The sequence below is a fragment of the Trachypithecus francoisi genome, unplaced genomic scaffold, assembly GCF_009764315.1.
Source record: "Trachypithecus francoisi isolate TF-2019V2 unplaced genomic scaffold, Tfra_2.0 Lachesis_group5, whole genome shotgun sequence".
In the NCBI taxonomy this organism is placed as follows: Eukaryota; Metazoa; Chordata; class Mammalia; order Primates; family Cercopithecidae; genus Trachypithecus; species Trachypithecus francoisi.
Window position 1 is genome coordinate 32613699 of NW_022681470.1, and position 963933 is coordinate 33577631.

Genomic DNA, 963933 nt, shown 5'->3' on the forward strand with positions numbered 1-963933 from the left:
ACTTTCAGTTAGTGAAAGGTGATTTGAGAAAAGCAACCAGGAAAAGAGTGTGCATGTATGTATGTGTGTTGGGGGCAAGCAGTTCCTTTTGGTAGGGTGGTAAGAGAACCCTCTTGAGGATGTCACATTGGAGCTGCAGGGAGGGAGGAGCCAGCAGCATCCTCAGAGGACAGCGAGTTGTGTGGATCCAGTGTCCAGCAGTCGGGCATTGAGGAATATACTTTTTGGTGTGTGAAATTGAGAGTGATACAGACAAGAGGCAGGGAAATACTGGGTAGAAGAGGGTGGTCCCGGCAAGGGACACACTCTTAAGCCTGAACCTGCAGCCCAAAGTGAGAACATACATTCCTGTTTTCTCACCGAAATGTTGCCTTTTCCAAAACCACCCTGGCTCTCCCCTCCCCACATCCTGTACCCATAATAACCCCAGGCCCCAGAAGCAGAGCGACAGAGAAGGAGAAAAAAGAAGCAGCAGCCAGGTGTTGGAGAGAAACAGCTTGACTTCAGAGGGAGGGCTCAATGGCAGGACTTCAGAGAAGAGTTCGGCTGAGGACAGCCAAACTCCAGGTGAAGACCACCTTCCCACTCCATCCCCTTTCCAGCTCCCCATTACCACTGAGAGCCACTTCCACTGCTCAATAAAATCTTCCACATTTACCACCCTTCAATTCATTCACATAACCTGATTCTTCCTGGATGCTGGACAAGAACTCAGGTACCAAGAAGGTAGGTGCAAAAGGCTGTTACCCTGACCCTTCACTGAACCATTAAACACTTAAGCTGTCCATGGATGGCAAAGCTAAAAGATCACACTGTAACACACTCCCTCTGAGACTCCAGGGATCACAGGGGTACCAGATGCTGCCATGGGGCCACATAGAGTTCTACTACTGCCAGCACCCAGAAGCACTCGTCTTGGCCCCTGCACCCACTCACCTGTGTGCTCCCTGTCCCAAGAGGGGTTGAGAGCTGCAGGCTGAGTAAACAGGCGAACATCTTTGCAAGTCCTGCAAAGGGGTCGAGGGAACTATCCCATTTCAAGAAGACATACATCCTCAATCACAAAATTGTGTTGAGTACCTGCAATGTACAAAGTACAACAGTAGGTGCTGGGGAAGAAAGTGAAACAAAGGAAAAGAATAAATACAGTGTCTCCCCTTTGGGAGCACTTCACTGAAAGTGTGAAGTTTGGTGGGGAATACAGCTGCAGCGGTGGGGTTTATCAGTTCTGGTCCCTTCCAGACTAAAATTCATACCTTCTCATCTCTCATGAAACTACCAACAACTTTCATTTCCCAAAAAGGATATAACACAAAGAGGAGAATACTGGCAATACAGGTAGGGACAGACTGAAATGTAATTTAATCATTCAGGTGACTGTAAGAACAGGACACACAGAATTCCCAAAAGAAGAAACCTACTTTGGAATCAACTATTTATTTCACATTTTATGGAACAGCTACTGTAGACCTGATGCTGTTCTGGGTACTGAGAGTAGAGTAGGAAGCAAAGGAGACACAGGGTTTGCTCTTGTGAAGCTTATATTCCAATGTCAGGAGAAAACATATTGCCAAGAAATCATGTGTGTATGCACAGACTAGATGGGGACACTAACTATGGAGGGAGATGAAGCAAGGTAAAGGAGAGAGAGGGAGGATGGGGAGATTTCACATAGAATGGCCCTAGAAGGCCTCTCTAAGAAGGTGAAGTGTGAGCAGAGACTTGAAGGATGCAAGGGATCACCCACAGCACTATCTGATGTAAGAGTTTCTAGGTAGAAGGAGCAGCCAATGCAAAGGCCCTGAGGCAGGACCTGCCAATCCACCAACATGGTTAATCCAACACCTCTGCATTCTGCCTGCTCCCTCATCTCGAACAATAGAAACTGCCCTTAAGGGTTATTTTGCACATAAAATTATTGTGAAACAAATATTTCCCCACTGAATTACATTAACATTTCAGAGATGCTCAGCCTTCTTTTTGTTTAGTTTTCAAGTGTCAGTGACTTCTAAGTAAAGGGCAAGGTCACTTCTCCCACCTCCCCTGTGTCCTCAGGATGTCTGATAGGTGGCTACTTATGTATGAAGTATCAGGGTATACTTAGGGAAGCCTACTTTTGAAAGAAGCCAGAGAATGAACTCTTTTGTGTAAGAAAAAAAATTATCTATTCATAAAGTGAGTCATCACCCCCTGATTCATCCCCAGTGAGGGTTGGGAGCTTAGGAATGGCTTTTGAAAGTAGAACCTGGAAGGTCCAGCTCTGTTTGTGGGGGTGAGAAATTCATAAAGGTCTCTGTCCTCCTGGTACTTAGGCAGGTAGGTGAGAGACCTTCCAGGTCCAGTGGGCTTGAGCTCATTTAACCAGATCTTGGTGTGGGGATGGTAACTTGAGGCCGCTACCATTCCTTCTGAGCCATTGTGTTTAGGGAAAATTCTTAGAGATACTTTGTAGTGCATTGTGGTAAAGAATTTGGATTCAGGGATCAAACTCACTTGGTTTCTTTTTTTTAAAAAAGCTCGTACTTCACAGGGCTTTTTAAATTGTAGCATAACATATATACAGAAAATTGCACATAATCCAATTGCACATTGTGCAACTCAATGAGGCCTCACACATAGAACACATGCACTTTATTGGTGGAGTCTTTTTTTTTTTTTTAGAGAGCTAAATGAAATAATGCATGTGAAGTATTCAGCACAGTGCTTGGCATATAGGAAAGCTCAATAAACAATTACTATGCAAATGCAAGGCCTTGTTGTCTGTGCGAAGTTTAGGGTATGAGACCCTAGAGGTTCCCCTGGGGGCCTATCTGTTCTTTACTGCCCACTTCCTGTTGGGTTTCAGAATAAATGAAAAGGAGGAAAAGAAGGCACTCAGTAATATTTACTTGCCTGAATGAGACCAAATGTTTTTTAAAGGCTTCTGCAAAGTAGCTATCTGTTCTTGAAGCTGCAAAGCCCTGCCTGTAATCAGTTACATCCAAGGACTTGTGGGCAGAACAGTCCATTCTTACTGATGCAATAGATTTAAAATGTGGTCATGAACAGGACTTGGTAGTTGGCTAGGTGGGGTAATGCATACCCAGCCTCCTCCCTCCAGGTGAATCAGGCAATGCTGAATACCAAGCAGCCTCACGAGCATCCCAGGTGCCCAAGACCTGGGGGCCCAGAACGATCAGCACCGCATATGGGGGCTTGTGGAGAACCTCCCTGCTCCTCTTGGGAGCTGAAAGTGGGTAAGGCTGCTTTGGTTGCCTCATACCAAGTGGCTAAAGTGAAGGGACTGAAGCAGAACTGTCACACTCCTCTAGTCTATAAATAAACCCAGCCTGTAAATATTTATGTGCCTCAGTGCTGTGACACTGTAATAATCTCTCATTTTCCCCCCTCTGAAGGGCAGCTCCTGCACAGGCTGGCTGCTGCATGGTCAGAAGAGAGAGAGGGGTGTTGAGGAAGGTGGGGAGGGCTAGATATATTTCTTTCTCTTGCCTAAAGAGAAGAGAACAAGACTTCGATTCAAACATTTACCTCTCTTCTGCTAAGCACAGGCATACAGAGATTTAAAGATGAATCAACTGCAGGTGGAGCCCTACAAGGGCTCCAGTGTGGGAGGACACGTGCACATATATAAATCACTGATCCAGGCAGACTAGTGATACCTTTAGCATGGCACACATCAGAGTGCTGTGGATGTATGTGGCAGAGACTGATTTCCATAGTGGTGGTGTGGGGGTGGGGATAGGGAGAGTGTGCTATTGATATGGACAGGAGACAGGGAAATACTGGGTAGAAGAGGGCAGTTCCCTGGCAAAGGCCTGACCCACAGCCTGAAAACCTGCGGCCCTAAATGGGAATAGGCATTCCTGTTTTTACACCCAAAAGTTGTCTTTTGGCCCACCACACCCCCCTATCCTGTACCCACATAAACCCCAAACCCCAGGTTCCATCAGCAGATGAACAGAAGAGCAGAATAGTGGCAGAACAGCATGGCAGAGAAGTAGAGAAGAGAAGGAGCATCTGAACGTCGAGAGGAGTTTGGCTGCAGTGGTCAGAGGGGACATTGGCCGCTGGATGGCCAAACTCCAGGGGAAGATCATCTTCCCACTCAATCCCCTTCCCAGCTCCCCATCCATTCCACTGAAAGCCACCTCCACCACTCAATAAAACCCCTGCATTCACCATCCTTCAAGTCCACGTGTGACCTGATTCTTCCTGGATGCCAGATGAGAACCTGGGTACGAAGAGGGCTCTGAGCTTGTTAACACTTAAGTCGTCTGTAGATGACAGAGCTAAAAAAGCACAGTGTAACATGCACCCACTTGGGCTTTGGGATTCGCAGGCACCACCCCTAGATGCTACCATGGGGGCGGAGCCCAAAAGTGCTTGCCCCAGCTCCTGCACCTGCCTGTCTGCTTGTTCCTCATCCTGTAAGGGGTTTGAGCATGCATGGCAGCCAAACAGACGAGCCACACCCCTGTCATACGTCCTGCAGGGTGGGTCAGGGAACTCTCCCATTTCACTGTGAAATCTTGGGAGGTTTCCATGGTGAAAGAACATTCCTGGAAGAGTGCTTAGGTTGTAGGCAGGCTTACCAAAGGATATTCCAGGATGTTCTAGAGGTTGAAATCTCTTTTATCTTTTCAACAAATATTTGGGTGCCCACTATCTGCCAATGCTGAGTACTAGATGATTAAGTGTCAGAGGAAGGGGCAGTAGAACCAGGCTAGAAAGGTAAGGCTTGCCCATTTTATGAGAACTTAAGAAAGCAAGTGTCTTTAAACAAAGTGGGAGGGGTGGGGCAAAGATGCACCAGGAGAGGATGACTAAATGGATAAGACCCTTTCCTCCAAGGGACCTCAGCCTGATCCTTTGAAAAAAATTTCCTAAATAAGGGAAGAAAGAAGATACACAGACACAGTGTCATTTCAGGAGGAGTCATTATATTCCTGTGCTAAGTCAGCTTTGCAGAAGGTTAATAACACAAATGAAACTGGGGCTGTAGTAGCTCTCAGAGGAGGCACAGAAAGTCTTTCATCAATCCTTTGGACTATAGGAACTACGGGGGCTTGGTCCTGCTACAGAAAGATAAAGTGCCTTACACCTAAGGTTGGCAGAAGGAGCTGGACAAGGCTCTTCTGGTGAACTAAGCAGTATCTGAATACGTAGAGAGAAAGAAAACAACAATGCAGTGCTCTTCTGTTGACTGATGACATCTGTTGACTGATGTCCTTAGGGGGTGGGGCTGGGGGCTGGGGGCTGGGAGTTGCGGGTGGTCTATTAAAGCAGATAGGTTTCATTAATCACTGCTGGCTACACCAACATAGGGCTGTTTGGAACAGATTTCCCACCTTTTTTTTTTTTTTTTTTAACAGGAATAAAACAGTAATACCATAGAACACAATAGAAGGCATACTTGCTGATGCTTTGGGGGAATGTGGGGGAAATATAATTAACCAGAAATCTTCTCCACAAAGGTAGTAGAGAAACAAACCACCTTATTGTTATCAGTTTTCTTTTAAGTTTATCCTTCACAGAAAGGAATCTTATCCCCTTATACAGCCAAGCTGTATAATACACCCCAGTACATACATGTTCTCAAGATTGACAATCACTAGTCCTCCAGTTAGAGGACTTGACAACACCTTTTGTCACAGAGTTTGTTTGTCCTAACTTTATTTTGGTAATTGGGGAGACCACCTGTGTTGGCTTTATTTGGAGAAAAACAAACTTCCTATATCTTTATGACAAGGTAGTTTTGCAAATTGGAGCAAGCAGCCCACCAAGTTAGGCTCTTACCTTCCCACAGGAACTGGTAGATAGGGACACTATCTTCCGTGATGTTTGCATTTCAAAAAGATGACTCCCAGGTCCTTGAGGAAACATTCCTGAGTTGAGAAATTTATTTAACCATTGAAATTTATATACATTTGAAAAGAATAGAAAAAGAAAGTCTGAAAAGAAAGAGGTGAGACATTTTCTCTTGTTTTCAACAGGGAGAGTTAAGCCTCTTATTTTTAATTTGTATTTGCCCTTACAATCATCTACCTGTGCTACTATAAAAATCATATTACAGTCTCCCTAATTATTTGTACCTTTCTCTGGGCAACTTGCAGTTGCCTGAAAATTCAGCAAGTCTATAGTAAAATGCAAACAATGCAATTACCAGAATCACAGTATGATGAATTTTAAAATTCAGTATAATATTTGCCTTGGAGGAATAACCTTTAAATATAACAGGCATTCACTTTTGTTTACTTATCTGTACTGGAATCGGAGAGAACTTGCATCCCAGTGTGAACCTAGTGACATTAAAGCTGTCTTTTGCAGTTTCTGTTTGTCTATTCATTAGATGCCTTTCTATATCATCCTTCCAATCAAACCAGTTAATTTTTCTTGATGTCAAATTTAGAGCTTGAGTGTCTGGATGCATATTTATTACTTTCATTACTACTGAGCAGTACCAGTGAAAATGACCCCACTTACACTCTGCTAAAAATGAAATCGTTGGACGTGTAAGTCCAGATCCTGTTCATCCTGGGAGCATAATTTAAAGCTGATTGGTGATATGGGGTTGTGGGAACATTTCTGGGAGTGCAGAAGAAAAAAGAAGTGCAACAAATTATACTGTTTGTTTTCTAATACATATAATTCTCAAAGTAATTGGAATAACCACTGCCATGAACAGGACAGCCAGGCAGACTATAGAAATAGTAATACATTTTCTAGAATACTTCTTTTCAGTTGAGTAGAAAACTTGAGTTTTAGGTCCTTTGTAGAAAGCACAGTCCAGCTGCCCTGTGGTGCTAGCTTCACACAGGAAGCCTGGATTCAGCAGTTTGTCTTTTGCACTGATAGCCTTATGGGTCATCGTCAGCACTCTATAGGGTCCCTCCCCAGGGTGACAGCCCACTTTTATGTAGATGAAGTCTCCTAGTCCAGAGGGGTGGCAGATTTCCTCTCTTTTCCAGATCTTTCTGACTTTGTCTCAGGGTTTCTGGGGAGAAGAGAGAAGCTTTTTAAAGTACTGAATACGATTATGAAAGGATTCAGTTAAGTCAGACATATATGGCCTCAGACTCACATTCATGGGCTCCCCAAATATAAGTCCAAAGAAGAGATTCCATGTTTGTTGCATGGGTTATTTTATTTTTTAAATTCTAATTTGTAATAAGGCTAATTGATAAGGCTCTAGGTCAATTTAACCTGGTAGATTGCTGAATCTTATCCAAGGAATGTTTGGTTTTGATTTTTGTTTTGTTTTGTTTTGTTTTTGAGTTTATTTTCTCTGCTTGTGCAGAAGACTGGAACTTTCAGAAACCTGTAAACATTTGCATAATTTCTTACAAGAGTAAAAGTAAAATGACTTCCTCTGATTCAACATGCTTCAGTATCCCAAAAGTGAGAATTTTGTGTAAGAGGAGAGCCTTTATCACTGCCTGAGCATCAGCTTTGGAAGAGGGAAAGACCTCAGGCCATCTAGACCTTACACACACCATAAGCAGACAAAAGCACTGTCTGTAGGCATTAACTCTATGAAATCAAATGCCACCAGGTTCCTGGCAAAGCTGGCTGGGGGTAACTTCTTGGGCTTACCTTGGCAGTGGCCTGTAAAGAATTCTGCTGACAAATAGCATATCTCTTTTTCATTCGTTGAATACTTTTCCCTTTTGGGTAGGTGTAGAAAGAGTTTAGTGTCTTTAAACTCCCTCTTTTATTCAGGTGATTTGGTTGATGACACAACAATACTAACCAAGCAAATGGGTACTGTGGCATAGGAATTAGTTTGCTAGGTAGTTTCCATAGTCGGTCAAATTTCATTTAGCCCCTTTTATAATCCTTTTGTCTACTTTCATTTACAAAGGATCGTTTTAAAAATGAACAAATGTTTCTCACTGTGTTAAAAGTGAAGCTTTTTAAGTTTAGAGATTGCTGTGTTTTAACAGCAGCTTTGAAGCTCTGCTAGCAAAATGAACTACCGATATCTGAGCTGGCAGCTGTAAAACTCCGAATAAATCAGCTACCAATTGGATAGGAGGTTTTTTTAGTTCTATTCCCTCTATTTAAAAAATTTTTTGCTCTGTTGCATGACAGACACCAAACATGTAGTTATTATCAGTGTGACTATACACATACACACACACACACACACACACACACACATACATATACTTTAAGTCTGGTTAAAATAAAAACTTTAGGCAAATTAAATTGATTAATTAATTAACAGAGTTTAATTGAGCAAAGGATGATTTAGGAGTCAGACAGCCCCCAGAACCACGATAGGTACAGAGCGACTCTGGCACTGCCATGTGGTCAGAGAGGATTTCTAAACAGAAAAAGGAAAGTGAACAGAAAACAGAAGTGAGGTACAGAAATAGCCAGGTTAGTTACAGCTCAGTGTTTGCCTCATTTGAACATGGTGTGAACAGCTGACTGCCTGTGATTGACTGAAACTCGGCTGCTATAATTGGCTAAGATTTGGCTGTTTGTTACAAGAGTAGGTTATAGTCTGTTTACACAGCCAGTTAGATTACAGTTCACTATGTATGAAGAAACTTTTAGACCAAATTTAAATATGTAAGGAAGTAGCTTTAGGTCAAACTTAATTTAACAAATTGTCTCTTTAGGCTATTTATGTCACTCTGTTGCTATCATAAATGTTCTTATTTGGACTCAAATCCCACTGAAATAGCAGAATGGTGGATTTTGTAAGGTGGGAACAAGGACTTCAGGTTACTTTTTTGTAAGGGTTACACTAGAAAGGGCTCTCTTTCTCTCTCTCTCTTTTTGATAAGGAGTTTCACTCTGTCACCCAGGCTGGAGTGCAGTGATGCAATCTCGACTCACTGCAACCTCCACCTCCTGCATTCAAGAGATTCTCCCATCTCAGCTTCCTGAGCTACTGGGATTAACCACGCCCAGCTAATTTTTGTACTTTTAGTAAAGATGGGGTTTTGCCCTGTTGATTATGCTGGTCTGGAACTCCTGGGCTCAAGCAAAAAGTGCTGGGATTATAGGCGTGAGCCGCTGCACCGGGCCGGAAGGGGCTTTCTCATGCTGGAGTCTCCTGTTTTCAGGAGAGAGAGAGAGAGAAAAACAAAAACAAAAACAAAAACAACCATAGTCTGTTTTTGGGATCTATCTGCTTCCATACAGTTTCAGTTTGGTTATGTCACATTTAGCATGAGTGACTCCATGGACCAAAGATTCTATTGCTGCAGTGTAGGTGGCAGGGCAGTCTTTTTCTGGTGTTTTTAGAAGCCTCAGTCTCCAGGTTCTAGATCATAAAGGATTTCATTGTCTTCAGTTAGTCCATCATGAAAAGCTTCCTTTACCTGGAAAAAAAATGCACTTTGGCATAATGCATTAAAGATTTGCAGCATATAGTCATTTCAGAGTTTAGAAGCAGAGGATACATGAGGCCCTATTATTAGGGGCACAAACCTTCCAGTGACTATTTCATAAGGGGTCAACTTATATTTTCCATTGAAAGTGGATCTAATTGTAATCAATCTGCAGTACCATTGACCAAGGCAATCCAGTCGATTCAGTTAGCTTTGTCTAATGCTGTTGTATCTATAAACTTTATTTAACTGTTTTACAACTTGTCCAGTGAAACAAATACCTCTATCACTGAAGATTTCTCCAGAATGCCCCATGAGGAAACACATTTCCTAATAACCTCTTAGCCACTGTTATACCATCAGCCTTCTTGCATGAAAAAGCTTCTAAACATCTAGAAAACATGCACTGAAAATGGCAGAGAAATAAAATCCCTCTATAAATGTCCAAATGGCACATCAGGTAGCAAAAACCTGAAGTTTCTATTGTCTTCCATATATATAAATTGCAGAGCTTTTCATAGTGGAGGCTTTAAGGATGCAGGAGGGACCATGTGGTTATCCAGGTTCTCCATGAGTCCACATTTAACAACTAATTTATATCCTCTTAAACACCAGTTTTGTTTCTCCAATACAGATGCATAGCACTGTTTATTAGATGAGTTATCAGAGGTAATTTGGCTTGGACTGTGGAGTTCATTGAAACTGCAGATCTTAACAATTTCATTACCGGCTTATCTAGCATGAAAATCTGGCAAAGTATTTCCTTGGTATTCAATTAATTCTTGTCTTGCTTGGATTAGCAGTTTTATAAACCAGTCAGTCTCTTCATTAGAATTCTGGGAATTCTTACCCAGTGTAAATGATATCAGGGTCCTTTCTATCCTTTCCATGAACCTTTTAGGAGACACAATACTTTAGCAATTTATTTGCTTCTAAAAAGCTTTCAGAAAATGCATCAGGGCCGGGCACGGTGGCTCACACCTCTAATTCCAGGACTTTGGGAGGCTGAGGTGGGTGGATCTCTTGAACCCAGGAGTTCAAGAGCAGCCTGGGCAACACAGTGAGACCTTGTCTCTGAAAAAAAAAAAAAAAAGGAAGAAAGAAGAAAGAAAATGCATCAGAATTAAGCAGTTAACTGTGGAAACAACTTAAAATAGTCATGGTTAAAGACAAAATTGACAAATAAATTTGGTTATTTCTGTTGCATTATAACCATAATTATAACCAATAACATAACAAGGCATATCAGAATTTTAGGAATCTCTTATAATTTTGAAACATATATTAAAAACATATCCATAAAAATATAACTTGAAGAAGGTTAAACATTGTTTCTTGTTTGACAATGTCTCTCATGTAATTTAACATATCAGCTAAGCCTGTTCATTATTCCCACTTTGGATGCTGCAGGGACCCACTGTGACATCCCAAAGTTAGTGTGAAGCCAAAGTGACTTAATCTTGAATCTGAAATTTGAATTTGGAAAGCCTGTCAAATACACCAAAAGTTTAAAACACTTAATCAAAGTAGTATCACATGTCACCGTCAAATAATAATCATTCATTTAGTCAAAGTGATAATTAAAAGATTTTCTAAAAGCAAAAACCTTTACTCTTTGATAGCGAAGAGGCTCAGTTTTCCAAATAATGCAAAGGCCTAATAAAGACAGCCTAAGACAGAATCTTTCTCTCTTCTCTTCCCCTTTTCTTTTTTGCAGTTTCCTCAAAAGGTGAACAAAAATATTTTACTGACTCTGATTCATACTACATAAAATTCTTCTTTAAGAGAAACCAAATTTTACTATTGTATTAGTGTATTATCAACATGAAAGCTAATTTGACTAAAACCTTACAAACAAATTCATCCAATCTCGGACAGCTTTTGGACACACAAGATAAGATTTTCATAAACCTTTTTTAGCCTCTCACAAAATTTTTCTATTTTTTCTTTCCCCAAATTTTTATACCTGTGTAATTTTATCTATATACTTTATTCCTTCAATTTGCAACAAACTTGAAATAGCTTCTAAACTAGACAAAATTTTTTTTCAACATACTCACATCTTCATGCCTTTACAACTTTCCTCACCAAAAATATATCTTCCATTTTTAAAAAAATACATTCTGTATATAAAATTGTTTCTTTTATAACTGGTAGTTTTATTTACATATATTAACTTTAATTTTAACTCTTAATAACCCTAATTTCTAGCGAAAACCTAGGAAGTAATTTTAAACTGTTTTATATCAGTATTTGTAGATGAAAATCATTTCCTAATGTTTTAAGAAAGATGTTTCTTCAGTTTTTCTTGTTTATTAACAGATCTAATTATATTTAGCTTCTCTATACTATGTAAAAGTAAGATGCCAAGATATATAAACTTAAACTTAGGTTAAATAATTAATGTTTCAGTATTTTAACTTACTTAGAAATAACTCAAACATGTTATGACTATCTATTAGTTAATTTAATAGATTAAAGATTTTAAATTACTGAAAAGAATTTTCAAACTATGACATAGGTACCCTCCCTAACATCTTCCCTAATCATCCTGGGCCCTAAGTACCCATATGGCACCCAAGGCAGTTCTGTAGTGAAGGGCTCATCTGGGTCTTGAATTTACATATCAGGTATAGAGGTCAGAACAGAGGACAACTGTGAAGATGATACCTGGAGGATCAAACCCCTCCTGGCATGGCCAGCTGGCAACACTGGTTCAGGGAGAATGTGCCATTGGAGGTTGGCTTTGCTTTGCAGAGAGTGGTCCAGGCACTGAGGACATATTCCCAGGCCTCACCATGGTCACCTTGTTACCAGCAGTGAATCCATGTGGGTCTGCATCAGCCTCAACTCTTGCCTCCTCAGAAGAAAGAATTTGACTCAAGGGCATAAGGCAGAAGGAGAGAGAGGGGCAAGTTTTAAAGCAGGAGTGAAGTTTGTTAAAAAAAACTTTACAGCAGGAACAAAAGGAAATAAAAATACATTTGGAAATACTTGACCCTCTATATTTGGAAAAGGGCCAAGCAGATGACTTGAGAGATCAGGTGCATGATTCGACCTTTGACTTGGGGTTTTATATGTTGGCATACTTCTGGGGTCTTGCATCCCTTCTTCTGTTATTCTTCCTTTGGGTTGGCTGTTCGCATGAGCCGTGGCCTGCTAGCACTTGGGAGAGGAGCATGTGCAGTGTGTTTACTGGAGATGTATGCATGCTCACCTGAGGCACTCTTCCCTTATCAAATGTCCCTAGAAGGTCATATACCAGTTAAATTCTGCCATTTTGCCTCTTAATGCACACCCAACTCCTGAGATCTTATCGGGAAGCTGCTGATCAGCAGTTTCAGGTTTTTCTATCTATGAACCGCCTTTCCTCAGCACTGGCTGCAACCAATTAGTGTTTTAGAGAGACAGTTAACAACCACCTGACCATCACTTGATAATCACCTGACATTCCTGGTTGGGGAAGGTAGGGCTCTCCTGCTCTGCTCTGCTCATATCTTACTAGTTACCTATTGTAACAACCTGTCCAGATCCCAGAATCCAGAGGCTCAAAATAAAAAAACAAGCTCACAGTAAGACATGTACAAGGCTTCAATGTAGCCCAGCATCTGTGCCTTACAGCTTTAACTAACAGACAGATTAGGCAAATGCCAAAGATATCATTTCATAACTTTAAAACATGTCACGGAGACAATGTAAATCTGTCTGACCAGTAGATCCAGGCAAAAATGTCTGAATTATATTTAACTGATAATTCTGAAGCCATTTCTATCTTATTTTACCAATACTTTTAAAATTAGTTTTCTAAATCAAATATTATTACATACACATAACACATAGAGACATACAGACACACATGACAGAAGCAAATTTTACAGCTTTCATAAAGATTCTCATTTGCCAGCTCTCAAACAGTTTTTCTATTTTCCCCATTGTGACAATCAATCTTCCAATTATCCGTTCCATTGTTCTAAGCAATTGTTAGCTAGGCAACCCTAGATTTGCATTTCTAATGGGATGACTCTTAAGTAAAATAAGGTAGGAAATTTCTGTCTTAAAAATCAGAGAACTGAAACTTCTGACCTAAATATTGTACCATAATTTGCCCAAACCAAGGAATCAGGATGTAGGTAAAGGCCTAGTTAAGACAAGATGGGAAGAAAAACACCTTAAACAAAGGTAAGATTTGTTATATAAATTTAAACCAATGATAGGAGTTTCTAGTGACTCAGTCCTCCCTCTTTTCCAAGTGCACAGAGGCAGACACCCTTACAAATGAAGATTTCCTTTATAGATGTAAATTTTATTTACAAAAGCATTTCAAAGCAGCCAGCTAAATGTCAGAAAGGTGTATTTTTGAGAGTGATTTAGTTCAATAGGCAGGGTTTTTTTTTTTAACTTAGCTACTGTTTCTTCACTAAAATTACCAAGTTCAGGGTGGAGTACATTGAGAAATAGGGCAAAGAAAGCATTCTGTATGTCTGGACTCAGCACGAATAGCTCTGAAAAAGAAGCAAACCTACTTTACCTGAGGCCCTATATTTTATAAACCCTTTATCCAGGACAGCTTTCTTTATACTTTTGGGGGTGGAATAGTTATTAAGCCAAAATGGTGGCAGATTTAATTTTTCTTATCAATTAGTTGCCTAAGGTTTTTATTTGCCTTTTATAAAGAGTCTTTTAAAAGAGGTAATAAAAATATTGAAATCTTTTTAGAAGCTTCTGCACATAAATAGGCATCTCTGGGTTAGCCTAATTTGGGAGCTTTCATTTTTAAATGCACTTTTTAAAGCGCAATGTTTTTCATTTGGAACATTCCACTGTAATTTTAAAATATCTTTAGTAACATTTCACCATTTTTGTAAGCATTCGCTGTTTCTAGGGCCTAATACTTATACATGTAAATGTAGGCATAGCCAGAAGGGGGAGTATTCAGTTCTTCAGAAATTAAGAATCCCATTTTTACCTTGACCATTTAGATCCCCTTGATCAACCTAGCCAGTGAATTTTCTCCTACCTAACAGTGCAAGAAAAACAACAACAACAATTAAGGGGATAGGACACAAAAAATCTGAAAAATTTCTGAAAGCCGAAAATTAGACCCCCTGCAGAATTGCAATTTACTGTTAGTTCCTGTCTGACACAGTCAGACAGCCAAACAACTAACTGGATGCAAGCAGTTAATTATCAGATCCAATCTGATTCTAGACCCAGTCAGTTTTTGTTGTAAACTCCAGAACACAGTTCGGAAAAAAATGTGCTCTAACAAGTTCAGGTAGCTCAAAACACAAATCCATGTAGCTATAGAATCCAAGAGAGCTTACCCATGATTCCCAGTTGCTGTGAGAAAACAATGAACACAATGGGGTCAGCAGGTACCTTGCTTGGTTATTTGATGCTCCTGGGGGTCACTGGAAGCTCTATTTCAGATGCTACTTCTGACACCATGTATTAAAAGGAAACCTTTGGACAAATGAACAGAGCTTAATTGAGCAAAGGACAGTTTGTGAATCAGGCAGTCCCCAGAACCAGAGTATGTTCAGAGAGACGCTGGTGCTGCCGTGTGGCTGGAGAGGATTTATGGACAGAAAAAGGAAAGTGATGTACACAAAATGGAAGTGAGGTGCAGAAGCAGCCAAACTGGTTACAGTTTGGCATTTGCTTTGTTTGAACATGGTTTGAATAGTTGGTCACCTGTGAGTGGTTGAAGTATGGCTGCTGTGATGGGCTAAGACTTGGCTTCTTGTCCCAAGAGTAGGTTATAGTCTGTTTACACATCCAGTTAGGTTATAGTTCACTATGTACAGAAAAGCCTTTAGGTTGAACGTAAAATCTGTAAAAAGGCAGCTTTAGGTAAAACATAATTTACTAGTCCATAATTAAGAATTGGAGCTCTAGTAACTGCTGATAACCCGGCTGCTTGTGCTGATTTAATTCCAGACAAAACATAAGCTTCCAAAATTTCATAAGAAGTCACCACACTATAGAAAGTCTTCAGTCATCCTTTCTTAGCCCAGAACCATGACTCAAATCTGCATTTTGAAACTGGAAGTCTAATAAATCAGGCCAGGGCTTAATATCTTCCATTACCATTGTTCAGTCATGATCATCTATTTAATCAGAACCTCGTAAGAGGGTAGTAGGGTTTAGGAGACTGCACCTTCCAAGTACAATGTTAGGACTACATAATAATGCTTGTTCACAGTTAGTTCAATGGCACACTGACAAATGCTAGGCTTTATGGGCTTGTAAGATTGCTGTCACAGCATGTGGGACATGCAGATAAGTCATGTGACCCAAGATAAGACTTTGGGCTTTTTCAGTAAGAATGCTAGCTACCTCTTCCTCTTGCGGACACCCAGGCATTCTCAGTGCAGTGCTTTCTAGAACTGATAAATAAACTATTGGCCTATAGTTTAATCCCAACTTTTAGCTAATATTTCATTAGCAGAACCTTTATTTTCATAACAAAACAAGTGGAAAGGTTTTCAAAATTGAGATTCCTCAAGACTAGGGGAGAAGTTATAGCTAATTTCAGTTGTTCAAAAGCCTCCTCAGATTCTAAAGACCAGGGAGAGTTATCATGCAATTGCTCATCAAAGGTTTTGCACACTCAGCAGAAGTTGGGATTCATTGTTTTCAATGCCCTACTAATCCCTAAAATTGTCTCAATTGTTTTTCTATAGAAAGTTGTTTGATATGCAAAATCGATTGACTCCTAGACCGTAACATTTTAGTTTTCAGCTGACAGTAGATGCTTTAATCTATTTTGTGTTGCTGCTTAGTTTCTGAGGCTACCAGTCAATCATCTACACATTGATTAATTGTAGATTCCTCTGGTGGAACAAATTTCTCTAAGTTTTCCTAAAAATAACTAGAGAAAATAGTAGGGGGGCATTATTTGTAGGAATTATTTGCCACAGATATTGGGCTTTTTCGTAAGTAAAAGCAAAAAACATTTAGACTTGCCCACTAGAGGAACAGAAGAAAAAGCAAAACATAGACTAATCACAGAAAAAAATATTTGTAGATGACAGTACCAAAGTTGGAATAGTTACAGGGTTAGGGGCCACAGGAGTTAATGGAACAATAAGTTCATTTATGTCTCCAAGATCTCATGCAAACCTGTATATCTCTATGAAACTTACCTTCCTTCTTTACTAGAAGTGTGGTAGTATAACAGGGTGAATGTCCTTTTTAAGTTATTCCCTTGCTGGCCAGGCTCAGTGGCTCACGCCTATAATCCTAGCACTTTGGGAAGCCAAGGCAGGCAGATCACCTGAGGTCAGGAGTTTGAGACCAGTCTGGCCAATATGGTGAAATCCTGTCTCTACTAAAAATACAAAAATTAGTCAGGCATAGTGGCACGTACCTGTAGTCCCAGATACTCAGGAGGTTAAGGCACAAGTATTGCTTGAACCCGGGAGGCGGAGGTTGCAGTGAGCTGAGATTACGCCACTGCACTCCAGTCTGGGCAACAGAGCAAGACTCTGTCTCTAAAAATAATAATAATAATAATAATAATACATACATACATACATACATAAGATAATTATTTTGTTTTCCTTCTTTTTAAATAGAGACAGGGTCTCCCTATGTTGCCCAGCCTAGTCTCGAACTTCTAGGCTCAAGTGATCCTCCTGCCTCAGCCTCTTAAAATGCTGGGATTATAGGTGTGAGCCACCATGCCTGGTCCCTTTTCTTCTATAAGGCACATAGTAACCATTTCAGGTGCTCTTTTGTTCAAGGAACTTCACCAATAGGCCATCTGGAGTACAAAACATAGCAGCCTTTAATTTGCAGATTAGGTCTCTCCCCAATAGGTTTATAGGAGATACAGGAGAAAGTCAGAATGAAGGTACCTTAGTAAGAGCACCTGTCTGTTTGGGAATCCAAGAGAAAAAGGAATAAATGGAGGCTGATCCAAAATACCAACATCTTGTACTCATCAGTTACCAGATGGAAAGCAGGAATTTTCTGAGGAAACTGCAGAATAAGTAGCACCAATATCTACCAGAAAAGCCAAGGATGGAAGTCCTTGACATAGATGGTTTACCACTTCCCACCTCTGAGATTCCCCCAATCTGTCAATTTTGAGCCATTTGCCAACTATTTCCTAGCTGAGGGTTTCATCTTTCTCAGCTTTCCTGACTCTCTTGACTCTGCAATTTTGGTATCCTCCCGAGTCTCTTTCTATAGTCCTTCCAGTGCCCTGGTATTTTGCAATAACAACATTCAGTTTTCTCCTCTTCCTTTGCTATCTTTATACTTTGCCCGGTATAGGGATTATCCTCCTTGGTAATTAATTCTCACTGAGCAGCCAACAGCAGTCTTTAATCTCTGTTGTTCTTCTTTGTCTTATCCCTAAACTGAGTAGTGGCTGCTGCTAGGATTTGAACAATAGTCTGTCCTTGCTATCCTAACACCTTTTCCTTAATTTGGGCTTGGCTAGTCAGCAAGAGAGCAGAGACAAAGTTTGCCAAGATTAGGGAGTGATTTTATCTGCTCCTGGGTCCATGCTAGTAAATTCTGAGAAAGCCTCCACAAACTGCTGCTGGAAATCAATGGAGGACTCATTCTTATTCCAGGTACACCATTGCAACCTCTCCCAACTTACCTTTAGTGGAAAGGCTTCAAGTACTGCTGCTAGCAGTCGCTCTGGATGGATCTCTAACGTGCTCAGTTCTGTAGTTGTAGGGAGTGGTAATCAATTTCTTCCTGGTCACAGTGCCACCTTAGGTGGTGGATCATCTCCAGGTCCTCAAACAAGCAAAATGGGCTGGTTGCAGGATTCCCTACAAGAGTCAAGTCAGTGCACATCCCTATGTGCAGGGCTGTAAACGAAACACAAGCTGTGGAGCATTTCTGCAAACTTTTGTGTATCTTCCCGGGGTACAGGAAAAATCCTTTAGATGGATGATATCGGCAGGAGAGAAGAGCACATAGGCGCTAAATGTTTCCTTTGCATCCAAGGGACCCGGGGGGCTTCTCAGTGGCATCAGATTTGCTGGTGATCTGAGTAAAAAGGGTTGGTTTTCTTTGCATTAAAATAGGAAAAAGGTAGGATTATAGGGCATCTTGGTTTGTTTTTCCATACTGGTATATTTATGAACCTAATATCTTTTTGTTTGTCTTTTTCCAAGTAACTCTCCATCCTGCTGCCTTCATACAGGGACATAGTCTTTTATCTGAGTTCTCGATTACTCCAGGATCTTGATTATTTAATTTTATCTTTTTCACCTTTCTAGTTAAATGGTGTGTGGATGAGAAGGGGTCCCTGGAGGTGAAATCTGGTCTAAGGCAAGAAGTGGACTTGGGGATAGGCCAGGGGGCAGTCAATTCTACGTCCTCAAACAGGGCGGTAACTCATTTGCAGCTGGAAAAGTGGCATCCTTTTTTCTCTTCTCATGGAACTCGCTAAGGAGAGAAACCACTTGTCTAAAAGCTCATCACACATCCCTTTCCAGGAGTCAGTCTGAGACAAGGAGGGATAAAGTGAGGCAGCAGGAACAGAGGGAACAAGAATAATCAATGGAGGAGGTTTCTGTGAAAGAGAAAGTGCTCTTAATTCTTGTATTTCCTGTTCTATTTTTTTGTTTCAGTCTTTCTCTCTGGTTATCTAAATCACTTTTAAGTTTCCTCTTAGAATAATATTCATCCCACAAATACCAGTAACTCATTTGCTTGACATAAGGACCTTCCGAGAACTTCTGCAAATGCAGTAATTTATCCAAATCAAAGGGAGCCATCCCTAGGCCACTGCAGGACTAGAATCTGATGTGTATATCCATTCCAAATGTGAGAGAGAGATGTAAGCCATTCAAGAGAGTCCAACAGGCAACATTCCTGGCATCCCATATTTTTCTACCATGAACCTAATGGTGATCCTGATGAGATTTTAGAGCCTGTACTTCCCATGTTTATTCAATAGCAAAAGCTTGAATTTGGTATCATCCAGTTACTATTCCAAACAAGTAGAGAGGGAGAAGGAGACTTTTTAAAAATCAGGGTCTCTTACCTGACTGTGTGGACACAGACCTTCAGTTGTCCACTTTATTCAGAAACTGCCAGCCATCTTACCTTCATTCACAAAAATTATTGAGAAAATTAAAAAACCAAAATCTTGTCCCAACCCAGAAATTCCCTCCACAAAGGTAGTAGAGAAACAAAACACTTTTCTTAATTTAATTTTTTTAATAATTTTTTTTTTGAGACAGTTTCTCTCTTGTTGCCCAGGCTAGAGTGCAATGGTGTGATCTTGGCTTACCACAACCTTTACCCAGGTTCAAGTGATTCTCCTGCCTCAGCCTCCTGAGTAGCTGAGATTACAGGCATGCACCACCATTCCCAGCTAATTTTGTATTTTTAGTAGGGATGGGATTTCTCCATGTTGGTCAGGCTGGTCTCAAACTCCCAACCTCAGGTGATCTGCCTGCCTTGGCCTCCCAAAGTGCTGGGATTACAGGCATGAGCCACTGTGCCCAGTCTAAATAATTTTTATACAAAAAATAGAGACAGGGTCTTGCTATGTTGCCCTGGCTGATCTCAAACTCCTGGACTCAAATACTCCTCCTGCCTCAGCCTCCCTAAGTGTTGGAATTATAGGCATGAACCACTGCACCTGGCCATAAAACATTTTTATTTTTATTATTGAATAGCTATTTCTTTTTATTAGTGAATAGCAATTAAACCAGAATGTGATGTGCATCACATGCAATTGCTAAGAGATTGCAAAGGCAGAAAGGAAACTCCCCGCTTAAACAGCCAAGCAGATACAAACCAGTACATTCATGCTCCCAAGATAAACAATCACTCGTCCTTAAGAAAGAGACAACACCTTTTGTCACACAGAGTTTGTCCTAACTTTATCTTGGTAATTGGGGAGACCACCTGTGTTAGCTTTATTTGGAGGAAAAACAAACTTTCCATATCTTTATGACAGAAGGTAGTTTTGCAAATTGGGGCAAGGCGCCCACTGAAGTTAGGCTGTAACCGTCCCACAGGAACTGGGAGATAGGGACACTATCTTCCGTGATGGTTGCATTTCAAAAAGATGACTCCCAGGCCCTTGAGGAAACATTCCTGAATTGAGAAACTTATTTAGTCATAGGGAAGATTTATATACGTTTGAAAAGGAAGCATAGAAAAATTCTGAAAAAAGAGTTGAGGATTGCAGGGCAGGGTTGATGGCGGTGTGTCTTTTATTTTTATTTTCAAGAAGGAGAATTAGGTCTTCTATTATTTTTTTAATTTTTATTTTATTTTGTTTTGTTTATAAAGACAGGGTCTTGCTATGTGCCCAGGCTAGCGACAAACTTCTGGGCTCAAGCACTCCTATTCTCTCAGCTCCCCAAGTAGGTGGGACTACAGGTGCATGACACCACACCCAGCTTTAGGCCCTTTATTTTTCATTTTTACTTGCTATCACATTAGGGAGAGAAATATTTACCTGTTTTCCTCTACCTCCGAATTAGAATCAGAGTCTCAGATCTGAAAGGTACCTGAAAGAAAAATTCCATCCAGGCCCCTGCCTTCAGGCAGCTGAATGTTGAAATCATTTAGAATCTGTAGTTGTCTGGTCACCTCTGATGATCTCCAAGGATGGAGATGTTGCCCATTTCCATTGGTAGTACCTTTCAGTTTTTTAGCAACCAGCTAGGTTCATAGTTCCTCCTTTTGCCTATCTGAAGTCCTTCCTGCTATAAATTAATCGTCAGATAAATAATACCATAAACTAATTAATTTATCATCAGATCTAGATGATGCCTTAGTGTCTTGACAGTGTCACCCTGTGCACACATTGTCCTCCTTGAAGATAACTCTCAGCTGTGCCCCTTGATATCTACTTGGTCAGGGGAAGTAAACTAGTCATATGATTCAATATTTTTAGAAAGCCACTAAAATCATACATCCTTTATACAACCCATTTAGCACTCCAGTAATTCTGCCTTTTAAACTTTTTTTTTTTTTTGAGACGAAGTTTCACTCTTGTTGTCCAGGCTGGAGGGCAGTGGTGCAATCTTGGCTCACTGCAATCTCTGCCTCCTGGGTTCAAGCGATTCACCTGCCTCAGCCCCCCAAGTAGCTGGGATTATAGGCACCTGCCACCACGCCTGGCTAATTTTTTTGTATATTTAGTAGATACGGGGTTTCACCATGTTGACCATGCTGGTCTTGAACTTCTGACCTCAGGTGATCCACCCGCCTTGGTCTCCCAAAGTGCTGGGATTACAAGCGTGAGCCACCACGCCAGGTTAAACAATCTTTTCACTATAACACATGCAGCAATGAACATTTTTGAATCTGGTTTCCTCATTTGTTTTAAGAAAGCATAATGCTTACTTCATAGGATTATTATGTTATGTATAAATTATTTTCCATGCAGTGTATCTTACCTGCCTAAAGCTCCATGAAGGGATCATGCCCTTCACTATTTGATATCTTCCATAATGCCCGGCAGAATGACTAACACAGAGAAAAACTAGGCCTAGTGGGGAAGGGAAAGATATATTCCACGGTGACAGATTTCAGCTCAATCTAGGAAAAAGCTGTCTAACAATTAGAACCATTCTGCCATGAGTGTCTCAGGGATTACTGCGATCTCAGTGGCTATCAATAGTTAAGTAGAGACTTTAAGACTGCCCATCAAGGTGAAATATGAAGCATGTCTGCAATGAATAGGATGTTTAATTCACAGGTTGTCCCGAAGAGAGTTTGAAACAGGTTTTTTTTACTCTGAAAGGAAAAAAGAAAGCAATTACTTACTGAAATGTACTGAGGGCTGGATTTCTGTTCAAGTTCCTGACCCTTCTTTCCATCTCTCAACCCCAGAGGAGAGGTGAAACTGATGTCAAGGTTCCCGGGGGATGTTTAGACAATGGAGAAAAAGCATGCACAGTTAAATAAACACTCGAAGTCACTATACTGTCTACCATCACATACCAAGGGGGAGGTGGAGAAAGGGAGGGAGAAAGAGGCATTCCACTTCTGTCATAAAGATTTGTTACAACGCCATCAGATAACTAGAAGGGAGTAGATGCTGGAAGATAAGAACACCTCCCAGAGAGTAACACACTGGGAAGACCATTTTTGGCTTCCACTTGTGGCTCCATAGATATGATCAGTATTGGGGTTTTTCTTGACAAACAATCTTATCTCTTGCCTGCATTCTCAGGTCCCTTTCCCTTCTTCTGTCTTGTTGCCTGCATATAGGAAGACTAGTGGAGGTAAGGCTGGTTCAGCTCCTGCCACCTAAGTTGTACTCTCCGGTGAGAGAATGCACTGGACATGTGGTAGGAAAGGGGATATTTCAGAAATCTCAATTTGAGCATTTTCCTAAACTAGCTTTTCACTGAACCTGCGATGATGGCTGATATGTTTTGGCTGTGTCTCCACCCAAATCTCAACTTGAATTGTATCTCTCAGAATTCCCACATGTTGTGGGTGGGACCCACGGGGAGGTAATTGAATTATGGGGGCTGGTCTTTTCTGTCCTATTCTCAAGGTAGTGAATAAGTCTCACGAGATCTGATGGGTTTATCAGCGGTTTCTGCTTTTGCTTCTTTCTCATTTTTCTCTTGCTGCCTCAATGTAAGAAGTGCCTTTTGCCTCCCGCCATGATTCTGAAGCCTCCCCAGCCATGTGGAACTGTAAGTCCAATTAAACCTCTTTTTCTTCCCAGTCTCAGGTGTGTCTTTATCAGCAGCATGAAAAGAGGCTAATACAATGGCCTATGGTAGGTCAGCTCACATAGAAATAGGTGGATGCTATGTTAAAAGAGCATAAGGAATAAATCCATTTTATAGGCCTGTTTGAAGGGAATAAAAATGTTTTCCCCACAAACATACTTCTTTGACATATTTTGAGATGGTTGTTCAGAGAACTTGCAAAGAGAAGTAGTCCTGCAAAGCTGTCTTGTGTGGGGGAGATTTGCATCTGTATAGAGTCTGCATTGATGCAGCAGGCTTTCTCTGAGGCCCTCCCTTGTCTAGATGTAGGAAAGGTTAACTGAGAGTCCGACACCTTTAAAGGTCTGGAAGAAACATTTACCATCTATTCTGTCTGAGGGCTGCTACCTGTGAGGTTCATCTATAGAGCAAGACCACCTTTGCTAGTCAGGCCTCCTCTTCTTCCCCTCCCATACCCTGTCTTACCACCATAGTCAGATTTACCATTGTCGTCATCTGTTCGTATCACTATAAAGGAATACATGAGACTGAGTAATTTATAAAGAAAAAAAAGTGTATCTGGCTCTCAACTCTGCTGGCTGGAAGAGTGTGTCTGGTGTCTGGTGAAAGCCTCAGGCTGCTTCCATTCATGCTGGAAGATAAAGGAGAGCTGGCACGTGCAGAGATCACATGGCAAGAGAGAAAGCAAGAGAGAGGGTAGGTGCCAGGCTATTTTTAACAACCGGCTCTCATGGAAACTATTAGAGCAAGGATTCACTTATGACCATGAGCTGTTCATGAGGAATCTGTACCCCCATGACAAACACCTCCCATTAGGTCCTAATCCCAAGGTTGGGTATCAAATTTTAACATGAGGGTTTGGGGGACAAACATCCAAATATAGCAACCTCCATAACCTGTTCTGGGCCAGGCTGCAAGCCCCTACTCTTTCTGTAACCTCAGTATGGTATATAAGCTTCTGAACCCTGTTGGGAGGTTGGGGCAATCACTCTGTGGTTTTCTCCTCTGCTTGTTAATAAATTTGTAGGCCATTTCTCCTATTCATCTGCCTTCTTGTCAGCTGACTTTCAGCGACCCTTCAGAGGGCAAAGGGGAAGTTTTCCCTTGGCCCCTATAGTTTTGGCACTGTGAGCAGGATACCAAAACTGTTCTTCTGGAAGTCACAGACAAGAAAACTCAGGATCAGACACACCAGCAGAAGGGTAAGAAATTTCTACCAGCTAGGCTCCTTGCCTCTCTCTGTGTGTAATCTGGTCAAATGGATGGTAACAATCACTGTCTCTTTTTCCCCTTCAAAATCTTGACTAATGGGAGAAAAGGATTTGTGTGACTAGTCTTTGGTGTAGTGACTCTGGTGTACATTTTGGTATAAATATTCATATTGTTGAATCCTTTTCTCCCCAAAACGGTATTTTTCTTTGTCTTTTTGTATTGCCTATCATAAAGTGGGATACCATAGGGTAGAACACAAACCTAAAACCCTCATAAGTCTGTTGTTCAGGCCAGCCCTGTGGATTGACCAATTTCGCAGTTGTGATCAGACTAGCATTTATTTAGACAAACTGCTGTGGGTCTGTGATCTAAAAACCAGATGAAGTTCCATTCTTATCTTGTTTTATAACCTTGAGAACGTGGCTTGTGACCAAGCAGGAGCATTGTCTCTTGGTCTCTGCCATCATGGCAGAGGGAGGGATATAGTTTTTGGTTCAAATTAGTGGCCAGCCTAAAAAGATTTGGAATCCTGAGACATATCAGCACACACTTGTTTTTTTTTTTTTTTTTTTGAGATGGAGTGTAGCAGGATGAGCTGCAGACGAAACTCCTCAGACACCAAGTTAAAGAAGGAAGGGGTTTATTCAGCCAGGGGCATCAACAAGACTCCTGTCTCAAGAGCTGAGCTCTCCGAGTGAGCAATTCCTGTCCCTTTTAAGGGCTCACAACTCTAAGGGGGTGCGCATGAGAGGGTCGTGATCAATTGAGCAAGCAGGGGGAACATGATTGGGGGCTGCATGCACTGGTAATTAGATCGGAACAAAACAGGATAGGGATTTTCACAGTGCATTTCTATACAATGTCTGTAATCTATAGATAACATAACCAATTAGGTCAGGGTTCGATCTTTAACTACCAGGCCCAGTGTGTGGTGCTGGGCTGTCTGCTTGTGGATTTCATTTCTGCCTTTTAGTTTTTACTTTTTCTTTCTTTGGAGGCAGAAATTGGGCATAAGACAATATGAGGGGTGGTCTCCTCCCTTATTTCCCCCTTTGAGACTCACTCAATAGTGGGAGTTCTCACTTTCATTCTCACTACCCATGTCTTCTTGCAAGACAGAGAGATAGTGATTCATATAGTACACTTGTGCTGAAGCATTTTGGTGAACTAAGGTAGCGATGAAGCTTTTTATCATTTGAAGAAGTACAGGTAGCAAACAAGGGAGCAGTAAGCAGTTTCCTATTACTACTGTAACTCTTATTATAAGAGTTTTAAATCCTCCAAAGACTGGGAACCATTTTCCAAACACGGCCCCAGGATCAAATCCATGCCACACTTGCATGGGCACATGTGCCAGTTTTGTCATATCTCTAACTATGTCTTCAACTACTTGCCCTTGATTATCTATGTGTAGGCAGCAATTAGTAAGGTTAAATTTCCTACAGACCTCTCCTTCAGCTGCTAGCAAGTAGTTGAGAGCTAATCTATTTTGATAGATAGCATTTCTCATCTGAGTTTCTTGCTGGGCCAGAATAGTCAAGGCTCTGCTGGTTTTATTAGTGATTATTTTTAAGACAGCTTGTAACCATATGATTCGGTTGATCATGTAAATGGGGGTCCGGTATCCCCATGAGCCGTCTTGTGCCCAAGTAGCAGGCCTATGATATTGTATGATTCTCTCAGGGGGCCATTTATCATCTTTTCAATTTCCTATAGCTATGCTTCTCTTTTCACAAGAAGCATAGACAGGGAAGCCCAGGAGTTCGCCTGTTTTTATGGGCAGTAGGAAGAAAGATGGTTTAATAGTGCCAATAACACAACTACCTGCCCAATGGTCAGGTAATTTGGCATAAGCTCTATGCCCACATATCCAGTATAATCCAGTGGAGACTGTCCAGTCCCGGTGGGACTCCAGGTAGGTCCACATGGTTTGCAACTTTGGGAATTTACTAAATGGATTTCTCTCTGTGTGATTTGAACTCCACCAAGTGACTGCTTTTGTGGTACCATTATACAGTTTCTGTCTCAGACAACTAAGTCGTCTTATGTGGTGAGTGAATCCTTTTCCTTCTCTAGCTATGCAATATTGTCCAATAATTGAGGCTTTCAGGACCCATAAATTATCAGAGTGATTCTTTTGAGCTGGGAATTCATCAGGAACTGGGTCTGTAGGTACTAATTCTTGGGCTTCCCATGGCCATTGATCTCCTATTACAGTTCCTCCACATACATAACATGAAGTGACACTGAGAGACTGGACTACATGTTCGGTTAATTGCAAAAACAAATTTCTTGTTTTTCCTTGAATTTCTGGTACTGGCACATTTAGTTCATCATAGAAAGTTTGAAACACTGGCTCAGGAGAGCGTTTGTAAACTTCTCCTCTAACCAAGATATTTACTCGAGGATCCAGTCTGGCCCTGTTGATTCCTAAGGTCACACGCTCCTCTTTTTTCCAGCGAGGATCAAGGGGATTGGTTATTACTAACTCTAAGGGGTTACATTGTCCCTTAGTACAGGAAGGGCCATTTTTTCGTTTCTGAAGGTGAACTGGATCCTTTTAATTTTCTTTTTATCCAAGTGGCCTAAATGACACAAGGGCAGTATTTACATGTATTTCCACACAGTCCTAATCTATGACAGATGTACTTATTTTCTGCCATATATCTAATTAAGAGAACCACACCTTATTTCTAACTTATTTACTATCAATGACAGCACAGGCATCACATTTTAAGGCGACTTGTTTGGGCACCACTTTTTCTTCTGTTTTGGCTAACACTTTACTCATATCATTTATGAGCCCCCATCAGTCCTCAGTCCTTAATCTTATTTTAAAAACTGTGGTCATGGGAGGCTCAGATGGGTCATAACACATATCTGGTTAGTCACTTCCTGGGCTACATACCTTGTATAGAATAACATTATACAAACAAGTTCTTTTTAGAGTTATAGTACACTTATAATAATCATAAAATAATAGGACTGTAGCAACCTTTTGTCCTACTGAGAAGTGACAACATGCTAGCAGCCCTTGCTCTTGGCACCTCCTCAGCCTCAGCATCCACCCTAGCAGTGCTTGAGGAGCCTTCAGCCCACCACAGCACTGTGGGAGCCCCTCTCTGGGCTGGCCAAGGCTGGAGCCAGCTCTCTCTGCTTGCAGGGAGGTGTGGAGGGAGAGGCGCGGGCGGGAACCGGGGCTGTGCATGGCACTTGTGGGCCAGCATGAGTTCTGGGTGGGTGTGGGCTCAGTGGGCCCTTCACTCGGAGTGGCCAGCTGGTGCTGCCAGCCCCGGGCAGTGAGGGGCTTAGCACCTGGGCCAGCAGCTGCAGAGGGTACACCAGGTCCCCCAGCAGTGCTGGGGGACCCACCCACTTCCGCCTCCCAAAGTGCTGGGATTACAGGCATGAGCCACTGCGCCCAGCCAGCACATACTTTTTGTTTTGAACATGTCAAATTCTCAGGGGGATTTGTCTTAATAGAAGGTCCCATTCACAAGGAACTTTTGTTATCTCAACCCTTGCTGCCCCTGGGAAAGTCCAATCCCAGGAGGGCCTAGCCAGTGTCACAGATTAATGTGTCTGTGATTGGTAGCCTCCCACAGATATGTGGGATAGTGGTGGCACTGTACACACAACACCATCCTTAACCTCATGTGGTAACAAGGGTCTTCATATTTTAGCCTATTTCTGGGACTAGATTTTGGGGGATAATTGAAACCATCTCTTCTATGCCCTCTCCAGAAAACTAACAACTTCTTCTAAACCTGGTAAATTACCCCTTGGGCTTTCGATAAAAAGACTTATTGAAATAAGTATACCATTGGAAATTCTCATCAGTGGCTAAATGATGGATTTGTTAAATTAGAAAGACCCCTAAATTAAAAAAAGATTTTAGACTGTCATTCTAAACAATTGTCTTGTTTGTATTTATGAGATCAATTTTTAAATTATATAAAATAGATCCAGATTTGTTTATTCACAAAACAATAGACTCTACAACCACTGAAGACTTCGCATGAAAATGTCTCATCATGTTAGTCTAATATTTAACCTTCCAACACAAAATGTTAATAAGTGAAAATACTCAATTATGTAAAAAGGTCCATAGCCTATGGTTGGTGGAGAAAAGGTCGTATTTTTAAAAAGACACATAATAATGTCATGGATAGCCTTAAAAATTCTCTTGACAAAATTGAAGAGTAAAAAATCTGACTTAAAACAAAGTTAAAATCCCTTGTATTTTAATGACAGCCACTCCACCTTGTTGTCTAGTTAAAATTCCATGCTTCACCACCTTGGCCTGGCTTTGATTCTCAGTCGGGAAACCAGTCCCTTTTGGTTTGATATTTGGGTCACTTTTCACTTTTTACGATTATTGATTATTTTCCCTTTATAAACAGCTTTTGATTTCCTGTCTCCTTCCATCTGTGGGGGCATACGAGTCTTTTTGGGTCTTTATGCGTTCACAGTCAGCTGAGAAGCTGACATCCTAGAGAATGTGGCCAGATAGATGTGGGTTGTGCTCCATTTGCAGCTAGTGAAACTTTCCTTTCTTTAAGCTGTCTTTGGGGTGGTTCTAGATCTTGTGAGGACTGCTTTACATCTCTTTAGATAGGCCTCATGCATCCTTGATTAAGTCATGACCTTGGTCAAGACTTTGATTTTGTTAAGTCACTTGGGAGATCACCTTTGGTAAAAAGTACAAAAGCAAGGAATATCAGCTGTGTCCCAACTAAAATTAGGTTTAGTTCTCATTTGCTTCCATTCATATTGGTATGATTTTTGTTAAAATGAACAAACAAATCCCAAAACCAAAAACATGTAAACTTCATTGGCCTTTTAAAAAGCTCAAAATCTCCCCCAAATTGGCTCCTCTGACTTGTTCTTCCCATTTATTTCCACTCGAATTACTTTTCCTTTCTCCTATTTTTGACCACATTAAAAAAAATCTAAGAGACTTCTAGCAACCCTGAGACTCCTTGAGAAACACAGAAAAAAGCACCACACATCCTCTTTTGGGTGTCTTCTGTTTTCCTCCTGGAGTCCCTAAAGTCCTGGGCAGGTTTCTGTCAGGTCTAAAGCTCTACCCTCTTTTGTATTAAATTCCTTGATCTCTTTCGTTTTGGTGGTGGTGGTGGTGGTGGTTGGGGTGGTGGTTACAAGGAATTACATTGTACTGTAAGAGAAAACTTGACCTTTGTGTGTATGGTGACTGACAAGCCACTGGTGAGAACCATAGTTTTGGAGGTGGCTAACAGCAGTTGCTGTAATGGTTATTTCTGCAGGGGGTTACTTATTTCTTTGTGCATTTCGATAAAAAGGGTACAGTTTACACACTTAGAGGCTGTGGAAACACTTGCCATGAGAGATGGGCTGATCACAGAGTGGGCTGATTAACGTGAGGTCAACTAGCAGCCTTACAGAAATGTCCTTACAGTAAGGTATACTCTGAAAGCAATACACTGTCCAGTCCCATGACTTTTCCTTCTATTTAGGGAGCCAGTGTAAAATGGGTTTACACGTCAGTATAAACATGGGACCCTTGATGTTTTGGGTGTTCTGTCTTCCCGTTGCACCTGCTTTCCACATATTTAAGTATTAGGCTCTGTCTTAGCCATTTATGTTGCTATAAAGGAATACCTGAGGCTGGGTAAATTTGTTAAGAAAATAGGTTTACTTGGCTCACCATTCTGGAGGCTGTATGTGAAGCATGGATTTACTACCTGCTTCTGATGATGGCTGTAGTAGTCAGGGTTCTCTAGAGGGACAGAACTTATAGGATAGATGTATATATGAAGGGGAGTTTATCAAGGAGTATTGACTCACACGATCACAAGGTGAAGTCCCACAATAGGCCATCTGCAAGCTGAGGAGCAAGGAAGCCAGTTCGAGTCCCAAAATATCAAAAGCAGGGAGGTCGACAGTGCAGCCTTCAGTCTGTGGCCGAAGTCCAGACAACCCTTGGCCAACCACTGGTGTAAGTCCAAGAGTCCAAAAGCTGAAGAACTTGGAGTCTGATGTTCGAGGGTGGGAAGCATCCAGCATGGGAGAATGATGAAGGCTGGAAGACTCAGCAAGTCAAGTCCTTCCATGTTCTTCTGCCTGCTTTTATTCTAGCCACATTGGTAGGTAGGGTGGCTTCTCTCAGTTCACTGACTCAAATGTTAATCTCCTTTGGCAACACCCTCACAGACACACTCAGGAACAATACTTCACATCCTTCAATTCCCATCAAGTTGACACTCAATATTAACCATCACAATGGCTTTAGGCTGCTTCCACTCACAGTAAAAAAGGAAGTGTAGGCGGGGTGTGGTGGCTCACACCTGTGATCCCAGCACTTTAGCAGGCCAAGGCAGGCAGATCACCTGAGGTCAGGAGTTCGAGATCAGCCTGGTCAACATGGTGAAACCCCTATCTCTACTAAACATACAAAAATTACCAAGGTGGGGTAGCACGCACCTGTAATCCCAGCTACTTGGGAGGCTGAGGCAGGAGAATTGCTTGAACCTGGGAGGCAGAGGTTGTAGTGAGCCAAGATCATGTCACCGCATGCCTGGGTGACAGAGCAAGACTCTGTCTAAAACAAACAAACAAACAAAAAAGGAAAAACAAAAAGGAAAAGAAAAAGAAAAGGAAAGGAGCTGGTATGTGCAGAGCTTACATGGTGACAGAGCTGAAGCAAGAGAGAGGAGAAGGTGCCAGGCTTTTTTCAACAACCAGTTCTCACAGGAACAAAGAGTTAGAGAACTCACTTACTTCCATGAGACTAGCACCAAGCCATTAATGAGGGATTTACCTCCACAATCCACACACTTGCCATCAGGCCCCACCTCCAACATTAGAAATCAAATTTCAACATGAGACTTGGTGGGGATAAACAAACCATAGCAGTGCCTGAAAACTACATATGCTTTTTTGGCTCTGTTTGTTATTGGGCTCTGCCCTGAGCTCAGTGGCCTAGTTGGAAAATGAAGACAAATTTAAAGCTACCTGTATAAATAAAATTGGTTTCCTTGTAAAATCTTACGGTAAATTCTTATGATTTATTTTTATTCCTATGATTTTACCTTGATACCCATTTTTAATTTTTCTTTAATATACCCAAACTTCTTTAAAGAGCTTAAATTCTCTCTGTGCTTTAATATGTGAATTGGCTACCTTGTTTACTCCAAAATATGATAAGGGCTTCTAGCCACGTGGAACAAACTTTAACCCGTTCCATTTACAGAGGCAAAATTTATCCTTTTAAACTAGTGAGTTTTACCTGTTTCATGGCTAGAATTTTTAAACGAAAGCTACAAAATCTGTATTTATGTATTCTTCTATGCACATGTGTACATGTCTATGTTTGCATATTGTGTACATGGTACCAGATTGACATAAATTAAGTACTCATAATGTAAGTGTGTCCAAATACTTTCAAGTTAATGTGATTTCAGAAATCTTTAATAAATAAAGCTAGTTAAAAAATTGTTGGTAAAATAAAATAAAGACATCTTCAAAATTTAATTTAGACATGTTTGCCTGGGTCTGTTGGTCAGTTTTATATTGTTTCTAGTTGATGTTTTAGGCTCATAAAACTGTTACTTCTGTAATATGAATACTTGCTTAATTTGTCTCTGAGCTTATGTCTTGGTTTTGGGTGTTTAGATTCTGAAGTCTAGAAAAGTGGCCATGATGAGAACTGGGGACATATGTGTGTTCACAGTGCCTGGGCCCCATCCTCCTTGGCCCAGCTGTTTCCAGGCTATGCTGATGGGGGTCACATCCTCCAGATATTGTCTTTACAGTCCTGTTCTCTGTACTTGGCTCTGCACCTGACACATAACAATCACAATTACTTACTTCCTAGGTTTTCCATTAAAAATCCTAGTTATTAAGGGATAAAATTATAATTAATATATTGTTAAAACTACTATTTTAAAATTCTATACACAAAGTATATATATGAAAAGTAAAATGTCTTTTTAATTAAACATTACAAAAAGACATAAATATATGGATTTTGTTAAAGAGAAAGTAATTTTTTCTAGTGTAAAGGTTTTTAAAAGGTTGTTTTAAATTTAAAATACAGTTGAAATGAAATAAAATATTTTATAAAATCTTATTTACAGAATCTTATTTTGTGTTGTCAAAACTAATTAAAATTAGATGTTTATAAAGTTTTATTAAAATTAACTTTAATACTAAGGATACATAAAAAGGATAAAATTTATTTTTCTCTTTTCAACAAAATTTTCATGTCATTATTAATAATAGATAATAAAATATTTTTGTTCACCTTTTAAGTAAACTACAACCCTTCCCCCACCCTAAACCTAGGAGCACATTTGCTTACGCTGTCTTTATGAAATCTTTAAATTATTTGGAAAACTGCTCAATCAAAGGAGTAAAGGTTTTGCTTTGCAAATCTTTAAGGTTGGTGTGATGGCTCCCACCTGTAATGCCAGCACTTTGGGAGGCCAAGGCAGGTAGATTGCTTGAGCCCAGGAGTTCAAGACCAGCCTGGGCAACACGGAGAGGCCCTGTCTCTATAAATAATACAAAAATTAGCCAGGTGTGGTGGCATGTACCTGTAGTCCCAGCTATTTGGGAGGCTGAAGTGCAGTGAGCCATGATCATGCTACTGCACTCGGCTGGGCAACAGAGTGAGACCCTGTCTCATAAAAATAACAACAAAAAGTTTAAAAGAATTGATCAAAATAGGATCACAAGTAACATAAAATTGTAGTCATTAAGCCAAAGCAATAATTAAAAGATTTATTTTCTTTCTTTTTTCTTTGAGTCAGAGTCTTGCTCTGTCACCCAGGCTGGAGTACAGTGGCATGATCACAGCTCACTGCAGCCTCAATCTCCATGGGCTCCAGTGATTCTCCCACCTCAGCCTCCTGAGTAGCTGGGACTACAAGAGTGGACCAAGATACCCAGCTAATTTTTGTATTTTTTGTAGAGACAGGGTTTTGCCACGTTGCACACACTGGTTTCAAACACCAAATCTGCCTGGTTGGTCTCCCAAAGTGGTGGGATTACAGACATGAGTCACCTCACCTGGCCAAACCTTTCTTATTTTAGTATCAAGTGTTTCAAATCTTTGATATTTGACAAACTTCCCAAAATTAATTCTAACATGTCTTTTTGAACTCAAGTTAACTTTTAGACATTCCAAAAAAAGAGTCCCTGGAAGTCCAACAGAGACATATTAGGCTTATTTGGTATGTAAAAGTCACACAGGAAGTATTGTTAATAAGAAATACTGTTTAACAATCTTTGAGTTATAGTTGTATAAATGTGCTAATATGTGTTCCAAAATAGTGTTAGATTCCAAAAATTTTGATATGTCTTGTTATATGTTATCAGTCATAATTATGATTATCCTGTTAAATTGCTGTTTGCTACAGAAATAACAAATTTCCTTGTCAATTGTATCTTTAATGATGGTTTTTCTAAATTTTGGTTATTCACAATTATTATTTCACTCTGTTTCTTCACAAAAAAGCAGTTTATAATTAGCTACTATCCAAACATTGAGTTTCCTCAAGTAAATTCATGGATAGGACTCTGACAGGTACTCTGAAATACTGATCTCTGTTTATGACTCTGAGATCATATAACTGGACTGGGTAAAAATTCTAAAACCTTCAAAGAGAAAAAGTGGACTCATAAAATTGCTAACCTAACATCAAGCAGAATAATTAATTACATGAAACTGAACTAATGCAAAACAAATGATTTTAAAGTTTTCTCTTTAAAACATTACTGGTTCTTGCCAGGCATGGTGGCTCACACCTGTAATCCCAGCACTTTGGAAGGCCTAGGTGGGCAGATCACTGGAAGTCAGGAGTTTGAGACCAGCCTGACCAACATGGAGAAACCCTGTCTCTGCTAAAAATACAAAATTAGCTGGGTGTGGTGGTGCATGCCTGTAATCCCAGCTACTTGGGAGGTTGAGGCAGGAGAATCATTTGAACCTGGGAGGCGGAGGTTGCGGTGAGTCGAGATCGTGCCATTGCACTCTAGCCTGGGCAACAAGAGTGAAACTCCATATCAAAAAAAAAAAAAAAAAAAAAAAAATTACTGGTTCTTTTTATGTTATTTTCTAGTCAAGAAATATTTTTCCTCTTATACTGCTTACAGCAATTGAGTAAAGTTAACTTTTGTGAACAAAATTGAAACATTTACCTTTCTCTCTACCCGATTCCTCCAGAATCCAGAAACTATTTGTGAGTATTCTTATTTTACGGCAATAGAATTATTTGCATACATTTAATAAGAATCTATATATTTTCTTCAGTGACAGGACACAATTAGAGACACTGGTTATTTTACCAAGGCTTTGACTGGAATGCCACATTTTAAATGTGACCAGACTGCTTTGAGGAATTGAGGATGACTTTAAAGCCAACAGACTATAAAAAAGAGTGGCTTACTATCTTTTTTTTTGAGACAGAGTCTTACCCTGTCACCCAGACTGGAGTGCAATGGCGCAATCTCGGCTCACAGAAAACCTCCACCTCCCAGGTGTAAGTGATTCTTCTGTCTCAAACTCCTAAGTAGCTGGGACTACAGGAGCCTGCCACCACACCCGGCTAACTTGTACTTTTAGTAGAGATGGGGTTTCACCATATTGGCCAGGCTGGTCTTGAATTCCTGACCTTGTGATCTGCCAGCCTCGGCTTCCCAAAGTGCTGGGATTACAGGCATGAGCCACTGTGCCCAGCCATTTTTTTTTTTTAAATTCTGGGGTACATGTGCAGGATGTGCAGGTTTGTTACATAGGTAAACATGTGCCATGGTGATTTGCTGCACCTATCAACTCATCACCGAGGTATTAAGCCCAGCATGCATCAGCTCTTTTCACTAATGCCCTCTCACCCCTGCTCTCCCCCAACAGGACTCTCCCTGTGTCCATGTGTTCTCATTGTTTAGCTCTCACTTATAACTGAGAACATGTTTCTGCATTAGTTTGCTGACGATAATGGCTTCCAGCTTCATCCATGTTCCTGCAAAGGACATGGTCTCATTCTTTTTTATGACTGCATAGTATGCCATGGTGTATATGTACCGCATTTTCTTTATCCAAAGACTGGCCTACTATCTTGCCTAAACTATTCCCTTTCAAGGTTCCTAACTTGTGGTAAGAAAAAAATGTCACTTTTTGACAGGCACAGGTACTTTAAGATATTTTAGGAACCCCCCCCCAAAAAAAAGAAAGAAAGAAAGAAATTCACCGAATCTGTACAAGTATTACAATCTTTGGCTTGCCTCCTAAATGTTAAGAACATTTTTAAAGTCTAATCTGAGATTCCTTATGAAAAAGTTCCAGCAAAACCAACTTAAAAAGAGCCTAGTCAATCATTATTCTTGCTGTACTTTATATATATAATCAGGCTAAGTACAATATGACTAAAATTTATTTTGCAAATGTATTGATTTCACTATGACTTATCTTTGGTACAAATGGGAGATTAGAGAGAAAAAATACGTTTTAGAAGAAAACTATAGTACATGTGATATTAGATTCTAGCTCTGACCATTGTTTTTTAGTTATTATTTGTCCACAATTTGATCTAAATGCTAAATTCTTTTCTGGCTACAAGTCTCCAAACCAACATTTTCTAAATTTTTCTCCTGTATTTCTGCATTGAAATCACTAAAAAATAAAACTGCTTTTCTTAATGCCCTACAAACTGAAGCTAGAAAACTTGATATAAACTTCCAGAGAAATCACCACAGCAACTTGCAATATAAACAGCCTTTGTGTCTGCTGATGCATGGACTACTTAAAAAGTTCACTAGAACATTGATTCTACAGTATAGGAAAATGTACAATGCCAGAAAATCCAGAACTTGAAACTCTAGAACTAGTTTGTAGACAACTCTATGAATTAACTTTTGTTTTTCTTCTGTTTCCAATGAAATGTCTTTTATTAAAGATCTGTTTGCCTGCATCATATATAGAAGCCTAGTTCATCTACAATACCATGTCTTGGAATGAGACACAGCAATTTAACTGAACTGACCTATTCTCAGGACTAAGAAACTAATTCAAGAAGATATGAGATGATCTATTTAAATTTGCTCTCTTCTGCTTATCCCAATTTGTTTCTCACCTCCTTTCCCAATCTCTTAACTACCAATCTCTAAAACAAATCTCTCTAAAGCTATCAACTTGGTTCTTAATATGATAAACTTTCTGAAAGAAAAGTTTCAAAAGGTAGGGCGGGGTGGGAGGTGGTGCTAAAGGAAATAAAAATATTTTTTTTCCAAAATATATTTCCTTGACCTATTTTGAGATGATTGTTCAGAGGACTTGAAACACTTCTAGAAGTAGTCCTGCAAAGCTGTCTTGTGTGGGGGATATTTGCATCTGTATAGAATCTGCACTGATGCAGCAGGCTTTCTCTGAGGCCCTCCCTTGTCTGGATCTAGAAAAGATGAACTGATGAACTGAGAGTCTGACACTTTTTTTTTTTTTTTTGAGACGGAGTCTCACCCTGTCACTCAGGCTGGAGTGCCATGGCATGATCTTGGCTCACTGCAACCTCCGCCTCCCAGGTTCAAACGATTCCCGTCTCAGCCTCCCGAGTAGGTGGGATTACAGGCGCCCGCCACCAAGCCCAGCTAATTTTTGTATTTTTAGTAGAGACAGGGTTTCACCATGTTGGCCAGGCTGGACTTGAACACCTGATCTCATGATCCACTCACTGCGGCCTCCCAAAGTGCTGAGATTACAGGTGTGAGCCACCGTGCATTGCAGAGAGTCTGACACCTTTAAAGGTCTGAAAGAAACATTTATCATCTATTCTCTCTGAGGGCTGCTACCCGTGATGTTTCATCTATAGAGCAAGACCACGTCTGCTAGCCAGGCCTCCTCTTCTCCCTGTCCCAAACCATTTTGCCACCATAATCCCTGTACCTGTTGGCCTCTACAACTGTTGAAAATTCTAGAGAAATACCTAATGTAGATGATGGGTTGATGGGTGCAGCAAACCACCATGGCACATGTATACCTATGTAACAAACCTGCACATCCTACACATGTAAAGTTTAAAAAAAAAAATTAAAAAAAGAAAATCCCAGAATAGCTATTTGACGTTTCTTTTTTTTTTTTTTTTGGTAATTTTTATACTTTATACTTCTTTGTTCCCTATAATAAAAAGTAAAACAAACTGAGGAGTGACTAAATTTTAATATGCATATGCTAATGCTGCCCTATATTCATGGAGTGTTTTTTAATTTCTAAGAGTGCCAGAAGCCTTTCCAGATATATTACTAAAACTGTTCCACAAAGCTTTGCAATTCAACAGCGCAGAGCACCACATTCCATTTCTAGGAATAGAAGGCTGCCTTTCCCATGGGAACCATGGAGTGGAGCTCATGAGAGTCTCTCCTGGGACTCACCAAATGGGATTTGGCAAGGGGAAGTGAGGACTTCTAAAGTGTAAACACTGACTACAGCAAGCTTGTCCAACCCATAACCTGTAAGCTACATGCAGCCAAGGATGACTTTGAATGCGGCCCAACACAAATTTGTAAACTTTCTTAAAGCATTGAGATTTTTCTGCAATTTCTTTTTTTTAAAGCTCATCAGCTATCGTTAGTGTTAGTGTATTTTATATGTGGCCCAAGACAATTCTTCTTCTTCCAGTGTGGCCCAGGTAAGCTGAAAGATTGGACACCCCAGACTAAAGTTTAGTGTCTAAACATTAAAAATATTTTTAAAAATGGCTAGCTGTTAATAGTAGCTAATTTAGCAGAAAAATAATTTTATTAATTCTTTCAAAATTTAGTCCCTTGAAATTAGCCAATGTACAAATATTAGCTATAAGATATGAATACTTATAAGAGCTTCGGGCATTCCAAAAAAGAAATCAGGTTCCAAGTCTCCATACAAGTGCTACAAGCCTGAGAAACTGCTTTATATTCAGAAAAGAAATTTCAATAGCTCAGGGTGAAAAAACCAGAAAGGTGAGGGAGAAAAAGGGAAAAGGCAAAAAAATGAAAAGCCAGCCTTGTAAAATATCCTGTTTCCCCACATTCAACAGGCTATCTTAAGCACAAATCTTTCCGAGTATTCAATGAAAATAATCTCAACCTCAGACCTCTAAATTCTCTTTGTTAGAGATACATTAATAGAACTGGGCCGGGCGAAGTGGCTCACACCTGTAATCCCAGCACTTTGGGAGGTCAAGGCAGGCAGATTGCATGAGACCAGGAGTTTGAGACCTGTCTGGCTACCATGGCGAAACCCCATCTCTACTAAAAATACAGAAGTTAGGTAGGCTCATGCCTATAATCTCTGCTACTTGGAGGCATGAGAATCACTTGAACCTGGGAGGCAGAAGTTGCAGTGAGCTGAGATCATGCCAATACACTCCAGCCTGTGTGACAGAGGGAGATTCTGTCTCAAGAAAAAAAACAAAACAAAACAGAAAAAAGAGAAACCAAGGTGGACAGATCACCTGAGGTCAGGAGTTAGAGACCAGCCTGGCTAACATGGTGAAATCCCATCTCTACTAAAAATATAAAAATTAGCTGGGCGTGGTGGTGCACGCCTGTAATCCCAGGCACTTGGGAGTCTGAGGCATGAGAATTGCTTGAACCCAAGAGGGGGAGGTTGCAGTGAGCTGAGATCATGCCAATACACTCCAGCCTGTGTGACAGAGGGAGATTCTGTCTCAAGAAAAAAAACAAAACAAAACAGAAAAAAGAGAAACCAAGGTGGACAGATCACCTGAGGTCAGGAGTTAGAGACCAGCCTGGCTAACATGGTGAAATCCCATCTCTACTAAAAATACAGAAGTTAGGTAGGCTCATGCCTATAATCTCTGCTACTTGGGAGGCATGAGAATCACTTGAACCTGGGAGGCAGAAGTTGCAGTGAGCTGATACTATGCAACTGCACTGCAGCAGGGGCTACCAAATGAGGCTCTAAAAAAAAAAAAAAAAAAAACAAAAAACTCAAAAAGTTCTGTCTCGTGAGCTTGATTTGTTTGTTTGAGACACGGTTTTCACTTTGTTGTCCAGGCTGGAGTGTAGTCACCTGATCACGGCTCACTGCAGCTTCACCTCCCAGGCTCAAGTGATCCTCCCACCTCAACCTCCCAAGTAGCTTGGACCACAGGAAGGCACCACCACACCAGGCTTTTTTTTTCCCCTTTTTTTCTTTTTTAAATCTTACGTAGAGACAGGGTCTCACTATGTTGCTCAGGCTGGTCTTAAACTCTTGGGCTCAAGCCATCCTCCCATCTCAGCTTCCTGAAGTGTTGGGATTATAGACACAAACCACCCTGCCCAGCATTACTGAGGTTTAACAGGAAAAGTGTTCCTTGGTTCTCTGAAAGCACACATACCAAGGTGTAACAGTGCTGTGTACACGCCTGTGGAAAGTGCATGCAAGCCAACAACAACAAAAAACCTCTTAGTTGGGTAGTATGCCCTCTAAAATGGCCTTCCAGGCTCCTGTGCTCCACATCATTGTGGAAAGAGAATGGCATTTTGTGGACGTACTTTTATCCACTAGAATGAATGCAAGCTCAGCAAAGTTTGGATTTTCATTTTTTTCTTTCTCCTGCTACTTTTGTCTAGTCAGCAGCTAGTAACAGGGGTCAGCAAATTGTGGCCTGCAAGCCAAATCCAGCCTGTGGCTTTTTTTCTTTTCATATATGGCTCATGAGTGATACATGCTTTTTACATTTTTAAATGCTTGAAAAAAATAAAAAATTTCTGTGACACATGACAATTCACACTTCAGTGGTTTTGTTGGCACAGTGTGACATTGTGAAATACATATTTGGTCTTTGTTCCCTTTCCTGATATACTCTTGGAATCTCCAAAGTGTCTTTGTATGCTACTGAGTTGACTAATGACTGGATGGCAATTTCAGGATGGGGGCTGGTCACTGGAAAAACCAAGGCATGATTAGAAAGTTGGGACTTTCAGCCCCATCCATTCTGACATCTGGGGATGGGAAAGGGACTGAAGGCTGAGTTAATCACCAATGATTTCATCTATCATGCCTAGGTAATGAAGTTCCCATAAAAATATCTGAAAGATTGGGTTTGCGGAGCTTCTGGATAGCAGAATGCCTCCCTGCGACAGGAGGGTGGTACACTCCAGCTCTACTGGAATGGAAGTGCAGGTGCTCAGGACCTTTCCAGACCTCACCCTATGAAGACATTCATTTGGCTGCTCCTTTGTATCCTTCAAAATATCCCTTTTAATAAACTGGTAAACTTAAGTGTTTCCCTTGGTTCTGTGCGCTGCTCTAGGAAATTAAACCCAAAGGAGAGTTTGATTTACAGTTGGTCAAAAGAACAGGTAAAACCACCCAGAGCTTGCAACTGACATTGGAAGTGTGGGTAGTGGGGAATTATTGTGGGAAGAACAGGTAAAATCACCCAGAGTTTGCAACTGACATTGGAGGTGTGCGTAGTGGGGAAGTCTTATGGGACTGAGCCCTCACCTGTGGGATCTGATGCTATCTTTGTTACAGGTAGTTAGGCATGAGTGGAGCAGATGAAGGCTATTCTCCCACCCACTAGGAATGTTGGGTGATGGTTCAACAATTACCACATTGCCTCTCTAAAAGTGATAAATTGGCAGCCAGGTGCCAGGGAGAGGTCATTTTCTGATGGTCCACACCTGTTGCACTGAAGTGTTAACTGAATGTAAACACCAGGGATATGCAACTTCCCAGGTATGTGTATTAAGAGACAAAACGGCAGAGTATGACCTTCAAGGGGCACGCCACTGGAAAGAGGAAGAGAGCCTCAGGCACGTGTATCATTTCCTAAACACACTGTGCATGCAAGGGTAAGGACACTGTGCATGGGGGCAGCCTAACCTAAGGGAAGAATCATGGGAAAGGGGCCAGCCTAAAAGCCCTAGAATCAAAGTTAAACACGGCACTTGATGTTGGTCCCTGCTTAGGTCTCTTCCAAGTGTACTTTCTTTGCTTTCCTGTTCTAAAGACTTTTTACACTTCCACTGCTGCTCTGAAACTTGCCTCAGTCTCTTTTCCTGCCTTATGCCCAATAGTCAAATTCTTCTGAGGAGGCGAGAACTGAGGTTGTTGCAGACCGGTACAGATTCACCGCGGTAACTCGGATACCTTCCATCAGCAACATCTCCAGGTAGATAGTGTATGAACTGAACCGAATTAGAGGACACCCAGCCAGTGTCCACTGCAGAACTGACTGGTTGTTGAGAGAATAAAAAGAGCACTTTCTCCTCTCTATCCTCAGCCATATTCATTTGTTTACATTTTCTCTAGGGCTGCTTTCACATACTACAATAGCAGAATTAAGTAGTTGTGATGGAGACTTTCTGGCCCACAAAGCCTAAAATATTTACCATCTAGCTATTTACAGAAAAAAAATTTGCTAACTCCGATCCTGGAAAAGAGATTATCACATAGTAAGCACTAGAATTGATTTTTTAATTAAAAAATTTTTTTAACTTCTTTTTTGAGACACAGTCTCACTCTATTATCCAGGCTAAAGTGCAGTGGTATGATCTCAGCTCACTGAACCTCCACCTCCCAGGCTCAAGCCATCCTCCCACCTCAGCCCCCCTGAAGTAGCTAGGATTACAGGTGTGCACCACCACATCCAGCTAATTTTTTGTACTTTTAGTGGAGACGGGGTTCTGCCATGTTGCCCAGGCTGGTCTCAAACTCCTGAGCTCAAGCAATCTGGCCGCCTTGATCTACCAAAGTACTGGTATCACAGGAGTGAGCCACCATGCCCGGCCCACTAAAATTTTTGTTGAAGGAATGAAACCACCGTATGCAAGTGGCTCAACAACTTTACTCATTGCTTCGGAATAACTGCTCATACCCATTACAAACTACTAACTAAGGTACCAAAGAAGGAAGTGCACTGAATTATTAGGCTGCTTTACCAATGAAGCTCACACAAACAAGTTTCTAGGATAAATCATTCTTTCAGGGCCAGGTGTGGTGGCTCATGCCTGTAATCCCAACACTTTGGGAGACCAAGGTGGGAGGAGTTTGAGGCCAGCCTGGGCAATATAGGGAGAGCTCATCTCCACAAAAAATTAAAGAATTAGCTGGGCATGATGGTGTGTGCCAGCAGTCCCAGCTACTCAGGAGGCTAAGAAAGGAAGATTGCTTGAGCAAGGGAGGTTGAGGCTGCAGTGAGCTGTGACTGCACCACTGCACTTCAGCCTGGTCAACAAAGACTCTGTCTCAAAAAAAAAAACAAAAAAAACCACTTCTTTCGGCTGTTTACCAAAGGTGATTATTTCACACAATAATTAACGTGAACTGCTACCATGTTCCGGAACTTGAATTTAGAATTTAGGAGAAATTCTACCCACTTCCAGCCTGAGACCTCTTTCAGAACTTTCAGAATTTGGGCAATAGGAAGTTTGACTCTAAAACTGAACAAACCTGTGATTTGTTCTTTGAAGTAACAAAATCATACACGAACGGAAAAAGTTCTTGATTCTCATGTCGAGAAGCTGTAATGATCTCTGGGAAAAAGAATAAATAAATAACTACAAGCACTCAGATATCTGAGACTAAATCACCAAGAATGACTATGGACTTTGTTCAGCATAATCTTTGAGATAAATATGGAGTGAAGAGGTTTACCACCTTCTTTAAAACGACACAATTTCTTAGTGACAAAGTTGGGACTGAAATGCAAATCTCTAAACTCCATATTCTTTGTGTCTATTTTATTTTATTTTATTTTTTTTTGAGACGGAGTCTCGCTCTGTCGCACAGGCTGGAGTGCAGTGGCCAGATCTCAGCTCACTGCAAGCTCCGCCTCCCGGGTTTACGCCATTCTCCTGCCTCAGCCTCCTGAGTAGCTGGGACTAAAGGCGCCCGCCACCTCGCCCGGCTAGTTTTTTGTATTTTTTAGTAGAGACGGGGTTTCACCGTGTTAGCCAGGATGGTCTCGATCTCCTGACCTCGTGATCCGCCCGTCTCGGCCTCCCAAAGTGCTGGGATTACAGGCTTGAGCCACCGCGCCCGGCCTGTGTCTATTTTAAGTTGACAACTGGAACAGATCACTGATTTACAATCTATACTTCTCAGCTGTCACTCCCATTACTTTCTGTCTTGCACTTTAATAATCCTCATACTTTAAAATTTAAAAGTTTTTTGATAAACTTTTAATTTTGGAACAATGTTTAGATGTACAGAAACACTGCAAAGGTAGGAGAGTTCCCATATACTTCACACTCCACTTCTTCTGTTTACATCTTATGTTGGTATGGTATGTTTACTACAATTAATGAACCAATGTGGATACAATAATATCAAGTAAAGTCCACACTTTATTCAGATTTCTTTTTATGTAACGTCTTTTTCTGTTTTAAAATCCCATCCAGTTATAGCACAGTATATTTAAGTGTCCTTAGGCTCTTCATGGCTATGGCAGATTCCCAGACTTTGTTTCTGATAACTTTGACAGTTTTGAGCACTGATCAGGTATTAAAGTGCTAATTTGTGGTATTTAGTATCAGCATTTGTGATACTATGAAATTAGCTGATTAAAGTGCTAATTTGTGGTATTTAGCATAGCAGTCCCTAACCTTTTTAGCACCAGGGACCAGTTTCGTGGATGACAGTTTTTCCATAGACCAGACATCTATGGAAACTCAGTAATGACTTTAAAAATTAAGAATCTTCCAAGATTAACTGTGGAGAACTTGATTAGCTGAAACAATAAGAGATGGGGTGGTGGTTTGGGAATGAAACTGTTCCTTTCATGTCAGTTCATCAGGCATTAGATTCTCATGAAAAGTGTGCAACCTAGATCCCTCGCATGTGCAGTTCACAATAGGGACTGTGCTCCTATGAGAATCTAATGCCGCCACTGATTCTGACAGGAGGCAGAGCTCAGGAGATAATGCTCGCTTACCCACTGCTCACCTCCTGCTGTGTGGCCTGGTTCCTAACAGGCCACAGACTGGTACCAGTCTGCAGCCTGGTGGTTGGAGACCCCTGCTATAGTAGGTTCTCTCAACAGGAATTCATCTGGTGTTTTTCTCAGGGTGGGGTTATGGGGTTATTTTTGGAAGAAAGATCAGAGTTAAAATGCCATTTTTCATTGCATCATAACAAGAGTATATACTATCAACATGACTTACCACTTTGGATCTTGACCTTGATCACCTGGCCAAGGTAGTCTTTGTAAGGCTTCTCAATTTTAAATTGACTCTTTTTTTCTCCTCTTCCATACTGTACTCTTTGGGAGGGAAGTCAATAAGCACAGACGATACTGAAGGAGTGGAAAGTTATGCTCCATCTCTTTATCTACATAAATTCTTCATGGAAAATTTGTCTTTATGTATTTATTCAATCATTTGTTTATATCAACATGGATTCACATATTTATTTTATACTTTGGGTTATAATTCCATGTTACTTTATTTTTCAAATTGTTCCAGTTTTGGCCATGGGAGCTACTCATACTTAAAAAATTTGCTTCCATTGGGCTTGATGTTCCTTTGCCTCTTATAGCTTAATTCTCACACACACACAAAAAAATCCTGAAAACTGCCTCTACCAGTCCTTAATCTCCCACTACTCTATGTTTTTCCCGCATGCACCTGAAGATTTTGTCTATCATGGTACTTACACCCTGTATACTTATCTGTTTCTCCACAAGAACAACAAGCTTCTTGAGGGTAGGGATCAAATCTTATTTATATCCATCCTGAGTACATAGTACATAGTTCCCTACACAAAGGGGGAGCTCAACAAATATGTCTAGAATATCACTATGATTTTCTTTTCAGTCCAACAGTCCAGAAGTGCCTAATACATTAACCAGAAGCCACATGTGGATTTGTTAGCTAACTGCTCTGGGAGGAACAACACATTTCTACTGTTGGTAAAGTGTTAATGTTAGTCATGTAACATAACTGGCTCCAGATCTAAGGTAGCACCTCCTAATGTTTCATTTCTAAGTATGCAGACTTCTCATAATCCCAGTTTTATCTGCATAATTGTATTAAAGGCAATGACTAATTACTCTTATATTTAGGACCAGGTCTGGAGAGTTTCTAGGTCTGCTGACTTAGAGAACTGGTCCCCCAAAATAGCTCATGAACATTTTGGTTATGAGTTTCCAAAGTGACTTAATGCTGGCTGAAGATTGTATAACCACCGAAGAAATAAATTTGCTGAGTTACATTCTTTGTTGTTCACAACTTATAAGACAATGACTTTAAAAATTAAGAATCTTCCAAGATTAAGAATTAAGATTGTGGCGAACTCTATAGCTGAAACAAACTTTCAGGTTGGATAATGTTGCAACCTTACTCCAAGTCCCCATAAACTCTTGATTGGTCACCTTCCTAACTGCACTCCTGACCCCATCTATCCATTCACCATAAATCAAGATCATGCCATCCCCTTTAGCCCCTCCCTTTAACTGCCTTTATGACCAAATTCAAATTCTCAGTTCTGTTCTAGAAGGCGCCATTGTACTGGGCTCCTCCACTTCTTTCAATTTAGCCCATACTTCTCTCTTCATTGTTCAGGCTAATCTTTCTGAAGTTGTAGCACACTCTCGTAAGTTTTTTGATATTTAATAGTTCAATCTTCTTGTAAGAACTGTATAAAATTCTCCAATCTTGGCTGGGTGCAAGTACAGTACTTTGGGAGGCCAAGGAGTTGCAGACCAGCATAAGCAACATAGTGAGACCCTGTCTCTACAAAAATAAATTGTGCTCTCAGGGACTTGGAAGGGTAAGGCAGGAGGACTGCTTGAGCCCCAAGGAGTTTATGAGCAGTGAGCTATGACTGTACCACTGCACTACAGCCCAGGTGACAGTGTGAGACCCTCTCTCAAAAAAAATTCTTCAAGACTGGGCTGGCATGGTGGTTTGCACCTGTAATCTAACCACTTTGGAGGCTGAGGCAGGAGGACTGCTTGAAGACAGGAGTTCAAGACCAGCCTGGGCAACAGAGAGAGACCTCATCTCTATTTAAAAAAGAAAAACAATGTTCCATCTTTAATGTCTGAGAAATCCCTACAAATCCACTTAAGTAAAGATTAAATTGGAACATTTTGACAAGCTATACTGTTCTTGAGTGAGGAGTTTTTTGGTGTTAAAATGTATATTACTTTTAAGTTATTTAATAGTATGTTGTTTTTGCAAGGAATAGTAGTATTAGTTTGATCCTGACATCTCGCAGAGATGATCTCAAACTTAAAAACGCTTTCTGTTTACAAGAAAAAATTAGAAAAAATACTTAAATGAAGCACTGATTTCTTAAAATAATTAAAAACTAAATCCCTTTGATAACTAAATGTACCTTATTCTTACAAACATACAGAAATTAAATGGCCCCACAATGTATACAGTTTGAAATAAACATTAAAAAAGTGACACCAAATAAAACAAATAAAACAATCACAGTAATATGCTTCTACTTAAATGCATTCAGGAGGCATTAACTCTCTGCTTCATATCTGGAGGGTTTTCTACATTTGAATATTCTTTCTACATCTTTCCAAAAGGTCCTTTATTAATCTTGGAAACAACGTTCAACTAATATTGTTCTGGTTGGTGACCTGTAATTGAGTCTAAAAGTTTATCAGGTCTTAACTCACAGAACCAAGATAACGCTGCTCTTGATTCGTGATCTGCCTGCCTCGGCCTCCCAAAGTGTTGGGATTACAAGCACGAGCCACCGCGCCTGGCCTTGTTGATAACTTTTAAAGCAGCTCTTTACATCGCTTTTGCTTGACTTGCTGGTCTTCTTTCCTTCTAAAATTTGAAAATAATTTATAAAAACCAACTAGATAATTTAAGTGACCATATGGCTTAGAAATTTGGATAACAGGGCTTTCAATCCTTTTCCTCTAAGTTAAGGGCTTAAAGTCTGTGGGCCAAATCTGACCCTCTGCCTACTTCCCAGCCATGCACATTTGTTCACATATGTCTGTGGCTGCTTTCCTGCTATACTGGCAGAACTGAATAGTTGTGACACTGACCATATGATCTGCAAAACCTAAAATATATCTGGCCCTTTACAGAAAAAGTTTGCTGACTCCTGCTCCAAGCCATTACTCAGCCTAGGATGGTACTAAAAGCAATGGACTAGTTGGTTTGGTATATACATTTAGGGCTTATGGTATGTTTATGTAACATTTCAAAGGCAAAGACAGAGCTAGCTGTCAGAGACTAACATTCTCTTTCTGTTTAAATGTGGTCTCAACAGGTCAAAATTTTAGATCCTTAGCCAGATTCAGAGAGACTGGACAACACGGTACTTGCTGATGATATAAATCTGGTCAGAGAATGAAGAAAGAATTTTATAAAGTAATCTTTCTATCAACTGTAAACAGTAAATTCACTGGCAGAAATCTATGTACTTTATATTTTGTTTACATTGATATGCGTAATTCCCAAAGAGGTTGGGAAATACGAACTTTACAAATTACTCACTGTTACATTATAGTTCACATATGCTACTTCTTAAAAAGAGTTATCTCTTGCTGCATTTGACAGGAACTTTCCAAGCTCAGCCGTGGCTCAATAAACTTTTATTATTTTTTTGTTATTTATTTTTATTCAAAAGAATTTGTTTCCCTATCACAAAAATTAGATAACCACACCACCAAGAGCAGCAATGTCCATGGAGTTACACTGATGGTGGAGAGTTGGCTGGGTATTCCCAATGTCCCAAAGGTCACAGAGGAGGGAAAAGAAAAAAAGAAAAAAATATTCAAAACAAATCCAAAACCCATGATGACTTAGGGGAGAGACATCACATGACATTTTCTGTTTCTTCTCTCATTGTCAGCTGCAGATGTATTTCAGCAGGATCAAGTACAATTTGACTTGAGTTAACCCTTCATACCAATTCTAGCACCTAATTGGGGGGAAAAAAGGATCCATTTAATAAAATCATTTAAGATACAAAAGGAATTTAATGACTCTACTATATTTACCAATAGAGAAGCAAATTTAAAGAATGTTTCCCAAGTGGGAAAACGTCAAAGAATTTGAATGGATTGGACATTAATCCTTTCTGACCTGCAGCTTAACAGCTGCATGAACTCTTTCAGATTAGCTATCTCCACAGTTAACTTGGGAGCCTTCAAGGTAAACTACATAAAACATGTGGAGAAATACATTGGCTAATGCATAGCACAAATATAACATTTTTGGAATATATGTTAGAATCTTTCCATATTCTTATGAAAGTTTTAAGTATCCTTGTTTAGGATTTCAGTCTGTTTTCTTCTTCCATCAATAAACACTGTTTATAATGATCAAGGTATACAGGACCTAAAGTCTTGCCCTTTCCTGTTGCTTCATCCATTTCTAGCCAATCATCTAGTGTCCAGATCCTTTGTATTTTTAGAATTAAAGTAGTATATTGTCATAAGTCAGCTGTGATACTGCTAAAACTAAGAGGAAGCAAATGGCTAAGAAAGATCATAGAACAGGAGGATAGTTATGAGACACTGTGAAAAAGAATTACATTAGATGGACACTACAACGCTCACTAAGTAGCAAATATTTAAATGTGCAATCTTTCCCCTGCTGCTCGGCTAAGGCTTGACTAATATATGTGCTTCCATAATGTTTTTGTCTTTATATTAGGTAACTAGGCTACTTAACATAAGAGGTCAATGATGCTGAACAAAATCTTAGATTTGTCAGTGGGATCCTATGAGAACCTATGTAGTTTTGAGCTCCTGCAGATACGTTGGCAATTCCAATTGGTGCAAAGGATAAACCTGTTGAAGAGTAAGGTGTACCTTTTCAATTCACGCCTTGACATGAGAGTAAGAGAGAGACTGAGAGACTATAGAAAGTCACTTAAATCAGATATTCCACGACCTTCTACCATCTTGCTTGAGGCTTCCAGAACATAACAAACACTGATCAGTTAACAAACCTTGTTTTCATTTAAGCTCTCAGTGGTTCTCTAAAGAGGCTTTTCAAATAGAGAAACTGGCTGCCTAAAAAAGGAGACTACCAGGTAAATTAGTGCAGTTCTTTTGTGTTAAGTTTGCTCATTTCACCTCTATAGAATAATTCACCTCTGTAGAATAATGTTTAGGCTAGGATTTGCTGCCTTGGCTGATGGGTCATTCTCCACTTATGAGTCTAAGGAAGCTATGGCAAAATTAATGCTAAGTGGCAGGAGAAACACACACATGTTTTGTTAAAAAACTTTTAATATTTCTACCAAACAAGCAGAGAATATGTGGAAAAAACAGGTACTCCACCAAAATGGTGTTTTGTTTAGAAAGTTCACTGCTTATCTCAGGATTTATTTATCCAGTGTATCATGTACAAGTGCTATATATGCATCAATCAATTTTCTTTCTTTTTGTTTTATGGCTAGGCTTCCTTGAATCACATCTATCAATTTTCAACTGAACACTAAAATAACTTTTTCACCCCTTTAACAACTGAGGAAAAATCTACTTTTTAGGGAACAGAAGAAAGAGAACCATGAGGAAGAGAATAAAATAAGACTAAGATATGTTTAAATCTGGTGATGTCTAAGCATCTTCTGCTATATCTTGCATCTCCTGCTATGTTTTGGGTTCTGTCTACTGAAAGCCCTGTGGGATAGCTGTACTGGCATAACAGAAGCTAAACTGTGCTTAGCCCCCAGTGAATGTTCACTAGTCTTTATCTGTTTTTCAAACTGACCATCTATTAATCCATCTAGCATCCATACAACCTCAACAAGCACTATCATCTTCTCCACAGATGCAAGCTACCTATTCTTTTTCCTTAAATCAAGCCATTTGCCAGGAGACAGAGACCCATGATTTGGGATGATCGCTAAGGCTCAGTACAATGGTATATTTCCATAATCCTGTTTCAGTCTAAAAATGGTCCTGAGTTTAAAATGGAGATACAGTAAATAGCTTACCTTAATTGTACCCTGACTGTTAGCAGCAATCAGCACATTGGACTCCTAGAAAAGAATAAGAGCTTTTAAAGCATAGAGAAGGATTTCCTGGAAAGCAATCCAAGAGATAATTTCCTCTTCATCCTTCTTTCTTCACTTCCTAAGACAATTGAATCTAATATGAAGATACAAATTTTTGTTTTTTTTTTTTGAGACAGAGCCTTGCTCTGTCACCCAGGCTGGAGTGCAATGGCGCGATCTTGGCTCACCGCAACCTCCACCTCCCGGGTTCAAGTGATTCTCCTGCCTCAGCCTCCTGAGTAGCTGGGATTACAGGCATGCACTACCAGCCTGGGTAATTTTTGTATTTTTAGTAGAGACAAGGGTTTCTCCATGTTAGTCAGGCTGGTCTCGAACTCCCAACCTCATGTGATCTGCCCACCTCGGCCTCCCAAAGTGCTGGGATTACAGGCGTGAATCACCATGCCCAGCCGAAGAAACAATTTTAACATGTTTTAAACTACATTTTAAACTTAAGACCCCATATTTTGAGGAGTAAGTTTTGATTAAAAGAATAAAAAGTTAGAAGCAGAGTAGGACATTTTTGAATGTAAACAAAAATAAAAGGGAAAAAGATTGTCAATGGAAGAAAAGCCAAAAGAAACAAAGACTGAAATAGAATGAAAAAAAGAATAAGTTGAGAAAAACAAAGTGAATAATTGCTTCCCCAGAACACTCCTTCTTAATTCATTTTCTCTCATAAAATACGAGTAATTGATGTAAAACCTGCCAACATCCTTGGCACAAATCTCTATGGATGGACATTTGGTATTAGGAAAACAAGAAAATGTGAATATTCATTTGGGAAAAAGGGCTATCTTTCTTTTTAATTATTCTATCATTCAGCACATGCATTTTTAATAACCTTGGTGATTACTTGGATGAGAATATATGTGTTGAAGTATTTTTCTACTCTAAGCCAAGGAAAAAACATTTCTCTGGAAATTAGGAAGGATGGGAAAAAAAATAGACATGACTGACTTTACTAGAGAATCTCAGAAAGTAGGAAGAGTGGAGACATGCCTCCTGTAGGAAATTGGGCATCTAATAGGGCTCTGGAACTTTGACGTGTTGGAGTCTTTTGCTTTCCATGGTAGGAAGCTAAGAGGAGGTAAACAGACTTAAACTTCCATAGAGGTCAGGCCAGGTGGCAGAGAGAAAAAGAAGTCCAAATAACAGCTATGAGAAACAGATAAAGTGGTCTAACTTGAATGAAGGACAGGATCTACCTAAATATCCTTCAGGCTTCCTGACAAAGCAATACTAAGAAGAAAGAAAACTCTTGGCTTGTACGTTAGAAAAGTTATTTCAGCTAAGCTGAGTTAAACTTTAGTTTCTTTGACATATGCAAGTTGTGCTTTACAAACTCACATATTTCCATTTTTAAAATTTCCCTTTCATTTCTAATAAAGCCGCTCTTCAAAAATGTTCATCATGTTACTAATGGCATACAAGAAAGTAATAATGTCCTCCACTACTGCAGAATTTCTAATGGAATCAGAATACTCCTTGGAATTAGTCAGTAGCATCAAAGATTATAGGTGTATCAAGAAGAAATAAAGACATGTGGGCATGGGAATTGTTGATCTTTTCCTAGCTGAGGATTTTCCCTAAATTAGCAGCACATATTCTTAAAAATCCTAACATGGGGGCCGGGCGTGGTGACTCGTGCCTGTAATCCCAGCACTTCGGGAGGCAGAGGTGGGCAGACCACGAGGTCAGAAAGAAGATCGAGACCATCCTGGCTAATATGGTGAAACCCCGTCTCTACTAAAATACAAAAAACTAGCTGGGCGTGGTGACATGTACCTGTAATCCCAGCTAGGCAGGAGGCTGAGGCAGGGGAATTGCTTGAACCCAGGAGGCAGAGGTTGCAGTGAGCCGAGATTGCACCACTACACTCCAGCCTGGTGACAGAGCAAGGCTCTGTCTCAAAAGAAAAAAACAAAACAAAAAAAGGGAACAGGGGTAATACAATACTCACTATTAGAATTAATTTAAACATAAACTTTGGAATATTATGGGCTATTCCTGGGACTTGATGTATACAAAATCAACACTTCCATATTCAGGGTAGGGAGTTGGAGTGAGGGGAAAGGAAGATAAATTTGGGATTTATTTACTCTTTTAGTGACCTGAATGTAGAAAGTGGTTGGAGTAGGTTTTGGATATCCTTTAGGATATCCTGAGTTGGTCAAGAGACAGCATTTCTATGCTGGCCTCAGAAAACAGCAGAAAGAAGCACTGTGTGGTGCAATATGGATTTCTTTCTAGCAGGAATTTTAAACAAGTTGTATGGTATCAGAACTGCCACTGGTGACCCATAAATAATTCTCCTGTAAACATCATCCAGAAAAGCAGTTGAAAATCTCACTGATCAACCTAGTTGCCGTTCAAGGAGGGGAAAGACTCTAGTCTGCAAGAAAGCGACTGCCAAGAGCCACCACCACTAAATGCTGCAGCCATCATGAACTACTCCCTCTGCTATGAGAACAAGTAATGACAGACAATGAAAAATTTAAAGCCAAAAGCTCCATCTCTTTCTGCCATTTTGGGTCTAGTCACCTTTTAATATAGAGAAGGAATGCAGAGAGACCTGATGAAGATGAGGATTCACTTGGGGATAAGCAGGGAGTCTACTTCTGGCAGTTATAGGGATTATAAATTACATAATTAAAACTTCTGACTTCTGATGGGAGGAAAACTAGGAAAAGTGTAGTATATTATCTTACAGTATGAAAAATTAGGCCCAATACAAATAAGATAATCTAGTTGGATTACCACACAAGAGGAGTTTAAAATATGTACAATTACCACTCTAAACCCAAGAAGGAGGACATCTGATAACTATCCAACATGAATAAACACTGTCTTATTGTTAACCTCAGGATTACTATGGCATTAATATATGATGTCATATTAGATGCTATCCAAGGGTTAACTCTTAACACTATTTCCTGCAGAAACAGATAATACTTTATGTGTTAAATAAAAAAAAAAGTCAACATATGAATTGAATGCCAGTTTGAATGGTCTTTTAGGACTAAAATTTAATGAAAGAAAAATAATGGCTTCATATCTCAATACATCCCCTCTCCCCAAAGGCAGTATGATTACAAAAAAGTTATTTAGAATTAAACTATCAGATAGCTAGATATTGGCTTAAGATAAATTTTTTTTTTTGCATGCAACAGAAAAATAAAACCAGGTATTTTATTTCTAGCATAGAGATCTGGAAGTAGTATATACAAGGTTATTAATATAAGTTTTTAATGATTCTTGATTGCATTTTGGATGACTGGTAATTCCTAGTTGTAGCTCTGGTCTGCTAGAGCCTAGTATAAATAAGTTCTACCTCAACAGGTTATTTTTAACTTGCTAAATAAGAGTGCCAGTCAGTAATTCTTACTATTCTCTCCCTCTTTTTTGGAAACCAGCAGTTTTACTGCAGAACTCTCCTCAAGGCTAAGCTAATAAAATATCCAATATTTTTTCTGACTATGTAGAGACTAAGAAAAGACAACAGAAAAATTAGCAAGTCTTTTATAAAAACAGGAGACATATAAACATGCATCAACTTAAGTCAGTGATACTACACTAACTTATACCAAAACAAAACTGCATTTTTAGTAGCACATGTAGGCTACTGAAGAACACCTGCATCTACTAAAATAGTTTCCTCTTTATTGGCTTGCTTAAAAAGGGTCATTATAGACGATACATTAAAATTCTGGATGGTGCTGTGGGTCACGCCTGTAATCCCAGCACTTTGGGAGGCCAAGGCAGGCGGATCACCTGAGGTCGGGAGTTTGAGACCTGCCTGACCAACATGGAGAAACCCTGTCTCTACTAAAATACAAAAACATTAGCCGGGCGTGGTTGCTCATGCCTATAATCCTACTTGGGAGGCTGAGGCAGGAGAATCACTTGAACTCAGGAGGTAGAGGTTATGGTGAGCCAAGATTGCGCCACTGCACTACAGCCCAGCCAACAAGAGCAAAACTCCATCTCAATAAATAAATACATAAATAAAATAAAATAAAATCCTGACAAGTTGAGAAATTAACAGTTATTCATTTAGTTAGCAATTGGTGGATTTATTCATAGAGATAGATGTAACTGATTTTAAATGTAAATTAATTTTAGTATAGGTATATGTATATACAATGTATTTAAATATAAGATACATGAATATATAAAAAGAAAACACGGCCGGGCGCGGTGGCTCAAGCCTGTAATCCCAGCACTTTGGGAGGCCGAGATGGGCGGATCACGAGGTCAGGAGATCAAGACCATCCTGGCTAACACGGTGAAACCCCGTCTCTACTAAAAATACAAAAAAACTAGCCGGGCGAGGTGGCGGGCGCCTGTAGTCCCAGCTACTCGGGAGGCTGAGGCAGGAGAATGGCGTAAACCCGGGAGGCGGAGCTTGCAGTGAGCTGAGATCTGGCCACTGCACTCCAGTCCGGGCGACAGAGCGAGACTCCGCCTCAAAAAAAAAAAAAAAAAAAAAAAAAAGAAAACACTTCCATTTTTGGCTATAACACAGTAAACAGATTAAATTTGTTTTCCTACCATATACAACTAGAAAACTGAAAAAAATACATAAGATACCAGCTGGACCACAGGCAGTACAGGATGGTGATCTTTGAGAGAAGAGAAACAAATGAAGTGAGTCCTATAATCACCCTGGCTTTCTACTGAGAGGCAATTTCTGGACCACAAATCAGGTAAGGGGATTGACATAACAACAACAGAGACAAGTGAAGAATAAAACATCAAAAAATTTGGTAACACCCCCAAAATTACAACTGAAGCAGAGAGGAAAAAAGCATGAGGGGAAAAAGAGATTGGTATCTTAGTGACCTATTGGACAATATGCAACCTAGGAAATGTATAATTGGCGTCCCAAAGAAGGAGGAGAAAAAAATACATGAAAACATAAAACTAAAAATGTTTCAAATCTGTAAACTATAGACCCATAAATTTAAGAAGCCTAACAATTTCTAGGCAGAAAGAAGCACAACACCACATCAACGCACATCACAGTTACACTGCTGAAGACAAGAAGCAGAGCAAATCTGTAGAACTGTCAGAGAAATAAAGACACTACATAAAGAGAAAGATCACTAACTTCTCATCAGCAAGACTGCAAACTAGAAGACAAAAGGACAGCATCTTTAAGATGATAAACAAGAGGCCAGGTGCAGTGTCTCATGCCTGTAATCCCAATGGTTTGGGAGGCCGAGGAGGGGGCAGATCCCCTGAGGTCAGGAGTTCAAGAGCAGCCTGGCCAACATGGTGAAACCCCATCTCTACTAAAAATACAAAAATTAGCTGGGCGTGGTGGCAGGTGCCTGTAATCCCATAATCCTAGCTACTTGGGAGGCTGAGGCAGGAGAATTGCTTGAACCTGGGAGGCGGAGGTTGCAGTGAACCAAGATCACGCCATTGCACTCCATCCTGGGCGACAGAGCGAGACTCCATCTCAAAAAAAAAAAAAAAAAAAAAAAAAAAAAAATCCAAAGCCAAAAACTGACAAAACTAAATAGAATAAATGTACTCATGTTTGGAACTTTTAACAGTCACCTTTCAATAATTCAAAGATTAAGTAGACAAAAAATCATTAACTATATAAAACACTTAAACAATAGCATAAAAACCAAACTGAACTAACTGACATTTACGGAAAGTTTTACTTAAATAACAGAATACACATTCTTTTCAAATGCATGCGTACTAGTCCCCAAGAAAGGTGTGTCAGACCATAAAACAAATCACAGTAAATTTAAAGGGCTAAAATCACACAAGTATGTTTTCTGAAGAAACAGAACTAAAGTAGAAAACAGTAACAAAAAGAAATCTGGAAAAATCCACAAGTATTTGCAAATTTAAAAATATACTCTCAAAATAATCCAGGGTTGGAAATGAGAAACCATTTTGAACTAAAAGATAATAAAAATGCAACACATCAAAATTTGTGTAATGCACCTAAAACAATGCCTAGAAAATTACAGCTTCCAATACTTATTAGTAAAGCAGAAAGGTTGAACATTAATGATAGAGTAACTTGCACCTTAAGAAGCTAGGAAAAGAGCAAGTTACACATGACATAAGTACAAGAATGACAGTCATGAAGAGCAGAAATCAAAATAAAAACCAAAGATAAAAAAAAGTATGAAAATGGAAAGCTAATTCATTGAAAAATATCAATAAAATTGATAAGCCTTAACAAAAAGAAAATGTAAGTTAACAATATCAGTAATAAATTAGGGGATATCATTAGATATTCTACAAATATTAAAAGAATAATCAGAAAATAAACATGAACAATTGTATGTCAATAAAACTGACAGGTAATGAAATGAACAAATTCTATGAAAGATACAAATTCCCAATTATGACAGAGAAAGAAAAAGTTGTTAAAACTGAAGACTAAAGAACATTTCCAAACTCAGCTCGCAAATCAAACAAAACCAGAGGAAGACATTATAAAAACAAATAAAAGTACCAACTACTTTTATAAACAGATGTAGAAAACCTTAACAAAATACAAGTAAAGATAATTCAGTCATATACAAAAAGAATAACGCATCATGTCTAAATGGAATTCATCCAGATATTAAAACTGGTTTTCAACATTAAAAAAATATACATATAATTCACTATGTAAAGAGACTAGAAGAGGCCAGGTAGGGTGGCTCATGCCTGTGATAGCACTCTGGGAAGCTGAGGCAGTTGGATTGCTGCAGTCCAGGAGTGTGAGACCAGCTTGGGCAATATGGCAAAACCCTCTCTATCAAAAACACAAAAAATTAGCCGGGTGTGGTGGCGTGCACCTGTAGTCCCAGCTACCCAGGAGGCTGAGGTGGGAGAATCACCTGAGCCTGGGAAGTGAAGGCTGTAGTGAGCTGTGACTGTTGTCACTACACTCTCACCTGGGTGACAGGAGTGAGATCCTGCCTCAAACAACAACAACAACAACAACAACAACAACAACAACAAGAAAAAACAAAAAAAAAACCAAAAAGAAAAAGAAAAAAAAAAGAAAGAAAAATAATGTAATCACAACACAGAAAATGCACTTGGTAACATTCATCATCTCTTCAGCAAACTCAGAACAGAAAGGAACTTCTTCAAGGTGATAAGGAACACCTATGAAAAACTTCCAACTAACATCATACTTAGTGGTGAAATACTGAACTCTTTCTCTCTCAGATTGGGAACAAGGTGAACATGCTTTTTCTCACCATTTCTATTCCACACTGTATTAGAGGTACAACCCAGTGCAACAGTCAAGAAAAGGAAAAAGCATATAGATCTGAAAAAAGAAAATTGTCTTTATTTGCAAGAGATGATGGCCTATGAGGAAAATCCTAAAGTATCTTAAAAATAAGCTACCAAAATAAATAAATTGTCTTCAGCAAGATTGTCAGACACAAAGTCAATTACACCAAAATCAGTTTATTCCATAAACTAACAATAGATAAGCAAATAGGATTTAAAAATTACCATTTATAGTACCATAAAAGGCATGAATCATTTAGAGACAAATCATATACACATACACATACACACACACACACACACACAGCCTACACACTAAAAATTACCAAATAATGCTGGGAGATATTAAAGAATACCTAAATACATTGACAATTATACCATGTTCATAGACAAGAGACTCAATATTGCTACAATGCCAATTCTTCTTACGTTATCTATAGGCTCAATGCAATTCCAATTAAAATCATACAAACTTTTCTAGTAGAAACTGGCAAAGTGATTCAAAAATTTAAATGAAAAAGCAAAGACATTATAATAGGTAAAATAATTTTGAAAAAAATCAAACTTGGGACTTACACAACATGATTTGAAGTGCTACTATTAATAAAAGCATTAGGAATCAATACAGTGTGTTATTATTAGGCTAGACATATAAATCAAAGGAACAGAAAAGAAATTCCAGAAACAGATCCATCCATAATCAACTGAATTTCAAAACAACTTGGCAAGTAAAAAAAAAAAAAAAAAAGGGTAATTTTTACAAATGCTGTTGAAGCAACTGCAGATATGTGAAACAACCATATGTGTGCTAAATCAACTGTATATATGGAAAAAATGAACTTCAATCATTCTATCATACCATTCCAAAAATTAATTCTAAATAGATCTAAGACAAATGTAAAAGCTGAAACAATAAAACTTCAAGAAAAAAAAATGAGAGAAAATCTTTGCAACTATTTCTTAGGATGCAAAAAATATATATCATAAAAGAAAAAAATACCCTGATAAATTGGACTTCATCAAAAATTTTAAAATACCATCCACACTTACTAGAACAACTAAATCTTTTTCTTAAAGTGACAATATCAAGTTTTGGCAAAAATATGTAACATATGGAATGATTTTAGGATGCTGGCAGGAGTGTAAAATATAGTAATGCACTTTTTGACATTTTGGTCAACGATGAGTCACATATATGATGGTGGTCCAATAAGATTACTGTACTATACTTCCTAATCATTAATTTAGATTGTACTCCTTCTGCTTATTAACAAAAAAAGTTACTGTAAACTAGGCTCAGGCAGGTCCTCCAGGAGATATTCCAGAAGAAGGCATTGTTACCATAGGAGATGACAGCTCTATGTGTGTTATTGTCCCTGAAGACATTCCAACGGGACAAGATGCATAAGACCGTGATGTTGATGACCTTAACAAAAAAAAGTTTAAAAAGTAAAAATAGGCCGGGCACGGTGGCTCAAGCCTGTAATCCCAGCACTTTGGGAGGCCGAGACGGGCGGATCACGAGGTCAGGAGATCGAGACCATCCTGGCTAACACGGTGAAACCCCGTCTCTACTAAAAAAATACAAAAAAAAACTAGCCCGGCGAGGTGGCGGGCGCCTGTAGTCCCAGCTACTCGGGAGGCTGAGGCAGGAGAATGGCGTAAATCCGGGAGGCGGAGGCCGCAGTGAGCTGAGATCCAGCCACTGCACTCCAACCCGGGCAACAGAGCGAGACTCCGTCTCAAAAAAAAAAAAAAAAAAGTAAAAATAAATAAATACATTTAAAAATGGAAGAAAGCTTACAGAATAAGGAAAAATCTGTACAGCTGTACAATGTGTTTGTGTTTTAAGCTAAAAGTTATTACAAAAGAGTCAAAAAGTGAAAAAAATTAAAATTATAAAGTAAAAAGTTACAATAAGCTATGGTTAATTTAGTACTGAAGAAAGAAAAAATTTTAAAATCAATTAGTGTAGCTTAAGTATACAGTGTGGATAAAGTCTACAGTAATGTACAAAATGTCTGCTCACTCCCTGACTCACCCAGAGCAGCTTCTACTCGGCCAAGCTCCATTTACGGTAATGCCCTAGGCAGAGGTACCATATTTTACCTTTTATATTGTATTTTTACTGTAGCTTTTCTGTGTTTAGATACACAAACCCCACTGTGTTACAACTGCCTACACTATTCAGTGTAGTAACATACTGTACAAATTTGTAGTCTAGGAGCAACAGGCTATACCACATAGCTAAGGTATGTAGTAGGCTATACCATCCAGGTGTGGGTAAGTACACTCTATGATGTCTGTGCAATGATGAAATCAAATCGCCTAATGGCATTTCTCAAAATGTATTCCCACTGCTAAGTGACAAATGAATGTAATATAACAACTTTGGAAAAAGGTTTGACAGTTTCTTATAAGGTTAAACTCACACCTACTCGACAGTCTCCTAATTTCACTCCTAGGTATTTATCCAAAAGAAATGATGGTATATAGTCACGTAAACATTCATGAATGGTTACAGCAGCTTTATTAAAAATAGTTCAAAACTGGAAACAAGTGCAATATTAACGACTGCTGAATAGATAGAAAATTTGTTGCATAGTTATAAAATGGATTACTAATAAGAAGGAACTACAGATACAGGCAACAACACAAGCATTTCAAAATATCATGCTAAATAAAAGAAGCCAGGTACAATTACATACTGTATCATTCCTGCTATATGAAATTCTAGAATAAGCAAAACTTAACTTACGATGACATAAAGTGGATCATTAGTAGCTTGTAGTAGAGAAGGGGAGGGGACTGATTACAAAGTGACATAAGAAAACTTTTTGGTCACGCCTGTAATCCCAGCACTTTGGGAGGCCGAGATGGGCGGATCACGAGGTCAGGAGATCGAGACCCTCCTGGCTAACACGGTGAAACCCCGTCTCTACTAAAAATACAAAAAACTAGCCGGGCGCGGTTGCGGGCGCCTGTAGTCCCAGCTACTCGGGAGGCTGAGGCGGGAGAATGGCGGGAACCCGGGAGGCGGAGCTTGCAGTGAGCCGAGATCGCGCCACTGCACTCCAGCCTGGGCGACACAGCGACACTCCGTCTCAAAAAAAAAAAAAAAAAGAAAACTTTTTGGGTAATGAAAATGTTGTTATATCTGAATTAAGGTAGTAGTTATACTGAAGTATATATTTGTAAAAATTCACTGAATACTCTTAAAATGTATGTAGTTTATATTTATGTAAATTATATCTCAATAATATCAATTTTAAAAAGCTGGGAACAAACACACAAGAACAAATAAGTATTTTATAAGTTAACTTTAAATCCAATATTGGTCTTTAACAATTACAAGTCATTATCCATGATTTAAATATTTTCTGATTTCCCAACATAATATAGAAACCCCTTATCACTACCATATTTAGGAGATCTCTGTAACCATTAAGTATAATATCAAAGCCATTTCAGCTATGAAGCTAAATATTTTTCCCCAGAATAAAGCACTCAATTATCAAACAGAAAGGTAAAGATTTTTGTCATTCCTCTCTCCCTGTTCACTATAAAGATGGTTTTATACATAAGCCTTGTTATTTACTACGATAAACATTTCCACCTTACATTTCTCCTCCTTTTATTAACCAGAAGAGATAACTACTAAACAAAATCAGAATATAATCCTTCTTTAAAATTTCTTTCTCCAAATGTTAAGCATTACGTTAAATTAATGACTTCCCTCAGAATGAGAATAAATAACTTTATAGAAAAAAGAAACTGAAAAGACTTTATGCTAATAAATTTTAACATTTAAGCCAAGTGGAAAAATTCCTACAAAAACCTACCCAACTAATCAAGAAGAAATGGAAAGCAAGAATCATCCTACCAGCATTAAATTCATAATCAACAGTCAAAAATATTTCTACCTCAGGCTTACATGACTTTATCTACAAGTTCAGCCAAATATTCAAGAAACAAGTAATTCCATATTACACAAATCTTTCCACATCAAAGGAGGAAATAACTCCTTAATTTGCTTTATGAAGTTAATATACCCGTGAAATCAAATATACCCATGAAATCAAACCTGACATGGACAATGCAAAAAAGGGAAAGATTACAGGCCAATGTTATTCATAAAGACAAATGAAAAAATTCTAAACAAAATAGTAGCAAGTTGATTTTAACAATACATAAGGAGAATAAATCTTGACCAAGTTGGGCTTATTCCAGCGAATGTAAGGTTGGTTTAATATTAGGTTAAAAAAAAATTAATTTCACCTACTAGATCAATATTTGAAAGAAAAATATTAAATCATGTTAAATAGGTACAAAAAACAATAATATACTTTAGCATTCATTTATGGTAAGAATTCTCAGCACATTGAGAACTGAAGGAAACTTCTTTGTAAGGGTATGTATCTACAAAACTCTTACAGCAGACATACTTAATGATAACATATTTAAAAGCTTTCCCTTTGGTGAGGAACAAGTCAAGGATGCCAGATACCCATTACTTTACATTAGATTTTCTGGCCATCAAAATAAGGCAAATGAATAAAAGATATAATGGTATAAGTACTGGAAAAGCAGACATTAAACTTAATTTGTGGATGAATTAATTGTGTGCATAAGAAATCCAAGGAATGTAGAAACGAATAATTAAAATGAATACAGAGAGTTTAGCAAGATGGTTGGATTAAAAATGGCGATAATAAATAACGGATTCCTGAAGGACTACCTAGACACCTTTCTCTTATTTAGAAAAATACATGTATTGGTTAACTTGAATAGGTAATACACACATGTGGTAAAAATTCAAACAGTACAAAAGAGTAGGGGAAAACTGAGTGTCTCTCATCTCCCTAGGGAGTCAACTACTATCAGGTGTGAAATCTTTCTAGGTAAATTACCATCATTAATGTAAATCGGAATTGTGTAATAGATCAAATACATCTTCGGGGCTTTCTCAAAATGTACAGAGTCAAAAGTTTTCTATTTGGTGGTTATATCCTCCTTTTTCTTGTTTTGTGTTTCAGGTTTAACAAACAACCCTACTTCCAACTTGAGACTCCATTCTGTTTTAAGTGGCAAGCCAAATTTAATATTCAATTCTAAGCCTCTTCATCACCTAAGAGAGGTCTGTAGGCTTCTCTTACAGAAAAAACAATTTTACAGAGGTTTCTATATTCATGGACATGCCAGTAACTGGTTTTCAGGAGGAAATGGACCAGAATTATATAAGACAATCTGTATTCCTAAAATCAAATGAACATGTGGACGAAACATAAATGCTACATAGATAGCTAGACAGAGTGGCAGAGTAGATTAAACGTCTTTGGAGTCTGAAAGATTTCAATTCAAAGCTCTAACACTTCTAAACTTGTCATTACGGGCACATTACTTGACCTCTCTGAATCTCAGTCTCCTTAACTATAAAACAATGCTAATAAAACTGAGCTAACAGAACTGTTGTTATGATCAAACAGACATATACATAAGGGCCTGGCATAAAGTATGCATCTTATAAGTGATCTTTAAGTGAGGGAAAATTGCTTCTGGCTTAGTTGTTCAAGGCAGGCAAGCAAAGGAGCCCAAAATGAACAAAGGGGCAAGAAGCAAAACAGAAGACTATTATGGAGGCTAAAAGAAGAGTTTAAGAAAGAGAAGCAAGCCAAAATTGTCAAAAATCACGAGGAAATGAAAAGACTGTTCAGTAATAATATGCTATTGGATTTGGACATTACATGTTACTGGTAACATCAAAAGCAACTCTACCAAATGGTCAAGTTTGCATCATAAAGGGCCTTTACAAGTCCCTGGCTAACACAGCCTTTAGAAACTGGCTTCGACAGAAGCTTCTCCAGAAAGCTACTCCTGATGTCCAAGGTAACAGTGTGATGGGTAATTTTAGGTTTCAGCTTGACTGGATAAAGGGATACTTAGAGAGCTGGCAGAGCACTACTTCTGGGTAAGTCTGAGAGAGTGTTTCCAGAAGAGACTGGTGTGTGAGTTGGCTGACAGAGTGGGGAAGTTCAGCCCTCAATGTGGATAGGCACCATCCCATCAGCTGTGGGCCTGGATAGGACAAAAAGGGAGCAGAAAGGTGAATTTGCTCTCTCTCCTGGAGCTGGGACACTCTTCTCCTGGCCTCGGCCATCAGAAGTCCAGATTCTCCAGCTTTTGGACTCTGGGACTTGCATCAATGGGCCCTCAAATTCTCAAGCCTTTAGCCTTAGATTCTGCCATGCTACTGGCCTCCCTGGCATATCATGGGACTTCTCACCCTCCATAATCGTGTGAGCTAATATCCCAAATAAAAACCCTCTCATAGCTCTAATTATACATGTCCTATTACTTCTGTCCCTTTGGAGGACCCTGACTAAGACATAAAGAAATGCTCTGATTAATTCACAGAGAGAGTAACTTTCAATCATCACAGTCGTTTCATTATACAATAGTGACTTTGGCATGAAGTTCATTAATTTCATGCCATCTTATTCATCCATCATTATCCGTCCATTAGGGTAGATATCACATGCCAGATAATTTGCTGGGTCCTGGAGTTTCACGATGTCTGATCTTGAGACCATAGGCCAACAGGGGAAATGGACTTCTAACAGAAATAAAAAGGCTGGGTGTGATGGCTCATGCCTGTAATCCCAGCACTTTGGGAGGCTGAGGCGGGAAGATCACTTGAGACTGGGAGGTCAAGGCAAGGCTGCAATGGGCCTCGATTGGGCCACTGCATTCCAGCCTGCGTAACAGAGTGAGATCCTGTCTCAAAAAAAAAAAAAAAAAAAAATTATAGTGCTCAAAGGGGCAACTGAGGAAGTAAAAGAGAGTGATCCTTTACCTGGAAAAGATAAGAAAGGTTTCATAGATTACGTCACAAATGGAACAACGGAAAAATAAAACTTGAAATTTCACAGGAGAAAAAATGGATATGTTAGGCAAAGGGACATGGTCATACACATGGAATAAATTTGAAAAAAATGGTTTTGGAATGCCAACAAATCGTGTGGAGAAGGTAGCTTGTGTATTAGTTAATGAGATGAAAATATGAGGCAGGGTAAGCATGTAAACTGTAGCATACCAGGGTCAGAAAATAAATAAGATTCATTTATCTGTGAATTTTACTTATGGATAAAAAAAGTCAGTGACTGTCTTTATGCAAAAAACAGATAGGAGTAGTTTTTCTTTGGTGTTGTAGATCAGAATACGCCATCCCAAATTATGTTACTCTGGTGGAAAGATTATTTTGAGTTCAAGGCAACTGAGGAGAGCTTTCCGCTCCCCTCCTATCTGCCTGAAAACAGATAATAAATTCCTCTTGTGAAAAGAGAGGAATTCCCTGTACCCCACTTACTTCCCATACCAGGAAAGAGATAACAACCTTATTATTATTATAAGATGGTACTGAGAAAGAATCTGCACAAACAAATCTTACTAACTAGCCCTTATCTACCATTAGTTTCTAATATATTAATATTTGCCTTCCTATTGTTCATCACTCCTAGAAGCTCAAAGTCCCTTTCCTTTGTCTTGTTGCTTCCCTTTAAATTTGTCTTCTTGTCTAAATGGTATAAAACCCTCCAAACCAAGCCTTTTCATTGGGGGTTTTCTTTCTATGACACATCCCCCACTATTCCAACCCACCCCTGGTGGCTGATTCATGCAAAACTTTGAATATTAAATAAATTTGTATGCCTTTTCTCCTGTTAATCCATCAGTTGTCAGTTTATCTCACAGACCCAGCCAGAGAACCTAAGAAGGTAGAAAAGAACTTTGCTTCCCACCGGTGTTCTATTCCTTCAGCCATCTCTCCCCGCACCTCCCCTCCCTGGGCACCTAGAGTCATCTCCTTTAATCCTATCTCTTAACAAAACTCTTCAATTCACATGTATTAAGTTAAATAAATGAATTTTTGGAAAAGCAGGACAAAAATTAAGTTGTGTACTAGAAGGTAGAAGTTAACGATTATATCCTCATAGTTCAAAACTTATTGTTTGAAGTGAATATAATGAAACATCATCAAATACACTTTTTTTTTTAAATGTGTGAGGGCAACCTTAACATCTTGAAAAACATGAACGTTACATGTAGGTGTTTTCTGTTATTCTTATTCCCTAGAAGGAAACTGAACACAGAAAAAAAAGAAAAACCCTGAATAATTAAATTATTTAATAACCTACCCGAGTAGACTCTATTTTTAATCTCTCATTACAATGCACTCTACCCACTGCTATAACAGTCTCATGGGATTATCTTCACAGTGGGCTTTAGGCATCTAATGCCTACAGAAGAAGGTCCAAACTTTTTTTTCCCCCCCTCTGTATGGCATTCAAGACTGTAACATCTGGTACACTCTCTGGCCTCATCTCTCAATAAAGTCCCTACTCCACCATCCTACTTAGACACTTTATTAGAAGTTTCTTAAACATCGATTGCACTTTACCTCATCTGCACCTTTGTTCACACTGTTCTCCAGCTTTCTGCAGTATAGCAGAAAGGGTGTAGGTTTTAGAGCCAGGCTGACCTGGGTTCTAATTCCAACTGTATCCCTTATTTAGCTGTGTAATCTTGGGCAAATCTGAGCCTCAATTTCACTTTTAAAGGAACTCAAGCATATATGCCTTAAAAGATTGATGATGATGATTTTAAATTAAGATAGCACTTAGAATACTGCCTGGTTGATACTTAATAGATGTGTTTGTTTATGGTCTTTTGTCCAGGCACCTTCCTTTCCCTTTGTCTTAAGACTTCTGAAACCCTTCATATCTTTATGAAGCCCAGCTCAAAAGCCCCTATCTTCATAAAGTATTCCATCATTCTCCAAGTTAGAAATAATCTCCTCCCTCCAGGGTCAATAATTTCAGGGGTAATGATCTTACAAAGATTGCTTTCATTCAGGTTCATACTATAGTTATTTATGAATATTTATATTTACTAGGTTGTAAATCACTTAAATGCAGAGAATATATTTTCATATTGCACAATATTTGATGAACTAAAAACAAGTACAGTTGTCCAGTTATGTGGATTAGTATATAAAATGTTAAAGATGACAGCAACATTTATCGATCAATCATTTACCTTATGCCAACTATTTTCTTAGTACTTTCCATGTATTTTCTAATTTGATTTCAGAATATTACATGCAAGATACTGTTATCCTAATATCACAAAAGAGGAAACTGAAACATGGAAAGGTTAAATCACTTCCCCAAAGTCTTACAGCTAATACTTAATGGTGACAGGAGGCAAACCTGGCTACTTGGCTACAGCACTCTCAATCAGAACATTACCCCAAGACAGAAGGCAATAAATGGCACACATCCCACCCTCTACCCTTAGATGTTTAAAAGCACAACCTTGCTAAATAAGGATCTAAAAACAAAACAAAAAACCCAACAAAAATCAGAAATGTTTTCTCCCCTAAAACAACTTCATGACAAAGGAAGGTAAGTTCCTTGAAAATTTTACTGGGGAAAAAAAGCCTAGAAGATGATTTTTAAGTTTAGTTCCCATTTCAAGTGGTAGAACACTATTAGTGACATAGAAAATGTAAAGTACACTGAAATACTATTCACATTTGTCCTCTAGAAGTAAAAACTGCAGCTGAGATGGGTAGTGAAGTTATAAGCAGTTCTGCCTTAAACCATTTGTCCTATAAGTACTGAATTTTCTTCTTAAAGTGTGCCCACTAAGTTTAAATTGTGTGTCCATTTAAGTCCTTTGACAAGCATTTGATTAAATGGAAACGGTAAATCACTATGAACAACATACCATATCTGCAATACAGCTCCCTGGAGGGCAAAGAACAGTGAGAAACATGGCTGAATTTAATATCCTTCCTTAAATAAATATAAAGATGACAATAAAAATTTGAGGTAACTAGGCTTCACACAGAAAAACTCACCATCTGTACTACATCTGTTAATTCCTTAATATTCTCTCCATAAGAACCTCTTGTCTTATTTGGACAAAGGTATGCTCTTTATGAACACAAATGTCTTGTCTTCTCATTGCCAGAAAAGACAGTGTTAATTTGCACTCATACAAAGATGATTTCATGCCACTGAAAATAAAAGAGCATACCTGCCTTAAGCTCTTTTTCACACCAAGATTATAAACATAAAAGAATGGGCTTTTGCTTCATTTTTTTTTTCTCTTCAGGGTGGACTGTTACTATTTGTACTGCAATTGCATCCTGAAAACTAAAATAGCTTCTCTCTTCATGTAGGAGGTCATGGACTGTGTATATAGTCAAATCTGATTTTCACTCAGGATCCTGCAGCCACAGAACCATTTCAAATAAATTTGCCCTTCTTTTGATGCATGATCCATAGTTGCCTTATGAACATCCTCTCCCTTGCCCTTGACAAGAAATACAGATATAAGATACAGAGATTCTTAAACTTTTTCTTTGTTCAACACCTTGTTAAGTGATACTATTCACTTGTCCAATTTCATCACTCGTGCTGACATTTTGTTACTTCATCCTATTGGGTCATTGTTGATTTCCTGACATGTAAAATCATTATTTTATTTAAAGCACTTTCTAGTACATCTTTTAAAATTCAAATTTCTTTTGTTTTTGGAGCTCAGAGTTAAATCCATTTCGCTTATCTGGGTTTTGTTTTTTTGTTTGTTTGTTTTTGAGATGGAGTCTCGCTCTGTCACCCAGGTTGGAGTGCAGTGGTGTAGTCTTGCCTCACTGCAACCTCCACCTCCTGGGTTCAAGTGATTCTTCTGCTTCAGCCGCCTAAGTAGCTGGCATTACAGGCGCGTGCCACCACACCCAGCTAATTTTTGTATTTTTAGTAGAGACGGGGTTTCACCATGTTGGTCAGGCTGGTCTCGAACTCCTGACCTCGTGATCCGCCTGCCTCGGCCTCCCAAAGGGAGGGATTACAGGCGTGAGCCACCACACCTGGCCACTTATCTGGGTTTGATTCATCATGAGAATCCCCCTATTTGACCAGAGTGTTTCTTTACTTTATTCTAGACATAAATCTATGCTGCATTTGGGAACCAAGTGAGAGCCCATACAAAGATATTCAAACATAGGTTCCAATATCATCTTCAAAGGTTTTTAAATGCCATTTGTAAGCCTAAGAGTTTCTTTTTGTCCCTGACCTTTCTTTCAGCATGTGGTTTTTCAGAGTTGACTTGGTAAAAATATATATAAATATGTCTAAGAAAGAATGAACACAAAACTACAATTTATCAATAAAAGGTCTTGCTCTTTAAACTAAAATGTTAGTTAGCTTTCCCTGCATTCTATAAAAAATCCAAGGGGGTTGAGTGAATTAGCTGTCTGAATTGTGTTTGCAAGATGGACGATAAATGAACTCTGTGAATTTGAGATTCGAAGATCTGTGTCTCCTTTTACTATCTTACAAATATATATATATATACACACACACACACACTTAAAAACCTGTATCATTATCACATATTTATTGAGCACTATAGGTCAGTGACTTAGTTAAGAATTTAATATGGATTACTTCACTTAATCTGCATAGCAACACAATGAGGAAGATATTATTTTTATCATCAATTTACAAAGTCTAAGACTTAATAACTCTTCCAAATTCACACACATAGCTAAGAAATAGCAAAGCCAGGAATCAACTTGTGAAAACTGAGAAATATACCAATGCTGATCTGAGTCATAATGACCCAGTAAGCTTATCATATGCCTGGGCTTCATCCTGAATTTACTAAAGCAAAATGGAAGGAAGGAGAAAGGTGTCTTGGGTGGTCACTGACTATGTACAAGAGAGCCTCAGTTCTCATACATTATAAATGTACATTACATTTCAAATCTCATAAGCCTAGGTTCTTAAAAGCCCTGTTAAACGGAAAATTTGGTCTTTTATATATCTCCCTATATGGATTTCAAGTGATATCATCAGAGGAAAAGGCTTGGCCACAGAACCAAAGTGGTAAAGAGTGTTCCACAGTCAATATACATTGCATTGACAGGCCAAATTCCCACTCTCCTTCCAGTCCCCCACGTCCCATACACAAAATCCCAATTTGAGATCTGGCAAACTGGAATTTCCTCATCACAAGAGAACACTTTCAAAATCAGTTAATCCCAAATCTCTTCTTTCTTCTCCACTAGTATCCTTCCTTAGAAAATCTTAAGATTGTTCATTAGAATGAACAAAACAGTGGACTTCTAAAGGATCTAGAAAAGTATGGCTACTCATTTGACAACTGTCTAATGCAAAAACTGTGCAGGGTAAGAAATACGGGATTTCAGAACCACAAACAATGATCCTCATACAATTAGTTATAAATAAACCCAGGCTGGTATTGAACTCCTGACCTCAGGTGATCCACCCGCCTCAGCCTCCCAAAGTGATGGGATTACTAGCATGAGCCACCATGCCATTGAAACCCCATCTCTACTAAAAATACAAAACTTAGCAGGGCTTGGTGGCGGTCGCCTGTAATTCCAGCTACTCAGGAGGCTGAGGCAGGAGAATTGCTTGAACTGGAGAGGTGGGGGTTGCAATGAGCTGAGATGACGCCACTGCACTCCAACCTGGGTGACAGAGTGAAACTCAGTCTCAAAAAACCAATCGACCAACCGACCGACCGGCCGGCCGGCCCAGCTGTGGCTGCTGTAAGTTGTAGAAGGCAGGGGAGGTAGGTGGGAGCAACCTCTCCCCACAACTTACAGCAAAACACACACCAGGAAAAAACAAGATTTTAAATTCAGTACTAAGAAGGTTAATACTTAGCAGCCAGCTTTCCTCTGCAAATGGTTATTTCTGAACTTTGGTTACAGCCTTAAAAAATTATATAAACTGGATTTTGGAAAAATCACTTTCTTAATGAGAAAAACTTCACGGAAGCTATCTCTGATTAGCTCCTTCATATCTAAAGTATTGACCTTTACTGGTAACCCTCAATTAGTTAGGCCAATGTGGCCCTTTAGAAGAATAACATTTCTTTTTTCTTTTTCTTGAGATGAAATCTTGCACCATCACTTAGCCTAGAATGCAGTGGCACAATCTCGGCTCACTGCAGCCTCCGCCTCCCAGGTTGATGTGATTCTCCCGTCTCAGCCTCTCAAGTAGCTGGGATTACAGGCGCCTGCCACCACACCTGGTTAATTTTTGTGTTTTCAGTAGAGATGGGGTTTCACCATGTTGGTGCCAGGCTGGTCTTGAACTCCTGACATTCAGTGATCCATCTGCCTTGACCTCCCAAAGTACTGGGATTACAGGTGTGAGCCACCATGCCCGGCAAGAGAAGAATAATATTTCCACATGCATTCTACTTCCTGGTTGTAGGTTCCTTAAATAAGCAAATAATACCTATTTTCAAAACTCATAAGATACCTCAAAAACCAGTTCAGATGGATACACAGGTAACTTTACTTGGTTGCCCTTTAAAAAATAATACAGTACTAATAACCAGCAGAGATACTGAATAAAATAGCAAGGAAAGCAAGTAATTAGAATGGCAGTTTTAAAGGTTGTATGGAGGGGAACGATCAGACTTAGCCAGCTGTCCTAAGCCAGACAGAGACCTCCATATGTTTATGTAGGATTGCTGCAATCTGTAGACAACAGGCATTTTTTCATTTGTCCACATGGTTGGTTCCTGCAGCTTCCATTTTTGGTGTGCTTCATTATTAAGATTTTTGTTAACCAGTCTTTTATATTCCAATTACCTAACTGCATCAAATTGTCATTTAAATATACTTTAATGCATTCAAATAAGATAAATACAAAATCGGGATTCAGATAATATTAAGAAGGCACACTTAGCATACAAAATCAAAGTGATCCTTATTCAGGGAGAAAAGGCTGTAAAGAACATACACAAGGGAAGAAGGATTAAGATACAAAAGAATACATACATTCATCATTCCTTTCATTCTCAATGCTTTCCAAAGTCTTCTCGCCAACTGGCCGTAAACAACTTATCCTTGCCATACTGTACTCAAATATTATCTCTAAACACTTTCAACTTGCAGCACATGTTAATAGTTAATATCTCTGGACTCTGGATGATCTTTTGAACAAAGCTTGGGAACAATGTGCTTACAATGACAAGTATGATGGGGAAAACAATGACTGGATTGCTGATTAATACTGAGAAGAGCTCCTCTGAGCATAGAACTGTGCATATTTAAAAGAGTTATTCGCTCTCCAGACTACTCTGGCAAAGGTGATTCTAGAATTCAGTACTATTTGGAGAATACCATGTAACAGAAAAAGCAATACATTCAAGGCATGAAAACCTGGATTTGAAATTTGGTTCTGCTTAATCCTTTTAGACATTCAATTTCTCCAAATATAAAGCAGATAATCTTAGGGAGAATCTTTATGAAGATTCAAGGAAAACACAGTAGAGCATTGTTAGGGATCACAACACACTACCTACAAGAAGGCACCTTGGTATTTGAAAAAACAGCACAAGCAGGAAGACCTTCTCCCACACTTCTCCTCTGAAGCAGGTCATAAAAGAATTCTCTGCCCTTCCACTGAAGCAGGTCATAAGATTCTCATTCTAGAGGTGCCTAACCTTACCTGGAGGAAAGGAATGCCCTTATCTTTGGAGACACAGGCACAGAGAAGAAGCTGAACAAACAGGTCTTGCAAGTTGCCCCCAGTTTATTACCATTAGAACATACCCCTTTGTCCTCCAATCATAATTCTCCATGACTATTCATTTCTTCATCAAACCTAAGCATAAACATACACAAGTCTGCCCATTCTTTGGGTCTTCATTTCTAAAGCCTTCTGTGTCATGTAAAACTTCTATGTCATGTAAAACTTACAGAAATCTCTGTCATGAATCAAGCAATAGGTGAGAAAAATCTTTTCTCCCTTACAGCATGTAACCAAAGAGTAACTGGCACGTTATAGGCACCAAACAAATAAATGGTAGTTACTTTTACTAAAATACCATATAACCTTAATTTCTTTACAGTTAAAGGGTAGTTATCTCAAGCAATGATAGTACTATTAGTATCAGTACTATCAGTATCACAGTGTACTAGTAGTAATAATACTAGTGTATTATTCTAGTCAGTATATTTATGACCTTATGAAATTGATTAAAGTAGGCTCCTCAGGTTAGGCAGACTTAAATTTTATTCTAACTCAATCTTTAACTCCTCTTTCCTAGAAAACTAAGTAGCTCTTACTCTGGTAGCTGCTAGTGTTTGTATTTTTTTGCTCTCCAAGTTGAAGCAAGGAATGTACCTGGGGCAACACTAATGACACACAACAATTCAAGATGAATTTGAACATCAGTTGGTAGACTGCATTCTATAGGGTCATCAATAGCTGTGAGAAACCAGAAACCAAGGAGATAAAATGGTTAAAAGAGGGAAAGAAAAGCAGTGATTTGGCTAACGAATGATGAGAATTTAGTTAAGCAGAAATAAGAGGACAAGGCAATATGAAGAACAACACGAATATGAGTTTAGAAGCCAGAATGGGAATAGTATGGGACAATGAAGAAACTTTCTTAATGAAGTAGGTGAACTGTGTTAGAAAACAGAAATAAAGTTAGATGGAGAGCATTATATTACATTATTGAAAATCTTGAATATTTAGTTTAGATACGATAGTCTAAGTGCAAACACATGAGTTCAAGGAATAGAGCAGTTAAGAAGTAGTACAGGAACGACATTTAAAATCGTATCTGTGATTATTCTATACTTATTATAAAGGCTAATTTTGTAAATACTAGTAAATTTTGAAATCTGAGCTACCTTTGAGTATTTTTTTTCTATTGTACTTTTTCCTATAATTGGTACTGAATTTTCTTAAGGATCATATTTAATAGTAAGGGTAAATATAATTTTAAAATTAGATAAAGATATCTGAAGTGAAATAGATCAAATAACAAGTTCAGGTAATATATTTATCAAAATTTCCCCTTATTTTTAGTGTTGGCCAAAATATACCAGATAGAGGTACATGCAAACGCTGAATTTGAAAAAAACTTTTCTGAAAGACCTGGGTCAACTAAAGGTAACAAGCAATGTTTGATTGAATATCTCTGTATAAAGATGAACATTTGATAGTGCACAAAGGCCGATCGAAGGGGACATAAAGCTGTTAGAAGTAAATCGAGAGAAGGGGAAGGGTAAGGAACAGGAATGAGGCAATGAAAAGCAGAAACGAAAACAAAGATAAATATAGAAGATATTTCGAAGAAAGAATTACTGCCATTTGATGAATAATTAGATGGAAGATAAAGAGATGCAATAATAATGATTCTGGAGTTTTAGACCTAAATGACTTAGAAAGACTGATAAAGCCGGAAGGAAATAAGGATGTCAATATGTTGGAAAGGTATGTCAAAGTTCGAAAGGTATTTTGTAGTAACTTTTTTTTGTTGTGTAGAGAATATATTCTCCAAAAACTCATGGCCTAAATTAACCTCATTTGTTATATTTTCAGTCTTAAAGTAAATTCTTATTTTGGTCATTTGGGTCCTTGAAAACTTAATCAGCTAAAATTTATTCATTCCGCAAATTCTTAAGCAAATATACAAGTAGAAAAGAGCTCAAAACTGGTATTTTATAGCACTTTATTATATATAAATCCCAAAGGGAGTCTGTTGAAAATGGAGGTTCCAGGGCCTCCAGGTTGGTGAAAACATTGAGGTACTAGGAGGGCACCCATCTGGGAAGAAAATGCCAAAGTGTTTCCAACAGTCACCAGCACAGACCTATTCTTCCATGTACTCCACCCGCCACTCTCCAATACCTTGCCCTATGCATTTCTTCCCATGAGCTATTTCTGAGTTGTATCCATTGTAATACAGCAGTCAGTGTTTTATGGAATTTGGTTGTAAAAAACATCAGAACATAGTACCTTTTAGGAGACAGATCTTTGGTTCCAGCCGTAATGTTCCAATTAATCATGAGCACTACCAGAATGTTCTAGCCTTTGTTTTTGCTACTGAGGAGACTGATGAGAACCCTGGCCTATTATCTAATGTCTCCCTTGGATTTAGTCTCTACATCTTCCAAAGTGACCAACAGACCATGGAGAGCCTCCTGATGTGGCACTCAGGAGGGTTTGAGACAGTACTTAATCACTCCTATAAAGAAAGAAAGAGGTCTGCAGCAGTGACTATTGGAAACACTTTGGCATTTTCTTTCCAGATGGGAACACTATGGCACTTCTAAATTTCCCCAGGTGGCTTCAAGATTGGACGCGACAGAGATGGGATCTTTGCTTCTCCCAGGCAACTCTAGGCTACTAAACAAAAGGAGAGAATTATGTAAACTATAACAACAACAGCAATAACAAATACAAAAGGTGGTTCTTGGTCCTCACCTTCAGAAAGTCAAAATATAACAAGTATAGGGTTTAGAAATTTAAAATTTCAATTCATATCCCAAGCAACTAATAATTCTAAAGCAGGTGATCAATAGACCATACTTTGAAAAATACTAATATGCACGTTGAAACTAACTACAAATATTGAACTCAGAGGGAAAACCAAGATGTATTTTTCTGCTTTTGGTCAGGTGGCTAGTGAGAGGGAAGTGAGCAGGAAAGAATTTACTGAATAACTACTTAACAGATCCCATATGAGGCCCAGAGAGCAGCAATAAAAAAAACAAGGATTTTTTTTTTTTGAGACAGTCTGGCTCTGCTGCCAGAATGGAGTGCAGTGGTGTGTTCTCGGCTCACTGCAACCGCCACCTCCCGGGTTCAAGTGATTCTCCTGCCTTAGCCTCCCGAGTAGCTGGGATTACAGGCGCCCACGGCCACACCCAGCTAATTTTTAAATTTTTTAGTAGAGAATGGGTTTCACCATGTTGGCCAGGCTGGTCTCAAATTCCTGACCTCAGGTGATCCGCCCACCCCAGCCTCCCAAAATGCTGAAATTACAGGTGTAAGCCACTGTTCCCAGCCAAAAATGACAAGAATTTCTAACCTCAGGAAGCTTTTTACTTTATTGAGAATGACTGCACATAAGCCTTATTTATTTATTTTTTTGAGACAGAGTTTCGTTCTTGTTGCTGGGCCTGGAGTGCAATGGCACGATCTTGGCTCACCACAACCTCTGCCTCCCAGATTCAAGTGATTCTTCTGCCTCAGCCCACCGAGGAGCCGAGATTACAGGCGTGCGCCACCACGCCTGGGTAATTTTGTATTTTTAGTAGAGCCGGGGTTTCTCCATCTTGGTCAGGCTGGTCTCGGACTCCCAAACTCAGGTGATCTGCCCGCCTCAGCCACCCAAAGTGCTGGGATTACAGGCATGAGACACCACGCCTGGCCAAGCCTTATTTTTTTAACACTTTTACAAGTCTAATTTTTAACAAAATGTATTTGGTTAAAAGATACTATAATCAGCACTAGAGTCTGAATTACACAAATGGCTCATGACACTTTAGTAAAAGAGTTAACTTTGCAAATGGATATATATTGAGAATTTAAAATAAAAGAAGATGAAATGGGAAGTTCAGGACTGGGTTGTTACCTAAACTTCTATAGTTTACACGTACTAATCTTTTCTTTCATCTTTCCATTTTCATATTTTAAACCAGCCCATGAAAATAAAATAGATGAAGTCAGCATAACTTCATAGAATGCAGTTTAGAACTCTCTACCAACATTTTCAAGTGATACTACATCACTAAATAATTCAAACTGAGGTAAAGAGTAGATTCAACACAGTAAAAATTAATTCAGAAAATGCTGAATTTTACTGCATGCAGAGCTACAAGTTGCTAAGTGTCACACGTTTTAAAGTATATTCTGTTTACAAGTGATGGAAAGAAGAAATTAGGGCTGTTCTTGTGAGACAACTTTGTAAGATTTAGAGTTTTTGAAATATATAATGGGTTGCCTTGTAAAGCAGGAGCTCCCTACCACCAGAAATGTTCAAGTAAGTTTGAAAAACACCCTCTTTAGAGATGTGATATACATAATTTCTACAATGGCCAAAAGTAAGTCTAGATCAATCTAATGGTATTTATCTACCCAATGAATACTCTAATGTTTTTGTGGCTACAAAACTCAGCACTGTGTAAACTTCCAGTATAATGGCATTACCATATGTAACAAACAGAAGTGCAGGAAAGGGTATTTGGGCACAGTGAGCAGCAAGATCTAAAGCACAAAGATGAAAACAAACAAGCAAACAAAAACCCAGCATTGGGTGCTTGAGGATCCTATAGGCAGTTCATGTTGCTGGAGTGTAAAATGTGCTTATGCAAGTGGTAAGTGACTGAGTTGGAGAGGGAGGTGGGGGCCTCATGAAGAAGGTTGTTAGATGTCACATAAAGTTTAGATCTTATTCTGTAACCATTGGGGAAGCACCAACAGATTTTAAACAGCAAGATAAATGAGTCTAGAACTATTAAGAAGTAATGGCAGGAGATAAACTAAACTAAATGGCAGGAACTTGAACTAAAGGCAGGTGGTAGAGTCATAGGGTTGGAAATAAGGATGGATTCAACATATATTAAAGGAAAAACAAGATTAAGTTTGTGCTTAGATACATACCAATCTGGTTTTGCATTTGTAAGATCCAAAGTCTTTAAACTTATGAAATGCCAAAGGATAGGACTGTGCTTAAAATTTTAGAAATTTAATCTAATATTTTCCATGTGATAGTTAAGTCAATGCAATAGACTACATTGTTTGAATTTCTATAGCAACTCCTTTGGTTCATAAGTAGAATTCCAAATTAGCATAAACATGTGTTCACACATGTGAGTTGCATATATAAAGTCAGATGAATTATTAGGGGAACATTCATTATTTAAAAATGAATAATTTAAAAGTCCTTAATAGTTAAGATCATGTCACATCACAACTTCTGGACAGCCTAAATATTTTCCCTACCCTTTAAAAATTCTCGCTCCTAGCTAAATTTGTAGTGAAATCTTCATTCCAAATAGATGATGTTATTGCTACTACAAATTCAGAAACTAAATTATCTTTCATAATTGAGATTACTTTTGTCACTAGACTGAACAATTAAATGTGGTATGGGGGGCAGGGGCAGTCCAGATGGCAATATTGGGAAAGGGGAGTGTAAGAGGAGGCTAGAGAACTAGCAGCATAGGTAACAGGAAAATAAAAGATCTGAAAGAGGCTTTTAATTTTTCTTATATGTATTATACATATTTTGAAAACGATAACCACCCTTAAAATATTATAAGAATATTTCTCTTTTTTTTGAGATGGAGTTTCGCTCTTGTTGCCCAGGCTGGAGTGCAATGGCATAATCTTGGTTCACTGCAACCTCCACCTCCTGGGTTCAAGCAATTCCCCTGCCTCAGCCTCCTGAATAGCTAGGATAACAGGCATGCGCCACCACGCCTGGCTAACTTTGTATTTTTAGTAGTGATGGGGTTTCTCCACATTGGTCAGGCTGGTCTCGAATTCCTGACCTCAGGTGATCCACCCACCTCGGCCTCCCAAAGTGTTGGATAGGTGTGAGCCACTGTGCTCGGCCAAGAATATTTCTCTTAATGCAGTTTAGAAATATGGTGAGCATTCACGAATTTAAATAAGAAATAAGTCTAAGATAATTAAAGTAATTATTTTTAAATCCTTATATTCAATCTGGTAGAAGTAATATGAGTGTTACAAACCAGAGGGCTGAGTTTCAAGAGACAGAGAGAACTAGAAAGAGCAATGCAACAAGAAAAACATCAAGAAAGCTGGACAACTACAAATTAATAACATTCCTTAAACATTTTAGGAACTAATGTCACAGGCAAAACAACCTGAAAATTGAGAGTCTGGCACCTGCGATAATAGTTTCTGAGCATTTGTGTACCAGGTACAGAAACGGCTGATAAGCTAGTAGAAAGAATTAGCTAAAAATGTTTAATACTAAAGGCTGAATATAGATGGGCTACCATGGCTATGAAGCCCTGAGGGCCACAGACATTAAGGGTAGGGAAGTACCCCTTCCTGCAGGCTTTTCATCTATGAACATCAGGGAAGACTGAGGAGAATCCTGAAAAAAGGTTTTTGATATGGTATCGGTTAGGGAAGTTAACAGCAACCATTGCCAAAATGCTACCCAGATACATCTTCCTTATGTGCCCTACAGAACAAAAGGATTAGTCTGTAGGATAAAAGTGGATGGGAAGAGGGGAATGATAGCCTGAGGGCCCTGAAGAACATCTATTGCAGCTGGGAGAGAGAAACAGGAAACAAACAAAAATTGCCCTTCATTTGGAAGAGGGACAGAAACAATGATAAAGTCCACATATCCCCAATACCTAGGCTCAATGACTTTTACAGAAGATTAATTGGAACATCAGTGAACACCTCTCCTCCTCTATCCCTCCCATCATATAAACAAGCAGTGAGAGAAAACAGAATATAGCCCATACTGCTACAAGAGACAAATTCTTTCTGGAAAGGAGTTCAAAGGAGAAAGACCAAAAACCCAACAAAGAAAACAGTGAGAAAAACTCTCTGGCAAACTAACTGATACTCTAAACAAAACTGAAACTTGAGGTGCACTGAGAGTAACCACAACATCAAACTTCAAAACAACCTTACCCTGACTAAGTTAATACAACTCCTGCACTGAAGGTTGGGCAGAAAAAAAAATGCATTCATTTCCAAGTGTAAAAAATATTTACCTCAGTATTTACTGTCCTATATAATATGCCTGGCTTTGAACCAAAAATTACAAGCATTCAGGGAAAAACAGAATCTGAGGAGACAAAGCAATCATTAAACGAAACTCAGTTACAACACCCAGTTCAAATGTTAAAACTGTATGAAATAAAATAATGATGATTAATATGGTTAAAGGGGTTGATGGAAAAGGTAGAAAACGTTTAAGATCAAATAGGTAATTTGAGAGAAGAGATTAAAGTATAAGAAAGAATCAAAGAGAAATCCTAGAAATAAACAAACATAGTAACAGAAATAAAAAATGCTTTTGATGGTATGATCAGCAGTCTTCAAACAGTTAAGGAAAGAATACATGGGCTGGGTATAGTGGCTCAGGCCTGTAATCGCAGCACTTTGGAAGACTGAGGCAGGTGGATCACCTGAGGTCAGGAGTTTGAGATCAGTCTGACCAACATCGTGAAACCATGCCTCTACTAAAAATACAAAAATTAGCTGGGTGTGTTGGTGTGTGCCTGTAGTCCTGGCTACTCGGGAGGCTGAGACAGGAGAATTGTTTGAACCTGGGAGGTGGAGGTTGCAGTGAGCCAAGATTGTGCCATTGCACTCCAGACTGGGTGACAGAGTGAGACTCCATCTCAAAAAAAAAAAACCATGAGACAATGCAGAAATGAAATCACCCAAAATAAAATACAAAGAACTAAGGAGTGCAAAAACAAAACAAAATAGGCATCTAAGAGCTATGAAACAGTATCAAACGGGCTAACACACCCATAATAATTAGAATTCCAGGTGAAGAGAAAAGGTAGCAGAAGGAATATTTGAAGAAATAACAACTGAGAATTTCCCAAAATTAAGAGCAGAGACCAAATCCATATTCAAGAAGTTCAGAGAACACCAAGCAAGATGAAGCAACATCTCAACATATCATATAGAAACTGCTGAAAAATCAAAGATAAAATCTTTAAGAAAGTAAGAGAAAAAAAGGAGACATGTTATATACAGAGGAACGAAGATAAGAATTACATCAGACTTCTCTTGAGAAACTATGTCAGCAAGAAGACAATGGTATAATCTGTCAATCCAGAGTTTAACACCTAGCAAAAATATCTTTCAAAAAGGAAGAATAAATTATTTTTCTCAGAAAAACAAAAGCTGAGGGTATTCACTGTCTGCAAATTACTCTACAGAAAATGCTAAGGTAAGTTATCAGGAATGTGATGCAGGTCAGCATCTTGGATTTATACAAATAAATGAAGAACATTGAAGATAAAGTTTAATATTCATTTTTTCTTATTTTTAACTTCTCTAAAAGATAACTATTTAATGCAAAAGTAGCACATTTTATTGTGTGTTGTAACGTATGCAAAAGTAAAATACATAAAAACAATAGCACAAAGCATAGTATGATGAAATTCAGGTTACACTGTCGTAAGGTTCTTATACAACCCTTGAAGCAGTACAATCTTACTTAAGAAAGATTCAGATTACTTTAAAGGCATATTGTAAGCTCTAGGGTAATCACTGAGAAATTGTGAAGAAAGGTATAAATAATAAGTCAAAAGAGGTGACACAAATCATAAAGAACAGTCTAAGAAATCTGAAAAAAGGCAGAAAATGAATGGAAAAATATGTAGCAGGCATGAAGATATATTTTAATACAAATATAATCACACATGCATTAAATGGCAGAACAAAGCCTAACTATATGCTATCTATAAATAACCTACTTTATAAATACAGAGATAGATAAAAAGTAAAAACATGGAGAAAAACATACAATGTGAACACTAAGCAAAAATAGCTGGAAGAAATATTAATTTCAGAGAAAATAGACTTCAGGACAACAAATATCAGGAATAAAGGGGGATATTACCTCACAATAAAGGGTTTTTTCTTCAAGAAGAAATAACGATCTAAAATATATGCACAATAATGCACTGAATACAAGAAGCAAAATGCATATGTTTCAAAGTAAAAAGAGAAAACTCACAATTACAGTTGAGGACCTCCATAGTTCTCTGTCTCTCTTATGGCAGAACAAGTAGGGAGAAAACCAGTAAGGATTTTTAGTAGCTCTCATATACATAACAAAAATAACACCAAACAGGCAGCAAGGAAGTAGTGGTATTAAACCAAAGTTTCTATAGTTTACCAAATATTACATTAGTATTAATCTGATGTAAATTGTGATTTAGATGCAAATTGTAATACCTAGAGCAACTACTAAGGAAATAAAACAAAACAAAATTAAATTAAATTTAAATGGGGCATTAAAAAGTCAGAAGGTAACGAAAGACGACCACAGAAATAAAAAAGGCACTCACAGAAAACAAACAGCAAAATGGCTCTATAAATCAAAGCAAAATATTATTTACATCAAATAGGAATGATCTAAACACCCCAATCAAAAAGCAGTAATTATGAGATTGAAGAAACAAAAAAATCCAACTCTATTCCACTTGTAAGACACATAAATTACATTCGAAGACAAAAACAGGTTGAAATTAAAAGGTAGGAAGACAATACACCATATAAACAATAACTATAAAAAACCTGGAATGGCTATGTTAATGTCAGACAAAACAGACTTTGTGATCAAAAACATTATCAGAGACAAAGGGACATTTCATAATGATAAAAGAGTCAATACACATCAAGAAGCTATAAAATGTATATATGTATGTACACCAAACAACACAGCATATGCCAAAAAAGCAAAAACATTTGCAAAGAGAAATAATTAATTGAACAACTAATGGTTGAAAATTTCAATACCGCCACTCTCGCTGATAAATCAACCAGAAAGAAAATTAGGCAGAAATAGGAAAACGCAAATCACTATGAACCAACTTGAACTAACTGACATTTATAGAGCAATCCAACTAATAAAATCACATTATTGCCAACTGCACATGAAACTTTTACCAAGGTAGAACTATATTTGAGACTATGAAACAAACTTTAAACTTAAAATGCAGATACTTGGAGAACCCTCAAATTTGGATACTAAACAACACACTTCTAAATAATACAAAAGCTAGGGGGATGGGGAGATTTGTTAAAAGATAAAAAATTACAGCTAGATAGGAGTAGTAAATTCTAGTGTTGTACAGCACTGTAGGATGACTATAGTTAACAATAATATATAGTTTCAAATAGCTAGAAGGAGAATATCAATGTTTCCAACACAAAGAAATAATAAATATTCTTTCTGAGATGAGAAATATGGATATGCTAATAGCTCTGATCTGATCATCATACATTATATGTATTGCAATAGCCCCGTGTACTCCATAAATATATACATTATGTGCCAAACAAATAACCTAAAGGTCAAACAAAATATCAAGGGAAGTTATAAAAAATTACAAACTGGATGAAATTAAAAATTACAGGGCTAGTATATCTTAAGTACATTTCTTCTGGATGTGCTTTATTGGAAGTAGTGAAAACTGGCAGTAATAAAGGAAGGCATAAGCAACAAAAAGTTTGTTATACGCTCTTTCTTCATTAACATTTCATCTCAAATGCTGAAGTAACAACCATTAAAAGTTCCTCTTGCATGGCTGATGTTAATTTTTCTCTCAAAAGGAGTCTTAACAAATGAAACTAGAGTGAAGAGCAGTTATCTATCACTCTTTCTGCCTAAATGTGAACCTCCAAAATATCTAAAACATTTTCAAAGAGAAAAGAAATGGAGGAGGATAAGGAAATAAAATTAAGTGTTAAGAAATTATGTACTCTAGGGCTGGACACAGAGGTTCACGCCTATAATCCCAGCACTTTGGGAGGCCAAGGCGGGCGGATCACGAGGTCAGGAGATCAAGACCATCCTGGCTAATACGGTGAAACCCTGCCTCTACCAAAAATACAAAATATTAGCTGGGCATGGTGGCATGCATCTATAGTCCCAGCTACTCGAGAGGGTGAGGCAGGAGAATCACTTGAACCCGGGAGGCGGAGGTTTCAGTGAGCCCAGATTGTGCCAGTGGGCAACAGAGCGAGACTCCGTCTCAAAAAAAAAAAAAAAAACAACAACAACTCTGGCAACACTGAATACTACTACTTTCAATGAATGAATTCATATGGTTTTTCAAAAATTTAAGTTATGTGCACATATAGGTATACATTAAACACTTGCAAATTTGGAAGAACAGAAACAAATACTTCTATTTTCCTAAAAAATGTGACTACAGACTTATCCTAGTGAATCATGCTATTTTATAAGGTAAGATTGTTACTCTAAATAACACATCAAATAAAAATACACATACATTTTAAGCTGTTATTGGATGGGGAGAGAAAACTAGCAGGTCAATTTAATAAGGTAATTTCTTATCCCTAGGACCTCATATTCAGATTGGAATGCATTCACTCAATTAAATATGCCATCTACTCTATTAAAAACAAATACACACAAAACTTATTGCCTAGAATTCCGAGTCAGTTGGAGTATTCTATTCAGGAGATATCTTTGATGAGAAGAATCTGGGAAGTCTCAGGTCAGAATTCAGGTATATTTTTCAGAAATAAACGAGAAAAACTCTTCTTATTATTTGAAATACTACATTTGAATCACTTCAGAATATGAGGAAGAAAACACTTAAAAAGTGTCAGTTATTAACTTATAGTCTACATAACAAACATGCCTTCTAAATTTTAAAAGATTTAGGATGAAGGTGTTTTGTTTTTATACACAGCCTTCATGATGAGGTAAAAACATCTAATTAACAAATAGTGCAGTAAAACTGTTTTCCCATTTATTTTGAGAAAGATGAGAACTGAACCTTAGGCACCGAAATGAAACAGAAAAAAGAATCTGACTGAAAAGCACCCATGTGTGTAACTGCCCACTCAAAATGTAGTCACTTTATTTTCTTAACAAATGATCTACTAAGTTTTCCATATAAGGCTCTTATTATCAAGATTACTACACCAAAAAACTTATGTGGTAATGCAGAGACATAAGTAATACCATAGTGTACACTACAGGAATTTTTCATTAATAAAAATAGCAAATATAAAAAATAAAAATAGCAAATGTATAATAGCTCAATACATTTTTCTTTTTTACCTATATCACACACAAATTTTATTTCATATTCTTTTACATTTCTTATTTATCTATTTTTTTAAAAAGTTTTAAGAGATGAGGTCTCGTTCTATCACTCAGAATACAGTGGAGCAATGATAGCCCACCATAACCTCAAACTCCTGGGCTCACGGGATCCTGCTACCTCAGCCTTCCAAGTAACTGGGACTACAGGTGTGTGCTACCATGCCTAATTAATTTTTAAAATTTTCTTAGAAATGGGGGTTTCACTATGTTGCCCAGGCTGTTCTTAAACTGCTGGACTCAAACAATCCTCTCATCTCAGCCCCTCAAACTGCTGGGATTACAGGTATGAGCCACTGTGGCCAGCACATTCTTTTTTTTAAAATTCTCTATAACCACACTCAGAATCGAACACCAGGCATATTCATTATTAACAGACTGTGAAATCATACACAAATTATGGATATAGTCCTTTCATTTCAAATTACAGATATTTTACCCAAACAATGCTTTCTAAAAAGCTGACATTAAAAGGTGAACATGTTTTTTTATTTATTCAAAGGTGGAAATTAATAATCTTGGCATAATCTCATAAAATATATGTGTAAAGATACCTAGCTGACATACATAAGCCCAATTCAAAATTTATTTTCATAAACAGATCTAATAGTCTTAGATGGGGAAAAAAATATGTCTTTATAATCTTATTTACCTGTGAGGTCATTAGTGATATTATTTGTGACATTATGGGCAGATTAACATCAGTGTTTATGAAATCATTCTCTTTTAATTATGCATTAGCAGATAAATGTGGAATTCTTCACTACAACTGATGTGTTCTACATACAACAGATGTACATTGTATAAATGTGATGTTATGTAAATTAAAGTTTGCCTACAGCCAAAAATCTCACTTGAGTTTTACAACTTTGTGAGGAAGTCTGGTATTATTTTCCTCTAAGAGACAAGGAAACAAGAGAGGCAAAGTTACTTAAGGTTATAGACTCTGTCTTCCTCACTTTTTAATTATCAAATAATGGACATGAGGAATCTAGACTGAAAGGAGTAGACAAGAAGAATTAAAGCAGTAAAATAAAGAGCACCTAAACAACTGTGTGGCTTTTTTCTTTTTTTCATTTTAAGTCTACCAAACTAAAAATTAATAAACTTCTAAGTAAGAACAGGCAACTAACATTTGTAACTTTAATTAATTTATTTTTTAACATTTGTAACTTTTAGTAATTAGTACACCTAGTACAATTTAATTTGCAGCCTTATCAGGACAACTTGTCAGATTACAGACATTTTTTGAGCACTGATTTTTAATCACTAACATTTAACCCCTTTTAGGAATCTTATAAAAGCTATAAACTCTCTTCCTAGTAAAACACCCACAAGGAAATGAAAAACTTTTTCATATGATTTCAATTGGTAAAAAATGCCCTGAAGATCCCTGTGGAGTAAGTGTCCCATGAATCTCAAGTTAAAAATTTTTACTAGAGAAATCAAAGAGCCCTAAAGAACTGTAACGTGTAATCAAATGGTGTAACTGCTAATCTAATGTCCGCATTTGATTTAAGAAGGGGCTTAAGAAAAAATGGTTTAGTTCCAGAAAATAAACCACATCAACTAACTCATCACCAGTTTGAAGTGTGAGAATTACTATCTATTCTATTTATTCATTTTACTATCATTATTAATACAGCAGTGAGAAGTGTGCTAATTCAGGCAAACACTTAAAAACTACAGTTATATATTAGGAAATGTGAGTGCCTCTGCATTGATTCTTTCATTTTACATGTAGGTTATGTTTGTCCAATAAAAACTTCAGAGCAATGTTCCAAAGGAAAAAAAGAAAGCATTAGTCTACCGTTTTTTTAAATCTATAATCTTTCAAAATAGTAACTGATTAGTACAGAAGTTCTTTACTAGAGGAACATGACAGATATTATTAAGATGCAATATAAACTAAAATGTAGTAACATTCTATTAACCTGTGGCAGCAAAAAGTCTACCTGAACACTTGCTGACAATGTAACATTGCCAAAGTTAATGTAAAAAAGAATGTAAACTGAGCATGGTGGCACACATTTGTAATTCCAGCTACTTAGGTAGCTGAGGAATGAGGATTGCTCGAGCACAGGAGCTCAAGAGCAGCCTGGGTAACATAGACTCATCTCAAAGAATAAAAATCTTAAAAAAACATAGTAATTACAGAAACAGTACAGTAAGAGTGAAATAACAGCATGAAAACAAGAGGTTCGAAATATATTTTAGTGAGGTTTTTTACAAATAAATATTTTTTTCCCTTATCACTGCTATTTGTAAAATATTCGTATGTTAGAACCATAGTCCTTAAGGGCTAATGCAATTTGTTCAATAAGGATTCCTAAAAATAGTGACACAAAATTCAGTATCTCTCAGAAAATTTCCTTTAGGAAACTTTTTGTCCTATCTTCTCAATATCAAGAAAGTTTGTATACCGAGGTGAGTTATGCTGAATTGGCAGAGGGGTTCTTTCCTTAGGATTAAGTAACATCCTAGAATTGGAGGTAATTATTCCATCTGTAAATCAGTCCAAGAGCTGAATTAAGAGGTTAATAATGAAAACCAGAGTTTCTCAGACAGCATTTTGGTGAATCTGGCATGCATGGAGTAAAATTAGGTTTAACTTATTAATGTATATACATTGTAGTCTTACTGTAAGCATAAATGGTCTTACAAATGGCCACTGAGCAATAGCAATCTAGTATACAATGCCTTCAAATTAAAGAAGATGAAAATGAGACTCAGACATGTTAACTGACTTACCTAAAATCAAAAAAGCTAATTAACGGCTATAAACCTAGAGTTCTCATCCCTCTAATAAGTGTAGATCCTGTTAACCTCAAACTATCTCTCAGATTCTTGGATCAAAGTAAAAACGCTGTAAACAGTCCCTCTCTACTGCAGTCTACTCTATGCACTGTCTGCACTATTTTGGTTTTGTTTTGTTTCCTTTCTTTTTTACTACTGGCAAGCTGTGATATTTTTGTTTTTCAAAAATGTAAACTAAAAAAATCACACAACAAAAATTGATGTCAATTAATCTGTTTAAAGTTCTTCAGAGTTGCACAGGTAAGGTTCAAGATGCTTAACACAGTCTAGAATGATCCCTAAAAATCTCTCTCCCTAATCTATTTCCAGCTTTATCTCTCATCAGTCCAATTACATCCTAGTAGCCTCTAAACAACACTGCATTTTTTCAAATTCTCAACTCTTTGCACATGCTGTTTCTTCTGACTAGAAACATCTGAAATAGATTTGAATAATGCAAGCAAAACTCAATGCAAAATAGGAGGATGGGGTGCAGGTTACAATTTTAATTTCTCAATTTTTACCCATTAATTTATTAGTAGTAGTAGCTACTATTTAGTGAAAGCTTAATATGTGCAAATGTTCCATATGAATAATCTTATTTATCTCCTAACAACTCTTTGAGGTATTTTAATTAGTGGTATTACCTTACTTCAGAAATGAGAAAGTAGACTCAAAGACAGGATAAGGAATATGCCCAAGGTTTCACAGCTAGTGACAGAACCAGGGTTTATACCCAGATCTGAGCTACATGCAACTATCAATACATACACATGAATTATCTCTCTTTATGTCATCCTCCTCTCTTCCTTCCCTACAACCAATGCTAGCATAGTAAGATAAACTGGAAGTTTAATTTTCTGGGAAGTAAAATAACAATATATATCAAGAGCTGAAAAATTTTATATCCTTTAATCTAGTGCTTTTTTCCCCAACTTATAAAATTTTATATCACTAATATAATAAGATAAAAGGGGGAAAACAACCGGCCCCCAAATACTGCAAACTTAGAAATGAGAAAAATTAGAAGCAGCCTAAATGTTTAACAAATAGTAACTGATAATATATTTAAATTCTACCAAAATTACGAAGTAAGGTTAGAAAATGCTATAGTTACATGTATGAAGTTAGATACAAAAAATATACCCACATTGTAAAACTATTTTTTTAAAAATGTAAGTTGACTGGAAGGACAAATATCAACATTAACTACAGTTCTGTTCAGGAGGTAGAATTACAGGCCAATTTTCTCTATTATTTATTTTCTAACAGTTCTCCATTAGTGGGGAAAAATATAATACTCTGAAGCACAGATGATGCAGAGATTAAAAAAAAAAAAAAGACATTGGGTTTCCTGAATGAGATGTAACTACAGTTAGAGGGTCTAAATGCTAAAGATGTTTCTGCTTGGTTAGACATTACTGTATGTATGTATGAAGAAAGTCTGTGGTAATTTTGATTTGACTCTTCTGATACATAACTTTTATAATTTAGTTAAGCATTATAAGATGAAACTGAGCCAGGTGTGGTAACTCACACTTGTAATCCCAGCACTTTGGGAGGCCGAGGTGGGAGTTTGAGAGTCCAGGGGTTTGAGAAGAGCCTGGACAGCACAGCAAGACTCATCTTTAAAAAAAAAAAAAAAATCAGCCAGGTGCGGTGGTGCATGCCTGTGATTCCAGCTATTTGAGAGGCTGTGATGGGTGAATCACTTGAACCTGCGTGGTCAAGGCTGCACTGCACTACAGCCTGGGTGACAGACCAAGACCCTCTCCCCACAAAAAAAAAAGAAAAGAAAAGAAAGGCCCACAAAGAAAATCCCCCAAAATTGCATAATTCAAATGCAATTCATGCAAAGAACCAAAATTTCATACTCATTTAAAAAAAATAATTGACAGCTGTCAGTAAGAAACATGACACCTAAAGGGCAGGTAGGAGATCTTTTCCTAAGGATTTATTCACACCTATTCAGAGCCAACAGTTTCATTCTTAGTAACGTTGGCTGATGCAAATCTCTGTATCTAAAATATACAGGATATATAAAAGCTTCTAAGTTATCTATACTTCTGATACATTTCATTTGATAGGATAAATATACCTTTAAACAATTTACTAATATTATCCCCCGCCCCAAAACCTTCCCCACTCCCATCACCATTAGTTATATTAGATGTGTGAGTTTGGAGTTCATATAGCATTTAAACAAAGACTAATAAAAAACCAAAAGCCAGAACCCACAACCATTCTGAAGTTATTACTGTTGAAAAATGACCCTTTTCTCTCTCTCTTTTTTTTTTTTTTGAGACAGGGTTTCACACTCTGTCACCCAGGCTGGAGTGCAGTGCCACAATCTCGGCTCACTGCAATCTCTGCTTCCCGGGTTCAAGCGATTCTCATATCTCAGCCATATCAGTAGCTGGGATTATATGCATACGCCAATATGCCAGGCTACTTTTCATATTTTTAGTAGAGACAGGGTTTTGCATGTTGGTTAGGCTAGTCTTGAAATCCTAGCCTCAAGTGATCCACCTGCCTCGACCTCCGAAAGTGCGGGGATTACAGGTGTAAGTCACTGCACCTGGCCAACCCTTTTCTCTATATTCCTAAAATAATGATTTGGAAGGACAAAATGAAAAGGAATCAAAAGTATGTAACACCATGAATTTAATGTATAAAGGACAATCATGCACTGGATAAAATAAATGGTTTTCTTCATTCTAAGATGACTGGGAAACTGTTTTAACATAGTAGATACTCTGATGGAGAATGTAAAGTCTACATGATAATTGGGCTTTCCCTACCAGTAAAAACAGTGAGATCTCCATAAGGGATCTTAGAATTTGTTTTGCTATCAATGACATAGCATGCATTCTATTAGTAAAGGGAAAATCAGTTGTCAGATCTCAAAAATCCAGTGAAATGTAAAATATGTAGAATTAGAAGGTCTCAATCCTTTACAAAACAAAAAACTTTGAGGAAATAAGAATACTGGTAATAAACAGGGACTTATTGAACTCTGAAGTAGCAAGGCTAATTTGTTAATTGGGAAAGGTATAACTATTTTATTCTGTTCAGAATATAAAACTATTTTTAAATGCAAATACCCATATAAGTCTCTACAATAATTACTCTTTTATTTTTTTGAGACAGAGTCTCACTCTGTCGCCCAGGCTGGAGTGTGGTGGTGCAATCTCGGCTCACTGCAACCTCTACCTCCCGGGTTCAAGTGATTCTCCTGCCTCAGCCTCTTAAGTAGCTGGGAATAGAGGCGTGCACCACCATGCCTGCCTAATTATTGTATTTTTAATAGAGACAGGGTTTTACCATGTTGGGTAGGCTGGTCTCAAACTCCTGGCCTCAAGTGATCCTCCCACCTCAGTTTCCCAAAGTGCTGGAATTACAAGGTTGAGCCACTGTGCCCGGCCTCATTTATTCCTTCTTATTAGTTGATATTTTGGTTCAATTTGCACCACCATAGTCCTCTATTAGTACAAACATTACGGATGATCATGGGAATACAGATTTGGCTGGTTAGCAAAAAATGATAAGGACATATCAGTATTAGTTGTGAAACTTAAATTATCCTTGGCTGCTACAAAAAAGAATTATATACATTCAGTTACATATTCCGAATCTGACAAAAATATTTAGATAGCTCGTAATGAAATAAGACATTTAACTTCATATTTATCAGGTGGTAACACTACCAATAAGTTCCATGAGGACTTTTTTTTGAAAGTTGTAACACGTCTTCTTAGCAATTAAAAGATAAACTCTTGTATCTCCTAAAACAAACAACATTTGGAATGCTGTGAGAGAAATAAAAAACACTTAAAGCAAAATCAACTATTAGTACTTTTTTTCTCCCAATCTCTGGAAATCAGCTCACAAAGATATGTTTGGTGAGTCATGGAGTCACTGCTTCAGATATTTAGGATTTAAAACAATAAATTATCAAAAAGGAACTGAATCTTGAAGTAGGATTTACTTTCTATACAACCCATTCCCTAAAGCTTTCTACTTTTATCAGAGAGCAAAAGATCCTAAAGATAAATAAAAGTATGACCAACTGCTTATTTAATTCTCTACAATGTGTAAAGACTTTATCATTTAAACCAAAAGATTTAGATTCATTTTCTGCCCTCGTATTCATCTTTTAGTTGGCGATCACAATTCAAATAAAGAATCTGTATTTTCACCCCACTAAACTGCTTATCTACAGTTTAAAAAAAGACTAATGCAAACAGGCACAAAGGCTTCTTTACAGCAATTATAACAGACTGGCTTTTCTTCAATCTACATAATCAAATTATTCTAGTGTTCAGCAGTAATAACCTTTTTATTTTCCTGGGAATAGCTGATGTCAACCCTGATAGCTTTATTTGGGAAACAGGTGAATAAAATAGAATTTAAGAATATGAAATAAAAAAGGCAAAAACCCTACAAAGATCACATCAATATAGGAGCGTGTCATGAGAACAACAGTGGTTATATGTGAGACTGTAGAAGTAAAATACAAAAAAAAAATTTTTCTTTTCTCCAGATAGGACATTTTAAAATTAGTAAAAACACTTTTTTCTTAAGCAACTGCCATCCATTTTCTCAGCCAAAAATACATATTTTTGCTTAGTTAATTCTGCTTTCAGTATTTATTAAATCCATTTTATTCAATTTAGAAAATAATCATGTTTTTCCATTACATACACTTCAGCATATTAAACCAATTCAAATAGTATTCATCAAAAGCTTTTAACTAAAGGAAATAATATCCAATATTCACTTTCCTTCTTTCTACCATCACTATGAAAATTTGGTAGGGATTACCAAAAGATAAACATTAGAAATCAAACTCAAATCCCTTCCCATCTCAAAATATTTTGGATACTTTTTGGCATGGTGAGATTATAACAAAAATTACTGTTAGGTTAATGGCATTAATTCATAATACACTCTCAATTTAATATTATTTCTTTTCTTCCCTTAAAAAAGGCAGGACTAAAACCAAAAACAGCAAGTAGCTTAAAAATTGGCATCAATTCTATGCTTCAAGATTGGCATACACAGAACACTCTTTTTAAAAAAAGATTAAATGAGGAAGAAAAGTTAAGAATCATGCTAATATAGGTCAAACTCTATTACAGAAATATAAAAATGATACTAATTAAGAATTTAAAATGTCAACTAGCAGACCCCATAAATCATATTTTGTTGATTTTATTATAATGTTCACCATAAAGTATCTAATGCAACAAATGTTTTCCCAGAGGCTGTCCACACAGTAGTGGACATAAGGTTAAAGAAAATGTATACTTCATATAATTTACTTAGAGAAAAAAATTACTAGGGTTGCCTCAGTTTTCTACCACCTTATTTCCTTCCTTTATTTCCTTCCTTTTCTACTTCCCTACCCCACTCTATTCCGTATACTGAGGGAAGAGTGGGGCACTGAGGAGGCGATGGGAGTCTTCCTAGAAGTCAGGGTCCATGCTCAGAATCTTCTTTCTTTCTACTCCCAAGATAGACAAAAGTTCATTCAGATTGGCCCTCTTCCAGTCAGGGAAATTTTCTAAAGGGTTATAAACAATCCAGTCAGAGGAAAGAATAAAAGAAAGGAAAGATAAAAGGAAGAAGAGAAACAGAGTTGAAGGAAGGAAGAAAGAAAGAGAAGAAGTTTCTATGTTGTCTTCTCACCATTCACTGAAGAATTTAAGATAAGAAATATCTTTACAAGTGTGGTAAGTTAGTATTTTTTAGGAGTAGCATTTTTTGATTAATACAAATAAAAAAGAACATATCTTACTTTTTTGGATTTGTTTCCTCCTGAGGTAGGTGAGGGATTAGCAAAACCTAACAGACATTAGGTATTCATAATTGTAACTGTTTCTGCTAGCAGATGCTTAAGAACCATTTCGGTTTCTTGGTTAGGATGTATAATAAACTTTCCCCAGTGGTAACATGATTCATTTGTTCCCAAACGTGATTGTTCATATACTTTCCCAAGGAGACCCGGTGAACTTTTCAAAATACAGATCTATACCCTCCTTCTTCCTCCCCCAAAATATATTTTCATGGGTCTAAAAATAGAATTGCTTTGTTAATTGTTTTTGAAAGAGCCCAAGGGTTTTCTGATTATCAGTTTTGAGAACTATTGGTATAAATAAATGTTATTATAGACATCTTTTGCACGTTAATGAAAGCAGACTGGAATACAGTATTGCACGGCTTCTCAAATGTGCTTTACTTTTCTAGTTTACTGAAATCTGATGTTTTACACACCCCCAAAAAAAGTTACTAAGAAGGAAAGGATTCCTGTCTTAGATAAAACTTACATAAATTTGGAAAGTAGATATGTCTTCAAAAAAAAAAAAAAAGACTGAGTTGTGAAATGTCATAATGTGATGGAGAGGGGAAGGGAGAACATAATATAAATCTAACAAAAATATTAAGCCAATAATAAACACGCCTACTTCCTTGTAGTTGCACACATTTAAAAATTTTTGTTGCTTTTGAAAATAGGCAAAATGAGCTGGAAATTATATCCCAAGGGGCAAAATGGTAATTTTGAAGTAATTATATATGTACATACGAATGGTTCATGTCAGCAAAACTGCTTTTCTTAAATGGCAATTGATTATTACCATTTAGTTTCAAGTGAGCCTATTAGATATTAGAAGTATCTCCCAACTCCACTACAGCATTTCTTTAGTTCCAATTAATTACCATTTAATTATGCAACAAAAAAGATAAAGGTCAAGCTTGAAGGGTTCTATCATTCATTACAAAAATTACATATTAATTATGCATTATGTACAAACATGCTGTGTAATGCTGGGGTAATTAAAAATATAATACTAAGAGCACACATGTATCGCTCTTGCTGTGTATCAGGAACTCCTCCAAACGTTTTACGTGCATTACCACATTTTAGCATTATAACAACCCTAGAAGATAAGTGGCTATTAGTATCAGCACTTTAGAGATGAGGACACTGAAGCACAGTGTGGTTAAGGAACTTCAGCAAGGTCACACAGCTGATAAGTGGAGAATCTGAGAGATTTCAACCTGGGTAGCCTGGCTCTGCTCTTACTCAAAATACTATGATGTCTTTTTTTGAGGAGTTTGCAGGTTACATGAATGCAAATACAGTACAAGATAGTATATTAATTCATTCAGCGAGTATTTTTAAAGGCCAAGAATCAGGAGAAATTTAGGTAAGCAAAATATGTGCTTAAGAACACAAAGTTTTAGTTCAATGCTTCAGAACAGTATTTCATCATATAAAAAAAAAGTTTTGTTAGAAATAAGAACAGAGAGAATAAAATTTAATGATATAACTGAAAACAAAGGTGCATAGTTATAAATCTCCACAGAAAGTATTATAGCATAGTTGATGGGTTCCCAAGCCAAGTTTTGCTGCACTTGGTTTCAGAGAGGGAAATTATGAAATCTGTTATCCTGATCCCTGCCTCCCCCAACCCCAAAGCTACAGAAACTTTTAATATGATTCCTGGTGTCTCAAGCCACAACAGAAAATGTCCACCCTAATGACCACTGCTTCTTTTCCAGAGGATAGAGTGTACTTTTTGGGGTCATTTCTGAAGAGCTAAAGGAGTAATACGTACTTTACAAGTACTGCCTTTTACTATTAGCTATCTACTTAGGATTGGTAAGTAGGTAAGTATGTATGATATGGTTCAGAGCTGACAAAACAATCGGGTATCTGCAGCCTCAGCAGAAGTTACTATTGACTCAGGGTCTACCCCCAACAAAAATATTGTGTCCCTTTACACAAGCATCATCACATAGAACAAATATATTCATTTGTATACTTATAACACTTCATATTTCATTCCAGTAGTTTCAGATAAGAGTCATGTCACAGATTCACAGATATAGAACATTATATAAGTTCCTTTACCTAACTCCAGTCTCTAGATAAATCAATGTTAATAAAAACGGTAAGACTTTCATCTGGAATCTTTTTCTTTCTGTGTAAGCATATCCTTTAAGGTTTTCTTTAGTTTAGGTTTGCTGATTGAAAATTTTTCAGGTTTATTTATTTTAAAATGGCTTTATTTTACCACTGTCTAGAGATTTTCACTGGACATAGAATTCTAGGTTTGCAAACGTTTTCCTTCCCACACTATCTTGTTTCACTGTCTGTTGGCTTCCACTATTTCACTGAGAAGTTGGCTGTCAGTCTGACAATATTTTCTCTCTGCCTTCTTTCAAGAATCTCTCTGGGGAGGCCAGGGAGGAAGAAAAAAGAATCTCTCTGTGGGAAAAGACAGTCTCTTCAATAAATGGTGTTGGGAAAATTGGATATCCATATGCAGAAGAATGAAGCTGAGTATCTCACACCATATACAACAATCAACTCAAAATGAGTACAGGCTTAAACATAAGACTGAAAACTGTAAAACTACTAGAAAACATAAGGTAAAAGCTCCATAATGGTCTGAAAAATTTTTTGGCTACAATCGCAAAAGCAAAAATAGACAAGCATGAATGCATCAAACTATCAATATAAAGCTTCCTCACAACAAAGGAAGAGAGTGAAAAGACAACATATGGATTGGGAGAAAATACCTGCAAACTATCTATCAGTTAGGGGGTTAACCAAAATGTATAAGAAACTCCAACACGTAAACGGCAAGAAAACAACCCACTTAAACAGTGAGCAAAGAATCTGAATAAACACTTCTCAAAAACAGATATACAAATAACAAACAGGTATATGAAAAAATGCTCAATATCATTAATCATCAGGGAAGTTTAAATTAAAACCACAATGAGATATCACCTCATACCAGGTAGAATTTCTACCATCAAAAAGACAAATGACACTTGTGAAAAGGGGTGTGTTAAAAAAAGATGAAAGATAACAAAGCGTTGGCAAGAATTTGGAAAAAAGGGAACTCTTGTAACATTGTTGGTGAGAATGTAAATCAGTACAGCTTTTATGAAAAATAATATGGAGGTCCTCAAATGCTAAACACAGAATGGCAATATGACCTAGCAATCACACTTCTGGGCATTGAATCCCTCTTCAATTTCAAAAGAGTTAAAATTAGGATACTGAAAAAAACGTGCACTCTATTATTCATTGCATTATTCACAACAGCAAAGATACGAAATCAACCTAAGTGCCCATCAACAAATAAATGGATCAGAAAACATGGTATACAGCTGACCCTGGAAAAACACAGGTTTGAACTATGAGGAACCACTTATATGCAAATTTTCTTCCTCTTCTGCCACTCCAGAGAAAGACCAACCCCACCTCTTTCTCCTCCTTTTCAGCCTACTCAATGTGAAAATGAGGATGAAGACCTTTAAGATTCACTTCATTTAATGAACAGTAACTATATTTTCTCTTATGATTTTAATAATATTTTATTTTCTCCAGCTTATGTGGGTTGTTTATGTTATTGGTAAGATTTTCAGTCAACAGTAGGCTATGAGTAGTTAAGCTTTTGGGTCAGGGAATCAAATTATACCTGAATTTTCAACTGAGTGGAGGGTCAGTGCCCCTTGTCCCCACGTTGTTCAAGGTTAAACTGTATATAATAGAATACTATTCAGCTTTACATGAACCTGGAGGACATCATGCTAAGTAAAATAAATCACATACAGAAAGAAACACTGCATGATCTCATTTATATGTGGAATCTTAAAAAATTGAACTCAGAGAAATGGAGAATAGAATGGTAGTTACCAGAGGTGGGGGATGGGAGTGGGAGGATGCCAAGATGTTGGTCGAAGGCTACAAAGTTTCAGCAATTAGACAAAAAGAGTAAATTTTTGAGATGTATTGCATAGCAGAGTGACTGTAGCTAAGAAAAATGTAGTGGATATTTCAATATTGTTAAAGGAATAAGATTTCAAATGTTCCCACTACAAAAAAAAAAAGCATGTGAGATGACAGATATTCTCATTAGTTTGACTTAATCATTCCATAATGTACATGTGTATGAAAACACCGCACTGTACCACACAAACACTTACAATTATTATTTGTCAAAAAGAAAAACTGATGGCTTAAAGGAATGAAAATGACTCCTCTGATATGGTTTGGTTGTGTCCCCACCCAAATCTCAACTTGAATTCCCATATGTTGTGGAAGGGACCCGGTGGGAGGTAAATTAATTACAGGGGCAGGTCTTTCCCAAACTGTTCTTGTGATAGTGAATAAGTCTCATGAGATCTGATGGTTTTAAAAAGGGGAGATTCCCTGCAAAAACTTTCTTCTCTTTTCTGCTGTCATGTGAGACATGCCCTTCACCTTCCACCATGATTGTGAAGCCTCCCAAGCCACGTGGAACTGTGAGTCCAATAAATCTCTTTCTTTTGTAAACTACCCAGTCTTGACTATATCTTTATGAGCAGTGTGAAAATGGACTAATACAGAAAATTGGTACCAGAAGGGGGGTGCTGCTGAAAAGATACCCCAAAATGTGGAAGTGACTTTGGAACTGGTTAACAGGCATAGGTTGGAACAGTTTAGAGGGCTCAGAAGACCAGAAAACATGGGAAAATTTGGAACTCCCTAGAGACTTGTTCAATGGCTTTCACCAAAATGCTGATACTGATATGGACATGAAATCCAGGCTGAGGTGGTCTCAGATGGAGATGAGGAACTTGCTGGGAAATGGAGCAAAACAGACTCTTGTTATGTTTTAGCAAAGAGACTGGTGGCATTTTGCCCCTGCCCTAGAGATCTGTGGAACTCTGTCTTTGAGAGAGATCATTTAGGGTATCTGATAGAAATTTCTAAGCAGCAAAGCATGCAAGAGGTGACTTGGATGCTGTTAAAGGCATTCAGTTTAATAAGGGAAATGGAGCATCAAAGTTTGAAAAATTTGCAGCCTGACAATGTAACAGAAAAGAAAATCTCATTTTCTGGGGAGAAATTCAAGCTGGCTGCAGAAATTTGCATAAGTAACAAGGAGCCGAATGTTAATCCCCAAGAGCATGGGGAAAATGTCTCCAGGATATGTCAGAGGTCTTCAGGGCAGCCCCTCCCATCACAGGCCCAGAGACATAGAAGGAAAAAGTGGTTTCCTGGGCCAGGTCCAGTGTTCGTATGCTGTGTGCAGACTAGGGACATGGTGTCCTGTGTCCCAGCTGCTCCAGCCATGAATAAAAGGGGCCAACATAGAACCCGGGCCATGGTTTCAGAGGGCGCAAGCCCCAAGTCTTGGCAGCTTCCATGTGGTGTTGTGCCTGCGTGTGCACAGAAATCAAGAATTGAGGTTTGGAAACCTCTGCCTAGATTTCAGAAGATGTATGGAAATGCCTGGCTGACCAGGCAGAAGTTTGTTGCAGGGGTGGGGCCCTCATGGAGAACCTCTGCTACAGCAGTACAGAAGGGAAATGTGGGGTGGGAGCCCTCAGAGTTCCTACTGGGCACCACCTAGGCAAGCTGTGAGAAGAGGGCCACCATCCACCAGACCCCAAAATGGCAGATCCACTGAAAGCTTGCACTGTTCACCTGGAAAAGCCACAGACAATGCCAGCCCGTGAAAGCAGCCAGGAGGGAAGCTGTACCCTGCAAAGCCACAGTGGTGGAGCTGTCCAAGACTATGGGAACCCACCTCTTGCATCAGCGTGACCTGGGTGTGAGACATGGAGTCAAAGGAGCTCATTTTGGAACTTTAAAGATTTGACTGCCCCATTGGATTCTGGACTTGCATAGGGCCTGTAGCTTTGTTTTGGCCAGCTTCTCCCATTCGGAATGACTGTATTTACCCAATGCCTGTATTCTCTTTGTATCTAGGAATTAACTAATTTGCTGATGATTTTATAGGCTCATAGGCAGAAGGGACTTGGTTGGTCTCAGATGAGATGTTGGACTTTGGACGTCTCAGTTAATGCTCAAATGAGTTAAGACCTTGGGAGACTGTTGGGAAGGCATGATTAGGTTTGAAATGTGAGGACATGAAATTTGGAAGGGGCCAGGAGCAGAATGATATTTTCATTCTAAAAATAGTTTCCAGTTCTCAGTTAAAATTTTCAATCTTGTCTTTCATCTTGTAAGCATGCTACTTTCAAGCTGTCTGATAACTCCAATATTTAGAGTTGCTGTGACTGTTTCTACAGTCTGTTGCTGAGGCTGGTTTAATTCATGCTGTCTTATCTTTTACTATGTCTGTTTATTTTTTATTGTGCCCTAGTTATTGTAGTTACAAAACTGAAAAAAAAAAAAAAGCACTTAGATGATCTTATCTTTTTTCAGAGAGGATTTAAGTTTGCATCCTGTGGATATTAGCAATCAAGGGTCACCTCAATTCAATTTCAGAGACTGATACGAAGTTCAGATGCAATCTCTACGAAGGCTTATCTTCTGGCTTCCCCTATAATATACCCCTGTGGGGACTTAAAAAAAAGTAGTCACTCACACAATGTCAGGCACTGAGCTCTAGTCCCTGCAACCCTGTGAAGCTAGTATAAGTGCTTTTACCCACCCCACCAAAACTGACAAATGCTCACAGGGGAAAAGCAGATTCAAAAGCCAGGGTCACAATCCAAATCCAGTAATTGTGTCTTGTCTTGTTTGCTTTCCAATGCTTTCAAACAGGTTCTTGTTTTTAAAATACATATATTTGGTCCTACTTTTCTAATTTTACTTGGAGGAAAGGTTGGTCCAAATTACCTAGTCTGTCAATTAGCAAATTTTAGGACAGCAATAGAATATATCTAATTAAAGTGAAACTATACCTGAAACTTGGATTCTTAAATTACATATCAAGTCAGAATTTTGTGAGAATTTTATTTTGTCAAAAATAAACCCAACTAAGCACCTAAAAAGCTATTTTAAAAATACAAACAACTCATGTTTATACAAATCAAGATAGTAACAAGAATTTTTTTTTATATAACTTATGAAAAACCTTATACTTTAAAACATAAGTGAAAAGTTTGAGGCAACTTCTCTTCATACAACCCAGTAGTATAACTTTCTCATCAATAAACTAAATATGCTTAAATATTCATATATACATGTATTTTGCAGAAAGCAATTCTACTTTGAAATAGTATTTAATTAGAGGACCATATAGGCCACTCTCCTTTACCCGCACCAATTCTTTTTCTCCTATTAAAATACCAGCTCAATGTTTATCAAGCATATACTGCACATAATCAATAAAGAAGAGATGGAATGTGTATTCTGGAGGATTTTCCAGTCTTACAGAAGAGATATGAAGAGACAATAGGGTAATGGTTATAACTGAGATATGCACTAGATACTATGCACTAGATGCTATGGGTCACAGAGGGACACGATGACACCATGACATTGCTCTATTACTGTGCATTTCAGTCACTACCTAAAATGCCTATTGTCTTTGGTGACACATTACAAAGTTTTAAAAGTAGTACATACCACACACCAATTTATATTTTAAAATTTAATCAAACCCTGTGTATACATAATGCATAATATGAGATCCCAAGGTGAAAAAACTGATATGAAAACTTACCCCATCTGGTAGTGCCCTCCAGCACACAGCACTAACAAATTCATTTGTATCATCTTCTTTTCGGTCTTTGTCCAGAACACTTTTGACTGTATCAAACTTAAAAGTTAACAAAGTCTTAGAAAGTCCTTTATAGTACAGGTAGAGAGAGTTATTCTCACTTCCTGAAAACAAATAATAATAATAATAATATTTTAGAATAGGAAAACTTGGAATTAGGACATCACATTCTAATAGTAATTATCACCCAAAGTTTTAGCTCAAAGATCTTTTATGGTCAAATTTGAAAGGCTAGATTACAGGACTCATTAGAAATCATGTAAGAAAAGGATTCTTGGACAAAAGCTATACTTTACTAATCTAAAGAAACAATCAATGTTAAATGATACAACAATATTGATAATTCTGAGACTAAAATTACCCTATAAAAATCATTTATATAGGTTGGTACAAAAGTAATTGTGAGTTTTGTCATTACTTTCAACTTCTGCACCAAGCTAATAGTCTATAGTAGAACCAGATATAGGTTATTATAGCAAGAATCTGAAATTATATTTAGAAAGATTTCCACTTAGGTAAAAGAAAGTGGCAACACTTACATAGGCAGATTTTAATAGCCTACACAATTTATTTCCATTTCTCAGTATAGGAATTATTTGATTAATGGTCTATGAACTGTATTTTTGAGCCATCTATTAAGATAGGATAATTGGGCCGGGCGCGGTGGCTCAAGCCTGTAATCCCAGCACTTTGGGAGGCCGAGACGGGCGGATCACGAGGTCAGGAGATCGAGACCATCCTGGCTAACACGGTGAAACCCCGTCTCTACTAAAAAAATACAAAAAATTAGCCGGGCGAGATGGCGGGCGCCTGTAGTCCCAGCTACTCGGGAGGCTGAGGCGAGAGAATGGCGTAAACCCGGGAGGCGGAGCTTGCAGTGAGCTGAGATCCGGCCACTGCACTCCAGCCTGGGCGACAGAGCGAGACTCCGTCTCAACAAAAAAAAAAAAAAAAAAAAAAAGATAGGATAATTGTTCCAGATATTTGCTTTGGCAGTCTCATACATATGCGGAGAAAGTCAACTTTGCTGAATAAAGGCCAAGTCATTTAAAAGTATGATCAAAGCTCATATATTCAGGCATTAGATATATCAGAGCATTTGAATAATATCAAATTTGATTTTTCTATTTCTTATTTAAATTTGTATAAATTATCAACAATAAAAGTCCTAGAATAACAGATCAATACTATGCAAATAGATTACTTCATGGAGAGAACAGCAGATAAGGGAAAATGAATATCAAGCTTAAGAAGACACATAACGTCTCCAAAATTAGAAATATTACTAACAGAACTTAACCTTTTCTGTCTCCTACGCAGTATCTAAAGAATTATGTTATAATGGAGAACAACTACAAAACAGTTAAAAATCAGGTGTTCAGGTATTTGAGGTGTCCAGGGTTTGTACACAATAAAAAAGGGAAGGACTAATGCTCTTCTAGTACAACACAAAGACAATAATGTGCTGGGGCATCACGTCTATTATACTATCTTCTGAGTGCACAGACGATTTCTTAACTTAATATTTAGTCTATTTCCCTTGAGTTCAATTTCAGTAACAAATACCTGCTAAAAAGTTCCTGGAAACGATGATTTCACTTACCACAAGCTATATAATCTCCATTGGAAGCCAGGCCTACAAAGTTTTTTTCATTGATATGACCCTTGAAGGAACGTAGGCAGTACGGTTTCCCTACATTCCACAGTTTTAGCTGACTGTCTGTAGAGCTGAGGAAAAGTACAAAGAGTAAGAACATATTTAACATTTCTTGACACGAAACTCATCACTACTAATTAGAGGCAATGCAGTTTGCTGGTTAAGAATGCAGTCTCTGGAGCCAGACTGAGTTAGAATGTTCATCTGTCAGCCAGGCGTGGTGGCTCACGCTTGTATTCCCAGCACTTTGGTAAGCCGAGGCAGGTAGACCACTTGAGGTCAGGAGTTCGAGACCAGCCTGGCCAACACGGCTAAACTGTCTCTACTCAAAATACAAAAATTAGCCGGGAGTGGTAGCACGTGCCTGTAGTCCCAGCTACTTGGGAGGCTGAGGCAGGAGAATCACCTGAACCTGGGAGGCAGAGGCTGCAGTGAGCCAAGATCACGCCACTGCACTCCAGCCTGGGTGACAGAGCGAGACTCTGTGCCAAAAAAAAAAAAAAGTTTTCTTTTCAACATTGTTTAAAATCACCATGAAATCACAGAGAAATGAACATGTCAGTGTAAAAGCCAACCAAGTAATATTTAAAACCAAAAATAATTCTACTATACTGCAAGTAGATAAAATATACAATAACACATTAGTTGACTTTAATAAAAAAAAAACTTCTCATTATATTGCATCAACTATGTTGTTTATCTCTTTTTAAGAAGCAATAGCTAAAATCCAATCTGAAGTTCAAATGCAATTAAACACAGGAGGATGAGATAAGGGGGGAGGGTATATAAAAAACTAGTATCTTCAGGATTGTATCCACAATTTACATATAGAAGAGCACAATACAGACCAGAATCCACACTATCTTAATTGGACAAGATAAAAAAAATACTATTTAAGAAAAAGCACGTATACTCCAAGATTATAGTTTACATACATCCTCAGTGACATTACAAACTGGTAGGTCTAAGTACAGAGCTCTGTATTAACCTTAACCTCTGAGGAGAGTAATACTCACGCAGAGACAATTTCCTCACCACTCACAAACTTTGCGTAAGAGACTGCTTTACGGTGTCCTTTGAATACCATGATTGGCTGTTTAGTGTTACGAAGATCATAGTAGTGGACACAGTGATCTAAAACAAAACAAAATTAGATAAATGTAGTAAACGCGGAAATGAAAAGCAAAGTTAATTTTAACTGGTTTTTGTTTTTTTCATTAAAAGTTTCACATAGAATGTCTAATCTCTAACAGCCAGAAAACAAAGGAAAAGGAAGTCTTTTCAAAAATAAGACTGGCTCTAGAAAGAGAGTATTAAGGGGTCAAAATAATTGGAAACTTAATAATCAATCTATGTTTTAGTGGCGTCATTAAAAAATGTTAATATAAACATTATGGGACATCTGTATAAACATAATGCCATATAATCTTATTTCCCACATTTGCTTTAAAAAATTATTTAGACATATTTTGTATACAATGCACACGCTCAAAATATTGCATGCGATTCAATGATCTTTACTACATTTAACCAGCAGTTCAACCATTACCATAAATCAGTTTTATAATATTTCTGTACTCCAATAAGATCACTCATTTGACATCCACCATCATAGGCAATCTCTATTCCTGTCTGTTTCTATCACTAATTTCTATGATAATCTTTATTATTTCCTTCCTTCTGCTTGTATTCAGTTAGCTTTGTTACTCTTCTTAAAGACAGACACTTAAGGATACACAATTCTCTATAAACATTGCTTTGGCTGACACCACAAATTGTGATATGATGTGTTTCCATTTTCATTCAGTTTAAAATCCTTTTACATTTCCTTTGTTATTTCTTCTTTGACTAATGGGATATTTAGTAATGTGTCATGTAATTTCCAAATACTTGCAGATGTCTCAAAGTAACTATTGTTGATTTTTAATTTAATTCCATTTTGGTCAGAAAACTGTTTTGTATGTCTCCAATCATTTTAAATTTATTGACTTTTTTTCAGTCTTAAATATGGTCTCCCCTAGAGACTGTTTAAAGCTTGAGAAGAATGTATGTTCTTCTACTGTTGGGTGAAGTGATCTCTGGATGTTTGTTATGTCAGGTTGACAATGTTATTCAAGCCTTCTATAACTTTGCTGATTTTCTGTCCAGTTTTTCTATGAAATATCGAAAGTGGAGTATTTTTCAACAACTTCAGTAAAATTATCTACTTTTCCCTTATATACTGTAGATTTTCTTTTCATGTATCTACAAAAAGTTTGTTTTTAGGCGTGTTGATAATTGATGTATCTTTTCACTATTCATCCTTTTACCATTATAAAATGTCTTTGTTTCTAGTACCGGTTTCTACTCTAAGTATTTTCTGTTTGACCTAAATATAGCCATTCTACCATTTTTGTTGATTACTACTTACATGGTGTATCTTTTTTCATCCTGTTACTTTAACCCATTTGTGTCTGTGAATCTAAAGTCTATCTCTTGTAGACAGCATAAAGTTGGATTCTAATTTTTTTTGTAAACCCATTCTGCCAATCCCTGAATGTTACAATGTTCAACATACTTACATTCAATATATTAATAGGTTGCACATCTGAAATCCAAAAATCCCAAATCCTTGCTTTTGGAGTGCCAACATGACAATCAAAGTTCCAAATGCTTCATTGGAGCATTTCAGATTTTGGATTTGAGATGCTGAACAGGAAGTACAATAATGCATACTTAACAATGGAGATACATTCTGAGAAATGTATCATTCAGCAATTTTGTCATTGTGTGAACATACAGTGTACTTACACAAATCTAGATGGTACACACTACTACACACTTAGGTTATATGGAATAGCCTATTGCACTCCTAGGCTATACACCTATGTATCACGTTACTGCACTGAATGCTGTAGGCAACTGTAACAATGGTAAATATTTATGTGTCTAAATATAGAAAAGCTACAGTAAAAATACAATATACAAGGTAAAAAATGGTACACACCTATACAGGGGATTTACTATGAATGGAGTTTGCAGGACTCAAAATTGTTTTGGGTGAGTTAGTGGTAAATGAACATGAAGGCCTAAAATGTTAACAGTATACCTAGGCTACACTAAATTTACTATAAAAAAGTGTTCTTCCATCAGTAAAAAACCTTACCTTACTGTAATTTTTTAACTTTATACACTTAATTTTTTAAGCTTTTTGACTCTTGTAATAACACTTAGCTTAAAACACACATACATTTTACAGCTGTACGAAAGTATTTCCTTTTTATATATCCTTATTAGTTAAAAAATTAAAACAGAAAAAGCTTTTTAATCTTTTTTGTTAAAACCTAAGAAACAGAAAATTAGCCTAGGTCTACACAGGATCAGGATAACCACTATCACTGTTTTCACCTCCACATTTTGTTCCACTGAAAAGTATTCAAGGGTAATAATATGCATAGAGTTGTCATCTTCTCTGATAACAATGCCTTTTTCTGGAATGTCTCCTGAAGGGCCTGAGGTTATTATATTGTAACTTAAAAAAACAAGTGTAAGAAATACACTCTATAATAATGGTAAAAAGTAAATAATAAACAAGTGTATAGTCGTTTATTATCTTTATCAAATATTATGTAGTATATGTAATTGTATGTGCTAGACTTTTTGAACATGTTTTAATTTTTGTGAGTATATGGTTGGTATATACACTTACATGGAACATGAGATGTTTTGATACAGGCATGCAAAGCTTAATAATCACATCATGGAGAATGGGGTATCTACCTCAAGCATTTATCCTTTGTGTTACAATCTAATTATACACTTTTAGTTATTTTAAAATGGACAATTAAATTATTATTGACTACAGTCACCTTGTTATGCTATCAAATACTAGGTCTTACTCATTCTGTGTATTTTTTGTAGCCATTAACCACCTCCACCTCCCCCAACAGTCCAACTACCCTTCCCAGACTCTGGTAATTATCCTTCTACTTTCTATGTCCATGAGTTCAACTGCTTTCATTTTTAGATCCCACAAATAAGTTAGAACCTGTGATGTTTGTCTTTCTATGCCAGGCTTATTTCACTTTACATAATGATCTCCAGTTCCATCCATGTTGTTGCAAATGACAGAATCTCATCCTTTTTTTTTTTTTTTTAATGGCTGAATGGTATTCCATTGTGTATATGTACCACATTTCCCTTATTCAATCATCTGTTGATGGATACATAGTTTACTTCCAAATCTTGGCTACTGTCAACAGTGCTGCAAAAAACATGGGAATGCAGACAGCTCTTTCATACATAAGTTCCTTTCTTTTGGGTATATACCTAGCAGTGGGATTGCTGGGTAATATGGTAGCTCTAGTTTTAATTTTTTAGGAACCTCCAAACCATTCTTCAGAGTGGTTGTACCAATTTACATTCCCACGAACACTGTACAAGGGTTCTCTTTCTCCACATCTTCACCGGCACTGGTTTATTGCCTAACTTTTAGATAAAAGTCATTTTAACTGGGATGAGATAATATCTCATTGTAGCTGTGATTTGCATTTCTGATGATCAATGATGTTGAACACTTTTAAATATACCAGTTTGCTATTTACACATCTTCTTTTGAGAAATGTCTATTCAAATCTTTTACCCATTTTTAAATGGATTATTAGATCTTTTTTCCTACAGAATTGTCTGTGCTCTTTATATATTCTGGTGATTAATCACTTGTCAGATGAGTAGTTTGTAAATATTTTCTCCCATTCTGTGGGTCGTCTCCACACTTTGTTGACTGTTTCCTTTGCTGTGCAGAGAAGTTTCTTAACTTGATATGATCCCATTTGTCCATTTTTGCTTTGGCTGCTTGTGGGGTATTACTCAAGAAATTTTTGCTCAGATCAAAGTACTGGCGATCTCCCCCAGTGTTTTCTTGTAGTCGTTTTGTAGTTTGAAGTCTTAGATTTAAATCTTTAATCCACTTTGATTTGATTTTCATATATGGTGACAGACAGAGGTCTAGTTCCATTCTTCTGCAAATGGATATCCAGTTTTCCCTTTGGCATTTATTGAAAAGACTGTCTTTTCTCCAGTGTATGTTCTTGGCAACTTTGTCAAAAGTTGAGTTCACTGTAGGTGTGCTATACTTTTATTTAACTGGTAGCATAGAATTATTTACACTATTATCACTGCAAACATGTGAGTAATGTCTGCACTATGAAGTTATAATGGCTATGACAACGTTAGAAGTTTAAAATTTTTCACCTCCATTTTAATCTTATGGGACCACTGTCATATATGTGGTCTCTCATTGATTGAAATGGCATTATACCTTGTATGACTCTACAATGTAAATATTCCAAAATAAAAACAAATTGAAATCCAAAACACTTCTGGTCCTCAGCATTTTGGAAAAAGGGTTCTCAACCTGTATATGGTAGAATTTTTACCTGCAATGTTGCTATTTTTTTTACATTATTTGCTCTTTTATGCCTCCATTATTACCTTACTTTGTGTTATACAGATATTTTCTAGTGTATCATTTTAGGTTTTAGTAAATTTTAGAAGTTATTTTTCATAGTGGTTTTTCTGGGGATTACAATTGGCATGTTGAATTAAAATAACCTAGTTCAGATGATCACTAATTTAATTTCAATACTGTAACAAAATTCTGCTGCAATATAGCTCCAGCTCCTTTCCCCCTCATCCTCTGAAACATTACGGCCATACATACTACATCTTTCTATGTTATATATTCATCAATAGTTTTAGAATTACTATTTTAGTCAATTGTCTTTCAACCCTTTTCCAGTTTAGAAAAAAGAAAGTGCAGTTTGCTGCCAAAGTTCATTTAATTTTACATAAACACTCTCTTCAAGGCTGCTGCAAATCTGACTGAATTTTAGTGTGAAAATAAAACATAAAACTGTTCTTGGGAGTCATTTCTAAAGAGAACTAACATCAGAATTGTCTGAATCATCAGAATCATCTATTTCAAAAAAACTGGATTCATCAAATGAACCTCTGGCAAGCAAGTATTTGAGTACAATGTTAACATCACGCATAAGAATGTTATGTTTTCTAGGATTTGACATTTTCAGCGACTTAGTAATTCTCTGCCAAATTTTCTCAATTTTCATTTGTGTAAATGGAAATACCACTACTAAAAACAGAATGTTATAGATAGAATGATGTCTGTTGTTTCCAAAGTTGATATACTAGAGTGATGTAAAAATAATAATAAAAGCGAGATACTTCGTGACAAAGTTATCTCAAGGTGAACAACTGCAGCCGCAAGTGCCGCCAGCAAGTATTCTCAGGGCAAATGAGTAAAGGGTTAAATCAGAATAAAAATTCTTTACAAAAAATTCATCTAAACTATCTTTTTTATATACCGATATGATTATCTCAACCAGTTCTCCTTAGTACTTTGTGGACTTACATTACAGTCTAGTATCCCCTTATTTCGGCCTGCAGAACTCTCTCTAGTATTTCTTATAGGGTAGGTCTCCTGACAAAGAACTCACTCAATTTATCTGGGAATATCTTAATTTCCCCTTCATTTTTGATGAATAGTTTTGCTGAATATGAAATTCTTTATTGACAATCCTTTCTTTTCAATACTTTAAACATATCCTACTGCCTGCTGGCAGTCATGATTTCTGATGAGAAATCATCAGAAATGTTAACGTTAATTTTAATGAGGATCCCTGGTACTTGCTGAGCAACTTTTTGATTGCTGTTTCCAGGATTCTCTCCCTGCCTTTCAAGAGTTTCACTATGATGAGTCGAGGTGTACATCTTACCTGTTTGCGGTTTACTGTGCTTTTTGGATGTGTGGACTGATGTTTTCCATCCAATTTGGGAAAATACTGGCCATCATTTCTTCAAATATTTTCTACCTCTTTCTTTCTCTCTCCTCATCTTTTGGAAATCTACAAATGTTGGCATGCTTGATGGTGTCTCTAGGTTTCTGAAGTTCATTTTTTCTTTCATTCTTTTTTCTTTGTATTCTTTACAATGGATAATCACAACTGACCTATCTCCAAGTTTACTGATTCCTTCTTTTGACAGGTCAAATTTTGTCATGAACCTCTCTAATGAATTTTTCATGTTTAGTTATGATACTTTTAACAACAGAATTTTTATTTGTTTTTATTTTTGTTAATATTCTCTTTGATAAAGTGTATTTGTCATATTTTTCCTTTAACTCTTTGTGGTTTAATTACCTTTTTGAACATATTTGTAATAGGTAAAGTCTCTGTTTAATAAGCCCTATAGCTAGGATAATTTCTACTAAGAAGTTTTCTTCTTTGTGTATACCTTTTTTTTATTGAAAAGCAGACATTTTGGAAAATATTATGTGGCAATTGTGGACTCAGTTCTTCCTCTTGGTTTTCTTCTAGCTCAGCTTTTTGCTGTTGGTGGTGTTGCTGTTTGTGGTTTAATGACTTCCCTGGGACTAAATCTGTTCAGCCTATAATTCCTACTGCGTGGAGCCACTGGACATCTTTAACGAGTTTATTTTTGTTTTCATTTTTAAGTCTGGCTGAGTAGTTGTTGTTCCTGGGTCAGCAACACTTAGTAGTAACAAGATGTCCTTGTCTTCTATCCTTTGCCAAGGGGATTTGTGTGTATGTTGGGGAATGCTTTCAAAGCTTAAATCTGCCTTAGCCTTCACTTCCTGCTTACACAGAGCCTCATGGTCAACCAGAGGTGAAGACTGGGGCTCTGTGCAGTTTTTCCTGGATATGCACACTACACCTGGCACATGTGCATAGCATTCTACAACTAGGTACATGTCAGAGCTTCCTGACCCTCACCTGTGGCTGTTTTGTTGTCCAGATCTTTGTTTTCAATTTTTGGCTGTGTCCGTGATTGCCCAACTGGAAATAGAGTCTGACACAGCTGTGATACTGCATCTGATTATTTTCAACAATACTGTGGGTATGGACACATATTTTTCCATGGAGATTTTCAGTTGGGTCAAAGAGTAATAATATTCTAATATTTCACAATCAAAAACATTTTAATAAGTAATTTCTCAAGTTATTTCATAAGGTGAGAATAATTTGATATTATAAAAATAACATAGTACTGTATAATAATATACTAACATATTCTCAAGTGAATACAAAAGGGGTGTAAAATATGTAAAAGATGAAGGCGTATAAGTAAAGGTTAAATTATGTCACTGTGTACTGCACAAAAGTATTACAGTAGCTAAAAACTGCATACCGCACAAAGGTTTTTACAGGAGTTATCAAATGACAGATGTTTCTACAGATGTGACAACTTCAAAAGAAATTGTATTGGAGTACTCAGAACCAGTTTGGTATGTTGAGTGGTGACTTATTTTCAGCAAACTATATACCAGTTAATCTGATTATTGTTGTTATTATACCATCATATTGTTATTTTGAATTTTCTTGATTTTATATATTTTATTGCATTTATTAATAATTAGAATTTGTTCTGAGTTATAGTTACTTAGACAGGGGCATATGAAGATGGTCTACAGCCTTACATTTGTATATATATTGTAAGAACATTATGATGTTAAGTTATAAGTTTTGGTTACTTGGGGGTGGAGTCCACAATAATTTTCTTTCCTTTATAAAGGAGGGTGTGTCTTTATATTTCTGAAGTATTGCCATAATTGAAAAAGTATGCTTAATAATGAGGAGTTAGGCTATAGTCCATTTCTGTTTTTACTTTTCCCCTTTTAGCTTTAAAACAAAATCCAATCTGCAAAGAAGTTGAAAGAACAGCACAATGAAAAACCTTGCACAATTTATTCTAGACTCACCAACTATAAATGTTCACCCTATTTGCTTTACTCACACCCCAAACACACACCGCCTCTTGTCTCTCTCTCTGCCCCCTATACCTCTGAACCACTTTAAGTTTCAAACATCAGGATATTTGACTTTTAAAAACTTCAGCCTCTACCTTCTACAAACAAAACCTTTCCTATGTACACGATATCATTATATCACACTCAAGAAAATTAATATTGATATAATATACAACGCATCCTATATTCAGATATCTCCCAACTGTTTAAAAAAGAGTCTGAATATTTATTAAGTTTTTACTAATGGGTCACTCATTATATTTAGTTTCCATGTCTCTGGCCTACTATATAAAACATTTCATAATATTGTTATATTTGAAGCATTCAGGACAGCTGTTGTCTAAATGTTTTCTTATTATTATGTTCAAATTAAATGTTTTTGGCACAAATACTATAAACATGGTCCTTTCTACCACATCAAAAGAAGAGGTACATGTTTGTTCCAATAGTGATGCTAAATTTGATTACTTAAATGACATTCTGGCCTTTTCGGTATAAAGGGAATCTGTCTTTTATTTCAATTGTTAAGCCAAATGATGCTACTTCCACAGCCATTAAGAAGAAAACAAATACATTTTATTTTTTACATAGCTACATGTCAAATGTCAGCAAATAACCAAGTAACAAAAACTGTACAAATACTTTCTTTAAGCCAACAAGATTAATTAATACCTGATTCTTCATAGAAAATCAATGCTAGATGACAAGGTGATGTCAATAATATCACCATTTATAGAAATAAAACTATCAATGTCAACATTTCCTCAGTGGTGATAGGAGCCTGGGGACAGATTAAAGTACATTTTAAAGGCTGATTTTTAATCGTGGGGAATAGTGAAAACAGAACTTTAATCCTTCTTAATATTCCCCTTTAAACATGCTTTCTAATTGAAACAGATTTTAATTTATCTCAGTTTTAGTTGATATCTCAAAGTTTTCATTGGTGTGAAAAGCAAAATAATATGGTGGCAATAATTCAAAACCTATACTTTATAAAATTAGAATCATGCTGTCCAGTACAGTAGTCACTAGCCACATGTGGTTAAGTTATATAAAATTAAAGTAAAACTTAATTTCTCAGTAAAACCAGCTATATTTCAAGTGCTCAGCAGCCAAATGTAGCTAGAACTATTACTGCAGTTCTATTTGACAGTTTTGGTAGAAAATAACTAAACCAATTAATAATCTACAAATATGTATGGTGCAGTAAGTAGAAATTTCATTTCTGTTAAAGGGAAGAGAGTAACCGAAATAGAATAATAAACTCTGAATACTTAAGATGGTTATGTTCACATTCACTAATTATGTGAGTTAATCTTCCCTTTCTTACTTTTTTTCTCATTCATATACTCCATAAAGCACACAGTATGCTTGTCAGACCATCTTAACAAACAGATCAATCTTTCTAGACAATGTGAGATTCAAATTGTCCAGTTACTGAAAATGTGAGCTTCACAACAGTAACTGTTTTATGGCTAGAGGGAATTTAGGAATAAAATACACACAGACATTTATTATAATGCATTTATATACAGTCACATGCTAGATAATGACCTTTCATGATGGTCCCATACGATTATAATAGAGCTGACAAGTTCCTATCACCTAGTGACTTTGTAGCTATTAGTAACTTTGTACACATTATTCTAAGTTTTTGGTGATTCTGGTGTACACAAACCTACTGCATTCACAAAATAAAAGTATAGCACATACAATTACGTACAGTACACAATATATGATAATAAACAACTGTGTTACTGGCTTATGTATTCACTGTACTTTTTAATCATTATTTTAGAGTGTACTCCTTCTATTAATTAAAAAAAAAACAACTGTAATACAGCCTCAGGAAGGTGGGCACAGTGGTGTGTACTTGTATCCCAGCAACTTGGGAGGTTGAGGCAGGAGGATTGCTTGAGCTCAAGTTTGAGGCGGCAGTGTGTTAACACTGTGCTTATGAATAGTCACTGTACTTCAGCCTGGGCCATAGGTTGGAGAACAGTGGTGCAAGAATGGCTCACTGCAGCCTCGACTTCCTGGGCTCAGGTGAATTTCCCACCTCAGCCTTCCAGGTAGCTGGGACTACAGGTGTGCACCACCGTGCTCCACTACGTTTTTGTGGAGCTGGGGTTTCACCATGTGACTTGGCTGCTCTGGAACTCCTGAGCTCAAGTGATCCACTCACCCTGGCCTCCCAAAGTGCTGGGATTATGGATGTAAGCCACCACGCCCAGCCAAGAAGGGTCAAAAAACTTAAGTTTTAAAGTTAATGAAGTAAAAAAATTACATTAAGCTAAGGTGAATTTATTACTAAATAAAAAGCTATTAAAAAATAAATTTAGTATAGCCTAAGTATACGGTAATGACCTAGGCCTTCATATTCACTCACCACTCATTAATTCACCCCAAACAACTTCCAGTTCTGCAAGCACCATTCATGGTAAGTGCTCTATAAAGGTGTATCATTTTTTTAAAATCATATATTGTATTTTTGCTGTAGCTTTTCAGATACATGAATACTTACCATTATGCTATAATTGGCTACAGCTTTCAGTACACTAGCAAGCTATACAGGTTTGTAGCCTAGGAGTAATAGGCTCTACTATATAGCTTAGGTGTGCAGTAGGTTTGTATGAGTATACTCTATTATGTTTGCACAATGATAAAATCTAATGACAACATTTCTCAGAATGCATCCCATCTTTGAGCGACACGTGATTGCATTACGTAATCCCTAGGTATCCTCAGGGGAACTGGTTTCAAATCCCCATGCCCTCCATACCAAAATCCATGGATGTTCATGTTTCTTTTACAAAATGACCTAGTATATGCTTATAACTTCCAAACCTCCTCCCATATACTTTAAATCATCTCTAGATTACTTATAACACCTAATACAACATACAGGTTGTATGTAAATAACTGTTATACTGTATTTCCAAAATTTGTGTTATTTTTTATTGTCATATTAATACTTTTTTTTCCTAAATGTTTTCAATCCAAGGTTGGCTAAATCAGCAGATGCCCAAGGGTACAGAGAGCTGAGACGTAACTCACCCCAAAAATATATGATTATAAAAAGAAAAGAAAATAGGGTTCAGAAATTTACTTAGCTACGGGGAAAAGCACAAGATGATGATGGTTTCTGAAATAAGAGATAATTGAAATCTAATCTTGTAATATAAAATTTTCTATTTGCTGTTTGTGGTATCTTATTTGGTCTTAATGAATCAATATAAAGAATATAAAGGATTTAAGTTTCATTTAACAAGCAAACCTACTTGGTTCTCCTTCCTGCTGTAGTTTTTCTCCTCGTATAATTTCTCATTTCTGTTACATTAGATTACCATAAATAAATTATTTTATTATAATTCTCTTTGGACTGAAATGGTTTACAAAGACTACAAACGTATTTCAACTCACCATGTAATATGTGAAAAGTCAAAATCAGACACAGAGTTTTAACTGAAGTATGAGAAAATGTTTCATATATTATTTATAAAAAAGGACCTTTTAAAGCTGGTATACCTCACTATTACTAACATAGTGTTTTACCTTGAAAGCAGTGCTTGCAGAAAAAATTAAAATTCCAGACTTATTTAAATACATGCACATGTAAAACTATGAAGGTTATTCCAGGAAAGTACCTGCGGCTTTTTTAGTTAAGTCACTGCCAAAAGTATATATGTTTTATAGCTGTATGAAAGATTACTCAGCCTGATTTTACAATCATTGATTAAGAGTTCATTCCAGTAAGTGCTCTTTTAATTTTGGAGTGGGAACACTGATTAATTATATGAAGCTATTTCTCCCTTCCCTCAAAATATACAAAGTATTTGTATTTTATCTTCATGTTTTCAGTGGAGAATAAAGGGTACAGAATGAACTTTCATAGCAAAAAGCAAGCAGAATTTGATTTGATGTGAAAAGAGAGAACAGAAGAAAGGAGAAAGTAAGAGAATACATCTGACTACTGAGATCAAGTGGGAAGCTGTGCTTACATTTGAAAGGCTGCTTTACAGACTTCTGCTCCAGGACCCCACCCAACCAATTCCTACACAACCATCAGAGTGTCAAGCACTGTCCACTCTCATCAATGCAGTTCAGAGACAGTGATTCTGGGTGCTAAATTAGCTACTTAATCATTTATTATTTCAACAGCACAAGTTATGCTGCCTAGTTGCAACCTTTATCTCTATTAAATGGAAGTCATTCATTTACTGGAAAACTATTCTAATTATCTGTTAGAAGTCATTACCCTCAAAACAGGTGGTTACATTCTGTAATTATCATTTCTTTAAGGCCATATGGACATTTAAAAACAAAACTATCTGCTAAAGAATGAGAGTTTCATAATAAAATACATGTTTTTTTTAAAAATTAAAATCTAAGGGTCCTAAATGAGACCTCACCTTACTTACCACTCTCTGAATTTAAGAAATTCAGATAACACCCAACACAACATAAATGTTGTATGTAAATAACTGTTATACTTTATTTCTAAAATGTGTGTTATTTTTCATTGTCATATTAATACTTTGAATTTAATACTCTGAATTTAAGAAATTCAGAGAGTGGTAAGTAATCTGAAATAAAAAAAATCTGAAATAAAAACTCTATGCTGGCTTTGTATTCCAAAAACTTGTGCAAAAAAATTAGGTAAAAAACAGTGTGTGTATGTATACACATACATATATACATACTATATTAGTACTAATATTTTAAATACATGTATTTATTGAAAATCTCTTATGTGCAGTTGTAAGGGACATCGTGGGGGATACAATAATGAACAAGAAAAGTCCCTACTTTTCTGTGTGCTTACATTCAAGTATTAGAGTCAGACAAAAACAATTATGTAATAAATAAAATACAGATCAAGTGATAACAATGAGACCAAGAGGAAAGGTAATGATTGGGCGAATCTCCTTGACAGAGGGTTTTCAATAGGCTTCTTTGAGGAGATGATGTTTAAGATGAGACTGAACAGTGTGTGCTGGCTGTGGTAAGAGCCAGGGGAAGAATGTCTAAAGCAGAGGAGCTGCACAGTGAGAGCAGCATGAAATAATGTAGGATCAATCTAGAGAAGTTTGAAAGAGATCAAAGCAGGAATGTGGGATAAATTTATCTGAAAGAATATTATCCCTACTGCTGTCTGTAGAACAAACCGAAGGGAAACAAGTAGAGAAGAGCTGAGTATTCAGGCAAGAGGTTACTCCAGTGATACAGGTAATGTAACCAAATGCAGGTCCGAATGGTTGCAGCTTGCAGTGTCCAACTAACAAGGACGAGGTCTGGTAGAAAGACAAACACTTTATTAACCAAAACTAAAGGGAAGGGGTCCGATTCCTATCCAAAATAACTACTTCCATGTTTTGGGGGGAAGGCAGGTGTTAAAAAGGGAAAGCCTGATAAGAAAGGCATGCAATAATTGAGCTGAGTACAATGTGTGCCTCAAGGTTGTATCTTGATACACAAGGGGGGAAAAAAAAGTTTTAAAATCAATTTTGAAGTTAAGCTGCCTGCTTACAGTAATGGCTTGAACTAGAGATAACTCGATTCCTGCCTAAGCTGGATATGACTGCAGGGAGAACAACAAAGAGAAGGATGGAAGAAATAGGGGAGTGGTCAATTGTATTAAATAGTAATGAAAAAGAACAGACTAGATCAATTAATTCAGCAATATGGAGGTAATTTAGTGATGATGACAAGAACACTTTAAGTGGAATTATGGTGGCAGAAGCCTTGGTGAAGTAGACTACAATGTGAATGGTAGAAGAAGAGCCAGAAAAAGGAAAGTTCTTCTGCAATAAGATTTTTTAAGAAGAGGATGATATTTAGTAAGTAGAACATACATGATTCAATGTAATGTGAAGAATGAGATACGTGGCTTGGACCACTGCATCAACAGGAAATTAAAAAATACGATGATAAAGTAATGGGTTTGCAAAGGAAAAATGGATTGAGCGCTGGATGTTAAGTTTGAGGTGGCAATGAATACTGAGATAGGAATTTCCAGTAAGTAAAATAGAAATGTCTGGAGTTTTTTTTAGCTAAGCGTGGGATTGAGATAAATATTTAGGAGTCTGCTATTTAAACAGAATAACTAAATGGACAAAACAACCCATGGGGAATTTAGAGAGTGACAAGAGAACAGAGTGTCAAAGAATACCAACATTTCAAAGAAAAGACAACTGAGAACTATAGATGAGAGAGGTGAAAAAAACACCAGGGGGTGTTGTTTTAGAATACAAACGAGGAAAGTTTTTCCAGAAGTGAGTGGTCAACAATGTTGACTACTACTGAGAGATCAAATAAAACAAGGGCTTGAATGTAGTGACATGAGGTTGCTACCGATCCTAGTGGGAAGAATTTCTATGTAGGGGTAGGAGCAGAAACCAGACTTCAGAGGAATTTTGAGAAGCTGGAGTTAAAGAGGAGCTCTTTCTTCTCTCTCTCCGTCTCTCTCTTTTCCTCCCTGAGTTAGGGGAAACTGCACATTTAAAACGCAGACAGAACAGAGATGTCAGGTACATATAATTCTATTTCCATTCAAAAGCTATTTTATATAGAATTTGTAATATACTTTTATTGTGTTTACATATCCATTTTTATGAATGAACTCTTTTTTTTTTTTTTTAAATTATGTGTTACTATCAACCCAGGTGATAAAACAAAGGTAAATAAACAAAAAAATTTATCTACTTAAATCAGCATTCATTGTTTCATTATTTTATCTGAAATAAACAGAGAAAGAAACTGCCAGTCTAGGAACACATTAGGTAAATGTTTAAGGGGTATATCAATTCCTAACATCTTAAGTGTTGAAGCTAATCAAAAGAGTGTACTAACTGTTATTTCTGTAAATATTACAGAATAATTTCTAGTACAACAAATAATTTTCCTGTAGGATTACTGAAAAAAACAAAACAAAACAAAAACAAAAAACAAAAAAAAACCAGAACCACAGACATTTCCACCAATAAGGCAATCATCAATATGTTAAGATGATCAAATGAAAAAGATATAAGAATATCTTATTAAATGTTTAATGAATATTTCACTACCTTTACTAAAGCAAGAATAAAATGACTATTATTAATGAGGCAATGTTTTAAAATACAGATTAGGACACAATCAGTCTAGACTGTGTTCCAAAAAGCAGTAAGACATACAGGAAGAAGACTCATATGTAATACGGCCAATCGGACATCAAACTGAATTTCAGAAATCCTGAATTCTATCTTTAGGCTTCTCAGATGCTTGAGAGTTTATAAAAGTCATCAATGCCCTAGCTTCTAGATACTGTGACAGGACTGGGGTGAGAAGAAAAGTTGGGAAGATACCTGTTAGGTTTTTCTTAGGCAGGAAATAAATTTTGACCATTTAAACATACATAGGCCCACCGGTTACTAGTATTTACCTCATACAGATATCATTACTAATTTTATTTATTTTGAGACAGAGTCTTGTTCTGTCACCCAGGCTAAAGTGCAGTGGTGTGATCGTGGCTCACTGCAACCTCTGCCTCCTGGGTTCGAGTGATTGTCATGACTCAGCCTCCCAAGCAGCTGGGACCACAGGCGTGCGCCACCACACCTGGCTGATTTTTATATTTTTAGTAGAGATGAAATTTTGCCATGTTGGCCAGGCTGGTCTCGAACTCCTAACCTCAAGTGATCTGCCCATCTTGGCCTCCTAAAGTGCTGGGATTATAGCTGTGAGCCACTGTGCCCAGCCTCATTATTAATTTTAATAGCAATACTTAAACAATCTTTTACTTCCGTTAAGCCTTTGGTGTTATCTCAATATACTGTTTTAGAGAACTGAAAGAAAGCTACTCTTTGACAAAGAGAGAGCAAGCCAAGTACCCGTTACACAAACACATATGGAATACTTTGGAAGCATTTCCCCTTAACACCTGCTCTCAATTTAGTTGTCAGATCTTTGTTCATAATTTGAGGAGGAATTAGAAGATATCACTTCCTATTTTCTATCACATACAGTTGGCCCTGGTTTCCAACCTGAATAAAACCTTAAAGATGCACTAATGTAAGCCATTATTATTTACTCTTTACTTTGTGAATAATCTCTCCAATCCTCACCAATCCATAATAGATAAATAAGCAATTGTGATATCCTCCTAGAGTCAAAGAAATAGCAATTACCTAACTGCACATTAGATTAAACCACAATTGTCAGTAATTTAAAATAATTAAAACAATTTTTAAAAAATACAATTTTTAAAGAAGTCTCAGCTAAATTCTGTACATTTTCCCACAATTAAAAAGAAGTCTCAGTTAAGAAAGAGTAGCAGAAACATTAAAAAACCGAGTCCTCCCTCACCTAATTTATTTTAAACCCTACAATACAAAACAGATTAAAGAAGAGCTGCTCAGCTTAAAGCACAAGTAGGAATCAGAGCCCTTTTTACTAACTCTTTTTTTCTCCCTGTCTGCCTGAGCCATCCTTTCCTACTCTCAATCCTTGAGGAACCTAAAAAACACATACTTTGAAAAGAATTGATTCTGTTGATCAATAGGGAAAAAATAATTTCATTTACTTTATCTGTACACTTAGTTTATCTCTTTTTGCAGTAAAAGGTATACTAATGAATTTTTAATGCTTAATTTCAGGCTGGGCAAGGTGGCTCACGCTTGTAATCCCAGCACTTTGGGAGGCCAAGGTGGGCGGATCACTTGAGGTCATGAGTTCAAGACGAGCCTGGCCAATGTATTGAAACTCTGTCTCTATTACAAATAAAAAAATTAGCCAGGCATGGTGGTGCACACCTGTGGTCCCAGCTACTTGGAAGGCCGAGGCACGAGAATTGCTTGAACCCAGGAGGCAGAGGCTGCAGTGAGCTAAGATCACACCACTGCACTTGAGCTTGGGCAACAGAGCGAGAATAGACTTTTTTAAAAATAAGTCATGGCTGGGTGTGGTGGCTCACGCCTGTAATTCAGCACTTTGGGAGGCTGAGGCGGGTGGATCACGAGGTCAGGAATTCAAGACAAGCCTGGCAAACGTGGTGAAATCCCGCCTCTACTAAAAAATACAAAAATCAGCTGAGCACGACGGTGTGCACCTGTAGTCCCAGTTACTCAGGAGGCTGAGGCATGAGAATCGCTTGGACCTGGGAGGCGGAGGTTGCAGTGAACTGAGACCATGCCACTGCACTCCAGCCTGGGTGACAGAGCAAGGCTTCGTCTCAAAAAAAAAAAAAAAAAAAATTAACTACTACTACCACCAAATCATAACAACAACAACAAAAATCAAAACATCACTAACAGGAGCCTGGCACGGTGAATCGCAGCACCGTGGGAAGCATAGGCAGGCAGATTGCCTGAGCCCAGGAATTCAGGACCAGCCTGGGTAACATGGTGAAAACATGTCTTTCCAAAAATATGAACATTAGCCAGGCATCGTGGCACGCTCCTGTAGTCCCAGTTATTTGGGAGGCTGAGACAGGAGAATCACTTGAGCCTGGAAGGCAGAGATTGCAGTGAGCCAAGACTGCACCACTGCACTCCAGCCTAGACCACAGAGTGAGACTCCTGTCTCAAAAAAAAATCACTAATGGCATTACAGGAAACATTTATTTCCAATAACATCTTTTATATATGTTCACGATTTGTTGATTTTAATTTTATCTGAAGGAGGAAATATGTTGCCCTAAATCTTTTGTGATATTTCTCAAATTCGACTGCCAAAGGTAAAGATACTGATTAAAACTTCATACTTGGCCAGATGCAGCGGCTCACATCTATAATCCCAGCACTTTGGGAGGCTGAGGAGGGCGGATCACGAGGTCAGGAGTTCGAGACCAGACTGGCCAACATGGTGAAACCCGTCTCTACTAAAAATACAAAAATTAACCAGGCATGGTGGCGCATGCCTGTAATTTTAGCTACTCAGGAGGCTGAGGCAGGGGAATTGCTTGAACTCAGGAGGCAGAGGTTGCAGTGAGCCAAGATCACGCCATTGCACTCCAGCCTGGGCGACAGAGTGAGACTCCATCTCAAAAAGAAAAAAGAAAAAACAAAACAAACAAAAACAACAACAAAAACAAAAACAAAAAACTTCATATTCACTAACAGGGCCCAGTACATAGTCTATACACAGATATTAGTGGCTAAAAAAATTACATTGTGAAGCTGGGCGCGGTGGCTCACACCTGTAATAACAACAGCACTTTGGGAGGCCGAGGCAGGTGGATCATCCGAGGTCAGAAGTTTGAGACCAGCCTGGCCAACATGGTGAAACCCCATCTCTACAAAACTGGAAAGATTAGCCAGGTGAGATAGTGCACGCCTGTAATCCCAGCTGCTCAGGAGGCTGAGGCAGGAGAATCGCTCTACCTGGGAGGCAGAGGCTGCAGTGATCCGAGACTGTGCCACTGCACTCCAGCCTGGGCGTCGGAGCAAGACTCTGTATCAACAACAACAAAATTATACTGTGGGCTTTTATCACTGGGAAATGTAGGAAAATATGTATCAAAGAATAATTTAAAATTTGGTGATTTACTATTTGAATTCATCTAAAAGCACCATATACAAGTAATTACTTACAGAACACACAGTATTATCACTATATTACTGTAATGAGATAAGGAATAATCAAATCACATAATCTAAACTATTTACAATGAGTTATACAATACTAAATAAGCACAAACTGCAGGCAAAAATTACTGATATTACATTTTGCCTGCTTAGAAATCAGTTTCTTTCTTCTTTTTTTAAGAGACCTGGTCTTGCTCTGTTTTCATGATGGACTGTAGTGGCTCAATCATAGCTCACTATACCCTTGAACTCCTGGACTCAAAGGCTCAAGCGATCCCCCTGCTTCAACCTCCCAAAGTGTTGGTATTACCAGGTGTGAGCCACTACGTCCAGCCAAGAATCAGTTTCTATAAAATAAAATGTGTACTAATTACTAGGCATATTTATGGTTGTGTTTTCTATTTACTAGGTAACATTTACAGGCAGTGCCTTCCAAATTTTACTGGTTTTTAGAAACACAAAATCCAGCAAGCCCATAACAGAAGTAAAAGCATTAAAAAACACACTCAAAAAGTAGTACAGAATTATTTCTTCTAAATGGCCTAGTTTGCTAAGATTATACAAACTCAGCAGCTGCAAAATTATCTAAAGATACCACACATTTATTTTGAGAGAATTAATTTGCTTCAATCCTCATTGATTTGCTTTACATTAATCTCTTTTTTGTACACTTCTGCTTTAAGGATTAAATGCAAATAATGGTAAGTAATGAATGACTAATAAATATGGAACATAATTTTTTAATCATTAAAAAGACATTAAAATAACTTTTAAAAACCATGTCGACATGTAAATATTGCAAATAAATCAACTGATTTATCTAAAAAATCTAGCAAATGGTTGTCTACATTAATAATGCCAGGAAAGAACTGAAAGAGCCTACCTGGGACCCTTTAACACTACTAGTGCTGCTGTCTTTGAATATCCTCAAAGACAAATTCATTATGGGAAGCTGTCAAAACCACTCAGGACCAAGTCTGATATATTGGGATTAGCATGAATGCTTGACTTTATTGAAAAAGAGAAGCATAAAAAATTAAATAATCTATGTCTGATTGAAAAGAACGTGGATTTCTCTAGCTGACAGATTCCATCTTCTATACACATACTTGTTAACTTTCATGTTCACATCTTTATTACCTTTTAATTTTTACTTTTCTATCTTAGAAAGATCTATAAAATCTCCTAAGATACTGAAATTTGAATTCTCTTAGCATTTTCATTTTAATTAATGTATTTTGAGGCAATGTTATTACATACACAAAGCTCAGAAGATAAATGTTTTCATCCTAATTTATTCCTTTTATAACTATATTGGGACTTATAAAATATTTTGTATGTATGATAAAAGGTGAAAGAACAAAATAACAAAATAAAAGTACAAAGAGAAATTTATTGTTAACAAGCACAAATATAAGATCTAAGCAAGACAGACAGAGAAGCTTACAAGTAGCATGATGCCTCACTTCCCTGGTAGGATCCACAGTGCCCTTGCAACAGGAAGTCAAACTATAATTGGTGGATAGCTCATATACTAATTTTCTACCTCTCAAAATTCCAAAAGCAATGTTTAAGAAAAGTATAGCCCATTCCTAAAGTCAAATTTAAATGACAGACTACATTCTAAAAAATGTTTCAATTCTAAATGAAGATGACTGAATATTGGTCAGTTTTCTAGTAGTAAAGGCTTTTCCTGTATTAAAGGAATGTTTCAGTGAAAGGTACAATGAAAGACAATGAATTAAGCACTATTGGCCTCATTGATGCTTTGCTGTGATACTATCCCCTGCTTTAGACTGAGGAAAATTAGCTCATACCTAACCTCAATGTGCCCTCAGCATCCATTTCCACCATCTTAAAGTGTTTACAGCCTATGCAAGACATAAAGTTAAAATTATATTGCTCAGATGCCCTTGCAGTTATGCTTCTAGACATGAATTAGATTCCATCAATCAGATGCACTTATTGAAGATTTGAAAGGTGAACATTTTATGGTCATTCTCCTTCTGCTTTGAATGTTTCTGTTTCAAGCACCATTGTAGAGATGTGGGGGTTTTCTGTTGTAGTGTTCCAGTTTCTAGTTTCTAGCTTTGTGGGAGCTATGGTGAAGGATTCCTGATTCCATGATTACAGTAATGGCATCATGTTCTTGATTTCAATAGTACCACTTGCTGAGAAATAATAGCTCTCTTGGCCTATCTATTTGGTGATGAGCTAAGAGTCATTACAGGAAACCAAGCCTACAGAATCATTCTACAGACCTTCCAACAATAACAACAACTACAACAGCCTTTTCACACACACTATTACACGATGAAGAAACTGACAGATGTTTAGCTACACCTACCAAAAAGAAATAAGAGAAAATACATAATTATAGTGGAATGAAACTAGGTACATTACTATTGACAATTACAAAGGAATGTTATGAACAATTTTATGCCAATAAATTAGAAAACTTAGAACATCTGAATTTAGCTAGAAAAAGTAAACAGGCTGGGTGCAGTGGCTCACGCCTGTAATCCCAGCACTTTGGGAGGCCAAGGTGGGTGGATCACCTGAGGTCAGGAGTTTGAGACAGCCTGACCAACATGGTGAAACCTCGTCTCTACTAAAAGTAGAAAATTAGCTGGGTATGGTGGCACATGCCTGTAATCCCAGCTACTTGGGAGGCTGAGACAGAAGAATCGCTTGAACCTAGGAGGTGGAAGTTGCAGTGAGCTATCGCACCATAGAACTCCAGCCTGGGCAACAACAGCGAAAACTCCATCTCAAAAAAAAAAAAAAAAAGAAAGAAAGAAAGACAGAAGAAGAAGAAGAAAAAGTAAACACATTGAATTAGGAATTTAAAATCTTCCCCAAAAGAATAATCCAAGCCCAGATAGAATTCATGAATTCTATCAAATATTTAAAGAAAATAATGCCAATTCTTCACAAACTCATTCAGAACGCAGAGGAAGGAACACTTTCCAATCCATTCTTTAAACCCAGTAGCTCTTTTCTGACAAAGACAGAAAATATCATCATAAGAAAACTACAGGCCAGGCATGGTAGCTCATGTCTGTAATCCTAGCACTTTGGGAGGCCGAGGCAGGCAGACCACTTGAGGTCAGGAGTTCAAGACCAGCCTGGCCAGAATGGTAAAACTGTGTCTCTACTAGAAATACAAAAAATTATTCGGATGTGATGGCTGGTGCCCGTAAGTCCCAGCTTCTCAGGAGGCTGAGGCACAAGGATCACTTGAATCTGAGAGGCAGAGGTTGCAGTGAACCAATATCGCACCACTGCACTCCAGCCTGGGCTCTGACAGAGCGAGATTCTGTCTATAAATCAATGTATAAAACTACAGATGAATATCCATTACTAACACAGACACAAAAGTATTTGAAAGGTTGGTTTATTATAACAATAATTGTCCCATATTATTAAGTATAGGACATTAACCTCACAATCAACCTCAACAGAGGCAGAAGAAAAGCATTTGACAAAATCTAACGCCTATTTACAACAAAAACTCTTAGCAAACTACGAACAGATAAAAAATTACTCAAACTGATAAAAGGTATCTACAAAAAACCTCACAGCCAACACCATACTTAATTGTGAAGGACTAAATACTCTTCACATATAAAAAGTTGCTTTTACCACTTCTATTTAACATTGTACTTGATCTTCTAGCTAATACAATAAAGCAAAATGTCATTCATAAATTGTTCAACTGCAGATATGATTCTACATGTAGAAAACCCCAAGAAATCCACAATAAAACAAGAACAAATAAAGAGAAGCAGTGTTAGAGATATAAGATCGATATATAAAAATCAATTGTATTTCTGTACACTATTAACAAAACAATCAAAAAATAAAATTTAAAAGCAATTCCATTCACGACAGAAATAAAAGTAACAAAATAAGGATACATTTAAACAAAAGAAGTTCAAGACTTGTACACTGAAAATTACAAAACTGTTGATGTTAAAAATGGCAAAGACAGTTAAAAAAGATAAAATGAATAATAGGCTAATTTAATATATGGATTTAAAATTACCAATTAAATATAGTAGTTTATCAAAATAATTCTACATTATGCCATAGCAAGGTTCATTCAAGAAAAATACAACTCAGTTTTAGAAAAAGCATAAGTATCAATTGGTGCTAAAAGGTCGTTGATACAATACTGTTTTGCTTCTAATTAAGAAACAGTAAAGTAAAACAATTTGAATAAAATATTTTTCAAAAGTAGATATTCTAAACAGCAGAACACTAAAGCTCATTCAACTAAATGAAATAGATGGGGGAGGATATCACTAGTATAACTCTACCTTAGAGGTAGAGAATGTGATAAATCATCAGAAAAGAAGAAATACAACTGGCAGATATCAAGTATAAACAGATAATCCAAACACTACTAAAAAGCTACTAGACTTAATGAGAAAAATTTATAAGGTCCCAAGATACAAGACAAATATCCAAATACGAGTAAGTTTTGTCTACGCTTAGCAAAAAATACCTAAAAAAAAGGGAGTGGAAAATAAAATTTTATTAAAAATAACAAAAATGGTAACATACATAGGAAAAAAAATTGACCAAAAAGTCCAGAACCTAAAGTAAGTAAATTATAAAATCTCATTGAAAGACAGAAAACAACCCAAACAAAAGCCAGGGCACAGTGATCCCAGCACTTTGGGAAGCCGAGGTAGGCAGACTGCTTGAGCCCAGGAGTTTGAGAATAGCCTGAGCAACATGGCAAAACCCTGTCTCTATGAAGAACACAAAAATTAGCCAGGCGTGGTGGTGCATGCCTGTAGTCCCAGCTGCTCGTGAGGCTGAGGTTGGAGGGTCACTTGAGCCAGGAAGGACCAGGCTGCAGTGTGCTGTGATCATGCCACTGTACTCAACCTGGGTGACCCTGTCTCAAAAAAAAAAAAAAAAAAAAAAAAAAACCCAAACAAATAAAAAGACACCCCACGTAATTGTGGAAAGACATACTATCACAATAATGCCAATGCTTCTAAAATCAGCAAATAAACACAAGAAAGTCTGGTAAGAATCCCAAAAGGATTTTTCTAGAATTGGAAAACTATAAATCTTAAAGCTTGCATGGAAAATTAAATGAGAAAAGTAACTAAGAAATGTATGAAAATGTAGAATAGTGGGGAAAACTGCCTAGCAGATAGTGGAAGCATTTTTAAAGTAGGTTCCTATTTTCTAGGAAGGAGAAAATTTGATAATATTCATATCTGGCATTGGTACAAATTAACTACTGATAAAATATTATTATATACATAAATGATGGTCAGTTAGTGTCTACATACACTCAAACCCAATAAACTAAGAATATATATTTTAATTGAATACATAATATTAATAATAAAAATAACAACTATAAGAACTTTACACAAAGAATCTTTTTTCCATAATCCTCAGAACAGCCCCAAACAGCTCTACCTCTACGTTAAAGATAAAAAACTTGGGAGAAAGTTAAAGAACTTGCTCAAGGTCACATTTCTAATCAGTGACAAAGTATTTAAATAAGACAGAAGTAGTTTCAAATGAAAACAGCATGTAATCATTAAATTCTATATGCTAAAAAAAATAGAGAATTTTGCCCATATCTACATGTTAGTCCATGTCCTCCTTAAACTGAACTATGAAATTATGTCAGTAGCCCAGTGACATACTGAGTTGAATAAAGGAAAAAGTATAGTGACATGGTTTAAATTATGCATTTCCTTTTTAAAAGTTGCTATTGTCTCCATCATATGGTGCTAGCTTGTATTTTGTAAAATCCTGATATTATTAATAAAAAATAAGACTTCACCATTCAGAAGCCAAATTATAAGTATTTACTATTTTAGTAAATATTCAAGAGGGAAAAATATCAAAGATAAAAATTTTAAGGGCAGGGTGACCATATGATTTATCGTCCAACTCATGACACTTTTGTGAATGAAAGAGGGCACTAACAGTAAATACAAACGGTGTGAACTAGAACTGTCCCAGGCAAACACAGACATATGGTCACCCTAGTTAAGAAAAATAATTTACCTAATGATTATTTGGTAATGATAATAATAGCAAACTTTTTTTGGTATACTTCCTATGTTAGCATGAACTCCATGATACAAGACTATGTCTTATTCACTGTCCCTAGATGAGTGCTCTGTGCATAGTAGGGACTCAATAAATAATTGTTGAAAGAACAGTTTGCCTTAAAAAAAGTGTTCCTGTGTCTATACAATATAGCTTAACAATAGCTTGTTTAAATGTTATTATGACCTTAAGTTTGTGAATAAGTAATAAGCATTATTTCATGCATACAAACGCTAAGAAAAATGATAAAAATTAACAAATTCATATCTATGTATTAAAGATAGGTGACAGAATAGTGCAATTCAGGTACAGCACTAAATGAATAATGATGGCATACTGCATATACTTTTAATTTATAGTCTAATAATGAAAACAATATTTAAGCCTACAAAAGAGTTGTTTTAAAATGCTCTCCTATCCTTACCATGATATTCAACCAACATCAAAGGAAGACAAATCTGCTTTCATTTCTTACCTGCACAGCCAAAAGCCAAATGGTATCTGGAAGAGGGGCTGAACTTAACACAGCACACGTTAGCCTTTGCCTCAATGCTTGCCACTGAGTTGTCTAGATTGGTAGACCACAGCTTCACTAAGGGCAAAGGACAATAAAAACAAAAAGAGAAACAAATAATACATTAGTAAATGCTTCGGTAACTTGGGCAAGTTTGCTTATTGCTGTAGAAATCTTTTTATGCCAATCTGAAACATTTGGTTTACTAGGACTAAAAGTGTTAAAGATGAATGTATTTGTTTGTTCTCACATTGCTAATAAAAAGATACCTGATATTGCGTAATTTATTTAAAAAAAAAAGGTTTAATTGACTCACATTTCCACATGGCTGAGGAGGACTCACAACAATGGCAGAAGGCAAATGAGGAGCAAAGTCATGTCTTACACGGCAGCAGGCAAGAGAACATGTGCAGGGGAACTCCCATTTATAAAACCATCAGATCTCATGAGATTTATTCACTATCACAAGAAGAGTATGGGGGAAACTGCCTGCTATGATTCAATTATCTCCATCTGGCCCCATCCTTGACACATGGGGATTATTACAATTCAAGGTGAGATCTGGGTGGGGACACAGCCAAACCATATCACTGAATGACTGAATAATACAATAATATTAAAACTAAGAGAGCTTAGTTTCAATGTCAAAAATCAATATAGAAAAAAAGGTCGGGCACGGTGGCTCATGACTATAATGAGCCTGAGAGGCTGAGACAGCAGATCACTTGAGCTCAGGAGTTAAGAGACCAGCCTGGGAAACATGGTGAAACCCTGTCTCTACTAAAAATACAAAAGTTAGCTGGGCATGGTGGTACAGGCCTGTAGTCCCAGCTACTCGGGAAGCTGAGGTGGAATAATCACTTGAGCCTAGGAGGCAGAGGTTGCAGTGAGCTGAGATCATGCCACCAAAAAAAAAAAAGAAAGAAACTAAAAAAAAGAAAAATCGTATAGATAAATAATAAATTTATACGGACAGGTAACATAGACCCACAACTAAGACATAAAAGACAGGGGAAAAAAAAGTAATCTGGAGCTAGGTGGTACACTTGTTATATATATAGTTATATAAATACATTAGTATTATTTTTATTTATTTCTTTCCTTTTTTTTTTTTTTTTTTCCCTGAGACAGGGTCTCTTCACTCTGTCATCCAGGCTGGAATGCAGTGGCACAATCATGCCTCACTTCCTCTACCTCCCAGGCTCAGGTGATTCTCCCCACTCAGCCTCCCAGGTAGCTAGGTGTGTGCAACCATGACTGGATTTTTCTATTTTTTTTTTTTTTTTTTTTTTTGGTAAAGAAAGGGTTTCGTCATGTTGCTGAGATTGGTATCAAACTCCTGGGCTCAAGCAAGCTGCCCACGTCAGCCTCCCAAAATGTTGGGATTACAGATGTGAGTCACTGGGCCCAGCCAATTTTCTTTAAATGTGTGTATGAGTGTATACTGATATACATCATAAATATGAAAACGTACACAAACATCTTTAAAGCACTTGGAAACTGTTCTTATTTTATCTTTCAATTAAGAATTTTGTGATTTTAAATTTTTATGTAGTAATTCAGTGATATAACTTACATACGTCTAAAGTAATATATTCTAGAATTATTTAGCTAAACTTCAAAATTTTGGTTTTGTATTTGATACGTAGTCTAATCCAGTGACATACATTAAAATTTGTAATGATTAGAGAGAGCAAAGCTGACCAAGCAAAATAGGTCTGATTTGAAAGCAGAAGCAGAAAATGAGTTGCCATTTTACAAAGGTACCAGAGCAACTATCATATCATTTTTCAACAATAAAAATGTCTTAGCAGACAACAGGATACACTCATAAAACAGATTTTCAGTATATAAGTTGCCATCCTGGATGCACATTAGAATAAATAAATGAACTTTAACAACGACAAAATCTTCCTATCCGTATTTCAATCTGCCCCAAAGTCCCATCCAGGACAATACCCAGATAGGATCCAAGTACTGGTGTTTTTTTGAAAAGCTCTCCAGGTGATTCTAACATGCATTTAGGCTTGGAAACCAGTATTGGGAATGGAAACATAGAAAAAATCTTAGAATATTTTTAGAAATACTGATACAGTAACCTGTAGATGGGAGTGAGTAAGTAAAACTGATTCCAATAAATACCACTTCCATGAAATGGGATTACATAAGAATTTATTTCAATATGTGAAATCTCCAAGTAGAAATTAATCATTATCAAAAAATGTTGCTAATTTACAATCTGATAAATTAGCCTTCCCACAGTAAACTAAGAGGCTCATTATTAAAATAAGAATCATTATTATTATTACTTGCAGTTTTTGAGACAAGGTCTCACTCTGCCACCCAGCCTGGAGTGCACTGGAATGATCATAGCTCACTGCAGCCTTGGACTCCTGGATTCAAGTGAGATCCTCCCATCTAAGCCTCCTGAATAACTGGGACTACAGGTGCACAACAGCACGCCTGGCTAATTTTTTTTTTTTTAAATGTAGAGATGGAATAAGATTTTTAAATAGCAATATTTGATTTGTTCCATGTTATTCTCCAATAAGAATGATATGCTATTTCAATCAAAACACAATCATTTGGTCAATCACGACATACAATTCTAAGATGAGATGGTTACCTGGAATTAAAAGTCAGTATGCCGAACATAGCGCTTAAAGATTAGATTATTAAGTGGACTTTAACTGGATTATACTCTAACAGCCTAGGCCCAAAGGTAATTCACAATAAATAAGTATGGAGTACTTACTGTGTGCATAACCCCACTTATAATCACTAAAAACCTTTAAAAGCAAGCAGTATGTATCAGCGTTTTATGTTAATTAAATATAAGTGAGAAAAAAACAGTACTGAGAGAATGATAGTTAAGTTGGAAGTGTGGCAGGTCTTTTCTAATTTCATGGTAATTTTCTCAATGCAGTAATCATTAATATTATTTAAATAAGTCACAACATTAACTACCATGACTATAATTTTTAATATATAAGATATTAGAATTCAATTTAACTATCAGAGTTACAAGGGTAACTAAGACTAAAAATACTGTAAAGATACACTGAATGAATGCAGCATGGAAAAGTTGTATAGAGATTATAATAATTTCAGAGTGGTTATTAAACAAAACAGGTGTTGTGTTCCCCAAAAAGACATGTTTAAGTCCTAACCTCAGGTACTTGTGAATATCACCTTATTTGGAAATAGGGTATTTGCAGATGTAATAAAGTTAAAATTAGGTCAGACTAGTTTAGGATGGGTCCTAAATCCACTGACTGGTGTCTTTATAAGGAGAGAGAGATTTAGAGACAAAGGCACAGTGAGAAGGAGGACATGTGTGAAATGAGCTGAGATTGGAGTGATACAAGCCAAGAAATGATAAGAATGACTGTCAATAACCAGAAATTAGGAAGGAGACAAGAAATAATTTTTCCCTAGAGCCTTCACAGAGAGTGTGGCCCTGCCAACAATCTAATTTTGGGCTTCTGGTCTCCAGTACTATGAAAGAAAAAATTTCTGTTGTCTTAAGCCAGCCTGTTTGGGGTATGCTTTCTTAAGGTAGCCCTAAAAAACTAATACAACAAATATAATGAAATAATATTAAAATCTATTTAATATCCTAAGATGGCATCACAGATCGAAAGATAAAATAGTATAATCTTTTGGAGGAAGCGTAGAAGAAATCAACAAGTGTGAGAAGAAACTAAGCCAAATATAAATGAGGTGATCTTAATAAAAACATCTTTACTGTTACTTTTTCCTTACAAGGATGGTAGTAAGAATTTCATTTAACATCAAAAATTTAAATTTCAGAATTTATTGATGAAAATTCCCTTTGAAAGGAAAAGTAAATTTAAAAGAAAATGTCATCTTCTAGGTGAAGAGCTAAAGCAACTAAATCAAATAAAATATACTGTATTTATTTACATATGGCCTCCTTTGGCTCTCAGTAAATAATCAAAAGAGTAAACATTAGGAAAACCATATCATAGGAGGTTAAAACAAAGAAACATACTGTATCTAGTCGGCCATAAATTTGTTACTTAACACTAAGTGTTCTATACAAGTTTTATTTCTTTAATGTTAATGGATAAAGAAAAGTGTCTTTTCTCTAAGTGTCACCTAATTTTTCAGTTCAATTCTGAAATACTGAATCTTAAAAAATCCAACTACACTACAGAATAAAGTGTATCATCTAATAATCTGTACAATTTGGGTGAATCATCCCCCAAGTATTTTGCTAACATTGTTTCCAAAAATAGAGAACAAGATATTGCTTATCTATAATAATATCACAATCAGTTCCGATGTGCAAGGTTTATGTTTCTGAGTTTCTCTGACAGCGCCTACTGCGTATCTATTTGCACCAATGTATCCTAAGAAAGAATTCATTACCAAAGAAAAAGAAAACAGGGACAGAAGTTTGACATAGTAAAACAGCCCAAAGCTTTAATGAGGATGTACAAAAATGAGTTAAGTTTCATATGTAATTCTTCTAGACCCACTTCTAAACTACTGTCCAGGTCCTACAGAAAACAGAAAGTTATCCATATGAGTAAAAAGGGAGAATGCTATTTCAACAAAAACTACCATAACACTGAGGGGCAATGTGTATTGTTTTATACCTCTATAAAAAGTATGAACAATTGAATACAAAGATGTAAACTTTAATACTGTTTACTAAACATAAATAAGCTTGACTCTTGAACTTCGTCAAAGGGAAACAACAGACCCTGTATTATTAGCTAGACATTGTCATAGAGCAAACTGCCCTAAAGCTTAGTTACTTAAAGCAGCAAACATTTACTATCTCACACGGTTTTAGAGGCCAAGAATCTCAGAGCAGGTAAGCCGGTTAGTTTTGGCTCAGTCTCAACAGACTGTAGTTGAGCTGTCCACTAGGACTCTAGACTATTAGAGTCCAGTACTCTACCACTTCCAAGCTCACTCAACATGACTTTTGGCATAAGACTTCAGTTCCCCACCATGTGAGCTTGTGACAATGCAGATGGTTTCTCCCAAATTGAGTGACTGCGAAGAGAGAAAATGATGAAGATAGAGGCTACAGTGTCTTTTATAACCTAATTTTAGAAGAGATATCTACTGGTCACATAGATGAAGCCTGGAACAAGGTAGGTGAAGGCGAACTACACAAGCATAAGAATACCAGGAGACAGAGATCCCTGGAGGCCATGATGGATGCTGATCAACATAAGTTTAACATTTCATTTAAATTCAGCAGAGAATATACGTAGTAAAGTTTTAACTTATAGGAAAGGTAACTGCCTCTAAAGTTATAAATTATAACTGTTATCATAATGCCATTTATTAATTTACAGTTACTTATTTAATCTGCTGATGAAAAAGCAGAAGCATTACAATCAGCATGAATTTTACTAATTGATTTCTAAAATCTACCAAGACTTCATGGTTGTCACTTGTGCATTAACCTATGCAACTAATAAAATTTGGAATGAAGGGTCAGGTGTGGTGGCTCATGCCTGTAATCCCAGCACTTTGGGATGCTGAGGTGGGTGGATCACTTAAGGTCAGGAGTTTGAGACCAGCCTGACCAACATGGTGAAACCCGATCTCTATTAAAAAAATACAAAATTAGCCAGCTGTGGGGGGCAGGGGTCATGCCTGTAACCCCAGCTACTTGGGAGGCTGAGGCAGGAGAACTGCTTGAACCCAGGTGGTGGAGGTGGCAGTGAGCTGAGATCGTGCCACTGCACTCCAGCCTAGGCAACGAGAGCAAAACTCCATCTCAAAAAAAATTAAATAAAAACAAATAAATGATAATAATAATAATAATAATAAAAAGGAAATTTGGAATGAAGAAGAACCTGTAACTTCTGCTATCATACAGTCTAAATTCTTCAAACTCACATTTAAAGAAAAACACCTTTAAAGAATGTGTTTAATTCAAAGGCAAGATTATTTATTGCAAATAATTCTCAGGTTACATTTTTTTTTTTTGAGACAGTTTTGCTCTGTCGCCCAGGTTGGAGTGCAGTGGCATGATCTCCGCTCACTGCAAGCTCCACCTCCTGGGTTCATGGCATTCTCTTGCCTCAGCCTCCTGAGTAGCTGGTACTACAGGCGCCCACCACCACGCCCTGCTAATTTTTTGTATTTTTAGTAGAGCCGGGGTTTCACGGTGTTAGCCAAAATGGTCTCCGTCTCCTGACCTCTTGATTCGCCCGCCTCGGCCTCCCAAAGTGCTGTGATTACAGACGTGAGCCACTGCGCCCACCGCAGGTTACATATTTAAAAAGAAAAATATATTTCTTCAAAAGAACCTTTAAAATGACTCATGAAATTCCTTTCTGATTAGCTGCTACATATTGATGGTTCTTTAACATGCAATTATGTGCATATATACTTGGAACTAAATTATTTTTAAAATACACAGCATATGTAGGAAAAATATCATTCACATGAACTCAGTTTTTATTTAAGCAATGAAAAAAATAGCTTCTTAAAAAATTCCTCAGTTAAAAATTTACTAAATACAAAATATATAAAATAAGCAAAATATATTTGTATAAAAGTGATTTAAAATATTCTCTAACTATAAAGTTGTCACAAAGACAATATTTTATATGATCACCAAACAGACAAGAATAATAAATACATTTAAGTAACACTAAACAGTACTCTTGAGATGGGCTTAAAAGTGTTTGAGACTTTTACTGCCAAGCTAAGAGAGTAAGCCAGTCTCTCTCACTGTGAGTTTACCCTGGACAACATCCAAAAAACAAAAGCAGTTATATGAGGAAACTGAAAAAGTAAACAAAAACAGTAGTTTCCAGGAGAGAATTCTACACTTAAATGAAATTCAGGGGATGAAGAGTACCATTTTTCCCCCTCTCTTCTCCCTTGGCAAGCTAAAGTCAGCACCTTAAGCAGCAAACACTAAGGAAAATCCGTGTGTTTACCAATGGCTTCTGCAAATCAGGGGACTGGGAATAATTTTTTACTTTTGACTTATTCTTTTCCTCCTCCAACTTTTCCCCATGGGTGGGCTTCAGTCACAGAGCTACAGCAGTATAAGAAGCTAATACTCAGAGTAAAACTCTGTGCATATAAAAAGGAGCATCTGTGATATAATGAAAATGAAAAAGGAGAATCCTCATTTTATTTTTCTTATCTATTCTCTTGCGTCTTTGCCCTTGTGGCATGCCCTACTAACAGAATTCAGCAGTAGACTGGGCACCAAAGTCTCCTAAAATGAAACAACCCAACTTTCTTGACAAAGAATCAATAAAATGGGGCCCTGGGAGATAAAGAGTCAGGAAGAAACCTGGAAAGAAAGCGCTGGAGAAGGAGATTCTACAGTTCTGTGCATTCACTGGCACAGTCACTTCTGAGCTGTGTATGTGCAAGATGGACACGAAGCACAGCAGCAAATGCTATGTGCATTGAACTACAGTTGAAAAGACGACCCAAGTCCTAAACTAAGCTCTAACTGGCATGTGTATTAGGCAGACTCAAAGTACCACAGCAAAAGCTCTGAGAACTGAACTGATTGTTTCCTTTGACAAGGCAAAAATAACCGAGGGAAGGCAAGACAGAATTTACAGTCTAAATTTAAGCCAACTGATCACCTACTAAGAAATGAATCAACAAACAAAAACCCAACATTTCCCACACAATTTAAACAGGACCCAACATCTTACAATATAATATTCAAAATGGCTAAGAGACAACCCCAAAATTATTCAACATACAAAAACCCAGGAAAATGTGAAGAATTTTCAAAGGAAAACACAATTAACAAAGGTCAGTCCAAAGGTTTAGATGCTGGATCACAAGATATTAAATGAAATTGATTTTAAAGCAAGTATTGTAATTATACTCCATGGGGTAAAAATAAACTTAAAATTAATGATAAGATAGAAGTACTCAGAGAATATATAGAAACTAATTTTTTAAAAAAAGAATAAATGAAATTTTTTTGCAAAATGGAGATGACAGATGAAGGAATCATGAGCTAGAAGACAGAACAACAGAAATTACTCAATCTGAAGAGAAAAAAATATTGACAAGAAAAAGACAGAGTATGAGGCCTGTGAGACAAAATGAAAGGGTCTAATACATTAACATAATTAAAATCCCAGAGGAGAGGAAAAAGAGATTACTATCAAGAGTTTGATGAGTATGTGGCAAAGTAGTTTTCAGAGGAATACTGACAGGGACAGTGATATTATATATTAACAAATGATTCAGTCCACCAAGAAGACATAACAATCCCAAATATATTTATGCACTTAACAACAGAGTTTCAAAATATATCAGGTAAAAACACACTTACACACAAAACAGGTAACTGAACAGAGAAATAAAATCAGACTTTAACATTTCTGTCTCATAATCAATAAAACAAGGAGACCAAAAAAACAGCAAGCATACAGAAAATCAGAAATATACTAGCAAAAACTTTGATCTGACACTTACAGAACACTCACCAAACAGCATTTATAGTACAGTTTCTTTTCAATGCATTTGAAATATTTATCAAGGTCGTTCATATTTTGGACCATAAAACAAATAATAAATTAAAAAATTAAAATCACGTAAAATATGTCCTTTAACTATAAAAGGATTAAGTTATAAATCAGCAACAGAATGATTTCTGAAAAGTTTAAGAAAATTTAAATATACTTTAATCCATAGATGAACAAGAGAATAACAAGAGAAATCAAACAGAATTTTACACTGAATGGAAGAGCAAATATAATAGTCACAAAAATAATATAATAGCAAATAGCTATGAAAACTTGTTTTCAAATTTATTTCAAAATTTGCTAAAGTAGTGCTTAATGGGAAATGTATATAACACAAAGATGTTCAGATTAAAAAAGATAGAAGTATCAATTAAATGACATAAACTTCAATCCTCAAAAACCTAGAAAGAGGTGAGGAAATTAAACCCAAAGCAAGAAGAAAAATGGGCAGAAATCAATGAAATTAAAAATAGAAAAATACAGAAAAATCAACAGACCAAAAGTTGAGCATTTGAAAAGATTAAGAACCTAATGCCAAGGTGACCTAAATTAATAAACAATAAATAAACCAGAGGACACAAAATACCAGTTATCAGGAATAAAGGACAGGACATGACCATCACAGCTTCTCAGAGGTAATGGGGAAAAAAAAAAAGCATGACTACAAACCCTAGCGATATAGTATATTACAAATATACACAGTTTCCAATTTAAATAGCTCAACAACTTATGATTTTTTGACTTTACGATGGTGAGAATGCAATGTGCATTCAGTCGAAATCATACTTCAAATTTTGAATTTTAATATTTCACAAGGCTAGTGATATGTGGTATGATACTCTTAATTGTATTATTCAACACTTTACTGTAAAATAGTCTTTGTGTTAGATTATTTTGTTTAACTGTAGGCCAATGTAAATATTCTGAGCACATTTAAAGTAGGTTAGGCTAAGCTATGATTAGGAGTATTAAATGCATTTTCAATTTATGATGGATTTATTGGGACCGTAATCCCATTGTAAATGGAGGAGCATTTTATGTATTTTGATGTCCATAAATCTCACAACACATAAAATGGATCAATTCCCTGAAAGAAATGAACTGTCAAATTTCACTCAAGAAGAGACAGATATGTTTATTAGTCCTGAATCTACTAAAGAAATTAAATTCTAATTTAAAATCCTCAAAGAAAACTGCACACCCAGAAAGCTTCACTGACAAATTCTACCAAACATTTAAGAACAAAAGAATAGTAATTCTAAACAATCACGTCCAAGAAGAAAAAACCACAGCACATATGTGTTTTATGAGGCCAGCATTACCCCAATATCAAAGTCACAAAAAATTACAAAAACAGAAAAAGAAAGACCAGTAACCCTCAAGAACACAGATGCAAAAACTTCACCCTCGGAAAAAAACTAGAAAACCTAGAAGAAATGGATAATTTCCTGGACACTTACACTCTCCCACGACTAAACCAGGAAGAAATTGAATCCCTGGAATAGACCAATAGCAGGCTCTGAAATTGAGGCAATAATTAATAGCCTACCAACCAAAAAAAGTCCAGGACCAGACGGATTCACAGCCGAATTCTACCAGAGGTACAAGGAGGAGCTGGTACCATTCCTTCTGAAACTACTCCAATCAATAGAAAAAGAGGGAATCCTCCCTAACTCACTTTATGAGGACAGCATCATCCTGATATCAAAGGCTGGCAAAGACACAACAAAAAAAGAGAATTTTAGACCAATATCCCTGATGAACATCGATGCAAAAATTCTCAATAAAATACTGGCAAACCGAATCCAGCAGCATATCAAAAAGCTTCTCCACCATGATCAAGTGGGCTTCATCCCTGGGATGCAAGGCTGGTTCAACATATGCAAATCAATAAACGTAATCCAGCATATAAACAGAACCAAAGACAAAAACCACATGATTATCTCAATAGATGCAGAAAAGGCCTTCGACCAAATTCAACAGACCTTCATGCTAAAAACTCTCAGTAAATTCGGTATTGATGGAACCTATCTCAAAATAATAAGAGCTATTTATGACAAACCCACAGTCAATATCATACTGAATGGGCAAAAACTGGAAGCAATCCCTTTGAAAACTGGCACAAGACAGGGATGCCCTCTCTCACCACTCCTATTCAATATAGTGTTGGAAGTTCTGGCTAGAGCAATCAGGCAAGAGAAAGAAATAAAGGGTATTTAGTTAGGAAAAGAAGAAATCAAATTGTCCTTGTGTGCAGATGACATGATTGTATATTTAGAAAACCCCATTGTCTCAGCCCAAATCTCCTTCAGCTGATAAGCAACTTCAGCAAAGTCTCAGGATACAAAATCAGTGTGCAAAAATCACAAGCATTCTTATACACCAGTAACAGACAGAGAGCCAAATCATGAATGAACTCCCATTCACAATAGCTTCAAAGAGAATAAAATACCTAGGAATCCAACTTACAAGGGATGTGAACGACCTCTTCAAGGAGAACTACAAACCACTGCTCAGTGAAATAAAAGAGGACACAAACAAACGGAAGAACATACCATGTTCATAGATAGGAAGAATCAATATTGTGAAAATGGCCATACTGCCCAAGGTAATTTATAGATTCAATGCCATCCCCATTAAGCTACCAATGAGTTTCTTCACAGAATTGGAAAACACTGCTTTAAAGTTCATATGGAACCAAAAATGACCCTGCATTGCCAAGACAATCCTAAGCAAAAAGAACAAAGCTGGAGGGATCATGCTACCTGACTTCAAACTACACTACGAGGCTACAGTAACCAAAACAGCATGGTACTGGTACCAAAACAGAGATATAGACCAATGGAAGAGAACAGAGCCCTCAGAAATAATACCACACATCTATAGCCATCTGATCTTTGACAAACCTGACAAAAACAAGAAATGGGGAAAGGATTCCCTATTTAATAAATGGTGCTGGGAAAATTGGCTAGCCATAAGTAGAAAGCTGAAACTGGATCCTTTCCTTACTCCTTATATGAAAATTAATTTAAGATGGATTAGAGACTTAAATGTTAGCCCTAAAACCATAAAAACCCTAGAAGAAAACCTAGGCAATACCATTCAGGACATAGGCATGGGCAAGGACTTCATGTCTAAAACACCAAAAGCAAGGAGAACAAAAGCCAAAATTGACAAATGGGATCTAATTAAACTAAAGAGCTTCTGCACAGCAAAAGAAACTACCATCAGAGTGAACAGGCAACCTATAGAATGGGAGAAAATTTTTGCAATCTACTCATCTGACAAAGGGCTAATATCCAGAACGTACAAAGAACTCAAACAAATTTACAAGAAAAAACAACCCCATTAAAAAGTGGGCAAAGGATATGAACAGACACTTCTCAAAAGAAGACATTCATACAGCCAATAGACACATGAAAAAATGCTCATCATCACTTGCCATCAGAGAAATGCAAATCAAACCCACAATGAGATACCATCTCACACCAGTTAGAATGGCAATCATTAAAAAATCAGGAAACAACAGGTGCTGGAGAGGATGTGGAGAAACAGGAACACTTTTATACTGTTGGTGGGACTGTAAACTAGTTCAACCATTGTGGAAAACAGTGTGGCGATTCCTAAAGGATCTAGAACTAGAAATACCATTTGACCCAGCCATCCCATTACTGGGTATATCCCAAAGGATCATAATTCATGCTGCTATAAAGACACACGCACACGTATGTTTATTGTGGCACTATTCACAATAGCAAAGACTTGGAATCAACCCAAATGTCCATCAGTGACAGACTGGATTAAGAAAATGTGGCACATATACACCATGGAATACTATGCAGCCATAAAAAAGGATGAGTTCGTGTCCTTTGTAGGGACATGGATGTAGCTGGAAACCATCATTCTCAGCAAACTATCACAAGAACAGAAAACCAAACACCGCATGTTCTCACTCATAGGTGGGAACTGAATAATGAGATCACTTGAACTCAGGAAGGGGAACATCACACACCGGGGCCTATGGTGGGGAGGGGGGAGGGAGGAGGGATAGCATTAGGAGATATACCTAATGTAAATGACGAGTTAATGTGTGCAGCACACCAACAAGGCACATGTATACATATGTAACAAACCTGCACGTTGTGCACATGTACCCTAGAACTTAAAGTATAAAAAAAAACTCTTAGAAGAAAACTTATGGGAAAACCTTCATGACACTGGATTTGGCAATGATTTCTTGGATATGACACCAAAGGCATAGACAACACAAGAAAAAATAAACTGACAAACTGGACTTCTTCAAAATCAAAAAAATTTTGTGCATCAAATAACTCTATAAAAAAACCAAAATAAATATATCTATTGTAACATGGTGCTCTCACTAATTTAGAAATTCAAGGACAATTTTTCTTTCTTTTCCTTCTTGCTCTTTCTTCTCCCTCTTCCCTCTTTTTCTCACCTCCCTTCCTCCCTCTCTCCCTTTCCACACTACCCTCTTCTCCCTCCCTCTCTGTCTTTCTTTTCTGAGATGGGGTCTTGCTCTGTCATCCAAGCTGGAGTACAGTGTGGCACAATCATCAATCACTGTAACCTTGAACTCCTGGGCTCAAGAGATCCTCCTGCCCACGTCTCCCTAGCAGCTGAGACTACATGCGCACACCACCATGCCCAGGTAATTTTTAAAATTTTTTGTAGAGACAGGGTCTCATGCAGGCTTGTCTCGAACTTCTGACCTCACGCCATCCTCCTGCCTCAGCCTCCAAAACTGCTGGGATTACAGGTGTGAGCCATCATGCCTGGCTGACGATTTCTTAAATCAACGAAAAAAGATATTCCATTCTGTGTATAGTATGAAGAAACAACTTGCTACTCTATGGCCCAAAACTTTTTAGAGGCAGTCCAGTCTTGTTTACCTTTTTACAGAATACGCTGTGCTCCATTATTTTATTTCTTTTATGTATTAAAAAGGCCAAAGGGAAAGGTATAACATGATGTGAAATACAGCTTCCAATGCTAGAGCTATCCTTGCCTATCAAAACAATACTCTGAAAGTTACAGGCAGAAAAGAAGAAAAAGGCAAAGAAATTAAGGGTGGTAATTCTAAGATAAAATAAGTCTGTTATCATAGCTTTATACATTTAATAGTGAGAAGAAAGAACCAGACCAAAACAGCACATTAAGAAAAAACAGAAAACAGTGAATAGTAAAGATGGATATACAAGAAACAGAAAAGAAAGGTCAATTAAATGGGCAAAAAGTGACGTAGAATTTTGCCTTGATATATAATGAATTTCATTAAGAGATTTTAGTATACAATAGAAATTTAATAAAATACAATGCAGCATATAGAGATTTCTAAATATTTCCAGGAAAAAAAAGGTTATTCGGTGGTATATCTGTCTAAAGGACTTGGTTATAAGATAGCAGCAATTCTAAATGTCTCCATGTGGAATGAATCTAAAAACATCATTAGAATGAGGATGCAGTATATTCATTTTTCATTCACTCAAGAAGAGAAATCACTTTCTCTGCTTGGATTTTTTTTTTTTTTTGAGACAGAGTCTTGCTCTATCATGCAGGCTGGAGTGCAGAGGCGAGATCTGGACTCACTACAACCTCCGCCTTCTGGGTTCAAACAATTCTCACGCCTCAGCCATCCCCAGTAGCTAAGACCACAGGCATGCACCACCACACCTGGCCAATTTTTGTATTTTTAGTAGAGACAGGGTTTCACCACGTTGGCCAGACTGTTCTCAAACTTCTGGCCTCAAGTGATCCACCCACCTGAGTCTCTCAAACAAAGTGCTGGGATTACAAGCGTGAGCCATTGGGCCTGGCCCCTGCTTGGATTTTTAAAAAAATAATCAGTAGGCTGGGCGTGGTGGCTCACACTGGTAATTCCAGTACTTTGGGAAGCCGAAGCAGGTGGATCACTGGAGGTCAGGAGCTCCAGACCAGCCCGGCCAGCATGTTGAAACCCCATCTCTACTAAAAATTTTTTTAAAATTAGCTGGGTGAGGCCAGGAGTAGTGGCTTACATCTGTAATCCCAGCACTTTGAGAGGCTGAGGCAGCTGGATCATGAGATCAGTTTGAGACCAGCATGGCCAATATGGTAAAACCCCATCTCTACTAAAAATACAAAAATTAGCTGGACATGGTGGCATGCACCTGTAGGTCCAGCTACTCAGGAGGCTGAGGCAAAAGAATCACCTGAACCCGGGAGGCAGAGGTTGCAGTGAGCCAAGATCGCCCCACTGCACTGCAGCCTGGGCAGCAGAGTGAGATTCCGTCTCAAAAAAAAAAAAAAAAAATTTTAGCCGAGTGTGGTGGTGCACACCTATAATTCCAGCTACATAGGAGACTGAGGAAGGAGAATCGATTGAACCTGGGAGTTGGAGGTTGCAGAGAGCCGAGATTGCATGACTGCACTCCAGCCTGGGCAACAGAGCAAAACTCTATCTCAAAAAAAAAAAAAAAAAAAAAAAGTGGCTCACGCCTGTAATCCCAGCACTTTGAGAAGCTGTCAGCAGGGCAGATCACAGATCACTTGAGGTCAGGAGTACAGTATCAGCCTGGCTAACACAGTGAAACCCTGTCTCTACCAAAAATATAAAAAATTAGCCAGGCATGGTGGTGTGTGGCTGTAATCCCAGCTACCAGGAGGGTGAGGCAGGAGAATTGCTTGAACCCAGCAGGCAGAGGTTGCAGTGAGCCACAATCGTGCCACTCTACTCCAGTCTGGGTGACAGAGTGAGACTCCATCTCAAAAAATAAAACAAAACAATAATAATAATAATAATAATAATCAATAATCAATAATCACAAAGGACATGAGTTTCAGTAAATGTTTGTATTTCTGCCAATGAAAGGAATTAAGGTTAGGAGGGCCAGGGAGAAGGAGGTGCTGAGAAAGAGATTCAAATAGTACCTTTTGCATCATCAGAACCGGAAGCCAAGAGTTTAGGATCCATCAAATTAAAGTCAACACTCCAACACCTCTTCTCATGCTCCTGGAAGCAGAAAGAAGACAGTAGTCTCAGACAGAATAGAGATCTCAAAATGAATAAAGCAAGAAAAAAAAAAAACTGATATCAATTTATTGTTATGGGGAGAGGGAAAGAGAACAGGCTAGAAAACAAATGAAAAGCAAATAAGATGTTGATATAAAGTACGTCCAAAACTTTTAATATATACATTTACTGAAATTATTGCTTTCAGAAATTTATTTGATGCATTCTATAAAGACCAAAGTCTGAAGAAATGCTTCAGAAAGTATCTGGTACCAAAAAAAGGAGACTGAAAAAAAAAAAAATTTGGTATTGCATAGGCGTTACACAGGTATAAAAAGTACTAAATAGTGGCTTCAAATCTGTAATTATAAAGCACATGAAGTTCTAAAAGTTTTAAAAAAATTAATACATGATTCATATAACATGTAACTAGTACCCTTATTTACCTGATAGACCTTTGACCTCTGTCCCGTGAATCCATCCCATAAAATAACAGTGCCTTCATAATCACTGCTAGCTAACAGGTTCTTATGGTAACTACTCCAACTGATACAGCTGAAAGAAATATAGTTAAAAGTTACTTTACATAAAAATAAATAACAACGGGATAAAAAGAATTTTAATGTGTTCAGAAAGATTTGCACTATTTTAAAACGGTCTCTATCAGTTCACAATCATTATTCTGCCCACAACATACCTGGGAAAAGATGTTATCAATAATTTTGAAATTTTAAAAATAAAAATTAACAAGTAATGACCCTAACCACTTTTTACTGTGATCACTAGCTGTTAAGATGGATGTGGGCCTAGAGCTATCATTGGCCATCTTTGATACATGAGGAAAGGATGTCTATCAGTGAAGGTGATACTGTCTAGAGGGCTCAAGGCATACCATCACAGAATGACAGACCTGATGAGACTGTTTAACCCCCTGGATCCAGTTGTGCCAAATCATATAAGCCAAATAAACTATAGTGAATTGGGTTTCTGTATTTACATCCCAAAAGTCTTGACTTGACTAATTATAACTTACGATTACAATTCCAATTAAAAGCATCTAAAAGTTAGAATCAAACTTTTATCATTTATGGTTCTGGCTATTCTCAAGTGCTCTAAAAGTCCAGAACATCTAAAAACTTCTGCTGAGATACATATCTGCATCATGCATATAGTAAAGGGAATGCATATTATGGAAGAAGCTACTTAGAAGGCAGGCAGTTAAGGTAGGTAACTTCTAAGACATGAACACAAGGTCTTTTGCTTTCTACTAGTTGCACTGATGCTAAATTTCAGAGACTAGAAGAGTTCATTTACATTTTTAAATACTTTTAATTAGAATTTCTGGTAGAAATTATATGGAACAATTAAAAGCCACAGTTTGAATTTAGGTAGACTTGAGTTCAAATTCCAGATCTGTTACTTACTAGCTGTGGCTCTGGCTAATTTAGTTCACTTTCACAGCAGATGTGCTCCAAATCTATTTTAGGCATCCTTAAGTATTGATCCTTTCAGCCCCAGGCCCACAGCTTTCAGCCTTGAGCGCTTTCATCATTTATTCAAATGCACCAGGAACTATTGTACATTTTTACATGTATAATTACAGAACAGGTAGATAGCACATTTAAACCTTCTAATCCACGTTATCATTATGTAATACATTATGAGTACTTGCTCTAGGCCAAGTATTGTTCTGAGTGCATTATGGGGATTTTTCAAAAGTACAATCCTATTAAATAGGTATTACTATTGTGGCCTCCATTTTATAAATAAGGAGCATGAAATGTTTAAGGGCGCAGACTCTAGAACCAAACTACTTCAGTCTGAATCCTGGCTCCTCTATATAAAGGTATATAATCTTAGGCAGGTTATTTACCTTTCTGTGCTCAGCTTTCTTTGTATAAAATGGAGCAATAATGGTAACTATCTCATAGGTCTGCTAAAGACAAAGCACTTAGGATAATGCCTGATATATAAGAATTCAATAAAGTTGTATCCAATTCATGTTATATCCTCTTCATTTAGGACATAAACTATAACAGATTCTCAATGACGAGTGCCACAAATGAATGGGGAAGCTCACCAATTATCAATATAGTATTTTTATAAATGAACTAGAAAAAAGAAAGATATAACAAATAAATTATACAAAGACTATAACAAACATACTATGTATGTCATTCATAAAGATAAAAAAGGTTCAAGGATGCCTATTTTGAAAATGTTCAAAGTTCTATACAAAGTTATTATTAGATGATTTCCTCATATATTTCTCTTTTAAAGCCAATGCTCATGATAACAGCTTGGGAAGCTTGTTTAGAAAAAAAAAAAGAAAAAGCAGATTCTAGAATTCTTCTGAGATTTTTTGGGGAGCAGATCAGGAGTAGAGCCTTAAAACACTGTTAATGTTTAAGAGTATTTTAGGTTTGAAAAGCACTCCTTATAAAGTATAATCTTTAATACAGAAAACATAAACACCATTCCTTCAGTGAAAAGCAGAATATTCTTGTAAAAAAAATTCTTAAAACTAGAAACAATTCTAATATGTTGAGATATGTGCATGCTAGGGGAAAAATTCCTGATGTTCAAATACTATTCATAAGCTACATTAGTCCTTATTCAGTACTCCACAGAGTCTCCAACAACCATCTCCAACAAACAACTTTATTTGATTAAACGAAAAAAGAACTTTCATTTGACAACTGGAAAAAAAAAAGGCTAACCTCACAGGAAAAAAGCAACCTATATCTGTAAGAAAGATGATCTAAGTAATAATATATACTCTGTATACATAGTACAATTACAGTGTTCACCATGAATGAGCAAAAAGTGTCATGCAAAGGTAAGATAATCTCTTGATAATTACACATGCAAATTGTTACATATATACTACTTCATGCCAAGAAAATAATGTAAATACCTGATTTTTGAATTGCAGGTCATTTCATTCTCAGGATAATGAATATCCACTGCATCCTGGATGACAGTGCCATATTCATAGACTTTAATCTTCTTTGTAACCCCAGCAATCGCAAAATAGTCACAATCCCGGTCAAATTCAATACTAAGGGGAAAAAGTGTATGACAACATTTCAGAATTTGCTACTTTCTATTTCTAAAGTAATTCTGTCTACAAGGATAAAAGATCTACTTCAAATGCCTTCAAATTGTACTAGGCCTCATAACACATATCAAATTAAAAGTGGTTGAGATTTGTGTATATCTACACAATTGTGCACAGGTGTACTTTTGTTCCTAGACACCTGACATGCTTTTCATTCAGTTCTAATAACCATATTACAGCTTACTGAGAAAGATTTAACGGCATGAATCATTTGATATACTAAAAGCATGCCAAAAGACAATTATCAACTAACGTTTGATACATTCTAGTTATTTCCCTGCCATTTTGTGGAGATGGTAGAATTTCACAATATTCAATGTTATTTTTAATAAATTAGTATATAATTTGAATTACTGAAGCAATTGGGTGATGACAAGGGGATAGCATAAAACAGAACAATTAAATTATCATTACTTTTTCCCAAATTCATACCTAATCCCCCTCCCCAAACATCTCTCTGAATTATAAAACCCCAATATGCATTCCCCATACCACAAAAGAGGTTAAATAAGTGAATAATCTCCCTTCCTTTAGCGTTAGAGAATTCACCCTCTCTTGCTGATCATTTTTATATAAGCTCCAAAACAAGCTATTTGAAAGCAAGTACAAGATCCTACTTGCTTTTATAGAACTTGGAGCCTAAACAAAGTTGTTTTTATATAACCAGCTAGAAATCTAATTAGCCCAATGGTAGTAAAAGTTGAAATGAATCATCACATACATTATTCCTCAATATGATTTAAACATCTTTTCTAGAGGTTTAGTGGTAAGAATTCGCACTGATCTACAATTAATTACATAATAATACCTAATATTCATTAGTCATTCACTAACTACTAAAACATTTTGCATGTATTAACTCATTTAGTTCTCATAACAACCTGTGATATATGTATTAATATTCTCTACATTTTACAGATGAGAAAATGAGGATTAGAGGTGAGGTAAATTGCCCAAAGTTAGTCAGTTTGTAAGTGGCTGAGATGTGTATTCAAACACAAAGTGGTCCGGTTTCAGTGTTGGTATTAATAATTACTATGCTTTATCACAGATCAAAGCTCTTAATGTAAAACTCAAAGTGTAAAGGCTAAAGGTTTAAAATCTAATATGTATGAATGTGTCTTCAGTATCTATGTATGTGTTTCTTCTCTCAAAATGCCTAGCTAGTGCTCTGCATCTATCAAGCATTCATTTAATTCATAAAAATACAAACACCTACACACAATAAAAAAAACATCCATTTTCTTAATGGATTACATGTGATATCCATTCACAGAACAGTTGATGATCAATGATTTATTAAGAAGCTTGCTGAACTGATGATGATAAGAAAGAGACACATTAAGAATATTTCAGGCTGGGCTTGGTGGCTCATACCTGCTATCCCAGCACTTTGGGAGGCCAAGGTGGGAGGATCCCTTGAGCCCAGGTGCTTGAGACCAGCCTGGGCAACACCGTGAGACCCGATCATCACAAAAAAATGAAAAAATTAGTGAGGCATGGTTATATGTTCTTGTCCCCAGCCACTTTGGAGGCTGAGGCAGGAGGACTGCCCGAACCCAGGAATTTGAGCCATGACTGTGTCACTTGCACTCCAGCCTAGGTGACACAGCAAGATCCTGTCTTAAAAAACAAGAAGAAGAAGGAATATTTCCCTTAAAGACACACATTGAGATGCCCAATTTTCATTACAGCTTTAAATGCTTCCTTAATTTTATATAAATTTTAAAGAATTAAAAAAATTTTTTTTTGACAGAGATGGGGGTCTCACTATGTTGCCTGGGCTGGTCTTGAACTTCTGGGTTCAAGCAATCCTCCCATCTCAGTCTCCCAAAGTGCTGGGATTACAGATTTCAGGCGTGAGTCACAATGCCCAGCCAATTCTTAAAACATTTTTATTCAGTTAAGTGTCACTGACTAGAGTACAATTCAGCAGTTTCCTCCAGTAAAGTATGATACTATAGCAATGCAATAGATTTATTTGTACAACCTCAATTGAACTGCTGCCTCAGCTACTACTCGCTGCCATGTGGATTTTAATGCACCGTAACTATAATGATGACAACTACTCATCTATCCCAACTCAATTTACACCCATAGTCTCATGTCACTGAAGGAGAAATACTACTTTATCTGGTAAAGGACAGAATTATTATCAGAACTGAAATCCTGTTTTTAACTTAGGAGGTTTTGGTATAGCTGAGATTTCAAGTGAACCAGTTATGTTATCACTAAATACTTTTTATCCACCTACACATATACGTAGCTAATAAGTCAACACCATTCCAATGTTGTGCCAGTAAAAGTATGCCATTACTAAACTATTAGTTTTAACATATATAATATGTTTAAACACTAACCTATCAAAATAATAGCTTAAATATATTACAGGGAGAAAACTGATGCATAGGTAAAAATGCTATCAAAAGAATTCAGATGATGACCTAAATATGTCTATTATTTCTTCTGCTGTTAGGTACCCTGTTATTCAAGACAGCTCTCTCTCTTTTTTCAACATGTTATTATTTAGTGACATTAGCTCACTTTTAACTCTCATACTAAGAAGTTAACTTTTTGTTTTGACTTCATTGCTATTGTTTTCTTACATTTTCATTAGTTTTGCTTTTAATATATTAAGGTATCAAGAACCTGTAGAGTATGTTTTAAAAAATATTTTGGGGATAACAAGATCTTTTTATAGTGTAAAAATAATAGATTTTAACAGAAATATTAATCAAAAAGTATAAAGGATAATATTATTTCTAGAAAATACTGATTAAAAAGGAAAGAAAGACATACAAGTACCCCCCACCACCCAACCACCTTTTTTAATGGAAGAATTTCCACATTGCTAAGACTCAGGATTTAAGTACTTCCAGATACTGAAACATCTGCTCCCTATCTCTGACATATTTAATCATATATATTCTCAAACATCAACATAATCAGATTCTAAAACCAGATCATGAACTAACTGAAATGGACACTGTAATTTTCTTTTTTTTTTTTTTTTTTTTTTTTTTTTTTTTTTTTCGAGACGGAGTCTCGCTCTGTCGCCCAGGCTGGAGTGCAGTGGCCGGATCTCAGCTCACTGCAAGCTCCGCCTCCCGGGTTCCCGCCATTCTCCTGCCTCAGCCTCCCAAGTAGCTGGGACTACAGGCGCCCGCCACGCGCCCGGCTAGTTTTTTGTATTTTTTTTAGTAGAGACGGGGTTTCACCGTATTAGCCAGGATGGTCTCGATCTCCTGACCTCGTGATCCGCCCGTCTCGGCCTCCCAAAGTGCTGGGATTACAGGCTTGAGCCACCGCGCCCGGCCTGTAATTTTCAGGTGCAGAGAGCTTTCTAGAGCTAATACAAAACAGATGACCTCTTATATAACAGTATGATATTTCAATTACTTTTATTATGAAATCTGGTAACACAAGCTAAAGTACTTCAAAAGTTAAACAGTGACTAGTTAGGCTGAGAATAAATAAAAGGTGAACTAATTAATTGAAATGTTGCATATGCAATTAAATTCAAAAATAAATTTTAAGTCTTATTACTGTTATACAACGTTTATTTCTGCCATCCACTGTCAGCAGTAATAATAAAAACAACAGGTTTATGAAAATTTACTGCGATGACAAATTCAATTTCACAGAATTTGTTTTTGATTTCAAAACATACAAGTATACTTTTGAAAAATAGTGTTTCTGAGGACATAAACTGCATTTTTCTTTCACATTTTAAAATATTTCAACTGTTAAAAGAAAGTTACTTATATCAACAGCTGAAATATGTAATTCAGCTATAGGAAACTAGTTGTATTCTTTGTCAAAAAGGTCATTAATCAAGTGATTAAGCAGCAAGGCAAGAAATCGCACAGGACAGCTGATTAATGCATACCTCCAGTACAATGTGGCACGAAGCAATGAAAGCCCTCTATAAGTCCAAGCAGTGAATTTTGTCAGCGTTTCCACTGTCTGTCATATCTTTTTGCAATTATAAGTATTAATAAACATGGATTAGTGTCCCTGGATGCTAGAGCCCAATTTATTAAATTAAAATATAAAGTAAGAGCAGTTGTCAAAGTTCTCATTCTCATTCATTACCATGATAGTGTGCCTCAAGAGCAGGTAACTATAACTTCAAAGAAACAAAACATAATTTTAGAAACTGGCCATTTTAATGAACAGTGATAAGCAGATCTTTAAAAAATACAAAAGAGTAAATTAAGAATTGATGTTACTCAACTTTCTTCCAATCAATACTACTTAAAACTTCCATAACATACATAATGCTTGAGATGTGTCAAGCATTGTTCTAACCACTTTACATAAATTTACAAGCTTCAAATCTCCACTGTATAAAGAAACTGAGATATACTGATGTTAAGTAATTTGTCCAAGGATACACCAGATAATTCAAATTTAAGCAACTGGTTCCAGAGTCTATGATCTCAATCATCATGCAAACTTGCCATGCAATTTCAATTAGAACAAATGAGCTGGTCTTCAAAGAACATATACATAGGCAAAATAAGAATAATAACACAGAATAATAATATACATTGTATTAGATATAGTGATAATAACACATAATAATTTAGCCTGTGCAACAAGTTAAACATAAAGGGATTAAAAAAAGAATAAGGTAGCCTCATCGGGTTTATAATTAGTAGAAGAGATTACAGACAATATAAGCAAATGTCAAATGATAAGACAAAATATTGATGAGGAATTCAGGAGGACTTATTTGAAGAAAAGAATGAACCGTGAATATTGTCAGCCATCAAATGTCCAGAGTGCCAGTTATCTGCCAGATACCCAGCTGCTGAAAAAACCAAAATGTTAAAAAAAAAAAAAAAATTACATTTATGTGCCATTTAAGGACATCTTATGTTCCCATAAATTATAATGAAGCTGAACAATTCCTACCCTAGTGACCTGCAGTGCAACAACACGATCCTCAGGTTTGTGGAGAAGATGGTCATATTAGCATATATGAGGGCTACCTCATTTTGTCCCCTATGGTTGCACAGATTTACATCATCTGGATGTATCAAATTATTTAATCAGGAATATTTCATTTCTAGTCTTTTACTGTTAAACAATGTTGGGAAAAAAAAAAAAAACCCTTCTATATGTGTCAATTGCCACATAAGCAAGAATACTCTTAAACACACCCAGAATATGAAGCGCTAGGTCAAAAAAATATGTGTACTTTTCTATTAAGTAAAAGCTAAATCTCTCTCCACCCAGATAATGCCATTAATAATCGCAATTTCTTCCCTAAATGTTTCCTTTGCTTTCTCATTCTAACTGAAACCCAGCTCTCCCCTCAATATACTGCTTCCTCAAAGTCTTCCCACATTCCATGTTCAAAGAGGCCTGGGAAGTAAAGCTGGTGTCCTTACTATACACAGCTTCTTCCAGTCATTTTTCTCTCTTCTCCCTGAAACCTCCCAGCTCAATATCTCCTGTAACATATACCATCCAATAAGTGTCCTTGATGCTCCTTCTACCAACCCATGAGTTCTTGGAAATTCTAACTTTCAGCTCACTGTCATTTTCTTAAAAATTATTCCTTTCATAATTGTTATTTTAGTAACTATATATAGATGATTAATATCCTGGTCTATCAGGATATTAGAAGGTCTATCAGTCTATCAGAAGAAGACTTCCTCTTCTCCAAAGATCTTTTATTCTGTCCACTTCCACTTCACACAACCATGACCACACCCTAAACACTTTTCTTCGTTACCAATAACTTCACTCCCTCCTTCACCTTATGACATAACACTTTCTGACAACTACTTCCATTCTTTCCAGTTGATTCATTGTCTCCAACAATCCCTCAAGGCCAATGTGATCTAAAAATCTCTGGATCCTATAACCACTGCTCCTCATTCTGTCATGTATTTACTTTCTTCTTTCCCAACATAAATTACATGCCCAGTAAATATAACTCCCTCACACAACTTTGTATTCGGTTACCATTTTCATTCTCTTATTTTTTGTACTTTACCTCCCTGGCAAAACTAACCCTAGATAAATTTCTCTACTTACTCTACATTTGAACCGGCAGATTTGAAAATGGTTAGAGAAAAAAAAGCAACCATGTTCCCTGGTCTCATTTTAAATTCATGATCACTATCCCGAAGGGGGGCACTTAACACTAACTTCATAGGAAACTACTCTCATCCTCTCACTCATAGAAAGAAGTTACATAATTTTTTTTACCCTTCACAAATTTCCCATACCTTCACAATCACTCTCAGCAAATTATTCCTTTTTTTTTTTTTTTTTTGAGATGGTGCCTCACTCTGTCACCCACGCTGGGGTGAGGTGGGCGCAATCTTGGCTCATGCAACCTCTGCCTCCCAGGTTCAACCGATTCTCCTGCCTCAGCCCCCGAGTAGCTGGGATTACAGGCGTGTGTCACCATGCCCAGCTAGTTTTTATATTTTTAGTAGAGACAGAGTTTTGTAGAGACAGCTTCACCATGTTAGCCAGACTGGTCTCAAACTCCTGACCTCAGGTGATCTGTCTGTCTCAGCCTCCTAAAGTGCTGGGATTACAGACATGACCCACTGTGCCCGGCCAAATTATTCTGTTTTTAAGTTTACTGAAAAATATAAAAAGAACAAGAAGATACTTTCCAAAGGCTCCCACTAACCACATCTTCCACTTATCAGCATTTATACCAACATGTTTTGATATATTCTGTGGCCTTTCTTGTCATTCTGAACGCATGTGCTCCTAGATGTAACCAAAATATATACTTGTGCGGTAAGTTCCATTCTTGCTTACCTACTCAAAGATTCTTTCCTGAATTTCCCTCTTCTCTCCTGTATCAATCAATTTTTCCATCTATCCTGGATCTTTTCCATAAGCCTTTCCATGTTTTTCTTCCTTTTCAAGTAAAAAATAAAATACTTCTTATAATCCCATTTCTATTTTAGCTACTATCCTATTGCTTTCCTTTCTAATACCATAATTTTACAAAAAAAAAGTTTTCCATAATCTCTTCTCTCATTCTCCTTAACTCACTGGAATCAAGCTTTTACCTCCATCACTGAAAATGCTGTATGAAGGTCAATAATGACCTCTAGGTTGCTAAAGAGAACAGTCAAATCCGAATTCTGACCTTCCTTAAACATCAAGAATAGCTGACATAGATGATCACTCTCTCTTCCACAATAGAGTGATTTTTCTATCTTACTGACAATTCCATCACAGTCTACTTTGGTCACTCCTCCTCATCTTCACTTTGATAATAAAGCATCCCAGGCTGGGTGTGATGGCTCAAGCCTGTAATCCCATCACTTTGGGAGGCCGAGGTGGGTGGATCAGCTGAGGTCAGGACTCTGAGACCAGCCTGGCCAACATGATGAAACCCAGTTTCTACTAAAAATACAAAAAAATGAGGCGTGCATGGTGGTAGGCACCTGTAATCCCAGCTAACTCAGGAGGCTGAGGCATGAGAATCGCTTGAACCCAGGAAGCGGAGGTTGCAGTGAGCCGAGATCACACCACTGAACTCCAGGCTGGGCAACAAGAGCAAAATTCCATCTCAAAAAATAAAAACAAACCAAACCAAAACAAAATAAAATAAAAGCATCTCAGAGCTAAGCTAAGCTCTTGTACCTCACCTCCTTTTTATCTTCCTGGATTTCTCTGGTGATATCATATGGGCCCATGGCTTTCAATCTATACAGTACACTGATGACTATCAAATGTTTGTCACCCAAACCAGGCCTCTCTCTACACTACTACCTCATGTGTACTTGACAGCTCCAATTTTAATCTAATAGGGATCGTTAACTTGTCTGAAATTGAGTTGCTGAATCCCCTGCCAAACATCTGGTAATTTCTTCCAGTTTTACTTGATTAGGTTGACTAACAATTTTCATCTTTTGTTTTTAAAAGCTCATGAATTGATTAGTAATTGTTTTACATAATGTATTCTTATTTTTATATTTATTTAATTTCCTTCTATTTCATTTAGTTTACTTTGTTCTTTCTCTAATTTCTTTACTTGGATGTTTAATTACATTGTTTTATATCTTCTTTATCAGTATTTTTTTCAGTTAATTCCTTTAGCGTAGTTAATTCCTTTAGAGTAAGGAGTTCTATTCTGGGCACTTTTAGCTATGTCCCACAGGTTCTGATACACAGAAGTTTCATCACACTGGTCTGATTTCCATTTTGATCCTAGAGTTGCCAAAGAAGCTATTAAATTTCCATGTTAAATTTCCATGTGGTATATTTTTCCTGTTTTGTAAGTTCGTAATAAATGTTTGATTTTACTGTGTTGTGATCAGAAAACGTTAATTTTTATATTCTATAATTTGAGATTTGGTATATGATCTAGATTCTTTACATTTTCTGATGTTCCATGGACAATTTAAAATAAGGTATACTCTTTATAAATGTTCGTATATGTGTTCTAGCTTGTTAATTATGTTATTTAGGGCTTCTACAGTTTTATTAACATTTATTCTTTGTACACTTAATCTGTCATGGACTAAGATCTGATTCATACCACTAAATGTGTTTATTTTGTCTTACAGTTAACACAGATATTTTTTAATAATAAAGATATCTACAATTAGACTTAAACTTCAGTGTAGACTGAACTTTGATCATTATAATGGGTGGTGTGTGTGTGTGTGTGTGTGTGTGTGTGTGTGTGTGTGTGACAAGGAGAGATTGATTTCATGCTTTCTAGCCTGAATTAAATCTTACTTTCAACTTTCACATTTCAAAGTTTTAAGAACTCTTTTATATAAGCACAGATTTGTGGTTTGTTATAATCTACTATAAAAATATTTTGTTACTGATAGGAAGTTCAGCCTATTTAAATTTATCAATCACATGTTTACTTTTGTATCTGTCATCTTATTTTGTGATATATGTTGTTTCAACTGCATTTTTAATTAAAACAAAGTATTTGACCACCTGATTTCTTTGTTTTCTGTCTTAGTCTCCTAAATGGGAATTGTAGTATTTCTGTCTAGTGACTATAAAATTACTTTATTAATTACTACAGAAAGAAATAAAGGATTCAATGTACCTACTAAGTTTCTACTCTGAGCAAAGGATAAAGTTATTGTTGCCCTTACTCTTCCAATCCTACTGATTATATTGTCTCACAATCTACAGTATACCTCCAAAAATATTTATACTTCTCATCCTTATGCAAATGAACATCCTATAATTAACTGAGCATAGAAATGAAATTCACTTTACATAGAAAGACATACTACCCCTGCATTCCCAATATTTGCTGAACATTCCAAACTTACTAATTATAAGTAGGTGTAAGAATCTTATTATCCATTATATTGTCTAGTGCAGGTATACCTGCTGTGTAGTTCTGAAATGATTCTAAACATTTACATAGTTTGCTACACGAATGATATGCTTTGCTATAGTAAGAATTTAGAGTGTATTCCCTCCCCACTTCAAGAATGTGGCCTCTTATCAGATCCCACACGTGAACTTGAAACTTCTCCTCCTCCCCTCTGGAATGTGATACCACATCTCCTCAGATCCCTTATGTGAGTTACTGACTTCAACTACTGAACTTCAAACATATATAATTAAGAGCTTGACAGCACTTTGAGAGCTTAGTCTGTATCAAGTTTGACTCTGTCAGACACTTCTGAGAAGATGGAATGCTCAGGTTGTGACATGGCTTGGAGCTTTGAAGCCTTGCTTTCTAACACCAGCACTGCCCTCTCACTTCAAGGGACCTTACAGATAGTTGCGGATCTCAGCTGTGCTCACACAAAAGCACACTTCAATGTTTAATTAAACTTTACTTTCCTGCTTCCATCCTAATTGAGCAACCAGACTTTAATAATTTTGGAGCTCACTCACTATGTGGTTAAGGTAACTCATCTATCAAGTGTATTCTGTGTGAAACTTGTTCACATTATTCTCTCCCTCTTAAGCACTGTGAACTTAAGGAAAAAAAAAATCTTTGTATGGCAATAAAACAAGTGAGTCTTAAATTATTCTTTGATCATCTTCTTATTTTAACCATACAGAATAGCTAAGTATTTACAAATTAAAATCATCTTCATTTAAAGTATTTTCCTTTTATTTCTCCTTTATATTAGAATTGAGACACTACAATTTTTTAAAAATTGTAGTTAGGGAATTTGTGAAATCTTTATTTATTAATTATTTATTTGAGATGGAGTCTTGCTCTGTTGCCCAGGCTGGAGTACAATGGTGTGATCTCGGCTCACTGCAACCTCCGCCTCCCGGGTTCAAGCGATTCTCCTGCCTCAGCCTCCTGAGTAGCTGGGATTACAGGCACACACCACCACGCCTGGCTAATTTTTGTATTTTTAGTAGAGATGGGGTTTCACCATGTTGGTCAGGCCAGTCTCAAAGTCCTGATCTAGTGATCCACCCAGCTCGGTCTCCCAAAGTGCTAGGATTATAGGCATGAGCCACTGCGCCCAGCCAATATCTATTAATTTTATGTCAGAACAGTGTCAGTGGTTCCAACAAAACTTCATTTATGAACACTAGAATCTGAATTTTCACATCACAAAATATTATCCTTTGCATTTTTTTTCAACCTTTGCAAATATAAAAAATATTCTTAGTGTTACAAAGTCAGGCAATGGGTTGAAATTTGGATCGCAGGTATTAAGTTTGCTGATCTTAAACTCTTTTTAATAGCAACCTGCTAGACAACTGCTGACCTTATTCTGAATTAATGGATGGACTTGATTTTATATCATAGGCACTAAACTGAAGCCACATTTTAAAGTCTACGCATATTTTTATTCTATTATTTTTATTAGGTGGCTCATTTTGTTTGAATTCCATAGAATCTCAAGATCTTGCTTTAAAACAATTACTTTAAAAAAATTTACTTTCCTATTTCCTCTGGCTATCATTGAATAGCTAAAACAAATAAATATACTACCTGATAGATTATATTCTGAAACACTTTTGTGAATATCAAGTGTTTATCTTGTGATAAAATATCTTTCTCCTTAAAGCACTTAAAAATGCACCTTGATGCCCTTTAAAATCAATATACTTAATATCAACTTTTGTTCATTTAGAACATCTAGTAGAGAAAATAACAAGAGCTGAAAAACAAAACATATTTTTGTACCCAAAGTTACTATGACATTTTGTCCCCGTTTAATGTTTTTAGTAAATACTTTGAAATGTGTATTTAGTAAAAGCACACCACTCAAAAGAGAATCATATGAAAGCTAGTTTCAGTTCTTAACTTTTGAAACTGCAAAATAAAATACATCTAATTTCTCAGTTCTGTTCTCCAGCAGTATTTACAAAGCAACCAACAGGATCACAATATTAAATCAGTAATGTCATTGCTGTGCTGTTTCACCAGGAAACCATAAAACTATGATATAAAGAAACTATTTCATCCTACCAAGAACTAATGTGGAGCATAAGTTTATAGTTTAGAAGAAAATTTCATCATTTATATTTAAAAATGTGTCCCCAAAATATCAGTTAACACAGCAGACTTAAAAAATCAGAAACCCATTTTGTGTTTCTTACAAAAACAAGTAGTAAAAAACACTGAAGAAAAATATAAAAGAAAATGTGAGTTTTGCCAGATAAATGTGTTCAAACCATTGCAGCAAGAAAAAAAAGAAGAGCTCTTATTCTAAAACGTATACGGAAATGTAAGGGACTTATACTAGCCAGTATAACTTCTGAAAAGAGAAACAAAGATGGAGAACTTATATTATCGAATTTCAAGCCTTATTATAAAACTACAGTAATCAAGAGCAGACATACAGATCAATATAACAGAAGAGACAGTTAAGGAGACTCACATATATATAGTCAATTCATTTTAAACAAAGATGCCAACAGGAAAACCTTTTTATCAAATGATGCTTGGAACAAGTGGGTATCTATATTGGGAGGAAAAAACTGAACCTCAGCCAGGCATAGCGGCTCACACCTGTAATCCTAGCACTTGGGAGGCCGAGGAGGGTGGATCACCTGAGGTCAGGAGTTCCAGACCAGCCTGACCAACATGGAGAAACCCCATCTCTACTAAAAATACAAAATTTACCAGGCATGGTGGCGTGCGCCTGTAATCCTAGCTACTTGGGAGGCTGAGGCAGGAGAATCACTTGAACCCGGGAGGCAGAGGCTGCAGTGAACTGAGATCACGCCATTGCACTCCAGCTTGGGCAACAAGAGTGAAACTCTACCTCAAAAAAAAAAAAAAAAGAAAAAAGAAAAAAAATGAACCTAAACCATTACCTCACAATCTAAATAAAAAATAACTTGAAATAGATTATAAGCCTGTAACTAAAAGCTAAAGTTATTACAATTATAGAAGAAAATATAGAAGAAAAATCTTCGGGGCAGAAACATTTCTACAGGGTAGAAAAATTTTTTTAATGGATGAACTGGAATTCATCAAAATTAAATACCACTCATGTTCCTTGAAAGATGCTATTAAGAAAATAGATGAACCATAGGCAAGGAAGAAAAATCTGATAACACATATATCTGAGAAAGAACTCACATCCATAATATAAAAGGAATTCTAATCACTAAACAAGAGAAAGACATTATTATTATTATTATTTTATTTTATTTTTTTTTTGAGACAGAGTCTCGCTCTGTCACCCAGGCTGGAGTGCAGTGGCATGATCTCGGCTCACTGCAATCTCTGCCTTCCGGGTTCATGCCATTCTCCTGCCTCAGCCTCCTGAGTAGCTGGCACTACAGGTGCCTGCCACCATGCCTGGCTAATTTTTTTTTTTTGTATTTTTAGTAGAGACGGGGTTTCACCAGGTTAGCTAGGATGGTCTCGATCTCCTGATCTCGTGATCCGCTCGCCTCAGCCTCCCAATGTGCTGGGATTATAGGCGTGAGACACAGTGCCCAGCTGAGAAAGACCTGATTTTTAAATACTGGTCAAAAGATTTGAATAGACAATTCACAAAAGACACACAAATGGCTAATAAGTGCATTAAACACCACTAGTGATAAGGGAAAAGTATAGAAAAATAACAAGAAAATGCCATTACATACCCACTAATAAAATGCCTGATATTTAAGAATAACAATGCCAAGAGTTGCTGAGGATTTTGAACAACTGGAATTTTTTTAACTGTTAATTAATTATAGTGGTAAAATAATCCAATCACTTTAAAAATCATTTTGGCAGCTTCTTAAAATGTTAAACACATCCTAACCATACAGTATAGCAATTCCAAATCCCGGTATTTACCCAAAGAAATAAATATAAACATTAATATCCAAAATGACCTGTATATGAATACTCATTATTCATAATAGTAACAAACTAAAAACCCAAACAAGTTTATTCAAATTATACAATTATTCAAATGAATAAACTGTAGAATATTTAGACAACAAAATACTACTCAATAAGTAAATAAACAAATTATTAATATGGAAATCAACATGAACGAATATCAAAAACAAGCTGGGCAAAATGAGCTAGACACAAAAGAATAGATACCGTATGGTTCCATTTATGAGAAATTTTTAAATGGTTGAATTATTTTATAGTGACAGAAAACAGATAAATAGCTGCCTGCGGCAGGGTTTGAAAGAGGGGTGGAATTAACTGCAAGTGGTGGAAGAGTAAATTTTTGAAAATGTTTTATATTTTGACTGTCATTAACACAAATACCAAAAATCAAACTGCATGCTTTACTGTATATAAATTATACTTCAGTAAAGGTGATTTTAAAAACTAACTTGTGATTTTATATTTCTTAAATTATGTAAATCAGACTGCAAATTAATCTCACTCAAGCACAGATCAAAGCATCGAGTTTTATAACTTCAGAAGTTATCCACAAAATCACCTACTGACGTGGGTGGGGAGAAGAGGAAGAGAGAGAATGTGAACACAACTAAACATCATTAGTGGTAGAAAAAGAGCCCTGTTTCAATGTTAGTATGATACAGCTAAGTTGCCTAACCATAGGTTAGCTTCTGTCTTATTTCAGGGCATTTTTTTTGGAGGCTCTATTTGATAAATAATTGTAAAAATACACAAATAGGAAACTTTCTGCTGTACATACCAGAATTTGTTATTATGTAAATAAAATCTGTAGCTCTCATTAACCCAATGATGGAGTGTCTACTATATGACAGGCCAAGTGATAGGTTATTTCTGTTAAGTAAGTAATGATAAAACATAAAATAGCCACTCATCACAAATAGATCAGAAAATCTGACAAAAGCCACTTTCTTTTCTTGTGATAGTTTGCTAAGAATGATGGTTTCCAGCTGCATCCATGTCACAAGAACAGAAAACCAAACACCGCATGTTCTCACTCATAGGTGGGAACTGAACAATGAAATCACTTGGACTCGGGAAGGGGAACATCACACACTGGGGCCTATCATGGGGAGGGGGGAGGGGGGAGGGATTGCATTGGGAGTTATACCTGATATAAATGATGAATTGATGGGTGCTGATGAGTTGATGGGTGCAGCATACCAACATGGCACAAGTATACATATGTAACAAACCTGCACATTATGCACATGTACCCTAGAACTTCATGTATAATTAAAAAAAAAAATTAAAAAAAAAAAAGCCACTTTCTTTTGCAGACACACTTTGATGTCTGAAAATATGACAGAAGTTTAATCAAGTACAGTACATCCTGAGAGCTTAAACAAATCTTTTTCAACCAGTTAAAAGTGGAAAAACCATCCGTACCTGATGGATTTTTCAAAATGAGGTGATGGGCCAAATCTGGCCCATGGTCCATAGTTTGCAAATTTTTCTCAATCAAAATAAGCTTCCTTGCATATAAACAAATTCAATGTAAAGTTTGAAAACGTACAATTCCAAAAAACTGAAAAATTACAAAAAAATTGTCATATTTCATTTATATAAATAGGGATATATTTTTTAACATTATTTTTAAAGGCTAACGGAGACACTAGCATTTCCAGGACATATCTACATACTGCTCTAAGATAATATATGCTCAAAATATTAGTTCAGTAAATTTTGGAACCAACTTTTGAACACCCAAGTGTAATTTGTCGAATATTATATATTCTTTACTCCCTTCATATGAATATACTGAACATAGTAATATGAATAGCCCTATAAACATTAGCTACCACACTCTAATATACCTCAATGACCTCGGGGTGTATTAAAATATCTAAAACCATTCGACCTCATATGAAATAAATACAAGCAGCTTTACTTTTTGGGATCCTATCTGCAGTGTTATGATTTCTTTCCCCATTTTCTTTCTTTTCTTTTTTTTGAGATAGTGTCTTGCTCTGTTGCCCAGGCTGGGGTTCAGTGGCTTGATCATGGCTCACTGCAGGCTTGACCTCCCAGGTTCAATCGATCCCCCTGCCTCAGTCTCCCGAATCCAGCCAATTTTTGCATTTTTGTAGAGATGGGGTTTCACCACGTTGCCTAGACTGGTCTCAAGCTCCTAGGCTCAAGCAATCTGCCTGCCTCAGCCTCCTAAAATGTTAGGATTACAAGCGTGAGCCACCATGCCCGGCCTCTTCCCCTTTTTCAAGCTGGCAGTAGCTACCGCTTCTTGCTGCTGCCATTTATTGCAATCACTCTCCACTTTATAATTTAGAGAGACACGAATCATATATCTAAGATTATTAGAAATTTTATATGTCAATAGGCCTGAAATAACCCAATAAACTAATTGGAGTTTTAGTCATTAATTTAATGGCATTTATTTTATTTCAGTGCCTTTTTATTTCATGTAAGCCTTCCTTACTATGTTTCAGTCAGATGAGACTGCCAGAAGTTAAAATCTGTTTAGGTGAAGGGTTAGTATGTTATGGAACTCTTTACTGTGAACAGCAGATAGAGGAATTAACTCAGAGAAAGGGGGAAAAAACTGAAATAGTACATGCGGACAAATGCTCTTACAGTAATGTCCTATCTTACTAAGAAGTTTTAAATGTCTAAAAATGTCTGAGGGAAGCAATATATGGGGAAACTATCATACCTAGGACAAATGGTGAATTGAAGCTTTGTCAAATATTTATGTTATAAAACACTTGTCACCAGATTAAGTTTTACATATAGCGACATCAGTTATTTGTAAGTTGCAGCTGTAAGGGATCAAAACATGCCACCCCAAAATACGCTACTCTGCCATAAAATTATTTTGAGCTGAAGACAATAGAAAAAGAGTAAACATAGGATGAGCTTTCTGCCCTCCCCTACATGCCTGAAAACAGAACATAAACTCCTTTTGGAAAGATGTTTCCCCCACCCCACTTCCTGTACCAGGAAGAGGATGATTTTTTTTTTTTTCTTTTAAGATGGAGTCTTGCTCCATCGCCTAGGTTGGAATACAGGGGTGCGATCTTGGCTCACTGCAACCTCCGCCTCCCGGGTTCAAGCAATTCTCCTGCCTCAGCCTCCCAAGTAGCTGGGATTACAGGTGCACACCACCATGCTCAGCTAATTTTTGTATTTTTAGTAAAGACAAGGTTTCACCATGTTGGCCAGGCTGGTCTCGAACTCCCGACCTCGTGATCCACCTGCTTCGGCCTCCCAAAGTGCTGGGATTACAGGCATGAGCCACTGCACCTGGCCTGGGGATAATGATTTTATCACAAAGATGAGATGGCACCAAAAAAGAATCTACACAAGTCTTTCAGGACTAAGAAGTCCTTATCTACCATTAGTTTCCGCGTGTATTTGTTGACCCTAGCAGCTGAAAGTCCCTTTCCTTTCTCTTGTTATTTCTCTTTATTGTCCTTTGTTAAAATGATATAAAAGCCTCCAAATCTAGCCATTTCTTCGGGGTTCTCCCTTCTTTTATGAACCTCCCCCACCTCTTCAGCCCCCATGCCCCATGTCATGTAAAACTTTTAACTTCAAATAAGTGTTTGTGCCTTTTCTCTTGTCAATTTGTTGTCAACTTATTCCCCAGGCCCAGCCACTGAACCTGAAAGGGTAGAGAAAAGCTTTTCCTCCCCTACATAGTAAAGTGAACTCCTACTAAACTCCTACCAGCGATAAAATGGAAAAGACTTTGCTATTTTATCTTAATTGTCAAAAACATAAAAAAGAATAAATGAGGAGACCAAATTTTTTAAAGTTCAAAACTTCCCTCTCAATCCTACAAAATGTTTTGTGTTATTTACTGGCAGTCCAGTGGCTGCTGACTTTTATGTCAAGGTGAGATGGTTCTCCAGCACAGTAAGAGTATGTTTCCTTTTAAGGACCAGCTCTGCAGGTCAATCATCAGGATGAAATATCAGTATTTTAAACATTAATGAATTCAATCTCAAATTTCACTATGAAATTCCTTCACCAAAAAATAACTATAACAGCTTTTTTGAGAAAAACAAAGATATTTCCTTTGTTCTGGTCTCTAAACTAGAGTTTCGTTATTAACGTTCAGCACTAAGACAAGTAAGTTATATGTGCTTGATCCCTTCTGCCCTTGGAACAGTTGGTTACCAGCTGTTTTCCAGACCCAGCCCCTACACAACTTTCCCAGGGACAGATGGAATAAGTACCTTGGTACACATGCAATCCATTCATATGACAACTTATTGGGCAAGAAGCTCTAGAAACTAAATGGTTTTTAATTCTATTTTTGTTGATTCACAAAGTATAAATATAAAAACTATAAAAAATATATTATAACGGTAGATATATGCCATATATTAATTCAAATGCATAGAACATACAACAGTAAGAGTGACCCCTCATGTAAACTATAGACTTAGGGTGATAATAATGTGTCGTTGCAGGTACAAATTGTAACAAATTGATACGGAAGAGGGGCAGGGAAGTGCTGGAAGGAGAAGGTCTGGGTCCCTGGTGAGGACTCCAACCCCAGGCCCGTGCCCACGGACCGAGGTGAGGACATGCATTTCTGTTTTTGTGCCCAAATGTTGCATTTTCCAAGACCACTCTGACCCGCTGCACCCCCATCCTGCACCTATAAAAACTCTGACACCCCAGTAGGCAGAGACACAGCGGCTGGACGTGGAAAGGAACACATCGGTGGAAGAGCACACCAACAGGCACCAGCAGACACCAGCAGGCCACTAACCAGCGGCAGGATGCAGAATTTGGCTGGAATGGCTGGAAGACAGCCTGGCCACTGGGCAGCCTGACTCCAGGGGAAAACCACCTTCCCACTCCATCCTCCCTCTGGCCTCCCCATCCACCTCCCTGACAGCTACCACCACTCAATAAAAAAGCTTGCACTCATTCTCCAAGCCCATGTGTGATCCAATTTTTCCGGTACACTAAGGCAAGAACCCCAGGATACAGAAAGCCCTCTGTCCTTGTGATAAGGCAGAAGGTCTCATTGAGCTGATTAACACAAGCTACCTACAGATGGCAAAACCAAAACAGCACTCTGCAACATACGCCCACTGGGGCTTCAGGAGCTGTAAACGTTTACCCCTAGACACTGCTGTGGGGTCGGAGCCCACGCTCCCACGACCTGCCTGTCTGCCTGCTCCCTGTAGGGTCAAAACTCCTCTGAGCAGCAGGGCACCAAAGAAACAAGCCACACTGCCATCACTCACCCTGCAAGGGGGACAAGGGAATTTTCCCATTTCAAAATGTACCACTCTGGTGGGGAATGTTGGTAACGGGTGATGCTATGCATGTGTGGGAACAGTAGGTATATGGGAAATCTCCGTACTAGGAACCTAAAACTGCTCCATAAAATAAAGTCTATCAAAAAGTAATTATGATCTTTTCCTAACTAATTAGGCTGGGCGCGGTGGCTCACGCCTGTAATCCCAGCACTTTGGGAGGTCAAGGAGGGCGGATCACAAGGTCAGGAGATTGAGATCATCTTGGCCAACACAGTGAAACCTCATCTCTACTAAAAATACAAAAAATTAGCTGGGCGTGGTGGCAGGCGCCTGTAGTCCCAGCTACTTGTGAGGCTGAGGCAGGAGAATGACATGAACCCTGGAGGCGGAGCTTGCAGTGAGCCGAGATTGCGCCACTGCACTCCAGCCTGGGTGACAGAGCAAGGCTCTGTCTCAAAAAAAAAAAAAAAGAAAGAGGCCGGGCGCGGTGGCTCAAGCCTGTAATCCCAGCACTTTGGGAGGCCGAGACGGGTGGATCACGAGGTCAGGAGATCGAGACCATCCTGGCTAACACGGTGAAACCCCGTCTCTACTAAAAAATACAAAAAACTAGCCGGGCGAGGTGGCTGGCGCCTGTAGTCCCGGCTACTCGGGAGGCTGAGGCAGGAGAATGGCGTGAACCTGGGAGGCGGAGCTTGCAGTGAGTGGAGATCCGGCCACTGCACTCCAGCCTGGGTGACAGAGCCAGACTCCGACTCAAAAAAAAAAAAAAAAAAAAGAAAGAAAAAAGAAAGAAAAAAAGGAATTAAAAATGTAAATATTTCTTATTAGAAATGCCTTCCTTCCTTCCATGCAAATTCTTACACATAGCACAGACTACAGGATTAGAAACTCTGAGAGTGGAGCCCATCAATCTGTGTTTTAACAATATCTCCAGATGATTATGAGGCACTGTCCTAAAAACAGGTTAGTAGGTCGGAAAGGGTAAGAATGCCAAACACTTACATAGTATTTACAAAATGCCACATAAAACACAGAATAATTTCAAAGAAGTTCTCATTTCATCTTATTTAAATATGATTAATTGAGCCTATTTCCAGTTAAGCCAGATAACTGACATAAAAACACATTTTTTCCAAACTACATGAAACCTTGAATCAATGAACTTTATTCATTCAAACTAATACTTCTAACTCCTGTTTTAAATTACGAATTGCACTCTAAAGAGTTACCAAGGCCTTCTTCTCCAGAAGTAGTCTATATAACTGAATATATGTGAATAATTATATTCTCTTATTTTTCTTCCACGTTTTATCCAGAGGAAATGCAAAACACCTTCCCCTTAAACTTGCTAAGTACAACAGCCCAGCCTTTAACAATTACTACCTCCCCACAAACTTCTGCAAGAAATATAACTGTAATCCCCGTACTTTGGGAGGCCAAGGCAGGCAGATCAATGGTGGACAGAAGTTTGAGACTGGCCTGAGCAACATGGTGAGATCCTGTCTCTACAAAAAATACAAAAATTAGCCAGGCATGCTGGCAGGCGCCTGCAGTCCCAGCCACAGGGACTGAGGTGGGAGGATCACTTGAGACCGGGAGGTCAAGGCTGTAGGAAGTCAGGATTATGCCACTGCACTCCAGCCTGAGCAACAGGGTGAAACTTCATCTCAAGAAAATTAAAAAAAAAAAAAAAGAAAAAGAAAAGAAAAAGAAATTATATGAAATATATGGTTTTGGATATAATGAAGTCATAAAAGTAAGCATGTTAGTGCTGCATCCTATCTTTAAAATCAAGCACAGAAAGAATCTATAGGAATTCATTAAATTTTAAAGGAGCATTTCAAATGTCTCCAGAACTCTCTTTAGTCAACTCCCACAGTATTTTATCAACTTGCCACAAGCATTTACTATTTATTTTCTACCTTGAATTTGAGTTATTTATTCTCCAATTGAGTATTCCTCAGGTATATCAGGTAAACAGGAATACCCAATAGATATCAAGTAGACTATCCAGTGCTAGAAGTACAAAGATGAAAAAGTATTCTTGCCAAAGATGTGAGCACTTCTCCCTGACCACCATCTCCAGAGGGTTCTCCCTCACTTGCTTACTGCATAAGCTCTTTTAATGACCCTTTAACACCCTGCCACCAAACCTAAAAAAGTACCTGCCTCTGCATCCACTCTCTTGTTTCCTTATATTACCCAAAAGGAAGCGGCCTTCCTTCCAACTAAGGCAAGAAGTCTTACTTTGCTTTACATTCAATCCCATCTGTAAGATTTCATGATCTAATCCACCAGTTTATCTCCTTTTCCCTTTGGATTGCATGGCAATACACTTTCTCTTCCTCCTTTCCAATTTTCTCAGTCTGCTTTACTAGTTCCTCCTTAGCTAACAAGTCTTCAAATATTAGTCAGTGTTCTATATATCTACAACTATGGTGTCAATTACTAACTGCAAAAGTTTCCAAATTCACAGCCCTCACCTCATCTCTGTATAACCAGAGAATTTATGTCAAATGTTAGATATCCCCCATGAACCCTGTTGCTACTTAAACAAGCTCCTCCTCCAGTATCCCTACCTGTGTAAATGATACCCGTATTTTCCCTGCCCAGCTGCTCCAGCCAAAACCTTAGAAGTTATTTCCCTCTGCTTCAAGGTCAACATCAAATCAATCACAAGTTCTGGCTACCCTAGTTCTTATATATTCTTAAATACTTCTTCTGCCTTGCCCCACAGACCTCCCAGAACCTATATATTGGATCTATTTCCACTTGTACTTCTTCTTCTTTTTTTTTTTTTTAACTTTTTTTTAAAATTAAAAACTCTGCCAGCCAGGCGCAGTGGCTCACGCCTGTAATCCCAGTACTTTGGGAGGCCGAGGTGGGTGGTTCACCTGAGTTCAGGAGTTTGAGACCAGCCTGGCCAACATGGCAAAACTCCGTCTCTACTAAAAATACAAAAATTAGCCAGGTGTGGTGGCACAAACCTGTAATCCCAACCACTCAGGAGGCTGAGGCAAGAGAATAGCTTGAACCTGGAAGGCAGAGGTTGCAGTGAGCCAAGACTGCATCACTGCACTCCAGCCTGGGCAAAAGAGCAAGACTCCGTCTCAAAAAACAAACAAACAAAAAACAAAACAAACAAAACCAAAAAAAAAAGAAAAAAAAAAAAAAAGAAAACAAATAAACCTCTGTTATCCAGGCTGGAGTGCAGTAGTGCCACCATAGCTCACTGTAACCTTGAACTCCTGGGCTCAAGGGATCCTTCCACCTCACCCTCCTCATTAGTACTACAGGTACACACCACAGGCCTGGCTAATTTTTGATTTTTGTAGAAATGGGGTCTTGCTATGCTTCCCGGGTTGGTTTTAAACTCCTGGCCTCAAGCAATCCTCCCGCCTCTGCCTCTCAAAGCAATGGTATTATGGGCATGAGCTCCCATGCCCGACCACTCCTGCTTCTGTCCAACTATTCCCCATACTGTATACTGTAAATACTTTCATAGCACTTAAAACAGTTTATTCTATATACTCACTGATAGAGTTTGGATATTTGTACCTGCCCAAATCTCATACTGAACTTGCAATCCATAATGTTGGAGGTGTGGCGTGACCTGAGGTGTCTGGATCATGGGGATGAATCCCTTCTGGCTTGGTGCTATCTTCATGATAGTGAATTCTCACAAGATCTCATCATTTTATAAATGTGTGGTACCTCCCTCCTCACTCTCTCTTGCTTGCTCCTTCTTTGTGACTTGCCTGCTCCCACTTCACCTTCCACCATGACGATGAGGCCTCCCTAGAATCTGAGCAGATGCCAGCACCATGTTTCCTGTGAAGCCTGTAGAACCGTAAGCCAATTAAGCCTCTTCTCTTTATAAATTACCCAGTCTCAGGTATTTCTTTATAGCAAGGCAAGAACAGCCTAGTACACTCGCTTAACTGTCTGTGTCCTCACTACCATGTACATCACTCTTACATTCTCAGCACTTAACCTGTTTGACATGAATAGGTATGATTTTGAAAAAAATAAAGCATAAAAATATTCTAGACAAATATATGTGAATATATAACTGATCTTAGCATCACAGAAAGATTTTCTAAATAAAAAGGCCAGAATTTGGTTCTAAAAAGTCATAAGAATGTATGGCAACTGCCTCCTGAGGAAGGTTATTCTACCTCAGCACACTGCTGACTACAAAGATCTTCCTTATATTAACCTTAAAATGTGGCTTCTAGACCTAAGTTCTACTTTTATTTCTTGGATACCTAACACAGGTTTGTGACAAACCTTCACAAGTTTACTAAAATTTGAAATGCTAACCTAATTAATGTTTGTTTTGTGGATATGTGTAGAATTATTTCAGCTTATGGCTTCACTCTGTACTACTGACAAGCCTCTCACAAAGGCAAGGGAAAATAGACAGGAAAACCAAGTTGAGATTAGAACAGGAAAATCTTAGGGCAGAAGTTATAAGGGTGGGAGTGCATGTAGTGACTTTCAAAGTGTAAGCTTAGATTGTTTGTGTTTCCTTTTAAACCTATATTTTGAATCACGTATGTTTTGAATTACCATAGAAGCAGAAAACTCACCAACACTTGCTGACAATCTTGCATTCCTTTTTAAGTTGTTAACATGAATTTATATTTCTGTCACGTCATTGGTAATTCACAAACTTCTTGTATAGCCTAAGGATTATTTCTTCAAAGGAATACTTATCAACAAGCAAATATGTAGACATATATGGACAAATGCTAGAGTCCTACTTACTCTGGATCCTCTCCCAGCAGATAAAACAGTTTTTCATTCATTCATGCATTCATTTAACAAATATTTACAGACATAGGAATATGCAAGAAATAAGACAGGTAAGACCCCTGCCTGGATGAATCTCCCAGCCTAAAACACAGCTTTAAAAATAACTGCTATAAAAGACTGATCCCAGGCAAAATTTGGGAAGGAAATCCCTCCCTCTGCACTCCCATTCATCTCATTTCTCAACCAACCCCAGATGGTCAATAACGCTTAAGACAATAATGTAAATACCTTCTGACAAAAACAGAAAGTACACTGGCAGTCTTAAAAATCATATCTATTCCTTAGAAAACAAGTCAATAATTACTTAGAGATCTCTTTTTAAGTATAAATTGAAAGCTCACAAGTATTCCACAATAAGGAACATATTGAAAGTTACCCTAAATCTGGATCTGCATTTGCTGTCATTATAAATTGAAACTTAGCAAAAATGATCCTTGTAAATATTGTAGAAACATAAAGTTTAATTTGAACAGTTTTTTCAAACTATGGTTAAAAAGTGACATCTAAGGTGCAGTATTACATGTCAAAAAATTAGTATAAAAAATGTTCATTATTTTGACCTCCTTACAGAAACAGGGATACACAGTGCCAGAACCTCAAAAGAATTAATTCCTGCTGGGCGCGGTGGCTCAAGCCTGTAATCCCAGCACTTTGGGAGGCCGAGACGGGCGGATCACGAGGTCAGGAGATCGAGACCATCCTGGCTAACACGGTGAAACCCCGTCTCTACTAAAAAAAAAAAAAAATACAAAAAACTAGCCGGGCGAGGTGGCAGGCGCCTGTAGTCCCAGCCACTCGGGAGGCTAAGGCAGGAGAATGGCGTAAACCCGGGAGGCGGAGCTTGCAGTGAGCTGAGATCCGGCCACTGCATTCCAGCCTGGGCGACAGAGCGAGACTCCGTCTCAAAAAAAAAAAAAAAGAATTAATTATTAATTCTTCTCTTTCTTCTGGGTGTCTCAAAGGAAAAGTGTTTTCTGAAACTTTATAAGGTTTCAGTAAGTCGTTAAGTGAACAAAAGGGCACTAGAATTCAGGTACGCCTGTATCTAAATCTGAGTTCTGTCTGTTATTAGCATTATGTTTACCTTGGACAAGTGACAAAATTTCTGTCTCAGTTTTTTCATATGTAAAATGAGATTAATAGCAATACCTTGCAACACAGGGTTGATACAAGAATTAAATGAATTAGGGAACTGATGTAAAATATTTACAATGTTGTCTAAAAAAGAGTAGGTAACACACTCCACATTACCAGTATAGAGACTATTCCAGCATCAACTAATGCCACCATAGATAACTATTTTCTTCTTAGGAATTTACTAATGCTTGATACAACTCCATTCCAACAGTTTGAACAAACGTTAAGTAAAAATACTGAAAAACTCTCGAGAGGTAGAGTGTACAACAATTTTGACCATAACAATCTAGCTGTACAAAATTCAAACTAGGAATTCAAAAGACAACCATCACTACTAAGTATATTAAGTTTAAACTACACAGCTTCAAACTATTTCTCTCTGGTGGACACAGAACACCTAATCGAAGAAAAAATGCAAAATATGCTATCATTGCTATGTGTAAAAAGAATGCAATAACTGTCTTCTTTCCTGTTCCTTGCCGTTGCTAAACTAGGACCATCGTCTACTTAAGAGAGTGAACTTCACCGTATGTCACCAATTCCATACCTTGTCTATTGTTTAATAGTTGACATAGTGTCAAAGTAAACAAATGCTGCCACCTTGTGGTCTGATGGGTATGGTTTTAACTTCAAATAAGCAAAGGAAAAAAAATACGTTTCTGGTTTGGCCTTTTCTCTCAGATTATCACTTCATTAAGTGACCAACACTATGTCAAGCAATTTTATAGTACGAATAATTATATCTTTTGCAAAGTAACAAAATAATGCAACAAATTCAACATTATCTGCCTTCTCAAATACTTGTTTAGGCCTCTTTTTTTGTTTGAGACAGAGTCTCACTCTGTTGCCCAGTGCAGTGATCTCAGTTCACTGCAACTGCTGCCTCTAGGTTCAAGTGATTCTCCTGCACACTTCCAAGTAGCTGGGATTACAGGCTCACGCCACCATGCCTGGCTAATTTTTGTATTTTTAGTAGAGACGGAGATTCGCCATGCTGGCCAGGCTGGTCTCGAACTCCTGGCCTCAAGTGATCTGCCTGCCTTGGCCCCTGCCCCACAAACTGCTGGATTACAGGTGTGAGCCACCTCACCTGGCCTCTTTATTCCTCTTTCTGAAAGAAATTAGTAAAATTTCATTTTTGGGGAGGAATTAAAAGGCTTTATGTAAATTTATTATCAATGATGTGTTTGAATATGAGAAACTAAGAAAAGTAAAAAAATCACCAGAGCTGTGAGAGTTTTTTGTTTGTTCGAGGTGGAGTCTCGCTCCGTCGCCCAGGCTGGATTGCAGCGGCTCGATCTCGGCTCACTGCAAGTTCTGCCTCCTGGGTTCACGTCATTCTCCTGCCTCAGCCTCCCGAGTAGTTGGGACCACAGGCGCCCGCCACCACACCCGGCTAATTTTTTTGTATTTTTAGTAGAGACGGGGTTTCACTGTGTTAGCCAGGATGGTCTCGATCTCCTGACCTCGTTATCCGCTCGTCTTGGCCTCCCAAAGTGCTGTGATTACGGGCGTGAGCCACTGTGCCCAGCCACTGTGAGAGTTTTTTACACCTTCATTTCTTTAGCTATGTCATCCTTTCTTGCTAGTCTTCATCTCTCATGCCTAAGAAACTTTAAAATTGGAAATTTTTCTTTAAAAAACATTAACTCGGTGTAATTAATAGAAAAAAACAAACATAGCATGCAAGATGGCCCAACCAAAGGTATCTTTAAAATTTTTTATATTAATCAAAATGTTTTAATCTAACCACAATTTAAATAAGTATCTCCAAATGAAGATCTTGTTTAGGTCTTCCCAAGAATATATTTCTGCCTCAGAGTGCACAATGTTTTCATATAAATGTCAGTATGATTAGGGTTTATTAGCAATTTCAAAAAATCCAACACTACATTAAATCAAGCTTTAAAAAAGCAATAATGAAACCCTCTTGGCCAGGCAAGGTGGCTCACGCCTGTAATCCCAGCATGTTGGGAGGCCAAGGCAGGCAGATCATGAGGAGATGTAGACCATCCTGGCTAACATGGAGAAACCCTGTCTTTACTAAAAATACAAAAAATTAGCTGGGCATGGTGGCGGGCGCCTGTAGTCCTAGCTACTCGGGAGGCTGAGGCAGGAGAATGGCATGAACCTGGGAGGCGGAGCTTGTAGTGAGCCGAGATTGCGCCACTGCACTCCAGCCTGGGAGACAGTGCGAGACTCTGTCTCAAGAAAAAAAAAAGAAAAAGAAAAAAGCCCTCTCTTCCCCAAAACCAAGCTAACATGGCTTTCAGGAATGAAAAAAAATAAAAAATAAAAAACATTATTACTCTTTTATGAAAGAGACTGAAAACCAATCACACATTTTCCATGTAGAGATGCCACTTTTGTAACAATGTTAAGAATAAAGTTTTGATTTTTTTTAAGGAAGAAAATACAATACAGGATAAATTCACAATGGTCAAGGCCATAAATCAACACCACGGCAGAGCTCTAATATGGGTATTTTAACTAAGTCACATAACTACAGATAAGTGCATACATATCAGGTCAATATTATAAATAAACTTTGATACTTATTCTTGCCATTTCACATTCAATCTACATTTCTGAAGTCCTGAAAAGCATAGTAAACATTCTTAATACAGTTAATAATTTAAGTAAGAATGCAAATCTGTTGCTCCAAACTAAACTGTTTCGTAGACTATTTTTTTATTTCTTATCTATAAGGGCACTAAAATAAGATTGTGGGCTCTCCTGAATCCAAGAATCACGTCCGGCCTGCTCATGATCATATGCTTAGTCTGGTCTAAGGGCACTAAAGTAAGATTGTGAGCTCTCCTGAATACAAGCATCACGTCCAGCCTGCTCATGATCATACGCCTAGTCTGGTCTAGCCTGTGTTAGGTTATCAATGATTCTTTGTTAATTAAATCATGTAATAAAATGCACCCCATAACCTGCTGCATTTTCAAATTTTACTCAGTCAAATGCCAACACACAGAAAAGTAAAGGAACGTATGATTTTTGTCTTATTCATTACTGAGTTAAACAGCTGTTAGAATACAATAAAAGATCTCCTGCAATAGTTTCTTCAGCTAATGGCTTAGAGTTTAAGATCTTCATATACATAATAAATTAAAATCTTAGTCCTGTAAATGAAAAGCATGCCAAGTTTTAGTAATATTTGACAAGTTAAAAGTTACCAAATTCCTGATGTGCCTCAAAAAACATCTTTTTAGGGTCAGTTATTCTAAGATATTTGAACATGAACTAGCAATCTGATTATACCAAGGAATTACTGTTAATTTGCTTAGACGTGATGCAGCCCTGTGGTTTAACAATATCCATTTTAAGAGATGCAGATAAGTTTCTGAGATTTGCTTTAAAATACTTAAGCATATACACACCCAACACTGGAGCACCCAGATTCATAAAACGAGTTATTCTTGACTACAAGAAGACTTAGCCACACAATAATAGTGGGGGACTTCAGGCTGGGCGCGATGGCTCATCATGCCTGTAATACCAGCACTTAGGGAGGGCGAGGTGGGCGGATCTCCAAGTCAGGAGTTTGAGACCAGCCTGGCCAACCTAATGAAACCTAGTCTCTACTAAAAATACAAAAATTAGCCAGGCATGGTGGGCAGGCGCCTGTAATGCCAGCTACTCGAGAGGCTGAGGCAGGAGAATTGCTTGAACCTGAGAGGTGGAGGTTGCAGTGAGCTGAGATCATGCCATTGCACTCCAGCCTGGGTAACAAGAGCAAAACTCCATCGTAAAAAAAAAAAAAAAAAAATAGTGGGGGACTTCAATACCCGATTCACACCTTTAGACAGATCACAGAGGCAGAACACTAACAATGAAATTCTGGACTTAAACTCTACACTTGACCAACTGGATACACATACACAGAGTAGTACTACACCCAACAACCACAGAATATACAAACTTCTCGTCTGTACACGGGACATGTTTTAAGATAGACCACATGCTTGGCCTTATAAAGCAAATCTCAATAAATTAAAAAACAAACAAACAAACCAAAAAAAAACGAAATCACACCAAGCATAACTCTTGGACCACAGTGAATAAACGCAGAAATCAGTATCAAGAAGATCTCACAAAACATTAAAATTAAACAATGTGCTTCTGAATAACCCTTGGATAAACAAAGAAATTAAGGCAGGAATGAAAAAATTCTTTGAAATTAATGAAAACACAGATACAACTTACCAAAAATCTTTGGATGCAGCTAAAGCAGTGTAGAGAGGAAAATTTATATCACTAAAATGCCTTCATCAAGAGGTTAGGAAGATCTCAAATTAATGACCTTACATCACATGTAGAGGAACTAGAAGAAAAAGAACAATCTAATCCCAAAGGTAGTAGAAGAAAAAACTAAAGTCAGAGAAGAAGTGAATGAAATTGAGACCCAAAAGTCCATACAAAAGATCAGTAAGATCAAGAGTTGGTTCTTCAGAAGAGTAATCAAGATTAATAAACCACTAACAAGATTAACAAAGAAAAAACAAGAGAAGATCAAAATAAGTGCAATCAGAAATGACAAAGATGACATTACAACCAACACCCCAGAAATACAAAAGATCCTCAGAGATTATTATGAACAACTCTATGCACACAGACTAGAAAATCTAGAGGAAATGGATAAATTCTTGGAAACACACAGCCTCCCAAGATTCAAACAATAAGAAAGTGAAAATCTGAACTGACCAGTAACAAGTTCAGAAATTGAATCAGTAATTTAAACAAAACAAAACAAAAAAAACCTACCAACCAAAAAGAGCCCTGGACCAGATGATTCACAGACAAATTCTAACAGATGTACAAAGAATTGATACCAATCCTACTGAAACTTCCAAAAAATCAAGGAGGGGCTTCTCCCTAATTCATTAGATGAATCCAGCATCATCCTGATACCAAAATCTGGCAGAGACACAATGATAAAAGAAAACTTCAAGCAAATATCCCTCATAAACACAGGTACAACAATTCTCAACAAAACACTCTGTATTATAAAATTATTATTATTATAATAAAATATTCTGTATTATAAAATACAAGTATTTTGTAAGCTGAACCCAGGAGCACATCAAAAGTTAATTTGCCACAATCAAGTATGCTTTATTCTTGCAATGCAAGGCTTGATTCACAATATGCAGATCAATAAATGTGATTTACCACATAAATAGAATAAAAAACAAAAAATACACGATCATCTCAAAAGATGCAGAAAAAGTCTTTGATAAAATCCAACATCTCTTCATGATAACAACCCTTAACAGACTAGGCATCAAAAGAACATAATCCAAAACAGTAAGAGTCATCTATGACAAATCCATAGCCAACATAATAAAATGGGCAAAAGCTGAAACCATTCCCTCTGACAACCAGAACAAGACAAGGATGCCCACTTTCACTACTCCTATTCAACATAATACTGGAAGTCCTAACCAGAGCAATCTGTCAATAGTAAGAAATAAATGGCATCCAAACAGGAAAAGAGTAAGTCAAATTATCTCTTTTTGCTCACAATATGATTTTATACACAGAAAACCATAAAGACTCTGCCAAAAGACTCCTGGAACTCATAAACAAATTCAGTAAAGTTTCAGAATACAAAATTGACGTACAAAATTTGGTGCATTTCCATATACTAATAATGTTCTAGCTGAGAAAGAAATAAAAAAACACAATCTATTTACAATAGCCACAAAGAAAATAAAATACCTAGGAACTCATCTAAGCAAGGAGGTGAAAGATCTCTACAATGAGAACACAAAGTCCTGCTGAAAGAAATCGAAGATGACACAAACAAATGGAAAATTCTTCCGTAAGCATGATTAGGAAGAATCAATATTGTTAAAATGGCAATATTGTTCAAAGCAATTTATAGATTCAATGTTATCCTAAAATACCAACGTCGTTTTTCACAGAATTAGAAAAAAACTATTCTAAAATTCACATGGAACAAAAAAAGAGCTTGAATGGCCAAAGCAGTCGTAAGCAAAATGAACATACTTGGAGGCATCACACCACCCAACTTCAATTTATACTATCAGGCTACAGTAACCAAAACAGCATGGCACTGGTAGGTACAAAAACAGACATAAGACCAATGGAATAGAATAGAGAACCCAGGCATAAAGCTGCAAACCTACACCATCTGATCTTTAACAAAATTAACAAAAATAAGCCATGGGGAAAGGACTCCCTATTCAATCAATGGTGCTTGGATAACTAGCTAGCCACGTGCAGAAGAATAAAACTGGACCGCTACTTTTCATCATATACAATAACTCAAGATCAATTAAAACCTAAATCTAAGACCTCAAACTATAAAAATCTTAGAAGAAAAGCTAGGAAATATCCTTCCTGACATAGGCTTTGGCAAATAATTTATGGTTAAGTCTTCAAAAGCAATTGCAACAAAAACATAAATTGACAAGTGGGACCTAATTAAATTAAAGAGCTTCTACACAGCAGAAGAAATTGCCAACAGACTAAACAGCCTATGGAATGGGTGAAAGTATTTGCAAACTACGCCTCTGACAAAGGCCTAATATTCAAAATCTACAAGAAACTTAAATCGACCTATGAAAAACAAAAAATCCAATAAAAAATGAGAAGACACAAACAGACACTTCTCAAAAGAACACACACAAGTTGCCAACAGGCATATGAAAAAAAAGCTCAACATCACTAATCATCAGAGAAATAAAAATCAAAACCAGGATGAGATACCATCTCATCACAGAATGGCAATTATTAAAAAGTCAAAAAACAATAGATACTGGCAAGGCTGTGAAGAAAAGGGAATGCTTATATGCTGTTCCTATGAATGCAAACTAGATCAACCACTACAGAAAGCAGTTTGGAGTTTCGTCATATAACTTACAACAAAACTACCATTTGACCCAGCAATCCCATTAGTAGGTATACGCACAAAAGAAAGGAAGTTGTTCTACCATACAGACACATGCACTAGTATGTTCACTGCAGTGTTATTCACAGTAACAAAGGCATGTAATCAATCTAGGTGGCCATCAATGGTGGACTGGATCAAGAAAATGTGGCACATGGAATACAATACAGCCTTAAAAAAGAATAAAACCATGTCTTTTACAGCAACAAGAGTGAAGCTGGAGGCCATTATCCTAAGTGAATTAATGCAAGAACAGAAAATCAAATAATGTATCTTCTCACTTGTAAGTGACACCTAAACACTGAAGACATATGAATGTAAATATGAGAACAACAGTTACTGGGGAGCTACTAGATGGAGAGGTGGGAGAAGGCAGGGGGCGTGGGCTTATAAAACACTTGTTGTGTACCTATGCTCACTGCCTGGGTGACAGAAACATTAGGACTCCAAGCCCCAGTGTCATGCAATATACTCATGTAACAAACCTGCATGTGTACCGTGTGTACCATTTAATCTATTAAAAAAGTTGAAAACATTAAAAAACAACAAAAAAAAATGGTCAGGGAACATGGAAAAAAATAATAAAATACTTAAGCAAAAAGTAATCAAAGTGAAGAGGATACATAAAACTTGTACAGAAAAATCTTTGTGAAGACTTATTCCATTCTATTTTCCTGTATATTACAAATTTTCATTAAACATTTCAAATAATGATAAAAATAATATAATGCAAACTGGGTGCAGTAACAGTCAAAGCTACTTGGGAAGCTGAGGCAGGAGGACTGCATGAGCCCAGGAGTCTGAGGATAGCTTAGGCAGCATAATTAGACACCGTCTCTTAAAAATAAAAAAATCAGTAACGGAAAGATCACTGGAAAATCCCAATATTTGGAAACTAGTAACAGCCTCAGTAATCATGGGTCAACGAGAAAAATCAAAAGGTATTTTGATATATACTTCAAAACATGCTGCATGCAATAAACACATAAAATTTTATCTGTCAATTTTAAAAAACAAACTTTTTAAAAAATAGAAAGCTAAAATAGTACTTTGAACTATATTAAAATGGAAAAGTATCACGTCAGTTTTTTTGTCATGTGGCTAATACAGTACTTACAGGGAAATGTATACCACAAAATAACTGTATTAGAAAAGAAGGTATCAACTAAACGATCTCAATTTTTACCTTAAGAAATTAGCATATAAGAGCAAATTAAACCCTCAAAAAGTAGAAGAATGAAAATAATTAAGAGCAAAGATTAATGATCACAGAAAACAGACAAATACAGCCTATCAATAAAACCAAGAGCTGGCTCTCTGGGAAGATCAACAAAACTGATAAACTTCTCAGCTAGACTCTTCAGGAAAAAGGTAAGTAACAAAATCCACTGTCAGGAATGAAAGAGGGAAAATCATGATGCAATCCAAAGATATTAAGAGAATAATAAGGCAATATTATGAATAATTGTACGCCAAAAAGTTTAACAGCCCTGATAAGATGGACAAATGTCTTAAAAGACACAAACTAATTATAATGCTAAACCAAGAAGAAATGGATAACCTGATTAAATCTCTTAAGAAAATTGAATTGGTAATTAAAATTCATTTCTGGAAGCTTCACTGGCAAATTCTACAAAATACTTAAGGAAGAAATAATACCAATTCCGTACAAACTTCCAGAAAATCCAGAGGTGGGAGCACTTATGAGGAGAGCATACTGTCATCAAAACCAGACACAGATAGTACAAGAAAACAAGCTACAACCTTATGAGATGGATACCATCAATTATTCCATTTTAGATATGAAGAAATTTGGCATATAGAAACTCAGGAACTTGCCTAAAATCACAGAACTAATAATTGGCAGGCTGCTTCAGAACCCACCCTTTTAAAAATAAAGCTATTAAGTGTTTCTCAAATTCAATTAGATTCTAGACATTTTTACAAAAAAAAATAGTAATTTGCCCAATACTTACCTAGAGACTATACTGGAACCATTATAGAGATCACTAGCATATGACAATGTGGCTAAAGGTCGTACTGAATTATATCGAGTAAACTTGGACAAGCATTCCTGAAATTCATCCAACTGGCTTGCAGTTCGACTGTCATCTATATGAAAAAAACAACAACAACAAAAAAGAAAATAGATGAATTGAACTGCAAAGTAAATCAAAGAGCTACATCCACAAATTAAAAGTTACATTCTAAATACAAAAAACAATATTTAGATTTTACTAAAGACTAGTTTGCACAAGTTAATTGGTTAATTTTTCAGCTTTAATAAAAAATGTCTTGGTTCTTTGAAAGACACTGTCTCTTTCCACTATGAATTCTCATTTTTTTTTTGGCAATAATTTCTTGAAAAAATAAAAATAATAATAATAAAAGAGCTACTATTTGAGAGTCATTAAAATAAAAATCCATCAATGGAGAATGTGAGGAGGATGTTAAGAAGAGTACATATATTGGATAGGCGTTTGTTAGTTTGAAAGAACATGGTTACTGGCATACATATTTATGCCCATGTTTTGTTTAAAATCCAGTTTACAATAACATTTTAGATAAAATAGTTCATAAATAAGAAATATTTGCTCAAATAATACACTGAAATGTTTCAAATTCTATTACAGGAACAGAGTAGAAAACTACAATGTTATGAACTATTAATTCTAAAAAACAAACAAAAAAAGTTTGAAATTACTCCCATTTACCTCGAAGAGTGCCTTCATCAAGAAAAAATAAATTTTCATTCAAATCTCTTGGTGACATATGAAAAACAATAATACTATCCAGTGGAAAAGTATACAAATACCTTGGGTAAAGTTCACTTCAATAAACTATTTGAAGATAAATCATGTGGGATTTAAAACATAAAATCAGTTTACGAAGTACCTGAGAATACAACTAATCTATTCTCCAGTCTATTAATACAAGCAGACCTACACTAAAAGCATAAATTTAAAAACTCATTGCTTTTCAGCACTGTGTCATTTGAACTTATTCTTTCGTTTCTGAAGAATGATAAAAACAATGAGCACTTTAGCTTCCTAGACTGAAACTGAGACAAGTTTGTTATACCACTGTATTTTCATAGCTTCTTTATTCTAAGCTCATACACACACACACACAAACTTTTCAAGGTAAACGTTCATGATTTCCCTTCTTAAGTGCCATCTGAGGTAAGAGTAAGCATAATAAAAGATGCCAGAATTATTAAGTCAAAAGAGTTATACAGAAAATACAAAGCACAGTGAAGAACTTATGTTATCTGGAGATACTAGGTTACCTTGAAAACAACTGTTTGCATGACGAAATTTATGTAGCAATTATTATTAAAAAAAAAAAAAAGGCCGGGCGCGGTGGCTCAAGCCTGTAATCCCAGCACTTTGGGAGGCCGAGACGGGCGGATCACAAGGTCAGGAGATCAAGACCATCTTGGCTAACACGGTGAAACTCCGTCTCTACTAAAAAATACAAAAAAAAATCTAGCCGGGCGAGGTGATGGGCGCCTGTAGTCCCAGCTACTCGGGAGGCTGAGGCAGGAGAATGGCATAAACCCGGGAGGCGGAGCTTGCAGTGAGCTGAGATCCGGCCACTGCACTCCAGCCTGGGCGACAGAGCGAGACTCCGTCTCAAAACAAAACAAAACAAAACAAAACAAAAAAACAAACAAAAAAAAACAAGGCCTGGTGCGGTGGCTCACACCTGTAATCCCAACACTTTGGGAGGCTGAGGCAGGCGGATTACCTGAGGTTGGGAGTTTGAGATTAGCCTGACCAACATGGAGAAGCCCTGTCTCTACTAAAAATACAAAATTAGCTGGGCGTGGTGGTGCATGCCTGTAATCCCAGCTACTTGGGAGGCTAGACAGGAGAATTGCTCGAACCCGGCAGGCAGAGGTTGTGGTGAGCCAAGATCACGCCACTGCATTCCAGCCTGGGCAACAAGAGCAAAACTCCGTTTCAAAAAAAAAAGAAAGAAAGAAAAAGAAAAAAGAAAAATAAATAACATTACTTGAGGAAACTGAGTGAGCTTTTGTCCCTGATATTTTACATATTTTAAAGATTTAAACTCTAAGCCAATTCATCAAAATACCTAAATTTAAAGGGTACAATTAGTTGTGCTTTCATTCTAAAGAGAGCAAAAGGAATTACCTAATAGGCAATACCATAATGGTATTGAGATAAAACTCTCGCTCTACAAAAATTATTCTCAGGAAATTCCACATATTATAAATAAAACATGGGTTATTTGCAAAACTAAAAATCACAACCGTACTGCAGAGTGGTCTGGATATAATAGTTAATGATTATTTTTATATGGAAACCTATTACTGTGAGTTATTTAACATTCTACATACTGGAAAGATGGTTGGTTTTATTAATTTAAAACCTGTTTCAATGTTATCCTATTCATTCCCATTTTGATATCAATTCCTAAGTACATAAAACCAGCATTCAATATTGTGTATTCTGTTCTAGGTTAACAGTCCTGTTCTAGGCTAACTGGATTTCTGCCTATCATATAAGCTCATTAATGGCTACTTTCAACAGAAACCATAAAGAAAACAATAAAACTAGTTATTTCAGTATCTGAAAGTACAGTAATTGGTTTTAACTTATGAGGTTACAAAAAGGTAGAATTTCGTTTGCGTGGTATTTTACCATCAACATCCAAACATATCTGCTGGTATATCACCTCTCCTATCCTAATTACCGATTGGTTTGTAAAAGTGTATTCAATGTCTCTTTTCTTTCTCCTAATGCTTTATAATTAACTTCCTCTTTCAATTACAATTGAAACTCCAAAGTAATAGTCCTTTAATATTCATCTCTCATTTTGAAAGTTGGAAATAAAAGTTAGGGAATACAGATGGATTTACAGATTCTCATTTGAAAATATACAAAGGACAATCAACCTCTTAGCTACACCGTTTCAGAGAAGTTAAAATTTCCCCTTTACAGTCAAAGGTACTAGGAGGAACTTAAAATCCAGCAATATAATTACACTAGCTAGCTAACGTAAGATTCCTGAAAACTAGAGACATGTTTTAGGTACAATACAGCCATACCCACACAAATAAAAATCTATCTAATTTTCCTCATGGTTTTATTATTCTACTGTCTTGTAAAGCTACACTCCCAAAAATAAACTGACTTGTGATGACCTTTACTATTCCATACCATGCCTATGCTGTTAGTGACTTAAAGATTATTAATAATAGCCTACCCCAATCTCTTTCCCACCTGTTTTTTTAAAGGTCTGCCACTTGCCTATAGTTGTATTTCAACATCATACCAACAAATAATGTATGAAAGGGTTAACACGAACTCTGCCAGTCAGAATGCAGGTATTGGGCTACTTTCAACTTAACAACTTCCTATGGCAGTTTATATTTATAAATTATTACATAAGCACAATAAGGGGCTCAATTCACAGGCAATAAATGAAAGCTTTCCATGTATAAAAACTGTTGTTAATTTCAAAAAACAAGCAAATCTTGGCTTCTCCCTTGGTCTTCAGAGGAAAAATGCTTTGTAAATCTAATATAATTTTTCCTGTACCACCAATCATGAGGCAAATTGGTAGGATCTAAGCAACATGTAGATTATAAATAATATAAACATATTTATTCAAGAGAAAACCAACATCCAGTTTTTAACAACCAATAAAATATCAGACTATTTTTTTTCTCCCTTAGTGGGGTTTATTTTAAGCAGATGCCCCATTAATGACATGAATTAATTGAGCACCCAACAGGTACCAAGCATTGTATCTTATACATGTCACTTACAATCATTAAAAAACTCATTAGGGTTAATGTCTCTACTTCACAGATGAGCAAAGACACTGAGAAAGACTGAAGAACAGAGTTAAGAAAAAGAGGAAAAATTAAATTACTTTTTTACAGTAATAGAAATATCCTACGCTATCACATCCACGTCTTTGCATATGTTATTTTCTCTACTTTGAACATGTTTCTAAGTATCTTTTTCAGTTAATTCATACTAGAATAGCACATATACAACTCATCTGAAATCCCTACACTGATCATTCCCTTACACCTCTCCATTTTCAACTCAGCCTGGATTTTTTTATTACCAGTTATATCAGTGAATATTAACTATTTTCATGATACTCCTGTAAATTTATTTAACACTTAACATCATACAGAACTGCTTTATCTGTTGCTTTCCCTGACTCTATTTACAACATTCCTTAATGACAGAAACCAGTTCTTTCATCTTTTATTCTCAGCACAGAGGACAGTGCCTAAAACTTCATGTTTATTTAATGTTAAATAGGAGGCAACTGAATGAAACTTAATTTTGTTAGCTACATATTCATGGCTGACTTTCTTTTTAACTTTATCTAGCTTGCCAGATAAAGATTCAGAATTCACAAATATAGAAAACAATCGTCATTGGAAAATAACATTCTCTAAGATCACTAAGAACCTCCATGATGATCTGGTAGACTACGTCAGAAATACACACTTTTGCTTTGCAATTAGGACCTTCCGTAAATTCAGCACAGAAACCCAGAAACAGATCTGAAATGTAGATTTCAGATAATTTGAGAAGGTCTAAATATATACCTGAGATACGAGACATCCTTGTAGAAAAGTAACACTGCTCCAAGTCTTCAAAATGAGCAGTAAGTCGTTTTCGTCTTGATGCTAATGTGCTGTTATACCAAGGCTGTTTCTTTGTCTAAAATAAAAAGACACATAACTTAGAATAAACAATACTCTTCTTCTGCACAGAATACTCAAATGTTTGAGCATTTATTTATCTTCAGAAGTTCATCACAGTAAAATGATTACAAATGGTAAAAAACTATAATTCTGAGATATTTTCAAAATTGTCTTTTAACGTGAAAATAGATACCAAATTCATTCACAGAATGATTAAAACTAATAATGGATTTTAAAAATAAGCCCTAAAGGACAGTTTTACAAGACTAAAATGAGAAACATCTTCAATTCTACAAATAAAATGAAGACAGAATTCATTATGCCATTCTAAAATTTAGAATTTCGGGAATTTTAATATCCAGAAATTGTTAGAAAATAATTATCAAATAGAAAATGACTTACTTCTTCCAACGAAATAATAGGACACAAACTAATGGAAGAACATTCCATGCTCATGGATAGGAAGAATCAACACCGTAAAAATGGCCACTTCTGCCCAAGGTAATTTTTAAATTCAATGCCATCCCTATCAAGCTACCAATGACTTTCTTCACAGAATTGGAAAAAACTACTTTAAAGTTCATATGGAACCAAAAAGGAGTCCACATTGCCAAGACAATCCTAAGCAAAAAGAACAAGGCTGGAGGCATCATACTACCTGACTTCAAACTATACTACAAGGCTGCAGTAACCAAAACAGCATGGTACTGGTACCAAAACAGAGATAGAGACCAATGGAACAGAACAGATGCCTCAGAAATAACAACACACAGCTACAACCATCTGATCTTTGACAAACCTGACAAAAACAAGAAATGGGGAAAGGATTCCCTATTTAATAAATGGTGCTAGGAGAATTGGCTAGCCATATGTAGAAAGCTGAAACTGGATCCCTTCCTTACATCTTATACAAAAATTAATTCAAGGTGGATTAAAGAGTTAAATGTTAGACCCAAAACCATAAAAACCCTTGAAGAAAACCTAGGCAATACCATTCAGGAAATAGGCATGGAGAAGGACTTCATAACAAACATCAAAAGCAATGGCAACAAAAGCCAAAATTGATAAATGGGATCTAATTAAACTAAAGAGCTTCTGCACAGCAAAAGAAACTACCATCAGAGTGAACAGGCAACCTACAGAATGGGAGAAAATTTTTGCAATCTATCCATCTGACAAAGGGCTAATATCCAGAATCTACAAAGAACTTAAACAAATTTACAAGGAAAAATCAAACAATTCCATCAAAAAGTGGGCAACCCCATCAAAAAGTGGGCAATATAAAAGTGATATAAACAGACACTTTTCAAAGAAGACATTTATGCAGCAAACAGACATATGAAAAAATGCTCATCATCACTGGTCATCAGACAAATGCAAATCAAAAACACAGTGAGATACCATCTCACACCAGTTAGAATGGCAATCATTAAAAAGTCGGGGAACAACAGGTGCTGGAGAGGATGTGGAGAAATTGCAACACTTTTACACTGTTGGTGGGACTGTAAACTAGTTCAACCATTGTGGAAGACAGTGTGGCAATTCCTCAAGGATCTAGAACTAGAAATACCATTTGACCCAGTCATCCCATTACTGGGTATATACCTAAAGAATTGTAAATCATGCTACTACAAAGACCCATGCACTTGTATGCTTATTGCAGCACTATTCACAATAGCAAAGGCTTGGAACCAACCCAAATGTCCATCAATGATAGACTGGATTAAGAAAATATGGCACATATACACCATGGAATATTATGCAGCCATAAAAAAGGATGAGTTCATGTCCTTTGTAGTGACATGGATGAAGCTGGAAACCATCATTCGCAGCAAACTATCGCAAGGACAGAAAACCAAACACCACATGTTCTCACTCATAGGTGGGAACTGAACAATGAGAACACTTGGACACAGGGCAGGGAACATCACACACCAGGGCCTGTTGTGGGGTGGGGAAGCGGGGAGGGGTAGCATTAGGGATACCTAATGTAAATGATGAGTTAATGGGTGCAGCAAACCAATATGGCACATATATACATATGTGACAAACCTGCATGTTGTGCACATTACCCTAGAAATTAAAGTATAATAATAATAATAATAAAAAGAATGAACTGCTGATACATACACAACAGAATGAATCTCAAAAACACTGAATAACAGTCATACACAAAAGGTAATGTTATTATATAACTTAGTCATATAAAGATTAAAAACAGGTGAGTTATGAGTTTCTAAAAGTCAGTATAATATTTGCCCCTGAAGAACTGGGACTGAATTTGAAAGTAGTATAAGGCAAGATGAATGTTCCATATGTTCCTCTAGGCGTTGTGCAATCACATGTATGTGTCTGTCAAATCTCATTCAAGCAAATACGTAAGATTTGTGCTTTTCTTTATATGTATTTTACCTCCATTTCAAAGAAGGCAAAATAAAAAATTATTTTACTATTATTACTTTCAAAAAATAAAAGGAAAATGAGTTACTTTTTCATTATCCCTACACTGTAGCCTTACAAACTGGAATTATTGGAATAGTTCTTTTTTTATTTTTATTTATTTTTTATTATACTTTAAGTTCTAGGGTACATGTGCATAACGTGCAGGTTTGTTACATATGTATACTTGTGCCATGTTGGTGTGTTGCACCCATCAACTCGTCAGCACCCATCAATTCATCATTTATATCAGGTATAACTCCCAATGCAATCCCTCCCCCTTCCCCCCTCCCCATGATAGGCCCCAGTGTGTGATGTTCCCCTTCCCGAGTCCAAGTGAACTCATTGTTCAGTTCCCACCTATGAGTGAGAACATGTGGTGTTTGGTTTTCTGTTCTTGTGATAGTTTGCTAAGAATGATGGTTTCCAGCTGCATCCATGTCCCTACAAAGGATGCAAACTCATCCTTTTTTATGGCTGCATAGTATTCCATGGTGTATATGTGCCACATTTTCTTAATCCAGTCTGTCACAGATGGACATTTGGGTTGATTCCAAGTCTTTGCTATTGTGAATAGTGCTGCAATAAACATACGTGTGCATGTGTCTTTATAGCAGCATGATTTATAATCCTTTGGGTATATACCCAGTAGTGGAATGGCTGGGTCATATGGTACTGGAATAGTTCTTAACTATAAGAAATAGCTACTTGGCTGGCACAGTGGCTCACACCTGTAATCCCAGCACTTTGGGAGGCCGAGTCAGGTGCATCACTGGAGGTCGGTAGTTCAAGACCAGCCCGAACAACATGGAGAAACCCCATCTCCACTAAAAATACAAAATTAGCTGGCCATGGTGGTGCATGCCTATAATCCCAACTACTTGGGAGGCTGAGGCTGGAGAATCACCTGAACCCGGGAGGCGGAGGTTGCGGTGAGCCGAGGTCACGCCACTGCACTCCAGCCTGGGCAACAAGAGCAAAACTCTGTCTCCAAAAAAAAAAAATCTATTTCATATTGATTATCAGATTAAGAGGCAATAACATACGCATGCCAAAGAGTTTGATATATTCATTAGAAGAACAAAATAACAAAATCAGATACAAAGGCAATAAACTCGAAAAATGTTAGCATATAAATCCTATAAAAAACAAAGGTTTTTGGTCCTAAATATATGTTATTTACTTGCTGGCACAACTTCACCAATAACTATACCACAATGCCAAATGCATAAAGTAAAAAGTACTAAGGTACTGTAGTGTATACTATAGTGTATCCCTGCTTTGATAAAACTAGATGGGAGGAGGTAAGAATCATATTTTAAAGCACTGCCTCAATCTAAGAACTAAACTCTTCGGGTTTTTTTCTTTCTTGCCCAAATTCCTATTTAAGAAGAGTGCGGAGTCATGCCCTACAAACGATAACATCTCATCAGATGGGTTTTATTTAACCCTATATAATCTCTCTTAGTTTTCAACCTGACTCTGAATAATGTCACATGACAGATAAAGAAGGAAATCAATATACTTTATCCCCAAATTATCCCCAAATATGTTTTTTGCTATATTTTGAAATGACCCTGCAAAGCAGTCTTTTGTGGGGAAAATTTTGCATCTGTATTAACATAACTACACCCTTCCCCTTCCAGGCCCTCCCAATCCTGAAGAGATAACTGAGAGTCCAGCCTAATTAGGAAACATCTGCCATCTACTGCCTCTAAAGGTGGCCACCTATGAGACTTCATCCACATAAAAATTTTGGTCTTCAGAACCCCTTATCTTTTTTTTTGTGTGTGTTTTTTTTTTTTTTTTTAATTTTTTTTTTTATTTTTATTTTTTATTTTACATGTACCCTAGAACTTAAAGTATAATAAAAAAAATAGAACCCCTTATCTTAACCCAGACTCTCCTTTCTATTAATTTCAGGTCTTCAGATAGTAACTTAACTCTTTGAACCAAGAGCCAATCAAAAAATCTTTGAATCCATGTGTGACCTGTACGCCAATCCCTGTTCCCACCCCGTGTCCCTGCCTGCTGTCCCGCCTTTCCAGATCGAATCAATGTAAACTTCGTAAGTAATGATAGGTGTCTTATGTATCGTTAAAATATATACCAACCACCTTGGGCACATGTTCTCAGGATCTCTTGAGACTGTGCCTCGGGCCAGGGTCACTCATTTTAGCTTTTTTGGGGGCTCCAAATAAACCTCTTTTTTGACTCTAAATAAACTTCTTTAAATATTTTATAGCATTTCACTCTCTTTGTCAATAACTCACAAGAAAGTAAGATAATTTTCAAAAACTTAACAGACAAACAGGAAGGTGAACTCAGAGATGTAATGATAAACAAAATGTAACAACAGCAGCACGGGGCAGGGGCAAGAGGAGGACAATACCTACACAAAAACAAGTAACTGAATTGGGATTTGGAGAATTAAGCCCAGGGACCACAAGTAGAGAAATTGAAAACAGAATTTACAAACTAGAAGAGAAATCTGAAAGAACTGCCCAGAATGTAGGATAAAAGCCAGGAAGACAAAAAATTTGAAAAACAATATAAGAGGCATAAAAGAATAATAGCTTGAAATATACCCAGAGACCCAGAAGATCAAGAAACTAAAAGAAATATTGGAAGAGTTGATGGTTGAGATTTTTCCAGAACTGAAAACAGACAAGAATACATAGAGAAATTATTCTGATCAAGTGAGATAATTAAAAAGAAACCCACAATTAGACACACTAAGGTGAAACTGTGTTTTTGGCTATACAGCAAAAAGATCTTAAAATCAGAAGAAAGATCATTCATTTAGGAACAACAATTAAAAAGGCAAAATGCTTTTCAAGAGCAGTAGAAAGCTAGAACAAAAAGGACATCAATAATCTTAAAAAAGTTGAGACAAAATAATTCCAACCTAAAATTCAGAACCCCAAAAGGCTATCTCACAACATCATAAACAAAAATGAAGTTTATTACCAGTGAGCCATCTCTAAAAGAATTTCTGCCTGTAATCCCAGCTATGCGGGAGGCTGAGGCAGGGGAATTGCTTGAACTCAGGAGGCCGAGGTTGCAGCGAGCCGAGATTGCGCCACTGTGCCACTGTACTCAAGCCTGGGCGACACAGCAAGACTCCGTTTCAAAAAAAAAAAAAAAAACTCTGAAATTGTGTACTTGAATAATACAATGACATAAACTGGAAGATCTGAGACACAAAATGAAAAAGAGAGCAAGGAAACTAGCAAATAAATGATTATAAATATTACTGTTAATTATCATATTTAGTTTATGGGGCTTAAGAATAAGACAAAAACTATCCAACTAACAACATGTAACTCAGAAGAAAATGACAAAAGTTGCATTCTGGAGCTCTTATACTGTTCAGGAAGGTAATTAAGATACTCTGCTTAGATGATAAGTGTGAATACATTTCAAGGACAACTACTGAAAGCACAGTGACAGAATAGGTAACAAACCAGAAGAGGGATGGTGAGAGGCGGTAAAACCGTAAGAAAAAAATCAAAATCTAAGAAAAACAGCGAGTAAAATAAGTAAAAAAGAATGAAATTATATCAGTATTAGCAATAAATAAATGGAAACAATCACTAATAGAAATAGTGACAGAATAGATAATTTAAAATAAAGGTATGCTATCTGCTAAAAAAATACTTAAAACAGAGACAAACTAAAAAATTGGAATAACATGAAAGAGTACTAAAAGAGAAAAGACAGATTCAAGATGAAAAACATTAATAAGGATGAAAATAGCCACTGTATATGAGAAAAAGTTCAATTTAACAATTATATAACTGTCTGTATGTAACAATAGGGCATTAACCTTTTTCAGGCACAAATTGCCAGAGAAATAGACAAACCTATTAACACAATGGGAGATGAATCTTCAAGTCAACTGAATTATGCAACTAGTGTTACGCAAATAACACTAGTTTATATATGGCCAAATATGAAATCTGATATAGTGAACATAGAAAACACTATACCTAATTAAAAAATAGGCATTCTTCTTAAGCATTCATGGAACATTTACAAAAACTGATCATGTACTATGTTACTGGATAGTATGTTTACAATCTTGAGAAAGGGCAGAATTTCTTAAATGAATCACAAAAAGTATTAATTATAAAAATTATAAATTTCATGACATAGAAATTAAGAACTTCTGTTCACCAAAATCCATCATTAAAAAGGTGAGACAAGAAGATACAAAATATAAGAAGATATTTGCAAAATCCAAAAACAAATGATTAGTATCCAGAATACATCTATTTCTCTAAGACCAACACAAAAAAATGGGAAAAGACTTGAAACGCCATTTCACAAAAGACAAAATATAGACGCCAATAAATATAAGAAAAGGTGCTGTTTTATAGTGACAGGAAAATAAAAATTAAAGTCACAACTATGTTCTATTTATTACCACTAAGGTGACAATCATTTTGAAGTCCAACAATACTAATTATTAGCAAGAATGCTGAGAACCTGGAACTCATATACTCATGTAGTGGGAGTTTTAAATTGATAAAAGCATGCTGGAAAACAATTTGTTATTAACTCAAAATATAAATCTTGCATACTCAATGCCCTTCAGTTCCTCTCTTAGGTACATATCTAGGGAAACTCTTGCACCTTTGCATCTGGAGACATGTACAAAGATGCCCTTAATGGCAAGAACAACAAAAACACCAGAAATACATATAATGTATACAGATTGAATTGAAAAATTGTAATATATTAACACAATGGAATATTATACATCAGTGACAATCAACTATAGCCACAGGCATCAGCAATTAATCTCTGAAAAAACAAATCTCAGAAACCTACATACTAAAATATTTTTATAAAGTTCAAATATAGCCAAAACAAATAATATAGGGGTGTGTATATATGTGGTAAAACTTTTTAAAAAGTCAACATATTGATAAACATAAATATCAGAAAAATAATTATATTTGGATAGGAAGCAGGTGATAAAAATTGGTTAGGAACACATGAGTAATCTGTATACTACTTTTAATGTTCTATCATTAAATAACACAAAAGCTGGTTCCATGAAAGTTTTACTATATTTCTAATTTACATATTAATGAAATATATTCCTTTGTAGGTACCAACATATTTTTTATAAATACTAAGATTGCAATTCTAGATTTTAGCCTATAGATCTCTTAAAAAGTGATCTGACTGGGCACAGTGGCTCATGCCTGTAATCCCAGCAGTTTCAGAGGCCGAGGTGGGCAGATCACGAGGTCAAGAGACTGAGACTATCCTGGCCAACATGGTGAAACCTTGTCTCAAAATACAAAAATTAGCGGCCAGGCGTGGTAGCTCATGCTTATAAATCCCAGCACTTTGGGAGGCTGAGAAGGGTGGATCACGAGGTCAGGCGATCGAGACCATCCTGGCTAACATGGTGAAACTCTGTCTCTACTAAAAACGCAAAAAAACTTAGCTGGGCATAGTGGTGGGTGCCCACAGTCCCAGCTACTTGGGAGGCTGAGGCAGGAGAATACCATGAACATGGGAGGCGGAGTTTGCAGTGAACAGAGATCACGCCACTGCACTCCAGCCTGGGTGACAGAGCGAGAGACTCCATCTCAAAAAACAACAAAAAAATTAGCTGGGCATGGGGGTGCACACCTGTCGTCCCAGCTACTCGGGAGGCTGAGGCAGGAGAATTGCTTGAACCCAGGAGGCAGAGGTTGAGGTTGCAGTGAGCCGAGATTGCACAACTGCACTCCAGTCTGGTGACAGAGAGAGACTCTGTCTCAAAAAAAAAAGAGAAAGAAAAGTGATCTGTTTAATGGAAAAACATATAAGACTTCAAAGTCTGAAAGATGAGAATAATAAACAATAATCAGAAACAGGGCATATAAAACAAAAAAGAAGTAGTCAGCAACACTGTTTTATTTTATTTTACTTATTTATTTGGCTTCCAGTTTTTATAGTAAACTCACTGTCTCAATTATTTTCCAATATTTATTCTTGACTTTTTTTTTTTTTTTTTTTATTATACTTTAAGTTCTAGGGTACATGTGCATAACGTGCAGGTTTGTTACATATGTATACTTATGCCATGTTGGTGTGCTGCACCCATCAACTCGTCAGCACCCATCAATTCATCATTTATATCATGTATAACTCCCCAATGCAATCCCTCCCTCCTCCCCCCTCCCCATGATAGGCCCCAGTGTGTGATGTTCCCCTTCCCCAGTCCAAGTGATCTCATTGTTCAGTTCCCACCTATGAGTGAGAACATGCGGTGTTTGGTTTTCTCTTCTTGTGATAGTTTGCTAAGAATGATGGTTTCCAGCTGCATCCATGTCCCTACAAAGGACGCAAACTCATCCTTTTTGATGCTGCATAGTATTCCATGGTGTATATATGCCACATTTTCTTAATCCAGTCTGTCACAGATGGACATTTGGGTTGATTCCAAGTCTTTGCTATTGTGAATAGTGCCGCAATAAACATACGTGTGCATGTGTCTTTGTAGTAGAGTAATTTATAATCCTTTGGGTATATACCCAGTAGTGGGATGGCTGGGTCATATGGTACATCTAGTTCTAGATCCTTGAGGAATCGCCATACTGTTTTCCATAATGGTTGAACTAGTTTACAATCCCACCAACAGTGTAAAAGTGTTCCTATTTCTCCACATCCTCTCCAACACCTGTTGTTTTTATTCAAAACCCTAGAGCAAATCCTTTATTCGAAAACCCTACAAGCAACTAGGTTGCCTCAAAATTGTTGGTAAATATGCAACACTTGGGTCTTCGTCATATGCCAGTTTAATTATTAAATTACAAATAATATTAATATAAAAAATAGAAATGTGCTATGTATGCAGAGATAAATGTTTTAAAAATATATACTGGATACAGATAGTCTACAAGGCTAATCCTCAAATAAAACAATCTCAAGATAAGCTCTTTTACCTAGAGGTAGATATAAATACGACACAAATCAAACAGAAATATTCATCAACCATGTTAATTTTACCTACCTTGGCTCTAAAGAAAAATGATCACATCTATCAAACTCAAAGATAATTAAATTTCACCACAGCAAAAACAGAAGCCTATCTTATTTGGTCATTGGAAAAAGTTAAAAAAAAAAAAAAGTCCTCAAATAAATGCTAGAAAGTTAATAGGCATACAATGAAGATAAAAGAGCAAATTAGATGATTACACACACAAAAAAAACATTATGGTCAGCCTGTAAATTATGAAAAATCTTTACAAATATAACAACTTTAATTCCCAATAAATGCAATTAACATGAAAACAGAAAAGCAGCAATCAAAACTGAATATTCTATTTCATATACTTAATATAAAATAGTGAAGTACAAAAGCACTGAGATCTTCAAAAGACTAATGAAATCAATGCTTGTCTAATCAAAGAAGTAACTTACCATGGCAAAGTTCTCTGTCAATTCCACTAAGAGAAGACTCCTACTTTAAATGAAACCAAAAGTGTCTGTATGGTTGACTGAAACCTGAAATTTTTCCAATCTATAAATACTTTTTTCTCAAACTAATTTCATAAATTAACACTGCATGGAAAACTATCATTATCTGCACAATAAGTAAACTTTGTAAGTTCAAGGAATACATACAAAATAATAAATTATTAAACCCATACACATATTTTCATACAAGCAGATTTAATGACTAGCTTTAAAGCAAAAAATTACAGAATTCAGAATAGTGGTTATCATAGTGTGATCCCCAAAATGTGGCTGAGGACCACTTGGGGGCTCTCTAAGATCTTTTCAGGAATCTGGGAGGACAAAGCTGTTCTTAAAAATGTAAGATGCTATTTGCGGCCTGGTGTGGTGGCTCACACCTGTAATCCCAGCTCTTCGGGAGGCCAAGGCAGGCAGATCACTTGAATCCAGGAGATCCAGACCAGCCTGTGCAGCAAGGCAAAACCCTGTCTCTATGCAAAACACACAAAAAATTAGCTGGACATGGTGGCGCACACCTGCAGTCCCAGCTATTGAGGAGGGTGAGGTAGGAGGATGGCTTGAGCCCAGGGGGTGGCTGCAGTGAGCTGAGATCCTACCACAGCACTCCAGCCAGGGTGAGAGAGCAAGACCCTGTCTCAAAAAAAAAACTCTTTGCAATTTTCATTGTGCTTATGTTTGTACTTGTGATACAAAAGCAAAGGTCAGTATAAGACTGCTGGTCTCTTAGCACAAATAAAGGCAATGGCACCAAATCCGGCTGGTAGATACTGTTCTTCACTACTATTCATAATTTTTTAAAAAAACATATAAAAATCTAAGAATCAGTTCACTTAAGGATGCCCTTAACAAGGCCACACAAATTAACTGCATTATATCCAGGCCTTTGCATGTATACCTTTTTACTATTCTGTGTCAAAATGGGAAGTATGCACTTTGCTTTACCTGCTAGCAGGACTGTCTCTCGCTTTGCTGAGCGTTTTTTTTTTTTTTTTTTTTTTGCCCAATAAATTCCACTTTCCTCACCCTTCCAGGTGTCCACAAGCCTAATCTTTCCTAGTTGTGTGACAAGAACCTGGTTTTAGCTGAACTAAGGAGAAAGTTCTGCAACATTTTTGCTGCCCAACGTGGGGCCAAAGGAAGGGTGAGTAAAATGTGAACCTAAAACCTCTCACTTTCGCTTTTGAGCCTTGTGGTCCTATGGCATGCCTCTTTTTTTTTTTTTAAGGACAGTAAGGGCCCCTGTCTTTTCTTTTACAATACTGAAGGTGGTCCACACCCACTTCAATGGCCACAGACTTGGGCTCAGGATGGTTAGGTGAATGGCAGCTCCCTGCTCCCCTACCTCCTGGTGTGGCTGTGTGGCCATGTCTGCCACATGAGTGTGCAGTGTCCAACGGCCACACAGGGCGGGAATAAGGCACAGCCACTGCCCAGGTCTCAAGGCGGCCTCGGGGGCCTGGGCCCTGTGTGGCTGACTGGCCAGACTACCATTGGTCTGAGACAGGTGGAAAGGAACCCATTTGTATAAGACTAAGAGGTTCTTCCCCCAGGGTTACCCTTACATTATGAACTTTTTTTTTTTTTTTTTTTTGTCTACCTATTAGCAGTTAACTTTTATGTGAGAGGATTTTTTTTTTCTTTTTAGAAAATGTTTTACTAGGCCAAGACCCCAACTATCACTGTTTATATTCTCTGTCAAGTTTTAACTATGAAAAAGGATTTAGGATGTTGGTCTTAAGCTGTAGCTAATCTGGTCTGCTTTAAATGACTTTCTGTATGGTAAGTAGCAAACTCTGCCGCAGGCCTCCATCCTGTTTTACTTCCTTGGGAGCCAGACCTATAACCACAAGGCAAAGTTTTGCTCTGCCTCTGCCATTTTACATTTGTGGCCTGATGTTCAATCCTGGCTTAGGGAATGAGTCCTTTCTGGTTTGGAATCTGTGCAACCTTTGCTATTTGTTGATTCTCTTCCCTTCCACGAACCGCCTTGGATTTTACTTTGAGCCCTTAGTAAAGTTTGAAAGTCAGAAATATTGGCCACTTGGGATGGCTAAAGTCAGGTAATAGGGAATTTAAAATAATTTTCTTAAACAACACTCAGCTTAATTAAAAGTAGATATCCAAGTTGTAGGCATATATATAAGGTCTTTATGTTTTTCTTTTCTTGGACCTTGTTTTGTTGAAAAAAAGTCTTTTTCTCAGCCAACTGAATTATTTTTCTCCATTTTTCCTTGCCACTCTCAATGCACATGAGAAGGAAGAGACCTCTTTTTTCCTCATGGAACACCAGTAATTAAAAGCAAACAGATCTCTCTCAAAATCTGTTTCTGCCTCATTTATGCCTGTTAGGCCTTAGAAACTGAATGTTTTCCTAGCCCTGTCTCTTAAAGGTTCCACCCAGGGGCCAATAATCCAATTAGGAGATTGGCAAATGAAAGATCTTATGACAATTGGGTTTTCTTCTATCTGTGTACTTATTTATGTGTTGTGTATGTGATGGCTATAAAAAAAAAAAAAAAGCTCTAATAGGCTGGGTGCAGTGGCTCAAGCCTGTAATCCTAGCACTTTGGGAAACTGAGGTGGATGAATCACCTGAGGTCAGGAGTTTGAGACCCACCTGGCCAGCATGGTGAAACCCCATCTCTACTAAAAATACAAAAAGTAGCCAGATATGGTGGCACATGCCTGTAATCCCAACTACAAGGGAGGCTGAGGTGGGAGAATCACATGAACCCGGGAAGCGGAGGTTGCAGTGAGTCGAGATCGTGCCGCTGCACTACTAATATATGTTTCAAAATTGTATGGGATTCCAAAAATTCTAATGTCTAAAGTATATGCTATCTGTCGTAATTAAGGTTGTCATGTTAAGTTACTGTAAACCACAGAGATAATTGAACTACTTTGTCAATTGTGTTTCTAACTGTAACTACCCTGGATATTTTGTTTTTCACAGATAATTGCTGTCTTGTTTTGATCCTTTTTTAGAAAAATGGCTTATAACAAGCTATACAACTCTAACAGGTACTCTCAAATACAGATTTCTAATAACGTTGGAGATTGTAACATTACAATACAGGAAAAACATGCAGGACTCATGAAGAGCTAAAATATTCATGAATATCAAGTAAAATAAGAGTTAACTAAATGAACTGAACTCAGAAAACTGAGGCAATCTTTTTAACTTTCGTTTGCAATATTGCTGATCCTTGTTTTTTTTTTCAGAGCCAAGGAAACTTATTCTGAACTATTTGCAGCCTCTAATAATTGAGTATGGTACATTCCTGTGAACAAAATTTGAAGCATATTTGTCTCTCCCCGCCCCCGCCTGGCTTCTCCAGAATTTGTAAACTAGTTGTAAGTGTTCTTAACTTATGGCAATATAGTTGTTTACATCAGTGAAATAAGAATCCATTTTCTTTTGCCAACAGGATGCAACTGGAGAAATGCTGTTTTACCAAGGCTTAACTTGAAGGGTATGCTTCCCTTTAAGGAGTCAAACTTGACTTGCAGAGCCAATAAAAGCCCCTTGGGAAAACTGGCCTCACAGCCTTGTCTACACAGCCACTACAGGGTTCCTGATCTGTGATAAGTAAAGAATGTCACCTTCTGACAGGCCCAGGAGCTCCAACTTTATTTTGAGACATTAAGAGGGCCGGATCACCCAATTCACAGGCATTTAAGGATACAAACTGATGGCTGGGCTCAGCTTTAAAAAGTCTTATCAGGATTTCTTGTGGAACAGAGTTCCATCCAAGCCAATCTAAAAGGCCGATATAAAAATAATTAAGCTCGCTGCACTTTACACAAATAATCAGACCAAGTATAAGAGTAAAGTCTATTTTGTGAACAACTCAATTCTATCAAGATTTGTTTTTTAACAAAAATAAGGACTAGCTGGCTGTGGTGGCTCATGCCTGTAAACCCAGCACTTAGGGAGGCTGAGGCAGGTGGATCACCTGAGGTCAGGAGTTCGAGACTAGCCTGGCCAACATGATGAAACCCCATCTTTACTAAAAATACAAAAATTACCCAGGTGCGGAGGCAGGCACCTGCAATCCCAGCTACTTGGGAAGCTAAGGCAGGAGAATCGCTTGTACCCAGGAGGCGGAGGTTGCAGTGAGCCAAGATAGCACCATTGTACTCTAGCCTGGGGACAAGAGTGAGACTTTGTCTCAAAAAAAAAAGGGGACTGGAGAGAGATAAATTATGTTTCAAGACTTATCATACATTTGTCATTAAATTCTAAACTCCTTAGTTATTTTTAAGTTTTTGCCTACATTTTAGACTAACCCTGCTTGTTCTGGTGAACCAACCAGTAGTTTCCAGCTGCAGCTCAAAAAAAAAAGAAAAAAAAAAAAAAACAAAAGGGATGGGTAATATAGAAATCTGGATCAATATTCTAGTTCTGAGCAACTGTTCTGCTGCGTGATGGGAATAAATAGGATGCCCAACACTTGGAGGTTTCCTTTTTAGGAAACTAAGAACAAGGGAGCTAACCAAAGACAAGAACTATGCACCCAAATCTTAGCAGGCATAACTATAGCTATCAGTTATCTGGGGTGTCATAAGACATCCTTTTCTCCCTTGTTGGAGGAGGACTCAATTCCACAGCTTCACCTTAGCATTCAGCTTAAGAAAAGGAATCCATGCAACACTCCCCGCTCCCTAAGACACATTTTTGTCTCAAACTCAATTCCAAGCTTCAGGTCAAAGCCATACGAAAGAAAACTGGATCTGATGGATCCAGAGGCAGATGATAACAGAATTTAAAAAGGAACAGCATAGGTGAGCATGACTAATTTCTTACTGATTAAACCAAGATTCCCATTGCATAAAGGTCATGCTACTATCCATGGCATAAATAAGGTCCAGGGAATTCAAAGACTACTGACAGCAGGGAAGATATAGTGTACATGGGTAAGAGTGAATACTCCCACCCCGTAGCATGCCCCTCCCCCCGTTAACATCAGTGAAAGCCACTTTGACACCCATGGGTGGCACCCTGTCGTGGTCGCTGGGACCTGGGATCCAAGGACAGAGGAAAGACAGAGGAACATCTCACTCTCCCTACCTCAAAACATCCCAGGTATTTGCTAGGAAGAAAAGGGAATCTGGGGCACCTCGCTCCTTTCTTTCTAGATGAGTAGCCATTCATCTTCAGTCTGTAACCCTTTTGAGTCCATCCTGAACCCCTGGGACTTCTTTGGAAAAAAAAAACAAGCCTTCTTTTTCTTTTCTCCTCCTCTGTCCTCTCTTGACTGATAAGTAATTGTGTGTTTGTACTATGGGACACTCCCCTTGGATGCATCCTCCAAACAGGGAAAAGTTAATTTCCCAAACCTTAAACTGGTTGGCTTAGGATTGGGCTCAGGGGAAGGGAACCCAGAAGCCCAACACGCCAGCAAAAGGGTAAAAGTTTGTTTTACTAGTCAGGCTTCTGTCCCCATCTCCTTGCACTAACTAGTAAAAGATCTTCAGATTTTTGAGCTGTCCTCACCCTCTCCCCCCTTACTTTGTTTTGATACATGTTTTCTAATAACCCAGTTTGTCTCTTCTTGCCTTTAGGCCCCAAATGGTCACGCAACTGGAGCCTTGGACAATGGCCCCTTTTGCCAGGACCCTCAGATAGGCCTCTCAGGGAGATTTGACTGCCATTTTCCCAAAACAGCACACCCTGTCAGCAGGAAGCAGTTAAGATTAACCTTCCTCCTTATCCTTATCTTTATGGCAGTTAGATATACTTCAGAGGAGAAAATGATAGAGACAGTAGGGTAGGGTCCCCAGGCAAAACCCCTCCTTCAAGCCTAGAACAGCCTGAAGGCTGAAAAACCAGACAGCCTATCCTAGATGAAGCATACCCTTTCCCAGCTGATTCTTTCTGAATAATGTCCACCTGCACACTGGGAGGATGGGGTGGGACCTCAGGAAGTTTGTCATTTGCAGCAGGGAAGAGTGTGGCCTCTCCTGTGCCTGGGTGGTGACCTGGGATTCAATCTGTGAGGCAAGAAACCTGCTAGCAGGATTCTGCCTCACTTTGCTGAGAGTTATTTTTCCCTTTTTCCTTTTCGCTCAATAAATTACATTTTCCTCACCCTTGTATGTGCCTGCAAGCCTAATCCATCCTGGTCACCTGATGAGAGCCTGGTTTTAGCTGAACTAAGGAGAAAGTTTTGCAACAATATCACTACACACATGAAAAGGAAATGTGGTCTAAGAAATATACTTGGTTTCTGTCCAAAGTTCTGAAATTGCCATTGCAAAATTACAGCTAAGACAGTGAAAGAGATCTGACCTAACCAAACCACCTTGCTTCTAACCTCCAAACTGTCCTTGTTCATTCCTGGGCATAGACTGAACTAACTTTGGGAAGAACTTACTTTATAGCTTAAAACAAACAGGGAAACAGCCCTTTCCCAAAACAAACCTCCTTCTTGCCTGGGGACTAGACATTCCTTGTAGGACTAACAAATCAGCCACAGTATTAGAAATTAAGGTTTAGGAGTCATGCAGCTGGAGGCTACAAGATTCTGACCCTCCTTAAACTGTTCCTAAGATCAGTGCTTGAGATACTTTGCAGACCCAGCACTTGATGGATCAGCTGGCACCACCCAGATAGATTAACTGGCTCATCCGATCTTGTGGCCCTGGCCCAGGAACTGACTCAGTGGAGTCAACTCCCCATGATTTCATCTCTGACCCCACTAATCAGCACTCTTGACTCACTGGACTTCCCCCACCCACCAAATTATCCTTAAAATCTCTGATCCCCAAATGCTTGGGGAGACTGATTTGACTAATAAAACTCTGATCTTAAGCATAGCTGGCTCTGTGTGAATTCCTCCTTCTCTATTGCAATTCCCTCCCGTCTTGATAAATCGGTTCTGTCTAGGCAGTGGGGAAGGAGAACCCACTGGGCAGTTACAGTTCCTCACACACAGTTCCTAAAATCCTTGGAGTTTCCTGAGTGATATCAGCATCTTTTGTTATTCATAGCAAGTTCATTTTGATCATACCTGAATTTAGTGAAGTGACTTAGGGTGGGACACCTACAAAACCTCAGGATAAGGCTGGTCAAAAGACCACCAAGTAATTAGAGAGTTGGAACTTTTGCACACACACCAACCTCCAGGAAATGGCTGAGGCCTGGAGATTAAGCTCTATAAAACTCTATAAAGCTCTTGAACAGTAAGATTGAGTGAGTTTCCAGGTTGGTGAACACATTGAGGTCTAGGAGGATCAGGAGAGCATGCATGCCCAGAGAGGGCATGGAAGCTCTGCAAACCATTCTCCTCCTCCCTACCTTGGAATATTTGCATTGTATTTACCAACTAAGCACCCCCAATCTGAAAATCCAAAGTCCAAAATGCCCCAATTAGCACTTCTTTTGAGCATCATATCGCAGTTCAGAAAGTTTCAAATCTTGGAACATTTCAAATTCTGGATTTTTAGATTTCAGATTTCTTATAACTGCATGTAACTCTATAATTATTAATATCTCAAAATTAAAAGTTTACTTTTAAAATTTACTTTTAAAAACAAAATTTCAGCTTTAAAAAAATGCTTAGAAATAAACTTACGAAAAATATAAGCAAAGCCTAGAGTTAAAATCAGTATCATAAAGATGTCAATTCTTCCTAAGATAATTGATAACATAAAGGCAGTTCCAATAAAAAATCCTAAGAAGCTTTTTTATGAAGCTAGATAAACTGATACTAAAGTTCCTATGAAAAAACAAACAGGAAGAAATATTCTGCAAAACAATGAAAAAGACAAGCTAAGAAAGGGGAAGAAAAGAAATATCACACATTAAAACATATCATAAAGCCTCTACAATAAAGAGGTGATAACAATACAGACTTCCCAGAAACAGACCAGCAGATAGATGAACTTTTAAAAACAGGGCTGGGGCACATGGCTAGACATTTGGATGGATGACATTAAATCCACATTTCAAAACATACACTAGAATAAACTCCTAAAAGATTGAGAATTTAAATGTAAAAAAATAAAGATGAGAAGTATTTTAAGAAAGAATGGGTTTCTCTACATCCTGGTTACAGGGAGAAGCTTTTAACCATGATTCAAAGATCTAGATGTAATTTTTTAAAGTTGATAATTTTAACTAAAAACTTTTGAATGGTTAAAAAAAAAAAACACAAAATAGGAAGAAACTATAGGCAACACAGGTCATAGGTAACGACTAGTATTCCTAATATAACAAAGTCTCATAAATTGAACCAAAAAAGTCAAGCACCTAACAGAAGAAAACGGTCTGTCAGCTAAAGATACGAGTATGCTACTCCCTAATAAGTATATTAGCAAACCAGTAAACATATGAAAACATAGTCAGTCTCAGTCATAATTAAAGAAACACAAAACTATTTTAAGATACATTTCTCACCTAATATACTGGCAAAAATTAAAAACTATGAAAAGTCATTATATTAGAGATGCTGTGGGGAAAACAGACATATTTACAAGTTGTTGGTGAAGACACAAACTGCTTTTGGGGGGTGGTTTATTTGGTACTATCCATCCATACCTTTGACCCAGCAATCCCACTTCTAGGTATTTACACTGAAGGTATACCTCCAATAATATGAAAATACACAGGCACAACTTAGTCACTGCTGTACTGGCTATAATTTCAAAATAATGGAAACTACCTACTTGTCATTATATAACCAGGTGATTAAATAAATTATGGTACAACCACATGAAGAAGTTTCATGCAGCTGTAAAAAAGAATGAGGAGGACTTCTACGAACTTCTATAGAGTTACTTTCCTCATAAATTGTTAAACAAAGCAAAGTACAGAAAAAGATTACTAGAAAGCTACCCTTTGTGAAAGACAGCAAAAATAAGAAAATGTGCATATGTATCTGTAAATCTGACTAATAAAACTGGAGAACTATAGAGGGTAAAGTAGAAATGGAGTGGAAAAGATGGAGGTAGGGAAATTGGTAGAAGGGCTGAAAGGGTAGCAGTTATTGATTATAACTTTTTATACAGCTCTGATTTTTAGAATCAGGTTAATATTTTACATATTCAAAAAGGATATATATAATAAGGATGGAAAGTGGGGTAAAATACAAATCGAAGTAAATGAAAGTATTTTAAAGAAATGTCACAAGTAAAATTGAAAAAAATTAAACAAATCTAAATAACCTTTGAATATACTATATTTTCAGTATATATTCTCAGGCTAAAGACAAACAGAATTTCAAAGAAATATCTCTAGTTAGATTTGTTTTCTCAGCAATTTTCATGCTATCTTTTGTATATATATTCTAAGACTATGCAAATAAGTAAATGTATTTTGATCATGAAAGTTAGGTTTCCATCAGAAGAGGAAATTATAAATATAGAAAGGACAAATGCTAAAATGAACCTAGAGATGCTAGAATAGCATGGACTGACCTCAGCTTGTATGGACTGACCACCTAGTTATCTCCAGAGCTACCGACCCTTGCCTACACTATAGAATACATTAACTAAAGATAAATAATTTTCTGTAATCATGAGTCAGTGAGTTGTTTTGGAGCAGAACGCATCAGTTGGTCAGCATTGTTTATTAATAATAATTGAATTCATGATTTGCATGATTTGTACCTGGTTTCAGTAGTGTCTGTTAAAGCTGGTTACATAACCAAAATGTACACATCTAAGTGACTGAAATCACCTTTGCAAAATTATGACTAAGACAGTGAAAGAGATTTAACCTAACTGACCCCATCTTGCTTCCTCCAAGTTGTCCTTGTTCATTACTGGGCACAGGCTTAACTAACTTTGGGAGGAACTTACTTTATAGGTTTGTTGTCTTTTGTTTTGTTTTGTTTTGTTTTTTTGAGACGGAGTCTCGCTCTGCTGCCCAGGCTGGACTGCAGTGGCATGAGCTCAGCTCACTGCAGCCTCTGCCTTATGGATTCAAGTGATTCTCCTGCCTCAGCATCCTGAGTAGCTGAGGCATACATCACCACACCCTGCTAATTTTTGTATTTTTTGTAGAGATGAGGTTTCTCTACGTTGGCCACGCTGGTCTTGAACTCCTGACCTCAGGTAATCCATCCACCTTGACCTCCCAAAGTGCTGGGATTACAGGTGTAAGCATTTCACCCAGTCAATTTACAGGTTACAGTTTAAAACAAAGACCATAACACCACTTTCCCAAAAACAAACCTCCTTCTTGCCGGCGACTAGACAACTAACACTGGCCACAAGATTAGAAATTATGGTTTAGAAGTTACGCAGTTGGAGGCTACAAGATTCTGACCTTCCCTAAACTGCTCTTAAGATCAGTGCTTGAGATACTTTGCAGCCCCTGCACTTGATGGATCAGCTGGCACTACCCAGATTCATTAACTGGCCCATCTGATCTTGTACCCCCTACCCAGAACTGGCCCAGTACAAGAGGACAACTTTAATTCCCTATGATATCATCTCCTCTCTAACCAATCAGGCACTCCTGGCTCACTGGCTTCCCCCAATCCACCAAGTTGTCCTTAAAAATTCTTACCCCCAAATGCTCGGGGAGACCAGTTAGAGTACCAGCACAGCTGGCTCTGCGTGAAAGACACTTTATCACAATTCCTGTCTTGATAAATTGACTCTGTCTAGGCAGTAGGCAAGGTGAATCCACTGAGTGGTTACATGACTAGCTCAACATCAGAGACTCCAACCAAAAGCAGACTTTGGATCTCCTGATACTCAGGTGCTTCAAACCCAAGCCAGTAGTGATTCTAAATGTGGTAACAAAGCAATTCCTGTGCAACCTAGCAGTGGAAGGACAAAGAATATTGTGACTGAATTCTCTGGATCCCTTTCAATAAATACACTATTGCTGCTGGGCTGTTCTGTTCTGTATATCCATTGCCTGTAATCACACTGTTGCAGAAATATAAACTGTTTGATTCCTGGGAGTCCTTCAGTAATCAAACACAGTGATTAATACGCAACTAATGCTTATATATTATGGGTGTAAATATATAACAATATATATTAATACATACAAATACATATATTTCCTAGCTCTGTCCACTGAGAAAGCTTGCAAGCAATGTTACTCCAAGAACAATGAGCGTACTTAAGATTTTTGGTTTTAAAATATATTTCTCCACTAAAAGAAAAGAGGTTTCTTGGATACAAGACTGATTCCAGGACTGGGGCAATGGCAGTATGGAATGAAGCTGGAACATTATTGTCTAAGAAAGTACTTATAAAGAATGAAAGAAATATGTCAAAAGGATACAGAAGTCAGTCTGAAGGAGCTCCAACTAGCCAAATATAAGATGACTTGAGTTTCAAAATTAATAACAGGATATATATATTAATGACCCAGGATCCCACAATGATATAAACAAACAGAAGGACTAACTAATAAATGTGGAAGATATAAAAACTCAGAAAATCATCATTTGGACAACTAACATATCAATGATTATTATTATAAGATAAAATAATGGAGGCTCAAAGGGAGGAATATGGTAACTTTACAGCAGTGAAATCTGGCAGCCACCATCTTAATCAAGTGATCAAAGTTAACATCACAAGCACTGAGACAAATAGATATCATATGCCTCCAGATATGACAAACTAAGGATGACAAAATAGGACTACTATAGTATCCCTGATGAAAATAGATAATCTGAATCTTAGGCATAAGGAAACACAAGACAAATTCAAACTGAGGAACATCCTATAAAATAAATAACTTATACTCTTCAAAAATGTTGATGTCATAAACTGAAAAACTGTACCAATTTAGAGGAGATTAAAGAGACATGACAAATAAATGCAACAAGTCATTCAGAATGGTCCTGGACCAGAATTTTTTTTTCTATAAAGGACATTAATGAATACATTCCTGAAATTTAAATTGTAAAGAATTTAAAATTAAAAATTTAAAGTTTTCTCAGATATATCAACATTAATTTTCTAATTTTGCTAATTGTTCTATGGTTACATAACAACTCTGAAGTAAAATCAATAGGCAATTACAAAAGTTCAGAAATATAACTCTATAAAGTTCATACATTTCTGGCTTCACTTACATTATATTGTTATTATATACATATATACATTATATTGTTATATATATATTATTTTTCCATTCAATTTCAACTACTAAATAGTATTTTTAAGAGCAGTAAAGTAATCCATCCTATAGTTGAGCACTATTTCTGCAACTACTATGGCTGGGTATGTTTATTTTTCCAGAATTTTCACACACATATGATTACTACCGGTATATAATCTTTACATAGTACTTAGAATCATTCCTTAAAATAAATTTCTTTGTGAATAATTAGCAAATCAAACTATTTTAGCATTGATCATATGTATATACTGCCAAATTATCTTCCTGGAAGACTATCAACTCAATTACCACTCTCCCTTCCTCCACCTACCCTTCCCCAATAGGCACATGCTCGAGCACATACACTCACTGCAAGTAAGAGTATTTCCCATTTTGGAACATTCCTTTGATTTTACCCATAACTATCAGATGATTTCTTTGGTACCTTGTATTATTCTATATTTTGCTTTTATTTATTTGCAAAATTGAGTATTATTTCATGTAAGCTGAATGTGTGAATTTTTGTCTTTTAAAAATATTGATGTTGGCCGGGCACGGTGGCTCAAGCCTGTAATCCCAGCACTTTGGGAGGCCAAGACGGGCGGATCACGAGGTCAGGAGATTGAGACCATTCTGGCTAACACGGTGAAACCCCGTCTCTACTAAAAAATACAAAAAGCTAGCCCAGCGAGGTGGCGGGCGCCTGTAGTCCCAGCTACTCGGGAGGCTGAGGCAGGAGAATGGCGTAAACCAGGGAGGCGGAGCTTGTAAACCAGGGAGGCGGAGATCCGGCCACTGCACTCCAGCCTGGGCGACACAGCGAGACTCCATCTCAACAAAAAAAATAAATAAAATAAAAAATAAAAATAAAAATAAAAATATTGATGTCCTGCACCATCTTCTTACCCTATTTGGAGCTTTTATTAAAAAGATAAAATTGGCCGGGCACAGTGGCTCACGCCTGTAATCCCAGCACTTTGAGAGGCCAAGGCAGGCAGATCACGAGGACAAGAGATCGAGACCATCCTGTTCAACATGGTGAAATCCTGTCTCTACTAAAAATACAAAAATTAGCTGGGTATGGTGGTGCGCACCTGTAGTCTCAGCTACTCAGGAGGCTGAGGCTGGAGAACTGTTTAAACCTGGGAGGTGAAGGCTGCAGTGAGCTGAGATCACGTCACTGCACTCCAGCCTGGTGACAGAGTGAGACTCCATCTCAAAAAAAAAAAAATCAAAGCTTTTAATATTTTGAAGCAATTAAGCCATTTACTTGCCCTAATTATGACACCTTTCCCAATTTGGGTTTAAATTTTGTTTGTGGTGCTTTCTTACATGTAGGGTAGATTTCCTTCTTAATTTCTATAGTTTTATTGTTGTTTCAATTGTTGTTTAGCTGATCTGAACTCTTTCAGTAAGTGAAAACAAGCTAAATTTCCTTCAAAGAGTTTCCCATTTGTCCCAACACCATGCATTTAATGTCTCCTTTCACCACTGATCTACATGACCACCTTTATCATAGACTAAATGATTACTTTTAGGTAGATTTTAAATTTCTATTCTGCTTCTTTTGTTACAGCAGTCTTAGAGTACATTTTAATAGTTGAGGTAAATTCATCATTAACCTCTGAATAATTCATTCTATTAATGAACTTTAACATTAATTGGCCACATTCTACACACGCTTAAAAAAAACTACTGGGATTTATTTTAAATTGGAATCTAACTAAATTAGTAATTATGGTTACTGGTCTATCCAAATTGTTCTAAAATTGATCTGAACTATTTTAATATTTTATAATCTTTAAAATTACATTTCATTAAGAATGTGATTTTGATTAGTATGCATCAACATTGTCTTATTTTAATGTACTCAGTATCATGATAATAGCTAATTTCAACTTATGTTGTATATAGGCTTTTTTTTGGTCTTTCTATATTTATCATCTAGTGATAATGTGGCCTCTTGGGTAAATAATAAGCTCATTTATTTTTATTCTTATCTAAAAATGAAAGCATTCAAGACTATGAATGTTTAGTACAATTCTGACCACATTTCAGAAATTTTTGATAAACAATATTTCCACTAGCAGTATTTTTTGAATGCACTGATTTTTTTAACACACAAGTACTCAGAGGAGTCTTCATTTACTCTTTTCTAGACTGTCTCTGTTTGTTTATTTGAGGCTCTAAGTCACACAATGCAGACGACACTATTTATCTTGTGTTAGATTCAATCAGTTTTTTGAAATTCTCCAAGGATTACAATAAATAACATATATCCTTTGATGCAAAGTACGTATGGAGACAAGTACCTACTAAATCATGCTTAACTGATTTTACTCAAAAAATCTAAAGTCTTTCTAATAGCCTAAGAAAGCCATACGTGAAATGTAGCCTGTTATGTTCTTTTACCTCATCTTCTATTTTTATCTCCCTTGTTCACTTCTCTCCAACTACACGACTTCTGAACTATGTAAGGCATTCTCCACCTCAGGGATTATTTACTTCTTGTTCTCTGCCTAGAAAGTTTTCCCAGGGACATTCATAGAAATATCTCTGCTTCCTCATATCCTGGTCATTCAGGAGTCATCTACACTTTTGCTATTAAGTATCTAACCAACTAGACTGAAAACTTCATTATAGCAGGGATTTCTATCTGTTTTTCTTTTGTCCAATGAGGTATCCTCAGAGCCTCGTAAATATCAGGTACGTTTAAAACAAAAAACAAAAAACAAAAAAACGACGACAACAACAAAACCCCCAAAACCTGCTGCTTGAATAAATGAGTATTTAAAAGCAAAGACTCTGAAGCCACAATGTCTGGGTTTAAATCTCAGCTCCCTCCTCTTACTAGCTATATTAACTGAGTCAACCTCCATAACTTCTCTGTGTACCAGTTTCCTTTTCAATAAAAAATAATAATAGTATTTATCAGCAGGGTACAGAGACTCACATCTGCAATCCCAGCACTTTGGGAGGCTGAGGCAGGCAGATCATGAGATCAAGAGATCGAGACCATCCTGGCCAACATGGTGAAACCCCGTCTCTATTAAAAATACAAAAATTAGCTGGGTGTGGTGGTGTGTGTCTGTAGTCCCAGCTACTCAGGAGGCCGAGGCAGGAGAATCACCTGAACCCGGGAGGTGGAGGTTGCAGTAAGCCAAGATGGTGCCACTGCGCTCCAGCATGGGCAACAGAGCGAGACCTCGCCTCAAAAAATAAAAATAATAATAGTATTTATCTCATAGAGTAGTTCTGAAAGTTAGTTAATACATATGAATAGTTCAAACCCTGCCTGTGAAAAGTAACTGCAAAATACATGCTACCTAATTATTATTATTTTTTTTTTGAGACGGAGTCTTGCTCTGTCGCCACGCTGGAGTGCGATGGTGCAATCTCGGCTCAATACAACCACTACCTCCCGGGTTGAAGGACTTCTCCTGCCTCAGCCTCCCGAGTAGCTGGGACTACAGGCGTGCACCACCATGCCCAGCTAATTTTTTGTATTTTTAGTAGAGACAGGGTATCACCATTTTGGCCTGGATGGTTTCGATCTCTTAACCTCGCGATCCGCCTGCTCTGGCCTCCCAAAGTGCTGGGATTACAGGCGTGAACCACCACGCCCAGCCCCTAATTATTTAATTTCTAACAGATTTTGCTTTACATAAATTCCAATCCTTCGTGATACAAAATTTTACTAATTTTGGAAAATATACCTTTTATTTATGTGGAAAAACTGTCCTATTTTATTCATACTTTTGGAGTTATTTTAGTTTTACAGTATTCTTTAGTTTGCATTTGCCAGGCTTATACTCGACTATCCACTATTTCAGTTGTTCTTGTGTCAATTTATTTTAAGTCTAGCTATTATTTGGAGCACAGCTAGAAATGAAGGGTAAGGTCTTCAGTGCAATGTATCATGTCAGCTCCATCTCAACACTAGTAGGGTTTCCTCCTCAAAAACTACCCAGTCCTCTAACAGATGCTAAGAATTCTCCTGGGTGACCTGTTATTTAATCCTTAAGCATGCATTTACCATGCATATAGTGACTCAGAGATTAGGCAGCTCTACTCCGTATTTTCTCTTTTAATCATCTACAAATTCTTCTAAGTTTTAGGTGTGAGGAGAGCAATACGGCAATAAGATTTCTTGCGGGAGGGGATGAGACGATATTAACACACTGTCTCGGAGTACTATCTCAAACCAAAAGTCTCCTTCACCACATAAAAGTAAGTGCTACTCCAAAATATTTCAAAAAAAAGATTGATTGTTTTTCTTTTTCCTCCAGATTCAATTTCTTTTTACAAAAGTTGCTATATCATGGTTGTGCACATCTGTGGGGGGGGGGTACATGTATTATTTCGATAGACAAATACAATGTAATAATCAATTAGGGTAACTGGGATTTCTATCATCTCAAACATTTATCATTTCTTATGTTGGAAACACTGCAATTCTTCTCTTCTAGCTATTCTGAAATATACAATAAAGTATTAACCATAATTTCCCTACTGTATTATCAAATACTAGAACTCATTCACCCAAACTAACTATATTTTTGTACCCACTAAGCAACTTCTCTCCATCCCCACCCCCCATACCTTTCCCTTCTCTGCCTACTATCTCCATTCCATGCTCTGCCTCCATGAGATCCACTTTTTTTTTTTTTTGCTCCCATTTAAGACTGACAATATGTGATGTTTGATTGTCTTTTGGTTCCTAGCTCACTTCACTTAATTTAATGATCTCCAGTTCCATCCATGTTGCTGCAAATGACAAGATTTCGTTCTTTTTTATGGCTGAATAATATTCCAATGTGTATATACACCACATTTTCTTTATCCTTTCATCTGTTGATGGACACCTAAAGGTCAATTCCAAATATTGACTATTGTGAATAGTGCTGCAATAAACATGGGAGTGCAGATATCTCTTCAATATACTGATTTCCTTTCTTTTGGATACATACCCAGCAATGGGGTTGCTGGAACATATGACAGTTCTATTTTTAGTTTTCTGAGGAACCTCCATACATAATGGCTGTACTACTTCACATTCTCAACAGTATAGGGGCATTCACTCTTTCTCCATGCCCTTTCTAACATTTGTTACTTCTATTTTTTTGATAATACCATTCTAACTGTGGTGAGACGGTATCTCATTATGGTTTTGACTTTCACTTCCCTGATGGTTAATGATAAGTATTTTTTTATATACCTATTGACCACTTGTATATCTTCTTTTGAAAATGTCTATTTAGAGTTTCTGTCCATTTTTAAATTGGATTTTTTTTGCAGTCAAATTTTTTGATTCCATTATATATTCTGGTTATTAATCCCTTGTCAGATGGGTAATCTGCAAACATTTTCTCACATTCTGAAGGCTGTATTCAGATTCAATTTCTACTGTTTTCTAGCTCATAGGATTTGCTAGAATTTCCAAAACAATGTTAATATAAAAGGTAACTGTGGAAACCTCTTCTTGTTCCCCTATATAGAGTTTGGTCAACGTCCTCCAGCCAAAAGCCAATTAAAAAAATCACCTGTAGTAAAACAAGTTTTATTTATTGCTAGTGGCAATAAATATGAATAAGTGAGAGATGGCTCAGTAAGGCACTTGTTAAATAATTTGTGGGAAGGTTCAAGAAAGTGGGGCTTCACTGTGGATTAGATACTGTCAAATGGGAATGATTCTATAATTCAGCAACTTATGTAATGACAAATCTTATCTAGGAGCACAGAAGCCTACAGGGAAGCTACAGTTTTAACTGGTAAAGAAGCAGAAATCACTCACATTGGTCAGGGTAGGTTTTTTTTTTTTTTTTTTCTATAGTTTGCACAGTGACTTTGTTTTTTAAATGTGGCTAGACAACTTTATACGGAGTGATCTTGCTTTTTGTTTCGCTTCATCAGTCAGAGAGAGTAGCCTTGTCTGATGTTGATGTTCTGTGAAATTATGTTCAGAAGGAGAACATAAATGGCTAGTTATAAATGCTAAGCCAGTTTCCAGATACAGGGACTGCTATTATCTCTCAAGTTCCTATGGTATATTTCAATTTAAGGCTTTAAAATTTCTCCTAATGTATTCCATTATGTCGTATAAAAATAATTGAATCTGGTATTTTCATGGCTGTTCAGAAACAGACACAAACCAATCTACAAACTCACTATAAAAAAAGAATAGACCAAATGTATGCATTGTACATGAACATAATACAGGATGATGTACAGAGTAGTCACATAAACTAATCATAAAAGTAACAAGGTAGTCATCCAAATTTGGAGACAAGTAAAACAGAAGTGATATAATCCAAAAGGATGTACCGTTCACTTAGATAAAAATAGGTATACTATTTTTTTAAATAAAGTGAATATACAAATAAACGTTCATTAAAAATACTTCACTGTTTTTTGTTTTACTATAAAGGATATTAGGGTAATTCTTTCTTTTGGGGGCTGGGATGGGGTGGCGGGGAGACAGGGTCTGACTCTGTCACCCAGGCTGGAGTATACTGGCGTGATCTCAGCTCACTGTAACCACGGCCTCCTGGGTTCAAGGTATCCTCCCACCTTAGCCTCCTGAGTAGCTGAAACCACAAGCACATGCCACCATGCCCAACTAATTTTTTTTATTTTTTGTAGAGGTGGGGTCTCACCATGTTGCCCAGGCAATATTAGGGTAATTCTTAAAATCTGAAAATCTAGAATTTAGAAATAATATTGTATCGATATTAATTGCCTGAATTTTAAAGTTATATTGTGATTACATAAGACAACATGCTTGTTCCTAAGGAAATACATGCTGAAGTATTTAAGGGTAAAGAAACATATGTGTGTACCTTACTCAAACAATCCAGAAAAGGAATTATATGTATATATGTAAAAGAAAGGCTGAATGAGAATGATAAAACAAATGTGATAAATGTTAAGTGTTTAGACAATCTGGATGCAAACTATAAAGGAATTCTTTGTAGTATTTTTGTAATTTTTCTCTAAGTCAAAACTTATTTCAACATAAAAAGTTTAAAAACAGCCAGGAGCAGTGGCTCATTACTGTAATCCCAGCACTCTGGGAGGCCGAGGTGGGCAGATCACCTGAGATCAGGAGTTCGAGACCCGCCTGGCCAACATGGTGAAACCCTCGTCTCTACTAAAAATACAAAAATTAGCCGGATGCAGTGGTGCACGCCTGTAGTCCCAGCCACTCGGGAGGCTGAGGCTGGAGAATCGCTTGAACCCAGAAGGCAGAGGTTGTAGTGAGCCAAGATCATGCCACTGCACTCCAGCCTGGGTGACAGAGCGAGACTCCATCTCAAAAATAAAAATTAAAAATGCTTGGGCACACTGGCTCACGCCTGTAATCCCAGCACTTGGAGAGGTCAAGAAGGGAGGATCACAAGGTCAAGAGATGGAGACCATCCTGGCCAACATGGTGAAACCCCGTCTCTACTAAAATTACAAAAAATCAGCTGGGTGTGGTGGCACGTGCCTGTAGTCCCAGCTACTCGGGAGGCTGAAGCAGGAAAATCGCCTGAATCCGGGAGGTGGAGGTTGCAGTGAGCCGAGATGGTGCCACTGCACTCCAGCCTGGAGACAGAGTGAGACTCTGTCTCAAAAATATAAAATAAAATATAAAAATAAAAAGTTAAAAAAAGCATATTAGGCCTCAAAAATAAGCTTGACAGATATCAGTATCTCTAAGTCAATGATGAAGAGAGTAAAGTTCAAAATAATCAAATAATCAATAATCAAATAATCAAAATAATCAAAAAGCTAATTAAAAGAGGTAAAGCTGATATCTATTTTACTCAAGACTATAGTCTTTATTCCATGGAAAAGGTGTAAGTTTCAACAGCGTGAAGCATAATTCAATGAGAGATTTATAATTTTCATATCTCTAAGATAAACTATGTCCTGATTATGCATTTTTTTTTTTTTTCCTAAAGTATTTCCTTCCTCTCAGGTTCTGAAATTAACAGTAAGTTTTAAAAAACTGCCAGGGATAGTGGCTTACACCCACAATCCTACCACTCTGGGAGGGTGAGGCAGACAGATCACTTGAGTCCAGGAGTTTGAGACCAGTCTGGACAACATGGTGAAACCCCATCTCTACAATAAGTACAAAAATTAGCTGGGCATGGTGGTGCACTCCCATAGACCCAGTTACTTGAGAGGCTGAGGTAGGAGGATTGCTTGAGCCTAGGAGGTCGAGGCTACAGCATTCCAGCCTGCATGACAGAGTGTCTCAAAAAAACAAAAACAAAGCAAAACCCTTTAGATTTGTTCCATCACAATTTGGTGAAGAAAATAAACTTAAGTTATCATTGAAAAAGCAATTATTAATATTTGATTCTGCCATTATGCATAAGAGCTATTCAAGTGCTAATCAACACCACTGCATTCAAAATGGTTGTCTTTGTGACAGGACACTTTAGTAAACTAATCTATGACTTTATAACTCAGACAATTATACTTGTGGTATCATTAAAACAAAGATATCGTTTACCTGAGAACTGGCACTGAAACCTGGAGGTTGGCTGTATTCTGTGGAATCAATAATACTACTGCAAAATGAAGAGAGAAAAATGTGATTTCAGTATTTACATAATTTTAACAACTGAAAAACTAAATCTAAAGTATATCATACATAAGCCCAGTATTTCTAATTTCTAAGCAAAGAAAACATTTATTGTCAATCATTAAACATCAAATAGACAACCCATGACATATCAGCAAATATTTAAGCAATTTACCACTTCAACTCAACACCTCAAACATATAAACCAAGAAATAATGTCAACAGGGGATAATCACAAGGCAGGTGTCTATATAGATTTACTTGTTTATATTTCATTTTCAGATAGGTTAATCAGGTTTGGGGAACTTTAAGGAAAAGAAAATTTACACTATTGGGAAAAGAGCACAAGCATGCAATCAAAATCTATGGTTAACAGACCCTGCTATGTCATTAAAAAGCTATGTGTTCTTGGATAGTTACCTTATAATCAATCACTCAAGATTCCTCATCTATAAAAATGAGGTGATGAAGGCTAGCTATTTATATATTATCTCGAGTCTCTCCTAGCTTCAAAATATTATAATCAAACCTCATGTGAAAAACAGAACTATCAAAAGAATAAAATAAATGGTAAAATAACAATAATCTTGCCTTTGTAACCCAAAATCAATATGCTAGCTTCCTCTGCTCTGGTCAAACATAATATGCTTTCTCCATTGGTTCTTTTTATTTGATTATATCCTCTATATATTCTATCTAACCCTAAAAAAACATTCAGAAGCGTAGGCTATCTTTTACTTCCTCTATCTTGGCATTTCTATCTTACCATTTCATCATTCCTATCTCCCTCCCATCTTTAAATAAGCCCTACATAAAAAACCATCAACAACTGAAAACCACATGACATATATACCAACTGTACACATTACGATTTACTTTTTGTAAATTCTTTTTCTCTATTTCTACTATAAACATGTTTAGTCCAGGCATGGTCACTCATGCCTGTTATCTCAGCACTTTGGGCGGCCAAGGCGGGCAGATCACCTGAGGTCAGGTGTTCAAGACAAGCCTGACCAACATGGTGAAACCCTATCTCTACTAAAAATAAAAAAATTAGCTGGGTGTGGTGGCACGCTCCTGTAATCCCAGCTACTTGGGAGGCTGAGGCAGTAGAATTACTTGAACTTGAGAGATGGAGATTGCAGTGAGCTGAGATCACACCACTGCACTCCAGCCTGGGTGACAGGGTGAGACTCTGTCTCAAAAAACAAAAAACAACAACAACAAAAAAATTATATTCTTTCTATCCTATAAAATTTAAGAAATTGAGATTACTAATTAGAATGGTTCTATATGCAAATATACAAGATGATTAATTACTTAGTACTGAAAGAACCTCAAAGGTTAAAGCATGGGAGGTACTCTTAGAAGTACACAGTTGGCCGGGCGCGGTGGCTCAAGCCTGTAATCCCAGCACTTTGGGAGGCCGAGACAGGCGGATCACAAGGTCAGGAGATCGAGACCATCCTGGCTAACACGGTGAAACCCCGTCTCTACTAAAAATACAAAAACTAGCCGGGCGAGGTGGCAGGCGCCTGTAGTCCCAGCTACTAGGGAAGCTGAGGCAGGAGAATGGCGTAAACCCAGGAGGCGGAGCTTGCAGTGAGCTGAGATCCGGCCACTGCACTCCAGTCCGGGTGACAGAGCGAGACTCCGCCTCAAAAAAAAAAAAAAAAAGAAGTACACAGTTTGGATTTTACCCATAGAAGTGAATGGCCTGACTCTGGGCAAGAGGTTAATCTTACTTGGGCTCTAGCTTCTCCATCTACTAAATGATGAAGACAAATCAGAGAAGTTTGAGATTTAAATAAGATAATGCAGCCGGGCGCAGTGGCTCACGCCTGTAATCCCAGCACTTTGGGAGGCTGAGGCAGGCGGATCATGAGGTCAGGAGATCGAGACCATCCTGGCTAACACAGTGAAACCCCGTCGTCTCTACTAAAAATACAAAAAACTAGCCGGGCGAGGTGGTGGCGACTGTAGTCCCAGCTACTTGGGAGGCTGAGGCAGGAGAATGGCGTGAACCCGGGAGGCGGAGCTTGCAGTGAGCCGAGACCGTGCCACTGCACTCCAGCCTGGGCGACAGAGCGAGACTCCGTCTCACCAAAAAAAAAAAAAAAATAAATAAATAAATAAGATAATGCATGTAAAGTTCACAGTATGATGCCAAAATACGGTAAATATTCAATAAATTTTAGTTTCTTTTATTAACAAGATTAGTAACATAAAACTTCACATTTTCAAAAATAAATCATATGAATCTGCCTACACAGAAGTCTTCTTTTTTTTAAAGGCATAGTTAATGGGTACAAACACACAATTACATGAAAGAAATAAGTTCTAAGGTTTGACAGCAGACTAAGGTGACTATAGTTAACAACAATATATTGTATATTTCAAAATAGCTAGAAGAGGCCAGGCACGGTGGCTCATGCTTATAATCGTAGCACTTTGGGAGGCCAAGGTGGGAGGGTCACTGGAGCCCAGGAGTTCAAGACCAGCCCAGAAAACATAGTGAGACCCCGTTTTCTACATATAATTAACTGTGTGTGGTGGTGCATGCCTGGGGTTCCAGCTACTCAAGAGGGTGAGGTGGGAAGATCACTTAATCTCAAATGGTCAAGGCTACAATAAACTGTGATCACATCCCTGCATTCCAGCCTGGGCAAGAGAGAGGCCCCGTCTCAAAAAAAAAAAAAAAACCCAAAACCAAAACCAAAATAGCCAGAAGAAATGATAAATGCTCAAGGTGATGGGATAACTCCCAAATACTCTGACTTGATCATTACACATTCTATGCATGTAAAAAATATCACAAGTATCCCCATAGACATGTACAAAATACTATGTATCAACGAAAAAATAAAGTTAGATGAGTGACAAAAAATATAGCACATAAAAAAAAAAAAAAAAACTGTTAATTGTGTTAACAATTCCTATAGCAAAACTGAATTACAAAAGAGCCTTTAAAGAACTTAACCATATAAAGAATTCAAATGTTCTTGTCATGAGTTTATTTAGATAAAATGTAACCATTGCTTGCCTTTCCTATAGAGTCACACACTGGTATGACAAGACTGCATGCTATTTTCAGTTTACTCCATCCAGAGACTAATAGGACTGAAAGTGAGGTAATGCAATGCATTAAAGATCTCTGTTCTTCCTACTAATGAAACTCAACCCCCTAGCGTTTGTATAACATTAATAAAATCGTGTAGTTGCATATTTAGAGGCCTACAGAACAGAACATTTCCAGCTATACATTTTTACAGATTTATGATTCAGAATTTTGTGACTGTAAGCCAAAAAAATGAATACTGGTATCTCAGTGTATACAGTGATATAATTCTACATTTCATATATGTTAAAAAATGCTCATCAGTTTATTGCAGATAAAACTAAGCATTAAAAATAGTATCTTATTAATGATTACAGAATATGAAACTTATTTTCTAGTAGTTTTTAATTTAATTCACTAAGAAAAAGGTATAATACAGACAGCAACAGAAAAATCTGAATAATAAAATCCATTAATTCTGCTTTATATCATACATTCATACATTCATACACATACACACACACACACAGAAAAGAATGTAGCTGGGCACGGTGGCTCACGCCCGTAATCTCAGCACTTTGGGAGGCCGAGGTGGGTGGATCACAAGGTCAGGAGATCGAGACCATCCTCGCTAACATGGTGAAACCCCGTCTCTACTAAAAATACAAAAAATTAGCCGGGCGTGGTAGCGGGCGCCTGTAGTCCCAGTTACTCGGGAGGCTGAGGCAGGAGAATGGCATGAACCCGGGAGGTGGAGCCTGCCATGAGCAGAGATCACGCCACTGCACTCCAGCCTGGGCAACAGAGCAAGACTCCATTTCAAAAAAAAAAAAAAGAATATTAGAAAGCACTGACAGGGCTGGGTCCCTCTTGACTCTGGTGCTATACTACTACTTAACTCTTGATTCATCCACAGTCACTAGATGGCAATAACAATATCAATAATACCAATTACTGAGGGTTTACTATGCACTAACCTAAATAAACTTCACAGCTCTAATGTAGATAATACTATTATCATTCTCATTTCTCAAGTAAGAAAACTCGAGCACTGAGAGATTATATATTTGGCTCAAGATAACAACACTGGGTAACAGCAATGTTATTATTCAAACCCAAGTAGTCAAGTTCCAGAGTCCACAAGAACCACCATGCTATATAAACTACCTAGGCACTTTATGTTCTCTAACTGAAGAACAGGAAAATCCTGGATAAGCCCCTACTTCATAGACATATTTTAAAGAGAAAAATGAAAAACAGTAACCTATAAATATAAGACAGAATCATGTATTTTTCAAATAAATGTCAATAAAATTATAAAAGTTATACTAGCTTAAGAAACCGCGGCAGGTGGATCATCTGAGTCAGGAGTTCAAGACCAGCCTGGCCAACATGGTGAAATCCCAACTCTACAAAAATACAAAAATGAGCCGGGGGTAATGGAAAGTGCGTGCAATCCCAGCTATCAGAGAGGCTGAGGCAGGAGAATCTCTTGAACCTGGGAGGAGAAGGTTGCAGTGAGCCAAGATCACACCATTACACTCTAGCCTCGGTGCTGGGTAACAGAGCAAGACTCCACTTCCAAAACAAAACAAAACAACAACAACAACAACAAAACACTTAATAAAGACATCAAAAGATGTCAAGGAAAAAAATTTTCAGGGTAGTAAGTAAAACTGATATAGGAGTAATACACTTTAATCAAAAGATAATAAAACAGTTCCTAATCTTCTTGCTGGTAACAATGAGAAGCTTTGCTAAAATAAGTAAAAACAATGTAGCTGTTAATTTGAGGTATCAAAGAAATTCAGTTATGCCAGTAGATGTCATATAACTATTTTCACCTACATTATTTTCCTTCAAAAGTAAAGACATATTTCCTAACTAGAAGGTAAGATTATGAAGTCAATTTCACATATGAGGTATAGTATAATGAAGAGGTAACCAAGAGAAAACAATGGTTCACTCTTGGAAAAATAATAGGCATATTGATTTTAGACTAGCCTTTCATACTGAAAAAGAATGGTTTAAATTTAAATTATTAGTAGATATATTAGCTAATTAAATTATAATGAGAAATTTTAAATCAATGAGCAAAAATAAAGCACACTGAGATCGTTTTAGGATAAACGCACACAATAAATATGGAATTACAAATAAAGGAATCAAAGAGAGTCCAAAATGCCATATACTCACATAAAATTAGACTATTATCATTTATTTTTTGCTATAAATGTAAAAGAGAGAAAAAAGTCTACATTTAAATAAATAAATCAAATGGAGCTACAAATAAAACTTGTTCCTTTCCAGTGTTCTACATATAGTTACTGAACCAGTTTCTCCAAAAGAAAACACTAAGAAGTAACCTGAAAATACTAAATTTTAAATAATTTAATATTTTTAATTTAATTTTAAATTAATAATAAATCCCATTTATTGGGCAACCAAAATTGTTGTGGCCCCAATTTTGCAGAGACCTCCAGCGATACTAAAAATCATTCTTCATGTTTTTTCTTGTTTTACTCCATATACCCTTTAACATTTGACACAAGTAGTCAAATATATCACCCAAAATCTATGCGACTAATCTGTCAACAACAATAATGGCAGCAGCTAACATTTATTGAGTTCTTACTATGTACCAGACATTATTTTCATGTCTTTATATGTCATTTGTTTATGATCTCACTCTGTCACCCCAGGCTGGAGTGCAATGACACAATTCCACAGCTGGAATACTACTTTGACAGTTGCAACATATAAATGCAGTTCTCCTCTAGGACAGTATTTCTAAAATAGATTTCCTGATTTTGATGCAAAATCCAACTGAAAATTAAAATGAAATCTTCTTTCATTGCCTGTTTGGGAACAGACAATACTAAACTCTTCTCATGGTATCTGAATTTCAAGGACACAAGTTTTGTATAAATAAATATTGGTGATGACAATGGCTTTTTAAGCAATAAATAGATTTTTCGCAATATAGTTTGGCCTTAAAAAAAAGTTTGGGCTCAGAAAGATTATATAAGACCTAAAATTCAAAACTCTGAAAATCAAATGCTTGTTTGCAACCTATTTAAAGGTAAAAATAAAAAACTTGGTCTGAACACATCTGACATCATGTCTCAATGTTGAAATACTAATGTGCTTGATTATGGGAAAGTCCCTCTTATTCTTCCATCAGCATTATATGATAAATGGCATACGTACTCTGTTACCTTTCTAAAATCGGTAAAGGCAGGAAAGGAATATGACTATACTCTGATCCAAAAGATTTCCAAAAACGTTTTGGGAATTTATATATCATACAAATTTAGGTTTACTTAAGGAATGCAAGGTTAGTACAACAACAAAAGTACTAGGGATAGAGTACTTATCTATGATTTCTACAGAAAAGACATGGGGCAATTTATTCTTCAAACAACAGAAACTATCACAGTGTTTTAGAACCCCAGAAAAAAATTTACGCCGCACCCTCTTGTCTTTTAATTAGTATATGGTTACAAAGAGTCATAGTTATATAATGCATACGGGGACTATAGAACCTAATATTTATATTGCCTTTTAAAATGTTTAATACATAATAATTCTGAAACTGAAAAAGGAAAGCAAAAGAGCAGCTCATTTAAAAGTTTTCTTTGTAAGAGGAGTTTCCTTAGAAAGAAACTTACTGCTAGCAGATATAAAAAGCAAGCAGTAAGGAAAATTTCTAAAAGATGGAACAGGTCTGAGTCTATTGCTTTATTACTTTTGGAAGTCAACTACTTCGGTTGGTAGAATGCGAAAATAGACAAAAATAAGCTCAAAGGAATAAGACCAACAAGACTGATATGCCTCCAACAAAATGAGTGAAAGTTTCAGTTCATTACACAAAGTGGTATATTTGACTAGTTTGTATTCTATTACTACTTTCCAACAAGTTGGAGTAGATTACAATTTATTTGTAATTCACACAGTAGAAATTTTAAATTATCAGGTGATATAGTTGATACAATCCACCAGGGTTCTTTTAAAAAAAGAACCTGCTTAAAAAAAAAAAAAAGATAGTTCTTTTAAAAAAAGAACTATCTGAAATAACATCAGAATTATTCCAGAAATAAGTAGAAGAAGCATTCCAAAAACAATTAACTAAAAATTCAAAGATTGGGGGATGTGGTGAATGGGAAAAATATGATGGGACTTCGGTAGGAGAGAGAGCATGAGCAGCAGAAATGGTAAATGATAACAGCACATGAAACTTTACATTTGTATACGGCTGTCCTTATACCTAAGCAAAGCTGTGCAGCTTTGGTTTCCCTAGGTACCCCCACGTCTGATCTCCTAGAATCAAACTACATCTATAATAATTAAAGGGGTAAAAAGTTTCCTATGTGACTCTAAATGACTCTAACCCGAAAGGACAAAAAGCCATAAACATGAGGCTTTGATCACAGCATACAAACGGAATTAACAGGGAATGGCTGGTATATACCAACAATTTGTTTCCTTTACAGAGACTTGATTTTAACTTTTCTGGCCCTCTCAAGCCCAGAAACTTTACCTGAGGTATTTCAAAGACATTATAGAAGAATGTGTAACTTTACAGAATAGAGTAAAATAATTAAAAATCTTTACCCCCATCCTGCACAAAACATGAAATATGCAGTTATAAAATGTTTGTGTTGAATATTTGAACTTTCTCTTATAAAAAGGAAAATAAGCATGTCAGATTTAAGGATTTATTTAAGCACATGTAAGTAACACAGGCTTATCATCAATTACTAAATCAATTTTCCCATATTTTCTAAAGTAGCATCTCTGCCACGCCCCAACCCCAGGCCTGCATTTGAATCTGAGATCTAACTCAAACCTAATCAATCAGATTTTTAAAATCTGCATTTCAAATAGGAGTCTTGGTTGACACTCATGAACACTGCAATTTGGCTTCTTCACACCTCAGATTTCAGAATCTAAACGAACTTTTAACATATTTGTCAGGCAGTGATTTTAGATCTTTTTAATTTTTTTTTAATTTTTAATGTTTCTGGGTACACAGCAGGTGTATATACTTACAAGGTACATGAGATATTTTGGAACAGGCATGCAACATGTAATATCACAACATGGAGAATGGGGATATCCATCCCCTCAAGCATTTATCCTTTGTGTTACAAACAATCCAATTATACTTTTATATTTAAATGTACAATTAAATTGTTATTGACTATAGTTGCCCTGTTGTGCTATCGAATACTAGATCTTATTCCTTCTAATTAATTTTTTTTTTTTAATCTATTAAACGTTCCCACTTCCCCAGCCCCGTACTATCCTTTCCCAGCTTCTGGTAACCATCTTTCTATTCTCTATCTTCATGAGTTCAATTGATTTTTAGATCCCACAAATAACTGAAAATATGTGTTGTTTATCTTTCTGTGCCTAGCTTATTTCACTTAACATAATAACCTACATTTCTATCCATGTTGTTGCAAATAACAGAATCTCATTCTTTTTTACAGCTGAATAGTACTCCATTGAGTGAGTATGTGTACCACATTTTCTCAATTCCTTCATCTGTTGATGGGCACATAGGTTACTTCCAAATCTCGGCTATTGTGAACAGTGCTGCAACAAACGTGGGAACGCAGATAACTCTTTCATATATGGGTTTCCTTTCTTTTGGATATATACCCAGCAGTGGGATTGTTAGGTAATACACTACTATTTTTAATTTCTTGAGGAACCTCCAAACTGTTCTCCAAAGTGGTTGTACTAATTTACATTCCCACCAGCACAGACAAGGGTTCCCTTTCCTCCACATCTTCACTAGCATTTGTTACTGCCTAACTTTTGGATAAAAGCCATTTTAACTGGGGTGAGATGATATCACATTGTAGTTGCGATTTGCATTTCTGATGATCAATGAGGTTGAACACTTCTATATACACTGGTTTGCCATTTTTGTCTTCTTTTGAGAAGTGCCTATTCAAATCTTTTACTCATTTTCAAATGACTATTACATTTTTTTTCCTATAGAACTGTCTAAGCTCCTTGTATATTCTGGTTATTAATCTCTTGTCAGATAAGTAGCTTGCAAATATTTTCTCCCATTCTGTGGGCTGTCTCTTCACTTCATTGATTGTTTCCTTTGCTGTGCAGAAGCTTTTTAACTTGATATGGTCCCGTTTGTTCATTTTTGCTTTGGTTGCCTGTGATTGTGGGGTATTACTCAAAAACTTTTTGCCCAGAGTTTCCGCAATGTTTTCTTGTAGTAGTTTCACAGTTTGAGGACTTTAAGTCTTTAATCCATTTTGATTTGATCTTTGAATATGATGAGAGTAGGAATCAAGTTTCATTCCTCTGCACATAAATATCCAGTTTTCCCAGCACCATTTATTAAAGAGAATGTCTTTTCCCCAATGTATGTTCTTAGCACCTTTGTCAAAAACGAGTTCGCTATAGGTGTGTGAATTTGTCTTGGGGTCCTCTATTTCTATTCTGTTCCATTGGCATGTGTCTGTTTTTATGCCAGTACAATGCTGTTTTGGTTGCTATAGCTATACAGTATAATTTAAAATCAGGTAATATGATTCCTCTATTTTTGTTCTTCTTGCTCAGGACAGCTTTGGCTCTTCTGGGTCTTTTGTGATTCCATATAAATTTCAGGATTTTTTTTCGATTTCTGTGAAGAATGTCATTGGTGTTTTGATAGTGATTGCAATGCATCTGTAGATTGCTTGGGTAGTATGGACATTTTAACAATATTGATTCTTCCAATCCATTAACATGGCATATCTTTCCAGTTACTTGTGTCTTCTTCAATTTCTTTCATCAGTGCTTTATAGTTTTCATTACAGATACCCTTCACTTATTTGGTTAATTCCTAAGTACTTAGTTTTATTTGTGGCTTTATAAATAAGAATATCTTTTTATTCTTTTTCACATTGTTCACTGCTGGCATACAAACATGCTACTGATTTTTTGTATGTTGACTTTGTATCCTGCAACTTTACTGAATCTGTATCATTTCATTCTAATAGTTTTTTGGTGGAGTCTATAGATTTTTCCAAATATATGATCGTATCATCTGCAAACAGGGATAATTTGACTTCTTCCTTTCCAATCTGGATGCCCTTTATTTATTTCTCTTATCTGACTGCTCTAGCTAGGACTTCCAGTACTATGTTGAGTAACAATGGTGAAAGTGGGCATCCTTGTTGAGTTCCAGATCTAAGAGGAAAGGTTTCACTTTTTCACCATTTAGTACAACTAGCTATAGGTCTGTCACATATGGCTTTTATTACGCTGAAGTGTGTTCCTTTTATAAACAATCTATCAAAGGTTTTTATCATGAAGGAATGTTGAACTTCATCAACATCACTTTGTTTTTCCTTTTCTTTTTTTTGAGACGGAGTCTCGCTCTGTCACCAGGCTGGAGTGCGGTGGCACAATCTCGGCTCACTGCAACCTCTGCCTCCTGGGTTCAAGCGATTTCTCCTGCCTCAGCCTCCTGAGTAACTGAGACTACAGGTGTGCACCACCACACCCAGCTTTTTGTATTTTTAGTAGAGACAGGGTTTCACCATGCTGGCCAGGATGGTCTTGATCTCTTGACCTCATGATCCGCCCGCCTCGGCCTCCCAAAGTGCTGGGATTACAGGTGTGAGCCACCACGCCTGGCATCAACATCACTTTTTAGGTATCAACTGAAATGATCATTGATTTTTATCCTTCATTCTGTTGATGATTTTAGTTCTTAACAAGAACCCAAGGATATTTTATAGAAATCCTGAAATGCCTACCAATTAATCATAATTACTACAGTTTTTGAGTTAAACAGTGTGATGATTATAAATTATTGGAATCAAAAAGTCTATTTACACCAAATTTTAAAGAGAATAATCAATTCACCCACATATCTTATTTTTCCTCCTAAGAATATGTAACCATGAGAACAGGGTTCTAGGGTCTGTCATATTCATCAATATATCCCAGTGCCTAAGTGTTTTTTACATTTTTATTTTTAATTGACATAATAATTGTGAATATTTATGAGGTATAAAATATTGTGATCTCTGCATACATTGTGAAATGATCAGAGTATAGCATATCCACCACCTCAAATATTTGTGAGGACATTTAAAATCCTCTCTTTTGCTATTCTAAAATACACAATTCACTATCATTAACTATAACCACCTTGTTGCACAACAGAACACCAGAACTGATTCTTCCTAACTATAACTTCGTACTCACTGACCAACTTCTCTCCTCTCCCCATCCACTTCTAATCTCTGTTAACCACCATACTATGCTCTACTTCTGTGAGTTCAACTTTTCTAGATTCCACATGTAAGCAAGATCATATAGTATTTGTCTCTCTGTGCCTGTCTTATTTCACTTAATATAATGTCATCTAGGTTCATTTGTGTTGGTGCAAATGACAGAACTTCCTGGGTTTTCTTTAAGGTGCAATAGTATTCCTGTGTGTGTGTGTGTGTATGTATATATACACACATACAACATATGTTTTAAATCCATTCATCCATTTACATAAATACTTACATTGTTTGCATGGCTACTGTGAATAATGGGACAAAGAAGATGGGATTTTTTTCATAGTGATTTTATTTCCTTTGAGAATATTCCCAGTAACGGGATTGCAGGATCGTATTTTTATTTTTAGTTCTATTTTTAGTTTTTTGAGGAACCTCCATAATGTCTTCCAAAGTAGTTGTACTAATTATAATACCACCAACAGTGTATAAGAGCTCCCTTTTCTCCACATCCTCATCAACATTTGTTTCATCTTTCTGATAATGGCCAATCTAAGAAATGTGAGAAATTAATGTGCATTAATTTGCATTTTTCCGATGATTAGAGATGTTCAGCATTTTTTTCATATATCTGTTGGCCATTTCTATGGCTTCTTTTGAGAAATACCTGTTCAAGTCCTTTACTCATTTTAAAAATAGGTTGTTTCATAGAGTATTTGTATATTTCGTTCCTTGTATATTTTGCATGTTAGCACCTAATCCAATATATGATTTACAAATATTTTCTCTCAATAATTGGGTTCTAACACAGTGTTTTATACATGCCTGGTACACCTCAAATACTGGTTGAATGACTGAAAATAAATTCTTCAACTATTCTAAAGAAAATTACAGTTTTAAGAAACGTTTTCAGAACTTACTGAATTTCTATTACCTATCAATTTTAATAAGAAATTACAGGTGTATGAAGAGTATCCCCTACGTTATTGCCATGCAAGTTTGTTTCCTGTGTTTTGTGTTTGTTTTTGTTTTAGTTCACAATCAAGATTCCTTAAGATTCTTCAATTATTTTACTGACTTTGGCATCAAGTTCAACTCCTTGGCATGGTTTAGGGTCAGAATTAAGTCAAGTAACCCTTAGTACTCACAAGAATAAAACAATCAAATGGTTTTACTACTCTCACATAAAGGTAAGCTTCATTAAAACACAGCAAAACATCATGTATGTTCAAAACTATCCAATCCAAGTGTAGTTGAAATTTCTTAAAAATCCATCTATAATCACCTAACCTTGAAGATTTGAGAAAAAGTATTAGCCTGTGTACAGATAATTTCCTGTATTGTCATAAGCTTCCCCTTAAGGATTAGTTCAACTTGATCATAAAAACATTTCATTTCCTGCATTAAGAAGAAAACTTATCAAATAAAGTTGTTGAACCAATAACAGTTGCCAAAAAGTACTAAGAACTTAAGCATTAACATGTGAAGTGGTAGATGACAATGTCAGGGGTAATAATCCAGCCAAAGACTCACTATGCAAAAATAGGGAAGATGGCTCACTTTTCATCTACTAAAGACTCATCCCTGTCCTCCATACCCATCCCAAGCATATATTCTTTCAATGACCAGAGATTAGTATAATTGCACAGAGTGACAAGAGTAAACTAGAGGAATTTCTTAATGTAGTCCAGAAGCTATTATGCAATATTGTTTAAGTATCATTAATGTATTCAAATTATAAAATATATGAATTCACAAGGTATTAGATCACTACCCTACATATATATTTTTAATGTTAAATATTCCTAGCCTCCATAAAATGATTCCTTGCTTTTTCCTATTATCCCTATACTTTGATTCATCTGGAACTTTGTCAAAATTATAGAAACACAAATAAAAGGTATGCTTCAAAAATGTTTGATGGAGTAAATAAAATCAAAAGTGTCTTATATAAGTCTTACCTACATATTTTATTCATAAATCTCCTTCTTCCTCTAACACAGAAAATAGGCAATTCAGAATTTAAACTAATGCATTCCTGCATGACAATATTTTAAAAAATGAATTAAACTTTCAATCAACAGCAATTTCTTATCAGTAAAAGCATTTTAAAGATAAGAGACTATAGATCAAAAAATTTTATTTAGTACTTGTATTTTGTACTACATTTACATACTATCTTAGAAAAACAAGACTTATTATGCAAATTTAACTCCAGCAACTACCTAGATCTTATCAAGCATACCCAGCTGAAGGAGATAGAGAAGCTTCAACTAATACAACATTTTTCAAACTAAGTTCTCTGATGTTCTGAACACACAGAAGAGACTAATAACTCACCATTCCAAAACTGCTTAAAGACAAAGAATAAAGCAATTATGAGATAATTATTTCTAAGAGAGAAATCACATCAATAAGATACATTCAGAAATTTAAAAGCAAAGTTACTGCAATGGCTTTGACGAGGATTTAAAATCTAATGAATTGTATGCCAATGTTCCTCATCACACCAGATATACAGCTAACCACAAGAGGGTAATACTAGGTTTATACTAAGCTAATGGCTTCATAGGCTTGATAATAAGTTATTTAGCAGTGCTTTCTATTCAATTACACAGAATATTAAAGTAAATAAGATTTAAAGAGCCTAACATCCACATTTGTTAGTCCATGTAGAGTCCACCCAGTTTACGCTCTCAAAAATTCAGAGATAATAAAGCCTAGTCTAAGTATGTTTTAATCTAAAAAAAATAGCACTGTCCTATTTGCCAGGAAGAGAACCTAACAAAAATGTTTTGCCGTATTATTTAAATAAAGTCTGAGCTAAAAAGTTAAAAAATGTCTAAAAAATTAATAATACTCTAGAAGGGCAATTAGGATATATATCCTCACAATCACCTTCCTATACAAAAGAACCAATTCCACTTTGCAATAAGTAAAAGAGACTATGCTTGCCTACCAATCTCTAATTTACTCATTATTTGACACACACAACTATGCAACAATAAAATGTAAACTATGGTTTATACTGAGAATTGTGAAGACTTTCTTCCTTAGAATTTAAAACAGATTAAAAAGGTTCTAAGTATAGCAGTCATAGGTCTGATTGATTATATGGAAAGTTTGAAATGGATGAAAGCTTAAAGGTTAAAAAATTCAACTGATTTTTATTTTTATTTTTTAAATACCTCACCTCAATGAAGCATAACTGATAGCTTTTATAGTAAAATTAAAATAATTAATTTACTTATTAAGTATACTAAATGTCATGCTTCAGTAAATTCACAAATTGAAAATTAAATGACATTCTAGGTTAGGTATATATTTACTCAAAACCTTATATTTAAGTCCCTATTATACATAAATACATAAAAATGTGGAAGTATAAGAAAAAAACAATATTCACAGGATTACAGTACAGCATGGAAAACATGTATTTTTTCCAAAGTAATACATACTATAGAAACAGGATCAAAATAAGTAGAAATCTTTACAAAACAAGTGGTTAATTCTATCTCCTGCTTCCTTTTCCCTTCCCTTAAGTTTTTAGGGAAAGGGCATCTGAAAAAAGAATAGAAAGACCTCACCCCAGGTTTGGGGTCTTTGGGGATAGTTACCTACAAAGAACTCAAACAAATTTACAAGAAAAAAAAACAATTCCGTCAAAAAGTGGGCAAAGGATATGAACAGACATTTCTCAAAAGATGACATGCATACAGCCAACAGACACATGAAAAAATGCTCATCATCACTGGCCATCAGAGAAATGCAAATCAAAACCACAATGAGATACCATCTCACACCAGTTAGGATGGCAATCTTTAAAAAGTCAGGAAACAACAGGTGCTGGAGAGGATGTGGAGAAATAGGAACACTTTTACACTGTTGGGGGGATTGTAAACTAGTTCAACCATTGTGGAAAGCAGTATGGCGATTTCTCAAGGATCTAGAACTAGAAGTATCATATGACCCAGCCATCCCATTACTGGGGATATACCCAAAGGATTATAAATCATGCTGCTATAAAGAAACATGCACATTATGCTCATTGCGGCACTATTCACAATAGCAAAGACTTGGAATCAACCCAAATGTCCATCAGTGACAGACTGGATTAAGAAAATATGGCACATATACACCACGGAATACTATGCAGTCATAAAAAAGGATGAGTTTGTGTCCTTTGTAGGGACATGGATGCAGCTGGAAATCATCATTCTCAGCAAACTATCACAAGAACAGAAAACCAAACACCACATGTTCTCACTCATAGGTGGGAACTGTACAATGAGATCACTTGGACTCGGGAAGGGGAACATCACACATCAGGGCCTATTACGGGGAGCGGGGAGCGATGGCATTGGGAGTTATACCTGATGTAAATGACGAGTTGATGGGTGCTGACGGGTTAATGGGTGCAACACACCAACATGGCACAAGTATACATATGTAACAAACCTGCACATTATGCACATGTACTCTAGAACTTAAAGTATAATAATAAAAACAAAAAATAAATAAAATCAAAAATAAAAAGAAAGACCTCACCCTAGGTTTCAGGTCTTTGGGGATAGTTACTTAACAGTTCAATCCAGGAGAAGTTTCTAGGCAAAAGCAACAGTATAAGCAAAGATACCCTAACATTCTGCTTTGAGAGTTACATACAATTTTAAAGCACGAAAACAGTAGGCTGGGGCTAGGTAATTACGGAGGGTCATGCAAAGAGATGGATCTAAACCAATGTACATGATAGGCAGCTACTGAAAAATTTTAAGCAGGAAAGAAACATCATATTTCTGACAATAACACATAAGAGGATAGGTTAAAAGATTATTGCTAGATTAGGTGATGCTAAGGATCTAAACAAGGCAGAAGCAATAAAACAGGGTATGACAGAAGCAGTAAAACAGGATATGACAATTATAGCTAATCAAAGTAGGTAGAATATAAAGTTCTGTGGGGGACTGGGAAAGGGAGGGAATACCATTATCTGGCTTCTGCTTTTCTTTTTTCATTTAAATACATAATCTAAACATAAACCCAGAATCTATGTAAAGGATTCAGTGACCTGACATATAATAAAGATAATCATTACAGAAAACTAACGAATCTAGAAAAGAACTTTGTAAAGTAAGCCTGTTTAAAAGAGAGATCAAAACTTTTTAGTGAGGAATAAGAACAAAAATTGTCTGGCATTTAAATAATAATGAAGCTATTAATTCTGAAAGAAAAATGATTAGTAAAATTGCAACTACATGCTGCTGCTTAAAGAAAAATCAAATATTAATAGTATTATAAAAGATAATATTCATGTCAGCATGTCTGATTTCAAATCGTAATCTTAAGGATCATTTTCACTCAAGAGTATTTAAGGGCTACATCATTTTTCCCAAGTGCCTCTCTGAAGCCTTCAGTGATACTCAAATCACTTGTTTACAGAAAACATCAAAACACTCTTGAAGAAAATACTGTTTGCCTATTTTCGCTTCTTGAACTGTTAACCCATATAACTCTGCTAGAATCTAATTTAATGATAGCTTTGCAAGCATTTCTAGCAATTCTCCAACATTTTCATAAACTTCACGAAATCTAGTATGTTTTACAAGATCTGCTACTTTATTTTACAATACAACCACTCTTACCTCTTCCATCAATAAAATCCTAATGCAAACCAATCTCCTCTCTTCTGACTACTACAATGCTTCCTAACTTTTCTCCCTAGCTTCCAATGTCAGGGGGTTGAGAGGGACACTGGTAGTATCTTCTCTGTCCTCCACACAGGAATCCAAGTAAACATTTTAAAATCTAAATCAGATGCTGTTTAACACCATCCCATAACTTTCTATCATAATTAGTCTTTACTTGATTAATGTGTCAACTTAGATGTCACCTCCTTGGAGAAGCCTGGCTATGAAAACTAAAACAGAATCCTCTTGCAAACCCCTACCATGCCTAATTATTCTTCCTAAGGTAGTGCAGTCATGCATCACTCAATGACAGGGACACATTCTGAGAAATGTGTCATTAGGCAATTTTGTCATTATGTGATCACAGAGTATACTTACACAAACCAAGATGGTGTGTGTATGTATGTATGTATATACATATACTCACACAGATATGTATGTACATATATACATACATATATGTGTATACATATGTGAATATATATATGCAAAAAACCAATGTCCCAGCACCATTACTGAATATCAGTCATTTCCCCTACTTGATCTGCAATGCCAATATCAAGTGTCATATATTAGGTCTCTTTATGTGCTTATGAGATCATTATTTTCTTATGAGATCACCATCATATATGCAATCCATCACTGACTGAAACGTCATTATGCAGTGCATGACTGTATTATGTTATATACTACTACTATGCTATACATTAGCCCTTTTAGTATCTCCTCCAACCTCCATATACACATTCCAAAAGGTAAGTTCCAAAAGGACAGGGACTTTGTCAGCTAGATCCAACACCTAGAATAGCTCCTAGCACATCAGAGGTATTCAATAAATAGAGCAATTAAGTAAATTCACTATACTGTCACAAGTTCATAAAATCCAACAATCAATGACAGACTGAGTAACAAAGATTTGGAAACAACATATACAAAAAAAAAATTTGCTACTGTTAAACAGAGAGGAATAAGACAATGGGAATGAATTATTATTAGTGAACTTTTTGTGATATGTCAACTTTTTCTTCCCTGTATGTACTTACATAATAAATATTCCATTGACAAAGATCCTGTGCATATCAGAACTGAATTCTAGGCTTAAAGATAACAATATACACAGACAAGTCATTCTCAAATGTTTCAAAGAAAGAAAAATATAGAAGAAAATCAACTGAATTACACAGTTAAAATAACACTAGAATCAACCAGAACTCACAAAGATTCTCCATACTATAATTAATGGGAAAAATGTCAAACCTCTGAATTCTCCTTAACTAGAACATCCCTGCACTCTTTCTGTACACGATGTACCAAACTAGATCCACAACAGCTTTCCTAAAGTGATAGCTTCTGAAGGTTATTATAATCTACCATAGTAGAATTGGACTTCCTGAGAGTCCACATTATCCTAAAACTATTTGTCTGTTAAGATTCCATTCATCATTATCCTAAGCAGAGGGTGGATTTAACAAACCAAAAATACATGATTTCATGTAAAACTGTTCTTAGTTTGAACATTTCAAGCATAAAAATTCAAAACTCAAGACTGAGATAGTACATATTTCATGAGATACAATTTTGAAGCTAAAAGGGAAACACACACATTCACTATATTTTACAAATAGCGACTACTAAACAAAGCCGGGCATTATTCTAAAATCTTGGGAAATGGTCATGACAAATATAACGCCATTCTAATATAACATAGAGAATAATTAATTAAATTAATAACAAGGAGTTATAAGAAAATATCAAGGAAATCTAAACTAATAGATCTGTCTATTGCCCTCATTTTAAATGTGGGAAAAGTGATCTGCCCAATAAAATTTAACAAGTTAGGGGGAAAAGTCCAAGGTTTTATCTTACCACGTTTTTCCCTAATATTACCACTTCATGTTCTCAAATTTAGATTTTTTAATGTCATCTGACTTTAATTCACAAGATATTTAAAGCTATCATTACTTTAAGAAAGTCATCAAACTTTTAATCCAACTGTGAATTCATAACATTATAGTATTCTACTCGCTAACTCTTCCTGGCATGAAATTCATCGCATTAAGGAAACAGAAGGGCCATATGAATCTCATTTCTAGATCATGACCAAAGTAATTTCTCAGGGGCTTTATACACTGCATGGAAAATGCTCCTAAAGAACTAGACCATATGCACATTTTGTAACATGAATTCTAATCAATTGCAAGTGTGAAGCTTGTACCTGTGTGATGGAGAAGGAGCTTCAAATTGAGGCACTGTGCTATCCTCACTGACAGGAGAGTATAAGCCACTCATTTCCTGAAAATAAAATTATTTGAATTATAGTAGACATTTCAAATAGAAGATATATAAATCAAAAAGAGGCATGATATATTCCTTTCTATTCCCGGGTTTTCATCAGTCCCCATTTGTCTCAACATCAAATTTCTGAAGGCTTCCTCTCCACAGAATACAAAAGAAAGGACATGTGAAAAGTTAAGAGACAAGCCTTTTCTATGGTACACAATCTTAAAGAACTATAAATTGTTTACTAAATATTGTTCATCATTAATGAAGCCACCAAATGCAGAAAAAGATAAATGTAAATATTTTAAATGACATGTACATTATACTACGTGAATAGTGAACTAGTACATCATTAATTCAGGTGATTATCTATTGATAAATACTAAGATAAATATCAGAGTAAGATAACTGGATCATCAGGTTCAACTCTTGAACACAAAAGCACAAAAAACACCCAGAATATGTCAAGTCTCTGCTTTATATATATATATTCTCCACAAACATTAAGATTGAAATATTAGCTTTGTTTAGTAATGACTTAAACTCTAATTTTCGATCAGTAATCCAGAGGAGTAGGCCTAATCAACCATTATATAAATTTTGCCTTTCACACTGACAGTCTAGCTTCCTTTTTTATGTAATTTTGATTAATGAAAAAACAGCAAATTTTAAAATGCCACTAAAGATGCATCATCAGATAGAATTATTTCTGGCTAATCCAAGCTCAGCTCAATTATACAGTCAAGTAAGTGACATAAATGTGTAACAACTTAAAAATGCCACAGAGGATACTGAACATCCACTAAATATTAAACCCATTAATCTTTAACATGTTCTACATATCAGCAAAAGAAAATTATAACACATATAAATAATTAAAAACACAAACTAAATTTTTTAATAAATACAGCCAAAGGCAAAAACTTCAAATCATAATATCCTGTAAGACTCCCAAGGATCCTCCCATAAATTTCCTTAGGTAAACTATATTAAACGTAAATTCCCAGAATATTGGTAATGTATTCTTATATTTCTTTTAATTAACCTTAACTCCTAGAAATGCGCAGAGTAGGTATGTAAAAATTGTTAATAAAAAAAGCATTTTAGTGGTAATAATTGACAGTTTTAAGTTATGATGGCACTCCAAGAAAACTAACGTTTTTTTTTTTTTGTCAATCTAATAGAGAAAAATTATGGCAATAAAACATTGTAAAACAAATTTAGACTACATTTTATCATCAAGTGTTGAGAATTTTTTTTTTTTTTTTACAAAAATTCATTCTCAATTAAAATGAAAGTAACTGTTGTTACTTTCTTCATAACTAAGACCAATCCCATAAACTTAACATGGTAACTTAATGGAAAGGTGACAATTTCATGAAATTGAAAAATTGCTAAGGATGCGAGAAATTCTTGATTCCTTACTTCCACTCTCTTAATATCCTCTTCCAAAACACTTAGCTCCTTCTGGATCTGTTCCAGTTGCTGCAGATTAAATAGAGAGAGAGAGACAAAAAAAAAAGCCTAAGCCAAACCAAAATGGCATCACCATGATCATAAAATAAATTTACATAAGGAAAATAATTTCTATCAAACTGGGCACTAATGGCAAATTAACAGGAGGGATAACCACCAACAAAATATAGCTAGAAGTTCCCATTTTTAAATGCAATGGTAGAGAATTATGTGAAAACATGATGTTGTACTTCTTTAATACAACAGTTTGATTTTACAATAAAAATATGAGAGATGAACGACAGTGACTTAAAAAAACACAAGACAGCCAAAGAACTTTCACATTACCTCATTTAGTTGTTAAACAGAAAAACTCAGCATGTCAGTTGTTAATCACACTTTTATTTTTTTTTTTAATTTATTTTTAATAGAGATGGGTTTCACTATGTTGCCCAGGCTGGTCTCCAACTTTTGAGCTCAAGCAATCTGCCCGCCTCAGCCTCCCAAAGTTCTGGTATTACAGACGTGAGCCACTGCACCAGGCCTTTAATCACACTTTATAAATAAACATTAGTCTGACAGAGGTTAAATCCCCTCACCCAAAAGCAACCACAAGTCAGTATCTTAACACCTCCTTCTTAAGGGTTTTAAAAACATATCTGAGATATTTTATGTTTTATATCTTGTCTGTTAAACCATAATAATTTTCCATGCCACTAAAATGCAAACATTTAATTGCTGAATAACACTAAACAACATATTGAACCATTCCCTTTCTCATGAGAGATTTAAGTTGCCGGCAAATTATCATATATTATTCTGGAACATATTGGTCTTTCAGATGTCATTTCATTTTCAGATTTTATTAAAAGGTTACTTCAGATTTGATTAAGAGAGTATTAAAAATAAAATGATTCAGTCAAAAGAAAACTGCTTTCCAGAAACACTATACCAATTTAAATTTCTATCAACAATATGTGGTTGTCTTACTCTAACCTGGATATACTGAACAAATTTATAAATGTAAAATATTAACAACTAATGCTTATATATTACTGATTGCCAGATGTGAAAAATGAGGCACAGAAAGGTTAAATGATTTGTCCAAAATCATTCCGTAAGTGACAGAACTGGAATTCAAATTAAGGTAGGCTTCTTGTTACAGAATTCATGCTGTTAACTACTATTCTTTACTACCTACTGAAAACAGTACCTTATTATTAACTCATTTCTTTAATGACTGATAAGGGTGAACAGGGTTTTTTATAGAGACTTATTAGCATTAGTATCTTCTGTGGCAATACAGGCAAAGTTGGCAATATAATAACTTATTCATTCAAATATTTACCAATTCTAGGCACCTTCCTAAGTATTGAGAAGAACAGGATCTAAAAACAATTGTAGCCCTTACCCTCACTGAGTTCAGTCTAGGGGATATGGCAAACAAGAAAGCCAATAGTTGAAATATTATAGCAAGCATTATGATGATGGTATACAACGTATTAAGGGAATATAGACCACATCTAATGTAGAGCTGGTAGGGTAGGAACAGGACTAGATAACTAAAATTTGATTGAAAATTAAATCAGAGGTTGGGCCTTAAAGGACTAACATAATTCTGCCAAGTAGAAAACAGTAAGGCATGACACAATAAGCAGACTAAATAACAACACATGTAAAGGTACAAAAGCTATGAGAAAGGTAAATAATAAATCTGAAGCTAAGGCAATAAATGAAATTGCTTAACTTCAATCAGTATAGTCAGAAGAGATAAAAAACAAAACTGGAATGGTAGAAAACACCAATGTCGAAGAGATGGGCAAAGGAAGAAGCAGCATTAACTATCAAGAAGGGCAAAGTCGCAGCCAGAAAACCAGGGGAAATCACAGTACTAATGGAGAAATCAAGGGTGAAAGAGTGATTAGCATTTTCAAAAGCTTTCAACTCATCTATCTACTTTAATAAACTTCCTACCACCTTAAAATATGTCACACAATGTCACCTTAACTGAAACCCTGCTCACTCTTAGAGACACTGTCTGTCCTGAAACTCTTTTGAATAATGGCTGCTCAACTGATAAAGCCTCTGAGGCCCCAGAGTTTACAAGACTTACTAATAGATAGGAACTCACTATTTCTACTGCATTCCATGGTCATTTCCAACAATTAGTATTCCACCCTAAAAATAGTTTTCCACCATAACATAAAAACCACTCTGTCTAGCTCATACCAAGCAGCCAAATCCCTGTCTACCCACTTGAGCCATCTATAAACATCCCAGTTATTCCCCACCATCCCTGAAGCCTTCGGGTTCATGGACATTTTCAACTCCAGCATCCAGTGATGCTGACCTCTAATTCAGCAAAACACTCCCATGGTCATCTCTTAAACATTTTCATTTAACTACCTTAAAATGTTCCACTCTTGAAATTTTTATTTAAACAAATGCTTTAGTATAAGAGGTCTTTAGTATAATTGCTTTAAAAAAATACATTTAAAAAGAAGAATGAGTATCTGACAAAGGTCTGATATCCAGAATCTATAAGGAACTTAAATAAATGAAAAACAAAAAACAAACAGCCCCATTAAAAAGTGGGCATAGACATAAACAGACAATTCCCAAAAGGCAACATACAAATGGCCATCACACATGAAAAAACGTTCAACATCACTAATCATCAGATAAATGTTAATAAAAACCAAAATAAGATACCATCTCACACCAGTTAGAATGGCAATTATTGAAAATGAAAAAACAAACAAAAAAAGAGATGCTGGTGAGGATGCAGAGAAAAAGGAATGTTTATTCATTGCTGGTGGAAATGTAAATTAGTTCAGCCACTGTGGAGACTGGAGTTTGGAGATTTCTCAAAGAGTTTAAAAGAAAACTACTATTCAACCCAGTAATTCCATTATTGAGTATATATCCAAAAGAGAATAAATCATTCTCCCAAAAACACAAGTGTATTTGTATGTTCATCATAGCTCTATTCATCACAGCAAAGATTCATCATTGCCCATCAACAGTGGACTCAATAAAGATGTGATACACAGACACCAGAGAATACTATACAGCCATAAAAAAAGAACAAAATCATGTCCTTTGCATTAACATAGATGAAGCTGGAAGTCATCATCCTAAGTGAATTAATGAAGGAACAGAAAACCAAATACCAAATATAATGTTCTCACTTACAAGTGGGTGTTCAACATTGAGTACTCATAAAGATGGTTACAACAGACACTGGGAACCACTGGGGTGGTGGAAGGGAGAAAGGGTTGAAGAACTAACTATTGAGTACTATGCTCACATTTCTGAGTGACAGGGTCAACTGTACCCCAAATTTTAGCATCACACAATATATCTACATAAGAAACCTGTATATGTACTCCCTGAATCTAAAAGTTGAAATTATATTTAAAAAGAAAGTAAATATCTGTATCAATAGCCAAAGATAGCCAATATTACTTGTATGATACATAAATAACTGAAATCAAATTAATTTTTATTCTGCTTTTGAACTTGAAATTCCAGAAAAATTTCCAAAGTCACCTGAAATCTCAAAATATTAAACTCTAATGTCTTCTCTGAAAATAATCTTCCATCTCCTAGTACCTCAAAGCTTTCACTGGATAATATAATTATTGTTATATATGGAGGCTACTATATATATAAGGTGAAACTCATAAAACTGCCAATAATAAAACAATTTTTACTTCAAAAACAGCAATTTCATATGGTTCAATTTAAAAGTGAAATAATGAAGGCATGGTGTTGTCCAGACAAACATACAGATAGAATGCAAAACAAAATGATATAACCTATCCATGAGAAAGTCTGACAAAATATCAGGCAAGAAATATTAACAAGAAAAAAGTTTGGAAGAATGAAAACTGTTGAGAGAGCACATATTAAATTTGAGGCATTTCCATTTCAAGATGAGAATTCTGAAGGGATTTTGAGCTGTAAATTATAAGGGCATCAGTGCAAGACATTTTAATACTAGTAAATAGAAAAAAGATGAAGGACAACCATTTCAAGGATGTGGAAAGAAGAAACGGGCTAAATTCACTCTGCAAACATCATAACCCCAGGAAGGAGAACCTAGAAGAAAAGCCTGAATATGAGTTCAAGAATGTTTTAAAGATATATGAAGAAAAGTTCAATAAGCTGAACTGTTTATTACCTAAAGGAAAATCAATCATAAATTAGGAATGATGATAAACTCCTAGATCACATTTACCTGAACCCCATTACAGAGATTGGTGCTACTTAAAAAATAAATAAATACGTAAGATGGAGAACTAAGACAATGGTATTTGAGAGCATGGGACTAAGGAATCAATATCAAGCACTCTCTTAACACTGTGCCAAAGCCCAAAGAAAACTTAGAGAAACATTTAAGATAAAGGTAAAGAGTAAGTCAGTCGGAATCCCATAAGAAGGTAAGAGACAGACTCTCCCATTACTGACAATGGCTTTGGTGCAGGTAGGTATCATTGGTACGCATTTGACTTTCATTAGTGCCTTGATAAAGATATGCTTAAGTATCAAACTCATTATTTGAATTTTAAATATAATTTAGAATAAATTATATATAATTGTTCCAAACTGAACAAAAGAATACACCATTACACCTTCAGTGAGGAAAAGCTGATTTTAAAAATCGAGCAAGGCTAGGTGCAGTGGCTCAAGCCCGTAATCCCAACACTTTGGGAGGCTGAGGCAGGCAGATCACCTGAGGTCAGAGTTCAAGATCAGCCTGGCAACAAGGTGGCACCCTGTCTCTACTAAAAATACAAAAATTAGCCAGGCGTGGTGGTAGGTACCTGTAATTCCAGCTACTTGGGAGGCTGAGGCGGGAGAATCACTTAAACCCGGGGGGTGTAGGTTGCAGTGAGCTGAGATAGTGCAACTGCACTCCAGCCTGGGCAATAGAGCAAGACTCCATCTCAAAAAATACATACATACATACATGCATACTGCAGCAAAACTTAATATATACTAATTCTAAGAGAGTTACTACCAAAAACAAAGCATTTAGCCATATGAAGTGCACACTACAGCAAGACAAAGTCCTTGTCATCCCATACTATCACTCCACAAACACTCACATACTTAATATCTAGTTCCTGAAATGGCAGACCTGATTAAAATACTTTATTTAACCCTTTCATAGCACTTTCTTTCTTTTTTTTTAAAGACAGGGACTCATTCTGTCACCCAGGCTGGAGTGCAATGGCACAACCTCAGCTCACTGAAGCCTCTGCCTCCTAGGCTCAAGCGATCCTCTCACCTCAGCCTCCCAAGTAGAGGGGACTACAGGTACAGGCCACCATGCTCCACAAAGTTTTTTTAATTGTTTGTAGAGACAAAGTCTCACTATATTGCCCAGGCTGGTCCTGAACTCCTGGCCCTCAAGTGATCCTCCCACCTAAGCCTCCCAACGTGTTAGAATTACAGGTATGAGACACTGTGCCCAGCCAACATTTTGTTTTAAGCGGAGAAGAAAACAGAAAAAGCAAGAACAAAACCAAATAAATAAATAATAGAGTAGTGAGGGGGCAAAATAAGATGGCTTATGTAAGAACAAATGTAAACAGATGTCAATACCAGTAGACTGATAAGTTAAAATATATGATGTAATAGAGCAACCACTAAAACAAGATACAAAAAATTTACTTTAAAACATTATAGATAAATCAAAATGGAATTTCAAAAAAAAAAAAAAAAAAAAAACCTGTGCAAAAAGCCATGAAGAGAAAAACAGAAAAGTAACAACAATAATAAAAATATATATATATATAAAACAAAAAACAAAATGACAGGCTTATGCCATAACATTTATATTAAATAAATGGCCTAAACACATAATTTTAAAACTGAGCCTGGCAGAGTAGATTTACAAAGCATAGTTCAACCATACGCTATCTATAAGAAATTCACCTCAAAGATAATGAGCCAGTAATAGGTACAACAAGGAAAGAAAGGCCTGGTATGAATGCAGGAAATTCTCACCACACATTTCACAACTTTACCATGAATCACACAACTGCAGAAAACACATTCTTTTTAAGCACAAATATTTCAAAATTTTAACCAATTACCAGTTGGTACAGTAAATACTATATTCAAAGAAAGAAAACACAACTTTCTGATTACAATGCAATTATAACAGAAATCCAGAACAAAAAAACAAAATCTCAATGTTCAAGTAATAAGACCTTTGTTTCTAAATAAGCCACAGGCTTAAGAAAAAAAATAATGAAAATTAGAAATTATTTTGAACAATAATAAACAAAATATGATGCCAAAAGAATTAGGTACAGATTAAAAAAATAAGAAACTATGGCCCTAAATGCCTACATTAGAAAAAAATGATCTGCATAATAATATACATATCCACCCAAGCCAACAGATTAGGAAGGAACAAAAAAGTAAAATGAAAGAAAGCAGGATGGAAATAATAAAGAACATAAAACAGAAAACAAACAAAATAGAGAGGAAAAACAAAATCAAAAGTTGGTTATTAGAAAAAATTCATATAACTGATATATTCCCGGCAAGAATTGATCCAAGAAAAAGCGAAAGAGAAAGAGAGAAAGGAACAAGCAAAATAAGCACTGCCAGGAATGAACCCTGGTGACATTAAAAACTTAAGACTCTATTAAGACCAATCTTATGCTGATAAATCTGAAAATTGAGATGACATAAACAATAACTAGAAAAAATTTAACAAATGAAAAGTGACATCTAAAACAAAAAACTTAATAAAAACATAACTGTTCAAGTAACAGATTCAATAACTTAAAACTTCCCGTAAACAAATCACAGGTCCAGATTGCCTCTCCAATAAGATCTTTAAACATTCAACAAAGATGTTCTTAGACTACACAAATTATTCCAGAAAATTTAAAAAGAGGGTACATTTCCCAACTCATTTGATAAAGCTAGCATAATCTTTATAGCAAAACTGGACAAGATATGTGTAAGAAAAAAAAATCTCATTCATGAACATAGATGCAAAAATCCTAAAAAAAAAAAGCAAACTAAACCATATAGAAGAGAATATATACAATGGCCAAGTTTGGTTTACATAAGGGGTGCAAGTAGGGGGACCAACTGCCCTGGTGGGGTTTCCTAGAATGCAGAACCTTCAGTGATATAACTAAGATATAAGACACCCCTGGGCCAATCAGGATGGTTGGTCACTCTAGGAGCAAAGTTGACTGACTTTCCACTGTTAAACCAATGTAATTATTCACATTAACAGAACGAAAAGGAAGAATCGTATGGTTGTATCAGATGCACAAAAGTTCTGGAGACTACTCAAGCCCACTCAGAAATTTTTTTAAAATTCTCTTAGCAAACTGGGTAGAATTTTACTGCCTTGAGTAATAAAAAGTACCTACAAAAAACCTACAGAAAACATCATACCTAATGGTGACACGTCGAATGCTTTCACTTTGAGATCAGCATCAAGACTAGGATGCCCCGCTATCACCACTTCTATTCATCATTGTACCGGATGTCCTAGCCAGCAGAGTAAGACAAGAAAAATAAATAAAAGATATAAGGATCATAAAGAATGAAACTAAACTGTTATTATTTGCAGATTATGATGTGTACATAGAAAACATAAAAGAATCTACAAATAGGATTAATGAGAGTTTAACCAGGTTGCTGGATATTTTTAAAAATCTATATGTAAAACACAACTGTATTTCTATACACTAGCAATAATAAGAAACTAAAGTTAGAGACACAGACGTCATTTACAACAGCATCATATGACTAAATCTAAAATAAAGATGTGTAAGAATACCCTGAAAAATACAAGGATATTTTAAAGATCTAAATATACAGGGAAGCACTATGTTCATGGATGAGAAGAGTGAATATTGTAAATACACAGTCTCCCAGATTTATCTAGTCAAATTAATCCCAACAAGAAGCACAGCAAGTTTACCATGGAAACGTACTAGCTGATTCTAAAATTTATATTGAAATGCAGAGAGTCCGAATATCCCAGACTTTAAAGAAGAACAGCAACTTAATTCAAAGCTCTAGTATTTAATACAATGTGGTACTGCCAAAAAGACCAGTGGAGCAGAAAAGAGGACCTAGAAACAGACCCACACATACATGGACACATGATATATGACAAAGGTGAAATTTCAGACTGATGAAGAAAGAATGGCCTTTTTAATAAAGGATGCTTGGGCAGCTAGATATCCATATGAAAATATCTCTATACCTCACATTATACGCAAAAATAAATCTCTAAGTAGAGTACAGATCTAAATATGGAAGATAAAAGAATAAAGCTTCAAATAAAGAACAGTATAGAAAAATGTCTTTATGACTACAGGTGGAAAAGACTTATTTAAGTGACACAAAAGACACTAATTATAACAGATAAGATAAATTTCGCTCTACTAATATCAGAAACTTCTGGTCATCAAACGACACCATTAAGACAATGAAAAGAATGCAGCCGAATTAGAGGGAAAGATATTTGTGATAGACAGATCTGACAAAATGTATATCCAGAATATATAAATATCAAACCATTAAGAAAAACCAAACAAAAAACGTAAAAAGTTTTAAACAAGTACTTCAGATACAAAACACAAAAAAACCCAAATGGCCAATAAATGTACTATTACGTGCTCAACCTTATAAGTCATCAGGAAAATGCAAATTACAACCATATAAGTATATACCCCAAGATCAGCTAAACTGGGAAAAAAAATCTATTGGTATCACATACTGGCAAGAACACAGTGCACAGCAATGCTTATACAATGCCTGTAGGAAGAATAACTAACACAACTTGTTTTGAAAAATATTTTGGCATTATCTATTAAATTTGAAGATACACATATCCTATGACTCATCAATTCCACTTCTAAACACATTCCATATAAATATGTATACTAACATAAACCTGGATACACATTTAACATAGTAGTATTTTTTGCAAACAGCCCAAAACTGAAAACAACTCAAATGACCATCAACAACAAAAATGGGGCATATTCACTTAATGGAATACTATACAACAACAACAATCAACCAACTACAGTCATATATAACCATGTGGATGAATCGTAACATTGAGCCAAAGAAGAGAGGAATAAAAGATTATATATGGCACAAGCACACTTATATAACGCTCAAACACAGAGAGACCTATGGATACTCAGGCATCGAAACATTAAAGAAAGACAAGAAAGTGACTGTCATAAATATCAGAATATTGGTTATCTAATGGGCAAGGAAGATGATCGCAATCCAAAAGGGTAGTCAGGGTGCTTCAGACGTTCTAGCAGTATTGCATTGTGCTTACAATGTGGTTATACAAATGGTCACTCTACTATAATTCTTTAAACTGTAAATTTGATTTATATACTTTTTTGTGTTTTTCATATAAAAATCGTTTAAAATTCAATTCACTAAAATTCCAAGTAAAAACAAAAGGAAAACAAGACTCATCAAAACGATTATATTACAGTAAATTTAATAGGTATCAAACACTTCCAAAAGTGCATTTTAAAATTAAATCAAATGAAATAGAAGGGAATCATTCAAACGCTGGTACAAATTTGCATAGACAAGACCAGCTTTTACGTGGAACCCTACACCCCTTTTGATTAACCTGACCATGAAGGAGACTAACACGTTCATTTAAATATATAACTATTAAATGCTGTAATAGGCAGGTTCTAATACAGCCTCCAAAGATCCCCACCTCTTAGTATTCACACCCTTGTGCAATTCTGAGTGTGGAATGAACCAATGATATGCTTCTAACAAAGAGAAAACAGCAAAAGTTTTAGGATATAACTTCCAAGATGAAGTTACAAAGAGCATGTGACTTCTGTCTTCAATACCCTCTCTGGCTTTCTTACTTGCTCCTTTTGAGAAGTAGCCAGCTGCCATGTAGTGAGCTACTCTATGGAGAAGCCCATGCGACAAAAAAAGTGGTATCTCTTTCCAAAAGCTGATGACCGAGCTTGTAAAGTTCCTATCCCAGTCACACCTCAAGATAATTGCTACCTTGGCCAACAACTTAATTGCAGCTTGGTAAGAAACCCAGAGCCAAGGCACCCAGCTACTCTGAATCAAAATTCTAGACTCAATATATTGAATTTTTCATGTTTTAGGGCATCAAATTTGAGAGTAATTTGTCACACAGCAATAGATAACTAATGCAAATGCCTATTATGTGACTTGCGCTTTCCATTCTCAATATTCTAAGGAGAATCAGTAGGAAAAAAATAAAACTGAAAATTAATTGGCCCTAAATTACTAGCCAGTTGTGACAGTGGAGTACTCATTATTCAAATGAGTTAAATGAATCTTAACATTAAATCCAAAAAGCGTATTTAACTTCTCTTATTGGTATGTATCAATGTCTAAACCTACACTCATCAGAACTTCAATTAAAAGTTACAAATGAAATTACGAAGTTAATTTGCAAAGTTTGAATGTTAAGCTTAGAGAAACAAACTCAAAAGTAGCAATGTGCCTCCTGGTAAATCTGTATTTTACTTGAATAAGTTCAAGTATATAAATTGTATTACAGGTCCTAAGAACTGTAACAATTATATTCATTTTGAGGATTAAACACACAAACAGACTTATATGCAAGAAAATATAACCATTCACTTCAATCTGTCTGCACTAAAACATGAGGTATTATTCAACTATATTTTCTAGACTAAAGTTTATTATAATTACAAATCACTATAGTACCCAATTCCAATTATTGTGAAATTCATGAAATTTAATCAAATAAACGTTAACAATTTGTTACCTAGCTTCTCAGAATTTCTTGTGTAATTAAAACTAAAATACTCAAAGTCACGCAACCATAGATATAACAAAATCAAGAAAACCAAAATGTATTAATGACAGTACAATCACTGTATGCTGGAGGCACAAATATCCAGAAGTATTTGGAACTCGTATGTTTCTTGGTTAACATACCTACTACAAGAAAATACGGTCCAAGAGAAAAGAAAAAAAGAAAAATGAATCACAAAGATTACATTAGATTCAAACTAAAGTCAAGCAAAAAAGTTCTACAGCATGATTCACCCAGAAGTTTAATAACAGAAATATAAAAGCACTATGCCAAATCTATAAAATCAAAGTCAATATCACAGAAGATGCTGCGGGAGGCCCCGGGCCACCACATCAGAGAAAGGCCAAATGAAGATCACAGAGAAGAATTAATGTTGGGAAGGAATTCTCCATTATCTCTCCAATTTCTGCACATCTTGTGACAGCTTTTGTTGTAAATCATCTTTCCAAGAATGTTTATATGGCAAAGAGGCTGGCAAGACAGAAACAGAGACTTATTCTGGGGGCAGAGGACAGATTTGTTTTCTGACCAATATAAAAAAAAATAAAAAATCATGGTCTCCCTGCAGTACCAAGATTGAACAGGTCTGCCAGCAACTCCTTTTAGAAGATTGGGGTTTCCTAATATAAGGGTTCCTTTGCTGCAACATAAACAAATCCATCTGTGTGTGCAGCATCCACCTAGAGCCATCTCCACATTGTCACATGTGGGACATTGGGGTCAGAGGGAACTAATGCAAAGATGAAGCTGATGTTATCAAATGTCTCATGAGTAATAAAATATTTTATCTCCAGTCATCTCAGGTATTTTGCCAGCATCGATGAAACTGTGCAAGCTAACTTGTTAACCTGCTATAAAAGTAAAAAATTTCAGACCCTTCATAATGTTTTACAGTTATATGGTATATCCTTATCATATGAGACAATGTTAAGTCTAACAATTTGTGGCAGGCATCAGGAGACCCCATAGAAGCAATGACTAATACTGAAAAATCTCAGGGGCTAATGAAAACCATTAGGTTTCATTAATTGTTGCTTAAAATTAGTTTAGGACACAGATAATAATTAGTCATTTCATTTAAGCCTCAGGTATTTTGAGATTTTAACTTCATGGATTCATTTACTCATTCATTATCAGGTACTTTCTTATGTACTGAATATCATTCTCAATGACTTCAAATTCTCAGACAGACAGAAACATGTTATTCTATATATTATAAAAATGTTCAGCCTTGATCCTCAAAGTGTGGTCCAAGGACCAAGAACTTCAACATCCCTGGAGCTTGCCAGAAATATAGTCAGGCTCCAACAGAGCCTCCCTTAGTCAGAACATGCATTTTAGCAAGATCATCAGGCAACTTCCTTTTTTTTTTGAGACGGAGTCTCGCTCTGTCGCCCAGGCTGGAGAGCAGTGGCGCCATCTCAGCTCACTGCAAGCTCCACATCAGGCAACTTTCATGCACACTACCATTTATATTGAGCCACCAGACACTTAAACAAATGAATGACTGGATATCATCTTCTTTCCCACCAAAAAAAAAAAAAAGAAAAAGAAAAACCTAAGAGACACAAGTAAATCTTAAATTTATAACAGATAATGTGTTAGTAGGCATCTTAAAATCACAACTAAATGAGCAACAGTTGAAAATTAAAAAAAAAAGCCACAAACCATATAAAAATATTTAGCTATTCAACACTTCATCATCCAGTAACACATCTCTTATCTATTTATTGTCAAAAAGAACAAAGATAGCCCAGAACATAGCACATAATAGACAATTTACACAGTTTTAAATGAGTAAAAAGTATACTAATTAGACAATTCTTAACATAAACATACCAGGTTCCAGCCAGTTAGAAATTAAAAAAAAAAAAAAAAGTTTTCGAAGTTATTTTAGCATGCTATCCAGAGAACAGGATTTTAGCTATTTAATTTTCCCATATTTTGTATAGTGTGAAATGACTTTGAAATTTTATAAATGTTACATTAGAACATGCTCGCTATAAAACTGCTGATACAAAACTGCCTTTTAACTATCCTCCAGGAGTTAGAACTCCCAAGTTCTAAATACGTAGCTATGTTTTTACTTGTTTTTGCCTACATATGTTTAAAAAAAACTGTATCCTACCTAAGGCTTTATTATCTAAGTTTTCCTAAGTTTTCTCTCCATGGCGAAGGGTAGGCTGTTATTTAATAAATCTATTTTCAATTCTTTATAGCTTTTAGGTAAGTTATTGTAGTCAATCTTACTGATAACTTTTCAGCACATCTCCATAAAAAGATATTTTAAGTGTCAAGTTGTAAAAAGAAAAGAAGTTAAAATAACAAAGCTTAAGGAAACCTCCTAAAAATTAAAATGCTTTTAAAAATATTTAAAGAAATTTTTAGCCTGAAATGCTTTTACAAAATGGGAACAGTTAACAATAGTAAATAAAACATTATGTAAAACACACAAAATAATATACCTCTCTCTTATTTCTTCTTGCAACCTTGAGGAATTCCATAAGAATCTGTAGCTGGGCTGCATGCGATTCCTACAATAGAAAATTATAATTTTTCTTTAAAAAATATAACTGAGTTGAAAGTTTTCTTTAAAACCATAGCATAAATAGTAAGAAGCAACTTTATGAACCCATTTAAGTTCGTCTATTACTTCTATTTAATCAGTTTTCCCATTTGCTAATTGGTATTTGTAAAATAATCAATTTTCTACAAAACTAACTCAAACTAACTTTAAGAAACAGGTGTTCTAAATTACATCCCTTATGTAACATGCTGAAAAATCTTTTCATGGATAGTAGCAATTCTATTATCTGACTCCTAGCCTTCTCTTCCCCAACTAAAGTAATAAAACATCAAAACAAAATTTACAGTGAAAGTAACATAGCTGATAGACACTAAAATCACTTTCTCCACGAGAAGCTCATTTGCAGAGATAAGTGTAATAAACAGAGATAAACCTATACCTTTCAAAAGTCAAATTTACTATTTCTAGTTATTACCTACTTACTCACAGATGTGAGAATATATTTCTATGGAAGATTTCAGGCAAAATCAAACATCTGAAAACAAAAAAATGTAATATAATCAAGCAGACAGCTTGTGGGTTGGGAGTAACTCAGATTGGTAATTGAAACAAAGATAGAACAGATAAATGAAAGTATAACAAGCCTTGACATTTTCAGAGTAGCAAAACATAAAAATACAAGTATATATCATTTACTGGTTTTTTTGTTTTTTTTTGAGACAGAGTCTTACTCTGTCACCCAGGCTGGAGTGCAGTGGCGCGATGTCGGCTCACTGCAAGCTCTGCCTCCCGGGTTCACGCCATTCTTCTGCCTCAGCCTCCCAAGTAGCTGGGACTACAGGCCCCCGCCAGCACGCTCGGCTAATTTTTTTGTATTTTCAGTAGAGACGGGGTTTCACCGTGTTAGCCAGGATGGTCTCGATATCCTGACATCGTGATCCGCCCGCCTCGGCCTCCCAAAGTGCTGGGATTACAGGCATGGGCCAACGCGTCTGGCCATTTACTGTTAAAATTCACAAGAACCAGGAATACCAGGTCAATCTGATAAAAATATATAAAAAGAATATCAAAAGCTAAAAATAAAATAACAATAAGAGTTTATGAACAAACATCATTCTAATTTTTTATTATATACTTGAAAGGGAGAATAAAAAAGCCCAGTGGAGCGACTCCAAAACAAACAAAAACATATTAAAAAAAAAAAGATTAATAAAACTTTAATTTGCCTGGCTATGCAACAGAACTACCTGGGGCATTTGTTAAAACAGACACTGGGTCAGATTTTTAAAATTCTGATCCTGTTGCTCTAGAAAAGGTTCCAGGAATCTATGTTAAACAAGTGCCCAGATGATAAGAATAAGCCAATTAAAATCAAAAGAATCAGTAAGACACAACACGTACTACAAATAAGCATGACTGCCTCACACCCACTTCTAGAGTCTATGCCTCTTGAAGACCTTTGGATTTTATAAAAGAAGAGGCAAAACAGATGAATGTAATTTACAAGTCAAGGCAAATAAGGAGAGATAAAATATGAACTGACAATCACAATAGGATACTCCAATTAAAAAATATAACTGAAATAATATGTTTTACAACGGAATAAATTTCCAAAACATAGTATCATGAAGATTGACATTTTTTTCTTGCAAGACAAACTGACTTTGACTGGACCTTAGACCCATTCTTCCCAAGTGAGTTAATCTGTCACACAGAACAAACTCACAAGGGCTCTGTCTCAACAACGATGACAAAGTATCCAAGTCTTCACATTGTTTGTGGGGCTTCTCTACACTAGTTATCTCTAACTATCTACAGATTATTTGTCTAGAGGACAAAGACCACATGTTTATTTAAAAAGTAACAACTGTATATAAAAAGTAACTCCACGCTAATAAAGTGACAGTTCATTTACAAAGGAAGTATACAAACTATCTTCAAAATTACAAATTTAAATACTTCATTTCAATCTATTAACTAGAATATGTAAATACAACAAGAATGCAAATGATTTGTAGAAAGAAGGGGAAAGTCCCCAAAGTGTCAACGTAAAAGGAAAGTGGGGCCAACTACATACACCAGGAATTTACCACATGACACCTTCTTCTGCAGTTTAATCTTTTTAAAGGAAGAATTTCAAGAAAGGAGATGAATGGCAAATATGAAACTATAATTTCACAAATATGAAAGAAAATTATAAAAAATAGATAGTGGAAGAAAAGAGAATGCTTTAAAAAATGCAAAGAGTATAACCAATTATACCGAAATGTCTAGTCATATAATGTTCTACTAGAACAGGTGCAGAACTTTTAACATGAAAGTAATTCCACTACTAAAAATAGAAGTCCAAGAAGTCAATTCTCTACGCATCTCTTACAATTGTCAAAACTTCCAAAAAACATGTAATGATCATTTAGCCCAATTCTCCCACTTTCAGATAAGGAAGCATGTAAGAAAAAGAACAAAGAGAAACGTATTTAGAAAAAAAGAAAGAAATATACATATTTAGAATTTTACTCTCTACTCTCAGTACTCTTTAAAATACAGCAAGTTTTTGTTACACTTGTCCCATCTGGTTCAGTCAAGTGTCTCAAGAGGGAGTGTATCTACCATGTGACACGAAATATGCTTCAAATTTTTATAGAACATTGGTCTTTACTTTCCTATCCTTCTCTGCAACTAAATTTTGTTGTATTCTAAAAGAAAAAATTATCCTTATTATGGGAATGGAAGCAACTGTCTGATCAGAGCCTAATATAATTATATACGTGAATTGCATATTAAACTCTTGTTATTCCAATTCCATGCTTTAGTATCCTTCTGTAACATGGTAAGTTAGATGTCTTTCCAACTGGGAGAAAACACACTGGTCAGAACTATGTGAATAACTAATGTAACTGATTTTTATACATTTCACTATAAATGAGCAATTTGGTCCTTATAGGTTTAGTTAGCATGAGTTAATCTTCCCAAGTACAGTTCACTCTACAATAGTTTCTCAAGAGTAGAACAACTGCCATTTTGATGGCAAACTTTTTTTTTTTTTTTTTTTTTTGCATAAGACTTTCCAAGCAGAATGGCATAGGCAAGTTATTTAGAAATATAGAATTGTTGGCTGCACAATCCTAGCACTGTGGGAAGCCAAGGCAGGCAGATTGGGTAAGCTCAGGAGTTCAAGACCAGCCTGGGTAACATGGCAAAACCCCATCTCTACAAAAAATACAAAACTAGCCCGGTGTAGGGACATGTACCTGTGGTCCTAGCTACTTGGGAAGCTGAACCCAGGAAGGTCAAGGCTGCAGTGAGCTGTGATCGCGCCACTGCAGTCCAGTCTGGATGAAAGAGCAAGACTCTCTCTCTCTTAATAATAAAAATATATACACACACACACACACACACACACACACACACACACACACACATAGAGAGTGTGCTCAGTAAATAAAAACAATTAAAAATTGAAAAGATTCCTTCTAGAAAGTTGATACAAGGGAATGGGAGTAATGGAACTAGGGACTGCTGCTACTTGCTATAAATCTTGTTAATAACATTATGACATTGTAAATTATAAGTATTTATTACCTAGATTTTTTTTTTTTTTCTTGAGACAGAGTCTTGCTCTGTTTCCCAGGCTGGAGTGGAGTGGCACGATCTCAGCTCACTGCAGCCTCCGTCCCCCTGGTTGAAGCAATTCTCCTGCCTCGGCCTCCCAAGTAGCTGGGATTACAGTTTTGCAACACCACGTCTGGCTAATTTTTGTATTTTTAGTAGAAACTGGGTTTCACCATGCTGGCCAGGCTGGTCTTGAACTCCTGACCTCAAGTGACCCGCCTTCCCTGGCCTCCCAAAGTGCTGTGATTATGGCATGAGCCACTGTGCCTAGCTTAAAATTCTAACCAAAAAAACCCTAGATAACTTTATGTGTTTTTCCCCTACTTGGGTTCAGATTCCCCATTTATAAAATGTGCAGATAACGTTTCACAAACAGGAGTCATCATCCCATACTTTACATAGGATATTACTATTTAGGTAATAATTTTTCTCTAGAAGATACAGTATTTTCCTTAAATCTACTGTCAACAGAAAACTTCTAAAGGATATTCACTTCTGCTTGTATAAATAGACAACAGACTTCAAATAAGGGTACAGACATACCTGAGAATGCAGGAAGATCTTAAAAAGTGTATGTGGACACAGAGCGTTTTAGGAAATTCATTCCCTAATTTTCCACCATCTGCCTTTTCTTCTTCTAAAACATGTCTGCTCACGAGACATCACTCCAGTTCTCAATTCTAGCCTCTTTCATCAAATCTTCTATTCTCACTTTGTACAGAGGGTTGTAAGGAAGGGATAGCAGGAAGGCAGGCAGGCTTGTCACTTATCTTTTACCCACCCAGAAGTTTACCTTGATACATGCCCCTGGGCTATAAAATTCTGTGGAATAACAAAATAAGGCAATAAAAAATACTGCAGTTTGGAAAAGTGAATGACTCTAAAGACTAGATAACAAATCCTTTTATAAGTCAGGTAGTTCCCAAGTCTTTGTACTGAAAGAAATGAATACTAGTGATTTTTGTACATTGATTTTGTATTCTGAGACTTTGCTGAACTTGTTTATCAGCTTAAAAAGCTTTTCAGCTGAGACTATGGGATTTTCTAGATAGAGAACCATGTCATCTGCAAACAGAGATAGTTCAACTTACTCTCCTCCCATTTGGATTCCCTTTCTCTCTATGCTTGACTGCTCCGGCCAAGACTTCCATTACTATGTTGAATAAACAGGAGTAGTGAAAGAGGACATCCTTGTCTTGTGTTGGTTTTCAAGGGCAATGCTTCCAGCCTTTGCCCATTTAATGATGTTGGCTGTGGGTTTGTCATAGATGGCCCTTACTATTTTGAGGTATGTTCCTTTAACACATAGTTTACTGAGAGTTTTTAATACGAAGGGGGGTTGAATTTTATTGAAAGCTTTTTCTGCATCTATTGAGATAATCATGTAGTTTTTGTCTTTAGTTCCATTTATGTGATAGATCACATTTATTGATTTGCATATGTTGAACCAGCCCTGCATCCCAAAGATAAAGCCTACTTTATCATGCTGGATAAGCTTTTTGGTGTACTGCTGGATTCAATTTGCCAGTATTTTGTTGAGGAATTTTGCATGGATGTGAATCAATAATACTGGTCTTAAGTTTCCTTTTTTTGTTGTGTCTCTGCCAGGTTTTGGTATCAAGATGATGCTGGCCTCACAGAACACTTAGCGAGGAGTGCCTCTTCCTCAATTTTTTGGAACAGTTTCAGTAGGAATGGTACCAGCTTTTCTTTGTGTATCTGGTAGGGCTATTTATTACTGATTTAATGTTGGAGCTCTTCACTGGTCTGTTCAGGGATTCCGTTTCTTCCTGGCTCAGTCCTGAAAGGGTGTATGTGACCAGGATATTCAAAGGAATATAAATCCTTCTATTATAAAGATATATGCACATGTATGTTCACTGCAGCACTATTTACAATAGCAAAGACATGGAATCAACCTAAATGTTCATTAATGGTAGATCAGATAAAGAAAATATGGTGCATATACACGACAGAATGTTATGCAGCCATAAAAAAGGAGATCACATCCTCTGCAGGAACATAAATGGAACTAGAAACCGTTATCCTTAGCAAACTAACACAGGATGAAAACCAAATACCATGTGTTCTCACTTACAAGTGAGAACTAAACGATGAGGACACATGGACACATAGAAGGGAAATACACACTGGGGCCTACCAGCGGGTGGAGGGCAGGAAGAGGAAAAGGATCAGGAAAAATAACTAACGGATATTAGTCTTAATAGCTGGGTGACAAAATAATCTGTACAACGAACCCCCATGACACAAGTTTACCTATATATGACAAACCTGCACATGTACTCCTGAACTTAAAAGTTAAATACAAAAAGACTGAAAGGATATAAAACTAGAAGATGACAGTATTAAAAGGAAAATAGAAAAATCCATAATCATATTAGTAAATTAATCCACTTTCTTCTGTATTAGCTGGGATTTTATTTTTAAACAATTTTAATAGAAAATTTTAAATAGAAAGATATTAGACATAAAGAACATAAATCCTTGAAACAATTTCAGAACACACATGCTTCAAAGCATAAGAGGAATATTTACAAAAAGTGACAACAGTTCATATAATGAGCGACTTAAATTTGGAAGCACTGGCATCACAGAGACAGCACTTTCACAATACAAAACATTTCAGTTAAAAAAAAAAGTGTTTAATCCTCTTCAGATTAAAATGTAAAAGGGTTACTTCCACAGTAGCAAAAAAGGGGATAAACCAAAAATGCATACTATTCTTTATAGCCAATGACTGAAACTAACTCAAGCAGCAATTAAGCCCCAACTAAGCTAAATTCCTGAATAAAACCAAAGAGGTCAGTCTCTCATCCTTCTCCTAAAAATAAATAAATAAATAAATAATTTTATAAATAAATTAGTTAAAATTTAAAAATTGAATGAAATTAAGAGCAAAGTAGGCATAACAGAGGAAAGGAATAACAACTCAAATACAGTTCAATACAAATTATTTAAATTCACAGAAAAAAAGGAAAATAAGAACAGAGCACCAGAAGTCTATAAGATAACATGAAACATTATAACAACATATGACTAGAAACCTACAGAAAAAGAAGTAGAGCAAAAGGCTGAATAAGTAATGGCTCACCATGTTCAAAAATCAAATCCTAGGCATTGAATTTGTATGCTGCCAACAAACAAAATAAAAAAAGGAACAGACCTTCTTGTTCCATGAAACCCAAGAAGGATAACTATAAAAATAATAAAATGTAGGAATAACATAGTCAAATTGCTGACAACTAGCGTCAAAAAGAAAGTCTTAAAAGCGGTTAGAAAAATTATATACTAGCTTTAGGAGGAGGATGGTAAAAATGACTACTGATTTCATCAGAAACAAAAGAACAGTGAAAATATCTTTAAAGTGTTTTAAAAAGAAAACCCAAAGCTTCTATATAGGGCAAAACAATCTGCTTTACAAGAAATAGTAAAAAAAAGTTACACAAGTAAAAGGGAAATCATCCGGATGGATGCGAGAAAAAATGAAGAGCATCTGAAAAGGTAAATATTTGGGTAAATAAAAAAAAGAGACAGGTGAGTTTTTGTTCTTATTTATTTACTTATTTATTTTGGTATCCTATCTTCAAAAGCCAAAATAACAATGTTCAAAAAAAGGAAAAAAAAAGTTTGGTGGGATTTATAGCACGGTTTGAACCAAAAAAAGTGGAAGTTTAGTAAACTGAGTTATTGTAAAGTTTCACATTTTTCTTAGAGTGGAATACCATATATTCAAGATTGCCTATAAACATATTGTCCTTGAAGATAGCATACCATAAACTGTGTGGGAGAAAAGGCCTTTTGTGGTATTTAGAGAAAACACTAAAACTACAATAAAAAGAAGTACGTGAAAAACAGAGAAGATAAAATGGAATGATGAAAACCCAATGATGTCTAAAGAAGGCAAGAAAGGAGGAAGAGGTGATAAAGAACAGGAGGGAGAAATGGAAAACAAATACCATGGTGTAGACTCAAACTCAACCATATCAATAATTATATTAAGTAAAATTTAAATAGACTTGAGCACTTCAATTCAATGCACTTATTAGACTGTGTTTTTAAAAACAACAGAAAAAAACACCTACCTACTGTTAGAGACACACACTTTATAAGGACAATGACAGAATTAAAGTACAAGCATGAAGAAGACTATACTATGGAAACATTAGCTATAAGTAAGGTGCTGTGGCTATATCAGTACCAGACAAAGCAGACTTCAGAACAAGAAATATTTCCAACAATAAACATATCCATTTCATAATAATAATAAAGGAGATGATTCATCCAGAAGACATAAAAATTCTAAACATGTATGAACTGCACCTAATAACAGGGCTTCAAAATACATGAAGCAAAAATTACCAAAAAAGAAAACAAAAATAGACAATTAAAATTATAAATGTAACACATTTGTCAGCAACTAACAGAGCAAGGAGGAAAAACAATTTTAATAATATTAACTGGCTGGGTGTGGTGACTCACACCTGTAATTTCCGCACTTCTGGAGGCCAATGCAGGCAGATCACCCAAGGCCAGGAGTTCGAGACCAGCCTGGTCAACATGGTGAGACCCCCATCTCTACCAAAAATACAAAAATAAGCTGAGGCGGGTGGTGCATACCAGTAATTCCAGCTACTTGGGAGGTTGAGGCAGGAGAATCACTTGAACCTGGGAGGCAGAGGTTGCAGCAGAGATCATGCCACTGCACTCCAGCCTGGGTGGCAAAGAGAGACTCCATCTCAAAAAAATAATAATAACAATAATAGTAATATCAACCAACTCTACATAATCATATTTATAAAGCACTATAATGAATAAAAACAGTTTTCAAATGCAAGTGGAATATTTACAAAATAGATTATGCTGAGCTACAGTGAAAATCACTATCAATTTCAAAGGACTAAACACATGCAAATTGAGCTTCCCTTTCGGGCAAAAATGGAGTAAAAGGGACTAGATTTACAATCCTGCCTTAAACAACAAAACACCAGTCCAACTATATGAAACAATGCTTTCCAGACAAAGGGCCAGAAAGATTACATGTTCCCAGCAGCCAGAGTAGAAAAACCAAGAAATATACATGCATCAGGTACTCAAAAAGGTTGTCTCAGTAGTGAGGCAAAACTTGCAGAGACAAAAAACCGCTCTGGTCCTATCTATCATACCTTAAGAACCAGCTTCAAGAGATTCAAACTGTTTCCAAGTAACTTAACTACATGTCAGGACAAAGTTCAGGAATATATAAAGGATTACAAAAATATTCAGCGCTGAACAAGGCAAAACTTATAATTTCTGGCATCTAAGAAACAAGCATGCAAAGAAGCAGAAAAATATATCCTACAATAAGGGGAAAAGTCAATCTACATGGAAAAAAATTGAAGACAGCAACAGAAACTATCCAAAATGAACTAGAAAGATGAAAAAGATCAAATAAAATGAACAAAACCTTCATCAGTGACCTAAAGAACAACTTCAACTAGCCTAAGAGATATGTAATTGGAATTCCCAAAGTGGAAGGGGGACATAAAAATATCTGAAGAAATAATGGCCAAAAATTTTCTAAATCTGAAGCAAACTATAAATCTATAGATCTAAAAAATTCAAAGAACCCAATAACAAAAAGACACAAAGGGAGGGGGAGTAAAACCCTATTGCAAGGCACATCATAATCAAAATGTGTATACCCATAAAAAGAATATCTTAAACTGGGAGAAACATATTTCATTAGGAAGACAAAAGATAAGAATGACAGCAGACTTTTCATCTGAAACAATGCTAGAAGACAGTGGAGCAACATTTCTTTAAAAGTCAACATGGAATTTTATACTCATATGGAATACCTTTCAAACACAAAATAAAGACTTTGTCAGACATATAAAAGAAGTAATTTGCTTCCAGCAGTCCTGCACTAAAGAAATGGTAAATGATGTCCTTGAGGCTAAAGGAAAATAACAGATCGAAACTGATCTACTCGAAAGAATACAGTACACCAGAAATGGTAAATAAATGGGTAATATAAGACTTGTTAGAAATCTCCATAATTTAACCACAATTAATAACAATGTGTTGTGGAATATATAAAATATTTAGAAGTAAAACATATGACATAAAATACTACAACGACCAGCAGAGAGAAAATGAAAGTATACTGTTTTTAAGGTTCTTTTTTTTTTTTCTTGGAGACGGAGTATTGCTCTGTCTCCCAGGCTAGAATGCAGTGGCACAATCTTGGCTCACTGCAACCTCTGCCTCCTGGGTTCAAGCAATCCTCCTCAGCCTCCCAAGTAGCTGGGACTATAGGCGCACACCACCACACCTGGCTAAAATTTTGTATTTTTAGTAGAGACAGGGTTTCACCATGTTGCCCAGGCTGGTCTCGAACTCCTGAGTTCAGGCAATCCGCCCACCTTGGTCTCCCAAAGTGCTACGATTATAGGCGTAAGCCATTGCGCCCAGCCTGAGGTTCTTGTAATACAGATGAAGTAGTATAATATTGCTTTAATGTAGAATGTGGTAGCAATTGTATTAAAAACTCTAAAGCAACCACCAAAAAGACAAAAAGTTGTAAGTAATGAATCAACAAAGCATCTAAAATGGAATCACCTAAAATCATGTAAATTATGTTTTCCAACTATAATGCAATTCAACTAGAATTCAATTACCAAAATATATACTTGGCAAAGTATTAATATCCAAAATACAAGCGCACACACACATACACAAATCAGTAAGAAAAAAGACAAATGATCCATCAGGAAAATGGACACAGAATATGAATAGGTAATTCATCAAACAGAAAACAAGGGTGGCCAAATGAAGAAATTCTCAATTGTACTAGTTATTACAGAAATGTATTTTTAAAACACACATACAAACACAGAAACAGCATTCGATAATTACCAGACTGGCAGTAACTAAAAAACAGAAAATACTAAGTGTTTATATGGCATAAACCCACAGAAGAGCAATCTGTCAATATCAAACATTTAATAAGGTTAAAATGTGTGCACATTGCCTAATGCGAGCACAAGGAGAAAGGTATACTAAATGTAGTGCTGACACAACTAAAAATTGAGAAGAATCCAAATGCCCATCAATAGAATAATAGATATATTTCTCTTTTTTTTTGAGACGGAGTTTCGCTCTTGTAACTCAGGCTGGAGTGCAATGGTGTCATCTCGGCTCACCACAACCTCCACCTCCTGGGTTCAAGCGATTCTCCTGCCTCAGCTTCCTGAGCAGCTGGGACTACAGGCATGTGCCACCACCCCAGTTAATTTTGTATTTTTTTTTGAGACGAGTCTCACTCTGTCGCCCAGGCTGGAGTGCAGTGGTGCGCACTGCAAGCTCCGCCTCCCGGGTTCACGCCATTCTCCTGCCTCAGCCGCCTGAGTAGCTGGGACTACAGGTGCCTGCCACCACTCCTGGCTAATTTTTTGTATTTTTTAGTAGAGACAGGGTTTCACCATGTTAGCCAGGATGGTCTCTATCTCCTGACCTCGTGATCTGCCCGCCTTGGCCTCCCGAAGTGTTGGGATTACAGGCGTGAGCCACCGCACCCGGCTCTAATAATATATTTCTGAAACAGATTACTGTAAAGAAGTTAAAATAAATAAACCAAATCTACATTTATCAATATGAACCTCAAAAAGTAAACGAATAGGTATATTTCAAAAGGATAACTACAGTATGAAACCCTTTATATAAACCTTTAATTTATACAAACAATACTTTATATGGTTTAGATACTAACATACATAAGAAACGCATACACATGCTTGAGAAGGATCATTGCCACTTCATATGGTGGTTACACTAGGAGAAGGGAATGAGATGAGAGGGATTTAAGTATGAAAATAATTAATTCTTAAGTCAGATCTGAGACATATACCAAAATCTTCATTTATTAAAACTAAGAAGGAGTATTTTAGAGTTCCATATTATTTTCTGTACTTTTCTGTATGCTGGAAAGATTCAGGTTAAATAATAATGAAAAGTAAAACAGAAAGCAATAATGTAAAAAAATATATATATGACAGGAACTTTGCTTCTGACGTGGCTCTCTCTTCAGAAAATAATAGGAAAGAATCTGTAATCTAATAAGACAACTGTGTTTCTTCAATTCCAAGCCAAAAAGGAAACAAAGACTAATGCTGGCATATTAGAAGGTAGGAAGGTTACCAGTTCTCACTTTCACTATGTAATTACCTGCTTTTGGTATGGTAGCCCACACACATCTTTCTTTTCTTTTTTTTTTTTTAACTTTAAGTTCTGGGACATTAGTGCAGAATGTGTAGGTTTGTTACCTAGGCAATACCATTCGGGACATAGGAATGGGCAAAGACTTCATGACTGAAACATCAAAAGCAATTGCGACAAAAGCCAAAATTGGCATATGGGATCTAATTAAACTAAAGAGTTTCTGCACAGCAAAAGAAACTATCATCAGAGTGAACAGGCAAGCTACAGAATGGGGAAAAATTTTTGCAATCTACCCATCTGACAAAGGTCTAATATCCACAATCTACAAGGAACTTAAAACAAATTTACAGGAAAAAAAATAAACCACCCCATCAAAAAGTGGGCAAAGGATATGAACAGACACTTCTCAAAAGACATTTATGTGGCCAAAAAACATATGACAAAAAAGCTCAACATCAGTGATCATTAGATAAATGCAAATCAAAACCACAATGAGATACCATCTCACATCAGTCAGAATGGCAATTATTAAAAAGCCAAGAAACAATAGATGCTGACGAGGCTGTGGAGAAATAGGAACACCCACATACATCTTTAAGTGTGCCTGTTACGAAGTGGTCCAGAGAGCCTCTCTCTTACCACCTCCATTGAGGCGTGGAGGGGTTAAAAATTATAGTTTTCTCCTAAAGTAGAAAAGGAAGAATCATTAGCTTAGTTATATAGGAAGGAATCAGGGATTCCAACTGCTTCTTAAACAGATTCTCAACCAATCATTCTGTTTTCAGCCTTTACTGTATCAGATACCTGATGGTGCCAATCCCAGGGCCTCTGCTCCACAATATAAATAGGGTCAGTTCTTAGCTTTCTCCCTATTGCTGGTGTAGCATTCAGTTTCCTCAGATCTACTAATATATTATCTTTTGTCCATCTGTTTAATAGCTTAGTAAACATTCCTGAACATATATCTTCTCTCATTCTTATTTTTATTTTTTGCCTCTTTAAAATCCCTAATTTACTGTCATTTTCATTGTTTCAAAAGGGAGCAAGGTAACTGCATATGTTCGATCTTTCATATAAAGTCATTTTAGGGCTGGGAGCAGTGGCTCATGCCTATAATCCCAGCACCTTGGGAGGCTCAGGTGGGAGGACTGCTTGAAGCCAGGAGTTTGAGACTACTGTAGGCAATATACTGAGACCTGTATCTACAAAAAAATAAAAATAAAAATATACTAGTCGGGTGATTTAAAAATTAAAAAAAATAGTGGCGTGAGTAGGAGGCTGAGGCAGGAGGATCACTTGAGCCCAGGAGGTAGAGGATGCAGTGAGCTATGACTATACCACTGCACTCCAGACTGGGTGGGTGACAGAGAGAAACTTTGTAATCTTTTTTTTTTTGAGACGGAGTCTCGCTCTGTCGCCCAGGCTGGAGTGCAGTGGCCAGATCTCAGCTCACTGCAAGCTCCGCCTCCCGGGTTCACGCCATTCTCCTGCCTCAGCCTCCGGAGTAGCTGGGACTACAGGCGCCTGCCACCTCGCCCGGCTAGTTTTTTGTATTTTTTTTAGTAGAGACGGGGTTTCACCGTGTTAGCCAGGATGGTCTCGATCTCCTGAACTCATGATCCGCCCGTCTTGGCCTCCCAAAGTGCTGGGATTACAGGCTTGAGCCACCGCGCCCGGCCAAAAAAAGTCTTTTCTATTACTTATCACCATGTGAAAATACGTGCTTTACTGATTTAGTTCACAAACACACGCACACAGCAGAACTTTAGCTTGTCCACAGCCCTTAACACAACCCCTGGCACATAGTAGATGCTAACAGAAACTATGGTTAAAATCGTAAGAGAAATTCCCATGAACCCCACCTCCCAAACAGATACAACATGGGAGACAACTCATCTTGGCTGGCTCAACCTGACACACCTTTCTCCTACTAGAAGATCCCCACCACAGTGAGTGGGATCCAGATCCAAGCTAAGTTAATCATAGTCTAGCCACAGAAATTTTTTAACTGCAGTTGGAAACAAAAGCTCCTTTTTTTCTTTTATCAAAAAACTTGCATATAAACCAAGAGTGCAAATGACATTATTATCCACCATGTGATAAAGAAGTCTATGAGAAAAGAAAATCAGAGCTGTCCTAATCAAACAGGCACAAGGGACACAAAAGAAAGACTCTCAACAACATTCAAATCCCTAATCTCATGTACTTGTAGCCTTCCAGAGAAGCCATGGTTCTAATCTTCTCAAAGTTTGGTTGTTCAACTATTCCTTTTTATGTGTATGTGTTATTCACTCCCTTACTGTGTCAATAAATACTTCCTTTATGTTTAGCCTCAGGGTAGTATTTGCTTATGCTAAGGTGTGTGCTGCTTATATCACACTCAATTCCCAACACTTGCAATTTCACATTTTACATCTTTAACATTTACATAAAATAAATGGAATTTTACATTACATTAAATAAGATATATTTAGTACAGATCTCTTTAAATCTTAGTTATGCCATACACTACTATTGCTACCAATGGACACCTGCTGAAAGAATTCTATGTAGATAAAAATAATCTCTATTTCTCCTCCAACTCCCGAATGCACTGAATACATATGAAGAGGGGATGATATGGCAAGAAAGATACTCATTAGAAGACAAATGACCAACAAAACTATTTAGCAGAAGTGACACTTTGTAGCTGTTTCTAGCTGAGTAAAAATGAGTGGATTAGTGAAGCTAGCCTATAATTTTGTAGATCTTTTTCATTGCAATAAAGTTCATCATTTAAAACATTTTAAACATCATTTAAGTTTAGCTACCACTTACTGCTTCCAGTTGTTTCTTCTTCTGCACTAGTAACTCCAACATAAGATTGACATTGGCCAAATCAAGGTTATCTTGGTCAGTTCCCAACAAATCTTGAAATATCTGCCACCTGTGGCCATTCTAAAAATGAAGAAAGAAGAAACAACAACTTCCTAAGAAGACTGTTTTAGAGACTAAAACAAATGTTTACTTGCTACTTCCTAATATGCTCAGCACACAGATACCAAAAATACACTGCAATGTTCCAAACTACTCCTTCCTAGCTAGTGGCTCCCTACTGTCTTCTAGTTATAACTTAAACACTATTTATTCTCCCTTAAATGAATTAAGATAACAAATATAAAAGGTGCATTCGAGAATATTCTAAAGCTGTAATTTACCTTCAAAATAACTGAATTTAATTACTTGTCAAGCCATATTTTCAGTTTTGCATGTAGTAAGGTATTAAGCTCATTTGCCTTGGTAATTTGGGACTAAGCCTTTAAAATTGAGAATCTTTCAAAGGTTTGTTTTTGTTTTTGTTTGAATATAGACAGAATCTCACTATGTTGCCCAAGCTACTCTCAAATTCTTGGGCTTAAGTGATCCTTCAGCCTTGGCCTCCCAAAGTGTTAGGATTACAGGTATAAGCCCAGCCTCGACAGTTTTTTTTGAAAATATCTAACCATTGTTTCACCACGCAATATAATCCTTCAAATGTCAAGTATTAAAAGACAAATGTTTCAGTATAATCCTACCAGATCTTTCAAAATAGGAGCACTCTAGTAAAGCATTACAGACAATGCAGTTAAGAAACTTATTTGACTAGAACAATCCTAAACAATCTCCTTTAAGAAAAATCAGTAATATATTAAACTTTAACGTCTAACCAATATTAAACCAATAAAAACAACAAAATGAAATGTATTAAAAATAGTAATAAGAGTTGAAACATACGGTGCTACTCACTGAGTGGTCCAATTTGAACCTCTTTTCCTCAAATCTTTGCTTTTGTTTAAGAATGAGTTCATTCACTGAAAACAGAAACAAAATAAAAAGCACAAATAATTTGTATTTTTGTTAAATGTATCGTGTAATTCTTCAGTTTAGATAGATTCTATTTTACCTATACATAGCCTCCAAATTAAAAACATGCTAAACAGAAAGTGTTAGCTTTTTATTTTATTTCAAATTAGAAAACAGTTTTGCTGCAGCTGCTACTACTACAACTACTATTACTATAGGAGAATTCTTCAGAATATGAATTTTCCCTTACAAATTTCTCAATGATGACGCTACTGGCACCTGCTGAGAGAGAAATCCTCATTCACCATGTGAGACCATCACATGCCCCATATGGTAACAAGGCATGAGTAACTGAGTATCTACTATGAGTTAAGCACTAAAGACTTGCATTTGTTCTTTTTCTTTGTAATTTTTCTAAAAATACCATGGAAGACACTTTTAGTTACCTATCCAAAAACCATCCTACTCTTTTTCTTGATAATAACATGACCCTTTTTCCAAGTATCAGACTGCCATATAACTTTCAGAGAAGTTAGATCTCACCCCAACCCCATGTATTACTTTGACTAACCTAAGGCAATCTAGTCATTCATGCCCTTGCCAGTGGTTGACGTGGGGTTAAGTATGTAACCCAATTTTGACCAAAGAGAGATGTGCTATATTTCATAAAGAAAAGGATAGGAGAAAAAACCATGCCTTCTTAAGGGGTATCTGAAACTGCTTAGAGCCATCTTGCAATCTCAAGAATAGCCAGCCAAAAGACTAAGGTATATGCTGGCAATGGAAGAACAGAACAGAAAGAACCTGATAATACCACTGAACCACTGATAACTAGCTCTAGAAACTCTTTTCCTGTGAATCGATACATTTTCCATAATATTTAACCACTTTAAATTGGATTTTTCGATTTTTCCACAACCAACAAATATAAACTGACACAAAAAACTGATTTTTTTTTTAAAGGGAAACTAGTACTAGGTTAGGTAGGCACTTTATAGACAACATCTTACAGATTATCCTCCCCAATTAGAGATGAATATTAGCACAGAGAGCATAAGGAACTTATGCATGGTGACATATACAATGAGGCAGTGCTGAGAATACAGACCCAACTGTCTGATACTTCCCCCTATACCGCAATGCAAGTATAAATATTTTTGAAAACACCAAACAGATAGCAAGTTCATAAGGATCCAAGCTTCAAAGATATAACACAAGGCCTCAAGCAATTCAGACAAGCAAGACAGATTCATATGATACAGTACTTATAACATAATGTGATAATCAGTACTATCGTTAAAATAGATTTACAAAGTATACAGAGATCAATCAAAATGTTAACAAGCACACTTCATACAGAAGGCAACATTAGAAATGGGCCATAATAGGCACACAGAGACTCATTAAGCAAAAATAGGAGTGAAGAAAAATTCAGGTGAGAGAGCGGGTGTGTGTGGGGGTGTGTGTGTGTATGTATGTGTAAGAGATACGATTTAAAATCAATATAGGAGTGAAGAAAAATTCAGGTGAGAAAGTGTGTATGTGTCTGTGTGTGGGTGTCTGTGTGTGGTGTGTGTGTGTGTGTGTGTGTGTAGGAGATACAATGATTTAAAATCAATATAGTAATCCCAGCACTTTGGGAGGTCAAGACGGGTGGATCACCTGAGGTCAAGAGTTCAAGACCAGCCTGGTCAACATGGCGAAATCCTGCCTCTACTAAAAATAGAAAAATGAGCCCGACATGGTGGCACGCGCCTGTAGTCTCAGCTACTCGGGAGGCTGAGGGAGGAGAATCACTTGAACCTGGGAGGTAGTGAGCCGAGATCGTGTCATTGCACCCCACCGAGCCTGGGAGACAGAGCCAGACTCCGTCTCTAAACAAACAAACAAACAAGTAAAATCAACATAGCTAAAACAAGGGTCAGAGTGATCTTGTGAATGATTCACAGGGATTAAGAACTAAACCTGGAAATGTAAGCAGATCAGAGTCAGACTGTGAAGGGCCTGAACTGCAGGTACCTTACACAAGGAAAGTTATTATAATCCAGATAAAGTAGAGAGCATGAAATAATTCAGTGAGAATAAAGAGGAGTAAATCAATAAGAGGCCAGTGTCCCAGTTATGAATTTAATTTAACCATTTGAAGAAAAATAGTGACTGTTAAATACTTTATATGAATATGCCACGTTGAATTTTACCAAGAAATCTTATATACCATTATATTTGATTCTCAATAATAATACTGTAAGATCAAACTTTTTTTTTCAAAAGCAACCCTATTAACTAAAGATCAAGCCTGTATTTATTTAATTTACTTATTTATTTATTGAGACAGGGTGTGACTCTGTCACCCAGGATGGAGTGCAGTGGCGTGATCTTGGCTCACTGCAACCTCCACCTCCCAGGCTCAAACCATCCTCCCATCTCAGCCTTCCCAGTAGCTAGGACTACAGGTGCACACCACTCCACCCAGCAAATTTTTGAATATTTTATAGAGACAGGGTTTCGTCATGTTGCCCAGGCTGATCTTGAACTCTTGGCCTCGAGTGATCCGTCTGCCTTGGACTCCCAAGTGCTGGATTACAGGCATGAGACACTATGCCCAGCCAAAGTAGAGCAAGCCTGTAAAGGCCACAAAATTAAACTGCAAAATAAAGTTACAGCAAATGATGGCAAAAATAAAATGTAAACAAACAATGTATTAACTGGCTTGCCATATCATATAAAGACATTTAAATCCTTTATTTACCAAACTAAGTTTTTTACTACTGTATGAGATTTTTCATGGAGCTTACTTGAAAAAATGGTTATTTTTTTCTTCTTTAAAAACGATATCCTAGGCTGGGCATAGTGGCTCATGCCTGTAATTCCATTACTTAGGGAGGCTGAGGCAGGCAGACAGCTTGAGTCAGGAGCTGGAGACCATTCTGGGTAACACAGCAAAACCGCGCCTCTATAAAAAATGCAAAGATTTGCCAGGTGTAGTGGTACGTGCCTGTAGTCCCACCTACTCAGGAGGCCTAGGTGGTAGGACTGCTTGAGCCCAGGAGTTCGAGGCTGCAGTGAGCCATGATCACTCCACTGTACTCCAGCCTGAGTGAGAAAGAGATGCTGTCTCAAAAACATAAAAATTTAAAAAAAAACTATATCCTACAACAAACAACGGTTACCCATGGAAAATAAAAGAAGTGATTTTATTTAGTACACTCGGCTTAAGTGTTTCTTCGTCAAGGATTATTTTATTATTTTTCTACTTCAAAAATTTAACAGAAAAAAATCTCTTAAAATGCGAGGTATATACACTGGACTTAACATTCAAATATCAATATATAAAATATATGAAAGTCATTAGAGTCACACATTTAGTGGGAAAACCCTTTCAAACCTATGTCACAACTTACAAACAAGAATAGCAAAATGGTGAATTCCATTCCATAACTTTGAAAATTTATTTTAAAAGCAATGCTTACCTATTAGCAAAAGACAGCAGCTAGCATCTTATTTATACTATAAAGCATTTTATGATCAATGTCTGTCTTGTCCACCATTGTGGTCCCTGACGCATAGTTGGCACACGGTATTTACTGAATGAATGAATGAATGAATGAATATCTTGATGACATGCTCCTGGATTTTAAGTGTGACATGTCACGTTTAGCTAACACTTTCATATTCCCAATTAAAATAAGCATTAATTTGAAACCATCATCAATTCTTAGAATTGACACCTAAACCTAAGGATGTTATACATTTGTTAATTACACTTCTACAGAGCCTTACAACATCCACAGTACTAAGAACAAACAAACATTTCTTAGTACTAAGGAAAACGCATTTTAATGCTAAAGACTCCATTCAAGTAACTGTCTTTTTAGAAGCAGAACAGCACAGTAAAAGCACAGATGCTTGAGCCCAACTGCCTAAGACTAAATTCTAATTCCACCACTTTGGCTGTGTAACTTGACACAAGTTACTCAACCTGTCTATGCCTTCGTTTCCTCACCTAAGGAATGAGGATGATAAAATCAGTACCCATCTCACAAGCCTGCCATAAGGAATGAGTTCATGTACATACAGCATTTAAAATAGTGACTGACAGTAGTAAGGACTTTTATATGCATCAGCCATTTTTTTTTTAAACAAGGATTCTATACTTTGCATGCATACTGTATTTTTTGTTAGTAGGTAAGGGGATTATTCATTAGAGAAGTAAGAAAATTAAATTTACATTTTTTTTTTTTTTTTGGAAACAGTGTCTCACCCTGTCACCCAGGCTGGAGTACAATGGTGCAATCTCGGCTCACTGCAACCTCCACCTCCCGGGTTCAAGCAATTCTCCTGCCTCAGCCTTCCAAATAGCTGGGATTACAGGTGCGCACCACCATGCTCGGCTAATTTTTTGTATCTTTAGTGAACACAAGGTTTCACCATGTTGACCAGGCTGGTCTCGAACTCCTGACCTCGTGATCTGCCCACGTCAGCCTCCCAAAGTGCTGGGATTACAGGAGTGAGCCACGGCCCCCAGCCTACAAATTTTACATAGAGAGAGAAAGGTAGAGAAAAAGACAGCTGGGTGAGTGGGGGGAGTACAGGGTAAAGGAAAGGAGGGAGGGAGGGAGAGGAAAACAAGCAAGCAAGCAGGCAAGTAAGGGAGCTTAGAAGCAAGCTTTGGAAGGAGTGGAGGAGTACACCTGCAGAGTATATATGGAGTGGTAATGGGGAGGGGTGGTAATGGAGGGTCGGACTTCCAGCCCTTACCTGAATCAGCCTTTCAGGATCAGGAGAGGGAAAGAGAGCATTCAAGACCAAGGGAGGCAGAGAGGAACAGAGAGAGTATGCACACTGCAGGGAAGTAAGGGAGAAACAGAAGAGAATGAGAGAAAATACTGTGGAAGGTAGAGAAAGACGCAGGGAAGGGAAGTCAGGAGGAAGAGGGACTACAGTGTAGTGCTTACAGCAGGAAATAAAGAAAATCATATTATCTATCTCAATGAAAATGTTAATGACTCTAATGACCAAGAAACCAAATCCACCTTGAGTTACTTGGTTTCCAACTCTTTCTTTTCATCAAAATTGAAGAAAATGCCTGACTTGTTAACAGGGCATTTACAATTTTCTTTGTGATAATATATCATTAAGTGGTTCTTTACCACAAAATTCAAAAGGAAGGCAAAGAAATGAGTCATGTTGCTGTAAAAACACCTTCAAATCCCATCAACTTAATTAATATAAACAAGGTTTCTCAAGACTCACACATTTAAAAATAAAAATTACACAAAGGAAATGGAAACTTTGCCCTAGTAATATTCATCAATGCCACTTAAACTACTTGGGGAGAAGGACACCACACACCTTGGTAAATATGGTACGTTCACTATAGAATTTTATGTCTAAGGCTTTATAACATTATGTGTAATGTTTATTTGTTTGATCAACTGTATACTACTACTAATTAAATAACATAGGAAACATATTTAAGACTTCTTAACACTTAAGAGGAAATTAAGTTCAAGAGAAACTTTTAAGTATGTAATTTCTGTATACAAAGCATACCTTGGAGAAATTGCAGGTTCGGTTCTAGGCCCCACAATAAAGCAAGTCACATGAATTTGGTTTCCCAATACACATAAAACTTCTGTTTACACTATACTGTAGTTTTAACTATTATGTCTTTTAAAAAAGCATTAATATGCACATTTATCAAAAATGTTTTATTGCTAAAAAATGCTAATGATCATCTCAGCCTTTGGCAAGTCATAATCTTTTTGCTGGTAGAAAGTCTTGCCTCCATGTTGACGGCTGCTGACTGATTAGGGCGGTAGTCACTGAAGACCAAGCTGGCTATGGCAATTTCTTAAAAGAACACAATGACGAAGATTGCTGCATCAACTGATTCTTCCTTTCACAAAAAAATTTCTCCATAGCCTGCAATGTTATATGATAGCATCTTTCCTACAGTAGAATTTCTTTCAAAGTTAGTCGACCTCTAAAGCCCTCTTGCTGCTTTATCAACTAAGTTTATGTAATATTCTAAAGTCTTTGATGTCATTTCAACAATGTTCACAGCATCTTCACTAGGAGTAGATTCCATCTCAAGAAACCACTTTCTTTGTTCATCCATAAGAAACAATTCCTCATCTATTTAGTTTTATGATGATAGTACAGCGAAATTCAGTAACATATTCAGGCTCAACTTCTAACTCTCTGGCTACTTCCTCTACAGGTGCAGTTATTCCCTCTACTGAAGTCCTGAACCCTTCAAAGTCATCCATGACGACTGGACTCACCTTCCATCAAACTCCTTTTAATGTTGATATTTTGACCTCCTCCCATGAAACGCGAGTGTTCTTAATGGCATCTAGAATGGTGAATCCTTTCCAAAAGGCTTTCCATTTACTTTGCCCAGATCTCAGAGGACTCTCTATCACTATGGCAGTTATTACAAAATGTGTTTCTTCAATAAGACCTGAAAGTCAAAATGACTCCTTGCTCTATGGCCTGCAGAATGGATATTGTGTTAGCAGTATGAAAACAACCTTACTCTCTTTTGTACATCTCTATCAGTGCTCTCGGGTGACCAGGTGCACTGTCAATGAACAGTAATATTTGAAAAGGAATCTTTTTTTCTAAGCAGTAGGTCTTAACAGTGGTCTTACGATATTCAGTAAATCATGCTGACAGGAGATATGCTGTCTTCAGGCTTTGCTGTTCTATTTGTAGAGCACAGACACCGTAGATTCAGCATAATTCTTAAGGGCTCTAGGATTTTCAAAACGGTCAATGAGCATTGGCACTTAAAGTCACCAGCTGCATCAACCCCTATCAAGAGAGTCAGCCTGTCACGGGAAGTTTTGAAGGCAGGCACTGACTTCCCTCTCCAGCAATAAAAGTCCTAGACGGCATCTTCTTCCAAAAGAAGGCTGTTGTATCTACACTGAAAATCTGTCATTTACTATAGCCACCTTCAACAATGATTTTTACCTAGATCTTCTGGATAACTTGCTACAGCTTCTACATCAGCACTTACTGCTTCACCTTATATTTCTATGTTATGGAGATGGCTGTTTTCCTTAAATCTCTTGAACCTCCATTAGCTTCAAACTTTTCTTCTGCAGCTCCTCACCTCTCTCAGCCTTCACAGAACTTGGGAGAGTTAGGGTCTTGTTCTGAATAACACTTTGGCTTAAGGGAATGTTGTGGCTGGTATCTACCCAGACTACTACAATTTTCTCCATATCAGCAATAAGTGATTTCGCCTTCTTATCATTCATGTTTTCACTGGAGTAGCACTTTTAATTTCCTTCAAGAACTTTTCCTTTGCATTCACACCTTGGCTAGAAGATCTCAGTGACATTCTTCTGAGCACCCAGAGATATGAAGTGAGCACATGGTGTTGGAAAAGTGGCATCAAGAGACTTAATGCAAGGTTGTCACAAACTTTCAATTTGTTAAAAAAAAAAAAATGCAACTTCTAAAAAGTGCAATAAAGCAAAGTGCAATAAAAGTATGCCTGTACACCCAATTTTGTTACAGAAAAGCATTACAGGCAGATCAGTTAGAATTTCAAGCATGGAAACAGATTATAAGGATAAAACTATGTGTGTGATATGAAATTTAAGTAGAAGTTCACAAAAAAAGGTAATGAATGACATTTCTGGTACTGAATAAAAAAGCTTACTTATATCTTTTTAAATCAATATTAAGTAACAAATCACTATGACATTTAGATTCCACTGGTTACATTTTAAAAAGTGATAAAACAGTTCTGAAGTAATCATATTTATAATACTCTAGAAATTACATTCTTTTTTAAAACTTTAATTATTTTTGAGACAGGATCTCTGCTTTGTTGCCCAGGCTGGAATGGAGTGGTACAATCATAGCTCACTGCAGCTTCAAAATCCTCAGGCTCACATGATCCTCTCACCTCAGCCTCCCAAGAAGCTAGGACAACAGTTGCGTACCAACACGCCTGGCTAATTTTTTATAGAGACAAGGTCTCGCTATAATGCCCAGGCTGGTCTCAAACTCATGGGCTCGAGTGATCCTCCTGCCTCAGACTTTCAAAGTGTTAGGATTACAGGTTTGAGCCACTGCACCTGGCCATAATATTCTTCACGATCACTTAAAGTTATGAAGAAAAAATTTTAATGCAAACTTAAAAATATGCAATGATCATCACTTTTCAAAATTCTCATATGAGTTATACAAGCAAAAAGTTTTAAAGAGTACTGCTATAGAAATTGTGTGGACCAGCCCTCTACCTATGACTAGGCATTAGAAGTATACGGTCTTAACCTATCAATTAAGTAGGTGCAAGGATGCCAAGAACATCTCAGAATCATATAACATATGCTCAATTACTTTACCAGGCTAACAGGAAATCTGAAATCATTTTAAAAGGCTCTAGGTCTTCTTAACCCAACTAAGAACTGCAGGCATTATGCAAATCATGCCATCTTAAGCTGAAGCAATGAAAACAACTTAGAAGACATCTTTTAGTATAGAAAAAAAGTGATATTCCACTTTCAGGAACACATGGATCAACATATCTCAATGACATTACTCTGAGCCAACAGGAGATAGTCTCTACAAACCTAGTGTAAGACCTCAGGATTTGGCTATCACTGAACAAAGGACAAGGCTAGAAGAGGCAATCAGCAGAAAAATACAAATAGATTTATCAGGATGAAAAGTTATTTCCATAGTTGACAATATAATCACACTGAAAGCTGCACTAGAGATCACTGTCAAGATAATTTCTAGCTTAAAAAATCAGTAATTGGGCCGGGGCGGTGGTTCACGCCTGTAATCCCAGCACTTCTGGAGGCCGAGGTGAGTAATCACGAGGTCAGGAGTTTGAGAACAGTCTAGTCAATATAGCGAGACCCCGTCTCTACTAAAAATACAAAAAATTAGCAAGCTGTGCTAGTGTGCACCTGTAATCCCAGTTACTCGGGAGACTGAGGCAGGAGTATCGCCTGAGCCCAGCAGGCAGAGGTTGCAGTGAGCCAAGATCACGCCACTGCATTCTAGCCCGGGTGACAGTGCAAGACTTCATCTCAAAAAACAAAAAAAAAACAGTAATTGGCCAGGCACAATGGCTCACACCTGTAATCCCAACACTTTGGGAAGCTAAGGCAGGAGGATCATTGGAGCCCAGGAGTTTAAGTTTGAGACCAGCCTGGAAAACACAGTGAGAACTTATCTCTACAAAAACAAACAAACAAAAATAGCCAGGTATAGTGGTGCATGCCTATAGTCCCAGCTACTTGGGAGGCTGACGTGGGAAGATCACTTGAACCAGGGAGATCAAGGCTACAGTGAGCCATGATCGCATCACTGCATTCCAGCGGGTGACAGAGTAAGACGCTGTCTCAAAAAAAAAAAAAAAAAAAAAAAAAAAAAAATCAGTAAATGTGACTTCACTGTTCATTAGATACATATATTTGAGAATATATAAGTCCAGGTGTGATTACTCATGCCTGTAGTCCCAGCACTTTGGGAGGCTGAGGCGGGAGGATCACTTGAAGCCAGGAGTTTGAGAACAGCCTAGCCAACATGGTGAAACCCCGTCTCTACTAAAAACACAAAAATTAGCCGGGTGTAGTGGCGCATGCCTGTGATTCCAGCAACCAGAGAGACTGAGGCAGGAGAATCGCCTGAACCTGGGAGGCGGACGCTGCAGTGAGCCGAGATCGCGCCACTGTACTCCAGCCTAGGCAACAGAGTGAGACTTTCTGTCTCATTACAGAAAACAAAAAAAAAAGAGAATATATATAATGTAGGGGATCACTTTCCAGCTTAAGCAGTAGTGTATTTTTATATTCCTTCCATACTAATATATAACTCTCTCTATTTAGAAATTCACAAAACAGAATCTCAAACTTGTGAACTAAGGAACGTTGCCTGAAAACTTTAGTAAATACCAAAATCTTCAGAACACCAGATTCCTTTCTTATTTAACCACTCCAAAAGAATAAGTAGTTTTCCAAAGTTATGACTACAGAAAAATCATAGTGATCTTTAGTGATCCTAAGACAGCATCAATCCAAAATTGCAAGTTCAGGGGCAAAGGATTTTGCACTACAGGATGTGGTTTCCCTATTATCTCAACTAGGCCATCAAGTCTAGTCCTCAAGGTACCATGCGACTCAGTATTTCTCTCTTTGTTCTTTCCCCAAGTCTGCCATAAAACTTTAGCCACTTAGAAAAATTTGTCATTCTGGCAGAAAATCTTCAATTCCTTTAGCACCCCTTTCTGCTATGTAATCCTCCAGTGATTTTCCTTCATAAAAAAAAAAAAAATTACAGTGAAGAGTAACACAGAAAAAACTACCATAGCTAAGGCACTTTTACAGCAGAGATAAAAAGTAAAACCATAGCTGAATACGTATCAATTTATAATTTATTATAAACCACAATTTGAGGTAAAAATCAAACTGCCACCAAAGTACCAGCAGGTCAGAATCCAATACAAAAGTAGTCAACCACACCCTAACGCTGAGCATATTCGTCTTTAAAATGAAGAACTGACCTTTTTGATATATAAACCCAATAGTGCCCTACTTCATGCCTACCAATACCTGAAAATTAATCTTTAGCTTATTATTCATTCCCAGAACACTCAGACTAAAGGTTGCCTACAATATCCTAAGATAATTAACAGGCAGAATTTTTCTGATATTCACAATTGGGTCTGACTAGTTATTATTTCCGATCATTTATCATTTATACTTAAGGATTCCCTATTCATGTCTCTATTCTCTACTTCCTACCACTCCTCTCTCAAAAGTTCTATTCCATGTATCCCTTCCCAAGTTCTTAATTTTTAATTGCCTCCCTAGTTCAGATTCTTTTCACCCATTCACAGATTCTTTTCACCTATTCACTCCCAACTCAGCAAGCATCACATCCAAGTTTTTCCATCCCCTTCCCCTCAATATTCAACAAACCTGGGTTCCTGAGACCCATGGACTTTTTTCTCACTTCTGCCCCAAAAGCAGAAACGGTAGGGATGTATAACACTTACAGGGAGACCAAAAGGTCTCCCATTTTTGTTAAGCCTCACATCCAGTCTGTCATCTACATCAGCAGTCCCCATCTTTTTTGGCACCAGGGACTGGTTTCATGGAATACAATTTTTCTAGACCGAAGGAAGGTGAGAGGGATGGTTTCAGGATGAAACTGTTCCACCTCAGATCATCAGGCATCAGATTCTCATAAGGAGCGCACAACCTATATCCCTTGCATGCGCAGTTCACAATCAGGTTCATACTCCTCTGAGAATCTAATGCCCCCCACCGATATGACAGGAGACAGAGCACAGGCAGTAGTGCTTGCTCACCTGCCAGCCCCTCACCTCCTACTGTGCAGCCCAGTTCCTAACAGGCCACAGACTGGTACCAGTCCATGGCCCAGGGGTCCCTGATCTACATAATAATCTAAAAGTTTCATCAATTTTTAAATAAAACTTAAAAATAATAAAATACTAATAATGTATAGAGTCTATGTCACAACCCAAGAAGAAGAAAGCACCGTGGTATACAGTAGAGAGACTTGCTTACCACTAAGGTAGGTTTTCTAAGTAAATTAGTGCTAGTACACAATTTTGGGGATCGAAATATGTTTAAAATAAAAATCATTCCAAAGACTCACCCAAGAAATTAGGATACAGATGATCAATATTGTCCACAACATAGTTACACTTGGGACATCTATTATTGTCCTCCAAACTCTGATGAATACACTTGTAGCTATTAGTAGGGGGGAAAAAAAAGGCTTAATTAAATCAATGAAATATTAATAAACTGGTCACAAAATAATGACTATTAGTCTTCTATTCCTCATTTTCAACTTAAGTAATCTAACAAATTTATTTTTGTTTATATTTTTACATTATCAACAGGATATACAGGGCACTTACTGGGTGAACAGTACACAAAAGTTATTTCAAACTAAACTCAAATATCAAGGCTACTGTACCCAAATTTAAAAAGCTATACTCACTAAATTTTAAGTTTATGCAATTTAGATAGTTCATAACACCACCACAAAAGCAAATGCCTACAGCTCAGTTAAGCAAACAGACTATTCATATCACTGGCATGCTAATATCCTTAATACTCAGCGTTCACTCAAATAAAAAAGACAAACAGAAAACTCAACCAAAGACAAAAATCAGTCAGTAAGCATGAGAAAACCACCATCTTCACTAGTCACAAAAAGCTGATTTAAAATTATATACTAGATTTTACCAATCAGGATGGAAAAATAAAATACTGCCAGTAAGGCACAATGGCTCACATCTGTAATCCCAACACTTTAGGAGGCAGAGGCAGGAAGATCACTTGAGGCCAAGAGTTCAAGATCAGCCTGGGCAACACAGCAAGACTCCATTACTAGAGAAAATGAAAAAATCAGCCAGGTGTGATGGCATGTGCCATCACTTGGGAGGCTGAGGCAGGAGGATCACCTGAGCCCAGGAGTTCAGGGCTACAGTGAGCCATGATTATGCCAGTGCACTCCAGCCTGAGTGACAGAATGAGACCCTGCCTGAAAAAAAGAGAAAAAAAGACAAAAGAAAATACTGTCATAGTTAAAGAATATATGTGGATATCAACAATCTCAAGTGCCGTTACAGAAAATGTTAACCAGTACAACTTTCCTAGAAGCCAAGTTGCAGGAAAAATCTTAAGGTTTTACATCCTCTTTTGAATATTTTACTTCTAGGAATTTATCCTAAGGAAAAATATATTTAGAAGGGTGTTTAATGCAAGATTATATGTAAATAGCAAAATAAAATAGAAGCAATCCAGACACTAAGAAACTGACTAAATATATTTGTAAATATCAATCCAATGCAATGCTATACAGCCATCCAATATAAATTATTGTAACTTGTATGCCACAAAAATAATCTACTCATAGTTATTGCTAGGAAACTGTGATTACAGAAAATTTTCCCTTTCTTACATTATATATTTCTATGATGTTAAACCTTTTACATTTGTGTACCTCCGTATTAAAAAAAAAACTCAAGTATTTTTCAAACAAATCACGGAAAAGTATCAAACTGATATGAGAAAAAAATGTCATTATACATACTGCTGAATAAAAACGACAATCTATAACACAGCGGATATAATATAATCCCATTTGTCTTAAAAATTATATATGTGTACATTTAAAATAAATTATAAAAAACAATCTTCGCAATGTTAACAGTATTTGTCTCTGGGTCATATAATTATGGGAAATGTTTTCTTTGTAGATGTCTTTAAGTCAGGTTTCTATAATAAATATTACTGGTTAACACTCAGGAAAAAAATGATTTCTAAGAAATTACAAAGGCGATCTGTGAAGATCATTCCTACGGAGAAAGTATCTCTTTTATTATGTATCCAAATTACTATAAATTTACTTGAGCTTTGTAAACGGAAGTTGATTTTTATATCCACTTACCTTCCTCCTCCACCTTAACAAAATACAAAATAAAACAAACAAAACAATAAAAACCTACATTCCCCAGGTTTCGCCCTTCTGGTTATCGACTACTTTCACATCTCACATTTGTTACTTTCAAGATAAGTAAAAAGGAGAAAGGTGTGAAGAATAAAAGTAACGGTGGTCTTTGGCAAATCACAGGGGCCTCAAGACCGAAGTAAATGCCAGGCACATAATGGATACGCAAATATCTACTGAACAAATGACCTGCACAATCTTCCAAAAACAGTATCATCACCTCTTGCAACTATGACAAGGCTAGAATAACCATAATCACAAAATATGCTTCATAGATGACTGAAAATTTCCTATACGGAAATTTCACTGAGGAAATAACATACTAAATCTTTATTTTCATTTTTATTACAAGGAAGCAGTATAACGTAGGCATGCAAATACAATAGACTAAGAATCACAACATGTAGAAATTTATAGTCTGCTTAGGGAAAAAGGAAATGAGTTAACATTACCAGGAAATATATATACAAAATTTAACCCTTTTTTAAAATCAGCAGCCTGGGCAACATGGCAAAACCCTATCTCTACAAAAAATACAATAACAATAAATGCAAAACTTAGCTGGGCCTGGTTCTGTGTGGCCTATGATTCTAGCTAATCGGGAGGCTGAGGTCGCATTGGTCAGAGATTGCATCACTACACTCCAGCCTGAGGGACAAAGCGAGACTCTGTCTCAAAAACAAAAAAACAAACAAAAAAATCAGCAAGTTCAAACAAAGCAAGTTATAAAGGAGAGACTCTGAAAGGTAATTAAAGATAAGAGACAGCTGGGAGCAGTGGCTCATACCTGTAAGTCCAGCACTATGGGAGGCCAAGGCAGGCAGATCACCTGAGTTCAGGAGTTCGAGACCAGCCTGCCCAACATGGCGAAACCCCATCTCTACTAAACATACAAAAAATTAGCTGGGCATGGTGGCAGGCACCTGTAATTCCAGCTACTCGGGAGGCTGAGGCAGCAGAATCACTTGAACCTGGGAGGCAGCGCTTACAATGAACTGAGATCACACCACTGCACTCCAGCCTGGGCAAAAGAGCAAAACTCTGTCTCCACACCCGTCAAAAAAAAAAAAAAAAAAGGTAAGAGACATGCCAGGCTGGGTAAATCTGCTAACGCCAGTAATCCAAGCACTTTGGGAGGCCAAGGTGGGCAGATCACTTGAGGTCAGGAGTTCGAGACCAGTCTGGTCAACATGGTGAAACTCTTCTCTACTAAAAACACAAAAAATAGCTGGGCATGGTGGCAGCCGCCTGTAATCCCAGCTACTCAGGAGGTTAAGGCAGGGGAATCACTTGAACCTGGCAGGCCGAGGTTACAGTGAGCTGAATTGCGTCCCTGCACTCCAGCCTGGGTGACAGTGCGAGACTCTGTCTCAAAAAAAAAAAAAAAAAAAACTTTTTTTTAAAATTTTTAAAAGTCAAGACCGGGTGCAGTGGCTCACGCCTGTAATCCCAGCACTTTGGGAGGTCAAGGTGGGCAGATCACTTGAGGTCAGGAGTTTGAGACCAGCCTGGGCAACATGGTGAAACCCCCATCTCTACTAAAAATACAAGAATTAGCAGGGCATGTTCGTGCACGCCTGTAGTCCCAGCCACTCAGTAGGCCGAGGCAGGAGAACTGCTTGAATCCGGGAGGCATAGGTTGCAGTGAGCCAAGATCACACCATTGCACTCCATCCTGGGCGACGAAGTGAGACTCCATCTCAAGAAAAAAAAAAAATTAAATAACAAAGATAAGAGATGGGTTGACAGATAAGTAGAAGGAGAACATTATGGATTTTAGCAAATAACTTTTCTTTAAGAATAAATAATAGAAAATGTGTAGATGACAAGAACAAGCTAAGTTTTTAAGTAACAGAGGAGTTTGTTAGGCTGGGTGCAGTGGCTCATGCCTGTAATCTCAGCAATTTGGGAGACCGAGGCGGGAGGATTGCCTGAGCCCAGGAGTTTGCAACCAGCTCAGGCAATGTGGTGAAACTCCAACTCTACAAAAATTTTAAAAATTAGCCATGCATGGTGGCAGTGTGTCCCCGTGATCCCAGCTACTCAGGAGGTTGAAACAGGAGGACTGCTTGAGCCCAAGAGGTCGAGGCTGCAGTGAGCCACGTTTGCACCACTGCACTCCAGCCTGGTGACAGAGTAACACCCTGTCTCAAAACACAGAAAAAAAATTTTTTGTCAATATACAAGAAATTATTCCAAAATCTAGTAGAAACTCCTCTTTTCTTTACCATCCTAATATTCCACATCAATAGGCTTACAACACTATCTCTCACAGACAAGAAAAAAATGGGGGCATAGCTAGAAGTAACTGTTCTCAGTAACAATATAGTTCAAGTGATTTTTCTGTACTGCACTTGATCAAATCCATTTATATTGTAAAATTAAAGTACATCAAATTACATACCACTGTATACAACTTAAGTGACAACAAGATGCATCGAGTGTATCTTAGAGCATCTACTACTTCACTACCACCCCAGAGGAGACCTGTCTTAATTTGAGAAATAGATACTATCTTATCTTGTACTTATTTCTGTATGTGCCTATTAGCCCTTCTTCCATTTTATCATTAAATGCATGGATTTGTTTTATCCTCTGTACCCTTAATGTTTAGCGCAATATCCTGTTAAAAGTATTCAAACTCAGTAAATGTTGAATGCATGAATGAATAGATACAGCCAGGAAAGCAACATACGTCTATGTCTTGTCTGCTGTCTTCTGGGTCATATAAAACACCACTAGAAATTCTCAGTATTTCTTTCCCCGGTAACTAATTCATTCTCATTCATCTAATCTACTTGACCATCACCAGCCTGTATACAAAGCTTTGGATGCCAAGAGAAGGATAAGTATTTAGATTAGTGCTCAACAACAGGCATAATAAAGCGGTAAAAGGAATATGTATCTCAGGTCCACCTGAGAAATTTTCAGGCTACTCACACTGCAACTCTTAAAAATAATTATTTTAATTCTGCTGATATAAATGGGTGCCTATTTCCTCTATTAAGTATGTATCTGCTAATAAAAAATGTGTATTTCTCTATAGATGTATATAGTTATGTTTCTTCTACTATGTATATACTTGCTAACAAATATAAATATCTTTTTATATCTATGTAAGCAAGGATGAGTAGATATAAAAAACTGCAAGTAATCAGAAAATTCTAGAAAAAAGAACAAACTATAACAAGAACAGCCAGGACAAATTAGGACCAGTCATTACATCTAATAACTAGATGTAAAGAAAGACCAAAAGTATGGTGCAAGATGATGGATTAGCCAAGAGTCTCAAAATGCAATCTGACACTCAGGCTTGATCACCTACGTGTTGGGAGACGACTATGCTGAAGGACTCCATTAACTGTAACTAATTTGTAATGAAGTAAAATAGTAAATCAGGGCTTGATTTACTATTTTTACAAATTTACTACAAAATAGTAAATACAGTACAGGGCACAAGCTGGAGGCAGCAAAGGGGCAAAGACAAAGAGCCAATTTTATCTCTACATTATGTAAAAGTCAGATTTCTTATTATATCATTGTATTTCACTTAGGCTACAGATACAGGTAACAGTAGGTTCTCAAGTGGGAATAAATAAAGTGAAAGAAGTTCCTGCTATATTGTCTCCAACTTGTTACTAGGAAAGACATTTTTATGTGGTCCAATTTGATTTAATGATAATAATTTGGATGAGCTTTGCAGTGGTATACTGCTTGAATTCAGCTTACCAGCCAGAGTTTATATTACTAGAAAGTTGACACAAGAGGTTACGGTTGATGACTGAAGTTCCATAGCCCTCACATGTTAGGAAAGAGTAAACAATTATAAACTTTTGCTTTAAACAAAACTGCAAAAAAAAAAAAAAATCACAGTATAGCAAGCCTGATGTTGGAATTGACAGCCTACAGTTTTATTAGTTCCTGCCAACATTATGGCCTTAATCCTACTAAAAGCTGCTCCCTGGTGGGTATCTTAAAATACGTTCTCATCAGGGTATAACATAAAAATGAAATTGTATTATAAGGATCTAAGCCTAAATTGTTTTGAGAGAAGGAGGAAAAGCTATTTAAGAAAGCAATGGGGCTTTCCAACAATGACCTAAAGACAATATGAAGATTATAAATTTATTGAAAAGTCCCAGCCTGTCCACTTATAAGGTCAATCTGTAATTTATTCCACTTCACAACATAGTGAAAAAAGGTCACTGAACTGATCCAGGGCCTTTTTAAAAAGATGCCACAATGGATACGTAAGTTACAGGATACTCAGGAAAATTAAAAACCTCACTTCACAATCTATTTCATATTTCAACACTTTTAAATCTATAAAAAGAGAAGGAACTGAAGGAGTAAAAAGAGAATGAGGAAGAATAAGAGGGCAACAGCAGCAGAGAGTAACTTGATAAAGGTAAGCTTCAGAACCAGAAGTAGAATCCTAGTCTAACAATATCAAGGACTTGTTCTTTCAGCGCTAGATGAGTACTTCTCAAGGGAGGAAAATTTTGTCCCCCAAGGGGTATCTGCAATGTCTAGAGACATTTTTGGTTGTCACAACTGCAGAGATGGGCAAGGGTGGTACTGGGTAGGGGTCAAGTATACTGCTAAACAATCTACAAAGCACAGTACAGTCACCTACAACAAAGAATTATCTGGTCTAATATGTCAACAGTGACAAGGTTGAGAAAGCCTACTCTAGATCACCTAATTTTCAGAATCATCAAAATCCAAATCTCTGAAAAAAAAAAATTCAGTTTCCTATGGAATGCTAAGATGCTAGGTCAATTTATGGACCAAAGAGAACACTACTGCCGAACAATGGCCTGAAAAGGCCAAGACCATACCTGTATCAGCCCCAAAGCAAGACCCACATGTCCAGAACTTCATTGGCAATACAGAGCAGAAAGTGATTCGTGAATCATAATAATGTCAATGATATACTAGAAAATAAAAAGTACTCAAGAAAGCAAGATGACTAAAAAAAAAAAAAAAAAAACAGTAAAAGGATTCAGAAAGAATACCTAATCATTCCTTTTACCTATGATAACCTCTGAGGAGGTAGGCAAGAAAAACTAGATAAAAGTAGACATCTATATTTTATATTACATATTCCTGTACAATGAGTTGTTTTTTAAAGCAAGAATATACATTGCTGTTATCATTTTAATACTTTATTTTATAAGAATATAGATAATACAAGCTAAGAAAATGATTTGTATTTAGAGCTTTTTAAGCGACTAGCAGAGGGAATACACCTATCACTAAAGCATCATGCTCCAGATGAAACGAAAGATCTTACAGACTAGTGTTAATAACCAATACTCTTCATGATGAAGGAATATCAATCTGCTAGATATCACATACAACTTCAGCATAAAATTATGGGCCTGATTTCAATATGAATTAGAATATAAGGAGTATTAGAACACAAGGAATACTAAGGCTAAAATAATATACCAACAGAATAGGCTTAAAAATAAGCAAAAATAAGTTAAAATGCACAGATTACACATCCATTAGGATGTCTACTATCAAAAAACAACAGAAAATAAGAGTTGGCAAGGATGTGGAGAAACTAGAACTCCTAAGCACTATTGGTGAGAACATAAAATAGTGCAGCTCCTATAGAAAACAGTATGGTAGTTTCTCAAAAAATTAAAAACCAAATTACCACATGATACAGCAATTCCACTTCTGAGTATACACCCAAAAGACTTGAAAGCAGAGTCCCAAACAGATGTTCGTACACCCATGTTCACAGCAGCATCATTCATAATAGCCAAAAGGTAGAAGAAGCAACCCTAGTGTCTACTGATAGATGAATAAATAAAATGTAGTATATATATACAATGGAGTATTATTCAGCCTTACAAAGGAAAGAAATTCTGACACATGCTACAACACTGATAAACATTGAAGACATTATGCTAAGTGAAATAAGCTAGTGACAAAAAGACAAATACTTCTACTTATTCGAGGTATCTAGAATAATTAAATTCATAGAAACAAAGTAGAATGGTGGCTGCCAGGGACTACGGGGAAGGGGAAATGGGGAATTGTTGTTTACTGAGTGCCAAGTTTCAGTTTTGCACAAAAAGTTCTAGAGATCAATTGTACAATAATATGAACATACTTAACACTACTGCACTGTTCATATAACTGTGGTTAAAATTATAAATTCCTCCAAGACTAAGAAACCAGAAAAAATATATATATAAAATACAAATTCGATAGTATGTAAACCTTACAATTAAAAAAATGTTTAACATATGAGTTAATCTGGCATGATATAATGTAAAGTTAATATTGAGCAAAGTGTTAAAGAAAAGAACACATAACTTTTTAATCCTCTATTTTTTTTCATGACCTTCTTAGCCTGTTTTACTGCGTTCTCTAACCTATCCCCACAAGTGAGTAACTAGTGCTTCATGGTTGGTCCTGATTGCCCAGCATCACTAAGAACAGCAGTGAAAAGTTCTTATTAACAATTAATAAATGCAGAAGTTTTCAAATCCATCAGTAAGGCCTATGCTAAATCTAAACATTTGACAGAAATTATGCACCAGCTGTTATGTTAACTGCCTTAAACTGCCATATCTACAAAGACATATGTCAAGAAAAAAATATGTAAGATAATCAAAGTTGGTTTAAAACACTTAACTTCTCATTGGCTACATTTACAGATAAGTTTTAAAATATCAAAAGATTATTTTACTCTGTAGAATTGTCTTACCAAAAGCTGTGGCCACATTTTGTCATGTATGCTTCTTCAATCATATCAAAGCAGATGGGGCTAAAAAGAAAAGAAAAATAATTGATTTTTTTAAAAGTAGAGTGATTACAAACTGGAAAAGGCTAGTAACAATACCAATGAAATCATATTTCAATATATAGAGCTAAGTCTTCAAACATTCTATCAATAAGAGATGAAATTTCTACTGAACTAAACTTCAGGGGATTGTTGGTAAAATGATAATCAGGATGACCCTAAGGGCAACTGTGCTTCAAAATGAACTAAATGAGTAAATCAAAACGGTTCCAATATTTTAACTTGGCACATAATTTTTAATAGTACAATGTAGTCACCAGAGCCCTTAAGAAAGCTCTACCATCGTTTTCTACCATCACCTGCACTCAAAAGCACCTACCCACACCTGCTAAATACTCTTTTCTTCCTATCCCAAACAAAGCCAATTCCTTGATGATAAATTTATAATTCCAGTTTCAACAATGCTTGTAGGTAATGACAATAATCATAACAACTTATTAGCTATTTAAATAAAACAAACTATACACATTAAACCCACAACATATATTAACTAATTTAATAGTTTCAACAACAAAGTGAAATAGGTACCAATTACTAGGCACAGTTTATAGATGAGGGAACAGAAGCAGAGAGCTGTTAAAGTCACACAGCTAAGAAGTAACAAAGTCAAAATTCAAATTCAGGTCTATGTTCTCAATCACTTGTTCTATATTGCTTTCTGATACTTTAAATACAAACTATAATCCTCTTCTCCCCTTTTTTCCTATGAAGAACAAAAAACAGAATACTCAAAATCCCAGCCTTTTCTGTACTTAGGATTGGCTATATGGCATCAATCTGGCCAATGAAATATAGGCATCAGTTTCTAAGGGGCCACCATCTATGAGAACAAAAATGCAAAACCTTGTAAAAAGACATTTCCTTTTATCCTTCCCTTTTCTTCCTTACTAAAATTATGATGCAGTGTTCAGAGATACAACAGCCATCTTCTGACCATGAAGATAAAAACCTTAAGCTAGGAAGATAGGCGGATACTGGTTCCTGGATGAAATCCTTGAGCAGCTGCATCAGCTTTGGATTGCCTCCGCTAGACTTCACATTACATGAGAAAGTAAATCTTCACTTGCTTAAGTCAACGTTTATCAAGTTTTCTCTTATTGGCATACAAATCCAAATCCTTACGGATGATACAATGACACTTAAAACTGTAACTGAAAATACACTCACTCCTTCAAGAAAAACTTCTTGGGCATAAACACTATGCTTTAGAATACAGGAATGTAAAGTCTAATGGCAGACTCAAATATATTATAGATATTACAACACAATGTGAAAATATATACAATATATACAATAATGATAAACACAATAATAAGAGGACACACTGGCTATAAAGGGACCCATAGGAAGGAAAACTGAGATTTGGGGGTCAGAGCAGGAGGAAGGGCAAAAGAACAAACCAATCAATTCACTGAATGTATCAGGAGCTGTTTAATAGAAAACAATACATACCTAATTGTTAGCATTTTAAGAAAGGGGTATTTTAATGTTTGAGGATCCTTTAAGTATGTCACTGCTAAGACACACAACACCTCTATGCAAATTTTTAAAAGGCACTCTCACAGCCTGAGCAATATACTGAGACCTCATCTCTACAAAAGAATAAAATAAAATAAAATAAATAGCAAGCATAGGAGCACACACCTGTAGCTCCAGCTACTCTAGTTAGTCCCAGCTCCTCGGGAAGCTGAGGTGGGAAGATCACTTGAACACAGCAGGCGAAGCTGCAGTGAACAGAGACTGTGCCACTGCACTCCAGCCCAGGTGACAGAGCAAGACCCTATCTCAAAAAGAAAAGAGAAAAAAAAAGGGCACCTCAGAGAACTGAGGAATGTGTTAAAGACTTTGGCTTTTAAATTGAGTAAAACAGCAATTCACTGGTGGATTTGGAAAAGAGGAATGATATGATTTGATACAGTGATGAACCAGATCATTCTACCTGCTATGCTGAAAAGAAGACTAAAGGGAAGCCAAGTGTAGAAATGGTTATGGAAACTATCATAATCCAAGTGAGAAACGGTGCTGAAATGGACTAGGGTGGTAGCAGTTGGGCTGATGAGAAGTGGTCAGATTCTAGATATATTTTGAAGGTAGAACTACAGTTTGCTGAGAGATGTTGGGTATGAGACAAAAATCAGTGAAACTTTCTGGGCTGAAAACTGGAAGAAATGACTACAGGTTTACTTCGCACAGAGCTCCATTATCTATTAGTTTATTTAAAAAGAAAAAAAGCAGGAGTATAGTATGTGTCATGTCACATAATGTGTTCCACTAATACTAAAACTTACAGTACCTAAAAATTACTATCAAATCAGTTAAAGCCAATAGTTTTTAAGAAATGTATTCTAAATAACTAGTGAACTAAAGGTCTCCATTCTTTCTTTGAGACAGTGTCTCACTCTGTCTCCCAGGCTGGAGTGCATTGGCATGATCATGACTCACTGCCACTTCGACCTCTTGGGCTCAGTACTTCTCTCTTACCTCAGCCTCTCAAGTAGCTGGGACAACAGGTGCATACCACCACATATAGCTCATATATATGTATTGACATATGTGTATATTATATACACATTATATATGTATACATGTGTGTATATTATATACACATTATCTATGTATATGTGTGTATATATATACACATTATCTATGTATATGTGTGTATATTATATACACATTATATATGTATATATGTGTTTATATATATATATATATATATACAGTAGACACAGGATCTCCTTATGTTGCTCAGGCTGCTCTCAAACTCCTGGGCTAGAGCAATTCTCCCACTTTGGCCTCCCAAAGTGTTGGGATTATAGGCATGAACCACTATTCCTGGCTGAAATACTGGCTTTTTAACCGCAGTTCAAGGCCACAGCTTTCAAGAAAAGTGAAATTAATCCTAGCTATGCCATCTACAGTTTTGTGACTTTGAGCAAGTAGTTTAATCTCGCTAATTGTAATTCCTTATTTGTATAACAGGGATGATATTTACATCGTAGAATCACTACACAGATTAACAAGATATCTATGAGGTGCTCAATACCATGCCTGGCACACAACATTCAGTAAGTGGCAGAATACACCAAAAAGAGAAAATACAGGAAAATATACATCAGTAATAGGCCTAGTGCTATGGTCTGATATTTGTGTCCCCCCAAATTTCATATGTTGAAATCTTAACCCTCAAGATGATGTTAAAACATAGGCCTTTGGGAGATTTTTAGGTCATGAGGGCAGAACTCTCATGAATGGGATTAGTGCCCTTACAAAAGAGGTCTAAAGTAATTTTATCCCCTCTTCCTCCATGACATCAGGCAGATTCAGAGAGCAGGCATTGTCTGTGGATCAGGAGTCTAGCCCTTACCAGACATAAAAACCTCCCCATGCCTTCATCTGAATTTCCCAGCCTCCACAAACATGATAAATAAAGTTCTGCTGTTTTTAAGTTGCCTATTTTATGGCATTTTGTTATAGCAGCCTGCACAGACTACAATACTTAGGATGGGTACTATCCACCCAAGCCAAAAACTTTAAAGAATTCCTATCAAATATAAGTAGAACAGAATACAAGAAGAAGGGTTGGCCAATTACTCCCCTTCCCAAGAAAGGGATGAAAAATCTCAGAAACTACAGAAATGAAGAGGAGATCCTAATGAAATACCATTAATTCTTTCCAATTTTGAAGAATAAGAATACACCAACAGCAGGTTAAGGGAAAAACTTACCCATTTCGAACTTAGAAAAACACTTAGAAAAACAATCCATTCAGGACCCCTGTAACACTGTCAATCAAAAGCATTTAAGGAGGATGGGCAACCCTGTGCTCAGCGAGTCTGTTGGCAGCTCACTTTTTCAACACCATGTGCTCACTTCATATCTCTGTGTCACATTTTGGTAATTCTCACAATATTTCAAACTTTTCTTTATTATTATACCTGTATAATTATCTGCGATCAGTGGTCTTTGATGTTACTACTGTAACTGTTTTGGGGAGCCACAAATTGCACCCACATTAGATGGCAAACCTCATTGTGTTCTTACTCCTCCACTAACCTGCTATTGCCCCTCTCTCTTCCTCTCCTCAGGCCACTGCATTCCAGCCTAAGTGAGAGACATAGATACACACACATACACACACACACACACACACACACACACACACACAGAGAGAGAGAGAGAGAACAGAGCATCCCAGAGCTGTGACATATGTGAAATGTTCTAACATACATGTAATTGAAGTCATAGACGGCAGAGAAAGAGTTAGGGAAAAAAATGTACAGATAGTAACTGAAATCATTTTTAAAATAACACAAGACATCAAACCACAGATCTAAGAAACTCAGAAACCCCTAAATAGGGATTTCAAAAATAAGAAAATATCCCTAACACATACAATGCACTTAAACTGCTAAAACCAAAAATAAAAAAGAAAACCTTGAAGGCAGCCCAAGAAAGACACATTACATACAGAGGAATAAAGATAAAAACAGAAACAGACTTCTCATCAGAAACCATACTAGCCAAAAGACAATGTAGCAGGCACTGTCTAATTGAGAATTTTTTCTTTCAGTTATTTTATTATTGTCATTGCATTTATTTATTTCAGTTCATTTTGAAATATTAGATTATAATTGTCATTTGTTTTGGTCATATTTTTCTGGCTTGCTTTCATTGTTTCTAGGGACTGTATTACGTTTCTTTTTCCGTTGGGAACTCTTAGTTTCTCATTGTTTAGTGAGAAACAAAAATACTTCTTTAAAATACTAAAAGAAAAAACTTTCAACTCAGAATTTTATACTCGAAAAAAACTTTCAAAATGAAGGCAAATAAACTCATTTTCAAACAAACACAAATTTAAGAGAATTCACTGCCCACAGACCTGTACTACAAGATACATTAACGTAAATCCTGCAAGCAGAAGGAATATGAAGACAGACAGAAACTAGGATGCACACAAAGAAATAAAGATCTCTAAAAATAGTAATGATGAACATAAATTCAAAACACATTTATCTTTCATCACTAAAAAATGAGAAACAAAGGTTCCCAATGGACAAAAAGAAAATACTGTCCCGAGAAACAATGAAAGCCAGAAAAATATGACTAAAACAAATGACAATCATAATCTAATATTTCAAAACAGACTGAAAAAAATAAATACAACAATAATTAAAACACTAAAAGAAAAAATTCTCAATTAGAAAACTTTAGGAAACTTTTGTTCCAAAGAAAGAATTACTTTAAAAGGGAGGTTAAAAAAAAATCAGGAAAGAATTAGAATGAAAAAGAAAGGAACACAAAAGTAAATACGCATAATGGATAATGATTTCAGAGGGAAAAAAAAAAAATGGCTATTGTAGGCATCTGACTTTACAACTCCCACCACAAAACTTTAAATATAACAAAAAACTGAGTATCGTTCAAACTACTGGAGGGTGAATATCCGTCATCCAAAATGGCTGAGACCAGAAGTGTTTCAGATTCGGATCTGTTCGCATTTTGAAATATTTGCATTTATATTCTTACTGGTTCAGCATCCCTCATCTAAAAATTTAAAATCCAAAATGCCCCAATAAGCATTTTCTTTGCGAGTCATGTTGGCACTCAAAAAGGTTCAGATTTTGGAGCATTTCAAATTTCAGATTTTTGGATTAGGGACACTCAACTTGTATTAGTAGAGATTATTTTTAACTTTTATCTCTTGTCGCTGTTCATTAAAATCGTCTTCTTCAAGCAATTGAATGCTATGAAGAAGAAATTTTTATACCAATTGCCAGAAGGACAGATATACCGCACAACATGAAGCTTGCCAAAAGATAATGTATGTCACTTGGGACATTAAAAAAAAAATGCAGAACAGATCCAGATACAGAAAATTATTTCACGTACCTAATATGCATTTATACGACATATTATCTCAGTTAATCAAGGGTCATATTACAATCAGGCCCAAGTAACATTGTTAATCAGTGGTCTATTTGTGATTCCATTTTATATGCATTATTTCCTTCAAAAGCAGCATCCAAACTTATTAAGTGAATTTAATAAGTACTAGAACTGTCCAACAAACTAACATGTACATAGTTCAATACATGTATATTTTGGTACAAATGCTAACTCCATTTTGCTTTCATAAAATGTGTCAACTGTCTCATAGTACTAGCTCCAACTAAAAAAAAAAAGTTCAATCTTTCAAAGGTTAAATACTAAAAAATAATAATAATACTACCAAAATAATCAGAGCCAGGCATAATCTAGTCATTCAGGAAAACAAGCAGTAGTTACATCTTACATAAACACGGCCACAGAAACACTTTTGTATTTTGATACCAAATGCCAAACTCTAGCAAATAACCACCTGATTCTTTGAGATTTTATAATTTATAATGCCTTTTTACATACATTATATAATCTAAACCTCATAATTTTATGGAATATTACTATATCCCAATTTATACATGAAAAAACAGACTCCAAAACAATAAATTATTTGTTCAAAGTTAAATCTCAAGGTCTTAAATTACAAGCCCAGTGTTCTTTCTATCTTGCTATAATCTCAGAAAAGTAAATAATAATAATATGCATCCTTGTGATTATGAAAATCAAAACCACAGCTATCAGCACATAGAAGACCTTGGAAAAATTATTTTAAATACACTCAAATTTATATACAACTTCAAAAATGAAAGACACCCGGCAAAAGGACCATGGTAATGTTTCTTCCTTCCTCACAAAATTTTCAAAACTTGAAATTTCTCTAGCTTCCTCTTTTCCCTTTAATTCCTTAATTTTTCCTTTACTTCCTTCAAAAGCAGCATCCAAATTCAATCAGCCCCAAGTATATTCAGGACTGAAAGAAACAAAAATAAGTAAAAAGGAAAAAAAAAAAATCTCAAACTCTTCTTTATACCTATAATGATAACACTAGATCCTCTGAACCAAATTTCACAGGCAGTAGTTAAGTTCCAGTCTATGTCCCATCATCTCACTCTTTCCCAGTTCCATCTGCTGTGATAAAAAGCCTTAAAAAACTTAAACCTCCATTTTTTCAAAAGCAGAGATAAAACTTATTTGATAGTTTGTAAAGTGATTCCTCCCTAATCTGTCTCCATCAAGACCTGTGTTTAACACTGCCTTAAGTCGCAGGCTCCATGAAGAAGAAGAGAGGTAAGGAAGCAAAAGAATAGCATAGCGGCAATCATGTTAAGACTCTGTAATTTAACAATAAAATACTTTTTTAAATAAGGATTCTAAATAACTTGTGCTAGCTTCAGGGTCAGACCTTAGAAAAGGATAAGACCACAATGGACTAGGAAAGAAAAGACACCATGATTAATACAAGTAATAGGCATGAAAAGATAATGCAAGTGAGCCAATTTCTGGTATCCGTAACAGAACAGTAAGATTGAATCAGGGAGCTACTTATGGCCAAGAAGTATCTCTGCTGATTCCTCATACCCCAATACGTTCTTAATCTCTTCCTGGACTTTATTCCATTCACACACTCCCAAGGCTCCTGCCCAAACACAGAATCGGTTCTAATTACCACCAAAGGTTTACAGTTACAGAAGATGTAATTCGTCTTGTAGTCACAAGTTAGGTACAGATGAAACAATCAGGAGATTCCTCTCATAGTAAACCGCAAGTAACAACAGTACCAGGCCTCAAACACAGACACAGATCTTCACTAGTGCTCTACCATTAACATGACTAATATTTTTCTGCTTCTCAAGACTACCAGCTTACAACATATAGCCCCTTCAGCACCAACACTACACCAAGAACTTTAGGCCAACTCAGGTGTTTCTCATTTTATTTCCAATTTCTAAAACACAAAATATAATTGGCCAAAATATCTTTCAAGCCAATTCCAGTAAGATGTAATTGCTATGCTTTGGTCACACTTCAGAAGAGTACCCAATCACAGGCCAATCAATTGGGGAAGATACCAAGTTCACACAGAAGAAAAACAGATGCCTACATAGGAGGAGCTATAAAAACAGAAATTTCTATTACAATATAAGAAAATATGAACAGGGTACCATGTGTAATACATTTCATTAGATAGTATCCCCATCCCATTATTCAGGGGTGAAAGAAATCTCCAAAATGCACAGAAGATGTGTTCCTTGTATCCCTAACTTGATTTTTAAGATCAACTTTTTAAAAACGTTGTTTCAGTAGTCAAGTTTTATTTCACAAATACAGTGCTGAATTCAAAAGATAGTACCAATTAAACTAGTCTTCTGCTCTTGAAAAAAAAAGCTCTGAACACTGTATATTGCATATACCACTACACGAAATGGATTCAAACAGTGAAAATCTGGATGACAACTTTCCCTTAACTTCCCTTTGGCTACCAAAAAACATACTTATGTCTGACCCAAGTTAATTATTAAAGATGAAAACACAACCTTTGAAGAGTAATACATGAATGGCCAACAAGCACTTGAAAAGATGGTTAACCTCACTAGTGAAAAGAGGAATGCAAATCAAAACCACAATGAATAACCACTTCACACCCATTAGGTTGGCTATTATCAAAAAGGAAAATAATGTGTTGACAAGATGTAGAGAAATTAGAACCCTTATACATTGCTAGTAGGAAAAAAAAAGTAATGCAGCCACTATAGAAAACTGTTTGGCAGTTACTCAGAAAGTAAAATACAATTACATATCACCTAGCAATTATACTGTGGGTAAATGCCCCAGAGACTAGAAAACATATGTTCAAACAAAAACTCATACACAAATGTTCACAGGAACATTATTCATAACAGACAAAAAGTGGAAACAGCCCAAATGTTATTTAATAATACTCCCACGTAATGGAATATTACTCAACCATAAAAAAGAATGAAGTGCTGATACATGTTACAACATGGATGAGCCTCAGAAACACGTTAAATGAAAGACATATGATACAAAAGACCATATATTAGACAATTACATTTATATGAAGTGTCTAGAATAGGTAAATCCATAAAGACAGAAAGTAAATTAGTGATTGCTAAGGTAACAGGAAAAGGAAAGTGACTGCTTAACGGGTACAGAGTTTCTTTAGGGGCTGATAAAAATGTTCTGAAAGTAGTGGTTATGGTTTTGAAACACTGCCAACTGTACTAAAAACACAACTGTACACTTTAAAACGGTGCATTTCAGGGTTGTGTGAATTTTACCTCACTTTTTTAAACAAAAGGAATAGAGAACTAACACTTCTGACAACAAGGGAATAAGTAGCAGAATGGATCCTATAGAATGGAAATATACTATTGCAAAATTTTTACATTGTATATGAAATAATATTATTTGAAGGTAGAACATGAAAAGTTTAAAAATGAGTATTGTAAACCTCAGAGCAACCACTTCCCCCCACCAAATACACAGAATCATTAATAAGCAAATAGTGGAAATAAAACGGCAATCTTAAAAATATCCAATTAATCCCAAAAACAAGAAAGCAAGAAAAAAAGAAAAACGAAATAGAAGAGACAAATAGAAAACAAAGAGCAAACAAGACAGTACACACAAAACCAAGCACATCATAATTATGTTAAAATGTAAACAGGGGGGCGGAGCAAGATGGCCGAATAGGAACAGCTCCAGTCTCCAACTCCCAGCGCGAGCGACACAGAAGACCGGTGATTTCTGCATTTTCAACTGAGGTACTGGGGTCATCTCTCTAGGGAGTGCCGGACAATCGGTGCTGGTCAGCTGCTGCAGCCTGACCAGCGAGAGCTGAAGCAGGGCGAGGCATCGCCTCACCTGGAAGCGCAAGGGGGAAGGAAATCCGTTTTCCTAGCCAGGGGAACTGAGACACACACCTGGAAAATCGGGTAACTCCCACCCCAATACTGCGCTTTAAGGAAACAGGCACACCAGGAGAATATATCCCACACCTGGCCGCGAGGGTCCCACGCCCACGGAGCCTCCCTCACTGCTAACACAGCAGTCTGCGGTGATCCATCTGCAAGGCAGCAGCGAGGCTGGGGGAGGGGCGCCCGCCATTGCTGAGGCTTAAGTAGGTAAACAAAGCCGCTGGGAAGCTCGAACTGGGTGGAGCTCACAGCAGCTCAAGGAAGCCTGCCTGTCTCTGTAGACTCTACCTCTGCAGACAGCGCACAGCTGCAGTCCAATAGGGGAAAGAGCGGGGGCCGGTGCAGACGCGAACAACTCTGTCTGACAGCTTTGGGGAGAGCCGTGGATCTCCTAACGCGGAGGTTGAGATCTGAGAACGGACAGACTGCCTGCTCAGGTGGGTCCCTGACCCCTGAGTAGCCTAGCTGGGAGACATCGCCCACTGGGGGCAGTCTGACACCCCACACCTCACCGGGTGGAGTCACCCCTGAGAGGAAACTTCCAAAGAAAGAATCAGACAGGTACACTCGCTGTTCAGCAATATTCTATCTTCGGCAACCTCTGCTGCTGATACCCAGGCAAACAGGGTCTGGAGTGGACCTCAAGCAATCTCCAACAGACCAACAGACAGTCCTTCTGACTGTCAGACGGAAAACTATCAAACAGGAAGGACACCTATACCAAAACCCCATCAGTACGTCACCATCATCAAAGACCAGAGACAGATAAAACCACAAAGATGGGGAAGAAGCAGGGCAGAAAAGCTGGAAATTCAAAAAATAAGAGCGCATCTCCCCCTGCAAAGGAGCACAGCCCATCGCCAGCAACGGATCAAAGCTGGTCAGAGAATGACTTTGACGAGATGAGAGAAGAAGGCTTCAGTCCATCAAACTTCTCAGAGCTAAAGGAGGAATTACATACCCAGCGCAAAGAAACTAAAAATCTTGAAAGAAAAGTGGAAGAATTGAGAGCTAGACTAATTAATGCAGAGAAGATCATAAACGAAATGACAGAGATGAAAACCATGACACGAGAAATACGTGACAAATGCACAAGCTTCAGTAACCGACTCGATCAACTGGAAGAAAGAGTATCAGCGATTGAGGATCAAATGAATGAAATGAAGCGAGAAGAGAAACCAAAAGAAAAAAGAAGAAAAAGAAATGAACAAAGCCTGCAAGAAGTATGGGATTATGTAAAAAGACCAAATCTACGTCTGATTGGTGTGCCTGAAAGTGAGGGGGAAAATGGAACCAAGTTGGAAAACACTCTTCAGGATATCATCCAGGAGAACTTCCCCAACCTAGTAGGGCAGGCCAACATTCAAATTCGGAAAATACAGAGAACGCCACAAAGATACTCCTCCAGAAGAGCAACTCCAAGACACATAATTGCCAGATTCACCAAAGTTGAAATGAAGGAAAAAATCTTAAGGCCAGCCAGAGAGAAAGGTCGGGTTACCCACAAAGGGAAGCCCATCAGAATAACAGCAGACCTCTCGGCAGAAACTCTACAAGCCAGAAGAGAGTAGGGGCCAATATTCAACGTTCTTAAAGAAAGGAATTTTCAACCCAGAATTTCATATCCAGCCAAACTAAGCTTCATCAGTGAAGGAGAAATAAAATCCTTTACAGATAAGCAAATGCTGAGAGATTTTGTCACCACCAGGCCTGCCTTACAAGAGACCCTGAAGGAAGCCTAAACATGGAAAGGAACAACCGGTACCAGCCATTGCAAAAACATGCCAAAATGTAAAGACCATCGAGGCTAGGAAGAAACTGCATCAACTAACGAGCAAAATAACCAGTTAATATCATAATGACAGGATCAAGTTCACACATAACAATATTCACCTTAAATGTCAATGGACTAAATGCTCCAATTAAAAGACACAGACTGGCAAACTGGATAAAGAGTCAAGACCCATCAGTCTGCTGTATTCAGGAGACCCATCTCACATGCAGAGACATACATAGGCTCAAAATAAAGGGATGGAGGAAGATCTACCAAGCAAATGGAGAACAAAAAAAAGCAGGGGTTGCAATCCTAGTCTCTGATAAAACAGACTTTAAACCATCAAAGATCAAAAGAGACAAAGAAGGCCATTACATAATGGTAAAGGGATCAATTCAACAGGAAGAGCTAACTCTCCTAAATATATATGCACCCAGTACAGGAGCACCCAGATTCATAAAGCAAGTCCTTAGAGACCTACAAAGAGACTTAGACTCCCATACAATAATAATGGGAGACTTCAACACTCCACTGTCAACATTAGACAGATCAACGAGACAGAAAGTTAACAAGGATATCCAGGAATTGAACTCATCTCTGCACCAAGCGGACCTAATAGACATCTATAGAACTCTCCACCCCAAATCAACAGAATATACATTCTTGTCAGCACCACATCGCACTTATTCCAAAATTGACCACATAATTGGAAGTAAAGCACTCCTCAGCAAATGTCAAAGAACAGAAATTATAACAAACTGTCTCTCAGACCACAGTGCAATCAAACTAGAACTCAGGACTAAGAAACTCAATCAAAACCGCTCAACTACATGGAAACTGAACAACCTGCTCCTGAATGACTACTGGGTACATAACGAAATGAAAGCAGAAATAAAGATGTTCTTTGAAACCAATGAGAACAAAGATACAACATACCAGAATCTCTGGGACACATTTAAAGCAGTGTGTAGAGGGAAATTTATAGCACTAAATGCCCACAAGAGAAAGCAGGAAAGATCTAAAATTGACACTCTAACATCACAATTAAAAGAACTAGAGAGGCAAGAGCAAACACATTCAAAAGCTAGCAGAAGGCAAGAAATAACTAAGATCAGAGCAGAAGTGAAGGAGATAGAGACACAAAAAACCCTCCAAAAAATCAATGCATCCAGGAGTTGGTTTTTTGAAAAGATCAACAAAATTGACAGACCGCTAGCTAGACTAATAAAGAAGAAAAGAGAGAGGAATCAAATAGACGCAATAAAAAATGATAAAGGGGATATCACCACTGACCCCACAGAAATACAAACAACCATCAGAGAATACTATAAATGCCTCTACGCAAATCAACTAGATAATCTAGAAGAAATGGATAATTTCCTGGACACTTACACTCTCCCAAGACTAAACCAGGAAGAAGTTGAATCCCTGAATAGACCAATAGCAGGCTCTGAAATTGAGGCAACAATTAATAGCCTACCCACCAAAAACAGTCCAGGACCAGATGGATTCACAGCTGAATTCTACCAGAGGTACAAGGAGGAGCTGGTACCATTCCTTCTGAAACTATTCCAATCAATAGAAAAAGAGGGAATCCTCCCTAACTCATTTTATGAGGCCAACATCATCCTGATACCAAAGCCTGGCAGAGACACAACAAAAAAAGAGAATTTTAGACCAATATCCCTGATGAACATCGATGCAAAAATCCTCAATAAAATACTGGCAAACCGGATTCAGCAGCACATCAAAAAGCTTATCCACCATGATCAAGTGGGCTTCATCCCTGGGATGCAAGGCTGGTTCAACATTCGCAAATCAATAAACGTAATCCAGCATATAAACAGAACCAAAGACAAGAACCACATGATTATCTCAATAGATGCAGAAAAGGCTTTTGACAAAATTCAACAGCCCTTTATGCTAAAAACGCTCAATAAATTCGGTATTGATGGAACGTACCTCAAAATAATAAGAGCTATTTATGACAAACCCACAGCTAATATCATACTGAATGGGCAAAAACTGGAAAAATTCCCTTTGAAAACTGGCACAAGACAGGGATGCCCTCTCTCACCACTCCTATTCAACATAGTGTTGGAAGTTCTGGCTAGGGCAATCAGGCAAGAGAAAGAAATCAAGGGTATCCAGTTAGGAAAAGAAGAAGTCAAATTGTCCCTGTTTGCAGATGACATGATTGTATATTTAGAAAACCCCATTGTCTCAGCCCAAAATCTCCTTAAGCTGATAAGCAACTTCAGCAAAGTCTCAGGATACAAAATTAATGTGCAAAAATCACAAGCATTCTTATACACCAGTAACAGACAAGCAGAGAGCCAAATCAGGAATGAACTTCCATTCACAATTGCTTCAAAGAGAATAAAATACCTAGGAATCCAGCTTACAAGGGATGTAAAGGACCTCTTCAAGGAGAACTACAAACCACTGCTCAGTGAAATCAAAGAGGACACAAACAAATGGAAGAACATACCATGCTCATGGATAGGAAGAATCAATATCGTGAAAATGGCCACACTGCCCAAGGTTATTTATAGATTCAATGCCATCCCCATCAAGCTACCAATGACTTTCTTCACAGAATTGGAAAAAACGGCTTTAAAGTTCATATGGAACCAAAGAAAGAGCCCGCATTGCCAAGACAATCCTAAGTCAAAAGGACAAAGCTGGAGGCATCACGCTACCTGACTTCAAACTATACTACAAGGCTACAGTAACCAAAACAGCATGGTACTGGTACCACAACAGAGATATAGACCAATGGAACAGAACAGAGTCCTCAGAAATAATACCACACATCTACAGCCATCTGATCTTTGACAAACCTGAGAGAAACAAGAAATGGGGAAAGGATTCCCTATTTAATAAATGGTGCTGGGAAAATTGGCTAGCCATAAGTAGAAAGCTGAAACTGGATCCTTTCCTTACCCCTTATACGAAAATTAATTCAAGATGGATTAGAGACTTAAATGTTAGACCTAATACCATAAAAACCCTAGAAGAAAATCTAGGTAGTACCATTCAGGACATAGGCATGGGCAAGGACTTCATGTCTAAAACACCAAAAGCAACGGCAGCAAAAGCAAAAATTGACACATGGGATCTAATTAAACTAAAGAGCTTTTGCACAGCTAAAGAAACTACCATTAGAGTGAACAGACAACCTACAGAATGGGAGAAAATTTTTGCAACCTACTCATCTGACAAAGGGCTAATATCCAGAATCTACAAAGAACTCAAACAAATATACAAGAGAAAAACAAACAACCCCATCAAAAAGTGGGGAAAGGATATGAACAGACACTTCTCAAAAGAAGACACCCATACAGCCAACAGACACATGAAAAAATGCTCATCATCACTGGCCATCAGAGAAATGCAAATCAAAACCACAATGAGATACCATCTCACACCAGTTAGAATGGCAATCATCAAGAAGTCAGGAAACAACAGGTGTTGGAGAGGATGTGGAGAAATAGGAACACTTTTACACTGTTGGTGGGATTGTAAACTAGTTCAACCATTATGGAAAACAGTATGGCGATTCCTCAAGGATCTAGAACTAGATGTACCATATGACCCAGCCATCCCACTACTGGGTATATACCCAAAGGATTATAAATTACTCTACTACAAAGACACATGCACACGTATGTTTATTGCGGCACTATTCACAATAGCAAAGACTTGGAATCAAACCAAATGTCCATCTGTGACAGACTGGATTAAGAAAATGTGGCACATATACACCATGGAATACTATGCAGCCATAAAAAGGATGAGTTTGCGTCCTTTGTAGGGACATGGATGCAGCTGGAAACCATCATTCTTAGCAAACTATCACAAGAAGAGAAACCAAACACCGCATGTTCTCACTCATAGGTGGGAACTGAACAATGAGATCACTTGGACTCGGGAAGGGGAACATCACACACTGGGGCCTATCAGGGGGAGGGGGGAGGAGGGAGGGATTGCTTTGGGGAGTTATACATGATATAAACGTCATGCACATGTACCCTAGAACTTAAAGTATAATAAAAAAAAAAAAAATGTAAACAGTCCAGCTAATCCAACTAAAAGGCAAATTGTCGGCTGGGCGCAGTGGCTCACGCCTGTAATCCCAGAACCTTGGGAGGCTGAGGGAGGCGGATCACAAAGTCAGGAGATCAAGACCATCCTGGCCAACATGGTGAAACCCCGTCTCTACTAAAAATACAAAAATTATCTGGGCACGGGGGCATGTGCCTGTAATCCCAGCTATTCGGGAGGCTGAGGCAGGAGTATCACTTGAACCCAGGAGGTGCAGGTTGCAGTCAGCCGAGACAACACCACTGCACTCCAGCCTGTGTGACAGAGCAAGACTCTGTCTGAAACAACAAAGGCAGATTGTCATACTAAACACAAAGGAAGACTCAACTATACTCTGGGTACAAGAAATCCACTTTAAATATTACAACACATACACAGTAGACATGAAGAATAAAAACATACCATGTAAACACTTATGAAAAGAAAGCTAGGCCAGGTCAGTGGCTCACGCCTGTAATTCCACTTTGGGAGGCCAACACAGGAGAATCGCTTAAGCCCAGGAGTTTGAAATCAGCTGGGCACCATGGCGAGACCCTGTCTCTAAAAAATAAAATAAAATAAAAAAATCAACCAGATGTGGTGGTCCACGCCTGTGTTCTCAGCTTCTCAGGAGGCTGAGGTGGGAGGACCACTTAAACTTGGCAGATTCAGGCTGCAGTGAGCTGTGATCACGCCACTGCACTCCAGCCTGGGTGACAGAGTGAGACCCTGTCTCAAAGAAGAGAAGAGAAAAAGGAGAGGAGAGGAGAGAAAGAGAAAGAGGGAGAGGAGAGGAAAAGAGGAAGGCAGGGAGGGAGGGAGGGAAGAGAGAAATGAAGTTTAAGAGGCTATATTAACATCAAAGTAGATTTCAGAACAAGGAATATTACCAGGAATATAGAGTGACATTTCAAAATGATAAGGAGATCAATTCGCCAACTCTAAATCAGTGTAAACTTCAAAATACATGAAGTAAAAGCTGAGAGAACTAAAAGGAGACATAGCCAAATCTAGTTAGCACTGGAGACGACTGAAGAACATGTTAATTGACAGTACAAGTATACAGAAAATGAACAGGAGTATACAGAACTTAAATAACACATCAACCAACTTTACTATTTGACATGTATAGAACACCCCAGCCTACACATGGCAGAACACTCACTTTTTTCAAGTGCATATGGACCATTAGTGAAGATAAAGCTTATGGTGGACCATGAAACGAGTCTCAATAAATTCAAAAGGACTAAAATCATACAAATTATATTACCTGAACCAAGTTGAATTATATCACAAATCAGACATAGAATTTTCATGTAGAAATTAAACAACTGCAGCCATAAAAAAGAATGAAATCATGTCCTTTGTAGTAACATGGATGCAGCTGGAGTCCATTATCCTAAACGGATTAACACAAAAACAGAAAAACAAACACCGCATGTTCTTACTTTTTTAAGTAGGAGCTACACATTGGGTACACACAGACACAAACACAGGAACAAGAAACACTGAGGATTCCAAAATCGGGGAGGGAGGGGGTTAAGAGCTGAAAAACCACCTACTGGGTACTACGTCCACTACTTGGGCGACAGGATCACTAGCATCATGCAACATACCCATGTAACAAACCTGCATATGTACAGGCAAAATAAACAACACACTTCTGAATAATTCATGTTTCAAATAAGAAATCACAAGGGAAATGAGAAATATTATGAACTGCTTGAAAATTTGAAGATACAGTTAAAGTAGGGATTAGAAAGAGAAATTGATAAGATTAAGTGTTGTTATTGAAAAGAGGGCCAAAAATCAATGATCTCAGCTTTCGTACTAAGAAACCAGAAAACATGAAACTCCAAGTAAGCAGAAGAAATTTAAAAAGTAAAACTGAAAATTGGTGGAATAGAAAATGAACAAACTATACAGAAAATCAATAACATGAAAGTTGATCATTTGAAAAGAGTTAAACAAAATTAATAATCCTCTAGCTAAACCATTCAAGGAAAACAGAAACACAAGAACACAAATGATCAATATCAGGAATGAAAGATGTGACACCATTAACAAATCCAAGATATTAAAAGAATAAGGGATATATTATTATTATGCCAATAAATTCAGCAACATGGGTGTTATGAAGAAACTCTTAAACTACTAACATTCATGAAATACAGAAACTGAGTAGTGTCTATTAAGGAAATTGAATTAGTAATCAAAAACCTTTCCACAAAGGGAAGGAGTGAAATCATACAAAATATATGAAGGTCCAAAACTATGGCTTCACTAGAAAGTCCCATCAACCACTTAAGGAAAAACACCAATTTCATACACACTCTTTCAGAAAATAGAAGGGGAACATTTCTTACCTTCTTTTAGAAGCCAGCACTGGTCAGGCACAGTGGCTCATGCCTATAGTCCCAGCACTTTGAGAGGTCAAAGTATGGGAAGATCACTTGAGACCAGGAGCTCAAGACCAGCCAGGGCAACACAGTGAGACTCCTGTCTCTACGCAAAAAAACAAAAAGAAAAAGAAAAAGAAAAAAAGGAAGAAAGAAAGAGTGAAACCAGTGGGGGGGGGGGGGGAAGAACAAGTGAAACCAGCAATAATATCTATGTTACGGGTTAAATTGTATTTCCATCCCTCACAAAAGAAAAGCCCTGTGTTATAACTCCCAGTATCTCAGATTTTGCATTTGAAAATAAGGCCTTTAAAGAGATAATCAACGTAAAATACAGTCATATTGGTGGGCCCTAATCCAATACAAGCAGTATTCTTCTAAGACACAGGCAACACACAGACTGAGAGGTGACAAAGTTATGACACAACAAAAAGTGGCCCAACCTAGGCAAGACGGCAAAACTCTCATCTCTATTAAAAATTATAAAAATTATCCAGGTGTGGTGACACGTGCCTGTAGAGCCAACTACTAGGAAGATGAGGGAGGAGGATCCCTTGGGCCCAGGAGTTTGAGGATGCAGTGAGCAGTGATGGTGCCACTGTACTCCAGCTTGGGTGACACAGCAAGACCACTTCTTTTTAAAAAAAAAAAAAAAGAAAGGAGGCCAGGCGCGGTGGCTCAAGCCTGTAATCCCAGCACTTTGGGAGGCCGAGATGGGTGGATCACGAAGTCAGGAGATTGAGACCATCCTGGCTAACACAGTGAAACCCCCTCTCTACTAAAAAAAAAATACAAAAAACTAGCCAGGAGAGGTGGTGGGCGCCTGTAGTCCCAGCTACTCGGGAGGCTGAGGCAGGAGAATGGTGTAAACCCAGGAGGCGGAGCTTGCAGTGGGCTGAGATCCGGCCACTGTACTCCAGCCTGGGCGACAGAGCGAGACTCCATCTCAAAAAAAAAAAAAAAAGAAAGGAAACAGGCCTCAGAAGAAACCGAATCTGCCTACACATTGTTTTGTACTTCTAGCCTCCAGACCTATGAGAAAATAAACTTCTATTTCTATTTACCTATGAGAAAACCAATAAATTTAAGCCACCTAATTCTGTGGTATTTTGTTATGGCAGCCAAAGCAAACCAATACACTGTGATATGAAAACTAGAAATAAATTAAAAGAAAATCACAGACCAGTATCCCTCACTAACAAAGGTCCAAAAAATCCTTTTAAACAATTACCCAATCAAACAAATCCATTAATGTATGTTTTTTAAATAGGGCATATAAATTTAAAAGATGTAAAAGTATATTTATATACAGATAACATGGATGTTTTTCTTATAAATCCTACAGGTTCTACCAAAAAACTATTAGAACTAGTAAGTAAACTTAAAATGTCATAAAATACAAGGACAACATAAAAAATAGTGTATTTACATACTAGCAACAATTAGAAGTTGAAATTAAAAGAACAACATTTAGAACACCATCAAAAACATAAAATACTTAGGGATAAATTTTTAAAATATGGTGAAAAACCCGAACTGAAAAGTATAAAACACTGCCAAGAGAAATTAAAGAAGACCTAAATAATTGGAGAAATATACTATGTTCATGATTCAAAAGACTCGATAATATTAAGATGTCATCTTCCCAAAGTAAATCACAGATTCAAAGTAACCAAAATTAAAATCCTACATCTTTTTTTGTAGAAATTGGCAAGATAATCCTAAGATTTATGTGGAAATGTAAAGAACCTAAATAACCAAAACAACTTTGAAATAAAAGATGAAAATTACACTACCTGATTTCAAGATGTACTATAATGATACCATAATCAAAACAGTATGGCACTCATGTAGGGATAAACATATATACACCAATGGGACAGAACAAAAATTGCAGAAATAAACTCATATATATGGTTAACCTTTGAGAAAGGTGCCAAGAAAATTCAATGAACAGAGATGATCTTTTCAACATATGATATTATAATATTAATGAAGCCTTCAATCCTTATCACAGTATATAAAAACTAACTTGAAATGGATCATAACCATAAGAAAACTATAAACCTTCTAGAAGAAAATACACAAGAGAATGTTTTCTAATTTCGTGTTAATTTCTTAGCTAGAACACAAAAATTAAAAATAATAAAAATCAACTTGGACTTAATCAAAACTGAAAATTTTATCGATATATTAGAAAAAAGAAAAAACTTTTGTGCTTTAAAAAATTATTAAGAAAATGAAAAGATAAGCAACAGACTAAGAGAAAATACCTCAATACATAGGTCTGACAAAAGATGTATGCAGAATACATAAAGAACCCTTACAATGCAAGATGACAAGCAATTTTACGGGGAAAAAAGGGCCAAAGATTACAAGAGACACTTCACAAAAGATATGCAAATGAAAAATAAGCACATAAAAATATGTTATATAACAATGAGATAAAACTACATATCCACAAAAATGACTAATATTTAAAAGACTGAAAACAGAGCGCTAGCAAGAATGTGAAACAATAAGAACTTTTATTTGTTGCTGGTAGAAATGCAAAATGGTGGCCAGGCGCGCTCACGCCTATAATCCCAGCACTTTGGGAGGTCAAGGCGGGAGGATCATGAGTCCGGAGATTGAGACCATCCTGGCTAACACAGTGAAACTGAAACCCCATCTCTACTAAAAATACAAAAATGTGGCTTGGCATGGTGGCAGGCACCTGTAATCCTAGCTACTCGGGAGGCTGATGCAGGAGAATCGCTACTCCAGAGGCAGAGGTTGCAGCAAGCCAAGATAGCACCACTGCACACCAGCTGGGACGACAGTGCAAGACTCTGTCTCAAAAAAAAAAAAAAAAGGGAAAAAAAGGAAACGGAAAATGGTACAGACAGTTTTTAAAAAGTTTTGCAGTTTATTTTAAAATTAAACATACACTTGGCATAGAACCCAGCAATTCACTACTAGACATTTTTACCCTAGAAATGTGAAGACGTGTCTGCACAAAAACCTGAATGCTTACAGAATTTTCTAAATAATAGCCAAAAACTAGAAACAAGTCAAAAATCTTTTAACCAGAAAATAAACAGCTCATGTTACATCCATACAATAATGGGATACTACTAAGCAATTAAAAGAAAAAAAAATAGTACATTCAACATCAGTGAATTTCAAAAACATTATACCACATGAAAGACACCAGACACAAAAGACTACCTACTAAAGGACTCCATTAATATGAAATTCCAGAAAAGGCAAAATGACAGCAATACAAAGCAGATCACTGGTTGCCAGGTCTTAGGTGTGAAGGTAGACATAGAGTATGAAGTGTTGGCAAAAGTGAACTTTCTGGAAATGTATCATAGCTTCATTAGGGTGGTGACTGCACAGGTGTACTCGTGTCAAAACTCATTCAACTACACACTTAACGACCAGTGACTTATTTTATGCAAATTATAACTTAGTAAAGCTGATTTTAAACAAAATCAGCCTCTAACTAAAGGCAAGGAAATAGGTGGTTAACTTGGGTAACCAGGTTAAGAACCTGACCTCTGAGTCAAATTGTTTGAATATAAATACTGGCACCACCATTATTAATTGTGTAACTGAGACAAGTTATATTACCTCTCTGAGCTTCATTTCCTCATCTACAAAATGGGAACTATAAGAGGATCTATATCAAACAGTTGTTCTGAAGATTAAACAAGTAATGGAAAACCTTTAAAACAGTGCTTGGCAAATAGCAATTTATATTTGAGCACTTGCTATTACGAGTATTTGTCCCAAACGAATTGTCAGTACAACACATTCCATCTTCACTTGAGTGGACTTGGCATTTACAAACTTTGAGATGCAAGTATCTAAAAGAACCCCCAAAACAGTCATCAGTAATTTTTACAAAGCCTACTTTGTCTCATTGTCTCTATTTAGAACCAAATGCCCACCCGTGAATTAATACTAAAGACAGATGATTCCAGTGCACTAGACACTTGAGCATGGATTATATGTTCCAATTCTGAATTTGGGGAAGAAATGTACCACCCCAAACCAGAGATTAGGAAACAAGGATGAATTCTCAATGGTTACCCCAGAAATACAATAAACAGAAATCAGACCACCTACTGCATTCTATGTTCCACTTTATATAGAAACAGAGGCAAAATCAGTCCATAAAACTTAATTATGAAAAATGAAAGGGGCCGGGCGCGGTGGCTCAAGCCTGTAATCCCAGCACTTTGGGAGGCCGAGACGGGTGGATCACGAGGTCAGGAGATCAAGACCATCCTGGCTAACATGGTGAAACCCCGTCTCTACTAAAAATACAAAAAAAAAACTAGCCGGGCGTGGTGGCGGGCGCCTGTAGTCCCAGCTACTCGGGAGGCTGAGGCAGGAGAATGGCGGGAACCCGGGAGGCGGAGCTTGCAGTAAGCTGAGATCTGGCCACTGCACTCCAGCCTGGCGGACAGAGCGAGACTCCGTCTCAAAAAAAAAAAAAAATGAAAGGACAACTAACATATTTTAGGATATAAAGAAAAACGTGTTACTCTCAGTGAATATATTGTTTGAGAAAGTACCAATCTATCTGAATAGAACTTGGCTCATACATACATAAAGAAAGAGGACAAAGAACAAGTAAGGTAGAAGGCAAAGACAAGTCTGCACAAAAACCTGAATGCTTACAGAATTTTGTCCTACAGACAACACCACATATAAAAACATATCAAGAATTTTAAAAGCACTTTAACTTTTGAGAGACAGAGTTTCACTACGTTGCCTAGGATGGACTCAAACTCCTGGAGCTGAGACTACAGGCATGCACCATCATGCCCAGCTTAAAGAACATTTTATTTAGTATACAGATTGAATATCCCTAACCTGAAAATCTGAAATCCAAAATCATGCAAAATCCAAAATTTTTTCAGTGCCAACATGACTCTCAAAGGAAATGCTCACTGGAGCAATTTGGATTTCAGGTTTTTCAGATTAAGGATGCTAACCTGGCCGGGCGCGGTGGCTCAAGCCTGTAATCCCAGCACTTTGGGAGGCCGAGACGGGCGGATCACGAGGTCAGGAGATCCAGACCATCCTGGCTAACACGGTGAAACCCCGTCTCTACTAAAAATACAAAAACTAGCCGGGCAAGGTGGCGGGCGCCTGTAGTCCCAGCTACTCGGGAGGCTGAGGCAGGAGAATGGCGTGAACCCGGGAGGCAGAGCTTGCAGTGAGCTGAGATCCGGCCACTGCACTCCAGTCCGGTCGACAGAGCGAGACTCCGCCTCAAAAAAAAAAAAAAAAAAAAAAAAAAAAAAAAAAAAAAGGATGCTAACCTGGTAAATATAATGTAAATATTCTAAAATTCAAAAACAAAACAAAACAAAAAAACCCTAAAATCCAAAACACTTCTGGTCTCAAGCACTTCAGATAAAGGATACTCACCCTGTAATACAAATTTTAACAGGAAAAAGACGATGGGCTAATTTCACCGTCAAAAAAGCCTTTCCCCCCAACCTATGGAAGTTTTCTGAGGAAAAGGGTAGCAGGTTGAAATAATAATATAAAACACGAAGAAATCACCATTAAGAACAAACATACACATACAAGAAGGAATAGTAAGCAACAAGGTTTAAGGCTAGTTACTTTAATCAGTAACAGTTCTTAGATGGAACATACCCACCTATGTAATGTTGGCTCATTATCAGAAAAGGTATAAAAATTTGTAAAAGGTAACTGCTTATCAACACATTCTTTAGTAATGAACTACAACTGCACAAGTACTGCCTTCTCAATTTATAGATCACAATTCAAAGTTAATAGTCTTCCTATCCTGTTTCATAATCATCTTTATTTTCTCTACCATTTAAATCACCCACAGAAGTCTTCTGCTGCCATTGATGCTGATGTCCCACCATCTGATAGTCCACAGGTCTGACAGTACCAACAGGTCTGATAAAATATGACATCTCCTGCAGAGTATGTTTCATAATTGTCATCCAAATGGCACATGTATTATAAAGCAAAAGAAGCATCAAGTTTGACTTTTGCAGATTCAAATAAGTTCTTGACAGATGTTACTATAGTAATAATATAATAAATGCTGGTTCATTCCAGTAACTGAATATGCTTTAACAGCTCTTTAAAATACATTTAGTCTTGTATTTATAAGCTCACAATGGTCTACAAAGAAAAGCCACTTGAACTTTCCAATTTCCTATCTATCACAGGAAATTCAGTCCTACAATTCAGTGACCTTAAAAAATTTTTTACCAGTGTACCCAGTGAGAAATACATTGCATATACATTGCTGCACAAACTATTACTATCTTTACTACGACAGATTCTGTGATATGTTCTATTCCCCCCCCCTTTTTTTTTGACAGGGTCTCACTCTGTCCTCCAGGCTGGAGTGCAGTGGCGCAGTCACAGCTCACTGCAGCCTTGACATCACAGGCTCAAGTGATCCTCCCACCTCAGCCTCCTGAGTAGCTAGGACTACAGGCACACGCCACCACACAGGCTAATTTTTGTATTTTTTGTAGAGATGGGGTTTCGTCATGTTGCCCAGGATGATCTCGAACTCCTGGGTTCAAGTAATCCTCCTGCCTTGGCCTCCCAAAGGGCTGGGATTACAGGCGTGAACCAAGGTGCCCAACCTCACTTGTTAATAGTCTGAAAAACAGAGCCAGACGTTTTTCAGACTATTAAAAATAGCCTGGGATTACAGGCGGTGGCTGCCATCTCTAATCCCAGCTACTTGAGAGGCTAAGACATGAAGACTGCCTGAGCCCAGGAGTTCGAGACCAGCCTGGGCAACATAGGGAGAGCCCTGTCTCAAAAACGGAAAAAAAAAAAAAATTGGAAACCAGTTATATTAACAAGGATGATCAATGGCCTTCATCTTTAGTGCTAAATGTAATTAATAGGTAATGGCTATATATTGTGCTATGCACAGTCCATTAGAGTATTTAACATCTGCCATGGAACTAAGAAAAAGGAATGGTACTAACATCTGCCATGATACTAAGAGAGGCAATGATACCAGGTTATATTATAATTACACAGTTAAAAGCCATTCTTCAAATTAAATCATGAGCTCCTTAAGAGAAAATCTTAGCTTAACACAAAATAGGCACTCGCATATTTACTGAATGATAGATCTATTTAATGTAGATCCTAACTACTTTCTATCAAGCAGATGACTAAAGTCAACTTTCTCATTAAGAGCTTACTATCTACATGCAAACGCATATTTCTGCTGCAAGAATGGCTGGGACTTGCAGAGGTAGAAAACTTCATTTGAGATAGTTGGAAAAGCTAATAAAAAGGCAGCAGTTATAGAATTGTTTTAAAAAGGAGTCAGTACAAAAAACAGAAGTCATCTTTCAAATACAGATCAGACTCATAGTCTAGTTAAATGAACCATATAATAAAATTTTGCAAAAAATCAAAATAACAAAGATTTCCTTTGAATGTTGAAGATATATCCAATGTCAAGCTAAATACTACTGTCCTGTATTAGATTCCCCATCAATAAAACACTGTTAAAATTATTCAACTTGATAATACCTTCAACCTTTTGTCAAATAAAAAATAAAAATGAAACCTAAACCCCTAAACTGTGTATCAACTCTGCAATTAAATATAAACTTACTTTAAGTCAGGAAAGGCCAATGTTTATTACTGAAATTAGGTATGTGATTATTTAAATCAACAGTTCTCAAGGAGGGGAGAAGGACATATCCCTATCATCATGGGAGCATATGCAAACTACACTGCCCAGCCCAGCCTCCAATTCAGAAATGTTCTCTTGGGATGTGGGCAGGTAAGAAAAGGGAGTGGTGAGGGATAAAACATTTATCTCATATGATTATGAAACAGCTGCTTCTCCTCCAATCTATGCCCCTTGAGAACCACCAGGTCAAATACATGTACTCGAACTTACAGATCTGAAATTCTCTAATTGCACACAAAGAAAACACAAAGTTGAGAACTGGGAAATCTGAGTTCTCATTTTGTCCTTACCTGTCCAATGAGAAACAAAATTATTTCTCTGTGCCTCAATGAGAAAATAATTAGTATTGTATTAAAAATAGGTTATATATAACATCACAGAATTGTTCTAAGGATAACATAAAATGTGAAGCATATGCATATCTTTAAAATGTCCCATAAATGAATAAAAAATTATCATTACTCAAACTTGGGCTTCATTTACATATAAAAGCATAGAATAATTTGAATTGGTTCACAGTTTGACCTTGGGGCATACAAGACAAGACCTAGAGCCAAATAGGAGTGGAAAAAAAAAAAAAGATTCCTTGGGCCTTGCCTAATCCATATCATCCTAACCCAAGAGTCTGGCCAAAATCAAACCTGGCTTGAGTTTTAAATCAGACTCTCAATTAATTCTTCTGAATATTAAACCTCACCAGAAAAATAAATAATTAACTAATGAGATTCTTAGAAAGTGAAATACTCAGGGCCGCGGTGGCTCACACCTGTAATCCCAGCATTTTGAGAGGCCAAGGCAAGCGGATCACATGAGGTCAGGAGTTCAAGACCAGCCTGGCCAACATGGTGAAACCCCGTCTCCACTAAAAATACAAAAAAATAGCCAGGTGTGGTGGCAGGTGCCTGTAATTCCAGCTACTACTCGGGAGGCTGAGGCTCCAGAATTGCTTGAACCCAGGAGGCAGGGATGGCAGTGAGTCAAGATGGTCCCACTGCACTCCAGCCTGGGTGACAGAGTAAGACTCCGTCTCAAATACAAATTTCAATTCTTTAAAAAAAAGTCAGGGTTCCCAATTCCCTATAGCATAGCCTACAGTGCACTGAAGTTCATACAGTGCCTGGCTAACAGTGAATGTCATACAAGTATCTCCTGAATGACAATGATCGATTCCTTATTTCTCACATCTTTTACTCAATTTTAGTGTACTTACATGGAGACTAACATGTTTGTGTTCGTTAAGTATACTAAAAATGAAAATGCAAACAGTGGCTAAAAAGACAACTAAATCCTTCACACCCCCCCTTTGTTTCATTAGCTTATTAGCTACTCGCACTATCGACTGTGTAGAAGTGCAAACACTTCTCAGCCCCAACCATAAACTGCTTGTTTATAAATAACAATCATACCTCAAATGTTCAATGAAAAACAGATTAATTCTGATCCGGAATAATGTACAAAACAGCAGAAAGGTGAATAAAGACATCATTTTTCTGCAGGAACTGGAAACTGTAAGTCTAATCAATAACTTTCCTAACAGTTCCAACTTCTAGCTCTATCGTATTTAACACCACCAACTCAGACCATCTTCAACCCTGATCTGAATCAACTTCCCTCATAATGACTGTGCAAGCAGCCAGCTTCCTACATGCCTAATATTCGATCAACAATTTCCTCAAAAGGGAAAGTACAAAACACTACCAGTTCTTAACTAGCTAACAGCAATTACTTCTCATAATCCTACCAATATCTAAAACCCAATAAAAATTCCAAAACACTCTCAAGCAACACAATCAACCCCACCTTTCACTTAATACGACGACTAACCCCTCCCTCCCAAATGTCCTGACTAAATGCTACTCTGTATCATCCAAGATGCCAACTATGATGACAAAATGTCTATACCTAGCATTTCTCAAGTCAGAAGTTCCAGCATACTCTGTTATCCAGTATAGTACAGTTACATCTGACACAGGGACGTTATTTAACAAATGTGGTTCTCTCTTTTCAAGACACTTGGTGGAAAAGTGAAAAATTTATTAACAGACTTTGACTATAGTCGTCTCAACAGCAGATTCCTAAGTGGCCCATCCTTCGAAATGTAAGAAGAGAGATATTTACACATGCATACGATGGGTACTTACATTATTATAAAAAGCATGTCTTTATAAGACTTCCATGCTTATGTTTACAGCATCATCTACCATACTTAAAATAAACAAATTCTGACCAATTCCATCCCTCTGCATCCCAGGAAGCTTAGTCCTCTCCATTTGCAAATTTAATTCATCTCAACAAGTACTCCTGATTGACTGGGTGCTCAATTCATCAGAGAGCCAAAAATTTTAAGACTCAACCTCTTTGCCAACTTTGTTATCCAAAACCATTTATTTGACCTTCCACCTTCTTCCCCCGTTATTCCCTAAACTCCCTTCACTTCCTCCTCAGTAACACTTATCTACCTCTTTATTATCCCCACCCTGCCTTGCTACTCCAACATTCCTTTACTCCACCAACCTGCAAACGCTCGAATCCCTCTGCAGACACCCCCAAAGGACCAGTATCCCAGGCTCTCCAACAAGCCACCCCCCGCCCCCGAGCCTAAGCGGCAGAAACTCATAATTTAGGGACAAGGAGGGAGTTGCTCTTCAAACCCACCATACGAAGTCGTTGCTTTTGTCCTCGTAGGAGTTGATGAGCCCGTTGCAGAGAGGGGCGAGAAGAGGTCGCTTCCTGCTGCCGCTGCCTAGGCTGGAGCTGCTGCCTCCTACGCCGGCGCTGGGCCTGGCCACGCAGCTGTGCCGGGACAGGCCCGTGGACACCGCCCCGCCGCCGCTGCCCGACACGGCGGGCGCCACCAACACAGGCCGCACTGGGCCCCCGAGGCCGCCTGAGCCGGCGGGCTGGGCCGCCCCGCCGGACACCAGCGCTGCCGCCGAAGCCGCCACGGAAGGCGGCGACGGGGAAGAGGATAAAGACGAGGAGGCGGAAGTCACCGAGGAGGCCGCCGAGGAGCCGGGGCTAGTCCCAGCGGAGCCCGACCCGGCCTGGCGGCTACCAGACATCGTGACTCCCTCCCCTCCGGCCGGACGCTCGGAGGAGAGGGACCGCGACCTCGACCCTCCGCCGCCTCCCCTCCCCTCCGCCTCAGTGCATCCTGAGGACGCCCGACGAGCCGGGAGGTGGGGCTGAGGAACAATAAAGTTGCGTTTTTTTTTAAGGCAACACACAACAGCGTCCGACGGGAGGGGGCGGAGAAAACTAAAAAAGCGGAGTAGAAGACACTACCGCTGTCGAGGTCGCCGCCGCAGCTGTCGCGGCAGCAGCCAACCCCGACGCGCCGTGGCCGGCCGTGCGCGCGCGCAAGAGCGGCGGAAGAGGCGGGCGCGGCAGGGGATACAACTGGGGACGCAGCCGGGCTACGCTCAGACACAAATGCCGCGCTCTCGGGGACTTGGGTCCCTGGCAAAGGGAGTCTCTCTGTCCCAAGCCGTTTTCGCTCCAGAAAACGTGCCAGAGAGCAGACCGTCCTAATGCAGTAAAAGAGTTGAGGAGAGTGGAATGATTGGTAGAGGTGGTGGGGTGGTTTGAAAGACGGGAATGTAGGGGGCGGAACCCTCAAAATGCGACTGCGCACGCGCGCGCCGGGCGCGAACGCTCACAGGTTCCCAGGGTATCCGCCCCAAGCGGAGAATATCGGCGCAAGCGCGGAGTCATCGTGTTACGCATGCGTGCGAACGCACCCTGTTCCGGAACCGGAAGAAGAAGCTGTCTCTTGCCTCATGATGGGTAGGCAGGTGCTTCCGAACCGCGGAATGAAGGTTCTCGTAAGCTGGAGACCCACGGAAAGAACCTAGAAGCTCCGAGAGGTTGCAAACAGCACTGCATTGAACCAACGCCTCCTGCTCTACTGATGGTGATTCCACAGCTTTGTGAGGAATAAGTTAAGATGAAGTCAGTGAAATTTTCTGCAAATTGCAAACATTGTACCAAGTGTTACCAATTTTATTAGTAGACCACGACCTCACTCCGGTATTTTGAAAAGCTGTTTGCCAAATTGAACATAATAATGGTAAAACAGATTTTGCCCAGTCAGACCCAGCTCAGTCAGAACCTAGGTTTATTGTGGATCTGATATAATTCTAGCACAAAACAAGGAAACGTAGCATTTAATACCACCAGAAAATACACAATTTCTGGTAGTCTTTTTTAGAATATTGAAAATTGATTGTAGGCGGGGACAGTGGCTCATGCCTGTCATGGCAGCACTTTGGGAGCCTAGGGGGTCGAATCACCTGAGCCTGGACGTGAGGATCAGGCAGAACCTGAGGTTAGAGACCAGCTTGGGCAACACAGCGAAACCCCGTCTCTACAAAAAGTACAAATAATTAGCTGGGCATGGTGGCAGCAGGCCTGTTGTCCCAGCTCCTCGGGAGGCCGATGTGGGAGGATTGCTTGAGCTGGGCAGGTTGAGGCTGTAGGGAGTGGAGATCGCACCACTGCACTCCAGCCTGTGAGACAGAGACCCTGTCTCAAAAAAATAGATAGATAGATACTCATTTGCTACATTCTAAGAGGTGGAAGTTAGAAACAACTGTGTGATTTTTATCCTTTTCAATTCTATCATTTTATTATTTTTATATATTTATTGGGGAGTAAAGTATTGTGAAAATACTCATGACTTAGTAAACTATGTGCGTATTCAAGTAGGTAAAGGGAGACAAAGGTTTTTGAATTTTTTTTTTAATGAGAATTACGTAATTGTTTTTAAATCATTATCCTTGGCTGCAAAAATCAGTAACAAGGTGACACCAGTCGGAGACTGGATAGGAAGTTGCCGGGCAGATGTTTTCGCAGAAGTATTTTTTGTGTAAGATTGTGGCTTTTGGCCAGGCGCGGTGGCCGATGCCCATAATCCCAACATTTTGGGAGACCAAGACCAGTGGATCACCTGAGGTCAGGAGCTCAAGAGCAGCCTGGCCAACATGGTGAAACCCCGTCCCTACTAAAAATACAAAAATCAACCGGGTGTGGTGGGCACCTGTAATCCCAGCTACTCGGAAGGCTGAGGCAGGAGAATCGCTTGAACCTGGGACGCGGAAGTTGCAGTGAGCCAAGATCGTGCCACTGCACTCCAGCCTGGGCAACAGAGCAAGACTCTGTCTCAAAAAAAAAAAAAAGATTGTGGCTTTTGCAGTTTTTTTGTGATAGTTTTTGTCATCAGGTGTGCAAGCATGAGACCCCTTCTCTTCATGACCTCTGAATCTATTTTTTGGGATTTAAAAAAATCTATTAGTGACTTCCCCCCCACCTTTTGTTTAAAAGATGGGGCTGGGATGCAGTGACTATTCACAGGGAAGAACAAACAGAAATGACTCCAAACATAACTTCTGGTATAACAATAACTTAATGACAGGATTGGAGGTGTCCAGCAGATGGTTTAGTTTTGAGTGTTTTGAATGAGTGTGGGATGAAAAAAACTCAAAGAATGGGGGGAGAAAAACTCCAGGAGTAGGCAATGGTTGAAAACACAGGGTTAAGGCAAAGGAGAAAGTTCAGCACATGAGAGACATATTTGGAAGTTACTAAGGGCATAGTATAGTATGCCCTTAGTAACATATCATCAAATAGTTATTATGGACCTATTATTTGCTAAACATATTGCTACCCCCATGATTCTCAAACATTGGTACCCACAAGAATCACCTAGAGAGCTTGTTAAAAACCAGATTTCTGAGCTCCACCTTATGAATGTGCATTTGTACCAGCACCCAGGTGAATCTGAGGCAAGTGACTAACACTTTGAAAACACTGTGATCAGCCGCATGCGGTGGCTCATGCCTGTAATCCCAGTACTTTGAGAGGCTGAGGTAGGTGGTCACTTGAGGTTAGGAGTCTGAGACCAGCCTGCCCAGCATGGGACAACCCCGACTCTACTAAAAAAATACAAAAATTAGCCGGAAGTGGTGGCATGCTCCTGTAGTCCCAGCTACTTGGGAGGCTGAAGTAGGAGAATTGCTTGAACCCAAGAAACCCAGGAGGCAGAGGCTGCAGTGAGCCGAGATCACGCCACTGCACCCCAACCTGGGCAATAGTGAAACTCAGTCTCAAAAAGAAAGAAAAGGAAAAAAACACAACACTGTCCTGTAATTGATGATGTAGGGAATGTGAAAGAGTTTCCTTCCAGGCTCGGCGCAGTGGCTCACGTCTGTAATCCCAGCCCTTTGGGAGGCAGAGGTGGATGGATCACTTGAGGTCAGGAGTTCTAGAACAGCCTGGCCAACATGGTAAAACCCCATCTCTACTAAAAATATAAAAAATTAGCCAGGCGTGGTGGTGTACACCTGCAATCCCAGCTACTTGGGAGGCTGAGACAGGAGAATGGCTTGAACCCAGGAGGTGGAGGTTGCAGTGAGCCGAGATCCTGCCATTGCACTCCAGCCTGGGCGACAGAGCTAGTTTCCTTCCAAGTTGCTTATTCTGAGGACTGCTGTGATTTGAATGTATCCCCCAAAACTCATGTTGCAATGTAATTGCCATTGTAACAGTGTTGAGAGTTGAGACCTTCAAGAGGTGATTAGATTATGAGGAGTACTGTTAGTTATTGCAGGAGAGTGGGTTTCTAATAACTGGATAAATTTGGCTCCCATCTTGCCTCTCTGTCTGTCATGCTGTCTTGGGCCTTTCACCATGAGGTGCCCCTCCCCATATGCGGGCACTGTGCTCTTGGACTTCCCAGGCTCCAGAACTGTGAGAAATAAATTTATTTTCTTTATAAATTACCCAGTCTGTTGTATTCTGTTATAGCAGCAGAAAATGGGCTGAGACAGAAAGTAGTATGACCCCAACTGAGAAGTCTCCTGGGGGAAAAAAAAATCATCAGTGCTTAGTATTACCTCTTTGCAATGTATTTTTTATAAAATCTAAATTCACAAAAGGAAGCTGAGAGTATATGATGCAATAGAATTTCCTTTTTGTACCAGATGAATGTACTGGCTGAATACATAAATGTAATGACTGAAAGTACACAGTCCTTATTAATTTCTACTGGCAAGATCTTCTGGGAAAGCAGAAGAGAAAAAGAGGAAGCATGGCGAAACACACACAACACACAAGAAGGAAGACAACTTAGGAGAAGTAACAAATAGGAGAAGAAAACAAGAAAAAACGGAAGTAAATGTAAAATGAAAACAAAACCCACATAGTTAAAAGAATACCATCATGTTAAATATAAACCACAAAAATGACCAGAGAAAATCCAGTCTTCTAGCAAAAACACTGATACTGTCTAATGGAGTTAAGATGGAATGGAATTACCAAGCGGATTGAACTTTCCAGGCATTATTTCTGAGGTGTCTTATCCAAATGTATTTTAGGAAGATAAGGCGGCTGGTTTCCGTCTGCAGCTAGCTCTGCCCTTTGTAACAGGTTCCTGACTCACCTGCAGGGTTTACTACCTGCTTGCCCAGATTGCTGTCTAACCAAATATCTGAGTAAACAGTAGTTCCCTGTTAAGTTTTGTTATTAAGTTAATGTGGTTTTCCTGGTAAATCAGTGATGTCAAATAAACTGAAGGTGATATTAAAAAGCTAAACTAGGCCTGGCACAGTGGCTCACACCTGTAATGCCAACACTTTGGGAGGCCGAGGTGGGTGGATCATGAGGTCAGGAGTTCAAGACCATCCTGACCAACATAGTGAAACTCTGTCTCTACTAAAATTACAAAAATTAGCCAGGAATGGTGGTGCACACCTGTAGTCCTAGCTACTCGGGAGGCTGAGGCAGGAGAATCCCTTGAACCCAGGAGGCAGAAGTAGTGGTGAGCTGAGATTGTACCACTGCATTGCATCCTGGGCAACAGAGCGAGACTCCATCTCAAAAAAAAAAAAAGCTAACCAGAGGGCCAGGCGCAGTGGCTCATGTCTGTAATAACAGCACTTTGGGAGGCTGAGGTGGGAGGACTGCTTGAGGTCAGGAGTTCAAGATCAGCCTGGGCAACATAGCGAGACCCCATCTCTATTAAAAAAAAAAAAGTTAAAAATTAGCTGAGTGTGGTGATGCATGACTTTAGTCCTGGCTTCTCAGGAGTTGAAATGAGAGAATTACTTGAGCCCAGGAATTGAAGGCTATAGTGAGCTGTGATCACACCACTACACTCAGGTGTGGATGACAGAAAATTAAAAAAAAAAAAGCCCAAGATTAGGAAAACCAACATTGATTGGAAAAGTATTTGATAGGTTTATATATGGTGAATGAATACATATTTTATGAAGGTACGGGAAGGTTTAGATCCACATATAGATCATAAGCCGAAACAAAATTAGGGCTAATGAATTCTATAAGAACACATCAATTGGTGTCATTATGAGGTGGTATCAAAGGGCAGAAGGGGAAAAAAACACCTCACATTGAAACATAGCAGATAATGTTACAAGTCTTTTGCTCCATAGATATGACCACCTGTGTTTGTAATGTAGTATAAAGTGATCTGGAAAAGTGGATATAGTTGGAATCAAGAAATGTTTAAAACAGTACATTGTCCATTGTAATTTGCATCAAGACTCCTTCCTAGATGGTGAGTGATATTTTTCTGCCTAATGCCTTGAGTAGTGAGTAAATAATAGCACTTCTAATACCCACTCCTATCACTCCTGAAGTTATTTTTATACTATGTAATATGAACTTAATATAAGTTCATAATCAAGACAGAAAAAAGTCATGAAATGATGAGATATAATATCAGTACTATGTGGAAAAGGAGGAAAGGGTCCAGTGTTTCTGAGGCCCAAAGAGGTTCTGAACTAACTTGAGTTCACAGCAGGAGTCCTATACTGTTACACGTTGAGGATCTGTTATCTGAAATGCTTGGGACCAGAAGTGTTTGAGATTTTTCTGGATTTTTGAAAATTTACATTACACGTACCAGCTGAGCATCCCAAATCCAAACATCTGAAATCCAAAATGCTCCAATAAGCATTTCCTTTAAGTGTCATGTCAGTGCTCAAAAATGTTGGATGTTCTGATTTGTTAAGCCCAACCTAGAGTAATTTATGGGTGTGATTATGTACGGTAATGCTAAAAAGATTGAGTGTTCTTTACAAAAGCAACTTGGAAGTTTCATGATAAGAAATTCAACTGGTGGCAAAGAGAAATGATGTATACAAGTTTGGTTTAGGGACAAATCATGGTTATCGGAGAGAAGGAATGAGCTTGAATGTGATTAATAGTTCTCAGATGGCCTTCCATCCCAATCCCCTTGGACTCATGCCCAAGTTCTCAGGAGAGAAGCCTGCAAAAAAAGAATTACACCATTGAATTATGTAAGAAACAGAATGCTAAAGTACCACTAAATTTTGAACTTGTATAAACAACCCTGAAGAATGGATGGCATTTGGATACAATAACTTTGATTAGATGTATATAGCAACCTTGGAGAAAAGTTAGTTTTCGGGGCATATTTTTAACCTTTGAGGGTGATGTGAAGTAAAGCAAGCTTTGCTCTGACAATGACTCCTCTTATTCTCTGAATCAGTGTGGTAATTCTTATTTTCGTAATTTGCTTTATTCGGGTACAGCAGGTATGTCTTTTATCACACTGTAAGTCATCCCTCACACAGAGACCTGAGCATCTACCATTAAACCAGTTCATCAACTATATTTGCATTTATCACTTTGTTGTGAGATAGTAGAAACTGGTATTTCACCTTCAGTTTGGAAAAAAATAGGTCGAAGCAATAAAGCTGATGGCCAAAATCTTGGCGCTCCACCCCAAGTTCAACAACTGAGGGTTGCCTTGCTGAATCTGGGTCATCTCTGTTTCACATCACTCTAAATGATTCAAGAGCACATCTTGGTTTTCAATCCGTTGAACCACTGTCACAAGTAAAAATTGATTTTTATGCACCATTCCTCATTCTTTCTTTGCTGTATACCACTCTCAAACAGTTGGTTTGTACCAAGATGTAACTAGATCTTGATAATACTTCTGAAGAAATTATAAGCTGAATTCAATATTGGCATCCTCTGCAGTATCAGCCACAGTGTATTACCTTTTGTTGTTGCCATAACAAATTAGTACACATTTAAGATAAACCTCAGGAGTAACCAAATCTGCTGATAACTTGAAATTGGACTACTAACCTTGAGAACTGTGGGAAAATAAATTTCTGGTGTTTAAACCACCTAGTCTGTGATATGTTGTTATGGTAGCCTAGCAAATTAATACAGGTATCCAAGAGCCATTTTTAACAATAGCTGTTAACCTTTGAAGAGAGATTTTATTCAACAAAACTCTAAAATTACATGTCCGTTTGTTTTACTAATGTAAAAGGTATCTTTCTCAGAAAGACACACACAGAACTTGGTGGGACTTTCTTGAGAACAATATTAAGTCACAGTTTATTTCCATTTTTTCCTCATGAGAAGAAAATGCATAATCAATTAATGTCATGGTGAGAATTATGGAGAATTTGACTAAATGTCCTCAAATAATCAGTAAGAAAAAGATGGACATATTTATCAACATTAAGAACAATAAAAATTAAACCCCCACATGTCAAAGACAAAGGCCAGCATAAAATGTTAAACCAAGCCAGGTGTAGTGGTGCACATCTTTAGTCCCAGGTACTCAAGAGACTGAGGCAGGGAGATCCCTTGAGTCCAGGAGTTCGAGTCCAACCTGGGCAGCATAGCATAGTGGGACCCTGTCTCAGAAAAAAAAAAAAAGCAAATGATAAACTGTGTGTAAAATGTTGCAGTAAATAAGAAAGACAAACCCTAGGCTCTGTATAGTGCACATTGATTGTGTTTTGACTCCCATCATCCATTTGCCTAACTTCTGGTAATATTTGAGGATATGTGCTCTTTCTTATTTTTCTGTCCATGTGGTTCTCAACAGAGCCCAAAACTCCAGGAAGTGTAGCATGTAATCCAGGTTTAAACCAGTGAATTCACAATGCCTTCCTCAGAGATTGGTTCAAGGATGGGCAAATGAAGAAAGAGGAGCTTGTGTTTTGTTTTTGATTTTTTTGTTGTTGTTGTTGCTTTTCTAATTGGATCTGAAGCATAAGAGATCTTCAGATTGGGATTGAAACTGTTTCCACCATCTTGGTACCATCTTGGTACCATCTTGCTACCATGTGGAACCCATGAATGAGATCAACAGAGGAAAGCAGAGTTAAGAAGTGGAGATGGCTGGATGCAGTGGCTCACATCTGTAACCCCAGCCCTTTGGGAAGCCAAGGTAGGCGGATCACCTGAGGTCAGGAGTTCAAGACCAGCCTTGCCAACATGGTGAAACCCCATCTCTACTAAAAATACAAAAATTAGCTGGGCCCCATCTCTATTAAAAATACAAAAAATAGCCAGTAAATAGTAAAAAAAATTAGTCCCAGCTACTTGGGAGGCTGAGGCAGGAGGATTGCTTGAACCCAGGAGGTGGAGGTTGCAGTGAGCCAAGACTGCCACTGCACTCCAGCCTGGGCAACAGAGTGGGACTCTGTCTCAAACGAAAGAGAGAGAGAGAGAAGGAAGGAAGGAAAGAAAGAGAGAGAAAGAGAGAGGGAGGGAGGGAGGGAAATGAAATTCTGACCACATCATTTCAGCCTTAAATCCAGCCATGTCTGATCTTAGCGCTATCCCAAAATATAAAGTTACATAGGCAATAAATTCCTTAACTGCTGTCCTTAACACTTACTATTGTAATTGTCAGTATCTTTCAGTTAGACTCAGATTCTTGATTTTGATGACTATGTCTTTACTAGTTTATTCCCAGCATCCGGTAAAAGTGCCTAGTATATAAAGGGAAGGGTTATTGTATTTTTACTGAATAGATTTGAATTAATATACTCTCATGTTTTACAAGTGCCTTAAAAACTAATCCAACTTTCTGTGTAATTTTGACTTTTCTTTACAACATTATGAAGATATTTTTTAGTCTAGGGTGAATGCGTGACTCACTAAGAACTCACTAGTATTCTCTTAATATCATGACTCCATATTTTTAGTGGGTGACACCATTTGATGCACTTCCAAACACCCCCATAGCAACTGATGTTTCAAAAATATACTCAAAAGACATATTTTCATCTGTGTCAGATCACATACTATATATCATCTTGGATCAGAAGCCCCAGTAACAATCTGCTATGGAGATCCTTGTTTGCCTTCTTCTTACTTAGGAGTCAGCACAGTCTCCAGATTGATGTTTGTTCATTCTTTTATTCTTTCATGTATTCAGTCAATATATCCTTAATCTATTACTGCATAACAAACATTCATAAGCTTAGAGGCTTAAACAACATTCACTTATTTAGTTCATGAGTCCACACTTTGGCAATTTCTCCTGAGCTCAGATGGGAAATCCTTTAGGTCTCACTGGGACTCCCTTCTGTGTCTGTAATCTGCTGCTGGATTGGCTGGAGGCTAATGGGTCTGCAGGGACCTCAGCTGCAACAGCAGCGATCTGCTCCATGTGGTGTCTCATCATTTTATCTTGACTATTAACTTAATCATAAAACCTGAAACCCTTAGGTTTGGGATATCACAGGGTAGGCAATAGCAAGATAAATTATTAGGGAGACTGTGGAATAAAAGTCAAATCCAGACTTAATAAGGAGAGACGTTATTCAAAAGAATGATTGCTGTCGGGGGAGAAAATTGTAGTGGGAAAAATGCTTTGACCACAGGTCTACAAGTGACTTGAGATTTAGGCAAAAAGAGTTTGTCTTTTATAAGGAGTAAACAAAGCTAGAAAGAACCAGGTGTGGGGAAGTGAGGCAAATGGGTGATGTGATCAGATAGATCAGAGACTATTTTTAATTGGAGGCCAGTTTATTCTCAGGAGGAGCTGTATGCTCTTTCAGGATAATGGTGGGGCAAAATTTAGGGGTCTGGAGGAAGGAGAGAGCTCAACCAAAATTTTGTTAAGGGGCATTTTGTTCCAATTGATCAAAATTTTCTTCTTTCTGTACAGAGGCTAGTGTTGCCTCATGGTCTGTATGTCCTGGTTGTCAGAAAACATTATTCAGAGTGTTACAGCCCTTTTAGAATTTGTCTAGCAAGTTTAGAAAATGATTCAAGGAGACTGACACTTAGACAATGCTCAGAAATCAGAAGGTATGGCTGGCTTGGCTTTTATGCTGAAACTTTTACTATAGGCTTGGGAATTATGACAGCTGGAGTCTGAATAGATGCCTATCAGTTTTTCCAAGGCTTCCTTTCAAATACAAGGAATTTGTTAACATTACTTACTTTTTACCTGAAGCCACACTTTCCACTTTTTTTTTTAATGTTCAGTTTTTAGGGGTTTCTTTTTTGTCTTTTTAAGACAGAGTCTTGCTATGTTGCTCAGGCTAGAGTGCAGTACAGTGCCTATTCACAGATGCAATCATAGTGCAACACATACAGCTTTGAACTCCTGCACTCAAGCATCCTCCTGCCTTAGCCTCCCCAGTAGCTGAAACTATAGGCATGCACCACTCGGCCTGGCTGTTTCTGCTTCTAAAAAACTTTTCTTGAAAGCAAAGTGTCCAAAAACTTGTTCACCTTCTGGTTTCAGCTCTGAAGTGTAAAGAGCTTGGAAGGCATCACTCTTTACAAGAAGTAAAAAGCTATTTTGGCAGTCTACTACATTCAACAAATACAGTTGACCCTTGAACAACACTGGTTTCAGCTGCAAGGGTCCACTTGTACATGGATTGTTTTCAACCAAACGTGTTTGGAAAATACATTATTCACCAGATACGAAACCCAGGTACATAAGGGTTGAATTTTCCTATGTGTGAACTCTGTAGGGTGGACTGCAGGACTTGAGCGTTTGTAGATTTTGGTATATGCTTGGCTTCGGGAACCAGTCCCCCTGTGATATGGATAGGCTTTGTGTCCATACCCAAATCTTATCTTGAACTGTAATCCCCAGGTGCTGAGGAAGGGTCCTGGTGGGAGGTGATTGGTCATGGGGATGGTTTCCCCCATGCTGTTCTTGTGATACTGAGGGAGTTCTCAAGAGATCTGATGGTTTTATAAGCTGCAGTTTCCCCTGGGCTTCTTTCTCTCTCTTGCCGCCTTGTGAAGAAGGTGCCTGCTTCCCCTTCCAACATGATTCTTAAGTTTCCTGAGGTCTCCCCAGCCATGCTGAACTGTTAGTCAATTAAACCTCTTTTGTTTATAAATTACACAGTCTAAGGTAGTATCTTTACAGCAATGTGAAAATGGACTAATACATCCCAAGAATACCATGGAGCAATTATGTATTTATGTAACGACTATATAACAATTCTGTATGCCCTGCACTATCTCATGTCCTGGGGATGAATAGTAAAGATAATTGTTTTCATCCTCAAGAAGAGTTCATTCTAGTTGGAGAAACAAACACGATATATATTTATAGGAGCTCTTTAAATATTAGGGAAATTGGCTCTTTGTGAATTGCAAATAGTTTTTCCTGCTCTATAGAGAGCATTCTTGTTACTGATGTTAATGCAAATGCTTCTATAGTTTTTTCTTTAAACTGTCTATATGCCTTTTGTTGTAGGTTTCAAATTAAAGCTGTTTGTTTGTTTCCAAGCTGTAGGATTTTCTATCAAGAATAAGAGGTGTATATTGCCAATGGCTGTTTTGCTTATAATTTATCATATTTTTTAATCTGTTGATTTAGTCAATTACATCTTTTTTCTCCTAAAATAAACTCCACCTGGTCATCATAATAATTTTTTAAGTGTACTACTCATTCACTTTTCTTATATTTTAAGGTATTTATGTCTGTGTTTACAAGTGAGGTTGGTTACACCTTTCCATTCTTATGCTGTTTCTGTCTGGTTTGGATATCAAGCTTATATTAGCCTTAAAATGAGTTGAGTAACTTTCCTTTCCTCCGCTCTTCTCTGAAAGTTTATGTAGGAAAGATATCATCTGCTTTTGATACTTTGGAAGAGCTATTCGGTTTCTTTCTTTCTCCAGTTATTTTGGTATTTAATGTATTCTTTCTAGCAAATAATTTATTGTATCTAAATTTTAAAATGTATTGACATCAACTTGCCTTTTCTTTCTTTCTTTTTTTTTTTTTTTTTTGAGACACAGTCTTGCTCTGTTACCCAGATTGGAGTGCAGTGGCACAATTGCTGCTCACTGCAACCTCTGCCTCTTGGGTTCAAGTGATTCTCGTGTCTCAGCCTCCCAAGTAGCTGGGACTACAGGTGTGCAGCACCACACCCAGATAATTTTTGTATTTTTAGTAAACAGAGGGTTTCACCCTGTTGACCGGGCTGGCCTCAAGTTTTCCACCTGCCTTCGCCTCCCAAAGAGCTGAGATTACAGGTGTGAGCCACCACCCCTGGCCTGCTTATGGTTTTTAAAACCTCTACTGATTGATTCTATATTTTATGCTGTTTTCTCTTCCACTTCGCATATATGATTTTATTATTTGTTTATTCTTCCTTCTTTTTTCCCTTGATTGGTCTTGCTATATATTTATATGTTTAATTAGATGCCATTTCCTATTAGCCGTAAGTGTGGTAGTGGGGTTTTTCTCTTACATTTTTAAATAAAGAATTAACATTTACATGGTTTGGGTTTATTCTGTTATTCTTCTGAAACTGTCACTTAGCTTGTTTATTTTCATTCTTTTGTTTGTTTTTTATTTTCTTTTCAGAAGAAAAGAAAATAGGATCTCACTCTGTCACTCAAGTTTCAGTGCAGTGGTGGGATCACAGCTCACTGCAGGCTAAACCTCCTGGGCCCAAACAGTCATCCCGCCTCAGCCTCCAGAGTAGCTAGAATGATCAGAGACATTTGAACCAGAGCAACTCCATCTTGAATAGGGGCTTAGTACAATAAGGCTAAGTCCTATTGAACTGCATTCCCAAGAGGTTAAGGCATTCTTAGTCACAGGATGAGACAGAATGTCAGAACAAGATACAGGCCATAAACGACTTTGCTGATAAAACAGGTTGCAGTAAGGAAGCCTGCCCAAACTCACTAAAACCAAGATGGCAACAAGAGTGACCTTTGATCATTCTCATGGTTAATTACACGCTAGCTATAATGCATTAGCATGCTAAGAGACACTCCCACAGTGCCACGACAAATGCCCTGGCAATGTCAGAAAGTTACCCTAGATGGTCTAAAAGGGGGAGGAACCCTAAGTTCTGGGCATTGCCTACACCTTTCCCAGAAAACTCATGAATAATCTGCCCTTTGTTTAGTATATGATCAAGAAATAACCACAAAAATGGGCAACCAGCAGTTCATGCCACTGTTCTGCCTACAGAGTAGCCATTCTTTTATTCCTTTGATTTATGTATTTATTTATTTTATTTTATTTTGAGACAGAGTTTCATTCTGTTGCCCAGGCTGGAGTGCAATGGTGTGATCTTGGCTCATGGCAACCTCTGCCTCCCAGGTTCAAGCAAATCTCCTGCCTCAGCCTCCCATGTAGCTGGGATTACAGGCATGTGCCATCACACCTGGCTAATTTTTGTATTTTTGGTAGAGATGGGGTTTTACCGTGTTGGTCAGGCTGGTCTTGAACTCCTGACCTTAGGTAATCCACCTGCCTTGGCCTCCCAAAGCGTTTTGTTTGTTTTGTTTTAACATAAGAAAAGCACAGATATATTGAAATGGAGTACACTCTACAGAGTCGGACAGACTCAAGCAAGCAGATCAAGAGCCTATTTCTTTACTTTCTTATAAACTTGCTTTCACTTTATGAACTCACTCTGAATTCCTTCTTGCATGAGATCCAAGAACCCTCTCTGGGGGTTTAGATCAGGATGCCTTTCTGATAACAGAACTACAGGCACATGCCACTACGCCTGGCTAGTTTTTGGTGTGTTTTCTGTAGAGACAGGGTTTTGCCACATTATCCAAGCTGGTCTCAAACTCCTGAGCTCAAGTGGTCCATCCACCTCCAATTTTTTAATCTATGAATTCTTCTTTGTTCTTAATTTTCTACATTTGTTTTTCTGTGAATTTAATCCTGGTCAGTATGCTCTTGCAATTTGTGGATGCACATTTTTTTTTTAATTCAGCTATTCTTTAAATTACACTCCTTAGTCATTGCCCCAATTCTTCTAGAATTCCTCTATGTATTCTCTATTTCTCATGAGTGCCTTTTTCAGATGTTTCGTTTCTTTATTTTTCTAAGCCATATTTCAGACTTTTGCAGTTTACTAATTCTTAGATTTTATTTAGTATAGCACCTATTATTTCTGTTGTGTTTTAATCACAGTGGCTATATTTTACATTTCCAGATTTTTAAATAATTTGTTTTTTTTAATCTTCCTACTCTTGGATTGATATCCACCTTTTTCTTGTTATTTCATTATTTCCTTGTTCTTGGATTTTGTATATTATTTCTTTCCTTTATTCCTTGAAGATTTTAAGCATTCTCATATCATACTTATTTTAAGAAAATTATTTTGTTATTCATTTCTAGATAGAATTTTTTGGTATTAGAGCTGATTACCTATTTTATGATGAATTTATTTTTACTAATTTAAAACTGGTTTGTAAGTACTTTTTAAAAAAGGTTTCATTGAGTAAAATTTGACATACAATAAACTACCCATATTTAGTGTTTAGTGAGTTTTAACATGTATATACCTGAAAAACCATTGCCACAATCAAGATAGTGGACATACCTATCACCTACAGAAATATCCTTGTAAGTGCAGCTTGAGGAGCAGGCTTTTCTGCTTTGTGTTTGTCTTGCTTTACTTATCCCCATGTTTACGTTCTTATATTTTGCAGATTTCTTGTGACTTTTATCCAGTTTACCCAGGTCCCCAATTTGAAAAGAGTCTCACATTAACCAATAGATAAGACTCATATCCTGCCAGGAGAACAATGGTTTACCTCATTTCTCCTAATCCAAGAAGCTACCAGATGTTAACTATAAGCCCTGGACATAGGCCGAAACCCTTTTACATCTAAGTGTATAAGAAGCAAGCCTCTTGTTAATACTCAGTTTTACACTGCAAGCCTGACTTTGGTGCCTGCCACTAGTTCAATAAAACTCCACTTGCCCCACAGAAATTGTACTCTTGTAATCTGTGTGGTTTCTGATTCTATAACCCAGATCTGTAGCTTCAGATAGGCATCTGTTCAAGTCATCTGTTCAAGTCAAGGAAATGCTTTTCTTATGTTTTAGCTGAGCTAAGTCCTTTACATTCGTATGCACTTTTTCATTGCCATGTGTTTGCAAGGATGGCAAAAGGAGATTCGCCATTTGAATCTTGCAGCTCACAGGCTCATTCTTGACCAAAAGATCTGCAGACAGTTCTTAATCACTGGGTAGAGTAGTTTGAGTGTCAGAGTAATTGGATACTCTTTCTCCCTACAGTTCAGTTCTCCTATATTCATACCCTTTCAAACTGAAACTTGTACGTAAAGAATTCACTATTGGCTGGGTACAGTGGCTTATGCCTGTAATTCCAGCACTTTGAGAGGCCAAGGCTAGAGGATCACTTGAGCTCAGGAATTCAAGAGCAGCCTGGGCAACATAGTGAGACCTCGTCTCTACAAAAAATTTAAAGATTAGCCAGGCATGGTGGCACGTGCCTATAATCCCGGCTACTCAGGAAGCTGAGGTAGCCAGGATTGCTTGAGCCCAGGAGTTTGAGGCAGTAAGCTATGATTGTACCACTGCACTCCAGCCTGTGCAACAGAGTGAGACCCTGTCTCCTGTCAAAAAAAAAGAAAGAAAAAAAATTTCAGTCTTCAGTTTCCACAACCTTACTTCAGTTTTCAGAGTTCTGGGATCATGCTACCCTAGAGAAACTCTTCAGTGAATATCAAATGTGTAACAAGTATTACATTTTGTTTAGTTAGAATAAATCTCAGAAAGGCCTATCTTCGCGGGGTGGATGACCATAATTAAGCCAGGGAGGAGGGTTAACCCTCAATCTGGTAAAAAAATAAAAAATAAAAAGCCTTGCATATGAATGAAGATATAATTATTTCATATTTTCCAAAGGAAAATGGCAGGAAGGCCAGCTTATTTCAACTTACAGGAAGGTAACTAAAGAATTTTTTATTGTTAGGAGGGAATAATTTTAAAATGTGGATGTCCTGATTGCAGTAGGCAGAAGAAAGAATGAACTGAAATGTTCTATTAATATCAAAGGAACATGTGTGAGTGTCTGTGGTACTGCTATGCCAATGACGTGCAAATGACTACTAACTTGGAAAGTAAAGGATATTGTGTGAGTTAAGAATGTCAAATAAAGGCCAGGCACAGTAGCTCACACCTATAATCCCAGCACTTTGGGAGACAGAGGCAGGCCGATACCTGAGGTCAGGAGTTTGAGACCAGCCTGGCCAACATGGCAAAACCCTGTCTCTACCAAAAAATACAAAAATTACCCAGGCATAGTGGTGCACGCCTGTAATCCCAGCTACTTGGGAGGCTGAGGCAGGAGAATTGCTTGAACTCAGAAGGCAGAGGTTGCAGTGAGCCAAGATCACACCACTGCACTCCAGTCTAGATGACAGAGTGAGACCCTGTCTCAAAAAACAAACAAACAAAACCTCAAAACAGAAAAACGAAAGAAAAAGAATGTCAAATAAAAATTATAGAAGACCATTGTTTTGGACTAAGCTTCTATACTAGGCCCCAACAGATCAGACTAAAAATCAAAACAGAGTCACCCATGCTAAAGTTCAACATCACTACACCTCAATGAAGTTGCTATCTGACTTTCCAAAAAAATCAGGAGAGCAAGATAACAGCTAATTTCCTAAGTAGGCCAGTTTATATCTTTAATCAATATGATAATGACATTCTCTCTGCTTTTTTTTTTCCAAAAATATTGTTTTGTCACCCTGTCCTTGCCTTACAAGAAAAAGTGACTCCAAAAAGTAACTAAGCCGGACACTTGTGGCATGTGACTGTAGCTCCAGCTACTGGGGAGGCTGAGGCAGGATTGCTTAAGCTAAGAGTTTGAGCCTGTAGTGTGCTATGATCACAACTATGAGTAGCCACTGTACTCCAGCTTGGGCAACGTAGCAAGATTCTGTCTCTAGAGAAATAAAGGTAAATAACACATGTGTTCTTTACTTCTGCTTTCTTCAGCCCTTCTCTGTCTATAAAACCAACCTCTTCTGCTCAGTTCACTGGAAGACTTTCCAATGGAAATGAAATGTTGCCTGATTCTAGAATTACAAATAGAGCTAATTAAGATCTCTAAACTAAATTTGTTGTAATTTTGTCTTTGACAAGAACCATCCAGGCCTTGGTCCCAGTGCACTGAGAATACTGGGGCCCTATAGTTCTTGAGAGGACCTCAGGCTGCTGCCTTGCACCCACTTCACCAACCACTCAACTCCCAGAGCAAGGGTATCACTCAGAGAGAAGCTTGCTCTTGTCCCCAGCACCAATCAGAAATTTGGCCTGGGGAGAGAGGAAAGCCATAAAACAGATAGCTTCTAATCTCTTCCCAAGGAAATTGACTTCATTTGTAAAGCAGCTAGAGAAGTTCAAGGCTAAAAGCATAAACAGTGGAGGGGTTGTGAAAAACAATTAGAAAAGGATTGGGAATAAAACAGCCAGGAGGAGTCTTTTTGGGGTCAGAAAAATTACACTATCCTAAAAAACCATTACTTTACAGGAGCCACATTTGACTGCATTAGTTTGTGGAGTAATTTATGCCCCCCAGGATGTTGTTGAAAGCAATAGAGCAATCAGACAGCAATTAGTGGAATTTAACAGCTGGATGTGGTCAAAGAGAGAAAGCAAGCAACTGTCATCCCAGGGTCATGGTTGGGCATACCTAGAGCTGTACCTCCCTAAGGAGCAAGATCAGAGTTTTAACACTGTGTGTGCGTGTATGTGTGTATGTGTGTGTATGTCTGAGTGTGTTGCTGTGTGGGTGCACGTGCATGTATGTGTGGTGGGGGAGCACAGATTTCACTGAAATAATCCAAATAATCATTATACACACAAAAAATCAAATAATGACAAGTCCCAGAAAAGAAGGTGGGGCAGGATAACCATTGCTAAAATATATTATCTAAAATGTCTGTTTTCCAACAAAAAATTGTTAGAGTAGATAGCTAGGCTTTGTGGACATTAAGAGGACTGAAGAAAGCAGAAACAAGTAACAGATAGTGGATTGGCCTTTTCAAAGTTACTTTCTTTTTAGGGACGGGCTAGGCAGTCAGAACAAGAGAAAGATGGCTGATTGGTTAACATCAAGTTAATTGGGTAATTCTTTATTGTAGGATTAAAACAGGGAACTTCATTATCATGCCGATTAAAGATTAAAACTGGCCTGTTTGGGAAATTAGGCTATCTCTCTCTCTCCTGATATCTCTGATACCAACAAGAGCAGCTCCGTTTCAGTTCAGTGATCACTGACTTCATTGTGATTTTTTTACTCTACTTTGTTGGGGCCTAGTGAAGGAGTTTAGTCCAGAACAATAGCTTCCTGTAATTTTTGTTTAACAGTACTCATTAGCTCTATCCAATAAATTTTGATATATTTTTATCATTATGTAGATTCAAATATTTATTAATTTTTCTTATGATTTCTTCTTTGCTTAGTTACTAGAAGTTTGTTAATTTCCAAATATTTGAGGCTTTTAAAAATCTTCAATTGTTATTAATATCTAATTTAATTTTGGTTCTTAAAGAACATACTCTGGAAAATTTCAAACTTTTAGAATATATTGGGACTTGTTTTATGTTCCAGCATAAGGTCCATCTTGGCAAATGGTCTGTGTACACAAGAAAGAATGTGAATTCTGCAGTTGTTGGGTAAATTGTTTTATAAAGCTCAGTTAGGTTAGGGTGGTTGATAATTTTTTTAAGATCTTCTATATCCTTACTGATTTTTATCTAATTATTAAAAAGAAAATTAACATTCTCACTTCTTTTTATGTTTACTTTTGTTTATTTTTTTTAGATACAGTGTCTCACTCTGTCACCCAGACCAGAGTGCAGTGGCATGATCGTGACTCACTGCAGTCTCGCCCTTCTGGGCTCAAGGATCCTACTGCCTTAGACTCTCAAGTAGCTAGGACTACAGGCATGTGCCACCTGCCATATCTAGCTAATTTTTAAAATTTTGATTTTTGTAGAGATGGAGTCTTGCTATGTTACCCAGGCCGGTCTTGAACTCCTGGCCTCAAGCGATCTTCCCAATCAGTCTTCAAAGTGCTGGAATTACAGGAGTGAGCCACTGCGTCCAGCCAATATCTCTACTTTTGATTGTGAATTTGTCTACTTGTCTCTTTAGTTCAGTCAGCTTTTGCTTCATCAATTTTTTAGCTCAGTTATTAAGCTACCTACATTTTAGGATTTTAGTCTTCTTCATGGATTGATCCATTTATTAAAATATCTCCATCTTTATTTTTCTTGTCTTGAGGTCCGTTAAGCCTAATATTAATAAAACTTTCAGCTTTCTTTTGCGTACCATTTACATGATATATCTTTTTCATCTTTTTCTTTTTAACCTGTCTGTATCTTCTTACATTTAATGAAATTATTGATATGTTTAGACTGAAGTCTTTCATTTTTGTTACTTGTTTTCAATTTGCCAAATTCATTATTTTGGTTTTTTTCCCCCTTTTTCCTGACTTCTCTTGGCTAATAGAATGTTATTTTATCTGGAAGAAGAGGAATCAGAAAGAAAAGGAGTCAGGAATGGATCTTACTCAGAAGGCTGACTAGACACAGCCAGGTGGAAGAGCTCCCATTGCGGGACCAAGATGACTGGAATGCCCCTAACAGATCTTCAGAGGGAAGAAACCAGTAGTAGACAGAGAGAAGACACAGAAGCTGGGCTGAAGATAGTGAAAGCTGGGAATGTGGTACAGGGCTACTGCACACCAGTTTTTGTTCCTGGCCTACAATGGCTCTGGGGGATCAGGTGAGTTGAATTGGCAAGGAACAACCCACTGTTGCCATGGTCCTCTGGAACCCCTGTAGGAGAAGACCCCTTCACCATCATGGACATTTGAGTTGGCAGGAGAGCTGCTTAGAGAAGGGGTAGGGGCAGCAAGCCATTGATGTGAGTATACTGCAGGAGTGTCTGTAGTGGAGCATGGCCGGGGATGGCCATCCTAGGCTCGACTTGCTCCTGTAGAAGACTTTAGCCCTATGGGAACTGTCAGACATGATCTCTGCGGGGTGGTCTTCCCCATCAGGTGAGGCTGGTCTGACCTGAGCACCTCTTGGTCTGCTGACCTCTCTAGGAGGCCCAGCATTGGTAACACCTACTTGCAGAGCAGTCTCTAGTGCCCTGGGGGCCTACACCATTGCTTCTGTGCCTGGAAAACCATGCCTGACTGGCAGCTCCAGCTGGGCAGCCCCTATGGCCACAAACCAGCCCGCCTGCTCCCTCCCCATACTGCAGCGTCCCCCAGGCCCATGGAACTCCCCACATCACTTTGCTGGCAATGTCTGCAGAGGCAGATTTTGCTTTCCTTGACCATCAGTGCGCAGAAGTGCAGTCCATTCTCCCATCCCCACCAACCGCCATTGCAGACAGAGCCTTGGCAAGCACAGAATCAGCCAGCCCTTCCCCCACCAATGCCCACCCTTGTGCTAACACTATGAGAGAAGAGCAGATCCTCTGCAACATTGAGTGATCCCTCCTTTTTGCAGGGCACAGAGAAGGCAACCAGACCTGCATTTACCAGCATGTTGCCCCTGAGCTAACACCACCACCAGTGCAGCTGCACACACAGTTGCCAGCAGGTCCCCCAACACCTACCAACTCCCCCAGGTGCATTGCCTCTGCCACTGTGGTGATCACCTGCAGGAAAGCAGGCACCCTGGCACCCACTAGCACTCTGTTGCAGCTGCTGTACCTTGTCTCCTATGCCACCCATAGCACAGTGGATTCCTACCTCAAGGGCCAGAAAACAAAGTTGGGAACCAGTACAAGTCCCCCAGAATAGAGCATGCATTCCAGAAGTTGGAAACTGAGCATTGGCCTTCTACAATTTCGCAGAAATAAAACCAGTCAGCTGAATCTACCTTACACCACAATCAAACCCTCAATATTATCAAATAAGATAAAAGGAAAAAATATTCCAAAGTCAGCAACCTCAAAGATTGAAGGTAGATAGGCCCACAAAGATGAGAAAGAATCAGTGCAAGAACCCTGAAAACTCAAAAAGCAGGAGTGCCTTCTTTCCTCCAAACAACTGTATTGCTTCTCCAGCAAGGGTTCTGAACTGAGCTGAGATGGCTGAAATGACAGACAGAATTCAGAATATGGATAAGAACAAAGATCACTGAGTTACAGAAGTACACTGAAACCCAATCCAAGTGATATGGTTTGGATATGTGTCCCCACCCAAATCTCATGTCAAATTATAATCCCCAGTGTTGTAGGAGAGGCCTGGTGGGAGGTGACTGGATCACGGGGGTGGATTCCCCCATGCTGTTCTCATGATAGTGAGTTCTCATGAGATCTGGTTGATTAATAGTGTGTAATGTAGCACCTCCCTCTTCTCTCGTTTTCCTGCTCCAGCCACGTAAGATGTGCCTGCTTCCCCTTCACCTTCTGCTATGATGGGAGTTTCCTGAGGCCTCCCCAGCCATGCTTCCTGTACAGTCTGTGGAACCATGAGCCAATTAAACCTGTTTTCTTTATAAATTACCCAGTCTCAGATATGTCTTTTTTTTTTTCCTCCCCTAGCATTACTGCTGACTTATTACAAATCCCTAAGAGGAATTTATTTTTTTCTTTTCAACATCTTGTTCTACAGCTTCCTTGGCTCTTTTTGCCTTTATGCCAAAGAGCTGGGCAGTGGCACAGGCCGTGAGGAGACGAGCAAAGGCTTTGAAATTCTTCTCCTTCTCAGTGATGACTAGGGCTTTCTCCTTGTAGACATTCTGGATGGGCATGACCGGTCCTGTCAGCTGGATGGCCAATATCAGTTCTTCAACAGAACTGTCTCCCTTCTTGGGGTCCAAGGGCTTCCTGGAGAAGAGGATGAGTTTGGATTGGTACTCCTTCAGCCGCTGCACATTGCCCTGCAGAGACTCAGTGTACTTGTTCTGCCTCCTCCAGTCAATAGAGATGCCAGTGGTCTGGGCTACCTTCTTGTGAATGCCTGCCACCTTGAGTTCCTCCAAGCTGAAGTACGGCTGGTGCACACCTTGGTGTGATACTGTACAGTGTGGCACTACACAATGGGCCAGATGTGTCCTGACTTGGTGTATGGGGCAATGCGGCATGCTTTTCCTTGCTGGGCCTCGTGTCTGCGGATCTATGGGCCAGCTGGTTGAACCACTTGGCCACACATCACTGGCAGTCCTTGTGGAAGTGGGGCTTCGAGATCGTGCCATTACGGCTGGGCACCATGGCTGCCTATGGCCCACCTGTGCAGGAAAACAACTGATCAGAAGGCCGGTCTGAGGTATTTCTTTTTTAAAAAAATTATACTTTAAGTTCTGGGGTACATGTGCAGCACTTGCAGATTTGTTACATAGGTATACACGTGCCATGGTGGTTTGCTGCACCCATCAACCTACCATCTACATTATTTCTCCTAATGCCATCCCTTCCCTAGCGCCCCACCCCCCAATAGGCTCTGGTGTGTGATGTCCCCTTCCCTGTATCCATGTGTTCTCAATATTCAACTCCCAGTTATGACTGAGAACATGTGGTGTTTGGTTTTCTGTTCTTGTGATAGTTTGCTGAGAATGATGGTTTCCAGCGTCATCCATGTCCCTGCAAAGGACATGAATTCATCCTTTTTTATGGCTGCATAGTATTCCATGATGTATATGTGCCACATTTTCTTTATCCACTCTATCATTGATGGGCATTTGGGTTGGTTCCAAGTCTTTGCTATTGTGAATAGTGCTACAATAAACATACATGTGCATGTGTCTTTATAGTAGAATGATTTATAATCCTTTGGTTATATACCCAGTAATGGGATGGCTGGGTCAAATGGTATTTCTTGTTCTAGATCCTTGAGAAATTGCCTCACTGTGTTCCACAATGGTTGAACTAATTTACACTCCCACCAACAGTGTAAAAGTATTCCTATTTCTCCACATCCTCTCCAGCATTTGTTGTTTCCCGACATTTTAGTGATCACCATTCTAACCGACGTGAGATGGTATCTCATTGTGGTTTTGATTTGCATTTCTCTGATGACCAGTGATGATGAGCATTTTTTCATATGTCCTTTGGCTGCATAAATGTCTTCTTTTGAGAAGTGTCTGTTCATATCCTTTGCCCACTTTTTGATGGGGTCGTTTATTTTTTCCTTGTAAATTTGTTTAAGTTCTTTGTAGATTCTGTATATTAGCCCTTTGTCAGATGGATAGATTGCAAAAATTTTCTCCCATTCTGTAGGTTGCCTGTTGTCTCTGATGATAGTTTCTTTGCTGTGAAGAAGCCCTTTAGTTTAATTAGATTCCATTTGTCTATTTTGGCTTCTGTTGCCATTGCTTTTGGTGTTTTCATCATGAAGTCTTTGCCCATGCCTCTGTCCTGAATGGCATTGCCCTAGGTTTTCTTCTAGGGTTTTTATGGTTTTAGGACTTACATTTAAGTCTTTAATCCATCTAGAGTTAATTTCTGTATAAGGTGTAAGGTAGGGATCCAGTTTCAGCTTTCTACATATGGCTGGCCAGTTTTCCTAGCACTGTTTATTAAATAGGGAATCCTTTCCCCATTTCTTGTTTTTGTCAGGTTTGCAAAAGATCAGATGGTTGTAGCTGTGTGGTGTTATTTCTGAGGCATCTGTTCTGTTCCATTGGTCTATATATCTCTTTCGGTACCAGTACCATGCTGTTTCGGTTACTGTAGCCTTGTAGTATAGTTTGAAGTCAGGTAGTGTGATGCCTTCAGTTTTGTTCTTTTTCTTTAGGCTTGCCTTGGCTGTGCAAACTCTTTTTTGGTTCCATATGAAGTTTAAAGTAGTTCATTGATTTTCTCTATTGTTTTCCCATTTTTAATTTTATTAATTTCTGCTCTTTTATTATTTCTTTTACTCTGCTTGCTTTAGGCTTAAATCACTCTCCTTACTCTAGTCTCCTGAAGTGGAAGCTTAGGTTATTGATTCTGGATCTTTCTTCTTTTCTAATATATGCATTAATACTATAAATTTCCTTCTAAGCACTGTTTTTGCAGTATGCTAAGAATTTTAATAAGGTGCATTTTAATTTCCATTTAGTTAAAAATATTTTAAATTTTTTCTTGATAATTCTTATTTGATCTCTGTGTTACTTAGAAGTGTACCGTTTGATCTCCAAGTATTTGGGGATCATCCAGTTATCTTTCTAATATTGACTTACAGTTTAATTTCAATGTGGTTTGAGAATAGACTTTGCATGATTTCTATTCTTTTATATTTGTTGAGGTGTGTTTTATGGCCAAGATTGTTTTCTTATTTTAGTCAATGTTACATGTAAGCTTGAGAAGACTGCATTTTTCTGTTTTGGGGTAGATTATTCTATGAATGTCAATTAGATCAAGTTGATCAATAGTGCTGTTCAGGTTAGTTATATCTTTACTGATTTTCTGTCTGCTTGATCTGTCAATCATCAAAAGAGATGTATTGAAGTTTACAGCTATGATAGTATATTTGTCTATTTCTCTTTTTACATCTATCCACTTTTACCTCATATTTTTTGATGCTGTGTTGTACATTTGTATATGTTTAGGATGATATCTTCTTGGAAAATTATCCTCTTTATTATTATGTAATGTCTCTCTTTATCCATGATAATTTTTCTTGTTCTGTGCTTTGTCCAAAATTAATGTAGCTACTCCAGCTTTTTTTTTTTTGTTTTTTGGTAACTGCTGGCATGGTATACTCTTCTCCATCCTTTTATCTTTACCTGACCCTTTAAATTTAATATCTTGTAGACCACATATGATTGGGCCTTGTTTATTTATCCACTCTGATAGTCTCTATCTTCAACCGGTGTATTTATATAATTCACACAAGTGATTATTGATATAGTTGAATTAATTACCTTTCCTGTGTTTAAGTTTTCTATTTGTCCCATTTGTTTTTAAATTCTTACCTCTTCTAGTTCTGCTTTCTCTAGTTCTGGTTGACTATTCTATATTATTCCATTTTATCTCTTAGCATATCAATTATACTTCTTTTTAGTTTTTTTAGTGGTAACCCTAGAATTTGAAATTTTAATTTTTTTAGTGGTGGCCCTAGAATTTGAAAATTACCGTTATTAGGTAATCTGAGTCCATTTTGAATAATATCATGCCACTTCAAATATAGTGCAGGCACATTATAACAATACAATAGTTTCTCCTTATTCATGGGGGTTACATTTCAAGACCCCCAGCAGACACCTGAAACTGCAGATAGTACTGAATCCTATATGTACCATGTTATTTTCTATACACACATACCTATGATAAAATTTTATTTATAAAGTAGGCACAGTAATAGATTAATAACTATAGGTAGCAATAAAATAGAGCAATTTTAACAATATACTGTAATAAAAGTTAGATGAATGTGGTCTCTTTCTTTTTCACAAAATACCTTATTGTATTTTACTCATGCTTCTTCTTTTTAACATCTTTTTTTTTTATTATTATACTTTAAGTTCTAGGGTATATTTGCACAACGTGCAGTTTTGTTACATAAGTATACATGTGCCATGTTGGTGTGCTGCACCCATTAACTCATCATTTACATTAGGTATATCTCCTAATGCTATCCCTCCCGCCTCCCCTCTCCACACAATAGGCCCCGGTGTGTGATGTTCCCCTTCCTGTGTCCAAGCGATCTCATTGCTCAACTCCCACCTATGAGTGAGAACATACGATGTTTGGTTTTCTGTTCTTGCAATAGTTTGCTGAGAATGATGGTTTCCAGCTGCATTCATGTCCCTACAAAGGACACGAACTCATCCTTTTTTATGGCTGCATAGTATTCCATGGTGTACAGGTGCCACATTTTCTTAATCCAATCTGTCACTGATGGACATTTGGATTGATTCCAAGTCTTTGCTCTCGTGAATAGTGCCACAATAAACATACATGTGCATGTGTCTTTATAGCAGCATGATTTATAATCCTTTGGGTATATACCCAGTAATGGGATGGCTGGGTCAAATGGCATTTCTAGTTCTAGATTCTTGAGAAATCACCACACTGTTTTCCACAATGGTTGAACTAGTTTACAGTCCCACTAACAGTGTAAAAGTGTTCCTATTTCTCCACATCCTCTCCAGCACCTGTTGTTTCCTGATTTTTTAATGATTGCCATTCTAACTGATATGAGATAGTATCTCATTGTGGTTTTGATTTGCATTTCTCTGATGGCAAGTGATGATGAGCATTTTTTCATGTGTCTCTTGACTGTATAAATGTCTTCTTTTGAGAAATGTCTGTTCATATCCTTTGCCCACTTTTTGATGGGGTTGTTTTTTTCTTGTACATTTGTTTAAGTTCTTTGTAGATTCTGGATATTAGCCCTTTGTCAGATGAGTAGATTGCAAAAATTTTCTCCCATTCCATAGGTTGCTTGTTCACTCTGATGGCAGTTTCTCTTGCTGTGCAGAAGCTCTTTAGTTTAATTAGATCCCATTTGTCAATTTTGGCTTTTGTTACCATTGCTTTTAGTGTTTTCATCATGAAGTCCTTGCCCATACCTATGTCCTGAATGGTATTACCCAGGTTTTCTACTAGGGTTTTTATGGTTTTAGGTCTAACAGTTGAGTCTCTAATCCATCTTGAATTAATTTTCATATAAAGAGTAAGGAAAGGATCCAGTTTCAGCTTTCTACTTATGGCTAGCCAATATTTCCAGCACCATTTATTAAATAGGGAATCCTTTCCCCATTTCTTGTTTTTGTCAGGTTTGTCAAAGATCAGATGGCTTTAGATGTGTGGTATTATTTCTGAGGGCTCTGCTCTGTTCCATTGGTCTATATCCCTATTTTGGTACCAGTACCATACTGTTTTGGTTACTGTAGCCTTGTAGTATAGTTTGAAGTCAGGTAGCGTGATGCCTCCAGCTATGTTCTTTTGGCTTAGGATTGTCTTGGCAATGAGGACTTTTTTTTTGGTTCCATATGAACTTTAAAGCAGTTTTTTACAATTCTGTGAAGAAAGTCATTGGTAGCTTAATGGGGATGGCATTGAATCTATAAATTACCTTGGGCAGTGTGACCATTTTCACAATATTGATTTTTCCTATCCATGAGCATGGTATTTTCTTCCATTTGTTTGTGTCCTGTTTTATTTCACTGAGCAGTGGTTTGTAGTTCTCCTTGAAGAGGTCGTTCACATCCCTTGTAAGTTGGATTCCTAGGTATTTTATTCTCTTTGAAGCTATTGAGTTCATTCATGATTTGGCTCTCTGTCTTATTTTTAATAACACAATGCTTGTGATTTTTGCACATTGATTTTGTATCCTGAGACTTTGCTGAAGTTGCTTATCAGCTTAGGAGATTTTGGTCTGAGACGATGGAGTTTTCTAAATATACAGTCATGTCATCTGCAAAAGGGATAATTTGACTTCTTCTTTTTCTAATTGAATACCCTTTATTTCTTTCTCCTGCCTGATTGCCCTAGCCAGAACTTCCAACACTATGTTGAATAGGACTGGTGAGAGAGGGCATCCCTGTCCAGAGGGCATCCCTGTCTTGTGCCAATTTTCAAATGGAATGCTTCCAGTTTTCGCCCATTCAGTATGATATTGACTGTGGGTTTGTCATAAATACCTCTTATTATTTTGAGAGAGGTTCCATCAATACCAAATTTATTGAGAGTTTTTAGCATGAAGGGCTGTTGAATTTTGTCAAAGGCCTTTTCTGCATCTATTGAGATAATCATGTGGTTTTTGTCTTTGGTTCTGTTTATATGCTGGATTACATTTATTGATTTGCGTATGTTGAACCAGCCTTGCATCCCAGGGATGAAGCCCACTTGATCATGGTGGATAAGCTTTTTGATGTGCTGCTGGATTCGGTTTGCCAGTATTTTACTGAGGATTTTTGCATTGATGTTCATCAGGGGTATTGGTCTAAAATTCTCTTTTTTTGTTGTGTCTCTTCTAGGCTTTGGTATCAGGATGATGTTGGCCTCATAAAATGAGTTAGAGAGGATTCCCTCTTTTTCTGTTGATTGAAATAGTTTCAGAAGGAATGGTACCAGATCCTCCTCGTACCTCTGGTAGAATTCGGCTGTGAATCCATCTGGTCCTGGACTTTTTTTGTTGGTAGGCTATTAATTATTGCCTCAATTTCAGAGCCTGTTATTGGTCTATTCAGGGATTCAACTTCTTCCTGGTTTAGTCTTGGGAGAATGTATGTGTCCAGGAGTTTATCCATTTCTTCTAGGTTTTCTAGTTTATTTGTGTAGAGGTGTTTGTAGTATTCTCTGATGGTAGTTTGTATTTCTGTGTGGTCGGTGGTGATATCCCCTTTATCATTTTTTGTTGTGTCTATTTGATTCTTCTCTCTTTTCTTCCTTAATAGTCTTGCTAGCAGTCTATCAATTTTGTTGATCTTTTCAAAAAACTGGCTCCTGGATTCACTGATTTTTTGAAGGGATTTTTGTGTCTCTATCTCCTTCAGTTCTGCTCTGATCTTAGTTATTTCTCGCCTTCTGCTAGCTTTTGAAGGTGTTTGCTCTTGCTTCTCTAGTTCTTTTAATTGTAATGTTAGGGTGTCAATTTTAGATCTTTCCTGCTTTCTCTTGTGGGCATTTAGTGCTATAAATTTCCCTCTACACACTGCTTTAAATGTGTCCCAGAGATTCTGGTATGTTGTATCTTTGTTCTCATTGGTTTCAAAGAACATCTTTATTTCTGCCTTCATTTTGTTATGTACCCAGTAGTCATTCAGGAGCAGGTTGTTCAGCTTCCATGTAGTTGAGTGGTTTTGGGTGAGTTTCTTATTTCTGAGTTCTAGTTTGATTGCACTGTGGTCTGAGAGACAGTTTGTTATAATTTCTGTTCTTTTACATTTGCTGAGGAGTGCTTTACTTCCAACTATGTGGTCAATTTTGGAATAAGTGCAAAGTGGTGCTGAGAAGAATGTATATTCTGTTAATTTGGGGTGGAGAGTTCTGTAGATGTCTATTAGGTCTGCTTGGTGCAGAGCTGAGTTCGATTCCTGGATAACCTTGTTAACTTTCTGTCTCATTGGTCTGTCTAATGTTGACAGTGGGGTGTTAATGTCTCCCATTATTGTTGTATGGGAGTCTAAGTCTGTTTGTAGGTCTTTAATAGCTTGTTTTACAAATTTGAGTGCACTTGTATTGGATGCATATACATTTATGATAGTTAGCTCTTCTTGTTGAATTGATCCCTTTACCATTATGTAATGGCCTTCTTTGTCTCTTTTGATCTTTGTTGGTTTAAAGTCTGTTTTATCAGAGACTAGGATTGCAGCCCCTGCTTTTTTTTGTTTTCCATTTACTTGGTAGATCTTCTTCCATCCCTTTATCTTGAGCCTATGTGTGTCTCTGCATGTGAGATGGGTCTCCTTAATACAGCAAACTGATGGGTCTTGACTCTTTATCCAGTTTGCCAGTCTGTGTCTTTTAATTGGAGCATTTAGTCCATTGACATTTAAGGTTAATTTTGTTATGTGTGAACTTGATCCCGTCATTATGATATTAGCTGGTGATTTTGCTCGTTAGTTGATACAGTTTCTTCCTAGCATCGATGGTCTTTACATTTTGGCATGTTTTTGCAATGGCTGCTACCGGTTGTTCCTTTCCGTGTTTAGTGCTTCCTTCAGGATCTCTTGTAGGGCAGGCCTGGTGGTGACAAAAACTCTAAGCATTTGCTTGTCTGTAAAGGATTTTATTTCTCCTTCTCTTATAAAACTTAGTTTGGCTGGATATGAAATTCTGAGTTGAAAATTCTTTTCTTTAAGAATGTTGAATATTGGCCCCCACTCTCTTCTGGCTTGTAGAGTTTCTGCTGAGAGATCAGCTGTTAGTCTGATGGGCTTCCCTTTGTGGGTAACCTGACCTTTCTCTCTGACTGCCCTTAACATTTATTCCTTCATTTCAACTTTGGTGAATCTGACAATTATGTGTCTTGGAGTTGCTCTTCTCGAAGAGTATCTTTGTGGCATTCTCTGTATTTCCTGAATTTGAATGTTGGCCTGCCTTGCTAGGTTGGGGAAGTTCTCCTGGATAATATCCTGCACAGTGTTTTCCAACTTGGTTCCATTCTCCCTGTCACTTTCAGGCACACCAATCAGACGTAGATTTGGTCTTTTCACATAATCCCATATTTCTTGGAGGCTTTGTTCATTTCTTTTTACTCTTTTTATCTCTAAACTTCTCTTCTTGCTTCATTTCATTAATTTGATCTTCAATCACTGATACTCTTTCTTCCAGTTTATCGAGTCGGTTACTGAAGCTTGTGCATTTGTCACATAGTTCTCGTGTCATGGTTTTCATCTCTTATCAGTTCGTTTATGGACTTCTCTGCATTGGTTATTCTAGTTATCCATTCCTCCATTCTTTTTTCAAGGTTTTTAGTTTCTTTGCACTGAGTACATAGTTCCTCCTTTAGCTCTGAGAAGTTTGATTGACTGAAGCCTTCTTCTCTCAACTTGTCAAAGTCATTCTCTGTCCAGCTTTGTTCCATTGCTGGCAATGAGCTGTGTTCCTTTGGAGGGGGAGATGTGCTCTGATTTTTTGAATTTCCAGCTTTTCTGCACTGCTTTTTCCCCATCTTTGTGGTTTTGTCTGCCTTTGATCTTTGATGATCTTGATGGACTGATGGGGTTTTGGTGTGGGTGTCCTTTCTGTTTGTTAGTTTTCTTTCTAACAGTCAGGACCCTCAGCTGCAGGTCTGTTGGAGTTTGCTTGAGATCCAGTCCAGACCCTGTTTGCCTGGGTATCAGTAGCAGAGGCTGCAGAAGATAGAATATTGCTGAAGAGCAAGTGTTGCTGTCTGATTCTTGCTCTGGAAGCTTTGTCTCAGAGGTGTACCCAGCCGTGTGAGGTGTGAGGTGTCAGCCTGCACCTAGTGAGGGATGTCTCCCAGTTAGGCTACTCAGGGGTCAGGGACCCACTTGAGCAGGCAAGTCTGTCCATTCTCAGATCTCAACCTCCATGGTGGGAGAACCACTGCTCTCTTTAAAGCTGTCAGACAGGGACATTTACATCTGCAGAGGTTTCTGCTGCTTTTTGTTTAGCTATGCCCTGTCCCCAGAGGTGGAGTCTACAGAGGCAGGCAGGCCTCCTTGAGCTGAGGTGGGCTCCACCCAGTTCGAGCTTCCTGGTGGCTTTATTTACCTACTTAAGCCTCAGCAATGGCGGGCGCCCCTCCCCCAGCCTTGCTGCCACCTTGCAGTTAGATCTCAGACTGCTGTGCTAGCAATGAAGAAGACTCCGTGGGCGTGGGACCCTCCAGGCCAGGCATGGGATATAATCTCCTGGTGTGCCACTTGCTAAGACCCTTAGTAAACAAAGTATTAGGGTGGGAGTTCCAGGTGTTATGTGTCTCAGTTTCCCTTGGTTAGGAAAAGGAATTCCCTTCCCCCTTGCGCTTCCCAGATGAAGCGATGCTTCACCCTGCTTCAGTTCTCGCTGGTTAGGCTGCACCCACTGATCAGCACCAGTTGTTTGACACACCCCAGTGAGATGAACCTGGTACCTCAGTTGAAAATGCAGAAATCACCCATCTTCTGTGTCGCTCATGCTGGGAGCTGGAGGCTGGAGCTGTTCCTCTTCGGCCATCTTGGGCACCCTCTTGCCCATGATTCTTCTTGTGATGAAAATGTGAGATGATAAAATACCTATGTGATGAGATTAAGTGAGATGGATGACATAGGCTTTGTAGCATTAGGCTACAATTGACCTTCTCTCAATTCATCAGAAGGAGAAGGACAATACCTGGTGTGGATGATTCTGCATCATTGAGTCCTACTGATTCAACCATTAATGGTTCAATGTCAGGAGCTGACAATGACTAACAGGTGGCTAGTGTATACAGTGTGGATACACTGGGCAAAGGAATGATTCACTTCCCAGATGAGAAGCAGCAGGGTGGTGCAAGATTTATCATGCTTCTCAGAATGACATGCAATTTAAGTCATATGAATTGTTTATTTCTGAAATTTTTTATTTAATATTTTTGTACTGCAATTGACTGCAGATAAGTGAAACTGCAAAAAGTGAAACCTTGAATGGAGATGTGAGGGACTACTATATTCCTAATTTTTTTCTCTCATTTCTTATGACATCATTGCCATTTATTTTACTTATTTATTATGTGTAGCAATTACCCAATACATTGTTACTATCACTTTTAACAAAGTTATCTCTTAGACTAATTAACAAACAAGTAAAACAAAAGATTTTATCTTGCCTTCATTTATTTCTTCTCTGATGCTCTTCTTTTGTTCATGTGATCTAAGTTTCTGACCTATATCATTTTTCTTCTTCCTAAATAATTTTTATAAACATTTCTTCCTGGGAAGGTTGGCTGGTGATAAATTCACTCAGTTTTTGTTTGTCTAACAAAACTTTTATTTCTCCTTCCTTTTTACTGATAATTTTACTGGATATAGAGTTCAAGATTGTTGTTTTTTTTTCTTTCAACACTTTAAATATTTCCTTCCACTTTCTTCTTGCTTGCATGATTTTTGATGAGCAGTCTACTTTAATTTTTATGTTTCTTTCTCTATAGATAAGGTTTTATGTGTAAATCTGTTTTCTTTTAAGATTTTTCCCTTTGTCTTTGGTTTTCTTCAGTTTAAATATGATATACCTAGGTGTAGTTTTAAAAGTATCCTGCTTGGTGTTCTCTGAGCTTTCTGACCGTGCTTTAGTCAGAAACCACACTATATTTGAAAAATTCTTGGCCATTACTACTTCAAATATTTCTTTTAATTCACTTTATCTTTCTTTTCCCTTTGGTATTCCAATTACACGTATGTTACACTTCTTGAAATTGTCTCACAGTTTGGGTGTTCTGTTTTTTTTTCTCATTCTTTATCTCTTTGCATTTTTGTTTGGGACGTTTTCATTGACCTATTTTCAAGTTCACTGTGTCCAGATTAATTAGTCCATCAAAAGTATTCTTCATTTCTGTTACAGTGTCTTTGATTTCTAGCATTTCCTTTTGATTCTTACAGTTTATATCACTTTGCTTACATTACCCATCTGTTCCTTCAGGTTGTCTAGTTTTTCCATCAGATGTAATAATTATATATGTCTTTAGCATATATAATTATTTTAAATTGCCTGTCTGAGAATTTCAAAATTTGTATTATATCTGAATGTGGTTCCATTGCTTGCTTTGTCTTGTTTGGCTCAGAAAATCATACTCAAAAGTATGGTGCTCAGTATGCTGAGCATTTTTGGATTAAAGAAAATTAGACAGTCTTAGAGGTTACCTCAGAACCAAAAACTTTATAACCTTCTTTTGTCTCTTACACCCACCACTCAGTGCAGGGAGGAGCTCTATCTGAATTTCTTTATCTGACTGAGGAAACTTCCTTCCAAAAGAAGTGTAATTGTTTTAAAACTCTCTCCCTAGACATCTCATTAAATAATAACAAAAGATTAACTAGGAAGAGGAGAAGAGAACACATCCAGAAAGATTTTTCATCTATTTTTCTAAGGGGAACTCTGAGAAATTACCTGAGAGACTGTATCTGCACATTAAGACAACCTTTGTTCATAGTGCAGTTCTGCACCTCATTTTTGGGAAACTAGTCCACAAGATATTGTTTGTCCTTAGGTTCCATTTATTGTGCAAAGAGCATCATTTACACACAACTGACTGTTCTTTGGGCTCATTCATTTCCTCTAAAAATTATTTACGATTACTGTAAAACTGCCTATAATGCCCTACTTATCTCCCCCTTATAAAGATGTTATTTAAGCCTCAATCATCTGGTTCTACTTTGAGTCTCATATTTTGTATGGCTCCCATGCTTATGCATGTTAATAAATTTGTGCGTTTTTTCATGTTATTGTTTATTTTTAGTTTATTTCAGTAAACCTTCAGACAGAATGGAAGAGAAGCTTTCCTTTAGCTCCTACAGTTTCCTCAGATTGTTTTTTTTTTTTCTTGCTTGTTTGGTATACCCTGTAATTTTTTGTTGAAATTAAATGTTATGTTTCAGGTGATAGGAAATGAGGTAGAAGGTCTTTAGTATGAGCGTTTCTGTTAATCTGGCTAGCAGTTGGGGTGTACTTAATATTTATTGTAGTTTTAGATTCTAGAAGCTTCAAATTTTATGTCCCTGTTTTAATCTTCCCTATTTTCTTTGGACTTCCTGTGGTCTCCTCAGAAAAAGTCTTGGCCTTGGATCTCTTTCAACTGTAATTCACTATGATCACACTGGAGCCCTGTGAGTGTAGTATAACGCATGGGAAAGAAGAATTTCTATACTTGACCTTAGCCAAAAGGCTGAGAAGTGGTGGGAAGAAGAATTTCTATAATCTTATGATTAAATTTCAGTCTTTCATATGCTGATGTCCCTGGACCATGACTTTCACAAATGTGTCTTGGCTTTTTTCCACTCTTACATGAGCTAGCAAGAGTGAATGGGACTGGAGTTGTCATGGATGGGATAAGTCTCTGGAAGTCTTTTCCCCTGGTGAGTAGGCCTTTTTCTGGAGAATGCTCCAGATTATATGATTAGTCTCCCCTCTTCCCTCCATCCTTCTAGAGCCACAGGGGATCTTTCCTGTACATCTACTATGAGAATGTGGTAAGATTTCTAGAGCCAAAACTCAAAAAAATATGAGGATCCCTCTAACATTGTGGCCCTCAGGAGCTTCTCATTCTTGTGCCAGTCTACACTCAGACCCTGGCATTTCACCCAAATAAGCATTTACATGTTTCTACTATGTTATGGCTTCAGCAACTTCTGCTTATTTAGATATACAGATTTCAGCTGTGTCTCTCTCCAGATTTTTGGGCTGTGATTTGTCCTGTGTAGGAGTGAAAAAAGAAGGCTTTCCCTCTACTCTCTGAAGGTTCACTGAAATGAACTAATAAGGGACAGATTAGCAAGGGAAAAGGCATACACATTTATTAATGTGCAGAAGCACAAGAGCCATATGTCAATATGAAATAATTGAAAGGATGAGAATCTAGTTTAAAATATTTTATTCAAATACAATGCTGTGAATGGACATCTCAGTAACACCGAAGGCAAATAAATGGGATCAGCACTCTGGAACTGAAGAGTTAAAGCATTGCTTCTATAGGCAGAGAACAAAAAATTGAACAGAATGACAGCATTTTCCATACAAGGCTAGTTTATGAGTTACGGTAATTTGTTTTAGCTTGTTTTCCTTTCCCACGTAAAAGGGTATCTGTAACATTTCGTTTTAGGCAATGTGATAGTCATGAGGACTTTGTGTACGGGATGTATGTCTATAATCAGAAGAACAAAGGTTATAGCTGCCTAGGTTACAGCTGCTTAGGTTACAATCGCCTGTCATGTGACTCAGGTCTCATAATCACATTCCTTTAAGGCTCAAAATAATGTAAAGTTCCAATAGCTTTGATTTTCTTTTTTTGTTTTATTTATTTGTATTATTTATTTTTTGTGGGTACATGGTGGGTGTATATATTTCTGTGATACATGAGTTTTGAAACAGGCATGCAATGTGAAATAATCAGATCATGAAGAATGGAGTACCCATTCCATCAAGCATTTATGATTTGTGTTACAAACAATCCAATTATACTCTTTTAGTTATTTTAAATGTACAATTAAGTTATTATTGACTATAGTCAATAGTCAATTGACTATTTGATAGCACCTGTGGTGCTATCAAATAGTAGGTCTTATTCATTCTTTCTATTTTGTGTATCCAGTAACCATCTCCACCTCTTTCCTAAACCTCCCTACCCTTTCCAGACTCTGGCAACCATCCTTTTACTCTCTATGTCCCTGAGTTCAATTGTTTTCATTTTTAGATTCCACAAATAAGGGAGAACATGCAATGATTGTCTTTCTGTGCCTGGCTTATTTCACTTAAAATAATGATCTCCAGTTCTATCCATGACAGGATCTCATTCTCTTTTTTATGGCTGAATAGTATTCCATCTGTATATGTACCACATTTTCTTTATTCATTTATCTGTTGATGAACACTTAGGTTGCTTCCAAATCTTAGCTATTGTAAACAGTGCTGCAACAAACACGGGAGTGCAGATATCTCTTTGATATACAGATTTTCTTTCTTTTGGATATATACCCAGCAGTGGGATTGCTGGGTCATATAGTAGCTCTATTTTAGTTTTTTGAGGAACCTCCAAACTGTTCTTGATAGCAGTTGTACTAGTTTACGTTCCCACCAACAGTGTACAAGGAGGGTTCCCTTTTCTCCACATCTTTGTCAGCATTTGTTATTGCCTGTCTTTTGGATAAAAGCTATTTTAACTAAGGTGAGATGATATCTCATTGTAGTTTTGATTTGCATTTCTCTGGTGACCCATGATGTTGAACACCTTTTAATATGCCTGCTTGCCATTTGTATTTCTTCTTTTGAGAAGTGTTTATTCAGATCTTTGACCCATTTTTAAAGCTGGGTTATTAGATATTTTTCCCTATAGAGTTGTTTGAGCTCCTTATATATTCTGGTTATTAATCCCTTGTCAGATAAGTAGTTCAGCTTTGCTTTTGAATTACTTATTTTTACACAAAGAAGGGCCAGATGGCTGAAGTTGATATACCTCTTCATAGGGGAAAGAAATTGGGGAAGAGGAAGACGCCTTTGAAAGACAATTTTGAAGGGTGATAAATAATTTCAGGGAAGATGACTGGACCCAGGAGACAGAAATTAGCTTGCAATTGTTTCTCTGGAGTTTGAATGAGAGACAGAAAATATTTTGTCGTAACATCTGTCTAGGTGTGGTTACATTCCTCAGTCTTCCTTACTATATGGTAGATAATGAAATTTCAGGTTTTTTTCTGGAGGAGTTTCAGATAAATGAACCTCAAGAAGACAATTTTGCCCTGTCCTTAGGAGGAGGAGCAGAAGAAGGCTAGAAAATTCTTGGTTCTGAGGCTCTAGTTTGAGGTCTTTTACTTTTCTTTAGCTCATAACTGCTCAGCATACCAAAGCACCATACTTTGGAATATCATTTTCTGAGCCCCACATCAATTCAAGAAAAATAATTGATTTTCAGTTTCTCTAGCTTTTCCTTGTTTTAACTCCAGAAGTGACAACTTTCAAGCTCTCTACATGTCCTATCTAGAACTAGAAATCTGGGGAGAAGTATTTTATCACTGATCTTGTTTAGAGTGGCTGGCCCATGCTGCTAATAAAGAGTAGCTTAATTTTTAGTAGGTTTTTGTTTTTATTTTGAGACAAGGTCTTACTCTGTCACACAGGTTGGAGTATAGTGGCGCAATCTCGGTTCACTGCAACCTCCGCCTCCCAGGCTTGAGCGATTCTCCCACCTCAGCCACCGGAGTAGCTGAAACCACAGGTGCACTCCACCACACCCAGCTAATTTTTGTATTTTTAGTAGAGACAGGGTTTCACCATGTTGGTCAGACTGGTCTCGAACTCCTGACCTCAGGCTATCCACCCACCCTGGCCTCTCAAAGTGCTGGGATTATAGGCGTAAGCCACTGTGCCACGCCTTTAGTAGGTTTTTAAACGTTAAATTCTCTACATATTATGTGCTCCTCATTGCTTAATCTCAGAAGAACTCTCCTGTTTCCCCCTCAAGCCCTTTGTCCAAATGAAACCATCTGTCTGCTTTTCTATCATTCTTTTTCTCATTCTTTACCCACTGACTCCTACTCATCCTCTAGGTCTGGACTTAAATCTCACTTCTTTGAAGAATATCTCTCTTATTGTTTAAACTTGGTCAAATCAAAACTAGGTTAAATTACTTTATTGTATATTCCTTTGACTCTGTATACTACCTTTGGAAATATTTAAGTCTCTTGAAATTGCTTTTTAAATATAATCCTTTTGAGGGCAGGGACCATTTATGTATTTTTAGTATCTAGCACAATTACTCACACAATATGGGTACTGAAGAATAATTTATTGATTAATACTTGACTGAAAGGTGTGACCCAATAATTCTACATCTGGCTGAGTTTTCTTAAAAGTGTAATGGTAACAGAGAGAAATCCTTTGAGCTGTACTATTTGAAAAAAATTATTTGAATTTGTAATCCAGCTAATCAAAGGATAAAACCAAATATGAAATCATGCATAACTGGAGAAGATGTAGTATAAACAATGAGTTGTCAACATTAAGTCCAGTAAAGCAAAAACATATTTAGGCCCCAAACAGACTGCAATTATTATGATTATTGAAACAAAAGCTACATGATGCAAAAATAATTTGACAATAATAAAATGAAATCTTAGAATATGACCAAAAATTGAGAGTATTAAACCTATACTCTTTTTTATCTGAAATTGATTGAGAAATACATGTTTCAGAATTAATTTAAAAATTTCAAGGTTACGATTAGTACAAAAACCAGAAAACGAATTATAACTTTGAAATTACTTAGGTGGAGGATGATGTGGGTAGCAAACAAAGTAAATGAAACTACATAATAAAAGTTAGAAATCAAATCAAATACTAAGGAAGAATGAAAGAATACTGGTTAAGACCTATTCTCTCTATATATCCACACATATATGCATGCATAATTTAAAAGGAGTCAAATCTTCTGCTTTTCCTCTAGTAGATGATTTCACTTAAATCCAGTAAAAAGTAGACTTTTTTAGTAGTATAAAAAACAACTTTATGCTGTTTATAGGAGACATAGTTTTTAAAAGTGACCCCATGAAATTAAAAGTATCAGTGTTGGCCAGGCGTGGTGGCTCACGCCTGTGATCCCAGCACTTTGGGAGGCAGAGGAGGGCAAATCATGTGATCAGGAGATCGAGACCATCCTGGCTAACACGGTGAAACCCCATCTACACTGAAAATACAAAGAATTAGCCGGGCGTGGTGGCGGGCGCCTGTTGTTCCAGCTACTTGGGAGGCTGAGGCAGGAGAATGGCGTGAACCTGGGAGGCGGAGCTTGTAGTGAGCTGAGATCGCACCACTGCACTCCAGCCTGGCTGACAGAGCGAGACTACATCTCAAAAAAAAAAAAAAAAAAAAAAAGAAAAAATCAGTGTAAAAAAATGCAATGAAAAGAAAAATCTGATGATGCCAAAAAAGGTTGAATTTGCTGGTCACAGTGGCTTATGCCTAAAATCCCAGGATCACTTGAGCCCAAGGTTTCAAGGCTGCAGTGAGCTAGACCATGATCATGCCACTGCATTGTAGCCTGGGCAACCAAAGTAAGACCCCATCATTTTACAAAAAAGTTGAATTCAGGACAAAAAAGCACTTGCAATGATTAAGAATATAATCAAAATGAAGATGTAACTGAAATGCATGATTCAAGCCAAAAGATTCTTTTCAGGAAAATGGAGAAAGCCTAGGAAAATATAATAGTAATGAAAATCTTTATCCTCTCTTGATCCTTGAGTGATAAAGAAGACAAAAAAATGTAAAACTATAGAGAAATAAAAATGGAATAAAACTGCTCTAATTGACACGTATGTCTTTTTTGTCGTTGCTGTTGTTTTGTTTTTTTGTTTTTGAGACAGTCTCACCTGTCGCCCAGGCTGGAGTGCAGTGGCGCCATCTCGATTCACTGCAATTTCCGCCTCTTGGGTTCAAGCGATACTCCTGCCTCAGCCTCCCAAGTAGCTGGAACAACAGGCGCCTGCCACCACGCCCAGCTAATTTTTTGTATTTTTAGTAGAGATGGGGTTTCATCATGTTGACCACGATAGTCTCAATCTCTGGACCTCATGATCCACCTGCCTCTGCCTCCCAAAGTGCTGGGATTATAGGCATGAGCCACCGCATCCAGCCTTTCATTCATATGTATTTCTTTAGTTCTTTTCCTGGCAAACAGATATTGAATGCAGTTTCTTCTCACTCATAAAATATTTACAAATTTTGTCCAAATGCTAGGTCACAAAGGAAACCTTAAATAAATCCAAAATATAAAAAACAATACAGAACACAGTTTTTGATTGTAATGCAAAAAAGTGACATTATTTACAAGAGTGGGTGCCAATAAGATTCAACTGAATGGAAATGAAATCAATTTTTCTTCATATCCTCCAAGTAAAAAAGCTGGACTCAGATGAAAAATGCAGACTTTCATTATCAAACAAAAAATAATTAAAATAAATGAAATTAATATTGAATTCAGATATTGAATTAACATCTAAACAAAAGAAACAAAGACGAAAGTACCAATTAATAAAGTAGAAAAATAGAATAAATATACAAACTAAGAACTAATTCCTTGAAAATAAATTTTATTAAATAGAAAAGCTACTTGTTTAACTTGTCAAGAAAGAAGGAAATGTAAATACACAAAACTCAGGATGAAGAAGGATAAACAATAGATGTGGAAAAATAAAAGAAATCATAAGCAAATACTTTGCAACTCCTAATAAATTTGAAAAATGTGAAATGACTTTGAAAAGGCTTTAGGTTTTATAAAATATGTAGTATCTTTATTTTCTGTAAATTATTTGAATATTTTCGTGAACCTACATTCCAGGAAAGAATGGACATAAACTTGTTAATTAGGAGTATCTCTTTCTCTTCAAGGTAAAGAGTCTCCTTTCTTTAAAACTGTCCATTTTGGGTAAATGCCCAGTCTGTCTAATTTTCTGACATCTTATCTTTCCCAAGATAGTGCCTGGATATAGTTGACCACAGAAATTCTGCATCCTTTGGTGAGGGGAACCATAAGGCTCAGATGTGAGAGGATCCTCATACCTTATCCTAGCTCTTCTGTGTCCTCTATTATCCAGCTCTGCTTCTGGTGAAACTCCTGGTCCACCCTCTCAGTCTGGGTATTACTGGTAAGGAGGTTAGCCAGCTGCCATGTGAGTAGCCTTTTCCTCAGTCTTTGCTGATTCTTCTGGTCCTCTAAGATGGGGCTGTGACTTCCAAGTGACTCCTGTCTTGGGCCATGTGCCCACAGGTTCTCAGCCACATCTTTTACTCTGCCTCTTCTGTAGTGATGCATTGACAATCCTGCTAATCAACGATCTTCTGCATCTTTAACCAGGTCACACAGGAACTTCTGGATCCTATAGAAGCTGAGCACCATCTCTGGCTATGTACTTGGCAAATTCCTTCTGTTGTTTTCACTCTGAAGTGGTTGTTTCATTTTTTTTTTTTTTCAGGTGGGGTTTCACTCTGTCACCCAGAGTGAAGTGGCATGACCATGAGTCACTGCAACCTTGACCTCCCAGGCTCAAATATCTTCCCGCCTCAGACTCCTGTGTAGCTGGACCTTTGGGCATGCACCACCACATCTGGCTAATTTTATTTTAGTTTTTGTAGAGATGGAGTCTCCCTATGTTGCCAGGGCTGGTCTAACACTCCTGGTTCAAGTGATCCTCCCTCCTTGGCCTCCCAACGTGTTGGGATTATAGGCATGAGTCACCACATCTGGCTGATTGTCTTATTTTGATATGGAAACATCTGGAATGATTTCCCACCTGAATTCTACTGCTTGAGAACATGTAAGCATTCCACTAAATCCAGAGGTTGCATTTTGGGAGGAGGAATAGGGAAAAGATCAATGAAATATTTTAAACTGAAAGAAAATTTGAAATCAGAAGAGAATGAGCTACTTCAAATTGGCTAGTTGGCCTTATCCCTGTCTTCCTTCATTGCTCACAGGGATGGGTACCCAGGAACAACATTGGATTTGTTACAGAAAACAAAAAACTCTGCGTATTTTGCACATCTCAATGGCAGTTATTAAAATTTTGACCTTATTACACTTGAAATATTTTCAGATTACTTTCATCAATCGTGAATCTTGTTGCCTAGAAGCTGTCTCCCTTCAGGGACAGGGCAGGGCAGATTCCATCTAGAACAAAGGAGCCAATCAGCTTGCAGGTTCATAACTGACTTTTTGGGGGCCTCTGGAAAAACACTAATCTGATGGCAAGAATTCATTAAGTGTGAAAATATGTTCCTGTTTTTTGAGACAAAGTCTTGTTCTATCAAACAGGCTGGAGTGTACGGGTACCATCATGTTCACTGCAGCCTTGACTTCCTGGGGTCAATCAGTTCTTCCACTTCAGCCTCCCAGGTATCTGGGACTACAGGCACACGTCACCACACCCAGCTAGTTTTTGTATTTTTTTTTATAGAGAAGAGGTTTTGCTATGTTGCCCAGGCTGGTCTCAAACTCCTGGTCTCAATCAATCCATCCACCTTGTTTTCCCTAGGTGCTGGAATTATAGGCGTGAGTCATTGCACCTGGCCAGTGAAAAGATATATCTAAACAAACAGAACATGAACAAATAAAGCAAACAATTCTCTTTATGTATTAAAAGCCAGACTTAGAGCACTAAATAGGAGTTCTATTATAAGTGGAGAAAACACCAAATATAAGGCTTAGAAGCCTCCACCAGTTAGGAAGAGAAGAAAGACTTTCACATAGGAGATCTGGAGAGGAAAACAGGTTGGGTGAAAAGGTCACAAGTTAGCATCCGTATATAGGCTCCACTCAGGGCCAAATATTGAGGATCAGAAGAGGTGGTGGTACAATAGACAGGTATAGGAAAACCAGAGGACATCAGAGTTAGTGACCTGCTTCTTCAGGCATTCTCTGTGGATGATAGGCCTCTCCAATTTGACCCACATTCAGAAAGGGCCAGCCCTAACATGATGCAGGAATAAGAAAACAACTTTGGAAGAAACATGGTCCCCATGGGTCTCTTGAGAAAATCAAGAATGTACAGTGTACTCCTTGTGGTGACACAGAAGATAGCAGAGTGCAGAACAGGTGGGCCTGCTATGGGGCTGCTTTGGCAAAAGACAAGTTGACTCTAAAGTAGAGGGTCCTGGATTGATGGTGTAATCCAAGGGCAAGATGGAGGATGTGGCTAAGACTTAGAGCATCTGCAACCTCAGAAAGAGCTAAGGTGTGGCCACTAGACACTGATCGTACCTAAAAAACAGAGCAAGAAATTTATCACCTGTACATTTCAAAACTGGAGGCCAGTAAGTTTCAGAAGCTAACCCAAGATTACATACATGGATTCAAGGTGCCTCCCTCATTTATTTAAGAATATGTTAAGTGAGGCAAGTTCAAATTTTCCCTCTGAAAGTTAGAGTCTGAGTCTGCTAAAATGAATTGATGATAGACAGATTAGCAGGAATAAAAGGGATACAAATTTATTTTATGTGAATACGCACATTAAATAATAATAAGCACATTAAATAAGCACATTTAATGTGCGTAAGTACATTAAATGAGGGAATCACAGGAGAATGATTACACAATAACCCAGTGAGGCACAGATGCTTATGTACCCTTTTTCACAGGGGAAGGGGAATATGGAGATTGTAGACAATTCCTTTGAGGAGTAGTAAATAATTATTAGGGAGAATGAATGGACCAGGGAGACAGAAACTAACTTGCAAATAATTCTGTTTGGAATTTGAATGGTCCTGCGGGGCAGACATTATCTTGAGAAAAAGTCCTTCCAGGTGTGGTTTTATTCCTTAGTCTTTTTTTCTGGGATAAAGAAATAATGGAAAGCAGTTGTATTCTCTTTGGCCAGTTAAATCATTTATGAAACTGATTTTTAATTGACACATAATAATTGCACATATTTAGAGGATACAGTGTTTTTTTTTTGTTGTTTTTGTTTTTTTTTTTAAATAGATGGGATCTCCCTTTGTTGCCCAGGCTGGAGTGCAACAGCACCACTGTACATAGCTCATTGTAATCATGAACTCCTCGGCTCAAGGAATCCTTCTGCCTCAGCTTCCCAAGTATCTGGGACTTCAGACACATGCCAACATGCCTGAATAATTTTTACATTTTTTGTAGAGAAGGGATCTCACTGTGTTACTCAGGCTGGTCTTGAACTCCTGGCCTTAAGTAATCATCCCACCTTAGTCTCCTAAATTGCTGAACAGGCATGAGCCACCATGCCTGGCCAGTGTGATATTAAGATACATGTATACAATGTATAATGACCAAATCAGGGTAATCAGCATTTTCATCACCGCAAGAATTTATTATTTTTTTGTGTTGGAAACATTCACCATCCTGTCTTCTAGCTACTTGAAAATATGCAGTAAATTATTATTAACTATAGTCACCCTACAGAGCTATAGAAAACTAGAATTTATTCCTCCTGTCTAGCTGTAATTTTGTATTTATTAACCAACTTCTCCATATCATTCTCTCTCCCCTACCCTTCCCCGCCTCTAGTAACCACTATTCTGTCCTTTGCTTCTATGAGATTGGCTTTTTAAGCTTCCACGTGAGTGAGAATATAGGGTATTTACCTTTCTGTGCTTGACCTGTTTCACTTAATATGATGCCCTCCAGACTTATCCATGTTGCTGTGAATGACAGAATTTCATTTTTTAATGGCTAAATAGTATTTCAATGTGGATATGTGCCACATTTCAAAAATCTATTCACCCACTGGACATTTAGGTTGGTTCCATGTCTTGGCTCTTGTCAGTAGTGCTGCAGTAAGCATGGGAATGCAGGTATCTTTTTCACATACTAATTTCCTCTTTTTGGGGATAAATACCCATTAGTGGAATTGCTGGATTGCATGGTCATTCTCTTTTTAGTTTTTTGAGGAGCCTCCATACTGTATCTATAAAGAATTTATTAATTTACATTCCCACCAACGATGTGTAAGAGTTCATGACCAGGCATGATGGCTCATGCCTATAATCCCGGCACTTTGGGAGGCTGAAGAGGGAGGATTGCTTGAACCCAGGAGTTTGAGACTAGCCCTTGTCCTCTTCCTCACTAGCATTTGTTGTTTTTTTTGGTCTTTTTGCTAATTGCCATTCTAACTGAGGTGAGATGATGTCTCATTGTGGTTTTGATTTGCATTTTTATGATGATCAGTGATGTTCAACATTTTTTTCACATAACCTGTTGGTCATTTGTAGGTCCTCTTTTGAGAAATGTCTATTCAGATCCTTTGCCCACCTTTTAATAAGATTATTATTTTTTTTAAATGTTATTTGAGTTCCTTATATATTCTATTAGTCTCTTGTTGGATGAATGGTTTGCAAATATTTTACCTCATTTTGTAGGTTGTCTATTCACTCTGTTGATTGTGTCCTTTGCTGCGTAGAAGCTTATTTTATGTAATCCCATTTGTCTATTTTTGCTTTTGCTGTGTGTACTTTTTAGGTCTTATCCAAAAAAATTTTGCCCAGAACAAATAACCTATAGCATTTTCTCTATGTTTTCCTCTAGTAAAAGGCATACACATGTATTTAATGTGCATACAAATTTATTTAATGTGCGTAAGCATGGCGGAATCACAGGAGAATGATTATATAATAACCCAGTGAGGCACAGATGCTTATGTACCCTTCTTCATAGGGGAAGGGGAAGATGGAAATTCAGTTCTTACATTTAATTCTTTAATTAAATTAGAAGTTTACACAATAACCCAGTGAAGTTCATATGCTTACATACTCTTCTTCATAGGGGAGGGGGAAGATGGAGTTTCAGGTCTTAAATTTAATTTTTAAATTCATTTTGAGTTGATTTTTGTATATGATGAGAAATAGGAATCTAGTTTTATTCTTCTGCATGTGGATGTCCAGTTTTCCTAACAGCATTTATTGAAGAAGATATCAGTTACCCAAAGTGTGTTCTTGGTACCTTTCTTGAAAATCAGATGGCTGTAAATATGTGAATTTATCTCTCAGTTCTCCCTTCTGTACCATTGGTCTGTGTGTCTGTGTTTTCTTCTTCTCTGTTGTGGTTTGGTGGCTTTCTATAGTGATAAGGTTTGATTTATTTTTCTTGCTCATATTTGTCTGCTATAGCAGTGAATTTTGTATATTTGTGTGTTTTTATGATGGTATTTACTGTTCTTTCACTTCCAGATGTAGGACTCCCTTAAGCATTGCTTGTGAGGCCAGTCTAGTGATGAATTCTCTCTGTATTTGTTGTCTGAGAGAGACTTTATTTCTCCTTCATTTCTGAAAGATACCTTGCTGGGTAAAGCATTCCTGGCTTAGTTTTTTGTTTTTTTGTTTTTTGTTTTTAAAAGTACTTTGAATATATCAACTTATTTTCTCCTGGCCTGTAAGATTTCTGCTGTTAGTTTAATGGAAATCCTTTTATACATGACTTGAAAATTTTCTCTTGGTCTTTTTTGGAATTCTCTTTTTGTCTTTCACTTTTGACAGTTTGACTATAGTGTGCTTCAGAGAGATTTTTTTTTGAGTTGACTCTATTTGAGCTTCCTCTATCTGGATGTCCCTATCTCCGTCAAGATTTAGTAAGTTTTCAGGTATTATTTTATAAAATTGTTTTTCTATGTCCTTTGCTATGTATTTCCCTTTTGAAATTACCTTAATGTGAATATTTGTTATTTTAATGGTGTCTCATAGGTCCTGCAGACGTTTTACATACTTTTTTTTGGTCTGATTGGGTTATTTCAAAAGGCCTGTCTTTTGAAACTTTCTGAACCTGTCTTCAAGTTCAGAAAGTCTTTCTTCTGCTTGATCTAGTCCATGGTTGAAGTTCTTGATTATATTTTTTATTTCATTCATTTAATTCTTCATTTCTGAGATTTCTGTTTGCTTCTTTTTAAATGATATCTATTTCTATTAAATTTCTCAGTAGGATTATGTATTGTTTTTCTGATTTTGTTGAATTGTCTACCTGTATTTTTTTTTTCAATCTCATGGAGTCTTCTTAAGATCATTATTTTAAGTTCCTTCTCAGACATTTCATACATTCCCTTTTCTTTAGGATTGGTTCCTGGAGAGTTACTGTGTTCCTTTTAAAGTGTCACCTTTCCTTGGTTTTTTATGTTCTTTTTGTGTGTGTCCCTTCATTGATATCTGTGCATCTGGTAGAACAGCTGCTTATTACAATTTTATGGAGTAGTTTTTGTGGAGGAAACTTTTTCACGCAGATGTTTCATACAGTATCAGTTAGGTAGAGTGTTTTGGTTTTAGTTTCAGGTGGATGCTGTAGTGTAATCTCCACGTGATTTCTTTGGCTGTAATAAATATCAGTGGTGTCTGTGAGTGCCTCAGTGTCCTAAGGACTGCAGGTGTTTGTTGAGGTAGTGGTATGGTTTTGCTGGGGACAGAGATGGGTCAGTTCTCAGGCCCTTGGTGTGTGTGTGTGTGTAGCATGTATGGCAGCTCTGCCAGTCACGGAGTTGTTGTCATCACTAGCAATGGTGGGTGCTGAGCAAACTGATACTTTTGCCTTGGCAAGTGCACATAATGCATGGTGTCTTCACTGGTTGAAGTGGGTGGGGTCCCCTCAGTGGTGGTAGACACTATATGTGCTGGTCTTTGGGCATGGGGGACACATTTGTTGGTTATCTTTCTCAGTCTTGGGGATGGTCTACTTGCTGTGTTGAATCTCCTGTTTCTTAGGGTGCAGGGTGCTTCATGGGCTCATGTGCTATTGTCATGGTTGTACTTCCTGGTGTAGCTGGGGTTGTGGTGTTCCAGCCTTTTGTGTGGGCATGTTAGGCTGATGGTTGGCCTCAGGGATGTGGAGATGCAGGAGCTGTTGGCCTCCAGTGCAGGATGCACTCTAGCTCTGTTCTCAAAATGGCACCAAGTTGTAGCATTTTGGGTTTGGGCAAGCAGGGGAGACCCAACATGAATTCCTTTTCTAGAGCAATGAAGCCATATGGACTCTAGGCAACTTCCTGTACTAATCTCAGGGCCTGTGAGAACTGTGGGGGTCTCCTGTAGCTAGGATTGCAGCAATCCACACTGGTAATGGGGATCTTCCACTTATTTTTTCCCAGCACTAGAGAGTACCTCTTGGCTCTGAGCCAATCCTGGTTGAATCCTTCATTTCCCTCTCAATGAGACCATCCCCCTGGTTTAGTCTTAAAATAGATAAAGAAATATCAGTATAGAGACTCTTTCAGCATCTGCTGACTTTCAAGGGCCATTAATTTAAAATAATCAACATATAAGGATGTTATATTTTGTGGGTGAAATTTCCTGAGCTCCTTCATAAGTTTTCAAGTATAATTGATTTCATCTTGGGTAGAGGGGGAGGGGAGAAATTAGACAGCACTTGATATTGGCTCCCAAAAGACACATTTTTTTTCAAAAGGGACTGAATTTACTATTATAAAAGTAAATAGCCAAAGATGCCTTTAGTTAGAAAGCGTAAATTATTTCCGCTTACTACCTAGCAGGAGGAAGGATCAAAATTAAGATAAGTTTAGTTACAGGAAAGAAAGGAAAGGCCAGTAATATCAGATTAGATAATTTGGACAAACCTTCCCACTGGACACAACTAATATATATGTATGTATATGTATGTATGATATATATGTATAGAGATATAAGTTATGTGATATACATACATACATATACATGTATCTGTAACTGAAGGCATCTAACTAAAGGCATATATATATATATAACAATTTCTGGACTGACATGCAGGATGCAGGGAAGTCTGGGAACACTGAAGTTTCACTTTGAGGATATTTGCTTGTTTGACATTGGCAGTTGATAGGCTGAGCAGTATTTTGGGTAGTCAAGTGAGCCATAGTCAGAGTCTGGGATCACATGTTTGGGGTTTCCAATATGACCACTTATTTTATTAGCATAAAAACATCTCTGTTCTTGAACTTGGATTAATATGTTCCCAGACTTTAGGAACCTAGCAGAAGAAAATAAAAATACTTTCAGGAGAAAATAATAGTATCTGTGGCCTGTAACAGTCTCTCTCTATGTTTTCAAATAAAATGTATAGCATGTAATCAAAGAAAACAAGGAGACAAAATAAGTTGGGGAAAACCAGAAGAAAAATCAAGAAACATAAACAAACCCACAGAGACCTGGAGATTGGGATTATCAGACACAATCTATAAAACAATGATATTTCTATGTTTACAAACAGAAAGGCCAAGCCTGAAAAATTTGCCAGAAAACTAGCAGCTATAAAAAGTGACATTTTGTAATATCTTTTACAAATATTTGAAGTGATAATGGCTGAGACGTTTAGAACTGGTGAAAGACATCAATACACAGAAATCCAATGAATCCCATGGCAGTTGAATAAAAAGAAAAGTACATCTAGACACTTCATAGAGAAATTGCATAAAACAAACCAAATAGAAAATCTTTAAAGCAGCTATACAAACAAGGTAGACTGCCATCAAGGAAGCAACAGTTGGATTTACAGATAAATTCTCAGCAAATCTGCAGGCCAGAAAACAGGGGAATGACATCTTCAAGGTGCTGACAATTACGACAACTGAAATATAAGCCCTACAAACAAAAAATATCCTTTGGATATAAGAAAATAGTATATAAATTTTCAGATCAACAGAAACTGAGACAATCACAATAAAATAAATTTCAATGGGTATTCGTTGGGTTGAAGGAAAATTACCCTGGATGGAAGATCAGAGGTATAGAAAGAAATGGCGAGCAAAGAAAGATGTAATTTTAAATCAATATGGTTTAAAACAATGATAAAACTATATTATGGTATTTAGAATTCTATCTATCTATCTATCTATCTATCTATCTATCAATCATCTATCTGTCTCTCTATCTATCTATCTACCTATCTTCTATCTATGTCTGTCGAAGATATTGTGATTTATAATAACAAATATCCATTTGGTCTTCAACCCTATTTTCTGGCACACAGCTCCTAAAATCCTTGGAATCTCTAATGTGATGTGTCTTCTTGTATGCTAATGAGATGAGTGATGGGTGGGGGTTCCTGGATAGCCTCTAGATGTGGGGTGATTTCCAGGGAATCCAACTATGTGATTACAGATTTGAAACTTTCAGCTCACTACAGGAAGGGAAAGGGAATGAAGGTAGAGTTGATCACCTATAGCCAGTGATTTAATTGATCGTGCCTACAGAGTGAAGCCTCAAAAAAAAACCCCAAGGGAAGGGGTTCAGAGAGCTTTTGGACACATGGGGCTGCTAGAAAGATGATGCACCTGCAAAGGGCATGAAAGCTTTGTACCCTTTCCCCCATACCTTGCCCTATACATTTTGTCCATCTTTATCCTTTTTAGTATCTGTTGTGGGTGCCACTGGCTGGGGCCAGCATTGCAGGTGGTAAAAGAATTTATCAAGACAGATGTGGAGAAAGAAATACAGATTTATTAGAGGGAAAGTGCATTGCAAGGAAGCAAGGGGCAGCGCAGCATAGAAGGGGCTGTCTGCAAAGAGGCAGGAGCTGGAGGGAAGTTTTATAAGGGCATACTAGCAGGGCTTTGTGCACAGAAGGTATGCAGATAAGGTCATTCTGGTGGGGCTACATGTGGAACAAGGTATTTGGGAACAGAATGTCAAGCCAGCATATTGTCTGTGATTAACTGTCTCTTAGAACAATTGTTCTTCCCTATCTCAGGCCCTCTCCTTGCTGTTGCTTACTTATCTTACTAGGACTCCACTGTATCTTTTATAATAAACTGGAAAATGGAAGTAAAGCACTTTCCTGAGTTCTGTGAGATGCTTTAGCAAATGACTGAAACCAAGGAAAGGGTCTTGAAAAACCCCAATTTATAGCTTGTCAATCAGAAGTTCCAGAGGCTAGGATTTGTGATTGGCATCAGAAGTGGGGCTGTTCTGTGGAGCTGAGCACTTAATCTGTGGAATCTGACACTATCTTCAGTTAGATGGTATCAGAATTGAGCTAAAGTATTGAAAATACATCAGCTGGTATTGTAAAATTACTTGGCATCGGGGAAACCCCGTAAATCTGGTCACAGAAGTATTCTGTGTTGAATATGGACTATATCTTTCTCTCTCTCTATCTATCCATCCAGAGAAATAAAATACATCACATCAACAAATATGTAAATTAAAATGAAGGTAAATGTAGTAAAGTGTTTTTATTTTATTTTATTTTTTTGAGACAGTCTCGCTCCAGGCTGGAGTCCAGTGGCCCGATCTCAACTTACTGCAACCTCCACTTCCCGGGCTCAAGCGATTCTCCTACCTCAGCCTCCCAGGTACCTGAGACTACAGGGGCGGGCCACCACACCAGACTAATTTTTGTGTTTTTAGTAGAGGCAGGGTTTCACCATGTTGGTCAGATTGGTCTTGAACTGCTGATCTTAAGTGATCCACCTACCTTGGCCTCCCAGAGTGCTGGGATTACAGGCATGAGACACCACACCCAGCCAATGTAGTAAAGTGTTATTCTTTTCTTTCCTTCCTTCCTTCCTTCCTTCTTTCCTTTCTTTCCTCCTTCCTTCCTTCCGTCCTTCCTTCTTTTTCTCCTTCCCCTCCCGTCCCCTCCCCTCCCCTTCCTTCCCTCCCCTTCCCTTCCCTTCCCTCTTTCCTTTCTTTCGTCTTTCTTTCCTTCCTTCCTTCCTTCCTTCCTTCCTTCCTTCCTTCCTTCCTTCCTTCTTTCTTTCTTTCTTTTCTTTCTCTTTCAAGGGAGTCTTTCCCTGTGGCCCAGGCTGGAGTGCAGTGGTGTGGTCTTGGCTCACTACCACCTCCGCCTGCCACATTCAAGCAATTCTCCTGCCTCGGCCTCCCTAGTAGCTGGGATTACAGGCATGTGCCACCATGCGCAGTTAATTTTTGTATCTTTAGTAGAGATGAGGTTTCATATGTTGGCCAGTCTGGTCTCCATCTCCTGACCACAAGTGATCTGCCAGCCTCAGCCTCCCAAAGTGCTGGGATTACAGACATGAGCTACCATGCCCAGCCCAATGTAGTAAAGTATTCTAAGGCCTTTGTATTGTCCTGCAGGAGGTTAAAATAATATCAGACTTTGGTAAGTTGAGATGGGTATCGTAATCTCTAAGGTAACCATTAAAAAACAAAGCAATATAATATATAACTTAGAGACTAATTGGGAGTATAGAATTATAAAAAATAGTAAATATATTCAAAAGAAAGCAACACCTTTCTCCTAAAGTTTGTGTTACCCTATGTACCACCTTTTATCTTTAACACATGCCAACATTCCTTAATCACTTTATGCAAAGAGAAGGGTATATTATGTGGGTAAAACCAAAAAAGTCTTTAAGTAACATTTAGGAGTAAGGAGAACACTCATTCTATCAGCTTTGGGGTTTATAAGAACATAAAAAGCACCATCTGAGAAGTTTTTAAGAGACGAAATGTCCATGAGAAACATTCACTGTTGATAATATTGAAAAAGCTGTTTTCCATGGCCTGGAGGCTCCAGAGGGCACAGATGAAAGATTTGCAAGAAAGGGTGGCAATACGTATTGGATCAGCAGGAAAGAAACTAAGAGCAGTATAGGAAGGCAGAGATTACCAATGAAGCTTACTCCTACTCAGTGAATAAGCATAACAGAGATAAAGGCATAGTGAATTTATCTGGCTAAATGATTTTCTAATAGTCTAATAGTCCTGTAAATCCCCTGGTAAATCAAAGCTGTGTCAAAATACATCAATCAAGGACTGGGTGATTGAGCTTCCAAAAGAGCCCTTGTCTTGGAAAAATGGACTTCAAACAGTCTAGTTTGTGCTCATGACTTGCTCTGTAGAAATGGAAGCAACCATTTAGCTTTCAGGTGATTTCATTTATATCTGCCTTGAAACTACAAAATTGTAATCGTTTTCTAAAAATAATATGTCTGTTAATTAAATTTACCCTTCCCCAAAAGCTAGGTATTTTTTAGCCATGTAGCCGTTCAAAAACTGGAGATCATCTTTCCAAAAGGAATGAAGGAATTCCATAAACAACCAGCTGAATTATATGGCTCTGGAGAGCTATATAAATTGATGTAGAATCCTATGTCTATTAGATATGCATAGTTGTATCTTATCATCTCCTTCTACCCTTTTGAAATTCCAGTTGGTGCTTCGTGTTTGGTAATTATGAAGTTACCTTGATTTCCCACAAGTCATCTCATAAGTAACCTTTCAAATAAATTCACCAGCATAGCTTATTTTAGAAATTATATGTTCTATTTAATTCTATAGTTTATCAATGGCAAAAAGTGCACTATAAATTTCATTCCTTTTGGGTTCAATTCTCTATTGAAATAAACGGTGAGGCAATAAGGGAGACAAAGACATGACTCCCGTGGCCATTAAGTGAATTGTTTATGGCTGGAGTGTTGCCTTGGGAGGGACAGCTGTTGCTTCAATGATCTGTTATTATCACTAACTCTGCAGTGGAAGCTTCTGAAGAATTTTAATGATTTAAAAATCCTTATTCTAAAACTAAAAATCTAATTTGAATTCTAGAGTCATAAACTGTTAGAAAAACACCTGGTAAAATATTTAGGGTCTGGTTTCTCCTGCTGCATTACATCTTCCAGGTGGAAATGGAACGAGTGGTGGTGCATGGAAAGAGCATTGATTACACCACTCCTTGAGGAGTGATTTTTTCCCCAGTGTGTTTTCTGCTTTCTGTGCATCTGAAAATAGAGACTCCCCAAAGGCAAAAACATAAGTTAGGAAAAGGATCTGTCTCATATTAAGGAAAAAGTTATATGTGACTAAAAGAAACTTATACTTGTTCTTTGCATATATATGTGTGCTGTAATTCTTTGAAAGACTCTGTAAATTGATCTGATTCCATTGTTTGAACCAGGGAGGAGCAAGTAAACTGGCTGTAGCTATTACAGATTGAGTATCCCTTATCAGAAATGGTGGGGACCGGAAGTGTCTAGGATTTCAAATTTTTTCCGATTTTGGAATATTTTCATTACACTGGTTGAGCATCCCAAATTTGACAGTTCGAAATCCGAAATGCTCCAACGAGCATTTCCTTTGAGCATCATGTTGGCGCTCAAAAAGTTGCAGATTTAGAAGAATTTCGAATTTCAGATTTTGGATTTGTAATGCTCAACCTGATCGATAAACTAGAGCCTGAGGAGGAGGAGATGCTTAAATACCATTTGAAGGCAGATATTTAAGACCCCTCAGGCATCTCTTTCCTGTCTTTGAGATGCTTCTCTGGCTCTATGTTGCTCTACCTTGAGCTTGAATTATTTCCTCCTCTCTTTTTGATATTAAAAGTTACATTTTTCTTGTATTAAAAGTAATAATGCTTATGGGGTAGAAAATTATAAACATACGCAATAAGGCCTGGGTGCAGTGGCTCACACCTATAATCCCAGCATTTTGGGAAGCTGAGGCGGGAGGATTGCTTGAAGCCAGGAGTTTGAGACCAGCCTGGGCAACAAAGCAAGACCCTCATCTCTACAAAAAATTTAAAAAAAATTAGCCAGGCATGGTGGCAGGTGACTGTACTCAGGAGGCTTAGATGGGAGGATGACTTGAGCCCAGGAGTTAGAGCCTGCAGTGAGCTATGATGGTGCCACTGCACTACAGCCTGGGTGACAGAGCAAGAACCTGGGTCAAAAAACAAACAAACGAAAAGACACAGTAATATAAAGTTCATTATAATGGAGAAATTACATCCAGTTATAGCTCTGTTAACATTTTGGAGTGTTCTTACATGTAAAAAAATACCTATATAGACACACACACACACACACACACACACACCCCTACATCCATACATAGAGTATAACAATGGTTCTTAAACTTGGATGTACATTAAAAGTCACTGTGCATTATATAAGAAAGAATTATTGAAACTCCAATCACTTAGACAATACTTAAAGAATAGTTCTTATCTCAAAAGATTGATTAATAGTACAAATTTATTTTTAAGCTAAGATTGAAAGTGTATATACATGTGAATATATTTATGCAATTATTTATCAAATACGTATATAGCTTTATATCTTGATTTTTCACTTAATATTATAAGTTTTTCCATATCATCAAAAGTCTCAGTGATCATCATCCATAATGGCTACAAAAATTCCATCTTATAAAAATACAAAAAAATTATTTATAGTCTTGTTGTTAAACGCTAAGATTATTTCTTTTTTTTCTTTTTTCTTTTTTTTTGAAACGGAGTCTCGCTCTATCGCCCAGGGTGGAGTGCAGTGGCGCAATCTTGGCTCACTGCCAGCTCCGCCTCCCAGGTTCACGCCATTCTCCTGCCTCAAACTCCTAAGTAGCTGGGACTACAGCTGTCCACCATCACGCCCGGCTAATTTTTTGTATTTTTAGTAGAGACGGGGTTTAAATACACTATGATAAAGATAACGAGCTAAGTTGGTATACACATTTCTGATTATTTCCTTAGGATATATCTCTTACATGTGCACTCAGTAGATCAAAAGAGAAAGGGGGCAAAACGTGGATTAAGAAAACACAAGTTTTCCCAGGAACCTTCATAGCGGATTTCCACTTACATCTCATTAATCAGAACAGTGTCACATGTCACATGGCCACTCCGGACTAGAAGGCAGGAAGAGAGAAGTTGGATCGCTTAACAAAAAGAGTTTGTCTCTATGGCTATAGAACATTTTTAGACATTTTTTTCCCTCTTTTATGGAATACAGTCATCTCTTCTCCAAGTTCATCAACGTGCAAATCTCATGCAATTACTGCTTCCAGCTTGAAAACCTGGATCTTTAGGTGATGAACAGTTGTCTCCATCCAGTCCACATATGGTTCACCAGGGATCAGCAGGTTGTAAGCTAAAGCAGTGGTTAAGAGTCATTTGCATTCATCTGAATCAGCTAAGAGCTTGTTAAAAACAAATTGCTGAGCCCCATCCAGTATTTCTGATTCAGTAAGTGTGAAGTCAGGCCCATGAGTTTCGTTTTCTAACAAGTGCTGGGTAATGCTGCTGGCCTAGGGTTTACACATGTTATATACATATTACATATATTCTGGATACTAGACCCTTATCAGACATATGATTTGCGAATATTTTCTCCCATTCTTGGGTTGTCTTTTCACTGTCTTAATAGCATCCTTTGATAAGCATATTTTTAATTTTTTTTTTTTTTTTGAGACGGAGTCTCGCTATGTCGCCCAGGCTGGAGTGCAGTGGCGCGATCTCGGCTCACTGCAAGCTCCGCCTCCCGGGTTCACGCCATTCTCCTGCCTCAGCCTCCTGAGTAGCTGGGACTACAGGCGCCCGCCATCGCGCCCAGCTAATTTTTTGTATTTTTAGTAGAGACGGGGTTTCATCGTGGTCTCGATCTCCTGAGCTTGTGATCTGCCCGCCTCGGCCTCCCAAAGTGCTGGAATTACAGGCGTGAGCCACTGCACCCAGCCTATACTTTTAAATTTTGATGGAATCCAATGTATTTATTTTTTCTGTTGTTGATCATACATTTGGCACATATCTACAAAACCATTGCTAAATCCAAGTCATAAAAGTTAATCCCTATAATTTCTTCTAAAGTTTTGTTTTTTTTAGTTTTAGCTCTCATACTTAGGTCTTTCATTCTTCATATGGCATCTTTGATACATTGAATGCTGTGTTTGTGTCTCTAAAAAAATTTTTTGGCTGGGCATGGAGGCTCATGCCTGTAATACCAACATTTTTGAAGGCTGAGGCAGGAGGATTGCTTAAACCCAGGAGTTCGATACCAGCCTGGGCAACATGGTGAGACCCTGTCTCTACAAAAAATTAAAAAAACATCAGCCAGGTGTGATGGTGCACACCTGTAGCCCCAGCTACTTGGGAGGCCAAGGTGGGAGGATTGCTTGAGCTCAGGAGGTTGAAGCAGCAATGATCCATGATTGTGCTACTGCACTCCAGTCTGGCAATAGGGCAAGGTTCTATCTCCAAAAAATAATAATAATAATAATTGTGGTAAAATACACATAACCTAAAATTTAGCAAATTAGCCATTTATAAGCATACAGTTCAGTAGTGTCAAATATATTCACATTGCTGTGCAATCAATCCCCAGGACTCTTTTTATCTTGCAAAACTAAAACTCTATGCATATCGGCAGCAACACTTGGCTATTTTCTGTTTGTTAAAATAGAAGTCTAATGGGTATGAGATGGTATATCACTGTGGTTTTGATTTGTATTTGCCTAATGATTAGTGATGCTGAGCATATTTTCATGTGCTTGTTAGACATTTGTGTATCTTCTTTGAAGAAATATCTTATAAGTCCTTTGCCCATTTTAAAGTCAAGGTTTTTTTTTTTTTTTTTTTTTGCTGTTGAATTGTAGAAATTCTTAATTTATTATGGCTCCTTATCAGAGATAGGATTTGCAAGTGTTTTCTCTCATTTTGCCAGTTGCCTTTTCATTCTGTTTGTTGTGTCCTTTGAGGCACAGAAGTTTTTAATTTTTATGTAGCAAATTTATTTTTACTTTTGTTGCCTTTGCTTTTGGTGTCATACCCAAGAAATCATTGCCAAATCCACTGTCATGAAGATTTTCTCCTTTCTCCTTTGATTTCTTCCAAGAGAGTTTTATAGTTTTGGCTATTATTTGTAGCTCTTTGATTCATTGTATTCTACCTTTGATGTGTTGAACCCTGTGAAGGCATCACTTTAAAAAAATTCAAACAAGAAAGTTGGCAAGCAACTTTGAGGCTTTAATGGATTGAAGTTTAACTTACAAAGTCATTTGTCAAGGATTGACAACTTCACATACTCCAACTTCACATATAGTAAATTATTATGTAGGTTCACTTATTTGCAGGTTCTTTTATGTAACGGATTAAATATTTGAAATTTTCTTTACATAAGAAAATTAAGCTTTGCATATGTAAGCTTTGCATATTTCATTCACAGTCCCTAGGTACAATGCTCCTCTAAATACTACATGTTCCTGTTATATTTTTTCAGTTTATTGCTGGCTTTCAGGAAAACTAGGTTTAAAAAATGTATATTGTATGTATTACTTTAATACTGTCTCATTAGATACAATAGTTGTAACTTTTTCCATTGGTTTCTATATGATTGTCTATATGGAAAAATAAATAGTCATCTCTATTTCCAGATGATGTTTGTCTATTAGTATAAACATAGAGCATCAACTTAAAATAATTGAAGAGTCAGTAAGGTGGTTATCATAAGATAACTGGCTCTAAATTAAACATAGGCTGTTTTCCTTTAAAGATAGAAAATAAGGAAATCCCCTTAAGTTACAGGGAAAAATGTAATAATTAAAATTAAAATAATCTCTTCCATTAATTTTTTCTCATTTTTCTTTCTTGCACTACTAAGTGTAGTTACTAAGAGAATATTGTTGTTGTTGTTTGTTTTAAGAGATGAGGTCTTCTTATGTTGTCCAGGCTGGTCTCAAACTCCTTGGTTCAAGTGATCCACCTGCCTTGACCTCCCAAAGTTCTGCAATTACAGGCATGGAGAACACATATTTTGAAAATGGAAACCTGATATTTACTAACTATGTAACTTTTGGCAATTAAACCCTGTAAGGCTCAGTTTCTGCATCTGAAAAGTGTTATAATTGTCCCTACCTCATGAAGTTGTTGTTATAATTAAGTGAAATAATCCATGTGAAATCCTTAGTGTAGTGATGATACATAATAAGCATTAAATGTAGTCATTATTGTTAATTGGGCAAGATGTATAGAGCAATATTACATGATAAGGTTATAACAGGCAATCCTTTTTTCTCTATATCTTTAAAGTGGATATTGTTAGTGATTTAACATCAAGCATGATGCTTACCAGAGGTAGATTTACCTTGAATGAAGCCCTGGATTCCGTCTCCCACTTATGCATGTCCCTTCCAAAGCCCTGAATAATGTGTTTATGTGATAATAAACTTTTGTAAAATTTGCAAAAGTAAGACATTTAAACATAATTGGCTAAGATAACCACTGTTTCTTTCCATGCTGGCTTCCCCACCATCATATTTCCACTGCTGCCAGTTGGCCTTGGAGTTACTATGGTTTAACAGTTATTTATTGCTATGTAAAAAAAAAATCTGCCAAACTTAAAACAACAATCATTTATTAGTTAGTAATTCTGTGGGTGGGCAATTTTGGCTGGCTTCTGATGGCTGGTTCTACTGCTGGACTCTCTTGGGCTCATTCATGTGGCTGCAGTCAGATAGTGGGATGCCTGGGGCGGTTGTAGAGTTCCTCATGGCTTCACTCACATGTTTGGGGTCATGGGGAACTGGGCTTCATGTCACTAGCATCTATCAGGCTATCATGGACTTCTTCACATGGAAACTATATTTATTTTGCCAATGACCACACTGTCTTGATTTGCTATAATTTTGAGTCCTTCAACTTTCTTTTCATAGTCGTTTTGGCAATTCTAGTTCTTTTGCTTTCCATACAAATTTTGGAATAATCTTGTCAATATCTGTCAAAAAGGCTTGCTGGAATATCTACTGGGATTCTGCCGTATCTATATATCAAATTAGGGAGAATTGATATCTTAACAATTCAGTCTTTGAGTTCATAATGTAGTATATTTTTCTACTTATTTAAATCTTTTTTCATTTCTTTTATTGGTGATTTGTAGCATTTGGCATATAGTACCTGTTCATATTTTATTAGATTCATTCCAAAGTATTTCAATTTCTTGTGATATGGCAATTTATATTTTTATTAATTTGAAGATTCCAGTGTTCATTACTAATATATAGAAATATGATTGACTTGTATATATATTCACTTTGATATGGCTTGGCTGTGTCCCCACCCAAATCTCATCTTGAATTCCCACGTGTTGGGGGAGAGACCCCATGGGAGGTAATTGAATCATGTAGGCAAGTCTTTCCTATGCTGTTCTTGTGATAGTGAGTAAGTCTCACAAGATGTGATGGTTTTAAAAAGAGGAGTTCCCCTGCACAAGCTCTCTTTCTGCCTGCTGCCATCCACACAAGACATGACTTGCTCCTCCTTGCCTTCCACCATGATTGTGAGGCCTCCCCAGCCATGTGGAACTGTAAGTCCAATAAACCTCTTTCTTTTGTAAATTGCCCAGTCTTGGGTATATCTTTATCAGCAGCATGAAAACAGACTAATACATGCTTTGAACCCTGCAACCTTGTTAAATTCACTTATTAGTTTTAAGAGATGTTTTATAGATTCTTTGAAACTTTCTACAGGCACAATCATGTCATGTGCAAATAGAAAGATTTTTGTTTCTTCCTTTTCAATCTATATTCCTTTTCATTATTTTTCTTGCCTTATTGCACTTGCCAGGATTTCTAGTATGATGCTTTATAGCCATGGTGAGGAATGACATCTTGCTATTTTCCTCATCTTCAGAAAAAGCATTCAGTCTCTCACCATTTAGCATAATGTTGAATAGGAATGGTGTGTGAGTGGTAGGTGTTGATATCCTTTGTTAAGTTAGGAAGCTTCACCTATATTCTTAGTTTGCTGAGAGTTGTTGTTGTTTTGTTTTAAATCATGAATGGATGTTCAATTTTGTTGAGTGCTTTTTTTATCCAATAAAATGATCATATAACTTTTCTTATTTGTCTGTTAATATGGTATATTAGGCCATTTTTGCACTGCTATAAAGAAATACCTGAGACAGGGTAATTTATAAGAAAAGAGGTTTCATTGTCTTATAGTTCTGCAGGCTGTTCAGGAAGCATAGTGGCATCTGCTTGTGGGGAGGCCTCAGGAAGCTCCAATCATGGCAGAAGGCAAAAGAGGAGCAGGCACATCACATGGTGAAAACAGGAGCAGGAGAAATGGGTAGGGGGAGGTGCCACACACTTTTCAATGACCACATCTTGTGAAACTCACTATGGTGAAAACAGCACCAAGCCATAAGGAATCTGCCCCCATGACCGAAACACCTCCCACCAGGTCCTATCTCTGACACTGGGGATTATAATTCAACATGAGATTTGGGCAGGAGCAGATGTCTAGGCTATATCATATGGTGATAACATTGGTTGTTATTTGAATGTTGAAATGTTCTGAATTTCTAGGATGAACCTTACTTGGTTGGGAATTGCTATTCTTTTCATATATTTATGGATTGAATTTGCTGATTCTAGTTTCTGTAAAATCTCTGTAAAAAGGATTTCTGTAAAATAATTTCCTTACTATTTTTAGATGTAGATTTTATTTTGGCATCGTGTTTTGATTTTCCTTGCATTTCTCTTATTTCAGTCATTTCTTTTTACCTGTGTCTTTATTTCAATTTATTTTGTCTTTCTGGCATCATCTCCTGCTTTATAAAGACTATATCTACTAGCTTGTCTTGGAAGATGCTAATTTAATTCCTTTTCGTGTTTTTTTTTTTTTTTTTTGAGACAGAGTTGCACTCTGTCACCCAGGCTGGAGCACAGTGGCGCGATCTCGGCTCACTGCAACCTGGCGTGATCTCAGCTTACTGCCTCCCTGGTTCAAGCGATTCTCCTGCCTCAGGCTTCTGAGTAGCTGGGACTACAGGCATGAACCACCATGCCTGGCAATTCCTTTTCTTAAATTAAAATTTTCATTTTATTGTGAATATGTTGAACTGTGCAATCACCAGGAGTCATTTATCTTATGTCTACCTACTGGACTGGCATTACATCTTTTCTGGTTTTAAAAATTGGATTCTTTGACTTACTGGAACAAAGATACATTTCTTTTCTGGTATAGTGTCATGTGGAAAAATTTTATCTCCAAATAGAATAATTCTGATTTTCTTCTGTTTTTTGTTTCTCAGTCAACGTTTTTATCTAGACATACTGAGGCAACTGATAATAATTGGATATACTCTGCCTCCAAATACCTTGTCTGGTTTCTGTTGTGTTGAGCATTGGAGATTGTAGTTTTTGTATAGATATAAGAAGAGGGAAAATAATAAAGCAGAAGAATTAAAGAGCATGACGGTTTGTGATTCTGGCTTTGACTGATATAGCTGGAAGACAGTCATATATTTTGCCGGTTATTTTATTCACTGTGTCTCAGAGTTGGAGACACATAGTCAAGAACAGTCAAAGCCTTTTCCTCCTCCTTTTTGAAACTTCCTATATTTTATTCAGATTGTGGAAAATGTGATTTATAGCCCAACAATGTTTCTTAATCCATTTTTATTGAGACAGTAGAAATGGAAATACCCTTTGGACTTGTTATATATTCTTCTCATTTTCAGTTTATAATATAGCCAGTTTTGTCTTTTTTTGATATTGTTTAGATTTTTAATGGTGAGTTGAGTATGAGGAGCTACATCAAGCAATGCTGACATGTTTCCATATAGAGAGGCATCTGTGAGGTTTGGGAGTAACTCACATGAAGTCATATTGCCTGCAAATGTAAAAGTTTGAATTTAAATTTAGTTTTGTTTAGTTGTTCAGAGATCATAATGAAGTTTCAGAAAGAAGTTAATACAAGCAAAGAAATGAAAGTGCTGCATTGAAAAAACCAAAATTTTATGAACGTGGAGGCAAAGTAATGTTAGATACTAAAATCCAAAGTGTGAATGTGCCATCTTGTAAATGAAATGTTAGTGGATGTAATTGTAGCTGAGGAATTCCATAGTTTGGGAGGTGGGTGTTAAAGTCAAGAATGCGAATGAGATTGAATAAGGATAGAATCAATAAAAAGACTAGTTCATTGATTAAAGACATTAGGAATGATGATATGATCTGTGAGTATTGATACTAAGTCTGGTAAAAAGTTATTAAGACCTATTGATAGAACAGTTTGGACCAAGAAATATTCAGAGATTTATCTTCTTCTCTTGCCCAGATAATGACTGGGACTGGGACTAATAAATCTTCCATTGGAGCAAAAGTTTGATGAGGTACTTGTATTATCACAGCAAAGCCATGTTTCAGTGGATAAATCATTTGTGGGAAGTTTTGAGACTATAAAGAATTGTGCGTTCCACAATGTCAGTAATCTCTTTGAGGCTTCTTTGGTTCCTGTGCTACCTGCTTGACTTCAGGCCGAAACTGTCTCAGAGTCAATGGAATTCTGCCATCCATTTGTGTCCTCTTGTAATTCTTGATTTTTTTTTTTAAAGTCTTTTGTATCTCTCCTCTTGTAATTCTATCTTCAGGGATTAAATTTACTTCTAATTCCTTGGTATGAAGAAATGTACTCAGATCCCATTATTTCCTCTATTTTAGTCTAGACTGTCCTGGTTTTCAGGTTTTCTCAAGTTAGCTTGCTTTCTCTTTTCCTTCCTTCCTTCCTTCCTTCCTTCCTTCCTTCCTTCCTTCCTTCCTTCCTTCCTTCCTTCCTTCTTTCTCTCTTTCTCTCTCTCTGTCTCTCTTTCTCTCTTTCTCTCTTTCTCTCTTTCTTTCTTTCTTTCTTTCTTTCCTTCTTTCGATGGGGTCCTATAACGTTGACCAGGCTAGCCTTGAACTTCCGGGCTCAAGAAATCCTTCTGCCTCAGCTTCCCAAAGTGCTGGGATTACAGGTGTGAGCCACTGCACCCAGCTTTTTTATTTTTATTTTTTTACTTTTATTTTAGTTTTAGGGGTGTATGTGTAGGTTTGTTTTATAGGTAAATTGTGTGTCACAGGTGTTTGGTGTACAGATTATTTCATCACCAAGGTAATAAGCATAGTACCTGATAGGTAGTTTTTTGAACCTCACACTCTTCTCACCCTTCAACCTCAAGTAGGCACCAGGGTCTCTTGTTCCCTTCTTTGTGTCCATGTGTATTCATTATTTAGCTCCCACTTATATATGAGAACATGCAGTATTTGGCTTTCTGCTCCCATGATGGTTGACTTAGAATGAAAACCTCGAGCACCATCCACATTGCTGGAAAGAACATGATCTCATTCTGTTTTATGGCTGCATAGTAATCCATGGTGTATATGTACCACATTTTCTTTATACACTATATAATTGATGGTCATTTAGGTTGATTCTGTGTTTTTGCTATTATGAGTAGTGCTGCAATGTACATAAGCATGCACGTGTCTTTATGGTAGAATGATTTACATTTCTTTGGGTACCCAGCCAATAATGGGATTGCTGGGTCAAATGGTAGTTCTGTTTTAAGCTATTTGAGAAATCACCAAACTGCCTTCTACAGTGATTGAACTAATTTACATTCCCACCAGCAGTGTATAAGTGTTCCCTTTTCTCCACAACCTTGCCAGCATCTGTAGTTTTTTGGCTTTTTAATTATAGCCAGTTTGACTGGTGTGAGATGATACCTCTCTATGATATCTTACATTTCTCTAATGATTAATGATGTTGAACATTTTTATGTGCTTGTTGGCTGCACAAATGTGTTTTGAAAAGTACCTGTGGATGTCCTTTGCCTAATTTTTAATAAGGTTGTTTGTTTTTTGCTTGTTCATTTGTTTAAGTTCCTTATAGATTCTGGATATTTGACCTTTGTCAGACCTTTGCTCAGTTTGCAAATACTTTCTCTGATTCTGTGGCTTGTCTGTTTACTTTGTGGAAAGTTTCTTTTGCTGGGCAGAAAGTCTTTAGGCTCCATTTGCCCCCCCCCTTTTTTTTTTTTTTTTGCAAGTACTTTTGGCATCTTTGTTATGAAATCTTTGCCAGGATCTATGTCCAGAATGGTATTTCTTTGGTTTTCTTCAAGCATTTTTATAGTTTTAGGTTTTACATTTACGTCTTTAATCCATCTTGTGTTAGGTTTTATATATGATGTAATTATATGTGATGTAAGGAAGGCATCCAGTCTCAATCTTCTGCATATGGCTTGCCAGTTATCCCAGCAACATTTATTAAATAGGGAGTCCTTTGCCCATTGCTAGTTTTTGTTGACTTTGTTGAAGATCAGGTTGTAGGTGTGTGGCTTTATTTTGGGGCTCTCTAGTCTGTTTCATTGGTCTGTGTCTATTTTTGGACTAATATTATGCTGTTTTAGTTACTGTAGCCATGTAGTATAGTTTGAAGTCAGATAATGTGATGCCTCCAGCTTTTTATTTTTTATTTATTTTATTTTACTTTTTTTTTTTTTTTTACTTAGGATAGCTTTGGCTCTTTAGGCCCTTTCTTGGTTCACGTGAATTTCAGTTTGTTTGTTTGTTTTTTCTAATTCTGTTTAGAACACCATTAGAGTACTAGTGAAGAATGTCATTGGCAATTTTATAGAAATAACATTGAATCTGTAAACTGTTTTAGGCTGTATGCCATTTAAGTAATATTGATTCTTCCTGTCTATGATAATGGAATGTTTTTCTGTTTGATTGTGTCATCTCTGATTTCTTTTAGTATTGTTTTCTAAATCTTGTAAAGGTCTTTCATGTTTCTGGTTAGATGTATTTCTAGGTACTTTATTTTTTTGTGTGGCTATTGTGAATAGGATTGCATTCTTGATTTGGCATTCAGCTTGGAAGTTGTTGGTGTATAGAAAAGCTACTGATTACATTGATTTTGTATGCAAAAACGTTCCTGAAGTTGCTTATTAGGTCTAAAAGCTTTGGGGCAGAGACTGTGAGATTTTATAGACATAAGATCATATTGTCTGCAAACAGATAGCTTTACTTTCTAGCTTCACATTTTGAGACCTTTTATTTCCTTCTCTTGCCTGATTGCTCTGGCTAGGATTTCCAGTTTACTGGAAGTCAACTGTGTTGATTAGGAGAGGTGAGAGTTGACATCCTTGTTTAAGTTTTCAAAAGGAAAGCTTCCAGCTTTTGCCTATTCAGTATGATGTTGGCTGTGGGTTTGTCATAGATGGCTCTTATTATTTTGAGGTGTGTTCTTTCAATATCTAGTTTGTTGAGCGTTTTTAAAGTGAAGGAATGTTGAATTTTATCAGAAGCCTTTTCTGCCTCTATTGAGATGATCTTGTAGTTTTTGATTTTAGTTCTGTTTTTGTGTTGAATCACATTTATTGATTTGTATATGTTGAACCAACCTTTCATCTCAGCATTAAAGCCTATCATGGTGGGTTAGCTTTTTGATGTGCTGCTGTATTCAGATCGCTGGCATTTTGTTGAGAATTTTTGCATTGATGTTCATCAGGGATAATGGCCTGAAGTTTTCTTTTTGTGTTGTCTCTGCCAGGTTTTGATATTAGAATGATGCTGGCCTATAGAATGAATTAGGAAAGAGTCTGTCCTCCTCAATTTCTTGAAATAGTTTCTATAGGAATGGTATCAGCACTTTTTCCCAGGTCTGGTAACATTTGGCTGTGAATCCATCTAGTTCTGGGCTTTCTCTGGTTGGTAAGCTTTTTATTATTGATTAAATTTTGAAACTCATTATTGATCTGTTTAGGGTTTGAATTTCTTCTCAGTTCAATCTTGGAAAGTTGTATGCTTCCAGGAATTTGTGCATTTCTTGTACATTTTCTACTCTGTGTGCATAGAGGTGTTTGTAACAGTCTTTGAGAGTTTTTTTCTTTTGTATTTCTGAGAGATCAGTGATAACATCCCTTTTCTCATTTCTGATTGTGTTTATTTGGATCTTCTCTCTCTTTCTTTGTTAATCTAGCTGGCATCCTATCAACCTTAGTTATTCTCTCAAATAACAAATTTCAAGTTTTGCTGACTTTTTGAATGGTTTTTCACATCTTGGATTCATTCAGTTCAGCTCTTATTTTGGTTGTTTCTTGTCTGCTGGTGGCTTTGGGGTTGGTTTGCTCTTGTTTTTCTAGTTCTTCTAGGTATAATGTTAGGTTGTTAACTTGAGATCTTTCTAACACTTTGATGTGGGTATTTGGCACTATAAACTTTCTTCTTAAACTGCTTTGCCTGTTTTCTGGAGATTCTGGTATGTTGTATCTTTTTTCTCATTAGTTTAAAAGAATTCTTGATTTCTGCCTTAATTTTATTGTCTGCTCCAGTGCCATTCAGAAACAGGTTAATTTCTATGTAATTGTATGGTTTTGAATGATCTTCTTCTTATTGATTTATCTTCTTTTATTCTGTAGTCTGAGAGTGTGGTTGGTTGGGTTTGGTTTATTTGAATGTGGTGAGGATTGTTTTATGGCTAGTTGTGTAGTCAGTTTCTGAGTATGTGCCATTTGGCAATGAAAAGAATGTATATTCTGTTATTTTTGGGTGGAGAGTTATGTAGATGTCTGTCAGGTATGTTAAATCCAGTGCTGAGTTCAGGTGCTGACTATCTTTGTTAATTTTCTGCCTCAATAATGTGTCTAATACTCTCAGTGAGGTTTTGACATCTCCACTACTATTGTGTGCGAGTCTAAGTATCTTTGAAGGTCTCTAAGAACGTGCTTTATGAATCTGGGTGCTTCTGTGTTGGGTGCATATATATTTAGAATATTTAGGGCTTTTGGTTGTATTGAAACCTTTATCATTCTGTAATGGCCTTTTTTTTTTTTTTTTTTTTAAATCATTGTTGCTTTAACATCTGTTTTGTCTGAAATTAGAATAATAACCCCTACTTTTTCACTTGTTTGTTTGTTTTGTGCTTGTTTGGTATATTTTTCTTCATCCCTTTACTTTAAGCCGAAAGGTGTTATTGCATATGAAATGGGTCTCTTGAAAACAGCATACAGTCGGGTCTTGCTTCTTTATCCAACTTGCTACACTGTGTCTCTTAATTGGGACATTTATATCAGTTACTTTCAAGGTTAATGTGGATATGTGTGGATCTGATCTTGTCATTGTGCTGTTAGCTGATTATTCTGCAGACTTGAGTGTGTGATGGTTTTATAGTGTCAGTGGTCTATGTACTTAAGTGTTTTTTTTGGTCGTGACTGGTAACAGTCCTTTGTTTCCATATTTGGCACTCCTTTCAGAACCTCTTGTAAGACAAGTCTGGTGATTATGAATTTCTTTAGCATTTGTTTGTCTGAAAGGATTTTATTTCTTCTTCACTTAAAAAACTTAGTTTGTCTGGATATGTAATTCGGATCACGAGGTCAGGAGATCGAGACCATCCTGGTCTACACGGTGAAACCCTGTCTCTACTAAAAAATACAAAAAACTAGCCGGGCGAGATGGCGGGCACCTGTAGTCCCAGCTACTCGGGAGGCTGAGGCAGGAGAATGGCGTAAACCCGGGAGGCGGAGCTTGCAGTGAGCCGAGATCGCGCCACTGCACTCCAGCCTGGGCGACAGAGCGAGACTCCGTCTCAAAAAAAAAAAAAAAAAAAAAAAGAATGCTTAATACAGGCCCTCAATCTCTTTTGGCCTGTAAGGTTTCTGCTAAAAAGTACCCTGTTAGCCTGATGGAATTCACTTTGTAGGTGATCTGCTTCTTTTCTCTAGCTGATGAATATTTTTTCTTTGATCCTGGAGAATCTGATGACCATGTATCTTCAGGATGGTTGTCTTGTATAGTATCTTGCAGGGGTTCTCTGCATTTCCTGAATTTTAATATTGACCTTTCTAGCAAGGTTGGATAAATTTTCATGGATGATATTCTCAAATATGTTTCCAAGTTGTTTTCTTTCTCTCCCTGTCTTTCAGTGAGTCATATATTTGGTCTATATACTTAATCACATATTGTGTTTATTCTTTTTTCTTTATTTATGTCTGATTGAGTTAATTTGGTGAACCAATCTTCAAACTCTGAGATTCTTTTCTCAATTTGGTCTATACTGCTGTTAATACTTGCAATTGTATTATGAAATTCTTGTAGTGTGCCTTTTCAGCTCTATTATTATTCAGGTCTAGATGAGTTTGGTTCTTTCTTACAATGACCATTTTGTCTTTCAGCTCCCTTTTTGTTTTATTGTATTCCTTAGATTCCTTGGACTGGGTTTCAACTGTCCTCTGAATATCAGTGATCTTCACTGCTATTCATATTCTGAATTCTATGTCATTTCAGCTATTTCAGCTTGGTTAACAACCATTGCTGGGAATCTAGTGCAGTTGTTTAGAGGTAAAAAGACCCTCTGGCTTTTTCAGTTGCCAGAGTTCTTGCACTGGTTCTTTTTTATTTGTGTGGGTTGATATTCTTTTATTCATGTTTTATTGTAGAGACAGGGTCTGTCTCTGTTGCCCAGGTTGGAGTGCAGTGGCATGATCTTAGCTTGGGGATTTGCTTGTGGTGTAAGGTGGATTCAGTCAGCTGGCATGGATTCTGGAAGATTTCAGGGAGCCAAGGCTCATCTGAAAACTCATGGGTTGTGTGTTCTGTCCCTAGGGGGCTGATGCTGGGCCCATAACTTTGTTCTCTGGCCCCCTGAGGTTAGAAACTTGTTGTGCTTAAGGGGCTGAGGTGGTTCTTCTGTACTGGCTGCAACACTCTGATGGGAGGTGCCAACCAAAGTGTTTTGAAGGGGTGTGGGAACGTGTGCCAGCAGCTGTGGCAGTGTGCAGGGTGCACATGTGTTGGTTGTGGTGGGGCACTGATGGGAGTGGACTGGTGGCATCCGCATACATGTGCTAGTAGTGGCATGGTAGTGGGGTGCGCATGGACATCCTTCTGCCAGAGCTTATTTTCTTTCTTTGCAATTTGTTTTGTTATTTTTATTTTTTTGAGACAGAGTTTTGCTCTTGTTGACCATGCTGGAGTGAAATGGCATGACCTTGGCTCATTGCAACCTTTGCCTCCCAGGTTCAAGTGATTCTCCTGCCTCAGCCTCCCAAGTAGCTTGTATTATAGCCATGCGCCACCATGCCTACTTAATTTTGTATTTTTAGTATAGATAGGGTTTCTCCATGCTGGTAAGGCTGGTCTCGAACTTCTGACCTCAGGCTATCCACCCGTTTCAGCCTCCAAAAGTGCTGAAATTACAGGCAAGAGCCACTGCACCCAGCCTATTTTTATTTTTAATTTTATGAGTACATAATATATATGTATATATTTATGGGATACATGAGATATTTTGATACAAGCATACAATGTGTGTAATGATCATATCAAGGTAAATGGGGTATCCATCCAATCTGAAGCATTTATGATTTCTTTGTGTTACAAACTTTCCAATTATACTCTTTTAGTTATTTTTAAATATACTATTAATTATTTTTGACTATAGTCACTCTGTTGTGGTATCAAATACTAGATCTTATTCATTCTGTCAAACTATATTTTTGTACCCATTATCCATCCTCTTTTCTTCCCCTTGCTACTACTCTTCCCAGCCTCTAGTAACCATCCACCTACTCTCTATGTCCATGAGTTCAGTTGTTTTAATTTTTAGCTCCCACAAATGAATGAGAATATGTGTAAGTTTGTCTTTATGTTCCTGGCTCATTTCATGTAACACAATATCTTCCAGTTCCATCCATGTTGTTGCAAATGACAGGATCTCACTATTTTTTGTGGCTGAAGAGTACTCCAATGTGTATCTGTACCACATTTTATTTAACCATTTCTCTGTTGATAGACACTTAGGTGTTTCCAAATCTTGGCTATTGTGAATAATTCTACAATAAATATGGGAGTGCAGATATCTCACAGATAAAAACCATTTTAACTGTGGTGAAATGATATCACATTATGGTTTTGACTTGCATTTCTCTGGTGATCAATAATGTTGAGCCCATTTTCATATACCTGTTTGCCATTTGTACAACTTTTAAAGAAATGTCTATTAAGATATTTTGCCTATTTTTTCATTGGATTTTTAGATTTTTTTCCTAGTGAGTTATTAGTTTTCTTATTGGATTATTAATCCCTTCACAGATAGATAGTTTACAAATATTTTCTCCCATTCTGTAGGTTTTATCTTCACTTCGTTGATGGTTTCTTTTGCTGTGCAGAAGCTTTTTAAGTTAATGTGATCACATTTGTCCATTTTTTCATTGGTTGCCTGTGCTTGTGGGGTATTACTCAAGAAATCTTAGCCCAGGTCAATGTCCTGGAGGGTTTCCTCAATGTTTATTTTAGTGGTTTCTTAGTTTGAGATCTTCTATTTAAGTCTTTGATCCATTTTCATTTGATTTTTGTGTATGCCAAGAGATAGCTGTCTAGTTTCATTCTTCTGCCTATGGACATCCAGTTTTCTTAGCACCATTTATTGAAGATATTCTCCATTCTCCAATGTATGCTCCTGGCACTTTTGTCAAAACTGAGTTTACTCCAGATTTGTGGATTTATTTGTGGGTTATTTTCTTCTGTACCACTGGTCTTTGTGCCTATTTTTATACTAGTACAATGATGTTTTTGTTCTTATAGCTCTGTAGTATAACTTGAAGGCAGATAATGTGATTTCTCCAGTTTCATTTTTTTTCTCAAAGATGTCTGTGATTATTCTGTGTATTTTGTAGTTCCATATACATTTTAGGGTTTTTTCCTACTTCTGTGAAGAATATCATTGGTATTTTGATGGGTATTGCATTGAACCTGTAGATACCACTAGGTAGTATGGACCTTGCTGGAGATTTATGTATCCAAATACAAGAAGCTTAAAGAACTCCTGGGAAATTCATTGCAAAAAGATTACTACCAAGGCACATAATCATCAGGTTACCTAAAGTCAACATGAAGGAAAGAATTCAAAGAACTGTGAGATAAAAGCATCAGGTAACATGTAAAGGTAAACCTATCAGACTAACATCAGACTTCAGCAGAAACCTTACAAGCTAGATGGTATTGGGTCCTATCTTTAGCCCTCTTAAACAGAATAATTCTCAGCTAAGAATGTTATATCCAGGAAAGCTTCACTAAGGAAGAAGAAATAAAATCTTTTTCAGAGAAACAAGTGTTACGGAAATTTGTAACTACCAAACCAGTACTACAACAGATGCCAAAAAAGTTCTAAATCTTGACACAAAAGCTGGATATACACCAAAACAGAACCTTCTGAAAGCATACAACTCACAAAGTCTATAAAACAATAACGCAATGGAAAAAAAAAAAAAAAACAATATCTAGGTAACAACTAGTATGATGAATAGAATAGCACCTCACATCTTAATATTAACTTTGAATATAGATGTCTTAAATAATCCACTTAAAAATACAGAATGGCACAATGGGTAACAAGAAAAACAACAACAACCAAATATCTGCTGTCTTCAGGAGACTCACCTAACACATAAAGATTCATATGAACTCAAGTTAAAGGGGTGGAAAAAGATACTCCATGTAAATAGAAACCAAAAATGAGCAGGAGCAGCTATTCTTATATCAGACAAAATGGACTTTAAAGCAACAACAGTTAAAAAAAAAAAAAAGACAAAGAAGGACATTATATAATGATAAAAGGATCAGTCCAACAAGAAGGTGTTACAATCCTAAATTTATATACATCTAATACTAGAGCTCCCAGATTTATAGAATAATTACTACTAGACCTAAGAAATCGGATAGACAGCAACACAATAATATCTGGGGACTTCAGTATTCCACTGATAGCACTAGACTGATAATCAAGACAGAAAGTCAACAAAGAAACAATGAACTTAAACAATACCCCAGAACAAATGGAATTAACAGATAGTTATAGAACATTCTTTCCAACAGTGGTAGAATATACATTTTTCTCATCAACACATCAACATTCTCCAAGACAGATCATATGATAGGCCACAAAACAAGTCTCAGTCAATTTAAGAAAGTTGAAATCAGATCAAATTTCTTAGATCACAGTAGAATCAAACTGAAAATCAGCTCTAAAAGGAGTCCTCAAAACTATAAAGATACATGGAAATTAAAAAGTCTGCTCTTGAATGATTTTTGGGTTAGCAAGGAAACCAAGATGAAAATTTAAAAATTGGCCAGGCGTGGTGGATCATGCCTGTAATCCCAGCACTTTCAGAAGCTGGGGTGGGAGGATCACAAGGTCAGGAGTTCGAGACCAGCCTGGCCAGCTTGGTGAAACCCCATCTCTACTAAAAATACAAAAAATTAGCTAGACGTGGTGGTGCGTGCCTGTAGTCCCAGCTACTCTGGAGGCTGAGGCAGGAGAATTGCTTGAACCTGGGAGGCAGAGGTTGCAGTGAGCTGAGATCATGCCACTGCACTCCAGCCTGGTGACAGAGTGAGACGCTGTTAAAAAAAAAAAAAAAAAAAAAGAAAGAAAATTTTAAAATTATTTGAAATGAATGATATTGTTGGCACAAGTTATCAAAACATCTGGGGCACAGCAAAAGCAGTGCTAAGAGGAATGCTCATAGCATTAAACACCTACATCAAAAAGTCTGAAAGAGCACGAATTGACAACTGAATATCACTCCTCAAGGAACTAGAGAAACAAGAAAAAACTAAACCCAAAGCCAGCAGAGGAACAGAATAACCAAGATTAGAGCAGAACTAAATGAAATTGTTAAAAAAAAATACAAGGCCGGGCGCGGTGGCTCAAGCCTGTAATCCCAGCACTTTGGGAGGCCGAGACGGGCGGATCACGAGGTCAGGAGATCGAGACCATCCTGGCTAATACGGTGAAACCCCGTCTCTACTAAAAATACAAAAACTAGCCGGGCGAGGTGGCGGGCGCCTGTAGTCCCAGCTACTTGGGAGGCTGAGGCAGGAGAATGGCGGAAACCCAGGAGGCGGAGCTTGCAGTGAGCTGAGATCTGGCCACTGCACTCCAGTCCGGGCGACAGAGCGAGACTCCGCCTCAAAAAAAAAAAAAAAAAAAAAAAAAAATACAAAAGATAAATGAAACAAAAAGCTGGTGAAACCCCATCTCCACTAAAAATACAAATAATTAGCTGGGCGTGGTGGTGCGTGCCTGTAGTCCCAGCTACTCTGGAGGCTGAGGCAGGAGAATTGCTTAAACCTGAAAGGACAATCCTATTCAATAAATATTGCTGGGAAAACTGGTAAGCCACATGTGGAAGAATGAAACTGGATCCTCTTCTCTCACCGTATACAAAAATCAACTCAAGATGCATCAGAGACTTAAATCTAAGACCTGAAATCATAAAAATTCTAGAAGATAACATTGGAAAAACTCTTCTGGAAATTGGCTTAGGCAAACAATTCATTACTAAGGCCCCAAAAGCAAATTCAATAAAAACAAATATAAATCAATGGGACCTGGTTAAACTAGAAAGCTTTTGCACAGCCAAAAGGTTCTTTGAAAAGTGGAAACAAAATTAATAGACCACTGGTGAGATTAACGGCAAAAAGAAAGGATATAATCCAAATAAGCTCAATTAGAAATGAAACTGGAGCTATTACAACCAATACCACAGAAATTCGCAAGATCATTCAAGGCTACTATAAACTCCTTTATGCACACAATGCAGAAAATCTAGAGGAAATGGATAAATTCCTGGAAACATATAACCCTCCTAGATCAAATTAGGAAGAAATAGAAACCCTGAACAAGCCAACAACAAGAGTGAGGTTGAATCACTAACAAAAAATTTGCCAACAAAAAGAAGCCCAAGACTAGATGGATTCACACCTGAATTCTACAACATTCAAATAATTGATACAAATCATACTGAAACTATTCCAAAATATATAGAAAGAGGAAATTCTTTCAAAATAATTCTATGAAGGCAATATCACCCTAGTCCAAAACCAGGAAAGAACATAACAACAAAAAAAAGAAAACTACAGACCAATATCCCTGATGAACATAGATGCAAAAGTCCTCAACAAAATGCTAGCTGGCTGAATCCAACAGCACATCAAAAAAAAAATACATCATGATCAAAAGGATTTCATCCCAGAGATTCAGCGATTGTTTAACATGTGCAAGTCAATAAATGTGATATACCACATAAGCAGAATTAAAAACAAAAGCCATATGACTGTTTCAATAGATACAGAAAAAGGATTTGATAAAATCCAGCATCCCTTTATGATAAAATCCCTCAACAAAATAAGCACAGGAAGGACTTACCTCAAAGTAATAAAAGCCACATATGACAAACCCACAGCCAACATCACACTGAATGGGGGAAAGGTTAAAAGCATTACCCCTGAGGACTAGAACAAGACAAGGATGCCCACTTTCACCATTGCGGTTCAACATAGTACTGGAAACCCTAGCTAGAGCAATAGGACAAGAGAAAGAAAGAGCATTCAAATTGGAAAAGAGGGAGTCAAGCTGTCACTGTTCGCCAATGATATGGTTGTATATCTAGAAAACCCCAACAACTTATCCAAAAGGCTCCTAGCAGCAAAATTTCAGATTACAAAATCAGTGTATACAAATCAGTAGCACTGCTATACACCAACAATGACTAAGCTAAGAATCAAATCAAGAACTCTATCCCTTTTGCAACAGCTGCAAAAACAGCAGCAGCAGCGACAGCAGCAGCAGCAACAACAACAACAACAAACCCCCAAGGAGTATACTTAACCCAACAGGTGAAAGATCTCTACAAGGAAAACTACAAAGCACTGCTAAAAGAAATCATAAATGACACAAACAAATGTAAATACATCCTATGGTCATGGATGGAAAGAATCAATATTGTGAAAATGACCATACCATCCGAAGCAATCTGAGATTCAATGAAATTCTCATCAAAATACCACTACCATTTTTCACAGACCTAGGAAAAATAATCCTAAAATCCATATGAAACCAAAAAAGAACCTACATAGCAAAAGCAATACTAAGAAAAATTAATAAATGTGGAGACATCACATTACAAACTTCAAACTATACTAGAAGCCTATGGCTACCAAAACAGCATGGTACTGGTATAAAAATAGGCACTTAAACAGAATAGGGAACCCAGAAATAATGCCAAAATACTTACAACCTACTGATCTTTGACAAAACACACAAAAACATCAACTGGGGGAAAGAACAATCCTATTCAATAAATGTTGCTGGGAAAACTGGCAAGCCACATGTAGAAGAATGAAACTGGATCCTCTTCTCTCACCATATACAAAAATCAACTCAAGATGCATCAGAGACTTAAATCTAAGACCTGAAATCATAAAAATTCTAGAAGATAACATTGGAAAAACTCTTCTGGGAATTGGCTTAGGCAAAGAATTCATTACTAAGGCCCCAAAAGCAAATTCAATAAAAACAAATATAAATCAATGGGACCTGGTTAAACTAAAAAGCTTTTGCACAGCCAAAGACATAATTAGCAGAATAAAGAGATCACTTACAGAGTGGGAGAAAATATTCACAAACTATGCATCCAATAAACAACTAGTATCCAGAATCTACAAGGAACTCAAACAAATCAGCAAGAAAAAAAATGATATACAAATGTAGGGAAAAGAAAGATCAGACTGTTACTGTGTCTATGTAGAAAGGGAAGACATAAGAAACTCTATTTTGACCTGTACCCTGAACAATTGCTTTGCCCTGAGATGCTGTTAATCTGTAACTTTGGCCCAGCCACATTGCCCCAGCCACTTAGCCCCAACCTTGAGCTCACAAAAACATGCGTTGTATCGAATCAAGGTTTAAGAGATCTAGGGCTGTGCGGGATGTGCCTTGTTAACAAAATGTTTACAAGCAGTATGCTTGGTAAAAGTCATTGCCATTCTCTAGTTTCAATAAACCAGGGGCACAATGCACTGTGGAAAGCCACAGGGACCTCTGCCCTGGAAAGCAGAGTATTGTTCAAGGTTTCTCCCCATGTGATAGTCTGAAATATGGCCTTGTGGGATGAGAAAGACCTGACCGTCCCCCAGTCTGACACGCATGAAGGGCTTAAGTAAATTAGTAAGAGAGGAAATCCTCTTGCAGTTGAGATAGAGGAAGGCCACTGTCTCCTGCCTGCCCCTAAGAACTAAATGTCTCAGTATAAAACCCGATTGTACATTTGTTCAATTCTGAGATAGGAAAAAAACTGCCCTATGGCAGGAGGCGAGACATGTTAGCAGCAATGCTGCTTTGTTATTCTTTACTCCACTGAGATGTTTGGGTGGAGAGAAACATAAATCTGGCCTATGTGCACATCCAGGCATAGTACCTCCCCTTGAACTTAATTATGACAGATATTCTTTTGCTCACATGTTTTCTTGCTGACCTTTTCCCTATTATCAACCCACTCTTACTACATTCCTCTTGCTAAGATAGTGAAAATAATAATCAACAAAAACTGAGAGAACTCAGACACTGGTGCTGGTGCAGATCCTTGGTATGCTGAGTGCCGGTCTCCTGGGCCCACTGTTGTTTCTCTATACTTTGTCTCTGTGTCTTATTTCTTTTCTGAATCTCTTGTCCCACCTGATGAGATATACCCACAGGTGTGGAGGGGCAGGCCACCCCTTCATACAAACAGCCAACAAACATGAAAAAATGCTCAACTTTACTCATCATCAGGAAAATGCAAATTAAAACCACATGATACCACCTTACTCCTGCATGAATGGACATAATTAAAAAGTCAAAAAACAATAGATACTGGTGTGGATGTGGTGAAAAGGAAGCACACTTACGCTGCTGGTGAGAATGCAAATTAGTGCAATCACTATGAAAAACATTATGGAGATTCCTTAAAGAACTTAACATAGATCTATCATTTAATCCAACAATCCGCTACTAGGTATCTACCCAAAGGAAAATAAGTTATTATATAAAAAAGACACATGCACATGCATATTTATAGCAGTACAGTTCACAATTGTAAGGATATGGAACTAACCTGCCTATTGACCAATGGGTGGGTAAAGAAAGTGTGGTATATATACATCAGGAAATACTACTCAGCCATTAAAAGGAACAAAATAATATCTTGCAGCAACTTGGATAGAGTTAGAGGTCGTTATTTTAAGTGATGTAACGCAGGAATGGAAAACCAAATACCATATGTTTTCACTTGTAAGTGGGAGCTAAGCTATGAGGATGCAAAAACATACAGAGTGATAAAATGGACTTTGAGGACTTGGGGTGGGGGAGGTTGGGAGGAGGATGAGGGATAAAAGACAACATATTAGGTATGGTGTACACTGCTCAGGTGATGGGTGCATTACGAATTCCAGAATTCACCACCAAGAACTCATCCATGTAACCAAAAGCCACCTATATCCCCAAAACTATTGAAATAAAAAATTGATGTTTTGAATATATGAATATGGATTTTTTTATTTCTTGTGTCCTTTTTAATTTCTTACATCAATGTTTCATAGTTTTTTAAATTATTATACTTTAAGTTGTAGGGTATATGTGCACAATGTGCAGGTTTGTTACATAGGTATACACGGGCTATGTTTGTTTGCTGCACCCATCAACTCATCATTTATATTAGATTTTTCTCCTAATGCTATCCCTCCCCCAGTCCCCCATCCTCTTACAGGCCCTGGTGTGTGATGCTCCCCGCCCTGTGTCCAAGTATTCTCATTGTTCAGTTCCCACTTGTGAGTGAGAACATGGGGTGTTTGGTTTTTTGTTCTTATGATAGTTTGCTGAGAATGATGGTTTCCAGCTTCATCCATGTCCCTGCAAAGGACATGAACTCATTCCTTCTTATGGCTACTCCTGGTGTATATGTGCCACATTTTCTTTATCCAGTCTATCATTGATGGACATTTGGGTTGGTTCTGTGTCTTTTAATTGGGACATTTAGCCCATTTACATTTAAGGTTGATATTGTTATGTGTTAATTTGATCGTGACATTATGATATTAGCTGGTTATTTTGCCCATTAGTCGATGTAGTTTTTTCCTAGCATTGATGGTCTTTACATTTGGCGTGATTTTGCAGTGACTGGTACCCATTGTTCCTTTCCATGTTTAGTGCTTCCTTCAGGAGCTTTTGTAAGGCAGGCCTTGTGGTGACAAAATCTCTCAGCATTTGATTGTCTGTAAAAAATTGTATTTCTCCTTCACTTATGAAGCTTAGTTTGGCTGGATATGAAATTCTGGGTTGAAAATTTTCTTTCAGAATGTTGAATATTGGCCCCTACTCTCTTCTGGCTTGTAGGGTTTCTGCAGAGAGATTCACCATTTGTTTGATGGGCTTCCGTTTGTGGGTAACCCGACCTTTCTCTCTGGCTGCCCTTAATATTTTTTCCTTCATTTCAACTTTGGTGAATCTGACAATTATGTGTCTTGGGGTTGCTCTTCTCGAAGAGTATCTATGTGGTGTTCTCTATTTCCTGAATTTGAATGTTGGCCTGCCTTGCTAGGTTGGGGAAGTTCTCCTGGATAATATCCTGAAGAGTGTTTTCCAACTTGGTTCCATTCTCCCCGTCACTTTCAGGTACGCAAATCAAATGTAGATTTGGTCTTTTCACATAGTCCCATATTTCTGAGAGGCTTTGTTCATTTCTTTTTACTCTTTTTTTCTCTAAACTTCTCTTCTTGCTTCATTTCATTAATTTGATCTTCAATCACTGATATCCTTTCTTCCAGTTGATCGAATCGGCTACTGAAGCTTGTGCGTGCGTCACATCATTCTCGTGCCATGGTTTTCAATTCCATCGGGTCATTTAAGGTCTTCTCTACACTATTTATTCTAGTTAGCCATTCGTCTAATCTTTCTTCAAGGTTTCTAGCTTCCTTGCAATGTGTTCAAACATCCTCCTTCACTTTGGAGAAGTTTGTTATTACCGACCTTCTGAAGCCTACTTCTGTTAACTCGTCAAAGTAATTTTCCATCCAGCTTTGTTCCATTGCTGGCGAGGAGCTATGATCCTTTGGAGGGGAAGAGGTGCTCTGGTCTTTGGAATTTTCAGCTTTTCTGCTCTGGTTTCTCCCCATCTTTGTGGTTTTATCTACCTTTGGTCTTTGATGTTGGTGACCTACAGATGGGGTTTTGGTGTGGATGTCCTTTTACTTGATGTTGGTGCTATTCCTTTCTGTTTGCTAGTTTTCCTTGTAACAGTCAGGTCCCTCAGCTGCAGGTCTGTTGGAGTTTGCTGGAGGTCCACTTTAGACCCTCTTTGCCTGGGTATCACCAGTAGAGGCTGCAGAACAGCAAATATTGCAGAACAGAAAATATTGCTGCCTGATCCTTCCTATGGAAGCTTCATCCCAGAGGGGCACCCGCCTTTAAGAGATGTCAGTAGGCCCCTACTGGAGGGTGTCTCCCAGTTAGGCTACATAGGGGTCAGGGACCCACTTGAGGAGGCAGTCTGTCCATTCTCAGAGCTCAAACACCATGCTGGGAGTACCACTGCTCTCTTCAGAGCAGTCAGACAGAGACGTTTAAGTCTGCAGAAGTTTCTGCTGCCTTTTGTTCAGCTATGCCCTGCCCCTAGAGGTGGAGACAACAGAAGCAGTAGGCCTTGCTGAGCCACAGTGGGCTCCACTTAGTGTGAGCTTCCCTGGCTGCTTTGTTTACCTACTCAAGCCTCAGCAATGGTGGATGCCCCTCTCGCTGCCAGGCTGTTGCCTCTCAGGTTGATCTCAGACTGCTGTGCTAGCAGTGAGCAAGGCTCTGTGGGCATGGGACCCTCCAAGCCAGGTGCCAGATACAATCTCCTGGTGTGCCATGCTAAGACCATTGAAAAAGCACAGTATTTAGGTGGGAATGTCCTGTTTTTCCATGTACAGTCTCACACTTCCCTTGGCTAGGAAAGGGAAATACCCCAACCCCTTGCCCTTCACGGCTTCCGTTGGCTAGGAAAGGGAAATACCCTGACCCCTTGCCCTTCCCGGGTGAGGTGATGCCCTGCCCTGCTGCAGCTTACCCTCTGTGGGCTGCACCCACTGTCCAAACAGTCCCAGTGAGATGAACCAGGTACCTCAGTTGGAAATGCAGAAATTACTCATCTTCTGCATTGATCATGCTGGGAGCTAAAGACCAGAGCTGTTACTATTTGGCCATCTTGGCATTCCATGTATAGTTTTTTTTTTTTTGTAAAGTGTAAAAGTTAAAAGAAATTTATTTATTTGTTTGTAGAAATGGGGTCTCACTATGCTGCCCAGTCTTCTATTGAACTCCTGGGCTCAAGCAATCCTCCTGCCTTGACCTCTCAAAATGCTGAGATTACAGGAATGACTCATTGTACCTAGCCTGTAGTTTTTATTGCAGTGATCTTTCATTTCTTTGATTAAATTTATTCTTATGCATTTTATTTTTATTTGTAGCTATTGTAAAGGGGATTATTTTCTAGAACAGAGTCTTGCCTGTCACCCAGGCTGGAGTGCAGTGGCACAATCTTGGCTCATGGCTGAAATTTTCTTTTTAATTTCTTCATTGACCCACTGGTCATTCAGGAGCATATTGTTTTATTTCCATGTGTTCATATAGTTTCCAAAGCTCCTCTTTTTGTTTATTTTAGTTAATTCCATTGTGGTCAGAGAATATACTTGTTATGTTGTTTTCGCATGATAGCAAGCTAGTTTTCATGAGATCTGGTTGTTTGAAAGTGTGTGGCACTTCCCCCTTAATTATCTCTCTTTTCTGCTCCACAATGGTAGGATGTGCTTGCTGGCTTCTCCTTCACCTTCTGCCATGATTTTGTCAGTTTCCTGAGGTCTCCCAACCATGCTCTTATTTTCTTCATCAATTACCCAGTTTCAGATAGTTCATTATAGCAGTGTGAGAATAAACTAATATGATATGTTTTCAATTATTTTTGAAACTTTGAACACTTGATTTGTGACCTAACTTGTGGCCTATCCTTGAGAATTATCCATGTACTGAGGAGAAGAATGTGTATTCTGCAATCATAGCATGAAATGTTCTGTAAATATCTATTAGATATAATTGATCTATAATACACATTAAGTCCTATGTTTCTTTGTTGATTTTCTATCTAGATAACCTGCCCAATGCTGAAAATGGGATGTTGAACTCTTCAGCTATCACTGTATTGGGGCCCATCTCTCTCTTTAGCTCTAATAATATTTTCTTTATATATCTGGGTGCTCTAGTGTTAGGTGCATATATATTTACAATTGTTATGTTCTCTTGCTGAATTGACTCCGATATCATTATATAATGACTTTTTTTGTGTCTATTTTTGTAGTTTTTGTCTCAAAATCGATTTTTGTCTCCTGAATCTTTCTCGTCTTTTTTGGGGGGGAGCCACATTCCCTAGCTTTTGACTTTTTTTGTACTAATGTAGCATAAGATAAATCCACCTGCAAATTTATTTATAGTATGTTTTCTCTACTTGCAATGTGAATGACACCCTCTCAATTTACAACAATTTGGTAAAGGATTTCTTTCCTTTGTTTTTTCTCTGTTTCTATATGCTTAACTAAGGCTTAATCACCCTGTTGTTTTTGCTTTAGGAAAGAAAAGAGGAGAATGAAATATCATCTGTTCTGCCTTCTAAGAAGTTGAGAATTCTTGTAGTGATGCACGTTGAAAATATCTTCCTAGATTTATTTATGAGTACATCCTTTAAGACCAGGTTTAAAGTCTTTTTTCCTTCCCTTCCAATCAATAATGCCTGGCAGTCTGTCATGGAGCAGTATTACATAGGTCTGACTGATTTATTCTTCCTAAAATTCCACTGACTACTCACTGGCGCCCGTGATTGTTTAGCATTTTATAAATGAAATGATTAATGAGTTTGGTCTTTTCAGATATCAATGTTAAGGTGACCAGACTATAATTTTTGGGGGCTATTACATTATTTTCATTTTTAGAGGAAGGCCTTATGCATGTCCTTTTCAGCTTTAGGCTTCATTGTTGTCCAACATGCACCTGGAAAGATTATTGCTATAGTAAGTTCAGGATATATCTTAACCCTTGAACTATGCTACGAGGGCATGCTGATCTGGAAATATCTGCTATATTTAATACCTGACTCATTTATCTTCTATTTTGGATGATCTTTATATTCTATTGCACAAGTGGTAGAAATTTTATTCTACCACTGTTGAACCTGTTACAGGCATCATACTCAAATTAAGCTTTTGAAAAAAACAAAAACAATTACTCCCCTCAGAGCTCTATGGTTCCCACTCATAATTTCCCAATCATAAAATTTGATAACAGAAATAATCAGAGACATTTTATAAAACCTGGGAAAGATGCCCATAGTGGAGATATGTTATTATTTTTCTATGTTTCTCTAATATCCTATTGCCATAGGTTATTTAGAAATTGATTCAGGAGGCTTTGTAGCTTCACTTTTTATATCAAAAGATTCCACATTATGTTACCTTGTTTTCCCAGCAAGTCTAACTTAGAGGTTTATGTTTCTTTCTACTTAGGAAAGGCTAAACTTATTTAATTGGTTTATTGGATGAACTGTACTTTGTAGAGTAAAGCAGAATGCACCTTTAATTTATTCTTTTTCACTTGTTCTTCGTATCAGTTATTTCTAGCCCCTGGAATAAAATCTCAGTCAGGTCCGAAGACTCCTCTGCTCATTAAATAATGAATATACAGCACAAATGCTGATCAAAAGTCCCGAATCTCATTTAGTTTAAGATTTCTCTTCTTCCCTAGTTTAGGTTGGCCTCAGGCTCTGTAGACCGAGAAGGTGTGGTAGAGAGAGGTTCTTATGATCTGAATTTTTTTTTTTTTGGCTTCACTGCATTCTCCCCTTAACAGTTGCTGTTTTGGGCTCCTTTAAACTAGGGAATATTAGAGTAGAGAATGGAGAATAAGGGGCAGAAATGTGCTTTTGGACTGGTAAAGTTATAATATGGTGTTGATGCCATCTGGGCATGATGGAATTCAAGGCTTACTTTTATTTTCCCCTTCAGTTTAATGATTCCCTCCCTGGAGATCTTCACCTGCAGTTCCTGGCATGAGTGATGCCACTTCCACATGGTCAGTTTTATCCCTTCATATCTCTTCTGCATCTATGACACAACTTTATCTTCTTGTTGCTGAGGCTGCCTCACCCTTGGCAGAAGCTTTTGGTGGCACTTATGACCAGCTAATCAACTTGACTATCAGGCAGCACCATTCCACAGAGTTGTATGTGATCTATGGAAAATCGACCCCTCTGCCCTGGTTTCAATGAACTTGTAACTTACTACTGACAAGAGGCTTCTTGTTCTTCTATAGGCAGCTGTAGGTACACTTACCTTTGCTTTTTTGTTCAACCATGGGTCAAGTAACTTGCTCTCATGTCTCTGAAATTGCAGAGAATGCATATTAGCTTTCCAAATGGTTCTTTTGAGGTCCCCTTCAATTGGCTTGAGATGAAGGGGGAGTTTCCTTTCCCTCCCATGTAGGAGAGAGATAATTTACAATGCTCTAACAATAGTCTCGAAAAAAAAATCCTCATTAGCAGCCTCTTCACCCTCTGGGTACTTAGCTGTCTCTTAATCTGGAGGCGAATAATAGTCTTCAAATATCCACTGGAATGCAAGCAGCAATAAAGCAGACATTTTTTATGTGTTTTGATTATTTCTGTATCATTTGGTTTTAGAGAAGAGCCTGACACATAGTAGGCCCTCAATAGATATATGTTCAACATATGAATTAATGAATGAAAAAGCAATCAGGCACTTTGATTTAGAATGTGTGTATGTACACACATCATACATATATATAAAACAACAGATGTCATACATATACATATATATACACACGTATGTATATATATATGCATAATGATATACACATATATATGTGTATATATATATGGCACTTGTATTGTTTTTAGATTTTGAGGTGTCTGTTTAGATTTTGGGGTGTCTGTTGAAACAAAAACATAGAAACCCCAAAACAAAAAAATCCAGGAAATATCAAATTTAATATTCTATTACACTTAATTTTAAAATTATCTTTAGAAAGATAATAAATTCAAGGTTTGTAAATTATCTTGCAGTGGTGATATCCAAAAACACATGTGTTTTTCAGGGACCACAGGCTATAAATTCAAAGCCAGAAATGTAGCTAATCTTAGGCAGTCCAGAATAAATAAGAAATTGAGTTTATTTTAGTAACTTGAATCATCCATTTTAAGATTATAAATCCCAGCTAAAAGCTTGAGAATCTATGAAGAATGTGCAAAAGTAGAATTTACTAGACTCTGGCTCACAGAAGAAGGTACACTTTAGGGTCAGCATCTGGAAATACCCCTTTCTCAATTTCTCTGTTACATGGCTATCCCTTTAAAACAGAAGTTTTAAAACTTGTTCTATGGATCATGTTGGAAATAAAGACTATGAAACAAGTTGAATCAAGTTGGACTTTGGGGAGTCTAAATGTCAGCAAAGATAATTCACCAGTAATGTCATTGTAAAATCTCCCTTAAATTAACTGGAAATGTGGCATTGTTTGAAGTTATAAATGAGGAATTTCACAAGGATTTTCTTCTCAATGTTCATCAGGGATATTGGCCTGAATTTTTCTTTTTTTGTGTGTATCTCTGTCAGGTTTTGGTATCAGGATGATGCTGGCTTCTTAGTGACCTGCTAAGAAGTATCAAGCCCAGATATCTTCACAGAAGGTATCATTCAAACCTCCAAAGAACAAATAATCTCAATGCTATTTCAACTGTTTCAATGCATAAAGAAGGAAAATTTCCAAATATTCTCTGTGATGCCAGAAAGCAATTATTCCAAAATGTGATATAGTACAGAAAAAGAGAATTATTAATAAATGTAATTTGTGAATATCAATGCAAAACCCTAAGGAAATTAGGTAATAGCATCTATTAGTAATTTCAAATAATAATATATACTAAGTAAAGATCCTGTCAGGAATGAACTAATGGTTCAATATTAAGAAACATATTGATGGCCGGGCGCGGTGGCTCAAGCCTGTAATCCCAGCACTTTGGGAGGCCGAGACGGGCGGATCACGAGGTCAGGAGATCGAGACCATCCTGGCTAACACGATGAAACCCCATCTCTACTAAAAATACAAAACTAGCCGGGCGAGGTGGCTGGCGCCTGTAGTCCCAGCTACTCGGGAGGCTGAGGCAGGAGAATGGTGTAAACCCCGGAGGCGGAGCTTGCAGTGAGCTGAGATCGGGCCACTGCACTCCATCCGGGTGACAGAGCAAGACTCCGCCTCAAAAAAAAAAAAAAAAAAAAAAAACATATTGATTTAATTTATATATTTAATAGGCTAAATGATTAAAAAGGTAGTATTTTCATAGATGGCGAAAAGGCATTCAGTGAAACTCAATATTCATTCCCAAGGAAAGATAAACAAACAATAGCAAGAACAAATTTCTTTAATTCCCTTTTCAGCAAGGTAAGTTAATAATTCACACAAGGTCATACAACCAGTAAAGATAGGTCCTGAATTTGAACCTAGATAGCTTTTGTGCAGAGATAATTTAATCCTGTACACCTACAAACAAACACCAGTGCTTCTCAACCTTCTTCATGTTGTGGTACACATAGAAAATGAAAATATTTTTATGGCACTCTGGGAAATCAATCAAAGTCACATGTGGAAGCAATTGCTTAAGGCCCGGGTTACCTGAGGACCAGCTTAGCTGCCCCAGGGGCTGAGGGGACCAATGTTTTGGCACATTTTAACTTGAGGAGGTTTGCCTACTGTATACTGCCACTAGAAGAAAACACAGTCTACATCTAGAATCAAAATAATATGGGAATCTGATATGTACCAAAGATGACATTTTAAATCAGTATATAAAAATAGGTTATTTACTAATTTGGTATTGGAACTACTGACTTTCCATTTGTGGAAAAATATAGCGGAATGCCTACTAACTTCTAAACTGTCAGAAATAAATGAAAAAGAAAACAATAAAATATTCAAGGAAAATGTGACAATTTAAACAATAATTTTGGTGTAATGAAGAATTTTTTAACTGACATACAAAAGAAAGTAGAACAAAAAATACTGAAATGTAGCTATATATCAAAGAAAATCAAGCTTTCTGTACAGCAAGAAATATTCTAAACAAAGGTGAAAGACAACTAGCAAATTACAAAAAAACATTTCAGGCAAAACACAAATTTTCTTAGCATTGAAGAATTCTTAAGAGTCAATAAGAAAAGGACAAGCTACAAAAATAAAAAAATTGACAAAATATATAAATAGGTTATTTCATAGAAAAGTAAATGTAAATGTAATATAAACACATGAAATTATTCTCAACCTTATTTACAAAGATATGTATATTGAAACAAACAAAAAACACACAAAGAAGGTATCATTTGTCACATGTCAGATTATTAAAAAGGTTTAACAAGTTGGATAATACAATAATGTTAATAAGAATATGGGGAAAAGCATACTCCCATCCACTGTTAGTGAGAGAGCACAAATTGAGAAATATTACTCTGTGGAGGGCAATTTAGCAATATCCATTAAAGTTAAGCATACACAAAGTTTCTCATCCAGAAATTCCACTTTTAGGAATTTATCCAATGGACATGCATTCACAAAGCTGAAAAGATGTATATGTAAGATGTTGAAGTGTAATTTGTATCGAGAAAAAATAGTCAATCTAAATGTATAGCAATAGGAAAGACTGTGGCTTTTTAAAATAAATAAGATAGATGTTACAAAAAGATATAGAACAAGTCACATTCCTCCATTTGTGTAAAGCAAAGGAATTAGAAAAATAACTACTAAAATATATATACATATATAAATGTATAGAACTTCTGCAAGGATAAGTAGAAAACTCTTGATGGAAGTAATTTTCAGATGTAACTGGCTTAGAATGTGGAGTAGAATGGAACTCCTTGTTCTATTTGAAGTTTTCCTCTCAGTATGTGTGCTATCTCATTAAGAAAACAAAACAAAACAACATAACAACAACAAAAAGCAGGCGGCCAGAAGCAGTGGCTCATGCCTATAATGCCAGCACTTTGAGAGGGCCAAGGCAGGATGATTGCTTGAGCCCAGGAGTTCGAGATCAGCCTGGGTAACAGAGCAAGACCCAGTCTCTACAAAAAATAAAAATGAAAGTATTAGCCAGGCATGGTGGCAAGCCCCTGGAGCCTTAGCTACTTGGGAGGCTGAGGCAGGAGGATCACCCGAGTCCAGGAGTTCAAGACTGCTGTGTGCTATGATTGCACCACTTGCACTCCAGCCTGTGCAACAGAGTGAGACCCTGTCTCTAAAATAAATAAAAATAGAAGTAAAAAATTGTTCTTAGTGATACTGATCATTTTAGGAAGTCTTGTGTCCTATGGAAAACAAAGAAAAACCATTTTGCTAGTCTTTTCCAGAAAGGCCATTCCCCAAATAAAACATATCATAAAATATCTCAATGACTAATTTATATCTTTGAGGTTGTAACCAAGTTATTATGTTTCACGTTCTACTTGACCAAAGATGCATTTGTTAAGGCCAGAAATAGACGCCAGAGTGTAAGACCAGACATTTTTACCCCAATCCTATTTCCTCTCAGATTTGTATAATAAGCTTACTTTTGATATGAATCTCTGGAGGGAAAATTCTCCAGAAAAAATGCTGGAAGGTGGTTGAGAGTGCTAATGAGAATGAAAAGAAAGTGGTGAATAGTCTGCTTTTTAATTGTCTTTATCTGACCCTTTCGCTCTTAGCCTTCTGGGGCTCTCATTTCCAGGACCGAAGTGAAGTTTTGCCATTGGACTGCAAATATTGGCCCATTGTTATTAGGGAGAATTGAAATTAAATTTGTGATGATAATGACAGAAGGCAGAAATGGTGAACTTTTAGGGATACATGTATGCAGTGACATAACCATCTCTTACAGTAAGAGAAATACAAACTCAGAAGAGAGGGATGGGCCGGGCGCGGTGGCTCAAGCCTGTAATCCCAGCACTTTGGGAGGCCGAGACGGGCGGATCACGAGGTCAGGAGATCGAGACCATCCTGGCTAATACGGTGAAACCCCGTCTCTACTAAAAAAATACAAAAAACTAGCCGGGCGCGGTGGCGGGCGCCTGTAGTCCCAGCTACTCCGGAGGCTGAGGCAGGAGAATGGCGGGAACCCGGGAGGCGGAGCTTGCAGTGAGCTGAGATCCGGCCACTGCACTCCAGCCTGGGCGACAGAGCGAGACTCCGTCTCAAAAAAAAAAAAAAAGAAAAGAAAAGAAGAGAGGGAAAATGGGCATTTCAACAAATTCAGTTTCTGGACAACTAAAATGTATTTTAAACCAGTTTTTCTCATAGTCAAGGCCTTTTGCCATTAAAATCTTTTTTTCTCCTTCCTTCCTTCCTTCCTTCCTTCCTTCCTTCCTTCCTTCCTTTCCTTCCTTCCTTCCTCCTCCATTTGTTTCTTTCTCTCTTTCTCTCTCTCTCTTTCTTTGTTTTCAAAGGTATAGAACAGAGCCCGACATTCAGTCAATAAAGGTTGCAATTTATTTATTTTTATTTATTTATTTTTTTTTGAGGCGGAGTCTCGCTCTGTCACCCAGGCTGGAGTGCAGTGGCCGGATCTCAGCTCACTGCAAGCTCCGCCTCCCGGGTTTACGCCATTCTCCTGCCTCAGCCTCCCCAGTAGCTGGGACTACAGGCGCCCGCCATCTCGCCCGGCTAGTTTTTGTATTTTTAGTAGAGACGGGGTTTCACCATGTTAGCCAGGATGGTCTCGATCTCCTGACCTCGTGATCCGCCCGTCTCGGCCTCCCAAAGTGCTGGGATTACAGGCTTGAGCCACTGCGCCCGGCAACGTTGCAATTTAGATCATGCATCCTTCTCCTAATCTTTCCCCAAGTGTAGGCAGTGCACTTATACCCCATGAATGTCTTCCCAGTTAAGTTTTCTTCTGGTAGAATGCCTCTTTTTAAAAAAAAATTTAAATATTAGTTTATTCATTATTCTATTTCCTAAGCATCTGATACTATTTAATTATACTTCTCTTGAACCACTCTCCACACTGAGGAAGTGGTTTGAGTGGGATCACAGCCTGGAATTTGATGTGTGAAATCCATGTGTGCTCTCCCGTTGCTGTGTAGCTTAGGTGGGGGCATGATCCAGATAGAACTGGTTCTCCTCTTGAGTGCTTTAGAAGGCAGCCTTAAGGTGGTCCCTCCTAGGAAGATAGCATTGATAGGCAGACCAGAAGTCAAATTGTCCTGATAAAGGTGCCCATATATCACTGGGAGCTGGCAGTTGGCAGGGTGTGTTGTTGTGGGGCAGGAAGGAGTTATTCCAGATAGAAGAGTTATTTGCAAGTTGTAGAGAGAAATGAGGGGCCTTAGCTTAGGGGCCATATGTGGAGTCAGTGGGGGCCACCATATGTCTTTGCTCCTGCAAAGAAAAGGTGATATGGTCATCATGGCCAAAGAGGCCCACTGTGATTTGACCCAGTATCCCAGTGATGATTTTGGAAAGATTTCCTCTCTTAACAAAGACAATAGACATTATCAGTTAAGAGTTTACTAGGGTATGGAGGAAATTTCTCTACCTATCACCAGTTGATTAACTGCATCTTGGTGTGCAGGTCACACATGTTGATGATAAAGAGGAAAGCAGCAAGACTGTCTTGACCACTGAAAGGAATACCCTCGTTACTGTTGTGAGGCACTGAAGCAGATAAGAATCATCAGGCGGAATATAATTGCAGCAAAGGGGAGAGTTCCTTTAGTGTGCACAAGAACTTGGTGCAGAGAGGCTCTTGGAATTGGCCTTAGTGCTGGGCTAGAATCCCTGTGGGTGCAAAGAATTTGCTAGTTTGTTCAATGGTTCCAGAAGTTGCCAGTCTAACAGCAATTCCCATCAACTGCCCAGTAACGAGGACTCAGGCAAAGGAGGCCTCTTGTTTTTGAATATACAAACTCTATAGGATATTTATGCTGTATGATGTGTACATGTACGTGTGTGCATGTGTGACGTATTTTGGATCGTTGTTCACACATACCTAACAAGCTATCATATTAGGATGTAAAATGTTTAAAACAGCTTTCTTTCTCTTTTCTTTTCTTTTCTTTCTTTCTTTTTTGTTTGGTCTCCCTCTGTTGTCTAGGCTGGAGTACAGTGGTGCAATCATGGCTCACTGTAGCCTTGACCTCCCAAGCTCAAGCGATCTTCTTACTTCAGCATCTCAAGTAGCTGAGACTACAGGGGCACACCACTACACCCAGCTAAGTTTTTTTAACTTTTAGTAGAGACGAGGTCTCACTATGTTGCCCAGGCTTGTCTTGAACTCCTAGGCCAAGTGATCCTCCTGCCTCAGCCTCCCAAAGTTCTGGAATTACAGGCATGAGCCATCATACCTGGCCCAAAACAGCTTTCTGATCACCAAATAATAGAGTTGTTGACAACTGCATTGAATGCAATAACATATAAGGTTTATGCTATATGCTATATATTAACATTATATGTTATTGCGTTCAAAGCAATTGTTGACAACTTCCAATACAATGTTGGATAGAAATGATAACAGATATCTTTGTCCTGTGCCTGCTGCTATGAGAAAAGCATTAGTTCATCTTGGATTTTAGCTGTTTGTTGTCCTTTATCAGATTGAGACAATTATTTTTGATTTCTAGTTTCTGAAATTTTCAGGAGGAATGGTGTTGAATTTTGTCAAATACCTTCTCTTTATTGAGATGATTTTTTTTCTCTCTTATTTTGGTAGAGTGGTGAATTACATTGAGTTTCTCATGTTGACCCAACTTTGAATTCCTAGAATAAACCTCACTTGATCGTGGGATATTATCCTTCTTCTATTAATATGTTGATGGATCCCATTGCCCAGTACTTCATTGAGGATTTCTGAATCTGTGTTCGTAAAGATATTGATTTACAGTTTTCCTTTTTTATTAGCACCACGCTCTAACCACCTGAGCTAACCAGTTATATAATTTTCTTTCTTTTTTTTTTTTTAATGTGTTTGAGGTTTTGGTATCAGGCGTTATGAAACCAACTGGTATGTTTTTCCTTCTCCTTTCTTTTATGAAAAGTTTTATGTAGGATTGGTATTCTTCCTTTCTTGAATATTTGATAGGTTTCATCAGTGAAGCCATCTGAATCTGGAGTGTTTTTTTTTTGCGGAAAAGTTTTAAATTACATATTTTATTTCTTTAATAGAACTCTGCCTCCATTTCTAACTCTCCATAATTGCATAAATCTAATTCATTTATCCAACATCTACCTTTTTTTTGGAACTATCATTTTCTATTCTGTGGGCTTCTATATGAACTGTCGATCACTATAATTTGTATCCCAATCTCCTTAGAGAGTTCAGTTGAAATGTCAGCCAAACGGACAGATCAGAGTATGACTTTTCTACTAGAACAAGTGGGAGAAGACTTTTTCTTCTAGTTTAATGATTCTGGAACATTCTGAGTTCAAGGTTGCCAGTGGCCATTTTCTCAAATCACAGAGAGCAAGATTGTAGGTAGAAGAGAAAAAGATAATGCAGGTAAACAGTGTCAAAAGTTGACTCTGGGAGAGGGAAAGATGCCTGATGATATCATTAGAATCCTCAGATCTATTGTCTAAAACTAATTCTATTCCTAGACTTTTTGGTACACAGCCAATAGATTCTTCTTAAAATTATGTTTTAGTCTAAGTTAACTCAAGCTAGGTTTCTGATATTTGCAATGAAAAGAGACTAAACTAATACACTCCTTTTTAAGAATCTGCACTCTTGGATTTTCACATAATCCCACATATTGAGAAGAAGAGGGACTCCTTTCTCTCTCTGCTCATTACGTAGGAGGTGAAGAAAGAGGTGTAGGTGTGTAGATGATGTTCAAGAAGTATTTCTTGAAGTAAAGTGAATTGAAAGAGTAACTCTAGTCTTATTTCAGAGGTACAACGGGGGAACATGACATCTTGATATCTTCAAAATGATCACTTTGAATATATTTTACCTTTATGATAGTAGAGTATGTGGCAGCTAGATTTACTACAAGCATTTGCTTATCAGAAATGTTAGATATTTACTAGATGACATTCATATGTAAAAAGGCATCTCAAGTTCCAAAATACTCACTTAGAAATGACTCTTTTAGGGAAGGCTATTGGAAAGTTTGGGAATTGTTTTACTCTTCTATTTTAGAGATTGTTTCCTGAAAAATAATAATATGTGATATCATAGGCGTTGTCGAAGATAAGCTGTGTTCTTAGGAATAAATGAGCTGTACACTTGTTTATCTTGTCAAATAAAGGAGACAATAGCATCATATTTTGTGAGTTTATGGGTTATAATACTATCTAAATCTGTGGCTATTGAATGATTTACAAAATCCACTGATGCATTCTATTTATCTTTAAAAACTTTTGCTTGAATTTTTTTTTTTTTTATTATACTTTAAGTTCTAGGGTACATGTGCATAACGTGCAGGTTTGTTACATATGTATACTTATGCCATGTTGGTGTGCTGCACCCATCAACTCGTCAGCACCCATCAATTCATCATTTATATCATGTATACTCCCAATGCAATCCCTCCCCCTCCCCCTCCCCATGATAGGCCCCAGTGTGTGATGTTCCCCTTCCTGAGTCCAAGTGATCTCATTGTTCAGTTCCCACCTATGAGTGAGAACATGCGGTGTTTGGTTTTCTCTTCTTGTGATAGTTTGCTAAGATGATGGTTTCGAGCTGCATCCATGTCCCTACAAAGGACGCAAACTCATCCTTTTTGATGCTGCATAGTATTCCATGGTGTATATATGCCACATTTTCTTAATCCAGTCTGTCACAGATGGACATTTGGGTTGATTCCAAGTCTTTGCTATTGTGAATAGTGCCGCAATAAACATACGTGTGCATGTGTCTTGTAGTAGAGTAATTTATAATCCTTTGGGTATATACCCAGTAGTGGGATGGCTGGGTCATATGGTACATCTAGTTCTAGATCCTTGAGGAATCGCCATACTGTTTTCCATAATGGTTGAACTAGTTTACAATCCCACCAACAGTGTAAAAGTGTTCCTATTTCTCCACATCCTCTCCAACACCTGTTGTTTCCTGACTTCTTGATGATTGCCATTCTAACTGGTGTGAGATGGTATCTCATTGTGGTTTTGATTTGCATTTCTCTGATGGCGAGTGATGATGAGCATTTTTTCATGTGTCTGTTGGCTGTATGGATGTCTTCTTTTTGAGAAATGTCTGTTCATATCCTTCCCCACTTTTTGATGGGGTTGTTTGTTTTTTTCTTGTATATTTGTTTGAGTTCTTTGTAGATTCTGGATATTAGCCCTTTGTCAGATGAGTAGGTTGCAAAAATTTTCTCCCATTCTGTAGGTTGCCTGTTCACTCTGATGGTAGTTTCTTTTGCTGTGCAAAAGCTCTTTAGTTTAATTAGATCCCATGTGTCAATTTTGGCTTTTGCTGCCGTTGCTTTTGGTGTTTTAGACATGAAGTCCTTGCCCATGCCTATGTCCTGAATGGTACTACCTAGATTTTCTTCTAGGGTTTTTATGGTATTAGGTCTAACATTTAAGTCTCTAATCCATCTTGAATTAATCTTCCTATAAGGGTAAGGAAAGGATCCAGTTTCAGCTTTCTACTTATGGCTAGCCAATTTTCCCAGCACCATTTATTAAATAGGGAATCCTTTCCCCATTTCTTGTTTCTCTCAGGTTTGTCAAAGATCAGATGGCTGTAGATGTGTGGTATTATTTCTGAGGACTCTGTTCTGTTCCATTGGTCTATATCTCTGTTGTGGTACCAGTACCATGCTGTTTTGGTTACTGTAGCCTTGTAGTATAGTTTGAAGTCAGGTAGCGTGACGCCTCCAGCTTTGTCCTTTTGACTTAGGATTGTCTTGGCAATGCGGGCTCTTTTTTGGTTCCATATGAACTTTAAAGCAGTTTTTTCCAATTCTGTGAAGAAAGTCATTGGTAGCTTGATGGGGATGGCATTGAATCTATAAATAACCTTGGGCAGTATGGCCATTTTCACGATATTGATCCTTCCATCCATGAGCATGGTATGTTCTTCCATTTGTTTGTGTCCTCTTTGATTTCACTGAGCAGTGGTTTGTAGTTCTCCTTGAAGAGGTCCTTTACATCTCTTGTAAGCTGGATTCCTAGGTATTTTATTCTCTTTGAAGCAATTGTGAATGGAAGTTCATTCCTGATTTGGCTCTGCTTGTCTGTTACTGGTGTTTAAGAATGCTTGTGATTTTTGCACATTAATTTTGTATCCTGAGACTTTGCTGAAGTTGCTTATCAGCTTAAGAGATTTTGGGCTGAGACAATGGGGTTTTCTAAATATACAATCATGTCATCTGCAAACAGGGACAATTTGACTTCTTCTTTTCCTAACTGGATACCCTTGATTTCTTCTCTTGCCTGATTGCCCTAGCCAGAACTTCCAACACTATGTTGAATAGGAGTGGTGAGAGAGGGCATCCCTGTCTTGTGCCAGTTTTCAAAGGGAATTTTTCCAGTTTTTGCCCATTCAGTATGATATTAGCTGTGGGTTTGTCATAAATGGCTCTTATTATTTTGAGGTACGTTCCATCAATACCGAATTTATTGAGCGTTTTTAGCATAAAGGGCTGTTGAATTTTGTCAAAAGCCTTTTCTGCATCTATTGAGATAATCATGTGGTTCTTGTCTTTGGTTCTGTTTATATGCTGGATTACGTTTATTGATTTGCGAATGTTGAACCAGCCTTGCATCCCAGGGATGAAGCCCACTTGATCATGGTGGAGAAGCTTTTTGATGTGCTGCTGAATCCGGTTTGCCAGTATTTTATTGAGAATTTTTGCATCGATGTTCATCAGGGATATTGGTCTAAAATTCTCTTTTTTTGTTGTGTCTCTGCCAGGCTTTGGTATCAGGATGATGTTGGCCTCATAAAATGAGTTAGAGAGGATTCCCTCTTTTTCTATTGATTGAATAGTTTCAGAAGGAATGGTACCAGCTCCTCCTTGTACCTCTGGTAGAATTCAGCTGTGAATCCATCTGGTCCTGGACTTTTTTTCATGTGTAGGCTATTAATTGTTGCCTCAATTTCAGAGCCTGCTATTGGTCTATTCAGGGATTCAATTCTTCCTGGTTTAGTCTTGGGAGAGTGTAAGTGTCCAGGAAATTATCCATTTCTTCTAGATTTTCTAGTTGATTTGCGTAGAGGCATTTATAGTATTCTCTGATGGTTGTTTGTATTTCTGTGGGGTCAGTGGTGATATCCCCTTTATCATTTTTTATTGCGTCTATTTGATTCCTCTCTCTTTTCTTCTTTATAGTCTTGCTAGCGGTATGTCAATTTTGTTGATCTTTTCAAAAAACCAACTCCTGGATTCATTGATTTTTTGGAGGGTTTTTTGTGTCTCTATCTCCTTCAGTTCTGCTCTGATCTTAGTTATTTCTTGCCTTCTGCTAGCTTTTGAATGTGTTTGCTCTTGCCTCTCTAGTTCTTTTAATTGTGATGTTAGGTGTCAATTTTAGATCTTTCCTGCTTTCTCTTGTGGGCATTTAGTGCTATAAATTTCCCTCTACACACTGCTTTAAATGTGTCCCAGAGATTCTGGTATGTTGTATCTTTGTTCTCATTGGTTTCAAAGAACATCTTTATTTCTGCTTTCATTTCGTTATGTACCCAGTAGTCATTCAGGAGCAGGTTGTTCAGTTTCCATGTAGTTGAGCGGTTTTGATTGAGTTTCTTAGTCCTGAGTTCTAGTTTGATTGCACTGTGGTCTGAGAGACAGTTTGTTATAATTTCTGTTCTTTGACATTTGCTGAGGAGTGCTTTACTTCCAATTATGTGGTCAATTTTGGAATAAGTGCGATGTGGTGCTGAGAAGAATGTATATTCTGTTGATTTGGGGTGGAGAGTTCTATAGATGTCTATTAGGTCCGCTTGGTGCAGAGATGAGTTCAATTCCTGGATATCCTTGTTAACTTTCTGTCTCGTTGATCTGTCTAATGTTGACAGTAGAGTGTTGAAGTCTCCCATTATTATTGTATGGGAGTCTAAGTCTCTTTGTAGGTCTCTAAGGACTTGCTTTATGAATCTGGGCGCTCCTGTATTGGGTGCATATATATTTAGGAGAGTTAGCTCTTCCTGTTGAATTGATCCCTTTACCATTATGTAATGGCCTTCTTTGTCTCTTTTGATCTTTGATGGTTTAAAGTCTGTTTTATCAGAGACTAGGATTGCAACCCCTGCTTTTTTTTGTTCTCCATTTGCTTGGTAGATCTTCCTCCATCCCTTTATTTTGAGCCTATGTATGTCTCTGCATGTGAGATGGGTCTCCTGAATACAGCAGACTGATGGGTCTTGACTCTTTATCCAGTTTGCCAGTCTGTGTCTTTTAATTGGAGCATTTAGTCCATTGACATTTAAGGTGAATATTGTTATGTGTGAACTTGGTCCTGTCATTATGATATTAACTGGTTATTTTGCTCGTTAGTTGATGCAGTTTCTTCCTAGCCTCGATGGTCTTTACATTTTGGCATGTTTTTGCAATGGCTGGTACCGGTTGTTCCTTTCCATGTTTAGGGCTTCCTTCAGGGTCTCTTGTAAGGCAGGCCTGGTGGTGACAAAATCTCTAAGCATTTGCTTATCTGTAAAGGATTTTATTTCTCCTTCACTGATGAAACTTAGTTTGGCTGGATATGAAATTCTGGGTTGAAAATTCTTTTCTTTAAGAACGTTGAATATTGGCCTCACTCTCTTCTGGCTTGGAGAGTTTCTGCCGAGAGATCTGCTGTTAGTCTGATGGGCTTCCCTTTGTGGGTAACCCGACCTTTCTCTCTGGCTGCCCTTAAGATTTTTTCCTTCATTTCAACTTTGGTGAATCTGGCAATTATGTGTCTTGGAGTTGCTCTTCTGGAGGAGTATCTTTGTGGCATTCTCTGTATTTCCTGAATTTGAATGTTGGCCTGCCCTACTAGGTTGGGGAAGTTCTCCTGGATGATATCCTGAAGAGTGTTTTCCAACTTGGTTCCATTTTCCCCCTCACTTTCAGGCACCCCAATCAGACGTAGATTTGGTCTTTTTACATAATCCCATACTTCTTGCAGGCTTTGTTCATTTCTTTTTCTTCTTTTTTCTTTTGGTTTCTTTTCTCGCTTCATTTCATTCATTTGATCCTCAATCGCTGATACTCTTTCTTCCAGTTGATCGAGTCGGTTACTGAAGCTTGTGCATTTGTCACGTATTTCTTGTGTCATGGTTTTCATCTCTGTCATTTCGTTTATGATCTTCTCTGCATTAGTTAGTCTAGCTGTCAATTCTTCCACTCTTTTTTCAAGATTTTTAGTCTCTTTGCGCTGGGTACGTAATTCCTCCTTTAGCTCTGAGAGGTTTGATGGACTGAAGCCTTCTTCTCTCATCTCGTCAAAGTCATTCTCTGACCAGCTTTGATCCGTTGCTGGTGATGGGCTGCGCTCCTTTGCAGGGGGAGATGCGCTCTTATTTTTTGAATTTCCAGCTTTTCTGCCCTGCTTCTTCCCCATCTTTGTAGTTTTATCTGTCTCTGGTCTTTGATGATGGTGACGTACTGATGGGGTTTGGTATAGGTGTCCTTCCTGTTTGATAGTTTTCCGTCTGACAGTCAGAAGGACTGTCTGTAGGTCTGTTGGAGATTGCTTGAGGTCCACTCCAGACCCTGTTTGCCTGGGTATCAGCAGCAGAGGTTGCCGAAGATAGAATATTGCTGAACAGCGAGTGTACCTGTCTGATTCTTTCTTTGGAAGTTTCCTCTCAGGGGTGACTCCACCCGTGAGGTGTGGGGTGTCAGACTGCCCCTAGTGGGGGATGTCTCCCAGCTAGGCTACTCAGGGGTCAGGGACCCACCTGAGCAGGCAGTCTGTCCGTTCTCAGACCTCAACCTTCGCGTTAGGAGATCCACGGCTCTCCCCAAAGCTGTCAGACAGAGTTGTTCGCGTCTGCACCGGCCCCCGCTCTTTCCCCTATTGGACTGCAGCTGCGCGCTGTCCGCAGAGGTAGAGTCTACGGAGACAGGCATGCCTCCTTGAGCTGCTGTGAGCTCCACCCAGTTCGAGCTTCCCAGCGGCTTTGTTTACCTACTTAAGCCTCGGCAATGGCGGGCGCCCCTCCCCCAGCCTCGCTGCTCCCTTGCGGATCGATCACCCCAGACTGCTGTATTAGCAGTGAGGGAGGCTCCGTGGGCGTGGGACCCTCCCGGCCAGGTGTGGGATATATTCTCCTGGTGTGCCTGATTGCTGAAAGTGCAGTATTGGGGTGGGAGATACCCGATTTTCCAGGTGTTGTGTGTCTCAGTTCCCCTGGCTAGGAAAACGGATTTCCTTCCCCCTTGCGCTTCCAGGTGAGGCGATGCCTCGCCCTGCTTCAGCTCTCGCTGGTCAGGCTGCAGCAGCTGACCAGCACCGATTGTCCGGCACTCCCTAGTGAGATGACCCCAGTACCTCAGTTGAAAATGCAGAAATCACCGGTCTTCTGTGTCGCTCGCGCTGGGAGTTGGAGACTGGAGCTGTTCCTATTCGGCCATCTTGCTCCGCCGCTTGAATTTTTTTATAATTTAAGGGCTTATGGAAATTCAGTGAAGTTATATTTGGAAATAAAGTAGACTAAAAATAATCAGGCAAATTGCAACATAATTATTCAAATTACCTAGATGAATGATTTTGTTTTAAATAATTTTGCAAATACATTTGCTATATATTATTTTATTTTTAGAAAATAAAATTTTATGTGAATTTGCTTTGGACCATTGTCTTTAAAATAAAAAAAGAAATTCATGTGTAATAGACTTAGCATTAAGATGGTTCCATGATATGGATCCTGAAGCAAATAGTAGCATTACTCATCGTAATACATCAATAAGAAAGTATTTCCAAACAGAATGACATTTGGAAACTATTTTCATCTTAGTATTAAAGAATATTACTTTTATTAAAAGTCTCTTGGAGGTCTGATGACATTTGCTGTTTGAATTTGAAAGTAAAATACGATGAGATATTCACTCATAAGCACTATATATGTGAGTTTTAAAGTCGGACAGATCTGGCTTCAAATCTCAGGTCTGCCAGTAACTAGTTGTGTAAGCATGGGAAAGTTACTCAACTTCTCTGGGTCTAGGACACTAACCTCAGAGGATAATGTGAACAGCAGTGATAATATGTCTTAAGAATTTATCAGTGTCTGGCACATGGTATTTCCTCAATAAAATGTAAACACCCAAGCAGGATTATGGAAACCATCAGGTCCACATGAAGATCTGAAACAATGGTATCTGAGAAATGTTGTTACTTATGTAACTAATAGTTCACAATCTTACCACATTTTCCTTCTTTTATAAAGTGATAAGTATTTTAATGTAAGTAAAATATTGGAATGTACTTCTGTGAAAACCACTAGAGAATTAGATGAAGAAAGAAGCTCTAAGACAAGGTGATTCTGCAGAGAAAAAAGGGGATTTTATGTGAGTGTGTGTGTGTGCGTGCAGGCTGTGGTAGGTGTGTGCATGTGTTAGGAAGTTTGGTTGGAGGGTATGAAACAAGCAGATAATGCCATGAGAAATCAAGTTTCCTTTCTTTTTATGAAATCAGAGTACATTTTGTGCACAGGCAAAATTTTTTGTTTGTTGTTTTTCTTTACTCAACACACACTTACATTATCTGAGTATTTCCAGAAAGTAAAACATTCAGAAGTTTTCTTGACCTCAGTGGCAAGAAAGTCATCCCAGTGGACAGGAAAGGGATGAGTAAAAGTGAAGGGCAGGCCGGGGGGGTGGGGGTGATTTGTTTATTTCATGTACCAACAAAGGCATTGATATCAATTTTGTGTTTTTAGATTTAAGATTGCTGATATAATTCTGTGTTAGGGTTTTTAAGGATGTGCATGGAGACAGTGGTGTGGCAGACACTATTATTTGTCTATCCAATATCCTTTCTCTCCTTTTTCATTGCCTATAGAACTCTTTGTTTGGGGTTGTAGTGTGAAAAACACTACTTTTTTTTTTGCCTCCCTTGCAGCTAGGGGTGGCCATGTGGCATAGTGTTGACCATGAGATGTAAGGAGGAGTCTTCTGGGTATGTCTTGGAAAGCTTTTGTGTTCTTGATAACAGGGGACAGAAGTGACTGTTATTGTCCTTTGTCCATTATTCTAGCTTTGATCATGGTGTTTGGAACTGTGACATCCATTTTGTAATCATCAGGCATCAAATACAAGGATCCATGGATCCAAAATCCTGGATGCCTTCATGTGGATCAGGAGAGCCAAGCATCATCATCTACCTGTAGACTTCCTGTTTTCTGGGAAAAGTAAACTGCTTTTGATTTAAGCTGCTATCAGTTGAGTTCTCTGACACTTGTAATCAAATGCACTTCTTTAATTTTAATTTTTATTTTTTGAGATGGGGTCTCGCTCCGTCACCCAGGCTGGAGTGCAGTGGTTCATTCTTGGCTCACTGCAACCTCCACCTCCTGGGTTCAAGCAGTTCTCCTGTTTCAGCCTCCTGAGTAGCTGGATTACAGGCACATGCCACCACACCTGGCTAATTTTTGTATTTTTAATAGACATAGGGTTTCACCATGTTGGTCAGGCTGGTCTCAAACTCCCAACCTCGTGATCCGCCTGCCTTGGCCTCCCAAAGTGTTGGGATTACAGGCATGACCATGCCCAGTCTTATTTTTAGTTAAAAAAAAATTTCCTCAAACATTTTTTTAGAGATGGGGTCTTGCTATGTTGCTCAGGCTGGCCTGAAATGCCTAGGCTCAAGGGATTCTCCCACCTTAGCCTCCCAAGTAGCTGAGAATGCAAGCATGTGTTACCACACTTGGTTCTCAAATGGATTTCCCTCCCTCCCTCCCTCCCTGTCTCCCTCCCTCCCTTCCTTCCTTCCTTCCTTCCTTCCTCCTTCCTTCCTTCCTTCCTTCCTTCCTTCCTTCCTTCCTTCTTTCCATCTCTCTCTCTCTGTCTGTCTTTATTTCTTTATTTATTTTTTCTTTCAGACAGGCTGTTTCTGTGTCACCCAGGCTGGAGTGCAGTGGTGCAATCAAGGCTCACTACAGCCTTGACTTCCCAGGCTCAAGTGATTCTCCTGCCTCAGTCTCTCTAGTAGCTGAGAATACAGGTACATGCCACTACACTCAACTAATTCATTTTTATTTTTTGTAGAGACGAGGTCTCCCTGTGTTACCCAGACTGGTCTCAAACTCTTGGGTTCAAGTGATCCTTCTGACTTGGCCCCCCAAAGTGTTGGGATTATAGGTGTGAGCCACTGTGCCATGCCCTCAAATGCATTTCTAACCAACACTATTGATAAACAGGTTTTGTTTAGTGACTACTTTTTTAAAGAAATTGACATATATTGAGATATAATGAACATACCATACAATTCAACCATTTAATCTGTATAATTCAATGTGTTTTTAGATTATATTCATAAGGCTGTGCACCACAATCTAATTTTAGAATTCTTTTTTCCCCATAACAAAACCCTATATCCATCAGGAGTCATCCGTTCCTCCTATCTGCTCCCCTCCCAATGCCTGTGAGTTCTAGGCAACCATTAGTCCGCTTTCTGTTTCTGTAGATTTTTATATTCCATATATTTCATACTATTGGAATAATACCATATGTAGCCTTTTGCCTTTGGCTTCTTTTACTTAGCATAATATTTTCAGGGTTCATACATGTTGTTGTAGTATGTATAGTAACTCATTCTCTTTTATGGCTGAATAATATTTTATTGTACAGATTTATCATGTTTTATTTATCCATTTGTTAGTTGATGGACATTTGGGTTATTTCTACTTCTTGGCTGTTATGAATAATGCTGCTATGAATATTTGTGCTATAGTTTGGATGTTTGTCTCCCCAAACCTCATGTTGAAATTTGATCCCATTGTTGGAGGTGGGGCTCAATAAGAGGCTTTGGGTCATGGGGGCAGATTCCTCATGAATAGACTGATGTCCTTCCTCAGCGGTGAGTTCTTGCTGTATTAGTTCCTAAGAAAGCTGGTTGTTGAAACAAAGCCTGACACTCCCACCCCCACTTCCTCTCTCTTGCTTCCTTCTTCACTAGGTGATCTCTGCAAACACTGGCTCACCTTTGCCTTCTTTGTTTTAGTTTTTTTTTTTTTTATTTTGTTTTTGTTTTGTTTTTTGAGGAAATCTTGTTGCTCTGTCACCCAGGCAGGAGTGCAGTGGTACAATCTCGGCTCACTGCAACCTCTGTCTCCTGGGCTGAAGTGATTCTCATGCCTCAACCTCCTGAGTAGCTGGAATTACATAGATGCACACCACCATCTTTCTTATCTTTCTATTTTTAGTAGAGACAGGGTTTTGCCATGTTGGCCAGGCTGGTCTAGAACTACTGACCTCATGTGATCTGCCTGCCTCGGCCTCCCAAAGTGTTGGGATTACAGGCATGAGCCACTGTGCCTGGCCACCTTTGCCTTCTGTCATGAGTAGAAGCAGCATGAAACCCTCATCAGAAACCCAGCAGATGCTGGCACCATGCTGCTTGTACAGCCTGCAGAACCGTGAGTGAAATCAGCCTCTTTTCTTTATAAATTACTCAACCTCAGGTATTCCTTTGTAAAGCAACACAAAACAGACTGAAACAATTAGTTTTTTTTGTTAGACTTATGTTGTCAGTTCTCCTGTGTACATATGTCAGAGTGGAGTTGCTAGGTCATATGTTTATGTTTTGAGGAACTGCTAAACTATTTTCCAAAGTGGTGGCACCATTTAACATTCTCACCAACAATACATGAAGCTTCCAATTTTTCAGTGTCCTTGACAATACTTGTTATTTTCTGTCTTTTTGATGCTAGCCATCCTGGTGGGTATGAAGTGGTATCTCATCGAGGTTTTGATTTGCATTTCCCTAATAACTAATGATGCTGAGCATCTTTTCATGTACTTATGGGCCATTTCAATATTTTCTTTGGAGAAATGTCTATCTAAATCCTTTGCTCATTTTAAAATCAGGTTTTAAAAAATTATTATTAAGTTGTAAGCACAGTAACTATTTAAATCATCACTTAAGCGGTCAATATTTCTGAAAGATAATATACTTTAAACAAAGTAGGATATTTATGCAGTTGTAATGTTGTTTTCAGGTCAATCACAAGAGGCATAGGCATCACATGTTTATTAACATAAAGGCAAACCCATTAACTAGTAACAGCATTTCATTGTAAATACATTTAATCTCAAATCTCTTGTTAAAACTTAACTGCTAACATTTTCAGTTTATCCAACTCTGAATCAAGTAAAATCAGATTGGCTAGATCCTTTATGAACATGTTTAGTGTCACTTGGCTGTTCCAGTCAGTGCTCCCATATGTTAAATGCCTTTATATTTCTGCCTTAGCATTAATTACTCTTATGAAATAAACTTATCAAGGCCTATAGTCTCTGGCTCTCAAGAAAGGCCTTTGAGAGTATGACCTTCACTTTCACTGAGAGTCAGAAACCACTAGAGTAAAATATTAATTTACTCCAAATGCTGTAAGTTGCTTATTAATGATCGCCTATGGCAATGTTACAGGTTTAAGCCTCAATCCCATAGAGGTGCATTACGTTTTCTTACCAGAGCTTAGGTTTAGGAAAATCCATGATGATAGCAAACCATTTTAAAATTATATAATTGAAACAAATTCAGCTCTTGGTTTCCCATTCTCCTTTACTTCCCATCCTCCTCTGTGGTCATTTCAGAATTCCATTCTCTCTTGAACTCTTTCCTCACCAGCTTCCTTCACAGTTCCATCAGGCAGCCTTTCCTCCTACCTCATTGAGAAACAGAGGCCATCAGATAGGAGCTCCCTCAACATACTCCCACTCCACAGAGCAAAACTACCTGCACCTGCTTCCATTAATCACTGGTCCCTACAGTCCATATGGAAGAGATGTTTCCCCACCCATGTGAGGCTCGTCCCTGTGCTTCCTGTCTCATCCCATCCTGCCTCCTCACAGACTCCATCCCATCAACTCCCCCCACTCTCCTCTATTTACAGCCTCAACTATTCTCCTGACCTCTTCCCAGTAAACTTTAAAAATATTCATTTGTCCTGTGTTATAAAAACAAAACAACTCCTCTTTGAGCTCCTATTACTTCATCTAATTGCAAACCTATATATTTCTTTCCTTCATGGGCCAATGTCTGTGTCCCTTTCTTCATCTCCCTTTCACTCCTTCAACTGGTTGTACTTCTATAATTTTTTGTTGATGGTATATTGGAATAAAATTGGGAGACAACCAGGAGATATTAGATCAAAGAAGAAGGAAAGACATTCTACATGTTACTGAACCGAACTTGGGTTTGCTTGCTTGGCTCAGGGAAGCTAAACATCTACACCACATTGTGCAGTCAAAGAAAGGAGTGAGTTTATTTGTGGGGCACCAAGCAAGGAGAATTGGCCAACTCACACTTAAAACCCAGCCTCTCTGATGGCTTACACGTAAAGATTTTTAAAGGCAGGGGAAAATTTTAGGAAAGCAGGAGCTACAGGCAAAATTATTAATCCTCACATGGAGGTAATATATTGATTTGGCCCCAAAAGATGGGATATCTTGAAGGAGGGGCTTCGAGATCGTAGATGGATTTAAAGAGTCTTTGATTTGCAGTTGATTAAGGAAATAAAACTTTATCTAAAACCTTGAGGTCAGTGGAAAGGAATGTTAAGGTCTGACCTGTGAGCGTGACTCTCCTTAGGTTCCTTAGGAAGAAATTTAGAACAAAAAACAGCGGTCAGAATTCAGTCCTCAGTTTCCCTTTATCTCAGGCCTATTTGCCAGTGGACAGACAGCATTTTCCATTTGAAGGGGGTTTGGGTTTTTGATAAACAACTCAGGGACATATGTTAAGATGTTATCTTTAATTTTTATACAGAATCAAATATGTTGTGGCTGTATTATTTTGGATTATTGTTTTAAGCTATCATTATCTTTTTGTTTATATCAGGCTGTTTATTTACTTTTTAAGGCTAGCTAGGCACCTGGAAAGCCCCTTGAAGGAACTCAAGATTTTACTTTATTTTAAAAATTTACTTTATTTACTTTATTTTTTAAGCCTATGGGCCCCTTAGAGGGTTCGCTGCTCTGTCTCAGTCCTCCTGTCTTTTGTAATTTCTCAATCCTGAGGGGGTATAGAGAGCACTCTGGCTACTTCTTGTTGAATTGGGGCAAAGACTGGGGAGTAGGATATGAGGAATAAAAGTTTCTACCAAGGAGCTCAAGATATTTTTGAGTTTCATGCATGGAAACTTGATTTGGAGTTATTATTATATTCTTTTAGTCACTGTTTCATTATATATATTTGGTTATAATATAAAACATAAACAGAATTAGCAAGATTGATATGTCTAACTTCAGTAATACATAAGACATGGATTGTATTTTATGAGGAATCTAAGAAAATAAGGAAGAAAACCAATCCTTGGGGCAGTTGGGGAGACTGGTTATAACCAAGTGGCTTGTTTTAACATTTTTTAGATTAGTTTTTATTGGTTGCAGATTTATTTATATAAGTATAGCATGTAGCATTTGTAACTATATGTGTGTGTGTGTGTATATATATATGTGTGTATATATATATGGTTTAGGTAAGATGTAATCTAAGACTATTTTATTATCTAATACAACCTGAGTCAATGGATTAACTTTTTTTTTTCTGCTGGGCAACTATTGCCAATGTAGTTTTACCAGTAAGAATTTTTGAAGTGAGGGAGAGATTTTTAATTATGTGTTCATGGGATACTACTTTTGACCAATGTAACAATGTCTCCCCAAAAAAATACCCAGCTCCACCTTTTTGGTACCCAGACAAGTATAGATTTGTGAATCTCCATCGTGAGTTTGTGGGCCATTTAGTTCTATCAAGTGATTTTAGGGAGCTAGTTCAGTGTTTGGTTTTAGCAGATTCATGTATAGAAAGAGGGATAATCGAGAAATCTAGCAGGCAAACTTGTTTTCTATATATGAGTTGTCAATATATTTATAAGTCCAGTAGGATTTCTTTTGGGGTACTTTTCACAAATAGATATTTTGGAGGAGTACAGAGGACCCCAGAAATACTGTACACATTAAACTTGGAGTCTTGTGTCAAGGCATTGTGAGTTGGATTACATCAAAGATCCATAGCCAGTGGGTCTATTTTTGAACGTTGTTTATATTGATTTTCTTTTTTAAAAAATTAAAACAATTTTTAGTATCTTCTTTCTTCTCCATTGAACATTGTTTGGTAGTAAAGAGCAGCTGAATTGGCAAGATCCAAGATAAGAGTTCGGAGGTATTTCTGAGCAGGACTTTAGGGGATGATAGTAATAGAAGTAAGGACTATTAATATTTTTTTCTCAAGCCGATAATGTATTAAACAGAGGAAAACCGTATGATTTTTTCCCCCAGCAAATTTGATTAAGAAAGCTCTAAGAAGCAGGGGGCATACAACATTAGTCTTTTTTGTGTAGTATTTTTCAGTTTGGTCAGAAAATAAGAAACTCTTGGTTAATTAATGATGAAATTAACAGGCTTGGAGGGTTTAGAGCAAACTTTAGACCCTTTTAGAAGGGAGTTAGGATGAAGCAGGGAACTGGAGACATACGGTCTTGGGGTGTTGTTTTTACCCAATAGGTCACAAGGTTGGGGGTGCTCTTTATCTTACCTTATGGTAAACTTAGGAACAGCCATGAAGTTAGTTACAGGCATGATTAAAGGGTTAGCATAGTCATGAACCAGAAATAGTTTGTGATGACTTATTTAGTAATTGGTTAAATTTCCTGAAGAGGTCAGAGATTGGAAAACTTTATAGAGTTAAATTTTTATGCAAGTGTAAGGGTCAAAGAAGTGATGATATAAACCAAAATCTTGTTGGCCAATTTCTAGAGGAATAACTAGAATGATATAGTAACTAATATACACATATATAATATACATTTAATTTTATTTGTTATGAATTGAAATTTTTATAATTTTTTTAGTAAAATAAAGATACCAAACGTGTTGCACTATTACTATAATTTAGTGAAAAAATAAAATATACTCTGTATAAGTTTAGAAGAAATAACAAGTTTTATTTTTAATTGCAAATTTGCAAGCCTAATGGTTAAAAGGTTTGAACAGCAAATATAAGGAGCTAAGCAAACAGAAAATTAACACATTGTCCCTACATATAATATGTAAATAGGTAGGGCCAGGAATCAGTCATTTTTTATTTATAGATTTTAAACAGAATTTTTAATTTAAGGCCTGATGCTGGCTCATAGAAATAGCTATAATTAGCAGGAGCTGGGTCTTTAAGAATTTGGTTGGCTGGGTCTTGTGGGTCCACAGCTGGATCAGGAACTGGCTTTATCTGAGAATGAAGAATCTACAGCTTATTTTAAAAACATTTAATAAAATAGCGTGCTATTCATAAAATCTGATACGGCCTCATCCGCTGTGGTTTAAGCTGGTCTTTGGAATGCACGTCTCTCCAAGTTTTGAGGAGCACCCAGTTTTCTGGCTTTATTTTATGGAGAGGAACATCCGTAGGATGTATCATCCTATTACAGGCAAATTTATGGATAGCATTTAAAGTTATACCCCAAAACTGTACATACTTACAGTGTCTAACTCTGATTTTTAAATAATTTATCTGTTGACCTAGTGGCACAGACTATAGGAAGGGTCTTTCATACAAGATTTCATAAGAGCTTGAAGGCTGCTTTTAGGAGCCTCCCTATTTTAAGCGGTGTTAACTGGCAATATCTTTCCCTATGTAAGACTTGTTTCCTGAGAACATTTTGTAACATCTTTTTTCAAGGTGTGTTATTTGTTTGCTTGTTTATTTAGTCTTTTTAGTGGACTGGGGTCCGTAATTTTTATTTAATTTTCAGCTATCTGGATATCTCCAGGGTTACCTTGGCAATAAAGGCACTCCCGTTTTTACTCTATATGGTCAATGGCAATCTAAATCTGGGGATAATTTTTTTTTTAGTAAAGCTTTTATTATTTTTGAAGTCCTCTCAGTAAAAGAGGGAAAGGCTTTCACCCATCTGATAAATGTGTTCACCATTATTAATGAACATTAATTTATTTTTTGCTCTTGGCATTATAGTAAGCTTATTTGCCAGTCTTCCCTCTGTGTGTCAGCTCTTGCTTATATCCTTTTTTGGTGTGGGTGAACCTGAGTTTGAATTGTTTTTTGCACAGAGTATACATTTTTGTATAACCTTTTGTATAGTCCTTTGCGTAGTAAGAGCTATGATGTAATTCTGGATCCACTTAATCCTGGTACAATTGTTATAGTGTCACATTAAGATTATCCAAGAGAATTGCTTAGTATTTTTCCAGCCGACCTGAAGTAAGCCAATAACCACCTTTTTGTTCTAATAATGATAATACACAATGTAGGGGATGTATGGCTGTGGGCTGTCCCCAGGTGAATTTTTAGCTTTTTGTAGTAAGTCACAGGTGGTGGCTACTGCCTTGAGGCACAGTGGCCATTCCTGGGTTATGCTGTCCAAAGTCTTTGAAAAGTGTGGCACAGGACACTTAGCATCTCCTAGATTTTGGGTACATACCCTCAATCCTATTTTTTGTCTTTCATGTACAAACAGATCTAATGGCTTTTTAAAAATATGACAGTACTAAAGCCAGAGCTGTCAACAATTTAAAAAAATCATTTGAAAGGCTTTTTGGCATGTTAGTCCATACTACAGGCTCATGCTTGGTTTCTTTTAGGGCGCTACATAGTGGTTTTGCCATCAACCTGAAATGAGGAATCCATATACAGCAAAATCCAGCCATTCCTAACAACCCTCTTAATTGCCTTTGGTGGTTGGATGGCTAACACTTACTACTGCCTCCTGGTGGTTCAGGAGCACATTTTTGTCTCCTTCTGTTAGTTTAAATCCTAGACACTTTACTGAGGGCTGAGAAATTCACACTTTTTTGGCTACCTCATAGCCTCTCTCAGTCAGGAAATTTAAAGTAGTTATAGTATTTTTATTTGAGCTGTTTCAGCTTTTACTTGCTATCATCATGTCATCTACATATTGAAGGAGAGCCCTCTTATAACTGGAGTTACCTTAGGTCTATTGCCAGCACTTCTCCAAACAAGATAAGGGAGAGGGGTTTGAACATTTGTGGAAATACAATCTAGTAATATTGGTGTGTATTTTTTGTTTCTGGATTTTATCATTCAAAAACAAAGACCTCTTGAGATTTGAGATGAGGGGAATGTAGAAAAATGTATCTTTCAGGCCTCCGTCTTCTGACAAAAATTATCACCAAATACTCAGGTGGGTTTTCATTCGGCCTCTGTCATAATTCTTGAACTTTATTAAAGCTATGCTGTTTTGGGTTCCTTTTCTAAGGCCTGCTAAAATACAATCTCTATAATGCTCTAGACATGCTTGACTCCCATGGTTTGTATTCCATCTGGGGCCTGTGGTTGGTACAACCTCCACAGCAGCTGGCTGAACCAGATTTCCAGGAGCCTCGAGATCTTCCTGGCCCACTTATTTCCAAGGGTTTTCTAGGACTATTCTCTGCTCTTCAGAGGTAAACAAAGTATTTAGCAAATTTTACACACCAGCTCAATTAGAATTATGACTAGCAAAAATGGAGGAGAACAAATTTTGTATTGTTCTTGAGTCATCCCAATAGGTAGTCATGTTATTCCTTCAGTTGTATAAGTCAGAGATAGAGAATGGAGTGTGCACCCATACAAGTCCTGCCTGCTGACCCTGGGCATTGATTCCATCAGTGGGTATTTGCCTTAATGGGAATTGCCCTGTCTGAACCAGAGTGGTTCCCTGATGAAATTGAGTACCCTGTCAGGTGTATGAAGGAGAGCACATTTCTCCTTCCAGCCTGTCTCTATCATTATTATTCCCCAATCCAGCCAGGGTAATAGGGTTCCCATTTCTGCCTGTGCTGGAAGGACCATTGCCCCAGCTCCCACATCTTGGCCCCCATAGGGTGGAGAGAGGAACATTGGGCACATTCATTTGTTGAAGCAGTAAGTAATCGTCCGATTCCTTAGAACCAGGTAAAACCTGTTTTACCCCTCCTACCCTAGAGGCATCTCTTTGAACCATGGTTTTATGTAAATTATGTTTTTTATGAATTGGTTTGCCTTGGTACAAAAGCATACAAGCTTGTATATATAGAATATTATTTCATTTAACTTTGTGTTTACAAAACAACTTTAATAAAAAAAATTGTAACATAATTTAAAGAACCATTTTCTGGGCATCTTTCCTCAGCTCCCAGGGAATATTGTGGCCAGGTAGTATTGTAATAAAACCTCATTTTTTTCTTTTTTTATGGGGTCAAAATAAAAATGGCCCAGTTTTGCAGAATACACCCCAATGGGCTATAAGGAGGACTAAAACTTGTGTTTTCCATTTTAGATGACAAAACCACAGGTGATAAAACCTTAGTGCCTTGGTCAGTCTCTAAACAGTTTTAAGCAAGTCAAACAGATTTTAAGCAAATCAAAATCAAATGAAGTTTCTCATGGTCTCAATCCCTTCGACTCCCTAGGGAGTCTCCACCCTCAAACTGAATGCTCTGATGAAGCAGAACCAAGTGTCTGAAGGGAAAACACCTTGATGCCGTCATATATGAATTTGCCACTTACCAAAGATGTCTTCCAAGCCAAATGGCTGTTTCTAATGTGCAAAGGTGAAAGCATCATGGGCCAGGGATGGCAGTCAAACACATGGATCTTTCCCTGAGTAGAATGGCTACGGCAGCTGCTGATAGGATCCAAGGGTGGCTGTGGCCAGCAGCCAATGTGCCTTGGGTGAGATGTCCACTCGGGATTTTCATCCCATCTGGGTCACCAGTAAATTGTTAGCAAACTGAACCTGGGCCCACTCAGTCGGTGCAGGAAAGCCAAACATCTATACCATGTTTGGAAGTGAGAGAAAGAAGGGAGTTGATTTGTAGGGCACCAAGCAAGGAGAATTGGCCAGCTCACACTTGAGACCCAACCTCTCTGATGGTTTACAAGTAAGAATTTTTAAAGGCAAGAGTCAATTTTAGGAAATCAGAACTTACAGGTAAAATTATAAATCAACACGTGGAAGTTATACATTGGTTTGGCCCCCAAAGATGGGATATCTTGAAGCAGGAGCTTATAAGTCATAGTGGATTTAAAGATTTTTTGATTTGCAATTGGTTAAGAAATAAAACTTTATCTAAAACCTTGAGGTCAGTGGAAAGGAATGTTAAGGTCTGACCTGTGAGTGTGACTCTCCTTAGCTTCCTTAGGAAGAAATTTAGAACAAAGAACAGCAGTCAGAGTTCAGTCCTCAGTTTCTCCTAATTCTAGGTTTATGTGCCATGGACAGCATTTTCTAGGTTTTTAAAAAGCAACTCAGGGACATATGATAAGATGTTATCTTTGTTTTTTAGAGGAATCCAAACATATTGGGATTCTAACTTTCTTGTCTGTTGTTTTAAGCTATTTTTTTTTTTTTAGATGGAGTTTTGCTCTTTCGCCCAGGCTGGAGTGAAGTGGCACAATCTTGGCTCACTGCAACCTCCATCCCCTAGGTTCAATTGGTTCTCCTGCCTCAGCCTCCCTAGTAGCTTGGAATGCAGGTGCCCACCATCATGCCTGGCTAATTTTTGTAGTTTTAGTAGAGATGGGGTTTCGCCATGTTGGCCAGGGTGGTCTTGAACTCCTGACCTCAGGTGATCCACCTGCCTCAGCCTCCCAAAGTGCTAGGATTACAGGCATGAACCAACGTGCTTGGCTAAGCTATTCCTTTTTTTTTGAGATGGAGTGTTACTCTGTCACCCAGGCTGGAGTGCAGTGGCGCTGTCTCGGCTCACTGCAACCTCTGCCTCCTGGGTTCAAGTGATTCTTCTGCTTCAGCCTCCCAAGTAGCTGGGACTACAGGTGCATGCCACCATGCCTGGCTAATTTTTATATTTTTAGTGGAGATGGGGTTTCAACCATATTGGTCATGCTGGTCTTGAACCTCCTGACCTCGTGATCCACCCCGGCTAAGCTATTGTTACCTTTTTGTTTACATCATGTTGTTTATCTATTTTCTAAGGACAACTAGGTGCCTGGAATTTCCCTTAAAGGAATTCTAGATTTTCCTTTATTTTTATGCTTGGGGAAGGGGGACAGGTAGGGTCCTAAGCAGAGTTCCTGCTCTGTCTCAGAGGCAAAGAGAATAGTGTGAACAAAGGCCTGGAGTTGAAACCATATGTAGTTTCAGTTTATTTTTAATTATAAAGTGCAAGGGGAAGAGATGGTAAGTGAAGCAAAGATCAGATAATGAGGGCCATATAATGTGGGCAGACGTATGTCCTGTGGGCTCTAAATAGCAAGCCAATGGAATTTAGAAAGGAAAGTAACCTGGTCAGACTTGAGTTTTACAGAGACATCTCTATTTACACTATGAAGAATAGGTTAGAAGGAGCAAGATCAGTCTGCAGGGAGAGGAGATAAAAGACTCTTATGGTGATCCAAGAGCAAAATGATTTCTCCCCCTGAACGAGGGTAATGGCAGTGGAGTTGAAGGGAAGTAGACAGATTGAGAAACACACAGGCAGTAGATATGCCAAGATTTGGTGATTGATCAGAGAAGGAAAGGGTGCAGGTGAAAGTGTAGTAACGAATGGTACAGCTTTATGAAATGGGTGACTGAGTGGATCACAGTGCCTGCATTCACACAGGCGACAATAGAAAATAGGCCAAGTGTGAAGGGGTTGCACAATTCTTATTTGGACATAATCCATTTGATGTGTCTCTGGGAAATTTATAAGGTGATATTGAGTAGATAGTTGCATATATGGATCTGGTCCTTAAGAACAGCTGTAAGCTAAGTTAATATGTTGCAAGTCTGAGCATGAGACAAGATGATAGCACCAAGAAAGAATGTTAAATGAGGAGAAAGAGTGACTAGTTCTGGGGAATATCAATATTTGAAAGACAAAGGAAGAGTCTGCAAAGGTCACTGACAAGAAGCAGCCAAAAATGTAGAAAAAAAAAAACAAAACAAAATTTCTGGAAATAAAAAAGTTGTCATCAGCATCAAATGATTCAGAGTGGCGCAATAGCATAGGAACTGGAAATGTCTCTTTGCTTTAACCAAAAGAAGGTTTTTGGTACTTTTAAAGAGAATAGTTTCAGGGGTATGTTCATACAGCTAGTTAGTTGCAGGCCCGAGATTTGAAGCCAGGTCTTCCTAACTTTAAAACCCACATACATAGTGATTAAGAGTGAACATCTCATTGTACTTGACTTTCAAATTCAATTAGCAAATGTCATCAGACCTCCAAGATACTTTTAATAAAAGTAATATTCTTTAATATGATGGAAACAGTTTCCAAACCAGCAAATGTCATTATGTCTGAAAATAGAAACTTTATTGATGTATAAGGGTGAGTAATGCTACAATTTGCTTCAGGATCTGTGTCATAGAGCCATCTTAATGCAAAGTCCATTACACATGAGTTCCTTTTTGTTATTTCAAAACCAGTGGTCCAAAGCAGACTCAAATAATAGTCTGTTGCAGCAGGGAAAAGTTGGAGAATGATGGAGGACCGTAATGCCAGAGAAGAGGATAAGATATTAGAGTAGAGACCTTAGTGCAGTGAGGAACAAATCCATGCACACATTCAGGGTAAGGTATCTCTGCAGAGAAAACAGAAAATGCAAAATCCCTAAAATGGAAAAGGGTTTACCATGTGGAAGGCAAAGCAAGAAAGTCTTAGGCTTAATTCTTTAGTGGAACCATTCAAAAGTCTTAAAGTGTTCAATTTTTAGCTTTTTTTCTTCTTTTTTAAATTTTTAAAAATGTGTTTTGAAATGAAATCTCATACAGAAAAGGTGCCAGTACAGTGCAGTAATGTTTTTCTTTTGAATCATTTGGGATTAAGTTGCTAACGTTGTCCATCACCCCTCATTTTAATTAATTAATTAATTTGTTTGTTTATTTATTTTGAGACAGAGTCGCACTCTTGTCACCCAGGCTGGAACACAGTGGCAAGATCTCAGCTCACTGCAACCTCTGCCTCCCTGGCTCAAGCGATCTTGTGTCTTAGCTTAGTAGTTGGGACTACAGGCATGTGCCACCATGTCTGGCTAATTTTTGTATTTTAGTAGAGATGAGTTTCACCATATTGCCCAGGCTGGTCTCGAACTCCTGAGCTCAGGCAATTCACCTTCCTTGGCCTCCTAAAATGCTGAGATTATAGGCGTGAGCCACAGCACCTGGCTGACCCCTAAGTTCTGAATGTGCATATTCTACAAATAAAGATGAGCCCTGGGGACAATACCTTGAGAAAATGATATGATATTTTCTAAATGGTTTCATCATTGAATATATTAAATGCATCCAAGAAGAAGAATAATGTATATTGTATTTATAATAGCCTATATGAATAAATAAATACAATGAGTTAATATATTAATACTTATCAAAAGTTTGGAGTACAACACATTCTCTTTTATAGATGCTCATGAGATAAGTCAGGAGTTTGAGACCAGTCTGACCAACATGGAGAAACCCTGTCTCTACTAAAAATACAAAATTAGCCGGGTGTAGTGGTACATGTCTGTAATCCCAGCTACTCGGGAGGCTGAGGCAGTAGAATTGCTTGAACGTGGGAGGCGGAGGTTGTGATGAGCCGAGATCGTGCCATTGCACTCCAACCTGGGTAACAAGAGTAAAACTCCGTCTAAAAAAAAAAAAAAAATTTGTTGAATGACTGAGTTAAATACATTATTTTCTCAGAAATATTTTATACTTTCACATTTTTAGTTCAGACAATTTTATTTGGATGCAATATCTCTAATACCCTAATTGTAATATCATATAATTCACTATTGTTATATTACACTATTACATTATTAATTTAGATGGTTAAGTGTGCTTATATAATTTATTTTTAATTTGCAGCTTTAATTCAGTTTTTAATTTTGCATTTTTTCTTTATAAAAATAAATCAATATTAATGAAAGATTTATAGTTCTAATATACAAAACAGGATTTTTAGTTAAAGGTATATAATTATTTAAGTGAACAACTAAGTAATTGAATACATTAGAAATGATGTATTTCTTGTTATTATCTCACTGACTGTAATATCAAACTTGTGTCTTATAAGGCAAACAGTTCCTTCCATTTATTATCTTGGTTGCTAATATGGGCATTTGGGTATTACTATTCTCAGGAAGAACCGTAATGACGTCTGTGACATTTCCTGCTGCTGAATAGTTAAATTTTATTTATTTAATAATACTCATGACTTTGAGGTTCCATTAGGCTCAAAGCATTGATTTTTAAGTCATGATCCTCTAGAACTGACTCCTTAAAGTAATCTTTATAATTTTGATTGCTTCTACCAAGTGAATACTGATATATGATAGAACTCACCAATACAGCCATGTCTAGCTGCCTTAATTGGGTATGCATGCCTGGCTTAGATGCCTGTCTTGGAGACTCTGTATAATTACCACATATGTAGATGGAATGAGGAGAAAGAAGGAAGAATGAACAAATATGAAATGGTAGCTTAAGTAAAAGAACAAAGAAAGCAATTAACTAGTAACAGAACTCTAATCTACTCTTCACTGATTATAGCAACTCCTATTATCTAAAGGAGTTTTTGTGTTGGCAATAGATGTAGACATTATTCTTTACTTAAAACTTGTTTTACATTTTATTTATTTATTAAAGATAGAAACGAGTTCTCACTATAGTGCCCAAGTTGATCTCAAATTCCCAGGCTTTAGCAATCCTCCTGCCTCAGCCTCCCAAAGTGCTGGGATTACAGGCATGGGCCATGATGCCCAGCCAAGACATTATTCTCAAGAGATGGGTGACATTAAAAGAGCAGTGATACTTCTTCAAAACACTTCCAGTGCCTTCATGATTTTTATGACATTATTTCAATGATGTCTTATTGAGACACTTGACATTGATTCATTTCTTCTCTTGCCTACCTGTTTGAGGTTACCACACTAAGAATGACATTTCTAACTCCCCCTAAAATATAACTGAGGAGAATCCATCATTGTAGATTTATCATGTTTCTTAGAAATCTGATTTGTCCACACAAACGTACAATTTTTTTTCTAGATAGTTTTTTAATGGCTTTTCAATTTGGTAACTGTGGAAATCTTCATTTGTAATGATGCAGATATTGTACTCCTCTTGAGAACATCAGTCTGTACTGATCTACGTAAGTCTGCACACTATTTGAAGTTATTGTTTGCCGTAACTTAACCCATTGGATTGGTATTATTTTCCTCATTTGTGTGCAATAGTTCTTGTATAGTCTGTAACTTCAAGATACCTCTTACTAAAGTTTATAAAAATGACCTGCACTCCTTAGGAAAAGTGGCTTAGAGCACGGATTCTGGAGCTATACATTTCTGGCTATGAACCCTAGCTCCACCACCTAATGGCATATGATATGGGGCAAGTTGCTTATTCTCTTTGTGTCTTAGCTTCCTTACCTGTAAAACGGTTAGAACAACAATAATAGCCTACCACGTAAGGCTGCTGTAAGGTTTAAATGCTTAATGTGTTAAAGGACTTCAGACAATTCCTGGCACACAGTAAGTACTAACTAAATGTGAACTAAGAGGTTCTAAATATTATTAAGTCAATAAGTACTAAGTAGTATTTGTGTTAAGTTCACTGGTACTAATCAAAATACTTTCCAGCTTTGTGGACTTTTAGGTGGGATTGAGGCTTTCCCTGTCTTCTCCACTTGTTTCTAATTCATGTCCCAGTTTGTTTAGGGTGTTTTAAACCATATTTGAAGACGGTCTTATTAATAAGTCATACTCCTGGCCGGGCGCGGTGGCTCAAGCCTGTAATCCTAGCACTTTGGGAGGCCGAGATGGGCGGATCACGAGGTCAGGAGATCGAGACCATCCTGGCTAACACGGTGAAACCCCGTCTCTACTAAAAAAATACAAAAAATTAGCCGGGCGAGATGGCGGGCGCCTGTAGTCCCCGCTACTCGGGAGGCTGAGGCGAGAGAATGGCGTAAACCCGGGAGGCGGAGCTTGCAGTGAGCTGAGATCTGGCCACTGCACTCCAGCCTGGGCGACAGAGCAAGACTCCGTCTCAAAAAAATAAAAAATAAAAAAAAGTCATACTCATATCTGAATCTCACCAGCGTCATTTGAAGTGACTAGTGTCAATGAACATGCATTTCTCTATCTTGACCACAGAGTAACTCTTGCACTGTCTTCGAATGCTAGCAAGCCAACTGAAAGCCTGGAAGAAACACTTGTTGCAACTTCTAATAGGTGACTGTGTAACTCTCTCTGATACATCTGGTTTCTAATAACAAGGGTTTAAAGAAAGGTGAATATTTGGGTTTCTAATTACAAGGGCTTAAAGAGGGAAAATATTTTTAAATACAAAGGCTTTGAAAGCAGCCAATAATAATTCATCAGCGTTTTGAAGCATGTAAACTCTGTGGAAAGAAACTGAGTGATGTTAATGAAATGAACTAGGTCTATCTCTGGGAATAATAGTTACTATTCTATTTGTAGGTACAGCAAGTTTTGTTTGTTTTGTGTCAAGGAATGCAGTTGTCCCATAATTATTTTAGAAATGTAAAAGTAAATCTAAATTAATTTAGTTTTAAGGATTTTTAAATACCCTTTGGGGTTATTTGTCACAGCTGACTTGGGTATCACAAAAGGAGCCTTGGCAATCACTGGCCAATTTGTAATTCACCATTCACACTTATTGTCAAAAAAGCCAAAATAAATGCACCAACTATACTATCATCCAGAGATTTCATTCACCTCTAGATCCAGCCAGAGACTAGTTTTATAGCAACTTGAAATAAAAGGGCATACTTCTGTGTTATAAGGCAAAGAATGAGACTGGAAGTAATACACAGAAAAAGCATGAGATGAAACATTGATACTTTTTATAGTCAAACTCACTGTAAATCATGAGAATTCTTGTTTAGAGTGTAGTTGAAAGAATTTATCTCATTACTGAATAGGCTATTAGAGACTGAGTGCATGGAGACAAGGGGCTGAGAAAGGGTAATTTGATGATCAGAAAAAAGAAGAGTGGGATTAGAATGACTGACCTGTTACTAAGACCCTTCAGTTCAAGGGATGAACAAAAGCGTTTCTCTTCCTGTCTCCATAAATCACATATGACCTATTCAAGCCTGATTCACCAACTAGGGCAGAGCAGAGGTCACCCTGACATAAACCGACAGACAGGAGGCCCCTGCAGATTTATTTAAACTTGGAAAGATTCTGGTTTTTGTTCTTTTTTTTCTTTCTTTTTTTCCAGACTCCCACTGCAATGCCACAGGGAGTCTTGGCTATGTCTCAGGAGCCAGCAGCGGACAGCTAAGCTTAAAATGATGAAATTACATTGGGCTTATTAGCTAGTGATCTGAATTTACATCAGAATTTTGCAACTCTAGCTGTTTCTGTATGTATTGAACATGTGTAATTTATATATTTCTCCTGCCATTCTATAGCACTAACCAAATGATAGACCCACTTTTCTTGCTAAATTCTAGCTAAGGTGGAATCATATTTAGAATTTGAATGGGACAACGGTCTCATTCACTGATGTAATAGATACTGAGTGATACCCTGCTAGTGTGTGTATGTGTGTGTGTGTGTGGTGTGTGTGTGTGTGTTTGAAAAAACAAACCATAAAAAGCTAATGCCCCTAAATATTTTCCACTCTAGAAGGGGAGCTAAAGTTTCACACTGGCAACTCTTGACAAGCTTAACTGCTATGAAATTTCAGCTGGATTATTAAGACATATAGTGGGTAGAGCATATAGGCATTCTACTTAGAGAAAACTTTAAGTGCCATGGCACGGAGGCAATGAAGTTCAGATGTTTATGGGAAATAGTTCATTCGTTCATTCCATAAATATTTATAAAGCAACTAGTATGTGACAAAAACTGTTCTAGACCCTGGAGATCCAGCACTAAAAAAAGGTCAAATCTTTGCTCTCGTGAGGCTTACATTCTGAAAGACAAGAGATAGATGGTAAACAAATCAATTAGATAATTTCAGATAGTGATAAGTATTATGAAGAAAACAAAGCAGGAGTAATATGATAGAGCACAAGTGGGGTGGACAATATTAGATAGAGTGTTCAGGGAGGAGTTTGGTTTGACTAGAGAGTAGAGTCTGTAAATAGGATTATGGAATAGAAAACTAGAAAGATGTATTGCAGAGGCTGTAATAAATATTTAATACTGGCCCTGATTATCTCTTTTTGGGCATTTCTAGAAAACACTAAGTTCTTCAATTCTCAAAAAAGTGAGACTCTTGTGCTCATTTTTCTGACCAATGCATGGTCTTTTCTAGCACTATGCATAGAGGCACACCTGCATCCTTGCTTGACAGCTCAGTGGAAATAGGCACTGTTACAGCTTGTGTCGCTTAACTTTATTCACTTTATAAATGCCTAAGTGGCTTAGCTTGACAAGCTTGTTCAGGAAATGTTAAAGAATGTTTTTCTTAGTTGCTCAGGTAGCGTTTTCAAATCACAGTTAACATCAGTTTATTATTTTTCACGTGTTTCATTAGAATTACCTCTCAGTGAAGTCTATCCACACAGAAATCTACAAGCTTCAGCCACTTTTCAGTTGTTTTTGTAAAAATGACAAAATACAGTTTTGAAAAATTGTCATTTTTTTTACTTCTATACCTCAAAAAAGTCCCCAAACCCTACCGTGTTAAAACAGATTTGTTTCAAATATTTCAGGAATATAATTTTTCATTCAATGCAAATATGAAATATGTTAGCTAAAAAGGAAAGTTTAGCTCTTTAAAGCTAAAACTCTTTTAAAGAGAGTTTTAAGCATATGAGCTGTAGTGGAAATTCTTAATCAGGGGTTTCTTTTCTTTACACAAAACCTATTAATTGAACACTATTAGTCTTATTATTGTTTTAAAAGTCTATACTTTTTATAGTAGATCTCACAGTTTGTAAGGTTTATAGGAAAGCTATCAAGAGTATGTCTTAAGAAAAGATAACAGTTTTAACAAACTAAATGGAATGACAGCAAAGAAATGGATGATATTGAGATCTTTTGCTGACAATGTGTTAGGAAGAAAAGGCCTGAGAATGGAGAGATGGAACTGCATTGTGGATCATATTAATAATTTTAAAAAGAGAAAAACATTAAAACAAAGTAAATGGGTTGGGGGTGGGGTTGTCTCAAGGCTCAATCAGGACATACCATCCCATGAGGTCAAGCGGCAGTAACACACTTGTTCCTAATAATTTTGCCAGTTTTATAGAAACATCACTAATAAAATTGGACACTAAAGTTTAAGGAAAAAAGTTATTCTAGCTTTTTATAAAATTATAAGGGACACTCTTTTTTTTTTTTAACTTTCATTTTAGGTTCAGGGGTACATGTGAAGGTTTGTTACACAGGTAAACTCACATCGGGGGGTTTGTTGTACAGACGATTTCATCACCCAGGTATGGAGGAAGGAGAGGAGCAGAAAAGATATATTGGGTGCTGGGCTTAATACCTGGAGGCACTGTTAAAAAAAAGTGATAGACAACGCTGATTTTAAGTTGCAAGTATAGGTTGAATGTAGCTCCCAAATTATTGCACTGAGTCATTACCCTCTTTAATGCCTTTCAGTTATGGAACATTTTTTCAAAGCTTTTGTGACTGGTAGGTGGATGGTGGAAGATGTAGCACAAACAAATTTGTGGTGACTAGATCATCAAAGTTCAATCTTTTGATGGACTGGCAGCCAGGCAAGCAGTAAAGAGTGAGATCAAAAGAGAAAACAGGAGTTATATATATATTATATTAGTCAGCTTGGGCTATGATAACAAAATACCATAGGCTGGGTGGCTTAAACAACAGAACTTAATTTTCTCACAGTTCTGGAGCTTGGAAATTCAAGATCAAGGTCTGGTCAATTCAGTTTCTGGTAAGGGCCCACTTTCTGGCTTGTAGATGGCCACGGCCTTGCCCTGTTCTCACATGGCCTTTCTCTGTGTGTGTGTGTGTGTGTGTGTGTGTACGTGTGTGTGTGTTTGTGTTGCGGGGCAGTTGAAGGGAACTCTCTGGTATCCCTTCTTATAAGGACACTAGTCCTATTGGATCAGGGTCCCACTCTTATGATCTCATTTAACCTTAACTACTTCCTTAGAGGACCCTGTGTCCAAATACAGCCACACTGGGTGTTAGGCTTCAACATATGATTTTAAGTAGACATAAACATTCAGTCTGTAATAGAAAAAAGGGTGGGCCTTCTAACTGAAGCAGAAAGCAGAAAAGTTTTACTGCAACTAAATTTGACTCTGAGGGCAAAAGGGAAGTATATTAGGTAGTGTGAATTTAAGTCAGTAGGTAATTTATTCAATATCTTAAGCCTCATTCTCTCTTATTGTGTGTTTCCTGTTTGTTAAAGTAGTTTCAGACATTGACAAGTATTGTGTGAGAGACAGTATGTATATGAGGGGGCAGGGGCATATATTTTGGGGCTAGAAAGTCTATCACACCCTAGATTTTTTTCCTACATAAGAAGCTGCTTTTAAATGCTACTTTTACCCCTTGGAGCCTGGGTCAAATGTGTGAAGAACTACAAGATTTGGACCCAATTTGGATTTATTGCCATTAGAATAAAAGATTGAACTCTGAACTGTCAGTGCTTATGCAGGAATAAAAGAAAACAAATGAAACTTATAAACCCTGCAAGCAGATTGTTTCAAATTGGAGGAAGATTGCAAATCCGAATGCAAACACTAAAAGTGTTAAAGAAGATTGTGTTAATTCTTGTGTATGCAAGTGAATTTAAAATAATTTTATTCTTAAAATTACCAATATTTATGGGATAGCTGGAGACAGATTTATTGGTCACAAACTAAGGATGGTATTTTTATTTTTGATGTTCTGAATTAGAAAATAGAGCATAAGTAGTACAATGGGTCACAAAATCATCTGAGTGATGACTGCGTAAGCAAATTTAATAAAGTTCTGAATTAGAAAATAGAGCATAAGTAGTACAATGGGTCACAAAATCATCTGAGTGATGACTGCGTAAGCAAATTTAATATTTAGTTCTTAAATGGGTGTGTCATTCTTTAATTCCTTTTAGCTTGTCTAAATTTTTTTGAGTTCAACTTCATTTTTAAGTCTACTTTGTTTTCTCAGAAGGATAGAAAATAAAAATAATAATTCTCGATCACTGATATTCCTTCAAAACGGCAAGTTCAAAAATATCTGCATGTAAAAGTATAACCAGAAAAATAAATAAGCATAATGTAATGCAAAGATTTTATTCCTTCATTCATCCTTTTGTTCATCCAGAATTTGACCAATTTTTATTCAGTGTCTTCTACTTAACACGATATTTGTTAGGCTCTGGTTAATATGGTGCTCTTTAGAACTTCCATGCCAGTGGAAAATACAGGCAAATGAAGAGTTGATTAAAATACAGTACTGTGTGATAGCTGCCATTCTAAACATATGCACAAGTATTATTGGAACACTTATGAGGATCATCTTTCCTGGATGAGGCAATTTGGGTTGGTTTCTAGAGAAAGTGGCACATGAACTGAAGATGAATAAGAGCAAACATTGGAAAGGGCGTGGAGTTCCAGGGATGACATTACATACTTGGGAGCAACTGGTTCAAAGGCAGAGAGGCACATCTGAGTGATAACTTGGAGAGTGAATCCTGGAGTAGTAAAGCTGGAATGCAGAGTGAGAGTAGAATGAGATGAGAAGTAAGGCCAGGACAGAACTCTGCATGCCATGCTAATTTGGCACTTTTCCTAAAAGGAAAGCCTTTGAAGGGTTTTGACCAGTGGATTGGCATGATCAGATCTGTTTTTCTGAAGGACACTGCCAGTAGGAGTGTGGCAAATGGATGGAGGGTGGAGTGTGAGAACCGTGGTCTGGGATCAAGTTAGAAATTATTGCAGTAATCCAGACAAGTAGTGTGAAGTCCTGAACTAGACTGTTAACTATTTCCCAAAGACATAAAAACAAATCTCTTACACAATCCTGGGCCAGATGCTTTAAACAGTTGCTTAGAAGAAAGCAGATAATATCTGCTTGCAGGCAGGGATAGTTAATTTATTTTTTTCTCATTAAAAAAACAAAGCAAAACCTGCCAATACAATTTCAAAGCCATATGATATTATAGGCCTCTCCAAGAAAGAACAACAGATAAGCAGACATTAGCTCATCTATGCTTACAAATAGTCTACTCCCCTTTCAGGCAACCCTATGCAGGTTAATCAGAACCAAAACCGTAACTCTTAATTGTAACATATGTCCTGTCATCTGATAATGTATTTTCAAGTTTGTACAGGTATGACCCTATGCCACAATGAATGAATGAACTAGAAAGATCAAAGTTATTTGATCTGGTTCTGTGATTTATAATTTCCAAATCAACATGAAGAGAAAATAGCAGGCATCAAACATCCATCTATGCTTGTACCAGGTCATACACTGTAATTCTATCCAAGTACAAGTTTCCATGGTAAACAGGGCAAGACTTGCCAATACTTCACAGGTTTCCAAAAAGCAGCTATGTCTCTCTTGGGAGAACTTTGTAACTGGAAAAGAAAATCTTTATGGATGAAATCTCCAGCAAAATAAAGTCACAGACTGTATTTCTGCAGGAGACTTTTTGCCAAATGTCTCATCAACAAGTATGGCTCTGGCAGTGACCCGTCCTACTATAGAGGTGGTAAAATACTCCCGCCAAACCTTGTTTTCATTTGCTCACGACTTCCTAGAAAAAAAAAAAAAAATCTTACTTTGAGTTGAAATTTTTCATGTTTTATCTTAGTCCAAAGGTGACTTAAAATTTTTTTTTTTGGAAAGTTGAATTAAATTCAAGTGAAATTTGTAAAGTTTAGTCATTTGGGTAGCTATGTGTACACAAAGATCTCACTGGGTAACACCAAAAAATTACATTTTCCTTTTCCTTGTGACTGTTGGAAGACTAACTCCTTTTGGCTGTTCTTTTAGAAAGGATTTAATCCTGTTAGGGTCAGGAAATTGACTATTTTTTCAGTTTATTTAAACAGGTTTTTGGCTACAAAGAATTAATAAAGTAAGACTTCATATATAAATGTACTAGTAGGTTTTTTGAAAAAAATTACAATGCCTTTATGTATTTGATATAAATTTTTTAAAATGATGCGTTTAATTCAATTAAATCTAACAAATCTACTAAGTACCAGGCAGTAAGTGAGTGGTCAGTGTTTGGGGTATGTATAGCTGAAAAGGCAGTTCTTATTGTCAAGGAATGTATTATTTGGCAGTGGACATAAGAGCGACACAAAAGACAATAATATGAGGTGGAATATAATAAATATAATACATGGTAAAGCAGAGATATAAGCAAGGTGACATAGGACTGCCTAAGTGGGAGAAATTAATGTTGACTTGAGGATAGGAATAGTTTTTTCTGGGTTTTGAAGGATTGAGGTGGGTGAAAATCAGTGAATTAGGAAGAACATTTCAGATTAGAGACTAGTGTGAGCACAGCCATAGAGGTTAAAAGTGGGACTAGTCAAGGTGGCTGGAGTGTTGGATATTAGAGAGGAAGGAATAGGAAAGAAAGTGGAAAATGTAGGCTCAGAGATTCTCAATGGTGTGCTCTTAGTGTTTCAGGTGGATGGTTCTTTGTCATCCCAGGAGTGTGTATTTCTGGTCCCAACCTTCTAAAAGTCAGTGGTGCTCCCTCGCCATGGGGGAAAACTGGAAAGAATCCTCCCTCAACACTTTAAAACACCTCCTGGGGGAGGCAGTGTCACCCTGTAGAAAACGAATGAGAGGCTTTGGACACCAAGTGTTGGGACAAGTTCTAAGTGGTTGTGACCAGAGCAAGTAAATAATCAGACTTGCGAGTCACAACAATCATTTTGGAGACTGAATCAGAGGAGGGAAAAATTGGATAATTAATTCAATTCAGTCTATTGCAGTTGCCTAGGCAAGAGTTGGTGTGGACTTGAACTAAACAATTTCATCACTTTCATGCCTGAAAATATTAATAGATTTTTTTTTAAGCTATTCTTCTTGCTTCTGAAACTCCATAGTGCTGCATTGCAGAACTCTTTGTGCTGTAGCTGCTTTCCTGTTTTTTCTCTCCCCAAATTAATATCATATGGTAAATTCAGTATTACAAAAACAAGATTTTTAGAGGGTGATCATAAAACCCTTTCTACAACACATTTTCTAATTATAGAATAAACACATGGGGGATGGAAAGCCCTATTTAAAAAACAAGACACAAAGAAAGCTGTTTCTCTGTTTCCTTTTAGATCGTGTTTGGATTCTTTCACTTCTTGACTATCTTCTTTGCCTTTTTTTTTTTTTTTTAAAGGAAGCCTCTGTTGACAGTCGATTGAATGATTTTAAATCCCAGATGTCAGTGTAGTGGAAACTCAAAGTGGATAGGCAGATGGAATCTGTCAGAAGCACTACTAGTGGCCAAAACAGAAGACGGTGCCCAAGGCGAAGGAGGCAAGGAGATAGTACCATGACTCTGAGGAGTGCAGGAAACCTGCGAGACTGGTGGTGGAGGCCAAGGGCCACCCTGACATAGGACCAGTCTGCATGCATCAAAAGGGTGTCCTGACTCAACACAGCAGCTGTAATCACATCTTGTAATGTGTCCTCTCCCAAATGCTGAAATATTGCTGCCTTCTGGTTTTCCAAAGAAGCATTGGAAGGGACTGTACTGACAGACGATAAACCACAGATATGTTATGCTTAGATCTTCCTTTAAAAAGTCTTCTTCAGGAAACTTTCAGGTGGTTTTTTGTTTGAAGCAAAATGAGGCTTCAGCACTTTAAACAGTTGAAAATTTGTACCACATTTATGCAGTGGCCCAAGAACTTGAGATCACAAGTTCGAATCTGATCCTTTTCATTAGCAAGACTCCTATTCTCCAAACCTCATCTTCTGGCCAGGTTCTCATTGAGGGTTTCCAAAACTAGCTTTAGTCTCCACCCAGATTTTCTGGGGCTATATTCCCAACAGGTTTCCTTGTGAAAAATTGTTAATTTTGCTCCTCATTGAGAAATATACTGAAAAAATGATAATGTTTTAAATTTCTTTGGTATTTTATATGTTATTAATCATTTTTGTAAACATTGGCTCATTAAATCTCTTGAATCTCAGAGAGTTTAAGGGATTTACCTAAGGTCACGGAATAGAAAACCCAAAACTCAACTTCAGGTCTTCTGACTCCAAGTCCATGCTATTATCTGTAAAGTTGGCTATTTGATGTCCAGCGCTTTTATCCCCTGAATTGGTGATGAAGAGGGCCAGAGACTTCTTAGTAGTAAACCCTCTTGGTTCTGACCTAGGGTCTGATGCTTTGAATAATGACGGTCAGTTTTATTGGTAGCTTCAAGCAGTCTTTTAGAAATTGCTACTGATAGCATAAGGTTTTAAGGATCACAGCCCTCAGTGACAGGGTTCCAGTGCCCCCATCTCCTGGTGACTATTACTTTCTATATTGTTGCATCCACTGATCCTTGCAGCATTTTTTGCTGGCTGTGGTAACTCCCAGTTACTCCTGCCTACAGCTCTTGAAAGGTCCTCTGGATCCTTCTAGTATCTTGTTTCCTGGAATGACTCCTTTGCAGGGAGACGGCTCAGCAGCATTATCTCAGCACCACCTCTAAGGGCAGATCAACTTGTGCTTTCCAACTCTTGTTGGAACTTCTTCAAATTGGTCCCCAAAGTGACTTGGGGAAGCAAGACTATCCAAGGTCCAGTAACTTCATACTGCTAGTTTCTAGGGTTCTTTTGAACTCTGAGACAGATTTGGGTCCACTGAATATCTGCTGGTTCAGCGTGTGTGCCTTTATTCTTCTCTCAGAAGTCATGTGTGGAGCCTACACAATTTCTATTTACAGGCTCACTCTTTCCCTTATTATGCATTCATGGTAGGTGAGTCCCTGAAGCTGCCCTAACTATCTCCAGGTTCTCAAGATCTCATGATTTTCTAGAAGGACCCCCCATAACCAATTAACAATAATAGCAATAAGGTAAGTTTATTTAGGATTTGTCACATGTCAAGACCTGTTATAAATGCTTTCTTTTTTGAATAATGACTTCTTTTCCTCAGGGTAGATACCCAATGGTGGGATTGCTGGATCAAATGGTAGTTCTACTTTTAGTTCTTTAAGGAATTTCTACACTGTTTACCATAGTGTCTATACTAGTTTTCATTACCACCAGCAGTGTAGAAGTGTACCCTGATCACTGCATCCATGCCAGCATCTACTGTTTTTGATTTTTCGATTATGGCCATTCTTTCAGGGGTAAGATGTTATCGCATTGTGGTTTTGATTTGCATTTCCCTGATCATTAGTGATTTTGAGCATTTTTTTATATGTTTGTTGGCCATTTGTATATCTTCTTTTGAGGATTGTCTACTTGCACACGCATGTTTATAGCAGCACAATTCACAATTGCAAAGTCGTGGAACCAGCCCAAATGTCCATCAATCAATGAGGGGATAAAGAAAGTGTCAGATATATATATATCCATATATGTTTTCATATATATATCCATACATGTGATATATATCCATATATGTATTCCATATATATGTACGTATACATATATATACATGATGGAATACTATGTAGCCATAAAAATGAATGAATTAACAGCATTTGCAGTGACCTGGATGAGATTGGAGACTATTATTCTAAGTAACTCAGGAATGGAAAACCAAACATCGTATGTTCTCACTGATATGTAGGATCTAAGCTATGAAGATGCAAAGGCATAAGAATGATACAATGGACTTTTGGGACTTGGGGGGAAGAGTGGGAGGGGGAAAGAGATAAAAGACCACAAATATGGTGCAGTGTGTAGTGCCTGGGTGATTGGTGCACCAAAATCTCACAAATCACCACTAAAGAACTTACTCATGTAACCAAATACCACCTGTACCCCAATAACTTATGGAAAAAAATAAATGCTTCTATTAACTTTAAAAATCCTTGTTACATAAGCAGAATATGTATGGAAAAAACATCCTCATAACACACCCCTGAGGAAAAAGAATCTTACAAAGTTGAGAAAAACTTGCCTGAGAGGTAATGAATGTGAGATATGCCTTCTGGTCATTTCTAAATTCCAGAAGTTCCTAGTGAATCTATGTAACATTAAAAATGTGAGTGCATCCTTTATCCTCCTTGTAGAGTGCCACATTTTCCCTGAAGGCAGACTTCTTAAGATTCATGTGGTCTGGACAGAGCTAAGACTTCTGTGGTAGACATTTCTTTCTTACCCAACAGACATTCCTTATTCTTGCTAACATCCCTGATTTTGTTCAGATGACAGTGGGCTGCTGAGCCACAAGGGATTGGGTCCTCATTGGCCTCACTTAACCATAGCAATCCCATTCTCCTTGCATGCATGTTTGATCTAGGGGCAGGCAAGTGACCCAGTTTTGGATCTATGGAAAGCTTCTAGACAGGACAGTTCTCTCTGAGTGAAGACAGAACTACATGAAGATAAAGCCCTTTTTTTTTTTCCTCATGCTTTCCTTCCTGCTTTGGATAGTATTGACTGAGGAGCTAATATCTTGGGCTCTGGAAGGTTGTGGCCACGAGATTACAAGCTAGAGGGCAGTAATTAGTATCCTTCAGATAGAAAAGTGGCATAATAAAAAAAGAAATCTGGGTCTTAATGACATCGAGTCCCCAAGTTAATCCCATGACCACTTCTAGATTTCTCTTGAGGTCAATAATAAATGTTCTTATACTACTCAAAATGTGAATAGTACACACCAATTTACAAACTGTTACTCCTCTATGAAGAGATAAGAACATAATTTGATAATAAGGATTTAGATACTATTATTACAATTTGGCATTGTCACAAAAGTCAAGCCAGTAACAGGTAGATTTGTCTCATTGAATAGGGTATTGACCAGTGCAAGACAAATTAGAAATTAAAATAACAACAATAATAAGTAGACCTTCACCATAGATAGTTTAGTTGAATTTTTTGTTACTTTCAGCTGACAGTATATATTTTTAATGTACAGACCTCTTAAGAAAAGAAGGTTATGTACAAATGCTTGATATACTCTTGAATTTGAATAGCCTTATTATTTCAAATAGTATAGACCTAAACAGTAGGCCTTCTACTTTAGAGGCTATCTTAATAAATGACCAAAAATGTGTCTTTTCATTTGACTGATTCTTCTGTGATCGTCACACTTGGAGGGAAAACCAAGCCACTTGAGGAAAGCAGGCTGGCACAGAGTAGTCCCTTATTAAATAGAGCAGAAGTGTGGGGTTGGCAACATTCAGCTTAGTGCTGTCTCACAGGGTCCTTCAGAGGTTCCTCCCACCTCTCTAGCCTGATATTCCTCATCTCTTCTCCCTTCTACTTGTTTTTGATCTCAATATGATTCTGATTAATCTCTAACAGGGTTTTAGCAAACAAGTTCCCATAAGGCCACTTAAGACTTTGGGTCTTTAGGAAAAATCACTATTCTCTATGAGTCTCAGTTTTCTTGTTTGTGAAATGGGGATAATGGGATTCTCATTATATAAAAAATAATAACAGCAACAACAATAACAATAATAATACTTAACGTTTATTGCATGCTTCATGTGTGCTTAGTACAATTTTAAGCCCTTTATAAGCATTACCACACTTAACCCTCTTAACTTTTTGATGTATATGCTACAATTTTATGTCCATTATATAAATGAGGACTATGACGCCTGGTTACACAGCTGGTAAAACAGCCATGGTTTGAACCCTGATATGACCACTATACTGCAGCTCCTTGTATAAATGTAAGGAATTATCAAAATTATATGATGAAAAACGTGGAAGCAAAAATGGCCTATTCAACGATTTTGTCTGCAATGAACCACCCATTTATATCATCATAATAACATGATTACATGTGTAGTAATGAGCTGTTTCACAACACCCCCAAAAATCAACCCAAACATTCTGGCTAGTTTCCTGTTCAGGAGTTTCCAAAAAGTAAACTCAGTTATTGTGTTGAAATTTGTAGATTAGAAAATGTGAAGAGTTTGGAGTGTATTGCCAACTGGAACAACCCTTTTCAGGTTGATCACTGAACAGCCAGAGGTGGTGGGAAGATCTGCTTCATTTTGTGGTAAAAAACCTATTTGATGGAAGTCGAAGGCAAGGCTGAGTCCAGGAAACATATGAGACCAGGAATCAGAAGAGCTGGTGTTCAGGGCTAGGTCTTTTACCACCTGATCCAGTGACACTGGACAAGTCATTTAACCCTTCCAAGTGTCAGCTTTCTTTGTGGTGAGTGTATTAGTCTGTTCTCACACTCAAGGTTGCATGGGGCCTGTATCCCCTTTCTTATGACCAATTTCTCTCTCTTAGAATGGGAATTCTAATAAAGAAATATCCAAGACTGCATAATTTATAAAGAAAAGAGGTTTAATTGGCTCATGGTTCTACAAGCTGTACAGGAAGCATGGCTGAGGAGGCCTCAGGACACACAATTATGGTAAAAGGGGAAGGGGAAACACATCTTACATGGCTCAAGCAGGATGGAGAGGTGACACACACTTAACCAGATCTCATGAGAAAAGCAAGGGGAAAATCCACCCCATTAATTCAATCACCTCCCAGCAGGCTCCACATCCAACACTGAGGATTACAATTCAACATGAGATTTGAGTGGGAACACAGAGCTGAACCATATCATTCTGCTCTTAGCCCCTCCCAAATCTCATGTTTTTCTCACGTTTTAAAATACAATAATTTCTTCTCAACAGTCTTCCAAAATCTTAACTCATTCCAGCATTAACTCAAAAGTCCAAAGTCCAAAGTCCCACTGAGACAAGGCTAGTCCCCTCCACCTATGAGCTTGTAAAACTAAAAAACAGTAACTTCAAAATTACAATGGGAGTACAAACATTGGGTAAATATTCCCATTCTAAGAGGGAGAAATTGGCCATAAGAAAGGGGATACAGACCCCATGCAACCTTGAAACCCAGCTGGGCAGTCATTAAATCTTAAAGCTACAAAAGAATCTCCTTTGACTCAGTGTCTCACATCCAGGCCACAGCAGTACAAGACGTGGGGTTTCAAGCCCTTGAGAAGCTCTGCCTCTGTGGCTCTGCAAGGATTAGCCCCTACAGCTGCTCTCAAGGGCTGACATTGAGTGCCTGAGGAATTTCTAGGTCCGCAGTGCAAGCTGTTGGTGTGTTTATCATTCTGGGGTCTGGAGAACGGTGGCTCTCTTCTCACAGTTTCACTAGGCGGTGCCCAGTGGGGACTCTGTGTAGGGGCTCCAACCCCACATTTCCCCTCTGCACTGCTCTAGTAGAGGTTCTCTATGAGGGCTCTACCTCTGCAGCAGACTTCTGCCTGGACATCTAGGCTTTTCTGTACATCTTCTGAAATCTAGATGAAAGTTTCCAGGCCTTAATTGTTACACTCTCTCAAGCTTAACACCATGTGGAAGCTGCCAACCCTTATGACTTGCACCCTCTGAAGCAGCAACCTGAGTACCTGGGCCCCTTTGAGCCAAGACAGGAGCTACAGCAGATGGAATGCAGGGAGTGGTGTCCTAAGGTTGTACAGGGCAGTGGGACCTGTTCTCTCTAGGCCTCAAAGGCTATAATGGGGGCTGCCTCAAAGGTTTCTAAATGCCTTAGAGGCCTTTTTCTGATTGTTTTGGCTATTAACATTTGGCTCCTCTTTACTTATGCAAATTTCTGCAGCCTGCTTGAATTCCTCCCCAGAAAATGGGTTTTTCTTTTCTAACTCATGGATAGGCTGCAAATTTTCCAAACTTTTATTCTCTGTTTTTCTTTGAAATTTAAGTTCCAGTTTTACTTAATGTCTTTGCTCATGAATATGAGCATATGCTGCTAGAAGCAGCCAGTCCATATCTTGCTAGAAGCAGCCAGGCCACATCTTGAACTCTTTGCTACTCAGAAATTTCTTCTTCCAGATACCCTGAATAATCACTCTCAAGTTCAAAGTTTCACAGATCCCTAGGGCAGGGGCACAATGCTGCCAGTCTCTTTGCTAAAGCATAGCAAGAGCCATAATCCAATCACCTCGCACTAGGCCTCACCTCCAATGTTGGGGATTACAATTCAACCTGAGATTTGGGTAGGGACACAGAGCCAAAGCATTTCAGTGAGGCTCAGATGAAGATAGCAGAGGTATATATTGCTTATAGACTGTAAAACACTGTAAACATAATTTTGGTTAATTTCTATGTATATTTACATTAGTGCCTGTATCTATAAATATATATTTGTATTAGCAATCTTGAAACTGTGGTATATTTGGACAATGTAGCAAAAAATTCCACTGTCTCAGAGATAGGCTCTCTGGGTTCTGTCTTACTCTAGCTCCAGCCTGCTATGGCAATGTTTTCTTCCATGAAAACAGAGCAATGTGTGTGGTGTGGAGGGAGGGCTTCTAAATGGTCTCAAGGATGCTGTGCCATTTGATCATAAAAAATACTGAGATACTTCACTTTCCTTAGATATTAATGAGCAGATGTTGCTACTCTCACATTTCCGCAAGCTAAAACACATTTTCAAAGCACACCAGAGCTCTGCTCTTCTGACACGTGAAAAGGAGCCTGCACAGCCATCAGTCAAAATGGTAGCACTTGGACACAGCTCAGGTGTTATCTGTCAAGGCAAGGAACTTGTGCACATGTTTAAAAGCTTGTGCGCATGTTTCAAAGTGCGCTTGTTACTGGAGTGCACACTGCATGGCCAGTGTTATGAAAGGATTTTCAAATTCCAGCATGTGACTAGGGTTAGCAGTATTAGCCGTGCTCAGAATATCAGAGCTACAAAGGTGTGTGTAGAGAATGAGGAAATTGAGATTCAGAGAGGGTACAAAAATTGCACGAGCCTGCACAGATAATTGGCAGTAAGCAGAACTGGAACCTAGCTGGCTGATTCCCAAGCTGGCTCTTTCTGTTGTCCTGTATGGCCTTATTTACAAAGATGATATTATTAAAATTATCCTGAGGAATTGCTCAAACAAATCATCACAAAATATCTAAATAACACAAAACCTCTCAATTACTCAGATTACTTATGTATTTTCCACACATCTGATGTGAGACATGCAAATAGTTTTAGCAATTTTTTAAGCTAATATATAGCATGCATACATAATTTAGTAGCATTCCCTGACTTATTTCTGGGAGATATATATTACTACAAATATAATGTTGTTATATCAAGCTGATGAAACTTTGTATTTGAAGATTTCTCTTTTTGATCTTCTATTTCATAGGCATCTGAGGCAGGTCTCTCTTTGAAAGAAGTCTTATTTTGTGTGGAGTACAATGTAAGCACTTATCCTAGATCAATCAAAGGAAAGATATAGTGGTGAAAAACAATTACAAGGGGAATGGCATACTAGATATATAGCAAGACCTGAGGGTCATGGTGGATTATTAACAAAATATGAGTTTACAATGGCTTATTGTAAAAGCAAATGATATATTTAGACATTTCCAATGGAGTAATCTGTGTTATAGCCAGAAATATAGTAATTTCCCCATTATTCTCAGTGTTTGTCAGTCCTTTAATTTAGCATTGAGTCTACTTTTGTACTTCTTTTCAAGTAAATTGGATAAATGGCAAAGGAAGAGTGGAAAAGAGGACAGTTAATAAGCATGAAGAAGAAAACATTTCAATCATGTAATTATTATAAAAGATATTATTAGTTGCTAGAACAGGATGGACGGTCAGATGAGATATCAAAAAAGTGTCCAATTACAATATTCAGTGAGAGTTAAATGACATATAGCTAACATTTACTGGGTACTTATGACATGTCAGGCATAATGCTCAGTGCTGTTCATGAATGATCTCATTTAATTCTCACAAAACCCTATATGGTCAGTACTATTATTACCTGTCTTCAATAGATAGGAAACTGAGGTTGAAAAATGTTCAATAACCTTCCTAAGATCACACAGCTAGAATGCAGATGGAAAGACACTGTTGGCCACCCACCCAACAGCTATTTCTTCCTTTTTTATGCAAAGAGTACCCCAATATTTTTATCATGGGAGGCAGGAGGAGGCACACAGTCCCTCCCCAGCTACAGGGGGTGACCTTTAGTTGGTCTAATTCAATTATGGTGATGTCCTTTCCCTTGCCAAGTAGTTGCCTCAAGCATGAGAGTGAAACATAATTTTGTCTAACGAGACATGGGAAATTCACTGTGGGGCTTCTGGAGAGCTTATTCGTGTTCTTAAAAAGACACTTTACCCTTTGCCTGCCTGTGGATGGTGCTGTGGTGTGAAGTTGGGGTGTGTGGGACTCTTGAAGGCATCAGGCTGAAGTGAAAGGAGAAAACCAAAGAACAAAGGTAATATTCATCTGTCCTTAGAATGGACAGATGAAAAGACTGTGCTGCATTAACCAATCCTAATACCACCCTATCTCAGGACTTATGAGATAAAATAAATACTCTTATCACTTAAACCACTTTTAGTAGGTTTTCAGCTATTTGTTGCTGAATGCATCTTTACTGATAAAGTGAAAATGCTAGGATTTAAAGCCAGGTTACTACTACAAAAAATTGAAGGAGACAAGGAAGCAATTGACAGATTAAATCAAGCAGGATAATCAAGCCAACTGTATTGCTAGGGAGAAAAATGGCGTTTAAAATTATTAAGGGGTGGCTTGGAGTTATGAGAAATGAAAAAAGAGTTGTGACTGTATATTAATTGTATGCATTTTTTCATTTACTGGCCAATGATTCAACTCTGCTTGTCCAGGCTTATGTAAATGCAGCATGTGAGCCATCTTACAAAGGTAAGTGGTACTGGAAAGGAGAGTACGCAAACAGAACAGTAAGATGGATGAGGCCATTCTGATTATATATGAATATTGTTCAAAATCCTATCTCAGGCTGATGGTACTAGGATTAGATTAGGGTGTGGTGTCTCCAGCTTGGACTTGGGTGGCTGGGTTGGCTGGAACTTACTCTAGGTCAGAAATTCTCAGTGTAATTTCTGAACCCCTAGTGGTTCTTGAGTTCCTTCCAGGGTCTCCATGAGGCCAAAACTATTTTCAAAATAATATTAGTATTTGACTATTTTCAGTCTCAATATCTGGTGAGTGAACAGTGAAGTTTTTCATCATTGCATGAAATGTGCTATTAAAAAAGATGCAAAGTGAAAGCAGATATGAGAATCCAGCTGTCCTCTATTAAGCCAGATATGTTAAAATTTGCAAATCTGCAAAGCAATGTTATTCTTTTCAATAAGTTTTTAAAAAATGATTTCTTCATGAAAAGATGCCATTTATATTAACATGAAATTAGTTTATTATTGTCATTTAAAAATAAATAAGGAAATAAATATTTTAAAATTCTCAGTTTTAATTTCCAATACGGGACATTCGATAGTGAAAAACAATGTAACATTTCTTTGGGGTCGTCAACGATTTCTTTATTTTTTTGAGACAGAGTCTCGCTCTGTCGCCCAGGCTGGAGTGCTGTGGCATGATCTCGGCTCACTGCAACTTCCGCCTCCTGGGCTCAAGCGATTCTCCTGCCTCAGCCTCCTGAGTAGCTGGGATTACAGGCACGTACTACCACTTCCAGCTAATTTTTACATTTTAGTAGGGAAAGGGTTTCACCATTTTGGCCAGACTGGTCTCGAACTCCTGACCTCAAGTGATCCACCTGCCTCAGCCTTCCAAAGTGCTGGGATTATAAGTGTGAGCCACCACATCCGGCCTCAATAATTTTTAAGAGTCTAAAAAGTCCTGAGACCAAGAAGTTTGGGTACATTTGGTTTAGGCCTTGATGCTTAACGCTAAAAGAGAAGGGACAGTTGTAAGAGATATATCTTAACATGAAGAGAAATGGAAATTAAAAACAAGGTTCAAACTTATGTTTTAAATGGAAGGGTCTAGTTACAGTGGGAAAATCTAGGAAAAGAAGTTGTAGGACATACATTAATGAAACCAGAGAAAAGTGGAGATTCTATGTTGATTAATGCTGGGGGTGTGGTAGAGAAGTAAAAGGCAGGGTGCAGGAATTTTTTTTTGTTTTCATTTTTGATTTTTTCCAGTTTTATTGAGGTTTAACATTGTTTAACAAACAAAAATTGTGTATATTTAAGGGGCACAACTTGATGTCTTATTGTACATAGACATTGTGAAATGTTTACTACAATCAAGCTAATTAACATTTCCATCAACTCACATAATTAACTTTTTTTGGTGAAAACAATTAATATCTACTCAGGAAATTTCAAGCATATGATACAGTATTATAAACTGTAGTCTCCATGCTTCTGTATATTAGATCTCCAGAACTCGTTCATCCTGCATAACTGAAACTTTGTACCGTTTGACCAACATTTTCCCATGCCTGTGGTAGCTACCATTCTACTTTCCTCTTCTAAAAGGTCAACTTTTTAAGATTCTACATTCAAGTGAGATCATGCATTATTTGTCTTTCTGTACATGGCTTTTTTCGCTTAGCATAAAGTCTTCCAGTTTCATTCATATTATCATAAATGAGGAAATTATCTTTTTTTCACAAACTGAATAATATTCTATTGTATATGTAGATATACACCACATTTTCTTTATTCATTCATTCCGTGATGGACAGTTAGGTTGATTCCATATCTTAGCTGTTAGTAATAATGATGCAATAAACATGGGAGTGCAGATATCTTATCAACATACTGATTTCATTTTCTTTGGATACATACCCAGAAGTGGAACTGCTACATTATATGATAGTTCTATATTTAGTTTTTGGAGGAAACTTTATACTGTTTTCTATGATTGTACTAATTTAAATTTCTGCCAACAGTCAACAAGTGTTCCCTTTTCTCCACATCCTCACTAATACTTGTTATCTTTTGTCTTTTTGATGATAGCCATTCTAATAGATGTGGTTTCTTATGCATTTCCATGATGATTAGTGATGCTGAGTACCTTTTCAAATATCTGTTGGAAATGTGTATGTCTCCTGAGAAATGTATATTCACGTGCTTTGCTCAATATTAACTTCTCATCAGATGCATCATTTGTAAATATTTTCTTCCATTCTGTAGGTTAACTCTTCACTCTGTTGATTGTTTTCTTTGCTGTGCAGAGATTTTTGGTTTGATGTAATACCATTTGTCTATTTTTACTTTTGCTCTCTGTGCTTTTGACTTCATATTAAAAAAAATCATTGCCAAGATCAATGTCATGGAGATTTGCCTATGTTTTTTCTCTAGTCATTTTGTAGTTTCAGGTCTTTTGTTTAAGTCTTTAATACATTTTGAATTGATTTTGTATATGGTGTGAGATGAGGGTCTAATTTTGTTCTTTTACCTGTAGATATCCGTTTGTTCCAACATCATTTATTGAGTAGACTGTCCTTTCCCCATTGTGTGTTCTTGGTATCTTTTTGAAAATTAATTGGCTATAAAGGTAAAGGCATGGATTTATTTCTGAGCATCTTATTTTTCTTCCATTGTTTGATGTATCTGTTTTTATGCCAGTACCATGCTGTTTTCATTTCTATAGCTTTGTAGTATATTTTGAAACCAGGCAATATTATGCCTCTGGATTTGATTTTTGCTCAAGATTGCTTGGCTATTCAGAGTTTTTTGTGGTTTCACACAAATTTTAAGATTGTTTTCTATTTCTCTGAAAAATGTCACTGCACTTTTGATAGGGATTCCATTGAATCTATAGATTGCTGTTGGTTGCATGGATATTTTATCAATATTAATTTTTCCAATTCCTGAACACTGAATATCTTTTCAGTTATAATGTCTTCTTCAATTTCTTTCATCAATGTTTTATAATTTTCAGTGTACAGGTTTTTAACTTTCTTGGTTAAGTTTTTCCTATTTTATTATTGCTTTGATAGTTTTTATAGGTGGTATTGTTTTCTTGATTTCTTTTTTGGATAGTTTGTTGTCAGTGTATAGAAATGCTATTAATATTTGTATGCTGATTTTGTGTCCTGAAACCTTATTGAATTTATTTATTAGTTTTAACAACTATTTGGTGGAGTCTTTAGGTTTTCCTATATATATATAAGATCTTGGTGTCTATAAACAGGGACAATTTAACTTCTTCTTTTCTAATGTACTTTGATGTCTTTTATTTATTTCTCTTGCCTAATTTTTCTGACTAAGACTGCCAGTACTATATTGAATGGAAGTGGCAAGAGTAGGCATTCATGCCTGGTTCCTGATCGTAAAGGTAAAGATTTCAGCTCTTCACTGTGGAGGATGATGTTAGCTGTGGGCTTCTCATAAATGGCCTTTACTGTTTGGAGGTACATTCCTTCTATACTTAATTTGCTGAGAGTTATTGTCATAAAAGAATGTTGAATTTTGTAAAACTACTTTTTTGCATCTATTGAGATGATTATATTGTTTACGTCCTTTATTCTGCTAAAGTGTTATATTACATTTATAGATTTCTATACGTTGAACCATCCTTGCATCCCTGAGATAAATCCCACTTGATCATGGTGAATGATCCTTTTACTATGCTGTTGGATTTGGTTTGCCAAAATTTTGTTGAGAATTTCTGCAACTATATTAATCAAGAATATTGGCCTGTTATTTTTCTATTGTTGAAGTGTTTTTGTCAGGCTTTGGTATCATAATAATGCTGGCCTCATAAAATGCATTTGAAAATATAACTTATTTAATTTCTTGGAAGAGTTTAAGAAGGATTGGTATTAGCTCTTTAAATGTTTGAGTAGAATATAGCAGTGAAGCTTCAGGTCCTGGGCTTTTCTTTGATGAGAAACTTTTTATTAATGATTCAATCTCCTTATTGTTATTGATCTGTTCAGATTTTCTTTTCTTTTTTAACCTGGAGTGTCACTGACAGAAGTTCAGATTTTATTTCTGAATAATTGTCTTGGTAGTTTTATGTGTCTAGGAATTTACCCATTTTTTCTTAGGTTACGAATTTGTTGGTGTATAATTTTTTCCAATAATTTATTAGAATCTTTGTATTGTGATGGCTTTAGTTACAATGTCTTCTCTTTCATTTGAGATGATTATTTTGAATTCTTTTTCAGGGAATTCACAGATCTCCATTTCTTTTGGGTTGGTTATCAGAGATTTGTTTTTCGATTGTGTTGTGTTTTCTTTAATCTTCATGCTTTTTATAGGTTTGCCTTGTCATCTGTGCATTTGAATAAGCAGCTACCTTTCCCAATCTTTATGGAATAATTTTGACTCAGAGAGACCTTTACTGGTCAGCAGTACGTAATATGAGGCAAGAAAGAAAATGATTCCTTAGTAAGCACACTATTAAACTGAGGGCAAGGCCCCCTTATACCCTTACCTGGAAAAGCCTCAGTTCTGTGCTTTTCTCCAATTATACAGAGCAGTGCTAGCTGTAAGGGGATGCTCACCCTTTCCTTTTACTCCTAGCTGTCCTAGGAGACCAGGATCTCTAGGTTGTTACAGCTTTAAGTGAGTTAAAAACCAGCTCCATGGAGGGTGCACTAAGCTAGGAATAAGGTTCCTTTTACTTATTTCCCTCCCATATGGAAGAAAAACCTCATTTTGCACCTATTCCCAATCTTGAAGAGCAGTACTGGTATAAAAGTCTCACCTTCCTCTCTTCTTTGTTTCTAGATGGCCCTGGAGTTGGAATCTACAAGTTGTTCAGTAGTTAGGAGGGATAGAAATCAGCCCCAAGGAGGGCTCCTGAGAGGTCAGGAGGCCAGGCACTGAGACACATGCTCCAATCTCACTTTTCCTCCTATAGGAGCAGTCACAGGCCTAGGGGATCTTAGTGTTAAGCTAAGTCTGTTTGGAGGAGGGACTGATACAGGTAAAATAAAATTGCTCATTAACCCATATGAATGTGACTGCTTTAAGTTTGTTCTTTTCTAGAGTGCTTTTAGTTAGCTGGATTCTGGGTTTCTCTTCAAGGTGTTTTTGTATTAATATCATTGTTTTATTGCTGTTTCTGTGGAGGAATGAGAGGTAGAATTTTCTACTCTGTCATTTGCTCACAGGATTTTTCTTTTCAAGAAAACTTGTGGCTTCCAAGTGGATGAGGAGGGCTGTGAAGCAGTTATCCCTGCTGAGTTAGCTTAAACAGGAATTCTGGATTAAATGCTGTAAATTAAAACCAACCAGAATAAAAAAAATCCATAATTATTTGAGTTATAAGTATTGCCCAGAAGATATAATGAATGTAAATCATATAAATTAGAAACTTCTTGTCCTAATTCTGGCTATTTGAATAAGTTGAAAATCTGGTCTTATTTCAGTTCACAAGAAGTTTCCAATGGGATTATGTACTTCCGGTGTAGATTGTTTTTGTACCAAGTGGCCACATTACAAACTGGCCTTTTTACACAGAAGTTTTCAGCTGAAGGACTTTTAAAACTTCTTACTGAAATGTTTTCAAAGCAAGTGCAACCATTGTCCTGCTTTTGAACATTGAGCACATGAAAACCTTGTGAAAATAAATGGTTGGGAATTTCTAAGCTGAGAGAATAGTTGATGTTTCCCAATTGGCAGAGGAAAATGCAGAACCCCTGTGGAGGGACATTTCTTCAATGCATGACACACAAGATTTCCATAGATAAAGCCACAATGAAGATAAGCTCACATTTCAAAATTACAGCACACTAGACAAACTGTGAGTGACAGTATACCAATTAATAGAACTGTCATATGGTGACTGTCAAATATGCATAATTAAAATGATATAACAGATGAAATAAAATCACAAAAGTATTCTGAATTAGAATAGGGATTTAAAAAATAGTAAAATATGACTTTTAGAAATGGAAATATGTAAGAATTGAAATTAGTAGATAGGTTAAATATATTAAATAACACTGAAAAGAAAGTTAATGTACTAGAAGAGAAATCTCAGGAAGTTATCTGGAAAGCACTGAAAAGGAAGAAAATATTGGAGTTAAACGTCCCCGTCTGAGAGCTCTGAAGAGAGCAGTGGTTCTTGCAGCATGGCATTCAAGTTCTGAGAACAAACAGATTGCCTCCTCAAGTGGGTCCCTGACCCCCATGTAGCCTGACTGAGAGACACCTCCCAGTAGGAGCTGACAGACACCTCATACAGGCAGGTTTCCCTCTGGGACAAAGCTTCCAGAAGAAGGATCAGGCAGCAATATTTGCTGTTCTGCAATATTTGCTGTTCTGTAGCCTCTGCTGGTGATACCCAGGAAAACAGTGTCTGGAGTGGACCTCCAGCAAACTCCAATAGACCTGCAGCTCAGGGAACTGATTGTTTGAAGGAAAACTAACAAACAGAAATGAATAGCATCAGCATCAACATGAAGGACATCCACACCAAAACCCCACCTATGGGTCACCAACATCAAAGACCAAAGGTGGATAAAACCATAAAGATTGAAAGAAACCAAAGCAGAAAAGCTGAAAATTCCAAAAACCAGAGCACCTCTTCTCCTCCAAAGGATTGCAGCTCCTTGCCAGCAACAGAACAAAACTGGATGGAGAATGACTTTGATGAGTTGACAGAAGTAGGCTTCAGAAGGTCAGTAATAACAAATTTCTCTAAGCTAAAGGAGCATGTTCTAACCCATCACAAGGAAGTTAAAAACCTTGAAAAAAGGTTAGACGAATGGCTAACTAGAATAAACAGTGTAGAGAAGACCTCAAATGACCTGATGGAGCTGAAAACCACAGCACGAGAACTTCATGATGCATGCACAAGGTTCAGTAGCTGATTTGATCAAGTGGAAGAAAGGATATCAGTGATTGAAGATCAAATAATTAATGAAATTAAGCAAAAAGACAAGATTAGAGAAAAAAAAAACTAAAAAGAAATGAACAAAGCCTCCAAGAAATGTGGGACTATGTGAAAAGACCAAATCTGTGTTTGATTGGTGTATCTGAAAGTGACGGGGAGAATGGAACCAAGTTAGATAGATAGAAAACACACTTCAGGGTATTATCCAGGAGAACTTCCTCAACCTAGCAAGGCAGGCCAACATTCAAATTCAGGAGATACAGCGAACACCACAAAGATACTCCTTGAGAAGAGCAACCCCAAGACACATAATTATCAGATTCACCAAGGTTGAAATGAAGGAAAAAATGTTAAGGACAGCCAGACAGAAAGGTTGGGTTACACACAAAGGAAAGCCCATCAGACTAACAGCAGATCTCTCTGCAGAAACCCTACAAGCCAGGATAGGGTAGGGGCCAATATTCAACATTCTGAAAAAAAAGAATTTTCAACCCAGAATTTCATATCCAGTCAAATTTAAGCTTCATAAATGAAGGAGAAATAAAATTCTTTACAGACAAGCAAATGTTGAGAGATTTTGTCACCACCAGGCCTGTCTTGCGAGAGCTCCTGAAGAAAGCACTAAACATGGAAAGGAACAATGGGTACCAGCTACTGGAAAAACATGCCAAATTGTAAAGACCATCAATGCTAGGAAGAAACTGCATCAATTAATGGGGAAAACAATCAGCTAACATCATAATGACAGGATCAATTAACACATAGCAATATTAACTTTAAATATAAATGGGCTAAATGCCCAAATTAAAAGACACAGACTGGTAAATTGGATAAAGAATCATGACCCATCAGCGTGCTGTATTCAGCAGACTCATCTGATGTGCAGAGACACACATAGGCTCAAATTAAAGGGATGGAGGAAGATCTACCAAGCAAATGGAAAGCAAAAAAAAAAAAAAAAAAAAAAACAGGGGTTGCAATCCTAGTCTCTGATAAAACAGACTTTAAACCAACAAAGATAGAAAGAGAGAAAGAGAGCCATTACATAATGGTAAAGGGATCAATTTAATAAGCAGAGGTAACTACCCTAAATATATATGCACTCAATACAAGAGCACCCAGATTCATAAAGCATGTTCTTAGAGACCTACAAAGAGACTTAGACTCCCACACAATAATAATGGGAGACTTTAACACCCCACTGTCAATACTAGACAGATCAATGAGACAGAAAGTTAACAAGGATATCCAGGATTTGAACTCAGCTCTGCACTAACCAGACCTAATAGACATCTACAGAACTCTCCACCCCAAATCAACAGAATATACATTCTTCTCAGCAGCATATCTCACTTATTCTAAAACTGACCACATAATTGGAAGTAAAACACTCCTCAGCAAATGTAAAAGAACAGAAATCACAACAAACTCTCTCTCAGAACCACAGTGCAATTAAATTAGAACTCAGGATTAAGAAACTCACTCAAAACTGCACAACTACATGGAAACCGAAAAACCTGCTCCTGAATGACTACTAGGTAAATAATGAAATGAAGGCAGAAATAAAGATGCTCTTTGAAACCAATGAGAACAAAGACACGACGTAAAAGAATCTCTGGGACACACATAAAGCAGTGTGTAGGGGGAAATTTATAGCACTAAATGCTCACAGGAGAAAGCAAGAAAAATCTAAAATCAACACCCTAACATCAAAATTAAAAGAGCTAGAGAAGAAAGAGCAAACAAATTCAAAAGTTAGCAGAAGACAAGAAATAACTAAGATCGGAGCAGAACTGAAGGAAACAGAGACACAAAAAATCCCTCAAAAAATCAATGAATCCAGGAGCTGGTTTTTTGAAAAGATCAAATAAATAGACCACTAGCAAGACTAATAAAAAAGAAAAGAGAGAAGAATCAAAGAGATAACAATAAAAAATGATAAAGGGGATATCACCACTAATCCCACAAAAATACAAACTGCCATCAGAGAATACTATAAACACCCTCTGCAAATAAAGTAGAAAATCTAGAAGAAATGGATTAATTCCTGGACACATACACCCTCTCAAGACTAAACCAGGAAGAAGTTGAATCTCTGAATAGACCAATAACAGACTCTGAAATTGAGACAATAATTAATAACCTACCAACCAAAAAAAGTCCAGGACCAGATGGATTCACAGCTGAATTCTATGAGAAGTAAAAAGAGGAGCTGGTACCATTCCTTCTGAAACTATTACAGTCAATAGAAAAAGAGGGAATCCTCCCTAATTCATTTGATGAGGCCAGCATCATCCTGATGCCAAAGGCTGGCAGAGACACAACAAAAAAGGAGAAATTTGGACCAATATCTCTGATGAACATTGATGCAAAAATCCTAAAAAAAAAAAAAATACTGGCAAACTGAATCCAGCATAAATCCTCAAACCATAAATCCTATAAATCATAAATCCTACAACCATAAAATCCACATCAAAAAGCTTATCCACCACGATCAAGTTGGCTTCATCTCTGGGATGCAAGGCTGGTTCAACGTACACAAATCTATAAATGTAATCCATCACATAAACAGAACCAACGACAAAAACCACATGATTATCTCAATAGATGCAGAAAAGGCCTTTGACAAAATTCAACAACCCTTCACGCTAAAAACTCTCAATAAACTAGGTATTGATGGAACACATCTCAAAATAATAAGAGCTATTTATGACAAACCCACAGCCAATATCATACTGAATGGGCAAAAACTGGAAGCATTCCCTTTGAAAACTGACACAAGACAAAGATGCCCTCTCTCACCACTCCTATTCAACATAGTGTTGGAAGTTCTGGCCAGGGCAATCAGGCAAGAGAGAAAAATAGAGGGTATTCAATTAGGAAAAGAGGAAGTCAAATTGTCCCTGTTTATAGATGACATGATTGTATATTTAGAAAACCCCATCGTCTCAGCCCCAAATCTCCTTAAGCTGATAAGCAACTTCAGCAAAGTCTCAGGATACGAAATCAATGTGCAAAAATCACAATCATTCATATACACCAATAGCAGACAAACAGCCAAATCATGAGTGAACTCCTATTCACAACTGCTACAAAGAGAATAAAATACCTAGGAATACAACTTACAAGGATGTGAAGGACCTCCTCAAGGAGATCTGCAAACCACTGCTCAATGAAACAAAAGAGGACACAAACAAATGGAAGAATATTCCATGCTCATGGATAGGAAGAATCAATATTGTGAAAATGGCCACACTGCCCAAGGTAATTTACAGATTCAATGCCATCCCCTCAAGCTACCAATGACTTTCTTCACAGAATTGGAAAAAACTACTCTAACGTTCATATGGAACCAAAAAAGAGACCACATAGCCAAGACAATCCTAAGCAAAAAGAACAAAGCTGGAGGCATCACGCTACCTGACTTCAAACTATACTACAAGGCTACAGTAATGAAAACAGCATGGTACTGGTATCAAAACAGAGAGATAGACCAATGGAACAGAGCAGAGGCCTCAGAAATAACATCACACATCTACAACCATCTGATCTTTGACAAACCTGACAAAAACAAGAAATGGGGAAAGGATTCCCTATTTAATAAATGGTGCTGGAAAACTGGCTAGCCATATGTTGAAAGCTGAAACTGGATCCCTTCCTTATACCTTATACAAAAATTAATTCAAGATGGATTAAAGACTTAAATGTAAGACCTAAAACCATAAAAACTCTAGAAGAAAACCTAGACAATACCATTCAGGACATAGTGATGGGCAAAGACTTCATGACTAAAACACCAAAAGAAATGACAACAAAAGTAAAAACAGACAAATAGGATCTAATTAAACTGAAGAGCTTCTGTTACAGCAAAAGAAACTACCATCAGAATGAACAGACAACCTACAGAATGGGAGAAAATTTTTGGAATCTACCTGTCTGACAAAGGGCTAATACCCAGAATCTACAAAGAACGTAAACAAATTTACAAGAAAAAAACAAATGACCCCATCAAAAAGTGGCCAAAGGATATGAACAGACACTTCTCAAAAGAAGACATTTATGCATCCAACAGACATATGAAAAAATGCTAATAATCATCACTGGTCATCAGAGAAATGCAAATGAGATACCATCTCACAACAGTTAGAATGTAATCATTAAAAAGTCAGGAAACAACAGATGCTGGAGATGATGTGGAGAAATAGGAACGCTTTTACACTGTTGGTGGGAGTACAAGTTAGTTCTACCATTGTGGAAGACAGTGTGGTGATTCCAGAAGGATCTAGAACTAGAAATACCATTTGACTCAGTGACCCCATTACTGGGTATATAACCAAAGGATTACAAATCATTCTACTATAAAGACACATGCACACGTATGTTTATTGCAGCACTACAAGGCTTGGAACCAACCCAAATGTCCATCAGTGATAGACTGGATTAAGTGGCACATATACACCATGGAATACTATGCAGCCATAAAAAAGGATGAGTTCATGTACTTTGCAGGGACATGAATGAAGCTGAAAACCATCATTCTCAGCAAACTATTACAAGGACAGAAAGCCAAACACTACAGCTCTCACTCATAGGTGAGAACTGAACAATGAGAACACATGGACACAGGACAGGGAACATCACACACTGGGACCTGTCGGGAGGTGGGGGACTGGGGGAGGGATAGTATTTGGAGAAATACCTAATGTAAATGATGAGTTAATGGGTGCAGCAAGCCAACATGGCACATGTATACCTATGTAACAAACTTACACGTTGTGCACATATACCCTGGAACTTAAAGTATAATAAAAAATAACAAAGAAAGAAAATGTTGGAAAATAGAAAACATCAAGAGACATTGAAAATATAAGAAAATAAACATATCTACTAGGAGTTTTAGTAAGAAAGAATAAAGAGAATGGAGGAGGGGTAATATTCAGAGATAGAGTAGCTAAGAATTTTTTCAGCATTGATTAAAAAAACAAAAACAAAAACATAAGTCCTACTATTTAAGAAGCACAACCAGGTTCTTCGCAGAATAAGTAAGATAAATCCGCATATAGAGATAGCTTAGTGAAACTACAGAACATCAAAGACAGAAAGAATATAGACAATATATTAAATATATCAGATAAGACTAAGAAGAAAGTTAATGTACTAAAAGACGGTGGAACAATATCCTCAAAGTGTTAAGAGAAAACAAAATTAACCTAAATTCTATAACCAGCTAAACTCTTTTACTAATGAATTCCCTTAAACAAAAACAAAAACACATTTTCAAACAAATAAGAGTAAAATAACTTAGCATCAAAGAACCTAACTAAAGGAACTACTGAAGGATATAATTCAGGAAAACAAAATTGAACTAAGAAGCAAGGCATATGAAGGAATATTGAGCAAATGAACTGCTGTGTTCCCCCTTACTGCTGCTGGGTGTCCAGGGCCTTCCAGAGTAGGGGCTGAGAGTGGAGATCAGGTAGAGAGACGTATTCCCATTGCTGCACATTTATTTCTGTGCATTTATAACACATTTCTTCATAGGAGTGGTGTTGCAAATAGTGAATAAGTTCCCACTCTGGCCCTTCAAAGCCTATTGAACTCAAATGTTATCAACTCATAAAACTATCTGATGAAAGAAATACTTGAGATCAGAAAGAATTAAGCAAAGATACCAAGAGATTGCTAAATTCCCAAGTCAAAGTCTGGGGTGGTGGCACTGGAAGTCATGGGAATGAGGACAGTGAGTACACGAGCATTGGCTTCCTAAAAGAAACTCTAGATTCTTGCTCCGAAGAAACATGCGGGCTTCTCCTGGACTCCACTTAAGCTTTGCTTTTTTTTCTTCACTAGTTACTGATGATAAAAATGGAAGAATAAGAACCTTGGAAAAATATGATCAAAAGAGGATGTGATTGCCAGCCAACTTTTAGATTTCACAGAAAGGGCCCTTTTAGGCAAATACTTCTTTACCATGAGGGCCCAACTGAATTGCTTAAAGCACATTTAAGTGACGAGTCCTTTTTCTGGAAATAAACTCACTGGAGACTGAAGATCAGATGATTCTGCAGACAATGCATAACATAGAAACCCTCTGGAGAGAAGAAATGTCTGAGTCCAGCAGGAAGTGGGCACAGAAGGTCAGGAGAAGGGAGAGGATAAAATAGATGTTCTCGGTTGGTGCCAATGGTCCGCTGCAGGCAGTCCCATAAACATTCATAAGCTTGTCCCACAGTAGGGTAGAGTGCAGAGTCAGGACAGGTGGAGTGTAAAGGGAAATCCCAGGGTGGCTGGAAATGGATAGTTTCTAGGAAAGAGAACACATCAAGTAGGAAAAATTAAAGTTACACTGTACCCATCTTCACACTCAAATAGAGATGAAGCATGTGGAATACTACAGGGGAAAATGGAAGTCTGAGAGCACAAAATTATTTTGTAGGAGAGAAGAGAAATTTCTGTTCATAGAAACAGTAGATATTATGTTAGTATAGTTCTAATAGAAAGTTTTTAAACCTAAGCACAGTTGCTTGACTATAGTAAAGTCCATCTTAAACTTTTGATCAAACTAAAGATAATGCCTAGTATGATATAGTCAAATGAATGAGAAAGCAGGAAGTCATTAAAATATACTACTTTTCTATGAAGGATTTCCATTGAATAAAGCCTCGCTTTTTAAAGAACAAAATGGTTAATATTCTAGAAAGGTGCTGACAACCTTAATTAGCCTTTAATTGGGGAACAGGGATGTCATAATTAAGAAACCTGGCAGAATGAGAGCTGAGACACTGACTTGAAGGGTTATGTTAATTTGAAAAGTAATTTATGCTACATGATAATCTTAACTCCTGAGCTCCTCTTTTTTTTTCTATTTTTTTTAGCTCAGAAAATATAGACAGTGAATTACTATCCCTTCTCCTTTTTTCTTTATCCTGTCATTATCACCACTACTACATCATGAAGATAGTTTTATTGCTCTCCCTTATGAACTGTTTATTATAGCAGGAGTCTTCGTACAAAATTCCAAGGAGATACGTCAATTCTGTTTAACAAATATTTGTTGAATGTCTGCTATGTCAAGCGATGTACCAGGGCCTGCAGCTGTAAAGATGGGATGATATAAAGATGCGTGAGGGAGCCAGGCAGGTAAAGTGGTCAGCTCAACATTATGAGCTGGGTGACAAAGGTGACTAAGGAGAGCACTTTGTGCAGCCTGGGCTTTATTATTAACAGGGGCCTAGTGCTTAGGACACTAAGCTTCTTATCTTAACAGCCAGCCGGTGACTTAGCAATAGGCTGTCTTATTCCAAAGCCTGGTTTTAAACCCACCCACCCTATGCCTTAATTTTCTCATTGCTAAATAGGAAAAATATGTGTTTGCCAATAGTGGACATTTGCCTGGCAGCTCTCTTTCCACTGGGAACTCATGTGACACCTGTGGGTCTGCCAATCCCACTATCTGATGATCTCTGGCACAAAGAGATGGTCACACGACTCAAGCCTGGCCCTTAGAGTGTCTGGGCTGAGTGCTGCATATATGACTTAGCAGAGACATTCACAGCCCTCCCACTAAAGCGAGAGGGAGGGCATGAACAAGAGAGAGACTCTTTCCCTTTGACCTCTCAGCATGGACATGTAGGCTTGGAGTTTCCCGTAGCAGTTTCCCTAGCTAGGTATGTCAAGAGGGACTGTGAATGCAGCCAACACTCAGAGCGAAATAGAGCTGAAAGATGAAAACAGTGAAAAATCCTGATAGCATTGTTTAATCTCGTGGATTCAGCCTTTCTGAAGCCAGGAATATCTACCCCTGGATGTTCCGGTTCTGCAAGACAACAAATTTCTTTTATTGCTAGGCTATTTTGACTCAGTGTTATATTATTTGTTACCAAAATTCCTGTTTAATAATAAATGGCATGGGGTTTCTGTGAGAATAACATGAAATAGTATAGATAAAACAGGATTCCTGGAATATTATAGACTCTAAATTCTGACTGTCATTGTTATCATCATCATCATTATCATTATTAGCACAAAATGGTCTTCTTTCTCCTCTTAGGGCTCTTTCTTCTTAAGTGGTCTGTAGAATGGAATGCAGTTTACAATATTTTCTCCCTTCTGTAATGCTTATTAGAAAGAACTCGGGGCGGAGCAAGATGGCCGAATAGGAACAGCTCCAGTCTCCAACTCCCAGCGCGAGCGACACAGAAGACCGGTGATTTCTGCATTTTCAACTGAGGTACTGGGGTCATCTCTCTAGGGAGTGCCGGACAATCGGTGCTGGTCAGCTGCTGCAGCCTGACCAGCGAGAGCTGAAGCAGGGCGAGGCATCGCCTCACCTGGAAGCGCAAGGGGGAAGGAAATCCGTTTTCCTAGCCAGGGGAACTGAGACGCACAACACCTGGAAAATCGGGTAACTCCCACCCCAATACTGCGCTTTAAGGAAACAGGCACACCAGGAGAATATATCCCACACCTGGCCAGGAGGGTCCCATGCCCACGGAGCCTCCCTCACTGCTAACACAGCAGTCTGGGGTGATCGATCCGCAAGGCAGCAGCGAGGCTGGGGGAGGGGCGCCCGCCATTGCTGAGGCTTAAGTAGGTAAACAAAGCCGCTGGGAAGCTCGAACTGGGTGGAGCTCACAGCAGCTCAAGGAAGCCTGCCTGTCTCTGTAGACTCTACCTCTGCGGACAGCGCGCAGCTGCAGTCCAATAGGGGAAAGAGCGGGGGACGGTGCAGACGCGAACGACTCTGTCTGACAGCTTTGGGGAGAGCCGTGGATCTCCTAACGCGGAGGTTGAGGTCTGAGAACGGACAGACTGCCTGCTCAGGTGGGTCCCTGACCCCTGAGTAGCCTAGCTGGGAGACATCCCCCACTAGGGGCAGTCTGACACCCCACACCTCACCGGGTGGAGTCACCCCTGAGAGGAAACTTCCAAAGAAAGAATCAGACAGGTACACTCGCTGTTCAGCAATATTCTATCTTGGCAACCTCTGCTGCTGATACCCAGGCAAACAGGGTCTGGAGTGGACCTCAAGCAATCTCCAACAGACCAACAGACAGTCCTTCTGACTGTCAGACGGAAAACTATCAAACAGGAAGGACACCTATACCAAAACCCCATCAGTACGTCACCATCATCAAAGACCAGAGACAGATAAAACCACAAAGATGGGGAAGAAGCAGGGCAGAAAAGCTGGAAATTCAAAAAATAAGAGCGCATCTCCCCCTGCAAAGGAGCACAGCCATCGCCAGCAAGGATCAAAGCTGGTCAGAGAATGACTTTGACGAGATGAGAGAAGAAGGCTTCAGTCCATCAAAACTCTCAGAGCTAAAGGAGGAATTATGTACCCAGCGCAAAGAAACTAAAAATCTTGAAAAAAGAGTGGAAGAATTGAGAGCTAGACTAATTAATGCAGAGAAGATCATAAACGAAATGACAGAGATGAAAACCATGACACGAGAAATACGTGACAAATGCACAAGCTTCAGTAACCGACTCGATCAACTGGAAGAAAGAGTATCAGCGATTGAGGATCAAATGAATGAAATGAAGCGAGAAGAGAAACCAAAAGAAAAAAGAAGAAAAAAGAATGAACAAAGCCTGCAAGAAGTATGGGATTATGTAAAAGGACCAAATCTACGTCTGATTGGTGTGCCTGAAAGTGAGGGGGAAAATGGAACCAAGTTGGAAAACACTCTTCAGGATATCATCCAGGAGAACTTCCCCAACCTAGTAGGGCAGGCCAACATTCAAATTCAGGAAATACAGAGAACGCCACAAAGATACTCCTCCAGAAGAGCAACTCCAAGACACATAATTGCCAGATTCACCAAAGTTGAAATGAAGGAAAAAATCTTAAGGGCAGCCAGAGAGAAAGGTCGGGTTACCCACAAAGGGAAGCCCATCAGAATAACAGCAGACCTCTCGGCAGAAACTCTACAAGCCAGAAGAGAGTGGGGGCCAATATTCAACGTTCTTAAAGAAAGAATTTTCAACCCAGAATTTCATATCCAGCCAAACTAAGCTTCATCAGTGAAGGAGAAATAAAATCCTTTACAGATAAGCAAATGCTGAGAGATTTTGTCACCACCAGGCCTGCCTTACAAGAGACCCTGAAGGAAGCCCTAAACATGGAAAGGAACAACCGGTACCAGCCATTGCAAAAACATGCCAAAATGTAAAGACCATCGAGGCTAGGAAGAAACTGCATCAACTAACGAGCAAAATAACCAGTTAATATCATAATGACAGGATCAAGTTCACACATAACAATATTAACCTTAAATGTCAATGGACTAAATGCTCCAATTAAAAGACACAGACTGGCAAACTGGATCAAGAGTCAAGACCCATCAGTCTGCTGTATTCAGGAGACCCATCTCACATGCAGAGACATACATAGGCTCAAAATAAAGGGATGGAGGAAGATCTACCAAGCAAATGGAGAACAAAAAAAAGCAGGGGTTGCAATCCTAGTCTCTGATAAAACAGACTTTAAACCATCAAAGATCAAAAGAGACAAAGAAGGCCATTACATAATGGTAAAGGGATCAATTCAACAGGAAGAGCTAACTCTCCTAAATATATATGCACCCAATACAGGAGCACCCAGATTCATAAAGCAAGTCCTTAGAGACCTACAAAGAGACTTAGACTCCCATACAATAATAATGGGAGACTTCAACACTCCACTGTCAACATTAGACAGATCAACGAGACAGAAAGTTAACAAGGATATCCAGGAATTGAACTCATCTCTGCACCAAGCGGACCTAATAGACATCTATAGAACTCTCCACCCCAATCAACAGAATATACATTCTTCTCAGCACCACATCACACTTATTCCAAAATTGACCACATAATTGGAAGTAAAGCACTCCTCAGCAAATGTCAAAGAACAGAAATTATAACAAACTGTCTCTCAGACCACAGTGCAATCAAATTAGAACTCAGGACTAAGAAACTCAATCAAAACCGCTCAACTACATGGAAACTGAACAACCTGCTCCTGAATGACTTGGGTACATAACGAAATGAAAGCAGAAATAAAGATGTTCTTTGAAACCAATGAGAACAAAGATACAACATACCAGAATCTCTGGGACACATTTAAAGCAGTGTGTAGAGGGAAATTTATAGCACTAAATGCCCACAAGAGAAAGCAGGAAAGATCTAAAATTGACACTCTAACATCACAATTAAAAGAACTAGAGAGGCAAGAGCAAACACATTCAAAAGCTAGCAGAAGGCAAGAAATAACTAAGATCAGAGCAGAACTGAAGGAGATAGAGACACAAAAACCCTCCAAAAAATCAATGAATCCAGGAGTTGGTTTTTTGAAAAGATCAACAAAATTGACAGACCACTAGCTAGACTAATAAAGAAGAAAAGAGAGAGGAATCAAATAGACGCAATAAAAAATGATAAAGGGATATCACCACTGACCCCACAGAAATACAAACAACCATCAGAGAATACTATAAATGCCTCTACGCAAATCAACTAGAAAATCTAGAAGAAATGGATAATTTCCTGGACACTTACACTCTCCAAGACTAAACCAGGAAGAAGTTGAATCCCTGAATAGACCAATAGCAGGCTCTGAAATTGAGGCAACAATTAATAGCCTACCACCAAAAAAAGTCCAGGACCAGATGGATTCACAGCTGAATTCTACCAGAGGTACAAGGAGGAGCTGGTACCATTCCTTCTGAAACTATTCCAATCAATAGAAAAAGAGGGAATCCTCCCTAACTCATTTTATGAGGCCAACATCATCCTGATACCAAAGCCTGGCAGAGACACAACAAAAAAAGAGAATTTTAGACCAATATCCCTGATGAACATCGATGCAAAAATCCTCAATAAAATACTGGCAAACGGATTCAGCAGCACATCCAAAAGCTTATCCACCATGATCAAGTGGGCTTCATCCCTGGGATGCAAGGCTGGTTCAACATTCGCAAATCAATAAACGTAATCCAGCATATAAACAGAACCAAAGACAAGAACCACATGATTATCTCAATAGATGCAGAAAAGGCTTTTGACAAAATTCAACAGCCCTTTATGCTAAAAACGCTCAATAAATTCGGTATTGATGGAACATACCTCAAAATAATAAGAGCTATTTATGACAAACCCACAGCTAATATCATACTGAATGGGCAAAAACTGGAAAAATTCCCTTTGAAAACTGGCACAAGACAGGGATGCCCTCTCTCACCACTCCTATTCAACATAGTGTTGGAAGTTCTGGCTAGGGCAATCAGGCAAGAGAAAGAAATCAAGGGTATCCAGTTAGGAAAAGAAGAAGTCAAATTGTCCCTGTTTGCAGATGACATGATTGTATATTTAGAAAACCCCATTGTCTCAGCCCAAAATCTCCTTAAGCTGATAAGCAACTTCAGCAAAGTCTCAGGATACAAAATTAATGTGCAAAAATCACAAGCATTCTTAACACCAGTAACAGACAAGCAGAGAGCCAAATCAGGAATGAACTTCCATTCACAATTGCTTCAAAGAGAATAAAATACCTAGGAATCCAGCTTACAAGGGATGTAAAGGACCTCTTCAAGGAGAACTACAAACCACTGCTCAGTGAAATCAAAGAGGACACAAACAAATGGAAGAACATACCATGCTCATGGATAGGAAGAATCAATATCGTGAAAATGGCCATACTGCCCAAGGTTATTTATAGATTCAATGCCATCCCCATCCAGCTACCAATGACTTTCTTCACAGAATTGGAAAAAACGGCTTTAAAGTTCATATGGAACCAAAAAAGAGCCCGCATTGCCAAGACAATCCTAAGTCAAAAGACAAAGCTGGAGGCGTCATGCTACCTGACTTCAAACTATACTACAAGGCTACAGTAACCAAAACAGCATGGTACTGGTACCAAACAGAGATATAGACCAATGGAACAGAACAGAGTCCTCAGAAATAATACCACACATCTACAGCCATCTGATCTTTGACAAACCTGAGAGAAACAAGAAATGGGGAAAGGATTCCCTATTTAATAAATGGTGCTGGGAAAATTGGCTAGCCATAAGTAGAAAGCTGAAACTGGATCCTTTCCTTACCCCTTATACGAAGATTAATTCAAGATGGATTAGAGACTTAAATGTTAGACCTAATACCATAAAAACCCTAGAAGAAAATCTAGGTAGTACCATTCAGGACATAGGCATGGGCAAGGACTTCATGTCTAAAACACCAAAAGCAATGGCAGCAAAAGCAAAATTGACACATGGGATCTAATTAAACTAAAGAGCTTTTGCACAGCAAAAGAAACTACCATCAGAGTGAACAGGCAACCTACAGAATGGGAGAAAATTTTTGCAACCTACTCATCTGACAAAGGGCTAATATCCAGAATCTACAAAGAACTCAAACAAATATACAAGAAAAAACAAACAACCCATCAAAAAGTGGGGAAAGGATATGAACAGACATTTCTCAAAAGAAGACATCCATACAGCCAACAGACACATGAAAAAATGCTCATCATCACTCGCCATCAGAGAAATGCAAATCAAAACCACAATGAGATACCATCTCACACCAGTTAGAATGGCAATCATTAAGAAGTCAGGAAACAACAGGTGTTGGAGAGGATGTGGAGAAATAGGACACTTTTACACTGTTGGTGGGATTGTAAACTAGTTCAACCATTATGGAAAACAGTATGGCGATTCCTCAAGGATCTAGAACTAGATGTACCATATGACCCAGCCATCCCACTACTGGGTATATACCCAAAGGATTATAAATTACTCTACTACAAAGACACATGCACACGTATGTTTATTGCGGCACTATTCACAATAGCAAAGACTTGGAATCAACCAAATGTCCATCTGTGACAGACTGGATTAAGAAAATGTGGCACATATACACCATGGAATACTATGCAGCCATCAAAAAGGATGAGTTTGCGTCCTTTGTAGGGACATGGATGCAGCTGGAAACCATCATTCTTAGCAAACTATCACAAGAAGAGAAAACCAACACCACATGTTCTCACTCATAGGTGGGAACTGAACAATGAGATCACTTGGACTCGGGAAGGGGAACATCACACATAACTATCACAGGAGATCATTGCTCAGGAGAATAGAAACACAGGATATGGAGTATTAATTAGTTATACAGATATAAACATCATGCCATGTACCCTAGAACTTAAAGTATATAAAATAAATAAAAAAAAAAAAAGAAAGAACTCAGAAAATTTTGACATTTTCTATAGTTGGTTTATATTTTGCTAGTCACTGTTCACAGTGCTATGAAGGAACAAGAATGCCTCAAGGCTGCAGGCCTTTGTGTACAGCCAGTCTTCAGATTTTCATGCTGCAGTGGGCAGAGGAAGAGGCCTTGCTTAAAAAATATCTGTCCTATGGATTTTCACCATTGGTTGTAAAAGAAGCCTAAGCATCCCTGCTGCAGTTTCTTTAACATTCCCTGTGAGCCTGCCGCTTGTTTCCATCTCTACATGCTTGCTCCAGTTTGCCTCAAAGTCATTCCTTGCTTTTCTTTGTCCATCTGAGTCCAGCTTCCCTTCAAGACCCAGATCAACTTCCGTGTTCTTCCTGGAGCTTTTCTTGAACATTCTCTCAGAACTGACTCTCCTTACCTGAAACTTATAATATCCTTCTGTGAGTAGTTACTTTTAAATGGGTGATTGCTTTATCTCCTCAACAAGACCTTGTTGTCATTGAAAGGAAAGGATATTTCTGAATTTCTCTGAACCTTGCACACGCCAGATTCTCTATAAATATTGGTTCAAAATGTACCATTCACATTAGGCAATATTCTAAGGGGCAGACGAAGACTTGCCATTGGTTGGTTGTAATGCCACACAGCGAAACTACCTCCAAAATCCCAGCAGCTGTCTTTACAAGCCACAGCTCCACCACAGGGATTCTAGGTACCAGTTTTCACTGCCTTTGCAGTTTGAGGTCAAGTCGCATAAATTCCTTCTTTCCATTGTTTCATGTTTCATCTTGTACTGTGCCTCAGTGTTGTCTAGGAGATTGGTATGGATGCTTAAGGTTTAATGAGTTAAACGTGAAATCTCGTTATTTACACCATAATCTCGTCATATTCTAAGGGTCTATGTCAACTTCCAAAAATTGATTTATCTTGGCCTTTCTCTGTTTGCTATGTAGATCAAACACATGCACCATGCAGTGAAGTTGCTACTTTTGTGTGTGATGAGACAATGATTTATGCTGTTTTAGACAAATTGAAATGATAGTTATTTGTGAGATTTTCTCTCCTAATATTACGTATCCACTTCATTAAAGCCAAGAATGAAGTGCACAGCTACCTGCTTCATTCTCTGCTTCAATCTTGAACGCTTAGCATGTGTTTTAGTGTTCTTTTGGAAGCTTTTTGGCCAAGACTTTGGATGATGCAAATAGAGAATTTTCTACCTTAGAGTCAAGAGCATACTTTGGCAAAAGAAGACATAATACATTTATAAGTTCTTTGAAAACTGTATATCATTGTAAAAATGAAGGCTATTGTAATTAGAAGACTCCTGATTCCGGCAGCTAAGAGATTGTTTTATATTAGTTCAGAAGCTTATTTTCTTTGGAATTTCGGTAGCAGCATTCTCACATGTCAATATGAAAATGGTGTTATTGTACATTCAGGTCTGGCTCTTTTGATTGACCCCCATAGAGGCAGCAAGAGGAAACTGAACACACATACACCCACACCTACCCACACACACTGCCATCTCCCATACCGTATATGTATAATTTAAAGAAAAATATTCAATATCAGAGCAATTGCTAAAAAGCAAATTTTACAGAAAACTGTAACTATGTATTAACAAATTATATCTAAAAGCATAATGCATATTATTATTTTTCAGTAATCTTAGCAAAGATAAAGTGTATAAGAAACAAAATAAGTGACTTACAAAGAAAGGGCCTTTACTTCAAGGACCATTAAAAACGAACACAAAAGGATTAGTTTTCAGTTACATACATTGAATTGAATCTTAAATACTAGAAATGAGAGCATTTTTCACGTAGTGTTAACACATACTATAAAATACATATTGTAGTTAACACATACTATAAAATACATATTGTAGGCCGGGCGCGGTGGCTCAAGCCTGTAATCCCAGCACTTTGGGAGGCCGAGATGGGCGGATCACGAGGTCAGGAGATCGAGACCATCCTGGCTAATACGGTGAAACCCCGTCTCTACTAAAAATACAAAAAAAAACTAGCCGGGCGAGGTGGCTGGCGCCTGTAGTCCCAGCTACTCGGGAGGCTGAGGCAGGAGAATGGCGGAAACCCGGGAGGCGGAGCTTGCAGTGAGCTGAGATCTGGCCACTGCACTCCAGTCTGGGCGACAGAGCGCGACTCTGCCTCAAAAAAAAAAAAAAAAAAAATACATATTGTAAAAGGTACCAGACCACCAGCATTACAAAAGCAGCTTTGATAGCTATATAATAAAACTCTTAGTTCATCATTTTATACATAGATAGCAAGTATGAGATGAGAAAAAGAACTGCATCCTTTTTACTTTCTGTTTAAAAGCAAATAGAAAGCAAGCCTAAACATCACTCCTACTATACACGAGCAGCTTTGAAGCACATCATTTGTAAAAAAGAAGGATCAAGAATAAAAATATATTTATAGACAATGGTGGGCTGGAGATGAGTGGAGTTAACCCACAAGAAGTGATTGTGTGTATCTCCTCCCAACTCCCTGTTCAGTGATATCATGACTATATCTTGAAATTCATCATGGTAGGAGTATTTCACCTCAGATATTGGCAAATGCTACAAATCAGCTCTCCTTCCCTATCCACAATGAAAAGCTGGTTTTTAAACATTTTTCAGGCCACTATGGAGGTGCACACATAAATGAGTGTCAGTAGACCATACCCTAATGATGATACTCAGGAGGAACCACACTCATAATTGTTGGCGCTATATGAAGTTGAAAAAGAAATCTCTGTCAGATACTTTGAAAATAATGCAGATAGTTTAATATTAAAGCAATGGTCTTCTTATCCAGGGGCGCATTGGCTAATATTGCTTGGATTCACATAAATTGCCTCATTAGATGCGGTGTTCCATCAATCTAGGGCTAGCGTATATCAGGGAGATCTGTAAGGTTTCTGGAATACTGTGGTCTCAAAGTTGTAGAGTGGCTGAGTGCTCAACATTATACTGAGTATGCTTTATATATGTCATAATTTTACTAAGAATATACTCCTTATTGTCTATATTTCCTTGAGATTTCTTGTGATTTGCCTAATCCTCATGAATAACTCTACATTCTTCTCTTGGAAGGAAGATAAAGGACACCATGTCTGGTAACTAAGTTCCTGTCATCAATAGGTCATAGTTTTGGTTATTCAGGAACTTTTAACTTCACCTCTGTTCATAAATGATTTTTTTTTTTCAATGGTGGGGTCCATTTGGGCTTTGGTCTTCCAAGGTGGTTAAGAGGTCTCACTAGCTTGGCCGGAAGGTCCATTTTCAGGAGCTTTCTGTTTGTTCTTTTTCATTTGTACTCTCATGTTTTTTTTTCTGTTCTCTAACTTTTTGGAGATCATCTATTCTGGGGAAGCCCTTCTTGCCATTCATTGTCCATATTGTTCTTGTTTGTCATTGGAAGTTCTCTCTCTGCAGACTGCTCTCCGTGTTTTTGGGAGCCATGCTTTCTGGAACACATTCATTCTTTTTATTTTAACTACTCAAATATATGAAGATTTTTACTTGTTTTTCTCCATGGTGATCTTCCTATGAAGAAAAGCCCATGAAAAAACATCATTTGCTCACTCTCCTGGAATTTAGACTTCAGGACCCGCTTCAGTGTTATTATCACCGACGTGCCCCTTCTCCCTTCACCTTCCACCCACGATTCCCCAGCTAATATTTACTTGAGGATACTGCAGGTGCAGCATGCATGCCTGAGTTCATTCACGCATTCAAACAAATATTTGTTGGGGACATACAATGCACCAAATATTGTATTTGGTGCTGGAGATACTCTTACATTCTAGAAAGGGTAGACTGAAAATAAGTACTTTTCAGATAATTAAAATATGGTAATGTGTGTGAAGATAGCACAAAACAGGGCTGGTAGGCAGGCACAAGTAGTGGCCAGGGTCCTGGCCAGAAGAGGCAGCACCTGGCAGGGTCAGGAGACTAGCATAAAAATGAAAGTTTGAGAACATTTTTTTCACTATCAGAAAAGTAAGAACAAAATATGGAAAGGGGCAAAACTAGAATGCAATGGACCATGTGTTGGGTTGGAGTATTGATATGAACTTATGAATATATACATAAAATAAGTGCGAGTGTGTGTGTCTGTGTATGTGCACATGCATGCATATTCATGTGTATACATACATGAAAAGGTATATCTTTGCATATGAATATATATATGTATGTTTACTTGTGCATGTATTTTCTAGTTATGCCCACTGGAAGGAACTGGGAACGACAATACCCTAAGATGATAAAGCTCATATTTTGGTTTCCAAAAGCCACTCTCCACTTGAAGAAATGGTGGATTCCAGCAGTGGGGCAGGGAAAGTAGAAGATGTATCTAGAGTAGTTTGTTGTGTTAGAAAGAAAAAAATGCTAAAACAAGATGGACAGTTGGAAAGGACACAGAAAAGAGGCACCTACGGATCAAATCTAGAACAATTGTGCATCAAAATAAATCTTGATAATTACAGATTGTAACTTACTGAATAGAACGGGAAGTGATGAATCCACATTGATATACATGAATAAATAAATGGGGAGAAGAGAAAGCTCTTCCTTATGGTAGAAAGACAACTAGTAAATGTAGGAGGGATAATGGTATTAGACAATTACCAATGGCAACCATCAGAGGGATAATTAATTTAGACAAGAGACATCAAGGAATACTAAAACTAGTGGGTAAAAATGGGGTAAGAAATGGGATTTTACATAGTATCAAATTATTTTACCCACAGACTGTTTATTAATTTCAAAGATAAGTAGTAATTTTACTATAGAGAAATCTAGAAGACACTGTTTTACTCAAATGGTCAAAATTCACATGAACATCTCTCTTATAGCCTTCCAACATGCCCTTTTCAGTTCACTCTGGCTGCAATGTGAAAAGTTAATGGGAACAGAGAACAAATGGACTCAAGGAGGCTGTTAGAAGGCACTAATAGAGATGGTGGTGGTTTAGAAGAAGGCCATGTAGTGGGGTAGAGAGGAATGACAGGATTGGAAAGTTTTGAAGGTGAAATTTAATAGAGTTTGGTGATGGACTGAGAGGTAGGCAAATGACAGAGGATTAAGGATAATTTGTTAAGTTTTGACTTGAGCATCAGGGTGGATTCTGGGCTCATTTACTGAAATGGAAAAGCTCAAGACAAGGGTAAATTTAGAACGGAGGATTGAAATTGAGAGTTCTGTTTTGACAATGATTAAGATCCATATGTGTCTTAGTCCATTTGGGCTGCTATAACAAGATACCTTAGACTGAGTAATTTATAAATAGTGTAAATGTATTGCTCACAGTTCTGGAGGTTGGGAAGTCCAAGATCAAAGCATGAGCATCTTCAGAGTCTAGTAAGGGCTTGCTCTCTGCTTTAAAAATGGAGCCTTTTTGCTACATCCTCATATGGTAGAAGAGGGCAAGGCAGCTCCCTTCAATCTCTTTTATTTTGCTTTTATTAATACTTTTAACTAACACATAACAATTGTTCATATTTATGGACTATAGTAGGATACCTTGATACATATATACAGTGCATAAGCTATAATAATCAAATCAGGGTAATTAGCATACAAATAACCTCTAACATTTATTATTTCTTTGTGTTGGTAACATTTAAAATCTGCATTTCTAGCTATTTAAAAATATACATTAAGTCAGGTGTGGTGTCTCATACCTGTAATCCCAGCACTTTGGGAGGCCGAGGTGAGAGAATCACAAGGCCAGGAGTTCAAGACCAGCCTGAGAAAGATAGCCAAGACCCCTACCTTTACAAGTGCATGCCTGTAGTTCTGGCTACACAGGAGGTTGAGGCAGGAAGATTGCTTGCCCTGAGGAGTTTGAGGCTGCAGTGAGCTTTGGTCATACCACTGCACTCCAGATTGGGGCCCAGAGTTAAACCCTGTCACACACACACACACACACACACACACACACACGGAAAAGAAAAGAAAAAGCAAAAAAGAAAATGTATTATAAGTTGTTGTTAATTATAGGCACCCTACAGTGCTATACAATATAAGCACTTATTTCTCCTATCTAGCTATATTTTTTTACGCATTAACCAACTTCTCACTGTTCCCCAATTTGCCTCCTGTTCTCAGCCTCTCCTAACTACTATTTTACTCTCTGCTTCTATGAGTGAGAACATGTGGTATTCATCTTTCTGTGCCTGGCTTATGTTACTTAACAAAATGTCCTCCAGGCTCATCCATTTGCTGCAAGGACAGGGTTTCCTTCTTTTTTATGCCTGAATAATATTATATTGTGTTTATATACCACGTTTTTCTTACCCATTCCTCCACTGATGGACACTTAGGTTGCTTCTATATTTGGCTATTGTGAATAGTGCTGCAATAACTGGGACTGCAGATATCTCTTCAACATACCAATTACCTTTCCTTTGGATATACATCCAGTAATGGGGTTATTGGATGGTATGGTAGTGCTATTTTTAGTTTTTTGGGGAATCTCCACCCTGTTTTTCATAATGACTGTGCTAATTTACATTCTCACCAATAATGTATCAGAGCTCTCCTTTCTCTGAATCTTTGTCAACATTTGTTATTTTTTGTTTCTTTGGATAATACCCATTTTATCTGGGGTGAGACTATATCTCACTGTGGTTTTGGTTTTCATTTCCCTGATGATTAGGGGTGTTAAGCAATTTTTTTTCGTATACCTGTGGGCCATTCATATGTCTTCTTTTGAGAAATGTTTATTCAGGTCCTTTGCCCACTTTTCAGTCAGATTATTGTGTGTGTGTGTGTCTGTGTGTTTTGATGTTGAGTTTTTTGAATTCCTTGTATTCCATATATTAGTCTCTTGTTGGATGAATAGTTTGCAAATATTTTCTTTCCATTCTGCATATTGTCTCTTTAGTGTGTTGTTTCCTTTGCTGTGTAGCAGGTTTTTAGTTTGATGTAATCCCATTTGGCCATTTTTGCTTTTGGTGCTTATGCTATTGTGGTTTTGTTAATAGAATCTTGTCCAGACCCGTGTCCTGATATGTTTCCCCTATGTTTCCTTCCAGTAGTTTCATAGTTTTGGGCCTTTAATTTATTTTGAGGTAATTTTTTTTTGTAGATGGTGAGAGATAGGAGTTTAATTTTATTCTTCTACGTATGGATATTCAGTTTTCCTAGCATATTAATCAAAGAGACAGTCCTTTCCTGAGCAAATGTTCTTGGAGCCTTTGTCAAAAATCAGATGGCTATAAATATGCGGATTCATTTCCGAGTTCTATATTCTGTTCTTTTGGTTTGTGTATCTATTTTTATGCCAGCATCATACTTTTTGGGTACTATAGCCTTTTAGTATATTTTCAAGTCAGGTAATGTGATGTCTCCAGCACTGTTCTTTTTGCTCAGAATTGTGTTAGCTATCTGGAGTCTTTTGTGGTTCCATATGAATTTTAGAATTCTTACTTTTCTATTTGTGTGAAGAGCATCATTGGTATTTTGATGGGGTTCATTGAATCTGTAGATTGCTTTTGGTAATATGGTCATTTTTATAATATTAATCCTCCTAATCCAGGAACACTGATGTTTTATAGTTTTTCTTGTAGATATCTTTCATCTCCTTGGTTAAATTTATTTCTAGGTATTTGGTTACATTTTGTAGCTATTGCAAATGGGATTGCTTTATTTATTTTTATTTTTATTTTTTAAGATGGAGTCTTACACTATTGCCCAGGCTGCAGTGTAATAACACGGCTCACTGCAACCTCTGCCTCCAGGGTTCAAGTGATTCTTCTGCCTTGGCCTCCTGAGTAGCTGGGATTACAGGCACCACCACCACACCTAGCTAATTTTTGTATTTTCAGTAGAGATAGGGTTTTGCCATGTTGGTCATGCTGGTCTCGAACTCCTGACCTCAAATGATCCACTTGCCTCAGCCTCCCAAAGTGCTGGGATTACAAGCATAAGCCACCATGCCCGGCCATAAATGAGATTGGTTTTAAATTTCTTTTACAGTTAGTTTATCCTTGGTATATTGAAATGCTACTGATTTTTATATGTTGATTTTGTATCCTACAACTTTATTGAATTCATTTATCAATTCTAAGAGTTTTTTGGTGGCACATTTAAGGTTTTCTGTATGTAAGATCATGTCATCTCCAAACAAGGGCAGTTTGACTTTCTCCTTTCCAATTTGGATGCCCTTTATTTTTTTTCTCCTGCCTAATTCCTTTGGCTAAAACTCAGCCTCTTTAATAAGGATACTAATGCCATTCATGAGGACAGAGCTCCCTGATTTAATCATGTCTCAAAATACTCTATCTCTTAATACTATCACAATGGGTATTCAATTCCAACATATGAATTTCAGGGAGACACCAACATTTAGACCATAGCTATATGTAATAAGAATTCTATCAAAACACTCTAATATATGAGTCTAGGGTTTTTGAGGAAAGTATGAACTGAAGACACACAAGTTAGTGGTCATCAACATATTTGTGGCATTTAAATCTATGAGATCAAAAAAGGTCACCTAGGGAGAACATGAATCCAGAGGAAAATGAGGGCTCAAGCCAGAGCCCTGGACACTCCAACATGTAGAATTCCAGCAGAGGAGACAGAGATGGGAGAAAGGCAAGAGGATAAGGTGTCATAAACGCTAAAGACACAAAGTGGAGTAGTAAACCAGTGCTGTTGAGAGATCAAGTAAGAGCAGAACAAAAAAATGGCCTTTGAGTTTGATAACACATAAGTCATTATTTATTCATCAAATTATCCTGAGTGTCTGTTTACTGAAAGCCAAGTATTATGCTAGGCAATTGGGGAAGAGAGACAAGTAAAAGACAATTAGAATAGACAATGTGATAAGTGATAAGTGCTATAATAGGGTTCTATGATAATTTAGGGAAGATATGCCTAACCTAACCTTGGAAGTGGGAAAGAGGGAATGGAGGCCTCCAGGAGATGTTCAAACTGGTGTTGAGTGTTTAAGAGTGAGTAAGTATTAAACTGAGTGTGGTAAATTTGCTTTAGGCAAAGGAAACTCATGTATGAAGACATGGAGGCATGATAAACAGAAGTATTAGTAGATTGGTTTGGGTGGAATGTAGTGTCTATATAAAACAGCCGAGCAGGATGAGGTAAGAGAGGTACCTAGGGGTCAGATAACAAAAGCCCTGTATCCTTTATCAGAGATTACCTGATAATCTGCAGAAAAGAAGGAAAAGGCACAAAATCAATCACCTTAAGGATGCCAGGACGGAAGATGTGGAGGAGTGCCAGGTGGACTCTGGTTACGCTGTTGAAGGTCTGCTTATTTAGGCTATCTTTCGTTCTTTTAAATTCCTTCTCCAGGTCATGAGAAGTTGTCGTTAGGTCCAAAGCTGGGGAGTGGCTTGATGAACACAGCCATTAAGGTTAATAGAGCAGTTGGCAAGGCAGTTTGGAGGAGAAACTGGAGGCAGAAACATCAGGCTGCTGCAGTGCCATGGACATAGAATGACAAGGAACTCGGTGAAGGTCAAAAACAGACATCCAGAAGAAAACTATCATTATAAAATATTTGTATGGGCAGATATGGTGATATGTACCCATGGTCCCAGCTCCTCGGGAAGCTGAGGAAGAAGGACTGTTTGACCTCAGAAAGTCGAGGCTGCAGTGAGCCATGTTTATGCAATTGCACTCCAGCCTGGGAGACAGAGTGAAACCTGGTCTCAAACAAAATAAAGCAAGATGGGATTTGTAAGGGAAACATGACAAGGCTAGCGGGATAAGAATATAGTATTAAGAACTTTGTATTTGAATCTGAGATCTGTATATATTTGATAATCCATAATAGTATCTCTTGTTTTAATGTATATACTTTACTGAATAGTAGGTATTTTCATTTGATCCTAATATCGGCATTGTTTTCCTAAATTTAACAGAAGTGAGGCTAAGAGAGGTGATTAGGCAAACATCACACACTAATAATGGTGCAAGATTGTAAACCCAAATGTTATAATTTTGAGTTCAGTAGATCATTTTGCTACCTAGAGAAATCGTGGAATGGTTTCTATCTGGAAGGATTACAGTTGGCTAACATTTGGCTCACTTAAGGAACGGCGTATCTGCAGAGATGGCGCTGTTAGGCCACAATACAGACACTTACCACCAGAGGGTGCTCTTACCCCAAGAGAAAGTTGGCAGTTCTTTCCTACAGTTGAAGAATTCTGCTAGTTTTTCTTTTTTGAGGTTCTTTCTTTAGAAGTTGCAGAATGAAGAACTGAGTTGTAGTAGCCCAAACACTGCAAATCTCGGAGCAATGACCTGTAACCTCTCACAGCTTGTGTCAGAGAGGCAAGATTTGTTAGGGAGATGCTTAATTTTCTCTGAAATAATCCCAGATTATGCCTGGTGGAGGAAGTAAAGAGGAACAGTTCAGAAATAAGATAATTCTGGAGATGTTTGGAGATGAAAGGAGTAATTCCTGTGATTCTAATGTAGGAGCTGTAGGGTTCTCTCCAGGGATGATTCTTAGTTGATTTGTAGGTACTTTTTGGTAGATATTCTCAAAGGGTCATATTTTAAATTTTTGATTTTGCCTTTATAGGACAAATACTTTTTGCAATGTTATGAAGGCAATAATCTCAGCCTTTATTTTTATTTTGTGCACAGGTTCATTTACTATTGCTCTTTTTCTCCTTTCCCTTATTTTCCTCTTTCTTTTCTTCCTTTTCCCTTTCCTTCTTGACTTCCCTCACTCATCAAAGTTATGTTAGTAAAGGATAGAAATTAATTCACCTTGTGGTTGAAGTAGTTGATACTGGCTTAAATGTTAAGCCTAGGAGTATATGCATAGTTCTAACAGAAATTAAGGTTTTTAAACAAAGAAGTTAGAGCTTAACAGTGGATAGAATAGCATCTAGTGTGTTTGGACGGTGGAGTTTTTTTGAGGGGGACTGGTAGTTTCTCCTTGGAGTTTTAATATAGTATTTTCTCATGAGCAGCCCTGTATTTGACATGTACTTTATGACTATCCCTGGGACTCTCCTGGTCATGCCATTTGTTGTCTGTTCATAGGGAAGTGTGAAAAGTGCATAATATTCTGGTTTGGAAAATTTGAGAAACATCTCCCTTGCTCCCTATGCCCTCCTCTCCTCTTCAATAGCCACCCTTTCAGGAATCCTAGGAGGATGGCAGGAGTAATCCAGGGCCTGAACAATTGAGATGATCCTCTTGGTCTCCACTTACTTTTCCTCCTCTAGGCATGACCTCTGGGTTTGGTTGGAACAAAAGCAGACTCCAACCATCACTTTCTTGGTGCAGGACTCAGCCCGGAAGGTGAGTGTAGACTCAGTCTGGAAGGTGGAGCTGAGGACACCAGATTTATTACAAGTCATTTTCAATGGTTCCTCTCTTGAAATTCTTCCATAGTGTTATGCTTGAGGAGAATTTGGACTAAAATAATGACACCTAAGTTTATACCCTGAGGGAAAAAACATAGGCAATAAAAGACTGGAGGCCTAAGAAAATCTCCCAAGTGGACAGTATGTCTATGTCTTATCCCTGTTTGTTAAGAGTTGAGAGACATAGTTTAGCCTGCTTCCTTCATTGGGTCTTACCTTCTTTTTCTTATGAGAGATGCTTTCCTTTGGGGCTTGGGACCACAGTGTCAGTGTTATGGAATCAACTATTTATCCAACCGGTGGATTTGGGGCAAGTCTGATTTATGGTTTCATACTGACAATTTGAAATGGAGTGGGGTTAAGTGCACATGCTGAATAGATTTGATACCAGGTTTCATCTTTTGCAGTTAGTCCTGGCCAATATCTCTCCAGTGGTGGTTTCAGTAGTGAATCCCAAGGATGATGTGATGTGTGGGGCCACTGAGTTTGGCATACCTCTCAAATATATATCTCTAGAATGAGAGGTGGAGTCTGTCATTCCACCTTTGTAGCTTAACCTCTTTAATCCTTTAAGATTTCTCAGCCTTCGTTTATTAAAATGCAGGAATTCCAGGAAGACTCACAGCTTAGCCCTTAATAGTTAATGCTTTAGTTTAGTTTTGTTTTGTTTTGTTCTGTTTTGTTTTGAGATAGAGTTTCGCTCTTGTTGCCCAGGCTGGAGTACAAAGGTGTAATCTCGGCTCACCACAACCTCCGCCTCCCGGGTTCAAGTATTTCTCCTGCCTCAGTCTCCCAAGTAGCTGGGATTACAGGCATGCACCAGCATGCCCAGCTAATTTTGTAGTTTTAGTAGAGATGGGGTTTCTCCATGTTGTTCAGGCTGGTCTTGAACTCCTGACCTCAGGTGACCCGTCTGCCTCAGCCTCCCAAAGTGCTGGGATTACGTGTGAGCCACCGTGCCCGGCCAATGCTTTAGTTTTTAATTAATGACTTAGCAACTATTAGAGTCAAGAAAGGTTTTCCCTTGTAGGGTCTTCAGATATTGTTCCCTTTACAGATGAATAAACTGAGGCCAAAGAGCGATAAGATAATCATCCAAGGTTACATATCTAAAAAAGCGAACCAGGGCTGCAATTCAATTCTTTCAACTTCTACACTGTGCCTTTCTCCCTGTGTTACCCTGTGAATGAGGCTAGGCTAGGGGTGAAAGTGAGAGGGAGAAGAGGATGCCCGAAGGGAGGAAATGAGCATGTGTAACAGAGGTGTTTAGTTCCCCAACATTTATTCAAAAGCATTCACTGGACGCTACCATTCTAGGCTCCGAGGTGGGTGTTGTGGCATTAAAGATAAAAGTATGACTTAGTTGCTGTTCTCCCTAACTCTCAGGTCTAGAACTTGGCAGGTAAACAAATCAGCAGTTATATTGAGTGTGATGGTAGAAATGAGTGCTATGGGTATGCATTGGAAGGTGGTCTATTGTCAGGATTCTTTTCACTGCAAGTGACAGAACTCTTAGTTTAAACCAATTTAAAGAAAAGAGATAATTTACTGATTCACATAATTAGAAGGTCCAGAAGGTATTTCTGGTTTCAAACACAGATACATTCAGGATCTCTTTCAAACACAGATCTATTCAGATCTCAAATACTCTGGACAATGTCTCTCAGCTCTTTTTTCTTTTGCGTTAACATCATTTTCAGGCAGTCCCCGAGTGGTGCCAAAGATGGATCAGACATTTGTGGTCTCACTTCTTCTAAGCTTAGCACCCCTAATGGAAATAGTATGTTTTTTTGTTAAGCTACTCTCACTGTACTAACTTGAATCACATGCCTATCCTAAAGCATCAAGGGGAATTGGAATGCTCTCATTGGCCAGTCTGGGTCTGAGTCAAATCCTTACCCTGGCGCTGAAAGAATGGGATTAGGCTCACTCAAACAACATGGGTTGATTATGGAGGAGGATGCCTTGTGGTCATGCAAAAACAACACAGACTGTATCACCAACTGGAGGAGAGGTGGAGAGAAGAAATAGAGGGTTGTTCTGTTTCAAAACCCAACTGGGTGCAGTATAGTTCCACTGATGGTATCATTCTGATGATGATAGTATCATTCTGATACTAACCATCTGAAGTTAGCATCAGACTCCCCACATTAAAACATGTTTTCTACAATACTCCCCTTCAGGGTCCTGCTATACTTTGGGAAGTCTCCAGATAACCTGTGTTTCCAACTGATATAAATTTTGTGGTTTACCTCTGATTTGATAATTTGTTAGAATAACTTGCAGAATTTTTAAAAGTGTTATGATTACAGTTTTATTATATAGGGTATACATACGGTAAGGTCCGGGAGGGACTGAAAAGCTTCTGCATTCTGTCCTGGTGGAGTCAGGGTCCATTACCTTCTTGGCGTAACAATTGTTCAACAACTAGGAAGTTCCGTAAGCCTCCATGTCTATAGTTTTTGTTGGGTTTCATTACATAGGTATTATTGATTAAGTCATTGCCATGTGACTGAACTCAATCTCCAGTCCTGCTCTCCTCTCTGGATGTCCAGTGGCTGAAAGTGCCAGCCTTCTTCTGGTGACAAGTCCCTGTCCTGAAGCTATCTATGGGCCCACCATGAGTTACATCATTAGCATAACAAAGACACTCCTAACAATTAGAAAAGCCCAAGAGTTTTTAAGAAAAAGTATTTATTTATTTTTAAATTGGAAAATAATAATCATACATATTCATGGGGTACCTAGTGATGTTTCGATATATATCATGCATAGTGATCAGATCAGGGTGATTAGCATCTCCATCACCTCAAACATTTGCCATTTCTTTATGTTGGGAACATTCAGAGATCAAAGATCAGACAAGCTCTTTATACCACACGGTTGAAGGAAAGTTTCCTAGGAAAGTTACATTTGAGTTGGGTCTTTACACTTCATATTGGCAAAGACCACATCTGTGTGAAATCACTAATGTGTGAAAAAGAAGGGTAGTTTCAAAGGACTATAGGTATAGTGAATAAGGCAAGAGAGGGGGCTATAGAGATGGAACAATGTCCACATCTGTCAGCGCTTTGTAGGTCTGATTTTATCTTGTGCAAGCTGTGAGGAGCCAGTGAAGGATTCGAATTTGAGTATTAAGTCACTAGCATAAATATGGAGGGTGGTGGGAATTGGAGCAAGATGAAATTATATGACTATAATTAATCAGGTAAGAATTCCAGTTTCCAGAGGCACCTTTTCGCTACTTCATCAAGGAGAGACCCTTGCTGTCTGTATTAGCGTCCTAGGGTGCTGTAACAAATCATCACTCACGAGGTGGCTTAAAACAACAGAAATTTATTCTTTCATAGTTTTGGATGCCAAGAGTCCAACATGAAGCTGCTGTTGAGGTGGGTTCCTTTGGAGGGACAGACAGTGTGTTCCTTGCCTCTCTCCCAGCTTCTGGTGATTGCCAGCAATTCTTGACATTCCTTCGGTTTCAGAGGCATTGGCCTAATCTCTGTGTTTGTCCTCACATGATGTTCTTCTGTATCTGTGTCCAAATTTTCTCTTCTTATCAGGACAACAGTTATTAGGTTACAACCTACCCTAATTCAGAATGGCTTCATCTTCATTTGATTATATCTTCAGGGACACTATTTTCAAATCAGGTCATATTCACAGGTACTGAAATTAGGACTTTAACATATCTATTAGGGGGACACAATTTAGCCTACATCATGCCCCAAGCCTACCTGAACACAGAAAACAAACTGATGAGTCATCTGTAGCTTTGTAGTTAACGGCTGTCCCTTTGGCTTCATTCACATGAAGCCCTGGTAGCCCTTCGTGTAAAGTGTCTTTTTCTGAATTCATTGGCTGAGCTGATAGGGTGAAAAGTATTGCCCTTGCTAATATCTTGGAGGAGAAGAATCTGCTCCTTTATTTTCCCTCCCAAACTATGTTTTAAATAGGCAGGTGGTGGGGGAGGTACTTTGAGTGAGTACATCCCTTCCCTCCAGCAGTCTATAATTCTCATTCTCATAGCACTCCTATTTCTCAAGGGAAAATAGGTAATGCCTGACCCTAAGTCCAAGGACTGCTCATCTCTTTCAGAAAGAGGGATGGTGGTATGAAACAACCATAGGATGACCATACTGACTGTTCCCCTTACATTCTCTCACTTCCTTCCAACCAACACATGAAATGGCACACTTCCATCTGGTGTCTTCTTTGCTGTGTTTAGGTTGTAGTCCCTTGTAGTCAAAATGTTTTACTGATCATGTCTCATTAATTCTAAACATGTAGCTGTGTGTTGGGAGTTCTAAGACCAGTTTCTACACTTTGATTGAACCAGAAACTTCCAGCATGTAAGGTACATCCTGGGAATCACATAAGCACATTTAGAGAGTCAGTTTGTTCAATGGTTCTCCAATGCCTCAAAGAGACAAGCTGCGCCAAGAAAGAAATTAAGTTTTTGGGGTCATGGACTTTCAGGTGTTTTACTAAGGAGGCCCAATTTCCTGTCTCTGTGGTGCCAATGTTATACGATCAAGGATGACTGGCCTCTCTGTACTGCTTTTTAAAGATTTACGCATTTTTCTTCGTCTATTATGGATTAATGTGAATTAAGGCAAATGAGTTAATTTTTAAAATTTATTTTTAGAGTTGGAAGTCATGAGATCTAGGTAGGTGCAGTGAATTTCCCAGATTCACTTCATGGAGTGACTCACTCATTCTGGTTTGCCCGAGACTTTTCTGGATTTCAAACCAAAAGTTCCAGATCTTGAGAACTTCCTCAGTCAGCCTTAAAAAGACCACAAATTCCTCAATGTCAGAGATTGTTTTGCATGCCTTCCATATTCACTATATTCACTATCTTACTCCTTCTTTCCCTCATCACGATATTTAGTGTCAATTTTAGCATGTATCTGTGTCTAAGAGAATGTTCATCTAAGAAGCCAGAGCTAAAAGCAGCAAGAAAAAAATCACGCAATTTCCAGTATTTGACTTTGTCCCATTAGTGTTCTGAATACAGAAAAGACTGAGAAGGTTAGGAGGGAGAAAGTGATGGAAATGGAGGATGCAAACTCAGAATGCTGTTTTTAGTCTTGGAGGAGTCTTCAGTTGAGTTACTGGCTTTTCTCCAAGGGCTAAACAGCTCTGAAGTTCCAGAGGAAGCCCGTGGAAAAGTCCCCTTTTTCAGGAGACATCACTATGTAAATTTCCCCCATGAGATCAAAGCAAGTGTCCATCCGGTGACGTCCTGTTCCATCTCCCTTCACCCCTGGTGATCATCCCTCTGATGCAATTTATGGACTGTGATCAGCAAAATACTTGTAATAATTTCATAGTTAGAGTATATTCACACACTTGTTGTTATGGCAACCATCAATAATATTAATAAAACCCTGTCTGGTTGAAGCAGATGAATGGGACATGTAAACACAGACAAGAATAGCCATATCAGACGTCAACATGGAACAACACAAGCACAACAGTCTGTATGCTGGTTTTCGCCTTCCACTGTACTCCCAGCAGTCTCATCTGTTTTACTTATGCCTGAGCCCCCCACTGGCTTCGGTGTAAGGGCTATGTAAGCGGGTACACATCAGGAAGGGGCCCACTTTGACCTCCAAAATGAGAACAAGAGAGACTGCTTACCATGAGTCTAGTATTCCATGAAACTAGGGGTACTCTGTATGGGTATTTGTACATTGTTCATCAATTATGGTAGTCATAAAACATTGTCTAAAAAGCTTGCTCTTATTAAACATTCACTTTGCATATGTTGGTGACAAATAGTGGTTGATTTTAGCTGGAGGATCACTGGATACAACAGCCTGGTGATGACTGCATTCACTCAGATTATTCTTTTACAAAATGGAATAATCAAACCTACCTTATAGGCTATTGTGATATTCTAATGAGATAATGTAAGCAAAGCTCTTAGCACAGTGATAGCAAATGAGTGCTCAGCAAATGAAATCTCCTGGGAGGCTATCTAGCACAATGTTCATGGACTTTGAAGTTAGTTCAAATTCCAGCTTACTCATTTTACAGCTGTGCATCCTTGGGCAAGTTTTTAAAATCTCTCTCAGCATGATATGAACTTTCACATCTACTGAATGAAAATATTAATAGTACCCACAGTATAGGATTGCTGTGAGAATTAAATGACATTATGTACCAAAGGTGCTTACTTCAGAGCTTAAAACTTGGCCAGGACCCAATAAGCAGTAGCAATTGCTGATATTACTGGCAATTACTAGTATTGTTATCACTATGAGCCGCCCAGGGATATGACAGATAAGAGTTTCAGTGAAAACTTAAAGGGAACTTTTTTTTTTGGTGAGGTAGTGAGGGGATTGAGTGGGCTTATGCAGATAATGATTATAGTTTTTCTCTGTTCAACTTTGGTAAGTACAGGTGCTACAAAGCCAAGGAATCTTCAATAGATTCTTAGTTTACTTCAGTGACAGCATGGAAGCATTACTTTGTATACATCTGTCTCCAATTTCTAAGTTTCACATTCAAAACCATCGGTAGTACTGTAGCTCATCAGATTATGTTCTCTATCTCTTCTAGACTTAAAATACATCTTATCTACTTCTAGTCTTCTTTTCCTCTCATCTCTTTGTACTGTCAGTGCTCACCTTTGCTATTTCCCTTCTTATCTTTTCACTCATTGAGCCAGCATTCTGGTAATATATACTATCCAGCAGTCAGAAAACTTGATTGCCATGGAGGGGAATGAGAAACTTTTTTACCTGAAACCAGCAAACCATAGTGTTCCTGATATCAGAGAGAGCTTTAGTCCTTAATAACCCTTCTTCTTCTTCTTACAACTTTCCTTTGCTCAATCATAAAAAAAAAAAAAAACTATTGTTAAGAAGATTAATTGTTCCTAACTTCTTTCTTTGAGCCTTCACCAGCAGCTTCCCAAAGTCCAGGTTTCTACTAAAAATATATTCAAGGCAATTTAGACTTTCTCTAAACATGCTCCTCAAAACTCATTTGACCTATATTCACTGCCCAGTTCCAAAGCCGCTCCCATATTTCTAAGTATTTGTTATGGTACCAAAATCTGTATTAGTTAGCTACCTTAAAAAATTACCTTCAAATTTAGAAACTTTTAACAACAAACATTTATTATCTCAAATTTTGTGGGTCAGAAATCTGGGTGTAAGTTATCTAGATGTCTCCACCTCGAGGTCTCTTGCAAGCCTGTCATCAAATTTCTGGCTGGGACTTCAGTCTCATCAAAAAGCCCAACTGAGGCAAACCTGTCATCAAATTTCTGGCTGGGACTGCAATCTCATCAAAAAGTCTATTTCCAAGCTCATTGTCACTCAAATGGTTGTAGCAGGATTCAGTTCCTCATGGGCTGTTTGACAGAGAGTCTTGGTTCTTCACTGGCTGTTGTTTGGGGGCTCTTGTTTGATTGTGGGTCTTTTCATAGGCTAGTTCATAAAAAAGCAGCTGGCTTCAATCAGAATGAACCAAAGAGTGCAAGTGTCTGGGATGGAAGCCACAGTCTTTTTAACATAATCTCGGAAGTGGCATACCCTTGTTTTTGCTGTATTCTAGATTAGAAGTGTGTTACAGGGTCCGTCTCATCCCCATTTCCACAAGGATAGGGGATTACTAGGATGTGGGGATTACTGGGGGTCATTTTGGAGGCTGCCTACCACAGGCAACTGTCTCATGCTACGTGCAGGCAGGGAGAAGAAACAAGATGTACACAGAAAAACAGAGATAAGGACTAGAATCTGCCTTGGCTCCTGTCACCTTTCATGTTCATAATTACAGCCGTCACGAGAACCAACTGCACTGTTTGCTAGGCTTCCATGTTATGTTCCTGTAATCTATGCAATAAATTCTCATTTTATCTTCCTTAATAGAGCTTAAGAGATTTATTTTACATGCCATGAGATGGCCTTGACTGAGATGGGATTGCACTTTGTCAGCACAGGTCTAGGCTCATATTTGATGCTGCAATCTTACTTTCTGAATAAATTATTGATTTTTTCTTCTTTTTCGACAGGGTTTTGCTTTGTCATCCAGGCTGGAGTGCAGTGGCACGATCTCAGTTCACTGTTGCTCAGTTGTCAAGACACCCTGGGCCCAAGCCATCCTTTCACCTCATCCCCACAGGTAGCTGGGACTACAGGCGTGTGCCACCATGCCTGGCTAATTTTTGTATTTTTTGTAGAGATGGGATTTTGCATGTTGCCGAGACTAGTCTCAGACTCCTGAGTTCAGGCAATCCTCTTTGTCCTCCCAAGGTGCTGGGATTATGAGCATGAGCCCCTGTGCTTAGACAAATTATTGATTTTTTTCTAGCATGTTCCCTGGGGGACTATGGTGTCATCTTAAACTTAAACACCAGCAAGAATACCTCCTATTTCAGTATTTGGCATTAACCCTAACTTCCAAGGTGGAGGATTTCTCACAGGCTGAGGGGTTAGGCCGGGGCCTGGTGGTGTGAGTTGTTTATTGTATCTGGTTTTATTCACTTTTACAATATTTGTGTGAGGAGTAGACTCACCACCGTTGGCTCTCACATTCTATGCATAGACAATAGTTCTGAGGGGAGATGCTGACTCAATAATAACTGGGGAAGGTAATTGGAAGTTGCCCACAATGCATTCCTTGCTCCAAATAGTCTGAGGCAGGGGCCTTTATCATTAGTCTCAGCTTGGTCCAATGTGTTTTGGAGTTTTATTTCTTTAGTTTTTTACCACTGTCCCAATGCAAAGTGCCTGGCTCTGTGGTAATGTGGACTAGCTGTGCAGTATTCAAAATTCCATGTTTTGGCAAAATGTGGAAATTCCTTTGAGGACAACTATGGCTCATTGTCAGAGATAATCCTTTCAGGAATTCCATGTCTGGCAAATGTGGCCTTCAATTTGTGGACTCTTGTGGTAAATTGGTATTGTTCAGGCTTTCCAATCCTGAGATTTTTATTGTAGTTATCCTCTCTAATGATATAGTTTCTGTTACTTTTTCTTCCAGATAAACATATTGGTGCCAATGTCTGCTGTGGTCTGGTTGTGGAGGCTTGGGATATCATTGTTTTAAAAAATATATACATTATACACCTCTCAAATGAGATTGGACATTCACTGATGAGTAAGCCTATTTACTAATGAAACTACTGAACTCAAAGAGTAGGCTGCCATTGGCATTTTTTATGCTTACTGGGACCATGACAGAGTTTGAACACTGCAAGAGACTGTGGAGATTATCCAGTTCACAACCCTCAGTCCAAAGTCAGCCTTAACTGATCCAGGGCTTGAACACAGGGTTTGTGATTTCTTTCTCTTTACCACACTATTTTTAACTTGAGGTAGTCTCTTGTTGTCAAATATGCTTTATATAGCCAAGAGAAATGGAACTTAACTTCAACTAACATTTCAAGTGATTATCTCTTATTTCTATTAGTATTCTACTTCCATAAAACTCCGAAAGATAGTAAACTCACATTTACCTAGAAGTCAGATGTAACTTAATATTTTCAGGTTTTCCAGACTTGCCAATCTTTTTGTTTCTGTAACAAATAAATGACAATAGGCCGGGCGCGGTGGCTCAAGCCTGTAATCCCAGCACTTTGGGAGGCCGAGACGGGCGGATCACGAGGTCAGGAGATCGAGACCATCCTGGCTAATATGGTGAAACCCCGTCTCTACTAAAAATACAAAAACTAGCCGGGCGAGGTGGCGGGCGCCTGTAGTCCCAGCTACTTGGGAGGCTGAGGCAGGAGAATGGCGGAAACCCAGGAGGCGGAGCTTGCAGTGAGCTGAGATCTGGCCACTGCACTCCAGTCCGGGCGACAGAGCGAGACTCCGCCTCAAAAAAAAAAAAAAAAAAAAAAAAAAAAAAAAAAAAAAAAAACAAATAAATGACAATAATTGGATCTTCAAAGTTTTGTGACTGTAGGAAGTCCAGTTCTCTAAGTATCACTGAGCATGCTCAGTTTGCAGCAGGAATGATAGAATATCACATAGCTACTTATTTGCTGTGTGCCACAATACACACACAACAGTATCAGAATAATAACACCAGCCCTTCTACAAACACTGTAATTTGGATTCTATTTTTGAAGTTCCTTTGGTCTTCCTCTCTATGTGGTTACATGACTAGGTGGACACACATGTAGGTTTCTAAATTTTAAGTTTTTTGAAGATTATTTCTTAAATTTAATTTTTTACAACCATGTATGTGGTTCTAAAGTTAAATCTATCTAAAGACCTATTCAGAGAAACACTGAATATCCTACTCTCCTCCACAATATTCTTTACCTACAGGTAGTTAATTTTTAATATTATGATTTATTCTTCCATTTTCTGTTTGTTATGTAAATAGCCTGTTACCATGTAGTATTTAAACAAATCTCTTTTTATAGTGCATATAAACTTGGTATTTAGAAAAGTTTGCATTTCTCTATAATTGTCTGTGAATACATGCATTTTAATTTTTCCTCTTAAATTTGAATACGTTTTATTTCTTTATCTTGTCTAATTGTAGTGGCCAGAACTTCCAGTGCAATGTTAAATAGAAGTGGTGAGAATGGGTGGGGGGGTGCAGTGGCTCACACTGGTAACCCTAGCACTTTGGGAGAGTGAAACAGGTGAGTGGATTGCTTGAGCTCAAGAGTTTGAGACTAGCCTGGGCAACCCTGCAAAAATCCATCTCTATAAAAAAGAAAAATTAGCCAGGCATGGTGGTGCGTGCCTGTAGTCTCAGCTACTGGAGGCTGGGGTTGAGGTGGGGGTAGGGGATGCTGAGAAGGCAGGAGAATCACTTGAGCCCAGAAGGCTGAGGGTGCAGACCTGGTCAGAACTTCCAATACTATGTTGAATAGAAGTGGTGAGAGAGGCCATTCTTGTCTTGTGCAGGTTTTCAAAGGGAATGCTTCCAACTTTGCCCATTCAATATAATATTGGCTGTGGGTTTGTCATATATAGCTCTTATTATTTTGAGATATGTTTCATCAATACCTACTTTATTGAGAGTTTTTAACATGAAGGAATGTTGAATTTTACCAAAGGCCTTTTCTACATCCATTGAGATAATCATGTGATTTTAGTCTTTGGTTCTGTTTATGTAATGGATTACATTTATTGATTTGCATATGTTGAACCAGCCTTGCATCCCAGGGATGATGCCAACTTGATCATGGTGGATAAGCTTTTTGATGTGCTGCTGGATTCGGTTTGCCAATATTTTATTGAGGATGTTCGCATCAATGTTTATCAGGGATATGGGCCTGAAATTTTCTTTTTTGCTTTTTTTTTTGTTGTGCCTTTGCCTGGTTTTGGTATCAACATGATGCTGGCTTCATAAAATGAGTTGGGTAGGAGTCCCTCCTTTTCAATTGTTTGGAATAGTTTCAGAAGGAATGGTACCAGCTTTTCTTTGTACCTCTGGTAGAATTCGACTGTGAATCTGTGTGGTCCTTGGCTTTTCTTGGTTGGTAGGCTATTAATTACTGCCTCAATTTCAGAGCCTGTTATTGGCCTATTCAGGGACTCAACTTCTTCCTGGTTTAGTCTTGGGAGAGTGTATGTGTCCTAGAATTTATCCTTTTCTTCTAGATTTTCTAGTTTATTTGTGTAGGAGTGTTTATAGTATTCTCTGATGTAGTTTGTATTTCTGCAGTGTCAGTGGTGAGATCCCCTTTATCATTTTTTTTATTGTGTCGATTTGATTCTTCTTTCTTTCTTCCTTATTAGTCCAGCTAGCAGTATATCTATTTTGTTAATTTTTTCAAAACACCAGCTCCTGGATTCACTGATATTTTTGGAGGATGTGTGTGTGTGTGTGTGTGTGTGTGTGTGTGTGTATGTGTGTGTGTTCCTATCTCCTTCAATTCTGCTCTGATCTTAGTTATTTATTGTCTTCTGCTAGTTTTTGGGTTAGTTTGCTCTTGCCTCTTTAGGTCATTTAATTGTGATGCTGGGGTGTCGATTTGAGATCTTTCTAGCTTTCTGATGTGGACATTTAGTACTATAAATTTCCTTCTTAATACTGCTTTAGCTGTGTCCCAGAGATTCTAGAATGTTGTCTCTTTGTTTTCATTGGTTTCAAAGAATGTCTTGATTTCTACTTTAATTTCATTGTTTACCCAGGAGTCATTCAGGAGTAGATTGTTCAATTTCCATGGAATTGTGTGGTCTTGAGTGAGTTTCTGAATCCTGAGTTCTAATTTGATTGCACCATGGTCTGAGAGACTGTTTGTTATGATTTCATTTCTTTTGCATTTGCTGAGAAGTGTTTTAGTTCCAATGATGTGGTTGATTTTAGAATAAGTGCCATGTGGCATGGAGAAGAGTGTATATTCTGTTGGTTTGGGGTGGAGAGTTCTGTAGATGTCTATTAGGTCTACATGGCGCAGAGCTGAGTTCAAGTCCTAAATATCCTTGTTAATTTTCTGTCTCATTGATCTGTCTAATATTGACAGCAGGGTGTAAAGTCTCCCACTATTATTGTCTTGGAGTCTAAGGCTCTTTGTAGGTCTATAATAGCTTGTTTTATGAATTTGAGTGCTCCTTGTATTGGATGCATGTGTATTTATGACAGTTAGCTCTTCTTGTTGAATTGTTCCCTTTGCCATTATATAATGACCTTCTTTGTGTTTTTTGATCTTTGTTGGTTTAAAGTCTGTTTTATCACAGACTAGGATTAAAACCCATGCTTGTTTTTGCTTTCCATTGCTTGGTAAGTTTTCCTCCATCCCTTTATTTTGAGCCTATGTGTGTCTTTGCACATGAGATGGATCTCCTGAATACAGCACACTAATAGGTCTTGACTCTTTATCCTGTTTGCCAGTCTGTGTCTTTTAATTGGGGCACTTAGCCCATTTACATTTAAGGTTAATATTGTTATGTGTGAATCTGATCCTGTCCTCATGATGATATCTGGTTATTTTGCACACTAGTTGATGCAATTTCTTCATAGTGTCATTGGTGTTTATACTTTGGTGTGTTTTTGCAGTGACTGGTACCAACTTTTCCTTTCCATATTTAGTGCTTCCATCAGGAGATCTTGCAAGGCAGGGCTGGTGGTGATGAAATCATTTGCTTATCTGTAAAGGATTTTATTTCTCCTTTGCCCATGAAGCTTAGTTTGGCTGGATGTGAAATTCTGGGCTGAAAATTCTTTTCTTTAAGAATATTGAATATTGGCCCCCAATCTCATCTGGCTTGTAGGGTTTCTGTTGAGAGGTCCACTTTTAGTCTTATGGGCTTCCCTTTGTAGGTGACCTGGCCTTTCTCTCTGGCTGCCCTTAACGTTTTTTCCTTTATTTAGACCTTGAAGAATATAATTATGTGTCTTGATGTTTATTTTTCTCATGGAGTATCTTAATGATGTTTTCTGTATTTACTGAATTTACATGTTGGCTTGTCTTGCTAGGTTGGGGAAGTGCACCTGGGTAATATCCTGAAGTGTGTTTTCCAGCTTGTTTCCATTCTCCCCTTCTCCTTCAGCTACTTCTGTCAATCGTAGATTTGCTACTTTTACATAGTCCCATATTTCTTGGAGCCTTTGTTCATTTGTTCATTCCTTTTCATTCTTTTTTCTCTAATCTTGTCTGTATGCCTTGTTTCAGCAAGGTGGTCTTCAAGCTCTGTTATTTATTATTATTATTATTATTTAGACAGAGTCTTGCTCTATTGCCTAGGCTGGAGTGCAGTGGCATGATCTTGACTCACTGCAACCTCTGCCTCTTGGGTGCAAGTGACTCTGCTGCCTCAGCCTCCCAAGTATCTGGCAGTACAGGCATGTGCCATCATGCTCAACTAATTTTTGTATTTGTAGTAGAGACAGGACTTTGCCATTGTTGCCCAGGCTGGTCTCAGACTCCTGAACTCAGGCAATCCACCTGCCTCAGCCTCCCAAAGTGCTAGGATTACAGGCACGAGCCACTGCACCCAGCGGTGATATCTTTTCTACCACTTGGTCAATTCAGTTTTTGATATTTATGTATGCCTCACAAAGTTCTTGTGCTGTGTTTTTCAGCTCCATCAGGTCATTTATGTTTCTATCTACACTGGTTATTCTAGTTAACAGCTCCTCTAACCTTTTACAAAAGTTCTTAGCTACTTTGCTTTGGGTTAGAATATGCTCCTTTAGCTCAGCGGAGTTTCCTATTACCCATTTTCTGAAACCTACTTCCGTCAATTCGTCCATTTTATCCTCTGTCCATCAGCACCCTTGCTGGAGAGGCATTGCAATCATTGGAGGAAAAGAGGCACTCTGGCTTTTTGGGTTTTCAGCATTTTTTCATTTGATTCTTTCTCATATCTGTGAGTTTGTCTAGTTTCAATCTTTGAGGCTGCTGACCCCTGGATGGGGTTTTCGTGGGGACTTTTTTGTTTTTGTTGATGTTGTTGTTGTTGCTTTCTGTTTGTTTTTCTTTCAATGGTCAGGTCCCTCTTCTGTAGGGCTGCTGCAATTTGCTGGAGGTTCACTTCAGGCCCTGTTCATTCAGTTCACTCCTGCACTTGGAGATGTCACTCAGAGAGCCTGGAGAACAGCAAAGATGGGTGCCTGCTCTTTCTTCTGGGATCTCTGACCTTGAGGGGCAGTAGGGTTGCTGACACCGGTAATTACTGACCAGGATTGCTGACACCAACCTGACACCTGTAGGATGGCTCCTGTATAGGGTGTCTGACAACCTATATAGGGGACAGGATCTGTTTAACAAAGCACTTTGACTGTCACTTAGTGGAGGGGGTGGGCTTCACTGGAGGGAAACTCACTCATCTGGGCTGCCCGGATTTCTCAGAACTGTTGGAGGAAAAGGCTAAGCTTGCTGGTCTGAAGAGAATGCAGCCACCCCTCCTGCTAAGGGCTCATGCCCAGGGAGGTCAGAGTTTTGTCCCTGAGCCTCTGGCTGGAGTTTTTGCAGTTCCTGCAGGGAGGCCCCACCCAGTGAGGAAGGATGGGCCAGGGTCAGGCCTGAAGAGGTGTTCTGGCCAATGTCTGCCACAGCCGGTCTGTTGGGCTGTGGGGGACACCTCTTTGGACTAAGCCATACAGCCGCCCTGGCTCCAGCAAGGGAAAAGCACATCTTGGAGCTAGAGATGGCTGCCACCTTTCCCCACTCACAGAGCTTATCATGTTAGGCAGTTATGAATCCCAGTGCTGGATGCTGCCCCTTTTCCAAGGAATTCAAATGGCTTAGACAGCAGGTGGCTGCAGCTGTGGTGCTGGTCACCCCTCCCCTCTGGGAACTCCGTAGGCTAAAGCAGATTCTAGCTGAGAGGCTGTTGAGAATCTTTGAGGCTCTGGGGTTGGGACCGTAGGCCCTGGGGGTGTGGGTTCACAAGTGGGATTTTCCGCACCACACTGCCCTTCCTTCCTCCCCGTGGATCATGCCAGCCACCTAGTCAGTCCTGAGAGAACCTGGATACCTTGGTTGCCAGTGCAGAATTCACTCGCTAATTATGATTCTTTTTGATAAGAGCCTCTGATCACTACTACTTCTAGTTGGTCATCTTGACCCTGCCCCCCTTATTACCTTAAAGGTTTTAAAGTATGGATTCAATTAAAAAAAAAATAGTTGTGTGCCTTTTATAATAATGTATTTTTTCTTGAGTGAGTTTGAATTTGTGTCTTTCAAGAAGTTAATTTCCTGTAATGTTTCAAATTTATTGGTATATAGTTGCTCATAATTTTTATATTTTTAATTTCTATGGATTCTGTAGTGATATCACCTTTCATATCTCTGATATTAAGAATTTTTCCTTCCTTTTTTTCTTATGAGTCTGGCTAGGAGTTGCCAATTTTATTTATTTTTTCTAAGAAACTACTTTCCATTTAATTTATTTTCTCCATTGCCTTTCTCCTATATATGTCACTGGTTTTCATTCTAATCTTTATTGTTCTTTTTCTTTTGCATATAGTGTCTTTAGTTTGCGCTCCTTCTTCCAGTTTGACAAATTCAGGTGGAAACTGAGGTCATTTATTTGAAATCTTTATTTTCTAACAAAATCATTTATTATTATATATTTTCCTCTAACCTCCACTTAGCTGCATCTCACAAATTTTGAGATTTTTTTTTTTTATTAGCATGCAGTTTAAAATACTTTCTAGCTTCCCTTTTGATTTCTTCTTTGGCACAGTTTCTTTAGAGTAGCAATCCCCAACCTTTTTGGAACCAAGGACTGGTTTCATGGAAGACAATTTTTCACGAACTGGGGAATGGGAAGTTTTAGGATGATTCAAACACATTTATTGTACACTTTATATTATTATTACATTGTAATATGTAATGAAATAATTATATGACTCCCCATAATGTGGAATCAGTGGAAACCCTGAGCTTGTTTTCCTGCAACTAGACAATCCCATCTGGGGGTAATGAGAGACAGTGACAGATCATTAGGAACTAGATTCTTGTAAGGTGTGTGCAACCAAGATCCTTCACATTGCACAGTTCACAATAGGGTTCATGCTCGCATGATAATATAATGCCACCACAGATCTGACAAGATGTAGAACTCAGGTGGTAATGCTAGCAATGGGGAGCTGCTGTAAATACAGATGAAACTTTGCTCGCTTACCTGCCATTCAACTCTTGCTGTGTATCCTAGTTCCTAACAGGCCATGGTACCAGGTTGGGGACTCCTGCTTTAGATAATTTTTCTTATATAGTTTATGTGTTTTGCTTCTAATTTGGTTGCATTGTGGCTTGAGAACATACTTTGTATAATTTAAATCCTTTAAAATTTATTGAGCCTAGTCTAATAGCTCAGAATATGATTTATATAAATACATGTTCATGTAAACAACAGAATGTGTATCTTATTGTTGGCTTAGACATTCTAAATGTCAATTAGGTCATCTTGGTTTAAATGCAATTTAAGCGTCCTATATGCTTGATTAACTGCTTTCCTGTCACATCACCTTTTAGGAGATGGTGTTGAAATCTTCAGCTGTGATTGTGGATTTGACTCTTTTTTTCTTGCAGTTCGATTGGTTTTACTACGTTAATTTTGAAGTGCTGTTATTAGGCTTATAATCTTTTAGTATTGTTTCTCCCCCTGATGAATTGATCTCTTTATCATTATGAAATGAAATACTTCATCCCTGGTAATACTCTTTGCTCTGAAATCAACTGTGTCTGATATTGATGTAATTATCCCAGCTTACTTTTGATTAATATTAGCACATTATGTTCTTTTTTCTCTCATCCTTTAACTTTTAACCTATTGGTGTCTTTATATGTGAAATGAATTTCTCATAGGTAGCAAATATTTGAGTTTTGCTTTTAAAATCCATTTTGATAACATTTCTCTTTACATTGAGGTATTTATACAATTTACAATTATTGTGATAATTGAGGTGGTTGGGTTTAAACTACCATCTGGCTATGTATTTTCTATTTGTCTAATCTGGTTTTTATTCACTTTTCACTATCTTTTTTAGGTTGATTATAATTACATAGTTATTATTTTATTTTATGGATAAAAACCAACAAAGGTCCATAAAATAAAACAATGATTATGTTTAACAATTGGCTTTCTTTCCTTTTTCATTCTTTCCTTTTCCTTCTTTTCTTCTTCCTTCTTTATCGGAGCTTGATTTAGAGTTTATTGTACGTATCTTTAAATTGTAACTGTTATTTTCAAGTGATTGTATACCACGTTATATAAGAACCTTACAACAGTATATTTCCATTTCTCTCTTCCTATTTTGCTATTGTTTTCATATATTTTATTTCTACATAGTTATAAACCCCATGATGCATTGCTATTATTTTTTATTTAAATATTCAGTGATTTTTAAGGAAATTTAAGTAAGGAGAATGGTAGCTTTTTATATTTACCTGCATAGTTACCATATTTACCATAGTGCTCTTAATTCTTTTATGCATCTACATTTCCATTTGATACAATTTCAGTTATACCTGAAGGACTTCTTTCATTAACAATTCTTGAAGTGTGCTCTGCTGGTGATGAGTTTTTTCAACATATTTATTTATTTATTATTATTTATTTATTTTATTTTTTTTTTTTTTGAGATGGAGTCTCGCTCTGTCGCCCTGTCTGGAGTGCAGTGGCCGGATCTCAGCTCACTGCAAGCTCCGCCTCCCGGGTTTACGCCATTCTCCTGCCTCAGCCTCCCAAGTAGCTGAGACTACAGGTGCCCGCCACCTCGCCCGGCTAGTTTTCTGTATTTTTTAGTACAGACGGGGTTTCACTGGGTTAGCCAGGATGGTTTCAATCTCCTGACCTCGTGATCCGCCCGTCTCGGCCTCCCAAAGTGCTGGGATTACAGGCTTGAGCCACCGCACCCGGCCTGTTTATTATTATTTTAAAAAATAAGTCCAATGTTTAGATTTAAGGGGTGTATGTGTAGGTTTGTTTCATGGGTATATTGTATGATGCTGATGTTTGGGGTATGGTTGATCCCATCATCTAGGTAGTGAGTATAGTACTCAATAGTTAGGTTTTCAACCCTTGCCTCCTTCCCTTCCTTAGCTCTCTAGTAATCCCCAGTGTCTATCGTTGCCACCTTTATGTCAATGTATAACCAATGTTTAGCTCCCACTTATAAGTAAAAAATGTGGTATTTGGTTTTCTGTTCCTGCATTAATTCACTTAGGATGATGATCTGCAGCTGCATCCATGCTGCTGCAAACAACATTATTTCCTTTTCTATGACAGTATGGTATTACATGGTGTATATGTACTACATTTTCTTTAGCCAATCCACCAATGTTAGAAAATATAAGTATCTTATCTTTTCTTTTGAGAAATACTTTAAATATTTGAAAACACCAGGAGTTTTTTGTCAGTTTTTTTTTATTTTTGATTTTTTAAATTGCTGTAGGTACATAGTACGTGTGTATATTCATGGGGTACATGAGATGTTTTGATATAGGCATGCAATGTGAAATAAGCACATAATGGGGAATGGGGTAAATATCCCCTCAAGCACTTATCCTTTAAGTTGCAAACAATCCAGTTATACTCTCTAAGTTATTTTAAAATGTATAATTAAATTATTGACTATAGTCACCTTATCATGGTATGAAATAGTAGGTCTTATTCATTCTAACTATTTTTTTGTACCCATTAACCATCTCCACATCCCCACCTCCCCACCTCTAACACCCAACAACCTTTCCCAGCCTCTGGGAATCATTCTACTCTCTATGTCATGAATTCAATTGTTTTGCATTTTAGATCCAGCAGATAAGTGAGAACATGCGATGTTTGTCTTTCTGTGTCTGGCTTATTTCACTTAACATAATGATCTCCAGTTCCATCCATGTTGTTGCAAATGACTGGATCTCATTCTTTTTTATGGTCGAATAGTACTTCATTGTGTTTATGTACCACGGTTTATTTTATCCATTCACCTGTTGATGGACACTTAGGTTGCATCCAAATCTTAACTATTGTAAACAGTGCTGCAACAAATATAGGAGTGCAGATATCTCTTCAATATACTAATTTTCTTTCTTTTGGGTATATACCCAGCAGTGGGATTGCTGATCATATAGTAGCTCAATTTTCAGTTTTTTAAGGAACCTCCAAACTGTTCTCCAGAGTGGTTGCATAATTTACATTCCCACCAGCAGTGTACGAAGGTTCCCTTTTCACCACATCATTATCAGCATTGCCTGACTTTTGGATAAAAGACTTTTAACTGGATGAGATGACATCTCATTGTAGTTTCGATTTGCATTTCTCTGATGATGAGTGATGTTGAAGACCTTTTTGTATGCCTGTTTGCCATTTGTACATCTTTTGAGAAATGTCTATCCAAATCTTTTGCCCATTTGTGATTGGATTATTAGACTTTTTCCTATGAAGTTGTTTGAGCTCCTTATATATTTGAGTGATTTTTCCCTTTTCAGATGGGTAGTTTGTAAATATTTTATCCCATTTTGTGGGTTGTTTCTTTACTTTGTTGATTGTATGCTTTATTACACAAAAGCTTTTAAATTTGATGTGATCCAATTTGTCCATTTTTTGCTTTGGTTCCCTTTGCTTATGGGGCATTGCTCAATAAAGCTTTTCCCGAATCAATATCTTGGAGATTTTCCCCAATTTTTTTGTAGTAGTTTCATAGTTTGAGGTCTTAGATTTAAGTCTTTAATTCATTTTGATTTTTATTTTTGTATGTGGTGATAAATAGGCATCTAGTTTTATTCTTCTGCATCTGAATATCTGGTTTTCTCAGCACCTCTTATTGAAGAGGCTGTCTTTTCTCCAGTGTATGTCCTTGGAAACTTTGTGAAAAATGAGTTATCTGTAGGTGTGTGGATTTATTTCTAGGTTCTCTGTTCTGATCCATTGGTCTATGTGTCTGTTTTTATGCCAGTACCATGCTGTTTTGCTTACTATAGCTCTGTAGTATACTTTGAAGTTAGGTAATATGATTCCTCCAGTTTTATTCTTTCTTGGTTACAATAGCTTTGGCTATTTTGAGTCCTTATTGGTTCCATGTAAATATTAGGATTTTTTTTCTATTTCTGTGAAGAATGTCAGTGTTTTGATAGAGATTACATTGAATAAATAGATTGTTTTGGGTAGTATAGGCATTTTAATATTGATTCTTCCAATCCATAAACATGAAATATTTTTCCATTGTTTGATGTCCTCTTCAATTTCTTTCATCAGTGTTTTATAGTTTTCATTGCAGAGATCTTTCACTTGTTTGGTTAAGTTAATTTCTAGGTATTTAATTTTATGTGTGGCTATTGTAAATGGGATTACTTTTTTCTTCCACATTGTTCACTGTTGGGATATGGAAATGGTACTGATTTTTGAATTTTGATTTTGTATCCTGCAACTTTACTGAACCTGTTTATCAGTTTGTTCTAATAGTTTTTTGGTGGAATCTTCAAAAATCTTCTTATATTTTTCAAATATAAGATCATATCATCTGAAAACAACTTGACTTCTTTCTTTCCAACTTGGATGACCTTTATATCTTTCTCTTGTCTGCTCTAACTAACACTTCCAGTATTACGTATTCTACATAAGAGTGGTGACAGTGGGCATCCTTGCTGTGTTTCAGGTCTTGGAGGAAAGGCTTTCAGTTTTTCCCCATTCAGTATGACACAAGCTGTAAGTCTGTTGTATATGGCTTTTATTATGTTGAGGTATGTTCCTTTTATCTTCAGTTTTTTAGAGTTTTTTAAATCATGAAAAGATATTGAATTTTATCAAATGCTTTTTGAGCATCAATTGAAATATCATATGTCTTCTATCTTTTATTTTTTTGATATGATATATCACATTGATTTGCATATGTTGAACCATCCTTGCATCCCAGGGATACATCCCACTGGGTCATGATGAATGACCTTCCTAATGTAGTGCTGAATTTGGTTTGCTAGTATTTTGTTGAGGATTTTTGCATCAATATTTATCAGAGGTATTGGCCTGTAATTTTCTTTTTGATTTGTCCTTGTCTGGTTTTGGTATCAGGGTAACACTGGCCTTGTAGAATGAGTTTGGAAATATTCCTTCTTCCTTTATTTTTTGGAATAGTTTGAGTAATAATGGTATTAATTCTTTAAATATTTGGTAGAATTCAGCAATGAAGCCATCAGGTTCTGGGCTTTCCTTTAGTGGGTGACTTTTTATTATGGTTTCCGCCTTGTTACTTGTTATTAGTCTGTTCAGGTTTTGTATTTTGTCCTGGTTCAATCTTGGTAGGTTGTATATATCTAGGAGTTTGTCCATTTCTTCTAGATTTTCCAATTTATTGTCATATATTAATAGTTGCTCATAGTAGCCACTAATGATTCTTTGAATTTCTGCAGAATCAGTTGTAATGTTCCCCCTTTTATTTCTGATTTTGTTTCATTGGATCTTCTCTCTTTGTTTCTTAGTCTGGCTAAAGGTTTGTCAATTTTAACTTAAAATTTATTTTGTTTCATGGATGTTTTGTATTTTTTTCATTTCAATTTCATATATTTCTGCTCTGATCTTTATTATTTCTTTTCTTTTACTAATTTTGGGTTTGTTTTGCTCTTCCTTTTCTATTTATTTTTGATGCATCATTAAATTGTTCATTTGAAGTTTTTTCTCTTTTTTGATATAGGCACTTATAGCTATAAACTTTCCTCTTAGTACGGCTTTTGCTTTTGGTAAGGTAATTCAGAGGCATGTTTCACAGTTTCCCAGAAATTCCTCAGGTTTTGGTATGTTATGTTTCAGTTATCATTTGTTTCAGAACTTTTTCAATTTCTTTCTCAATTTCTTCATTGACCAATTGGTCATTCAGGATCATATTGTTTAATTTCCATGTATTTGTATAGTTATCAAAATACCTTCTTATTAATTTCTAGTTTAATTCCATTTTGGTCAGAGAGAATGCTTGACATCATTTTAGCTTTTTAAATGTTTTTAGACTTGTTTTGTGATCTAATATATGGTCTATCCTTGAGAATGACCCATGTGCTGAGGAAAAGAATGTGTATTCTGTAGTTCTTGGATGAAACGTCCGGTAAGTATCTCTTAAGTCCATTTAGTCTATAGCGCAGATTAAGTCTAATGTCTCTGTTAAATTTCTGTCTGTAGGTTCTGTTCAAGGCTGAAAGTAGGGTGTTGAAGTCTGCAGCTATTATTGCATTAGGGCTATCTCTCTCTTTAGCTCTAATAATATTTCCTTTGTATGCCTGAGTGCTCCAGTGTTAGGTGCATATACATTTAAAATTGTTATATCCTCTTGCTGAATTGACCCCTTTATCATTATGTAGTGACCTTCTTTGTCTCTTCTTATAGTTTTTTTCTTGACATTTATTTTGTCTGATACAAGTGTAGTGACTCATACTTTTTTGATTTCCATTGGCATAAAATATCTTTTTCCATCCTTTTGTTTTCAGTCTATGTGTGTCATTATACATGAAGTGTGTGTCTTGTAGGCAATGGATCAACTGGTCTTGTTTTATTCATCCATTTAGCCAGTCTCTGTCTTTTAACTGGATAGTTTAGCCCACTTACATTCAATCTTATTATTGATAAGTAAGGACTCACTTCTGCTATTTGGTTATTTGTTTTCTGGTCTTCTCTTCCTTCATTCTTTCTTTTCTGTCTTTCTCTAGTGAGTATGATTTTCTCTGGTGATGTAGTTTAGCTTCATGCTTTTTATGTTTTGTGTATCCATTACATGTTTTCTGGTTTGAGGTTACCATAAGATTTGCAAATACTATCTTCTAACCCATTATTTTGGCCTAATAACACCTTAATGCTATTTGCATAAACAAACAAGCAAAAAGAAAACTAATAAAAACTCTATGCCTTATCTTTGTCTGTCTGTTTTTCAACTTTTATTGTTTCTATTGATACTTATTATACTGAGTATGTCTTGAAAAGTTGTTGTATTGATTATTTTTGATTGGTTCATCATCTAGTCTTTCTATTTAGGATAAGAGTAGTTTACACACTATGGTTACAATGTTGTAATATTCAGTGTTTTTCTGTGTATTTACTATTATTGGTGAGTTTTGTACCTTCAGGTGATTATTTATTGTGCATTAATGTTCTTTTATTTCTGATGGAAATACCCACTTTACCACTTATTGTAGAATAAACCTGGAATAAAATCCTTCAGCTTTTGTTTGTTTGGGAAAGTGACCTTTCAGACAGAGAATTAAAAATAGCTGTGTTATCAAAAAGCTTATCCACCACGATCCAGGTGGCTTCATTCCTGAGATGCAAGGTTGGTTCAACAACATGCAAATCAATAAATATGATTCATCACATAAACAGAATTAAAGAAAAAAATCCACAAGATTATCTCAGTAGATGCAGAAAAGGCCTTTGATAAAATTCAACATTGCTTCATGTTTAAAACTCTCAATGAACTAGGTATTGAAGGGACATACTTCAAAATAGTAAGAGCCATATACAACAAATCCACAGCCAATATCATACTGAATGGGCAAGAGCTGGAAGCATGCTCATTTTTCTGCCTCAAGGTCTTTATTTCTCCTTCATACTTGAAGGATAATTTTTCCAGATATACTATTCTAGGGTGAAAGTTATTTTCCTTCAGCACTTTAAATATGTCATGTTACTCTTTCCTGGCTTGTAAGGTTTCCACTGAATCTACTGCCAGACATATTGGAGCTCCGTTGTATGTTGTTTGTTCCTTTTCTCTTGCTGTTTTTAGGACCCTTTCTTTATCTTTGACCTTTGGGAGCTTGATTATTGTCTTGAGGTAGTCTTCTTTGGGTTAAATCTGCCTGGATGTTCTATAACCTTCTTGTGCTTGGATATTTATACCTTTCTCTAGGCTTGGGAAATTATCTGTTATTATCCTTTTGAATAAACTTTCTATCTCAATTTCTTTCTCTACATCCTCTTTAAGTCCAGTAATTCTTAGATTTGCCCATTAGAGGTTATTTCCTAGACCCTGAAGACATGCTTACTATTTTCTATTTTTTTTGTATTTTCAAATAGCCTGTCTTCAATTTCACCAATTCTTTCTTTTGCTTGATCCATTCTGCTTTTAAATGACTCTGATGCATTCATTATTCAGTATGCCAACTACATTTTTTAGCTCCAGAATTTCTGCTTGATTCTTTTTAATTATTTCAATTTCTTTGTTAAATTTATCTGATAGAATTCTGAATTCTTTCTCTGTGTTATCTTGAATTTCTTTGAGTTTCCTCATCACAGCTATTATGTTTTTGCTGGTTTTTTTTTTCAACTTTTATTTTAAGTTTAAAGGTACAAGTTCAGGATGTGCAGGTTTGTTACATAGGTAAACATATGTCATGCTAGCTTACTGTACAGATCATCCCATCACTCAGGTATTAAGCCCAGTGTCAATTAGCGATTTTTCCTGCTGCTCTCCCTTCCCCCAACCCCTGACAGGTGCCCGGTGTGTGTTGTTCCCCACCATGTGTTAATGTGTTCTCACTGATCAGCTCCCACTTATAAGTGAGAACATGTCGTGTTTGTTTTTCTGTTCCTGTGTTCATTTGCTGAGAATAGTGGGTTCCAGCTTTCCCCGCAAGGGACATGACCTTGTTCCTTTATATGGTCGCACAGTATTCCATGGTTTATATGTAACATATTTTTCTTATCCAGTGTATCACTGATGGGCATTTAGGTTGATTCCATGACTTTGCCATTGTAAATAGGGCAACAATAAACATACGCATACATGCATGCCTCTTTATAATATAATGATTTATATTTCTTTGGGTATATATCCAGTAATGGGATTGCTGGGTCAAATGGCAGTTCTGTTTTTAGCTCTTTGAGAAATCTCCACACTGCTTTCCACAATGATTGAACTAATTTATGCTCCCACCAAAAGGGTAAAAGTCTTCCTTTTTCTCCACATCTTTTCTTTTTTGACTTTTTAATAGTAGCCATTCTGATTGTTGTGAGATGGTATCTCATGTGGTTTTGATTTGCATTTCTCTAGTAACCAGTGATGTTGAGATTTTTTCATATGTTTGTTGGCTGCTATGTATGTCTGCTTTTGGGAAGTGTCTGTTTATGTCCTTTGCCCACTTTTTAATGGGGTTGTTTATTTTTTTTTTCTTATACATTTGTTCAAGTTCCCTGTAGATTCTGGATGTTGGTCCTTTGTCAGATGGATAGATTGCAAAAATTTTCCCTCATTCTATAGGTTGTCTCTTCTCTTTATTTCTTTTGCTGTGCTGATGCTCTTTAGTTTAATTAGATCTCATTTGTCAATTTTGCTTTTGTTGTAATTGTTTTGGTATCTTTGTCGTGAAACCATTGCCCATGCCTATATCCTGAATGATATTGCCTAGATTTTCTTCTAGAGTTTTTATAGTTTTGAGTTTTATATTTAAGTCTTTAATCCATCTTGAGTTAATTTTTATATATAGTGTAAGGAAGGGTTCCAGTTTTGATTTTCTGCATATGGCTAACCAGTTTTCCCAGCACCATTTATTAAATAGGAATCCTTTCCTCATTGCTTGTTTTTGTCAGTTTTGTTGAAGATCAGATGGCTGTTGATGTACAGTCTTATTTCTGAGTTCTCTATTCTGTTCCATTGGTCTATGTGTCTGTTCTTGTACCAGTACCATGCTGTTTTATCTACGGTAGCCTTGTAGGATAGTTTGAAGTGGGGTAGTGTGATGCCTCCAGCTTTGTTCTTTTTGCTTAGGATTGATTTGGCTATTCGGGCTCTTTTTTGGTTCCCTATGAATTTTAAAATAGTTTTAAAAAAAATCTGTGAAGAATGTCAGTGGTAGTTAAATGTGAATAGCATTGAATCTATAAATTGCTTTGGGCATTATGGCCATTTTCATGATATTGATTTTTCCTATCCATGAACATGGAATGTTTCTCTGTATCCTCTCTGGTTTCTCTGAGCAGTGGTTTGTAGTTCTCCTTGAAGATGTCCTTCACTTCCCTTGTTAGCTATATTTCTAGGTATTTTATTCTTCTTGTAGGAATTGTGAATGGGAGTTCATTCATGATTTTGCTCTCTGCTTGCCTGTTTTTGGTGCATAGGAATGCTAGCGATATTTGCACGTTGATTTTATATCCTGAGACTTGGCTGAAGTTACTTATCAGCTTAAGATGCTCTTGGGCTGAGAAAATGGGGTTTTCTAGATATAGGATTATGTCATCCTAACAACATAATTTGACTTCCTATTTGAATACCCCCTAACAACATAATTTGACTTCCTGTTTGAATACCCTTTATTTCCTTCTTCTGCCTTATTGCCCTGGCCAGAACTTCCAATACTATGTTGAATAGGAGTGGTGAGAGAGGGCATTCTTGCCTTGTGCCAGTTTTCAAGGGGAGTGTTTTCAGCTTTTGCCCATTCAGTATGATATTGGCTATGGGCTTGTTGTATGTGGCTCTTATTATTTTGAGGTATGTCCCTTCAATACCCAGTTTACTGAGCGTTTTAAACAAGAAGCGATGTTGAATTTTGTTGAAGGCCTTTTCTGCATCTATTGAGATAATCATGTGGTTTTTGTTTTTCTGTTTATGTGTTGTTTTGTCTTTCTGTTTATGTTATGTTTTGTCTTTCATTTATTGATGTTGAACCAACCTTGCGTCTCAGGAATGAAGCCAACTTGATCATGGTAGATAAGTTTTTTGATAACACAGCTATGTTGAATTCTCTGTCTGAAAGGTCACATATCTCTGTTTCACCTTGATTGGTCCCTGGTGCCTTAGTTCTTTTGGTGAGGTCATGTTTTCCTGGATGGTGTTGATGCCAGTAGACATTCTTCAGTGTCTTGACATTGAAGAATTAGGTATTATTGTAGTCTTCACTGTCTAGGCTTATTTGTAGCCACCCTTCTTGGGAAGACTTTCCAGATATTTGAAAGGACTTGGATGTTGTGATCTAAGGCATGTCTGCCTTAGGGGGCACCCCAAACCCAGTAACACTGTGGTTCTTGCAGACTTGTAGAGGCACCACTTTGATGGTCTTGGACCAAATCCTGGAGAATTCCCTGGATTATCAGGCAGACTCTTGTTCTCTTCCCTTACTTTATTTTAAACATACAGAATCTCTCTCTCTCTCTCTCTCTCTCTCTCTCTCTGTTCTGTGCCATCTAAAGCTGGTTGTGGAATGACACAAGCACCCTGTGAATACCACTACTATTACTGTGCTGGATCAGACCTGAAGCCAGAACAGCACTGGGTCTTGCGCAAGGCCTGCTGTAACCACTCCTTGGCTACTGCCTGTGTACACTTAAGGTTCTCAGGCTCTACAATCTTCAGGTGGCAAAGCCAGACAGGCCTGTGCTCTTCCTTTCAGGGGACTGAGGTCCCAGAGGCCCCAGGTGGGTCCAGAAATGTCTTCCAGGATTTAGGGACTAGAGTCAAAAACCTTAGAAGTCTCCCTGCTGTTCTATTGTATTGCAGCTGAGCTGGCAGTCAAACCACAAGACACAGTCCTTCCCATTCTTTCTTGCCTTTTCCAAAGGCAGAGGAGCCTCACCCCATAGCCATTACCACCCCAGGCCATAAGGAGTATGTCAGATTACCACCAATGTTCCCTTAAAGCCCAAGGTCTCTTAAGGCAGCTTCTCATGAATGCTGTCTGGCCCAAGACTCACCCTTTAAGGCAGTGGACTCTGTCTGGTCCCAGGCAGGTCCCAAAATGCTATCTAAGAGTCAAATTCTTGAACTAGGGACTCCAACAGCCCACTTGGTGTTCTAGCCCCTGTGACTGTACTGGTACATAAGGTGCAAGACAAAGCCTCTTTTACTTTTCCCTCTGCTCTTCTTAAGCAGAAGGAGTTTTGCCCCATAGTCACCACAGCTAGTAATGTACTGAATCTCACCTAAAGCCATCAAGCCTCAGAGGCTCACCCAAGGCCCTTGATGTAATACCTGAGTATTGCAGCTGGTTATTCAGGGCCCAAGGGCTCTTCAGTTAACAGGTGATGAATTCTGGCAGGACTGGGTTCTTTCCTTCAAGGCAGCAGGTTATTTCTGGACCAGGATGTGTTTAGAAATGTCATCTGGGAGCTAGGGGCTGGAACAAGGACCTTGCAACTCTGACCAGTGTTCTATCCTGCTGTGGCTGAGCTGGTATCCTAGATGCAAGACAAAGTCTTCCCCACTCTTCCATTTCCTCTTCTCAAGTGGAAGGAAGGGGTCTCTTTTGGAGCCTTGAGCTGTGCAGCCTGGGGTTAGGGGAGGGATGATACCAGTACTCCTTTGACTGCCTCAGCTGATGTCTCAGTATGCTGTATGCACCCTCAGTCCACTGTCTTTGGGCCTAGTTCAGCACTAGGACTAACCTAAGAGTTGCAGTCCTTATGGCCTAGAATGCCTTTCAAGTTTATTTGGAGACACAGGTGCTCATAGCCCTTGGTGGCAAAGATTGCAGGCTCTCAATTTGGACCTTTGGGATCAGTGATTCCCCTCTGACTAGGGCTGATTTAAATGATCTCTCCATGGGCAGGCATCAGCTGAGTTTGGTCTGGTTTTCCTTTCTGCTTTAACAGAACAGCACTATATTTAGTGCCTCATAATTGCTGTGTTCTACCTTCCTTGGCACCCAGAGATGCTCCCTGTACCACACCACCACTGCTGGAGTGGAGGATAGGGATTGGGGATGGGTGGGGAGAGTTGGGAGTGGTGATGGGAAGGGTGGACTTGGTGATTCAGGACTGTTTTTTCTATCTCTTCAATGACTTTTTCTTCTATCTCTTCAGTGACTTTTTCAGTGATATGAAGTTAAAACCAATTACTGTGAGTGCTCACAGAATTTTTGGTTCTTATGAAGGTGTTTTTCTTCTATGTGGATAGTTAACGTGGTGTCCTTACTGCGGCATGATTAGTGGAGCCTTCTGTTCCACCGTCTTGCTCTACTCAGTGTTTGAAAGATATTGCTCTGCTATCTTCTGGCTTGCTTTATTTCTGATGGCATTCAGCTCTTTAGTACATAATGTACCATTTTCCTTGGCTGCTTTTAAGATTTTATCTTTATCACTGAATTTAAGCAATTTGATCACTATGTACCTTGGTGTAGTTTTATCAATGTTTCAAGTACTTGGGATTCACTGAGGTTCTCTGACCTGTGAGTTTCAGTTTTTATCAAATTTGGACATTTTTTTTGGTCACTACTTTTTCAAAAACTTTTTGTTTCTTCTCTTTATGTCATTTGGGGACTTGAATTACATGTATATTAGATCACTTGAAGTTGTTCTGAAGCTCACAGATATTGTATTTTTTAATTTTAAAAATATCTTTTTCTCTGTGTTTTATTTTGGATAGTTTTTATTGCTTTGTTTTCCAGTTCACTAATATTTTCTTCTTCAAAGTCTAATCTACTTTTATATCCATTCAGTGTATAGTGTAATCTTCTTTATCTCACATATTTTGTCTCTCGAAGTTATATTTTTGTGTTTTTAAAATATCTTTCATGTCTCTACTTAATGTGTTCTGTATTTCCTCTAGTTCCTTGAATATTGCAATACAATTATAATTTATGATGTGCTAGAAATATTTGAAAATTAGCTCTGGGAAAAGAAAATAACACAGCCCTCATGTGTTGCATTTGCCAATTTCTGTGCTTTAAGTAATTTATTTATTTTTCTTTTTTGTTATACTTTAAGTTCTAGGGTATATATGTACAACGTGCAGGTTTGTTACATATGTATACATGTGCCATGTTGGTGTGCTGCACCCATCAACTCGTCATCTACATTAGGTATATCTCCTAATGCTATCCCTCCCCTCTCCCCCCTCCCCACAATAGGACCCGATGTGTGACATTCCCCTTCCTGTGTCCAAGTGATCTCATTGTTTAGTTCCCACCTATGAGTGAGAACATGCGGTATTTGGTTTTCTGTTCTTGTGATAGTTTGCTGAGAATGATGGTTTCCAGCTGCATCCATGTCCCTACAAAGTAATCTCACAATAGCTGAATTCAGGAAATGAACATGTAATCACTGAATGTACATTCGGGAGAAGATGCATGGTAGTATCACACTATTACATAGTATGTTTACCCTGTAGTACCATAACCTTAAATAACTGCAGAAGCATAAATTATACTAAAATGTAGTAAAACAGTTGACAACTTATGGCTTTTAATATTTATTAACTTTGTTTTAATATAATTAATTATACATTTATATAATTTAATTTAAAATAATGACTATATTTACCAGCTGGCTTGCAAATTTCCCAACGATTAGGAATGACTGAATAATTAGCTCTCATGGACCAGTGTGCTATGACTCCAGCACAGCACTGGATAATAATTTTTAATGTCTTTGTCTATTAATTCTATCTATAGTCATTGATGGAACAGTTTTGTTTGATTTTTTTCCTCCATATTGTGGGTCATACTTTCCTCTATCTTCTGAAGTCTGGGGGTTGGATGATTGAGTGGCAGACATTGTACATTTTACTTTTTTTGTGCTGGGTATTTTTGTACTATTATATTATTGACCGTTACTTTATTATATTGATACTACAATATCATTTGTAGTATTTTATTATTGACTCTTGCTCCATAACATGATTTAGTTTTTTAGAATGTTGAATCTTTCTGGTCCTAAATGTAAGTGTTTTTATTTGTTTGTGAGGCCAGAACAGCATTTTGTATAGGGTTAGTTTTTGCCAGTACTGTGGGAAAACCCTTTTGAGTACTCTACTAAATGCCGGGTGGATTGTTAAATTCCCCACTGATGGAAATAGAAACTATTTCCCAAGAGCTTTCTGGTCATTGTAGGTGGCTCTTTTCCTGATTTGGGTAGTTTTTTTTCACATACAAGGGTTGATCAGTATGCAGATGAACACTTGAAGGGACTCTCTGCAGCTCTGTACATCTTTTCCACCCTGTTTCTTCTCTCCTGTCTAATACTCTACCCTGCAAACTATAGCTGCCTTGACCTTTCTAGATTTTCAGCTCTATTCAACTCCAGAAGAACCATATGCTCTTCCTGAATTCTCCCAACCTGCACTATTGCCTTTGGCAGTTCACTGGTGCAATAGTAGAGCTCATACTGCTTGTTTTCCATTTTCCAGAGATGACTGTCTTTCATTGCCTGATATCTAGTATCTTGATAAGTAATGTTTCATATATTTTTTCCTTTTTTATTATTACTTGTGCATATGTGATAGTAAAATTGCTCTGTCATTCCATCTAGACTGACATTGAAGTTTCTAAGCTTTTTATTTTTTAGTTAAAAATTTTTGTTTTGTTCACCTTCTATTTATGTGAACACATCCTGTATCTTTTTTATCCATTATTTTGTTCTGGTTTAGTCTTAATTACTGAAATTATTTATTATTTCACATCTAATTCTTTTCTGAGTTCTTATGTGTCATATTTGCTTAGGTATCTGATGATCCCATATGTTGTTCTTTCAATGCTTCCTTCATTTTCTTAATGTATTTCTAGCACATTTTGAAGTGTTAGTTTGCAGTTTTCATCTGTTTTGTAGACGTGACTCTTAGGAGTGCTTTTGTTGTCTGACAGGATGTTATTCTGCTCTTTATTCCCTTTTAAAATTTTTAACTTTTGATGAGATTGGACCACAATTATTGTTTATGACTCATCTTAAGTGAAATGAGTTTTTCTGTATTTTCAGGGTGATGAAATTGGCCAAGATAGCTTTTCAAACATCATGACTCAAAAGCTTCCTTTCCTGTTGTTTGCACAAAGTAATTAATACACAGTTTTCTACATTCTGAGGTCTTCTTCCCCTATGCCACTACCTCTTTTTTTCCCTCCTGTTTCTTTGTTCTATTGTATTTGAATAGACTCTTAAGGGTTTCTCTTAGCTCCTGGGCTTTATCTTGAATGGATATTTTAGTTTGTTAGTTTTACGAACTCATACAGTCTGAACTGATCCAGCTTCATCATACTTTACTGTGTACTCCTTGCCCTTCCTCTGCAACTGGAAACTCTCTCAGGTCAGCTTCTGCTCTCAAATTAGTCCATAGCCCTTTCTAGTGAGTATCTATTGGGGATTTTGAAGATCTCATGTGCTCATATCCATCAGACATCTTATTTTCCTTTCAGACACCCTATTTTGCCTTCTGTCTATAGATGCTGATGGCATACAGGCTTCATAGTTATTAGTTTTACCTCTCTCTCTATCTCTCTTATTTTGTATTTTCTGGTTTCTGTCAATTCTTGTCATTTAGTTTTGTGGTAGGTTCATCCATGGGCACTTGTTTAGCTATGTGCTGTAGGCAGAACAATGAACATCCCCACCAAAGATATTCCCATTCTAATCCCCACAGCCTGTGAATATGCTACATAAGGGGCTTTGCAGATGTAATTAAGATAAGGATCTTGAATAGGGAGATTATACTGGATTATCTGGGTGGGCTGATTGTAATTGCAAGGATACTTATAAGTGAAAAACAAAGGCAGAAGAGCCAGAGAAGGAAATGTGGTGGTGGAAGCATAGTCAGAGTGATGCATTGTGAAGACTTGCCTGGGCATGGCTGGCTATGGAGATGGTGCAAAGGGGTTTACTGAGTACAAAGCGAAGAGAGGCTTGAGTCTTTGAAATTTGCCTAATCTACATTATTCTACTACACTGGTATACAAGCTTCATGTGGCTGCTGCTGCTGCAAAAAAAAAAAATTATAAACTTGTTCATTTAAAATAACAAATTTATTTTCTCACAATTCTGGAGGCAGTAAGTTGAAATCCAGATGTTGGCAGGATAATGTTCCTTCTAAAGACTTCAGAGAGAATCCTTTCTTGTCTTTTCCAGTTTCTGATGGCACCAGGTGTTCTTTAACTTGTGGTAGCAAAAATTCAATTTCTACTGTGATATTTATGTAGCCTTCTTCTCTCTGTGTTTTCTTCTCTTCTGTTTCTTACAAGGACACTTTGTCATTGGATTTAAGGCCTATCTGTGTCTTGGGGATAATCTTGTGTAGAATCTTGCAGGAGTTCTTTGAATTGCCTGAATTTGACTGTTGGCCTCTCTAACGTGGTTGGGGAAGTTTTCATGGATGATATCCTGAAATGTTTTCCAAGCTGTTTGCTTTCTCTCCCTCCTTTTTAGGGATGCCAGTGATTTGTAGATTTGGCCTCTTTACATAATCTCATAATTTTAGAAGGTTTTATTCATTTATTTTCATTCTTTTTTCTTTATTTTTATCTGACTGTCTTATTTCAGAGAGCTAATCTTCAGGTTCTGAGATTCTTCCCTCAGCCTAGTCTATTTGGCTATAAATACTTGTGAATGCACTGTGATATTCTTGTATTGTGTTTTTTAGCTCTGTCAGATCCATTAGGTTCTTTCGAAAACCAGCTATTTTGTCCTTCAGCTCCTGTATAGTTTTATTGTGATTTTTAGTTTCCTTGGATTGGGTTTTGTCATTCTCTTGAATCTTGATGATATTCATTTCTATTCATATTCTGAATTCTATTTCTATTATTTCAGCCTGTTTGGTCTGTTTAAGAACTCCTGTTGGAGTACTGGTCTAGTCATTTGGAAGACACACGACACTCTGGTCATTTGAGTTGCTTGAGTTCTTGCATTGGTTCTTTCTCATTTCTGCATGTGGCTGTCTCTTTCACTGCAGAGTAGAGTAAGTATGGTCAATAGACTTTTTTTTTTTCTAGATGTTTTCACTGCACCATGGCTTTGTGCAGTGTAGCTGACTTCTTGTCTTGGTTTCATGGGGCTATGTTAGTGAGGTATTTTTGGTGTTGTTGAAGCTTTGGGATGTGATCCAGTAGGTAGTGCTTAGGTGTAGTGGTCAGTTGGTAGTCTCTTGCTTAGTTGTGGCTCTTCTATATTTCTTCCCAGTTGCAACCATACTGTCTCTCAATGCGCCAAAAGTATGGGTTCTTCTTCCACTTGACTGCTGGCTCTAGATTATGGCTTGGCCTGCATATTGCCACTGCAGCTCTGCGGCAATCTCAGGGTTTATGTTCCTTCCCCAAGTCGGAGGCAGCAGTGGAAGGGACCTTAGCAGTGGTTGTGGCCAAGGGTCTTTTGCTTGTCTCCTGGGGGTTTCACCCCAGAGAGATGCAGGTCAGCAATTGCTCAGTGTAATCAGCCAAGTATGAAGGGTCTGTGCTGTGGGCCCAAGCCAGGAGGTTCCCTGTCTGGTGACAAATAGAGGTTGGGTGGGACCCATGGGTGATGGACTGGACTCCTCTCCTTTAGTCAACTGAAGCTTATTGATGTGTGGATAAAGCACTTAGGGTCTTTGATCCTTTTAACAAAGGATCAAAGCAAAAGCAGTTTTATTGTAGAGGCAGTGGCAGGGAGGCTTTCAGTTGCACCTGGGGGTTCCACCTCCAAGAAATGCAGAGACACTGGTACTGGGAGTGTTCAGCTGGTGGAGTGGGGCAGCTACACCATTGGCATGAGCTTGGGATTCCACTTGTTAGGTAGCAGGGGGTCAAAGGCTCACAGGGAGGAGAGTTTAGGCTCCTCTCCGTATGGTGACTGTAGTGTGCTGTAAGCTTGGTTGTAACCTTCAGGCTCTTTGTTTCTTCCCCAGACCAAGAGCAGCAGGGCTAGAACTGCTACTGTAGCAGTGGCAGAGGGTCTGTCATCTGCCTCTGGGATCTTCTTTCTGGGGAAACTCTGGGCCACTATCAGTGGGTATTCTCAGTTGTGGGTGGGGTGACTGTTCTGCATTCATGAACCATGGCCTTGCCTGGTGAAGAGCAAGGGTGGGGGTTCCCAGGGAAAAGGGGCTGGACTCCTCTCCATATGGTGGCTGCAGTGTGTGAGAGGTGCCTGTGTAATGACTAGGCCCTTTGTTCCTTCCCAGTCTCAGGGCTGTTAAGGCTGTACCACTGCAACTGTAGCGGCAGAGGGTTTGTGGGTTGACTTTGAAATTTCCTCCTCAGGAAAAGGCTGGGCTGCCTCTGATTGCAGTGATGAGGTAGAGGCAGGGTGGTTGTGCTGGAGTTCCAGGTTGGAGGTTGGTTGTGCTGGAGTTCCTCATTGGCCCTGCCAATGAGGAGAAATGAGGACTGGGATCTATGTTGAGAATAGTCTGGTCATTCTTTTGAGAGGTGGTTTCTCTGTGCTGGGGGTCTGGACCAACCTCTGGTCCCTGCAGACTCTCCTGAGCCTGGAGACAGCAAGGGCAAGGGCTGCAAGACAGAGAAGATAGCAACCTGCGCCTCCCACTGGGAGCTGTGTCCAGGAGTTGCAGAGCTTCTACTGGCTCCATAGCCCTGCCTGGGAGTGGCTGGAGGCCTAGGTCTGGAGAACCTGCCTGGTGAGGAGATATGGCATTGGGCATCCACATCACTGTCTGGCCACTTTTCTGCAGGGCTGCTGTGGTATGCTAGGTGTCCACTGCAGTCCCTGGGCACTTCGGATTTTCCAGTACCTGAAGGTATTAATAGCCCCTCTGTCACTGCCACAACAGTGAAGACTGCAAAACGGAAAAGACTGTGGCCTGCTCCTCCCTCTGGGAGTTCCATCCCAGGGAAGTATGGACCTGTTGCAAGCTGGAAACACCTATAGGAGGTGGCTGGACACCCCTGTTGGGAAGTCCCACCAAGTGAAGAAGAATGGGATCGGGGACCCACTTAAAAAAGCAGTCTGGCCATGTTTTCATACAGCAGTTATGCTGTGCTGGAGATCCACTCTCAAAAGCCTGAAGGCCAGAGTGGGAGCTCTGTTCCAGAGGAGGAAGAAGACTGCTATCTTTGCTATTTGGGACCTCTGGGAGCTCTCCCCAGGAATTTTTGAAACCTGTTAGCCAGAAAATACCAGTGGAGGTGACTGGGGATCCTGGTTGGGAGATTCTGCCTAGTGAAGAGAAAAGGGATTTGCCATCCATGTAAATAAGCATTCTGACTACTTCTCATAGTGCTGCTGGGCTGTGCTGGGGGACTGCTCCAGTCGCTTGTTGCCTCGGACTCCTTAGAGACTTAAGGCAACAGTGGCTGAGGCTGTGAAATAGCAAAGATGGTGGCCTACCCCTCCCACTGGGAGCTCCTTCACAGGAAGATGTGGCACTGTTACTGGTGGCTGACTGTAGTTCCAAGTCAGTGGGTCTTATCCCGTGAGGTGCTATGGAAGCAGGGCCTGCAGACAATCACTACTCAGCACCCTGGATTCAGCCCCTTTCCTAAGGGTATGTACAGGGGCCTAATTGGCCCCCAACCTCGCCGCTTGCTTTGCTGGAGTTTCAGCTGCTTTTTCTGAGAAGCCTGGGTATACCCAGGAAAGCTTGGGTATTTAAGGCTCCCAGGTCTCTGCATGTGCCTTAGCAGCTGCTCTGCTGAGACTCCATGTAGCTCTGTGTCAGACTGAACAGCCTGGTGGAGTGGGTTCACAAGAAGATCTCCCAACCCAAGGGTTGCAAAGATCTGGGGTATCTAGCTTCATCTTTTTGCATGTGGATGTCCAGTTGTTCCAACACTATTTGTTGTAAAGACTGTCTTTTCTCCATTGTATTGCCTTTGCTTCTTCATCAAAGATCAGTCTACTACACTTATATGGGTCTATTTCTAGATCCTCTATTCTGTTTCATTAGTCTATTTAATTCTTTACCAATGCCACACCATCTTGATGATGGTAGTATGTCTTGAAGTTAAGTAGTGTCAGTCATCCAGCTTTGTTCTTTCCCCTCAATGTTGTGTTGGTTATTTTGAGTGTTTTGCCTCTCCATATAAAATTTTGAACAAGAGTTTTGCTATCAGCAAAATAACTTGCTGGAATTTTGATTAGAATTGCATTTAATCTACAAATCAAGCTTGGAAGAACTGACATCTTGACAATATTGTCTTTCTATCCATGAACATGAAATATCTCTGCAGTTATTTAATTCTTCTTTGAGTTTTTAAGCTGTTTTGTAGCTTTCCTCATACATATCTTAACATATTTTGTTAGATTTATATGTACATATTTATTTTTAAGGTACCAATGTAAACAACATAGTGTTTAAAACGTCAAATTACATTTTGTTGCTGTTATATAGGAAAAGTGATTGATTTTTATATACTAACCTGCAAATATATATATATTTTATATACTATCCTGCAACCTTACTATAATCCCTTATTAGTTCCAGGATTTTTTTGGTTGATTCTTTTAGATTTTCTCCATAGATAATTATGTCATCTGCAAGCAGTAATAGTTTTATTTTTTCATTCTCAATCAGTATACCTATTATTTTATTTGTTTCTTATTGCATGACTTGGACTTCTAGTATGATGTTGAAAAGCAGTGGTGAGAAGAGACATTCTTGCTTTGTTCTTGATTTTAGTAGGAAAGCTTTGAGTTTCTCACTACTAAGTATGGCATTAGCTGTAGGTTTTTGTTTTTGCAGATATTCTTTAACAAGTTGAGAAAGTTCCCTCATTCTTAGTTTGCTAAAGTATTTTTTTCACTCTTTGAAAAAGGCAACTACTTTAGGCAATTTTAATAGATTGTATGGTGGCATCCAAAGTGCTGTCTGGAAAAAGGTAATCCCTTCTGTTGCTCAGTGATGCTTCTACTCTGTAAGGAGATCAATATTTTGAAGTCCAGTTTCTTTTGGAAATTTCAAAATACTCTTTATGAATATTGCTAAAGATAATGAAGTAGGACCATTATTTGTATAATTTATTTTATGGGTTATTTGTACAACATGTTTTTTGATTAATTACCAAATGTATCACATTCAGGATCAGTGTAAGAAAAATCAGTATGAAATAGCTTCTCTTTAAGGCATTTCTCAAGCTGTCCTTCATATTGTTCCTTTCGGGTTGGGGGAGAAAAGATCTGAAATCTGGAAGTTTTAGAATAAGCTCTTATAGGCTTCCACTTTCTGTATATCTGGGTACTCAAAAAAAGTAATTTGTGGTCACTTTAAAAGTTTCAAAATCTGATTTAACACTGAAAGTCTCTAATTTCTGGAGAAAGTCTCTAATAATCTGGGATCAGGATAGGAGAATATAACACCTAGTATTTTCCTTAGATGATTATAATCATGGTGCTTTAGGAGGTAGAAGAAAGTAAAAAAGAAAACAAACAAAATCTTTCTAAGTTTTGGTGTCTTTTTTTTTTTAAAGTTTCATTGCTATCTAATCTTTTGGTTGCCATTTTACAGTCTAGCCCAAGATATACATTTGAATCTTATATTATCTAGTTAACTTTTTTTTTTTTTTTTGGTGACAGTTTTATCACTAAAATAACTTGAATGGGGTTGGGTTAACTTTATATAAACTTTATTTCTCCTAGAAACTATGCTTTTATTTTAAAGCACAGTTATAATAGATCATTAATGGAGCTTATTGAAAGTAGAATAGACTCAGTGTATAGACCCTCTTTAGACATGAATGGCAGATAATTTGGATTGTACCTTCCTGTGTTTTTTATTTTATATTAAGATATCTTTATTGGAAAAACAACACATAATTTGATGAACTACTTTCTTGTCCTCATAAATTGAAAAAATCTCAGAGCAAAGATGAAATGAAACATTGGTTGTTTTCAGAAGAAAGGCCTTAATTGCTTTTTAAATGCCTATTATTCTGTGAGCATTAAATTAAATTTCTGGTAGCCACCTTTTTTTTTATTGTTCTGCCTTCTGAAGCTCAGAGACTTTACAGCATTTAATCTCATGGGTACTTCTATGAGGAGTTGGGAATGACCTTCTTAAACAGCTGCTTGATCTTGTTGTTCTGTTTTGTTTTTTTTTCTAAATTGCTCCTCTATTTTTCACCCTGACCTCTACAAAGGTCCAGTCTTTTTTTTTTTTTTTGATGTACATTTTAAAGTCACCAAAGGATCTTATATCCCAAAGAACTAAAATAAGGATAAAGTGAGATTGAAATAGAACTGAATTTGGGAGCAAGAAAATATTAATATGTACCATTATTTAAGGAGAGATGAAGCAATATTAACAATTGAAGATAATACAGACCTGCTTAGCTCTTACTTCTTTTATTCTTCTCTATTATAGAAAAGGTTATTAAAAGACTGAAAGATATTAATAAAATAAAGAATTAAAGACTGAGATAAGAGAATGAAAGCAAGAGGGCATCCAACTGCTTTAAATATATTCAAATCTTCAGATCAAGAGGAAGTAAAACATGGGTAATGGTAGAATTTGGAAATGTTTGTATGTAACTGCTACTAATCATCTTAAAAAAAATGGCAAAGCAGAGTGTCTTAGTCTGTTTTGTTCTGCTATAACAGAATACCTGAGAATGAGTAATTTATAATGAACAGAAATTTATTGGCTTATGGTTCTGGAAGTTAGAAAGTTCAAGATCAAGGTACTAGCATCTGGTGAGGGCCTTTTTGCTGTGTCATAATATGGCAGAATGTAGCAGAAGGGCAAGAGAGAGAGTAAAAGGGGTATGAACAACCCTGTTAGTAACAAACCCATTTCCACAATAATAGCACTAATTTATTCAGTCTGCCCTCATGTCCTAATCACCTCTAATTAGGCCCCACTTCCCAATAATGTTGCATTGGGGATGAAATTTCCAAAACATGAACTTTGGGCGCATATTCAAACCATAGCACAGAACACTGTCAAAAACTTGAGGAAGGGAAACATCTCAACTTTTATGATAAAAAATATAAATTTCAAAAATTACAGATGAGAGGCTTTGATTTTTTTTTCATACAAATGTCCAGGCTGTGTCTAGCCATTCCCGTGTTAAAGGCATGGTGAGTAAGTGCTGCCCTAACCCCATTACGGCTTCCAGAAATTTGCACCTCAGCACATGATTAGAACCTCTTGATTTCCATTTACCTATGAGGGGAGATAAAACAACATTTTAGAATGAATTATTTTTTAACAAAAGATTTGGGAATTTAGAAAAGCATGTCATTTTTATTGGTAGTCAGAAGTTCATAGTAACAAGTCATATCAAACCAACTTTCTTTCTGAGTTTACTAGCATTAGAAATATTGTATTTCAAGCCTGGGCAACATAGGGAGACCCAGTCCCTAAAAAAAAAGAAAAGAAAATAAAAGAAAAAAGCTAGGAGTGGCACACACTTGTGGTCTCGGCTACATGAGAGGCTGAGGCAAGAGGATTGCTTGAGCCCAGCAGGTAGAGGCTACAGTGAGCCATAATTGAGCCACTGCACTCCAGCCTGGGTGGCAAAATGTGTTAGTCCATTCTCTTGCTGCTAGTAAAGACATACCTGAGACTGGCTAATTTATAAAGGAAAGAGGTTTAATTGACTCACAGTTCAGCATGGCTGGGAGGCCTCAGGAAACTTACAATCACAGCAGAAGGGAAGCAAACATGTCCTTCTTCATAGGGTGGCAGGAAAGAGATGTGCCAAGCAAAAGGGGTAAAAGACTCTTATAAAACCATGAGATCTTATGGGAACTCACTCACTATCAGGAGAATAGCATGGAGGTAACTGCCTCCATGATTCAATTACCCCCCACTGGGTCCCTCCCATGACACATAGGGATTATAGTAATTACAATTCAAGATGAGATTTGGATGGGGACACAGCCAAACCATATCACAGAGCAAGGCCCTGTCTCAAAAAAAAAAAAAAAAAAAGAAAGAAAGAAAGAAAGAAAGAAAAAAAAAAGTAATATATTTCACCAACATACCAGAATTGTAGAGCTTGTAGGGATCTTAAAGTTATTTCAAATTCCTCATTTCTCATTTTTAAGTGAAAAAAGAAGACCAGAGAGATTAATTACATTGCCTACTATGACAGCAAGTTTGTGGCAGGTAGAGTTGGAATAAACAGATCTCCTAGTCTGAGTTTTTTTCTAGCCCATGAAGTTTTTCTCATGATGTGTTTGTTGACAAGAGTAAGTATGGGCTGAATGAAGCACAGTTAAGTAGATTTATAGTTGATGCAACAGCCACACTCCAAAAATGTTTAAGATGTTTGTGTCAATTTAAAGAGAGATCTACAAAGTTGTACTTCAGTTTTCTGCCTCTGGCTCTGTCACTGTCATGTTTAATATGTTAATTATTGAATTGTAAAGAAGACACAAAATCTATTACTAAATTTTCAGATAATACAAAGCTGGGAAGAATAGCGAACACATTGGAAGATAGAATGAATATTCAAAAAGCTTTTAACTGAAATAATGAGCTGAGACAGACGAAATTTAATAGGGGGAGGAGAAAAGTACTACAATTAAGTTAAGAAAAATCAACTGCCTTAATTCAAGATGGGGGGTAGTTTGTAGAAGTTTTAGTTGAATGCAAGTGTGATGCAGGTCAGGAGTGTCATTTGAATGCCAAAAGGAGTTGCAATTTCAACCTATCTTAGAGGCATGACTGAGCCCTGATAAAGGGTAGTAATGGTCCTCTGGACAGGAACAAGTGGAGCACAAGCTGGCCTCTAGACACCACATTTTCACAGGGATATTGACAATTGTAGTTCTTTAGAGGAGAGTGACGGGATTATGAGTGGTCTGTTGTGAAGAAAACCAGGAACAATTATCCTGAAAAGGAAGTGATTTATGGATGCTTTGCTAATAATACCTGTCTTTAAAACCATTTTTTTCTTTGTTTAGTTTTTTAATTCATTCAGTAAAGTTTTTTTCAGAACTTCCCAGTAAGTACTAAGAATACAAGGGTAAGTAGGATAAGATATCTACTCTTAAAAACCTCATAGTCTGATACTGTGTTTCCAAAAGCAGGATCTCTGGGCACCCTGGTGCCCGCTAAACAGTGTAGAGTCCTAGACTCACCTAAGACCTATATAATCAGCTCATGAGTGAAGCTTAGACTATTGCATTTTTAGGAGCACACATATTAGCAGTAAAATTTGGTAGGTTTGTGGTAGAAGTTTGTCCGATGTGCTTAGGCAGCATATGGGAAGGCGTAACTAAGTCGGTTTGATAGAGTCTGCCATGTACTAAAGGGAACAGAAATACTTTTGGATGTCCTAGAGGGAAGAATTATAGCAGTGAGTAAAAATTAGAGGGGCCAGTTTTCAGCACAGAATGATGAAGATTTTTATTTATTTATTTATTTTTAATAAACAGGGGTTTCAAAGGTGGAACAGGCTTCCTAGTAAACAATGCACCTCCTCTTCCTGGAGATGATCAAGAAGGGGACCAACAAACAAGTGTACGTGGTGGTTTGGGGAATAATGCTCCTGTCCCTCATCCTATGACCCACCTCCCCATAAAGGGGGTGCTTCTGCCACTCCCTTCCCCTTTCTCCTGACTTCTCACTTTCTCCTCCTTATGGGAGAGACTAGTCTGATTTCTTAGAGTCTGGGGCATTTTTGAGGCAATGTTTTTCTAGGGGCAGTTGATCATATAAAGCACTTCCTTTATCAGGCTGATGATTCCTGTTAGACATGCAGCCTTTTCATCTGGATGGGGTTGGTCCTGGAGACTGCTCTGCAGGAGCCTCTGGCACATCTGAGTGCGTAGGTTTCAAGGTGTATATAGAAGGTGGAAAGTAAGGACCCCAGTTTGTCTCAGGTTATATTCTGCACGTTGGTAACCAGGACTTCTGCTTCAAGAAACACTGAAAGATTTCCAGAGTATTAAGAAGCAGATATTTGAATCTCCATTTGGTTAGAAGTTCCATTATTGGATAGAGTTCTGAGGTAGAGAACAGGTGAGTCACAGACCCACAAATCCAAAACACTTTTATTTATTTTTTTTTCATTTAGTGATGTCAGGAAACTAGCAGTTGGGCTTTCTCAGCACACAGATGTCTTGTAGGCTGAAGGTTGTACCATTAGCCCTTCAGAGTCTTACTGTTGTCTGGATGCTCTAAGGCCCTGTTTGTTTATAGATTCTGGCCGATATTAAGTGAACAATTTGTCCTTAAGTCTGCTGATTAATAATACCCATCTGTCAAATGGTTAGACCTTAACCTTACTTTCTCTTTTATGGCTTTAGGAATCCTCAAAAAGGTAGATATGTCTCACATATAATTCAGGTTGTTGCCTTTATTTATGTAACAAATTGTGGTACATGCTGTGTGGTATGCTGTCCAGATCCTGCCTTGAGGACTGAAACACTCATTGCCCCAGTTTTAGAGAGTTGGCAAGTGATGATTTCTAATGGAGTCTCTCACCAGGAATTATCCTTTGCTGAATGTCACCTCATCCAAGGTGACACTTCCTTCTTGGAGGTAGCCCATGTGGTTAATATAGGGGAATCCTTTTACCCAATTTGGGACAACTCTGTAGGGCCATTGCAGCTCTGGAGCTCCCCAGGGAATGGCTGAGGACTTTGTTGTGACTCATCACAGACCAGTTTCTCTCTCTGCTCAATGTTGCTTCCATCTGTTCCCCTAGGAATAATCCCAACAGCCCCTGTCCCCAGTAAACTTTCTGTGTACAAATTGTTGTCTTAGAAGTCTTCTTCCTCCTAGGGAATTCAATCTGCAACACAAATGTTTGAATTTTAAAACTTTAAAAAAAATCAAGCAAAAGTGCTTAATGTATGGAATATAGCAGTGTGAAAAGAGCCTACTGTTCTGTTGTCTGACTGTTCCAGTTACTGTCTTTCCCCGTTCTGTTACGATTGGTTAGACTTCACAGACCTGCCTTTCCGCTGATATTCACAGGGTGCTGCTGCACTCCTCTTAACCCCTATATTGTTGGGCATGTCTCCTCACTGCCTGTGGCTATGCTGCTAGTCACCTTGATGTTAGTGGCCTGCTTTGCCATGTTGGCTATGTTAGACTCTGGATACCTTGGCAGAGTTGATGACCTATTCTTGGCCCCCATTCCTTTGATGTGACTGTTCTTTCTGCTGCTGTTTGATTGAAGCCTGTCCCCATGTCTGCCTATCTTTGTTCTCTGAGTTGTTTGCTAGTGAGGGAACCTGTTCCCTTTCTTGTGCCAAACACCATTAGATGTAGCTGTGTCCCTTGACATAGTTCTTTGGCTCCCTAGTGGTAAAGTCTTTTATTTTCATCATCCAGCCCTCTTTAGAGGTCACTTTCTCATGGAAATGCAGGTGCCTTTGAGTGATTCATTTCTTTCATGTATTTGTTTTCATGCAGCTCTTTTCTTGCCTTGGATATATAGACATCCCTGGGGCCTGGTTGGGGTAGATGGAGAGTGTTTTAAAGATAGCCTCATATTATACCCAGAATAACTTCTCCCTTTCCTATAATCAGGTCCTGATACTAAGTTTATCCCTTCCAAGACTCCTATCCACTTATGGCAACTTTTTCTTTAGTGACTTGGTTGTCGCTCCTTGGAACATGGCTTCCCTTGAGATCTCCCCAATCTATCAGAAATGTCTGTATTTGTCTAGACGTTAATTATGGACATAATCCAAGATCATTCCCTGGGGGTCTTGGGCCCCATACCAGTAAAGGGATGCAGCTAGATTCTTATCTAAGTGTTCACAAACATTCCACTACAGTTACCCTTAATAGCCCCGTGCACACAAATGACCTCTGGACAGGAGGGCGCCTAACTCCACAGGCTAGCATATCTGAATCTCAGCCAGAATGCACTAATATGTATGACTTTGGAACTGTATGAAGTGATAACGTGTAATGGGAAGAAAAGTGAATATGGAGTCAGATCTGGAGTCAGTCCTGTTAATGTCGCAAATCTATTGGTTTAGATCTTAGGACCTCAGTTTCCTCAATTGTAAATGAGGAAGTTAGAGTAAATTATCTCTAATAGCTCTTTTAGTTCTAACACTTTATAATTCTTTCCAGCCACTTGTGTCATCTTTCCACACTCTTTATTACCATGACTTTAATTGGGTCTGGCATGAACTCCTCTGAGGGACGACATTTCCAAAACAGTTTGCTGCTGGAATGCAGATGATACTTTTCCAGGGTTGAGACATATGCATTTCTTTGTGTGACCTCTGGATCCCAGCACAGAATTTTCCATCCTAGCCTTCCTGGGATTAATCAGACGCTTCAGGAGAGGCTCATCCAGGATTGCGCCTTTGAAACAGATTCTGGGGTAGAAATCAACAAGCTCACCTTTGTGCCCGGATAATACTGAGATGGCTGGAAAGAAATAAGTTGATCTAAGATATTATTTAATAGATTTACTGCCTAATACTGAGTCCTTGAATTCTGCATGTAACAAAAAAGCGGAGAGTAATAAGTGGATTGTACACCTACATAACAAGACATTCAGTGGTTAGAATTCCCATAGACTGGTTCTATGGGATGAACTGCTGTCATTACATACATGAATGTTTTTACACCAGATGTAAAGCCTAAAGACAGAATCATAAGGCTGGAAAGAATTGTGCGAAGACATCTGCTTTATTTTCTAAGAGTAAGGTAAATGAAACTTAATTCAGCCATCTCAGATAGAAGATGACCAATGTTACATACTGAAAATCAACAGAGGATCTATAATCCTCAGGAGGAAGCCTTTTCTCTTCTTGTTTATAATAATTCACTGTCTACAAAGCTTTCCTGTTACCACTATCTCTGAGAGGAGGTATTAGACAGAAAACTGGTACAGAGTCCCCTGAAAAGTCAGCCTTCTTTTTCAGTCTCCATCATCCATGTGTCTGACAAGTTTCTTTAAAACGCCACTCCAGTCAGTGCCCTGTCTTCATCATGCCTCTTATGCCTTGGTTTAGGCCCTTATGATTTCTAATCTGGATTATTGTGATTGTCTCTTAATTTAATAAACTCCAGTTCAACAGTGCAAGTAGAAAAATGAGTCTAATTTAAGATCTGACATTCCAAAGTTCTCCCAACACATTACAAAAATTCTTATTCTTTTCAAGCACAGGAGATAACACTGACTAGTAATTGTCTAGCAGACAAAGTAGGGGAGTTAGAGAGGGAGAGAACTGGTTGTGGTGGTTCATGCCTTTGTAATGCCAAAACTTTGGGAGACTAAATCAGGAGGATTGCTTGAGGTCAAGAATTTGAGACCAACCTGGGCAACATAGCAAGACACTGTCTCTAAAAAATAGTTTGAAAAATTGACTGGGCATGGTGTTGCACACCTGTTGTCCTATCTACTCAGGAGGCTGAGGCAGGATGATTGCTTGAGTCCACGAATCTGAGACTCTAGTGAGCTATGATCATGCCACAGCACCCAAAAAGAGAGAGAGAGAACTCATACAATGTTAGGCCTTGACAGTGCCAAGACTTGAAGAAAGATACCTTGGTACTATTCATCAAGTATAGTATTTCTTCATGAATAGTATACTGTCTATGTTCCTGGGAAGTTCTATAGACTTTTAAGGAAAGTGTGAGGTTAACTGGGGTCTGATCTGAGACTATGATTATTCTGCTTGCTTCTGTACTAGCCAGGTGCTGTTGCTGTTTTTTCCTATTTCTCAGCATTTTGCCTTGGCTTTGGGGATTGAGCTCAAGTAGTCCTGCCATATGCCTCTGCACTAGATGCGTCAACTTAGTTTTTCTACTGTTTAGTCTCATACTCCTTTAGCCTATCCTTCACGTTGCTGCTGAAGTGATTTTTTTCTAAAATGCAAATCTATGCATTCTCTCACTCAGTGTTCCACAGCAGCTCCCCACTGTTCTCAGGGTGCAATCCAACCTTCTTGTTGGAATAAACAAAGCCTTGTGACCCAGCTTTTGCTTGTCTCTTCTGCTTTTTCTTAGTTATCTCGTCTTGTCTTTGTGCTGTCATCCTGACTTTGTCTGCCCATACACCTCATGTGGCTTGGCTCATTACAGCTTATCCCAAGAGTCCCTTCTTCTGGAAAGCTGTTTCTAGCCTCCTTTCCTTCTCCCAATTATCCTGATCTTCATGGGGTTTCATTCCCTTCTCCTATGAGTTCTCACAGAATCCTAAATTTGTTTTTATCACAGAATTCATCACACTATATTGTTTGCTTCAGGTCTATCCCTCCTACCTGGCTGGAATCTTCTCAAGGCCTACATCTCTGTTTCCTTTATATATCTCTTACTGTAGCACTAAAACTGGCCCACAGTATATGATTAATATGTGTGGGGTGGATACATGGCATGGAAGGATTCCCTAACAAGGATGATCTAAAAATGATTTTTTACTGAGTACAAAGCCTAAGTTATGATAAATTGAGACTTTGAAACAAAAAACTTCTCAGAAAGTGGCTATTTCTACATAACAACATTATTGTTTGGGTGTTAAATTTGGTGATTTTGATCTTTTTCATAGTTCACTGTAGAGTATAAATTCTATTTTTAGGAGTTTCTTCTAATTCAGTCGTTTTACTAACAGAGATAATTTAGTTCCATTATCTCTGTTAAAACAACTGGATCACATTTATTACTCTGGCGAATTCCCATAGAATTCTGAACTTATTTCTGCCACAGCATTGATCACACTGTATTGCAATTATTTGTTTCATGCCTGTCCTTCCCACTAGGGATTAGATGTGGATTGAAAAAATTTAGGCAGAGCTAGTCCCAAGTGGAAACCAGATTTAAGGGCCAATGTCAAAGCAGGGTCAGGCATCAGAGGCCCATTGAGTGGTCTAACAATGTCATATGTCATAGCAAAGCAGTGGGCTAAACCTGGGAAAGTGGTTAGAAATCAAGAGAGCAGATCCCACAGGTTAGGTGAGGCAAGACTGATGGCCTAATGATTTGGCAGGCAAAGAGAGAGAAGCAGCTGGGAAAAGGTCAGGCATGGGAAGACAGGCCACAGCAGAATGGAGGACACATTCATGAAACCTCTTCCATTGGAACCTTGATCCTGAGGCAGAGCCTGGCCCATCAGAAGATTTCTGATGTCCTTTGTAATAGCACATGTTATTGTCACCACTAATTCAGTCTAGACCTACAGCATGGTATTTGTAGTTGTCTACAGTCAATCTGAAGGTAGCAAATAACAACAAATATTAGCTATTAGAGTGCTGTGACATGTCTTGTGGTACCTTTACTTGTTGTATAGCCTCTTATAAACCTATGTAGCATCTCCTATTAAACAGTAAATTCCTTGAGAGCAAACACCATGATTTCCTATCTTTACACTTTCTATTACACTTAATGTAGTGCTTTGCATATATCACATGTTCAGTATTATATAATGAATATGTTAGTCAGTTCTCATGCTGCTAATAAAGACATACTTGAGACTGGGTAATTTATAAAGAAAAAGAAGTTTAATGGACTCACAGCTCCACATGGCTGGGGAGGCCTCACTATCATGACAGAAGGTGAAAGAGGACCAAACGCACATCTTACATTGTGGCAGGCAAGAGAGTGTGTGCAAGGGAACTGCTCTTTATAGAACCATCAGATCTCGTAAGACTTATTCACTGTGATGAGAACAGCATGAAAAAAACCCACCTCCATGATTCAATTACCTCCCACTGGGTCCCTCCCACAGTATGTGGGGATTATGGGGGCTACAATTCAAGATGAGATGTGGGTGGACACAGCCAAACCATATAAATAAATTAGATTAAAAGTTAGAGATTATGTTATTAATGTTTTTTTGGAGATAACTGAGTGGCTCTAGTGAGTCTCCAAAAGTTCACTTAAGCCATATGTGGACTCAGTCATTGTTAATGCCAATCACAATTTTTTTTGGTCTCGACAATTAAATATTTGAGGTCTGAGTGACGCTGGAAAATAATTTGTGCTCTGAGGAGATGCATTGGGATCATTGGTGAATCAAAGAAAAAGTAAGTTTTCTTGGGACAAGATCCCTGTTAGAATGTCTGCCCTGTTGAATGAGAATATCAGATTGTGTGTTCATTAATTAACCAACAACTGACATTAGTGGAATAAATTTAAATATCATTCACTGTATCATAACTAAAGAAGAATCAAGTATTGAAAGCCCTGTAAAAATTTAGGAACTCCATGTCATACTGGTTACTGCTTTCTTGATTAAGTATTCCTCTGCCTTCAGGGCTATATACCTGTGCAGCAGGAAAGATATTCTAGGGCTAGATAGGGGGGCTCACACTTGAAATCCCAGCACTTTGGGAGACCAACGTGGGAGGATTGCTTAAGCCCAGGAGTTCAAGACCAGCTTGGGCAACATAGTAAGACCCTCGTCTCTAAAAATATATAAATAAATAAATTAACTGAGCATGGTGGTGTGTGCCTATAGTCCCAGCTACTTGAGAGGCTGAGGGAGGAGGATTGCTGGAGCTTAGGAGTTCAAGGCTGTAGTGAGCTATGATCACACCACTGTACTCCAGCCTGGGTGACCAAGTGAGAGCTTGTCTCTTAAAAAAAAAAAAAAAAAAAAAAGATAATCAGAAGTGACAAGTTTTTGGAATCTTGGTAATATGCACTTATAATCCAATATCAAATTTAGTCATGACGAATGAATTCTAGAGTCTCACAAAGGATGGCTCATATTTTGTTTTCATTTTTTTTTTTTTTCTAAACCTGTTTCCACATTAACTGGGGTCAAAATAACTTTCTACTTGCTTGGCCCTATTAATTACTTTTAGTTATTTTTTCTCTCTGCTTTGCCATGAGAATGACCAAGATCCATAGTTTTCTAAGGTCAATATGGTGGCCTCATATAGAGAGTGAATCTGAGGTTAAGAATTTCACTTTTAAGTCTGGGAACTTGACACAAAAATAGCTTAATTTAATCATTTGATTCTAGTTATTCGGTTTACTCATAAGAAAATATAGTTTTCCCTTGCTGGATTTTGCTGATTACCCTTTGTCCTGACTTGTCTTAGGCAAAATTCCAAGTGGATTTGAAGTCTAAAGCCTTGAGATGGAGACTCAGCTTCACCATTCATTAGCTACGTTAATGTGGGCAACTGCCAGAGGCTTTATTTTCTTATTTGTAAAATAAGAATAAGAATTTCTATTCTTGGTGAGTTAGTTAAAGGACTGCATGCCAAGATGTCTTGAAAGCACTATTATTATACTTACCTTCTTGCTTTGTTTCTTTACAAAACTCTTTGAAGCTTAGTGCCTCTACTGTCTTAACTTTTTACATGCAATTCATAATGTAAAATGCAATCAACTATAATCAAAGATAAATAGAAAATAAAAATCATCACCACCATCACCACCATCAACATTCTAGTACAATGTATAGAAAAATGAAAACATGGCTGGGCGCGGTGGCTCAAGCCTGTAATCCCAGCACTTTGGGAGGCCGAGACGGGCGGATCACAAGGTCAGGAGATCGAGACCATCCTGGCTAACATGGTGAAACCCCGTCTCTACTAAAAAATACAAAAAACTAGCCGGGCGAGGTGGCGGGCGCCTGTAGTCCCGGCTACTCGGGAGGCTGAGGCAGGAGAATGGTGGGAATCCGGGAGGCGGAGCTTGCAGTGAGCTGAGATCCGGCCACTGCACTCCAGCCCGGCGACAGAGCGAGACTCCGTCTCAAAAAAAAAAAAAAGAAAAGAAAAATGAAAACAATGTCAGGCCAAGAAGAAGATCCTCTGCTGCTCGAAAGAGCAAGTAAGTTAAGGGAGCTTATGGTCATGCACAGGGTCAATGTTGCTCATTGATTTGGTGGAGAGCTACCTGCTTTGGTAGAATGTGGGGAATAGTGAAAAGCATTTGTGTCCTAAAGTAGAAATCCACTGATGACTTACAGTAGGAAGTGGATAAAACCATGGGAACTGGTTTTATCCAGTTCCCATGGTTTTATCCACTTCCTATGGATCAGTTTCATCTTCTCTGTGGGACATCTAACTGTCTCAAGAATCTATGGGATTTGGGGACAATGTCAGAGGTGAGACTTAGTGTTTCAATGACCAGCAAGATTTTTTTAAAATGAGGCTCCAAATTTCTGACCTCTCTTGTTTTTGCACTTTTGTGTAGGAGGTGAAGGTACATGGGGAAAAGCTGCGAGAAGATATATGATGGACAATAACCTGGCCTGGGGTCAAGAGACCTGGGTTCCAGCTCTGTTTTTGCCACTAACAAATTTTGTTTTTTCTTTTAGTTTTCCATGACTCTGGGGCTCAGTTTCTTTATCTTTAAAATAAAGAGTTTAAATAGTTACTTAATATCTTTTTCCAGAAAACATTATTGAGCTCTTGCTTCTTGCTTGGTACTGTACCGAGGTCTGATGGTACAAAATAAACAAAACTCAGATCCTATCCTCAGATCATTTGTAAACTAATAGGACAGATGAGTAGACAGATATATGTAATAAAGGAATGCTAGTGTTAAGCTAGATGTCTGCCTATGTCTATTCTAATTTGAATATTGTATTTTACATGTCTCTTTAAAAATATTACACACTCCCTGGAAGGGTTGAATTATTAGCAAGACACAGTTTGACTTCCTTCAGTTTTGTCAGGGGTCCTGTTGCACAATGACCTTCCTGTTAACCAATGAGAACCATTTTCCCTAATTATTCACGGCCAATTTTAGGTGTTTCTCACAATGTGAGGAACTTCCTAACCTAAAAAGTGATTGTTTTGATGTACCTGATCTATATTATTCAAACACTATGTGTCACTTCACAGTCAGTAAGGTACGACAATAAAAGAACAATAATGATTATTACAAATGCCATTATTAATTATTCATGTTAATGCCTTCCACTGCAGTCATTTTAGAATTTCCCAGGTAGATATAGGCAGTTTCTCTTCTGTAGTATCTCATTTTCTTTTACTTCCTCCCTCCCTCCCTTTCTTCCTTCCTTACAATGTTATTACAATTTTTTGTTTTCTTGTCTCCTCCACCAGAATATGAGCTCCTCCAGGGCCCAGGTCTCTTTCCTGTATAAGTATCCTGGCACTAAGTGCAGTCTCTGGGCACAGAATAGATATTCAACACTTGTTGGTTGAATGAAATAATGCATTTGATTATCTTAACTATAGCCATTTAGACAATAGGATGTTTTCAGTCATAGTTTCTTAACGATATCCAGCCACATTCTGCCTTTAGCAACTTAGGCTTTATTCCACTGGAGGGCTGGTGGACATTATACATCTGTTTATGTTTAAAGGAAGGAACCCCAGTTGAATGTTATTGTGCAGACTCTCAGATCTGTTTTTTTTTTTTTTTAAAGAAGAATGTCTTTTTCTTTTTTGAAAAAAACTTGTTGTATATGACTCCAGGATATTATAAAAAGGCAAAAAAGCCTCATTGTCTCCAAGACCTGAACTATTCACCCCCAATCTCACCTCTGCCTCCACCCACACCTCCTTTTGCTTGCATATGTGTGATGCGGCACCATTTTGGGGCAGAATTTTATAAAGAGTTTGGACACTGGATCCCCTCAGATGGTGGAGACATGGAGGAAGAACTCACATGTCCCTGTTTTCTGTGTTCTCTTCTCTTTAAGGCCTTCAAAGAAAGCCTATGTGAAAGAATCCAAAGGCTGAATTTGACACCGTGAGATACTCAAGTGGCAGTGGATGGGGGGAGGAGTTGCATGTGAAAAGTTGAGGAAATAATTTGGATCCAGAACCAGCTCTAGCTCAGTTGCCAACTGATCAAATGTCGCTTTGGTTCCCTAAATTTATCCACGAAATTTGTGTCTTGGAAAAATTGCATTTTGTGTTGGCAGGACAGAAGTTTTATGCTTATCAGAGTTGAGTTTTTAGTGCTTTGTGTTCTCTTTCTCCAAGGGTCCCATGTGTTCTGAATAATCCTACCTTTTCCCCATTCCACAGTAGTGAAGAAATGTTGCTTGGCGTATGGAAAGATCAAAAGACATTAGTTTCAGAACTTGTCTATTTTTGTTCCCCATCATCCATGGACAATGCCAGATTCCTCATCCATTTGAGACACAGTAAGCCAGTCCCATCCACATTAATCTAGATTATGTTGACTTTACTCTTTTCTGACAACATGCAATACTGTGTGTCTTGTTTAATCACACAGTAGAAAGACAATTCTCCCTAAGTCATTTATTCACTATATTCTGACTGCAGAAAATGTGATTATTCTTTTAATATTCATATGGTGCTACAGATGTACATGTCAGAGAAATCACACTAGAGGGAAAAAAGGTTATGCTCTCAGGCAGCTATAGTCTGAAGGGATGAACTCTCAAAGGAAGGAAAAGTTTGAGGTCAACTCAGAGAAGCAAGCAGGCGTGTTTAAAATTCACCTTAGTGTAGGAGGTAGTAGAGATTCATTTAATCATGCAAAAAATATTTATTAAGTGTCTTGTGCAGGCAATGTTCTAGGTACTGAGAGATAAACTCTATGTCTTTATAAAATTTACAGAAAAATTTTGAAGAAGGAACTACGAGTGTGAAGAAGATCATGAAAAGGGAGAGAGGGAGCACATGGGGGATAATCAAGCACAGAACAGGAACAGCCAACATCAATTCAGGGGTCAGGATGGCCTCCTTCTAGAAGCAGTAGTTAAACTGAGGCCTGAAGTGGGAGGAGGACTTGGTCAAGGTTTGAGGGAAGTGTGTATGTGTGTGTGTGTATACATGCATGTGTGTGTTGATAGAGGGGAGGGTTCGTTCCTGGGTAGGACTCCTTAGGCAGCAAGTTTAGAGCGTGCAGATGACTTGAGGCAAGAATAAGAATGGTGCGTCTGAGGAAATAAAAAGTCTAATGTCGCTGGAGCCCAGGGAGTGAGAACAGCTATAATAGTTAGAATGATGAGCAGTATTCCTTTGAAGATGGGAAAGGATTTCTCACTGACTAGGAAATTGTTCCCAGCTGCAGAGGTGGCAGGAAAGGAATCTTATACCTGAGAGCAAGGTCAAAGGAGTGATGAATAAGGTAGTCAGGACAAGGTAAGTTGATGAAAAGGAAATGTATTCGGATTATTGGAGGATTCCAATGAGTGTTTTTGGTATTTTAAGGTATCAGGACTGGGTTTGAGATGCCTTGAAGAAGTACTCTTGGAACTATGTGATTGGGTGGATACTTCCTTTATTCATGAAAACCAGACCATAAGCTTACTGAGGGAAGAACCAGGTCGTTTCATCCGCTAACAACACTCCTAAGCTTAATGTGTACTTGGCCAAAAGTTGGCTTTCAATAAATATTTGTTAAATATGTAAATTAATAAATAAACAAATAAAGCATGAATTACTATCCCAACAATTATCTTGGTAGTACCTTTGGTCAGATTAGCTTTGCCCTTCTCCTAGGGTTGCTTAGGGACCCTTGGAGGCTCTATAAGTATCCCAGTGCTACCCAGCTTGGTTCCAGAGCTGATCTCATGGGGGCAGCCTTGGACTTCCCAGATCTGTTTCCATGCTGACCTGAGTCCTTGGAACACACTCTGAGTGCAGAAGTCCAATCATGGAATAATAAAAAGCTCTGTGGTTTAGGGATTTGGTGAGATAGCAAGAAGGTGGTTTGTCACCATGATCCCTTGTAACCTCTCTACTTTTGTTTCCAGGGGTAACCTTGTTAACCCCATGAATCATATTAGATTATAAAGATGATCAGTTTTTTGAGGAAACCATGATGCATTGTAGTGGCAGGAACTAACTTTTTTTTATAGTAATTGACAGTTTCCAGAGTGTACCCTGTTGACAGTTTCTGTGCTTCATTTCACTTTGGTACTATTACCATCTCTCCTGTACTGATAGGAAACTATTGTTTAAAGGTAATTTGCCCAAGGTCATAAAATAGCAAGTCATGAAGACAGGACACATACCTTGTTCTTCAAGAATTTTTTCACTGGTGTTTCAACAAATATCTCGTTTGGAACCTCAGGCAATTTATTTCTAAATTGCTGTTTTCCTTGTTTCCTGCTACCAACGGTGACAGTGAGCTATGCTAGAACAAATGTTCAAAATTATGGCTTTATGTTTTACATATGGGAATATAATACTTAAATTTGAAGGATTGAGTTTATAATGCATAATATTTAGCTGTTATAGGAGGTTTATTAAAGAACTGTACACATGTAGGAAGACCTTTTCATGTTTTCAAGTTTTCTAAGAAAGTATAATGTAGTGTAAAAAACACTAACTAGGAGGCAGAAGCCAAGCACAATCCACTTAACATTGTCTCATACCCTCCTCCACAAAACAGACCTACCATTGTTGCCCCACCTCCTCCAGGGGTTGTTGTGAGGATCAACAGATAATGTTTTTTCTGGAAGTTTTTGTAAACTGTATGTTACAATGTCTGATACCATACCTTATGGCTATCTAAGTGTAAAAAATGCATAAAAATCTCAACCTGCCTTAAAGAATATTTGTTGAACATAAAGAGTTTAATTCAGAAGTATTCATATCATGAGCTCTAATTTTCCCATTGGCTAGCTGACCAGGTTACTTAACTTGTTTGTCTTTTTGGTCACATACATGACTAAAAATAAATGACCTCCCATACCTTTCAGCCATGATATGTTGACAAATGAGGAAACAAGTTAGATAAAGCTTTAAGGAAGGTTGCATTGTAGAATTATGACTAGTCTTTCCAGATTCTTCTTGGTGTGCACAGCATATGTTTCTGCAACATCAAAGTTTTGAGGAGAATTTCCCACCCTCTTTCCATGATGAGAGACAATAAGTGGTCCTTTTTCTCCTGGGGATCAGGAGAGGAATTCGAATAGATATTCTGAAAGGTCAGAGTCATGAGGAGGGATGGGAATTATGTGGGGATAGGCAGGTGACATTTAGGGAATGGACAATTTGTTCTTCCAACAAACCAGGATGGTAGAGTAAAATGCGTGAGGTGGAGGAGGCAGAATGAAAATATACTTAATTCAGGTATAAGAATTACATAGGAGAGGAGTTAGGACAAGAGAAGAAATTTAGTAAGGACCTGTGTGGTGAAGGGCCTTGACAGGGAGAGTAAGTAGTTTAAATTGGTTTTGGAAGGCGTGAGGAGCCAAGGAAGCAGCTGATTCCACTAGTGTAATATAATAATAGCATGATAAGCACAGCAGAATGTCACCATGGTGAAGTGGGAGAAGAAACAAATGTTAAATGCAGTATATTCGTATAAAGCTTCAATTTGGTGTCATCGCTTTATAAAGATCTTAGTATTTCTTTTCTTTTCCTTCTCTTTGAATAAACTTCCTTTCGGAACAAGGCTCACAAGTACACTATTGTGATGAAACTTAGTAAAACTGCCTACATGGAATTACATTGGAAGCCCTGTAGTAAGCGGACTATGACTAACCAAAGCTGGAATGGAGATGTTTGAGAGGGACTCACTTCCTGCATCATCAATCCCCACGGGCTGAGGAACTCTTGTCTAGGCTGCCGCAGAAACCTTCCTGTTATGTCCTGTGTGTGACTGCTGACTCCCATCTTCAGTGTTCTCCTTCTTCTCTTCAGGAAGAAGTTCCACGCAGGCGGCACCTTACCGAGGCCGTGCATAAGGCCTTGACACCCCTCCCTCCTGTGGTCTTGAGCCTGTTAGAAGAATGCTGAGGTTTTGGGCCTCCACCTGGAGGTACCCAGCAGTAACTTCAAGGAGCTAATGAGTAAAGCACAGTAATGAGAGTAAATCCCAATGAACTTATTTAAAAAACGGAACCACAACTTTGGCAAGGGAGGAACCATTGTCTGGAACTTGTTTGTCCATTTGCAGAGTATTGTAGCATGCCTTTGTACATCCCCTCAGCCTTTCAGAACAGAGAGATTAGCAACAAAAGACAGATTTTTTGAAGCTACACACAGCTGTGATTTATACCCCACTATGGAGACTGTTGGGATGGCTTCTTTGGATTGAAAAGGGTACCAGCTAACCTCTGTTTTAATGGGCCATCTGGGACTTTAGCTGTACTGTGTGTGTAAAGCAGAAGACCTCTGATCCAACCTCCATCTTTTGTGGAAAAACTTCTTTGTAATTGCTTTGGGCTTTCTGAAATTCTTCTCTCAAGAAAAGTAAAAAATGGTTTCAGGTGCTATAACCATTTTATCCTGGGATTATGTATAACCAACAACATGAAATCCCCAGGTTGCCTTTTTTCATTGCTGGGGTAAAGATAATGTTTGCAGAGCCTCTGCAGGGGTTAAGGTACTTTTGAGAACTTTAGATAATTTATGTTCTTGGAGGACTTGCGTCCTTAGGAGAAGGGGGCTGCAGTTGCATCATCTCTAACTGATTAGTTCCATATAAGTTCTGTGTTAATTACATCAAGGCTAGAGGGTGAAAAATCACAAGCAAAAATTACAAGTGAAAATACCACCTTGCAGAAGTGTTTGGTGTTATCTACTGAGGTTGAATACATGCCCACACTATGACCCAATAGTTGTACTTCTAAGTGTGTACCCAACCGAATTGCACCAAAAGATGAGTACAAGAATGTTCACAGCAGCATTATTCATAATAGCCAAATCCCAGAAACTACACAAATGACCACGGATAGTAGAAACAATAAATAAATTGTGGCATTTTTACACAGTGGAATAATATAGAGCAGTTAGAATAAAGGATCTGTAGCTAAATACAATGATATGGATAAATCTCAACAAATAATGTTGAGCAAAAGAAGCCAAGCACAAAATATTTCACACTGTAGGATCCCATTTATATAAAGTCCAAAAACAGACTAAACTAATCTATGGTGTTAGAAGTCAGGAGAGTTTTTACTCTTGGGAGAGGTGCAGTTCCTAGAAAAGAGCACAAGGGAGGCTCCCGGCGTAGTGATTAGAGAGGTTTGTGTGTTCAACTTGTGAAAATTCACTGAGCTGTGCACTTATGTGCACTTTTTGAATATATATAATAATTTGATTAAAAGGTAAACAGAATTGCAGATGGGTTAGTTTCATTCTGTTACCTGATTACTTAAACTACAACCTTAAAGAGTCACCTAGGGCTGGCGTGGTGACTCACACCTGTAATCCCAGCACTTTGGGAGGCTGAAGTAGGAGGATTGCTTGAGCGCAGGAGGTTGAGACCAGCCTGAGCAACATAGTGAGACCTTGTCTCTACTGAAAATGAAAAAAAAGAAAACATGATCCAGGAGCAGTGGTGTGTGCCTGTAATCCCAGCTACTCAAGAGGCTGAGGTGGGAGGGTCACTTGAGCCCCAGAGATCTAGGCTGCAGTGAGTCATGATGGCACCACTGCACTCCAATCTAGGCAACAGAGCAAGACCCTGTCTCAAAAAAAAAAAAAAAAAATCAACTAGGAAAGGTATTGCTATTAGTTGCTAGAAATAATAAATTTGGGTGGTTAGCTTACTGGAAACTTATCAGCACCATCCAAAACAAACAAAAAATAAGCCCAGAACTTAAGATTTTAAAATCCCTATTGATTGGTATCACCACCTCACCCCATCCATGTAGTCTCTACATTTTTTGCCTGTGTGTAATCTGAGGACTCCAGGTGTGCCCCAGTGACTCAACAAGAAGGAACATGTGTGACAGGAAAATGTCTGCTCAATACGGCATCACAGTTATATTAATGAGATCAGATGAGGGCATCTGTGCCTGTAGCAAGAGGCTTTTCAGCTGAATTTGGTGATCCCTGAAAATAGTCATGCCTTGCTTAACTGTAGAGATATATTCTGAGAAATGTGCTGTTAGACAATTTAGTTGTATAAACATCATAGCGTGAACTTCCACAAACCTGGACAATATAGCCTCCTACACACTTACTGTGCTGAATACTGTAGAAAACTAACACAATGATATTTGTGCATCTAAGCATCTCTAAATGTAGAAAAAGTACAGTAAAAATACAATATAAAAGATAAAAAATGGTACACCTGTATAGGATACTTACCATGAATGGAGCTTGTAGGACTGGAAGCTGCTCTGGGTGAGTCTGTGAGTGGTGGGTGAATGTGAAGGCATAGAACATTACTAGTGTACACTACCTTAGACTTTATCAGTGCTGTACACTTATGCTAACTAAATTTATTGACAATATTTTTTTCTTTGTCCAATATTGTTTTTTTCTTAGTGTAACTTTTTTTGCTTTATAAACTTTTAAATTCTTTTAACTTTTAAATTCTTTTATAAAAGCATTTATCTTAAAACATAAACACGTTGTACAGCTGTACAAGGTATTTTCTTTCTATCCTTATTCTATAAGCTTTTTTCTATTTAAACATTTTTTTAAACTTTTTTTACATTTCAAAATTTTTGTTAAAAACATAGATGAAAACACACACATTAGCCTAGGCCTGCACAGGGTAAAGATCATCAATATCACCGTCTTCCACCTCCACATCTTGTTCTTACTGGAAGGTCTTCGGGGCAATAAAACACATGGAGCTGTAATCTTCTGTGATGACAGTGGCTTCTTCTTTCTCCTGAAAGACCTGTCTGAGCCTTCTTTTTTTGTGATTAGAAGGAATACATTCTAAAATAACAATAAAAATGATAGTATCATAAATACATAAACCAGTAACCTAGCCCTTTATTATCAATACCAGATATTATGTACTATACATAAAGGCATGTGTTATACTTTTATATGACTGGCAGCACAATAAGTTTGTTTACACCAGCATTGCCACAAACTTGAGGGTAATGTGTTACAGTTATAAAATCACTAGATTTAGAGGTTTTTTCAGCTCCATTTTAATCTTATGGGGCTACTGTGCTTTCTGCAGTCCATAGTTGACCAAAGCATCATTATGAGGCATGTGACCATATCTTCTCTACCATCAGGCCTGGAGAAAACAGATTTTCATCCTCTCTCAAACCTTAAACACTTGCCCTGGAACTATTACTCTACAAATCCATTTGAATTCACCTGAAAGGAGAAATAAGACTAAAAGTTTTTAGAGTTGGGTTTATACATACTTATAGTGAGCATAAACTCTTCCCATATGGCAAACATCTTATTGACCACTCTAGAGTAGAATAAAGTCTATATCATGCCTACCATTCAGCATCTTGGGATAGGAATTAGATTTGTGTGTACCCAACCTATAAATATTCAAGATCTGCTATATCAATCAAGTCCCTGTATTAAAATTACTTTTCCATCCAATACATTGATATTTACTGAGTATCTACAATGCTAGAGGCACTGAGGAGGTCAGTATACTTGGGCAACTATTCCCCTTTCTATCAGTAGATACCTATTTTACCTTGTATCTTCTTCATCACATTAGTGAAATTAGAAAAATAAACATATTTTAAATCACAAAATAATAATCAAAGCATTGATACTGAGATGTAAACCAGAGTTTGAATCCTGGCTGAAACACTTAAATGTATACAATCTTGGTCAAGTCCCTTACTTGATTTGGTTAAGATAGGAATCATAGTTGTAACTACCTCATAGGTTTTTAAATTTTTTTGTAAATATTAAATGTAGTTAGATGGCAATTCCATCTTGTTCTAAAGTAGACTCATAGCTGGATTTAAGGAAGCCAGAGGCTTGTTTCTTACAATCTTTTTTAGTGGACCGGCAATACTCTTCTCAGATCTCAGATTCCTCCTACCAGTTCTTTGTGGCCTGCGTGCTTCTAGTGACTCAGACTTCCTCCAGAGGATGACCCTTGGCTTACTAGAGCTGCATAGCTTATATTCCTCTTAGTCAACAGGTGACTTCACGGGATTTGAAAGCCTAGATTCCTAGTCTTGAGGAGGAACAAACTTTAAGGTTGTAACTTAGGCTCCTGAGCTCCCTGCAAGATTAAGTCAAGGCTGGGACTTTTCCTGATCCCGCCATTACTTGACAACTACTGATTGACAATAACCCTGTCTTGCTTACCTCATTTCCTTATCAATTTCTCTTTGGAGCACTTTCTTAATAAATTACTTGCATATGAACCTTCATTTCAGTGTCTGTTTCAGAGGAGCCTAAGGCAGTCCTTACTGCCATGTATAAACTAAAGTAAAAATTTTCCTGGGAAGTAGTTGTACTTGGGATGAGAACAGATAGAGCTGTCAGATGGAGAGGTATATATAGTTGGGAGTGGCTGCTTGTTTTTCTATAAAGCAATTTTCAAATGAGCTCAATCAAGGTTTTACAAGAAAATATTCTGATAGTGCCACAAATTCTTTCATTCAACAGACTATTATTGAGCACCTGTCATGGGTCAGACACTATGCAAACTAAGCAGTGTCTGGGTACCTCACTTACAGAAAGTGGGAAATAATTTTTTTGTTTGTTTTAAAACATTAAGTTTAGGGATTGTTGTGGGAAGTCAGGGACCCTGAACAGAGGGACAGCTGGAGCCGCGGCAGAGGAACGTAAATTGTGAAGATTTCATGGACATTTGTCACTTCCCAAATAGTACTCTTATAATTTCATATGCCTGTCTTATTTTAATCTCTTAATCTTGTTATCTTCGTAAGCTGAGGATGTACGTCACCTCAGGACCACTGTGATAATTGTATCTAACCATACAAATTGATTGTAAAACATGTGTGTTTGAACAATATGAAATCAGTGCACCTTGAAAAAGAACAGAATAACAGCGATTTTAGGGAACAAGGGAAGCCAGCCATAAGGTCTGACTGCCTGTTGGGTCGGGCAGAATAGAGCCATATTTTTCTTCTTACAGAGAGCCTATAAATGGATGTGCAAGTAGGAGAGATATCACTAAATTCCTTTCCTAGCAAGGAATATAATATTAAGACCCTAGGAAAAGAATTGCATTCCTGGGGGGAGGTCTATAAACAGCTGCTCTAGGAGTGTCTGTCCTATACAGTTGAGATAAGGACTGAAATACGCCCTGGTCTCCTGTGGTATCCTCAGGCTTACTAGGGTGAAGAAAAATCCTGCCCTGGTAAATTTGAGGTCAGACTGGTTCTCTGCCCTCGAACCCTGTTTTCTGTTGTTTAAGATGTTTATTAAGACAATACGTGCACAGCTGAACGTAGACCCTCATCAGTAATTCTAATTTTGTCCTTTGCCTTGTGATCTTTGCCTTTGTCCTTGCCCTGTTTCCTCAGAAGCATGTGATCTTTGTTCTTCTTTTTGCCCTTTGAAGCATGTGATCTTTGTGACCTGTTCGTACATCCCTTCCCCTTTTGAAATCCTTAATAAAAACTTGCTGATTTTGCACCTCAGGTGGGCATCACAGATGTACTGATATGTGATGTCACCCCAGGTGGCCCAGCTTTAAAATTCCTGTCTTTGTACTCTTTCTCTTTATTTCTCAGACCGGTCAATATTTAGGGAAAATAGAAAGAACTTATGTTGAAATATTGGTGGGGGAGGTTTCCCCTCATAGGGGATAATTTGTTACATAGCAATAGAAAATTAATGTAAAGAACAAAGAGGCCCACTTAGGTGGAGTGAAGTGACCCAGGGGAAGTGTAGTAGGAGAGGCAGAGAGAGAACAGTGTTGGGGGATCCAGATTTCACCCATAAAGATGCTGATTCAGTAGGTCTGACTCAGTGGGGTTGGGGTCTGGGCATCTATATGCCTTTAAAAACTCTATAGATAATACTTCTATGCAATCATGGCTGCATACTGCTGAGAAGAGGAATTCACTCAGGTTGTGGTGGCAATACCAGGGATAAAGTCCACTATGTCACAGCCCAGGTGCCTATCTCTAAGGTGAAGAGTGTTGGTGACTAGGTTCCATTCATATCACATTTTCCAGAAACAAGTACTCCAAGCTTAATTAATTTTCAATGATGAATTTGTGACAACCTCATCGAATATGAAGAGCCCATGGATTTAACTTTTTGTGCTTCAACCACTCCTCCCAGGTGAATAAAGAAAGCAAAACCAGGAGACCTACTCGTTGTATGTCCATCTTTCTCCTTTCCTGCTGCCATATTCTTCATAGGAATGTCTACTTCTGATTGAAAGTTCCCCTGAAGTTGACTGTATCAATTTCCTCACCACAGTGCAAAATCACACCCTATTCTTCAATCTCTTCAGTATTTTTCCAACTTCTTTTAATCAGAACATATAGTTAACATCACTTATTTCTCTCAAATGCTCCCAGATCTAGAGTACAATATCCTTCAACTCTGTGGCCCAGGGTCTTTGATGAATACCTTAAAATTAAATAAAACATACTCTGCCAGTTTGAAAATCAAGGAATAAATGTTTGTGTGACTATCAATAAAGATTTTTTTAAGAGAGAAGAAAGGGTTATTCTATAGGGTATCATAAGAGTTAACAGATATTAATAATAATGTAATTATAGTAGTAACAGTCATACTAATATTAAATGACATGTGTTGAGAACCATTGAGAATTTCTTTTCTTTATAAATTTGCCAATATCTTGCTCAAATCTGACTCATCCCCAACCCAATCCCTTGCCTGGAATAGTCTCCTTTTTAAACATTCTCACCCTTACATTTGCTAATTCTTATTCATCTTTGCAGTTTCATAAAAAGAATCAACTCCTGGGAAGCTTTCCCTAATTATTATAGACTAGATTAAGCAGTCCAGTTTGTGTCTACTAGCACTCTGTACTTCCCTAATACTATGCCTACCACATTTTAGTGTTATTGCTTTTTCAAATTCTCTCTCTTTCCTGCAAGACTATGGGCCTCTTGAGAGAAGAGATCATATCTAATTTACCTAGTTTGGTTATTCAGAGCCATGCACCTCACCTGACACATAGCAGATGATTGAAAAATAACTGTCGCAGCAGTGATTTTCTTATAGTCCAGTACTATGCAGACATTGGACTGCGATCTTTATGTACTTACCTTTCAAAATATAACAACTCTAGAAAGTATGTATTAGTCCCCATTGAGTAAAAGAAAGAAAGTGTGGCTGTAAGTGGTTAAATGGGCCAAGTTCTTGTAGCTAATAGGTGGTGGAGTGAGGATGTGAAACAGGTCTGTCAGACCCTAAAACTCTTAACCACAAAATTTCCTTTTATAGAAGGCATCAGGACATTGGGAAGGGTGGTGGAATTAAGTTTTAGGTTTTACATCTGTGTGACAGAGGAATGTTGACTACATTTCTGAGGTTGATGTCTTACCTGGTAAAATCTCAGTTAAATAGGTTTGATGCATTGGCTGCTGTTTCCTATTCTTTTCACACAGCCCTAACAGCTACTTCTGACATTCTTTTATTCATTCACTTAATCACATGTAATAGATACCTTTTTTTTTAATGTTTACTGGTTTATTATAAAGGATATCGCAAGGATACAGATGAAGACACGTAATAGTTATCTGTTGAGTGCCCACTATGTAGTAACACTAGACTAGGAACTGGGGCCTCAGAGGTAAATAGCCACATAGCCTGCCCTCAAGAAACTTATATTATGGTAGGAGGCATCGTAAATAAATAGGTGCGATGGATTGCCAATATTGGTGAGTTAATCTTTGTAGCTTTTGCTTGTTCTACATCTGTTCTTTTTTCTGGTGATAGCATTTTCTCTGTGGAACTACTCCTTCCCTGTTAGTCTATGTGTATCAGATGGGGTTGATCCAGGGGTGGGCAGACAAGTGACACAGGCCAGGCCAAGCAGAGCCTTCCATTCTCTGGTCACATCAGTTGTTTCAGGATGCATATGTTTCAGGACAGGGTGGGATGGGGCATGAGAACTCCTCCTGGGACCCTGTTAAAGCTCTTATGGAAGAAACAGCTTCTTTTTGCTTGGTTGCTAGGAAAGTTAGATACAGCTGGGAACTGATTCCTAGAGAAATTGTGTGTGAGATGGAAGCCAACCCAGAGGAAAGCAGAATCAAGATGTGGAGGAAAAGACAAAGTCACGATGATGCTGTTTGAGTACTTACTGTATAATTATTATTATTTACTTAAGTTGCTTTGAGTTGGGTTTCTATTAATTGCAATGTAAGGTGAAATGACATAAAGGCTAGGATAAAGACATAGCCCCTGACAAGGAAGGAGAATAAAAGATCATGTGGTCTTTCAGGATCACAGAACTGAAGAAATGACCTAGAGTTTAATCTACAATTTATATGGATTAACAACTGCCCATAAACCAGTAAGTCAAATTTGAAAAGAGCAAACAGGGAGAGTCACTCTGACAGATACAGAACCATACTGTAAACATACATGCAGTGAACACTGTGTAATATATGTAAAAGAATAGGGAAATAAATCCATGTCACAGAATAAAGAGTTAAAGGAAAACGCATATTCATTTGGAAACCTGGCATATAATAGGTGTGGTATCACAAATATATATGTCAATAGATTAGTTAATGTCTGGTATTAGGGAAATCAGGCCACTATCTGGAGAAAAAACTGTCATATTCTTATAAGACATTAAACATTAATCTTTCAGAAGGATTAAATGTGAATGGAACTATAAAGCTAATGGCAAAGAATATCTTTGGGAGTTTGGAGTGAGGGAGATCTTCTTAAATAAGACAACCAAAGCACAATTCAAGAGGAAAACAGGGTGATATATTTGACTACAATCAAATTAGATAATTTCTTTTCAATAAAAGTATGATAGATCAAACTAATTAGACTGATAACAGACTAGGAGAAGATATTTTGCAGGAACCAAAACAACAATAAGGAACTGATATCTAGATTAGAAAAATAATTGTTAAAATTCAACAACACAGTTTGACAAACTCCATAGAAATGGTTGAAGAATAGGAATAGATAGTTCAGAGAAGGGAGATCTGAAAGGTTAACAAGTATATGAAAATTTACTCAAACTCAGAAATAACACATAGGCAAATTAAAATAAATACAAAATAATATTTTATATCCACTAGAATGGAAAAATTTAGAAATATTTCTGAGGACCTGGGGATGCTAGAACTCTTACACACTGCTGGTGAAGTATACATTAGTGCAGCCATTCTGGAGAATAATGTGGCAATATTTAGCAAAAGTGATGTTTATGGGTATACGTTGTGACCCAGGAACTCCAGGTCTTAGTACATACCCAGAGTAATTCACACAGAGAAAGGGGCATATGCAGGGATCTTCACTGTAGCATTGTGGAGGGAGAGAGATGGAGGCATGGAAGCATGGAATGAAAGATAGTAAGAAACAATGAAATCGTGAAATCTCTAGCATGATATCATGTAAGTAAACTCAAAACACAAAATATACCATACCACTATTTATTTTTCAAAAATAAACTGCCCCCCCATATATACCTATTATATTTTGATATCAGACACCCATTAATGTAGGTGTCTTTAGGGTTGGGGTCATAAACACAGAGTGAGGGAAATGGAAGTGGGATCAGGCAAAAAAGAGAATAAATAAAATAAAGGCTCTGCAGGGACTGATAATGACAGTGTGCTGTGAAATGAAAAGTATAATCAACTCATCTGAGTACCTCAGGTTAAATATCAAATTATAATTAAGACTAAAATTTAAAATTATAATATAATTACAAGTGAGACTAAAATGCCTTAGGTAAGTAGAGGGTCAGGAATATTTTACATGAGCTGTGGTCTCATCCTACCTGGAAGTGGTACATGACCCAAACCATCCTTAACCTGGCATAAAGATATTCTATTCTTCCACCAACTTCTTTGTTGAAATAAAGGAGAAATTAGATCCCATTTATAAATACTTTTCCATGTTTTAAAAAGTAAAGTAATTTAAAATGGGCATTTTTGCTACTAAAATTAGGAAGCAATTTCTATTATTTTTAAATGAACAACTTGTTGGAAATTAATATGCTTATTGTCAAAAATCATTGGCCTAAAATCAGTGCTTCTGTTTTTGTGGTAACCCTTAGTTTGGAATTGCCTAAAATATTCAGTGGTATGCAAGTTTTGGCTGTCCTCATTAGTATATGTAAATTGTACTCTGTTTTCCTCCAGATTTAAGATTAAAAAAAAGTCACATGTCAGGACAGAAACTATTGGGTTCTAAATGATATTAAAATGGGAAAGTTCCCTGACCCCCCTCGCAGGATGCGCAACAGGGGTGTGGCTTGTCTATTCAGCTGCCGCCACTGCTCAAACCCCTTACGGGATGGGGAGCACACAGAAGAGCAGATGCAAGAGCCTGGGCAAGCACTTTTGGGCTCCAGAACCATGGTGACATCTAGGGGTGTGTGCCTGTGACTCTCAAAGCCCAGTGAATGTGCTGCAGTGCTCTTTTAGCTCTGCTGTTTGCAGACAACTAAAGTGTCAACCAGCTCAGCACTTTCTTGATACCAAGGTTCTTGTCTGGCATCCAGAAAGAATCAGGTCTTACACAGACTTGAAGGATGTGATTGCGGGGATTTATTGGGTGATGGAGGTGGCTTTCAGCAGGATGGATGGGGAGCTGGAAAGGGGATGGAGTGGGAAGATGATCTTCCCCTGGAGTTTGGCCATCCAGTGGCTGATCTCCTCTCTGACTGCCCCTAGCTGAACTCTTCTCAATGTTCAAACACTCTTTCTCTTCTCTCCTTCTCTGCCGCATCATTCTGCCACTCTTCTGCTCTTCTGTTTGTCTGCTCTTGGAGCCCAGGGTTTGGGGTTTGTATGGATACAGAATAGGGGGTTGTGGTAGGCCAAAAGGTAACATTTGGGTGTGAAAACAGGGATTCCTGTTCCCATTTAGGACCACAGGTTTCCAGGCTTGAGGGTGGGGCTTTTGCCAGGGAACCACCTTCTTCTACCCAATATTTCCCTGTCTCCTGTCTATATCAGTATCTTATGCCCTTTTCTGTTTTTTTGTACTCTGACCCCAAAGCAGGGATATTTTTAGAGGACACATGTGTTTTTTCTTTATACGACACATATCCAAACACACTATCCCTTTTCAGCTGTGACATAAACCCTACAAACACACAAACAACATGACACTGAAGGATTTGGCAAATTGTATTGAATGAAGATCCTAAGGAGGTTTTCAGAGAGGAAAGGGCTTTATTTTTCTTGTTCTGTTCTGTATCCCCATGCCTAATACCTGGAGCATAGTAGGTGTTCAATACATATTTGTGGAATGAGTGAATATACAGATGAACATGTACACGCATATCTGTAAGCACACACCTATTTGTATTTGGTCTGCAATCCATTGTCACAATTCACTTTTTCTGTTGTTTCTCCCTTTAAAAATTAGCCAGTCAACATAGTCTTCACTAATATCTCGTGATGTACTGACATCAGTATATGATCTATGCGAGTTGATGGAGAGAATAACATCGAATTATAAAACAGTTTCCATGGCTGAGAAGCTTGTGATCTAATAGGGCAAACACATAAGAATAAAAACCAGGAAACGTTTTAGCACTAGTAATACTGTTTGGAAATGAGAAAAAGGGAGTGAGTGGGTTGGCAGGAGATGGGGTAGCTACCACCCAGCTAGCCTACACAAAGCCACAGGCAAGTCACTAGTGGAGGCCTCACTATTCTGACCAGCTGCTAATGAGAAATGGGCTCTTCCAAGCCAGAAGAGGCTGTCAGACAGGCACAGGCACTTAACAGGTTTCAACTGAGCTTCTGCAGACACATCCTCTAAGGAGTAGAAAACTCCATTCCAGACCCAAGGAGGCCAAAAGGGTGGCCGTATATGTGAACAGGAATATTGTGGCAAAAGAACCAATAATACAATGATGGAAATCCTTAGCTTTGTGTCCAGGGAAAGCTTGGTTTAGCTGTGAGCGAGTGAAACCAGCTCAATAAACGTCAGCAATTTGAAGACATCTGGTCTTTATTTTTGGACTTTTGTACACTGAAGAGGATTATGGTTATACGATGTAGAGGCCATTTAGTTTTGTCAATCTACAGGATTTCTTATAATAGGAATCCCTCACACTTAGAATAGAACCTTGCTCTCCAAAGTTGCCTGGAGATTTTTAAATATTAACTCTTCGTCTCCCAGAGTGATTTTCTGAAGGAAGTTTCATCCTCGAAGGAAGGAAATAGATTGTTTTAATAGATAAATTGAGCTACGGAGTAGATATTTATTTTACCCTAGTTGGTGGAACCTCCAAGAACTTTAATATTCTGTGACAGCCAAAAGGAATTATTCTGTTCTTCTTGCTAAACTCTGATGTTATTTTTTTCTCTCTCTTTTATCTTCTTTTCTGGCTTCTGTTTGTCTTTAGCTATCCCTACCTATGCTTGTTCCTTAAAAAATGATTATTCTGATAGTTATTGGTGATCTGATATTTACTTTCCATCCACCACCCTTTGTAGTGAGATGGGAAAGTTCCCTTGACCCCCTTGTGGGACTTGTGACAAAGGTGGCCCATTTACTCAGCCATCAAGCTCAAATCCCTTGAAGGAGGGGGAGCACACAGATGAGTGAGTTCAGGAGCCAGGGCTAGTACCAGCAGGAATGAACCCTTTACCGTCCCATGGCAGCATCTAGGGGTTGCCTGTGACCTCTGGAGCCTTAGAGGGCATGTGTTATAATCAGTGATCTTTTAGCATTTGCTGTCCATGGATGGCTAAGTGTTAAACAGCTCAGTGGAGAGTCAGTATGACAGCCTCTTGTACCCACATCCAGATCCTTGTCTGGTGCCCAAGAGCAATGAGGTCACACAGACTTGAAGGATGGTGAATGCAGGGATTTTATTGAGTGGTAGAAGTGGCTCTCAGCAGGATGGGGAGCTGGAAAGGGGATGGAATGGGAAGATAATCTTCCCCTGGAATTCGGCTGTCCCCAGCCAAACTCCTCTCTGATCATCTCCGACCAAACTCCTCTTCAATGTCCAGCTGCCTCTTTTCCTCTTGATGTTCAGACACTGTTTCTCTTCTCTCCTTTTCTGCCATGCTGCTCTGCTCCTCTGCCAGTGGAGCTTGGGGGTTTTATGGGTAGAGGATGGGGGGTGTGGCAGGCCAGGGTGTTTTGGAAAAAGCAGCATTTGGGAGGGAAAATAAGAATGCATGTTCTCATTTAGGGCCATGGGTCCAGGCTTGAAGGTGGAGCCCTCACCAGAGACCCCACCTTTTTCTACCCCATATTTCCCTGACTCCTGTCTGTATCAATGTCCGTTGGCTAATGATCCGGTGCCTTCCCAAACCCTCTTTATGTCTCCCGTGTTCCCCCAATTTTTTTTAACCTTTCTAGCCCATCATTTCTGACATTCTCTACTTCCCCTGTTAATACCTGTGTTGAGTTCCATTGCCCAGGGCTCTGCCAGGTGACTGACTGTATTAGACAAATTATTTGTAGCAAAGCTGTTAATAGCCTACAAGTGGCTCAGGGGCTTCCCCCTGTCTGATAACGTTTGCATTTTCATTGGGGATTTCAATGTCAAAAGGTCAGTGAGGGATTCCTGCACCTTGGCAGGCTTTACTCTGATTTTCTCCCCATCTGGCTGCCCATTGAGCCACCTTTAGAGCGGCATCTGCTCTCAGGTCATGGCTGCTGCAAGCTGGTTGGACTTATCACTGTCTTATTCCAGTGCTTTTTCAGTTAGCATGGTGTTTTTCAATCTATTCTAAAAGCAAAGGGCACAGGAAAAGACAGTAGGCAGAGGGAAAGAAACATTGCAAATTGGATAAAGAGCCAGGCCACTGGGCTTAGGTATTCTGTCTGTGGAAAGGCCCACTGGGCACCGATGGTATTGCTGTCCATTAAAGAAAATCCATAGGCTTTTTAAAAATGCATTTTCACCTTAATATAGCAGGAACAGCCACTCCGCCATGCAATTCCTGAGGATTTATGGCTGGCTGGGGTTAATGATTGGAGGTGTTATTCTTTTCTGTGCCTCATTAATCCCCAGGAAGTGCCTGTGCTGAAGTGGTTATTCAGCTCAGGTGGGCTTCAGAGGCACCAGTGTTCCCCACTCCAGCTCTAAGGTGGCTGCAGGGGCCAGGCCACAGGAGCTCTCAGCTCTGACACAGGCTCTGTCTGGACCACCATGTCCCTCAGAGACTGGGTTAGTGACCCCACAAATGGCATTATGAGTCCTAGGTAAGTTTTGGCAGCCATTTTTCTTAGTTACTGGTATTGTTGATATGACTCTATGGCTTCCCCCTTTACCCTTTACCACAGAAAGTTTGAAAAAGACACAGTTGGCCTCGTCTGAGAAGGAGAAGTGTGAGTACAATGCTCCTTATCCACAGATGACAGAAGGGACTGATCCGCTGACGGGGCAGAACTGATAACAGGACAGTCTCTCAGCAGCACAAGGTGCTTTCTGATGTGATAATGTATTGCATTTTGGTTGGGGGAATTCTAACTTTTCGGAGACAATAGTGTTTATAAAATATTCTCCTATACCTTTCTGTCCCATCTTCCTCCCTTCTACAAGTATTAATTGAGCACTTATTAAGGTACCAGTATAGATATTGAGGACACAACCATGAATGAGAGGAACAAGACTCCTGTCTTTGGGTTTTTGACATTTTAGTGTGCCTGAGGTGTGTGTGTGTGTGTGTGAAGGCCAGACAACAAACATACAAACATTTAATCTTTCAACAAACCAGTGGCTCAGGCAGAATAGGTGTACCCATATCTATTTCATAGATAAGAGACCTGAAACTTTGGAGAGGTCAGGTGATCTTTTCAGGTTAGCCAGTTCGTGCCTTCATTAGCTTATCTATCAGACAGATTACCAATACCAGTCATCTCTCAGCTCATTTCCTAGACTTTTGAGTTACAAAGATGACTAGGGTCCTGCCTTCCAGGGCTCACAATACAGTGGTAAAGGAGCCCACAAACAGATGAAAATATTCTAATCTGATAACTGCTATAATGGGACTTTTGCTTGCAAAATAAGGGCTTGAAAGAAGCATCTGCCTGAGGGAGAGAACCAAGGTCAGGCATAAGTCTAAGCCTGGGAGAACCTGCTCCATAACACTTGTTGGATTGAAATGAGCCAGCTATTCAAGACTGGCTTCACTATCTGGTTTAAAAAGTGTCCCCAGGACATCAGAATCATATATTTGAATAAAGCAAAAATAACATTCTCATTCCAAACCAAAATAGAAATTGTTTGTTCCACTTTTGATCAGGCTTCCTGCTTTTACATGATTAATTAAAAACAGGGTAGCCACTAAGCTGCAATATAAATGACAAATTATTTATGTCTCATTTATTAATGTAAAAATGCCCAGAAATTCCTCCTAGAGTCTGTTTCATCCACCCTCATCCTTCCTGTATACCCCCCTACCTCCATTAGTCTGCCTGTAATTGAGAAATACTTACACCTAGCCTCAACCATAGCAATGTAGAAAGAGCCATTAAACTAAACTCAGGAAACCTGGGTTTTTGTCCCAGGCTTGTTATTAGCTAAAATTCTGACCATGGGTAAGTAACTTAAGCTTTTTTTTCCCCTTTATTTCCTTTTCTTTATTTTCCCTTCCTTTATTTTCCTTTCCTTTATTTTCCTTTCCTTTCCTTTATTTTCCTTTCCTTTCCTTTCCTTTCCTTCCCTTTCTCTGTCTCCCTCTCTTTCTTTCTTTCCTTTCTTTTTTTTTTTTTTTGAGACAGAGTCTTGCTCTGTATTCCAGGCTGGAGTGCAGTGGTATGATCAAAGCTCACTGCAGGTTTGATCTCTGAGGCTCAAGCAATCTTCCCACTTCAGCTCTTCTTAGTAGTTGGGACCACAAGTGTGCACCACCACACCTGGTTAATTTTTAAATTTTTTGTAGAGACGAGCTCTCTTTATGTTGCCCAGGCTGGTCTTGAACTCAAGTGATTCTCCTGTCTCAGCCTTCAAAGTGCTGGGATTATAGGCATGAGCCACTGTGCCTGGTCTCACTTAACCTCTTGATGTTTCAGTTTCCTAAATTATAAACTGGGATTGAATACTTGTCCTATCTTAGATCACATGTCCTTGTAAGGACCAAGTGGTAATACCGGGTGGTAGCCAGAGAATGGAGCAGTTAGCAGTTTCACATGACTAGCAAAAGGAAATTGTTGAAATAGCTGCATAAACTAGGGGCTGATAAGATCCTGAAAACCAGATGTAGGCTAAGCTGGCTAAGACCAACTGGACCCAATGTGGTGCTGGATTTGACGTGGGTTTCACCTATAACCTCATTATGTGTTCATTAACTTACTAACTCACACACCCACCAGTGCCATGGTAGTCCGGGAACACCCAAATTGGTATAAAAATAGGTGGTACCACAGTTCCAGGAAATGTTCACCTTTTCCCGGGAATCTTCATGAATATTCCACCCCTTGGTTAAAGAAACTCAAAAAGATGGAAGCCCTGAACCCCATTGGGCATGACTCTCTCTCTTGAGCAGGCACACACTCCCTTTTCTTGGGTGTGTACTTTTTGCTTTGTGATACATCTCTGCACTTTCACTATTTTCCAACTCATCCTTAAATTCCTTCTCACAACAGTGTCAAGAGCCTGGACGCCGGCCAAGATTGAGGTCCTATTGGTGTTTGGGGACCTCCCCAAGCCCACCAGTATCAATGGCATATGGTCTGTGGCAGTGATTAAGGAGCAAAACACTTGGCATGTATTGGAGGTGTCACTACTATTACCATAGCATGTCTGCTAACTGAACAAGACGCTGGACGTTTGCTAACTTGGCTTGGGCAGAGGGGATGTTAGACTTCTTGTATTCTTTTGGCGTCAGAATGCTGGGACGCAGCCCTGTAAGCGGGGATGAGCATCTCCCTTTAGCATTGTTGTTCCCATCCAAGGGTCAGGCTCCTACTTCATGGCTCAGTTTCTCCAGTCTAATAACTTGTAACAAATTGTCTCATTTTTCTTTGATAAGTGACAACCTTTGGCTGCCTCGTCTTCTTTTAGGCTGCAACTGCTTCTGTGAGCTGGCAACTCCAGTTCTCCTGGGTCTCATCCAGGCCTGTGCAGGAAGATCATGGAGGGGATTAGGATGAGGGTTATTCACATCCTCTGCAGACACCTTCTCATGTTCAGTGTCTGCTTGGCTGGCATTAAAGGCAGAGGGAGTGCTGAGGATGAGTGTGTGTGGGGTGCAGGAAGGAAAGGATGGGTAGGGAGAGTTTTATTGCTAAGCTTAGAGAGGGTTATGAGAAGAAAAGTAGGTTGAGGGGAAAGCAGTGAGGGAGGATATAATTGAGCCAAATATCTTATTGGAACAGACAGAAGTGATAATATTTATTTCTTCTATAGATGCACTGATCATGTTGTCCAAATCAAAAATAGAAACTGTGGACTATGATCTAACAGATATATTTTTGAGGACAACAGGACAGTGTAGTTTGAATATAAACTGGGAAAATTCTGGAAGAGTGATTTCTTATGCCTGTGACCTCATACTCTCCCATAATTTCTTCTTCTTCTTTTTAAAAAATTTAACCTCTAGGAGTACAGAACACTCCCATAATTTCAAATCTTGTTGAGTCTAGTTTTGCCATTGGGCACAATTGAGAAGTCTGTGTTTGTATTTCTTCTATTTACTCATTCTTTCTTTCCTTTCAACAAATATTTATTGAGTACCTACAATGTATGGCCCACTTCATGGGTGCGGGATCTGTGTGGTCACACAGGGCCCTACACTTAGGAGGGCCCTGTGCTTGGTTCAATGCACTATTACCATCTTGAAATTTGTAATACTTCTCAAACAAGAAGTTCGGAATTTTTATTTTACACCAGGCCCTGTAAATTATGTATCTGGTCCTGATGGGGTACGATATTGGGTGTTGGGGATACAAAGATGAAAAGATACAGCTTTTTCCCAAACTCTTTCTAGCTGCCACCAGCTCTTTGCTTAGGCAATACCCCAGGTGCTGGACATGGCTCTCCACAGAGTTATCTGCTAAACACTGCCTTAGCTAACTGGGAGTTTGAAGAGTTTCTTCTTAACTAATTCACTGTAAAGCACTCCAAATTACGTAAATAATTTTTAAATTATAAAAGTAATAGAAGTTACTGTAGAAAATTATAACTATGCAGAAAAATTTGAAGAAGAAATTATAAAACAATCCACAATCCCAATATCCAAATGCAGTGGTTATCACCAGATAGGTGGCTGGATAGTGGTTACTGCTGGATAGGTGTTTCCACTTTGAAATATTCATATTTATATTTTTAAATAAAAGTAGGATTCTAATGCACATATAATTTTATAATCTTGTCTTTTCACTTAAAATTGCATATTTGCTATTTCCCAAGACATAAAATAATTTCCAAAGCATGGTGTTCTGTGTTTGTAGCATTCTGTCACATGGATGTGCCATGATATATTTTCTTCCTTCCCATTTTTTGGGGTACATCTAGGTTGTTTTCAACTTTTTGCTGTGGTAAATGTCACTTGGATGAACATCCCTATATATAAATCTTTGTATGCTTCTTTGGTTATTTTCTTAGGATAAACTTCCAAAAGCAAAACGACTGGTTAAAAGGGTGTAGAGAGGCATGACACACATGCAAATCATTTCCAGAAGACTGCAACAACTTTTACTCTTACCAGTAGTCAGTGGGAGACCCTGTTTCACAAGTCTCCCTATACTGGCTATTTTTATTTTTCAAAGTGGTTGTCCAAGTTGACAGGTGACAATGTTTATTTGATTACTTGTTAGATTAGATACATTTTTTCCTATATTTATTGGGCACATATATCATGTTTTTTTTCAAAAGCTGCAAAAACTCTGAAATTTAATTCATACTTCAATATTTAATACAAAATTACCTTTTTTATTGTTTCTTGTCTACTATAATCTCATGCCTATCCTGACTATTCTTTTTTTTTTAACTTTTAAGTTCAGGAGTACATGTGCAGGTTTGTTATATAGGTAAACTTGTGTCAGGGGGGTTTTTTGCACAGATTATTTCATCACACAGGTATTAAGCCTAGTACCCATTAGTTATTTTTCCTGATCCTCTCCCTCCTGCCACTCTCCACCTTCCAATAGGCCCCAGTGTGTGTTGTTTCCCTCTGTGTGCCATGTGTTCTCATCATTTAGCTTCCTCTTGTGAGAACATGTGGTGTCTGGTTTTCTGTTCCTGTATATCACGTCTTTTATAAGTTGTCTTATCAGACCTTTTGTTCACTCTCCTGTCAGAGTGCTCCACTTTTTCTCAGTTGTCTATAAGTTAGTTATCTATTAAATGCCTCAGGTTTTAAAAAATGTATTAGGCAACATGCAGAATTAGGTCTAAGTGACAGATAATACATGTGTGTTTAACATGTTATCTCTGCTGCAGGGTATTACCTTTAATGATGCTTCAAACTTGAAGAATTATTTTCTATATAGAAACTTCATATAGAAGCTTAATGAGGTCCTATATGGGAATGAATTATTGAAAAGAAAATGAAATTCCTATAATTGGAAAAATTCCTGCAAAGGCCAAATGAACATCAGCCAAGCTGCTGTAGAAGGATTCTTGTGCTAGGCAAGAGGTTGGACTGAGTGAGTAATGTCCAGTCATTTTTGATTCTCTTTCTATAATTCTAATGATAAAATTTCAAGCACCATCGTCTGATTGGCTAGGGCCCTTCCCATTCTAATTTATGAGTAGTTACCTTCAGGTACATTCAGGCCTTCCTGGGTCAAGTAAGTTATCATATTAAATATTAATATCAGTATATTATGTGAGATGAAAAGAGAGTAAATTCCAAATGGTATGAAAAAGAGGAACCACACTTACGTATTACAGGGAGTCAGAAAAGAAGGAATCTTGTGAGTGCTTTAGAAATCAGGGAAGGTCTTATGGAGAGAGTGAGCCTTGAATGAATCAGAGTCTGTGCAGCAGAGAGAGAGGTATGAAGGCTTTCTAGGTGCAGAGAACAACAATGTGGTTTGCCATGGGCTATGAACCCCACCTAGGGGTGGCCCTGTGTATCTGTCACAGCACAGACTGAAGGTCAGATCAGTGCAAAAGGGGATTTGTCATCTTGGAAAGCCAAAAATTCCCTGCAACATGGAGTGAGAAAAAGAATTTCCAGAGCTAAGGGCAACTTTCCTCCGGGACTCCACAGTGAAATTCTGGTGTTAGGCTCACCTGTTTTGCATAGAAATCCTACATCGTATTTTGTAGCTCTGAGACCATATGGGAGGTCCAACCATTCTGCAAAACAGTCGTTTATCGCTTAATGATGGAAATATGTTCTGAGAAATGCATTGTTAGGTGATTTCATGGTCATGTGAACATCACAGGGTGCAGTTACACAATCCTACACTATATAACCTACTATACACCTAGGCTTTATGGCATAGCTTATTGGGCCTACAAACCTGTACAACATGTTACTGTACTGTATACTGTGGCAGTTGAAACACAATGGTATCTGTGTAACTAAACACCACCAAACAGAAAAAGAATGGTAAAAAGACAGTGTTATAATCTAATGGGACCATGGTTGTTTATGCAGTCCATTGTTGACAGAAACGTTGTGTGGCACACGATTGTAAGTTCAAGCTAGCTGAGGCCCTTTTCTCCTCCTTTTCTATTCAGTTGTTTTTCTCTGAGGTTTTACTCTCATTGTTAGAAGTGTTGGCATGTTGCATTAGTTGGAGACAGAGAATAGCCCTTGCCTTGTGGGAGGTCAGCTTCAGCTTCCCCATCTGAACTTTAAGAAGCTGCTTTCACATTAGGAAGACTCTGTGTAACAAGGATGGGTTCTGGGGCAAGGAAGAGAGTCTTGTCACCTCAGCTGTTTGTTGAATCAGGGGCAGTGGATGCCTCATTTATTCAGTTGACAGGGCCAGGTGCTAGAGAGGATAAAGTGATGGGTTCAGTTCTCAATGGAGCCAGCTAACTTCACTCTGTTTCACAAATGGTCCTAAGTTGTACTTGCAATCTATCAGTTTATAAAGTCACTAATTTGGGGAGCTAGGTTTGGCACTTCAGTACAAACCACTTTCTCAATTGGGCCTCACTACTGAGATGCTAGACACATAATTGGTGCTTCATGAATCATTTGATGAGTATTTGTGGAGCCACTACAATGTACCAGGAACTGTGTTAGGTGCTGAAAATGCAGATTAAATCAAGACACTCTCGTACAGTGGATTTGATAAATAGATGAAGAATAGCATTTGCGTGCAGAGACCTAAGAGGGGCTGGCTGGGGAGAGTGAGAGGCAGTAAGGGGTGTGAGATCAAGGGTGACCATTATAAAGTAGACAAAGTGCAATAGATGGAGACAATACAAAAAGGAGCACTATTTCAAATCTCCATTTATCTGAAGGTTTGTGGATTCAAGTAGCTTAGTTTTGCTGAATTCACATTTGGACTATGTGAGTAAGCACCAGAGAGGAAGGTGATGTTTAACACAGGCCTCTGAGATTCTTCCATCCTGAATGTCTCTGGGCCCTGACATTCCTCTCTCAAAATCCTTTTAATGGGAGAGCTTCAGACTGTTTTTCCTTTGTGCTCAGTTAGGGGCTTTGTTGATGTGGGAAGAGCATTTGGGTGTTTAACCAGCACCAGGAAAAGCAAATCTGCTTATTAGGTCCACCCAAAACTAGGGAGGGGGTATCAGTTTGGAAGGCAGCCACATCAGTCAACTGAGCAAATTCTCATTGCCAACTCTTCATGGATACCTTTCCAGGTGTATGGTCCCATCTCTTCTCTATTCTTCCTAGCTAAGCACTGGGAAAATGGTCAGGGAGGTTCACTCACCTAGTTCAGCTCCAGTCCTCCTGCATGTGAGGTGGGCATGGAAAGAATCAGGGAGTTCAGAGGCAGGTGTGAGTGCAGCATCTCCTGCACAAGACCCTCTCTGTGTATCCTCATGTCCCCTTATCTTTCATGTGAAGGCACACATTGATTTTAAAAGTGGCTAGTCATTGGCCACAGGGGTTGACTTGGCCACTTAGGTACCTATCTCCTTTCCCCCTCCTGCTTCCAGGTGTGCCTTTTCTCAAGAAGAGTTTCCCTGACAGAGGAATGTTGGTCCGTGCTAAGGTTTCTCTTTGTTCTTTGGGACATATATGCTTTAAAAAGTTTTATCTCAGTAAGTAAGAATACTATGTTTATGGAACATACACTACCTCTCTGGTACTGTTTTTGGCAATTGAAATGCATTATTTCGTTAAACACTCACCAGATGTTAGTAACTTGTAAAAGCTGGTAGGTGGAAGAATCAGGATTCGAACCTGTAATTTCCAACTTCAAGCTCTATTGCTGACTGCCATCCTATCCTGCTTCCAAATATTTGCAATGCTTTCATACACTCAGTTGCTTGCATGGTGGCAGCCAACAAGAAAGGAAGAGCATTGGTCTCAATAACATTTTTTGCTGCTTCAATTGCCTTGATAAGCCCAAGTCTTTTGGGTAAGAAAATGCTTTTCCTTCTTCAGGTCTTTGTGGCTTTCTCTTAAGCCTAATTGTTGGAAAAATACTTTTCTACCGGAAAAAAACAGTTTCTGATCACTCTCTGGTATCTATCGAACGCACCAGTCCCTTCTTCTCTCCCTCACCTTGCTTTCTCTTCTATTTCTGGGAGAGGGAGTGGGTGGGGTGCCACTGAATATGAAATCCAGGCACACGCTGTAACACACACGCCCCTCTAGTACCCCACCAACATGCCTGTGAGTGGAACATGGAAAATGGCCCAGGATTCACAGCACCATGGGCAGAAATGGGGACCACAGCTTGGGCGATGCCTTGGGAAGTGCTTGCTGTCTTTCAGAATTAAGTGAGCAGTTGCATACTTTTCATCCAACTAGGGAGAACACCTGCCACTAGAAAAGGCAAAGAAAACTGACTATGGTATTTCTTGGCAACTGGCCTCAGTGACTGCTTTTGATAGCATCCATTGGGCCAAAGTTCTGGATTGTTTTGTAGCAAGACCTCCCAGACACAGGAGGGTCACTTCACACCCCTGCTCCCTCCTTAGGGGTCCACAGCAGTTGTCATCTGGGATGCATCAGACAATTCACCACAGCCCACAGTACACATTCCAGGGCCACAAACACGTGGCTCCCTGAGCTCTTTGCTCACTCTAACATGTGAAATGTGTATTGTGGGCTGAAATGTGTACTGCTGGCCATTGGTTCCCATTCCATATTGATACTCCTTACATGCCTTTGCAGAGGAAGCTGCCAACAACTTGATAGGGATTTTTATGGGGTCGAGGAAGGGACTTTGCTTTCCAAAATACTGTCCAGAAAACATGATGGAATTTCTGTAACAGGAAACAAAACGTTCAGTTTAGTTAAGTCTCGAACTGCAAATAGGAACAGAAATTCACACTAATATGTCAAGAAAATCACCTGCCTCCTTCTCCAAGCAAGAAGGTTCACAGTGGTGAAGGTTCGGGGTTTACTGGTGGGGCTCACTCACACAATCACAGAATTAAGTCAGGAACTCTGGACACTGAGAATAAGCAGCTTGGGCTGACTCTCATTTTCCCCTGGTGGGCATCTATTTTCAGCTATTTCTCTGCTTATCAGAGGCCATATAGACAAAAAGGTAAGAATTCTCACCTCTGTCCTCACCTCAATGGACAGTTGTGTAAAACAGTCTCCTTCCTTTAGTTCCTGGTGAAGATGACTCCACATCCATCCACATTTTTCACCTAGCCTTTCTAGACCTAAAAGCTGGAAAGGCAGATCAGAAGGACGTGTTCTCAATCCAGGGGAGAGGAGTGATCAGGCCAGTAGACACCAGCCAGAAGTTAGGCTGACTCTAGACTGCATGGAACACTCCTAGAGAAGAAAAATAGAACTAATTGGAGGAAAGAATGCTTTCCTGAAGAAAGGCCCCATCTCCCTGAGGGCAACGAAAAGGAAAATTCGGAGAAATACTCAACTCCCAGTGAAAATGGACAAGAAGCAACAAAAATGTGAAATAAAAACACCATCATTTTAAAAACAACACAACAATTCCAAGAATACTTTGTGCTTATCAGCTTTGCGCCAGCCTTTTCCAAGTGGCGTCTCTTCTAATCATGACTGGGGCTGATTTCTAATCTGGGGACCACTGCTTTGGGTCAGTGGATTTTTTTTATTTTTTTATTTTTTTATTTTTTTTTTTTAGTTTTAGGTTGAAAGAGAGCAAGAGCTGGCCCCATGCTTTAGTTCCAAGTCCCCAGTGGCTTCTCAGGTCAAATAGCACATCCTCAGAATGTGAAGGAGCCATTGATTCTAGGACCCAGGGTTTGTCTTCTCTAGCTTTTACAGATAGTGAGTGATAGCTTGTGATATGCCTCTATGAGTGGGGTTCATGCCTTAAATCAAGAACATGGGAAGGGAAGTATTTGTTACTTGGTACAACAAGAACCCATATGGAGGAAGTGAAAAAATAGCAAAGCTCAGTGAAGGGAAATTATGGTGGATTCTGAGCTTGACTGGCTTGGGCCTGAGGGATTTGAGGTGCTGCCACCAGAAAGATGAGTAGCTCACGCAGGGTTCAGAGGGACTCCTTTCCCTCTAAGTCAATTAAATTTTCATTCCCAACTCTCATTGGCTTTGCCATTTAAGACTGAATTCAGGCTATGCTACCTCTTTGAAGCTTCTCCAGAGACCTCAACACACTGTGTGTGTCTGTGTGTTTTTAAAGTTTAAAGCCTTTGTAAAAAAATTATAAAATAAAACACAAACAGAGAAAACCAAACAAAACAAGTGTAGAGCTTAATAGATTGTTATAAGGCAAGCACTCTGTTAATCATCAACCAGATAAACAAACAGAACTTGGTCAGCCAAATCAGAAGCCCTCCATGTGCTTTGTCCCAATTACAATTTCTGCCTCCCTCCCCATGAAAGTAATATACTGACTTCCATAAAAATCACTTTTCTTTCACAACTTTAGTTGTGGTTTTACCCCCCAAGTGACATCCCTAAACATTATAGTTTAGTTTTATCTATTTAAAAATCTTGTGATATATCCTTTCAATCTCTTTAAACCTATAGTTTTCCCCTCCAAACTTCTCTTTTCTGTACAATGTATCTGTTACTCAGGGCATTTGACCTGTAGAGTTTCTTGTAGGCTGGATGTTGCTGATTGGATGCTCCTGATGTGATTCAGCATTTCTTCCAGCCTCTGTATTTCCTGCAAACTGGCAGCTGGATTTGGAGGCTTGATGAAACTATCTCTTCGGCAAGGATATGGGTGGCACATCAGATAGTATGTAATGTCTGGTTGTCTCTCTTTGTGACTTGGCAGACATTGATTGCTCAATGCCTAGTGGACTGCAGAATATTATTGCATATTATTTCTTTTCTACTTATTCATTGGAATATTTTTGTAAAAATACTCATCTCTTCATCTATTATTTGATTTATTGGTGTTACAGTTCATATAGGAAAGGCCAATAAAGGCTTGATTCTTTTATTCAATCATTTTTCAAGGTATTGACTGTTTCATCTTACCCTCCAAGGATTAATTTTTATCTTAGTTATTATGAACTCATGTATCCATGTGTTCGTGTATGTATTCAACATATTTGGTGGATTTCAAGTGATTGTAATCATTATCTTTATGCGTTCAATTTGTCCCATCTTTGGCCAATGAGAGCTTCTTTCATTGGCATTTGAATCCTTTTCACATGATCCTTGTGGTCTTTGATAGCTTCTTTGCTATCTCATATGACAAGTCAGTCTAGGCTCATCTTGTATATTTTCTGCCCCAAACATGGAATCTGCCATTTCTTCAAGAGTCCCTGGTTTCTTTTAATGGGAAATGGTACTTAGAAACCACAATCTAGGCACAAAGTGTGTTTATCCCGATTGTGTTGATCATTGTTTCCAGGTCTTTTCAGTGGGCAGAGCTAGGATGTATCTATATATTTTTAGAGAAAATATAAACTTATGAGCTCATTTTGAAATTTCCAGTACAACTTTTGTGCGATAGGTTTTTACAAACATAACAGGTTCAGAACAGTAATATTAGTAGTACTACCACCAACATGATTACTAAGAGTTACATTTTTAAATTTTCTCTCTGCATTTGCCTCTACTTTTTGTGATTTTTTGTTTCAAAAATTTCAAATAAACTTTATTTTCTCGAGGAGTTTTGCATTAATAGCAAAATTGAGCACAAGGTACAGAGATTTCCCGCATACTCCCTTTCCCCACATATATGCCAATTCTCTGTCAACATTTCACCCCAGAGCAAAACATTTGTTACAATGATGAGCCTACAATGGCACATTATTATCACACAAAGTCCATGGTTTACATTAGGGTTCACTTTTGGTGCTGTACATTCTATGGATTTTGAAATTCATAATGATATGTATCCACAATTATAGTATCCTACAGAATCGTTTCACTGCCTTAAAAATTCTCTATGCTCCACCTATTCATCCTTCCCTCCTCCTAACCTCTGTCCTTCTAACCCCTGACAACTACTTACCTTTTTACTGTATAGTTTTGCCTTTTCTAGAATGTCATATAATTGAGATCACACAATATACAGCCTTTTCAGATTGGCTTCACTTAGTAAAATGCATTTAAGTTTCCTTCATGTCTTTTGTGGCTTGATAGCTCATTTCCTTTTTAGCACTGAATAATATCACCTTGTCTGGATTTATCATAGTTTATTTCACTTACTGAAAGATATCTTGGTTGCTGCAAAATTTTGGCAATTGTGAATAAAGTTGCTACAAATATCTGTGTGCCCATTTTTGTGTAGATGTAAGTTTTACAGTAACTTGGGTAAACACCAAAAAATGGAATTGCTGGAATGTATGGTAAGGGTATGTTTAATTTTGTTAGAAATTTCCAAACTGTTTTATTATTATTATTATTATTATTATTATTATACTTTAAGTTCTAGGGTACATGTGCATAACATGCAGGTTTGTTACATATGTATACTTGTGCCATGTTGGTGTGCTGCACCCATCAACTCATCAGCACCCATCAACTCGTCATTTACATCAGGTATAACTCCCAATGCAATCCCTCACTCCTCCCCCTCCCTCCTCTCCCCTCCCCATGATAGGCCCTGGTGTGTGATGTTCCCCTTCCAGAGTCCAAGTGATCTCATTGTTCAATTCCCACCTATGAGTGAGAACATGCAGTGTTTGGTTTTCTGTTCTTGCGATAGTTTGCTGAGAATGATGGTTTCCAGCTGCATCCATGTCCCTACAAAGGACACAAACTCATCCTTTTTTATGGATGCATAGTATTCCATGGTGTATATGTGCCACATTTTCTTAATCCAGTCTGTCACTGATGGACATTTGGGTTGATTCCAAGTCTTTGCTATTGTGAATAGTGCCGCAATAAACATACGTGTGCATGTGTCTTTATAGCAGCATGATTTATAATCCTTTGGGTATATACCCAGTAATGGGATAGCTGGGTCATATGATACTTCTAGTTCTAGATCCTTGAGGAATTGCCATACTGTTTTCCATAATGGTTGAACTAGTTTACAATCCCACCAATAGTGTAAAAGTGTCCCTGTTTCTCCACATCCTCTCCAGCACCTGTTGTTTCCTGACTTTTTAATGATTGCCATTCTAACTGGTGTGAGATGGTATCTCATTGTGGTTTTGATTTGCATTTCTCTGATGGCCAGTGATGATGAGCATTTTTTCATGTGTCTGTTGGCTGTATGCATGTCTTCTTTTGAGAAATGTCTGTTCATATCCTTTGCCCACTTTTTGATGGAGTTGTTTGTTTTTTTCTTGTAAATTTGTTTGAGTTCTTTGTAGGTTCTGGATATTAGCCCTTTGTCAGATGAGTAGATTGCAAAAGTTTTCTCCCATTCTGTAGGTTGCCTGTTCACTCTGATGGTAGTTTCTTTTGCTGTGCAGAAGCTCTTTAGTTTAATTAGATCCCATTTGTCAATTTTGGCTTTTGTTGCCATTGCTTTTGGTATTTTAGACATGAAGTCCTTGCCCATGCCTATGTCCTGCATGGTATTACCTAGGTTTTCTTCTAGGGTTTTTATGGTATTAGGTCTAACATTTAAGTCTCTAATCCATCATATGGAACCAAAAAAGAGCCCGCATTGCCAAGACAGTCCTTAGTCAAAAGAACAAAGCTGGAGGCATCACGCTACCTGACTTCAAACTATACTACAAGGCTACAGTAACCAAAACAGCATGGTACTGGTACCAAAACAGAGATATAGACCAATGGAATAGAACAGAGTCCTCAGAAATAATACCACACATCTGCAGCCATCTGATCTTTGACAAACCTGAGAAAAACAAGAAATGGGGAAAGGATTCCCTATTTAATAAATGGTGCTGGGAAAATTGGCTAGCCATAAGTAGAAAGCTGAAACTGGATCCTTTCCTTACTCTTTATATGAAAATTAATCCAAACTGTTTTCTGAAGTGGCTGTACCATCTTGTATTGCTACCATCAGTGAGTGACTGCCTGTATTGCTCCTCATCCTCACCAGCATTTGGCATTATCAGTGTTTTGGATTTTAGTCATTTGAGTAGGTATGTAGTGGTATCTCATTGCTGTTTTAATTTGCAATTCCTGAATGATACATGATGTTGCGTGTCTTTTCATATGCTTATTACCATCTCTATCTTCTTTGGTGAGATTTCTGTTCCAGTCTTTTGCCCCCATTTTCTAATCTCATTGTGTTTTACCTATTTCTGAATATGTGTCATGTTTAGGATCAGAGTGGTAAGTAGGTGAAACATCCAGTGAGCATAAGCTGTATCAACCATAGACTTCTGATATTTGATGGAATTTTCGGAACAGGTGGCTAGAATTCTGAAAACAGTAAAGTATGTATCGCTTCTGTTTACCTCATATCTGATTTCTATAGAGGGTGTTGGCTATATATAAAAATGTTTTAGTTCATTCTTTTAAATGATTTCCCTAAAAACTGTGTCTAGTAGTAAAAATAGGACATGTTATGATGCAGTAACAAAAAAGTGTCAATTCCCAGTGACTTATTTTTTGCTTACTTTACATGTCCAAGGTAAGTTCATGAGGGCTTCATTACCTCAGTCACTGGGGTTCTAGGTTGATGAAGGCTCTACTATTTTTTGATTGCTACTATCTGGAACACATAGTCTTCTTGATCAAAGAGATACCTCAAGAGTTCCACATTGACCTGACCTGGAAGTGACACATATCCTTCCCATCCATCATTCATTGACCAGCACTGGTCATATGGCTGCCTAACTGCAAGAGGGCAGGGTAATGTGGGAAAGCAGCTGGATGTCTTGGTGATTCTGTGGTCTCTGCCATACTGCATCAGATTTTGTAGGCACAATGGTGGTGATGGCAGTGCCCACTTGGAGACTACAGAGTCCAGCAGGAAATAGTGGTATCCAGTAAAATTTAAAAGGATGCCCAGCAGGAGACATCAGGGAATAGAGGGAAATCAGGACATTTAGTTCCTATCCAAGACTCACACACTTACTACAAGTTCCATAATTATTCTATTGCTTCATATAAAAGCTAAAATTGTCAACTCCTTAAATTCATATAGTATAAAAATGTGAGGAAGAGGCTACCAGAAAATATGATTGTTTTCAAACCTGAATTGTGAATGAAGAAGCCATACGAACTATTTGGTGACTTGTCATGGCTCTAGAAATACCTGTGTCTTCAAGTCCCAGAAATTATTACTGGGAAAAGTCATAGGTTGTGTTGATAAGTGGGGAAAACAAGCAGCATATAAATTATATGTACAGTATGAATATCTTTTTATAAAGCAAATAAAATTAAAACTGAATATAAAAATAGAATAAAATATAATCAAATATAAGTGGTAGTCATTGTTGGTTGGTAGTATTAAGTGAAATTTTGTTTTTTTGGGTGTTTTTTATATTTTTTATATTGATAATTAACAATAATGAATGAACTTACACAGCAAGCACTGTACACAAATGCTATGCCGTAAAACTGTTCCTGGGATACATGGCTCATCTAAAGCAAGTGCAATAGGTTTCCCATGGTGAGAAAGCCACAATGTCATTTGCTTCTGGCTGGCACAGAGTAGGTGGTCAATAAATATTTGTCAAATGAATGGATGATTATATATGTGTATGTATGAGTATGACTTGGCTTATAAATAAACAAAAGCCTAGTATAGGTGAGGAGTTTTTAATGGAGTGTTACTGAAAAGAAAAAGCCCAGATTCTCTGCTCTTGGCCCAGCATCAGTTGTTACTGGTCTCAGTGCATCCTTACAGGAGGGAGGTTACACTGGGGAGAGAGGGCTACCAGTTTTAGTAAGCCCTGAGAACCCTATGTACTTTCACTTTGTCCTCCTGATACCTGGGAATAACCCTGGCTACAGACATTTTTGTCCATATGGAGTCCTCCAGGACGAGAAATGGAAAAAAAAAATGCCAGACATATTTACTTTCTAAAAATCCCACCAGACAAGTTAAATAATTGAAAAATGTCATCCAGTAATATCTTGACTTGGCCAAGAAAATAACCCAACATTTTATATTCCTTTTAATAGAGATTAACAATTTTAGGGTGTTCTTTTGCTTTGTTTTTTGGCGGATGGGAGAGGGAAGTGGTTTAGGGAAGAGGGAAAGAGTCATGGCCATTTGTCCACTTAATTTAGAAAGTCTGAAAAATTGGAGTGGTGAAATGTTGGAGGGAAGAAGCTGAATTATCTCCATTGAGACACCTAACTAATACTTATGATGAAAATGGGAAACAGAAATCAAGAATAGTTACTGGGCTTGCAGGCACTGTGCAATTTTTCAATATTAGTAGGGCACTGGCTTTTCTGAGTTACTGTAGTTATTTGGTGCCGTGACTTTAAAAGGTTTTTGTAAATTTTGGAGCAAAGACTATTTTATAAAGCTGGATCATTTTCCATGCCCCTGATATCTTTTCTGGTTACCACACAGCATCCTTTTAGAAGAGTTAGAGGAGGGAAAATATTGAAAATCCAGTCTCAAGAAAGCCCGTCTCTCTCCTACCAATACTCCAAAGTCTGAGTCCTTAGTGTTGTAAAATGTGGTTCACAAAAATATCAGCAAGCATCTGGGTTTCTTGTCTGGAATGTGTGTTCCAGGAGAACAGAGACCTTGCATCTAGAATAGTGTCTGGCACACCAAGGAATCCCAGTGTGTATTGTCCACTAAATATACTTTGTTCTCTGCCATACCTGTGGTCCTGAATCCAAAAGCTGAAGCTCATGTCCCCACCATGATAAGGAAAACAGATGGTTACTGTCATTTGCAGTCCTATTTCTGTGCTACTTGTTTTATTGTAATGAGACAGTGTCAGGCATGGAGTCTGAGTGGGCCAGGTCAGTAGCAGGAGAGTATAAAGAATCTGTCTGGCATTCCTGCCTAGACTCAAGAACTTTGGCTCACTAGTACAGTTGCTCTAGATTGCCAAAATGCAAAGCTAGCACTTTAGACCTTCACTTCAAGAGGCCTTTTCATTTGAATTGATCTCTTGGCTCAACTGCCAGTTTTGGAACCATGACTAGGATGATTTTATCAGCATGATTTAGAAAGATTTTAACAATGACAGATTCCTGGGTTCTTCTTTAGAGGTTATGATTCTATATGTATAAGGAGGATACCCTGAAATTTGTATTTTTAGAAAAGATTCTAAAATGAAATCAGTTTGAAATCAATAATCTATTGTCCTTCTGTTTGCACTTGGATATTTGCCTGGGGAAAGCTAGAGTCACGTGCTCTTGGACCTGATGCCATGTTGGTGAGGCACCGGGACCTCGAAAATCCTCTAAATGGTTTTACAAGAACTTTTACATGAGCCACGGTCATCCTTAAGCAATCTCTGTGTTTCCTGGGTACTTTTCTCATCCCATTTAGCCTTTCAAGGGAAGCTTTTCAATCTTATCTAACTGCTCTCAGGAAGAGAAATCAGTTCTTCATGAAAAAGACAGTTTTTTATTCCTTTATTTCTACCACCAAAATCTACCACCACACTTCCTCTCAGGATCATCGTCTCATTGCATTTCCTTTCTTGTGACCTTGCTGAGTGCTCATACTTCCCTTTGAAGGCTCAAGAATTGGGGGATGTGAGGCTAAAATTGTAAAACCAAGGCTTTCAAACAGTTTTACTCGTGATCAACAATAAAATATGCATTTTTTATTGTGATCCATTATTACACACATGCAAACCTAAAATAAGTTTCATGTAACACTACTTACTCTAAATACATGTGATATATTCCATTCTCTAAACTATACTATTTAGTTTAATTAAAAATTATGACCAAGTGCATTGGCTCACGCCTGTAATCCCAGCACTTTGGGAGGTTGAGGTGGGCAGATCATGAGGTCAGGACATCGAGACCATCCTGGCCAACATGGTGAAACTCTGTCTCTACTAAAAATACAAAAATTAGCTGGGAGTGGTGGTGTGTGCCTGTAGTCCCAGCTACTCAGGAGGCTGAGGCAGGAGAATCACTTGAACCTGGGAGGTGGAAGTTGCAGTGAGCTGAGATTGCGCCACTGCACTCCAGCCTGGGTGACAGAGTGAGACTCTGTCTCAAAAAATAAAAAAAAAAATAAAAAAAAAAAAATTATGCTGGCCTAGACATACAAAATTATTTTTATGACCCACTAAAGGGACTCAACCCATTATTTGAAAAACATTGCTATATGGATTTACCTCTCTCTCAAGTATGGGTGAGGAGAGAATGAACAACAGAGAAGTCAAACTATTTCCAAGTTAACAGCTGAGTTATCTGCTCTTAAAGGCATGGGACAGTTGTGGAGGTTCCATAAGTAGCTGTTAGACCATCTAGGCAATACCTAATGTAAGAGATCTGGAAGCTGCTGGCCTAATCACCTTGGGTAGGAACTATAGCTGAATATTTTGAGTGGCTTCTCCTATTAAAAAGACTGTAGAATAAGAAGCTTGTGTCAGACTATGGGTCATGAGCCATCAAAGGTGCTTTATTTTCAATAAGAAGACATTGAGAAATCTTTGTTAAGAATCCAGATTGATTTCACAAAACCATTCCAATGGAATATATTCTGATATAAAAAATTCCTTTTAAAAATTACTTGAATGTAATTTGGAGTAAAGGGTAATGGCTAAGATCATAGACTCAGAAGGAGTTGGATAAACCTCAGTTTGGTTCCTGGCTCTGATACTTGTTAGTTGTGTGCCCCTGGGCAAGTTATTCAACCTCTCCTAGTTTCAGTTGCCTCATCAGTAAAATGGGGAGAAAAATAGAATCTACCTACTGATGTCATGAGGACTGAATGAAAGAACATGAAGTATTTGGCAGGGTGCATTACAGAGTAACAGTCACAGCCTCATGATAGTTACTGGCATCACATCTGATCCCAGATGTAGGTTCAAACAGTGGACTCATTTTTATCTCAGTTGGGTTTGAGAATGTGTCTTAACCATGAGTATTGTGCCACAATGTTCTTGAGACATTGATTAGGCAAAACAGAGAATGGCCAGGGAGACTGGCCAGTCCTCTCCTTTGAACCCAGTTCGTTGCTTTTGAGTTCAAAGATAAGGGGTAGTCTTGCTCAACCGTTGTTGAAGCCTCTCCAGCTGGTCTTGGATGAGGACCAAGTCCTCATTGACATTTATATATGCAGATCACATTTTAAGTACACATATTTATATCACAGTCACCTATTTATGTCACCGGAGTTAAACTTTGATGACCCTTTGGTGGGGCTGGATCAAGTTGGATGGAGATAAGATCTAAGTTATATAGGGCCTTGAGGGCAGACTGGCTCTTTTAGTATCTTTACATTAATCCATTGATGAGGATATTTTCTCCACAAGTACCTGACAAGGATTTTTTCACTCAAAAAACATTTTGGACCCACCAATAATAATAAGTTAACTCATTTAATGATCACAGCAACCTATCAGGTAGATACTATTATCAATATTTTGAAGATGAGGAAACTAAGGCACTGAGAGGTGAAATAATTTTCCCAAGTCCACGCAACTAGTAAATGAATTAAAGCACGGGTCCAGATTCTGGGAGAGTGTAAGCCAGCAGCATTAGAACCATCTCTTTTGGTGCTAACTGGTTTTTGTCTTGTTGTTCTTCTTGTGGAGGTTTTGGTAGATGGAAGGTGGGGAGAAGCATCTCTTAAGGACTCACCAGATCTTTAAAAAAAAGGTAGTGGTGATTCTTCTTTGGCCTTCACAGCATCACAGCAGTGAAGACAATTGTATAGCAGACTCTCTGCTCACCAGGCTAGCAGGCAAGTATCCCTAGGAAATCGCACCCCCTGACTTAGAGGACTGCCTTGGGAGGGAGAGGTGTTAGGGAGGAGACAGTGTGATTCCAGGGCAGGAGGCTATGCGGACCCTTGGGCATTCCTCTAGGTGTTTGCTGGGTAATTTTAGAGGGGGCTGGCTTAGAGAAATATAATGAATAGAGGAGGATCCTCTTGTGGTCTGTTCATTCCTTGCACTTTTCTTCTTGTAGGTCATCTACAATATTCATGACTTAATAAGTTTGAAGCTTCTATAGAAAAAGTTAGAATACCTTGCTTTCTGCATGGAATATAGGAAATTCCCTTCTTCAAGCACTGCAGTCAGGAAGCCTCAGCATGCAAGGTAAAATACAATAACTTGATTTGTAACATTGACCATCCTTGTTGTAATCCCCACATTTATAGCACATCAATCTTAAAGCATAGAAAGTTAAAAAAGAATTATTTTTACAAGCTTGGATTTGAAGATTTAGCCTGTAGAAGAGAAATACACAGGGAAGTGTCCGAAGCTAAGAGTCCCTTTCCCCCTCCCCCTGGCCACAGAGCGGCATTTCCAGCTGCTTGACAACCTCTGTCGCCTAGTGTTGAACACTGGTGCTCACCAGCTGCTGCTGGAGAGAAGCCGGCTGGTGGGGGAGGGGTCTGTGTGGAGAGCAGCCTTCTCCCCATGCCCTGCAGCCCACACCTACCTCTCTCGACCTGTAACTGGGCCTCCTCCGTGCCCAGCTTGACTTGGCAGTACTGCTCTGCGCAACAGTCTCCAAGAAGTCTCTATGCCTCCCCAGCTCCTGGGGCACCTGAAAGGGCAGTGCTGGATAAGTCTCAGTAACACAGAGCAGCCCCAGGGAGAGGGCCGCTCCATGGCTTTTGGGCAGGCTGACCTGGAATGAGCTGGCAGGCCTGATTCCAGCCCTGAGGGACAGGTACCCACATCAGGAAACCACTATCCTAACTGGCCCCATTTTTGGCAGTCCAAACTGAGAGGCTAAGCAGGGAAAGGAGAATGTAGAATTCCACCCCACCTTAAGGGAAGGCAAGTAGGTGGTGGGGCGTGGAGGCAGGAAGGCTCGAAGGGCCAGGTGGGGAAGGGGACATGCAGGGGACATCATGAGCACCGGGAGCTGTCTGCTGGGCAAGGTTTGCCCTTACTGTACCTCTTTCCACACTCATGAGGGGCATCCAGATTTCACAGAGAATGGATGAAGGAAAATATTTTCTTTCTCCTGCAGTAATTTCCTTCTGTGACACTAGTTAGGACCACCCCTTCTCCCTCTCCCCACCCCTCTCTCAGGCTCTTGCCAGGAAGGAAAATCCTACATTCATACCTGGAATCATAGAGCAGACCAGACCAGACGAAAACACTAAAGCCAGTCACCCGACTGTGCACATATTCTCCACCTTCCCGGAGCAGCCACCCTCAATGCCTCTTCTGGGCGTACCTGTGACTGCATCTAGGAGTGCCCCTCTCTCCTAGGCCTGCACCTCCACCCCACAGTGCCTTCCTCTTGTCACCTCATTCTGCCCTTGGCCTACCCGCACCACCCACCCCATTAATGGAGCAGGATTGTGAAAGAGGGGAGGGTTTCTGAAAATAAGTCTGAACTCAAAGTGACAAAGGGAGAAGAGAAGCTTTCTGAATATTGGATTAAGACTGGCTCCAAGAATATTGATATTCCCATAAGGAAGCCGTTAGCTTGCCCACTACTTTAGATTCCATGAATATTTCATTGGTTGATTTAAGCGCTGAGATTTTAAAGCACACATGCACACACGGACACACACACACACACACACACACACACACAAAGCGCCTTTTTGGCAACAGGGCCATCGTGCTGTCCTCCTGTGCCGGGGCCTTCGACATGACTCTGGAGTGATGCTGTGTGGCAGCGCTGAGACAGAATAATCTGTCTACCTCACAAAGATCTAAATTTATATCCAACCAGGGACATCTCCTAGTGTGGCCAGGGCAAGGTTTCCAGAAGAAAAACAGTGGTTTAACATGTACTTGTTACTCACTTAGGAAGTAGATTTCCTCAGCTACCCATTGCTGAGGTGACCAGTTGTCAAATTAGCTGACTGTCTGCTGCAGACTTAATAAAAGGGGCAAATCAGTTTTAATCCTAGCATTTGGGGCTAAGAAAAAAATTGAGACTATGACTTATACTCCTCTGATCCTGGACAAGAATAGATGCTTTTATTGTTTTGTTTTCTTTGTTTTTGAGATGGAGTCTCACCCTGTCGCCCAGGCTGGAGTACAGTGCCACGATCTTGGCTCACTGTACCCTCTGCCTCCCAGGTTTAAGCAATTCTCCTGCCCCAGCCTCCTGAGTAGGTGGGACTACAGGTGTGCGCCACCATGCCTGGCTAATTTTTGTTTTTTGTTTTTTTTTGGTAGAGATGTGGTTTCACCATGTTGGCCAGGCTGGTCTCCAACTCCTGACCTCAAGTAATCCACCCGCCTCAGCCTCCCAAAGTGCTGGGATTTATAGGCATGAACCACCACAGCTGGACAAGAATAGATGCATTTAAAAAGTTCTGTCTCCACACATTTCCTAATTAATATCAAAATAAAGAGTTTTTCTAATTCCTTTGATCACAGTGCCACACCACTCTGAAATTCTCTTTTCTTCACTGTGAAAAAAATCTCATCGCATAGAGGTAAAAGAGGACAGCCATTCAACACAATTCAGAAAAGTCTCCCAGTCATACTGAAATCTATTAGTCCAAATCCTTCTCTTCCCTAAGCTGAATAATGGCAGTTTTTAGGCGTTCTGTGTAAATGTCAGTCATAATGAATGCAGCTGCGTTTATTAGAGGAGCGTTTGATATAGTGGCAAGTACTGTTTATTTAGAGTTAGGAGACCTGTCTTATAGATTCAACTTTGTCATGGATACTTTGGGCCAATCACTAAACTCATCAATTGTTTTTATTTCTATAGTCACTAGTTGAACATTGTTAAACTATTTTGCTCATAACTTTGTGGTGTTAAGTGAAGATCATTAAATTCCAACTGGCATGAACAGGAAAAATGAGTCTTTTTATGTAACCAAAAAGCCTGGGGGCAGCTTCAGGCTCAGCTAAATACAAGGATCACCGAAATACTATAAGAATTTGGTTTTTTTCCTGGCTCTGTTTTCTCTCTGTTGACTTCATTTTCAGGCTGACTCTACGCTTTTGGTGGTAAGATGACTGCTAGTATCTCTGGGCTTATAACCTATCTTCTCAGCTTGATGTTCAGCGGGGAAAGAATTCCTCTTTCCCAGATGCTCCAGTAAAAGTCTTTGGTTTGAATCTTATTAGACCAACTTGGGTTATGTGCTCGTCATCCCTGAACTGATCACAGTAACCAAGAAGTGTGGCACTCTGACCAGGCTTAGGTCACATGCCCTGCTCTGGGTTCAAACCTACCCAAACTACATGTAATGAGGGAGGAGGATGGGGGCATCCTAAGGAAAATCAGAGCTCTAGTACCACGAATTGATAAACTGATGGCAAGATGCTTCTTGGTGAGGGTGACGGATGCCCTTTTCAAGGTTACCAAATGTCCTTCATGTGGCTGAAGGCATGGTCAATTCTCATTCCTCCTCGTACATGATCATCACTGTCATTGGACGTACTGGATCACTTCTCTAGTCTTGCCATATTTTCTATACTTGGGATTCCAGGTCCCCTACCTGTCTTTGTCCTTTGCTGACTGCTCCTTTGCTGGTTCTTTTTCCCTCTCTGACTGTATCAGTCAGCACCCAATCAGAAACTACACTAGTGATCTGAACAGAAACAAATACAATACAAAGAATTGTGTTATGCTAGCCTATTGTTTTACTAGTATATTGGTTAAGAGAAGAGGTAAAAAAGGACTCTGAGGGATATGGAAATACTAAATGCAAAAAGGAGCTACTACTAGGGTCTAGGGAAACTGAAAAAAGGAAGGAGCCCTTCTCCTCCCTTAGGTGAAACTCAGACATCTTTTTTTTTTTGAGACAGAGCGAGACTCTGCTGCCTCCCAGGCTGGAGTGCAGTGGTATGATCTTGGCTCCCTTCAATCTCTGCTTCCAGGGTTCAAGCGATTCTCCTGCCTCAGCCCTCTGAGTAGCTGGGAACATAGGTTCCCACCACCACGCCTGGTTAATTTTTGTATTTTTAGTAGAGATGGGGTTTCACCATGTTGGCCAGGCTGGTCTCAAACTCCTGACCTTGTGATCCACCTTCCTCGGCCTCCAGAAGTGCTAGGAATATAGGCATGAGCCACCACACCTGGCCTCAGACATCTTTTAATGGGACGTGGCTGCCTCAGGAAAGGGAAGATTGCCAGTGGTGAGGAGATGTGATAGAGGGAATGGGGAGAAGCTGCAACTTGTCCACGAGGGCTCCTGAGGGGAGGGCTTTCCGCCCTGTGAACCCAGTCTTCAGTAAATGGCAACTCTACCTTTGTAGTTGCTCGGGCCAAAACAGTGAAGTGAATCTTTCCTTCATATTTCATTTTTAACCTGACAGTAAATTGTATTGGTTCTACATACAGAATATACCCAGAATTGGACCACATCCACTGCTACCTCCCTGGTCCAACCACCTTTATCTCTCATCTAGACACTGGCATTGTCTCCTGACTAGATTTCTTGCTTTGGCACTTTTGTCTCAACACTTTAATTTCAGTCCATTCTCCTCCTATGTGCATAGTTTCTGAGGACATGTCAGATGCAGTTTTTATCTTGGCTCCTTTGTAAGTAACGTTTTCCCCCCTCGGATTCTTTCAGGACTTCTCTTTGCCTTTGATATTCTGTAGTTTGAAAATAATATATATATGTATGTGTAGTTTTAATCTGGCATTTGCCCTTCTTGCTATTGTCTGAGCTTCCTGGATCTGTGGTTTAATGTGTGACACTAATTTTGGGGAAATTACCAGTCAGTCTTGCAAATATTTTTTCTGTTCCTTTCTCTTTTACTTCTCCTTCTGATATTTTCATTATGCATATGTTACACTTTTTGTAGTTGTACAACAGTTCTTGGATAGTCTGTTCAGGTTTCATTTTCAGTGATTTTTCTGTTTGCTTTGCAATTCAGAAATTTCTATTGATGTATCATCAAGCTCAGGGATTCTTTCCTCAGCTGTGTCTAGTCTACTACTAAGCCCTTCAAAGGCATTCTTCATTTCCCTTAGTGTTTTTGATCTCTAGCATTTCTTTTTGGTTCTTTCTTAGAATTTTCATCTCTCTACATCTCTACATTACCTATCTGTTCTTGCATGTCATCTGTGTTATCCATTAGGACCTTTAGCTTATTAATCATAATCGTATTAAATTCCCAGTCTGATAATTCCAACTCTCTGCCTTATCGGAGTGTGGTTTTCATTCCTGATCTTCTCTTCAAACTGTGCTTTTTGGCTTTTCACTTCTTTCCTGCCCGAGCACCAGTTTCTATGGAGGTTTCTGCTCTGGCAAGTTATGAGTCTCTATATTCACCTATCAGTTTCTCCAATTTAAGGGGCAATGGTTTGCTCCGTGGCTCCACTTCTCTTAGAAGTAAAAAGAGTTGTTGATTTTTCAAGTTGTTCCACTTTTTACTCGTTAGTACAGAGTTAGTACAACTTCCAAGCTTTCCATACGCTGGACTGGGAAACAGAAATCTTCTGACCTTTTTGTTACCACAATCTTAGCATCAGCAAGGCAGCTAAAGTGTCCTTGTAAAAATATAAGATAGATTACATCAGTCTTCTGCTTAAAGCCCTCCAGTGATTTCCATCTCACTCAGAGTAAAAGTCCTTATTAATGGCTTTCAAGTCCCTAATGATGTGTCTCCCCATTGCCTCTCTGATCTCATCTTTTTTCTTCTGTGTTACTTCATTCTAGCCACGTTGGACTTCTTGCTATTTCTCAAACTCTCCAGGCATATAACTTTTCAGATCTTTGCACTTACGCTTCCCTGTGCCTAGAAGCCACGTGATTCACTCTCCCACCTCTTTAAATTATTTGCTTCTATGTCACCTTCTTAGGGAAGCATTTTCTTATAACCATATTTGGACTATTTTTAAAGAATTGTTCACCAAATTTATTTCCTTCATAGCACTTACCACTCCTGGCATACAATATATATACTATATATCTATATAGATATAGATAGATATATAGATATAGACAGATGTAGTTTATTATCTATTTCCTACCACCCTACTGAAATACATAGATATAAGCTGCATGAGAGCAGGATTTTTTTGTTTGTTTTTCTCACTGATGCATTCCTAATGCCTGTCATATAGTAGGCAGGGGGAGGAAAAATTTATCTTCTATCTTCTTGAATTCAGTGATTGGGAATTTGAAAATTAAACCGACAAAAGACAGATTAACAAGAGGAAAGGCATACAGCTTTCATTGATGTTAATCTTTTTATATGCATGAAATTTCACAGAAAAGAGGTGAAAACTCAAGCGTTTAGACTTGGAGGCTTATGTACAAAGGGCAATAAATTGTGGAGGAGTGACTACACAAAGAAAAGGGGATTGGGCTTCTAGGGGTGACAAATTGTGGGAAAATGACTAGGAAATATATAGAAGAAACTAATGGAAGTTAAGGGTTATTTTAGTAGGGTTTGTTTATATAAGCTCATCTTGGTGTGACCCCCTGTCTCCAGTGATGAATCGGTCTCTTCTTCCTCGTACCATGAGGTACCCTCCTCAAAGGGAAATTTATGCCCTGCTTTTAGGCAGATAAAAGAAGGATGGATAACTTTTCTTGCATGTCTTGTTTATCAATTGCCTTTAGTCCTTTAGTTCAAAATAATCCACATGCTAAAGTAGCATGTTTTGGAGTGGCATATCTTGATCTCCTTCATAGGTGCTCAAAAATACTTTAAAAAATCAAAGAATTAATGTCTTCTTTACTAATACGTGTGAGAATCTGTGCCAGAGCCTGGGATATTTTAGAGATAGTATAGCACATAGCCCTTGACCTCAAGGAGTATACAATCTAGTAAGGATGCTTAGACAGGTACAGACATCTCTACAGTGCACTGTAGAATATGACATGTACAACAAGAGAAGTTCTAGGCACCAAGTGTTACTGAGATTTGGAACTTAGATAAATTGTATCAACTTTATGAAATTAAGAAAGACTTCACAAAGAAAGTGGCTTTTGAGTGGTATCTTAATTCTCTAGGTGGGGAGCAAACTGAGGGCTTTCAAATGGAGGAAAATCACAAGCACAGGCCTAGATGCGGGAAAGCACAGGTACTTTTTGAAACCATTGAGCAGTCCACTGTGGGTATGGGGATAGGCATGGATCCAGCAATGGACGATGAGAGGGAGAGGCACACTGGGACTAGATTGTGGTTGGTCTTAAATGTGAACATGGAAAAAAGTATGCTTGAAGTTTAGGAGGCCTTGGAGAGCCAGTGAGGACTTCCGAAGAAGGGGGCTTTGTAATTGGATACCTTGATAATGTTTACAGGTGGAGGGAAAGGAGCTAATGTGGGAGGGGAAGTGGGTGGATTAAAAAAAAAAAAAGGAAACAATTGAAGTGAAACCAAATCTGGAAAAAGTGTGAAGTATGAGATTAAGAACCAGGAAAACATGGCCAAAATGGCCTCCACAGATCCTCATAAAAGGAGAGAGCTGAAAAGTCCTCATCTTCTCTCCTTCACCCCACCACCCTCAGATAATTTGACATAAACTATTTAAAAACATATCTTATAAAATATAGGTAAATGTAATTATTAAGAATCAGCAAAATAAGCAATTCTAAAAAGGTGGCCTTCTGTGTCAATAGTGGCTGGGTTGCTGGTGAAGGCCATCTTGACCAAAGTCTACCCTAGAGACATCATTCCATGTGCATCCCTCTGAAATAGGCTCTACCTCCAGCAGCATTCAGAAAACTGCAGCTTCCAAATCTCCATATCTTCCCTGGAGCCTACCTTCTTACCGTGGAAGACTGAATCCTGGAAGACCTGATGACCTTGCTACTGTTCTTTGCTAGAGTTCTGTTTGACTTTGACAATCTTGGCCAGGTACTCAGAATCCAACTTGGAAGTGAATTGTTGAATTTTATGTAAAAATTCAACAATTTTTGTAAATTGTTGAATTTTGGTTTAGGACTAAAAGTAAAAGTAAAAGTAAAGTAAAGTAAAAGTCCTAAGTAAAAGTAAAAGTAAAGTAATCATGGTTTAGGACTAAAAGGAGACCCGTATACCTAGACTGCAAAACTAATAATCCTAACATGATTCTGACCTTCTATAGGGAGAGCAGACACAGAGGATTACATAGTCAGAAAGCTTGCCCCAAATCTGGGGCAAGTAAAAGTCCTAAAGTAAAAGTCCTAAACCATGATTAGAAATCAGAAACAGCCAACTAGGTGGCCAGGGCTGGGGTCAGTATCCATGGAATAAACATGGCCTGTTCTGCAACAGCTAGACCTGGTGAGATAATTAGGCTGGATTGGTTCACCAAGAATTCATTGTTTTGACTCTAATAAGCATTTATTGAGTGTGACTATTATAAGGGCCTTGGCTAGGACCTTGTAGGGGTAGAGGTTGAGGCCAAAGACAAACAAGATGTGATTCCTGTTCCCCAAAAGGATTTAGAGTCAAGTAGGGGTCAGATGTGTGTAAATAACACAAGAGAGACAATAAAAGGGACAGGGAAGAAGTGAAAAATAAGATACGTTGAGCTAAGGCTGATAGTATCTTGTCTCTAAATTTTAAACTGAAATACTGAGTTAAGAGGACACTTCTAAATTCAACAGAAACAATGAGGTTGATGTGGAAATCCTACCTGGAATTTTAGGCAGGCAAGTAGAAAAAATGGAGTGGGCTGTTTTAAAATTCTGTTTTAAGGGTAAGCAGCCAAAGTATCTATGGAGATATTAAACCCTCATGTTATTATTCTATTTCCTCTATATGGTATGGTTGTTTCTCTAGCTGTTCTGCATGGATAGAAAATAGGCCCAGGTATTCCTCATTTCCCAGTGTAATTAAACTTTTGTACACATCTTCCCTGCTTTTTGTTTGTTTGTTTGGTTGGTTGGTTGGTTTTTTTTTTTTTAATATAAGAGAATAGTAGAGCTGGTTGGGTCATAAGTTATTACCTCTTAAGGATGTTATAGCTTTATCCAATAATATATTAATTGAATTGTGGAAAATAATGAGGATTTGAGATTTTATATATATCTATCTATTCCCATATATATTGGCTTATATAACATATAAAATTAACTTAGAAGTATGTATAGAGAAAAAAATGATCATAGAATGGGAGCCTCTGGAAAAAGGGTGATGGTGGAAAGAGTGTAAGAGTGGCTTCTAAATTAGATTTGGCTTAGTCACTGAGTAGTTGTGTGACTTAAGACCAGCGCCTAACTCTCTGAGGTTCCGTTTCCTCACCTGAATAATTGGGATGATAAGATTATCTACTTTATATAGGGTTCAGGTGCAAAACATCCAGCACAGTGGAAGGCCCATAGCAAGTGGTGAACACTTTGTAAATACTATCATTTGTTCTGCTCCTTTTTGAATGAAACATGGTTGTTCATGGGCTTCAGAGAAATATAGTGTAGTGTATATTGGTGAGAGAAGACCCAGAGGTTTGGTTCCTCTCTCCCCTACTCCCTCCTTAATCTCTTTTTGTCTTCTACCATCACCTGCCCTCTCTATCACGATCTTGGGTGGATTGTGCTAGGGTTGGGGAGGCACTGAAGGGAGTCTGGTTCTAGATTTAGCTAGAACACTGAGTTCTAGTTTTAACTCTGCCACTAATGAACTGTAAAACTCTCGGCAAGTATTTTAACTTCTCTGGATCTGATCACTCTCATCTGTATAATAAGGTTGGAGTACATGCTAGGAATGTAGTGATTTTCAAACTACAGATCAACACCCATACTTTACATAGTGACCCAGTGTATATGCATGTGATGTGTGCCCATACACAAACACAAGCTGTCACGTTCATGAATGTAACAAAAATATAAGTTTTATAAAACAGTGATTAACCCTACTATGTATGCTATATTCTGATATTTTCTGTCCTGCCCTGTTCTGTTCTCTAATACATAATTTAAAAATTGCATGTTGTGGCCTAGTTAATTGATTTCAAGACCAGCCATGAGTTGGGATTGAAGTTCAAACAACTGGTCTTAGCACCTCCCCACTCTAATGTATGGGATTTTAATGCATAGAGGAGCTTCCCAAGGGCTGCAGTCTCCAAGGCCTCGAGTCAAATACCCTTTATGAATACTTTATAGAAAGTAGATTTCACTCAGAAGTAGCATGCTTTGGAGATGTTACCATATTGATCCTCTTAGTTCTCCAGAGAGGCTGGTGACACGTTATCATTGGCAGGTAAATGCCTGAAATCTGCAGCAGCTGTCCATCTCTTGGAGTCCCATGGCAGCTACCGCAGATTTGGGGCAAGCTTTCTGACTATGTAATCCTCTGTGTCTGCTCTCCCTATAGAAGGTCGGAATCATGTTAGGATTATTAGTTTTGCAGTCTAGGTATACGGGTCTCCTTTTAGTGATTTATTTTTCGTGCTAAGAAATAAGTTTTGAAAAATTGGACAAGCTCAGGCCCATTGGTGGTTCCTCTGTAATTTCAACTTTATATTGCCTATGACATCTATGGCACTAAATGACACTTATTTGTTTATGTATGTGTCTACCCACTATTAATTCCTTAAAAGCAAGGACTGATGCTCATTCTGCTATTTAGATCTACATCTTATCAAAGGGCCTAGCGTTTGGTATATACCCAATAAATATTTGTCAAATTGGTTTAGGTGAATTTGTGAAACAATTTCAGACAGGAGCTCCTTCTGGATCTTGTTCTATGCCAGCTAGACCAGACTCCAGGAAAAGAAGGCTGTCATTATTAGAACAGGTGCTGCTTGGACCACATTACTTTTAGGGTAAGCCCTTTGGGAGTTTTGGAAAGAGGCAAAGTTTCTTTTAAGTGTCTTTTTTTTTTTTTTTTTGCTTTAGTTCTCTTTTTTCCATTAATGATAAGCCTTTCTTCCATTGAGGTCCCAGGACCCCTCTGTTCTATCTTCTATCTTTCAAAGGATTTGATAAACTAGTTTATCCTGTGATGAATGCATTATCCCTTCCAGGGGAATTTAATAAAAACAAGAAGTGTCAATTCAAGTGAATGACTGACTTTTAATATTGGATCTTTAGTTCTCAGGCAGCCTGATAAGGGAAGTATTTTGGGGATAGGACTGGCAGAACAGGAAAGATATTTCCACTTTGCTGAAGCTCCACAACAAACATAGTTATCCTCTCTGCTTGCCTGTAAAACTATCCTAGGTTATATTTGTGTGATACAAATGTAGAATCATAAAACCAGGAAACCTATGTCTGTTTGGCATAATTTGATCCTAGGTTATATGGTGCTATGCATTTTCTTCCAAATATTTCATATGTGTTCATCTTCTCCCTCCAGGGATGCAGACTCCGTTAGTTCATGCAGATTGCTCAGGAAGCATGTTTGTCTGAAATGACCAGAGTTCAAAGAAGCCAGTGCAGGAATCAGCTGGCTCATTCATGGCTCAGTTCTCCCTAGTGTGGACTTCCACTATGATGATAAAAGTTCAAAGGACCCAGGCCACTTGACTGTTTCTCCTATGGTCACATCATATCTGTGGTAGGAGCCCACAGTCTAGCTCGGCCTCAGGTTCTCAATGCCCCAAATAGGGCTTTGTTTTGGTTTTGTTACCATGCATCCTAGTCTGAAATATGGACTATCTTACCTACCACAAGATGTCTGGTGACTATGTGGTGATTTCCTTAGCCTGAAACCTGATTTACACGTGATCGCAAGTGCTGCCTCTGCCTGTAACCTCACCAAGGGCTGGTTCTCTAACTGGCTTAGCTGCCCAAAGGAGAAAGAATGAATCTCTACTTCATAACCTTGTTAAAGACTGTAGCTCTTGAGAAGTCAAGATAACTTTGTTCTTTGATCAGACATTTACTACATGCTGACTAAGTACCAGGCACTATGGAAAGGCTGGATATTCAAATATACATGGGTCAGTCTCTGTCTTCAAGAGGCTGACAGTCTGGTGAGGGAGAACATAGAACTACGATATATTCTGGTGTATGTCATTAACTATCTGTGTGGATTAGATGCTATAGGAGTCCTGAAGTGGGAAAAATTAGTTTTGTTTGGAGAGGAGATGGGAGCTGTCTTCTTAGATGAGGTGTGACATCTGGGCTGAGCTTGAACATAAGCATGGAGTTAGAGGAGGGAAGAAGATATTTGCATGAGAAAAAACACAAAGTTATGAACATGTCTGACATGTTTGGAAAATGTAGAGGCTGAGTATGGCCACAGCATAGAATGAGCAGAGTAGGGGGAAAGATAAAAAATAAGTAAAAAAATGTAGGTAGGACCAGATTGTGAAAGGTGATCTTTGTCAAAGGAAGTTATTTAATTGATAAGATGTGTACATGAGAAAAATAAACATTGTTGCTATTTTATATGCATGGTAAAGACAGACATCAAAAGAGAACGTATTTATCATTATTATTAGTTCCTTAAAAATACTAGTAGTTATTTGTTTTGCTTCTATTAGCAATATTCTGTTTTGGGAAATGCAAGTATTTCTAATTTTTACTCACAGCACTTTAATCCTGGAGTTTCTGTTTGGTTTCATCTGATATTATTGAAGGAGGAAAATGTGATACAGAGACATGAAATGATTTAGCAAAGATCACATGAGGAAGTGGCAGAAATGAAATATCAGCTGAGGCCTTCCAATTTTATGCCCTGCACTTGTCAAACACAGCAGAACCCAGGCTCTTTTATTCTGGGAAAGCTTGTGGTTTTATGCCCACAGGATGCTCCTGAACACCAAGCATGGAATCCTGTGTCAAAATGCCAATGGGTCAAATGAATGAGATTGGAAACAGCAAGATGTGAGGATTTGTGAATGACAAATATCTCTATAACTCGAGGGCAGACTCAGTGGTGCTCACAGAGCATGGGCGCAGAGAGCCCAGTGCTGTAGGTCTCCCTTGCACAGCCATGAACAGACAGCTGAAGAGTTGGCTTAGGCATGGCCATTCTCCTTCTTTTCTCTGCTGTGCTGCCTCTTAGCTTAGGCAGGATTTCTGTCTCCTCAGTGGCACTTCAGTTTCTCCACAAAGAGTGAGAAAAATATTTTCTTGATATTTCCAGAATATATAACAATAGTTGTTTTGATGATGATGGTATTCTGAGACTCCAAAAAATTAAATAATTTGCCTCAAGTCATATAGTTAGTCAGTGGGAGAGCTAAATTTGGATCCCAGTCTGTGTAACTCCAAGGTTTGTCATAACTATTATCCTTTTCTGCAGTATAAAGGTGCTTCCAGGTCAGAATTTCCTTTGTTTCTAAGCCCAACTGATTTGGGGCTCTGCCCACACACTGCGTAGCATCAGTAGCTCCTTAGAAGAGTGTGAGTGTGGTGGTGGTGGTGGTGGTTGTGGTGGGACTGCGGCTACTTTTTCATGTTGGAGAGATGTACAGATTTGAAAGTCAGCTAGCTCAGATGTTTCTCAATTATAATCATAAAATAATCATAAAGTAAGCATAACTATACCTTACATATGGTTTGAGCTTAATGGTTTCCAAAGCATTTTATTTGCATAATCTAATTTATTACTCCTTAGCTTGGTGGATAGAGTGCGTATTATCATTAAGGGAACTGAAGAACAGGTTGAAGGTTGAGTAGAAAGTTAGCAGAACTGAATAGATTTGAAATATTTGTAATTACAACCCACAATAGAAAATATATTTTCTGTTGTGATTCAGGATAATACCCTTTAGTGTGATCTATTTTATCCCATTCTATTTATTCCAGTAAAGAATGTTGGTCACAATCCAATACATTGATTATATAATATGCTAACCAATTATGACTTTCAGTTTGAAAAACACTGGATAAGGAAATCTATTAAAGTTTCTCCTACTGCAATGTGTTACGATTCCGTGAGTGGAGTGTGGAATCATGAATTGTTCATGCCATATGAAAACAAGTTTGAACCTTGAAGTAGAGTGAGGGCAGTGATCTCTTACTCTTTCCTACTCTGCACTCCTGAATCTGATTTTCAAGGGCAACCACTTTCCACCCCTGATATTTGCCTCCCTATTTCTAAGTAATGCTCTTAGACTGTTAGTTTTTAATATGTCAGTTTCAAACATTAGCTAATGAGTTTTTGTATGGCAACCTCCACTTATTAAAATGTTGAATTGACAGATGTCAGGATGGCAGCTCTGTTGCTCCTGAAGCTATTGAGGAACATGGCTTATATGTGCTGGATTTGTGAATACCAATCTCCTAAACAAAACAGACCTCACCCCCAGTCACAGGCAATGCTGCCTCCCTTCTCAGGAGCAAAATCAATAGCATGAGAGCAGAGAAGAATACATATTCTTTGCAGGCAGGAAGATATCACAAAGAGCGTAAGAAGAGGAAAGGGCTGGATTAGATGTGTTCTATTCTCCCAAATTTACCATCCACAAAACCCAGTCTTCCTCTGGAGAGGAGAAAGTGAGAAGTGACAAGTGGCTCAGAAGGCTCTGCTAAGTTATGTCATCCACAAGGAAACTCATCGCATGGGAGACACACTTGGTCATGCATCCATCTAAGTTCTAAATAAACAGTTCAGGAGAAAATCCTACTTCTCTGGACTCAAAGCAGGAAATAGGACTTTGAATAACTGGTTAAAGGAACCAGAAACATCTTAGTTAGAGAATTTTTTTGGATGATTGGCCTGGCTCAATATTGCTATTTAATTGTGTTTTACCACTCAAAATCTTATTACCAGATGCTCAGGTCTGGGAAACCCAATTCTTAACATCATTGCATAAAATTAAATTAAATTTCCAAAACCACATAAATATTAAGACAAAGCTATGGGTATGTCTGAACATAAATTAGACTGAAACTTAGACTGAATACTCTAAGAATGCTAGGCTTCTAAATGTCATTACATAATTCACCGATCATCTAAGGTGGGGAGTGGAGTCTGTTCAGCACTACCAGCTGACTTCGGTATTGTTGTTAAGGCCCAGCCTAGAAATGAAATCTACAGCAGACAATGAATTAGGGCTATGTGTTAGGCTTTTATCTGAAGCCACAGACCAAATCTTGGAATCATTCTTAAAGGTCTGACTGCAATGGGAGGCCACACACAACACATAGGCACAATAGCATTAGGGCCTTCCAAGTTAAGCTTGAGAAATTTAGTCATTTAATTATATGGCCTGTGCAGAAGATGAGATTGCCAACAGAACAGTATTCTGTTGCATTTTCCTGACCCTTGGGGATTACATTTGCAACCTGCACCAGCAAAACTTTTGGCATTTAATTCTATTAAAATCAAAGAGCCAAATTTCTGCCTCCTGTTACATGAGCACAGTTCTTACTGACGTCAATGCAAGCTGTGCATGCATAACTGAGGGCAGATTTTGGCCTGGGCTATAGACATGTGAGAGCTGGCACACCATACTCACATCAGAACTCTGTCCCACCCGGCCTTCTGATAACACGGCCTCCTCATTCGTCACTCTCTCTGCACACACTGGGAGCTGGGCCTTAACCCAAAACACAAATTAGAAGCATCATCTAATACAGAAATCTAAGCCAGATGCAAATTTAATGTAGATGTGGCACAAGCAACCTGAGTGGGGAACCATCTAACTGTAAATTTCAGCAACAGATTGTGGGTCACCTCCCCTTGAAGCCAACTCAGTGTCATTTCTAATTTATGCATTTAATTAGGTAGGTGAAGGAGGCTTGCACCCACTTCCATCTTACTCTTTGATTTTTACACTTGAGAATGCACTGCCTACACTAAAGTCAGACCCCTGCTGCTGGCTTAGAAAATGCTAAAAATATTACTGTGCCTGGTACAGGGCCTGGGTCAGAAGATACAGCCTGGTGAATACTTATTGGATGAATGGATTTTTGTAAGGCAACAGATGATGATAATAATAGTTCACAGTACACATTGCTAACTGTATGTCAGGTGCTGCCTCATATATATTACTTAATCCTTGTCGCACCCTAGGTGTAGGTACACATCAGGTAGGTTTACTCTTTTATAAATCAGGAAACTATTAAGAAGTTAAGAAACTTAACAACTACCTGTAACCCCAGCACTTTGGGAGGCCGAGGCAGGTGAATCACCTGAAGTCGGGAGTTCGAGACCAGACTGACCAACACTGAGAAACCCCATTTCTACTGAAAATACAAAATTAGCTGGGCATGGTGGTGCATGCCTCTAATCCCAGCTACTCAGGAGGCTGAGGCAGGAGAATTGCTTGAATCCAGGAGGTAGAGGTTGCAGTGAGCCAAGATCGCGCCACTGCACTCCAGCCTGGCAACAAGAGTGAAACTCTGTCTCAAGAAAGAAAAAAAAAAGAAACTTAACAGTTAGTAAGTGGTGACTGGGATGTGCATCCAGGCAGTCTTACTCTAGAGGTCAGATTATTATTCACTCTGCTGAAGTGCCTCTCAGTTAAAATATAGGTATTTTTTATTACTAATTAGTTATTAGTCAAATAATATTTATTGACAGCTGGGCAATCCCACTGAGAAAGACAGAAATATCTTACCAGTTAGAAAAAAAATAAATTTTGGTGTGAATTTCTTTTTTTCATTAGAGATGGGTGGTGCGATCATAGCTCACTGCAGCCTCAAACTCCTGGGCGCTAGCTATCCACTCCATCTTCCTGAGTAGATGGAACTGTAGGCATGAGCTATTATGCCTGGCTCTGCAGTGAATTTGTAGAACAAATTTTACATATATCACATTTAAACAGATTTTAAGGTTACACTGACTATTCAACTAATGTTTCTGCAGGCACTGTTTTATTTATAAATTAAATATATTCAGGCTATGACAATGTTAGGAGGATTATTACAACTGTTTTTAGTAATGGTAAAATAAAAAGGTAGTGGCCATTTTTTTCTTTATGGGAGCATGTCAGAAGCTGTAATTGAGTTTAATAAATATATATGACTTGATATATAAATATTCACTTTTACATAGAGGTTTGAGGGGCACAGCTACAACCAGAAGATGAAACCTTTGTCCTTGCCCAAAATTCTACAGGCGAAAATGGGAAGAGAACGGTCTGGTCTCAGAAGTTACCTGTTCCGTGTGGAGGAGTTTTTGAGCTTTGGTTTGGTTTTTGTATTGCCAAGTGTTCCTTTATGAGGCCTGTGGCTCAGCAACAGTCCTGTTTCTCATTTTGGGCAGCTCGTTGTCTTTGGTGTCAGTTGGAAGTTCCTTAGTTTGTCCTCCTACACTGTGAACCCAGATTTCCTCTTTAGCTTATTGCTCATGAAGTCATCTCAGAGATGTCCCTCGTCATAGTGGGCAAATGATGCGCCACAGGAATCTAGGAAGAGGTCGAATTTGACTGCTTCACATGAAATGGGGAAGTCAAGAAAGGGAGCCTAAGAAGAAAGGAGAGTAGGGGATATTATTTTAGCAATATTGAATTTGAGATTATGGTACCTCATTCAAGTTGTTTGGGGAGTGCGGCATGGGGCTTGTCCATGGTCACATTACTCAAGAGTAACATGAGTGAGGACATGAATCCAGGACACTTAACCATCAAAACCTTTATACTAAACATCCCAAAGCACGGCATAGGGCCAGAAACACCCCCTCAACCTTTTTTTTTGACTAGACAGAAGGAGATTTGAACTTATGTCCATTACAGTCCTATCCCATTGCCAGGACATGTGACACATATATGTTCCATGTGGTCTTTCCTGTACTTAGAAATATTGTATTGCTTTGGCTTTCATTATGACCTCTTTCACTAATGTGTCTAAATCCCAGTTAGATTATATAAAGTCTTCACGTGTTCTCTTCTACTTCTTTAGAATCTCTCTCAGAGAACATTTTCTGATCTCATTTAAAAAATTTCAGAGTCAATCTGTAGACCTTCATTTTGGGCTTCTATGACCACCTAATGCATAATTCATCTCCACAGTGTTCCTTACTGATGGGCAGCAGCTTCTCCATACATGTTTCTGGGGACAGCATATTTACTACCTCACAAGGCGTCTACTACATCATTACTGAAGACTTCTAATTATTAAAATATAAATAAATTATAAAGATGAAAAACTTGTCTCTTAAGAACTTTGAGTCACTGGTTCTACCTTTTGGTGTAGGGATTTCAATCTGGAGCACCCAGCGGGATCTTTTTCAAAACTGTATTTTGCTTGACCCACAAGGTGTTTTTTAAAATAATGAGCCAACATTGAAGAAATTGAGAGAGTTCACATAAAAATATGGTGGCTCTTTTTAGAAAAGTAAGGTCTTGCAATGTTACACCCACATTTCCACAGGGCAACAATTAACTGGACCTGAGTGGGGGTTGCCTCCTTTAGGTGAAAAACAAGTTCTCCAGGTCTCAACAGCCCTCCACTGCCTAGAGATTTGCATATCCGGGAGCTAATACTTGCCATTCATTATCATGCATGTACTATCATTTTTTTCAACATCTGGTTAGCTTCACTCCCTTATGTTACCTTTCTGAATCCTATAGGCAATTATTTACATTTCTGAGCCCTAGAATTGGGCAGCACTGACTAAATATGCATCTTTCCCTACAGAAAAGATTGTTCAAATAATTGAAGTCCATTGTGTCTTTAGTCCTTCTTTTTGTAAGGTAATAAGTTTCAGTTCCTTCTAGTGTCATCACTCCTCTGCACATCCCTTTAATTGTCTAGGCCTCTTTTAAAACATAGTACTCAGAATTGAACACAGTGGTGGAGAGTTGGAATCACAGACTCCCATTATTCTTTTCAACTCTAAAGTTACTTTTTTTTTTTTTCAGAGTCTGATAAACCTTATATGTTGAGTAGATAGGGTGGATATTTTCTGTTTTATCTGCACAGTGTCTTTTTCCTCGGGGCATAGCGCTCTCCTCTTCTCTGGGAACTGCTCCTCTCCAAGTCCTACTCTGGGAATTGCTAACTGCTTGTGAGACCCTCTCTCCTTAGCCACAGAGATTCATCCCAGCATAGGCACCTATCACAAACCTAAACAATCAGATTTTCTTTTCTGTGATTTTTCTAAGCAGAGCTTATAATTTTGGTTTCTGAGATGGTGAGGATAGAAATATGAAGATGGCCAGGAACGGTGGCTCACATCTGTAATCCCAGCAGTTTTGGTGGCCACAGCGGGTGGACTGCTTGAGGTCAGGAGTTCAAGACCAGCCTGACCAATATGGTGAAACCTAGTCTCTACTAAAAATACAAAAAAAAATTAGCCAGGCATGTGACAGGTGCCTGTAGTCCCAGCTACTACAGAGGCTGAGGCAGGAGAATCACCTGAACCCAGGAGGTGGAGGTTGTAGTGAGCCGAGATCGCGCTGTTGCACTCCAGCCTGGGTGACAGAGTGAGACTCCATCTCAAAAAAAAAAGAGGAAAAGCAGAAGAAGAAGAAAAAGAAGAAGAAGGAGGAGGAGGAGGAGGAAAGAAGGAGGAGGAGGAGGAGGAAGAGGAAGAAGAAATCTGAAGCTACAGGTGGCTGGCCTCCATGATTTTTGGAAATGCTGGTCAGCAGTGGCACAAGGAAAAATACCAGGTAGCATCGTTGAAACCTCTGGAGCCACTCACACCTAAGACTGTTCTTTCCACATTTTGCTTATTTTAGTCAGTGGATTACTTTCCCTTGTTTTTCTTCCTCCCTCTTTTTTTCTCTCCCTTCATTCTTATTTGTTTTTAATTTTTTTTCTAATATTAATTTACATTGCTTTTCTCTAACTGGCAACTAAGTGAGAAAATCCTACCTAGCATATCGGGTGACTCAGGGTGATATGACTGCAGGAAAAGAACGCATAGTTACCTGGCTGAATGAGAAACTCTTCCGTTACTAGAATGGGTCATGAATTTTCTATGATTTCTAGTCTATATCAATTAGTTCAGGAACATGTATTTTTGGGAAACAATTATTTAATAACGTGATTTCAACTATGTCTTCTTAAATTCTCATATCCCAAGACTAGTAAGTTAACCATAAATGATGGTTCAATTTAACTAAAATTTTGGGCTATGTGGCAAGTCATGCCATGGTCTCAGAGTAGATAATAATTGCCTAAATCTTTGCATATTCCGAATTCTGCCTCAAAGTTATTCCCAAAGACCTATAAAAGTCTGCCAGGCAGTTCACACACATTTTAGGCAAGTGGTTTTTAGCTTATCCTTGGGCCTGGAGACATATATTTAAGTGATCTTAGTGAAGAAAAGGATGTGACTGCTTTGGGTGCTCTGATCTCTACTTCTGTGGAGTGTATTTGTGATCTCCTGAGTTTGACTTCTAGCCCAGATCTGGTTTCCAGCTGGGGAGGGGAGACCATGGTGAACCACTGGCTCTGCCAGCTTTCCTTCATACTGCTTCCCTCTCCTATACACAGAAAATGATTCTGAGGCCAGAAAAACCATTGCAAGGAGAATTTGCCTAAGGGTTGGTCTTATCACAGTCTATCATACTTTCTGGACAAGTTGGCCAACCCATGATTTAATTTACTGTGTGGATAACAACCTTTTGGGGTTGTGAGTAGGTTACTGTCCCTGTCTTAGCTTGTGTTAACTGAACAAATGCTTGCAACATTTTCCTGACTCTGTGTCGTGATGTGTCCCTCTGTGTGTATATATGTATTAGGAGGTCATCGTGTTCTTTCAATAATAAATGAGAACAGCCTGCTCTTGGTTTGGAATGTTTACACCCTTTTGCAATTTAATTAGAAATAAGGATTTTAAGATAAATGAGTGCGTGGGTTTACATGGATAATTGTACTCAAGTCAAAGGAGAGGTGACATTTGTGAAAATTTTCACATTTAGAAATATGTATAAGTACATAAAAAGTTGTGAGGTTTTGTTTACCCAGTAAATAAGATAACTTTCTAGATATTTTCTTTCTTTTCCCACACCTCTGAAATTGGAATATTTTCCTATTTACTTTTTCAGTTCCATGTATTTTATTTCAAAAATAAGAAAAACAATGAGTTTATAGGGCAACCCAAATTAAACACAGTATATTATTTTGTTCTTAAGCAAAAGGAAAAATGGCTTTAGATATGGAAAGTCACCAGAAGAAAAAACACTTCAATTTCCTAATACATGATACTTCTAAAAGCTTTTTTCACTATAATTGAATTTTAAAAGAAAAGTTAGACCTCTAAATATGTGTACATATTTATATATACATAATTTATATATATAATTTATTTTATATATTTATACATATATAAAACTAGTTAACTTAGTTCACATCCCATTTATGAACTCTTTACTGTTTGTAATAGCACTTGCAATTTAGGCCTATTTATCTCAAATCTGTTTTGAACAGCAACATGAATTCAGAAAATTTCTAGGTAAGATTAGAGGTACATTCTGCAGTCATGCAATAAGTCAAATATAACCAGTTCCTACTGGAATTAACCTTTGATAATGATTCAATAACAATTTCTCCTAACCTATGTATGTGATAACATAAATCTAAACCATAGTTACTGTTGTCGTCATGGCTGACATGTCATTGAGAAATCATCCGGAGGCAGCTTATTTAAAATATTGACTAATATCTGCTTTACTTTGCTAATAGCCTTAGCAAATTGGTTTTCGTTTATAGTATATTAGTACCCAGAAGGCTGCTAGGTTAGCATTAACTGCATACTGTCAACCTTACTAGTTTCCAAATGTTAACCATAAAATATGTTTTATTTTATAATATATAGGCATATATAATATATTAATAAGTATATATAATAAATAGAATATACTAATATTTATAATATAATTATATGATATAGACATATATCATAAAATTATATGAAAGAAAAAGAAACCCAGTAGAAAGACTGACTCCAAGAGTTAAAAGCACAGAAGTAGCAGCACCAAAGCAAATTCCCAGAGTTAATGGAAAAACTTTTTCTAACAGCTTTGTTATCTCTTAAAAGTTAATGGGTTCTGATAAATATCTTCCTATTTTTTAGTTATCACGTTTAACAATTAGTCTCTATTATTTTGAATGGTAATTACAAAGAAACAAGAAATGACAGGTCTTTGCTAGAAAATCTATTATTATTACAAAATTGATCTAAGTAAAGTTGTCCTGTCCCTCTTTGTCCCCATTTCCATCCCTCAGGCCACTTTTCTGCAAACCCCCAATTTGCATCCTCACTTCTGTCCAAACTGATGAAACATTTTAAAAAACTACAGAAACTTAAAATGGGAGCAAACAAGCTAGTAATGTACTACTGCCCCCTTGGCACTTGTAAGACCTTTTCTCTCTTGCTAATGTAATTTTCCAGTAAGAAATGGTGAAGCCTTTCTCAAGGTTATGTCAGTATAAATGGTTGTAGAAGAGCCCAGAGACTCCGTTTTATTCTTTGTAATAGTCAAAGAAGAGTGATTGCTTCCTTGACTTTGTGGCCTTGACCATTCCTTAAGTGGCTGAGTAAAAACAACAACATGTCTCTAGAGGAGAGCTTTCTAATGGTTTTCCTGTGGTCCATCACCCCTGGGATGCTTCCATCGCAGCAAGTCACCATGGTGATGCCACAGTTCAAGCCTCCCTCTGAACCTTTTGCAGTAGTGACACCAATATCTCATTTATAAAATTAATGCACTGTGGTTCAGCGGCATAGTTGCTAAGAAAAGACAATTTTTTATGGAATACATGAGTGAAAAAACAATGAACATAAACTAACACAAACAATAACTTCTTATGTAAGTTTTCTATTAAGCCTGGAATAGCTCTTAAGAAATAAGCAGGATTGACACTTCCCATTTAATGTAGGAATGACCTACTAGGCAATGAACAAATCTTGCAAGTTTTATCATTTACTATTCTCCAGACATCTGATTCAAGACTTGATAGCTGTCTGCACCACCCTTTCAGAATCTAACGAACAATTTGTTTGAAAGCATTGAAACGAAGTGGCAAGGCCCCAAACAAGGTTTTTTGTCCATATATCTTTAAACTTAAACGATATTAGTGAAGTCTATGTTTGTCATTTGGGTGTAGTATAAGTAGCTATAGCATAGCTGTGAAGATAGGGATTGAGTTCCTTGTATTCTCAGCATTTCTGATGTACTTATTCTATCTAGAACTTCCTTCATTGGAAATGGCTAATGCAATTGATATGATCAATTTTTAATCAGCTTTTCTTAGAAAAATATTTATTTTGTTCGGTTATACCAAATAAGCTTGTATGTATTATTCTTAATAGTATCCTTACCTGTGTCTTGCTCCACCCTCGATGAACAACTAGATACTGCATCTGGTCAAACTTTCAAGTAAACAACTAGGTATGTTTCAGGTGGTGGGGCTAGATATTAGGACAACAGTGCTATCTCTCCATATGAAAGGCAAGTAAGTGCTATGGAAGGTGTGCATGGCAAGACTAAGTTGTTTTTCTTTCAAACAACTTACTTCACATCTAATTGAAACATGACCTATTATTGGATCTTCCAAGTTACTTGTGTGTCTTGACTATCAAGAGGACTTCCAACATTTAATTCCTGTGAAGAAAAGGGGTACAACCTGATTAGGTGCCTGTAGAGTCCATGTCGTAGGTTTTTCTTCCAGTCAATAAAACCGGTTCATGTCCTGAGTATGATGCACCCAGTAATCTATATAGTTAAACACTGGGGAATAAACATTGTATTAGTTTACTATCGCTGCTGAAATAAATTGCTGCATATTTCGTGGCTTAAAATGACACAAATTTATTACCTTGTAATTCTGCAGGTTAGAAGTTTGAGGTAGGTCTCACTTTTACTCTGGGTCAAAGTAAAGGTGTCAGAGGGCTATGTTCTTTCTAGAGACTTTAGGAGAGAATCAATTTCTTGCCTCTTCCACCATCCAGACACTGTTGACATCCCTTGGCTTGTGAACCTCATCCATCATCAAAGCCCATGGTGACTGGCTGAATCTTTCTTATATTTCATCACTCTGACAGTGATGAAGATGAGGTATCTTCTGCCACTCACTTCCAATTTAGAGAACCCTTTGATTACATTGAACTCATGTGGATAATCCGGGATAGCTTCCCTATTTTAAGATCAGCTGATCAGTAATCTTAATCCCATTTACAATCTTAATTCTCATGTAACATAATTTCTTTCCATAATTTGCCATGTAGCACAACATATTTACAAATTTCAGTGATTAGGAAGTAGACATCTTTGGGTGGCCATTCTTCTTTCTCCCACATTAACGCAGAAGAATTCTGAGAGATGGTTAATTAGAATCATAAAAAATTTAAAACATAGCCATAGAGGTAGTTGTGAAATTTCCTGATTCTCACAATAAAACTCAGAACTTCTTAGCTAATATGTTCATTATTCCAGTGTGGCATTGACCTTGTTCTTGTGCCACAGCTCTAATATTGTGAAGTGAATTCTGAAGAAAGTAGTGTCTGTTCTGTGTAAGGGTTAGGCAGAGGATTGGCTCTTGCCATTCTGGAAAGTCAAGTTCCATGCTCAGAAGACAGATATTGCAGAATGCCTTCTCAGATTAGGAATAGTTCATCAGTGGCAATTTTTGCAGGAGAAAAACATAACAGGAAACAAGTAGTACAAATAAGCATTAAGCTCTGTTTTATTTCTTTGATAAGGGTATCATGAAATAAACATCTCTACAGAAGTGGGATGAAAAAACTCAGCATCAATGTCAGGACCTAAGGAAGTCGCTTGAAAATTTTATTTCATGTATAATTTTTAATAAGGTTAATCTCCAGAAACTATGAAGAACTTCCTTAAGTTCATCTTGGTTATGGTCTTTCTGTGGTATGGTTCCATATCTTTACCCTCTATGACATACTGTAACACTGCTGGGGAAATTGACTGACCAATATCAAACTCTTCTGTGTACACTAAGCAACAATTTTTTTTTTTTTTTTTTTGAGATGAAGTCTCGCTCAGTCGCCCAGGCTGGACTGCAGTGGTGTGATCTCGGCTCACTGCAAGCTCCGCTTCCCGGGTTCATGCCATTCTCCTGCCTCAGCCTCCCGAGTAGCTGGGACTACAGGCGCCCGCCGCCACGCCCGGCTAATTTTTTGCATTTTTAGTAGAGACGGGGTTTCACTGTGTTAGCCAGGATGGTGTCGATCTGCTGACCTCGTGATCTGCCTGCCTCAGCCTCCCAAAGTGCTGGGATTACAGGTGTGAGCCACCAAGCCCGACCGAAGTGCAATTTTTAAAAAGTCATCAGGAAAAAAATAGCCTTGAAAAAATTTAAACAGTACAAAAGGGTGTATAATATGAATATTTCTCTGAATTTACACTCCTATATTCTGTTTCAGAGAAACATTTTCCTGCATATTATTTCAGAAGTATCAATTTTCTGTGCATTCTTTTAGAATATTTCTATGCTATACATGCAGATATACAAATATATTCTGTTCTTAACACAAATGAAAGTATGCTGTGTACACTATTATGTTATCTTCCTTTTGTTCACTTAATGTATTTTTGTGGTCTCCACATATCAGTAGATACAGATCACTTTTTAGTCTTGCTAATGGCTGTGGTAGTCATTTAAGCAGAGACTGTTCAGGATGGAGTCCACATTCAAACGCTTAGCTGCATTCCCTGATGCTGTGTAGTTTTTTCTATAGGAACTAATCCAAGACAGAAGATCAGTTGCTGTTAATATTCACAAAATATTGTTTTCTTATAGTTCCCCTGTCTTTGGAAAGACTTTGTATTTTTGGCTTGTTAAAGTAATGGATGGCAATGTGACCTGCTTAGACCAATGCAATGTGTGATTTTCAAGGCAAAGGTTGCAAGGGCCATCTCATGGTTTTCCATATCTCTTTTCCTCTACCATAAAACTGTTTATGTCCCAGATGGGTACTACTCCTTCAGATAGATAATGAAATGAAGATAATATGGAACAGAGTTATAATCCACCCATAATGGATGGGCAGCATAAGTGAGAATAAAATGTAGTTATCTTAGGTAACTGCTATTGGAAGGTTACTTGTAACCACAGAATGATCTAGCCCATCGTATCTAATACAGGGAGTTACCTAAGGAACAGTAAAAGAGTGTGAAAATGCTTTAAAAAATAGTTCTTCCTGTTGTGAAATGACTTTCTAGTGGCCTTGTCTTTCCTAATTCCTTCCTCCCCAGTTCATTAAATAAAATGACCAAAAAAACCCATTAATAAATAACACAACCCAATACTCATTGACATCTGTAGCATTTTCATTGTATTTAATCAAGTCCTTCAACCCTTCCAAGGCTATTTTGTTCTCAGATCAAAATAATCAATGCGTTTGTGCTTTAAAAGCAAACAAAAGCACATTCGGAGTCAATGTCTGCTTGTGGTCCTCATGGAGTTATTGGGTCCAGATTTCCTCTCCCATTATAAACAACTAAAACAACTGAGCAAAGTACGTGAGACAACTGTTTTTTGGAGTTTGGAAAACAGGCAGCACAGGACTATGATTCTTGAAAGTAGAGAAACACGTGAAGTGAGCCATAGATTGCCCAACTTTTGCCTGGAGACACTTTCCACTTCTGGTTCAAAGAAGGATTCTCAAACCAAGTAGTGCAGAATTGCTGAGTTGCAGAGACAGAGATTGGAGTTCCCACAATTAGAAAAAATTAGATTGGAGGTTACACAATTAGAAAAAACTATTCTAAAATACATATGGAACAAAAACAATAACAAAAAGCCTGAATAGCCTTTTACAGGGACAGAGTGAGACTCCAGCTCAAACAAACAAACAAAAAAACACTGATGTGACTTCAGTTTTCAAGATAGAGTATTGGAAGGAGGGAGTTGCACAGGAAATGAGGTTCAAAAATATCATAGGGATTCTCTTGAGTCTGTTGTTGAATACTTAAACATGCGTGCAAAGGAATAAATCCTACAAGACCAGTAAAAAATGATAAACTAAAGGGTTCCTAGCGCTCACAAAGGGCTAGAAGATTGTCAGATTTTAAGCAGTTAGACTGGAGAATTCTTATTAAGAACTTGGGACATCTTAGGTTAATTTGTGTATATAGTGAAAGATAAGGGCCCAATTTCATTCTTCTGTGTGTGGCTAGCCAGTTATCCCAGCACCATTTATTGAATAAGGAGTCCCTTCTCCATTGCTTGTTTTTGTCAGCCTTGTCAAAAATAAATCAGATGGTTATAAGTGTATAGCTTCATTTCTGAATTTTCTGTCCTGTTCCATTGGTCTGTGTGTCTGTTTTTGTACCAATACCATGCTGTTTTGGTTATTATTGCCTTATAGAATAGTTTGAAGTCAGCTAGTGTGGTGCTTCTGGCTCTGTTCTTTTTGCTTAGTATTGCTTTGGCTATTCAGGCTTTTTTTTTTTTTTTTTTTTTGTTCCATATGAATTTTAGAATAGTTTTTTTCTAATTGTGTGAAAAATGACATTGCTAGTTTGACAAAAATAGCATTTAATCTGTAAATTGCTATGGGCAGTATGGCCATTTTAATGATACTGTTTCTTCCAATCCATGACCTTGGAATATTTTTCTATTTATTTGTGTCACCTCTGATTTCTTTCAGGAGTGTTTTGTAGTTTTCCCTGTAGAGATCTTTCATTTCCTTGATTAGCCATATTCCTAGGTATTTTATTTTCTTTGTGACTATGTAAATGGGATTATGTGGTCGATTGACTCTCAGTCTACTCACTATTGTTGTATAGAAATGCTACTCATTTATGTGCATTGATTTTGTATCTTGAAATCTTGCTAAAATCATTCATCAGGGCTACCAGCCTTTTTGTGTAGTCTTTAGGGTTTTCTAAGTAGAGAATCATATCATCAGCGAAGAGAGAGAGTTTGGCTTTGTAAGACCTCAAACTATAAAAATCCAGGAAGAAAAGCTACAAAATACGCCTCTCGACATTGGCCTTGGCAAAAAATTTTTGGCTAAGTCCCTAAAAGCAATTGCAACCAAAAATTGACAAATAAGACCTAATTAAACTAAAGAGTTTCTGCACAGCAAAAGAAACTATCAATAGAATAAACAGACAACCTACAAAACAGGAGAAAATATTTGCAAACTATGCATCCAACAAAGGTTTAATATCCAGAATTTATAGGGAATTTAAACAAATCAGCAAACGAAAATAAATAATCCCATTTTAAAAAAGGGCAAAAGACATGAACAGACACTGCTCCAAAGGAGGCATGCAAGTGGCCAACAAACACATAAAAAAATGCTTCATATCACTAATCATTAGAGAAATGCAAATCAAAGCAACAATGAGATACGATCTCACAGTAGTCAGAATGGCTATTACTAAAAAGTAAAAAGGTAACAGATGCTGGTAGGGCTATGGACAAAAGAGAACTCTTCTATACCTTGGTGGGAATGTAAATTAATTCAGCCACTGTGGAAAGCAGTTTGGAGATTTCTCAAAGAACATAAAACAGAACTACCATTTGACCCAACAATCTCATTACTGGGTATATACCCAAAGGAAAATAGATCATTATACCAAAAAGACACATACACTTGTATGTTCATTACTGTGCTATTCACAACAGCAAAGACATGGAATCAACCTTAATGCCCATCAGTGATGGAATGGAAGAAAATATAGTACATATGCATCATGGAATACTACACAGCCATAAGAAAGAATGAAATTGTGTCTTTTGCAGCAACCTGGATGGAGTTGGAAACCATAATCCTAAACAAATTAATGCAGGAACAGAAAGCTAAATACCATATGTTCTTACTTATAAGTGGAAGCTAAACATTGGCCCAATGAACATAAACAGGGGTACAGTAGACATTGTGGACTACTAGAGGAGGGAGGGAGGGAGGCATGGGATGAGAAAGTACCTATTGGGTACTATGCTCACAACCTGAGTGCAATATACCCACGTAACAAACATGCACATGTACCGCCATATCTAAAATAAAAGTTGGAATTTTAAAAAATTGTATAAAAAGCAGAAAAGATACCAGAATAAAAAAGTAAAAATTGGAAAAAAAAAAAACAAACTACAAAACCCTAAAAACCTTGGGGCATTTGGTCAAGACCTCAGAGAAGTCATGCCTTCATAGTGGGGCTAAACTATCCTTATAGTAAAGGCTACTCAACAGAGACTTTCTAAAGCTTAAAAACAGTCTTCAAAAAGGTCAAGCTGATCTTCCAGTAATGTAATTGTCTACCAGAACAAGTGTAACACTCTTTAAAGAAAAACTATAAAATCCATCATTCAAAGCACAAAATTAACCAAATACGTCATTCCATGAAATTACTAATCATGTGAAAACAGGAAAATATGATCCATATCCATTAAAATAAATCAGTTGGTAGAAACATACTGAAAATGACAGAGATGAAAGAATTAGCAAACAATTTTAAAACAGCTATTGTAAATATGCATAATTATATAAGGAAAAATATAAACAGTATGAGGATAAAAATGACTTATAGAGAAAAACATAAATCATAAATTCTAGTTCTGAAAAATAAAATATCTTGAATGAAAAATCACTGCATGGAATTAATAGCCAATTAGACAATGTAGAAGAAAAAATGGGTGGGGAACTTGAAAACATAAATGAAAACTATCCAAAACGAAGTATATATAGAATAAAAACTTAAAAAAAAAAGAACAGAGTCTCAATGACAATGATATGGCTTGGTTCTGTGTTCCCACCCAAGTCTCATGTCAGATTGTCATCCTCACATGTTGGGGGAGTGACCTCGTGGGAAATGATTGAATCATAGGGGTGGATTTCTCCCTTGCTGTTCTCATGATAGTGAGTGAGTTCTCATGAGATCGTTTTGTTTAAAAGTGTAGCACTGTCCCCCTTCACCTTCTCTCTCCTGCTGCCATGGAATACGTGCCTTGCTTCCCCATCCTCTTCTGCCATGATCGTAAGTGTCCTGAGGTTTCCTCAGCCATGTGAAACTGTGAGTCACTTAAACCTTTTTTTTAAAAAATAAATTACTCAGTCTCAGGTAGTTCTTTATAGTAGGCTGAAAACGGACTAATAAATGACTTTTGGAAAAATTTCAAGCAGTCTAACATAAATATATGTTATATGAAATATATGTATAGTGTTTATTATATCTAATATATAATTAGAGAATATGTAATATATATTTAATTAGAGTTTCAGAAGAATGGAGGGGGAAAGAAAAATATATGCAGAAATATGGCTTAGCTGGGCATGGTGGATCATACCTATAATCCCAGCACTTTGGGAGACCGAGGCTGGCAGATTGCTTGAGCCCGGGAATTTGAGAACAGCCTGGTCAACAGGCTGGCAAAACCCCATTTCTACAAAAACAAACAAACAAAAAACACACATTAGCTGGACAAAACCCCATTTCTACAAAAACAAACAAAAAACACACATTAGCTGGGCATGGTGACATGTGCCTGTAGTCCCAGTTACTTGGGAGGCTGAAGCATGGAGATCACCTGAGCCAGGGAGGTTGAGACTGCCATGAGTTGTGATCATGCCACCACACTCCAGTCACACTCCTAGATGACAGAGTGTGACCCTGTCTCAAAAACAACAACAAATAAGCCCCAAAAACAAAAAATAAGAAAAAGAAATATGGCTGAAATTTTTCAAATTTGGTGAAAACTATAAGCTCACATATTTGAGAAGTACAAGGCATTTCAAGGAGGCTAAACACAAAGACAAATATACTAAGACACATCATAACAAAATCTGTAAAAACCGGCAATATAAAGATAATTTTAAAAAGCAGATGGGGGTGGGGAACATGTTATGAACAGAGCAACAAAGATAAGAATTATCATAGTTTTCTCGCCTAAGGCTGTTTAAACCAGAAGACAACATAACACCATCTTTAAAGTACTGAAACTAAAGCAAACAGAACAACAGAGCAAGAAAATTAAATAAAAATCTTCTGTTAAACTAGAATGCCATATCGAATGAATATTTCTTTTAAAAGTGGAGTTTAAATAATGACTTTTCAAAGAAAAGTTGAGAGAACTTGTATTTATGAGATCTGAACTACAAGAAATGCTACAAGACGTTCTTGAGGAAGAAATTAGAGTTACATACAGACATAAAGAGCCCCACAAATTGTAAATATATGAATAAATAAAAAAATTTATTTAAGAGGTTTTCAAAAGATAACTGAAGCAAAAATAGTAGCATGTTGTATAGTCTATAATACACACAGATAAAAATATATAATAGTACAAAGAATGGGAAGGAAAACATGGAAGAATGTCACTGTAAGTTATATAATAGCACTGAAGGTAGACTGAGATATGCTAAAATGTATGTTTTAAAACTTAAAGCAACACACACACACACATGCACCCAAAAATGAAAATATAGAGGGAGAACTAATAAGCCAGAGATAAAATCTAATCGTAAAAATATTTAATTTAATCCAAAAAAGGCAGAAAAAAGGAAAAAAAAAGAATTAATGGGACAAATTGAAAACAACTATTAAGATAGTTAATTCAAACATAGCCATATCAATAATCATATTAAATGTAAACTTTCTAAGCACTTCAATTAAAGGGCCGACATTATTAGAATGGATAAAAAAAAGAACTAATCATTCTTGTTATGTGTTGTCTATAAGATGTGTACAGTAAATGCAATGTCACAGATAGGTTCAAAATAAAAGGATGGAAAAAATATACCATACAAACACTAATCAAATGAAAGCTGTAACTGATATATTAATATTAGAAAAAAGGAATTTTCAGAGCAAGGTATATTACCAGGGATTATGATACAGAAGAAGCATTTGTAAAAAATACAGCCCTCATTCATGATTAAAACTCTCAACAAATTAGGAATACAAGTCCAGTTTTGTGTACTTCTGATTTACAGTGAATTTGCAAAAACTTACAGTGAATATCATACTTAATGGTGAACAATTGAATACTTTCCATTTAGGACTGTGACCGAGTCAAGGATGTTTGTTTTTATAACTTCGATTCAACACTGGTGGTCCTAACTGGTTGTGATAATTTTATGTGTCAATTTAACTGGGCTAAGCGGTACCCAGATAACTGGTGAAACAAAATTGCTGTGAAACAGCTGTGAAGATGTTTCTAAAAGAGATTTGCATTTGCAACAGTAGACTGGGTAAAGATGACCCTGACCAATGTGAGTAGGCATCATTCAATCTGTTGAGGGCCTGAATAGAACAAAAAGGCAGAGGAAGTGAATTTGCTGTCTCTGCTTTAGCCTAGCATATCCAATTTTTCCTGCCTTCTGACATTGGCATTCCTGGTTCTTAGACCTTCAAACTTGAACCTGGACTTCTACCATCAGGCTTCCAGTTCTCTGGTCTTTGAACTCAGACTGAAACTTACACTATTGGGTTCTCTCCTACTCGCTAGGTAATGATTGGACTTTATAAATATAAGGTTTTTTTCTTTAAAAGGTGCTATTAAAAAATTAAAATTAACCCCATAGATTAGAATATTCAGAATACCTAGGTCAGACAAAGCACTTGCAACTAGAATATATAAGGAACACTTAAAACTTGATAATAAGAATAAAAAGGACCCCCCAAAAATAGCAAAATATCTCATACCATTTTTCAGAAGAAGACATAAGTGGCCAATAAGCACATATAAATATGTTCAATAAAATTATTCATTGGGAAAAGCAATTAAAACCACAATGAGATTCTGCTACATCTTTACTAAGACTAAATTTGCAAAAAAAAGAGAGACCACATTAAATGTTGGCAAAAGTGTGGAGCAACTGGAACTTTCATACACTGTTAGTGGGAATGTGAAATGGTACACCACTTTGAAAAAAAATTTGGCAGTTTCATTAAGTGGCAAATTATGATATATCCATGAAATGGAACACCACTTTGCAATAAAAGAAATGAACTACTACTAACATATGCAACAGCATTAAGGAATTTCAAAAGCATTATGCCAAGTAAAAGAAGCTGGCCAAGTAAAAGAAACTAGATACAAAAGAGTGCATACTCTAGCACTCTGTTTATAAGAATTTCAAGAACAAATAAATCTAATTTATAACAACATAAAGCAGATCATTGACTGTCTGAAACAAGGGGTGAAGAAATTGACTACAAAGGAACATGAGAAAGCTTTTTAGGGTGATGAAAATAGTCTATATTTTTATTATCGTATTGATTACTCTGATGTGTGCATATATATATATGTCAAAACTTATTGAATTATGTACTTCAAATGGGCATTTTAGTTTGTAAAAATCATTGTTCAATAAAATTGATTAAAATATTTTTTAAAACAGTAACAAAACATATTGGGCCCTTTACATTTCAGCCTGTGTTTACAAATTAAAAAAAGCAATGTAAGAGGTGCAGCACCAGGTCATAACACAATCCTTCTGGGTATCAGACTGAGTACCATTCTCACCAGGTATTTTGCAGGTAGCTGATGAATTTCTACAGCAGTTTCAAAATTTAGGGATAGCCTGATCCTTCTGCAAACTGTGAAAGACTATATGAAGGACTGGAAATTATACCATCAGCTCTCTTGCTTCCAAGGCCTTCAGACTTGAACTGAAACTGCAAAATCAGCTCTCCTGGGCCTGGACTTAGCCTCCATAATTGTGTAAGCCATTCTTTATTATAAATTTCTGTCTATCATCATTATCATCATCATCATCATCATCATCGTAATCATCATTATCATCGATATCTTCTACTGATTCTGTTTTTCTGGAGAACTCTAACTAGTACAGATTTTCCTTCACTTGTTTTTCTCACTCATATTCCATAGCTTTTTGGATAAACTTGTTACTTGCTTATATTTTTCTAAATTGTTGATAATTTTTTTCTTTATTTTTTCCTTCATTTTTCTTTTTTCAACACAAGCACAAAGCTTTTTCCTGTTTCTTTCTTAAATGTTTCAAAGAGAAGAGTCTACCTCTTCTTCTCTTTTACCCTCCTCTGATTTTCCCTCCCTGCTTCTCACTTGAGACATTTATCAAAATGGAAATAGAACTTTCATTTCTGAGAAGAGAAAGCCAGCATGATATGAATAGAAGTTGGAAGATCTGAGTTCCCATCCTAGTTCTTCTGTGAACCAGTTGTGTTATCTTGGTGCAGTTGGCCAATCCCTGATTCACCAGAAATTTTTTCTGATTCTGGTCTCAATTTCCTTATTTGTAAAATGGGAGAGTTGAATTCTATGATCACTTCTGTCTCTTACAGTTATTCCGTGAAAGACTCTAGAACCCTCACAATTATTCTCCTCTCATTTATAACTACATCATCTGTTAGATAGCAGTTTGTATCTTGCTGGAAGCTCAAGAAGGGGAAGAAAATGCATTTTAGGTATCTGTCTAGGACTCACTCGAAAGCAGGCAGCTGAAGCAAGCATGCTGTCCGGGAAGTCATGACTGTAACCACTTTCTCCAAAGAGCACCATCCATCCACATGCACCACAAAAGGCTCTCATACATGCCATCTCAACATGAATGAGTGACGGAGGCTTATTACCACAATTTTATGGACGACTATTTTAGAGAGACAACAAGATACACCCTGTGTTTGTCTGTTTTGCATTGCTGTAAAGTAATATCTGAGACTGGGTAGTTTATAAAGAAAAAATGTTTAATTGGCTCACAGTTCTGCAGAAGGTACAAGAAGCATAGTGCCAGCATCTACTTCTGGTGAGGCCTCAGGAAGCTTACAATCATGGTGGAAGGTAAATGGGGAGCTGGCACATCATACAGTGAGAGAGGGAGCAAGAGAGAGGAGGAAGTGTCAGACTCCTTTAAACAACAGCTCCTTTAAACAGCTCCCATGGGAACTAACAGGAGGGAACCCACTAGTTAAATTGGGGAGGACACCAAGCCATTCATAAGGGATCTGCCCCATGACCCAAACACCTCCCACCAGGCTCCACCTCCAACACTGGGGATCAAATTTCAACATGAGATTTGGAGGGGACACACATCCAACCCACATCACTCCTGGATCCCCTGGACCTTAACCCAGGTCTGCTTCTGCAGTCTTTCCCTTCACCACATTGATTTGACTTAAGTCAAAACCCCAGCGGAGCAATCTCAGGCTTTCAATCATTTTGACTCAACCCTTGTTTCACTGCAGCCTAGGCTTATTACTGACAATAACATTTTGACAAAATATACGACTTAAAAAAAGAGATGTAAACTTATTTATCCATAGCATTTTTCATGGGATGAATCTGTTTCAAGGAAATTTTGACTTTGAATCAAATTTTAGGCATGCCTAGGACCAAAAAGAGGCTCAGCAGAAATGCGATGACAAAGCGCATGGATTACAGAAAGCCTCTCCAGCTTGTGCATGTTCTGTGGTAGAGTTTGCCCATTCCAGACTGGCCTTGCTGTCTGGAGGCGTTTTCCTCCATTCCATCAAGATGATTCTTATTCAGTGTTTACATCTCTATTGAGCTCCTACTGTATATTAAGCATTGAGGAAGAGATCACAATGAATACGTTGGTCTCTGGAGTCCAAATACCTTGCTGCTAATCTTGCTTTGTTAGTTGTATATTAATGGGCAAGATATTCACAAAATTCACTAGACTAGTTTTATCATCAGTAAAACTGGGAGAATTTATATACCTCCTAAGAGTAACTGAGATAGTGCCCATAAAACACTGAGTGCAATATTTGGCACATGGAAAGTCTTCAATAACTGTTAGCAAATATCATTATTATCACTGGGGGAGAGGGACTTGCAAATGTTAATAGAGCAGAACACAAAATAAAGAGTCATTATTTCTGACCAGGCTAACAGGAATGGCTTCCCAGAAAGAGAGACACTTGAACTGCCCTGGAGGATGAGTGGGAGTTTGATAGCCAGGAACTGTAAAAGGGCATTTTGGTTGGATGGGTCAGCAATACAGTCCCCATATGATCTCATCCAGGAGGATTGTGATCACCCAGACTTTTTAAAAATAAAGAGCCTGAAGCTCACAATGGGAGCAACCATGGTGGAAGGACAATTAAGTTGCAGCCTGTTCACGGGCTTCCTGCCGAACCTAAACAGATTTCTCAAACCAGTGACTCATCAACAAGACAAACTACATGTACCTGTTGCATAAATCCGGTGCTTTTGATTTATTTTTATCTTGTCCCTGTGACCCCTCTTTGCTCCATTGTTAATACCCACTGCACTGGGCGAGGCTGGCTTAGAGATGCAGTAAGCTTCATTTTGGTTTTTTTTTTTTTTTCACTTGGGCATTTTGTGACCAAAAGAGAGTGGGTTCCTTACCTCTCCATCCTTTCTTCTTTCTAGAGAAATGTTCACTGTGACATGAAGTGGCTGTCACTTGTGTACTCCATTCCATAGTGTGGAAGACATTTCTCTCTTGCTGGGATAAATAAGTGGAACTGATATTTACTGAGTCTTGCACTAGACACTTGAAGACTCTCATTTAGTCCCCACAACAGTTCGCGGAAGGAAGTATTACTAGCCCATTTTATGGATGAGACTAAAAGCAGTGGAGTAAACTTGCCAAAGTCAACTAGCCTAAATGTGAGATATTTTGCTTAGTGACTTTCTCTAGTGGCTCTTGTTCTCATCACAGGACAACATGTTCTCAAGATACCCACAACTGGGAAGAGCAACTGTGCAGGGGAAGGTAGAGCCCCCAAACCATTTCTTCCTTCTTTTAATTCAGATCTCCCCTGAGCTCAAGAACATGGTTGTTGAGTGTCTCATCACAAATGCTGCTCAGATTCCCTTTTCTGTCCTCAAAGTCAAATGAAGAGAGTTTAATTCTTTTTTTTTTTGTGACAGGCTTTCATATACCTGAAGAAAGTTTAATTTGAATACCTCATTCTCATCGTTTACCATCCTCCCCACTCCCCCATCCCCTACCTTAATATTTCCTTTTTAAGGCAAAACAGTTTCCATTTAGAAGCAAAGAAAGGTAAGTGATTGCTAAGATTTGAATGTTTGTGCGCCTCCAAAATCCATGTTGAAACTTAACCCCCAATGCAATACTATTCAAAGGTAGGTGATTAGGTTATGAGGGCTCTGCCCTTATGGATGATATCAGTGCCCTTATAAAAGAGCTTGAGGGAATGAATTCTGTTCTTCCATCCCTTCTGCCATATGAGGACATAGTGTTTTTTCCTTCTGGGGGACCACATCGACAAGGCACCATCTTGGAAGCAAAGAGCAAGCCCTTACTATACACCAAAACTAGAAGAAAGTCCAGAACTGTGAGAAATAAGTTTCTGTCGTTTTCAAATTATCCAGTCTGTAGTAATTTGGTAGACCAGTGAGAATGGACTAAGACAGTGGCCATGTGTCTATCCCTGGAAATCTGATTGGTTCTCAAAGGTCCTATGTAGGTGAATCACATTCATTTGTGTGGATAGTTTTTCTCAGCTACTGTCACACTGCCATTTTCAGCTTTATTTCTCTTAAAAATACCTATTATCTGGTTCTCCAAGTTTCTGTTTTGTAATTTCCAGTGTGAATGAAACTTACAGATTAGTAAAATTTTAATGTGACCGATTTAACCTATAATTCCTATCTGTTCTATTCCTACCGTATTTATAGAGACTCTTCCTTAACCTTCCGCATAAACCAGGAAAAAATTTCTGTTAGTTAAAATGAGCTTTTTCATTAAAAAGCCAGCACTGCAATGGTATTTCCCCCTTTCTTTTCCTGCCTGCCTTGCTTTGACTGGTGGTGGGATTAATTGGGTCTTGATCAATCTGCTAAAAGACAGCAAATCGGGAATGGCAGGTGGAAGGAGGAAAGCATGAATATTAATTAGCTAAGATTCCAAACAGAAGCCTTTTAATTATATTAAAATGCACAGGCCTGCAGGCAGTGAGATAGTTCCTGCTGTAAATCTGTCGACAGGCCATTACCTCAGCAACGTCAATGTCTTTTAATGAATGAATATATACATTTCAAGTGGGGGAAAGAAAAATACTTTGGTGTTTATAAATATTAAAAAGGAAACTATCAATGTGAGGAGATACTCATGACAGCTCTTCTCAGGCAGGAGGCAGTGAGTCATCCCAGGCTGTGAAACCAAAGCCTGTGGCTAATATGGGGACTGATGCAATTAAAAACAGGTGACTGTGAGGCAGGGCAAGATAGAGGCTCAGCTTTTCTGTAGGTCAGTGAGTGAGGCATTTAAGAAAGTTGCGTTGACTTTTCAGCTCACTTTGGAATCACTCACCACCGGAAACAAGGCAGTCAGGTGCCTTTCGTTGGTACTCCTTACATGAAGAGAGCATTTAAAGGTTGAAGGGTGATTGACCACCATGGCAGAAGGAAACGAGAAAATGAGAAGAGCTCAGAATTCCAGGGCAATAAAGAAAGGAAATTTATGAAAGCAGGTTTCAGTAGGTATAGAGTTGCCTTGAAAAGATCCATGGAAGAGGACCTCAGGAAGAACCAGAAAGTTAATGAGAAGGAAAGACCAGTCATGGATTACTAGACTCAAAGGACTCGAATAGAACTTAGTGACCAACCATCTAACCCCCTTCATTTTAGAAAACTTGAAACAGGCCAAGGTGGGAGGATTGGTAGGGAAATGCTATTTATCTGCTTACCTACATATCTACCTACCTACTTAACTATTTGCCTGTTCATGTACTACTTGTTTCTATAAAGCCTTTGAGGCCTCCCACAGGTCTCTGACTCACAATCTGGAGAACTTTCTAGGACTTCTTGCCACCTTCCTAACTTTAAGTAAGAATGCATTTGAGGAAATTAGGAATACCACATGCTGTGTAGACCTTACGTAATCGTGAGAGCATCCATGTCCCAAGTCAGAATAGTTTAACCCAAATGCAAAGAGTTGACAAAGTCCACTCTGATAAACTGGAATGTCCAGAAGGACTTCAGTGCCTTTATGGAGTTACCTGTAATTGTGGAAAACTTGACAGGTTAAAAAAAACAAACAAACTTACCAGAAGACACCCCGAAACTTTCAGGCCTTTAAGTTTGAGTTGGTGGGTTTGAAAGTAAGCTAAACAGAAAATAATCCCTTTAAGTGTGGTCAAAAATAATACTAGGCATTTGAAATCCAAGTGTCCTTATTTTGAAAAGTTGTTTTTGTTTTTTAAGGCTAAACTCAGGAACCATCTGCATTTAGCATATTCCTGAACATGAGCCCACATGTGTGTGGAAGTGTGCATGTAAAGGGTTGGTGAAAACAAATCATACCTTGATCCCATCAGCCTGTGAGACTGCATTCCCAGAATGGACATACATCTCAAAAAAACCTGCCTTAGGCTGAATAGGAATTCAGGAGAAAATGTGGATGACTTTTCAAGAGGTACTCCTTACTGGAAAAGCAACTTAAAGGGCACTTAAAAAGAAAGTAGAAAAGTACTACTGCTATATCAGAATGAGATAAATGTTCACATATATTGTTCTAGAGAGTAGAGACCAGGAGGACTTAAAATGTCTGAGATGTACTTAACTTACAATCATAACTATAAGACATACTAATATAACTTATTTGATAACATGGAGGAGAATGAGGAAGATGGTAAAAGTCACACAGAATATGGTAAATATCCATGCAGTTCAATTCAATGTGGCTTTAATACCTTCCATGTGCCAGACATGAGATTAGACTCTAATTTTGCAAAATAGAGTAAGACATAATCCTGCTCTTTATCAGCCAACTGTTCTCACAAGTCACATGAACAGGTAACTTCAATACCATGGGTCAAGTGCAGTAGTAGTAGTGTGCTCAGGGAACAAATGAGCACAGAAGAGCTATACTTGGCCTTCCCTGTAGGACTGGGTGAGACTCCTGCAGAGTACAGAGTCTGAGAATGAGTTAGATGGGTGAGGATTTGGGGCTGGTGAAAGTGAAGGAGGCAAGGAGAGGAGACAGCATGACCTTTAGACCTAACAGCAATAGCAAAGGTATGCTTTTCCTGGTGTATATCATTTTTCTCATTAGGGAAATGACTATTTTGCTGTTCTTGCTTCAGATGAAGGTCCAGGGTCATCTAAACTAGAAATTTCCCTCTCCATGCCATGAAGACAGGAAAAACTAATAAAACATCACATTATATGTGCATTGTCCTGAGTTGCTCGTATTTGGAAGACTTGGCTGATGGTAATCCCCAGGAAGTAGAAACAACATGAGTGCCTATCAGCTGTTCACATAATTAATCACAACTAATTAATGTAAGCCAAGATATGGTGATTTATCACAAATTCTCTACACTTGCTGGTAGTATTTTTTTCATTTTTTCCTTTTTAATGTTCTTAACCAAACAGTGAAGTTGAAAGTTGGTAGTTGGCTGGGAGCTATAGTGAAAAGAAACCCTTGGCATTGTCCCTTTGGTTATTATCAAGTACTCTTCTACTTGACTGTGTTTCTTCTATAAGGTGAGCAAGGAGCAGAGAAGTTAGCACTGAGAAGCTTGGACTGGAAAAAGCTGTACCTTATCTTTGGCTCAATTAGTTTAATCAGTGACAGTCCTTGGGGCAAGGCCTTAGCAGTTGGCTCAGGTCAGAATTTTGGCTGCACAGAGAGGGGACAAGAAGAAGGTCATCCCTTTGTGATGTTAGCAGTTTTGTCTTACTCTAGACAAGGAACAAAGTGGGAACAAAAAATGTTACATTTCTCTTCTTCCTCCTTGTCCAACTCTGCCTCTTGCTTCTCCCCTCTCCACTCCTCACTCCTGCTATCTTGGATCCACACACAAGGCTGGTTAGAGACTGTACCATACTGAAGATTTATTTCTGGTCAAATGTGTTCACCCTCTTAGCTTCTCAGAACTCTCAGAAAATTCTTAAACTACCCTAATTCAGTTGGGTTTGGAAACTTGACTTACTGGAAGTCTTTCTAAAGTCATCCAGGTTCTGACAGTTAAGTCATACTTTCAGAGAGCAGAATTATTGAGGTAGAAATAGATCTGGGGAACTTCCAGTGATACATGGCTATCACTGACATTGAAGATCCTGTCATCTCTGTGTCAGCGTTGGATCAGTAGCAGGGACATTTCATAGTTAACACTTATCAAAGATGGCACGTGTAGATCTTTCTGATTATGGTGAACTCATGCTTTTTAGGGTAACCTAATGACATAAAAGTTTCAAGAAGACATGCAAACCCTGTTATTGCAGGATCTGGCCAGCAGCCTGCAATGCAATGGGCCTCTTTCTTTGTTCCCAGGCGGATCGGCAGGTTGAGAAATAATAGATACACACAAGATAGTGAAAGCTGGATCCAGGGGGGTCACTGCCTTCTGGTCCGTGATGCCACCAATGCACTGGATACACCAGCATTTATTATTACGTTTAGTGAGGGCAGGGGTAGGTTAGTGAGGGATTTAGGGTCATTTGATTATGAGGTGAGATGGTCACATGGGGATGAAGTAATTCTTTAACATAACATCTGTTGTATGCAGAAGTGCAGTATACAGAGATAAGAATATACAATATAGTGGCCGGGCGCAGTGGCTCACGCCTGTAATCCCAGCACTTTGGGAGGCCGAGGCAGGCGGATCACAAGGTCAGGAGATCGAGACTACGGTGAAACCCCGTCTCTACTAAAAATACAAAAAATTAGCTGGGCGCAGTGGCGGGCGCCTGTAGTCCTAGCTACCAGGGAGGCTGCGGCAGGAGAATGGCGTGAACCCAGGAGGCGGAGCTTGCAGTGAGCCGAGATTGTGCCACTGCACTCCAGCCTGGTGGACAGAGTGAGACTCCGTCTCAAAAAAAAAAAAAAAAAAAAAAAAAAAAGAATATACAATATAGTATGGACATCAGTAATTTCTAACAGAGCCTTAAAACAGAAACACAGTCTTTCTGGAACCTATGATTAGCAAGATATTAATCAGCAGTAACAGTTGCAGCAAAAGCTGGTTGCAGACAATCCATAGAAACAGGACGTGAAGCTAGACAACCGGTTAGACCAGAAATTCTCAGAAGGGAGTATGCCTTAACCCTAAAGAGGCCTAGAAGAGCTGTGGCAAGATAAGGGCGTTTATAGCTCTATCTTATCCATATGAATGGGCGCCCCGCGTGCATCCGTTTATAGGCTCTCCACAAGGGTTGCATTCCATTCTCAGAGCTATGAACATCTGCTTTTCTGGGATAGGAATCTTGGTGATGTGAAACCTCCCTGACTGCATGTCCATTCATAGGCTTTCTGCAGGGGGAAGCACATCATGCACCATTGGCTCATTCTGAGAGTCCAACCTGGCATTGTCTTTACACAATCTTGCATGCAATTTTGTATGTACAATAATCAGGAGCATTTCATCTTTTATTCTGTAGCAATAGTTTCAGGGGATCTCCCTACACCCTGTGATAATTGAGTTGCAGAGTAAGTGTGAGTGACTGAAAAGCAAGAGAGTTAGGGGAGAAGAAGACTGCTTGGTGGGGAAAGACTGATTTAGTGGACTGGTCTTGCAACCAGACTCTCCTGGAATTGTTTCTAAGGCTTAAGGACCTGCCAAATGTAATAGGCCAAGTGAGTTGGGCATAGTAGTGTATGCTTATAGTCTCAGGTACTCGGGAGACTGAAACAGGAGGATCACCTGAGCCCAGGGATTTGAGGCCAGCCTGGGTAACATAGCAAGACTCCTTTTCTAAATAAAAAAAATAAAATAAGAAAGAGAAATAGACCTAGTGGTTCTTATAAGACTTTCTCTTTGCAAGAGCTTGAAAGTAGAGGGATGCCTGAGGTTTGATGTAAGAAAGCATAACACTGGGATGTGTGTGTGTGTGTGTGTGTGTGTGTGTGTGTGTGTGTGTCAGAAAGAAGGAGAGACAGAGAGAGAGAGAGAGAGACAGAGACAGAGAGACAGAGTAAGATGGTGTAGTGGATTAGAGATAACTACAACTTTTCTTTCCTTTTCCTTTTATTTTTTTCCACTCTTCCCATTAAGAAGCAAAGTTTAGTTTCCTTCCTCTTGGACTTCACCAATATAATGTAGCAGAGATGATGCTATGTAACTTTTGAGGCCAAGTCTTAAGAAATCTACCGCTTCTGCTTTCACCTTTCATGGAATGCTCCTTCTTGGAACTCAACCACCACCCTGTGAGGAAACCCAAGAAAACACATTTTGAGACCCATTAGCAGGAAACCAAGTCTTCCAGCAGCAGCCCACACTAACTGTCAGCCATGGTGAACGAGGCCATTTTGATCTTCCAGTCATCCCAGTGCCCTACCTATACCACATGAAGCAGAAGAAATGCTCAGTCAACCCAAGGATCATGAGAAATAATAAGTTATGTTTTAAACCACTCAATTTTTAGGTAGCTTGCTATATAATAACAGATAACCAAAACCTCTGGAATTCCCGTATTTTGGAGGGAATAGTTTAACTGAAGTGCAGCTTTGGCCAGGGAATGGGAGGATAGTCACCAGCTTACTACACCTGTGATAAAAGGCAGGCACCTTCACGAGGCAACTGGGGAAGTGGGGAAAGTGATGACCACCAAGTGGTGGCAGATAGTCCTTATACTGGAATGCATGAGGAATGCCCTCGAGAAACTTCTAGAAAGATTTGGGGGGACTTTGATGAGACTGAAGGCGAGATTTAGAGATTGCACAATAATGAGGAGGCATGAACGAGAGAAACCCCAGCCTGTGCTGGTTTTCATGTTAGTATTGTAATCCTGATATTATCTAGGGCCTCCCTTCTCCTTGAGATCTGAAAAAGATTGGTTTAAGTCTCAAATTGCATATCCTGAGAAAGACTCCCCAACATTACTATGAATTTCTAGGGGAACTATTTCCCTCTTGTTAGACCTAGATCCAAACTCTGGCTTCTTCCATCTGTGGAAAGTCTCACTGTTCTTTTTATGCTGTTTCTGTTTCACTTAAAATCAACCTCAACATAGCATTTAAACATTCCTTTTATTTTTACAATTTCTACTCATAAAAGCAATCTTTGTGACTAACAGACTAATAAGAAATTTGAGGGTATAATAAGAAGATTTGAAGTTGTAGCAATATGGACTTCAAATTGAAATTGAGACTATCCTTATTCTTCAAATGCCTTTGGTTGCCCTGCCGCAGGAGATTCTTCCAAGTGACAACTCTGTAAGTACTGCCTGAGCCTCATTCTATGTCATAGTTCCTCTCTCTCCCTTCCAACTTTCAGTAGAAAAAGTCCTCTCATTTTCTCATATAGAATAGCTATCTGTTTATTATACTCAATGCTTTACCCTCCATCCTAAGCAGCTTATCTTGGTATGTTACTCCGTAAAGACAGTTGTCCCCCAAGAGACAATTATGATATCAGTTGTTATAGTAATAAAATCAGTCTTGCACGTTCTGCCCTACTCAAATCACTGCAGTTTCCTGCAAGAGTGCCCAGTGCTGGTCTCCCTCTCTCTGAGTGTTGGGCAAGAGGAAAATCAAACATAATAAGCCTGGGCTTCACCTGACTCATTGCCATTCCTCTTGCTTCTTCCTCTTACATGGGGGAGATGATGTCCTGGTAGGTCCCCTTTAGGGTGTTATTTCTTTCTAACTCTTCCACTTTGTGTAGATGAAGAGGGAAGAGTTTCTGCAACTCCTGACACAGAGGATCTCTCACCCCACATCAGACCCCACATCTCGCCCCTCTGCTAGACTGGGGGACATCAGAGCATCCTTGTGGCCTTTGGCAAACGAGGGGCAAGGGCGGGCATTTCTCAGGATCAAACACAGCAACTTCTTAGCTTGACATGAAGTATCCCCTTTTATTGTTCTGGATTCATCAGGCAAGATTTCCCCTGATACACCAAATAAATATGACTTCTTGGTATGCCTGTTTACATGTGCACTTGCTTCTCTGTGGGTATGGTGGGCTGAATCTCTAGCCTAGTTTTCAGGGGCACCTTAACCAAACCAAATCCAAACAATTTTGTTCTTGGTGAGCTATTGAGTAGGCTGATGAGTTCTAGCATCTTTTTGTGAAGTCTGCACATGTCTAAGGTATAACTGCTGCTATATCTTAACTGATACCAGCCTTTTCCCACTTTCCCTACCTCTACTTTCTCCTCTCAATTTCTCAAGAAATCTGTTCCCTAATCCGAACATGGAAAGAACTATTCCCTTGGATGGTAGCTAAATTTCCCCCAATTCTTCCATTAATCACATTTTAAATGCCCAGAGACTGTTAGATTATCAGATTATCTCTGGTTTCTAAAAGTAAGACTGTGACAAGCTCGAGCCTCTCTTCACAGGTTAAGCCTGATTCATCACAGGCTCAATATTATTTCTCTTCTTTGGGAGACCCTGACACTTGGGAAATTTCTGATAAAAATGATCTGTGCTCACAACTTTTGAGTTTGATTTTTTAAACAATTTTTCTAAGTGACGTACCAGAGATAGTGAGTGATCTCTTTCATTTGGAAATTCATTTATTTATTCATTGAATTTTTATTTTTTTTGCCATGACTCTGTAGTAGACATTCGAGGAAGTCAAATATGAATGAGACATGGGACTTCTTATTAAAAGAGCTTACGATTCAGAGAAGAAATAAAATAATTATACCTAACCCATTTCGCAAGGTTGAGGCCCCCGTGGAAATGGGAACTGTAACTGAATCGGAGACATAAGGATTACTTATGGCATAGTCCCTGAAGAATTACATGCCCCCTTTTGTACCTTGGCAAATGGCTCTTCTGTTCCCACCAGATTCTCTGAAGTTGTGAACTGCAGTGTTACTTCAGCTTCATTCATATAATTGTTTGCCACTCTGTTAGGTGACAGTGATGTTTTAGACCCTGTAATATATCAAAGAACTCCCACCAGTCTCTACTTTCCCTCTCTGTCTTCTCATTCATGGCCATTTCCTTGAAGAATTTTCAAGCTGCTCTAAAACTTACCTGCTCTAAAACATTCAGAATGGTACTCTTGCATTTCTTTGCAGCACTGTCATTTTCAGACTTTTTTTTCAGTCATTCTGACTTAAGACTGTTGTCTATAAACACATGGCAGATAGCAGATCTGATGTAATAAGCCATATACACTACAGAGTGCACTCAGCTTAGGGTAGCATGGCAGCACCTTCTCTGGCAGGGAGAATTTGCAATATGGTGCCATGACAATGTCCAAGAATGCTGGAATCTGGCTGCTCTGTTGGCTTTCATGGGCTAGCCCTCAGGTCACAGGAAAGACAGCTATATGAGTAGCGCACTTTAATGAAATTTTTTCTTAAATTTTCAAAGAAAACAGCATTATAACAACTCAACACTACAAGGAAGATGATGTTAAAATAAAGATGCAAAAATAGGATAGTGACCTCAAATAAAACAATATTATAGAATACTATTATTTTTGGCTGATGATCGGGGAAGACTTCCTGAAGGAGGAAGCCTTTGGTATGACACTATCTGCTTTTAATGAATAATGAGACTGTTCAGCATGGGATAAACAAGTTTTTTCTAACTAAATGAGGTGTGATTAAGAGAGCAGAAGTCTGTTTCTTTCTTATGGAGCTGCATTTGCTCCTCATAAAATGTTATAGCCTTAAAATTTTGGGAGCATTACACAGGACACTTTAAAGAAGCAAGCTGTGGCTGTAGGTTTTCTTTCTTGAAAGATAGGAACTATTTTTATAGGAACTATCTCTTACTTATATTTATTTTCCTAGACCCTAGTACAGTTGCTGACAAATGGCTCAATCATAACTTGCTGATGGATTGGCTGAATGAATAAATGAATCAATCACTCAGTTAAGGAAGACTCTTCTGGTTTCTGACCAGTTCCATATCTTCATTTCAAGCATTTATCTGTGAAGTTTAAAGTGTCCATACTCACAATTGGTGCATTTGCTTGTGTAGTTTGTCACTCCAGAAGGTGTGATACATTAGGACAGTGTTCTGCTTTATAATTACAAAGTAGTTAAATAGGAATGTCAAAAAGATGTTCAGGATTTCTTTCAGGACCTTAGGATAGTGGCTCCTAATGAGGTTAATGGAAAAATGCCTGTCTGACTACCTTAGAATCACCTGGGGAACATTTAAAAAATGCAGATTTCTGGGCCCCACTTCCTCTGTAATTTTGAAAATTTCCTCAGACGATTCTGATATACAGACAGGTTTGAAAAACACTGCCTTAATCTTTAAAATACAACTGAAATTTCAAAATTCCTAGTTACTGGAAAATTTCTAGAAATTGATCATGTGGCAGAGGTCCACTGAGGGTATAGCCAGGTTGCTTTTGAGAAAGAAGTCTGGGTCCCTCTGAAAGTTACACTTCTTGCTGCAGGTATTCACTTGGTCCTTCCACTAACAGTGTATTTCTTGTGTGTTCAGTCTCTCGGAATGGTTTTAGGTAATCCTCTACTTTGGAATTTGAACCAGTTCTAGTTTTAGGTACTCTTCCCTGTTCTTCTCCTGAGTAGAAGTGGGCCGCTAGGATCCATATTTTAAGATGAAGCTCCATGCTTATGGAGGTTATAAAAGCTGCCCAGTGACCTGAAGCTCTTGAGGCCATGTTTGCCTCACTATATCGTGTTGCCTCTCCTTGGTGACTGCTGACTGAGGGCTTACAATAACTTTGAAGTTGTGTATGGATTCCTCTACTCGTTGCAACAACCCTGCAAAGAAGATGGTCTCTGGAGTTGTCCATTTTGTGGATAGGGTGTTCCAAGAGTTGATCACCTCCAGGAGATTGCTGCTATTTAAATGCTGGGGCCATTGCCAGCTCTGGAAAAGACTGCTTTGTATTCACTAAACCCCTTGCTGTTTCTCATGACCATACAGCTGCCCTATGTTTCCTAGCATCCCTTGCAGTTAGGTGTGACCATGTGACAGAGTTGTGCCCAGTGGAATATGGGCAAAACTGGTTTAGCACTTTAGGAAGCTCCAGTGTAATCCTTTGGGCTTGTTCTCTTTTGCCATCTGTAGGCTGAACGTGGCAAATGAAAAAGCCCTAAAAGATGACAGCACCACATGGAAGGAGAGCTACTGTGGAGGGAGCTGGGTCTCTGAATGATTGTGTGGACCCTTAGTAGATGATCTTGTGGGGACAAAATGTTTTACTAAGTTAAGACACTGAGGTTTCTGGGTGATTTGCTACAGCAGTGAGCTTCCCCTGACTAATAAAGCTGCCCTCCCCTTTTTCCACACCTCTGTAGCTGTAATGACAATTTTTGATCTGAGAGTCCTAAGCCAGTGGGCAAAAGGAAAAGGTCTTTCACAGGAGCTACTAGGAGAGTGACATGGCACAGGGCTTGAGGTTGGAAGATATGAATTCAAGTCTCACTTTCTGCCCAATTGTGTGACATAAACTAATTGCTTGTCCTGCCAGAGATTCTTCCCCTGTGAAATGGGAATAATATGAGATAACATATGTAAAGGTATCTGGCAATGGTGCTCAATACAGCTTTTTATTTTTACTTTTTAATTTGTTTTTATTAAACTTCTTTTTGTAGAGATGGGATCTCACTACATTGCTCAGGCTGTGCTGTTGTTGAACTCCTGGGCTCAAGAAATCTTCCTGCCTTGGCATCCTGAAGTGCTAGGATTATAGGCATGAGCCAGCATGCATGTCCTTAATAAACTTATTTAAACCTAAAGAGTCTTTGGAAACGCAGCAAAAGTTTAGCAGAGGTGAAGGACATTGTATCGAAGAAGAACAGGTTGTAGCTTCAAATAGCAAGTCCAGAAAGCCAGCGGATGCCACCATGGCCATATTGTGCAGAGTCTATGTGGCAGTCTCTGTAGCGAGGGCTTAACCTGCGTTATCACATTTAACCCTACGACAACTCTGTGAGGTATGTGTTATCATCTCCACATTGGAGATGAGGAAATTAAGGCTCATCAAGAGTAAGTTTGTAGCTGGATAATTTTTTGAGATGTTTCTTCCTGCTTCTTTCTTGGTTCAGGATAAAGATAGATAGAATGTAAGTTCCATGAGGAGAGAGCTATTGTCTGTCTTTTTCCCCCTGTATGCCAAGCATCTATCACAGAGCCTGCACAGAGTACATGCTCACTGTATATGTTTTGGGCTGAATGATTGATTAATATCTCAGAAGAATAAAAGAGTGATTTGTTACTTTGCTTTTGTCCCCACACTCTATTCCTCTCACTTGCAGGTAGAATGGCTAAGCCTGTATATTCAGATTTCTAGACCCCTGTGTTCCTAGTGTTATTTGATGACTGTTTTAGAGCCAAAAAGAAGTTTCCATTCAGAAGAAACCCTCCAACAAGACTGGTGCTTGAGTTAAAGGGGCAGAACTGGCACTGAGAGGAAGGTAGAAGCAAGTCCATTGAAGGCTGGCAGCTCTGCCCAGCTCCCTGACAGAGCTCTGTGTGGGAACAGAGATTCTGCTGGATAGATGTGAGAGTCATTAGTTTGGTGGACATTGAATGCCAGGCAGGGTGGCCAACTCATTTCAACTTGCCCTGGACTTTTCTGGTTTTAAAACCCAAAGTCCTGCATCATGGAAACCCCTTTAGTCCTGGGTAAACCATGACAGTTGGTCACTCTACTGCTGTATCTGAGGATTTATAGTGAAAGAGTGTCATGCCAAGCTTGGCATGGGGGAAATAGCATGTTCTGCATTCAAATGGACCCGGAGGTCTCCGACATTAAGAACTCAAGTGGTCCAAGATGGACTGAAGAGCAGAGGCCCTTCCTCATAGTCTGGTGACTATACACTCCTGAGATTTTTGAACTTTCCTATGGAGGGCAGCTCATCCCCTGACCTTCCCATCCCTTACACATGATAGAGAATACACTTCTTGCTTTCTTGTGGAGATCCAGAGCTAGATTTAATTTGACTTGAAGAAAGAAGCAATGTGATGTTTCTTACACCTAAAGAGGTGAGCAAATTCTTATCAGCTACAAAAGACTTGCCCAAAGGCCCACAGCTAAATAATAGAACTACCATTTGAATACAGGTGTGTCTGGCCCAATGTTGGTTTTCTTTCCCTTAGGAGGCACAGTGGCTCCAAACACTGAATGAAAAGTAATTTGTCCATTCAAATGGACTTTTAGATATGCAGTCATTCACAACTCTGTCTTTCTTTGTTTCATCTGACTAATTTGATTTACATACAGCACCAGTTTCCCTTCCCTCCAGTCCAAATTTCTTAGTCTCACGTTCAAGACTCCCCTGGTTTCAGCCCTAACCTATCTTCTCAAGTCTACAGTCCATGATTTCTTCCACATACCTTTTCCTTCTCCAAATAAGGCTACTTCATGCTTTCCCCACCTTGTGTGTCTACTTTGCCATGCCTTCTCCCTGGAATGCCCTTTACTCCAACCTCGCTTATCAAGATGCTGCCATCCTTCAAATCCTCGTGAAGCCTTCCTTCTTATGATTCTCTGCAGTTAAAAGCACCTTGCATCCAGTTATTGCCACAATAACTTGTCTTGCTTATTGGATTCCAAGTTCCTTGTGGGCAGGAAGCAGACCATGCAGTTTATTTTGTAACCTCCAAAATAACCTAACATAGCAATCTGCACTGAATAGGCACGTACTCTATAAATATTTGTTGAAATGCAGTGGAAGAATTAAGAAGAAAAGGGAGTCTTTAGATTTTCCCTGGAGTGTGACTTAGAATTGGGACAAAAGCTAATTTGGTGAAGTGCATTTGAGGAAAATCAGGTGGGAAAAAAGAGACGATAGAAATAGAGGTGAGGGAGTGCAGCCAGCAGCCCATTTTATTCTGAGTGTCCCTGAAAGTCTCAGAAGGAGCCAGAAACTGATCTCTCTGACCTTTATCCAAGTATTGGAACACATTGCCCTGTGGTTTGAAAGCCCACTCCGAAGCTCTCCTTCCAGCCTTTAGTAAACCAAGGGAGGCAGACAATTAGGGGAATGCTTTGGATTTGGTCTCCTGGCTGCCGATTTCACCGAGGTCCGCACTTTGAAGTGCTGGAGATGTCAGTTACATAAGGTTGTATGGCATTTTCTTCTATCCTGGGGCAAGGGGAGGAGGAGGGAAGGAGAACAGCTATCACAGCTCAAGAGAGCTACTGCACAAGCTGGTGCCCAGCAAGAGCCCAGTGCTGCCTTCCCTTACCACATACACGTCTCTTCTAAATATGCCCTGACATTGCATTCTCCAACCCAAACAAGACACCTGGAGAAAAATGATTTTGTGGCTAGCTCTGTTTTCAATACCATGGAACGTTTGGCAGCATGGTGATCCATCACCAAATTTTTTTTTTTAAACCTTCAAGATGGCCACTTGCCTTTTTTATCAGCAAGTTTGCATGCATGTTGCTACTTACCGTCTCTTGAGGCCAAGTTTTTTTTTCCCCCTGATTTTTTGCCATCTGTGCCATATTTTTAAAGAGTTTTTCTCCTCTAATCCCTTCTTTGATGCCAGGAGAAGCAATATCAATGGGCTGGAGATATTCCAAAGCTTAATGTACGGGGACCAGCTAAAAACCTCAACAACATTACTTCACACACATTCTCTCTCTTTCATTTTTGCAAGTGGGCATGTGATAGGGGCCACAAGAGAAGATAAATAAAGCTCACAATTCAACAGGACTGGCAGGCTACCTGCACTTGAAACATAAATCAGGAGGCCCAGGGTCCCGGCTGCTGCCTGCAGTCCCAGGGAGACATGATTTTCCCAGTCATTTGGAATGGCCAAACCTGCAAGTCACAATTTTAAAGAGGGCAGGTAAAACCTCACATTTTCCTTGGGCTTTGACCTTTGGCTAAAATCAGGAGCTATGAACTCTGTGAAGGTTAAGAATCATCTACATTTTAAGAAAACTTAGAAGACCACTATAACCCACGCAATATACTCAATGGGACAGGAACAGTGAGGAACACAAGCAAGGGCCAAGCCAATTAAAAATCGATTAATTAATTAAAAAGAAAAAAACAACTCCAGAAGTTAGCATCCCATCCTCTAGAGATCCTGGCTTACTTTGTGCCTAAAGAACACTTGGTAACTATTGTTCATTTTAAAGTCTTGTTAAATCAAAAAATAAAGCTTTGGTAAATTTGTAAAAATACATTCATCTCATGCAAAAAAAAAAAAAAAATCTGTAGAACTCTTCTTTTCTCCTTAAATTATGTGGTAGAAAGAAGTTGAGGCTAAGAAACAGCAACGTCCACCAAATAGCTCTGTGGTCTTGGAAAAGTCATTTAAAGTCTCTGGATCTTCACTTTTTGATTGATAAATTATGTGAGTTGGAAAAATGACATAATTCTATATTAGGGGCATACATTTCATGGAGTTCCCTTAGAGATAGGGGGTTGAATTAGTATGGAAAATAGGGTCTGAACACTGGAACCCCAAGTTTGATAAGACTAGAGAAGTTTATGCATTTTTTTCTTTTCTTTTTCTCTCTTCTTTTATACATTTCTACTTCTTGTTTCCAACTGGGAGAATCAATTCTATGACCACATGAAAGTCTCATTAGTCCCAATATCTCAGGCCACTTTGGTAGTTCATAAAAGACAACCAAAGTTTTAGTTCTGTCTACATGAGGCTACCAGGCCAAACTGGAACTGAATGTTCTAATTTGTATTGAATTATTTGCCAAGCAAATATGGAGCTCTTTTGATGTAAACAGGAGTGTTCACACCAACACGGTTTCTAGCAGCAGGCAGGCAAGCCAGATTCAACTTGGATTCTGCCTGTTTCCAGTAGCTCTTCATTAATGTTGATGTAAGTAAATCCAGCTTGCTCCTGTGGGATGTTCAAGGTTCACCATCATTGGTTTTCAGTGTATTGTATCAAAGTCCAAGGCTGCCGGACACATGACTTCCTGAACAAGGCTAGGATCTGAGAAAAGACTCTGTCTGGGCGCTAGGGTGTTGAGAATGCTTATACCATGACATAAAGATGACCCTAATCCTGGAATTATAGTCTGAGAATTAATCAGTATTTATTGAGAACCTATCCTAGGTGCTGGGAACATAGCACTGATGACTTCCTGGATGTAGTATTTGTCTGTTTCAAGTTTTCCCATAGTGTCTAGATTTTCAGTCAATTTTATCAAGCAAACTGGCTACTGTTCTACCTTCATGAAGAACAGTAGCTGTGATGCTTTCCTTTCTAGCATTTGTGGGTGCTCCTTACAAGGACACGCTAAGGTCACTGTTGAACAAGCCACTGATATCTGACTTTGGTTGGGGGTCTAGATGTCAGTGTTTCTCTTTACACAGACCCCCAGGATTCTCCTCCCAACTGAAGTGGTAACGGTATACAGATCAGTTAAAAAATTTAAAAGGCACAAACATAAAATGGAACGAGTATTCTTTAGTATTTTATAGCATTCATACTGAATGTTCACTGGCTCTCTGGCACATGTGGGCACTGACTGACGGTTGTTATTAATGATAGCACATCCATTTCTTGGGAATGGGGCTTCCTCGAGGCCTCCTGTGTAAGGGCTGCCTGGCCTGGGGCTCAAGAACTGGCCCTGACATTTTGGCAGTGGTGCTGAAGAAAAGCTGTCTCTCACCCCGAGGTTTTTCAGTCCATAAACCAGCAGCAATTTGGTTGTGGAAGACCCCGGCAGAAATAACAAGAGAAAATTGAAAACACATAAGCACATTTACCGGGTTTAATAGCCCTGCTCCCTCTCTCTACCTCCGGTACCTTAGGCATAAATTGCTGACCTCTATTTAATTTTCTGAACTGCAAGAATTATGGGCCCAAAGTTCAGTGAATTGGAAGAGGTAAGCTTTTATGCCTCTGAGCCAGCTTCCCCATAAGCATTAAGTCTACAAATAAAAGCAACATTTCTATTTATACTTCCTGGGGTTTGTGTATTAGGGAAGCCAAGCACGTCCCTGCAGCCCTGCGAAGGTGACTACATGGTCAAATCTGCGTCCAGGTAATGCAGCGGAGCTTTCCCTTCTGGGCCAGAGGAAACAACCAAAGCAGATGGACAAGAGATATTAAAAATAACACACGCAATTTCATTTGGAAAAAGGCACCTGCTTAAACAGTGTTTGTTTGATTCTCCTTCTGGCCGTGGGTAACAAATGTGTGCCAGGGGAAGTCTTACGTGTATACCCTTCCTGGGTACTCACCTTTAATCAGGACAAGGGCCAAAAGGCAACCCAGCTTCCTGTCCCCACATGGCTGTGGGTCAACGTAGCATCACCCTCTCACTTCGGACGCAGTAGGGGTGTGATCCTGGCTGCTTCCAGTCATGCCTGACACACACAGCCATGTCATGTCATGTTTTTATGTGGCCTGGTCTGACTTTGCTCTTGGCTCCCTAGATCCACCTCTGCCTCTGTGTCTGTCTCTATCTCTGACGCTCAGCATCAGTATAATCACTCAATTCCCCACATATGTATTGCCCACCCCCTGTGGGTGCCCTGCGCTAGACTTCCAGCCCCTCTGCTCACTCTAGTTTTGCCCATGGCAATCCTGTGGGTGGTTCACAGTGAGGCATATGAGGGTTGTGAGGTTTCTATTTGATTCCTCTCTGCAGCCCCTCTGCCCTTCCTCGAGGTCATTCTTTGCTTGCTTTATAACTCAAAACTTTCCCTTATTCCTGTCGAAGCTTTGTTTTTCTACTCCTTTCCTCTTGCCTGTGTCCTGCAAAACAAATTCTGAACATGGTGTAGGTAAGCCTATGAGCCTCTCTCTCCAGGGGTGAACTTTGTATGTTGCCAGAGGCTTTCTGGAAATAACAACTCAATGCAAAGGTGTGAGTCAAATGCTAAGAATTTTAGGCACCTTGGCAGGGTGCTGAAGAAATTATTTTGGGGGCAAGTACATGGTTCTGCTTGAAATATTCCCTGTGACTCTGTCCATAGATTCTGCCTTGGCAAAGGACTAGGTCGCAGTCACCACCACCATAAGCCATTTTACTGAAGCTGAGCCCAGAGTGCTGGATCGCTGAAAGGTCTTCAGCTACTGAGGAGATAGTAGGATAAGTGTTTTGTTTCTTCAGACCACTCCATCTGGATCTATTTGTTATTCAGCTGTGGTGCTATTTAAATTACTTTTCTTTGACCAACCAGCTGGAGGAGTGAGGATGTTTTGTACCTCCTCCCTGCCACTTCTACAGCCATGGTTATACCTTCATAAACACTTGTCACCTAAAATTTCCTCTACAGGGATTCTGCCTTTGCCCACAGCAGCATTTCTCAATCTTGAATGTACCTATCACTTGAAGAGCTTGTGAAAATGCAGATTCTAATTCAGTGGAATGGCCCTCGATTCAGCAATTTTAACAAGCTGTCAGGTGATGCTGATGGTGCTGGTCTCTGGACCACACTTTGAACAGAAAGGGTGTAGGCCTACGCTGTCCAACAGAGCAGCCACTAGCTGCACGTGGCTATTGAGTTCTTGAAATGCTGCTAGTCTGAAAGAGACTTGCCATAGTGTAAAATGCACACCAGATTCTGCAGACTTAACTCATATAAAAGAATGTAAACTGTCTCATTAATCATTTTTAAATGTTGATTTACATTTTAAAATGATAATATTTTGGATATACATATTTGATTATACAAAATTTTTATATAATGTTTCTTTTTACTTCTTTTAAAAATGTGGCTAATAGAAAATTTAAAATTATACAAAGGGCCATTATTGGATAGCACTGATCTAGAGAACCATACCCACAGGAAGCAGTAGGGAAAAGTAGCTTCTGTCAGAATTATCCCATGTTGTGGTACCTCCTAGCATTTCTCCCCTGTCGCCCCAGGATATTGGATTCCCATTAACTCCCTGCCTATTTTTCCTAGGTTCTAATGTTAGAGTCTGAGTTGACTGCTAATTTCTCTGTGTTCTCTGGGCCCAGCCTACTCATTTGCTTCTATTCCAGTCCCGACCTCTCTCAGTATCCATGATCCCTAGCTTCCCACAGCCTCAGCAAGGCAGTGATTAAAATCTGCCCAGATTGGAAGAGCTATTCTGGCTGTCTAGAACAGGAAAAGAACATATTGTAAGGATCGGCTGTCTTTAAATAAGAAAGACGTAAGAAAATGAACACATTTGAAGATATTTGATAACAGATAGAATAGGCTCACCACTAGGAGGGAATCATCTTACTTAGGACTGCTAACTACAAGAAAGCCAATATCAACCTGAGCTGTGGCTAGTCTGAATGGAGTATATGAGAGGTGTGTGCTTGAGAGAAGCAATGCGGTTTATCTCTGAGAATAGCAAGAATTCCAGATTCAGAGCGGCTTTCTCATGGGCATCCATTTCTAATGGAGACTCCTAAAACTTTGTGAATCATGTGCTTCAACTGCAAGTACATAGTAGATGTGACTTTGAGGGTATCTTGAAAGAAGAATGAAGGAGAAGAAGGAAGGTCAGCAAATAGTTGGAATAGAGATGCTTAGCTCTGGGAATCCTGCTTGAATTACACTCAAATCCTTTGCAAATTGCTGAATGTCTTGCTTACTGGGGTGCAAGAAGATCCAAAATTACTCTTCACTGTGTTCCTTGTGCTCTGGTTCCCATCAGGAATTAGAGAACCAGAGGGAGACTCTAGAAGGCTGCCATACAAAGTAGAGAGTACCAAGGAATGAATCAACTTGCCACAGGGTGGAGAAAAATGGGAAGAAGGAAGCAAAAAAGAGGTAAAGGATAAAAGAATAAAATATGAGAAAAAAAGTGTCCTCAAAAGAAATGGGCATATTGTCTTCTCCTTTCTTCCTTACTGCTGGCTAGAATGTGGATGTGATAGCTGGAGCTCCAGTAGCCATGTTGCACTATGAGGCAGAAGCATGTGTTGAGGTTGCAGAACAACAAGAGAGAGGGAACCCAGAGTCCAGATAACTGGGAAGCCCATACCCACCGTATTTTGCTAACTGCTAGATTTCATTTTTGTAAGAGCTGAATTTGATGTTTTCTGCCACGCTTTCTCTACTACTTTTTTGAGTTTGCTCTCCTTTGCAGATAAACTAATTGTACTGATAACAGAGACATAACACACAAATAACTTGGGAAAAGGAGTGTGGTGTCCTAAAGGCACATGAGAGATGTGGGGGCCGGTGTTCTGGTTTCTTGTGAGAACAGGCTTTTATAGGAGACAGAGAGCAGAAGAGCACCAGGCCAGAGGGAGAGGGTGCAGTGTGGGGGCAGAGAAGCAGTATCTATAGCAGCTATGAGAATGGGATCAGACAGACCTAGTTCTAATCTCAGCAATATCACATACTAACCATGTGGGCTTGGAAAAGTCTGTGTCACTTCTCTAGGCCTCAGTTTTCTCATGTATATATTGGGACTAAGGGTAGTTCTTGCCTTTCAAATTTTTGTGAGGAATACATGAGACATCGCACAAATAGTGCTTATCATAGGGCCTGGCACAGAGTAAGTGCTGCCCGTCATTATGTGAAAGTGAAGGCAGGAAGCCCCAGGACATGTTCCACTTTGTGCCTTCGATTTTGATGGTCTCCTGACAAGTGCTTTTTTAGAACCTCACACTGTAACGTCCCGGGGAAGACATACACGGCTAGCATCTCAGCTGATGGAAGAAGCTCTCTGTTCCTCACTAATTAAGCTAATTAACAATTCATCATAACAGCCTGTGAGGTTCCCCTGTCATGGGTATCTCCACTCACAAAAAAATAATAGCATCATTAGCAACAACCTGTCAGGAAAACAAGGCACAAAGTTCTGAGGAAGCAGTCACTTGCTTGCTTTGTCTGATGTTTTCTTTTTTCTCTTTGGACAGAATAACAAGTTGTGAGAAAGACATTTTGCCTTGGACAGCTAGGTAGGTTCTGGGTGAGCTTTTCTGCACTCCTTTTAAAAGCAATGACTGTAAATAATAATGACAGTAACAACATTGATGCCGAACAACATGTTCAGTTATCTGTTGCCACCATCATGCTACATAACAATCTTATAATATACAAAACCTCACTGACACACATGGTATAGATTTATTTAGCTCATGAGTTTGTGGGGTTCAGGTGATCTGACTTGGCTGATCTTGGTTAGGCTCGTTCATGCTTTTGAGGTTGGCTGCAGTTTGGCTGAGTGGCTCTGCTGATCTAGGTTAGATTTGGTTACCTGTGTGGGTATTGGCTAGATCTAGAATGGCCTCAACTGGGATGACCAGGAGCACTCCTTACTGTTCCATGGTTCCCATTCTCCAGCAGGTTAACCTGGGCATCTTCTCAAGACCATGGCAAAGCAGTGAGAGAAAGCATGCCCAATCTTGCATGCACTTTTCAAGCATCTGCTTGGTCACATTTGCTAGCGTTCCACTGACTAAGCCCGGAGTCTGCTGGGAGGGCACAGCAAAAGCCAACCCAGGAAAGAGTAAAGAATTGGAACCATGAAGCAATACAGTACAAATGGCATTGAATATGTATGCTGTACATGAGCACTGTGCGAAGTTTGTGTCACATATTACCTCATTTAATCAGTTCATAACCCTATGAGAGAGGTACAAGTACCATTCTGATTTTGTGAATGAGGCCTGAGGCTTAAGGCATAGACATAGCATTTGGTACAGTTCTGTGTGAACCCTAGTTATTTAATTCCAGGGCCCATGTATTTAGCCTTCATAACATACTTTCCCCATTCATGACCCAATTGATGTAGAGCAGATATTTTCCTAGCAATCTGTTTTCTAAAGGAAACTTTCTTTATAGATTCTCCTAGACCTGACTAATAATGAAGGGTAAGCATGTTGTTGAAATAATTTTGAGGCCGGGCGCGGTGGCTCAAGCCTGTAATCCCAGCACTTTGGGAGGCCGAGACGGGTGGATCACGAGGTCAGGAGATCGAGACCATCCTGGCTAACACCGTGAAACCCCGTCTCTACTAAAAAATACAAAAAAAAAAAACTAGCCGGGCAAGGTGGCGGGCGCCTGTAGTCCCAGCTACTCGGGAGGCTGAGGCAGGAGAATGGCGTAAACCCGGGAGGCGGAGCTTGCAGTGAGCTGAGATCCGGCCACTGCACTCCAGCCTGGGCGGTAGAGCGAGACTCCGTCTCAAAAAAAAAAAAAAAAAAAGAAATAATTTTGTACTCTCATTGCTCCTTTGCTCTGAGTATACATGGTATGGATTTAATTCTGTTCCCCAGGGCTGACTCAGTGGATAGCCACTAGTTGCTCCCCAGCCCTACTCCTATCAAGGCAGTGGACAAGGCTCAGGTGTTAGAAAGTGAAGGTACTAAAATGTCATCATCTGTGCTGTACCACCTTGCAACTCTGTATCCAATGCTTTCTAATTAGTCCCTTAAGACTGTAGTTCCTTTCGTGCCAATTCATCTGGTGTGTATTTTAAATGGGTCCTCTGAAGACAACAGATGCTCAATAAATTCTATACTCTGACATGTTTTAAAATTCCTACACATTTGCCTGGTGCATCAAAGAAGGTGTACAGAATGGAACACAACTTGCACCTTGTCCATGCACCAAGTCCTGTGTTCTGAAAACTTATTTTCCTTCTTTTGGCAGTTAAGGAGCCAAGTCTTTTGACTTTTGGCTGAAAAGAGAAAGTAAACAAGATGTCCATTTCAAGGCAGAGTAGGTATGGAGTGTGTGTGTGTGGGGGGGTGGTGTGTGTATGTATGTGTGTGTGTTAATGCTGTGACCACTGGAACCCTGGCCCTGATACTCAGGCCCATAATGTCACCTTGATATTTCTGCCTTTTACCCTCTTGGCTACTTAGACTTCTGTTGCTTTTTTCATCTCCACCCACCCCTGCATAATTTAATCTCATGTTTCATGGATTCCTTCTTCTACTGGAGTTCTATGTCCTGAATCCAACCATTCAGCCAGAACTACTGTATTTCTCTCTCTCTCTCTCTCTCTCTCTCTCTCTCTCTCTCTCTCTCTCTCTCTCCTTTGAGACCCTGAAAAGCTTTAAGGAAGACTCCCGCCTCAACTCTGCTTATTCATCTCCTCTGCATAGTAATCTAGAGTGTTACAAGCCTTGTTTTGACCTCACAACTTCTCACCTTCTCTTCCTAACATTTCATTCTGTTCATACACACTCTCATGTGTCAGGATTACCTCTTCCAAATCTCCCCTTTCTCCTTTCCCATTCAATTCCCCAGCAGTTGGGATGGTCTCCAGGACTATCACTCTTCACATGTCTTGAGCATATGTTAAGTATCAGGAGTGAACCAAGCACTTCACATGTATTTTATTCAATCTTCACAACCACCTGTGTGGTCAGTGCTATACTTTTTCCATGTATAGAAGTGGAAATGAAGATGTGGGGGAGGTGAAGGCATTCATCCAAGGTCACATTGATAGTAGATGACAATGCCAGGCTCCAGAACCACATCAGAATCATGCCAAGGTCTGTGCCTTGATCCACTCTTCCAATTCAGATTTCTTCCTGAAGTCAAACCAAGTTAGATTTTCCTCTGAACAAGGTCCCATGATTGCTTTTAGAGAGGAGGGGGAGAAATGGAATGTATAACCTTTCTCCGTTTCTTTTCTATTTCCCTCAGTTTTCTTCAGTCTCTTTCTTTGTGCCTTTCCCCATCTCCACCCACGGTGGCTCAAGTTTCCTCAGCAGAATTCACACTCAGGCAATCTCCTTTAAAAGTTTCTTTGCCTCGTCACTAGACAATACCCCACAAACTCAAGCCACCTATAAACCCCATTGTCAGATCTTCATTCATGGGCCTTTAAAAAGCAGACTCGTAAAAGAGGCTAGCTGAAATCCTGGTTCTGACAGTCTTACAGCCTGTTTTGCTTGACCTCACAGATTTAAAAAGTTTTGGTGAAAATTATGGCTGTTGACATAACCTTTAAGGATTATCCCTCAGATTCTTGACGAGGCTTCAGTCATCTTTGAGCCCTTTTCCTTTCACCTACATGCTAATTCCCTGGCTGGTTCTAAGGCTCACATATTGATGAGTGAAACGGAGATTCAAGTTTAATAGGTGCTAAGTAAAGTATTTTATTTCCCTTCTGGATAATCCCCTCACCAAATGCTTTCATCTAGTTCAAATGCCCGGGTGCTGGTGTAGCTAGGCAGACAAGAATCATTTTGACAGCAGAGCTTAAAGGACTCGGGAGTTGCTCCAATTTCCTCATCTGGCTGCCAGGATTTGTATGGAACATAGGGTATGAGCTAGGGCTGAATAAATTGTATGGGGTCCAGCCAGAGAGGGGAATGCCAGGGGTAGGCTGAAGGCATGTGAAGTGAAGCACAGGCTCACGTCATGGTGGCCTGATCCAGCAGGAACCACAGATGCCACCCTCAGCAGAGGAGATCCCTTACACATGGCCTCTGTTCCTGTTCAATTCTACAAACATTTACTGTAGCTCCTATTTTGTTGTCCAGGTTCTGTTCTAGGCCCTAGGGACATACAGCTAAATAAGGAAAGGTCTAGTCCATTAAGTAGCTCACAGTCTGGGGTGGAGGGAAGACCTCTAGAAAGAGAAAGGAATGTTCAAGGTGCTGGTTATGACTTCAGCTGAATGTCACGTGATTTTTTTTTCCCTAACAAGCTATAGTATGCTTTGGGCATATGAGTAGGAGATTTGTGCACTAAGAAGTGGGTGCTGCTACCCTAATAAAGCACTCTTCCCGCTGGGCCAGCAAAGATGCCTTTGGATACCTGATCTTCTGCCCTTTATCCCACGGGAACTCCACTTTGGTCCTGTTCCATTCTCAGGAGAATTCATGCTGGATGGAAAGTCACAGAACATTTTGCTGTGGCCATGCATTGCTTTCAGGTCTAGCCTTGGCTGAGCCTGATGCTGAAAGAAAAAATGAGAATCAGTTAGCTGTTTGCTATTCAAATAGCGTTTGTTTTCATTGTCTCTTGGAAAGCTGTGGGTATCATTCCAACCTATGTATACCCTTTCTGATCTTAGTCTGCTGGGAAGGACTCCAGGCTCTTTATTAACAAGAAGAGGAAAGGGAGGGACAATTTGCTTCTCTCTAGGAATTTCTTCTCCTCAATGGTCAAAATTGCACATGGTTTCATACTGAGTCTTGTTTTTTTCAGATCTCTGGTAATATACAAATAATAAGACACAAATACCATCCTCAATTGCTGTGCAGGGTCATTGGGTAGACAGACATAACTGTAGGTAAACTGGAAGACATTGCAATAAATGCTATTTTGGAGGCTTGAATAAAGTGCTACTGAGGCTACCTACATAAGCTGTTACCTTTCTAGACACAATTGACAAATGGGGTCTAATTAAACTAAAGAGCTTCTGCACAGCAAAAGAAACTACCATCAAAGTGAACAGGCAACCTACAGAATTGGAGAAAATTTTTGCAATCTACTCATGTGACAAAGGGCTAATATCCAGAACCTACAAAGAATTCAATCAAATTTACAAGAAAAAAACAACCCCATCAAAAAGTGGGCAACGGATATAAATAGACATTTCTTAAAAGAAGACATGCATACAGCCAACAGGCACATGAAAAAATGCTCGTCATCACTGGCCATCAGAGAAATGCAAATCAAAACCACAATGAGATACCATCTCACACCAGTTAGAATGGCAATCATTAAAAAGTCAGGAAACAACAGGTGCTAGAGAGGATGTGGAGAAATAGGAATACTTTTATGCTGTTGGTGGGATTGTAAACTGGTTCAACCATTGTGGAAAACAGTATGGTGCTTCCTTAAAGATCTAAAACTAGAAATACCATATGACCCAGCCATCCCATTACTGGGTATATACCCAAAGGATTATAAATCATGCTGCTATAAAGACACATGCACACGTATGTTTATTGCGGCACTATTCACAATAGCAAAGACTTGGAATCAACCCAAATGTCTATCAGTGACAGACTAGATTAAGAAAATGTGGCACATATACACCATGGAATACTATGCGGCCATAAAAAAGGATGAGTTTGTGTCCTTTGTAGGGACATGGATGCAGCTGGAAACCATCATTCTCAGCAAACTATTGCAAGAACAGAAAACCAAACACCGCATGTTCTCACTCATAGGTGGGAACTGAACAATGAGATCACTTGGACTCTGGAAGGGGAACATCACACACCGGGGCCTATTATGGGGAGGGGGGAGGGAGGAGGGATTGCATTGGGAGTTATACCTGATGTAAATGATGAGTTGATGGGTGCTGACGAGTTGATGGGTGCAGCACACCAACACGGCACAAGTATACATATGTAACAAACCTGCACATTGTGCACATGTACCCTAGAACTTAAAGTATAATAAAAATAAATAAATAAAAAAGAAATGCCCTTCACTTGAAAAGTCCCTGTTCAAAATCACTCTGTCTTTGAAATGCTCTTGATTACTGCATGAAGAGTTTATCCTTAGTGCTTTATCCTTAGTGCCTAGCAGTGCTTCATTAGAAATTCTGAGATAGCATTGATAGCAATGTCTTACAATTTATACACTCTGTGTCTTTCTCCCTAATGTATCTGTGAGGCAATCCAGAACAGTGCTAGTATGTCATTATTGGTGTATCCCCAGAATCTACAGTTGTGGCTCATATCTAGAAGGGCTCAACTTATGCTTCCTGGAAGATTAGGTAAAGCCACAATGACTTAATTTTCTTTTCACTCAAGATCTAGTTCAAAGGGCAAGATGAGGCCAAAACGTGAAGTTGAGATGTCTCAGCACATACACTAAACTCTGAGCCATGTGACCAGTTAGGCTAACCTTCTCAATTCAGCCAAGTAAAGTGAGAGCTCCAACACCCCTGAGCAGAGTGCATGTGTAGCACTTTATGGAAATCATCTCCCACCAGAGACAACTAAAACCTGCCCACCATGGCTTCTGAGTTCTTACTGGCTTACCTCAAGAACTTCTCAAAGCCTATGTTGATCCTGGACTTTGTAACTAACATTTTCCAGTGATAATTTGAGGCACATTATGTGGCACTGGGGGCTAAGAACCAGAGTCAATGATTGGAGTTTCAAGATCTATAATCCTGGACACTGTTCTCTGTTATTTTTTCAGTAGTGGGAACTCAATGGAACTGAGTAAATGGCTACTTGAGCAAGGATAAGCTTCCTGTATGATATTTAGAAAGGTGATCACTTGATAAAATATGCTGTATACATCTGTGTATATATAGGGGACACACAGTTCTAACCACTATTGAGGAGCATGTGCTTCAGCTTTATCTCCACAAACCATACAGAAATGCAGTTAGAGGCTTCCACATGATTTCTCGACCTGTGAATTTTGACAGTGCATCAACAGCAAATACATTTGTCATCAGGATTTAGCCAGAATAATCTGCACAGTATTTTGGCCTTAGTTTAGATGTGTAGTTCTCAATGGGGGAAGTACTGTCCCATAGGGACATTTTGGAAAGTAGTAAGGGTAGTTTTGGTGTCACAATCATTGGAAATTACCACTGGCATCCTTACTAAGGTCAAAATGATTGGAAATTACCCCTGGCATCCTTGGGCAGGCACCAGGGATCATTGATATTCCTCTAGTGCATAGATAGTGCCACTGAATAAATTTTCCTGCATCCTGCTTGACTCTTGAATGCCATGCAAAACATCCATGTAGATGAAAAATGCATTTATAATGATCCACATCGAGAAGCTAATTCCATTTTGATATAAACACTTTAATGAAAAGTATTTTTTGTGCTCTTTAAATATACATTCCCAAGAAGGCAGCTACCATGTTACTGAAGGAAGCTTGCCTTTTGATTTGTTCACTAATTTCACTAAGAGTTGTTCTCCATTTTGGGAAGTCACACGATTGATGCAATGCTGCCCACAGTATCTGAGTCACTCAGACCACACACCAGAATCAGTCTCATTTGGAGCTGTTGTAGTCATGCTGACTCTACAAATACATGCTGATACACTTTGTTAGCACTTAATTCAAAATGTCAACATAAAGAAAAATACCTATCGTGTTTGTTGAATAGTTTCTTATTTTCCTGAAGTCTGAACATGTTCACAGGAAGTAGGTTCAAGCATTTGATTACTTTGCCTTTTAATGTAGTTGTGTCAGAAGTATTTACACATGAACATTTTTATTATTTCATTGTAAATTATTTCCTCTTATAGATAGAGCATTCACTTTTTTTGAACTTACATGAGGTAGGTCATACTATTTTTGGATTTTCAATACCAAATGTTTGCTATAAAAATGGGATTTCTGGCCGGGCGCGGTGGCTCAAGCCTGTAATCCCAGCACTTTGGGAGGCCGAGACGGGCGGATCACGAGGTTAGGAGATCGAGACCATCCTGGCTAACACGGTGAAACCCTGTCTCTACTAAAAAAAAAAAAAAACTAGCCGGGCGAGGTGGCGGGTGCCTGTAGTCCCAGCTACTCGGGAGGCTGAGGCAGGAGCTTGCAGTGAGCTGAGATCTGGCCACTGCACTCCAGCCTGGGCGACAGAGCGAGACTCCGTCTCAACAACAACAACAAAAAAAGGGATTTCTGAGACTGACAAGATTGACAGTTTTAGACAAACATAGGAGCAACTGGGACATAGGAAAGGATTAATTATTTGAGTATGGTGAGAATTGATATCAAAATGGACCCTTGGGAGTGACAGAAAGTTTAAAATAAAAAACATGTAGGACTGAAGATTTGAAGCAGCTGACTTCTTTACTAATGCTAATGTATATCAAGTGCTTCCTCTATGCTGGATCCATTGCTGAGAAATGTTCTTTGTTACAGGCTCTCAGACAGCCTGTGCTGTCTGATGCCACACAGGCAATAGGGGCAGAGCCCAGACTAGAACAATGTTTGCCAGCCTACCAAGCCTGCCCTTTCAACGATACCCCATTGGCCAGTTTAGTCTGTGGAATATAAGCTTGAACTTCCCCCTGGTCCTTACTGGACAGGATCTCTGTTGAATGAGTAGGAGGACATCTGACAAGCTTATGGGCTCAGACTGCCTTGGTTTGATTTTCTGCTCCCGCTATCGCTGTGATCTGTGGAAAGATTGGGCTGGAATGGGATTTAGGAAGGGTAAAATGTCCTGCTCAGTAGGTCTGCTCCTTTCCCCAAAGACATCCAGGGAGCATATCTATTTTGAAATGATATTTACACATGAACCATATTTCATCAGTTAAACAAATTGTTTAATAATAGACCAGCAACAGGAACTCCTTTTCAATGTATTTAAAATCTTCTAGGCTCTACAAAAGTTCTCCAGTATGAGTTCTTTTAATTCCTTCAAAAAGACAGTTTTAACTTTGCATTGCCACAAATTCCTGGACTGTGGCTCCTTTCCTTGGAGTTTCAAAGTGTGGGAGGAATTCCACAACCACCTACAACATCTCTGTTACTCTATTTCAGATAGAGGGAAAATGAATTCTAAAGATCAGTGTTGGCATCTTCAGGTTCCCCGTCATCTTGGGGGTGGCACTACACAGAAGTGCAGTTGTGACGAAGAGGCAGCTAGGCTTTAGGGAGTCCATGTGTGGCCGCCTATTCTTCCATATGTGTGTCAACGGAAAGTGCTGCTGTCCTGTCCATGCTGTCCCCAGCCCTGGAACCAGCCCACTCTCACCTCCATTGCTTTGTACACAAGCAGTAGACTGTCTTTAAGAAAATCCTTCCAGAGCCCCCACCTGGAGTTTTCCCTCAATCCCCTTGTTCTCCTTTCTCTGCCTTTTCAATATTGAGCCCCACATTCCAGCTTCATCTCTGCACCTGGCCTCTTCTGTTTGGTCACTTTCTGGAGCCTCAGACTCCCCTTCTAACTTTGTGGTTGATGTCTTTCTGTGTTTAGCTCAGCTGCTTCTTCAATTTTGACTTCTTTGAGGAACTATCCCAAGACTTTCAGAACCTCACTGACTAGGTCAGGACACCTCCTCCTTCCTCTCCTTCATCTCCAATGCCACACCTGGAGATGGGGGAAGGACTGAGCATGTTTCTCGTGGCACAAAGTGTCTGTCAGGGATTCTATGCCCCTTCCATGGTGTAGAGTTGTAAGGACGCTGTTGCCAGCAAGGGATTGTATTTTCAGCCCATTAGGTTTGAGGTGAAGACGTTAACTATTTCTTTCCAATGATGTGTGATCTGTGTCACTTCCAAGCTGGAGTGGTTAAGAAGTGGGCAATCTCTCTTTCCCTACTTAGTAGCTGAAGGCAGTAGACTTCAAGGCTGTAAGAGAGGGTGGAGCCCAGATGGCAGGGGTCTGAGTCACTGAATCACCACTCATCAGCAGCAAGTCTTATACTGGGTCTCAGTGAGCAAGAAATAGACTCTATCATTTAAGTTACTTAGGTTTGGGATTTAGTGTTAGATCAGAGAGCATTTCCCTAGTGTGTCCCCAGTTTCCTCACCTCTAGATGCAGGACTTTCATGGGGATAGGCAGAGCCTAGGGAATACCCCAATCTTGATGTCAGGCTTTTAACGGCACCAGGTAACAGAGACCTGCTGATTTACCTCAATCTGGTTGCTTGCAGTCTGTAATAGTCTTGGACAAGTGGCTTAAGTAGTTCAACTGTCAACCCTTGCATACATAAAAATGACACTATTAATAATATCTAGCTCTGATGCCATGATGCATGGCTAGTGCTTAGTACAGGAATGTAGGAGTTGTTCCATACATACCAATTGTTTTTTTTTTTTTTTTTTTTTTGAGACGGAGTCTCGCTCTGTTGCCCAGGCTGGAGTGCAGTGGCGGGATCTCAGCTCACTGCAAGCTCCGCTTCCCGGGTTTACGCCATTCTCCTGCCTCAGCCTCCCGAGTAGCCGGGACTACAGGCGCCCACCACCTCGCCCGGCTAGTTTTTTTGTATTTTTTTAGTAGAGACGGGGTTTCACTGTGTTCGCCAGGATGGTCTCGATCTCCTGACCTCGTGATCCGCCCATCTCGGCCTCCCAAAGTGCTGGGATTACAGGCTTGAGCCACCGCGCTCGGCCCCAATGGCTACATTAACACTTGATTCTGAAACACTGATGGCCTATCTTAGAGTGAGCTCTGATCTAGAATTCCAGGTGTTAGCTCAGGTTCTAAATACTGAGTGGTACTCAGTGTCATTCCTCAACTACTTTTGAGTAGGAAATCCCAACTGTTTTTCTTTATATTCGTATGCAGTACCTCTGGCCACCAATTGAGTGGGGTTTTCTTTCACACCAAGCAATTCTTCAACTCTGTGGATGACAACTGAATGTCCTGCAATTCAATTCAATTCCCACACTAACTACCTGGGCTTAGTGCAGATTCCACAAGTTAAGGGCTCGGTCCCACAAGATTGCTCTCCCCCAACTTTCAGACACCAATTGCAAATGAAGGATTACCTACAACTTCTCTTCAGCCTGGCTACAAATCTGAGGTTCCTGTAAACCTCCCTGTTTAGGTTCAATCATTTGCTTAGAAAAGATCACATAATTCAGGAAAGCAGATTATTACTAGATTCCTGGCTTACTGAAAAAGTATACAACTCAGGAACAACCAGACGAAAAAAATGCATACGGCAAGGTGTGGGGAAGGGGCACAGAGCTTCTCCATGTGTTCAACAGCCTGGAAGCTAATTGAGCCTCTTCCTTTTGGGTTTTTACGTGGCTGTGATTGATTAAATCATTAGCTGTTGGTGATTAAACTTAATCTCCATCCCTTCTCCCCTTCTTGGAAGTCGAAGAGGTGAGGCTGAAAATTCCAGCCCTCTGACCATATGGCTGGTTTCCCTTATAATCAGTTCTCAGTCTTAGGGCTTTCCAAAAGTCACCTCCTTAACATAAGCTCAGGCGTTGTGATTGAAGGACTTTGCTATGAATAACAAAAAATACTCCTTTCACCTTTGTCTCCCCTATCACTTAGGAAATCTTGAGGGTTTTAGGAGTTCTGTGCCAGTACCTGGGATAAAGACCAAATATAGTCACCACTCTCTCTGTATGACTGTGTTCTGCATCCATGGATTCAACCAACCTCTAAAATAAATAAATAAATAAACCTGAACTGAAACTGTGCAGGATTTTTTTCTTGTCATTATACCATAATCAATATAGTTTAACAACTACTTACATAGCACCTACATTGATTTAGGTATTGTAAATAATCTGGAGATGATTTAAAGTATCCAGGAGAATGTGTGTAGGTTATATGCCAATACCACATCATTTTATATAAAGGACGTGAGCATCCTCAAATTTTGGTCTCCTCAGGGGAGTGTCCTGGAACTCATTCCTTATGGAAACTGAGGGCTGACCATGCATACTTCTTATTATAAACCACAATGTCATAGCCTTCTTTTAGCTAGGATGAAAAGGTGGGCAGTGAACTACAGTTTCTCTCACTCTTTTTCAGTCATAATTTTTTTCTTCCTGCTTGCCTTCTGGCATCAAATTATTGATTCTCAGTTGGTGCTCAGCCCAATGCCCGGTTCTTAATGCACACATGAGTCTTCCTCATGGAAATGTAATTTCTTTGGATTCCTTTGACGCACACTTACCAAACTGAGGAAGGTAGCAGTGTGCAAGAGGAAGGCAGCAGTGTGCAAGAGGAAGGCAGAAACAGAGCATTAATATGGCATTTGTTCCTGGAATATCAATTCGACTCAAGGTTAATTAATGTCAAAATAAGTATGGACAGTTTGTATTGTAGAGTAACATGCATGTTTTATTCATTTATTTATTTAAAATAATGAAACATGAGATTTTCTCTCCTTTGTCTAGGGCTGCTTCCTGGACAGTTGGAGAAACACTGCTCTAAAATCTGTAATGCCCCTTGCTGAAGTAGAGAGATTTTTGCTACCCATTTTAATGCTATAATTTAGATATCCATCTCACCTCACGGCACGCACTCTACCTGGGACATTTTGGTGGTGTTATTTTATTTTCTCTTCTCCTCTGGAGTGGATAGTTGAGTAATTGAAAACAATTTAGGTGGGGAATACAATAGGGCAATCAGCCCTGGATAAGAGAGTAATTCTAGAATATTTGAGAAAAATTGCTCACATTTTTCTATTAGTCAAAAAAAAAACAAAAACTTTACCCAACTCCTAATGAATACTAACAATAGAAATGGTAGATAAAATCAATCTGATAAGGAATAAAATAAAATTGCACATTTACACATGAATTTACATATGAAAATTTTGTCCTGGGAAAATTGGACTCAGTAGCAATAATTATTGCAAATGAGAATGCCCAACAGTTGAAGCTGTAATTGATAAGTCTCATGTGAACAAAAGCTGAGAATTGCTTTGGATGAAAATTGATTTTAGTAAAATAAACATACAAATAGAAAACAATGAAAATGCTTAACCACATCGATAGGAATTGATCAAAGAAATAACATGACTTAATACATTTCCCTCTTGAAATATAATTAGTTTTGGAAAAATGCTGATTTTGTGATTTCTTTTTATTTCTAAATCAATAAATTTCAAATTTTAGTGTGCATTTTTGTAATGTGAGGTAAAATTATTTCCAAGGACCAAAAATGGTGGCATTGAAATGATTTAATGGGTCAAAATGATGAGATAAAAATTAATCAAAACAGTGGGCCAAAGTATTCTGAACCTTTGGCTTGCATGTGGAAGTTTTCCGGTAAAAGTTAATTAATAACCACAATCCTCATGAGTGTCTCTGTGCCACCCACTATACAATGAAGTTCCCATGTAATATGTCATGAATCCTTTGGATAATCTGTGTGATAGATGTTAGCACCTCTCTTTTGCAGATACAGAAACTTTATGTCAGCCTGTTCATATAGCTCATCTGAAAAGACCCAGCTTTTTACGGGTCTCTCTCCTAAGCCTTCAATACATTTTACCCCACTGCCACCCACCAGCCACCATTCTTGGATAGCTTGAAACCCTAGGGCATCATCATTCATTGCCTCAATTCAGTTAAGTAAATTGTGGTTGATTACACTACTGTTCCCAACAATTTGCTCCTATCCCTGTAGGAAGATTATATAATCATGTCTATTGCTATGTGACTTCTTGTAGTTTCTTGCCCTGCCTCAATGACATCTGCCTTGGTTGTTCATGACTTACTTTGGCCAATAGAAAACAGGTAGCGATGACCTGTGCCAAACCCATGCAGAAACTTTAACAGTAATTGCATGGTTTGTCATTGCTCATTTTCCCTCTACACAGGGTCTCTCAACCTCACTATTAACATTTTGGACCAGATAGTTCTTGTTGCTGGTGGAGATGGAGTCTGTCCTATGCATTGGAAGATGTTAAGCAGCATCCCTAGTCTGTACCCACTAGATGACAGCAGTATCTGTCTCTCAGTTGTGACTACCAAAAATGCCTGGAGATACCGATAAAGTATTCCCTGGGAGGTGACATCATTTCTGGTTAAGAACCACTACTCTACCACAACAGTGGTATGTCCCATAAGAGCTGTTCCTTTATCTTCCATTCCAGGATTTTTTTTTTTAAAGTGGAGTGCCAACTCACAGCTACATGTAACATGTATGAAAAATCAACCTTTTCTCTTATCTTTGAGATTTTTGGGTTGGTTGTTAGCACAACATAATCTAGTGAAAGCTGACTAATACAGACATGTAGAGGAAAGTGCAGGATACATTAGAGATGGTCATATCTTATTAATTTTTTAATTAGATGAAAATGAAATATTTTAATAGATAATTATTAATAGACTATCAACTCATAGCGGTTATTAGTATAAAAGTCAGTATCAGTTAAATAGACAACATAACATTTATTTATCTTGTATGATTCCTTCTAAATGGGATTAATGTGTTGGGGAAATGACTGGGTTTCCATTTATATTTGGTTGGCTCTTTGTCTCTTAGATTTTAAAGGGGGCATGTTGGATCTGGGGAGCAAGGGTAGTAGGAACAAAAGCTTTTGGGGAATCTGTGGAAGATACTCTAGCACTGGCAGAAGTGGGACTTTCCCTGACTGCTGCTGTTGGCTGGGCTACATTTCTTGGAGGCATTGGACCCTCACTCAATAGAGACTTTAGGAAAAGTCCCAAAAAAGATCTTTCCATTACTCCAGAGGAATTACTGAGTTGTCCTCACCAGGAAAAGTCTGGTTTTGTCATGCTGGGGGTCAAATCATGGCATGTATTTACACCCTTCACGAAAAGGCAGTGCAGTGTGGTGACCATGAGTGAGAGGTCTGGAAACGGGCAGTTCTCTTCCAGGCAAGTAAGTTCAGTTGCTTGACTCTATGCTTTGGTGTTTCCATCTAAAAATGGGAATCTTAGTGGAGCTATATCACAGGTTTGTTGTTGAATTAAATGAGATAATTAATAGATTTACATTGATGCTACACTGGGAATGTGGTATGTGCTCGATAAATGCTGGCTACTACTGTTACTAGTTGTAAATGGGGATGAAAATGGGCTACATTTCTTGGAGGCATTGGGCCCTCACTTAAGACAGGAAAGCCTGGTTTTGTCATGCTGGGAGTCAAATCATTTGAAAATGGGGATGATAGAGGCACCCACCTCACAGGACTGTTGTGAGGATTGAATCAATTAGTATATATGAAGTGGTCAGAACAGTGTGTAAGTAAACATTTTTATTATTGCTAATACTATTACCATCTCAGGGAAATCACCACATTTTAAAATTCTAGTGCAGTACCAAATTTAAAAAGCTGCTCTCATGTAAGTGTTTTCATACTAATGCCATGTGTTCTATATTTGAGTTGCAAAATACGTGATAATGCTACAGATGCATAGGACATCTTTTCCCCTATAATAGCAAATCTCTAAAACTCTTCACATACTACCTCTGTTTCTGCACATCAGTGTTTTAATAAAGTCACATTTGAATATATGGCTTTCTCTAAGGACCAAAATAAATGTCATAGGTGCCCACTTCTAATGTACACTTGAGTCTCTGTTATATTTATAGGAAGTGAGCACTGGCTGTCTTTTATAAATGAGAAGATAGAATGTTAGAAAAGTGTTGGACTGAAAAATAAGCGAATCTCATTTTACAGATAGCTCAGAGAAGTTCATTAACTTGCCCAACGTCAGGCAGCCACTGAATGGCAGAACAGGGACATAATTGTTTATTTGGTGATAGAGTATTTGATTTATTGAGGCCACCTGGGCTGATGGAGCTGGAACTTTAAGCCAGCTAGGTGCTCCATCCAGCCCGGCTCTGAAGGGTCCCCTCAGAGTCTAGGTGAGATGGCCAGTGGAGAGTTCGGGCACAGAGCAGCGCCTAACCACCACCAAGCAATGTCACACAATCTTTTAGTCTTTGGGCACTCGCAGGATGTAGATAGAAGAATACTGTATTCAAAATTAAAAGACCCTAGACTTACCCCTGGCTCTATCTGCCCACCCCCACCACATCTACTGAGGTATCATCTGCCCATAGCAACCTTTTTTAGTACACAGTTCTTTGAGTTTCAACAAATGCTTACAGTCATGCATCATCACCACAACCAAGATAGAGAATAGCCATGTAAGCCTCAAATCTCTTTGTGCTTTTTCTATTCAACTATTTCCCCAACCTTCAGCTCTTAGTAACCACTGATCCATTCTCTGTCCTCAAGGCTTTGCCTTTTTCAGAATGTCATAGAAATGGAATCGCACAGTTTGTAACTCTTTAAGTCTGGCTTCTTTCACTTAGCATAATGCACTTGAAACTGTTTCTGGCTGTGTTCCCATTGTCTGCAGGTCTGTGGGCAAGTAGTTTAACCTCTTTCAGCCTCAGTGTCCTCATCTGTAAGATGGGCATTAACACTTGCTTTGCATTCACGTTGTTGTGGTTAGAAAGAAAGAATGCATACAAATGTGGATTAAGTAAGAGGAAATGCAAGTGTACAAATGTACTCATTATTTTTGTTATGAAGTTGCCTTTTGAAGAGATTCCAGGTGCAAAAGCAATCCTAATTGAAATATAAACCCTGCAGAGCCTTTGTTTGTCTGATGAGCAGGGCAGAACCCAGCATCACTGTTAAACTCTACCCCAGCCAAAGGGCTCCACAAGCTAATTCCAAGCCTCAAAATCTTACAGAAAACACTTACCCAATAGGGACTGCCACCAGGGAATGTAGATCTCTGGCATATTGCTTTCACCATACTGCTTCCCCGAGGTGCTGGGAAACCTAACCTGTCTATGACATACTTTGATCTATTTGGATGGAAAGTAGCTTTTAAAACATGACCATTAACACTGCTAATAATATATAATGGTAATTGTGTTCTGGAAAAAATATGAATATCTGACATACGGAGCACCAAACAGTTCCACAAGAAGATAGGGCTTGTCTTGGCTCAAAAAGCACAGGGAGGAGGGTGAAATCCAGATTTTCATTTCCTTCTTAGTGTTATGTGATTCTGAGTTATAGAACACATATGACCAACATATATTCCCTGGGCATTTTTGCTGGGATGTGGAACCTGGGAGGTCAGTGTCTGATACTGCCTTCCCATCCAATTGACAAATGGCTGGCAAACCAGCCAGACAGGTGAAGACAGTGCATAGCCAGAGAAGGCAAAAAAGCTGGGCAGGGATTTAGGAGACCTGATGCTACGTCTGGCCCTGCCATTAACTGTGTGACTTTGTACTTGTTCCCTTACCCATGAAAAAAGGGGGCTGTAGTAGATTACCCTGAAGGAATCACAAGTTACACCCGAAAGATGGAGCCCGACTCCCATCTCTGAGCACCAGAGTAAGGGGAGCAGAAAGCAGCAACCCTGAGCCTCGGAGTGAAATCCTTCAGAGAAGCTCCCTGTTTCCAGCACTAGCTGAATAAGATTCCAATAAACATATTGCTGAAATGTTTGTTTCCGGGTGTCATTTTAGACTGCAAGTAGCTAAAACAGATCTGGCTTCTATATATAGATTCCGCATTTGGTTGTGTTCTAGGAGGCTTTTATTACTACGCTCCCTGGCTGGCTCCCAGCTGAGCTTTTCCTTCAAGGGATCAGATTTTGGAACCAGAAAGTCAAAGAGGATCAGTGACCATATTAAGGGGCAGCTCTCTCTCTCTCTCTCTCTCTCTCTCTCTCTCTCTCTCTCTCTCTCTCTCTCTCTCTTTCGCTCTCGCTCTCTCTCTCATTCTCTGTCTGCTAATGCTGTATACTGCAGGTGGATGCCAGCATGGACTGGCTCCTCTCTTTGTGCAAAGACTCTTAATAATAATGATGACAAAGCTAATGAAAACTGACCAGCCCCACTATGGGAGTAAATACAAGCAAAACACTCCTGACATCCTGGGCTTAAAGGAAACATCATATAATTTGGGTTGAAATGAAGTGCAGATGATCACAAACAGCCCATTCTTTAGATAAGAGGACCCAGGAACCTCTGTGGATAGAAATAAAGGAAGGAGCTATGAAGAATGGGTTTCTTTGGGGGAGTGGGTGTCTGAATTTTACTCATGAATTCTCCAGGGGAAGATATGCTGGAAATGAAAGGTGAAAGAAGGAAGGTGGAGGTGGAAGTTAGAGGCAGAGATGCAGGGAGGGAAAGCGGAGGGAAGAGGAGTTCCCTTAAAGAGACAATGTTGAAGCCTTGCAATCGGATTTTGTAAAACGTGTCCAGTCACTAAGAGATAGTTCCCTACTGTGTGTCCTTTGTTTTCTGTGCATAAAATCTAACCTCGACCCCATATTATGGTGTCTTTTCCCTTCACCTGCCTCTGAGATTTCTTTATATTTAATCATCATGGATCTAACTGCCTTCCTGGTCTCCATATTTTTGTGCCTCACCTCTTTCTAGTTTTTCTTCCTCCCTGTTTCATTCTTCCCTCTTCTCTTCTCTACTTCTCTTTTCCAGTTCTTTCTCCTCCCAGAATCTTCTTTTTCCTAGTCCTCCTACCCTCCCCCTTCCATTTTACCCTTTCCTCCTCCATCTCTCCCCTCCCCCTCGCCCCACTCCCTTCCCCTTTCCCTCTTTCCCCACGCCTCCTTCTTTCTTCTCTTTTCTTCCCCCCTTACCCCTGTCTGTCCTTCTCCCCTTCTTTTCTCTCTCCCCTTTCCCATCTCCTCATCCCCTCTCCTCCCTCTCCTTGCTTTCCTCTTTTCCCTTTCCCTCCCTTTCCCTCTCCGTCCTGGTCCTTGTTTATCTGTAAGCTCCAATTTCTTGTCTTATAGATTTACCTGCAGAACAAGACACCGCTCCTCTTGCAAAAAAACTGTTTAAGAAATCCATATCCTCTCCCTTCATTCCTTGGGCATTTCAGAAATGATATTCCTCCCCCAACTACCCCCGTCAAAATAAAATGAATCCAGCCAGCTCCTGCTGTGTGTCCTTAAATCCATTCCCTCTAGCTTCGCTGGTTTGAAAGCCTGTACCCTAGAAGGGGCCTCCTGCATTTGCTGGCAACCCTGCTCAGTCTGATCGCCACAGATAGTGCTTTGGAGTGAAAAAAAGGGGGAAAAACCCTCTCCTTGGAGATTTCAAAACAGATTCGACCAGCTTTCAAGTCTGTGCACTTGCGGAGTGGCAGGGTTTGGGGAAGAGGGGTAGGGGACTTGGGGTGTGGGTGTTTGTCATAAACAAATAGCAACAGAATTTATGTCTATATAAATTTGGGTTTCCCTTGGCATGTCTGGTGTCTTTCTCCCTGGCATCGAGGGTGGGTGCTGTGCAAGCCTGACTTCCCTCACACTTTTGCTCGGGGGTGTGTATGTGTGATGGAATTGAGGAGGGGGTTGCTGTGTTTTTGATCTGATTCACTTGACAGATTATTTGAATCCAGCCCACCTTTCCGCACATGTCAAACAGATGGGATCATTGTTAAAAGCCTTGAGAGAGCCGAGGCTGAGCGGTGGGTAAGGCAGGGAGGGGGAAGAGAGGAGGGGGGCTGAGGAGGGAGGGGGCACCTTCTAGTAGCTTTGTGTTTTTCACACATTGGAACTGACAGGAGCCCTTCTTCTCCGTGGGGGGGGGGGGGTGTTGCGGGTATGGGGCTGATGAGGGGTGGGATGGAAAGGAGAGGGAGGTGGGGTGTTGGTGGGCAGGGTTATGATGTCACAGCAAAAGTTACAACAGGAGGAAAACACAGAAATGGTTCAACATTTTTTTTTTAACTTGGGACTGCCAAGAGCTGAAGGAGAGTGGTGAGCAAAGGAATGAAGGGAGAGAGAGAGAAACTAAACTGGAAGCTTGAGTTTTGTGTAGCTTCTTGAAACCTTATGAATGGATTGCTAGAAGCTGAGAGCCAGGAGAGACCTATAGGGGATGCAAGATCCCTTACACATTAAAAGGGGGAGAAAAGCAGGCGGAATTCTTCTTCCTGGCTGTGTTATCCCTCCTTCCTGAAATGAATGGTAGGAAACCTTTTTCTGAGGGTTATGGGGTGGCATGCGGGAGGGGGAAGTTTACTTCTTTTCTTACCTGAGTATCTTCCCTTTACTTGAACTAAACCTCCTGTCTTCCTTCCCTCCTTTCTTTTCTGCTTCCTCTCTCTTTCTCCCCTCTGCTTTCCTGGCTTTCTCTATATCCCCCTCCCCAGAGCCCTAATCTTTATTCTTGAGCTGCTTCAGAAAGAGAGGGAGAGAGAGAGAAAACTGAGTCAAAAGTGAAGGGAAGGAAATAGGGCAGTCTAGGATTGAGGGGTATCTGCCTAGTAATATCCACGTGCCTGAGTTGATGTCTTCTTGGGGGACTTGCATCGAGGCTCCAGTGGATGCTACATAAGGAAACAGGACATACTGGGAATGAGGTGTTTAAGATACAGCATTTAGAATGCAAACAAGTCAGTTCTTAGTTGGGGTAGAGGAGTTTAGAAGATGATGAGGAGACTCAAGGCAGAAGAGGCAGTGTGATCTTACTCCAGAGTATGTGGACTGCATGTTTTAGATGTGGGCAACACAAGCAGTGACTTTAAAAGTGTAAGTGATTTTTCTTATTATGTGAATGAAGGACACCATGCGTTTCTCTACTGTTTCGTACCACCTGTGGTCAGACATCCTTACTTGTGTTAAGACTTCAGAACCATGCCGTGTGTTTGTCCATGTGTACATATGTGTATTTGTGTACATGCACATGCTCTTGGCGGGTGGGGACCCTTTGAGAAAGCCTTTATCGAGGCATTTAGGCAAACATTGCATAGGTTAAAATTATGACATTTTCTTCCCCATCCTTTCCATCCATTTCAAATCAATTGGAAACATGGTTGCCTGGGTCTAGCTGTTCATTTTGGTAAATTACTTATTTTGAACATCTCATTTGTTTATTTGCTCACTCAGCATATGGTGACTTTTAGTAACTTGAGATTGAGAAACTTCTGAAATAAAAAGGAGATCTATGTAGTATGAATTCATGGCATTTCCATTTAATACTTCTCACAGCAGGATACTTGATTTCTCCTTTCTCCTATGTCCGATTTAAAGTGAATTTAAGATATTGTTCTTTTAAATCCCAAATTATCGATCAAAGTAAGAAAAAATACTTCATTTGTTTTGTTTGTGACAAAACAAAAGAAAGATACAAGGGATCCCTGAAAGGTTAGTGTGGGCTTGTTAGGCAGTAGGTAGATCTGTTTACAGTAAGTGTGTGTGTGTGTGTGTGTGTGTTTGTGAGAGAGAGAGAGAGAGAGAGAATACACACAGAGAAGAGTACTCCAAAACAGTATTGATTCTTTGCTATTGATTGTGTAGGCTGCAGCTGCTGAAAGAGAAAGCCCGAGATGTTTACTTGGGAAACCAAGAGTAGTGTCTGTCCCCTGTGCCTTGGTGAGGTGGGGAGGTTTTCAGAAGGAAGGAGGGGACAGGGAGGAGTAGGTGGAGTGATGCATTGAACTTACTAGCTTTGACATCATCATTGTCTTTAAATGAAAAACAAAACTAAACAAAACAAAACAAGAAGATATTTACAGGCAGAGAGAAAGGGAACCAAGGGGAGCAGGAGAGACTGGAGAGAACAGGTCCCCTGAAGTATATACTCTTCTTTTTGCTCTTTTCTCGATCTTCCCAGGAACCCATAAGACTCCCAGAAGGTGAAGTTAAGAGCTCCCAGACTCGTAAGGTTATTAGAACAGCAAACTGGCACCCCAAAGAACTTTACGGAGACTTGCAACCTACCAACAAGTTGGATGAGGGATTAAAATCCTTCAACAACCAACAACCCCAAGCATCAAACTGAAGGAAACATTCTAACCCTCACGGACAGACTGGAAGCTGGATGGGGACCTGACTGAGGACATCTGGAGAATGAAAGTTAAGTACCAGCTTGGATTTTTGTGCCCCTAGATTATTTTTGCATTTTAAAATAAGAAGCATCAAATTGCATGTCTCTGTGTAAAAGTTCTAGCAATTTGTTTTAAGGTGAACTTATTCTGGCTTAAGAACTACAAAAAGAGAAGGTAATTCATAGGGAAGGAAGAAGAGAAAGATATGAAAATTAGAGAATAAGATTATTTTGAATGACTTCAGGTAGCGAGGAGTGTGTGTTTGTGAGTGTGTATTTGAGAGACTTGCCTCATGCCTGTGGGTCTCTCTTCTAGTATCAGTGAGGGGAGGGATTATTGAAGAAGAAGGAAAAAAAAAAAAGAAATCCGAGCTTTCTGGGAAGAAATTCAAAGGAACCAAGAGAAATTAAGTTCGTTCTGCAAGGACTAAAATAGAGCAAGAGGAGAGAGGTCAAGGGAGAAGCGTGCAGGAAGCACACAAGCCGGGGAGGCATAGAAGCCACGCTGGCAGAGTGGCCAGCACAGGTAGCCAGCAGAGGCATTATTGGGGCTATTTGAAAAAGTTTGGTCTGTGAACAAAACAGTTTCCCTGGTGACTGCAAATCCATTGCTAGCTGCCTCTTTCTCATCTGTCCATCACTCTGGTGTGGTACCCAGAAGTTGACTTCTGGTTCTGTAGAAAGAGTTAGGGGAGGTATGATGTGCTTAAAGATCCTAAGAATAAGCCTGGCGATTTTGGCTGGGTGGGCACTTTGTTCTGCCAACTCTGAGCTGGGCTGGACACGTAAGAAATCCTTGGTTGAGAGGGAACACCTGAATCAGGTGCTGTTGGAAGGAGAACGTTGCTGGCTGGGGGCAAAGGTTCGAAGACCCAGAGCTTCTCCACAGCATCACCTCTTTGGAGTCTATCCCAGCAGGGCTGGGAACTACCTAAGGCCCTACCCTGTGGAGGAGCAGGAAATCCATCATACAGGACACAGCAGACCAGACACTAAAGGAAATGCTGTGAACCTGACTGAAAATCCAGCAGGACTGAGGGGTGCAGTTGAACAGCCAGCTGCCCCATGGGTAGGGAATAGTCCTACTGGGCAATCTGAGCTGCTGGGAGGTGATGACACTTATCTTGGCAATCAAGGATCCAAGGAGTCTCTAGGTGAGGCTGGGACTCAGAAAGGCTCAGCCGTGGCTGCCACCACTGCCACCACCATTTTCACAACCCCGAAGGAACCCAAACCAGAGACCCAAAGGAGGGGCTGGACCAAGTCCAGGCAGCATCGCCAAGTGTGGAAGAGGCGGGCAGAAGATGTGTGGGGAGACTCTGATATCTCTTCACATTTCCAACCTTGGTCCAAGCATTCCCTTAAACACAGGGTCAGAAAGAGTCTACCGGACAAAAGCAACCAAAATGGTGGAGAGGACCCCTACCGGGAAGCAGAGACCTTTAACTCCCAAGTAGGACTGCCCATCTTATACTTCTCTGGGAGGCGGGAGCGGCTGCTGCTGCGTCCAGAAGTGCTGGCTGAGATTCCCCGGGAGGCGTTCACAGTGGAAGCCTGGGTTAAACCCGAGGGAGGACAGAACAACCCAGCCATCATCGCAGGTAACACCCCTCTCCTGGGCTTTCTGAGATCCTGAGGGTTTGGCTGGCTTTATTTCTGATGGGTTAGATATAGGGAGCGAGGATGGGAAGGGGACCCAACAGGAAAGCCGGAAAGGGCTAGCCAGGGAGAGGGGGAAGGGCCGTTAGTAATCAGCACAGCAGGATTCCAGACACCATCAAAAAGGAGATAGTGACTCTAGCCATATCAGCCTCTGTACCTTGTATTGATCTCATGTGCTTCTACACATTGTACTTGCACTTAGGAGACTTTAGCTCTCTTACCTCTGTTTGAAGTCATAGAGCTCCTTGGTTCTTTGCCAAAAGAGAAGGGGTGTCACACTCCATTGCTGGTAGACCAGTATGAAATACCCAGGCAACCTTGAAGACAGATGAGAATCCAAGGACCTGAGCAATGAGTCATGCCTGGGTTGGTCCAGGCGGTGAGGAAACAAGGCTGCTAGGTACACAGCTGTCAGGTCCTGCCTGGATTCCTTTTCTCTGAGTGCCCTGGATCTTGGCAGAAAGATACCCTCTGGTCCAGGTCCTGGAGTTCCCTTCACTTTGTCCCAGCAATCAGGTGTCCAGCTTAGGAACAGTAGGGTCCACTGGAAAAAGTGAGCACTTATAAGCCAAGATCCCGACTTCTAGGCCTGCTGTTGTTGTAAGGACCTAAAAAATGAAATCTTGTATAACTCCATGGTTTTGATCAGGAGCACTTGTCTGGGAACATGACCCACATTTGTTTTCCACTATACACAGATCTTGGTTTTCATGGAAAGTCACCCAGAAGGGCAAAGAAAAATTAGGTTAAGAGTGACTGTTTCCTGTTGCCTTACTGGGAAGGTTGTAATGAAGCAAGGGGTCATGGATTAGACATGATATTTCATCATTTAGTACCTTATCCTTTTGAATTCCCCATGACAGAACCTAACACAAAGCAAGGTGCATAGTAGAACCATATAATCTGCTCAATTTGAATTATCCACAGTGCCCTTTCATGTTTTCCAGTTCCATTATCTTGATAGGGAAACTGAGGCAATAAAAGGCATGCAATGCAGGCTGGGAATAGAACTTCAGGACACTTGAATGGCTTGAAAAATTTCCAAATTAAGAAAAAATTCTCAGGTTACTGGATGCCTGCAAGAAAGTTTCAGACTAAGGAAAGAAGTCGGCAAGGAGGGAAGCTCTTTCAAGGGGGGTGTTGCTGGAACATCCCTTCCGGACACTCTGTCTCCCCCTCTTTGGCTGTGATTTCTTTTTCGGAAGCTGGGATTCCCAGACACCAAGCATCCTCAAGTCTTGTGGTTTTGCTGTATTTTATTTTTGGGTGGGAGAGGGGGTGGGGAAAGGGGAGAAAGAAGGGTTGGGCTGTAAGTTAGGTGGGGGAAGAGAAAGAGTAGAAGGAAATCCTTATTCTGGGGCCAAATGGAAGAAATAATGAGATGATTATCTGATCAGAGTTGGCAGCTCCACAGTTTCTCCCAGATGACATCTTCGTGCTGCTTAATCTTGCTTCCTAGTACCCATCTGCCAGGGAAACTGTGTGCTTGCAGTCTAGACTAAGACCCACGACTCTGCTTACCCCTCCTCTTGCAGTAGCAACATAAAGACCTGGGATCAATTCCCTGGCTGAAAAAAATGAGAGAAAGATCCAATAGGAGTCTATGTGGGAGGCTCTAAGGGGCTACTGCTTTGGGTTACTAGAGGCCAAACCTGGGGAAACTTGACTCCTGTCCTGTCCCTCTTGTGTCCTGTCTGATGCTCTGCATAGAGGAAAGTAGTGTCATGATTTGATTCCAGTTACAGCATTTCTTGTGGCACCTCCCTCATCCCCACCCCAGGACGTCTTTCTCCCTTGCCCACCTGTCCACTGCCACCAACCGCTGCCAACACTGCCACAGCACCCACTCAGATCCTTCTCTAAAGTGCCCATCTGAACTTTTTTAACTGTAAGCATGTAAAATTGGGCAGGAAATCTTTTGCAAACTGTCTAGCTTCTGAGTTTTCCTTCTCTTCAAATCAAAGTATCCCTTGTGGTGTACTGACATTTCCCTCCTTAGGTCTACAGCAGAAAGGTTGAGGGCAGGGAATGCCCAGGGCTATCTCATCTCCACCTACCACTCTGTATTTTTCTTTCAATTTCTGTACATCAGAAAATATTCAGTAAAGATGTAGGGTAAAGGTCTGGGAAAGATGGAGGTTGGGAATATGGTTTCATTCTTTAGGATTCTAGCAACAGGGCTCCTGAGGGCTTGGGCATCCTTGTGTACTCACTGTTTAGCTGCTTACACTTCACCTGTGGTCTCCATGCCTGAGAACCATAATGTTGCCAAAGGCATATGCCCTAATCTAGTCATGCCTATGGAAAGACCAGACCATCTTCCTTCTCTTCCATACAGCACTTGCCCCTGAGCTGGTCATTGTCTATTCCTAGGATGGTTGGCCTTCACCTATGCAGAATGACAATAGAATCATGTCTCTGGGAGCCACATACAATTCAGCAATTCTGTTGTTCCACTGGGAATGATCCAAGGTGCTGCGAGACTTGGCCCCTACACTTTTTCAACAGCTCTCAAAATGTAGCTTCTGTCTACTCAACTTAAACCCAGTTTCCCAATCCTTAATCTACCCAATTTAGGGCATTTTTTTCTTCAACAGAGACTTCAAGCAATGCAGCCATAGCCATTTACAGAGGAACATCCCCTCCCCAGTCCCAGATGCGGGTGTCTTAGAGGATACTTTCTACACAGAACACTAGGTGGCAGTGTTGCTTCATTCACAGGAGAGTAGGCAGCCACGTAGTGGGGAATGTCTGATTTCTTGGAGGACTGTCCTGCCCTGGCTCTGTGCTGTATGTATTTAATTGTCCTCTCCCAGAATGTTGTTCGTAGGCATCCCTTGGGGTCAGCTTTATGCAAGTGTTTTTTGCGGGGCTTATGTGAAAGGGCAAAAGTGTCATTTTTGGGGTTGTGACTAACTTGCACTTTAGCAAGTGGTAAAGAAAAGAAAATTGACTAAAGTTTCCCCTCTCCCTCCCCCACTCCAAACTCCCACATTCTTCCAAAATAGAAAGTTGAATTCCAGAATGAATTGCCAGAATACATTTATTTAGAGTTGAGGACAGCACGGAGCTCACAGGCCTTGGGTGCTGAACATCTCTCTTGCCCTTGGAAGGGGAGACATGGTACCTGGGTCCCTGCAAGATAGATCTTCTGAAGCGGCCTATTTCCCATAACTGAGACAGAGCAACCAAGGTGTAGGAGAGGACTGTGTACAACTGCTCCACTGTAGAGTCCTCCATAAGAGTCGCTAGGAAGGGGCTTGGCAGTTCAGGGCCATGTAGCCACCTAGGAGTAGACTGAGATCAGGAGCCCACTTGGTTGGGCCATTGGAACTGAGTACTGGACGTAAGCCAAATTCTGTCCCATCCACGTGTGTAACTTTTAAGCTCCGGCACCCAACCCCGAAACCATCCTGTTCCTTTCCCTCCTTCTCAACTTCCTTTCCTCTCTTTCAACCCCAACATACACAAAAGAGAAGATTTTAATAGGTTCCTCCTCACCCGTAATTGATTTCAAATGTTCCCTGAAGTTGCCCAGCTGAGTAACCACCTGCAGCTCCAAGTTGCAGGAGACTGAGTCACTAAGTCCATGGCAGAATTGGAGCCTGAGCCCAGGATTCTTCATTCAACAAATATTTATTGAGTGCCTTCCATGCAAAGCACGGCAAGGCCCTGTGGGGAGCACAAAGATGTCTAAGAAACTGTCCCTGACATGAAGACAAGTTTTCCTCCTCTGAGGATCTGAGCATTAGAGTATATGCTTGTGTAGAACTTGGGAGGCAGGCCGACCCAGCATCAGATTCCATCTCTGATGCTTATCAGGGCTGTGGTCTTTGGCAATCCATTGAACTTTTCTATGCCTTGGTTTCCTCAAATGGAAAAAGGAGAAAAATATATGTGTACAAAACATCATTCCATTTAAACAAAAATGAAAAAAGCTCCAGAAAATGAAAAATAAGATGATGTCTTGCAGAGTCGTTATGATACTTGAACAAGTCATGTATGTAAAGTGCCCACCACAGGGCTTGGCCATTGTGTTTACTCATAGCCTGGCAGGAGCTAAGAGTGGGAGGCAATCATTACTGGGAGCAGCAGGTTAACCTGCTCATCTTTGGTTCTAACCCACTAACCTATCATTTTTCCTTAGGTGGAATATTCACTTTAATTTCTTAGGAATTCAGTTTACTAAATTGTAAAACAAGAATGATGGTAAACAGACTTTTTTACCGCACAGTCTAATGTGTTGTAAATGCAATAGAATCAGAGGCCCCAAAGGGGTCATTTATTTTATTTTAAAAAATCCATTCTTTTTAGCCTGAGCAGTACTATTTTGAATAAATTGGACAATGGTGCTAAAGTTTTTTGGAGGCCATAAAACCTTTTGAAAATCTGATGAAAGCTTTGTCCACTCCCTAGAAAAATGAACATGTTCACATAGTTCACACAACATTCAGAGCTGTATTAGTCTGTTCTCAAGCTGCTGAAAAAGACATACCTGAGACTGTGTAATTTATAAAGGAAAGAGCTTTAATGGACTCACAGTTCTACATGGCTGGGGGGGCCTCACAATTCCACATGGCTGGGGGGGCTCACAATCCCACATGACTGGGGAGGCCTCACAATCATGGCTAAAGACGAACGAGGAGCAAAGTCATGTCTCACACGGTGGCAGGCAAGAGAGCGTGTGCAGGGGAACTCCTATTTATAAAACCATCAGATCTCATGAGACTTATTCACTATCACAAGAGCAGCACAGGAAAAACCCGCCCCCCGTGATTCAATTACCTCCCACCAGGTCCCTCCCACAACATGTGGGAATTATGGAAGCTATGACTCAAGATGAGATTTGGGTGGGGACACAGCCAAACCATATCAAGACCCTCAAGACCCTTCACGATTTCCTGATGGCCAGGGTCTGTTGACATTATGTATAAAACCCATTGTTTAAGGCCTATATTGATAAGTGTTTTTTTTTTTTTGACATCTGAGAAATGAGATTTCACAGAATGCTGAAACATCCCCTTCTCCCAATAAGGGAGATTTGTACACAAGGTGGAAGGTGTCATCCACATAGAATATGGAGCTTCATAGAAGGCAGATTCACATAGATGTGAAAAGAATATAAAAGGCAGGCCATGTGTGGGATCTCTCCCTTTATCCAATAGGACTCAGTGACAGATGAAGAGACAAATCTATACTTTTCCCAGAATCTTCCAGAAGATGAGGTTTGCACAGTCATCTCCTTAGTTGCTTCTTCCTATATCACAGCAAGGTTTGAAAGAGTGTTCATCCTCCAAGAATCCTGTGGAATTGTGCAGTTCCCTCCACATTAGAACCCTGCTCCCTGGTTAGGATCCACATGTGCAGCAAAGTCATGGCCACCTGCCCTAGGCATGGACGACACATGAATGTGAGGGCTTGCTGTTGGTTTCTGGGGATGGATTTACCCACAGTGATGAGTACGAGTTGCATGAGTTGTCTTGTGTGAATAGGGCATAGCCCCTGATGGTTGTAAATTAGCATCTCTGTATAGAAGGTTTTATCATGTGGCTATATGGCCCCCAAGAAGAGAGGAACATGGAGGGACTGTATGGTATCTGGTTTAAGAAGTAAAACAGACTGTGACTATGACCCTTCTTACAGCCTGTGGCCATGCCCCTCATCCCTATGGGAAAGTAATTTTCTCTATGTCTCTGCCTCCAGGGCTCTTCATGTGTGGTTTCCTAGGGTGCATATTGCTTCCTGCCTTATTTGTTATGTGCATGTCTCATTTCTATCCACCAGTAATTCCTCCAGAGCCAAACGCATGTCTGATTAACTTTTGTCATTCCAAAATATCTAGCACAGTATTAGAGACTCTCAGTTATGTTTGTAGAATAGAAAAAATGGAAATTGAGACTGCTGACTGCCCATTAGGGATGAATAAAAGGGTGGGAGGAACTTTCTGAAACTGGAGTCTCTTTGTGGGATCCACAGCAGTGGCTTTCAGATTCTGTTTTTGCTGCCTACTGAGGTGTCTTCGTAGCTTCTGAGGGGAAATCACTGAGTGCAGGGTTCCCTTTCCACCTTCAATAGGAGCATCCCTCCCTTACCTGTTTCATGTGAAGGAGGGGCTTAATTACTTTAAGGAAGTTTAAACCCCACAACTCTAGAGCGGGGGTTGGCATGTTATGGCCTGTGGGTCACATCAGGTCTAAAGCTGAAGCTTGTTTTTGTAAATAAAGTTTTATTGGCACACAGCCACACCCATTTGGTTATGTGTTCTCTGTGGTGACTTCCCTGCTAACTGGTGGAGGTAAGTAGTTGCAAAAGAGACCTTTTGGCCCACAAAGCCCAAAATATTTACTGTCTGGCCCTTTGTAGAAAAAGTTTGCCAACTCATGCTTTAGAACATTGCTTCTCAAACTTCAATGTGAATAGAGATCAGCTGAGACTATTCTTAAGATATCTGCCATGACAATGCACCTGGCAGCAGGTGCAATGTAAGTACGTCTTGCACACTGCAGGGAGTTTCATGGACCAGGGACCCCGGGCGCTGTGCTCTGAAACACATCACTGCATTTGCACTGAGGCCACAGATCCCTGGGGTGGCATGGATAAAGGCAGACCAGTTCCTGAGAGACAGTCGTTGACTTTGGCTGAAGGACTCAAAAAGGCCTTGCAGGAAATTCCTTAGACTGCACTGTAGTCAACAACACTTCCATCCCACCTTCCTTCTCTCTCTTTTTTTTTTTTTTTTTTTGCTTCAGAGTCAGACTTGCAGCAATGACTGATGGCTCTCCTAGCCTTTTCAGGATCTCTCTATATTTCCTCAGAGTTGTCTCCCCCAGTAAGATCCTACATATTTAATCCTGTATTGGCATCTACTTCTTGTGCTAACACAACTACCTTATGCAAATGCAGATTTGGGTTCAACAGGTCCTAGGCAGCCTGAGATTCTGCATTTGTAACAGGCTTCAGGTGCTGTTGCTGTTGCTAGTTTGTGGACCATGATTCAAGTTGCAGGACTCTAGACTCTTGAGTCCAGGCTCTTGAGTCCAGGGCAGAAGACAGCAGACTTTTCCTGTAAAAGGACAGATAGTAAATAATTTAGGCTTCTTGGGCCATGCAGTCTCTGTTGCAAAAAATTAAACTCTGTTGTTATAATGTGCAAGCAGTCATAAATGATATGTAAACACATTTCTATGCCTGTGTTCCAATAAAACTTTATTTACAAAAACAGATGGCAAGCTAGATTTTTCTCATGAGCAGTAGTTTGCCAACTGCTTTTTCCACCGTGCTTTTGTGCTTTCCTTTCTAGTTTCACGCTATGAAAAATAACTCCAACAGAGAGACTATGGCACTATCAGTGGTAGGGGCATACGTTTTGTTGAAGTATAAACAAAACTTCCCAGATATTTCTTGCAGGAAACAAGTCATGCTAGTTTCTTGGTATGAGCACTCCAGGTAGAGTTTATATTTATTTCTTTCCTTTTTTTTTTTTTTTTAAAGAAAAGAAGCATACTGAGCTGTGACTTTTAAAGAAAAAAAGCATACTGAGATGTTCACATGTTTAAAGTGTACAAATAATGTCTTTAGTATTCTTACAGACTTATCTCAATCTATTATCTCAATTATCTCAATCAATTATCTCAATCTAATTTTAGAATATTTTAATGGCACCTGAAAGAAATGCTGTACCCATTAGCCCTACCCACTTCCCTCCCCTCCTTTCCAAATTCACCATAGCCATCACCATTGGCAACCTACTCTTTATCTCTATACATTTTGCCCATTCTGTGCATTTCATAAAAATGAGATTATACAATATATGATCTTTTGTGCTGACTTCTTTCACTTGAGGCTTATCCATGTTGCAGCATGTATTGGCACTTCTTTCCTTTTTATTGTTAAGTAATATTCCATTCATATACTACATTTTGTGTATCCAATCTTCAGTTACTGGATATTTTGGTTGTTTCCACTTTTTGGCTTTTGTGAACATTGTGTACAAGTGGATATTTTTTCTATGTCTTTTGGTTAGATACCTAGGAGTAGAATTTCTGGGTCCTATGATGACTATATATTTAACATTTTGAGGCCCTACCAGACTGTTTTCCAAGGTGGTTGCACAATTTAGTAATCCCCATCAATGCATGGAGGCTTGGTTTTATACCTCTGACCCTCTAAAATGAAATGGGGGCTGGGCACAGTGCCTCACGCCTGTAAATCTAGCACTTTGGGAGGCTGAGGCAGGCGGATCACTTGAAGCCAGGAGTTCAAGACCAGCCTGGGAAATATGACGAAACCCCATCTCTACAAAACATACACAAATTAGCTGGATGTAGTGGCATGCACCTGCGGTCCTAGCTACTCAGGAGGCTGAGGTGGAAGGACCACCTGAGCCTGTTCAGGTCGAGCCTGCAGTGAGCTGTAACTGCCACTGCATTCCAGCCTGGGGGACAGAATGAGAACCTGTCTCAATAAAATAAAGTGATAAAATAAAGTAATAAAATAAAATGGGCTTCTGTGACATCACTGGTGAGTATGGTTTGGCCACTGCCAGCATCTGAGAGCACCTCAGTGGTCTTGGAGAAATGTGCCATTATTGTACAATGAGAAGAGACGTCTGGGGCTCTGATGCTGAGGCCTCTGCAATCGCAGGGAGTCCTTCCTAGGTGAAGTGGGTTCTCTCACCAAGCTTCCTCTTCTAGCTCCTTGAAGGTATCCTAAGATGGGCTTTTGCTTCTCTGAACCTTCACCTTTGGCCTGAAGCATATTACTTCCTATTACCTGCAACCTGGCTGAATCCTCAATGCTAGGCATACAGGAAACACTTAGGCACTTAGAAGTCACGGTGTATCAGATTCTGATGCAGCAGCACCTTCAGAAAGAAAAAGAGAAGAGAAACCAAGGGGAGAAGGGAAGATGAAGCTCACATAGCTCACATAGCCATGAACTTTCTCCTAGATTCCAGCTCTATGTCTGGCCCCAGCTGGGTTCTTTGGCAGACTGTTCAGGGTTTGGTGTCTGACTCACAGGGTTAGATCTGGGCCTTTGGGGTCGTCCAGTTGTTTGGGGTGCAGGTGGGGGAAGGAGAATCACTTCCAGGCAGTGGCGTAGAGGGATTTTCTGTAAGAATGGCCTGTGATTATCCTATTCACCACACTCCAGCTTCAGTGCCTGGTACATGTTACTGCCTTTCCTCTCCTCATTCCCCAGTTTTCATTTACTGTAAAATATACTATTCTTGGTCCTTTGCATCTCAGGGAGACAATGCAGTGGATGAGGCTTTGACTGACCAAGGTGGCACCATTACTGCTCACCATCAATCCTCTGGGAGCTGTGTGTTCTTTCTCAGACCACAGGAATGAGATGGAAACCCACAGAGACTCTCGGTGTAGTTCTCGGGGTGGAGCAAAGATTGTCAGGTTGGAAATATTCAGGAGTGACAGAGGCAGGGTTGGAAAGTAGGAATCACTTTTGGCAGGCCAAATACATCCAACTATTCTCTTGTCAGCAGCAACAATTTGTCCTTCCTCACCTCCTGCCTCCTCCTTTGTGCACTTCTTTCTTGTTTCTTTGGGCTGACCATGTGATTCACTCAGAATGTGTGTGCCAGGAGGTCTGACTCCTCTTTCCTGTTCTAATCTATGCCTTGAGGAGGCTAAATAAACACTTTATTTGGTGTTTACTAACAGAAGGGCAACACCTTAGTTTGGCTCCTGAACCTGTATACCCTGCACATCCATTAGCTTCAGTTGCTAATGTCATAAACAAGGACACAGATTCCGTACTTCTGCTCTTAAGTACATGGAATTACGTTGCTCTGGGGGCTCATCAGATCAGTTTCAGCTCACATCATACACCCCCTTGCCCTAGCACCTTCCAGAAAGCATAGTTCTATGCTAAGTTTGTATCCAAAAAATAACAGCATCGTTTCTTTCCCATGTTTACTACCTGTCTCAAAACAATCTTCCTCCTTGGATTTTTAAAAGAGAACATCCAGTAAAGAAAACTCAGTGGGCAAACAAAAACATCCTAGTTCTCTTTATGAGTCAGAATTGAGTGGGGAAGAAAAGTGGTTCTGCCCAAATATAAAATGTGGAAACTGGAACCCAAAGTCTCAGAACATTTGAAGTATTGCCATGGCAACTGGTTAGGCTATCAAGACGAGCAAGTATGGCTCATTTCTACATTAGAAATCCAGTTACCTAATCAGAGGGAACATTGCAGAGCCTATAAGTTAATCAGTTAATGAGTCATCATTCCAGTGGTGACTCAGCATTTGCTAACTTTCCTACAAATAATTGCTCTACATTCTGGGCAGGTTATAAAAGTAGTTTAGTTCTATTTGTTCATTCATTCAATATTTATTGAGCTTCTATTAAGTGAAATATCAAGGCTTTAACCACACGTTGGGGAATCAAGAACTACTAAGGCAGGAGTTGTGCCTGGAAGGTGCTCAGAGTTTAGGCCTATAAACTGTAAACAAAGTATTAAATTTGTTTTAATAACAGATTATATGTGTATATGTAAACAGATTATTACAGCCTGGCTACTGAGAGTGACTGGTCCTGCCTGGATAAACCAAAGGATTTCTTGAGGCTAGGGAAGGAGAGCTGGTAACCAGAGAAACAGAAAGAGTACTGGGAAGTAGCAGAATTAGGGCAAAGAGAAAATGACAGAGTTTTCAAAGTGTCAAATGGCACAGGAGCACCAAATAACACATCAGGCCTAAAGTAGGTGCGTTGGATTTACCAGTCAGGAAATCATGGATGACTTTAGGGAGAGCAGTTTCACACCTCAGTTGTGGGTGCATCCATATCACATTAAGTAGAGATATAAATGAGAGGTAAGGGAGTGAGGGAGTGAAGACAGGGAGCAAAGTCTATTGCACTCTATGCAGAAACTCGGCTGTGATGGAAGGGGCAGAGGAGATGTCAGAAGTAGATATGGGTTCAGAGATTTTATTTTAAATTCAGAAAGATCCAAGACTCAAGGTCTTGTATTAAAGAACTGGTCATCTAAAGTAGGAGACAGCATAAACACAGGAAAATGATGGTAGATAAAGTAACAGAAATGTAAAGCATGCAAATGCAAGCTCAATCACTCTAAATAAACTATTGCATAAATTTTCCTTTGACAAGTGGTTCTGTAGCACTTACTCTGTGCCAAGCATTACTGCAGTCTGTTTACAAATATTAACTCACATGCTCCCCAGGACAACTCAAGGAAGAAGACGGAGAACCAGAGCATAGAGAGAAACAGGATACTGTCTAAGGTCACACAGTTGGTGCAGGCAGAGCCAAGATGTGAACCTGGACGTTTGTCCTGAGAGTTCTTTTCCACTGTGCTATGTTGTCACTATCTTTTATCTCAAGAGCAGTAAGGATTGAAGAGCCCCAACCTTCCTCAACTGAACCCTTCATCTGTCTCACAACCATTGCTTGTCCTGTTTCCTCTATCTCAGCAAAGGGCCAAGAACTCTGGGAGTTCCTGTCTCACATCACTGCCCCTCGCTCTCCACATGACATGTAATGCCAATAATCAATCACCAAATCCTGTCTGGTTGGCCTCTTCAGTTTCTTTTGGCCCTGTTGTATTCATCCCAATAACCAAACTAAAGCTAAGTATTGGTTACAATAATTCTGAGCATCTCTAAACCGAGAGACCAATTTATTCTTCAGCTGTTTGATTGCAACCAAGAAGAGCATTTTCACATACAAAGCAGCTCAAGTCACTTTCCTGCCTACAACCATCAGATGACTCTGCTGCACCCTCAGGATAAAGTTCAGCTTCCTTAAGTTGTCATATGAGACCCTACTTACCTTTTCAGTCTCATCACTGCCTCTACAATAGACACACACGCCCATGCATACTCATGTGCACACATGCATGCACATATATACAGGCACACTTACACAAACTTGCACACCCATATGTACACATGTGCACACATGTGTGAGCGCTCACATGCGCTCACACATATCCTTCCAGTCCAGTTTCTAGCAACACCAAACCAGTAGCAGTGACACAGATATGCCACTCTCCCTGGCATGCAGCCCCTGATGCCTATTCTTTGTAATTTTTCTCCTAATATGAAACCACTCCCCAAAACCAAATGCACCTGAATTGTTCTTACTTAACCCCCTAGATTTTTAGTGAATATGACATCTCTTTCAGGAACTCTTCCTTGGCCTCTCTAAAGACTGATTTAGGTTTGCTGTCCAGTGCGTTTTCCTGATACCTTATACTGTGCCTTATGAAGACACTAAGAGAAACCTACTGTAATTTCCATTTTACTTCTCATTAATTGAACACAAGCTCATTGAGCTCCTACTGTCTGCTAGGCACTGGACAGGGTGTTTGATGTTAAATAAGCAGACATGGTTCCAATGCCCAGTCATTTCTATTCTAGGCTAGCTCCCACTGGGCTGTAAGCTGTTTGGGGTCAGAGGCTGCATCTGGTTCCTTGCTGCCTTCCTAGCACCTAGTGCTTTGTCAGTTAATAACAAGTAACTCATTCAATATGTATTTGATAAGAGGATGAAGGATGAACTAATTCTCTTTGGAAGTAGGCACATGAAAATCTGGTAATCTTTAAGTTCTATTGATGTTGAAGATGGCTAGGAAGTTTAAATTCCCCTCAATAGTATCTAGAAGGAGGAGTTATCCTTACCTTCTACCTGAACTCCCCACCTTTCTCCTCCCCACAAATCTACATATACCTGACAAATGTAGACTAGGAATTTGTCTCATAGAAAAACTGGATATAATTTACAACTTGGTTTAGCTATGTTTATTTCTAAACTTTCAGAAATTATCTTTTCTATTTATTTACTTCTTCTGGGTTGTCTTTTTCTCATTCTCATAGAACTTTTGTTTGGTGCACATTATTCCCGTAGGTGGGAGGAAGAGGAGGAGCGTATATACCTAGAGAAATGTAGATCTTGCTACCAGAAGAAGAAGCCACCAGGGGGCCAGGAAACACTCCTTGCGTTCAAAGTCTCTCCAACGTTTGCTCCTTCTCCGGCCCTTTGAAAATCTGGAGTTTTAAGGCCAGGCGCGGTGGCTCAAGCCTGTAATCCCAGCACTTTGGGAGGCCGAGACGGGTGGATCATGAGGTCAGGAGATCGAGACCATCCTGGCTAACACCGAGAAACCCTGTCTCTACTAAAAAATACAAAAAACTAGCCGGGTGAGGTGTCGGGCGCCTGTAGTCCCAGCTACTCGGGAGGCTGAGGCAGGAGAATGGCGTAAACCCGGGAGGCGGAGCTTGCAGTGAGCTGAGATCCAGCCACTGCACTCCAGCCTGGGCGATAGAGCGAGACTCCGTCTCAAAAAAAAAAAAAAAGAAAATCTGGAGTTTTAAAAACTCTTTTTTTTTTTTGGTGTGAAGATATGTTTTTTTTTTTACTATTATACTTTAAGTTCTAGGGTACATGTGCACAACGTGCAGGTTTGTTGCATATGTATACATGTGCCATGTTGGTGTGCTGCACCCATTAACTCGTCATTTACATTAGGTATATCTCCTAATGCTATCCCTCCCCTTCTCCCCGACCCCACGACAGCCCCCAGTGTGTGATGTTCCCCTTCCTGTGTCCAAATGTTCTCATTGTTCAGTTCCCACCTATGAGTGAGAACATGCAGTGTTTGGTTTTCTGTCTTTGCTCTTTTGGGAGGGTGAAATTATTTTAACATTGAATGTGTTTATAGACTGTTCCTAGCTCAGTTTATTTATTAGCCATTCGCTCACTCACTAATTCATGTATTCAACTGATGCTTCTTGAGCACAAAGTAGGTATTCAATTACTATTTTTGAAATTAACTCCAACTTTATGCAGAATAATAGTAAACACTAACCATAGCAGAGCTCTATTTTAGACATTGTTTGTTTCAAGGCACATTAGTAACTTGAAATAATTGCACAATAGAATATCCTTTTATAATAAAACCCATGGCATGGATCCTGAAGATAAAAGGAGACATAGGCAACATTCCCTCTTGGGTGTGGCAGCCTCGCTGGGCCTTTGAACCACCTCCTTGTGTCCCCTCCTCTGCCATGGCTGGTCCTGGGCTGAGGTCAGGCAGGTGAGAGCCGGGTGCCATGGCAGAGGAGGGGGCACAAGGAGGTGGTCCCAGCCCCTCTGGCTCTCTGCTTACAGCATTTCTGGAAACTTAGCATCTATGTCCTCTACTGTGGTGTGCTGCCAAAAGCCAAGCACATTTGAAGAAGGCAGCTGTTCGTTTTGCCATTCCCAGCCCTTCTGTGAACATCTCCTCTCCTGACCCTGCCTCCCTACATTGCTACTGTTCTCCTCTCTCCCACACTGTTCTCACTTCCTGAAAGTCCAAGCTGCTTAGCAGTGGAAGCCTTCAGATAGCCTGTAGGCTTCTGGGGGCTTCTATGGATCTCCATCATCTGTGTGTCCCTCCAGCACCTGGGCCTGCAGCAGAATGGGCAATAGCATTGAATGGACGCATGGAGGACAATCTAGCTCCTCATACACACAGAACTGGATCTCTCCTGACTTCCTAGAATGAATGATATTCCTTTCTGTTCTCTCCACATGACTCACTCATTAACTGCTCCTTACCTTTGTGCAAGCCATCACCTTAATTTTCCTATGTCCACCTCCTCATCCATTTAAATTCTTTCCCTCACTGTATAGCTAAGAAAGCAGGATCTGGAGCCTGAAGGTCTGGGTTCAAGCCCTTTACTAGCTGTGGTAACTTGGCAAATTGAAATCCCTCATCTGTAAAATGGGGGCAATGGTAATTTCCGTCTCAGAATTGTTGTGGTTAAATACATTTATACAAACTATGTGTTGAGTGCCATGCCTGGAACGTTAGGGCTTGGTTAATGCCTGTTGCTATTTCACCCTTCTGTGATGATGTGATGTCACAGAAGGGACCCAGGACTTGCCCCAAAGATGCTGCCATCCAAACTGGCCAGGTCTGGCTCATATTCCTCATTCCCAAGGCCTTCTCTACCCATTCTAGTCCATGCAAACTCTCCTCCTGAATGCTTGTTGCATGTATATTAATGTGATATAACTTAGCATGCAATTATTTGTAGTGAGATGTTGATTACACAGATTCCACATAACCACTATTCTTAACTAACTCTAATATTTTAATTATCCTGCTTCTTAGGAGATAGAGATATGTGACTGCAAGATAAATTCAAAAGAAGAATCCAGTAGAAACAAAACCTGCCCATTAACTTATGGGTTCAGCCCAATCCTTTTTACCTTCTCTGGCCACAGACTCAGGGTATGGGGTAGTGAGAAGTGGTTAGAAGGCTGATGATCTTAAAGCCCTTCAAGATAAACCTTGAGATGAAGATTCTGGGCATGGGCTGTCAGAGTATCACAGGCCAGGAGACAACCCAGCCCGTCTCTCCTTCACAGATGGGGCAGTGAGACCCAGAGAGGGAAAAGCAGTTTCCTGACATCACACAGGGGCAGACTGAGACCCCAATCCAAGTTCTTGGCTCCTAATTTGGTGTTATTTCCACTCCTCCAGGATGCCTCTGACTAATTTAAGCCTCTTACTGGAAAGCAGAAGGAAACATTTTAGAAAGATTTTCAATAAGAAAATGTATGGCTTTAGTCCTTACTTAACCTATGTCAATTCCTTAGATCACTTAGTTTCCTTGACCTTTCTCTTTCTCACTCAGGGGCCAAGCAGCCAAAGCTATTGCACAGCAGAGGTTGACCCAGAGGTCAGCTTTACGCATCCTCTTTGAACACTGGGCTCTGAAGACTCACCTGGGTTCAATTTGAGAACACACAGACTCTGTACCCTCTGGTTTCCTCTCAGACTCTCAAACCAGTGGGGAGAAAAAGAGACTCTGAGCCTTTGGGTTCTGATTGCCATAGTATTTGGTTTTGTGTGGTCCCTGGGTTGCCTAACCTCACCAACAAATTGCTTCTTAGAAAGCAGTCAGAGTCTCCTTGGGTTGTTTGTGACCGCATGGTAGAGACACAAACAAAAAACAAAAAACATTCAGGTATTATTAAGTGAGTGCGAGTAGGATGTGTACACTGAAGCAATATAGGACACATTGGACAATTACTAAGGCTGTGAAAGTCACACAATATTTCACTTTAAGAAAACCTGACATGCTAATGTCTAACCTTAGCTGATGGATAAGCTTAGAGGCTATTTTCATTGCAATAGGATTTTCTTCACACTTGCTTTAAATAATGTCTCCTGTAATGTCCCTGGATCACTGAGTATATATTTAACACTATTTAAACACTTTTTAAGGGTAGTATTAATTCTATAAACTGTACCTGATAACAGGAACCCCAAAGAAAATTTCCGAGAGGGATCTCGAAATTCTTTATTTGACTGAGAAGAGGAAAATCCGGGAAATTGGTGTGGTGCTGCCTCACTGGAGTTATCAAAGAGTTCTCATAAGAACCTTGAGAGAGACGGGGTGAGGGTGGAGAAGTGCTGAGGCACCTTGCTGTGGGTGCCACCAGGTCTCTGTGTCTCTTCCAGGATGACAGGTGCTGGGCAATAAGATATCTTATCAAGGTTAAGGAATGTGACCCACTTCACGCCCCCTAAGGTGTATGACTTCTTGGCTTTTGCATGAGCTATCCTCTGCATTAGGGGATGTAGATCCTTTCTGTTGTGCTACTGGAATTCCACGCACATGAATTCCTATTTTCGTTTAGGTGGAAGATCATCTTGATAGAAAGAGAAGCCTACAGGTAGCTCTCCACCTCTGTTGAGGAACAGCGCCTGACACCTCCTCACATTCTATATGCTCATTATGGAAACTGCAGCCAGTTAGCCATTGGACATTGATGTGCTGTTTATGGAATTCCATAGTCACAGGACCAGCAGAGAATATAGAATGCTCAGGAAATTTCACACTGGTTGTTCTTGAAGATTATTAAAAATGATTGAAATTACACTCCAAAAAAACATGTGTTTAAAATTACTCAGGAAGTTTCTCTTTGTCTCTCTCTATCTGTCTCTCTCTTTTGGGGGTAATGACTAGACATAGAAAATATATTACTTTTTCAACTAAATAATTTAGTTGGAGGAAAAATAATTTAAAGTTTCTCAAATGTACTGAGATAATGGATGGTATTGGAGCAAAGTATTGACTCTAGAGAAAATTGTCCAAGATGAGTGGGGAGTGACAAGTCTGGTCATGACTCTTGATTCTTCCTGATCCCTCGTAGGTAATATCAAAGGGTATGAAAAGCTGGCATGCTTTTAGAGGGGGGCACTGTGGGCAGAGCTGTGCTAGGTCAAGTCAGTAACTGTTCTCGTTGTGGAGAGTGACTGGTGTATGTATGTGTGTGTGTGTGTTGGGTGGGAAAGGGTAATAAAGGGATTTTTTTTTAATTAGGGGAAATGGAGTTTTTAGAGTGTCATGTGACACATCGTTGTTTTGGAGGATACCATCGACATCTCTGCTAACTATCTCTTGTCAATTCAATCCATTAGTGAATTACTTATTTTTATCATGGGCAAGATGTTGGCCTTGATACAAATGAATGTGGAGAAGTACAAGGCAGAATTTTCCAGCTGTCAAGTAACTTATAATACAGTTGAAGACATAGACCTATATATGTTAAGATGATAATAATATTAGCCAGGAATAATAACATGGGGTATTTATTATGTGCTGAGCATAATAAGTACTGTATTTTACATGTACAAATTAGTTTTGTGTTCTCTGAAACTCTATAAATTAATACTATTAATATCTCCATTTACTGGATGAGGAAAATGAGGTATTGAGGATTTCTCTATGTTGCTTGAGATTGTAGAGCTATTACATTTAGTTTATTTAGTAATTTAGCTAGTTGATCTAGATGGTGGCTCTAGCCCCACCATTTGATTTTTTACCTAGAATATCGTTTACTATTTTAAAAAAATTTTCAAATGACTGCTGGGCAGCTCCCTTTGGCTATTTGTGGGTCTAGATCAAGGCTTAGAGAGTTTGGGAAGTTGAGAATGGGGCAGAATTGTCCTGGGAGATTCTCATGAGGCTCCTGAAGGTATTGGCTACTCTCTGGAAGGCACAGGATGGCTCCAGGTTGACTACCTAGGTAGCTTTTACTGATCCCTTGGGTTACTTTTTCAGCAAGAAAATACAAGGATGTTTTGCATAATGATGTTTTAGTTAACAATAGACCATGTATACGATCGTGGCCACGTAAGATTATAATACCATAGCAACTATACTATACCTTTTTTATGTTTAGGTATGTTTAGATACAAAAATACCATTTGTTTTACAGTTGCCTACAGTATCCAGTACAGTCACATGCTCTACAGGCTTGTAGCCTAGAGGCAATAGGCTGTACCATATAGCCTCGGTATGTTCTAGGTTTGTGTAAGTGCACTCTATGACACAATGACAAAATTGCCTAATGACACATTCTTCAGAATATATCCTGGTTGTTAAGCAATGCGTGACACCCAGGCAGTAGGTGATGAGCGCCTAAAGCCATGTTTATACTTGCTGGATGGCCAAGGAAACTTCCTTAGGAAGGAGACCCCTGCTGCTCCAGATTTATCTCAGGTCAATGGCATGCTGGACCTGGTTCTTTGCAGTTGTGGGCTTCCCAGTGATCCAAGTCCTTTGCTTTCTTGACTTTCCACAGTGTGCAAAATTCCTCTAATTAACCCCAAGCCCATGCAGAAATGGAAATGGTCAGTTGGCAAGCATTTATCTATTTTTGTCCTTACATTGTCATTATTATTATAATTTTTTAATATAATCATTATAATTCTTGACAAATAAATCCGATTAGATCACCATCTGCCATGTTTACCTTTGATATCCTTCAGTGGCTCCTGATTTGTCACCCAGAGTGTAAAGTCAAATCTTGTTCACTCTTATTCAATGTCCTTTATGATCTGCTCCAATGAACATATCTGGTTTTCATGCCAGTGCCCTGCATGCCATGTGTAATTCATTCATGAATTTGTATATTCAACAAATATTTATTAAGTCTCTAATATGTGCTAAGTTCTGTTCCAGGCACTGGAGGTATGGCAGCAAACCAGACTAAAATGCCCATAATTAATAACAGCTAACATTTTTTAGTGTTTACTATAGTTAGGCTTTACGTGTATTAATGTATTTAATCTTCAAATGAGGTAGATATATCATTAGTTTTATTCTAGAGATGAGCAGACTCAGATAAGTGGTTTACTGTAGAAGTTTAAAAAATACTTTTCCTGTAAATCTGTACTTAGGAAATTAACACCTATTTATTCTTTTATACCATTTGGATCAGAGCATATGTATTGTCCCAGAACTTACTTTGTTTTCTAATAAGTAGGCTGTGAATATTTTCCTGTATCTCTAAATATTCTTCTCAAGTGTGATTTTGTAATGGTAGGGTAGTAGTCTATTGTTCAGATGGACTGTACTCTTTCTCTATTATAAATAGTGCCGTTCTGAACATCCATGTTCATCCTTAGTTCTTGGGTTGTTTCCCTAACAATGATTCCTAGAAGTGAAATTACTGGGCTGGAGGGTGTGGCTGTTTCTGGCAAATGGTTGCTAAATGGTTTTCCGGAATGGTTTACTAATTTTCTCTCACTCCAGCCGTGCATGAGTGGGCCCTTTTCCCCACAGTGTCACCAAATCTAGAGACTGTTACTATTCTTCCTCTTTGCCAACTTAAAGGACAAAAGTTTTAATCTTGACTTCATTTACATTTTCTTGAGACTAAAGACTTAAAATTTGTATTTCTTTTTTGAGTTACCCCATCAGTGTCTTTCCACCCTCTTTTTTTCTATTGCTGTCACCCAATGTTACTGTGCAGGTGATATGTAAGTAGAGAGAAGTGTCCCAAATGGTCACTAGGCAAACATGTCACTGGGGGAGGGGGGCTGTGTGTGTGTTCGTGTGTGTCTGTCATAAGTGAGATGAAGGTAGGAGTGGAGACTAGCCTGAGGATGTTGATTGTATTGAGCCACTAGATAAGTCTCTGTCCATTACTCACTGCTAACAAAGGCCCATCCTTAGGACACAGATCGTGGTCTGCTCTGATTTGGAGTCCTGCTCCTCAGTGTATGGTTTGAGATTCAGCAGCATCAGTTTCACCAGATAGTCTATTGGAATGTAGAATTTCAGGTGCCATTTGATACTTGCTAAATCAGAATCTGCATATATTCAGATCCCTGGGTTGTTCATATCCACAGTAAAATCTGAGAAGCTCCAGACTTGTCTTTCAGGAGGTCTGTGTGCAATTTCAGCTTGACTTCCGACAGGTGCTGCTGATTTTAGATAGTGTAGAAAATGTTGCTAAAACAGAATCTGCATTTATTCAGATCCCCAGGTTGTTCGTATCCACAGTAAAATCTGAGAGGCTCCAGACTTGTCTTTCAGGAGGTCTGTGTGCGATTTCAGCTTGACTTCCAGATAGGTGCTGCTGATTTTAGATAGTGTAGAAAATGTTGGTGCTTCTGGTTTGGCTCCCTGCACTTTCCCCATTCCTAATAACTAGCAATAATAACTATAAGAGTAGCTAATATTTATTGACACTGTCCCAGGAACCATGCCAACTGCCTTCTATGGGCATTATGTGCAGGCTACCTCTTCAACTCCTTTAGATTCTTATCCCCCATCTCACCATTCTATGTTTTCCTGTTCTCTCAGGCAATCACAAAAGCAAGCCCCGTGCTCTCCCTGCAAATCTGCTTCATTGACTTCCACCCTGCACACAGGTGGCCTAAGGAAAGCCAGGGGAATCTCCTCTCCTGTTTTCTATTATCCTTGCACATGAAAGCATGACTACAATAAAAATAGACTGTAATGAGAAGGTGAAAAATTTACTGGAAAGGTGCTAGTGAAACAGTCCCTAGGAGGTTTTTCCCACTCCATGCTCTTATTTGTAAAAGCTTGGAGTCATAGATAAAAGCTAAGCCTAATCCTGTCTTAAAGGAAGTTATCTAGAACAGCTGAAAAACACCTCCCCAAGCTTCTTTTTTTCACTTTCTCCCACTCTTCCTGCTCACACGGTCCTGCTCTCTGCCAGGTTTGCCTGATCTTTGATGGATGGCTTTTCTTCCTTCTCCTCCTTGGTTTTTTAATTCCCCTCAGGCTCTCTCTGGGGGGGTCAGGGTGTTGGATAAGTAGTTCTGCAGAAGGCCGCACGTACGTGTGTGGGACGGCCACAGGCATAACATCCTGAGAGAGGACCTTGCCTTGTAGCGTGTTGATTTATGGTCATGACCTAACCTGGCCCTGTTTTTGCTCATTTTCCTCCTAAAAACAAACTTGCACCACACAGCATGTTTTTTTAGTTACCAGAGTTGATGACACTGCATGACTCCTCTGTTTTTTGAATAGAGCTTCACCTTCCTGGAAGCTGATGGGGCTTCTTGGAGAAGGAGGACTCTCACTCCTAACTTTAATCCTCCCAGAGGTACAGAGCAGAACTCTGCCATGGGGATTTCCTGGAAGTGAGATTCCTTGGATGTGTCTGTGCCAAGAGCAGCATTTCTGCCTGGACCTTATCTTCATCTTCTGCCACCCTGGCTTGTTGTTAAATGATCTCCTCGGCGAAACTCTGCCATGGATAAATGTTCCCTCCAGAATGAGGCTTTGTCCAAGAAAAGCTGTCAATAAGATTTATCACATATGCTGTAATCTAACTGTGTAGGATCTAGAAGAAAGCATCTTAGTATGTGATGACTGTGGAAAAGCTCATCTAACATTATGGGAAAAATCAACCACATGTAGTTGCAGAGCAAGGGGCATGCTTGGTCCCCTTGGATCATTCTTCTAGGTCAGATGCACTTGCAAGGTTACTAGCATTCCCCAAGACTTGTGGGAAATGCTCCTTTTCTGGGTCAAGTCTCTCATGACTCCATTTGACTTCAGGAGCAGAGTGGGAACAAGGAAATACAACCCATCCTTTCTTGCTCCCGTGGTAAATTCATAGATGTCTAAGATAGGCTCTTGTCATCAGGGGACTCTCAGATTGCTTCACAAATAGCAGCAACTCAACAAAGCTCAGCAAAACAAGATCACTTTGACTAAGGTAGTCAAGGAAAACTTCACAGACAGGATGAAACTTAAGGTAAGTTTTGAAGGGCATATCCATAGAAGGGAGGCATTTCAGACAAAGAGATAGATACATATTGATAATGTATATCAGGCCTATATAACCTATATAAAAGGGGCACTTTTTTGCTTTTCCATTCATTTGAACACCCTGGAATAAGTTGGCACAATGTTCCTGAAATACCTGGCTTTAAGGAAGAAAAGGGTATGAGACGGTGCCTTTCCCCTTTTCCACTACCGTAAAATAAGAACACCAAGGACAGGTGGATTTCTGACAGTTCTTAGAAGATATTTTACTCACTTTTTAGTTGACTATTATAATTCCCAGGGTGGATTATACTTTTCCTTCTCATTAGGGTGGTGGGGCACTGTTGAAGCATACCCAGTCTATCTGGTCTTGTGGTCAGGTGACTCCATTCTGTCAAAACCCACAGACAGAAGGTTCCAGTAACTGAGAAGGGAGCTTTTTAGTAGAGAAAGGATGAACAATTAGAGCATTTGAGGGGCAGAAGCAGTTCCTAGCTGGGCTATCTCACTTCTCTTTTTGTTACATTCCCTTCAAATACAGATTTCTACTCCGCCAGGTACATACCAAATGGGGAAACCAGGAAAAAGGAGGAAGTGGGGATTGAAGTCACCTGTTTGGAAGTGAGTTTTCAGTTGTATGCTCTTCCCATTAGCCTCTCCTTATCTTGGGGTCCTCTAGAAGTGATTACTAAATGTTATGTGTCAAAAGCCTGCAGGGCCACCCAGAAATTTTACCAAATGTTCAGCAAGGCAGCCTGTCAATTTACTAATGGCCAACAGGGAGATATAAACAGCTGGGCCAGCCACTCTGTTCTGTCCTCCAAACTGTTTCCAGGTATGGATGTCAGTCTATACATTTTTTGAGTTAGATTCCAGTCATCTGCAAGTAGTGGTCTGCAAATTTGTTAATGTCACACTCACCAGCCCTTGTCACTCTTCTTGCCCCAAAACAACAACCAAGAACTAATTGTTTAGCGTTTAAAGTGTTTTAGCGTAGTAGAAAGAGCATTGGGCTTTTTGATCAAGTAGACTTGTTTTTGATACTTTTCTGGCATTTGCTAACTGTGAGATGGTGGATGACTTGCTCAGCTTCTCTGATTCTCATTTTTTTGGTCTGATACACTCAGCTCATACATTTATGGTAGAGATTAATAGAGTGGCACATGTGCAGCGTCTAGAGCAGCAACATTTACAATTTTTCGTTTATTTTTTAAATTGATATGTAATAATTGTATATATTTATGAAGTATGTAGTGATCAAATCTGAGTAATTAGCATTTCCTTCATCTAAAACATTTATCCTTTTTTGTATTGGGAATATTCAATATCTTCTCTTCTGGCTATTAAGAAACATATATATTATTTTAACCATAGTTATCCTATAGAGCATTAGAACTTATTCCTCCTACCTAGCTGTAATTCTGTATCCTTTAACAAATTTCTCCCTATCTCCCTCTTCCTGCTACCCTTCCAAGCCTCTAAAACCTCTATCCTACTTTGTACTTCTAAGAGATCAACTTTTTAGGCTTCTGCATATGAATGAAAACATGAAATGTTTAACTTTCTGTTGCTGGTTTATTGCACTTAACATAATGTCCTCCAGTTCTATCTATGTTGCTGCAAATGACAGGATTTCATTCTTTTTTTTATGGCTGAATAATATTACATTGTGTTTATATACTGCATTTTCTTTATTCATCCGTTGTTGGGCACTTGGGTTGATTCCGTATATTGGCTATTGTAAACAGTGCTGCAAAATCATACTGATTTCCTTTGCTTTGCATAAATACCCAGTAATGGGATTGCTGAATTATAGGATAGTTCTATTTAGAGTTTTATGAAGAACTTCCATGCTGTTCTCCATAGTGGTTGTACTACTTTACATTCCCACCAACAGTATGTAAGAGTTCCTTTTCCTCTTCATCATTGCCAGCCTCTTTTTTGTTGTTGTTGTTGTCTTTTTAATAATAACCATTCCAACTGGGGTAAAATTATATCTTATTGTGATTTTGATAGGCATCTCCCTGATAATTAATGATGTTGAGCAGTTTTTCATATATTTGTTGGCTATTTTATGTCTTCTTTTGATAAATATTCAGATCGTTGCCCATTTTTTCATCTATTATTTGTATTTTTGCCATTGAAATGTTTGAGTTTTTTGTATATTCTATATATTAGTCCACTGTTGGATGAATAGTTGCAACTATTTTCTCCCATTCTGTAGATTGTCTTTTCACTCTTTCAGTTGTTTCTTTTGCTGTGCAAAAGCTTCCAGTTCAATCGTTTTATCATTTGTTGCCTGTACTGTTGAAGTCTTATTCATAAAATCTTTTCTCAAACCAATATCCTGAAGTGTTTCCCCTATTTTTTCTTCTAGCAACTTTATCATTTTGTGTCTTACATTTAGGTCTTTAATCCATTTGGAATTTTTTTTAATAGGGTGAGAGGTGGGAGTCTAGTTTCCTTCTTCTGCATATGGATATCCAGTTTTCTGAGGTGCCCGCCACCACGCCTGGCTAATTTTTTTTTTTTTTTTTTTTGTATTTTTAGTAGTGACAGGGTTTTACTGTGTTAGCCAGGATAGTCTCAATTTCCTGACCTCGTGATCCACCCACCTCGGCCTAGTGTTGGGATTATAGGCGTGAGCCACGGCACCTGGCCTAGGTTTTTCTTTATTTAAGATCACTTCATTTGCAAATGGACAATTTTACTTGCTTCTTTCCAATTTGGATGACTTTTGTTTTCTTCTCTTGCCTAATTGCTCTGGCTAGGACTTCCAGTGCTATGTCAAATAAGAGTGGTGAGAGTGGGCATCCTTGCCTTGTTCCAGTTCTTAGCAAAAACACTTTTTGCTTTTCCCTGTTCAGTACATGTTAGCTGTCACTTAGAGCCTTTATTGTGTTAAGGTACTTTCTTTCTACCTAATTTATGAAAGTTTTTATTATTAAAGGATGTTGAATTTTATTAAATTATTTTTCCATAATACATTCATTGAAATGAATAAATAATTTTTGCACCATTTTTGCATGTCTGGGATGAATCCCACTTGATCATAGTGTATGCTTTTTTTGATGTGCTGTTGGATTTGGTTTGCTAATATTTTGTTGAGGATTTTGACATCTATATTTATTGGATATTGGTAGGTAATTTTCTTTTTTTGCTGTATCCTTGTCTGGTTTTGGTATTAGGGTTATGCTGGCCTGGTACGATGAGTTTAGAAGAACTACCTTACCTTAAACTTTTTTGGATTAGTTTGAAAATAATTCATATTAGTTATTTTAAAGTTTCATTTGAATTTTGTAGTGAAGCAGTGAAGACTTTTCTTTGTTGAGATACTTTTTAAATCACTGATTCAGTCTTGTTACCTGTTATCGATCTGTTCAAGCTTTATCTCTCTTCTTGGTTAAATCTTGGCAGGTTGCATGCATCCAGGAATTTATCCATTTCCTCTAGGCTTTTTCATTTATTGGAGCATTCATAATAGTTTGTAATGATATTTTGTATTTCTGTGACATCAATTATAACGTCTTCTCATTTCTAATTTTATGTATTTGGGCCCTTTTCTTTTTTAACTCTAGCTAATGGTTTGTTCATTTTGTATATCTTTTCAAAAAATCAAGTTTTTGTTTCACTGAACTTTCTTAGTCTCTCTTTTGTTTATTTTCCCTTTTATTTTTATTTATTTCCTTCTATTAATTTTTGGTTTTGTTTGTACTTGCTTTTCTCATTCTTTCAGGTGCTTTGTTACATCATTGTTTTTTGAAATATTGCCAATTTTTGATGTAGGTTTTTTTTGCTGTAATCTTGTCTCAATACTGCTTTGGATGTGTCCTATAGGTTTTGGTATGTTGTGTTTCTGTTTTCGTGTTTTTGGAGAAATTTATATATTATCTTATTATTTCTTCATCCATTAGATATAGGAGTACCTTGTTTAATTTCCATGTATTTTTATGGTTTCAAAAATGTTCCTATTATTATTATTGATTTCTCATTTTATTCCATTGTGATCAGATAAGATATTTGATGTTCTTTATTTTATATATTATATTTATTTTTTTAGAGACATGGTCTCACTATGTTGCCTAGGTTGGTTTTAAACTCCTGGGCTCAAGTGATCCACCTGTTTTGGTCTACCAAAATGTTGGGATTACAGGCGTGAGCCACTGTGTCTGGCTGACATTGATTTTTAAAATTATTTTGAGGCTAAGCATAATGGCTCACACCTGTAATCCTAGCACTTTGGGAGGCTGAGATGGGAGGATTGCTCAAGCCCAAGGGTTTGAGACCAGCCTGGGCAACATAGTAAGACCATATCGCCACTAAAAAAAAAAAAAAGGTAGATGTGGTGGCATGAAGTCCTAGCTACTTGAGAGGATGAGGTGGGAGGATTGTTTGTACCCAGGAGGTTGAGGCTGTACTGCCACTGAACTTCAGCCTGACTGACAGAGCAAAACCCCGTCTCAAAAAAAATTGTGTTGACATCTGTTTTGTGTCCTAATGTTTTGCCAGTACTGGAGAATGTTACATGTACTGATAAAAAGAATGTGTATTCTGCAGCTGTTGTGTGAAATGTTCTGTAAATTTCAGTTAGGTCCATTCAGTCTATGGACCAGTTCAAATCTTATGGGCTTTTTTGTCGATATTACATCTAGCTGAACTGTCCAATGCCAAGAATGGGTATTGGGGTCTAGCTATCCCTTTAGATCTGATAATATTTGCTTTATATATGCTTTATATATCTGGGTGCTCTTGTATTGGGTACATATATACATACATAATTGTTATACCCTCTTACTGAATTGATCCTGTTGTTATTATATAATGCATTTTTGTTTTTTTTTAAGTTTTTTACTTAAAATCTGTTTTATTGTATATAAGTATGGCTTCTCCTATTCATTTTTGATTTCCATTTCTGGGAATATTGTTTTTCACTTTCAGTCTATGTGTGTCTTTACAGGTGAATTGAGTTTCTTATAGGCAACATATAGTTGGATCTTTTAAAAATCCCTTTGGTGGGCCGGGCGCGGTGGCTCAAGCCTGTAATCCCAGCACTTTGGGAGGCCGAGACGGGCGGATCACGAGGTCAGGAGATCGATACCATCCTGGCTAACACGGTGAAACCCCGTCTCTACTAAAAATACAAAAAACTAGCCGGGCGAGGTGGCGGGCGCCTGTAGTCCCAGCTACTCCGGAGGCTGAGGCTGGAGAATGGTGTACACCCGGGAGGCGGAGATTGCAGTGAGCTGAGATCCGGCCACTGCACTCCAGCCTGGGAGACAGAGCCAGACTCCATCTCAAAAAAAAAAAAAAAAAAAAAAATCCCTTTGGTGAATCTATATTTTTTAGTTCATTTTATTGATTGTTTCTCAATGTTTTGTATATTCTTTATTTCTTACTTTCTCTCATTGTTTACTTTTATGTTTGGCATGGTTTTTGCAGTGATAAGGTTTGATTTCTTTCTTTCCTTTCCTTCCTTCCTTCCTTCCTTCCTCCCTCCCTCCCTCCATCCCTCCCTCTCTCCCTCCTTCTCTCCCTCCCTCCCTCTCTCTCTCTCTCTCTTTCTCTCTTTCTTTCTTTCTTCCTTTATTCCTTTTTTGAGATGGAGCCTTGCTTTGTTGCCCAGGCTGGAGTGCAGTGGTGCAATCTCGGCTCACTGCAACTTCCGACTCCCGGGTTCAAGCAATTCTCTGCCTCAGCCTCCTGAGTAGCTGGGATTACAGGTGCCTGCCAGCACACCTGGAAAAGTTTTGTATTTTGTATTTTAGTAAAGACAGGTTTTCACCATCTTGGCCAGGCTGGTCTTGAACTCCTGACCTCATGATCTACATACTTTGGCCTCCCAAAGTGCTGGGATTACAGGCGTGAGCCACTGTGCCTGAACTGATTTGCTTCTTTTTTTTGTGTATTCACTCTATCTGCAAGTTTTGTACTTTTATATGTTTTCATGAACACATGCAGTTACTATCTTTTTGCTTCCAGAGGTAGTCTTACCTTAAACATTTCTTGCAAGACTGATCTAGTGGTGATGAATTCTCCAAGTTTCTGCTTATCTGAGAAAGACTTTATTTCTCCTTCATTTCTAAGAATAGCTTTGCTGGGTATAATATTCTTAACTGGCAGATTTGTTTTTTTTCTTTTAGTACTTCGAATATTTCATTCCATTTTCTTCTGGCCTGTATGTTTTTTGCTGAGACATCTGCAATTGGGGTAATGGATATTCCCTTATTTGTGACTTGGTATTATATTTTTCTCTATTTTTGTCTTTGACTTTTGGCAAAACTCAAATACGCCTTGGAGAGGACTTGTTTGGATTAAATATATTTGGAGACTTTTGAGTTTATTGGATCTGAATGTCCACCCCTTTTCTAAGACATGAGAAGTTTTTCACTATTATTTCATTAAATAGGTTTCCTTCATCTTTTCTCTTCTCTTTCTGCAACTCCCATAATGCCAATATTTGTTCACTTACTGATGTTTCATACATTTTTGTAGGGTTTTTCTTTCTTTAAAATATTTTTTTGTCTGCCTGAGTTATTCCAAAAGATCTGTCTTCAAGTCCAGAAATTCTTTCTTCTACTTGGTGTAATATGTTGTTTAAGTTATTGATTGTACTCTTTGTTGTGTTATTCACTGAATTATCCAGCTCTAAAATATATGTTTGGTTCATTTTATGATATTTCTTTATTGAATTTCTCATTCAAATAATGAACTTTTTAATTTTGTTTAATCATCTATCTGTTTTCTCTTGTATCTCACTGAGTTTCCTTAAGATTATTATTTTGAATTGTTTTTGCTATTTTGTATATTTCCTTATAATTGAATTTCGTTACTGGAAAATTATTTTGTTCCTTTGGAGGTGTAATATTTCCTTGATTTTCTATGTTTGATGTGTTCTTACATTGATTTCTGTGCATCCAGTAGAACAGTCACCTCTTTCAATTTTATGAAATAGATTTATAGAAAGAGACTTTTCTTTTTTTGTGTGTTTGTGTGTTTTGTTTTTATTTTTACATTTGTTTTAATTTATATCTTTGATAAAAATCATTCAAATGTTTTGCCTCAAATACAATTCTATTTTTTGGCAGCAAATCCAGGTAGGATTATTTTTTATTAGATTTTCTTCAAAAAAAAAAAAAAAGAAAGAAAGAAAGAAACAGGGATACATGTGCAGAATGTGCAGGTTTGTTACATAGATATTTGTATGCCATGGTGGTTTACTGCACCTATTGACTCATCCTCTAAGTTCCCTTCCCTCAACCCCATACCCCAACAGGCCCTGGTGTACGTTGTTCCCCTCTCTGTGTCCATGTGTTCTCAATGGTCACCTCCCACGTATGAATGAGAACATGTGGTGTTTGGTTTTCTGTTCGTGTGTTAGTTGGCTGAGGATGATGACTTCAAACTTCATCCATGGCTATGCAAAAGACATGATCTCTTTCCTTTTTATGGCTGCATAGTATTCCATGGTGTATATGTACCACATTTTCTTTATCCAGTCTATCACTGATGGGCATTTGGGTCGGTTCCATGTCTTTGCTATTGTAAATAGTGCTGCAATAAATGTAAGTGTGCATGTGCCTTTATAGTAGAATGATTTATATTTCTTTGGGTCTATATCCAGTAATGTGATTGCTGGGTCAAATGGTATTTCTGGTTCTAGATCCTTGAGAAATCACCATACTGTCTTCCACAGAGGTTGAATTAATTTGCATTCCTACCAACAGTGTAAACGCTTTCCTGTTTCTCCACATCCTCACCAGCATCTATTGTTTCCTGATTTTTTAATAATCATCATTCCAACTGGCATGAGATGGTGTCTCATTGTGGTTTTGATTTACATTTCTCTAATGATCAGTGATGTTGAGCTTTTTTTCATATGTTTGTTGGCCACATAAATGTCTTCTTTTGAGAAGTGTCTGTTCATACCCTTTGCCCATTTTTTGATGAGTTGTTTGTTTTTTTTTTTCTTGTAAATATGTTTAAGCTCCTCATAAATTCTGGATATTAGTCCTTTGTCAGATGTATAGATTGCAAAAATTTTCAACCATTTTGTAGGTTGTCTATTCACTCTGATGGTAGTTTCTCTTGCTGTGCAGAAGCTCTTTAGTTTAGTTAGATCCCATTTGTCAATTTTGACTTTTGTTGCAATTGTTTTTGGCATTTTTGTCATGAAGTCTTTGCCCATGCCTATGTCCTGAATGGTATTGCCTAGGTTTTCTTCTAGAGTTTTTATGGTTTGGGGTTTTACATTTAAGTCTTTATTCCATCTTGAGTTAATTTTTGTGTAAGGTATAAGGAAGGGGTTCAGTTTCAGTTTTCTGACAATGGCTTGCCAGTTTTCCCAGCACCGTTTACTGAATAGAAGATCCTTTCCCTATTGCTTGTTTTTGACAGGTTTGTCGAAGATCAGATGGTTGTAGATGTGTGGTGTGATTTCTGAGGTCTGTGTTCTATTCCCTTGGTTTTTATGTCTGTTTTGCTAACAGGACCATGCTGTGTTGGTTACTGTAGACTTGTAGTATGGTTTGAAGTCAGGTAGCATGATGCTTCCAACTTTGTTCTTTTTGCTTAGGATTGTCATGGCTATTTGGGGTCTTCTTTGATTCCATATGAAATTTAAAATAGTTGAAGGGTGCAGCAAACCAACATGGCACATGTATACCTATGTAATAAACCTGCACGTTGTGCATGTATACCTTAGAAATTAAAGTATAATAATAAAATTTTAAAAAAAAGAAATTTAAAATAGTTTTTTTCTAATTTTGTGAAGAATGTCAATGGTAATTTGATGGGAGTAGCATTGAATCTATACCTTACTTTGGGCCTTATGGCCATTTTCACGATATTGATTGCTCCTATCCATGAGGATGGAATGTTTTTCCATTTGTTTTTGTCCTCTCTGATTTCCTTGAGCAGTGGTTTGTAGTTCTTCTTGAAGAGATCCTTCATATCACTTGTTGGCTGTATTCCTAGGTATTTTGTTCTCTTTGTAGTGATAGTGAATGGGAGTTCATTCATGATTTCGTTCTCCACTTGTCTGTTGTTGGTGTAAAGGAATGCTTGTGATTTTTCACATTGATTTTGTATCCTGAGACTTTGCTGAAGTTGCTTATCAGTTCAAGAAGGTTTTGGACTGAGATGATGGAGTTTTCTGAATGTAAAATCATGTCATCTGCAAACAAAGACAACTTGACTTCCTCTCTTCCTCTTTGAATACCCTTTATTTCTATCTCTTGCCTGATTGCCCTGGCCAGAACTTCCAATACTATGTCAGATAGGAGTGGTAAGAGAGGGCATCCTTAGAAAAAGATTTATTTCTATAGATGGGTCTTAAGGTGTCAGTTGGGTAGGGTGTATTGGCTTTAATTCCACATGGACACAGTAGTCTCTAGTCAGTTTCTTCAGCTGTAATTCATGCTAGTGATTTTTCTATCTCAGTGGCCTAGGCTGCAAGAGTTTGTGGCAGCAGTGGCACAGCTTTGCTGGGTGTGTGCTTGCTGGGCTGTTTCTTAGGTGGAGGGAGGGATGTGAGTGCACATAATGCCCATGGTAAGTCAGTCAGCTGGGGGTCTGGCTCACTGAGGTTAGGGCTATGGGCCTGTTACTCTGGCCAGGGGTGTGGGCATACAGCTCCTTGGCTGCCCTGGGGATGTGTCCTTGAGGAGCAAGCCCACTGGGCTGTTTTTCAGACCTCAAGAACAGGCACACAGTCATTTGGTCAGTCTGAAGATGTGTCTGCCCAAGGTGGCCTGCCAAGCTGTTTTTCAGGACTTTGTTATGGGTGGCAGCATGTCCACCAGGGATAGAGTTGCACATAGTAGACAAATTATAAAAGATAGTTCAAGTCTCTTTATCTGTTTTTGGCATAAGCAGCAGATATCCTGAGCATAAAAAAAAAAAAAACACTCAAGTAATGGAAAGAAGCAGGATTACTACTTTACAGGGACTACATTCAAAACTTTTGTTTTCATGAAACAACTGTTTGTAACTCTATCTATGATGTTCAGTGCTTTATTAGAATTTTTCATAGTTGCTTTGGAGGAATATATTCCAGTTTGAGAGACAACGTTTCTCCTTGAGTATAATTGACTCTATCAATTCCAAGTGCTGATAATTAATGACAGTAGAGAATTGGATGCAAGTGATGTTTGCTAAGACCCACAAGAGCATATTGCTCTGTAAGATACCCATGGTCTCTAAGTACAATTTTTGGAGTTGAGAGCAGGTATACAATTAACAGGATATCCTCCCTTAATTTACTTTTCTTTCTCTCAAAACTCAGATTAAATGCAAGGTAAGGTGCTTGAACAGTTTTAAATTTAGTTAACATATATGATGGAAGCCAGTCGCAAGAAAGAGCTGAGAAAATGATTCTTACAGTTTTAAGATGATATGGTCCAAATGTTTGGCTTCCACACTACCACCGTCTTTTGAGTTACATCATTTGATCTGATTTTTCTAATCCATGGGCTATCATGGTTCAGTTTAGTGTTGAGTAATTTCATAAATCATATTCATGTACTGGTCCCTCTGTTCTTTCCAAGAATGTGGCTTTGATGAATAAACAATAGTTTTAACATGTTTGTTTCTATCTCACGTACATCCAAAATTATAAAATCTCAATGTTGCACAAACTCAAGAGTTTCACCACGTATATTGTGTTGGCTTGGACTTCATTGGTTTTGTCAGTCTTTACTCTGCTAGACTGAGAAGAAGTCTCCTAAATGTGGGATTCTGTAATTTTTCCTTTAAAACAAAGTTCATCTTGCTTTTGCTTAATGAGGTCAAGAAAGTAGGACTGAGGGTCCCTCCTGAGAGCATGTGGGGAGCTGTACAGGCTGCTCTATAAGCCCAATTTGTAGCGAAAGAATGAAGAAGAGCTGACCTAGGATGGACACATTTTGTTCACAGGTACAGTTGTCACTGGGTCTTCCAGTAGACATGTTGCGGCTGAAAACTCAGATAATAGGCAATATTTACCCCCTTTTAAATTACAAAAAATGATATTATCAGCAAAGCAGCCACATCTAACTTTGTAGTCAAAGGGAAAAGGAGACACTTGGCAGCTTGCAATTGCTTTCCTTTTTAGTCTTTACAGTAATGGAATCGACTCAAACTGGTTCATCAGAGAAACTTGTACACATCTCTTCCCAAATCCATGTTCAGTGACATCATGCTCGTAACTTAAAATTGGCCATTGTGTCAGTAATTTATATCACAGAAATTGGCAAATGTTGCAAATCAGGACTTGGATTTTTTTTAATCTTCAGAGGACTAGTTGTCAAATATTTACTAGCATACCACTGGTTTTATATCTAATTTATTATTTCCTTTGATAACACATCATGAAAGTCCTTCTCATCATAGCTAATGTTTATTAATCACTTTATTTGAGCTGAACACTGTGCTATGATACTTCGCATGTGACATTTTATTTAATTCTCACAGCAACCTCATGCGGTCTAAGGTCTCAGCTTGTGGTTGAAGGATGCTGAAGATGCACAGATTTTATTTCTCAGGTAAAACCTTCAAATAAGGAAACCAGAGCTCAGCAAGGTGATATAACTTTTTTTGTTGTTGAGATGATATAGCATGTAAGTGGTAGATTGTAGAATATAATTTCTGGCTGACTCATGCTTTTAACCACATGCACTATGGTCTTTCCCGCATAGGGTTTGTAGAAAACTGTTCTAGGCTCAAAATAATGATATCTTGGTTCTAGTGTACTCTCTGCACCCAGTCTGACACCTGATCTCTCAAAGCCTCAGTGTCTGCATCTATAAAATAAGGCCAATGACAGTAACTCTGCCTGCCTCAGAGGATGGTTTTACCACTTAAATAACAGTATACAAAATATTTATTTGGAAAGCTCAAGGACCATATAAATGGGAGATAACATTACAGGCTAAGTAAAAGTAAATAGAGTCACACACACACAGGCACACACACACACATATACACACACAAAATTCCAGTGTAGAAGATTTGGCTGAAGTGAGTAATTCATATAAAGGCAGGTTCTGAGGACTCTTGAAATGAATATTACTGGGTAAACTGGCAGGACATTGAGCTTGGCAATGTCTGACCTTATCTCTTGGAATTCTTTGGCTTTGGCGCTCTCTAGCCTTCCCAGACAGTCTGACTGGTGATCAAGGTAGTTCTAATCTCGTGGGCAGATTTTTTTGGTGGATACCTACTAGGAATCAAATTATTAACAAGACAGGTCAGTGTTGGGAAGTTGACATTTAATGGCTTTAGGGAGAATTTCTGCTATGTTATGTCCATGTTTTAATAAAGAGGTCCTTTCGCTGCTCCCATAGCTATTTATACTTTCAGTAGTCAGCCTATTCCATTGTTATTCATTTCAGGTTTATTTTCTGCACTACATTGAACTCTCCATGATATCATATAATTATTTGATCACTATAGAATCTCCAGCACCAAGTACTGAGATTGGCAGATAGTATAGCTTTGTAAATATCTACCAAACTTGCACTTGCATGGGTGAGATAACTTAGTCTGCTTCTGTGCACTTATTCATAACAGGTCCTATGAATCCTAACTACCTCGTTTATCCTAACTACCTCTCATTCCATTAGTTTGCTGAATTAATGAACAAGTATGTATCACTGTTGCATAGACACCTTGGACAAATCTAAGATTCCTGATCTAGTATAATTTTTAAACAAATGATTTAAAAGAATTTCAGATGATCTTTACATTTTCATGTCTGATTTAACTTACCATTGATATCAATCTTGCTAACTTTCCTTCACTGAATGAAAAATACTAAGGCTCTCAAATTCTGTCTTCTGCATTTCATTCTACTAAGCAACAGTGAGGAACTTGATTTCTTTTGTAATATGGGATAAGCTCTCCATATAGCTTCAAAATAGTCTGTATTTGTGAAAGCTTCACATGTGACTCTGATTCACAACTAGAGTTGTTGGCATTGAATCAGAGAATTCTATTTGCTAAGTATGCCTTTTTGACTGGAAGGAGTGCAGGATAGTGCTTCAGTAACTATATACTCTATTTCCCTACAGATGAAGTACAAACAATGGTAACAAAGCAAGTAAAATGTAGTTATCTAAGCACCTAGTGAGGTTTTTCATTTGCTGTTTGGACATCCTAAATTAGAGAGCAAATAATCATTACTTTGGTAATCATTCAAAACAATACCTCTACATACTGGCTACATCTCACAAGTAATATAGATGATCTTGGCTATAAATCTTTTTTGATATAATTGCTAACTTATATTAATCAGAACTAGACTAGTATAATCAGAATGGTCCATCTTCTATTTAGTATTTCAGGAAGTTAGAAATATCATTTCAGATACACTATTAATAACTTTATACCTTTCTATGAGACAAATAAGAACGATTATTTTTTTGATAATAGACTAGAAATTCTAAGGACAGCAAATTAAAATGTTTAAAATTGCAAATAGATGCCTGGCAGATAATTATGTTAATTATCTGGTAACTTATATGTCAAGTCTAACAATTTATATCTGAACTCATACATATACCTGTATGTGTATGCATCAAATATAAAGTAACCTTCCCAGTACTTTCTCTTAAAGATCAGCAAATAGCTGATAGATTAGTAACTCCATGGTCCTGATATTCAGTATTGCAGCCCATGTGATCACAGGTCAGATAGATAATTAAAACTACTTACTACTTATTAAAATAAGTGGACCAGGAGAAAATATGAATCAGGGAACTTAGTGTTAATCTCACTAGATTTGTTTGCTTTTTTGAAAATCCGCTCAATACAAGAGTTTGTAGAGGAGTATTCCTTACACTTCTTTAACAGGTAGACCCCAGTGTGAAAATAATAACAACTAAAACCCCGAAACCCAAATCGGAACACCCCATGAACTGTAGCTAGTCATCACTAGTAATTCAAAGTATAGTTGCTAGAATTACTGGGTTAGGGAGGAAATATTTTTGCTAAAAAGTACTTCTATTTTGTAAACCACAAGTTATTAATTTATGCTGAAGATAGAAGAGAAGATATTCTATCACTTTTGGAAGTATAGCTACTTGTAAAGCACTTGCCTGCCATCAGAATAGGAAGCCTCGTGGCTTATAAATCTAGACTGTCAAAGAAGAATTATTGTTGGACTGGATTGCATAGGAGGTCAGGGAACAAATAAAAGTCTTATTTAACAAGCTTGGGGAGAAAGACTCTTGATGTTTACCCAGGTATCTGATCAAAAGGCTAGTATATTTTTCCATCATTTATTCATTGGTGCAAGCAATATTTATTAAGCATTTCCTATGTGATGTACTGACTTCTTGTGATTTATTAGTAAAAGCTATTCCTGAGAGACTATGTACTAGAAGAGGTACTGAGGAAGAGATGGTGCGTAAACTGAAGATGGGTTACTAGGAACGTTTAAGGCCTCCAAACTGCCTGAGTCCCATCTGCAATCATGCCACATCTGAAAGTTTGTGCCCCATCCTGCTGCCAGCTTATTAATGATCTAACTATTTATGGGTGTTCTATCCTTTGTTTATTCAATTAGATTTAACAGCCCTGTGCCTGTTAAATGCCCTGTGCCTGCTCTGAGCAAGGCAGGTAGTGTATGATAGGACCTTTATTAATCTGGAAACAGCCTGCTTCTGTACTGTGGTGGGTGGTATTGGGTATAGAACAGTCATTCTACTAACTCAGTGACTAGATTTTTAGGCTAGGACCATGGGGCAGTGCCATATTGCTTTCTCTGGGGAACAGTTGTTCACTGTGGATGGGCATCCTTACCCATGAGAGGTGTTAGAGGGAATAGTGGGCTAGGAATGATGTCTGGGATGTTATTATCTTCTCTAAAAAGACTCCCTGATTAATCAACTCCTTGTTTTCTCCATGAGTATCATCTTTTTAATGTTCAGTAGAGAAAAATCACCTTCCAGAGGGTAGGAGATGGCTGTCATTTGCAAAAAGTATGACTACTCTCATGGCTTCTGAGGAAATGGAAAAGAACTAGGATCAGTGAGGAAAGGCATGGACTCAAAGCCAGTCAGCATAAAGCACATTTGTGATGGAGTGCTAGAGAATTCTTGCCATTTGCATTGAACATCTGCTTTCCAGCTTCCATTTTGGTTATGTAAACATACCAGAATGAGTTAACTTGGCTGGAATCTCAAATCATTCCTTTTGGGCATAGGATATGCCAGAATGGCCTGATATAGGGATATGAACAGGCATCTCAGATGAGAAGTCTGTGTCACTTACTTTATTCCCCATTAAAAACCTGCATTCTTGTTATTTACATGGGCTTTCTTCTCCCTTTCTCTATTCCCCTTTGTATCTGGTATCTCTTCCCTGGATTCTTCCTTCTTTCCCAGGTGTGTTTGATAACTGCTCCCACACTGTCAGTGACAAAGGCTGGGCCCTGGGGATCCGCTCAGGGAAGGACAAGGGAAAGCGGGATGCTCGCTTCTTCTTCTCCCTCCGCACCGACCGCATGAAGAAAGCCACCATCTTGATTAGCCACAGTCGCTACCAACCAGGCACATGGACCCATGTGGCAGCCACTTACGATGGACGGCGCATGGCCCTGTATGTGCATGGCACTCAGGTGGCTAGCAGTCTAGATCAGTCTGGCCCCCTGAACAGCCCCTTCATGGCATCTTGCCGCTCTTTGCTCCTGGGGGGAGACAGCTCTGAGGATGGACGCTATTTCCGTGGACACCTGGGCACACTGGTTTTCTGGTCGACCGCCCTGCCACAAAACCATTTTCAACACAGTTCTCAGCATTCAAGCGGGGAGGAGGAAGCGACTGACTTGGTCCTGACAGCGAGCTTTGAGCCTCTGAACACAGAATGGGTTCCCTTTAGAGATGAGAAGTACCCACGACTTGAGGTTCTCCAGGGCTTTGAGCCAGAGCCCGAGATTCTGTCCCCTTTGCGGCCCCCACTCTGTGGGCAAACGGTTTGTGACAACGTGGAATTGATCTCCCGGTACAATGGATACTGGCCCCTTCGGGGAGAGAAGATGATACGCTACCAAGTGGTGAACATCTGTGATGATGAGGGCCTAAACCCCATTGTGAGCGAGGAGCAGATTCGTCTGCAGCACGAGGCACTGAATGAGGCCTTCAGCCGCTACAACATCAGCTGGCAGCTGAGCGTCCACCAGGTCCACAATTCCACCCTGCGACACCGGGTTGTGCTTGTGAACTGTGAGCCCAGCAAGATTGGCAATGACCATTGCGACCCTGAGTGTGAGCACCCACTCACAGGCTATGATGGGGGTGACTGCCGCCTGCAGGGCCGCTGCTACTCCTGGAACCGCAGGGATGGGCTCTGTCACGCGGAGTGTAACAACATGCTGAACGACTTTGACGACGGGGACTGCTGCGACCCCCAGGTGGCTGATGTGCGCAAGACCTGCTTTGACCCTGACTCACCCAAGAGGTAAGGGACTGGGGTTTGGGGTGTCCTACTTGTAGGATGCATTTCTAACATCATTTTATCTGTTTGGTTTTGGAGACAAATGTGTTCACACAGTCCCTGAATACAACATTAATCCACCCCATCAGACAGTATTAAGCTTCTGTGAAGTGCTAGGTGTTCTGTTAGGTAATTAGGAACACAGATGACTGAGACAAGAGATAGCCCTCACAGAACTCACATTTGTGGTGCAGAAAGCTGTGTACACAGTGTGAAGTGCACCCAAAGGTATATGCACCAGATACTTGGGGCACAGGAAAGCTGAACAACTGGCTCTACCAGAGGAGGCCAGGAAATCTTCGTGGATAATGAACAAGGTATCCAGACATAGAAACCAGTCAATACTTATTACACGTGACAATACTTCCTATAGTCTTAGGGTCTTGGCAAAGTAATACAGATCTGTGAAAAGGTCTTAGGTCTCTTTAGTCTAAGCAGTTCAACAGTTTCGTAAAGTTTCGTGTGACAGCTAGCCACTAGTCTCCTTTAGGTGACTGAGATCTTTCACTGTTGCCCCATTAAATACCATTCTTCGTGCAGCATCCAGAAGGATCTTTTGAAAAAGGTAAGTTGGATACTGTCATTTCTCGTCTTAAGATTTTTTCCTCCACTGCACTCAGAATAAAATCTGAATCCGCTACCTGACACATAGGCTCTCAATGCAATCTGGCCCCTATCTGCCTCTCCATCCCCACCCACATAGCACAGCCTCACTGACTTGATTCTGTTCCATTGAACAGATCAAGCTTTTTTCTGCCCTCAGGATTTTGCATTTGCTGTTCCATCTTCTTGGACTCCTCTTTTCCTTAATATTCCCTTGGTGGGCTCTCTCTTGTCATTCAAATGCCTACTTAGATGTTACCACCTGGGAGGCCTTTCCTAATTCCTCAGATTAAAGCAGCTGTCAATTACTGTTACATCAACTAATTTAAATTTCCTGTTTGACACTTAGTACTTCTGATAATTTTTCTTTCACATTCATGTGTTTGTCTGTTTTTCCCCTATTTGGAGTATCAGCTCCATGAGATCAGGGCCCTTATCTATTCTGTTAACCACTATATTCCAAAGGCCTAGAATAGCAGCTGACATTTAGTTGTTTAAGTTGATGAATAAATGGATCTGATGTGTCTCTTGTTTTGAGACAGAAGCCATAAGAAGATTCTCATTTGATGGCTGATGCAGGGGTTGGACATAATAGAGGAGGGTAAGAAAGTAGGTAGGTAGCTAGTGAACTTGTTAATCTGTGTTTGTGGACAAAGTATCCCCAGTATACAACTGGTGCCTTTGTTCAAATTATGAAAAGGCTTACCTGATCTAGGGTACAGGGCTGGTGGGAGGTGGGGGAACAGGATCTCAGCTCCCACCCAATGTCTTGATGGCTACTTTTATGTTGGACACCATTTGTACAAGTAGTTCCTGATACCCCTGTGTGTGGGAAGTCCTCTTGGTATGAGTTAACACTAATAGAGTGGCCTGTACTTCAAGCATGTGGTGTAAAAGACCGAGTATACGATTTGGAATCAAGGGACATGGTTAAATTTTGGAGTCCTCACTACTTAACTAGGTTTGCAAGTTACGCAAGTCACTTTTGGAAACTCAGAAGTCTTCTCTATGAAGTAAGGATGATTGCAGTAATACTTTGCATTATCAGTATTTTCAGGTTATTTTGTGAATCAAATGAAATAAAGTATAGGAAAGTAGCTCTAAAGTTTTCAATGTACACAAATAGTTCTAAAATAACATTAGTTCTTATTATTAAGGCTGACAGATAGGAAGTCTTTATTTACATAGTGATGCAAAGAGAACTAATCAAATTATCAGAACTATTTGTATAATAAAATTCTGTTCAGAACAATGAGAACACATGGACACAGGGAGGGGAACATCACACACTGGGGCCTGTCAGGGAGTGGTGGGGCTAGGGGATGGATAGCATTAGGAGAAATACCTAATGTAGATGACTGGTTGATGGGCGCAGCAAACCACCATGACACGTGTATACCTATGTAACAAAACTGCATGTTCTGCACGTGTATCCCAGTACTTAAAGTAAAATTTTAAAAAAGAAGAAGAAAAGAAAATTATGTTTGGGTTTGGTTTTTAGATTTTGGTAACCTCAAGCAGAAGCTAAACCTCACTAACAGCAGTGGTTAGCAACACATAGGATCCCCCGGAGAAATGAGAAAGTCTGGTCTCCTAGTTTATAGTAATGACCTATTGCCCTGTCTGAGAGAACTGTCTTTCAAGGTACCCAGGTATTGTTCTCCTCAGAATTTCCCTTTATTTCTCTAAATTCCTGTCATACTGCCCTTATCTGGGTGTTTGTAACTTACCTCACTGCCTGCAGAAGAGCAACTCACTCCTTCTATTTATAGACCCAGTAGTGTTTTGAACCTTTATTCGTAAGTGACTCTTTTAGCCCCACATATAAAACCTGCTTTGTGGAATACAAAGGAAATATTTTTACCTTTTGATAGTTAAAAATACTAACTCAAAGTGAAAAGTGCTCATGGTTTAAAATATCAAATTATACCAAAAGACAGAAGGAAGAAAAACAGTCACCTGCCTAACTCTTCCCCATCCTTCTCCACACCCTGTCCTTGCTTTGCACAGGTTATTATATATATTTTTTTCATCTTTTTTTTTTCTGGTAGTTTCCTGTACACCTCCGAATATTATATTTATATTGCTTGGTTCATCAATTTTAAACATTATCCATTGATTTATTAAGATAGAGACGGGACTAACTCCCTTACATTATCTCCTTCCTTGTCCTTGCATCCTTCCATATAATTAATCTTAAAAAAATTTTAAGACAAACATTTTCAAAGATAAAAATGTGATTCATTTGGAAATTTTTTTGTGTGTGTTGTATCTGATACCTCTGAAGTCAACTTTTCTTTTTTTATTATATTTTAAATTAATGACTACCCTTTATGCTGATGACTTTCCTTAAATGTCTAATACTTATTCACAGTAGAAACCACACTTTTAAATCTCTACCTATGATGATCTGAGAAAGAATAATTACCTATGAATTTTCTCTTTTGAGAAAAGAAATTTGAAGGCAGAAACATAGTGGAGGAGAGAGGTTTTCTTTCTTCTCAGCTCTCTTATACTTACTTCATGTGTAGGTCTTTTCTGCCTTCCCTATCCTATTTTTTGTGCTGAATTTTTATTATAAAAATATTAATTTTTTGTGACTCTTGGCAAGCGCAATATTTTGAAAAATCATTATTTATCAAGCTTCTATGATGTGCCAGGCATGGCAGAGGGACACATATAAAGACTATGGAAATGGTAAGGGCTAACAATTTAGAGGAGAAGTTCAGTAATTTTATCTAAATTATCTGGGTTTAAATCCAGGCTGAGGCATTAAAAGCAGAACATGGGGAATGGCTTTTCTTTGCCATGGCTTAGATTGTTTGAAAGGACTTTTGATTCATAGAGATACAGATCTTTGGGTTTCCATAAGGTCCTGTGACTTGGTGGAGTTAGTCTCTGAACTAGATTACCTTTGTAGAGCCTGCCTATTATTACAGTTAAATCACAGAGCTCAAGCTCACAATTCCATTATACTGTTACTCTGAAGGGACTCAGTTTTGACAAATGCTTCACCAGGCATCTATTGAGCGGAGTGCTCCAGGCACAGAGTCTTTCCACTCACAGTGGAAGCACCAGAAGCTCACAGTTTAGGGTCAGGGGAGAGTAGTAGAAAGTGGGGGACAGACCTACAAATAGATCACTAACATTTGAGTGCAAGGATTGATGTATGAACAACTCTCCTCACTTCCCAAATCCTGTTCAGTCTTCCTGCTGTGGTTCCAATGTGTCTCCCAAAGTTAAGAAAATGTGGCACATATATACCATGGAATACTATGCAGCTGTAAAAAAGATGAGTTCTTGTCCTTTGTAGGGACACGGATGAAGCTGGAAACCATCATTCTGAGCAAACTATCGCAAGGACAGAAAACCAAACATCGCATGTTCTCACTCATAGGTGGGAATTGAACAATGAGAACATTTGGACACAGGGTGGGGAACATCACACACTGGGGCCTGTCATGGGGTGGGAGGGGGGTGGGATAGTATTAGGAGATATACCTAATGTAAATGACCAGTTAATGGGTGCAGCACACCAACATGGCACATGTATACATATGTAACAAATCTGCACGTTGTGCACATGTACCCTGGAACTTAAAGTATAATAAATTTAAAAAAAATAAATTTAATCCCTAAAGCAACAGTGTTGAGAGGTGAAAATGTTAAGAGATGGTTATGTCATGAGAGCTCTGCCCTCATTAATGGATTCATGCTGTTATCACAGGAGTGAGTTTCTGATAAAAGGGTGAGTTTGCTGCCCCTCTCTCGTGCCTGCTTTCTTGCACTTCTGTCTTCTGCCATGGGATGATGAAGCAAAAGGACCTTCACTAGATGCAGGCCCCTCAACCTTGGACTTTACAGCCTCCAGAACTGTAGGAAATTAATCTTTCTTTTTCATAAATTACCCATTCTCATGTATTCTGCTATGGCAGCACAAAACAAACCAAGATGCATTCCCACCAACCCCAGCAAGAAACCACAAATCTAGCCCAAAGTAGTTCCTCTCCCAAATGCTCTGAGAGGAGAGAAAGCCTGATGAATTCAGCATCAAACATCTGTAACCCAGATGGGCCTATCAAAGGGAGAGCACTTATCAGGCTCTGGACTGGTCAGGAGAAGATATGAATTATAGATACATTACCCAGCCGGTTGAACAGACTTACCAAGATAAAGGAACTTGGAACTAGGCAGGGCTACATAAGCCAGATGTCTGTTTCTACATAGTAGCTGCCCTGAGAGATGATCTGCAAGAATTAAGGGAAGGAAGGGTGTTTAGTGTCCACTTCAGTAAAATCACAAATGTCATTGACTATTCCCTATGGTGCATACTAGGGAGCCGAGCCCAAAGGAATTTCTGTACCCTCAGGGGAACCTGTCTTCCCTGACCTTTGCAGGCTTCAACTTCTTTTTGGTTATTAATTGTTTCTGTCACATTTCTCCCTAAAATTATGTCTCAGAGTTACAGTTCTTTGCTGCTGCACTTACTTTCCATCCCATGCTTTCTCTCCTTTTCACAATAGAGTTGAGCAAGTATTTCACTAAATCTGGAACTCTGCTTATCTCTCTTTTTTGGTTTCTGTATCTCAGATCTCATAATATTGCTATAATGTGAAGAAAAGTCTCCAAATAAAAACAAATAGTTGAACAAGGGTCAATCATTTAGTGTCTGACCATGCTCTGAAGCAGACAATGGGGATACTGTATATTTGTTTTCTGTATATTTGTTTCTAAAGCCTGTGATGGGCTAACATCTCTATATGTTGGCAACTCATTGTCTCTTTTTTGCCTCATTCCCTGAGGTTTCACTGGGGAGTTCAAGGGCAGAGGACTCTTATACATAGCAATACTTGCCCATGGCATACTTCCCTCTAAAGAGGTCCTCAAGAGGGTGGCTGGGAATTGTTCTGGGGGATATGGCAGAGAGTGGTGTCTGCAGGTATACACTAGAAAGGGTGTATCTTGGGTTAGGAAGGCAGAGGCACATGGCATCAAAGGGAACAGGTGGAGAAGTTGGTGCTGCACAGACCTGGATGCCTTGGATTAGCTGTCCTTTGCTCACTCACACTCGGAGGCTGTTGAGCCAAAGGCATGGTCAGGCTGGGCTCTTGCAGTGGCTGGTCTGTTAAACATCAGCCAGGCTTCATTATAGGTTTCTTTTGAAGTTGACATTCAAAGGTCCCTGAAGCCAAAAAAAAAACACACGCAGGGAAAATAAGCATAAGGGGTAGAAGAGGGCAGGAAGAAAAGAAATGGAGGAGAAATTTTAAAACTAGACAGCAAAAACCTGTTAGTTCCCTCACTTCAAAATTCACAGGCAGTGTGAACTCTAGAGCGAGTGTCACCTTCTCATGGTCACGTCAACTGGCAACGGGAATAGAAGGAAAGAAATAAGAGGAAGTTCTGTCGATAAGCACAGTAAGTTTACCTACAAATAGATTGGCCGGGTGCGGTGGCTCAAGCCTGTAATCCCAGCACTTTGGGAGGCCGAGGCGGGCGGATCACGAGGTCAGGAGATCGAGACCATCCTGGCTAACACTGTGAAACCCCGTCTCTACTAAAAAATACAAAAACCTAGCCGGGCGAGGTGGCGGGCGCCTGTAGTCCCAGCTACTCGGAGGCTGAGGCAGGAGAATGGCGGTAAACCCGGAAGGCGGAGCTTGCAGTGAGCTGAGATCCGGCCACTGCACTCCAGCCCGGGCGACAGAGCGAGACTCCGTCTCAAAAAAAAAAAAAAAAAAAAAAGAAATGTCTCTTATTTATTTTCCTACAAGCCAGTTTCTCCACAGTTCCAATAGGCACCGTATTATGGAGCAAATGAAATCCACAGTTTTTCTGTTCACCTGACTTAGTGGACTTTCCTCCTCAGGTGAGTGGGGGTTGGGGCAGGGTGGATGTTTTTCTCCTTTTCATAGTTTATTTCCTAGCCAAACAGACAGACTGGTGAGTGAGCCGTGTAGTCTGTCTGGGCAGCTGGAAACCATCATTCTTAGCAAACTATCACAAGAACAGAAAACCAAACACTGCATGTTCTCACTCATAGGTGGGAACTGAACAATGACATCACTTGGACTCGGGAAGGGGAACATCACACACCGGGGCCTATCATGGGGAGGGGGGAGGGGGGAGGGATTGCATTGGGAGTTATACCTGATATAAATGACGAATTGATGGGTGCTGACGAATTGATGGGTGCAGCGCACCAACATGGCACAAGTATACATATGTAACAAACCTGCACGTTATGCACATGTACCCTAGAACTTAAAGTATAATAATAAAAAAAAAAGTAAAAAAAAAAAATTTCCTCTTAGAAATTTTTCAGGAGAGACCCCAGTCTCCAACTACACTCAGTTGTTCAAAATACTTTGGCTTTTTCCTAGGAGTTGGGGTGCTAGCCCTGGTGCCTTGGCCAGATGCCAATCTGTCTCAGATGATTTCACTTAGAGGTTCCTTCCTAGAATTTAAGCCTAAGAGTTTGAAAGACAGCTGCACACTTACACATTTTCTTTCTTTTTTCCTTTTCTTGGACTCTTGTTTGTAATGACTTCAGTGACTGCTTATAAATGAAATCTTGTTGGTAGGTCTTCCCCTAACCAGGCCCTCATTCCCTTGATGTCAGAGTTGTAGAGTGCGTAGAGGGTGGCACATGTAGTTAGCGTGGCCGTCAGGGGGTTTTCTGAGGTTCCATCAGAGCACTAGCCTCTAGAGGAAGCTCCTGATCTATTATTAATTTCAACTCCAAGGTTTCTCTCACTTCCTACCCAGAACGCTGTCCAATGGTTGTGGATCTGATTTCCAGAGCCAAACACTTAAACAACTACTACTTATCCTTCAAGTCTCAGCTAGGATGTCCCTTCCTCCTTCTTGGAGCATTCTGTTGTCCTCAAATACAAATTAGCTACCTCATTTGTATCACTTCTCATCCCCCTATAGCCACTACTGTAATCTAGGTCCCCATCTTTGCTCACCTGGATTATTGCAATAGTCTTTTAACTGGTATCCCACTTTTGCCCTTGCACTGTTGCGTCGAGTCTATTTTTAGCACAACAGTCAGAGTAATCCCATCACGGTATAACTCAGATCAAGTCATTCCTCTCCCCCTAATTCTCCAGCATTTACCAGCTTATTCAGAGCCAAAGCCAACAGCATGACTGATCTATAGGGTCATATAGCATCAGTCATTTCTATGGCCTCATCTCTTACCATGCTCCTTATTGCACTCCGCCACACTGGCCTTCTGACTTGCCAGACATACTCCTACTGTGTGACCTTTTCAGTAGCTTTTCACTTTTCTGGAATATTCTTCCTCCAGATTTCTACATGGCTAACTTTCCCACTTTCTTCTGGTCTTTTTTCAAAGTTGCTTTCTAGGTGAGGCCTTCCCTGGAGACCTCACGTAAAATTGTACACGCTGTCTTGGCTCTTTATGAATTCTTCCCCTGCTTTATTTTTCTTTTTAGAATTTATCACAAATATGCTATTTTGTTTATTTTGCTTAATATTCATTTTCTCCACTAGAATGTAAATTCTACCAGGGAAGGGGTTTTTATACGTTTGGCTGACTATTATACTCTAACACCTACAACAGCAAAAGGAACGGACTAAGTATTCAATAAATAATTGTTAAAGAAAGGAATGTTTTTTTGTTTTTTTTTGTTTTTGTTTTTGTTTTTTTTTTGAGACGGAGTCTCGCTCTGTCGCCCAGGCTGGAGTGCAGTGGCCAGATCTCAGCTCACTGCAAGCTCCGCCTCCTGGGTTTACGCCATTCTCCTGCCTCAGCCTCCCGAGTAGCTGGGACTACAGGCACCCACCACCTCGCCCGGCTAGTTTTTTTTTTTTTCTTACTCTAGTACAGTGGTTGGCAAACTATGGACCATGGAACAAATCTGGCTTATCACGTGTTTTTGTAAAAAAAATTATTTTGGAATACAGTTACACTCACTTGTTTACATACTGTCTATGGCTGCTTTCATGTGGCAGAGTTGTGCAGTTAAAACAAAGACCACGTGGTCCACAAAGCCTAAAATATTTACTATCTGGCCCTTTATGAAAAAAATGGCCAACCCCTCCTTAAATACATATTTATTATACCATACTGTAACTTCCCATTCCTGTCTATCTCTTGCACAAGACTTTAGTTTCTTTGTTCATAGTTCTTGGAACACATTTGATATTTTAAAAATGAATTAGTGTACATATATAAATATATATCTATATGTAGATGGAAAACCAATGACATGGGGAAATGACAATGTAGCACAAGGGTTTTAGGAGGGTAAAAATCTGTAGGCAGAGTATACTACTATGTATGGGAAAAGAAGGGTATTCAGAAACTACACTCTAGTCAACTTCTCTACTGGTCTCATCACTGTGGTAGCACTGCCCCATTTAGATCTAGTGAGTAAAATAACTGACAATACTCATGGAAGCGTGAACATGTTAGCTAAGGAGGGAATGGCTTTAAGCCATTTTCTTCATTAACTTGTTATTTGAGTAGCTGGGCCCCCAGGAGGCTCCAAAAATCTGAAACATGGAAAAAATTTTGATAAGCATAATAATAGCTACAATAGCCAGGAAGTATTTATAACATGAATCCTCTTTACCTAGGGAGTCAGTGAATGAGAGAAAGACCAGACTCCAAAAAAGGAATATAAGATCTCTTGGACATGATGTTACAGATTAGGCAAGATCCTTATCAAGCATTTTAGTTAGGATTTTGCAATTGTAAGGAACAGACCTACTCATGTTAACTGCAGAAAATGGATTTATTGTAAAATTACATATGGGCTGGAAGTGGAGCTAGAGAGTTGCAGAGACTGTGGCAGTCAGGAGCTCCATCTCTCTCAAAGCCTACATACTTCTCTACGTCTTAGTTAATTCGCACCATTCATGTCTCATTAGCAATCTGCTAGATTACTCATAGTTTTTGCTCCCTTATAGCTTTAGTTTAAATCATTGCTTCAGCTTGCTCTGGCTCATAATTTATCTCATAGAATTTTTCCCTTCAGATTTTTATCCTATTGCTAGTTGCCACAGTTTCTCACAGTACCTTGGTTCAAATTCTGAAGCTAGTCAATGTCAACTGGCCTAACTCATCTTTACATGTTAGTTCAGAAGTCATAGGTTTCTGGCCAGCCTTGGGTTTAACAAACTGTGGTCAAAAGAGCAGGATAGCTGGAGGGCTCCTCAGGGTTCCAGGTCCGCAACCCTCTCTCAGCTGATGTCGACTCTGCTCGGAGTAAAATGAGCTCTTTTTTTTTTTTTTTTTTTTTTTTTTGAGACGGAGTCTCGCTCTGTTGCCCAGGCTGGAGTGCAGTGTCGCAATCTCGGCTCACTGCAAGCTCCGCCTTCCGGGTTCACGCCATTCTCCTGCCTCAGCCTCCCGAGTAGCTGGGACTACAGGTGCCTGCCACCACGCCCGGCTAATTTTTTGTATTTTTAATAGAGACGGGGTTTCACCGTGTTAGCCAGGATGGTCTCGATCTCCTGATCTCGTGATCCGCCCACCTCAGCCTCCCAAAGTGCTGGGATTACAGGCATGAGCCACTGCGCCCGGCTGAATGAGCTGGTTTTTCATCTTTACTTCTCGAGGATGAAACTTCTGGCATGTTTAATTTCTGATAATGTGCTTTTCTTTAGACCTTAGACGCTGGTATTCTTGGTAATGTAACTCCACCTGAATTTTAATGCTAATTTTAGTCTTGGAATTGCATGGTTTAGATTTCAAACCCTAATATGCTAGGATATCCAAGTAAAGTACCTGGTTCATAGTAAAATTATATATAATATTATATATATATATAAATATATATACACACACATATATATAAAATACCAATAAAACAAAGCATTTTGCATGGATTATTTTATTTAATGCTCACCATAGCTCCAAAAAGTAAATATTCTGATTATATGTATTTTATACTTAAATTTAGATAGTCAAATAACTATTATTATGCAGTAGCAGACGGAAGTTAAACTCTGACTTCAGAGCCTATTTTTCCAGCTGCCATTCTGTATTGTTTGTTAAGTATAAGTCTTACACACCAGCAAAATGTTTAGTTTATAGTGGATAAAAACTAAATATCTGTTGATTTTAATTATGTAATGATTATTTCAGAGAATACATTCTTGAAGAATGAGGGAAAGGAAAGGATAACTACTATGGGCTTAGGGACTATGAAATACTTTATAGAAGAGCCTTCCTTCCTTCCTTCCTTCCTTCCTTCCTTCCTTCCTTCCTTTCTCTCTCTCTCCTTCTTTATGCCTGCCTGCCCGCCCTCCCTCCCTCCCTCCCTCCCTCCCTCCTTCCCTCCCTCCCTCCTTTCTTTTCTTTCTTTTTTCTTTCTTTCTTTCTTTCTTTCTTTCTTTCTTTCTTTCTTTCTCTTTCTTTCTGATGGAGTCTAGCTCTGTCACCCAGGCTGGAGTACTATCTCAGCTCACTGCAACCTCCGCCTACCAGGTTCAAGTCGTTCTTCTGCCTCAGCTTCCCAGGTAGCTGGGACTACAGGTGTGTGACACCATGACTGGCTAATTTTTGTATTCTTAGTAGAGATGTGGTTTCATATTGGCCAGGCTTGTCTTGAACTTCTGACTTTGTGATCTGCCCGCCTTAGCCTCCCAAAGTGCTGGGATTACAGGCAAGAGCCAGTGTGCCTGGCTGAGTTTTTTAAAATATGTACAGTAGAGAGCAGAAGAAAGGTCAATTACATGAACCAAAGTACAGATGTGCAAACATGTTAAGGCCACTCTAAAAAGAACAGCTTGAAAGGAGGAAAATTTCTTAGAGAAAAGTGAGGAAGAAAACTGGAAGAGTTATACGGGACGACAGTCCCTAGATTTTGGGCTGAGGGATTTGATCCATAAGCAGTTAGGAACCGTAAACGATATATGGATATATACGTGTCTGTTTTAACAGATATGTGTGTTTTCTTTTTCTTCTTATTATTTTTGTATTTATTTTTATTGATACATAACATTTTATGTATGGACTGAGTGCATGTGATATTTTGTTACATGTATACAATGTATAATGATTCAGTCAGGGTTTTTGAGGTATCATCACTTTGAGTTTATCATTTCTATGTGTTCCTCTCTCCCAGCTGCCTTAAAATGTATAATGCATTACTGTTAACTGTAGTCACTCTGCTCTGCTGTTGAGCAGTGGAACTTATAGCTTTTATCTAATTGTATGTTTGTACCTAACCTACCTCTCTTCATATCTGTTTCCACCCACCCACACTTCCTAGCCTCTAGCATCTATCATTCTACTCTCTACCTTTGTGAGGTCAACTTTTTTAGCTCCCACATATAGTGAGAGCATGCAACATTTGACTTTCTGTGCCTGAGTTAGTTCACTTAATATGTGACCTTCAGTTTCATTCATGTTACTGCAAATGGCAGATTTCTTTCCTTTTTGTGGCTGAATATTATTCCATTGTGTATATATACATGTTCTTTATCCAGTCATCCACTGATGGACACTTAGGTTGGTTGGACTTTCTATTAAATGTATATTACTACCTCTCCCTCTGTCCTCCGTGTGCTGTAATATCTCTTCAGTTTTTCCAAGTCTCTGCTGTCCTGTGCTGCATTTGAATAGTTGTTTTTGTATTTGCCCAGCTGACTCTTTAGGTTTGGCTAACCGGCTTTTACAACCCACCAATAAACTGTTAATTTTTATTAGTGTACTTTTAATCTCCATAAGTTATATTTAGTTCTTTGTTGCATCTGCCTAGCCATTTTTTATTTATTTTTGTTATTAATTCATCCTTTGGATATGCTTTTTTTATTTTTAAAAGCATGTTAAAGTGGTGGATACATGAACTTGCATAAGTAATAAAAACACCCACAAACAAGTATGAGTGACACTGGAGATATCTGAACAAGATTGATGGATTGGATCAATGCCAGTATCCTGGTTGTGGTATTGTATTATAGTTTTTCAAGATATCATCATTGAAGGAAACCAGGTAAAATGTATACAAGGCTACTCTGTAATATTTCTTACAGTGCGAATCTACAGTTTATTTCAAAAGAAAAAATTTAATTGAAAACAGTAAGCATTTAAAAATATTTTACATCAGCTAGTCTGATTCTGTTATTTGTTATTGCTGCTTACTCTTCCTCACAGTGTTTTGTTTCTTCATGTGTGATTTTTGATTGTGAGTCCATGTTCCTTAAAACTTTATCTGTTCAATTTCTTTCCAACCTGAGTTAAATATATGCTGTATTACTTCTGGCAATTGCCTAGGGCACTACCAACATAAAACCACTTTAAAATATATTATTGGCATAATTTTTTAGACCGTACCATCTTATGAATTTGAGGTGCAAATCTGTGATATTTGGCTCATAGCTATAATTGTCAGGGAAGATTTTCCCCCTATATTTTGAGTCAAGGCCAAGGAATACGGGTTTTCTTGCTGTACCTCTTGATAAAGCGGGCTTTTTAATTTTTAATATTTTTGGTACCCTGTTTTATGGACAGTGCAGTCCTTAGGAATTCTGGCTTTATGTGAGGCTATCTTATCGAACACCCTACCTTGATAAGCCCTTTTATATCCAAGATTCTCAAAAGGCTGTCAAAGAAGTTCCTGGGCATTAGGAATAGAGAGAGCCCTCAGACAAGTCAGTGGCTTCAGAAAATGTTTATTTTCTAGATTTCTGTTTTTACTTTGTATGTGGAGTCTGAAGATATCCTTTAATTTCTTTCCAACTTTACAATGCATTTAAAATTTATTTTTGTATATTCACTGGTTTTAGTTGTTTTCAGTGGAGGGATGATCAGGGATTCTAAACTCTTTATACTAGAAACGGAAGTCTTAAGCCATTGAATATTGAATATTTGACTAATTATTCAGAAAACTAATCTGGAGGCGGTATCCAGAATCAGTGTTATGGACCAGCGAGCCTAGAGGCAGGAAGATGTGTTAGTAAGTTCCTATAGTAATCTAGATAGAAAAGGGTAGTAGGTCGGAAATGGTTAGGAAAATTATTTTTGCACTGTGGAAAGAACTAGGAAACTAGAAATGAGAAGAATTAGATTATAGTTTTTGCTCCAGTGTAGTCACATAATTTAATTATTTGCTTATTCATATTCATTCATTCATATTCAACAAATGTTCATTGAGTACCTGTTCTAGGCCAGACACTGTTTTAGGTTTTGTAGTGCAGTGTGGTATACAGCAATGAAAATAAATTTTTCTTCTCTTATGGAGCTTGCAATCTGTGAACTATAAGAACGGCAATGAATAAACAAGTGTGTACATCATAGGCCAGACAGTGGTAAGTGCCAGAGAAAGAAATTCAGCAGAAATAATGGAAACAGAGAGTACTTGCCGTGGAAGCAGGGTAAAGTGTGTCTGTAGAAAATCTTACTGAAAAGATGATATTTGAGCATATATCTGAAGGAAGCAAGGTAGTGAGCCACATGGAATCTATACTTATTCCAGGCAGAGGGAACAGGAAGGAGCTAGCGTGCCTGAACTGAATGAGTTAGGCAGAGAGTGGTTGGAGAAGACAGGAGACATAGAGCTCATTAGGCCATTCTCAATGAGCTGTGAAGCTTCCAGAACTTGGGCTACAGAGGACCATCTGTGGTAGAGTGGGATCTGTGGAGGATGTGTAAAGAAGTGGCTAACTGCCCTGTCTACCTCAGAGGGATATTGTGAAATTCACATGAGATAATGCTTGTTGAAAGTGCCTTGTGACTTAAAGATACTTCATAAGTGAAAGTGTTTGGTGAGACACTGCATTGGATTCAGTGGTGGATTTGATGAGATGATGGATATTCTCAAGAAGACGTTAAGGTGATTGAAGAGGAGATGTGAAAAAGGTATTTATCTCAGCATGGAATTTTACAAGAGCAGGATCATACCTTATATAGTAATAAGGATTCATCACGAGGCAGAAAGCATGAGACATGAATCACCCTGCCCCATAGGGAATCTGTGCCCTATCTCCCCTCAGAGGCCTTTTTCCTATTTGAGTGTGAAAACATAAAGCTGAGTACAATGAACATGTTCTCTCAACTGTACTCTGCTTTCAGGCAGATTTATTCTTCAGGAATGGCTATGTCTCCTATTCCATAGCCATTTCTAGGAATGCCTATGTCTCCTAATTGTGCTCAGTACCAGTAGGTACTCAGCATTGCCTACTGAATTAATATTTCAAAGTTGTGTGTGTGTGTGTGTCGGGGGGTAGGATTTATAGGAATGAAATTAGAGTTTAGGATATAAAAAATGTGTAAACCAAGCTGGTGGAGACCTATGTTTGCAGCATTAAATGGGAAAATAATCATGGGTGTTGGGTGGCTGTAAGCTTCATGTGAAGTCAAAGTGTGACATGGCCGTTAAAAATATCCAACAATCTTGGGCTCTGTTAAAAAGGGGAAAGAGTACAGATTGCTGAAGGAGATGCTCCCCTTAGACACAGTCCTGGTCAGATTTTGTCTGGAATCTGCACAGTTCTGGGCAGCAGGTTTTATGAGGAACAGCAACAACCTGGAGCACATCCAAGGTCTGGGGAAGAGTGGTGATGATTAAGATAGTAAAATGGCCCTGTTCTCTTTTTGATACAGGTTTTCACTTTCCTCTGCTTTGCTGAGGAGCCAGTAGAAAAGAATTTTAAAAAGAGTCACAATGGCTTTTTTTGCATCTCATTCTATTTATTCATTTACTCATTCAGTTTATAATAAACATTTATTGAATATCTACTACGGTTTAGACACAGTAGCAGACAGTAGGGGTATGATTCTTGTCCTCAGAGTTCAGGTGGGAGAGACAGGCATGTATGCATATAATTGCAATATTGAGTAGAAAAAAGCCAAGTGCTATCTTTAATTATCTTTAGCCCCCTAAGTCTGAATTTTTATGATAACTAACCAACTTGTCTTTCTAATTCCGGGATCCCTCTATGTTAACCCCAAATTAACCCTGCACACCATCATCAAAATAATCATTCTAAGAATCATTTCTATGTTGAGTGCTTTCTGACTAGAAGGACTCAATCTGGGAGGGAATGGGATTTCAGGTTGTTCTTGAAAGATAGGTAGTGAGACCAGTAGAGAGAGTATATTATACGGGGACATAATGTCACAGAGAATTGGCATCTGGCATCTATAAGAAGGTTTAGGATAATAACCATGATAATAACTGTCATTTGTTCAATGACCTAACCATTAACAGTGAAAATAGAGTAGCATTATGAGGTATTCACAGTCCAATATTAAAATGACAATTAATCAGACTAACTTAATGTGGCACATAATACTTTTATTAAATGCTTGTAATTATATGTAAGTATTCTGTTCAATAGTTTGTTCTAGCCCTTTTCCATAGATTTTAATATAATGGAAAAAGTTGTCATCCCTAATTCTGTCATTTCTGTACCTTTCTGCATGATCATTGACCCTTGGTCAGCAAATTGATAAAAATCACATTTTTTTCTTTCATTAGTAGCCTAGTCTGCCACAGGTAGTTTTGATAAGGATATGTAATGAAGATATCCTATGCAGTAGTAACCTCTCCTATCTGTAGCATTCTGGGGGAGCTATTAGATAATCTTTATGAGATTAATTTGAGTGGCTTATAGTATTTCAAGACTTTATTGTGGCCAATATTATAATAAAACTCAAATCTACGGAATCTTTTTCTAAGGCTTATTCCAATGCCTTTCTTAGTTTTACTTTCTTTCATTTATCCTATTCATTCATCCATTCATTCATTAACTCATCTGAATTTTATTTCCATGCCTAGATAAATCCTTATATATTTTGATACATATTTCTAAATAAAAGGTTTCTGAAAGAAGTATCTATTCATCTGTTTAGGTGCTAGTTACACCATACCTTTTTGCAGGTAGGACTTAAGTTGGATTTTATATGTTCATGTAATATAAGAATTTAATATAAGAAATATGAATTTAAAAGGGGAAAATGAGGACACATAAGAAAAGACTGGCCTGGTGCGGTGGCTCATGGCTTTAATCCAAGCATTTTGGGAGGCTAATGTGGGCAGATCACATGAGGCCAGGAGTTTGAGACCAGCCTGGCCAATATGGTGGAACCCTGTCTCTACTAAAAATCTAAAAATTAGCTGGGCATGGTGGTGCACGCCTATAATCCTAGCTACTTGGGTGGCTGAGGCATGAGAATCGCCTGAACCTGGGAGGCAGAGGTTGTAGTGAGCTGAGATTTCACCTCTGCACTCCAGCCTGGGTAACAGAGTGAGACCCTGCCTCAAAAAAAAAAAAAAAAAAAAAAAAAAAAAAAAAAGACTGAGGCAGTGGCAAATTCAGTATACAACGTGACAAAGTGATTGCCCATGTATTAGAGTTAGAGTGCTGGAGAGAGGCCAACATTTTAGTTCTGAGCTTCCCAGAATCAATACAAACAAGGAAGTAGGTAAGTTACATTGTTTACTCTATTTACAAGATGAAAACAAACAGCTTCTCAAGAGAACAATAGGTAATCATACTGGACAGAAATTATAGAGGAAGCTATTTAGTGAAATGAACAATGCTCTGAACAATATCTTTATGCAAAAATCCAGTATCATCTTAAAGAATCAGTTTTGGTTCTGCTCCTAAGTGCAAGAAAAAGGCCACTTTATGTCCTTAATGTCCTTTTCTAGAAAGGTTAAAATAATTGTATTACAGGACAATTTTAAAGAAGAAGAATCAAGAGAGTAGCCCTTTTCTGGAGGTCGGGGAGGAAGGGGGTCGAAATCCAAGCACTAGTGGCAGACACAAACTGAAGAAAGGACACATCTTTCTCTGAGACTGGAAGGAAGGAGTGGAGGGTGGATGCAGATTTATGAGTTGTTGGCATGCAGGCGGAGATTAGAAAAAGTTTTTCCTGGTAGCCTTGATCTTCTTGATGAAGAAGGCAATTGTCTCTTGGGAGTGAGAAGATGGCTGACAGGGTAGAAACTTGAGGGAAGTGGAGGTTGTTCACAGCAGCCTCTTTCCGGTCAATCTTCAAGCGCTGAAATGTGAGAGAAACTTATGTGTCTAACTCCATTTCCTTCTTTCCAAGTCATTGTGGAAAAAAACCAATTCTGAACCAGTTGCTGCAAACCTCTAAGGAGGTGCAACCAAGGTAAATTCTGAAAGACATAATGAGTCCACTCAGATTCAGAGTCACAGAACTTCATTGCTGGACCTCAGGGACCATCTAGTTCAACTATTTCATTTTATTTATGGATGAGGAGGCATCTCTCAAATTACAGAGCCCATTGATTATTGGATCTGCACTATACTCAGCTACCCAAGGTATTAGGCAAGAGGCAGAGGACACTATGTCAAAGTCTGTGGCTCAGTTTCTCCATTTCATTCCATGCTTCCACTTCACTCCATAGCCTCAAAAGATACTTTTGAGGCTCTGAAGGAGAAGTTTGAAATCATAGATTTCTGTCTTAGTAGACTCCCTTGCCTGTGTGGCCATAGGTTTATCATAGTTTTTTTCATCTAGTTTTACACAAAATAATCATTAATAAAGTAGATGATGCTGGGGAAGAAAAAAAAATAAGGAACATGATCAGGTTTGTGAAGAGGGTATGAAGAAAAGTTCAGAATAAGAATAAAGCTGAACACTGCCTGTCAAACGGGTAATGTGACTTCCAGGAAATTTGAATGGGCTAATTCAGTGTTGTCTACAGTGGGACCCCCAGAGAGGCTGCAGGCTTGGTGACCAAATAACATCTCTTTTTGCAGTTGGCATAGAAAGCAGCCTGCAAGTCCCAGCTTAAAAAGAACAAACAGCCATATGCCCATGCTTCATTGCAGTTGTCACAGGAGAGGTTGGGAAATAAGGAAAAACTCCAATGATGAGTGAGCTGAGAAAGCCATATCCTTTTTCTACAGCAGGCAGTATTCTGCTTTGAAGAATGAGTAAGCTACTAACGCAACCCAGAAGCGGAGCTGGGAGGGCAAGAGAGATAAAGCAGTTGGATAGTGAAGGGAAAGAGGGGAATGAGAGGAGGCACTTTGTCTTTCTTTTCTTCAATTTAAACTTGTTTCTTAGTTTACCAGCCTTTACTAAGTGTCAAATGGGGATCAGATTGACCCATCTATTGCCACATGGAAGGTCTAACTTAGTCATTTTCCTAGAGACATGGAAGCTAACTTAATTGGGCCATGTACTGTCTTGTAGCAGGATCTGATGTTAAGTCATACTTGCTTGAAGCCTGTTAAATGTTCGCAGTTATTACATATGAAAACCTGAAAAGTTGGCTAGGAACTAAGCAAACCACTTGAGATCATGTTTCTTTCTTAATTTCCTCCCTGTCATTTTCATGCAAGGGCCTTCTCAGATATCTAGAAACTTCATATTGTGACTAAGCAGGGTTTCAAGTATGGGTTTTAATGATTTGGTCCATTATTTCATTTTATTTCAATAGTTTTTTGGGAACAGGTGGTTTTTGGTTACATGGACAAGTTATTTTATTTTTGCATTTCATTATTTATTTAGATGTTTAAGCTCTTGCACTACATTTTTACAAGCTGGTAAACACTGACAAATTATTTTTCCCACTGTACTGTAACCACACATCCCCAGACAGTATAAATATATGGTTGAACTAACATTAATACACATCACCATTTTATCAATTATATAATAAAACAAATTATCAAGTATCCAAATATTAAGTTACACAGCTCAAAAGGCATATAAAATATTAGATGTCTGCTGAATTCATGAGCAGAAACCCACTTCTTTTTTTGCAAGCAAGGTTGGGAAGAGAAGGAAAGAAAATCACACTTTCAAACAAAAATAAGTTGGTAAACAACTTCTGATAAGTATGGAAAAAAATTGCAAGAATTTCAGGAAGTTTATGATTATAATAACAAAGCATCTCTACCTTTAAAAATATTTTACTAAATTAAAGAGCATATTCTACATGTTCTGCACAAGACAAAGGCAACATTTTGCTAAAAGTTATTAATAGCTCCCTCTCATTTTTTTTCTCAGGCCCTCCGTGTTAAGCTGCACCTCAGAATGCAAACATTAAATTAACTGTAAGGCTTTTTTATCTGAAGACATTAAAGACATGTGCTTTTGTACAATGTAGATTTTCAAAATGGAGGTGTTTTGTTTTTTGTTTTTTGTTTTTTTTAGACCAAATCTAACTCTGTTGCCCAGGCTGGAGTGCAGTGGCGCAATCTCGGCTCACTGCAAGCTCTGCCTCCTGGTTTCACATCATTCTCCTGCCTCAGCCTCCCAAGTAGCTGGGACTACAGGCGCCCGCCACCAGGCCTGGCTAATTTTTTGTATTTTTAGTAGAGACGGGGTTTCACTGTGTTAGCCAGGATGGTCTCAATCTTCTGACCTCGTGATCCGCCCGCCTTGACCTCCCAAAGTGCTGGGATTATAGGCGTGAGCCACCGTGCCTGGCCTGGAGTTTTTTAATAAAAGCACAAAGTGAGATTTATAGAAACACATGTAATAATCATTGTAAGGCTTGGTTAAAAAAATATCAATGGCTAAGCAAACCTGATGTCTACTGCTATGAATATGGGAGATGTAAACATAAAGTGAGCAGACAAATCACCATGTAGGCCCTACTTTCAATGTTTAAAATGATTGAAGGAATAAACCACATAAGGTCTAAAGTTTTCATAGTTCCTGAGATTTTAGTTCTGTATGGTGCAAAAAATATACAAGTATAGTGCTAGGTATTTTGGCACCTAATATTCCTAAATTTCTTATGTATCAATAAGATTCTAGCATGGAAATAGATTTAAACAAGTCATAACTCAATACTGCCTGATTTTGGGAAATGTCAATTGGTACGAATGACAAGCACATTTTATATGCTGACAGTAAGAATCTTTTGCCAGGTGTCCAAACAGGTTGACTGTAACCCAAACACAGAGGTTGCCAAATCTGTCTAGCTTGTGGCCTGGTAAAACTGCCTGTCAATACTCCTATGGAAGCTTCATTAGACTACTCGCTAAGCCAACATGTTGGCTAATGTGTATAACAAATTAGGTCCTATCTCAAGTTCCACTTCCAAGAGCATTAGGCACCCCGGTTTTATTGAATGCAACAGTTGTTTATATGACCACTGTAATCTTTGAAGCGCAGATGCATTTTAGGATGATACTTCTCCAAATACAAAAGTTGCTTGCCTTTAAAAGCTCCATGCTACTTTTTTCCTATGAATTATATTGGATCTTCATGTTTCATTCCACCTTTAATTAATGCTAGGGCAACAAGTACTGGAGCTCTCCCAAGGCCTGCAATGCAATGAACAGCAATACAACAACCAGGTTCTTCATGAAACTTAATTTTTATGAAATTTAACCTATCAGCAACTATCTGGTTGGATGGTGGTGCACCATCACCAAACGGCCAATCAAGAACATAGGTACCTTCTTTCTCCACAAGAATAGTGTCATAAGTTGCTTCACATACTCTTAAGATTGTGGTAACTCCATACTTCTTAAGTTCCTCTATAAATTTATTTAAGGTCACATTGTTTGGATTGTGTGCAATAGGAAATCTCATGTTCTTGTATGTGACTTCCACAGGAGCTGGGTGGTTCATTCGAGCTGTGTTAATTTAGCTAAAGAAGACTCAATAGGATTATGAAATAATTAAGAAATTGAATACAGAAATGATGCAAAGAAACTGAAGTCTACTTCAACATATTCCACTTGAAATTCTCAGTGCTTTGAGTGTGAAGTTGTAAGTAATGATAAATGAAATGAACCTCCTAACAGGAAGCAGCAATTCTTCAATCCAGTAATACTGAGGCAACAAACAGAAAAGAAGTGCACTGAGATTTACCCCATCCAGGTCAGAACTCTTGTAAAATGCTCTGCGGATTTCAATTCAACACTTCTGTGTCCAGGATAACCACTCCTATAGGGGCTTCTTGGTGGAGTAGTAATTAATTTCTACAGTTCACTAGTCTGCATAGAGATCGCACTGTGCCTGGCAGTAATCTCCACTGCCCTTCAGAAACTCCATAAATGTGTGACCAAGAACACCGCAGAACTGAGGAATGTATTCACTCCCTGAAGATTATGGCCTAATCATACAGTTGGTCCCAAGGCAGCAGTGACACAGGGGGTGGTGGGGGCTACAGGGCAGGAGGCAGCGGTTGTCATGACAGAGTGGTGGTGGTGGCAATGCAGCAGACAAGTTCTTTAGTGGTGATTTCTGAGATTTTGATGCACCCATCACACGAGCAGTGTACACTGTACCCAATGTGTAGTTTTTTAATTCTCACCCCCCCGAGTCCCCAAAGTCCATTGTATCATTATATCATTTTTATGTCTTTGTGTCCTCATAGCTTAGCTATGATATTTAGTTTTTGATTCCTGAGTTACTTCACTTAGAATAATGGTCTCTAACTCCACCTAGGTTGCTGTGAATGCCGTTATTTAATTCCTTTATATGGCTGAGTAGTATTCCATAGTATATACATATATATCTCACATTTTCTTTATCCGCTCATTGGCTGATCAGCATTTAGGCTGGTTCCATATTTTTGCAGTTGCAAATTGTGCTGCTATAAACAACTGTGTGCAAGTGTCTTTTTCATATAATGACTTCCCTTTTTTGGGTAGGTACCCAGTAGTGGGATTGTTGGACTGGGTCCATTTTTTGAGTAAACTATGGCATATGGAGAAGGAGTCCAAGTAAACTCCATAGGAAATTGAAAAAGTGCTCCTTCTTAGGGAATCAGGACATCTTATTGGTTGAAATGACTTGTCTGAAAATCTAAGCTGACCTAAACTGTGCTCAGTAAAGGAAGGTTGAGGCCTGTAACTATTGGTTTTGGAGCTGTGAGAGTGATGTTTGGAGCAGCTAGATGACATACTAAGTGTGAAAGCTGGAATTTGAGGAATGTAGTTAAGTTGCATCATGAAAGACTATTCCCAGGATGTTTCTGACCCCAGTAAGTACTGATTAGTGTGGCCTCTTAGCCTTAGCTTTTCCATTTTGGAATGTTGGATATTTTGATATTAAGCTAAACCTTGAACTTGGCCACTATAGATTGAATTTTATGACCTCCAGGCATAGTTCATATTCTGAGTCCCATTTTGTCAAAACAGTTTTCCCAGATGTGCCACCTAAGCCTTCAGGGGTCATCAGATCTATGTCTTATTTTCAGAGATGGGCCACCATTGACCCAATGCTTCTTAGTTACCATACCAAAATACTCAAAGAGACTTAATTGCATTTCAGTCAACCACTCAAATGAACTGAGAAATAAGAAAAGATGTTAGTCTTGTTTGGTTCATATTAGTTGATATTTTAATTAATGAGTTTTGCCAGTTTATTTCTCTATAGTGTTGTAAAGGACAACATGAGAAAAAATTGTACTGTGTGCATTAGCTCATTTGTTCATCCATTCAAACAATTTTGTAAACACAGATGATGGGGGGTGCGCCCAAGATGGCTGAATAGGAGCAGCTCCAGCCTCCAGCTCCCAGCGTGACACAGAAGACATGTGATTTCTGCATTTTCAACTGAGGTACCGGGTTCATCTCACTGGGGCATGTCAGACAGTCAGTGCTGGTCCGCGGGTGCAGCCTGACCAGTGAGAGCTGAAGCATGGTGAGGCATCACCTCACCTGGGAAGTGCAAGGGGGAAGGGAATTACTTTTCCTAGCCAAAGGAAATTGAGACTCACAACACCTGGAAAATCGGGTAACGCCCACCCTTATACTGTGCTTTACCAAGGATCTTAGCAAATGGCACACCAGGTGATTATATCCCACACCTGGCACAGAGGGTCCTACCCCCACGGAGCCTCCCTCATTTCCAGCACAGCAGTCTGAGATCTAACTGTAAAGCAGCAGTGAGGCTGGGGGAGGGGCGCCCACCATTGCTGAGGCTTAAGTAGATAAACAAAGCCACCTGGAAGCTCGAATTGGGTGGAGCCCACCTCAGCTCAAGGATGCCTGCCTGCCTCTGTAGACTCCACCTCTGGGGACACGGCATAGCTAAACAAAAAGCAGCAGAAACCTCTGCAGATGTAAATGTCCCTGTCTGACAGCTTTGAAGAGAGCAGTGGTTCTCCCAGCATGGAGGTTGAGATCTGAGAACGGACAGTCTGCCTGCTCAAGTGGGTCCCTGACCCCTGAGTAGCCTAACTGGGAGACATCCCCCACTAGGTGGAGACCAACACCTCACACCTCACACGGCTGGGTACACCCCTGAGACGAAGCTTCCAGAGCAAGAGTCAGACAGCAACACTCGCTGTTCAGCAATATTCTGTCTTCTGCAGCGTCCACTGCTGATAGCCAAGCAAACAGGTCTGGAGTGGACCTCAAGCAAACTCCAACAGACCTGCAGCTGAGGGTCCTGACTTAGAAGGAAAACTAACAAACAGAAAGGACACCCACAACAAAACCCATCAGTATGTTACCATCATCAAAGACCAAAGGCAGATAAAACCACAAAGATGGGGAAAAGGCAGTGCAGAAAAGCTGGAAATTCAAAAAATCAGAGCGCATTTCCCCCTCCAAAGGAACACAGCTCATTGCCAGCAATGGAACAAAGCTGGACGGAGAACGACTTTGATGAGTTGAGAGAAGAAGCCTTCAGTTGATCAAACTTCTCAGAGCTAAAGGAGGAACTACATAACCAGCGCAAAGAAACTAAAAACCTTGAAAAAAGAATGGATGAATGGATAACTATAATAATCAATGAGAGAAGACCTTAAAAGAACTGATAGAGGTGAAAACCATGACACAAGAACTACGTGACAAATGCACAAGCTTCAGTAACCGACTCGATCAACTGGAAGAAAGAGTATCAGTGACTGAAGATGAAATGAATGAAATGAATAGAGAAGAGAAGTGTAGAGAAAAAAGAGTAAAAAGAAATGAACAAAGCCTCCAAGAAATGTGGGATTATGTGAAAAGACCAAATCTACATCTGATTGGTGTGCCTGAAAGTGACGGGGAAAATGGAACCAGCTTGGAAAACATTCTGCAGGATATCATCCAGGAGAACTTCTCTAACCTAGTAAGGCAGGCCAACATTCAAATTCAGGAAATACAGAGAATACCACAAAGATACTCTTCGAGAAGAGTAACTCCAAGACACATAATTGTCAGATTCACCAAAGTTGAAATGAAGGAAAAAATGTTAAGGGCAGTCAGAGAGAAAGGTCGGGTTACCCACAATGGGAAGCCCATCAGGTAACAGCAGATCTCTCAGCAGAAACTCTACAAGCCAGAAGAGAGTGGGGCCAATATTCAATATTCTCAAAGAAAAGAATTTTCAACCCAGAATTTCATATCCAGCCAAACTAAGTTTCACAAGTGAAGGAGAAATAAAATCCTTTACAGACAAGCAAATGCTTAGAGATTTTGTCACCACCAGGCCTGCCCTACAAGAGATCATGAAGGAAACACTAAACGTAGAAAGGAACAACCGGTACCAGCCATTGCAAAAACATGCCAATATGTAAAGTCCATCGATGCTAGGAAGAAACTGCATCAACTAATGAGCAAAATAACCAGCTAATATCATAACGACAGGATCAAGTTCACACATAACAATATTAACCTTAAATGTAAATGGACTAAATGGTCCAATTAAAAGACACAGACTGGCAAATTGGATAAAGAGTCAAGACCCATCAGTTTGCTGTATTCAGGAGACCCATCTCACATGCAGAGACACACGTAGGCTCAAAATAAAGGGATGGAGGAAGATCTACCAAGCAAATGGAAAAAAAAAAAAAAAAGCAGGGGTTGCAATCCTAGTCTCTGATAAAATAGACTTTAAACCATCAAAGATCAAAAGAGACAAAGAAGGCCATTACATAATGGTAAAGGGATCAATTCATCAGGAAGAGCTAACTATCGTAAATATATATGCACCCAATACAGGAGCACCCAGATTCATAAAGCAAGTCCTCAGAGACTTACAAAGAGACTTAGACTCCCATACGATAATAATGGGAGACTTTAACACCCCACTGTCAACATTAGACAGATCAACAAGACAGAAAGTTAACAAGGATATCCAGGAACTGAACTCAACTCTGCACCAAGTGGACCTAATAGACATCTACAGAACTCTCCACCCCAAATCAACAGAATATACATTCTTGTCAGCACCACATTGCACTTATTCCAAAATTGACCACATAGTTGGAAGTAAAGCACTCCTCAGCAAATGTAAAAAAACAGAAATTATAACAAACTGTCTCTCAGACCACAGTGAAATCAAACTAGAACTCAGGACTAAGAAACTCAATCAAAACCACTCAACTACATGGAAACTGAACAACCTGTTCCTGAGTGACTACTAGGTACATAATGAAATGAAGGCAGAAATAAAGATGTTCTTTGAAACCAATGAGAACAAAGATACAACATACCAGAATCTCTGGGACACATTTAAAGCAGTGTGTAGAGGGAAATTTATAGCACTAAATGCCCACAAGAGAAAGCAGGAAAGATCTAAAATTGACACCCTAACATCACAATTAAAAGAACTAGAGAAGCAAGAGCAAACACATTCAAAAGCTAGTAGAAGGCAAGAAATAACTAAGATCAGAGCAGAACTGAAGGAGATAGAGACACAAAAAAACCCTCCAAAAAATCAGTGAATCCAGGAGCTGGTTTTTTGAAAAGATCAACAAAATTGATAGACCACTAGCAAGACTAATAAAGAAAAAAAGAGAGAAGAATCAAATAGATGCAATAAAAAAAATGATAAAGGGGATATCACCACCGACCCCACAGAAATACAAACTACCATCAGAGAACACTATAAATACTTCTACACAAATAAACTAAAAAACCTAGGAGAAATGGATAATTTCGTGGACACTACACTCTCTCAAGACTAAACCAGGAAGAAGCTGAATCCCTGAATAAGCCAATTACAGGCTCTGAAATTGAGGCAATAATTAATAGCCTACCAACCAAAAAAAGTCCAGGACCAGACGGATTCACAGCCAAATTCTACCAGAGGTACCAGGAGGAGCTGGTACCATTCCTTCTGAAACTATTCCAATCAACAGAAAAAGAGGGAGTCCTCCCTAACTCATTTTATGAGGCCAACATCATCCTGATATCAAAGCCTGGCAGAGACACAACAAAAAAAGAGAATTTTAGACCAATATCCCTGATGAACATCGATGCAAAAATCCTTAATAAAATACCAGCAAACCGGATCCAGCAGCACATCAAAAAGCTTATCCACCATGATCAAGTGGGCTTCATCCCTGGGATGCAAGGCTGGTTCAACATATGCAAATCAATAAACGTAATCCAGCATATAAACAGAACCAAAGACAAAAAGCACATGATTATCTTAATAGATGCAGAAAAGGCCTTTGACAAAATTCAACAGCCCTTCATGCTAAAAACGCTCAATAAATTCGGTATTGATGGAACCTATCTCAAAATAATGAGAGTTATTTATGACAAACCCACAGCCAATATCATACTGAGTGGGCAGAAACTGGAAGCATTCCCTTTGAAAACTGGCACAAGACAGGGATGCCCTCTCTCACCACTCCTATTCAACATAGTGTTGGAAGTTCTGGCTAGGGCAATCAGGCAAGAGAAAGAAATAAAGAGTATTTAGTTAGGAAAAGAAGAAGTCAAATTGTCCCTGTTTGCAGATGACATGATTGTATATTTAGAAAACCCCATTGTCTCAGCCCGAAATCTCCTTAATCTGATAAGCAACTTCAGCAAAGTCTCAGGATACAAGATCAATGTGCAAAAATCAAAGCATTCTTATACACCAGTAACAGACAAACAGAAACCAAATCATGAATGAACTTCCATTCACAATTGCTTCAAAGAGAATAAAATACCTAGGAATCCAATTTACAAGGGATGTAAAGGACCTCTTCAAGGAGTACTACAAACTACTGCTCAGTGAAATAAAAGAGGACACAAACAAATGGAAGAACATACCATGCTCATGGTTAGGAAGAATCAATATCATGAAATGGCCATACTGCCAAGGTAATTTATAGATTCAATGCCATCCCCATTAAGCTACCAATGACTTTCTTCACAGAATTGGAAAAAACTGCTTTAAAGTTCATATGGAACCAAAAAAGACCCTGCATTGCCAAGACAATCCTAAGCCAAAGAACAAAACTGGAGGCATCACACTACTTGACTTCAAACTATACTACAAGGCTACAGTAACCAAAACAGCATGATACTGGTACCAAAATAGAGATATAGACCAATGGAACAGAACAGAGCCCTCAGAAATAATACCACACATCTATAGCCATCTGATCTTTGACAAACCTGACGAAAACAAGAAATGGGGAAAGGATTCCCTATTTAATAAATGGTGCTGGGAAAATTGGCTAGTCATAAGTAGAAAGCTGAAACTGGATCCTTTCCTTACTCCTTATATAGGGGTTTTAGAGACAAGAGAGGCCTCTTCCAAACTGGCCACCAATAGGATAGCCATATAATTTTTCATCCAGATTGGGACACCACTGAGAGTGAAAGGGGGTATGGTTACTAATTATGGCAGGATAAGAGAAACAAACTGGTATCAGTCAGGAGAACCAGGACGTACTTCACACATCAGGGAACGGCTCAGGGAGGAAGTTGCATTTAAACTGAACCTTGCAGTAAATTTAAACCAGAATCACAAATCCTTTCTCAAATATAATATCCCATTAGTACTGTCTTTCACATGTGTGCCTTGGAGCTGCCTTAGAGTTACACAGATTGAAGTTAAATTATTTCAGTAAATCAGTAGCCAATCTGTTTTAAAAAGAAATCTGAAACCAACTTATATCTACATATGCTGTAAAAAGACTACTATATGGCAAGGTGTTCTCTATGTCAGAGAAAGTGCATAAGTTTTAACTGAGGTGCCAATTTTGACTGAATAAAGTTAGATTCCTGAAGCATGGTACTGAGAAGGATTCTGAGACTGTAACCTGATTCAGTTGGAAAGAATGCTGTGTTTGATTAACAATGTCTACTATGGATACAGAAAGTTGAATTAGTGCTGCTCATTTGCTTTCTTTCATAAAAGCGTTTATATATAATTCAGCAGGTAATTTTTGAAAGTAAGTATACACTGTTCAGCTTACCACTTTTAATTATTAAATCTCTGAACAAGAGTAAAAATAATAAAATTAAATTGAATTTTATAACTGTTCTTAGTGCTAGATGACCTGTTCTATGGGTCGTTCCATAATCTGTCATTTTTCTTTTTCATATACTTTTGAATGTACTTAAATATATCAAGTAATATGGTCATCCATTAAGATGTCAATAACATGTTCATGATACTACAATAGTGCTACAGGAAATTGAGTAAAGGGACCTGCAGTGACTTACTTAAAGTAACTCAGTAAACTCATGATGAAACAATACGTTGATTTTGATGCCTTATCTTAGGGAAGGTAGTATGGTGTATTGAAGAAACCACTGGATTGGGAGGTAGATGTCTTAGTCCATTTATGCTGCTATGACAAACTATCATAATATAGGTGGCTTGTAAGCCACAGACATTTATTTGTCATAGTTCTAGAAGCTGGGAAGTCCAAGATCAAGGCACTAGCAAATTCAGTGTCTGGTGAGCATCAGCTTTCTGGCTCACAGATGGCACCTTCTTGCCATGTTCTCACATGGTGGAATGGTGTGAGGGGTCTCTCTTGGTCATCTTTTATTAAAGCACTAATTTTATTCATGAAGGTTGTGCCTTGATGATCTAATCACCTTCCAAAGTCTCCACCTCCTAATGACCATCACCTTGGGCATTAGGATTTTAACATACACATTTTTTTTTCAGAGATAGGGGAGAAACACAAATATTTAGACCATAGATACTTTGGATTTCTTGTCCAGCTTTGCTATGAGTTATATTGATGCTGTTTAGGCCACCTACTTCTTAAAGTCACAGTTGTTTAATCTGCAAAAAATGAAAATGGATTTCTGATATTCCTTTTTCAAATTGATAGTCTAGACATTTCAAGTCACACTTCTTCTATAATTATATACTTTCTCAATGAAGAACTAATAGTAAATAATTTAGCCTTTGCAGACCTTACAATTTCTGTCACAACTACTTCATATTATTGTTGTAGTATGAAAGCAGTTGCAGACAATATGTAAATAAATGGGTATGACTGTGTTCTAATAAAACATTTACAAAAATAGTTTCTTGCCTTAGAGCTTTAGTTTCCCAACCCCTATGTTAATCTGTCTTACCAGATAATAGTTATCTATTGCTGAATAATGAAAAATTATAGCTTAAAACAACAAATCTTTATTATCTCACAGTTCCTGAGGATCAGAAATCTGAGAGTGGCTTAGCTGAGTACAAAAAGTAATTCAAAATTTATGTACGTTGTCTCAAGATAAACATTACTTGATTTCCCCTTTTCCATATTTTCCTTATAAAGGTATAATAATATTTTTATGGACTTCATACTAAAGGTACATTCTGACTTCAGGTATAGAGATGCCAGAGATACCAGCAAAGAGGTTAAAGTTTCCACAGAGAGGGATCAAGAGAGAGGAAGGTAGGTGGGCAAAAGAGTGGCTTCTAAGTGAGAGAAGACAGCAGGAGTAGAAAGCCCCAGGCCAGAAGGAGTTATTGAAAGACTAAAAGGAAGCATAGCTAATATATTCATAACAGGTAAGAATGTTGCTTCATGAATATGTTAATAACTTAATCTGTTCTTCTGAGGTTGAGGACATATGATAATCATTGATCTAAAAGCTACTTGGGGTCTTCTGAGATGTTCCCAGACTAAGTCATTGTGTTACTTTTTTAATCCAACAAGCATTTGTTGTAATGAAAGATGACAAGCCCAAAATCAGGAAGGATGTAATGTACTCATCAAGAAACTCAGATTTGGCCTTGGGCACAGTGATAGACAAATGGGGGACATCCTACCTACCAGCCAAAGCTGTTGTTCTCACCATCAGCCCCCTTGGCACCCTGGCTCCCTAACCCAGTTGGTATGACTGACACCTCTAGTAGCTTCTATCCAAATTTTCCCATGAGACCTCACTCTTCCAAGTAATTTAGCACACCAGGCCTTATTTAGGAAACAATCTGAAACAAAAAGAGAAAGAATGCAATGGCAGTTGTTTTTGACAAAGCCAATTTCTTTGAAGTAAAGATTGAAATTTCATTCAAAACCAGAAATGACCAGTTGATGGCAACACTTTTTTTTTTTTTGCATAAGCAACTACTGTGAGGAACCTGCTCTGAGAGTGAGGAGTTGATCAGGTTCAATGGCCTATTGTAGTAACTGCCTCTAGTGAACACACCACTCACAAATGCCAGGAAACATTGGTCTTTCTTTAAAAAAATAACAATTAAGAACACTGTGAATGAATTATGGAGTGTCTTTGGCCAGAGTTTTTATTAATATTTATTATCATTTGACAGCACCTGTATGGTGTTCTCATTAATCAATTATACTTAAATTTAAAATATTTCACAGTTTTCTTTTAACTTAACACCTATCGAGGCTGGTAGAGTTAGGATTTAGAACACATGCAGGAGAAAGTTCTCATGGTGTTCTCTGCCCAGAACCCTGAGAATTAGAACTGAATTGAGAGTTGTTGCTTGCAGAGATCATGAAAGATCAACTATCTGTAGTTCCTCTCTCCATTTCACAGTGCTTCTGAGACACTGGGGTGATTTCAGGCAGCATTTACACTGAGTTCCCTGAGGGAACAGAAGTGTACCAGTTTGGCCGGGCGCGGTGGCTCAAGCCTGTAATCCCAGCACTTTGGGAGGCCGAGACGGGCGGATCACGAGGTCAGGAGATCAAGACCATCCTGCCTAACACGGTGAAACCCCGTCTCTACTAAAAATACAAAAACTAGCCGGGCGAGGTGGCGGGCGCCTGTAGTCCCAGCTACTCGGGAGGCTGAGGCAGGAGAATGGCGTAAACCCGGGAGGCGGAGCTTGCAGTGAGCTGAGATCCAGCCACTGCACTCCAGCCCGGGCGACAGAGCGAGACTCGGTCTCAAAAAAAAAAAAAAAAAAGAAGTGTACCAGTTTATCTTTGTACTGCCAGAAATGAAAGAAGTGATATGAGTACTGATTTTTGTGTCAAGCGCTGAGGTAAATATTTTACATTTATTTCATCATTTAATTTCTATACTGAGAAATTAGTTTTATCTTCATATGATGGATGAAACAACCTGAATCTCTCACAGTTTGCTAGGATAATATAGCATACAGAACATGGTAGGTACTCAACAAATTTGTGCTATATAAATTTGTTGAAGGTACAAATATAAAAACTGTGATCTAAGAAGGTCAAAAGTGATCTCTAAAGATCTAATGGGCCTTAGAATGATCAGCTTAGACCATCAACTGTCCCCAGAGGTCACTTACCAGCTGGTTTTCCTCTTGTTTGAGATCAAGGTATCTTGAAGTAAATGCCATTTCTAACTTCATAATGGTAAGCCATAGGAATGCAAAGCTCTTTCTGTGGTTAGGGTGTTGACTTTGAGCACAGCTGATGTATAGAGAGTTGGTAAAACATTATGTGCTTAGTACAACATAGTGGGACTTCCAAAATCATGCTGTTCTAATTAACTCCAGTTTTGCCTATTTAAGTCCAAGAGAAATAAAAGTGGGATAAAATGGTGTCTTAGTCCATTTGGGCTGCTACAACAAAATACGTTAGGCTGAGTAATTTATAAACAATAGAAATTTATAATTTACAGTACTAAAGGCTGAGAATTTCAAAATCAAAGTGCCAGCTAATTCAGTGTCTGCTGAGGACCTTTTCCTCAAAGACAGTACCTCTCTCTTCATATGGAGAAAAGAGAAAGGCAATCCTTTGGGCCTCTTTTATAAGGGCACTAATCTCATTCATAAGAGTGGTACCCTCATGACAATCACTTCTCAAAAGTCCTACCTTTTTGAACTATCACATTGGGAATTAGATTTCAACACAGGAATTTTGGAAAGACACGTTCAGACCGTAGCAAATGGTAAGAGAAGTCACCAACTAACAGCTCAATATATTTTGTTCCATTTATTATTATTATAATCATTCTACAGCTGCCCCCAAGAACTTCCATTTTCATTCCCACTCTCTGGCCTAATGATTTTCCCTTTCTCATTCTGCTCTGAACAAAGTCCTTTTGGTCAGATAAGTCAATGTATCTTTAATTCAGAGAGGTGAACTCTTCCGTGTGTTTCTGAAAATTTACTGTTGCCACATGGCCCATTGGGAAGTAAAGAGTTTCTGAAAGTCAGGAGGGCATTGAAATGAATAGTGCAAACTTCAGCAATGCCAGGAAGCATTAAAGCCAAACTCATTATAATAGAGGCATAAAAACAACTAGTCCTTCTTTCACCTGGGACTGTCCCTAGTAAAGACATCCCTCCTGGAACAGCTGCATTTTCTTTCTTTCTTTCCTTTCTTTTCCTTTCCTTCCTTTTCTTCCTTTCCTTCCTTTCCTTTCCTTCCTTTCTTTCTTTGCTCCTTTCCTTTCGTTCCCTTTTCTTTTCTTTCTTTCTCTTTCTTTCTTTTCTTTCTTTCTTTCTTTTCTCTCTCTCTCTCTTTCTCTCTCTCCCCTCTTTCTTTCTACAAGGTCTTACTTTGTCACCCAGGCTGGAGTACAGTGGTATGAACACAGCTTGCTACAGCCTCTACCTCCCAGGATCAAGTGATCCTCCTACCTCAGCCCCCCAAGTAGCTGGGGCTACAGGTGCATGCCACCATGTCCAGCTAATCTTTCTAATTTTTTGTAGAGATGGGATTTTGCCATGCTGTCCAGGCTAAAGCTGCATTTCCTACAGGAAACAGATAGCTGTCCTGGCACTCAGGTGAATAAAATAAAATAAACAGAATTCTTGGGAGACTTCCTAAGGGACCAGGTTTTTGTTTGATTCAATGTAAATACATTCACCAATACTTCACTGAGCATCACCTATACTCCTTCCTATATGTTATGTCCTTAAATACACCCATTAAAATTGCTGCACATCTGGGCAGATGCTCTGCCTATTTCTAGCACCTACCTGAGGAAATAGTGTGGATGACTGAAGTAGTACTACAGGGGTTCAGAGTTCCTTGAAAACTAAGCCTTATAAATCATGAGAGTGAGTGAACACTAATTCCCAAATAGCAGAATGCATTACATTGTTTCAGCTCAGTAATAGCATCATTTTTTTAGTGATCAGAATACATTAAATGCATGCCAATTTTGTCACCATTTTTGTTAGCAAGATACTTAAGATCTTCATTTTCCTCTTGTCTATCATTCTACTCTCATCTCTCATCATTGCCTAAATTCTCATTATTTTTCCAAACACATCAGGCTTCTTCCCATTTTTGTTTTTTTGAAGAAGTCATTCCTTCCTGCTGGAATACTGTTTTTCTATTCTATTTGATAAACTTATTAAGACTCAGCTTAAGTATTCCTTCCACTTCTATCCCCATCCCAGTCCTACCTCTATGCTTTCAATATCATATTTATTTATATTGTTGTAATGATTTTAGGATGTTTGGGAGCAAAGTCTACTGGGACTATTCAGGAGAAAGGTGAAGAGAAAGAGAACTTGGCAGGGTTGGGACAGAGCAACTTAACCAGGTTGCAGGACAGATCCCCAGGAGGGCAGGCAGGAGAGTATTCAGTGGATATATAAGTGGATGGACAACAGCAATAAACAGCCAAGGACACTGTGACCAACAGGCACTGAGCCTTCCGGAGTTCCTCCACACAGGGAAGATATCTGGGGTCTACAGTGCGGGCGATTATTCAGATCAAAGTTCTGTTGTCTGTAGGCAATCCAGCTGTCAAGGAGTTTAAGGCCAGTGCTGGGTAAGGAAATTGGCCAGTAGACTTGGTCAATACCACAGGAGTAAGAAAGCCAGGGCTCACTCTGACCCGTTGGACACTGAGTCTGACAGCATCATCAATTCCACCCTGCTGAAAAAACTCCTGTTCAGATAGTTAACTTAGAAGCTGAAGAGGGAGAGAAGACAGGAGGAGAGTGTCAGAGTCTCCAGCTAGAAGGAGTGAGGAAGGCAGAGAAGTACTGTCATTTTGGCAATTTGGAAAGGTGCTACTTTCCTAGCACTAGAACACACACCCTTCCAGATTAGACCTCATGTCTCATTCGTCTGTGTCTCCCTAGTGCCTAATACTCTGCCTGACATATAACAGTCTTTCTATAAATGTTAAAGTGAAGCAACATATCAGTAAATACACAAATGTTCCTCAGCCTCTATAAAACACACTCTCTGTTGCACTATCTACCATCAGTTGAATAGAAACACTCAATTAATATGTTGGTGACGCAATACATAATTATCTGATTATAATTCCCATTCTTAATTTCTCATCCCACTATCTTCCCATACTGAAAAGTATAGTACGTCAAATTTATTTCAAAAATAGTGTTGGCATAATTTACTTTTTATTATAAAAATGTCGTATGTGGAGAAGAGTGTATACTACATACTTGGCAATGGCTCACGCCAGTAATCCCAGTAGTTTGGGAGGCCAAAATGGGAGGATCACTTGAGGCCAGGAGTTTAAGACCAGCCTGGGCAACATGGCAAGATCCTTGTCTCTACAAAAAATTTAAAAAATTATCCAGATGTAGTGGTGTGCACCTCTAGTCCAAGCTACTTAGGAGACTGAGGCAGGAGGATCACTTGAGCCTAGGAGGTGGAGGCTGCAGTCAGCTATGGCTGTGCCACTGCTCTCCAGCCTGGGCAACAGAGTGAGACTCTGTCCCTAAAAAGATTTGTAAAAATTAAAAAAAATTACGAAATACCACATAACTGCATTCTTTAAATAATCTACATAATTTAAATAATTACAAAGTTCACACCACCGCCCAGGTTCAGACATAGAACATTGCCAGTGCCTCAAAAAGGCCTGTATATATGTTTCTGTCTGATTTCACTCCTTCTCTTCTGGAATATCCTAATTTTTCTCATAATAATTTCTTCCTTTTTCTTTACAGTTTTATCATTTATGCATATGTTCCTAAAATGTATATTTAGTTTGCCTGGCTTTGAACATTATTTGAATAGAATCTTCATATTATATATATATATATATATTTGTGTGTCACTTGCTTCTTTGGCTAAACATTAGATTCGTAAGATTATGTTAATTTATTTTGAGATTTTTTTTTAACATCTCTGTTGCTTAGAGGACTGGAGAGTACGTTTGCCTTTTACCCTTAGGGTGGAAATTTCTGAGTGAGCTATAGTGTACAGCCATGCCCCTCTCTCAGAAAAGTCAAACTGACAAAACAAACATTGAAAGTGGTTATTTATTTTACAAAAATTTCATCATAGTAGTCATTTAAAATGACTGGGTTAAAAATAAAAACTTAGTGTTTTGGAAAGTCTTATCAATGGAGTTATATTCTAATTGTTTCACATGTAGGTCAAAACGGAGTGCATATGAGAGTGTAATTAGCATGAAGATTAGGGAGGACAGCTGGAAACTTGATGTCCAGACAGCATAAGGTGATGAGAAGTCTCACTACCTTTTTGGGCCAGGAGCCCAGAGAAGAAAGTACTGTATTTTTGGCAATAACATTGAGTGTGTGAACAGCTGAAGATAATACCTGTCTTTCTTTCTTTTTTTTTTTCCACTATGTTGTCCAGGCTGATTTCAAACTCCTGAGTTCAAGCGATCCTCCCACCTTGGCCTCTTAAAGTACTTGGATTACAGGCTGAGTCAACATGCTCGGCTTGTTTTGCCTTTTGTATCTGAGGAACTTCCTTTTATTTCTTCCTGTTTTCTTAACAATTCAGGCCTGTACATCCAGACCTATGCTACTGGTACTAAAAGAAAGACCGGTTCTGTTTTTGAGGCATTTAGCTACCAAGAAGGTAGCTGTTAATTACTCAAGTGATTTCAGCTATATAGACTTGATAACATTCATATGTGTCCACTGGTTTGGCAGCAAATCCAAAAAGTTATCAGATAAATAACCACTTCTGAAAAAAGTTGGTTGGATTAAGTCAACAACTTGTGACCAATAAGTTGTTTTTTAAAAAGCTATCTGAAAGAATTCAAATTCTAGATAAGAATCTGACAGCTGGATGGGATAGCAAAGATCTCTAAGTCTAATCCCCTTAACTCGAAAGAAGTTCAATAAATTGCACAAAGAGCAGTGACTAGACCTAGGTCTCTTGGTTCCTGGTCGAAAGCTCTATCCACTGCCTCCACGTTTTCATTTAATTTATCTGTTGTCTATAACTGAATTTGATTTTAACACTATTCTTTTAAAAAGAGTCTTAAAAAAAGGCATTATTTTCATTATTTAAAAAATACATGTTTACATTGTAATTTATCCTTCCCTATAAGAAAAACTCAAGATACTCTTTGAGGGTGTAACATGTCACCTTTAAAATCAGTCTGTCTAGGGGAGAAACAACCTATAGAAGGTGAGAGAGAAATCTAGTGCATGATAGGAAGGCTGTTTTTGGGTCAGAGCCTGTGAAGGTCACCCACGTAACAGTGGGAAAAGCAGAGTGTAAGAGTCCATGGAGAAAGGCAGGTCAGATGTGAAGGTGAGAACTTGCCTAAATGCTCTTCTCAGTTCCACTTCCCTTTGAAACAGGCATTAAGGTAATAAGTTGAGGATTACTTCAGATTGTGAGCAGAAAGGTGCTGGGGGTTTGAGGAGGGAAGAGAAGGTATGAAATGGTCATTAGGCAAGCAGGAGAATGAATGGGCCAGAGGAATGTTGTAGGATCTGGACTGCAGAAGGGCCACTTGAGATTAAAGCCTATGCATTCAAATTGAATCCAGACAGCATATCTCCATGTTTTTCTTTGGTCACCATAAGCTACATGGGTGCAGACAGTTTGCAGAAAGGTTGATTTATCTAGGTTTGGGATTTTGCCAAGGGAGTACAATGAAATAGAGAAAGCAAGGGCAGAGGGTTCAGAATGTATGCAAGGGAGTGATCTGATGATGAAAAATTATTATGTCTGTGTCTCAGAAATCCTTGTGTCCTGTAGACCCATTTGCCAAATTCAGAGCTGTGTTTAGACAGGGATATAGTAGACTCTCAATACATATTTGTTGAATAAATGTCTTTCAGTTAGTGAACTTGTTGTTAATCATAGATTTATACTACCATGTTATGTACTGTGAGGGAGACATAAAGAGACATGTCTTGATTTCCACTCTAAAGGACTTTATGATCCAATTGATAAATAGAACATGATGTGAAAAATGTAATAAAATAGAAAACAAAAGCCTTTTGTGTTTGTATGTTTTGTAATGCTATTGTTTAATTACTATTGGATATTTTCTTTGAATACTTGCTGCCACTTGAGCATATACAAATGCATGTTGTTTTCTGGTTGATAAACCCAAGCAAAGTAGAGGTAGGTATGATGAACTGTGTGAGATGGTTTTAAAAGTTCCTTTAAAAACGTAATCTTGTATTTGCCATTTCATTTGTTTTACCATTTGAAATCAAAACTGTCTCTCAGTGCTGAATAAGGATTTGCAATCTTCTATTTTTGAAGAGTTTGCTTACGGATACAATTCAACCTTTCTTTCTGGTTCTGCTCTTCACAAGATATATTGCATTTGACAGTTCTTTTATGTTAAGAGTTGAATATGGAATCGTAGGTCGAAGTTGCGATTTATGCTACCCATAAAACTTAAGGCCTTCACTGGCAATGGAAAAGCAATCAAGAATTGATGTAAACAGACCAATCTGACCCCCATCTGTTGTGGTTTAGTATTTTCTCAGAGAGAGACATTTACTCCAATAACTCCCTGTGATGTTAACAGGAGGTTATATACAGTATCAGAGCCAGCCTCTTTTTGAGTAGGTGGATATAGGTGGATGCGCAGTTGGCAGGATTTCAGAGTCCTCAGGAGAAACTTAGTCCATCAGAAGGTGTTTCCCCCATCCCCCCATCGTAATGATAATGCCTGACATTTAATTGTTTAGAATATTGTTTTCATGATTTCAGCCAAATAATAATTTGTGATGTGTTAGAAAATGTAGCCTTATCACCATTTAATGATAAATGAAAATATTAAATAATGAGATATCCAAGTGGGTGACCACAGTGATGATGGAAAATTTGGTATTTATATATGAGGTCTGTGGAAATCCAAACATGCAGGTTGGCAGGTGGGCAACTGGCAACAGATGGGTCTGCCAGAGCCTCAGATACCAAGACAGATGGGTCTGCCAGAGCCTCAGATACCAAGACAGATGGGTCTGCCAGAGCCTCAGATATCAAGATTGGGTTTAGAGTTTTAGACCCTTAAAGTAGTCTGTGTTTGAATTGGGCTGGGTTGTAATTTTGGGTGGGCTTAAGGTACTGAGCAGGTAATAAAGAAAGGAACCTAGGGACAATAACACAGACACAAGTTCAGTGGTCAGGACTGTGACATATGGCAGAGGCTGGATCTTATGATACAGGTTTTCATTCATATATTCACCCTCATTCATGTATTCTTTAATAAACAAGTGTATATTGAACATCTGTGTACCAGGCATTAGGGAGGACACTAGAAAATAAAGACAAATATAACTATTTTGTAATGTAATCAGTGTGACAACAAAATACATAGGTTATATTTTAGAAGCACTTGAGAATCATTTAAACCAGACTAGGAAGAAGGGGAGAGAAAGCCTTCTGGAAAATGTAAGATGTAATGGTGTAGTGGCGGGCATCTGTAATCCCAGCTACTCTGGAGGCTGGGGCAGGAGAATTACTTGAACCTGAGAGGCAGAGGTGGCAGTGAGCCAATATCACACCATTGCACTCCAGCCTGGGCAGCAAGAGCGAGACTTCATCTCAACAAACAAACAAATTATTGAATGTCAAATATATGGCAACTAACTAACTCTAAGACACAAAGTTAAGTGGGAGGGAGGGTCCTTTCTTCAAAAGCTTACAGCATGATGTGATCATTATATAATCAGATGTCACTAATGAGAGTTGGCTACATCAGATAGGAAAGTGAAGGAAACTTATCTAGGTAGTAAAACTTGAGTGATGAGAGAGTTAGCCAGGTGAGGGTAGAATATATGTTTACATATATTGTGTACAACATATATGAATATATTCTAGGCAGATAAGAAGTTTGTACAAAAGCACAGAGATGTGAAATGACAATCAAAGTTTGTAAAACTGGAGCAAAGGATATATTTGGGAAAAGGCTGATGGTGGTGCCAGAGAAAAAGGCAAGGAACAGATAATGAGAACCTATGTGCTGAGCTATGAAGTGTGGCGCTAAAGATTGTTTAAACAGATGATGTGACAGGATCAACATTTTGTAGAAGTATGGAGAATGGGTTGGAGGGGGACATTGTAGAGGTTATTTTAGTAATTCCCAGAAAAAAATGACAAATCCTTAAGCTGAAAGAAAGCAGTGGCAGTAAAAGTGGAGGAAAAAAAGATGGATATAGGAGGCATTAAGAGCTAACTATACAGACTCTGCTAGAGGGGCTGACAGGGGAGGTGACACATGTATTCATGGCATTGATTACATGGTGAACACCATTTGTCATCATAAAGAATTGATGAGAAGCTACTCGTTTGGGAGTGGGAAGTGTGTATAAGAGATAAATTCAACTTTATTGAACTGCATTTGAATAGCCCGGGAGTAAATTGGCAAAACTGTCCAGTAGAAAATTAAATATGCAGTTTGAAACTGAGAGTATAGCATGTTGATCAGGAATATTTTTTGAGGGTGATCAGCAAATTGGTGAGGGTTTATATTATAGATTTGGATGAATTCATTCAGGGAAAGCCTGTAGAATCTGAACACCAAACAGTTAAATGAGAAGACGTTAGAAGAAAAATCCTTAAAAGAAACTGGAAAAAAAGCAGAGGTAGAAGAAAGCTGGGAGGCTGTGTGGTCCCAGGAATTTAGAATAAGAGAATTTCTCAAATGAGTATGGGGTCAATAAACAAAATACAGTGTATCTATACAGTGAAATATTATTTGGTCACACAAAGGAATCAAATACTGATACATGCTACAACATGGATGAAACTTGAAAACAGGCCAAAAGAAAGAAACGAGTCACAAAAGATCACTATGATTCCACTTATATTACATACCCAGAATAGAAAAATCTATAGAGCAGAAAAGAGGTTAGAGGTTTCTTAAAGCTGGGGAGGATGGAAGGATAAGGAGATAGTAGCTAAGAGAGACAGGATTTCTCTTTGTGGTAATAAAAAATATTATAAAATTGACTGTAGAGATGATTGCACACATCTCTTAATGCACTAAAAACATTGAATTGTACACTTTAAATAGGTGAATTGTATGTTATAGAAATTCTATATCAATAAAACAGAAATAAAAAGAGTATGGGTAAAATCATAAACTGCAGTAATGAGGTCTAGTGAAATAAAGACAGGAAAATCTTGATTGAATTTGACAATATGGATAAATCATTGGCAAACTTCATGGGAAATTTTAGTGATAAGGAGGAGTGAAATACAGATGACAGTGGGTGAGGAGTGAATGGAAAGTGAAAATGTGGAGATGAACTCTTTCAAGAACCTTGGCTGAGAAAGGAATAAGGGAACTAAAAGCTAAGGGTAAAGGCAGTATTTCTTTAAAAATGGGGGAGACAACAAAACTTTTTCATAGGGAAAGAGCCAGGAGAATATGAAAGTTTTGACATTCAAGAGTAAGGGAGAGATGGAAAGTGATGGGATCTATTGCACAGGTGGAGGAGAGAAGAGGGGGAGTGTAAGCAAAAGGAGAAAGGATAGAGGATGATGGAGATGTTTGTAGCCGGGAAGTAGCAAGTTAAGCGAAGTGTTGTCATGTAGCTTCTGTTTTCTCATTAAGCTAGGAAGCAAATCTGTTTAGGTTGAGTGGGATTTGGCTTGGTAGATGGTTTAGGAAGACAGTGAAGATTTTCACTTGTGAAGGAAATGGAGAAAGATGCTTGTTAGAGATATGGATTGCTAGGCAGCAATGAACTTCAACTGAGGTTGAAGACCAATAATTAGTAATGGCATGTGTGTGTGTGTGTGTGTGTGTGTGTGAACAGCTCTTAGGAAACTAGAAACAAGACAGAATGCTGAAATTGATTCAACTTTGAAGTTTTGTGGACTACTGTATGTAAAGAGAATCAGAAAATCAAATGTCAAGATGAATAACTAACATAGTCAGTGGGGAAGGGATCAAGAAAGTGAAGTCTGGCAGTGCTAATAGTAGTCTAGTGGTCTGGCAGACAGTTGCTCAACCCTTATTTTAGCAACAGACCTATTTTGCTTAATGAGTAAGTTTAATAAGTAACCCTCCAAGGGAAAAACAGAGCTTCTTTGGTAAAAACGGGACAAATGACCTGAAGGCATACCTTTAAGCATATTCTTTCCCTCTTCAGCAGTCCTTGAGTTGCCTCACAGGGTCCTAGGGCTCTTAGAACAAAATTTAAAAACCACTGGTCTATGGAAGACTTAATGGGGTGAAATAATAAAAACAAGATATGGAGATAATAACAACAAGAACAATCAACAAGATGAAGATGGGAGAGGAGGAGAAGGAGAGGAGAAAGAAGATGAAGATGAACAACATAAGAAGAAGGAGGGGGAGGAGAGGAAGGAGGAGAAGAAACAGTAACTGAGCACTTCCTTTGTACTAGGCCCTGGTCTAAGTATTTTCCATCTAATCTTTACAATAACTTGATGAGTTAAGAAAACATATCATCTCTATTTTTATAGATGAGGGCATTGAAGCAGAGAGAGGTAAGTCACTTGCTGGAAGGCACTTGCTAGCATGAGGAGCGGCAGTCAGAGTGCATTATGAGAGTAACTTAATGCTGATTATGAGATGCGTGCTTTACTCGTAAAGTCTCCTGCGTTGGTCCACAGATGGGAGCTATAGATGGGGCTGAGTGTGGAAATCAAGTGATGCCAGCTCTGGAGAGGATGAAGGTCGCGGAGGTTTGGAAACAAGCGAGATCTCAGAGGATAAACAGGACTCAGTGAATGACTTAGGATCAAGGGACAGCAAGGAGTCCAGAATTATTCCAATAATTATTCCAATAATTCCAAGTCCTGGAGAAGTGTTGCATCTTGTAAAAAATTGAAAACCTGAAGAGGAATTTGGTTTAAGAGGGTAGGGAACAATTAGTTGTTATGAAATACTTAATGAGTGCCAAGAACTATTATACTTAGTAGACATCATTGTATTTAATGTAAGAAAATATCATTACCCAGATTTGACAGATGAAGAAACTAAGGCTTTCAAATATTAGATAATTTCTCCAAAGCGATAGTCTGAAGACTTGAACCCAGGTGATTTTACTTGTAAATGCATTGATTTGGGGAGTGACAATAAGGCACTATCGAGTACATAGATGAAGATAGATGTCTGTAGTCTGGGAAGAGATACATTCTAGGAATAAAAGTTTCATAAATTTCCACTTAGGACTAACAGATGTAGTTAAAATTTCCAAGGAGATAGATAGATGATTGATAGATAGATAGATAGATAGATAGATAGATAGACAGACAGAGAGATGCACGGCAGAGCAAAGGACTGAGGACTAAACCTCAGGGAAATAATTACATGTTAGAAGCCAGGAAGCAAAAGAGGAGCTATCTAAGAAGACAGAGCTGACTTAAGAAGCAGAAAACTTCACTGCTACAGGCAGAAGCTTTCAGGTTTTTATCACCCTGACATCTAGTTAGAAAAGCATTTTGCATGACAACCCAGTATGTATATGGGTGTATATTTATGAATGTAGGCAAATCAAATGTTTTCAGATACAATATTTACTGTTAACAGTGTTTGATGTGTGCTGACATTTTTCTTCTCTTTTTCTTCATAAAAATACACTTTGGATAACAACACACTACAATTATTTCGTAACTGAATGATGGGGTCACAAGCCAGTATTTGAAAACATTGCCCTATAGCTACCCTCAAACATTCAGGGTACCACAATGACGTGGTGATGCTGCGAGTTCTCAGGTTTGGCCAGCCGTCTTAGAATAATAGCAAATATGAATGACTCTCAGATGGCTGCCTTCATAATTTATCTTGAGAAATTGTGGACAATAGTTCCATCTCTAAGATCCACTCAGTTTCTATTTTTCTGACCCAATATTTGTTTTCTCCTCTCTTAATTTCTTGTTTTCCACTCAACTTTCCTTGTTCCCTTTGGCTTGGAAATTAATTCTTCCTGGGTTTGTTCTTCTTTTATTTTTTTTTTTAACTAAATGAATTAGAATAATTTACAAGCTGACCTTTCCATGTCATTTCCAATCTTTCCTTGTGGCTGTTTTATGCTTAAGTATACTGTACCACCATAGGAGAATGAACATTTTATTGTGTGGTATATCGTTTTCATTATATAATAATTTAATTATATGACAAATGAGGTTGCAAAACTGATGTTACTACGGCACCGAGCACAGATGCCCCTGAGTTAACCTGACATTGTCAAGAATGAATCCTGGAAACCCAGAACCCACAGATCCTGGAATGCCAAATGAAGTTTGTCATCAGTTCTGAAACTGGAGCATCACAGTAAATAACATGAAACAGCTATTCTTCGATGCTGTTTCCTCCCTCTGTGGCATCTACAAAAAAATGGCTTCCCCTTGATGCATTCTGCTGTTGAGAATATGAAAGGGACACCATCAATAAACACAATAGTATAGTGACAGTCATATAAATTAACAAGGAAGTTCTACTGGAGCTTGCTCATTTTGCAGAGATAATTAAAAGATTTTAAGAAGTATTGACTTTGCCCATTTCATTGTTTCCATATTTTAATTGGAGAGACTGAGGTTTGAGAGTCTAAGTGACTTAAACTCAAATTTCTCTGCTATTAATTTAAATAGCCAAACCTAGATTCCAGTAGTGGACTTGAATAAGCTCCAAATGTAAATCTGTCTGAACTGTTTCTCAGACAGGATGGCTGTGTCTGTTAATTCCTACCAATTGTATAGAAAGTCAGAGGAGGAACACTGGACAAACGAATTTGACATGCCTTATAGATGGACAAGTTTTTAGAATTAGTGGGCTGATACAACTTCTAAGTTGAACCTAAATATGTGGGATTGCTGACTCAAACTTTTTTTCCCATCACAAAATTTTGTAAATTGCTCCCTCACAAACTGTACAGCAGATTCATCAGATTTTTGAAAAAATTCTGGTGCTTGAACTCTACTAAAATGTATTTTTAAACAAATCTCAGAGGTGATTGTGATCCTTGAAAAACATTGGAAATCTCTGGTCTAAGAAGTAACACATTTCTGGTACATAAAGACCTAGATTTATTCATTTATAAAATAAATAATTATTGAGTGTTGTTTTTAAGAACCTAGGTTCTTCATGAGAGATAAAAAGCAGTCAGGCATGTATGCAATGAACTCACAAAGTGGTATGGGAATAGATAAAATAGAAATACGAAGCAATGTAAAATATGATTATGTGTTAAAATAAGATATGGTATGTCATTGTAGATATCATACGACCAGAGTGAAGAGGTAGGAATTAGGTTGTACTTCTGAAAGAGGTAAAATCTTATCTGGATATTGATGAATCAATAAGACTTGGTAACGGGAGGATTGTAGGAAATGGGGGATAGCATGCATGAAAGTTTGGAGAAAATGTCTAAGTGGAATCAGGGGATAGACAGCAATGTCATTCAGCTGGATCGGGGCACTTGCAGAAGGATAGGGAAATAAAAGGTTCAAGAGCAAGATAAAAAATCTTTAATATAAAACTGAGAGTTTGTGGAACTAATTATTGAGTAATGAAGAGCCATGGTTGGTTTTGAGCAGAGACTGATATGACCAGCACTTATTTCTTAAAAAATTAATTTACAGCTGGGTACAGGATGGGTTGGAGGAGGGGTAAGCTGGATATAAACAGATGGGTTAGAAGACTCACAATGTTGCCTCAGGCTTTAGCTTCCCCATTGCTTACTTGCGGCCTCTCATCTGTAGCAATACACATAACAACATGTTTCACATGCTCCTTCCCTGCCTTTTGAATCACTGAATTTGTGATTCCCTGCCTTTTGAATCACTGAATTTGTGGGACAGATTCTACAAAGTCTGAATGCTTTTGATCAAGTGGGTACTGAACCAGTGGAAAGTGGACCTATAGTCCTCAAAGAAAATTGAAAGACTTTGATAGCTTTTTCATGACAATTTGAAGGTGAGAAGGCATGAGATCTAATCCAAACTGTCTGGGTTTAATTGCTTTTCTTATTCTATGTTGTGCATGGGTACTATTGGTAGACAACACTGGCTCTTGATTCAATTGTTGGTGGCCTTGCTGTATTACAAACATGTTGATTTTCCCTTCTCTCTGCCTACTCTTTTGCTTCTTTTCTTATTTCATGTTCTCATCTCAACTTTTTGTAAAACTCATTTTTCTTTTTTTTCTCCTGACTGCTAGCCTCTTTAGGTTAGCTCAAGAGGGTCACCATGACCCTTTTCCTTTGGGAAAAGAGGGAGTGGGACAACTTGGTAATTATTGTTTGGAGTGGAGACTTTTTCTTTTTAGTTGAATTATCTTAGTGTCATCCCAAGTGCCTTGCACAGTACTAGAAAATAATAAATTCTTAAAAAACATTTTTGAAAGGAAGTACAACATACAACATCAGGCATATTTATGTCCTTAATAGTGAAGGTTTACTCTACTTAGATTTTTCGGGACAGTCGTGATTTCAAATATTCTACCGTATTGTTTAATAAAATGCCTTTATATTATAAAACTATCTATCCTGATTTTTGGTTTGAAAATATTCATGCCATCCCCATTAAAGATAAATATGAATCTGTACCCCTGAACACAATACGTATTAGAAAAAGACAATTCTTTGGGTATTTTACATACTCCTCTTGGAAAAAGCCAAAATGAAAAAATAGAAAAAGAAAAAAAAAAAAAAACTGAGTGGCAAGAAGGAGGAGGTGGTGGGTAGAGATTTGGCGGGTTTCGTTGAGCTCCGGTAGAACGCTCTCTGGAACAGTTTAGCCAGCGTTTTCATTGGCAGCCTCAGCAGAGCCATTAGAACTATTAAACGAATGTATTGTTTTGAGTTTTCTTTGGCCCAGTCTCCCCCATTATTTAGGGAAACTGAATTGCACATTCTCGGGAAAGAGGGAAGACTGAGTGCCAGTGACTTGAACCCTCCTTCATGGTGCACTGTAGATGAACAGTCCGGAGTGCTGGGGAGGGCTGAGAATTTCTAGCCCCTGCAAAGTCCCATATGCCAAGTGCTCCACTGGATCTGATCAGGATTCTTGGATTTTTTTTTTTTCTCCTTCTGGTTAACAAGTAATCAGAGTTTTGTGAAAGTTCCTCTAATAAATTATATAGGCCTTTTTATATCTGGCAATGAAACCTTTTTAGAATGTCTGCTCAGGAGCAGAGGGCCCTGATCTGGAACATCCAATCTCTCTGGCCTAAAAATAAACCTGGGTTTTAAGTAACTGTGGTGTGTGTGTGTGTGTGTGCATGTGTGTGTGTGTGCGTGTTTGTAGGGGAGGCAAGTGGAGAATGCTAAAGGTCCAAAATACTTGGTTAATAGATCCTGGAGTTAGAAATGCTGACTTTAAAAAAAAAAAAGTAAAAGATGAGGCTAAACAGACGACCCGTCCATCCTTCTTTTTAGCTTGTCAAGAGTGTCTCTGGGAGAAATGCCAGATGAAAAAAACTAGGATGAACTCACATGGTTCTTTCTCCATTATGTTTCCATTCTCTGTTAGTTATTTTTGGTTGACCCCACTTTTTGTTCCAAATACTAGAGTTAGGATAATTAGAGATGAAGTAGACCAAATTCTGCCTAGGGAAGCTCTTATACAGAGAAGCATGGCCTCACCTAGTTGCATTTGAAAGGCCCGTTGCTTTAGCCTATGCATACTGGCCCCTCCGTTGTGTGGTTGCTTTTGTTACATCATCTAAAAAGATTGCCTGGTATAGGATGAATATTCTAACTTAAATCTAATTTGGCCTTTTTATTCTTTAAAAACTGAGCTTTTCTTCAGAAATAATATATTCTGCTTGTAACTTTTCAAGCAGTAAAGGAATAGTTCTAAGTTCTGTCTTTCTTCCATTTTCCCTGCCTACTTCTTCCCATCTTTTCTACCACTTTTGAAAACAAGCCTTATTCTGAGTCTAGACCAGTTTATAAAAGTATGTTTTATTGTTTTTTAAATAGACACTGTTTGAAACCTAATAAAAGTGGCCCATTTTCTTTTCTTTTCTTTTTTTTTTTTTTTTTGATACGGAGCTTTGCTCTTGTTGCCCAGGCTAGAGTGCAATGGTACGATCTGGGCTCACTGCAACCTCCGCGAGGAATGCTGGGTTAAATAACAATTGCTTTTTATGTACTTGGTATTTTGCTGTGTGCTTTACATACAATATTTTATTTAATCAGTGTGGCAGTTATAGAAAGCAGGTACTATTATTTTTATTCTCATTTTTTACATTATGTTCATTTTTATATGATCATGATTATTTTTCTAATCATGAAACTAAGACTTAGGGATATTATAAAAATGCCTGAGCTCATACAAGAAGCAAATGGCAAACCTGTATTATCTCAGGTTATTTAAACTCACAGCTAAAATTTTTGTCACTACAGTTCCTATGCCATTCCCCGGTAATTTTAATAGATTTTGGGTTTATTTAGTATAGGAGGCCTCAGGATTTTTAATAATTTGCATTTCTTATAATAAAGAAATGAGTACACTCTTCTCTTGTTTTTTGACCATGAAATCCCTTTTATGAAAAGCTTCTTGAGGAACCACTGTTTCTCTTAAAACTTAATATAGTCTGAGCCAGCCTCATCATCAATTTGGTCTTGACTCTGGGTGATGAAGGTGTTACTGAGCTAAGTATTTGCACAAACACTAAGAAAAGTCAAGGACATCTAGGTTAGTGTGTACAATTTTGCATCAAAGCCAGTTCAAACAGTCACATTTCTCCTAGAACTGCCATTTGACTCCATAATCTAATTACTACTTATCCCTATAAGCAATCTGAGATAAAAATTGTGAAGCAGAAAGATTTCATGTTCCCAGAATTTCCTTTTCATTTTCAGCCCCACTGAAGGATAATAATTCTAGTTCTCCAGCTAGTGCCCAAGCCACCCTTCCTTCTATAGGAATGTCTCTGAGTGGTATGGAAAAGTATTTTTCTTTAAAGAGTACGTAACTGAGGAAGGCATGATTAATAGTTGTCTATGACTTATTTTAATTTAAATAACAATAATTGCAAAGGATACTTGATTGCATATTTGCTATAATTGCATATCACTTTTAAAATTCTTTTTCTGTATTCTAAGTTATTTGATAACATACATGTAGAACTTTTAGAATTAAACAAGAAGAGGCTAGGTAGAAATAACACAAGTAAAAGAAAAAAGACACTAAGCAGCATAGGTGAATGTGGGTGGAAAACCACAAGTAGTTTGATGTTGTTGGAACATAATGCATCAACCTGATGGTGACAAGAGATGAGGTGACTATAAGACCAGAGTTTGGTCAGATTTGTGGCTTAAATGAATTGCTTCAGATGCTATGTGGATGACAGTGAAACAGTAGGCAAGAAGATAGAAGACCACTGCTATAGTTTGAGCAAGAGATAATGAGCCCATGATATTTAAGTGAAGGGGATAAAATTGAACATAACCCATAGCTAAAATAAGTAAGCATCAGTAATTGAGTGTATGTTAGGGGTAAGAATGAACATGGAGGAGAAAGGATCACTGTCAAGTTTCTACTTAGGGTGAAAAGGAACAGAAAATATAACTCTGCAATCTTCTCCCACTGAGATATTTGGAACCATATGTGGAAACATTAGTCTTGCCTCTAATCTTTATAGAACCGTATAACTCTAACATTCTCTTCTTTTTGAGAATGAAGAAATTCAATCACAAAATAATTAACAGACTGCATTCACCTATTGGTCTGAAAATGCCTTGCCTTTTCTGGGGGTCACTTTTTTTCTATATGAGCATAATAAAAGTATAAGACCTCACTGAATCCAAAATTAACAATAATAAGGAATAGCTACCACTTATTCTGCCCATCTTATAAGCAGGCATATGCTAAGTGCTTTATATAGCATGCCATTTTATGTTCACATCAATCAGGAGAGTTAATTATTACTTTATGCCACAGTTGAGAAAATTGAGGTGCAGAGGGGTTAAATAATGTGTCCAGGGTCACATAGCTAGTAAAAAAATGGCAGAGCTGGACTGTAAATTCATGTCTGTCTGAATTCAGTGCTCTAAAAACATACCTTAGTTTAGAAAAGAGATTAGTGAATATTTCTGTAAATGGCCAAATAGTAAATATTTTAGGCTTTGCTGGTCTGCAAGCTACCTATGATCTCTTTTGCATTTTCTTCTTCTTCTGTTTTTCTTTTTTTCAATGCTTTAAAAATGTAAAAACATTCTTAGTTCACAGGCCATAAAAAACTAACCATAGGCTGAATTTGGCTCGTACCATCATAGTTTGCAGATTCCTGGTCTAGAGTATACCAGGAGTACCGGTATACATAGAGACCTTTCAGAATCTATCAGTGGTGAAAGGGTCATGTAGGGAGTACTAAAAGGAAAGGAGAAAAATGGAGAAAATGCTTAGCTCTAGATTTCCTAGGGAAAGGGAAATCCAGCTGGAATAGAATATCCATGGTAAACACAGGAAGACCACAAGAGGGTGAGTCATCACCCGGCCATAGTCTGAATACGATCACTCAGCCAACAAACGATCCTCAGATGGCTTCAAAACACTTGTGTTGGGCGGGAGAGGGGGAGATTGATTAGAAGAGATGTGCTCTCCAGAGAGAACACAGGCTCTGTCCTTCTGGAGGAGGAGCTGTGGTAGAGTGGATGAAGGAGCTGTCTTTCTGGGCACCAAATCTTGGAGGAGAGGAGAGGGTGAGGGACAGCCAGGTGGTGCGAGTGAGGGGTACCTCTGTGGGTGTGTATGGAATTCTCTTTTTTCAACCACCTCAACACTTGCAACTTTCAGATGGATAAGGTTAGTCTGGCATCCTTCTGGAAGGAAATTAAAGGTTACAAATGATGATATAAAAGGCAAGCAAAAATTATTCTGTCAAAAGCTCAGTGTCTTCACCGGGAGGCTTGTGTACTGAATATCTGTATGGAGTCTGTGGGCTTACGAAAACTTAGCAGGGGAGAGGGTGAATTAGGTGCCCTCTGCTCTTTGAGATATGATAATAAGTGAGACTCAGGTAGGTTCCAGCAACTTCTGGGGAAGCTGTGAGCACCATCAGAAGGGCCCAAAGAGCTTTGGTGGATTTGGATCTTTTTATATTGTGTCTCCTTATAACCCAATAGGACTTATCCTGGAGTTTTTGAGTGACAGGATTTTTAAAAATGCCTATTTTATTGTCCAGCCACTCTTGGCACTTAATTATTTCATCAAAAAGAGTTAAATACGGATAAAAAAGGTTGTTTTCTGCATTGTGATATTCCATTGTACATATGACTATGGAATTTATTTTAATTCCTTTCTGAGTCTCAATATTGAGAAATATGTAGTCTGTTGTTAAAGGCAATATGCAGCATGGATAGAGAAATGGCTGGGGAATGGGAAGAATCTAGGTTCAAGTTTCGGTTTTCCACAGGTCACCAGCATAACGTGACAAGTGCTGTGCAACAAGAACACAGAGTGTGCTAAGGGAGTACCTAAGCTTGGAGAGAAATCTAGGCTCAAAGGTTGGGGTGGATTTCAGGAAAACCTCCCTGGATAAGGTGACATCTATACCACCTTTTGAAAGAAGAGTAGTTAGAAGAAAAGGACACAGGAAAATAAGGCATTCTCGGCAGAAGAAATATGTATGCAATTTTATGGAAGCAGGAAAAAGCACAACACAGGTGTAGAGCCACAAGTACTTCTGATTTTATTTAATTTCAAAAGTTTTACTTATGTAGAATAGTTGTACATATTTTCAGAGTATGTGTGATAATTAAATACAGTCATATAATTTGTAAAGATCAAAACAGTACATTGGGATATCCATCACTTTAAATATTTGTCTTTTTTATCTTAGAAGCGTTTGAATCATTCTTTTTTAGTTATTTTGAAATATATAATAGGTTATTGTAAACTATAGTCACTCTACTGATCTTTCAAACACTAGGTCTTATTTCTTCTTTCAGTTTGTACCCATTAATCAACCTCTTTTTATCCTCCCTCCCTTCTGTCCTTCCTGACCTCTGGTAACAACAATTCTACCCTCTTTCTTTATGAGATTCATGTTTATTAGCTCCCGCATATGAATGAGAACATGCAATATTTGTCTTTTTGTGTTTGGCTTATTTCACTTAACTCCAGTTCCATCCATGTTGCTGCAAATGACAGGATTTCATTCTTTTTATGGCTGAATAATATTTCACTGTGTATCTATACCACATTTTCTTATCCATTCATCCATTGATGAGCACTTAGGTTGATTCCATGTTTTGGCTATTGTAAATACTGCTGCAGTCCGGGCGCGGTGGCTCAAGCCTGTAATCCCAGCACTTTGGGAGGCCGAGGCGGGCGGATCACAAGGTCAGGAGATCGAGACCATCCTGGCTAACACGGTGAAACCCCGTCTCTACTAAAAAATACAAAAAACTAGCCGGGCGAGGTGGCGGGCGCCTGTAGTCCCAGCTACATGGGAGGCTGAGGCAGGAGAATGGCGTGAACCCGGAGGCGGAGCTTGCAGTGAGCTGAGATCTGGCCAGTGCACTCCAGCTTGGGTGACAGAGCGAGACTCTGTCTCAAAAAAAAAAAAAAAAAAAAAAATACTGCTGCAGTAAACATGAGAGTGTAAATATCTCTTCATATATTGATTTCTTTTCTTTTGGATATGTATCCAGTAGTGGAATTGCTGGATCATATGGTAGTACTAGTTTCATTTTTTTTAAGGATCTCCATACAGTTTTTCATAGTGACTGTACTAATTTACATTCACCAACAGTATATGAGGGTATCCCTTTCTCCATATCCTCACCAGCATCTGTTGTTGCCTGTCTTTTTGATAAAGCCACTTTAGCTGGGGTAAGATATTATCTCATGTGGTTTTGGTTTGAATTTCCCTAAGGATTTGTGATGTTGAGCATTTTTTTTTTTAACATGCCTGTTCACCATTTACATAGCTTCTTTTGAGAAAGGTTTATTTGGGTTTTTTGCCTCATTTTAAATTGGATTATTATTGTTATTTTACTATTGAGGTTTTCTAGTTTATGTTTTCTGTTTATTAATCATTTATCAGATGAATAGTTTGCAAATATTTTATTTCATTCTGTGGGCTGTCTCTTCACTAGTTGATTGTTTCCTTTGCAGTGCAGAAGTTTTTTAGTTTGATGTAGTCCCATTTGTCTATTTTTGCTTTGGTTGCCTGTGATTTTGAGGTTTCCAGAATAATCTTTGCCTAAACTGGCCAAATGTCCTAGAGCATGTTTTCTTCTACTAGTTTCATAGTCTTAGGTCTTAAGTTTAAGTCTTTCATCCATTTAAAAAGTTTTTATTTTTAATTTTTGTGGGTACATAGTAGGTGTATATATTTATGAGGTACATAAGATATTTTGATTCAGGCATACAATGCATAAAAATCACATCAGGGTTAATGGGGTATCCATCACCTCAAGCATTTATCCTTTCTTTGCATTACAAACAATCTAGTTATACTCTTTTAATTATTTTTAAATGTATAATAAATTATTCTTGATGGTAATCACCCAGTTCTATAAAATACTAGATCTTACTGATTTTATCTAACTATATTTTAGTACACATGAACCATCCCCCCACCTGACCCCCACTACCCTTCCCAGACTCTGGTAATCATCATTTTACTCTCTATTACCATGAGTTCAATTGTTTTAATTTTTAGCTACCACAAATAAATGAGAACACATGAAGTCTGTCTTTCTGTGCTTGGCTTATTTCACTTAACATAATGACCTCTGGTTCCAGCCATGTTGTTGCATATGACAGGATCTCATTCTTTTTGTGGCTGAATAGTACTCCATCGCATCTACGTATCACATTTTCTTCATCCATCCATCTATTGATGTACACTTAGGTTGCTTCCAAATCTTGACTATTGTGAATAGTGCTGTGATAAATATGGTAGTGCAGATATCTCTTTGATATACTGATTTCCTTTCTGTTGAATGTATACCTAGCAGTGAGATTGCTGGATCATATGATAGCTCTATTATTAGTTTTTTGAAGGAACTCTAAACTGTTCTTGAACTCTAAACTGTTCTGTTGTACTAATTTATATTCTTACCAACAGTATACAACAGTTCCCTTTTCTCCATACCTTTGCCAGCATTTTTTATTGCCTCACTTTTTGATAAAAGCCTTTTTAACTAGAGTGAAATAATCTCCTTGTAGTATTGATTTGCATTTCTCTGATGATCAGTGATGTTGAGCACCTTTTCACATACTTGTTTGCCATTTGTATGTCTTCTTTTGAGAAGTGTCTATTCAGGTATTTTGTCCATTTTCAAATTGGATTATAGGATTTTTTTTTCAATTGAGTTGTTTGAGATCCTTATGTATGCTGGTTATTAATCCCTTATCAGATGGGTAGTTTGCAAATATTTTCTTCCATTCTGTGGGTTGTCTCTTCACTTTGTTGATTGTTTCCTTTGGTGTACAGAAGCTTTTTAACTTGATATGATCTCATTTGTCCAGTTTTGTTTTGGTTGCCTCTGCCTGTGGGGTGTTACTCAAGAAATCTTAGCCCAGTCCAATGCCATGAAGAGTTTCCTCAAAGTTTTCTTATAGCATTTTCATAGTTTGAGGCCTTAGATTTAAGTCTTTAATCCATTTTAATTTTATTTTTGTATGTGGTAAGAGATAGGGGTCTGATTCCATTCTTCTGCATATGGTTATCCAGTTTTCCCAGCACTATTTATTGAAGAAACTGTCCTTTCCCTATTGTATGTTTTTGGTACCTTTGTCAAAAATGAGTTGGCTATAAATGCATGGATTTATATCTGGGTTCTCTACTTTGTTCCAGTTGTCAATGGTTAATGTTGTTGTTTTTTTTTTCCTTGCCAGTACCATGCTATTTTGACTACTATAACTTTATAGTGTATTTTGAAATCAGGTATTTTGAGGCCTCCAGCTTTGTTCCTTTTGCTCAGAATTGCTTTGGCTGTTTGGGGTCTTAAGTGGTTCCATATAAATTTCAGGATCCTTTTTCTATTTCTATGAGAAATGTCATTGTTATTTTGATAGAAATTGCATTGAATCTGTCTATTGCTTTGTGTAGTTATTTCAACAATATTAATTCTTCCAATACATAAACATGAAATACCTTTCCATTTATTGCACCCTCTTCAATTTCATTCATCAGTGTTTTTTATAGTTTTTTGTATAGACTTTTAACTTCTTTGGTTAAATTGATTCCCATACTAAGAATACTATATTCTTAGTAACTACTGTAAATAGGATTGCTTTCTTTATTTCTTTTTCAGGTTATTTGCTGTTGCTGTATATAAATGCTACTAATTTTCATATGTGGATTTTGTATCCTGTAACTTTCTGAATTTGTTTATCAGTTCTAACAGTTTTTTGGTGGAGTCTTTTGTTTTTTCTAACTATGTGGTCATGTCATCTGTGAGCAAGGCTAATCTGAGTCCTTTCTTTCCAATTTGGATGCCCTTTATTTTTCTCTTGCCTAACTATTCTGGCCAGTACTTTCAGTACTATGTTTAATAACAGTGATGAGAGTGGGTATCCTTGTCTTGTTCCAGATCTTAAAGAAAAGTCTTTCAGTTTTCCCCCATTCAGTAAATGTTAGCTGTGAGTTTGTCATATATGGCTTTTATTATTTTAAGGTATGTTCCTACTGTACCCAGTTTGTTAATGGTGTTTATCATAAAGTGTTGTTGAGTTTTATTGAATGCTTTTTCAGCTTCTGTTGAAATAATCATATGGCTTTCGTTCTTGGTTATTTTAATGTAATGTATCATGTTTATTGATTTGCATATGTTGAACCATCCTTGCATTCTTGGGGTAATCCTACTTGATCCATAGTAAATTATCTTTTTATTTTGTTGTTGAATTTGGTTTGCTAATATTTTGTTGAGGATTTTTGAATCTATGGTAATTGGGGATATTGGCCTGTAGTTTTCTTTTTTTGTTGTGTTTTTGTCTGGTTTTGATGTTGGGTAAGGCTGGCCTCATAAAATGAGTTTGGAAGTATTCTCTCCTCTTCCATTTTTTTGAAGAGTTATTTGAGTAGAATTTGGTATTAGTTCTTTAAATATTTGGTAATTTTGGACAGTGAGGTCATCAGGTCCTGGGTTTTTCTTTGATGGGAGACTTTTTATTATGGCTTAAATCTCCTTACTTGTTATTGGTTTGTTGAGATTTTTTATTTCTTCATGGTTCAATCTTTGTAGGTTGTATGTGTCCAGAAATTAACTCACTTCTAGATTTTCCAATTTATTGGCATATAGTGAATCACAACAGTCTTTAATGATTCTTTGTATTTCTGAGACATCAGAAATACAGAGGGGTCTTTATGCTGAAGTCTTTTTTGTTTCTGGTTTGAGTCTTCTCTTTTTCTTAGCCATTCTAGCTAATAGTTTGTACATTTTATCTTTTTTAAAAAATCTTTTGTTGATTTTTTTTTGTTTTCCTTTTAGATTTAATTTTATATATTTCTACTTTGATCTTTTTGATTTCTTTCTCCTAACTTGAGGTTTGGTTTGTTCCTGCTTTTCTAGTTCCTTGAGGTGCACCATTAGCTTCAACTTCTAGAAGTTGAAGGTCTCCTGGGTTTAAGATTTCTTACAGGCTTTTACTCTAAAGATCTTATTATCGAAACCGCAAACACATCATACACCAACGCCTGAGCCCTATCTATTACTCTCATCGCCACTTCCCTAACAAGCGCCTACAGCACTCGGACTATTATTCTCGCACTAACAGGACAACCTCGCTTTTCAACCCCAGTCTGTATTAATGAAAACAACCCAGCTCTACTAAATCCTATAAAACGCCTAACAATAGGCAGCTTACTCGCAGGATTTCTCATTATCAACAATATTTCCCCCACCACACTTCCCCAGGTCCATGGATTTGTATTGATTTTGATTGCATTTATTTAAAGTCTTTCTAGTTTTTCATATAGGTATTTATTGCTATAAACTTCCCTTTGCTGTATTATAAATTTTGGTATGTTGTATTTCCATTTTCATTTGTTTCAAGAAAATTTTAAATTCCTTCATTGATGTAATGGTCATTCAGGAGCATGTTGCTTAATTTCCATGTGTTTGTGTTTTCTGACATTCCTTTTGCTATTAATTTCTAGTTTTATTCCATTATAATCATATAAGATACTTGACATGATTTTGAGTTTTGAAAATTTTTTGATACTTGTTTTGTGTCCTAACAAATCATCAATCCTGGACAATTCTATGTCCTGATTAAAAGAGTGTGTATTCTGTAGCTGTTGGGTAAAATGATCAGTAAATGTCAGTTGGGAATATGTACTATAGTGTACAGTTTAACTCTGATATTTCTTTGTTGATTTTCTGTCTGGATAATCTGTCCACTACTCAGAATGGGCTGTTGAAGCCCCTTACTATTATTGTATTGCAGTCTTTCTCTTTACATCTATTAATGTATACCTTATATAATTGGGAACTCCAGTGTTTGGTGCATAGATATTTATAATCATTATATTATCTTGCTCAATTGTCCCGTTTTTCATTATATGGTAACCTTCTTTGTCTCTTTTTACATTATTTGACTTGTAATATATTTAATCTGAAATAAATATAACTACTCCTGCTCATTTTTTATTTCTAGTTGCATGAATGTCTTTTCCTACACCTTCAGTTTCACTTTATGTGTGTCTTTATAAACAAATTGAGTTTCTTGTGGGCAGCATATAATTGGGTCTTGTTTCTTTGTCCATTCAATCACTATATGTCATTTAATTGGAGAATTGAGTTCATTTATATTCAGTTATTAATAAACGAGGACTTGCTACTGCCATTTCTTGCTTGTTTTTTGGTTGCTTTGTAACATATTTTGTTCTTTCTTTCTTCTTTTATTACTGTCTTCCTTTTTGGTTATGTGATTTTCTCTGGTAGATTGTTTTAATTTGTTGCTTTGTAATTTTCATAGATCTATTATAGACTTTTGTGTTGTGGCCACATGAGGCTTCAAGAAAACATCTTATAGATATAACAAGTTATCTTAAAGAGATGACACCTTAGATCACAAGGAAAGTAATACAAAGAAATAAAGAGAAAACTTTTTAAAAGTTGGTACTTTATCCCTTCCACATTTTAACTGTATGTTGTCTCAATTCACATATTTTATAATGCCTATCTCTTATTAGATTGTTGTAGCTATTATTAGTTTTGATAGATTTGTCTTTGGGGCTTTTTCCTAGTGTTATGAATTGATTGCACACCACAATTACACTATTAGTGTATTCTATATTTTTCAGTATACTTAATTTTAATAGTGGGTTTATACCTGTAAATGTTTTCTTTTGCATATTAGTGGGTTTTTTTTTTTTTTTCAGATGGAAGAACTCTAGCATTTCTTATATGACAGGTTCAGTAGTGATGAAGTTTCTTGGCTTTAATTCATCTAGGAAATAATTTATCTCTCCTTCACATATGAAGGATAGCTTTTGTAGAGACAATATACTTGAATGGCAGTATTTTTCTTCCAGCTCTTTGAAAACAATGTCCCACTCTTTCCTGATCTGTATAGTTTCCATAGGGAAGTCTGCTGCCAGACAAATTTGAGCTTCTTTTATGTGCCATTTGCTCCTTTTAGAATCCTTTCTTTGACCTTTGAGAATTTGACTGTTATATGCCTCAGAGTAGACTTATTTGGTTCAATTCTATTTGGTGTTCTTTGACCTTCCTATATCTGGAATTTTATCTCTTTCTCAAGAAAGTTTTCCTGAGAAAAGTTTTCTTTAGAAAGTTTTCTGTCAGCCAGGAATGATGACTCACGCCTGTAATCCCAGCACTTTGGGAGGATGAGGCGGGTGGATCATGAGGTCAGGAGATTAAGACTATCTTGGCTAACATGGTGAAACCTCATCTCTACTAAAAATATAAAAAATTAGCCAGGCATGGTGGTGGGCACCTGTATTCCCAGCTACTTGAGAGGCTGAGGCAGGAGAATGGCATGAACCCGGAGGCAGAGCTTGCAGTGAGTGAAGATTGCACCACTGTCCTCCAGCCTGGGTGACAGAGCAAGACTCCGTCTCAAAAAACAAACAAACAAACAAAAAAGAACATTTTCTGTCATTATTTTTTAAATAAACTTTCTGTCCCTTGCTCTTGCACAACTTGTTTTTAAACACCAATAGTTCTTAGATTTGGTCTTTTGAGATAATTTTCTATACCTTGTAGGCAATCTTGATTCCTTTATTCTTTTTTCTTTTTTCTCTTCTGGCTGTGTATTTTCAAGTAGTCTGTCTTTGAGCTCACTATTTTTTTTCCTCTGCTTGCTTCATTCTGCTGTTGAAAACCTCTAATATAATTTTTAGTTCACCAAATGTATTTCTCAGTTCCAATATTTCTGTTGTTTTTTTTTTTTTTTTTTTTTTTTGAGACGGAGTCTTGCTCTGTCGCCGGGGCTGGAGTGCAGTGGCCGGATCTCAGCTCACTGCAAGCTCTGCCTCCCGGGTTTATGCCATTCTCCTGCCTCAGCCTCCCGAGTAGCTGGGACTACAGGCGCCCGCCACCTCGCCCGGCTATTTTTTTGTATTTTTTAGTAGAGACGGGGTTTCACGGTGTTAGCCAGGATGGTCTCGATCTCCTGACCTCGCGATCCACCCGTCTCGGCCTCCCAAAGTGCTGGGATTACAGGGGGATTGCCTTCTTAATTTGTTTTTCAGTTTGATCATTATTGATGTATAGAAACACTACTGATTTTTGTATGATAATTTTGTGTCCTAAAGCTTTACTAAATTCATTTATCAAATCTAAGAGTTTATGGTGAAGTCTTCAGGGTTTTCTAGACATAAGATCATGTCATTGGTAAACGGAGATAATTTGACCTCTTCTTTTCTAATTTAGATGTCTGTTATTTCTTTCTCTTGCCTGATAGCTCTGGCTAGGTCTTCTAGTACTATGTTTGAACAGGATTGGTGAAAGTGGACATCCTTGTCTTGTTCTACTTGTTGAAAGAAATGCTTTCAACTTTTCTGCATTCAGTATAATGTTGGCTGTGGTTTTGTCGTATATGACTTTTTTTATTTTGAGGTATGTTGCTTCTATGCCTAGTTTGCTCATGGTTTTTATCATGAAGTGATGTTGACTTTTATCAAATGCTTTTTCTGCATCTATTGTGATATTGAACAGACAACCTGCAGAATGAGAGAAAATATTTGTAAACTATTCATCTGACAGGGAACTAACACCCAGACTCTACAAGAAATTCAAACAAGTCAACAATAATCACTTTAAAATGGGCAAAGAAAATAAATAGGCATTTTTCAGAAGACATATAAATGGCCAACAAGTAGATGAAAAAATGTGCAACATTTCTTATCATGAGAAAAATGCACATTAAAACCACAATAAGATGCCATCTTACATCAGTCTGCATGGCATCTTCTCACTTATAAGTCAGATAAAAATAATGTGCACACATGGACACAGAGTGTGAAATGATGGACAGTGGAGACTCGGAAGAGTGGAAGAGTGGAAAGGGGGTGGATGATAAGAAATTACTTAATGGGTACAGTGTATGTTATTTGGGTGATAGGCACATTAAAAGCTCTGACATCACCAACACACAATATATCCATGTAAAAAAATTACACTGGCTCCCCGTAAATTATACAAATAAAGAAATAAAAAATAAAAATTTCTGTTCCTAAGAGTTTATCCTCTTTTCTCTTTTGACTCTATACACCTTTTCCTGGGCCAGATTAAGGGCTTTGAGAGCCTCAGAAAAGATCCCTTCCATCACTGTCCCAGGATATATAAATCAAAAGTAAACGTTTAATTTTTAAAATAAAGCAAAATTAATATTGTCTCTTTCTAGATTTTCAGAATATATTTTTTTCAGAAACAGATTTCTGAATATATTTTCTTTTTTTGATGTGTTGTTCTTTTTTTGTATATTATTATTATTTTTTATTATACTTTAAGTTCTAGGGTACATGTGCACAATGTGTAGGTTTGTTCCATATGTATACATGTGCCATGTTGGTGTGCTGCACCCATTAACTCATCATTTACATTAGATATATCTCCTAATGCTATCCCTCCCGCTTCCCCCCTCCCCACAGTAGGCCCCGATGTGTGATGGTCCCCTTCCTGTGTCCAAGTGATCTCATTGTTCAGTTCCCATCTATGAGTGAGAACATGAGGTGTTTGGTTTTCTGTTCTTGCGATAGTTTGCTGAGAATGATGGTTTCCAGCTGCATCCATGTCACTACAAAGGACACCAACTCTTCCTTTTTTATGACTGCATAGTATTCCATGGTGTATATGTGCCATATTTTCTTAATCTAATCTGTCACTGACAGACATTTGGGTTGATTCCAAGTCTTTGCTATTGTGAATAGTGCCACAGTAAACATACATGTGCATGTGTCTTTATAACAACATGATTTATAATCCTTTGGGTACATACCCAGTAATGGGATGCTGGGTCAAATGGTATTTCTAGTTCTAGATCCTTGAGAAATCGCCATGCTATTTTCCACAATGGTTGAACTAGTTTACAGTCCCACCAACAGTGTAAAACTGTTCCTATTTCTCCACATCCTCTCCAGCACCTGTTGTTTCCTGAATATACATTCATTATTGAACTTTCTCTCTCTTTTCTGGTTCCCTGAGCACAGGTCCCAGCAACTTAACACATCATCTTGCATATTGTCAAGTGCTTATTCAATAGTAGTTGACTATATTAATGCTGGAGATGAACTCTAAATGGAAAGCAAGGCAGATAATACTTCATTGCTCCCCTCTCCTAGGTTTGCTGATATTGCTCTGCTGTAGAATCCCCTGAAACCACAGAGTCTAGTTATATCTGAAACAGCTAAACTCCAAAGAGCAGTATATAGGACCTGCTGCCACTGGTAGGCAGCAAGAAACAAAACTACACCCAAAGCCCAACCTCTCTCCCCAGTCTGTCTTTGACAACTCTTTGTGTGGTGACTAAGGGCAGAGCGATTCTTGGCAAAAACACTCTATGATGATAAGCTCTCAGAGCCTGAGTGGGAATGGACAATGTAATTCCACAGACATTACACTAGGGTTAAAAATAGGAAGCTTTTCCCGGGAAGAGTAGTTATTGTTGGTAACTGGAGCGGACATGATGTGTCTCAGCTAATGGTAAAAACTCGTGAAGTCATCCAGTGTTTTAGTCATTTTTTTGTGTTTCTTCTCTCTTCTCTTAAACCTCTTTCTTCAATTGCTTTAGAACATTTTAAAGATTTTCTTCAAATCCTGTTTTCAAACGAAGCATTCTTTCTGTAATCTCTTTCTCTCTCACATACACACACAGAGACACACACAGCAGAAGTCAGTTATTTTTGACAGCATTACATGCACTAAACTGAACTCTAGACTTTCTGTTTTATTGAAATAGAGAAAGTAAACTGGTCTTATAAGAACATTGGTCATTGAAAGTTCTTTACACTTTGACTTTAGAGGTGAGGGGGACATACTCATTAATTCAGAGAAGAATTACTGAGCAACTACTAAGTCTCAGACCCTGTGCTTCATACTCAGGGCACAACACTGAACAAGCCCAGACAGCATTCCTGCTCCCATAGTCTGTGGTTTAATTGGGGAATCCTCAAGAAGCAGCATTCTGCCAGGTGCTCTGGCAGTGAAAGTAAAAGGTGTCACAAAAGCTAGTGGACAAGAGCACCTGACCAGGATTTAGGGTATTAGGAAAGCCTTCCCAGAATTAATATCTATATCAAAATCTGTCAGATGGAAAGAAGTTATCCTGGAGATAGGTATGGCAGGGAAGGAAGAAGCTATTGGTCCAAAATCCCAGTGGCCTCGATAAGAGAGAGGGAAACATTCATGAGAGTTAGAAGGAAGTAGAAAGATTGATGCCTGAGAGGTTACCAGCAGCCAAATCCTGAAAAGTCTTGTAAACCATAGTAAGACATTTAGAGTTCCTTAAAGCAGAGAAGGAACATGATTAGATCTGCCCTTTTAGAAAGGTCAGTCTTGAGAAAGCATGGAGTTTGTATTCAAGGGGTGCAAAACACGGAACAGAGAAACTTACTAGAAGGCTGTGGTTGGATTTAAGAGACATTTATAAATAGAACCAACAGAAATTGGCAATTAATTGAATGCGGTGTAGTGAGGAAGAGGAAGAGTCCAAAATAATTTCTCAGTTTTTAAATTGAGTAATTGGATAGCTCAGGCAGTATGAAACAGAAAGAAAAACAAGTTTGGGTGGGAATTTGAGGCCTGTGTGGTAATCAAATTAGAGATACTTATTATTATCTGTGTGGTTATGTAGATCTGAGTATCATATAAATTTAGAAAATATTAACGTATATATGATAGCTAAAGCTATGGGGGTGAATAAGGCATTGCATGACTAACATCCTAATAGGGGATTCTACAGCAGGACAATATCAGTGAACCTAGGAGAGGGAAAAAATGAAGGATTATCTGCCTTATTTTCCATTTGGAGTCCATCTCCAGCATCAACATAGTCAACTACTATTGAATAAGCACTTGATAATATGCAAGATGATGTGCTAACTTGCTATCACGCTGAGAAAGGAATGATACTTGCCTTCTGGGATCTTTCTCCAGCTAATGAAATAAGGAATGCTCTCTTATATATATATATATATATATATATATATATATATATATACACACACACACACACACACACACACACACACATACATACATATGTATATACATATGAAATCCACTAATTCAATCAATGCCACAGTGGTGCTGGCCACACCTGGGGGAAGGAAACTAAAAGAAAATCTAAGTTCTTTATTGTGTAGGCCACAGGGTATCAAGAGTAAATAGAGGAACACCAGTGATATTAGAGGCAGAAAAATAATAATACACTATAGAACATCAGAAATAAAGAATCTATTCCAGATACTACATATTTTTGATATTATACTATTGTGGTTGATGCATAATTGAAATTCATATAAATATCTTTTTAAATATCTAGAAGTAAGGTCTTTATTGTTTGCAAATATTGCCAAAGCAGGCTTAAATATTATTTCTATATTGTGTGTTTAGATTAGACTAAATGACATAGGGATTCAGATATAGGCCGAATAGATATAGATATATAGATATAGATATTAGTTTAGACTGGGGTGATCAGTGAAGGCTTCATGGAAGAGGTGTTATAGAAAAGAGGCCTTGAATGTCAGTTAGAATTTTGATAATTAAAGATGTAGAAGGAGTACAGCATCAGCAAAGCAGGGAGGTAGATAAAAAAGCAAAGCCATACTTGGTGTTAATGAGTAAATCCACTCATTCAATCAATGCCACAGCGGTGCTGGCCATACCTGAGCAAAGGAAACTAAAAGAAAATCTAAGTTCTTTATTATGTAAGTCATGGGGTATCAAGAGTAGACAGAAGAACATCAGTTTTGATGCTGTACAGGGTGGGCTAGAATGGATGTGATATTAGAGACAGAAAAATAAGAAGACATTATTGAACATCAGAAGTAAAGAATCTATTCCAGATAGTGGCAGTGGGACAGGAAAAATGCAGATATATTATACATTAGACTTTGGGAAAGGAAATTCTATAGAATTTAGTAAATATTTGGATGTATAAGTTTCTAGCTGTAGCTTAAGCTAAGCAACTAGCAGAATTTTTATGGCACGAATAAAAAAGAAAACTAAGAATGGAGATATGGATTGGGTAGGAGGATTATACTAATGAGATATATGACCTGTTGACTGAGGTCATGAGGGCTATATTAGTTTCTTAGGGCTGCTGTAACAAAGCCCCACAAACTGGGGGGCTTAAATCATAGAAATGTATTGTCTCACAGGTCTGGAACTATAAGTCCAAGATCAGCAGGGTTGGTTCTTTCTGAGGGCTGTGAAGGAGATTCTGTCCCAGGTTCCTCTCCTAGCTTTTAGTAGTCTCGGGCATTCCTTGGCTTGTAGCTGACATTCATTCTGTGTCTCCACATAATCTTCCCTCTATGTGAATCTGTCCCTGTGTCCAAATTTCCTTTTAAAAGGGCATAGTCATATTAGATTAGGGCCCACTCTAATGACTTCATCTTAACTTGATTATCTGCAAAGACCCTATTTCTAAATAAAGCAACCTTCACAGGTATTCAGGGTTAGGACTTCAACATCTTGTGGGGGACACATTTAACTCATAACAATAGCTACCCCAGTAAGTGCATTCAAAAAGTATAAGAAAATTAAAAAGAGGATACACAGATACATAAATCATTTGTATTAAGATAATCATTGAAATAATGAGAATGTGTTTAATCTTCAAGATTGTGACAATTTGGAATTTGAAGGATGGTTGAATTTAGTATTCTGCTTAATATAAGAACTTATCTCTTTAGTATATCTGCCAAATAACCCATTAGCTGCTGCTTAAATATTTCTAGTGTTAGGGATGTCGTTTCTTAACAACTGTAATTTGGTAAGGCTCTCTGTATACTGAGGCAATATATGGATGTGTATAATTTTGCTCATTGGCCCCAGTTTTTTCCTCTGGAGCTGCACAGAGTGAGGCTCTTACATGAAATCAGCTTTCAAATATTTAAACAATTTTAAGGTTGCCCCCACCCCTGGCATCTAGACTAAATGTGCACCATTTCTTCCACTATTCTTCACATAGCATGGTTGCCAGATTTTCTTCCTTTTTAGTATACCTCTTCTGGGCATGTCTTCCAAAGTTGTAATGTCCTTAAAGAAGCATAGTACTGATCCAGGACAGATCTGTTGGTGGCAGTACACAGTGTTTGTGCCTAGGATTGCAGCCTGAGAGTCTGTACATTTTCCCGCAAGAGAGCCATGGAGCACTGTTGGCAACTGAAAGCTATAGGCATTTTCCTCCCATGGATTGGTGTTAAACCCGGAGTTTCTAATGCTGTATTTTAGTAACTGTTTATGTGTGTGTGTGTGCTTAAGTGTAGATTTTACATCAGAAACTTTTAGATTTTACTTTCTGAGTTTACTCTCATAATTATAACTTTTTTGAGGCCAATTTAACAGTCATGTCATTTGCAAATTTGACAAACTTACATCGTATGAATTCTTGCAAGACCTTGATTAAATTACTGAATGAAATAGGGGCAAATACAGATATCTGGGTCTAGGTATATAAAAACTATTTTGGGGGCAGTCCCAGGATTTAGTGTGAGTTATAAATCTATAATTATAGGCCGGGCGTGGTGGCTCAAGCCTGTAATCCCAGCACTTTGGGAGGCCGAGATGGGCGGATCACGAGGTCAGGAGATCGAGACCATCCTGCCTACCCGGTGAAACCCCGTCTCTACTAAAAATACAAAAAACTAGCCGGGCGAGGTGGCGGGCACCTGTAGTCCCAGCTACTCGGGAGGCTGAGGCAGGAGAATGGCATAAACTTGGGAGGCAGAGCTTGCAGTGAGCTGAGATCCGGCCACTGCACTACAGCCTAGGGGACAGAGTGAGACTCCATCTCAAAAAATAATAAAAAATAAAAAATAATAAATATATAATTATACACATTTTCCACCCTCCTTATAAAGATTTCATGAGAGATTTATCCAACATCCTGTTAAATCAAGGATACACTCTCCAAAACAGTGTCTTGCTCTAGAAAATTCAACAAAATAATCAAAACAACAATAAAATGTGATTAGTTTTGCATGATTCCGTCTTCCTGGTGAGCTCATGATAGTTCCAGTAATTACTTCTTCCTTGTCTAAGTAGTAAAAATTTGTTTATTTAATAATGCCTTGAAAATATTTCTGGGAATTGACATTGAGCTAACTAATTTATAGTTTCCAAATCTCTCCTGTTTCCTGTATCAGGAGTTGAAATATCTTTCAGTCTTTAGCCTCCTTGCATCACTCTATTATCTGCAAAGATTGGAATTATTTATTATATAAACACCAAAACAGGTCTTTTTGGGGTCTTATGAGTAACTCCTATGATTCTGTAGACTAATTCATTCAAAAACAGTTCTCGCACTATTTCTTCAGTCAGCTATCACTTGTAATTTCTCTTTGTTGCATTATTCTTTTGCTTAAATATATCTTTCCTGACCTTTCTACCATGAGAATGAATATCGAATATTGAAAACACAGTTGGAATAATGTCTCTGAATCAGTCAAGATATAGCTGCAAAAAACAGAAACCACTGTAGCTATTTTAACTAAAAAGGGATTAAATACAGGAATTGAATTGCTTCCAAAATCTTTGTAAGGGCTAGAGTAGTAGAATTTAGGTTGGATATCTAGAACTATCTCTCAGAGTAAGATTATGGAACTGGTCTGCAAGTGGAGCTGCTATACCTGCCACAGAAAGTGAGGTGGGAATTCTGAAGCTTCCATTAGAACTACCAGTTTCAGGGACACGCTGGCCAGCAGCTGTCTGGAGATCAAGAAACCACTGATGCCATTGCTAAGTCATGCTGTGCCTAAATAGATCCACACCAGCAAAGAGGGTTTGCCCCATAGCTTGTCTCTGAAGACCCACATTGCTCATGGCTGGATGCCAGAACACTATTGCCCAGCCATTGCAGGCAAAGTCAGTGAAGGCAGTGAGAAGCAAGGTGATCATCTCACAGTCACCTTTTAGCTCTAACATGAAGAGCTACTGATGGTAGACTGTAAATCTCCTCCAAATCCCTGGGTGCAAAGGAGCTGGAGAAATGTAAAATTTAGCTTCTCTGTCCTCCGGAACAGTAAGACAGACTAGAAGGAAGGTGGAATAATTATGTGCTGACTAACGTACAAGATCTACCACAAAATTCTACAGTGTCTTATTAATGTTTGATTATCTAAGCATATTTTTCACTCTGTCCTTTGTTCTTTCATATAATTTTGTACACACTTCTATTATGGTGCCTGTCACATTGTATTTTAATTATTTGTTCACATAATTGTCTTGCTCATTGACTGAGCTCCTTGAAAACAAGAGCCGTGTCTTCTGTATCTTTTCATTGCCAGGGTCTAGCACAGTGACTTGCAGATAATAAGGGAAACCAATTTAAGGTTAGAAGAAAGAATACATGCTTTGGAATTAGAGGAATCCAGGTTTAAAACTTTCCTCCAAAAATTACCATCTGTGTGATCTGGGGGAAGACACTTTACCTCTGAAAGCCTTAATTTCTTTTCTGTAAAATGAAGTAATTGTGCTAACATCATAAAGTTGTTATGAGATTTGCAGGAGAAAATATATACAAAGCATGTGGCATACAGTTGGGACTGAATTAATTGTGATCACTATTATTAGTAGTAGTAAATAAGTAGTACCAGGTAAAAAAATTATTGAGTGGATTTCCACTTTAATAATTATTCATCTTGGTAGCAAGGCAGATTTCTAAGAGTTCAGGTTGTTTTTCTTTTCCCTTCTGTATCAGTATATTCTATTTTTATCAATGCTCTGAAACAAATACATTTTAAAATTTATCATTCTTTGTGTTTTTTCATGCTTATGTTGGTTCAAGGCTTTATTTTTTTGCTCTATTTTTAACTATTTTATGCTATTACTCTTTCCAAAATCTACATGTGTTCTCTTAAAATTTTAGCTTCCCAGAGAGTTCTCTTTTAATACCTGGTTCTTTTTGATGTTTTGTATCTCCTTTCTGTTTTATTGGGACAATCTAAGATTAAATTGATTTTTAAGGTTTCTATCCTTCCACCTCCAAAGGGCCATTTTCCCCTTGAGAGTCCTAGGCATTAAATCGTTTCCTTTTTGGAAATCTAATTTACTAAAACTTGAAATTTTAGTGTTATCAGCCTGGGCTGTTGTAAATACTAAAAATATAGAGGTTTATTTCAATAAGGAAATTTACTCACTCAACGTCATCAGCTAGTTATTTCTTATTAGTGAGAATTAAAATCAAACTATTATATCTCTTTGTTGTTTCTTGAAATTTTTGAGAGTCAAGAAAAGTATTTATTGGAGGTGCTGTTGCTATTAGCAGAAGCAGCCTTCAGGCAGGGATCATCTCACTTGAGACTGGGGTTAATCACTATATCCCTCTTCTGTGACCATTTTGGAACTTGCCTTTGGGAGGTTTCAAAAGCACTAATGGAAGTTCCACACTACTCTGTGTCTTACCAGGCCAACGGTAGTTTGTGCACAGGAGAGTTTCATTTCTGTTTTATTGTTGTTGAAAGGTTCCCATCATGGATTGACTTTAGGGCTTGAATGGTAGTGTGCTTTCTTCCTTTCTGCACTGTGGGATTGCCTCCATTCCATTGCTCCTTTTAAGCAAAGTATACCTGCTCCTTAGACATAGCCATGATTAGCTCTCCGCCAAGTCTTGGAGATAACACTTGCTTTCCTACATTATGACTTTTGAACTTTGTTTCTGGCTAAGTAGATATTTGAAACCATAGGTATTGGTATTCATAATAAAATTTATTGAATGTGTATGTGTGACACTATAAAGTGTCACATTTATGAAGATGTTATCCATTTTTTACCTGCTGATAACTGTATGAGGTGGGTTTCATGTAGTTATTTTCATTAGTTACTATAACAATATATTTATATATTAGTTACTATATTTTCATATAGTTATTTTTATTATTCCCATCTTACAGTTGAGGAAGCTGAGATACATTGATGGTAGGTGCCTTGCCAATACCACATAGCCACTGAGTGGAGGAGGTGAGTCTAGAGACGAAGTTCTTCTGGCCTGAGAGCCTATGCTCCTGACACACTGGCTCCCTCTTGACCGTTATCTCTCAAGTTCTCCTGGGGACCTCTTTCACTACACTTTTCTTTTGTGTGCTTTATATTTTGTCTTTCTAAGTATCTGTACATGATGAGTTATCTATTTTTATCCTACCCTTCTAAATAAATTTTACTATATGGCTCTCTTGATATGGTGGGTAAAATATTGCCAAAAACTGGAGTGGTGGAATACATTCTTTTCCTCCTCTTGAGTCCATAATTCTGGTCTCAGGGTTCTTTTTAAAACAAATCTTTTCCTTTGATACCATCTTTTAAAGCCAGATGTTCACTCTCTTGATGCTCTTTTATTTTCCAATGTTATTACTTTGAAGTGAAAAGAGATGTATTAGCTTTCGATTCTTGCTGTAATAAGTTATTATAAGCAAAGTGACTTAAGATAACATGAATGTATTGTACTTGTGTAGGTCAGAAATTTAACATAAATCTCACTAGGCTAAGATCAGGATGTCAACAAGGCTGCATGCCTTTGTGAAAGTTCTAGAGGACAATCTACCGCTTTGTTTTCTCCAGTTTCTGAAGGCTGCCTGAATTCCTTGGCTTTGGGCCCCTTCCTCCTTCTTCAAAGCTTGCATTCTAGCTCTCTCCGATCTTGTTTCCGTCACTACATCTCTTTCTTTGATGACACGTAGGAAGTTCTTTGCTTTTAAGGACTTGTATGATTAGATTGGGTCCACTGAGATAATCCAGAATAATCTCGTCTCAAGGCCTGTACTTTTAGTCAAATCTAAACAGTCCTTTTTGCCATGTAAGATGACATATTCCCAGCTTCCAGGGACTAGGACACGGACATCCTTGAGGGCATTATTCTGACTACCTTAAAGTGTTATGACACTAGACTTTGAGTCCTTTCAACCTCTGATTATTTCTTTTATTTCAACCTCAAGTTCTTACAACACAAATATTTCTAGAGAAAATTCCATTTTGCTTCTAGTAGTATTCATTTCTACATGAGTTAGCAAACATTAGTTAATATTTTGTGTATAATGTCTTGTCAGGTTTTCCATATTTGAATTTCAAGAAACAAATATTTTTGTTTGGTTGATGGTGTTCTGGTGATGATACTGTCTGGTCTCTTGTGTGGCTTTCAGAAGGGAAACAATATTCACCACCATGTCTCTTCTTTCTGGGGTCATCAACAGTTGGTTGATTGTACTGAGGGGGTGGAGTGAAGGAGAGCAAGGAATGAGGGAGGAATTCTGTGTTTTCTACTGGTGTCATAGAAAGAGTATTCGAAGTGGCACCACTTCAGAGAGGGACCAGGGAGGAGAAATGGGTGTGGGGAAGATTGTGAGCATTGTCTTAGAGATAAACTGAATATCCGCAGTCCACATAATGCTGTGGGCATGAATGAGCTCATACTACCATTAACAGTCAAATTACATTAGCTCAATGTGTAACTATAAAATCTTATCCTTATACAGTGTACCTTTTTGGAGTCTCCAGAAGGGTGTGCCTTTACAATTCATGCCCACCGGTTCCGTGGCTTTCCTGCTATTTATCGTTGAACACTGGCAATGGTATTTACCTTGTCTGCTGACACTCAGCATTTCCAGATGATGCTCTGCCCTATTTCTCTGGGGGAAAAGCTGGCCTTAGAGAGTTGGCACCTGATGCAATCCAAGGCTGTAAAACTCTCAAGAGTCAGAATGGTGCTGACGTCCCTTAATTCTTGCCAGAAATGGAGACAGCAACCCTTATCCTCATTAGTACTTTGTTTTGTTATTAGGACTTCAAGTAGAACTGCTTGTCTATCCTGGATTTACAAATTTTTTTTATGAAGTTTAATTTCTTCCTAAAAAGCTCAAAACCAGTTTGTAAGATTAGGTAGAGGACAAAATGCCAATGTGTTCCTTCTCTTGTCCTTGATTTTTAAATCTTTCCATGGACACAGGCATATATTTTCTCTGTATTTAACCAAAACTCAACCTTTCTTGCAAATCTACTCATGGAAAAACAAGTCAACAGATTCACCAGCTGGAACATTATTTCAGATGCATTGAAATTCACTTTGTCTGACTTTCTTTTGTACTCAGATAGAACCACCAGTTACACTGACATGCTGACTTCAAGGTTTCTGTGCACAAACCAGGTAGAAATATTGAATTGCTAGGAAAAGAACAAGAATCTAATCTTAGAGGAGAGGTAGGACTAGTTACATTTATGTTGGGGAGTTACTCGAATAGTGACGGTGCTTTGAAGTTTAAGAATAGAAGGTTTCCCAATGGTGAGCATGGAGAGTGAGAAAAGAATGGACCACAAACAGAACCCTGGGAAATAACTTTTAAAAATTAGAATGGAAAAGAGAAACTCACAATGGAGACTGAGATTGTTGGTCTCTAAAGCAGGAGGAGAACCAGGAAAGAGCATTGCAATGAAAGCAAAGGAAGTAGAGAATTTTTGGAGGGAGAAATAGCTAATAATATAAAAATGCAACAAGAAGTTCCAATAAGAGAATGATTTTTTTTAATTTTCTGGGCAGAGAAACTTAAGTAGTCAATGACAACTTTAATGAAAGCAATTTTGATAAAGTGGTACAGATGAAAGCCAGATTATAGTGGGATTAGGAAGTACATGGAAAAAAAAGTGAATGGGAGATGAAAAAATTATTCCTTTAAGAAGTTTGAATTGGAAAGGAAGAAGAAAAAGGAGAGGGTGTTAGCTAGGATTTTCTCGGAAAACCTCATCTTGTGGGATCAGGGGAAAGGGAATACAAATAGGTAAGGAAGTAAATATGTGTGTGTGTGTGTGTGTGTCTGTGTGTGTCTGTGTGTCTGTGTGTGTGTAAGAGAGAGAGAGACCCAGTGACCCAGTGATAGACTTCATGATGAATGGGCTTGATTTTATCATCAAAGAAGGAGGTATGAGCATCTACTAAGAGTCATGAAAATAGAAAAGTTGAGGTGAGAGGAGCAAAAGAAGAATATTGAAAATTTCAGATTACCCCTGGAGAGGAGATGGCCATAAACAATTGGAAGTATAGACAAGTGGAACTGAAAATCTTCATGAGATTGGAAATGAAAAATAAATAAATAAATCTGAATAAGGGTGACAATGAAAATCGATGGCCAAAGGGAAGTGAGTGAAGATCATTGGAAATAGGGAGGTCAAGAATAAGCCTGTGTTGGCCAGGTGTCGTGGCTCACACCTGTAATCCCAGCACTTTGGGAGGCCAAGGCGAGTGGATTATCTGTGGTTGGGAGTTTGAGGTGAGCCTGACCAACATGGAGAAACCCTGTCTCTACTAAAAATACAAAATTAGCCAGGCATGGTGGCACACGCCTGTAATCCCAGCTACTCAGGAAGGCTGAGGCAGGAGAATCATTTGAACCTAGGAGGCGGAGGTTGTGGTGAGCCTAGCTCGTGCCACTGCACTCCAGCCTGGGCAACAAGAGCAAAACTCCATCTCAAAAAAAAAAAAAAAAAAAAAGAGAATAAGACTGTGTTTTCAGTGGATGCTTCACACAAGTGTTGAAATTCCTCAGGTGATGATAGGAGGTGGAGTAAGGGGAGAGCCCAGGAATCAGGTACTGGAGCTCTTTACTCCAGAAAACAGAAACCAGAAAACAGTAACCAGAAAACAAAAAATGAAAGGAAGTGAGGAGTATATGGGGATGAGTAGAGTTCCATGCACCTAAGAGCAAAAGGAATTTTACAGGAACAGAGAAAACTATTTGTTTGAGGTTGCACTGAGCAGCCTGGAGAATGCTTCAAGGGGCCCACAAGTCCCAAGGTGTGGGCCCAGTGAATGGGGTGGGGGATCAGGTCAAAGGTGATATTCCCTAGAAAGATGAGACATAGTGGGAAAGTGGATAGGGGATAGGAATGGCAGGGGACCCTCCTGCATATTTTGGATAGAGAACCATATTTTACAGTAATGACAGGAAGCCTTAGGCTTAACCAAACTCAAATGTCTATGAGGCACACGTTGCTTCTGTGAGGGGAATTGGTTGAAGGGCCTTAGGGGTATCTGTTTTCCTTCTGCAGGTGGCTGCCGTATCAACTGTGGAGTGCGGTCAGGCTCCTCCTTTGGCATGGGTTTACTCTGACTGTGGGAAGTGGGGCTGTGGGTCCCAGTCTCAAGGTGCACATCCATCCTTTATGTCTTGTTTTCTACATGCCAATTTTTGATACTGATTCAACTTCCTTCAGACAGCAGACAGCAGACAGCTCAGGATCTTTTGCTTATTTCTGGCTTCCTTCATGAATAATTTCTGTCAATGTACAACGAGGTTTTTTAACTGACTAATAAACTACAGCACAAAGAATCACTTTTCCTACACTTTTACTATGTTTAGTTGGGAACTAAGCAGTAGTTGCAGTTTGTGTGTACATTTAGATACTGGGATGTGACTGGAGAGCCAGCTGTCAGAGGCATGGCAGAAGCCAGAGAGAATACACTAAGGCGGGGAGGCAATGAAACATGGTAGACTGGAAACCCGGCAATGGCTAATCCCAAACCAGTAGGTGACAGTCATAGAATGGTGAAGCAGATGTGCACTCTCCATGGGGCATGTCAGAACTAACAAGCCTGAGCAATGGGGCAGAACAGCTTGATATGTCAGCCCCAAGGACAGCCTATTACTGAGATAATATTTATAAAAACCAAGACATAACTTTGGTCACTCTGACGCCTTCAGGGAGACATGTAAGTGAGTATCCTTATCTAGAGTGTACAGAGCATGAGGAAAGGTAGGTCCTGGCAGAAATTAAGCAGATTAATGCAGTTTATCCCCTTTTAATACAAAGTTCTGGTCAATGCATGCCCCTTATGCATTTCACTGCATTTATGTGTGGCATTCTGCCTTCCCTTGAATATTAAGCTAATTTGAATGGCAAGTCTATCTCTTAATCATTTCTGAAGTAAGGTGCTAATCTCTAAATTTGAAAATAATGTCCATTTTTTCTCATCCTAAGCCCATGAACGGGGTTCTGGTCATATTGGTTGAGAAGCTAAGACATATATCTTCATTAGCTCCAATTAACTTTTGAAATGGTTACCTGTGTTGCAATAGACAGAGCATTCTGCATGCAAATCAGACACACTAACTTCTGCATGTTTGCTCTCACTGGTTTAGAGGAGAGTCTGGATGGTAGTCTTTGTTTCCAGCAAAATAAAGGTTTCTTCTATCAATTCAATTAATGACTCTTTCTAGATTTTTAAAATTTATTCTCTCCCTTATACTTGATGACGTATATCTCTGTCTCCAGGAAGTACAGGAGTCTGAGTAACCATACCCAGTTTGCCACCAGCATGACATAAATACTGTCATCTGGAAGGATAATTTATGACTGGAGAGAGGATTGGGCAAGGAAGAAAAAGAAGATGAGGAGAACCAGCTAATGAGGTTGGGGGTGGAGGAGGAGGCCCCTTGGAGGTTGCTCAAGAGAAATTAGTGGAACTGGTGGATTGAGGGAGGATGGGAGGATGGTGTCCAAGACTGGTAGATGGCAGGCAAAGAAGCCAGTAGCACACAGATAGCCAAAATAAGCCATGCCAGGAGCAGGGAGGTTGGAGAAGTGCCTGCAGAGAAGAGAGAGAAAGCTGTCAAGTTACCAACTCCCAATTTTAATTGGAACCCAAGAATAGGAACAGAGAAAGGGTATGGCTTTTCTTCCTTGGTACCCTGAGCTGAGCCCACGCTCAGTCTCTGATTCTCTCTTCCCCTTTCTTTTCTTTTCTTCTCTTTCTTTTTCTTTTCATTTATTTTATTCTCTTTACTCTTCCCCTCTCTATCTTCTGACCTATTGAAACATCTCCATGTTGAAGACTCACTTGATATCATCATCACCCCCAAATCATCAATTCGTCAATAAATGAAATTATACTTATTTCTAATAAAGGAGAAAGTAAAAGAGAATGTGACTAATGTCTCGGGAAAACCAGGTAACAACTCAGAAAACATTGTGTCTTCAGGAAAGCAGCAGGAGAACTATCCCCCGATCACATATGATGTCATCTCTTGGAGTTTGGATGATTTCTTGCAGCTGAGAGCTAGTTTTCCAAGTTATTATAAGTCAATAAAAGATGGTATTTTAAAAGCCCTTTTCTCCTAAACATCTTTGGTTCTAAAGCAAGATCTTTTTTTTTTTCCTTTTATTCCCGTTTTTGGTTCTGTTCCAGAAAACAAATACACAATCTTTGGGATTGCCCTTTCTCAGGTGATTTTGCCAGCACATCCTACACTTGGATGAAATAGATGGCATCAACAGTCGGGAGGCAGAGCAAGCTAGAGGGGAAGGGTCATGCTGTCCTAACATGAGCTTCTGGGGTGGTAGATTTCAGTGTCTGCAGCTTGTCTACTAGAATAGCATCAACAAAGCATAATCTGTAAAGGAAATTTCCAACCTGTGTGGCCAGGCTGTCTGCCCAGCTGATGCTGTGATAAGAACATTCCTATCTCTGGAATGGCAGACCATGGCCACTGTGGGGAGCATCTAGTAAGTCTAAGGGGCCATTGAGCTCTGGTTTAGTTGTTCCTTCTTAAAATAACACTTCAGTGAGAATAGAAAGGCCCTGTTTGCTTATGGTAAAGTGTTAAGTTTCACTGATGCTGAGAAGCTAAATGTCTTTAACTATATATGAGTTTAGAAAGAGACCAAACGTTTGTGTCCTTTTCTATAAGCCACAAGTCATGTGTTTTTAACAGACCTTTAATTCTGTGCATCAATGCAAACATAATATTGCCTAGTGCCTTCAAAGTCACCAATAAACATACTTGGTAAATATCATAAGGTAATAGGAGTAGGGTAGAGTTTCTATGGATTAAGGGACTAGAAAGAGAGATGTCTATATAGTTGTTATTTGCAGTAGCTTTATTATGTCCTTCCATGCTTTTAACTCATCTCATTTTTTACTCTTTTACTTTATGTTTTCTATCCTCTATTTCCCTTTTTCTTTTAAAAAATAATGCTTGAAGTAGGCATACACTGAAAAAGAGATTGAACTGGAATTCAAGGATCATGCAGTGTGATGGAAAGAACAAGAAACTGAGAGTTGGAAGGCCTTCTTCACTGTGGCCTGAGAATAATTCTCAAGACAAAGAATTCATGGGATCATTAGGTTTATCTTGAAGAAATAATCTGGGTGTAGGGTGGGGAATTGAGTATGATTTAAATATGGAGTATTCATACAAACATTATAGTGTTTTTAAAAGTCATTATACTATTTATTGGTATGAGCATCCCAAATGTGTATTAATGCCTTTTCTTCTAGTCTTCATGATAGGCTGGTCTCTGCCCCATGTCCCTCCAAAAGGTAATGCTGGCTGGGAGTGCCATTAGAATCTGATTAAGTCTGGCTCTGCTATTCTCTAAGTACCAATTCTTTGCTGTGACATTTTCTCATCTTGCATGCTCTCTAGGGCATACATGAGTGTGAAGGAGCTGAAGGAGGCCCTGCAGCTGAACAGTACTCACTTCCTCAACATCTACTTTGCCAGCTCAGTGCGGGAAGACCTTGCAGGTGCTGCCACCTGGCCTTGGGACAAGGACGCTGTCACTCACTTGGGTAAGTGAAATGAAGACCAAACATGGTAGGAAAAAACAAAGAAGGCTGAAGGAAGCTTGTGAAAATAAGTTTGGGGAAAAAAGAAAGACAGAGAAAAAGTAAATTTACACAGTGAATTAACTGCTTTGCGCTGAGAATGGCTCTTGGTAGAGCCTGTCAAAATGTTTCAATATAGACAAGTAAGACATATTAGAGCAAGCAATGGCAAATGCTCAGGATGTTCTAGACTGAATCTATAATTTAGATGAAAATAAATTGCTGGCATAGAATAAGATCATTTTAAGTCTTGCAGAGCCCCAAGTGGGGAACTATCAAATTATCAAGAAAGTGGCTGGACTGTGAAACATGCTGTACAGTGATCACTGTTGCAGAAGACTGATGGGCTTCTTGTATGGTGTGGACTCCTGAGGAAATCCCAGGAAATTCAAAAAGTGGGGTTTGCCTGCTCACCGGGGAAAACAGTGGATACCTTAACACCAAGTGCAACTACTGAACACAAAAAAGACAATCGTTTTCACAATGTCTTATTATCATAAAGGGAAATCTTACTGAGCAAGCAATAAGAGTGATTACATCCGTTTTATAAACATATGGATAAAGAGTAATTTTTGAACATAATTAGTATACATTTCCAAAAAGTCTTAGATAGCATTCTATAAAAATTTATTTTAAAATAAGTTACTATAATTGAAAGTAATATTTTGTGCTGGAAAAAGAATGGTTAGACAGACTGGAAACAATTCTATGAAATTTTTTTTTTTTTTTTTTTTTTTTTTTTTGAGACGGAGTCTCGCTCTGTCGCCTGGGCTGGAGTGCAGTGGCTGGATCTCAGCTCACTGCAAGCTCCGCCTCCCGGGTTTATGCCATTCTCCTGCCTCAGCCTCCCGAGTAGCCGGGACTACAGGCACCCGACACCTCGCCCGGCTATTTTTTTGTATTTTTTAGTAGAGACGGGGTTTCACAGTGTTAGCCAGGATGGTCTCGATCTCCTGACCTCGTGATCCGCCCGTCTCGGCCTCCCAAAGTGCTGGGATTACATATGAATGATTTTTAAAAGGTACTGCAAAGTTGGTCTTCCTAGTAATCAAATAAGAGGCAGAGAGGAATAAGTTAAAGTAATAGAACATAATGCTGTATACGTCAAATACCTGGTCATAGCGAAGTCTAGAACATATTGACTTGACAATCATAGAAAATATAAGCAAGTATTCAAAAGATAACCAGTGTTGTAGACTGGGGAGGGAGGAAGATGAGCAATGCGTTAGCGATAGACAAAAAAAAAAATGGGTTGCTGTTCAAGTGTGAAATAGTGATGAAAATCCACAGAGTGAATCAGGTTGAGATTCAAAAGGGTTATATATACCAGCAAATGGAGGATATATGCTAATGTATATATACACATATATGTATAACAAATTAAACATGTAAGAATCCAAGTTAAATGCTTTGCTAGCATGCATAACTGAGTTTCATTGGCTCTATAGTATCTGATTCAGTTTTAGAACCCTTTTATCACTAAACTGTATTTTTAGTTCTCAGTACATCAGAAATCAGAAATTTGTGATGTTAGTGTTGGCCTGAGGCTCCCAAGGCAAGAGCATTGTGTGTGTTAATAACATACTGTCAGGTTCCTCAAGTAAGGACCTGATATTTCCAGGGATCCAGCATAAACCAAAGAAGGCATTCAGATTTATCTACAATTACTATGAGTGAAAAACTAGGGAAAGAGAGGTTTCTGGGTGGGATGAGATGTTTTGTTGGGCCTGTCAGAAAACAAATTTGTAAGTCATAGGCTGCACTTCATGGCTATTAGTTTCAGGAAAAGTTCTAAAGGATTTTTGATACAGCTGACAGAAAGGGGCTATAGATTTCAGTCATACATTTCCAAGATCGTCATGTAAGCTGGAGACACCCCTGTGCTTTCCAGATGAAAGCTAGTGTGGGTCATTCTAGCCTTCCTGGTAGCAATGGGTGGACTAGAAAGTTATATTCCTGTAATTCATTTAATAGTGAGTACGGGTGTTTTGAGCTACGCTAATCAAAAGCAACAGTAGCAGAGGGGCCATATAACACTATAAGAAAATATCTCCAACTTGGTGCACACTCCAGTCACCAATAGTAACCTTTCTGGTGTATGTCTATGGAGGTCCTGACAGCAAGATTTACCCAGCAGTGGCTTCCATGAGGCCCAGGTCTATCAATAGGAACTGAATCTATTTGGTTAAAAGACCTTAAAAAATTATCTTCTTGGCCATTATGGAGACAAATGATGACTTCTTGATAAGAATTGTTGGGCTGGGGCATACCATTGAATGTTTTCTAACTTTATTAGAATTGGGCATTGGCAAGACTCATTCAACTATAAAAAATGGATAAAATACTTTAAAATTATTTATTTGAAGGTATCAGACTGGCTAAGACAACAAGGATATGAGGAGTCCAATCCCAGAAAGAAGAAAAATGAGTTGAAGTGAGTCCTGTATATAATTCAGTCTTTTTCCTTTCAGGGAAATTGCCAAATTCTCAGTGGAAGACATAGAGGCAGAGCAGAGAGCAGCAGCCTAGAGCTTGCTTTGGTCTCAAGACAAAAATTAGAGTTCAGGTTTTCAGGGTAACCAAAACTTGAGGGACCAGGATCCTAGAGAAATGGAAATCACAAAAAGTAAGCCTGATTTTCTGATTGTGATTTTATTTTAAGATATTTGTTAGTTACTAAACTTACATTCTCAGGGCCACTGGGCAAGAAAACACATAGAAAATAACTTCTAAGAGATTAAAAAGCCAAACAGTGATTTTAGGATTCTCATAACAGAAGATAGAAAATTGGAAGTTGAGGCCTTGTTGAGGAGAAGGGGCTCTGAGACACCCTCTGTGCAAGGGTAAACAAAAGTAGCACAGTTTATACAAAGTCTAAAATCTAGCCTGAAACACTTTTTAAAATGTTTCAATAGTTTTTTGGGGAACAGGTGGTGTTTGGTTACATGGATACATTTTTTAGTGGTGACTTCTGAGATGTTGGTGCACCCATCACCCAAACAGTGTACACTGTACCAGTGTGTAGTCTTTTATCCCTCACCCTGCTCCCACACTTCCTCCTGAGTCCCCAAAGTTCCATTGTATCATTCTTATGTCTTAAATCCTAAAAGTTTAGCTCCCACTTATAAGTGATAATATATGATGTTTGGTTTCCCATTCCTGAATTACTTCACTTAGAATAATGGTCTCCAACTCCATCTAGGTTGCTGCAAATGCCATTATTTTGTTCCTTTTTATGGCTGAGTAGTATTCCATGGTATATACATATACCACATTTTCTTTATCCACTCATTGATTAATGGACATTTGGGCTGGTTCCATATTTTTGCAATTGTGAATTGTGCTGCTATAAACATGTGTGTGCAAGTGTTTTTTTCCATATAGTGACTTATTTTCCTTTGGGTAGATACCCAGTAGTGGGGTTGCTGGATCAAATGGTAGATCTACTTTTAGTTCTTAAAGGATCTCCATACTGTTTTTTCATAGTAGTTGTACTAGTTTACATTCCCACCTGCAGTGTGAAAGTGTTCCCTTTTCACCACATCCACATCAACATCTATTAGTTTTTGATATTTTTAAATTATGGCCTTTCTTGCAGGAGTAATGTGGTAGTGGTTTTGATATGCATCCTATCTACTTTTCTTTGTTTTTGTTGCATTTGCTTTTGGGTTCTTGGTCATGAACTCTTTGCCTAAGCCAATGTCTAGAAGAGTTTTTCCAATGTTATCTTCTAAAATTTTTATGTTTCCTCCTGAAACACTCTTAATCCCTGTTTGGAGGAAGTTTATCTGCCTATATTCTAACTGCCTAGAAAAAGAAAGTTAAATATTCTTTGTAGAAAGACATAATTGAAAGCCTCTACAATTGTTCATGCACAGTGTCTAGCAATCAATAAAGAGATATCAACTATTTCAGGAGACAGGGTCAAATGATGATAAACCAAACAAACAAATCATACACAATCAAAACTTATCCAGGTATTGGCATTATTGGGCACTGGCTTTAACTATGATTAATATGTAAAAATAGATGAAAATGCATAGTTTGTTCAGAGAACTGGAATCTCTAATAGTGGATCAAATGGAAATTTTAGAACTAAAAATAGATACCAGTAAGAAAAATTAAGAAATTAATAGATGGGTTTATGAACAGAAGAAAGAATTTAAAAACTAGACCATTGTAGAAAATTTACAAATTGAAGCTCTGAAAAAGGAAGTGCTGTGAAAACACAGAAGAAATCTCAGGTAACATTTAAGACTCCCTGAAAAATTTCTATTGTAAATTGGAGTTCTAGAAGAAGAACAACAAATTATGGGCAGAAACAGCATTCAAAGAGATAATGACTGAGAATCTTGCAAACTGACAAACGATATCAAACCACAGATTCTAGATATTTTACACTTGCCATACAATCCAGTAATTGGACTCCTGGTCATTAATCCTAGAGAAATAAAAATATATATATCCACTTAAAAAACTTGTACATGAATAAATCTTCATAGCAGCTTCTATTTTCTATATAGTAGCCCCAAACTGGAAATGACAAAAGTGTCCTTCAGTTCTGACTGCTTAAACAAACTGTGTACATCCACACAATGAAATACTACTCCACAAAGTGTTAATGCATGCAACAACTTGGATGGATCTCAAGGGCATTATGTTAAGTGAAAAAAAAAAGCCAATCTCAAAAGTTACATGGTGTAACATTTCACATTTGCAGTATTCTCAAAATGGTAAAGTTCTAGAGATAAAGAACAAATTAGTGGTTTCCAGGGTTTAAAAATGAGGAGGCAATACATGGTCAGAGGTTGAGAAGAGTATGGATGTATTTGTGACATAAAGGATAGTAGGTGGGACATGTTAATAGTGATAGAACAGCTCAGTATCTTGACTATGGTGTTGATTACACAACTGTGTATATGTGATAAATTTCATAGAACTACAAACACACACACACACAATTGCATGTAAAAACTGGTGAAATCTGATAGACATCTATGGTCTCTATAAATAAGCAAGGTACTTTGCATGTAGCAGGTGCTGTGTGAGTGATCATTGAATGAAGATATAGATGAGTAAAAGTATTAAATTTAAATGATTTCAATAAATGCTTAAATTGTCTCATGAATCACTGACTTCTAATGGAATTGCGAAAGAAGCAAGGGATATTTATATTTTATTCTTAATCCTTTGAGAAATAACTGTACTCCCCTACAACATGATTGTTAATGTGCTTTTCAGAAGTAAAAGACTAGACTGAACAGCTCACAGATCTGATTCAATAGAAAATTGTGTTCTTATTTATTTCTTCTTGTTCAATCATAGCTGATTAAACAAAGGAACTGTATTGACTAAAATCAGGTGTAGAGTAGTACAGACAGCTGACATAACATGATAGAGGAAGACATTCAGAATTTTCTAAATAGAGCCTTTTTGAGACTCAAGATGGGATTATCTGTTTGTGTCAGCATGTAAAGGACCTACATTTTCAGGGTCTGTTGAGTGACCTGGCAGATAAGCACACTAGCCTGAAAGTTTGAAGACTGAATCCAGTTTCTGACTATCAATGGCTTAAGTCACTATGTGGAAAGACCAAGGTAATTTGTCATCATGATTTGCCATCAACACCATTTCTGCCCTTTTGTATGATTTTGTGCTTTCAATGCTGTGTTAACACAAAGAAAAATCTTTTTGCAGGTGGATGAATGAGTGGGCTCCTCTTGAGCTCTAATATTCAGTAGTTTGAACATTTTTAGCCATGGTAAACAATGCCTGAATTGAAAACATATCTTTAAAAGCAGAACACTTAAGTTAGTCATAAACCAGCCCTTTTATAAGCCTTGGATACCATACTCATCATCATTGATTCATTCAAAGAAAAACTTGACTGTGTTTTGTGGCAATGCCGTAGATAGAATAATGAAAACAGTCTGCTCTTAAGGGGTGCACAGCATGATTGGGAGACAGATATGTAATACAGATTTATAATACTATGTGATGGCACCATACATGAAGTTAGGCAGGAACAAAGAGTTTCCAGAGGGGCTGAGGCTTGAGATGGGAATTGAAGGATAAGCAAGAGTTTTCTTGGCAGACATAGGAGAGCATTCCAGAGCAGAACTGGTAGATGGAGGGTTCAACACACACTTAGAAGTGGGAGTGCTTTGCATGGCTACAGTAGTGCTCTTCAAACTTATTTTTTCCCTTGTACCTGTGAAGAGACTCAAAAAACTCAGCAAACTTTCATACATTCTCAGGGTAACATCTAAACATCTAATAATAGGTTTAATAGTAGCAAAAAGAGTAATTGGGGCATATAACTTTAGTTCAAACTACTATCATTTAAAAATAAATCTTAAATTTACTTTCCTAAGTGTCCTCTCAGTACCATACCAATTTGAAAATCACCATCATTTATTAAAAAAAAAAATCATGGTCATGTACTTTTTAAACATTGGGCAAGTGTTCATTGTTTTCTTTTCTTTTCTTTTCTTTTCTTTTTTTTTGTCTCTTTAAACTTGTGTTTCCATTTCACTTATATAGAATTTTATACTAATGTAACATACACATGTATTTTTTTCGGAGTCTAGTTGGTTGCCTGTTTCTCAACTAAAAACATTTTGAATACAACAACTCTTTTGTGATCACATTTTGTTAAACTAGACTTTTTATTTTGAGATATTATACATTCACATGTAGTTGTAAGAAACAATGCAAAAACATTCTGTATAACCCTTACCCATTTCCCCTAATGGTAGCATCTTGTAAAACAATAGTACAGTCTTACAAACAGGATATCAGCATTGAAACTAATGTAAGTTATTAAGCGTTAAAAATCACTTCTCAGTTGAGTTATCATTTGCAATGATTACTCTTCTACAATTGATCAAAACAATATTTTTAGATGTTGGTTAATCACTAGTAAAAACAAATACTTGGGAAATGTGTATTTTAAGGAGATAAACATGGCTCTCCCAACCCCAAAGTAGTTCTTGTATCTGTGAATGAATAGTAATTATTGCTGTAATGAGAAAAGATTTAACATAAATTATATTGCTTTCTTTCTCATTTATAGCTGTAAGTGCTAAGAAAATTGGTTTGAATAAATAAGGAGATGGGGAAAGAGGAGTTCTGTTTGATTGACTGAGTGGATGGTGGTGCCAAGGTAGAAAATGCAGGAAAAGGAAAAGCAAATGGGGAGCCAGTTTGTTTTTAGATATGTTGAGCTAGGGGTCTCTAAAATCAGCTAAGAAGGGGCTTCCATGGAAGAAGGAGGAGGAAAAGATATCAGGGTGTGTACCGGAAACCAAAAGACAGAGAGTTTTGAGAAAGTCTCGTGGGGTCCACAGCTACTGCAGAAAGATGAAATCAGCACACAGGCATTTTGGCCAAGTTAGAGAGAAGAATCACTGTGGCACAGAAGCTAGATACTTCCTAGTGTTCTGGTCTGCCACGTTCCTAATTGTTCTAGAGAATGTCTGTACCACCACAGAGCAGTGAGAGCACCCATTCAGCTCACAAGCAACATGCTCTCAGGTGCATGGGACCTGAGGACCCTGTGGGAGGAAACTTGAACCTGGATCATGGGGGTTTAAACATAAGGGATCTTCAAATGAGTCCAGATGAAGTGATTCTTGATTGGGGGAAAAGAAAATATTTGAATGATGGAGTGGGTTATGGCTTCACATGGATAGGAACAAACGGGACCTGGGCTTTTGTTTCATCATATGTAAAATGGGGATAATAAGCATGAGGAAGAATGTCTGGCATACAGCAGGAGTTCAGTAAATATGAGCTTTAATAGTAGTAGTAGAAGCTTCAAATACAGTGTATCTGTGGTTGCCCTTCCTGGTTGTGCCTTCAGCCTCCAAGATAGAAACTTTTTCGGTGCCCTGGAAAAATCTTGGCTCTTTTATAAAGGAAAGAAATGTGTTTTTAGGAATGCATCTGCTTGCAATGGTAGAACTGCTTGTGAGAAGCAGAGAGAGCTTCCTTATAAATCAGAGAAGGAAAGGGTAAACAATGGTGGGTGGTCTGGGGAGGTGAGCGGTCTGTGAATGTCCTGGAGCCCAGTGGACTGCAGTGGAGTAGCTGTCACAGGGTTGGTATGGGTAGGACCACTACCTGGGAGAAGGCAAAGCAGCAGCAGTATAGGTGGCAGAAACTAGCTTGGAGGTGAGATACCCCTTCCTCATGCAGAACTTTTGCAGGGGTTCTTCCAGGACAAACTTCAGCTTTCTTTCAACCAAATAGTTAGATATTGAGATTAAAGTTTATATCAGTTGTGATACATTGATGCACAATGTGAATGAAGCCTCAGGTGCTAAGAACTATTCATAGATATGATAAGTGGGAAGTCTTTGATAACATTAACTAGATTGTTTCTGTGGAGTCTGGGTGCAGAAACCAGAGTGGGACAGGTAGAGGAACCCACAGAAGGTGAAGAGGGGGATGTGGATCTTTCAAGAAGTTTGACAGTGAAGGCATAAAGCACTAGGGTGAAGAAGAAGGTGATGGTTAGAGGGTGATGAAGAAGGTTTTGGATTAAAAGAGACTTGAGCATGGTTATAGTCCACAACCTGATGGAGGGAGTGCTCCGAGGCACACCAACATTTGTAGATCATGAAGGTGTTTGTCATTAAAGGATTGGGCTAGAGCAAAGCCACCATTATCCCTTATTCACTGCTGGTGTTGTTTTTACTGTGCCAAAACAGAGTGATTCTTCCTAGAGCTAAGGAATAAATAAGATGTGTAACCTGGAGTGCACATGTAAATATTAGAGGTCATAGTCATTCATTAGGCAGCCTATATGACATAAATAAGATGAGAACTGTTCCTGGTAATTAACCCTTGGCTTCTGTTGTAGATGATTTAACTGTCGGAGGATGACATTTAGTAAATGACGCTGTTCTGGGTGCTTTGGAGTTTGGAAAACAGGGAACACTTTTGGATATTAAACACTTTAAATAAAATTAGCATAGAATTTGAATGCTGTACTCTGAAATTAGGGTACCCCAAACAAAGATTCCTGCATTTAAAAGCATGTGATGTAAATACTCACTTTTATATACGGTGATTTGAAAGGTCTTCTCTTCTAAAACATGTCCTGGTACTCATTAAATCCTTGATACTCCAGAACAGTGCCTGGCATAGATAAATGCTCAATAATGCTCAACGAATGAATGCATTATAGGAAATATCTTCCCCACTCATACTCTGTAGTGCCTAAAATTCTGTCATGATTTTCCTGCAAAGTAGACAAAAAAAGAATCCATCATGAGGTTGTGTGTGTGTGTGTGTGTGTGTGTGTGTGTGTGTGAAGCATTGCCCCCATAATGGAACAAGGAAAGGGTTATATATTAAGTCTCTAATGCCTTGCTAATAACATCTTCAGTTTTAATTCAACAGATTACTTTTCTCCACAATGTGGGAGTGGCTAGTGCTCCCTGAATGCTTGACTGTTGCAGATAGGAGTAACTGAAAGGGTATACAAGGAGACCAAAAAAAAAAAAGACACCAGATTCAGCAAAATCTTCACCCTCTACACATGCTTGTCTTGGTTCAGTCTTGACTGGAATAAAGACTGCCTTCTAATGAGACCACAAGCTGTAAAATCAAGCCAATATGAGATTTGGAGATGAATGGCTCCTGGGCTGGTTCTCTTAAAGATTCACTTCTTTTTCTAGCTTCAGTTATTATTATTTTTAATTGTCCCCATTTCCTTCTCTCCCTTTGCCTACTAGTCCACCTACACCACTTTTTCTTTCCTTGTCCTGACTTGAAGTGCTCCTTCCCTGGACCCCAAGGCATGGTTTTATAACTTTGTCCCTTCATTATGGACAGCATGTTTTGAGAAGCAGTTTCACCAGTCACTGGAAGTAATTACATAGGCACCTGCAGACCGGCCCTCAACCTCCCCGTTTTATGGGCATATAATATTCAGCCCTAAAAATTTTACAGAACTGTTTTAGAGTTTTTCAACCAATATCCTTTTCTCAAGCTGCCCAAAGCTATTTTATTTATTTATTTATTTATTTTATTGAAAGTGGCTCTGGGAATCATTCTCTTTACCGTGAGCCACTTGGGTATTCTTGTGTTAAAGCCTGGAAAAGCCAGTAGGAATTTAGAAATATAGAATCACTTTGGAAGCTTGGCTGTTTACTACTAAGATTTCATCTTCTAATTAGCAGATTCTTTCTTTTCTTCCCCCACACCATCCCCTAGACCACACAACAACTCTGTCTTATTGTTTTGGCTTGTCTTTTGTAATCAAGGCTGAAAGATCTTCTAAGAAGGCATGTGTTCTCCTGCTGCCAGTCCATTAAGGAACAGCTGTGCCACACATGGCCCCCAGTTGCTGGGAGCCCATTCATATTGCGTTCCATGTACAAGTTGATGGTACTGGCACACACTGGGTTCAAGTCTTGGCATACACATTCAGGCATGCAAGAAATGTAACTTACTTTATTCTTCTGTCGTTAAACTTTATATCTATTTTCAGCCCCCATGCTACTGAGTAGTAGTAATTTACTCTCAGTCAATTATGCCTGTTATGCTTGGGGCTGTACCTAACTGTGGAGATGGCTTGTACGTGCTGAGACCACAGGGAAAATGATCCATTTTTGTCCTTGGTCACCAGGTGATGCTGGTCACCTGAGATGACCCTGGTTCTCATCACAGGGACATCCTCAGGGAATTTCTGGCAGGCTCTGTTGCCCTTCCTGCTTAGCTCTGGTGGTCAGTGGTTCCTCTCTAGAGCTAAGCCACTTAGGAATCTATTACTGTAATGAGGCAAGATCCCTCTGCTGTCAGATCACACAAACCTATTGTGGGTTTTTATCCCTTTTCCAGCTCGAAAGTCAGGGTACAGTCAACTTTATTGGACCCACTACCAACTATTCATTCCCATTATTTACCTTTCGCCTCTTTCCTCTTCTTTCAGCTTGGGAGAATCATTTCTAGGCTAATGTGGTAGTGGTCGTGTTGGTAGTGTGAGAGCGAGGGTCCCTGTCTTCAATCCATCTACCATGCTGGCTAAACTGTGGATGGAGTCGTTTCAGGACCCAGGTGGCAGAGGCTTAGAAACCCCACAGCCAAAAAAGGATTTCTTGTTTCCTTGCTTTTCATTATGTTGTATTACCTCCTAGTGAGGTTAATACATGTAGAAAAGTCTGGTATTGTGAATTGAGTGGAGTAGGGAGAAGAGAAGCATGGAACTACTAGGGTAAAATGTTAGTATTTCCAAATTTTTTCCATCCTTTTACACTAGTACTTTAAAGTTTCCCCTGAGTAAGTATTCCTGGTCTTGTTATCAGTCCATCGACAGTCTTGCAGGATGGGCACTGGGGAAGTGAGTGAAGGTGGGGGGCTCCTGAAAGTGCCTCAGAGTGGAGACTGAAGCATTGTGATATAGTTGAAAATATATGTGTGCATTTCTTTTCTCTTCCTGTTTCAATGTGTCAGGCAAGAGCAGGAACACCAAAGAAGGGATTCAACTGTAGGGGATGGAATCTTGTCCCTACCCCACTCCCCATTCTACTATCATATTTTATCTTTCATCTGTGTTTCAATTTTGTCATCCAAGATAAGGAATGATAAAAATTAATGGTTTTGAGTATAAAAATGATAATCATATTCCCCATAACTAGAGAGTTGGAAGGGAATGATTATTGGCACTACAAAACAAAGACATCTTGTGTAAATCTGATCTAACAATAATTTGAGGTCTGTGAAGAATTATGCCAACAGCCCCAATTTGGTAAGATTTCCTTTCCTCCTGCAATTAGCAGCCTAATTTCAGACTGCCAAGAATAAGTTTTGAACCCTAATATGTTGTCTATGAAGAGAATGGGCACTTGTCTATTTGCAACCCTCTCAAAGTCTTGCTTGTCTTCTGGATGCCTGCAGTTGTTAGGATCAGAACAACATGAAGACAAAGTATGAGCGGCTTAGAGGAAAATCAGAGCTCCTTGTTGAGGTTGTTCTCCTACTGTGTCTGGCAATGCCTGGTTTCACTCTGGGAGGTCTGTCTAATTTATGGTCAGGCCCCACCTTCTTTTTTATTTTTTTATGAATGAAGGTTGGGTGGGAGCCAATGAAGGTTATAGGCAAATGAACGTGTACTGCCAGATTGCACATAGAATAATAATATTGACAAATGGTCTAATATATATTTTGAGTCTCTTTGTTCTAGGAAATAAGCTAAATGCTTATTTATTTACCTTACTACTTTAATCTTCATGGCAATCCTTTGAGGTAGGATCTCTTGTTATTACCATTAAACAGATCAGTAAACAACCTTGAGAGCTTTTAAGGAGTGTTTCCCCATATCAGGATCAATACCTTTACAGTGCCAGCTAAAGAAGGAGCCCTGGCCCCTCCAAAGGCTACCTTGTGAGAGAGAAGCTTCTGCTCAGTGGTGCAGGAACCACATGTAATCACGCACAGTCTGACCCATGTAACTGGAAGAAAGTGTGTGTGCAGATTCTAGCTTCAGAAGATGATGCTGGTTCATTTGAATATTAATATAAAATGGTACTGACAAGTAGCATTTCTGACTATTTTTTCATTATTCCTATGATGTTGCCCCTGAGAAAGGATTGCAGCTTTTCCTGAAAGCAGGGGAACGCACAGTCCCTCAGGCCCCCTCCTCCTCATTGGGGGAAGACTTAAATGCTGGTCATGGCAGGAAGGGATTGCCACTCTAGCCACTCAGTTTTTATTTATTATTTATTATCACATCTTGTTCCTTTTAATGAAAAGAAATGCTTGCATTCCTCTTATTAAATTTTGGGCAACACATCTTTATGCCTCACTCCGGCTTTGGCATGAGTACATGTGTATGTGTAACTTTTATTAAAACATGAAAGAACTTTTCTAAACTAAATCACCAAATAAATTTAATGTCTTTCCTCACCCCTACATCGATGTGAGTGTGTGTGTGTCTCAGTGAGTAATGAAAACCCACTCCTTAATAGTGTGAGTGTGTGTCTGTGAGTGATTAAAACTCATTTCCCTAACAACTTCACAAGTTTGTTTTGGTTGGAATAAAGGGTGGGTGGGAAGAACAGTGTGAGACCCCGTATCTGTGAGAGTGGATGAAGGGTGCAAACCGGTTGTATTAGTCCGTTCTCACACTTTTGTGAAGAAATACCTGAGGCTGGGTAATTTATTAAGGGAGGGCGTTTAATTGACTCACAGTTCAGTATGGCTTGGGGGGCCTCAGGAAACTTACAATTACGGCAGAAGATACATCTTCACAGGGGGGCAGGAAAGAGAATGAGTGCGAGTATGGGAAATGCCAGACACTTATAAAACTATCAGATCTCTTGAGACTTACTCATTGTCATGAGAACAGCATAAGGGAAACTGCCCCCATGATTCAATTACCTCCACCTGGTCCCACCCTTGACATGTGGGGATTATGGGATTTGGGGGTTTACAATTCAAAATGAGATTTGGGGTGGGGACATAGCCAAACCATATCACTAGTGGAGAGGGAGTGAGGATTAAAGGGCGGCGAATCCGGGTCACTTGGAAATCCGCAACAGGTCTGAGAGTAGGATGGCTGGTTTCTCACTGCCAGCTTTCCCCTTTCCCTCAGGCCACTGAGAGTTGGGAGTCTTGGAACACAAACTGCAAGGCCGAGGCAGTGACAGTCCAGGACAATACAGATTCCTTTACATGTATGTGTTCATGACTGTCCCACAAAGCCTGCATGTTAGCTCTCAGAGTCTGGGAATACAGATGGGAAGAAATCTTAGTGATGTCAATCTACCCCCTCACTTTACAGATGAAGAGATTAGGGGAAAGGTTGAACAGCCAAGGCCATGGAGCGAGTGAGGGTCAGCTAATGGTCCACACTCCAAGCTCCTCTAGTTCTAGTTGAGGGGGATAATTTTATAATCTGGTGCTGTAGTAGATATAGAATTACTATAAGAGGTCTAGGACCTTGGGATTTTTGTTCTCAACATGTGTTGGTGTGCACAACACTCATCCCTAAATTAGAGCAATATTTTGTTCTATATTTTCTATATTTCTCTATTTTGTGCAATATCCTAGTTAACACACATGTAGTTACTGAACCTGTTGCCATGTCTTCCATATAAACGAGTTATTAGCATAAGTACATCTCTCTGCAATTGAAAATATAACTTGCAAATGTGTGTTAAAATGCTTACGTTTTTAGTGAAAATGTAAGTGTTGTTTGATTAAAATTGTATTCTTCTGTGTTGGAAATGTGCACCAAGAGTGCTACACTGGAGAACCCTGGCCAATTGTCCTGGGTATGGAGGGTATTTGCTGGGAGTGTTGAGGGCTTGCATTTTTATGCTTCTTCTTCCAGTTATAAATAAGCTGGTTTATTGAAAGATGGCTGTTGCAAAATATTTTTAGATTTGGAAACATCTCATTTGGGGTTGAGGTAAAGACTGCTGCTAGCTGATTAGAAGCCCAATATTATAATGACTGCCCCGTATTCTCAAGTGTTTCCAGTCCACACTCCTGGTCATCCCTCCTTTCTTGGCACATGTTGATTTTGCCATCCTTTCTTCCTAGAACCATCTTTCTTTTCATCTACATTTTCTTTATCTGTAACTGAAGGAGATCACAAAAGGACCTGGACCTGGCTGGCCATAGGATGTGGAGATATTTGATGTTTTGCTCAGGGCTAAAATATATGAGTAGAAAGTAACTATTGAGTTGAACTTTTTTTTTTTTTTTTTTTTCATCTTTGGTAGTGTTTCTTGGATTGTGCTCTGAAACATCTGGTACTCCAGAGATGTCAAAAGATGTTCTACCTTGGACACGTTCTGTGTTCAAATAAGTTTGAAAAGCAAAGGGTAAAACTCAATTGATGAAGGACTTTTCAGGGCTTTTAATACAACAGCTCACTCTCATGTACATTATGGATTTTTCAGGAGGATAGTATGGCGTGCTGCATTTTCCTCAAGCATATTTAACCACTGATGCCACTTGTTTTTTCAAAGTATTACCTGGTTCAGATTTTATAAACCCAAGTTGGGAAGAAAACTAATCAATGTAGATACTTAAACTTTATAGGTGAATTGTGTAGCCTTTCAAAATCCTATTTCTGAATATTAGTTTTATTTTAAGCCAAAACTTACTTAGAAATGGGGGAAAGAAAGGAAAGAGTAGGCAGAAAAGGGATTAAACATATGTAGAGGTTAGAAGTGTGGTGGAGGAAAAAGGATGAAAAGGTGAAGGCACCTGGAAAGAACAGAAAGCTGTTCTCTTAGAATTATCTCCACTGATGTGAAGGTCGATATTGCCGTTAGAGGACTGGAGGCATAATTGTACATGAACGTTGGTGATGATTATTGCTGCCATCGGATATGTAAACATGAAGTGTGGGCCTCTTGGAAGGAGGAAATACTGTGTTTCTCCAGGTTTATTCAAATAACAGGCACTCTTGAATCAGACCTGTTTTTAAGTTAGTTTAACCTTATGTTGACATCATGATGCACAAATGAAATAAATACTCAGAAAATAACCTTATAAAAAAAGAGAAATAAAAAAGAATAAGTTTAGAGAATAACAATTTTACCAGAAGTAGTAGAAATAATAAGCATGGGAGGTGAGGTCTAGTTTCACCTGAGATGTGAAAGGAGACACTGTATCTTAGATGAGTTTGGGCATGGCTTGGGTAAGGTCAGTATGTTCGAGTAAACTGGGAAAGACTGGAACTTGGACTTAAAAACTGTCCTGTGCAGTAAAGTAGTCACAAGAAAGTCAATTTAGCTGCCTATTAGGTAGATCAGTGGGTGTGGTGCCAGATATCCTGTGATTGTCTCCTGCCCATAAAGCTGTGTATGTGGTTGTCTAAGGGATGTTGAATGGAGGCAAAAATAGGACATAGTCCTTGGAATATGACCTGGCAAGAGAAAGAGCTATTCTCCTGGAGGACCTGCTCTACTTAGAAGACTATTGATATAGGGAAGACTCAGGTGTGAGAAGTGAAGCAAGTCCTGGAAACTGAGATCAGACCTGGGACAGAAGGGCAGGGCCAGCTGGGCAGCACAGCTACGGGTGGCCTTGGACTCCAGAGGGTTGATCCAAGGATGTTGACATTCTCTGTCTCATCTCTCAGAGATAAGACTGGGCCCGGTCCTGACAATTTTGGGGTATAAAGAAGGAAAGCTAGGTGGCTCAACCATGGGAGAGGAGGGAAGCAGGAATTAGGATTCCAACAAGCTACACAGATAGAAGTTGGGTCACTCAGAGATCCTTAGCCTTTCCTTTTGTAAGTTTCCAATGATACCATTAAGTCTCCCATCTAAGCCTGATTGGATGCAATGAACTCTTCCCTGAAACACATCCCTTCGTGTTCTCATGGAGATTTAGGGGGAGTGAGGGTGGGGCATATTCTCATAGTGACTGTGATGTTCCCAATTTTGTGGTAGTTCAGTTGAACTTATCTTTTGTCTAACTAGTTGTTGAGAGTAGGGATTGTTAAATCAGAAGCGGCCTACACAGCTGTCATTTCTTTTATGTGCCAAACACTGAAAAAAACAACAACAAATTTTAGTGTTATCATCCCCACTTTATAGACAACAAAACTGAGTTCCAGGAGGTAAGACAGCTGTTCAAGTCTTCAAAACTGGGATGTGGAGGGGCAGGAGTTAGATCAGATTTCCTTGACTCCAAATCCCATGGGCTTTTGCCTAGATCAGTGATTCTCAACCTGGGAAGTTTTAAAAAATGTCACTGCATGAACCTCATCCTCGAATGTTTGGATTCAATTCATCAGGGGTAGTATTTGAACCCCTGTATGTCTTCTTTTAACTCTCCCAGGTGATTTTAATATGCATACAGGGCTGAGAATTCTGGCTGTCTATTGTGTCAACGTTGCTATCCAGGCCTCTAGTATAACACTCACCCATGTAGAGGATAAAGAAGTATGTATTAATTTGTTTAGAGGGTTTCTGTGGCAAGAAAGAAGAGCAATGACTGTATGTCATCAGAAGTTATAAAGTGACTCCTTAGAGGCTGAAATGGAATATTTGATGTTTATCAGAACACACAATTAAGGATTGGAGAGCTGCTGTTCATTCTGTGTTCTGAAAGGCTTTTCAAAACTTTCATTGCAGGTGGCATTGTCCTCAGCCCAGCCTATTATGGGATGCCTGGCCACACCGACACCATGATCCATGAAGTGGGACATGTTCTGGGACTCTACCATGTCTTTAAAGGGGTCAGTGAAAGAGAATCCTGCAATGACCCCTGCAAGGAGACAGTGCCATCCATGGAAACGGGAGACCTCTGTGCCGACACCGCCCCCACTCCCAAGAGCGAGCTGTGCCGGGAACCAGAGGCCATGAGTGACACCTGTGGCTTCACTCGCTTCCCAGGGGCTCCGTTCACCAACTACATGAGCTACACGGGTATCACCACTGTCTTGCTTTGTTTTCTATTAAGAATACATGGGGGCCTTTGAGAGCTGGGAGGGTGGAGGTGTGGGAGCTGATGGGAGAATGAGCAAGTGGTCCTTTGTGTCAGAGAGTTGAAGTGTATTTATTATAGGGTATTATTATTTTTTCATGTCTTTGAAGCGCTTGAAGAAATACTGAAATATTAAGGTACTTTGTTCACTGAATTCTCCTCTACTAGATATTTAAAAATATACTTCTATCCTCGGTAGTAAAAAAGGCACAGAGCTGAAAGCCCTCTTGTGATCCCCTTGACTTCTAGAATGTGGTTTTTCTTATTTTTGCCCACATTCTTAGACATTTACTCTGAAGAAGAGTCCAGTGGAAATAAAGGAAAAGAGTTTATGGGTCAAGGTGGCCCTTTATACTATTTTTGAAGTTAGTCCACAAGGTGGCTTGGTTAATTTAGGCTCAGGATTTTTTTTTTTTTACTGTATGTTATTAAAAACAAACAGAATCAGATTCTCTTTTTCCAGCACTGGCCAAGTACTAATTCTTAGCTGCCTGCCACCCTCTCCCCATCAAAAGGTGACATCTAATTAAAAAAAAAAAAATGGCATCTTCCTGGCCCTGGGAAAAACTTGTCATCTGATCATTCCTTCCTTAATTTAGCTTCTGTACTATTCTTCACTGTCTCTCATGCCTTCCTTGTTTCTGGTGAAAAGTAATAGTGACTGGTTTCCTATAATGGACTCAAATTTTTCTCTAAAATTAAAGACTTATTTGATTTGATTACCTAGTCCAATGGTGAAAGAAGATTATTTTTTCTATACGTTTCGGGGTCTTGTTTGGTGACATATTCTTCTAGAACTATCCAAAAAAGAATAAACCACCACACCCTGATCATGACTTTGAAGGGAAGAAAGTATGATGAGCCGGTTCTGTCTGTCACCTTTCAAGATGTGTCTATCTGAGTTTCATTGCGGTGAATAATTCAGGTGCATCAGACGTGTAAGCACCAGCACCTTTCCTCCCCCATCAAGGGGCAGAGACACCAGATGATGCCATGCAGAGGGCAGAGGTCTGGAGGCAGCACCTTTGAAGTGGGAAGAGGAAACATTTTTAAGGAGCTGAGTGAAGCAGTACTTGACTGGTGTGTTTTCACTGGAAAAGTCCCTGGCACTAAGAAAACTCCCTTTCCAACCCTATGCAAAATGTACCTGCTAAAGAGAGCTTGCCAGATCCAAAAGCAAAGCTGAGACCACCGTTCCCAGCCCTGCTGTCTCCTTGACATTTGGCTCTCTTTCCCCTGGAGCAGCTCTGAATACTCACCAACGTCACTGGGCGATAAAGCAGGTGTCTGCAACTCCACAAATGTTCACAAGTGGAAAGGCCGTCTGTTGAAACACTGCCATCTTGTGGTTTGCTGAATAAGCAACCATCAACTCAGAGCAACCTTAGTCTCACCCTGGGATGCCCAACTTTAAGGTCATGACCCTGCTTTAGATATGAAAGTGCTACATCTCTGGTCTCTGTCTTCTCTTACCCTTTCCAGCTTAGACCCTTTCTGGAACAGATTGCATTTGTTCATTCATTTGACAAGTGCTCATTGAGCCTAATAAGTTAACTCAGCCATGAACAAGGCACCATTTATCCCTGCCTTGGTGGACTTGATGGGTTAAAATCTCCATCTCTTGTGCTACCTTTTTTGTCTCCACAGATGATAACTGCACTGACAACTTTACCCCTAACCAAGTGGCCCGAATGCATTGCTATTTGGACCTGGTCTATCAGCAGTGGACTGAAAGCAGAAAGCCCACCCCTATCCCTATCCCACCTATGATCATCGGACAGACCAACAAGTCCCTCACTATCCACTGGCTGCCTCCTCTTAGTGGAGTTGTATATGACAGGTGAGAGAGGCACTGGCTGTGGGTGAGCTGTTTTATTTCTCTGTGGCATTTCATGTAAATAAGAGGAAGAATATGAAGCCAGGGGAACTCCAATTTGGAACTATAAATGTGTGCACCACTGCTCAGAGCTGCTGCTCCAGCCTACTCTGTTCTCGTTGCTTTAGCAGAACTCATGGGCTCTCTTGGGAGCCAGTGGCTCATCCTAAGTGCTCAATCCCCCTCAGGGAGGCCTGGAGAGGCTGACCAATGTGACAGGGATAAATTGGCAGAACTGAGAGGGCATCTGCCATTTGTCTCTGTCAGCTGTTCCTTCGTGGCATGAGGGTGGAGTAGTGGCTTGCCACTGGCAGAGTGGTGTTGGGGGAGGGATTATAGCATACTTCTCCAGGCACTTCTGGGTGTGGGTGGATGGGAGTGTGCCCACTGCCATAAGCTGTGCATCAGAGGGCTTCCCTGACTTATGAGGGTGCTTCTGACACCTTCTCAGCCTCCTATGCCTCCCCCTCTTATGGCCACTACCTCATGGAATTGTCATCCTCTGCTTATTTTCCTATCTACCCCACTTGACTAGTAACTACTGGGGGAGGCAGGATTCTTTTTTGTCTCTTTGTCTCTTGCCCTGCCACAACAGACACCTAATATGTGTTTACTGAAGAAAAGCATTATACCTAAAACTTGCATTCATCCTTTGCATATTGGTTTGAAAGAATATCAGATAAATTTTTGTAGAAAGGAAAGGTAGGAAAATGAATGACATCTGATAATTGGTGGGGGATGAGAGAATATGGTTTCACTGAGAAGGACCAGAACCCCTTCTGTGACCTGTGCGGACTGACCTCTTTCAAAACCTACTGCTATATTCTAAATAACGACAGTCCCTTATCTATTGGTTGCACTGTATGTGAAGTGTTGTGCTAGGTATTTTCCTTGCACTTGTCTTATTTAGTCTTTGCAATAAACACAGCTCCTGCTAAAGAAGTGAGAATTCTGAGGCACAGAGAAACATACAATGGCAAGCCCAAGACCCCACAACTGACTAGAGGTGAACTGAGGAGTTCAGTGGAAATTCGGGAATAAGGAACATGGAATGGATGATTTCTTAATTTAGAGCGTTCTCATTTAGCACATCTCTTCTTCGTACCACACTTTCCCTCTGGGTGTCAGGCCTCAGCTAAAGAGAAGGGTGTCCCTGGAACAAGTTTCCATGCCCTTCAGCTTTGCTGAAGGCCTAGGGAGAGCAGCAAGAGAGAGACAGGGATAGGAGGAAGCTGGTGAATCCTCTTTCACAGTGGTGTTTCAGCCTCTTGGGATCTTGATACCGGTCCCTGATACCTTGATACATACTTAGTGTGTGACACCACTTAGACCTCACAACCCTACAAAGTAGTTTCATGGTCATCAGCGCCCAAACCCTCATGGGCTCTGTTTGTGAGTCAGCACACATCTATGTGATGTGTGTGAGAATCGTCTTCCTGCAAGTGTGACCTTGTGCAGCTTTGGTCGAACTGCCTGAACAGCAAGTCCTCTTTGGGTATGTGCAAACCAGAGTTTTACATCCGTTTATGTAACACATGTAAACAATTTAATCTTTGAATTCTCTCTCTGGTACAAACGTTACGATAAAGCAGACATCAGTACGGGTGTGCTGAGAGTCTGTTGGCAGAAAAGCCTGCAATTTGCTTCCTTTTCTCAGCTAGGTGGACTGCAGTTTTGAGACCTCCCAACATGTGTGTCAGGGGGACTCGCGTCACATGCCCAGCGATTTGTGTCATGCTTGGAGTTGTGTTTACTCCACCCCAGCAGGTATTTGGAACCCTTATGTCAGAGAAGAGCCCCAGCTACGCACTTAGCAGCAGCCCCGGAAGGGCCAAGTGCATCAAAAGAATGAGCTTTGGAATTATGTTCACGTTAGAAGTGAGTGCTGACTGGAGTCCGAGGTTGGATCTTAACTACACCTTTTAGTTTCCAAAGTATTGGACTCTCAACGGTGTTTGGGAACTTGCTCAAAGGAATTAAGGAACTTGTTGTGACCTTAGGCAATTTACTTAACCTCTCTGAGCCTGAGTTTTCTCATTTGTAAACATAAGGTTATTACAGGAATTAGAAATCATTTATGAAAAGCACGACATAGTGGCACAATGCCAGTAATGTGAGGTACTTCAGAAATGGGAGCAGCTGTCATAATCACTACCTTTATTTTATAATATTATTTTTCTGGCATATTACAAGATGTTATTCTTGTTTTCTTACCTTTTGAGAGACCCTGACTTGATGCCTCCATTTTCAGATGCGTCATTCACAAGTGGGCTTCTAAAAAGATTCTAAGGATCAGAGGCAAGCCCCATGAAGTGACTTACCGTTATTATGTAGTAGCTATGATTGCGTCTACCTCTTCCAGTTACCTCAGTTACGGTACTTGTAGAACTTTTCATAAACTGTATTAATCACCTCATGGATATCCATAAAACAAGCATTCACAGAGGGACTGCTGGGTCCAATCCCTGTGCTACCTTTCGGGAATATAAACAAGAATAGGGTTTTGTCTGGACCTGCTCACAGGCAAAGGAGAGGAAAGAATGTGAATGGAAATTCTCAACACCACATAGCAGAGTCCTAAGAGAGGAGCCAGCACGTGAAGTGGGTGCACAGAGAAGGGAGTACTGGCCACTCAGAGGAGAGAGGCTTAAGTGCTACTGCAGAGTTTACACTTGAATGGTTCTTGAAGGGTAAGTAGGAGTTTGCTAAACAGAGAAGCTTGGAAAGGCTATTTGGCAGCAAAGAGAACAGCTCCATATTTTATGGAGCTGAAGAGCATGATGTATTTGTGGAATGGTGATCTGTTCATTGTGCTGGAAATATAAAACTCAGAAAGGAACTGCAGTAGGTGAGGCTGGAGCTAGCTTGTGAAGGACCTTGAGTCATGATAAATAATTTGGATATATCCCCAAGGGCAATGGTGAGCCAAGAGACATTACATTTCACCTGACTTTTATTTTATGTAAGTGATTTAAAGTAGGGAGCTTAAAACATAAGGACACATATAGCTAATAAGTTTATGTGGGAAATTATTGTGTGTTTTAGTGGGGGAAATTCAAGGAAGCTTTGAATGACTTATTGAGAGTCAGTGTAGAAGGGAATTTTATGTTGAAAGATTCAGATTTCAATTGTTTGGTGTTTACTTAGTTCCTAGGACAGAAACTGCCCACTTTCATCTCCACAGGCCTCTTTTATGACTTAGCTAAATTTTTCTGCTTCATGATCTTGAAATTTTCATGTCACTGAATATTGCAAAGATGAGATCCACACAAGAAAAAATGATTGAGATACAGTTATTCTAGGTCCTTACTAACCATCAACCCCTCCCCTCCCCACACAAAGGTCTTTCTAATTTTCTTATCCCAACTCCTCTGATGGACTCTCCTCATCTCCCATCTCCATCCCTTCATCTCCCCAGGGCCTCAGGCAGCATGTGTGGCGCTTGCACTGAAGATGGAACATTTCGTCAGTATGTGCACACAGCTTCCTCCCGGCGGGTGTGTGATTCCTCAGGTTATTGGACCCCAGAGGAGGCTGTGGGTAAAGTACCATGATGCTTTTTCTTTATACCCTGGTGACCACTGAGGATGGGGGTGGTGGTAAAGAGTGGAGTAGTGACATGGCAAGAAAAAGGCAGTATGTGTGTGTGTGTGTGTGTGTGTGTGTGTGTGTGTCTGTCTGTCTGTATGTGTTTTGGCTGGATATCTTCAGGAGCCTTGCAGAAACTGCCTGGTGCTGCTGTGTGCAGAATGTCTCATATGTGTCTAACGTGGAGGCCCCATGGCTGTGGTGAAGCAGAGATCAGCATATAGGACAGAAGGGTGGAGAAGTCAGCTGAACTCAGGGTGTGACTTCAGGGTGAGATAGCTGGGAGGTGTAGTGTTATGTGTGCCTACTGGTCCTTGGAGCAGCCGTGCCACGTGACAGTATAAGCTGACCTCTTACTCCTGTATATCAGGAAAGTAATAGAGAACACAGTGCAGAGAACACTCATGCACTGGCTGAACGAGTCTGGGTAGGGTGGGGGGAACCAGGTGTTCCACACTGATCGTTCTCGTCTATGCTATTTTATGAGTCTATTAATCACTGGTACTGGTTGTGCTTTGGATATGATCTGAGTTAGGCTTCAGGAAGCAGAAAATATTTTTTGTTATCTTTTTTTCTGTACCTGTGCTAACTTTTCAAATAATCACACATTCACTCACATATGTACATTAATGCCCCTAAGATAAATTACAGCACGAATCTTTTCCCAGTTCAAGTCAGAAAATACTGTTGACAGGATTTTAGCACCTCCTGATGAATGGCTTGACTTCTTCCATCATCATCATCTTTAATGTTTACCCAATTATCAACTTTTTTCTTTGCCTTTAAAATATTAAGACACTAAAAACAATTAAATAAGATGTGTTGGGCAAAGTCCTGTTTGAATTAATCTGCAGTCTTGATTGTGACATGAAAAAAGGAGAATATTGGTCTGAGAGTCTACAGTATCTGCAAGATATAATCCTGGGCTCCCAGTCACTCAAGTGACAGGGCTTCAGGGATAAATCTGGAAGGAGACAATTTACTTGATTGATTGTATATGACTTTTTTCAAGTGAGAATTTTCAGGGAAGAATGGAAAGTGAGTATAAAATTTACTGCCTTGGACTCTAAACAGAGATTCACATTTCATAAAGAGCCATTTTGTGTGTGTGTGGCAAACAGTCTGTCCTGTGCTGGTGTTTTAATGCCTATTTGATTCCCTGGCCCAGTATTTTTTTCTTTTTTAATTCTAGGGAGAAAAAAAATCAGTTATCTGAGACAGGTAAAAGGAATTAGAAGTTCTAGGTTCTAATTCTTGTATTGTGTCTTGAGGCAAACCAAGTCAACTTTTAGGGCTTCCGTTTCATGCTTTAACATGAAGTCATAATAGAAACGTTTTGACTGGCAGTGCCGCTATTAGGCTGATTTCTAAGGACCTTTATTCTGTTAGTATTGGGGGCTTCATAATAATACTTATGAGACCAACAGAAGTTTTTAGGACTACTAACATTAGACTTCACAAGGATTAATTCATAAATCACTAAGTATATATGAATAATAAGAAATACTGGTCTTCCTTTCCTTTGAAAGGGTGAGGAAACAGGTCATATTTAAAATATATACTATAAAAGTAATTGAATCTCTAACAGAGCTGGCACAAACACATGTATTTATAAATATATCTAATGAGCACTACTTAACCACCAACTGTTTTCTAAATGCTATGGGGATTAGAAAACTAAAACAGACACATTCCCTGCTTAAACGTCATCTTCATGGTGAGAATTTTCTGGCTTCATAACCTAAAATAGCTCCCAGCCTCACCTCATAATTCTGTATCCCTTATGTTCCTCCACTTGTCTTCACAGATATCATTACTACTTAGTATTATACTTTATATCCCTTTATATATTTATTGTTGCATCTATCACTTTGTTGTAAGATATAAAAAGGCAAGATTTTCGTCTCTCTTATTCACTCCTCTATCTCTAATACCTAGATTAGTATCTCTAATACCTAGATTAGTTCTAATACCTAGATTAGAAGTACACTACCAATTTTTGTTGAATGAATGAATCAACTCATAATAAATGAATCAACTCACAATATAGGTGAAAAACAATAAAAACCATAAAATGTAACATACCACACACACACACACACACACACACACACACAGTTGCACACACATATTTTTGAAATAAATAATATGTGTTTATGTTTCCAGCCTGTAGTTTCTCCCTGCGGCTACCTCCTTGCTCACACATACCTGAACTGAAAGGGAAATTGCAATGTTTGAACTGGTTTTCTCTGGACTTTGGGGCATAATTTATTTTCCAAATTTTGAAGGGCTAAATACTTCTACTTTGGTAAATGTAGATATTTAATTTCTCTAGAACATTGTATAGCTCTACACTGCCCTAGTAAGGCAGGGGTTAAACATTATCGCTTATTTTCTAAAAGAGGAAACTGAGGCATAGAAAGGTGTGCCACAGCCACTCAGCTAAGGGCACAGGAGGCCTGACTCTGCTGGTTCTTGATTCAACACTCTCTCTTCAACTCTCCTGCTGGTTCTTGATTCAACACTCTCTCTTCAACTCCCCTCACACGACAGAAAGGAAAACCATTTGGGTAGATTATTTCCATGGAGCTGACTTTCATAGATTTGTGATATTTGATTTTTTATCATTACATTTTTATTTGGCTACTGAATCTTCATTTTTTTCCCATTCCATAGTATGTGTTTCTGTTTCCTGCCTGCAGTTACCTACCTGCTTACACATACCTGAACTGAAAGAGAAATTTCAATGTATGGTTTTAAAGTTCATCTAACCATCAGTTGAAAGGATTGCCAGGGTGGGATCTTAGGGAATGAAAGGAGTTTTGTGAAGAGCCCTACAAAGATTGCAGTGACAGGGTGAAATCATTGGTCTTCAGAAGCATTAATTTATCATAAGTTATGAATGGACTAATCACATGTAATTCTCTCCTCAAGGATTCTTTAAGGACATGACTTCTCTGCAGCAGCCTCATGTTTCCAGCTAGGGTGTGGGTTGCTCCCTTCCCAGTTCCTGATGGGTTTCCTCTTGCTAAGGGCACCATGTACAGGAATGGGGTAACAGGAATGTAATGCTTTTTACTTTTACACCTTTGTTCTTACTAGTACTTAAGATCTAACCTGCTAAGATGACCAACTTCTACAGGAATTCTAAACGTTCTCTCTGTAGTTCCTCTTTCTGGCTGCTAAGGGCTACTCATTTTCTGACTTTTAATGGCTGCTACTGATGTATCTTTCTGCTGATCTCCCACCAGGGCCTCCTGACGTAGATCAGCCCTGCGAGCCGAGCTTACAGGCCTGGAGCCCAGAGGTCCACCTGTACCACATGAACATGACGGTCCCCTGCCCCACAGAAGGCTGTAGCCTGGAGCTGCTCTTCCAATACCCGGTCCAAGCTGACACCCTCACCCTGTGGGTCACTTCCTTCTTCCTGGACTCCTCGCAGGTCCTCTTTGACACAGAGATCTTGCTGGAAAACAAGGAGTCTGTGCACCTGGGCCCCTTAGACACTTTCTGTGACATCCCACTCACTATCAAACTGCATGTGGATGGGAAGGTCTCAGGGGTGAAAGTCTACACCTTCGATGAGAGGATAGAGATTGATGCAGCGCTCCTGACTTCTCAGCCCCACAGTCCCTTGTGCTCTGGCTGCAGGCCTGTGAGGTACCAGGTTCTCCGCGATCCCCCATTTGCCAGTGGTTTGCCCGTGGTGGTGACACATCTTCACAGGAAGTTCACAGATGTGTGAGTTTGGTAGCATGACTATGGGGCTTCCTGGGGCTCTGGGGGTGGGTTTTGTTACTCTTCCCCCGCTTTTTAATATTCAGTCATGCCCTTCGTTGGAGGAATGTTTAGACTCTCAGAGGGGATTTTACTGTAAAGTAGCATATCTGAGGTAAAGAAAAACACTTCCCAGAAAGGGGCAAGCAGGTGCCTGATTGCTGATGCCATCGTCATGATTATGGACAAAACAGGTTAGTGTATGAGATGTTTCAGTTGAACTGAACATAATTGCCACAAATAAGTTAATCAGAATCACGTACTCCTGTCTGGTGACAATTTAATTTCTAATTCTTTGCTTTAGCTGTCTGATCATCTGCCACAGACCCCATAACATTTATAAGGTATAGTCAATTCTTCTATTGCTATGCAAGGAGGCCAAGGGCCCGGCAGACAAGACAATGCACTCAGTTCCACGACTCATTCATGATATGCGTTTCATTCTTTCCCCTTCTCTCATTTCTTCCCCTTACCCCCCATCAACCAACTCTCTTTTATCTTTCTCTTCCAGCTCTCCTCTTTCTCTTAGTTCTGTCTTTTCTTCCTACCTTTAGTGAGTTCTACTATGTTCCTGGCACTGCATGTTCAGTGCTGGGGGCACAGACTAAGATGAGGTCCTTACTTACAAAGAACTCAATGTCTGGAGCAGGAGGCTGGTACCTCCAAAGGCAAATTCTCTCAACCTCATAACCTTCTTTGGAGCCTGCCCTGAGGGCAGAACTAGGGCAAAACAAAGTTTTATCAGAGATGCTGTCAGTTAGTTTTTGCTGCACTAGAAATCATCACAAAATGTAGAGGGTTAAAACAGCAAACATTATTTCTCATAAGTGGGTTGAGTGTTCTCATCTAGACTGACTTGGCTGGTGGTAGATGACCCAGGATGACCTCCCGCACAGCTGAGACAGCTGGCATGGCTGGAGGGATGAGAGCCTCTTTCCTCATGGTCTCTCAAGACTTGGCCTGGGCTTCTCATGATAGGGGAAGGGTTTCCAGCAGCAGAGAGGGCAAGCCCCCCAATGCTTACACTTTTCAAATATTTGCTTTATGTTATTCATTATAATATTCCACTAGCCAAAGCAAGTCACACAGCAATTTTAGACTCAATGGGTGGCAAAATAAACCCTCCCTTTTGATGAGAGAGGCAGCAAAGTCACATCATAGAGGGGTACACTGGGGACAGGGTAGTCATTTGGCAGTCTACCACAGCTACAAAAAAAATAGAGAAAAATGTCCACCTTGAGCTTCATTACATTTTTCTTCCCATATTTGCCTGTCAATTAGAATTAGAAGATAGTGAAATGACCAAAAAGCTAATGCAAATGCAAAGGTAGCTTTAAAAGGAAAAAAGAAATGTCATTTTGAACTTCTTAAATAAGGCAGTTAAGATGACGTTTGTTATCTAGTTTGCTACACACACACACACACACACACACACACAGACACATACATGTTTAAGGTCAATAATATCTCATTTTATAGATGAAAAATCTGAGGCTTAACTTTGATTTGGTTCAATAGCTAGTAAATAGCAAAACTGGAATTAAAATCCAATTTTTCAACTGGATCTCATTTTGATCCTCTTGCTTCAGTAACACTGCCTTTTACAAACTCAGATCCTGGAGGGCTTGGGCTACCTGCCGCTGAGTTTTTCCTCAAGAAAAGTAAACACATGCTGATGTTTCCATCCAGTCCTTTCCCCAGCCACAGAAAAGTGTGAAGCTTTTATGCATGGCTGGACAAGCAGTCTGACAGAAACCGCCTTGTAAAGGGAAACTGTCAGCATTGATTAGGATGTAAAATTGGTTTTGCTTTAGAAATATCTGGCATTCTCATGAGAGGTTTGCTTCCCTGGGGGATGTCGGGGTAACTAATTTGGAAATTTAAAAGACTTTAATATCTAGGTTTCTTTTCTATTTAAATATTTAAAAGCCAGCACAGAGGTTTTTAAAGATGTTTTTGAAACCCTGAGACATTTCCTGGTTGCTGGTTGCTGCATCAGCTGAGGGAGTGGAGGCTTTGTGGGTGAGCTGAAAAGTCTGTTAAAAAGGAGAGAACCATGGCAGAATACTGATGGCAGCCACTCACGGTAGTCCCAGCAACCCTTTGAGATCCTGTTTCACTAAGTAACTCCCATCCTAGCTTGACTTTGGTGGTAGTTTTTTAATTAGGGTAGGCACTGGGCAAAATTAAGATGAAGACAGAATTTGTCTTTTGGATCAGAAGCTCCCCTTCTTGAGCCCTTTTCCTCTTCTCAGTGCCCTGCCTTTCACCCTCACCACACAATCAGTGCACCCGGGCTCTAGAGAGAGTCTGACAAGCTCCTTCCATCTCCGGGGTCAACTGATACGACTCCATTCCCGATACCTACATACTTTAATAGGTTTGGAGGTGAGGAGTCGTTTAATGCATTTCTAATTGTGGAACTTCTTGAATCCCCCAAATTGTGACCAAAGGTGTTCCTACCTTCTGAGACAGTTTATCTTACTCCTAAGGATTCAGTCTCCTCAAGACAAGAATTCTCTTGAGAGAAAACTATGATTGCAGACCCAAGAAGGGGGCCTTCCTGAGCCCAAACACTGAAGTTTTAATCTCCAGTTTCTTTGATTACTTCGATGATACAGAAGACTGGCTTTTAAATAGTTTTGTTTTGCTTTAACATGGTAAAAATGCACTTGAAATACCATCTTCCTAGATTGACTAGGGCTGTTAAGTTCAGTGTTAACACAGCAAGCATTTACTACGCATTTACTCTGTACAACACACAGGGGATACAGAAATAAATATGGTTTCAAACCTTCTGGTAAGACTGTGCCCTGATCTTTGTTTTAGACAACGCAGCATATGTTTAACTTTTATGTTTCCCATAATATTTCCCTTCAACTTCTGCAAACCATCAATGAAGGACCCAAGGCATGCCTCACTTTGTGGCTGTAGTGGTCACAAACCCTTTGGTTTCCATAGGGAGGTCACACCTGGGCAGATGTATCGGTACCAAGTTCTAGCTGAAGCTGGAGGAGAACTGGGAGAAGCTTCGCCTCCTCTGAACCACATTCATGGAGCTCCTTATTGCGGAGATGGGAAGGTGTCAGAGTGAGTAGTATGTGTGTGTGTGTGTGTGTGTGTGTGTGTGTGTGTGTGTGTATCTGAGCAGGGACACTGCTCTGAACAGAAATTTCAGGAGTTTGACTTGTTTTGGAAATGTAGGGAGCAAGGCACCATTTGATTCTAGTGTTGAAATTCTAAAATCTGGGACTTGGTCTTGTCAGGTCTTGAGATCTGGCATCTCTAAATAGTTATGGAGGAACCAACTTTTATAGCTAATCCCAGAGTATTGAGGTATTGAGACTGATTATCTGGGAGCCCCTTTTATGGCCTCAGCAAGCAAATGCTGGACAGTGATTCAGGGAAGGAATTTATGCGGAAGAAGTTTACTCATCAAATGATGCCGAAAGAGGATCTCTTTTGAACAAATGGCCTATTCTACTAACTAGTTGTGTGATCTGAGGAAATTCAGTATAGCCTTTGGATCTTCAGTTTCTCATGTAAGCCTTAGTAGAACTGATAACAATATAATTTCCAGCTATTCTGTAAGCATCACCAAGGTAGAAATGGAATCACTCTTTCTGTTTCTTAACATACCATGTGACTTTTCTTGTTGCCCTTTTGTGACATTAACATAAAGGACTAATTAATTCATTCTGGTTTGCCTGGGACTTTTCCGGTTTTAGCACTAGAAATACCAAGTCCCAGGAAATCCTGGACAGTTGATCACCCTACATCAACCTAATTTTAATGCTCATCTAGCCTTATTTATTACTTATATAAAGCTGCTGGGATTAGGAGGCTAGAAGCCAAACACTGTGATTTGTCTTAGATTTTGCATACTAATAAGATGGGTTATTTGTATTTTCCCAGACCAGGTGAAAATATATCGTATCTTGAAGCCCTGTTGGGAATCAATTCTGTAGCCTTTCTTGGGATTCCATCCCATCATTTAGCAGTCACTAAACTTTGTTTATCTCTTCAGTCGTCTAAGATCCTGAAACTATAGTAAGTCTATTGCTTGTCATAGAAGTATAAACACTAAAATGTTCCCAGCCCTTGATAATACGTAGAAGCCATTGAAGTCACCTCAACCTTGCTCATGTGCTGTCCCTTGCCACCTAAGTCAGCCTCAGCCTGCCACCTTCCCTCCTTCATTTCAAATCAAATTTCTCCCTGGGATGCTTCACATTGCAGAGGACAGGTCCACTTGATACTGTTGTTGTTTTCTCTGTTTTGGTTGCTTCATTTTAAACCTGCAGTCCACCAGTTAATGTGTTGGGGGGCTGGGTAACCACTACTACACTGGCAGGACCCTCCTTGAACAAAACACTCTGTCCTCTGCCCTAGTGTCTTCCAAGGCAGCTGTCGAATGGTGGCCACACTGCAGCCCCAGGATGACATTTCTGCCTGAAGCATGTGGGGCTGAAAGGGTTGGAGAGCTCTTTTCCTACCCTGGTTTTACACATTCTCTCACGTGCCTTAAAGCAGCTTCATCTAAGGCAGCACTGCTTGGCTACTGGGTCTCACAAGGTTTCTTATCAAAATGTTCCTTGAAACTTCTGCCTGTGTTTTCTTCTCTGTGTAACTAGCGCTTCCATCCAATGGGAAGGTATATAACTCCAAATCTGGCTTACCAAAGGCACCACATTACACATAAAACAAGGAGCCATACCAATCATTAATGATCACTTGGATATCACTTGTCAATAGGACCATCAAAACAAGCACAATGCAGGGCCCTGAAATTATAAACAGTATTCATACAGAAGTTACTCATTTCAATCTGTGCTGTTCAATATAGGAGCCGCCAACCATAGGTGGCTCTTTTTGCCTTTAAAATATACCAAATGCACCTAAAAATCTGAATACTGAATTTTATTTAATTTTAAGTAATTTACATGTAGTTTAAAAACCAAAACTGAATTAGGTTATTGGAAAATCTTCAAGTATATTTGGAACAACTTGGGCAGGTAAATCTTATGTTTCAACTATAAGTATTATAAAATCTAAATACAGATCAAATAGTTAAATTCACATGTGTTGTAAGTGAAAAATACACACTAGATTTCAAAGACTTAGTATGTAAAAATAATGTAACATGCCTCATTTTATACTGATTGCAGATTGAAATAATATTTTGAATATCTTGGGTTAGGTAAAATATATTATTAAAACCAATTTTACCAGTTTCTTTTTACTTTTTAAATGACTACTAGAAAAATTAAAAATGTGGCTTTCATTACATTTCTGTTGGGTCGCATAGCACAAGATGATACATAGCATGCTTATACTGATTGTTTAGATTATCTTCAAAATGAAAATATAAAGTTGGCGACCTCCAAGATTATTCCTGGACCCCTTGTAGCAAAACACAGATGAAGGTTAATCCTCTCTCCATAAATAAGCACATTAAGGCATAAAGTATTTGGAGACTTGTTGGATATAGCACACATTTAATTAGGTCCCCAGTATAGTCTCTTTTCATTGAACTGCATTGCATTTATATAGAAAAATGATTTGAAGTTTCCTTAATTTCTTCAATTATGTTGTTTTTATATCTCTTTTAGCCTTCTCCACTTCCAGCTTGCCAAGTAAAATATGAGTACTATATCACTGTATTCATAGCATACATTTAATTCATTTTAAACCATTCTCATTTCTAATTATTTAATCTTTCACTCATCCTAGTGAGGAATACTTTAAACAATAGATTAGAGCTATTTGTGATGTTCTGGGTCTGAAAGCACTTTAACATTCCAAATCCTTTATCTATTGAGTTAAAATATATGTCCATTTTGAGCATAAACAAAATCAAGGAGAAAAAAAATGGTAATCCTCATTCATTTTGCAATAGCCAAATGTTGGTTCTTTCATAGGAGCATCAACCCAAACTTATCTATTTTGTTTCCATAAGTTGCTTCATGTCCCTTTCACTATAAACTAACTCACCCACCTCAATTCAAATTTTGTCATCTGTTGTATTAGCATTTGAGATTGGAAACAAAAACGTTTTTCTTCTCTTAGCATTTGTTTCTTCCCTGCAATATATGTTAGCTGTCACCAGGTGGTAGTAGGGAGTAAAGACAGGGAACTGAGCCCTAGAGATGCCCTAGACGGAGAGATGGCCCCATAGGGCTACTTAAGTCTCTGGGTATATGAACAGGAGATTGAATTTTACAAAATCCTAATTTTTGTAACAACGTCAACTTTATGTAACAAAACAATGAAAGCATAAAGAAAAACCAGATAAAAATGAATAAATGAAACCACAGAGACAGGCATCCTTTCTTCTCACCATTGTCAGCTATTTTAAGCCTTTATTCATTATAGGGCTGGCAGGGCTTTTCTAAGCTTAAGGCTGTCTCCCGAAATGCCGTCAAGACCCTCATGGATCTCCTAGATGTTTCTGTGCCATGAGCTACCTGACTTTCAGGAATTCCCACAACCCACTGGATATGCCAATCAACAATCATTGTATAAATTGTATCTACTTTATATATCCATATGTTTGTTTCTATTTTCTGTAAAAGCATTCTTCTAGCTCCTACTTTTTTCCAACTTGCACTTTTTAATATATACTGATAAATTGTAAGAATTTTAAACAATGGTAGCTAAACAAGAAAAATTATTTTTTTGTGTTATATATGCATGTATATTTTACCCTCTAGGAGCCTGGGAGAGGAATGTGATGATGGAGACCTTGTGAGTGGAGATGGCTGCTCCAAGGCGTGTGAGCTGGAGGAAGGTTTCAACTGTGTAGGTAAGTTCAGGAGTTCCAGTCTAAGATTGTGTCCTACTTTTAGAAGTGTATTATTTTGTGAGTTCTTGATACCTTGTAACATCTAGCTTAGTGATAATAATAACCTTTGATGTGTCCCTTGTATGCCAGACATGAATTGTTTCACAGGTATTATCTCATTCAATCCTTAGAATAATTATGGGGAAACCAAAGTGAGGCACAGAGCTTAAATAACTCGATTTCATTTATGCAGCTATAAGTGGTAAAGTCAGCATTTGAACTAAGGAAGTACAGCTCTAGAATCTGCATGGTAAACCACTAGGTGATTCTGCTTCCTAGCTTAATGTTACCAAGGATTTCTCTTGGGTCCTTCAGGGTAACGCCAGTATGTCAGGTAAGTAGCACAATCATATGGACTCTACATACAAATTAGGGTAAGGAAACATTCTAAGCCAAAGCAAATGCAAGACATATTTTGGTGACTGTGTGTCATAGATTCAATCATGAGGAATAACAGAGGATCCTAACACATTCTAGCCTTGTAGAATCACTGGTAAAATTTTAACTTTGACTCTAGAGTATAAGGTGCTTTTTACTCTAGACTCTTGCCACTCTGGGGAGGCAGTCTACAACACTTTTCCAATTCTGATTAAAGCTATCATCAACAGGTTTCTTATATGCATATTATTTTCCATTGTCATCTACATAGATTGCAATTATTTGGTGGAGCATAACCACACATCGAAGTTTTTTTAAATAGCAGTGCATTTCAAACTATTTTAAAGTCTTGAAATCTTAAGATAAAGTAGAATGTGATTACAATTATGTATAATTTATTAAGGTGTTAAGTACTATACAGAATATACAAATGTCCCTGCTCTCCAGAGCCAGACCTGAATCATAGAATGTTGGTGGTCCTCTCTCCATACATTCATCCATCCATCCATTTGAAAAAGGTCCATTGTGTACTATGTGTTCAGTGGTACCATGTATTCTATGCATGTTGTGTACCATGAGTCTGATCAAGTCCCTGATCCTTTCTTGAGTATGAGTTTATCAGTGACTTAGAGCACAGCTTCTGTCTTACATAAATGCCTCCTACCAAAGCATGAAAGATGAGCTTCTAGCTTCTGCTTGCCTAACTCTAGCAGTGAAGAATGCATCTTGAAACAGACCATTCTGTTTACAAATGGCCTTATCTGTTGTAAAATTTTTTCCTTTTTTTCCAGTTTGGAAACTGAGGCTCAGAACATTTTAGTGACTCATCCAAGGGCATACAATGAAATCTTTGCAGAGCCAACCCTGGAACTCAGCTTTCCTCATACTTAATCAAGTGCATTTTCCCTGCTATGAAACTACAGAGGATATATATTTTTTTCTGTTTTATTTGACTACCATTCAGATATTTGAAATACCTCTCCATTATTCTCCTTTCCAATCCAAACATCCCCTCATGTGATTAGGATTCCAGACCCTTTCTTATTTACCCCAAACTGGCATGCTTCATGTGGTCAATGCCCAGAAGGGAATCCAATACTCCAGATGTGGTCTGGCTATGCAGAATACATTGAACCGATTACCTCCCTCTTCTGTACACAAGTATTTGTTAACACAACCTCTGTTAACATTATTTCTTTTTGGTAGCCACATAGTGGTCTCATATTAAATACAATATATATTCTCCAAACACTGAATTTCCTCAGTGCAGCTCAAGTCTTATTTAACTTAAAAGCAGACCTTATATTGTGTCTATCACATTTGATCTCATAAAGTTTGACTATTTCCTTCAACCCCAGTAAGACTATATTTAAATTGTTTTAACTATACAGAGTAAGGTTAAAATGATATATTCCAACATTAGACATTTTTTCAGTGAGTCATAAGTTCATCATATGCTAAGCACATAGTTATATTCCATTATTTCTCAAAAGTTTGGGTTTGAAGGAACCATTATAAAATATATTTTTAAAGTATTCAGTTATTTTCAGATGAATTTGAAAGAAACATAAACAAAAATTTTAGGTCCGTGCTCAAAAAAATAGAGACAAGAAGCAAAAAGAGTAGTTACTGGATTATAAGTAGAAAAACAAAACAAAAGTATACACACATGTAAAGAGAGAGAGAATCATCATGGGAAAGTCATTCCAAAAGCACATACATTGGCTTTGGAGAGTGCTTTGAGTAGATTTGATGAAACACATGAATTGAAAGCCCAAAATAGATTTTCAACCAAGTCCTGTGGACAGTGGCTTATATCTGGCAAGTAGAGATAGATTTACCACAGAAGGGTCTTAGAGGAAATTATTAAGAGAATAATTAATAACTATATATTGATGGACAGCTGGCAAATTACTGGAACAGTCCTGTGATATTGCTATGAAGAACTGAACATGAAAAAAAAGAAATAGTAACAGTAAATTTTACTAATGCTTTCACTGAATATATACCTAGGTGTTATTATTTTGAATCTTAATCTTATTTTCATGTCCTATTTTTTAAGTAGAAAATAGAAATTTGAATTGTTCCATTAATATTAATTGCCTCATATTTTGGTAAAAAATGCAACAGAACTTAAATGGCTTTGTAAGTGTTTCTCAGCTATCTACATTTGAAGGCACTGTGTCTATGTATCTATAAAGAGTCAGTGCTATTCATTTACTAGGAGTTATCGTATGAGCAAGAATGAAACTTGTCCAGTGCATACCAGCTGGCTTTACAACCCCAGTATATTTTCTCAGATATTCATTTCTCACCTGTTTGCTTTTGAAGACAGCCCCTCTGTCTTAGTTTGAGGCAGTGTGGAGTAATAGCTGCTGAACCTTCATTCTGGCTCTTGGATTTAAGCCTGACTCAAATTAATGCTCTATTGCTTACCATTCTAGGGTCCTTTACGAAGTCACATAAAATCACTGAGACTCAGGCTTCCTATCATAAAAGAAACAAAATACACACCTCACAGGGTTGTTCTAAGACTAAAAGAAAATTAATACATATGTAGCCCTCATAAGCCTGGAGCCTATATTCTCCAGTTTAATAGCAGTCACGCAGTTGAAGAAACACAAGCAACAAAAAGTGATTGAGAAAAATCCCCCTTAATATTTTAATATTTCAAAAACTGTGAAAATGATTCAAATATATAATTTATGTTAGGATTTATTTATATTCCTTTCTTCTTTTACGTATCTTATATCTCTAGCTTCCCCTAAATATCTTACTCAACTATTACTTAAAATTTCTTTCCACACCCAGCCTACAGCTGCTTTTTTTCTCCCTGTTCTTTCTTCCCTGATCTCAACCCTTTCTGTACTTTTATAATGTAGATGGTTTCTACCTTTCTCCCAATGAGAAAAAAATCCTTCTTCTTTAGGGATATATGGGATGTATGTGTATCTGTGTGTTTGGGGTAGGCATTAGACTGGCAGGCAATTGCAGAATTCTCTTTAGTGGGCTGGAGAAGAAATGTCGTGGACATTCCCATGTTCATTTTTATCATGACATTTATGAAAGCACTCTTCTGTGTCACACAATATTTCTTGGCAGGAGAGCCAAGCCTTTGCTACATGTATGAGGGAGATGGCATATGTGAACCTTTTGAGAGAAAAACCAGCATTGTAGACTGTGGCATCTACACTCCCAAAGGATACTTGGATCAGTGGGCTACCCAGGCTTACTCCTTTCATGAAGACAAGAAGAAGTGTCCTATTTCCTTGGTAACTGGAGAACCTCATTCCCTGGTAAGTTAAGCCAGATGAATAGAGTCGAGGCTGTGAAAATTGTAAAGTGACTCCCCCTATGCTTACACTTGGGGTCTGTGTTTGGATAATTAAAAGAAGAAAGGAGTTAGAAGGCCTACGCAACATTACTGGATCTACCAGCATTGCTATTATAATTACATGATGTTGGACAAGTCACTTAACCTCTCTGGGACCCAATGTTCTCACATGGAAAATGGGAATAGTAACAACTTTTGCACGTTCAGTGGTTTACTACAATGATCAAATAAGCTTTAAAGTGTGTATTGAGGATCAAAGTATAAATTGATTTAAAGAAGTTTTATTATTGAAGAAACTGTAGAGTTTTGCTAGAAGTAAATCCTTGGGTATATAGTTTTTTTTCTGAATATCCACCTAAATAGATAGGCGATCCTCTGACAGATCTAAAATGCTATACCAATGACATCTATGAGATATCGTTGAAGACTGAAAAGAAGATTAAAGGCTCACGACTCTTGGGACCCATTCTAGATGCTTCTATTGCAAAATAAACTCTTCCATTTATTAGAATAGGCAATACAGTCCTTTCACAGACGTGAGATTTAGGCCTCTAGATAGTTTAGGCCAGAATGAAATAATATGATTTTATACTTGAGAAGACATCTTTGAAGAGATTGAGGAGTCAGCTAAGGTTGATGCTCCAGTTCAAGGATTTCATCAAGGACCCAGGGTCGTCTAGATTCCAGCTCTTTCATCCTCGGGTGCAGCCTTCTTCCTCCTGCTCAAAACATGGCTGCAGTTCTCCTAGGTGTGAAATCAGCATTTCAAGGAAGGAGGGGACAGGCCAAAGGGAAATAGGTGCATGTCAGCTGAGTCTTTCCCTTTTTATTGGGAAAATGATAGCTTTTCTGGACGTTCCACACGATAAACTTCCACCCGCCTCTTACTGGTCAGATCTAGGCCACTTCATCACCTTTAGTTGTAAGGAACCCTAGGGAGATGAGTGTTTATAACCAGATACACTGTCGCCTTGAACAAAATTGGAGTTTATTAATAAAAAAGTAAGGGGAAATAGATACCGGTCGGCAGCTAGCCATTTCTGCCACATTCTCTCAGCCTAAATTCTGGCATCTTGCTCCTTCAAGTCCTGGCATCCGATGACAGGAAGCCAGGGAAGTTGGGAGATTCTGAGGTAATGACCGCTCTCTGAAGTGGCTTTTAGTCTAGCCTGTCTGTCTTCCCTAAGTGAAGTGGGAGAAATTTCCTGGAGTTTTATTTCTCTGGCTCCTTTACTTAGCTGAATCCTCAGTGGTTCCCTAACTCAGTAGCCTCACTTTTGGGGCAGTGGATGCTGCCTGGTAAGGGGCTTCATCATCACCCCAGACAGGCTTCCCTGCCTGTTCCTGGGGCAGTTACCTGAAATATGCCAGGACTATTTGTAACCACCCAGTGGACAAGACCCCTGGGCTGATGATAAACTGAGGCTTGTTGTGTTTTCTACCCTTGTAAGTTACATCTTAACGTTAAAGAGAGCACTGAGAAATTCTTCAATGTTGAGAAAAGTTTTCTGCCAATAATGTGATCATTAGGCATTCAGAGAGAAAAACTTTGCTATGAGCTGGAGAGTTTCATTGTCCTTGTATCTTCACACTCCATACTTCAAATTGTTGGTTGAAATTGTATTTCAGATTTGCACATCATACCATCCAGATTTACCCAACCACCGTCCCCTAACTGGCTGGTTTCCCTGTGTTGCCAGTGCAAATGAAACTCAGGATGACAGGAGTGAGCAGCCAGAAGGTAGCCTGAAGAAAGAGGATGAGGTTTGGCTCAAAGTAAGTGGCCCAAATGTTTCTTTTGTGCATGTGAAGACTGTAAGCTTCTTCACTTATGCATGTGTGTGTGGATGTGTGTGTAAATGGTGCATTTGGATGACCTGTCAGAAAATTTTCTTTTGTTATCTTAAAGTGTTAATATTGAGTTTATTTTCACCTCTCTGAATTGTGGACTTCTTTCTGTTAATACATGAGTAATCAGTTTGTTAAAGTGTAGCATACACACAGAAAAGTGCAAAAATCAGAAATGCACAGCTCAATGAATTTCTGCAAAGTGAACGTCCTTTCTAATCACAACACAGATCAAGAAATAGGACATTCCCATCACCACCCCCCTACAAGGCTCTCTCATGTCCCTTCTTAGTTATTACACTACTGAGGTGGATCTATTTCTATTTCTATCATCATAGATTAGTTTTGTCTGTTTTTGAAATTTATAGGAAAATGCTTTACTGTACTCTTTGCAACTGATTCTTTCTTATTCTATTTGTGGGATTCATTTATGCCGCTTCACTTAGCAGTAGTGTTCATTTTCATTGTGGTATAAGTATTGCACTGTATGAAAACGCCACCATATATTTAACCATTCTAATATTGATGAATATTTGAATTATTTCTGGTTTTTCTCTATTATGCTATTATAAGTCATTCTGCTATAAGCATTTCTGTACATTTTTGTGGTGAATGTGTATAAACAGATGGGTATATTTGGAACTGCCAGATCACAAGTAGGCCAGCTTTGGTAAATAATCCCAAATAATTTTCCACAGTGGTTGTACTAATTTATACTCCCACCAGATGTTTTGAGTGTTTCAAATGTTTCACATTTTCATCAACATTTGGTATTTTAAGTCTCCATTTTAATGTTTTATTGAATATGTAAAGGTATTGCCCTGTGGTTTCGGTTTGTATTTGCATGATAACTAATGAGATTGGGAGCCTTTCATATGTATATGAGCTACTCGTACATATTTTTTAAGAGCATAGTCAAGTCTTTTGTTCAATTTTCCATTGAACTCCTGGGCTCAAGAGATCCTTCCACCTCAGCCTCCCAAGTAGCTAGGACAACAGTTGCTTGCCACTACACCCAGCTAATTTTTAAATTTTATGTAGAGATGGAGTCTAGAAAAGGCATCAACTCCTGCCAGTATCTAACATCAAACTCAAGTTAACCAAAGCCTCTTCTTTAAACCTGAGCAAAGGGGTAATCAAAGTAAACTGCTTTCATGAGACACGGGGGCAAGCTTGTATTCACTTAATAACATTGCCTTTACCTAAATTAATATAACTTATTATAGTCCTTGATACCAAATAATTTAAATGTTTAGCTACCTGTGAAATTCCTTTCCTGTCATTTTCAAAACTAGGCTGGGCTTATGACCTTTTTGTTTAAAGCATTGCTAATTCTTTATGTTTTATTTTGCCTCTAAAATGTAAAACTGTTCAATCCCCCCAGGCCCAAAAACAATTATGGAAGAAGTGGGCATGTGAGATTATAAGGACCAGATTTCGAGAGATAAAATTAATTGAGACCCTCCAAATCAAAGGCAGGCACATAGATGCCTAACAAAATGCTTGTGTTTTGTATAACTAATTACTATAAGCCAAGATTATAGTAACTCAACACACATAAATTAGTTTTATAACCTTATTTTTTGACTTTTAGTTTTGACTCTTATATTACTTAAAAGAGGTTTAACAGTTAATAAGTGTCTGCCGACCTTCGTTTCCATCTGACCTAAAACAATTAATTAGCTATAAGTCTTTTAACTCTAAGTCCCTTGACCATAGGGATCCCAACAAAGGACATAATGGACCTGGGGCAGATAGCACACCACCCCTGCGTCAGGCTGAGACAAGAGGAAAGCTTGACTATTAATACTATTTCTGGAGTGCCTTGACAAAAAGGTAAAATATAAACTGAAAAAAAAAAAAATCCGTAGGCCCTCTACACACTGATTAGATCCCCTGCTTTGGCCAAAGGGAATCCCCTCCAAACACTAAAAAATCTAATTCAAGCCTGATGAGAAATAAAGGGTCAGACACACCTCACTATACTCCCAACCCCTAATGTTTAAGCCAGGATGAGAGGCCATTCCAAATTATAACAATAAAGTATTGCCCTTTCCTACACTAAAAAGAATACTTTTTCTCTTCAGTCAGGAGACTTAGCCTTACTGGGAGGAAAAAAAAAAAAAAAAAGGATACCTTAAGGATCAATTACAACCAAATTGGAAGGGCCTCTATCAAGTATTATTAAATACCCTCACCATATTAAACCTTTAAAGCATAACTACTTGGGTACACCTCTCCAGAATAAAGCCTGTTTTTTTATGAGTCACAGGCACCATAACGTACATCTGGGGAAGAAGCCATGACCTTTGAAAGACCTCCGCTACCTATTTAAAATGACACACGGCTAAAAGTAATAACATGATACTGTGGATGGGAATAGGAGCATTAATTCTTCTCTTCTTCTTGATTATATTTCTTTTCTATCACTTTGGCCAACTACCTTCTCCTAGAAAACACCTCTTGTATCCTTGTTGGGTGTAGAGACTCTTCTAAGGCCCAACTAGACACCATGTTGGCACTATTAATCCTGTTTGCTCTCTCAATTAACCTAATCCAGTGTGGGTGGGAGTAAAACTCTATAATAAAATATTTCAAAAATTATAGCATCAGGGAATCATCTTTGTGATTACTAAATTTGTCATCAACATTTCCAGAATAGCAAATTCCCCCTTCTGGCCTATCCAGAAAAATCTCATGGCCATCTCCCCAGACCTCCTGACTAATCAATGCAATCTCAAAGTACCCAGTCCCCTACTTGTTAGGTGAAACTCTTCCCCACTTAATGGATTCCATGTAAACCCCCTGCCACTATTACCCAGACCTGGAAAGTTGGCTCTCTTTACCTATAGTGCACTAATAATTCTATCTTGTGTACCTACTGTTGTGTTAATGACACAAAAACAAAAGTTTCCCTTCAGTGCTCTAAGCTAACTCTAAGTTGCCAAGTTCCCAAGGTTGTAGCAAGGTAAATGGGATTCCACTTGTGTGCAAAAAATCTGTTTGTAGGTCTTCTCCTGGATCAAAACACACAGGGGAAAAGCAGCTGCCTAATTGGGGAAGGTGGAAGCACAGACCCCTTCTGAAGAGCAAGGATAGTTTGACCACCCCCACTGGGGCAGGGGAGAAATATCTCTACAGACCCAACTTGGCCGCAAAGGATAGACATCACACCTTACGGGACCTCTGTGCCCCAACTGGGCTCATATTTGTTTGAGCTCGTGAGTGGGAAACAGTCATATCTCATAACCATTCCCGACTTGCTGGGGAGCCACATGTTCTTTTAGGCATAGCTTTCCCTTGTATATCAAAAAGGTGAAATGGATAAATATACATTAGCCACCCTTACCCCTGTGGGGATCACTGTCTATAAACCCCTTAAGACCCAGGAATACCAGAAATAAATGAGCAATAGGGTTGATTCTGGCAGGAACTAGGGCAGCAATAAGACTAATGGACCCCTGGGGTGGCTTTGCCTACCATGAGTTAGCCCTGAAATGCTTGACTGAAACCCTACAGTCATTAGCCACCAACACAGATTAGGCATTAAAGGGAATTCAAAAATTCCTAGACTCTTGGACAAATATAATTCTTGATAACAAACTAGTGCTGGATTATTTAGTAGCTAAACAAGGCAAGTCTATGCAGTTATTAATACAATCTATACATAATATTAATATATTAATTAATTAATATTAATAACTTCAAACAGATTGAGGTTAACCTTCAAAAAAATCTATGAACAAACTACCTGATAACATAAATACAATGAGGACACTGGCCCCAACTGTATTTGGTTGACTATCAAAAATGTTCTCCCAAGTCTTACCTGGTTCTTACCTCTCCTAGGACTTTTATTATAAAAGCTAATGATGGCTTTCTTATTATTACTAGTTTTTATCCTTTGCTAATTTAGCCTCTTTCTTCTTTTTTTTGTTTTTCTGAGATGGAATCTCGCTCTGGCTCTGTCACCCAGACTGGAGTGCAATAGCGGGATCTTGGCTCACTGCAACCTGTGCCTCTTGGGTTCAAGAGATTCTCCTGCCCCAGCCTCCCGAGTAGCTGGAATTACAGGTGCCTGCCATTACACCTGGCTAATTGTTGTATTTTTAGTAGAGATGGGGTTTCACCATGTTAGTCAGGCTGGTCTCAAACTCCTGACCTCAGGTGATCCACCTGCCTCGGCCTCCCAAAGTGCTGGGAAAACAGGCATGAGCCACTGCACTCAGCCTTAATTTAAACTCTTAAGAAAGTTTGTATCTTCTAGATTACAACAATTCCATGTAAAAATGATAGTGGCAAAAGACTTCCAACCCATCCCATCTTCTGACTGGAAAAATAAAAACACCCTCCCTTTAGGCCCCTTAGGCCAGCTATCCAAAGATTTTTATTGCCCCATTGCTAGGCAGAAAGCAAAGTAAAATTAGCAGAAAGCACTCAGAGAAGATAGACCTCCACCCTTCTGCAGCCCCCTTAGGATAAAGGAGGAGTATCTAATATCTGAAGGGGGCAGGTAAGGTAGAAGATCAGCAGGACTTGTTTTATAAGCATTGGTCAGGATCCTGCTAATCACAGCAGGATCTGGTTGAAACAGGCTACAGTGAAGAAGCCAGCCAAAACCAGCAGATGGCAATAAAAGTGACCTCTAGTTGCCCTCACTGCTCATTAGCATAAAGACACTTCCAGCAGCACCATGGCAGTTTATAAATGCCATGGCAGCATGCTATGGCAATGACCCAAAAGTTACCCTATATAGTTCTGAAAACTCCTTGCCCCTTTTCCAGAAAGTTCTGAATAGCCCATCTCTTAATTAGCATATAATTAAAAATGGGTATAAATATGACTGCCAAAAGCTCCTAGGCTGCTACTCTAAGAACACTGTCTATCGGGTAGCCCTGCTCTGAGAGAAGTGATACCTCTGCTGCCTCTTCATAAAAACTGCTGTCTAACACCACTGGCTCACCTTTAAGTTCTTTCCTGGGCAAAGCCAAAACCTCTCCTTGGCTAAGTCCCAATTTGGGGCCTTGCCTGCCCTGCATCAGTTTTCTGAGAAAGTGGAGTTGAATTTTATCAAATGCTTTTCCTGCATCTATTGAGATGATATTTTTTGTCTCTCTGTTCTGTTACTGTATTAACTCACATTAAAAAAAAAAATTTAATGTTAAACCCACCTAAGATATTTGGAAAACCAACAACCAATCACATAGTTTTGAATTCTGTTTGAGAATGTGTTGTTGGTTTTTCATCTACATTCATTAGAGTTTGGCCCTAATTTTCTTGATTTTCCTATCTTGTCAGGTTTTATGATCAAAACTAAATAAATAAGTTTCTTAAATAAGTTTCTTTTTTCTCCAGTTCTCAGTTCTGTGGAATATTTTGTGTAAGGTTGGTGTTAATTTTTTGAGGATTCATCAGTGAAACTATCTGAGCCTGGAGTTTTCTTTGAGGAAAAAAACACAATTATGGATTAAAATTTTAAAACAAAGGTGGAGAAATTTATGTTTTCTACTATCTTAATTCAATTTTAATAAGTTGGGTTTTTCAAATAATTTGTCCATTAAAAAAATCTAAAATATCAAATTAAGTTTTTCATAATATTCTGCTATTTTCTTTGTTATGTTTCTACAGAATCTGGTATACTTTTTCACTCATGCTATTGTTAGTTTGTGGCTTGTCTCTTTTGTTTTTACTGCTCAGTCTTGCTAGAGGGTTATCATTTTCATTAACCTTTTATTAATCTTTTTATATGACCAACCGAAGATATATATGATCTTATTTTTCATTATTTCCTTTATGTTTGCATTAACTTGTTCTTTTTCTAGTAATTTGAGGTGATGCATAGGTAATTGATTTTTGTCCTGTTTTTAAATTTTATACATTAAGCCCATACATTTCCTTTTAAACATGACTTTAGCTACATTTCGTAAGTTTTCACATCTTATTTCTGTTACCATTCAATTAAAACCAATTTTCTTGTTTTCATTGTTATTTCTTTTTTTACTCCTGAGTTATTTATAAGTGTGCTGTTTCACTTGAAAACATATGTGGATTTGGGATGACTTTTTTAAAAAAAAACTTATAGCTAGATTCTTCTGTGGTCAAAAATATATTCTATGTTTCAATTCTTTGAAATTTGTTGAGCCTTGAATTACGGATCAGTCTATGGTCAATATTGGTAAGTATTACATGTACTTTGAGAGGAATGTGTGGTCAGCAGTTGTTGGATAAAACATTCCATATATTTAAAATGTCCTATTTGTCCACCGTGTTGTTGAAATTTCCTATATTATATATATTTTGTATATATTGATTTTTCCCAATATTTTGTGTACTGTTTCCATCAGGTACTGAGAGATATGTATTATACTCCTCCAACAAAATCTTGGACTTGTTTATTTCTCTTTTAGTTTTGTCATTTTTCAGACATTTAGAGGCTATATTATTAAATGTGAAGGCAGTCTTTCTTTACTTTGTCTGGTAGTGTGAAACCACAAAATGACTATACAAGTTGCAACTATGCAATGCAACCTTAATAATCAATGGGAAAAATTACAATTATTTCATGATATCTAAAAGGTTTTTTGTAACATTAAATGCTCTCTTATTTTTAGTTATAAGTATGTAGAAAAATGGAAAAAAAACTAGTGAAACTGATATTTAGTTCACTAGAATTTGAAACAGAAACACAAAGAAATAAAGTGTTTCCTTTTTTGCGAGAAAAAAAAAAACTTAGGAAGACTAGTTTAAACATTGTTTGCCTTTTCCTCTTTATGTGACTTACATTACAAAGCAAGCAGTTCTGTGTGTTGATGAATTGTCATGTTTCTTGTGAAGTTTGAATCCACTTTGCACTTTCAGTGTTATGAAATATCTCTGAGAGTTCCTTTAACACACGCTTTTTTCTTGACATCACTTCTGGGACAGCTTCTTCCTTTTTGTCACAACTTATTTTTTCATTTACATCGATAATTTCACTTTCACTGACTTTCTCTGGCTGTGTTCCCAGAGTCTCTTGAATGGCAGTAGAGAGTCAACATTCCCAGAGTCAGCTATTTCTTTTATAACTCCATTTATCTTTGATTCAAATTTCACTTCCCAACATTATCATTTTTCATTTATTTGCTGCATGTTCATCCTTTTTAGCCAATTCCCTCTTTTGATTATCCATTTTTGTAAAGTGTCATTTAAGTTTATCACTAGGAGACAAAATGGTAACATAAGTATACACTTTTTAGTTTCTGTGTGAATGAAATAACAGATACCCAGTGACCAGTCAGTGACAGACTTTGAATGAAATGATGTGATTGGTCACCCATCATTATTCACATTTGTTATTCACATGATGATTTTTGAGTTGAAGGACTAATAGTGAAGTTGGTACTTTATACAGTTAAAATTAATATATTGTGCAAACTGAAATATGAATTATGTTCTTGGGAAACTGGTTTTAGTTAGCTAAATTGTTATAACTGATATTCATCCGTGTGGGAACTGTATAAACTGGAAACTGTCAGTATATAATTTTAGATTTTTGTATCTTTTAGGTGAATTATCTCTTTTAAAACTAACTTTAAAAGCCATCTAGCAATACTTCTTGCTAACCTTTGTCTGGTTTTATTGTAGCCATACTGATACTGAACAACATTTTATATTTCTGTATTGTGTCTTCTTTTATCCTATTACTTTTAACTTTTCTTTATAATCATATTTAATATGCTTAGTTTGTTATCAACATATTATTTTATATATATATGCAATCTAAAATTCTCTGTTTTCTAGTTGGAGAACTTAGTACAATTACATTTAGTGTAATAATGTTTAGTTTTAAACTTACCAACTTACAGTTTCTTATTCATTTGTTCTATATGCTCTTTATTTGTCTCTTTCTTGCTTTTTAAAAAAATACATAGTTTGATTATGTGATTTCTCATTCTATTAGTTTGCTAGTGTATTAGTCAGGGTTCTCCAGAGAGAAATAATATGATGTATCTACATATAGATAGATAATAAGAGGGTATTCATCAGGAGAATGGCTCACACAATTATGGAGGGCAATTGGTTCACACAATTAAGTATCATGATAGGCCCTTGGCAAGCGGGAGACCTGGGACGCTGGTAGCATGACTCAGTCCAAGTCCAAAAGCCTCAGAACCGAGGAAGCCAATGGCATAATTCTGTCTGAGGTCAAAGGCTCAGGAGCTCCTAGCCGCTGGTACAAGTCCCAGAGTCCAAAGGCTTAAGAACCCAGAGTACTGATGTCCAAGGGCAAAAGAGAAAGAGTTTTCTGCTCTGGAAGAGGAAGAAAGAAAATTCTCCCCTTCTTTCACCTGTTTGTTCCATCTGGGCTGCCAGCTGATTAGATGGCACTCATCCACACTGAGGGTGGATCTTCCTCTCTCAGTCCACTGACTCACGTGACAGTCTCCTCCAGAAACACCATACAAGCACACCCAGAAATAACACTTTACCAGCCGTTGAGGCATCCCTCAATCCAGCCAAGTTGACATTTAAAATTTACCATCACAGAGAGCTATACTTTTATTTTCTCAGTGGTTAGTCTTGAGGTTGCAACACACACGCTAACTTGTTAAGAGACTGGTATAAATTAGTACTCTCACAATTTTATAATACCTTAGAATGCTTTTCCTCTATTTATTGATTTCTGCATTTTTAAAGTAAAATGAATTTAAATTCCCTAATATTTACCCTCTCCAGTGCTCTTCAATCCTTTCTACATTTCTGTGCTTCCATTATTTTTGTTTAGCTTGAGGAAATTCACTTTTATTATTTCTTTTAATGTGGGCCTGCTGACAATGAGTTCTTTCAGTTTTTGTGTGGCTAAAATCTTTTTATTTGGCATTCATTTTCAAAGGATATCTTTGGTACAAAATTCTAGGCAGCCAGATGTTTTCTTTTATCCTTTGGAAGATGTTATCCCGTTATCTTTTCACTCTCATATTTTGGAGAGTTAGCTGTACATCTGATATATATTTGAAGGCAATGTCTTTTATTCCCTGGTGCTTTTAATATATTCTCTCTGTCTTTTGTCTTCAACAGTCTTTCTATGATGTTCCCAGGCCTACCTGTCTTTGCATATGTCTGTTTGTCAAGCTTCTCCAATCTGTGGCTTAGTGTCTTAGTTTCCAAAAAAAAAAAAAAAATGTTTCAGGTATTCCTTCTGCTCATTTACTTTTTTTTCTTAGTTGCCAAATATACATACATTACACCTTTTTGCTGTGTATCTTTTTAACTTTTCTATTCCTCTGTTTGTTATTCCCTTCCTTTTCATGCTGTAGTCTGATTATTATACACTGAGCTATCTTCTGTTTCAATAATCCCAAATTTTGCTCAATATAATCAGCAGTTAAACTATTTATTAAATCCTTAGTTTTGCTATTGTATTTTAACTCTAGAATACCTATTCAGTTTTTCCTACGTATTCTTTGTGAAATTCTTCATCTTACAGTCCATTGGGGAGTTATACATGATATAAACGTCATGCACATGTACCCTAGAACTTAAAGTATAATAAAAAAATAAAAATAAAAAAATAAAAAATAAAAAAAAATAAATAAATAAAAACATATTAATCACAATCATTTTTAAGTCTGCATCTGATAACACCAATATCTTGATGGAGAGGTCTGTTTAGGTTGACTTTAAAATATCGTATTTATTTGGGATTTTCTACTATTATACTAATAATGTTTTAAGTGAATATCAGACACAATAAATTGTAGAGGCTCTGACTAATAATATCTTCCTTTCAATTTTTTTTGGACGCTTGGTAAGATTTGGGAAACATCACTTTAATTCAATGAATAATTAAGATAACTCAAGTTTATGCTTTATTTGTGAGCCTTTGTGCTTTTTTTTTTTTTTTTTTTTTTTTTTTTACTTTTTTCTTTCTTCTAAGGCCTGGCTCTTCAGGAGTCTCAACTAAAAGCTTGGATTAGGACCTTCACATTGACAGTCTTTGAAGTACAATTTCTATTTTATCAGCAGTGTGTCTGCTAAAAACTCTCCTTAGTTTTTTAGCCTCTATTGCCAATTTCTACTTGGCCTTTTATACTCTTATTTTGCATTGCTTAGGATTTGAAGAATACCTTAAAGGCTAAAGTAACACAGAATATAAGGTTCCCTTCAATGTGTTCTTTTTTTTTTGTAAATTAGACTTTTAAGTCCTGACTACTTGGTTGCCCTCAAATGCTTTTAAACGTTTTTGTATACTTAATTCATGTTTTATGATTGTTCTTGCCAGGACAGTTTGTTGTATTACATGCTACTCTATCATAGCTGAAAACAGAAATCTCTGGAATTGTTTTAATACATGTCAGTTAGCTACATCTTACATTTCAGGTATGTACCTTTTTTTAGTCTGCCTTCTGATGCTATAATAGAATACCACAGACTGGTTAGTTCATAAAGAAAAGAAGTTTGTTTGGCTCATAGTTCTGGATACTAGAAAGTCCAAGAGCATGGCGCTGGCATCTGCTCAACATCTGGTGAAGACCGTCTTGCTGCATCAAAACATGGTACCAGGGTAAAAGGGCAAAAGAGAGCATGTGAGAGAGAGCTCACTTTTATATAAAAGACACTCCTATGATAACTAAACCACTCCCACGATAATGGCATTAATCTATTCATGCCAGCAGGGTCCTCATGACCCAATTGCCTTTGAAAGGCTCTGTCTCTTGACACAGTGCAAGCAAATTTCCAAGACATTAACTTTTGGGGACTACATTTAATCTATAGCATACCCAGTTCATACTAAAACTGATTCAGGAGTAATAGTCTTTGTATTAGAAAAAATTATTAATATCATTGAAAGTTCAGTTACTATATAAGACCTATTAAGAAAATTTAGTCTTCACAAATCAATACAACACCAAATAACTTAGAAAGTGATTTTTAAAGATAAGGTGGTTAGCTTTAAAAAAAACAGAAAAACAACAACAACAACAAAAAAAACCTTTCAGAGAAATATAGGATTTCTAACTATTCTTCCTTTCAGTACACTTTAATCTTGATTTGATACACAAATATGATTAGTATGCAGTAGTGCAGAGACAAGTTTACTACAAGTGAGAAACAATGATAGTGGAAAACATTAGTCTTGAAAATATCTTCCCAAAATCTTTCATTGACTAGTATCTTACTTGCCCAAAAAAATTTCTATCATTTTAGTCTACAGTTACTGATGTAATACTCTTAGTTTTTCTTTTCTTCTAATCTTGAGCCAATAGACAAAAAGTGTAAAAATTTTTCTTATATATAATAAAATGTAGAGTCTTTTTCATTATTTACATAATAAGCACATTTTATAGCCATTTATGGTTTACAAAGTACATTCTCTTGCAGTGTTTGTATTTGATCCCTACTATAGCCTTGTGAGTTTGGCAAGGTAGGTGTTTTCCAGTTTTACAGGTGAGTAAAATAAGAATCAAAGACTCAAAGTACTTTTTCTACATCACTCAAGAATAAAATAATAAATCTGACGCTCACATTTATGCCTTTTGATTCTAATCCAATGTTTATCCATCTATACCATGTTCCTTCCTTCAATCAGCATTCATTAAGCACCTATAATATGCCAAAACCAGAATTAAACACTGGTGACAGACAGGAACATAGCATGAGCAAGAAAACAAATTAAAACATATGTTGGATTACAAGGAAAGGCATCCTATCGTCTTTTGCTGGGTTTCCTCTAAATTCTTGAAAGACCATGTATCTATTAATCTAGTTCACTGGATTTGTTAAATACTTATTGCCAACTCTTGGTGTCATTGGGGGATTGAGAAAGAAACAGAAGGCATAATTCTTCCCAGAAAGTCCTTTGTATCTAAGTAATATCGACAACAAATGAAGCAATTTGAGAAGCAGATACTCAATAAGTACTTCTTGTTTGGTTTCATAGGGAGCCCGTCAACATATGCAAAATCATATGTTCATGTTTATTTTCATGGCTCCTCTAAAATGTCTGCAATTTGGAATGGTCCCGTTCAGGCTGGACTGGTTAGCAATCCTAAAAGCAGCCACCACATGCTCACAGTATTTTAAATACCAGGGTCTTCCACATCAGTTATAAATTACAGACCACTTCCTGGAAACCCTTGCTACAATAAAGCCCAAAGCCTGTTAACCATAATTTCCTCTCTGCCTTTGTTTGGGTTCGACTATCCAAACAGTGACTGAATCTTTAACAGAAAATGCAATACATGTTTAATTGATTGGATTTCAAAGATGAAAATCTCTAACACCAGGCATCAAAGAAGAAGAAACGCATTGATTGAAATTTACTCTATTTCTGATATTTTATTATCAATTCTCGTATAAATTCTTACCAGAGATATGATTTTTCTCACTCTAAAAATGATTATCTTAAAATTCAGAGATGGCTAAGCACTTTAGATAACATGGCTAGTAGAGCTACAGATAGGATTAAAATTCAAATCCAGTTTATGGAAAAACTCATGGTCCTTTCTCTCAATACCAGGCTTTTGGAAACATTTTCTATAAAGAAAGCAGAGAAAAAAATACTTTAGGTTTTATGGTCCATACAGTCTGTGTAACAACTACTTAACACTTCCATTAGCATGAACATAGCTATAGTCAATATGTAAATGAACAAGCATAACTATATCTCAACAAAATTATATTTATGAACTCTGAAGTTTGAATTTCATATAATTTTCATATTATTCATCTTTAAAGTTTTTTTTAACCATTCAAAAATGCAAAAACTACTCTTAGCTCACAGGATGTACAAAAACAGGCAGTGGGTCAGATTTGGCTTGTGGACAATAGTGTGCTAACCCCTATTCGATATCATGTTTCCAATAAGTATTAAAGATATTTATGAGTGTTTGCTTTATTTCCACACCATGACAACATTCACTTTTAATTCTACTTAGTAAACACTGCCTCATATGAACAATATGTTGTGATATGGAGGGATCCAAAGAATGAATGAATTACCATGTTTACCCTTAAGGTACATACATAACAGTGGACATGTTTACAAAAATATGATAGAAGACAGAAAATTGTGAGTCATGTGCTACAGATACAGTAAAGTGAAAAACAGACTTGAAAGAACCTGGTAACTGATTGGACATAAGGAGATAGAGATAAGCATTATCTCAGCCTGAATTCTTTCATTTGTCACATCTTCCACACCTATTTACACACACACACGCATGTGCACACACGCGTGCACACACACACACACACGGGTTTAGACATTTTAATCATAACAGATTTATTTTAGTGCTAAAATATGTCAGAGTTTTCACTTCTCTATAACATTCCTGGTGGGAAACTCATATTTTTTTCCTTCTCTGTAAATGATTTACTCATTATGTCTCCCCAAGAAATACAAACTTACCTTCTACTTCTATCATTTAGCTCAAGGATTATTTCCATTATAGAACCTAACCCTTTCTGAACTCTTCTCCTGAGTCCCAGGTGGTATAATTGATCGCTTCATCCTCGATACACACTTCTCACAAAGTGCCTGTATACTCCACTGTTCTTGTTTACCTATCTCTTCATCCCGTGAACTATAAGGATCTCAGGGCAGAGGCCATGTGTGGTCAAGATTGTATGTTCAACACTGAGTGCAGAACCTACTTATTGTAGTGCTCAAAACTGGTGAACGCATGAATAAATGATGGAATATTAAGTCTTAGCCTTGGCAATGGAGAGCATATTGATAATATTATTTATGACAGAACAGAGGTAAATAAGAATGACCGTAATAGATTTCAGAACAGTGTATTACCAGAGATAAAGGAACATATTTCATAAGGATAAATAGGTTAATTTCTAAAATAGACATAATAATCATGTTACAAATTGAAGCACTTAAGAACAGAGGCTTAAAAGAAGTGAATTATAAATTGACAGAACTAATGAGCAAACAGCCAAATTCATAATCATAGTTGGGGATTTTTTTCACCTATCTGTTAATAATTCATTTAACAAGTAGGCCAAAAAATCAGAACAGATATATAAGATTTGAAGATCATTATCAAATATCATGACCTAACTCACATTTGTAGAAACACTACACTCAAAACAACTGTAGAATGCTCATGGAACGTTCACCAAGACAGACCATATACTAGACTATAAAACAAGTCTCAATGAATTTGTAATGTTTGAAGCATACAGATAAATTATAGCAAGATATCTAGGCCATCCCCAAATTAAGCAATACGTTGCTAAATAATTCACAGGCTAAAAAACATTGTATAGAGGAAATTAGAATATATTTTGAGCTGAATTATAATGAAACAAAATTGAAATTTGTGGATGCAATTAAAAACAGTACTTACAGGGAAAGTTATAGCATTTAAAATGCTATATTTAGGAAAGAATCAAAATAAGATAAACAATCAGAGTTTCTACCTTAAACAATTAGAAAAAGATCAAATTAAAATCAATTAAAATAAAAAGGAAAATCACAGAGAAAACCAGAAGTTAGTAAAATAGAAAAAACTTCAATATCATTACTATTATTTTACTTTCTCTGGAAATAGAATCTAGCCAGTGCAGTTAGACTTTTGATTTTATACTTTATGAGATATAAAGGAAGTTAAACATCAATATGAAAAAAAGAAGTAAAATTTTAGTTAGCATTGAAAAGAGAACAACCTGAAAATTATTTTACTTGGTATCACAGTTTAATACAAAATTAAGGTGAAAATAAATGTGCTGACTAATTTAAACAATCACCAATAAAAATGAAAATATCTCAATAGCAATAAAAATGGTAAAATAATTAGAAATAAAACTAAAAATAAGTTTGAAAGATCTATATGAAGAAATGCTACTGAGAGATAACATGAGGGCTTGAATAAACGAAGAGGCACAAACTGGTCCTGTATAGAGAGACTCAGTATCATATGAATGCTGATTCTCCCTAAATTTTAAATTTCCCATAATCCCAATACAATCCTAACAAGATTTTTTGTTGTTGTTGTTGTTGGTGTGCTGCACCCATCAACTCGTCAGCACCCATGAGTTCATCATTTATATCATGTATAAATCCCCAGTGCAATCCCTCCCTCCTCCCCCCTCCCCATGATAGGCCCCAGTGTGTGATGTTCCCCTTCCCGAGTCCAAGTGATCTCATTGTTCAGTTCCACCTATGAGTGAGAACATGCGGTGTTTGGTTTTCTCTTCTTGTGATAGTTTGCTAAGAATGATGGTTTCCAGCTGCATCCATGTCCCTACAAAGGACGCAAACTCATCCGTTTTTATGGCTGCATAGTATTCCATGGTGTATATGTGCCACATTTTCTTAATCCAGTCTGTCACAGATGGACATTTGGGTTGATTCCAAGTCTTTGCTATTGTGAATAGTGCCGCAATAAACATACGTGTGCATGTGTCTTTGTAGTAGAATAATTTATAATCCTTTGGGTATATACCCAGTAGTGGGATGGCTGGGTCATAAGGTACATCTAGTTCTAGATCCTTGAGGAATTGCCATACTGTTTTCCATAATGGTTGAACTAGTTTACAATCCCGCCAACAGTGTAAAAGTGTTCCTATTTCTCCACATCCTCTCCAACAACTGTTGTTTCCTGACTTCTTAATGATTGCCATTCTAACTGGTGTGAGATGGTATCTCATTGTGGTTTTGATTTGCATTTCTCTGATGGCGAGTGATGATGAGCATTTTTTCATGTGTCTGTTGGCTGTATGAATGTCTTCTTTTGAGAAATGTCTGTTCATATCCTTTCCCCACTTTTTGATGGGGTGTTTGTTTTTTTCTTGTATAATTGTTTGAGTTCTTTGTAGATTCTGGATATTAGCCCTTTGTCAGATGAGTAGGTTGCAAAAATGTTCTCCCATTCTGTAGGTTGCCTGTTCACTCTGATGGTAGTTTCTTTTGCTGTGCAAAAGCTCTTTAGTTTAATTAGATCCCATTTGTCAATTTTGGCTTTTGCTGCCGTTGCTTTTGGTGTTTTAGACATGAAGTCCTTGCCCATGCCTATGTCCTGAATGGTACTACCTAGATTTTCTTCTAGGGTTTTTATGGTATTAGGTCTAACATTTAAGTCTCTAATCCATCTTGAATTAATCTTCGTATAAGGGGTAAGGAAAGGATCCAGTTTCAGCTTTCTACTTATGGCTAGCCAATTTTCCCAGCACCATTTATTAAATAGGGAATCTTTTCCCCATTTCTTGTTTCTCTCAGGTTTGTCAAAGATCAGATGGCTGTAGATGTGTGGTATTATTTCTGAGGACTCTGTTCTGTTCCATTGGTCTATATCTCTGTTTTGGTACCAGTACCATGCTGTTTTGGTTACTGTAGCCTTGTAGTATAGTTTGAAGTCAGGTAGCGTGATGCCTCCAGCTTTGTCCTTTTGACTTAGGATTGTCTTGGCAATGCGGGCTCTTTTTTGGTTCCATATGAACTTTAAAGCAGTTTTTTCCAATTCTGTGAAGAAAGTCATTGGTAGCTTGATGGGGATGGCATTGAATCTATAAATAACCTTGGGCAGTATGGCCATTTTCACGATATTGATTCTTCCTATCCATGAGCATGGTATGTTCTTCCATTTGTTTGTGTCCTCTTTGATTTCACTGAGCAGTGGTTTGTAGTTCTCCTTGAAGAGGTCCTTTACATCCCTTGTAAGCTGGATTCCTAGGTATTTTATTCTCTTTGAAGCAGTTGTGAATGGAAGTTCATTCCTGATTTGGCTCTCTGCTTGTCTGTTACTGGTGTATAAGAATGCTTGTGATTTTTGCACATTAATTTTGTATCCTGAGACTTTGCTGAAGTTACTTATCAGCTTAAGGAGATTTTGGGCTGAGACAATGGGGTTTTCTAAATATACAATCATGTCATCTGCAAACAGGGACAATTTGACTTCTTCTTTTCCGAACTGGATACCCTTGATTTCTTTCTCTTGCCTGATTGCCCTAGCCAGAACTTCCAACACTATGTTGAATAGGAGTGGTGAGAGAGGGCATCCCTGTCTTGTGCCAGTTTTCAAAGGGAATTTTTCCAGTTTTTGCCCATTCAGTATGATATTAGCTGTGGGTTTGTCATAAATAGCTCTTATTATCTTGAGGTACGTTCCATCAATACCGAATTTATTGAGCGTTTTTAGCATAAAGGGCTGTTGAATTTTGTCAAAAGCCTTTTCTGCATCTATTGAGATAATCATGTGGTTCTTGTCTTTGGTTCTGTTTATATGCTGGATTACGTTTATTGATCTGCGAATGTTGAACCAGCCTTGCATCCCAGGGATGAAGCCCACTTGATCATGGTGGAGAAGCTTTTTGATGTGCTGCTGAATCCGGTTTGCCAGTATTTTATTGAGAATTTTTGCATCGATGTTCATCAGGGATATTGGTCTAAAATTCTCTTTTTTTGTTGTGTCTCTGCCAGGCTTTGGTATCAGGATGATGTTGGCCTCATAAAATGAGTTAGGGAGGATTCCCTCTTTTTCTATTGATTGGAATAGTTTCAGAAGGAATGGTACCAGCTCCTCCTTGTACCTCTGGTAGAATTCAGCTGTGAATCCATCTGGTCCTGGACTTTTTTTGGTGGGTAGGCTATTAATTGTTGCCTCGATTTCAGAGCCTGCTATTGGTCTATTCAGGGATTCAACTTCTTCCTGGTTTAGTCTTGGAAGAGTGTAAGTGTCCAGGAAATTATCCATTTCTTCTAGATTATCTAGTTGATTTGCGTAGAGGCATTTATAGTATTCTCTGATGGTTGTTTGTATTTCTGTGGGGTCAGTGGTGGTATCCCCTTTATCATTTTTTATTGCGTCTATTTGATTCCTCTCTCTTTTCTTCTTTATTAGTCTTGCTAGCGGTCTGTCAATTTTGTTGATCTTCTCAAAAAACCAACTCCTGGATTCATTGATATTTTGGAGGGTTTTTTGTGTCTCTATCTCCTTCACTTCTGCTCTGATCTTAGTTATTTCTTGCCTTCTGCTAGCTTTTGAATGTGTTTGCTCTTGCCTCTCTAGTTCTTTTAATTGTGATGTTAGAGTGTCAATTTTAGATCTTTCCTGCTTTCTCTTGTGGGCATTTAGTGCTATAAATTTCCCTCTACACACTGCTTTAAATGTGTCCCAGAGATTCTGGTATGTTGTGTCTTTGTTCTCACTGGTTTCAAAGAACATCTTTATTTCTGCTTTCATTTCGTTATGTACCCAGTAGTCATTCAGGAGCAGGTTGTTCAGTTTCCATGTAGTTGAGCAGTTTTGATTGAGTTTCTTAGTCCTGAGTTCTAGTTTGATTGCACTGTGGTCTGAGAGACAGTTTGTTATAATTTCTGTTCTTTGACATTTGCTGAGGAGTGCTTTACTTCCAATTATGTGGTCAATTTTGGAATAAGTGCGATGTGGTGCTGAGAAGAATGTATATTCTGTTGATTTGGGGTGGAGAGTTCTACAGATGTCTATTAGGTCCGCTTGGTGCAGAGATGAGTTTAATTCCTGGATATCCTTGTTAACTTTCTGTCTCGTTGATCTGTCTAATGTTGACAGTAGAGTGTTGAAGTCTCCCATTATTATTGTATGGGAGTCTAAGTCTCTTTGTAAGTCTCTAAGGACTTGCTTTATGAATCTGGGTGCTCCTGTATTGGGTGCATATATATTTAGGAGAGTTAGCTCTTCCTGTTGAATTGATCCCTTTACCATTATGTAATGGCCTTCTTTGTCTCTTTTGATCTTTGATGGTTTAAAGTCTGTTTTATCAGAGACTAGGATTGCAACCCCTGCTTTTTTTTGTTCTCCATTTGCTTGGTAGATCTTCCTCCATCCCTTTATTTTGAGCCTATGTATGTCTCTGCATGTGAGATGGGTCTCCTGAATACAGCAGACTGATGGGTCTTGACTCTTTATCCAGTTTGCCAGTCTGTGTCTTTTAATTGGAGCATTTAGTCCATTTACATTTAAGGTTAATATTGTTATATGTGAACTTGGTCCTGTCATTATGATATTAACTGGTTATTTTGCTCGTTAGTTGATGCAGTTTCTTCCTAGCCTCGATGGTCTTTACATTTTGGCATGTTTTTGCAATGGCTGGTACCGGTTGTTCCTTTCCATGTTTAGGGCTTCCTTCAGGGTCTCTTGTAAGGCAGGCCTGGTGGTGACAAAATCTCTAAGCATTTGCTTATCTGTAAAGGATTTTATTTCTCCTTCACTGATGAAACTTAGTTTGGCTGGATATGAAATTCTGGGTTGAAAATTCTTTTCTTTAAGAACGTTGAATATTGGCCCCCACTCTCTTCTGGCTTGGAGAGTTTCTGCCGAGAGATCTGCTGTTAGTCTGATGGGCTTCCCTTTGTGGGTAACCCGACCTTTCTCTCTGGCTGCCCTTAAGATTTTTTCCTTCATTTCAACTTTGGTGAATCTGGCAATTATGTGTCTTGGAGTTGCTCTTCTCGAGGAGTATCTTTGTGGCGTTCTCTGTATTTCCTGAATTTGAATGTTGGCCTGCCCTACTAGGTTGGGGAAGTTCTCCTGGATGATATCCTGAAGAGTGTTTTCCAAGTTGGTTCCATTTTCCCCCTCACTTTCAGGCACCCCAATCAGACGTAGATTTGGTCTTTTTACATAATCCCATACTTCTTGCAGGCTTTGTTCATTTCTTTTTCTTCTTTTTTCTTTTGGTTTCTCTTCTCGCTTCATTTCATTCATTTGATCCTCAATCGCTGATACTCTTTCTTCCAGTTGATCGAGTCGGTTACTGAAGCTTGTGCATTTGTCACGTATTTCTCGTGTCATGGTTTTCATCTCTGTCATTTCGTTTATGATCTTCTCTGCATTAATTAGTCTAGCTGTCAATCTTCCACTCTTTTTTCAAGATTTTTAGTTTCTTTGCGCTGGGTATGTAATTCCTGCTTTAGCTCTGAGAAGTTTGATGGACTGAAGCCTTCTTCTCTCATCTCGTCAAAGTCATTCTCTGACCAGCTTTGATCCGTTGCTGGCAATGGGCTGCGCTCCTTTGCAGGGGGAGATGTGCTCTTATTTTTTGAATTTCCAGGTTTTCTGCCCTGCTTCTTCCCCATCTTTGTGGTTTTATCTGTCTCTGGTCTTTGATGATGGTGACGTACTGATGGAGTTTTGGTATAGGTGTCCTTCCTGTTTGATAGTTTTCCGTCTGACAGTCAGACGGACTGTCTGTTGATCTGTTGGAGATTGCTTGAGGTCCACTCCAGACCCTGTTTGCCTGGGTATCAGCAGCAGAGGTTGCCGAAGATAGAATATTGCTGAACAGCAAGTGTACCTGTCTGATTCTTCCTTTGGAAGTTTCCTCTCAGGGGTGACTCCACCCTGTGAGGTGTGAGGTGTCAGACTGCCCCTAGTGGGGGATGTCTCCCAGCTAGGCTACTCAGGGGTCAGGGACCCACCTGAGCAGGCAGTCTGTCCGTTCTCAGATCTCAACCTCCGCGTTGGGAGATCCACGGCTCTCCCCAAAGCTGTCAGACAGAGTCGTTCGCATCTGCACCGGCCCCCGCTGCTTCCCCTATTGGACTTCAGCTTTGCACTGTCCCCAGAGCTGGAGTCTACAGAGACAGGCAGGCTTCCTTGAGCTGCAATCCTAACAAGATTTTTAAAAGAATTACACAGTTGATTTTAATCAGTTGATTTTAATTTTTTTTTTTTTTGGTGGAGATTCTGAAAAAGATGACTAATGGAGACCTGGCCTTATCAGATATTAAAATACATACTAAAATTATAGTCATTAACACATCAAGGTGTTAGAACATAAATAAACAGATCAATAGAACAGGGAAGTTCAGAAATATGCCCAAACATGTAGACTTAATCTTAAACATAGTAGTTTAAAGACAATGAGACTAGTACATCATTTCTACGTATCCTTGCCCAAACCCAATATTACCCAATTATCTAAATTTAATTAAGATGATGGGAAAAAAGGTGATATCTTACTTTTGTTATATTTTGTATTTTTCTGATTATTGATGGGGTATAGCATCCTTTACACAGTAATTATCAGGCATTTAGGGTTTCTTTTGTCACTTTAATTATTAGTTTTTGCTAAGATTGCAAAGATGCCTTTTCATTTTTAAATTGATTTTATGCTTTTGCCTGTCAAACTTTAGCCTTTAATATATTCAACATTTGTCTTTGTATATAGAATAAGATAGGGATCTACTTTTAAATACATGTATAATCCAATATTTCTAGTATCATCTGTTAAAGCATCCACCCTTGTCCTAGTGATTGTAGAGTCCTGTGTTGATTACACACCAAGTTCTAGACATTACGTGATTCTAATTTTTAACTCTCTTTTATATTCCATTGGTCTTTTCACCTGTTTCTTTTACCAGCAATACACTGTTTTCATTACTATAGCTTTAACCATATGAACATAGCTAGCAGGACATGTCCTCTCTCCCACTTTCTTACACGTCTTTTTCAAAACTGAATTAACTTTGAAACCAATGAGAATGAAGACACAATGTACCAGAATTTCTGGGACACATTTAAAGCCGTGTGTAGAGAGAAATTTATAGCACTAAATGCCCACAAGAGAAAGCAGGAAAGATCTAAGATTGACACCCTAACATCACAATTAAAAGAACTAGGGAAGCAAAAGCAAACAAATTCAAACTTGAATTAGCTATTCGTTATTCATGAACACTTATTCGTTATTTGTGTGCCACTGTGCCTGGCCAAGAAGTCATTATTAAACACACACACACACACACACACACACACACACAATTCAGGGACTTGCAACCTATACTCCTTGTTGAGAAAAAATAATAAAACCAGCCAATTTCAAAAATAAAAAGATTTGAAATTTTAGAAGAAGCCTTAAGTCATTTTTTCTGCCTCTTGAAAAACATACTTGTACATATGGTCTGAACTTAATCAACCCCTTGATTTGTATTAATTTATATCATCCTGTGATTTTTCTCCTTTGATTCATCGTTCTGTGAAATAGCCTTGGTAGATTTTTTTTTTAGCTGCCAAATCATTTTTGCCTTTGTGAAGCAAAACTACATGCTTATTGTATATTTTAAACATATTGTTGGATTTTGTTGGGTAATCTTTTATTTTTGACTTTTGCATGTAGAATTATTTTATATATTTGTTTTTTGAATATTCCAATTATAAAAGCCTCATAAAATTGGTTGTACAATTTTCTTTTTTTATTTTCTGGAACCATTTGTATAAAATAAGGATGATCTGTTTCTTCAAAATTTGGCAGCGCCTATCTGTAAAATCAACTGGTGTGGGGCTTACCTGAGAGAATACTTATGACTGTCACTTAAATTTCTTTGATTTTTATTAATGTCTTATTTTTCTATTTGTTTCCAATTTTGAATTTTTTGTTATTTCCAGAAATTTATTAATTTCTTCCATATATGCAAATTTAGTGCTGATATTTGTTCATAATGTGTTTTTATTATATTTCAACTCTGTTTTAGCTGTAGTCGCTACATCCATTCTTGTGTATATTTTTATATCCTTCTTTTCCTCTTTTTCTTTTTCTTGATTACATATGCATGGGGTTTAGTCTGGCTTATCAGTGTCTTCGAAGTACAACTTTTACTTTTGTTCATCTCTTTTTTTGTTCTCTTTTTTTTGTATTTCACTGGTTTCTACTCTTATCTTCATTATTTGCTTGCTTTTTGTTTGTCTGGATTTACACTGATGTTCTTTTTCTAGATTTTTGTGTTGAAATGTTTGGCTAATTTGTTTTTGGTGTTCCATAATTTTTCCCTCTAAGTATTACTTTAATTGTGCCCCATAAATTTTGACATATAAAGCTTTTATTGTCATTCAGTCCTAAGTATTTTGTAATGCTCTTATAATTTCCTTTTAAAACCTTAGATTTTTAATAGCATTTTGTTTGTTTGTTTCTAGCACTTATTTTTCAGGGCATAATAACTTTTTATTGTGCCAACTGTGTCTTTATTAGAGATTTTTTTTTTCTCCTTCTCTTGGCCCTACATTTTATTAGGAAGCACTTAAATAGTGAGTCTTTATTTATTCAGGAATTAAGGGCCAGTCCAAGGTAAAAACATGTGCTCTGTATCATTCACTGGCCAAAAAGTGTCTACCACTTTTACCAATTTTATCTCCATTTTTGTTTTTATACATAAACATCCACAAGATCCTTTTCTCTATTACTCTTTTCCTTTTTAAATTTATGTTCCTTATACTTCTTCCTTTTCTGTCTTCATTTTTGTTTTCCTAATTGTGATTTTTTTCAATTGATGTGTTTCATTTTTTATTTTCTTATAACTGACAAAAAAAAAAAAAAAACCACACACACACACACGTTGTACACTGTAAATGTACATAGTTTTGAGACGGAGTCTCATTTTGTTGCCCAGGTTGGAGTGCAGTGGTGTAATCTTGGCTCACTGCAACCCCCATCTCCTGGGTTCAAAAAAAGAGAAAAGCAATTCTCTTTTCTCAGTCTCCTGAGTAGCTGGGATTACAGGTGTGCACCACCATGCCCAGCTAATTTTTTTGTTTGTTTGTATTTTTGGTAGAGACGGGGTTTCACCATGTTGGCCAGACTGGTCTCGAACTTCTGACCTCAAATGATCTGCCCGCCTCAGCCTCCTAAAGTGCTGGGATTACAGTCGTGAGCCACCACACCCAGCACAATGTGATACTTTTACACACACACACACATTGTGAAATGATTACCACAATCAAGTTTATTGTACATTCTTATATCTTTTCAACTTTGGGTTGCAGAGAAAAATAGAGCAACCATTTAAATTTAAACTTTAGATAAACAGTGAATTTTTTTTTTAGTATAGTTATCTCCATGCAATATTTGGGCATATTTAAACCTCATTGCTTATCAGATGGTCAAATTCAAGTGTCCATCCTGTGTTTTGGTTTGTTTTGGCTAAATCTGGCAAATAGTTTATAATTTTAAAAATGTAATTAGTCAGATGCTGATCAGTTATTCCTAGATGACTTCAACCATCCAGGAAACCGTCCGGATATCATAATTTAGCAAAATAAGAAAAAGCCCATGTACAGATGGCACCAAGTCCAATTACTACTTTGGATTATTTGACTGTGCTCATAGGAAAGTTGACAAGACCCTTTGTTAGAGCTGTTTACTTTTCATTGAATTCTAAGAATATTTGTTATCTGAATTTTCAGTCTGTTTTAGAAAAGGAGCAACAAATTAGTAGGGGATTTAGAAACTGGGAGAAAAGAGACACTCAGAAGACCAGTAATATAAGCCTTGTTTTTACCATTAACTAGTTAAGTGACCTTATAAAAATCATATTACCTCTCTGGGCATCAGTTTTCTATTCAAATTTGTTTCAAATGATGCGTCTGGATTAGATGATTTCTTTTGGATCTGCATTTAAGTTTAAGCTTGATGGTGAGTTTATAAAAGAAGATAATAAGCAAATATGATGAATGAAAGTATTACAATCTTAGACTACTAAGTGCTAAAGGCAAAGATTATTATATCTATTAAATAACTTTAAAGCCTTGTTACTCAAGATGTGGTTGGCATGAAGAAACATTGGCATCACCAGAAAACTAATCAGAAATGCAGGATCTCAGCTCTAGGAACTCATAATCTGCATTTTCACGAGATCCTCAGGTGATTTGTATGCATATTAAAGTTTGAGGAGCACTGCCTCAGAGGACTGTTATCTTAGCATTTAGTAAGATAATTGATGTTCAAAATGATTTGAAATGGTCTCCAATTCATCAAGTGAAAATTCAGTTAAGTACAGCAGGGATTCCCAGCCCTCAGGCCATGGAGCAGTACTGGTCCATGGCCTGTTGGGAACGTGGCCACACAGAAAGAGGTGAGAATTGGGTGAAAGAATATTGCCCCCCCTGAGCTCCACCTCTTGTCAGATCAGTGGCATTAGATGCTCCTAGGAGAGCACACCTTATTGTGAACTGCACGTGCGAGGGATCTGGGTTGTGGGCTCCTTATGTGAATCTGATGCCTGATGATCCGAGATGGAACAGTTTCATCCTGAAACCATCCTCCTCCATTCCCTCCACCTCCATCTGTGGAAATAATTGTCTTCCATAAAACAGGTCCCTTGAGTTAAAAAGGTTAGGGACTGCTGAATTTCAGGATTCTCTGCTTAAGGAGGCAGAAAATTGTCTAAGGTGCATTTAAATTATTGCTATATCCATGACTGAAATTTCTAAAATGGTCTTGTGCTTCAAAAGAAAATCTTCTGTTGTTTGGAAAGTGAGCCTATGTGGATCCCTGCATTTTGTGGGAATCCTGCAAAAGCACAGATGACTGTGTGTATGTGATTCTCATTTCCATCAAAAACTAACTGAGTGCACTGACAGAGAAGCTCCATTTCTCAGTGGGTGAATAGTTTATTCTGAGGGTAAAGCACTCATTTCCTTCCTTCCTGTTTCATTGTTACTAATCTTTTTACTGATTTTTACATGAAAGCTTTTTCCAGTCCCAGACATGGCAACTTCACAGACTTACGAATAATTGGGATAGCAATGCTTTTTTATCCAGGATAGAATCCTACCCAGCTGGGGAACGCTCTCATGCCTTTCTTCGTTTATGCATTCTTGTTCCCAAAAGAATCCTCTCCAGCTATGTTCCATAACACCTTTTCTCAATTTCAGGCTTTGTCTTAAATGGGGTTTCCCCAGGATTCAGACTCTGAGAGGAGGATTTGCCGGCAGATAGTTTATTGAGAATCTGACTCAGAGCAACATCTGTGAAGGAGTGAAAGAACCAGCACTAGACAGAGGAAGGAGGGGAACTGAAACAGGCCCCCGCAGGTGTCGGCATCCCACAGAGAGCTGGGATGGCCCTTCAGAGTTGTCCCACTCTGTATACCACTCACCCCAACCAAAAGGTCATTGGACATTGCCTGTCCACTCCACCTCCCACTCCAGGAAAATGGCATGGGCTTGTGTAGGGAGGTTTTTTCCCTCCTCTTAGGGCAGTTTCTGGAAAGATTCTTTCCAATGAGCTGAATGCTAGAGTCATAAAAAAGGGGGTGCAGATGACACATCACAGTACTCAATACAAATTTGATTTTGTCTCTTTCTGACACTCTTTCCAAGTTCTATAAGCTCTTCTAACACAGAATATCTGCAGACTTAGCCTTGATGTCTAAAATCACAGTTTGAGGACATGCTCTCAGAAAGAATTAAGCCAGCCATCTGATTCTGATCTAAGCCCGTTCCATGGACTTGACAAATCATACATTGTTGAATGTCTACCCCTAGTTGGGGTGGGATTATAGCGGTTCCCCCTTCATTTCAAAATATTATGGGTTGATCTCACCCTTCTGTAAACACACACACACACACACACACAAACTCGTGATGTGTTTGTAGCCTCTCTTATACTATGAAAGAATAACACAGGAAATCAGCTGGGTTTTGGCCATACCAAGGTGGGCAGGGGCTGAAACATCAGAAGAAAGTAAAAACAGGCTCCAAGCACACCTATCCATTTTCACCCACATCCCCAATCATGGAGATAACCATGGAAGCTCATTGCCTTATACCCGCATTCATCCATCCTTGTAAGAGACATGCTTAAATTAATTTTACATTGTACATTTGTAGATTTGGATTTCGGGTACAATCCCTTGTAGATTACATCTACATTTGTAGATTTGGATTTCAGGTATGATCTTTGATTGTTAAACTCTTCCTCGACAAAATTTCAGAAGTCCACACAGATAGCAATATTATTAGGTTGAACCAGAAGAAACTGCCAATATTTGATAATTCTTCACCTATAAAAAATGTATTATGGTTCAATCAACAGTGCAAACATTCTTAATCTGATTTCTTTCAACCTCTAATTGGATCATGAATGACTTTTAAAAGTGTCTCTCAGCACTCTTAAAATTGTGTAAAGCTTTTATGACTAAGAGATTATGTGGCTTTATTTCTGGGGGGAGTAAAGGCACAAACATCAGTAAGTTTTCTAATCGATGGTTTCCTGCTTACCTCAAACTAAGAACATTGGTTCAGTCAACAGAATACAGAGCTTAGGGAAAAACCAAATTCCTTCCTCTCTAGCATTTACCTAGGGAAAGTCACTTAAGCTTTCATAATCCTAGTTTCCTCTTGTATAATATATCCTTTATATCTTGAGGCTACTGTTGTTCAAAAATATCAAAAAGGAATAAAATCACAATGAGTGCAGTGGACCCACCAGCAAAGCCTGTAATCAGGCTTGACAAACTGTGAAGTGCTATACAAACAGAAGGTGATGCCTGCCTACTTTCTCCTGGTCTAAGGTCTTCCGTTTCCCTGTGGAATCAGGAAGTGCCATAGATGAGTGAAAATGAAAAGGCACAGAAAATAAGCAACAACCCAGTAACCAAAAGCATTTTAAAACCTCAGAGAAGATTCTTTTCAAGTTTGTGGTGTAGTTTCAGGATCTGCTATCCAGTGAGCACCACAAAGGATAACCTGGAAGTTGAAATGCTTGGCTTGGGAGCATATTGAGTGTGTCTGCGCCCAGCAGGCAGATTGAAGGTGGATTTCTTAAGCCCAAGCAGTTCTGCATCAGAGACACTTTCTTTCGATCTTACCCCTCACCAGTGACCAATGGTTAGATTGTGTAATTAACGTGCAGCTTTTGGATGAAAAATCAATTGAGTGTGTGAGACTGGCTTTCCCCATCTCTCAGAATCTATCTATCTGTCTGTCTATCTGTCTGTCTATCTATCTATCTATCTATGTATCTATCTATCTGTCTGTCTATCATCTATCTATCTATCATCTATCTATCTGTCTGTCTATCATCTGTCTATCTATCTATCTATCCTTTGTACATTTTCTCTTTGTTTCAAAATATTTTGTAATGAATTTACTGAGCTAATTTCACTAGCAATCCCTCTATCATGATACCAGTTCTCAGACCTGAGAATCACTTACTTTTCTAACAGGACTTGTCTCCTACCTGATACCTAGCTAAAGTTTTTCTTCCTTGTAAGAGACATGCTTAAATTAATTTTACATTGTACATGTAATCTATGAATTTAATCTCTTTGTTAAAACAAATAATAAAATGTTAGATATAGCTAATAATTGTTTTGACTTTCTAGCACTTCGATTTTTTTCTTATGGGGCAGCAGTGATGCACATCTCAGATCTGAGTAGCCCCTGAGAGGTCTTTCAGGAGAGCTTTGTCATGAAGAGGACAGCTGTTCACAAGCATGCATTTGGAGTGATCAGAGGAGTGTCATACTTGCAGTGGCAAAGGTGACACAGGCGTATAGCAGAGCTTCCTACTGTCAAAGTGTCTTCCTGATGTTTCTGCTTGTCTTTGATGTCTAGGAGCATAAAATTCATTATTTGTCTCTAATAAAGTAAAAATAGTGTGGACTCTCTCTCTATATATATAAAATGTATTTCTTTTGTACAATTCCTTATATTTCCATATAAAATGTGTTCTATATATATATGTATGTATTACTCATTTAAATATATCTTTAAGGTTGCTCTTTCCACAGCCAAGTCACAAATGTATATGTAAATATATATGTATTTGTATTTTTTATATATGTTAAAATATATATTTGTATATTTCTAAATAAATATTTATATATAAATATATTTATATTTAAATTAAAGTCACATACACATATTTGTTACTTGGTTGTGGAAAGAGCAACTTAAAAAATATTTAAATAATGAATACACTTTTAGATTTCTATTTACAGTGCCAATTCTAGAAGTTTCTGTGTCTCTATGTACAGTAAAAGTAGATTTTTAACAAATACATTTTAAAATAAATTTCTGAAAAGCCTGTAAGAAAAGTTATATATGTATTTTTAAAGTATAATTTATTTTTCATAGACTCAATTTATAAAGTAGAGATATATTCTATACCAAGGGCCTACAATATTGATTATTTCCATGGAATTAGATCTTGGAATACCAGTTCACATTTCTACAAGTATCAATTGAAAATAGCATATATGAAATTTTTTAGGCTATACATTTCAGAAAATCGCAATTCCCCATATATTAAACATACAAATGTATGTTTAATTAAAAAACTTTTTTTCACCTTTTTCCCATAGGCTAAATTTTTTTTTGAAATACAAGTTATTGAACATTTAATTCTTACTAAATAATAGTCACCATTCTATGTATTTTTACCTGATTTCATTTAATATTCATAGTCAAGCTATCAGTAACATCACTATTTCTTAGTTGCAGAAAAGAGAAACCCTAGGCTCAGAGAAGAGAGATATATTGCTCAGATTTACCAGCAAATAAAGATCAATCCAAGAATTGAACCCAGAGTTTCTGCCTGGCTTACTCTCTCTCTAGAACTGTGAATTTACTTGGTTCCTTTTGCCTCTGCTTGAATTTATTATACATGTATATGCAGATTCATGCTGGTTTCTATTTTTGAAGATCCAGTAGCTGTATGAGAGTTCACACTTTCTTGTGCTAGTTGCTGTTGTGAACATACGTGGGGTCCGAGTGAATGAAACTTGGCTACCTTTCTGTGTCCCTGTGAAAGGAAACGCCCAAGACTCAGCATTCCATAACTTGATCAAACACTTGTCTCTGTTTGCTTTGTGTAGCCTAAGACTGCTCTCTGCCTGTGTCTTCTTTGTAAGCCTCACCTGGGGTTTTCCTACTTAAGCCATGGCCTGGAACTCCTGGCATAGCTTCTTCCCACAAATCATGGCACAGAGACACTGCCACCAGGAACAGGCAAAGTGATTTTATATTCAGAGACCCGTGGAGCAAGGAGGCATATTGCTAGAAGATGAAAAATAGGTTGGAGATTTAGGCAGGACCTTCAAAACGTAGAAACTCACACCATAAGACCTACCTTTATTAACTAGTTTCAGGAGGGTGAGACCTATTTTGGGATCCAACAGAAGGTGGGAAGGCTGGGCTTCCTCCTTGTTGAAACCACCCTACTCTTCATGCCTGAGACCTAATGGGGTGAAGTCACCAGGTACTTGTTTGGATTCTGTTCCTGGCTCAGAAAATGACACAGAACTTTCTTCCAGTACTCAGGTCTCTTTTGTGGTGTATGAAAAGGAAGAGGTTGTGGGAATTCCCAGGGATCTTTGATGTTATTTGCTGCTGGAGCTGAGGGCATTGAGTTGGGCTCTTGGTTACCTTAGGGTGTGTTTCATGTCTAGCCCTCATCCAGACAGGGACAAAGGACTTCATATGGCAAGCATAACCTTGGGTCTGGATATTTCTTAAGTTACGAAGAAATATTTGTTACTTCAAAGAGGAGAAATAAAAAGGGGGGAAAAGACACTGTGAAAAGAGAGTGTGTGGCTGGTCTTTCCCTCAAGGAGAGAAAGAAGGGAGAGCTGTGCTGCTTTGACCACTGAAAGTCATAAAATAATCCTAATTAAGCCAGCAGTGCAAATGAACACTGTAAACACACTGCCAAGGCTCAGGAAAAATCAGTCTGTGGACAAGAAAGAATTTTTGTTAAAATGAAAAACATGTTTTACTCTCCTGCTCCCCACTTTTAGAGGAAGGCCCTGTCATTAGATGTTGTACCCTGCTTTTACACTGGGAACAATTTTCCTGGAGCTTCATCACTCTTAGAACCTGAAAAAATGCTAGAGAAAGTCATGTAGAACTTTGTAAGATTCAGTTCCAGATTCTGATCATACAACAACCATATAACACCAGGGACAGTTGGGATTTATTCTCAATGAAAATTAAGAGAAATATTCAGCTATGGGAAATAAAATGAAAGTAGAATTACCACATCAAATAAGTCCAGTGTGGAAGATGAACACTGGACTCTCAGCAGTAGCAAGAATCTGCTCTTCATCATCCAACATCTCTAAGATGTTTTTCTTTTTCTATCAAAGGATTTATAAGGACAACACTTCCATAGCTCCCTCTGAAAGCCTGTTTTAGTGTTAATCACCCTAACCATCTGGGGATATACCTGATTAATAAATGAATTTTCCTGTGTCCCATTGTTGGCTCATTTTCCTGGCCGGGGACTGGGTATACATGCTTGGTACACCCAGAAGATTCATGAGGATAAACGGTTGGGCAGATTCTAATTTCAGAAGCAAGAGACTCTGCAACAGCATCTCTATCATGTCAGAGTTCACAAGCTATGTGAGAGGTTCTGATACAAATTTAGGGGAGAGATAGGAAGATGAGGAAAGATAACTAGACATGGCAGTTCAGAACTTGGAACAGTTTAGAGCAAGATGCTAGTTTGATGATTCTCTACTGCTTTCACTTTGGCAATAAGGAAGTACTTATGGCACTGGCTATGCAGTGATTTTATTGTCTCTGGCAATGGTTCCTTTGAATGATTATTTTGAGAAATTTAAAGAAAGACAGGTTCAAGTGAAAAAAAAAAAACAGTTGAGGTATCAGTCTCAGAAAAAGATAGGATATTCAGCATCTGAAAATTATCTTTCCATTTGATCTTGATGTTTGATACAACCTTGAATACCTTTCTGTGTCTACTCTGTATTTTTACCATTTGTGAAAAAAAAAAAAAGGAAGCTCTTACTTTATAAATGGTGAGCTCTCTGAGAAGAATAAAAATGGTATGGCACATGTCTTGATAGCTCAATGAAAATAATTACTCACACGTAAATGTGCTTATGCTTAGGTGTGTTTCAATAGACCAGGAGTGGCCAGAGCAATTTTTATTTTTTTGACAACTGATGGCCTAGTTCCTGGAGAGCATCGGCAGCCGACAGTGACTCTCTACCTGACCGATGTCCGTGGAAGCAACCACTCTCTTGGTGAGTCTGACAAATATCCCTTTAGGGCCACTGGAGGACAACACAGTAGACCCAGAAGTCGGCTTGATGTCTGTCTTTTATGTTGTCTGGGATCTCGCCTACATCCTACATCTAGGTTTTGGCATCATCCACCTATTAAGAGGATAAAATGAATACAAGATATGGAAACATGGTACTAACAATGGCTGAAAATATGATTCATCTCCATTTATCTTCAGGAACCTATGGACTGTCATGCCAGCATAACCCACTGATTATCAATGTGACCCATCACCAGAATATCCTTTTCCACCATACCACCTCAGTGCTGCTGAATTTCTCATCCCCACGGGTCGGCATCTCAGCTGTGGCTCTAAGGACATTCTCCCACATTGGTCTTTCGGCTCCCAGTAACTGCATCTCAGAGGACGAGGGGCAGAATCATCAGGGACAGAGGTACAAAGTTCCCTTTCTTTCGTTTCTTTTTCTTGTGGCTGTAATGAATGGCTCACATTTACATAGTGTTATGTATAGAGTGTTTGCTCAATCACTAACTGAAAAATGAATTTAGGAACTACTAAAAAGACATAGGAAGCAAGGAAAGAATAATCTGTGGAAGGCACACTTGGGTTTTATATTTTGTTCTTCTTTCCTTCACTGACCACAACTTTTATGTAAATATTTAATGTCTTTACAAGGTCTTAACATCTTTTTTACATATAAAACCACCAACTTCAAATCAACATTGTTATATAAACTGCCAAAAATTCTCTGCCAAAAACTCAATGTTCCCTAAGCAATGTATATTTTTCCACTTATTTCCACCTGGACAGTGTATATAGCAAGTTTAACAATTACTTGCTAGGGCGTGTCATATAATCTTTTAGAATTACATGTGGAAATAGGAAATGCATTAGCTACATATGTCTTTCTGTGGATGTCTATGATTGTCATCATCTAGACAGATGTGGCTATGAGGTTCACTGGCATCTCAGCAGCAGCTATTGGAGGGATTGTACTCACAGTGTTGGTGTGCCCAGCGTTAGGGGAAGGAGCTTCCCAAACACAACAATCTGTTCTGCATTTGGGCTAGAATCATTCTATACATGGTCTAATTAATTGAGTGAGACTACAGGTGACAGGGTTCATTCCTCAGCAAGGGAGGTGAAATCACTTACTTGTTACTAGGTGATTATGATCCTAGTGACAAAAGCTGGGGTTCCGAGAAGTACTCCATCACCAAAAAGAAATTCTGGTGCCACAAAGCTCATTCAAGGTATCCCAGATACTCAGACCTCACAGGGATGGGCAGTAGAGAGTACTAGTATAGCATGTTAGTTATCTATTGCTGTGTAGCAAATTATACCAAAAGTCAATGGCTGAACACATAAACATTATCTCACAGTTTCTGTGGTTGAGGAATCTGGATGCAGCTCAGCCAGGTATCTCTGGCTTCAGATCTCTTATGAGGTTGTAGTCAGGCTGTTGGCCAAGGCTGTAGTTACCTCAAACCTCAAGCAGAGCTGGATAATTCACTTCCAAGCTCACTCCTGTGTCTACTATCAGGCCTCAGAAGATCCGCATCCAAGCTCACTCATAGGTGTTGGCAGTGAGCATGCTCACACAGAAGTGGCTCAATTCCTTGCCAAGCAGGCCTCTCCACAACTATCTGAGTGTCCTTGTGACATGGCAGCTAGTGATCCAAGACAGAAAGAGAGCCAAAGACGGTGAACACATGAGAGACTGCCCAAGAAGGAAGCCACAGTCTTTTCATAACATAATATTGGAAGTGACAGTCCATTACTTCTGGCATATTCTATTCCTTAGAAGTGAGTCAGTAAGTTCAGTCCATACCCAAGGGGAGGGGTTGGCGTAGGGACATGAATCTCTGGGGGCCAGTAATAATAGTTTATGTTAACTAAGCATTAACTGTAAGCCAGGTATTGTTCTAAGTGTTAGAAAGGGATAAACAGTAAGGGGTAATGAATATCATAAGGTTAACTAGTTCATCTGCAACTTTAAAGTCTTCTTTCTTAGTGAACAAATGCTCCAAATATTAACACAAGAATGTAGACTATTAAAATAACATTTATTAGAATTATGGCCTCTCTCTCTCATATATTTTCAAATTATATTCTCTACTGGCTCTACCTCTGGCCTTAAGCCATACAGCATTTCTTTCAGGTCCCTGAAACATGTGTTCTTGGTGAGCTTTGCACATAATGTTCCTTTCCTACTTTCTTGACTGCCTTCTGATCCTTCTTCACTTAACTCATACTCTACCATCAAGATTCACCTTCCGTGAAGTTTTGGCAAACTTCCTCGCTGTTCCCATAGGACATACTGCATGATGTAAACTCTGCAAAAGCAGCTGTCACATTGGGTGGTAACTGTTTATTTACTTGTTGTTCTTTCTCATTAAACTCTGAGCTTCCTGTAGTGGATAATTCTGCTCAGTATATCTGAATACCTACAGAGGGCCTAGCACATAGTAGATATGAGAAACTGTTTTAGATGACAGTTACCAACTTTATCTCTAAATACTCCATGGAACAGAACTGAACAAGAAAAACAAAAAAGTAGAAGTTACAGCCTTTCTAGACATGAGGAACAAGAATTCCCCTTACAATCATGGCTGTGAAGTTTCAACAAAGAAGTTGATTAATTATAATTACCGCTGCTAGTTCTTTTTCTCATGTGGCACTGTGGGAAAAACAAGTTTTATATGCATGCATGCAAACCAGGAGAAATAGGATATGATTCTCCAGTTTACACTGTGTATCTGGAATGCATAAGCATTTCCAAACCACATGTGACTGACAGGAGCCATGCAAATTGACTTTTCCTTGTCAGCCAGCAAATCAGTGCAATGTAGTAAATTTTGATATACAGGGAGCCTAGTAAATCTCATATACTTTAATTTTGAAGATATCTGAAACCTAAATCCCTATGTATTCTCAAAGAGTCCAAGTGTTTTTGCAGCCTGTATCAATCACAGTTGTATATGTAGATGTACCACAATATAAAACCCTCAAATTCTGGGCAGTGAGAGGGATTCCTGGCTACCTCCTTCTTACCCCTTATGACCTGAATTCCACTGATACTTACATGGGCAGGGGAGAGCTGACAGATGCCTGCCAGTAGAAGATGTGTTTTCCATTTTGTATTTAAACATTACTGACCAGTGGCCCATCCCTCCTGCAACACTACACTTTAAAATCAACCTGATTGGCCCACAGAATCTCAGATGAAAGCCAGGAAACCTAAGTCTGCCTCTCCAGTGATGTTCATCATGATCTTTGTCTTGGACAAAGTAATTTCTCCTTGCTTCCCACTTAACAACTAACAACACAGAAGAATACGAAAACTCTTATCAATATGAAAAAGCAAGGCTGACAGCCAGAATCTGTGAGGATTTCCTCCTGATTGCAAATGTATTGGGGTTAAATTGAGAAACATAATTGGAAATCAAAGCACGCACTTTTTATTTCCTGGAAAGAAAAAACCACTTAAAGAATAGAGCCGTACTAAAAGAGGAGAGGGAAACAGGTTATTCTTTCTTCATTCCCTGGCTCCCTTAACTTTGTTCTGTCTCAGTCTTGTTTCCCATTCTGTTATGATGACTACCCAGTTTATGACCCTTTGGGCTTATTCTACTGATCATGAACCCCTTAGTCTTGAAAACCAAGTTTAGTTTTCCTGATTTTGGCCACCAGTGCTCAAGAAGAGCTCAATTCATTCTTACCCTCCAATTGTTTCCAGCTCTAGCCACTTTAGGGATAGGTTCTGCACAACTTGCCACAATATCAGGAGCAGGCAAACCTCCAACCATCCCAGGATTTTGTTAATGGCTTTGGGAAGTGGAAACCATCTATTTTATTAATGTAATGGGATTTGCAGTGTATCTAAAATATAATCCAGACACCAACATGTTAACATACCTAAGTGAGTGAATTCGTTTACAGACAAACAGGACTCTTTCTACTTTGGAAATTTACAAGGTCAAGATAGAAGAGTTTACCAGTAGGCAAGAATTGCTATGGGCATGTGGTTTCTCCTATGGAATTTTGTTCTTCCAATCCAATGGATACAATGGAAAAAAATGATTGTAATTTCTGCGACTAACCTAATAATATATCCATAAGATCTCTGAGTGCTGAATCTTCAAAAGATATAGAACCATTTCCAGGACATGGATTGATAGCAATAATTGAAACTTTTGACTACTCTACTCATCTCCTTACAGCATTTACACTTTTTCCTCAATCTGCATAGATTTCCCTGTTTACCTGGTTGAGAATGTGGTGTCAACCTTTTATGCAATTGTGCTTCTTTCATTTTTCCCTTGTATTCCAAACAGTTTTTGATTTATGTAATTTGATGTTAGATAGTTAAATATATAATTTTTTGTGAGCCTTTTATCTTTATTAGGATCATACATCTTGCCAATCCTTTTACCCCTTTAAATGCTTGTGTCTTTGTATTCTACTCTTTCTGGAATTAAAATTTCTATCCTTGCCTTCCTTTTGTTTGTATTTGTTTGATAAATATTTGCCTTTCTTTTATTTTTAACCTTTCTCTGTCTTTGCTGCCAGTGAGCCCCAGGCACATAGCTTCACTGCACTTTTCACAAAGACATGCAGATTTTGCCATGTCCGACTACTCCAAGATTTTATTCCAAAAGTGTATCCCATGGTCCTCAAGCTTCTAGGATTCTTTAGGACTCAGTAGCATTTTACCTTTAGGATGTTTATCTCCCAATATATAACGGCTTTTGCCACTGGTTCCACACCCCACCCCAGCTCACTAAGACTTTTATACTTCCTAACCTGAAGTCTTGAAATGAGTAAAGAAAAGGCAGTACTGATAGGAATAATGGCTGGAGAACAGATCTCTGACCCATGCAAAACAGGGCCCAGTTTTCTGGTCTTTACAGGGGCTGGGAAATGAAGAAAGAATAACATGTTTTTTTCTTTTAGTATGGCTTCATTACTTATTCTCTCCTTTTCAGGAAACAAAAAGTACATGGTTTGGTTTCCAATGCTGTTTCTCAATTTAACTCCAATATATTTTTCAATCAAGAGAAAATCCTTACAGATTTTGGTTGCCAATCTTGGTTTTTGGTATTGAAAATAATTTTCATATTTTTCTATATTGTTGGTATTTAAATGGGAAGCAAAGAGAAATTACCTTATAGTATTATTGTGAGATTAACTGAAAATAACACATGTGAGATTTGTAGCACCTTCTAGCACCAGGTTGGAGTACCACCTGGGGCAATTTTCACAGTATTCCCCATCTTTATTTTTTGCCAATCAGGTGTGCTAGTTATCAATAAATTTGTTTGTTTCCTCTTGGTTCCAAATCCAGCCTTATCTCCTATACTGTAATATTAGAGCTGGATTTTTATCACTATTTATCCTTTGCCAACTGGCATCATGTTACGCATCATCAGTAGAGGGTGCTAGAGAGACAATGCCGGTCCTAGGACAGGTTTTCTCTGCTGTTTCGGGTGTGATTTCTTCTCTTTTGTTGCTGTGACATGCTTGGCCAGTGGTGTGCAGCACACCTACAGTCAAATACAGCAGACATTTTTTCAGTTGGCTCTTCATCACAGTCAACCAAATGTGGCAGCTTGAGAAATTGTGATGCTGCTGAATGCTGTGGATTACTAGCATCCCATATTCCAATGGCAAGGGACTCAGCATTGTACTCAAGACCAAACGCACAATCAAACTTGTCCCCAAATCCCATCCTTGCGAATCTATCTTCTAGTATTAACCCCAGTACCATTCCATCTCAGTTGGGATCCAATTAGGACACAGTAATTAAAATAGAGAAGTTTCATAAAAGTAATTCTTAACCAGTAATGGAATTAACTACTAAAGGGTAGGGAGAACTCTAACAAATAAAAGAATGATTGATAAAAGTAGCAACCATTATTTTTATGAGTGATAGAAGAGTATCTAAGAAAGGAACAAATATGGAAGAGGCCACCAACCCAAAGCTGAGGTTCAGATCTCATTGGAAGAGGTGGGGCTGTGGCACATTGTGTGGCAGAGAAGTTGTGGAGGTTCTACAGAATGGAATGGGGCTGGTAGTCAGTAAATGCTCACTGGGGTGCAGGTAAAAGCTCATGAAGAAGCTGGCTCTGGAACACAATTGAGACTTGCTGGAAAGCTGTCACTGTGGTGCTGCTGGAACTTTCGGGGAGTCTCCCCACTGGGCACTAATGAAACTTGATGGGAGACATCCACGGGGTGCCACTGAGACTTGTTGAGAAGCCAGCTAAGATGCTGGTAAGACTTGCTGAGACATGTGGAGTATCCCTGAAACTCACTAGGTGGTGAGCACCACTGGTTGTCCCACACATGGCTGGAGAAGCAAGGAGAGGAAAGCACATAGGAATGGAGGCAAGCCTCTTCATCCTGCAATGTCTCTCCAGTGCCATCTACTGAAGAAAAAAGTGACATGCTAGCTGGTAAAGAGAAATGTTTTCATGGTCTAGCTCTAGTATCATAAACCAGAACAATGAAGGGTGGATTTGGAACTGAGAGGCAGTAAGTTGAAAACCAGCAGAGAAAGTCTTGTCAAATAACCAAGAAGAAACCCCTTTTCTCTGTGTCTTTTGTGTTCTACACGGGAGTTCTTTCCTGGCTTCAATACTATTTTTCTTTTTCTTTTTTCTTTTTTTTAGAGACAGAGCATCACTCTGTCACCCAGGCTAGAGTGCAATGGCACATCTCAGTTCACTGCAAGCTCCACCTCCCGGGTTCACACCATTCTCCTGCCTCAGCCTCCCAAGTAGCTGGGACTACAAGTGAATACTATGTTTCAATATAATTTCTGAATAGATTTGAGCTAATTAGAAATTCTTTTTTTAATGTTTTGAACTTAAGTCCTAGACCAACATAAAGTATAAATACCTTATTAGTTTATTCAGTATAAATACAAATTCTGATTGAGATGGAAAACAAGTAACAGATACTCATAAATATAAAATCCTAGTGGGTTCTAAGGTTTGCCTTAAACTATAACTTATCAAAGCCAAGTGTTCCAGTATAAAATTGAATAGGATATTAATCTTTTAAAATAAATATCCATGTAGAAACTAGGATATTTCTTCTCTCTCTTGTTCTCACTCTCATTATATGTGTATATTTGTGTGTGTTTGTTTGCATGTGTGTATTCATGTGTGTTTGTGTATAGAAAGAGATAAACTATTTGTTGTTCAGAAACCATTTAAGTGACTCAATTGAACAGGAATAATTTTTCAATTTAGGAAACTGAGACTCAAGTGCACAAATTTACTTTATTTGGGATTAGCAAAAGTAAGACTAGAATCCAAGTAACTTGTTTCTAAGAAGGAAAGCTATTATATAAATGGCAAACTATTTCAGAAATCTACTCTCATGTCTACTACTCTTCAAGAAATCCTCCCACCCTCTCTCAAACTATATTTTGATTCAGGTAACAAGAGTTTAACTAGCCCTAGAATAATCAAATAACAGCTGTATTTTACATCTACTTATGTAAACGGGCATATTTGTTTAGAGGAAATGATGACTTGTAAATTCAGGCTCCAAGGAATACAGGCAAGCTGGAGGTACCTGATGGAGTAGGTTACCAAGGGGAAAATTGTAAAGATACTTTGGACTTTTGGGAAAGTGTAGGAAATATTTAATTCAGATTAGGGCAATTTTCTGGGCACAACCCAGAGGATTTGAGGTCAATAGAAAAAGAGAAGTTTTGACCCAGCTCCTATGGGGTCCTAGCCCAGACCAAAAAAAATTAAAAGATAAAAATCTTGTTTCTTAGAAAAGAAAAAAAAATCTGAAGAAACATATTCCACTCTCTCTGAGATTAAAGTACATCTAATCCAGGAAAAGAAACATAATTTTGAAAGCCTGGCTTATGTGTGTATTAGTTTTCTAATGTTGTGTAATAATATTACTATAAATATAGCAGCTTATAACAATGCTTATTTATAATATTACAGTTTCTGAGGGTCAGGATTCTAGGCAAGGCTTAGCTAGGTCATCTGTAAGGCTATAATGAGGTGTCAGAAATGTGTTCTCATTTGAAGACTTGACTGGGGTAAGTCCACTTCCAAGTTCACATGGCTGTTGGTATTTGGTTCCAAAAGACTGTCACACTGAGGGCTTCAGTTTTTTTTGTTGAATGTCACACAGAAGCCACCCTTACTTCCCTGCCACATAGTCTGCTCCATTGGGAAGCTCACCTATGGTAGCTTGTTTCTTCAAAGCCAACAAGACAAAGAGTCTCTCAGCAAGTAAACTACAATCTTTTGTAGCATAATCACAAGTGTGACAGCTTATCAACTTTGTATTCAATTGATTAGCATCATGTCACTGGTCCCACCCACACTCTAGTTGAGGAGATTACGCAAGGGTAGGGATTTCAGAAGGCAGGGATTATTTCCATCACAATAGTTTAGCCTGAGATAGGCGAATGTATGCAGTACCCTGGCAGTTATCTGACTACATGTGTCTCATATCCTGACAGAGCCACATGCTATAGCCATGTAGTTTCAACTTACTAGACAGCTTAGGACACAAGGGATACACAAATAACTTGCTTGTAGGAAAAAAGCATGAAGGAAAAGTAGTGATTCCAAGAGTAAGGTCTTTTCATAGAAATTCCCCAGCTCTTGATAGGTGGATTATCCAAGCAGTTCTCTACCAGAGAATGTCCTCGCAACTCTCTTTCATCCAGGAAAAAACACATCTGTTTTATGAATGATACCTGTCCAGATTTTTTCCCCTTATTCTTTAGTCTGCTTCAGAGCCATCTTGTTCATGGCTCACCTGGTATGTTTATAGTATCATCAAAATGAAATTTAATCAGTAATGTTAATGTGTTTCCTAGAAAATAAGATTATAGTCATGTACCACATTACAACATTTTTCTCAGTGAAAGACTGTATATATAATGATGATTTCATAAGATTACAATACAGTATTTTTGCTGTACCTTTTCTATGTTTAGATTTGTTTAAATACACAAACACTTATCATTGTGTTACAATTGCCTACAGTATTTGGTACAGTAACATGTGTACAGGTTTGTAGCCTAGGAGCAATAGGCTACGCCATGTAGCCTAGGAGCAATAGGCTACGCCATGTAGCCTATGTGTGTACTAGGCTGTATCATATAGGTTTGTGTAAGTACACTCTATGATATTTGCACAATCAAATCACCTAACGACACATTTCTCAGAACATATCCCAATGTTAAGTGACACACGACTGTATATAAAAATACAAAAATTAAAAAGTTATGGTTACTGTTTTGATTACCTTTATTCTGATTATTTTTATAATGATGGATAATTGAGAGTTAGCAGTTTTGATCCAGTCTGGATCATACGCATATTTGCATATTTGACCACATTGGTGGTCATACACATACACCAATGTGGTCATGTATCTGTATGAATATGTGTGTGTGTGTTTGTGTTTGTGAATATGTTTCAGTTTATGCAAGACAGTCTTGAAAAAGGTTAATGCGATATGCATTGAATTATAAAACTAATTTTTAAAATGATTTACATTTTTAAGTGGTTGTACCATTCAAAAGAGCATTGTTGTTTTAATTTTAAGGTCTTTATTCTTTTAGAGCAGTTATAGGTTCACAGAAAAATTGAAAGGAAGGTACAGAGATTTCCCATATACCCACTGACCTTACCCATGCCTAGCCACTCCTGCTATCAACATCCCCTACCAGAGTGAGACATTTGTTAAAACTGATGAACCTACATTGACATGTCATAATCACATCAAATCTATAGTTTGCATTAGAATTCGCTCTTAGTGTTTGTTGTGAATTCTATGTATTTGGGCAAACGTGTAATAATAAGTATCCATCATTATAGTATCACGCATAGCATTGTCACTGCCCTAAAAATCCTCTGTGTTCTGCCTATTCACCAACATACCCTACATCCCCGCTGTCCCAAACTTCTCACAACCATTAATATTTTTACCATCTCCATCATTTTGCCTTTTCCAGAATGTCATATAGTTGGAATTACACAGTGCATGGAATTACACAGTTTTCAGATTAGCTTCTTTCACATTGTTACATGCATTTAAGTTTGCTTCATGTCTCCTCATAGCTTTATAGCTCATTTCTTTTTATCATTGAATAATATTCCATTGTGTGAATGTACAACAGTTTATTTATTCATTTACCTATTGAAGGACATCTTGGTTTCTTCCAGGTTTTGGCACTTATGAGTAAAGCTGCTATAAATATCCATGTGCTGGCTTTTGTATAGACATAAATTTTAAAATGTCTTTGTATAAATACCAAGGAATGTGATTGTTGGATCATATGGTTAAGAGGATGTTTAGTTTTATATGAAGATATATTGTTTTTTAAGAAAAACATAAATATTGTTGTAAAGAGCAATGACATCCTCAGATCTTTTTCCTCTTCTCCTTCTTTTCTTTTTTCTTTTCATCATAAATATTTATTTTTCTATTTACTTACATAAAAGTAAGCCTGTACTCTTGAACAACATGTAAATTAAGAGTACCAACCCTGTACAGTAAAAAAAAAATGCATATAATTTTTGACCTCCCAAAAACCTAACTATTAACAGTCTACTGTTGCCTAGAAGTCTTACTGATAACATAAATAATTGGCCAGGCGTGGTGGCTCACACCTGTAATCCCAGTACTTGGGAAGCCAAGGCGAACAGATCACCTGAGATCAGGAGTTTGAGACCAGCCTGGCCAACATGGTGAAACCCTATCTCTACTAAAAATACTAAATTAGCCTGGCGTGGTAGTGGGCACTGGTAATCCCAGCTACTTGGGAGACTGAGGCAGGAGAATTGCTTGAACCCAGGACACGGAGGTTGCAGTGAGCTGAGATTGCACCACTGCACTCCAGCCTGGGTAACAGAGCAGGACTCCGTCTCAAAAATCAAAACTAAGCAAAACGACAACAATAACAACAAACAATTAGTACATATTTGATATACTAAATGCATTATATTCTACATTCTTACAAAAGATAGTAAGCTAGAGAAAGGAAAATCTTATTGAGAAAATTGAGGAAGAGAAAATATATTTATAATTTATTGAGTGGAAGTGGATTATTTTAAAACATATAAAATCTGAGTCAAGGAAAAATAATGAATTGTGTTATTGTATGGTCCTATATGCAAAGCAAAAATCCTTAAACTGAAATTTACCTTTTGCATTAAAAACATTTACCAATAGGCTGTTGTTATGGACATCATTTGGAGTCCAGCCTCTGGCTCTTGTATATTTATCATAAACCTGAACATATACGTATAATTAACATGCCTGCCTTACTTTGCTAACCATGCTTATGTAAAGAAGAGTATCAAGTAATTTTCAAAAATGAGTAATCAGTGAATAATGTGTATTTGGTATGGCTTGCAATGCCCCAGACTCACAGACAGAGACCTACAAATTCATGACATGAATACTAATTTAGTCACCTTCATTGTCTCTGTTAGCCTCTGTTCTTCAGGTTACTGTTCCCTGAAGCAGGGCCTGCGAAAATAAATAATCCTGGTAGAAAAATCAACAATTAGTCATCCAAATGACCCAAATTTTCCCTTTGCAGTTTATGAATTTGGGTAACATGCCATGTTAATCCTATCTTCAGGTTGACTTACTCCGGCTGCCTGGACTCCTCAGATCCCCGCCAATGGCACTATGTGCTAGTGACACAAAAAATGTCTCTAGCCTTAGAAAGCTATTCTTGAGAAGGTGAATCTGCTGGCAGAGAAGACATAGACTTATTCATTAAGTCCAGTGCAGGTGATTTATGTGTTAACCTCTATTGTTCATGGAGAATTCACTGTAGACATGGAATTATAGTTAGGAAGTGGAGGGATGTGGTAGAAAGAATCAAAACTTTTCTGTAGAACTTCACTTCTATGTCTTTAATAGTCCCCAGAGCATTTCTGGGAGGAAGTGTCTATCTCATTTAGGAGATGTAGAGACTCAGGTGTGAAAATGTTTCTTCTTGGTTATACTATAGGTTACAAATTGAGCTGGAGCTAGCTTATAGGACGTCTGAGCCCCAGTCCAGGGAGAGGAAGCCAGGGCACAGCTCAGTACTTGGCCATTCCATCCCTGCTGTGATCAGTCTCTGAGTCTGGTCTTGGGAATAGCATTATTTCATCTCTATTATCTGTCATTCTGCTTCATGCTTTATTTTTCCCTGGAACCCTCAGCTGCTGCTTTACAGATTCCCATTGTGCTTCAACTATTTGGAGCTCAGATTTGAAATGCCAACTCTTTTCCCTCCTCTTCCACCTGGATTGGGTTCCAAACCTTTCCAGCCTTCTTCTTCCTCTGCTCAGTCCTATGTAGAACCACTTTTGATAGCCTCAAGATGTGAAGGCTCCTCCTTTTTTTTTTTTTTTTTTTTTTGGCTTAGGAACTGCATTTTAAAGCATTTATTTTTTGACTCCTCATCTTTTATTTTTATCATAGGGTTTCCTTTTAATGTTCCTGAGTGATGGGAAATGTTCTCTCTTGCTGCTGGGAAAGGCACTATAGAAATGAAATATGTATTGCCTTTCTACTTATTTGATTATCTGCCTCCTCAAAGCAGTTTAACAAATTAACATTGAGTCTCTTATTTTCTACACAGTTTCTTTTAAGCAAGGAAAGAATTATAGCTGCTCAATTGCTCCCTTGCTTTCTTGCCCAACTTCCTCTTCCCAGAATGATTTGTCCATAAAATAAGAAGGAAGAAGGAAAACCCACTGGAGAGGATTCTGATTCCCCTGGCAGATGATGGATGGCCGGCTGAATGACAAGTTGGCTTTGGGAGGCACAGTGAGCTATTTGAGCCTTTTCAACTGTTTTTTTGTTTTGTTTTGTTTTGGTTTTGGTTTTTTTTGTTTTTTTTTTTTTTCCGACTCATGAAGTTATAGAGGAAAAATGAAGGGGCCATGGACATGGTCTTTTGGGTGGGCTTAATGAAGTATGACTAAGACAATTCCAGAATAGCCTTTATTGAAACATTACTTTGTCTGAGATTGTTCTTAGTGGGACACGTTCTAAGAACTAACTAGTGAAAGCATTGGATCAAATGCTAGGAACAGGTGAAACCAGCTTAGGAAGACTTAGGGTTGAGGTCCACCCCCAAAGGAATAGACTGATTTTAAAACAACTCCTCCCTAGTGACTTATCATAGTGCCTGAAATTCCATCATTAAGAATTATTTTCTTTAAGTCTCTACAATGTCCAGAGGTCTCTTTAAAATAGTAAATAACTATATACTAGAACTAAAAGTGTTTTAAGTCTTTATCAACTATTTATAACAGAAGTATTCTCTTATGGATTTTCATAATTCAAAAAATAAGCCCCATGGCCCTGCTGAAATGTAACCTAGTGTAGCCATTTAGAAGTTTTAGAGAACAAGAGAAGTAGAAAAAAGTGGTATTGAAAAGAGGGATTGGCCGGGCACGGTGGCTCAAGCCTGTAATCCCAGCACTTTGGGAGGCCCAGATGGGCGGATCACGAGGTCAGGAGATCGAGACCATCCTGGCTAACACGGTGAAACCCCATCTCTACTAAAAAATACAAAAAAAAAAAAAAAAAAAAAAAAACTAGCCAGGTGAGGTGGTGGGCGCCTGCAGTCCCAGGTACTCGGGAGGCTGAGGCAGGAGAATGGCATGAACCCGGGAGGCGGAGCTTGCAGTGAGCCGAGATCGCGCCACTGTACTCCAGCCTGGGCCACAGAGCGAGACTCTGTCTCAAAAAAAAAAAAAAAAGAAAAGAAAAGAAAAGAGGGATTAATTAAAAATGTCACCTACTTCCCAATTTTGCTCAGGACTGGCCTTGTCGGTATAGTCTGTATTCATGGCAGCTGGTGGAGAAAGCACAGAAAATAAAAGGAAACCAGTATTTCCAAGGTTCTGTCATTTTGCCAGCCTGCCAAGGAGACAGATGCTGTAGACAGATTTGACCATAAGCTCTGGTTGAAATGACTCTCAGGCCGTGTCCGATTTTGTGTGCAACCATAGCTCTGCCAGCAGAGGAAGTCTGGAGATTGAAGTGGCAGCAAACCCAGTGCCCAGACCCCGGCTTCTCACTTTTGTCTACATAATTTAGTCTCACCGCATGATTTTAGCAGTCTATTCCCTTCCTCAGCCCTTGATTTCTCCATAAGCAAATGAGCCATCAATGTTGCAAGGCTCCAGCGGGTTAGGAAGAGCAAAAGAACAGAAGATAATAATACTCCAAATCTGATATCAACCAAGGACTGATAAACTCTAGGATTAGAAGATGACAGAAGCAACATGAAGCTTCTGTTGGGGAGTCTAGAAATTTCCAAGGAAAATAAACCAAGAAGAAGTAGGGAGAGGTAGAGTCCCAAAGAGGCCCCGCATTCACATGCAGAAGTAAGAACAGAAAACACCAGCGCAGGTGTTTTATGTTCTTACTTCTGCATGTGAATTTGAGAGCCATTCAAGGAGCTGGATCGCAAATCCTTCAGACTTCCATTTAGCCATAGCTTATGTACAGCCCACAGAGAAGCCAGGCTACCCTGTCTTCCTGCCCTGTAGGTACTGTTCTAGGAGTGACACAGTCTGAAGCTTATGCCCATTAAACTTCATCACGGGGCTGTGTTGTTCTCACCTAACTCTTCATGTTTCACAATTTCCCAAGCTCAGCCTATGAATGTAGTTGGGGAAGTGTCATTCCCTAGTGAATAGCTTAATTTGTGTCCAGGAATAAATAATAGAGAGAGAGTCAGCAGTGCAGTCCCTTGGAGGGTGCCAGTGATCATTGATGTTTAGGAAGTGCCCCACAGGGAGATGGCTACTGCCTTTGCAAATCATGTGTGTTGGGAGGAGAAAAGCATGTAGAGTTGACGTTTGAACAACACATGGATTAGGGCCACTGACCTTCATACAGTCAAAAATTTGCCCATAATTTTTGACCTCCCCACAGTTTAACTACTGAAAGCCTACTGTTGACTGGAAGCATTACCAATAACGTAAAGTCCATTAACACATATTTGATATATCAAATATATTACATACTCTATTTTTATAATATTGTAAGCTAGAGAAAAAATCTTATTAGGAAAATCATGAGGAAAAAAATTATTTACAAATTCTTCTTCTTTTTTTTTTTTTTTTGAGAAAGAGTTTCACTCTTGTTGCCCAGGTTGGAGTGCAGTGGCGCAGCACAATCTCGGCTCACTGCAATGCCCACCTCCCAGGTTCAAGCAATTCTCCTGCCTCAGTCTCCCAAGTAGCTAGGATGACAGGCATGCACCAGCACACCCAGCTAATTTTGTAGTTTAGTACATGGGGTTTCACCATGTTGGTCAGGCTGGTCTCGAACTCCTGACCTCAAGTGATCCACCCACCTCGGCCTCCCAAAGTTTTGGGATTACAGGCGTAAGCCGCTGCGCCTGGCCATATTTACAATTTATTAAGTAGAAGTATATCATCATAAAGATCTTCATCTTCATTGTCTTCATGTTGAATAGGTTGAGGAGGAGAAAGAATAGGAGGGGTTGGCTCTGCTGTCTCAAGGGTGGGAGAGGTGGAAGGAAATATGTGTGTAGGTGGACTGGCAAAGTTCAGACTCATATTATTCAAGGGTCAGCTAATATATACATATCTTTTTGTCGTTTTAAATAAATGATTCTGCTTCCCTGGGCAAGTGCTAGGAAGCACATTAACTGCATAGTAGTCTGCAGTTTGAATTGTTTTCATTCTTTCTTTGGTATTCCAGAGATTTTATAATCTATGTTAAAATCATGAGTTCTGAAACTTGGTGAGAGACAGGGCTTTTAAAAGAGAGCACTTTTGGCTGTGTGATGTAAATCTGTTTCTCTTCAGAAAGACAGGGGGCCTGTAGATGATACTCTTATTATTATTATTATTATACTTTAAGTTCTAGGGTAGATGTGCACAACGTGCAGGTTTGTTGCATAGATATACATGTGCCATGTTGGTTTGCTGCACCCATCAACTCATCACTTACATTAGGTATTTCTCCTAACGCTATCCCTCCCCCAGCCTCCCACCCCCAACAGGCCCCGGTGTGTAATGTTCCCTTCCCTGTGTCCGTGTGTTCTCATTGTTCAACTCCCACTTACAAGTGAGAACATGCGGTGTTTGGTTTTCTGTCCTTGTGATATTTTACTGAGAATTATGGTTTCCAGCTTCATCCATGTCCCTGCAAAAGACATGAACTCATCCTTTTTTATGGCTGCATAGTATTCCTAGTGTGTATGTGCCACGTTTTCTTTATACAGTCTATTATTGATGGACATTTGGGTTGGTTCCAAGTCTTTGCTATTGTGAGTAGTGCCACAATAAACATACATGTGCATGTGTCTTTATAGTAGCATGATTTGTAATCCTTTGGGTATATACTCAGTAATGGGATTGCTGGGTCAAATGGTATTTCTAGTTCTAGATCCTTGAGGAATCACCACACTGTCTTCCACAATGGTTGAACTAATTCACACTCCCACCAACAGTGTAAAAGCATTCCTATTGCTCGACATCCTCTCCAGCATCTGTTGTTTCCTGACTTTTTAATGATCACCATTCTAACTGGCATGAGATGGTATCTCATTGTGGTTTTGATTTGCATTTCTCTGATGACCAGTGATGATGAGCGTTTTTTCATATGTCTGTTGGCTGCATAAATGTCTTCTTTTGAGAAGTGTCTGTTCATATCCTTTGCCCACTTTTTGATGGGGTTGTTTGTTTTTTTCTTATAAATTTGTTTAAGTTATTTGTAGATTCTGGATATTAGCCCTTTGTCAGATGGGTAGAGTGCAAAAATTTTCTCCCATGCTGTAGGTTGCCTGTTCACTTTGATGATAGTTTCTTTTGCTGTGCAGAAGCTCTTTAGTTTAATTAGATCCCATTTGTCTATTTTGGCTTTTGTTGCCATTGCTTTTGGTGTTTTATTCATGAAATCTTTGCCCATGCCTATGTCCTGAGTGGTATTGCCTAGGTTTTCTTCTAGGGTTTTTATGGTTTTAGGTCTTACATTTAAGTCTTTAATCCATCTACAGACAAACATGGTAAAGCCCATATCCGGAATCAAAAATGAGTGAAGCAATTTGCCCAGCACTGGGACCTCCAAGTCTAGTTCTGAACTTGCAGATAGGTCACATTCTAGGAAGAGATGGACATATCCTGACAGATCTATTTTGAGGAGCCAAACTCTGTGCTGAGACTTAAATAAAGGGGCAGAGAAACTTCCACTTTCCCAGGATACAGGAATGGAAGGAGAAGTCGGTTTGGCATAATAATTCAACATTTTTCTATCATGCGAAGGAAGAATCAGAATTACTGCTGAGATTCCTCTGTTTCCCTCAGATGAGAATCTTCAGAGGAGAAGAACTTGAATTAATTTTATTTTCCCAGTTAGTAGGGTTCTCAACACCTCAAAGTACCAGCATTGGTCCTCCCAAGAAGGAAATATATTTAACATTTAACCTGGTTCCTGTCCTACAAAGCAGAGATGAAGTCAGATAAGGAGGAAGCAGAATGGGGAGTCAGAATCAAGACTTTTTTTCTCTGTTGGTTTGGATAAATAGCAAAGCTATCTAAGGATGAATGCTGTTATTGTCGTTACATTTGGTTTTCAGTTGGTGGTGGGAAAATTAAATGAGGACTCTGTCTCATCCAGTCCGCTGTGCATTCTATACATCCGACTCCTATCTGCTGCCAAATTCAGAGCATGCATTCCTTCTTAGCCCATACCCTCTTATTTCCATAAGAATCAATACAATGAATTAAAATAATAGAGGAAAATCTGATCCTCTTTTACTACTTAACCTTCAAAGAGCTGTTTCTAGAAAGACCTCTGGGATTGCTATTTAGTCAGGGGTGGTACTTCTTGGATAAATGAATTACAATATTTTGTTTAACTAAACAACTGAAAAGTTGGGACATTACACTAAAAAAATACACTGGGCAAGAAAGGTTATGAGAAACTCTTTCTTGAGTTCTCTACCACATCCTGCCTGTTCATGGGTTTTCTGCACTCCCACCCCAATACCACCATCACCTCATCTGTGAAACTCAATACCATGTTAAAGCTGGAAGGGCTGTTTGATAGAAGCCAGTTCAACCCCATCATTTTACTAATTTGCAGATGGAAGGCCAGGATGGTTAAGATATTTGCCCAAGGTCCTAGAGGCCAGCAGGGGCAAGCCAAGACCAGAACCCAAGTCATGTGGCCTTGGTCTACTACTTTCTTCATCACACTGTATTGTTTCTTGAAAAGTGTGGTACAGATGCCAGTTTCTCTTAAGCAAAGCTAGATGCTAGATAAAAGTTGTGATCAGACTTTTATGAATGCCTGGGGGAGGGTGGATATTGACTTTAGAAAAGTTTATGAGATGATGTCACCCTGATTTTGAGTCTGAGCTAAAGCTCAATTAAGTGCTTCTTTGTTGTTACATTACAATCTTAGTGTTGTAGGAAGTTCTGAAATATCCCATCATTTCTTTTGGACTAAGTTTTCTCATTTAATACAAGAAATTTGAGTTGAATTATCTTTAAGATCTGTTTCCATTTTAATGAGCTCTGGTTCCTCTAAAATTATTTTTTTGTTTTTTTTTTTTTGTTTTTTTTTTGAGACAGAGTCTTGCTCTGTCGCCCGGGCTGGAGTGCAGTGGCCGGATCTCAGCTCACTGCAAGCTCCCCCTCCCGGGTTTATGCCATTCTCCTGCCTCAGCCTCCGGAGTAGCTGGGACTACAGGCGCCCGCCACCTCGCCCGGCTAGTTTTTTAGTAGAGACGGGGTTTCACCATGTTAGCCAGGATGGTCTCAATCTCCTGACCTCGTGATCCACCCGTCTCGGCCTCCCAAAGTGCTGGGATTACAGGCTTGAGCCACCGCGCCCGGCCTAAAATGATTGTTAAATGCCCACCCTCCCCCACCTCCATCACAGTCAGGAAATGGGGTCTTTAATCTTTCACACATTCTTACATAGGAGAAAAAATGATTTTAGTACTGATTCTGACTGACTCTGAAGTAATGTAACCTTCTGAAGTTCTTTCAGGTTGGCTCAGACCCTCAGGGGAACCTTGAACCAAAGCTTTAGGGCAGCTGTAGGCAGAATAACAGGACTTTGCCTATTTGTTAGGAATTACTGAGCTCCGCAAATATGGACTTGGGTTGGAAGCTGTGCCAATGTCCCTGCGATGGTCTCAAAAAATGGATGACTAAAAGAGCTGCCTGGTTTGGCATTCTCTGGGGGACAGTTCTTGGAAAGTTTGTTGGTGGGGCTGGCCACTCTCTCTGCAAAGAATGATGTCTGTTTTCTGGTGTCTACCTTACCCTGTTCCTCGCTAACTATTGAAAGATGTAGGAAGACTTTGGGAACCTGCCCCTAAGTCTGAACCTGCCCCTAAGTCGGTCTTCAGATATAAAGGTTGACTCCTTTCAGTATAGAATTATCTAAAGTTGTTAGTTAGGATTTAAGAGATCTGCACAAACTGAATTCTTTTCAGCTCACAGTTTTAGGGGAAATGATGTTTTTATCCATGTTTTGAGATTTCTGCTTTTCCTTTGTTCTGTCTGTAAAGAACTGGAGAAACCTTTCCAGACATCTCTTGCCTTTCCAAATTGTATTCATTCATTAAAGTCACATCAAATTCAATAATAAAACTTTCTCAGAAATAGCCATGAATTTATAAGCAGTAATACACGATTTAATTATTTTTTTCTCTTCAGCTGTATTCAAAGTTTCTTCAGAACAGGGGATATGTTTTACGCTTTTGATCTACCTCATGACTTCTTTGTGATAATTTGAGTTTAATATAATAAAACATAATGATGAAACAGTGAGGCCAATGTCTCCTTCTGGAGTCAGTCTTGGCCTATAGAATTTATTGACATATCTTTCAGGTTACATGTATCTAGATCTTTATGGGGTTGAGCTTTACTCCTAGTGAGTATCAACACTTTGAAACTTATAAACATCAAATTCTGGAATCCCCCTGCAGTCCTACAGAATCAACATTTTCAGGGGATAGAGCAGGAGTAAATGTTTTTAAAAGCTTCCTAAGTGAGTCTAATGCACAGCTATGGTAAAGCCTGCCTCATGGAATAAGAGGCCACTCTTAAGGGATTATGTCCACAGAGCCTTCCCAAGTACAGGCATCATTCATGTACACAACTAGCAAGGGAAAAACACACATCGTTATTGCAGGGCATTGCTAGGATTGTGCCTGGGTGCCCACAGGCAGGTTCTGTACAAGAGGACGATAGCCAAAGGTTAACATACATTTTGAACAGAAATTCCTCAACCAAAAGCATGTTTTAAAACTTTATAACACAATGGCATTGGAAGTGAAGACCAGCAGAAAGAGAGTAGAGGCTTATCAGAGTGGAGAGGCAAAGAGCAAAGCTAGGGTTATGTGTAGGTGGTCATCCACGTGGTGTGATTTGTAAAGACCTACTGACTTAAACCTCCCTTGTGAAAAAATCATTTGGCTTAAAACACTGACTCTTGTTAAGATGGAAGTACCTGCGAATCACATCTGACTGGTACATCATATTCTTACCTGAGAACACATGGTAATGGGGTGGGGAAAGAGCTGGAAACATAGATGGAAAGAGAGAGGGTGTTGCCAAAAGAGGATGCACACTGGGCAGGGCATCGTGCAGACAGTGGCAGCTGGACAAATATCATCACTTGATTTACTGTTATTTAAAAGAGAACTACTCAAAACTATGGGACTATTAGATATGCTATGTTTTTCTCTTGCCTACCCTGCTGAGGAGCTCCTTGGCTCACTCTGGCCTCTGCTGCTAGCTCCTGAATTGGGAAGAAAGCAACAGGAAAGCAACCTCATCCCGTGGGAGATGGCCCGGTGGTCTAGGCTGGCCCTGAGAGTGAGGGCTCTGAGATCCAGCCTGAGGATTTTCCTCTGACTCGCTGTGTGGCCTCCAGCCAGTCTCCAAACAGCTTTAGTTTCCTTGTATGTCAAACCAAGATAAATACCTAACTTCCCACTTCTCTGGGGCATTGTAAGGCTTCACTTCTGCCACTTTCAGTAAGGTTTGTCCAAAGACCATAAGAGGAAAGCTTTTGAGTTTTAAGATGAATTACTTTTAGTACTGATGTAGCATTAGGTAGAGAGGAGAATGTACTGGGAGGATGGGATAATGGAGAACACAACAACCTCACTCAGAGAAGCAGTGTTTGTAGTGGAAGAGAAACCCAAAAGGGCTTTTGGGGTTGGGGTGCAAGGGAGAGAAGTCTACAATTGGTACCAGATGCCATCAGAAGCTAACGACCTGACAAACTCCATCCTCATAAAACAAATTCCTTAAAAAGGAAGCAAATGGAAATATAAGCTAGTGAAAGAATTTGCAGCAGCTGCCCTAAAACCATTTCTCACTTCATAAACAGGTCTGGGTTTGGTCCTTTTTTTTTTTTTTTTTTGGTGTTGGTCTTATTTCATGCCACTTTCCCCTCTCATATTCTCCCCTGTCTCATTCTTCCTCCCTTGCTGCTCCTGCTGGATGGACTTCTCACACTGGCAGTCATAACAATAGTAGTTCCCATTTTGATGGAGAGAGGCTCGTTCAGAGCATTTGTTTTGTGTCTTGTCTCAACATGTATTTGTCTTCAATGATGACATGGATTAATTGGATGAAGTCACTCAAAACAGCACTTGCTCTTTTCACCCTAACTTATTTCCAATAACCTGATGTGGATGAGAGTATTAATGACTCTCTGTTTTCCAGTACTTCCTGTTTAGCATGCCGAAGAAGAGATTACGTTTGGAACATCCGTGGCATGTGGCATCTAGAGAACTAGGAGTTCTTTAGCATCACTAATGAAGCATCATGATCACATTTCATAAAGGATAGTCAGATTTTAGCTTCCTTGTCAGATAGATTAAATAAATATTTGGAGACAAAAATGTATTTCCTACATTGCATATCAGCATTGAATTTGGGGAATTGGGGCTGACTCATTAACAACCCCCACCTTATATTTTTCTTCCTTCATCAGGTCTCAGAATGGATACTTCATCATCACAGGAAATAACCAGGGCTTAAACTTGTGAAAACATTTTCTTCACACCGATCACCTCCAATTCTTCCAACTTATACATAGTAAACATAGATAAAAGAAATGAGAGTATCATTGGCATATGATTTAAATCTCAAAGCCATAAGAGCAGGGTCAACAAATTTAGCATGTTTAGTTTGAATCTATCCTTTTGGGGCTAGTGCTTTTTAATTCAAGACTCAATTATTTCAAGGTAGTAGGTGCATATTCAATGATGTTTGTTCTACTTTCTCGTATCATTGCCTAGATCTTTGATAGAATAGTTGACCACTAACACAGTTCGGGGGAAACAGAGCACACTACTGATGACAAGATTCATAGTAGTCATATCTTTTGGGCTAATAATTAGCACCAGGGACAACAACATCAAGAGCAAGAAAATATCTTGTTAGTCTTCCATACTAGACTATGTATTCCCTAAGAGCATGGTTCTTATACCACTGGTACTCAGATCAATGCCTTCCCAACAGAAAGTGCTCAGTAAATGCTTATTAATGAATGAGTGGAGAAAGATGGTTGAATCAGTGTTTAATGATATCTTCATATTTCAGATCCCTATTTGTCATTATAAAATTTAACAAATTTCTCATTTTGATAGCCAAGAACTGACTTTGCTATTTATAACATGAACAATCTTAATTTAGCAAATTTTTATTGTGTCGACTACAGCAAGTCATGTGTTTAATGTAAAGTGGGTAAGAGTCAGTTTTCCTCTTCAAAATGTCCATAATCTGGTTGGGACTTGAGCATTTAGGAGACACTCATATACTGATTACCTTGTGAATAAAAGGATAAATAAGTTAATTCACTGATTAAAGAATGAGAAAATGCATACATAACTATAACACAAGATAAAGCAAGAGAAATGCTAGAAGTGAGTTATTTTTTAAATCTCACTGGGAAGTTCAAAGGAAGAAGGCATCTGAAGGGACTTTGAGAAGGAGGGTGTCTTAGCTCATTTTGTGTTGCTATAACCAAATGCCTGATTGTGGGAAATTTTTAAAGAAAAGAGATTCATTTAGCTCATAGTTCTATAGTCCTGGAAGTACAAGAAGCATGACGCTGGCATCTGCTCAGCTTTCTTGTTGTGTCATACATAGCAGAAGCAAACACATGCAAAGGTGCAAAATTTGAGAGGCACCCTGACTTTATAACAACCCGCTCTCATGGGAACTAACCTATTCCAGTGAGAACTAATTCAGTCACCACCATGAGAACAGCACTAAGCCATTCATGAGGGATCTGCCCTCATGACCCAAATACCTTCCACTAGGCCCCACCTACCAATACTGCCACATTGGGAATCAAATTTCACCATGAGTTTTTTGGGGACAAACCATACCCAAACCATAGCAGAAGGCCTTGTAGAAATCTCAACAAATTGAGCAAAGGTACTGGAATGGGAGAACAAAAAAATGGGGTGACTAACAGCAAACAGAACACTGAGGCCTTTTGCAGTGAAGCAGTAGAGGAATAACAACTCTGTGAGGTTGCCATAATTATCCCCATCTTATAGGGGAAGAAGCTGAAACACTTGGGAATAACTCACTCCAAATCAAACAGGTGGTAAATGATGGGTCCAGGATTCAGTTCCAGAGAGCCTGAGGCTAATGCCCTCATTATTAACCTCTATGGTTCTGCCATGGCAAGAGGGTGACACTCATTTTGCTCCAGTGTATTCCTGCTGCTGTTATGGTCCAGGCTGAGTCTAGATTGGCCCTGGCAATCCAAGATAGCAGTTCTCTGCTGAGAGGATGTCTGTGGAAGCATCTAGCATAAGTTAAGCATGGGACATGGATTCAAGATGTGTGAGTTTCCTCTTCCAGTAATCGGTTCCATTTCTGCTGAGTCTGTGCTACTCTTCAGTGGTATGTACTGCTGTGGCTTTAGCAGTTGTCAAAATATTTCCATACCAATCGGTAAATTGGTGTTGCCTTTCTGTCATCTCAGAAACCTAGGTCCTTCAGACATGGCCTTCTGTGTCACCTTGTGATCAAACATTCGAAAGACTGATGCCTGACATAATTAAGGGCCTTCAGGTTTCACTCCTGAGCTTTGTTCTGGATTTGTTCTAATTGCTTGAGACCCAGCAATACTGGTTGTTAAATATTTTGAGTATCATCCCATGATCTGTTCATTTCTGAACCAGAAAGAGTTCATTGCAGAGCTCTCGGAATATGTTCTCCACCTCATTTCATCACCATTTGATCCTTCTGGAAGAAAAAGCCATAGAAATTCAGCTAACTGTTACTTGTTAGCTGTTAGTTTTTATGTTTGTTATTTGCTGCATGATGTTGGGTAGTAGAGAAAAAATGGGATGAGTTAAATATCAGTTTTGGAGAAAATTGTTCTCTCCGGTTTAGGAGCCCTCCCAGACGGAGCTGCAAAGTCATTGCTGCTCCTTACTGGTTCTCAAAGAGTCCTAAGATGCTTCTGTTTCTCTCATCGCAGCTGTGTCCATCAGCCCTGTGGGAAGCAGGACAGCTGTCCGTCATTGCTGCTTGATCATGCCGATGTGGTGAACTGTACCTCTATAGGCCCAGGTCTCATGAAGTGTGCTATCACTTGTCAAAGGGGATTTGCCCTTCAGGCCAGCAGTGGGCAGTACATCAGGCCCATGCAGGTGAGTTGAAAGATCATGATCACCAGGACCAAGTTCCTGGGAAGGGTGGGTATTCATGCTCTTCTCTCTGGCTCCACAGGGAAAGAGCAGATGTTTTTAAGCCATTTGAAAGGAAAACATGGGGGCTCTAACAAGCAGAAAGAAGGATGGCTTAATAGAAATGCAAGGTATATAAAAGTATGTACAGTGCTGATTGAGCGGGTTTTAAATTTCTCCTAAGGTGGGCAGTAAATGGGAGTGCTTATTCTGTTCTTCTCCCTTGTTTGTCTTTCTATCAGAAATTATTTTCCCTCCTTTTACCTTTAAGATGAGAATGCCAAAGTTCAGACTTGTCTGTAATTTTCAGGAAAGATCCGTTGTAATCAGCATGTCTGTGGTTCACACTGTCCACCCACCCCCCAACAACCCTCCAACAAAAAGACTGAAGAAATAGAACCTGATTTTCTCCCCAGAAGCGTTAAAGCTGTTACTGAGGCAGAGATTCTGTCATGATTCTAACTCTGGCCAAATTTTCCAAATTTCTACAAGCTTCATTTCAAATTTCTACAGCACCATTTTCAGAATTTCAAGCTGGTCTGGAGGTAGTAGAATATGTAGATTAACAGGATGGCTCAGGAGACAGATCAGAATTAAATTTTGGCTCCACTGTATATAAGATGTGTAACTTTGGATTAAAAAATAAGCAAAACAAATTAATCTCTTTAAGCTTGTTTTCACATTTTAAAATGATTAGAACAGGGTGCTTATCTGATTGAGTTATGATGATGACTGGAAATAATGTAAATGCTTTTAGCAAAATGATAGGTACATAGCACTCTAACCGTTGTCAGTATTATGACATGATCATGTATTCTCAACTAAGAATTTTGTTTTCCATCCTTCCTTTAGAGAGTCTTCAATTCCCTACAGAGAAATTTTAAACATGATATCAGCCATTAGAAAACATGACCATATTATAAGATAGAAAAAGGATGCCCTAGGGAAGAGAGGATGGTGCTCGAGGGAAAGAAAACAGAAAGATGTGGTCTCATAAGGAAAGAGTGGACACACAACTGTTAACTAGACATCAGTGATTTACAAGAGTTGATTTTTTTTTTTTTTTTTTTTTTTTTTGTGCCAATTGATTGCTTAACAGGTTGGGAACCTGTGGGAGAATTTCACTTGCTTAGAGATGTCAGGATTTAAAGGTGTGCACTTTGGCTTCAGCTGGCTTGGTTTCTGCCTGGAGAGAAACAGGTTTAATATACCTTGAGGCACCAACTTCTTGGTCTGTGATGCTTTAGTCAGGACGGCAGAGCCCTTATTACCTGTTCTTCACTCATCTCAACTCAGGCAAAGAATGTCCACTCCAGAAAAGAAATAAAAAGACTGGAAAAAAATGCAGGGACTGAATCTACTCATGTGATAGGTGAAGAAGGGGAGAGAAGAAAAGACAACATGTTTAATGCATTAAAATTAGAGGCAAATTCAAAACAAAATGGACAATACCTAACAGAGACAGGAGAAACACCAGGCAATATATGCAATATATGCAGATTTTGAGAGACATTCTTTGTTTGTTTGTTTGTTTGTTTTGAGACAGAGTCTTGCTCTGTCACCCAGTTGCCCAGGCTGCAATGCAGTGGCACCATCTCAGCTCACTGCAACCTCCCAATCTCCACCTCCCGGGTTCAAGCAATTCTCCTGCCTCAGCCTCCTGAGTAGCTGGGACTACAGGTGAATGCCACCATGCCCGGCTAATTTTTGTATTTTTAGTAGAGATGGGGTTTCACTGTGTTAGCCAGAATGGTCTCCATCTGCCAACCTCGTGATCTGCCAACCTCACGATCTGCCCACCTCGCCCTCTCAAAGTGCTGGGATTACAGATGTCAGCCACTGCCCCCAGTCTGGAGAGGCATTCTTTAAGTGATAGTGGCTCGTTGTAATTAGAGCCAGACTTGCATGCTGTGTTAAGTGAGTGAGGGGCAGCATCTGGGCTGGGAGAAGGGTGGGAGCTCACTGTTTGCCAACCACATGGCGCAGTCAGCAACGGCACTCTCCAGCTGACCAAACGTGCTGTCACCTGAGGCTGGCCCCATGAAGGAAATTATACAATCCCTGCTCGTGATCACAAGACAGTGGGGATGTTTGCTTTTTGTTGACACAAGAACCGAAACTAAACAGAAAAATGTGTCTGGCTTTGAATTGGGTCCTTCTGGCAAACAACAGGGAAACATTGGGAAGCGGGAAGGAGCAGCTAGCCAGGAGTTGGTGTCGGGGGTGACAGGTGCCTTCAGCAGTCATTTTACCTGTGGCTTTGGTGCCACTGTGATTTCCTGGCAGGATGGCTGGCTCAGCCATAGAAACTCCCCTTTCTGTCTTTGACCTTTGATAATCCAGTAGCTAGAATGTTGGCTGGCTGTGCGTTTTTCAAACAAATCATAAGCTTCTAAGTCTCCAGGTCCTAGCTTGTTACATTCCCCCCACCCTAGACACCTTCTTCTCCCACCTCCCTCTGTACTGCTGGGAAGTCCTGATCATTTTTCAAAGGCCAATCCTGTATTACCTATTCTGTGGAACTTCTACATGCTGTCCTCCCTGGCTGAGGATGGCAGTTCCTCCTCCAGCTCCTGTTGTACCATCACACAGGAGCATGCATTATACAATATGACTTTATTGTTGCATATTTATGTTTTCTTTCTTCTTGATCTCAGTTTTCTACTTCTGTTTTATGGTTTGCAGTCTTTATATGGCATTCTTTCTAACAGAAGGGGATAGGATATAACAAACAAAAATGTAGCTCTTAACATTTCCTTCTTTACTTTCTTTTCTGCCTTCCTCCCTCTTTTTTTCCTTTCTATTCTTCCCCCTTCACATGTTTGTGAATCATTGTTTCAACATGAGATTTGCTTGCCTGGTCGATTTTTAGTTCCTGGAGGATATCTTGTTTAAGACAGGACCTGGCCCTTCTAGGTGCTTGACAAATATGTCTTCATTGAATTAGTAGCAGTGTGCTCTAGGGCTGCCTTACTGAAATGGCAGGCCCTAGGAAATGGCTAGAATCTCTCACATTTAACTACAAGGTTTAGAAGATGCCTTGTATGCATTAACTCTCAGCACCATTCCCAGTGGAGGTAATTATTTTCAGTAGCATTATCAGTTGGCTTATTAATAAGAGTGCCAGCAGGAGACAGATGACATACTCAAAAGTGGGCAATTTGAGAGAATTTAATCAAGGGACCACTCATAAATGTGTAGGCAGGATATAGGAAAATCACAAGGAGATGGTGCAATATCCCAGGTGAAGGGGCTCAGTTATCACCCCTAGGCCTGAAAGGTTTACCTTAGGAGTGCAGAATCACAGGAAGAAGGAGCAGAAACTGTGTGGAGCAGGCTTCCAGAAGATGTAGCCAATCTGCAGTGACCCTTGGGAGAGAGTGGGGAGAATCAGCACCCTGGCCTCCCTCTTCTCCTCTCCCTCTCCAGGCTCCTGACACTATGTCCTGGATCTGAATGCAACTACAAGTCAGAGGCATGAAATCCACTGGGGTCAGTTTCCCTGGACCAGAGCAGGGCGGAGAAGAGTTGAGAACAGGTCTGGAGGAGCAACTGGAAAGCAGCCAACAGAGATGGCCTGAAGGAGCCTTGCCATGTCATGATTCTCTGGCACTAGCAGCCTTCTTTTATCAGCATCATACTGAGTATTGTAAGAATGTATATTAAAACAATGAGGCCTGAAGAGGGAGAAAGGCAAAATAATTTGTCCTGTTTTAAATGTTTAGACAGATAATCACCGAGACTCTTCTAAAGCCTGGAAACTACTCTGATACGTTTTTTATTGTGACTTTGACAGAAGCAATTTCTCTGTTTCTAGAAGGAAATTCTGCTCACATGTTCTTCTGGGCACTGGGACCAGAATGTGAGCTGCCTTCCCGTGGACTGTGGTGTTCCCAACCTGTCTTTGGTGAACTATGCAAACTTCTCCTGCTCAGAGGGAACCAACTTTCTGAAACGCTGCTCAATCTCTTGTGTCCCACCAGCCAAGCTGCAAGGTATTGTCTGGTCAACCAGGAACGGTATGCAAGTTCTTTTCCATCCCTCGCTCTTGAGGGTACTTTGGGACTCTTTTCATCACTCCAACACCTTTCCCATTTACTCCACTGTGTCACCATCTTCTGATAACTCCAGAAAAGTCCCAAAGGGCAACACCACTCTTTGTCCCCAACTACTTAAAAGGATGCACTGCCTCAGGTTCTCATGAATGAAGGAATCTTAGACTTTCCTCTATTTTTGTTTGATGACGTGTACCCCAGAGGCAAGCCTACTAGAATGGTTGTCCTGATAATATTCATAATCAAGATACAGTCTATTGTGCACATTTTGAAATTTAATATTTAACAACCATCCTTTGAGTAATGTGTGAATTTGTCCCTGGCTTTAGTGCTGGTTAGAGATAAAGATAGGGTGGAGCCTGCTCTAACTGATGGCTTCTCAGACTTTGATGTGCTTAATAATGACTCAGGAGGCTTGCTATAATTGCAGATTCCTGAACCTTTTCCAAGAGATTCTTGCTTAGTGAGTCTGGGGTGAGATAATGATGCTATGGTGAGTAGTTCATGGATTGCATTTGGAGAAACCATGAATTATACTAAGGCATATGGTATAGTGTTTAAATACAGAACTCTGCATCCAAACTGCCTCTGTTCAAACCCTGACTCTGCCCCTTACTAATTCGGGCAAGTTACCGATCCCCAATCTCCTCATCTGCATAATAGCGGATAATAATAGGATCTATTTCATAGGGTTGTTTGAGGTTTGAAGTTTACACAAGTTAATACATGTAAAATGCTTAGAACAGTGCCTGGCATATAATAAGCACTATAAAAGTGTCATCTATTATTATTTTAATGCTTTCCATGATACCATCACTGCTATATTTTTATTATTTGTAGGTAGGAAAAGACGTAATGATTTAGTTGGTAGCCCTTCTTTCATTTGGGTCAAGAAAGATTTATCTGACCTCTGTTTTATGTAAGAGCATCACACTGGATGCTCTATAAGTAAAAAGATGTAAGACAAACATTTGACATGGGATTTTTGAGATGCTACTCAAGAAAGAATAATGTGACTTTTGAAAGACACCAGTAAGTTGAGAGGTTTTTATTTCATCTGCTATGATTATCTTTCTGGGCTCTCTGTTCTGAGCATCTTGTGCTTCTCTTTCCTGGAGTCAGGACTGAGCCCATGGCTGACATGTCTTGAAGATGGTCTCTGGTCTCTCCCTGAAGTCTACTGCAAGTTGGAGTGTGATGCTCCACCTGTTATTCTGAATGCCAACTTGCTCCTGCCTCACTGCCTCCAGGACAACCACGACGTGGGCACCATCTGCAAATATGAATGCAAACCAGGGTACTATGTGGCAGAAAGTGCAGAGGGTAAAGTCAGGAAGTAAGTTGAATTGTTCCTGGTCTTTGGAGTTCTACCTACCTCGCTGCTTGTTATGTTTGTTTTTCTGTATGATCTCTCTTTACCTGCAGGACTATATTCTCCAGTCATGACAGGCAGGTAACCTGCTGTGCTTTATGTAAATGTATTCTCTCCCATAGAAGAGCCCACAGTCTCACTTGGGTACTTTTTAAAATAATTTCTGCCCTAATGATCGCTTTCCTTGAAAGTAAGAGTTAGCAGCGTCCCAAGTGTTGTATGTGTCACCTGAATCCAACTCTGTGCTGGCCTATACTCGTCAGTCCAGTTTACAGTTGCAGACCTGGCCTGGTCCCCAGCGCAGACCCTTATGAGCTGTGGATATTGGGAAAATTCCTTTCTCTGCCTCAATTTTCTTTCTATAAAAAGGGGATGATGATAACAAAAAAAATATCTACCAGTTAGGGCTGATGTAGGAACTAAATTAATGATATGAATAAAACATAAAATTCAGTAAATTTATTTTAAAAATATAAAACTCAACTCCTTTTGGCTATTAATATTGTTATTATGTCTTTCTGCTTTCTCTTTCCTGAATTTTAAGTATGTGCACTCCTAGACCTGTGGCCAGAAACACTTTTCTTCCAATGTCGTGGGGGATCTGAAAGAACAAAAACTTTATAATGTAATTTAAGAGGAAGGGCTTCCACTAGAGACATCTTGGGGTTCAAATCCTCATCCCCCCTTTATCAGCTGAGTAACCTCAGGCAAATTACTTAACTCTTTGGGTCTTGGTCTCCTTCCTTTCTTCTAGGTCTCCTTCTTATCCTTTTAAGTTTAGAATAACGCTTGCATCAGTATTGAGTTGAAAGATAATTCAACCTTCAACTCAATATCCAACTCAAGGTTAACTCAATATCCAGCCAAGTGCCTGGCTTGTGCCAATTACTCAACAAATGGTTTCAGAAAAAGAAACTTTTTCTGAGTGAACAAAAAACTTTCAGGAAAAGAAACTCCTTGCATTTAGGAAATAGTAGCTATTCTTTCTCTACCATAAGTTATGTAGCTACAGGAGAAACCAAATCTGTTTCTTACCTAGCACTTACCTAGCTACATTAGTTCAAAGCCTGTCAATATGTATTCTTTTAAGATTTTGTTTTTGAACTAACAAAATCCTAGCCATGGTATTACCAGTGGTGCCGGGGCATACAACCTTTTCTTGTAAGCTAGGATGGTCTAAAGGGACAGAAAAAAAATCAGGAAGCTATCTGACTCCCATTTACCCTTTCTCTAGTTGATCTCTCAACCATGTTAACATTTGGCCAATAGAGCAATGGCCTCTCCCAGGGCCTTCCACTCTAGAAAAGGCCCAGGCTCATAAGTGGGAGGGGAAGAGCAAGCCCATACCCTGCCCTTTCCACCAGAGGGAAGGGCCAGGCTGATTAGAACATAAACAATACTGATGAAAAATTCATAGGAGGCAACACTCCCTGGTTCTGTGGTCTCTAGCAGATGCAGTAAACAGTTTTTGGCAACCAAGAGCATATTTGCATGTGATTTTCATGGCATCTAGAGGCAATTTGCATAGGCAGTGAGTACCCAGGTAATCTTCAAGTGAAAACGTTACTACAGTTATCCTGAAGGCTGCTGTTTTCTTGCTTTTTTCCTCTCTAGTCTTGCCTCTTTTTTCACACACCAGCAGCCACCTCAGATATCTGCAGAATAGTGCCATGAAGAATAAATGACCAGGGGTCAGAGAAATGTCTCAGGACTAGGAGGAATTGAAGACAGCAAGATCATCACCAGTTTTCTGGGCCATGTCTCAGCTTTATGTTGGGAAAAAATGAGGCCTCCACCCAGAACTCTGGGTGGAGTTCTGGGTTTGAGGGACAGTTTTGGACACAGCTTTTCTGACTGAGAAAGTGGATGCTTGCATCACAATGTCAGCATCAGTTTGGGCTTAAACGTTGACATTCACAAGCACCATGCTGAGGAAAGATTAAATTATTTACCGTGTTATGTAAGCTGATTAAATCTTAGTTTACACCTGTTTACATAGCAGGTGGTGGATTGGTAATCAGAAGTTTGCAAGTCTAGCATAAATCACTGCCACTTGCTGCTCATGTTTACTCAGTGAACTATGTCAGCCTTGTTCCTTGCATGTGGAAAAAGCCCAGCATTGTACAAATGACGCCCTCAACTTCTTTCTAGGGCATGCAAGCACAAAGAGAAGAAATTGAGAAAAGCAGAAGGGAAATCAATCCAGAGAGAATGGGCACATGATAATTTTATGCTACTGTACAGTATAGTAAAAAAAAATTTTTGAGGGTTATATTTGCAACTTGCTTGCATGACCCTGAGCAAAATACTCAACGTTCATGCATCTCAGTTTTTGCATCTATAATGTGGGAAGTAGTAACTATTTCTATCCAACAATGTTGTTTTGAGGCTGAATGTCGGGCAATGTTGTGAAAGCATTTTACAAACTTTGAAGTTCAAAACATATGCTATGCCACATATTACTTTTGTTCATCTTTTTTAAAAGAAGGAAACAATTACTAAAATATCAGCCAAATACATTCCCCTCCTGCTGCTTCTCAAGTCCATGGTTTCAAGACAAAAGAATGATAAGTGCTGGATTTGACTTCCTCTGATATCCCTGTTCCAGCTTTGTCTCGTTCTACCCAGGGATGTCACAGATGGCATATTCATCCCCTGCATGCTCTATGCCAGTCTCTGGGATAAAGACAGACACATAAATAAGACCTGGGCAGTCCAACCTCAAAAAATGGTGTCAGGATCTTTGTTATAGAGTTGTTTGCCACACCTTCCTTCTTGAAACTCTTCTTCCTTGATTCTCATCCATCTTGCTCCCTGATTCATGTTCCTTCTTCCTGTCTGTCCACCCTTGATTTTCTTTTCTGCTTTTATTCCTCTGCCCATTTCTTTAAAGTTGATGTTTGTCTGAGTTCTCTTTTCCAACTTGTCAGGCATGATGCTCATTTACCCTGTAGCCTCAGTTACCATCTGCATGCTGATGGTCCCTAAATTCATACCTGCCAATATAGTATCTTCCCTTAAGGGCCATAAGGCCCATAAGACCAACTGCCTATGGCTATTGCCGCTTGGATATCCTGTCTACATCTTGAACTCTTAACTATGCAAAACAGAGGCTTTCAAATATGCATATCTTTCTGTGTTCTGTGAAGCTGGTTGAACCGGGTGCCTGCACATCACCTGAGACTCTTCAGTGCCCTTTATCTTCTCTCAAATCAGTTATCAACTCTGTCATTATCTTACTGACTCAGATATGCTTGTTTCTCTCCTTCCCTGCTGCTGAGTCTCTATAATAGACTATTATCATTTTTCACCTCTGAACTGATCTTTCTGTCTCCAGTCCTTTTCTTTTCAATATATTCACCACTTTGCAGCAAAAATGGCCCTCAAAAACCTCAAATCCAGTTTTGTTATTTCCCTACATGAAAATGAATGGCCAACCTACCTGCCACTTTATTTAAGGGCAAAAAGTTGAATATTAATATAGTTTCAGTGCCTGCACAATCTGGCAGGGCCTTGCTTACTTCTCCAGCCTCATTGCTCGCTATCTTCCCTGCAGACCACTTCCCTTCAGCTCTTACACAACCTTCTTAGCATAGGCTCTAATACTACTGGAGTTCTTTTATATCTTCATGGAAGCCATGGCAGTCGAGGCCTTCAGACATGGAATTCCTTCTTCCCAGAGCTCTCCCTGACAGTAACCTTTTGCTTGACTAACTCTTACTCTCTTATTTTTAGTGTAGGTGTGACATTGTCCAGGAAGTTTACCAGGTCTCCCCAGACTGTAGGCCTCCTCTCATAGGCTGCCATTGTACAACCAGATTTCTCTGATGATATCACTTATCTCACTGATTACAAATGATCTGGTTACTCATCTATATTGGCAAATAGACCATGAATATTTTGCTTAGCATCTTGTGCCCAATGACTAGTTATTTACTGGTAAGTATTCAATACTTTCTAAATGGGTAAAAGCATTGCATTTATATGCAAACTTATGATTGAATTTTGATGTGAAAGTTGATGCTAAAAATAGTGAAGGAAAGGAGAGGTTTTTCTTACGAGGTGATAGAGATCCCTGTTTCAAATGCTTTAGAGTGAATGAGAACTTTAAACATATATATGTAGTATTTTTTTTCTAGCAATTATCTCAACGACATAGAAAGAATGGTCATTCTTCAAAGACAGTTTTAATTTTATTTATTCAACACACATTTATGCCTGATTAGTGCCACTCTTTGCAAGTTAATGGTAACAGAAAAAGGATTACCTATCAACAAGCTCACCAGAAAGATGCTTCTCATACTTGGCTGCTCATGAGAATCACCCAGGGAGATTTTAAAAATCCTAATGTCCAGGTCACATCCCAAACCAATTACATCAGAATCTCTGGGGGTGGGGTCCAGACATCTGTATTTTCCAAAGCTCCCCAAATTGCTACCATGTACAGCCAAGGTCAAGAAGCACTAGTCTAGTCAAACTTTTGTTCCTGTTAGATTAACATCAGTTATGAAATTTTGACTTTCCTGAAAGATCCAGAATAAGACTTCTCTATTTAAAATTTTTGTAGCAGCACTTTTGCATGATAGATTTTAACACGTCTCTTTGAGACTTTTTTATTTTGGGGGGTAATAGAGAAAATGTAAGCAAAATTGTAACTCCAATGAGGTTGTAAAGTATATGTAGTTTCAGGAGTTCTTTCCTTGTCACATTGTAGAATATGCACAAACTCTCCTTTAAGACCCTTTCTTTTTTCTCCTATGCAATTTACTTCCACATACACATCATCGTTAATCACTTCTTTGCTGTTTCATTAACCTGATTTCCTGGGAAGCTAAAGTAAGTGTGATTGACTTATATTTTATCATTATGACTATATTATGTTCTCCCTTATCTTTCACTTCCATGGTTGCCTTTTTCTCATTATTTGTAATCTTTATGTGTGAAGGTTAGGTTAACGTCATTAGAGCCCATAATTAATTTAACTTCTAAATGATTGAAACCTTCCAACTTTAGTTAGACAATCTTTGTTTCTATAAGTCACTCATCAAGATGCCATCTGTGGGGTGCTGTAGTGTCAGATCTTCTTGTCGGTAATTGTAAACATCCATCCTTTCTGAGGGTTGCCCACATCAACTTTTCCAAAGTACATAAATCTGTTTAAGTTCTATAAACACAAATGAAAGTCAAGGCTGAAATTAACAGGCCTCACATTGTGACTATTTATTATTTAACAAATGTTTGGTTGGTGAATGCCTTTAGTGAAGCCTTGTCTGACCTAACTTGAGGGAGAGCCTGAGATGGACTGGAGCTGGGTGTGTATATTTGACCCGTTTCCACACACATAGAAAGATTGGTGTGGCAGTGTTAAAAAGCTTAAAGCCTGGGCTCTGTTCTGTTGGGTATTGATGAGGATGACTATGGTGATGATGATTTGTCACTGTGTGCTGTATATGCTAGGTATTTTGTACACAATATCCCATAATTTACCATAACAGTAATATATTTTATCATTAGCAAAATAATAGTATAGTAAAATATATTATTATATAATAGTATATAATTTGATATAGTAATTATAATATTTTAGAATATTATTATTATCCCCTATTATAGATGAGGAAGCTGAGACTCAGTGTGGTTAAGTAGCCTGCCCATGATCACTCAGCCAATAAATGGTAAAATTAGGATGAAAACCATTCTGACTCCAAAAACTGTGCTATTGGCTACAAAGGCTTTTGGTTTCAGCAAATCACTTCATTTCTCTGAGCCCTTTCCTGCATTCGTAAAATAAAGGGAAATAATTGAGTGATTTCTAGCTTCCAAACATTTCTATTTTATTTTCTATCTCCACAGAACCAATGAGAAGAGCCAACACTTTGGTAAAACATCATTGCAAGAAGTGGTAGATACATAACAATTTAGTACCATCAGATAGAATATATTAAAACACAACTGTTGCACAGACATGGACTTAGTAGACAGCACTTAGGGCACTGTTAGAATAATACCTGAATAACTTTTGGTCTGCATGAACAGCCAAGGTTTTGTTCTCTCCTTCTTGATGGGTTTTGGTTCATTGTTATCCATTCACATCCAAGAAAACTGGATCTAGTTCTCCCTTGAAGTTGGAATATTGGGAAAACTTTTTTAGAATTTCTAGAATTAAGTTTTAGAATTAAACACATCCCTAAAACTTCTAAAGAAGGTAATTTAGTCAAATGGCTAAGAAGGGTTTTCTTAGTCCAAGATTTATCTCCTCATTTAGTGGTTAATTATACAGGGTCTGGCATTATTGAGATCTAAATTTGAATCTCAACTCCACTATTTATTAGCTTTTTGACCTTGAGCAAGTTACTGATCTGTACTGAACATCATTATTCTGACTTACAGGATAGAAATAATAGGTGTACTCACAGGTTTTTGTAAGGAATAAATGAGATAATAGATGCAAAGAACTGAGGGAAATTTTTGGTCATATTATGCTTCAGTTCATCAACACTGCTGCTGTTTATCATCATCACCATCCTCATTATCATTACCATTACCATCATCATCAACACCATCGTAATTTCTACCAGATTAATGGCTCTTACAAAATGACTGTTGCCTTTTGGGCTATCCTTCTGGTGCAATAGGGAAATTTCTTCTTTAACACGGAGTACACTCAGCTACATTTTTATCCATGGCAAAACAAAACAAAACAAATTAAAAAAAAAAAAAAAACAGCACAGAATCCAGGAAGACTGGAATTGGCATTCGAGGTCAGAGGTACAGGTCTTCAATTACCAGTGGGAAAAGTGCATTTCCCTTGCCTATAAAAGAAAACACACACCAAAATAGAAAGTTTATTAAATTTTTAAAAATGTACTATTCTCCCCCAATTAGTACACTCTCTGTCTGCTTTATATCATCCTGCTGACAACTCAAGAAGTGACCAAGTACTACAGTGGCTTCAAGTAGATCAAGGAAAATGGGGGAAAGAGGGAGAAAAAGAAACCATGTAATCAGCAAGATAGATCTGGTCATAATTTAAAAAATTAGGATGAGCAAATAAAGTCAGGCTGGTCTGGAAGGACAAGGGCAAGGGCATGTCCTGGAGACATTACCCAGATTTTTAGGCTCTTGATCTTTTTGAACCATAGCTTGAAACTCTGGAAGATTCAAACTGACTTTATCCTATCCTAGGAAGGGAAAGAAAGACTTAGTTAATCATCTGAAAACTGTGCAGATAAGGCAAGATAAAACTCATTAAGTATCCTGGCTTCAGCCGGGCGCGGTGGCTCACGCCTGTAATCCCAGCACTTTGAGAGGCCGAGGCGGGCAGATCACGAGGTCAGGAGATCAAGACCATCCTGGCTGACACAGTGAAACCCCGTCTCTACTAAAAATGCAAAAAAATTAGCCAGGCGTGGCGGCGGGCGCCTGTAGTCTCAGCTACTTGGGAGGCTGAGGCAGGAGAATGGCGGGAACCCGGGAGGCGGAGCTTGCAGTGAGCCGAGATCGCGCCACTGCACTCCAGACTGGGCGACTTAGCAAGACTCTGTCTCAAAAAAAAAAAAAAAAGTATCCTGGATTCATAGCTTTTAAAAAATTATAAAAGTAATCTACCTAATTGTTAAGCTCTGCGTCATAGCGATGTGCCTATACGTAGGTGAATAGGTGCTAAACCTACACACATATATACACATGTTCTATCTATGATTGCTCAAGGAAAGAACACACATTAATCTCTATGTACACTCATGTAACTGTGAGAAATAGAAATGTGTTTTCTTTCCAATAAGACTTTTTCTGGCTTTATAATTAGTGTTCATAGTAAATACATTCAAAATTTATCCTTGGAATCCTCAAATCTCTTGCCATTGTAGGATAATGTGAGCTTTAGGCTAATTTATTAAAGCCTCTTTTGGCTTCACAGTGATTGAATCTCTGCCCCAAGCCTTGGCCACTCATATACACACCTAGCTACAGACCAGATTTTGACTGCAGGCTTCAAGGGTGACCAGCATGCATGCTCACTTCAAACTCAGCCCTTGTTGAATTCATAAATTTACCTGTTAACTTCAGCCTCAAACTAGAGAGCATCATATTGTAAAACTTGCTGTTTTGTATTGACTGCTAATATCTATTAATCAGAGTAAATTTTTAGAAACCTGAGTAAGAGCTTAATTGTTATCTATAAACCAGTAGGACTTTATTCAACCCATAACTTCATCCCCTGCTGCTCTTTCTGGTCTTCGTTTGTCCTACTCTTCCTGTGTCTCCGGCTCACACTTTCTTCAGCCCATTGAGTGGACATTTTGGTTGTGGTTTTGCTTTTGCTCTCTAGTGATGGGGTCAGGCCAGGTCAAACTGATTCATGAACTGTCTCCTGAGGGATTCTGGGTGGGACAGAAATATGAAGAATTAAGTAGGGTGGAGAAAATGAGCAGAATGTTAACATTCCATACTCATCACACACACACACACCCCACACACACAGAGAGACAGAGAGAGAGAGATAGAGAGAGAGAGAGGAGTGTGGCTGAGCAGATCTTCTGATCATCAGGCATAGCTAGTAATTTCCGCTGCTTGTTGATCGTGGTCATGTGCCATTCATTGAACGGCATGCTTTAAATATACTACCTCACATAATCTACTTATGACCCTGTGGAGAATGTATGACTATCCCTTTTTCCAGCGAGGAAAACTGAGAATAATGGAGTTTACGTGATTTTGTTTAAAGTTAGAGATTTATTAAGCACCAAGGCTAGAGCTCTAACATCTCCTGATTCCAGAGCACCTGCTTTCAGCCACTCTGCCACATGTTCTTCCTGATGAGAATCTCCCAGTGTAGCCACTAAAGGCCTGCTGAAGCCACCATGACTTCTGATTCTCCCTTTTCAGTCAGGGCAAGGAAAATGCTAATCAGCTCTTTTTCTTCCAGCCCACATCAAGGAATGTAATGTCAGGAGTATGGCCAATGCAGGATCCACCTGTATGTATTCCAAGTCCTTAGGTATACCACACCTTTTTAGAGGTTCTGATAACACTTTAGCAGACTAGGGTCTTATCATCGCTGTGGCTTCCAGATAAGGGACCATGCAAATAACATTGCTTTCTCAAGGAGCAACAGTGACCTGCAGTGGTTAAGTTAATTCCCAAGTGAGGGTGTGAGTGTGTGTATATACCTGTGAGCACTTTTGATCATGCCTGTCTGTGAGTCAGGCTGATCAGGAACAGAAATATAACAATACCTGGAGGAATTCTTGTGCTAAAAACTTTGTGAAGATGACAAAAGGAGTTCTTACAAATGAGATCACCTGCCCTCTGAAGTTGGGTGTATACAGTGTATTGCTCTTTTCTGCCAGAATTTTGTTCCAGTGGACTTCCCTCAGGCTCTTCCCCTGCCCTGACTCTCCCCAACAATAGGTAGAAAAGAGAGGGAGGGAAGGAGAGGTAGAGGGAATATGCATATTTCCTCCATTTCTCCATTTACACTTTTGGCTAAGACTTTTGAAAATCTCGGCCGGGCGCGGTGGCTCAAGCCTGTAATCCCAGCACTTTGGGAGGCCGAGACGGGTGGATCACAAGGTCGGGAGATCGAGACCATCCTGGCTAACACGGTGAAACCCCGTCTCTACTAAAAAAATACAAAAAACTAGCCGGGCGAGGTAGCGGGTGCCTGTAGTCCCAGCTACTCGGGAGGCTGAGGCAGGAGAATGGCAGGAACCCAGGAGGCGGAGCTTGCAGTGAGCTGAGATCCGGCCACTGCACTCCAGCCCGGGCGACAGAGTGAGACTCCGTCTCAAAAAAAAAAAAAATTAAATTAAAAAAAAAAATAAAAAAAAAAAAAGAAAATCTCTGGGTTCTCACCTGCACTGTTCCCTCTGCCTGGCATATCCTCCTCCACTTCTCTCCCTGGTGAACCCACTCAAAGTCTTCCTTTGCTGATATTCTTCATGTCTGCAGGCAGTGTTGGTGCCTCTCTCAGGTCAGTATTCCAACCCTATTATAATATTTATATTTGTTTTTCCAACTGCAAGATCTAAAATAATAAATAGGCATATCCTTGGTGCTCTATAAATATTTGTTGAATGAATGTATAAATGGACAAGTAATTGAATGGTGAAAGAAAGAGGTTCCTATTAAATGTTGTTTTTAGTTTGGGGTGTAACCTGGGCATATTTGGTAGAAAAACCTGTTGGCTGCATGGAGAATGGAAGAAACTCATGAAAAGAGATGAAGTGGGAGTTGTTGAACTTGAAGTGAGCAAGACCAGGAAAGGAGATGTAGATGATTAAGACATCAGCAATGGAAAATGGAGAAGGGGCCTCAAACTTGGGTTTAAGTGTTCAAACCTAGGAACCAGGCATGATTGCACCTGCCAATCTGGAGACATAAGAATTAGGAGAAGAAAGTCCAAAGATAAAAGTGAGGGGTGGGACATGGAAGTAAAATAGTCTACACAGTTTTACGAGTTAGCAGGTGGCTCATTTTTTTCAGAGAGGCTCTATTTTACATGTGAGGAGAGTTTTGTAAGGGGCTTTTTTTTTTCTTTGTCAGAGAAGAAGGCCAAATCCAGTATGTCTTGTTGGATGGTCCTGCTAATACTGTTTCTCATCTTGTAGAAAGGGCTAGAATAGGACATCAGGAGATCTGGTATTAGAGAGTGCATGATAACTATGATGGGCTGCAGACTTACCGTGTCTGAAGTCCGCTTACTCCCTATTTAGGATATTGGTTTGGGAAACCAGGGCCGCAATTTGTTAGAGGAAAACTGGCATGGGCTTTGGAAGTGCTGATGGTTCTGTTTGGGTCTAAGTAGAGAACCGTGTCTTTTTTTTTTTTTTTTTTTTTTTCTGAGACGGAGTCTCGCTCTGTCACCCAGGCTGGGGTGCAGTGACCGGATCTCAGCTCACTGCAAGCTCCGCCTCCCAGGTTTACGCCATTCTTCTGCCTCAGCCTCCGGAGTAGCTGGGACTACAGGCACCCGCCACCTCGCCCGGCTAGTTTTTTGTATTTTTTAGTAGAGACAGGGTTTCACCGTGTTAGCCAGGATGGTCTCGATCTCCTGACCTCGTGATCCACCCGTCTCGGCCTCCCAAAGTGCCGGGAGTACAGGCTTGAGCCACCGTGCCCAGCCGAGAACCATGTCTTTTAAATTGGTCTAGATCACTATTTCTCAATCTTTAATATGCATAGGAATTATTTGGGGGTCTTTTAAAAATGCACATTCTTGTTGAGTCAGTCTGAAGTGGATCCTGAGATTTATTTCTAACAAGCTCCCTGGTGATTCTAATATTGCTGCTTTAGGTACCACATTGTGTGTAGTGAGAGGTTTAACCGTATTCAGAGTGAAAAGGCTTTCTAACTTCAGTTCAAAAACGGACCATGTATCAGACAAAACACAACAAATTAATGCTTTAGTTTTCTAATTCATATAATGGAAATCATGCAATTGCCTCTTTCCCTTACATCTTCTTTTTAGGGATATTCTAAATGATAGGATTTGGGGATCCTCAGCACAAATGCACTAAATGAGATAAATACAGGTAATTTATCTGTAGCTCCATTGGTAGAAACATGAATGCTTCCATATTATAATATAGGCATTGTCATGAGACTCATCATAGTGCACATCCCTGCTGTGCCATCAACCAGTTAGATAACCCCAGGCAAGTTATTTTGTGTTTCTAAATCCTACCTCATCTATAAAATGAACATCTATGCATTCATTGAACCAATATTTATTGACAGCTATTATGTACCAGGCATTGTGCTGTGCACTGGGAATATCATAGCAAATAATGCTTTGCCCTCACCAAGCTTTTTTCCATGGTGGGAGCTGATGATAAGCAAGTAAAACCAATACACAAAATAATTCAGGGTATGCATCCCATGAAAGAAAAAAAGATGCTTTGATTAAAAAAGAAAAAGTTAGAGGGGCAAAATAAGGATGCTCTGGGGTGGTAAGAATTATGCTTAGATAGGAAGAAAGAGAAGGAGGTAGTCAGGAGAAGATACAAAAAAAAAAAAAGAAAAGCATCATGACTCTAGAGAATGGCATCAACTCTTGTGGCTGGAAAGGTCATGGGTTGTGCTTGGGATTCTAAGTCCAGTGTCGATGAAGTGCATTAAGGAAGGTGAATGTGGCGCTGAATAAGGTTGGAGAAATTGGGGCCAGAACACACAGGACCTTGTAGACTGAAGAAAGAACTTTGGATTTTATTTTTCCTCCTAACAGAAGCAATTGAAATGTTCTACACAGGGAAATTTATTTTTTTGAAAGTTCCCTCTGACTGGTGTTTGCTGACTGGCTGGGAAGGGATCCAGAGGAGAAGTGGGGTGTCCAGTTAGGAGGTGAGAGATGGTGGCTTGTGTTAATGTTTGTGGTAATGCTGAAGTGTGGAGACAATTTTCAGAAATACCTGGGAAATGAAGCAGGACTTGTTGACAGGTTAGAAGAAAGCAGATGGGGTGAGCAAAAAGGTAAGATTGAGAGGAAGAATAGAATCAGTGATGGCTTCTAAGTTCCAAGTTTGAGCAACAGGGCAGATGATGGTATCATTTACTGAGCTGGGGATGGTTGAGGAGGCTAATATGTGGAGTGATGGAATCAAGAATCTAAACAATAATAGTCCCTATCACACAGAGTGGGTTTGAGGACAAAATAGTATAGATGTATATTTTTCTATACAATAGTTAGCACTTAAGTGCTCTACATGTTATTGTCTTTCTGTTGTTATTATTCTTGAGGGAGTACCCACTGGAGACACCAGGTGCCCTTGATCGGCAAAGACATGATAATTCTCTGGGACTCAACAAATCATTCTTTTATTTTCTCCAATAGAAAATAAATGTTGCTCTTGAAAACCCTACAGTGGCGATAGAAGGATGGGGTAGACTATGTGTGTCTCAAGTGACATCAGTCAAACTTTCAGCCAAGTTTTGATCACAAGATCTTTATTTCTGGCAATGATGTAAGAAGCAGAAAGAGCACAGCTGGGTTTTCAGCACTAGGAGGATACCATAAGTTCTTGAAATTGGAAAAAGCACCTTCTAACTTGGAAATTGTGCTGATTTGTCTAGAGAAGTTAGAGGGAAAATAAATACAAACCTTCCCCCAACCCCAACTCCTCATGATACCATTTACAGAGTAAGGAAGAAATCACAGAGCAAGAACTCTCAACTAACAACCCTAGCCAAAAGGCTGGATGCTTAGCAAAGACCAAATGGGATAGTCACAGGGCTGTGAGGTGGATGATCTTCCTCTCTGGTTTCTACACCTTATTAGCATGAGAAAGTAGCATGAATTTTAGTAGTTTGCCAACCTGGCTGCACATAAAATCTTCTGACAAGTTTAAAGATACGGAGTCCTGGGCCACTCTCAGGAGGCTTAATGCACTAAGCCTAGCAATCTAGATTTTTTAAAGTGGCTTCTACATAATTCTGATGGGATTGGTCTACACATGTAAGTTGGAAATCATTGATCTCATGATCAGAATATTACATTATGATTTGAAAACTTTGAAATCTATGAATTGCTGTGTGCGGGTAAATCACTTCATGGTTACTAATATGATTTCCTGACTACAAAAGAGATGTTTTGGCTGATAGACAGCGAGTAGAATGTTTTACATGTAGGGTACTTGGCATGGGCTATCAAAGATGTTTTGGAATCTCTGTCCTGGTAAGGGCCTGTTTATCTAGTATCCAATGCTATCATTCTTTCAAATGCAATCTACTCACTTCATGACTTCAAGGAGTCGTTTGGTTCCTGATGCATAAGCCATGCACAAAGGATCATTGTGAATAAACCAGTTTTTTCATTCATGATTTTAAAGGTGTCAAAGGTCACTCCTCAACATCACCAAACTAGAAGCAATGCAGAGGCACTGGGGATCAGTCCGTCCATTGCTGTGTCTCAGTCAGTTTGAGCTGCCACAACAGAACACCATAGATGGGTGGCTTAAACAACATGCATTTGTTTCTCACAGGTCCGAAACTTGAGAAGTCCAGGGTGCTGGCAGATCCCTTATCTGGCGAGGGTACCTTCCTAGCTTGCAGATGATTGTCTTTTTTTTTTTTTTTTTGAGACAGAGTCTCACTCTGTCTACCAGGCTGGAGTGCAGTGGTGTGATCTCGGCTCACTGCAATCTCCGCCTCCCAGTTTCAAGCGATTCTTCTGCCTCAGCCTACCAAATAGCTGGGAGTGCAGGTGCTTGCCACCTCACCCGGCTAATTTTTGTATTTTTAGTAGAGACGGGGTTTCCCCATGTTGGCCAGGCTGATCTCGAACTCCTGACTTCGTGATCCGCCCACCTCAGCCTCCCAAAGTGCTGGGATTACAGGCATGAGCCACCGCACCCGGCCAGATGATTGTCTTTTTTCTGTGTCCTCACATGGCAGAGCACAGAGAAGGCAAGCCCTTACGTGTCTTCTCATGAGAGCATTGGGAGGGTTCCACCTTCGTGACTTAATTACCTTCTAAAGACCCCACCCCCTAAAATACCATCACATTGGGAGTTAGCATTTCACCACCGTATGAGTTTGCGAAGGCCACAAACATTTAGTCCATAGCGCTAGGTAACAAAAACATGAGCAGGATGGGTGGCAAGATTTAGGCTTCAGTCTTCTTCAAGGGCCCTGTGGGGAAACCAAATTTCTTGGGACTAGGAAGAATCCAGAACACTCTGAATTCCTGGCACAATCCAACCAGCTCATAGCACTGCAGTGCCAAATTCCATACCTTGAAATCTCAAGGCTTGCACCATAAGCTGGGATCCACGACATGAACATCAGGCAAAATGAGAGCCCTCACTATTGGGCCCCGAGATACTTAACCTATCAAATGCTTTGCTAGAAGACTGAGGATGGAGACGTTGGTTGTCTGATATAGAGAGATGTGGAAGTCCTGGGAGGCCCATGGAGAGATGGCAGTGCAAAGCCGTCTTCTGTACAAAGGGAGAAGAAACCATGAGGAAAAAGAATTGAGGCTCAGAGGGGCAAAGGAACTCCTGCAGAAAGAAAACAGAATTTCCTATGGAATTGAGACCCTGTCTGCCAACCTTTCCCTGCAGTGCCTCTTCTCCAGTTGGGGTCCGGTGTAGCTGTGCTATTCTCTTGCTGCCTTCTAGCCATCCTCCTCCCTGTGTTGATGGTGGTTTGTAGCGCAGGGCCTGTTGTGTTGTCTGGGTGCCACGATGGAAGGCTACATTCTTCTTCCCCATCCAAGTTTGATCTGTCTACTCTCACCCCTGAGGTTATTAAACTGGCAGGGAAATATATGAAATCGGCATTCTTGAATGGCTCCTTAACTCTGGGCAAGGAAAAGGAAGACTATTTCCATGGTTGAAGTATTCCAACCAATTCAGAGAAAAATACCACATGAAGTCAAAATATGATCGTCCTGGCCAAGCAAGGGTTTTCCTTTATAACCATGCTGACATGCAAGGTTTTTATAGTCGTGCCTCTCCCCTGCTGTCAGTGGTATTGCCTGCTTTCTCCAGCTGGGGGATGTCAGTTCAGCAGAGGTAGGGGAAGGATTTCATCTGTGGGAGGTGGTGGAAAGCAGAGAGTCCCTGGGAGGATATAAACTCTGCAGTGTGAAGGAGGAGTAAAATATCCATTCTAGGAGAGGGACAAAAAGAGCCTCGTTAGAGTAAAAAAGAGCTGCAAACCCTTAATTGAAAATATATTTGGAGAGGCATTTTTAAATGTCATCTTTCTGGAGGGAAAGAAGCAATTTACTAAGCAGTACATTTCATTTTTATAAAGTTTAAAACCAGGCAAAACTCCTCTATGCTGATGAAAATCAGAAGTGTGTGGTGTTGCAGAATACTGTATGCCGTGAGGGTGGGGGGATTTTAACTGGGAAGGAATGCAAGGGGGAATTCTTAGGGGCTAGACATGTTCTGCATCTTGATCTGACTGGTGATTGGTTGCCCAGTTGTATTCACAGGTAAAACTCCCTCAAGCCACACACTAAGATTTGCATATTTTTCTATGTGTAATTCATTACTCAATACAAAAATTTAAAGTGAAACTTCTTTTTTGCCCACCTATGGATGTGGCATTGGGACACAGGGCATCTGAGTGCTCAGCCGAGGATGAGGATGCGTTAGTAAAACTGTGGAGCGCGCCAGAAACAGTCAGAGCCTGATGTGGCAGGAGGACCGGGGGCTTCGGCTGTGAGCAAACCCAGGTCTGCATCCTGCCTGCAGGGTTTACTGTGTGTTTTGAGTAAGCTTTACTTTTCTCTCAGGTTCAGTTTTCTTAAGTGTGGATAATAACATTTACCTTTAAATGTTGTTTGATCCAAATACCATATGTTCTCACTTGTAAGTGGGAGGGAGCATTGAGTATACATGGACACAAAGAAGGGAACACCAGACAGTGGGGCCCACCTGAGGGTGGAGGGGAAGAAGAGGGTGAGGATGGAAAAACTACCTACAAGGTACTATGCTTATTTCCTGGGTAATGAAATAATCTGTATACCAAACCACTGTGACACACAATTTACTCATGTAACAAACCTGCACATGTACTCCTGAACCTGAAAGTCGGAAAGAACTATGATGCAAAAAAATTCCAGTCATAAAAATCAGATTTTTTTTTTTTTTTTTTTTTGAGACATGGTCTCACTCTATCACCTGGGCTAGAGTACAGTGGCAAGATCATAGCTCACTGTAGCCTCGACTTTCTAGGCTCAAGCCATCCTCCCACCTCAGCCTCGCCAGCAGCTGGGACTACAGGTGCGTGCCACTGTACCTGGCTAATTTTTGTATTTTTTGCAGATATGAGGGTTTTGCCATGTTGCCCAGGCTAATCTCAAACTCCTGACCTCAAGAAACCTGTCTGCTTCAGCTTCCCAAAGTGCTGGGATTATAGGAGTGAGCCACCATGCCCTGCCAAAAATCAGATTTCTGTTGCAAAATGTTCTTGGGAATAAAGATATGAATCTAAATGATTATGTAACAATAAAACACTCAACTTATTTCTAAGTATATATTATTTACATATGTTTAACTATTAAAATATTTTATTATTAAAATTATTTGAAGTTGAATGAATTCTGTGATGTGAGATCTTTGACAAATTTCTTAACATCGTTCAGTGTGTTTCTGTGAAGTGGGGATTAAAAAGATGATTTCATAGGTTGGGCACATTGGCTCATGCCTCTAATCCCAGCACTTTGGGAGGCTGAGGCGGGTGGATCACCTGATGTGAGGAGTTCAAGACCAGCCTGACCAACATGGAGAAAACCCATCTCTACTAAAAATACAGAATTAGCCAGGCGTCACGGCACGTGCCTGCAATCCCAGCTACTTGGGAGGCTGAGGCAGCAGAATCACTTGAACCCAGGAGGCAGAGGTTGCAGTGAGCTGAGATAGCGTCATTACACTCCAGCCTGGGCAACAAGACTGAAACACTGTCTCATAAAATAAAACAGAAAAAGAAAAAAAAAGATGATTTCATTAGTATTATAATGATTCAACTTGGTATCATCAAATGTGCCTTGCAATGTGCCTGACATGCTGTTAGTTTCAGTTCAATGATTCAATTCAGCAGATATTTATTTAATGCTGAATATAAACCAGATATTATTTTAGTTCTTGGGAATTAAAAACAAGACCACCACATAGCCTCTGGCTTCTGGAAGCTTTCAATCTAGTGGGAAAGACAGTCACATGTGCATTTATAAAACAATGTGATAAATGTTTTACTAGTGTAAGATTAGAGTACTGCAGAAGCCCACAGGAGGTATGACACAATAGTCAGAAGATAATATGCAGGGGTTGGTGGGCATATTTAACCTTAAAAGGGGCATAATGAGACTAGAAAATGGTAATTTAAGGCTACTACATGTTTGAAAGAGTCAATGGCCAAACGGTTATTTTTATTTTAGAATTACAAGCTTATCTGTAACCAGGAGTGTTTTGCATTAGAAGTGGATATGTTAAAACAGCAACATGGAAAGCACTTTCAAACTGCAGTGAGTCAAAAGGGGAATGGAATGGAATCCTCAGTAGCAAGGACCCTAATTCCATTGACTCCAGTCCACATCAAATGCTGTCACTCTGGTTGGGGACCATGTCTGGGCATGAGAAGGAGGACCAATTCTTCCAGGGCAGTATTGAGTCATGTCTCCTTTGAGAAGCTGGTGAAAGGTATGCACTCTTTCCAAGGAAAAATAAACTCGTAAACAAATGAAGCAGTCATCTCGGAAGTTATTGTCCTTCTGAAAGTTAGGTTCAGAATCTCTGTTTTAAAAGAAAACTCATATTGCTGCACTTTCTCCCCTCTCTGAAGAACCAATAAATAGTAGCAACTTCATCAATTATATTGCCGTATCAACACTGTTGATCCTCAAATCACTTCTGATCAGTTCTCTGAATGTGTGATAACCTTTTCTGTACCCCATCCTACCTGACATTTCATTGTACTTAGTTGTGAGTCTTTTCCAAGATGAAGATCTCAGAGAAAACCCAACTACAATTTAGATGCTGCGCTATTTATCAAACCCTCTTAAGAGTAATAGATGAAATATTTCTATATAACATTTACTACTACTTCAAATAATAAATGAACATTACTATTTTTAGTTCCATGATTTAGAAATTAGCCTCGGACAGTGGGACATATGGCTCACAAGAACCATCTGTCCCTGCCTATTTGCTAATTCTTATCCCATATTGCTGAGGATCAGTCTTCTTTCATGACCTCCTTGAGAGATTCTGATGAGCTCTTTTGTTTTATGTTTTATCAGCAAGTTCCTGAAGATACAATGCCTGGAAGGTGGAATCTGGGAGCAAGGCAGTTGCATTCCTGTGGTGTGTGAGCCACCCCCTCCTGTGTTTGAAGGCATGTATGAATGTACCAATGGCTTCAACCTGGACAGCCAGTGTGTACTCAACTGTAACCAGGAAAGTGAAAAGGTAAAAAACATTTTGTTGAACTTATTTTGGATCAGGCTGTGCTCTAATCTTGATGCCCAATCCAAGAAATTTGAGAAATGAAATTTCTAAAGAATTTCAACAGGCAAGGACTTGGGATTCTAATCGGGAGTGTTGGTATTATGCAATAGAAAATTCAGAAAATACCACATTTTTGAAATGTTCTCTCCTGAGTTCAGAACTTCCTCTGAGGTAAGAAGAAGAATCCAGTGGGTGGAGTACCAGGTATATTCCAAAAAGAATGCTAGGATCCTGATTTAGCAATGTGATCCCCTCTTATGGATGGCCATTGACATAAGTTGACTAAAAATACTAGTATTATTATTTTTCTAGAACAGAGCCCTGAACAGAAACACGAATTCCTTGGCAAAGCTGGAAGTGCTGTTTGACTATTCCCCTCCCTAGGATTTTGGCACAAAAGGTCTCAAATGAAAAACACAGTCTTATCTTGGTTGTGTGACTAAAAGCAATTTTATTTTAGAATCTTTTCAAGTCTCACACACATACATGAGACAGGAAGTCAAGCAGACTTCCTAGGCAAAGGTCAATGTCCTTGTCTGCTCCCCGGCACCTGTTATCTTAGTTTTCGGTACTCCAAGGTAAGCACCATGGAACAGATGTGAAAAGAATATGGCAGAAAATGAGACCCCTGAGAAATCAAGCACATCCATTTGCACTGATGGGTTAAGGAACCATCGAGTTGATCAGATGAAGGGAGGGCTACCTACATTTCTAAAATCTTACATTTTGGAGTTTTGAGAGTTAGTGCTACTCTCTGTATTCTAGATAAAGTATAATTTGTGGAGCCAAGAGTTATACAAACCAGCACACATGTGGAGAAAGGGAATAGAATTTTGGTGAGACCAAAAGCAACTATGATGTGTCCATTCAAGCAGAAAGGCAAAAACACACCTTTAGGAAATATTATGAATTGGTTTCACTGGATGAAACTCATCTTGAAAAAATCTGACATTTGCCACAAGCAGCATTTGTGTGATAGTAGGGATGAATCAGTGCAAAATAACACCATCTGGGAAACAATTCCATAAATAGCTCTGAATTCATGAGCTTTGGTTGATAGCTGATTGTATTCCTATATATAAAGGAAAATACATTGTTAATACATTTCATTAATGGAAAAAAAATTGTCATCGTGATTCCTCTGCCTGGAAAAAGCAAAGAAATTTTTGGCTTTTTTTTTTTTTGACCAGTAACAACATGTTGTTTCAATAGTGTCTTTTGGCCCAGGTTCTAGAACTGGAGAATACTACCACTTAATCAGACCACTTGTTTTCAACTCTCAATAAAGTTAACAAAACAATAATTAAGATGTTTACTTTTCATATTCTAGCTTCCCATCCTCTGCACTAAAGAGGGACTGTGGACCCAGGAGTTTAAGTTGTGTGAGAATCTGCAAGGAGAATGCCCACCACCCCCCTCAGAGCTGAATTCCGTGGAGTACAAATGTGAACAAGGATATGGGATTGGTAAGGATAGGAGTGAACTTAAAGTCAATTTCCATGTCATTCTTTTGTTGAGCACAGCTGAATTTTTTTAAATTTTATTTATTTATTTATTTTGAGATGGAGTCTTGCTCTGTCGCCCAGGCTGGAATGCAGTGGCACAATCTCAGCTCACTGCAACCTCCGCTTTCCGGGTTCAAGCAGTTCTCCTGCCTCAGCTTCCCAAGTAACTGGGACTACATGCGCCTGCCACCACGCCTGACTAGTTTTTGTGTTTTTAGTAGAGATGGGACTTCACCATGTTGGCCAGGCTGGTCTCAAACTCCTGACCTCAGGTGATCCGCCCACCTCAGCCTCCCAAAGTTCTGGGATTACAAGCATGAGCCACTGCACCCAGGCTGCCCAGCTGAATCTCGAAGCAGAGACACTGTTCTCCCTAAAGAGTGGATTGAAATTGCAAGTTGACTTTTAGCTGCGTTAGTAAAAATGAGATTTATGGCAACTTTGAGGGGCCTAGACCAGATGGATTTGTGGTATGGTTTGTAGCTCCAAGATGAAAGGTGGGACTGTGTAGCCACATAGCATGTGTCTGCTGGGCTCTTCTATTCTTCTTCATTCTCTGTGGTTGTTACTGGAGTGGAGAATTACTGAAAGGGATGATTTGAGATTCCTCTTTCATACATCATTCTTCAACCATTCTTTCTCTGCAGAGGACTAGGTTCCAGAGCCATGGACAACTTCTTATTCAAGCAATTACAATAAAATGTCTTTGTGGCCAGAACTGATTTATAGTGATGTTAACTTTGCCTTGGGTGGCCCTAAATATAATAGGAAAGAGTTGTAGCTGATGCGAAACCTTGTAAGATTACTCCTAAATTCTGAACTGCATTAGCAAGGAGTAATTTTATCGGACATTCTAACCAATGCCAATGAGTATAATTTTCATTAATTAGTAAGCTCATTGCCGTCTTCAAGATGCTCTTTGCACAGTGATGTCTTGTGGTCAGGCATAGAGTATCAGGGAATTCAGATGTGCCTCTTGGGTGGTGTTTCACAAACAGGTTCTCATCCTTCAAGCATCCAATTTCTGCATTAAAATATCATATCCTCACATATCTAGAGTCCTTAAGAGGGATGTAGTTCTTTTGATTGTTTTAAAAGTCACTGAAAACATAGAAACATAGAGAGTAAGGACTAAAAAGAAACTTGGAAATCATCAAATCTATAGATGAGGAAATAGAGAACCTAAAGAGCGTATTTTCTCTTAATATAATTTTAGGAGATATTTGGACTCTGTGTGGAAGGGAATACAGCAAGATTTTTCTGCAAGAGACCAATACATACCCAATACATACCTTCTGATTCTTCACTGCTTCCTCCTTTAATCAAATAGGTCTGTTGGCTGCCAATGCAATTATCTTTAGTGCAGGAACGGAGAGAATAGTATCTGGAGTAATTTTATAATTTCTGGGTCATTTCCTGCCATCCACCACCACCACTACCAGCATGTCAAGTTCTTAGGTAGTAGTTGTTGCAATTATAAGCTTCCAGGAGACCATGTAAACAGGAATGATATTAGATATACTTAAAAGGTATGAGCCAATCAGGATAGACTTTGTCTAGCTAGAGTCCTGGAGGGGATCTTGGAGGCTACCTGGGCCAGGAGTCAATCTTTCCGTTACTAGATCGTGTAGAAATTCAGACATTCCAGAGGAGCTGTTATCCTGGACAAGACAGAGGAGGGGACACTTGGGGCAAGTGGAGTTAGGTTGGGGGAGAGTCTCTTTACCAATTAGTGTGAAAGTACCCTTACGGGAACACAGATGACTATCAGCCCTGCCTACAACATCATAATATGGTGACCCATAATGAAATCAATTGTTCTTTAAAAACTCAAAGCTATTGATTCCTGAAAGAAAAAGAACAAGATCTGGGAAGTTCAAGTCTCTGCTGTAAACTTCTGTTCTTTCAGGTGCAGTGTGTTCCCCATTGTGTGTAATCCCCCCCAGTGACCCCGTGATGCTGCCTGAGAACGTCACTGCTGACACTCTGGAGCACTGGATGGAACCTGTCAAAGTCCAGGTGAGGAAACGGACATCGTTATGTGCCAAAGACATGAGTCTGTTGAGTAACATTTGGAACATTGTTTTTTGGAGTAATTTCAGAGACTTTCAAAGCATCCTCAAAGCAAACAACCACATGGATTATTCCTAGAAAGAAAAGTTAAGCATTGAAAAGCAAAAAGAGGGAAGCTTGAAAAAAAAAAGATAGCCCACATCTAAAGGAAAGTTTGAAGTATAAGATGGAAAGAAATCTTAGAGACATAAGGAACAGAAAGGAAAATTACTACTAATGAAAAATAAGATGGGACAGGTTAGGATAAGTCAAAGAAATGTATAAAGATGAAAGAAGAATGGAAAGAAAAGGATGGATTAGAAAAGATGAAAATAAAACTGCAAGCAGGGGAGTGCCTAAAGGAACTGAGTAAGAAGAGAATTGCCTTTCCTTTATCCATCTCCCACCCTTTCTAAACCTGAAATCCTTTTCCTGGGCCATCTGCTATTCAAAGTCAGTCATCAGCAAAATCCACGACATCCACAGCCTCTTCTCTGGGCTTTCTTTCCATTTGCTTCCTTTTCTATCTGAAATCTGGCTCTCCACTGAGGACTCTGCCTCCCCCGCAAGACTCATTCCTTGCTGCTTTCTCCCTCATGCCCCTCCTAACCCTGGGCCTGCAAGAGGGATAGGCATCATCCTCTCTCTTCACTGCCATTTGTAAACCATTTTTCCTCCCTCCCCTGTAAAATGACTCACATTTGAATCCAATGTCAACAGAATGAACCACTCACTTCCCTCAATGCGGCTGTCGTCTTCTGACCCTTATGGCACCCCTCTCCTTGCTTCTGAAACACTTTGACTCCTGGGGCGTGGCCACGTTAGCCAGCCCTCCTGTCAAAACTTGCATTGATGTCTACATCTGCACATTTGATTCTTCTGAAATCAGGATTCTCATCTCTGGAGCTTCCTTTCCTCCTGTGGTCACCTTTCCCTTTCCGACTCCATCTTCCTCGTGCTTTCCTTGGCTCCCCCAATCTTGCCTTGGTGGCTTCTTGGCTGTTTCCTAAACATGCCAGCCACACCCTCACCTCAGCACCTTTGCGCTTTTGCTTCCTTCAGCCCAGGATGTTCTTCTCCAGAATATCTGCATGGTTTGCTCCTTTCCGTCTTACAGATTTTTAGTCAAATTTCAGGAAGGCCCTCTTTGGTTATTCTATTAATATCTAACATTTTAACTCCCCTGACATTTTCTGTCTCCTTTCCTTTTATTTTTCCTCCTTAGGATTTATCATTACCAAGAATATTACGTATTTTACTTACTTTTCTATTATCTTTTTCTGCCATTAAAATAAAAAGCTCATTGATAGATTATTGTCTGTTTTATTCATTATGATATCCCTAGATCCTAAAACAGTGCCTAGTATTTGATACATGCTCAATAAATATTTGTGAAATGAGTGAATGAAAAAGAGAAAGAAAAGGCTATGCAGGAGCTAAATGGAGAAAATCGTGTTGTAAACTAATTGTTTCTTCTTAGGATAGAGGAGGATGGGGACATCAGAAAGCCTAAGAGCTTGGTTACTTAATTATTAGACTGTTTAATAAAATTCTTGCAAGTCTGTTCTCATTGGATGAGCAAAAGAGGACTCCAGAGATATGCCACATTTCATTCAACCATTATCCTCAGGTCTCTGCTTTTTCCTCATAGGTTAATTGTGCTTTATTATGGGCATGGATTTGTGTCAAAGCAGGAGGTTTAGGAAAAAATGTACTCTTAAGTGTGATTTGGGTGAGGAATGGAGAATAGCACAATCCTATTAATTCAGTTAGTCATTCATTCAACAAACATTTACTGCGGTTATTATGTGCCGTGAGCTATGCTGAGTGCTGGGATGTGGAGGTGAAAAATACTAGTCCCTCTGTTTAAGGACTTACAATTTGGCCATGAAAGCAGATATCTATGATGATGTCACATGGGAAAAGGTTTGAACGTAGTAGAGGTGTTATGGGAACACCTGAGAGGAAGCAACCAAGTCTTCTGCTCAGGAGCCTGGTGGAGTTGGGGAAGGATCAATGGAAACTGACCAAAAAGCTTTTCCTCTGGGTCTTAAACTGTGATCAAGAGGAGCATTCAAGAGGGTAAGAAATAGTAAATGTTCCATCTGGCTGAAACTAGGGTATGTGTGGTACTGAGGGAGAGGAAAGATGGTGGTAAAAGAATGAGGTCAGGAGAAGCAGGCAGGCAAGATCCCACCAGGCATTGCCTGCCCTTCCTAGGATGTCAAGCCGCATGAGAACTCTGAGTGGAGGTGGAGTGCACCTCAGTGCTGAGGGCAGTGTGAAGACTGCATTGAAGTATGAAGGAGAGGGCCAGAAAAACACCTCCACAGATTCCCATCCCCTGGCCTTTCCAGACTTTCACTTTTACTCTCCATTCTGTTGTTAAGGTTTAGCTAAACTACAGTAGGTGGAATTACAGTGCCCTGGAGAAAGAGTTTCTGCCTCATGTTTCATGATGTGCCAGATGGTCTAGACCCTTTCTTTCAGCCCCATAAACTCAGTGTGCTATGATGAAACACTTCTCTTTCTCTATAAGCAGGCAAAGGGAGAAAGCCTTGGGCATGCATGAGCATTTTCTTTCTCTTGGGCATAAACTGAAATAGATCCTTCTTCATTTGCTTCACCATCCACCCCACAAGGCATCTTTGGGAACAGTCAAAGATGCAGCGTCTGTGAGGCCCGAGTGCAAGCCTTCCAGTCAGCAGGGTTTCTTCTACCTCTGTGTTTCTAATGGAACATTCTAGAAAATGACAGTCCATTTGTCTTCATGAAAACAGCAGGGATACCAATTACAGTGACTTGACTCTAAACTGGAAAACAATTTTCTCTATTCGATTAAAGCCTCCCTTTTTTCAGCTATCCTTTTGGGGAAATCATTATTGTTTATTTACTTCTATTCCATAGCATTTTGTTCTTGTTTATATTCCTGATGCCTTTTTCAGTGCCTGGCACTTTGTAGGTTTCTTAGAAACATTGGTTAAATGAGCAAAGAAACTGCTGTAGCACCATTTTCTTTTTTTCTTTTTAATTTAATTTAATTTTCAGTACTGGGATACAGATGCAGGATGTGCAGGTTTGTTACATGGGTAAATGTGTGCCATGATGGTTTGCTGCACCTATCAATCAACCCACCACCTACATATTAAGCCTCACATGCATTAGCTATTTGTCCTGATACTCTCCCTCCCTCTGGCCCCCCGACAGGCCCTAGTGTGTGTTAATTTCCTCCCTGTATCAATATGTTCTGATTGTTCAGCTCCCACTTATAAGTGAGAACATGCAGGTAGCACCATCTTCTACTTCAGAAGTAAATGCATATTTTTTTCTCAGTCTGGATGCATTTCAGCAGCTTCTTATTGATATATCCTTGTCAATTCTAAGTTGACCACCTCAGGAAAAAATATGTGGAACATCTTCCTTAAGTCAGTAAAAAATATGCGGAACATCTTCCTTAAGTCAGTATATCAAACATGATCATTTCTATCATTGCATTTATCATGACTATGATTTAGTCAGTAAATTCTTGATTTTTGACATAGGTTGAACAGACTTGATTTTGAGGATGTTAGCAGAGAAACACTGAAGACCCTGCAATTAAAAAAATATATTTTCTAAAAGCCGAATTTTTAACTCATGAGCTCTTTTATTCACCAACTGCATAACCTTAGGCAATTTACTAGTCAGTACCTCCATTTCCTCATGTGTAAGTGGAAATAACACTGATCTCAGTAGATTAATGTGAGTATCAGATAAGAAATGTATGAATAGACCTTAGCTTACTTGATGCATAGCAAGTTTTCTTGATCAGTTGCCATTCCTATTTGAGGCAGATTGCTTCCCCTCAGTTTGCCTGCCTCTTCTCATCTGTATGAGATTCTGCCCTGCTCTTTATAATTTGGGTGTATAACTAAACTATACGGCTTGTCACAGTTCACAGTATTAATAGGGATGCAATTGCTTTTCTGGAACTCTTGAGGCTTGTGTCACATTTCCATGTGAAAACAAAGTGAAATCACTAAATTAGCTGCTTCCAAAATGTAAGGGAAGAGCTGAGGTAACTTGCGAAATGAGTCTTGTCCTTACCTTAGAAGGATTATTTGTTTCTAGAAAAATTCCCAGCAATCAGAATTTCAGAAGTTGAAAACATAATTAACATTTTAATGTTTTCTTGAACTCCAAATAAGTACCCTTTATGCCAAAAGAAAACCAAGTAGTTAACCAATGGTGAACACTAATTATCACAGAGTAGCAAAACAAGCTGTTACCTGTGCTCTCTCTGCTCTTTCACAGTTACTATGTTAAAGAATATTGCTGGCCGGGCGCGGTGGCTCAAGCCTGTAATCCCAGCACTTTGGGAGGCCGAGACGGGCGGATCACGAGGTCAGGAGATCGAGACCCTCCTGGCTAATACAGTGAAACCCCGTCTCTACTAAAAAAATATAAAAAATTAGCCGGGCGAGATGGCGGGCGCCTGTAGTCCCAGCTACTCGGGAGGCTGAGGCAGGAGAATGGCGTAAACCCGGGAGGCGGAGCTTGCAGTGAGCTGAGATCCGGCCATTGCACTCCAGCCTGGGCGACAGAGCGAGACTCCGCCTCAAAAAAAAAAAAAAAAAAAGAATATTGCTTGGCCGGGCGCGGTGGCTCAAGCCTGTAATCCCAGCACTTTGGGAGGCCGAGATGGGCGGATCACGAGGTCAGGAGATCGAGACCATCCTGGCTAACATGGTGAAACCCTGTCTCTACTAAAAAATACAAAAAACTAGCCGGGCGAGGTAGCGGGCGCCTGTAGTCCCAGCTACTCCGGAGGCTGAACCAGGAGAATGGCGTAAACCCGGGAGGCGGAGCTTGCAGTGAGCTGAGATCCGGCCACTGTACTCCAGCCTGGGTGACAGAGCAAGACTCCATCTCCAAAAAAAAAAAAAAAAAAAAAGAATATTGCTTACGAACAAAGCTTGCAAGAGATGCTCTGTGTTTCGGAAATTGCAATTTTATAGTAAAAGAAAAACAAGAAAAAAGAAGTCACTGGATGCAGTGGAAATGATGATGAGATGATTGCCCTTAGGTACCTCGGGGCCTCTAGGATGAGATTATACACCAGCCACAGATGATCTCATGATGGCTATGGTTCTGTGGCACTCAGCAACTCACCCAGGGTGCGAAATCTAACCTTGTCCTCATAAATAAGAAGAAATGCCTCATAAACCAAGGCAATTCGTTAAATGAAACTCCATGTCGAGTAAAATCCTTGTAAGTCAAATTGACTTATCTTGGGAGTTGTTCCATGTTGTACTTAATCTTAAATGTTTGTGTCCTTAAGAATCGCTTGGGCAGTATATAAAAAGAACAGCAGGATTCCAGCCTTCAGAAAGACTGGAGATGCCTTGGAATGAGCATCTTTAACAAGCACCTTAGGTAATTCCACTGAAATGCTTCAAGAAACTCTACTATTACAAAATAAAATACTGACAAGATAAATATTATAAATACAAGCACACCTCTCTGAAGCATGGCTCATTTGTTTAGCAAGTGATGCTTGCTTATTTCATGAAAATTCCTGCTATCTGCCATTATTTCAAATGCCTTTGTATCTGGCAGGAGTACAGAGTAATGGATTAAATTGCATTATTTTCTCTAGTCTGCTTCCAATGACTTCAATCTTTGTAATAAAAAATGATACCTTACATTTGGATAACACTTTATTGTCTTCAAAACATATATGTGTGAAAAAATATATATGTGATATATTACACACACACACACACATACACACACACGTATATATTTGAGTCTCATCACAAACCAATAAGCCAGGAAAGGAAGATTGTATTATGTTTATTTTACAGACACATTAGCTGTTGTTGGATGACCTGTTCAATATTGCACAGCTGGCAAGAAATAGAAAAATAAATGCCACCAACTTTGCTGACTCCCAGTTTAATGTAGTACTCCCTGCCTCACCCTGTTTGCTATAGTCTTTTTTTCCCCCTGGTATATGTTTGAGTTAACTTGCCTATCAGATAGAGAATCAGTCATTCCTCTCAACCATGAGAAGCCCCTCATTTCCATACTTCCCCCAACATGAAACCTAAGAAAAAAAAAGATTAAAAGCGATATTTCTTTATAATACTATTTTTTTCTTGTGAAAACAATTGTGTTTGTTTTTAAAGAACGATCAAGTATAGTTTTAGATGCCTACAGAGTTTATTTGCCTTGCTCTGGGGATTCTGCTTTATATTCCTGCAAATGATGCCTGACTTACAGAATAATATATTTTTTATTAAAGGAAGAATTTCTGAGGTCTTAGGTAATCTGGGGTTTTGATGAAAAACATCTCGAAGTAGCAACTGACATAAAAGGAAGAATGAGGTCCTCCTGGGTTCAAATATAATGTCACTTACTCCTTGGAGCCTCTCTCTGCTCATCTACAAGGGTGAGGATACTATCTAGCTGGCATGGTTGCTATTAAATTTAAAATAACACATGTGAAATGTCTTGCACAGTTTCTAGCACAAACTTCTTAATTAAATAAAAATGAGATTTCAGTTCACTTAGTACAAATCTTTCCCCCTGGAAATATTCTCCATCCCTGAAAAGATATCACTAGCTATCTCCATGCAAAATAAAGAAAAATAGGTTTCTATAGTTTGTGTGTGTGTGTATGTGTGTGCACGTGTGTGTATATACAATAATGTCTGGGTCATTTGTCTTTTTCTGTCTCTTTTATAAACTGAGCTGAGAAAGGAACTAATGGCTATTCAGTGTTTCCTATTGGAACACCTCTGACAACAGAAGCAATTTCTAAAAGCTTTTTACTGTGAGACTGAGAAGAGAGGAAGGATGAAAATACAGTACTTTTAGATGTTTCGAGGGCATGCTGGATGTGAGAGATAATAGGTAAGGGTTTGAAATTTTCAGATGGACTTTCTAGACCCTTGTCATTGCAATGGTGCCTTCCTTCTTCACCTTCACCAGTGTCACTGGAGCTGTTACACACAATTGTACCCATCAAGAGAACACTTTGGGGGCAGGGCTGAGCATTAAGAGCCAGAGGGAAGAGTGAGTTCATTTGGTTGGAAACTGGTTTTTGCCAGCATATTACCTTCTCGTTTTCTTCCTGATGGGGATCTAGACCCTTCTAGTGGGGTAAGAAGTATACTGACAGAAAGGAAGGATGCCAGACCAATCCATGCCTGTCAGCCAAGGTGACTGAGCAGTGGGACCTGGCAGTTGGGACAGGCAGGGGGGCAGCCAAATAGTCAATGCTGATGCCCATTGCGCACGTCCTCGTGTGACCAGATCAAAGGCCTCCACCCGATGCCCCTGCACTGGCAGCAGCACAGACACTCCTGATGTCCAAGGCACCTGCACCCAGCAAGTGGGAGAAGCTCCCTCAGACTTTCACTAAGGCACTTTTTTATTTTCTCATCCCTTTTTTTCCTAGATTCTTATTCTTTTTCTTCTTTTCTGCCATGCTAATCCCAATTCCCCAGTAAACTGTACTACTGCTGAGGGTGGAAATGACAGCTTCTCCTTCGCCCCCGGTATCTCCTCAGTGCGGGATTCATTTCATCTTTTACTCAGGAGGTGGTGGCTGCGGGAAATCAAAGGGCCCACAGAAAAGAATGACTGCCAGGGAGTCACTTCTCAAAGAAAACCTTTTTATTTTCCCAAAAAGCCTATGTTAAGTTGAATTTTTATGATTATCCTTAACCATTGTGTCAAGAGAGTGTTTTATTGTATCTGGTGACTTTAAAATAGGAAAAAATAATGTTTTAATTTACAAAGTAGTGGTCCTTCAAGAAACCGATTTCATGGATAATTTTTTTACACATTCTGGCAATTGTTTGCATGTAAATGTAAATGCTGTTTTCTAAATACCATTTGAAACTGTTTCCTTCTGAAGTACAAAGACATTCATCATGACATCTCATTTCCCCTATTATTTTGCTTCATAAATTCCTTTTTCCACAGACTAAACAGCACTTTTTTTCTGGAGTACCATAATTATGAATTAGTGAGGTCCAAATAAGTGAAATTTTCCTGTGGCTGCATGAAATAGGTTTGCAAAGAGCCTTTAACACTATATGAAATCTCTCTCAAATTCCCAGCTTTTCAACAGAATTCTCCAGTTATATCAAATCTTATAATTTCTAACTTTGTTTTCCCAAATTGTTCCCCAAACATAAATAGTCCTTTAAATAAAAATGACTGTTTTAAAGAGAAGAGAGAAGGAGGAAGAAAACAAGAAGATAATACGCTGGCAAAAGCCACAGTTTCCAACCAAATGACCTCACTCTTCCCTCTGGCTCTTAATGCTCAGCCCCGCCCCCAAAGTGTCCTCTTAATGGGTACAATTGTGTATAACAGCTCCAGTGACACTGGCTGCAGATCATTGGAGACTCAGACATGAGTCATGGAAAGGTCTTCTTTTTCATCATTTTTAAGCATGGAGTCATTCCCTCTAGGCATCAAGTGTCCTATCACTAGAGGAGAGTAGACAAGAGCATCTTGGAGGAAAGGGGAAGAGGAACGGAAAAGCAAGTTGCAGGGTAGTGTGCTATGGTCTAAATAAACATGTAACGGATGTTTTACTCAGGAGCACATACATGTAGCAATAAGGAAATTATCACAAATGTGGACATTGGCAGAACTTTGTGCCCTGATGTGATTAGCAGCCCATTCTGTCAAATAACTACTCCCATTAAAAAATAATTGAGCAATTTTCTGTTAGCCTTTATTGTTGGCTATTCTTGAGTTTTGTGACCTTTAACAAGACATTTACCAGGCAATAGCCTTCATGGTGACTTATGACCATCCTAGTAACCTTTATTCTTCTTTCTTTCTCTCTTTCTTTTCTTTCTTCTTTTCTCTTTCTTTCTTTCCTTTCTTTCCTTTCTTTCTTTCTTTCTTCTTTCTTTTCTTTCTTTCTTTCTTTCTTCTTTCTTTTCTTTCTTTCTTTCTTTCTTTCTTTCTTTCTTCTTTCTTTCTTTCTTTCTTTCTTTCTTTCCTTCCTTCCTTCCTTCCTTCCTTCCTTCCTTCCTTCCTTCTTTCCTTCCTTCCTTCCTTCCTTCTTTCTCCCTCTCTCTTCTCTTGCTTTCTTTCTTTCTCCCTCTTTCTCTTTCTCGCCCTCTCTCTCTCCCATGTCCTTCCTCCCTCCCTCCTTCCTTTCTTCCTTCTTTCCCTCTCCCTTCTTCCCTCTATTTTCTTTTCTTCCTTTCTTTTCCCCTTGCTTTTTAGAAACTTTCAAATGGTCCAATCAGGAGGAAATTTGTAAACTAAATTCTCTCTTAAACTTTTTTTATGTTGGAAATTTCAAAACAAATCTTTGGCGTTTAGATACTGGAATTCCATCATGCAAAAAGTTGCTTGTTAATAGCATAATGGCAATAGTTTCAATAACATAGTAATGCATAGATTTGCATTTGTACAATAACAAATTCAGAATAGTTGTTACCAATAGGAAAGAAGTATAATGATGTTGGAGGGACATATACGGGAGACATTAATTGAATCTATAGTGACTTATATTCTGGAAAATCTTAAAAATGTTTGATAAAGTTAGGCAGAGGATATAAAGTTTTTTTATCATTATAGCTTTCAAATGTAATGTATATGATTGTAGTTTTTCAAAAGTGTTTCAGAAAATAAGAAAACCAGCTGGACATGGTGGCTCATGTCTGTAATCCCAACACTTTGGAAGGGCAAGGTAGGAAGATTGCTTGAGGCCAAGAATTTTAGACCAGCCTGGGCAACATAGTGAGACCCTGTCTCTATAAATTAAAAATTTTTTTAAATTAGGCTGACATGGTGATACATACCTGTAGTTTCAGCTAGTCAGGAGGTTGACGCAGGAGAATCACTTGAGCCCAGGAGACTGAGGCTGTAGCGAGCATGATTGTGCCACTGAACTCCAACCTGGGTGACTGAGTGAGACTGTCTCTAAAAAAAAAAAAATTATAAATAAATAAATAATAAAAGAAAAGAAAATCATTTCACCTCTCACCAGGAGTCAGCCCTTCCCTGTCCATCTCACTGCTTTGCTTTTCTTCCTGTTTCATAGCCCTCTTGCACCTCAAATGCTCCCATAGAATTGAGTCTTGAGAAACATTTGAAATTTCCCTCCAATTATAATCACTAAGTACTTGTTTTATTAATGGCATATACATATATTTATAAATAGGGAACATCTTTATGAGATACCTGATTTTCATAGGAGAAGGCTAGAGACACAATACCATAATTAGTGGCTGGCAAATGCTTATAAAATTTCGTCTTTCTGTAAATCACTGAGATAAGAAGTAGGAATGCTAGATAGTCCCTATTCTAAAGGATTTTGCAATCTAGGAAGGGATATGACACAGGTACCACCAACTCGTGCAATTTCTGTAGCAGTTAAGGAGAATTGTCAGTATGAATTAGTCTCAAAACTGAATTTTACATCATTAAAAATCTATAAGGTGGGTATTATCAACTCCATTGTTATGAATTTATTCTTCAGATATACTTGTACATGATTTATATATAAGCTTTGTTTGTTATAACAAAAGACTGGAAATAACCAAAGTATTCATCAACATGGACTGATTAAAGCTTTTGAACTCTTGGCCGGGCGCGGTGGCTTAAGCCTGTAATCCCAGCACTTTGGGAGGCCAAGACGGGCGGATCACGAGGTCAGGAGATCGACACTATCCTGGCTAACATGGTGAAACCCCGTCTCTACTAAAAGAATACAAAAAACTAGCCGGGCGAGGTGGCGGGTGCCTGTAGTCCCAGCTACTCGGGAGGCTGAGGCAGGAGAATGGCGTAAACCCGGGAGGCGGAGCTTGCAGTGAGCTGAGATCCGGCCACTGCACTCCAGCATGGGCGACAGAGCGAGACTGTCTCAAAAAAAAAAAAAAAAGGTTTAGAACTCTTTAAGGGCCTTAACTAGGTTTATGGATTTGCAGATCCCTTGCTCACTGGACAATCTGACCCATAGTGAGTGAGTGAGGTATTTATGCATTTGGTCTGAATTGAATCACTGACTGATTAGGGTGGAGAAATGGGGGTCCATAGTGAATACCCTCTATGAGAAGGAATAAAGTTCTCATGTATTTACCTTTCAAAGGACAAATTATATTTTGCCATTGTTACTATCTGGGACCCCAAACTGCTACAAACTATTGATGTTTTAAATAACAAAATGTGTGACCACTGCTCAGTAGAGCTCCTGTGGAACCTGCTTTAAAGCATAAACTAGAATTATTTCTGGTTAACAAAATTACTGTTGATATGCAAATGGTTCTGCATAAATGACTGTAAGTGCAGGAGAATAACTCACTTTTTCAGTAGGCTGAACACCCCTTTTGGGTTTACCTTATGTATTTGTTTTGATAATCCTTTTTTTGGTACAATAATGACTTAAGCCAAGTCACTTTCTAATAATATATTGCAATATGAAGTTTTGAATATCAAACTTTATAAGGATTTATACTATTTATTTTCCCTCTAGAGAAGCTGTGAAGGAGGAGTTTTAGCTTTTAGCAGTATGACTCCAGAAAAATATTGCACATCCCCATTCTCCTACCTGACTATGAGGTATATATTTATAGACCTGCTATTAGCATACGTGAATGTCTCCAGTCTAATGATTACACATTGTTAGCATTCTGGAATTCCTGTAGGTGCTATCTCATGTAAACCTCCTATGTTGCCATGTATTCTTTTCCTTCTGAATGCATGGAATTTCAGTTGGACTGATTAAAATGTGAATATGCAGGTCTGCAGAAGGGTGGGTTGGTAGCAGGCTACAGAGAGAAACTTCTTTTCTCTTTGAAACCTGCTATGGGACTTTCTTTTTTCCTTAGAAAAGCATATTCTTTGAGAATTTTAAAATATAAAAAGAAAAAGAAAAAAGTTTTGTGAAAATGTTTTGTTAAATTATTATTTAACAAAAAGTAGATGACTATTTGTTTAAATATGCATCTGGAAATGGCCATCAGGAATGAGGCAGCCACCAGCATCTCAAGATGAACCTAACTGTGCTCCCACCAGCTTGATGTTGGTGTCATTTTAAGTAGCAGTGATTTCACACTAGCCCTGTGTGTCCTGTGTATGTGTTCTGTCCAGTTTCCTACAGGGCAGGCTGCATGATGATACCAAGAATTGCAGAGTGCAATTTCACCTCCAGTCTTGGTGTAGGCACTCACGTCTTATAATCTAGCATTTCTGAGGTCCACTTTAGTTGAAGACTCTTTTGTAAAACTTATTTGTCAACCTTTAAAAGCCCGTGGTGTGTAATCAACACAACCATCCTACAATTTCTTGTAACATTATTTAAAATTTCAAAATAAGTGGAACTAATAGTATGCCTGAAACCAGATGAAACTCATTATAATATTGAGGTTGCTTTTTTAAACCACACTACACCACTCTGAAAATTTAGGTATTTTGGGAAAGAGGATGAAAAGTTTCGAGAAATCTCCTCCACCAAGACTTTCTGCCTGAAAGACATCTGTCAGGGTGGGCAGTGTGCACGGGAAAGGCTAGATAGCCCCAATCCACTTTATGGGACACAATTAGAAACTAGCTTCTTGAGGAATGGAGTTGGACTCCTGTGGTGAGCTCAGGGTTTGCCCCTTCTCACACAGAACGAATGTCTTTAATTTTGTTTTCTGTTTTTCCCGTCTTTCCCGTTAGAGCATTGTGTGCACTGGTCGGCGTCAATGGCACCCAGACCCCGTCTTAGTCCACTGCATCCAGTCATGTGAGGTAAGATGGCCTCCCCTTCCCCAATTCAGACTAGAGGACTCAGGTGGATTTAATTTATGGAGCTTGAGTCCTTCTAATTTAGGACCCAGTCCCTCTCCTATTCCTCTACCCTTTGTTTAATTTCTTAAATTAAGTTGGTTCCACAATCTTAAATTCACAGAAATTAGGAGCTCTGATTTTTGTTTTGTTTTGTTTTAGCAAAATCTTTGGAGAGCCCCTTTAAATGACTTAATAAAAGCTAACTTAAAAAGCAAGTCAGAATTATTTATGGTTTTGGGATTCTGTAACTGGGCCTTGTTTGAGCTTAATTCGCTCAGGGTTTTGGAGACTGATGGCCCACTGACAGGTTTGTTTGGCCAGCACAGTGTCTAAAAACAATTTTCTTTTTGGGTGCCAATGTTTAAAAATCAGGATTTTTACATAAAATTCATATGTGCATATATAACATTACACACATACGCACACATCCCAAATAAAAATAAATATTTAAAACTCTGCACAAAGATTTGTCTCTTGAAAAATAAGACTAGCTGGCAACCATGATGACAATTAGCTGGATCCGAGTAGCAGCTGCAACCCCAGAGGGGCAACTCTCTCCAGTTAGCACAGCTTTTACTTTCCCTATGGCTACTTACCTGGTGGGTGCCCCTTGTTTAAACTAACTGCCTGGGTCATGCAGGCATCTATGTTTGCAATCTCTTAGGTAGACCTGTTATCTACTGTTGATTAACCAAACTAAACCTTTACCACCTCAAGAAATCTTGTCCACTTCTTCACATAGTAGATTCCCCAATCAGTGCTGGGACGTAGGCTGCTGTGATTTCTTTAGCTAGATTAACTGAAGTTAATTTTAAAAGTCAGGAATAGGGCAGAGTATTTCTAAGAAACAATGACCCAGAAATTCTGTCATAGGGGAAGGAGATGCTTACACACACACACACACCATTTATGCCCTCCCACCCTAAGAATAGCCAGTGACAAGTACAAGCATTCTCGTCTCAGTCACAACAGGTTTTGTCATCCACATTTCACACTGGAAGGAAATAAGCCACTTAGCAGCAATGCTTGGGTAATTCTGGCTCCTGTAGGTGCTGCAGAGAGACCCCTTTAACTGCCCTGATTTCCAGCTTCTTCCCTGATGCACACCCAACCCACGTGCATGTTAAGTTCATTCTTCTGTACCTCTGTGTTTCTTGATCTAATTCTGGGAATCCAGGATCCACATGAGACTGGAGAGGGGGAAAGGGTGGGGTTTGAGAGAAAAGGGAAAACTGGGTGGGGAAATGATACCAATAAAACAGCACTCTGCGAGCGCATCAGGAAAAATGCTAGCATGGAGTGTGTTTTGTTATGGTGTGGGCCAACAAAACAGCTCATCTTCTGCCATCATTAGAAAAACAGATGGCAGCGGGGTGGGGAGGCGGGAGAGAGGAGGACTGAATCATCCACTGGGCAGGGGGTAAGAAGGAGGGAAGAGAGGAGGCCAGGGAAGGAGGGAGATAAACAGACAGAAGACTGGGGAGCTGGGAACAGATCAAAGGGATCCTGAAAATTCCCTTCTGCTGCTTCTATGCATGATCTCAAGTGGGATAGTGGATGACAGGGCTTGGAGCTGGCTTCCGTGTTTCCCGGAAGGTTGTAATACAGACCTTTTCCCATTTGTTCTCCCCTCCTCCCTGCACCCCAGCACATCAGCGGGGTCACTTATCCAGAGCTTCCTAGGCTGTCATCAGTCCCTTTGTTGATGTGACAAGGAACAAAAGCTCCAAGTCTCCTCTGCCTTGACTGCTACCAGGCAATAGCTGTTGGTTCCCCTGCTCCAGTGGTTCTCAGCATCACCTGGGAACCTACTGGAAATGCACATTCTCAGGCCCCCAAACACCTACTCGATCAGAAACTGGGAGTGGGGCCCAGCAGACTGTTTTAACAAGCTTGCAAATGATTCTACGGCTTGTTAATACTTGAGAACCACCGCCCCAACCGAGAGTTTGTTGTGCAGCAATAATTGCAGCCAACTTTATTTAGCCACTTTGAGGGTGGAAGGAAGATGCAACGATACAGGTGAATCAATCCCCTAGGAAAGGAAGGGGAACTGGACAGGAGAGGAGAAGGAGAAACAACTCTGAAGAAATAAGTAATAAGAAATGCAAAGAGGCGGGGTGAAAATGAAAAAGGACAAGAGAGGCTGAAACTGGCATGCTCTAGGGGCAAATTGGCAGACACTTAATTCTTTACTGGAAAAAGTCAGCAAAATATATTAGGGAGAACAGAAGAGTGTCAGGGACAGATGGAGGGAAAACAGACCGGAGGCAAGATAAAGCAAAGTGGGCCAGGTAGGAGAGAGGAAGTTTTTAAAAGTGCAGCACAGAAATCTGAGCTCAAATCAGGTACTTTGTTACCCAGTATCTAAAACGGTTTTCTTTTCTTTTTTCTTTTTTTTTTTTTTTTTTTTTTTTTTTGCTTCCCAGTACTGAATATCATTCTAAGAGGCCTCCTTTTGATATTTAGCCTTGTAAAGGTGGGGTGCCTCATTCATTATTTCTCCCAATAAGCCCAAGGCAGTAAATCCACCAGCTCAGTACCCTCAGCCCATATTGCCCTTCACCTTTGTTTGTATCATATTCTCTTGGCATAAGGATTTGCTTTCAATTATCCACTATTCTGTGCTGCTTATGTTTTCTGAGGTGCCACTGAGACTTTCTTTAAAAACTCTTATCTAAATAATTCTATCTTCTTATGTTAGGTCATAAGCCAATTCTTGCCGCTTATGTTTCCATTGTCCCAGCAAGAACACATGTATGCTACATATCTGCAATCCAAAATTGTTTGTACGTTCAATTCTATTTTTGTAGTTGTTGCTTGCATTTGGTCTTTGTGACCTGAATACTCCTTGGATCTTCTGTTTCTTTCGTAAACTGCATATGGGCAAGGAATGGCAACTTGCTTAACGGAAAAGTTTTGAAGTCAAACAATTCTAGATTCCAATCCTGGGTCAGCTGAGTAGTGTGAGCCTCTGTACTGGGAAGTGGGGCAACAAAGCTGTTTTAAGGAGTTGTTATGAGGGATGCATATGATAGCATACACAAAGCATTTAGTGTCATGCCTGGCCCATAAGAGATTCTTATTGGTGTCATTTGTTGTGAGCTATTAGCCACTTCATGAATGTTTACTGAATGAGTAAAGCAGAAAGCAGGGGCATTGCTGCTGGTGTAGCCCCAGTATAATTAGTTGTAAACTCTGAGGATGTGAAAAAGGAAAGGAACGGAAAGGAAAAGAAAAGGCAAACAGGTCACTCCCATAGAGACCCACTGAGTACCATAATTCACGAATTCACACATTGATTGTGTCCAATCAGTCATCAGGTCAGCTGGTCACCAGATCATTATATGCATAGCTCTACTCATTCCTACAGTTGCCCACACTGGTTGGGACCTCAACATTTCTCATGTTTTGTGAGAATTTTCTAATTGCTCTCCCTTCCTCCAAACCTGTGCCCATCAATTTCCTTCATTCTCTCTATTGCTATTACCGGGTTCTTTCTATTGTGTCTCTTCTGCTAAAAGTATCTCAGGAACTCCCCATTGTTTTCACATCTAAACCAGACTCCTTTGCAGGTAGTAACTGAGCCTTTGTCTTTCAACCTTCTGTCTCCTCAAATCTCTTTGGGCACACTCTACTCCAGACATAAAAAGCCTTTTCCAACACAGTATTCTAAAAAGTGGTTGGGCTTTGCACTGTCTGTTCGCTTGATCTGGGATTGAATATTTGTTCCACCTGTGGGGTGACACTGGACAAGTTGCATTAGATTCTTGTGCCCCATTACCCTCAACATAGTTTTAATAGAGTTTTTATAATAGGGTTTTCATAGTACTGCTTATTTCATAAGGTTGTAGTGAAGACAAATGAGTTATTATAGGCAGTGAGCTCAGTCTAATGTCTTGTACATAATTGTGCATTATAAATATTATCTATTTCATTATCCATCACAGAAGTATTGTTGTTGCCGCATATTACTTCACTCCCTGTATCTTCATGCACATTGAAACCCATTCCCAGGACTCATCTTGTGACCTATTTCTCTAAGCCAGTGATTCTCAGCTAGGGACAACTTTGCACCCACCACTTCTCTCACATTAGGGGAAATGTCTGAAGACATTTTTAGTTGTCACGACTGGGCGAATTGGGGGAGCTTCTGAAATATAATGGGTAGAGGACAGGGATGCTGCTGAACATCATACAATGCACAGGATAGCCCACAACAAAGAATTATCCTGCCCCAAATGCCAGTAATACTGCCCTGAGACACTGCTGTAGACTAACTCCTATTGATCTTTCAACACATTTTTCCAGGCATTTTTTCTACTTGGAGTATTTAATGACTGGCACTCCACTCACCACACACCCTCAACCACAGATGGCTTATATAATCATACTCTGGTCTCTATTTTACCACTTATCACCTTAGGGAAAGTATTGGTTTCCTGTGTGTCTGCCTTAAGACACTGTAACTACTTACAAGCTGAAAATATTGTCTTTTCCATTATTATATCTTAGCTACTCAACACAATGTTTGAAATAACTGGGGCTCAAAAAACATTTATTGATTGAAAGAGTAATTTAATTTGCACATGGATTTTAAAATTATAGATAAAATTTAAAATTATAGATATGCAAATATTTTATGATAACTGTATAAAAGCCCTGTTAAATGCTTGTCCAGTAAAGTATACTTTCTTCCCAGCATAGAGAGAGAAAGGAAGAGAGGAAAAGAAAGGAAAAATGGTTTTCCTCATCTCCTGGGGTAATAATTGAAGTGAGTGTTCACTCCATCCATGAACACTGTGATACTATCAGACAATAGATTATCTTATTCTTTCCCTCCCTTCCTTCCTTCCTGCCTTGTTGCCTGCCTTCCTTCCTTGCTTCCTTCTTCCTTCCTTCCTTCCTTCCTTCTTTTTCTCTTTGCTTTTATCTTTCCTTTTTTCTCTTTCATAAAGCCATATTTATTAATTCTACTGAAGTCCACAATGCTAGATTCTACTTAAACCAAGAAGATTTTGTTCTCTAGGGAATGTACCTAGGGATAAAGACTTATCCTATACTTACGGTATCCTTTTACATAGAACTAATTCGTTTTCTTCATACTTATGGGGTGGTTAAAATCCACCTAATTCTTGACTCTGCTTTCTCTGTGAGCATGTATTTCTTGTAAGTTGATCCTTTTCTTCCCAGCAGTCTCCATTTTGAATTACAGTTTTTGATAATCTCTCTTCAACTCTTTGCTGTTAGAGTTGTGCCCTTTCTTTATTTTTATTTTTATTATTATTATACTTTAAGTTCTAGGGTACATGTGCACAATGTACAGGTTTGTTACATATGTATACACGTGCCATGTTGGTGCGCTGCACCCATTAACTCGTCATTTACATTAGGAGTATCTCCTAATGCTATCCCTACAGGCAACCTACAGAATGGGAGAAAATTTTTGCAATCTACTCATCTAACAAAGGGCTAATATCCCGAACCTATAAAGAACTCAATCAAATTTACAAGAAAAAAACAAACAACCCCATCAAAAAGTGGGCAAAGGATATGAACAGACACTTCTCGAAAGAAGACATTCCATACAGCCAACAGACACATGAAAAAATGCTCATCATCACTCGCCATCAGAGAAATGCAAATCAAAACCACAATGAGATACCATCTCACACCAGTTAAAATGGCCCTTTCTTTTTAAAAAGAGAAAGCTTCAGAGAAGGACAGAGGCCAAGTGATGTCAAAGAATTAGGTTCAAATTCTGACTCTACCCTTCATTAGCTATGCATAGTACCTGTCAGACTTTCTCTTAGAACTTCTGTGAGAATCAGGGGAAATAACTGATTTTAATGTGTTTTGTGAATTGTCAAATAATAGAACATACTAGCAGTGATACTGCCTAAGGAATGATACATATTACTTTGTGAGGACAGGGTCATATTGAAACAAGTATTAAGAAGCACACCTGTCATGGGATGGGGAGAGGGAGGAGGGATAGCATTAGGAGATATTCCTAATGTAAATGACGAGTTAATGGGTGCAGCACACCAACATGGCACATGTATACATATGTAACAAAACTGCACATTATGTACACGTACCCTAGAACTTAAAGTATAATAATAAAAATAATAATAATAATAATAAAGTTTCCACTGAAAAGCCTGCTGCCAGTCATTAAAAAAAAAAAAGAATCAAGGCCAGGCACAGTGGCTCACCCCGGTAATCCCAGCACTTTGAGAGGCTAAAGCAGGAGGGTCACTTGAGGCCTAGAGTTTGAGCCCAGCCTGAACAACATAGCAAGACCCTCATCTTTACAAAAAAATGAAAAGTTAGCCAGCTGACTGGTGGTATGCACCTGTGGTCCCCAGCTACTCAAGAGGCTGAGGTGGGAGGATCACTTGAGTCCAGGAATTTAGGTCATGGTGAACTGTGATCATGCCACTGTACTCCAGCCTGGGTGACAGAGCAAAACCCTATCTCTCTTAGAAAAAAAAAAAAAAAGGCCGGGCGCGGTGGCTCAAGCCTGTAATCCCAGCACTTTGGGAGGCCGAGACGGGCGGATCACGAGGTCAGGAGATCGAGACCATCCTGGCTAACATGGTGAAACCCCGTCTCTACTAAAAAATACAAAAAACTAGCCGGGCGACATGGCGGGCGCCTGTAGTCCCAGCTGCTTGGGAGGCTGAGGCAGGAGAATGGCATAAACCCAGGAGGCGGAGCTTGCAGTGAGCTGAGACCCGGCCACTGCACTCCAGCCTGGGCGGCAGAGCGAGACTCCGTCTCAAAAAAAAAAAAAAAAAAAAAGAAAAAAAAAAAAGAAGCAATTAAATTACATCTAGTTTATATCTTTATGACTTTTTATTATATACTGCAAGTATCCATGGTTAATTGATATCCTTGGGGCTACCAATGCAACTTACAAGGCCTTTTAATGTTTGGGGGAAAATTTCCAATAACTCTGTCTGAGCCTGAGCTGCCCAAGTCTCTAAATTCAATGCATACCTTTGTAGATGCCTATCATCTCATCTATCACATATTTCAAGGTTATCCAATAGGTCTATTCTTCCTGTAGTCTACCAACTCCTGAGTGGCAGGAGGTGTGTTTTTTTCACTTTTGTGTTCTCTTTGAGAGACGCCTAATTCTTTAGTGACACCTACTTCTATTCCCCTAAAGACAGAGATGGAAAGTTGCAGACAGAACTTTGACTTTGAGAGTCTTAAATGGAAAAGACTGAATCAGTTTTCCATGAAGTTGCATCGTGGAAGTAAAGTAGGGACAAGATAGATGAAGAAGTAGAAAATAAAAACCCTGTCATGAGTGGAATCAAAAGGTCTTGTAACCACAGTGAAAGTGGCATGGGGTGGCAGAAGCAAAGGCTTTACACATAGCTCCATCTCTGATTAGCTATTTCCTTGGGCAAGTCAGTTAACTTTTCTGAATTTAAGTTTCCTTAGCTTTTAAATTAAACAGATAAAATTCATCTCTTAAAATTGTTGTGAAGATTCAGGTTCAGAAAACTGTGGAGACATGTGGTTTGAGGACTTCAGAGAGGTCACACCTCAGTAAAGCATGGTTGTGCTAATTTTTCAGAAATAACGACAAACTTGCTCTTGTTTCTGGGAATGTTTTGCCTTCCAAGTAGATTTTGGTTTTCATTACACCAACAAGTCCTTCTCTTATAGGTCTTTTTTTCAGATTTACAGCCTTCTTCTTGGTTAGCCTCAACTTCTTATTCACTGGATGGATTAGGTTTTGGAAACCTGTTGGTACTTCCTTCCTTGACTTTCAGTTCAAGACCAATCCTGGTTTTGGATTTACTACTTCTATCATGGGACTTGCCTGCCTGCAAGAGAAAACTCAGTCTAAGATAGGATGGATATGAGAGTCAGGACATGATAAAGGATTCACAAGTACCTACTGTATGAATATTTGATAAACATAATTGAGTATGTGATAAAGGTTAGTCAAATTGCATTTATCAGTAATGCTGAATCACTTCTTTTACTCAAAGCACAAGGATGCTTCTCCCCACTATTAATTCTCATAGAACAGTGACAGGCAATACACATGTGTGTACATGTTGAGAGGGCAAGAAGCTGAGCTGGGCTGGAGAGAGAGTTGGTAAAGGACTGTTTAATAAGACCAGTAAGACCCTTTACATCCCCTACCTAATTATTTTGATTTTCTTGAAAGAATGAGGAGCTGTCAAAAAAGCCAAGCAGTATTTGCCATTTTAGAAAAAAAGGAGTTGAACAGTAAGAGCTACATGCCTACAAGTTTGATATTTTCTTTTTCTTTCTTTCTTTCTTTTTTTTTTCTTTTTTGATGGAGCCTCACTTTGTCGCCCAGGCTGGAGTGCAGTGGGACGGTCTCAGCTCACTCCAACCTCTGCCCTCTGCCTCCCGGGTTCAAACAATTCTCCTGCCTCAGCCTACCGAGCAGCTGGGACTACAGGCACATGCCAACATGCGTGGCTAATTTTTGTATTTTTAGTAGAGACGTGGTTTCATCATCTTGGCCAGTCTGGTCTCGAACTCCCGGCCTCAGGTGAACCACCCATCTCCGCCTCCCAAAGTGCTGAGATTACAGGCATGAGCCACCATGCCTGGCCAAGTTTGATATTTTCTACTAGAAAAAGTTTTAGAACAAATTTCTCTAAGTACAGGCCCTATGTTTGTAAGGAACATGCTCTCCTATACTGATGCTGTGTTCTGTGAAAGAATCAGTGAGGCCTATAAGATAAAGTAGAAGCAACTTCTTACATTTAGTAGATATGTTATTCTGGCCCAAATGATGTACTCCTGCCTTCAGAAGGCAGCTAAAGGAGTTGACACCATCTTGGATTATTACTACATTCTCTGTTGAATTGGAAGACCCAGCCAGTGGAACGTCCAGGGCTTTCTCTGGTCACACCTTGTCTTTAAATGTTTCACATTGGCAGTGGATGCAGCTGATGGTGTAAAAAAATATGCTTAAGAATTACATGGGGTGAGGGGTACTTATTTTTAAAATGCAGATTCTTAGGTTCTGCCCCTCCCTCCCAATTCTTGTATGTCAAGTAGGGTGTGAAGTACAAGAATTTGCTTTTTTAACAAATACTTCAGGTGCTTCTAATGCAAGTGGTCCTCAGCTGTGCTTTGAGAAACACTAGGCAGGGATTAATTCATATACTGGCAAATAGTTATATGGCAGTGCCCAGCTTGCATTTTGGGAGAAAAGGAATCATCTTCCAATAGTTCTCAAATAAATGAAGAAATCACTTGGAATAGAATCAAGTTCAAAAAGGTCAAGGATAGAAGTAAGACTAGCTGACAAACAGTGGTAAAATCAAAGTATCCTAAGCCAGAAAAAGGTGAATTGTTTTAAAATTATAGTTATTTTTTTTTAAATTATGACTTATCCTGGGTAAACAGCAGCATGGCTCTGGTCTTGAAACAACAAGTCACATGCAAATAACTCTAAGTGAGATTATCAGAAAACCTGAGTATTTCATTGTTTTGTCATTAATCTCACCATGGATCTCATTCTACTTTCTCTCTAGGGTTAGCTTCCACAGGCATTAGAAAATACAGAACACGTTGAAGACCAAAAAAGTGATATAAAAAGATTAATGATAATAATACCTTTGGAAAAAATCAAAAGAACTGAGGTTTTCAAGTCTAAAATGAGAAGAATAAAGGTTAATGTAGTAAATATGTTCATGAATTGAATATTTTGCTTAGAGAAAAGTTAGCAGTCACCATCCCCCAGTGAGAACAGAAGAGAATATAATAGGCTTAAAATACTGAATGAACTAGTTAAAGTAAATCTATGTGAGAATATCCTAAAAGTGTTAAACTTTATACAAGGTTATAAAGGGAGGTGTTGAAAAGGCATGTTAGTCTTTGGAGAGTTTTAAAATGAGACATATTCTCTCTGACATGGTTACACATTTCCTTCTATCTCAAATACCGCTGATAGTTTGATACTCTCTTTCCCTGTAAATCTAGGACTCCATGGATTTAAATGTGTGTATATTTGTGTTATCTTAAAGCAGTCAATAGAGATATTTTATGTGTCTTTATCATCTGAGTACTACTTCCAAAGGAATTTATGTAGGAAGGAGCTGAGAGTAGAAAGGTGGGGCCTTGGGACAAATTTAACTTCATTGGAGTGGCTGGATTACTGAAAAGGAGGTGGAAAGTTGTATTGTTTTTACACATTTAGTAGTTGATACCAACAATGGTTCCATCACTAATTCATTCCATCTGTTACACCATTCCTTGGATTCTTTCTTCTCTGTTGTCTTGGACCACTCTCTGCCTCCCTTTTATTATTTATATTCCAGATGGTAGCCCTGTTAGCTGTGTCTGGGACACGTGCTTATTGACCACTCATGGGCACTGCCTGCTTTACTGCTGCAACTCTATGGGATGCAGAGGCCAATATATAACTCATGTGGTGGAAAATAAGGGCATAAAAATTGAGGGGTTTTGTACCATTTTTCTTGCCCAGAGTTTTAGCCAAGAAGAGGTAGAGAGTAGCTGAAGCCTGACTAACAAGTCCTAATTGAGGAGATATACTTCATTCTGGGATGTGAAAGGCTGCATATAGGCCTGGAAATGAGAGGATCAGAGGAGGGGGATGGGGAAGATTAGCTTGCCGGAGACATTGACCGAGAAATAGTAGCAATCATGGGCTTCTACATCGTGTGTGACCCTTTCAGAGGAAGGGCTTTGTCACTTTGTAGAGTTTTGTCTCCTTATTTTTAGGACAAGATGCAAATGTGTATGTGTGTGTGTGTGTGTGTGTGTGTGTGTGTGTGTGTGTGTGTGTGAGTGTGTGTGTGTTACTGTTCTTCCCATCTGACCCCGTGAAGTGCCCCTGTAGTGCGGTAAAATCTTTCAGCACATTCATAAATTCTAGAGCTCTTTGTTCTAAAAAGTGAAATGAAATATGTGGCTAAGAGACTCCAGTTCAGACGCCCCACATGCTCTGTGGCAGTGGAAATGGGCTCAGGCCCACCTTTAGGAAAACAGGAAAGGGATTTTTCTCCCAAGGTTACATACTTCAAGACAGAAGTGAGGCAGGCAGTTTTGCATCATCCACAGAGCTCAGATGCTCAGGACTTCCAAGTGACAGCAGTTGAAACCTGGACCTGTGAAGAACTGGAATGGTTTAATGGGGAGTGGTCCCCCACCTTTTTGGAACCAGTGCCTAGTTTCATGGAAGATAATTTTTCTATGGACATTGTGGGCTGGGGGAGTTTCAGGATGAAACTATTTCACAACAGATCATCAGGCATTGTTTAGATTCTCATAAGGAGCATGCAACCTAGATCCTTCACATGCACAGTCCACCATTCGTGCTCTTATGAGAATCTAATGCTACCACAAATTTTACAGGAGGCAGATCCAGGCTGTAACACTGGCTCCTCCACCACTCACCTCCTGCTGTGCGGCGTGGTTCTAACAGGCAGCAGACCAGGTTGGGGACCCCTGATCTGGAGCAGTAGTGTGGTTCTGGACCAGTGGCAGCAGCCTCACTTGGGCACTTGCTAGAAATGCAGAATCTTAGGCCCCATTCTGGACTTCTGAATCAGAAACTTTGGGGGAGAGGTCCAGCATTCAGTTTTACCAGGCCTTTCAGAGGACTCTGATGTACTTGCAGGATTTGCTGGTCTAGAGTGTGGGGAAAATAGTAGCAGAAGAGTAACAGTTTTGAGGGACCTGAAGAATACATCAACACTAAGGTTGCTTCTCTGATCCCAAATCTCTTCCCTTTCTGTTCCCCTGAGCTTCATAATGAAACCTGTTCAACTCTTCCTTCCTCAGTCTTTTCTGTCTGTAAGACTTCTATTATTACACTTTAGTAATATATTTTTCATCAGTGGATAGTCACGGATTACTCTTAATAAATATCAAGGCTTGACAGTATAATCACAGCCCAAAATGGACTTAGATGTGTGACCAGATGGAATTGCTTCTCCTCTTTCAAAAAGCATCTCACTTGAGTACGTCTCTATGAATTCTTATTATAAAGAGAAAAATGAATCTTATTTGTGATATCTGCATTAAAAAACCAATGTTCTATTTCAAGGCCATCACTTGTGCACTGTGTGATTCTTGTTTAACTTCTTTTGTTTCCTTTTTATTTAGATGTTGTCATATAAATAATAGCCAACATTTAAACTTCTCTTTGCCACACTTCAGCTGTTTACAAATCGGATATAATAATCATTCCTCCCCTGTTTCTCAGAAGGCACATCTTCAGGGCCTATTTTTCTTTTAATTCTTGCCAGGACTTTTTGGATCTATGAGTGAAAAGGGGTTATAAAAATGCTAATTAGGATAGGGATAATAATGGCCTAGAAGCCAATAATAGGGACAGCTACTAGACTTCTAGCAGGAATGGTGTAGGTCCTTACAAATCTAAATCTAAAAATGTGTTAGACATATTAAAATCCAGAGAAAAATTGAAAATTTGCTTAAGTTGGAACTGTCTTCCAGGCTCACTACCCGCCAAATTCTAATCCCCTTGAGATTTGTTTGTGAATTTCACTGCCAGTTTTGTGCAATATCTGCACCAGCCTAAAATCCCGGCATGTCTTTAAGCTTGTCTAGAGTCCCATTTGGTTCAGGGCTCAACTTCAGATTCTCCAGCTGGAATCTCTGAAAATCAGACTCCAAATGTTAATTAGGACTGAGTTTTCATTTTGAAAGCTAAAACCATTGCCCCCACACCCCTACACCCCCACCTTTCCACCTCCAGCTTTTTAAAAAAGTGAAATATTAAAAGCACAACCAACCGTGCAAATTGTAAAACTTCATCTAGATTAACAACATTCGTGAGAGTTTATGCTTGTCTAAAACTCCTCTGTAGCTGTCCTGTGACTTCCTGGTGGGCTCTCTGACAGGCTGCATTTTTGCTTCTTTTGTCCTCTTGGCCTCCTGGGTGGGCCACTTTCTCACTTTGTTAATTTTCTTTATAACATCTGTTATCCCTTTTTCCTCCCACTCCACCCTTTTTCTGATTTATTCTGGGCTTTTTTGTTTCCTTTTTTTTTTTTAGGAGGGTTCTTTTTCTCTTTCACTGTCCTTCCTTTTTTAGCCCAGACTTGCAGATAATTTAAATATTACTCGCCTGAAGAACTGCCATCACATAAATGCTACTACCTTTTCTTTAACCTGCCAGACCTTCAACTGCTTCTCGGTGATTTTGCTGAAGTTATAGGCATGGGCAGCATGCAAAATTATGTCTATAGATAACTCTAGCTTCTCCTCTTTTCACAGGGACTTTGCTCAACTAAGACTTCTAATTATGCTTCAAAAATGTGTTTTAAATGCATTCTAATAATGGCACAAATACATTATTGAGATTATTCATTAATCCTATGAGGCATTGCTTATTTTACAATTTAACATCATGGTAATTGTTATAACTTCTTAATTAAATAATCAATAGACAAGCTCTTTCAGGAAGTTTATACAATTTGAACCATTTCCAATTCATTCTTCTAACACAGATGTTAATTTAAGTGAAATTATTTTATTAAATACTTATTTATTACAAGGACGGAGTGCTAGCAATGCATTTTACTAATTTTCTTATACCTTATTTTTTTTCCTTAAACTTTTATTTTAAGTTTAAGGGTACATGTGCAGGAAGTGCAGTTTTGTTACATAGGCAAACATGTGCCATAGTAGTTTGCTGCCCAGAACAACCCATTACCTAAGTATTAAGCACAGTATCCATAAGCTATTCTTCTTGATGCTCCCCCTCCCCCAGCCAATCCTGCCCCAACAGGTCCCAGTGTGTGCGTTGTTCCTCCATTCTGTTCATGTGTTCTCATCATTCAGCTCCCACTTATAAATGAGAACATGTGATATTTGATTTTTCATTCCTGCGTTAGTTTGCTGAGGATAACGGCTTCCAACTCCATCCATGTCCCTGCAAAAGACATGATCTCATTCCTTTTTATGGCTGCATAGTATTCCATGGTGCATATGTACCACATTTTCCTTATCTAGTCTATCATTGATAGTCATTTTGGTTGATTCTATGTCTTTGCTATTGTGAATAGTACTGCAATGAACATATGCTTTCATGTATCTTTCTAATAGAATGACTTATATTTTTCTGGATATATACCCAGTACTGGGATTATTGGGTCAAATGGTATTTCTGCCTGTAGGTCTTTGAGGAATTGTCACATTGTCTTCTACAATGGCTAAACTAATTTACACTCTCATCAACAGTGTAAAAGCATTCCTTTTTCTCTTCAACCTCACCAGCATCTGTTGTTTCTTTACTTTTTAATAATAGCCATTCTGACTGGCATGAAATGGTATATCATTGTGGTTTTGATTTGCATTTCTCTAATGATCGGTGATGTTGAGCTTTCTTTCATATGTTTCTTGGCTACATGTCTGTTCATGTCCTTTGCCCAGTTTTTAATGGGGTTGTTTTTCTCTTGTAAATTTGTTTAAGTTCCTTGTAGACTCTGGATACTAGACCTTTGTCAGATGGATAGACTGCAAAAATTTTATCCAATTCTGTAGGTTGTCTGTTGACTCTGATGATAGTTTCTTTTGTTGTGCAGAAGCTCTTTAGTTTAATTAGATCCCATTTGTCAATTTTGGCTTTTAGTGCCATTGCTTTTGGTGTTTTAGTCATTAAATGTTTTCCCATGCCTATGTTGAATGGTATTGCCTAGATTTTCTTCCAGGGTTTTATAGTTTTGAGTTTTACGTTTAAGTCTTTAATCCATCTTCAGTTAATTTTTATATATGGTGTAAGGAAGGAGTCCAGTTTCAATTTTCTGCATATGGCTTCCCAGTTCTCCCAGCACTATTTATTAAAAAGGGAATCCTTTCCTCACTGCTTGTTTTTGTCAGGTTTGTTGAAGATCAGATGGTTGTAGGTGGCAGTCTTATTTCTGAGTTCTCTATTCTGTTCCATTAGACAATGTGTCTGTTCTTGTACCAGTAACATGCTGTTTTGGTTACTGTAGCCTTATAGTATAACATGAAGTCAGGTAGCATGATGCCTCCAGCTTTGTTCTTTATGCTTAGGATTATCTTGGCTATTTGGGCTCTTTTGTGCTTCCATATGAATTTTAAAATAGTTTTTTTTTTTTCTAATTCTGTGAATAATGTCAGTGGTAGTTTAATGGAAATAGCATTGAATCCATAAATTACTCTGAACAGTATGACGATTTTCATGATATTGATTCTTCCCATCTATGAGCATGGAATGTTTTTTCATTTGTTATGTCCTCTCTGATTTCCTTGAGCGGTGATTTATAGTTCTTCTTGAAGAGTTCCTTCGTTTCCTTTGTTAGCTGTATTCCTAGGTATTTTATTCTCTTTGTAGCAATTGTGAATGAAAGTTCATTCATTATTTGGCTCTGTGCTTGCCTGTTTTTAGCGTACAGGAATGCTAATGATTTTTGCACACTGATTTTGTATCCTGAGATTTTGCTGAAGTAGCTTACCAGCTTAAGAAGCTTTTGGTTGAGATGACAGGGTTTTCTAGATATAGGATCATGTCATCTGCAAACAAAGATTATTTGACTTCCTCTCTTCCTATTTGAATATGCTTTATTTCTTTCTCTTGCCTGATTACCCTGGCCAGAACTTTCAATATTATGTTGAATGGGAGTGGTGCGAGAGGGCATCCTTGTCTTGTGCTGGTTTTCGAGGGGAATGCTTCCAGATTTTGCCCATGCAATATGATGTTGGCTGTGGGTTTGTCGTATATGGCTCTTATTGTTTTGAGATATATTCCTTCAATGCCTAGTTTATTGAGAGTTTTTAACATGAAGAGATACTGGATTTTATTGAAGGCCTTTTCTACATTTATTGAGATAATCATGTGGTTTTTGTCTTCGGTTCTGTTTATTACACCTTATTTTTTAAAGTATGTATGTGTACACATTCAGATGTGTGTATATGTATGTATATGTATGTATCTGTTCTTTTGACTAACCCAGCAGTAAAGTGATGACAGAGGAAAGGGCAGCACTCCTAAATTGATTACAAATATTTGTAAATTGCAGCAAACAGCATGCATAGTGAAAATAATGTACATTTCAAATCCTAAGAGGTTTAAGTCTCAGCTCCACTCTTATATTTATTTGTAATATGTTTTAAAATTAATTTTAATTCTATAAAAGTAATACATGTACCTAGTTTGAAAAGCTAGTTCACACCTCTAGGTTTATTTGGAAGACTTGCAGTTCCTACCCCTCTGTTCCTAACCTCAGCCTCTCTCAGCAGAGGGCATCCCTTCATTTTTGTTGTTGTTGTTGTTTTTGCTTCACCTGTTTCATTTATTTTATTTCTTCTGAAAATTATATATATACACATAAACATACATACATGTATATGTATTGTAAACCAAAAGGTATCTGAGACAAGTCTCAATCAATTTAAAAAGTTCATTTTACCAAGGTTAAAGATGCACCCATGACACAGCCTCAGGAGACTGTGAGGACATGTGCCCACGGTAGTTGAGGTACAATTTGCTTTTATACATGTTAGGGAGATATGAGACATCAATCAACATGTGTAAGATCTACACTGGTTCTGTAAGGTAAGGCTGGACAACTTGAGGCATGGGCCTCCAGATCGTAAGTAGACAAGAGACAAAAGGTTACATTCTTTTGAGAACTTGATCAGCCTTCCACTGAATCCACAATTTAGTCTGGTTCAGTGAATCTGCATTTTTACATAAACAGTAGGGCGGAGGAAGTATTCAGATATGCCTTTGTCTTAGGTGAGCCTCAGAGGGATGCCTTTGAGTTCTTTCTGTCCTTTTTCCACAAGGAACTTTCTTGTGGACAAATTGTGAGGGAGGAAGGTATGTAGCTTCTTATATTTGTCGCTATATTATTTAGGAATAAAATGGAAGGCAGGTTTGTCTGACATAGTTCCCAGCTTGACTTTTGCTTTGGCTTATTGATTGTGGAGTCCTAAGATTTATTTTCCTTTCACAGTATGTGTGTGTGTGTGTGTGTATACATTTATATTCATATATACATATATATGTATATATAATATGCATATTATATATGTATATAATACATATTATATATGTGTATATATGTATATGTGTATATATATACACACACATATATATATACACACAATTATATAATATATAATGCTTCTACTGCTAATCTTAATTTTTTGATTTAGGACTTTTTCTCCTGATTTCCTAATACAATAGATGAGGTTTTAGCTTTCTGACGTCATCATGCGTGTGCACACACACATACACACACTCCTGCACTTTTGCCTTTAGAGGTACCAGATGCCTCTAACTCCTGAGCTTTCTGTTGGTTCTAGGTATTCTAGGCATTTAGTTTTCTGCTTTCCTGCATCTGCTGTGTCAGCTACTACTCATCTATCCATTTTCCAGTTTTCTAAGTTGACTTATTTATCAGCTGCCATCATCTCTCCTGTTGTCTTTTTTCTTATGAATTCATGCTTTTTTTGTTCCTTTTTTATACTAATATTTTAGTGGAACTTCTGGAAGGGAAAGATATAAAAACAAATTCATGTATTCACACTTTCCCAGCTCTAAGCCTGAGAGATAGTAGATGCTTAGTGACCAATGTGCTATTACTACGAACTACTTCCTTCAACAGAATCTGTGCCTTTATGGAAGAAAAAGAGGCACCTGATAGAGATGATGTCTCTTACTTTGCTGTTTTTTCTCTCTGTTATCTCTTCTAAATTCTTATTTCACCTAAAGTCGAGTAAAGATCTCTTCAAGATGGTTAACTCCTGAAAGTATAAAGTTTAGATAGAGGAACACTTATTCAAGGACCATATATTTATTGTGAATGAATCATGTTAGACCCTAGGAATATAAAGGTAATCAGTAGAAAGCACAGACCCTGTCTCCTAGGAATCCCCACTCTGCCTTGGAGAGAGGTATGTTCTAAGTGCTAGGGGATCAGAGAAAAGAAAGTAGTTGTGTTTGGGAAGCAGGCAAGAGGTGGGTATGGGACATAAATTTGGGGAAGATTTCATAACAAAGTAGCACTCATGGGACCTTGAAGAATATAATAATTCCACTAGTTGGGGACAGAGTGGAAAGCCCCATGGGCAGAGAAAATACTATGAGCACAAGGCACAGGGGTTTGAAAACACAAGCTATTTAGAGAACCACTAGAGGATGGAGCATGTGGAAACCTAGAGTCTGCAGAGAGTCTTGGGCCAGATTAGGAAGAGTGTTGAATGCTGCCATGCTTGGGATGTAAACTTTTTCTGAAGGCATTGAGAAGCCTGACATGTTTTATCACCAGGAAATGACAAGATCAGATGTGAATCATTGCTGGAAATGAAGTCCGTGGAAGAGTGATGGGTGATAAGCAGAATGATTAGGAGACGGTGTCCACATTTCAAGAGAGAAATAGTGACAGCCAAGCCATGGCACCAAAATAGTATAGATAGGAAGAAGTAATCGTTGAAAGCTTTTCTTGTAAGATATAAAATTGATTCTAGAATTTCATCCAATGGGGGAAATGAGGTTCTGAATCTAACTCCCTGGTGCTTGGGTAGATGTTGAATGCCGTTTACCTCTGTTTAATAAAAAAAAAAAAAAAAAAAAAAAAAGGAAGGAAGGAAGGAAGGAAAGACAAGAAAAGAAAAGAAAAAAGAAAAGAAAAGATGCAGGCATATAGGAGAAGATAATGGACTTGGCTTTAGACTGAGTTTGTTCCGTAGAATTGGAAATAAAAATCTGGATTTCAGAAACAAAGTCTCAGCTGGGGACTTATATTGAGAAATGAGGAAAGTATAGACGCTAATTGAAGGCAGGTAAATGGATGAGGTCATGCAGGGGTGTGAATGGGGAGAGGAGATAGGTGGGGAAAGACATAGAGGCAGGAAGTTAGCAGAGTAAGTGAAGCCAGGCAAGGGGACAGAGGAAGAATGACTAGAGAGGCGGAAGGAAGAAATGGAAGGTGTGGTCTTAGGAAAACCATTTAAAAAGAGAGGCCTAAGGGAAAAAGAAATATTGAAGAGTGTTAAATGCTGGCCAAAAGTTGGCCAGCACAAGAAGTGAGATGGCAGTAACTTGAGTGGAAAACAGTTCATGGAAAGACTTTTGAGATGAAGAGACTGGAATATGTTTATTTGCTTTGAGTAATAATCTGATTGAGAGCATGAAGACCAAAGATAAAGAGCGGATATAAGGGATTACAGATACTGCTGCCTCTCAGTCAAGTGAGAAGGGAGTCACAATAACTAAAGACAAAGTATATACAGTAGCATATGGAATTCAAGAATTCAAGGTATTGTATATGCAATGGTTTCTTGTTTCTCCGTGTAGACACTTGCCCATTCCTGTCAATGGCACCATCTTCCGTGCAGTTGCTCAGGACAAAATTCTTGATGTCATCTCAATTTCTCCATTTCCCTCATGTTCCACATTTAATTCATCAGGTAATTCTATTAGCTCTACCTTTAAAATATATCCACACACTAGCCACATTTTACCATCTGACCCACTGCCCCCTAGTATGAGCCATCATCACCTGCTACATGGCTTATTGCAAGAGCCTCATAATACTCCTCAGCTGAAGCCCTGTGGCATTTCCCCATTTCACCCAGAATAAAAGCCACAATCATTGCAATGGCTTACCTAGCCCTCCACATGTCCCCTCTCTGAACATGTGATTGAAAATTGCAACCATCTTCACTCTCTTTTTCTCTGCCCATCTCCCCACCACTCCCAATTCCCTTATACTGGCACTATTATTTAGTAGAATTATCACTTTCTAATTTGCTGTAGAGTTATTTGTTATGCTTAATGTCTGTTTTCCCCATTGGAATATAAGCTCCACAGGGCTGTAAGTTTTGCTGATTTTATTCACTGTTATATCTCAAATCCTTAATGCAGTGACGTAGGGACTGGCACATGACAGATGATCAATAGTTTTTGAGTGAATGATGGAGGTAAGAAGTTAAGGGCATCCACATGTCAGGGGGAGGGTCAGCAGCAGGGTAGGGATCTTCGGAAGCCACTTGACCATGATGGAGAAAGGACAATTTCGCTGACTTGAGAAGAGTAAAACTGGCAAGAGATCCTGAATGTTACGAGTCCTTTAAAAGTCTCTTCTATTGACAGTTTTGTTGTTGTTGTTGTTAAATTAAGCCTGTAGTTAGCATCACTCTGTGCTGGGACTCTGGGGATGAGGAAGTTTGGTCTCTGAGGGGCTCTTCAGCTATTTGAAGGCTGTTTGTGCATTGGAGAAAGAAGAGTTAGCTCCACTTCTTGCCTTTATTCTCTTTGGTTGTGTGACCTCAATCAAAGTCATTTAACATTTAACTCCTATGAAAAAGTATCTCCCTTGCTTGATATATACAGTTCTTTTGGCTCTCAAATGAGATAACGTTTGTGAGAGCATTTGTAGACACTAAAATGCTACACACACATGGGATTATCATCATTGTCATCCCTGTGTGATAAGTCTTCTGAAGCAAGCCCAGGCTGAGCCGAGGCATGGCCATAGTCCAGGTGATACATCCTGTGTGCTGCTCACTGTGAGTCCTGACCAAGGAAGCAGAATGCCTTCCAGGAGTTGCATACATGAAGCTGCACCATGATCTGATAAAGAGAAAGACAGCCTCTGCTTATCTCCTTTCAGTGCAGTCCAGCTTAAAGCCTGGAACTAATTTTTACATCTCTTTGAATCTACCTAAGTGCAGGCCCCCAAACTGGTATCAGATCTTGATTAAGGAGACTAACAACAGCCCAGATCTGGGGCTTCCAAGTAACCCCCCAGCTCCAGCTGAGCAACTTGGGGTAACTTTCCTTCAGAAGCTCCTCTTGGGAGGATGCCCACACTCCATAGGGGGTACAAATCTTCTGCCTTATTTGGCCTCTATTTCGTTGAACAGAGTGACAAGAAAACAGCAAATAAGTCTTTGGATGCTTAACCAAACCAAAAACAAAACAAAACAAACAAACAAACAAAAAACCATGCACCTATTTTGAAAACATGGACTTGCCTCATCCTTGTCTCCGAAGTCCAGTGATCCTAAGTAAGCCTCTTGGTTCCAGTAGGTTCTCCATCGCCTTTTCAATCTTATACATTGTTTTTCTTTCTATTTAAGATCAGTAATGAGAATTTGGCAGGAGAAAGATTCAAATGGGTCAGGAGGCTCTTGTGGCTTTTCTCGGGCTTGTTTTCCACAGCTCATTCTAGCCTGCAACATACTTTGCAAGAATAAGTTGGCTGGAGATCTAACCCATGGTGAGAGGCCGCCACTGAGGCAGCATTTCAGAATAGGGAGACTGGAGCCACTATCAGGCTTCCTGAAGCACACAGCTGGGGTGTTTCCTTACACATGCACATGCACACGGCAGCGTACACTGGGGATCCTCATCGAGAACAGATGTTGCTGCCCGCTGTGCCAGCCACATGTCGTGCATGGCGTTTTCTTCTGCTAAACTCCTGGCAACAGCGTTTTTCTTTTCTTCTCCCCTCCCTCTGCCTCCTACCCTCTTTTCCCATCTCCTATACCCACTGCATGTGCAAATTCTCTCCTGATTCATACTTGGCCAGCCTCATATTTTTGTTGTTGTTATTGTTATTGCAAACATTAGAGGCTTCCAAAGCTGGAAAAAAATAAAAAGAAAAGAAAAGAGAAAAAGAAAGAAACCACAACAACCCCCAAAGGAAACATGTTCTAACCCAGGAATGTACAATACTTCATGCATGGGAAGCATCTTCCCACCTCTCCAAGCTTAGCTACAGAAACAAAGGCTCCAAATTCCAACACATGAAAAAAAAATTAATCCAGCTTTTTTGTATGTGCATCATACCATTTTTCAATCTACAAGTCTGCTGCTCCCCCCAATGGCTAGGATTTGCAGGAATGTCATAGCCTCTTTCTCAACTTACACCATGGTTACAAAATTATGGTCACTGCTTCTGGTCCATTTATTTATTTCTTCAATGAAGATTATATTTTCTGAGTACCTACTATGTGTTGAGATTACAAAAATGAATCAGTAATTCCCAACGAAGTGTATACAATAGAGAGAAAAACATCAAATTACTATCCAGTGAGTATAAGCCGATAATACAATCATAGGAACAAGGGCATGTGGGAGCACAGGGAATAAAGCAAATAACTTATCCCAATTCCATGGATAAAGTTTCATAGAGGGGTAATCATTTGAAGTAGATTTGAAGAATAAATAGGCATGAAAGGCAACGATGTGAAAGGAAATGGCATGAAGCAGTCATCAAGTTTTTCTGTAATAAAGCTGCTTAACAAAATAATCCACAAATACCAATATCTTAATAGCAACTTCTCACTCATGCATCTATAAGTTGGCTAAAGTGACTCTCTTAGTTTGTTGTCTCGGTTCAAGTGTACTTTATGTGTCTCTCCCTCAGGGAGCCAGGTTTAGAGTTTCAGGGTCAGCAGCTACACAGGGCATGTTCTTTTCATAGTAGATAGCATAGGCACAAAAGGGTGAGTTAAGGCATGCTCATACATTTCCAACTTTTTGTCAAGTGTAGCATGTGTCACATACATTTATGTTTCATTAGTCAAGGCAAACCACATGGCTGAGTCCAAAGTTAGTAGGGAGTGAAGTTATGCTCTGCTGACATCAAACTCATGGCAAAGGAAGGGTGAGTAAAAAGAATATGGACAAAGAATAATATCTACTAGTCAGCCTTTGCAGTCACAAGCATTCATTAAACATATTCACTCCACCCTATGCCAAGACACTCCAACAGTCTTATCCAGTCCCAGCATCAGGTTTGAAATCTAGAATCTCATGATTGATATCAGATTGCAATGTAGCTTCTCTTAATCTGGAGTCTTATATACTAAAATCACAAGCTCCCTGCCCCCCACTCACCCCACATGCGAAGTGGAGCAGAAATAAATAACTACAATAAACATTCCCCTTCAAGGAGAAAGAATGAGAGGTGCATAAAGGCCACCTGTCATTCTTTGAGCAAAAGTTATAAAACCACAACTGGGAGAGTAGGGAGCACTTCTTGTTTAGAAACCTTTGGTTACTCCCTGGGTGTCACTTCCTAGTTGATAGTTCTTCATGGCTCTTGGCTCTGATCTCTAAGGAGTCCTTCATTTTCCACTATCTTATTTGGTCGTGTATTAAGAGCAGTGAAGAACATCCACTTTTGGAAGCTGAGTAGCTTTCTTAGCTTGCTTCCTCCTTGTAGGATATAGTGAGCCCAAAGGTCTCTAACAGTAGGTCTCTTTCAATCCAGGTTGATAGTGATTTTGGCACCTCAACTCCCACAAACTTGATTGATTTTTGTGTATATTTAATTCCAGTAAAATTCATAAGCCAAGAGCTATACTCGCAAGTCTTTTCAAGAAATGCCTCTCTCAGTAAATACAGGTATTCTGAGCTTGTGAGGCTTCTCTTGGATAAAGTTCTTAGTCTGTTTCCTCAGAGTCCTTTTGTAAACTGCAAGAATCTCCTAGGTGTTGATTTAATCCAATTGAAGGTCCTAACAAATGATGTAATAGTTCACTGCTTAATTTGGTTTTTTTTGCCCAGCGTTGTCTTAACTTCAGTCTTAGAAGGCCTTTCTAATGCATATTATTATTAAATTTGATCTTTTACTGGTCAGAGGTGAGAAACGGTTTTATTTTTCGGTACTACAAGTTTTAGAATTTCTAATAATTTATATTCCTGGTCAATTCTACTGGCAAAGCAATAATCTTTTCAGCGCTCATCTCTTCTCGCAGTACCTTATCAAATTAAGGTAATAACCACCAACTAATCCTAGCAATATTCTTCTTCAAAACCTCTTTATTCAAAGCCAATAGGGCATTACTAAATTTTTGGCCTGCAAGTAATAACAATTAACAATATAATTTCTCTCTCAAGTAACTATAGGAAACATTTTATGAAATACTTTGCTACCACATAAATGAATAACATAATTTTTCCAGCCTCCTGACACATTTATTTTGCTTCCTGCTCCTCCATTCCAGAGCCAATCTCATATATTTTAGGTTTTTTGTTTGTTTGTTATGGTAGCATCCTACTTCTGATACTACTGTCTGTATTAGTCAAGTGTTCCTACAGTAATGTCCCATAACAAACAATCCCCAAATATCAGTGGCGTATAACATAAAGTATTATTAGTCTGCTCAATGAAGTTGATCTTGAGGGAGATGAGGAAGTATGGAATGACGAAGGTTAAAAGAGGTACGTAAAAGGTAGATCATTAGATCTCTGTATGCCAATCTAAGCAACTTGGGCTTTATTCTGTAGCCAGTGTTGATCTAATGAAGGCTTATAAATAGAAGAATATGAATTAATCAGGGTAGGCTGCGGTCATAAATTAACCCTAAAATTGCAGTCATTTACCATTACATTTCTCACTTACATTAAGTCTGGTATAACTCTTTGGAGCAGCTATTCATTTCTTCCATCTTATTACTCTGCCCTTTCAAAATGTGATCTCCATGGTTGCCTCCATGAAGACAGAGGGGAAATACAAAGTGAGGCCAGTAACTCCTGACTCCCTTGGACTAAAAGAATGCATCATTTCTGTTGGTCCTCCCATTCACCAGACATGGTCACATGTCCTCAAGCCCATAATAAGTAAGGCAGAAAAACCTAAGGGACCACAGAGATATCTGTGAGCATTAAGTATCTCTGTAAGAGAGAAAAGAAGGTAGGATGTATAATTTAAGAAGAAATCATGGTGGCAAAATTGAACCATGGGGATCAGGGTGTTACCATCTCTCACCTGAACTAACGTAACAGCCACCTCACCAAACTGAAGAAGTGCAAAGAGAGGAGAAAAGAGCCTGAATACAAAATTATGTCTGCAATAGGATAGTATTTGTTTGCTGGGTGTGATGATGAGAGAGGAGTTAAAGATAAAGTAAACGGGATTGGAAAGATGGCAGTGGTGGATGACAGTACCGTGGGCTTGCCTCTTACACTGTCTCAGTTTGCTCTGAAATAAGCTCAGTCAACAGTTTATCAACACACATTGCTTGAACATCTGCTGTGGGGAACAAAAAGACCTGGTTGCTGCCTGCATAGTTGGAGGTGTGTGCTATTTGTATGTGTTTTTGTTGCTGTATCTATTTTGAATGTCTGGTTAACCAGCTTCTAGTTGGCAGGGGCCATGTTGAATTTTTCTGTGTTTATACTGCCACACACCCAATCAAATTTAATAGTAAATACCCTAAAAGTAGTTAATAAATATTCACATTTGGCTAAGTGATGCTCATTTTATTCTCTTCTTTGGCTGTTCTTGTCATATATTTCTTGGGAAATTTCTTATGCATTAAATACAGAATATTGCAGTTCAGAGCTAGAATTAGTATTTTATTTCTAATTTATTTTTTAATTAGAGAAACCAAGTAGTAAATTGAATATGCATTAACCAGATGTGAAAGCCTTTGAACAAACAGAGATGAAATCGACTCCCCAATGTCCTCATCTTTGCCTGCTGGTTTGGAAGTTTAAAATACTTAAGTTTAATTTTCACCTCTATTGCTCATTCCCCAAGTGACCTTGGGGCACGACCCTTTGTCTCATTTTCCCCATCAGTGGAATACAGATAATCATATTAATCTGCCTCACCAGGCGATGTGAGGACTAATTAAAAATGAGATTAGATTCAACCGAAGTCTTTCTAATGTGAAAAATATTAAACTTGGTGATGCATGTCTGAAATGCTGTTAGGATCTGGGAATGGTCTCTGGCTTTGGAACGGCTTGTGACCCTGATGACATTACAGCTAAGACTGGAGTGCCTGCAGGCTGCCCGTCTTACTCATTGGCCAGATTGCCTCTGACCTGGTTGCATGTCCTGTGGTCCCAGTCTGAGGGCCAGCCCTGTGTAGAATTGACTGGTAACTGAATAACAGAAGCTAATGGTCTGTTCACTTCTTAGTGCTTCCTCAGAGGCTTGCTTCCTGCCTTTCCTCCTCTTACCTCCTCTTCCTGACAGGATCTCTGGGAATTCTTTGGATTGACCCATCACTAAAATCGTTAAATTGATAAATTTACCAAATAACTTATGTGTTTTGCTCATACTTACTTCACCTAGGCAGACAATGCCCTGATACACAGAGTTGGCATTTCCAATTGTTTTATAGGTACCTACCTCTACTAGGTAATTTTAGGGGTATTATGCATGGTCTCATTTCTCCCCTGAGTACTTGTCTTCCAAATGTGGTTCATAAAGTACCAAAGTTTTTGTAATTAAATTTATATCTTGCCTTATTATTTTATCTTTTATTTAATTGCAGATACATATTAGTCCTTGACCCTCTAGTATGCCAGCTGCTTTCCAGAGGAATAGGAAAATATGCAGATACTGTGGCAGGGATGGAGACATTGGTTATGAGGGTCGTTAGAAGGTGCAATGAGTTCAGCATGAAGGTGGGGATGATAAGAAAAGAAAGGAGAGACTAGGAGACTCAAGACAAACTGAGATATAGCATTGCTGCTATACCTCAGCTACCAATAGAATCTAAGACATAATTAGGTACTGCAGATAACTTTGATTATTGTATATTTTGCCTTGAAACCACGTTATGTATTCTATCCCCATAGATGGGCAAGGTAAATGGTAAGATCCCTGAGATTAGAGAACACTGTTAAGAAAGAGGAAGAATGTCAGAGTCATTAGGTAGCCGCTTTGGGAGGGCTGCGTTCCACTCTCACAGACAGAGAACCATTGATACAAAGAGTATCCAGGCACATTTAGCTCACGAAACAAACAAAAAAGACAACTGGGGATTGTTCAGTATATTTAATAACATTATTTAGTGTTTTTAGCATTCCAGGTCACACTATGAGGAATTATCACCACTGCTACCATCCTTATCTTACTGATGAGGAAACTGAGGGACTGAGAATTTAATTAACTTCTCAAATCTCCTGAGCTAGCAAATATGAACTTCGGTAAATTAACCTCGGTAGTGTGATTCTAGTGATTCTAGAGTCCACGTTCTTAGACTGGTAGGAAGATTAAAAGCAAAGGAACAAATAAATGATGTATAAATTAGAAATGACTTTTAGCAAATACAACTGAGAGATGAAGATGGGGTGCTGACCCCCTGTTAGGAACCCTTTCTGGGCTTGCAAGATTTAAGCCAGAGTAAATGGAAAAGGAGATATGCCAATGAACTCTGCTTAGCAAGGATCAGAGACCAAGAAAATGAAAGCAGAGAACATGTTGTGAAACAGATGCAGTCAATCAGTGATGAGTGGATAAGATACACAGACAAGCGTCCTGGAGATAAAGGGAATGTAAACAAGACACTCACACAGAGAACAGGTTCCATATGGGTGAAAGTGAGACTGGATGGACCAACCAGTTGGGGGAGAAAGGAACAGCTGGGCCAATGAATCAGGATAGTGTAGCAGGTTGAGGATCAGAAGCACAATGATCAGCCACACAAACTGAACTGTCCAAAGACATGGGAACTAAATATTAGACTGAAGCTAAAAGAAACAAGACTACTGGCAAGAAAACATTCTAGAATAAATATGACACCTCCCTCTTGCCATTTTTCAAGTCAACTGGACCTGGATATTGCCGGGAATGATAAAATGGTTATGTCTAAATTGTAGAAAAAGTCTGGCAGAAATTGAACGGGATAGAAAGTGTGCGGTGCCCCTCTAGACTTGTGTTTTTATATATAAGAAAAAGGAAAATGTGTAGAGCTTCTCACTATGCCCTGGGGCAGGTCTTGCTGCCTGATCAAGATCTATGTCCCATGACTCAGACCTTTGATTGCGGTAAGGATACTTTCTAGATAGATTTTCAGTGATCAAATTATTTTAGAAAAGTGTATCATAATTTGAGTAGTCAATGTCGTAGATAAGCTTTCATCTCCACTGGTCTTCTGCCCACATATGAACATTCAAGTGGTCCTGACAACTTTCCTTCACAATACCCCTCCTATCTGCCTTTTTCTATTCCATGTTATGACCAGCCAATTCTGTTCTTCTTCGTTCATATTGCTTAAACTCAACTCCTACTTGGTCCTGGCCCCTGCGGTTGTCTTCTGAATGTTCCCTGTATTATCCCCAGATCTAACCTTCAAAACATAGCTTTTATCATTTCTTCTGAAGAAAAAAAAAAAAAAAAAAAACTTTAGTTTTTCCCTATTGTCTTCAGAATACAGACAAAATTCCTCTGGATGGAGATTTTTACTTAGTTCCAGACTTGCATCATTAACATTTGAAGCAGAAAAACGCAGATATATATTTTCTTTCTCCATCTGAAATGTCAGCTTATATTTGGCCTTCCTGCTGAGGTTATTCTCCCTGTTTCTCTGCCAAAATCCTATCCACTCTTCAAAGATTAGGTTTAATCCCATGTACTCCATAAAGCTTTTCTAAAATGCTACAGGCAGGTCCTCTTTCTGCACTGCTATCATTCTTATTAGTGGTACCGTTAATTACCTGGGAACTGACCCTCATTTACCTATGATTTCTTTCCTATGGTTTTAGGTGCAGTTCAGATTCTGTATTACACAGCACTCATGCCACAATGACTTCTTTGAGGCAAATACTTTGTCACCCAGGAACCTTCCGTGGTGCCTTGTACATAGCAGACACACTAAATATATATTGATCAAATATGCCAGGATTCTAGCAACTAAACCTATGCCTGGCTTATAGTAAAATAGATGTTAATTTACTGTATAAAGTAATTTTGGCAAAATGTAAATGATTTTTTCTGGATAATTATAAAAGAGTTTTCCATTTTTCCTTAAAAAAATACTATATAATACATTTCTCATGGCTATCCGTGACACTGACTTTTCCTTAGACAGAAGATGGCTGCCTCATTCTCATAGTATCAGTGAGAGGTTAGACCAGGTGTACAGTACTGAACAGTAGAGTGAGGCATATCATTAATACATGATAGCAATGCTGGAGGCAGCATGAGCCTATCAGGATGGTCAGGGTACAGGCCTGAACACTGGACAGTGGCTGTATCCTCAGACACATTCCTTATCATCATGATCAGGCACATTATGATCAGACATATTCCTTAACAGCACCAGTTTTTATTTTTTTCACCTGTAAAATGGTCATGATAATGGGCCCAATAACAGAGTTATTCCAAGGGTTCATAAAACCACATGTACAAACCTTGTAGTATACACCACACACCTATATAAAATAAAAATAGCATTTTGCTTCTATATAATGGTTTGTAGTTTGTAAAGACAGTTTTGCCTTCAGGTTTGCTCCTTATACCTGAAGATTTCAGATAAATTGTGTGCATCTATATGTGTGTATAATGTAAAAATATACTTTATGTTACAGATCTATAATATAGATTATATATTATTAATTATTATACACATAATACATGAGAAAGAGAGAAGCATATATATGTATCATATGTATTTACCACATCTATATGTCTGTGTATATAAGTACATACCAATATATACATACAGATATATGTATACAGTTGCATACACATACATATGCACATGCATTGCATAGATATGAAAGAGAATAAAAGAAAGAAAACAGGTGCTATGAACACTAGCAAAAGGTTGGGCATGGTGGCTCACGCCTGTAATCCCAGCGCTTTGAGAGGCCGAGGCAGGTGAATCATGAGGTCAGGAGTTCAAGACTAGCCTGGCCAACATGGTGAAACCCTGTCTCTACTAAAAATATAAAAAATTAGCTGGGCATGGTGGTGGGCACCTGTAGTCCCAGCTATTTGGGAGGCTAAGGCAGGAGAATCTTTTGAACCCAGGAGACGGAGGTTGCAGTGAGCTGAGATTGCACCACTGCATTCTGGCCTGGGCAATAGTGCAAGACTCTGTCAAAAAAACAAGAAAGAAAGAAAGAACAAAAGAGAGAGAGAGAGAGAGAAGGAAGGGAGGGAAGGGAAGGGAAGGGAAGGGAAGGGAAGGGAAGTAAGGGAAGGAAGAACACTAACAAAAACTCAAAGAAATGTAGATTAAAGCTAGTTTACCCCAAAGTGAAACGCTTTCATCTTTATAAAGAGCTGAATGTGGTATCAGAATGGGAAAAGGCTTGTCAATTGCTATGCTTTCTTTAAACAATTCTCACCCTAGCAGTCTCTGCTTTCTCCTCAAAATTCCTCTCAGTGTGCTTGATTGCTGAGAAAGAGAGGGAAGGATGGAAGGAGGAAGGAGGGAGAGAATGAGAGAGAATGAGAAAGAAAAAAAAAATAAGATGCTCAGCAAACAGCAGGAGGGCCAAGAAAAATATTTAATCCAAACAGGGCATATGGTCGTTTCCTCCCACAGTCTGCATTCCCAGTCACCTTCCACAGGCAGGCTCTGGGAGCCAAGAAATGCTGGGCTGCCTGGCATGTGCCTGCATGTGGTGGACAGGCAGGGGTGAGCACGCATGCTGGGGCTGTGGCCTCCCATGAACTGAAGGCTGGCCGAGGAACCGAGACAGAGACGGAGGGAAGTAAAGGATCAAAGTCCAAACAGGACCTAAGAGACTGTCCCAGGCCTTCTTGCAGAGTTACATGCTTTTCCTTTCTTCCCCCAGCTGCAGGTTATCTATCCCTGACTTGTACCTGTCTCCTCATCCTTTCATCTCCCACAGCTATGTGAGCTCCATCCAGACAGAGCATGTACTGCCTCATGTTTCAATTATGTGGGGTGTAGCCCTTGTGTAACAGCTGGCCAAGGGCCCAGAGTGGAGGGGCACAGTGAGTAGCCACCTAGAGAGGTGACCAGAGAAAAGCACTGGAAGGTCCCACCTTACTGGGCAGGGTGCCTGCAGTGGCCTGAAATTCTGCTTTCAATTTCATTCATCTGTAGCCTTAAGTCTGATATCTGGAAGAGTCTACTGTGAATGAGCCTATGACTGGAAGGCCATGCCAAGCTATTTTCATGTGATATTTTGGGGTGAGTAATTGATAGTGAAAACAAATACCTGGGACGCAAGGGGACAAGATAGGGGAAATAATTGGGCATGGTGGTTTATACCTGTAGTCCCAGCTACTTGGGAGACTGAGGCAGGAGGATTGCTTGAGCTCAAGGGTTTGGGACCAGCCTGGACAACATAGCCAGACACCATCTCTTAAAAAATATTTTTTTTTAAAAAAACCAGACAAACAAATAGATGAGAGGGGGAATGTTTACCTTATCCTGGAGGAAAGGTAAGAGGAGTGAAAAACAAGAACTGTTCTGAGGTTTTAGTTTTATAGAGTTAATTCTGGAGAGAATTCACTAGTTTAATCCATCAGATATTCATTAAGCACCTATTGTAATGTATTGGATACTGTGCTGATGCACAGGGTTTATTGCTGATGGAGGAAGAGGGAACAGAAAAGAGATGAAAATGGAAGTGTTCCTGCCCCCATGGTCCTTGCAGAGTTGCGGACCTCTTGTGTTCAGTGTTTCTATGCCTGACCTTGAAACATGGTTGGCTCCAATTAGCTGAAAAGGAAGCAGGATATTCCCTAAACAAATGATTGTTAATCCATTGATTGCTTAAAGAAGAGAGCCAAATGTCATGCAGTAAGACTGTATCTGAAGACCTTGCAGGCCATCTACACCACTCCCACCATGAAAGCAAGAAAAAGTAAATTACAAGAACTCATGGGCCTATCAGCCCTGCAATGAAGACACCAGTGAAGTCTGATGGTATGTCATTATTCTTGTAGGAGCCCACGGCACAGACTTTGCTGTTTCACAAACATTGGTACCGCAGAAGCCTGGCGATGAGTCCACCTGATGGACTGCTGCTGTTCCTGGGCAGCGTTTTAAGAAGCATTGCTGTGTGCTTAGAGGAGGAGGACGGGTGACAGTGCCATAAAAACAGACTTTGACAGCAAAGCAAAGGACTGGGAATCACTGGAATAAAATTTTGACTAATGAATTGTACAGGATCAGCTTCACTGGAGAAAAAGGGGTCACATGGAGGACAGCAAACACTGATGGAGGAGCAGACAAAAGTTTTTTGTTTGTTTGTTTGGTTGGTTGGTTTAGGACATGGAGTTGGGTTTGGTGTGGAAGGGTCAAGGAGTGATCCAGTGCAGAAGGAATAAAGGTGGTCAGGGGATTGGAGCACTGGGTGCCTTCACAACCTTCAAAGTGTGTCTTATGTAGTTTGGTAACAGGTGAGGGAAGAGATAGGGCAAAAGGTACCCAACGCCTTACCATCAGCAAGGCCTCTGAATCAGAGGAGGGCGAGGACACATTCCCATCAGGAAAGGCTCAGGCTGCAGCTCTCAACAGAAGGGCCACTTCTTGCAGAAGTGCTGTTGTTTTCAGTAGGGCCCTATGCAGGGATGTTCTGTCCTTAAGGAGCCAGGCTTCAACTTCGAGCTGGTGTTTTTCTTCCACAAATGTGCACGAATGTCACCAGAACACTGTCTTGCCCATCTTCACCCTTTGGGACTATAACTCCATCCACCAGCACTGCCCCCCTCCTGGCCTTGAGGTGGGCAAGACCACTCATATAGAACTGTGTCTCTCCCAGAGGAGAGACTACATGGGGAAGCAGGTCAGTGTGTGCTTGCACTGAGGTAGAGAGTTTGTGTGACTTTGAGTCTTTATTTGCAACTATTTGAAAGGGGCCGTGAGGTTAGTTTTGGCTGAAAAGTAAGTCCCAGAGAGTCTCCTCACCTTCCTGTTTTCCTGCAGCACATATCAGAGAAGAAATATCTGTGTGATGGTTTGGGATTTTTTTCAGAGGCTAAGACACCCAAGTCACCACTGTGGTTTTTGAAGAGAGCCCTAGTTTCCAGGAGCCAATCAGGCCATTCCTTTTCTGTTTTTATAAGTTTCAAAACTATTTTCCTTGTCACCTGACTGTCTCTTTCATGACTCAGGTAGATGCATTGGTGGTAAAAGTGAATGGGGCAGGAGGCTCTCAGGAATGAAGCATGACTGGTTTTGACTCTAAGGTGTTGGTGGCAGAATCTTGAAGTTTTCTGACGAGTCTCTAGGGAGACAATTCAGGCACCAACCTGCAATGCTAAAAGCAATGGTAGTTTTCTTGCTGCTTTCATAAAATTATGAATTATTGAATGCTTTCTGTGGGTCAGGCATTGTGTTATGTGTTTCACCTCCATTTGCTCATTTATTTCTTGCAGCAATTCTGTGAGGTAGGTGCTGTTTTTCTCATTCACTAACAAGAACACTGCTGCTCGTTGTTAAGAAATTTCCTCAGATTCTAATTGTTGGTAAGGAGCAGAGCTGGGATCTGAGCATAGGTTTATGTAAAACCATATGCTGTGCTTTTTCTTTTCTTTTCTTTTCTTTTTTTTTTTTTTTTTTGAGACAGAGTCTCACTCTCGCCCAGGAGGAGTGCAGTGGCGTGATCTTGGCTCACTGCAATCTCCTCTTCCCAGGCTCAAGCAATTCTCCTGCCTCAGCCTCCCAAATAGATGGGATTACAGGCGTGTGCCACCGCACCTAGAGACAGGGTTTCGCCATGTTGGCCAGGCTGGTCTCAAACTCCTGGCCTCAGGTGATCCACCCACCTCAGCCTCCCAAAGTGCTGGGATTACAGGCATAAGCCACTGCACCCAGCCATATACTGTGCTTTTAATTGCCATACTCTGTAGCCTTGATCGTTTCTGGGGCAGGAACTATGACACCCTGGATACCTTGGAGTAAGTGAAGTCAACACAGGTGAAAGATGTCTTTTTTATCTTACATTTGCTTGCTTTTCTTTTTTCATCTGATTTCTCTCAGAGGAGATTGCTTTTTGTCCTATTTGATTATTTCTAAGACTTTGCTTTGATCTTGGTGTCAAATGTAGATAAGCTGATTATAATCAGGCTTCTCTTTCAGCTCCTGCAGAGGTACATAGTTGCCTTTTTAGAGGGTCTGGTGGGTTGCACAGGCAGTGGTTTGAGGTCCTACACAGAAGATGTCCTACCACACATGGACCAGTGATGCATGAGAGGCCACACAAGTAGACGTGCAGTCGGCATCCCTCTCATCATCCAGCAGGATGTGTATCTTCATTGCCTTCCTTTCAATTACATCTTCTCATCTCTTGTTTTTAGATTCCACCCTTGCCCTTCCAGGAGATACTCCGTACAACTTCAACTGTTGGCCGAAAACACAGAAGATCCTTAATGTCTTACTGTTAGTGACTTAGCCAAGGCCTGGATTTGAATCGTGTAGACTTCAGAGCTGGTAGGCAGGAGCAAATCTCTTGGCTCCCAAGTGAGCCAAGCTACCTGTGGAGCATCATAATGTGATTGTGTCATTCCATATCAGTCCTCATAACCACTGTCTTTTTATTCAAGTACTAACAGGGTCACATAAAAACTCCCTACCTTACAAAGGGCCAAGACCTAGGCCCTTATTCCAGATCACCTATTAAAATCCAACCACTTGATCACAGATATTTGCAAACATTCCTAGGACAGCCATGGTTTACTGCTTTCTTTCTGCTCTGGTTTACAGTTTCTTCGTTTTTGGCCTTTGGGAAATGTTCTTTTTCTTCTTATCATGCCAGATGTGAAACTGAGAGAATACTATTATGTTTTATCTAACATTTTAGACGGTTTATAGAGGGGTACTTTTCACATAGTATATTCTACTGCCTTGTCCTACTTCCCGGCTGAAATGTAAGTATGATACGCCTCCAAATGGATGGATGTGTACCATGTTCTTCACCTAGAAGATGATCTACGTATATATTATATACATACACATGACCTACATATGTATGTATATATATGTGTATGAGTATATATATATGTGATTTATCTCAACTCCAGTGTCTACAGTATATGCATTTATAGTAAGAAATGGACTAGATGCCCAGAAAATCTGGACCTGTGTCTAAGTTATGTGATTCTCATAAAGTAACATACCTAGCAAATTTTCTAACAGTACAGGAATAATGAAAAGGAAGAATCTGGTAATAAAGTATGCTAAGGAAAAGTAGTTTGCCTCCCACTTCAAAATAGGACAATCATATTTATTTATTTGTTAACAACCTACATCAGTCACTAAACTAGTAGCTGGGACTACAAAGCTGATTAGATCCCAAGCCTTTGAAAATACATTCCAGAGGTTAAGCTCTATAATAAATATGTGGATAAAATATACCATAACTCAGAGAAGGGACAGCTCTCTGAGTCCTGGAAGCCAAATGACATTTTCCAGAGAAGATTGTTCCTAAGAAAGTATTCCTGCATAATCCATCTTGATATATGTCTATTTGAATTTTACATTTTCCAAGAAGACTTGCAGACCCACAAATGTGACATCATTGGAACCCTCCATCCCAAGGAATGAACAGTGGATGAGTGGAACAACACCATTTCCTTTTTTCCGCACATGACAGCAATGAGCAACAAAACGTTTGGCTTTAGCATTCTGAGTCTTGGAAATAGGTGTTTCTGGGCTGCAGGCATCTGTTGATGGGATTAGAGCATAGTGTTGCTTCCTCCTGGGGATGTCAGCCTCTAGGGGAATATACCAAGCCCCAAGTCTCAGAAGGAACAACAGTGCCAGGCAGCCTATTTGGGATAAACCTTGACCCACAGCTGAGAAAAATAGAAGTGAAGTTGTGGGCTGGGTGTGGTGGCTCACACCTGCAATCTCAGCACTTTGGGAGCCTGAGACGGGTGGATCACCTGAGGTCAGGAGTTCGAGACCAGCCTGGCCAACATGGTGAAACCCCGTCTCTACTAGAAATACACAAAATTAGCCAGACGTGGTGGCTCGATCCTGTAATCCCAGTTGCTCGGGAGGCTGAGGCAGGAGAATCGCTTGAACCCAGGAGGTGGAGGTTGCAGTGAGCCGAGATCACGCCACTGCACTCCGGCCTGGGCAACAAAAGGGAAACTTCGTCTCCAAAAAAAAAAGGAAGTGAAGTTGTGGGGGTCCAGAGGAATTGAGATTCTGCATGACCATTTCTTTGTCTCTGTGTTAGATTGCTAGGTTCACTTAATATACCCGTACCACGCCCCTTTTGTAAAGGTGCAGAAAGAATTTAAATTACCCTTCTTTCCCAATAAATTAAAAGACCAACGAAACCATCAAATAGTGGTGGTATGGCATAGTAGAAAGAACAGAAGACCCAATATCTAGAGATTTGGAATCTGTTCCCAGGATTGCTACTAACTATCCTTGAAAACAAGACAGTTCACCATTTTAAGGCTTCATTTCATCATTTGTAAAATAAAGGGTGTCTACTAAATAATCTTCAAGGTGTTATCTAGCCTTAGAATTTCATATATTTATCGTCCTTCAAAAAAATCACTTCAACATACTGATTTGATTTCCTTTGGATATATACCCAGTTGTGGGATTGCTGGATCACATAATCTACATTCCCAACAACAGTTTGAAAGGGTTCCCTTTCCTCCACATTCTCACAAGCGCTCGCCTTTCATTGTTGTTGTTGTTGTTGTTGTTGTTTTTGAGACGGAGTTTCACTCTTGTCACCTAGACTGGAGTGCAATGACACAATCTGGACTCACTGCAACCTCTGCCTCCCGGGTTCAAGCGATTCTCCTGCCTCAGCCTCCCAAGTAATTGGGATTACAGGCAGACACCACCATGCCCAGCTAGTTTTGTATTTTTAGTAGAGAGGAATTTCTTCATGTTTGTCAGGCTGGTCTCGAACTCCTGACTTCAGGTGGTCCACCCGCCTCGGCCTCCCAAAGTGCTGAGATTACAGGTGTGAGTCACTGTGCCTGGCAGTCTTTCATCTTTTTGATAAGCAGCTATTGGTCTCATTATCAGGAGTCCCTGAGGAGCCCTACAGGCCCCCCAGGTTCTGCCCCCGAGATTCTAAGAGAGAGCTTGTACTAGGGCTCTAGTCTTAATGTTCTTTGCATTATTTGGATATGAAGCCCAGGATATGTGGGCACAACAAGGTAAATCATGGGATGCAAAGGAGATTGAAGATCAGGCCAGAAGTCACCATTCATTGAAGAGCCAGAGAAAAAGAAAATTAGTGTACAGATTTGTGTACATTTACATAGAACTTCTGTTTGCTGCAAGAACTCCATCAGGCACTGCACCATGCCTGCTTTGGAAAGAAGCTTCTTTGGGGCCTGATAGAACCGAATTAATATGAAGAAATTGAAGTAGCTCTGATTTGTCATTCACATAACGAGAAGATTTTTTTTTGAAAATGATGTGGAAGAGAGAAAATAGTGCTTGGCCTCAAGCGAAAATTTGATTAGCATCCTCTCTTGGTCTAAAACACTCATCAAGATAATAAAATAGGATTCAGTCCCATGCCTTACCTTTAGAGATACAGTACCTTTTGGCTAAGATTCCAACCTGTAGGTTAGTAAAGCAGAAGTTCTAAAGTCCAAACTAACCTTTCTAAAACATCAGCGTGGTCTTGAGTTCTGTTGCAAGCTGTGGAAGAACGATGTTCTTAATCCGGTTCAAGAAAGAGAGATCTTATCAGCCAGTCAGTCAATGTTTGTGGAACTATTCCAGAGCCTGGGCTCTGTAATAGGCAGCCTGAGACCACTCACCCCTCTATTTCTTCTTCTTCTTAGACAGATCTTTCAGATTCCTCAGAATCATCCAGTCCTAAGCTCTTCTCCATAGGGCCTAGATGTTGTGGAGCCAGCTCCTGAAAGCAGATTTCCCTCACCCCCCAAATCTGGATTAGGTATTTAACTCCTGTTCACATCCCGATGCTACACTGAGCTATCACATGAGCTAAAAAAAAAATTGCTATGGTGGGTCTGCCCAAGGGCTGGAACTATGTTTCTTTTATCTCTGTGACTCCATAACAATGCCTGGCACATATAGGTGTGGAATAAAGAATATGGAATGATTGAATGGCTAACTGTATATACCCATAGACAGCAGACAGGGCTGCACTATCTCTATGGCTAACTCCCCACAGCAGCCTCAAAATGGGAAACTTCGCCAGGTTATATAACATGCAGAAGAAATTACGTTTGCTTTTGAGAAGTTTCCAAAGCGGTATTCGTACGGCAGACTGACAGCCTTTCCTTTTTGTATTCCACCGCTTGCACACAGTCATTACTTGTCCATTTCATCTGCCTGGAACACAGTTAAAAAAGCCATGGCAAGAAAAGGCTTCCTATAGCAATGAAAATCGATATCATTAGGCTTATGCATCATAAGAGGAGTAGTCCAAGTGCTCTCTCAGATTTAAGTATTCACTGTAGGTATAATACTAAGGGCTTGCCTTTCTGGCTCAAAGAAAAATCATCTCTGAGGGATGTGTGTGTGTGTGTTTTAAAGGAGGCACATTTAGCAAAGGGGAGAGTTTTTCTATACAGTGAAATTAATATACAGTTATGTTTATGACTTTTGGTTCTATATGTTGTTAAAAGGCAAAAAGATGGGCATTTTATAAAGACATTTTTCTTTTACCAAGATGGTTAAAATAAAAATTAAAAAGTGACCCTTACCAGGATAAGCTTCAGATATTTGAAAAGTGCACTTATATGAAACACTTTATTTTCTGATGTTACAGGATAAGCAAGGTATACATACAGGCGGTGAAGTTTACCTACGTACACATTGTGCAGAGAAACCAAGCCCAGTACCTTTTCTTGGAAAAGATGCCTGTGGGTTAGAGTGATATCCTAAGACTGACATCTTTCAATTATTGAAATTAAAATTTTCTAGTCTATATTCCATCTTCAGATATTTTTAAATTTGGGATCAATTAGTCATTTTTCCTTTCCTATTTTTTTCATTGTAACCTTGGACTCAAACTGTCAAGCTTCCCAGGCACATGTTGCCATAGGAGACTCTGTTTGTTGAGGGTGGGGTGGTTGTTTTTGGCAGGTTGGGGGAGGAGCAATTAATTCTAATAGGTATATAGTAAATTAAACACTTGGGTCTTTCCAGCCTTTTTTCTGTATTTCTGCTCTTTTCTATAAACTTCGTTCTCTTTCCAGATGACTCTTTAAGAGCAGAAGAGAAGGAGCTTTTAGAAGTAATTCCCAGGCTATAGCAAGGGAGGTCCAGTGGGGCCTGGAGAAGGTCACTTAGGTCATTACTGCTCTTTTCAACATACATTCTCTAACGTTTTTGAGATTAGAAGTGACCCTTGGTGAAGACTTGAGAAAGAAAAATTCCCTGGGATCCTTTACTAACCCATTCAAATATTTAGATTGTTCTTATGAAAAGAAAGATATCTTTAGCTATACCTTTAATTTCCATTCTGAATACCAGACTTATACATGTAAGAAAAGTATTTTGGGTGCTTCTTAGATTTTTATAGACAATTACATGGAAAAAAAAGAAGGAACTTATTAGGTTTTGCCAATGAGTCAGTCAGGGTTGGAGGAAAAGTAACAGATGTAGCGTTAGATGAATAAGATACACTCCAAACACTTGAAAAAAGAAAAATAAAACCCTGGGGAAACTCCATAGTTGTATCTAGTCATCCTGCGAGAACCCAAGAGCATCTATAGGTGTTAAGGATGCACTAGTTATCTTTGACTTTGATTATTTGGCTGCAGTTCAGGACCTGAGTCTTGATTCTATAGTTATTCTAAGTTCTCTAGAGTCAGAATAACTGGTTACAGCATTAAGGACAAATGCTCATCACAGAATCTTTGTCTTTTATTCCAGTGAGGCCTGTGTTGAAAACAGAATTAATTTTCACTTCCTGCTCACAACTGACATTGCTATGCAGCTGTGCAGCAGCTGTTGAGTTCCACCCCACAAGTAGCAGCTTCTCAGCGGTTGGCAAACTGGTATACATCTGGAATGATGTTCAAATGACCTCAGGATCCCATAGAATAAATCAAAACATTGAAGTAATAACTTGGATAAACTCATTCTGATGTAACTCAATTGCTGAGAGTTATTTAATGGCCATTTTTGAGTTGAGTGAACTCAAGAGTTATGTGGCCCAAAGAGTTTGACCACAAGATGTTTCTTAGGACTTTATGGCTGAGCATCGCTCAGGATGAGGAGCAGCCAGTTTATTGAGTAGGTGGGCTGGCTGATGTACCCTCCAGGATACAGCAGGACAGCGTTTCCCTCCAGAGGTAGTTTTCTGGAGAAATAATGCACTGGGCTGCTGAGCTATTTTTAAACAACTTGTTGCTGTTCTTATTGTACATTCTCTTTTGGGGTGAAACACTCCATTAACTCTGGTTTGGCCTGGACCCCTTTCCCACTTTAGTTCATGCTGACTTACTGCAGTAACAGTAGTGGATGGAAACAGTACAGCTTTCTCTGCTCTAACCCTGTGTCTAGTTTCTGTGCATGAGTTGGCTGTACCTGTGGGAATATTTGTGTTACAGCACTGGTGTCCTCAACCCGAGCACCACTGCAGGCTGGACAGACACCATTTGAGTTTTCGTAGCACCCAAGGACTACTTAGGTGTCTAAGTATCAGTCTTCAGTGCACCAGGAGAGGGGTGGAGGTTAATATGTGAGAAACAGTACAAAGTCAAGATACATGACATCTAATACTAAGTTCTATCTGACACTTGCTATGTGACCTGGGCAATTCTTGTCATCTCTATGCATGCTCATTTCCTCATTGAAAACCAGGACTTTTAGGGCCAACTGCACTGCTGCACAGGCTTTCTCCCATGCTCAACAGAGTTAAAAATATGTGGAACTGTTTTGTAACCTACATAATATAAAGACCTCTTATTACAAGAAGGCAGAAAAGTTGATCAAAGAGTTTAAATGACCTATCTCAGACCTTAGAGCAGGCCAGGAGCAGTGCTGCCAGTGAAATGTGACAATTCCTTGGACCTAGTGGTCTTGAGATTTTTTCAAATATTAGGTCAATCTGTATCCTGCACCTTTGGTGCTTTTCTGTAATATCTCTGGAGTTTTATGGATTATGCTGGGATGGGAGGAGTGGCAGAGTCAAACAAGATATAATAAGACTGTACTGAGATGTTGCCTTCTAATCTCCCTACAGCCCTTCCAAGCAGATGGTTGGTGTGACACTATTAACAACCGAGCCTACTGCCACTATGACGGGGGAGACTGCTGCTCTTCCACACTCTCCTCCAAGAAGGTGAGTGAGAGAACCTGCAGATGGGGGAGGCAGTGGCTTCAGTAATAAAGGCAAGGTCTTCGGCTAGCTCTCCTTCATGGTGTGTAATAATGAGTTTGTATTCAACAATTAGGAGGGAACTATAATGGATAGTTATAGGTTCTTAGACATAGGGTAGCATAGGTTCTTAGACAACCCCAGTTCTTTGTCGGTTCAGTGATTCTTTCAGAAAAGCCATGGTTTTTGCTGCGGAAAGACTCATACCTGCTTATCATTGGCCAAGAAATGTCTCTGTAGGCAGGGAAAGTAATCGTCTTTACCCCTGGGTGAGGCGGGATTACCAACAAAGTGCTGTTCAGTTACTATCCGTCTTCATAATTACATTAAGAATTTTATATAGTGTATTACATGCATCTTGCAGACACATGTTAAATGGCTGCCACCCGTCACCTGAGCACTCTCTGGATTGTATCCTGAGCAATAATCCTTTCTTAATGCCCTTTATCCCTGTCATTCTTGGCTCTGTTAAATTAGCAGATAGGCTCAAGCTAAGCCTTATAAAATAGAATAAGCTGGCCGGGCGCGGTGGCTCAAGCCTGTAATCCCAGCACTTTGGGAGGCCGAGACGGGCGGATCACGAGGTCAGGAGATCGAGACCATCCTGGCTAACACGGTGAAACCCCGTCTCTACTAAAAAAAATACAAAAACTAGCCGGGCGAGATGGCGGGCGCCTGTAGTCCCAGCTACTCGGGAGGCTGAGGCAGGAGAATGGCGTAAACCTGGGAGGCGGAGCTTGCAGTGAGCTGAGATCCGGCCACTGCACTCCAGTCCGGGCAACAGAGCGAGACTCCGCCTCAAAAAAAAAAAAAAAAAAAAAAAATAGAATAAGCTGACATTTTGTAATAATATGGATAAAAATCTAAGTGCTCCAAAGGTATTTGAAGCTAGTTGGGTCAATATGATAAATCTGAAATAAGCAAGAGATGTTATTTCCTTCCTTGTATGTGTCTCCACGATAAAACCACACCTACCATGATCACCTACATGCAGACTTGAATACTACATCTCTTCCTCGCTAATGTTTAATCCTCACTCAATATGTGGCAGGCACTGTTCTTGCCACTTATGTGAATCAACTTATTTAATGCAGAGTGCTCAGGGGCTCATCATATCACTATTTAATTTGGCTCTCTTTTGCTCTAAAAACCAATAAATACTAAACTAAGAAACAGATCAAGAGCTTGGACCGAAGGTCAGAAATCAGGCCAGCTATCTCTGTACAGGAAGACGAGATAACTTAGGAAAAAATAAAGCAGTTCTCTCTCCATCTCACACTCTGAAAATCTAGTAATTGTCTGTAATAAATTTCAGTGCCTGTGGTCAGCATGCACAGGAATTAGGATAGAAAAGGCACTTCACCCCTCTGATGACTCCTAAATCACATTTTAAAGTAATGTGCAAATATGCTGGAAAATCTCCCCACACAACCCCACCCATTCTCCTACCCACTTGCCCAATCACTAAGCCCATCTCTTTAGTGTGCTTGGACTAGTATTGTATGTGATATGCCTATTTATTTTTATCTCATTAGATTGTTAATGCCCCAAAGGGAAAAATCATTGCCACTTTTATATCACATTTCCCAAATGCCCAGTTTTCTCTGATACTAGTTATGGACACTCAAAAAGTAGCATTTATCTGTTTGTAGCAGTGCAAGCAGAAGAGAGTAACTTTTTCCAGACTATCTCTGGCATGAGGAAGAGATAGTTACATAGAAGGAAGGCAATACAGCCACAAACAGTGGGTGGGGAGATGTATTATTCCACCAAGCCAAAGTATATCCTGGACTCAAGAAGAGCAAAAACTCATCCTTTGTGAGGGTGGCAAAGATGTTCCTATTGTTCCAAGAATACTGAGGATTTGGAGTCGGAGAGCTAGTCTGTAGCTAGTCTCGGCTTCCCATATAGTAGTGTCATTACCTTGAATTAAGTCACGCCACATCTCTTGCCCTTCCTTGTAAAGAGAAAATGCTAATGCTACCTATTCATCTTTCCTACTTCACAGGGAAAGTGACAGTAACAGTAAGAGCAGGATTTTTACATATGAGTAGTAATATTAGAACTGATAGAATAGGAGTTATAAATGCTTGGCAATATAGAAGAGCTTTATACTCGTATTATTTAAATCACACAAACACCCTCTGGGGTAGTTTCTATTGTCCTCCCCAGTTTATATATGAGAAAAGTGAAGCAAGGAACAATTACCTTGCCAAAGCTACATGGTGACATGATGTGTGAGTGGCAAAACTGTGTGTTAATTTCCAGTTTGTGATATTAGCACATAATTCTACAGTTCCTCTGGGACCAAGTGAGGAAAGTGAAAGCTGGTTGAAAAGTGTGAAGCTATCACATTTCAACTTCCCTTTGATTCCCCTAGGTCATTCCATTTGCTGCTGACTGTGACCTGGATGAGTGCACCTGCCGGGACCCCAAGGCAGAAGAAAATCAGTAACTGTGGGAGCAAGGCCCTCCCTCCCTTGCCTCAGAGGCAGTAAGAAAGAGAGGCTGACCCAGGAGGAAACAAACGGTGAATGAAGAACAGTCATGAAATGGAGGAAGGAGGAAGAGCATGAAGGATCTTATAAGAAATGCCAGAGGATATGGATAGGTGCCAACTAGTTCATCGAATAGCCCAAGTAGGAGAAAATCATAGGCAAAAGTTTCTTTAAAGTGGCAGTTGATTAACATGGAAGGGGACATACAATAGATATATAAGGACCCTCCTCCCTCATTTATATTCTGTTAAATCCTATCTTCAACTCTTACCCTGCTCCCCACTCTACACCCTGCCAACTATTCAGTCCCACCCAACTTGTAAACCATTACCAAAATACTAGAGGAGAAGTTGGCAGGGATACTCTGTTAATGCCCATTTCGAATGGATTGCCATCTTTCCGAGCTTGTCTGCTCTCAACTGGCTCTTTTTCTTTTTGTGTAGTTGCCCTTAAATAATGAAGTTAGTTATTCTTTATAAGTATTTAAACATAATTATATAAATATATTATATATATTATATTTTTTGCTGTTTACTAAGCTAAAAATTATTCATTGTTCCACACATGCTGCTGTAAAGTTCACATTCAAAATGAATGCTGAGACTTTGAGGACAGAAAGGCAACTTATTTTCCCATCTTTCTATGGATGGGGATTGGCAGGTTGAATGGGAAGTGCAGAAGGAGAGAGAGTAGTTAAATGAAATCCTGGATGCTAGCATGTAAAGCTAATCATCTTTTTGTTATGACCTGGGAGCTGGGCCCATTTTATGACCAAGGAGATGGAGAGTTGGAATGGTGGTACTAAGAGGCGTAGGAAGTTGGGTGGGAGTACCATTGGTGATGGGTCCAGGAGAACTAGACTATGGTTCTTAAATATCTGTCCACAAAGAATATACTAACTTGTGTCCACTTCTCAGAACTCCCAATTGGAGTTGGTGAGACCCAGGATTTTCTGCACTTCCATACGTACCTGTTTCAAGTGTGGCTGTCAGCCAGTCAGCAAGTTTGTACTATGGCCCATTCTCTGATCACCAGGATTACAGGAACTCACATGCTCCTCACACTTGGCCTATAGTCCCACTTCTTGTTAGAAGTCTCCAAGTCTGGCCATCACTCGCAGTCACACGACCAAATGTTGATTTTTCTGGGGGAAAAATGTTATGGAAATGATATAGGGGAAAGGTAGGAGGAGATGAAAGAACAGGCAAGAACTGTCAGGGTTAAATCCAGGCCCAGGGAATGAGAATGGAAGTGATCAGGGAAACTCGGTCCTTGTTCCAAGTCTCCAAAGAAGACCAAAGTGGGTCCCTTGAGCAATGAAGAATCTGAGATAAATTCTCTTGAAGTATCATGTACAAAATCTGTGAGCCGGATTTTGTACGGCTTGAGCAAGTTATAGAAATGCATGGAGCAAGGGTGACACTCTGTGGGGAGACAGAAGAATTTCAGCTATTTAAGGTCCATTTTGTTTTTACCCTTTCTTATCCAATAGATGGACTGCACATGAAATGACCACATTAAGCCTCTCTCTATTTACGTCCCAGGCTCACTGGGATGTGGTCTATTGCAGTTACATTTTCTTGTAATGGTTTCTGGATTAGACCCTAGGGAAAGAGAGTAAGGAGCCAATTTCTGTTTAACAGTCTAGTTTTACTCATTTTAGGAAGGCTGTGAGGCTTGTCTCCCTTGAAGCTTCTTCTCCAGTGGAAACCAAGAACAGACAAAATTTAGAGCTCAACTGTGGTCTCTTCCCATCTTCCACTCTTTTGCTTTGACCACAGTTTTTCTACTCTTCCCATCAACACTAGAGCAAAGGCTGTGCAAACAGGAATAGGAAATACTACCACAACTATAGAAATATTATCCACACTATCACGTAGAGAAGAACAATACCCTGCAAGGGAGTAAAACACGAATAAGGCGATATATCCACATTAATCTGTGGGTTGTGGAATGAGGGTGGCAAAGTTATTGGGAAAAGGAAAGAGCAGAGTTCACCCATTCAAAAAAAACCTTTTGTCCTCTAATCGCTAGCATAAAGAAAGTGTCGTTCAGATACCATTCGTTGTCTTGACTCATGCTTAGTGCCTCCAAGAAGACAAACATATTTATTCTTGGGATTCTGATAGGCTTCAATATGCAAAGGACAATGGAAAAGTTTAGACACTCTATTTTCAAAATTTTATAAAATTGTTTTCTTGGGGAAAATGTCCAAATTGCTGGACGGGTGCTAAGTTCTGCCTTGGGGAATCCTACCTTGTCTGAGATTGATGCAGAGGAATTGTTATCCTGGGCATTACTCAGCTCAGGAACATGGAGCCTGTGGTTCATGCCAGTGTGTGTCTTTATGCGGTCTCCAAAAGAGCAACAGTAAGAACATTTCTGTTTTAAACTTCATTTTAAAATATTTTATTCTCTGCAATTCACCACTGCTCTGGGAAGGCAAAAGGAAAGTTCCTGTTGTGTGTGAAGAGCCTCTTAGGCTATAAGGCTTCCCAGCCATAGTCAGCTATAGCTATTCAGAGACAGCAGGTTCTTCCAGTCTTTGTTCCTGGGACCTGATGTTTTGAGCAACTCAGGTCACTGATAAAGTGGAAGGACTAAGACGCTGTGGTCACAGATCCCAGCAACATCAACTCACACTCACTCCATGTGGTGGTCCACATTCTGCTGCTCTTATCCACCCATGTGGTCATTGACAGCCTTTCTCAGAGACTCTTCTGTGTGTTTGATTGTGCCCAAGTGGCCCAGGGCTAGCTGGCTCTGACAACTGGCATGACAGCTTCCAATCAGAAAGGCAGCTAAGGGGACAGGGTGAGGAGAATGGGCAGATACTGACAGAAATGAAAGTAAGGGGATTGTGAAAGTAAAGAGCTCTTCCTGATTCTCTTCTTCTCTTTTTTCTATTATAAGGCATTGAACTTGGCACTTCCTGTATTCTTCGTGATCATTATTGAGTGCATTAGTTAACACCCAAGGGGATGGCTTGATTGGGAATGTAGTGAAAGGAGCTGATCTACTGTATTGTAATGTAAAACAGCTACAGCCAGTTATTTTGTAAGATTATAAGATGTTCATTAAAAAATCAGCACACAAAATATGAAGTGTCTTTGGTGTCTCTTTGTTTAAATCATTTCATCACTTTCTAATCACTTTCCATTGTCTTGTGCCGGGTCCGGGCAACAGTCATTATTTATTTGATTGATTAGTCATTTCTTTTAGTCATTTAAAAATGATTTGTTAAGTAAATAGGATATGTAAGGAAGATGAACATGAAAGCCCATAAGAAGACATGGCATATATGAAAGTAGAATGTGAGGTAGGAATGTCAAATGTCTCATGAGTTTTGAAATAAAGTGCAAGAATTACTTACAGTTCAGAGGAAGTAGGGCTCACTCCTGGATGCCAAAGGTAGGCAGCATTTAGAAACTGGTTGGGGAAGGATGCATATGATCTGACAGGCAGAAATGGGGGTGGGGAGAGGAGAGTCCAGGCAAGGTAAATAAGAGGGTTGAAGCTGTGGAGGTAGGAATGGGATCGGTGTGCATTATGGAACATCAGTGAAGCATCCAGCTTAGCTGGAAGGTAGAACTAAGCTAGCATGTACCATACATTTGGTAAATACAGAATCTTACTTAATTCTTACAACAGAGCTGCAAATAACATATTCTCACTTCACAAATAAGAACGGTAAGCCACAGCCTCGTAGAGAAAATTCTTCAAGATCATATGAAGGGAGTTAGCCTGGTTCTGTGGGACACCAAGATGTTAGAAGGAAAAGAAAAATGGTGATTAATAGGATGGAGAGAGGTGAAATGAAATGTCAAGGATGATGCCTCTGCATTAAATACACAATCTGAAAGCTTATCAGCCTAACAGAAGAGGAAAGCTAGCAGGAGCAGGCTTTTAAAGAAAGAGTATTCATTTGCTCTTTCAATAAACTCAGGTTGAGGTCCAGATAGGAAATGCTATCTAAAGCAGTGTTCAGAACCTTAGAGGAGGCTTCTGCAGTTGGGGCCAGTTTGCTGAGTTTTCTGGCCACACCAGTCACCACCTGGCTACTGGAAGGGCTAAGCAGATATCTCAGCACACCTATGAGCCATTTGGAAAGAACTGTGGAATGGACAGTTGAGAATGTGAGCTTGGACTTGGGAGAGAGGTTTGTGGTTAGAAATAAACATTTGAGAGAGAAAAAAAGCATCTTCTTTATGGTTTACTAAGTGCTTTCATATGGTTTATGGCTACCCACAGGTTAGGCAGAGTAAGGACAGTTTTGTTTTGTTTCTTTTCATTTTACAGATGAAGAAACCGAGTGTCTGTGAGGTTACAGGAAAATGTAAGTTCACATATCTAAGTGCAGGTTGGGGTGGGAATCCAAGTTCTTTGTCCCCAAATGTAATATTTTCTACTGCATAGTGTTCAGCCTGCTAGGCCAAAGAGTAAACCCAAATCCATTTGCAATGTGAAAGTTTAATGTCTTTTTACCGGTTTATGTTTCAAGGTGCTCATTGCTTTCCTTATGGCTTCTTTAGTAGCTAAGCCTATTTTCTCTCCTGCCTGTTGTTCATAGCAAATGGTAGGAAAACTGAGGGCAAACCTTATTGAGCACCCTTCCAGGGCCCTCTCTTCATGCCAGGCCCTGAGTATAAGCAGATGCCCTTGCACATACCAGTTAGGCCAGCTGGACAGAAATGTCTGGCAAGGCAGCATTTTCCTTAATAGCTTCCCTGGGGAGAGTCCTGGACAGAGACTTTGGAGCTCTGGTTTCCATTGACTGACAAACTTAAATGACATGATGAGTCATCTGTCAGCTGGGAGACTCACTACTCTTAGATTCAGGCCATCCAGATGATGAAGGGCTTAGGGTTGGGTGAGGTAATGAGAAGGGCTCCAGGGCATCTCTGAAGCTGACTTGAGGTCATTTCTTTCTATGTTGCTCCAGAAAGACCACTGGGTTTCCCAGTGGTTAGCTCAGAAGGAAAGGATGGTGGTGGTGAGAATCTCGTAACCCATAACGGTCCATGCCCATAAAAGCTTCCATGTGTGCCTGGGATATTTGGCCTGGCAAAACACAAGACTAGTTTAGAAAATAGATGGTTATTCTCAAGTCTCCCATAGTGTGAGCCTACCTGAGATTGAGTACATCTTTTCCAGTCAGAATTCAGTCTGGTGGCCAATGCACTACGGTGTGTGATTTGCCACATTTGGCTCCTTGCTGAAGACAGTTTGGTTTTCATTTTTAATCTGGTCCTGCCACTCAATCTTTAGGTTACATTGCTATGCATTAGCAATGATGAAGCACATTCTTGAAAGAAATCTACAGGTCAAATTTTTATTCCAAGTGCTTATAATAAAAACATTTCTAACCCCTGAAAGATAGTTCCGAGTAATGACTATAGTTCACATTAACTGCAATTTGCTAATGTTCTTCAAATTCAATTTTCTTCTAAGATAATTTAATATAGACAAGCTTCCTTTTCTTTGTCTTTGTCTACACAACAGTCAAATATTCAAATGCAAAAAAAATGAGTGAAAAAAGGGACAGTGTTGACTTTTTAATGACTACCAATTATGTTGCGTCAACGTGCCCTTCTGAAGACAATTGCTGGTTTAAAAATGTTTATACACATAAAAGACTGTTCCAGTTAGAGAATTTCCCCCATACCACAATTTAATACGTGCAACTCAAAGTGCTTCCTGAATAGTTAGGCAAGTTATCTTAGGGTACAAATGACTTCCAAGTAGCGACTTCGTAGGTAGCGAATCAATAACCATTAGAATAATCCATAAGAAAATTTAGATAGCTTTTTAGAATATCCAAGTGGTCTTCACAATGGGGAAATATTGCTTATTAACTCAACATTGTTCATGCTTTCTCTACCTTGATAGGTGACCTGGCACAGGGAAGCTGGGGGCAGGGATGACTGAGCCTGGACCTAGAAAGTCAATATGTAGGATGTATTGGAGACTTCTGACCCATGGGCAGCAGCATAATGATATGCAAGGATGACAACCACAAAGTTTCAAGGCTGACAAATCTGAGTTTGAATTCGGGGTCCATTACTCACTAGATAAGTCATCTAGTTACTGAATCTCTCTGAGTCTCAGTTTCCTAAATATCTACTTTTGCAGCCCCATACCCAGCATAGTGCTTAAGAAGTGCCAGACAGGAAGGGGTTAAAGAGTGATTGATGGAGATGATGTGTATAGATTATTCTCTCAAAAAGTTTGCAGCTGGGCATGGTGGCTTATGCCTGTAACCCCAGCACTTTGGGAGGCCGAGGTGGGCGGATCACTTGAGGTCAGAAGTTCGAGATCAGTCTGGCCAACATGGTAAAAGCTCTTCTCCACTAAAAATACAAAAATTGAGCCAGGCATGGTGGCACACACGTGTAATCCCAGCTACTTATCAGACTGAGACAGGAGAATCGCTTTAACCTGGGAGGCAAAAGTTGTGGTGAGCTGAGATTGCACCACTTCATTCCAGCCTGGGCGATAGAACAAGACTCCATCTTAAAAAAAAAAAAAAAAAAAAAAAATTTGAGGGCGAAGAAAAGGAAGTCGGGGGTGGGGGAAATTGCCCTTTTGTGGCTTCAAATTCTCAAACATCATGCTTCCCTGGCATGAGAGAGACTAAGATATGTGCCGTCATTAGTTATGTTCCCAGGACAGTTAGAACAAATGGAGACTCCCAAGTAGTTTGGCTGGCAGGAGATGTTCTATCCCACTGATTCAGAGAGAAGCAAAAGGGATCTGTAGGGTAAAGCAACCTTTTCCTTTCTAAAGCATGGAGCTGAAGAAAAGAAAGTGGGCTAGGGTAAAATTTTGGAGTTGGCAGAAATGTTTGTTAACTCAGCCGGAATATGCCTATAAAGTTGCATTAGCTGTGTGGAACACTGGTTATTTTCTTCCAAAGACAATTGAATTCCTGAATTTATCCAGTTATACAATAGTACAGTCCAATGCAACTTTCGACAATGATGGAAATGTTCTACATCTGCATTGTCTGATGTGGTAGCCACTAGGTACTACAGGTTGCCATTTAGCCTTTAAAGTGACCAATAAGACTGAAAAACTGAATTTTAAATGCTACTTAATTTCAGTGGTTTCAATAGCGACATGTAGCTAGCCATGCCACTGGCCAGTACAGTTCTAAAGTATTACACACATATGTAATTCAGTTTGCTTTTTAAATCATGCTACTTATATCTCATGGCTAACGTAATGTTACATCATGCTTAGGTGGATATTTTGGATTATATTATTCTAGTTTGGAAAAATACACTTAATAAATCATCTACAAATTATACATCCAGACACCTGAAACCATAAATTAAAAAACAAATAAAAAGATCTCTTACTGACTTGTAGCTTTCATAAGCCATTTTTTAGTAGCTGAGATAAGCAGTCATTCCTGGGACCCTAACTTTGGGAAGTCAGACAGTGACTGGAGAGCAGTGTAGCACTTAATATAAATGAGACATGAGAAATATTGAGAGAGGCACAAAGAAGCCCAAGATGGCACATCCAGTAAGTGGCAGAGCCAGGGTTTGGACCCAGTAGTCTGGTTCTAGAGTTCGTGCATTAACCCGCCATGCTCTATTACAGCACTCCATTTCCTGAGAAACCACACACATAAAGCACCATACTTAGTTCTGCAGGTTCTCAGGCTTGAAAGGGTCTCCAAAAGTTCATTATTATTCACTATAGCATTCCTTCCAGTGAGTCGTCCTGCTTCATTATGAATTCACCTCGTATCAAGGAACTCAGTATCTCCCAAAGCTATGTGTTTTATATCTGGCCTTCTCTGACTTCAGTGAAGTTAAAAATACTCACATAGCTGATAATATCATTATTTTAGTCAATATATTTTTGTTGAACAACTATTACATCCGAGGCACTAGCGATACTATAGTGAGTAAAACAAAGTTTCTATCCTCAAGAAACTTGAAGTTGAAGGAGACAAATAGTAGGCAACAAATATGTATGCCAGCTGTGGAAGATTGCTATGGAAAAAAATGCAGTGAGTTGGGGTAAGGAGTGGCAGGGCTGGAGAGGAGCTAGTTCACATAGGGAAGGTCCATAGATGCTTCTTGGAGATGCGAAGGGAGTGAGGAAATGAGCCAAGTGATACCTGGGAGGGAGAATGAACCAGACATGGGGAACAGCAAGTATAACGTGGGAGAGACCTTCGTGTGTGTGAAGAAGACCATTGAGGCTGGTATGGCTGGAGCAGAGTGAGGGAGAGAGGTGAGGTCAGAGTTAAGTGTGGAGGGGTGGAGGGGACCATGGAGGGTCTTGTTAGCTATGGTAGTGACTCTGGCTTTTACTCAGAGTAAAATTGTTTTCTACAGCAGTTTCTCTGTACTTGTAAATAATCCATGCATATCCTTCACATCTTTCATATCCATCATCCTCCTTCCATCTGCTGTGCTCTCACTCTGGCTGGGGCTGGCATCACTTCTGGAACAGGCCATGGTAAAGTGCCCAAGCAAGTCCTCCTCACCTGCCTCGTCCCCCTCTGATTGATTCCAGCACAGTGAGTCCACACTGTTCCTCTGAAAGCACAGCTCTTGTGGAGTCACCCATTACTCATGGAAAGAGTTTGCTGTCTCTGTGTGTCCTTTTTACACTGACCTCCCCTTACTTCTGAACAAATACTCCATACCCTTGCCAAAGGTGATACCTCCCCAGTCCCTGAAGTTCCCACTTTTGTGCTCATGTTATTTTCTAACCTGGAGTGCCTTCCCTTCTACCTTCACATGCCAAAAAACTTGCTCATTTTTTCAAGAGTTTCTCACACATCTCTAATCTCATGAAGACTTTCTTCATCTTTCTGTTTGATGAGATTTAAGGTTCCCATAACCCCTATTGTCCTTTTCTAGGATAATCAATATATTTGACTGATATTTGTATTAGATGTGTGTTCTTGTCTTTCTTCACTATTCAATTGTAACCTCTTTAACAGCAGGTGAACTTGGGGCTCCACTAGGCCATTTGATGCCATTTGGGAGAGTTAGAAAAAGGTATCCTTTTATCTGAATAAAGGCAAGTCAGCATCAGAGACTATGGCTTGAAAATCCAGGTAGCATGGCTGGATTTCTGGACATATTCACTCCGTGGATCAGGCAGTCTTGGGCAGGACACAACCTCACACCTTTATGTGGTGGCTCTGAAAACACTGTATTACCCATTTTTGGATCTCTGGCACTGCCTTACATAGTGTTCTTTCCTGCCCTAAATAAAACCTTGAAATGTGTCGAATTGAATTTCTACTCTGATTTGATGCATGTGAAAACCAAAAGAAAAGAGCATGTTGTGTTTGTGTGTTTGCGGTTGATGGGTGGGTTGATCTGTGGATACTAGAGTTTTATGTTTTGATCGCTTCTTGAGCAATAGTTCAAGAATTGATGGTAGTGCAAGGCCAACATAGAAGACTGTGGGTTTGGAGTACACAGCAGCAAAATGATTCATTCTCAAGTTATCACTGTATTCTGGACTTGAAGATCAGTTTTATGTTGAGGCATGCTTTTGCCCAGCTAATAGACTACCAGGTGCACATAAACATCTCAGGTGTAAGTAGTTCACGTGGATGGGGGAAAAGTAGCAACTGTCGATCAAACAAGATAGAGGGTCTAAGAGGCAACTTGACCCGAGATCAAGTTGGGAGATCTTGAGCAAATTAGTTAATGGCTTGAGACTCAGTGTTCCCATCTGTGAAACGGCAAGATGTTAATAAATTTCCAACTTACAGAATTGTTATGCAGACTTACTACAGTGAATGTGACGTGCCTATCCTGGAGCTGGCACTTCAAAAATAGTTTTTCTATGTATCACTACCCTAAGTAAACAGAAGTATCTCTGGTACAGAAAGAACAAAAGAAGAAACAAATTAGTGGAGATGGTTATTGGTCAGCTTTTGAATTCCTGTGCACTTTCTGGCCTGGGATATACATCATTTTAACAGGCTGGTTAATGTTTCTCTCTCTCTCTGTTTCTCCCTCTCCCTCACATACATGCACGCTCACATACAATTAAGTGTTCTATGAACTTTTGGCTATGTTTTCAGTATAATTTCATTTAAAGCCATGCCGTGTTCCAGTTTGAGGCCCCAGATTTAATAGAATGTGACCTTGATTCCAAGTTTTAAGGGAGGAAAAATTTTTTAAAAACTATGTCAGCGAGAGTGCAATTTCTCCACCATTTTAGAGGGTCATGCTAATGCCAGAGCATGTCCCGGGGCTCTTCCTGGGCAGCACACTCGCTAATGAGCAATCCATAACCACCCATCATAATTTTAGAGTTAGACAGTTTACCTTCACGTAGGGAAGAGTGCCCCAGGCAATGGTCATTGCTTGGGGAGAGTAGCAGAGGTTCTCTCTAGGTATAAATGAAGTCCCTGGAAGTAACAAGGCATTTTTGTATTTCAGGCCTTGTCTCTCTCAAAGTGATCTTTGGTAGACATTGCAGGCACTTACGTATTCAGGTGTGCTCATCCAGGGAGTACAGACTTCAACATCAAGACCTAGTTGGAATCCTAGCTCAGGGAGATCTTGAGCAGATGATTGAGACTTTTAGGGCCCCTTTGTCAAGTTGAGGGATAAGCTTAAATTTTCTTGGATGTTTTACACATTCAAATGGGCAATCTAGTCATCCTTGAAGGCATCTGGCACACACAAAATGCTCTGCATGAGTTTCTTTCCCTAGTATAGCTGGAGCTAAAAATACAGTTATTAATACATATTTGATTACATGTTAAATTCTTAATTAAATATTTAATATTTGATTACATATTTATTAGTAAATGGATTTTGTTCCTTCTTTTTCAGTGAAGTACCCTACATCACCTCATTAGCATTTCATAAGTGCTCAAAATCTCACTGCTTGTTTCTAGTTTCCATTCATGGCACACGTTAGACATGAGTTTCCTCTAAGCTAGTTAAGGTTTAGGAATGATGAAATAGGACAGAAGAGTTAGTCTGAAAGAGGGAACTTAAGTAGCAAGACTCAGAGGTGAAGTCAAGTTGAGATTTTGGCAATATCTGTTTTCCAGGCTCTTCGAGGGGCCTCCAAGTCTCCTTCCTCATCGGCTACCTGGCCAGCAGCTGACCTCACTGTTACACTCTTATCAGAGTTTCTAGGAATCTCCCGGCTAGTGAATGCTTCATTCAACCACTGGACTCTGACACCCGACTCTGCCTTGACCTCAGGCTTTTTTGTACTCTCTAAATCCAGTTGCCGGTGCCATGCCAGCCCCAATCCTTCCATATATTTATCACCTTGTCTTTTCTGGATCCAGCATCTTTCCAGACCTGCCTCTTCAACTCACTGTCATCTACAGTCCCACTGCTAACATGTCTTCTGTTTGATCAAACCGTGAGGTCTCTCAGACCCCGGGGCCACTGCCACAGTGAGAATACCATCTTAGAGTAGGGTAGGGAGCAAAGAGAAAGCCAGAAGTAAACTTCTGCAAGGAAGGACTTTCAAAGTGCCTTCTCATACCCCGAAGAATGTCAGTGTCAGTTTTTAGGGAAAAAAATAATTTGTAGATCAAATCTCTTTTGGCTCTTTGAGGAGTTTTCCAAATTTCTTCTGGGAGGCCCAATTTCTGTGGCTGGAGTATGGAAACCCACACCTGGGAGGCCTGCTTGTCTTTTTCGTGGCTGTCTTTATCCTGAGCATTCCTGAGAGGTACGGATAGTCCCTGCTAGTGGGCTGGCCCCAGGCTCTGTGGGAAGGAATGCAGCTACACTCAGACATTCCAGTTACTGCTCAAACCCAGTGGCACTTCATTAAGTCCTAGGCCACTCCTCTCTTTTGAGTGTTTGCTGGCTTGCCATGGCAATCAGATACCCTTTCTTTATGTTCCCCCCACTTTGCCCTACTCTAGTCAGCTCCATCACCAACACCTCTATGTGGGCATTTTCTGATCCCCTCCTACTTGCCAAGGGACATAGAAGCTACAGGGTGAGGATCAAAACATCTTCCTCATTGGATACCCAAAAATGAAACTGTTTGGAAGATCCAGAAGTCTGAAGTGCATTACACTGACCTTCCTGGTCAGGAGTTACCATGGTGTACATGCAGCAGATCAAAATGGGTATGGTAGAATGTGCCTGTCCTCTGACTGTATAGACATCCCAGTAGCTGGAATGGTCTGTCTGAGAATATGGCCAGGCCAGAATGATAGTTATACTTGGTAGGTTAAGCCAGTGTAGGTTAAATTTCAGTGAGCTCAAAGATGGGAGGAGTTCTGGAGTTTCCATTTCTACCTATGCCAATAAACACATATCACCAGGAGCCTTGAAAGTGCACAGGCCTAGAGCCATAGTCATGCCTCCTCCATGGCAAGACTGCCTCTGTGCTAATGACCTGGATGCAGCAGCAAGGCTGGGAAATATAAAAAAGATTGCTACGTCTTGTTTATCAGAAGGCTCCCAGTTTTGCTGTATGCAAGAACTGTGTGCATTGCCTCCCTCCTCCTAGATTACAAAACAAACAAAAAAAGCATTTTATCAAATTTTGCTGTTAGTTCAGTTCACTCACCATGTTGAACGAATGTAGAAGGAAAGGTGATTTAAGTGAGCTACATGGCAGCTTTGCAGAGTGGTAAAAAGGGGATATCCTAGCCTCCCATGCTTAATGGTGGCTCCCAGCTGTATGGTCCTAGACCAGTTAATCTAAGCCTGACAAAAAGGAACTGAAGTTTGTAACATCTCATGTGTAACATGTAGATAGTGGTAGTATCTTTTTATAGGGTTGTTCGGTGATTTAGACTACAGACGCTATGCAAAAGTGCTTATATGGTGCTTGGGACATAATTAGTCATCAATAAACATTAGTTGCTATTAAAAAGTAGCATCTTCGGCAACAAAGAAACCTCACATATGGTAATCAAACCTCTTAAAGGAAGTCCAATTTCAGATTCAAAACATCTTTGGCACATTAAAAAATGATGAGTAATGGAAATTTGGAACATGTTTTCTTGCTTCCCTATCCTGTTATGAAGAGAAAGCAACTGGGGAAGGATAACGTTGGTGAAACATGTGGTCTCGTTTCAGTGTCTAAGGGACACTGAAGAGGATCCCAGAGTGATAATATTAGTTGAACACCTGCTAGGCATATTCTTGCCACTGCATTAAGTAATTTCAAGAGTCTTATCTTGTTCCACCTTCAGGCTGCTTGTTGCAGTTTGTAAGCTACTGTGTCATGGCTGAAACCCACCATCTGTCCTCTGCTTCGTGATGCTGCTTTTGGAACACTACAAACCAGTTCCTTTTTATCAGTCAGTCCATGTTAGATTTTGTCGATGCGGGCATCAGGGAGACTGGAAGGCAGAAGGGAGAGGGGCTGGTGCCTTCCTGTTGGCTGGATGTTCAACTCAGCAGCTTCCAACCAATGGCTTCTCACAGTGGCAACAGCAGTGTATTCCTGTCTCTTTCATCTTTGTGCATTAAAGAACCAGCATTGGCCAGGCACGGTAGTTCACGCCTGTAATCCCAGCGCTTCGGAAGGCCGAGGCAGGCAGATCACTTGAGGCCAGGACTTCAAGACCAGCCTGGCCAACATGGCAAAACGCTGTCTCTACTAAAAATACAAAAATTAGCCAGGCATGATGGTGCCCAGCTACTCAAGGATTTGAGGCAGGAGTATCACTTGAACCCAAGAAGCAGGAGTATTGCTTGAACTCAGGAAGCAGAGGTTGCAGTGAGCTGAGATTGTGCCACTGCACTCCAGCCGGGGCGACAGAGTAAGACTCCGTCTCAAAAATAAATAAATAAATAAACAAAATAAAATAAAATAAAAAACCAGCCTCATTATGTTCTTCCAAAGAAGTCCCAGCACCAGGCAAATGACCCCTCCTTTTTGAGGGAATCTAGTTTTGAGTCAACCAAATTCCTCCCTTTGCTCTCCCAGCCCTAAAGGTTGTCGCTGTGGCCTGCAGTTAATATTAATACCTCTATACTTTCTCAGTGTTTCAGATATGTTTGCTTTGTTTGGTTCTCCAGAACCTTTTCACCAATTCCTAGTATTAAATTCTCTTTGTCAAAGTCTTGACTGGAGCCTTACTGATACGTTGCTCAAGTGGCAGAAACAGATGGAGACTGAAATTTTTCATTTTCTGCCATCTAAGATACCAAATCAACACTGTTAGGTCTTTAAAAAAAATACTGATTTATACATAAAAATGGCAGCTCAGAAAACATAAGGGAAATGCTACGAAATTGATGTGTAAGTAGTGGGGTTAGCAAATCTCAAAAACATTTGTTCTCACTCTATTTCCATTTTCAACATGTAATGAACTTATGTTCACCTTTGTATATGCCATAAGTTATGTACAATATGTGATGCATACATAATAGATTTTCCTAAATAGTACGGATTTTGAGTATTCCATGCCTATTTTGGCTCTATAAATTACGCAAGACAAATGCACGGCACATATCTTGCTATTTGCCATTTCAATATCTGTATGAAGTATTGATCATGCATCTCATCACTCTTTCTGGCCAGGTACAGATCCATTCTCAGAATCTTTTTCAAGTCAGTTTTCCAGGCAGCCACTGCTGCTTTATCAAATTTCGCACTCAAGTGGAAACCTATTCGTCACCCCTGCAATCAATCTTAGAATTCATAAAAATGTACTTACTTTTGGCATAAAATTGTTATCTTCCAGATTGTCTTTCAGATCCTAAAGAGTTACAAAATTTCCATGTCAGATGATATGTACTAACTTTTAGTTTGAAGCATATATTAATCAATACCTAGTCAGGAAAGCAGAATACATTTTAGGTAATTCCACAGAGGAAGTTCAAGGTGAGAAACCAATTAGAAAGACTTTGGGATTGCAGAAGGACAAATAGGAGCAACCTATCAGATTAGCAACATCAGGGCGCAGCTCCTGCTTTGAGGGGATGGAGGGTCACATGGAGGAGACAGAGGTCATGAAGAAGATGCTGGAGACTCCATCTGAGGCAGGGAGAAAGGGAAATATCCCTGTTGCCTTCTTCTTCCTTTCCTCCAATCATCTACAACTCCTCTGACTGTCCCAACATGCTGGAAGCCTGTTGACAAAGGAGTCTGGGGAAAGTTCCAATAGTTTGTAAGAGTCAGCACTATGTGATACAGAACAGTGGAAGGTTGGGAAATGGATCGGAGAACAAACAGGCAGTGGTTGATTAGGTGTGTGTGCGTTACTGTTATATTCAGTGGTCATCGGGGCAAAATGGCATGTAAGGCACATTCAGCCTTAGTTTTATCTGTGGGCACTTAAATCCTTCCACACCACAGGGACAGGGCATGAGGCGGTTCCATCTCTAAGTTGGTATTTCAGGGAACACTGCCTGACTCATGGGACACCAATAGCCTCAGGGG

At 38.5% G+C, this 963933-nt stretch overlaps 3 protein-coding genes, 1 long non-coding RNA gene, 2 other non-coding genes and 1 pseudogene across 21 annotated transcripts; 2 read left to right on the forward strand and 5 right to left on the reverse strand.

Moving 5' to 3' along the window:
- Positions 1–8927: 8927 nt before the first annotated feature.
- On the reverse strand, positions 8928–24883 carry LOC117074881. 2 transcript variants are annotated; one of them, XR_004433747.1, is made up of 5 exons: positions 22110–24883; positions 17962–18178; positions 14669–14807; positions 10195–10418; positions 8928–9335 (listed from the first exon to the last, which is right to left on the reverse strand). It is a non-coding gene; the product is annotated as an uncharacterized LOC117074881 (long non-coding RNA). The 2 variants fall into 2 exon arrangements; XR_004433748.1 differs by having other exon boundaries at positions 17962–18359.
- Positions 24884–47770: 22887 nt separating this feature from the next.
- COP1 (COP1 E3 ubiquitin ligase) lies at positions 47771–315072 on the reverse strand. 13 transcript variants are annotated; one of them, XM_033198870.1, is made up of 21 exons: positions 314159–315072; positions 285608–285667; positions 277012–277109; positions 265297–265361; positions 264349–264468; positions 249638–249706; positions 236270–236329; positions 234780–234856; positions 215496–215553; positions 184891–185005; positions 180266–180401; positions 146633–146776; positions 144162–144270; positions 143634–143715; positions 128155–128271; positions 103214–103331; positions 102144–102268; positions 100484–100644; positions 58812–58896; positions 50145–50189; positions 47771–48116 (listed from the first exon to the last, which is right to left on the reverse strand). In XM_033198870.1, the coding sequence occupies exons 1-20, from the start codon at positions 314563–314565 to the stop codon at positions 50164–50166; spliced, it is 2232 nt and encodes a 743-aa protein (XP_033054761.1). In that variant the 5' UTR covers positions 314566–315072; the 3' UTR covers positions 47771–48116; positions 50145–50163. The 13 variants fall into 13 exon arrangements, with proteins under 13 accessions (XP_033054761.1, XP_033054760.1, XP_033054766.1 ...); XM_033198869.1 differs by having other exon boundaries at positions 265285–265361; XM_033198875.1 differs by lacking the exon at positions 236270–236329.
- On the reverse strand, positions 70971–71113 carry LOC117077063. The gene has a single exon (XR_004434649.1).
- An 83-nt stretch (positions 315073–315155) lies between the features above and the next one.
- PAPPA2 (pappalysin 2) lies at positions 315156–951658 on the forward strand. 3 transcript variants are annotated; one of them, XM_033198867.1, is made up of 23 exons: positions 315156–315454; positions 651339–653152; positions 690648–691719; positions 768568–768713; positions 785858–786151; positions 787857–788049; positions 791504–791625; positions 794925–795414; positions 798412–798540; positions 802164–802255; positions 805775–805968; positions 807636–807782; positions 839457–839592; positions 839811–840027; positions 864120–864291; positions 868145–868322; positions 869505–869718; positions 888506–888674; positions 890044–890179; positions 892128–892237; positions 904952–905023; positions 945926–946024; positions 948441–951658. In XM_033198867.1, exons 2-23 carry the CDS (start codon positions 652249–652251, stop codon positions 948513–948515), a joined length of 5361 nt encoding a protein of 1786 aa, XP_033054758.1. In that variant the 5' UTR covers positions 315156–315454; positions 651339–652248; the 3' UTR covers positions 948516–951658. The 3 variants fall into 3 exon arrangements, with proteins under 3 accessions (XP_033054758.1, XP_033054757.1, XP_033054759.1); XM_033198866.1 differs by lacking the exon at positions 315156–315454 and adding an exon at positions 649439–649690; XM_033198868.1 differs by lacking the exons at positions 315156–315454; positions 787857–788049; positions 791504–791625; ... (14 more) ...; positions 945926–946024; positions 948441–951658 and adding an exon at positions 649439–649690 and having other exon boundaries at positions 785858–786204.
- On the forward strand, positions 324528–324589 carry LOC117077019. The gene has a single exon (XR_004434615.1). It is a non-coding gene; the product is annotated as a U7 small nuclear RNA (small nuclear RNA).
- On the reverse strand, positions 336174–336816 carry LOC117074051 (annotated as a pseudogene).
- Positions 712400–712912, reverse strand: LOC117075978 (protein tyrosine phosphatase type IVA 1-like). The gene is made up of 2 exons (XM_033198884.1): positions 712586–712912; positions 712400–712510 (listed from the first exon to the last, which is right to left on the reverse strand). The coding sequence occupies exons 1-2, from the start codon at positions 712910–712912 to the stop codon at positions 712400–712402; spliced, it is 438 nt and encodes a 145-aa protein (XP_033054775.1).
- Positions 951659–963933: the final 12275 nt, after the last annotated feature.

Coding starts and splice junctions, on each gene's coding strand:
- COP1 (XM_033198869.1), bottom strand. CDS start 314,565: ATGTCTGGTAGCCGCCAGGCCGGGTCGGGCTCCGCTGGGACTAGCCCC. Junction 215,554..234,779: donor GCTCCTTCTCCATCACACAG/GTACAAGCTTCA, acceptor TTCATTTTGCAG/TAGTATTATTGATTCCACAG. Junction 103,332..128,154: donor TTTGGCTTTTGGCTGTGCAG/GTAAGAAATGAA, acceptor GTTTTGTTTTAG/ATCACTGTGTCCACTACTAT.
- PAPPA2 (XM_033198867.1), top strand. CDS start 652,249: ATGATGTGCTTAAAGATCCTAAGAATAAGCCTGGCGATTTTGGCTGGG. Junction 786,152..787,856: donor CAACTACATGAGCTACACGG/GTATCACCACTG, acceptor TTGTCTCCACAG/ATGATAACTGCACTGACAAC. Junction 791,626..794,924: donor GACCCCAGAGGAGGCTGTGG/GTAAAGTACCAT, acceptor ATCTCCCACCAG/GGCCTCCTGACGTAGATCAG.
- LOC117075978 (XM_033198884.1), bottom strand. CDS start 712,912: ATGAACCACCCAGCTCCTGTGGAAGTCACATACAAGAACATGAGATTT. Junction 712,511..712,585: donor CAGGCCTTGGGAGAGCTCCA/GTACTTGTTGCC, acceptor GGAAAAAAGTAG/CATGGAGCTTTTAAAGGCAA.